This window comes from Schistocerca piceifrons, chromosome 4 (genome assembly GCF_021461385.2).
Source record: "Schistocerca piceifrons isolate TAMUIC-IGC-003096 chromosome 4, iqSchPice1.1, whole genome shotgun sequence".
NCBI lineage: Eukaryota > Metazoa > Arthropoda > Insecta > Orthoptera > Acrididae > Schistocerca > Schistocerca piceifrons.
Window position 1 is genome coordinate 196,545,118 of NC_060141.1, and position 1,153,433 is coordinate 197,698,550.

Here is a 1,153,433-nt window from a genome sequence, read left to right on the forward strand (position 1 = left end):
GGAGCCGCGCACGCAACATCGTGTCGGGCGCCATCTGGCCTCCTCCCCGTGACGTCACGAGTCAACATCTGCGTAGCGGTGGGCCGGCGCGCGGTAATAAGGCTGGGGCTTTGCAGCGCAAGCACGGAACCCGAAACCTGCGCTCCTCGCGGGTCTCGTTGTCGTCTGGTGCCGCATGCTGCTTCATGCTTCAGCTTCACAATTGGCCAAGGCGTGCAGAACTTTAGGCGTGCACGATGTGCTGCGCGTTTACTGTCATGGGATCGGCCTGTGTCGTCGCCTGCCGGAGTGGCCGAGCGGTTCTAGGCGCTACAGTCTGGAACCACGGGACCACCACAGTCGCAGGTTCGAATCCTGCCTCGGGCATGGATGTGTGTGATGTCCTTACGTTAGTTAGGTTTAAATAGAATGAGATTTTCACTGTGCAGCGGAGTGTGCGCTGATATGAAACTTCCTGGCAGATTAAAACTGTGTGCCGGACAGAGACTCGAACTCGGGACCTTTGCCTTTCGCGGGAAAGTGCTCTACCAACTGAGCTACCCAAGCACGACTCACGCCCCGCCCTCACAGCTTTCCTTCCGCCAGTACCTCGCCTCCTACCTTCCAGAATTTACAGAAGCTCTCCTGCGAATCTTGCAGAACTAGCACTCCTGATAGATAGGATATTGCGGAGACATGGCTTAGCCACAGCCTGCAGAGAGAAAATCTCATTCTGGAAACATCCCCCAGGCTGTGGCTAAGCCATGTCTCCGCAATTTCCTTTCTTTCAGGAGTGCTAGTTCTGCAAGGTTCGCAGGAGGGCTTCTGTAAAGTTTGGAAGTAAAGCTGTGAGGACGGGGCGTGAGCCGTGCTTGGGAAGCTCAGTTGGTAGAGCACTTTCCCGCGAAAGGCAAAGGTCCCGAGTTCGAGTCTCGGTCCGGCACACAGTTTTAATCTGCCAGGAAGTTTCATAGGTTTAAGTAGTTCTAAGTTCTAGGGGACTGATGACCTCAGAAGGTAAGTCCCATAGTGCTCAGAGCCATTTGAACCTGTGTCGTCGCTATTCAATACATATCGGCTTTGCTCTGTCCTTCACGGAACTACTCGGTACAACGCAACATTTCATTTAGCAATGCGATGTGACGCTGGTAACTGTTTTTTTCCCGCATCTGTACGGCATTTTTCGATCGGCACGACGTTCTCCTGTTTGGCAAATTCGTGGTATCGGCGCTGTGTATCCTTCGATATTTGCTCGTAATACAAAAATTGTTCGTCGATCTAGTGGCTGCTTGCACAAAAAGAGACAGTCTGTAAGTAGGCTATTTAGGTTTTTATATTGGTAACGCCATGTAGCGCTCTGTATGAAAATCACTGGCTGTGCTGTGGGTAGTCTGTGGCTGGGTGGCATTGTTGTAATATTAGCTTTTGTAGTTTTGGGCTGTTGGCTGTTAACAGCGCGTAGCGTTAGGCAGTTGGAGGTGAGCCGCCAGCAGTGGTGGATGTGGGGAGAGAAATGGCGGAGTTTTGAAATTTGTAAGACTGGATGTCATGAACTGCTATATATATTATGACTATTAAGGTAAATACATTGTTTGCTCTCTATTAAAATCTTTCATTTGCTAACTATGCCTGTCAGTAGTTAGTGCCTTCAGTAGTTTGAATCTTTTATTTAGCTGGCAGTAGTGGCGTTCGCTGTATTGCAGTGGTTCGAGTAACGAAGATTTTTGTGAGGTAAGTGATTTGTGAAACGTATAGGTTAATGTTAGTCAGGGCCATTCTTTTGTAGGGATTTTTGAAAGTCAGATTGCGTTGCGCCTAAAATATTGTGTGTCAGTTTAAACACAGTCATGTATAATTTTTCTAAGGGGACGTTTCACATGTCGACCATTAGCCGAGGATAACTCACTGGAATCTTCTGATTTTTTCTTGTAGTTTGTGTAATTAGTGTAGCTTTTGTTTATTGCTAGCGCGTAATTATAGAGAGAATTTCCTTTTTAGTTGTAGTTCTTCATTGTTGTACAGTAAAACAGTTGTGGCATGCATGTAGATTTGCAGCAAGTATTTCGCAGCTGCGCTTGCAATTAACGAGATATTATTTTCAGTGCTACATTAATGTGTTCTCTTATTTTTGCTCTTCAAATTGTGCTTTTCTGTGTTATCGTGTGAAATATTGTGACAATAATGGCGTGTGAAAAACGTAATACTAGGCTCCAAAGTAAACTGAGAAATGACAGTGAAGAAAGCAGTGTGTTAGCGCCACCGTGTAATGAATTAACTAATGTTCAAAGTAGTAATTTGGTAATTGTGCATAGGGAAATGGAGCGGGCTGCAAATAATGGTGTAGGCAGTGAAACAATTAGTGAACAGGGAAGCATTATCGATCGATCGGTCGGCAACAGCTTGCCTCAGGAATCCGAAATGACAGGACACAATCTTGCAAATACTGTAGATTCAGATTTTGCGTCCTCACCGTTTTCTCAAATAAGTCAAGACACATTTTCTGCTTTTCAAACTGCGAATATTGCCGGTGCAAATGTATTGCCGAATAGCACTGAGGAACATGCTTCAGACACCAGTGCATTGTTATTACAATTAATGCAACAAATGGGACAAAAGCTTCAAAAGTTAGACATAATGGAACTAAATCTTCAAAAGTTAGACACAATGGAACAAAATCAGAGACAAACACAGCAAAAGCTTCAAAAGTTAGACACCACACTTGAACAAACACGTGAAGATTTAACTCAGTTACATAACATTGAATCGAAATATCAAAAAGTCTGTAATGAGGTAAAAACACAGATTTGTGAGCATTTTCAACCTATTTTTTCGCGGCATGAAAATGCATTACAGAATCACGAAGCAGCCATAAAAGAACTGCAAACTATTGTTCATGAAAATCATGAGACCTTGCAAGCTAAAATTGACTCAGTTGCATCTACCCATTCAGTTACGCAACTTGCAAAAACTCAAGAAAACTTAAAGGACACAGTAGATACTCTGAAAATTGGTTCAGAAAGACACATGGAGGAAATTAGTTCATTATCAGATAAAGTAGTTGAACTTTCGGATCACCTAAATAATTTATCTACGAAGGTAGATGATAATCTGAATGACACAAAACCGGTAGTCTTTAATGACACAGAAGAGTGCGAACAAATTAGGAAATTCAAACAAAATCATAATCAAATTAATACGCAACACCAAAGAGAAATCCGGGAAGTACAAGATCAGCTGACACAGGTAATACAAGAATTACGTATTTCAGAGGACACTCGCGCTCCAATACGGGAAGAGGGACATAGAAATACGGAAAAGTCACAAAATAATAACACAGGGCACTCGGAAATTATGAAAGAAATTGGCAAGGTACACCGAATTTTGAGATGGAACCGCCGAAACGACGTAACAATGACCGACTTGCGACTCGCCGACATGATGATTTTGACTATAAGCTGTTCATTACTACACGTAAATTCAAAACATTTAAGAATTCTGGCAACGACATTCATCCACAAGCATGGCTCCACCAATTCTCTCATTGTTTTCCTCCCAACTGGTCGTTAGAACACAGATTAGAATTGATGTGTGGCTACTTAGAGAATGAACGAGCTGAAAGAATGCGATCGGTCGTTCACGATTGTCACAGTGAAGGAGAATTTTACCATGCCTTCCTCTCAGCATATTGGTCTCAAGCTACACAAGACCGAGTAAAACATGGCATCATAATGATGAAACATTTCGAACAATCTTGTGAAATATTTTGAAGACATGTTGCACAAGAATCAGTACCTGTCAGACCCATAAAGCCCCTCAGAAACCATCCGCATTTGCTTAATCAAATTACCTGAACATTTACGGCATATTGTTTTGGCAGGATGTTGCAAAGACGACATTGAAGCTTTTCAGGGACTCTTACAAGAATTAGAAATTGACACTGACAATCGCGGAACGCGAAAACAGGAACACAACAATTACAGGTCACATCCGTCGCAATTCCGTGATGAAATAAATAATAACTGGACGCGACAAGGCCATTCTCACAACACAAATCGTGACCAAAACACACACCACCCGTATGACAACCGTTGGCAGAGTAGTAATAATTACATGGAAAGATCACCTCTCCGCAGTAATGACTATCACAGAGACAATCAGAGAAACAGACAATATGGGAACCAAAATAAATATTATCAGGGGAGACAGAATAACTTCAGACGCAACAGTTCAGCGCACAGTTACGATTCCGGGAGAAATTCTCCACCACATGACCGACAAGAAAGAAACTATGGAATTTACCGACATGACGACAGACGATATGATCGTAACGACAGACCTGAATTGCATCAGAACTGGCGGGATTCAAACAGAGCAGAGCGCTCTCAACAAGGTGAATTTGTAGAAGTTAGGTCTCCTAATCCTAATAACGACGCGCGCCAACAAAGAGACAGACAATGACTCGCACAGCAGGCAGCCGCGTGCGCCAGCTGGCTCAGAGAAAAATAACATAGATGCTAACCTTGAGAAAAATTCCAGTATTCTTTACCGACATATACCACACGATGATTCTGTTGAAGATAGAGCTCTGCATAGTAGTAAGAGTAAAGGCTTGCACCACATTTCACATGTAAAAGCGTTTCTTGAAAGATAATCTGCTTTTTAACTTTGTCTTTGCCATAAAACTTTTCACTTCACATTTCTAGTATGCTTTGTCAGACTTAAGAAACTGTTAACATGCAACAATGTTTGAAGTTAAATATCCAGTCTAGAACCTAGGGAACATTTTTAAACAGAAATTACGAACGCATTGTTATAGTGAATAGACGACACAGTGTTGTATTTGTACATTCTTGCTTGTTAGTTGCACGATTACGTAACGACTATCAGACTTACATACTTAGGACATATACTGGTACTGCTAATGAGATTTTAATGCAACATTTTGGTTTACTTGAAGATACATTCTGGATTTAAAGTACTTTCTGTGAGATACCAGATGACACAGCGGTTAGTTTATATGACAGCTACACGATTATATCACGACGTTACTAATGAGTGACAATTTACAATGTTGCTTTTGCGGTGTATCTGTTTTATATCTGCACAGTTTTTCTGAATTATTCTGGAAAGTAAAACATGTTTTAGTAGTAACTTTTGTGGTATTGCTACAAGGAGACAGCCTTTTCCGTAGCACAACAATACGTTACAGCACAGTACTTTCTTCATCACAACAATAAGCGTAATAACTAAGATATCTATACGCAAAGCATTTCACTTTTGTTTATCATGAGGTAAGTACATTGACTTCTGCAGAACTTAGCTTTCGGAGGACGATAACTACGAGACTTCCACAGAGATTATCTTACAACATGACGCACAGTTTAGCGCTACAGTACACGTATTTGAGTGATTAATTTTGCACTTAAATCATTTATTTTTAAAGATATTTGAAGTACAATGATACAAAGGTTTTCCGTGATACATTTCATTCCATTGCTGTAATCTGTAACACCTGAGGGTATAATTACATTAATCCTCAGGGGGGTACACGTTTACTTTGTGTACCATGTGTTTGGCAAGCACACAGAGCCCTAGCTAATATGGTATTTACTTATACAACTTTACACATCGGTACCATATTTCTCTAACACACAAATTACACAGCTATCTGATCATTTAACTGAGAGATAAACTTTTTTCTACTACGTCAGTGACACATGTTTACGCAATTACAGAGTTGGATTACTTCACACTTACGAAATTGTATTTTGTCTGTACTTTGTGAACTGTTCATATTTTTTCGGAACCATTATGATACTATGAGAGCGTTGAATGATGTATTTGGTATGAGATCATGATTTTTAAAGTACGTTTGAGGTAGATGACACTATTGAAATGAGCAGAGAATTTTCTTTATGTTTTGAAATTATTGCAGAAAGCTACGACGTTTTTGAGATTTGACTGAGGTGTTATGATGTTATTATTACGATGACGATGTGTATTATGCTGCTGAGGTATGTTTATGATTAATAAGCTGATGCTATATGAGGAATTTGATTATGCTATGTATCTGTTATGATGAAATATTGTAGAAGTGTCGACGATATGTATATGTATAATAAGGTAAGGAATAAGGAGTAGTGGTTAGGGACTCTGGTTTATGAAAAGTATGTTGGAAACCAAGAAACGTACTTTAAGAGTTATGAAATGTGTGTGTAAATGCGTGAATGTATCACAATGCAGGCGAAAAATTTTTGCACACTGTTAAATTCATAGGATTTTGTTTCTACACATTTGCAACGCAAATTCTCGACCTGTGAAATTTTTAATATGAGACTGTCACTGTAGTGCAAACTGGTGCCGTAAATATTTCGGTAAGAAAGTTTAGTGACCACCTTCACGTAATGCGTCGTGGGCACCCAGCTGCACGACAGACGCCTGGAAAAAAGCTATTAGTGTGTGCCTTTCAGAGGCACAGGTGGAAAAAAAAGAGGCCATTATCCTCACTATTGACATTCCTTTGTAGAAAGCATCATAAATACGACACCCTCAAACTTGAAAACATGATTACACTGTAGAGTTCTTAATTTATGATATTTACTGAAATGAAATGATGAGAAACATTTTGTGTCTATTGTCTTGCTAGTTGAAAGATTGTTTACTGCATTATGAAATACCATATGGCTAGTGAATGACGTTTCATGCCTTGCTTTGCCTATTTTGTTTAATATCTAGTTCCTATCTGCACTGCAGCATTAGTTAAAATAAAATTTTATAGATGTACTAATATAGATATTTTATGCCTACAGATCCAGTAAAAAATAACTTTCTGATGGATGTACTCCAAAAAAATGAGGGAGCACAATAAGACATTTCCACTTCACAGGAATTGCATACATAATTTTTGTCAGTGACTTGGTAACTTGTCTGCTAGAGCAAGTTACAGTGATGCATCACTCTAGTGTTAAGATGTGACATAGGTATTAAACATGGCCATTTTTACTGTAATATTTTTTCTGCTTGAGCTTTCTCATGTCTAGATATAAGTTATTGCATTTGCTGCTGCTGTTTGCCAGGCATAATGTTACTGAATTTGACTTTGTATTACGCTGTTAAGACAGTTTTACTACGGATTTATTTTTCTTGTTTGCTGCACAGTGCCTTATATTAGTTGTAATATTGCAATTGCTTTGCCAATTTGAATTTTTTGTCATTGATGTTTGTGTTAATTGTTTTGTGCTGCTGCATTGCCTCGTCCCTTACTTTAGCAAGTTAAGACTTTTATCCATTGTGGCTTACTTTAGCACCTGAGCTCAGTAGATTTAAGTTAGCTTACAAGGGGGTAGACTATATAAGAAAATGAGTTGCGATGAATTTGAAGAAATGCACTGAGAGGTTATACGAGAAAAGTACAGAAAGCAGGTATAGATAGGACTTTTTGGAAATAATGAAGAACGAAGGGAGATCTCCGAGAAGTGAAGAAAGTTTTGTTGTTACCCTGAAAACGAACCCTGTCTTTCCTTTTGTATTATTCTGCTATGTGTTTATGTATCCTTGTGTATTTGTCTTTTTCCTGTCTTTATGTGTTTAGCTAATAAGATTTATGTTGTAGAATTTTTCAAATACTATGTTATTTTCTTTCTAAAGATGTTTAGACATTATTTATTCTGTTTTGTTTTAATGCTCATGTATGAAGTTGATGTTTCAAAAGTTATTCTGATCTTTTATGTATGAACTTATGTCATAATTCCTGTAACACTGGTGTATATGTTATTTCGATTCTTTTGTAAAGCCTGTACTACAAATGTTATCTGTATTGTTATGTTCTTTAATGATGTATTTTGTACCTTTGTAATTGTATTCTTATGTTATAAAATTGTAATTGACACCAGTTCATCATATTATTAACTTGTATGTTCCATTTCACTGCACACGTTTCTGTTGGTCATAGTATATGGACAATATGTGAGAAGTAGGGACTGTTAGTGTTTGCACGTGTGTTAAAAATTCAGCAAGGGACTACATAACAGCATTGCTGGTTCTAAGGACAATTCCCAAAACTTTGTGAGTGCACAAGTGGTGGTTATGGACTTGCTATATTATCTGCAAGACTCTTCGATGGTGATTGTGCACCTGCACAGTCACAACAGATGGCTGCTGGCCATCTCTACAAGGACTACAGTGGGTCTGCATCTTTGATGACCCACCAATACCATTATTTCTACAAGGACTACAGTGGGTCTACACCTTTGCTGACTCACCAGTACCATTATTTCTACAAGGACTGCAGTGGGTCTGCACCTCTGGTGGCCCAACAATACCACAATCTCTACCAGGACTACAGTGGGTCTGCACCTCTGGTGGCCCACCAATACCGTAATCTCTACCAGGACTACAGTGGGTCTACTCTGTGTGACCTACCTACCAATATTCTTCAAAACTTCGAATGACTCTGCTGTGGGTTTGCTCTGTTGTGGCCCATTACCTGTCTGCATGTCGAGAGTCAGCACTGTCTTTCCGTTGGAAGGACAACACTACTTCTTCAAAACTGCATGGAAATCCACTACTTCCATGTCCATTTTCTTTTACTGCTCAGACTTTGAGAAAAACACTGCAATTTTACTATGATGAATGATCAGGACTGTCTTTATGGACTGTGAGAAAATTTTAGCTTTTGACCAACATTGTATCAATAAGTGTGTGCATTTGATATCTTTGTTATTGTAATCATGAAAAATTTTATCAAATTATTATTGGCCACTGCCCAAAACAATTTGTAAATTTTTTTGTGGGGAGCATGGGGGCTATGTAAGTAGGCTATTTAGGTTTTTATATTGGTAACGCCATGTAGCGCTCTGTATGAAAATCACTGGCTGTGCTGTGGGCAGTCTGTGGCTGGGTGGCATTGTTGTAATACTAGCTTTTGTAGTGTTGGGCTGTTGGCTGTTAACAGCGCGTAGCGTTAGGCAGTTGGAGGTGAGCCGCCAGCAGTGGTGGATGTGGGGAGAGAAATGGCGGAGTTTTGAAATTTGTAAGACTGGATGTCATGAACTGCTATATATATTATGACTATTAAGGTAAATACATTGTTTGTTCTCTATTAAAATCTTTCATTTGCTAACTATGCCTGTCAGTAGTTAGTGCCTTCAGTAGTTTGAATCTTTTATTTAGCTGGCAGTAGTGGCGTTCGCTGTATTGCAGTAGTTCGAGTAACGGAGATTTTTGTGAGGTAAGTGATTTGTGAAACATATAGGTTAATGTTAGTCAGGGCCATTCTTTTGTAGGGATTTTTGAAAGTCAGATTGCGTTGCGCCTAAAATATTGTATGTCAGTTTAAGCACAGTCATGTATAATTTTTCTAAGGGGACGTTTCAAGTCTTGCGATTCATCGTCGCGAGCCTTTAAAAATGCAATGGAATGAAAGTTGTTTTTCGAAGAGAAGGATGATAATTTGCAGGATCTATTACGCAGTCGTATAATAGCAAATGTGCTGACAATGGCATTACGACACCAAGTACAAAGAATTTAAAGATTTGGTTGACGATGGAAGGGCAAGAAATTATAATGATCAACAAATAATTTGTACGGGATTCATTATTTTGTATTAGTTTTGCAGGCGTGGAGCACGTGATGAAGCTGGTGGTACGAACGTGAAATTTTCGGAAGTCTCATGCGTTATTATACACCCGCCAGTTGCAACAGTTTCTGATGGAATGGAACGAAGGGTATGGAGACGTTATACAGGGTGTCTCTCAGAAGAGTCGTTAGGTGCATTTCTCTCTTGTATTTCAGCACATACTTGCAACTTCGTTTTTGCATTGCGTAGCTGGAGTCAGCCAACACAAATAAGTGCTCGTCACGTCTTCCGTGTGACCACCAGTGTCGAGAGAAACCGCCAGTTTGTTTCCCGTTAACAGCAAAATTATTTTTGAAACGGAATTTTAGGTACCCATCCGATAGAGCGGCTCCACATTAGTCTAGCGCAATTCTTGTTTTATCGATACGTATTAACAGGGACAGTGAAACTCGAAGAATAACCAGTACTCACAGCGAAGCACGCAGCGCTACTGAGTCTATGCTGGATTCTTCGTGTTTTACTGTCCATGTTAACACATTTCGATAAAACGAATATCAAACTAGACTAATTTGGGAGCGCTCTCTCCAATGAGCACGAAAACTCCAATATAAAAATAATTTTGTTTGTAATGAGGAAACTGACCAACACTTTCTGTTTTTATTGGGCGTCGAAGAAAGACGTGACACGCAGTATTGTTTGGCCTGACTCTAGCTACACGTTACAAAAACGGAATGGCAAATATCTACCGAAACAAGAGAGAAAATGCGGCTGACGGCCCTTACGGGAGACACCCGGTATATTACTTCGAAGTACGTTTGTTTCTTCCAGTGGGATGCCTGGAACGATTTTTTGATTTAAGCTCCGCTACTGCGGAATTTCCGATAGAAAATGTAAAGTAGGAAACAAAATTAGAACACCCGGAATGGATTGCAGACTTCGCATTTTAAGTGGCCTTGACGACACACGTCCCCCAGTAAGACGCTGCAGGGTGAGAAGCCATTTCTATTTCTCGTTTGTTCGGAAGGCGGATGCATTTAAAGCGAAAATGGCATTGTGGGAAGGACAATTTCCGACAAAGAACACCCTCCATTTCCCTAAGATCATTGGCGTTACAGAAAACGCGTATTCTGAATAATTCATTGGGGCGTTCAAAGGATTACGTGAACAGTTTCGTAAACGTTTTCAGGACACAACCAGTTTCACAACTGTTTTTGACGTGTCTTCGAGGCTATTTGCTGTTTCACTTGAAAGCACCCCTGTACATCTTCAGGTAAAACTGACTGATCGGTAGAGTAATTCCCGTTGTGGTGTTCCAGGTAGTTTTCCTCAGGGAGAGTTAACACTACCCCATAATGATGTTACGAATTGACATCAATGTTTCCCTCAAGATACGTATGTGAAATGGTTTTCTCGATTATGAAACTAAAAAAGTCGCAGTTACATGGCAAGCAGAATGACGAAAATCTACGAAACTTTCTACGCTTGTCCATAAGGCGACAGTCTCCTGACTTCAGCGTTCCAAAAATAATTAAAAATGGTAGTGAAAATGTTTTCTGTGACTACATTGTTGAGAAATATTAAATATGAAACCAAGCCGCATTCAAGCCATGTAATTTTTCTCGCGTGATTGCACTAAATAAATGTCGTGTGGCTAGGGCCTACCGTCGGGTAGACCGTTCTCCGGGTACAAGTCTTTCGATTTGACGCCACTTCGGCGAGCTGCGCTTCGATGGGGATGAAATGATGATGATTAGGACAACACAACACCCAGTCCCTGAGCGGAGACAATCTCCGACGCAATCGGTAATCGAACCCGGGCCCTTAGAATTGACATTTGTCGCGCTGACCTCTTTATTTTTATCTCATTTTGTTCTATATTGTTCGTTGAATTTGTTCGTGGCGGACGTCCGATGACAGCCGTTCAGGTTGTTCGTTGATCAGTTCACTCAGTTTTTTTATTACAGAGGGTAGCTAAACCCTGTGACCGAACACGCTGAGCTACCGTGCCGGCATCTTGTCAGCTACTAGGGCGGACATGACTGTACTGCCATCTAAGGAATGAACGAAGATTAGGGTTTAGTCTCCCGTCGACTCGAGGTCGGAGTACATGCTCTGAGTGTTTCAAGGATGGGGAAGAAAAACGGCCACGCTCTTTCATATGTACCATTCGAGCATTCGCCTGGAATGATTTAGTGAAAACACAGAAACCTAAATCTGGATGACTGTACGCGGATCTGAACCGCCGTCCTCCCGAAAACGAGTCCTGTGTGCTAACCACTACACCAGTTGGTTCGGTCATTGCCATCTAATGCGGCGCTTCGTGTTTTCCCCATATTCTGCTCAGCTGGCATGGTAGTGGGGGAGCTCTGCACCAGAGTGCATTTCTTGGCCGTCCCTAAATTTATCAGCGCGAATGTAGGGAGCTGAACTGTATTCGTAGGACGCGTGGGACTCATAATCGTGTAACAGCCTCCTTTCTCTCTTCGCAATACTACGATGACTACACTACAGACGCGATCTTCTCGCTTCGTGACGCAACGGGTCCACTGTCGGTGGAGGATCCGTTAATAATAATGAGAGTATGGCATTGGTGGCTAGGAGACCCCTCGCGGGGCGGTTCGGCCGCCGCTCCACAAGTTCTTTAACGCCACTACGGCGACTTGCGCGTGAATGAGGATGAAATTATGATGAAAGACACACAACACCCATTCACCTCGAGTCTGAGAAAACCCTTGACCCCGCCGGGAATCGAACCCGGGACCCCGCGCGCGGGAAGCGAGAACGCTACCGCAAGACCACGAGCCGCGGAGGGAGGATTCGTTAATCGACTGACTTGCATCAATTTACTGCATCGCTGCACGAATGAAAGAGTTAAGTGACGACTCTGGCAGAACTGATTACCGCCCTGTTGCAATCCGAATGCGCTGACATAAAGTTCAGATCCGACTGCTGGACTGCAAACATACGATGCTAACAACTTTCCTTTAACTCACAACTGGCTCATCACAACTTTCTCGGCAACATCGGCAAAGAAAAGAAGTTTCCGGGCAATACTTCTGGTATGGTATGAGAAAATCAGAACTCACATAAAACTGAAAAAGTGAGTTTTCCACTGGACGCAAGCGATATGTACGGTGTTATACGGGAACAAATACCGGAGAGTCAGGCTCCGATATCTGCATATGCTCCGGCCAGTACCACGGACTTTGGCAGGTGGTCTATTGGTTTTAGCCGTACTAGATGATTTAGGAGCGGCCGTCCATAGAAATCTGAGAAAATCGTTACACTACCGCTTCACGTTGCTGTATAGGTAGCATCTGCTCTCAGGGTTGTGCAGGAACTCAGTTTGAAACCTTACAAAGTAGCGGTAGTGGATCGTCTGACCACTTCAGATAACGTTGCTCGATGGCAATACTGCAACTGGCTACGGCACTCTATGCATGAACGAGAAGTGGCTGTCGAAATGCTAATTTTTTCTGATGGAGCGTGGCTGTGTTAATAAGGGCACGCGAACTGGTAGAACAATCGACGTTGGACTTCTGAAATTGTTCACCAGTTAGATTAAGAGCCTCTGCACAGAACAGGAGTGAGGTGAGCAATTAGTGCAAAATGAATTATTGGACCCATCTTTTTCCGTCAAGCCATATCCTCTGACAGGAATCTGATCAAAATAACTATCTGCAACATTTGTAACAAAATTAACAACTAACAAAAGGACCAGAGGTTAATTCGCGGAAGAATATACACTCCCAATGCGTCCAAGACAGCATTTAGAGGTTTTCTTATGATAGGATCCATTCTCACAGTAATGTCGTAGACACGTTAATGTGATAAACCCGTGAGTCAGCACATTCATTAGCCGAGCGGTCTAAGGCGCTACAGTCATGGACTGTGCGGCTGGTCCCGGCGGAGGTTCGGGTCCTCCCTCGGGAATGGGTGTGTGTGTTTGTCCTTAGGATAATTTAGGTTAAGTAGTGTGTAAGCTTAGGGACTGATGACCTTAGTAGTTAAGTCCCATAAGATTACACACACACAGCACATTCAAAACCGAAGAGCTCTGATATTTGGTTGAAGATTTTCAGCATAAAATCTGCGCTCCATGCTGCGACAAATGTCTGGAGCCTACGCTGCGTGTAATGTTTGGAAGTCACTACAGTAAGGACATGATACAGCGCTATGCCATATCTATATTATGATAATTACATGAAGCCTATACCAGCTGTACGGCAAAACTATTCGGAAAACAGCGATCTGAAAAATGACAAACTTGGTATACAAATCACTCACGATAATTCAGTCTGTGCCTTTCTCGGGCCATCGAAGTAACTTGACGAACCTGTTAAAGCAGGACCTTCAATTTAACATGGTCTCCGGGCCACACAACAAGCTGGTATTCAAAAATGGTTCAAATGGCTCTGAGCACTATGGGACTTAACTGCTGAGGTCATCAGTCCCCTAGAACTTAGAACTACTTAAACCTAACTAACCTAAGGACATCACACACATCCATGCCCGAGGCAGGATTCGAACCTGCGACCGTAGCGGTCGCGCGGAGCTGGTATTTTTCAGATATACAAAACCTTGAGAGAAAACAAATCAAACGAGCGAATGACTTTTGGATTTGTCGTTGGATACTTACTCACCATATTAAATATCATTTAAATTGCGAGAAATATGGAAATCAGCTCGGGCTGGACCTCACGCCTGTGGAGAGTCGCCTAATACATCAATCTGGGCAGGAGTTGATGTGGCAGTCTTAAATCCAACAGATGCAGCTTTATTGCGAATTCCATTGTGTCAGTAAGTCCGCCAAGTACACATGCTTTTTCTATTAACGCCCTATACCACTGCCCAAAGACACCATCCCACCCTTATTTGCTCAAAGAGGCAACAGTATTTACTTTCGAAATATAACTTTCCTGCTAAATTGCATCTCGATTTTGCCCTGATCTCTCCTATAGCGGCGCGTGCATACATGTAACTGGCTGTTTAGCTCTGCCTTCGAACCAGTGCGCCTAGTTCCGCAGGATAACATCACGAAAACGCTGCACCCGGCCAGTTAACTATGTTAGGCTGCAACGTCCTTCCACTGCGCTATTTTACAACAGCAGAAGTAAGATCGTGTGTGGCCCTACAAAAATGCGTTACTAGAATCTCTCAGAGAGGAAACCTCACCTTCATACACATTAGTGTGCGTGCATTCCCTTTGTGTTACGATGCGCCATTTTACAAAAAAATGGTTCAAATGGCTCTGAGCACTATGGGACTTAACATCTGAGGTCATCAGTCCCCTAGAACTTAGAACTACTTAAACCTAACTAACCTAAGGACATCACACACATCCATGCCCGAGGCGGGATTCGAACCTGCGACCGTAGCGGTCGTGCGGTTCCAGACTGAAGCGCCTAGAAGCGCTCGGCCACATCGGCGGCGCCATTTTACAAAGTACGACATTGTTTCTACACGTTGTCTGGGAACCGCTCAAAAAAGGGCTTCAGTACAATCCCAAAAACAAACAAGATATCAATAAAGCAGAAGAAACAGTCACTAAAATTACCGTACCTAGTGATAATGGAAAATTCACAAAACATAAACAATTCAGCACCACTATAAGTAAGACGAAAGATACCTCGAAAGTGGTCAGAAGTTATCACAAACAGAAGCAGAAGAAAATAAAACCATGCAAAAGATACAAAAAAAAATTGGAAGGCGAGAAAATATAAGTCACAATAACTGACAAAGGAAATGAAGTAATTGTTGTTTACGACAAAGTATATATACAAGAAATCGAAAGCTTCTGTGCAAACAATTATATAAAAGAAGTAAACGAAGACTTGAGAAGAAAACTTAAAAAAAATAGACAACTAAAACTACTTGTTTTTAGAACAGGAAGAAAAATTCCACCCTAAAGTAATGCATCAGTGCAAACTAAAATTGCTATAACACGATACAATACACAAAGAAATTAAAACTATCAGGCCAGTCATCAATAATAAACTGTCCAATATACATAATTAACTGTGAATTTAACCAAATGCTGAAAGAGAATTTCTTTTTCCAAATTTCCTACAATATAAGAAATAGTGCCACGCTCGTCCACAAAATCAAATTAATTCTGTTTTGCTTCTTCGGTTGTAGGAAATATGTGTACTAACGTAACAGAAGCTAATAGTACATAGTAGCGTGACAGATGTCTCAGATCTGTTTTTACCCGAAGCCGAAAAATTACTGTGCTTCTGTTAAACACGGAAGTGATATTCATTATGATAATAATTTAATGTCTAAAAGGGGTTATGAAATTATCACTCTTTCTGTTAAACGCTATTTTTGTTACGACTGTTCAATGGAATGTGAAAGAGAAAGAGTGTCGAATCAGACACTCTCAGAAAGTTGAACTGCCAAAGAAAATAAGGAAGCTTAGGGATTACTGTTCCATCGACGGAGAGGGTCGTCACACATGGACCAAATTCTGACTGGCCAAGGTCGGGGTAAAGTTGTGTGATCAACGCAATCACTGATTTGGACACCATGGTGCTTTACCAGGCAAGAATTCACTGGAGGTCATAGCCTCTTGCCTTCATTAGACCTGGGAAATGAATTAGCCAACCAACTACATGGGGGGCGTGGACTCTGAATCACTGTGAAGTTTCATATTTTCACATATACAAATTACTGCCATACGCAAAAGAGACAATAATTTACAGGGAAAACCGTCAGTCTGAATGGGGATTTATCCTCGAACCTTTGCATTTGTACGAGGGTCACTCCAAAAGTAATGCACACTATTTTTGTAAAAATACAGTTTTCATTCAGCATGTGTGAAAGTTTTACAGTGTGTACATACATCCTTCCCGCTTGTTTTCAAACTTAGTTCAACCTGTTCCCATGAGTGGCACCGTCACAGCACGTCTTCAAGATGGCTGCTACACTTGACGTTCGTCAGAAGCAACGTGCTGTCATAGAATTCCTGTGCTTTGAAAACGAGACAGTGGGAAACATCAACAAGAGGTTGAAAAAGGTGTAGGGAGATGCTGCTGTCGATTGCAGTACAGTTAGTCTGTGGGAAAGCAGGTTACGTGACGAAAGCGGGCACGTCAATATTGAGGATTGTCCTCGCAGCGGCAGGCCTCGTACTGCAGACACTCCAGACAATGTGCAGCCAGTTAACGAATTGGTGACTGCTGACAGACGCATCACAGTGAACGAATTGTCACGCTACGTTGGGATAGGCGAAGAAAATGTTTGCAGAATACTGAAAGTGTTGGCGTTAAAAAAGGTTTGTGCCAGGTGGGTTCCCAGGATGTTGACAGTGGCTCACAAAGAAACAAGAAAAACGGTAAGCAGTGATCTTTTGGAACAGTACGAGAATGGAGGAGATTAGTTTCTTGGGAGAACTGTAACAGGTGATGAAACATGGCTCCATCATTTTTCACCAGAGACAAAGAGGCAATCAATGTAGTGGCATCATGCAAATCCACCCAAGAAAAAAAATTAAAAACCACACCTTCTGCTAGAAAAGTTATGGCTACGGTGTTTTTCGATTCCGAAGGAGTCTTGCTTGTGGACATCATGACAAGTGGAACCACCATAAATTCTGATATATATGTGACGACACCGAAGAAACTTCAAGCTCGACTGAGTCGTGTTCGAGCACATCAGCAAAAGAAGAATGTTTTGCTGTTGCACGGCCACATGTCAGTCAAAAAACCACGGAAGCGATCAGAAAACTCGGATGGACAACACTGAAACACCCGCCTTACAGTCCTGACCTCGCTCCAAGTGACCTATCATCTCTTTGGGAAACTGAAAGACTCTCTTCGTGGAACAAGGTTTGAAAAAATGGCTCTGAGCACTATGGGACTTAACATCTTAGGTCGTCAGTCCCCTAGAACTTAGAACTACTTAAACCTAACTAACATAAGGACATCACACACATCCATGCCCGAGGCAGGATTCGAACCTGCGACCGTAGCAGTCCCGCGGTTCCGGACTGCAGCGCCTAGAACCGCACGGCCACCGAGGCCGGCCAAGGTTTGAAGAGGATGACTCCCTTGTGCACGCTGCCAAACAGTGGCTCCAACAGGTTGGTCCAGAATTTTCCGTGTGAGTATACAGGCGCTGGTTCCAAGGTTCCAAGATGGCGTAAGGCAGTTGAGAGGGATGGAAATTATGTGGAGAAATGAAAATATTGTTCCTAAAGGATGTATCTACACACTATAGAATAAAAGATGGATAAAAAAAAAGTGTGCATTTCTTTTGGAGTGACCCTCGTAGTTCACTTAAGCAGCGAGAGACAATTAGATCAATGATGGAGCAGGAAACTGGCCGATTCCTAGGCGACGTAACAATCCCGGCGTTCACGTTAACAGATCCAGAGAAACTTCGGAAAATTTTAATTTCGGTGGGCGTACGGGTGTTACAGCTCCATACCTCTCAAACAGCAGACCTTTTGCCTTATTCATTGAGCCAACTCGCTAGGGCAATGTACACACGTTTGCACACGTAAACAATGTGTTCCAACAAACGATACGCGCTTCTCAAACAGTAATTACACGAAGTGTCTGTGTGTTTGTACTGTGAATAGCAAACTATTTAGCTCCAATCGCTTGCTCCGTGAGCCTCCAGTCTCTTCTGAGTTACCAGTACGCTCCCAACTCTTTTACAGATTACGAGTTTCTCCTAATTACGAATCAGAATGTACGCCAAGCAGTGGGATTAATTGTTCATGTACGTGTTCTCCCTTATGAACGAACAAAGCTACAGATTTCTGGATGATGTAACATTTACATAAAAATTTTTATCACAGCCATTCTCCGTGTGCCTTGGACCACGAATTTATACGCCTTCTTTTGAATCATGAAAGTAATCCCCATTCATACAACTTCAGGAATATTCTCGCTCGCGTACGCAGTCTATTGCTAGGGAAATTTCACACTGGAAGAGCTCTGATATTTGGTTGAAGATTTTCAGCATAAAATCTGCGCTCCATGCTGCGACAAATGTCTGGAAGAGCCTACGCTGCGTGTAATGTTTGGAAGTCACTACAGTAAGGACATGATACAGCGCTATGCCATATCTATATTATGATAATTACATGAAGCCTATACCAGCTGTACGGCAAAACTATTCGGAAAACAGCGATCTGAAAAATGACAAACTTGGTATACAAATCACTCACGATAATTCAGTCTGTGCCTTTCTCGGGCCATCGAAGTAACTTGACGCACCTGTTAAAGCAGGACCTTCAATTTAACATGGTCTACGGGCTACACAACAAGCTGGTATTCAAAAATGGTTCAAATGGCTCTGAGCACTATGGGACTTAACTGCTGAGGTCATCAGTCCCCTAGAACTTAGAACTACTTAAACCTAACTAACCTAAGGACATCACACACATCCATGCCAGAGGCAGGATTCGAACCTGCGACCGTAGCGGTCGCGCGGTTTCAGACTGAAGCGCCTAGAACCGCTCGTTCACACCGGCCATCAAACCCGTGACAAATTCGGGCAGTACTGAATGCAAGCTTGAGGAACAACAGCATGAATTCAGAAGCAACAAGGGAACCGTAGATCTCATTTTTTACCTTTGTCCGTTCAGGCAGAAGTATTGAGAGAAAGTAAAGAACCTGATAGTACTGTTCCTGGATTTGGAAAAAGTGTACGGTACTGTACCAAGGTGTAAAATTTGGGTCTGTTGTCAGCAGTAAGCACGGTGAGTGAATGGAACACGATTGTTTTAAAATAAGTCACACAGTGTACACCTTCGACATGAGCGCTGTTATGCAGATTTGTCATTCCAATAAAGAGTACTCTGCAACGAGCCACCGGAGACCAAGAGTCCAAAACACCCAGAAAATATACTGAACAATCTCCGAAACTTTATCTGAGGAGTCCGGCTTCATCTTGTATTTGAATCGACTGGAATCTGGCAATAGAACGTCAAATGGAGCCAAAAAACACAACTGGTTCCATTACAATAACAGTAAAAGCGTGTTACAGCGCAAAAAATAAGTACGTAAATAAAAAAAAATCTTGAGCGTCTGCGTGCTCAGATAACGAGAGAGCAGCAAGGTGTGCAGCGCAGGAAGGAATATGACGGAGTGCTTAGGAAACACGGTTCGGGGCGAGTCTGCGCACGATTCCGCCGTCATTCGGCGCGCCGGAGTACTTGCGCAGACGGCTCACGTCCAGAGTAAACGGTTAACTGTGCGCGCGGAGACATCGCAGGCAAGAGCTGCGCGGCGCGGATAAGTGGCTCCTGGAAAAAGACGGCAAAAAAGGCGGCGGAATAGGCGGCGTGGCGGGCGGGAGCACGCGCGCGCCATCTGCAGCGCCGGCGCGGGTGACGTTACCGAGACATCTGCATAGCGCTGTCTGCCTGCAGGACCCCAAGCCGAGAAAAAAGCGGAGGACGTAAAAGTAGGAGGAGGAGGAGGAGGAGGAGGAGCAACACCGAGAGGAGCTGCCGCCTCCCGCAGCGCCGCGACGGCCCAAATCCCGGGCCGCTTGTTAAGTGCGGCATATCTGCCGGCCAGCGTCACCGCATTATTTTGAAGCGGCCGCTGCTGTCGCACGCAATCGCTCACTCGCCGTCCCACCAGCGCCGCGGTCGGATACTGGACTGGCTCGCTATCAGCGCGGGCCCATCTGGACACGCGCGGCCGCTGTTGCCCGGCTACAGATAGCCATCGCCTTGCGCCGTAAATTGGACAGAGGTGTTGACAGGCCGCCCCCGTGTATCGCGCTAACTGCGCCAATAGCACCTCGTTTCGCTTATCTCCGAGTGCGCGTGTCCGGTTGGAAATACACCAATTTACCAGCACCCGGATTATACGCGACGTAAATAACGCGGAACCGAGTCGAGAGCGCCGTTTCCTCTATTAAAAAGAAATTGGATCCAGAGGTCTTATCTTCTCATTTGCACTCACTGATTGGTCTATGTCGTGGGTACATCTTTTACTGAGGCAGTGCGAGGGGACCTCAAGCTACATCGACACAGGAGAAGGCGTCTGTAGATATTGAGACTCCAGGCGATCACGATCAGTATTGTAGTGACTGGACGGACTGGTTCGGTATTAAGCGTGTGCTGGCCTGCAGTTTCGGTTGTAATTGCACAGTGGAGGCGACTGGCGAGATTTACTACTATAAAGGGCACCAAGTTTTGCATTTTCAGTGAACTAAACATTAGGCAGTTACACCTTTAGACCGATTTTGGCAAGTGTGCGTTTTTAGAGGTTGGAAGAAGGATATTACCCAACAGGAACAAAAGTTGGTGAGATGAAGAATTCGAGCTGTCCAGTGAGATATGAGTATTCGCCCAGAGGAATTTTTGCAGAACGCTGGGGAAGGGAGCAGATAAAATGGTGCTCTTACTGAGGGACGCTTTGCTACTAGGCCTGATTTTACGTACTTCAACATCTGTTAGAGAGTCGTTTCAGCCTGCACCATTTTTGCCACCTCGTGCGCACAAGCCCCAAGTCTCACGTCAGCTTATCGGTCGTGCCCTGTCTTCTAATGAAATGCATTACTGCTTCTAAGTAAAAGTCTGTCAACCACCGTTCTGCTCGTCTGAAAGCAGTAACTAACGCCCAGGCAAGTTACCCCATGAGATACAAAGGATGTATTATTAGTAATAGCCTATTTGCGGAAGGATGTGGAAGGGAATAGTACTGTGTAACTTTCGAAGGCATTTTTCCCGCACTAAGTTGGGCTAACTTAGGGTGGCCTACTTTACTTATTTGCTGCCATTGGCGTTGGACTTCTCAGCTAGTGATTGGAACAGGTCGTGTTTCCACAATATTTAATCATGACTTGTGCGCTGGATAAAGTGTTTCATTTATTATTGCTGCTGTTTCTTACGGTTACAAACCTGTAGCTTTTAAATAATTTTAATGCACAATAACAATATCAGCATCAAAAAACTAGAGTGCAGTTGTGTTTATTAGGGAGAAAAAATAAAAAAAAATGATGGGAAAGTTGAGTATAGACATATCGTGTCACCTTTGCTGTCCATGAATGAAAGCTTCGGATATGGGGAAACAACAGAAAACCTCCGTCACGATCGGCAGACGGTGATTAGTTCAATGGCGACTCCCCAGTGCTACTCTAGTGTCTCAGCTGGTATGCTATCTTGAAGTTCCAGCTAAGTCTTATTAATTTAGTTCAACTGACCTCACTGGACTAGGAAATACAAAATTTTTTCATCAGGTTCAGTTAAATAATTAATAAAATTTTAATGTCATATAAAATAATAATAACGGTGAGAGCAGAAGTGGAAGGATGAGCTACATACAGTACTGGCTGCAAACTACTAATAGCAATAATATTACCAGTAATAATAAGTGTCAAAACTGAGATATCACGTAGAAGTTTTACGAGAGAGAGAGAGAGAGAGAGAGAGAGAGAGAGAGAGAGAGAGAAAGAGAGAGATCTAGGTAAATTGACCCGACTAGGGACCTCGAGACAGGAGAAAGTCTAGTGGGAAAGTTGTACACGTATTTGTTAAAGGATAAAGGGTGAGCACGAAAAGAAGAGCAGACGTTGTTGTGGATTTAGGAGACAGGTTATAAGCGGCCTTTTGAAGTTGTACATGCGATTGAGCCCTTGATATTGTAAGGTATATCAGCTTCAACTTTGAGGTTCGCCGATGACATTGTAATTCTGTCAGAGACAGCAAAGGACTTGGAAGAGCAGTTGAACGGAACGGACAGTGTCTTGAAAGGAGTATATAAGATGAACACCAACAAAAGCAAAACGAGGATAATGGAATGTAGTCGAATTAAGTCGGGTGATGCCGAGGAAATTAGATTAGGAAATGAGACACTCAAAGTAGTAAAGGGGTTTTGCTACTTAGGGAGCAAAATAACTGATGATGGTCGAAGTAGAGAGGATATAAAATGTAGACTGGCAATGGCAAGGAAAACGTTTCTGAAGAAGAGTAATTTCTTAACATCGAGTATACATTTAAGTGTCAGGAAGTCGTTTCTCAAAGTATTTGTATGGAGTGTAGTCATGTATGGAAGTGAAACATGGACGATAAATAGTTTGGACAAGAAGAGAATAGAAGCTTTCGAAATGTGGTGCTACAGAAGAATGCTGAAGATTAGACGGGTAGATCACATAACTAATGAGGAGGTATTGAATAGGATTGGGGAGAAGAGAAGTTTGTGGCACAACTTGACTAGAAGAAGGGATCGGTTGGTAGCACATGTTCTGAGGCATCAAGGGATCACCAATTTAGCTTTGGAGGGCAGCGTGGAGGGTAAAAATCGTAGAGGGAGACCAAGAGACGAATACACTAAACAGATTCAGAAGGATGTAGGTTGCAGTAGGTACTGGGAGATGAAGAAGCTTGCACAGGATAGAGTAGCATGGAGAGCTGCATCAAACCAGTCTCAGGACTGAAGACCACAACAACAACAATCAGCTTCAAGTCGGATTCCTACTACCGAAGTAGAAAAGGCGGCTCTGTGATGGAGTGGAGAACAATGAAGTTTGCTGTGATAGAAAGGAGTGCTTCTTCTGCCTGTGTCGGAAAAGAACTTAAGTATCGTGGAGAAATACGTAGTGCAGGTCATGTTGTTTGCGCAAGAGCATTGCATTTATCTACACATAGCTAGGGTAGCTTACCTGTGTATAAAATCTCGAAGTGCGATGAACATCACAGATGTGTCGTATGCTGGCCTTTAACAGCGGCTATAAGTGCCTTGAGCTTGATAACATCACTGTAAATAACTAATGGAAAGCCGGCCGCTGTGACCGAGCGGCTCTAGGCGCTTCAGTCCGGAACCGCGTTGCTGCAACGGTCGCAGGTTCGAATCCTGCCTCGGGCATGGATGTGTGTGATGTCCTTAGGTTATTTAGGTTTACGTAGTTCGAAGTCTAGGGGACTGATGACCTCAGATCTTAAGTCCCATAGTGCTTAGAGCCATTTGAACTAATGGAAGTACAAACATTAGTACGAGTTACTTTTTCGTGTTTTTATATTTTTGCAAGGGGCAGAGACACGCTGATGCCTTCTTGGAAATTATAGCTGGGTGTTAGTCCAGTTCAGGTATTCATCTGTTATTACTCCTAAACTTTGGGGGAGAGACATTTCTGTTTCTCCCATTTAGGACTGAAGATGGGAGGTAATCTCCAAGTTTCATGCCAATGTGCCCAGAATAAACAACTAGAACAGAATGAGATTTTCGATTGATATTTAACCAAATATTATCTGCCCACTGGGATAATTCTCTTAAACCAGTGCTGTTCTCTACTTAGTTGGTTTTGCACTTAACCATAACTGGAGGTCACCAGCATACATGTGGTATTTATAATGAGACAGAGCTTATGACAAGTCACTGATGTAGTATGATAAAAGTATCATAACACCAAACGTAACGTTAGGCGTCACGTGAGATGGTTTAACTGAGCGCTGCAGGCATACTGATAAAACGTTGCCAGTTAGCCGGAGAAACAGTTAACGATGTTGTTGCTCCCTAGTTGCGGCAGTGAAATTATCCAGAATTACGACGGCCACTCGTAATTACGATAGCATCCGGACCAACGACGCGTCCACGCCGCCTCTTAGGTATTGAGCCACATTCTACTGCAATGTGCGTTCATTAGAGAGTATCCTCTCGACTGTCCTCATTAACATGTTTTATTTTTTCATTTGTACATGTTCTCTGATTACTTACGCGTGTGGTTTTTCTTGGTTGCCGCGCGGGATTAGCAGTGGCGTCTAAGGCGCTGCAGTCATGGACTGTGCGCCTGATGCCGGCGGAGATTCGAGTCCTCCCTCGGGCATGGGCGTGTGTTTGTCCTTAGGATAATTTAGGTTAAGTAGTGTGTAAGCTTAGGGACTGATGAGCTTTGCAGTTAAGTTCCATGAGATTTCATACACATTTGAACATTTTTTTTCTTGGTTGACAAAAAGTTGTCTCTCGGTCCAGTAACAACTATTTCGTAACCAGGCACTTTTGCCAGCAGTTCCACTGCCTTCCTACCTTGTTCAATCGTTTGAGATTCATTGTTAATGTAGTTGTAGATATTTCATCAAAATATACATATTTAATTGAGCCTGTAGCCGATTCCTGTTTAAGCAGAGTTGTGCTGCTGTCCCTTCCATCCTTAATCACTATCACGCCTGATCAGTTTAACAGTGATTGAGAAGAATCACGCCTGTGGCAGGAGACTGAATTCATACTTCAGCCACTGTTAGCACAGGGAGTAGTGTAAACACGATTGGCGGCGGCGTGTTTGCTGCTGTCAGAAGTAGTTTATCTTGTCGCAAAACTGAAGTAGATACTTCCTGTGAGTTACTATGGGCAGAGGTCATTGTTGGCAACCGGAATAAAACAATAATTGGATCCTTCTGCCGACCTCCCAATTCAGATGATACAATTGCTGAAAGGTTCAAAGAAAATTTGGGTCTTATTTCAAACACGTACTCGACTCATACTGTTATAGTTAGTGGTGACTTTAGTTTAGCCTCGATGTGATGGCGAAAATACATGTTTAATTCCGGAGGTATGCATAAAACATCGTCCGAAATTGTGCTAAACGCGTTCTCTGAAAATTATTTCTAGCAGTTAGTTCACGAGCCCACTAGAATAGTAAACGGTTGTGAAAACACACTTGACCTCTTGGCAACAAAAAATCCTGAGTTAATAACGTGCATCAAAATGGATCCAGGGATTAATGAACACAGGGCTGTCGTAGAGAGACTGAATATTGTAACCACCAAATCCTCCAAAATTAGACGATAAATACACCTATTCAAAAAAAAGCAGTTAAAAATTCACTTGACGCCTTCCTGAGAGATAATCTCCACGCCTTCCAAATTAACAATGTAAGTGTAGGCCAGATGTGGCTTGAATTCAAGGGAATAGCAACAGCAGCAATTGAGAGATTTATACCGAATAAAGTATCAAACGGCGGAGCTGATCCTCCTTGGTACACAGAACGGGTTAGAACACTGTTGCAGAAACAACGAAACAAACACGCCAAATTTAAACACAAGCAAAATCCTCAAGATTGGCGATCTTTTACGGAATCTGCAAATTTAGCACGGACTTCAATGGAAAATGCTTATAAAAGTTTCAACAACGAAACTTTGTCTCGAAACCTGGCAGAAAATCCAGAGAGATTTTGGTCGTATATGAAGTATGCTAGCGGCAAGACACAATCAATACCTTCTCTGCGCGATAGCAATGGAGATTCTATCGATAACAGTGCTCCCAAAGCAGAGCTACTAAACATAGCCTTCCCAAATACCATCACAAAAGAAGGCGAAGTAAATGTTCCAGAATGCGAATCAAGAACAGCTGCCACACATGAGTAACGTAGAAGTAAATATCCTCGGAGTAGTGGAGCAACTTAAATCACTGAATAAAAGCAAGGCTTCTGGTCCAGACTGTGTACCAGGTAGGTTCCAAACTTAAAAATCATATACAACCGTTCGCTCGACGAAAGATCCGTACCCAAAGACTGGAGAGCTGCACAGGTCACACCAATATTCAAGAAAGGTAGTAGGAGTAATCCCCTAAATTACAGGTCGATATCATTAACGTCGATATGCAGCAGAATTTTAGAATATATATTGTGTTCGAACATTATGAATTACCTCGAAGAAAACGGTCTATTGATACACAGTCAACATGGATTTAGAAAGCTTCGTTATTGTGAAACACAACTAGCTCTTTATTCGCATGAAATGTTGAGTGCTATTGACAAGGGATTTCAGACTGATTCCGTATTTTTGGATTTCCGGAAGGCTTTTGACACTGTACCACACAAGCGGCTTGTAGTGAAATTGCGTGTTTATGAAACATCGTCTCAGTTATGTGACTGGATTCATGATTTCCTGTCAGAGAGGTCACAGTTCGTAGTAATTGACGGAAAGTCGTCGAGTAAAACAGAAGTGATTTCTGGCGTTCTCCAAGATAGTGTTAAAGGCCCTTTGCCGTTCCTTATCTATATAAACGAGACAACCTGAGCAACCGTCTTTGGTTGTTTGCAGATGACGCTGTCGTTTATCGACTAATAAAGTCATCATATGATAGAAACAAATTGCAAAACGATTTATAAAAGCATCTGCATGGTGCGAAAATTGGCAATTGACCCTAAATAACGAAAAGTGTGAGGTTATCCACGTGAGTGCTCAAAGGAATCCGTTAAACGCCGGTTACACGATAAATCTTAAAGGTCGTGAACTAACTCAACTACATACCTATTAATTACTATTACGAACAACTTAAATTAGAAGAAACACATAGAAAATGTTGTGGGGAAGGCTAACCAAAGACTGCGTTTTATTGGAAAGACACTTAGAAAATGTAACAAATCTACTAAGGAAACTGCCTACACTACGCTTGTCCGTCGTCATTTAGAATGTTGTTGCGCGGTGTGGGATCTTTACCAGATAGGATTGACGAAGTACATTGAAAAAGTTCAAAGAAGGGCAGAACGTTTTATATTATCGCGAAATGGGGGAAAGAGTGTCACTGAAATGATACAGTATTTGGGGTGGACATCATTAAAACAAAGGCGTTTTTCGTTGCGGCGAAATCTTCTCACGAAATTCCAATCACCAACTTTCTCCTCCGAATGCGAAAATATTTTATTGACACCGACTTACATAGGGAGAAACGATCACCACGATAAAATAAGGGAAATCAGAGCTCGTACGGAAAGATATAGGTGTTCGTTCTTTCCGCGCGCTATACAAGATTGCAACAATAGAGAATTGTGAAGGGCGTTCGATAAACCCTCTGCCAGGCACTTAAATGTGATTTGCATAATATCCATGTAGATGTAGATGTAATGGGTGCTCATTTCCTAGCCACGCTGCTGGAAAGCGGTTTCACTTTTTCAGAAGTCCCAGATTTGACACTGGAGGACGTCGGGCACAGGTGATATCGTTACACTGCACTTGAGAGAAATTTCGACTGCTAAGTTTGGCAAGTAAAATGCTGAGAGCATCAAAAAGTTTGTTAAATTCTAAAAAACTCTTGTTAGTCAACACCTGTCTGTACACATGACTAGGCTCTTGTCATTTATTGCTGTTATTACAGCAGATGTGATGCGATGTTTACCGAAGCCTGATTAGTATTCGTCCAGTAGGTTGTTGGTCGTTACGTAGTCTGCACGCTGGTCGTGGTCTGTATATTTTAAGGTCTTAGACGCCCGATGAATGCAAATGGAGCGCTTGTTGCAGAGTCCGTCTTGGATAGTGGTTTGATTAGTTCCTGTTTCCAAGTCTCTGGGAAAACACTTGCTGTCAAGGAGTTGATCCTCCTCACGTATTTATTTTTACTGTTTGAAATTTTATGGAAAGAAGCAAAGTGTATTTAGATGGAAACACCACCGTAGTTACTAGCTGGCACCTGCTGTGTACGTTCCACACTGGTTTCCCTCCAAACTAGAGGGAAGCCATTCAGTTGTTTCACAAGGACTCAAAGTCGCGCCACCAACACGCTCGCAGTTAACCATAACCAGGGACGGAGGCCGTTGTGTGTGCGCGCTGGCTCGCGGAATGTGAAAGCAGCGCCCCGGCGCCGCCAGCCGCTGAACGCCCGCATTAGATTGACTTTGCGCAATGACGTTTCTGTTGCGACTGGGGATCAAGTGCCTGAGGCATGCGGCCGCGCAGACTGCACTCGCTGCCTCGGCCTTGCCTGCCCGCCACGTGTGGCTCATCACCGTGGTGTGACTCAACTGTTCACAGTCATCTTAACTGACCGTCAGTGGTGCAGGACACTGGGACTGAACGATATCCTGACCTTGTCACAATGGTCAAGTCTGCTTTTGATTCTCAACACCACAGAAATTCCAAAATACTTCGACATCCATCTTGTGAACCCACAGTAAATGGCAGATGAATTGCAAAGACACTAGAAAAGCAAAGCATTCAACAAAATGAGTTCGTGGACGCAACGGGATCTTGCTTAACTGCTATTTCAGTGCTTCTTAGCACATCCCTCCCCTTAAAGCAACGGCATACATAGCCTCGAAAGCATAGTGGAAATAATCACCAGAATAATGTGAGCAACACAAAACTGATACATAAGGGGAACACAGTGTAGCAAAAATGGCTCTGAGCACTATGCGACTTAACTTGTGAGGTCATCAGTCGCCTAGAACGTAGAACTAATTAAACCTAACTAACCTAAGGACATCACACACATCCATGCCCGAGGCAGGAGTCGAACCTGCGACCGTAGCGGTCGATCGGTTCCAGACTGTAGCGCCTAGAACCGCACGGCCACTCAGGCCGGCAACACAGTGTAGCTTCAGCAGCCAGACACTACGGCCCTGTGTGTGCGAGTTGCGTTTGCATGAGTGCGTGTGTATGTTGCCTATTTCCGATGAAGGCGTTGTTGGGCGAAAGCTTACTTTATGACAGCCGTTTTGTTGCGCCTATCTGCGACTCAGCATCTCCGCTATATGATGAGTAGCAATTATTCTTTTCAAAAATAGCTCTGAGCACTATGGGACGTAACTGCTGAGGTCATCAGTCCCCTAAACCTAACTAACCTAAGGACATCAAACACATCCATGCCCGAGGCAGGATTCGAACCTGCGACCGCAGCGGTCGCGCGGATCCAGACTGTATTGCCTAGAACCGCTCGGCCACCCACGTCGGCTATTCTTTTCATAATATTGTCATATTCCATCCTGTATTATTCACTGTTTGTAATATAATTCTGCGCATTTTAAAAGCACCATTTTTGAAGTTCACTAAAGAATACTATAAATAATCTCGAATGATAGCTACACTCAAACAAACAGGAAATGTCAATAATTTCATTGAAATGTATAGAAGATCTGGAATTTTTCGTTTTAATGCAAGGAATACAGAATATGTTTACTTGCATTAGATAATATTAAGCTATATTACGTGTGTTGTAGATTTTAAAATAAAATGAAACTATATTAACTTATTTCTCGCAATTTTGGGCATCAGCAACTTATCAACTTCAGAACATTAGCAATGATTCGAATACGTACAGATTTCATTAATAATTTATGAAATAATCTTCAGACAGTCTAAGACGGACAAGTTATTTACTTTACGCACTTGACTGGTCCTAGTACAAAGCATTGCTACTTCATTGTTGCCAAGGCTTTCGCGTCATCATGACTTTTTTTGATCTGAAGATGGTTTAACTGAAAAGGTCAACACGCATAAATTAAATGTAACTTGGACTCTTTCCCGGCGCGGTTTTGATAATGTCCGTGTATTTCAATTGATATTTGGGGCATATTGCGTAAGAGCTTTATGTCTTAACCGTGAATGGACACGACATTTTAGGTCAGCTGTGTTGCACAGTAAAGGTCTTACAGCGAACAGGAGTTCCGGATTCTGTGCGGCTCTAGGCGCTGCAGTCTGGAACCGCGTGACCGCTACAGTCGAAGGTTCGAATCCTGCCTCGGGCATGGATGTGTGTGATGCCCTTAGGTTAGTTAGGTTTAAGTAGTTCTAAGTTCTAGGGGACTGATGACCACAGATGTTAAGTCCCATAGTCCTCAGAACCATTTGAACCATTTTTTTAGTTCCGGATTCGAGTTCCAGTTCCGTAGTTTAGCATGACTGAATGCACTTCACTGATATACTTTCGTGTTCTCATTTATTTTCATCGATTCCTTCTTTTTCATGTCAGTCAATTTAATTTTTTTTTTAATTTGGTTTTTCTGAGACTGATCTGATAGCTGATAGACACCATTATTTGTTGGATAGCTAGACAATCGAGTGACTGTTAAACTGTTTTACAAGTTTGTCATACGCAAGTGAGCTAAATAAATTAGAGTGAACTTGTAATTACGTGTTACTTTTTATTTGATTCGACCAAAGACCCTGTCCATGACTCACTTCCGTACAGTGCTGTTATCCAGGCGTACAGTCTCAGAAATGTTTTCTCCAAGTTCAGAGAAGTGTTTCATATTATCTTTTCACGAGGAAAACGCTCTCTTTCTGTCATCATCTGCATATGTCCTGCCTGCTTCGAAGGTAGAGGAAATGCTCCACTTCATCTTCCAAGTGGTCTCACATTTTGATGTCAACCTCTTTGCTAATGTAATTTACGATGCTGTTGAATATTTTTTTGTCTTCCTTTGGTTTACTCCAAATCCATATTTTGTGCGCGGTAGACTTTTAATTCCCGTAGTTCTTCGTCGTTTTCAGGCAGGATAGCAATATCATCAGCAGTAGGTGACATATTTTCATCCTGAATTTTAACGTCACATTTGATGGTTTACTGTCCCTCATATCTTCTTTGAGATACACACTTCTCTATCTTACGCATTTCTCTCTTGGTCTATCAACGGCAATGTTGCATCGCAAACTTGTAATTCACGACGACCAGTTATCTCAAATGCGAGTGCAGCGAACTAGATTGTTTCCTATCCGGGGACTGAACTATATCTGTATCAGCTCCTCGTGATCCGCCGCTGAGCGATAAGGTGGCACGCGGGCGGAGCGTCTGGGAGAAACAGTAGCGGCAGATGGCAGAGTGGCGCTGCTTAGCGTCTCTGTTGCAATCGCGGACGCAGACTGCGGCGGGGACGGCGAGATTCAATTACAGCCGAGTAGCGGATGACGCGCGGCATTCCGCCAGTAATTGACGATTACCGGCCAGGGGGGAAGAGGGGAGGGGGGACGGCGGTCCTGCCCGGCGCTTCTTTGGCCACGCTACGCCAATTACGCTTCTTTTGGCGAGAGCCGGGTTCGTTCCGGCGTGAAACCGCAGCTGCGTCACGGCCGCGGCAAATAGCGGATCACTCCGGAGGCCTGCACAGACACGCCGGTGACACACGGCGCGACCAGGCGCGTCAGATGAGACGGACACGCTAACGAGAAGTGGCGCCTATTACAGTCCAGACAATTCTGGTACCCGAAACGCCCAGGCGAATTTCGAACTCCTCATTAAACAAACACACCTGCGATACATCTGTTCTCGGCTAAATGTTGGTTTCAACATCACACTGGTTTACTACAGTGGTGCGCACGTAAAAAGGTGTGTGTGGTGGGGCGATGGGGAATCGTAATGCGTCACTTGAAGCACCAGCCAACAGCGTCAATGTGTCGCGTCAGTCTGTAGTTTGTGCTTCTGGGTGCGCGTAGAAGATTTAGCGTCTATTTTCTGGTTAGTTAAGGTACTGTAAAGGAACTTAGCCTAACAAACACATTAAGAAGCAACAGCAACAGCTTGCAAATCACATACTTCTCCGGGGAAAGTCAGAAGCTGAAACAGTGGCTCAATGTGGCGGTGACCCAGGCGTTGGCATTTACCACAATAGCCAAGCCGCACAGACATGGAAAGCACAACCTCGCAACGCATTCTTCGGCTTTCTCTGCGTGGAATGCATGACGCGTCCGCCTTCTTATTTGTGATATAAACGTGATCCTTGTTGTTGCAGCTACGTTCTTGCCATCCTCCGAACTTTGAACACGGTTGCCCGTCTACTCGGAAGCGGACCTTGTGTTTAACGTGAGCTCCATGCCACTGTACAGCTTGGCATTTTTTCAAATCATTGTCAAAGTTGAATGAAGCGATAAGTGACACAAAAAAATTCTAGCTCCGACTAAGGATTAACTTGGGACCTTTGGATCTGCACCCCAACAACAAGTCACACAGACGAAAACTAGCAGCTGTTGCAGTTTGTAATTTCAATTGTTGTCAAATTTTCGTCCGTCGCTGTGCGATCCAAGCACAGAATGCACACTCTGCCTTTGTAGTCACTGACACATGTTAGGGCTGTAGGTTTTGCGCCTCATTCCAAATCCTGGTCATGGAGGAAAAAGGGAATCATTACTAGTGTTCATCTAGAAAGAAGAAGTGAAGATTACCTTTTATCATCCCGTGGACGACGACGTCATTAGAGATTGAGGAAGCAAACAAAAATGGCCCTGAGCACTATGGGACTCAACTTCTGAGATCATCAGTCCCCTAGAACTTGGAACTACTTAAACCTAACTAACCCAAGGACATCACACACATCCATGCCCGAGGCAGGATTCGAACCTGCGACCGTAGCGGTCTCGCGGTCCAGACTGAAGCGCCTAGAACCGCTCGGCCACTCCGGCCGGCAGGAAGCAAACAGATTTCGTCTTCTTCAAAGGATCCATCCTTGAATTGTTTTCAGGGAAAGCAGAGAATAACGGTGCTAGGGTTCAGTTCCAAACGACTCTGCAGTTTCTCATACAATTTTCGTTTTATTCGTGTAGGAGTTATAAAAAATTTGTGAGACATATACAGCTCAGTGAATTAACATTTCGTGGCGCAAAGAACGACGCACAGAAAATTATAACTTCGTTCTTCATACTACTTGTGTCCAGAATATATAAGTCATTCGACATGGCTTGCACGAGATCACTCTTGTGCAAGAAGTTATGCACAGAGGGATCGGAAGCACGTGTCTGGCGGTTTCTTGCTGTCCCCACTGTGTACTGTTCTGACACGGAAGACCCAAAATTCGCTTACGCCCAGTCAAAATATTTGAGGTGGACGATGCGCCAAAGAAAACAAGTGAGTTCCCTACATCTCAGGAGGGAAAACTAACCACATGTCTTCGATTCTGAACTATCTAGTTCGTCGCTTCAAGCTGCTTGTCAGCAGTGGGCCATGAAAATGACAAGGGAGATAGTCATTTGTCTTAATTGTGATTCCAGATGATATAGCCAAGCAGCTACATACGCACAGACAAAAAGTAATGGACACACTACTTTAAAATTGGACGGCACTCTTGTAGTAGAAAATGGCAAATATTAAACGTTGGTGTAGTGCTGCTTTCAACATAGCGCAGAGAAGATACGTTCGTCAAGGTGAAAAAGGCCCACACGGTGCACCGCTGTGTTGGCAGTTTCGTTTGGCCCCCTCAGTTGCGCATATATCCACCTATCAGGAGCAGAACAGAGGGCAGTCCCACTGGCCGTGGTAACGGCTTGCCAGTTGGGTGGTGGGAAAGCCGAAACGCAGCGTGGCCACTCTGGGTGGAAAGCCAATCAGCTGGCCTCTAGCGGCCGCAACAAAAGCCGCTCGCTAGGTGCAAAAAGACCGCTCTCTCCCGCAGACATCCATCACTCAATTTTGTTCCCGCCGAGCAGCGTCGTGGCTGTAGGAAATCCCTGTCCGGACGCTTTCGCTCGTCCGTTCCAAATGGCTAACGTGCGTTCCGATGTTCCTTGACGCTACACGCCACAGCGAATAACGAACAAAAACAGCGCCAGCGGCGAAGGGACTAAGAACCCACATCGCTGTTTCGGGTTCCGACTGGTCGCGGTTGTCAGTTAATTTCATCTCCCGTAGAATACCTGACGAGTAGGCCAGAATTTCCAGAACCGTATCACGATGGTAGTCGTGACTACCAGCATCGTTTTTATCCTCGTCAATCTACAAGGATTCATCACTGTCCGTTACAGTCATTGTGACGCTGTGTATGGACTGTAATTGTGTAGGTACAAACTTTATTCCATTTTACCCCTGCCAGCCCAACTTCGCCCTTGACATATAAGAAAATGAAAGAACAATACAGGGGGAAAATTCAGTCCACCTATAGTATGATTGGCTTATGAAGTCATAGAGTCGTCTTGAATACGACTTTTGGAAACAAAAGCCACTGCCGATTTGCTCAGGAGGTATACCAACCTTTGCTACGGCAATTGCCGGTGGCCATTATCCACGGAATAACGTGGATTAGGTAGACGATGAGGCGATGTGCCGGCATTCGGAAGAGGGTGAGCTTCATTCCCCTGACATGATGAATGAATATGTCCACGCTTTTCTAAGTTACACTGGAGGAATAAGATAAATATTGTGGATATTTTTTAACGAAACAAAGACCGCTACGGTCGCAGGTTCGAATCCTGCCTCGGGCATGGATGTTTGTGATGTCCTTAGGTTAGTTAGGTTTAACTAGTTCTAAGTTCTAGGGGACTAATGACCTCAGCAGTTGAGTCCCATAGTGCTCAGAGCCATTTGAACCATTTTAACGAAACAAACTTTCATTTCTCTCTGCAAACTTGCAACAATGTTTTCGACAATTTATATAATATCGAAATACAGAAAAAATCGAGAAACTGCGCTCTCTATCTTAACTGAATTACTACGGTCTAAGATACTTACAGCGAAAAACACACATAAAACCAAAATTACAACAAGGGAAACCGTGCTTCAACGGGAATATAAGTGCGAACCAGCATGTTAAATCGTTACTGGGATTAACTGAACGGCCAGCATGTGATAATACCACGTTATGTGCCCGAGCCATTATGCTGAAAATGTAGTGGCTCGTTTAGCAGATTTGTTTTTTTAACATTCTGGTCCCACACATGTTTTAAATGATTAATTATGTCATTTTGTGCTCATAATATGCTTTTTCCTCATGAACTTTAGCATTAAAAAAACGGAAATGAAATTCAAGAGTCCAGAACCGCGCAGCTGCTACGGTCGCGGGTTCGAATTCTGCGTCGGGCAGGTTAGTTAGGTTTAAGTAGTTCCAAGTCTAGGAGACTGATGACCTCAGATGTTAAGTCCCATAGGGCTCAGAGCCATTCTGAAATTCAAGAAATTGGAAAGCCCGCTAAAACACTTCATTGAGTCATGTGATACCCTTGACGTCACTGGCTAGCATGCTGCTCCTACGGTGATAAAGCTCATTCACAGTGATATCTTGCTTTGCATTTCAGGTGTTGGAAAATTGGTTAAAGATGATATGTAATACCACAGTGTACAAATACACCTATAGAACTTCCTGAAAAATTGTTTTTGGGTGTTCCAGAGACTGAGAAGATAGGTAAAAAGTGGTTGCAACTCGCCCATAGTGATCCAAATGAAATTGTGGTCATTGCGTGTGTTTATTTCTGTGAGGTTCATTTAGATGTAAGTGAACACTCCGTATGAACATATCATCGCTTGTAGTACGCTGGAATTCTAATGCAATGCTAGTAAGTTCGATTGTCATTCGGGGCAAGGTCTTTTCCTCTCTCTTCTCCCCCCCCCCCTCTCTCTCTCTCTCTCTCTCTCTCTCTCTCTATGTCAGCTTAATACAACCTTCTTATTAAGTTTAATTGCCGGCCGCGGTGGTCTAGCGGTTCTAGGCGCGCAGGCCGGAACCGCGCGACTGCTACGGTCACAGGTTCGAATCCTGCCTCGGGCATGGATGTGTGTGATGTCCTTAGGTTAGTTAGGTTTAAGTAGTTCTAAGTTCTAGGGGACCGATGACCTCAGAAGTTAAGTCCCATAGTGCTCAGAGCCATTTGAACCATTTTTTAAAGTTTAATTTCTCTCTTCTCTCTCTTATGCCAGCTTAATACAACCTTCTCATTAAATTTAATTTATTCGTAATACAGTTATGTAAGAACTTTAAATTCTATATCATGTTACAGTTTAATATCTATTTTCATTTATTAGCTTCATTTTTCAACTGATCAATTTGAGTTGAATCACAAGTGTGCTGTTAAGAAACTGTGTTTAATGCCTGATGTAGCTCGTATTCTGAAGAATCTAAGAAACCATTTAACAAACTACGACCACATTATTCTCCCTAAACAAGTCACTGAAGACAGTAATTTTCCACTTCCAACTTTCTCCATTGAGCCTGTTGTACAACTGTACGATTTTGAGAAAGATAAAAACTTAATGTTGCTTGCAATCTACGAGGAACTGTAGCATGATCAGACTATTACAGTAACTCAGAGTTGATCCTGCTTAAGTATAGTGTTTCAACAGCTGTTAAGTATGCAGTAGAACAACAGATATTTTAAAGTTATATTGCCTGAATTATGTATTTTGTAGAAATAATTTTCCGTTGGTTTAAATTAACGACCTGGAGGAACAGAAAAACTACAATGCGTAAAGCAGTTGAAGGCAAACACGATGAGACTCTGCAGTTCCCCGTGAGTGTTATTTCGCTATCTGAAAATTTGAAGACAGAGAAAAGAAGTATCTCGAAACAATAGCAGCTCTGGCAACAACCACAGTAACTAATAATCGCAATTATCTTCTGAATGAAAAATTTTCCGCTATGTTTTATTGTGCAGATTTTCACAAGTTGCACTGGAAAACCTTTTCAGCATGGTCCGAGCATATAATCCAGTTCTTAAAACAAGTATAAAAGTATAAAAACAATTCTGCGACTAACTGCTGTATCGCAATACTTCCATCGCAGCCAACATGCAACGCAGTTTTCGCGTTTCTTATTTCTGGAACACAAAAACCTGGGTTGTTTTGAAGAACAAGGAGACCATAAACACGTCAAATTCCGGAAGGTTTCCGCTATCAGCCACAAAAAATTCGTTTCCATTGTCACTTAAAACTTGTAAATCTATTTTGAATCACTAAGTAACAGAACTGCAAAAAAAAAAGAAAAGAAAAAAAGAAAAGGTAAAAGACTAGTAACTTCGGCTAACAGTGCTGTAACACTCCTACCCTGTGACGTCACCAGAACTTTGCCCAGTAACAGAGCGTTTTCGATCACGTCACTGAATCTTGAAATTTAATAAATTTCAGCGCTAATTATATAAAAATGAGAGCTATTCTGTGGGAATATTGACCAAAAATGCTATTTGAATATTAAAGTCAATCAGAAAAATTGAATTTTCCCATTTCGTGAGAAATGATGAGCGATCTGTTTAATTGTTAAAAACTATTCAACAGCCAAGATCTCATAAAATATTTCATTATTTAAGACAACCGGTTTCAACTGCTTTCATCTTCAGGTCTTAAAAACTTTTTGTTGTGAAACATGTTCATTTAACGGTGACTCTTGTGCGCTGACATCTTGTGCGTGAGGTCAGCGTAAAATGAACATGTTTTACAACAAAAAGATTTTAAGAACTGAAGATGACAGCATAGTCTGTTGAAATAGGTTGTCTTAAATAATGAAATATTTTGTGCGATCTTGGCTGTTGAATGGTTCTTAACAATCAGAAAAGCAACAATGTGCTATTTTGCCTTTGCGATTGAAGTTGCAAACAGAAAATGGAAGAAACTCTGAGATTACAATCGGCGAATAACGAGACGCAAGGCTCACTATCAAGTGAGGCAGTATTTTTAGGGTATCAATAACATAGTTCATGGGCAGTCGCGGGGCGAAGAGCGCAAGGGGGAACACTGTTTACCCGCTACCTGCCTCACCCCTCGCAGGCATTCTTCCGAGCTGCCTACTGAAAGCCGAGCGGTTCTAGGCGCTACAGTCTGGAACCGCTCCTGCCTCGGGCATGGATGTGTGTGGTATCCTTAGGTTTAAGTCGTTCGACGTTCTAGGGGACTGATGACCTCAGCTGTTAAGTCCCATAGTGCTGAGAGCCATTTGAACCATTTGCCTACTGAAACTCTTCTGTATTTACTTTTGTTTGCTTCCAAATAATATGTCAATAGTAATCCTTTCCCATTATCTCGGTGGCAGTCAGCGGTGTGGGATTTGATGCACTCAGCACGGGTGACGCTTCGGTACAGCGAGCTAACTGCCGACAGGCGGCAGCGGCAGGTAACGCTCACTGAACGGGACCGCAGCGGACAGCCGCGCAGCGCCGGCGGTGGGAAATCGGCGAGAGCGGACGCGAGCCGAGCCGAGGCGAGGCGCCGGGCGACTAAAAAGTCGCCGCTGCCACTTTGCGCGTCGGCGCGCTGATTGGCAGGATTTACGATCGTCGGCCGCTTTCATGTGCACCGGGAGGTCTCGGAGAGCGACCATTAGAGTGTGGCGACGGGCTCGCGGGCCGACCGTGCGTAAATCAATACGGCCGTGTGTTTACCATTACATAATTGAGCCGATCTAGCTAGCGTCTGCCACTGTCTCCGAGGCTAAAATAATGAGTGAGGCGCGAGATAGAGCGGCGCGTCCTTCGCATGAAACTTTCATGAGGGATTTACCGGGCGAGCGCCGTCTCTGGAGACCTCTGCGCGCGCTGTCCGGAACCGAATCGGCTCTCGGCCGTTCCGCCTGCCATCGCTCCCGCCCACGTCCTCTTCACAGGTCACAATCGAAGAGGCTGTTGCTGAAAATGCGACCACGTTGGAAGACCGCGACACGCTTCATAATTTCACAGTGTATCCCCAGTGGATAGTGCCGTTCTGATCGTAAAATCTATCTCTCTGGATAGCGTGCAGTTAGATCAGTCACCTTTCGATACTACACGTTAGCCATGACATTCTGACATATCCTTCGCAACAACGGCAAACATCCCCGTTCCCTTTCCAGTTTTCCAGCACATAGAATTGTATCACAAACATTTAGATCGGCCAATCGTAGATTATTGTTCCACTTTTTGGGATCCTTATCAAGCAGGAACAACAAAAGACAACGAAATAATCCACAGAAGGGCTGGTTGGGACGAACTGGGCCAGTATAGTCAGTACAAAAGTGTAACAGGGATGCTAGAGGGACTTAAACTGGTGGTATTGGAAGAGAGACGACATTGCTCCCGTAAAACCCTAAAGCACGGGTAGTCAACCTTTTTCACCTACCGCCCACTTTTGTATCTCTGTTAGCAGCAGAACTCTCTAGCTGTCCACCGATTATGCAATAATGGTGATTTATAAAATAGGGCAGTAATTTTATAAGGTTTATAAAGCAGAGTTACAGCAACTAAAATATATAGTAATAATTACTCACCAAATATTTTATGTCAAAAGTCTATTAACACCTCATGAAAATCTTTTAAAACCCCTACCACTTGCCACCCACCGTGAAAGCTCAAACGCCCACTACTGGGCGGTAGGGGCCAGATTGACTACCACTGCCCTAAAAGATAAATTTAGAAAACTTGCGTTGAAAAAAGACAGTGATGCTGTCATTATCATATACACTCCTGGAAATGGAAAAAAGAACACATTGACACCGGTGTGTCAGACCCACCATACTTGCTCCGGACACTGCGAGAGGGCTGTACAAGCAATGACCACACGCACGGCACAGCGGACACACCAGCAACCGCGGTGTTGGCCGTCAAATGGCGCTAGCTGCGCAGCATTTGTGCACAGCCGCCGTCAGTGTCAGCCAGTTTGCCGTGGCATACGGAGCTCCATCGCAGTCTTTAACACTGGTAGCATGCCGCGACAGCGTGGACGTGAACCGTATGTGCAGTTGACGGACTTTGAGCGAGGGCGTATAGTGGGCATGCGGGAGGCCGGGTGGACGTACCGCCGAATTGCTCAACACGTGGGGCGTGAGGTCTCCACAGTACATCGATGTTGTCGCCAGTGGTCGGCGGAAGGTGCACGTGCCCGTCGACCTGGGACCGGACCGCAGCGACGCACGGATGCACGCCAAGACCGTAGGATCCTACGCAGTGCCGTAGGGGACCGCACCGCCACTTCCCAGCAAATTAGGGACACTGTTGCTCCTGGGGTATCGGCGAGGACCATTCGCAACCGTCTCCATGAAGCTGGGCTACGGTCCCGCACACCGTTAGGCCGTCTTCCGCTCACGCCCCAACATCGTGCAGCCCGCCTCCAGTGGTGTCGCGACAGGCGTGAATGGAGGGACGAATGGAGACGTGTCGTCTTCAGCGATGAGAGTCGCTTCTGCCTTGGTGCCAATGATGGTCGTATGCGTGTTTGGCGCCGTGCAGGTGAGCGCCACAATCAGGACTGCATACGACCGAGGCACACAGGGCCAACACCCGGCATCATGGTGTGGGGAGCGGTCTCCTACACTGGCCGTACACCACTGGTGATCGTCGAGGGGACACTGAATAGTGCACGGTACATCCAAACCGTCATCGAACCCATCGTTGTACCATTCCTAGACCGGCAAGGGAACTTGCTGTTCCAACAGGACAATGCACGTCCGCATGTATCCCGTGCCACCCAACGCGCTCTAGAAGGTGTAAGTCAACTACCCTGGCCAGCAAGATCTCCGGATCTGTCCTCCATTGAGCATGTTTGGGACTGGATGAAGCGTCGTCTCACGCGGTCTGCACGTCCAGCACGAACGCTGGTCCAACTGAGGCGCCAGGTGGAAATGGCATGGCAAGCCGTTCCACAGGACTACATCCAGCATCTCTACGATCGTCTCCATGGGAGAATAGCAGCCTGCATTGCTGCGGAAGGTGGATATACACTGTACTAGTGCCGACATTGTGCATGCTCTGTTGCCTGTGTCTATGTGCCTGTGGTTCTGTCAGTGTGATCATGTGATGTATCTGACCCCAGGAATGTGTCAATAAAGTTTCCCCTTCCTGGGACAATGAATTCACGGTGTTCTTATTTCAATTTCCAGGAGTGTATCTCGCATAGGTATCATGAGAATAAAGTAAGATCTTTGGTTTGTTCGTTACATGTCCCATAGGTCATTCGAATGATTTTTTGTCGATGTGATATGGAATGAATCTATTTACAAGATACATCGTTACTTACAACTCTTTTTTGTGGGAACAGAGGCATACAGATGTTTGCCCTCGTTACATATGCGAATGACATAGAACAGGAAATTAATAATAAAAGCATGATATGCGAGTACATTCTGCCATAAACTGTACAATCGCTTGTCGAGTGAATACGAAGACTCAGATGTAGATTTAACATACTGTATCACACATGTCCTACGAGTTCCATGTCTGATCATCTCCACCTGCTTTTCCGTTTTAACAAAAGAAATACGTTAATGTACAATCAACGTTAGTGTCATTAGACATGAAGTACTACTTGAGGAGGAGGCGGGTTCGTGGCGGGGGGAGGGGGGATGCGGGTGCGTGGTGGTGGGGGGGGGGGGAGGAGCTTGGGGGATGGGGAAGGGGGAGGGAGCTATCGCTAAGCCGATGTTTAGGCCATATTTTCCCCCAGTTACTCCAGTTATGCCACTGCACGTACCTGCAGGATTAGGCTACTGATAAACACGTCAGCGATATATTTAAAATGTATATCCTCGAGGTGAGTATGTTTACACTGTGCTGTACTTGGGTGCTTGGCTGTTGGCTGTAATGGAACAGTGGAACACGATTCGGACTCTGAGCGGAAAAACACCCACCGAGTGCGAAATGTGATACTAACCTCCGTATGACCCGCATGTACCTTAACACTAATTTCTAGCTCTGGGAGTTGTATACTTCATTCGCACGCTTCACATCTCTGTTGAGACTACATGCAGCAAATGACACATTACGTCAAAAAGTGGAGTGAGGAGAGAACAACATACGGTACTAAAAGTGCGCCTATCGCGAGAAACTGCGCCAACCAAATAGTGTTGTAATCTGATTGGCCGCTGTGATAAAAGTTAGAGGTATTGCCGTCGGACCAGCGCGACAAACGCATGTTTTCATTCATTAATCATTACTAAAGAACACGAGATGGTAAAATTCATTGGATACCTCCTAATGTCGTTTCGGACCCCAATTTGCGCGGCGTAGCGAAGCAACTCGACTTGGCATGACTCACAAGTCGCTGAATGTGCCCCGCAGATATATTGAGCCATGCTGTCTGTATTGGCGTCCATAATTGCGAAAGTGTTACCGGCGCAAGATTTTGTGTATGAATTGACCTCTCGATTATGTTCCATAAATGTTCGATGGGTGGTCAAATCATTCACTGAAATTGTCCAGAATGTCCTTCAATTGTAGTCGTGTGACATGGCACGCAGTCACCCATAAAAATTCTATCGTTGTTTGGAGACATGAAGTGAATGAATGGCTGCAAATGGTCTCCAAATAGCTGAACATAATCACTGTCAGTCAATGGTCTGTTCAGTTGGACCAAAGGACCCAGTCCATTTCATGTAAACTAAGAAAGCCCACACTACTACGGAGCCACCGTCAGCTTATTGACAACTTGGGTCCATAAGTTCGTGGGGTCTGCGCTACAATCGAACCCTACCATCATCTGCTACCAACTAAAAACGGGACTCGTCTGACCAGGCCACGGTTTTGCAGTAGTCTAGGGACCAACCGACATGGTCACGAGCCCAGGAGATGCGCTGCAAGTGGTGATGTGCTGTAAGAAGAGGCACTCGCATCTTTCATCTGCTGCCATAGCCCGTTAATGCCGAATTTCACCGCACTGTGTTAACGGATACGTTAGTCGTACGTCCCACATCGATTTTTGCGGTTATTTCACGCAGTGCTGCTTGTGTGTTACCACTGACAACTCTATGCAAACGCCGCTGCTCTTGGTCGTTAAGTGAAGTGCATCGGTCACCGCGATGTCGGTAGTCGTGTGACTAGGGTCTCCAGTCGGGTAGACCGTTCGCCACTTCGGCGACTTGCGCGTCGATGGGGATGAAATGACGACGATTAGGACGACACAACACCCAGTCCATGAGCGGAGAAAATCTCCGACCCAGCCGGGAGTCGAACCCGGGCCCTTAGGATTGACATTCTGTCGCGCTGACCACTCAGCTACCGGGAGCGGACACTTTCTCCAACTACCATACCGCGTTCAAAGTCTGTTAATTCAAGTCGTGCGGCCATAATCACTCGGAAACCTCTTCACATGAGTCACTTGAGTTCAAATGACAGCTCAGCGAACGCAGTGTCCTTTGATACCTTCTGCACGCGATACTACCGCCATTTGTATAAGTACATATCGCAATGCCATGACTTTTGTCACCTCAGTGTGGCCGGCCGGAGTGGCCGTGCGGTTCTAGGCGCTACAATCTGGAACCAAGCGACCGCTACGGTCGCAGGTTCGTATCCTGCCTCGGGCATGGATGTGTGTGATGTCCTTAGGTTAGTTAGGTTTAATTAGTTCTAAATTCTAGGCGACTGATGACCTCAGAAGTTAAGTCGCGTAGTGCTCAGAGCCATTTGAACCATTAGCTATCTCAGTGTGTAACTTGGATTTTGTTGATAGTAAGGAAGAAGTTCTTGATACTATGACGCGTAATCAAAACTGCATTTTAGTATCAGTTTTTGGAGAATGTTTGATTAATGAAACCGTCTTCGCCGCGAATGACGCCGAACGAAGCGGTTGAGTTATTTGTTAGTTACGCGCCGAACAGTAAGGTCCGTAGACGATAGGAAGCAGTTACGTTCTGGGACGATAACATCACTTGAGAACGCCAGGTTTTCGTGCTTTGGCTTGATGTTTCTCGACACAACTTGGCCCCCTACATGAACTCCAGTAAAAATAGAGACCGTTAAATGGCATCTACGGTAACAGAGAACAGGGAATGGCAAATGCACTCGCTATTACGAATGACATATTCAATAGCGATGACATTGTGTGTTAAACATATACGAGTTTGGGAACGATCGTCGGGACACAAATGCCGAGACAGAGGACGGCTGAGATGGCCCCGCCGCAGTGACAAGCGTCAAGTCACGCATTAATCGCAGCGGCCTGGAACGAAGACTGCAGCAGGCTACCAGGAAAGGCGTTTATCTGTCGCTGCAGCGGCTGGCAGGAAGCGGCCTACTCATGGCGGGGCGATACGTAGCAGCAGCGGCGGCTCACACACAATGCGCCTCACTATTCGGACAACGCGGCACCAGCGGACCGAGGCAGCTGTCCAAACCCAGTGTCTGACGGCTTGGGGGCCGCTTCAGCCAACTGGAAAAGTATTGCCGCTGCTGTCACTACGTAAGTCAAAAAAAAAAAAAAAAAAAAAATGGCTCTGAGCACTATGGGACTTAACATCTGTGGTCATCAGTCTCCTAGAACTTAGAACTACTTAAACCTAACTAACCTAAGGACATCACACACATCCATGCCCGAGGCATACGTAAGTCACAACACGAGTCCGGGTCGTATAGGTCCTTTCTGGATAGCTCACCTGATATGAGCATTGCAGGTGTCACGCTTCGGTCTGTGTGTTCGAGTCCCAGTCCATCACGAAATTTTAATTTGGCAGAGATTTACCAGAAGTGCTCGGCACAGCTAAAACCATTTGGAAAGAAGAGAATTAATGTAGAAGCTGATTACAACAGTTATGACGTAGACATACCCAGCACATGCGATTCGTTAACTGTGGTATTTATGTTTCAGCAGTCACGGTAGTGTGTTTGGGTAGTCAAATACTCCATAGCTACTGAGTGGACAATAGCGAATTATAATTTTCATAAATGGGGCCAAACTTAAATCTGACTCCTGATTACTGAATTCAAGCAGCTGTGGTGCGCGAAACTGTGACAAAACATACTGAATAGCTATTAAAGATTGCTAAGTCGTGTGAAAACACTGCGAAAATATGCCAGGCAACGAGAGCTTTATGTCGCAATGGAGCTTAGTGTCCAGCCTCCAGTGAACCGTTGATTGTGGAATAATCTGTGGTTAACGTAGAACGTCTCGCGGCGTTACTGACCGCTTCTGACTTCGACCAATACGACCGACCGATACAAACTGGAGCGCTGCATTGGACTATAAATCCTACAGGGAAAGGAGGTTTGAAAGCGTACTGTGTATATCGTGTACCAACGTACCTAGTTTTAAAGAGTTCGGGGAACGGGGAGTCAAGGGGGAGCTAATGGTTCAAATGGCTCTGAGCACTATGGGGCTTAACTTCTGAGGTCATCAGTCCCCTAGAGCTTAGAACTACTTAAACCTAACTAACCTAAGGACATCACACACATCCATACCCGAGGCAGGATTCGAACCAGCGACCGTAGCGTTCACGCAGTTCCAGACTGTAGCGCCTAGAACCGTTTGGCCACTCCGGCCAGCGGGGAGCTAATGATGTTAACCAAAAACCACTATCTAATTTACTTTAAACGCATTTTCCGAATAATAAGAAGGTGGAATGCCAAATATAGGGGCGAAGAGGAGCATGGGTGGAGGTGGGGGAGGAGTGGTGGTTCCTTCTACTGGTAGGCTTTATGTTTCAGATCATGTCAATACAAAAGCCAAAATTGTTAAGGCTTTCGTGGCCACTTGTTGACAAACTGCCTATTGGCTTCTGTCTCGGGTTCTTCGGCCGACGTTCATATAATGATTTTTCTGACGTTGCGCCAGCACGAGTGGTTGGCATTGTCAAAGCTTCACCACCGGCAATGGAGGGTGAAGCTTTGACAATGCCAGCCACTCGTGCTGGCGAAACGTCAGAAAAATCATTATATGAACGTCGGCCGAAGAACCCGAGACAGAAGCCAATAGGCAGTTTGTCAATACTAAAGTCGTTAGACACGAATCGCTACCAAGTTTAGTTTTGACTGTTGCGTTTGTAATTCACCAAATTAAATAACATGTTGGATAAACAATGTTCTTGTAATGATTGTCAACGGTATGTTGAAGCTTAATGCCCCTTAATTACATATTTCTTTTAATAAGAACTAACAATTTTTATCTTGTCCAGGCATCCTGATTCTCGTTTCTCGTAGTTTCATCAAATCCTTCCACTTAAAAACCACAATGGTTTGAAATATCAGGCCTTTACCATTGAAGTATAAAACAAAGCTGCTCAGATGGAAAAAGATATAATATAGAATCATTTGTCGCATTATTGAAGGAACCACTCCCCTGAAGTCATTTAGGGCAACTATGATTCCTCAGTGAACATGTTTAGTACGACAGTACATGAAGATGTTATTGGGCTCCCTGAACTTCGCGTGCTCCAGGCCATCCTTCCCTGACCTCGCTTTATCTCGTAACGACCATTACTTCAGTTTCATAGTCCATTTCAATGGCAGTGATGACGGATCTTGGTATACCCTTCCCTATGAAGACCAATCTTAGCAGTTCGTCCGTATTAGATCATCCTCAAGGTGAAAAATTTGAGTCCCCTGAAATCTCGCTTCCTGCAGCACGACTAGTATATCAAAGTTCTTTACTGGTGTGAAATAGGGTACGAAGAGTAGAATCACATGGGTAAAAAGACAAGGTGAAGTAGAAATCCCTGGTTAACGCAGAAGATACTGACACAAAAGAATGGAAAAACTAGTAGAAGCCGACGTTCGGGAACGTCAGTTGGGGTTCTGGAGAGGCAATACTGATCCTACAATTTATCCTAGAAGATAGGGTGAAGAAAGGAAAATCCACGTTTATAACATTTGTAGGCTTAGAGACAGCTTTTGACAATGTCGACTGGACCATCTCTTTGAAATTTTGAAGGTATTAGAAATAAAATATAATAAAATATAAAAAGCAAAAGATTATCTACAACCTGTACAGACACCAGAATGTAATTATAAGACTTGACGGACATGAAGGGAAAGCAACAGCTGAGAAAGGAATGAGACAGGCTTGTAACCTGTCCCTGATGTTATTCAGTCTGCACATTTGGCAAGCTGTGAAGGGAACCAAGGAGAAATTTGGAAACTAAATTATAAACCAGGGAGAAGTAATAAAAACTTCAAGATTTGCTAGCGACAGTGTAATTCTAACAGAGAAGGCAAAGGACTTGGAAGAGCAGTTGAACGGAATGGATAGTGTCCTGAAAAACGTTTGTAAAATGAACATCAAGAAAAGTAAAATAAGGGTAACAGAATGCACTTGAATGAAGTAAGGCAATTCTGAGGTATTAGATTAGGAATGAGACACTAAAAGTAGTTGATGAGTTTTGCTATTTGGGCAGAATAATACCTAATGATGACCAAAGCTCAGAGGATACAGGCTGCCAATAGCAGAAAGATAATTTCTGAAAAACAGGAATTTCTTAACTTCTAATATCGATTGAAGTGTTAGGAAATCTTTTCTGAAAGTATCTGTTTTGATTGTATCCTCGTATGAATGTGAAACGTGGATGATAAGTGGTTCAGACAAGACGGTAATATAAACTTTTGAAACGTGATACTATAGACAAATGCTGAAGATTATGCGCGTAAATAGATCAGCAATTGAGGAGGTACTGACTCGAACTGGGGAAAAACAAATTTATGAGACAGCTCAACTAAAGGAAGAAATCGGTTGGTAGGACACATCATGAAGAATAGGGAATTGTTTGGTAATGGGAAGAATTATGTGTCTGTGTGTGTGTGTGTGTGTGTGTGTGTGTGTTGGATGAGAGGTAATAAAAATTATAGAGGTAGATCTTAGCATGAATACAGTAAACAGGTGTGACAGTACCGGCACATATCGCTTTGCGATAGTATATCAGATTGGCAGCTTAATGTTCGTAACTGTGCTAGAGGGAAATACGTATTCACTGGCTTATGTAGTATAATTCTTTAAGTTCTATTCGTGGGAGCAGGGTTAGTGGGTGCGGTGCAGACCTGGTTGGTCTCAGCTGTATGAACACGGGAAAGCTTGAGACCCTCCAGCTGGGCTGCTGGTTTGCAGAAATTTTTGGGTCACACACTGGCCAGTTTCCGTTGTCTGCAAGGCGGCACGAGCCAAACGTATCTATTTTGTACGAGCTATAAATAAATAGTTGCCACTCTTAAACTTCCAACCCTTCGTACATACACTCCCTAACGAAAGTCATCATAAATAATCCATCACAATTTGAAAAGAAGAGTGATGACCATATCTACAACACTAGAAGGAAAAGCTAACTTTATTACCCATTACTGAAGCTGTCAGTGGATCAGAGAGGATTCAATATGCAGCAAAAATGTTTGATCATTTGTCAATTACCACGAAGTGTCTGAAAAATAGTAGTGTAAGTTTTAGATCTGATTTAAAATCAATTCTCATGGACAGTTGCTTCCATTTCACTGACTAATTACTATTTAAAATCTGGTGGGCAGTATTAAAAAAAATTATGTTAAGTTTAGTTATACACTCATTAGTGTTGTCACTAATCATGTACACTTACCTTGTAAAGTGACTAGTTCCATATCATTTCGATAAAAGAATGGTTTAAATGATCTATAAAACATGTAACTAACTACCGAGAAGTAATTACTTTTAATTCATGACAACTAACGTACCAGCGAACAGCACTGGTGTTCATTACTTAGATGATACTCTAGTTGCAAGGTTCAGTATTTTACGGAAATTATGACTCTACCGAAATAAATGTTATCTAGAAAGTAATTCATTCTATAGTTTCGCATATAACAGAAATGTTCAGGAATCTGCTGTACTGGAATCATTTTTTGGGCTATATAGTCATTTTACAGCCACCTATAGATAAATACATGTTAAGTTCTCCCTATTTCTAACCAGCCGTTCTCATTCCACCATCTCCCCCCCCCCCTCTCATTCGTGTCTTATTTCGCAACCAGCCCTGTGTTACATATCTGGAGCGCCCTAACGAGATTCCAAGCTACGATCTGTCAGAATGCAGACAACCCAGAGACAGATATAACGAACTTCGGTGCCACAGCCATTTCATTATAGGGAACCAAATAAGACACGTACTTCAAGGCAGCGCTTTTTTCTCCGTCTGATGGCGCACATATACGTCACCGAAGGAGGTTCCTGTTTATCCTACTTGCGTCGCTCTTTACTTTTTTTACGTAAGCAACATAAAGTCAGGTACGTCTACATTTAATTGTCATGTGCAATATCTTCCAAAAACTTTCTTTTAAAACGACTGTAACATGGTTCCTCACCTGATCAAAGCAGCTGCAGGAAATTTTAGTATAAAAATAAATTTGATATAGAAATGAATTAAGTCGGCTAATTAATCACTGTATGCGACAACAGTCGATATAAAGGGTGAATCACCTAAAACGTGCATCGCAAATATTGCGGAAATGTAAAATGCTGTTCATGTGTGGCTTTAAAAGAATGGATTGGTAGTACGGGGCTCGTATTATTAGCCAATAAACGAAAGATAATAATACCCAGAAAGTTTATTTTTTGTGCTAACATACAGTTTTTAAATGAAACACCGCCTGTTGAGACTAACAAACTAAAAGCACGGTAAATTAGAATGTCAGCGGTGTTTGTTGCAGGATTCTAGTGCAAGTAGTTTACGAGATATCGTATTTTGAAAAATTTCCTCACTGATACTTGTTCGTGCCATTCTACCTGCTTAGTTGCTAGGTACGATGGTGTCACGTTTGCTTACAGCGTGCTTGTATTCCTTGAGTGCGTTGCTAATTGTTAGTCAGTTAGTGTGTGGCAGTCGGAGCAGCAGGTCGTGAATGGATGACAGGATTTATCAGCGCAGAAAAAGCCAACGTGCTCATGGTGTATGGAGAGTGTAGAAAGAATGCAGTTCGTTTTTGTACGGTGTGTTCAGCAAGACATCCCAAAAGGAGTCAACCATCTAGGCAATTATTTAACAACATCTTCAACCAGTTACGTGGAAGTGATAGTGTCACATGTAGACAACGTAACAGAAGGAACATGTGACGACAGAAGATGATGAAATTAAAGTTCTTGCTGCTGTTGCACTTGATCCGCACGTTGGCTCCCGCGCAATCGCACAGGGAAGTGGCGTGAGTCATGCAAGTTTCCTAAGCATTCTCCATCAACATAGGTTCTATCCCTATCCAGAGCTGCATGGAAACGATTACGAGAATCGTGTTAACTCATGGGCATTAAGATAGCATACTGCAGATGTATCATGTATCTTACTTAGTGATGATGCCACATTTACCAATCTTGGCTAGGTAAACCTGCGAAACATGCACTAGTGATCTGTTGACGATTCCCATTGGCTTCGTCATTTAAAATATCAGCATCCATTGAGTGTAAACGTACATTGTAGAACAGTGACCCACCCGGTCACAGGACCTTTTTTCAAAGAAAGAATACTGAATGCGTACAAATATTGCAGCCTCCTACAGACCATCTTCCACGGATGGTAGAAGAAGTTTCTCCGCTCACTATGAGGAACCTGTGGTACCAACATGGCGGCAGTCCAGCCCATAAAGCACGAAGTACTACAAAATGTCTTCGCGAGTTGTTTCCAAATCGTTGGACTGGACGCGGTGGACCTGTACCTTGGCCGGCCCGTTCCCGGATTTGACGCCTATAGAGTTCTTTCCTGTGGAGAAAGCTGAAAGACGCTGTCTACAAGGACATACAGACAACACCTGATGATATGTAACGACTTATTACTGTAGCCCGTTCGGACATCTTCGCTGAAATGCTAACACATGTGCAGCAGTCGTTCCTTACCAAACTGGAAGCGCATATTGCCGCTGCCGGTGGTCACTTTGAACACAACCTGCGATGGTCAGTTGTCTCGTTACTGGTTGGTTGGTTGTTTGGGGAAGGAGACCAGACAGCGTGGTCATCGGTCTCACCGGATTAAGGGAAGGATGGGAAAGGAAGTCAGCCGTGCCCTTTCAGAGGAACCATCCCGGCATTTGCCTGGAGTGATTTAGGGAAATCACGGAAAACCTAAATCAGGATGGCCGGACGCGGGATTGAACCGTCGTCCTCCCGAATACGAGTCCAGTGTCTAACCACTGCGCCACCTCGCTCGGTCGTTACTGGTCAGAATGGTTATAACAAGTGCATGAACTTATGTTGTTCTTTATTGTGTGCTGCCACAGGTATTGTACAAGCGTCGCTGTGGGAAAGTTTCAAAATACACTATCTCGTAAACGAATCGCACTAGAATCCCGCAGCAAACACCACTGACAATGTAATTTACCCTACTTTTAGTTTGTCAACAGACACTGTACCATTTTGAAAAGTGCACGACTGCACAAAAAATACACTTTCTAAGCATAATGACAATCTGTTTGTCGGCTCACAATGTTAGCCTCTGAGTACCAATCCACTGTGTGAAAGCCGCACATCAACGGTACTTTTCATTTCCGCAGTATTTGCGGTGTACGTTTTAGGTGATTCTCCCTGTATAAAGAACATGTAAATACGCTACTGCAATTATATGGTTTCCTCCTGTCAGATGTATTTGTCATTAATAATCTGCATTGTAAATTATGCCAATGTAGCATTTGTTTATGAGAAAATTATCAGTAAGTACGTAAAAAAATTAAAATATTTACTTACTGGTGAGGCTTTTGTAAATGTGAACGATAAAGTATATGAATTACTTTCACGTGTTGTACAGTTTAGCGTGTCGATACCCCTACAAATTTAGCAGACTATGCAGTTTTGTACAGTATTGTTAAAGAAGTCTCTCAAAACGCCATTATTGACTTGAGCGTAACAAATCTCCATCAGTGGAACGTGCAACACATGTCTATCTCACAAGACCACAAAATCTTTACAGACAAGAAAAATTACAATTACTACACTACTATTAAAATCGCTACACCAAGAAGAAATGCAGACGATAAACGGGTATTCATTGGATAAATATATTATTCTAGAACTGACATGTGATTACATTTTCACGCAATTTGGGTGCATAGATCCTGAGAAATCAGTACCCAGAACAACCACCTCTAGCCGTAATAACGGCCTTGATACGCCTGGGCATTGAGTCAAACAGAGCTTGGATGGCGTGTACAGGTACTGCTGCCCATGCAGCTTCAACACAATAACCACAGTTCATCAAGAGTAGAGACTGGCGTATTGTGACGAGCCAGTTGCTCGGCCACCATTGACCAGACGTTTTCAATTGGTGAGAGATCTGAAGAATGTGCTGGCCAGAGCAGCAGTCGAACATTTTCTGTATCCAGAAAGGCCCGTACAGGACCTGCAACATGCGCTCGTGCATTATCCTGCTGAAATGTAGGGTTTCGCAGGGATCGAATGAAGGTTAGAGCCACGGGTCGTAACACATCTGAAATGTAACGTCCACTGTTCAAAGTGCCGTCAGTGCGAACAAGAGGTGACCGAGACGTGTAACCAATGGCAACCCATACCATCACGCCGGGTGATACGCCAGTACGTCGATGACGAATACACGCTTCCAATGTGCGTTTACCGCGATGTCGCCAAACGCGGATGCGACCATCACGATGCTGTAAACAGAACCTGGATTCATCCGAAAAAATGACGTTTTGCCATTCGTGCACCCAGGTTCGTCGCTGAGTACACCATCGCAGGCGCTCCTGTCTGTGATGCAGCGTCAAGGGTAACCGCAGCCATGGTCTCCGAGCTGATAGCCCATGCTGCTGAAAAACGTCATCGAAATGTTCGTGCAGATGGTTGTTGTCTTGCAAACGTCCCCATCTGTTGACTCAGGGATCGAGACGTGGCTGCATGATCCGTTACAGCCATGCGGATAAGATGCCTGTCATCTCGACTGCTAGTGATACGAGGCCGTTAGGATCGAGCACGGCGTTCCGTATTACCCTCCTGAACCCACCGATTCAACATTCTGCTAACAGTCATTGGATCTCGACCAACGCGAGCAGCAGTATCGCGATACGATAAACCGCAATCGCGATAGGCTACAATCAGACCTTTATCAAAGTCGGAAACGTGATGGTACGCATTTCTCCTCCTCACACGAGGCATCACAAGTAAGTTTCACCAGGCAACGCCGGTCAACTGCTGTTTGTGTATGAGAATTCGGTTGGAAACTTTCCTCATGTCAGCACGTTGTAGGTGTCACCACCGGCGCCAACCTTGTGTGAATGCTCTGAAAAGCTAATCATTTGCATATCACAGCATCTTCTTCCTGTCGGTTACATTTCGCGTCTGTAGCAAGTCATCTTCGTGGTGTAGCAATTTTAATGGCCAGTAGTGCATGTGGTTGTGACTTCATTGTGTCGTTTAAAAAAATCACCATTCTTTTTTCATAATCTTCTTACTATTACACTGTGGGATAGGAATTTTTTTGTGAAGCAGTTCATCACTGTTGCTGTGTGCCAAATGTAAGGCTTGGCTACTGGAACTTATCACTAGGAACTTGGTGTGTAGAACTGATTTTAGTGAAAGCGGCAACATTAAAGGTTCTACAAACTTTGGACTTAAACACCAGACGCGAACTTCTTTAATTCATATACACAGGTAACCTTGCGAATGGTAAACAGTAACGAAAGTGTGGTGTCGGAAAGAAAGCAGCGTTGAAGGTAAGGGAAGTGTTAATAATGATGGTTACGGGAGGCTCGGCCCGGCGGAGCTGCCAGAACGACTTCTGGCGGGCGCTGCTCACGTCGTTAGCCGCCTAATGACGTCACGGCCGCGACTCCGGCTGCGGGGTGTCTGCAATTAGGCGGGCAGGAGGCGCGCGAGAAGAGGACGGCGCGGAGGGCGCCGCGTCCAGGCACACGCGGTCTCACGCACCGGCCGCTACTAATTGGCAGGTCTGGTCCGTTAATTGTCAATCAGCGCCTGGAGGCGGGCGCTAAGTGGTCGCCGCCAGGTGGCCGAGTTTCGCTAATTACGTTTTAATGTCCGGCGGCGCGGTACTCGTGACACCCGCAAACGAGCCCTCCGCGGCCGCTGCGAGGCGCCGGCCGGCTTATCCCCGCGCCTATCTGTGGCAGCTGGGCGGTCTGAACCGCCGCGCCTCACCACCGGCAGCGAAGTGGCAACATCTACACCTCAGGGGAACACACCTACTCATATGGTTGGTACCTTTGGCTCAAATGGTGCAAATGTCTCTGAGCACTATGGGACTTCACATGTGAGGTCATCAGTCCCTAGACTTAGAACTACTTAAACCTAACAAACCTAAGGACATCACACACATCCATGCCCCAGGCTGGATTCGAACCTGCGACCGTAGCGGTCTCGCAGTTCCAGACTGAAGCGCCTAGAACCGCTCGGCCACACCGTCCGCCTGGTTGACACCTTTATCTACATGAAGTGCTCAAGAAAAGTTTTGCACCATCATCATAACTTGCGTAGTCTGTGTTGTTTTGACCATAGGACAGTGTTACGTATCGCGATTTGTGTTCAAAGTGCATTCTCAGCGCATTTCATAGAGCATTCTGTGTCTCGAACCGTAAAAGGGACAATGTTTATAGTGTACAATGTTCAGTTCGTCGCTCTGATCGAAAGGTCATTTCAAGCTTAAACACACTCGCATTACCACTTAACGGCAAGAAGGATTGTCAGCTCCGGAAAAAAAAAGACGCTGAATTTGGCGCACTCCACTGCAATGTCATTCGAACATTCGCCCGCTATTAAGATCTGTCTCATCAAGGTCGCCCATGATCAACAAAGCAAGAGGATACCCGGAACCTACGAATTATGGCCCGAGCACAGAGCAACAGAAATGAGCGCTGTCTTGTTAGAAGCAACTGGAACAGCTGAGTCGACCCACACAGTACGCAACAGTCTCCACTCGATCACCTTGATCTCTAGATGTCCAATACGAACAACAGGACTAATCGCCGAGCATGGTGTTAGACAGAGAAGGAAGGTAAGAGAACACTTGGAACGGAACATGGATCAACGGCTTCTGGTTGTGCTCACTGACAACAGGAGTCGCTGATGTCTGATGATCGTCGGAGAACAGTGTGGAGCACGTGTCTGGTGTGGGGTCTCACACGCTCCGCAGGAAGGTGAGTGAGTCTTTTTTTGGGATGGTATCGTCTAAGGTTATCAGACGCTTCTAATCAATATTTCGGCAGTGAGTTCGTCTTCCCAGGTAATAACACAGGGAGCACGCAGCCTTCACCTTGTGAAGATCGTCCGTGAAGAGCCATAAATCAACCGAATGCGGTATATAGTGACGCGAACCCGATTGCGCTTGCTTGAGACAAGCAGATGCTGCAAGCTGATACTTGCAGTGCGTCGTCGCAGGAACCCCCACAGTGGATGGTCGCAGGAGAGCTGTCGTCGAAGAGTGGGATAGTCTTGAACGGCGACGTTGAACAGGTAAAGGGTGGTCGGTTTGTGGTATCAGTAGCACCCTCCGCCACACACCGTCAGGTTGCTTGCGGAGTACTAATGTAATGTACACGTAGATGTAGACGTCTCGACCATCTAGTGGGCTGTACGTCAAGGAGGTTTCAAGTACGTTACAAGTGCACAGTGGAGCAATATCACACCGAGTCTTATCCAGCAGCAGACATTTAACATCGCAGATTCGCATTTTCGAAGAGACTTCCTTTATTTTTGTTAGTGCCTTGTTCTTACTTCACCGGTAAGACTTTCTTTTAGTTTCATAATGCTTTATTTTTCATTCCCTGCTCTCCACGAATCTTAGCCCACGTAAGTTTTCAGACGTGCAACTGATGTACAATGTTTTAGAGCAGTCTATGTACATCGCAAACGAAAGTACAGCGTACAGCGGAGGATAATCCGTGCATTGTGTTTCTCGAAAGGTTGTCAGCCGAAATGTCGGATATACTCCCGAAAGATGATGGAAAATTCGTACATTGTTTCCAGTTTTGTGTCCTTGTTCAATCACGTAAGGGACGAAAGGAAGAAAGGATGCCTGTGAGTCTTGAATGCAAGAAGACGGATAGGTCGAAAGAATAGCTTGAGGATTACGCCGAGGAGGAATGACAATGTCTGCTAACGTGATACAGTAGATGTATGACACTAATGAAGGGTAGATTTCCAGAGACAAACTTTTTGAGCTGTAATCGCCTTGTATTATGCTGTTCCTACTACGAAATGCTACTGTTATACAACGTATACTGTACCATTCACAAATTTCCGAGATGATGGATTAAGCCCGAAACGATGAAGTTTTTAATGCAATTAAGAGGTGTTCCCTGAAAAACGATGTCAGCTCTGTCACTTATACCACAAATATCACTATGAATCTATAAGGGGTCTTGTCTTGTTCGCCAATAGAAAACGAGCTAGCGCGCGCATTATTAAGTCGACGATATTCGCTACCGCACACTCGTCTGTCCACGTAGTAGTTCATTACTTTTTACAGCTGGTGACTATTGTCGAAGACGTGGCATTATTCATTACAGAAACTTGGAGACAAGTATTTAACGGACTGCGCAGTCGGGCCCGTATCTGGAAAGCCAAACGGGGTACACAGATAAGCTTGGTAACAGGCACCAACCTAATTTGGAAGAAATTTACCGTCGCAATCTGAACAAAAGAAGCCACAGAGAGCAGTCCGACGGACTTCACAAAGAATTGTTCCCACAGTACAATTTGAGAAGGTGCTGTGGGAAATTATTCTTCAACAAACAACCGTAAAACTGCCTGTAAAATGCGCACTTAGAAGAAGTGTGGGATACTGGTGGAGGAGTAATTAGACCCACGATTATCATAAGCAACCCGTGCAAGTAGTGGGTCAAACGATACCGACCCTAGAGGTTCATTATAATGCATTCGCTGACACTGGCGGCGAAGAGCCCAAATCTTTATTACAAAAATAAATTGGTTATTTCAATACATAAATAAATCTCATTTCTGACTTCTGTTTCTTTATCTCAACATACCTAGTTCAGGATTCTTTGTCATCTGTATATTTTTGACCCTGAGAGTTTGGGACACCATGTGTTACGTAAATAACTAGGCAATTATCCAGTCAATTGAAAATACGACTTGCTGTAAGTAGTACATTTTTTATACTTCCCACTCCGCGTTTCGGAAGATTACATCTCCATCAAAGCGTGGATTAACGGTTATCAGTAAGGCAACGATGACCTGTGGCGCAGCCTCAGTCTTCAGTCGTATTTACATCTCATACACTTTTACATACTGAGGTGACGAAAGTCGTGGGATAGCGATACGCACGCACACTTAAGGCGGCAGTTCAAATGCTTCAAATGGCTCTGAGCACTATGGGATTTAACATCTTGGTTCATCAGTCCCCTAGACCTTAGAACTACTTAAACCTAACTAACCTAAGGACATCACACACATCCATGCCCGAGGCAGGATTCGAACCTGCGACCGTTGCAGCAGCGCGGTTCCGGACTGAAGTGCCTAGAACCGGTCGGCAACAACGGCCGGCAAGGCGGCAGTATCGCGTACACAACGTATAAAAGGACAGTGAATTGGCGGAGATTTCACTTATACTCGGATGATTCATGTCAAAAGATTTCCGACGTGATTATGGACGCACGACGGCAAGTAACGTAATTTGAACGCGGAATCTTAGTTCGAGCTAGACACATGGGACACTCCATCTCGGAAAGCGTTAGGAAATTCAATATTCCGAGATCTATAGTGTCAAGAGAGTGCCGAGAATACCAAATTTCAGGCATTTCCTCTCAACATTGGCAACGCAGTGGCCGACAGCCTTCACTTAACGACCGAGAGCAGCGGTGTTTGCGAAAAGTTGTCAGTGCTAACAGACAAGAAACACTGCGTGAAATGACCGCAGAAATGAGCGTGTGATGTAGGACGAACGTATCTGTTAGTCGAAATCTGGAGTTAATGGCAGCAGAAGACCGACACTAGTGCCTTTGCTAAAAGCACGACATAGCCTGCAGCACCTCTCCTGTGCTCGTGCCCAGTGAGCCGTGGCTGGCTAGTGTTATGCTTTGCATTAAACCTTAGTTGCTATTCTGTGATTACTCTCCCGCAGTTATCGCGATTATGCTTTTATCCTCTCTCCACGAATCGCAGCAGCAGTGTGTATCAATATTCGCACCCTTGTACTATCTTTGGCCTCGCGCTTATAGTTTCCGGCTGCGCAGTGTGCGGGCAGTGGGTTGGTTGGCGTGGAGCAGCGAGGAAGTCTCCGTGGCGCGTCTCTGGCCGGGGCCGCTGGCGGCGTCCACGCGCGGTCGGAGTGTGAGGGGCTGTTCACATTGCTACGAGATCCGTGGCTCACCGATCCCGGACACGAAAGTTGAGTCTTTACTTAATCTACCAGTCAGCCCCAACTGTTCACATCGTGTCGTTTGAATTTCGTTGTGGGCTGTTGGGACATTCCTGCGAGCAACAACGTGGCGTTTTCAAGTTGCGAAATTCTAGCCACCCTCTTGTGGAATTTAAATTGATTATTTTGAATTGAAGTGCACCAGAGGAATCTTCTGCCTTGTGGCCGTTAACGTTCTGGTTACCTTCCCTGGCCGTTGACGTAAATTCAGGCAGCGTATTTTTCTCGTCGTGTTGTGGCTGTCCAGCACGGCGTGTAGTTTGACAGCTGAATGTGTAATTCATTGTGGGCGCCGATACCTTCCGCGTTATTCCATTGAACTCCCTGTTGTGTGCTGGTCGGTTGCAGCGGAAGTTATCCTGTCACTTGGTCCGTTGACAGTCTGTCGGTTGGGTTGCCGTCGGATTGAGAATTTGTTGGGTCGACTGCCTGTCTCACCTACGCGAGCGTTAGTGTTCGAATTCCAGGCCGACCCTTGGAAACTTCTGAGCGCCGTTTGATGTGCTGCCTTTTCTTATTTGTCCTTGTCGTTTGTTTATGTATGGCTTCTAGCCGATTCTAAATTAAAGTTGTTTTGCCCTTAAGGCATGAAACTGTTTGGGCCTTCAGCCGGATTTAAAGAAATATTAGGATAAGGCCTTCTGGTTTTTAAAATTCAAACTCCTGTTTTGAGCCTTAAGTCGATTTTAAGTTAAAGTTGTTTTGCCCTTCAGGCGTGAGACTGAATGGCGCATTTAGCCGGGAATTAAGTTCTAAAATTAATGTTTGGTTTGCTCTGATGTTAATGTTATCTTTACTCTTGTAATGTTTGTCAAATGAATAAAGTAGTATGTTCGAGTGCAACTGACAGCCACTCATTTTGGCCCCTTTCCACAAATTAAACTATCTGTCCTGTCCTGTCCTGCGGCTATAGCAGGGGATCTCACCCATATCGATTCGATACTAGACAAGTGGAAAACTGTAGCGGGTCAGATGAAACCTGCTGTCAGTCGGTAAGAGCTGATCGTAGGGTTCGAGAGTGCCGCAGGCCCCACGAACTCATGGACTTAAGTTGTCAACAGAGCACTGCGCAAGCTAGTGATGGCTCCATAACGGTGTGGGCTGTGTTTACTTGGAATTGACTGGGTCCTCTGGTCCAACTGAACCGATTGTTGACTGAAAATAGCTATGTTCGGCTCCCTGGAGAGAACTTGCAGCCTTTCACGGACTTTATGTGCCCAAACAACGATCGCCACAAGTGTTCGCAACTGGTTTTACGAACATTCTGGGCAATTCGAGCGAATGATTTGCCAACCCAGATCGCCCAACATGAGTCCTATAGAACATTTATGGGACATAATCGAGAGATCAGTGCACAAAATACGATTACGAACGGCTGTAGAGGCAGCATGGTTCAGTAGTTCTGAAGGGGACTTTCAAAGACTAGTTGAGTCCATGTCACGTCGAGCTGCAGCACCAAGTTGGGCAAAAGGGGGTCCGGCACAATGTTACAAGGTATTCCATGAACTTTGTCACCTCATTGTAAAACTTGATACCGGATGACGACCGTATCCTGTCGAAACCACTTCCACATGTTTAACCATAGGACATCACAGTATCCGCACATATTAGTTATTCGTGATAGTAACGGCGAAAAAGTAACAGATGCCAGTAACATCAAAAGGCACCATATAAATAAGGCTTCATATAGGTCGCGGTGGTGCCGAGCCTAAATGTTGATATTTAAGGAGTCCCATTATTCTATGTACCACGAAGTCAGCAAGTAATACACGGATGCCCAGCTCCTTTGTGTGGGTGCAACAGACAGCGTGCGAAATGAGGTGGCATTAAGCAGCGGAGCGGCTTGTCGGAGGCAGGGCAGCGGGTGCGAACGGCCGCGCCGTGTTTATGGGGCGGCGGGCGGCGTGCGGCTGACAGCGTGAAACATGCGCCCGCATAATCTGCATTACTAAATGCAGCGCCATTTGTCAGCGCCAAGCACTCGCCGCCACCGCCGCCGCCCGTGACGGATACCGCCCCCGCCACGCCCCCGCGGCCCGCCGCCTGCCTTACAACAGGCAAATATTTGCTGCCGCCGGCTTACCCGCAGATAAGATCCCGGGGCTTCAGCAGGTGCGACTCGCGAAGTGCGTGTTGTCAGCTGGCCGTCCCTGTCTGCAACGCCGCAATAAACCGACTACATTCTGGCAATCAGGCAACGGAGAAACTATACTGGCTGACTTACACTGAGGTGACATAAGTGTTGGGATACCTCCAAACATCGTGTCGGACCTCCTTTGTCCGGTGCACTGCAGCAACATGACGTGGCATGGACTCACAAGTCGTTCGAGGTTCCCTGCAAAAATATTGAACCATGGTGGCTCTACAGCCGTTCATAACTGCGAAAGACATAGAGGTCTTAGTCTCAGTTTCTAGCTTTAACGTACCATAATCTCTTCTAGTTAGGTTAGTTTTTAGGATGGTAGATGTTAAAGGCATGGTGAGCGATGGCCAGCGTCTTGAGGGTCATTCCAAGACCCGGGCCGCCGCCCACAACCAGGTGATGGGCAATATTATACCTATCTCTTCTCTATTCAGTTCTCTTCCTTCCTTCTTTCTAAATCTTTAATTTCGTTTTGTTTATTAATATCCCACGTTATTTTGTATTAGTTATAAGTTTTTCTAATGCTGCAAAAAAAAAGATATCAAATAGACGTAAACAAATAGAGCCCGCCTCCACGTGGCGGGACACGGGCAACAGTGTGAGTGGGGATGGGAGCCGGGGTGGTGTTACTTTCAGTCACTCCGGACCCCGGACCCAGTCACAGCGGCTAAGTGGCAACATACGAGCCACCATAAGAAATCAGACGGTGGGTCATAAAAAATAAGCAGCTAGTGAAAAACAAAGTAGTCTAGGATCCAACCGATATGGTCCCGGACCCAGGAGAGGAGGTGCAGGCGATGTCGCGCTGTTAGCAAATGTACTCACGTCGGTCGGCTGCTGCTGTAGCCCATTAAAGCCAAATTTCGCCGCACTGTCCAAACGAATACGTCCCACACTGATTTATGCGGTTATTTCATGCAGTGTTGCTTGTCTCTTAGCACTGACAGTTCTACGCAGACGACGCTGTTCTCGGTCGTTAAGTGAAAGTTCTCGGTCACCGTGTTGTCGGCGGTGAGAGGCAATGCCCGGAATTTCGTATTAACACTGTGGATCCAGGAATATTGAATTCTCTAATGATTTCCGAAGTGAAATGTCTCATGCGTTTAGCTCCAACAACCATTCCGCGTTCTATGTCTCTTAATTCCAGTCGTGTGGCCGTAATCGCATCGGACGCCTTTTCACATGGGTACAAATGATAGCTCCGCCAACGCACTGCCCTTTTATACCCTGTGTACGCGATACTACCGCCTTCAGTATATATGCATGTCGCTGTCTCATGGCTTCTATCACCTCAGTGCAGACTTGAAGGGGCACAATTATACTCGCTGTGCACTGTCCTAAGGTGAGTATTTTAGGGTAAGGAGCAAGTGGTCACAAATCAGAACTGCAGGCGCACGAGGTCTTCAATGAGCAATGCCTGGCAGGCACCTCGTTGTGAATTGCTTACGTTTCGCAGCGAATAACCGCCTGCACACAAGCAAGCGTGGAACAGTTAATCACAGCGAATTTCTGCAGGGACTTCTTTGCAGAAGGTGGGGCCCTTCCTGGAATAGCTAACTTTCCGCAGCTACTCTGTTTGTGAGTTGGCGAAGCCAACGAATCTGAAAGCAAACGACGTGGTTGTGGTGTGGTAATCTGCAGCTTAGCCCGAGATCTAGGTTACATTGGAATGTGACAGTCTGGTTGTGAATTTGCGAACTCAACGAGCGTGAAAGCAAAGCAGTGATTGTGGTGACGGACTGATCTCTAGCTAGGTCCTACGTCTAGGTTAGGCTGGAATGCGATAGTCTGGTTCTGAGTTGGCGAAACCAACGAATGTGAAAGGAACCTGAAGTGTATAGGGCTTCGCTATAGTGTCAACATATTCCATCTCCGCACAAATGTCACTTCTCTCAACCACTACAAACTCGACAAGACATTGGTATTGCTACCTTCAATACGTCTGTGATGTTTCACTGTGGAGTTTACCACTCTCTACCGTTCACGACTGTTTATCAGCGATGCTGCATTGCTCGTTACGGGAACTTGAAGATATATGTATTTTTTATATGTTGCACAGAGTGTAGTGTCCGGAAAGCAGGAAAAATGTACAGAAGATGAAACTTCCTGGCACATTAAAACTGTGTGCCGGACGGAGACTCGAACTCGGGACCTTTGCCTTTCGCGGGCAAGTGCTCTACCATCTGAGCTACCCAAGCACGACTCACACCCCGTCCTCACAGCTTCACTTCCGCCAGTACCTCGCCTCCTACCTTCCAAACTTCACAGAAGCTCTCCTACGAGTTCGAGTCTCGGTCCGGCACACAGTTTTAATCTGCCAGTAAGTTTCATATCAGCGCACACTCCGCTGCAGAGTGAAAATCTCAGTCTGTACAAAACATGGTTTCGCAATGCGTAATACAAGAAAATAAATTTTGGTGCTGGAATGCTGTTCAAATATAGGATATTCAATTGTATCTACTTTCACTACAGAGACAACGAACAGTTTCCTCGAAATCTTGAACGGCTACCTGGACAGTTCACAAACGTTTCTGACCACCGCAGTGTGGCAGAGCGCCCTCCGCTACAAGGGCGTGCTGAAAAGTTGTGCCTCCGAATTTTTTTATGTGAAATAACTGGATACAATACGCATTTTTAGCTTCTACGTATTAACAGTAGTCTGAGATGCAACCTCTGCAGCGAAATTTTAAAATCTACTTCACCTAGAGTCAACCCACAGTGCCAAATACCAGGATGCTAATACTTGTGGCGTGGAACATGCGAGCCTTCGAAACACTGCGTGTGCCACTCCTCTGCCAGTGTGTCTGTGCTATGGCTGGACGGTGACATATTAGTCTCGGTTCTCCAGCAACCGCTCCTGAGTCGCATACAAACCGCGAAGAAGGAAATTTCCCAGGAACATAACCTGGCCATGCCTGAGTCTAAGTCAACATGTTAAGAGGCTAAGTTGCAACACTTAGGATCTGAATTCCCAGACAGACCTTTAAAGATGTTATCAGTAGAGCCTTTGCAACAGGCGCCGTGCAGCTCCCAGGAATACGACTGGTAACGAGGCACCTTCTGCCAGGGAGCGGCCCAACATCGTGCGGCTGTAGTCACAACGTGGCTGCTCTTTAGCGAGGCAGGTAGTTTTTGCATGCCCGATGCGCGACACCGCCCAGCCGGTTGTCACCCGCTCACCTGGCGTGAAATTCGGGAACGCGCCACACGCTGCAAAAACAAGCTGTCGAACCAAGCCTAACTCCATGGAGTCGCCAATCAAGCCTAACTCTGCAACACTCTTGACGGTACGAGAGCCAGCAATGCAGCACCTACTTTCCCGTTAACTCCAAGTACAAGATCGTAATAGGCAAAAAAAGTCAGAAAGAGCAAATGCCAATTTGGATGATACCATTCAATTTCCCTAATTAATCGTCCTGGTAGCAATCAGTTCCAACGTTTTTCACTTGAGATTTTTTATTTCGCTACTGGAGTATTCGCGGACTGTGGCGACATCAAGAGCTAACACAAATCCGACATTTACGGTTAAGATAAGTGCAGTTTACACATCGCTCTTTATTTATTTATTCAATTACTTTCTTGCAAGTAACTTAAGTAGGTCTAAATGAAGTAACAAATTTCATTCGTAGTCACTTTTATTCTTTCATATAAATATTATTTCATGAAGAACAGATGAGTAGATCACGTAACTAATGAGGAGGTACTGATTAGAATTGGGGAGAAGAGGAATTTCTGGCAGAGCTTGACTAGAAGAAGGGATCGGTTGGTAGGACACGTTCTGAGGCATCAGTTTAGTATTGGAGGGAAGCGCGGTGGGTAAAAATCGTAGAGGGAGACCAAGAGATGAATACATTAAGCAGGTTCAGAAGGATATAGGTTGCAGCAGTTATTCGGGGATGAAGAGGCTTGCACAGGATAGAGTAGCTTTGAGAGCTGCATCAAACCAGTCTCTGGACAGAAGACCACAACAGCACAACATAAAGTTTCACGAGCCCTTTCAGGAATGCTTGAGATGCCATCAGTTACGTACACAGTTACAACACATACTGATAAAGTTAGTTTTTACTGTCAGCATATCTACCAAGCGACCTTTTCCGAATTCTGATAGTCATGGCATTTAATTCAGTACCAAACAGGTAAGTTACGTAAATCTCTGCACATTAAAGATGTCCGCCAGTACATGTGTGCATTTTTCTGACAAGTCTACCTCAAAACAGATCCGATATAGGTTTACCTTAAGTGATTTCCAAAGTATACGAGAAATACGAAAACCTAGTCTTTTGATTCTAATACTCAAGGAACAGTAAACAGTCTTTTCGTCTGTTTCTATGGCGTCTTCCGGCGTATTATATCTGCGTCATCAGACAGACTTACTTACATCAGCATAAAATGGACAATCTGTTCGTCAAATTTCCTGGTCTCCCCGTAGCATTGTCTGGCAGCAAAAATATTGAGGGTAAAATTTCCGAGAGATTTAACATTGAACAGCAACAAAACTCAAAGAACGAGTTTCGTCGGACGAATGAATGAATGGGAAGTGCAACGGATCGGAAGTGCGGTTAACTTACGTAAGACCTTGCCTACAAATCTCTCGCCCCATCGATTCTTGAGTGTTCTTCGTTAACTCCGTAATACTAATAATATCTAAGAAACAATATGACCCCCTTTTTTATTTTATTTTATTTTATTTATTTATTTATTTTGCATTTTGTTCGTTGTTGATCGTTGTGTTTGGTCGTTGCGGACGTCATATGACATCCGTTGAAATTCATTTTCTTGATCTTTCCACTCAGTTTTTTAATTACAGACGCCAACCGGCTCTCTGACCGAACACGCTGAGCTACCGTGCTGGCATTTTTTTTTGTGTTGCCCATTTACCACTAAAAGGTATATACATTGTTCTTTACGTATGAAACGAAGCGTTCACAGAACTCTGCAGCTTCGGAATCCTACTACAATAGTTAACATAACACTCTCTCAACGAATTACATTGATGAATTTTTCTCAGGATCTCAGTCGAGTAAAATGGTCGCAATGTAGCGACGTTTCGGCAACTTCTTTAGCTGCCATCAACATGTCTCTACACATGGATCAATTTTTTCGGCTCATATCCAACGAATAATAAAGGAAAATCGCCTCATTTTCGTCTTTTGGTGGACGAAGTGGAAACATATATAAAAGTGGCTGGTTATATTTATGGCACTTGTATGTTTGGAATGTTATCCATTACAGTCACTGTCAAGTGAGTCTGACCCAAAATGTTCGCAGTCAGAACGCAGAAGCGTTATAAACATTTCTGAAACTGACAACATCTCATACAGCGAAACAGATCGCAATTTGTGAATGCCGAAACAGACTTGCGACATTCTCTCACCAGGACATTTACAATCGTGTATATTAATTACTGTCAGCGCGAGGTACACAAATCATGAAACCTTGCTTCGTAGCAGCTCTGAGCTTCACGCAGTGCGAATAATGCGACGAAGTCCCCTTTAGTGGGACATTAATTCCGCAAAGTTTTAAAGCGGAGCCTGTAAAATGTTTGTAACGCAACTGCCTCCACTCCCCACGAAAGCTCACACTTTAGCAAACCAGCTTCAAAAAATAGGGATAAAAAGTGCGCGGCATTCTATTAGCGCTGTTTAAAATGCAAATTTGCTTCCGCACGCGCCGGCCGGCCAGTCGGTCCAAATAAAAGCGGGCGCGAGCCGCTTTAAACGTGTCTATCGGCCGACCGCGGGTGAGGGTCCACGACAAATCTAGCACGCGCGCGAGTGCGCATGCGCGACTCGGCGCTCCGCGCGTGTTAAAATATTGTCGGCCGCAGCTGTTGGGTGTTTACAAACGAGCGCGCCCTACACGTCACGAGCCATGTTTTATCGAGAGTCATTTGTCACGCCAGCCGCCCGCACCGCCATCTATCGCCCGCGAGGTGTAGCCAGCCGGCCGGGGATGCTACAATGGCGCCGGCCGCCCACGCTGCGTGACAAAGGAAACGGGCGGCGAGCGCGTGACGCGGCTTAGCGGGAGATGCTCTGCGATCGCGAGTTGAAGAGGGGGGCTCCATTCACAGGACACAGAGTTCTGCGTGGATCGGGATTTGGCATGGTAAGAACAAGTGGGGTTTCACCGGAACAGGGATATGAGTAGGAAAACCTTGAGTAACACTGTAGTTGAGAGAAGAGTAGTTACGGTTGTGCAGAGAGGCCGCTGAGAAACAAAACAGTACAGAACACCGTCTCAGCCACATTACCGGTACAGTCATAGTTTAGTGTAATAGCTCGTCTAGTGGACTTTTAGTCGGTACCATGTGTACTCAATGTATCGATCCTCAACGAAACGCGCAGACTGACCACGTCTATCTGGAAGGACCGGGGATGAAATCCTCGAACGGCACTTCAGATTCGGCTTTCCCATGGTTTCCTAATGTCACCTAATCCGAATCCTGGTTGGTTCAAAAATGGCTCTGAGTACTATGGGACTTAACATCTGAGGTCATCAGTCCCGTGGGGCTTAGAACTACTTAAACCTAACTAACCTAAGGACATCACACACATCCATACCCGAGGCAGACCGAATCCTGGGACAGTTGCTTAAAAAAAAGGAAAGGACCTATTTCCTACATCACTCTTATCCGGTTCGAGTGTTTACGCCGTCTTTAATGAACTTGACTGGAAGTTAAACGCTAATGCGCTTCCTCCTCTAGTAGTCTTTTTTTCTGAATATTTCCTGGTAACTCGACAAAGCAAGGCACCGAGACAGTGGAGAATCAGTGGGGCGAAAGAATTACAAGTAACCTTCTTTGTAGATGAATTACGTTTTATAATAAACACCCCTCACGAATTAGGCCTTAGGACTGTTACGAAAATAAATGTAATGCCGTGTGGCTAGGGCCTCCCGTCGGTTAGACCGTTCGCCCAATGCAGGTCTTTCGAGGTGGCGCCACTTCGGTGACTTGCGTGTCGATGGAGATGAAATGATGATGATAAGGATAACACAACAACTAATCCCTGAGTGGAGAAAATCTCCGACCCAGGCGGGAATCGAACCCGGGCCATTAGGTATGACATTCCGTGGCGCTGACCACTTTTTTTTGTTTTTTTTTAATTTTGTTTTTTTTCATTTAATTTTAATGTCCCAAAAGAAAAATCATATATAAAAAAGAAGGGAAAGAAATATAGGGCTGAAGTGACATCCTCGTCACTTCACTGGGAGTACATCCTATCCCTCGAAACAACGTAAACCTGGGACTCCCCACCGCTTTGGGGGGTTATGAAACATGCTGCCTAGAAAGTTCGCAAAATGCGTTTTATATTTAGAGTGGCGTCGGATGATTTCGTGTTGTTCTAGTAGATAATGCCAATAGTCCATGCCCGATATCAAGGTCCGCGAGAGCACGTAGTGCGATGCGTGTCCTCCAATCCATCGGATTGCCGAAGTTTTTTGTGAGGGGAAAAACACAGCGTCAGGGAAAAATAAAGCATCCGTCGTGATCGTTGATTCGTCGGTGCGTCGGAGGAGGGCCATGATGCGTTGCGTCAGCCGCCAGACATCCTTTGCCTCACCGCACTGCAGAGAATGTTCGTCGGTGTCCTGCATGCCACATATAAGGCAGAGCGGGGAATCTACCATGCGAATGTCGTACAATCGTTGGCGGTTGACTGTCTTGCGGTTGATTAGTGTATACCATGACGATCGTGCTGCTGTGGTGAGGAGAGGTGTATGGACAGCTCGCCAAATCTGTCGCCAGTTTCGTGTTGGGTATTTAAGTTCGACAACATTGCTGCCATGATGATGCCGCAAGTATCGATATATCTCACGGGTAGTGGCGATTCTTGTGGAAGGTATCTGTAACCGAACATAACTAAAATCAACAAAAAATCGCGCGACGTGAGAAAAAGAGGGCGAGATTGTGCCTACCGCCACCGATGGTTCAAAGGACGTGGGAAGAAGCACATCCAGAATGGCCGACGTGATGGCGTGTTGCCAATGGTTCCAAGTGCGTATCGTCGCTCGCAGGTATAGAGCTAGAGCCTTGTTCCGCACATCCGTGAGGTTAAGTCCTCCAGAATGGTGTGGGAGAGTTAAAGCCTTGTATTTGATCTTAAACAACATTCCTTGGCTGACATAGTACCCAAAGGCCGCCATTAATCTGTTAGCAATGCCATGTGGCATTGGCAGTACCTGTGCCAGGTGCGGCAGTCGCGAGGCCAGGTGAACATTAGTGTAGTCCACCCTTTGGAGAGGTCGTGCGTTCGGAGTGAATTGTTGCGTATGTGCAGTCGGACGTTCTGGAGGAGACGTCGATAGCTCGCCGCCGCTGATTGCCGTAGCGATCGGATGAACAATACACCTAAGCATCGCAAGATGTCCACCGTCGTAAACGGACTGTGCAGAGCGTCCAGCCCTCGACCGATGTGCATGATCTTGGTTCTATTCATGTTGACCCTGCTTCCCGCAGCTACTCCGTACCTAGTAAGAAGGGTAACCACCTGACTTACTTCGTTCTCCGACCGGACGAGTATCATCAAGTCGTCGGCATATGCACGACACGTGAAGGAGCTCGCACGGTGTCGGACGCCTGTTAGAGACCGTCTAAGAGTCTGCATCAATGGTTCGAGCACTATTGTAAACAGTATCATCGACAAGGGACATCCTTGCTTAACTGAGCTGCAAACAGGAATCGTTCCTACCTCCCTGCCATTGACTCTCACCGTCGAAGAAGCGCCGCGAAGGAGGCGCATGAGGACGGTAATAAAATCCTGTGGTATCGCCATGCATCGCATGGTCGAGTCAAGGAAATCATGGTTGATCCTGTCAAAGGCACGATCAAAACCCACCGATACGAACGCCGCTCGCATGCGACAAGCTTCCGTGAGGGAAATTACGTCACGGTATTCGCCGAGGATAGAATGTATGTTGCTCCGAACACCTAGACAAGCCTGGTCTGGTGGTATTGTCTTGGATATTACAGTCTTGAGCCTTGCCGCCAACATTCGCGCAAAGATCTTATAATCAGTATTGAGCATCGTGAGCGGTCTAAATTGATGGGCGCTGACACTCGCTGTCGATTTCGGTATTGGTATAAGTAGTCCCGCTATGAACTGCGACGGAACGTCCGTGTCAGGGCTCAATAACTCATTATACATCAATACCAACTGGGACATCATTAAATCCGCAAATGCGCGGTAAAATTCGAGTGTCAACCCATCTGGTCCAGGGGATTTATGCACCGCACCCTTCGCGAGTGCGCCCCGGATGTCATCTTCCGTTAAGGGTTCCAATAGCGCCTCTGCATCCGCACCATCCACCTCCGTTTGCATCTGTTGCAAAATTTCTTCTCCTGTCCGATTGTCCGTCGGCGTCCCAGTGAAAAGGAGGCGATAATGCTCCAGAAACTCAGCAGCAATGTCCTGTTGTGACGTCAAGGGTCGACCATCGTCATCATGGAGGACTGTGATTAGGGATCGACGATTACGCGCATGTCCCTTGGACACATGATGCATGCCAATACGTTCTCCATCGACGTTGTCCAAGCACCGAGCACGGATCGAAAGTCCCTCCAGTCGACGTCTCGTGATCGATAAAATGCAGGCCTGAATGCGATGGACTTCCGCTTGACGCTCGGGCGATGGGGCCCTGGAGGACATGTCGCGGAGCACCATGTAGTAATAATCAAGTGTATCTCGGAGCCATTTCGCTTTTTCCTTGCCATACGTGATGAGAGCTCTTTGTACCGCCGGTTTTGCACACTGCAGCCACCACGAAAGAACCGTACGGTGCATCGGCAGACGGCGAGTGCAAGTCTGCCATGTTTCTTCGACCCGCTGGCGACATTCGAGATCCACCAATAAGGATGAATTAAGTTTCCAGGAACTACGACTCCGCCAGACCCTCTGCCGTGGGAGGGTTAACGTGCATAAAAATGCAAGGTGATCCGTAAAAGCTGTGGGCCAACGTTCAGCAGCCAACACGTGATCTCTTAATCCGTCAGAAACATACATCCGATCCAGCCTGCTCGCCGAGTGGCTAATAAAATACGTGTAGCCCTCTCGCTGCCCATGAATCTTTTCCCACGTGTCCATAAGGGCCATGTCCCGGCAGATCATGTTCAATGCGTGGCAGGAGCTGAAATTAGGAGTCTGATCCTTCGGTGTGAGTACACATTTAAAATCCCCCCCCCCCCCTACCAAGATGTGGTCATACCTCCCATGGAATAGGGGGGCAATCTCCCCCGAGTAGAATCGTGCACGCGCCTGTCGATTGTCAGATCCGGAGGGTGCATAGATGTTGACGATACGAATGCCGTTCACGGTCATAGCCAAACCCCGAGCCGAAGGAAGGTAATCGAGGTCACACATCGGAATCCCTTCCCGGACTAGTATCGCTGTGCCACGTCCTCGGCGCTAGGTAAGTGTTGTATCCATGCACGTCGGGAAAAGCAGCATTGCAGGTATCCTGCATCAGCAGAATATCAACGTCAGTGGCGTAAATCATGTCCCGGAGAAGTTGCATCTTTGCAAGCGAACGTGCGGTGTTAATGTTCACTGTGCCCACCTTATATGCTTGGTTCGTTGTCGTTTTCATGCTCGTGTCATGTCATTGAGAACTCCAAGGGCTTTAGTCCACTATTCGTGCTCAGAGGGGTGCCCTCCAACGTGCTGCCCTCCTTTGTTGTCTTTCCGTGGTGTGCATCCTGTAGGTGAGTGGTCATCATTAGGGGGTGGCAATTCCTGTATGTCTTCGACTGGTTCCGCCCAGTCGCAGTGGTCATCCATCCGAGAAACGTCCTCTGATGTATTTCGACGTGGCTGCTGGGACATTGGTATCCCTGACTCCTTCGTCGGCAGCGCTGGGTCAGTCGGTGTCAATGAAGAGGGACCATCTGAAAGGCTGGACATACGGTCACCATCTGACGGAATCCTGTCAGCGTCCTCTAAAGGCACGTGTTCTGTGTCAGACAGTTCTTCAGCTAGGATACCTTCCGTGTCCCCTAAGCTAGGGGGGTACGTGTCACCCGAACCATGGCGACGCTTTTTGCGACGCTTCGGCGATCGCTGTTTGCGTGCCCTGCCCTCTGCTGCCTCACTGTGTTCGTCGATCGTTCGTTGGTCCGTTGCCGGCGCCACTGTCTCGACCTCTACTTCCACGCCGCGTGCTTCATGTGAGTTTTCGGAAGGTTCCTCCCTCAACTGACGTGACGTGGGTGTAGGGACATTCTCCGAGTCACCTCCATGCTCCCGTAACTCGGTCTGCTCTTGCATAAACACGTCCTTGTCACGCTCCGAACTGGGCAACACCTCCCGGCGAGCCACCGACACGTACGTCATCGGCAGTTGCGTAGGAACTTCTCGCTGTGACGCTTCTCCACGTGGCAGTTGCACGACGCGGCGTTGTATGTCATTCTCCACCACAGCCAGAACAGGTGCGTGGCTGGCCATCGTAGATCACAATAGCTCGACATCCGCCAATGTATAAATAAGACGGGATATGTTTAGTAAGGACGATCCGCACCTGTCGCACGCCGTTTAGCACAGGATAGCTACTAAAACTTGCCCAGCGTTCAGGCGTATGACTAAGTACCGTTCCATATGGTCGCAGCGATTCAGTAACCATCGATTCTGGCACTTCAAACGGCAATTCAAAGATCCGAATGACCCTCACACCCAGTCCTGAAGGAGCTACTGTTACATCGCTGATATGGCCATCAGAGTGTCGAAATTTAAATCCTCTTTGAGCAGCGGAGAGAGTTCTTTCACACGCAGCTTCATCGGTCATCTTTACGTACATTGTACTGCTTACAATGGACAGGTGTATTCCAATTATGTCTGCAGCAGGTAAACGAACTTCTTCCCTCAAAAAAACGCTCTATTTCGAAAGCTTTGGGTCTGGCAAATTCGTTGTCGAACGTAAATTGGAGCGTAGTCTTTCGAAAATTGTGCGCCATGGCGATCGAGTCAGACAACAACACGCGCGAGTACCGGCGGTGTAAACACTTCCTCGTCCACGCGCGCCCGCGGCCGGGACAGCATGTCCGTGCCGCGCCACCGCCTAAAGCAGACTGCGTCCACTCAGCTAGCAGGGGCATACGGCCTGTTGCTAATGGACAACGACTGCCTAAAAGAAAGTACGAAGAGCGATCTGTGATTGTGGGACACGGCATCACCATGTCGCCAATCCCTCCATCTGTTATTGTCACTGTGCGGCTGATCCCAGCGGAGGTTCGAGTCCTCCCTCGGGCATGGGTGTGTGTGTTTGTCCTTCGGATAATTTAGATTACGTAGTGTGTAAGCTTAGGGACTAATGACCGTAGCAGTTAAGTCCCATAAAATTTCACAGACATTTGAACATTTTTTTATAGCCAGTAAATGAAACATAACGATGCCACCAGTTCTTTAATCAAGCGGCTCATCAACTGGCCTCACGAGGCTGGATGGTTCCCGTTCCACAACTCTTTCCTCAACCGGGAATCGAACCCGGGTGCTTCGGCGCCGAAAGCAACGACGCTAATCATTCGGCTATGGAGGCGATGTACATTTTGTAATATTAATTAAATTCTTCGTTGATGTTTCACGCAACATCAGAACAATATTAACAAGGAAACACTTTCCTGGTGTTCTACAAATACAAGGGGCGTTCAGTAAGTGATGCAACACTTTTTTTCTGAAAGCAGTATAGTTTTATTCGGGATTCCAATACACCATATTATTCCCAAATCTTTTGGTACAAAACCGAGTTTTTCAACATAATCTCCCTTCAATTCGAGGGCCTTACGCCACCTTACTGAGAGGCTCTGTATGCCCGCAGACTACCACCCTACTGACGATGTCGGAGACACGTACAGCTGCCAGCGGAGTACATCCTGCAGTGGGCCAAACAAATAGAAGTATGAAGTTGCGGGATCCGGGCTGCATGGTGGATGGGGAAGAACAGTCCAGTGGCGTTTTGTGAGTTTCTCTCGGGTAGGCAAACTTGTGTGAGGCCTTGCGTTGTCGTGGACAATGAGAAGTTCGTTTGCATTTATGGGGCGACCAACACTCTCAAGTCGTTTCTTCAATTTCCTGAAGGTAGCAAAATACACTTCAGCGTTGATCGTTGCACGACGATGGAGAACATCAATCAGAAATACCCCTTCACACCGTCGCTATGACTTTATCGGCTCATGGTGCGGCTTTCGGTTGGGTTGTTTTGGAGGGGGGGGGGGGGGGGAGGGAAGAGACCAAACTGCGAGGTCATCGTTCTCATCGGTTTAGGGAAGGACGAGGAAGGAAGTCGGCCGTGCCCTTTCAAAGGAACCATCCCGGCATTTGCCTGGAGCGATTTAGGGAAATCACGGAAAACCTAAATCAGGATGGCCGGACGCGGGATTGAACCGTCGTCCTCCCGAATGCGAGTCCAGTGTGCTAACCACTGCGCCACCTCGCTCGGTGGTGCGACTTTGAACTTTTTCTTTGGAGGATTAAGTGGAGCGACGCCACTCCACGGATTGCCGTTTTGTTTCCAGTTCTAAGTACTGAACCAGTTTTTCATCGCCTGTGACGATGTTCGACAAAAAAATTCTTAGGATCGGCCTCGTAACGCGCAAGCAACTCCGCACAGACGGTCCTTCATTGCTCTTTATGATCGTCTGTTAGGCGGCAAGGAAGCCAGTGGGCACATACCTTCGAGTATCCCCTCTGGTGGAGGTGTGCAGCTAGGTGTTTCATGGTGATCCAAAGGTCACCTCGAATGAGAGTGGCCGTACGTTCCGACATTGCAGAAGTCAGCTGTGTGCGGCCGGCCGGCACCCGGGAGATCGGACACGTTTGCGAGACTTCGTTGTGATGATGATAAGACGCCTCGCGCAACGACTCACCCTGCTTTCGTTCACTGCCAGGTCTCGGTAGACATTCTGCACGATATGTGAACACCTGCGATGCTCCGGTTTTTCCACCAAAAGAAAGTCAATGACAGCTATCTGCTTCGAACGCACCTCCCTCACAGACGCCATTTTGAACTCTACGTATAGCGTCACCACATATCATGAAACTATAGAGACTGGAACAGGAATTTTCCACGATGTCCCACAGCAAATTCCGCATTTTTCAACGGAAACTGGCGGAGAAAAACAATGCGTAGCAAACCTTGTAGAATTTATTTGATCACTAACATGCTTTCAACCGACAATGGGATACGAAACCGAAAGCCGGTCCAGTCCAGGATAAAATAGTACTTGTAGAATTACATCTTATTATCATCAGTGTGATGAAACTCACGACTGGTATCTTTTTCTTTACGACTAGATTTTTGCGGTCGTTTTTCATTAAATTATTCGCAATGTATTTCCATGTATTTGTTGTTGATTATTATGGATTCCTGTGGCTGACGGACGGAATTGTAATAAAAGACGATCGTATCCTTTAACTTATTTACGCATATTACATTATGTTTTGTGGAGAAGACAACACTCCATTAGAACTACTGACAGCCTTGGGAGACCCAGTCCTGACAAAACTCTATCATCTGATGAGCAAGATGTATGAGACAGGCGAAATTCCCTCAGACTTCAAGAAGGATATAATAATTCCAATCATAAAGAATGCAGGTGTCGACAGATGTGAAAATTACCGAACTATCAGTTTAATAAGTCACAGCTGCAAAATACTAACGCGAATTCTTTACAGACGAATGGAAAAACTGATAGAAGCCGAAATCGGGGAAGATCAGTTTGGATTCCGTAGAAATGTTGGAACACGTGAGGCAATAATGACCCTACGACTTATCTTAGAACAAAGATTAAGGAAAGGCAAACATACGTTTCTTGCATTTTTGACAATGTTGATTGGAATACTCTCTTTCAAATTCTAAAGTTGGCAGGGGTAAAATACAGGGAGCGAAAGGCTATTTACAATTTGTACAGAAACCAGATGGCAGTTATAAGAGTCGAGGGGTATGAAAGGGAAGCAGTGGTTGGGAAGGGAGTGAGACAGGATTGTAGCCTATCCCCGATGTTATTCAATCTGTATACTGAACAAGCAATAAAGGAAACAAAAGAAAAGTTTGGAGTAGGTATTAAAATCCATGGAGAAGAAATAATAACTTTGAGGTTCGCCGATGACATTGTAATTCTGTCAGAGACAGCAAAGGACTTGGAAGAGCAGTTGAACGGAATGGACAGTGTCTTGAAAGGAGGATATAAGATGAAGATCAACAAAAGCAACAGGAGGATAATGGAATGAAGTCGAATTAAGTCGGGTGATGCTGAGGGCATTAGATTAGGAAATGAGATACTTAAAGTAGTAAAGGAGTTTTGCTATTTGGGGAGCAAAATAACTGATGATGGTCGAAGTAGAGAGGATATAAAATGTAGACTGGCAATGGCAAGGAAAACGTTTCTGAAGAAGAAAAATTTGTTAGAATCGAGTATAGATTGAAATGTCAGGAAGTCGTTTCTGAAAGTATTTGTATGGAGTGTAGCCATGTATGGAAGTGAAACGTAGACACTGAATAGTTTAGACAAGACGAAAATAGAAGCTTTCGAAATGTGGTGCTACAGAAGAACGCTGAAGATTAGATGGGTAGATCACATAACTAATGAGGAGGTATTGAATAGAATTGGGGAGAAGAGGAGCTTGTGGCACAACTTGACTAGAAGAAGGAATCGGTTGGTAGGACATGTTCTGAGATATCGAGCGATCACCAATTTAGTATTGGTAGTATTTTACCCTCGTGGAGGGTAAAAATGGTAGAGGGAGACCAAGAGATGAATACACTAAGCAGATTCAGAAGGATGTAGGCTGCAGTAGGTACTGGGAGATGAAGAAGCTTGCACAGGATAGAGTAGCATGGAGAGCTGCATGAAACCAGTCTCAGGACTGAAGACCACAACAACAACAACAACAACAACATGGCAAATATCAGGCAGAAGCGCAACCACCATGTGCTGATCATCTGTTACGGTAAATTATCAGAAATTCGTCTGCTGAACAAAACCACTCGCTGGAAAATATTCAAGAAACATTCACGTGGACAGCTGCTTCCTGGCTTATTTGAATTTAGAAAAGCAAATAAGACAAAAGGAAGGTGAAAAGCAAAAGAGAAAAAGAAAAAAGAGCCCTTTCTGAACTACAAATTGTGAACAATGCAGGCAGACAAAAATAAATGACTCGACACCGCTTCTCAAAATGTAACTATTGCCCAGTCGACTTAATTAGTCCGGTTTCACAACCTCGCATTTATTACTAATATTAAAATACCATAAAATGAACACCCACGGGCCCGTATGTTGTTATTCAAATTACATCCATATTCATGCGCGCCCTAAGAACGCATTACGATCTGATTACATACGCGCGCAGGCGCCGGCGGAACAAAAACATCTGTCACCGCTGACCGGGCCACAAATAACACGAAACAAATGGACCGCCGCTTAACACGCACCCGCGAGCCGTCATTAATCACGCTGCGCACGCTTTCAGACGCGACAGCGGCCGTGCCCCGTCATTTCCCACGCCGCGACGATGACTCTATCCGTGCGGCAGCGAAACTCTCGTACGATTTTTCCTCCGCCGCACGGCGACCGCTAATAAGCAGTTGCCGACCGCCACTGGATCTAAAAAACAGGTAATTTACAATTTATACGGGGCGCAATTACAAGTTTAAGTAACGTCTTTAGAGTAGAACCCGGGACCTTTTAATAGCGTCCTAAATGTCGTAAAGTCACGGACGCGCCACTCACGGCTGCAGCCTGCGGCCGTTACGAAATGTCGGCCGCTACGAGATGATGATAGGGCCCCCCGTTTCACGGGCCGCCACTTTTATAATATCGCACGCAATTATCAGGCTATTACCGGGCTGTTTCTTTTCCATTTAACGCGAGCTATCTAACGAGAGCCAGTTGCGCCTCCAATTACAGGCGAGCGGATTACGTGATCTGCTCCTTGCATCCGTGACCTAATTACGGCGTCTCCCCTTCACCCCTCTCACAACCCTCCTCTCCCCCCCCCCTCTCCCCGCCCCTTTCCATTACATTTGCTTTCGCAGAGAGGATTGCGAGGGGCGCCAACCCGTCTGTGGTGCGATGTTCACGCAAGCTGCCCCACGGTCGATCGCCCACTTCCACGAAAAGATATTACTTCCGAGTCCACTTACGTGATGACTAGCCTTGTTTCGTGGTCGCCTGCCGCCCAGTCCTTGTTATTCGTCCACACAAAAGCTGTTTTGTCTCTGCATGCCGATCTGTTAATCCATATCTGTTCTCCGCAATCGGAAACTACCTCTGGGGCCACACTCTTTTCCCCCTTGCCTGTTCGATTCTGGTATGGCACCTGGAGAAACCGACTGTCGATAGACCAGCTCAAATTTTCGTATTTTCTCTTTGTGATCATTCCAAGAGACATGTCTGGGGGAAGTAATATCTTTCCCTATTAGGGTTGCCGGATGTCCCGGCTTTCCGGGCAGTTCCGGTTTCAGATTAATGAAATCAGTGTTCTGAAAAATACGAGTATTTTCGGGACGTTAGTTTGTACCGGATTTCAGAGAAATATTCCCACACTGTCTACTTTTTCTCCAAATTCTTGCGTCGATCTATATTTCAGCTGCAGTTGTTCAGCTATGTAATGGAAGTTTTTATTATCTCAGCTGAGTTCCTTAAGGAGTATTATTGCGAAGTAACGTTGCTAACTTTCCATTTTGTACCGTATCTCGGTTTAGTTTAAGCTTCGCAACGGTGTAGTTTTCCATTTCTCTGTCTGAGAGTTACTGCGGTTAATTTCTTATTGAAGTGTTTGACTGCTTCAAGTTAACTCATAAATGCCGAAGAGGAAGTGTTCATACCAAGGAAAGTATTCAGAAAAATGAGTTTCCATAAAAGGAGGGAGAAGTGACTATGAAGCAGAATGTTTAATTGGTATTATGTTTCCACTGCAGATGAGCGAAGAACAGGTATTAACGATCATTTAGCTACCGTAAAGCATAGACCAAACGTGTACTCAACAAGCATTAAGAAAAAGGACACTTATCCTGTTTCAAATTCAAATGGCTCTGAGCACTATGGGACTTAACTTCTAAGGCGAAAGCAGTCCCCTAGAACTTAGAACTACTTAAACCTAACTAACCTAAGGACATCACACACATCCATGCCCGAGGCAGGATTCGAACCTGCGACCGTAGCGGTCGCACTGTTCAAGACTGTAGCGCCTAGAACCGCTTTGCCACACCGGCCGGCTGTTTCAAATTCAATTAAACATAAACGTAGGTCTCCGCCGCCATTGTCACAGTCAATAAAATTTTTCTGGGTTTGTGACCGCATTGTCAATACGTAACACAAAAAAAAATTATACAGTGACCTTCTTCAGGGTGTTTTTGTTTACCGTGAAGAAGGTCACTTTTTAACGATTCCAAAGCAGCAAAAAATATGAAGTTGGTCATAACAAAATCAACAGCAACTGTGAAATCAGCTTTAGCAACGATCTTTCAGAGGTTCATCACTTTTGGTATAGCTGCAGACAGTAGTAATCACAAAGCCGAGAAAATATTCCTATTAATTAATTCACTTTTTAAGCTGCAGGGAAGTGTCCCGGTTTGTCCCGCTGTCTGCTTCCTGTTACGTGCATTTTTAGTCAGTTTAAGAGAAATGTACTTGTTTGTCTCTTCTTGGAAGGTACGCTCTCGAAATTTCAGCAATAAAACCTCTCCGTGATTCACAAACGAACGCTCTCTTTTAGCATCTACTAGTGGAGTTTGTCGAGCTTCTCCATACTGCTCTCGCACCGCGTCGCCCTTCTTTCGATCTTTCTATTTTTATTGTTCCAGCTTGGTAAGGGTTCTAGATTAATGACAAACATTCGAGAGTAAGTCGAGCAAGCAGATTGTTGGCCCCTTCTTTCGTGGGTGAATTACATTATCCGTAAGATTTTTCCAATGAATCTCAGCGAGATTTGTCTGCTCTTTTGTTGATGTGGTCATTCCACTTTAATTAGCTCCGGATGGTTACTCCTAGATATTGTACGGCACTTCCTGTTTCCTGTATGGGAGAACTCGCCGCGGAATATCAACGAAAACGTTTTCAGTTGTTTCGACCACACTATCACAATCATCTTCATCAGCCGTTGCTGGATATCGGCCTCTAGATTGTTGCATGTAGAGACAGCGTCAATGCTGCTCCTACATGTTTTCTAATTTCATCTATCTGCCATGCATTAGATCGTCCTCTCGATCTTTTTTAATCTCTTTCAATGGAACAGATCCCTCTACTGTCCTACCTCCTGGCTACGTATCGTGAGCCGCTTCATTTCATTTGTTTTTCTGTCATGATTACGTGTCGCACTCCAATCTCCTCCCTGATATATTGATGTATTTTCCTGTCTCTCTTAGAACTTCCCTCCGTACATCTCTCCATTACTTGCTGTACCACGCTCAACTTTTGAAAGGGTTTAGCATTGTAAGTTCATGTCTCACTACCATAAACTAAAATTGTCAATTCACACTTTTCTTGTAAGATACATCGGCAGCATAGTTCTGAAAGCAGTGTTTAGTTTACCAAAACTACTTCAGTCCATTTTTACTAGTTTGCTTATTTCATCGGTGATAATTTGTAGTATTTTATTTTTAAATGAAACTGTATTGTTCCACATACCTTTGAAAGTCTCAAACATGTATGACGTATATATGCAGACTGAAGCGATGGATGAAAATTTGTACCATGGTCTCCTAGTCACTAGGCAGATGCACAATCCACCCAGACACAGTGGTTTTGCACAAGACAGCCCACTTGGTATTTCCCCTGAACCCGAAGAGCACTGCAGAATCTCTCCTCCAACTATATTGGTACAGCACCTCAACATCGAATTATTTTGTTTTTGATTCACTGCTGATGCATTATTTTGGTCGTATTATAATTAGTTTTCAGATCTAATTTCAAACTTACTCCGTTTCACACAGATTGAATCAGTGCCTTGAATCAGCGCCTATTGAAGGACAGCTAGAATAGATTTTGTTGAAACTGTGTCATAAGCTTTCTCGAAGTGTACGGATCCAAGTAAACTGGTAATTTATACTCATTGTTCCGTTCAGTGATTCCGTCCCTTGTGCTGCATCCGCTTTTAAAGCCAGGCTGATTAAAAACTATTTTTTTACCTGCTGTTGGTGAGAATTTTAGTGAATATCACATACAATCAGAAGGAGGCTGACAGGCGTATAACTTCCTACAGCTGTCTCTCTCCTTTCTGATTACAATTTTGTTCCAGTTCTGGGAATTGTCTGCAACGTACGTAGAAACTTTGCAGAATTCGGGTAGTTGTTTAATTTCCACAACTGGATAAACGCCAGCACACAAACAAACAAAAATACACACACACACACACACACACACACACACACACTCACTCACTCACTCACTCACTCACTCACACACACACACACACACACACACACACACACACACACACACACACACACACACCAGATTGGTATTGCACATTGATCTGTTCTCATTCGATGCATACAGTATAAAGGTTGCCGTCCACTGGTTACGTGCAATCTGACAATTACCTCGTTTTTTGGAATCTCCATATGCCTCACTGACAGTTACATATCTACAACTACATATATACTTCGTAAGCCACTAGACGGTGCACGGCGGAAGGTACAGTGTACCAGTGCTATCAACGTGCTACCCTATTCCAGCTAAGTACCATGCAAGGGAAGAATGTATATATGCTTGTGTAGGGGCCCTAACATCTATCTTATTCTCAAGATCCCTAAGCGAGATATTGGATGGTGGCAGCGTAAGTGTCGCAAAGTCTTCCTAGAATACTTGTTCTCTAAATTTACCTAACAGAGTTTACAAATACTGACTCCACGTAATCGTCCCATTTCATATTATGCCTATGGTGCGAAAAGTGGCAGTTGGCCCTGAATAAGGAAAAGTGCGAAGTTATTCACATGAGTACTAAAAGAAATCGGCTAAATTTCGATTACACGGTAAGTCACACAAATCTGAAGGCTGTAGATTCAACTAAATACAAAGGGATTACAATTACAAATAACCTAAATTGGATCGATCACATTGATAATATTGTGGGTAGAGCAAACCAAAGACTGCAATTCATAGGCAGAACACTTAGAAGGTGCAACAGGCCTACTAAAGAGGCTACTTAAACCACGCTTGTCCGCCCAATTCTGGAGTATTGCTGTGCGGTGTGGGATCCGCATCATGTGGGACTGCCTGATGAAATCGAACAAGTACAAAAAAGGGCAGCTCGTTTTGTATTATCGCGAAATAGGGCAGATAGATAGACATGATACGTGAATTGGTGTGGCAATCATTAAAACAAATGCGTTTTTCGTCGCTGCGGGATCTTCTCACGAAATTTCAATCACCAGTTTTCTCCTCCGATTGCGAAAACATTCTGTTGACACCCACTTACATAGGGATAAATGATCATCACGATAAAATAAGAGAAATCAGGGCTCGCACGGAAAAATTTAAGTGCTCGTTTTTCCCGCGTGCCGTTCGAGAGTGGAACGGTAGAGAGACAGCTTGAAGGTGGTTCAGTGAACCCTCTGCCAGTCACTTTATTGTGAATAGCGGAGTAATCACGTAGATGTAGATGCAGCTGTAAGCATTGTCCTAAATATTTATCCGATGTGACGTACTCTAACTTTTTACCACTAATCTTATCAGATACCACCAGTTTCTTTTCTCTTTCTTATAGGTTACATTTTACATTTATCCACTCATCCATAACTAGAAACTGGAAGCACGAAGAAGTTCACAGTGTCTGCACTGGAGCAGAGGGAACCGCAGAAATCTGTTCTTTAACCACCACTTTCCTCGGTATACGGGGTCCCCTAACTCTACCGACGAACATTCAACGTGTTAAACAATACCCTCTTCGGCGCCTTCCTTGTAATTTCCACTTAGATTTCATGTACTGGACACATACTATACTGCTAATTCAAAATCAACAACCTCGGCGACAGAAACATAAGTGCGTTTGTGGCTGGTTAACGTCTTTATTAATGCGCGCCAGCTACCGATGGCTGGCACCGTAACAGCGGACACTTAATGCTGGGCCGTGACCCCGGCCGACCGGCCATTAGCGTTCTTAACGTCAGCAGGCGACCTTACTACTGCCTACTGGGCGACCAGCGCTTGCTTGCACGTTGTGCGACGGCACGCGGCTGTAAAATCCTGTGCCTCGCGAGAGCAAAGTTTCACTGTGGTAGAAAAAGAGCAAGGCTCCAATAAACACAGTCTGATTTCTGTAACTCGTACAAACCACAAAAATAACCGTTATTCAGTAACTCACACAAGTTCAATGGGACGGGCATAATACACAAAACACAAGAGCTAAGTAGGAACTGAAATGTACAAAAGTTCAGATTGCACTTGATTGATGCTGGGAGATCTACATCCACATCCATATTCTGCAAACAACTGTGAAATGTGTGACGGATGATTCTACCAATTCCATAGAGTGCGGGGAGAACTGCTTCTTAAACGCCTTTGTGGGCGCGTCGTTTAGTCTGACCGTGTCTCCGTGGTCCCGATTAAATGTAACACTCTACCGTGGGTCAGACAAATCTGTCACCATCCGTGCTGCCCTTGTTTGTGTACTTAAGTCCCATAGTGCTTAGAGCAATTTGAACCATACCAAATGGACTAAACATCTGAGGTCATCAGTCCCCTAGACTTAGAACCACTTAAGCCTAACCTAACTAACTAACACACATCCACGCCCAAGGCAGGATTCGAAACTGCGACCGTAGCAGCAGCAAGGTTCCGGACTGGAGCGTCTATAACCGCTCGGCCACAGCGGCCGGCCATTTGGTGTGGGTTCCACACACTTGAGCAACGTTCTTGGCCACGTCGAACGAGTGACTTACAGCCATTTTCCTTTGTTGGCTGGCTGCATTTCTTGTCCACCAGTTACGTTATCTACGATTAAGCCTACGTGAATTTCCATTTCATATTCCCACAATTTATTGTACCCATGGGTTTATGTCATTTGTCTAATTCCAGTTATAACTCACTGACATTAAAACAACAGTAGGTTACTATGGTTTTGAGCATTGTGAATCGCACAGCTTTACAGTTGTGACCATTTGAAGCAAGGGTGTCCACTCCGCGGCTCGCGGACCACCAAGAAGTGAGCATCTATAACACGATTGGGAAAAACAAATCCATCAAATTCCAAGTTATGGTAAGTTGAATATTTTCAAATTGAAACTCCAGCTATACGATGCTATTGCTTCGTTGGTCCACCCCGATTTTTTTTGTCTTTTTAAAAGCAGTCATTGAAGTGTTTAATATATTATGTGCGGCCCAAAAATACTCGTCTTGTTCCATTGTGGCCTAGGTAAGCTAAAAGGTTGGACATCCCTGATGTAATCAATTTGCTTATCTTTGCACGACTTTCAAATCTTATCGAGATCTGCCTGAATATTTGTTTAGCTTTTCTAAGAGAGTATTTCATTAAACTCCCAAGTAAGTGCATTATTTGCAGCAGTTTCACTCAGTACAACCATTATATGAAGACAGAGGTCCGATTTTGCCGGTTGAAGAATGTAAAACTGTCAGCAATAGGATTACTGACGAGAGAAGTCTCTTATGTTGAAAGCGATGTTCTTTCAGCCTATCCCAGAACGCCTACAAGCAAACCACATTACATATGTGGAGGAGGGAGCGGAGATATGCAAATAAAGCTTTATTCGGTGACAGTCTTGCGCTGAGACAGTGCACCAATGCGACAGGTGTGATTCTCGTTGATCTTGAGAGCAACTTTGGCATATGCATTGGCATTCGTCATGTTAACAAACCAAGCAACAACGGAATTTTAGTGTAGGGTTCGTTTCTAGCAATTTTGCGGTGGAAATAAAATGAAAACAGTTACAGTGGATGTTATTTGAGACTTTCTGATGCATATCGTGGTCCAGATGGCACTTTTTGACGTGTGATGGTCGAAAACGGTGACTATACAATCTAAAACTTTTTTGGTCATTCACAGGACATGACTTTTTATTGGAACTCTGTGGTCCAAAGGGATGCATATTGGGAAAAGACGCCGTCTGTTGCGAGCAGATATAACAATAGCGCATCTGAAGAAGGCGTGGGTTTACTGGCCAACGCGACCGTGTCCTCGCACAAGAGGCTCGGACGTACCCAACATCTGTTGCTGCGACCACAGCGCGCCAGAGGAAACAACCGGTGCAGATTGGCGGTGCTCCAATGCTGCAGCTCGAATATATCCGCATTGCGCGCTTTTTACTGTTTTCTGTCCTTTTTTAGAAAACTCATACCATTAACAGCAGTCTGTTCGAGAATAAGATCATTTGAAATTGACTTGCAGTAATTGACAGACATTTCTGAATTACATGAAGGTCTGTGAAGATGAACGCAGAATTTACGAACTTAAAGGCTAATGCTGTAAGTGAAATTATGAACCAGTCAGGAATAAATAACAGCGTCGATATTACGAAACTGTTAAGGCTTTCGTGGCCATTTGTTGATAAATTGCATGTTGGTTTCTGCCTCGTGTTCTTCGGACAGCGTCTGTCCGATAATTTTTCTGACGTTTCCCCAGCAGGAGTGGCTGGCATTTCCAAAGCTTCACCCTCCGATTGCTAGTGGTAGTCCACCACCAGCAATGGAGAGTGAAACTTTGGCATCGCCACTCCCGTTGGCGAAACGTCAGAAAAATCGTCAGACGTCTGCCGAGGAATCCGAGACGGAAGCCAACAGGTAATTTGTCAGTGTCGGTTAATTAAATTAGGCGACCATGTCGTGGGAAAGGTTTTGATTATTTACCCGAAGAGCACGCTGACCAACGGGAATGAGTGAAAAAGTGTTGAATAACACCATTAGAACATTTAATTCAAAGAAGACATAATTCACATCTACAAAATTTTTAAGGCTTTCGTGGCCACTTGTTGACAAACTATTGGCTTCTGTCTCGGCCTTAGACGAGAAATGCAACACTTGGAAAGTGTTCTGAGGAGCAATGGGTAGCCCACAAATTATATTAGAAGTGTAACAGAGCCAAACACTCGGCGAAGTAAGGAATCAGAAAAAGAAATGTCGGGTACGGCCTTTCTGCCATACATTCCCACAGTAACGGACAGAATAGGCCTGGACGATCAATTAACACCAGGATCAAAGAGCATAAGCGACATTGCAGGTTGGGGCAAGTGGAGAAATCGTCCGTGGCAGAACACAAAAACACGCGAACAGTTTCAACAAGAAAGAGGAAAGCCTTAAGGTAAACGGATCCTGGCTTCCCGTACTGCAGCGAACGACCGTCGCAGGTAGCAAGAGGAGAACCGCACCGCAAATGACCGCGGAGAAGCCTTCGGACGTTGGCGTGCCAGGTACATATAGTCTGTGGCCGCGAGCTGTTAGCACGGAAGGCAGACTCCTACGACGTATCGCAAGGTTACCATATATAACATGCAGCAACGAAGTCTATGAGACAACCAGAATGGAGCCACTACAAACCAGATTAGCGAAAATGAGAGCCAGATACGGAAACCATATCCTAAACAAAAGACCGGACATGGAAGACATTACCACAGTCAACCAAAGAACACACAGGAAACCTAAATTTAAATACACAACACCCTCCCACACAATCGCACACAACACAGCAAAGACACACCCCGATCTCGCCCCCATCCTACCACCACTAACAACAAATACCAGCATCCTCCCACACCTAGACGAAAGAACACACGAATAAAACACAAACACTACCATGCACACAAGAACATGGTCTACAGGAGACCCACCAAAAGACACCAAATAAAATCCCGACTCCCTCTACTCCCCCTCCCTCGCTCTGCACTCTAATTAGCAAAATGGAGAAAAAAATTCTCTTATTACTATCATTGTTATTACTATTTCTATTGATGACATCAGTTCCCCATGTTATGCTCTCCACATAGCTTACAACGTTAAAAAATTAAAAATAAAAAAACTGTAAAATATATGTACATGTATAGTAACATAAGAAATTACCCTGTATTATAAAATATCTATAATTACGAACTATACATGGAAAAGAACGAATTGCATTGTAAGAATACTTGAAGGAAAAAAAACTGTATTGTAATATTATATCATTGTAATTGTTGATGACCTAATGAAAACTTGCACTATGTAGCAAGAGAAATTCAATAATTGTTTAAAAATAAAGTGTTAAAACCTATAGCTGAAAAAGGCATATAGCAAGTCCTAAAACAGCACGCTCTGCCCCCTCGAAAAAAAAAAAAAAAAAAAGTCGGCTGCAGTTCACCACCAGCAATGGAGGGTGAAGCTTTGACAATGCCAACCACTCGTGCTGGCGAAACGTCAGTAAAATCATTAGATGAACGTCGGCCGAAGAACCCGAGACAGAAGCCAATAGGCAGTTTGTCAATTCACATCTACTTTTAAAACTATTCTTTCCTCTGTTTATGGATAACGTGCTATTAAATGTCACTGCCCAGCGATCCTGCACCTTTCTCACAGATGTACAAGTAAAAATAAAAAATGAGAGAGAAAACGACCAATTCATTAAAAGTGCCCACTGCGCTCCCCGCCCTCTCGTTGTCATCAAAGTTACGGCAGGGCTCCTCCATCTGATGTTACCACGGATTTAAGTGAGGCACGAAGCCATGGGCAAACGAATGGAAAACAATAGTTCGTACGGACCCAGTTTGCCGCCAACACCCACAACCAGACTGAGCTCGACACTGCTCACGTAAAGCGGCGGTCTGAAAATAGATCTTAAAAATGCTCAGATTGAGCGCTGTAATCTGACTCCCGTCAAGCCCCGCGCAGTGGATGTCACCCAGCCCGCCGCCGCCGTCTTTGTTTACGTAAGGGCCGCGCTGCATGATGAGGGTAATTGAGCCAAACAAGTGCGGCGTCCAGGAAGCACGCCATGTGGCTGGCCCGTCACGCGACCGCTGCGCCGGGGCGGGCTCGCCTCGCCTTGCCTTGCCTTGCCTTCTGCACATCCGGCGCGCCCGCCTCCTTCCAAGGGCTTCTCGCTGCCGGCTATTAAACACGAAAACGCACGCTCAATTTTCAATTAGTTGCCTCAAAATCCGGACGCATATGCTGTTTACGGCGAAACTTTGAAGTTGACGCTGTTGGAATATGCACGTGTCACTGGCTGATCGCAGTTGGTGAACGCGTGAAAATACGCGAATGGGTGATGTTGGTTCGACTCGACACTTTGGCGTTCGGGATACACCTGCAGATGTCGTCGCAAGGTGACAATAACGCAAGCAGTTTTCAGTCACAACCTTCAAGTATTTGAGACTGTGGAACAGTCACATAATGCTGAGGTCAGCAGATGCCCGACTCAGCAGGAGAACACGACAAGTGCCATAACCTGATTTTCCAGAAAATTCGCTCAGTGGAAGAGGAGTCAAAACAAGCCAACACGAGTCTCTGCTTATCTGTAAATACTCGACCGTTTCGGGGAAACGGGTCTCCAAGTTCTCGACATAACTTACATTCCTTTTTAGAGCGCGATAATCTCAGCCGAAGTGGTTGCACAATAGGTACCGTCGCAGCCTCACTTTTGGGCTCCGTCGTCGAAACCCGAAAACTGTTTTTATTTATTTTATTTTAATTTTGATTTTTTCATTTATCTACTCATGTCCGTAGGAGGTTACTACACGAATGTTTCTTATCAAGTTAGGGGACACAAAGACGTTCTATTAATTGTAAAATTACAGCTGGATTTCACTGTGTCATACACATTTTTTATAGCATATCAGCCGGCCGCTGTAGCTGAGCGTTTCTAGGCGCTTCAGTCCGGAGCCGCGCTGCTGCTAGGGTCGCAGGTTCGAATCCTGCCTCGGGCATGGATGTGTGTGATGTCCTTAGGTTAGTTAGGTTTAAGTAGTTCTAAGTCTAAGGGACTGAAGACCTCAGATGTTAAGTCCCATAGTGCTTAGCGCCATTTGAACCATATAATATATGAGCGTATGGCATTTTGAGGAGTTACAATCTTATAAATTCTCATATTTTGATATTATTTTTAATTTGTAAGTAGGCTGTTTAGGTTTTTATGTTGGTAACGCCACGTAGCCCTCTCTATGAAAATCACTGACTGTGCTGTGTGCAGCGTGTAGCTGGTTTGCATTGTTGGAATATTTGCTATTGTAGTGTTGGGCAGTTGGATGTGAACAGCGCGTAGCGTTGCGCAGTTGGAGGTGAGCCGCCAGCAGTGGTGGATGTGGGGAGAGAAATGGCAGAGTTTTGAGAGCGGATGATCTGGACGTCTGTACGTCAGGAAGAGTAAATTTGTAAGACCGGATGTCATGAACTGATACATATATTATGACTTTTGAACACTATTAAGGTAAATACATTGTTTGTTCTCTATCAAAATCTTTCATTTGCTAACTATGCCTATCAGCAGTTAGTGCCTTCAATAGTTAGAATCTTTTATTTAGCTGCCAGTATTGGCGCTCGCTGTATTGCAGTAGTTCGAGCAACGAAGGTTTTTGTGAGGTGATTCATGAAAGGTATAGGTTATTGATAGTCAGGGTCATTCTTTTGTTGGGATTATTGAAAGTCAGATTGTGTTGCGCTAAAAATGTCAGATTAGGTAAAGAGAGAAATGTCTGTGTACGTTGAGTTTTGCTTATCTGTTTGAAAATCAAATAACTTAAGAAGTTTATCGGGACGTTTCAAATTCTTATATTTTATTCTTAAGTTTTTTTTTCAAGATCATTTGGTGCACTCCCTTGGTCGATACCGGTCATAGGAACATCGGAAACAGAAATTACGAAAACGACGAGCATCGTGCGAGGACAGGTTGTCCACAGGGACAGTTTTAATTTGCCTTGAAGTATCATATCAGTGTACACTGCGATGCAGGTTGAAACATTCTTACTGGATATATGAAGGTTATCGACAGTCAATAATTACGAACTATGAAGCAATATTATCTTACCGATGTGGCAGCGAAATTACATTTCTGACAGAAGTTAACAGACACACTGTACGAATATGTATACTCGAGAAATCTGTCCTTGGATCTGGAGTTACAGTCCAAAAAGAAAATTGTTTCACAGTGTTTATAAAGGATGTATATTTGAACTATATTTGTGAGAGAGTCCTGTCACAGCACACATTAAACTACCCACTTTCGACTACTAGTTCCTGATTCAATGGGTGTTCATTTTCCGCCATCTCTTCCGGGAGTAGCTACACCGAGACCTGACAGATCGATGGTATGGTCGTGTGTGTGTATCACAGAAATCAACGGTAGTCTGAAGCAAGTAGTTGCTGTCGAGTAAATCTGGAATAGGACTGTTTATAAAGAATGGCAACTTCACAACCAACAACGTAAAGGAGAAGGAAATATCTGGATAAACACACCGCATCAGAGAAATCCTCCACACTAAGAGATGACTGAGCTCTTAACATATCGCTAATGTACTGCCAGCACAGATTTGGCAGGTCTGGAGATCCTACGTTGTCGCAATCAGGGAAGAAAATAGTAAATATGTGCGTCTTGTGTCCACTCACTTGGTGCTACACTGGGGACCGTTTCTGGACAATGTTCAGATACTGTGGGGCAAATCGATAACGCGAAACAGAAACGCTGAGTGCTGAACATGAAATAAGTACTTTTGCTGCCGAACAAAATCAGCGACTGCAAACGCTTTCTGACATAAAGAAGACATCTTAATTGGAACTGAAGTATTTTGCCCTCCCTCCTCTACATTTATCATCTCTTTACAGCCTCCAAATTTCGTGTCATTTTATTCTAATGAACAAACCGATACTTTCGAGACCTTCGGCCGACATTTTGCCTCCATTTCGACCGAAGCTAAAGGGATACTCACCGAGATAATTTTACATGGAGAACTCCGTTAATGGTAGGCGCAAAGGGACAACGGTATATTTTGTGAGTGCTTAACGAGCAACATTTTTCTGTGGGAGCAAAATAACAAGAACTTGAAGACAGTCATATTTAAGACTCAAGGTTTCAGTTACCTTAACTACAAGAATAACTCCGCCTGTTTCCTGGTGAAATTCACCACTACACAATGCTGCCCTCACTACCAGACGGGCATACTCCTCCGATTTTTTTTGAGCTTTGACTGAACTGGATAACCGAAGCCAAGTGTTACCTAGTACAGCTCGTTGGCGGTGCGACTTGAAAGCCGACGGCCTCTGAGTGAGTTCGTGCGCAAGTGGCCATTACTCGCACAATGAGCGGGCCGAGGCGCCTGTTTGCGCAGCGGTCTAATGCAGCCGCCAGCCTGTGGCCGGCCATTTGTTTATGATAATGTGTGACAAAGCGCTTAAGCGCAGCCTGCTGCGCCGTCGTGTTGGACACGTGAAGACTGCCAGAGGATAAATGTAGCGTGTCAGTTTGTCACTGCATCTGCTCTTAACCCATGGAGCAATACTTTCACTGCACGCGGAGGGATCTGAGTTCGAGAATATTCCGCAGTATGTGCCTAAAAGCTCGAATGGAGCAAAAAATTGCGCGTATCTGGTACCAGAGATTCACTCGCATTATGTATCCACCTGTGCACTTCAAATAGCTAATGTCTATATTTTGACTTCTAGGAGGAACACTCTTATGAAACTTTCTTAATATTAAAAACATCATTTATGAAATTTTCGTTTTGTTATTATTTCTACAACTATGCTTTCGCCGTTTTGCAATAGATGACAGTAGCAACAGGTGGTTGTGCAGGTGGTAGGTCGTAAGTGTCATATAATAAGTTTAGGCAAGGGTAAACATAATGCCATCAAAATATTAGTCGATTTGTGATTTCATCATAAACTTATTCTTGACTAAACACGTCAGCTTAAGATTCCAATTCTCGTCATTTGCGGGAAGTTTTAATTTTCCGCTCTGACATGAAGAAATCTGCGGCTGAGGCTCATAAAATGGTCCTATGGTCATCGACGGCGAGTGTTCATCAGGGATAAGGTATCGTCAGGAGTGCTCCAGGGAAGTGTGATGGGGCCGCTGTTCTCCATATACATAAGTGACATGAGACACAGGGTGGGCAGCAATCTGCGGTTATTTTCTGATGACGCCATGGTGTCCGGTAAGTGTCGAAGTTGAGTGACTGTAGGAAGATACAAGACGACTTAGACAAAATTTCCAGTTGGTGTGATGAACGGCAGCTAGCCCTAAATGTGGAAAAACGTAAATTAATACGGATGAGTAGCAAGATGAAACCTGTAATGTTCGGATGCAAAATTAGTAGTGTCCTACTTGACACAGTCAAGTCGTTTAAGTATCTAGGCGTAACGTTGCAAAGAGATATGAGGTGGAACGAGCATGCGAGAACCGTGGTAGAGAAGGCGATTGGCCGACTTCGGTTTATTGGGAGAATTTTAGGAAAGAGTGGTTCACTTGTACAGGATACTGGTGCGACCTATTCTGGAGTAATATTCGAGTTTTTGGGATCCGTAGCAGGTCGGATAGAGGGAAGACATCGAAGCAATTCAGAGGCAGGCAGATACATTTGTTATCGGTAGGTTCGAGCAACACGCACCCGCCAGGGTAGCCGAGAGCGCTAACGCGCTGCTTCCTGGACTCGGGTAGGCGCGCCGGCCCCGGATCGAATCCGCCCGGCGGACAAGCGACGAGGGCCAGTGTGCCGGCCTGCCTGGATGTAATTTTTAGGCGGTTTTCCACATCCTACTAGACGAATACCGGGCTGGTCCCCACGTCCCGCCTCAGTTACACGACTCGCAGACATCTGAAACCCATTCACACTATTTCACGATTTACACTAGACGCAGACAGCTGGGGTACACTCCTAACGTCCCGTGGGGTGTGGGGTGGCGGCAGTAAGGGCATCCGGCCACCCCTTAAAATTAACCATGCCAATTCCGTACTTAACCCTGCCGACCCTGCGCACAATGCGGGATAAAGGCAGTAGCAAAAAAGAAAGAAAGGTTCCAACAACACGCAAGTGTTACGGAGATGCTTCGGGAGTTTAAATAGGAATCCCTGGAGGGAAGGCGACGTTCTTTTCGAGAAACACTATTGATAAAATTTAAAGAACCGGCATCTGAAGCTGACTGCCTAACGATTCTTTTGCCGCCAACATATACTGCTCTTAAGGACCACGAAGATAAGACACGAGAAATCATGGCTCATCCGGAGGTGTACAGATAGTCATTTTTCCCTCGATCCATTTGCGAGTGGAACAGGAAAGGAAATGACAAACAGTGGTAGAGGGCACACTCCACCACGCACCGCACGGTGGCTTGCGGAGTATCTATGTAGATGTAGATGTACCTGTTAGTGAAAGAACGTGTAGGGTATGGTTTCATCGTTTCAAGAATGGTGATTCTGAGGTCGACGCCAGGAATGGCAGTGGACGACAGAAGGCTTTCCAAGCTGCTGAAACTGACGGAAACAATCACAGGAGATTGTTACCGAAACCAATTGATGCGTTTGAGGCAAGCACTGAAAGACGAACGGCCACAAAACAGCGATAGATATGAAAAGGTGATCGGGCAGCATGGCAATCCTCGATTAAATGTTGCAAAAACCATCAAAACACTTTTGGAAATGTTGAAATTATAAGCTCTACCCATCCATCGTATTCTCCAGACATTGCTCTCTCTGACTACCACCTTTTTCGATCACTGGAACGCGACCTGGATGACTAGCACTTCAAGTCACATGAACAAGTGTAAAACTGGATCAATTCATGGATCTTGTCAAACGATGCCTAGTTTTTCCTCCACAATGGGATTCGTATGCTACCCGAAAGGTGGGAGAAAGTAGTGGCCAGCGACTGCCAATACTTCGAACCCCAATTTTTTTGTAAGTTCTCCGCAATAAAGCCTCGAACTTCAAGAAAAATGGCGGAAGAAAAGTTGTAGACCGAATATATTTGTTATAAAATAATTAATGTTACGAAACTATCTGTATGATTACTTTGAAATTTGCCGTCTAGTAGTTGCTTTGGCAGGAAAAAGTTCTGTCTCTTATTGTAGACAACGTGGGAATTTGAGGAAAACCAGGCCTCATCCACTTTACATATTTTCACGGCAAGAATTTTTGAAGCAAATTAAACATCACGTGCCTAAGGCTGAGGGGAGACACAAAATCCTATGTGGATTCAACAGTACCATTGACAAATGTCAGAAGTTTTCACGCGTCGGCCAAAGGACTGTCTAATCGGTACACTGACAGATACAGCACAAGAGCCTATCGCGGCAAGGTCGTTGGCGAAATAAAAAGGGAGAAAATACTGAGACAATTCTGGTCTCTTGCCACTCATATATTCTTGGCTCTGACAAAACTAAAAATGAGATGGTCTTCGAAGAAAAAGAGGCGAAGGCTGTTGATATTCCGTCATTACAAGCGGCTGTGTTCTACGTTCGACTCAGAGAAAGCAAAATAGAGGCCACAGAGGATTTCGGGGAACTAGAGGTAACGGAAGATAACTTCGGGAAGATTGGAAATCTGGAAGAGGCCGGAGGCAGGTTCTGCTGCCATCCATTAAAATTTGTTGTCGGCGATTACGTCACGTGAACTCGGATAGTGCGCACACATGGAACACACATGAAAAGAAAGGAAGATTAGCGTGTAATCTCTCATCACCGATGAGTTCATAAGAGAAGGCGGGCAAGCTATGATTTGGGAAGAACAGGGAAGGAATCCGGCCATATTCTTTTAATCTCGCCGTAAGTTACTAGGGGAAGTGTCGATTTTGGTACGATATTTGCACTTGTTACCTCCTAATACACCAAATTATTGCTTACTTCAGTGTACAGAATGTGTATGTGGCCTAAATACGACTGGAAAATGAGGCTGTGACAACTGAAAAACGCGTCACAGCTTACCCATAAATAGTACATACTTTTCATCTAGTCTTAAATCCGGCTCTTTGTGGTACATTCCTCCGAAACACATAGGCAAAAATCTAATTAATATACAACGTTTCAGCGGCTACAGAAATTAATATTTGCAAATTGACGAAAAATAATATAGCTAAATTTTATAGCTAGACATGTGAGTAAAATAAACTAATCGATGGATTCTACAGAACGCGCTTCAAATGCGATACAAAGCAGGAAAGGAGAACAAAACAGTATCATGTGATGTGAGAAAATATTTAATCGATGAGGACGACGAGGGGCTGTTGCTATGTCAGCGACTTGAGTGCAGACTGTAACACTGTATAGTAAAGGTGACTGATTTATTGCGGTGATTTACCTGACTCGTTTTCTTGGTTATCACGTATACGTGGAAAACGTCCTGTTTGTACGTTTCTGTGCGAAAAGGCTAAGGAAACTTCGGCCTTGAGAAAGCTGCTTTTATTCCAAAACAGTGCTTCGCGGGTATACATATACACATCGATGAATTTACTGATATTAGCGAGAAATGGGTGATTATGTTTTAATGTTTTAAGACTCACAATAAAATTAATAATGCATTTTTTAAAAATATGCACATTCTCCTGTACCCTGACAGGCACTGTAAAGTGAATGGATAAAGTATACCTTAAAGACTTATCCCGTCCTATTCATGAATGGAGCACACCAACAATGACAGCCTGTGCGCCTCTATGCTAGCTGTCGTTGGTCCAGTGTATTATTCACTATTTCTACTTTATCGTGAAATGCTCACGATACATCTCATCTGTATCCTGGGTTTCGCAGCCTACGGGAATTTTTCAGTTCGCCATACACAGTAACATTACGTCATTTAAGTATCTGTCTACGCGACGCAGCACACATAACAGTTTTCTGTCAAGTTATGACCAATGTGATTTCGGGATATTCTACTTCGTCGTACGAAATAGGGCCACACTGAAACTAAAGTAGCAGCTTAGAGATTATGTAAAAGAGACCCTTCACTTCCAGTACCGCCGAAATGGGCGTTTCTTTATTCGTCGTCACAGCTTTGTGTAGCTGTAAATGAGGATCGGCTCACTGAGATCGGGAAACGTCTGCTGTCGTGAGGAGAGATGAAAGTGCGCTGGAGATCATTCTGGTGAGCGGCGACAGCTGATCCTTTTCATCTTCGGAATTGGCCGCGGAGTCAGCTTCTCCATACGTCGAAGTTATCGTGATAAAAACGAATGCATTTTTTTTCTGTTGGATATTCTCCTCGCCTCTTTCCGCGGTTTTTCTCTCTTATTGATCCAGCGCGTCTATAGTGTAATCTGCCTTCGTCGCTTCTCTCTTTGGACGTCCCTCGACGTATTTTCATGTAGCGTGTCCAGTGCTGATACCTAACTGCGACATCAACGTACAAAATTTCGTTCGGTCTTAATCCATAGGATAAATTTACGCCTATCAGTTCCGTGATATCCGGTAGTAGAATTATTTTAGACTATAGTCCGATTAAAATTACTTGACAGTTAACGTTTGTCACTTGCCGCTACTGTGTTGTTATATCGACTGCCAGTTAATGCTCGGTTATAGGCCGCACACAAACACGCCAGGTTACTTAACAAATGCTGTTAACGTGTAACGCGGAGGGAAGCGACCGCCGTCAGGCATGATGGAAACGCGAGATGATTTGTCTACAGCTGAACTGCGGCAGACGACGCGTTTTGTATACTTGAATTTAACCTCTTGTCCTAACCTAACCACAAGCTCGTGATGTGCATTGTATCCGAGAAAACGGATGTCAACAATCTTCGGCAGAGCTAAAGTCACGATCGCCTTGTTCAGGGCGTTTGAAGCTAATCTCTACGACCAAACTCAAAACAGAATAATTACAGTTTCAGCGCTAAAAGTAAACAGTGAAACTGCCATGACACTAGTGACACGAGCTGCCACGTTACCAACCGATGACGAGTCCTGGTTGGCACTTTGCTGCAGATTGTAGGCAACACAGGCAGACTCAAAACGGAAGAAAAGTAGAAGCAAATAAAAAAAGTCAATACGACGATGAAAATGACGCGGCAAAGTATTAGAAGTAAAAAATTCACATTTAAACCAATCAATTGAATAAAAATAATAACCAAGGTCTTTTGATTAGATTTAGAAATAAAAAGACACTGCGTATAACGAGAAAGGAGCCCACGACTTTTTACACATCAGATTTATACACTAACCACCACGCTAGGCAGTACACTGCGTTGAGTTGTTGCATTTATGACTCCGGCAACCCAGTCGCAAAAATGAAACGCAGCCTTAAAAAATTCACGCAACGTCGCGCAAGACTTACCTAATGTAATACGATCTCTGTGACAGAACGTGTTGTTGTCAGTCTCTTAATTTAGTGACTCCTATGTTCACATCGGGCGAAGTGGCGTAATGTTAAGACTTAAGACTCGTTTTCGTGAGGAGTGCAAATCTCCGTCCGGCCACTCATATACGGGATTTCCGTAAATCGCGTAAGGTGAGTACCAGAAAGAGCACGGTGTGTCCTCTGGAAGATACGGAACACAGCTATACAAAGCAGAGCGGCGTGTTGCCTAGTACTCAGGTGCTACTGCGTTACGACTGGCCTCCAACAGAGGGCACAAAAGGCAGCTACTTCCGCCCACGTCACACAAGTAGTGCACATCCATATCCAACGCGGATAAGAGCAGACGCATGTTCTCCTCATGTAGTCAGTACCTCAAGACAGCGTGGGATTCGCCAAGTGCGGATATAAGCAATGCAGCTTCGTGTAGTGTGGCCCAGTATCAACAATACCTCGAGACATCAGGACCGTGTTCGTAGTCTCACAGTCGCCGCCAACACGAGCCAATTGGAAATTCTGAAAGTGATCGTAGTTATCGTTCACTGGATTCAGAACTAGACCAAGAGTTAACGACGGATCAGTGCAATTGAATACGAAATTAGTGCCACACATCATTCTACAGTTAACTGTTTGTAAAGTGTCTATTAATAAATTATTGTAAATTTTTGCTAACCTGTGTTGCCATTATTTTGTCAAAAGCGTAGCCGAATCCTATCGTGCCCTGTGACAAGGGTGTATAGTTCTAAATGCAAGCAGGCCACCTCAATAGCATCAACTACTTTCGCTGGTAAGGGGTTCTCTTCGTGTCGCGCAATCATGTTCGACACTAAGGGTACTTTTTTTATTACATTATACTTTCAACTAAGTGTTTCCGAAGATTACACATATATGATCTTGTAGGTATATGTCTGTTAATAAGGTATGGCTGTATGGTACGTTTGACTTTTGGGTACCTTATGGCACTGTCTTCCAGTGGTCTGGGCTTCTTTTCGAGTCGTTTATTTATGTCGCATACTGCTTCTTTACACTAAAGTACGCAAAGATGGCATATTAGTCGGTAACAAGTACAAAGAACATACCAAAATAGACATACCAATAGAGACGTGACACTACGAGGTGTGGATATAAAATAACGGGAATATTATGTGAAACATTTTATTTCAAAAACATACACATTTAGTTATTGTCACCTTCAATATACTTCCATCCTCTCCCCTACAACATTCCACGCGAATTTTCCACCGATAGAAACAGTGCTGGAAGTATTCCTCTGTGAGCTCTTTGATGTCGCGTACCGCTTTTTCTTCCGCTGCTTCAACGGACGGAAATCTTGTTCTTTGAGCTTGGGAAACAGGCAAAAGTCACGTGATGCTAGGTCAGGCGAATAAAGTGGGTGGTCTGTCACTGGGATGCTGCACTTCGATAGAAACCTCTTAACAGACAGTGCGATATGAGTCGGTGTGTTGTTCGAGGCGCTACAGTCTGGAACCGCGCAACCGCTACGGTCGCAGGTTCGAATCCTGCCTCGGGCATGGATGTGTGTGATATCCTTAGGTTAGTTAGGTTTAAGTACTTCTAAGTTCTAGGGGACTGATGACCTCAGAAGTTAAGTCCCATAGCGCTCAGAGCCATTTGAACCATTTGAACCATCGGTGTGTTGTTTTGATACAAAACCCACGATTTGTTTTTTCATAATTCGGATCGTTTCTTCCTTATTTTCTCACGGAGTTGAGCAAGAACCTAAAGACAGAAATGCTAATTAATAGTCTGCCCTTCAGGAATCAAGAGCAGATACGCAATTGCATTAACGTCGGAAAAAAAAACAATCATCGTCGATACTTCAGTGCCTGTGTTGTTCACAAGTACGATGCCATGTACCTTCAGACACGTATGCATGTCCAAAGGAACAGGCACTGTGACGATTACAGCCGTAATGAAATACTTGAAATGTACTCGCAGTTGCGAATGTGGACAACCATCAGCTGTATAATGGAATGACGACAGTGAAAATGTGCCGGACCGGGTTCGAGTCCCGACCTGGCATAAATTTTCATTGCCGTCATTCCATTATAGTTGATGGTTGTGCACATTCGCAACTGCGAATAATTTATGTAAATCATCATCGCTTTGAATCTTGATTTGCTCATTAGAGCTTTTTTCGCTCTCGGTGAAGTAAGTTGGACTCTTCCAATGCACTGATTGGCGCTTAGTTTCTGGGTCGTTAAGTGAGAAACCAGGGTCCGTCAAATGTTATCGCTCTCTCCAAGAAATCAGGCTCGTTTTCAACGGTATTCACAGTACCAGTGCAAACATTTTTCACGATCTTCTTTTGTTCGGTAGCGAGAATTTCCGTCACCAGTTTCGCACAAACTTTTCTCATGTTAAACTGGTTCTATAAAAATTGCCTTAAGCATTCTTTTTGAATTCCTCCAATGTCAGTAATCGATCGAATACTGAACTGATGGTCAGACCGAATCAGATTACCTACTTTTTCGATATTTTCGTCCGTTTTTGATGCAGAACGGCGTATCGGGTGTGAGTCATTTTCAACGTCTTCTCTGCCGTCTTGGAAAAGCTTGTACTCAAAAACTCGCTTACGTGATGAACAGTTCTCGCCATAAACTTCTTTTAGTAAAGGATAGGTTTTAGTACCAGTGTTTCCAAGTTTCATGTGTAACCTGATAGTTACTTGGTCTATTATTACATTTATCATTAGTTTCACGCGTAACTTGACAATTAGTTGCTCTATTATAACATTTCATTTTAACGTCAAAACAAAATAACAGCTACTTCACAAACGAAGGCTTTGGCCATACTGGTTTATCTACAGACACCAGAGACGCCGCAATAAATTGAGAAGGCTTCGCGCTTTACAGCTATTGGTCGATCATCTTTGACCGTTATTTTTTACAGAGACCTAATATTAACCGAATAAATTACAACAAATATTTTTGCGCAGTTTAGCACAGCGAGACGAGACATCAGAGGACCGTGCGAATCGGAGTAACGGTATCGGGAGAGCTGGGGAGCCGGAACAATGTGTTGCGGAGCATGCGGGCGGCGCGTGATGCGACACACCTGCTGCCTGGTGCGTGCTGCCCCACGCAGGTGCGTTGCTGCAGGCTGTCTAGCTCAACTTGGCGGCCTCTGTAGTTGCCTTAAAATCACTTACGCTTCACAGCCGCTGCGTTTTATCTGATTCCGACACTGACAAGTGAGGTGATGTGTAGCTTGCGGTGAACTGGCAGCTTTCAGCAAAATATGCTTCCAGACTGCTAATCACTATCGTACAAAGCCATATTTCATAACAAATTCACGATAAACTCCGTAATAAAGTGAATAATGACAACATGTATACATTTGCGAATGAATTGGTTTCCTTTTTCTGAGTATATGTTTTGTCGATCATTTACGGCCGGCTATAAAACTGCGCGCCACATGCGGTCCTGACTCCCGGACATCTTCGAACAGCGGCCACAGCTCTTACAGCGAGATAAGCATGCTTGAACATAATTACAGATGCCAGCCAAGCCCGCAACTTTTGCTGTTGTATCTGATCACGAACGGCACCTGTGCGATATCCTCAACGTGTTGCAAGTGTCAGTCGCGGACAGAACAAATGGTTCAAATGGCTCTGAGCACTATGGGACTTAACATCTAAGGTCATCAGTCCCCTAGAACCTAGAACTACTTAAACCTAACTAACCCAAGGACATCACACACATCCACGCACGAGGCAGGATTCGAACCTGCGACCGTAGCGGTCCCGGGGTTCCAGACTGTAGCGCCTAGAAACGCTCGACCATCGCGGCCGGCGCGAACAGAACAGTGTTCTATGTACACTACTGGCCATTAAAATTGCTACACCACGAAGACGACGTGCTACAGGCGCGAAATTTAACCGACAGGAATAAGATGCTGTGATATGCAAATGGTTAGCTTTTCAGAGCATTCACACAACGTTGGCGCCGGTGGCGACACCTACAACGTGCTGACACGAGGAAAGTTTCCAACCGATTTCTCATACACAAACAGAAGTTGACCGGCGTTGCCTGGTGGAACGTTGTTGTGATGCCTCGTATAAGGAGGAGAAATGCGTACCATCACGTTTCCGACTTTGATAAAGGTCGGATCGTAGTCTATCGCGAGTGCGGTTTATCGTGTCGTGACATTGCTGCTTGCGTTGGTCGAGATCCAACGACTGTTAGCAGAATATGAACTCGGTGGGTAATACAGAACGCCGTGCTGGATCCCAACGGCCTCGTATCACTAGCAGTCGAGATGACAGGCATCTTATCCGCATGGCTGAAACGGATCGTGAGCCACGTCTCGATCCCTGAGTCAACCGATGGGGACGTTTGCAAGACAACAACCATCTGTACGAACAGTTCGACGACGTTTGCAGCAGCATGGATTATCAGCTCGCAGACCATGGCTGCGGTTACCCTGGACGCTGCATCACAGACTGGAGCGCCTGCGATGGTGTACTCAACGACGAACCTGGGTGCGCGAATGGCAAAACGTCATTTTTTAGGATGAATCCAGGTTCTGTTTACAGCATCATGATGGTCTAGGGGTAGCGTCTTTGATTCATAATCAAAACGTCTTCGGTCCCGGGTTCGATCCCCGCCACTGCCTAAATTTTGATAAATAATCAGCATTGGCGGCCGAAGATTTCCGGCATAAGAAGTCAGCCTCGTTCTGCCAACGGCCTTGTCAAAGAGGGCGGAGGAGCGGATAGAGGTTCAGGGCACTCTCTTGTCCTAGGGGTGGGAAATTGCCCCTAAAGGCGGAAGAATCAGCAATGATCAACGACATGAGGATGCAGAAGGCAATGGAAACCACTGCATTAAAGACACGTAACGTGTATCCACAGGACATGTGGCCTGTAATTGAAGAAGTGTCATGATGATCTCTCCATGGGCAAAAGATTCCGGAATAGTCCCCCATTCGGGTCTCCGGGAGGGGACTGCCAAGGGGGAGGTTACCATGAGAAAAAGATTGAATAATCAACGAAAGGATAACGTTCTACGAGTCGGGGCGTGGAATGTCAGAAGCTTGAACGTGGTAGGGAAACTAGAAAATCTGAAAAGGGAAATGCAAAGGCTCAATCTAGATATAGTAGGGGTCAGTAAAGTGAAGTGGAAGGAAGACAAGGATTTCTGGTCAGACGAGTATCGGGTAATATCAAACAGCAGCAGAAAATGGTATAATAGGTGTAGGATTCGTTATGAATAGGAAGGTAGGGCAGAAGGTGTGTTACTGTGAACAGTTCAGTGACCGGGTTGTTCTAATCAGAATCGACAGCAGACCAACACCGACAACGATAGGTCAGGTATACATGCCGCAAGCTGAAGATGAACAGATAGAGAAAGTGTATGAGGATATTGAAAGGGTAATGCAGTATGTAAAGGGGGACGAAAATCTAATAGTCATGGGCGACTGGAATGCAGTTGTAGGGGAAGGAGTAGAAGAAAAAGTTACAAGAGAATATGGGCTTGGGACAAGGAATGAACGAGGAGAAAGACTAATTGAGTTCTGTAACAAGTTTCAGCTAGTAATAGCGAATACCCTGTTCAAGAATCACAAGAGGAGGAGGTATACTTGGAAAAGGCCGGGAGATACGGGAAGATTTCAATTAGATTACATCATGGTCAGACAGAGATTCCGAAATCAGATACTGGATTGTAAGGCGTACCCAGGAGCAGATATAGACTCAGATCACAATATAGTAGTGATGAAGAGTAGGCTGAAGTTCAAGACATTAGTCAGGAAGAATCAATCCGCAAAGAAGTGGGATACGGAAATACTAAGGAATGACGAGATACGTTTGAAGTTCTCTAACGCTATAGATACAGCAATAAGGAATAGCGCAGTAGGCAGTACAGTTGAAGAGGAATGGACATCTCTAAAAAGGGCCATCACAGAAGTTGGGAAGGAAAACATAGGTACAAAGAAGGTAGCTGCGAAGAAACCATGGGTAACAGAAGAAATACTTCAGTTGATTGATGAAAGGAGGAAGTACAAACATGTTCCGGGAAAATCAGGAATACAGAAATACAAGTCGCTGAGGACTGAAATAAATAGGAAGTGCAGGGAAGCTAAGACGAAATGGCTGCAGGAAAAATGTGAAGACATCGAAAAAGATATGATTGTCGGAAGGACAGACTCAGCATACAGGAAAGTCAAAACAACCTTTGGTGACATTAAATGCAACGGTGGTAGCATTAAGAGTGCAACGGGAATTCCACTGTTAAATGCAGAGGAGAGAGCAGATAGGTGGAAAGAATACATTGAATGCCTCTATGAGGGGGAAGATTTATCTGATGTGATGGAAGAAGAAACAGGAGTCGATTTAGAAGAGATAGGGGATCCAGTATTAGAATCGGAATTTAAAAGAGCTTTGGAGGACTTACGGTCAAATAAGGCAGAAGGTATAGATAACATTCCATCAGAATTTCTAAAATCATTGGGGGAAGTGGCAACAAAACGACCGTTCACGTTGGTGTGTAGAATATATGAGTCTGGCGATATACCATCTGACTTTCGGAAAAGCATCATCCACACAATTCCGGAGACGGCAAGAGCTGACAAGTGCGAGAATTATCGCACAATCAGCTTAACAGCTCATGCATCGAAGCTGCTTACAAGAATAATATACAGAAGAATGGAAAAGAAAATTGTGAATGCGCTAAGTGACGATCAGTTTGGCTTTAGGAAAAGTAAAGGGACGAGAGAGGCAATTCTGACGTTACGGCTAGTAATGGAAGCAAGGCTAAAGAAAAATCAAGACACTTTCACAGGATTTGTCGACCTGGAAAAAGCGTTCGACAATATAAAATGGTGCAAGCTGTTCGAGATTCTGAAAAAAGTAGGGGTACGCTATAGGGAGAGACGGGTCATATACAATATGTACAACAACCAAGAGGGAATAATAAGAGTGGACGATCAAGAACGAAGTGCTCGTATTAAGAAGGGTGTAAGACAAGGCTGTAGCCTTTCGCCCCTACTATTCAATCTGTACATCGAGGAAGCAATGGTGGAAATAAAAGAAAGGTTCAGGAATGGAATTAAAATACAAGGTGAAAGGATATCAATGATACGATTCGCTGATGACATTGCTATCCTGAGTGAAAGTGAAGAAGAATTAAATGATCTGCTGAACGGAATGAACAGTCTAATGAGTACACAGTATGGTTTGAGAGTAAATCGGAGAAAGACGAAGGTAATGAGAAGTAGTAGAAATGAGAACAGCGAGAAACTTAACATCAGGATTGATGGTCACGAAGTCAATGAAGTAAAATAACCAATGACGGACGGAGCAAGGAGAACATCAAAAGCAGACTCGCTATGGCAAAAAAGGCATTTCTGGCCAACAGAAGTCTACTAATATCAAATACCGGCCTTAATTTGAGGAAGAAATTTCTGAGGATGTACGTCTGGAGTACAGCATTGTATGGTAGTGAAACATGGACTGTGGGAAAACCGGAACGGAAGAGAATCGAAGCATTTGAGATGTGGTGCTATAGACGAATGTTGAAAATTAGGTGGACTGATAAGGTAAGGAATGAGGAGGTTCTACGCAGAATCGGAGAGGAAAGGAATCTGTGGAAAACACTGATAAGGAGAAGGGACAGGATGATAGGACATCTGCTAAGACATGAGGGAATGACTTCCATGGTACTAGAGGGAGCTGTAGAGGACAAAAACTGTAGAGGAAGACAGAGATTGGAATACGTCCAGCAAATAATTGAGGACGTAGGATGCAAGTGCTACTCTGAGATGAAGAGGTTAGCACAGGAAAGGAATTTGTGGCGGGCCGCATCGAACCAGTCAGTAGACTGAGTAGACTGATGACCAAAAAAAAAAAAAGATGGTCGCATCCGTATTATGTCGCGGTGAACGCACATTGGAAGCGTTTATGCGTCTATTCGTCATCGCCATACTGGCGTATCACCCGGCTTGATGGTATGGGGTGCCATCGGTTATACATCTCGGTCACCTCTTGTTTGCATTGACGGCACTTTGAACAATGGTCGTTACATTTCAGATGTGTTACGACCCGGACTCTGCCCCTTTCATTCGACCCCTGCGAAACCCTTCATTTCAGCAGGATAATGCATGACCACATTTTGCAGGTCCTGTACGGGCCTTTCTGGATACAGAAAATGTTCGCCTGCTGCCCTGGCCAGCACATTCTCCAGATCTCTCACCAATTGAAAACGACTGGTCAATGGTGGCCGAGCAACTGGCTCGTCACAATACGCCAGTCACTACTCGTGACGAACTGTGGTATCGTGCTGAAACTGCATGGGCAGCTATACCTGTATAGGCCATTGAAGCTGTGTTTGATCTATGCCCAGGCGTATCAAGGCCGTTATTACGGCCAGAGGTGGTTATTCTGGGTACTGGTTTCTCAGGATCTATGCACCCAAATTGCGTGAAAATGTAATCACATGTCAGTTCTAGTATAATATATTTGTCCAATGAATACCCGTTTATCATGTGCATTTCTTCTTGGTGTAGCAATTTTAATGGCCAGTAGTGCAGTTGTGAGTGCAATGTGTCGGAGCTACGAGGGTTGTTCTATGAGTAATGCCCCACATTTTTTTCCTCAGAACATATTTATTGTTAAGTCGGAATTTGGAGTCAATATACTTCAACATGTCTTCTCCATGTCCTATTTTTCTACGCAGTCTGCCTCACGTACTATGTCTGTACGCCAGCGTTGTGGGAAGCATGTATTCCCTGCTGGTAAAAGCTCTTGTTCTGTAGGCGTATTCACTGCATGACCGACACTCTCGTCATCTTCAAAGAGTGTTCTCCGTAGATAATCTTTAAGCGACCCAAAGAGATGGAAGTTCGAGGGTGCCAGGTCTGGACTGTAGGGTGGATGAGGCAATAATGTCCAACCCAATGAGTCGATGTGCTCCCGGGGTCTCAGACTTGTGTGTGGGCGTGCATTATCGTGTTTGAGCAAGATTTCTGCTGAATTCTTGTCCTATCGAACACGTCGGAAAAGGTTCTCGAGTTTATTCAGAGTCTTCACGTATGCCTCTGAATTGATGGTTGACCCCCTTGGCATCACATCCATGAGAAGGACGCCATCACAGTCCCAGAATACTGCCACCATGACTTCTCGGGCAGAAGGGGTTGTCTTGAATTTGTTCCTTTATGGTGAAAGTAGATGACGCCACTCCATGGACTGCCTTTTTGTTTTCAGCGCGAAGTGGTGACCCAGCTTTCGTCTGTCGTAACGATCCGTGACAGAAAGGCCTCTCCGTCGGTCTCAAAAAGCTCCAACAATTCAAATTAAATGGCCTTTCTTTTAATCTTGTGGTCCGCTGTGAGCATTAGTGGAACCCATCATGAGCACATCTTTGAATACCCGAGAGTCTCGGTCGTTGCAGACGCACTTCCAATGCTGACCGACAACTGTAGAGCCAATTGTCGAGTTGTGATGTGCCGGTCGGCACGAATAATGGAATCCACACGATTCAGCATGTCGGGAGTAGTGACTGTGACAGGACGTCTCGAGCGTGGCTGATCATGGAGCTCTGTTTCTGCATTTCCTGAAGCTGAAACTTTCTTTACGCATCGCCCGACTGTACTCCTATCAACTACAGCATATACACTGCACACAAGCTTTATGAATGTTCACCAAGGTTTCTTTTTCTGCCCATAAGAATTCAATAACAACACGCTGATTGTAACGTGAGTCGTAGGTAGGCGCCATTTTGACGCTGTACTTTGGCTCTGCCATCTGCCAGAACGGTTCGAAACTTCACTGGCGCACAGAACAAACATCAAATGAGAAAGACCAACAAGGACGTTTGTCTATGCATATTAATGGCTTTTTTTTAAAAAAAAGTATGGAGTATTACTTATTGAACGACCCTCGTAAGAGAATTCGAATGACGGCGAATTGCTGGTGTCCGTACGGTGTGTGCTTCCGGAACCAAGAGAGACGAAGTATTTAGTGTTTACAGCGGCACTGCATCGAAGAGTTATATCGCATACAGGGGAAGTGGAAAAACATCATCCGGCAAGTCACAACGCGGACGAAAGCGTGTGTCGAGTGATCGTAATAGGCGGTCACAGAAGAGGATTGTGGCGAAAAATAAGACGGCGACAGCTGCAAAAGTTACTGCAGAGCTGTCGCGTTCGCGAACCCTGCCAGCATCAAAACAACATGAAGGAAGCTCCATTAGAAGAGTACTGTATGGCGAGCTGCAATTCGGAAACCACTTACCAGTGGTTCAAATTCCCGTATCGGGAACACGTGGAGCCGAAGCCGCAAAACCTGGAGTACGGAGCAAAAGAAAAATGATATTTGTCAGATAAGTCTTGTTCTACATTGTTTCCAACTACTGGCCGAGTTTACGTCCCAAGAGTGAAACATGGCAGGGGTTCGGTGTTAATTTTGGCAGCCGATCATGGTATTCCATGGGCCCCATGGTTACTCTGTAAGGTCGCATTATTGTCAAGAATTATGTGACCATTTTGGCTGATGTCAACGGGTTTTCTACACCATATGAGGTAGGGTAATGTGCTATGTTCGTGGTGCTTCCATATTTTCGTCCATATTTTGCACGTACGTCATGAAGTACATTCTACTTTTGCAGCTATACTCTGCGAAGTACTAAGAAGCGCGAGGAAAACTATACTTCTCATTGTTCCAATTGTTAAGGCTTTTTCCCGTTTCATTCGTGTCTGGAACCTATGAAGGATGGTTGCTTAAAAAGCCTCTGTGCGCGCTGTAGTTACTCGTGTCTGCTAAAAGCTCTCCGAAAATATATTACGACAATACCGAGAAAAGGACTAAGAAAGCAAAGCGCAGCTTTAAGATGCGCTTTGCCACACACAGATTACTCCACTAGGCTGCTGACAGAACGCAATTCGATAACAATTCGAAATCTGTAGCTTTTGTTCGGAAAAAATTATGAAATAACCTATATTCTAATTCAGCTTTAACGTCAGACACTACTTTTGTCCCACCACACTGCTCCCCTACTTATCAAGAGAAAAGTTGTGCACCAACGTCGTTCCACGTTCTTTTTCTGGTGATCAACTTTTCGCTGCAAAATAAATGCTGCGCATACAGTGGCTGTCAAATCCTTATCCTCTCTCATTATATCGGCCGGTGAAACTGAAATTAAAATGCCGCTTTAACGAAACGGGAGAAACGTCGGCAAATTATCAGAGCCAACTGCAACTCCACATGGCCGAATCCCTTGGCCGCAAGCCCTCGTTTGGTACGGATGAGAAGCCGAACATCAATGCATTGGCGACAAACGTTCGGCCGAATCCAGTGTCTTGGCCGTCGTTGGCCTAGTGAGCAAACAATTGAGAACCTACAGATTGTTCTGGCAGTCAAATTGGTCACTTCACTGGCTGGGCAACGTCAGATGACCGCGTTCTATCAGCTGCCTAGCGGAGTAATCTGTGTGTGGCAAAGCGCATCTTAAAGCTGCGCTTTGCTTTCTTAGTCCTTTTCTCGATATTGTCGTAATATTTTTTAAACTTTCCCATTCACGATTTGTTACTTTGTTTTGTAAATTGAAGTCGAAGGTAACATTCCATGCCTTTTCTTTGTTGGGCTTAGATAAAATATCAGTTTTTAACTATGCTGCCTAAAATGATTTCTAGCAATGTATCATTTTCGAATGGGTAACTGTTGCATGTGGCACATCGGGAGACCTAAAATACACGTTTTATGAATAAAAACCCGTTGACTGTAATTCAGTTTCTCAGATTTTTATTTACGATGCGCATTTCAGAGCGAAATCTACATCGCCATGGTTTCCATGATGCCCTGCTTAGGACGCACTTGATGTAGGTTATTCTATTACAAGGTTTATCGGTAGGTTTAGCGTATTTCGTGCAAATTTAGTCGGTTTGGTGTTACATCACACAGCAAATTCGTGAACCGGATTTGTTTTCTGAGCTAAGGTCAAAACTAATCTGCAGTTAGCGATCTTTATACCATCATCCCCTAGTGTAGTCTGCGGTTAAAACTAATTTAGAATATATGCTGATTTAACCTCTGGACTTGTAAACTAGGCTGTTGAACTCTCTAATCCGGATATTCATGCAACTTTCAGCAAGTAAGAGTTCATATTTAAAAACACAAAATTTCCTTGGAGATTCGTGCTTTACTAGGCAACACGGCGCACTAGGAGCTTTCTTGGACGAACATCTTACGATTGCCAATCCCCTCTGACCTGTTCAGAAGGAAATCAGATCCCATAGTGCTCTGAGCCATTTGAACCATTCTAGCAGCTATGTGATGACATTCAAAACTTGCAGAGTGCTTACGAGCAAGCCTTACGTCATACCAGAGTCACGTGACGTGGCAAGTAATTTATAATGACGACAAAAATTCTGATCTGCGTATCTCGATGCTCACTGCATAGATATTCCTATTCTATGAATTTTGATGCAGTTAGTAGAACTCAAATGTAATTAGCCACGCGGGGTGTGCAAGCGGCCACCCCGCTGCTGCCTTACATCAAGATGCGCGCACACACACACACACACACACACAGAAGCGCGCGTGCGCTGTGCAATGCACCGGTTGTATGGGGCCGCTCGCTTCATTACTACGCGTGTATAGCCAGGCTGGATGCTAACCGCCGGAGCGTTCTTCCCCACCCCGTGCCCTCTGGCGGCGGCTCCCGCATTTTTCAAACTCCGCGACCCGCCGACGGGCCGGATAATGTATTCAAGGCAGAGCTTTAAAGCGCCGTTAAAACCCGCTTGCCCCCTCCTCCCGCTCCCCATCCACCATCGACCCTTAACCGTGGCGCTTCGCCTCGCAGCGCAGCCGCCCGGACCAATCCTTGTTCGCGCCCGCGAACTCGAGCGAGCGCCAAGGGCCGAGAGGAATTTACAAGTGAAATGTTGTGTCGGGCAAGTTTGCGCTGAAATTAATCTCGCGAAATTTCTTTCCTCCTTTTTGGCTTTTTCCGGCATCTGGCAGGAGAACATCCGCCGGCGCTGCTCGCACAAAAGAGCGACGCCCGCCTGCGATGGGAAATGAGGAACGGACCGCGCCGCCGTGTTGGCTGCTCTTTCGGCCTGCCGTCTCTGTTTGTTTTTCTACCTGCATGTCGAGCAGGTTTCGCCTTTCCGAGACCGCGTAAAGTTGAGCCGACCAGACTTTTAACGTGCGCTCCGCTAAATAAATAAATAAAAAGTGTTGCTCCTTCTTTGGTATTTATCCAATCATCTGACAGAACTCTTAATTAATGGAACCTCGCAAGAGAAGAGCACGTTTGATTTCGTTATTCAGCATCGCCACGCAGTTTCTTGCCTTTAACGAGGATAACCGACCGGTAGAGCGAGTTTCGTTGGCTTCTGAGTCTGGAGGAACCGAGTAAAAATCCGGATCGACCATTCCTGTTTGCATTTGATTGTACTACGTCTTGTACTTTCATCTCTGTAGCTAACTACGAAGACTCACAGTAGCCGTGATCCAAGCGAGTAAAACTCAGTTTTCGAATCAGCCAGAACCCATCACAAACGGACTGATTCTTCCATAACTTCTGTTGCCCGAAACCATGTCTGATCACGAGGTGTCTTCGGAGTGTCAGAGTCAATAAGTGCATTGAAATTACGCAGCTCCTTTTAGTCTGTAAACGCCATTAACCTTAGATTACTAAACCCTCGTAAAATTTGCGATTGCAGTAAGGTATAAAACAGGATATTTCGTACTTAATTTAACATGTATCTAATAATACTAAGTCACTAATGCATCACTTATACGTATGGCTTAATTTGAATAAACTTAGAATAGTACAAATAACATTTACCCCCCAATTAGTGTTCTAAGGGTAGAAAGAAAAAGTATTCCCTCGCCCGATGCATCTCAATCCCAGGGCTAATTTTGCAATGTTGAACCGTTTATGCAGCGACCCTCAAAACTGCCTATCGCAAGAGTGCGCAATGAACAGTAAAAAAATGTGAAAAGTAATGGAAACCGAAGGTTTCCTGTTTGTGTGTTGCAGAATCATGTCTGACAGGAAAACACTATAAATAATCATATGACATTGCTTTAGTTTCGCATCTACTGAGTTTCAAATTCCGTTGTTGATGCACTAATCGAACATATTAAACAAAAAAAAAAAAGCATCCAATCCATGAATCAGCGCAAAAACTTGTTAAAACAGTACTAGAAGCATTCGAATAACTTTACATTGTAGCTTCGCTGTCAACATTATTTTAACTGAAAATCCAAGATGTAAATAAAAACGACGCACATTTATAGTGGGAAAAGGGTCAAGGAACATGCCTCGGTGAAGAAATGAGTAATCTTTTAGAGAAAGACTACAGCCAAAACAGAGCGCATAGTTTCCAAGTATTTAAGCACTAGATATATTGTTGTGCTTTGGCTATTCGTCTAACACAGAAACACAATACATACATCAACGCTAATGGTGCGAGCGATTGTGTGGAAAACATAGTTACACTTAACAAAAGATCGCTGAATTAAAACATTAAGCGCAAGGAGTACTGTTTCGAATTCTTGTTCTCCTATTCCGTGGTTTCTTTCAGTATTGTCTTTAGTTCAGATTAAATACATATGTTTCCTTAATTCTTCTATGTATAAGCAGGCTGGTCGAGAAGACACTGATACAACGATGCATCTAAACTGTGTGAAATACCGGGTAAAAATAGACAGAAAAAGTACGATCATACAGATTCCACCACAGTATCCAAGGTTCGCAAAACAGCCGATATTGAAATAAACCGAGTTTGAGTTCGGCATACGACAGAAAATTCTAATAAAATTACAAACTGGTACATGATTTCAGTGTTACGACATTTTAACTTGCTTAGGTGGTGGTGGTGGTTTAGTGTTTAACGTCCCGTCGACAACGAGGTCATTAGAGACGGAGCGCAAGCTCGGGTTATGGAAGGATTGGGTAGGAAATCGGCCGTGCCCATTCATAGGAACCATCCCGGCATTTGCCTGAAACGATTTAGGGAAATCACGGACGGGATTGAACCGTCGTCCTCCCGAATGCGAGTCCAGTGTGCTAACCACTGCGCCACCTCGCTCGGTCTAACTTGCTTAGGTCAGAATTATGTAGAAGAGCCTAAATAAATATTATGCAGTGGTTATTAAATACTGTTACAGTTTTTTAATTGACAAATGTGAACAATTCTGAAATGTTAACGGGTGACTCAAATGAGCCAAGTTCACACTTCCAGAAAAAGTCAAGTGTATGAAATTACCCTTTGTTAACTTCTCGCCATGAGCTACTGGAAACGACTGAGATGATAACTATCCATTAAAATCTCGCATTTACATCATTATCTTTTGTCGCATATGTGTAGTCAGCCGTCGGGAAACATGGCCCCGAAAAAGGAACCATGTCCATGACAGTTGCACGGTTCACATCGGGCTTTGTCTTCGTGCCCATTGCCAACCCGCATTTATTCAAATGAGCTGCTATCTAATGACCTAGCTGCACAAAGCATTAAAACCTGGTCCTTCTTTTTTATCCGAACGAAATGAGGGACCAAATGGTTATGTCATTTCATGGTGAGCGCATCATCTATAATTGTGTAACGGCAGTGGAGTCTGTGACTCGAGAGACTTGGAACGTATGCAGATTATATGCAGCAACAGACACGATAAATAGTGCATGACGAGGTAACGGTCGCTTACTGCAGCTGGGAATCACAAACTAAGATGGCGAGGTACGCTGACATGGCGTAGTGGACGCCTCATGAGCGACGTGAACATCGCAGTCCAAAAGAATTTCCATTTCACAGAAGGGTGCATTTATCTCGGTTGCTAGAAAAAAAGTCTCCATAACACTAACTCACACACACACACACACACACACACACACACACACACACACTAGCACGACGCCATAACATAGGAAATCCAAGATCTTTGTTAACATTATAGCTATAACTACACAAGCACTGAAGAACAGCTAAACTGCTGGAGCTACAATTTTTGTAATTGGAAAAGCGGAATATCACATGGAACTAAGTTGTTAGAAGCGATTCGTTACAGAAGCAAGATGTGTAACTTCACGCCATTACGGAGAGTTCACGTACTATAAGAGCTATATTGTGGGTCTTCACTTCTATTTCCTTATCTCTATACCTTAATTCATTTAAGTACGATCGATTTTTTCCCATGTTTACCGATCCCACAAAAGGCCTGCCTTCACGTGAAGTATGTGTGCATGAAGGATGAACATCGACTAAAGCCGCAAGCACTTGTGGAAATAAAACTAAATCGCATACAAAAGCGCAGACCCAAAAATTATGTCGCTGAAAGGTAACAGTGTAAAGCAGGCAGACAAAACAACTGAATCCAGTCCTACCATAAGTATTGCGACAGTCTGAGTACGAACAGTACGTTAGAACATTTAGTACAATATGTTTAGCAATTACCAGCAACTGAAGGTCGGACGAACACATACAGCTACGATTTACTCTGCAGATCAACGGAAGGCTCTCTACTGTTAACAAAAATAGTAGTTCCATTTCTTCCTTCTGTGATTTTCCAGAGATTACTGACTACAACTGTAGTGACTCAGCTGTTTATCAAAGATCATTTACGTAAACCTTGTTAACCACGCCCTTTGAAGCGAACGTTTAACAATCCATTGTGCGTTACAACGTTCTTACATGGCGCTCGATTGTTATTCCTGTCTGTGCCACTAGAGTGTATTAGTAGAGATGGCGTGTGCGTACAGGAAAAGGCACACGAGAGTAATTTGTTGCAATTACTATGATCGCGCTACACCTCCGTTTTCACAGGGGTGAGGGGCATGATAAGCAGAAAGTTCCTTGTGCGCATGCGCAAAATTAGTAGCGAAGTCCATACGACAAACGTCAGCTTCCTCGTTGTTAGAGTGGTAAGTGGCAACGTTGGTAGTTCAGGTTGTAGCTCAGGCGCCATATAACATTTTTACAAGCTGCTACATTTTCTCCGAGCGCGGGCATAGTACTGTGATCTACATAGCTTATCGTTCCTTACAACCGCCTGACTGTGTATGGACAGCAGAAAAATTTTGCACGCGAAAAGATACATTTAGCTGGAAAAAGGTCCGATTCTGTAAGTTAAATAGTACTAATCAAACCGCATGCTATGAGAAACAGACTGTACGCGCTGGACGTAATTTAGCGAGAAAAAATAGCTTCTGCTAATGCTGCAGGATTCCTATGAACGCGAATTGTAATAACAATATTATACTCCTTTCAACAGTGTACTTTCTGCGCAACAAAATGTTAACTCTTCCTAGTTTGTTGATAAATATTTAGAGAGGCTGACATGCAAACTGCACTGTTCCTACAATGCCATTAAAAAGAGATGATGTTTTTCTGTAGTCATAACTTTAATATGATAGTTAACTCAAAAAACGAGCGTTTTCGGATAATATTGTCACTTGAGTACTATGTAACGGTGTAAAATAACATCTAATCGTCAGACAAGCTGAAGAAAGATTTTGACACAATACAGTGAACCGTTTTTCTTCGCGAACAACGTCTTAATACTTCCACTTCACTTTAAAGAGAATGTTTCTTACATTAACGAACTTGTTAAAACCGAGTATGCGAACTGATACAATACAGTGTTGGCAAAACAGAAATAAGGAAATCACTAGAGAGAGAACACAAGGCTATCTGGATAATAAGATGGGTTAAATCGTCCACTGCTAACGGGCCTAGGTACATTTCAAAATGGCTCTGAGCACTATGGGACTTAACATCTGAGGCCATCAGTCCCCTTGAACTTAGAACTACTTAAACCTAACGAACCTAAGGACAGCACACGCATCCATGCCCGAGGCAGGATTCTAACCTGCGACCGTAGCGGTCGCGCAGTACCAAACTGAAGCGCCTAGAACCGTTCGGCCACAACGGCCGGCCTAGGTAGATTTCCCGGAGCCGTTCCACCTCCGCTACTTCAAACAGTTTTTGAAGATTGCGTATCGGATAGCAAGCAGATGTGTTCAAATTGTTTAAAATGCAGGAATTTTGGGGCCAGATGCCTTGGGCGTACTATGAATCCATCCTGCTTCTTGCGGGTACAACTAATCGGGTGTCAAGACGCTTTATCCGGATGATAGATTACGTCCTCCCTAGACAAATCACTCAACATATACTGGTGAATGTAATCGCCGTTTTCTTACAAAGTATTTTACGTGAAAAGGCTCTGGCTATCATTTTACAAGAACGGAGGATGATGTGATCTGATTGGATTACCTGGTATACTTATTGCGTCTGTGGCCACCTTTTGCCTTGTGTCATGAGTTACACACTGAAAGTAGTGCATCTGGGAAAAGATAAACTAATGTGATTCCACAGATAGATCGACAGGTCATATTTTTGTCTTACAGCCAAAGAACAGTGTGACGCAGCTCTTCACGTGAATCTGTAACTGTTTGGATATCTGGGTAATTATAATTATTTACATGTTTATAAATTTACTCATTTAATCTTCATTCCTCTCTGCAATATTTATCTCCCCCAGCCTGCCCTCGAAGACATCTCACCATTACAAAAATAATTAGTTCTCGGTGTCGGAAGATGTGATCTAGCAACTTTTGTTTCCTTTTAGTCGAGTTGAACCATAAATATCTCTCCTCTACAAGTTGATACAGTTTTAAGTATTTCACAACAACTTGCGATGCTTTAATACTTCAAGAACCAGAGGACTATCCATAGCTTGCATTCTTATCATTAAAATAACTTACGTTATGATTATGTCTTCCAAATTCCTGAAGCTAAAATAAAGGTAATAGCGTTACGTGACAAAGATCCAATTCGAAGCAAAAATGGTTCAGAAACGTGGTATTAGAGGAAGTATCACCTTGCAGCTCTTTGAGTTGTCAGAATGGGCATGATACTAACAAAGCTGGCCAAATTTGGACCATAAATTTTTTTGTTAGAAACAAATAAACAAAATAGCTAAAAGTTTTATGAAATTTGTTAGCAGCCGATTTCAGAGTTTAATGCTAGTAAATTTTTAAACACTGTAGCTGATTGGTGGATCTCTTTCTTCTACAATCAGTCTCAATGTGGAAATGCAGTAAGATTGTTTGACTCTGTGGCCTTTCCACTCATCTCATATGGCAGCAAGAACAAGAAAAGTACCGCCGTTCTGGCCACAGGGGGGCCAACGAAATGAGACCGACTGCTGTGTCATCAACAGTGGTGTCATCAGACTACAGTATGTATGGGCGTTAGGTCAGTTCACTGCCTTCCCGGCCGTTGTCGGGCTGGCGCCGCTACTTTAGTTTCAAATATCTCCTCAGTTGGCATCGCCAGACTGACAAAACCCCGCTCCAATCATACCGCCAAGGAAAAAGAAGTAGAAGAAAAAAATTCAATCTAGACGGGCCAGTAACGTCATACGACAAAAGGTTCAAGAAATGAAACAGTACGTTGAAAATTTAAGGAAGACGCAGTTCAGTTGAAATGAACAAATACTATAAGAGTGAAAGGAGGCTGCTTTATTTGTCATGACAATTTTCAGTTACTTTTGGCCATAAATGTAAATAAAATTGTAAATTTGACACATGTACTCAACCTCCATTGCATCGTTATAACCGTAAATCTGTTCCTGAGACCACAGATCTTGGTCACAGAGGTTAGTTTTACTTTGTCAGAGTAGCAGCCACTGTGTGTTAGTTTGGCAATGCACGGGGGTGAAAGCTGATTGGGAAAAGAGGCAACAAGCCACGTAGTTCCTTCCAGACCACTAGAGGCGCTAGGGGTCAAACGAAGCTGGAATTGACCAATAAGAGCTGTCCAATGGCGGTTGTTGCCCTGTACTGAAGTCTGCGGTTACAGTCGTCTATGTATTTGTTTCTTATTTACTTACTACTAATCTTCATTATAAACAGATTTTTTACTTTAAATTTCATGAAGTTCACCGTGGAATTGAAGAGATTTCCTGCTGAAAAAATGTCCGCAATTAATCCTAAGGTTGTTGTTGTTGTTGTTGTTGTGGTCTTCAGTCCTGAGACTGATTTGATGCGGCTCTCCATGCTACTCTATCCTGTGCAAGCTTCATCTCCCAGTATCTAATGCAACTTACATCCTGCTGAATCTGCTTAGTGTATTCATCTCTTGGTTTCCCTCTACGATTTTTACCCTCCACGCTGCCCTCCAGTACTAAATTGGTGATCCCTTGATGCCTCAGAACATGTCCTACCAACCGATCCCTTCTTCTAGTCAAGTTGTGCCATAAACTCCTCTTCTCCGCAATCCTATTCGATACCTCCTCCTCATTAGTTATGTGTTCTAATCTTCAGTATTCTTCTGTAGCACCACATTTCGAAAGCTTCTATTCTCTTCTTGTCCAAATTCTTTATCGTTCATGTTTCACTTCCATACATGGCTACACTCCATACAATACTTTCAGAAACGACTTCCTGACACTTAAATCTATACTCTAAGTTAACAAATTTCTCTTCTTCAGAAACGTCTTCCTTGCCATTGCGTCTACATTTTATATCCTCTCTACTTCGACCATCGTCAGTTATTTTGCTCCCCAAATAGCAAAACTCCTTTACTACTTTAAGTGTCTCATTTCCTAATCTAATTCCCTCAGCATCACCCGACTTAATTCGACTACATTCCATTATCCTCGTTTTGGTTTTGTAACAATGGAAAATTGTACTGAAATGCAGAAGGATCTGCAGCGAATTGACGCATGGTGCAGGGAATGGCAATGTAGTAGACAAGTGTAATGTGCTGCGAATACGTAGAAAGAAAGATCCCTTATCATTTAACTACAATATAGTAGGTCAGCAACTGGAAGCAGTTAATTCCATAAATTATCTGGGAGTACGCATTAGGAGTGATTTAAAATGGAATGATCATATAAAGTTGATCGTAGGTAAAGCAGATGCTACACTGAGATTAATTGGAAGAATCGTAAGGAAATGCAATCCGAAAACAAAGGAAGTAGGTTACAGTACGCTTGTTCGCCCACTGCTTGAATACTGCTAAGCAGTGTGGGATCCGTACCAGATAGGGTTGATAGAAGAGATAGAGAAGTACCAACGGAGAGCAGCGCGCTTCGTTGCAGGATCATTTAGTAATCGCGAAAGCGTTACGGAGATGATAGATAAACTCCAGTGGAAGACTCTGCAGGAGAGACGCTCGGTAGCTCGGTACGGGCTTTTGTTGAAGTTTCGAGAACATACGTTCACCGAGGAGTCAAGCAGTATATTGCTCCCTCCTACGTATATCTCTCGAAGAGACCATGAGGATAAAATCAGAGAGACTAGAGCCCACACAGAGGCATACCGACAATCCTTGTTTCCACGAACAATACGAGACTGGCATAGAAGGGAGAACCGATAGAGGTACTCAAGGTACCCTCCGCCACACACCGTCAGGTGCTTTGCGGAGTAAGGATGTAGATGTAGATGTTCATCTTATATCCTCCTTAAGACATTTAATTTTCAGTACATAATTAAGATTACGCACGTTTTCTGAACGCAATACGACAACTGTGTTCCGCCTCCGCGTGCTCCTGCGCAAGTTTCAGTCATAGAGTACTTTTGTACAGAGTGTAAGAAGAGACGGAAGGAGTTTGTGAAGATGGAACAGGTTTAAAATGCTAATATAAGAAGTGAAGAAGAAGAGTAACGCTTGTGAGGCACACGTGGTGGAAGAAGCCGCATCACTTGTCCTATATAGGAGAAGGGAGAGTGGGGCCGCACCTGATGTAATTGGCGCAGCGCGGCCCTCTTCCTCTTTTTGTGCGCCCAGAAGGGCCTAGGGCCCCCGCAGGGCCGAGGGCCGCGGGGGTAGGAATCCCGGCTCCATTTACGGCGGCTGCCGCGGCTCGGCGCTCATTAAAATACTTGGCGTTCCTGGGGCGGGTTTTATGAGCTGTTTTATTTATCGGCCCGCCCGAGAGCCCCTTAAGCGGTTCCGGCACACGGCAGGCGTCGCTGCCGCCCGCAATTGTCGACAACGGGACTTTTTTTTACACCTCCTCGCCGACGGACAGTTCTCGCAGAAAATAGCCTGTCACCATTCCCGATATTCCCACGATCCGACACAACTTATTATCCGAGAGCGTGCAGTATATTGCGACATTGCCTTTAGTAATTAACATGGCACAGCGACGAAGCTCACTTAGCAAATGATTAATTACGTGGCGTGCCGGAGATACCAGCCACTCGAGACACATCAACTTCCGAGGCTACTCGAAGCTGTTTGCCGACGGTGCCACAGTACACAGGAAAACTGCAAAAATAGGAAGTTGTAGCGAAAAGCAGGATGACTTCGCAACTATCATTTACTCCAGGCGAATGATTCCCAATCTGGGGGTAATTATTGCTTAGAAGTGAAATGAAGTTTTCTGAGGGGTAAAAGCGAAACGATATGACTCTGTTTCATTCACGAAAAAATGGTTCTGAGCACTATGGGACTTAACATCTGAGGTCATCTGTCCCCTAGACTTAGAATTACTGAAACCTAACTAACCTAAGGACACTACACACATCCATGCCCGAGGCAGGGTTCGAACCTGTGACCGTAGCGGTCGCGCGGTTCCAGACTGAAGCTGCTAGAACCGCTCGGCCACATCGGCCGGCTTCATTCACGAAACTAGACTATTTTCAAAAGATCGTTAGTATTATCACGATTTTGTAAGACTCCAATATTGATTACATAAGTTATCAATGATTACTTTTCTCAATTAATAGCATTAATGCGGTGGAGGTTTCAGGTTCCTCGCATAGTCCAGCCACTACAGACGTATGTTGTGCTCTGTCCCACACACCGCTAATGATAAAAGTGAGAAACATACGTAACAAATGCTGCATATTTCAAGCAAATGACTTCTCCAAGTTGTAGACAGCACCTGCAGCAGTCCATAACTTGCTTCATTACTCGCTTCAAAACAGATAAACGAATTAATTGACAGCACGACGCAGCGGTAACTACATAAGGGCTACTATAGCACTTCAAACAGTTTTATTATTATTATTATTATTATTATTATTATTATTATTATTATTAGAGTGGTCAGACACAAAGCATTGACAGCCTAAAGTCGTCCAGTTTCTACCAGTTCAGAAGTAAGGAGTGCAGCAGTTAAATGATTTACTAACACAAAGTACAGTGCACACTTATGAACTCGTCTGATTTTAAATGGTCTTGCAGTATGCAGGTCAAGCAAGTGCCGCAATGGAGAGGGACAATGCAGGGGCAGCACTTTTTGTAACAAGTGTGTACAACGATTAGCGTCCGATGTTCCGTAAGTCGAAAGCCACGAGGCTTCATTTGAAAAGGACGCCCATGCACATAGCCATGGCTGTATATGAAATTCGAACTTATAGGCAGTCTTAGCGACAGTCATTCTTTCCGCGAACCAGTCGCGAATGGAGCAAATACCTGGCTCTTAATGTAGAGAAATGCATCGTCATGAATACGCTCGATATACGTCGACTAAAAATACAGGACTAATGAGGCACAGCTAAGCCATGACATGGGTAGAGAAATGAAGCGGAACAACAACAGAAACACAGTGGTGGTTACAGAAAAAACCAGTCTACGGTTCTGTGGAAGAATACTGGAAAACTGTAGTTAATATGCGAAAAAGAGGACGCATACAAAACGTTTTTACTGTCATTACCATAATACTGTTAAATGTGTGGGACTCATATTAGGTGAAACTTGCGGGGAGACATGTTTGACTATTGAGAAAATGTATCAGAAAGGCTGAGAAACTTACCTAGCAGACACTCAAAGAAAGATGCCGCGCGTCTTCCTAAAGCCCGCTTACAAGACGTTAAGAATAGTCTCTCAGGCCAGAAACCAGGAATATTCTTCAATCCCTTAGGTAGTTTCCGGGAAAGATCGTGTAGATACTGTAAGTAGGCTGTCTAGGTTTTTATAGTGGTAACGCCACGTAGCGCTCTGTATGAAAATCACTGGCTGTGCTGTGTGCAGTCTGTGGCTAGTTTTGCATTGTTGTCTGCCGTTGTAGTGTTGGGCAGCTGGATGTTAACAGCGCGCAGCGTTGCGCAGTTGGAGGTGAGCCGCCAGCAGTGGTGGATGTGGGGAAGTGAGATGGCCGATTTTTGAGAATGGATAATCTGGAGGTGTGTCCATCAGAAACAGTACATTTGTAAGAATGGATGTCATGAACTGCTATATATATTATGACTATTAAGGTAAATACATTGTTTGTTCTCTATTAAAATCTTTCATTTGCTAACTATGCCTATCAGTAGTTAGTGCCTTCCGTAATTTCAATCTTTTATTTAGCTGGCAGTAGTAGCGCTCGCTGTATTGCAGTAGTTCGAGTAACGAAGATTTTTGTGAGGTAAGTGATTTGTGAAACGTATAGGTTAATTTAGTCAGGGCCATTCTCTTGTAGGGATTACTGAAAGTCAGATTGCGTTGCGCTAAAAAAATATTGTGTGTCAGTTTAAGCACAGTCGTGTATAATTGTTCTAAGGGGACGTTTCAATACAACCTGTCAAACAGCAACTCACACAGATGGCCAGTCTCCTCAGATCATTTAGCAATGAAATGGGACGAAAACTGAAATTAGTCTCTGCCATGTATTTCACAGTGATTCCCAGAGCACAGAAATATGTGTAGAAGGGAAGAAGTTTTAGTAGTACCGAAGTACCCTTCGCTACACACATCTGGATTGCTTGTGACGGGTAAATCTAGATGAACATGCAGATAGTGCCGAACGATGCCCGACAGAAAAAAATGGTTCAAATGGCTCTGAGCACAATGGGACTTAACATCTGAGGTCATCAGTCCCCTAGACTTAGAACTACTTAAACGTAACTAACCTAAGGACAGCATCCACATCCATGCCCGAGGCAGGATTCGAATCTGCGACCGTAGCAGCAGCGCTATTCCGGTCTGACGCGCCTAGAACCGCTCGGCCACATCGGCCGGCGCCCGACAAAAGGCAACTGCTAGCTAGAGCAGTGTAGATTAGTGCTCACATGTGTCCATTCAGGTGGTACGAGCGCTTGACAGGGTCACCAGCGTGTTCGAGCATTTATAATTTATGCGGGAACACATTTCTACAGAACCTGGGGCTGTTGCTTTTCGAGGTAGCATCTTACTTAATTGGAGAACCAAAGCAAAAAAAACTGGTTTTAGTGAGGGACTGGTATGTAGTTTAGCTCGACGTCTAGGTTAGGTTGTAAAGTAACACTTTGTGAGTTGCCAAACTCAACAAATGTGAAAGTAAAAAAATTACCTGCGTGTCGTGGGCTCTGGAGTAATCTCCACACTTTCCATTTCCTCCCAGGTGTCACTCTGCACAACTGTAACAAAGTCGGTCACCAGAGGGGTTATAGCCGTGGAGCGAATTATTGGGCCCCTTGTGAGAGAGGTGGCCAACTGAAGCTGGTAAAACCCAAAAAGGTTAGCACTGCTGTTTTCAAGACAGGACTCGTCCCAGAGGAGTTGCAGCGGTGATAATGGAGGTTGCTTGACACGTACTATGATACTTGGTTACCATCAATAGCAGAACTACCTGTCTACAGAAAATTTACATATGAATTTTGATGAGTGTCGCGTATCGCGGCGAAAAATCGTTTCGTTTCGAGACCCAACTGTTGCCGCCCGTTGACGCTTATCTTCCAAGAACTGTATCCAAGTGGGCGAATCAGACGGGTTGCATCGTGTACATAGTTGCACGCATCCAACACTTGTTTAGTAACGCCCACAACATTAACCAGTTACACTCGATGTAGAGAAACTAAATTCACTCATTTTGTCTGTTTCGTGATAACTTTTTAGTATTTACCTCTCTTTATTTCTTGTGATCGCTCCAGTAATTCAGCATCGATAATTTTCATTTATTGGGCTTCTCGTGCTAAGATCTGTGTGATAGTAATGTATGACATCAACCTTGTTCCAGCATCGTTTCCGTTTCTGTTGTGCGCTATTGCTGCGAGTAAATTACAATAATTTTGATCCTTTCTCCGTTGAAAGAAAGTTTTTTAGAAATAGTAATATCCCTTTTTCCTTTGTGTAAGAGTACAGAAACAATAGTCATCAAAACGCTGTAATTGTTTCCGGTATTCACTCCTTCTGTCTACCATCAACAGACTTCAAACTACTATCGAACTTTCTCCCTGCTGCAAAGGGCGAAAGTGTAGCAGGGGAAGGCTCAACCAAATAATAAAAAAAATAATCATTGTGGTAATCTGTACATAAAAATATGTGATGTGCATGTCTATGGGAGCATATACACTGATCAGCCAAAACATTATGATCACCTACCTAATGGCCGGTATGTCCACCTTTGGCATGCATAACATCGGCGATGCATCATGGCCTGAAAGCAATGAGGCCTCAATTGGGCGCCGGAGGGAATTGGCACCACATCTATACACACCAGTTACGTAAGTACCGTAAATTCCAGGCAGGGGGGGGGGGGGGGGGGCGATGAGCTCTGACGCCAAGTTCATACACATCCCAGATGTGTTCGATCAGGTTGAGATCTGGCGAGTTTCATGGCCAGCAAGTCAATTGGAACTCTCCACTGTGTTCCCCGAACCACTCCATCGCACTTCTGGTCTTGTGAGGAGGCGCATTATCTTACTGAAAAATGTCACTGCCATCTGGAAACATGAGGGTCATGAAGAGGCGTACGTGGTCTACAACCAGTGTATGATACTTACTACTTGGCCATCATTGTGCCTTGCACGAGCTCCACAGGACCCACAGATGCCCACGTGAATGTTCCCAAGAGCATAATGGAGCCACTGCCATCTTGTCTCTGTCCTGCAGTACAGATGCCAGGGAGCTGTTCTCCTGGAAGATGACAGATTAGCGCCCTCCCACAGGCATGATGAAGGAAGTGTCGGGATTCATCAGACCATGCAGCGGTCTGCCAGTGCGCCAATGTCTAGTACTGATGGCCAGCTGCCCATTTCAGTCATAGTTGCTGATGTCGAGGTATTAACATTGGCACATGCACATGTCTTTGGCTGCAGAGGTCCATCATTAGGAGTGTTCGGTGCACTGTGTCCAACATTAAAGTCTGATGTTAGTTCCACCACAGTTTGCTGCCTGACCTGTTTTACCAGTCTGCCCAACCTACGACGTCCGACATTTATAACGAAAGTTGGCCGCCCAACCCATCTCGGTTTCTCCACGTGTTGAAGACACTCATCATAGCATTCCTCGAACACCCAACTAGTCGTGCAGCTTCCGAAATGCTCGTGCTCAGTCTCTGGGCCATCACAAGTTGCCCTCGGCCAAACTCAGGTAGATCTCGCGCCTTTCCCATTCTACACACGGACAGCACACTCCCTGCCACTAAATGCACCGTGCGTGTGTGTGACTAGCAGTTATTCCTCGCCAGGTGACGCTGCTATCGCCTGGACGGGTTTATGCCGATGGTATGTAGGTGGTCATAATTTTCTCCCTTATCAGTGTATGTGGGAAATAGTGTGGTAGTGAAATGACAAGTTCGCAAATATGTACTGTAAACAACAGTGACATTATGCAATGCATCAGATGGCTATATGACAGATCAACGCCACATAAGAAACTGAGAAGGTTCCAACCGGGGCAGCTATGGGGCGTTGAATTTGGTGTGGGAGGTAGCGTGTTCGAATCTCTGAACAGTCGAACTGTGGAAGGGTTTCTGACGGTTAGAAAAATAGTAGCAGGAGGGAACAGCGGTACTTATTTCTTAATAAAACCGCTGTCGCGTACTCCCAACGTTAGACGAAATTTTGGCAAGTACTTCAATTTTGACTAATTCTGCTAATAATATTCGCTTTAAATGCCCCACTCAATGAATGTTAAACGTAAAAAATAAATAAGCAAAGATACGCATATGAGAAAGGAAAGGAAATTCAGTTTTCCATTTCACTTGACCAAGTTCACTCCTACGACGAAAAAAGAAAGAGCAACAAGAAAGTAAGTGTGTGTCGACCTGTATGATGACACTACAAACTCAATTTTAGCTTCGTACACCTCTCATACTCTGAACTGAAATGTGCGTCGGGAAATGCGTAGTAGCAAAAACGTTAAAAATTCAGGGAAAGTCGTCTGCCATCCGTAGTGAACAAATGCGCATGCGCGGCGAGAGAACAGATGAATGTCGGCGGTCGCGTGGCGCCGCGCCCGACAGTCTGCAGCATTACCGCCCCGCAGGGCCGGAAACAAAAGGAACACGGCGAGGAAAGAGTAAAATAAAACGCGGCCCAAGGCAGGCAGGAAGAGGCCGTAATTAACGTGACGTCACGCAGAGCAATGACACGAGACGAGCCTGCTGCGTCCATTAGCTCCCCTTTTTTGTCGAAACTAAAAGATGGGAGGGAGTACAATTTACATATACACTTTAAAGCAGTTAGGACCGAATGAAAAAAAAAATAAAAAAGGCAGCAGGAGGAGCAGGAGGTGAGGAGCTTAATGGCACATTGTGTTTCCCTTGTCAGCGCTTGCGTCCATCTGGACCCGGTCGGACAGGGGTTTGTTGCGCTACGGTGTAGAACGGCAGGATCCAAGAGAAGATCTCATTCATCACATTTCTGGCTGATGGTTAGCAACGTCTGTTTGCAATTGAACTATGTTTCTTTTACGGAAAAATTCGATTTCTTTTTTCCCCCACTTATTATTTCACTTGGGGAATTACTTCATAATATGTTCATATTTCCAAACGTGGTATTCGTCACAACTTATACTTCAAATAGACAGCTGTTCGACTTATTCATTATTTCTCAACGGCTTCGTGTGTAATGCCGCAGATATACAAGTAACTCGCTAATCTGTACGACAGCTAACCCTGTCGTATAAAAATATCCTTTAAGCACAATGAAATAAACTCCTATGCACACTCCTTTGTCGCGTAAGACTCTTAAGGGATCCCTAACAGGGCAAGTATTCAAATTTGTATTCAATAAACAGCTATTATAAAGTGAGAAGCTAAATAAAGCTGCCTCAAAAGGCAGAGACATTTAACACCACGCCTCTAAGATCCAAACTCGTTTGTTGATTCCGTTATCAGTGCAGCAATCTCGCCCTTTGATTAAAAATATGTACTGTCTATTTATCCATTATATTTGTAAAAATGATGGAACACTATCCCTACAGCTCTGATCTAGTCTCGCAAGACGTTCTTCATTCACAAAAAGTGACTCGTTTGTTAAAAGATGATTCTGAGGCAATGAAAGGATCGAGCTGAGCAAGCTCAGATGTCAACAAACTGATGAAAACTGTTGATGTAGCCGCGAGAAATGAAGCGACGCAGTTGTGTATGGTAATAACCATTTTAAAAAAAGTGAGATAAAAAGGTTTATCCTCCTGAACTTTCCTAGTACCAAGTGGAAGTGTAAATGGTGTATCAAAAATTAGGGCACAAACGCTCTTTGTTTATTTTTCATACCAAGCGCAGAAAGAGTTATGTGTAGGTATGCCTGGAAATGCTTGTTTTATGGTTTTTTTTATTGAGGCATTCCACGGAATGTACAGCAGCAAGTAGACGAATGGTTTGATTTATCCTTTATGGGTCTACGGAACATTTCATTTAGACCGAGACGCATAGACGATCTCAACCATCCAACACAGATAGATGGGTATGTATGGAGAACCAGCAGTTTCGCCTGACCATAATTCTTTGGATTTCTAATTACCGCCTCATCTTAGAGAATTGGCAGTGATGAACGCAAGCAGCCAACCAAAAACGCGAAGAAATATAAGTACTGACTTATTCCCATAAAATACGAAACGTGAGCTGTTTTATAATCTACAAATAACGCATATCAAAACGAAACTCAATCATTATAGATGCTATTGATGATGCCTTAACGTGAAAAATGCGAAACGCGTCTGGGACAAATAAAATACAGTGCAGCAAGAAAAGACGGTTTTTGCTACAAAGCGCTCTTGATAGGGTTTATTTTAATGCCATTACCGATTTATGAAGGTGAATAACTTCTTTAATTACAATAATGGATTCGTCAGCAGCATTGCGTCTGCACCCACAACGACGTTTCGGATTGTTTTAGTTCTTAAGCTTTTCCAGGATGACGCACAAAGCGATGAACTGTAAATAGCTTTCGTGTCAGCGGTAAATATTTGAGAGAGGAATTAGAAAGGTATTTCATATATCCCGCGTATAGGCCTATACTTCTATACAATTTGACAAAGACGGCTGTGGTCCGTGAATTTTATTATCTCTGACAACAGTCCGAGAGACGATTTATAAAGTTATTTCATATATGCCGCGAATAGGTCTATATTATTTGACAAAAAAGGATGTGTCCAGTGATCATATTGTCATTTCTAATGTATGTTCAGTCTGGATCACCCGTCAGCGATTTCAAGGAAAATAACATACGAGGAAACACGAAGACAGTTATTAACATTTTTCTTGTAATTAAAACAAGAATAATGTATTAATATTAAAAATAGTCACTTCCTTTTAAAGACTTTGTGCTTAGTGTTGTTTCTGTGTATCTAATTATTATTTTCGTTAATAACGATATAAATCAGTGCATTCATTGGCTTAACGCTATAGGGCAGGGTAATGTTCTGTTTTCCGTATACTGGACATCATGCTTGATTTCTGTTTTGCGCTTCCTGATAGTATGGCGAGGTCCTCATTCTACTTTTGGTACTTACTTCTTCAATATAACTTTTGGTAAATGTAGAGATTAGAGTGTGATTAGGTATACGTTCCTCACTGTAATTTCCTTTGTGCTTCAAAAACTGCGATTATTATAAAATCTGACAGATAAATTAATACGTCCACTAAATCACGATAACGGTATGAACGCTGCAAAGAAGGAAAGGTGTAAAAGCTACTAACAACACTTTTCTAAGCAGTACGTATACATACACTGAAGCGCCAAAGAAATTGGTATAGGTATGGCTATTCAAATACAGAGATATGTAAGCAGGCAGAAAACTGTGCCGCGGTCGGGAACGCCTATATAAGACAAAAAGTGTCTCGCGCAGTTGTTAGATGAGTTAATGCTGCTACAATCGCAGGTTACCAAGATTTAAGTGAGTTTAAGGATGGTGTTACAACCGGCGCACGAGGGATGGGACACAGCATCTCCCAGAGAACGATGAAGTGGGGATGTTCCCGTACGACCATTTTACGAGTAATCCGGTAGAACACCAAATCTCCGACATCGCTGCAGCTGGGAAAAAGATGTTGCGAGAATGGGACCATCGACGACTGAAGACAATCGCTGAACGTGACAGAAGTGCAACCCTTCCGCAGATTGCTGCAGATTTCAATGCTGGGTCATCAGCGAGTGTCAGCGTGCGAACCATTCAACGGAACATCATCGATATGCGCTTTCTGAGCCGAAGGCCCTCTCGTGTACCCTTGATGACTGCAAGACACGAAGCTTTACGCCTCACCTGGACCCGTCAATACCAACATTGGACTATTTATGATTGGAAAAATGTTGCCTGGTCGGACGAGGCTCGTTTCAAATTGCATCGAGTGGATGACGTGTACGGGTATGGAGACAACCTCATGAATGCATGGAACCTGCATGTCATGAGGAGACTGTTCAAGCTGGTGGACGCTTTGTCATGGTGTTGGGCGTGTGCAGTTGGAGTGATATGGGACCCCTGATACGTCTAATATACGACTGTGACAGGTGCCACTTACTTAAGCATCCTGTCTGATCACTTGCATCCATTCACGTCCATTGTGCATTCCAACGGACGCTTACAATTTTAACAGGACAATGCGACACCCCTAACTTCCAGAATTACTACAGAGTGCCTCTGAGTTTGGTTCAAATGGCTCTGAGCACTATGGGACTTAATATATGAGTTCATCAGTCCCCTAGAACTTAGAACTACTTAAACCTAACTAACCTAAGGACATCACACACATCCATGGCCGAGGCAGGATTCGAACCAGCGACCGTAGCGGTCGCGCGGTTACAGACTGTAGCGCCTAGAACCGCTCGGCCACACCGGCCGGCTCTTCTGAGTTTAAACACTTTCGCTGGTCACCAGACTCCCCAGACATGAAAATTATTGAGTACATCTGGGATACCATGCAACTTGCTGTTCAGAAGAAATGTCCACTCCCTCGTACTCTTACGTATTTATGGACAGCCCTGCAGGATATAGTGTGTCAATTCACTCCAGCACTACTTCTGGCATTAGTCGAGTCCATGCCACGTCGTGTTGCGGCTCTTCTGCCTGCTCGCGGGTGCTGTACACGATATTAGGCAGGTGTACCGGTTTCTTTGGCTCTTCAGCGTATATACTGTTCTCTTTAATAGTAAGGATTTAGAAAACGAAAACTAGTGACACGCGCCAAGGTCTGGCATCAAGTATTATGTTCGCGAAAGAAAATAAGTAATCAATGAAATACGAAGATGGTAGTTTCCCTTTTGTGGATCATTGGTTACTCGATAACGAAAAGATACGATCTGCTATAGCCTTTGCCCGATGGCTATAGATCTGATTTTTGTCTGAGCACCTCCATAAGAAATTTTTTTCTCAGCTATAGTACGTTTATATAAAAAATACACCAATATTTAAAGCGGAGGGGCGCTAATGCTTGCGGTATTCTCGCTACCGAAATGCCAACCGCAGAGGCAATTTATATCCCTCAATGTGATGTGTGAGGGGAGTTGAGGAGATGGTGCTGTCACATCTCGTGAGGAAATTCAATTGCGTGTGCAGAGCAGGCGATATTGCCTGCAAGAGCGCGCGATATGAAGCGAGGAACACGTCAGTGAGACTTACAGTGGCAGGGCAGGGCGTGGGTAGGGAGAGACGCGCCAGCGGCCCTCCAAGGACAAGGGAGCAGAGGGGACGCTTCCGTCGTCAGTGAGAGGAGTTGCGACCGGGGAGGCAGCGCGATCTTAGCCACAAGTAGCAGCGCAAAGTACAAGGGCGGGAATGTGCCGACAGCTCTAAGCACATTCCACCGCTCGCGTCTGTGCGTTTTATCACGAGGTGATCATAAATAACTAAATATGGTTTTTTAATGCTCCGATGTCGCAACACGTCCTAGACATTTTAGGGCCATCTCGTTCGTTTCGTCTACTGTTCAGGGCTACATTGCGGACTGGAGACGCCACAAGGTACCATATGATTCCACGAAGCACGGGATTTCAGGTTCACGGATACGTATCAGGAGACTAAGCATTACTGAGGAATGCTTTTAGAAATGATATATTTTGGTCAGCGTGTATTCCTTTTAGTGTCAGAAACGTGACACTTACGCAACAGTAACGAAAATTACTAACAAAGGTGCTTCATGAAATGTACGGAAACCCCCAGGGAAATTTTGCAGAGGAGCAAGAGAGAGAGAGGTGGGGAGCGGCACCATTAGTGTAAGACACTTCGCTGCTAGGCCCGAGATGAGGTTCTTGGTATTTTGTTGCAGGGCCACTCAAGAGTTTGATATTAGTAACCGAAAGAGGTGACACAGTAGCAACACTACTGACTCAGATTCCAAAGGATCGCGTTTCAAATCCCCTTGCAATCATTCATATTTAGGTTTTCCCTCAAAATGCTTAAGGCAAATGCTGGAATGGTCCCCTTGAAATAGCGCTACAGATTACTCTTCCCCAATCCGAGCTTTTAATCTGTCTTTAGTTATTTATTATCCACGGCATATCCTGCTTACTTCTTTTGGTCCCAGTGAAAGCAGCTACTACCCGTGAGATAATTCATAGCAGACGCCGGGCTCAAATAAGCTAGGCTGCTACTTGGAAACGCTGCCACTTCACACGCACGTCAGTCTCTCGATGTCAACTCACTGTCCATTCAGCCCTCTGGTAGCGGAATGAACTATCTTGTGATGGAACACAGAGACAATTATTAACGCAGCGTGAATGTTATTGTTTTTCAATTAATCCGCTGCTATGTGATGGGAATACGTAATTTTTTGGAATTGTAAAGAGTAACTACAATTAGTTTAGCTGCATTACAAAGTAGAAATAAGGTCACTGATGATGTACTGAAACTACATTGCTGTAGCCGGATTTTGTCTTTTTATTTTATATGAATTGCAAAAAACGTGCTTCTGTGCGTTTTATAACTAGTAAATATAATATAAATCAGCTTCTCAAACAGGATAAGGTAATAGAGTCCACAAACATATGAGCTAACTTCCCAAAAATGCATCGAACAAGTTACACACCACAACGCCCCATTAACTACGAAGTCATATGAGACGGAATACAAGCGCACTTACGACAGTGAAGATCAGAAAGTCAGCGGTGGTTGTACTACAGGAACTTTAGCCATTCGCCGGAAGTGATGCAGTTAAACCGCAGGAAGTGTCACCCAGGACTGTTGGGATGGGATTCTGCCTAAAAGGAGTACAGGTTACAGACAGCTGAGCCACAAAGTCTCAATAAGGAGCACCGTAGTCCTGCAGCAAGGTTCCTTCCCATCTTCCTACAGCTTCTGCAAAAAAGTTAGCTCCAACTTTGATCCTCCGTCTTACACAGCCCGTTCGTCGTGTGTCTTCACTGTAAGAGACGAAGATAATACATCATACATCGCTCTTACCAGTTACTGTGTGGTGCTACCAGACAATAAAAAGTATTTGCTCCTGTAACTACATCCGTATGGACTACCTGTTTGTGCATAGTAAGAAATGCCTTCAGTAAGAAATGCAACACTTTTTTTTTTCTTCAAGCACGTTGGTTTTAAGTGGTTCAAATGGCTGTGAGCACAGTGGGACTTAACATCGGAGGTCATCAGTCCCCTAGAACTTAGAACTACTTAAAACTAACCAACCTAAGGACATCACACACATCCATGCCCGAGGCAGGATTCAAACCTGCGACCGTAGCGGTCGCGCAGTTTCAGACTGTAGCGCCTAGAACCGCTCGGCCACCGCGGCCGGCAACAAAAAAATGGTTAAAATGGCTCTGAGCACTATGGGACTTAACATCTGTGGTCATCAGTCACCTAGAACTTAGAACTACTTAAACCTAACTAACCTAAGGACATCACACACATCCATGCCCGAGGCAGGATTCGAACCTGCGACCGTAGCGGTCGCGCGGTTCCAGACTCTAGCGCCTAGAACCGCTCGGCCACTCCAGCCGGCAATATTGCAGATGTCCCCAGAAACACCAGAGAAAATGCGCCTGACGACTCTTAGGAGAGACGTCCTTTATATTCGCGTAGCTGTGTCTACTTTTTCAATGTGGGTGCGAGGTAATTCAAACAAGCTATTTAAAGTCTGACTGTCCATTCAGCGACAGTTGATGTAATCACCACGTTCTAAGCATAATTTTTCCTTTAGCAGATGTTTATCGGTATAATCATCAGTTTCAGCCATTCCCTGGACCAGCTCTTGTTCTTTTTTATTCACAGTGCTGAAGTCACGGCTAGGAATGTTGCCTGCATTGGTTCCCACTAATGTCAAACATTTTTGGACACAATGAGATTTTCACTCTGCAGCGGAGTGTGCACTGATGTGTAACTTCCTGGCAGATTAAAACTGTGTGCCGGACCCAGACTCGAACTCGGGACCTTTGCCTTTCGCGGGTAAGTGCTCTACAAACTCAGCTACCCAAGCACAACTCACGCCCCGTCCTCACAGCTTCACTTCTGCCAGTATCGGCAGACTCTCGGACCGGCACACAGTTTTAATCTGCCAGGAAGTTTCATACCGGCGCACACTCCGCTGCAGAGTGAAAATCTCATTTTGGAAACATCCCCCAGGCTGTGGCTAAGCCATGTCTCCGCAATATCCTTCCTTTCAGGAGTGCTAGTTCTGCAAGGTTCGCACGAGAGCTTCTGTAAAGTTTGGAAGGTAGGAGACGAGGTACTGGCAGAAGTAAAGCTATGAGTAAGGGGCGTGAGTCGTGCTTGGGTAACTAAGTTGTGTACCCGGGGGCGATATATTTTTCGTACGTACACTTGACGTGATTGCATTTAAAATCAGCGTGTTCGGTCAGAGGGTTAGCTGCCCTCTGTAACAAAAAAACTTAGTTAATCGATCAACAACGAACTTACACGGATGTCTTAGACGTCCGCCCCGAGCAGATGCAACGAACGAAAGCGAACAAAATGAGATTAAAAAAAAAAAAAAGTTGGTACAGCACTTGCCCGCGAAGGCAAAGGTCCTGAGTTCGAGTCTCGGTCCGGCAGACAGTTTTAATCTGCCAGGAAGTTTCATTTTGCGACACGATATTCACAACATGACAGCTGCTTCGGAAGTGAGGTTAAATTTGACAAACTTGGTTGGTTCATCTGCGCGCTTGTTTGATAAACCCTTGGACAGGAAAGAGCGAATTTGAAAAAGACGCCGGCCGAGGTGGCCGAGCGGTTCTAGGCGCTAGAGTCTGGAACCGCGCGACCGCTACGGTCGCAGGTTCGAATCCTGCCTCGGGCATAGATGTGTGTGATGTCCTTAGGTTAGTTAGGTTTAAGTAGTTCTAAGTTCTAGGAGACTGATGACTTGAGCAGTAAAGTCCCATAGTGATCAGAGCCATTTGAACCATCTGATTTGAAAAAGACGCTTGATCGTTTAGAGGGGCCTTTAGGTCCCGGAAGTACGGCTTCTTATAAGCGCGGTGCACATTTGAGAAAGAGCAACGTGTGCGAAGCGAGAGAGGCGACGGCAGCCAGCAGGCAGTTGGGAGCGCTAATGGAAGCCAGAGATGGCGCACAGCTACCAGCTCCCCCCCTCACCTCCCCGCGCACTGCTCGCTGCCCCGGGGGACCGCGTGCGCGCGATCTGGCTGGGTAAACAGCGGAGCTTCCTTCAGCCGCAGCCTCGCTCCCAAACTTAATTAACTCCTCTGGAGCAGCGGGCGGCAGCGGCGGCAGCTGCACTCGTATCGGCCAGGCCCCACTAAATGGCCCCGCACACCGCACAGTGGCGGCAGCGCCTCGCCGCTTATCTGATACAACTTCTTTTCCCTTTGCTGCGCCACGAGAAAATAAAACGGAGCAGCCGCGTCCTCTCTCAAATATGCAGATTAATTTCAAGCTCTACTGCGTCCGTTGACGCATTTGTCCCGGAGCGGGAGGGGCGGGCAGTGGGCAATTAAGGAACGGGGAAAAAGAACCTGTGAAAACTTAGAATCCCGCGTCATAGCTCCTTTATACAGGACGTACATGATCTCACGCAGGCCGGTGTTATCTTGCAATGTGATTCAGCGTTATCATTCACCAGTGCATTAATGCTGAAAATGTGGCTAATTTCTGCATGGCTCAGATTGTATCAACGACCTTGTAAAAATAACTAGACTCCCCGACTGCGCTGCAGTCGAGGGACGCCATTGTGGTGGTAAGAGTGAGTTAATGGGAAGTGTATTATGAATTTTAAGGACATAGATCGAACGTTATGTATTTATCGAGTGGATACATGCTCTATTTATTAGTCGTAATTGTACTGTCTACACATACTAGTTTAAGTGGTGGGAAAAAACTGGTGAAGAATAGCGCAACGTTTAACTGTACAAATAAATTTGATAAAGGAACCACTATTACCTTTCATAGGTTCCTGGATGTTTTGTATGTTAATGCACTTGCCTGATAAATGTGTCTACAAAGGGATAATATAATGAACGTGCATTTAACTGCAGGCTTCCTGTTTCAAAACGACAGCTTTTAGAAAAATGATTAAACGCTGCCAGGAGGCACGGTTTCTGACCGATCGAAAACCATGTTCTATGTTCGGAACATCTGGAGGCAAGTTGTTTCCTTGCGAACTATATAAATTACAGAAGGCTGAAAGATGGTGCTGTTCGATCTATCTTTCGTTTTCAGAACCATATACAGCAGTAGTTAATTATTTTTGTGAACCATAGGGGCCGGCCGGAGTGGCCGTGCGGTTCTAGGCGCTACAGTCTTGAGCCGAGCGACCGCTCCGGTCGCAGGTTCGAATCCTGCCTCGGGCATGGATGTGTCTGATGTCCTTACGTTAGTTAGGTTTAATTAGTTCCAAGTTCTAGGCGACTAATGACCTCAGAAGTTAAGTCGCATACTGCTCAGAGCCATTTGAACCATAGGGCCTATTTTAACTATAAATTTTTAAAGACACTGAAGTGCAAGCAAGACGAGAATTCGCGCGTAAGTTTCTCACCACACTGGCCGCTATTAAATTTGTCCGCTGTTCACCACAGACTACTTAAGGGATTGTGCGGCCTTGGATAGTATCGAACTAGGAACGGGAACTAATACATAGAAGCGTTCAAAAGTCCAATTGCCACTGGCCCAAAACAGCTGCGTTGAAGGTGAGAAGCGTCGTTCCAGAAATGTGCCTGATAATACAGAAGTTAAGTAAGCAGCAACAACCCCAGAAAGAGATCACGTCTGAGGACCCACTAACCGACAAGAGGGTGGAAATGTGGCGCAAAAATGCCAAGTTGGAATAAAGCAATATCAGGTACGTCACTTCACAAAACGTACTCGATATTTTGGTTGGTAAGCAGATAGACATACTTATGTACGCTACATGACATAAAAATTAAGCCACCTGGGAAGAGACGTACCTCCTCCAGATCGAATGTGGCTTAAGTAAGAGGAAGTAACAGTAATTCAGACATTAGGAGTCTAATCTACTGGTACCACTTACCTCTGAATCAAGCGTTCATTTGTGGCAGCCTTACTCGTTTTCTGTGCACAATTCCTGTTCGTGGAGCAATCTGCTCTTTCCTTTATTAAGTGGTTCAAATGGCTCTGAGCACTATGGGACTCAACTGCTGTGGTCATAAGTCCCCTAGAACTTAGAACTACTTAAACCTAACTAACATAAGGACATCACACACATCCACGCCCGAGGCAGGATTCGAACCTGCGACCGTAGTGGTCGCGCGGTTCCAGACTGTAGCGATTAGAACCGCTCGGCCACTCCGGCCGGCCATTGGAGCTCTGGTTGCACTGTTCAGTCCCTATGGAAAATTAATTCTGTTGATTTTATGTAGTAAATCTTTCTTTCCCCTATTACTGTCTCAACTTGACATATTTTAAAATTAATTTTATGTGTGTTTATGTGCAGTTAGATCCCAATATACGTTCTAATTAAATTCTGTGTAAACACCGTGTGTAACCAAAATGTGTGAAACCAGCACAGTTGCATATGTCTACATCCACATGATTACTCTGCTGTTCACAATTAAGTGCCTGGCAGAGGGTTCTTCGAACCACCTTCAGACTGTTTCTCTGCCATTCCATTCCCTCACAGCGCGCGGGAAAAACAAACAATTAAGTCATTATGTACGAGCTCTGATTCTTATTTTCGTACCATGATCATTTCTCCCTATGCAGGCTGGCTACAATATAAATATTTTCACATTTAGGTGACCAAACTGATGAATGAAATTTCGCGGAAAGATCTCGCCGCAACGGGAATCATATCCGTGTCACTCTCTCCCATTCTTTGGACTTTTTATGTTTTCTCCTTCAGTCGTATTTGGTAAGGATTCCATACCGCACATTAACACTCTAGCAAATGACGGGCAAATATAGTGCTCCGCCAATAAATGGTAATCTTTAGCTTGCCTTCTCCAAAACATTATGTATGTGATCGTTCCAAATTTGGTTGTTCGCAATTGTAATTCCACGCTATTTAGTAGAAATGCAGCCTTTAAAGTTGTTTGATTTATTGTGTAACAGAAATTTAACGTATTTCTTTCCGCAGTCATGTGGATGACCTCACACTTTACCTTATTCAGACACTTTTGACACCATAGAAATGCTTTGCTAAATCATTTTGCTAAAGTAAAATATAATAATAGGCTCTAACTATCTTTTGCGCTATGTTTTGATTAAAAACAACAAATATAATATTTCAGTAAGTAATTTTAATCCAGAAAATAAGGAAGAGTTGAAATATGGTGCCCGCAGCTCGTGGTCGTGCGGTAGCGTTCTCGCTTCCCGCGCCCGGGTTCGATTCCCGGCGGGGTCAGGGATTTTCTCTGCCTCGTGATGGCTGGGTGTTGTGAGATGTCCTTAGGTTAGTTAGGTTTAAGTAGTTCTAAGTTCTAGGGGACTGATGACCATAGATGTTAAGTCCCATAGTGCTCAGAGCCACTTGAACCATTTATTGAAATATGGTGTTATGGTGGCGGAACTCACAAAATGTGCTCAGCATCTCTACAGCACATTAGGCTAATAAGTTGGAATTTCAGTACGAAAATCTAGCGTCTAGAATATTCGATCACTGAAGTTCTAGAATGTTTTTAGTAATCTGATCGTCCTCCTAGCGATGATTTTCCTACTGGCCTTACCACTAAGAGTCATTTAAAAAAAAAAAAAAAAAAAAAAAAAAAGTCTCTGAGCACTATGCGACTTAACTTATGATGAGGTCATCAGTCCCCTAGACTTAGAACTACTTTAACTAACCTAAGGACATCACACACATCCATGCCCGAGACAGTATTCGAACCTGCGACCTTAGCAGTCGCGCGCTTCCGCACTGAAGCGCCTAGAACCGCTCGGCCACAGCGGCCGGCCACCATACCTATCCCTCTCTCTCTCTGGAATGCCTGAGTAGCTACCCCATTTGACAGCGGCAGGCAACAAGTGCAGAGTCTGCGTGCCGTGCTGCTACACTCACAGCGACAGACACGGGCAGGGCAGGGCACACGGCACTACTCGCGCCCGCCGCAATTTGTGGTGCAGTCGACCGCCCGGATGCCAACGAGTAATTATCGATAATTAAAACAATGATCGCTGCGGTAAATTAGAACAGCGCGCGCATGCGCAGACGGTCCGATCGGTCGGACGGCGCGATATGGAACGTTAATCATCGATTACCGGCGGTCGCTTCTTAATTAATTTATGTATTTCAAACGAATTAATGACAACTCTCCAGCCACCATAAAACGCTTTGTATAATTAATAAACAACAGCGCCGGTTGACAAACGGCAGCCGATAGCGCTTTGCGCCGCATTGCCGCGGCATTTCCAGAATCGAGAACCAGTTGCACCGCAACAATTAATTCATTGTGCGTGGGACGATGTCACTGGTACTTTAGAGACGGTCGTCATTAATGAGAGCGCTGGATTAGGTGACCAGAAATACTGGTTCTCTGAACCGCTCGGTTGGATGCAGCATTGTTCACGGTACCAGCAATTCCGTCCAGTGACATTGCTATTCGTTCTCTGCCTGCATTGTCATCTCGACTTAGTTTGGGTGCACACTACACTAGGCATTTAGTGGCACTCTGTACTGAACACCTGTTTCTTACCAAGGTCGTGCACAACGAGTGCAGGAATGGGTAGCTGCGTACACATCCCCAGGAAAGAAGTCTTTGCGAACTTCCAAACAGGCAGGCGTTTCAGTTCAGTGTCAGCTTGATGAAGGACAGAAGTTAATGCAATGGATATCGACTAGTAGCACGCGTGCCAAGAGCTATTTATCCTAAAAGCTCAAAATTATTTCGTCATTCACCACGAAACCAACAGAAAATGTCCGCCAAATTCCCTCTCCCCCCCACCGAGCGAGGTGGCGCAGTGGTTAGCACACTGGACTCGCATTCGGGAGGACGACTGTTCAATCTCGCGTCCGGCCATCCTGATTTAGGTTTTCCGTGATTTCCATAAATAGCTCCAGGCAAATGCCGGGATGGCCCTTTGAAAGGGCACGGCCGACTTCCTCCCCTGTCCTTCCCTAATCCGATGAGACCGATGACCTCGGTGTTTGGTCTCTTCCCCCAAACAACCCCAACCCTCTCCCCCAACTCAGATCCTGGGTATGCTCTGCTTTTTTAGCCTAATTTGGTTCATTATTGGTCTTTGCGTAATTATTTGTATGGGCCACACTGTAATGCAGGGGTGCGGCTTCTGGGCCGTGCCTTGCCATCAGTGCCATAGTGCTCTACTTGCCTGAACATTTCCTCCATCGCTACGCTACACTGTCTGACCGCGAGCAGGGGGAGGGGGGGGGGAGAGTGCGAACGCGCCGTATTTGTGTGGCAGTGCAGTTGCACCGCATACGACTCGGTTTTATGTTTCACATTTCTCAACAACACAGATGAAAAACAAAACCAATTTTCAGTATTATTTAATTACTTTAGGTGCACTGATGCGATAATATAATTTTTTCTAATACAAACTGTCGGCTTACGGACAAACGCAGGCAATTTCACAAATATTCGCACTCAGGTTGCCACGTAATCGCGACTTATTAGGTTCATAATCAAGAAAAAGAAGTCTTTTTTCCGGTTTAACATGAATTCACTTGTACTATGGTATTGATAAAAACAGATTATCTGACACATTCACACAGGTTCAGTTAACTTTATTACCATCATTTTTCCAAAATTAAATTCTCTACAACTTCTGTAGAATTTAAAGAAACAAATTGGGCCTAGTAGTTAATAAATTAAAAAAATTACGAAATTACTTCTTTGCTTCACTGGATGTTCTGGAAAACTACTGCAGATACACGTCTGGGACATGTTTTATTAGATTGACCCGATCAATAACAACAAAATAAATGGAAATCGTGCTTTATTTTAACCTTTTACAGTTCTGCAATGGTTTCATGCTAGCGAAGTTGCTAAATTTCAGGCAAAATATTTCACTAGCCGTAACTAAACATTTGCGGACCTATGTTTGTATGAACTTTTTTCTTTAGTTTTACTTGTAGAGTAACATACTAAAATATTTGCAAATCTTTGTGAATCGCGCTGTCTACTGCTTCACTACTTACAATAGTCTACCAACGCTGGGGTAATTTTTCGATTCCGAGAAATCACATGGTGCTGAGTCGATTACTCGTCGAGCCTGTTCGGAGCGCATTTTCAGCCGGAAAGGAAGTTCCTTGTAGGCTCTTCAATAGAGAGCGGAAAAGGTGAAAATCTGAGGGCCAAGATTAGATGAATAACGTGGGTGCGGAATATCATCACAACCCAACTCCTGTATAGCGTTTTTTGTCAGTCTAGCAGAACGCGAGCGGGCGTTAACGTGTACTAGCAACCCTTCGCGCAGTCTTCCTGGTCGTTGTTCTTGGACTGTCTCTGCAAGACGTCTCAGTTGTTGGCAATAAATGTCACCAGTGACGGTTACACCTCGGGCAAGCAATTCGTAGTATACCATACCGTCGATGTTCCACCACATATATAATATTAGCTTCTGTGAAAGCGCGCAGCTCTTCGTACGGGAAGTTGCTGCTCTGTTTGGACTCGACCATTTCTTTCTTATCCTTACGTTAGTATAAAGGCAGCCTTTCTCGTCACCGCTAACGATACCGGATAGGAATGGTCGGAGTTGTTCTACGAGTTAATTAATGACGAGCTAAATAAAATCGTAACAACCGGAATACCAACATGGAAAACGAAAACGCTACGTACTTATGCACCAACCTAACAGAAAAATCCCAACTCCAGCCTCAATTAAAAGTAAGAATTTGTATAGAATCACTACTGACATCCATACTTTATTGCTGATTTCAGTTTTCCACGTGATTGTCCTGGGAGGGAGAGAGAGAGAGAGAGATAGAGAGAGATAGAGAGAGAGAGAGAGAGAGAGAGAGAGATTTTAAGCCAAGAAAAGAATAAAAGCTTTTGAAAAGTGGTAGCCCGAAAGACTGCTGGAGATTAGGTTTATTTATTTAATCGTATGGCTAGGGTCCGCCGTCGGGCAGGCCGTTCGCCGGGTGCCGGTCATTCAATTTGACGCCACTTAGGCGACCTGCAGTCGATGAGGATGATAGGACGATGATTGGGACAGCACCACATCCAGTCCCTGGGAGGAGAAAATTCCGCGACCCAGCCGGGAATCGAACCCGCGCCCAGAGGACTGACAATCCGTCACGCTGACCATTCAGCTACCGGGGGAGGTGGACAGGTGGAATAACTGATGCGGGATAGAGAATGGAGTTATGGTAAAAGAAAACTGATGGCAAAACTCGATTCAAAGAAGTGATCCGTTGGTAGGACACGTCGTGAGGCGTCAACGAATAGTCAGTTTGTTAACTCAGGAGAGAGAGAGAGAGAGTGTGAGTGTGTGTGTGTGTGTGTGTGTGTGTGTGTGTGTGTGAGAGAGAGAGAGAGAGAGAGAGAGAGAGAGAGAGAGGGGCGGGATGCGGAAATTGTAAAGGAAGACCATGCAACAGTCTTTGGGCTGAAAACCACAACCATATGGAGCCGGTCGGCCAGGAGAACTCAGTGAGTTCCAATGTGGGCTAATCTTTGGAAATTACCTGGGTAACAAATCCATGAAAGAGTTTCCAAACCTTCTAAAGCTGCCCCAATCCACTGTTGGTGATGGGTTTCTAAACTGGAAACGCTAAGAAACATCCGCAGCTGAACCGAGACCAGTCACGCCTCATATACTGATAGAGAGGAACCACCAAGCACTGTGGTGACTGGTTGTAAAAAAATCGCGTGAAATCAACGGAGGGAATCACTGGCGAATTCCACAGTGCTAGCAGCAGTCTAGCTAGCACAGTGACTACGAGTAGCGAATATAAAACAATGAGATACAACGGTGGAGCAGTTCCTCATGAGCCACACAGCCCTGAAGACAATGCTAAGCTACAGTTGTGGTTGAAAGAGCGACGTCACTGGGAGCGAGTGACTTGGAATGATGAATCACGCTCCAGCCTGTGGCAGTCCGAGGCAAGGGTTTCGATTTCTCGAACACGTTGAGGATGTTACTCGGCGTCTTGTGTAGTGCCAACACAAACACATGGAAGACGCGGTGTTACGGTATGGAGCTAATTTTCGTGGTTAGTGTGTAGTCTCCTCGTTGCGCTTAAGAATGCTAAATGCGGAAGGATATAACAAATATTATAGCGTTGTCTACAGTAGAGGAACAATTCAGAGTCTATGATAGATAGTACGAGGGTGAGTGAAATGAAAACCTTAAATTTGTAATAACAAATCGAAATTTCGCGGCCGGCCGTTGTGGCCGAGCAGTTCTAGGCACTTCAGTCCGGAACCGCGCTGCTGCTACGGTCGCAGGTTCGAATCCTGCCTCGGGCATGGATGTGTGTGATGTCCTTAGGTTAGTTAGGTTTAAGTAGTTCTAAGTCTAGGGGACTGATGACCTCAGATGTTAAGTCCCATAGTGCTCAGAGCCATTTGAACCATTTGAAATTTCGCGCCGTTATACGGTAAGTTGGTAAGCGTGTTACAAACAGCGTGCAGAATGGCCTGTAGGTGGCAGTATACTGCAGATGCACACATACCGTCGCAGTATCAGCATAAAGATGGCTGCCCCACGTGCGACTTGGATCAGGGAAGAACTGCGTTCTGTTATTCGGTTTTTGCGTAGTGAAGGTGTGAAACACAGCAGCACGTCTACGAATGGAGTAGGAAATTCGCAAATGGTGTGACTTCAGTGGAAGATGCTCCTCTTCCAGGTCAGGCACAACGAGTTGTGACTCCACAGAACACTGCAGCAGTTGAAGCCATAGTGAAGCAAAACCGTCGAGTGACACTGAATGACACTGCAGCATGTTTACAGATTAGTCATTGGTCAGGACACCACACTGTGCAAGATGTGCACCAGTTTCACAAAGTGTCTGCAAGATGGGTGCCACAGCAGCTGACTCCTGAAATGAGAGAACGACGTGTTGATGCTTGTGAAGAACTTCTTCGTTGCTTTGAACGAGAAGGTGATGGCTTCCTTACAACAATCGTTACTGGGGACGAAACCTGGGTTCACTTCCACCAACCAGGAACGAAGAGAGCGAGCAAAGAATGGTGCCATACCTCATCACCAGAACCAAATAAGTTTCGAACAGAACCATCAGCAAGGAAGGTTATGCTGACTCTCTTTTGGGACGAAAAAGGCGTCGTTCTGGAGCATTACATGCCTAGAGGAACCACTGTCACCAGTGCATCATACACAGATCTCCTAAAAAAATCATCTGCAGCCTGCAATCAAATCAAAGCGACGAGGATTGCTGTCAGCAGGTGTCCTTTTGCAACATGACAATGCAAGGCCGAACACTGCCCGTACAACATTTGCAACAATCACAGACCTGCATTTTGAGTGTCTTCTTCATCCACCATACTCACCAGACCTTGCCCCAAGTGATTTCCATATGTTTGGATCACTCGAAGACGCAATGGGAGAAAGAAGTTCCGTTCTGATGAAGAGGTAAGCCACGCGGTGCATGAGTGGTTGCGCGGACTACCAAAATAATTTTTTTCTAAAGGAATTTATGCACTTTGTAAGCGCTGCTGGACGTGCATTGAGCGTGGGGGAGATTATGTTGAAAAGTGATACAGCTTTGTACCACTTCAGCAGAATAAATAATATTCAAAAAAATATTTCCGGTTTTCATTTGACTCACACTCGTATCAGTAGGTCAGTGGACCGGTCACAAAGCAGCACCTCTGAGGTGCTGACAATATTCCTCAAGTACACTGGTGTGCTCGTAGTCCGGACCAGAATCCAACGGAACAACTTTGGGAGGAGTCAGAACGTCGTCTTCGTTCCAGATATCGGTGTCCAAATCACTATCTCCTCGGTTTCGCTTCGCGAGGCAAATGGCTGCCATTCTTCCACAGATATGCGTACATCTCACTGAAAGTATCCCCAGCAGTGTTCAAGTCGTCATAAAGGTGGGAAATGGACACACCCCTTATTACTGCACCCATAGTGTACAGTGAACTGCGGAAAAGACTTAAATCTGTGACGTTCCTTCTATTAGTAGGGTACTGGTCCAGTTACAAACAGTGCAGGTGTGTCATTTCACAGCAGCGGGAGACAAGGAGCTGAAGGGAGAAGTCCTGCGTGTCCTGAGCCGCCGCTCCAGAATGCACGTGCCCATCCACCACCGGCCTGCTACTCACAGTCTGCACCTCGGAGCGCGGCGTTCCTCATTTAGTGCAGGTCGGAAAGCAGTTAGGAGAGGCTTTTAAAACGCAGACCGCTAGGCGGAGGCACGCAGCGCCGGGCTGTAACCGAGTTTACGGTGAACAGTAGCGCCGGCCGGCATAACACGGCGTGTAGCGCCATAAACGCACGATTTACGCCGTCGCCGGGTGCGGCCGCGGGGACCTGTTGCGGAAACCGGCGCTGCGCCACAGCCAGCCAGACACCAGCTGTGTTCCCAACCCCCATAGGGGGCAGCGTTATGAGGCTGTCCCACTGTACAAATGCGTTTTACTGTGACGACAGCGGGGCACAGTGAGACTGCGATTTGTGCCTTTACTGACGCTCCTGTATGAATGGTAGCATACGAGGTGCCATAACAGTTTTCCATCAGTTTGTGACAGTTTGGTTCAATACGTTAAAAATTCTGAGAAAAATAAGGGTAAGCTTTAGGTGAAGATGGTAAAGCATAGTTTGCACAACAACCAAGAACAAACAATAAAACTGGAAGATCAGAAACGAAGTGTTCAGATTAAAAATGGGGCAAGACAGGAGTGTAGTCTTTCGTGCCTACAGTTCAATCTATACAGCGAAGAAGCAATCACGAAAACAAGAGAAAGGTTTAAGAGTGGGATTAAAATTCAAGGCGAAAGGATATCAATGACGACATTCGCTGATGACAATTCAATCCTCATTGAAAGTGAAAAAGATTTACAAGATCTGCCGAAGGGGTCAACAGTCTGATGAGTACACAATATGGATTGAGAGTAAATCTAAGAAAGACTAAATTAATGAGAAGCAGCAGAAACGAGAACAGCAATAAACTTAACGTCAAAACTGGGGCTCAACAAGTAGATGAATTTAAGGAATTCTGCTATAGGCAGCAAAATAACCCATGACGAATGGAACCAGGTGGACATAAAAAGCTAGTAGAGGAAAAAAAACTGGCCAGAAGAAGTCTACTAGTATCAAACATAGATCTTAATTCGAAGAAGATATCCCTAAGAATGACGTCTGGAGGCAGCATTGTATGGTAGTGAAACATGGACTATGGGAAAACCGTGAAAGAAGAGAATCGAAGTATTTGAGATATGGTGCTATAGAAGAAAGTCGAAACTTGGATGGGCAGATGAGGAAAGGAATGAGAGGGTTCCGTGGAGAATCGACGAGGAAAGGAAAGTACGGAAAACACTCACAAAAAGGAGGGACGGGATGGTAGGACTTGGATTCAGACGTCAGGGAATAACTTCCATGGCACTACAGTTAAATGCAGAAGGTAAAAACCATACGGCAAAACAGACTGGAATACATCCAGCAAATACTGGGGAACGTATGTTGCAAGTGCAACCCAGAGATGAAGAGATAGGCACAGGAAAGGAATCCATGGCAGATCGCATCAAACCAGACAGAAGACTTACGACTCAAAAGAGTTTTGTTGTCTGATGACCATCGTTTCTATCCTAACTGGGCCAAACAAAGGTTTATTTTATGCTCAGTTCTTCGCGGAAAAAATGTCTTCCCTTAAACTTTTAATTATTCAAATACAAATGTGGTCAGAGGTGACAAAAGCCAAGGGATAGCGATATGCACATATACTGATGGCGGTAGTATCAAGTGCACAAGGTATGCATTGGCGAACTGTCACTTGTACTCAAGTTATTCGTGTGTTTATGGCCGCACGACAGAAATTAAAAGACTGAACGAGGGATGGTAGTTGGAGCTGCACGAAAGGGACATTCCATTTCGGAAATCGTTAAGGAATTCAATATACCGAGATCCATATCGTCAACAGTGTGCGCAGAATACTAAATTTCAGGCATTACCTCTCACCACGAACAACGCTGTGGCTGATAGCCTTCACTTAAAGACCAAGAGCAGGGGCGTTAGTGCAGAGCTGTCAGTGCTAACAAACAAGCAACACTGCGTGAAATAACCGTACAAATGAGTGTGGGACGTACGCGAACGTGTCCGATAGGCAGTACCGCAAAATTTGGCGTTAACGGGCCATGGCAGCAAACGGCTTACGCGAGTGCCTTTGCTAACAGCACGACATCGCCTGCAGCGCCTCTCCTGCGATTGTGACTTTAGCGGTTGGACCCTAGACAACTGGAGAGCATTGGCCTGGTCAGATGTATCCTGAAGGTAGGGTTTCATTTTGGTGTAGACCCCACGAAGCCATGGAGCCAAGTTGTCAACAGGCACTGTGCAAGTTGGTGGTGACTCCATAATGGTGTGGGCTGTGTTTACATGGAATGGACTAGGTTCTCTGGTCCAACTGAACGGAGTATTGAGTGGAAATGGTTATTTTGGGCTGCTTGGAGACTACTTGCAGCCATCGGCGATAGAATTTTTATGGCTGACAATACGCCATGTCACCAGGCCGCAATTGTTCGCGACTGGTTTGAAGAACATTCTGGACAGTTCGAGCGAATGATTTGGCCACCCAGGTCGCCTGATATGAGTCCCACCCATAGGACATAATCGGGAAGACAGTTCGTGCACAAAACCCTGCACAGCATGGCTCAGTGTTTCTGCAGGGACTTCCAACGACTTTTTGAGTCCATGCCGTGTTGAGCTGGTGCACTACGCCAGGAAAAAGGAAGTCCGACACGATACTAGGAGATATCCCATGACTTCTGTCACTTCAGTGTACAAATACTACGAAAATCAGCCGAGAAGGTTACTACCGGACGTTCACAAAGTCTGAAAAGTTTTTTTGGTCTATTTTTCTTGTCTGCGGTTAACGACGGATCATTTTCCAAATTTCTCTTCTCAGAAAGACGTAAGAAATGTTAAAAATACCCTCCGCTTGTTTGTACAAAGGCGAGCATTTTGCAGAATCATGGACTTTCGCAGCTTCCTAACGCTCCCAAACGCTGTCAAATGCTTTCACGGGATCCCACGACACGTTGGTGAAGTGCCTCTGACGGATTAAGATCGGGGGAACGTGCCGACCACAAACTCGTTCCCTTTACCAATCCATCTCGAGTGGCAGACATCATACAGTTAACAAAGTGACTAACATGTACTGGAACTTCATCTAGTAAATCTGACTTACTTTCTCTGATATGCAGAGGCATATCATGGAGCAAGTATGGAGAAGTATTCCGAGGAAAACCATTTCAGACAGCACTTGTGACATACGTATTGGTATAACACATGCACAGTAATCTAAGATTCCAGCCAACTCATGAATCTTAAAGTAGATCTGGTGTCTGGCTTGATATGTAACATCGGGTTTTTCGTCCACTCACAAATGTCATGGGTGCGTATACATTTGTGGGAGCTGACGACGTTTCGGGCACTTCATATGAATGTCTAGGAGTTCTGGAGTAATTTTTTTGTTAATAACTCGAAAATAAAGCATTTTCGAGCATATATTTCGATGCACTAATTTTCTTGCGAGGAATAAAACGCAACTGAAGTAAGCAAGCATCACATTTTCTACTTAAACAAATTACGATGCCAAAGAAAGACAATGCATTAAAGATTCACTTACATTCAGGGCTAAGTCGGTTGTATTATCGAAGGTTAACTTCTGTGGCGGCATTTTGGTGGTTTGGAGCAGCAAATCCTAATTCCTGTTCCTTTCAAGAGCACATCGTACATGTACTGCATGTGATAACTACAATCATCACGTATCTATTATACTGCACATTGTTTTAAAAACGGTGGATCAATTTTTTCTTAGTTCCATGAATGGATCCGTTGCCAAATTCATTTCATGTTTGATTTGTCTCTGTAAAACTTAAAATTTTACGACCTTCATATAGAGGTGTTTCACAGTTCATGTTACAGACTTCTATAGGTTGTAGAGGGGACTTACTAGTTCAAGTTTACGTATGAAACCAAGAATGGAAACGTGATCCAACGACGTTACAAAGCGTCTAAGTTACAGGCGCCTGTAAATGTATACATTTGCAGTGTGATTCCGCGATGATATTACAAACTTTCAAAGATGATGGACACGGATAAATGTATTACTTTAAGGTAAGGATTCCTGGTTCGGAAACGAACTAGTGGAAAGTTACAAGCGAAAATCATTCTGATACCTCTGGCAGTAGAATACATGTCCAGGTAGTGTTCTTGCTAAGAGGGTATTCAACTTTCAAAGGCGATAGTATGGACGAAAAAAATCCAGTAAACATGGGCTCTAAAATGCATACCTGAAAGGCTATCAGCACTTGCTTATCTAATTTACTGTGAAACACATCTGTGTATTGAACAAATGCTCATAGATCTTAAAGTAAGTATTTTAAGCCCACGTTTGCTAGACATTCTTTTCTTGCTTTGGTCCACACTACGTCCTCTGAATGTTGCCTGCCTGCCATACATTCAACAACAGTACCAGTGCTACCAAGGGGTATCAGACTGATTTTCGCTTGGAACTTTCGACTCGTTCGTTTCCGGTACAGGGACCCTTACCTCAAACTGATACATTTATCCTTTTCCATCATCCTTGAAAGTCTGTAATACCATTACGACATTACCCCGTATATACATACATTTACAAGCCCCGGTGCCTATAATTTTGACGCTCAGTAGCGTCGTTGGATAACGTTCCCGGACATGCTTTCCTATGTAAAATCTGGACCAGTAAGTGCCCTCTACAACCACTAGAAGTGCGTAACATGAATTGTGAAACACCCTGTATTTACTGTGTCTCATTTTAATGGAGCAGTCAAACTCATGTACTTTTCAGACTCTGTTACCTAACATAACTGTTTGGTATTTTTTTGTACGTCTAGTGAAATTGTAGCATTTTCACCTTTAGGTCAAATACTTTTGAAAGAGCAACAGTAACTTACAATCATAAATTCCTTATTAAGAAGCAGGCCTAGTTCAATAGTTTTAGGTCGATTCGCTGCGTATAACGCCATATTAAATCGGATTTTTTACATTTCATTTTGTATAATTATTCACTGTATTATGCAACACGTTGTGTTTAGTATTTTGGAGTGAAGTTCGTCAAACATTCTCTTTAAACCGTTATGTCACATAACTACATTTTCAGACGGACCTCGCCTAAAATCAATAAAAAAGAAAGAAACCGTAAGTACTGCTGCGAGAAGGGCTTCGCTGCCGCGAGAGCGACGGAAGAAGGCGAGGAAGTCCGCAGAAAGACAGGCGATCACACGGCAGGTAGGCGTGTGGCAGCGGCGGCATCGTCTGTGCGCCGTCTAATTTTACCTGGCCGGCCAGCGATACGGATGCGGTGTTTAGGTCGCGCTGAGAGCCTATTTTTCAGACAGTCCGCGGCTGGCCTGCGTCCAGACACACGCATATACATGCACACTCATACGCACAGCGGTGGCACAAATCGACGATGCCGAGTTACTCTCGATAACATCCTACCCAACTGGTGAGGCTAAATTCAAAACAGTAGAGACTACCTCTACCAGTCATACATACATACCACTGTGCGCTCTTCGAATCAGTACTCAGCTTTGGAGCTAGCACGTGGGCACATAGACTGACCGTGGTCACCAACAAAGCATCCGTCAGACGAGGGCAGAGAAGTGTCCTACTTAGGCTATCTGGAGCCTTCGGTACCACCTCAGCGGATGCACTGTGTGTGGTGCTCGGAATATGCCCCACAGATATCACGATCAAATACAGAGCTGCAAGGTACTGGTTAAAGGTGGGGAGACTAGATAAGGTACACACAATAACCGGTGTGCCCATAGAGACGATACGTCACCTTAAAAGTTGGCGTTTGGATACAGGGCAAGGTGAGTGGGATGTAAGTGATAAGGGACGTAGACTGTGGTTGACAATGAGACATATCGATCCCAGCCTCGGTATGGTACATTTCTTAACCGGGCACGGACCTTATCCCACGCACTTAAGCCGCGTGAGTCTGAGGCAGACACCTACATGCACATGCGGGGAAGAAGGTTCCCCAGAACACACTGTCTTTTTCTGCGGGCTATACGCGAACAATGGACATACACTACTCTTAGATTACACAGATGCAGACACAGATATATACACAGCAATAAGAGACGAAGAACAATGGGCACAACTAAACGCACTGACAAACAGTATTTCAAAAACAACACATGAAGAGTATATGCGGACACGACATCACAGACATGCCTATGTGCAGCGTAACAGAAATCTCCAGAAAGTGGACAGCGATGCCCACAGTGACAACGAAGATAGTGACAATGAGGAGGAACAGGAGGAGGAAGCTGAGATGTGACAGTAAATAAGCAAATCGCTGGCAGTCTAGCCAAGAAAACACCAAATGCTGTACATGGATGGGCACCTGAAGTAGTTAATACATAGGATTAGTAACAAATAGGATAAACAACATTATTTCTCTACTAATAACCATTTGTGTGTGTGTGTGTGTGTGTGTGTGTGTGTGTGTGTGTGTGACTGGCGGTCAACAGCTCGAAGAAACCATTCCGAGGTATTCACCGTCAGTCACACTCGGTACTAACAAATCTCTCATCTATCCTATCTTCTTTTTATATTCTTCTTAAAAAACAACAAAATTTTATTTATATTTCAACCTTAAATTATTGTTATTTTGAAAAATATCACTCTTTGTAAATGTTGTAGATAAAACGAAAGGAAAGAAAACTGTAAAAAGATGAAAAACGAAAATTGTAAGATGTACGACCTGTTTTAAACATCAGGTAACAGGTCTATAATTTGGCAATAAATAAATAAATAAATCGTACCCAAGCAGGGATCCGCGCTACCCCGTTGTCGCCCACTGTTTATTTATTTACTCCTACATCTGTGACAGCCTCCTTAGCTCAGCTATCAGCGTGTGTCGCAGCTATGCGGAGGAACCAGGTTCGATTCCTGGGACTTTTCCTTGGTGGGAGGACTGGAACTGACAGCATTCTCTCAGCCTCGTGATGCGGACTGAGCAGCTACTTTAAGAAAGAATACCCGCTCCCAGATCAATAAATCTGAAAAAGGCAGGGAGAGCTGTGAGCTACAAAATTCCCTTCCTTACTGCACTCGCGTGACGCCATATGGCAGAGGATGGCACAGTACTCAATCGGTCGCACGGAGCTTTGCTGTGCTTTCTGATGTCTATACTGAGGTAACAAGAGTCATGCGACAGGGATATGCACATATACAGACAGCGGTAGTGTAGCGTATGCAAGGTATGAAAGAGCAGTGCAGTGGCGGAGCTGCCATTTGTATTCAGGTGATTCATGCGAAAAGATATCTGAAGTGGTTATGGCCACATGACGGGAATTAAAAGACTTTGAACGCGGATTGGAAGTTGGAGCTAGGCGAATAGGACATTCCATTTCGGAAATCGTTAGGGAATTAAATAATCCGGGATACACGGTGTCAAGAGTGTGCCGAAATTACCAAATTTCAAGCATTATCTCTCACCGCCGACCGGAGTGGCCGAGCGGTTCTAGGCGCTTCAGTCCGGAACCGCGCTGCTGCTACGGTCGCAGGTTCGAATCCTGCCTGGGGCATGGATGTGTGTGATGTCCTTAGGTTAGTTAGGTTTAAGTAGTTCAAAGTTCTAGGGGACTGATGACCTCAGATGTTAAGTCCCATAGTGCTCAGAGCCATTTGACCCATTACCTCTTACCACGGACGGCGCAATGGCCGACAGCCTTCGCTTAGCGACGAAGAGCAGCGGCGTTGACGTAAAGATGTCACTGCTAACAGACAAGCAATAGATGGTGAAATAAGCGCGGAAATCAATGTGAGACGTAAGACAAACGAAGCTGTTAGGACAGTCAGGCGAGATCTGGCATTAATGGGCTATGGTTGCAGACGACCGACGCAGGTGCCTTTGCTAACAGCACGACATCGCCTCCAGCGCCTCTCCTGGGCTCGTGACCATAACGGTGGGACCCTAGACGACTGGAAAACCGTGCCTTGGTCAAATTAGTCTCGATTTCAGTTGGTAAGAGCTGACGGTAGGATTGGAGTATGGCGCAGACCCCACGAAGCCATAGACACTGTGCAACCTCGTGGTGGTTCCATGATGGTGTGGACTGTGGAATGGATGGGTCTTCTGGTGCAGCTGAACCGATCATTGACTGCAAATGATTATGTTCCGCTACTTGGATACCATTTGCAGCCATTCATAGACTTCATGTTCCCAAACAACAATGGAATTCTCGTAGATGACAATGCGGCATGTCAACGGGCCACAGTTGTTCGCGACTGGTTTTGCAATTCGAGTGAATAATTTCCCCAACCAGATCGCTCGACATGAATCCCATCGAATATTCAGGGGATATAATCGAGAGGTCAGTTCGTGCACGAAGTCCTGCGCCGGCAACACCTTCGCAATTATGGCCGGCCATAGTGGCTGTGTGGCGCAGTATTTCTGCCGGGGAATTCCAACGACGTGTTGAGTCCGTTCCACGTCCAGTTGCTGCAGGTCTGGCAGGGTATCAGGAGAATTCCATGGCTTATGATACCTCAGTGTATACTCCACAAGACATCTTGAAGCTTGACGTCGAGCTTACTTTTTGTTCAAAATGGCTCTGAGCACTATGCGACTTAACTTCTGGGGTCATCAGTCGCCTAGAACTTAGAACTAATTAAACCTAACTAACCTAAGGACATTACACACATCCATGCCCGAGGCAGAATTCGAACTTGTGACCGTAGCGGTCGCTCGGCTCCAGACTGCAGCGCCAAGAACCGCACGGCCACTCCGGCCGGCTTACTTTTTGTATCTTTGTTAAGAGCCCAAATTTCCCGCCGTGGTAGTTTCGTGAGATATACTTGCGAGGAAGTAGTACGTTGGCTGCCTTCTTGGGAGGCACTATCTCGAAAATTTGATTGCAGACCTCCCTTTGATAGTAACGTGTCTTTTAAAGCGTCGGCCACGTTATTTTGATGAGCAATTGCATGACACTCTCGCGCTTGCAACACGACCCGTTCCTGTCTGAAACTTCTTTGACCACCTCTGTTACTCCCAGCTGCTGAAGATCCGAGACTGACGACCAGTACCCAATAAACTGTCTAAAGAGTTTTCCCAACTCCTTTAAGAATGAACTACATTCCACTAGGATTCTTGCTATGCCTCTCCGTCTGGCGTCTACTTACTTACAGCTAGTTTTACGTGCATATAAACGTTTCGTTTATGTTACGTTAATGTAATATTGTAATTTACAATGATAGGAAGTATACCTCTTGTTGAACACGTTTCTAGTCAGCTGATAAGCCATGTTCATGATTCCATCCCTCACTTCATTGGTTCTCCGTCATTCCTTCTTTCAAATTAGGTCAGCAAGGTATTTAAGTCTATGAATTTCTTTAATCTTACGGTAATCTGCGTTCGAGTAATCAGGACCATCTTTTTTGTTTGTTATATTGTCTGTCTATGTGTGAGATATCTGATGATGTATTTTTTGTATAATCGTTTTCAGAATATTGATCTTCCTCGTTGCCACTGTTATGGTCCCCACTTCTCGCAGATTTCGTACTACCCGTTAGCCTCCTACCAATATGGAATATTTCCCAACGCACCACAACCTGCTGGGAGCATTTACACCGTAGCCAACGGTCTGCTGTAGGCAAAACACGTTTTTGCCCAAACACTGACGTTTCAAATGAGAAGCTTTCAGTCGCAAAGCCTGTCCTGCAGTCTGATGACCATTCTGTACACATTTGCTTCAAAGCACTCACGCGAGAAAAAAACAGCGCATCCTGTTTTAAGTCGGAGCCGGATCCGCCGCTCGGGCCGTAAGTTCTCTGAGTAATGAGGTACCAGCTCGCCTAGGAGATCATTTTGCGAGCCGGCGTTGCCACTATCTGTCAGCCGAGGCCGAAATCACTGATCCGGCAACTGACTGGAGTCCCGACAGCTCATTTATTAAAACCAGGCTGAACAGATCAAGCGACTCGTGTTCGATTCTCGGTCAGATAAGCCATTACAAACTGCCAGACCAAGGCTTATTAACTGCCACCACTAGTCGAATTCGGCGCACAGTTCGCTTGTTAACGACATTATGTGCACTCCATTCGCAGATGTCTTCCTTATTCTGAATGCTACTGAATGTCTTGTTCGTGGAGAGAGGACTAATGGCGATGGTTTCGAAACAATGAGTTTTGTTTAAGATGTGATGGTGGAACCAAAGGTAGATGGCAAAACGATAGTATCAAAAAATGGTATATACCGGTTTTTTACAGAAGAAAACTGAAGCGGTATAACACATACTAACTGGTCGCAGAAATACGCAACTGACGGAATATGTGTTTTGTGCTCTTAAAGATACGTACGATCACATAAAGAAGTACTTCTGTTGGGAAAAATTAGATCTTATTTCTTAGTTCCCGTTCAGTGTTTGAATCCAAAAGATTTACTCTCTCTTTCTGCGTACATCTGCATCAAATATCTTCATATTTAGGCAATATTTCATGTTATTAATTCCCAGACAGCAGATTCCTTTCTACTCTTCTAACATGTCTCCACATTTTTTTTAATTTTTTTATTTTTTTATTTTTTTTTTTTTTTTGCTGATTCATTTTTGTCTTAACTGCTAATCGTAAATTTCGGATTTGTTTATCTTTGAGCTGAGTTATATCCCAACCAATCTGTTCATTTCATTTTTCAAACATTCTAAGTCTTTCTTACTTTCGATCAAAAGAGCTATGTTGGCTGTTCCGATTTACAGGCAGTAAACTACGAATGTAAGTAACGTTATACGATAAACAGTAGTAACGAGAACGGATCGTAGTATTTTGAACAGTGATTCGAGAAAAAGACTTTCCTTAGGAATACTAACAACAAAATAAATGCTAAAGAATGAGTTCGTAAATCGATCGTGGCCATACTGGGTAATGTTTTGTTATTTTACACTTGGAACGTATAGTTGACACACAATTACCGTTAAGTTGGTTCATAACAGTTTCCTGCAGGCATACTGTTCCACCTTAAAAACTAATGAAAATGATGTGTATTCCAGCGCAGCGGCTGGCATTATGCAACATTCTCCTTTAGTGAGGTGTGGAACTAAATAATAAGCATGCAATAACACAAAGTTTTAGAAATCCGTCAGCGAATGTCAGTTTACTGCAGGATTGTCTCGTCAAAGTTTTCCAAGGAGATTAACATTTCTGAATTTACTTATTAACTCATCGCCTGTCAAGAGGCGGGTCGCTTGATACACTCCCGGAACCCCCACTAGCTCAGCTCGATAGAGTAATTTCACAGTCGACTGCTTTGTTTCTCAATTGGGGTTATAAAACTGTACTATACAAACATATACACTTTTACTCATTCGTGCTTTCGCTTTCCCTGCCGACTCCCGTGTTTTCTAGCGGAAAAACTGAGTACTACTTCAGTTTTCGGTATATTTACTCATTCGCGCTCACTCATCGGATAACTCTGAAGTTATCTATAATCTGAGCAGAACCCAGACAGCAGTTATAGCAACCGAAGGACATGAAAGGGAAGCAGTAGTTAAGACAGGTGTAAGACAGAGTCGCGGCCTGTCCCCATTGTTATTTAATCTGTACATTGAGAAAGCTGTGAAGGTAACCAAGACAAATTTGGAAAAGAAATTTTAAGTTCGTAGGGAAGAAATAAATAAACACTGTACTTCGCTGGTGACAATGTAATTCTATCAGAGACGGCAAACTACTTGAAAAAGCAGCTGAACGGAATGGGTAGAGTCTTGACAAGTGGCAGTAAGACGAACATCAACAAAAGTAAAACGAAGTTAATGGAATTAAATCAGGCAATGGTGAGGGACTTGGTTAAGGAACTTTGACACTAAAAGTAGCAGGTTGAGTTTTATTATTTTGGCAGTGAAATAACAAATGATGCTCGAAGTAGAGAGGATGTAAAACACAGACTGGCAATAGGAAAACAATTTCTGAAAAAGAGAAACTTCTGAACGTCGAATATAAATTTAACCGCTACGTAGTCTTTTCAGAAGGTAATTGTCTGGAGTGTAGCCTTGTAGTGAAATGAAATGTGAACATTATAAAGTTCTGTCAAGAACAGAACAGAAGCTTTTTAACTGTTACAGTTTTTGTTGTGAAGCTTTATTTGGCGAGATAGCAATAGAGAAAACACTGATTTCTGGTTAAAAAATTATCTTCATATCAGATTACAGACATGCCGTGTATATTGTAAATACGACTGAATGTGATACTTCCTTACGAATGTCAACATTATAATGACAAAGTGTTTTACTTATTCCTTTTATGTAGACACCGCATGTTTATAATATTATCTAAAGATGGCCATTCAAGCGGTTGAATCCAGTAATCAGTGTCCTCTATATCGTGGTCTTGGCCAAATAAACTTCTTTAATAACATCTGCAACAGTCAAGTTTACAGATCGCCATCACCACTCCATGTCAGGTGATTATGATAAGCTTTTAAAAAAAATGGTTCAAATGGCTCTGAGCACTATGGGACTTAACTTCTGAGGTCATAAGTCCCCTAGAAATTAGAACTATTTAAACATAACTAACCTAAGGACATCACACATATCCATGCCCGAGGCAGGATTCAAACCAGCGACCGTAGCGGTCGCGCGGTTCCAGTCTGTAGCGCCTAGAAGCGCTGGGCCACAGCGGCCGGCAAGCTTTTTAAAAGTGATGCTACAGGTAAATGCTGAAGATCAGATGGCTGGATATCTGATGGGAAGGTACTGAATGGAACGAGACAAAAATTTTATGTCCACAACCTGATTAAAAGAACGTACCGGTTGATAGGAAACATGCGAGTCGTCGAGGAGTCGTCAATTTGGTACTGGAGGGCAGTGTGGGGGGGTAAAAATTGTATACGTAGACCAAAACCCGACTACAGTAAACAGTTTCAAATGGCTGTAGGTCTCGGTAGCTATGCAGAGATGATGTGACTTGCACAGAGTAGACTAGCATGGAGGGCAGCATCGAACCAGTCTTCGCACTGGAGACGACAACAATAAGAATAGCAACAACACTAGAGTTGCCATCGATTGGTTTTGTCCACAAGAAAACGTTGCATCGATGCTTGCCCATTTAAAGAAGGACCATTGGTAGAAATACGGCACTCGTTCATCGGATAACTGTTGGCTAAAGTTACAGAGATAGTATTTTAAGCAGTATATGATAGAAACTTTTTTGCACCATTGGAAATTTCACCTGTCGGACATACGAACAAGGTAACAATTCATACACTGTAGGCTTTCACGGCCGGTGTTGTCTTCAGTTAAAACTTCCGGGCTGAGAGGCCGTGGTCGATGTATAAAATTTCTTATTTACGGGATGAACTAAATCAGTTACGGTCACCCTTCATGAAAAACGGATATACCAGCAAGGAAATTGATCGAGCCCTTCATCTACTGGAAAAGTTTTCCTACCGTTCATTAATAAAGCCACGGACCGTATTGGGAAATTTCTGGCCAAGTATGGGATCGAAACAATCTTCAGACCCACCAAGAAGATTAAGGAATATTTAAGAACTGCAAAAGATGCCCGACACGCCCTAGCAACACCTGGGGTATACAAAATTCCATGCAAATCGGCCGTAGCTGAGCATGTTTTTCGAGATGGGAACCACGAAATTAAATTTAATGAGACAAGCGTTTAAGCACGAACATCATATTATTATGCGCGCATGTATAGAGAAGCAATAGAGATTGACAAGCACCATAACAATTTTAATAGAAAAGAGGATGTTTTAAAGTTAGACAAAATATGGATGTCGACGTTGCGCCAGCAGGATGACAATCGATTATAATCGCCAGCAGAATTACAATTGATATGTGACGCCTTCCAAAGATAGGCATACCGTCGGCATAACGTGACGAATGGTGGTGCCCTCTATGCACCTTATAAATGCGAGAGTACCTGGAGCCTCAGTGGCAGTAGCCGAACGACCTCAGAAGATGTTTCCCGCAGATGGAGACGAAACGTTAGGTGGAAATTTTATACATCGACCACGGCCTCTCAGCCCGGAAGTTTTAACTGAAGAAGGTAACAATTATCAAAATCCATACGAAGGAAGGAACGCAATGATTCCCGTGTCCCCGCCACACTCTAAAATAGAAAAAGGGAAAAGGGAGACAGCAGTAATGACTCTAGACTATCCTTCGCCTGCCTTGTGGTGCACATGTGGAGACGCGGAACAGGCTCGATCGGCGTCAAAACATTCCCGTAAAGTCAGCGCGGCCTTGGCTGCTTTATACTCGCCGCTTACTTAGGCGAGTATGCGCACAAAAACCTCACTACAGCTGTCTGCTTGCGGCCAGTGTTTCACGCGTCTCTCTTTACCCAGCGAGAGCAGCACTACAAAGGGGGCCGCCCCGCTGCCCGGGGCAAATGTCATCGCAGGCGGACTCTTGCATCGCCGCCTTCATCGGCCGGCGCTGCCGATGGATAATTGCTCGTAATGGAGAGATCTCCTTAGCGTGCCTGAGTTATGACGCCGCCAGCGGGGGAGCACGCCAGTACGCCTAATTAACGGATTTCCCGTGCTCAATTAACCTCATAATCCTAACACTTTTTGCAGACGTTGTTTATCCTCTTACATAAGCATAAAAGAGAGCACTTAATAATATATCGTCTTAAAGCGCTAAACGTGTCAGATAGCCTGATGCCTTATTATCGTGCCAGTACATCATTTCGAAAATATATGGCACTGAATCTCTAACGTTTCCTCAGCGAAACTAGTAACTTCCGGATTTTCGGGATAGCAGCCGAGTTAACAGAATGAATTTTTCACTCTGCAGCGAACTGTGTGCTGGCTTCTTGATGGATTAAACTGTACCCTGCACCAGGACTCGAACCTGGAACCTCAGCTCTTATCAACATAGCTGTCGAGGCACGATTCACTATCGCCGTCGCAGCTTCAATTCTGTCGGTATTTCTCTCCTGTTTCCCAAACTTCCCATTAGTTCTCCTGCATACCTTGCTGGACGTCTAGGTTGCCGTTTTCCCACGATAGTGGACAGCTTTTGTAATATTCTGTTTAGCTGTACAGACAGTAGATTTTTAGCGGTAACTTCATGCATCCCACACAAATAGTTTGCTTACTTTTGTTATGGGCCTCGACGGTTTACTATCGAACATGTTTCTTTTCGACCAAGGGACTTCATGCAATTTTGGCTCTTTCTGACTTAAAAAACGATGTAGTAATTTTCTAATTTTCCTTTTATTTCTTTTATATTATTTCAGGTTGGAGGGGCTGTCACGAATTCTAAGGAAAAACTCCCAAAATCTTCGGCAGATGTGGGGTCTCTGGATCTCCTTGGTTGATTCTTCTTATTCTGATATATCTTCTGGCAATTTTTTTTTCAGATGTTCAAATGTGTGTGAAATCTTATGGGACTTAACTGCTAAGGTCATCAGTCCCTAATCTTACACACTACTTAACCTAAATCATCCTAAGGACAAACACACACACCCATGCCCGAGGGAGGACTCGAACCTCCGCCGGGATCAGCCGCCTTAGAGCGCTCGGCTAATCCCTCGCGGCTCCTACAGGACACTTTGCCCTTACATTCACGCACCTACCAAAGTCGCATCTCTCTCTCTCTCTCCCTCCCCCCATCATCAGCCCAAGCATTGTGTAAGCTTAGGGACTGATGACCTTAGCAGTTAAGTCCCATAAGATTTCCACACATTTGAACATTTTTTTGTCCTGTAGGAATCCGCAGTTGGGCGAAACCCTCGGTTCACCCACCTACTTTTATTGAGAATTTTGGAAATGTGCCTGCACAGAGAGAGCCAATGGCGAAGTCTAAGGCGCTTGCAGACCGGTAACCCCTTCCGACACTGCAGTTCCAGATGGTCTACTATCGGGCGCCAGAACAGGAGTGTAGCGCCGAAAGGGCAGCGGCGTAACCTGGCACGCTGGCCACGGTTTCTGTCTCACGGCGCTCAACAAAGGCGGGTGACGTTTTATTCACGCATATGTCAATGCCACTTTGGCCCCGTGGTCACGCCTTGCGAGGGCGCAAAATAGGAGACATGAAAGTTCATAAGCGCCATTCTCTGCTTCGGATCACGTTCAGATTTCTTCGAATGATGTTGAACGGTCCCTGGTGGTTCCAACCTATATTCTAAGGCAGAAATTGCGGTCGTGCTACGCTCCAAACGGGTCAGATGACATTTGAAACTTCCTGGCAGATTAAAACTATGTGCAGGACCGAGACTCGAGTTCGAGTCTCGGTCCGGCACACAGTTTTAATCTGCCAGGAAGTTTAATATCATCGTACACTCCGCTGCAGAGTGAAAATCTCATTCAGATGACATTTAATGGAAACGCAGCTCCATGATGTCCTTCGACAAGGACAGTGTCAGCGGTGTCAAATGTTGTCAAGAACGTCTTTCTGTTGCTCTCTGTACATGAACTGTGGCTTTGGACCGCGAAATGTGTGAGAATGACCGCTCCAGCCAAAGCGGTGGATTCATTGACGTACTTTGTGCCACTCGCAGATGCCTTCTCGTGCCGATTCAAAAATGGTTCAAATGGCTCTGACGACTGTGGGTTCAAAAAATGGTTCAAATGGCTCTGAGCACTATGGGACTCAACTGCTGTGGTCATTAGTCCCCTAGAACTTAGAACTACTTAAACCTAACTAACCGAAGGACATCACACACACCCATGCCCGAGGCAGGACTCGAACCTGCGACCGTAGCAGCAGCGCGGCTCCGGACTGGAGCGCCTAGAACCGCACGGCCACCACGGCCGGCGACGACTGTGGGACTTAACTTCTGAGGCCATCAGTCCCCTAGAACTTAGAACTACTTAAACCTAACTAACCTAAGGCCATCACACACACATCCATGCCCGAGGCAGGATTCGAACCTGCGACCGTAGCGGTCGTGCCTTTCCAGACTCTAGCACCTAGAACCGCTCGGCCACTCCGGCCGGCTCTCGTGCCGATTGTGAGGAGCTGTGTGTCTGGAATACTTTCCTCGACCACTTATAAGAAATCCGCGTGACTTCAACGTTGTGCGCCGTGATTCTAACTTCCATCGCAAAGGCCTCAAAAGAAGGGGTGAAATGTGGCTAACAGAGGCTGTGACGACCTTCCCGTCGTGTGACACGTCCGCATTGCGCTGGTCAGAAGTGGGGTGAAATTTGGTGGCAATATGAATCATTAACCGACCTTACTCGTTACGTGAACTTCTGAGCTGTGGCCCTTTTTTTTACGCATGTGTCGACACCTTACTGTCTGAAGCATCATCGAGCCCGATGATAACGTCACGGGGCGCCACGCTTTTGCGCCATTGCAGAGGAAGATCGTACGCACATTTGAGGCAAATTTCAAACTTAAGCGTCGCAACGGGTGGGAATTACGGGACTTCGAGAAAGTGATCCTTCAATTCTGTAGCGCACTGTAATTCGGGTTCATTCTCTGGAGTTAACTTCTTTGATTAGGGCCTGCTGTTACTAAAGTTCGGGTAACTACTTTTTAGTTTGTAAAAATATGCCTGTCCTCAGAGGACAAGGGGATGTGACGAAGAGGGAGGCAGACGCTGTGTAATTAGAGGGGCGGAGCCCTCGAGATGCGCAAAGGCCGCGCGGCGGAAGCGGACGGTGCGGCACTACGGCTGCAGGCGGCGGGCGGCACATTACCATAAGAATGCGGCCGCTATCTGCCCAGCCCACAGAAGAGGCCGCGGCCGCCGACTCGACAATGGAGCGCCGAAACATGTGCAAATCACCGCATTCAATTGCCGCGCTCATTACGGCCGCGCCGCGCATGCGCACTTGTAAATTGATAGGCCGCGCCGAGCCGCTAACGACGCCGCGGGTCCGGAGCCGCGATGGAGCAGATTGCGGCGCCCGCCGTGAGTCACAAGGCGTTTATCACGGCGCCCGCCCGCGCTACAGACCGCACGGCTCTCCAAAGTGGGCGGGAGCGGCCTCGAAGAACAGCCCCCTCCCATCCTCTCCCGCCCCGGGGGATTCGTGGCCTCAGTTAGGCGATATAGTGAGGGGCAGGCCCGCCAAAATGATACTGTCGATTATTTACAAGGGAAGGACGTTCGCATTTCTGAATGGAATATTTTCGCTAGACGGCGCCCAGCTCTCAGACAATAGCAGTACCGAAAGAGCAAAATTGCATGTCCAAACAGGATCCGTACTGGGCGAGGCCTACACATTTCTGTCAACAGAGCACACTTGTTTACTCGGACATTTGCCACGCCGGACATTTGCCGCACTTGCCCCTTCGCCAGGTAGCGATCCTTCAGGTAAGGGGCGCCCTTCCTCGTACTACTTCCGTCCGCTTTCAAACCGCCGTTTCCACATCTTACTGGATACAACCAGTACATAAGGGACCTTCTTCTTCGACATCTTGGCCAAATACAGAACTTCTTTTACGAAATCGAAATATTTATAACTTTTGGGAAATGAAAGCAATACCGACGATTACGTCATTGTGTAATTAGTTCTGCTAAGTATAAATATAGATCCCACTGTCTGTACGGTAGCTTCCTTTCACGCTTACTGATTGCGATAGAAACAGTCCATCGCCATGGGAGCAACAAGAAGGAAACGATGTAAAGAGAATGGGAATGTACGCTAATTATTTCGTTTTGATCACTGAATTTGTGCCTACTTTAATGACTACAACTGCATGGCCAAAAGACAATAAGTAAGAAGAAATGGGTATGTGAATGTTTGAAAAGAAGAACAACATACTCCATATTAATTTACTCTCTAAAATGCAATATCCTTTGCGGCGAAACATTAGTTAATAACGTGTAGCGAGACAATGTTCAAAACATGACTGAAAATACGTTCAGTAAATAGAGATATGAACATCTATGATTGACATGTCATCTAAACTCGACGTACAATTTTAAAATGTTAGAAATAAGGAAATGAAGTAATACAGAATGCTATGCTTGTAATGTACGTAGTTGTTCCACATTGTTTAGCTCTGGTATTTAAAGGGGCACAGAGAAAGCATCCTAGGTTTTGCAGGGAAAAGCCGTAATTGTAATTATCTGCACTGCAACAGAAACAAGAAGCACAAATTAAGGAAAAATAATTAATGTGTGTATCAGCTCACAAGCGACGTTGAAGCAGATAGTTCCTGTGACTTAGTATGGGCAGAGGTTATATTCAACAACCGGAATAAATTAATAACTGTCTCCTTTTACCGACCCCCGGTCTCAGATGAAACAGTTGCTGAACAGTTCAAAGAAAACTTGAGTCTCATCACAAATAGGTACCCTACTCATACAATTATAGTTGGCAGTGACATCAATCTACATTCCGTACGTTAACAAAAATACATTTTCAGACCCTATTGTAGATAGAAAAAACTTTCGTAATTGTTCTAAATGCTTTTTTTAATTATTTTGAACAATTAGTTCACGAGGCCATTCAAATTCTAAATGGTTACGAAAACACACATGACCTCTTAGCCACAAATAATCCTGAGCACCACGACGCATACAAGGATTAGTCAACACAAAGTCGTAGCGAGGCTCAATTCCATAACAAAGAAATTCACCAAAACTAAACGCGAAATATATCTATTTATAAAAGCAACTAAAAATTCGATTGACGTCTGTCTAAGAGACAGTGTCCAACCCTTCCAAACTGTGTACATGAAGACCATATGTGGCTTAAGTTCAAAGAAATAGTATCAACAGCACTCGAGAGATTCCTACCAAATAAATTAATAAGAGACGGAACTGATCCCCTATGGTACACAAAACACAACAGAATGCTGCTGCAGGAGCTCCGAAAAAGGCAAGTATAATTTAGACGAAAGAAAAATCTCCAAAATTGGTGAAGTTTTACTGACGCTCGAAATCTGGTGCGGATTTCAATGCGAGATGCATTTAATAGTTTCCATAACGAAACTCGCTCTAGAAATGTGGCGGAAAATCCAAAGAGATTCTGGTTCTGTGTTAAGTAAACCAGCGGAAAGGCTCCTTAAGCGATGATGATGAGGAGGAGGAGGAGGAGGAGGAGGAGGAGAACGGGTGGGGGTGGGGGAGCAAGAGACCTAACCCTTTGGAGCAGGTATAATCTTGGCAAATGTCCGACGTGGCAAATGTCCGCACCCCGCGCAAGGCCTACCCATTTCTGTCAACAAAGTACACTTGTTTACTCGTCAGCCGTTCAAATTCTTCCAAATAGAGGGAGAGAAGCTGGCAGCAGCCGTGGTGTCGCTCAGCCACTCCTAAAATAAATTAAAATATCACGAAAATACGTTTACAGAAGTAAAATCTGTGTTCTTATTTTAGACTAGCTGTTAACCGTAGCGGTGTTCGGGTACCAGTAGTTTTGTTATGAGTGATGGTGGGTAAGAAAGCCTCTGTGCGTGCAATAGCATCAGCTGTCCGAAAGTGTCTGCCTATTCGGGTAGGCGCAGCTCATGATGAGCGCCCTCCTTTCCCTTTTCCTAAGCTGTCCCAACGCACGATGCGTAGGCTTGGGCAACGACTCTGCCGAGCAGTGCGTACAGAGCGGCATATGCAGGAGTGCTCATCTAGGCATCGTGCTACTGAAGTAGCTATACATTATACAACGTTTCACCAGCTGCGACATAGTCGCGTATACGAACAGTGATCCAATACTGTCAAATGCTTTTTATTCCAGTCTTTGATCACAATATCACATCTTTTGACGATGACCGGTTTCAGCCCGTGATGACCATCCTCAGATCTTTTCTACACCACGTCCTAAAGTGATAAGGCGATAATGGCAGCGTCATATTTATATGTTTTGACGATGCCATTATGGGCTTATCACTTTAGGACATGGTGTGGAAAAGATCTGAGGATGGTCATCACGAACTGAAACCGGTCATCGTCAAAAGAACTGATATTGTGATCAAAGACTGGAATAAAAAAAACATTTGATTATACAACGTGTACGTTATGCAACGAACAGTGTCGAAGTATGGAAGAATGAAGATTATATAAGCACTGCATTCCTTATTTTGAATGGGTATCATGTAGCACACATCAACCGACAAAAACATTATCACAAATACGATGAAGATCAAAAGTCAAAGCGTAAATAGCTTTTTCAAAGAGTAAATATTTTTCCCCAAACCCGAGTAATACTCTTCAAATCAGTAAGTATTTTGTACTACACACTTTCTAAAGTTGGCTTTGTTCTTCCTCCGGGTTCAAGTTACCTCCACACCAAATTTCATCGAAATCGGTTCAGCGGGTAAATCCTGAAAACATAAGAGACGGAATTACTTTTTCATGTGTACTGTTAGTATTGATAAAACATTTAATTAATATTTTTTCCGTGTTCAATTTTTACGAAATAAAGCCTAGTCGGAGCCCCAAGGTATGCTCAAGTTATCTGTTACAGTCCCATGAAATTTCGTCTAGCAGTTTTGAAGATTTAACGTGTTCAAACAGATAAACTGACAGATAAAATTTTAAATCACTGTATCTTCTTCATGATCCGGGTTTGATAAAATAAAACCTATATTGTGTCTCAAGTCATAATGATGTTATCTGCGGAAACTCCATGAAACTTCGTCTAGTAGTTTTGAGATTAGCGTGTTCAGTCACAGGAGACCGATTAACACTTTAAATCACACTATTTTTTTCGTAATACGATTTTCATTAACTAAAAACCTATACTGTGCGTCAGTCCATGTTCAAGTTACCTGTGAAAACCTCATAAAAATTTGTTAAGTAGTTTCGGAGAAGTGTGTTGAAAGAGAGTGACATACAGACGCGACAGCTTTACAGATTTTTTATTAGTGTAGATGGGGTGTAACGTATATAGTCTTAAATCTGTGAGCATGATGGTACTGCAGGCTTCTGGTAACAATTATTACGTGCAGGAGTTAGTGCAGATGGGACTGGAAAGGAAGGGATATCAGAAAGAATGTTGGATAGGTATGGGAAGGATCAAATGGCGGTATGATGGCCGTAGGAGGCGGGTACGAACGGTGGTATGAGTGGAAAAGGATCTTCAAAAGGTAAGGTAGGTTATAGTATGCGTAGACCTTACGAATGGTTTCATCGTCTGAAAGCGGGAGGCAGCTGAAATTACCCTGGGAACTGACTTGGAGTTTGTGGAGATGTGAGGAAGGTGCGACGTGGTGGTACAGGCACGGAAGGAGACCGGGGTTCTAAAGGGCGTAGGATAATGTGGAGACGATTTTGCTGGAAACGTAGGACTGGTGAAGTCCTCCAAAACAAATATTTAAGGATGTGTCGAAACTGCATTAGCTACCACACAGTGCGGATGGTGAAAGATAAATGGGCACGAGAAACGAAGATGAGTGCATGACGTTCATGACTCTGGGGAGTGGCAGTGGCTAGAGAGAACTGTGAAAAAAAAAAAAATTGGACTGTGTAACAAATGGGACTTTGTACGGGTGCTGATGACCGCGCAGTTGAGCGCCTTACAAAATAAACATCATCATCATCATCATCATCATCATGATTCTGGGGAGAACGATGGAACGTGTGTCATGGACCCTCAATAGTGCAGACTGCTCCCCCTAAGTTCACCTCCAGCTGTTACATGACACTTCACAATTAGTGCCAAAACCTGCTAGCCGTTACCAAGCCGTTCTCCACTCTGCCCTACTTCTGGCTCTTGAGAATTCGCAGTCGCTGCTGTCATATGCGAGGGTAAGACAGTGAGTAAGCGTCTGGCATTGTTGGCCGTACGGCTTTTTGTAGGGCGCTCGCCGGTGTCTGAAATGAGCTTTTCTCTTTGCTTAGTGCAGTTTCAGCACTGTCACGTCAGCTCGTTTTGCGTTGTGGTGACCACAACACCTGAGTGTTTTCCAGCGGTTTCGTATTTAAGCCATTTTCAGATAAAGTTGGCACATGTAGAAATGGAGAGTATACCGCTGTTTTCTATGAGGCATCTCAAGTTGGTGGAACTCGACTGATTCATGTACCCAATGGAGGCGCCATAAGATGAATCTCCCTAGAATAGGAAATCGATAGTATGTACAACCAACACCAAATGCCTTCGGTAGATGTAACATAGTTTCTGTTGACACGAAATGAAAAAAAAAAGCTTTTTGTGACGCTGAAGCCGGATTTTTCAACACTCATTCATTGGAATTACCATAAAAGTTATTTTCAATACAAGGAAAATAAAAAAAAATTAAATTGAACTTTCAAGTCAAACAGTTCGTGTGCAGTGTTTCTTGTGTTTACTGCGTAACAGTCCTCAGGTCTACGGCGTTCTACTGTAATAGCGTAACCATCGTTGAGCCTTTCGTGTTCGTGGGTGCTAAGTTGTACATCAGATAGTTTGGTAGATGAATCCTAAATTTCCGATTTTCGACTGTCCGACTAAGAATTTCTGTGAGGTACATAACGACTCAAGTTCTGACAGACATTGTGTACTTCTTAGCGGAATCTGGAAATAACTATACACAAAATTAAAGGATACCAGGAAATAGCTTCTTCTTCTTCAGGAAATAGCATCTTCTTGTTGCCGGCCAGAGTGGCCGAGCGGTTCTAGGCGCTACAGTCTGCAGCCGCGAGACCGCTACGGTCGCAGGTTCGAATCCTGCCTCGGGCATGGATGTGTGTGATGTCCTTAAGTTAGTTAGGTTTAAAGTAGTTCTAAGTTCTAGAGGACTGATGACCTAAGCAGTTAAGTCCCATAGTGCTCAGAGCCATTTGAACCATTTGAACCATCTTCTTATTACACAACAGACTTGACTGGAAATCACTCTCAGTTGCCGAAGTCGCAGAGAATTTTGTATTCGTGTTGTATTCACATGTTTCAGCACGTTTCAAGAGTGGGTATCGCCGCAAGGGACCGTTTATAACGGATTTACGTCGTTACTAGCCAGCGGCACGCAAGACCTCGGCTCGACATTTGAAGAAACCAGACGAACAACTTAGTTTACTCGCTGCAAGCAATTCCTGCAGAGAAGCGACAAACGAACAAGTCTTAAAACTGCCTGACAGCTAACAGCGCTTCATGTCCCATTTACGGACAGAAGCTGTTAGAAAAACATCAAACATGGCAAAGAGCTTCTTTAGACATAAATTTACATTCGTTAACAGCGAACGGAGTAATAAGAAACGTTGCGGTCGACCGTGGCAATCAGAGCGGTTGCAGCAGAGTATCTCTACCGTGGTCAGCTGTCGACAAGCCGTGTCTTCCTTTTTGTTTTTCGCGCTGCTCTCTGCAATACTGAACTGGAAATTTTGTCCTGACGTACAACAGCGACAGCTGACCTTCCACGGGTACAGTGTAAGGAGCTCTCGGACCGTCTCTGTTGATAAAGATTGTAAGTAGGCTGTTTAGGTTTTCTTATTGGTAACGCCACGTAAGGCTCTGTATGAAAATTCACTGGCTGCGCTGTGTGCAGTCTGTGGCTAGTTTGCATTGTTGTCTGCCATTGTAGTGTTGGGCAGCGGCAGCTGGATGTGAACAGCGCGTAGCGTAGCGCAGTTGGAGGTGAGCCGCCAGCGGTGGTGGATGTGGGGAGAGAGATGGCGGAGTTTTGAAATTTGTAAGACTGGATGTCATGAACTGCTATATATATTATGACTATTAAGGTAAATGCATCATTAGTTCTCTATCAAAATCTTTCATTTGCTAACTATGCCTATCAATAGTTAGTGCCTTCCGTAGATTGAAACTTTTATTTAGCTGGCAGTAGTGGCGCTCGCTGTATTGCAGTAGTTCGAGTAACCAACATTTTTGTGAGGTAAGCGACTTGTGAAACGCATAGGTTAATGTTAGTCAGGGCCATTTTTTTGTAGGAATTTTTGAAAGTCAGATTGCGTTGCGCTAAAAATATTGTGTGTCAGTTTAAGCACAGTCATGTATAATTTTTCAAAAGGGGACGTTTCATATGTCGACCCTTAGCCGAGGATACCTCACTGGAATCTTATGATTTTTTCTTGTAGTTTGTGTAATTAGTGTAGCCTTTGTTTATTGCTAGCGCGTAATCATAAAGAGAATTTCCTTTGTAATTGTAGTTTTTCATTGTTGTACAGTAAAACAGTTGTGACATGCATGTAGATTTGCAGCAAGTATTTCGCAGCTGCGCTTGCAATTAACTAGATATTATTTTCAGTGCTATGTTAATGTGTTTTCTTATTTTTGCTCTTCAAATTGTGTTTTTCTGTGTTATCGTGTGAAATATTGTGACAATTATGGCGTGTGGAAAACGTAATACTAGGCTCCAAAGTAAACTGAGAAATGACAGTGAAGACGAAAGCAGTGTGTTAGCGCCACCATGTATGGAATTAACTAATGTTCAACATAGTAATTTGGTAATTGTGCATAGGGAAATAGAGCGGGCGGCAAACAATGGCGTAGACAGTGAAACAGGTAGTGAACAGGGAAGCATTAACGATCGATCGGTTGGCAACAGCTCGCCTCAGGAACTGGGAATGACAGAACACAATATTGCAAATACTGTAGACTCAGGTTTTGGGTTCTCACCATTTTCTCAAATGAGTCAAGACACATTTTCCGCTTGTCAAAATGTGAACGTTGCCAGTGCAAATACACTGCCGAAAAGCACTGAGGAACATGTTTCAGACACCAGTGCATTGTTATTACAATTAATGCAACAAATGAGACAAAAGCTTCAAAAGTTAGACACAATGGAACAAAATCAGAGACAAACACACCAAAACTTCAAAAGTTAGACAAAATGGAACTAAATCTTCAAAAGTTAGACACAATGGAACAACACCAGAGACAAACACAGCAACAGTTAGACGCAATGGAACAAAATCTTCACACCACACTTGAACAAACACGTGAAGATTTAACTACTGAGTTACATAAAATCGAATCGAAATGTCAAAAAGTCTGTAACGACGTAAAAACACAAATTTGTGAGCATTTTCAACCTATTTTTTCGCGGCATGAAAATGCATTACAGAATCACGAAGCAGCCATAAAAGAACTGCAAATTATTGTTCATGAAAATCATGAGACCTTGCAAGCTAACATTGACTCAGTTGCATCTACCAATTCGGTTACGCAACTTGCAAAAACTCAGGAAAACTTAAAGGACACAGTAGAAAGACACATGGAGGAAATTAGTTCATTATCAGAGAAAGTACTTGAACTTTCGGAACACCTAAATAATTTATCTACGAAGGTAGATGATAATCTGAATGACACTGAATGACACAAAACCGGTAGTCTTTAATGACACAGAAGAGTGCGAACAAATTAGGAAATTCAAACAAAATCAGAATCAAATTAATACGCAACACCAAAGAGAAATCCGCGAAGTACAAGATCAGCTGACACAAGTAATACAAAAATTACATATTTCAGAGGACACTCGCGCTCCAACACGGGAAGAGGAACTTAGAAATACGTAACAACCACAAAATAATAACACAGGACACTTCGGAAATTATGAAAGAAATTGGCAAGGCACACCGAATTTTGAGATGGAACCGCCGAAACGACGTAACAATGACCGACATGTGACTCGCTGACATGATGTTTTTGACTATAAGCTGTTCACTACTACATGTAAATTCAAAACATTTAAGAATTCTGGCAACGACATTCATCCACAAGCATGGCTCCATCAATTCTCTCATTGTTTTCCTCCCAACTGGTCATTAGAGCACAGATTAGAATTTATGTGTGGCTTCTTAGAGAATGAACCAGCTGTAAGAATCCGATTGGTCATTCACGATTGTCACAGTGAAGGAGAATTTTACCATGCCTTCCTCTCAGCATATTGGTCTCAAGCTACGCAAGACCGAGTAAAACATAGCATCATGATGATGAAACACTTTGAACAATCTGAATTTTCCAGTCTTGTGAAATATTTTGAAGACATGTTGCACAAGAATCAATACCTGTCAAACCCATACAGCCCTTCAGAACTCATCCGCATTTGCTTAATGAAATTGCCTGAACATTTAAGAAATATTATTTTGGCAGGACGTTGCAAAGACGACATTGAAGCTTTTCAGGGACTCTTAAAAGAATTAGAAATTGGCTCAGACAGTCGCGGGATGCGAAAACAGGAAAACAATCACTACAGGTCACATCCGTCACAATTCCGTGACGACAGAAACAATAACTGGACACGACAAGTCTATTCTTACAACGCAAATCGTGACCAAAACAGACACCACCCATATGACAATCACTGGCAGAGTAATAATAGTTACAGAGAAAGATCGCATTTCCGTAGTAATGAATATGACAGAGATTACCATAGAAACAGACAATATGGGAACAAAAACAATTATTATCAAGGGAGACAGAATAACTTAAGACGCAACAGTTCAGCGCGCAGTTACGATTCCGGGAGAAATTCTCCACCACATGACCGACAAACAAGAAACTATGTAAACTACCGACAAAACGACAGACCTGAATTCCATCAGAACTGGCGGGATTCAAACAGAGCAGGGCACTCTCGACAAGGTGAATTTGTAGAAGTTAGGTCTCCAAATCCCAATAACGACGCGCGCCGACAAAGAGACAATAGGCAATGACTCATACCGCTGGCAGCCACAAAACGTACGTATGAAACTGACGACGCAGCTGCCGTAGCTAGTAATTACGTAAAAATGGAAGACATTAGGGACATCTTACTCCAGGAACACGACATAAAACATAACAACATTGCATATCCTGTGATTCACATTACAGTAAGTGACGTAAAATTTACTGCAGTACTTGACTCTGGCAGTCCCATTTCAATAATTAGTGAAACATCATTTAGCAAATGCAACAAATCGAACGATTGCCCCACACTTCCGTTACGTAAGATTAAATTACAAGGTGCAATCGTTGGAAAAAGTGTAGATGTACGCCAACAAACAAACTTAGAATTCTTTTGTCAAAGCCACAGCTTCTCTATGAACTTTCTCATTGTTCCATTATTGTCGACGGAAATTATATCGGGAGTAGACTTTTTGAATGAATACAAAGCAATTTTAAACTTTCACGATGCTGAAATAAGTTTAGAGAAAGAAGGTAAGTCAACAGCTTTGAAATTTGAAGATTGGCTCTCAAACCATGACGAGGAAATTAATCGGCTTTACCTTCTGTTAGACAACAGTTCGGAATTTTCTACGGAACTAGACACTAACAATCCCTCTGCAAGTACTGACAGGGATGATATCGACGACATATTTGATACTAATGAGTTAATTCAGAATAAAATTCGAACAATTGAGAATTGTAATGACACTGATAGGCAAGACCTTTTTGAGATTTTACAAGCACATTCCACAGTTTTTACTCACAAAACAGGAACAATCAAGGGATTTCAATACCAATTTCGTGTTCGTGAGCATACTAAATTTTGTGTTAGACCATACATAATTCCAGCACATTCTAGGGACCGTGTTAGAACAGAAATACAATCTATGCTTAATGAGGGCATTATTGAGCCTGCAGTAAGCTCATACAACAATCCATTACAAGTTGCTGAGAAGAAAAATGGATCGATCAGACTTGTCTTAGATTCGAGACAAATCAATACTATCATCATTCCTGAAACAGACAGGCCGCAAACGATGGAAGAACTTCTTCAAAATTTTAATGGCGTAAAAGTGTTGTCTTCTATTGATCTCAGATCCAGCTTTTATCAGATCGAACTTCATCCAGAATGTAGAAAATACACTGCTTTCCTTTGTTTCGGCGTTTGTTATCAGTTTCGGAAACTTCCTTTTGGTTTGAACATTTCTTCGGCAGCATTCATTCGCGGGCTAAATTCCATATTACCTGAGTTCTTAAAACGTCACATCACCTTATATGTGGACGATATTCTGATAGCAGAAGCCTCATGGGAACAACATAATCGCATCCTCAACAGCGTGTTACATATTTTTGCAGAATCTGGAATTACAGTTAACTTGAAAAAGTCTGAATTTGGTAGGACAAAGGTGAAGTTTTTGGGACATATTATTTCTTCTGAAGGTATTCAGCCGGATCCTGAAAAGTTAGAAGCAGCAAGAGCCATTCCAGTTGCATCCACAAAAAAACAAGTCCGCAGTTTTCTAGGTCTTGTAAATTTTTACCGTCGTTTTCTGAATATGCAAAATCTAGTTACACCAAAACTTTTTTCTCTCACTGGAAAAAATACTATTTGGAACTGGGACGAACAAGCACAGTTGGAATTCAATTGTTTGAAAGAATCGCTACTTAACGCGACAATACTAGCTCATCCAGATCTGTCACAAGATTTCTGCCTTAGCACGGATTCTTCTAAAGTCGGTCTTGGTGCCCATTTATTTCAAGAAGCCACAGAAAATGACACTACTGTTCAGAAAACCATTGCTTTTGCTAGCCGAGTGCTAACAAAATCTGAAAAAAATTATTCCGTTACTGAATTAGAAGCTTTAGCTATCGTTTGGGCATTTAACAAATTCCGTTTCTTTCTTTCTGGTAAGCACGTAGAAGTATACAGTGATCATTGTGCATTACAATTTCTTATGTCTTCAAAATTAAATCATGACTGGTTAAAACGTTGGGCATTGTTTCTGCAAGAATTCCGCTTCACAATAGTCTACATTCCCGGCAAGGAGATCATTGTTGCGGACGCACTGTCACGCGCACCGGCTGGGCTTGAGAAAAGTAACACAGAAGGCAACCTCGAGAAAAATTTCAGTATTCTTTACATTCAGAAAGTCGCCTTTGAAAACTTCATCACCACATCTTTAAAGGACATTGCTCATGAACAAGATAAAGATCCGGTTTGGAAAGACATCAAGAGCAAATGGCATGAAAAGACACACACACAGATTCGGAATTATTACCTGTTTAGAAACAACATACTCTTCAAACGCTGCACTGTTGATGACAAGCTATGGGTACTTTGCATTCCAGACGATTTTGTTAATAAGCTCATTTGGTACATTCATTTCAGCTACGCACATTTTGGTCCACGAAAATGTTATCATATTCTTCGAACGACTTGTTATGTTAACAATATGGAAAAGAGAATTCGAAGAGTCTTGTCTATTTGTAAACTTTGTCAAAAGGCGAAACCATCAACTGTCTCACATCGTGCTCCGTTTTTTCCTATTATTCCTTCTAAATTAAAAGAATTTGCTGCTGTTGATCTCTTGGGACCGCTTGTCAGAACATCTAATGGATTTTCGTACGTTCTAGTCGCTGTTGAACTTACTTCAAAATTTGTTTCTTTCACTCCGTTACGTAAAGCCACTGGACGTTCTATATCCAACGCCTTTGTTAAAAATTTCTTACGTGAAGTTGGACACGTTAGTAAAGTCATTTCAGATAACGGACCGCAATTCAGATCTGCTGTTTGGTCACGCATGCTTCGGAATCATAAAATTAAACCTGTTTTTATTTCATTGTACTCACCACATTGTAACCCATCTGAAAGGATTATGAAAGAAATCAATAAGCTTTGCAGACTTTATTGTCACAGAAAGCATCAGCATTGGGACAGATATTTACACTTATTTCAAAATGTGCTGAATGAAATGCCTCATGATTCCACTGCTTTACCACCTACTCTTGTACTGAAGAATGAAGAACCACCGAACAGAATCAGAGAGCTTGTACCTTTCCCGAATACACGTAAACTTCGACACAAGGACATAATTGATTAGGCTATTAAAAATATAAAATCTGCAGCAGACAAAAGGAGAAAACTACACGGTAAAGCAAATGCAAAGAAATTATATACTGGTCAGAAAGTTCTCATTAAAGCTCATTCATTGTCACATAAGAAGAAACACTTGAGTCACAAATTCTTTCTAGTTTACAATGGACCTTACAGAATCCGACGTATACCACATGATAATTGCGTTGAAGTTGAAACTCTGCGTACTAGGAAGAGTAAAGGTTTACACCACATTTCACATGTAAAACCGTTTATTGAAAGATAATCTGCTTTTTAACTTTGTCTTTGCCATATAACTTTTCACTTTACATTACTAGTATGCTTTGTCAGACTTAGAATCTGTTAATATGCAACAATGTTTGAAGTTAAATATCCTGTCAAGAACCAAGAGAACTTATTTAAACAGAAATTACGAATGCATTGTTATAGTGAAAAGACGTCACAGTGTTGTATTTGTACATTCTTGCTTGTTAGTTGCATGATTACGTAACGACTATTAGGCTTACATACTTAGGACATATACTGGTACTGCTAATGAGATTTTAATGCAACATTTTGGTTTACTTGAAAATACATTCTGTATTTAAAGTACTTTCAGTGAGATACCAGATGACATAGTGGTCAGTTTATGTGACAGCTACACGATTTTATCACGACGCTACTAATGAGTGACAATGTACAATGTTGCTTTTGCAGTGTTTCTGTTTTATATCTGCGCAGTTTTCTGTTTTATTCTGGAAAGTAAAAGATGTTTTAGTAGTAACTTTTGTGGTATAGCTACAATGAGACAGCCTTTTCCGTAGCACAACAATACATTACAGTACAGTACTTTCTTCATCACAACAATCGGCGTAATAACTACGATATCTATACACAAAGCATTTCACTTTTGTTTATCATGAGGTAAGTACATTGACTTCTGCAGAACTTAGCTTTCGGAGGACGATAACTACGAGACTTCCACAGTGATTATCTTACAACATGACGCACAGTTTAGCGCTACAGTACACGTATTTTAGTGATTAATTTCGCACTTAAAACATTTATTTTTTAAGATATTTGAAGTACAATGATACAAGGGTTTTTCGTGATACATTTCATTCCATTGCTGTAATCTGTAACACCTGAGGGTATAATTACATTAATCCTCAGGGGGGTACACGCCTACTTTGTGTACCATGTGTTTGGCAAGCACGAGGAGCCCTAGCTAATATGGCATTTGCTTATACAACTTTACATATCGGTACCATATTTCTCCAACACAAAATACACAGCTACCTGATCATTTAACTGAGAGAGACAAACATTTATTTTACTACATCAGTGACAGATGTTTACGTAATTACACCATTGGATAACTTCACACTAACGAAATTGTATTTTGTCTGTACTTTGTGAGCTGTTCATATTTTTTTGGAACCATTGTCATACTATGAGAGCTTTGAATGATGTATTTGGTATGGGGTCATGATTTTTCAAGTACGTTGGAGGTAGATGACACTATTGAAATGAGCAGAGAATTTATTTATTTTTTGACATTATTGCAGAAAGCTACGCCTTTTTTGAGATTTGGCTGAGGTTTTATGATGTTATGATGACGATGTGTATTACGCTGTTGCGGTATGTTTATGATCAATAAGCTGATGCTATATGAGGAATTTGATTATACTACGTATTTATTATGATGAAATATTGAAGAAGTGTCGACGAATATGTATATGTGTAATAAGGTAAGGAATAATGAGTAGTGGTTAGGGACTCTGACTTGTGAAAAAGTATGTTGGAAACCAAGAATCGTACTTTAAGAGTTATGAAATGTGTCTAAATGCGTGAATGTATCACAATGCCAACGAATATTTTTTGACACTGTTATATTTATAGGATTTTGTTTCTAAAGATTTGCAACGCAAATTCTCGAACTGTGAAATTTTTATATGAGACTGTCACAGTAGTGCAAACTGGTGTCGTAAATATTTTGGTAAGAAAGCCAAGTGACCTTGACGTAATGCGTCTTGAGCGGCCAGCTGTGTCAGACGCCTGGAGAAAAAGCCATTAGTGTGTGCCTTTTCAGAGGCACAGGTAAAAAAAAACATAAAAAACAAAGGGAGGCCATTATCCTCGCTATTGACATTTCTTTGTAGAAAGCATCGCAAATACGACACACTCAAACTTGAAAACATATGATTACACTGTGGAGCTCTTAATTTATGATATTTACTGAAATGCGTAATGAAATGATGAGAAAAATTTTACATTTATTGTCTTTCTAGTTGAGAGATTGGTTTGCCTTTGGAGACGCCATTTGCCTAGTGAATGACGTTTCATGCATTGCTCTATATAGGCTATATATTTGCTCATTTCGTTTAATATCTAGTTTCTAGCTGCACTGCAGCATTGGTTATTATAAAATTTAATAGATGTACTAATATCACTATTTTCTGTCTACAGACCCAGGAAATAATACATTTATGATGTACGTTTTTAGAAAACAGAGCACAAATAGACATTTCTCTTCACAGGAACTGCATACATAATTTTTTGAACGATTTGGTAACTTTTCTGCTACAGTAACTTATCGTGATGCATCACTCTAGTATTAAGATGTGACATATGTATTAGACATGGCCATCTTCAGTGTAATATTTTTTCTGATTGAGCTTTGTCATGTTTAGATATAAGTTATTGCATTTGCTGCTGCTGTTTGCCAGGCATAGTGCTACTAAATTTCACTTTGTATTACTCTATTAAGCTAGTTTTACTACTGATTTATTTTTCTTGTTGCTGCACATTGCCTCATATTAGTTGTAATGTTGCATTGATTGGTAATTTAGATTTATTGCAGCTTGCTTTGACAATTTCCATTTTTTTCATTGCTGTTTGTATTAATTGTTTTATGCTGCTGCATTGCCTCATCCCTTAGTTTAGCATCTGAGCTCAGTAGATTTAAGTTAGCTTAAGAGGGGGTAGACTATATAAGAGAATGAGTTGTGATGAATTGGAAGAAATGCATTGAGAAGTTTTACGAAAAAAGTACAGAAAGCAGGTATAGATAGCACTTTTTGAAATAATGAAGAACGAAGGGAGATCTCCAAGAAGTAAAGAAAGTTTTGTTTGCAAGATACTGCAGTAAAACAAACCCTGTCCTTTCCCTTTCTGTTATTCCGCTATGTGTTTGTGTACTCTTGTATATTTGTGTTCTTCCTGTCTTTATGTGTTTATCTGATGAGAGTTACATTGTAGAATTTTTCTGATAATATGTTATTTACTTCGTAAAGATGTTTAGACATTATTTATTCTGTTTTGTTTTAATGCTCATGTGTGAAATTAATGTTTCAAAAACTATTCTCATTATTTTATATATTCACTTATGTCATAATTCCTGTAACACTGATATATCTGTTTATTTCGATTCTTTTGTAAAGCCTGTACTTCAAATGTTATCTGTATTGTTATGTTCTTTAATGATGTATTTTGTACCTTTGTAATTGTATTCTTATGTTATAAAATTGTAATTGATACCAGTTCATCATATTATTAACTTGTAAGTTACATTTCACTGCACACGATTCTGTTGGTCATAGTATATGGACAATATGTGAGAAGTAGAGACTGATAGTGTTTGCACATGTGTTAATAATTCAGCAAGGGACTGGATAACAGCATTGCTGGTACTAAGGACATTTCAAAAAAATTTTTTTGTGAGTGCCCAAGTGGTGGTTTATGGACTTGCTATATTCTCCGCAAGACTCTTCGATGGTGATTGTGCACCTGCACAGTCGCAACAGATGGTTGCTGGCCGTCTCTACATGGACTACAGTGGGTCTGCACCTTCGATGGCCCACCAATACCATTATTTCTACAAGGACTGCAGTGGGTCTGCTCCTCTAGTGGCCCACCAATACCGTAATCTCTATCAGGACTACAGTTGGTCTGCTCTGTGATGACCTACCTACCAATATTCTTCAAAACTTCGACAGACTCTGCGGTGGGTTTGCTCTGTTGTGGCCCATTACCTGTCTGCATGTCAAGAGTCAGTACTGTCTTTCCGTTGGAAGGACAACACTACTTCTTCAAGGCTGCATGGAAATCCACTACTTCCGTGTGCATTTTCTTTTACTGCTCAGACACTGAGAAAAACATTGCTATTTTACTGTGATGAACGATCAGGACTGTCTTTATGGACTGTGAGAAAATTTTAGCTTTTGACCAACATTGTATTTTATTATCTTTGTTATTGTAATTATGAAAAATTTTATCAAATCATTATTGACCACTGCCCAAAACAATTTGTAAATTTTTTTTGTGGGGAGCATGGGGGCTATGTAAGTAGGCTGTTTAGGTTTTCTTATTGGTAACGCCACGTAAGGCTCTGTATGAAAAATCACTGGCTGTGCTGTGTGCAGTCTGTGGCTAGTTTGCATTGTTGTCTGCCATTGTAGTGTTGGGCAGTGGCAGCTGGATGTGAACAGCGCGTAGCGTAGTGCAGTTGGTGGTGAGCCGCCAGCAGTGATGGATGTGGGGAGAGAAATGGCGGAGTTTTGAAATTTGTAAGACTGGATGTCATGAACTGCTATATATATTATGATTATTAAGGTAAATACATCATTTGTTCTCTATCAAAATCTTTCATTTGCTAACTATGCCTATCAGTAGTTAGTGCCTTCCGTAGTTTGAATCTTTTATTTAGCTGGCAGTAGTGGCGCTCGCTGTATTGCAGTAGTTCGAGTAACCAACATTTTTGTGAGGTAAGCGATTTGTGAAACGCATAGTTTAATGTTAGTCAGGGCCATTTTTTTTGTATGGATTTTTGAAAGTCAGATTGCGTTGCGCTAAAGATATTGTGTGTCAGTTTAAGCACAGTCATGTATAATTGTTCAAAGGGGACGTTTCAAGATGCCAAATGGTAATTCAAGAAGTACTTGACGAGGGAGATGTCCTCCGTCCCTTTATAAGCTAAGACACACATATCAGGTGCAGCCGTACAGAAACAAATGTAACCAATGTTGGGTTGCTACCAGCGAGTGAACAACCAAGGTATCTCGGAAGCGATTCGTTGTAAAGATCCACTGCCGATATCTCCCCTGTGCTAGTTGAGAAAATATAACACCGACTATATCAGACAGCGTTAATTTTAATATATCGACTTTTGTCTCCTCGAAATACAGAAGAAACTGGTCAACACGTTGCAGCTTAACCAGAAAAAAATGAAATGAAACTTGGTTTAGTATTACAACTATAAAGTATAATCGTTCTACTCCTCTACTGAACTAAGTTCTACAAAGCAGACAAATACTTATCTTCAGGCTATTATAAGCAGTGAGCTTTATGAAGATAATCGCCTCAGGATGAATATTCACGAGCTATCAGTTACACGTTTTGAATAGAGTGATTGTACAATATAGCTTAACACAGAAGCAGGTTTCATTTCATTTCTTCTGTTAAGCATACTTCAGTCAGAATTATTTTCAGTCACACTATCTTGGCCAATTGTTTCTGCAGTCCATGGAGACAAAAGTCGATATATCAGAATTACCCTATCTGGTATAGGCGCGGTTATACCTTTGACTAGGACCGGAAATTTTCCGCTGTGTTCAGAAACTGTAGCGTACGGACGTTAACGTACATACATATGTTTTCGGTAAAATGAACAATGGCTTCTACTACGAAGTCGAATGAAGTGAAATCTACTGACGATGATGATATAACGTCGCCAAGAACGTTTGGATAAACACACTGACTCAACAAATTATGTTGTATCCAAGGCAGAAACCTGAAAATATATCGTTAGCTGACGAAGACTGCATTTAGACAAGTTGGGACACCAGGACCAGGACACCACACAAGGTCCTTAATACGAGTCCCTCATTCCTCTGTTTCGCTCTTCGTTTGTAGCGCACTACACCATGAACAGAGATATTATTACAAATTATGTTTCTTGCAAACCATATCAATAGTTCGCAGTTTCGGCTTAAAATTTTGTTTCTGTACAATGGAGCGCATTTCTCCTCGTAAATGAGGAAGGTAGGGAAGTGGTTAGCACACTGGATTCGCATCCTGAAAGGGCAGGGTTCATATCTACGGTAAGCTGTTTGCCTATGTAGTAAAATAAATGTCGAGGCAGTTCATTTGAGAAGGCAAGGTCGGTTTTTTTTATCGTAGCTGTCTATCCGAGTCTTTGCGCTACGTATCTGATGATTCGTTAACGGGACGTTGAACTCTTATCCTTCCCAGTGTCTCTGTGGAAATCGCGTATGGGTGTTATCGTTTCTTGGAGTATCTGTGTAAGACGAACCTTGTGATATAGATGATGTTTCTATTACTGGTTTCTAGGGGCTGTAGTGGAGACTTAGCAGCTTAGCAGATGAAGTTTTGGTAAGGGAACTAAGTCCCGAAATGTAACGTGAGTCTTACGATCGGATCACATTCAAATATACCGCTTCTCGATATGCCCACAGCTGTGACAATGAACTCTGACCCGTGTGCTTACAGGAGTCCAGGGCATGGGCAATGTTTGGAGCATTCGTCGTCGGGTTCTCTTCTGCGTGACGAAGAACGTCCTCCTCTACGTTAAGCGTGCGGTGTGCCCGTGGAGCACCACTGTCCGCCTCCTAGCTTCCAACGTGCCACGGATAGTAAACAATAAGGTTGGCCAGTAGGAACGCTTGTCTGCCACTGGCTGACGTGACGTCAGCGTGGAAGCAGGCGCTCACAAGCAGATGGCACGGCATGCTCGTTTACGTCAAAGTTTTTGGCGAAATATTTTGTTTATACCAGAATTTAGATGTCTAAACTGCTATTCAGCTACTAAAATGTTAAAGTTAAAACGGATGACTTACACTTTATCGCAACTTAAAGCCTTGCACATCGGTATCTTATCACATCAGAAGCACACTACACACACGTGAAATACGAAACGTTGACTCATATAAGTGAGACACTATTAATTTTATCGTACCGAAATAAATTTACGTAAGAGCATAATTGCTGTAAATTACGATTATATAAATAACAAAACAAGTCTTTTTACCACTTCTCCTGTGCAGTGAAGCTGCCAAGCAGTGTTGTAAATATGCAAAAAGATCTGTAACATCAGTCTTGTAACGCCTTGAAAGATTTCGGGAGATGTTTACAAACACGATATCAAACGCAACTACATTTTATATATAAAATGGTCGTCAAAAATTTACGTATCTATACACACGATTTTTATTTACAAAACAGCTAGACTACGCACTGAACTGATTACTGTGTTGACATATGCCATTTTCTCCCTTTCAACCGATGAGCCCCGTCAATTATTCTTACTCTGTCTTTTAATGAAAGCCTGCGCAAACGAATAAACGTGCGACTTCTAGCGTAAATTCTAATTATCTCTCTGTATATATTGGAGAATCGCTCATCAAGTTTCGAACGCAACTTGCTAATGATGCCCCTTGCTCTAGACGAATTGTCACTGCCATGAAGCTGAGCTAAAGTCACCTCGAATTGGTATAGTGTGCCAAGCTGTGTTTCTGAAGGCACAAGTAAACTTCCCCTAAAGATCATGCACAACCAGCTGACAGGTTTTTCTCCTGGGATTGACACTAGCTCTTTAGTAGGTGTGGCTAATGTTCTGTCGTACTGCCGGCACCGATGAGCTACATATCCGGCAAGGTACCGAAAACCCTCCACGGATACTGAGGAACTTTCACAATTTTCTGCAGTCACTTGTGTACCCTCAATTTATTTCTGTCCTTCAACCACTGACAGTGTTTCAGACAGATCGGGAAGAATGCTGCTGAACACTGCTGCGATCACCAATGTTTCTTCTTCATCAGGTTCAACAAAAGAAGCATTAGATAGAGGAATATGGAAAGCATTGGCACTCAACAATAATAGCCTTATTCTGTTTTTTACATCTACTGGAGTTGGATGGTTATAAAAATGTCCCAGCCAAGAGAAAAGTTTTCCAGACAGTCATCATTCAGCCTGGCAGTAAGTATATATTTGCAGTTGTATTCTCTTAAGTCATAAAAATGTCCCAGGCCCTTCACAAGAGAATAGAACTTTTCCAGGGAGTCCTGATTCAGCATGGCAGTAAGTAGGTATCTGACACTGTATTCTCTCAAGTCAGTAAATGGGCCTAAAAGTGACCGAATACATTTTGTGAATCCTCTCTGAAAAGGTAACAGATGTTTGAATCCACATGCCAGAGGTTTCTTACTTTCGAAGGTTCTCGAATCGAGGACATCTAAAATATCATCGACTAGCTGTATGAAGTCACTAGCGTCCTTATTCTGGCATTAAATTCTGAACGGCCCGAGAAGCTGTGTGAGACAGCAGTTCGGTTGCTAAATGCACTCTGTCGGTCTCTGCCCAACAGTGATGTGTTGGTGAGTTAACGTTGGGCACATTTTCATCTCGCTTCTGTCTAAAGCCAAGAGTCTCTCGAACACGGATTTCGTCACTGCCTGATTTTCTACAATAATGCCTTCATCCAGCAAATGATTCCGTAACAGCTTCAGCAAGCGTGGGACACTAGCGAACACCCACACACGTTTCCGTGTATCGCTAGGATGAGGGAAATACCGGTTTAGTGCGTCACGCCAAGCTCGTTCCAAACGGAAATGTTTTTTGTTCCCATGTCTGCTACACAAGCCACAACTTTATACGAATTACTGGCTACGGCGACAATAACTTCATTCAAGACGACTACTGTCGCGCGAATATCAAAATCAGAATAAACAGGTTGTATCCAACTTGCAAACAACTCACGCACCGTAACAACTAAAACATTACTGTGAGGTCCTAACACAGTGTCCTCTTGTTGATCATAACGAATCCTGCTCTAAATGTTGATTTCATCAAAGCACAAAACGCGAACATGTTCCCTGTCGGTACCTGTTTTAGCCTGGATTTTCATCATAGTTAAAACATCTTACGAAATGCCAGTACTGCAACTAAAAGAGCAGATTATCCAGGCCCTCAACGTTGACACTGCCGATAGAAGATACACGATCTTCTTCTCAGAAAATTATAACATATCCGCGATATAGCACGCAGAGTAATCGCTTTACAAATGTTCTCATCGAACCCTTTTTGAATCGTTTAATAAACTTTTTATTTGATTAAATGTAAATATTTTCCCCAACACACGAGTAATTTTATTAGACACAAGAACCCCCTTATTAATTTCTTACTCGCGCAGAAGTCGCTGTGGTCTTGACAGCCGATTCCGAAAATCTTTATTACGCGCTCGGGTTGCACACACTTATTTGTAAGAGCAACATTCCTTCTTTCTAACGCCGCTATAGCAATCTTCAAACTACCTTTATCTGAGCCATAAGAAAGATTGTCATCTGTAAATGTGCCCTTATTAAGATGTTTCTTATTTGGTGACAGATTTTCCGGAGTATCGAGAGATCATTTATGTAGTTCTCGTTTCTTACACCCTTTGCTTCCGTCTTCTGTTGCAAGTGACACATTGACAATCGGAGTATTGTACGGTAAAATGCACGACGGAACTGCGTCTGGATTGAGCACTCTTTTTCGGGGCAAACTGAGCAATTCAGGCTGTAAATACCTCATGTAATCTGCTTCTGCGAATTGGCGAGAGCATATTCCTGCATGTGCAACATTTACACTGTGTTTCCTGCGACATTTGGACAGCTATAGTTTTTGTAATGTTTCATTACGCGGGAAACTGTTATGCATTATGTCAGTTTCCTTTGTGTCCTGGTTGTAGGGAAAACAGCCCCAGCACAGCCTGGCACTGTAAAAGTTACTTTTCACACTCAGTAGTTCATTCTGTAATATTTCACAGGAGAGACCATGAATCATAAAGCTGACGAACCCAATGTTGATTCCGCTGTCCACAGTTCGCTAACTATTTATGTCCCGAAACAAATCTCTATGCAATTGCAGCAGAATTCGTAAAACTCACGAATTCGTTAAGCTTCCACTATTGACTGTGTACTTCCGAGGGAAGAAGTCAAAGTACCCCATCAAATACAGCAAAAACTGTTTGGCGCGGCTGCTACCACTCTGAAATCATGCGAACTGAGAAAAGGCGTTACTTTCTGCGCATTGCTGTCTGCGCCCCCCTGCAACGTGCAAGTTTCTCGCCACGGTTTTGAAGTCTGACGACAATGGTATGTGATGTCATAGTTAAATAGGGACTGATGACGGCATCCTCCTTTCAGTTTGTGTGCGTAGCCTGAAGCGAGGGATTCGATAGAGATCTGATTTTCAAATTTATTTTACTTTCAAAAGGTACGTTTCTAGACAAAAGGTTCCTTATTACCACTTTACTGCCGGTCGGAATGGCCGAGCGGTTCTAGGCGCTACAATCTGGAACCACGCGACCGCTACGGTCGCAGGTTCAAATCCTACCTCGGTCATGGGTGTGTGTGATGTCCTTAGGTTAGTTAGGTTTAAGAAGTTCTAAGTTCTAGGGGACTGATGACCTCAGAAGTTAAGTCTCATAGTGCTCAGAGCCATTTGAACCATTTTTGAACAACTTTATTTACTAAGCCGCTGTACAACGCCTAGCAGCCTGTGATAGGAATTTTGAAACACTCTACACACTGTCGTATTTCTATTGTCATGTTAGAACAGACTTCACTGTTCTGAGACGTCACTAGATTGTCGTAGGTCAAGAGACCAATGGTGACGTTTTTGTACTGGAAGCTGTTCGTTAGTCTAGCAGGTGACTGGCACAAAAGAACGACTCAGCAGTTCCTGAGCTTGGTGACACACGGCAGTTCTTTCGTAGCTGCCAGTTGCACTCGGTTCTTTCAAACGCCGGTTACTGTTTTATACATCCTATGTACTTCTAAAGAAAGTATGTGGTCTAATGAACTGACATTGGCCGCTAACGTTTACGCATTCGTAACAGGTTCGTGACTCTCATACTTTTCTGCTGTCCATGGTGGAAAGGATGGGTGTGTGTGAGGGGGTGGGGGAGGCGGGGGGCCAGCCGCGGTGACCGAGCGATTCTAGGCGCTTCAGTCCGGAACCGCGCGACTGCTACGGTCGCAGGTTCGAATCCTGCCTCGAGCATGGATGTGTGTGATGTCCTTAGGTTAGCTAGGTTTAAGTAGCTCTAAGTTCTAGGGGACTGATGACCTCAGATGTTAAGTCCCATAGTGCTCAGAGCCATATTTGGAGGCGGGGGAGTGGATTGTGAGAAGCAAGGTCCTCTTGTGCTGCAGCATTCTAAAATGAGTTTTACCTCTGACAGAAGTGAGGATATGTAAAGAAGCCAAAGAGCTCCCCAATCAGATTACAAACAACTCCTTGTCTGGGCGCCTTCTACTCTTCAGATAAAGGATATCCGGCAGCGACGTGCTTAAAAAGTATTTTGATGGCTAAACCAATTTTGAGTTCATCAGTGTTATAGTCGCTTTTGGACAGCTTCGTTTTGGACCAATACTGTGTTTCGAAACATGGTTAGGTTGCTGTCGAAGCAGACGAGATCATCAGAGTTTGGTGGTGCCGAATCATTACGTTTAAGAGATAACCCTGTTAGTAATGGACTTCATCAGTCAGTGGTCGCTCCATTTTCTTGACGCTGTAGACCTACACACAGAAACGGCCCTCTCCCTTCAGTAAGATACTTAATAATGTCGGTGACTCCGAGCGTCTTGCAATCCGAATCCACAACAAACAAAGGGAAGAAAAACAAACTATTTCAGCATCGTCGCTTTGACAAAGGCGCTGTGTGCAACGAATACAAGCAGTAGCGAAGAGAGCCGCAAATAGAGGCGTGGGATGCGGAGCAGTGACATTGAGGAAGAGCCTGCCAGCGCTTAGAAGCGGACGCGCTACAGCCACCCACCGAGAGCGTTCCGTCGGCCGTCGTCAGGAGCGCGCGCCGCGTCGTGTGGTCCGCGCGTTTCGGCGCTTATAATTACGGAGCCGTCAGCGTCGCGGTGTTTGGGGACCTGCAACGGGCGGCGGCGTGTCCAGCAGCTGTCGCCACGAGCCATCAATGGCCGCGCGCGCCTGCCGCCCCGCCGTCACACCGCCTCAACTTGTCGCATGCACAGCATTTCTTCTTAGGCTTACAATCTTTATATCTAAAATGCGTATTGCAATGGAAAGGCTCCTTACAAACGAAAGCATGAAGATTATCTAGGAACTCGTAGGTTAATGTAAGGGGCGACCAAAAAGTTTCCTTTCGAGGGCGTTGCTGCAGGATATATGCAACTTGGCGCGACTCCGATGCGGGTATGTAAGCACCGACATATAGGCAACGGATCAGTGTGGCATGCATGTCTTTCAGAAGTGCGTGCAGTAACAGATAGGACCCACGTGTTGTTATTCTTTTCTTGGCCGCCGAAGGACGAACACCGGTAGACATCTATCGGAGAATGAACAATGGGTATGGGGCAGCATTTCTGTCGGAAACCACCGCTGTGAAGTGGCTCGTAAAGTTCTGGATGCTGCTGCTTCATGATAACACACATCCCTATATCGCAAATATCGCAATGTAGAAACTTCCTGGCAGACTAAAACTGTGTGCCGGACCGAGACTCTAACTCGGGACCTTTGCCTTTCGCAGGCAAGTGCTCTACCAACTGAGCTACGCAAGCACGACTCAGGTTGGAAGGTAGGAGACGAGTGATACTGGCAGAAGTAAAGCTTTGGAGACGGGGCGTGAGTCGTGCTTGGGTAGCTCAGTTGGTAGAGCACTTGCCCACGAAAGGCAAAGGTCCCGAGTTCGAGTCTCGATCCGGCACACAGTTTTAATCTGCCAGGAAGTTTCGTATCAGCGCACACTCCGCTGCAGAGTGAAAATCTCATTATCGTAATGTAGAAGTTACGCCAGTTCAAGTGGGAGGCATTCGAGCAGCCGCCCTACAGTCCTGATGTCTCCCCATGAGACTATCACTCCTTCGGTCCCTTAACAAAGCCCCTGAAGCGTCGACGAGTCCTGTCGCACGAGGATGTGCATCAGCCAATTACGGACTTCCTTACTCAGCAGGACAAGGTGTTTTACCAAAAATATGTTCAAATGTGTGTGAAATCTTATGGGACTTAACTGCTAAGGTCTTCAGTCCCTAAGCTTACACACTACTTAACCTAAATTATCCTAAGGACAAACACACACACCCATGCCCGAGGAAGGACTCGAACCTCCTCCGGGACCAGCCGGTGTTTTACCAAACGGGTATCTTCGACCTGGTGCGTCGGTGGGATGACTGCCACAACGCTCACGGCGAATGTGCCTGATTGCCGTACCGAATATGAAATGTACGGCCTTCTGACTGAAACTTTTTGATCGCCCCTGATTCTTTGCTCGCCGAAACCAGGGCTCTGACAGTTGGCTGCGCCGTTGCCACCTTTCAACTGAGAAGCGCAAACGGCTGCAGGCGTTAACAACAGTCGTCTACAGAGTTGTGACAACACTGAAATGTGCCCATAGAGACATAATCAGAATTGGTTGTGGTACACACGCAAAGCCAGGCATGAAACGGTGGGCATAATCCGCGCCACAATTAACTAACACCAGCTGTGACAGTGATGTGTCTGAAAATACGAGTAGAACACAGCGAATGGTGGTGAGAAGGTGGTTAGTGGCTTGCAGTGTGCATAGGGTAATTTCGTGATGATCACAGAAACTTTCAGGGATGTTGTAGAGGGATAGATAAATCAACTGAGGTAAGGGACCGTGGTCCGGAAACGACCGAGTCGAAAATAATAATAGAGAATCGTTCTGATACCTCACAGTGGACCTATTCAACCGCAACCGCTTGGTTTCTACATTTTGAGAAGGGGTATTATGGACCAAAATAAGAAAAAAATGCCCAGTAATCTCTAAAGTGCATAACTTAAAAGTTGTGAGCACTTGTTCATCTTTCCTACTGTGAAAAAAAAATCTCTTCCATACCCCTTGAGGTACGCATTTTAGAGCCCATGTTTACTAGCCAATTTTTTCTTGTCGTGGTCCAGACTACCCCTCCCAGAATATGGAAAGTAAAGAGCTTGCAACAGAAGAGGTCCACTGTTAGAGGTATCAGAACGATTTTCCCTTGTAACTTTCGACTCGGTCGTTTCTGGACCAGGGTCCCTCACTTCAAACTGACTCAGTTACCCTCCTCCATCACCCCTTAAAGTTTGTATCATCATCATCATCTTCATCTTCATCATCATCATCATCATCATCATGGAATCACACTGCAGATGTGTACGTGGAGTCCGCATTCAAAGCAGGAGTGGTTCAAGTCATCGCCTGAGAATTCTTGCTTGTATTCTGCGATGTTTTCCTGAAATACTTCAGCTGAATGACAGTGTAGTTCCATCAGTAAGCCCCATGCGATTCCTTTCCCATCCTAACCAACTGCATTCGTGATTCACATCTAATTACCTTGATGGTGGCAGAACGGCAGGCTCAAACCTTCCTTCTCACCTTCGTTCGAATAAACTGCAGGACTATTGATTCCAGATTCTATCAAGGGGAATGTGTAAGGAAAAGGAGGTGATATGGACCATAGATGATATAGTGTACGTCCATCGAAACATATAGTCAGTGGAATTGTGACACACAGCCTCACCATAAGAGAAATAAAATTATGTCTTGCACTTTGCCCGCAGAATAACAATGGCAATGTCATCTCGTAGAGTCGGGTGTACTGCCGGTGGTCCTCGTCTTCCCAACACGATATTTCGACGTCGTAACTCGGCGTTTTCATCAGGTGTTCCCTGAAACTGGTTGACGAGCTGACCTCGTCCCATATTTATGCCTAAGCGGTGTGTGGTGCTCCCTATGCCATCCGCGCCCGTTGTGGCCATTTCTGGCGGTGGTATCAATCTCTAGGCGCTCCCTCTTCGGTCCGCGCCCTGATGAAGACGCCGAGTTACGACGTCGAAATATCGTATTGGGAAGACGCGGACCACAGGCAGTACACTCGATTCTACGAGATGACAACAAATCGCAGGGAAAGTCTTAGAAATTATATAACAATGACAATGTCTGAGACAGGAAAGCAACCGTATTATGTCAAACTTTTGTCTCTGAGAAATCCTATGGCCAGCAGATGACGATAAAAGTGTGTCAGATAAGGCAAAATAAAAGTAGTGGAAATCTGTTTCGATTATATACATTTTTCTTTACTGCACGTAACGTCCGTTCGAACGAGAGTGTTTTAGCCTCTCGATTGGGACAGTTTGGCACCAAAATTATGTATTTCGTATCATGAGACCCTTCTTTTGCGAACCGTACGGATGACTGAGTGGTAACGTGTCTGCAGACGGGCTTGATGTTCACAAAAAATATGGCTCGAAATAGTCAGGAATGTTTGACGGACTTTGGAATACTCCGAAGCCTTATAAAACTCTCGCAATGACCTTGTTTAATATAGTAATACTATAAGTACGATAAAATTATCGTCGCGCTGTTATCAGCGACTATTTTTATCAGCGACTATTTGCTTCATTGGAAGAAAATACCGATAGGCTGTAAAGGACAAAAGCTAACTTACAGAATATTGAATGTTTGTTTGCGTAACCGCTATGTTGAATTTTACGATTACCTGACACGCACTTCTCTTTTGCTTTTTGTATGCCCTTTAGTTTGGATGGGTGAGACATTCAATGTTCCTAAAATGTGTCACAAATACACTGAAAAGCCAAAGAAACTGATACACGTGCCTAATATCGTATAGGGCCCCAGCGAGCATGCGAAAGTGCCGCAACACGACGTGTCATGGACTCGACTAATGTCTGAAGTAGTGCTAGAGGGAACTGACACCAAGAATTCTGCAGGGCTGCCCATCAATCCGTATGAGTACGAAGGGGTGGAGATCTCTTCTGCACAGCACGTTGCAAGGCATCCCAGATACGCTCAATAATGTTCACGTCTGGGGAGTTGGTGGCCAGCGGAAGTGTTTAAACTCAGAAGAGTGTTCCTGGAGCCACTCTACAGCAATTATGGGCATGTGTGGTGTCGCATTGTCCTGCTGGAATTGCCCAAGTCCGTCGGGATGCACAATGGACATGATTGGATGCAGGTGATCAGACAGGACGCTTACGTACGTGTCCCCTGTCAAAAAATGGTTCAAATGGCTCTGAGCACTATGGGACTTAACTTATGAGGTCATCAGTCCCATAGAACTTAGAACTACTTAAACCTAAGTAACCTAAGGACATCACACACATCCATACCCGAGGCAGGATTCGAACCTGCGACCGTAGCGGTCACGCGGTTCCAGACTGAAGCGCCTAGAACCGCACGGCCACACCGGCCGGCTGTCGCCTGTCAGAGTCGCATCTAGACACATCAGGGGTCCATATCACTCCAACTGCTCACGCCCCACACCATTACAGAGCCTCCACCAACTTGAACAGTCCACAGCTGACACGCAGGGTCCAGGAATTCGTGATGCTGTCACCATACCCGTACATGTCCATCCGCTCGAAACAATTTGAAACGAGACTCGTCCAACCACGTAACATGTTTCCAGTCCAATGTCGGTGTTGACGGGCCCAGGCGAGGCATAAAGCTTTGTGTCGTGCAGTCATCAAGGGTACACGAGCGGGCCTTCGACTCCGAAAGCGCATATCGATGATGTTTTGTTGAATGGTTCGCACGCTAACACTTGTTGATGGTCCAACACTAAAATCTATAGCAATTTGCGATTCTCTTTAGTCGTCGTTGGTTTCGTTCTTGCAGGATCTTTTTCCAGTCACAGCGATGTCACAGATTTGATGTTTTGCTGAATTCCTGATATTCACAGCACACACGTGAAATGATTGTACGGGAAAATCCCCACATCATCGCTACTCCGGGGATGCTGTGTCCCATCGCTCGTGCGTCGACTATAACACGACGTCCAACCTCACTTAAATCTTGATAACCTGCCACTGTGGCAGCAGTAACCGATTTAACAGCTGCGCCAGACACTTGTTGTCTTACATAAGCGTTGCCGACCGCAGCGCCGTGTTCTGCCCGTATACATATCTCTGTATTTGAATACGCATGCCTATACCAGTTTCTTTAGCGCTTCAGTGTATATGACTTACGTTGCCAAGAATATAACTCTCAGTGTTTCTCCACCATCGCTACATGATTCTGCGATCCGTACATGACTGAAAATATCTGTAGCTGCGTACTGCATTTCAGCAAGGCAGGAATACACACTGATTGAACTGTCAGTTCTTATTCTCAGTACGGCAGATGCCGTTCCTCCCGTATATAGGCTATCCTTGAAGTAACTCGACTGGAAAACCGTTAGGCTTCAAACCCCTCAGTCAGTACCTATCAACGATGAACTCATTGACAGAAGCAGCGTGGGAATCAGTAAACAAGCACGGCCACTTTGTAGCAATGCCTTTCTGTCACTAACGCTTGCCTTAGTTTTATAAAACATATTGTTGTCGAGTCTTCTTTTACATTGCTTTGAGACGGATGTTGCTAAGATACCTATGCTTTTTCAGTTACGTACAACCACTCCAATTATTTAGGTACGAGGAAGTGCTGAAAAGTAATGCCTCCGAGAAAGTGTTAAAATTTTCTAAATAAAACAAACGATTCTACATCTTTCTTCTTCGTGTATACACATTTGAAGCCCTTTGCCATTAGAGGGCTCCGAATTGTAGTGTGTAACGTAACTATGACGGTACTGTAATCGAATTTCGAATTCGAGAAGTCCGCCCACATATGGAGCACTCTCTCCTTCGCTCTCTCAATGCCAGACCATACCCAAGTGCTGCGACATCTGCAGCAATCCGACGCCTTGGTCCACTGTCATCAATGAAACTCTGTACGGTCGCGACTAGGTCCCACCAGATTTCATCTGTTTCCAAAACTTAAAGAACACCTTAGAGGACTTCATTTTGATAGTAATGAAGCGGTGATGTTGTGGCTCCGTCAACAATGTGAAAAATTCTACAGTGACAATATCAACACACTGATCTCTCTTGGCAGAAATGTATTTAGTCGCCAGGGTGACTATGTTAAGCCGGCCGGGGTGGCCGAGCGGTTCTAGGCGCTACAGTCTGGAACCGCGCGACCGCTACGGTCGCAGGTTCGAATCCTGCCTCGGGCATGGATGTGTGTGATGTCCTTAGGTTAGTTAGGTTTAAGTAGTTCTAAGTTCTAGAGGACTGATGACCTCAGAAGTTAAGTCCCATAGTGCTCAGAGCCATTTGAACCATTTTTGACTATGTTAAGAAATAAATATGTAGATATGAATTATAAAGACGTAGAATGTTAATAACGTCTGTTTTGTTTAAAAAGCTTTAAGAGTTTTCACATAAAAATTCAGATGCATTACTTTCCAGCATGCTCTCGTGGAATCACTCCCTGTGTGGCTCAGTGAACAGCTGGCACGATTGCTCAGAGGGATTGGTTTCCCTCTGTAATGAAAAAAAAACTGAGTGAAGTTGTCATCGAGTGTGTTTCAAAGTTGTCATGCGACAACCGCACAGAACCACTGGCGAAAAAACGGTAGAGTAACAGATGGAAAGAAAGAAGCTAAAAAAGTAGTAAAGCGGCAGGCAATGAACCCAAAGGTCACGTGTTCGTTTCCTGGTAGATCCTACGATTTTTATGTGACATTGATCACTTCTTCCCCTTAGGTAATGTTTGTTGATGTGAAAATGCCGACTGCACCACGTTTCGGAGTCCACGTCAAACTCTAGGTCCCCAAAGAACTCTAAACATACCCATTAAAGCGCTGTTGTGTTCAAACAAATCTTCGGATCGACCACATCTCGATTATTATCTAATCATTCCTCAAGAAAACAAAATTTATCGTGTCAACTGTTAGTCTCCTTCCGAACCAGCTAAGCCCTCTGGTGAAACCTCAACGTCCTCTTTGGAGAAAGCTGAATCCCACATGGTGAGATGTGCGTCGTTAGTAAGTTCTCCGTCCTGCTTATGCGGAGCCGTAATTAGCCATTCAGACGTGAGTAACGTAGGCGGCAGCTGGCATCTTGTCGGACGCTCTTCCACTGACCGTTCCTCGCCGAGGAGGAAGCGAGCTGCGCGTGCGAAACGCCGCGCTGAAACAAGAAGAGCTGCTCTAACGGGAATTAGCGACGTGCCTCCGACTTTCACTGCGCCAACTGCTACGCCCAGTGTTCGGACATCAGCGATTTCCCCGTTGTGATTTGTGGGCAGGGAAAGGCCGAGAAATAATTCACGTCCGCGACCAGCAAAGCCCATTACGCCTCGCGAAACAAGGCTGCAGCTAAACTGTTGCGAAGACGCAATTTCAGTGGAGGCGAGCAGCAAAACAACGTTAGACGGCGCACTCCACTTCCACGCCCAGAGCGGCGCTAATCGCTCCGGATGCAGTCGTAAAGCACTGCCTGATATTGGCTGCCTACTTTATCTGTCCGAGAGCGTCGCACCTGGTACTTGCCGCCGAGTTCTCGGCATAAATCTGCTGACACCTTAATCCCGGCTTTCAGGGAAACGTGTGTTCACATCAAATTGGGCTTCGGTCCTTGCAAAAGAGAACCACTCCCTCATCGGGCACTACTATGAGTAGAAACTATCACAGGTATATTCCGCGTCACGAATAATATGATAAAAGGAAGTAGTCACTCGGAGCCTAAGGCAACGTTACGGACCAAGTTTGTCTGCACAGCGCAACTGACATATGATGAATCACCAGCTTAGAATGGTTTGATGAATCGATTTACCTAAACTGTACTTTCTCCAATATCTTGCTGGATAGAAACAGCACTGATATATGCTATTTTGTCTAAAACTGACATGCTGAGACCGTGGTTGTGTGCAATTAATGTAGGTTAATTCTTACAAAGAAGAAAACAGCAACCAGTGACTATTAATACAGCTATTTATTTAGGTTTCGAACTGGCAAGTTCATCATCAGACGGCTGTTCACATGATTTTCAAGATACACTTTACATTATCGTCCGTTTTCGATTTTTATTCTTCCACTGTGGCGAAGTATTTTTGGTGTGTTGCCGTCGAATCGCGCGGAAGGAATTTTCGACGACAACAACACACCAAAAATACTTCGCCACAGAGAAAGAATAAAAATCGAAAACGGACGATAATGTAAAGTGTATCTTGAAAATCATATGAACAGACGTCTGACGATGAACTTGCAGTTCGAAACCGTTAATGGCGCAATTTACCTAATTAAATAGCAGTATTAATAGTGGCTGGTTGCGGTTTTCTTCTTTGTAAGAATTAACGTACAGAATTGATATAGTTACCGCGCAGTGTGCTGGCTTAAGGGACTGGGAGCTGACTGAGATCACGATAGGATCCCGATGGGATCCGTGCGGCAGTGTAACGGTAGTAAGTCGGTCTGCTACACAGGCCAGTGTGTGTGTGTGTGTGTGTGTGTGTGTGTGTGTGTGTGTGTTTGTTACGCTGCATTCCACGATAGTTTAGACCAATTCTAGGCCAGTCCCTAATCTCCGCATCGGACATTACGATAAACAATCAGTTAAAGTCCAATAACGTAGTACAGAATAAATAAAAAAAGAGTTTACGCGACTAACTGACAGAGGGCCTGCACGATTCCCCTACCTTAGATTACTTGACGAATTTTGCGGCAGGCTGGGCATCCGGCCACAAAGTTACAGTAAAATAAATGCGCCAAATCCTGAAAACAGTGGACCTCGTACTACGGTATAAACGCTAGGGGTGGCGTCTTTGAGGCGGAAAACCTTTTGTCCACGAATCAGCGCCGTTTTAGAAATCACCGCTAATGCGAAACTCAGGTCGCCCTTTTCTCACATGATACACTACGGACTACGGATAAAATACGACAGGCAGATTCCACATTTCCAAAATTCCAAAAGCATTTACCACGTTGCTCCACTGTAGACTGTAAACAAAGTCACGAGCGTATGGGACAGGTTCACAGATATGTGAGTGGCTCGAAGACATCTTAACAGCACTCAGTACGTTATCCTCCAAGGCGAGTGTTCATCGGAGAGAAGGGTATCAGGAGTACCCCTAAAAAATATGATAGGACCGCTATTATTTTCAATATACATAAATCATCTGGCGGACTCGGTTGGGCAGCAATCTGCGGTTGTTTGCTGATGATGCTGTGGTATACGGCAAGCTGTCTTCGTTGAGTGACCGTAGGATCATACAAGATGTCCTGGACAAAATTTCTATTTGATGTGATGAATAGCATCTATCTGTAAACCTAGAAAAATGTATGTTAATGCAGATGAGAACAAAACCATAATGATCGAATATAGCATTAGTAACACGAAGCTTGATACAGGGACGTCGTTTAAATATTTTGGCGTAACGTTGTAAAGCGGTATGCAGTGGAATGAGTATGTGAGGATTCATAAAAATGGTTGAAATGGCTCTGAGCACTATGGGACTCAACTTTTGAGGTCATCAGTCCCCTAGAACTTAGAACTACTTAAACCTAACTAACCTAAGGACATCACACACATCCATGCCCGAGACAGGATTCGAACCTGCGACCGTAGCGGTCGCGCGGCTCCGGACTGAAGCGCCTAGAACCGCTCTGCCACACCGGTTGTCGAGGATTCATAAGGAAGGGGAATGGTCAGATTCAGTTTATTGGGAGAATACGGTGAAACTCTGATTCATCTGTAAAGGAGACCGCATGTAGGACGATGGTGCGTCCTGTTCTTGACTACTGCTCGGTTGTTTGGGAGCAGCACTATTTCGCATTAAAGGAAGGCATCGAAAAGATTCGGAGACGGGCTGCTAGATTTGTTAACGGTAGGTTCGAACAACACGTAAGTATTACGGAGGATGCTTTGTGAATTCAAGTCGTAATCCCTGGAGGAAAGGTGACTTACTTTTCGCGGAACACTACTGAGAAATTTTACAGAACCGGCATTTGAAGCTGACTGAAGAACGATTCTATCGCCGGGAACATGAAATTCGCGTAAGGACCACGAAGCTCGAGAAATTAGGGCTCATACGGAGCCGTATAGCAGGCGCAGGAAAGAACAAGTCATTAGTACTGGTACAGGTTACTCTCCGCCACCCACCAAACGATGGCTTGCGGAGTATATATGGAGCTGTAGTGTGTGTATGTGTGAGTGTGTGTGTGTGAGAGAGAGAGAGAGAGAGAGAAAGAGAGGGAGAGAGAGAGAGAGAGAGAGAGAGATGGTTCAGTGGCTCTCTTTAGTGATACTTGCGTACCGTAGCCCCTTTCTCACATTCATTTGTCATAAAAGACGTGCGGAAGTAGCAGTTCTAGCAAAAGCAATTTCCATTCCGTGCATTATTTTGATTCACTCTGTCTTGTCTAGACAAAACTTATGCTCAACAATCACTGTCGTAGCAATGTTCTTCTTATCGATGAGAATCAGCTTTAATGATCTCCATCAGTAAGTTCAGTTTCCACTCCCACAACGACTTTTGCGGCTCATGTTCTTACACGAACTAGGTAAGCTGTGAGGAGACTCTACATTCCAAGATGACTTATATATTATCACGTACGTGACAGTAAACTAAGACGGGACGACTGTTCGCTCCATCTACTAGCATGTGGCGTCCAATACGTCGGTAAACCAGCACAACACGATAACGTCCGCATCACGAAAGTATGACGTGCGCTGAAATACTGGTCGCTGAGAACCTTTTCCGTGTCACTGTCATTGTGTTACAGGAAAGTCGGAAAGTAGTCCCAGGAAGAGGCATTTATAACACTGTGCTCATGCCATGTAGACGAGGTGTGGTCATCTTGGCGCTGAACGGTCTGTCACATTACGGTGCTGGACTCGCATTCGGTAGGACGACGGTTCAATCCCGCGTCCGGCCATCCCGATTTAGGTTTTCCGTGATTTCCCTAAAATCGCTCCAGGCAAATGCTGGGATGGTTCCTTTGAAAGGGCACGGCCGACTTCCTTCCCCGTCCTTCCCTAATCCAATGAGACCGATGACCTCGCAGTTTGGTCTCTTCCTCCAAACAACCCAACCCAAACCACATGACGGTGTGCTGGAAAGAATTTTGGTAGACCTCCATTTGAGTGGGACGAGGAAGACGTGTGGAGAGGGAAGGCGGCGCGGCACGCACCTGTGTCTCGGTGACGTTGAGCAGCTTGGCCATCTCGGCGCGCTCGGAGGAGGAGAGGTATTTCTTCTGCTCGAACTGGCGCTCTAGCTCGAAGATCTGCCGGCCGGTGAAGGTGGTGCGCGCCTTCTTGCGCTTGCGGTCGCTGTCGGAGCCGGGCGCGCCGCCGCTGCCGCCGTCGCTCAGCGCGCCGCTCATGTCCACCGGCGGCGTCTTGGGCGCCGCGACGCCCGCCGCCGCCCCCGGCGCGCCTGCCACGCCGCCGCCGCTCGCCCCCGCCGCCCCCGTCGCCGCGCCGCCCGCCGCGCCGCCGCTGGGGTTCGCCTCCTTCTTCCGTTTCGCTCCAGTCGACTTCGTCGGCGCAGAACCGTCTGCAACGAGAAAACATCCGGCGCTACATTGTCTGCGAGTTGGCAACGGGTTGCTTGCAACGAGCACAGTCAATCGTCTGCAACAAGGAATGAGTCACGCCTAGAGTTGATGTCTACTATAACCCGGTCCTGTAGTTTCGGCACCGCACATAAATGTCGTGGTAAATGGTAGTATTAGTGGTATTCGTAGTTACAGAAACATAAATGAATGTGTGACACAGGAACTGGGAGTCAACGACTTTTCTTTGCTTTTTGTTTGTTCCGCGCTGCTGCTACGGTCGCAGGTTCGAACACCCAGTGTGCGCGTCCGGGATAACGTTCCGCTGGCCACTGCGAAAACTCTAAGTCCCTTATCTAAGGTCAAAGTTTTCGCACTCTATATAAGGGAGCGCGCTCTCGCGCTACGCGCAGTCTGTGTCTTGCTGCTGCACAGGAAACTGCATTGAACGCCGCCAACATGCCGTACAGGAGATATCGACCTCGTCGTCGCACAACAGTTGAAAGGTGGCTACACTGAGCCACAGCGCCAGAGATTGCGCCAAAGAGTATTATTTCGCCGCCTCCACTGGCAGTTCTTAATCGAGAAGTCGTGGTGGAGAGTGCTTGTTGAGATGTAGCAGTGGTGAGTCGTTGTTGAGAAGTTCCCATGGAGAGTGCTTGTTCAGAACTTGTAGTATTGTTTTGATGGGCTAGACACCAGATGTTGTTGGATTAGGGATGCTGTAATGTGCTTTTCGTCAATATATATGAAGATAAAAAAATTCCTTTTTTTTGTATTATTTCAATGTCTTGAACAATAATGCCTATTGGTTACAGGTTCAGTCAACAAAGCATCTGGCTCGTGTTCTTGTATTAGACTGTATTTCTGGTTTCTATGTGCAATTATAGTATTTCTGGTTTTTTTAAATTACTTCAGTATAAATGATGTTTAAAATATCTGGTCTTATTGAGGAAGAACCGTGCCAGATGTGTACGTTGAATCACACTTCCACACACAGAACAGCTACACTTGTGTTTTGTTGTTTCGTAGGTTTTATAGTTGCTGGGGACTTAATTAATTAATTGTGTTAACGGAAATTTTCTTTCATTCTTTGTTGTTGTTCTATGCAGTCAGATGGCGTACTAATACTAGTCAGGGCCAACCGTTTACGAGACTGCGTAACCGGACAGTCAGCTACGAAAATTAAAAACTATTTGCATAATATATAATTAAGCCCCCATGCACAGTTTACAAAAATATAGAAAACACTGAACTTACAACAACATCAGGAGACAAGAAAAATCGCATCCCAGTGAAGAGTGTCGCCGCCAACGCGCTTGTTGATGGACCATGTGTGTTTCTTGGATGTACTCTTAATTTTAGTTTGGACATAAACGATACCTTCTCTCATGGGAACGGATGGTTGACAGTTGCCGTAGTAAGAGGAGGTAGCGGAGTACCAAGTGTACCTGGACTGGAAAGCCATCCGACACGAATAAGTCGTATTTACTTTCATAATAAAATATGACTCTATCCCAGCAGTCTTTCTTCATGAATCTATGTTCCTGGGCAAAATCAAGACATTTCTTCTGATTTTGTTCACTGACCCAAAATTTGTTGCGAGGCATCCAGTCATTATATCCGTGCTTCTTGCAGGTATTTCGGACTGTGTTGCCACATGCTTTCTTGCCCTTCGATCCTAACTCCTCAGCCAGCGCTGATTTTAGCATTTTTCTTGATTTCCATCACGACAAACTTCACGTCCTCATCGGGCAACGAGCGAGGCCGTCCCAACCGTGGCTCGTTTATCTTTTGCTTACGCAAATGCGATCTGTTATCGGCCGAACCATCGATCTACTTCTCGTATGAGGATCTGTACTGATTATGCAAGTGTACAATACGTTTTCCTGTAGTCAGCGTTATCTCGATACCCCTAGGGGCCATGATGCCAGCTCCACTGTCCCGGCGCAGCTGAACACCACATCAGGTGGCAGATTGTGGTTGCGGACAGTTGACGCATAGGGTGTGCCGTGGGTCAGCATTAAAGTTTAGTCCCGGTGCGCGAATTTTACGCATATTCAGCTGGTGGACGAATACTTTATAAAGTAGCTTTTGTAAGAAACTTTCTATTTTGTTAACCTTGTTTTTGCTATGAACGTATTTTGTTTCTTGCATTTAAACAAAAATTAGTTACAGAGGTACTTCCCACGTGATTGGCTCTTCAGATTTTGTATTTGCTTCTTGTCAAGTGCCACAGACAGTTATTTTTTTAAAAATACAGCCAGACTAATCTTTTTGGACTCACTGCAGTCATGCTTTGTTCGTCCTTCCGACATCCAGTTCATCCGAGACGCAACTGCAAGCTCAGCTGTGCGTGATCAACATACCAATCGGCCAATTTCTGTCGAAGAACAGTCCCGGAATTCATTACGTGTAGGTATACCTGCATTGGGAGAGGTGGGCCCACGCAGTGATACCAGCCTCTTTCCATTCTCGTTTCTGTTACACATAAAGCAAATTTGACGATTCTTTTGATGAGTTGGCCAAGCAATAGGCAGGTACCCACTAAAAGTATTCAATGGAAGGGATGAGGAGTATTTTATGCGGACTTAATGCTGTATATATTTATCACTGGTCACTAGTGTGTGAACAAGGGCGCCAGAACACGTGTGTGGTTGGCAGCAGCTACGGACAAGGCCACCATGACTTCGGGCCTGGCGCGGTCTCTTTCATCACGCGAGCCAATAAAACACGACGACCAAAGAAAGAGCAGTCACGAAAGCGGTCGTGGTCGCCGCACATGCGTGTAACGCCACACTTTGTCCTTTCCACTCTCTGAACACACTCAAGTCCAGATACGACTGAGAAACACAGAGCTGATACTACCATTCATTCTGCTGTGCGTTTGTGTAGGCAAACATTCACATTTATGGCGAAATATATGCTGTCAGCTCGATACTCATGAAATACTAGTTTCACATGTGTGACCAGTACTTCGTATAAAAAAATGGCTCTGAGCACTATGGGACTTAACATCTGAGGTCATCAGTCCCCTAGAACTTAGAACTACTTGAACCTAAGTAACCTAGGGACATCACACACATCCATGCCCGAGGCAGGATTCGAACCTGCAATCACAGCGGTCGCACGGTTCCAGACTGACGCGCCTAGAACCGCTCGGCTACACAGGTCGGCTTTGCACGACAGTTTTAATGGCTCTGAGCACTATGGGACTCAACTGCTGAGGTCATTAGTCCCCTAGAACTTAGAACTAGTTAAACCTAACTAACCTAAGGACATCACAAACATCCATGCCCGAGGCAGGATTCGAACCTGCGACCGTAGCGGTCTTGCGGTTCCAGACTGCAGCGCCTTTAACCGCACGGCCACTTCGGCCGGCACAGTTTTAATCTTTCGGTGATTTTACTATTTATGTGTTAGTTTCCCTGAGCTTCGTTTTCATCGTTTACAGATCCGATGATGAACGTACCTCACAGTCGAAGTCAGTCATGCGTCACTACTGTCGTCTGGATAAATAACAGAAAAAATAATTGTTATATCAATTACTGAGTTATAGTAAAAGAGAAATGAATCTTACTTTATGAAGCTGTATCTTATGTAAATTCGTTTATGATCACTTACCCGCGTTGTATTAGCAACAGACGTTTAAATTCTCGCAATAGCTTCGTTATTAGCACCTGGTTGCAAGATAGTGGTGAACACCTGCAGCATTTCACATCTTTTGGCAGATAGGAAATGGGACGAAAAACGAATCCATAAATATCACACAGAAGATGTTAGTGTGAACAGTCTTCGAGCACTATTCCAGTGTTTTGGGTCCTTATCAAATAGACATGATAGTAGGAGACGGACCCGTAGGATAGTAAAAGTTTGATGTAGAAAAGTCTAATAGAGCTCCTCAGGGAGCGTAAATGTAAACCTTTGGAGAAAGCCGACTTTGTTCTCGGTACACTCTGTCGAGTAATTTTAGAGAACCGGTATTCGAGGAATGCCTCGGCAGCATTTCCACACTTATGATCGTGAATCTCGAGTTATGTGCCACAGTAACAAGGTAAGGGAGATTAATGAGAAACACAGACAATGATTTTTTCCCCTCAGTACACAAATGGATCGGGACAGATATTCGCCACTACCCTTCAAGAAACACTGTGCAGATGCTTGCGGAGAATGTATGTAACTATACAGGGCGAATGAGAATTCGACCGACAAACTTTCAGAGATTGTTCTAAGAATTTTGGTGTAAGATACCCATGGCCTCCGGTGGCTCGTTAAAGAGCAATAATGTAATTATCATTTATTCGGTTGGGTTTTGCAGTCACCCTTGTTTCTGTAAAAACACCTACACAACAGTGAAGAAGCCTGTAATACGCAACAACCAAAAAGTACAACACCGACCAAAGAGCACTGGAACAACTCTCAGGTCCTGAAGTACTGTGACGTGGTCACCGTCGGTACGGAAACAGCTCAGCATAGCCTCGTTCATCCATTGCATTCAGTGGACCCATACATGAGATGAGTATCATCCAACACTTCATCAAGTACACCGATCCACAGTACTGCGTGTGTCACTGACGACACACAACTAACACTGCCTGGAAACAAAACCCTAAACATAACCGAACAGCAGAGAGTACAAACTTGAGGACATCCAGTCAAGGATGGCATTGAAGCACGTATGATGAACGAAAGGAAACGAGACACACAGCCTGAGTTGTAAAACTACCGTAAGTAAGCGTAGAGTAGGATAGTGTTCCTAGTAGCCTTGGTTGGTTAAGACCATAACCGCGTTACCTGTATATTAGGTGTGTTGCATACCTATCGGGCGTTACCTCACTTTGATCGCTTCGTTTGCGTATGCAATCAGTATCTTAAGATTGCCTTCGAAACTGAGTGAGGACATGTAAAGCGTCATGTAACCTACAAAACATTTAAGTTCTGCACAGTAATCGTCCTGCCTACTACTTAAAAATAAGCTGTATTTATAGCAAAATTGAAACTGTCAAACTTTAGTACTGGTTTTATTCGAAAATTGTTGATCTGTAATGTGAAACAGAGAGTTGTTGTAGTAAAAAGCAAAAAAACAATAAAGGTTTATTATATACACTAGAAAACTCAAGGCCTCAAAAAAAGTAAAAGTAAAGAAAAGGAGATGCAAATAAAAAAAATATCGAACTTAGCTTCAATACTTAGTTCAGGTTACGTAAAACATGCTTCTGTTATTCATAAACAACTTTCGCACTTATGGATAATAAAAGCAACCGTCGCCTTTGATCGTATTGAAAAATGTTCGTTAATTACACGGATATTTTATGTTTGTGTTTGTAAACTATACTTGCATCAAAGGTAATTGCTTTGGCTACATAAAAGCACAGATGTTACACGCTCAACTAATTTCGATTGCTTGAAAAATGCAATTTATATTTTGTAACGATACCAAATGTACAACGGACTAAAACGTGACGATGCGCTGTTCTAATTATGCGCAAAACATAGACAAGTCTTCAGCACCCAGCTTCTCTCTCACAGATTCATTTACTTTTCTTTCCTTAACAATGCTAACGATACTGCTGCTAATTCTACCATTTACTACGTCATTTATGTACTGTAACAGAACTACCGAACCGTAGTTTTGGTAGAGCGTAAGTCTGCACAGAGCGTACCACCGTCGGGATTCGAACGAAATGCAGTAAAGCTGTAAAGAGCCGCCGGAGACAGTTGGTCGCTTATACGTTGTACCAAATTACTCAAAGTATCCCTGGACAATTTCTGAATGTTTATTCGTTCAAAATGGTTCAAATGGCTCTGAGCACTATGGGACTTAACATCTGAGGTCATCAGTCCCCTAGAACTTGGAACTACTTAAACCTAACTAACCTAAGGACATCACACACATCCATGCCGAGGCAGGATTCAAACCTACGACCGTAGCAGTCGCGTGGTTCCGGTCTGAAGCGCCTAGAACCGCTCGACCACCGCGGACGGCTGAAAGTTTGTTCGCGGAGTTCCTGTATACGTCGTCATTTTTACTTGAACCTGTCCGTAATTGTTCTCATTGTGAGCAAGATTGTGCAGTGGATTAGTTTCTATGGAGGGTTCAAGTTCAAGTTCATATTCTCATCTAGTTTACCTGGTTTTTCTTAAAACGTGCAAGATATTACAGTACTCAGATACTGCCCTCAACAGTTCAAGGTCGATCTCTTCTGGCATCCTCTCTCTTATCGACCTAGTGCTGAACGAACGTGCCGCCAGCGATGCCGACCGTGAAGCGGTAACCGCGTGTAACGAAACACGAAGTGATCACTTAGCACCGCGTTAGAGCCGCGGGCGTCGCGCTGTACGATTCGCGGCCGATCGCCGCGGAACGGCTACATAAACACATTTAAGGCGCCGCCAGTTGTCCGCGCTGGCTTCTGCGGAGGCAGCAGCCGTTAAGCGCGCCGAAAGCCGTCGTAAACGAGCCGCACAATGGATCGCCAGTGTTAAGTGTCTCCTCGGGCGCTTTTATATCCCCATTACCAAGACAAATAAACGCTAAAGCGGCGGCGCGCCTCTCAATTGCGCAGGCGGCAGGCGCGCTCGCCCGTGCTGACGCTGCGCCGCGCCGCGCGGCCCAGGGCCAACGCAGCGCGCTCCGCGCCTGCTCGGAAGGCCGCAGAAGCTACCAGTCCCCGCCTCTGCTGGCGACACTTGTCTGTATCAGTCGTTTCGGTTCCGCATCGGACTTCAGCCACCAATATTACACCATAATTTTCTTAAAAAACGTAACGTTCCTTCATTTCGCGTTACTTGCAACTGAATGGCTGGTTACGTGTTTAGCCACCTGCGCAACGACATCCAAAAACTATCGTTACCGTATTATTAGGACAAGGAAAAAATTTGTCCGCCTCGCACGGATTTGGCGATGGTATAAACGAGATTAAGCTTTTATTACGTTGTTCAGTGTTGCACAATAAATCGAGAGTCGACTTTACCTGTGTTCCTTTGTTTATGTGGATCTCTGAAGCAGTTGCGTCGTGAACGTTTGACTCAGACTTACTGGACTACCGTACCACGATAAAACTTGGTCTGGACGATTTATCTCAAATGTAGATTCATCAAAAACTATTAAAGGTTTGTTCCATTAAGTTCCGGATGTTCAGCCGAAAGAATTCTCCTTCTTCTTAATATTTCGGCTGTATAACGTTCAGCCATCTTCAGAGTGCCGGTCCAGTGCTCGCTTCGTCCCTTTATACTCGTGTACCGCGCAATTGCGCATGCGGCCGCAGATGGAAACGCGCCAGAGACGCTGGTCGGCGGCAGAGACGTGCACAACGCGCGAGTTACATCTATGACTCCGCAGTCGATCTGTGTTGGCATGTCGATATACCATTGTGAGCTGCACTGTGACGACGTCTTTGTGAGTTTGTTACACCAAGTGCCGGATTCCATGATTTATCAAGGTTGAAACCACTATCTCTATTGATTAAATTCGTCGTCAAGCGAATCTCAATTGCCTCCTTCACTATCGAGTCCCAAAAAGATGATGTAGTTGACAAAATTTCGACGTTGTCTTACAATATACTGTGACCAGTGTCAATTCAGTGCTCTGCCACTGCCGACTTGTTAGGTTGTAAAAGTCGTGCGGACCACTGATGTTCTGTACATCTTTCTTGGACAGTACCAGTTGTTTGTCTAATGTAAGAAAGGGCACATTCACATGGAATTTTGGAAACTCCAGACTTTCGGATCTTTCACGGAGCCCACGAGTGCAGCTGTCTTGGGTGGAGCACAAAAAATCACTTTCACTTTGTGTCTGCTGAGAATCCGTCTTATTTTTTATGAGAGGCTACCCATATATGGCAGGAAGGCCATCGATTTAAAGGTTTCTTCGTCTTCTTTCTTTGTGGCCTCTTTCGGTTTCATTTTCAGTGCCTTCTGTATTTGCTATTCGGAGTACCCACTGTCTTCAAACACTCTTTGTAAGTGGCAAAGTTCATCTTGCAGACTGCTTTCGTCAGAAATAATACGCGCTCTATGGGTCAAAGTTCGGAGAACGCTCATCGTCTGTGCAGGATGGTGGCAGCTATTTGCACGTAAATACAAATTCGTGTGCGTCGGCTTCCGATACACTTCATGTCCCAAAGTGCTATCCTCTCTGCGCCGAACCAGAACATCCAAGAATGGAAGGCATCCCTCCTTTTCAATTTCCACTGTGAACTTTATTGTAACTTGGAGGGAGTTCAGGTGTCTTTAGAAATTACACAAAACACAGATAAAACATACTCCTTGGCAATCATGATAGACATCGCAGGAGCATTTGACAACCTGTGGTGGCCAGCACTGTTTCTGAGGTTACGCCAGATGGAAGTACCCGCAGCCCTATACAACAGTCTTTTAGACTACTGCAGAGACAGAATAGTGGAATGGCGCGTGGGCAACCGGAAGGTAATAAGGAAAATTACCAAGGGATGTCCGCAGGGATCGATCTGTGGACCCATCTTCTGGGACATAATTTTTGAACCTCTCCTGCAACTGCTGGAGGAGGATATGAGGACAGACGGTGCTGTCGCCTATGCAGATGACCTACTGGTGGTCATCTCAGCAAATACAAGAGCCCAGCTAGTGGAGAAGGCGAGTGGCACACTGCAAACAATAACACAATGGTGCAACACAAACAAGCTCAAGATAGCGGGCAACAAAACAACATACACACTGCTGAAAGGACAACTCAGACGCAATCCATCTATTAAAATACAGAACAACAACATAAAGAGAATGACGGTAACCCGCTACTTGGGCGTATACATAGATGAGAAGCTGAACTTCCATGAACATATCAGAATAACAACAAACAAGGCAGGAAAATTACTACATAAACTGGCAATGATTAATTCAGGACAATACAGACTTCCTCTGTCAGTCACACGAACTTACCACTGCGCACTCTTCGAATCAGTGCTAAGCTTTGCGGCCAGTACATGGGCGCACAGACTCAACCTCGTCACAAACAGAACAGCGGTTAGGCGTGGGCAGAGAAGCGTCCTTCTGCGACTATCGGGAGCCTTCGGCACTACATCAGTTGAAGCGCTGTGTGTCGTGCTAGGAATCTTCCCGATAGATATCACAATCAAATATCGGGCCGCTCTGTACTGGTTAAAGATGGGTAGACTAGACCAGGTCAACATATTGACTGGTTCCCCGCTGAACAATAAGCGGGACCTCAAAAAATGGAAAATCGACACATGGCAACAGGAATGGGGCACAAGTGATAAGGGACGGAGAGTCTATACATTTTTTTCCGAACATAACGGAAAGATTAAGAATGAAACATGCCGATCCTAGCCGCGGCATGGTGCATTTCTTGACTGGCCACGGACCTTATCCCACGCACTTAAATCGCGTGAGTCTTAGAGACACATCAACGTGTACATGTGGAGGTATGGGAACCCCCGAACACACAATCCTATTCTGCGGGAAATACAGACAGCACAGGAACACACCTGGGATACAACACTTACAGACAGAGGAACACATATACGACGCGATCAGAACACCTGAACTTTGGGACATACTGAACGCACTAACAGACAAAATTTCTGACGAATGCCACAAAGAGTACAGGAACAGAAGACCACACAGACAATAAACCTATATGCAGCACCCAGACAGACACCATAGTGTGGAAGAACTAAACTAAGTCTCAATATAAAACAACTGACATGCAATAGACTTACATAAGTAGACCTAAAACTGACAATAGATTAATGTATAAAATTAGACATAAACAGTGTCGGCGCACCGTCGCAATTGCCATCAGCTACCACGGCACTCTAAACCTGTATACAAGTAACCAGATAGAACATAAATAGAGATATCAAACGCCACAAATAGAATAGAATAGAACTTCCCAGGCTAAGGCTAGGGGACTGAGGATCAGAGGCTTGAAGATAAATCCCAAGACGCTCATCCTCAGTCCCCTACGGTGGTGGGACTATCATCTCTTCCTTTCCTATCGTCTTTTCTCCTCTTCAGACTAAACTATTCCTTGTATTTCCTTCTTCCAATTCAAAATTAATTTTTGTAAAATTTTTGTTAAATCGGTTTTGGGAAAGCTGCCAAAGTAAAGAAAAAAAAAAAAAGCACAGACCCGCCTCCACGTGGCGGGACACGGGCAACGGTGCGACCGGATGCGGGAACTGGTGTGAGTTTCATCAACTACATCAGTGTCCGCACACCGGTTGTAGCGGCCAAGTGGTCAAAATAGACCCACCTTAAGCACTTAGGTGGTGGGTCGTAAAATCAGGGCGGCAAGTGAAAAAAAAAAAAAAAAAAAAGTCTTAAGAAGTCTTACAAGTTATCTTCACCATGGGGCCAAACTACAAAGGTACCATCAGCATACCTCCAGATAACCGTGGGCTTCAAGTCAGCAGATTCAAGCGCCTTCTCCTCGAAGTCTTCCATTAATAAATTGGCCGCCAGAGGGGATAAGTGACTACCCATGGCGACTCCGTCCGTCTGTTCACGGTAAAGATTTGTTCACAAGTTAGATTCTGCATTTTCAGCAATTAAGAACAAGGTGACTGAATTAAATTGTCCTTGAATTTCTCTTTAAGCATGTCCATCTGAATGAAATCCCAAAACTAAGCAACAAAGCGCATGCCTGGCACGATACAATTGTCTATTACCATCCTCTGTCCCCTGTGCTATTCTTATAAAGCTGCGCGGGGTAGCCGCGCGGCGAGGCACCTTGCCACGGTTCGCGCGGCTCTCCCCGTCGGAGGTTCGAGTCCTCCCTCGGGCATGAGTGTATGTGTTGTCCTTAGCGTAAGTTAAAGTTAGCTTAAGTAGTGTGTAAGCCAAGAGACCGATGACCTCAGCAGTTTGGTGCCATAGGGACTTACCACCACCATCTTCTTATAAGCATAACTGGTGCCTCCTACGCCATCAACGATTGACCTTTAATATTAATAACCAGGCCTACCGGTTTGTTTCATTCCACCGCCCCTTCAACTGTTCGGAGAGGAGATAAAGACAAATGTAAGAGCTCATTTGAGAAAGAAATACGTAATAAGTGATGAGGTTGTATGTGAAAGAGTGTTTCCGGAACGATGTGAGATGGATAAGCTAGGGAAGAGGAGGTCTACCGAGCTCTCGAGAAGGGCGAGAAGGGAGCGAGTAAAACGCGGCCTCGGCAGCGAGAGGGAAATGAGCGTTCTGCTCAACGAAGAACGATGGCTAGATGTCCGTATCGGTGACGTGTTAACCTGGGGGCGCAGGACTCACGTTTCCTTTGGATAAGATGTGGATATTTTACAAGTGTGTGACATGATAGCGGAACGGCTGCAGTGTCCGAGGCTTGCTAATCAGCGATGACACGACTGTGACATTGGATTTAGGTTGCCCGCATCTCGTGGTCGTGCGGTAGCGTTCTCGCTTCCCACGCCCGGGTTCCCGGGTTCGATTCCCGGCGGGGTCAGGGATTTTCTCTGCCTCGTGATGGCTGGGTGTTGTGTGCTGTCCTTAGGTTAGTTAGGTTTAAGTAGTTCTAAGTTCTAGGGTACTGATGACCATAGATGTTAAGTCCCATAGTGCTCAGAGCCATTTGAACCATTTGGATTTAGGTTGTAGGAAGTGTGGGAAATTCAAAAGTGTCCACATGTCGGGAGAGGAGGGAGGGATAATTAATAAATTTATACAGGATTCGAGTTGGGAAAGGCAGACAGACAGGAAAGACGGGGCGGACTGCATTTTATTCGAAGATTTGGAAGGAAACAATATTTGCGTTTAGGGCACCGTCGTCGACGACATTATTGCGGACTGAGTACAGTCTCGCACTAGGGCAGGAAATCGGCCGTACAATTTCATCGGAAGTATCCGCGCATTTCCGTTAAGCAATTTAGGAAAGTTACACAGGCCACACAGGATTCCAACTTTCGTTCTCCCGAATGCGAATCCAGACTCTTATCACTGCGCTACATCGCTCGGCCGAGGTTTTGGGAGTCAGGTATTTGGGTTTAGCCGAAATGAAAGCAACAATTGCATGATTATAGATCACACTAAGGTTTTGTATGTGTGGAGTACGGTGATGGGATGCTATATTCGACTGATCATCAGTGTTTCAGTTTTAACGGATTTTCCCCCTCCCCCTCCTGCTTCCACACGAACAGCTGAGACAATAATTTATATCCATACTCTGCACACCACTGTAAAGTGCGGTGCTAGAGAATACTTGCCATCGTAATATTTATTAAGAGTCCTTCTAGTTCCGTTCGCGTATGAAGCACAGAAGCACAGGATATATGACTGCTTAAGCAGCAACTGTGTGCGCCATGCAGTCAGAATAACCATGTCTTCACGGAGCCTACGTGAGCGATTCGTATGGGGCAATAGTTAGTTATTCTTGGATTCATCATTCAATACTGTTCCTAGAAACTCTTTTAATAAGTTTCCGAGGGATATTTCGTGTATGTGTTCAAGCGCCAGCCATTTCATGTTTTTCAACATTTTCGTGACGTTCGCTACAGCGTTAGGCAAACCTGTAACAATTTTTACCGCCCTTTTACAGTACCCTCTCGTTAATCGTATTTCGTATAGGTCCAACACACCTCAGAAATACTCTTAAATGGGGCAGACTGACTGCATTTTCCCAATATCTTATCGCAGTAATACAGCCAGCGCTTTGGCTTTGCACTGCGTTAGGTGTTTACAATTGCATTGTATCCAAAAGACACACATGTAGATCATGGAAAATAAGATGGGGGAAGTGGGTAGTTGGTTGACCTTGAAAAGTACTTCAAGCTATGTATCTGAAAGCGTTACTACGTCAGTTTCTTACCTATACGAAACACAGAGAAAACACATGTTTTTAAGGAGTGCACAATTTGACAAAACAGACCCCATTTTTGCGTATATAACGCATATCTTTGACCGTGGAATCATTTTAATATTACGCCAGAGATATGTATGTGTAAGGTGATAATGCATAAATTTGACCTTTGCTTAATTTAAGGTATGGGACTTTCACGGAAATATTCAAGTTATTAATAACGAATATCTTTCACTTTAAACTACCGGTTACATAATTTTTAGTGCATATCTGGCACATCATTTTAATAGTAGATTGTGACTGACTGGAAAGGGGCGATGGATTGGGTGTAAAGCACACAACCGGTCTGTTTCCATCATCTTGGACTTTTTGACTAGCTGGAGACAAGGAGGGGGAGACTGGTGAAGGGGCCTGAACAGATATTTATGCCAGAAATAATGTAATTTGACACCATTTTTATGCGTCACTGCGCTCTGACTGGTTAGGGTTTTAACTTTTCCACTATCACAAATGGGATAGGTTTCCAAGCTTGAATTTTTAATACCGCACTGTGATTGGCTGGAGATAAAGGGTGAGGGAAGGGAGAGAGGGTTATTATTTTCTTTTACCATAACTGGGCTATTTTTTGATACTACGTTCATATTGGTTGGAAAGAGTAGAGGGTATAAAACACACAATTTGTCTGTTTCCATCATCTTGCATTTTTAACACTGTGGTATGATACGCTGGAGATGAGGAGGACATGGTTTGTCATTATTCTACTAACACAATTGCACTATTCCTGCCATCTTGGAATTTTAATACTGTGCTATGACTGGCTGGAGATACTCCATTGTGATTGGTTGGAGATAGAGAAAGGAGGAGATGGTTTTAAATTTTCCACCAACACAATTTTCCACTAACAACAACTGTGATTGTCTGGAGACAGGGGAAGGGAAAGGGAGGGGAAGGGACGGCTGGGGAAAAGCAGGAGGAGTGAGCGGGGCCGGAGGTATCACTTGCCCCTGTAAGGATGATAACGTCATTGCCCTGCCCCTGAATGTTAGCAACCCCAGTGCAAAGGTCAAGATGCTTTACCTACCTATCGTAACTAATCAATCCATTTCAAATGCCCACAATTTATTACACACACTTATTTGAATGAGTTGAGTGATTCCAATTGTGCCTCATTGATATTGTAGTAATAGGACACTAAATTTTTGCGTTTTGAGACGTGCACAATTTTATATTACTGAACAGCGCAGTGCGTCAGTGCCTAACACAATCTATGTCGGTCATATCGATGTCGTCTTCCAGCAGGGATTCGAATTAATTGCATCGCACGCTACTTAGTAGCAGTCTTAGAATTCCTTTCTGCCGTCTTTACGACATTTCACTCTGGCTTTATCCGGTTCTAGAAATGAAGATTCTGTTTACATGAATGCGTGGCGTCTGTACTTCCGGACATGTCCGAAAGAACAGACACCACGCATTCTTGCAGCTGATTCGCCTCGATGGGTTATGAATCCACGACCTTCAGTGCGAATGCAAAAGTAGTGAGCAAGGGGGGACTGCGGATAGGTGGCGCTAGGTGGGAATGTGGGTTGGCCGAGAGCCGTGCCAAAATAGTCCTCGCAGTGCCGATAAACGCTGTGTCCGGGTGGCGTAGTGGATGACGCCGCTGGAGAGCCCGCGTCGAAACCCAGTTCGGCACACATTTTCACTCGCCGCCGCTGATTCCGCATAATATGCCGATGCAGCTGACATCAACAGTTTCTTCCCTTTACTTTCTCTCATCCACTTTCAGTTTACATAATAAGATCTTGTTTCCAGAATGAGATTTTCAGCCGGCCGGAGTGGCCGAGTGGTTCTAGGCGCTGCAGTCTGGTATCGCGTGACCGCTACGGTCGCACGTTCGAATCCTGCCTCGGGAATGGATGTGTGTGATGTCCTTAGTTTAGTTGGTTTATGTAGTTCTAAGTTCTAGGGGACTGATGTCCTCAGAAGTTAAGTCCCATAGTGCTCAGAGCCAATTTTTTTTTTTTTTTTTTTTTTTTTTTTTTTTTTTTTTTTTTTTTTTTTTTTTAGATTTTCACTCTGCAGCGGAGTGCGCACTGATATGAAACTTCCTGGCAGATTAAACTGTGTGCCGGCCTGAGACTCGAATTTGGGACATCTGCCTTTCGCGGGCAAGTGCTCTGCCATCTGAGCTACCGAAGCACGACTCACGCCCCGTCCTCACAGCTTTACTTCCGCCAGTACCTCGTCTCCTACCTTCCAAACTTTACAGAAGCTCTCCTGCGAACCTTGCATATTGATATCAGCGCACACTCCGCTGCAGAGTGAAAATCTCATTCTGGAAACATCCCCCAGGTTGTGGCTAAGCCATGTCTCCGCAATATCCTTTATTTCAGGAGTGCTATTCCTGCAAGGTTCGCAGGACAGCTTCTGTAAAGTTTGGAAGGTAGGAGACAAGGTACTGGCGGAAGTAAAGCTGTGAGAACGGGGCGTGAGTCGTGCTTGGGTAGCTCAGATGGTAGAGCGCTTGCCCGCGAAAGGCAAAGGTCCCGAGTTTGAGTCTCGGTCCGGCACACAGTTTTAATCTGCCAGGAAATTTCAAGATTTTGTTTGTCGTTATCTGCAGCATACCCTCCCGTTCTCTCAGTTTCAGGTATTGGCCGCTGCGATGCAGCGATGGGTGTACTGCATGTGAACAGTGCCCACATTTGTTGCAGCGTTGTGAGGAGTCGCGCATTAAAGAGAAAGAGCGGGCTGGAGGGGGGGGGGGGGGAGTGGGCAGGTGGCCATTCATTAACGCCGCGCCAGGCTGACGTTGTCGGCTGTCGGGCGGCGGCTCAGAAAAGAGGGCGGAGCGACGCGCGCGTTTATCGCGACAAGGCTAGCGCGGGCGGTAATTTGCGCTGTGATAGCGAGCCGCCTGCGCTGCGTGTCCGGCGTATTGACGCGACGCGCACGGCGATACCGGCGCCGTATCAACACGCAGAGCGGCCGCACGCATCTGCCGCCACCTGCCTGTGCTTCCCATACCCCACACGAGGGAGAAGCTCCTAGACGTCAGAAACACTGGCGAGCTGCAAGTCTGAAATGTGATTTGCATCTCAAGGCCGATTTAAACGAGTTGGCATTTGACAGGTAGCACGCTGGCCAGTTCCCACCATCATTGTACCATTGGGAGTTGTACAGGCATTGTCGGCTCCAACTGCGCAGCCACTTCTGACGCGCAACACACTGTGCCAACCCACATCTCAGTGCGCCACTGCAATAGGAGATTGGTCTATCGTTATTATGCGTGCCTTACCACCTACATCTACATCTACATACATACTCTGCAGTCCACCATACGGTGCGTGGCGGAGGGTGCCTCGTACCACAACTAGCATCTTCTCTCGCTGTTCCACTCCCAAACAGAACGAGGGAAAAATGACTGCCTATATGGCTCTGTACGAGCCCTAATCTCTCTTATCTTATCTTTGTGGTCTTTCCGCGAAATGTAAGTTGGCGGCAGTAAAACTGTACTGCAGTCAGCCTCAAATGCCGGTTCTCTAAATTTCCTCAGTAGCGATTCACGAAAAGAACGCCTCCTTTCCTCTAGACACTCCCACCCCAGTTCCTGAAGAAGTTCCGTAACACTCGCGTGATGATCAAACCTACCAGTAACAAATCTAGCAGCCCGCCTCTGAATTGCTTCAATGTCCTCCCTCAATCCGACCTGATAGGGATCCCAAACGCTCGAGAAGTACTCAAGAATAGGCCGTATTAGTGTTTTATAAGCGGTCTACTTTACAGATGAACCACATCTTCCCAAAATTCTACCAATGAACCGAAGACGACTATCCGCCTTCCCCACAACTACCATTACATGCTTGTCCCACTTCATATCGTTCTGCAATGTTACGCCCAAATATTTAATCGACGTGACTGTGTCAAGCGCCACACTACTAATGGAGTATCCAAACATTACAGGATTCTTTTTCCTATTCATCTGCATTAATTTACATTTATCTATATTTAGAGTTACCTGCCATTCTTTATACCAATCACAAATCCTGTGCGAGTCATCTTGTATCCTCCTACAGTCACTCAAAGACGACACCTTCCCGTACACCACAGCATCATCAGCAAACAGCCGCACATTGCTATCCACCCTATCCAACAGATCATTTATGTAGATAGAAACCAACGGCGGACCTACCACATTTCCCTGGGGCACTCCATATCATACCCTCACCTCCGATGAACACTCACAATCGAGGACAACGTACTGGGTTCTATTACTTAAGAAGTCTTCGAGCCACTCACATACCTTCCATGAAAGTAGGCGAAAGAAAGGTGCATGGAAGACATTACACACACCAAAACCTTTCTTGAATTACAGAGTTTTACACTATTACTGTGGAAATTACAGACTCTGAATCAGTTTTGTATCACCGCAGAGAGCGGAGCGCTGTAGCACCTGCTCGCCGACAGCTCTCATCGCGAAAAGGTCGCAACTTTGTAGGTGACAAAAGTCACGGGATAACGATATGTACACTTACAAGTGGCGGTAGTATCGCGTACACAAGGTATAAAAGGGTAGTGCATTGGCGGAACTGTCGTTTGTACTCAGTTGATTCATGTGGAAAGGTTTCCGACTTGATGATGCCAGCACGACGGGGCTAACAGACTTTGAAAGCTGAATAGTACTTGAAACTAGGCGCATGGCACGTTCCATTTCGAAAATCCACAGTGTCAATGATGTGTGTGTGTGTGTGTGTGTGTGTGTGTGTGTGTGTGTGTGTGTGTGTGTGTGTGTGTGTGTGTGCCGGTCGGTGTGGCCGAGCGGTTGTAGGCGCTTCAGTCCGGAACCACGCGACCGCTACGGTCGCAGGTTCGAATCCTGCCTCAGACAAGGATGTGTGTGATGTCCTTAGGTTAGTTAGGTTTAAGTAGTTCTAAGTTCTAGGGGACTTATGACCTCAGATGTTAAGTCCCATAGCGCTCAGAGCCATTTGAACCATTTGTTACGCTCGCCGTTGTTATACTTCAAATACAGCTGCTGACTTTCTGATGGGTATAATTCTGAAAATCGTCGTATAACCCGAAAATCGTTATCGACGTACAAGCGTTTTGCCGAACTCCTATCGTAATATTTAGGCCCAGTTCATAGCATCTTACACAGAAACACAGTTCTGCACTATTTTATCACTGACATTCATCATATTCGTCTACAGCCGTCCATGTAAACCAAGTACTTACGTGTTGACGGTCCTTTACACTGAATGTGTCTCCAGCAGAGGAAAAGTGTAAATTCTGTTACTATCTCGAACTTCAGATGTTAGAGACCAATTCTTCAACATCGATGTACAATTTTCGACATTCGGAAAGCGCAAAAAATACATGTCCCTCCTTAAAGATATTTTATAATATCCGTATAGCTCGACAGTGTGCTTTTTGTTTCTTTAAAAGAAAAAAGGATTTTTATAATACCTCTAAAATACATTTTCACCACAGATATAAAGCGCCATCAGTGTGTGAAAGGCGAATGTTTTTGGAGCCATGTGGGGCTAAACCTGTGACTTCGAAACCGGTAATGGCGATTTTTACTTTCAGGAAGCATATGCCTATATTATCTCACAGCTACGCTCTCGTTATTCCTATTATTTACCAAAACAGAGAAAAAATAGTCAACTGGCGATATAACACTTCAATAGTTACTGAAAGCAGAGAACGCTAAGAGCAACAGTAAAAGGAGCAAATTTTGTTACCTCTTTTCCCGTCAGATGTATTACTTTTCTTTATCCATAAATATTGAAGATAAACCAAATCAAAGCCCGTCTGTCCACAGCACGAGTACAGCTTCGCCGCCCAGCTGAAATGACTGGAAATTCAGCTCCAGAGAGGCCAGTGGTGGAGATACGCATACGTCACGGAAGTAACAAATTGAGCGTTTTGCTGCGCAGTCATAAATACAGCTGCAGCGGCAGTGTAAATACGCGCCATTTCATTAGGCGCGAGGGGGGGAGCCGTGTACGCGATAAATGATTTATTGTGCGCGCGGCCGCGCTCGATCCTGGCCCGACAGTTGAGTCGTATCCAGGCTGGCCTACTTGCTCACTCTCGCTCATGGTGTTTTCCACCGTCGCATCAGCTGCCAGGATAATCGCGCCAGTGAACTTAGGTGGCAATCGTTCTGTTGGGAAACTAAGAAAAGATGTTTCAGTGACACTGTGCTACATCATTCCGTTTCCTTCATTTTATACGTCGTGAGATGACCGTAAGTAAAGTGCTCTCAAGATGGTTGAAGTGGCGCAGTGGATAACACACAAACCTCGCCCTCGGAAGGAGCTGGCTAAGCTCCAGGCTGTCTTCATCCTGAGTTCGATTTTGCGCAGTTTCCCTGAACCATTTAAGCCAATGGTCGGGATGGTTCCTTCAAAATGGTATCTGTCGATTCTCTGTCCCACCTTTGGCTAATTAAGTTATAATCCGGTCCAAGTAAATTTCTACGTTGACGTTACGTTGAAAGAAAAATTCAGTTAATGTCTTTTTCCATGAATCAACGTTTAGTACGCAAGTGAGTAGGGGCGGAGGAGGGGGGGGGGTGGGGGTTGATTGGGTGGAAGAGACCAAACAGCGAGGTCATCGGTCTCATCGGGTTAGGGAAGGCTGGGGAAGGAAATCGGTCGTGCCCTTTCAAAGGAACCATCCCAGCATTTGCCTGAAGCGATTTAGGGAAATAACGGAAAACAAAATTAATATGGCCGGACGTGGGACTGAACCGTGGTCCTCCCGAATGCTAGTCCAGTGTGCTAGCCACTGCGCCACCCCGCTCGGTCAAGTGCATAGGCTTTCGCGGTCAGAGCCAATTAAAATAAAATTTTCTGGTATAGAGGTGCTTCATGTCGTGAAAAATAATTGCCACCAACGGTTCTGCCACGGTCTCTCTGTGTACAGTGTTGTTCATCACGATCACTCTTGTAAGCATTACAGTATGTCGTAATTTTAAAAATTGTTGCTATGGTTAGTCCTGTGGTGAAAGGAGGGGGAAGCATATTACCTGGTTTCCGTTACGGGAAGAAGTGGGGATATGCTCTTGCCTATTGTCCCATACAATTTGGGCCACGACTGGCAGCTATCAGCGAGCTGAAGATTCTATTTTCCTATTCCTATTTTCCATCTGCGAGACACGTGTTGCGGAGCAGCGTTTATTCACAGGTAATGCTCGAGTCTCATTGTTTGTGCGGTCTGTAATTTGTTTTTTTAATTTATTGGCCCTCGGTACGTGCCCATTCAGCCGTTTCAAGAGTGGGAGGACGACACGACACAGTGTATTGCGACTACTTAAGAGCATCCATTAGGGTCAAGGCGTACTCTGGTACGAAGTTAATAGGCTTAAAGCTGACATGTGACGCCACGCAAGTGATTTTCGTGTTAGTTATGACGATACGAAGATAAGGAAAACACAACACCCCGTTCCGATTCGGCCGGGAATCGAACATGAGCCCCTTCGGTTGGCAGTCTGAGGCGCTGATACCGCCGCTATCGAGTTGGGTCGCTATCGAGTTGGGTAAGATCTGTATAAGGTCTGACAGCAGGCAACCAGGTTGGTGGAAGTCAAAAGCCATCCTCTCTACTCATATATTTAGGATATTTTAATACTTCAGTGATGTAACTTACCGTGCGCTTCACTATCCTCGACTGACTGGCAAGTAAGCAAGGTTCGTTGAACTTTATTTCCTAGCCGCAGTCTTCCTGCTGTTCGGCCACCAACGATCTCTTGCGCTCCCGTAAGTCGAAATTAGCCGTCGTGCTCCCCAATGCGCGTTGCTATCGGATGCCAGTTTCGACGATAGGCACACTTCTCCACACTCACAGGTGAAGTCAGCAGTAAGCTACATGGATGTTTGAGTAGCTTACGTTATGTGGACGGGCAAAAACGTCCAAGTAAGCCGATGCAATTAGTGAGCTAAACAGAATTTTCAAAATTAAGTGTCCGACGGGTCTCAAAAGGAGAGTTTAAAGTCTGCGTGCATTCCAAATTCTGACTTACGGCAGTGAGACACGGAAAATACTGAAGTGGGAGGTTTGCTCAACAAGCAACAGTGTGGACTCAGCTAGCGGACTGGAAATGGATCATGATAGAAAATAGAGGAGCAGACCTAATTATGATTGCAATGTAAGTGAAATGCAGGTGGGTAGGAAATGTAGCAGGCCAATGGGTGGTCGAGGAACCGAGAGCTCTCTGATGGATTCGAAGGGGTAAGAAGAAAAGTGAAAACGGTACGTAGGCGGATGATGCTAAAAAATACGTAGGAGCAACGTGCATTATTCAGCTGAAAGTCGGAATGCATGTAGATTTATGGAGTAAAATTTTATAAACAGTAGATATATATTAGCTAATTATTAATGTTTTCGTTGATATTGTCATTGTTATTATTATTATTTGAGATGACTTTATACTCTGCAAAAAATGTGAAAAACGCTATTTTCCAATTTTTGATTACAAAGCGACCTCAGTAGCTGCATGTGTGGACCATTTCACAGGTGAGTAGACCATCCGCAGTGGGACTACACCTAGTTATCATCTATACTTAGTTTTGTTGACATTTTCAGTTTTGAGCATACGTAAGGAACCATCCCACAGACCCATAGATTATACGGATGTTTCAGATGCCTAGTGCATCTGCAGTCGTTCGCTAACAGGGATACCGTTTATTAAAGACGATAGGAAAACACTCCGCATTGCTAACCCCGTTGATGCACGGTTGAACGAATACGCACATGACTACACAATATCCTAAAGCCTGCCCAGCCATCAAATTTGAGGTTAAAGTTCACATTTTGTTCGTGTTTGTTTTGCAATCAATACAGGGCGTCTCACGAGCAATGGTCAACATTAAGGTTTATAATAGGGACGGTCATTTGAAGCAAAGAGACCTAGTGAACATAGGGCTCTAAAGTGCATACCTTAAGAGCGATGAGTACTTGGTCATCTTCGCTACTGTGAAACACATGTCTTCTGCTGAAGAAGTGCTCATACCTCTTCGGGTATGCATTTCAGAGCCTATGTTTACAGGACATTTTTGCTTCGAATGGTCGTTCCTGTCGTATCCCTGAATACTAACGATTCCCCATGGACATCCTGTACATTTTGGAAGAGGTTTCTGTCTTAAAGAAACACAGTTGTCTTTTCTTTCACTCATACATGTTTCAGTTGAGTGTTACTATCGTCATTACGTTAATTTTAATTTTATACTAATAGATACTGTTAATTTTAATTTTATACTAATAGATACTGAAGTTCATGTAGCTGTTTGACTTCTGCAGACAGCTGAAATTTTGATAAGTTTCACATCTGCGATTTTTGTAGTTCCCACGTCCTCACGCCTTTATGAAAACTGTTTTGGCAAACACACATTTTATAACCGTTAATGGAATATGCAACTGTCCCGTCATCTTGGTTTGTGTGTTCTGGCGGTACACATGAATATTTCGTAAACAGTGACACAGTGTGTATTGCCTGAACGATGTTCATACAGTCACGATAATGTCCAAATTTCAAAAACCGCAGTTGACTACGGGCACCAAAATATCAGCTGTACAGCAGACGTCAAACAGCCGGATGCACATCAGTATGCGTGTTTAAAAATTTAAAATGAACCCTCTGACGATAGTAACACTCCACCGAAACATCTGTGGGTGAGAAAGAATACAACTGTATTTGCCCAAGGCAGAATTCTCTTCCAAAACAAATTCGTCGGTGACGGACATTATTATCACTGTCTAACACCTGTGCACGGTTTTCGAGAGGATAATCCGATGAGGATTTTGTGCTTCAAAATCGGTAACGGAATGAAGTGGTATACCTTATGACGAATGGTATCAAATTACTCAGGTAACAGTTGGCGATCTGGCTGCACCCGACCCATTCTGTGACAAATAGCAGCCGCACTACAGGCTACGCGCTGTCCAACGCGGGATTAATCGTGTGCATCCAGGTGTTTCGCTATTTTGATAACCAGCCGCGACTGGCACGTAATGTCAACGAACTGCCACGGAGCAAAGTGGTCGCCTGATTGTCAGTGATGCGAGCAGTGCGGCGCAGATTAGGCGAGATGAGCGTCAGAGAGCGGGCTGTGTGTGTGTGTGTGTGTGTGCGAGCGCGGCTGGAATAGGGAAGCGGCGCGGGCCTCCCCCAGTCAATTACAGCGCGGGGCCGGCGCTGCGCTGTCGCGTCCCGTCTGCGAGCAAATTTGCCTCCGGTGCTCATTACGGCGGCCCGGCCTGTAGCGCCGCCACGGCACAGGTTTCCGGCCGTCGAGTGATCGAACGCTCGCCCGGCCCTGGCTCATTATGTATCAGCTGCAGCCAGAACAGCGTTAGCGCTCTCGCCTGCTGCGCACGCCGCGCTACCAACTCCGCCGTTAAGGCCGATTTACCACTGCTCGTAGCTTCACAAACCTCGACGAGAAGTACAAAACTAGCGTTCCCTTTGTACAGAATAAACATGTTATAAAGCGGTGGCAGACATTGCCAATGTAGTGTCGTGTTGTTGTTGTGGTCTTCAGTCCTGAGACTGGTTTGATGCAGCTCTCCATGCTACTCTATCCTGTGCAAGCTTCTTCATCTCCTAGTACCTACTGCAACCTACATCCTTTTGAATCTGCTTATTCATCTCTTGGTCTCCCTTTACGATTTTTACCCTCCACGCTGCCCTCCAATGCCAAATTGGTGATCCCTTGATGCCTCAGAACATGTTCTACCAACCGAGCCCTTCTTCTATTCAAGTTGTGCCACAAACTTCTCTTCTCCCCAATCCTATTCAATACCTCCTCATTAGCTATGTGATCTACCCACCTAATCTTCAGCATTCTCCTGTGGCACCACATTTCGAAAGCTTCTATTCACTTCCATACATGGCTACACTCCATACAAATACTTTCAGAAACGACTTCCTCACACTTAAATCTATACTCGATGTTAACAAATGTCTCTTCTTCAGAAACGCTTTCCTTGCCATTGCCAGTCTACATTTTATATCCTCTCTACTTCGACCATCATCAGTTATTTTGCCCCCCAAATAGCAAAACTCCTTTACTGCTTTAAGTGTCTCATTTCCTAATCTAATACCCTCAGCATCACCCGACTTAATTCGACTACATTCCATTATCCACGTTTTGCTTTTGTTGATGTTCGTCTTATGCCCTCCTTTCAAGACACTATCCATTCCGTTCAACTGCTCTTCCAAGTCCTTTGCTGTCTCTGACAGAATTACAATGTCATCGGCGAACCTCAAAGTTTTTATTTCTTCTCCATGGAATTTAATACTTACTCCGAATTTTTCTTTTGTTTCCTTCACTGCTTGTTCAATATAGAGATTGAATAACATCGGGGAGAGGCTACAACCCTGTCTCACTCGCTTCCCAACCACTGCTTCCCTTTCATGTCCCTCGACTCTTATAACTGCCGCCTGGTTTCTGTACAAATTGTAAATAGCTTTTCGCTCCCTGTATTTTACCCCTGCCACATGTAGTATCACCTACAAAAAAGGTTCATATAGCTCTGAGCACTATGGCACTTAACTTCTGAGGTCATCAGTCCCCTAGAACTTAGAACTACTTAAACCTAACTAACCTAAGGACATCACAAACATCCATGCCCGAGGCAGGATTCGAACCTGCGACCGTAGCAGTCACGCAGTTCCAGACTGAAGCGCCTAGAACCGCCCGGCCACCGCGGCCGGCGGTATCACCTACAGCCCCAGAATTATAAGGGGCACAACCAACGTGCCTCTGCCATCAGACAATGAGAACCAGACTGTGAAGGTAGGTCGACCTGTCTCCCTCTGCCAGACGGCGTCATGTGGGTGTGGTAAAAAGAGCTATAGGATCAGCACACCGCTGTCAGTTTTCCAGACCTTTGGGCCGCTATATCTCACTCACATAGCCGTTCAACTGGCCTCACTAGACCAAATACAAAGCGCTCTTCTCCCGCCACGGACATCTTTCTAGCAGTACTGGTAATCGAATACAGTTCCTCTGCAAGGCATTCAGTCGCTCTTACCGCTCCGTTACAGTGCCATGCAGTTAATAGAGGTTCCCGAACAGAGTAGACTGGGATAAGCAATCAACCGTTGGATGTCAATATTCGTTCAAATGTGTGTGAAATCTTACGGGACTTAACTGCTAAGATCATCAGTCCCTAAGCTTACACACTACTTAACCTAAATTATCCTAATGACAAACACACAAACCCATGCCCGAGAGAGGACTCGAACCTCCGCCGGGACCAGCCGCACAGCCCATGACTGCAGCGCCGTAGACCGCGAGGCTAATCCCGCGCGGCGGATGTCAATATTTCTGAGGGACGAAATGTAAATGACTAATACGTGTATGATGCATATCAGCTGTATGAGGCCAATCCAGTCCGCTGAGGAACTCTTGTGGATAGTCATGAAACAGCTACAACGATTTCGCTGTTGTCTGAAAAAAAAAAAAAAATTACCGCACAATACCCCACTTTATCACTGGACTGCGCCATTAACTTTTGGCTCCCACAGGGCCGGGCCACGCTACTGTGCCTGGGGTGGGGAGGGGCCGTAGTGGTGGTGGTGGTGGTTAGTGTTTAACGTCCCGTCGACAACGAGGTCATTAGAGACGGAGCGCAAGCTCGGGTTTGGGAAGGATTGGGAAGGAAATCGGCCGTACCCTTTCAAAGGAACCACCTCGGCATAAGTCCCGTAGTGCTCAGAGCCATTGGAACCATTACCGCTGTGTACAATTCGCGATTGTTTGTCCAAGACAGAGTAGTTAGAAGAAACAGCAGACATCCATTTAACGCATGGTGCAGAAGCACGTACCAAATGGGTGCACAAAGAGAAGTTCCACAGCCGGTATCACCTTAGTTGGATGAAATTTGTCGCAGTGGGTAGAAACTGTATAGTTCAACTTATGGAGGACTGCCCAACTTTCTCGACAATGGGCTGTTCATACAGTAGAATTCGAGGGCACAGTGATACGTCGTGTGGAAAAGTATTCGTCAGTGACTTACCAGTGAAAAACACTCTTGAATAATACAGTGGGGAGAGAACTGGAGAGGCGTCAATTACATGTGTGCAATCAGCGGGGCCCAATTATTTTGGACCCAGAGTTGTGTTACTTATTTAAAAAATTATTGGAGGTATCAGCCATCAAAATATAATCTTTAAAATTAATTACTACAGGCTAGGTCGCAAGGCACGTTTGTTAGAAGGTGACCGGTTTCGATCATCACGTGATCGCCTGCAGGCCTACAGCCATTGTCCATCAATATTGCTGTAGTACTGAAGATGATCAAGTGATGATCGAAACCGCCACCTTTGAACAAACGTGCCTTGCGATCTAGATTGGTATAATTAATTACAGCCGGCCGCGGTGGTCTAGCGGTTCTAGGCGCTCAGTCCGGAACCGCGCGACTGCTACGGTCGCAGGTTCGAATCCTGCCTCGAGCATGGATGTGTGTGATGTCCTTAGGTTAGTTCGATTTAAGTAGTTCTAAGTCTAGGAGACTGTTGACCTCAGATGTTAAGTCTCATAGTGCTTAGAGCCATTTGAACCTTCCCTCAGATACGACGCACTTCCGTATGCTCAGCCCCTGACTGAAGTGCTTGTCGCGATAATTGTGCCACACTTTGACTCCTCTCAAGATAAGTTCCCACAAATTAGAGCAAAAAATGGTTCAAATGGCTCTGAGCACTATGGGACTTAACATCTGAGGTCACCAGTCCCCTAGAACTTAGAACTACTTAAACATAACTAACCTAAGGACATCACACACATCCATGCTGGAGGCAGGATTCGAACGTGCGACTGTAGCGGTCGCGCGGTTCCGGACTGAAGGGCCTAGAACCGCTCGGCCACTGCGGCCGGCAATTAGAGTAAGACTTCTCGCGTTTCATCAATGCTTTCATGTAGTCTCTCTCACTGCAATGTGTTCAACATCTCTTATAAGTTTCTCATGGCGTCTGGGCAAACTGGCGATGAATCTTGCCGTCCTTCTATGATACTCGATTCCCCAGTCAACGCTACCCGGTAGTTATGCTAGGGACATCTGCTATGTATCGTAGACAGATGTTAGAGAAAAATACAGCGCCATCAGCTGCACAATATTTGTTCTTTTCCTTCAGTTGTATTTATAGGTGTTACTTTTACGCACTGCTGATTCTGAAGCTGGATGGCTTCGTTTTCGGACGGCTATACACAAACATTACCCAAAAACATCACCTTGCTAGAAAGATGTACACTAACAGTCACCTAAATTAGACAAAAATAACGAGCATATATCTTGTCCCATGTAGAAAGCTCCACGTGACACTGGACAGAACCAGCCTAAACGATTTTTCCACTCTTTTAAAAGTCTTATCACGCCTTACGTCCCAGACACTAAAATACGGTGTTTCTAACGCTTTAGATTAGTGTTGGGAATTCTTTTTGTGCGCTCAATAAGTAGTAGAGCTTTCCAAAATAGACACGACTAATGTTGGAGTGTGTTCGTTATTTTTATATGTCTCAGATAATTATTTTGCTGTATATTAAATACCAATACGATGCTTGTCAGGCACGTAACTTATCTTAATGTTGGTAGAAAGGCATCTCACACAGCTTCTAAATCGATAGCGCGTAAAACTAACATTTATATATACGAGTAGAACTGTAGGAAAAGAATACAGTTTTGCCTCTTGTCAACACACAAACTGTGTCCAAACAGTGTCGATACACCCAGCGAGCTGGTGCAGTGGTTAACTGCACTGGAATCGTGCCCCGTAATCAAACCTCTTTCAGCCTCTTCCATCTTTGCGGGCAGCACATTTATCTGTGGCCGACACCCGTCAGGCTGAGCCTTTTTGCTTTCCGTGTGCCTCGTTAACGTATCGACTGCTGTGAGGTCTGACGAAAGCCACTGAGTGAAATGACCACAGCACAGCCTAAGGAAACGCCCAGTCATTCTGTTAAACAGATTTTAATAAATTACCAAAGAGTTCAATCAAAACACAGTATGGATTGTAGCCACAGCTTTTGAAGTTCTCTAACCCTAGGGCTAAGTTATTTGCATTACTTTTTATGATACGTAACGTAGAAATATACATTATGCGTAGCTCGCGAAAATATTTAACAAAAGGCATAGCAATGTGAAAATGTCATCTTGTCGTAACTTGCTTTTATTCTCAATAAATTCTACTATACTGTATGAAAAGCTGTGATTAACAGGTGCCGGCCGAAGTGGCCGTGCGGTTCTAGGCGCTATGGTCTGAAGCCGAGCGACCGCCACGGTCGCAGGTTCGAATCCTGCCTCGGGCATGGGTGTGTGTGATGTCCTTAGGTTCATTAGGCTAAATTAGTTCTAAGTTCTAGGCGACTGAAGACCTCAGAAGTTAAGTCGCATAGTGCTCAGAGCCATTTTGATTAACAGGTTGTTCAAATTTTGACGAAATTTTCTGCGATGCTTCTACGCAAGTGGGCGTGATATGCTGAAATATTGGCTGTAAGTTCAGAAACCGATGGCAGTTTGTTGGTATACAGATGACATGACACGGAGGGACTCCTCTCTTTGGGGTATTGATAGACCAATACGATGGTGGTGGCCAAATCACGTCGCCGTCATATGAAATCAGTCGACCAGGAAACGTGTGTGGAAAGACATCCGTTGTTTACAGCGCTGTGTGGTAGGTTTCCTCATCCTGTTGAAGCCACGTTGTACAACTGAGAGCACAAAACATCTTTAATGTGCTACGGTTATGTTCTGGCGTCGTTTCTAAATAAATCTGGCCCGAACGCTCTATCAGTCAAAAACCCTAACCAAACGGCATAGAAGTAATATCAACATTTTTCCCAGGGTCTCTTTTTGTTTTTTGTATGATTCGCTAGTTATGCTCTACTTGAAAACTGTTCGACTGTTAGATGACCGAGCGCAGTGGCGCAGTGGTTAGCACACTGGACTCGCATTCGGGAGGTTCAAACCCGCGTCGGGCAATCTTGATTTACAATAGGTTTACCGTGATTTCCCTAAATCGCTTTAGGGTAATGCCGGGATGGCTCCTTAGAAAGGGCACGGCCGACTTTCTTCCCCATCCTTCCCTAATGCGATGTGACCCATGACCTCGCCGTTTGCTCCCCTACCCCAAATCAACCAATCGACCAACCAGCAAACCAACCAAGCATTAGATGGTTGCAAAAACGTCTAAGGTACTTCAAGTTAATAGCTCAGCTCTATCAAAAAAAATTCGAAAACTGTGTAATAAATATCATTCTCGAAAAGTGAGTTTGAGTCATTTTATAGCACGCCACTAATTCAGACCTGTTTTCGTCTTTCCTATGTGATAAAAGAGAGCAATTTTCATTACTTGTATAGAGAGGCAGGCTCGGGGAGTTCTACGGATAATTCTGATTATTTAACAATTTCATTACCAGACAGGAATATCATGAAGTGCTGACCGAAAATAAAAATAAAGGAAGAAAGGTTAGGGTTTAGCGTCCCGTCGACATCGGGGACATTAGAGATGGAGGACAAGCTCCGAATATTTCAAGGATGGGGAGGGAAATCAGCCGCGCCCTTTCGAAAAAATCGTCCAGACATTTGCCTGAAGCGGTTTCGGGAATCACGGAAAACCTACAGCTATATGTCCGGACGCGGATTTGAACCGTCGTCCTCCGAACGCGAGTCCATTGTGCTAACCTGAACCGTATTCTGAAGTGTTAATTAATAGCAAAGATTGGCGTGGTGACAAATGTGTGAAAAAATCTGAGATTTGTGCTTCTTAATATAGTGGCACAGTTAACACTCATGTAACAGGGTGTTACACATGCTCCATTATCTTGACGTGCTCTCAGTTTTGGGATTTGTGCAACAGATTTGAAACTAAACCAACATTTAATTAACAGTTCTATACAACTCAATAATTAGAATATTAATTCATTCATAATTGATTGATTATGTATTTTTTTCAGATTTGTTTCACTTTTCACTGTCTTCGCTGCTGTGCGAATCTAGTGACTATTTATTTTTTCCTGACAGTGTAGAATCCTGTAGTTGTGATTTTTCTTATAGAGAGGGTTTACAATCAGTGGTCTTTGTACATTACTTTATTCTTGGTAGTTGGCATGTTCTTGAGATATACGAAATGCAAAAACACCAAAGAACTATTTACTTTTACAACTATTCTGACAATAATTTTATATGTCATTAATGTAGTATGTAGCCGAGTAATAACTTTCGCCATATGCTCTACTAGTTCGGTAGATTTGGAAAGCTATATAAATGACGTAGTAAATAGCAGGATTACTGGCAATATTGGAGGCATTGGTAGGGAAAGAAATGTAAACGAATGTGTGACGGAGAAACTGGGGCCCGACGATGTCTCTTTGTTTCTGTGTTTGTCTGATTGTTTGTTTGCTTCTAATCCACTGTGTAATGTATAATGTGTGAGAATTCCTAAGGGACCAAATTGCTTAGGTCATCGGTCCATAGACTTACACACTACTTAAACTAACTTATGCTAAGAAGAACACACACACACACACACACACACACACACACACATGCCCGAGGGAGGACTCGAACATCCGGCGGGAGGGGCCGCGCAGACCGTGACATGACGCCTCAAATCGCGCGGCCTAATCCACTGTGTATTTTATATCCTTACAGAATACAAATTCAATTTTATAGGCAATAAAAAGTAGTTGATCACGTAACTGGTGTGCGTTATGTAACCAAAGCATTTACTTTAGAAGCAAGTACAGTTTGCATGCAGAAACGCTCTTCAGTATGATCAAGGGCAAGTGTTTTCTGTTATTGTTGACAAATGCAAAAGTTGTTTATGTATAACAGAAATAATCTAAAAATTCGACGACGTATTGTAGATATGTTTGATATATTTTTATTTTGCGTTTCTTTAAATTTTGCCTCTTAGTGGAGGGAATTGCACTTTCTAGCACTAAATGATAAAATACATATTGTTTTCTTTGTTTTACTACAACATCCCTATTTTTGCCGCTACGAAGCAACAATTTTCGAATAAAACCTGAATCAAACATAGAAAATTTCAATTTTGCTACAAATAGTGTTTACTTTGCAATAACAGAGAGGAATATAGCTATTTTGAGCAAAAACGTTCCATAGGTTACCCAGTCATTTATATACACTCAGTTTGTAGACGGTTCACTGCATCCAGTTTTCAGGGGACTATAGTAAGACGTTGACTGTTTATGCAAAGAAAGAAAGCGTTATGAGGCAATGCCCGACAAGTATCCAACACCTAACATACACGTAACGCAGGTACGACTTTAACTGATCAAAATTAGTACAGTAGTCAACGCTTACTTACGGTAGCCTACGGTAGTTTTGCAACTCTACTCATTTGGCATCCACTGACTACTCCATGTTCTTAGTCACTGAATTCTCCTGGCTGACCTTCTATTAATGCTTCTCACTGGCAACACAACACTCCCCACTTGCTTCTACACTAAAAGGTCTGCACCTCTTGAATCTAGGTGTCAATTGCGTATTACATACGGGCGTCTGGATACTTTTGATCGCCACGCGGGATTAGCCGAGCGGTCTTAGGCGCTGCAGTCATGGACTGGTCCCGGCGGAGGTTCGAGTCCTCCCGCGGGCATGGGTGTGTGTGTTTATCCCTAGGATAATTTAGGTTAAGTAGTGTGTAAGCTTAGGGACTGATGACCTTAGCAGTTAAGTCCCATAAGATTTCACACACATCTGAACATACTTTTGATCAGGTAGTGCAGATGTAGAGGTAATAGTGGTTACGTTTCTTTACCATTCCGTAATTTGCGTGAACCAGAGCAGTTCCCTGCGCCGACAGACTCGATTGTGCGGTGCCTGTGTTAGTTCGATTTTCGATGCAATGCTCCTTCGGAAACGCATGCATATCCGAAGGGGCAGGTACTTCGGCGACTATAGCCATCATGAAATGAAGTGTATTCGCAGTTGCGAATATGGAATACCGTCAGCTGTATAATGGAGTGAGACAATGAAAATTTGTGCCGGTCCGTCAATCGAACCTGTTTTTCCGCTTTTCTCAAGCGGTCGCCGAGTTTGACTAACGGCCAGACCAAAACTTCCATATGTCGTCAACCACTTGTCTACAGCCTACACTCGTACAGCCATTATATACAGGGTGATTATAATTAAAACTTTCAAACCGCTGTAGAGATAACACCACTGGTCACAATGACGTCAAATTGCAAAGGAATAGCCGGCCGAAGTGGCCGTGCGGTTCTAGGCGCTGCAGTCTGGAACCGCGAGACCACTACGGTCGCAGGTTCGAATCCTGCCTCGGGCATGGATGTGTGTGGTGTCCTTAGATTAGTTAGGTTTAACTAGTTCTAAGTTCTAGGGGACTAATGACCTCAGAAGTTGAGTCCCATAGTGCTCAGAGCCATTTGAACCATTTTTTTTGCAAAGGAATATTATCGGAGAAGGGCGAAAACGTATGGCAGAAGAAAAAGAAATAGTTACAAAATGTAGCTATAGATGTCGCTATAAGTTTCGTAATTTAATAGTGGTTGACTACAAATGACAAATGGATTATACAGCAATGCCTAACGTGTACGTTTGACGTTAAACAAACCGTACTACTCTATGTGCATGGGTTTACAGGTGTGATACTGTTAGTAACGTAAGCCCATCCGGCAAGGAAAGGTCATATTACATCGGATGGGAAAAATTGGTTTTTAATTGTACTGAAGCCAAAAACCGCATAAAAAGCATCAATCATATCGGTTTGTAATTGTGCTGAGGCCAAAAACCGCATAAAAAGCATCAATCAGAATCAAATCGGAATATTAATTTCCGTGTGACTGGCGCAAAACATGTGCAATATGCTGTCCACCGTTGTCTGCAACAAGCTGAAATCGAGAATCTGCACGTTCCACAACTGATCGAAGTGTTACCGTGGTCACGTTCAGAATGTGTTGCGCAGCGCGTGCCTTCAATGCAGCTAACTTTGCAATCGGAACACTGAACACAAAATATGTCAGATACTCCCACAGCCAGAAGTCGCACGGATTAAGATCAGGTGATCGGGACGGCCAGGCTGTAGGGAAATAGCGGCTGATAATTCTAGTATTTCCGAAATGGCGCCTCGGCACCTGCTTAACTGGATTTGCATTGTGCGGATTGCGCCATCTTGCACAAAAATTATCCCATCTACACATCCACGCTGCTGGAGAGCTGGAATGACGTTGTTGTGCAAATGACACTCATGGTGGTTACCAGTGACGGTACAGGTAATAGGACCGGAAGCATCTCTCTCTTCGAAAAACTATAGCCCTGTGATAAATGATGGCGTAAACCCGCACCACACAGTGACCTTTCCAGGATTAAGTGGTAGTGGTTCATTTGGATGTGGATTTTCCGTTGCCAATACTCAATAATTCTGTGGACTGACACATCCTGTCAGATGGAAGCGGGCTGCGTCTTCTGTCCATAAAATCTTCCACAGTCAGTCACTGTCCACTTCCGGGCGAGCAATAGATTCTAAAGCAAAAGTCTCTCTTGCTGGCAGGTCAACGGGAAGCAACTCGTGCAAATGGGTAATTCTGAATGGATAGCAAAGGAGGAGATTTCGTAAGGTTTTACTCACCGTGCTCACTGATATGTCCAGTGTTCGGGCAATTCTCCGTGCACTACACGTTCGCATACCACCGATCGTCTCCTCCTGCATTGCTGTGGCGACTGTTTCCACTGACGTCGAATCAATTCGTTTCCTCCCTCTACCAGGTTGCGCACCAAAAGAACCCGTCCTTTCGGATTTCCGAATCATTTTCTCCAGACCTCAGGCGGTCATCGGACCAACGGCTTTTTCACACCCCTCAGTGACCGGAACTTCTGCAGAGCGACGTGTGCACTGTCATCTTTCTTATAATACAGCTTTACAAGCAGAGCACGATGCTGCATTGAGACAGTCATAGTGCCGCGAGGGATAGTTGCGTGGTTGGCTCTGAGCACTATGGGACTTAACATCTGAGGTCATAAGTCGCATAGAACTTAGAACTAATTAAACCTAACTAACCTAAGGACATCACACACATCCATGCCCGAAGCAGGATCCGAACCTGCGACCGTAGCGGTCGCTCGGTTCCAGACTGCAGCGCCTAGAACCGCACGGCCATACCGGCCGGCATACTCACTTGGTCTCGGGCGCTTTGCCACGGTTCGCGCGGCTCCACCCGTCGGAAGGTCGAGTCCTCCCGCGGGCATGGGTATGTGTGTTATCCTTAGCGTAAGTTGGTTTAAGTTAGATTAAGTAGTGCGTAAGCCTAGAGCCCAATCATCTCAGCAGTTTGCCGGCCGGTGTGGCCGAGCGGTTCTAGGCGCTTCAGTCTGGAACGGTGCGACCGCTACGGTCGCAGGTTCGAATCCTGCCTCGGGCATGGTTGTGTGTGATGTCCTTAGGTTAGTTAGGTTAAAGCAGTTCCAAAATTCTAGGGGACTGATGACATCAGATGTTAAGTCCCAAGGTGCTGAGAGCCATTTTTGAACCTCAGCAGTTTGGTCCCATAGCAACTTACCACAAATTTCAAATTTACAGTCATAGCGATCGTCGCAGACGCGGAAGGAGGGGAGGCCGCGTACCCGGCGTGTTTATACCAACTTCAATGGGTCGTGCGCATGACAGGTGTTTTCATTTACGTATTCTCACACACAGCGCCATCTATTGATCAATTTTCACACTATTTTTTTTTCTTGTGCCATACGTTTTCTCCGTTTTCCGATAATATTCCATTGCAGTGTGACGTCATTTTTAGGTGGACATTTTAAACGTCGACACATGCTTGACGATGAACAGAAGTTTGGGTCTGCGGTGAGTTGCGCTCGGGTAGCCAAATGGTAAGGCGATCGCTCGCGAAAAGCGGGAAATACTGGTTCGAGTCCCGGTCAGGCACAAATTTTCATTGTCGTCATTCCATTCTACAGCTGACGTTTGTCCATATGCGAACTGCGGATACATTCCACGGATTCGGTGCTGGTGGCCGGCCAGCTGGGAGATGGCGACGCGAGGTGATGGCGTCGGTGCTGGGAGCGGACAGAGCGGGCAGAGAGCGGTGTTTACCTCGCCGCTAGGTAATCACGGCGCGGCAAATTTGCACGTGGCGCGGCGTCGCGACGCACGCCGGGGCCAGCCGGGCCGCGATAATTGACGCCGGGCGCCGTGACGGGCGTCCGCAATTAGGCGTCCCACCGCGGCGCCGCCTGTTTACCGCGGGCCAATCTCCCCGGCCGGCGCTCGATTATTCAGATTAGCTGACACCTCGGCCAGCCTCGCGCGCTTTTTATCGCTCCTAATGTCTCGCCGAGCATCATTAGGGGCGGGCGGGTGAAATCCTCTCGATCCATTACCCGGCGTGGCGCGGCCCGCCGTCTGCGGCTAACTGGGTTGTCACTGCGTAGGGAAATCTGCTTCGCGCCTTTTTTATTTGATTGCTGTCGGCGCAGAAACAAGCAATTTGTTAGCGGCCTCAATCTGTGACCTCGTTTTGTTTAGTCACTCCCCCCTTATAAAGCATTCCGGGGGCCGGAGGTACAATGGAGCAGGCAGACATAATGGAGCGGAAAAACGAATGACACAAATAAGGCCCACGAAATCGCGTACGGAAACAGCATCAAACACTTGGGCAATAATTTTCCAAAACGTAACGTTATTAGAGCACTAGTCACGCCTTCGTGACAAACTAATTGTCTTTCATCACCGACTACCATCCAGCGATTCCTGGCGTAGAAGACGAAGCGTTGCCTTAACGAGTTGCTTCCTCTTTCTTTCGATCTAGGGCCCTCTTCTTTCAGTACGTCAAGATGCCTAGCTTGTTTAGATCGTTTGCCAACTCATCTTAACAAGTCTTTGTCTGGCAATAAGATAAGTCTTTTATAGTACTCCTCGAATGTAACCGGAAGGCCAAGTCATAAGCTCTTAGTTCAAGAAGGCCGTAAGTCAGGGATGCATTGTTCTTCCTCCGCTGTTCAACACGTACATGAAGAAGCAATGAAGAAAATAAAAATAATGTTCGAAAGTGTAATTGTAGTTGTGTGCGGGCAATTAACATCCTACTGTGCGAGCGGAAGATATTGGATACATTAGCAACTTCCACCCGTCGCGTCTGAACATCTGGAGATGCAAGCATTAAGGCAAAAGGTGTGAAAAAGTCCTCTTATTCCGCACTACAACAGGTTATATGAAACGTCGACTCTACAGACTGAAGCCAGGACCAGTTTAGCTTGTCAAAACCAGGACCCAACTAACGTAATGGTAGTGAGAATTCCTGTCTCACAATCATGATGCGTGCGTGTTGTACACAGATGTTTCCAGGTCTGGTGAAGTTGCTGGTAATGCTCACCGGGTAACCCGAAGCAAACGAGACGTATACAAACTGGATTTACGCTTCACTATTATGACAGCACGCTGATCGCCAGTTTAGAAGCCCTACTATTCGTCCACAGCAAACACAGTAGTCATCATCTCTGATACTATGTAAGCTCTACAACTGATTAGAAACCATCGTGTATTGTAGTAACCCCATAGTAACAGCAATCGTCGACGTTGTGTTTCGGGTGCAGAGGAATTGTCGCGACATCGTGATGGTACGGATGAAACGCCACTCCGAGATATCTGGAAATGAACAAGTAGCTGCCCTAGCAAAGCAGTGATCTCCGCATGGAGCTATTAATATGATAAACTCCCTCTCACAGATATGATACCCAAGCTCAGAAAGCGGTTGTCCTCGGACTGACAAGAGGAATGGTCGTTAACATCGAAACCAAAGGCAATCACTATGCACTAGTTCATTCCACGATTCCAAGAGTACCGTGGTGTAATACGGTACAAACATCAACGATATTCACGACAGTTATAGCATGGCTGAAATTTAATGATTGGAAGTTCAACAAACACCTCTATCGGCTCAGTCTAAGCGCCGCCCCTTTATATGTTTGCGGAGAAGGAGAAGAAACCAAATATTTCTACGGTGTGCCTCTTCGTCATCACTTCCCTAACAGCCTCCAAACCTTATTAACATCCAACGGCACAGCGACGTATAAGCTACTCTAAGAACTCGTCAACAGTGCGAACATTAAGATATAGCTCCCTACGCCGCTAATCTAATGCTCCTAGAACTTAGAATGCCAGGAGAAGACCAAAGCTGAACTAACTAACTACATCACCACGCACTACTCTGCAGAATATCAGGCTCTAAATATATGTCACTGTGTATCTCCTATGTATACCTGTCTGAATATTCGTGTATCTATACGTGTGGCTGTTTTACAGAACTCTGGTTCTTGTAAACTGTTCTACTTTCCTGTCTGGATGGTACTCACAGACCTGCAGAAACATCCAATTCTTTATCCGCAGCTTTTGAAACCATTCTCACAAGACATACAAAGAACGTTTTATTGTTAATGTAGACATATAGCCGGCCGGAGTGGCCGAGCGGTTCTAGGCGCTACAGTCTGGAACCGCGCGACTGCGATTTATCATTTCTTATCGTGTTGTCAGTTGGATTTTATAGTATGTGTATCCTGTGTCCCATTATCTTTTTGTTGACTTGTTTTCGTATATTCTGATTGTAAATCTTGTTATACATCGAGTCAGTTCTTTGCTAGTCCTATATTAAATCTTGCCAAGATACAATTTAAATAGTGTCTACAATGACTTATCAAAAGCAAATGGAATGTAATATTTTCTGTGATTAGCTGGCTGTATGTAATTTGCAGTCTCCTGAGCACTGAATATAGACAGTACCAAAGAAATACGAGATTAACGAAGTGTAGCAACAATGTAATTAGCGTTAAGCTTAGCACCAAAACTTGCAGCACTTAGTAGACTAACTGGAGGAACTGAAACAGACTAGCACAGGCAAACAGGGCATCGCTTGTCAAAGACTACTAGCTTCAAATGCAGGCCCCAATTTGAGGAAGGAATGTCAGAGTGTACATCTGTAGCACAGGGATCTATGGAAATCAATCATGGATGTAGGAAAAGAGAGACAAACGAAGCGTTTGAGCTGCGGAGTTAACAGAAGAAACTGAAAATTATGTCGACTAAAGAAATGAGGAGGCCCTCAGCATACTGGTAGAGGAACGGAATGCATGGAAGATACTGACTAGAAGAAGGGAAATTGTGATACATGTATTACGACATCAGCTAGTAAATACCGTGGCGATAGAGGGAGCAGTAAAATGGCAATAACTGTGTAGGACGACTGAGACAGGGGAAGATAGAGATTAAAATCATAAGACTGTTTTTTCTCTTCTAAGAGATTAGAATATGTTATTGTTTGACATTCAGTCCAAAAGCTGCTTCGATCCAGCTCTCTACGCTAGTCTATCGTGTCCAATTCATCTCCGAATTACTACTGCAATCTACATCCATTTGAATCTGCTTGCTGTATTCATCTCTCAATCTCCTTCTACAATTTTTACCCTCCACACTTTCCTCCAATACGAAAATGACTATTTCTTGATGCTTCAGAATGTATCCTATCAACCGAACCCTCCCTTACTAAATTTGTGCCAAAAAATTCTTTCATGTATATATGCAGGCTGAAGCGACGAATGAAAATTTGTACCGCGCCCGGGATTCGAACCCATTTTTTTTGTCTCATTTTGTTCGTTTTTGTTCGTTGTATCTGCTCTGGGCGGACGTCGAAAGACACCCGATTTAGTTCGTTGTTGATCCATTAACTCAGTTTTTTTATTACAAAGGGCAGCTAGCCCTCTTTTTTTTTTAACTATTTCTATCGCGCCGCGCAAGTGAGCGCAGTCTAATAAGTAACTGCCCGCCTATAGGCTCGAAACTGTTCCTTCTGGAGCCTTCTAGAAGGACAACGATACAGTGTTCACTCGATGTAGGTGGACATGATCGATTATCAGTAAAGATGTTGATAACGGCACCGTTATACCTAGCACCGGAAACGTACTTTCGGAATGTCTCAGCTTTCTGTCCTGTAATGAACAAATCGGTTGATCACGAAGGATCAGCTTCTCCCCAAGAAGCAAACTTTTATACCCCACGAGGAGTGCCACCATTTTGGGAACTCCAAACCGCTCCACGAAATTATTTAACACTTACGCCTTCCAGAAAATCAGAATTAGGAACAGAATATAGGCACTTTCATTCGCAATTGTACACACTTTTGTAGGTATTGCTTCCTGCCAGTTCCTTTAGAAGTAAAATAAAACTATATGGTTCCAGAGGCCTTTGAAGAATCAAACATCAATGTATATATGCAGACGGAGCCGATGAATGAAAATTTGTACCAAAGGCGGGATTTGAACCTGGGTCTTCTACCCGCTAGGCAGATGTACTTACCACTTTTTTTTTTTTTTTAGTCAGACTCATAACTTTTGACCGACTGCGGTAAAAAAAAAAAAAATACAGTTGGACGCGAACAGGCGACTATAAGTTTAGAACGCACGACGCTTGCCACTTCTTTCTTTTTGTTTTTTTTTCTTTTTTTTATTTTTCCAAAGCCAAACTCAAATTTCTTTTTTTTTAAGAACAAATTGTGAGGAATAAATAAGGAAAAGTTTTTTTTTCCCAAAAGAAATCAAAGACTCCAATTCTACTGGTTTCTCCGTCCAGTAAACAAAAATGAGTCTCCTTCGTCTTGTTGGCGAAGAAGCAATCTTTTGGAACAAAAAAAGTTTCTCAAAGCCAAAATCAAATTTCTTTTTCCTTTAAGAACAAATTATGAGGAATAAATAAGGAAAAGCTTTTTAAGTCGTCGTGCGACTTGTAGTTAAAGTCCAGTTCTTACAGGAGCTCCTGAAGTGTATCCGCCTACAGCATGCCAGCTCGTCCAAACGTGTCTTCTCATGGCGTAGGCGTGGGTTCTGGGTAGCAGATCTATTCAGTTCGGTTCGGTTTATACAGTTTTCAGCTTCTCAGGGCTTGGACGTTCCAGCTACGAGGTGGGTCATCGAAAGTGCTCCGTAAGAAATTGGAAAAATATTGTTTATAGCGTGGGTTGCGTATCAGGACGCAGTGTCGTTCGTTGAGATAAGTCCAATATCCTAGCGTAGACTTGTCGCCAGAAGTAAAAAGATAGCGGATCGTGTGGCCACAGATCCAATTCACAGAGTTAGTTTTGGCGGAGGGGTAGAAAGTCTTATCGGGGTACAAAAGCATGTGGACGTCGATCTGAGCCGGTGTCTGGCGAGTAAGAAACGCCAAAATTCGCCGCGCAAGTGTCCAGACGTCTAGCGCTGTGCCACAGTGGAACCGGTGGACATCCGTGTCATCCACTCCACAGTGGGTGCAGAGGGATGAATCGGCGAGATGGATGCGGTGCAGACGATCTCGGTTAACTTGTTTGCCATTCACGGTGATGTACCACGCTGATTGAACATCTGATTCGAGAAAACGCGCATGGATCGCCTTCCATATGTGTCGCCACACGTACTGTGGATACTTACGTTCGATGGGGTTGGACGGGCGGCACTGTTGTAACAATTCGGAGACTGTTTTCGTGTGGTACAAACGTGGAAGTGGTAAGGACCGGTAGATATAACTGAACTCCAGGAAAAATCGTTGGATGTAATAAAAGGGGGTTGGAAACCCTCTGACCGAACACGCTGAGCTACCGTGCCGGCATCCTCATTAGGCAGATGCGCTAACCACTTGGTCACCCTGGCACAGTGGCTTTGAACTACATGTAGTAGCCTTGCAAGCATCCCTCCTCAAGCCAAATTCCCACTCACGCCTTAACCCACTTGGTATTCCCTCTAAACTCGAAAGCCACTGCGCCACAGTGACGTAGAGGTTAGCGCATCGACCTAGCGAGCACGAGACCCGTATTCGATCTTGGTCTTGGTACATTCGTCGCTTCCGTCTGAATATATACATCATAAGTATTTGAGACTTGGAAAGTTCTGCGAACTATATATTTTCATTTGATAATTTTCTTCTCTCCAGTTGGATTCAGTATCTTCTCATTAGTTACGCAATCTACCCATGGTAGCTCTAGCTTTCTTCTACAACACCACATTCCGGAAGCTTCTACTCTTTTCTTGTGTGAACTGCTTATCGTCCACATTCCCTTTCCGCAAGAAACGTCACTCCAGACAAACAACTTCAGAACACCTTCTAACACTTAAATTTAAATAAGATGCTGTCAAATTCCTCTTTTTCAGAAATGCTTTCCTTGCTATAGCCAGTCTGCATTTTACATCCTTTCTACTTCGTCCATCGTAAGTTATATTGCTGCCCCAATATCAAAACTCTTCCACTACTTTTAGAGTCTCAGTTCCTAACCTAATTCCCTCAGCATCGCTCGATTTAATTCGACTACATTCTATTACCCACGTTTTGCTGTTGTTGATGCTCATCTTATAATCCCTTTTCAAGATACTGTCCTCTCCGTACAAGAGATCGGCGCAGCAGAGGAAGTCGTGAAGGTCCACATCGAACTATTCAGAAGAATGATGGAAAAAACAAAAATGTTTTGCAGCTGTGACATTACCGGCCACTAAGCCTGTCTTTGTTGCATGATATTCGTAATTCGTTGTCTTCGCCATCCTTCTTCACAACTGGTCCAAGGATCCTCTTCGTCACGTTTCTTCTGAAAATGTCCTTTTTTTTGTTAATCACCCTAATTCAAGAGGTTACATTCCACAGGACTGTATGCATTCTCTTAAGATTCCTCGGCGCATAAGAAAATCCGTGATTCGCTGTTGTGCAACACTGCCTGTTAATAGTGATCGACCTTCTGAACATCGTCCGTGAGGAAAACGAAGCGTATCAATCATTGCGCCAGCTCTCTCGGTGCGAAGATAAATGGGATAGCGAACCGAATTACTTTGTAACGATCCACTAGATACCAAGGGCTTCTTGCATCAAAACAACGACAAACAACCCTGCTTCAGTTCAGAAAGTTTATGGGTAGAGTCAACATTCAGTCTGTAATATAAAGTGTATCTCAAATTGTCCTCGATGTCCTTGGATGCTGGTCATCGGATGGTGTACATTCTTCACACTGTTTCTTCTTGCTTCGGACGGACTTTTTTAAAATTGCTTTCGTATTCTTATGTATTCGGAGATTCTGATTTATTCCGTCACTTATCTGTTCTCTCACCTCTGCCAAAGATTTTTGTATGTGAAAAGTGCCAAGTTGCACGGCCGTTCGGAGTCCACATTAATTTGCAGATGTCCTGTAACTGAGTGAGAAACTTAGATCAAATTTACCTTTCAGAATGACTGCTCCACTAACACACAAGCACCGCGCATTTATACGACTAATTCCTCCTCAAGCACTTCGTGAAGGTTTTCAAGAAATTTATATCACAAGAATGTACAGTAATTCCAGGCATTCTTAAAGCTGGCATCTACGGTAAAAACATACTTGTTTCGTAGGCAAAAATACTTGTTTCATAGGAAACTACTTACGACAGTTTCACACCTAAGATCTCTGTACACAAGAATTTAGTGAGCCTTTGTCTGTCTGTTGGAGCCAGTTACTTAGACTGCACGGACATGTCTGGCACAGAGAAGGTGAGGAGACAAAGACCGAACCCACATATCAACTACTGGCAGACTTCATACATTACTCTTTTTGACGAAGATCTTGGCATGTTACAGGACCGACACTCTTGTTCTAGGCAAATGGGTCATCGTTGATAACCGACAACAAAGGGAACAACCTGAACATCGACAAACCCCTGCACCGGTGCGCGAACAGTTTCAGACAAAACGGAAACAGTGCACCAGATGCACCGGTACCCGTCCGCACTTTTATCACGGCTCTTGGTTCTTTATGCCTCTGCCCTTATCGCTAAGTTCCAATAGCTTTCTGTCTGCTACAGGGTAAATGGAACCGTGCTAGTGAGTGTACGCAGCTAGACGTGTGGGACAACATCGCAGAACGCATTCTATAAATCCTGGTTGGCAACTAATCCTTTCTGAGAGGTAACAGTACAGCTCTTAATTACGGAAGAGAAATGACAGCAATCAGTCACTATTATTATAAACAACTTGCTTATCCGGTACTTATTATGATAGCAATTTTGCGTTGTGGTGAAAATTCCTAGCGGTCGGGGTGCTCTACAGCAAAAAAGACCATCTAAGCCGAAGGACTAGTTTATTGTTAATGGGCCTAGCAAAGAACCAACATTCCAGAATAAGAGAAGAGTCAGTTGTGACTTTCACTGAGAATTCTGCGTCATTTTATGGCAACACTTTTTAATAACCAATTTCATCTACATCTACATTTATACTCCGCAAGCCTCCCAACGGTGCGTGGCGGAAGGCGCTTTATGTGCCACTGTCATTACCTCCCCTTCCTGTTCCAGTCGCGTATGGTTCGCAGGAAGAACGACTGCCGGAAAGCCTCCATGCGCGCTGAATCCCTCTAATTTTACATTCGTGATCTCCTCGGGAGGTATAAGTAGGGGGAAGCAATACATTCGATACCTCATCCAGAAACACACCCTCTGGAAACCTGGACAGCAAGCTACACCGCGATGCAGAGCGCCTCTCTTCTCTCTTGCAGAGTCTGCCACTTGAGTTTGCTAAACATCTCCGTAACGCTATCACGCTTACCAAATAACCCGGTGACGAAACGCGCCGCTCTTCTTTGGATCCTCTCTATCTCCTCCGTAAACCCGATCTGGTGCGGATCCCACACTGATGAGCAATACTCAAGTATAGGTCGAACGTGTGTTTTGTAAGCCACCTCCTTTGTTGATGGACTACATTTTCTAAGGACTCTCCCAATGAATCTCAACCCGGTACCCGTCTTACCTTCAATTAATTTTATATGATCATTTCACTTCAAATCGTTCCGCACGTATACTCCCAGATATTTTACAGAAGTAACTGTTACCAGTGTTTGTTCCGCTATCATATAATCATACAATAAAGGATCCTTCTTTCTATGTATTCGCAATACATTACATTTGTCTATGTTAAGGATCAGTTGCCACTCCCTGCACCAAGTGCCTATCCGCTGCAGATCTTCCTGCAATTCGCTACAATTTTCTAATGCTGCAACTTCTCTGTGTACTACAGCATCATCCGCGAAAAGCTGCATGGAATTTCCGACGCTATCTACTAGGTCATTTATATATATTGTGAAAAGCAATGGTCCCATAACACTCCCCCGTGGCACGCCAGAGGTTACTTTAACGTCTGTAGACGTCTCTCCATTGAGAACAACATGCTGTGTTCTGTTTGCTAAAAACTCTTCAATCCAGTCACACAGCTGGTCTGATATTCCGTAGGCTCTTACTTTGTTTATCAGGCGACAGTGCGGAACTGTATCGAACGCCTTCCGGAAGTCAAGGAAAATGGCATCTACCTGGGAGCCTGTATGTAATATTTTCTGGGTCTCATGAGAAAATAAAGCGAGTTGAGTCTCACACGATCGCTGTTTCCGGAATCCATGTTGATTCCTACAGAATAGATTCTGGGTTTCCGGAAATGACATGATACGCGAGCAAAAAACATGTTCTAAAATTCTACAACAGATCGACGCCAGAGATATAGGTCTATAGTTTTGCACATCTGCTCGACGACCCTTCTTGAAGACTGGGACTACCTGTGCTCTTTTCCAATCATTTGGAACCTTCTGTTCCTCTAGAGACTTGCGGTACACGGCTGTTAGAAGGGCGGCAAGTTCTTTCACGTACTCTGTGTAGAATCGAATTGGTATCCCGTCAGGTCCAGTGGACTTTCCTCTGTTAAGTGATTTCAGTTGCTTTTCTATTCCTTGGACATTTATTTCGATGTCAGCCATTTTTCGTTTGTGCGAGGATTTAGAGAAGGAATTGCAGTGCGGTCTTCCTCTGTGAAACAGCTTTGGAAAAAGGTGTTTAGTATTTCAGCTTTACGCGTTCATCCTCTGTTTCAATACCATCATCATCCCAGTGTCTGGAGAGAGAGAGAGAGAGAGAGAGAGAGAGAGAGAGAGAGAGAGATTCCTAAATATGAAGCAATAATACGATGAACACTAAAGGCTGCAGTAGAAAACTTCAGAAGGAAAGATTCGAGAGGTCGCAGTATCGAGACAGCATGAGAAAGCAAGGACGGTGACAGCATATTATTTGAAAGTGGCGTCTAGTGTCGCCTTGCGGTGATCGCGGAACTGCTGAACACTAGCACAGGAGCAGTTTGCAAGCGAAAGGAAGAAAGTGAAGACAACAAAGCGGAGCTCTTGTCGGATGGCCGGCGGTGCAGGTGTCTGCAGAGCGATCTACGGGCTGCGGGGGGTTGTGGCCGGAGGTGGGTGGGAGGTACGGGAAGCGGCGGGCGCCCCCAGCACCATGCCGGCGCATTGTTTCGGCGCACACAACGGCCGGACTAATTAAATATGTTGGCGCATTGTCCGCCACGTAATCCCGCGGACAATGGGCGCCGGCCAGGCCTAATTGGCTGCCGCATATTTAGACATGCTAATTAGTGCCATTAAAATATCATCAATTAACGTAGCGGGGGAGGAAAGAAGGCAAGGTGAGGCTCGGCGAGGCGAGCGGCAGCGCTAAAGGTTTTTAAATGGCCGTTCTGCAGCGGCTTAATTAAGCGCTGGCGGCTCCGGACCCGGACCCGGGCCCGGCGAAAAACACTTTGCGCGCCGTAAAGGCGGCTGTTATTAATGTTGCATCTTGTCGGGCCGCAAAAACGCCGCGTAGCTTTTGTCAGGAGCGGCGCTATTACCACCAGACGCCTGCCAACGCCAGCTAGGACACCGCTTAACCCGCGGTCGGCTCGCTTGCTAGCTGCTGCCTCTACCAACGAGAACAACTTGCTGCTACTGCCTGGTTGGAACAGCTCTGCTGTCTTCTGAGTAGCCTCTAGTCCAGGAGCGTCCGACTTCTTAGCTTACCTGGGCTACACTGGAAGAAGACGATTATTTTTTGGGCCGCACATAATATACCTAACACTAACAATTACCGCTAAGAACAGAGAGAGACAGGGAGGGAGAGAGACAGAGAGAGAGAGAGACAGAGAGAAAGATAGAACAGGATGGTCTAATGAAAATTGAATATTCAGTTCATCATAACGTTACAAACACGGATTTCTTTCTATCGCGTGATAGGTACTCAAATCTTGGACCGCACTAATATCTCCTTTGGGTCGTAAGCGCCAGCGGACCGTGGGTTTGACACTCCTGGTCTACTCCTATTGGGACCAGGCTGCTCAACAAGTGCAACACACATTATGTGTAAGCTGAAAATTTCTTTGTCCAGCTCAGGCATGACGCTGATATCATTCTTTGTTTGTGTTAAATTATTACAGTAGCAATGATAGTTCAGAAATGGTTCAAATGGCTCTGAGCACTACGGGACTTAACTTCTGAGGTCATCAGTCCCCTAGAACTTAGAACTGCTTAAACCTAACTAACCTAAGGACGTCACACACATCCATGTCCGAGGCAGGATTCGAACCTGCGACCGTAGCGGTCGCGCAGTTCCAGACTGAAGCGCCTAGAACCACTCGGCCACTCCGGCCGGCAACAATGATAGTTTATCCATATAGCTACAGCACAGAACTTATTTTAATGTGCAGTCGATTTCAAGACTATACAGTGACTCCTAAGCCAAGAAAGGTGTCCTACTTGGGCAAGTCCTTGAGGGATTATTGTTCCTCAAAATAATGAAATAAGTTGACGTTCTTATGTATAACCACCCAAGAACTGCAGAAATCTTTATTCTTAGGCAACAAGTTTCAACAAGTACCGCACCGTTATAAATATCACGCAGCTACTCACAGAGATCGAGAGTGGTTTGTAATGATCATATGGCGGTGAAACTTGATAGATATTCTAATGTGTTGACGAGGAACAGATTTACGCTGGAAGAAAGTTACTTCCAGTTTTGACCGCAAGTGCAAATCTGGCGTTGTGAATGTAAGAAGGACGCATAGAAATGTTCCCATGTCTCCCTCTATTTGCGAGCAGAACACTGAAGGAAATGGCTGTAAGTGGCACAGGGTACCTTCCGCCACGCACCATCCGGGAGCTTGCGGAATACGTATGTAGATGTAATGGACTTCGAATGGGACAGGAGCAAGAAACGTCAAACAAGTGAGAAAGGTATAATGTTGGTTTTACTGTTATCCTCTGCTTACACAATTTGTTCAATATGATCACCAGGTACGTCAACAGGAGGCAGAACTGGTTTTTTCCGTCGGGAATCGGTTCCGGGTTAACGTATTAGCATATCTACTAAGTTTCGCTGTCATGCAATAATTACAAACCGCACTGGACCTTCCTGGGTAGCTGCACTTTAATTATAACCACCCGGTCATGTAGGCATCTCGTTGATGTTTGAATTTTCAAATGGTGCATACCTCGGGTTCATAATTTTAAAATATGTTGTACATCTTTTTAGTGCTTTGGAAGTAAATGGCTCTGGAGTATTTTATTTATTTCCTTATTGTAAATCAAATAAATTAAATAAATAAAAATGGAGTATTTTATTTATTTTTTATAGAAAATTTTTTTATTTCTATAAAAACAAAAATAAATAAATACCCAGAGCCTGGAGTATGGCAGGAAATCATTAAGCCCATAACAGAGTTGTATTCTGTACGTGGATTTGTTTGTGTGTCGCACACATGAATACGCTACATCACGCCGAGACGTTAACAGCAAAGAAAGCCGCGGGTGAAAGTCAATAGGCTGGCGGTAAAACAAATAAATTTCACACATCTAAAAAGTTATGAACAGTGTTTTCTGAGATGCAAAAGTAGTTATTGTTACTGATGCTAACAGTGCGCGTGGCGCTATAGGTACTCCTAAAAGCGCTATAATACTACGGTAGGGTATAATATGCCAGCGACGATGTGAAGTGCAAAGTTATCGCATCGAATCTGAACAAAGAAAAAAATACGTACTGTAGAGTTTCCTTTCTTTTTTCTTTTAATTTGTGGATAAACATTCATTACCTGAGAAGGAACACAAATTTAAGGCTCGATACAAAATGCCACGTGGACATGAGCATCAGAAAGTTGTGGGCCTGTTGGCGTACATGTGGTTAAAAATTACGCTTTAGACTTAACTGTGATGGTGGTACTTCTCCTCTGTCTCCCTCTGTTCTCAAATGTAATTTTGTTTTTGGTAAAGCAAAATAAATTGTTTTAGTACCAGTAGTAGCTGTTGACTGATATTTATAGCGCACTGCACATAACCACAGAAACGCGTTAATTTACATTGTTTCCCTCTTTTTTCTGTTGTTTTCACTTCTCTTTGTAACTTAAGAAAACGTTCATTTTCAGCATAGTTCAGTAATTTAGTTGTAAGACAGTAGACGCACGGTGTAAAGCAGTTGACGCACGGTGTAAAGCAGTTGTCTGGAGACATTTCTTACCCTCGAGTTACTGCGTAACCGCGGTATAGCGAGAGTGAGCTGTGGAATGATGACCTATGCATGGATAGTTAAGGCAAGCACATAATTCAGAGTTATACTGTACTATGTGTTTTACAGGATTTACACTGAAAGAAAATCAGAAGTAAAACATTTTAAAAACTTACGAAATATCAAATAATCTGTTGAGTGCGCCGCAGCGTTAACAGTGAGGCGTCTATTGAGATTTCTGTCCAGCGACTGTCTTGATAGACGATAATAAGACAAACCAAAGGCAGAGTTTAGTTAAAGCTATCCCTTCCGGTTGTTGTTTTCGGAACTTGAAGATTGCAGGGTAAATGATACTAGATAAACGCTACATGCCGACTGGAGGAAGATTTTTACGCGGCAATTTATATGAAACCGCAATGTATCGGGTCCGCGGTATATTGGGCTTTTACTGCAGTTCGTCTTATGTATTTAAAGGTTAACTCATTATTTATGGAAGTTCTTTGACATACGAGCGGCACCTCCAACTGCAGGTTACAAAAGTAAGTAAATACATAATATTGAAAAAAATTAGTATTCTACAATTTCTTGTTACGGTTGCATAAACATCTTACGATCCTAACAGCGAGTCTCCGAATTTCTTTGACGTCTGCTGTCACGTTTGCTTGAAATTGGAAATTTGTGGTAAGGTCTTATGGGACCAAACTGCCTAGTTCATCGGTCCCTAAGCTTACACACTACTTCATCTAACTTAAACTAACTTACGCTAAGGGCAAGACACATACACCCATTCCCGAGGGAGGACTCGAACCTGAGACGGGGGCAGCCGCTCGAACCGTGACAAGACGCCATCAGACCGCACGACTACCTCGGGCGGCTCACGTTTGCTTGATTAGGACACCAAACCCTGAAGCAGGACTGTACAACAGTTTCGTAGCATCTTGTTGTGTGTGGTATCCGCAACAGATACACTGTACCACCCCAATCCTGCCATCAAGTTTGAGTCTTATATTCACGTTCCCTATCATTCATTTCATATGTTCTCTTGACATTATCGTTCGGTGTTTAAACGATACGTCGTCTTAATTGGACAGTATGTAGTTATTTTTCTTGCTTACGGTAAGTATGTTTCTTTTATTTTTACAGCTCTGATTTCTTTGTGAAGGGGAAAGAAAGATCTTCTATACTCGGCGGGATTATTCCAGCCATCTTCTGTCTCGTCTGCTTGCTCCGCTGCGGCGCTGCTCCTGATTCTCTACAGCAGCAGGGCTTTTTCCCCTCGCAGCTAAGTGCCGCGGACGGGCAGCGAAGAGAGCCAGAAGGGAGCGCCGGATTCCGTCCAGCGCTTTCCAGGCGGCTGGATAACGCCCGACGGTGTAGGCGCGCGCAGGTCGTTAATCTTAATTTTTCAGGGCCGGTTTTCCGGCCTGTCAAACCGTCGCGGCCAGCGACAAACGGCGCCGGCTGCGGAGACGGCGTTTGCCGAGCGGTACGCCGGTCACCGGAATCTGCGATCTGGGGGACGCGGCTGCCCGTAAAAACGACGGTCGTCTCCTGCCCGTCTACAAAAGCGACTGAAGATTATCACACTGCCAGTAGCAAAACCGTTTCAAAACTAAACTGGCAAGATGCATTTTGAAAACAAAATAACGTTTATACTAGGACTTTCGGCACTCGACGCCAGGTTCTCGAACACCTGTGCAAAAGAATTGACGTGTACAGTAACTACCTTTAATATGCAAGATCTGTGCCAGCAACCATTCGAATAATTATTTCAATAACGAATAGCAGTACAGTGTTCAAGCATAGCTTGCAGTCTTCATGCAGTGGCCGGCCGGTGTGACCGAGCGGTTCTAGGCGCTTCAATCTGGAACCGCGAGACCGCTACGATTGCAGGTTCGAATCCTGCCTCGGGTATGGACGTATGTGATGTCAAGTCAGTTAGGTTTAAGTAGTTCTAAGTTCTAGCGGACTGATGACCTCAGATGTTACGTTCCATAGTGCTCAGAGCCATTTGAACCAATCTTCAAGCAGTGCTTATAAACTCTGTGTTACTATGTTGTCGAATGCGGGATGGAGTTGCTTGGTGTCAGCTCTACACTGTCCCAAACGATGTCAGGTTGCCGATCTTGAAGTCACGGCGCCTCATTCGACCAGCCCCTAATAACTGGCCTCATGGGGCTGTGGTCAGCCTGTTCCACACTACCCAACAAGGATAAATGTCCGGTAACACGGAGAATCGAACTGGGTTTTTCCTCGTAGCGGTCACAGACAATGACTGATCAGTTGTGGTGGTGGATGGTTATGACGGTGCATCTAACTAGACCTTCTTTTTATCCCTTCTTTATCACCCTCCACTGTCGTAGCTGCCATATTTATTCTAATTTGACTAAACATCTCATACACTTATCACATACACTTATTTGTCTGAAGAGGATCTTATGAAATGCAGAGAAGACTGATAATAAGGTCATAGTTCAGACTGACCAAAAATATCTTATACATTTCGTGCTTCACAGCTATTGCGTTATAATTGACGTGAATTATATTCACCACGGTTCACGGTGACAATTCCTTATTCCACTATCAGGTTCAAATGGCTCTGAGCACTATGCGACTTAACTTCTGAGGTCATCAGTCGCCTAGAACTTAGAACTAATTAAATCTAACTAACCTAAGGACATCACACACATCCATGCCCGAGGCAGGATTCGAACCTCCGGCCGTACCGGTCGCTCGGCTCCAGACTGTAGCGCCTAGAACCGCACGGCCACTATCGGGCATCATTTTCAGTTTATTACCAGGCGTACCTGCATCTAACCCACAATAAAATCACAATGTAGCATAATTATCATTACACTCTGATCAAAGTATTCTATACATGGAAGACATGCTTGTAAGTATAAGACATTATAATACATAGCAGTCGATGTGACGTCAGAATTTTTATACTGTAATGCAGTGGAACCTCGTTTATTGGGATAATCAAAAAATTCAGAAATTAGAATGGCTCGGGCTAAATGACATAAACACACCAGTTTATTTTCCCGTAGACAAACAAATTATTCATTATTTTCACGTAAATTTTGAGGAGATATTAGAAAGAAAACACAGTGAGTTTTATACGCTGAAATAATCAGTGAGTTTCTTTTGAGACATATTAGTACCTCGTTCATGTACAACACGATCACGCAGGCGTTTCACCAGCATTAGTTCGGCCTTTTTTTTCCACCGGCACTCCAAATAAAGGATTATTTTGTCCCGCTGCGTTGTTGCCTCCGAATGGATCTTGAAGTCTTTATAATGAGCACCAACTTCTGTAGGATATTGGCTGCAGATGAACAAATGGCGATAACTTCTAGAAGTCTTCAATTTATTTCTCGTTATTCTTCGAATTTGACACTGCTGAAGTTTAAACACTAAATTCTGCAGTAATGTTTTTAGACAATTACCTTTTATCCGTCGTATGTGGTGACTTTAACTTTTTGCCTTTTTCTCTTTAATGTCCTTTTACACTCATAACAAACGGGACAACACGGTACTTCACAAATTAAAATGAACGTGTTACCTGACGCTGTGCTAAGAAACATGTACAGTGGTTGGCCGAATTTAAGTTAGTGATTGTAGTCATAAGCTATTGCCACTATTATTCAGGGAGTATCAAAAACTGTGAAGTTCTTGTCCTTAAAAAAAGATTCGGATGAACCGGTGATCCGAATTAATGATGAACAGATAAACGAGGTTCCACTGTACTCACAATATCACAAATCAGACAAAAGAAGAAAAAATGTACTACACTGTTAATATCTCCTCAATGTCTGCGCTTGGTCCGCAATGTCAGATTTACGCGCTTCGTTTCGATCACTAACGATCATATGCGTCCGTTGTTTTGAGAAATTCCCGTAAACGCACTCGCTCTCTGGATTCTAGCTGTTCGTTCTTACATAGCACAGAATGTAATTTACAACTCGAAAGTGTATCCAAAAATATATCCTGTAAACCTCCTTCATCTTCGTCCAACTGCTTAAACGCTATGAGGATGACAAAACAACATACATAATCCGAAACAGGCAAACAGCCGTGACTTCGTTCACGGTAGCATCCGTCTGAAGGGACTGCATGATTTTAAATCTAAAAACTATGTGGCTCATGCTACTGTAAACATCTGAACGAGATCCGTCCGAAGATTCAGCTTACCATAGAAGAGGAGGCAGGCGGAAGATTAAATTTTCTTCATGTGCTGGTTTTCAAGAAAGAAGATGGTGGCTTGGGCCACAGAGTTTACCGAAACCCCCCACACACAGATCGATACCTACACCGGGATTCGAACCAACATCCACAACAAAAGTGAGACATCATAAAAACGTTAGCAGATTGAGGAAGGAAACTCTTGGAACCAGAGCTGCTTGACGCAGAATTAAAACATTCACCACTGCATTGCTCAAGAATGTTTATTTGTTCATTAAGGTGAAAAGAGCGTTATGACCATCGCGTAGAAATCGTAGCGATGCTCAAGCGCTGGTGAAATCGAAAGTTTTCCTGCCATTCATTGAGGACGTCACGCATAGATAAAATTCTGAAAAGGCGGAACATCGCGGTACTCTATGCACGCACACAGAAGATATACGATCACCTAAAATTGGGCCAACCGCTGGAGAAAGCTGGAATTTATAGGATTCCGTGTAGTTGTGGGGAGGTGTAAATGGGTACTACAAAAATAACACTCAAAAAGCGACTGGAAGAGACCAAGGGAAATTGCAGAAGAGAGGAGATTGATAGATAAGCTGTTGCGGAACATGCTTTACAGCCAGGAGACCACGACATTCATTTTGATTGGACTCAAGTACTGGTAGCCAGAAGTCGATACCCTGAAAGGCTATACACAGAGGCCATAGAGATTATAAAACACCTCAGGAATTTCAGTAAGAATGAGGAGGGCGTGAAATTGAATGACATTTTGATTCCGGAGCTGAGGAAGATGTGTACCAGTCTTCCACCATGGGATAAACAGCGGACGACAGCAGTCGACAACGGCCGATCGTGCTCGCGTATTCAAAACATGCGCGGAAGCGGAATTTTGCTGTAGTCAGTAGCGCAGCAGTGTGTGAATTGATCATTAAAAAAAGTTACGATCCCATTGAAAATGTCCTCCGCAGATGGGGACGAAACCTCAGATGTTAAGGTGAAATCCATTTGACCACGGCATAATAGCCCGGAACATTTTATTAGTTGTGTAATCACGTATTTGACACCAAGGAATGTTACTTAAAATTTATGTAGGCCCTAGCGATAATTTGTGACTCGAAGATGGCCGCCTGATCGAAACCAGTTGTCCGGGAATAAATATTCATTAGGATAGCTGTTGATACTACCATTACGCCGCTCTTGAAATACACTGCGGTGAAAAGTCAAGGGCTGCCCGATATGGCCGAGCGGTTCTAGGGGCTTCAGTCTGGAACCGCGCGACCGCTACGGTCGCGAGTTCGAATCCTGCCTCGGGCATGGATGTATGTGATGTTCTTAGGTTAGTTAGGTTTAAGTAGTTCTAAGTTCTAGGCGACTGATGACCTCAGATGTTAAGTCCCTCAGTGCTCAGAGCCATTTGAACCATTTGAAAAGTCATGAGATACATCCTAATATCCTGTCAGACCTACTTTTGTCCGGCGCGGTGCAGTAACTCGACGTGGCATGGACTGAATAAGTCGTTGGAGGAAGTCCACTGCAGAAATATTGAGCCATGCTGTCTCTATAGCCGTCCACAATTGCAAAAGTGTTGCCATTCCAGGATTCTGTGCAAGAACTGACCTCTCATTTATATGCCCTGAATGTTCGATGGGATTCATGTCTGGCGATCTGGGTGGCCACATCATTCACTCGAACTGTCCAGAATGTTCTTCAAACCAGTTGTAAACAATTGTGGCCCAGTGACAGCGCATTCTCATCCATAAAAATTCCATAATTGTTTGGGAACATGAAGTCCATGGATGGCCGCAAATGGTCTCAAAGTAGCCGGACATAACTGAGAACCCTAACCCTTCCATGTAAACACAGCACACAGCATTGCGTAGCCACCACCAGCCAGCACAGTACCTTGTTGACAACCTGGGTTCGTCGCTTCATGGAGTCACACTCGAACCCTACCATCAGCTCTTACCAACCGGAGTCGGCACTCATCTGACCACATTACGGTTTTCGAGTCGTCAACCGATATGGTGTCGACCCCAGGACAGGAGCTGCAGGCGATGTCGTGCTGTTAGAAATGGCACTCGCGCCGGTCGTCTTCTGTCATAGCCTATTAATGCCAAATGTCGCATTACTGTCCGAACGGATACATTTGCGGACATCCCACACTGATTTTTGCTGTTACCACTGACAACTCCACGCGAACGCCGGCTCTGTTGATAATTAAGTGAAGGCCGTCAGCCACTGCGTTGTCCATGATAGAAGGTAATGCCTGAAATCTGGTATTCAAGGGACACTCTTGACAATGTGGGTCTCACGATACTGAATTCGCAAACAATTTCCGAAATGATGTCCCGTGCATCTAGCTCCCATTACCGTTGTGCGTTCAAAGTCTGTTAATTACCGTAATCACGTTGGAAACCTTTTCCCATGAACCACCTAAGTACAAATGTCAGCTCCGTCAATGTAATGCCCTTTTATGCCTTGTGTTCGCGATATTACCGCCATTTATATTGTAAGTAGGCTGTTTAGGTTTTTGTGTTGGTAACGTCACGTAGCGCTCTGTATGAAAATCACTGGCTGTGCTGTGTGTAGTCTGTGGCTGGTTAGCATTGTTAGAATATTCGCTATTGTAGTGGTGGGCAGTTGGATGTGAACAGCACACAGCGTTGCGCAGTTGGGGGTGAGCCGTCAGCAGTGGTGGATGTGGGGAGCGAGATGGCGGAGTTTTGAGAGCGGATGATCTGGACGTGTATCCATCAGGGACAGTAAATTTGTAAGAGTGGATGTCATGAACTGCTATATATATTTTGACTTTTGAACACTATTAAGGTAAATACATTGTTTGTTCTCTATTAAAATCTTTCATTTGCTAAGTATGCCTATCAGTAGTTAGTGCCTTCAGTAGTTAGGATCTTTTATTTATCTGGCATTATTGGCGCTTTCTGTATTGCAGTAGTTCGAATAACGAAGATTTTTGTGAGGTAAGTGATTCATGAAAGGTATAGGTTATTGTTAGTCAGGGCCATTATTTGTAGGGAAAGTCAGATTGCGTTGCGCTAAAAATATTATGTGTCAGTTTAGTGTTGGTCAGAATAAGTAAATAGCGAAATGTCTGAGTACGTTCAGTTCTGCTCAGCTGTTTGAAAATCAAATAACGTAAGGGGTTTATCAGGACAGTTGCCTCTGAGCACTATGCGACTTAACTTCTGAAGTCATCAGTCGCCTAGAACTTAGAACTAATTAAACCTAACTAACCTAAGGACATCACACACATCCATGCCCGAGGCAGGATTCGAACCTGCGACCGTAGCGGTCGCTCGGCTCCAGACTGTAGCGCCTAGAAGCGCACGGCCACTCCGGCCGGCTCAGGACAGTCATTCATAAATTTTTCTAAGGGGATGTTTCAATATATGTGCATATCACTATCCCACGACTTTGGTCATTTCGGTGTACAATGTAGGTGCGTATCACTGTCTGCAAACAGTGCCCTTGTAGCGATCTGGTGCTTCCTAAATGAATCTGTTACGATATGCGGCGCTCTTTTTTCTATGTTTTCTGTTGATCCTACCTGAAGAGGGTCGCAGAGTTACGAGCATTCCCCTAGAATAAATGGTCAAATGAAATTTATAGATGAAAGACATTATGGGTTCAGTCAGGATGCTACGGCAGCCGTAGCTACGTATTTGTAGAGCTTCCATGGGGAATTTACGAACTGGTCAAGTGCTGAACCAACAGCGATGTCTATGTTAACGACTGGGTGCACTTTTGACCTAAAGACACAGTTTTTCGCTGAGAGACTGGAAACTTTTCACCTCGCTCTCGAAAATCTAATAGGTGGTACAGACACGCAGCGAACACGTCCGGTACGCCAACAGCTTCAAAGAGACAGAGGGAGGCGAGCGGCGGGGGCTGGAACACAGGGGCGTCGCCCGGCGGCCAAATTAAGTGAGCCCGGCTACCGGCCGACAAAGTGGGCGCCGCAGTCCAGTCGGTTTATCTCGGCAGCGGCGCTTAAAATCCGCGCTGATTTATACGTGTTGTTTTAAAGTTAACAAAAGCAATTATGCGGCCGTCGCCGGAGCCGCCCGCAGCGGCGCCATCGAGAATTCATTACGGCCGCCTGCGTGCCGTCCTTTAATTACTGCCAAGTCCACGCGGGCTAATTGTTACCAGCGGCGGCGTCCACGTCGCGTCCGGCTACTGTCGCCGACGCCGCTGGGTTCAAAGTCACCGGCTGGGGCGGCGGCCGCTCTCGAGCGTACTGCTTTGTCGTCGCGAACTGGTAGTCATTCGGCGGGACGGAACTGGGCTGCGAGAAATTAGCCTCTCTCCTACGTCAGCGAATAGCCTCGTTTAAATGGAAAAATCAGAGCAATCTACCAGGTGAGCAGAATTACAGACCAGTACCCCTACGTATATTCGCTGTCACTTCTCACTTCTTCCACCAGCAGCAATGATTTATACGTGTGAAAAAGTAACGAATTGCTTCGTGGTTCGGATTGCGCTAGGGCAGAGCTTAACCCCAGCGGATCTAGTCCAGCTCTGATGTGCTCATAACCTTCGACTTGAGGACAACTTACTTTCACCTTTGCAAAAAATGGTTCAAATGGCTCTGAGCACTATGGGACTTAACTTCTGAGGTCATCAGTTCCCTAGAATTTAGGACTACTTAAACCTAACTACGCTAAGGACATCACACACATCCGTGCCCGAGGCAGGATTCGAACCTGCGACCGTAGCGGTCGCGCGGTTCCAGACTGTAGCGCCTAGAACCGCTCGGCCACCCCGGCGGGCTTACCTTTGCAAAAATGTCATATTACCGCACTGAGCTGCTGGTAAAATTCTTTATTTAGACAACCAGTTTCAGTTGTCTGTCCATCATCAGGTTCATAAAAGTATTCGCAGCATCATGCTAGGCGAAATATAAAATCGTTATCGTCAGGTGAACCAGCCATGAATAATACACTGTCATCATGTCGAACATAAATTACGTCGTCAATCTTTAAAACCTGTGCTAGGGAGTTTAAACTTTCGTGTTAAAACTGTAATCGTCGTTAGCGCTGTGAACGGATTACATTACGATATCTTGACAGTGCATTATTCACCAAATTTTATATTTCAACAAACATAACGATGTGAATACTTTTATGAAGCCGATGATGGCCTGACGACTGAAACTGGTTGTATAAATAAAGTATTTTACCAGCAACTCAAGGCGGTAGTATGTCACTATTTCAAATATATAAGAACTGCGGGCACCCACCTTCTAAAAATTTACTTTCATCTATTGTTGAATCCTAAAGCATAAAACACGCCGATGGAAAGAAGCATCCCTGGCTGGAAACCTGCTTGCCGTGCAAGCATAATGTAAAGGCAGAAGCCAGCGCAACTACTCTGGTAAAGGACCGCTATAGTCCACACGGAAGGGTGACACAAATATTCGCCCGGCCGGGATGGCCGAGCGGTTCTAGGCACTAGTCTGGAACCGCGCGACCGCTACGGTCGCAGGTTCGAATCCTGCCTCGGGCATGGATGTGTGTGATGTCCTTAGGTTAGTCAGGTTTAAGTAGTTCTAAGTTCTAGGGGACTGATGACCCATGGTGCTCAGAGCCAAATTTTTGTCTAGGGAATATTGCACGATGCCTTTGAATTTTTTTCCATTTGTTCTCGACATCTTCGTCAACACCGAATATTTGACGCTGACTTCTTAGATGCTCTGAAATTTGTATCTGGCCACTCTTGCATATCTTTCTGTCTTTCTTAAATTCTTTGTGAGACCCGTTGTCATAGATGCTGTCATAGCTTTATGATCACTTATATCTTTCCCCAACGGTGACTGATTCCTTAAGTTTAGGTCAGTTTGTTGCCAGGTGGTCTAAGACGTTACCTCACTAGTTCGTTCTCTACGTATCTCTACGTATTTTCGAACAAGACATCTGAAATAATGTCACACGATCCCTGCCTCTGGCACCAGTTTTGATAGCATGACACTACCAATCTGGCAAGTTGAAGTCACCCCCTATTTCAACCCTTGTTTACGATATGCAGATCGTTTTCAAAATAAACAAAATAGTTCACTAACATGTAGAATGTAGAAGACAGTGATTCCAATTTTTCATGACTTTTCACATGTGACACACATAAAGGCATGCGTACAAATGAACAGAGCGAGAGAGAGACAGAGAGAGAGAGAGAGAGAGAGAGAGAGCGAGAGAGACAGAGCAGACGAAGCACGGTAACGGGGACCGCTGGACAATAGCAGGGGCTGGATTCTGGGACCGTATTGTATTTGCCGAGGCCTGCGGCTCGGCTGCAAATATCCGGCGCGACCGTAGCAATAAACGCGCCCTAGGTGCCGGTCGTTGCTAGGAGAAGGCTCGTCCGTCGGTAGGGAGCGTCAATGTCCTCCCCGCTGACATCCAGATTTTGGAATGTAGCCAGCTGCCTAAAGAACAGTTACCTGCTATCGTTTCATTTCCTACTGGGACTATGGTCTCCAACACTGACTGTCTGAAAAACGTGACTACTTTGATATATTTACTTTTACTGCTGTTGGAAACAGCCGAACTGTCATTCATAGGCGCGCACCGAGCCCGGTGGGTAACGCCGGATGCGAGAGGACGGTGCTTCAGACCACAGTCTGGGTCTGCCGTGGTTTACTTAAACTACTTAAATCGAATGGCAGGGCGATCCTTTGCAAAGACACGGCCGATTCCCTTTCCCATCTTTCCCCACCCAAGCCCGTGCTCCTACTCTTACGACCTTGTCAGCGACGGAACGTTAAACCTTAACCTTCTCTGCTTTCTTTTTCGACTACCTGTTCAAGAAACGTCTTTCAAACGTCTGAGTTACAACTACCGTAGTGTTTTCATTACGTGGCAGTTTCACGCATAATCACATCGGCAGTTCGAAAGTGTAATCTCGGTTGCCTTGTGGGTAAATGCTCGGGCTCGATTACAAGTGGCTGTTAGGCCTTTCTCCGTCTCATACAGATTATTGCAACTCTGGCAATGATTTATTAAATATGATAACAGCAGAATTCCACCGTGTGTGTGAATCTACGCTAGACTGTAGGCGCCCCCTTATAACTAGTTGGGTAACTCAGTTCAAAGGTCACAGGATGACAGGGCACGCCATGTTCAGTAGAACCATGCCTAGTAGAGCACTGCACGGTTGAAACGAAGTTTCAGCTTGAGGACAACTTTACTTTTCTTACTGTAACTGTGTTTCTATTTTATACGGCAAATTTTTTTGCTTGTGGCTCTTAGCTTTATGTCAGTCAACACCATTGAAATTTTGATCATTTTCAAGTGGCGGATTTTTTTCCTTTTACATGTGTGTAGGCGCTTAATATTCCATATTCGAACGACCATACACCAGAAGCCGTAATTGTGGTGATAGAAGTATAGCTGCCAATCAAACGCGAAACTAATCTCCCTGGTTTTCTCGGCGTGATTGACTAACGGTGAGCTTCCGGATGTTTTGTTCAAATGTGTATGAAATCTTATGGGACTTAACTGCTAAGTCATCAGTCCCTAAGGTTGCACACCCATGCCCGAGGGAGGACTCGAACCTCCGCCGGGACCAGCCGCCGGCTGTTGTGACGAGCTGCTTGTTCCATTTTATGCTCAGTACATCGACGCCCGACCCATCCGTCTGCTCCAGCTGCTGCGAGTCTTACTGTTAACGTGTACACTCTCCCAACCAGTCTGCTCTGGTTATAGTCCAGGCAGCGAGTGCACATAAGAGCACAACTTGCAGCATTTGAAGCAGACGGATGGGTCGGTCGTCGATATACTGAGCATAAAATGGAACAAGCAACTCGTCACAACAGTTGGAAGTTCACCGTTAAACGAGAAATTATCGTTGGCGTCAGAATAAACATGTGACCCAGGGCCAGTACAACTATACTCGACGATTGCGCCACTCAGGAACGTACAGCACGTAATTTTCGCCAAATAGTTACTCTCAAGACCATTTCTTGTATGATTCCTTGTATTATAAATCTTGTCAATGTGTTTACTGAATTATAAACAAAAATGTTTTTATCTTAGAGAATAAGAAAAAGGATTACATAACGAGATCTCGGAATGCAAGCGCATAAGAGCCACCTGCCGTTTTTCGAAATTAAACCCCTAAGGAGTGAAACGGAGGGTAAACATTAAAAAAAATATTTCGTTATATTACAAACTTTTTGAAGCTTTATGTATGAATACTGGTGTTTCACTTCTCGGTAAGCTGCAAAGAAATTTGTATTTATGAGATAAAAGTTTCTACGGAACTATCACCACAAGGATTAACAAAAAACTTGGACTCCAGCTACCAGAATCGGTTTTTGGTCAGAAGTACACTCGGAGAAGACTATGCTTATATGACCTTAACTTGCATGAAAGGTTTAGAAGGTGTTGCAGTTTTTGAACAACATGAAACTTCGATAAAAAATTAAAAAAAAAACTGTGCAAACCACAGAGTTTACTCGAGTGAAGCAGCGGGCGCTACGCTAGCTGTAAATGAAGTTTTCACAACACTTTTTTTGTCGGTTATAATCCGTGTAATCGTACTGCGTCCACATGTCTCAAAACGTCCGTTTTTGACGAGGTAAAGACAGTCAGTGTTTTCCCAAAGTCTCCTTGTAGCTGCCGGCCGCTGTAGCCGAACGGTTCTAGGCGCTGCAGTCCGGAACCGCGCTGCTGCTACGGTGGCAGGTTCGAATCCTGTCTCGGGCATGGTTGTGTGATGTCCTTAGGTTAGTTAGGTTTACGTAGTTCTAAGTCTAAGGGACTGATGACCTCAGATGTTAGTCCCAATAGTGCTCAGAGCCATTTGAACCACTTTTTCTCCTTGTAGCTCCCCTTTCCCCACAACGACAGCAGCACCAAAACCGGCCATCCGGTTTATCTGCCGGGCTTGCGAGGAGGCGCGGTACAGAGCAGGTGTGAATGGCGGCCGGGCTGCCTCTCCCATTGAGAGCTGCAGCGAGCGCGCCGCTCCGCAAATAGACGCGGCGCTGCACACAGAGAGTCTAGCAGACACCCGGCAACACCTCGGCGGCGCTTTGTGTGCCTCAGACAATGCCTTCTGTGTTGCGCCGCCGACTACCCGCGTCCGCCGTCTACGTGACGTCAGTTACCGCACTTTTCTTTGCACTCCTAGTATTACTACGCAGGGATGTGAAAAACACCCGTTAAAACCGATACCGGCATTTTAGTTCTGAATTACCGGTAAACTTGACAGTTCATTCATAGTTACAATAAAAGCAGTAAGCAACTGATCTGCTGCCTGTGCTTGTAGCCTCTGAACACGAACAAATTAACACGAAAAATACAGTTCCTCAACCTCAGCTTTCACCCTTTAGCACCGAGTATTCGTAATGTCCAAATAGTGGTATGATCCCCGATTACAACATTATTTTTGATCAGAGTTTCAAAAATTAGAATCAGTAGAAGAATACTGGTGATTTTCTGTGGTAGTCAACCACTTACCACTTTTCGAGAAAAGCAGCGAACGGCCGATTGATTTTTTTATTTGCCTATTTAATTTAATATTTTGATTCTGTGTATCTTGGAAGTGAGGGAGTCAAAATTTTTTCGTTCTTCGTTCGATTTCTACGTTCATTGCAGGAAATAATAGGAATAAAAGACAGCCCACGCTGGATTAGCCGAGCGGTCTGGGCGCTGCAGTCATGGACTGTGCGGCTGGTCCCGCCGGAGGTTCGAGTCCTCCCTCAGGCATGGGTGTGTGTGTTTGTTTGTCCTTAGGATAATTTGTGTTAAGTATTGTGTAAGCTTAGGGACTGATGACCTTAGCAGTTAAGTCCCATAAGATTTCACACACATTTTTAGTGTTCTCTTTGTAAGAGTATTTGATGGAAGCCACGCCCAAAAACATAATTTGTCACTGCGAAAACCAGGTTCTCCTGACTTTCAGGACATATTAGTAAATCTGAGGATAACTTGTAAAAGAGAAGCCACACACGAAAACTTAAACAACACCAAGAACTCTGATGAAGCAAATATATGTAATGGAATCAATATGAAAAGCGACGGATAATTTCAAGCAAATTTTTGTAGTACTGGAAAGTGTGTGTTATGTTACATTAGAAGCTAATTTGATTACGTCGAAATTAGGTCATGATGAACGAGACAGTTTTCATTTGCAGCAGGCGATTTGGAATAGATTGATCGCTCTCAGTCGATCACAGATTTATGAAAGGCGAGGCGAGTTTTATTGCAGTATATCACACTAGTACAGCTGTTTACGCAAGGGGCGATCAGAATTTTCCGTTTGAGGGCGTTGATGCAGCACGTATGCAACCCAGCGCCACTTCCTTTCGGGCGTATAAGCACCGACGTGTAGGCAAGGGGTAGTGTGGCCTAAGAAAGGAAAAATTTCTATCGCCCCTTATAAATTAAAACAGTTGTATGTGCTAGTCATTTTTATTTTCGTCCACGACGTGTTTTGATGGCGTGCATTCTGATATTCAGTTGGATCAACGGATTAGATTAGTGTCTGATAAACGTCATTTAGAAGATGTTCCAGCAAAAAGAAGGCCGAGAGTCGTTATACATACACATTTGTACATCTACATACACGTTACGCAAGCGACTGGTGGAGGGTACCTAATATCACTACTGGTCACTTCCTTCACTGTTCCATTTGCAGACATAGGGAGGAAAAAAGGCTATCTACATGCTTCCGCGCGAGTCGTGATTTCTCTTGTCTTACCTTTGTGGTCCTCGCGCGAAAGGCACGTTGGGGGCAGCAGCTGCAGTCAGTTTCAAATGCCGGTCCTCCAAATTTTCTCAATAGTGCTACTCGAAAAGAACGTCGCCTTCCCTCCAGTCATTCCTTTTTGAGTTCCCGGAACATCTTCGCAATACTTGCGGGTTGATCGAACCTAGCGGTAACAAACCCAGCAACGCGGTTCTGAAATGCTTCGATTTACTCCTTTAATCGCATCATTGAATGACGCACTAACACGAATAGAAACAGTTTCTGTTCGTCTTTGTGTGTCACCCAGTGATATAAGTGTGTATTTATAACGACACTCAGTGTTCATTTTACTAGAAGATTTTCGAATTGAACGTTAAACCAATTTTAATGTAATCCACTGATCCACCTCAAGGTCAGCATGTAAGCCCTCGAAACGCATGGTGGGGGAATATTAAACTGACTGGCACACATAACTGTTTTAATTATTAACGTCTCACATTTACTTTGTATAAGAAAAAAGTGTTCCTTTATGCACACCTGATTGCAATGGAATCAGTTGTTTGAGACTATTATAATATCGTGAAACAGTCTCACTACTGATAAGGAGCCGACCGTTGTGACCGAGCGGCTCTAGCCGCTTCAGTTTGGAACGGCGCGACCGTTACGGTCGCAGGTTCGAATCCTGCCTCGGACATGAATGTGTGTGACGTCCTTAGGTTAGTTAGGGTTAAGTATTTCTAAGTTCTAGGGGACTGATGACCTCAGATGTTAAGTCCCATAGTGCTCAGAGCCATTTGAACCATTTGAACAGAAGCACCAATACAGTTTTTTCGGAAATTCTCGTTACTGAGATGTAGAATTTTCAGAGACGAGTGCGTACATAATATTTTGATTACGAAACCATGTCCAGAAACTTATCGTTTCCGTGCTACAACTGTCTGAAAACATGTTTGCTAGGTAGGTATACAACGTAGTCATGGTTGGAGGTGCTTACATCGAATTGGCATCTGTCCTACCTCTCCCACCTGTTTCAAGCCTCAGTCACGTGTCTGTGAGTGTTAGAGGTGGCATGAACTGTTGGAGGTGGTGTGGATGTAGTTCTTGGTCATCCACAACATACCAGACGATGCTGGGAGCAACATCGATTGCACGCACAATTTCTCGTGTACTCGTTGATAGGTTCCGTTCAACATGATGCAGTACGGCCTTTCCCAGATCGGGTGCGCGGCCTCTCCTTGCGGCACCACAGCCTACTGACAATGGTGGTTACCCCTACTTCTAAGCCGTTGAGTAACTGTGGCGAAAGTGGTATGCGATAGAGTCAGATGTTGTGCATAGCCGGCCGAAGTGGCCGTGCGGTTAAAGGCGCTGCAGTCTGGAACCGCAAGACCGCTACGGTCGCAGGTTCGAATCCTGCCTCGGGCATGGATGTTTGTGATGTCCTTAGGTTAGTTAGGTTTAACTAGTTCTAAGTTCTAGGGGACTAATGACCTCAGCAGTTGAGTCCCATAGTGCTCAGAGCCATTTGAACCATTTTTTTTGTTGTGCATAACGAGCAGCTCTTCCATTACCATCAGCTTCGCCATACAGAAGTATCATGTCTGCGTGTTCTGCAAACCTGTATTCAACCATGTTGCTCTAACACTCACAGAGGCTCGAACAAAGAAAGGTACGATGGACATCAAATGACATCAGCCAATCCGAAGTAAGCACCCCCCACAATGACTACTGTGTTGCAAACCTACCTAACAAACATATTTTCAGACGGCTGTAGCACGAAACAGTAGGCCTACTTTTCCAGGCATGGCTTCCTACTGAAAATACTGTGCACTCACTTCGTTCTATAAATCCTAGAAGTCTTTTACAGGAATTTCCGAACACCCTGGACACCACCGGCTCACGTACATTATGTGCAGTGATCTTGTCTCAGAATTTCCATGTTTTACCGGACTAAAATTGCAAAAAATTGTCATAGCATTAGGATCCGGAAGTCACGACTCGGTAATGTGCGCTAACGGCGTAGAGACCGTATCCCGCTGTGTGCCAAGAGCCACGCCTTTCATTTGGCGGCGCGGCATATGGCCGCCGGTCATTATCGGCCCACATTTCGTGTACGTGTAGAGCACGTGCTAAACACACACGCACACGCCCTCGCGTAACACGACGGCGTCAGCCAGGCCGACGGCGGGCACGGCTCGGCCTGTGGCGATAACACCGCCTGCGTGACTCCGCTACCCGCGCGTCGCGGCCGCAGCGCCAGCGCGGATGACGGAGGTGGGCCTGTGGAGGCCGTTCTTACTCCCAGAACTCACAAAACGCGTCGCCTAATCTATGCGAGGACCATCCTGTCGCCAAGTACCGCGCACTCTGGCGTCCAGCTTTGCGGCGCGGAACCACGGCAAACGTGGTGAATATCTGCAAAAGCGGACCGTAAAAGTAACTACTGGATAGTGAACCGTATCGATTCGGTGTCCGCCTCTGTAGCTCAACGGTCAGCGCGAAAGAGTTCCTTGCGGAGGACTTCAATTCCCGGTGCTGCTGGTGGGAGGACTGGAACGGTGTTCACTCATTTCTGTGAGGCCAATTGTGGAGCTATGCTCGAGTGCGAAGCAGCTGTGCGCTGAAGCCAGGCCTCTCCGTGCCGCACCCAATGGCGTTATCTGCCTGCGGATGACGGCATCGTTTGCTTCTCTGGACCTGATCGCGGAGTTACTTTATCTATGAGGGGCGTTCAATAACCACTGAAACACATCTTTTTTCTCGGGCAGTTTCGGTTCAAAAAATGCGGAATTTGTTGTGGGACATCGTGGAATATTCCCGTTTCAGCCCCTACAGTTTCATGAAGTTCTGATAGGTGGCGGCACTGTAGCCTCCAAAACGGGGCCTGTAACGTTGGTATGTTCCAAGCAGAGAGTTGTCATTGTGTTTTTTTGGCGGAAAACCAGAGCATCACTGATATTCATAGGAGCTTGCAGAATATCTACGGAGACCTGGCTCTGAACAAAAGCTCGGTGAGTCGGTGGGCGAGGCTTCTGTCATCATTGCAACTACATCGCGCAAACCTGTCCTATCTCCCACGTCCTGGCCGGTCGGACACAGCCGTGCCGACACTCTCATTCGAGCTGATCAACGAATCACAGTCAAATATTTAGCTGCAGTACAGGACGTCTCTGACACAACCCGTGCCCGCATCTCGTGGTCGTGCGGTAGCGTTCTCGCTTCCCACGCCCGGGTTCCCGGGTTCGATTCCCGGCGGGTCAGGGATTTTCTCTGCCTCGTGATGGCTGGGTGTTGTGTGCTGTCCTTAGGTTAGTTAGGTTTAAGTAGTTCTAAGTTCTAGGGGACTGATGAGCATAGATGTTAAGTCCCATAGTGCTCAGAGCCACTTGAACCACTTGACACAACCCGTCCACCTGCCAGGGTACACAAATCTGTGCGCCCGCTGGGCTCGTTGCCGCACTTCAGGTCGGATCTCGCACCTTCCGACTTCCGTCTGTTTGGCTCAATGAGGGATGCACTCCGCAGGAAGCATTAGGTGGATGAGGGAGAGGTTACTGATGCAGGAAGACATTGGTTCCGACGTCGACCAGAAGAGTGGTACCCTGCCGGCATAGAGGCCCTTCCAGTATGGTGGCGTAAGACCGTCGCATTGAACGAAGAGTATGTTGAAAAATAGGGTACTCTAGCCAAAAGAGTAGGGAATAATATGGTGTATCGGAATCCAGAATAAAACGAACCCGCTTTCACAAAAAAAGTGTTGCATTACATATTGAACGCCCTCGTATATGACACTGTCGAACTGGATTTGCGTAGCGAAGTATTCGTACTCCACAGTGAACTGTTAATTCTCCAGCAGAGTGTACATCTGTTTTTTAACTTCCTGTCCCGCCAGGCGGTAGAGAGAGATACTGGAAGAAAGTGAGTTTTTATGTTTGATTCTATTGTCATTTTGCTGGAATCAATACAGACATAGAGAACAGTTAAATCTGAAGTATACAGTCATTTTATGCACATATAAATTTACAGACGTCAGCATCTCAAAGTAAGGGGTTTATGGTCTCTTCTTGCAGATAGTCCAGATGCTGTTTCTGAAATTTTGCTGACTCATCAAGGTTTTCGCATTCTTGGCAAAGGAATCTGCATTTGTGAAAAATTTCCCACACTTTACTTTGGAGTGGAGCATATAGTACATGCCACTATGAAAAGATTTAGATCTCCGTCGCCTTTTGGATGTTTACTGCATGTGGGACTGTTTAGCACTTCGATCCTTGTTTATCACTTCGTTCCTACAGAAATACGCAGGCAAACATGAGTGTTCCAAGTTTATTAGAATAAATGATGTCAAATGTCTTCTCAAAAAATTCTTCTAGCTATACCACAAGTTTAATGGGCACAGTATGTTTCACTGAATCATACGTAAAAGCCTTTTCCTGAGTCGATGTTTGCCACTGCTGTTACTATTGCTCGACGGCTGAACTGAAAGTTACGTAGGCAAAACGCTCCTGCATAGTTTGCTCGGTAAGAGCATGACAAGGTCCAAGGTTCGAGTCCCTACCCGGCACACTATTTTAATCTGTCAAAACGTATGTACGGTTATTATTACCACAGCGGTTACTAATAGTCATTAACAACACAGAGCGTTACAAAAGTTACTCGTAAGCGACTTTCTAACGCTGTTTATTTTTTTGAAGACTCGACAAACTTTCAAACTGGGAATGTCGCAACAGTTGATTCACTTAAAAGGTTTTTAATAGAGTGAAACGTACACTATCACACTTGCTTCATCGTGAAGGTAAATAGCTAAACTTGTTATCAACCGCAAGTTTGGTTTGAACACCACAGTGCTTTACTAGGAATGCTCCTCTGGTAGATTGTACGCCCTTTCCTTCCTCCTACATTTGATATGAGTTACCCATCCCGTTACGAGGGGATCTACAGTTTTACGTGGACCTCACACCACGGAGGAACTCGGCATTTTTCACAATAACAATCATTTTCAATTTTCAGAAGTCATAGGAGTGATAAGTAACACATAAATATCCCAACACTGATCGAGGATCGAACCAGAGACCTGGGGATGCTTAGTGGATTACGTTAACACTGCACCATTAAGCCACATTCATCGTTTAACCCAATACACATTTGCTGGTAATACAATTGATACTGAGCACGAGTAATCTGATCAAGCATAGGATCCTCCCTAGCGTCAGCGCAAATTTGTAACTAAAGCAACAAGTGAGGAGGTAATCTGACATAAAATAACAGTAGCACCAACACTCGCGACCACAGAGATAGCCCAGTGATCAGATTACTGATTAAATGTAGTTGAATTATTGGTAGCAATTTACATTAAATGTTAAATAACCCCACTACCGATTCCAATGCGCTGTCAACTTCTCGCCTCAATAGTAGACGAAGATCTTTTGCAGCCATTTTGCCTTCTGAGGGAAGTAATGCTGATAAATCAATCAAACTAATCCGCCTCTGGTGTAGGCATTGCGTTTTAACCTTATAAGAGTTTTGTTTGGCGCAGAATAAACTTGGAATTTTCGGAAAGTTATATGAAAAAGATGTACGGGAGCATGGTCACGGTGAAAGAACATGACCAATCTGGTAGCAGTGGGAGTCATCTTGAGTGATAACGAGTGCGGATTTCGAAGGCATCCCGCACGACGACTTCCATAAGACACTAAGCTCAGCTCAGAGATTACCGGCTGTAAGGAGGCAAGTGGTACTGGAACAGTGAGACAGCAAAGGAATCTGAGTTGTAATCGGACCAATAATGTGACTTGTGGCCGATGTCATAACATTAAATGTTACGAGTATAACCAAAAAATAATAATGTGACGTATCAGTCACGAATTTGGATAAAGCTGCCAGTATAGATGAACCTCTAATTCCGGCCCACTGCCAAATAAGCTCTATGTTAAGAGAATTTCTAACTCTTAGACTCGTTTTAAAAGCTCTACTATTTGCTCTGGGACTCACCTTCTTTACACTGATTTTGTCGTTTGTGATCATGGCGCGAAATCCTCAGAAACAGATGTCCTGATGAAATAAAGGCCGCGAACAAAACGCATTCTTTGCAGCCAGCGCTGCACGATTAATGACCAGTATCAGCTCACTCGCGTATGTCCCGTATCAATTCCTCCGGCCAAACGGACCTATTACACGGGGACGAGCACAGATTGGACGCAGTCGTAATAAGAGCTATCTGTATTAATTCCACTAACTGATCGCGCGATACCTTCCCGCACCGCCATTATTCATCCGCGTGGGCTCTGGCTAGGTAGCGGATCCAATCAGGAAACCTGACATCTCGTGATGCATTACGACATCGTAACCAATCATACTCGGCAAACGCTATAGTGGAACGACAGACAGGGGGGCAGAAATTACGTGTAACGCTTCTTCCAAAGGTGAAGAAAAGTAGCAGTAAAGCGAGTCACAAACGATCCGAATTGTTTGCACGAAAAACTGCCAGCTTAAACAAGTAACACAGAAAGAATCTAATCGAGTGTTATGCAGAATTGTTCCACAGCACTGTTGAAAACTCTCAGCCGATTACTCTGCGTCATTCATTTAGAACAATCCTATACTAGATAGAAAAAGGAAATACATCTGTCTACAGTGTAAAAACATCACGCATGTTTTCAAAAGTGTAAGTACTAATCTCCTTCTCCGATTATTTTCATGTCATTCCTTCACATACTATCTATAACTACCTCGCTAAGCTATCCGTGAAGATGGTAGAGTTGTCCTACACCAAAAGTACATTTTTCCAGGTATTATGACATATCCGCCAAATGTGGTCGAAATTTTGCAGTCGATCCAGCGTTACGCTTGCATATCATTACTGCCACGCCACCACTGCCACAACAGGAGTCCTACGTTTGTCTAATACCCACGGTAATTGAACGTCGGTACTAGCCCATTTGTGCCATGTTTTGTTCGAACTGCCTCAGGTATGCCATAGGACTATGCTGGAACACTGAAAAACACACACAAACACACACACACACGCGCGCGCGCGCGCGCGCGCGCGCGCGTACTCACACACGGAGATCTCATTTAGAAAATAAAGAAAAAAAGTTAACCATTTACGTTACATTGAGGAAACCAAAACATGTATTACAAGAAACACTGAAGTCCTGATTCGTATCATCAAGCACGGGCAAGGTACGGGGAAAAACCATCGTACAGTGCTAACAACCACATCGGAAGAGGTTGTGAATCACGCGTTGTCACGGAAACAGCTGCCGACAAAGACTACGACGAAATGTTCAAATCGTGCAGTCCCATCCATCTTTTCTCCTACCTTTTGCAGGCGCACAGGAATGTTCAAAAGATACCATCGTATCTCTTGATTTAATGAAATTTAATTGTACAGGTACTTCTTGACGTAGAAGGATGAGAAAACAATTATGTGTTTAGGGCCTAATCATTTTACTTGCAGTGATTATCCTCGTGCGTCAACACGGACAGAAACGCGAAAACGTACCATCTACATCAAACTCTACGAGGAGTTACCGTGCGACAAATGAATGCAACGTGCTAAAATCAGTGCTCGCGAAATTTCTCACTGTGTCTCCATATTCGCTACGTTGAGTTCAGTCCTGCTGAGATGACTAAGTATTCATAACATCGGTTTCATATTCACGAGGCACCGGGTTCCGATAATCCTGATTTAGATTTTCTACGACTTCCCTGAATTACTCCAGGCAAATGTATGTTCCCTGCAGTCCTTCCGCTCATCACATATGCTCTCCCGCCATGTTATGAAAAAACTATTCCTCACCACAGCGCCGCAAAAACTCAGTATTCGGCATCGAACAACAATTTGTCATAAATTATGAGTTATCAGTGTTTTGAAATGCAGAACTCAGAAGTGCATTTCCAGATTGTTTACACAAAAAGTTGTCGCTTTGTAGAGCCGCAGAAACGGGTTCATAGTCTCGAGGTATCGGCGCATATTGGCAACGTGAACCAGGAAGTAACCTGCGTCTTGTTCGTTCTGACACATACGAGCGCGGCTGCCTGTTCTGGCCGCAGGTCGTTTGCAAAGGGCATTTCTATCAAAAATAAACTCTGACGTTCATTATTGATTAAACTTTAGGCCAAACAAAAATTGCAAGACCAACTTTCGTCTGCAAACTGATATCCCGGATTGGTAAGCAACAAAATCATACAACTGGACTACCTGCTCCAACTACAGCAGAAGTAAATAACTTGGACATCCAGACTGGAGAAATCTAAGGTACTGAATCTAAGTACCCATACTATATAAGGATCTAACAGGTAACCCAAAAATTCAAGTAAAGGAAGAGCTTCCTTCATGCAACAAGAAGTCTCACTGAACAATCTTCACAATTCAGAACAGGTTCGTTGCGTTCCAGAGCCAGCCACCATGCAGGATGGAAGAAAACCTCACATCAGATCACGAGGAAAGTTTGTGTACATGGGAGACGTTAACACGCTGCAATACGGAAGGACGCAAGCTGCGGATCTTCACGCACATCAACATGAGAAAGTTGGGACTGCCCTGCGACTCTACATGTTGCGAGTGTGTTGTAGGAGAGACAATGAACCATCTCCTTGTCTGCAAGTTGTGTCCAACTACATGCTCTCCCCAAAACGTGACTGAAGTCACCAAGGAAACTTGTGAATAAACTGCATACTGGTCACACCATATTTTGTATATGTTTGTGCAGCACATACACTGAGGTGGCAAAAGTCACGACGTTGTTTCTAACATCGTGTCGGACGGCCTTTCGCCCGGCGTATTGCAGCAACTCGACGCGGTATGGACTCACCAAGTCGTTGGAAGTCCTCTGCAGAAATAATGAGCCATGCTGCGTCTATAGCCATCCATAATAGTCAAAGTGTTAGCGGTACAGGATTTTTGCACGATCTGATTTCTCAGTTACGTCCCGTAAATGCTCGATGGGTCGGCAAATCCCTTGAACTGTCCAGAATGTTCTTCAAAGTAATCATGAAGAGTTGTGGCCCAGTCACACGGAGCGTTGTCACCCAAAAAAATTCCGTCGTTGTTTGGGAAGATGAAGCTCCTGAACGGCTGCAAATGATCTCCAAGTAGCCGAATATAATAATTTCCGTCAATGATCGGTCCAGCTGGACCACGGGACACAGTCCATTCCATATAAAACAGCCCACACCATTATGGAGCTACCAAAATAGACTGCACCAGTGCCCTGACAACGTGCGTCCATGGCTTCGTGGGGTCTGTGTCGCGCTCGAACCCTAGCATCAGCTCTTACCAACTGAAATCGAGACTCACCCGAAAAAGCCACGGTGTTCCAGTCGTCTAGTGCCCAACCAACATGGTCACGAGCCCAGGAGAGGCGCTGCAGGCGATGCCGTGCAGTTAGCAAAGGCACGCGCGTCGGTCGTCTGCTGCGATAGACCATTAACACCAAATATCGCCGCACTGCCCTAACGGACATGTTAGACATACGTCCCACATTGATTTCTGCGGCTATTTCACGTAGTGTTGCTTTTCTGTTAGCACTGGTAACTCTTAAGCAAACGTCGCTGCTCTCGGTCGTTAAGTGAAGGCCGTCGGCCACAGCGTTGACTGCGGTGTAATGCCACAGATTTTGTATTCTCGGCACACTCTTGACACTGTGGATCTCGGAATACTTAATTCCCTAACGATTTTGGAAATGGAATGTCCCATATTCCGCGTTCAAAGTTTGTCCATTCCCGTCGTGCGGCCATGATCACATCGGAAACCTTTTCCCATGAATCAGCTGAGTACAATTGACTGCTCCGCCAATGCACTGCCCTTTTATACCTTATGTACGCGACATTACAGTCATCTGTAAACGTGCTTGTTGCTATCCCACGATTTTTGTCGCCTCAGTGAATTTCACATGTATTTGTGTAGCATATAATTAGCTGACGGCAGTAACTGTTAGTTGAAATAATACCGCTTGTAGTACCATTCTGTCTGGAGTATTTTTGTTAATATCTGTGATATCCTATAAGATTTGGTTGGTGGTAAGTTGTTCCTATGGGACCAAACTGCTAAGTGCTAAGTTCATATCTGTCATCTGTCCCTAGTCTTACATACTACTTAATGTAACTTAAACTAAGCTACGCTAAGGACAACACACATACCTATGCCCGAGGGAGGACTCCGCGAAACTACGACGACGACGGGGGGGGGGGGGGGGGAGGGGGGAGCGGCGCCTCTGGCTGTGCCGCTACCCCGCACTGCTGCTGTAAGTTTAGTGTATGTTTCTGACACGATTACATAAAAGCCGGCCGGAGTGGCCGAGCGGTTCTAGGCGCCACAATCTGGAGCCGCGCGACCGCTGCGGTCGCAGGTTCGAATCCTGCCTCGGGCATGGATGTGTGTGATGTCCTTAGGTTAGTTAGGTTTAAGTAGTTCTAAGTTCTAGGGGACTGATGACCTCAGAAGTTAAGTCCCATAGTGCTCAGAGCCATTTGAACCATTTTTTTTATTACATAAAATGAAAAAAAAACTTTGAACTATCTCTTACATTGACTCGTGAGGACCCACCTCTTTATCGTTGTGGGGCGCCCTTGACGGTAGTCCGTATTCTGTTGGAGTGCGCCCTTTTAACTGTGCTCAGGCAGACTTGCACTGCCTGATACGCTCCCTGCGTTTTTAACTTACGACTCTGCCTTAGCGGACTTAGTTTTGCGTTTTATCCGGGCAGGGGGATTTTATCGCTTAATGTGTGTGTGTTTTTGTGTTGATTCTGGCCTATGGCCTACGATTTTAGCCTGATTTTTTAATGTGTTTCTCGGTGGTTGGCTTTTCCTTTTTTGTTTCTATGGTCGGCCAACCACCGTCACACTTTGTGTGATTTTAGTTCGTCTTGTGTGGTCTTTGTCTAAGTTTCTCTTGTTCTGTGTCGTCTTTCTTCTGTTGATCGTTTTTATTCTCTGTGGGTGTTTTTAGTATTTGGAAACAGGGACCGATGACCGTAGCAGTCTGGTCCCTTTAATCCCCACAAACCAACCCAATCTTACATCCACACTCTCGAAGAGCCCACGTCACGGCGACTCGTAGCTCTTATCCATAATCGTAGCTGTATTACACTGTTTCAAGAATAGTTTTCACATAGCAAATTTCACTTCGTGTTTGGAGCGCTCTTACAACAAAACTTTGTGACAAAAATAAGTAAAACGTCTTTCCCGGAGACGCTGCGCTACGACAGTGTTCACTAAGTGGTACTATCTGCAGCAGGGAATTCTGACCTGTGGTCGCGCTCTGTGCCGCCCAGGCCCCAGGCTGACGAGATAAAGAACCGCCGCCCTTGTCTTGTCCCGGCAGCGGCAGTGGCTCCAACCGCCCCCTCCCCCCACCATCCCCAGCGTCGGTGCGGTTGCCATGACGCCGCTTCCCCAGGGACTGCGCGGGCTCTTATCCCTGCTCTGCCTTCCTCCTCCCTCTCGCCTCTCGTCTCTCGCGCCCTTGTCGGCAGCCAACAAAATAATTACTTCCTTAGCATTCGCGTCGGCGGCGTCTGCAGCCACAAATTTAGGGCGGCTCGCCGCAGCGCCGCGCAGAGGCGCGCCAGAGGAAGGAAAAAATCACCTGTCAGCGGCCGCTGTTTGTGCCGCTGCCTCTGCTTCGCTCCGCCGATTAATGACCCTGACGGATCGCTTCCGGCCTCTCCTGCCGGACAAGGCTCATCTTACTGCCGGCGCCACTCTGTCGCTCTGACCTCGTCCGAAGACACCGGTCCGCATTTCATCGCCTCGGTGTATTGTGTTCAGACGTCGACTCCAGTAATCTGATTTATCCATAAAACTTTGACCACATCAGGCCAAACAGCGCTCCGCGAGAGCTCCGGCCGCTTCGAGCGCAGCGGCGAGTTGGGCAAAAGGGAGAGCAAGGCTGCATCTGGACGCCGCTAGAGCAACGCAGTCGCCTTGTGACGCACCGAGCAGTTCGCTAGCAACACCGGCTGTGTTAAAGAAGATTTACGTTCTGCATCAGGAATACAACGGCGTCTTGTAATATTTCTGGCTTATTCAGCCATCACATTAGCCTTCAGGAAGCTATTCCCAGGGCGGTGGAGATGCAAGAAGCATAGAGATGACCAATGTGGGATGAGATACCGGCGACGGGTGTTAGATTCGGTACCATTCCCGCGAGAAAGACCGCCTGCATGATGCTGCTGCTCAGTGATTGGCGGCTGTGTTCAGCGGTAGGGCGCCAAAACGCTAAACTTTAGTTGCTATTATTAATTAAACCTGTCATCCAAATTACTTCATTTTTTAAATAAACATCTCTCAACAGCCAGCTATCAATCAGTCATTTCAAAATTACTAAAATCAAAGTATTACTAGAACAAAAGACTGACGATATTACTGCCAATGCACTTCGGTGGCGTTCGGGTCACGCCTTGCTGGCTTGGCGCGCGAAGTGTCTCGGGCAGTCCGGTTCTCCAGTTCTGACGGTTCCAGTAGACAGACATGTTGTCTGTGGCAGGATGTATTTCATGTTATTTTAGCCAGATATAATGACTGTAGAAAGATATGTTCAATACGTTGTGATCAAGAATAGTTTCTCGTGTCTATATCAATAAAAACGAGAGTGGCATCCCAAATGAGTTATAGTTTATTCGTAGCAGCAGTTCCTTGCGAAGTTAATTTCAGCCTCAAGAAAAAGAATCCACGACCTGCGTGCTGTTTTCTGCGCTGAGGACATCATCATCATGAAGACAGCAGATTAGTGAAGTGTACAAGAACTTATGTATTCCACACGGGGCAGTGGAAACAACTAGGCACCTCACGTGTACTGCATGCACAGTACAAATGTGCTCAGTGACACGTCATCTGCAGTAACGCAGAGGAGGTAAGGAAGGATGAAACTATTAACGCTACCTCACTTTTATTCCTTTTTCTTGCCGTAGTCTATGCACTTGTCCAAAAACGAAAAAGTGGAGAAGTCACATCAAAGTGGAATGGGAATTACTTTACTTTTTGAATCGTTTGAAGGCCATGCGAAGTGCTTAATGTTGCAACGCACTAGTATCAGCTGAAAAAACACTCAAGGGAGCGTAATTGTCCGCAGCTCGTGGTCGTGCGGTAGCGTTCTCGCTTCCCACGCCCGGGTTCCCGGGTTCGATACCCGGCGGGGTCAGGGATTTTCTCTGCCTCGTGATGACTGGGTGTTGTGTGATGTCCTTAGGTTAGTTAGGTTTAAGTAGATCTAAGTTCTAGGGGACTGATGACCATAGATGTTAAGTCCCATAGTGCTCAGAGCCATTTGAACCATTTGGAGCGTAATTATAACACCACCCTCAGAAACTATACGATGCATTTTCGTCTTCTGACGAACGAGAGAGCATTTCTGGCTGCGGAAAAAATACTGGGTTAAGCAGTGAAAAAATCCTTTGTGGTAGACATAATCGATTATTTGAAGTCATTAAGTCTGCAGTGCAGTGGGAGAATAATTTTTAATGCTGTAGAAAATCAGCTTCAAGTACACGACATGGAATATTCCCAGAAACGTACGGCAGTCATTTGTGGAAAAGACGTGACTGATTACGTTTCAGTAATTGAAACATTTCGTCATGAGTTCCAAGACTTTAAAACGACTGGAAACTGGTTTCGGTTTGTCAGACCGTTTTCGTTTTTGCTTGCTGATATCCCTTATTGTTTCCAACTCGATCTCACAGACACACAGTGTACCACCTGGTTCAACAACATGTTCGTCCAATCCAGTAATTTACAAGACTATATAAAATGCTTCTCGACCGCACAGACAAGCGTATTAATTCAGTGTTTGGTTCAACACATGTGTTCATTCCTTTTTCTCTTATGGAACTGTCAAAGTCCTCCCATTGTTCAAGTTTAACAGATTTCAATCTGCGTAACTCCATGTGCTTTGACTGTATCATGAACCACTGTTAGAATTATATTGCACATTCTGAACCTCAGAACTGACACGAAAAGGCCTCAGGAGGGAGCATATACGATTTCAATTAAACCACTCATTCCCTAGGGGGCGTTCATGTTCACAGATTTCGCGCTCGAAAACGGCAATTTGCAGTGAGATGTACAAAAGGACGACGTTCTTGACAAATTTTGCTCTGCTGACATCTCTCGCATGATTCAACGCATTTTAAGTACACCAAGGGGTTCCAATCGCATTGAACATGACCTCACCTCTTTGCAATGTAGGGTGAGCCCAAGTTTTGCTTTGGTGTGAGGGGTGGAACCGTTAGAGACTGTTCAAAACCATTCGACGAAATCTGAACGTGATTCGAAGCAGGGAAAGGATTTCAGCTTTTTCATCCCTACTTTTTCGCACCATCCTGTCGCGCGAGCACGGAGGGGTGCGACACCGGCACGTACGGGAATGAAATGGCAAAAGGGTCCTCAAACACCCCCCCCCCCCCCCATTTCAGCAACACCCTTGGTACCACTCAAGTACCTTTGTTGGGCTGTTTAGAAACGTCCCTGTACAGAGATACTTATTCACGTATCCCTATCCGCAGGAGGGGCAAGTAACCGGCTCCACACAGGCGCCTGCTGGCCGCATATGAAACCAGAGTAGTGTCGAAAGGGTTGCCTATCTGGCTGGTGGGTAGATCAGTAGGTGGATGTAGCTGCACATGGTTATTATTGAAGAGCCCAGCAATGGTGTGCATACGCCATTGATGGCGTTGCCGAACTAAAGGGCCTTAGAGGGACCCTTTGCCTTTTTATTTACGTTCGTTTCAATGTCACATCCCGAAGGAGGGCGCGAAACAGGAGGGCTGAAAATGTATATACAACTTTTACCTGCTTCGGCTCACCTTCATTGGTGGTAGAATGATTTTGAACGATCCCTAGTGGTTACACCCTGTTTACCTAAGTAAAATATGTGGTCACGCTACACTCCGATCGGGATGAGATCATGCTCAATGGAGTTGCAGTCCCACGATATCCTTAGGAAAGCGTTAAATCGTCCGGCAGATGTGAGCAGTGGTAAAATGTATCAAGAACGTCATCCTGCAGTACGTAGCGCTGTAAACTGTCGTTTCCTAGCGCGAAATGTGTAAAAATGCACGCCACAATGGAAGAGGAAGTTTCATTTACGCCCGCTATGTCACCTGTTGAGACCTTCTCGTGTCGATTCTGGGCGGCGGTGTGTTTGAAATGTTTTCCTCGGCCATCATAACAAACTCGTGTGACTTTAACGCTAGGCGTCGCGGTCCTGACGCGTCAAATGAAGGGGTGAAATGTGGGTAAGAGGGGCGTGTAAAGACGTTTCCATCATCGGCACGTCCACGCTGACATTTGGCAGAATAATGGTAAAATCTGTTGCCAATGTGGCAAGCTGCATTTATTATTATTATTACAAGCCGCATTTATTATTATTATTATTATGCAAGCTGCATTGTGACTACAAGAACCTTCCATCTTATTATTTTATGCGCGCCAGTTCCACACAGACCTGTTAGCCAGCACCCACGGCGCAGAAGAATTACAACTGTGCCATGCAGCTAAGGTCACGGACGCTGTTGTTCATGCAGCACCCATGTAGGTGTGGCTGCATGGAGTTGTCTTGCCTGCTCTTTGGTATTGTATTTTATTTATTTACTGCAGCTACACTCACGTATTAATGGAAAATATCTGAATTTGAAGTAGGAAATTATAAAGTTACGGCATATTCGAAGAGAATAAAAAGAAGACATCACTTGGGGAAGAGGAGCTGGTATTGAACTTCAAGTCCAGCATCCTCGTGTGGTGCTACCCATGTTAGTATTATCCGCATGAACATTACTCCTAGGGAAAACAAGATTTGTTCAGTCTATCCGAATCTAATAGACTGTATGTTGCTGTTGCGACAGTTTCATGTCACTGGCCCGCCTCACAACTCACATGAACTTCTAAGCTCTAGCCGTTTATTCGTCTATGTGGACACCTTACTGTCAGAAGCCTCATCGATCTCAAGTGTGACGTCGAAAGCCGCCACTATTTTCCACCATTACAAATTTCAATCTTCTGCGTCGCGATGGGAGACAATTTCGATTTTCAAAAAAGTGATACTTTAATTGCGGCGCGCGGCGTAGAAACCGTTCAGGACTATCTTATCACGTCTTAAACAGACGCGTATAGCAAGAAGCAAAATGCATCTTACCAGCCCCTGATGATGCTACTGAAATAAAAGACAGGAAAGACGACAATAAAACAAACAAAGTTTTATGTAGCTAGCGAGACGGACTCTGTACTCTGAGATGGTCCTTTCAGGCGCGATAGGATCACTTTGTTGTCTGTCTGTCCGACTGTTAAGACCCCTTTTTCTCCTGCACGGGTAGAGGTATGAAGTTGAAATATATGTAGCATACTAAGATCTACAGTCCCTTGCCGGTGCAAAAAACTGAAGCTTCTAAATCAATGGAATCAAAAGATACGCCCATATATGCCATACGTTTTGATACTCGCGTTCTCACTCACGAAAACATACAGATGAACTCTCAATGCATGTCGGGCCAGTTGGTCTAGCGACAAAGCGCGTCCGTGAAAACCGAGAGGTTGCGGGATTTTTCAGTCTTGATTTTCACCTAGGCTGCACCTCTATACGATGTGAGGAGTCGCAAAACAACATATGGTTCGAATTCCGCGTTAAACTATAGGTCCTCTCTCACCAGTTGAATAACTGTTATTGCCTAAATACTGAATTAAGTTTGTACGAAATCCTCAGGGGTGAATCCCACTCGCACTTCTCCAGTTTTTAAATTTTTAATGCTTTTCGTTCTTTGAATAGAGCGGGCTGTTCCGATAATCTACCCATTGTAGAGCCAGGCGATCTGGTAGTTGGTCAAGGAGTGGCCCAAATGGGAATATCTGGGAATAGAAAACCAGTTCCGGCATTTGCCTTACAAGCAAGGGAAACCTCCCAGAAACCTTGGTCAAACTAACGGATGAGAAATATTTTCACTTAATTCTGGGACAGTATGTCCGAGAAAGAGTTTTAAGCCTTACGGCAGGCTCATCCAAGAATTGCGCCCGGCGCAAGTCAGGGTAGTTCAGCGCCCCGTCCGCGACCGTGTGTCGCAAGTGTCGCCATAGGAGCGAGAAAAAGAGCTGCAGAGCGAGTGAGACCGCACAGCACTGCTCTGCGCTGGACTCTCCCGCGGTCAGATCTAACGTAAACAAAATATTCTATTTTAGAATTAATTTTATGTAAGGGATATAGAGTCTCATTCTTATTGTTAGTAGTTACAAGTAAGTATTTTTTGTTGTACTTCGTGCTACAATTTTTTGTATCCCTTTTCAGAGTTTAGAAATCGGATCCTTAGTTTGCTGTTTTGTACGTAATGATTGTAACTGACCAAGTTTGAAAACTTATTAAAATAGAATTAATGTTATAAAGCTCTTTAATTCTTACAAGCAACATTGTTAAAGAAAACAATTAACATTTTACACGTTTTTCTTTTTCGAGGAAATGATTCTGTCTAGGCTTGGTACAATATTCCGCGAGACTGCTAACCTCAAAGAATTGGTCAAATTTTTATCGCCAAGGAATGAACGGTTCTTAGTTTTAGCAAGCTTTAAAAGAGAGAAAAAGCGCTCACAAATATACGGGGAACCAAAAATTGACAGAACTTTGGCCGCGTGCTTGTGTAAAAGAGGATATTTCTCTCGTGGAAGACAGCTGTAAAAGTCGTCCAAAGCTTTACACATAAGAAAGCGGTCCTTCAGGCGGATATGGCACTGTAGGTCAATCAGCTCTAGTTGCAGCACTTGTGAGACGTCCTCTGCCCGAAGGGAAAACGGGCGAACAAATATATCTATCGGCTGGCGTTCGGGCGGTCCGCACGGCCAGCTAAGCGGCACGGCTCTGCCACTGCACCAACACAAATTCGCCCGGGGCGCTGGCCGCGGGCGATCGCGGGCGCTAGCGCCCCAGGGGCACAGTTTGGACGAGCCTGCCTTACGGCATGCGAATGTGTATTTGTTTAATGCGATGACCTGCTGGAGATGCGCAGTGTGCCCACGTAAAGATCCTTTTTTTACTCGCTGAGACGGACCTCACATTTTAAGAAGGTAGTCGCAAGCTCGACCACTTCGTCGGTGCCGAGTGTCTCGTTTTGCAAGACCCAAACCAGCGGTGTTAACGAGGCACTGCAGAAGGAGGACGTGAAACGGAAAGAGCGGCTGGAGACGGCCGCACGTAGAGGGGGTCCTGGCCCGGGCCCGGGCGCCCACAGGAAGCGGAGCGCGTCTCGGCAGTCACGCGACGCCCCCAGCCCCCCGCCCCCCTTAAGTGCCGCTTTCCGGCCCATTATGCCGAGCCCGCGGCCGCGCGCGCCGACACTTGCCGGCCGGGCAGCGATTAGCGGGCAGCGGCCGGCTACTGTGCTGGGCAGTGCCGCGCCGTCTGGAGACGCCGCCGCCAACTCACTCCCGCCATCCTGCTCCGCGGCCACTTGCCCACACGGGAAGTATTTTTCGGCGGGAGGGTCGCTACAGCTTCTAGTAACAGGGCGGCTTATTGCGGTACAGCGGCGGACACTTGGCATCAAAATGGCTCTGAGCACTATGGGACTTAACATCTGAGGTCATCAGTCCCCTAGAACTTAGAACTACTTAAACCTAACTAACCTAAGGACATCACACACATCCATGCCCGAGGCAGGATTCGAAACTGCGACCGTAGCAGTCCCGCGGATCCGGACTGTAGCGCCTAGAACCGCACGGCCACCGCGACACTTGGCATCAATCGAGATACTAGACACTAGCCGGATTTATCCAGCAATCGCAGTTACGGTTCTCTTACCAATTTTTGTCCAGCACCTTATCGTATCCCACGTCGTGCACAACCTGTAATGATCTCCATGTCAACAGTACGTAAAACCCCATCTTTCTTATCTTTGCTTCCTTTCTTCATTCGCATCGTTACAGAGTGAGCAACGGCTGGGAAGCGATGGGAAATCGATCTCATCTTTCATTTGAACAAACCACAGAAACTTACACTAGATTTTACGGATTGCCGGATAATGGTGCGTTCTCGTAACCGCACTACTAAAGCGGTTGAGAGATTGCAGACCCTTTCAGTCCGTCCATTCCAAGATGGAAGGCCATCCAACCTCCTCCATATCTCAGTTTTACTAATACCAAATATGACTGCGCTGCGTGGAACGATTGGGTGTACGCAAACACCTCCTCATACTGGCATGTTGTGGGATTACATTTACTCGGGATGCTGGAAATGCCGGCCGGAGTGGCCGTGCGGTTCTAGGCGCTACAGTCTGGAGACGAGCGACCGCTACGGTCGCAGGTTCGAATGCTGCCTCGGGCATGGATGTGTGTGATGTCCTTAGGTTAGTTAGGTTCAAGTAGTTCTAAGTTCTAGGCGACTGATAACCTCAGAAGTTAAGTCGCGTAATGCTCAGAGCCACTTGATGCTGGAAATTCCTTCCCAACGCTCTGTCTGTTACCTTTCGCTTCCGGTCCTTGGCGGCGGGCACTTTGTGCACATAATAGCGGCGATGGCCGACGCAGTCGCAAGCAGGAGGTGGGCGAGGTCATTAGCTGCGGGGCTAGTGAATGAATGAATGTCGTGTGGCCAGGGCCTCCCGTCGGGTAGACCGGTCGCCTGGCCGAAGTCTTTATAGGTGACGCCACTTCAGCGACTTGCAAGTCGATTCGGATGAGATGAGGATGATGAAGACAAGACGACACCGAGTCCCTGAGCGGAGAAAATCTCCGACCCAGACGGGAATCGAACTTGGGCCCCTTTGCAAGGTATTCCGTTGCGCCGACCACTCAGCTATCGAGGCGGAGGGGGCTAGTGACTGTCGCCGAAACGCACCGGTCCTGGCTTTAAACTGACTCTGTTCAGGTGGCGAGCTCTCACGTTATCCTGGACATTTCGCACTGGCGCCGTGCTAATAGCTTCAGGGCAGGATCAGAAGGAAAGCGGGCAACTTATGCAGGGGGCCCAGCATGAGGCGGCTTGTCTTAGAGCGGGAAACATCGCCTCGTTGTCTACACAACGCCGACTGGCGCGCTGGAATGAACGACACATTCTTTTCCCGCTTTCCGTGCGCCTTCTGGCGACGCGCTGCACTAACGGGAATCGAGGGGCACGCCTTATAGCTTTTCTCAGACAGAAAGTACTCGGTAAAAAAAAAAAATTTCACGTTACTTACAGATTCATATGTCATCCTCATGGTGAAATACCCAAAAATTCGGTAATGGTCGTACTTATTGTAATAGTCTCATTGCAGTGAGACGTGCGTGAAATTCGACAAAAATTGCAGTCAAAAATATAGGTGGCAATGATTTTGCGCTTGGTGCATTTTACACCACAGTGCGAATGAAATTTAGCTAAGACATTGAATTTTTCTTTCGACTACGGAGGAAGTCTTAACCGCCATCTTGTGACTACGGTGCTAAACCACACAAAGTTCATCATGTTGTATCAACATGTCCCGCACGTCCTTATACGGGTCATTTCGAATATTTCCTGACAGTGACGAGTGCTGTGAGAAAATGTATAAAAGACCTCTTGATATTCACTTATAGCTGTTGTAGAGGAAAAGGAAGATTGGGTTAACGTCTCGTCGACATCGAGGTCATTAGAGACGGAGCACAAGCTCGAATTGTGTCACGGACGGGGAAGGAAATCGGCCTTGCCTTTCAAAGGAACCATTCCGGCATTTGCCTGGAACAATGTAGGGAAATCAAAGAAAATGTAAATTTGGATGGCCGGGTGCGGGTTTGAACCGTCGTCCTTCCGAATGAACTTATAGCTATTGCCATTTCCGTTATATTACACTGGACAGCTGTGCTTAAGTGCCCATATGTAGCAATTTAGTAATACTTGCATATGTATAGCTATTCCTGTGATTCAAAAACTCTTAATATATACAATACGATAAATAAATAATACATGTAACAGCATACACTGGCAACCAGAAGAAACGTTTCACCACGTCAGCTCTTTACTTGGCATTGTGTCACCAGAGAGTCTGTGTCTCGCCTTCAAATGACATGAGAACAGTATTACCCAGCCACTTAGAAAGATATCCAGAGTTCACTGTGGAATCCGAACAACAGTTGAAGATGTTTACATGAACAAATCACTACCACTCGCGTTAAGACCCAGACAGATGTCCTAGGACTAAATGGATCGAACGTCGGGCCACACTGAGTAATATCTATATTTATATTAGCGATCTGCCTGAAATGCCCAAGAAGGACATCCACCGGCTATCATAGACGTTAAACAATAGGCAGTTAACTATTTCCACATGTCTCCTAACATTATATCATATTCATATGTTCTTTGTATGGTCGCTGACAAGGTCCCCAGTCTTTTTTCCGCCGTAACTGTAAAATTAACAACAAATTTCGGTCTTTTCAAAAGTATCAGCACGCTACAAGTTTTAGACTGCACGTCAAATGGTAGCGTTCACACAATTTGCTGCGTCATATGGTTCGGTAAAAGATGGAAGACAAATGGGTCTCGTTCGGAAGCGATCGAATGATGACAAGAAGTGTGTAGACCTATTCCTTCGGACACTACAAATGGACAGAAATTCTGAGCCGCTTACTCTGTCGTGTTATATCGGGTAAGCGTGACGCATTAGTTCTATTCCGAGCCAAGTGTCTCCAATAAAGGCAGGGGTATCGAACAGGAAATGCGCCCGCCTTCTTTACGTCAGCAGCGCGCTACACGAAGCCCCTGTAGTTACAATGTGGATGATTGTGAATGATGAAACTAATGGCGAACGTGAGCACCACTGACACAGAGAAATGTATTCTCTCTGTGTATTATTAATGACACCGGCAACGGTAAGACGAAATAGCTTTAATATCGGTATCTATTATCTGTTACAGTGCGTTGACTAGCAGTGTACGCTTTTGCTTCGAGTCCCGCTGTTAAACCCTCACCATGTATTATCCCCCGAACGGAACTATACTGCTTCGTCTAACATCATAACAGAAAGCTCTATCTATATACAACCAACATGCAGATTGGGAGTTGTACAATTGTATACTGCTTCGTCTAACATCATAACAGAAAGCTCTATCTATATACAACCAACACGCAGATTGAGAGCTGTACAATTGTAGACTTGGACATACGAGTAATTGACGGCTGCGGCGCTAAACGCGAGCGCTAACGTGCAGGCGGGCGAAGCAGCAGCTAACCGACTTACTTTAAGTGGATTTAAATGAGACCCATTAGGGTGAGACCATACAACGGCCTCCGGAGCTGAGCGGAAAAGCAGTCCACCAGAGGCCAACAGCTGCTAAAAGCATCGCCACCGTAACCGCTCAGGCGATGCAGTCTGGCCCTGACCCATCACACTTCAAATCGTCCGAAAGGAAATGAGCACTTCTATCTTCACCAGACTGCAATAAAGCTTCTGAAATATGCGCAGGTAAAGAAAAGCAGTTTTCGTCCTGGGGCAATTCAACAGCCAAAGTACATGATACGTCCTAGTGAAAACGGTACAGCAGTGACCAAATTCCCACGCAGTTCGTGCGACTCTGTGATTGAGAGTGGTTTAAACCAGCCACTCTTTTCATGCAAGCAGTATAGCAATCACTAACATTCAGAGTAAACTTGAGAGGCTTACAAGGAGGCGACAGCAGCAGCGTTACCATGTTGGCTGCGAATTGTGTTGTCTGCAGAAAAGTAACGTCGTTGGATGAAAGTAAGAACATGCAATAAAAAGCGTGGATAAAACTTCCTGGCGAATGGCTGCAGCGTGTAGCACCGTTTAAATATTAATGAGTAATACTAAGAAGAGATACGAAATAGGACACGCAGGTAACAATCAGTGTATGTGAATATTAACAGAAAACTTAAGAATAGTTGGAACAGTTCTGTGAGAGTGTGGAACGATTCTATGAGAATGCGGAGCTTGTGTAAAGGAAACCGCACGCAATACGCTTGCTTGTTGTAATGAATCTTGCCTCCTCAGAACTTTCGTACTCCAATAGAAATGTTAGATTCCGTGTAAATTTCGGCCTGACATGAGTTAATTTTTATATTTATATTATATATTCCATATCTAAAGACAATGTTGTGAATATTTCATCACCAAAACACTATTTTATGATAGTACAATTTTATTTTTCATATTGATTCATTTAGCAGTATCGATCTTGAACCATGAAAATTAGTAATCATAACTGTTAACTTAAATGAGTCAAAATCTACTTTACAGTGAAATTAATATTGTTATGCTTTAGTTTCCATGCAAACAAAATTTATATTTTCATTTTTTATTTTTCTAAATTTACTTATGATAATTTAGTCGACAATTATGCAAAGACAGGAAGCTGTTAGTTTTCCTACTGTCAAAATTGGCAACCTTCATTGTTAACTATTAGGTGCAAAAGCCTTTATATAAGTAATTATTTTCAGGAAACATTAATTGTAAATTATCCTTGAAAAGCAATTTCAATTAAGACAGTAATAATAAAATTCATTTTAATTACGTCCTGTTCTAGAAGGATCTGGAAGCTATGTACGTAACTATTAAGTTCTTTTTGTTGTGATGAAATGTTGGGCAATGCATTTACTCAACAATTGGTGTTGTAGAAAGTGTCAGGAGTTTCTGAATAAATGTTGATCGTGTCAAGAAACAACAAACAATATTCTAGCGACTTTTACTGAAACAAAAAACCTTGAACTTATTAATTGGAAAGCATAAATAGAAACCGATACCCAGGACAACGACACTACAATAGCAAGTTCAGTAACGTTTAACTGCTAATATAATGTTTCTACGCTCATAAAAGTGTATAAGCGTTAACAAAATTACCATACTTTTTTCAAAGTAGGATATTTACTTTCCGTACATCTACGAACATTTTAATGGTAGGGGATATGTAACATTATAGTGATTAGTTATACAGTGTTGGTCCGGTGTTTGGAGTGGGCAAAGCAGATATCGAACGAATTAAGATAAGCGCTGCCAAGATTATGATACACCGCTGTAACCTCCACTACAGTGTAACCAAAGTGCTCATGAAAGTAACATCGAAATCTCTGGAAGAAAGTTGTCGTTCTTGCGAAACACTGTTAGGTGAAACTTGGGGAGTCTGTATTCGAGGTGTGCAATATTTGTGATGTCACCATCGTTGCGGCAAATAATTAGTCGAAGGTCGATCCACGATGTGTGAAACATGTCACGCAAACATAAACAGATGTACTAATGTATATTTTACTGTAATAGTGCGTTTTAAGAATTTGCAAGCCTGTGTGATTGCTATGTACACGAACATGCTCATGTGCACAAGACGCTTTTTAACTGCAAATGGTTTTACTACCGACAAAAAAATGGTTGAAATGGCTCTGAGCACTATGGGACTTAACATCTGTGGTCATCAGTCCCCTAGAACTTAGAACTACTTAAACCTAACTAACCTAAGGACATCACACACATCCATGCCCGAGGCAGGATTCGAACCTGCGACCGGAGCGGTCACGCGGTTCCAGACTGAAGCGCCTAGACCGCACGGCCACACCGGCCGGCTACTACCGACAAAACTATGTATAATGTGCCGTATTTTATCCACCGTAATGACAATACAACACAAAGTATTAAGTGGTAGCGGAACACATTTTACGACAAAAAATTTCTGAAGACCAGATGATGAGAGTCACAGCTCTCGAACCGTTTGTTAACAAAAACTAATTTATGCGATAGTGGCTATTGAAAATTGTTTCCCAGCTATCGTATATCTTGCATAGGAATAATGAGAATAAGGTAAGAGAGAAATATTTTACAGAGGCAGGCAGACAGAAACGTTTACTTCTTCTCTGACAGTGAGTGAGGTGGGCTAGAAAACCGCTGATATCTGTACGAAGTATCCTCCGCCCACGCAATGTACGGAGTACAAACACGGATAAACTACAATATTAACAACACTGCCCACGACAAGACAGAATGCCGCCTGATGACTTTGCGGGCAAGAAAGTTTGTAAGCGGAGCGGAGATGAACAGAGAATCATTTTAGCGACGATACGGGCCGGAAATGGGGAAATCCACTGACATCAACGACCATTTCAAAGAGTAGGCTCTTGTGGACCGTATCTGGATACGAGCATCTCGGGAACAGGGGGCTGGTCGCTTGTTCGTGTGCTGGCGTCGTCAGCAACTACGGAAAATGGGAGAAAAACAGCGAAGCGTCCGCGTCCCGTCACAAAAAGAAGAAGTCGGAGGCTTGTCTGCTCTGTCGCATACGATAGGTACGATATGTGGCAAATATAATGGCAAAGTACAATGCTGGGGCAGGCACACTGTGCAGCGTACATTGTTGAACACGGGGCTCCACTGCACACGACTCCAATGCGTTACCATGTTGACCCAACGACGTCGTCAATTCCGATTGCATGCAAATAATCCTCGGTATCTTGAGCAGCTGCTCCCAAGCAGACTCCAAACCTTGTTAGCATCCAGCGATACAGCAGCGCATAAAATACTCTACGAGTTCGTTAACAATCTTAGCATCCCGATATAGCTCCCTGTGGTGCTAATCTAATGCTCTTGGTAATTACAATGAAAGACGAACATCAAAGCACAGTTAACTGACTATAAACCACGTGATGCTCAGTAGGATACGGAAAGCTCAGCCTATAAATGCATACCTCTATGTACGTCCTACACGTATGTGTCTGAATACTGGTGTAACTATACACATGGCTTTAATACCCAAATCCACTTCTTGTATAAAGTTCTCATGGTCTGAATAGTACGTACAAACCTTATCAATTCTCTATCCGCAGCTTTCCAAGCAGTTCTTACAGGATATACGAAAGAGAATTTTAGTGACAATTTAGATAGACAGTCATTCTATGCAATGAATTGGGAATATCCCAAACGTGTACCAACGGCGACTAATCATTTCTTATTGTGTTTTCAGCAGGATTTTTATAGCTTATTAACCTCTATGTATCCTGTGTTACATTTTCGCCTTGTTTACTCGTTTCAATACACAGGGTGGTTCACTGATAGTGACCGGGCCAAATATCTCATGAAATAAGCATCAAACGAAAAAACTACAAAGAACGAAACTCGTCTAGCTTGAAGGGGGAAACCAGATGGCGCTATGGTTGGCCAGCTAGATGGCGCTGCCATAGGTCAAACGGATATCAACTGCGTTTTTTTAAATAGGAACACCCATTTTTTATTACATATTCGTGTAGTACGTAAAGAAATATGAAAGCTTTAGTTGGACCACTTTTTTAGCTTTGTGATAGATGGCGCTGTAATAGTCACAAACATATGGCTCACAATTTTAGATCAACAGCTGGTAACAGATGGGTTTTTTAATTAAAATACAGAACGGAGGTACGTTTGAACATTTTATTTCGGTTGTTCCAATGTGATACATGTACCTTTGTGAACTTATCATTTCTGAGAACGCAATGCAGTTACAGCGTGATTACCTGTAAATACCACATTAACGCAATAAACGCTCCAAATGATGTCCGTCAACCTCAATGCATTTGGCAATACGTGCAACGACATTCCTCTCAACATCAAGTAGTTCGCTTTCCGTAATGTTCGCACGTGCTTTGACAATGCGCTGACGCCTGTTGTCAGGCGTTGTCGGTGGGTCACGATAGCAAATATCCTTCAACTTTCCCCACAAAAAGAAAGCCGGGGACGTCAGATCCGGTGAACGTGCGGGCCACGGTATGGTTCTCCGATGAACAATCCACTCGTCATGAAATATACTATTGAATATCGCTTCAACCACACGCGAACTGTGTGCCGCACATCCATCACGTTGGAAGTACATCGCCATTCTGTCATGCAGTGAAACATCTTGTAGTGACATCAGTAGAACATTACGTAGGAATTCAGCATACATTGCACCATTTAGATTGCCATCGATAAAATGGGGGCCAATTATCCTTCCTCCCATAATGCCGCACCATACATTAACCCGCCAAGGCCACTGATGTTCCAGTTGTCGCAGCCATCGTGGATTTTCCGTTGTCCAATAGTGCATATTACTCCGGTTTACGTTACCGCTGTTGGTGAATGACGCTTCGTCTTTAAATAGAACGCGAGAAAAAATCTGTCATCGTCCCGTAATTTCTTTTGTGCCTAGTGGCAGAACTGTACACGACGTACAAAGCCGTCGCCTTGCAATTCCTGGTGCATAGAAATATGGTACGGCTGCAATCGATGTTCATTTAGCATTCTCAACACCGACGTTTGTGAGATTCCCGATTCTCGCACAATTTTTCTGCTACTGATGTGCGGATTATCCGCGACAGCAGCTAGAACACCTACTTGGGCATCATCATTTGTTGCACATCATGGTTGACGTTTACATGTGGCTGAACACTTCCTGTTTCCCAAAATAACGTAACTATCCGGCGAACACACACACACACACACACACACACACACACACACACATACACACACATTCGTCCACCAGTTGGAGTACTCGAAGGAGTGTGCCCGCTGACGTCCGCCCTACAGTCCGGGTCTCCAGTTTGGCCTAGTAAGAGAAGCACTCCGCGGGAAGCAGTACTAGGATGACGCGGAGGTTATTGATACAGCAAGACTTTTGCTCCAAAGTCAGTAAGCAGAGTGGTGTCCCACTAAGGTTGCGTAAGGCCGTTGAACTGTGTAGCCAGTATAGTGGGGAATAATACGGTGTATTGGAATCCTAAATAAAACCAATCTGCTTTTAGAAAAAAAAAGTACTGCATTACTTCTTGAACGCCCCTCGCAGGTAGAGGAAATGGGAGAGGGTTGCATGTTTCGATAGCCGTAACTATATGAGATATAGTGGCAGTCCGTTTACGACGTACACTTGTTTTTAACGGCGTGCTGATCTCTGCTCCTCGGCCAGCGCGAGAAAGAGCGGTCCACGGGACGTGGCCGGCAGCGAGTGTACACACGGTAATTACGGCGTGGCGGCGAGCCTCGCGGGATTGGGCGGCGTCCTAATTGAATCTGTGTGCAGTGTGACTTGACACTAATTGCTGGCGGCGCCAGGCGCCACTGCGCGACTTGACAAACACTTTGGCCGCAAACAAGCGCCGCCGCGGCCCCCTGGCGCGGTGCGGCCGTCCGCTTCCATTACTGCCGGACAGCGGACAGCGACCGGCGAGGCGTCCGTCCCGCGACACTGGCTGTTAACCTGGGCCTGTCCACGGTCTCTCACCTAGGCCACTCGGCAACGCGAAGCTCAGTCCAGTGACTTCTCAATCGTTGTCGGATTGCACCACTGGCGCGATCCCGATCGATTTACAAATCACACACGAAAAAAAAAAACGAGGATAATACGTGGGATCCTCCTGTATACACTGGAATTTCTCCGATTTTACTCGCTCCAGCATTGTGCGAGTTTTAGGTGGTGCAGCAAAATGCTTAATAGCGTCGCTTCTCTATTTGCACCTCCAGCTGGAGTTTATTTGTTGCACACTGCTCTTCTGAAACAATAAATGAGTGACGAAAGGCACAGTTCTTCTTTGGATATTCTCTATTCCCATGCTTCAACGTCACAGCCGGCCTGTGTGGCCGTCCGGTTCTAGGCGCTTCAGTCTGGAACCGCGTGACCGCTACGGTCGCAGGTTTGAATCCTGCCTCGGGCATGGATGTGTGTGATGTCCTTAGGTTAGTTAGGTTTAAGTAGTTCTAAGTTCTATGGGACTGATGACCAGAGGTGTTAAGTCCCATAGTGCTCAGAGCCATTTTTCAACGTCACAACGGTAAACGTTCCTGACCGGCGAACATTGTACTCGGCAACTGATGTGAGCAGAATATCATTACTGATGACGATCATGAGTAAAATACGGTTTTTATGGAAATTTTTACGTGGATCGGTTACTGGCCTTATCGTATAATCCCCAACTTGGAGACCGGGCTTTGCCTTAGGGGTTTGATTCCCTAGGCTGAGGTGGCCTTCCTTCCTCCTGAAAGTAAAAGAGCAGAGAATGAAAACGAAAGACACCTTCGGGTCTTGCAAGTCAGTACGATGAAAAGCGATGGAACTGTCTTGCAAGGGAGAGTGTGGGGAGGGCGACATAGAGGTGGGCAGGCCAGAACAGACTATAAGGCCTAATCTTGGGTTGGCGGAAGGAGCAGAAGAAGACGAAGAGGAAGAAGGTTTTCTCAGATAAGTCCACTCTGAACTCTGCATATATGTGGTTGATTCACCTCAAATCTACCCAGACAGATTATACAAGATATCTCAAGGCTGTGACAAATTGTAACAGCCGTTCATCGACCGTGTAGTGAAACCGTGTACCATCTTTTCGTCTATTTATGTTCATTACGCTATGTTGAGATCTATTTATTGTTAGCGGCATCTCAAATCTAACTCTCACTTTTATAAAAAAAAATTACTTATTATATTTCCATATACAGAACGAGCCCAGAAAGTATTACACACAGCAGCAAGGTTCGTAAGCAATGTCCCTGGAAAAGACATGGCAGGACACGCGTATTATGACCTCACACTTTATGCCGATGTCGAAGTGCGGAAGGAGCCGCCGTAGTCGTAAGATGCTGGACTTGAATTCGAGAGGATGGTGGTTCAAATCCCCAACCGTCCGTAGAAGTTTAGATTTCCGTGATACACCTAAGTTGTTTAAGAATAATGCCGGGATAGATCCGCAGAAAAGGACAAGCACAATTTTCTTCCTCCTTTCCTTTACAGTTCCGTCTCTAATGCCCTTATGGTCTGCAGAAAGTTAATAGGTAAACTTGATTGCTTCCGACAGTCAAGTTGCTACACCTCCACTGCGAACGTAAAGCCTAGCACCGCATTGCTGCAGACCATAAATTGAGCAAATCCAACCCGGTTGCTCAGGCTCTTGGGAGCCTGAGGGCAAGAGAGCTAGCGGCCGAGACAATCCGCTACATAGAACAGCCGCCAGAACGGCGCGCGTGCCGGGGGCAGGACGAACCCTCTAGTACCTCCGCAGCCCCTGCTGACACGCGCCCAGCGCTCTCCGTGATCCAGCTGCCGGCACCGGGCTTACCTCTGTCCCCACTCAATAGCAAGGTTCCTCCTCAGCCCAAGGTTAACCTCATGTCGGTCATCTCTACGGCAATCTTTGTTTGCAGTGAAAAGAAATGGGTTCCCGCAAGGCTCTGTTCTGGCACCTAACACCCTTTAACGTACACATCGATTAAATGTCAGAAGTACAGCTACCAAATCGGAAGTATAAACACACCACGTCGGCTTCTGTAAACCTAAGTAGTTTTGTACATAGAAAGCTGACTACTTGACAGTGCTCAGTTGCTTATTTACTCCAGTGTCATACTGCATGCGAAAATGAATGAAGCCTGTCTAGCTCAGTTTATTTACATGCCATCTCCTTCCCAGCACTCTCCCAGGAACACGGGCGAAATGTCATCCAGAATGTCACCAGTCAGCGCAGCAACCCGAGAACTATGGATTCGACAGTAACGTAGTTCCTTTTCAATTCGTTTACATCCACATCCCGCCTGCTAGGTTGCTGACACTGGCAGTTTTGCTCGTACCACATGCAAAATCACAGGTAATGTCGTGTTTTACTTCGTACAAGTACGTTCTGTAATTCAACACCCTATGAGGCTGGAACATTTTTGTTGCAATACATTTATTTTCATTTCCGTAAGGATTAATTCTGTTGTATTATTTCCACGTGGATTGACCGAGGCCGGCCGGGGTGGCCGAGCGGTTCTGGGCGCTACAGCCTGGAACCGCGTGACCTCTACTGTCGCAGGTTCGAATCCTGCCTCGGCATGGATATGTGTGATGTCCTTAGGTTAGTTAGGTTTAAGTAGTTCTAAGTTTTAGGGGACTGATGACCTCAGAAGTTAAGTCCCATAGTGCTCAGAGCCATTTGAACCATTTTTTGGATTGGCCGAGTGCTGAAGTGGTTACCATTTTTTTTTGTTTCGATGTAAAATAATAAAATATTAGAAGAAAAATATGCTAGGTTCATTAGCTCCTTTAAGCAAAACGCGACACTGTCGAAAATATAACGTTTATAAATCAGCGAATAATGCAAAACTACTGATAATTATTGCCAGAAATGTATGAGAATTCCGTAATGAATAAAAGGCTTGCACCAGAACCAGATTTCATGGGAGGGGAGGGGGGGGGTTGAAGCAAGTGTCTCGCCTTTCCCCTCCTGCGGACACCTATCCAGGCCATCGGCTGAGTCCTGCTGAAGACGTGATCCCAAAGACCGCAAGATATTTCTTGTACACACTTTTAAAGCAGAGCAACGTATATCCAGCAGCGGGCGCTCTCTCCAGCCGCCTCCACCGGCTCGGATAACTACTGCTATTAAAATCCGTTGCTTCATTCTCGGGAACGGTAGAATAGTGTGCATCCGAGCCAGGAATCGATGATGTATGCAAATTCGTAGCAACGTTAAGTCCGGCTAAGGCAGAGAGGAGACGAGCGAGGATGCTGAGCTCCATTAGCGAAACCTGGCGCCGTGGGACGGCTGCGAAGTGAGGCTCCTCCTCGGACAGCAATCTGGCGATCGATAGGCGGCGCGGGCCAGATAACGGGGCGCAGATAAGCCCCCAGGGCCGCCCCAGGCACAATCAATTAGCGGCCCGCCCGCCCTGCCAGGCATTTGCATTTCATTCCGGCCCCTGTTCTGTTTTGTGCTCGACCGGAGCACGCCGACAGTTACAGCTGGCGACCCGGCCGATTAAACGCACGCTGCAGCGGCTGGCCGTGTTCGCAGAGAATTATACTTCTGCGCGAGGGTCGTTTGTTCCCTGCGTAATTCGACACGGTAAGGTCCGGCGAGGAAATATCTACGTTTTGTAGCTATTTTGACTTTAAACGCACTGATGAGACACAATATTATGACCACCTTTGTAATAGCGTGTATTTCACCATTGGATTTTGGAAGTGGCATCAAATGTCTATGCACAGGTCACGCACTTACCGCAAATTTTGGGCTTGGTGGATTGGGGGTGCGGAGCTGGCGTCCGGTTACGTTCCAGTTGGATGTAATAGGATTCAGATCTGGCGAATTCGGTGGCCAAGACTTCTGCGCGAGTTAACTACCACGCTCCTCACGCCACTGTGGCACGTTTCTGGTCTTGTGGCACAGACAGTTATTCCCCGCTGTCGGGGAAGCAATTAAACACGAAACGATGCAAGTCGTCCGCAATAATCTTCACGTAGTCCACAGCTATCAGCCATGGATCAAGATGATGATGATGCTGATGATTTTTGGTTTGTGGGGCACTCAACTGCGCGGTTATTAGCACCCGTACAAATTCCCAACCTTTGCTCAATCAAATCTCGCCACTTTCATGAATCATTATGAAATGACGAGGACAGCACAAACACCCAGTCATCTCGAGGCAGGTGAAAATCCCTGACTCCGCTGGGACTCGAACCCGGGACCCCGTGCTCGGGAAGCGAGAACGCGAGCGCGAGACCACGAGCTGCGGACGTATCAGCCATGGAAGACGAGGTTAATGTCCCTCGTAGCATAATACTGTCCCCATCGATCTGTCCCAGTGCACATCTCGAGCGGCCGTTCGCCTGTGTGACAGGGTATCGGGACACGACCATCGACGTGATCTAACACGATAGGTTAGTCATCCGACCAGGCAACAGTTTCCCACTGATCCTCGGTCCACCGTGCGGTCGCGGGGGCCTTGCCACGGTTCTCGCAGCTTCCCCTATAGGATGTTCAAATCCACAATCGGGCATGGGGGCGCTGTTGTCCTCAGCGTAAGTTAGTTTAGGTTAGATTAAGTAGTGTGTAACCCTAGGGACCGATGACCTCTGCAATTTGATCCCATAGGAACTTACCAAGAATTTCCAATTTCATTCGGTGTAGTGCAGGTGCTTATGGTCGCGCGGTTCCAGACTAAAGCGTCTAGAACCGCTCGGTCACAGAGGCCGGCAGCTCTGCAGTTAATGCATAAAATTTGGTTAACAGTACATCAGCAACTGAGCACTGTGGAATCAGATAATACATCGCTTCAGTTGTAAATAGTTTTCGTGGTTCAAACACGACCGGTTTCGGTCGACTGTACGCCCATCTTCAGATGAACGACAACCGTGAGGCCTGCGGCCGCCGCACACCCTATCTCGGCTTCAAGTGCGGCTGTCACCTGCCCGCAGCCTGATGTCCAGTGTGCGCCGGCAACAGGCCTCATAGTTGTCGTTCACCTGAAGATGGGCTTAAATCGACGGAAACAGGTCGTGAATGAACCACTAAAACTATTAACAACTGAAGCGATTTATTATCTGATTCTATAGTTGATGTCGCCCAATGGTAGGAAGACAGCACCAGAAAGCATTTGTCTCAACACGTTGAGAAAGTAACGTACTAGTACTGCATGTAGCAACTGCCCCCTCACAGCTAATACTTGTTTCGCAAGAGCCGCTACAGTACACTGCACTCGTTCCTGCTCGGCATCGAGCGGGGTGGCGCAGTGGTTAGCACACTGGACTCGCATTTGGGTGGACGACGGTTCAATCCCACGTCCGGCCATCCTGATTTAGGTTTTCTGCGATTTCCCTAAATCTCTTCAGGCAAATGCCGGGATGGTTCCTACGAAAGGGCACGGCCGACTTCCTTCCACATCCTTCCCTAATCCGATGAGACCGATGACCTCGCAGTTTGGTCTCCTTCTCCAAATAACCCAACCCAACCCTGCTCGGCACGGCGTCCTGCGTGGCTGAGGGCCGCCGCAGCTGTAGCTGGGAGCAGGCGGTGCGCTGCGTGGGCCGCGGCCAGGTGTCTGCACGGCCGCGCCCACGGCTCCTCGGCGCTCGCTCGCCGTAATTACACAGCCGCGCGTGTCGTGTGTACTCGCCTGCGCCGGCGCGGCCGCTTATGATTTTCGGAGTAATTGGGCCATTGTTGGCGGCGCGCCCTTTGTTCGGCCGCTCGCTCTTAATTTATCACGCGCTATCGGGCCTCGCCGCGCCGGGCCGCCTGCACAGTTACCCAATAAATCTCGGCCGCTTTTGCCTAAACGTGAGTCACCAGGGGCCGCGTTGCGGACCACATGGAGCCACGTGACCTTGATCGGAGGTTCCGCCTGCTGCAGCGATCGACAGTTACTGTTGAAACCAGCAGGAAATTATGTATAGCTTTCGATTTTATTTATTTGATTTCAACCAAAATGTAGTGGAGCTCCGAATTTTAACAAATGATACGACCACTTCCGAGAAACATTCGGCAAATTCTGTTCTCTCTCCCTCTCTATCGCTGCACATATCAGGACGCCGACGATTACGACAGATGTTTACAAAAATAAATAAATAAATAAATGGTATGGCTTTCTTGGCTACAGGTCCTCGAGGGACAGGTTCATCCGCTGATTCGCAAAATCCTTCCTTCCCCGTCCCACAAAAGCCCCTATTTGCTTGCGTATGGGACTCGTTTCTCCAGCGTATGACGAGTACAGCTGACTGTAATGGGTATATCTATAGAGTGCTGCCTTGTTTGTTTACTACATAATGCAAACATAGTGAAGCACGCAGAAGATATTGGTCGGATGTCAATGCACGTACACACCATCAGCGGGTAACTACACTACTGGCGATTAAAATTGCTACACCACGAAGATGACGTGCTACAGACGCGAAATTTAACCGATAGGAAGAAGATGCTGTGATAAGCAAATCCTTAGCTTTTCAGAGCATTCACACAAGGCTGGCGCCGGTGGCGACACCTACAACGTGCTGACATGAGGAAAGTTTCCAACCGATTTCTCACACACAAACAGCAATTGACCGGCGTTGCCTGGTGAAACGTTGTTGTGATGCCTCGTGTAATGAGGAGAAATGCGTACCATCACGTTTACGACATTGATAAACGTCGGATTCTAGCCTATCGCGATTCCGGTTTATCGTTTCGCGACATTGCTGCTCGCGTTGGTCGAACAATGACTATTAGCAGAATATGGAATCGGTGGGTTCAGGAGGGTAATACGGAACGCCGTTATGGATCCCAACGGCCTCGTATCACTAGCAGTCGAGATGACAGGCATCTTATTCGCATGGCTGTAACGGATCTTGCAGCCACGTCTCGATCCCTGCGTCAACAGATGGGGACGTTTGCAAGACAACAACCATCTGCACGAACAGTTCGACGACATTTGAAGCAGCATGGAGTATCAGCTCGGAGACCATGGTTGCGGTTACCCTTGACGCTACATCACAGACAGGAGCGCCGGCCGCGGTGGCCAAGCGGTTCTAGGCGCTCCAGTCCGGAGCCGCGCTGCTGCTACGGTCGCAAGTTCGAATCCTGCCTCGGGCATGGGTGTGTGTGATGTCCTTAGGTTAGTTAGGCTTAAGTAGTTCTAAGTCTAGGGGACTGATGACTACAGCAGTTGAGTCCCATAGTGCTCAGAGCCATTTGAACCATTTTGAACAGACAGGAGCGCCTGCGATGGTGTACTCAACGACGAATCTGGGTACACGAATGGCAAAACGTCATTTTTTCGGATGAATCCAGTTTCTGGTTACAGCATCATGATGGTCGCATCCATGTTTGGCGACATCGCGGTCAACGCACATTAGAAGCGTGTATTCGGCGTGATAGTATGGGGAGCCATTGGTTACACGTCTCGGTCACCTCTTGTTCGCACTGACGGCACTTTGAACAGTGGACGTAACATTTCAGATGTGTTACGCCCCGTGGCCCTACCCTTCATTCGATCCCTGCGAAATCCTACATTTCAGCAGGATAATGCAAGACTGCATGTTGCAGGTCCTGTACGGGCCTTTCTGGATACAGAAAATGTTCGACTGCTGCCCTGGCCAGCACATTCGCCAGATCTCTCACCAATTGAAAACGTCTGGTCAATGGTGGCTGAGCAACTGGCTCGTCATACTACGCCAGTCACTACTCTTGATGAACTGTGGTATCGTGTTGAAGCTGCATGGGCAGCTGTAGCTGTACACGCCATCCAAGCTCTGTTTGACTCAATGCCCAGGCGTATCAAGGCCGTTATTACGGGCAGAGGTGGTTGTTCTGGGTACTGATTTCTCAGGATCTATGCACCCAAATTGCGTGAAAATGTAATCACATGTCAGTTCTAGTATAATATATTTGTCCAATGAATACCCGTTTATCATCTGCATTTCTTCTTGGTGTAGCAATTTTAATGGCCAGTAGTGTAAATGATGATAGCTTTCAAATTCTTTGCGATATGTAGAACGGGTACCAGAGTGCTTTAGTATTGTTCGTGTTTAATGTTGTTACCAGGCCTGGTATTTTACAAAGGTGGCTTGAGCAGCGTCAGATGTTGATTGGTCAGTGTGAAGGACACGAAGATGCACCGTGCTCTTCTGAGACAGCTTTATCAGCGCCTGTCATAGTTTCAAAGGAGCCTCAAAATGGATATCCATTTGACCGGTTGATCGAATCGTGCAGTATCCAGATTGTGGGGCATTCGGATGTGAAAATGACCCGATGTTCGATTGCATAGGAACGCGAGGGCAAGGTTCCAGTCGACGACGTCAGACCACCAGACAGGAAGATCACCTTATTCGGCATCAAGAACATAGCGATCTCTTCACGTCAGCTCCTGCTATCCGAGAACACGTAATGTATTTCTTACAACATTATGTGCCATTCCGCAACGTTCGTCGGACACCAGCAGCAGTGGGGATAGGAGATTACCGTCCCATCCAATCGGCTGTCTTCGTAACGGTGTCGTGTCCAGGAAGCATGGACTGTGGATGAACGTCGTCGCGTTATGTCGAACGATGAGTTGCGGTTCTGCACTACCCTGGATAAACATTGTCGGCCAGTATGTAGGTGACCTGGGAACAGATCCCATTCGTCCAATGTTTTGGAGACCACAGCGCTGTTACTCGTGATCGTCTCGGTGCGGGGAACCATCGGGTATGATTTTATATCCCGGCTGGTTGTGACTGAGGTAACTGACGTCACGGGTATCTTGCGCCCTCATGTGTGCGAGAGTACCTTAGCGTCATTTTTCAACAGGACACTGCTGGTACACACACGGCACGTGTCCGTATGAACTGTGTGCGTTATGTTGAGGTACTCCATTGGCCAGAAAGATACCCAGATCTTTTTCCGACAGAACATGTATGAGAACAGATCGAACGTGAACTCCGTCCTGTGTCAGTAGTCAGGATGTTAACAAAATACACTCCTGGAAATTGAAATAAGAACACCGTGAATTCATTGTCCCAGGAAGGGGAAACTTTATTGACACATTCCTGGGGTCAGATACATCACATGATCACACTGACAGAACCACAGGCACATAGACACAGGCAACAGAGCATGCACAATGTCGGCACTAGTACAGTGTATATCCACCTTTCGCAGCAATGCAGGCTGCTATTCTCCCATGGAGACGATCGTAGAGATGCTGGATGTAGTCCTGTGGAACGGCTTGCCATGCCATTTCCACCTGGCGCCTCAGTTGGACCAGCGTTCGTGCTGGACGTGCAAACCGCGTGAGACGACGCTTCATCCAGTCCCAAACATGCTCAATGGGGGACAGATCCGGAGATCTTGCTGGCCAGGGTAGTTGACTTACACCTTCTAGAGCACGTTGGGTGGCACGGGATACATGCGGACGTGCATTGTCCTGTTGGAACAGCAAGTTCCCTTGCCGGTCTAGGAATCGTAGAACGATGGGTTCGATGACGGTTTGGATGTACCGTGCACTATTCAGTGTCCCCTCGACGATCACCAGTGGTGTACGGCCAGTGTAGGAGATCGCTCCCCACACCATGATGCCGGGTGTTGGCCCTGTGTGCCTCGGTCGTATGCAGTCCTGATTGTGGCGCTCACCTGCACGGCGCCAAACACGCATACGACCATCATTGGCACCAAGGCAGAAGCGACTCTCATCGCTGAAGACGACACGTCTCCATTCGTCCCTCCATTCACGCCTGTCGCGACACCACTGGAGGCGGGTTGCACGGTGTTGGGGCGTGAGCGGAAGACGGCCTAACGGTGTGCGGGACCGTAGCCCAGCTTCATGGAGACGGTTGCGAATGGTCCTCGCCGATACCCCAGGAGCAACAGTGTCCCTAATTTGCTGGGAAGTGGCGGTGCGGTCCCCTACGGCACTGCGTAGGATCCTACGGTCTTGGCGTGCATCCGTGCGTCGCTGCGGTCCGGTCCCAGGTCGACGGGCACGTGCACCTTCCGCCGACCACTGGCGACAACATCGATGTACTGTGGAGACCTCACGCCCCACGTGTTGAGCAATTCGGCGGTACGTCCACCCGGCCTCCCGCATGCCCACTATACGCCCTCGCTTAAAGTCCGTCAACTGCACATACGGTTCACGTCCACGCTGTCGCGGCATGCTACCAGTGTTAAAGACTGCGATGGAGCTCCGTATGCCACGGCAAACTGGCTGACACTGACGGCGGCGGTGCACAAATGCTACGCAGCTAGCGCCATTCGACGGCCAACACCGCGGTTCCTGGTGTGTCCGCTGTGCCGTGCGTGTGATCATTGCTTGTACAGCCCTCTCGCAGTGTCCGGAGCAAGTATGGTGGGTCTGACACACCGGTGTCAATGTGTTCTTTTTTCCATTTCCAGGAGTGTAGTTCAAATGTCTCTGAGCACTACGGGACTTAACATCTGAGGTCATCAGTCCACTAGAACTTAGAACTACTTAAACCTAACTAACCTAAGGACATCACACACATCTATGCCCGAGGCAGGATTCGAACCTGCGGCCGTAGTGGTCGCGCGGTTCCAGACTGTAGCGCCTAGAACCGCTCGGCCACCCCGGCCGGCCAGGATGTTAACAAGCAGTTACAACAGTTGTAGACGGGCTTGTCTCAGGAGAAGATACAACGGCCTTATAACACTCTTGCCAGCCGATTCATTCAATGTATGCAGCTCACAGTGGGTGCGACGTGATATTGATAAGTGGACTCGTACAGCTAAGTACGTAGTAAATTTCACACGATGTTGTACTCACTGAAACAACATCACATTCCATCCCAAGTTGTTAAGTTTAATTTCGTTTCCTCCTTCCCTTCTGGGGGCTTCACTCTTTTTGTCAAGCCGCGTACGTCAACCTGCGCATGAAGTCTGTAGCCCTACGAGAATAGTCACGGCGGCGCAGTTTTGTGTGCAAGGATACTACAGCTTTAGAAACTTGTCATGAAGTACAGAGATATTTGTAGACCATCAGTGCCTCATATAAAGGTCAGCAGCGAATCTAAACATTTAAAAACGAAATGCAATGTACGTTAAAAGTTGAAAACATATACTACTGGTTGACTAAATAAGCGACGTTCCATCACTGGACTCAGTCACAAGCTACAAGTATCAATGGGTTTCCAGCCGAAACACTATAAAGAACACACGAATCTAGCCGCAGAAAAGGCAGGTGCCACACAAATTTATTCGAATAATCCGAAAGAAGTGAAATTCACGTCCGAAAGAGATGGCTTGCAGAACCTCTCTTTATACAATTTTCAATACTTTTTGTCAGTTTCCAACCCTTCCTAAGTTGGGTTAACAGAAGATATGCTAAAAAGGAAAAGATTCTTCAAGTGTTTGTTTATCCAGCGTGTGATATTTACAGGAATGGTGAATAAAATGCAAAAAGCAGAGCGAGACGTGGTGTATTGCGGAGAGACTTACTCAAAAAGCATGGCACAGCCCATGTTCCAAAAACAGTTAGGAAACATACTACTTTCCACAACTGTCCCACGCAATGACCATGACGATAAACTTGGACAGATTCTGGTTCATTCAGAAGTATGCAGGTGACCTATCTCCTCACATACTATCTGCGAATGGAATAGCAATCCGCCACATACGACATTCTGGGTTGCGAGTACAGATGTGGATGCATACTCGCAACAAATAACGTATCGTCAAGTTACAACGTTCCCTTTGCCAACTCCGTATACGAAAATCGAGTACGTCATCTGTTGTGCAACACACTCTTAATTTTTCTTTTTGATTTTGTTGAAGTGTGGTACGTTAATGTTCAGTGTAGTATTGAAGAATTTCAGACGAATGGGGATACGTAGTTGCCAATTCCAGCCTGGGCTCATAGCCGTATATTATCAACAACAAGAGCAGTGAGATTCCAAATAACATCCAGAGATCAGTTGCAAGTATAATGGCAAGATGTCAGACCATTCTGTAAGACACTTATATGAAGCAGTGAGTCTTGTGGTCATAGTGGTTGCTCACACTGTAGCCACAGGCTGGCTCTACTTGACCCTCCTCTGTTACACTTGCGAAGCACAGCGGTCGCTCGGCTGTACTAATCAGCCGGCCGGTGTGGCCGAGCGGTTCTAGGCGCTTCAGTCTGGAACCGCGCGATCGCTACGGTCGCAGGTTCGAATCCTGCCTCGGGCATGGATGTGTCTGATGTCCTTAGGTTAGTTAGGTTTTTTTGTACTAATCACCTGCAACGTCCACACTGCCACTTTTTTCTCAGAGTCGAACTGTAATGCAATACGCTGTTTTGACGAATATCGACAATTCTGGAAAATCCTGGCTGCTCTGCGAGATAGAATATTTATAATATACAGGAGCAACAAGCTTCAGTTTAGTTTTAATTCACTAAATAATAATATAAACACCATCACTGGTTTCGAATTTACAAAGCTTATATTTACACATTTCGCCTTATTTTATGTGTAAAACACACGGTACGCTACTTTACAGACGTGTTCCTACGAGATGGCCCCCTGGAAAATTGTTTCCGTGTGTTTTCCCACCGAAAGACGTAGACAATTTTCTGGAAGTATGCAGTCACACGCAGAGGTCTATGTTATTAACCACATTTGTTGGGCAACATCACTAGTTGCCGAAACGTCCCACGTGTTTTAAATCACTCGCACAATTTATGCAGAAACACACAGAGTTCTTTTAATGCAGCATGTAATTCGTAGTCAGTACAGTACTAAATCATTCTTCACTAAGTATCACGATATTCTACCAGAGAGATTGCTCCTGGCTCTCGCGGCGGAGCAAAGAACTTACTTCGTCCATCTACCATACACTCGCCTTGCTACATGCCCCGTCCATATCCACAATCACTATTACAACTTCCTCTCCCGCTTGTTCTCTGACCAGTTTGTTTGTTTCCCTATCTCTCCCACTAAATCTCAGCATTTATCTGTCCATTTCTCCCTGTGCAGCCCTCACTCGGTATTTGAACGGTTTTCATATTAAATTGCTCCATCCTCCATTCATTTTTAAATTCAGAAGCATTAGAGGCAAACGGTACAATGTCTTCAGCAGAACGAAAATGGTTCGGATATGATCCATCGACGCGTTCTGTTTCTTTTGTTCCCCATTTTGGAGAACGATGCTCTACATCCATAGAAAACTTTTTAAGTAAGCTCTTTTCGTCTCCCTGTCCCTCTACAGGAAAGTTGCACTCAGTTTGCTACCACGGGCTACCTCCTACTCCGTTCTTTACAAATTGTCCACTTATAATACTTTGTCTTCAAAGTGCATTCCGCCGCTTCTTTCACCAGCACTCGCTCTTATCCTTCCTGTTACCAATTAATTTATAAACATCAACAGTAAGTCATGTCACAGCATCCAGTGAGCACTTTTTTCCATTACCGTGTGGTAATACTATGAAATAACAGCCGCACTCGAACGAGGCTGTATGATTAAGCTCACTTCCTACAACGGCAATCACTACGCAGGTAACTATCATTTTCATATATTGTGTACTATCCGAGATACGGAGCAGAGAACGAAACACTTACCTCCTTTCACGAAACGCAGCGAAAGCCTTCAATATATACGAAGCTACGTGATAAGGAGACAGAAGGATTGTGTACCCGTAAGCGTAATGCTGAATTCTGGAATTTCTAGTACGCCCAGACTTTTCTTTGAGTGCAGTATGAGACAAGAATTAAGATCTTATAAACAGTGTTCTGCTGTTCATTTGCTCCAATTATACTGATAAATCGACATGTTTCCCTCCGAAGCAAAATATGGTACATTCCTGCCCGCATGTCGAGTCGCATCACGTCACCTGGTGGGCACACACACCATATTGGAAATCTACGAGACGAACCAAATCAGATAGAGCATCGTGTGTCCTAAGTAATCTCGAGAGAGGAAGTAATAGCAGGAAGCATCTGGTCACTGGGAAGGAGAAATACGTCAAGTCGTTTCTAAATATTCGAGGAAGACCACTTGTCGGTGAGCGTTTCCTAAGCACGCGGTTAACAGGACGGAATGGACGGTTGCCTTCGATAGGAAAACCGCGATTTCTCAAGCCAGTTAAAGGAAACCTGTGGTAAATTGCGACACACATCAGCCGAGTGAGGCTAGAGTCAATGACAGAGAGGAAGGACGGCGATTTCGTTCCGACACCACACTTACATTATCAAAGTCGCCACGACGTACAACTTTCAATCCTTCTCTGGACTATCTGGACACAATTATAAAATTATAGAAAACTGATCAAACAGTGTTCAGTTAGAAGAAGAAAAGAGACCACAATACTTCTTGATCGATAACTGAACGTTTTATGTGCTATATATTACGATAAAAAAGCTAATATATCAAAATTCATGAAGGTTCGCTCTGCTATTATTTCATATAGTACAGGTGGAATCTCAAAACGGCGTCTATTTTTGTTTGCCTCTTTTGAAAACTCAACATTTCGATATCTCTATATAAACTCTGTTTCATCACATGCACATGATCAGACTAGATAACAAATCCATTATGGCGAAAAGATTGCTACACGAAGAGTAAATTTGCCAAATGTTCGCAGTAAAGCACAAATTTATTATTTTGCGCAGTAACTGTGGCGTAAAACTTCTATTTGTATCTTCGTGCCATTTTTGTTGGTCTCAGGTACTAAAACCGTACTATCGACATTGAACCACAAAAGAAACAATAGTGAACAGCGAAAATGGAAGGCATGATGCCTCTTCTCGAAGTGCCAGAATCATTCTACGATTTTTAAATGTACGTTTGCTGAAATCAAACGCTCCAGTTGCCAATTACGTTGGAGTTTTTCTCATACAACATGTTTCAAATTACTTACGAGTAATTTTCAAGTGCATTAATTTTTTGTGCTGAAAACAGCACGGTGACATAACACAACATACAAGTGCGGACGACACACATTGTTGCCACGTAAAAAAAGTACAGTAACTGATTCGAAACCTTTTCTGCGAAGAAAAATACAACATAACTGACGAATGGAGCTTTTTGTTTCAATAAAGGTGAAGTAAAGGAAGATTAGGGTCCAACGTCCCTTCTATGATGAAGTTACAGGAGGACCAGGACGATCTCAGGCAGAAGAAAGATAGGAAATGAAACGAAACACGCCATTTTACAAGAACCTTCCCTGCATTTCGCTGCAGAGACATATGGAAACTAGCTAAGTACGAATGAACGGACAGCGACACGAACCCAGTTCCTTCAGAATTCGAGCCAAATGCGTTAAGCGCTGCACCAGTTCGCTCGGTGTTGATGTCAGATACTGAAGTGAACGGTTGCTGGAGGGCGTGTTGTGATTAGGGAAGTTTCGACATTGGTGGCACGAGTAACTGTCGATACTTTTGTTTCGATGTACGTGGTATCAGTATCGACTCCAAGTATTTTACAGTCTCGAAAGAACTATTAGAGTATCGGCGTCGAAACAATCGAATAGTGCGAGGAAAATCATAACCTGTAACTACGAATTTAAAGGAAAGGCAGATTAGTGTATTAGAGATGGAGCACGATTTGGGCTTATGGAAAGAAGGAAGGAACGAAATCGGCCGTGCGCTTTCGAAGGAACCATCCCGGAATTTGCCTTCAAACGCTGGCTGCCGCACCCATTGCGATGGATATTTCACCGGCAAGCCTGGCCACAGCGTCACGGATGTCCTACTGTGGCCGTCGGCGGACACGCGGCGCCAGGCGGTGAGGCTGTGCTATGGTCGGCGGCTACTTCGTGGCAGGCAGCGTGTTAACTGTCCTTACCGGCAGGGAGTGTTGATCATGTTGTCGTCATAGCGACGATGGATGCTAAAGTCAATAAACCGATCAAGAAGGCTTGGAGAGTATTTTTGCTGAAAGAGCGGAAGACCAGCCGTTAGCATCCCACTTACACAACAAATGGACATAATGTAGTACCAACGCGACGGACCTAGAGTAATTATGGGCAAAATGTATGCTGATGGTAAATCACTTTCTGGTGAAGTACGTGCCGAGTAAGTGGATTAACAGCGGAAAAGTGATTTAATAACAAAATTCGAAAAAATGTTGCGGAAGCAGAGACTGCTACACCCTCGGTTCAAGAAAGAACGCGCAAATGACGACAGGAAAAGGTTAGAAATTCGAGCGTACGTAAAAAGAGCGATGCGTGTAGCTTAACTACCACCGTCGTACACTAGTAAAAGATCTTGCCGAGAACCCGAGAAAATTCTAGTCCTACGTATAATCACTAAGTTGGTCGGAGACTTGTATTCAATCACTCTTGGAATACAGCAAAAGCGAAGCTGAAATTTTAAATTTCGCGTTTAACAAATTGTTCACGCAGCGGGATCGTACAAACATACCATTGTCTGACGGTCGCACAGGTCCCCTTATGGAGGACATAGTAATAGGTAACCGTGGAGTAGAGAAGCAACTGAAAGAGTTCAAATAAGTCACCAGGTCTGAATGCTGGGATTCGATTTTACATTGAATACTCTACGGTATTCGCCACTTATTTATTGGGAATCTCTCGGCCAGCGCAAAATACCAAGCGATTAGAAAAATAGACAGATGACTCCAGTAAACAAAAAGGGTAAAAGAGTAGACCAGCAAATGTATTTAACTTAGGTTTGGTGCAGAATTCTTTAACACACTCTTAGTCAGAATACATGGTGTTCCACGAGGAATGGAAATTATTCAAGGATAAGACTTGAAGGATCATTCGAAAGCAAATGGTATCTAAAATGCACGCCTTAAGAGTTCTCTCTTCTACTGCAAGCTCTTTGTTTTCCATGTTTTGGGAGGAGGCAGTATGGACCAAAACAAGCAAAAGTTGTCCATCAAACATAGGCTCTAAAATGCATACCTTAAGAGTTCATATTCACTACTGTGAAATGTATCTCCTCTACTGAACAAGTGCTCATAGCCCTTACGTATGCATTATGGAGCCCATCGTTACTAGACAAAATTTTCTTGTTTTAGGCCATACTACCTCTTCCCAAAATATGGAAAGCAAGAACGTTGCGACAGAATAGATTTGTTTCATGGTGTCGAAGACGAAGCAGTGCTCGTATCTCTTCAGGTCTGCATTTTAGAGTTCATGTTTACTAGACCTTTTTGTTCGAGTCATTTCTCCTCCCATATCCCTGAATATTGAACGTTCCTCTTGGGGTACGCTATATAATAAATTTCCTTGAGACAGAAAGGCTTCTGTCAACAAATCAGTACGGATGTAGAATGCGACACACGGGCGGAATTCGGGTTGCCTTTTTCTCACGCCACATGCGAACCATGGATGAAGGCAACAGACAGATTCCGTAGTCCTAATTTACGAAAAGCGTTTGACGCGATACCATACTGCAAACCGTTAACTAAGGTCCCAGCATACGATTTAGGTCCCAGATATGTGAGTCGCTCGAAGACTTTTTAAGTAATAGAACCTAGTAAGTTGTCCTCGGTGGCGAGTGTTCAACACTGAAAACGATAATGTTAGGAGTGCCCCAGGAAAGAGTGACAGGGCAGCTCTCATTCTTTGCACTCGTAAATAATCTAACCGAGAGGGTGAGCAGCGATCTGCGATTGTTTGTTGATGACGTCGTGATGTACGGGAAATTTTCATCGTTCAGCGACTGTGTGAGCATGCTGTAAATGTAGAAAAATGAAAATTAAAGTAGATGAGTACAAAAAACAATGTCGTAATGTTCAAATATAGCATTAGCAGCGTGCTGCTTCGCACAGTCAGACCGATTAAATATCTAGGTGTAACGTTGTAAAGCAATATGAAATGAAACGAGCATGTAATCACTAAAGTGCAGAAGACGAATAGTAGGTTCAGTTTTGTTGGGGAAGTTTTAGGAAAATGTGATGCACCTGTTATGGAGACCGCGCACAGAACACTACTGTGACTCATTCTTAAGAACTGCTCGAATGTTTGGGATCCCCACATTGTCGGATTACGGGAAGACATCGAAGCAATGCAGAGGCGGACTGCTAGATTTGTTACCTGTAGTTTCGAACAACACGTGAGTACTGTAGATGCTTCAGGAACTCAGGTGGGACACACTGCGTTCAGAGAGAAAATGTGGAGAACCGGCATTTGAAATCGACTGCAGAACGATTACACTGCCACACACCGTACATTTCGCGTAAGTTCCACGAAGATACGATAAGAGAAATTAAGGTTCGTACGAAGGCATATAGGCGGTCGTTTTTCCCTCGCTCTGTTTGCGAGTGGTACGGGAAGGCAAACGACTAATAGTGGTAAAAGGTATCCTCTGCAGTGCACCATACGGTGGCTTACAGAGTACGTGTAGAGATGTAGGTGTAAATGAAGCGACTTACGGAAATCACACAAAACCGAAATCTTACAGGGGTCTCGAATACGGGTCCACTGTCTCATCAATGCACAACCTCGTACGGCCACTATAGCATTTTATTGAAAACTGAAATGTATGCCATATGTATGTACTATACAGCAGTCTACAGCGTAGTAGTAAAAACCACCCACCATGCACAATCTGTAATGTCAGACTGCAGCAATGTAACGCCAGTAATATTTAATATATATGCACCGACTACCGTAGAAAAATGGTTCCGGTGCTGAAACATGATGTAAATGCACGTGCTGAAATGCGTTAATAACTTAATACAACTACTTTTTCAGGAAATGGTTTCCTGTTTTCCTGTTTTTTAGTTTCTAAAAGACATAAAATCGCTTCTTCACGAGCAGTCAAACGGCAACTCAGCTCAGGGGCAGATCCAGCATTTCGATAGCACCCACTGGAGAGAGCACAAGTGAATTCATTCTTGTATCACTGCATGTGAAGAGTTTTTGTGTCAGCTATTGTTTAATTCTGGAGTGCAAAGAGACTTATAAGCTTCAAGGCAAAGTCACGGCGTCAACTGCAAATGGTCTCAGCATGTAGTTGCACGTTTAGATGCACATTATCCACTGCAATCTCAATACTGCCCATGCAGACGCAATATAAATTCTACATATCGCCTTGTATTCTTAAATTAGCCTTTTTGCGTAACAGAAGTGCTTAAACATAATTAACATCAAAATCAATATCTTGCTAGACTATCGGTATTGATGCGTTTGTTCCGATATTATCGATGTGACCAATATTTTTGTAAAAATGACATACGGATGAATAGAACTGCTGCTACTACTACTGCTCCCTAAAAGTAACAATACACATTTGGCTTAACTGTCAATTTCGACCTTACAGGCAATTTTCAAGTGCAGTCTTTTATATCTTGTTTTCTATTTATTCATTTTTTTAAACGCAGGTACAGCAAGTATATGCTTTGCTTACTGACAGACAAAAATATTTTACAACGGACAGGCTAAAATGTACTTATAGGTGCCAATATATTATAATAATTATTTTTGCTGTAGGAAATCGCTTTTCAAATATTGATAGCCTTATAAACTTCTCCCGGTCGGTGTTCACGATCACGTAAAATGTTTTGAAGAACATCATAGACGCCATTGACTAGAAATTATTTGTTAAAGATTTGCTGTTTCGGCGTTTGAACCATTTTCAAGTGGTACTGCGAAAGATTTTTGTTTCAGCAAATGAATGTTCTAGCACAGTGTTAAAATGCAAACTAAGGTCAACGTGTGCTGACGCAAAATATTTTGCAGTACCACTTGAAAATGGCCTAAAGGCCGAAATTGCAGTTGTGAAATAAATAATTTCTGCATTCAACGGTGAATATGATGTCCTTAAAAAACTGATAAACTTATGTTTTAGGCCATTATGTAAATTTTTACTTGATGCATCATCTACTATTTTATAGCTTCTAGTAGTACTTTTTACGTAAGATGATCTTAGGTCCATGTGTGCTAGATTATAAACTGATTATCGTGTCACGGCATATTGTGCTTTTTTTTTTTACAACCTGCCATTCCTTTGCTACAGCAAACAATTCTTGTCATTTTACCTACATAAATCTTCATTTTTGTCATTTGTTATGTAACTTTTCATAATTATGTGCCATCTGGCAGAGCCGTGTATTACAATGGCTACTCAGAATGCGAATGCACGCTATCTTCAGTCGTAAAATGTCGCCTTGTAGCTAATGTAAACTTTGTCTGTCATATATATGTGGTTTATGTTTCAAATTATGTACCGTCTGGCTAATTACTTTACGTTCAAAATACAAAAAGCTCTTCCTTTCTCCTTTTCCTGGATTTCACATTTTGGTTTTAATTCTGACGCTTGCACGTTACGTTCTAGCTCTCGGATCTGCTACGCCCGCCGTTTAACAATCGCGTAGCATTAAAATATATTGACAACTGCGAGTACAGTTTTAGGCTGCCAGTTGTAAAACATTTTTTATATGTCAATAAGTCAAACATAAGCTTGCCGTAACACTGTTCTGTTTTTCTGTAGACTGCACTTGAAAATGGCCTTTAAGGCCAAAATTGGCCAGTCGCGCGACCTTTAACGTAGTGAATACTTCTCAACAACAGATGAGGTGGAAACCTTTAAAACCTCTAACCATTTTCAGATGCTGGCATCGATATGAAATATAGTGTCGATTCTCGCAGTAGAGCGTCCTTATTTGTGACGTACCATCTCGTACTTTCACCTGCATTTTTTTTTTTTTTTTTACTGTCAAGACGATCACAAATCACAAACAAATTATGAACAGAACGATATTCATCTAAAAATCAGCAGTCACAAAAAAGAAAGCAAGCAATATCAATAAAATAATAAGATAAAACAGTAACCACGGGAAACACGGATATATCTCTGGAGAATCGTGTACAGTTTCACAGTCCTGCGCAATACATGTGCTAAGATACTCTGCATTTTGTACCACGGTTATACACTGAAGAGCCTTAGAAACTGATACGCCTGCCTAATATTGTGTAGGGCCAGTGCCGCAACACAGCGTGGCATGGGCGCGGATAATGTCTGAAGTAGAGCTGAAGGGAATCGACACTATGAATCCTGCAGGGCTGTCCATAAATCCGTATGAGCACGAGGGGGTGCAGACCTCTTCTGAACAGCACGTTGCAAGGCATCCCAGATACGCTCAATAATGTTCATGTCTGGGGAGTCTGGTGGCCAGCGGAAGTGTTTGAACTCTGAAGAGTATTCCTGGATCCACTCTGTAGCGTTTTTGGACGTATGGGATGTCGCACTGTCCTGCTGGAATTGCCCAAGTCCGTCGGAATGCATAATGGACATGAATGGATGCAGGTGATCAGACAGGATGCTTACGTACATGTCACCTGTCAGAGCCGTATCTAGACTTAACAGGGGTCCATATCACTCCAACTGCACACGCCCCACACCATTACAGAGTCTCTACCAGCTTGAACAGTCCCCTGCTGACATTCAGGGTCCATGGAGTCATGATGTTTCTCCATAACCGTACATGTCTAACTACTTGATACGATTTGAAACCGGACTCGTCCGACCAGGCAACATGTTTCCAGTCATCAACAGTCCAATGTCGATGTTGACGGGCCCAGGTGAGGCGTGAAGCTTTGTGTCGTGTAGTCATCAAGGATACATGGGGCTTCGCCTCCGAAAGCGCATGTCGATGCTGTTTCGTTGAATGGTTCGCATGCTGACACTTGTTGATGGTCCACCACTGAAAACAGCAATTTGCGGAAGGGTTGCCCTCCTGTCACATTAAACGATTCTCTTCAGTCGTCCCGCTCTTCCAGGATCTTTTTCCGGCGGCAGCGATGTCGGAGATTTGATGTTTTACTGGATTCCTGATATTCACGGCGCACTCGTGAAATGGTCGTACGGGAGATTCCCGACTTCGTCGCTACCTTGGAGATGCTGTGTCCCATCGCTCGTGCGCCGACTATAACACCACGTTCAAACACACTTAAATCTTGATAAACTCCTATTGTAGCAGCAGTAACCGATCTAATAACTGCACCGGACACTTGTCTTACATAGGAGAAGCGTACCGCAGCGCCGTATTCTGGCTGTTTACACATTTCTGTATACGAATACGCATGCTTATACCAGTTTCTTTTGCACTTCAGTGTTTGTAGAATGGGCTTAGGTCTGGAGAATGTGTACGACATGGAATCAATTCACGTGTCACGGAACCTGAACATAAAAATTACAACATAACTAAACGTAATCCCAAAGAGCGCATTTTCAACTTTTAAGGGCGTGAGAGACAGTTGTAGCCTGCGCAATGTGCGAACCAAGGAAAAATTTGGAATGGGTATTAAAGTTCAGGGAGAAGAAAAATTATATGATTTTTGATGACATTGTAATTCTGTCAGAAACAGCAATAGACGTGGTAGTATAGCTGAACGAAATACAAACATGTGATCAAAAGCATCCGGACACCCCCAAAAACATACGTTTTTCATATTAGGTGCATTGTGCTGCCACCTCGTGGTCAGGTACTCCGTCCTCAGTAGTTATTAGACATCGTGAGAGAGCAGAATGGGGCGCTCCGTGGAACTCACAGGCTTCGAACGTGGTCAGGTGATTGGCTGTCATTTGTGTCATACGTCTGTATGCGAGATTTCCACACTCCTAAATATCAATATGTCCACAGTTTCCGATGTGACAGTGAAGTGGAAACGTGAAGGGACACTTACAGCACAAAAGCGTACAGGCTGGCTTCATCTGGTAACAGACAGAGACCGCCGACACTTGAAGAGGGTCGTAATGTGTAATAGGAAGACGTCTATCCAGACCATCACACAGGAATTCCAAACTGCATCAGGATCCGCTGCAAGTACCAGACAGTTAGACAGGAGCTGAGAAAACTAGGATTTCATGGTCGAGAGGCTGCCCATAAGCCACACATCACGCCGGTAAACGCCAAACGATGCCTCACTTGGTGAAAGGAGCGTAAAAATTGAACAGTGGAAAAACGTTGTGTGGGGTGGCGAATCACAGTACACGATGTGGCGATCCGATGGCAGGATGTGGATATGGCGAATGCCCGGTGAACGTCATCTGCCAGCGTGTGTAGTGTCAACAGTAAATTTCGCAGGCGGTGGTGTTCTGGTGTGGTCGTGTTTCTCATGGAGGAGGCTTGCACCCATTGTTGTTTTGCATGGCACTATCACAGCACAGGCCTGCATTGACGTTTGAAGCACCTTCTTGCTTCCCACTATTGAAGAGCATTTCGGGGATGGTGATTGCGTCTTTCATCACGATCAAGCATCTGTTCATAATACACGGCCTGTGGCGGAGTGGTTACACGACAATAACATCCCTTTAATGGACTGGTCTGCACAGAATCCTGACCGGAATCCTATAGAATACTTTTGGAACGCCAACTTCGTGCCAGACCTCACTGACAGACATCGATACCTCTCCTCAGTGCCGCATTCTGTGATAAATGGACTGCTATTCCCCAAGAAACCTTCCAACACGTATGCCTGCGAGAGTGGAAGCTGTCATCAAGGCTAAGGGTGGGCCAACAACATACTGAATTCCAGCATTACCGATGGAGGGCGCCACGAACTTGTAAGTCATTTTGTGTCCGGATACTTTCGATCACGTAGTGTATAGTCTCTTGAAAAAAGATCATAAGACGAACATCAACAAAAGTGAAACATAGGTAATGGAATTTAATCGAAATAAATGGGGCGAAGCTGAAAGAATTAGATTAGGAAATGAGATACTTAACGCAGTAGATAAGTTTTGCTGTATGGGCATCAAAATAACGAATAACGGCCGAAGTAGAGAGAATGTAACATGCAGACTGGCAATAGCAAGAAAAGAATTTTTGAAAATCAGGTATTTGTTAAGATCGTATAAAAATTTAAATGTTTTGAAGCCTTTTCTGAAGGTATTTGGATTGTAACCTTGCACGGAAGTGAAACGTGGACTGGTGGACGATAAATAGTTCACGAAAGAAGAGAACAGAAGCTTTCGACATGCGCTCCTCCACAGCAATGATAAATGTAGGTGGGGAGATCCCGTTACTAAAGCAGAGATACTGAATCTAATTGGAATAAAGAGAAATTTATGGCACAACCTGAACGAAAAGAGGGGATTGGTTGACTGGACACATCTTGAGTCATTAGAAATCGTGAGTTTGGTTGGTTCAAAAGGCTCTGAGCACTATGGGACTTAACAGCTGTGGTCATCAGTCCCCTAGAACTTAGAACTACTTAAACCTAACTAACCTAAAGACATCACACACATCCATGCCCGAGGCAGGATTCGAACCTGCGACCGTAGCAGTCGCACGGTTCCGGACTGCGTGCCTAGAACCGCGAGACCACCGCGGCCGGCGTCAGTTTGGTAATGTTGGGTGTTGTGGGGAGGAGGGCGGATAAAAATTGTAGATGGAGACAAGGGATCGATTACAGTAAGCAGGCTCAAATGGTTGGAGGTTACAGAAGTTATACAGAAATGAAGACATTTTCACAGGACAGACTAGAGTGGAGAACCACATCAAACCATCCTTGGCACTGAAGTCCACAGCAAAGACGGAAGAAATAGTTTGCTGGCCGGTGTGGCCAAGCGGTTCTAGGCGCTTCAATAGTTTGCCGGCTGGTGTGGTCGAGAGGTTCTAGGCGCTTCAGTCTGGAACCGCGCGACCGCTCCGGTCGCAGGTTCGAATCCTGCCTCGGGCATGGATGTGTGTGATGTCTTCAGGTTAGTTAGGTTTAAGTAGTTCTAAGTTCTAGGGGACTGATGACCTCAGATGTTCAAATGGTTCAGATGGCTCTGAGCACTATGGGACTTAACATCTGAGGTCCGCAGTCCCCTAGAACTTAGAACTATTTAAACCTAACTAACCTAAAGACATCACACACATCCATGCCCGAGGCAGGATTGGAACCTGCGACCGTAGCAGCAGCGCGGTTACGGACTGAAGCGCCTAGAACCGCTCGGCTACCGCGGCCGGCCCTCAGATGTTAAGTCCCATAGTGCTCAGAGCCATTTTGAAGAAATAGTTTCATGTGATACGCTGGTACATTACGCTCCTGTGTGTTTATCATGACTGACAGCTGACCTAAAAGCTGAAACTCATTGACAGGTGATCAGAATGCACTCTGACACAACAACAATTCCGAAGAGTAGTGCGTATACGAAAAAGCCACTATGGTTACAGGAACTCTGAGGATGATGCTCCTTATCACAATTCGAGGCCAAGATAAAGGTCGAAGTATTCCCATGATCGAAGCTTTAACCGGTTTTCCGTATCGCGACTAAAAGCAGCAGCGGGCTGATACCCGCGACTTCGCGGAAACTACAGGCCACCGACAAACCTCGGGAGAGATAGCGGAAAGAGAGCGCATTGTGGCGCGCCTTTAGGAGGAAACCGGCTACCGGGAATGCAAGGTGTCGGCCGAGGAGGTCTCCTGAGAAATGCGGGAGATAACAAGCACTTTCGCTGTCGCCGTGTCGGCAGTCGCCGTCAGTTTTCTGCTTCTCCACTTCTTCGTTGCTAGGCTATTGTGCCGTAGATCGTTCCGGAAACAATAACGTTTTGTTTTTTAAATGAACTCCCCTGGAGCTACAGTGTTCCGTTACTGCCCTGTAAATATCAATCACCAACTTTCTCCTCTGAATGCGAAAATATTTTGTTGACGCCGACCGACATAGGGAGAAACGATTATCATAATAAAATAGGGGAAATCAGAGCTCGCACAGAAGGATGTAGATGTATGTTCTTTCCACACGCTGTCCGAGACTGGAATAATAGAGAACTATTGTGAATAAGGCTCGATGAACCCTGTGCGAAGCACTTGAAATTGATTTTCAGAGTATCCAGAGTACATGTAGATTGATACTCCGTTGTGCTCGCTTAACACCAAATATTCAGTTCCAGTAGTGCAGCCGAAAATTGAGTCTCGAAGTTGAGAGTGTGCAGGTCCCACGGACGTAACAGGAACTGTAGGAGAGTTCGCTACTTATGAATGATCAAAAAACTGGTTTCACAGCTACCTTAGAATATGGTTACAATTGAAACACACAAATAATTTGTCACCAGCGCGCAAAGCAGAAAGCAATTTGGTACGTAACATTGGTAACTACAAAAGAGTAAGCAGGACACAGAGTGATTCTGTGATGACGATGCAGACTTCCAGGAACGACGGAGAAGCGTAAATGTATCAATTTGAAGTAAAGGATCTTGGTCCGGCACCGACCGAGTCGAAATTTATAAGCGAAAATCTCTCTTACGCCTCTGACAGTAGAACTCTTATAATGTAGACTCTTTGCTTTCCATATTTTGGGAGTAGGTAGTGTGGTCCAAGAAAAAATATCCTAGTAAACATAGGCGCAAAAATGCATAATAAGAGTTACGAGAACTTTTTCAGCTTTGCTACTGTTAAATACATCTCTTTTAGTGAGTAAATGCTCACAGCTCTTAAGGTATGGATTCTAGGGCTGATATTTAATGGGCAGTTTTTTCTTGTTTGGGTCCATAGTACCTCCTCCCAAAATAGGGTAAGCAAAGACCTGGCAGATGTCAGACAGTTTGTCGCTTGTAACTTCCGACTGGGTCGTTTCCGGGCCAGGGTTCCTTACCTCAAATTGCTGTGTTTTCCATATTCCTCGAAAGTTTGTAACACCATCAAGGAATCACCGTGTATGCTGCTTAGGGTTTTATAGTTAGCAATGTTACGTATTTATTTTTTTAATTTTTTGCTTTGCGGGGCGCTACATGTACGTGGCAACACATATGTGGGCGCTTCAAGTGGGAGGGTCCCTTACCTGAAACTGTTACATTTACGCTTCTCCAGCATAAGCGTCCCCGAAAATTTATAAAATCACCACGGAATCACCATGTATACGTAGGGCTTTCTCCCTATTTTGAAGATTTTCAGAAATAGTCGACTGAGCCACAGGAACCACGTAGCGGCGTGTGGGCGAAAATCCGAGTGGAATACAGTAAACATACTGCTAACTGTACTTAGAGAGGATCATATTGCTAACTGTGTAAGAAGCAAGAAATCAGACCTCTTTCAGGGGAATAAATCGTAAGAATAAGCTGCAGAAGAAAGTTGAGGGCGCCGGCCGCAGTGGCCAAGCGGTTCTACGCGCTTCAGTCTGGAACCGTGCAACCGTTACGGTCGCAGGTTCGAATCCTGCCTCGGGCATGCATGTGTGTGGTGTCCTTAGGTTGGTTAGGTTTGAGTAGTTCTAAGTTCTAGTGGACTGATGACCTCAGATGTTAAGTCCCATTGCACAGACCCATTTGAACCATTTTAAAGTTGAGGGTCAAATTTCGATGCTCACGACGGTGATGCTGGTCTTATATCAGCTTGCAATATCTTGCGTCGGGGGCAACGTGATCGTTAAGAGCGTCGAAATATTACACTTTTCTAATTTTCCCGTCCTGGTCATTTTGCGAGATGCATGTGGGAAGAAGTAACATGGTGTCTGTCCTTTTCTTAAACGTACGTTCTTGGAGTTTTAACAGAAACCTGTCTCCGTTTCACAACGCCTCATTTGTAACGTCTGCCACAGAGAATCTTCGCGAAACACTTCTCGTTTGCTAAGCGAATTGGTGGTGAAACACACCGCTCTTCTTTTCCTTTATCAGTCTCACCTGGTCAGCGACCCAGACTGACACCCTCCAAACAAGGAGCAAAAACTAATACTTACGAACCGGAGGGTTTTCGAAGGCAACAGAGAGTATTATTTACCATCGGTAAGGTGGGATGCTTAGGTTAAACGTATATGCAGACCTGTATCGTGTGTTTACATTTCTGCAGAGCTCTTTCAATCAATGGCAGCCAGAATTTTTGTCTCCCTGCAAGTAGTTTATGTGGTCGTTGTAGTTTAAGTCGCTTTAGAAGGACAGTACTACATGTTTACTGGGTGTTATTGTATTTAATTTTACCTATAATGCAGCATTTTATTCCATAGACGGTTAGCCCCGGTTATTTTTATCTTCTTTTTTTTTAATGGTACAATACCGACCACACTGAGACGTGGCAGCGACGGCAGCAGTTAGGCAAAATTGCCCGCAGCAGCCGTACGGCCTCCCCTGCCGGTATTAAGCCGGCGGCGCGATGGGATTCCACGGTAAGCCACCACCCCGGCCTGGACTCCGGGGCTTACGGGCCGTAATTGCGGCCGGGTTTTACCTCTTAATTCAAAGAAAATCTCGCCGACTGTCGGAAGGGTGCGCCGGCCAGCCTGGCGGGTTAGTCTCTGCGGCTGCCGACCACCCATCGGGTAGCTGTTGCGGCCGCAGAGGTCAAGGGACCAGCGCAGCAGCTGCCGGATACTCGCCAACCAGGCACAAGCTAGCCGTCTCGCCACACTCGAGAGCCGCTCTTCTGTCTTCCATTGTTACCTCTCACTTTATTTTATAGCACTGTTAGTGATTATTAACGACGGCTTCGTTACACGGTCCAGCTTGTGGACTTAATTACTTTTAGTAGGCATAAAACTGTACTTGTAATTCAGAGAGCCCGGATTTTTATGTAATTTCATTTTATTTTCCTTCACTCCTATGAACGTTAAGAGCGTAAATGTGTAAGAATTACGTTGCTATTGTTGATATATTTCATTTTACTGCTGCATGATAATTATCTCACGATCACTTTCTTGGGCGTTAGTTAATGTTTTGAGCTAACACAACACTGGCAGGCACACTTTTACTTGGGTGTGTTAATACATTAAACTATCAGGTGGTGTTTGAACGGCGAGCTAGCAAAAAGTTCAAATGTGTGTGAAATCTTATGGACTTAACTGCTAAGGTCATCAGTCCCTAAGATTACACACTACTTAACCTAATTTGTCCTAAGGACAAATACACACACCCATGCCCGAGGGAGGACTCGAACCTCCGCCGGGACCAGTCGCACAGTGCGAGCTAGCAACGAATAATATGGCGCTTGTGAGACGGCAGAATTTCCGGGCGGCTGGACGTTGTCGCACAGCCATGTTGGACTGAGAAAAGGAAGGGAGGAAGAGGGAAGATAAGATTCCAAGTCCAACAGTAAGCGCATCTCTCTCCCACCTAAGACTGTGCACAGTTCACACTTGCTGTTTCATCACTTTTGATTGATCACCTCAGTTCCTATGGAGCACCAAAAGTGTTAAAATGTGCGTGAATTCCTGAGGGACCAAACTGCTGAGGTCATCGGACCCTCGACTTATACACTACTGAAACTAACTTACGCTGAGAACAACATACATACCCATGCCCCAGAGAGGACTCGAACCTCCGGCGGGAGGGGCCGCGCAATCCGTCACATGGCGCCTCTAACCGCGCAGCCACTCCGCGCGGCTTTGGATCACCAACTCAATTATTTATTCGCTATTTCAGTGACTGTTAAGTAACACACTCTTTTTCCACGCTGAAGGGCGCACACACTTACCAAAAATATTCAACCTAGGAATTTGCAGCCCCCGTGTCCTAGAGAGTCGTAAACCTTGTAGAGTCCTTATGTCGGTGCGTTCACCGCGCAATGATTGTTGCTGAGCAGGACAACAGCAATGCTTGGGTTGGTCCCTCAGACTCGCTGCTATTATTGCTTTTCATAAGGCACCTGCATTAGCATTGCCTGCACAACCGCTTCCGCTGATCTTCAGGCCTGCCACTTTCAGAGAGTTGTGTAACATTAAATAGTTATGAAATCATAGAAAAGCTGTCTTCAACGTGCAGGTTGACTGGAACACTACAGTGCATTACTAGGCATTGTCTTAACTTTTTCTAATCACAGTATGTATACCCCCTGACAAAAAAAGTGAAGTACCCAGAAGACATGGTAGAAAATCAGTGTAACTTTGACCACGTTCACACAATTGGCGGACGTAAACGATCAGGGCTGTGACATGTAGAACGGCCACAAGAGTGCAACATTGTTGTTACCAAACGCGGTAAACTACGTAACGGACGTGTGCAGCATCAGATGTCGTGTGATCAGGATGATGGACAAAAAGTAGCACCATAGTCGACTGAGAGAGCGTTATCAGAACCTGACAGAGTATGAAATGAACCTCGTTGTGTGTCTCCATTCGTCTGGTTGGTCGAATGGTGCAATAGCCATATTTGTTGTCCATTCGGATGCGAGTGGACCGACGATGAATGGCACAGAAACTTGAAGGCAGGCATATTCGTCGACCAAGTCCGACAACCAAGGGAACACTGTAAGTCCTTCACATATGTGCCTGCGATCCGAGACGAAGTAATGGACTTACTGCAACAATGCCATCATGCATCACTGGTCGGAGACAAGCAGCAGCGGACTAGGAATTTCTGACCCACGCGTAGGCAACGCAGACGGCGACCTTCGGAGTGGTGCCGTGATAGGGAAGCAGGGACTGCAGATGAATCACGCCACATCGTGTTCAGCACCGAATCGTGGTTCTGGACTACCCGAATGAAATTGGAAATTCGTGGTAAGTTCCTATAGGACCAAACTGCTAAGGTCATCGGTACCTAGGCTTACACACTACTTAATCTAACTTAAACTAACTAACACTAACGACAAACACCCGCTCATGTCTCAGGGAGGACTCGAACCTCCGACGGGTGGAGCCGCGCGAACCGTGGCAAGGCACGGCTACCCCCCGCGGCGCACCGAATGACCAACGTCAGGGAGAATGGCTGCGACTTCCGGAGGGGTCACATTCTTCCAATATTTTGAAGTGGCACAGCGGTTTTATTCCTGGCGTGGTGTTACCGGCAGCCATCGGGTATGACTTCAGATCACGGCGCCGGCCACTGTGGCCGAGCGGTTCAAGGCGCTTCAGTCCAGAACCGCGCAGCTGCTACGGTCGCAGGTTCCAATCCTACCCCGGGCATGGATGTGTGTGATGTCCTTAGGTTAGTTAGGTTTAAGTAGTTCTAAGTTCTAGGGGACTGATGACCTCAGCTGTTAAGTCCCATAGTGCTCAGAGCCTTTTGAACCATTTCAGGTCACGGCTGATAGTGAGTGACGGAAGTCTCATGGCGCAACGGTACATCACGGACATCCACCTCCTCATGTGTTACACCTCACGCGACAGCAACAAGATTTCATTTCTCGATAGAACAATGCTCATCCATACATGGTACGTAACTGTATGAACCGTCTGCTTGATACTGGGGTACTCCCGTAGCCAGCGTCACCCCACGTCAGGTGCCGCAGTCATGGACTGCGCGGCTGGTCCCGGCGAAGGTTCGAGTCCTCCCTCGGGCATGGGTGTGTGTGTTTGTCCTTAGGATAATTTAGGTGAAGTAGTGTGCAAGCTTAGGGACTGATGACCTTAGTAGTCAAGTCCCATAATGTTTCAAACACATTTGAACATTTTTTTCTGTCCCTGATTAGAACGTACGTGGGACCATCTCGGACATCAGATCCGACACAATTCCAGTATCCAGTATATCAATGACGCACTTACAACAGCTGTGGGCGAGCGTGCCTAAGCAGGGGCTGCTACTGCTTTACGACATCCCTCTTACCCGAATCAGTGCCTGGAACCAGCCCAAAAGAGGTGAAACATCACACTGATAAGTGGACTCACATTGTCAAGTTCTATGTAAATTTGACTCGAATTAGTAATCATTGAAATAACATCTGAAGTTTCGTTTTGTTTCCTCCTCTCCTTCTAGGTGCCTACTTTTCTGTGAGACTGTTTGTTGATGAAATTGTAAGTAGGCTGTTTAGGTTTTTATGTTGGTAACGCTATGTAGCGCTCTATATGAAAATCACAGACTGTGCTGTGTGCAGTCTGTGGCTGGTTTGCGTTGTTGGAATTTGCTATGGTAGTGTTGGGCAGTTGGCTGTTAACAGCGCGTAGCGTTGCGCAGATGGAGGTGAGCCGCCAGCAGTGGTGGATGTGGGGAGAGAGATGGCGGGGTTTTGAGAGCGGATGATCTGGACGTGTGTCCATTAGAGACAGTAAATTTGTAAGACTGGGTGTCGTGAACTGATATACAGGGCTATTACAAATGATTGAAGCGATTTCATAAATTCACTGAAGCTCCATTCATTGACATATGGTCACGACACACTACAGATACGTAGAAAAACTCATAAAGTTTTGTTCGGCTGAAGCCGCACTTCAGGTTTCTGCCTCCAGAGCGCTCGAGAGCGCAGTGAGACAAAATGGCGACAGGAGCCGAGAAAGCGTATGTCGTGCTTGAAATGAACACACATCAGTCAGTCATAACAGTGCAACGACACTTCAGGAGGAAGTTCAACAAAGATCCACCAACTGCTAACTCCATTCGGCGATGGTATGCGCAGTTTAAAGCTTCTGGATGCCTCTGTACGGGGAAATCAACGGGTCGGCCTGCACTGAGCGAAGAAACGGTTGAACGCGTGCGGGCAAGTTTCACGCGTAGCCCGCGGAAGTCGACGAATAAAGCAAGCAGGGAGCTAAACGTACCACAGCCGACGGTTTGGAAAATCTTACGGAAAAGGATAAAGCAGAAGCCTTACCGCTTACAATTGCTACAAGCCCTGACACCCGATGACAAAGTCAAACGCTTTGAATTTTCGGCGCGGTTGCAACAGCTCATGGAAGAGGATGCGTTCAGTGCGGAACTTGTTTTCAGCGATGAAGCAACATTTTTTCTTAATGGTGAAGTGAACAGACACAATGTGTGAATCTGGGCGGTAGAGAATCCTCACGCATTCGTGCAGCAAATTCGCAATTCACCAAAAGTTAACGTGTTTTGTGCAATCTCACGGTTTAAGGTTTACGGCCCCTTTTCCTTCTGCGAAAAAAACGTTACAGGACACGTGTATCTGGACATGCTGGAAAATTGGCTCATGCCACAACTGGAGACCGACAGCGCCGACTTCATCTTTCAACAGGATGGTGCTCCACCGCACTTCCATCATGATGTTCGGCATTTCTTAAATAGGAGATTGGAAAACCGATGGATCGGTCGTGGTGGAGATCACGATCAGCAATTCATGTCATGGCCCCCACACTCTCCCGACTTAACCCCATGCGATTTCTTTCTGTGGGGGTTATGTGAAAGATTCAGTGTTTAAACCTCCTCCACCAAGAAACGTGCCAGAACTGCGAGCTCGCATCAACGATACTTTCGAACTCATTGATGGGGACATGCTGCGCCGAGTGTGGGAGGAACTTGATTATCGGCTTGATGTCTGCCGAATCACTAAAGGGGCACATATCGAACATTTGTGAATGCCTAAAAAAACTTTTTGACTTTTTGTATGTGTGTGCAAAGCATTGTGAAAATATCTCAAATAATAAAGTTATTGTAGAGCTGTGAAATCGCTTCAATCATTTGTAATAACCCTGTATATGTTATGACTTTTGAACACTATTAAGGTAAATACATTGTTTGTTCTCTATCAAAATGTTTCATTTGCTAACTATGCCTATCAGTAGTTAGTGACTTCAGTAGTTAGAATTTTTAATTAGCTGGCAGTATTGGCGCAGCTGTATTGCAGTAGTTTGAGAAACGAAGATTTTTGTGAGGTAAGTGATTCATGGAAGGTAAAGGTTCTTGTTAGTCAGGGCCATTCTTTTGTAGGGATTTCTGAAAGTCAGATTGCGTTGCGCTAAAAATATTGTGTGTTAGTTTAAGCACTGTCATTTATAATTTTTTACGGGGACGTTTCAAAATCTTCTCCCGAGAAGGTATTATCATTGGAATACTCCGAGAAAGCCTGTCGTCACAGGCAGTGAATTTACAATCAACACATACACTCTCCAGTAACATTAATGCGACCACCCGTTAAAAGCTTGAATAACCAGCTTTTGCAGTGGAGACCTCTGTGGGACATCCAGGAAGAGAGTCTATGAGGTTTTGGAAGGTACCGACAAGGATATGAAGCCATGTCGACTCCAGTGCTGTGGCCAGCTACGGTAGGTTTCTCGACTGAGGATGCATGACGTGTACAGCCTGATCGAGGTGGTCCCGCAAATACTCGATTCAATTCAAATCCTGAGAGGCTGGTGACCAGGGAAGTACCGTAAACTTATCACGGTGCTGTTCGAGCTATGTGACACATTGCATTGTGCTGCTGGTAGATGCCGTTCTGCGGAAGAAAAACTTACTGCATGTAGGAGTGGACGTGGCCCTCAAGGATAAAGCATACTTGTCTTGTTCCAGAATGACGAAATGACCCAGTGAATGCCATGAAAACATTCTCAGATCATAACGCTGTGTTCTCCGGCCTGGATCATTCTGCTGCAGGGTGTTTTCAAATTCAAATGGTTCAAATGGCTCTGAGCACTATGGGACTTAACATCTGAGGTCATCAGTCCCCTAGAACTTAGAACTACTTAAACCTAACTAACCTAAGGACATCACACACATCCATGCCCGAGGCAGGATTCGAACCTGCGACCGTAGCGGTCGCGTGGTTCCAGACTGTAGCGCCTAGAACCGCTCGGCCACTCCGGCCGGCGCAGGGTGTTTGCTTTCAGAGGTTTCATGCCGTACACGCCAACGGCCACCTGTCCGATGAAACATAAAACGTTATTCATTTGAAAAGGCCACCTTTCGCCGCTCTGGTGACATACAGTTGCGGCACTGGTGTGCTAATTCCAGCCTTCGCTGCCGATGAACAGCAGTCAGCATTGGTGCACGGACGAGGCACCTGCTGTGGAGGCCCATACGCAGCAACGTTCGCTGACCGATCGTTGAGGAGACACTGTTGGTGTCTCCATGGCTTATCTGAGCGCTCAGCTGCTCAACAGTTGCATGTATATTCGCCAACGTTCGTCTCTGCACGCGGTACAACATATTTACCTCGGGGCCGGTTTTGATTATCGCCATTTTGCCATGCACAGTACAGTTTAAAAATGCCGGCACGCGAACCTTTTACAAACTTAGCGGTTGCGGAAATGCTTCGACTGTTGGTCCGAAAGGCAGTGATCATGGCATTTGGAACTGAGAAAAATCGTCCCGTTTCTTTTTACAACGACTACAATGTTTTCCAAATACCCATCGTACCGACACGCATTATATACACTCCACTGCTAGTGCTGCCACCTGCCGTCTGTTTCACGCTGACGTCGAACTTGGGCGTGTATATCTCTCCCTTTCCTACCGCTTATCCTGTCGTTTGGGGCCCGTTGTTTTCATAATTTTTAAATTTTATTTTATTTTAGTTTTGTAACTGGTTCCGTTGTTATCATAATTTTTAAATTTTATTTTATTTTAGTTTTGTAACTGGTTATCTATCCTGTCGCCACGGTCGTCAGTTAAACTAGCAGAGGAAAACTGTATGTGCCACGTGCTTGTCAATCGTGTGAACTCTGTTCTATGTGTTCTTTAAAACACGGTAGTGTTTCTCGCGTTCAATAATTTTTTTTCTCCAACACTTATTGGTGCGACGTGTTTCTGCAGCATGCTGTCACCATCGTGAGTTACAGACCCTAGTTGGGGAACTGCGTCTTAGACTTTTCCTGATCTCGGGCAGTGAGGCAGTTATGAAATTCTCCGTCCGGCCCGTACATAATCGCGGAGCTGTCGGGCGGGCGCCTCCCGCATACACCAACACCGACACCCTGAGCAGCCCTTACAACGACACACGACCGCCGGCGTTTGAGGAGGTATAATCTCGGTGCGTAATGAACGGGAGCGGTGGAGGGGTAGGAATTCCCTCGCCAAAACAAAATCTCCGGCGCCCGGGGCCGGCCGCGCTCGGGGATGTTCTTACCGCGGGCAGCAGTCAGCGCAGCTGGGGAGACCCTCGTGGCTGCTGCCTCCGCCTGGCCCCAACCAATTACGGCGTCCCTCCGCAAAACACGGCCTGGGCGGGGCCCGAGTCTGCGCTGCCTCGAGGGGGGACGAGGCGCCGCAGCCAGGGTGTACCGGGCGCCGCCGCAGACCTCTATCTGGTAGGCGTCCGTCACATTTTAGAGTCAGTCCCGCCATTTGGAAAGCACCTACAGTTCCTGCACCACGGACCAGAAACAGTTTGACTATTGTACTCTGAGTGATGTGCGGCTGCTGGCCGGTGTGGCGAGCGGTTCTAGGCGCTTCAGTTTGCAACCGCGCGACCGCTACGGTCGCAGGTTCGAATCCTGCCTCTGTCATGGATGTGTGTGATGTCCTTAGGTTAGTTAGGTTTAAGTAGTTCTAAGTTCTAGGGGACTGATGACCTCAGATGTTAAGTCCCATAGTGCTCAGAGCCATTTGAACGATTTGATGTGTGCCTCCAAGGAGACTCAGAAGAAATCGCTTGTTCAATCTTGTTGTATCCTCGGAAAGCATGTAGATGATGTTGCTAAGTTGTTCAGCTGTATCTATTGATCTTTAATATCACATCATCATTCTTCAATACAGCACTCCCTGGAGTACCGACTGGTTTTGGTAGGTTGGTCGAGTTGATTTGTTGTATTGGTTGATTCTTTTCTGGACTGTTTGATCTTGTTTCATATGTTTGGTTTGTTGTTCTAGTTGACTGCTTGATCGGTTCTATTGGTTACATTGGTTGTTTTGTCGTTTTGGATGAATCTTTAATTTTTTTTCCTATCAAACTTATACGTCTATTTCTCGAGATGACCGTAAGAGTAGACTCAACTTTAGTGGTTACTGGATCTTTGTAACTCTTGTAAGTGGATCTCAGATTTTCTCTAACGACTTCATTCCACAGTACATTATGTCAAATGAGTATCAATACCGTATCGATAACGACGATGAGGTAGAATGCATTACGGTGTTACATTTGTCTTATTAATTACTTAATTTACATCTTGTCGCTAACCAGCCTCGAAGACCATACGCTGTCCTGACGTCCAACTCCAGCAATTCTGCACTTGAAATTTCAGTAGTCACTTCCCTTAACCCCCTAGCTGTCGCAGTTCACAATTTCGTGTCCATCTATCACTTTCGGGTTTCTACCAGGCTGTTACCATCCTCGCCAAATGTACGAGTATTTCGTCCTGGAGCAAAGATCTTCAAGATTTTCACTATTATTCTCTCAAATATCAGAAGTTTTTCCAAGTCTACCCTTGAGTTAGTATGGTACATTCAGAGGTGTTGAATTTTTCTCGCATTGTACACCTTTATATTCGTTTTGCTGTAGTCTGAGTGTGACATACTGTGCTTAATGAAATATAGGTATGGATGATTATGGGAATGAAAGTTACGAATATGGTGAAATCCCCAGTCGGCAGACAGCTCAACCCTCTGAATAAGGTCACCACCACAGAGCTAAACATTCGATTGACTGACAACCACGAACCGAGTCGTAAGTCCTCAAAGTCCATCAAACATGTGGTGAAGTTTGAGATGTAACTAAAGACTTTGGGGTAGTGTACGATGATCACGAGGAAGCACAATTCACTCCCTCCCCTCTCTCTTTGCTGGTAAGGCACAACTGTTGAATGCTTCAAACGGCCTACCTCCTCGATGAGCGCCGATGGACTCACGTAGGGTACGTTTTACCAACTCCTAGCAGCGAATTTTCTCCCAACTCAAGGCTATCACTACACAAGGTTATTCAGCTGTCCCTACCCTAGAGTTCTATGGAACCCGCAACGCCTTTAAATACCTCACCTTTTTACAGGAGATTTTATGTAGTTCAATTTTGTACTTGGATACGTTTTCGCTATTCAGAAAGTGATTTTAAAAGTGTTTTTCTTGAGTAAATCGAAAACCGTTGTTCCGGCGAAAACGAATCGCAGAACGACATTTAACTACATTAAATTTCCTACAAAAAGGTTCTCTTCATTTTTTTCTGTAGGACTAATAGTTTGCGTATAGCGAGCGAGAGAATATGAAAATTTTGCTCGTGTTTTTGAGGGCGTTGCGGGTTGCTTAAATCCTATAGGTATGGGCGGCCGGATCACACTGTATAATTAAGAGGGTGTTTAAAACTGTTACGAACTGTAGCAGTATTTCGCGCACGTGATCTATGCGGTGTTTGTAGCTAGGAAGAGGCGAGCGGAGCGCCGCGGGACAGCCGGGGCTGTGCCTGCGGCGCCGGCGGCCGGCGCGAGCAACTTGCCGCAAATGACCCCTGTTGGCGCGCGGGGCGACTGAAGAGCGTGCAGCGGGAGCCAAGCAATTACGCGGCCTCGTCTGGGCGGCACAAAGGGCCGGGCCGGGCCGGCGAGGGCCGCGCAGGGCTGACTCACCGCTGCCTGTCGCTCCCTCCGCCGGCTTTTACTTTAATCTAAATCATCCGGGCGCTCGTTTTGCATGCTGCACCACTGCCTGTATGTCTGGCGATACTTATGGAGTTGTGTCATATTCTTACATTCTTCACTTCACACTGGTTCTTGAAACTTCGGAAGTAGGATTTCGCTGCACATTTGGCGTCCGATCAGGTTTTCAGTATCTCGGAATGCTCCCCGAACAGACAATCAAATCTTCGAACATTCGTGCTGCTCTTCTATATATATTTTGAACATAATCTGTTGGACATGTCCGGTAGGATGGGTCGTACACGTGTGCAAGCAATCTCCCCTGCAGATTGGTACCATTTGCCTGACAAGACCAGCTGAACTTAACGGTTGAGGTTATGAGATAATTTCTTTTCATATGCCTACAGAGTGTTAGAATCAGGCACTTCTTTGAGTTGACCGTTTTCCAATTACGAGCCGCTATCTTTGTAGTCAGGATACTACGCTTTTCCCGAAGATCACAATTCTACATTTTTAAGCATTTAAATTGAGTTCCCTATCTTTGCGCCACTTTCAAACCTTATGAAGATCTAACTGAATACTTCCGCAGTTTTTTCCCATTGTCTGCCACGGCAATAATATACAGCATTAACAACAAGGTTCTACCACGGCGCCCTGTGGCAAGCCTAAAGTTACTTCTGCATTTTGTCGATGGCTCTCTTTCCGAGATAACTTGCTGCGTCCTGCCCTCTCTACCAACAAACCCTCAATCCGGAAACAAATTTCATTTGCTACCCCATATTTTCGTACTCTCATTAATAAGCGTTGGTGTATGACTGAGTCAAAGTACTTGCTCCCAACGAAATACATACTTATAAAAAATTGTCGCTATAAAAATATAGCTCAAATGCACATTCCGTAGTCTGTTATAAACGTTAATACTGGTTAATATTCAGTACTTCACCACCTGGCCGTGCCAGTTAATGCGTTAGTTCATGTATATGCAATTTATGCACATAGTTTGGCAAAACAAACCAAACTCACTGCTGAAACCATACTCCAGTTTATTGTTATTATGAAGTCGCACTCTAAGACTATCCCTTTCGGAAAGGCACCCGAGCAGCCTATTCTGATCCTCCTGAAATTCACTCACAGGATCACGTAAAATAGCTACCCTCCAGAATTTGATAAATTTACTAACTTCACAAGCTCTAGTATTCTAAAATTAATCCAAACTTTTTTAACTGCTACATTAAGTTTCATTTTAATTACGCGCGATGAGCTTACTGTAGTCATAAGGGAAACAATTCCTCGCCGTTTGTGTGGCACAAGGATGCACAAATCACGCGAAATATACAGGGTGTTTCAAAAATGACCGGTATATTTGAAACAGCAATAAAAGCTAAACGAGCAGCGATAGAAATACACCGTTTGTTGCAATAGGCTTGGGACAACAGTACATTTTCAGGCGGACAAACTTTCGAAATTACAGTAGTTACAATTTTCAACAACAGATGGCGCTGCAGGTGATGTGAAAGATATAGAAGACAACGCAGTCTGTGGGTGCGCCATTCTGTACGTCGTCTTTCTGCTGTAAGCGTGTGCTGTTCACAACGTGCAAGTGTGCTGTAGACAACATGGTTTATTCCTTAGAACAGAGGATTTTTCTGGTGTTGGAATTCCACCGCCTAGAACACAGTGTTGTTGCAACAAGACGAAGTTTTCAGCCGAGGTTTAATGTAACCAAAGGACCGAAAAGCGATACAATAAAGGATCTGTTTGAAAAATTTCAACGGACTGGGAACGTGACAGATGAACGTGCTGGAAAGGTAGGGCGACCGCGTACGGCAACCACAGAGGGCAACGCGCAGCTAGTGCAGCAGGTGATCCAACAGCGGCCTCGGGTTTCCGTTCGCCGTGTTGCAGCTGCGGTCCAAATGACGCCAACGTCCACGTATCGTCTCATGCGCCAGAGTTTACACCTCTATCCATACAAAATTCAAACGCGGCAACCCCTCAGCGTCGCTACCATTGCTGCACGAGAGACATTCGCTAACGATATAGTGCACAGGATTGATGACGGCGATATGCATGTGGGCAGCATTTGGTTCACTGACGAAGCTTATTTTTACCTGGACGGCTTCGTCAATAAACAGAACTGGCGCATATGGGAAACCGAAAAGCCCCATGTTGCAGTCCCATCGTCCCTGCATCCTCAAAAAGTACTGGTCTGGGCCGACATTTCTTCCAAAGGAATCATTGGCCCATTTTTCAGATCCGAAACGATTACTGCATCACGCTATCTGGACATTCTTCATGAATTTGTGGCGGTACAAACTGCCTTAGACGACACTGCGAACACCTCGTGGTTTATGCAAGATGGTGCCCGGCCACATCGCACGGCCGACGTCTTTAATTTCCTGAATGAATATTTCGATGATCGTGTGATTGCTTTGGCCTATCCGAAACATACAGGAGGCGGCGTGGATTGGCCTCCCTATTCGCCAGACATGAACCCCTGTGACTTCTTTCTGTGGGGACACTTGAAAGACCAGGTGTACCGCCAGAATCCAGAAACAATTGAACAGCTGAAGCAGTACATCTCATCTGCATGTGAAGCCATTCCGCCAGACACGTTGTCAAAGGTTTCGGGTAATTTCATTCAGAGACTACGCCATATTATTGCTACGCATGGTGGATTTGTGGAAAATATCGTACTATAGAGTTTCCCAGACCGCAGCGCCATCTGTTGTTGAAAATGGTAACTACTGTAATTTCGAAAGTTTGTCTGCCTGAAAATGTACTGTTGTCCCAAGCATATTGCAACAAACGGTGTATTTCTATCGCTGCTCGTTTAGTTTTTATTGCCGTTTCAAATATACCGGTCATTTTTGAAACACCCTGTATCTAATGCCTGGGTAATTCCGAGTGATATTGAGTGAGATGGAGCTATCATCGGCCTCGTCTTTCTCTTTTCTCCTTCCATATAGTAACTGACCAAGTGCCTTGCAGTGGAGACGGCTGACAGGCGCGACAGTAACATCACAGAGTTAGCTGCAGAGTCTCAAGACCAAAGAGAAGCTTCTGTACAACACTGGCCTGCCATCTCCTAGGCGTGAAAGACCTTGGGATGGCGTTGTGCAAGCTGTTAGGCGTTTTAAAATTAAGCATGAACACCTAACTCACGCTAGAAATGTTAACTTCGTGTATTTAAAGGTTGTCTGATCTGACTGAAATGCCATCTTAGTGGAGATTAAAAACTTACAGCTGGGTAGAGTGACAAATGAATGTAATGTAGCAGACGCATATCCGAAAGTAAAGAATAGTGAAGGCAAATAAGATTATGGTTTAGCATCCCATACGCTACGGGGTTATTAGAGAAAAGCACACGCTCGAATTAGGGAAGGATGACTTGGCAAGTCATATGGGCACTTTTCAAAGGAATCATCCGAGCATATGCCTCAAGTGATTTAGGCAATCCACCGGAAAGGTAAATCTGGGCGGCCTGTCGGGGATTTGAACCACCGTCTTCTCGAGTGCGAGTCCAGTATATCAAAGCGCTACCTCGCTCGGTAATAACAGAAGAAACAGCTGTCACTATAGAGCTAGTGTACGTTACACCGCCGCCACACAGCCACGTATGTTTTCTGAGATCGGCAAATGGTATGCAAGGGCCAGATTACGGTAAACAAGAAGCTGTCACACACGTGAGGACTAGCCTATACTTTAAATAACTTTGCGATTGACAGATCGCAGTGTAGGGGCAAAGTTTCCGGCGTGCAGCCAACTAAGCTTGGAAAGACTCTGCGTGCACCTACAAAACAGCCAATACAGTGCGCACGTGGCGCTCGAGAAGAAAATACGATTGGCTGACAGGTGGGCCGTGCCACCCGCCTCGCTGAAACTGCAGTACACTATCTTATATAAAACAAAAGTTAAGGACCCAGAAGACACGGTCGGATGTCCTGTAGTTTTTACACGCATACACCGTCGGCCGATGTGTATATGGTTCGAGTTTGCAATCTCTTCGGCAGGTTGAGTGGCCACCATAGTTTATTACTGTTGTTCTTATTTAGTGTTATTACCAGGCCTGGTAGGGTATATAAGCGACGCGAAAAGCGTCAGATGTTGACAGGGCAAAGAGCGATTTCAGGGGAGTGTCGTAGGACCGTTGGTGTTCACAATATATATAAATGATATTGTGGATAACATCGTAAGTTCACTGAGGCTTTTTGCGGATGATGCTGTAGTATATCGAGAGGTTGTAACAATGGAAAATTGTACTGAAATTCAGGAGAATCTGCAAAGAACTGACGCATGGTGCAGGGAATGCCAATTGAATCTCAATGTTGACAGGGTGTAATGTGCTACGAATACACAGAAAGAAAGATCCTTTATCATTTAGCTACAATATAGCAGGTCAGCAACTGGAAGCAGTTAATTCCATAAATTATTTGGGAGTAGGCATTACGAGTGATTAAAATGGAATGATCATATAAAATTAATCGTCGGTAAAGCAGATGCCAGACTGAGATTCATTGGAAGAATCCTAAGGAAATGCAGTCCGAAAACAAAGGAAGTAGGTTACAGTACACTTGTTCGGCCACTGCTTGAATACTGCTCACCGGTGTGGGATCCGTATCAGATAGTGTTGACAGAAAGTTAGAGAAGATCCAATGGGGACCAGTGCGCTTCGTTACAGGATCATTTAGTAATCGCGAAAGCGTTACGGAGATGATAGATAAACTCCAGTGGAAGACTCTGCAAGAGAGACGCTCAGTAGCTCGGTACAGGCTTTTGTTGAAATTTCGAGAACATACCTTCACCGAGGAGTCAAGCAGTATATTGCTCCCTCCTACGTGTATCTCGCGAAGAGACCATGAGGATAAAATCAGAGAAATTAGAGCCCACACAGAGGCATACCGACAATCCTTCTTTCCACGAACAGTACGAGAGTGGAATAGAAGGGAGAACCGATAGAGGTACTCAAGGTACCCTCCGCCACACACCGTCAGGTGGCTTGCGGAGTATGGATGTAGATGTAGATGAACACGGAGAAGGCGCGTACTCCTCTACGATCGCGTTGTCAGCACCTGACAGTGTTTGAAAGTGGTCTCGTTGTCTCCATTTGGCCGGCTGGTGGAATCGTACAATATCCAAATTTGTGAGGCATTCTGGTGTGATAGTGACCGATGCTGGACCGCATGGGGACATGAGGGCAGGCACACTTGACGTCAAAATTCTGTCAACCATGTCTGACCACCACATCTGCCCCTGCCATCCGAGAACAAGTAATGGACTCCTGTGTCATCCCACACCATTAGTCGGAGACCAGCAGCAGTCGGACTTGGGAACTATCGTACTACGTGTAAGCTTGCCGTTAACACCGCAACACAAACGGGCGCGTTTGGAGTAATGTCGTGAATGGGAAGCATGGAAAATTTGGGGATTTGCGGTAACGTCTTATGGGACCAAACTGCTGGGGTCATCGGTCCCTAAGCCTACACATTACTTAGTCTATCTTAAACTAACTTACGCTATGGACAACATACAGACCCATGCCCGAGGAAGGACTCGAACCTGCGACGGGGGGAGCCGCACGGACCGTGACAAGGCGTCCAAGACCACGCGGCAGAAAGAATGGACTGCTAGTGAAAGACGTCGCCCTTATATTCACCTATGATTCGCGGTTCTAGCCAACACGGATGACCGTCGTCGACAGTTATGGCGTCGACCTGGGGAGAAGTCCCATTCTGCGACTGTTGGAATGTTTTGGAGACACAGCGGTGTTACACCTGGTGTCATGGTGTTGAGAGCCATTGGGTATGACAGTGGCATCAAGCGACCTCGTGTCTTACCTTTCGTGCCACAATATCGCGGTTCCATTTTTTTTAACAGGACACTGCTCTTTCACACGTGGAACTTATATCTATGAATTAAGTGGTTTCCCGTGGTCGGCAATATGCCCATATCTGACCCCTTTAGAACATGTGACAGATCATCTTGCACGTCAGTTCTGTCCCAGTGGAAGTATCCAGGTTATCAAGGAGCAGCTTGCCGGCCGGTATGGCCGTGCGGTTCTAGGCGCTTCAGTCTGGAACCGCGTGACCGTTACGGTCGCAGGTTCGAATCCTGCCTCGGGCATGGATGTGTGTGATGTCCTTAGGTTAGTTAGGTTTAAGTAGTTCTAAGTTCTAGGGGACTAATGACCACAGATGTTAAGTCCCATAGTGCTCAGAGCCATTTGAACCATTTGAATCAAGGAGCAGCTACATCAGCTGTGAGCCAGCTTGGCTATGAAGAACATACAATGACCATGATACCGGTCCGAAACGAATTAATGCATCCAGCCAGAGGGGGCGCAGCTTCGTACTAATGCGTGGGCTCATTATGCCAAGTTCTTAGTAAATGTCGCTCGATTTTGTAATCACTGAAATGACATCACATATCCTCTCAAACCATCAAGTTTCATTCTGTTTCCTCCTCCCATTCTGTGTTTACACTTTTTTGTCAGGCAGTGTACTCGTCTATTAAATGTCGCAATTATTTTGCTTCGTGATCTTTTTTCCCCTCGATGTCTGCCACTACGATTTCTAATCGTAGCCTTATTTCAAAATTCCTTAGACAGCGTACAAACAACAGAGAGGGGTGATGGGTTCGATTGAATTTTTCATCGAGACTTCAATCTAGGCCTCTTGTTTCAAATGGCACTGAGCACTGTAGGACTTAACTTCTGAGGTGATCAGTCCCCTAGAACTTAGAACTACTTAAACCTAACTAATCTAAGGACATCACACACATCCACGCCCGAGGCAGGATTCGAACCTGCATCCGTAGCGGTCGCGCGGTTCCAGAGTGTAGCGCCTAGAACCGCACGGCCACACCGGCCGGCAATCTAGGTCTCTGAATGAGCGCTCGTGGTTCGTTTGGCTCTGTACTGAGCACCTGCGTCGAGCAGTAATGGAATAATAAGAATCACAATTACAGTCCGACCAGGCCACAAAAGCCTGTTCGGCAAAAAGATTTCCAGAACTCGAGCAGTCGAATACGAGGGCAGACACTTCTGCGCTACCGCAGGCAGACAACGCGTCAGGTCATAACTAAATAGTAGTCGCCCCCCTGGAGGAGTGAGGCGTTAAGTTTTATTAGCGGCTGTCGGTTTGTTGATACAGGCGGCCCAGACACAAACAGGCCGTCAGTGGAGGACCCCGGTAAACAGCTCGAGCCGTCTGGTCGCGTTGCGTCCCGTCGCCGTGGGGCGTCGCTCGTCGCCAGCCGTCGCCGGCGGCTGTCGTCTGTCGTCGGGGCGGCCGCCGCCTCTCACGCCACCCACGTGCGGGGGCGGAGGTGGCTGCCACGCCGCTACCTAGGCTCGGGTTCAACGCCCGGCACGTCTCCCGTCCACGAGAGCACCATAACCTCTCAATACACGGCAGCTGAGAAGTACGAGGCGTGTGACAAAAGTAATGAGACTGATATTATCTCTACCAAAGTTTTTATTATTCTTTTCCAAACAATAATACTGTCACCTTCAAAGTAGTCCCCTTCGGCAGCTACACACCGGCGTAGTCGTTGTTTCCAGTCTTCGTCGCAGCGCTTAAAATCTTCCGTTACCATGTCGGCCACATTCTTTTGAGTGTTCTCCAGAGTCCCAAAATAACATCGTCCTAAGATATTTTTCAATTTTGGGAAAAGAAAAAAGTCACAAGGACTCAGATCCGTTGAATAGAGGGCTGTGGAACAACAGAAATGATTTTCAAGGAGATGGCCGGGGTGGCCGAGCGGTCCTAGGCGCTACAGTCTGGAACCGCGCGACCGCTACGGTCGCAGGTTCGAATCCTGCCTCGGGCATGGATGTGTGTGTTGTCCCTAGGTTAGTTAGGTTTAAGTAGTTCTAAGTTCTAGGGGACTGATGACCTCAGATATTGAGTTCCATAGTGCTCAGAGCCATTTGAACCATTTTGATTTTCAAGGTAAAAATTTCCGTGATGGATGTGGTTCAAATGGCTCTGAGCACTATGGGACTCAACTGCTGAGGTCATTAGTCCCCTAGGACTTAGAACTAGTTAAACCTAACTAACCTAAGGACATCACAAACATCCATGCCCGAGGCAGGATTCGAACCTGCGATCGTAGCGGTCTTGCGGTTCCAGACTGCAGCGCCTTTAACCGCACGGCCACTTCGGCCGGCCGTGATGGATGTGAACTCGTGATATGGGGCGTTGTCATGGTGCAGCACCCACTTGTCTGGATCGCCCGGCCTCACTCGATTCACTCTTTTCCTGGACCTTTCAAGAACATCTTTTTGAAACACTTGGCTGACAGTTTGTCCTGGAGGATTAAATTGTTCAAGCACGATAAATATACTATCAAAAAAGCAAAGCAAATTAGCATTGTTTTGATCATTGATTTGCTCATTCGAGCTTTTTTCGGTCTAGGAGATGTCTAAGTGTGCCACTCCTCACTTCACCACTTTGTCTCAAGATCGTACTCAGAAATATAGGATTCATCACCTGTGATCACACAACTTACTAGCTTCTTCGATTGACCTTCTGTTCGCCGGCCGATGTGGCCGAGCGGTCCCAGGCGCTTCAGTCTGGAACCGCGCGACCGCTACGTTCGCAGGTTCGAAACCTGCCTCGGGCATGGATGTGTATGATGTCCTCAAGTTAGTTACGTTTAAGTAGGTCTAAGTTCTAGGGGACTAATGACCTCATATGTTTAGTCCCATAGTGGTCAGAGCCATTTTTTTACCTTCTGTTCAGTTCTGAGGCTTTCCGCCACCATTTTGGCGCTAACGTTTCGCAAGTGTAAAACTTCGGTCAAAATGTGATGTACGGTGAAAGTGTTTAACAGGTCACCCTGAATCTGTATTGTTAAATGTCGGTCTGATTTCACAAGAGCATGCACACGTTCGACGTTTTCGTCGGTTTTTGAAGTTGAGTGTTTCCCCAAGCGAGGTTCATTATCAAAGTGATTCGGTCTTCCAGAAATGATTTGTACCGGCGAAAAATTTCTGCTCTTTATAAGGAATGTTCCCCTTAGGTCGGTTTCAACTTTTCAAAGGTCCACTCGCCGATTCCCCAAGTTTAACACGGAACTTGATGGCATAACGTTGCTCAAAATTCTGCTGTTCCAGTTTAGTGACATACAACAAAGACAAAACTTCACTGATGGCGCTTTCAAAAATCAGGTGATGGCTGTACGGAGCTGAAACTCAGATTCGGCACCTTGAAGAGAAGAACACATCGTTCTACACCGCCGGCCGCTGTGGCGGAGCGGTTCTAGGCGCTTCAGTCCGAAACCGCGCTGCTGCTACGGTCGCAGGTTCGAATCCTGCCTCGGGCATGGATATGCATGCTGTCCTTAGCTTGGTTAGGTTTAAGTAGTTCTAAGTCTAGGGGACCTAACCTGGAAAAATCTGGCCCGTACTAGATGGCACAAACGAAAGGCAAAAGACAAGAAAGTTGTGTTGTGCTGTGCAGTCGCGTTCATACGGCTAAGTAGAACATAGCTTTGATATGACTTTGCGAGAATCTACTAATACAAAGCCATGTTGGGACTCCCAGAATTGAGAATTCGAACAGTCCTGTACCTCCCCCTTTGGGCACATACGACGCTATTGCTGTTCTGATGAACACTCGGACTCCAACATGATGTGGTATCTCAATCACGTGTCCACATGTCGGTGGCGGCACCGCTGTTACGCGCTAATGGTCCCCAGAGCAGGCAGCTGAACAGCTCAGGACTGCGTGAGTGTGTGTGTGTCTGCGATATCGCTGTCGGTCCCCTGGCGGCAGCAGGCGAGTGGCGTGGGGCGTCGCTTCCCGGCAGACTGCAGGCTGCACACGTCTCGGGTTTCACGCCACTGTTCACTGTTAGTCGTGCGCCCTCCCCAGGGTGGCCGAAAAACTCTGCCCAGAGGAAGCGTCAGGGTGTCATTCAGCCGCGACTTACGGCACCCCGCTAAGTGCGCCGCAGCGTCCGCAAATCAGGCGCATTCATATGGAGATGCGGCCGCCGCCAGGGGTGACCACGGCCACCCAGTGTCGCGTCCCGCCACTAAGTCCTCACACTATACACATTAAGCCATCTGATTGTCGGTTCCCACTCCCTGCAGTGAGGACTCGCTGTTGCGACCCCAACACCCACGCATGCACACTGTGTAGCGGTAAGAAAAGCTACAATGGTTACTGAACTGGACCAAATATTCAACAAATAATACAGAGAGTAACTCACTGAATTTTGTTCAAAACTTATAACGAAACGTTTATAAGCTGTTGTTAGGTAACTGACGCTATAAATGACGCACGAGAACAGTTTAGAAGCCGGTTTAATGGAGCAGTTACAACAAAGAAAGAAATGGTTCATGCAGTTTAAGGGTACTGGTATGCATTACATACATATCCATATTCATCATTTTGATTTGCAGCTCCTTGTATTTGCCGTGTTTGCAGTTAAAATTGTTGGATGTGAGGTCCGCCAGTTATGCAAAACACCGTGTATCTCAGTACCCAAACATGTTTCAGCGCCACTGTGCCATCATCAGTAGGTTTTCGTTTCTACACTCCTGGAAATGGAAAAAAGAACACATTGACACCGGTGTGTCAGACCCACCATACTTGCTCCGGACACTGCGAGAGGGCTGTACAAGCAATGATCACACGCACGGCACAGCGGACACACCAGGAACCGCGGTGTTGGCCGTCGAATGGCGCTAGCTGCGCAGCATTTGTGCACCGCCGCCGTCAGTGTCAGCCAGTTTGCCGTGGCATACGGAGCTCCATCGCAGTCTTTAACACTGGTAGCATGCCGCGACAGCGTGGACGTGAACCGTATGTGCAGTTGACGGACTTTGAGCGAGGGCGTATAGTGGGCATGCGGGAGGCCGGGTGGACGTACCGCCGAATTGCTCAACACGTGGGGCGTGAGGTCTCCACAGTACATCGATGTTGTCGCCAGTGGTCGGCGGAAGGTGCACGTGCCCGTCGACCTGGGACCGGACCACAGCGACGCACGGATGCACGCCAAGACCGTAGGATCCAACGCAGAGCCGTAGGGGACCGCACCGCCACTTCCCAGCAAATTAGGGACACTGTTGCTCCTGGGGTATCGGCGAGGACCATTCGCAACCGTCTCCATGAAGCTGGGCTACGGTCCCGCACACCGTTAGGCCGTCTTCCGCTCACGCCCCAACATCGTGCAGCCCGCCTCCAGTGTGTCGTGACAGGCGTGAATGGAGGGACGAATGGAGACGTGTCGTCTTCAGCGATGAGAGTCGCTTCTGCCTTGGTGCCAATGATGGTCGTATGCGTGTTTGGCGCCGTGCAGGTGAGCGCCACAATCAGGGCTGCATACGACCGAGGCACACAAGGCCAACACCCGGCATCATGGTGGGGGGAGCGATCTCCTACACTGGCCGTACACCACTGGTGATCGTCGAGGGGACACTGAATAGTGCACGGTACATCCAAACCGTCATCGAACCCATCGTTCTACCATTCCTAGACCGGCAAGGGAACTTGCTGTTCCAACAGGACAATGCACGTCCGCATGTATCCCGTGCCACCCAACGTGCTCTAGAAGGTGTAAGTCAACTACCCTGGCCAGCAAGATCTCCGGATCTGTCCCCCATTGAGCATGTTTGGGACTGAATGAAGCGTCGTCTCACGCGGTCTGCACGTCCAGCACGAACGCTGGTCCAACTGAGGCGCCAGGTGGAAATGGCATGGCAAGCCGTTCCACAGGACTACATCCAGCATCTCTACGATCGTCTCCATGGGAGAATAGCAGCCTGCATTGCTGCGAAAGGTGGATATACACTGTACTAGTGCCGACATTGTGTATGCTCTGTTGCCTGTGTCTATGTGCCTGTGGTTCTGTCAGTGTGATCATGTGATGTATCTGACCCCAGGAATGGGTCAATAAAGTTTCCCCTTCCTGGGACAATGAATTCACGGTGTTCTTATTTCAATTTCCAGGAGTGTATTTATTCTGCAATGTGAATTCAGAATTTCTTTACTTGTCTGCGATTACTGTCACGCGACAAGATCTTTAATTCTAATTTACAGCTACAGCGAACTTTTAAATACATTTCAATAAATATAGTTCTCGAAATATTTCGCGATGGTACATTCCGAAAGTATGTAAGTCATTATCTGTTATGTGAGGGAGGTCCAGAAAACCTTCGGGATGGTAATGAAAGGTAACTGACTTTATACAAACTTTTCGTGATTCAGTATCACTCCCCATCATTCAAAAGTCAATTACTGTTCTGAAACCATGTATCGGGACACATTGTGAACGGCAACAAGTTTGGAAATAATTATAATTGCCAGAGAGACGTATTTGCTGTAAGCGTCCCATCTCCACAGTCAGTTTCCCGAAAGTATAATTTCAAACAGGGGTATGTTACAGAGTCACGAGCACTAGCAGAATCGCTGCTGTAAAGAACACTGAACATCAAAAGTATTTCTCAGAATCAGACAAGACAGCAGTCCTTTTTGTAGGATGCTTAACTAGATAAATGGAATTCTACAGAAAATGGTGACATGAATGTTGCGAAACGTTATTGGGTGGTTTTAGAGAAGCGAATTTCTAGGGAGTACAGTCTTCATTGCACAGATAGTGTAGGAGAGATGAAAATAAAATATATTAGGGTGCTTACGGAGGCTGCCAGACAATCCTGTTCCTCTCGCTCGATTCGCGAACAGAATGGTGTGGCTAATACTAGCCACTATATAATGTCTTTCGTAATGTAAAGAAACTGACTGAAAAGCCAATAAGAGTGATGCATGGGAATTTGTGCTGAGAAGCAAAACAAAATCGGTACATTGTGCCATTTCCGAGATTTTTAGCATTGAAGTCAGCCAATCAGGTCGTTGCACGCCAAAATCCAAACACTTACACGTGCTAAAATGCGATAATGCACAGACATGTGTGGATTTGTTAGTTAGCACTTGTTGGAATGCTCATTAGCAGTTACAATGTGCGTTTTTCTAACGTGATATATTTAAGCCAGGTGAGCAAAAGCTACGTTTGTTCTCTTTGAGGAAACTAAGAAACCCTTTGAGGACACCGCCCCTGGTAGGCTGCTTGAACTTGGCGCACAGCTACAAGATTGGCTACCTTCAATGCTAAATAACTCCGACACGGCGCAACCTATTGAATGTTTTTTCTGCAGCGTTATTTCCAAGCACAACCTCACCTGCAAGACCCTCACAAGCTTTTCTGTTTCTGACTATCCTATAAATGCAGATGAAGAAGCTGTAATTCTAATGTCACGAAAACACCTTAAAGAAAAAAACTGCCCACTTGTTTACGTTATCGAACCGTGCGACCGCTACGGTCGCAGGTTCGAATCCTGCCTCGGGCATGGATGTGTGTGATGTCCTTAGGTTAGTTAGGTTTATGTAGTTCTAAGTTCTAGGGGACTGATGACCTCAGATGTTAAATCCCGTAGTGCTCAGAGCCATTTTTTTGTTTACGTTATCACTCGTCTAACTTACGTTTGAAACAAACCTGGCCAGACAAAATATTTGTCCTACAGCGTTAGATGCGACAGCTATTTCGACTCTGATTAGAACAAACACCACGTAACTGGAGACTAAGATGTGGTATAGGTTACAGGTATGCTGAATGGTAAGAGAATATCCCTGGATTTGTCGTGTGTATTTATGTGGGAGGTGTGGTCGTATAAAGTTTCAACTGTCACCTTGAAATAAGTTACTTAACTTTTTATTTGTTTGAAAGTATACAGTACAGACTGAAATCTTCGCGCCGAGGTCCCGTACGCTATTGGTCGCTCAAGTCCGCGAATCACTCGTAACATTGCATCAAATCTTCAGTTATCTTTACACCTCAGTTTTGAATAACTGGAATTGTAATTATAAAACATCATTGTGGATAAAGTCTTCAGTATTTTGTCGGAACAGTTTCTAAATCATTTAAACATCGTGGTGCCAAATTTAACGGTGGACAAAGCGTGCTAGTCTCAGGGCATTCCCAAACTCCAGTCTATGTGGTGTAACCACCTGTAACTTGAGGTGTGGGTAGCCTCTCGTTCCTACCCGCTCGCGTAGCTGCACCAGCGTAAGCAGTTATATACTATGTAATAAATCGTGGCCCCAGATCATTCCGTGTAGCTCACAGTCAGACAAGCTGCTTCCTTTAGCTATCGAATTTTGCCTCATCCCCTTATTCGGATGACGTGGCTCCCAATGTCTTCTTCTTTCCTCGGATGAAAGAACGGCTGCGTTGCAGGCACTTCCAGAACGACTACTATGTGATTTTCGAGGTAGAACATTGCGTGAACAGTCAAACTACGCACTTCTACAACTAAGATCTCCACCGAGTCATCCATCGTGGGGAAAATTTGTCGCACTGACGAGAGAACAATCAGGGAAGGACTGAGACAATCATTGAGTTTCATGATCGTAGTTTCAGTTTTTCGATGTGATAACTGAAACTTCGTGAACAGCCTCGTAATATTTCTGACATTTGAGGCGCGGCAGTTCTTCGAAGCGAGGTTCTCAGTACGATACGATGCAATTGCGGACGTAGCTCGGACAACAGATGAGCATTAGCTCTCTCTGTTGTGGGCAGCCGATGGTAATATCATTAGGGAGGCGCTGCGCCCCAGAGTGGCAGCGTGTTTTGTTTCGCTGTTTGCTCCCGGTGTGCGCTGCCTCTCGGGACGGCGGGCTGCAGCAAGGGACCGCCGTCCGCCTATCACATCTCGCTGGCGCGACGCCCCCGCACACAAGTACAGACGTCCGCGCAGAGTGGAACTATTACAGCGTCACCAAATATTCAGCCACAGCCATTTCTGGCGTTTCACAATTTTCTTCCGTTCTTTTCTACATGGTTTAGGGTTATAGAAAGACCAACGTCAACCGTAAAACAAGGGTACTGGAGTGTAGTCGAGTTATTTCAAACGATACTGAGGGTTATTTGACTAGGAATTTAGATACTAAAAGTAGTAGATGAGTTTTGGTATTTGAGAAGCAAAATGATTGACGATATCAGAAATAGAGAGGATATAAAATAGAGACTGGGAACAGCAAGAATCGCGTTTCTGTAAAAGAGAAGTTCATTAACAAACACAAATTTGTTTAGAGCGCAGATTTGTAGGGAAGCAAAATGTAGACGACAAACTGTTCAGACAAGACAAAGATTAAATGGGGCCGGCCGAAGTGGCCGTGCGGTTAAAGGCGCTGCAGTCTGGAACCGCGAGACTGCTACGGTCGCAGGTTCGAATCCTGCCTCGGGCATAGATGTTTGTGATGTCCTTAGGTTAGTTAGGTTTAACTAGTTCTAAGTTCTAGGGGACTAATGACCTCAGCAGTTGAGTCCCATAGTGCTCAGAGCCATTTTTTTTTATTAAATGGGTGGGTCGAATAAATAATGGGGAGGTACTGAACTGAACTGAGTAAAAATGAACTTCAAGGAACAAGTTGACTGAAAGGAATGATGGGTTGATAGAACACATCTTGAGGAATCAAGAAATAGCGTTTGGTTATAGGTGGAAATGTGAGGGGTGAAAACTGTCGATACAGTAGGTTGCAGGGATGAAGAGACTTGCACAGGGTAGCCTAGTATGGAGAGGTGCATCTAACCAGTCTTGCGACTGTAGACAGAAAGAGCAACAAGTGTTTGTGTGTGTGTGTGTGGGGGGGGGGGGGGGTGTTGCTTGGGTTATATGCCTGTCTCATCAAAACAGTCTTCGAACTGGAGCCCATAATAACACAGAGATTACCGTTCCATCGACGAGAAGGTCGTTAGCGATAGGCTACAAGCCTGAATTGGGAAATACTGGGGAAAAATGTCGGCCGTGCACTTTAAAAGGAAGCATCTCCGCATTCGCCATAAGCGGTTCACGGAAAACCTAAATGTGGCTGAACCACAGTGGCATTTTCATTGAGCGAATTAAAGAAACCACGGTAAACATGGAATGACTGGATGCTGATGCGAACTGTCGCAAACCCACTGCGCCACGTCACATCTTAATGTTCAAATGAAGAAAACAACTAAAATTACACAGCAGAATGGGTGCTACGAACAGCTTTTGTGATGATGACGATATGGTGGTGTGGGCGCACGCCAGCAAAGTCTTCAGCGCCAGTGTCATCCTCAGTGGACTGATTTTCAACGCAGACTGATATGGAGGGTGTTTAAAAATAAGTCTCACATTTTCCTACAGAAACTAGAAGAAAAGTTCCTTCCTGCATTTTATTTACAGACGGGGCAGGATTCACAAGAGTTGGCATAGTAAATTTCCACAATACTCCCATCTGGGAAGATGCAAATCCTTGAGCATTCATGGAGGTCAAGCATCAAGACTGTTTCAGTGTCAGTGTATGGAAAGGAATGGGGCCCATACATTTTACTACAGAGATTAACAAGTGCCGTTTATCACCGATTTTTGCTCCATGAATTACCAGCGCTGCTAGAAAACGTTACCCTTACAGAAAGACAAAAAATGGTTCAAATGGCTCTGAGCACTATGGGACTTAAACATCTGAGGTCATTAGTCCCCTAGAACGTAGAACTACTTAAACCTAACTAATCTAAAGACATCACACACAGCCATGCCCTAGAACCGCTCGGCCACTCCGGTCGGCACAGAAAGACAACGGCTGTGGTGTATGCACGAGGGGGCATCACACCATTCTCTACGGATCGTGCGAAAGGACTTCCCAGTAACGTTTCTTAGCTGATGAATTGGTCGAGGACGTCCGGTAGCATGGTTTCCCCTTTCACCGAACCTGAATCCGTTCGATTTCTGGCTATGGGGTCATTTAGAGGCATTCCTGTATATCCAACCCATCGACAATATGTGGGCGTTACTGGAGCATGGACCAATGCTTGTGATGCACTCCGAAAGGAGCCAGATGTACTTGGAAGAGTTCATGCGTGATTCACCACGGAGTAGGGCTGATGGCTGTTTCAGGATGAGTGTTAACCACTTACAGCAGTGCCTATCGTGTCTACTTCCCTGTGACAGACAGATGGGAGAGGACGGATTGGTCCATATCTCAATAGCTATTGGTTTCCAGACATGACTCGAACTTCTATTCTAGTTTTGACCAATACTACCTCCTGTAAGAAAATGTGATTTTTCCCCGAATAACCGAATGGCCTCGCGCTGGTGTTACGTTGACCAGTAGGCCTACGGGCGGAGCTAAGGTGGTCGGAATGGGACAGAGGACGGTGGTGGCAGACGGCGCCGGGCGGACGTCCTGCGCCACTTCCTGGCCCTCCTTATCCTTATCCTTATCGCGGGGACAAGACAACGGACTTCTCCGCCGGCCCTCTCCAGGACGTCACAATGGCAGCCCCACTGCGCACTGCCCACCGACGGCTTAAGCGGGCGCTCGCCAAAGCCACTTCGCTTCTCACTTTACACACCGGTTGTTATCCTCCACGCGTCAATTATTTCTCCTCTACAAACATTAAGAACCTGTTTCCCCGCTGAAAACGTAATTTTGGGGGCACCCCATGGGACTGTTGTAAGAGCCATTATGTTTACACGCATAAAATGTGGTATAGTGCAGCTTTTCTTGAACAGTTGTCCGACGAACCCTGGGGTTATGTGGAGATTACTCAAAGGTTCCGCAAAATTTATGTGCCCTTTTTCACAACATTCACCGAGCGAAGTGGCGCATTCGGGAGGACGATGGTTCAAACCCGCGTCCGGCCATCCTGATTTAGGTTTCCCGTGATTTCTCTAAATGGCATCTGGCAAATGCCGGGATTGTTCCTTTGAAAGGGCACGGGCGACTTTCTTCCTCATCCTTCACTGTTTGCTTCCCTCCCCAAAATCAAACAATCAGCCAATTTTTACAACATTTAAAGAAAGAAAAACAGTAAAACAATATAAACTGACGCCTCTACGAAATGTAAAAGAAAAGAGCTAACCTTCGATTCCACTTACAAATTTGAATAGCTGGCAGGAATGAAACAGCGACAGAGAATAAAACTGTATTTATCAGGGGGCAGACGATAGTCTTGCTGAAAGCCATCTGAAGTCTGAGGATGCGACTACACAAAATCCTGTGAGAAGACATGGCTAGTGTTCAAACATCTCTTCATTTGCGTAAAGAAGTCAGATTACTATCTCGAGCCGGCGGATGTGGCTGAGCGGTTCTAGGCGCTTCAGCCTGGAACCGCGCGACCGCTACGGTCGCAGGTTCGAATCGTGCCTCGGGTATGGATGTGTGTGATGTCCTTAGGTTAGTTAGGTTTAACTAGTTCTAAGTTCTAGGGGACTGATGACCTCAGATGTTAAGTCCCATAGTTCTTAGAGCCATTTTGAATTATATGGAGCAAAGATAATAACCCGTATTTCAGAACTGGTGAACGAAATGGGTGATTTGTTTTTAGAACACAATTTCGAATTTAAAGGCCAGTTATAGACAGACATTGAATGCTTCCAAGTGCCTATTTAAAAGACATCTGTACGACAGTGAATTAACTTAATTTAACCCTTCAAGACAAACAAGGAAATATTTTTATTGCTCACAGAAAAATCCTCGCTTTCACGAACAAGATAAAATTTTGGACAAACTGAATGCTTTCCGATGAGGTTACTTCCCCAAAAATAAAATGCTTTATAGAAAAGAGGGGAGTTGAAATAGGAGATGCATTTGCTAAAGAAGTTATACAGAAACTTAAAGGTCTAAATATAGTTTTTAATCAGTGTTTTCCAAATGAGTAGAAATTTAAATATGAAAATGAATTGTTGATTAAAAGCAGGATTATTGTGAACGCACAAGCTTCGACCATGTCAGCCGCGAATACGACGCCTTTTATTAAACTGTCAACAGACGAATATCCTCAATTGTTCTAAATGGCCGTGCTGGTACTACCACCATTCGCAACTACACATGCAGGTGAAACAGGGTGCTCGGTTCATGTGCTGACCAAAAATAAATATCGCAACAGACTTGATGTCGAAACTACCATAAGAATTCAACTTCCTTCCGTGCAACCTAATATTAAGAATGTCTGCGAAAACAAGAACCAGTTCCACTCAATTCATAACAGTTTAAATTTGAAAGGTCTGCTTCATAATGTTATTTTAGATTCGAGTTACTTTTGGGTTGATTTTGAATTTACTGTTTTTAAAGTAGTCGTCATTTTTGTTGCAAACAATCCATTTACAAAATGTTGCACTTAGAACAAACTGTAGCCCAAGCCACGAATTTCACGACAAAGTGATCATTAGAAAGGGGTCCACTTATCGAAAATATTAAGAAACGCTGGTCTGGTGAAGAACGGTGGAAGCCCTGTGATGTTGCTCGCGGGGCGATGGACGCTGTGGGCTACGGGAAAGTTTCATCGCAAGATGACCTGTGCAGGATCGACTGTTGGTGCCCGGATTGGAAGTTTACTTGAATGTGCATTAATGTAATGTATCATGCACAAATCCATTGCTGCCTTTAGGCGTTTTTACCGAGAAAACGTTGTTAACAATAATACACAAGAGTAGTCCTCCGGAGCGGTATAAAGTGGAATGACGTCAAACAGCTAGTTTTAGAGATATAAGATGCCACGCTGAGATCAACTGACAGAATCTTAGGAAAATGTAATTCATTTGCGAGAACAATCGTATGTACGATTCTTAAGTCCTGTATATCAGTCTGGGACTCGCAGTAGCCACGATTGATGAACGAAGAATAACGTATTTTGTCACAGGATCGTTTCCCGGGCACTAGGGTGTCACGTACAGGTTCACCAAGCTCCTGTGGAATACGCTGCAACGTTGTTCATCACATGGAGTTTTCCAGTGGAAATTCCCAGAGTGTACATTGGAAGTAGACTCACCAAGACTGGAACCACTGTTTTTCCGAATGCTCCCCCCCCCCCCCGCCCCCTCCTGTGGTAACAACTGCACCAGATATCTCCATTTGGTTTCTTCAAGGCGCAGTCTATGTCAGCACGAACTAGGTAGGAAAAAAGGAGACACATGAATCCTTGATAAGGAAGATATAGCAACGTTAGCATTTTTTTGTTATTATTATTATAATTATTATTTGAGGTCTGGCTGTCCAGGTATTTGGCTGGTGACATAGTTACATGAATACGTTTTTCATTTACAATTTTCCATTATATACTGCAAGCAAATTTTAATATCCGTGGTCACATGAGAGGTTCACTATTTTTTGTGATGGAATTGCTGATCAGTCTACGCTGGGAGCTGTGGAAGCGACGCTGCGCTTCCTGCCTGGGAGGGCTCCGTTTCAAAACCTATAACCGCACTTCTTATCAGGGAGCTTTCCGGAAATATCGCTAACGCATCTTTAGAACCACAGGCTCTAAACATTCCTAGAACAAAATAAAGCTGGATGCTTGGTGAATACCTGTGAGAAAAAGATAATATAAACCGTATCTTACGTCTGCAGAAGTTCCTCGCGTTTGGAGTGGGCAGGGTATGTTTGTCCTGTAGATGGGGAAAATCCCGCATGACACAAACAACACAAAGTCTGAATCTAAACGCAGTGCTAACAAATGTTCAAGATGTCGGTGGATTTTGAGCTATTGTGGTGTGGTAAGTGCCAAACTACAAATCCATGGGGGAAGGTTGAATAGCCAGCCGGCTCAAGGCCTTTCCTCTGTCAGTTAGCGCTTGTTTCTGCTCTGGCAATGATTTAGTGTGAAATCTTATGGGACTTAACTGCTAAGGTCATCAGTCCCTAAGCTTACACACTACTTAACCTAAATTATCCTAAGGACAAACACACACACCCATGCCCGAGGGAGGACTCGAACCTCCGGCGGGACCAGCCCCACAGTCCACGACTGCAGCGCCTTAGACCGCTTGGCTAATCCCGCTTTTTATTGTGGTAAACCCGAGATAACTATTGTATGTGTGTTTTAATCTGTCTTCTAGTCGGAACACGCGAATCAGCTCTGAATAAATATAGCGCATGTCTCCTCGACCGATCTGTGCTTTCCAACCTGTCGTTATTTTGTTTACTAGCCTATCAATTCACTGCTTATTTACTACAGCAACTCGCTTTTTGGCCTAAGGGTGACCACCGAAAAATCGATTACGGGGGTCATCTTAGCAGTCAGCGAAGGTAACCACTGAGCCACGGAGGTGGACAGTGTCAGCGCTCTTATGAACAGAAATGCTAAAGCATTGCCGCTTACTTCAGAACCACATATTGGCCGGTTGAAAAGTAACTTTTCAACATGGCGCAGTACATTCCTCTGTAAGACATTCCTAAGTGAATTTACATTGATTATGTTACTTGGTAGCTACATTCGCATCTGTAGGAATGTCAAAACCACCTTTTCTTGTTCACTGTTCCACAATGATCGCGTGAAGCTGCAATTGATTCCTGCGGCTCATGTCGCGCATAAATCACGCACGGTTAGAGTACGAGGAAAGTAACAATTTTTTTTTTTAAATTTGTGTTAAGTTCCTATGTGCCCAAACTGCTAAGCTCATTGGTCCCTAGGCTTACACACTACTTAATCTAACTTAAACTAACTTACGCTAACAACAACACACACACCCATGCCCGAGGGAGGACTCAAACCTCCGACGGGGGGGAAGGGGCGCGAACCGGGGGAAGGGGCGCGAACCGTGGCAAGGCGCCCTAGACCGCTCGGCTACCCCACACGGCTGAAACTAACAAAAACACGTGTTGTCAGCTGGTAGCAAAACAGATCATATTTGTGTGTCTTTTTCCTGTTACACTTCATATGCTGTTGACAGCCACTCATTCCAATCAGTTGCGTAGCTTATCGTGTGAACGATATGTAATTATCTCTTAGCAAGTCTGAAACCTCTGTCTGCTTCACAGAATGACTCAGATACCTTGACGTTACGTAATATAAAATAAAAACTTTATCATGCCATCAGTTACATTTCTTCAAAGAATCACTTATATTTTCTCTATTTTTCAAGAACACGACACTCCGCTCTCTCTTAAATTGATACATGCGATTCGTGCTTTCCTGTTAAGACTCCGTACGTCTCATCCCCCCTTCCCCTACCAATATGATATCACATATTACAGGCGATGATAAAGTATACGATTTTAATTACGGAAGTTCTCGGAATACAGAGGAAGAGTAAAGCGCCGGAGAAATATTCAGTACTGTACCAATTCGTCTGCCATCATTTATACATTAAGCCAATTCAAGTTTATTATTAAAATACTGGAACTTCGACAATTCGATCGAGCTCGCCACTTCTTCTTCTTTGTTCTGGAGGAAATATGAAAACAACGAGGACGATAAAGTACAGGACTACTGTAGACTACTCAATTGTTTTCAGAGTCTATATTTTCCAACGTACAAATATTACTGATGCATGAACAGAACCGGAAACTCATCGAGTCTACACTGCGCCCACCAGAAGGCGTACTTGACAAAATGGCGACAAAGCAAAAACAGGATTTTTGTACTCGAATATGCGAGATGTTTATCCGTTGCAACAGTGCAGCGTGCATTCAGAAGGAATTATGGAAAAGAACTGCACTGTCCGTTGGTATTAAGGACACTGGTTGTCCTGTAAACAGAGATATATCTGTCAACAAGTGTGCAGACGCAACCGAGGAGAGAATAAGAGCAAGTTCCGTACGCTGTCCAAAAAAATCAACGGTCTGTGCAAGCTATGAACTTTGAATACCTCAACAGACTGCGTGGAAGGCTCTGCGATGGCGCTTACATTCTACATCGTACTGTCTGCAGCTCGTGGAACAATCAAAACCCGAATATTATGGCCAATGCCTTTAATTTTGCATCACAATGCAAGACACACTAAATGAGGATGAACATTTCGCTTCCAAGTTGATATTCTGCGACGATGCAACCTTCCATTTATCTGGAAAGTTTTTTTTTTTTTTCATTATTGTGGTCTTCGGACATTATTCACTCAGCCAGCCTACAATACCTCATATGTTATAATTTAGAAGATACATTCCAGTCACACATATATAGCCAAGACTCATATAAAATATTTACATTGGTTTGTACAGAACAGTTAAATCATGATGTGTTCGGCTGGCAGAAAGTAATACACTGAAGCGACAAAGAAACTGGTGTAGGCATGCGTATTCAAATACAGAGATATGTAAACAGGTAGAATACGGTGCTGCGATCGGCAACGCCTATATAAGACAACAAGTGTCTGACGCAGTTGTTCGATCGGTTACTGCTGCTACAATGGCACGTTATCAAGGTTTAACTGAGTTTGAACGTGGTGTTATAGTTGACGCACGAGCCGTGGGACAGAGCATCTTCGAGGTAGCGATGAAGTGGAGATTTTTCCGTACGACCATTTCACGAGTGTACCGTGAATATGCCGATTCCGGTAAAACATCAAATTTCCGACATCGCTGCAGCCGGAAAAAGATGCTGCAAGAACAAGGCCAAAGACGACTGAAGAGAAGGTTCAACGTGACAGGAATGCAGCCATTTTGCAAATTGCTGCAGATTTCAATGCTGCCCCATCAACAAGCGTCACCGTACGGACCTTTCAACGAAACATCACCAATATGGGCTTCATCATAATAAGCGCTTCCAACGCCATCTTCAGTAAGTTGCCAATCTGTGTAGAGACTGTGCGCTCGTTTCCAACCTCTTAAAAAGCCCTTCAACAGTTGCAGCCATGTGTGGTGTACCCGTTCCAATGTTCAAATGTGTTATCGGGTTCATGTAGTCCGTCATGAAACGTGGATTGCGCGAAACTTTTGCGATTAGGTGACACAGTGGTCAAGTATCCCAAAAAGATCTATGCTGGTGGCGGAAGATTTTTTATGAACCGATGTCTAACAGTAAAGCATTTCTCTCCCAGCAACCGAATTTTCGTAAACAAAGGATCTTGTGCAAATTGTGCGTGTCTGAGTAGGTATTTAGATCCAGCGCACTGTCTTCTGTATTCGAGCAGAGGCTGGTTAGCTTCGAAACGAAGACCAATCGTAGGGGTTGACCGCAGAGCACCCAATCAATACTTGATGGCTTTGCACTAGCATCTGTCAACCGTTTTCTAGGGCAGAATCAGTGGCCGAACCATAGCAAAGGCAACCGTAGTCCATATATGGCCGGATTAGCGTACAATATAAAGTCATACACCGCATTGGGCCGGCACCCTACCAACCTTCCGTAACTGAATGCACAGTATCAATTATCTTTTCACTTTTTTGTAGGGTGCACTTCACTTGCGTGGCCCAAGTAAGCTTCCGGTCGATACGGAGGCCAATATATTTTAGAACTAGTGCGACTGGTATATGAAAAGGACACTACAAAAGTAACATTGTTCTTGGCGTTTGCCATCTAAGTCGCGTGTGAATGCAAGCCACGGGTTTGGCTAGCAGTATTTTCAAGGAAAAAATGAAATGATCGTATAGCATTGCCGGCCGGGAGGCCCCATCCGGAAAAGATAGTCCGCTGAGTGCGAGTCTTATTGCAGTGGACGCCACATTGGGCGACTCGCGTGCCGATGATGAGGATGAAATGATGATGAGGACAATACAACACCCAGTCGACGAGCGGAGAAAGTCTCTAACTCGGTCGGGAATCGAACCCGGGCCCGCTGCATGGTAGGCAAGTACGTAACCATTTTTTTTTTCGTTCGTTGTGTCTGGTCGTAGCGGACGTCACATGACATCGGTTAAAGTTCGTTGTTGATCCCTACACTCAGTTTCTTTTATTACAGAGAGCAGCCAGTCCCTACCTGAACACGCTGAGCTACTGTGCCGGCGCAACTCAGCTAACCAGGCGGACATTTCGAAGGAATTCCTATGCAACTACTCTCGAAACTTTTGGACAGCGAACCATCTAGATTTGACATTCAAAAAATGGTTCAAATGGCTCTGAGCACTATGGGACTTAACTTCTGAGGTCATCAGTCCCCTAGAACCTAGAACTGCTTAAACCTAACTAACCTAAGGACATCACACACATCCATGCCCGGGGCAGCATTCGAACCAGCGACCGTAGCGTCGCGCGGTTCCAGACTGTAGCGCCTAGAACCGCTCGGCCACCCCGGCGTATAATTGTAATTAAATTATTAAAGTAATTAAACTAATAATTTTCCAGCTCCATTTTTTTTTCTAAATGGTTAGGAAGGGCCTGGGCTGGCGGCGACCCTGAATTTCTGAATTTTTATCATTATTTGTGTGAAAGAAGCAGCTAAAAATGCGAGATAACGTATATGGCTCGATGAGAAACGTCGGAAAGATAGTAATACGTTACTGATTTTTTCAGTATGTTACTGTTTCGATGGGTAGCTTGGTCAAGATATTATTCTATACATTTATTACACCATTTATTAAGTTTTTATTTACTGTAATAGCTTCTTGTGTGGAGTTATTTTTCTGGCGCTTTATGGTATTGGTTACCTACATATCGCGTCCCCGTTCATTAGCCCACGCTTGTGCTTTATTAAGTATTGTTAAAAGGTGAAATAAAAATGGTTCAAATGGCTCTGAGCACTATGCGACTTAACTTCTGAGGTCATCAGTCGCCTAGAACTTAGAACTAATTAAACCTAACTAACCTAAGGACATCACACACATCCATGCCCGAGGCAGGATTCGAACCTGCGACCGTAGCGGTCACGCGGTTCCAGACTGAAGCGCCTTTAACCGCACGGCCACACCGACCGGCCAAAAGGTGAAATAAGAGACACGCGAACTGCTTGTTGACGGTCTGTATGAAACGCAACCGGAGCTGGCAGCCCCGACTACGCAGCCACCGACGCGTGACGGAGTGGCGACCGCGACGGGAGCGGCCCGCTGCGCTGCGGCGCCCTAATCCGCGGTGTCGGCCGCCGCGCTGCCCCCGGCCGGCCCTCTGCAAGCTCCAAACCCGGTTTCACAGTTCAGCGCCAAACCGCTGCTTGTAAACACGGACTATCGATCAGCGGGCTCTCCCGCCCCTCCCGCCGCACTTTTATTCTCAATTATGGCGAGCACGGTTTAGCTTTCAAGTATAATGGCCGGTTAATTCGTCGTAATGAACGCCGACGCCGACGCCATCGCTTGTTCCCCGGTCGGGCTGTCAGGGCGTGATGAGCCGGCCCCTGTGGCCCGCTGCCCCCGCCGAATGCTTCCACTGCGGCGCCGTCTTTTGCGGCCGAGTAATGTTTTATTTTCTCACTGTGTGATAGATTACAGGAATAGAATGGCTTGGCGACCGACGATTTTGGCACGCCAGCGGGCAGCGATCAGGTAAGGCTTTGTCAGTTCTATGAGAAGCGTTACATGAATATTTAATCTTTGCTGCACTGTATATGTAAGTAACTCATTGTGGCTCGCTGGTTCAGTGACCGACATGACGCCATAGTGACGTCACGCAGTTGACACACTTTGCATATCGAAAGACCTAAACAGTGGTTATGTTGCCGCTTACCTCCTTGTCAACCCTGGCGGGAAAGAAAATCTTACAGATATTGAGAAGATTCTCATTCCTGTCGATATCGAAACAGATGACGAGAAAATGAACAAAGTTGTCAGTGAACGTAGTGGGTCAAATATTGACAGTCTGCTGCCGATGAGTGCCTGGTATCAATTCCAGTTGGTGGTGGTGTTGCTCTTGTGGCGTAGCTGCACCTGGATGCTATGCTGCATCTACTGCTACAATAGGAAAAACGGAGAAGTGAGTCACGTGTTGATGACATGGTCTTTGAATTATTTGACTGAGTTTGCGGCTGGTCCCGTCGGAGGTTCGAGTCCTCCCTCGGGCATGGGTGTGTGTGTTTGTCGTTAGGATAATTTAAGTTAAGTAGTGTGTAAGCTTAGGGACTGATGACCTTAGCAGTTAAGTCCCCTAAGATTTCACACACATTTGAACATTTGACTAAGTTTGCAATCATTTTAATTATACTAATACCTGAAACTACCCTAGTAAGTGAAGTCGAAGTAATAAAGAAACATTTAATCGAAGTGATAATTAAAATAGGATAAGTGGCAGGCTGCCAATCCAAAAGTCGTCACCGGTCGGTTACAGGATATTTTCCTATCACTCATCGCTTCTTCCAACTCCGACAATGATTCGTTAATGTGGACATTTCAAAGTTTTAGTGTTGTCTACTGTAGATCTCCCTAGACCTAGCTGGGTAGTCAGTTCTAACGACAGAATAAAAACAAGCACATTCCACCTCTAATAGAAACACGCCTATGCCGTACAGTTTTTCTACCGCTTATCTCACTGCTGACGAACGGTTTTCGACTTAACGTGTGCAGACTGCATTGTGTGTTCGGGCAATCGTACGACACGGTAGTAAACACAAGCCTGACAACTGAATAGCATATTCTGAACTATTTGTGTCAATAAAGAGATTTCAGTTGCGGCAGGGATGGTTTGTTGATAGCATAATGCTAGTGAAAAGCTGCTGTTACAGCACTCACACCATCGAGAAGAAAAAAATAGTGTCTTAACCACACCCGATAAAAATGTGGCACACTGTTACGATACCTTTGCGCACGACATAAACTAGGCTGTCGGAGTGGCCGAGCGGTTCTAGGCGTTACAGTCTGGAACCGCGCGACCGCTATGGACGCAGGTTCGAATCCTGCCTCGGGCATGGATGTGTGTGGTGTCCTTAGGTTGGTTAGGTTTAAGTAGTTCTAAGTTCTAAACTGATGACCTCAGATGTTAAGTGGTGGTGGTGGTGGTTGTTGGGATGTTTAAGGGGGGACTAAACAGCTAAGGTCTAAGGTCATCAGTCCCCCAGGATGTTAAGTCTCATGGTGCTCAGAGCCATCTGAACCATTTTGTAGGGGACTGATGACCTCAGATGTTAAGTCCCATAGTGCTCAGAGCCATTTGAACCATGTAAGTCATGTGGGTGGCGCAAATTTTGTCTGTATTATTTACATTCGTGCACTGATCCATTTAACAATTTCCATACTTTAGTCCGCCGCTTGACAACTGTTGTATAACACTTGAGCCAGAATTATCTGGCTGGAATCCAAGGATTGAAAATAGTTTTCATTGCTCATATTTCTTTCGCAAGAGGAAGAGAGATGATTGTGTATAGTTCACGGTAACTTCACTGTGTACCTCTGTAGGGAGAAATTACCTAAACGCCCCGGCCGCCTCACAAGAGTCGCAAGCGCAACTGTCACCGTTCATAGAGGCAAGTATTAAGTGTCAGATGGGCCTTGCTGTTGCTTCAGCCTCGCTTCTCGCATATCACTCACTGGCATACCCTTATCTTGACCTGTGACTAGTTGATTCAGACCATTCTTCAAGGAAAGTAACGTACTCAACTAACCGACTGCAGTGTTCCAGCAGTGGAGCTGCAGCAAAACGTGCCGCTCGGCCTGCCCGTTGGCGCATTTTAAAATATTAGACCAAGTGTCGGCACCAGATGTCATCGTCTCTTGTCCCTTATTTTTCGTAGATATTGATAACAACACTACTCTACAATACGCAGCAATTCACTAGACGCAGTATGCTAAACAACGAAAAGATGTATCATCTCAGTAAACTTGACTGACGTCTATGAAAATTAGTCTCTCTTTCGTATTTCCACGACCTGCTGGGCACTTCGTAAAGTTTAATAGCCGAATGTCCATCGGGATGAGTTTATGACACCCTCTCGATACCTCCATAACGCTGGATAATTGAGACTTCAGCCGTAAACTACACTGGTGTCCAGCATTAAAGCAACAAACCGCTATTTACCCGTTCTGTGTCTAATTCACGACATATCATACAATCTAGCAACCAGATGTCGTATGATCGTACTCTGCACGGAAGATGGCATCCCGTCGACGGGTAACTATGCGGACGATGACGTCAGGGCTCCTATAAAAATCCACAGTCGCTGTGTAGAGTCACAAACGATGCAGTGTGGCACAGAGAAGATGTCTACCAGGCTCTCTGCAGTGGAGGGCCATGGAAAGAAAGGAAGCAGGGCAGTCGGAAACTGATGTGGGCCGATGGCTTAATGTGAATCGTCTTTTTGTTTTTCAGATGTGGCGACAGTTTATAGAGACCGAAACTGTATCCCGAAGACCAGGGCAGGGCCGACCACGTTTGACTTGAAAAGAGAGGACCATTATTTGGCTGTAAGGGCACGACAGTACCGCCTTAGTACTGCAACTGGCATGTGAGGTCGCAGCATCCACTGGAAGTATTGTATCGAGGCAAACGACGTGCAAAAGGCTTCGGCGGAGTGGCCTTTCGTCGGCAACTTGCTATATGTTTACCTCTGACGCATCGTGAGAGAAGGGAATGTCTAGAGTGGAGTCATCAACATGCCACCTGGAAGGTAGAAGAGTGGGCCAAAGTTGTTTTCACAGATGAGTCCCGACTTAGTCTGGAGAGTGATTCTCAATGGATTCGCATCTGGAGTGAACGTGTAACACGATTTCGGGTCCCAAACATTGTGGAAAGAGACCGATATCGAGAAGCGTCCCTAACGGTGTGGGCAGATTAGGTTTACCGCTCGAACCCCTCTTCATGTAATTGTACGGGTGAATCGGCAAGGTTTAACTGCTATCAGGTATCGTGACGAGATCTTGCGGCCTCATTTGCGGTTGTTCCGAGGTGCTGTGAGGCCAGACTTCGTATTAATGTACGATGATTCTCGTCCTCATAGAGCACGTGTGGTTGATGTTTCCTTGGAAACGGAAGATATTAGACGCATGGCGTGGCCTGCTTGCTCTCCCGATTTGAATCCGATGGAACATGTCTGGAATGCAATAGGGAGACGGCTTGCATCACGTCGGCATCCACCGACCACTCTCCGAAACTGCGAGCAGCTCTGTGGGAAGAATGGGTGTTATTGCCTCAACATGAGACCGATGATATAATTCACAGCATTTGCAAAAACAGACATAATGTCTTATGGGATAACAGCAATCAGTGATTTTACAATGTTACTTTAAATCCGTCTTGACTGCAATTTTTTTTTATTATTCATATGACCGGTTTCGGTTCATTCAGAACCATCTTCAGATCTGATATTTAAGTTACAGGAGTAACCCGTCCAATTCAGCAACTTTCAGATGCTACGTCACATAAAAAAAAATGTGACGTAGCATGTGAAAGTTGCTGAATTGGACGGGTTACTCCTGTAACTTAAATATCAGATCTGAAGATGGTTCTGAATGAACCGAAACCGGTCATATGAATAATAAAAAATTTGCAATCAAGACGGATTTAAAGTAAAATTCACAGCATGCCCAGGCGTTGTCAGGCCTGTATTGCTGCCAGAGGTCGTCACACCCCATACTGAGCACATTAATCAGTTGCCAGAATGTGTATGCAAATCCGTTGAGCTGGAAAAAACATTTTTGTCTACCGTTATGCATGTTGTGGTTGTTTGCAAAATAAACGCAACTTTGCAAAATTTTCGTTAAGTGGTTCAAATGGTTCAAATGGCTCTGAGCACTATGGAACTTAACATCTGAGGTCAACAGGCCCCTAGAACTTAGAACTACTTAAACCTAACTAACCTAAGGACATCACACCCATCCATGCCCGAGGGAGGATTCGAACCTGCGACCGTAGCTGTCGCGTGGTTGCAGACTGAAGCGCCTAGAACCGCTCGGCCACACTGGCCGGCTCCGTTAGTTGCTTTCATTTTGGACACCAGTGTATTTTGTTTTCGAGCAAACACGTTGTTTTCATAGTAATCTAGCGCTCAGCTATTTCCATAGTTCACTTCATTTGCATGCGATTTCGGAGCTCTTTATGGTAAGCAGTGAAGGCAAAGTTATCGAAATGAAATACACCCTTCAGTGTATCCCGTTGCTGTAGCCACAGCATTATTAATGTAGTTAAGTGTAACGTAGTGTTATATTTACTACATTAGAGGATGCTATGGTGCAGTAACAAGATACACTGACCGGTGTATTTCAACAGTAACGAAGTCCCTGCGAATAAAGGGCTTCGAAATCGCCTGTAAAGAACGTAAGCTAGACACACAGCAGAGTGGAAAATTAGTACGAAGGTAGCTTGTGTGTCGTATAACAAAATCGTTTAAGGCGTCCCTCTGCTGCCGAACGCAACGGGATTTCGGCGTGGTGTACGCAGCCGCGCACAGGTGGGGCGCTAGCCAGGTTCCTGGAAGCGAGGCGATCCGGCCGGCCGCCGCCTCGGCACGCCGGCTCTCGCTCCCAGAAATCGCGGCGCCCTATCACGGCACGCGTTTCGGCCGCCTGTTTGTATTCGCCGTCCGCGCGCGGGAGGCACGCGTCATGCCTCGCAGGGCCCGCCTGCGGCTCCGCGCTGCGAGCAAAGAGCCGCTGACTCGGTAAAGCCCTCTGTTCTGGGCCCGGGAAGTGATCAGCATGTGAGTGCTGGCTGGAGGCAAACGCCCGGTAACATAGTGAAAAGACGACAGTACACGCAGCCAGTCTCTCTCTCCCTCTCTCTACCATGCTCCGTATATATATATATATATATATATATATATATATATATATATATGTGTGTGTGTGTGTGTGTGTGTCGCAGAGTACAGAAGCTACTGAGAGTTGGTGTTACAGAAAAATGCCGAAGATTAGATGGTTAGACAGGATTACTAATGAAGAGGAAATAAATCGAAATAAATTGAAATGGGGAGACAAGGAATGTGTGGTGTAATTCGACCATAGGTAGTTATCGGTTTGTAGGACACGTCCTCAGGCAGCGAAGAATCGTCAGTTTGTTAACGGAGGAAAGTGTGGTGGGCAAAAATTGTGCAGGAAGACCACGCCTCGAACACAAATGGTTCAAATGGCTCTGAGCACTATACGACTTAACCTCTGAGGTCATCAGTCGCCTAGAACTTAGAACTAATTAAACCTAACTAACCGAAGGACATCACACACATCCATGCCCGAGCCCCGTAGCGGTCGCTCGGTTCCAGACTGTAGCGCCTAGAACCGCACGGCCACTCCGGCCGGCGCCTCGAAGAGAGCAAGCAGGTTCAGATTTATTTAGTTTGTGGAAGTTATGCAGAAATGCACATACACTATTTGATGAAAAGTTTTCGGACACCTATTAGTGCACGTTAATAATGGTATATTTCCAATCTTCGCCTTTTCGATGGCTTCAACGGTCCTGGGGACACTCATTATGAGGTGTTCCTTCTGTACTGACAACACAACACTCCTCACCTCCTTCCATGCTGACAGAGAGAGAGAAAGAAAGAGAGAGAGAGAGAGAGAGAGAGAGAGAGAGAGAGAGAGAGAGGGAGGGAGGGAGGGAGGGAAGGAGAGAGAGAGAGAGAGAGACAGAGAGAGAGAGAGAGAATTAGCGCGTAACCGAGCGCGTGTGGCGGGGCAGGACACCGACCAAAACTTTATGTCTAAATTAATGTTATTTTGATTTCCTCCTCCCCCCCCCCTCTCTCTCTCTCCTTCTCTCTGTCTCTCTCTCTCTCTCTCTCTCTCTCTCTCTCTCTCTCTAACAACACAAGTTTGGAATATAGTAAGAGTGTACTACTATGACTTCTTACGCTACACCCATTGCGGTTCGTACAATACCTTATTAACAAAATACACAATGCATTCGGTTGATGTTGCATCTTTGAAGATACCGAGACACTGCTAGAATACCGTACGGTCTTGCATTTTCATTTACTGAGATGAAGTTGTTACCGACCTCACGTCTGTAGGCCCTTTCGTTTATAGGACCTCTTGGAGGCATCGGTAGCCGCGCGGGATTAGCCGAGCGGTTTAGGACGCTGCAGTCATGGACTGTGCGGCTGGTCCCGGCGGAGGTTCGAGTCCTCCCTCGGGCATGGGTGTGTGTGTTTGTCCTTAGGATACTTTAGGTTAAGTAGTGTATAAGCTTAGAGACTGAAGACCTTAGCAGTTAAGTCCCATAAGATTTCACACACATTTTTTTTTTTTGGAGGCATCGGGGACCAGTCAACCTGCCGTAGATGGGAATTAGAGGGATCGGCCGTCCCATCATTACTTCCGCCCAGAACATTGTACTTCCGGGTAGCCGCGCGATTTGAGGCGTCGTGTCACGGACTGTGCGGCCCCTCCCTCCGGAGGTTCGAGTCCTCACTCGGGCATGGGTGTGTGTGCGTGTTGTTCTTAGCGTAAGTTAGTTTAAGTAATGTTTAAGTATAGGGACCGATGACCTAAGCAGTTTGGTCCCTTAGAAATTCACACACACACTTCCAAGTATCGGCGTTCCTGATGTCGTCCCTAATAAGTCGACTCTCCGGTCGCAAACCAACCCTGGTCCGCAAACATGACAATACTCCATCCTGCAACGGTTCAATGTTCATGTGCAAGAGCCCCGGTCCTTCAACTGCGTGGGTTTCGTTAGTTTCGTGCAAAAACTCTCCTGGTTTTGTGGAATGAAGACCACCCTGATGCAATGCGATATTTCTGGCAGCAGATGTTGCACCCCGGCGAGCCGACAGTTGGAGGAAACGATCCAGCATTAGTGTTGTCATAAGAGGACAACCAATGCGGGGTCTGTCGTTCATGTTTCACGTCTCTCTGTAATTTCTCCACACGTTAGACACAGCACTTTGAGTGGCCTGTAACCGATTGGCAACATCTTGCTGTGTATGACCTGCTAAAAGTAAAGCCACTAACCTGACTGTATCACAGTGTTGTATGCCTCTAGGTGGCATGTTACTGCAGTGCTGAACTCAAACTAAATGAAGCTATTGTTGATATTAGATTGCTCGCGGTGTGCCGTCGCGGCAGCCGTATGTTTACGTGACTGAGAAATGGCCAAAAAGCACTGTTAGTAGGAAACGCCGTTCTATATAATGCGTGAAGTGCGTAGGTCAATACCCCTCTACAGACCTCTAGTATCGTAAACCACATTTTACGATTTTGATTTTTATAGCTTAAGCGTTTTACTTACTATAACTACTGTACGTAACTAACTAACTAACGTATCTAACAGACCACAGGCTGAAAAGGCAGCATTAAACTCGTTATCACCAGGAGACTGGTAGCAGACAGCTCGTCATGAAAGTTAATACTTCCTGCATGCTTTCTCATTTCTAAGTGCTATGAAGCGTGCTTTACTAAGTTTATTACAAGCGTTAGCAGGAAATCCGTGTGGTCATATCGACAAAGTAAAATTAGCTGTCGCTAGACATGCACACAAGTTACTACTATATATCTTATTCGACTGCCATATGTCAGTTGGTTTATCGAGCGAGGTGGCTCAGCGGTAACACTCAACAGGTCTCATATTTGGGAAGACGCCAGTTCGTATTCCCATCTGCCCATCTATATTTTAATTCCCGTTTCTTCCGTAATTCGCTCAAGGCAAATGCCCGGATGTGTCTTCCCATCGTTCTTTAGTACGCGCGTGTGCGCCATCTCTGATGACGTTGTCATCTTCCACTGCTCAGTAGGTTTGGGGCATTATGCGGTCGGTTTCTACGTTCTCACGGTCGTTTCCACAGCCAGCCAACGAGCGACGTGCGACTTTAGTGTGATGAAATATTTACTGTCGCGTCCAGTGGCCTATAGCGTGCTACCTACCGGGTTATATCGTGACGCAATACGTTGACAACTTGGATCAGAATAGACTGTCTACCGGAGCATTATCATTCCTACTGTCGGAATATGAGAGTACGAGTGCCAGGCTAAATGAAGGAAGCGTCGTGGTTGCATTCAAATTTACATGCGGAGCCGTGTGCGAACCCTGCGTAATTGTATCTCAAATAGCGGTTCCGTTCTTTGGCCGTAAAACACGGCACGCCACCACGCCTGTGTTCCGTTATCCAGGTCTCGGCGCGACACGACACAGTGAAGGCAATTAACGGGGCCAATTAGGCGTCTCTCCGGTGTATTCGCTTATTAAAGTATCGTTACGGCGACGCTGGCGGCCCGCTAATAGCGAGACGCTAATTGCCGCGGCCGCTAATGACACAGCCAAGACGTCCACAGTCACGTCCGCGCTCGGGCAGCGCTATCCCGCCCGCCTCAGGCATTCCGTGGCGGCCATACGCTCGTCCCAGACGGCATCTGTCGACACAAACATGACACGCGGTCTGTGGGTCGCTCGCGACTCACCAACAGATGGGCAAGACACAATGAGGAGACGAAAGAAATGGGTTAGCGATATGCACATGAAGAGATAGCGATGGTGGAACTGTCATTCGCACTCAGATGATTCGTGTGAAATTGTGTCCAAGGTGATTATGACCGCACGACGGGAAGTAACAGTTTCTGAACGAGCAATGGTTTTAGAGCTAGATGACAGGGGCCAGTTTCGGAAACCGTTAGGCAATTCAGTATTCAGAGACCCACATTGTCAAGAGTGTGCCGAGAATACCAAACTTCACCCATTACCTCTCACCTCACACTGACGGCCTTCGCTTAACGACCCAGAGCAGCGGCGCTTGCGTAGTGTTGTCAGAGCAAACAGAGCAGCACTGCGCGAAATAACAGCAAAAATCAAGTTGGAACGTACGACGAACGTACAGTGATGAGTCAAAACATGAGTACCTCCTTAACAGCTTGTTTGTCCGTCTTTGGAACTAAATACATCACTGACTCTGCTTATCGGAGATCCGACAGTTTGTTGATAGGTTTGTGGCATTAGATGTCTACGCACAGGTCATGTAATGCGTGTAAACAAAGGGTACCAGTATTGTGCTCTTTCGGCAGAGATGACACAGATCACCATCTATCCTACTTTACAGAGAAGACAAGCCTCCGAACCCCACGTTCTGGGAAGAGTCGTAGACGTGCAACCATTTAGCGCCTGGTAGTTTCACTGTTCTTCTACCTCTGTCCGTAGGTGTTCACGACAGCAGCACGTGAACATTCGACCAGCTTCGCCGTTTTCGAGATACTCGTTCACAGGTCTGCGTAATAATAATCTGCCCTTTGTCAAAGTTGCTTATCTCAATGGATTTCCCAATTTGCAGCCCATATCTTCGCTAGTCTCCCCCCATGAACCATGGACCTTGCCGTAGGTGGGGAGGCTTGCGTGCCTCAGCGATACAGATAGCCGTACCGTAGGTGCAACCACAACAGAGGGGTATCTGTTGAGAGGCCAGAAAAACGTGTGGTTCCTGAAGAGGGGCAGCAGCCTTTTCAGTAGTTGCAGGGGCAACAGTCTGGATGATTGACTGATCTGGCCTTGTAACATTAACCAAGACAGCCTTGCTGTGCTGGTACTGCGAACGTCTGAAAGCAAGGGGAAACTACGGCTGTAATTTTTCCCGAGGGCATGCAGCTTTACTTTATGGTTAAATGATGATGGCGTCCTCTTGGGTAAAGTATTCCGGAGGTAAAATAGTCCCCCATTCGGATCTCCGGGCAAGGCCTACTCAAGAAGATGTTATCAGGAGAAAGAAAACTGGCGTTCTACAGATCGGAGCGTGGAATGTCAGATCCCTTAATCGGGCAGGTAGGTTAGAAAATTTAAAAAGGGAAATGGATAGGTTGAAGTTAGATATAGTGGGAATTAGTGAAGTTCGGTGGCAGGAGGAACAAGACTTTTGGTCAGGTGATTACAGGGTTATAAACACAAAATCAAATAGGGATAATGCAGGAGTAGGTTTAATACTGAATACGAAGAAATTGAAGAAATGTATGATGAAATAAAAGAAATTATTCAGATAGTGAAGGGAGACGAAAATTTAATAGTCATGGGTGACGGGAATTCGGCAGTAGGAAAAGTGAGAGAAGGAAACGTAGTAGATGAATATGGATTGGGGGTAAGAAATGAAAGAGGAAGCCGCCTGGTAGAATTTTGCACAGAGCACAACTTAATCATAGCTAACACTTGGTTCAAGAATCATGAAAGAAGGTTGTATACATGGAAGAAGTCTGGAGATACTGACAGGTTTCAGATAGATTATATAATGGTAAGACAGAGATTTAGGAACCAGGTTTTAAATTGTAAGATATTTCCAGGGGCAGATGTGGATTCTGGCCAGAATCTATTGGTTATGACCTGTAGATTAAAACTGAAGAAACTGCAAAAAGGTGGGAATTTAAGGAGATGGGACATGTATAAACTGACTAAACCAGAGGTTGTACAGAGTTTCAGGGAGAGCATAAGGGAACAATTGAGAGGAATGGGGGAAAGAAATACAGTAGAAGAAGAATGGGTTGCTTTGAGGGATGAAGTAGTGAAGGCAGCAGAGGATCAAGCAGGTAAAAAGACGAAGGCTAGTAGAAATCCTTGGGTGACAGAAGAAATACTGAATTTAATTGATGAAAGGAGAAAATATAAAAACGCAATAAATGAAGCAGGCAAAAAGGAATACAAACGTCCCAAAAATGAGATCGACAGGAAGTGCAAATTGGCTAAGCAGGCATGGCTAGAGGACAAATGTAAGGATGTAGAGGCTTATCTCACTAGGGGTAAGATAGATACAGCCTACAGGAAAATTAAAGAGACCTTCAGAGAAAAGAGAACAACTTGTATGAATATCAAAAGCTCAGATGGAAACCCAGTTCTAAGCAAAGAAGGAAAGCAGATAGGTGGAAAGAGTATATAGAGGGTCTATACAAGGGCAATATACTTGAGGACAATATTTTGGAAATGGAAGAGGATGTAGATGAAGATGAAATGAGAGATATAATACTGCGTGAAGAGTTTGACAGAGCACTGAAAGACTTGAGTCGAAACAAGGCCCCGAGAGTAGACAACATTCCATTAGAACTACTGACAACCTTGGGAGAGACAGTCCTGACGAAACTTTACCATCTGGTGAGCAAGATGTATGAAACAGGCGAAGAAGAATATAATAATTCCAATCCCAAAGAAAGCAGGTGTTGACAAATGCGAAAATTACCGAACTATCAGTTTAATAAGTCATGGCTGCAAAATACTAACGCGGATTCTTTACAGACGAATGGAAAAACTAGTAGAAGCCGACCTCGGGGAAGATCAGTTTGGATTCCGTAGAAATGTTGCAACACGTGAGGCAATACTGACCCTACGACTTATCTTAGAAGCTAGATTAAGGAAAGGCAAACCTACGTTTCTAGCATTTGTAGACTTAGAGAAAGCTTTTGACAATGTTGACTGGAATACGCTCTTTCAAATTCTTTAGGTGGCAGGGGTAAAATACAGGGAGCGACAGGCTATTTACAATTTGTACAGAAACCAGGTGGCAGTTATAAAAGACGAGGGGCATGAAAGGGAAGCAGTGGTTGGGAAGGGAGTGAGACAGGGTTGTAGCCTCTCCCCGATGTTATTCAATCTGTATATTGAACAAGCAGTGAAGGAAACAAAAGAAAAATTCGGAGTAGGTATTAAAATTCATGGAGAAGAAATAAAAACTTTGAGGTTCGCCGATGACATTGTAATTCTGTCAGAGACAGCAAAGGACTTGGAAGAGCAGTTGAATGGAATGGATAGCATCTTGAAAGGAGGGTATAAGATGAACATCGACAAAAGCAAAACGAGGATAATGGAATGTAGTCGAATTAATTCGGGTGATGCTGAGGGAATTAGATTAGGAAATGATACACTTAAAGTAGTAAAGGAATTTTGCTATTTGGGGAACAAAATAACTGATGATGGTCGAAGTAGAGAGGATATAAAATGTAGACCGGCAATGGCAAGGAAAGCGTTTCTGAAGAAGAGTATAGATTTACGTGTCAGGAAGTCATTTCTGAAAGTATTTGTATGGAGTGTAGCCATGTATGGAAGTGAAACATGGACGATAAATAGTTTGGACAAGAAGAGAATAGAAGCCTTCGAAATGTGGTGCTACAGAAGAATGCTGAAGATGAGATGGGTAGATCACATAACTAATGACGAAGTATTGAATAGGATTGGGGAGAAGTTTGTGGCACATCTTGACTAGAAGAAGGGATCGGTTGGTAGGACATGTTCTGAGGCATCAAGGGATCACCAATTTAGTACTGGGGGGCAGCGTGGAGGGTAAAAATCGTAGAGGGAGACCAAGAGATGAATACACTAAGCAGATTCAGAAGGATGTAGGTTGCAGTAGGTACTGGGAGATGAAGGAGCTTGCAGAGGATAGAGTAGCATGGAGAGCTGCATCAAACAGTCTCAGGACTGAAGACCACAACAACAACAACAACAACAACAACAACAACATCTTCGCTAGAGTGATTACCCGTCCATGTCTGCTCCGCTTACATAATTTTCTTACCGCGTCACGTTCCCACAACGCCACCAGGCGGATCCAACGACGCAATGGACAGTGGTCAAAATGTTTGCGGTGAGATCAGGTGTTAATGGGCTATGGCAGCAGACGACAGACTCGAGTGTCTTTGCCGACAGTGAGACGTTGCCAGCAGCGCTTCTCCTCGGCTCGTGACCATATAGGCTGGATCTTAGAAGACTGGAAAACTAAGGCCTGGTAAGATGAGTCCAGATTTAAGGTGGTAAGAGCTGGCGATAGTTTTAACTCTCCACGTTAAAATATCTAAAAATGGGGAAATCAGCCTTTATCAAGAAGGCACGTTATTGCCAAGTTGTCCCTCGTCGTTATCAAAATACAACACTACAGCTAAACGGTCAATCATGTATTGTCATTCACTAAAAAATGGTGACAGTAACCAGGCACATAAGACGCCGACAGTGAAAGCTAAGGTCTCGCAGCAGACCAAGGGACGTGTGATTTAACGAAGATTAATATGCCTCAACATTGTTGCGACCTCTCAATATGCTACTTGCCTGGGAAATATAACGACAATTCCACAGAAACATCAGATCCATGAGTTCGGCAAAGTAATCTAGCCTCGCTCTCTGAACTGTAGGATGGGAACTATATGAGATAGTACGTTCCAATCCCCGCAACTGATGGCTGAAATATGTGACCTTTAAGACGGAAGACAATCTACGTGTATGTTGTACGGAACATGCTGCCTCCAGCAACGCTGTGCTCTTGTGTTTTTATCATGCTTCACATACACGTGAGTATTATGAACGATTTGGCTCTACACGCTAGAAAAGATCCAGACGGCACGATCTTAAAACCGAAACGGAAATTCCACCGCTGAATTGCAAGGAGATACACCGCAGCGTCGCGGGCAGGACAGAATGACGAGTGGGAAGTCTAGGGAGAGAGAGAGAGGGGCAAACAACATGCGAGCTCCGCGTCCAGAATAACGCTTGCTTTGGCAGAGATTATTGCCCCGCGCTCTTAAAAGCTCCGGCGTCCGTCCGGGACGATATGGCGGGCGCGCGCGCATCTGCACGGCGTCGTTAGAGCCGTGGCGCCGCCAAACTCCTGTAAACAGGCAATCCAGCGCAGCCTAACGACGCCCATTAAGATGGCAGCCGCCGCTAAATTGCAGCACCGAGTTCCGGCGGCGGCCGCCGCGCGGCGCTGCGCTCGCGCGCCAGCCCATTGTGAGGGTTGCCTCGGCCGGCGTATCACGCAATTACCGACCCGACCGCCCCCCAACCCTCACCCCCGCCCCACCCAGCTAACTCCTGCGGGCATTTAGTCTGCCGAAAGGACAGCAGCGGCGCAGACATTAGGGCTGCGGCCCCGCGTATCCGGCGAGAACGGAGAGGGAAAGAGGTGGAGAAGTGCGCGCTCAACTTTCCCCTTGTTCTCCGCCTTTCGGCCCGGAAGCGCCGTGTCTGCTGGTCTGACGCAGGTTACCCCGAGTTCCAGCTCTGCGCTACATCATACTCCAGTTCGCAGAAACCCACAGTTGGGAACGGACTGCTGTTTACACAGCGTTACGTTTATCTCGATTATATTTGATAGCCTACTCAGTCTAAAAGCGGTAGCGGGTACGAGACAGATGCAGAAGGTATGGCCGTTCATTCTGCCAGCAGACTAACGGTATGAGCAGCAGCTACAGTGCTGTCAGAGCCGTTAAACTCTCGCTTGTAAATACAAAAAATGTACTGAATTTCATTTAATGTCTATGTTCTGATGAAATGATCATGCTATGTGAGAGCTGTGTCGTAAAAGATGAATGTAATGTTACACATTGTGTATAGCAAAAACCATCAAAGATTATGTCTAAATGTCACTCAATTTTTAAAACAAAAGTAGGAAAGCGACATCTTTCTCTTCTGACGTTCACTTCACTTCTTCTTGTGTTTCATTAACGAAGTTTCATTAACGTGTGTGTATTTGCTCTGTGTAAATTATTACTGAATAATAAGTTAATTTTCTTATAAATGTATCTGCAGTCATTTGTAGAAACACTTACGATCACATAGGCTAATCTGGTTTACGAGCTTTAATATACCAGACCTGTGTATCAGGATTGTACACACATTGTTTGGAAGCAAAACGGCCGATAGCTTATCCCGTCGTTCCACCATTATCTATCTACAAAGTCGAGCCCTTGCGTTATCTATCAAAGAACTCCGAATTCACACTTTTTTGCCAACTTGTGTGTGGAAGTCAGTATAACAATATTTTGACGGCCAATGCTTTCAAACAACGACGATGTACAATAGCCACCAGGGCTTGGTACATCGAGAGGACACCAAAACTGCGATGGCACAAATACGACAAGAAAGTGCATGAGATATCTAAAAATAATTGTATACGTATATTCTGTGATGTGTGCTGAACTAATGGCCGCATCGTGTCATCGCACTTGTGGCGTGTCTTTCCCGTGGCAAACATTTCTCAAATGCATCGTATACATTTTGATAGTTGCTAGATATTTTTTCAGGATTTTATTCTGCCGGTAAGAAACGATACATTACAAGATCTCTATCAACACTGTTCAGTGCCCCACGTTCATGTTCGGCCTTCTCAATCGTGCACGATTTTTATTATATTCTAACATGATGAAAGAAGAGAAAAACTTTTCGATTATTTAATACAAGTTCTGTATTTCTCTTAAATATGTAAATCAAAGTCACATGTAGAGAGGACTGGACCTATGCCTAAATTTACGGGCAACCATACCGGTTTTAACGTTGTGCTCTTTTTTTCAAAATTAAGATTCCATATTACAAAAAGGGCAACCAATAATGAAATCACTTTTAAAGAAACTTATGATGGAACTCAAAATTAAAATTAATCTTTCTGATTACGGTTAGCTGTCTGCTCTGAAACGGAAATCTGTACAGGAGAAAGGTAACGAAGAATCTCGACCTACCTTCCGTCGCATTTGTTGGGAAGGATGTACTCGTAAGTGAAACGTAATTGTGATTTTCAACTTAAAATTACAAGGAAATCAATCAGACCAATGCAACTTATTCACGGAAAGAAAAGATGTAAATGTATAACGTAAAATCATGTATAACGTAAAATCATTAATATAAACATTAACCCCCGAAAGGCAGCATCACAACCCTGGAGAAAGGAAGCTAACACGCGCAATGATGACAGCCGACAATCAAAGAAAGGGCAGCTCGTACACAAACTGATACGAAAGAGAGCTGCATAGCAGTCGTGTCCACAACTCGTGGTCTGGCACGGAGCTCAGTCTGTTCCGCCAGGAAATTGTCCTTCCTCTGAGAAAAAAAGAACTACAACAGAACTACAACAGAAGGATCAGATCAAAAAAAAGAAGGAATGGAAACAAAAAGAGATTAGCGTTGCTCTCTCTGGATTGCGGGATCCCAGGTTCGGTTCCCGGACTGGTCGAAGAACTTCTTTGCTCAGAAACTGGATGTGCGTATTGCAAAAGTCGCTGAGGTGGTGTCAAACTGTCAAGTAAAAAGCCGTCTGTTTTCCAGAATGATAAGCGATCTAAGACGGAAGGGTGCCAGAACGCGGAAAAGGTGAGACAAAAATCGCCATAGCTGTGAACAACATTATCCAAAACAATCACTGCAAACTAAATGGGTCTCCCGTGTAGATGACTGATTCAGTACAGAGCGCCACGAAGGCACCTAGCAGCAAAAGCGTCACAGCTGCTCCGCCGTCCGTAGGGAAGGAGTTCTGCTTTCTTCTGGGCCGCCCCTTGTACCACGTAGTTTCAGGAGTCAGCATGAGTCCACGTACTCCATAGACTTTGGCTGCATCGGTGGCAGTAGCTACGTCGACCTTACGAGGTTGGTTGGTTGGTTTTGGGGAAGGAGACCAGACAGCGAGGTCATCGGTCTCATCGGATTAGGGAAGGACGGGGAAGGAAATCGGCCGTGCCCTTTGAAAGGAACCATCCCGGCATTTGCCTGGAGCGATTTAGGGAAATCACGGAAAACCTAAATCAGGATGGTCGGACGCGGGATTGAACCGTCGTCCTCCCGAACGCAAGTCCAGTGTCTAACCACTGCGCCACCTCGCTCGGTTACGAGGTAATTCTCACCGGTAGCGGTACAAAACAAAAATTTCTAAACGAGGAAAAGTGTGCTGACAATCAACTTGCGCAGCTTTACGTAGCCACAAATGCCGCGTGATTCACCCGTCTGACTGACTAGTGGAAACACACTGAGTTAACTGGATGATGCATTTTATTGGCATTTGCTTAATGACGGAACGGGAAACGGGGCAGGAAAGTGTGACAGGCGATCAGTTAGACGGTAACGGGAGACGGCGGAATGCGGCCGGCGGATATCTCGGGACGTAGCCAGCAGCTAACAGCGCCTTTACAAGCGGAGGCCCGCGCCGCGCCTAATGGCCGCGTCGTTTAGTTTGGGAGTAGCCGCGGCCATTAGCGGCCCCACGCTCGCTCCTAACTTCGGCGGCGATCGCCTGCGAAATCGACCGCTGACATCAGTATCTAGGGCGCCGGCCGTGATGAAGGGGACTCGCTCAACAGTTGATCGTTATGAGCTACGTCTAACGAAACTGGGTGACTAAGTATTTCTTGCAACTGCACACGTGAAAACGTATAATTAAAATCCATTTGATCGGCATTAGAAGCGACATCCATTGGAAAGTATGTTAAAATTTCCATACATATAAAAATGAATGTACACACAGGGTGATAGTTATTCAACTGCAAATAAAAGAACCGCAAATTAGTTACAAACTACGACGTGCAATCGCTTTATTCAACATGTACATGACACTACAGATATTAGGATTTACGTTATGACGTGTTCGATATGCCTGTCACTACTGGCGATGATGTGGCGGCAACGAATAGCGAAATTCTGCATGACTCGCTAAAGTGTCGGAACATCGATGCTGTCGATGACCTGCTGAATGCCTGTTTTCAGCTCAACAATGGTTTTGGGGTTACTGCTGTAGACCTTGTCTTTAACATAGCCCCACAAAAAGGAGTAGCACGGAAGGAAAGGAAAGAAGCCGGCCCGTGTGGCCGAGCGGTTCTAGGTGCTTCAGTCTGGAACTGCCCGACCGCTATGGTCGCAGGTTTGAATCCTGCCTCGGGCAAGGATGTGTGTGATGTCCTTAGGTTAGTTAGGTTTAAGTAGTTCTACGTTCTAGGGGACTGATGACCTCAGATGTTAAGTCCCATAGTGTTCAGAGCCATTTGAACCATTTGAAAGGAAAGAACACATAGAAAATGTTGTGGGGAAGGCTAACCAAAGGCTGCGTTTTATTGGCAGGACACTTAGAAAATGTACGACTTACTAAGGAGACTGCCTACACTACGCTTGTCCGTCCTCTTTTAGAATACTGCTGCGCGGTGTGGGATCCTTACCAGGTAGGACTGACGGAGTACATCGAAAAAGTTCGAAATTCCAATCGCCAACTTTCTCCTCCGAATGCGAAAATATGTTGTTGACACCGACCTACATAGGGCGGAACGATCACCACGATAAAATAAGGGAAATCAAAGCTCGTACGGAAAGATATAGGTGTTCATTCTTTCCGCGCACTATACGAGATTGGAATAACAGGGAATTGTGAAGGTGGTTCGATGAACCCTCTACCAGGCACTTAAATGTGATTTGCAGAGTATCCATGTAGATGTAGATGTATTCAGATTCGGAGAATACGGGGGCCAATCACGGCCACTGCCAATGGCCTCTGAGTACCCCAGAAACAGAATGCGGTCCCCAAAGTGCTCCTCCAGGACATCAAACACTCTTCTGCTTCGATGGGGTCGAGCTCCGTCTCGCACGAACCGCATCTTGTCGAAATCAGGGTCACTTTAGATAGTGGGGATGAAATCGCGTTCCAAAATCTTCACGTACTAAAGTGCGCGTCATTTATGTTGGCGGCCGAGTTTAGGTTCGTTCTGCGTATCTGACGTCACAAAACACAGTCAGCCAATGAACAGGGAACGACGTTGCCACATCTCGACTGCAGTGCAGAGCATGGTCGAGTGTCTTCAGTTTTAGAAACGTTCAGTCATAAATAAAGTAATAGAACAAAAGCAATGTCTTGATGCAGACATTCTTTCATAGAAAGTTTGGAAAAAGCATTCTTTATACCAATTGCTTCATATTCTATTAATTAATTAAACCAAACAAGCAATAAGACTCCTAATTCAGGCGATAGCAAGGAAAGGTGTTTGTATCACTCTCACGAACCGCTTGTTCGCAATAAAGAACAGCGGTAATTGTTTATTTCCTATTGTACTTCGACGAAGCGTGAGTACTTCATAGTCATACCAACAGTGTTTATCAGTATTTTGCGTGATGTGTTATAGTCCTCATGGCGTTATGTAGTTGGACGAGATGCGTTAGCGTAACGGATAAGGAGTTGGGCTGCTATGGTTATGAGTTCAAGCCTTGTGGGGTGCTTAATATTTTCATTATTTAAAAACAATATCGAAGTGCCTTACTTCCTGAATTATATTCGTTTGAATGCAATTTTTTGAAATTTCTAGTGCTTTGTCTTTTCATTAACCCTTTCGCTGCTGCAGACACGTGCTCGCCGATTTTGTCATCATTGCACTGCTCGCCTGTGCAGACGCATGGTGTTCCCACTTATCATTCGATTTCACAAAAACTATTCGGCCCAAAAATTTGATTTTTACACGTCTTCTTGAGTGATACCTTCCCCCCATAAATGAGTTAATTTTGTTTCGATGTTCAACGCAGTTATTATGCAGCATTAAATGTAGTAAACCATTGCACGAAATTTTGAAGAGTTTACAGAGGTAGAAGTCCATAGCGTATACTTTCCGTATAGTCGATTTTAGTTGTCACAATGTTGAGAATGAAATGTGGACAAGATACCTAAATTTCATATAAAATTTACTGTATAACAATATCTCATTTAATTTAAGTACGACATAGGTGTCGTATGTAATATTGAGAAATATTCCGTCGTTCGCGACTGGAAATATTCCAGCCGGCCGAAGTGGCCGTGCGGTTAAAGGCGCTGCAGTCTGGAGCCGCAAGACCGCTACGGTCGCAGGTTCGAATCCTGCCTCGGGCATGGATGTTTGTGATGTCCTTAGGTTAGTTAGGTTTAACTAGTTCTAAGTTGTAGGGGACTAATGACCTCAGCAGTTGAGTCCCATAGTGCTCAGAGCCATTTTGACTGGAAATATTCCGTCTTTCGCGACTGTAATAATAGTATTATTTACACCGGACGCGTTTGGCTTTATTTTAAAGCACTTCAATCAAGGAAAGGTATGGCACATACACAATGGTACTCATGTTCTCTTTCTTGTTTTTGTTCCACAGTCGCAGTTTTACCAATGGTACTGTAATATATTCCTCTTCTGCAACTGTAATAAGGGGCTTATTTAGACCAGACGCGTTCTCTCTTTTGAAGCATCTTCAGTGGACAGCATTTTGTCTCCTGAATTGCCAAATCACCTTTCGTAGTTTTGTGCTGCGGTAACACAATATTCAACGTTTGTGTTGGCAGATCAGTGTTTTAGCAAATAAATGATGTTTGTGTGTGCCACACACAAAAATTATATTTAACATAGCTCAGAGCACTTCACTGATAGACGGTATATTCAAGTCCTAATGTTTTTGTAAGTCCACAGTTTTGTTTAATGTATTTTGTCTACTTCCTTTTGATTGATTGAAGTGCTTTAAAATAAAGCCAAACGTGCTCAGTGTAAATAAAACTTTTGTTACAGTCGCGAAAGACGGAATATTTCTCAATATTACATACGACACCTATGTCGTACTTAAATGAGCTATTGTTATACAGTAAATCTTATATGAAATTTAGGTATCTTGTCCACATTTCATTCTCAACATTGTGGCAACTAAAATCGACCATACAGAAAGTATACTCTATGGACTTTTACCTCTGCGAACTCTTCAAAATTTCGCGCAATGGTTTACTATATTTAATGCTGCATAATAACTGCGCTGAACATCGAAACAAAATTAAGTCATTTATGGGGGGAAGGTATCAGTCAAGAAGATGTGTAAAAATCTAATTTTTGGGCCAAATAGTTTTTGTGGAATCGATTGATAAGAGTGTCAAAGCAGTCGGAACACGATGTGTCTGCACAGGCGAGCAGTGCAGTGACAAAATCGCGCACAGCGCGGAATGCAGGGAGCACGTCTTTCTTGTAGCAGCGAAAGGGTTAATGCGGCCGTGGTGGCTTTACTTCATGAACTGCGCGCTCCCCTCTAGACGCAAGCTTGCGAACTATGCTATACTATGGCGCTGCTTCTATTGGAGCGTGCGTCGTGTGCAACTGGCAACGCAGCAATCTCCCGCGTCTGGGCGGGCATGCGCGAGCCGCCAAGATAAAAGAACTGAACTATAGTCACCGTGCCATCAAGGGATGTCGCACCGATCATTCCGTCGCTGGACATTGTCCACCATATAGTCATCCGTTTAGGGTGAAGAGACTTCTCGATCGCGAAATGAGGATTCTCAGTCCCCCAAATGCGCCAATTTTGCTTACTGATGAACCCATCCAAATGAAAGTGGGCTTGGTCGCTGAACTAAAGTGCATGCGCATACTAATTCCCATCATGCCCTGCAGCCAACCGTGCAGTTTTAACGTCCTAGCGCAACTCGTTCAGAAGTTAGGCCGATTTCATTTTTATAGAGTTCAATAATTGTCATCTGTATGTAGGCATGTGTCTATTTATATTCGACATCCCCTCCTTAACTAATGGACGGATTTCAACCAAACTTCGTAAACGTATCACTTTCTCTCTGGAAATAGTCAGTGTGGGGTTAGAATCAGCCATCTATGAGAAGGGGGCGGGGAGAGGTAAAAAGTGAAGCCGACGATGTGCGAATACTCATACCTTACTCATCCATTATTTCAGAATGAGGGTGACTTGCAACAAACTCTACACATAATTTTAAATATTTACGAAACCTTTTCTCGATGACATCCCCCGCAAAATGACGAACGGAAAAACGTTTATTGCTTACTACGTTTTCGCTGTTCATACAGCAAAACTGTCATATCAGATGGACAGACTAAGGAAAGAAGAGGAGATGTAGAGAGGGGCAAGGGGGGAGATGGACTCAGATAAGCTGAGGAGACTAGAGAGGGGGAGGAAGGGATGGACAGAGGGAAAAGGATCAGGGGGACAGAGGGAAAGGAGCAGATGAACAGAGAAAGGAAAGAGAAGATGTACAGAGAAGGGGCTAATGAAGAGATGTAATGTTAGACTGAAATAAATACATGCTTGCGCAACGCCGACTATTCAGCTAATATATATGTAAGTTGGATAAGAGAATAATAGTCCAATACACTGAGAAAAAAGAAAGGAAGAAAGAAAAAACAATTTGCTCGCAATCTACGATGTAAAATAAAAATAAACAAATGAATAAAAAAACTGATGCTTACTTTGCTCGTTATTGGCATGGTTATAGATGTTTAGTTGTAGCAAATTGTCATGGATAAGTGCCTTCTCCGATCCCTTAGCGCTGACTGACTGACTTACTTACTTCGGGGCGTGGAATCTTAGTTTCTCGTCCATCTCCGGCCGTCCCTAGATGAGTTCACAGGCTTACTCTCTATAAATCCCGTTAGTGGCTGTTTCCAAATGACAACAAAGTTCTGACTAAACTGGGGCATCCTTCGCTCGCAATTACAGGTACCTTCGTTCACTGTTTTGACAGCAGTAAAATGATGCTGGGCGTATAATGAAAACGCCGTGTGCATCGCAATATTGTTTATGAAAATTGTAAATAAAAATGGTTCAAATGGCTCTGAGCACTATGGGACTTAACATCTATGGTCATCAGTCCCCTAGAACTTAGAACTACTTAAACCTAACTAACCTAAGGCCATCACACAACACCTAGTCATCACGAGGCAGAGAAAATCCCTGACCCCGCCGGGAATCGAACCCGGGAACCAAAATTGTAAATATTGTGACCCCTTTTCTGTTCCGCTTCATACATTAAGTCATGGTGTGACCAAGACATGTTCTCTTCAGTTCCCAGTAATAAACTCTGGTCCTAGTCTTTCCCCTCGCTCACATCGAGTCCATTACGGAAAACATCACTTACTCCATACTCATGCAACTCATGCTCTACTGAAGTGACAGATGAAACAGATTTAGAAAACTTATCTGTTCTACCAAGACATCAGAATGTTCGAGTTTCCAGTTTGACCGACCGTTGCCACCAAGTTACAGCAATGTTAAAAACCTGGACATTTCTTGCAAGTCTGAAAGATTCGAAACCTACAATTGAACACAGCAGAAAAAACATGTAGGGAGATTAGGATTTAGCATCTCCTACACAACGAGGTCATTAGAGAAGGAGGGGAAGCTCGGTTTGTTTGGAGAACGGGTAAGGAAATCGGCCGTGCTCTTTCGAAGGAAGCATCCCAGTATTTTTCTGGAGCAATTTAGGGAAATCACGGAAAACCTAAATGTTGGTACCCCGACAGGGATTTGAAGCATGGGTCTCCCGATACGAGTCCAATATGCTAACCACTCCGCCGCCTCCATCAAATTGTTCAAATAGCTCTATGGGACTTAACATCCAAGGTCACCAGTCCTCTAGACTTAGAACTACTCACACCTAACTAACCTAAGGACATCACACACATCCATGCCCGAGGCAGGATTGGAACCTGCGACCGTAGCAGCAGCACGGTTCCGGACTGAAGCGCCTAGAACCGCTCGGCCACAGCGTCCATCAGTGAGGTATAGTAGTAGTACAGCTGTACTCATTAGTGGATCATTTTTAGAAGGATATTGGAGATGACATTGTATTACTGTTTAAAAAACAAAACATAATTCATGTATACAGACATTAACATACTTGCAGGCCTGTTTGACAAGAATAAACGTGATAGTCGGGCGTGGCAGGTACAGGCATATTACTCGCAGAGCAGCGGAATTTCTTAATGAGGGGCGAGCTGACGTGTCAGTTAGCATTTTCGTGGTCATCCTACGCATTGCAGCTCGCAGATCGATAGTTGGGAGCACTACACAAAAGCGCCCCTAGGCTGGAATTTCAAAATGGCACGGCAGGGTGGAAGTGTTTAACGTTGCCCCTCGCCGGGGGCTCTTCTAACGAGGGCCGGCTGGCGAGAGGGGGAGGGGTGGTAGGAATGTGAGGGAGGGGAGCGACAGCGAGGGGAGGGGAAGGTGATGGAAAAGAGGAGAGGGGGAACTGTCGCTGCCTGTGAGGGAGGAGGCGCAGATGATTGTAATAAAGCGAGCGCAATTAATATTTGCATGACGCGGCGTGGTGACACGGCATCAGGGGGTAAGAGTGGGCGCGGCGGTGAGGTAATTTAGTGGCGCCCCACCCGGGCAGCTGCGGCGTTGTTTACCCTGGCCGTCAGCGGCGCAGAGACGACGCGGGCCCAGCGGGGCCCCAAATTGAATCAGAGGACACCCAGGCTGCCTGCGCCAGCCGTCAAGGATTTGCTCGTCAGCTGCCAAAGATTTGGGATAAAATGAGGTGTCATATGTCCTGCTGGCGTGACAGAGCACAACGTCCCCATTAGACGGCTGCAGCACCGTTATCTCATCAACGAGACCAGCATGCAGTTTTCTAGCTTTTTTTGCGCAAGTTTCTATACGTCACTTTCCAGACGTATTTGCCTCAGCACCACACAAAAATTTGTTAACTAAAGTACGACCATCGGTTATGTCAAACGACATTTGTGACAGCATTACTTCTTGGTAGATAGGATACTCCATGTTCCATTGGTTGAAGTTACCCACAGACGTAAAAGTAACTTCAAGCGCACCCCAGCGAAGTTTGTTGGCACCCTTGTCATAATGCTGTATATGATCTGACAGACAGCATTAATCATGACGTCAGAACTTTGCTGACGATGCAACTGCATTATCCAGCCTCCGTAGCCGAGGCCGCTGACGGACGCTTGTGAGGGGGCGTTCGAATCCGAGGTAAGCTTATTCGGATACTGGTTCAAATGTTCAAATGTGTGTGAAATCTTATGGGACTTAACTGCTAAGGTCATCAGTCCCTGCCGGCCGGTGTGGCTGTGCGGTTCTAGGCGCTTCAGTCTGGAACCGCGTGACCGCTACGGTCGCAGGTTCGAATCCTGCCTCGGGCATGGGTGTGTGTGATGCCCTTAGGTTAGTTACGTTTAAGTAGTTCTAAGTTCTAGGGGACTGATGACCACAGATGTTAAGTCCCATAGTGCTCAGAGCCATTTGAACCATTTCATCAGTCCCTAAGCTTACACACTACTTAACCTAATTTATCCTAAGGACAAACACACACACTCATGCCCGAGGGAGGACTCGAACCTCCGCCGGGACCAGCCGCACAGTGGATACTGGTCGCGGAAAATTTTTACTGACAGGGACCAGGAAGGGGAGGAGAGGTGATGACGTAATGCTCCTGATCACTAATTTCTGAGGCAATGTCCTGGGGTAAATTCCCAATCTCTCCATAGTGTTTCATAAAGTGAGTGCCTGTGACACTGTGGACGATGATCTTTCCGTCGGAATCTGGAGAAATAGGCCGTGTTCCGCCACCGACTTTCTCCCTTCCTTTCATCCTTAACAATACAAATCCAACACCGCACTGCAGGAGCACTTAACACAGTGATCGAGACGACACAAACACGCATTTGACACTTCATAACACATCGGATGAAGGCAACGAGAAACCATTTCCACTATGATCTAGTCACGACTTCCAATACGGAATTCTTGCGTCTTCCCTCCCACCCACTGGAATTTGAGTTGCAGTTATCTATAATGAAGCACTAATTGAAAAAAACTTCAGAAATATCTACAGAAATGTTTGTGGGTTTTTAAAGTGGTGCAATGATTGTCGGTCTGCCTGACACATTCATAAATGTTAAATTGTGCACTTCAAAAACGCAGAAACATTGTAGGCAACGGCTACAAGATTAGTAAATCACAGGTGGAATCAGTCATCTCGTACGATTTGTGGAGACATTGAATGGAATGATCAGTAGACTCTGTCGTAGGTAAGTCAGGTAGCACACTTAGATTCATTGGTAGGATAATGAGAAAATCTGATCTGTCTACAAAGGAGGTTCCTTACAAAACATCCGTGTGGCCCATCATAGCACTGCTGCTCAAATGTGTGGGATTCAGATGAACGGGGCCAACAGGGGATAGTGAACGTTCACGGAGAAGCACAGGTCTGCTTAACCCCCAAGAGAGCTTCACAGAAATGTTGAACAACCTGAACTGGCATACGCTTGAAGATAAATGTCAGTTGTCCCACGAAGCTTCCTTGCGAAGTTTCTAGAAGCAGTATTAAGGGAGGAGTTTATGAGTATACTACAGCTCCCTCCACATCGCCAAGATTAGACTAATTACAGCGTGTACAGAGGCACATAAACACTCTTTCTTCATACACTACTGGCCATTAAAAATGTTACACCACGAAGATGACGTGCTACAGACGCGAAATTTAACCGACAGGAAGAAGATGCTGTGATATGCAAATGATTAGCTTTTCAGATCATTCACACAAAGTTGGCGTCGGTGGCGACACCAACAACGTGTTGACATGAGGGAAGTTTCCAACTGATTTCTCATACACAAACAGCAGCTGACCGGCGTTGCCTGGTGAACGTTGTTGTGATGTCTTGTGTAAGGAGTAGAAAAGCGACCCATCACGTTTCCGACTTTGATAAAGGTCGGATTGTAGCCTATCGCGATTGCGGTTTATCGTATCGCGACATTGCTGCTCGAGATCAAATGACTGTTAGCAGAATATGGAATCGGTGGGTTCAGGAGGGTAATATGGAACGCCGTGCTGGATCCCAACGGTCTCGTATCACTACCAGTCGAGATGACAGGCATCTTATCTGCATAGCTGTAACGGATCGTGCAGCAACGTCTCGATCCCTGAGTCAACAGATGGGGACGTTTCCAAGACAACAACCATCTGCACGAACAGGTCGACGACGTTTGTAGCAGCATCGACTATGAGCTCGTAGACCTTGGCTGCGGTTACCCTCGACACTGCATCACAGACAGGAGCGCCTGCGATGGTGTACTCAACGACGAACCTGGGTGCACGAATGGCAAAACGTCAGTTTTTCGGATGAATCCAGGTTCTGTTTACAGCATCACGATGGTCGCATCCGTGTTTGGTGACATCGCGGTGAACGTACATTGGAAGCGTGTATTCGTCATCGCCATATTGGCATATCACCCGGCGTGATGGTATGGGGTGCCATTGGTACACGTCTCGGTCACCTCTTGTTCGCATTGACGGCACTTTGAACAGTGGACGTTACATTTCAGATGTGTTACGACCCGTGGCTCTACCCTTCATTCGATCCCTGTGAAACCCTACATTTCAGCAGGATAATGCACGACCGAATGTTGCAGGTCCTTCACGGACCTTTTGGATACAGAAAAAATTCGACTGCTGCCCTGGCCAGCACATTCTTCACATCTCTCACCAATTGAAAGCGTCTGGTCAATGGTGGCCGAGCAACTGGCTCGTCACACTACGCCAGTCACTACTCTTGATGAACTGTGAATGCTGCAATGGCAGCTGTACCTGTACACGCCATCCAAGCTCTGTTTGACTCAATGCCCAGGCGTATCAAGGCAGTTATTACGGCCAGAGGTGGTTGTTCTGGGTACTGATTTCTCAGGATCTATGCACCCAAATTGCGTGAAAATGTTATCACATGTCAGTTCTAGTATAGTATATTCGTCCAATGAACACCAGTTTATCATGTGCATTTCTTCTTGGTGTAGCAATTTTAATGGCCGGAAGTGTGCGTCAGTACGCGAATGGAACGGGAACAAACCCTGATACGTGGTACCGGCTCCAAGCAATTACCAATGTTTTGCGGAGTATTTATATAGATGCAGGTCGTTGTTCCTCTCCGACAATAAACATATCCCCCTTCACCAGGATTCTAACCAACAACTGGTTTAATAGCATCAACTAAGCGTACGTTAATGGCACGAACTGCGAAAAATGACTGTATCCAGCAAGTAAATCGTTCCGCTTGGACAGGAAAGGCGGCTGGTAGGCTCGGAGGGTGCCTTGTGCCTGACGCCGCCAGCGACGCCGCAGTTCTTTTCCTACCAGAAATGAAAGCCAGACGCTGGGGAGCAGGAGGGCCACACACGTAAACAGCGGGCGACGAGTGCGGCGCGGGTGACAGGCGACTAGCTGGCCTTCCATCAGCGGCCAGTAGAAGCCACCTGCTCGATGGACACTGGACAGCCGGCTATAAATACCGCACGCCGACTCTGCGTGTTCTCTCTGCCCCGAATACACGCTTCCTACGAAGTATAGCCCTTTCCTCCCACATTCCTTGCATAAATGAAGCGCCATCACCTCGCTTCCCATTCACATACCATCCACCTCTGAAATTTCACCTCCTGCTAACCTGCTCCAATAGTTCCCAACACTTTCCACCTCGATCCCGCAATCCACAGATCACAGGCATATTGACAGCCACATTATTCTTAAAACAGGACAGATTCGCCGTGGCAAACTTTAAAACTAGGCATATACATTGACGGGAAAAAAGCTCAACAACAAACATAACTAATGTAGATTAATGAAATTTCGGGAATACATTTGGCTAGGTAACATATTTACGTATTGACCTTGCAAGTCCACAGGTTATGTAAGCGCGAGATAAGCCATTCTAAATGTGAAATGCTGGTACATTAATAACCAGCGTAACGGCCGCAATGTTGATCGCAAGCATGCAAACGTTTATGCATTGTGTTGCACAGGTGCTGATGTCAGTTCCGTGCCTGTTTCACTTGGTCGGTCAATACACGGACGGTGGATGACGCCGGAGTTGTCCCGTATGTGCTCGACTGGAGACAGATCTGGCTATCGAGCAAACCAAGGCAACATGTCGAGACTCTGCAGAGTATGGGGGGCCAGCGTTATCCTGTTGGAAAACACCCCTCGGAATGTTGTTCATGAATGGCAGCTCAACAGCTGAATCACCAGACCGGCTTACAGTCAGGGCGCTTGGGATAACCATGAGAGTGCTCTTCCTGTCATACGAAAGTGCACCCCAGACCATAGCTTCAGGTTTAGGTTTGTGTGCCTATCACGGAGACAGATTGGGTGTAGTTCCTCAATTGGCCTCTTCCTAGCCAACACATGGTCATTACTGGCACAGAGGCAGAACCAGTTTTCATCACAAGATACAACAGACCTCCAGCCTGCCCTCCAATGGGATCCCACTTCAAACCACTAAAGTCGCAATTGACCGTGGTTTGTGGTCAGTGGAATGCACGTTACAGGGCGTCTTCCTCGCAGCTGCCCTTGAAGTAACCGATTTGTAACAATTGGTTGTGTCCCTGCCATCCCAACTGCTGCTCAAATTACTGCTGCAGGTGCAGTACAATGCGACAGAGCCATACGACGAACACGATAGTTTTCACTCTCGATAGTGCCATGTGACCGTCAGGAACCCGGTCTTCTTGTCACCGTACGTTCTCGTGAGCCCCACTGGCAGTAATCATCTACAATGGCTACAAATCTGCCGAGCCTTCTTCAGTATCGAAGAAGGAACATCCACCTTCTCGTAGCCCTGTTCCACGACCTCGTTCAAACTCAGTGAGGTGTTGATAATGAAGTCTTTCTCGCCTTAAAGGCATTCTTGACTACTCACTACATCCAATCGCAAAGGTAACTAACGCTCAGCCGGCCGTTGTGGCCGAGCTGTTTCTAGGCGCTTCAGTCCGGAACCGTGCTGCTGCTACGGTTGCAGGTTCGAATCCTGCCTCGAGCGTGGATGTGTATGAGGTCCTTAGGTTATTTAGGTTTAACTAGGTCTAAGTCTAGGCGTCTGATGACCTCAAATGTTAAGCCCCATAGTGCTCAGAGCCATTTGAACCATTTTTTGAACTAACGCTCACAACAGTTAAAGCACGTATTTAAAGCAAAACTGATTTCCATTCTCACAGTGGCGCTACTAGCTCCACCTTTATGCGACTGGCGCGGAATTTTAATAGACATCATCTTTCAGATGTAGAAACTTGCCAATCAACTTTCGTTTATGTCGCACAACTCCTTCTTTGTGCTTCGATTTTTTCCGTCAGTGTATACACAGATGGTCAAGAGTTTTGCGTAGCCACGACATGTCGTGCGGTTGATTGTTACTGTACCGGTCGAAACGTCACACCCCTGACGTTTGTATTAGTAACAGTTAGAACGGGTGCTGCCTACGGATAGAACGCCGCACTCGAATGGATTGCAGTATTTTAGCTATCAGTTTAATAAGTCACAGCTGCAAAATACTAACGCGAATTCTTTACAGACGAATGGAAAAACTGGTAGAAGCCGACCTCGGGGAAGATCAGTTTGGATTCCGTAGAAATGTTGGAACACGTGAGGCAATACTGACCCTACGACTTATCTTAGAAGCTAGATTAAGGAAAGGCAAACCTACGTTTCTAGCATTTGTAGACTTAGAGAAAGCTTTTGACAATGTTGGCTGGAATACTCTCTTTCAAGTTCTGTAGGTGGCAGGGGTAAAATACAGGGAGCGAAAGGCTATTTACAATTTGTACAGAAACCAGATGGCAGTTATAAGAGTCGAGGGGCATGAAAGGGAAGCAGCGGTTGCGAAGGGAGTGAGACAGGGTTGTAGCCTCTCCCCGATGTTATTCAATCTGTATATTGAACAAGCAGTGAAGGAAACAAAAGAAAAATTCGGAGTAGGTATTAAAATTCATGGAGAAGAAATAAAAACTCTGAGGTTCGCCGATGACATTGTAATTCTGTCAGAGACAGCAAAGGACTTGGAAGAGCAGTTGAACGGAATGGACCGTGTCCTGAAAGGAGGGTATAAGATGAACATCAACAAAAGCAAAACGAGGATAATGGAATGTAGTCGAATTAAGTCGGGTGATGCTGAGGGAATTAGATTAGGAAATGATACACTTAAAGCAGTAAAGGAGTTTTGCTATTTGGGGAACAAAATACCTGATAATGGTCGAAGTAGAGAGGATATAAAATGTAGACTGGCAATGGCAAGGAAAGCGTTTCTGAAGAAGAGAAATTTGTTAACATCGAGTATAGATTTAATTGTCAGGAATTCGTTTCTGAAAGTATTTGTATGGAGTGTAGCCATGTATGGAAGTGAAACATGGACGATAAATAGTTTGGACAAGAAGAGAATATAAGCTTTTTAAATGAGGTGCTACAGAAGAATGCTGAAGATTAGATGGGTAGATCACATAACTAATGAGGAGGTATTGAATAGAATTGGGGAGAAGAGGAGTTTGTGGCACAACTTGACAAGAAGAAGACACCGGTTGGTAGGACATGTTCTGAGGCATCAAGGGATGACAAATTTAGCACTGGAGGGCAGCGTGGAGGGTAAAAATCGTAGAGGGAGACCAAAAGATGAATACACTAAGCAGATTCAGAAGGATGTAGGTTGCCGCAAGTACTGGGAGATGAAGAAGCTTGCACAGGATAGAGTAGCATGCAGAGCTGCATCAATCCAGTCTCAGGAGTGAAGACGACAACAACAACAACATTGTAGCTGAAACGGAAGCACCAGTAGGCCGCATTCGAGACTTCTGTGGAACAGCAGAGTGAACATCTATCATGTCACGGAGGCCAGTCGCGACCAATGTTGGCATTCGCATCATCACAGCACGCGCACAACGCTTGCCAGAGAAGCTGCTCATCGTGTACACCACAATCAAAGTGACGTGGTGCGTACATGTAATCGGCTCCAATTGTTAGATAGTGTTGACGATCTATGCCGCACAGACCATCAACGTTCGACAGGTGCATATGATGATCGATATTTACGTTTTCTAAGTCAAAGGAACTGTGGGCCGAATGGTCCAGAACTGAAATCGGCATTCGAATAGGCTACAGGACATCATGTATCGCATCAAACTGTTAGAAGGCGATTGCCTGAAGTGAATCTCCGTTCCCGTCGACCATGGCGAACACCACGACACAATGGAAATCATTCACAACGGACGCCCCAGGAATGGCAGCGGGTGTTTTTAAACGATGAAACTCGACTCTGTTTTTACCCCGATAATCGCAGACAATATGTCTGGAGACAAGCCGCTAACATCGAACGCGTCTAACACTGTATTCCGAATTTGCAACATGACGGTAGTGGAGTGATGTTGTTGGGTGGCATCACATCGGACCACTGTACATCTCTTGTGACTGTTGAGGGCTATCTCACTGCTGTACGGTACAGGGGTGAGATTCTGCAACCAACAGAGATCGCTAAAATTTTGTCGACACCTTGCTGTATGATAACTCATGTGCTCCTCGTGCTGTTCTCGTGAATACGTTCCTTCAGCATCCTAGCTTCAACAGAATGGAGTGACCTCTTTGTTCCCCGGGCATGAACCCAATCGAACATGCGTGGAATCGATTGAAATGAACTGTTTTTGAACGTCGACAAACACGTACTCCACGCGACTTGGCAGAATCGCTATGGATGAGTGAGACTATCTGCATCAGGGCTGTCTTGATGATGTCATCGATGGTATATCACGATGGATTCAGTCCTGCATCCGATCAAGGGGACTCTCCACCACGTATGGGAAACAAACGATGTCGTTACACAATTTTTCTGTGTTTTGATGTGATGTCAGGACACATTGCAAATGAGTATATATTCACGCCTCAGAGCCAATTATTGCTTTCTGGGCCAAGAATTTCGAAAAAAAAGGTGCTGCAAAACTTCTGTTGTGTGTAGATATTTAAGCAAGTCCTGAGCCTGCATGGACCTTTTTTCGGATGAAGAAGCGATCCATGAGACTATTGCTGCAGAATCCCGCCTCTGATGTGCGCCTGTCTGGCGTCAGATACTGCTGCCGATGTCGTGGAAGTTACAGATTAATAGTCACAGTAAAATCTATGTACAGATGTTCGATGGTTCCCGAAATATCGCATGATGGCTACTCAGGTCTCTTAAAAGAAACATTACAGGATTTTTGGTCTAGTGAGTCAACGTGAATCTTTTCTTTCTTAGCATTGTTTCATGGTCTCCGGGTTCGTCAAGGGCGAAGAGTGGTCAGCCATTTTGATACAATGCATTCTCTGGACGCAGGACTGCAGTGTGAATAGTACTATATCGGTCCACAGTTTCTGTCTTCTTCTCCATGCCCTCCCTCCACCCACAATGAACTGGCATGCAGGATTCATCAGTGTGTCCTCTGCTGTTGTCAGTAAATGTCCATTACCAGCGACGCGGCTCTTTCGCAGTGATTGAGAACACTGAACGAAACTGCGCAGTCTGCATAAAGTTTTTTGGCGACATGGAATACAATGGTTATGCTAAAAGTTTTGCCTTACCTATTTTGTGTTGGCTATAATTCTGTAAATCGTGATTTGCAACGAATGCAGTCGTGTTAAGCGGCAGTTGAAAGTCAGATATCATTGGGAGCGGCCCTGGAGTGCAGTGCTGATAGCAGTAAAGTGAAGTATTTGTTTTAATTCTATCTTTTCTCTCTTTTCTTTTTGGCGAATTTGCTGTGCCGATTTTGAAAAGTTTGAACTAACGCAATAACTACCGCTATCAAGCGGCAAAGTACTTAACATTAGATCATCTCATAGATAACATGAATTTGAGCTTGTGAATCGTAAAATATTTTATTTGGTTGAAAAATGCATAGCTAGGGAGAGTAAGGTAGCGTTATATCGACTTACACGAATTCCGCAACTTTTACCTATTCAGCATCCGAATACCGCAACTTGCCCGAAGCTCCGAAATAGCACCACACTTGTGGCTTTCTCCTTGTCACACCCCGAAACACGTCTGTAAGCCATATTTTACGAGTGCTGCAATTTTAAGCTACAGACGACTATTACATTTTCATCATGAAATTTCACACTAAGGTAATTTATTGCGTTCAATCCCCCAACTGACAGAATGAAGACGTAAGCTTGTTTATATGAATGTAGGTATACAATCTTTACTAGCGAAATGCAATCTGTAGCACTTTAATTGAGAATATATTTTTAACTTAACAAATGGTTCAAATGGCTCTGAGCACTATGGGACTTAACATCTGAGGTCATCAGTCCCCTAGAACTTAGAACTACTTAAACCTAACTAACCTAAGGACACCACACACATCCATGACCGAGACAAGATTCGAACCTGAGACCGTAGAGGTCGTGCGGTTCCAGACTGAAGCGCCTAGAAACACTCGGCCACACCGGCCGGCACACATTTACGTACGCGCCCTTCTACCCGAAGAGCAAGTTACGGAATTCTCGTAGGGGGATAAGCGGAGCCTTTCTCGACCTTTTCTAAACGGCAGACTTCGTGTCCACCCCATTATATTATCTAGTGGAAGGGAGGTACACAGCAGTGGTACCCCAGGGTAAAGACTCTTTCCTTCCGTCCCCATCCCCACTCTTTTTTTTCGAATTTCGACGTTTCTAGTTTTCATGTATTTTTGTTAATCAGGACAATTAAGATTACATACTGAAAAACTCAATAATGGAACATCGTAAAATAAACATATTATGTGCACTGTGCTTAAAAGTTGTCTTTCTGATTGCAGTTATCTTCCTGCTGTTAAAATGGAAACTATCTCGGACTGAGTGATGGAACAAGCTCGATTTATTTTATATTGTGTTTTAGACGGGAGAGTAGGGACACTCGATAGCCATGACAACGAAATTGCGCAGACCGATGCCGTTTGTGGACTGACAACCAAGCAGTTTAGTCCCTTTACTCCCCAAACCAACCAACAAATTCATAGAAAAAAAAGACAGAAATATTTAAGGGATTAAAGACATTAGCTGCTAGTGGGCAGTGATTTACATTAATGGGGAAAGTTGAAATTTCTTGTGGAATTGGGATCCGAACCCAGGCCACCTGCATATTAAGGAGATGCGCTGACCACTACGCCACCCAGACACAATAATCAACACACTTGCACGGACAGCCCTAGCACACCTCCCGTCGAACCGAAATTCTCAACCTATCCACACACCACTGATTAGTGCCCCTCGCCCATTACCCTCATAGCTTGCGGCGTTTCGCCGATTCCTATAGAGTTCGAGCTTAGTGTGCATCTGCACTGAAGGGATCACTGGCCGTTCACACCTTCATTACGAGGGTGGTGTCTGTTCTTTCGGATATGCGGTTGCAGGATCAAAATAGTATCTGTTCTCTCGGACAGAATAGACACCACGTATACAGAAATATTGAAAAGATGGAAGCTCCACGCTACGATCAAAAGTCCCTGTCTTTAATGCCTCATCATCATCGACACCAACAACAATGTCGCTAACTCTACCACCGCTGCCGCCACACGTTTCACCGCCATGAAAGCTTACTTCCAAATACAGCAACTGCATCCAGAGTATTAACAATCGCTTGTAAGTAGGCTGTTTAGGTTCTTGTATTGGTAACGCCACCGCCACGTAGCACTCTGTATGAAAATCACTGGCTGTGCTGTGTGCAGTTTGTGGCTGGTTTGCATTGTTGGAATTTGCTATTGTAGTGTTGGGCAGTTGGCTGCTAACAGCACGTAGCGTTGCGCAGTTGGAGGTGAGCCGCCAGCAGTGGTGGATGTGGGGAGAGTAATGGCACAACTTTAAGAGCGGACGATCTGGACGAGTGTCCGCCAGAAAGAGTAAATTTGTAATACTGGATTACATGAACTGTTATATATATATATATATATATATATATATATATATATATATATATATATATATATATATATAATGACTTTTGAACACTATTATGGTAAATACATTGTTTGTTCTCTATCAAAATCTTTCATTTGCTACCTATGCCTATCAGTAGTTAGTGCCTTCAGTAGTTTGAATCTTTCATTTAGGTGGCAGTAGTGGCGCTCGCTGTATTGCAGTAGTTCGAGTAACGAAGATTTTTGTGAGATAAGTGATTTGTGAAAGGTATTGGTTAATGTTAGTCAGGGCCATTCTTTTGTAGGGATTATTGAAAGTCAGATTGCGTTGCGCTAAAAATATTGTGTGTCAGTTTAGTGTTGATCAGAATAAGTAAAGAGCGAAATGTCTGAGTACGTTCAGTTCTGCTCAGCTGTTTGAAAATCAAATAACGTAAGGGGTTTACCAGCACAGTAATTCAATAATTTTTCTAAGGGGACGTTTCATATCTCCAATTCCACCAAACGGAATTGCAAGTTTTTTTTTTCCTTGACACTAAGTCTATCGAAAATACATATGCCAGTCTATGGCTCTCGGCACACTATGCCCAGGTGTATCTGACCTATGGGTAAATCCTGCCCAGTGGACAGATGATGTAAGAAGGTATGTGGGAGCAGCACGAACGCGTGTCGCTGGAGACCGTGTCGCGAGGAAAGCCTGTTTGTATCAAACGGCTGACGCTATTACGATGAAAGCCAAGTAAGGAAACATAAGGGGGTTCGCGTTTGCTGCAGATTTACACTACCACCGAGGTACATTAAATGAATGGACGAGAGGACAGAAGCAACGTTGGCTTGAGGAGAGGTAATAGCTGCAGTTGCGGGCAAGTGGCAGGCGCGCCTCCGAGAGCCGCATAAGGCATTATAAGCAGTAGTAGACGCCGGCTTGGCAGGCGGGAGGAGGTCCCACGGCTAGCGGCCAAATAAGCGGATGTGGGAAGCGCCTGCGCCGGTCTGGGGGATTACTCTCCCGCCCCGCGCACAAATCCCGCGCCGCCGTACGTCGCCGGCAATTAGCGCCGCACAGGTGAGTCACCGCGACGCTAAATATGAGCACAGGGTCCGGCCGGCCGGGACGCAACGGCTCTTCCCCGTATTTCCTTTCCGAGCTGCAGCTGTAGGAACTTCAGAGCAAAATTATCACCTCGCAACAGAACCTATCTGAGCGCTGTCCCGCTGGGATGTAACGAAATGCGATCAGTTTCTTTGATTCAGTGGCGCTGCACATAATTTTCTTGATTAACTTCTCATGGTTGGGATTCACAGTCATATAATATTTCTTAAAAGACATAATTGTCACCGTTGACTGTATAAAATATTTATTATTATGATTGCAAATTCGGTCTTATGGCCATTTTCAAGTAACACTGCAAAAGTTACCTAAATACAAAAGTGAAGCACACGGTGTATATACATAATGAAGCAATCATTTAACAACATATTACGACGTAATAAGTGTCGTACTCATGGGATCCTGTGGGACTCTCACAGTCAAAAGGCTGCATGTAGTTTTATATTCTGACTGAACGTAAGTAATGTACAGTTAGTAATACAATTTTGAAATATCTACCAATTTTTTTTTTTTTTTAATTTTTAAATACCTCGTTTACGCGCATGTCTATACAAAATGTCAGGGTGGTTTAGCTCCCGTCAGATGTCAAGGTACTGCGCCTGTAAGCCATTTTACAATCTATCAATTGTACATAAAACGGACTGGAAATTATCCAAAAATCTTTTATTTTTTAAATCAGTTTGATCATTAAGTAGGTCATTGGGACGATTTTAATACAATTGTAAATCTCTATTTCTTCTAGAATATTCATGATTCTACTTTTAGGCACAGTATGCAGTATTTTAAGGGATAATTTTCTGTTTCGTATCTTTTGTAATCGATTAGGTTCTCAATGTGGTAAAATATGTGTCTGATGCCGAGTCATTTTCACCAGTCGCCAACGGAGGATGAATTTGCTCTAGCTTTTTCTGTGGCAGTCTTGTAGTGAGGACGCAAATAGAGACGTGCGCTCGCCTTTCTAGACGATTCAGGCACCAAACAAACGTAACGTGCGTAGACTACATAACTGAAAATAGGGGGTGTAACAGGTATACCTGCAGAGGTTTCTACTGGTGACTGACGACGGTGACCAAAACAATATTACATCAGTATTTACGTCTTTTGCAGCCTATAACTGTATGTTTCAGGTGGTGTAGCACCTTCAAGTACTCGTGCCACAAGCGAGCCATTAATGTTAATTTTCCCCCGAGCAAAGTGTTAGGTATTGAAATGTGGACGCGAGGACACAAGGTGGATAGTCTGCCAGGTGTCGTCCACTTTGTACAGCCAGGCAGAAAACATCATGTAAAATTTGTGACGCGTTTGTAGGAAAACCGTTCGATGCTGAGAAGAAACACCAACACAATGATGTGTATACATATCAAGGTACCACATGCAAAAATATCTGCACTTATACCCGATGTGCCCTGTATATGTTGAAGGAAAAGCAGCATGCAAGGTAGAGGCTTGGAGTACATTTAAACTCACGCATTGAAACTGGAAGTGTAGCAAGGCGACAGATCTCCGTTACTGGTCATCCAGTGTAACCTCTGAGATGCACAGAGCACGTGAAGATCAATCAACAGTCCCCTTCAGAGAGCGCTGAATTAAATTAAAATCACGTTTCCAATTGCCGGTTCGTATAGCTTAGGTAGTCACGAGTTCAATGACAATCGTCAAGGGACTAGAAATCAATTATTCAAAAGACCGATGAAACTGATCATTCGACTTAAGGATTAAAATCAATTTTTCCCATCTGAAACCACCGATACCTTGCCCGTGTAGAGGACCATCAAATGGTGTGTGCGTATCATTTTTCTTATTCGCCAATCAACTAAGTGAGAAAATTCACAACATGGCGGAATCTATAAACGTTCAGGATCGTTACATTCAAATTCAAGCTTCAGCCATGACGACACATAAGAATATTAGGCCCACCCCCATTCGAATTTCCCTCCACCCGAGAGAAGCAGGAACCATTTGGATTGCCACCATCGGTCAAGTTAACTATACGGAGCGTTTCCTGTCTAAGGAGACTCGCTGCTACGCTGCATCTGAGATTACAAAAGTACGGATAGACGTTCTCGGAGCCCTATTTCGTTGCAGTTCTTGGTCGGCTTCACTTCGTTATTAGTAGTAGTGTAGGGGTTGCCATTTTATTGTTGGTTTGTTGGCTTCCAGCAGTTTGGATGAAACTACGTATATTTTCAGTCAGCTGTAGTCAAGATGTTTCGCAGCAGAACACTCATGGCAACTTCGGCCGTGATGAGGACGTAAATACGCTATTTGCACCGCGAAGAACCAGGAAATGATTCCATCGATGTTAAGGTGGTAAGCTTGACGATTTTGCTCTGTCTATGTTTTCCTATAACTTTACTCCTCATGGATAACTACTTATTTTCGTGATTCTCAATTCCCAAAACTAATTTAAGTTTTTCCGGCTATTATTCTCTGTAGGGACTATATGAGTTATTGTTGTTTCTCATCTGATTCTTATTATTCTTCTTGTACATTTATGTTGTCCTACAGAAAGCGGCAGTTCGTCGATAGTCCAAAATTACGGATTGGCTAAATTCCATTCTTTGTGACAAACTGCCTTGCATTTGTGAGTTTATAATCTGAACATATCTGATTTAATTTCAAATCATTGTCTGTTGCTGGTATGCAGTTTTCCCCTGTCTCTTTCGTTAATTAAGTGATTTATCCAGACAAAAGAATGCCCTGCAGTATGTGATGAATGCTTATGTGTCCATGGTCCAAGCAAGAGAAGATTTGAAGGTGAGGTTGTTTTTATCTGCTGATAGGGACACTGCGACAGGCAATATATCTCATTTCCGTCACATAAACCTACAGCCTCAAACCAAACCAGACGCAGAATCTACACCCACTCCTTCATCATTCAATATGCGTCGAGTCCAGTTGGCGGTAAAAGCAGCCAAAGGTGTTTTACGTTCTTTGTTTGAAGAGGCGCAATTCAGTTACCACTGTGCAGCGTCATTTTCGTCCAGAGCACAGCTGATGCGCCCCCTACAGCTCGAACCATTCTACGATGGCACCTGCAGTTTTAAGATAATGTTCGTTTACGTCAGGGGAAAACTCCACGTCACCACGGTATGTTCGTGGAAGACGTACAGTGTATTCAACAGTGTTTTGGACGAAGTTACAGGCTAAGAGTTAGACATCCATCGAGTCTCTGTCTGTTGTGTTTTGTGACTATGTTTGTGTTTCTAGCCATACAGGATTCAATTTGTACAGGCCTTTCACATCGACGATAGGCAACAACAAGTCGAGTTTCGTAAATTCATTACCGGCGTGTGGGTGGAAGATAATGTCCTTTCATGCTTGGTGTTCAATTAAGAGAGGGGGCTGTAGTCTAACCCCCCCCCCCCCCGCCCTCCCACTACCACCCAAACGACCACTTTTTCAATCTGTATGAACAGAAACAGTAAAGGAAGTCAAGGAAACATTTGGAAAATAAAAATTTTAAGTTTTTCAAATGACATACGTTTATAATTGTGTAGGGGACAGAAAACGATATTTAAAAGATTAGTTGAACGAAATGGACAGTGTCCTGAAACGAAGTCATAAAAGGAACATCTATAAAAAGAAAACAACGGAAGAATTAAATCAGATGATGTTGGGGAAATTAGATTAAAAAATGAAAGGCTCAAAGAAGTGTATTTGGACAGAAAAATAACTGATGTAAGAAGAAGTGTAGAGGATGTAAAATACCGACTGTAAATATCAAGAAAGCAGTTTCTGAAAAAGGAAAACCTCTTAACATGAGATAAAAATTAAACTTTTACGAAGTCTTCGCTGCCCTGGGTGTAGTCTTTCATGGACTTGAAATGTGGACATTATACAATAGAGACAGAAAGAGAATATACATTTTTGAAATACAGTGTTACAGGAGTATGCTGAAGATCATATGGGTAGATTGGATAACTGATGGAGAGGTACTGAATCGAATCGGGTGGTTTGTGGCACTAGTTGGCTAAATCAGACGCAGGTTGACGGGAGATACTCCGAGTAAGCAGGTTCAAAAAACAAATGAAGGTTGCAGTATTTGCGTAGAGATGAAGAGACTTGTACAGGCTGGACTACCGTGGAAACATGCTTAAAACCAGTCTCCGTGTTACAGACTGCAACAACAACAGCTAACTAGGCACTAGGAAAGCGAATCAAAATGGCAAACCTCCACTTACAGGCGCCACCAGTTAAGCTGTGAATAAGCTACGGCTGACGCCCCTTATTAGGAAGTAATCTGGGTTATTTCCATATGAGAGGCACGTGGCAGATAGCATGACCGCTGCCATATTAATTTGCGCAGGTCCACACGGCGCCCATTACGCAAATAGCAGCAGCTGGCTCACGTGAACGAGGGCTTGCCACCACGCTACTCTACCTGCGACCAATGGGAGGGAATAATGCTTGCAACATGTACGGAATTTTTATTTACCAGAGATTACAAATACTATAGTACTGGTAAATGTTGTAGACATAGACATTATACTGATTAACTGTGGGTCAGTAGGAAAGCGAAAATAAACGTGTGCAAGGAGAAATTTGAAACTGTCCACGGAAATTACCAGCAACCTAAAGCGGAAAAAATGTTAAAGTCATCGCAGAATGTGCTGAAGTTGACCGTTCCTTGTGACACAGACTGAAACGCTTTACATAGAATTCATAAGTGTCGTCGTGGAAAGAATATAATTTCCACTTGTTCAAACAGACACAAACCAAACTTTCATCTTCTTGTAGGAACGACATCTGTACGTTACAGAGGTCTTTTAAGTGAATGCATGGCAGCATCATATACGAGCCACAGAGGCAAACTTTAACGTTACGTTTTGTTGTGAGAAAGCGGGAGTTAATTTAAAACTGTAGAGAGATTTTAAGTAACAGAAATTTTCTGTTAAAACTATTGAATGTTATAATATGAAAACAGTTCTGTCGTCTTAGTAGTTTAACTAGTAACGACAATTAAGTTACTATGGAAAATATATGTCAGAACGATATTTATTTTGAACTCAAATTTCCCACTACCGTAGGTCTACTTGATTAAAGTTACAAAGCTTAAATAATACTATCAACGTAGTAAAAATGCAAAATTTATACGCAGGCTTGCTCTCAGCTAGTATGGTTTTAGGAGCACATCGGAGTATCTCTTTCCCCCAGCTACAAAGTAAAAACATTCCAGTAGCCTCTACATAACTTTTGTCAGCCGGCCGCGGTGGCCGTGCGGTTCTAGCCGCTCCAGTCCGGAGCCGCGCTGCTGCTACGGTCGCAGGTTCGACTCCTGCCTCGGGCATGGGTGTGTGTGATGTCCTTAGGTTAGTTAGGTTTAAGTAGTTCTAAGTTCTAGGGGACTGATGACCACAGCAGTTGAGTCCCATAGCGCTCAGAGCCATTTGAACCGTAACTTTTGTCTAGCTGCAGAAGCGAAAATTAAGTATAGCAGAACAAGGATTCGACCCACTGGGCACGATAACTGCGTGAAAGTGCAGTAGAAATACTGTAAGACATCGGATACCTCAGGAGTAATGTAGCACGAAACGAAGACAAAGATTACGACGACACAGGGAAAGGAAGTCTCTGACAAGAAGACAATTACCGCTGGCCTCTGCGCAGGAACTGATAAAGGAGGAACTGCACGTCTGAACCACGTCGGTAGCTGGAAAATCATATCAGAAAAAAGACCAGATATTTCGTGCAACAGATATCACTGATATGAAATGAACACCTGTAGAAAGAAAATGTGAAGAAAGAAGTGCATGGAAAAACCGTACCACAGTGAGGATCGGGTCGTAAAAACAGGTTTCACAATATGTTGGATTGGTAAAAGAAGTAGTAACGAGGAAAAGTTGTAGGAGACGGCAAACAGAATAAAAAACACACTTTTCCGACGGCTTTTGGATGGGAAAAATCGAAGATGAAGTTCGGCAGCCGGCCGATGTGGCCGTGCGGTTCTAAGCGCGTCAGTTTGGAACCGCGTGTACGTTACGGTCGCAGGTTCGAATCCTGCCTCGGGCATGGATGTGTGTGATGTCCTTAGGTTAGTTAGGTTTAAGTAGTTCTAAGTTCTAGGGGACTGATGACCTCAGATGTTAAGTCCCATAGTGCTCAGAGCCATTTGAACCATTTTGCCACTTCATTTTTGTAAACATTTAAAGCTGCGGAACAGCACTATACCTTCTGGTAATTCTGAACAAAACAAAAAAAGTTGTTTATTTCAATATCTGAGACTAAGAGTCTTCTTTATTCCTTTCCGATCCAGGGCAAACTCAAAAACGCAAACTCGCGCACATTGCATGCAGTCCTCTTTAAAATGGCTGGTACATCACCGACTGTTCATGTGGGTGAAAGTACCAACTGTTAAATAAAGAAGTACTTGAAGAGAACTGTATTTAAATGTAACTAGCTGTAAGAGATGTGGCTATAAAATAAAGGGATATGCTATCACCAACAGCTGCGAAGCGCGAAAGCCTTTTCAGTCGAATGCTGCATCTTTGGTGTCTGCAGACAACTGTGGCTGTGGCATACTTTTGTGAAGCAGTTGTTACTTTTTTGCTGGAAAAATGAAAAACATAATAATACAGCAATGAATGTCGTGTAGTTCCACACGACGCTTGCAAAAATTGCTAGTGAAACTTATCTTTTATCAAAAGAAGTGTATGGCAAAGACTGTTTATCACGCACGCAAGTTTCTGTGTGATACGAGTGTTTCTAAGAAGGCGGAGAAAACGTCTTGGATGACACACCTGGGACGCCCTTCAGAAGCGGATGAAAATATCGAAAAAGTGGGTGATCTGACCGTCGGCTGAGTAGTCGATCGACTTCTGGAACTTTAGGAATTCACAAAGAATGCGTAATGCACGGAATTTTACAAAGTCAATTTAACATGAAAAATTTGTGCAAAACTGGCGCCGAAAATTCGCACGATCTAACGAAACGAAATGGTGAACATTTTTTTATTGACTCTTTAAATACCACTGAAAATGATCCTAATCTACTAAAATGAGTAATAAAATGTGACGAATCCCCGTTTTTCACCTATGATCCAGAAACTAAGGGCCAGTCCATGTACTGGAAGAGCAAAACTTCAGCTCTTATGAGCAAATCAAGATTCAAAGCGATGATGATTGTTTTTTTAGATATTCATGTAATTGTATATCTTCACTGGGTTCCTCAAGGTCAAACTATTATTCAACATTACTAATTTGAGCTTCTTTCTCAGTTCCGTGAGAAACTAAGAAAAAACGACTCGAATTGTGGATGAACAAATCAGGGGTTCTGCATCAAGACAACGCACCGGCTCATACCGCGTTGTCCGTAAAGAAGTTTCTAGCGAAGCAAAGCATCCCAGTGTTAGATGACCCACCTTATTTGCATGACATACCACTATGTGACTTTCATCTATTCCCCAAGTTTAAATCTCCATTAAAAGGAACAAGATTTCAGTCCGTTGAAGCAGTGAAAGAAGAAGCTGCACGCCGGCCGGAGTGGAAGAGCGGTTCTAGTCGCTACTGTCTGGAACCGCACGACCGCTACGGTCGCAGGTTCGAATCCTGCCTCGGGCATGGATGTGTGTGATGCCCTTAGTTAGGTTTAAGTAGTTCTAAGTTCTAGGGGACTTATGACCACAGCAGTTGAGTCCCATAGTGCTCAGAGCCATTTGAACCATTTTTTTTGAAACTTCACTATTGCAGTGATAATATCTCATTAACGAGCGGCTGCTGTAGAAGATAGGATGGGCGACATGTGGACACGGTATCCCCCACCCCTCCCCCCGAGCAAAAGAACCGTAATTCGATAATTTATGCTGTCTCCACTGGCAACCACAGTTCATTTACTCTGGAGTACCTGCACACAGTTCTCTTAGCTTCGTTTTGTTTGTCTATTGCAATTATTGTTTTTAACATCACAGCATGCACTCATGGCGATAACGGTCTGTGAATTTTAAAGAGTAACTCTGTTCCAGTTACTGAGGATTGCAATTCATTTCTAGCTACTTGCTTTCTCGAAACATTTATTTCCACAGTCAACTGATTCTCACAGCCGTCTTGGAATAATGTGTGATTAACGAACAGCCTACCCACAGAAAAAAGGGAGTTCTGCATCACTCAATCACCGATCAGCCACTCTGATTTCATCTCCCATCCTTTCCCATTCCCTTTCTTTCCCTTTTTCGTCTAAAAAGTAATTTCTCTCTCTCTCGCTCTCTCTCTCTCTCTCTCTCTCTCTCTCTCTCTCTCTCTCTCTCTCTCACACACACACACACACACACACACACACACGTGAATGAGCATACAGAGAGAGGCGCAGACGTATCGGAATGTAAACCAGTTTCTGTAGTATCGAATAACCAGAAACGAGATGTCACGCAAACGCAATCGGGCAAATATTATGGAAATAAAGTAAAACGTTTGAAATGTATCATTTATTCAGTGTCGCGTAAACGTTTATTTGCTGTCAACCGCGGTAGTCACGTACAAGTAAGAGGGGGGAAAATCCAAACGTGAAAAAAACAAACTCTGCTTAGCATTGATTTCACAGTTCGGCACACACGCAAACTGGGAGATCGGGTAAACGAAGGGGAGGAACTGCTGAATAACACGAGCTGCCGTGTTATTCGGTAGATCAAACTTGTGTTGAGGTTTCTAGCAATCGAAAACAGTAGTTAAGACATATGGTTGATCCAAGAACCTGTTATGGGACTTAATGCGATTTAGCACAGGCAAGACTTGGCGCATGCGAATAATATCAATACTTCACCGTGCCATTAGGTCCATACTGAATGAGATATCGAACTTGTTTGAGGAAGGTTTAGCCATACCGCCATACAATGGGATCGTTCCTAGAAAAGCACCGTGGAGCTGCAGCCGCGTTTATGACTCACTACTTTATGATTCAATACAACGACGGGCTGCAGATCATCGTGCTGGATCAGGAAAGCACGCAAGTGAAACATTAATGGGATTATATCCGTGGAAAGTGGCGTAATACGTCACTGTATTTTGAAGCAAGCGTAATTCGAACCCCGTCGTCTCATTCTAAGCAGGTTCTTCCGTAGCGTCTATAACGCACTTTAAGCCCGGGGTTGCCAGCCGTTGTTCAACGGAACTGGTACTTCGCCTCTAATGACCTCGATGTTAACTTCTGAACAAGTTTTATATCTGCCTTGCGTGAGCGTCAGACTGCAAATCCAAAGAAATGTAATAACACTACACTAACAGCCGTTATATTGATATTGTTTTATTAGGCAATCAGTTTCGACGTTCCAGTCACATGTGAATAGCAAACATGCTCATGAAGTTCAGATATCTACAGAAACAGATACCAGTATTGGTGTCTTGTTTTATACATGCACAAGTGATACTTGATGTCATTCATGCGCTTGAAGATGACATGATTGGGACGACGAAACCAACTGCCTAATAAAACAATATCAATATAACAGCTGTTGGTATAGTACTGTCACATTTCATCTACCAGCCGCTGTCCCAGGCTCCTGAACCCAGGTTGGAGTTATATTTACTAAGCGTATTACTAATTTATGCCCCCCCTGGTGGGTCTAAAAATTTTGTGTCACTTATCTCCAGCAATGATATGTATGTGTGAAACAAAATAGTTGCACCTTGATTGGGAGTCCTCATTAAACTGCTGGTCCCCTTGTAACTACCTGGAGAAGTCACATCAAAATTAATAGGAAGGAAAGGGCATACTGTTTCCAATACGATGATGCCAAAGGGAGGGAGATTAGACCTTAATGTACAGTCGACGACGAGGTCATTAAAGACGGAGTAGAATCTCGGGATGGAAACCAAACGGTGGAGGCCTTTCGGAAGGAATCCCTCGGCATTCACCTTATAAGATTTACGGAAATCACGGAAAATCTAAATCTGGGTGGTCGGACAGGGACTTGTAGAGCTGACCTCCCGAAGTTATGTCCAGTGTTTCACAACTGCAGCATGTCGCTTGACGGACCATTAAGAGCAAAGCACTGCCGTGTTCAAACCAATCTGTTGGTTGGGGACATCTTTACTTTGTTTTCAGCACTTACTTCTAGATTATCAATTCACACTAAATTATTCTGACACACGCTCGTCTTTGTATTGTTTTTTAAACAGTAAGTGGCCTTATTCACGCATTACAAGTGGTAAATTAAAACTCTTGTTGTTTAATAAAATCGGTTTGGTGTACAGGTATTTCTGTATTTCGAATATTACTTCCTTCCTATGCAGGTATAAGTAACACTATCGAAATAATTACGAAATAGTATGTCAGTTAAGACGAGATTTACTGTATTCCTAGCAACGAGAAAAGTTAAAATAAAAATGTCACGAACAGCCTTGCAACAAAACTATCTTATAAGCTAACATTTAATTTGGGTTAGTGATTACTGCGCAAAGCTTTCTGAGCTTGATAAATAATGTATCTCTGTATGATGCACCGTGAATGATCGAAAAACAGCACACAAAAAATAATGTATTGAAACGTGTATTTAGTGCAGCTGGTCGCAGTGGTAGCGAGAATTGCTAATGAAATGGAGAAACGAGCATGTCTCGTTATGCTAGAATTTTGAAAAAGAAAAAAAATCGTATTCCCTTCATGCCTAGGATTTATTGCCGCGGTAATAGTTTATCGCTTGTAATATACTGTCGATTTATCACCTCTGCAGCTGTTCAGATTTCTGTACCAACACAATCGGTTTCGAAATACCTTATTCCAGCTACAAACAATTGTGTTAGACATTTTCCCAAAAGCATTTGTATGACTATTAAGCTTTCTGTTTGGGTTAACATCTAACACAATTCTGCGTATACGCTTGAAGATGGGTGACATATTCCGGAACCAGTCGCATTGAGAAGGACATTTCCATAGCCATAGAATTAGCGTATTGACAACGAGCTCGAAATGAGAAAAAAAAGCACCCCATAAACGTTTCCTACGTTAACAATTTTTTTGTGGTGCTTTGCATGAGTAGACACCTCAGATGACACCACTGCCCAAAAGAATCGTGTAACAAGACGCAACTGAATGCTGGCACCGCATTCCCTAGTCGCAGCTGTTCCACGGCACCGCCGGCCCATCTGCAGTATATTCCCGACAAGCCGCTATTGACCTCGTCCACAAACGGCTACAAGAACCGAGGCTCCCAGCTGTATCCGGAATGGCTTCTCTCTTCCGGGGCTGTCACGCTAGCACTAATGCCGTCCAGTCCACATTTAGTTACGATTACAGAGCGCGGAGGGCGCCACGAATAATTAACTCCGACGCGATCGATCTTGTATACTCTGTCTGTGCTCGAGGCCTTTATTTAGAGAGGGCGACCAAGGGGAAGATACTGGGTCGCCCACTTTAGTCCTAAAACGGTCGCCGATCGAAGAGGCGTGGGCCGATGACGTCCAGGCAGATTCTGTGGAGACTGCCTGGCAGCGGATTATGTTCGGCGCGGTTCGCTCGGCCATTAGGAACGGCGCCAGCTGCCGCCGTCGACTCAGCCAAGGGTTAAGTCACTCTGGGCTTGGAGGTCACGCGAGCTCTTGCCGCCGTAGGAGCCGTGTCGTCTCCCAGCCGCCGCCGTACCGATAAGTCGCGCTATTAATCCCACATAATGGCCGCAAAATTTTCAGAATACTAAAATATTACAAGCCAAATCTGCGCTATCGTGACTCTTCTGGCCACGGTTCTCTCCATTTCTCAGCAAGCTACAGAACGAAGATGACGTGCTACAGGCGCGAAATTTAACCGACAGCAAGAAGATGCTGTGATATGCAAATGATTAGCTTTTCAGAGCATTCACACTAGGTTGGCGCCGGTGGCGACACCTACTACGTGCTGACATGAGGAAAGTTTCCAACCGATTTCTCATACACAAACAGCAGTTGACCAGCGTTGCCTGGTGAAACGTTGTTGTGATGCCTCGTGTAAGGAGGAGAAATGCGTACCATCACGTTTCCGACTTTGATAAAGGTCGGATTGTAGCCTATCGCGACTGCAGTATATCGTATCGCGACATTGGGGCTCCGTTGATCGAGATCCAATGACTGCTAGCAGAATATGGAATCGGTGGGTTCAGGAGGGTAATACGGAACGCCGTGCTGGATCCCAACGGCCTCGTATCACTACCAGTCGAGATGACAGGCATCTTATCCGCATGGCTGTAACGGATCATGCAGCCACGTCTCGATCCCTGAGTCACCAGATTGGGACGTTTGCTGCAAGACAACAACCATCTGCACGAACAGTTCGACGACGTTTGCAGCAGCAGGGACTATCAGCTCGGAAACCATGGCTACGGTTACCCTTGACGCTGCATGACAGACAGGAGCGCCTGGTATGGTGTACTCAACGACGAACCTGGGTGCACGAATGGCAAAACATCGTTTTTTCGGATGAATTCAGGTTCTGTTTACAGCATCACGATGGTCGCATCCGTGTTTGGCGACATCGCGGTGAACGCACATTGGAACCGAGTATTTGTCATCGCCATACTGGCGTATCACCCGGCGTGATGGTATGGGGTGCCATTGGTTACGCGTCTCGGTCACCTCTTGTTCGCATTGACGGCACTTTGAACAGTGGACGTTACATTTCAGATGTGTTACGACTCGTGGCTCTACCCTTCATTCGATCCCTGTGAAACCCTACGTTTCAGCAGGACAATGCACGACCGCATGTTGCAGGTCCTGTAAGGGCATTTCTGGATACAGAAAATGTTCGACTGCTGCCCTGGCCAGCACATTCTCCAGATCTCTCACCAATTGAAAACGTCTGGTCAATGGTGGCCGAGCAACTGGCTCGTCACAATACGCCAGTCACTACTCTTGATGAAATGTTGTATCGTGTTGAAGCTGCATGGGCAGCTGTACCTGTACACGCCATCCAAGCTCTGTTTGACTCAATGCCCAGGCATATCAAGGCCGTTATTGCGGCCAGAGGTGGTTGTGCTGGGTACTGATTTCTCAGGATCTATGCACCCAAATTGCGTGAAAATGTTATCACATGTCAGTTCTAGTATAATATATCTGTCCAATGAATACCCGTTCATCATGTGCATTTCTTCTTGATGTAGCAATTTTAATGGCCAATAGTGTATGAACAGTGGCTCTGCAAAGATTCGTCAGGCGCATTTTCTCTGCCATTTCGGGAGATATTGGCAATTTAGTTTTTCTAAAGTGTGGCTGGAGTTAGCTCAAACAAATACTGCTCGTCAGATCTTTCATGCGACGCCCAGTGCTTTTACCGCGAGAGGTAGCACAGTTGTTATCATACTGGATTCGCATTCTGGAGGACGTCGATTCAAGCCGGCGTCCGGCCATCCTGATTCAGGTTTTAAGTAATTTCCTTAAATCGATTAAGGGAAATACCGGGTTGGTTTCTTCGAAAGGGCAAAGCCGCTTTCCTTCTCCATCCTTCCCTAATCCGAGCTTGTGCTCCGTCTCTAACTACCCCGTTGTCGATGAGACGTTAAACACTAATGTGCTCCTCCACATCCGCCAGTGCCGACGGAAAGCGTCGGTTTGTTTCCCGGTACGAACAAAATGATTTTTAAAGCGGAATTTTACGTGATTATTCGATAGAGCGACTCCTAATTAATCTATTGCGGTATTCGTTTTATCGATGTGTATTAACAGGGACAGTAAAACGCGAAGAACGAGTGCTCCAGCAGCTCCTTGATCCGCACTGACCGCTACCGACAAGCACACAGCGCTGTTTAAACACTGCTAGAATACCAGTTATTCTTCGTGTTTACTGTCCCTGTTCATACATTTCGAATGAACGAATATCGCACTAGATTAATTAGGAGTATCTCTATCGAATGAGCACGCAAAATTCCGCTTTAAAAGTCATTTTGTTCGTGCCAGGAAACAAACCGACGCTTTCCGTCCGCATTGAGCGTTGCATGAAAGACGTGATAAACACCACTTGTTTGATCTAATTCCAGCTCCACGTTACAAAAACTGAACTGCAAATATGTGCCGAAAGGCCAGAGAAAATGTGCCTGACGACCTGTAGGAAACACACCCTGTACAGCGTACAGTCATTTCGCAACTGGTTTGGAGTTCTGTTTGTTTTAAAATTAAAGAATGACATTTATAGTGGGCTCTTACTTTATGTTAGTACTTTACTACAAGCAGCTTCGAGCGTGTGCTCATTCACAAGTTCACCGTTGACGGTGGTCCTCGTAAGTATCCTTTTTTTTCGCTAGTCTCCTGACTCCTTGGATACGGCACACTCCTGTGGCAGTCTCTTTTATCTCGGAGTAGCTCTCCTACCCTTAGTCCTCTCTTGTTTGTTGGATGTATTCCAATCTCTATCCTCCCCTATTGTTCTTACTCTGTGCAGCTCCGTCTAGTGCCAGGGAAGTTATTCCCTAATATGTTAACACGTATCCTATCAAGCTGTCCGTTCTCCTTGTCACTGTTTTTCACACGTTCCTTTCTTCGTCGATCTTGCCGAGCACCTTCTCGTTTCATATCACACCATTTCGCCTGCTGAGGTGACGAAAGTCATGGGATAGCGATATGCATGTATACACATTGTGGTAGTATCGCATACCAAAGGTACTGGCGGAGCAGTGATTTGTATTCAGGCGATTCATGTGAAAACGTTTCCGACGTAATTATGGCCGCTCGACAGGAATCACCAGTCTTTGAACGCGGAATGGTAGTTGGAGCTAGACGCATGCGACATTCCATTTCGGAATTCGGTTGGGTATTCAAAATTCTGAGATCCGCACTGTCGAGAGTGTGCCGAGAATACCGAATTTCAGGCATTACCTCTAACCGCGGACAACGCAGTGGCCAACGGCCTTCACTTAATGACCGAGAGCAGTGGCGTTTGCAAAGAGTTGTCACTGCTAGCAGACAAGCAACACTGCGTGGAATAACCACAGAAATCAACGTGGAACGTAAGACTAACGTGTCCCCTAGGACAGTGGTGCGAAAGCTTGCCTTAAGGGGCTATGGCAGTAGACGACCGACGCGAGTGCCTTTGCTAACAGCACGACGTCGCCTCAAGCGCCTCTCCAAAGGGCTCGTGACCATATCGGTTGGACCTTAGACGACTCGAAAACCGCGGACTGGTCACATGAATCCCGATTTCAGTTGCTAAGAGCTGATGGTAGGGTTCGAGTGTGGCACAGACCTCACGAAGACATGAACGCAAGTTGTCAACAGGGCACTGTACAAGCTGTTGGTGACTGAATAATGGTGTGGGCCGTGTTTACATGGAATGGACTGGGTCTTCTGGTCCAACTAAACCAATCATTGACTGGAAACGGTTATGTTCGACTACTTGGAGACCATTTCCAGCCATTCATGAACTTATTCGCGAACAGCTTTTTTGTGTCACCAGCTCACTATCGTTCGCGATTTGTTTGAAGAACATTCTCGACTATTCTAGCGAATGATTTGGCCATCCAGACGCTCCGACACGAATCCCATCAAATATGTGTGGGCAATAATCGAGAGGTCAGTTCGTACACATAATCCTGCACCGGTGACACTTTCGCAGTTATGGATGCCTATAGATGCAACATTGCTCAATATTTCTGCAGGGGACTTCCAATAGCTTGATGAGTCCATGTCACGTCGAGCTGCTGCACTACGCCGGGAAAAAGGAGGTCCGATACGATATAAGGAGGTATCCCATGCTTTTTCTCACCTCAGTGCATGCCATTTACAACAACGGCTGTGAGAAACCGTTAAGTTTGAAATTTCTTTTAAAAAAATGTGGTAAGGTCTTATGGGACCAAACTGACCCGCGAGGGTAGCCGAGAGCTCTAACGCGCTGCTTCCTGGACTCGTGTAGGCGCGCCGGCCACGGATCGAATCCATCCGGCGGATTAACGACGAGGACCGGTGTGCCGGCCAGCCTGGATGTGGTTTTTAGGCGGTTTTTCACATCCCACGAGGTGAATACCGGGCTGGTCCCCACGTTCCACCTCAGTTAAACAGCTCGCAGACATCTGAACACATTCACACTATTTTATGGATTCCACTAGACACAGACAGTTGGGGTCCACTAATTCCGTCCTGGGGGGTACAGGGTGGCAGCAGGAAGGACATCCAAACATGCCCAATCCGATCAACCATGGCCGCCCCTGCGTAACTGCGGGACAAGGTGCAAGCGATAGAAGTCTTATGGGACCAAACTGCAGAGGTCATCTGTCCCTAAGCTTACGCACTACTTAATCTAACTTACGCTAAGGACACACACCATTGCCCGAGGGAGGATTCGAACCTCCGACGACGGGAACCGCGCGGACCGTGACAAGGCGCCCTAGACTGCTCGGCTACCCCGCGTGGTCCGTTAAGTTTGCAAGTGAGAATGTTGACTGTGGTGCTCCACGGACGCGCTGCACTATTGTCTTTGAAGAGGAAATGTTTCGCCAAGCAGAAGAGAACCCCACGACGAATACCCAAGACACCGCCCATGCCAGGAGCTCCTGTAAAATACACATGTCAGTGATCGTTGTCTCCGTAGCGTGCATGCCGTGAAGCGAGACACTGGAAAGTAATCCGATCATCAAACGTATTTAATATCCAAACAGTACATTTCCCGACAAGGGCTCCTTTTCAAAACCTTTTCTATTAAGTCCCCTCTACAGCCCCTAGAAGCCTGCAATAGGAACTGAGTAACACAGAATATCGTGGAAAGTAATGGCGAATAACAGTTCCCTGTGTTTCGCCAAACAGAAGACAACGCCAAGACGAATACCCGAGGCACTGCCCATGCCAGGAGCTCCTGTAGAGTAAACATGTCAGTGGTCATTGTCTCCGTAGCGTGCATGCCGTGAAGCGGGGCACTGGAAAGTAATCCGATCATCAAACGCATTTAATATCCAAACAGTACATTTCCCGTCAAGGGTTCCTTTTCGAAACCCCTCAACAGCCCCTAGAAACCTGAAATGGGAACTGAGTATCGTGGAAAGTAACGGTGAATAACAGTTCCCTAGGGTACGTCGGAAGTTATTCTGGCCGCTTAATTTATCTGCGCGAGGACGTGACCCGCCGCCGGTGGTAAACGGCGGTGGCAGGTGTTCCGAGCAGAGGCCTCGCCGCCGTGTCGCGGCCATTTGCAGGGCGTCGGAAGCCCGGCAAGCGCCGCCTGCCTAAACGGCCGCTCCGCCCCGCAAGCCGATTACCCGGCCAGACGCCTGCCCGCCGCGACGATCGCCCGCTTCTGAGCCTGCACCAATGCCGCCGCTGAACTAAGATTTGAAAAAGCGTGCGACAGCGCGAAAGTGTGCGTACTATAGTATTTGAGCCGGCCGGGATGGCCGAGCGGTTCTAGGCGCTACAGTCTGGTACCGCGCGACCGCTACGGTCGCTGGTTCTAATCCTACCTCGGGCATGGATGTGTGTGATGTCCTTAGGTTAGTTAGGTTTAAGTAGTGCTACGTTGTAGGGGACTGATCACCTCCGATGTTAAGTCCCTCAGTGGTCAGAGCCATTTTGAACAGTGTTCGAGTTTGGATACAGTGAACATCAACAAGACGTCACATTCAAAATAGACATTTCCCCTGAAGTCAGTTCTTCGCAAAAGTAGGCATCAGAAGTCTGGTGCGGCGTTCTCGTCCACAAAAGACTACTCGTAACAAGAGACAGCATTACTAATTTTTTTCTCTAGAAGTATAAGTTATAGTTTCTCCAAGAAAGAAAGTAGATCCCCCCATCGAAATTCATCAGGGGTATAATCAGATAGACTTGGCAACAAATGGAGTGACAGGAGGTTCAAATGGCTCTGAGCGCTATGGGACTCAACATCTGAGGTCATCAGTCCCCTAGACTTAGAACTACTTAAACCGAGCTAACCTAAGGACATCACACACATCCATGCCCGAGGCAGGATTCGAACCTGCGATCGTAGCAGCAGCGCGGTTCCGAACTGAATAGCCTAGAAGCGCTCGCCCACAGCGGCCGGCTGACTGGAAGTTCATCCACTATATAGTATCTTAATATCCTCCCCTGAACTTTGTTCATTTATTCCTCTCGAGACGCATTAAATATCTCGAAATATCAACTGAAACTACAAATTACTGCAGCCAATCACATTTATTACGTTATTACATTATACTTCATACTGAGCGTTTCGGACGGTTAAGTCTCCATCATCAGATGGAGTTTTGTCAAACAATAAGACACGAAGGAATGTGTGCCTCTTGGGCAACGTGTGGCGCTTCTATAGAAGTGATTTGGTTTAAAAGTGATACAGGAAAAGGAAGTTGTAGCCAATGGAAGAGTGCCACACGTTACCCAGAAGTCGAACATACAGTACATCCACGCCTTATTAATCGCGAAAGATAACATTTTTCTTTGTGGAGAACTCAGTTGAATGCACGCTCAGATATATAACGTACAGGAAGTCTGAAGGATCGCCGCACGATTTGAGGCGCCGTGTCACGAACTGCGCGGCCTCTACCGCAGGAGGTTCGTCCTCCCTTGGGCATGGGTGTGTGTGTTGTTCTTAGCATAAGTTAGTTTAAGTAGTGTCCAAGTCTAGGGATCGATGACCTCAGCAGTTTCGTCCCTTAGGAATTCACACACAAGTGAACTTTTTGAAGTGTAATCCCGAAAAAATTTCCGTTACCAGTGCGATCGCTGGCGACATTCTAGGCATCGTCCGAACTGTTTGTCACTCGAAGAGCCGACTGTGGTATGTAGACCGACGCTCGACGGTGCAAATCAGAACACCTTTATTACTATTATTTTTATTATTATCATGTCCGCCCCCGGTAGCTGAGTGGTCGGGTTGGATTCCCGACTGGGTCGCAGATTTTCTCCGCTCAGGGACTGGGTGTTGTGTTGTCCTAAACATCATCATTTCAAGCCAATCGACGCGCAAGTCGCTGAAGTGGCGTCAAATCGAAAGACTTGCACACGGCGAACGGTCTACCCGACGGGAGGCCCTAGTCACACGACATTTACATTCATGATTATCATTAAGATTTGTTTTCAAATTTGTGAGTTACTGCGAGTATGAGAGAACTTCCTATCGGTAGGTATAACCACATTAAACACACTTGTATAAATTTCTGTTGTTTTTGCCTCTTTGGCCGTCCGCTGGTGGCCGAGCGGTTCTAGGCGCTTCAGTCTGGAACCGCGCGACACTACGGTCACAGGTTCGAATCCTGCCTCGGGCATGGATGTGTGTGATGTCCTTAGGTTAGTTAGGTTTAGGTAGTTCTAAGTTCTAGGGGATTGATGACCTGAGATGTTAAGTCCCACAGTGTTCAGAGCCATTTGAACTTTTTTTTTGCCTTTTTATTTACTTGTTTCCCACATAAGAGCTTCGATCTAGCTCCAACAATTGATTTCGGCGTAGTTTTATTTCTTTCCAAATTATCTTTATCCTCTGTCCTTTTATATGTACTTTTAAGAACTATAGCAAAATCGATCTGGTCAATAAATAACAGAGAAAGTAAAACCGCGAAAGGGAATCCTACAAAATACCGTGAATCAGCTCCATATCCCATACCATGCTGTGCGTTATTTCCCCCTCGCCCCCCCCCCCCAACCCATCTATCTCTCTCTCTCTCTCTCTCTCTCTCTCTCTCTCTCTCTCTCTCCCTCTCTCTCTGAAGGTCTCGACCGGAACATGTTAGGTCCTGGAAAGCAATATTACCGTATTACTTGATGGGCAAGAAGCTAATGCCATACAGACGAGTTTCCAACACCTCTATAAAATTTCATGATACTGCCGCGCGATCAGAGGCGCCTTGTCAGTGCCTTTGCGGCGGCCCCTCCCACAGAAGGTTCGAGTCCTCCCTCGTGCATGGGTGTGTGTTGTCCTTAGCGTAAGTTAGCTTAAGTTAGATTAAGTAGTGCGTAAGCTTAGGGACCGATGACCTCAGCAGTTTGGTCCCATAAGACCTTACCACAAATTTCCAAAATTTTACAGGATATTTATTGTTCCAATTCCCTTCGTGCTTATTGATCTTTCTACAGACCCACTAACTGATGAACTAATGTGACGTTTAAGCACTCAAATATCACGATTACAAACAATGTTTCGCACATACTGACGCATGTCAAGAAAAAAATGCAAAATGTAAACAAAATCAATTTCAGTTTCTATTACTTTGTCGTTACATGCAATAGTGGAGAAAATGGGATAGAGATATTATAAATTATATGGCATCAGGTCGTTAAGTAGTAAAAATATTAGTGACGAAAATCTCTCATGTTTCCTGCCGTTTGGCAGCGAAGAGACACAGCGACATTTTGAACGAGTATTGTCCACATCATCTTCCGGTCTGAAGATAACGAGTTTGTCACTTGTCGAAATATCACGGCGTTCCAACAGTACCACGCGGCAGGAAACTCTTACAGCTTTTAATTCTTCGCATACACCTCGAAAGTCTACATTCGGACAGGAAGATTCGTCAACCATGAGACCACTGGAGGTGGAGAAAAAGCTCGGGCTGCACAAGTATGGGGAAGGAAATCGCCTAAGCAACTTGAGAAAACATCACGAAAACTTAAATCTGTGTGGCCAACGCAGATTTTAACAGCGCTCCCTTCTGAATGTGCTGTTAGTCCCGTAACTAGTGCGTCGGTCGACTAAACTGAAATTTGTTGACGAACTGTCTTACTAAGGTGGCTGCCCCAGCATTTGCGTTAGATGATTTAGGAAAATAACTGAACTTTAGACCAAAGAAACTACAAAAGTAGTAGCACGTTGCCCTCAGAATGTATCTCGAAAGTTCCGTTGTTAAGCTGTGTTGTCTGTAGGAAGGCACAGCACCCCTGTCGGTACGTCACTTACTTCATTTACCCAAAAGGAAAGTACGGTTATTGCACGATTGTTTCGTTATTCACGAATGTGTTGTACCAAGGTCACGTACGTTAAAGGCCACGATACGTTCTTGAAGGTGATAGTGGAGATAAACTTGTACGAAGTCTTAAAGTTTCCGAATCCTCAATCCAAGAACTGGTTTGGGAACTTCAGTGCATATCACGTTTCGTTAAGCAAGGTTGTAAAAGAAAGTCATGTAGTGTTAAGAGCCAGCTGATATATTACCCTCTTTCGTGCTGTACGAATCGAAACAGCTGTGCTTGGTACCTACGTAGGCTGTGCACTGTCGCCTTACAAAATTTTACACTCTTCAAATGACAGAATGATCTGAGTTCATGGATTCTTTGATAGCAATGTCATTGGAAACACCAGCTTGCACAGACAATAATGGGCCAAAGGAATAGGCCTTCTAATTTTTGAGCCAAGGGGTTGAGTGAAGCGTTAAGGAAGAAGGAGATGGCTGGCAGTTGGGAAACCATCCCAGCATTCTTCTGACTTGGCAAGGAAAGCATATTTCTACGTTTCCACAGCTTCCGACATCGAAATATAGTCAGATACACACCTGTGAGACAAAGAGGTTTTAACACTTGATATGCGGGAGAAAATTAAAGGGCAATATTCAAACGAAAGAACTGATACTCTCTCGCAGTCCCATAGTGGAGGAGCAGGAACACGAAACGGAGATTTCTGGTTGCGGTTCGAAAAGGAAGTGTACCGTCAATGCGTCTCGTTTATCAGCAGCGGATCCCGGATCCTCGGTAACCTCTGCTATTTGCCCAGTGAGGGTGTGCAGCTGTCGTTATCAGCGATTCCCGCCAACAGTCGGGGAAGGCGGTGGAGCTGCCGTCTGTCTTGACTCAGTAGCGGCAGCAGTTACCTCTACATGCACGTTCTGCAACCATTGTCCAATGACACTCTATCAAGTTCTTTATTTCCAACGGAGAGAGACAGAAAACTCAGTCTTTCACCTCTACATATCCCCCCCCCCCCGTCCTTTCCCTTCCCTCCCCCCCTCTCTCTCTCTCTCTGCCTCCTCTGGCTGCCCGTACTCAGAGCAGTGGGAAGTGTGAATATCGGATTATCCGCCCTCGCTGAGAACACCACTATCAACAACTGCGGTGTCGGAATGCTCATCATGTTTGCCCGTCGAGCAGGCAGCTACATTCGAATCAGGACTGGTTGCCAGTCTGCAGGGGCAAGGACACATCACAGCGGAGACGTGGGAAATGGCGAAGCCGCGCCGATGAGTCGCGGACGCCATAAGCTCATGCAACATTTATGACGGCGGAGGCAGCGGGCCGTTACGGGCTCGTCATTACGCGGCTGGAAGTGCGCGCCCGCGCACAGAAAGCCTGATTACACGGCCAGCCACTCTGCCGGGGGTCCGGCCGCCGCCGGTTCCCACCGCAGCCCCTCATGACGGATTCACCTGGCGGACGACGGCGACAAGTTGCTCCGCCAATCGCACGCGCACCTCAGACTCTTCATCACAAGTTGTCTGCGCGTGCTGGCAGGCCACGGCCATCGACTTGCCAACTCTCTCCCGAAGGATGTTTACATCTACATCTACACTGCGCAGGCCACCTTACGCTGCGGCGCGGAGGGTGCTTCGTGTATTACTGTCACTTTCCTCCTTTCCTGTTCCGGTCGGGAATGGTGTGCGGAATAACGACTGTTGGCGAGTCTCACTAAAAAAAAAAAAAAAAAAAAACGGACACGTGCTAGTAGGACTTAATTATGTACATCTCAGGATTTGACGAGTGAATTTGCGAGAGTCAATATATGTGACATAAATGACGGTGTCTTTTGACTGCATTGGCTTAGAAGCCTAGGGACCGTAGACCATAGCATTTGACACTAATTTTAACTTGATACCTCTAAGCGTTCCTGAGAAAAGGGGGTCTTAACAGATGGACAGACGCAAGGACGGCAGAGGGATCAAAATGATTCAAATGGCTCTGAGCACTATGGGACTTAACATCTACACATCCATGCTCGAGGCAGGATTCGAACCTACGACGTAGCGGTCGCGCGGTTCCAGACTGTAGCGCCTAGAACCGCTCGGCCACCCCGGCCGGTTGACAGAGAGATCCTATAAGCTTTCCTTTCATACTGATGGAGATACGGAACCCTAAAAAATAAAGCTATTATCAGTTTGAAGAATTGTTTGAACACCACTGTGCTTTACTAGGCATCGTGCTACAGGAAGTATTGCGCCATCACTTTCCCCCAATCTGTGAACTCACACAACCATCCTTCATATGAGTTCGATTCTAATTGCAGGCAATCTTCTAAGACTTTTCGCGAAATATATGAAAGGAACACAGGCTGACTCTTCTAGGATCATATCAGCTCTAATTTCTCGATTCATCGCCGTAGTCATTTCGTGAGAAGTATGTGGAAGCACTCTTCTTGCACCGTACGCTATCGGAATTTTAACAGTGGTTCACTACGCTCCTCTTGCAGAACCTATTGCTGGAGTTGGTTGAACATCTCAGTGATTCTTTAGGGTTTGCCAAATAAACCTGTGACGAAATTAGCTGTTCTCTTTTAGATCTTCTCTGTTTCTTCTATGAATGTAACCTATTACGGATAGCAGGCAAGAGGAGCAGTCAAAAGGATGTTTTGTAAGCTATCCCCTTCTTAGGTAAACTGGGCTTCCTGGGGATTTTTCGAATGAACTTGTCTGACATTTTCCTTTCCTACGATTAGCTTTACATTTTTTTTTGTTCCAGTTCAAATAACACAGTACTCATAATTCTAGATGTTTAATAGACATGACCGTGGCTGTCCAGTAACCGTATCGGTATAGTTAAATAACAACGTGTCTTTCTGTCTATTTAAGCGAAATACGTTACAACCGTCAACCACCTGCATGTCTTCCTGCAGTTCGCTACAAGCTGACTTAGTGGCCTAAACGAGATCTTTAAATGGCCTTTTCCAGAGGATGAACTCTGGACATACAGTACTGTATCTCGAAAACGCGTGTAAATATAGTTTTCTAACAGGAACCTCTGCATAGCTGCGGAACTGATCGTAAGATTTATGGTTCTGAGCACTATGGGACTTAACTTCTGAGGTCATGAGTCTCCTAGAACTTAAAACTACTTAAACCTAACTAACCTAAGGACATCACACACATCCATGCCCGAGGCAGGATTCGAACCTGCGACCGTAGCGGTCGCGCAGTTCCAGACTGTAGCGCCTAGAACCGCTCGGCCACTCCAGCCGGCGTAAGATTTATGATTCGAACGACTAGTTATAGATGTAATGCTAATGTACGCCACTGACATTAATATAAGAAGAGTTACTGCAGGACAATGAACCAAGAGACAAGGAAAATTTTACCACGTGTTTGATGGTAATCAAAGTGTGTTAATTTAGCGTCGTGAGACATAAGGAGCCGAAATGCAGAAACTAGTAAATTAAACATGTTCCTCCACAATTTCAGAGTGTTCAGCGATTCTCTCGACGTAATCTGTACCTATCACATTATAAATCCCGATTATCTGTAAAATATTTCGCTATCGCCTATGCTGGCGGCCCACAGCAAGTAGCTTAAGGAGTACGGCACGGCTGTCCGCTGTGGCCGAGCGGTTCTAGGCGCTTCAGTCCGGAACCGCGTGACTGCTACGGTCGCAGGTTCGAATTCCGCCTCGGGCATGGATGTGTGTGACGTCCTTAGGTTTAAGTAGTTCTAAGTCTAGGAGACTGATGACCTAAGATATTAAGTGCCATAGTGCTGAAATGCATGCTATTTAATGAAGAGTTGTATGGTTCAAAACCGGTGATCCTATAAAATAGCATAGTCTACTGTCGTTAGTTGTGTTAAATACATAGTAAATGCTTTACTTGCAGGAACTATAAGAACACAGTCCGTCTTCCAGCCTTAAACACAAATCTCGACAATTTTGTTTCGCTTCTCAGCTGCGTGAAAGCGACCATTTGGTGAAAAGTGAAGTTTTCTAGAACACTGACTTTTGCGTTCGCGCAAGGTGAAATTAAACAGTAGGAACAAACAGTAGGAACATGTGGCTGCTTTCTGCCGGCGTTAGGCCCAGGGAAGCGACGTTAGTTGAAAGAAAACGGCAGAGGTCCTAGGAAAGGTTGGGCCTCGTCATTATGGGCGGCAACACACGTGGCGAAATGTCACGCCTGCATCCGGAAAAGGTCGGGCGTTCCTTCACCGGCATGCGCCGCTACTCGCTAGCACCGCGCCTCTTTCCAGCTTCCCCAGCTGCTGTGTGGATGCGCCAATGATTTACCACACTTCTCCTCAAACACATCCGCCCTGGGTCGCCGACCGCACAACAGTCTTCACCTGCAGAAGCCAACACCTAATAAACATCAACTGTCTAAAAAAGCTCCGAGTCTTATAACGTTGGATTCTAGTCACGCATTTTTCAAGTCCGAAGTCTACAGACCTCAGTTTGAGAGTCGAGTGTACGACGCCGAGCACGTATAGCGAGAGCGACGAATGAAAATTTGTACCAACGCTGGTATTCAAACCTGGTGCTCCTGCTCACTAGGCGGATGAGCTAACCACTACGCCACCCTGGCACAATGGTTTTGTACAATTGCACGGACTACCCGAGCACGCCTCTTTCCTCAGTCCAAGTTCCCATTCACCCCTCAGCCCATCCGGTATTCCCCCTAAACTCGAACAGTAAGGTGGAGTAGTGGTTAGCCCACCTGCTTAGTGAGCATAATACCCGGGTTGAATCCGAGCCCTGGTACAAATTTTCATTCGTCAATTCAATCTGCAAACATACAACATAGATGTCTGAGACTTGAGAAAGTTTCTAGAACCATGTAGTTTCATTTGATTATAATGAGAGCGCCATAAGAGAGCGTGCGTAAAAATTTAGTTGCGGAACCCTTATTTTGGCATTTAAGCAAACTACAAATCGCAGCGACAACTACGTTCCAATTTTACGTCACGCTGTGGAGAATTAAGGCTAATCCATCATAAAGGAATTGCATAGGGGACCTTTATCGATAAGCACGATGGGACCAGTGCCCCATACACTACGGGACAGTGTACTACAATGTTATACATACCTATATTGCATACTTCCCGTAGCCAACAATTAGTAATACTATAGACGGTGGAGATTATGGTAAGCGGTCAGATGACCAGATATTTACAGAAAGTGATTGGTTCGAGAACGATATGAACGTTTCGCAAAACTCAATACTATACTGAAGTACCTGGTAGGTCTTCAGGTGGTGCCGATTGGGGAAGAAGCATTTCTGTTTTTGGAAAATTTAATGCACCGGTTCCCTGCATTGTTAATTAGTGAAGAACGAAGAACGGGACCTCTCATTCGTAGCCACACCCGCAGTCCCATTCTCTTGGTTACTGAGGATGCCAGAGATGGTATCTAGAGGAAGTGGGATTTGTTCAGGGTGCGGATGATGTGTCGTACTTTCTGTAAAGCGGATTGTGGTCAAAAGCTACAACGATGGCTTAACACCAAGTAAGTTTCCCACGAAGGTAGGTGTTTTCAATCGCCGGTTGGAAATAAATTTCTGAAAAATCCAGGGACAGTCGAACACTTTTCAGGGGAGTGCTGTCAGCGCAGGCAGGAAATGGTCAATGAAAGTGCTAGCATTTTGCTGCTGAGGCAAATTGGCTGAAAGGTGTAATGCAATAGGCCGTGTATCGGATACTACAGTACCATTTTGTATGTTCAAAAGTAGGCAAACAAACCTGTACGTGAAGACATATACATCAGATTACTGTAATCGGCATGTATGCTCTTGGAATTCTATGATTCTAACTTTATATTCTCGCTGTCGATAATGGGAAGAAAAGTTTCTGACGCACAGTAAAAGAAACAACGTTTGTGAACATTTACATATCTAAATACAGTATTTTGAGGAACAGTTTAACTGGGCCAGACTCCATTTACTTAGTGACCAAATCTTATACTAAAAAACAAGAAGTCACCCATAATCTGGAAAAGTACTAAGCTTCAACACCTACATATTTATAAAAAGTTATTTCCTCTCGATAATTTATATTCCAGTTAAAAACTTAGAGGACGGAGTAAACACAATGTATTTTGGATTATATCAAAACTGTTGAGCTGGGGTTAAAATTCAACAGTTAATGATGTAAATTCCGCCTAAAATCGAATTTTAGAAACATCCTTAATTCACACAAACACTGGTATTAACGTGCTTTTTTAATACTAAAACAATGCTTAAAAGCTGAAGTGTCACGTTCAGAAAGAAAGATAACATTAAATTATAATGGCGTCCTTAAGAGTGTCAACATCTACCACCACGATCAAATTACTTTGAGTAATGGAAATAGGAATACTAAATTGTATTTATATATACAGTAATGTGATCATTATACGGAAATGGATATATTAGATTAAATAACAACATATGTTTAGTATTTACTCTACATTTGAAAAATTGTCTGTGACCTTCAGAAATAAGACTATATGTAAAACTGTGTTGACTTTGGTAAGGTGCGTCGTTTTTGGCAAGGAAAAACTTGGGTATCGCTGGTCAGGTAAGCTATGGGAAAATGCATTATGTAATTTCTAGTTGTGTCAAGGTATTGCTCAATTTTAGCGCCTATGTTTAAATTTTAACACGTATGGGGAGTCAAAAGCACAAATAAATTTTGAAGATTACTTTTCTTAATTTGGTTCGATAATTTCACAAAATCCACTATGTAAAATTTCCGCACAGCTGCTACTTCGAACCTGTAGATACGAACTACACAGTTTCGACTTCTACGAGATCATCTAGAACAGAGCTAAATATATCGTAGCCCGTGGTTTTCTTGGGAATAAAGGAATCTGCAGTGCTGAACGTGACAGCGTACGCAGATTCCGCTGAGGTTTTGAGGGAAGGTCACAAACGCCAGAGCATTTTAAATCATTTCGTGGAGCAGCTTCCAACTCACAGAACCGAGCAGTCGGCTGACCGCCCACGCATGTTCCTCTTTTAAGAGTGTCGTGTTGCAAAACAAGGGCCGAGCAGTGCTATGCGATTTCAACATCGATTCACTCACGATCATTCGGCACGCGCATTCCACAAGCTCCCGTAGGCACTGTCGATTTAGCTGTTCATGTGCCTCCGGAATCTGTGGCTTGATGAGTAATCCTCATTGCTTCCTGTTGCTGCAAGCACGCTATCCTTAACACGAATAAAAATCGCGCATAACTGAGCTACCGAGTCCAGAGAGAAACACTGCCTCCTAATTTTTTTTAAAAAAGCCGTCTCAGTATATGCACATGTAAGGACTAATTACATGTCTTCCAGTATCGCATTTAAGTTTCAGGTATTTTGATGAGTGATTTTAATTTAATCATGTTCAACAATGTACATTATTTAGTTTTTGAAATACAAGGATAAATCAATTGCCCGAAAAAAATCCTCCATCTTTTCCAAATTTAGACTCTAATGAAAAGCAGATTAGACATTTTAGTGACATTGAGCATGAAACTAGCCGTTCAGAATTGCTGAAAGTAGTTGAGCATTTTTTCACTAGTCCAGCGTGTAATGCATATTCAGAGCTGAAAATATTTTTTCATTTCTTTTGCCCCAGAATATAAATGAAAGAAACAGATGAAATGTGGACTCATCGAAGGGCGTTATCTTACATGAACTGAATTTCAAGAATGTATCTTACAATAAATAAAAATTGCTATATTGGTTATGTTCTACGGGATTATTTATTGAGTTAATTGTTTAACTTCTTACCTTTTAAACTGCATTATCACTGCACTGTCAAGAGGTGACATTTACAGTATGTTCCCTTATACTCGTATTCCTCCATTTTCTTGTGTTTATTTTTTCTTGTTATCTTACAGAGTTTGCCTATGTACTCCGTTTATTCTGTTGTTACAATCGGTAATTCTTTTTTTTTAACAGGTTTCTGTATCACTTTCCATGTTTAATACCTCATGAAGAATTCTTGTCAAGTATTTTATTGGATTTGTTTATTAACGTAAACTGTTACGTATGCTCGGTTTTCAGCTTAGTGTTAACGTTTTTATTGTTTGCTCCTTTTATATTTATTTATTGTTCAACTCTTTACCTTTTAAATTGCATTACCATCACACTGTCAATGACAACATTTACCGTGTGTTTGTGAATCAGTGTAGATGTGTAACATCTTTTCCAGTTCTGTTTACAAACATTGTAACTTCCTTGGCGGCGATAGTCGATTAAAGTCTGATGGTGGCCTTGTAAGTCGAATACTGTTCAACTCAATAAATTAATCCTATAGAATATAAGCAGTATAGTGCTTTTCATTTATGTAATGTTGAACTACCAAGAACCGGCGGAAGAATCAGCTAACATGGAGGTAACTTGCTTAGAAATTTATGAGTGTATTTCAAAGCAAACAGAAATAATGAATAAGGCCAGTTTCTCAGATAAATATGGCCATCAAACTCCAAAAAAATTATTGATATTGTAGGTATACCACGTAAGGTACGCTATACAAGATACCCGAACTTAAATTGAGAAAATAATGTAATGTCGAATTTTTGCTTACGGCATTTCATCTTATACAGTATTAATAGTCAAACATGTTACATCTCCATGCTCTACATTTCGTTAAACCTATCTAGGAACCCTACTAAGTATATTCAGTCAAAGACTCAAAGACAGTTAATCGAACTTCGCCACATGTTTATATCGGTTGGTGATTACATGAAGCACAAATGAGATCGGGAAAAAGTCAGCTACCCTATATAAGTAAAAGATGACGATAACAAATGTCTGTCTACTTATCTATCTAAATGCTATGGTTCACTCGTGATAGCAAGCAAACAGCAGATAACATGAAAAGAGGACTGCAGCTTGCTAAAATTTTAGTGATGCTCTCTTACGCATTGAACTCAAATTTCATCTCAAGATGTAGCCAATAATTAAAATCACCTGCGGACAGTCCGGTGTGAAATCAGAAAAATCAGACTAAATGGCTGTACTTTGCTTAGAATCACTTATCGGAGAGGAACAGAGTGAATTAGAACTCGCAATATTGTCACCTTTCCGCCCCAGGACTGGGAGTGACGGCGCTGTCTGATACACATACTATGGAATAGGAGAGTTAAACAAGGATATTAAGAAACTTTCGTTATTTGTTTTTTTACTTTCACTCTTTCATTGCAATCGAGTGCAAAAAAAAAAAAAAAAAAAAAAAAAAAAAGAGAGAGAGAGAGAGATTTGAATACTCTGCATTAGTCCATGCGAGATCAGCGGTCATGGTGAAGCTGCATACAGAAAAGACTACCTACTCTACCAACGATTCTAAGTAACTCACCAGCGATATCACAATCGACGCCCAATGACAAGTCACTGTTGTACGAGGCAACAGAACGAAAAAAAATTTACATCTCAGACAACCAAGAAATCCGCGTCTAGGGAGGCAAAAATGTTGGAGAGAAAATTCTAAATTATCTACGACTTTAGCATTGTTTTACTTACCTTTAGACCGTTCGTTTCTTGGGCTCAAATAGCAGGTAAGTATCGGCGAAAATTTTATACGATCATCAGATTGCTGTCAGCTTCCTTACCTGCAAAGGAATAGAACTATTAGAATATCGTGTAATGAACATACTACTATTTTAAAGAAATATAATAAGGAAGGTTAACTTTTCATCATGTAACATGTAAAGCCTAACATTGTTAATAGCTAAAGTTCTTTTTAGTATTAGTTTTTTCCTGAAACTGGCATATTGATTTTTGGTTTCTGTCTCGGACCCTTTGGCCAACGTTTCTGAAATTACTAGTTAATGCACTGTTCTGTTCTGCATATAATTCGAGCGCAAACACACACACACACGCACACACACACACACACACACACACACACACACACACACACACACACATTTTATTTGATTCTGTAATTTTCAGTCCTCATAACAGTATACATAATATTTCAAAAACCGTTTCTACCGAATTTTAACCACGTCTTTCACAACAGGCAAAAGAAAGCAAGTTAAACAGCATTTTTTACATAATTAAACAGATGGTTTATATACTACGATTATGTATTTGTATACGCATTTTTTATCATGTTTAAAAGATGAATCAATGATTTATATCCGAATTTCGCAGCAGATTTCAAATAATAATGCACGTCTGAGTCTGCCTATCCGGCATGTATGTGTCATCTAGCTTCATATCTATTCAGTTTCTCCCTACTAGTGATTCATATATAGCTTTAATGCACTTCAGAGTTCACTTTCCATCGATATGCCTTTTGGTACGGTAAATTTGCAACGCTACAGTAGCACAAATCTAGGAATTCATTAAGGTAAGTTTCAGATAGCAGTCAAATGTTTGTGTTCATTAATATTTTATCACAGTTTAGTGGCACGTAAAAGAATATTTTATTTCATAAACGCAATACATGTATGGCCAGAATTATGGGAGGTGGGAATCAAAAAACAGGGCAGTTGGGAATTAGCTAGCCATGAGCACGGAGACACGTGTGATGGTGCTTACAAACTGTTTAGACGTCTTAAAATCCACGTAGAATGTAATTCTGGTTCACTGCTGCAGATCCTCTTATTATATGGACAGTAGCAATAACAATGGCCTTTTTATAAAAAAAATACTGTCTTTGCACAGGCCTATATTACTTTTCACGTCCAACAGTTCTGGTCGGAGGCGTATCACACTTGCGAAATTCCAACAGCCGTTATTTTTTATAGATTTTTATTTTGGTTACCATTTTGACTCCTCAATAGAGTCATCTTCAGGCCCTGTACAGTAAAAATTACAAGACATCGCAAAAATACATACTAAGATGTCGTACATAGTATTATATAAAGAGTAAAAGGAAATCAGTAATGTAATACATTCAGAGTACAATCAAGGATATACTATGGACATATAAATTAGTTTCCACACATAGCGCAGGAGACAAGTCACCTATCAGTAATAACTCATATAAAGAGTAGTGTTATTGCAATGCAGACAGTAATCCTATACTTCATTGTCCAAAAATATATAAGGATATAGGCGACAAGGTTGGTTGGTTGGTTTTAGGGAAGGAGACCAGACAGCGAGGTCATCGGTCTCATCGGATTAGGGAAGGACGGGGAAGGAAAACGGCCGTGCCCTTTGAAACGAACCATCCCGGCATTTGCCTGGAGCGATTTAGGGAAATCACGGAAAACCTAAATCAGGATGGCCGGACGCGGGATTGAACCGTCGTCCTCCCGAATGCGAGTCCAGTGTCTAACCACTGCGCCACCTCGCTCGGTAGGCGACAAGGACCCTATTATATATGAATAATGGAATATTGGGTCACTTTTCTTATACTTCCTTATTCTGACACTACTCTGTTGGTTAATGACACCAATGCCAGTTTTACTGAATTATTCGTATTGCATAGTACTGACACCATTGCCTCACGACATTTGTCAGGTAATTAGCATAGTCATTTTTCCAATCGGAACATTGTATTATGTTGTTTTTATACTTTTATCGTTTCTTACAATTTTACATTAGCTATCTGATGCTATTCCTCGTTAAAGCATTAGGAATAGCATCAGGTAACTAGTCCTTGTCGCCTATATCCCTACATATTTTTGGACAATGAACGTATAGGATCAATGTTTGCATTGAAATTACACTTCGGATTTTAAGATTTATTTCTGATAGGTGATAGGTGACTTGTGCCTTGCACTATGTGTGCAAATTATGTTACGTTTTCATAGTGTATCTTTGATTGTACCTTGAGTGTATTAAATTACGGATTTCCTTTGTTTTGTTAATATAATATTGTCTGACATCTTATTATGCAATTGTATGATGTCTTGTAATTTTTACTGTGTAGGGTCTGAAGATGACTCTACTGAGTAGCAACTGTTAAGTTAAGGAAATTCAAGGTGTGTGTAGTTTGTCCACTTCTCCATTATTGTAGACAGCAAACAAATAAAGAGTCCCGACGTGTGTAAACTTCCGAACTCAAGGGAAAACATATGGTTCCACCGTTCAGATTATCCAACTAGGCATCGCTGTGCTTTCCGCGGGTGAAAGAGGAAGCTACGGTGGTAGTAAGAAGGAACCATGTACAGAGACACATATGGCCCGATTATAGGAAACATTCTCCACCCAGGCGGAAAGCACCGGCAACTACTCGGCCACACCTCGGCAACTACCTGCAACAGCTTGTTCCGCGAGCAATATAACCGGGCCATAGGGCAGTACTGTCATGCATTACATCCACACTGCAGCAGTGCTGACGGCAACAGTGCTACGGTCACATACTGCCATAAGATATGATCTATCTAAAGATTAGAACATACTCGCGACAACTTCCGGTTCTGCGAGCAGTAGACGCACGTGTCGGAACACCAGATGGCGCTGTTTGCGCTCAGTCAGGCTGGAGCGGACACGGGCCCTGGGGAACCGCGCTTCTAAACCACTAATATAAATGTTAATGAGCGGCTCTGTGCTCTGTGGTCGCACCTCCGGTGCTGCCGCAGACAGAGGCGCGCAGCGTCGCATCCGTATACAAGCAACCTGGACACCTGCGCTTGGTACAGGGTGCGCGTCCACCCCTCTGCCTTCCGCGCTGGCAAAAACTAAGCGTACGGCCGGGATTCGAACCCAGAACTTCGACACCCACATTTCGGAAACATACCAAATATTTCACACACGAAAACCGAGATATCAAACAAGATTTGCAACGAATGAGAGTACGCGAGAATTTTGTAATATGGCAATATGGCTAACACTCTCCAGAACCTGTTGGTGTTGCTTAATGCACAACGCGCTAGCTTGCGGGGCGTAGAGGTTAGCGAGTCTCAGATAAATTCCGCAGACTGTTTGTCTGGTGCAAGAGCCTGTCTGTGGTTTTTTGGTTGCTTCCCACGCTCGTTCGCGTAATGCCTGGGTTGGTACCCAATCACCGTATCAGAAGCGCAATACGCAAACAGATTACGCGATCCACAGACAGAGGGAGCAAACGACAACGTGTCCTCAGGTTTAATGACGGCCGTGGTGACAGAGAAGACATTCAGTAATAATATTAAATAAATCTGCCAAATTATGGAAAATAATTGACTACGTACAACACAATAAACAGACGGAATGAGAGAGTTTTTTATATGCCAAGACACTGATGCAAAAATTATTGAAGCACTTCGACTAAAACCTAGAAACTTTGGGAAATATTTATGCAATAACAAAAAATGGTTCAAATGGCTCTGAGCACTATGGGACTCAACTGCTGAGGCCATTAGTCCCCTAGAACTTAGAACTATTTAAACCTAACTAACCTAAGGACATCACAAACATCCATGCCCGAGGCAGGATTCGAACCTGCGACCGTAGCGGTCTTGCGGTTCCAGACTGCAGCGCCTTTAACCGCACGGCCACTTCGGCCGGCTATGCAATAACAGATAGAGACTTTAAAAAAGCAAAACCTACAAACAAGGACTACTTTTTCCAAAAAAAAAAAAAAAAAAAGGCAGTTCTTGCACTATCTTATGGACGTGAATTTTTGGGTGCTCCAAAAAGCTACCGTCGGGATTACATTCTCTTAATTGTACGATGGGCGCATGCAATAACTACTGCCAACAGCATATCTTCTATATATATAAAAGAAAGTCGTGTTAGTTACACTATTTATAACTCAGAACGGCTGGACCGATTTGGTTGAAAATTGGTGGAGAGGTAGCTTAGAACCAGGAGACGAACACAGGATACTTTTTATCCCGCTCGACCGCTATAAAACGTGGTATAACAAAAACGCATCTGCCATGGAATAACAAAACACAAATGTCAGCTAAACGTCACTATAAAACGTGGTATAACAAAAACGCATCTGACATGGAATAAAAATACGAAAATGACAGCTAAACGTCTATGGTTAAATATCAGCATATATCATTAATTAAAAATTTAAAGAAATAATTTGTATTTTCTTTGAATCATCATTAACAATGCCGCGACCAAGACGATCGAATATTTCTCGACAAACACTACCAGCACTTCCAAGATCAACGGCTGCAGACGAAATAAATGCTTGCCTCAAATCATGGAATCTATGGCGCTATGTGAAGAAACTCCAGCTGACAACAAAAATGAGAGCTGCATTGCTTAATGATACATCTATTGAAGATTTCTCTGAGGAATTGCTGACTATCGGTAATGGTCGAGTACCTGTCAAAGAATAGAGCGGATTGACTTCATTTCCTCATAATTTCTGTAACTTTGTCTCATAGAAAGACGAACTTATCAACAAAGTATTCCCAAACATCATTGCTAACTACAAAAGTAATGAATGGTTGAGTGAGCGAGCAGTTTTAGCGGCTAAGAATAAAGATGTAGATGACCTCATAATTCAGAATGAGATCATTGGTAAAATGCATTCATTCAAGTTTATTGACTGTGTAACAAATGAAGATGAAACCACCAACTATCCAATTGAATTTTTAAACTCCTTGGATGTGCCCTGCTTACGCCTAAAAGTTGGCTCCGTAATACTCATGCTTCGAAACATACACCCACCAAAACTGTGCAGCGGTACGCGTTTCATGGTAAGTAAATTGATGAACAGTGTTATTTACGCGACGAAACTCAAAGGAAAATTCGAAGATGAGGAAGCTCTCATTTCGAGGATCCCGATGATCCCAACCGATATGCCGTTTGAGTTTAAAAGACTTCAATTTCCGATCCGTCTTGCATTCGCCATGACCATTAACAAATTACAAGGCCAATCCTTGAAAGTTTGTGGTTTAAATCTGGATTATCCATGTTTTTCACATCGTCAGTTATATGCGGCATGTTGATGGGTCGGAAGACCATCTGCGTTGTTTGTTCTTGCGCCTGATAATAAAAAATATCGTGTATCACAAGGTACTTAATTGAAGAGTGGAAGCTACGCACCAAAAGACATAAAGAATAAAGAATCATTAAAACACTTAATCTTTTTATTTGTATTTACTAATAAAAAAATTGACCTTAACATCCAAAATCTGATTATTTATTGGCTTTAAGGCGGAACAAAGTTCGCCGGGTCAGCTAGTTTTTGAATATCGTTAACATTTGTGGTAAAAGAGAAAAACTGGAAAACAGTAAGCGGCGGCTACCTTACGTGTATGGAATGACAGCCGCTAAACACAGTTCCCATTACGGGCAGTACATCTGAATTACGAAATGCGAGACGCACAAACGACTTCCCTGCACGAGCAGCCCCTCCAAATGTCCAATCGATAATTCCTAACGATGAAGAAACTTCCGCCGATTCGAATAGACACAATGCCGGCATTCATCTTATGCCTCTATTTATTTCCAGCAGCCTTCTCTGAAAGAATTATTGAAGACCTGCGAGGCCTGTTAAACTGTAAAACAAAAGCACCTAAAATACTCCTCTAGACGGATAAAAAAATCACATCCATTTGCGCTTTTAGAAGAAAAAGCTTAGAAATCTTACTCGGCTAAAATTTTCCCCGAACCAGTGGAGGCGAATGTCATTTTGCTCCCTCAGACAAGTTTAGAGACTCTTTCTTTTTCTTATGTTTATCAAAAGCATGTATTTCCTTCGTACCTAAAGACATGGAGCCTATTGGACTATAACGTTACCATCTTTCTTCTAAATGGTTCTTACAGCATGTTCTGAAGGTAAAAATGTGCATGATTTGATCACACGCGAAACTATATAAATTTCCGTTTAAGGTCTGGTGTTGATAGTGGGAAATGCTGCAACTTTTTTTTAGATACAAAAACGTACACATAGAATTTGGTGCTAAGGAAATGTCTCAACCGATATTCCGTGGAGTTCAAAGCATGTACAATTCATTTATCCTCAAATACACGTAAAATACCAAACCACAAAATACAGCTTTCAGTCGTCCAAGCAAAAACAGACTAGGATACTTTTGCTAAGACGAAAATGGGTTCCTAAACAAAAGAGAATTCTAGCCACGTAACTACAGATGTCCGTTCTTAGGTAGAAATTGTTTATCCATGTAGCAGTGTAAGTTACTTGAATGCGTCATTTAATTTCTGATACAAAACACGCAGAAATGTTTCTCAAATGGCTCTGAGCACTATGCGACTTAACTTCTGACGTCATCAGTCGCCTAGAACTTAGAACTAATTACACCTAACCTAACCTAAGGACATCACACACAGCCATGCCCGAGGCAGGATTCAAATCTGCGACCGTAGCGGTCGCTCGGCTCCAGACTGTAGCGCCCAGAACCGCACGGCCACTCCGGCCGGCCAATGTTTCTCACTCAGCATGAGATACGATCCATCTAAATCCACAGAGTAAAGCATTTTAGTATTCATTACATCAACAAAAGCCAGAACACTGCATGTTACGTTTTTTGACTACTCCTGAAATTCTTCTTCATAGTGGTCACCACAGCCGTAAATTTGTTGATCGATGGCGGCATTTTTTTATTCAGGCTGTGATATTTTAATGGTATCTCTTCTTAGTTAGGCAGTTAGTTCGGCTTGTACAACTATTTTCGAGTGTTTGCCCCAAGCAAGGTGCTTTTTGTAAGCCATCGCAAGCAGTACCACATCCAACGAGTCAGCTGTCAGTTTCAACTCTGCAGCATCTTGCTTTGAGTAAACATTCAAAAATGGCTACGCTCGCCGGAAATAGTTCTGTGATTAATAAGAGGTGTTGATAAATATTAAAACCTGAGTGAAAAAATGTCGCCTTCGTTTGTAAAATTCCCTTCGCTTATATATTAATCGTTTGCTGCGACCAAAGACTCAAAGAAAAAACTTAAATCATTTGAATTGATTTCACTAAGACAAAATTAATGGTATCAGTGGTGAAGTAATCAGTGAAACATCAAAGAAATGTTGAACGCTTATATTAATTAATATGTCGTATTCTAATGAATCCCGACCGAGATTGGGACCCGAAGCTCTTGATATTGAATATTTTAGTTTTCACCAAGCTGTAAAAATTACCTGTCTACGGTGCCCGTATAAAGCGAATTATCGGCACTAACAATGGTGAGCATACTCTGCTTACATTGTAGAGTGCTAAAACGGCGTCCCATAACGCACAAAGTCGCCCATAATGCACAATGCCATTTCACTACTTACGTGGTCCTGGAAATGTCTTCTCATCATAATCACAACAACGACTGCGTGGCGCTTTCGTGCCGTTACTGCCATCGGAACATTTTTGCTTCTCTGTGGATGTATCAACGCCAGCGAAACTTTCTCGTTAATAATGTCAGCTAATCCCGCAAAAAACCTAATATTTAGCACATTTGCACATTTACGTAAATTTACATAGCTATTCTGGCACGATGAAAAATGAGAGTGAAATTAGTTTCAGATTTGTAGTGGTTACACGCAAGCATATATTCGTAACACCAAACAAAAGAATTGGTTTAATATTAATAAAGTTCATATGGTTTCTGTTAAGTATGTTAAACCGATCTCGACTGGCATATAATTTAGAGCACTTATCTCAACTAGTTTCTTGAAAATTCTGTCCACGATCTTGCAGATCTGCCGATGTTAGACATTATCATTTGTGTCTTGCAATAAGAATGAAACATACACCTTATAAAAATGGCTATGATTGGCTGTCTCTCCAATATTTTGCATCATGGAAAACATGCGATTTACGCCTCTCAATCTCCCCTCCCCTCTTTCCTCCAGATGCAGACCAATGACGGACACAATGAAACATTACTGATACGTTTCATATTAAAACGAACTGTCGCGTGTAGTGTCTTTGGAACAATCCACAATCTTAACATTCCTTGCATCTCAGTCAAGTATCATCGATCTCTCGAGTCGTTCGGCGACAGCAAACACGTGTCAGCTTGATTTACGATTTACTCATCATTTCTAACATTTCTTGACACGGTTACAGTACGCGTAATTCAGAATTACAAGCAATAACAGTGGAAAGTCACAATGTAATTATTGAAGCGGTTATAGCTAAAGAGCTTCCTTTAATCACGTTCTGCTCGCGTCCATTAGACGCATCTCTCGGTTACAGTATGGAGTCTGTGCCAAGTGTAATTTCTAGTGCATGTGAAACGAAGGAGCAATAACCTGCCGTGCCAAGACATTAAGATGTTATTCTTGTCACATACCCTACCCTTACAGGAGCAATCTGAGTTTCTCACAATTATCGTCTGTTGGCAGGAAGCTTTTTCCTGAAAATAAATTCAATTCTAAGCAAATTCAGTTCTTTTGCAGACCTAATGCTTTGACATTGTCAGGTATGGACAACAGTTTGCCCTAGTCGTCTGCATGATATTTCAGCGCTCTGGTTGCCATCGGATGAATTAAATCATCCTCTTATTTTTCCATAAGTGTGTAGTTTCGTCTGTGAAGTCAATTTCAAATGCACGCGTAAGTACAACTCATTAAAATGGCTATTCTTGGCTCACACTCCAAGAACTTATCAGAAGAAATGATATCGTAAAACCAGGAAGTAGGTTCTATCACCGGACTTCACAATCAAAAGCACGGAAAGTGTATCTAGGTGAAGGTGTCCATTGCATTTCTATTAAAAGCGGAATATTTTTAAAAAATTAGAAACAAACTGGGACAGTTAACCCTAGATTACGAACCCCTCGTGAAACTTACCACTGCAGTTGGCAGTAATTCACGGCTTCTGGCAATCTGGTGTGGTTAGCGTATGGGGTAGAACAGGTCATTTAGTTTTTACGAGGGTTGGAGCTTTGGTAGTGGCAACTATTTATTTACAGCTCGTACAAAACAGATACGTGTTTCTAAGTTTTACTGACCTACAAAGCAGTCACCAGAATTGTGTTTAACCCGTTGCTAGCGATGTGGAAGTCGTAGGATACTCTCAGCAGTGCCAGTTGTGTTGACAGTTCGAGCGGCGCGGTCTCTTGCCCGACGAATTTGTAGCCGTTCCGAAGCGAATGCCGTTAAGTGTTTCCTTCAGTTTAGAAATCGAGTTGAAATTACTAGGGCTTAAGTCAGGGGAGTGTGGTATAGCACTTAGCAGCCCCATCACTCAAACAAACCAGTAACAGCTTGCACTGTACGTGCTTGAGCACTGTCCTGCAAAATGATGGTCAGGTCCTGCAGAAAGTGTTATCGCTTCTGTCTCTATGCTCTTCATTTTTGGAACACAACCTCAGCTAATATATTGAAAGTAGTACTCTTGATCTCAAATTTCATTTTTGAATTCATTTATCATTGTGAATTACCTGGGAGCAACTTCTACAGCATAGTTTATATTGCTCTTTTAGACTTCCTGCAAGCGCAGATACAAATTCAGTGATATACCGCTTCCCTGGAAGCTCAAAATGAGCAAGGAACTTATTTATTCGGTTAACTGCAAATCACCGAAATCAAACGTCGCATTCACGGCACAAGGGTCGATAGAGCAATTTTTTTTTTTTTACTTCAATTTCATTCTTCTCTCGTATAAAATTTGAAACAATGCGACAAATGATTTGTCTTGACTACAGTTCTACTTGTTAAAACGTTGCTGCTTTATCACTGTTCTTGTATTATAACATACAAAACCTAGTGCCTCGGTATTAATGGTATCTAAAAGAATAACTTTCTTAATGGCAGTTAGAAACAGTCATTTACTTGCATGACACCTAGAACTTTTTTAATACGTTTTTATTTTCTACTTTGTCACATTTTTTATAGCAGAGATGAGGTAAGCAGTACAGAAAAAGACACACACTGCTTTTAAATACGATGACGAAGTCATTACAGAATCGATTTACGGACACCCCAGAAAACCTAAATCTCGATGCTCGGTTAGAAGACAGAACCCTAGTTCTCTCGAACGTGAAACCTAGTGTCTTTTCACTAAGCCATCTCGTTCAGTGTAAGGATATGTATGTATGTGTGTGTGTGTGTGTGTTTATGTGTATGTGTGTGTGTGTGTGTGTGTGTGTGTGAAGAGGGGGGGGGGGGGCAACTAACTACGAAACAGAAGAGGTGGGTTTCGTTTTCTAGGGTGCGTGATAAAAATACTTTTCACTATTACTGTGACGAATTTACTGCGATTATGAGAGAAGTTGTAAGTAGGCTGTTTAGGTTTTTTTATTGGTAACGCCACGTAGCGCTCTGTATGAAAATCACTGGCTGTGCTGTGTGCAGTCTGTGGCTGGTTTGCATTGTTGTTTGCTATTGTAGTGTTGGGCAGCTGGATGTTAACAGCGCGTAGCGTTGCGTAGTTGGAGGTGAGCCGCCAGCAGTGGTGGATGTGGGGAGTGAGATGGCGGAGTTTTGAGAGCGGATGATCTGGACAGAGACAGTAAATTTGTAAGACTGGATGTCATGAACTGATATATATAATATGACTTTTGAACAATATTAAGGTAAATACATCGTTTGTTCTCTATCAAAATCTTTCATTTGCTTAGTATGCCTATCAGTAGTTAGTGCCTTCAGTAGTTTGAATCTTCTATTTAACTGGCAGTATTGGCGCTCGCTGTATTGCAGTAGTTAGAGTAACGATGATGTTTGTGAAGTAAGAATTCGTGAAAGATATAGGTTATTGTTAGTCAGGGCCATTCTTTTGTAGGGATTACTGAAAGCTTGCGTTGCGCTAAAAATATTGTGTGTCACTTTAGTTAATGTCTGAGTACGTTCAGTTTTGCTCAGCTGTTTGAAATAACATAAGATGTTTATCAGCACAGTAATTCATTAATTTTTCTAAGGGGACGTTACAAAGTCAGTCAACATCCTCCCGAATGCATGTGATTCTGTATCATGTGAGGAAAACTGGCTCCGAAAGACGATAGCAGCATGGAGAGGGACTAAGACCTCATCTTCCCGTCGCCTCGCTGTGTCATTCCTCTTTTTATTTACAGAAGATCGTATGGTAGATCGGATTGTGTCCGGCATTTATGAGATGGTGGTCATTTTATGTATGACGCGAGGTACTGGGAAACTGCTGAAGTGATGCTTGTCCGTGCAACTTCAGCTTCACTGAACGTACGAGACAGCACCACGGACAACGGGCGATTAATGCCATAGGTCGCACGCAAACCTTCATCGTAGAGAGGCAGCATGTTTATTAGCGTAGGTAGTACGTAACAACGTTCGCATTACAGCAAGGCAGGGCAGGGCTGCGGTAGCAGTGATAAGGAGTTCGGTGTCACACCGCAAGCAGAGCCACGAGTGGAGAGAAAGCGAGCGTCAACGGCCGGCGTTTCTCTGGTGGGGAGATTTCGCAGGCGCGGCGCTCAGTTAGACTCGCACAAGCAGTACGTTATCGCAAATTGGCATCGCGCGGCTGATGACCGGCTAGCGCGCTGTTTGAGGTGTGGTCGCCGCCTCGCGTAGCCTCTGCTAACGAGCTTCTACCGTTCGCCTGCCGTACGCTGACCGCTGAAATACTCGCTGATCCACCAGATTACCGTAGATACCGCACTCACTCAGCTTGTCCTACACTCCGGTAACTACACGAGTAGTTTTTCTAGTTCACTACTGCATTTCTCAGGCGCAAATCATACCAAGCTGTGCGACCTTTTTAAGTCTCGTCGACGCTAATTCTCTTAATCTCTGGATATCAATCACTACACATCTTCAACAAAAAGTGCAAAGTGCTTAAACGTATTCTTTGTTCCGTTAATTTTTGCAACCATTCTTCCTCATTTACTACTTGAATTATATGTATTAGATTAACAATTAATTAGAACAACAAAAAACTTCTTTCCCTATTTTGCAAATGAACTGTTTATTTTGTTTTCGATCAAAGGGGTCGAGTGAAGTGTACAGAAAGCAATGTTCTGACCAGTGAACTTGTATTTGCTCATTCAATGCCGACAGAAGAGCCAATGGGCACGCAAAAAGTACAGGGAACATAAAAGTAAGTGATATATCTTAGTCCTGTAGTTGTAAACGGTAAAATAACCTGAGTGTTATAACGGATCTTTTACGTTGAGATAAATTTATTTTATTTTTTGTTAGATGTTTTCCTTAAAGCCGACCGCGGTGGCCGTTCGGTTCTAGGCGCTGCAGTCCGGAACCGCGGGACTGCTACGGTCGCAGGTTCGAATCCTGCCTCGGGCATGGTTGTGTGTGATGTCCTTAAGTTAGTTAGGTTTAAGTAGCTCTAAGTTCTAGGGGACTGATGACCTGAGATGTTAAGTCCCATAGTGCTCAGAGCCATTTGAACCATTTTTTTCGTTAAATAGCTGAATACATTGCAATTAGGAATAATTTAATTAAGCAGAGTAGAGAAGATAAATGGTTCAAATGGCTCTCAGCACTATGGGACTTAACATCAATGGTCATCAGTCCCCTAGAACTTAGAACTACTTAAACCTAACTAACCTAAGGACATCACACAACACCCAGTCATCACGAGGCAGAAAAAAATCCCTGACTCCCGCCGGGAATCGAACCCGGGCGCGGGAAGCGAGGACGCTACCGCACGACCACGAGCTGCGGACAGAGAAGATAAAGTCAAAGAGATGTTCATTGGGCGGACATTGTCGTAATGTAACGTCATTGCGTTGTTCGGTTGTTAAAACAAGTCGTTTGTGTTCCGTTCTGCTGTTCGGTCGTGCACGTATGTGAAAGGAATTAATTCGGGGACTAGAATAAACTTTCACATAATAGTTACGATTCGATGTTCCGTCAGAAGGGGTTAACGTCAGTGTTAAATTGAATTGTGGACGACAGGATTAGTTTTGACAGATACGTGAAAACGGACGTAACGAAAGTTGTTCGCATATCATCCTTGAACGTGACTTTTTATTTAATTAACGATTGCGGGCTCATTAAAAGCTATTATCTCATGATGAGGATCAATCCCTCTTTCCTCCTAGATAGTGATAATTCATTAACATTTACGTCATAAGAAAAAGGATTAAGTGATGTTAAATGACAATTACGTGTTATTCCGTTAGTTTGGAACCGACGTAATATTGATATATAATTTGTGTTAAATACTGAACTGAGATAGGAAGTAAATTGAAATTAGTGAACATTTGATACTGAGACTATAGAAGCAGAAGCGCTTAAGGTTTCTCTTCTCTAAAATGGCAAAATAGGTACGAACTTTAACTGAATAGTCGACATTATGTATTGCAAAGACATTAGCATTTCATACTCATTTTGACGACGCGCTGTTGAACAAAGGAACGTTGAGTCTCTGTACGAGTAATAAAATTAAATCTAAAAACATAATTAATAACGGCGAACTCCGCTTTAACAAACTGCATTGCGTGTCGTCATTGGGCAGTAACTGCTCAACCCTGGAGACTTGTGTGGTGAAATTAGAAGTCGGGCATATAAAACAAACTTAAAAATCCATGCATGCTACAGTGGAGTCGGCACAACACGACGTGGGCAGTTATAGTGTGCTAACAGAAAACATTAAATATCTCGTAATAAAATGTGTGTAGTTAATTAATTACCTTTATTTTACAGATCAGTGATGATGCCTCATGCGAATAAGTGACCTAATGTCTGGTTGAAAACAAAATTAATATTTAACTGGGAAAACGGTTTTTTTAACTACATAATAATACCCATTAGCGTGACAGTGTTACAAACCAGTCTTTCCAACAACTGAGCCGTATGCGTTTCCTTTTATTCTTTTATGACATCGTCAGTGTTTGCAGTTTTGTCTAATTACCGCTTGCACCTGGAAATGTCTTCCGCACGCAATTTTCCGGGTATGCATGTGTTCAGCCCTGATGTTTCTGCCCCAATTTCACATTAACTTGTAGCGCTACACATTTCTTGGCGTAAAACACGACGAAATATTGTACCTACAACAAATACGAGCATTCTCTTGAATAAATGTTTTTGAATGAATATAACGAAAAATGTGTCGTGAAACGGATGTGGAATTATTATTTGAATTACGTTAAATAACTCTAATTGATGCTTTACCCAAATGATGTTACATACTATGGTTCTACATCCACACCTGCGTCTGTACGCTGTCAAGTGTGTGGCACAGAGTACTTTTCATTGTACGAAATATTTAGCTTTCTCCCCCTTCCATTCAGGCATGGAGCGTGGGAGAAATTGACTGTTCCTACTTGTACAGGGTGTTTCAAAAATGACCGGTATATTTGAAACGGCAATAAAAACTAAACGAGCAGCGATAGAAATACACCGTTTGTTGCAATATGCTTGGGACAACAGTACATTTTCAGGCAGACAAACTTTCGAAATTACAGTAGTTACCATTTTCAACAACAGATGGCGCTGCGGTCTGGGAAACTCTATAGTACGATATTTTCCACATATCCACCATGCGTAGCAATAATATGGCGTAGTCTCTGAATGAAATTACCCGAAACCTTTGACAACGTGTCTGGCGGAATGGCTTCACATGCAGATGAGATGTACTGCTTCAGCTGTTCAATTGTTTCTGGATTCTGGCGGTACACCTGGTCTTTCAAGTGTCCCCACAGAAAGAAGTCACAGGGGTTCATGTCTGGCGAATAGGGAGGCCAATCCACGCCGCCTCCTGTATGTTTCGGATAGCCCAAAGCAATCACACGATCATCGAAATATTCATTCAGGAAATTAAAGACGTCGGCCGTGAGATGTGGCCGGGCACCATCTTGCATAAACCACGAGGTGTTCGCAGTGTCGTCTAAGGCAGTTTGTACCGCCACAAATTCACGAAGGATGTCCAGATAGCGTGATGCAGTAATCGTTTCGGATCTGAAAAATGGGCCAATGATTCCTTTGGAAGAAATGGCGGCCCAGACCAGTACTTTTTGAGGATGCAGGGACGATGGTACTGCAACATGGGGCTTTTCGGTTCCCCATATGCGCCAGTTCTGTTTATTGACGAAGCCGTCCAGGTAAAAATAAGCTTCGTCAGTAAACCAAATGCTGCCCACATGCATATCGCCGTCATCAATCCTGTGCACTATATCGTTAGCGAATGTCTCTCGTGCAGCAATGGTAGCGGCGCTGAGGGGTTGCCGCGTTTGAATGTTGTATGGATAGAGGTGTAAACTCGGCCGCATGAGACGATACGTGGACGTTGGCGTCATTTGGACCGCAGCTGCAACACGGCGAACGGAAACCCGAGGCCGCTGTTGGATCACCTGCTGCACTAGCTGCGCGTTGCCCTCTGTGGTTGCCGTACGCGGTCGCCCTACCTTTCCAGCACGTTCATCCGTCACGTTCTGAGTCCGTTGAAATTTTTCAAACAGATCCTTTATTGTATCGCTTTTCGGTCCTTTGGTTACATTAAACCTCCGTTGAAAACTTCGTCTTGTTGCAACAACACTGTGTTCTAGGCGGTGGAATTCCAACACCAGAAAAATCCTCTGTTCTAAGGAATAAACCATGTTGTCTACAGCACACTTGCACGTTGTGAACAACACACGCTTACAGCAGAAAGACGACGTACAGAATGGCGCACCCACAGACTGCGTTGTCTTCTATATCTTTCACATCACTTGCAGCGCCATCTGTTGTTGAAAATTGTAACTACTGTAATTTCGAAAGTTTGTCCGCCTGAAAATGTACTGTTGTCCCAAGCATATTGCAACAAACGGTGTATTTCTATCGCTGTCCGTTTAGTTTTTATTGCCGTTTCAAATATACCGGTCATTTTTGAAACACCCTGTATGAGTCAACTGTTAGTCACTAACTTTTATCTGCGCTATCACTACGGGATGGGTGAGTAGTGATCCGAACAGTAGCAGTGATTCCCGCCGCGAATGACGTTTCTTCGTTTGCTAAGCAGGCTTTCGCGAGAAATCTTTCTTCGAGTGTCTCCCAGTGAGGATTTATCAATGATTCTGTTACGTCATCTCGCCAGTCACACGAGCCTTTGACCAGTAACACTAGTGTTCCCCATTAGTTCGAGGTGATACGTGTTCTGTACATTTGACCAATATTCAAGTACAGGTCATAAAAGTGTCTAAAATCCAGTGTCTTTTGTCGACGCTACCTTAGTCGTATTCCATGGATATTGAAATAAGTCAAAGACGTAATTTTAACTTAGTAATGTTGAATCATTTCACTGTATCGCACCTAAGAAATAGCACAATCACAAACAAAAGTTCAGTTTTAAACACGAACATTAAATTCGTATCACAATACCATTTCATCGAATTTTCTTGAACGGTTTCCTCTAGCGATAAACGAAATTAAAAAAAAAAAAATAATTAGAGAACGTCATGGTCAAAGACGAAGAAATCCGCAACATGAATCCCAATGACTGTAAACAGGGTGAGTCATCTGCCCCTACCGCTGTTGTATGCAACCAGCAATGTCATTTCTGGCCTTCATATTCTCTCTCTCGCTATGCGCAAACTACTAGTTGTACAGGAAAAAATGAACAGGACCTTTTGTAGGAAGTGCAGTAAAGTTAAATTTTATACTGGGATAGTTTTTCGCTAGAGGCCGTAGTTTTCGAGTTATTCCAGATAAATGCACGAAAGTGACCTTCAAACGCATACCCCACTCCCACACTGCTGAGGATTTCTAGTATACCGTTCATGGCACTCCCTCCTACCACAATACAAATATTTGCGAATGCACGAATTATTTCCCACATTCGACCTTCTTTGGTCTTAATGGACTGGCCTTATTACGCCACCGGCTTATTCGAGCACTTAAAAATTGCAAAACGGACGTTTGTGTTGCGCGGGCCCTCCCACCGGAGGTTCGAGTCTTCCCTCGGGCATGGGTGTGTTTGTTGTTCTTAGCATCAGTTTGTTTCAGTTAGTTTAAGGGGAGCCGGAGGTGCCTATGCTGCCCATGTTAAAATCACTAAGTTTGAGGAACATTTATGAATAAACTACCAAATAGAAAAATTTGAATTTTTTTTTACATATAGAGTGGTTTAGTATTGCAGTTATGACAGAGGGATTTTGGAGTATCTTTTCTAGTTTCCTTCCGATTATTTTTTTTATTAATGACCCAAATTTTTTTACAAATAATTGCTTTATAATTAAACTGAAATGAAACTACTGAACATATTGCCAAATGGCTGTGTTACAATGTAAGTTTGACCACTAGGAGCGCTGTATAAAAACTTCATCTCTCTAGCTTGAGTGGATTTTGAGAAAATGTTCCTTATATTCGATAAATACTAATTTACAGGAAATGGCTATCAAAGTTTCTCAATACATCCCTGTACTATAGGATGGATTATCAGGGTCTTCTTCTTCATCCTCCAAAAGCTTTCTCTTCTGTCTTATTTTCTGGCCTGTTGTTCCATCATACTTCATATGCCTTTATCTTCTTTCTGCTCCTCTTATCCTTTCTCTGACAATATTTCTTAGTGCTCGTACAGTGTTCACCCCAGCTGTAAATCCTAATGCCTTCAGAACATCACACTTCACACTGTTCCCTTGGTTGTAGGTTGCTATTGCATCATAAATGCCGAAGTGCAGTGTTTTTATGCTTACAAACACCCTTTTAGGAATCACTTTCCAAATCAAATTGTTTACGCTCTCATTAGGATTCTGCGTCTTTCCGTGTAGGCATTTGTGTAACAATTCTGGCTGTGCTAAGTCGTGAAAAATTGCTTTTATTGCATTTATCACAGCTGCTGGCAAACCATGTTTGTGATCATAGCCCTTTTTTGCATTATATTTGCACCAGGAATCTTTTGGGCACAGGCTGTGTTGAGGGTATTCATTGGAAGAGGCAGTTTGAAGGAACAATGCCCACATTGCTTTTTGCATGTCACTAACATTACTAGTATTTTGCCTTATAGCATACCCATAGTATCTCTGTAGACGTTCAATCACCTCATCAGTAAACCTGCCTCTCGCTGCTATTGTCACAGGGCTATGGCCGGCCATGTGTTGCTTAGCAGAAGAACGCACTGTTTCAGTAATTGTAGTATCGCAACTTGATATTAGTGTTAATTTTCTTTTCCCTACGTCCTTCCTCTTCTTATATACACGGTTACTAAAACGTGGCATCGTAACCAGAACAACGCTTTACACAAGAAGTATAATACTTCCAACAACAGGCGCAACACTGAACTAATTCGAAACGGTAAACAGCAAAGAGACGATGTTCCGCGCTCTTAGCGCTTCATTTGTCACAGAAAACAATGCAGCCAACCCTTGCACACTCGCTGTATGCGTAACATAAGGAGCTGTATGCGTAACAGGCCGAAAAAATCCCAAGTAGTTCGCCAGGAAGTCACGAGAGGGTGTTAGATTCATTCAGCGGCCGCCCATTTCCTCTGCAGGCGTGGGGGAAAATGGTAATAACTCCACTTCTAGGGCGAGTAGAACAATAATTCAAAGTTTACATTAAAGAGGAATGTTCCAATTAATTTTCGGTAGCAAAAAAAAGTAATTTTTTGGATTTGACCACCTCCGGCTCCCCTTAAGTAGTGTGTAAGTCTAGGGATCGATGACCTCACCAGTTTGGTCCTTTGGAATTCACACACATTTGACGTTTGTGTAAATTTTATCTGAAAATTTTGTGAATTTTAACAGCATAAAATGAACAATAAAATCATTGTGTTTGTCAGGTCTTCTGTATACGAAACTGCTGTGCTTGTAAGGGTTAAGTTTGGATCGAATTGTCAGTGTAATTAGCTGTAGCGTAATGTTTAGAAAAGTAGTTTTTCGTTCATTACCCTCAAGGGTATGTTTAAATTAATAACGTTCATGAAGTAATCGACTATGTTGGTGGTGTACCAGCCCGGTCAATAGAGACAAAAGAAGGTGGAATATCGGAAATAGTGTAGTCGGAAATTTTTGTACACTCATAGGAGGGAGTCCCACGAATAACATACTAGAAATCCTGACTGGCGAGGGGTAAATGTAGGATGGAGGTGCGTTTGAGGGTCACAGTACAAAATATAACTACATTAAATTTCCTAAAGGTCCTTTTCATTTTTTCTGCAGGACTAATAGTTTGCGCGTATCGAGCAAGAGAATATGAAAACGTCGCGCATGGTTAATGAAGGCCAGCTATAATATTGCAGGTTGTATAAAACGACAGCAGTAGAGTGTACTGTATCAAAGTGAAGTCAGCCCAGTCGTTAGAAAGAAACGCCTATTGAACGTGAAATCTGGAAAAAAGGAAGGCCAACATTGGGAAGTGGAGGTCGGCAACTGCCCCTCTAACTGTATTCAGTTTCATAGCAATTACTGCTCTCAGCATACGTTCACTAATGAAGCTCCTATTACGAAGAAAGCACGAAATGCGAACCGAAACCCACTGATAGATGCCACTACAGCAAACGACTATGCGGGCGCCAATAAATTTTTATTAGGCCGATCTGCCGTCTTACTGCTTGGTAAACATCATTTGTAATTCTAATACAGTGACCACCTCCCGGAAACGCCCTCATAAATTAACTCATACCGAACTTTTTTCACTATTATTCATTTATTTTTATAGCCTTCGTCTTAACACGATAGTCTTAAACATAACGATTATGCCTCTAGCCTGCAACTGGAAATTAATTCTTCTTCGCCTCTTAAAATTTCTTTCCAGTTTTTACGAAACATTAGTCATAATCAAGCTTCATCAGGTGCCCCTATTTCACGATAACATAAAGGAATACTGACCGTAAGGCTGCGCTGACGTCGAGGTCATTAGACGAAGTTCTTAAACCATTACGATAAGGATGGGAAAATAACCTGAATTTGGTCTAGATGGAGAAACATTTCTGTCCTTCGATCTGCAGGGAAACCAGAGGGGATCCAAATCACGGTGGAGAGACGCGGATATGAATTTTGCTGTTTTAGAATTCAGTTTCAGCTTCATGAGCATTCGGTCTGGCTGTGACGATGTTGCAGTCAATTCGTGGTTATTACAGTTGCTGTTGTGGTCATCAGCCCGAAGACTTGTTTGACGCAGCCAAGCAAGTTAGTCTACCAAAGAATAGCCTCTCATATCTGCTTACTTACCCTTTTAAACGGTAAAATATAAGAGTGCTAGCAAAAACCTGACTAAGCGCTATAAAGTACTTGCATAAAACGAGAGGTGCTGATCCTTGGCGAAATTCCTATAAGCTGATTGATTTTCATTGAAAATATAACGCCAGCAAACGTAAGTATGGAAACATCCAAAACAAACATCCTATGTGACAAAAAGCATCCGTCTGAAGTAGTTATACTCTATATGATGCACCGGAGAAACAAAATTGTTGCAAATGCCTACGATTTTCTTCCTACAAAGTCAGAGACTATAATTTTCTAAGTAGTATGAAAATTATGAAAAGAGCCACAGAGTGTTTTTAACAAATTTGTGTGAGCAATTCATTTTTGAGGAAACAGAAGAATATAAGATGAAATTTTCTTAACAGAGAGTAAAACTGCTTTAAACGAGTTTATTAAGTCATATGGGATGTTTATTTTCGTTAACGGTATATATGAAATGAAAACCGAACAACTTACTGGAATCTGACTATAGACCACCACTGAAGCGGGTTCTCGAAATATGTATGTATTTTATGGCGATGCAGTTAGTGTTTTACTGGCACTCTTGTGTTTTTCTGTTTACACAACATGACATTCCTCACGTGCGATTGATTTGCCATTTCCTGATAAAAAGGCACAAGGGAATCTATGGAAGACTTTCGTTGCTAAATAAGAGTCGGAAATAAGAAACTGAAAAACTGAAATTCGGGTTTTTATTCATAAAATACATCTCTCCCTGTTTCTGTGGGCCACGTCTAACCGTTATGGATTACTTGAAATTTGCAATTTTTATGTTTCACCTACGGACAAATTAATGTTGTTTGCTTCTGGAAGGCGAAATAAAATGCCGATGATGAGGGTCTGTAATGTATTGAAAGTATAGCGAATATGTAAAACATTCTCAGTACAGTACAATATTTCTAAAGACTGAAGCCATGGTTTATACACGCCAATCAAGAAAGATAAAACTTAAAAGGACTTGTCCCCCTTCTAACAGCCGTGTACTGCAAGTCTCTAGAGGAACGGAAAGTTCCAAATGACTGGGAAAGAGAACAGGTAGTTCCAGTTTTCAAGATGGGTCGTCGAGCAGATGCGCAAAACTATAGGCCTATATCTCTGACATCGACCTGTTGTAGAATTTTAGAACATGGTTTTTGCTCGCGTATCATGTCATTTGTGGAAACCCAGAATCTACTCTGTAGGAACCAACATGGATTCCGGAAACAGCGATCGTGTGAGACCCAACTCGCTTTATTTGTTCATGAGACCCAGAAAATATTAGATACTGGCTCCCAGGTAGATGCCATTTTCCTTGACTTCCGGAAGGCGTTCGATACAGTTCCGCACTGTCGCCTGATAAACAAAGTAAGAGCCTACGGAAAACCAGACCAGCTGTGTGGCTGGATTGAAGAGTTTTTAGCAAACAGAACACAGCATGTTGTTCTCAATGGAGAGACGTCTACAGACGTTAAAGTAACCTCTGGCGTGCCACAGTGGAATGTTATGGGACCATTGCTTTTCACAATATGTATATAAATGACCTAGTAGATAGTGTCGGAAGTTCCATGCAGCTTTTCGCGGATGATGCTGTGGTATACAGAGAAGTTGCAGCAATAGAAAATCGCAGCGGAATGCAGGAAGATCTGTAGCGGATAGGCACTTGCTGCATGGAGTGGCAACTGACTCTTAACATAGACAAATGTAATGTATTACGAATACATAGAAAAAAGGATCCTTTATTGTATGATTATATGATAGCGGAACAAACACTGGTAGCAGTTAGTTCTGTAAAATATCGGGGAGTATGCGTACGGAACGATTTGAAGTGGAATGATCATATAAAATTAATTGTAGGTAAGGCTGGTGTCAGGTTGAGATTGTCCGCAGCTCGTGGTCGTGCGGTAGCGTTCTCGCTTCCCACGCCCAGGTTTACGGGTTCGATTCTCGGCGGGGTCAGGGATTTTCTCTGCCTCGTGATGACTGGGTGTTGTGTGATGCCCTTAGGTTAGTTAGGTTTAAGTAGTTCTAAGTTCTAGGGGACTGATGACCATAGATGTTAAGTCCCATAGTGCTCAGAGCCATTTGAACCAGGTTGAGATTCATTGGGAGAGTCCTTAGAAAATGTAGTCCATCAACAAAGGAGGTGGCTTACAAAACGCTCGTTCGACCTATACTTGAGTATTGCTCATCAATGTGGGATCGGTACCAGGTCGGGTTGACAGAGGAGATAGAGAAGATCCAAAGAAGAGCGGCGCGTTTCGTCACAGGGTTATTTGGTAAGCGTGACAGCGTTACGGAGATGTTTAGCAAAATCAAGTGGCAGACTCTGCAAGAGAGGCGCCCTGCATCGCGGTGTAGCTTGCTGTCCAGGTTTCGAGAGGGTCTGGATGAGGTATCGAATATATTGCTTCCCCCTATATATACCTCCCGAGGAGATAACGAATGTAATATTAGAGAGATTCGAGCGCGCACGGAGGCTTTCCGGCAGTCGTTCTTCCCGCGAACCATACGCGATTGAAACAGGAAAGGCAGGTAATGATAGTGGCACGTAAAGTGCCCTCCGCCACACACCGTCGGGTGGCTTGCAGAGTATAAATGTAGATGTAGATGTAGATGATACGCTCGGGAACAATCACACGGATCAAATGGCGCTGTACGAACGTATCCTCAGTTTGTGAACTCGTTTAACAGAGCGTACGACGATGATGAATGCCTGCGGAAGTAACTAAGCAGTGTAAAACGCGCACGCACTCTCGGGAAACGATGCCAGTGACCCAGCGCAGAATTTCGAGTAGTTGGTTGGTGCGTGCTGGTCGCAGGGAACGGCGGCCGGCGAGCCCGCGGGCCGACAGGCGAATTATTTATGACGGGGCGGCCGTGCGGCGTCAGACAATGGCTGCGTGGGCGCCCCCGTAATTATCCGGCGCGATCGACGCGACACGCCGGGCCAAGACGGCCATTAGCCCACAATGGCGCCGCAATTTGGAGCCCCTGATGACGCCTGTCCCAGTATGCACGAAACGCTCCCGTTCGCCAGGTGCTCGGCCCACGTACGGGGAGCGAAATTCGCGTAAATGGCGCCACCGAATATAAAACGACACGACCGTAAGTAAATAAACAAGTGTCGTACGGTTCCGAACGTCAAACTACCAAACCGCGAAACGTGAATACGAACGCCGGCGACGAACTGGTTACTGTCGTGGTTGGCGAGTCTGGAAACAATCACAAGTAACGAGTTTATCGATGCGGTCTACGACCGCAGCGCTCTCTACTAGTCAGTTGTAGAGCTGAGTCACAGTGGTATCAGATTTTCCATCACTTACAATAGTACCAATTTCATTTACTTCAAAATTATTCGTAACAAATGTAAACGAATACAACGAGGGTATTCGTAACGCTTCATAAACCTGCTCAAGGTACCAAAACAAAGTTTTTGAGAAATTAGAATGCATTGTGGTTTCTATCATTATTCAAGTTCTTATTGACAATGATGTAATTACCTGTGTTGTTACTGTTATTAACGTTTTTATACAGCATGTATTGATACTACAATACCCGTCTCTGTATCTGAGGTTGCAAATGCATACCTGTACTGTTGCGCCAGCCTTGGAGGTAGCTAGTTCGAATTTTAGTGGCGGAAGAAATTCTGCCGCCCGGAGTGGCCGAGCGGTTCTAGGCACTACAGTCTGGAACTACGCGACCGCTACGGTCGCAGGTTCGAATCCTGCCTCGGGCATGGATGTGTGTGATGTCCTTAGGTTAGTTATGTTTAAGCAGTTCTAAGTTCTAGGGGACTGATGAGCAAAGAAGTTAAGTCTCATAGTGCTCAGAGCCATTTGAACCATTTTTTGAAGAAATTCTCACTGCAGTTATTTGACCGATGAGAAGATAAAAGGGGCCATGTAGTTCGTGGTAACTAGTCTTTGCGCTAATGTCCTGGATTACATTCCAAACCTCGCCGAAATACCTCACGGAGCGAAGGCTCGCTACACTGTTGACGGTGATCCGTCTGTCGTATGGTGCTAATCGAGAGGAGCAGGTTATCTGCCAGCACCTGCTACACCCTCTCCCTTCTCTCATCCTCATACAACACATACTTGACCCCACACTACACGAACACACACACACGCACACACACACACACACACACACACACACACACACGCTAGTAACCTACACTCAAAAGATACACTTCAGACGCAACTGTCACACACAGCGAAGAAAGGAGCTATAATGAGTGGGGGGGAAGAAAATCGTTCCTGATTATATGGGCATCAGAGCATACGACTCTGTTTTGTTCCTCTGATACATAATGGGCGGAATCATGTGATTTCATTAACAGCAGCGATGAGTTCAAATAAAACTTGCGTATTTTCGCCGCGAAAAGTTTCCAGGGGCAGTTTCACATTCATGAGCACTCTACCATCGCATAATACGGCTTAAACTACACAGTGTCTACAATTTCAGCGAAAATGTGCTCTTTGAAACTTCCTGGCAGATTAAAACTGTGTGCCGGACCGAGACTCGAACTCGCAGTCTTTGCCTTCCGCGGGCAAGTGCTCTACCAACTGAGCTACTCAAGCGCGACTCATAGCCTGTTCTCACAGCTTTAATTTCGCCAGTACCTCGTCTCCTACCTTCCAAACTTCACAGAAGCTCTCCTGCAAGCCTTGCAGTACTAGCATTCCTGGCAAAAAGAATACTGCAAAGACATGGTTTAGCCACAGCCCGGGGGAGTTTTTCAGAATAAAATTTTCACTCTGCAGCGGAGCATGCTCTGATATGAAACTTCCTAGCAGATTCTGGAAGTGCTCTTTCTTTTTTAATTTTACCTGCCATGAGAAAGAAAACCTGATCTGAAGCTAATACTCCTTCAGTTTGAAAGCTGCTGAATGTAAGGAGCAAAACAGTCCTTAATCGAAGGTTGGTTTGGACTACACACTGCATTACTAGCCATGTCTTATTGGAGGTGTTACGCCCCGGCCTTCACCCGACATTTAAACTGAGTTAAACAGCCAGGTTTAAGCGCACCTACAGTTTAATGTGTACTCTGAAGAAAGATGCAGCTTGCTGTCTTTCATGTTATCAAATAATTGTCAGAGGTGAAAGAAGCGATAAGAGACTGAAAAACGCCTGGGGCCGGTTGAGGTTCGAACGCCAAACTGTTTGATTTGAAATATAGCACTTCTTCATTTTCTTTCTGTTAGCCTTGATTTTATCATTTATTCATTTGTATATATAAAAGGCAACGTCCCGACTGACGCACTGACTGACTCATCATCGCCCAGCCGAAACCGCTAAGGATAGAATCTTGAAGTTTGGAGAAGGTGTGGATCTTGTGCTGTTAACTTTGTTTTGGAAGGGATTGTCCGAACCACACCTACGCGGGTGAAATAGGGGATGGAAAGCATTTTAAAAGCACGTCTCTAATAAGGCAATTTTGAAGTTAGAACTACGTCAGCTAGTATTTCGTTTCTCAGTCAGAAATAAAAAATACGTTTCAGCATTTTTGTAAATTCAACCACTAAGGGACTAAAATAGTGGGACTAAAATAGTTTTTTTGAAAGTAAATCATTACTAAAGAACTACTACAGCATTATTAAAGCTACATCCGTGAAAACGGGTATTTGACTTCTCGGTTAGAAATAAAAAAAGTTCAATGTTTTAGAAAATTCAATCCCTAAGGGAGTGAGTTAGAGGATGAAATTTTTTAAGAAAATGTTTCGTTATACTGAAAGAATTTTTAAGCTAAATTATGAAAATTGGTATTTAACTTCTTGGTTAGATATAAAGAAATATTTGTTAGGGGATGAAAGTTGCTACGGAAATATCTCCACAAGAACGCCAAAGACATAATTAACAAAAACTGTGGACTCCAGCTACCAGAATCGTTTTTTTGGTCAGAAGTACATTCGGAAACGACCATGCTTCTATTGCCTTAATTACGGTGAAATGCTTAGAAGGTGTCGCAATTTGTGAACAACATAAAAATTCGATTAAAAGAAAAGAAAAAAAACTCTGCAGGCACTTTCCGTGCTTTTCTTCCTTTTGTGTTTATGTATTTTATTTTTAGTTTTCCTTTTTATAAATTTTAATTCTTCTATCCCATTTTGTTTTTGTTTTCCTTATCTTCCACCCACGTTTGCAGCCCTTACTTTACCCCCCCCCCTCCCCGCCCCCAGGGAAACAGGGTGTAAGTGCACATATTTCTATTGGTGACTGAGGACAGTGTACTGAACAACATTACCTCAGTATTTACGTCATTCGCAAACTAATAATTATAGCCATTCCAAGTCATATGATTTTTGGGTTTGTTAGTAACTCGAACTACATGTGGCAAGAGGAAGCCATTAATGCTTATTTTGCCCTTCGGACCATATCAGGTTTTGAAGTGTGGAGTAGTGGACGCAAAACGGGTAGTCTATACTGACAGATGTGGTCCACTTAGTGGTGGACTACGACTGTGCAGAAAACATCAAGTAGTAAAGTTTGTGAGATGTTTTTGGGAGGCAAAGGAAAAGCAACCAACACACTGATGTTTGTGTACACATTAAGCTACCACATATAGAAATATATGCACGTATACCTGTTACACCCTCTGTAAGATTCGCCCATGTACACTTACCAACATATATATTGCACAAATTTCCTCCCGCCATTTCTCTGGCCATTCTTCCTCCTCCTCCTCTCCTACCATCTCCTTCTTCCCCCTGTCTCCTTCCATCTTCTTGTTCCCATTCTCCCTTCTCAGCCGTGCCCATCCGCACATACACCACCTGGAACGTATTCTGATGTTAACTGGATGACATGCCAGTCGTGCAGGGCGGCCTAGATGTCAGACATTGGCAATCCACTTCATCCCCAGACTCACCTCTAAGAGATCTACATGGTTCTTACCCCCACAGTACTTCTTTCCAGACAATAAGCTGTACGTGTACCAAATTTGGTTAAAGTAGTTCCATTGTTGTGGGAAGAAATGTGGAATACACACACACACACACACACACACACACACACACACACAAACCGAATCAATATTCTCAATGAAAAGGTTTTTCACAGTCTGCTATCAGTCAATTGTCTTGAAAAGCGTTTAATGTATTTGACACAGTCACAGTCGATTGACAGTCACCGCGTCTTTACATATTATGGATGTTCTGTCGTATTTCTTTTCGCGTAAAAAATGCCTATCTTAACTGCGCTTTACACTGCCAAATGTGTCGTATTTTATTCTCACGAGTTATATGAACTGGTCGCAGTAGCATTTTGTACAGGATTTTCTGTCCAGATTCACTGCATTTTCCCAGACCCCCTCCCCCCAAAATTAAGTCTTCCATTCGCCTTCCCTAAGACTAGTTTCACGTAATCGTACCATTTCACACCGCTTGGTCTCCGACTTTAACTGTAGCTGCGACGCCTTGTTGCCTTGTTGAGCGATCGCTATATTGCTCTAATTTGCTGTTCTTTATAAAATGATTCACACCTGTCCTACTACGTTACCAAATTATGTATAATCCTAAGATCTGTGAAGAATATTCTCGAAAGAAGAAATAAGAAGCGCACTACACGGTGTGGCCATGTAATCAACAATGCTTCGAAAATGGAGCGGTATTTATAGCGGGCAAAGACACACACACACACACACACACACACACACACACACACACACACACACTCACTCCCGCACGTTGACATAGCTATAGGCAGCACTGTACGACCTCAAAAGAATTTATTACGCGGCTCTGTTCTCGTCGTCTGCTCGTATTTACGAGCGCTTTAAAGCAGACTTATCAATTACCGGGACGCAGGAAACATTTCCCGGTGTAATAATTAACTTAATGGCTCAAGGGGCCATCCTTTGAAACTGCTCAATCGTGAGCCCGCCGCTGCAGTATCGTGAGCGCTTCAAGTTCCAGACTGGAATTATCTCTGAAATAAGACGTAAACATCAGACTTCCCCTCAGAGCGACTCCTTGTTTGCAAAAGCCAGACACGGCGGAAGACGTGTCAAAGCAGCAGGAACAGACTGCCTGCAAAACGACCGTGTATTATGGAAACAAACGAAACGCAACGTTACCCCACCACTCACCACTATGCACAGTTAACAGGGATCATTACCGACGGTGGTTTAAATAGACATGGGCATACGAAGGTAGTATTTCTACTTACCTCCGGCACAACGACTAATGAGCACATGACGCTTCTCATTACTGATAGTTAACTATACATTAAAAAAAAAAGAACCTCGTTTCAGAGTTTTATTGCGTTTCCAGGTAGTGAAATTGATTTGTGAAGGTATACATGTAGATTCTTTTTTGTCATAGGGACATGCAAATTTAGGAGTGTAGTACACTTATATTGATGAGAGACCTATTACACTTTTTCAGACTAAAAAATGAATGTACACTAATGTGCAAAACTTAAGGAGAAAACTAAATTTCGCATCATGAGTCACTGCCATGTAGCACAGCTCGATGAATCTTGCACCGTACTTAGAAACACCTGCAACAAGACAATAATTACACGGAAGTCACCTCAATTTACGAGGGTCCCCTGGACATTAAAAGGCGCGGAAATGGTTCTCAATAGTGTGTGTGATACCACGGACGACAGTGGACTGCAACGCTCTCCCATGCTGGCCACACGGTTGCTAAGGAGTTGTTGCGCTAGGTTGTTTCGTTCCCTCACCATCGCAGTTGAAAATTGTTGGACTGTCGTTAGTGCATGTGGACCTGTTGCAACACGTCTCCCCGAGCCATCCCACACGTGCTCGATTGGTTATAGGTTAGGGGAACAGGCGGGACAATCCATTTGCCGACCATCTTTCCGTTCCAACAGCTCCTTTACCTGCGCAGATACATGCAGTCGCAAGTTGTCATCCATGAAAATGAACTTTGGACTGAATGCATCCAAGCAAAGACGGCACATGGGGAAGGACTACAGTACCACAATAACGTTTATTGGTGAAAGTTGCGTGTTAAAGATTTGGAGGTCAGTACGTCCATAACACCTGGACGACCAAAACAAAAATGTTCGACAGTGCTGGACGTACCCTGATACGGTAAAATGTGGGAACGAGCAGTGTACCCAGGAACATTGTCCAAAAGGCGTTGTGGTGTCGGGAGGCATAACGTTGCATGGTCGCATGGGGGTTCTGACCTCCATATCTTTGAACTCACTGGTCAGCTCTATTGTGACACTGCACCCCTTCCCCATGTGCGTCTTGTCAGGGTTGCATTCGGCACTGGCTTCACTTTTATGAATGACAGGGCGCATGTGGAGGAGTACTTGGAATGACAGCATATAGGGTGAATGGACTGGCCTTCCCGTTACCCCCGAATTGAACCCCATCGAGGACGTGTGGGGTGCTTCGGGGACACAAATTGCACCACGTCCACACGCACGACGACCGTCCAGCAGCTGTTAACTGAGCAGGTGGAGCAGTGGAACGACCTACCACAAGAACTGCTTACCAACATTGTGGTCAGGCTGCTACGGTCGCAGGTTCGAATTCTGCCTCGGGCATGGATGTGTGTAATGTCCTTAGGTTAGTTAGGTTTAAGTAGTTCTAAGTTCTAGGGGACTGATGACCTCAGAAGTTAAGTCCCATAGTGCTCAGAGCCAGTAGTTACTCCTAGTCTTCCCAGCAGCGCTGAAAGGCTTCAACGGGTAGGGTCTTTACCACGTTCGTCACATTATTTTGAACGTTCTAGAGTCCCAAAATGACATGCTTCTAAGACTTTTTCAATTTTGCGAAAAGAAGAAAGTCAAAAGGACTCAGGTCAGGCGAGAGGGCGTGTCGCATGGGACGTTGTCATGATGCAGTATCCAGTAACCTTTCAGTGACTTCTTTATAAAACACTTGGTTCGTATTGTTAAACGTCGGTCTGATCTCATAAGACCGTGCACACGGTTAGCGTTTTCGTCGACTTCTGACACTGAAGGTCTCCCTGAGCAAGGTTCATTATCAACGTGTTCTCAGCGTTCCAAAACTGATTTGTGCCAGCGTAAAACTTGTGCTCTTGATAAGGAATGTTCGACATAAGCCCCTTCCAACTTCTCTAAGGTCACACTTGCTGGTTCCCCAAGTTTCATACGAAACTTGATGGCACCGAGCGAGGTGGCGCAGTGGTTAGCACACTGGATTCGCATTCGGGAGGACGACGGTTCAATTCCGCGTCCGGCCATCCCCATTTAGGTTTCCCGTGATATCCCTAAATGCCTCCAGGCAAATGCCGGGATGGTTCCTTTGAAAGGGCACGGCCGACTTCCTTCCTCGCCCTTCCCTAATCCGATGAGACCGATGACCTCACTGTTCGGTCTCTTCCCCCCAAACAACCCAACCCAACTTGATGGCATAACGTTGCTCTAAATTACGCTGTTTCGTACCACACAACAAAAACACAACTTCACTGATAGCGCTTTCAAAAATTAGGTGATGGTTGTAAGGAGCTGAAACTCTGACTGAGCACCTTGAAGGGATGAACACACCGGTCTACACAAGTAGAAGAACACAGCGTTGTCAGATCGCTCGCAGTGCCGTCGGTCTCATTACTTCTTTCACGCACCTCGTACATAATTAACCCTCAGGGCGCGGCTCCTACTCACAATTGGCCCATTTTTTCTGAAGAGGATCGAAACGCTACACGTCTTAGGTCTGTCCTGAGGACGTAAAGAGCGCCAGTTCATTTGACCAATGATCGGGAAGGAAGTGGTCGTTGCCGTCTCGAACCAACCATCCGGGCATTCCCGCCTGCGCTGACTCTGATGTAGGTGGAGAGGAATTAAGACTAGTAGAGGCTCAGGTGCGGCAGTGTACCAGTGAGACATAAACTGGCTGGCGTCGCGTTCGCGCCTCGCCAACGACACAGGCTGTGGCGGCGGCAGCTGCTCGCTGAGTGATAGTAATTGCCGCGCCACTGCCCGGGACAGCGCGGCCCGGCCCGGGCTGGAGCAAGACGGATGGCGAGGCGTGGGGCGGGCCGGAATACAATTAACAGCAGCCGCTGTGGGCTGGAGTCCAGACTGGAGGCTGCAGCCTGGAGGCCGGAGGCTGCAGCCTGTCGGCGCCGGCCACCGCATTCATATTCATCTCCAGGGGCCCTTGCAGCACTCGCTCTGCTCAGCCGGCTACAGCTGGACAAAGTAACATCAACACCGCCTACGCTGGAGGGCTACAACTACCTAACGCCTCCTGGCATTTCACGCATATTTACTCTCAACACTAATCGATAGGATTTCAAACCACTCCTCGCAAAGAAAGTGTCCCAAATACTCACATGGTAACGGACGAAGATAAGGGGGGCCATTACGCGTACATTCCACACTCGGAGGTGTACAAATTCTCCTTCAAGCCTGCCAGCCCATATCTCCACCCCAGTCATTAAAGCAGTTCAACCTACCGCCACGGAGACACGAGAATACCTGTGTAGTGAAGCACAGTGATTAAAGCAGGCCAACTTGGGTATCCGCAAGCCTGGAAAACTTCACGGGACCCTTTCAGCCTCCTTCACCCCACAACAGGTTGCGGTATCAATCCAACGTGACTAGCCAGGTTCATATTTGCGTAGGTAGTTTCACTGCAGGTTATTTATTATGGCAAACTGAGCAAACCACAGTTAAAGGAGATCGAGGAAAAATTATTAAGAACTGGGGTATACAGCAGTCACGAAAAAAAGGTCAATTACATCTGAACAGCAGTTTATTCACTCCACAAATATTTTGAAAGAGGACAGACTTGGTAGTTGACAACTGTGTGGAAACTCTTTAAGTCCATCTTTACGCTGGGTGGTTGCCAGATCTCGGCTATTCAACATAAAACGCCAATCCAAACACCATTTCCAGTTTTATTTTACTTTTACTCCCACTTCCAGCGTAACACGACGTGGCTTCAGGCCCCGTGATCGACATGTAGGTAGAATCCCACCTCTTGTAACATCAAAACACGAGCCAGCATAGAGTCACTGGTATCCGTAGACTTCTTTTTAATAAAGTGATCTGTTCGATCAACGCTTGCAGAGTTTGCGGATTGCTTTGTTAAAAAGAAGTCCAGGGACCGAGTGGCTCTATTCTGGCCCCTATTTTGATTGTACAAGACGTGGGATTCTTCCTATACGTCGATCACGGAGCCTGAGGATGGCGTAGTGTTAACGTTGAAACTGGGAGCAAAAACAAAATAAAACTGGAAATTTAGACGGCTGAAGGTGTTTTAATTTGACATTTTAGTGTGTATAAATGTGTGCTAAGTGCTTGAGCCCATTTAGCAATATATGGGCTTCCTAAATTCAGGGCCAAGATTGTTCGAAATAGGAAAAATATAGCTCAGTGTATATTAAAAATTAAATTCTTCTAGTATGCAACGCAATGCGAAGAAACCTTAATATGAAAGAAAATCTTCTTCTTTCGGACATGTACTTTTATGATTAACACAATATCAGAAAATGATCTTCATCTTTACTAATATGCAATCGGGGAATTTAGAATGAACTATTTTTGCCACTTAGAATGAATTCAACGAACCCGCAACACACATCTTCGAAAAAAGTAATGAAAATTGTTATAATTGGGATCATATTTGATGTTACAGAAACTAAATTTCCAAAACCTTACTTCAGTTGGCGTTCTGGTGTAATGGACATCTTAAGGTTCTTAGATGCAAAGGATCTCAACTTTCAGAGATGGTTCTGCTTACGACAGAAGGCATGTATTTGAGGTGACCTGATAATGGCTCAAATTGAGAACAGCCCAGTACTAGTCGAAAGAGGATGAAGTTGGAGAGAAAACCGTTCATAGCGAAATAAATAAATAAGACCGAAACACGCCGAAAAGTAAAGAAAAGGACAAATAAAATCCACAGTTTTCTAGCCTACAATGACCCAAAATGAATACATAATTCATTGAGCCTCGTCTTGTGGTACTCAGGTGAAAAAATATTTTTCATCAACTCTAGAACACTGCTCACAACACTACAATGAAAGTGTACAGAATATACTGCTTCGTAAAGTGGCACAGAGGGAGAATGGGCAGCACGCAGGACTCCCTTAGCTTGCTTCGATTGGGCATAGCTTGGCTTGGATGAAAGTAAAGCAACCTACCCGTTCAACTGGTACCGTGCAGCACTTTGCCTGCCTGGCAAACAGGCATGCACGGGCAGGTTAAAAGCAGAATGTGTACACCTTTGCCTACAGTCGCCAGATATCATCCAAATCTAGAAATTCTGTAGATCATAGATGAAGGTTTTCCTTCTCATGCTCATCAAATCATCCTTGAACGCGGATTTGTGGCGCCTCTTTTCCATGTTTACGTTATTTTTCGTATGTTTACTCATGTTTCCTTTCCTATGAGTAATAAACTGTAGTTAACAAAGAGGCAGCGTGCCTAATAAACATGATGCAAAATACGTCATAACCGGATAAATTGTTTCTTTTGTAAAAGTATAAATGTGATGAAACAGAGTAAAATCCTTCACTTCTCTAGCGCTTCCATCAGAGACTGCTGTTCCTATTTGTAGTTGTTGATTCATGTACGTGTATTCAAGTTGAAAATAAAACTTCAGAGAAAAGTATTACTTACTCTCGAACATTATTTAAATATCCTGAATCATATCCCATTTTCAAATAATTAGTAAAAGTGGCCTTTAGCATTGTAATACCCGACGCTATCGTGAGAGATATTTTGGGTCGACTTCACCGACAAATAATGAGTCACATTTATCTGCAAAACGGAATCTGCACCTTTTCCAAACTACATTAAAGAAGTCCGATTTTTTTCCATAGGCGACGTGGCAATTACTCACTTCGCAATTGCAAAGGAATCCCATAATCCGAGGTTACTCGAACTTTGGCTTAAAGTGGACCTGTTAGACACAACAGACAATAACTTTCATAATGCAATGTAAGAATGTATAGTGTGAAAGCGTTTAATGATACTCACACATGAGAAAAAATTTTACTCCATCGATTTTTAAAATGTTCAGATATCAAAGTTATGCCTAAAACAGCTTTGTGCCCCACACAGGAAATTGAAATAAGTAAATGAAATACTTACATTCTCCCACCACCCAAAATATTTAAGAAGTAATTATAGAACCAATTTTTTATTTTAATTTCATTTAGTTACAGATTGGATAGCCGGACGCGGTGGCCGAGCTGTTCTAGGCGCTTCAGTCCGGAACCGCGGGACTGCTACGGTCGCAGGTTCGAGTCCTGCCTCGGGCATGGATGTGTGTGATGTCCTTAGGTTAGTTAGGTTTAAGTAGTTCTAAGTTCTAGGGGACTGATGACCTCAGAAGTTAAGTTCCATAGTGCTCAGAGCCATTTGAACCATTTTTTTGTGCTCCACACAGGAAATTGAAACAAGTAAATGAAATACCTACATTCTCCCACCACCCAAAATATTTAAGAAGTAATTATAGAACCAATTTTTTATTTTAATTTCATTTAGTTACAGATTGAATAGCCGGACGCGGTGGCCGAGCTGTTCTAGGCGCTTCAGTCCGGAACCGCGGGACTGCTACGGTCGCAGGTTCGAGTCCTGCCTCGGGCATGGATGTGTGTGATGTCCTTAGGTTAGTTAGGTTTAAGTAGTTCTAAGTTCTAGGGGACTGATGACCTCAGAAGTTAAGTCCCATAGTGCTCAGAGCCATTTGAACCATTTTTTTGTGCTCCACACAGGAAATTGAAACAAGTAAATGAAATACCTACATTCTCCCACCACCCAAAATATTTAAGAAGTAATTATAGAACCAATTTTTTATTTTAATTTCATTTAGTTACAGATTGGATAGCCGGACGCGGTGGCCGAGCTGTTCTAGGCGCTTCTGTCCGGAACCGCGGGACTGCTACGGTCGCAGGTTCGAGTCCTGCCTCGGGCATGGATGTGTGTAATGTCCTTAGGTTAGTTAGGTTTAAGTAGTTCTAAGCTCTAGGGGACTGATAACCTCAGATGTTAAGTCCCACAGTGCTCAGAGTCATTAGAACCAGATTGGATAGAGCGTTTCTTCCAATGGCCACAACCAGTTAAGTTCATTTATACTGTTGGTTTCGGAGGATTACCTTCCTTAGCCGGAGGATTACCTTCCTTTGCCAACTGCACTCTATAGTATCATTTTGGTCAGTCGTGTAACACATGGCAGGCGATGCAGGTGAGACTACGTCACTACATCACAATGCTACTTATAACATTCTCCCCTTTTCAGAGGCCGGAGCTGGCAGCTCGTCAGTATGTTGAAGTCCTGGACGAACACTTCCCAGGTAAACCGTTGACTCTGTTGCTGGACGTACTGTCGACGAGTGAAGCATAAGATCTTACGACTATGGCCATTATCTCCTTGGAAAACGCAATTCCGTGGTGCCAACACAGTCACAATAACTTTATCTTAAAACTCTTCCATTTGGTCCGTGTGTGCCTAGAAAAACAATATCGGAATTGTGAGTCCGTATTGATGCAAAACACTTTGTTATTTGTTTACTTTGTAAGTAGGCTGTTTAGATTTTTATATCGGTAACGCCACGTAGGGCTGTGTATGAAAATCACTGACTGTGCTGTGTGCAGTCTGTGGCTGGTTGGACTCATTGTTGGAATATTCGCTATTGTAGTGTTGGGCAGTGGGATGTAAACAGAGCGTAGTGTTGAGCAGTTGGAGGTGTGCCGCCAGCAGTGGTGTATGTGGAGAGAGAGAGATGCCAGAGTTTTGAGAGGTTACTACAAGCGGACGACCTGGACGTGTGTCTGCCACAAGAAGGAAATTTGCAAAGACGGTTGTCATGAACTGATAGATATATAGATGACTTTTGAACGTTATTAAAGTAAATGTATTGTTTGTTCTCTATCAAAATATTTCATTTGCTAACTACGCCTATCAGCAGTTAGTGCCTTCGGTAGTTAGAATATTTTATTTAGCTGGCAGTATTGGCGCTCGCTGTATTGCAGTAGTTTGAGTAACGAAGATTTTTATGAGGTAAGTGATTCATGAAAGGTACAGATTATTGTTAGTCAGGGCCATTCTTTTGTAGGGATTATTGAAAGTCAGATTGAGTTGCGCTAAAAAAATATTGTGTTTCAGTTTAGTGATAACCAGAATAAGTAAAGAGAGAACTGTCTGAGTACCTTCAGTTTTACTCAGCTGTCTTTGTATCAAATAACGTAGAAGTTTACCATCACAGTCTTTCATAATTTTTTTTAAGGGGTCGTTTCAACTTATTTATTCCCCAAACTAGTTTTGGCGATAAAATATCGCGATCATCAGTGGATTCTTTAAATTTTATTTATTGTATGTGATGGCATGCTTTTTAAGAATTGCTCTCGCTGTTTGAGGCATATTTTCTGTGCTTATTCTGTTGCCGTTTTTTCTCTGCGTACATCTTGTCATCTACAAGTTTGTTGGACGGCATGTAGCTGGTTCCCAGGTCTAACAAGAGAACGCTCTGAGAGATCTGATCCAGGACACAGAACAGAAAGCACACACACGCATATGAACGACGTCCCCATCATAGACAGACGTAAAAATTCCCATATTGTTGCCAACACAGTCTTTAATACCGAATGAACATTATCAGCAAAATTTGTTTCATGAAACTCACCATTTTACTTTCCTTTCCTCTGCCCTAGATTTTCAAAAATGAGAATCAAGTGGCAAAAATGATAGGACTATTACTGAAGATCAAAGAATGGAACTGTGTAAGCCACGAAGAAGGCGATGTAAAAGCAACACGAGAAAGTGCGCCGCTAACTGGCACTGACTTAATGCGCGCGCACCCGCAATCGCAATAAACGACCGAAAAGGGGCGTTCCTTGTGACTCACTCCCTACAACCTAACGTTATTATGATCGATAGTGACTGATGGTATAGTTAACAACCAATCAATCAACTGATGCTAGACAGCCACGAAAAACAATCACATTAATAAAGCACTCCCTATCAATACAGGAAATCAATCGAATAATGGCGTAAGGATCACTTGACTTTTTTATTTACTACATTATATCACGTCACATGGGATGAAAACTTACAGTTTCTGAAATAAAGCTCATTGTCAAAAATGGTTCAAATGGCTCTGAACACTATGGGACTCAACAGCTGAGGTCATCAGTCCCCTAGAACTTAAAACTACTTAAACCTAACTAACCTAAGGACATCACATACATCCATGCCCGAGGCAGGATTCGAACCTGTGACCATAGCGGTCGCGCGATTCCAGACTGAAGCGCCTAGAACCACTCGACCACATCGGCTGGCAAAGCTCATTGTCAATGTACTGTAAATCCTACGCAGAAGCAATATGTGGCGGCATTGCTTGTAACATAATACAGTTCCATAGGCGGATGGAAGTGTCCAAAATTACTGAATGAGCTCAATCAAAAGCTTAAAGGCCTCTAAATTTCCCGAATACCATCCCAAATGAACATAAGCGGTAACCCGTGCACCGTCGTGTTTATTCTGTGAACTGACGCCAAGAATATGGATACCCAGACCTATGTTTTGCCTTCTATGATCGTGAAGACCATTCAGTTCCTAAATCAAGAAAAGTCGTGCCAGATTTCCCACGTCGCCAACAAAGACCTGTTATTCTCAATATTGGTTTATCCATCCCACTGATTAAGTCAGTGTCACAACCAAGATGGAGTTTTAAAAATGCAAACTAGCTGGGTTTCTCAGACCACCTGGAAAAATACATCGTTCACTCCACCAGAAGCCCAGAGCTACAGCCGTTTTGTAGGAGCTGTTCTTGCATTTGCTAAGAAACATATTCCTCTTGGATATAGGAAAGAGTATATGAGAGATATGACCATCTATGTGAAGACCTTAACAGAAGTGAAGACAGTGATATTGCAGATGAACTTCTTCATACTCTTGATAATGTAAGGAAAGTGCGCTCGCCAGAGACGCTAGAGAACTTGAATTTCAAACATTCAAATAGGAAAGCTTGAGCCTTGTTCTGTAAATTGGGTGGCTCCTTCAATAAATCTGATCAGGAGCCTGATATTTCGGCCAATCACATTGCTAAACATTTAGTGAAAACGTCCAGATCGCCCAAGGATAAACGGCATACCACCTGGATCAAAAAAGGTTTAACAAATCTAAAAGCTCAGTCTCCAAGCCATTTAAAATTCTTTTTACCATCCACCCTAGATGAAACAGAGGTAGATTTAGCAGAGGTTAAAAGTTATAAGGTTAAGGGGTTTGATAATATACATCCAGAGTTTTTTCTCCAGCTTGGGGAAAATGCCAAGCGCTGGATGACTCGAGCCTTTTATATTATTTCTAAGCCATGAACACGTCCTAAGGAATTTAAAAGTACAAAAATTGTGGCAGTCTTAAAACCTAACAAATCATCGTATCTCCCCGAGAACTTCCGACCAGTATCTCTGCTTCGTTGTAAGTCTTTCTTCCAGAGACTCATTTACAATATAATTAGTGGGTGTATTTTAGAACACATTCCATTAGAACAAACGAGATTCAGGCCTCACCGAAGCTGCAACGACCAGGTACTAGTTCTGACAACTTTCATAAAGGCCGGTTTCCAGGAGAAACTAAAAACATCTGTGGCCTTTATCGACCTTACGGCATCATATTTATACTGTATTGAGGGATGATTTACAAATTACTGAAAATAATTCAGTACCGGAAAACAGCATCTTTCATTAATATCATGATAAGTAATCCATACTTTCAGGTCTGCTTAGCTGAAAATAAAAGCTCAATAAGGAAACTAAATAATTACTTGCCACAGGGCTCTGTTCTCGGGCCTCTCCTGTTCAGCCTTTATATTTCTGATTTTCCAAAAAGATTTTCAAGGACATTATGCTACGCAGATGATATCGCTTTGGCGTGTCAATCAAAAGAGCGTGGTGATTCAGAGGGAACACTAACACAAGGTTTAGCAGCCCTTATCTGATATTTCAAAAAATGAAGACCAGTGCTAGTAAGAGTAGGTATTTGCGTGTTACCTAAACAACAAACAAGCTAACACTAAGCACAAGATACAATTTGACTGCGGTATTCTAAGTCAGAATTCCCCCGTAAACCTTGGCATCACACTCGACCGCACTCTATCTTATAAAATAACATGGAAAAACATTGGCCAACATAAATACTCTCGATAATCATTCGGAGGTACTGTGGCACAACCTATAGGGGGTAGGGAAGGGGGGGATTCAATGGAGAATTTGCGTACATCGGTTCTTGCACAGCTTTTCCTGGCCGCAGAGTATTGTGGATCAATATATAAGAAACTATCAGCCTCGATTGCGGTAACGAACCCAACCTTTACCTAGGTTTCAGCCCAAATAATTGAGCCTTCTTCAGAAGGTATACCTGAAAACCTATTTGTATAAAAGGGCATGGTCTATAAATAGAACTAAAACAGCCTGAATAAGCGTAGTCACATTTTAGAAATGCGGTACATAAGTACTAAATCAACATCAAGACTTAACTTAAGCTCTGTTTCAAGTTTTATTTCTAGACCATGCCCTCTTAGACAAATTGTAGATTCAGGTATATCTTTTGAAGAAGGCTCAATTATGTAGGCTGAAACCTAGGTACAGGTTGGTTTCATTACCGCAATCGAGGCTGATAGTTTCTTATGTAGTAGATTATGACGATTGCTGACTGGGCTGCAATGTTGACAGTACTAAAATCTTGTGCGTCAGTATGGAGTAATAGCTGTCATACCTGTCTCATCGAAGCGCAGCTGAACAGCACGGTGCACCTGATTGCTGGTATAATCAGACAAATTCCTGGCTACTGGATTCCCTTATAAGCAATATCCACCTGTCACAGATTCGCAGAACTGAGACCCTGCTTAGAGATTACCATACTATACAAGAGAATAAGGAACTACGCACTCATCACGACCTGCCTGTCTTACCAAGAAATAGGCTTCGATTGAGACACCCGCCACTATTGTACGCTGAACATCCGACAGCAAATAACGCCAAAGTAAGAGATACCTGGAACACGGAAATTACCAAGAACGGGAATGGTTCGAGAAATGTAAACAGTGATTCTGTTGGTGTCGAAGTAGACAGGAAACTGTGAGTCAAATTAAACAGAATCCGCCTGAATAGGTCAGGCGCGCATGACACGCAGGAAGCGGCTACAAGGTTAGCGGAGTACGTGTGGAGTGCACATGCTGGTTTTTTAGGTTAGAGAATTTCCTCCCTAGGCCCGACAAGACGCCTCCTGAGACGTGACAAGGTAGCAGTAGGCAAAACGCAACAGGGAATGACAATATTAATGTGGTAATAGTAAACTGCAGGAGCGTCTATAGAAAAGTCCAAGAACTGCCCGCATTAATAAACGGTCACAATGCCCACTAGGGACGGAAAGTTGGCTGAAACCAGATGTAAACAATAATGAAATTCTAAACTCAGATTGGAATGTATACCGCAGAGACAGGCTGGACAGTGAAGGGAGAGGCGTGTTTATAGCGATAAAAAGTACAATAGTATCGAAGGAAATTGACGGAGATCCGAAACGTGAAATAATTTGAGTGATGGTCACGGTTAAAGCAGGCTCAAACATGGTAATTGGATGTCCTCCGATAGCTGCAGAGATCAGTCAGCGCGTAATTATGTAGCTTTCAGGTCGTCCAGCCGGTGCGAGAGCTTAGAATTACCGTCTGGAAACCAGAGCGCGGCCGCAGTGGTGGGTGACGCGATCGCTTACTGCGCAAATGGATGTACGCAGTCACCTTCCTTGCACTGGGTCACGTCACTATCAGGAGATGTCGTTAATGAAGGGAACGCGTCCTCGGTGTTCGTGTTGTATGTATGCTGCTCAGTAAAACCAGTCAGCCGGCGAGGCTGGGTTCCAGGAGAAAGGCTTTACCCGGCCGCGGTCGCGCGCCGACTGCCACTCCAATCCGGGGCCCATTTGTCGGGGCATTCAGCGGCCATTAGCCCGTTGACAGTGCGCGAACTGGGGCTAACACAAACTCATTACGAGCGTTAGCGTTAGAGGCCAGCACCGGCCGCGCCCGCGCCAATGAACTGCGCCACGTGGCGCTGCTTCCCAACGAAACCTCGTAATGCATTCGCGGAAACGAATTCCTATGCCGCATCCAGACAGAGTCTACTTAAAAACGAAAATCACTTCCAGCGCGCTTTATTACAGCAGTCTCTGGCAGAGGAAAGCGCTGATCGTCTCTGACAACGAACACAGCTGCGCACTACTGCTTTGTTAGAGGTGTTCGCGAAAGAAGCGGCGCAGCGGTTAAAACGCTGTCTCTTGTTCGAGACGAATGTGGTCCGAACCCGCTGCCACTAAGTCACATTCGAGACACCGTGGTTTCTCTTAAATCTCAAATGGCTCTGAGCACTATGGGACTTAACATCTGAGGTCATCAGCCCCCTAGAACTCAGAACTACTTAAACCTAACTAACCTAAGGACATCACACACATCCATGCCCGAGGCAGGATTCGAACCTGCGTCCGTAGCGGTCGCGCGGTTCCAGACTGTAGCGCCTAGAATCTTAAATCTCACACACATCTTCTTCTATTCTCTCTCTTCACTTACTGCAGTTTTTGGCTTCTGCAACTCACTCGGTGGAAACGGAACTCTTACAAGATCACTTTGTTAGCCGCCTCCCTGTCCGACGTTACAAAACCCTTTTTCTCTATCAAGCAGCAATTTATGTCACTTATTACGTTCCCTTGGCGATGTAGAATTGTGAAACTTCTCTAAGTCAACGCAATCAAAAGATATGGCCATTTATGTCAAATATTTTGATACAAGCAAACTGACTCATTAAAGCCTAGAGGGTATTTCCCGTCGACCTAGAATCATGGAATATGCCAACAAGCAAGACTTCGCTGCTCAACCAAAGGAAAAAAAAATCCGAAAATTGTTAGTGACTATATCACACGAAAAAATTTTTTGGCACTTATTATCCGACTCTCTCTGTCCGTCCGTCTGTTAAGATTTTTTTCTCAGAAACAAGTAGCCGCATAAAGTTGAAATTTGAGTCACGTTCCAAGATTCATGGTCTTTTGGTGATACAGTAAACGTTAGCTTCTAAATCAAGGCAGTCTAAAGATAAGGTTATTATGTCACTCACATCTTCTGAACCTCACAAAGACACTGGTAAAAAATTTGTTAGCATTTCCCCTTGACTTATAATCATGAAATTTGGCGAGAAGAGAGGTTTAATAGTACAAGTAAAGGGAAAAATCAGAAAATTGTTCATTTTCAATTATATCACACAAAAAATATTTCTTTTGTCATTTGTTATCCGACTTCAAATTTGAAATCAAAACATCCTCGAAAGCCTTGGAATCCCTGGGGCGATATCTTGCCTGTATCAGTGTCGATAACAGTCAAAAATCGTCGAGAGTCTCCATGCCCGGTTCAAATGGCTCTGAGCACTATGGGACTTAACATCTGTGGTCATCAGTCCCCTAGAACTTAGAACTACTTAAACCTAACTAACCTAAGGACAACACACACATCCATGCCCGAGGCAGGATTCCAACCTGCGACCGTAGCGGTCTCGCGGTTCCATACTGTAGCGCCTAGAACCGCTCGGCCACTCTGGCCGGCTCTCCATTCCCGGAATGGATGGACTGTTTATAAACGTAATTAAGTTTTGAATAAAACGCATATTTGAATCATCAACTGCTTTTATTTTAAATCCAAACACCAACCGGTTTCAGTCTTGGACCATGTTCACGGATAAGGCTTAAAATGGTTTAAGCCACCACATTATATTAGGCATTTTAAGCAATGACTAATGTAATGTGGTGGCATAAACCATTTTAACTCTTATCCGCTTGATGTTTGGATTTAAAATAAAAGCAGCAGATGGTTCAAATATGCATTTTATTCATTACTTAACAGCTGTTGACAGTCATCATCATCATCATTTAAGACTGATTATGCCTTTCAGCGTTCAGTCTGGAGCATAGCCCCCCTTATACAGTTCCTCCATGATCCCCTATTCAGTGCTAACATTGGTGTTTCTTCTGATGTTAAACCTATTACTTCAAAATCATTCTTAACCGAATCCAGGTACCTTCTCCTCGGTCTGCCCCGACTCCTCTTACCCTCTACTGTTGAATCCATGAGTCTCTTGGGTAACCTTGCTTCTCCCATGCGTGTAACATGACCCCACCATCTAAGCCTGTTCGCCCTGACTGCTACATCTATAGAGTTCATTCCCAGTTTTTCTTTGATTTCCTCATTGTGGACACCCTCCTGCCATTGATCCCATCTACTAGTACCTGCAATCATCCTAGCTACTTTCATATCCGTAACCTCAACCTTGTTGATAAGGTAACCTGAATCCACCCAGCTTTCGCTCCCATACAACAAAGTTGGTCGAAAGATTGAACGGTGCACAGATAACTTAGTCTTGGTACTGACTTTCTTCTTGCAGAAGATAGTAGATCGTAGCTGAGCGCTCACTGCATTAGCTTTGCTACACCTCGCTTCCAGTTCCTTCACTATGTTGCCATCCTGTGAGAATATGCATCCTAAGTACTTGAAACCGTCCACCTGTTCTAACTTTGTTCCTCCTATTTGGCACTCAATCCGTTTATATTACTTTCCCACTGACATTACTTTCGTTTTGGAGATGCTAATCTTCATACCATAGTCCTTACATTTCTGATCTAGCTCTGAAATATTACTTTGCAAACTTTCAATCGAATCTGCCATCACAACTAAGTCATCCGCATATATGCCAGACTGCTTATTTTGTGTTCACATATCTTAATCTCCCAGCCAGTCTACTGTTTTAAACATATGATCCATAAATAATATGAACAACAGTGGAGACAGGTTGCAGCCTTGTCTTACCCCTGAAACTACTCTGAACCATGAACTCAATTTACCGTCAATGCTGCCTGACTATCCATGTAAAGACCTTTAATTGCTTGCAAAAGTTTGCCTCCTATTCCATAATCTTGTAGAACAGACAATAACTTCCTCCTAGGAACCCGGTCATATGCCTTTTCTAGGTCTATAAAGCATAGATACAATTCCCTGTTCCACTCATAACACTTCTCCATTATTTGCCGTAAGCTAAAGATCTGGTCCTGACAGCCTCTAAGAGGCCTAAACCCACACTGATTTTCATCCAATTGGTCCTCAACTAATACTCGCACTTTCCTTTCAACAATACCTGAGAAGATTTTACCCACAACGCTGATTAAAGAGATACCTCTGTAGTTGTTACAATCTTTTCTGTTTCCATGTTTAAAGATTGGTGTGATTACTGCTTTTGTCCAGTCTGATGGAACCTGTCCCGACTCCCAGGCCATTTCAATTATCCTGTGTAGCCATTTAAGACCTGACATTCCACTGTATTTGATGAGTTCCGACTTAATTTCATCCACCCCAGCCGCTTTATTGCACTGCAATCTATTGACCATTTTTTCCACCTCCTCAAATGTGATCCTATTTCCATCATAATTCCTATCCCATTCTACCTCGAAATCTGAAACATTACTGATCGCATTTTCACCTACATTGAGCAACTCTTCAAAATATTCCCTCCATCTGCCCAAAGCATCCACAGGATTCACCAGCAGTTTTCCTGACCTGTCCAAAATACTTGTCATTTCCTTCTTACCTCCCTTTCGAAGACTGCTAATTACACTCCAGAATGGTTTTCCAGCAGCTTGATCCATAGTCTCCAACCTGTTTCCAAAGTCTTCCCACGATTTCTTCTTGGATGCTGCAATTATCTGTTTGGCTTTGTTTCTTTCTTCAACATAACTTTCTCTGTCTACCTGGGTTCTGGTATGTAGCCATTTTTGATAAGCCTTGTTTTTCCTTTTACAGGCTGCCTTGACTGTATCATTCCACAAAGCTGTTTGCTTCATCCTACTTTTACACACTACTGTTCCAAGACATTCTTTAGCCACTTCTAGTACTGTGTCCCTGTACCTTGTCCATTCCTTTTCGAATGACTGTAATTGACTACACTCAACTAACTGGTACCTTTCTGAGATCGCTGTTGTGTACTTGTGCCTGATTTCCTTATGCTGAAGTTTCTCCACTCTTATCCTCCTACATATGGACCTGACCTCCTGCACTTTCGGCCTCACAATCCCAATTTCACTGCAGATTAAATAATGATCAGTGTCATCAAAGAATCCCCTGAATACACGTGTGTCCCTCACAGCCTTCCTGAATTCCTGATCTGTTATTATATAGTCAATGACAGATCTGGTTCCCCTGCCTTCCCAAGTATACCGGTGAATGTTCTTATGTTTAAAAAAGGAGTTTGTGATTACTAAGCCCATACTGGCACAGAAATCCATGAGTTGTTTCCCGTTCCCGTTGGCCTCCATATCCTCTCCAAATTTACCCATAACCTTGTCATACCCTTCTGTTCGATTTCCAATCCTGGCGTTAAAATCACCCATGAGCAGAACACTGTCCTTGTCCTTTACTCTAACAACTACATCACTGAGTGCCTCATAAAAACTATCCATCTTATCTTGATCTGCCCCTTCACAATGCGAATATACTGACACAACCCTAATTTTCTTGCTAGACAATGTCAAATCTATCCACATCAGTCGTTCGTTTACATACCTCATTGCAACTACGCTGGTTCCATTTCTTTCCTGATGTAAAGCCCTACACCATATTGTGCTATTCCTGCTTTGACTCCTGACAGGTAGACCTTGTATTCTCCCACTACCTGTTCTTTCTCACCCCTTACCCGAATGTCACTAACAGCTAAAACGTCCAGCCCCATCTTACTTACAGCCTCTGCCAGCTCTACCTTCTTCCCAGAGTAGCCCCCATTGATATTAATAGCTCCCCATCTCATTACCATTTGTTTGCCAAGTCGTATCTTAGGAGTCCCTGGTTTGTCAGTTAGAGGTGGGACTCCGTCACCTCCAAAGATCCGAGACATTTTGCGCTGATTGTTGCCAGCATCATATTTAAAGTACCAGGGAAGCAGGTTGCTAGCCTTACTTGCCCCGAGTCCCATTGGATTTTACCCCTAACGGCTGAGGGACTAACCGGTGGATTTGGTAGTCTTTGCCGTATGAGCACAAAGGTGACCACGACTCAGAATATGTCCGAGATGCCCAGCCTTATTCCAAAGTAACTGGTATCCCGACTGTCGGGACCACTTACGACAGTCAACTTGCAAAAATGTTTTTATAATTAAGTTTGGGCGGACCCTTAGTGTGGAAGTCCTACTCGCACCCGGCCTATTTTTTAGTTGAATCCATTCATTATTTTTTAAATTCTTTATCATCATGATCATATTCAATGGTCAGGTCATCTGGCCTGTTAGGATTTAGCTGTCCACTTCTTTAAGGGAACCGAATTAGGTGTCACAGTGGCAAACTTCTGACTCCATATTCGGAAGAGAGCAGACCACATGGCTAAGAACAATGCAATACACATGTTTACTCTAATACTCTCTCCAAATTACCGTTACTCTACAGTTGCAAATGCCGTCCTACGTTTTTATGGAGGTATGTAATATATATATATATATTTTAAAAAAGGAGAAACCACTATGCTGTTGAATTACTTATCAGGCAATTAGTTCGAAGTTCTTCGAACAATCAAATCTGAATCTGTACTTACACTTTCATTACCCTTTGCGGAATGGGATCTTCAATTATTCCAGTGCTTTGTATTTATCTCGAAAATGGTTTCTTAATTTGTAGTTTATGGAAAAGTTTCTATTCTATCTTATTCTATCTTCTATCTTATTCATGAAAAAAGGAGCACTAATATTAATTTTTAAAAATTTCATTATGTTCCTGTTTTGTTTATAAAGTAATCACGATTTGATTTTGCATCGCGTTTATGAATTTTGTACTGGTTACCGCTTGTCACCGTCTCCACCTTCCTTTTCCCAAATATAACTTTCACTTTCGTCACCCCCCCCCCTCCCCCCTCCGACGTTTTAACGTGCTGCAGGTGCTATTGATTCTAATGAAATAATAAAAAAATAATATAGCAACAATTTGTTTACATTATATATTAGTACATCGCCTCAGCATAGCTTCCAAACAATTGCATATCAAACAAATATATGATTTCAAAAGTATCTGTCCGAAAATTTGGGAGGTACATGCAACGGATTTAAGGACAATCATACCGGGTGTTCACAAATTCCCGTTACCAACTTCCAGGACTTGTAGAGGGGAGTGAGTACATAACATTCTGAATAGGAACCGCCGGCCGCTGTGGCCGAGCGGCTCTAGGCGTTTCAGTCCGAAGCCGCTCTGCTACTGCGGTCGCAGGTTCGAATCCTGCCTCGGACATGGATGTGTGTGATGTCCTTAAGTTAGTTAGGTTTAAGTAGTTCTAAGTCTAGGGGACTGATGGCCTCAAATTTTAAGTCCCACAGTGTTCAGAGCCATTTGAATTATTTGATCTGAATAGGAACCCATGTCCGGAAACGTACCGCTTCTTTCTAAGACTGTTTCATTTCAGATGTTTAACTCAACCACTTCTGCTTCAGGAAGCATTAGGCATGACGGAGTACAATTCTTAGATACCAATACGAAAGAAAACATAACGAAGCATCCATTTATCACTTAAGAACATTTATTTGTATCACCACTTTAGCATTACATATTTAGATTATCCAAATCAAAAAAGAACTCAGACTACTGTACGTACAGAATGGTACTGATCCATTGCAACATCGACTCGATCTAACGACCACCGACGTCGTCACAGACTTTGTACCTACGAAGCATGTTCTGGTACTCACACTCCACCCCACCTGGAGTGCAGCGGTCTGATTGCGTGATAAGAGGTGTTCCTCTGTCTCTAGAGCAGCAGGGCAGATATGAAGTGACATCGGGTGATCATTTGACGCAGTGTATGTCCTCCTGCCTGCCCTATTGCATGCCAGAACAAGAGACTCTGACACCTTCCTCTTTCCCTCAGCAGGCGTGGACGCGTTACACTTCTGAACTGAAATCGTCCTAGAATGGAAAGCTACGTTTCCGACATGGGTTCCTATTCACAATATTATGTACTCACTCACCTGTACAAGTCCTAGAAGTCTGTGACGGGACTTTCCGAACACCATATACAAAAAGTTCTCGCAATTTTTAGAATGTAACAATTTACACTATACACAGAGTGGGGTGTGCTATCTGTTTCAGCCGTTTCCCCTGCTTTCGCCAGAGAAAGGCAGTCTGTATTACTTTTTTTTCTTACTATAGGCAAGAGAAGGCGGCTAACGCGTTGCTCACTTGCGTGGTGTCAGTTACCTGCGGCACAAGTTTCTCGAGTCGTGAGCTGTGTTGCCTTTCTAGGCTTTGGTTCAAATGGCTGTGAGCACTGTAGGACTTAACATCTCAGGTCATCAGTCACCTAGAACTTAGAACTACTTAAACCTAACTAACCTAAGGACATCACACACATCCATGCCCGAGGCAGGATTTGAAGCGCCTAGAACTGCTCGGCCACAACGGCCGGCTCTAGGCTTTGTATGGTTTGCTAGCACTACCTGTGAACTCGCGATATGTATGGGTTTTGTCGCTGGCAGCCTGTGAATAGTTATCTGCAGCTCAGGCCGCAAGCCCATACGAGGAAGCTCTCGCGCAAGCAACTGGAAAGTATCCCGTGTTTAACATACAATTCCTCGCCATCTTTGAGACTCTGAGGTTTCATTTCATTTTATTATTTTCCGAAAGGTGGCCGAAAAATTTCGGAATAGGTGTATGTAAGAATAGTGACTGTATTTTCTCATGTTGGAAAATGAGACGAAGCGGAGAGTTTTACTTGGTAAAAAACTTTCTATAGCCAAGATGGAATAAGTACTTTTTTATTTTCAACAGTAAATTTTGACGGATTTTGCTGTGATTTTCTGGTCTTCAAAAATTTTGTTACAAAATGCGTTCACTGTGATTTGGAACCTCAGGCCAAGCTGTCATATTATACAAATGTTTGTCAGAAATTAAACATTTATAATCAAAAAGCACATTGTGCATATTGCAATATCTGTATACGTAGCGCTCACAGATGATTGTTAAATCTTAAAAATACAATACAGAGTTCAGAGGTGCTAACGTGCATTTCATAGTCTATTATAATTTTAAGATTAATCATCTGTGAGCGCTACATATACGGACATGGCCATATGCACGAAGTGCTTTTTATTGTAAATGTTTTATTTTTAACAAACGCTTGTGTAATATGCTACATTTTATAGACCAATACGACAATCTGACATGAGGTACCAACTCACAACGAGGACGTATTGTAACAAATTTTTTGAAGACCATAAGATGACAGCAATGTCTCCTAAAACATGGCTGTCGAGAAATAAAGAAGTTTTTTGTGCGATCTTGGCTATTGAAAGTTTTATACCGTATGAAAATATAAACGCTTTCAGTAAAATGCTGTGTGCTCCTGATCCCGAGTCCTCCCTTGTCGCCGCGCGTACAGGCAGTAGGAGGCCGAAGCAGAGTGCACTCGGCTGGTGTCTGCTGCGTAAGTTCTTTGGCCCGCGAGCTGTCAGCACGTCAGCCCGCGAGCAGCGAGGTGAGGTGTCTGTCAGCTGAGCCTGACTAATGGATGAGGGGGCAGGGGAGGGGGCGGAGGCGGCGCGCCTCCGATTGATTGGTCGTTAGGCGGCGCCGGCCACGCCCCTCTGTACAGGTTCCAGGTACTGGTGGCCGCCTCGGGGCCGCGTGCACTGCATACAGTCGCCAGGCCTCGCCACGCATCCGCAGGTCGTTCTCTTCCGAGAAAGCTACGCCGTCACCTGTGTCACTCACTCCACAGGTGACCCAGTTATTTTAACTACCTTCTGCCAAAAGTTAACTTTTAATCAACATCAGTCTTACGATAACAGACTATGGTCACCCGTATTGTACTCCTGTGGTAAGTTTGCTTACGCTAGGATTCAACACTGTCGATAGTAAACTAAAGATATCGTCAACCCGAAGTTTGGCTTAAATACCACTGTGCTTCACTAGACACAGTCCGTCCTACTGGAGATGCTATGTCCTTGCCTACCTCTAACCCTTGAACTGCCTTACTCTGCCAATTACTAGACGGCTTACGATTTGATGTGAATTCCGAACAACGGCATAACTTGGCATTTTTGACATTACCAAATCATTTCCAGAAGTGAAAGTAGCGATAACTGATCAAAAATCAGTAGTATTGGCTGTGGACTGAGCCATGAACTTTACTTAGCTGTCTGGTGCTCAGCCACTAAGCCACCGAATCCACCCATTGTCGATATCGTGTGCGGTTCTAGGCGCTTCAGTCTGGAACCGCGAGACCGCTACGGTCGCAGGTTCGAATCCTGCCTCGGGCATGGATATGTGTGATGTCCTTAGGTTAGTTAGGTTTAAGTAGTTCTAAGTTCTAGGGGACTGATGACCACACATGTTAAGTCCCACAGTGCTCAGAGCCATTTGAACCATTTGAACGAAATCTTTAGTGGAAAACAAGAGTGGATGGAACTGGTTTTAAGCTCCAAACATACCGATTTAGAACCCATTGTAGCGATCACATTTGGAAACTCACCATCGCAGTCCCCATAGATTTCGTGGTGAGAGGGCCCAATGGACAGCCCGTCAAAAACTGAACACAGATCAAGCATGAAGACAGGAAGGAGGTATATTGAACAGTGAAATAAAGCAAAACTGGAAACAGTGAACAGTCCAAGAACAGGAAGTGCAATATACAGCAGCAGTGAATAAAAATGGCGTCGTGGTTAAGTGGTTACGGTGTTGGATTGACAGGCGGGCGAGCCGAGTTCAAATCTCTCTCGTGGTATTTTCTTTTTTTATTTTCCGCTGTTCACTTTATTCAAATTTGTGTCTGTGTTGTAGTGGTCCGACAGTACGTGTGTCATATGACAGAAATCTCTTATCGACGCACCTAATTTGTACGACTGGCAAATGAGTGAGATATGCCTCCTTACCCGATATACGTGTTCGTATGAATGTGAATGTGGTCGCTCCCAAGGAAATGATTAAAACATAATACTTTTTGTTGCATAAGCCGCAACAAACGAACGCTACAGTTTCAAGTTTCTTTGTGCTCTGTCAAAAAACAGGTTTTAAACGTTTTCGAAGTTGCGTTCCGTTCTGGAGTCTTGACTCGTGAATCCCTTTCTTTTAACACAGTTAACGCCCGTTTATTTGTTGTTTTCATTTCTGTGAGACGCCTATGTGGCATCTCGCCTGCCCTCACTATTCATCACATTTACTTGCGACGGTAACATATTCTTGCCACATGTCTCATATTCTATAATCAATGTATAGTATGATAACTGCCAAGACTAAATAAAGAGAACAAACATTTCAATCACCGGACGGACAGTTCATAATGTTGTTTAAAGAAAAAAATAGCTCAATCACACGGCAGTTCAGCAGCACGACCACTTACCAACGACGCAATTGCTCATTGAGCCTGCTCTTTATTGCACTTCTTGTTCTTGGGCCCTTCACTGTTTCTATATCGATTTTTTTTCACAGTTCAGTACACCTTCTTCCTGCTTTCATGCTTGATCTGAGTTCAGTTTTCGACGGTCTGGGCCATCTTACCACTAAATCTGAGGGGGGTTGCGATTGTCAGTTTCCCTTGTTAGTAGTACTGTAAACGAATACACCTCTAGCAATTTACTTCAGGTAAAATTTATATCGTTATTTTCTAATGAATAAACTGCAGCAACAGATCCATCACAATTTAAAGAAAAAATGCAAATATCCAACTGTTTACATTATAAACATTCTACAGGCCACCCTCAACGCAACAAGCCTACACCCGATGCAGTGTAGCTCCACGTCGGACGCTTCATGCAGGCTCTTGATACCACCAGTGAAACGTCCGTTAGGGCACTTCTTGACAGATCGGCTCTTTTCACTGTCGCACGTAGTGTCAGTACAAAAGTCTCACTGCAGTTTTCGTTGTATTCACACATACTTCCTCCAGTCAGATATCTGATGTGCCAAACTCACATCTTCCTAGGACGAAGCAAGGCTGGAACTAGGCTGGTTGGTTTGGGGGGCTGAAGTGGGAGAAGGGGGCAACCATCAAGGTCATCGGTCCCATCGGATTAGGGAAGAATGGGAAAGGAAGTCATCCGTGCCCTTTCAAAAGAACCGCTGGAACCTGGGTTGGATTGTCAATGAGTTCGTGGTTCTGTGTTTCGGCGGCCTCCCACTCACGTTTCCATTCGCCGTCCCTGCTGAACCCAGGGGAGAGCATTTAGAGCCTTCTACGTATACTCGTCTTCTGCATCCAAGGCAACGTTAATAAACCTTCGTGGAGAGTGACTGATTCATTTTTAGAAGCTTGCTGGAAATACTTGTAGAGAACCGTCTTTCGACGAAGGTAAGCCGGACAGATGTTCGGCATGTGGTTTACCGACTACGTCAAAAATTTTAACGCCTCATTTCCACTATTAAACCCGAAATCGTAACGCTCAAATTTGACAATGAAGTAACAGCTGTTTTCGAATAACAGAATGGAGGTAAAATATGGTTTCCGGATATCGATCTTTTTCTGTGAGTCGTTTGCTTTCAGAATACGAAATTTTTCACACCCAACATAGCTCTGAAGTCGAGAGTGAATTTTCTCAGACCTACAATTTTGATGATTATGTTTAATGCATGTCCTATGACTGAATGACATCGGTAAGAACCTGATAACGACGAACTATTTAGTTCTAATATTGTGTCACTCAGATAAGTGTCCAAATGAACACTCGAGAAAGCATCACGCATATCAGAGCCGGAAAAAAGTGAGAAATTACACAATACCATTGCTAACAGCAGGCTCTCTGTTGACACGAATTTGACGTTGATGGATTGCGCCATCAGACGCATGTTATTACGTCACAAAACGCATTCTCTGTAGTACCCGGAGAAATTTGGTCACATAGGATGCGAAGCAGACGTGTATGAGACAGCCAGCGAGGTAGAAGAGAATGTTGTCAGAAGAACTGCTGTAACTGTTAGTCATGGTGAAACCAGTGAGACGTTTTTTGTTGAGTGCAGCTTCTGGCATCCTCTGCAACAGAACAACTACATCACCTTCGCCACCTGCGACAGCTAGCTTCTGGGAACGTTACGAATACTTTGGTATTGTTGTGTACTTGCAGCATGGATATGTACGCATAATGCAATACAGGCAATGCTGCAACGGCCGGCAGTGGCATCCGCCCATTTTTCCCGCAATTTTGTGTTTCACAAGCTGCGACATCGTCGCGAAGAAACAGTGACCCGTGTATGTGATAAGTTTCCTTTTATTTACGTCTATGGTCACAAACTTTTTCTTAACAGATTAGCGGTTTCGATCTTTAATGACCATCATCAGATCTGTTTCATAAAAACGAAGTCCTAATGTACTGCAGCCATAGACGCATCGTCAAGTGTTAACTGCGGAATCACCAGCATCGTCAAATACATATAAATAACATCCTTTTTATCCAAGCTTCAACATAAACGCCAAGCCTGCAAATTGCGCTATTGTATTTGACCACGAACAGCATCTGTGGGATGTCCTCAATACGTTGCAAGTGTCATGTGTGGTAAGAACAGTGTCCTGTGTGGTTGTGAGTGTGTTATAATGACGCTAAGTGAATTCGAACGTGGGCAAATTGTCAGTGTTCCGATGGTGGGTGATACCGTAACCGAGATAGCCGAAGGGTTTAAAGAGGCACCCTGTCGAAGATTTATACCATATACAGCGAAACGCGAAAATCATCATCCGCTAAGTCACATCGCGGACAAAAGTTTATGTTGAGTATCCATGACAGACGATCGCCGAAGAGGATCGTGACGAAAAATAATAGGATGAAAGCTGCAAAAGTCGCAGTAGAACTGAATGTCGCACTCACGAACCCTTGTCAGCACCAAAGCAAAACGAAGGGAGCTCTATTGCGAGGGTATTGCAGGACGACCTGCAATTCCAAAACCATTCATTAGCGATGCAAATACACGTAACAGGTAGACGTGATGCCGAAGCTATAAAACCTGAAATACGGAGCAATGCAAGAAAATAATTTATTACTGCCAAAGATCATGTGACCACAAGGTTCGCAGGAGAGCTTCTGTAAAGTTTGGAAGGTAAGAGACGAGGTACTGGCGGAAGTAAAGCTGTGAGGACGGGGCGCGAGTCGTAGTTGGGTAGCTCACTTGGTAGAGCACTTGCCCGCGAAAGGCAAAGGTCCCGAACTCGAGTCTCGGTCCGGCACACAGTTTTAATCTGCCACGAAGTTTCATCATGTGACCAGCTTGGCTTACCAGGTCTATCCCGTGGTACAATGTTTGTTCCGCTATGGAGATCCGTATTCCAAGGCAAGGCCCCTGTTCATAAAGCTCGCATCGCCCAGGACTGGTTTTGTGAGCACCAGGATGAATTTTCACATCTCACCTGGCCACCACTGTCACCGGATATCAGAACTACTGAGCCACTGTGGTGTACTTTGTCATCGTTATCTGAACTTGCCACTATTTCGCAGGAATAGTGGTACAAGATTCTCTTGGGAACCAAGCAGGACGTGTATTTGACCTTCCGAGACTACTTGAAGCTGTTTAGAACAGCAACGGTTTCCTAATCGCATTAGGCACGGCAGTGTGTTGAGCTTTTGCTGTTTCCATACTTTTGTCCACTCCCTGTACGTCACTCATGGAGTTCGTACCTTTTGTTTCCTATATAGTACCAATGGAATTAATACTGACACTTAAATTTATGAGAGGTCCTTAAAGTATTTTAACGGATTTCTTGGAAGAAGAGTTTGGGTGGCCCTTAAGATAGGCTACTGTCTATTTCATGACTTGCTTTCGCACTAAAATTAAAAAAAAAAGTGTCTTAAAAACTGCGCCACCTTGCCCCGTGACGGCCTCTGTGTTCAGGGCAGGCGGCTCCGATATTCGAGAGGACCTTCCTTTCTGCATCTACATGCATACTCTACAAATCAACATTTAAGAGCTTGGCCCGAGGGTCCATCGAACCACCTTCACAATTCTCTCTTATTCAAATCTCGTATAGCGCGCGGAAAAAACGAACACCAATACCTTTCCTTGAGAGTTCTAATTTCCTTTATTTTACTTTGATGATCGTTTCTCCGTATGTAGGTCCTCGTCAACAAAATATTTTCGCATTCGGAGGAGAAAGCTGGTGATTGAAATTTCATGAGGAGATTCGGCCGCAACGAGAAACACCTTTAGAATGAGATTTTCACTCTGTAGCGGAGTGTGCGCTGATATGAAACTTCCTGGCAGATTAAAACTGTGTGCCGGACCGAGACTCGAAGTCCGGACCTTTGCCTTTCGCGGGCAAGTGCTCTACCAACTGAGCTACCCAAGCACGACTCACGCCCCGTCCTCACAGTCTCGGTCCGGCACACAGTTTTAATCTGCCAGGAAGTTTCAGGAACGCCTTTGTTTTTAGGATGTCCATCCCAAAATCTGTACCACTTCAGTGACACTCTCTCCCCTATTTCGCGACAATACATAACGTGCAGCCCTTCTTTGAACTTTTTCGATGTATTCCGTCAATCGTATCTTGTAAGGATCCCACACCATGCAGCAGTATTCTTAAAGAGGACGTACAAGCGTGGGAGATAGGGACACGGATATAGCTATGTGGGGGATACAAATGAAGCAGTTTTCTGTCTCCGTCGCTTAACTGTTACTCAAAGATGTGTTTTGCGGGCTCGTTTTCTCATTTGAAGGCTGGAATTATGAAAATCACACTCAATTTGCCAATTTGCGGTTTGTAAGAAGGACAAATGACTTTTTTCAGCAGCTGGACAAATCACTGTACGTGTAATCTTGCGCTGTCCTTCATTTAGCATCTGAAGTACGGTGGTAAATGCGTGCATACACTAGCAGTATGCATCATCATTGTTGCTCTTCTTTCTGTGTGAGTACACATTAGTTTAGCTCAGTTACAATTTCCATATTCATTAGTGCTGTTTGTGGTGAAAGGTTTCCACCACTTGCACAAGATGACATGGTCACTTGTTAGTCACTTGGCATGCAGCAACAGAACATCTTTTTTGTTCCTCGCTAACCACAAGTATTACGTAATTATCGACTGGTTGCACTTGTATGTAATTATCAGTCATAATCCCTGTAATGCAGTCCATTATGGGAGAAATAATTATAAGTTGCTGATGTTTACTTTTGTTCTCTCAAGTTTCAAACACATGACCAAGCACACAGAATCAAGTGCAGTAGCGCAATGATATTTTCCGCCATGCGATTTGCTTGTCGTAAGAAAAACGGCGTTTGGAATAGGAACGCGCTCACATGCTATCGAATAGTCGCGGCGGAAAAAAAGAAATAAACCTTGTTTCTCCAGCGACGTAAGTCAGAGTTACTGTATGAGACACACATATCATTTGAAACTAGATGAACTGCCGAGACCAGAAAAGAATTAGAAGGAGATTTCATAGCTCACTGCTTTTAGTCATTCATGTAAGTATCATCGTCATAACAGAACTGTCGTACTGCCAAAAGGTGTTGAAATCGTTTGCAAAATAATCTCTTATATAATATTACATACATCGGATCTGATTAAAATAAGTTGACAACTTTGCAATAGGAATTTTTAGGACTCGTCCTCGAATCCGGTCGTTGTTATAGTCTTCCATCTGAACACTGGTTTAATGCAACTCTCCACGCTGCACTAAAGAAGATCACAGACAGCCGCCGGCGGCCGGAGTGGCCGAGCGGTTCTAGGCGCTACAGTCTGGAACCGCGCGACCGCTACGGTCGCAGGTTCGAATCCTGCCTTGGGCGTGGATGTGTGTGATGTCCTTAGGTTAGTTAGGTTTAAGTAGTTCTAAGTTCTAGGGGACTGATGACCTCAGAAGTTAAGCCCCATAGCGCTCAGAGCCATTTGAACCACTTGAACAGCCGGCGGCGCCCTTGTCAGCTTTCAGTTGCGAACTACAAACGCTATCAGTTGAAACCAAAAGTCATCTACAGAGCTGCGACAACCCTCAGGCCTTGCCAGAGACACGCATTGAAAATCGCGTCACATGATTGGTTGAGGCTGGCACATGAAGCAGCTGTGTCAAGTCCACTGCAACTCTCATGGCCATAGTCTATCCTGTGCAAGCCTCATCTCTGCATAACTAACACAACCTCCGTTAATAAAAGACTGGAAAAGATAATAAAGAAGAATTTCGCTGATGAACAGTTTCGTTTTAGACGGAATACAGGCACAAGAGATGCGATAGGAGTCGCGAATTTTGGGAGAGAGGTTTAGTGAAACGGAAGAGAAATATAGACGTGTTTTATAGATCTGGGAAAGGCCTTGGATAATGTTGCTTGGTATAATCTTGCACCCATAGTGAGGCAAAAGAGAGTAGAGTGGAGAATCAAACGAAGTGAAAGTGAGAGGAGAAAATAAGGCAAGGCTGCTGTCTTTCTCCTACCCCTTTCAATATATACGTATAAAATATGCCTACTCGCTGCCCACGTAATAACAAGGGGGGTAAAAACTGGAGGAAGAAGAATCTGGTTTTTGAGATTTACGAACGACATGGTCCTCCTAGCAACAGGTCAAAAGAAAGTAAAGAACGTAGTTGAAATTAAAGGAAAGATTTATGGAATGAAAATAAATACAAAGAAAACAAAAGTAATAGCACTAGGAGGAAATGAAAACGTAAAGATAATGGTGAATGGACTGGTATTAGAAGATGTGCAAAGCTTTAAAAACCTCGGAAGCAGGAAAGAAACCGACTGGAAGAGCAGCACAGAAATTAAAACTCAAATAATGCAGCGCACGGTCTGAAGATGATTTCCATAAAGTTAGGCACCCATACGGTAAACAGTTTTCCATGTACACTTGTTCAACCAGCGAAAGTTTAATTATGACAACCCTAAACTTGCTAGACAGTTGCTAGAAGAGTCAGCTGACAGTTAACAGATTAATTCGTATAAATTAACAGGCAAATTCAGATTTTCAAGTTTCTTTTATCGCAGTTTAACACTGACTCATCCTTTTTAATATATCTATTTAGTACATATTTATTTTTACTGCCCATTGGAAGAGAAACAGTCTCTTTTCGCCATTAGCTTCAGCACAGGTATCGGAAGAGAATATTTTATCGCAACCAGACGCAGAGTCAATGTTGCAGATTATTGTCTTCGATTCTCGCATGAAAAGAACAAGTTGTTCACATCCCCCCTGATTCCACATTCATAACCAGCGGCGTCAAGGCGGTGTAGATGCTGTTTGAAGCACGCGTGCTTTTCGTCGGAGCTGCACAGAAAATTTTGTAGCTTGTAATAGCAGTATAAAATAAAATGGCACTGTACGAATCTGAGACAACATGTTTTCTGTGAGTAAGCAACGAAAACGCATCGCTCCTACTCAGATGTCGCGTCCAAGACTACCTCTCTGATGTGTGAGAAAGCCTTAAGAATAAGGCAAGTGGAAATAAATAGTAGTAATGCCGCTCCCGTATTCTTCACGCTTACATGGAGAACATGTGTTGCGAAAAAAAATCTGTTTTAATATCCATCCAGGATCCCAGATTTAAGAGTACCATCAGGCTGCGCTTTGCAACTGTAGATTTTGAGTACAGGAAGGTTTCAAAATGTGCACCGATGAACGATTTACTTTGTGTTACCAGTGAGCATACATACTGATACCGCTACCGCTTTGTAATACCTACCTGTATCTATACGGCGAAAGAAGTCCCTGGCATCTCGCATCGCTGTAGACATATTTCAGGTGTGAGGCGTGAAAGACAGTGCAGCCTGACCGCCACAGTCGTCTACAAATGCGGCACGACCGAGGCGTTGCCGTAGAAACGTAATCAAAAGCAAGTTACGCAATTGATGGTGTTAGACGCGGGAAGCGCACACGCCGGGCTCACAAGGGGACCGTCAGATCTGTTAACCACAGATTTTGAAGCATCTTAGGTACGTTGTAGAGGGACCTGTGCTGAGCACCTGGTTCGTGAAGTGCTCTTCAAGCGACGGCACCTAGTTTCCGAAGAAACTGGAGTTGACGTTTTATGCGTAGCTCCTATATCCGTACGTTAGCCATGTTCCGACCGAGCGAGGGTAGTGCAGCGGCTAACGTGCATGACTACCGCGCTCGTGTTACTGGTTCAAATCCTACCCGCGCACTTTTCTTCACATTATAGATTCGTGGGAACAGCAGACTGATCGGAGAGTTTAGAATCAAATCTCTGTAGACGAAAGAAAAACATGCACATTCACAGTAAAAATATTCAACTCTGCCAGCGCTGTGATGTTTATTTGTACAGGCAAGTTGAAATTTTCACGAAAAAATTTAAAAAGTTTCCGAGTGACAGAGAAATCGCTTCGAGGGAAGATTTCATGAAAATACATCTTTTTTATTCTGCATCCTTTTAGTGCACTTGCTTTCACAGGAATGATCGAGTATTCGTGACTCACATCGAAGTTGGTACAAGAAAGAACATTCTTCCGGTGTCGCTTCTGAAAAATGAGTGTCCGAGGCAGAAGCTTTCACTAAATGTGCTTCGTGCTCTATGAATTGGTGTTTTGGTTCGTTCTACGATGAATACCATCCGGAGTTATGTTACAGCAATGAAGGTGACGCAAGAGAGAGCGACTAAGACTAGTCTGTATTTTCATTCAGTAAAAACAGAAATACACATTTCAAGAAAAAAAATTGAAAAATATTTGTTGTAATGAGTGATTTTTTAATCATGAAAAATACTATTTGATGATATTCTGTAATATGGAACTGAAAAAAGAACACGGCTACAATTCAAACCCGTACCCTCGGCGTTCTAGCGATGAACCTCAGCCGCTGCCCCATACTCGGTTCCTCAAAAGAAGCACCTTACGGATGTAAACTGAAAAGCAAAGAAACTGGTTCACCTGTCTAATATCGTGTAGGGCCACAGCGAGCACTCAGAAGAACCGCAACACGACGCGGCACGGAATCGACTAATGTCTGAAGCAGTGCTGGATCAATTGACACACGAATCCCGCAGGCTGTCCATAAATCCGTGCGAGTACGAGGGGGTGAAGATCTCTTCTGAACAGTACGTTGCAAGGAATTCTAGATTTGCTCAATAATGTTCATGTCTGGGAAGTTTTTTTGGCAGCGGAAGTGTTTAAACTCAGAACAGCGTTCCTGGAACCACTCTGTAGCAATTCTGGGCATTTGGGGTGTCACATTGTCCTGCTGGAATTGCCCAAGTCCGTCGGAATGCAAGATGGAGATGAATGGATGCTGGTGATCAGACACGATGCTTACGAACGCGTCACCTGTCAGAGTCGTATCTAAACGTATCAGGGGTCCCATATCACTCCAACTGCACACGCCCCACACCATTACAGAGCCTCCACCAGCTTGAACGGTCCCCTGTTGACACGCAGGGACAATGGATTCACGATGTTGTCTCCGTACCTGTACACGTCCATCCCTAGGTGAGGCGTAAAGCCTTGTGTCGTGCAGCATCAAGGGTACACGAGTGGACCTTCGGCTGCGAAAATACATATCGATGATGCTTCGTTGAATGATTCGCATGCTGACACTTGTTGATGGCCCAGCACTGAAATCGGCAGCAATCTGCGGAAGGATTGCACTTTCATCACGTTGAACGATTCTCTACAGTCATCGTAGGTCCCGTTCTTGCAGGATCTTTTTCCAGCCGCAGTGATTTCGGGGATTTGATGTTTTACGGGATTCCTGATATTCACGGTACACTCGTGAAATGGTCGTACGGGAAAATCTCCACTTCATCGCTATCTCAGAGATGTTGTGTTCCATGGCTCGTGCGCCGACTATAACACCACGCTCAAACTCACTTAAACCTTAATAAGCTGCCACTGTAGCAGCGGTAACCGATCTAACGCCACGCGCTCTGGGGCGGCTTGCACGGTTCACACGGCTGTCCCCCCCCCTCCCCCTCCCCCCCACCTGTCGGAAGTTTGAGTCCTCCCTCGAGAATGCGAGAATGGGTGTGGGTGGGTGTGTTGTCCTTATCGTTAAGTTAGTTTAAGCAGTGTGTAAGCCCAGGCACCGATGACCTTAGCAGTTTGGTGTCATAGGAACTTATAAATTTCCAGCTTCCTATCTAACAGCTACGTCAGACACTTGTCGTCTGATATAGGCGTTGCCGACAGCAGCGCCGTATTTTGCCTGTTTATATATCTCTGTATTTGAATACGTATGCCTAAAAAAAAAAAAAAAATTGTTCAAATGGCTCTGAGCACTATGGGACTTAACATCTGAGGTGATCAGTCCGTTAGAACTCAGAACTACTTAAACCTAACCAACCTAAGGACATCACACACATCCATGCCCGAGGCAGGATTCGAACCTGCGACCGTAGCGGTCGCGCGGTTCCAAACTGAAGCGCCTACAACCGCTCGGTCACACCGGCCGGCAATACGCATGCCTATACCAGTTTCTTTGGCGCTTCAGTGTAGAAAGTACGCACAAAACTTCGACATCGATTTTCTCGAAAACTGCAGCCGTCGTATGAAAAGCCGTTAGCCTGGTACTCACAAGGGAACCTCCTCATCGCATCCCCCTCAGCTTTAGTTATAAGTTGGCACAGTGGATAGGCCTTGAAAAACTGAACACAGATCAATCGAGAAAACAGGAAGAAGTTGTGTGGAACTATGGAAAAAACTGTTAAAATTTACAAACTGAGTAGTCCATGCGAAGATAGGCAACATCACGGACAAAGGGAGTCAAGGAGGGCCGTGGTCCCGTGGTTAGCGAGAGCAGCTACGGAACGAGAGGTCCTAGGTTCAAGTCCTCTCTCGAGTGAAAAGTTTACTTTTTCATTTTCAGTTTATGTGACAAACTCTTATGGTTTCATCACTTTTTTGGGAGTGATTATCAGATCCACAAGGAAACGTAAATCGGGCAAGGTAGAAGAATCTTTTTATCCATTCGCTAAGTGTACAAGTTAGATGGGTCGACAAAATATTCCTGTCATGTGACGCACATGCCGTCACCAGTGCCGTATGGAATATATCAGACGTGTTTTCTTGTGGAGGAATCGGTTGACCTATGACCTTGCGATCAAATGTTCTCGGTTCCCGTTGGAGAGGCACGTCCTTTCGTCTACTAATCGTACGGTTTTGCGGTGCGCTCGCAAAACACAGACACCAAACTCATTACAGTGAACAGAGACGTCAGTGAACGAACGGACAGATCATAACTTTGCGAAAATAAAGAAAGTAAAATTTTCAGTCGAGGGAAGACGCGAACCAAGGACCTCCTGATCCGCAACTGCTCACGCTAACCACGGGACCACGGCGCTCCCGAGCTCAGATTCTCCTTGATGTTGCCTATCTCGCGCATGGACTACTCAGTTTGTATATTTTGTTAATTTTTTTCATAGTTCCACGCAACTTCTTCCTGTTTTCTCGATTTATCTGTGTTCAGTTTTTCAAGGCCTATCCACTGTGCCAACTTATAACTAAATCTGAGGGGGGTGCGATGGGGAGGTTCCCTTGTCAGGTCAGGTCGCTGTACAACACACCGAAGAGTCATCAAAACCCGCCTCCTTGTCAGTTCAACAGTCCGAACCTTCCTTCTCCTCGGCTGGAGCACGCGTGCGACCTGGGCCGGGCACGTGCCGCGGGACTGCGCGCGCAGTGAGATAAACGGCCAGCACACGGCGCTGCGCAGCCTCTGCCCGCGGCATCTCCAGCTAGCGAGCGGCGAGCAGCGGCAGCGCCAGGGCCTGAGTGAGGCCGGTGGTCAATGACCAGCCGTCGCGTCGCGCCTCAGCGCGTGCGGGCCTGCTGCAAGCCGGACCGCAACAGCGGCCCGCAAAACAGCCCGCCCTGCAGGAGGCTCGATTCAGCGGCCGGCCCAGCGGTGCAAACAGTGGCGAACGGAGCTGCCTGTCTCTTGAAAAGCGGAATGCGCTGCGTGCGTGTGTCGCGGCCTTAGGTACTTCACAACAGATCGGGGAAAACCACCGTTCAGATCGTGTTGTCGGCGGGGCCGGGAGGTGCTTGCGCCTGATGTACTCCACTAGGAGCCTTGTAGGCTCAACACAAACCGTTAGCGTCATTACCTTTATTACTTTTACCACAAGTACCCTTTCATTGGCAACTTCGAGCCAAGCACAAAATCAGTTACCTCTCTATTGTATATCGTAAATAGTTTATCAGGCTGGACATGGAGGTCTTAGTCTTAGTTTCTAGCTTTAACGTACCCTAATCTCTTCTAGTTAAGTTAGTTTTTAGGATGGTAGATGTTAAAGGCATGGTGAGCGATGGCCAGCGTCTTGAGGGTCATTCCAAGACCCGGGCCGCCGCCCACAACCAGGTGACGGAAAATATCATATCTATCTCTCCTCTATTCAATTCTCTTCCTTCCTTCTTTCTAAATATTTAATTTCGTTTTGTTTACTAATATCTCACTTGATTTTGTATTAGTTATAACTTTTTCTATTGCTGCACAAAAAAAAGATATCTACATCTACATCTACATCTATACTCCGCAAGCCACCCAACGGTGTGTGGCGGAGGGCACTTTACGTGCCACGGTCATTACCTCCCTTTTCTGTTCCAGTCGCGTATGGTTCGCGGGAAGAACGACTGTCTGAAAGCCTCCGTACGCGCTCGAATCTCTCTAATTTTACATTCGTGATCTCCTCGGGAGGTATAAGTAGGGGGAAGCAATATATTCGATACCTCATCCAGAAACGCACCCTCTCGAAACCTGCCGAGCAAACTACACCGCGATGCAGAGCGCCTCTCTTGCAGAGTCTGCCACTTGAGTTTGCTAAACATCTCCGTAACGCTATCACGCTTACCAAACAACCCTGTGACGAAACGCGCCGCTCTTCTTTGGATCTTCTCTATCTCCTCCGTCAACCCGATCTGGTACGGATCCCACACTGATGAGCAATACTCAAGTATAGGTCGAACGAGTGTTTTGTAAGCCACCTCCTTTGTTGATGGACTACATTTTCTAAGGACTCTCCCAATAAATCTCAACCTGGCACCCGCCTTACCAACAATTAATTTTATATGATCATTCCACTTCAAATCGTTCCGCACGCATACTCCCAGATATTTTACAGAAGTAACTGCTACCAGTGTTTGTTCCTCTATCATATAATCATACAATAAAGGATCCTTCTTTCTATGTATTCGCAATACATTACATTTGTCTATGTTAAGGGTCAGTTGCCACTCCCTGCACTAAGTGCCTATCCGCTGCAGATCTTCCTGCATTTCGCTACAATTTTCTAATGCTGCAACTTCTCTGTATACTACAGCATCATCCGCGAAAAGTCGCATGGAACTTCCGACACTATCTAATAGGTCATTTATATATATTGTGAAAAGCAATGGTCCCATAACACTCCCCTGTGGCACGCCAGAGGTTACTTTAACGTCTGTAGACGTCTCCCCATTGATAACAACATGCTGTGTTCTGTTTGCTAAAAATTCTTCAATCCAGCCACACAGCTGGTCTGATATTCCGTAGGCTCTTACTTTGTTTATCAGGCGACAGTGCGGAACTGTATCGAACGCCCTCCGGAAGTCAAGGAAAATAGCATTTACCTGGGAGCCTGTATCTAATATTTTCTGGGTCTCATGAACAAATAAGGCGAGTTGGGTTTCACACGATCGCTGTTTCCGGAATCCATGTTGATTCCTACAGAGTAGATTCTGGGTTTCCAAAAACGACATGATACGCGAGCAAAAAACATGTTCTAAAATTCTACAGCAGATCGACGTCAGAGATATAGGTCTATAGTTTTGCGCATCTGCTCGACAACCCTTCTTGAAGACTGGGACTACCTGTGCTCTTTTCCAATCATTTGGAACCTTCCGTTCCTCTAGAGACTTGCGGTACACGGCTGTTAGAAGGGGGGCAAGTTCTTTCGCGTACTCTGTATAGAATCGAATTGGTATCCCGTCAGGTCCAGTGGACTTTCCTCTGTTGAGTGATTCCAGTTGCATTTCTATTCCTTGGACATTTATTTCGATGTCAGCCATTTTTTCGTTTGTGCGATGGGTGGAGGTTACACAAATGGATGTAAACAAATAGAGCCCGCCATACGTGGCGGGACACGGGCAATGGTGTGAGCGGGGAAGGGAGCCGGTGTGGTGTTACTTTCAGTCACTCCGGACCCCGGACCGAGTCACAGCGGCTAAGTGGCAACATACGAGCCACCATAAGAAATTAGACGGTGGGTCATAAAAAAATAAGCAGCTAGTGAAAAAAAAACTTCACAATATCTATAAGAGAAATATGGTCAGTCGTAGGTCACATGACAAAAGCGGACGTTGTTTCTGTTGGATTTTTACACTGAGGTGAAAAAAAAGAGAGAGGTCATGGGGTTTAGCGATATGAACATATACAGGTGGCGATAACATTGGGTACGCAGGGTAGAAAAGGACAGTGCATTGGCGCTCCTGTCATTTGTACTCTGGTAATTCATGTGATTTCCGACGTGATTATGGACGCACGTCGGGAATTAAGAAACTTTGAACGCGGACTGGTTGTTGTGAAAGGTATGTGCTAAGGTCTGATCAGGGTAGCTCCAGAAAATATTCGGTGGTTGCCAACCGCAAGGTGGAACGAGTATAACACCTTTGAGTAGGCGGATCTTTGATGGTTAAGAAAGCTGGGCGCGCGCAGTAAAAAAAAAAAAAAAAAAAAAAAAAAAAACGAGGAGTCGCAGCTAGGTGCCCGGCGGAAGCAGACGTGTGGTGACAGCTGTAAGGTAGGTCGCGCTCGCTGCCCTTGACCAAACTTTAGCACGTAAATGAGAGAAGATATATAATGATTTCAAACTAGTTTTGTTAGATAATGTTCAGAGTTAGGATTTGTATGTCCAACGTTTGACACAGTAAGCGTTTGGTAAAATTTTTCGTAAGTGTTTCGTGCTACAAAAATGTTGGAAATGGTCGGTTTTGTGTATGACTTAAAATTTTAACAGTATATATATATATATATATATACCTTACTATATATATATATACCTTACTAATCACTTTCATATTCAATATAAGCAAAGGATGTGGATTATGATTCAGGCTGTTAGACTGAAACACAATGTTCATACCTCTCTCTCTCTCTCTCTCTCTCTCTCTCTCTCTCTCTATATATATATATATATATATATATATATATATATATATATATAGAGAGAGAGAGAGAGAGAGAGAGAGAGAGAGAGAGGTATCAACATTGTGTTTCAGTCCAACAGCCTGAATCATAATCCACATCCTTTGCTTATATTGAATATGAAAATGATTAGTAAGGTAAAGTTACCAACCAATGAAAGAACCAAGTAAACATCAGGGCCAAAAGATAATTTTCCAGTACCATCTTAATGCCATTGCACAAACGGCATTATCCTCTTAAACTTGATTGCTGAGTCAAATACATGTTGCATTTCTGGCAAAATGGAGGAGTGCAAGAAACAAGTTCGCAGACGCAGTCAGATGCATGTTTGGTGAATAATTAATTTAGAACAATCTTATCAATGATACTTTCGAAAAAAAGGATACACTCTAGGTTAGATACATTCAGTTGGAGCTAAACTCATTGCTCCATTTCGAAAATAGGTAGGTTATTCAACATCCGAAACTCTGGTACAACACTACTCTTGCCTGCACAGCTGCTTGTCTGCACACAATCTGAAACTTGATAATCACTAAACGTGCTCATTACCGTAAAATGTCACACATCTTTTCCCGAAAGAGATGAATGCAGTATGGGGAGAACAATCACTGTTTGAAGGAGGGGAGGTATCTGTTAAGTAAGTTTTGACATGTCCTCAGGATATTTACTGAGTATTATTTGAGTAACCTAAGACATAAATAGACTGTAACCGCATAGTACATTTAAGAGTATCGAATGGTCTAATGAAACATCCAAAGCCACACAGTACTGTGCACACATTACACTGTAAAATAAGTTTTTTCTTGTATGCCACCAATAGATTCAGTGATTCAGAACTCTTGACTTGTCTGAAAGTACGTCGTCATTAGAGGCGACTGGATTCGCGCCAACTTTTCCAATCTTGACTGTTAAATGGAGGATGTGAACTGAAAGTCAGTTTTAGACTCCAGTTCGCATAGTTTGGAAAAGGGAGACGATCATGTAACCTAAAGTGGCAGGTGATGTGATTTGAAACTAAAACGAAGTAGACGATTTGATGCTGCAAATCCCACATTGCAGCTTGCGCCTGGTGGAAATGGTTCAAATGGCTCTGAGCACTATGAGACGTAACTTCTGAGGCCACCAGTTCCCTAGACTTAGAACTACTTAAACCTAACTGACCTAAGGACATCACTCACATCCATGCCCGAGGCAGGATTCGTACGTGCGACCGTGGGCGCCTGGTAGATTTCCATTTCCTTCGAAATGGACAGCAGACTAAGAAACTGTCTACCGCTCAACCAAACAATTGGCGGGGACGCCTTCACTGGCCGGGTCAATAACTGGATGTCGGTTTTCCCAAAACAAAGATTGCGGCGTCGGCGTCACCTCGGTCGTAACCGCGGCCAACTTCTTCCGCAATGTCTGTAGCATGCAATTAGATGCGTCACGCCAAGCAATTCGGCCGGCGGGCAGAAAAAGCGACAAATCACGCGCCGGCTATGTTTTTGTGGGCTGGGCCCGCATGACGTCACGCACAGGCGGCCGATTCTCCAGCCACCAGCGCCGCCAGTTGACCCCCTGGACCGGCCGCCTTTCTGACGAGGCCGCTATATATAGATCGCCCCTACTTGTGCACTACGGGGCCATCAATCTGCGGGGGAACCCTCAGAAAATTGCTCAGCGGCGCTACTTTTGTAGAGAAAAAAATATATATAGATAAATATCAGTACACAATATTCCCTTTCGAGTTACGAGGTCCTCTACTTCAAATCTAGATTGCAGAGGCAGCATGCCTTCGACGTATTCAGCGAAAGATTTAACCCTAAAGTATCAGTAATTCGTAACTCACGTATAACTGGGGTGTATGATAAAAAATCTGCCGAGTGTGTATCAAGAAAAGTAGCCATCAGAATTATGAACCAAACTTGTAATATTAGGATGTTGTTATATTCTTCCCACATTCAAGTTCACATTCTCCTCTCCTACTCATTTTCCGTCATCATTTTCGCAGTTGTGTACGACACACTTATCTTGATGTCGTCAATTAGCCGGTATTTTCCTTTTCCTCTGGCCCTCTTCCCAGACGCCATCCCTTCCAGAGCATCTTTTGTTATTCAGTCTCATCTCATCCTGCGTCCCAGCCAATTTCAGTTCTTCCTCTTAACTGTTTCCACAGTTTGTCTTTTCTCATTCATCCTGTGGAACCCAACCTCTTTCTTCACTTTATCTGTCCACTTCACGCCTTCCATACTTCTCCAAACTGACTTCTCAAAAGACTCTAAACGTTTCTCCTTTCTACGTCGCAATGTCCAGATCTGCGCAATATGCACAACAACACTCCATGCAAAACACTTCGCTAATCTTTTCGTTAATTTTTTTATTTACTAGCATATCTGGTTCAACAGACATTAATAACTGACAGACGTTCGAAATTAAATCGAAATAAAGTCCCTGACGATGAATATATTGACATCAGCAGTGTTAGGCGACAGCTATGTGTTAGTAACACGTGAAAATTTGTGCCAGACCGGGGGTCGCACCCGGGTTTCCCCCATATCGCGAGTGGTCGCCTAAAACACTTAGCCTATCCGCGCAATCCTCTTGGACCGACCTAAAATTCCGTATGTCACGCTGTCGGCATCTCTATACATATACGTCAGTTACTAATTTTCTGGAGCATTGAAACTACTGCTCCTCAGCTATCATCAAGGGTTCACGGCATCCCGTCGTTCCTTCCAACTAGAAAAAATCCTTGGCAGTATCTGGAGTCGAACCCGTGTCCTCCGCATGCCCGGCATCTATACTGACCTTTTTTTTTCGGTATTGTTCGTTGCGTTTGGTCTGGGCGCACGTCAAAGACACCCGTTCAAATTGATCGTCGATTCCTTTACTCAGTTTTTTATTACAGAGGGCGAACAGCCCTCTGACCGAACACGCTGAGCTACCGTGCCGGCATTACTCAGCTAAAGAGGCTGACAAAACGGGAGGAACACCGTCAAACAGAAAAGTGTCGCTAAACGTTAAAGCGAAGTGCGGACTGTACTACCACGAATTTCTTCTCCTCATTTCGAAATACAAGCGTGCGTAAATCAGCGCTGGTGACATAAGATGTTGTCACTTGGGCGTGTGCATTGTACGCAACCGGGTGTCGCTTAAACGCTCTCGCCTGCAAGCCGCTATTTTCGGGTCGGTTGTTGGGCAACGATCCGTTTGCGTAATTCGCTAATTACCGGTTGCAAGAGCGGCGGCGGTGAGCATTACGCCGTCTGGCGGACAGCCTCGCAGATGAGAAGCCGGATAACGGCAGCCGGGGATATTTTGCACTCGGCCGCTACTGCAAGTGGCCGCGCGCTACACCAGGCGTGGCTATCTGTACTGCAGTTTAGCGCGAGCAATTGCCTTTCACCTCTTCCAATTCACAAAAAGAATCCACAGCACTCTGCGGTATCCTAACCGTGTTGTGGCTGCAAGAACAGCAAAAAAATGTGTTTTAAGAGTCCTTAATGTTCAGTAGCGGTCGTCAACGTTGGACGTGACTCTGCCGAGTACAAACACAGTTCAAATGCTTCTTTCTTCCGGCCGCCTGGCAACAAATGCTACGACTAATCGAGGAAATTCCCGACTTCAGTCTTATGGAAGATGCAACCCGTTACTGTGCTGAGAGGTGACGCTTCTGAGATTCAACACGCAGACTCGTACGGAGCAAGTTCCAAGGCCTTTACGGCACTACTGATCTAATTTACTTTTGGTGTGCCTAAACGACTTACAGTTAACTTAATGTTAGGGTGGTTCCTTTGACACAGTGTCGGCCAATTTCCTCGTTGGCCTAACAGTAGGCTCTTTCTCCAGGTTTGATTGGGTTGATTTAGTGGAAGAGACTAAACAGCGAGGTCATCGGACTTATCGGATTAGGGAAGAATGGGGAAGGAAGTCGACTGTGCCCTTCCAAAGGAACAATCCCGGCATTTATCTGAAGAAATGTAGGGAAATCACGGAAAACCTACATCAGGATGGCCGGACGCGGGATTGAACCGTCGTCCTCCCGAATGCGAGCCCAGTGTGCTAACCACTGCGCCACCTCGCTCGCTCATTGGCCTAGCTCACGAGGAGAACACGGCAGTACCATAACCCGTTTTCTCAGAAACTTCGCTTAGTCGAAGAGGGTTCAAAATAAGCCAACACCTGTCGTGGCTTAGATACTCGAGCGTTTCCGAGAAAACGACGGTCAAAGTTTTCGAAGTATGGTATGTGCCTTTTAAGAATACAACAGTTGAACTTAAGCGATGGCACAGGGCCAACGCCGCGGCTTCCTGATTTTGTGCCCCGTGTTCGATATCCGATCATAAATTTTATTTTCGTTTCTCATTTATCTACCCATGTTCGTACAAGATTATTACACAAATGTTTTCCAATGTATGTTAAAATAACATCGACTTTATTCGTCTACTAACTGCATGTCTGGTGAATGAATTAAGGAAAAAAAGCATTGAATGAGTGGAAAAAAGATTTCTTTTTTTCGTGAAATTCCTGTAGTGTATCGCAATTCATAATCAACTGCAAGCTCCAGTTTTAAGTTACTGCCAGCATGTGAAATCTACAGCAATGGTAACGATGTTTCTTTCCCGAGTGAGATTCATACAAAGAAATTTTGCTTCGGCAAACCGGCCTTGGCCGGTCGGGGTGGCCGAGCGGTTCTAGGCGCTACGGTTTGGAACCGCGTGACCGCTACGGTCACAGGTTCGAATCCTGCCTCGGGCATGGATGTGTGTTATGTCCTTAGGTTAGTTAGGTTTCAGTAGTTCTAAGTTCTAGGGGACTGATGACCTCAGAAGTTACGTCCCATAGGACTCAGAGCCATTTGAACCATTTGCAACCGGCCTTCGCGCGATGCTCGTGTTGTTCGCAGTTTCCATGTTTCGAATATTTACGCGATCGCTCTTACCCCAAGGAAATGCATCAAATCGTCCTGAGGAATAAACACAAGAATAAAATATAAGAAGTAAGAACTGATATAACAATGAAATATAAGAATATGAAATTTAAAAAGATTGTACCCACTGAAAATACCAGACACGCAACTGAAATTTTGTAATAAATAAAACGCCCTCCTATCCCTTGACTCGATAAGAAACATTCATGTACCAACTCTCTACGGACATAGATAAATGAAAACGAAAAAATAAATAAAAAAACAAAGATCGAGATTCGAACATGGGACGCAGAACTGAAATTCCGTGGGACTAGCCACTGCGCCACTAGTTGGTTGAGCTTATTGCACGTTAGAAGGCATCTAAATTATATCGAGAAATTTGACGATCGCTTTCTGAGAAACGGTCTTGTATCTACGAATAAGCCGAGACATGTATTCGCTCATCTTGCCCCCTTTTCCACTCAGCGAAGTTTCTGGGAAATCAGGTTATCACCTGGCGTCTTCTCCTCGTCAGTGTCAAATTGGAAGGGCCTCGGAATGCTTGTTGGAGGATTCTGTGAAAGTAGAACGCATCTGTTGGGATAACTGCGTACAAGGCGCCAGTATTCCTATTATAGAGTATTCCTTCACTGAGAGCTCATGAAGTACCACACACACCAGACGAATTCAGAGTAGCGCTGCTAACATCTTAAGAGGTCGACACAGTCTAGACCAAGATGTAACACAGATGCTCAAGGAAATTACATGACAAAGTCTGGATGGAAGGGATCACTGTTAGAAACAAATCAAACTAGTGGTAATTGTAGTAAAATGTACGGAACACCTTGATCCGCATATTCCGCACATGGAGCATGCAAATACGGGATGAAAAGGGAGCATACAGAAGCACGCAGCCATTTAGTCCTCGTTCTATACTATCCTGGTAACGGTCGCGGAGTGGTTAATATTGATATTAAGTATCCTCTCCCGTGCAGTGGAGAGTGGCTTTTAAATTACAATACATATGGCATTACTATTACGTCTCCAGCGACCTAGAGAAGAAGATGAAACATAAAACAGTGTTCCTCGCAATGTGCATCCCTTAATATTACGGAAACGAATAAAGATATCGAAACGAGAATAATAACATGCACTGGGGCGAATATTTTGCCGTGTGGTTTATGTTTGTAAATATTTTTCTATAGCGAAGATGAATTTACTGTGTGTTGTTTTTAATCTACCGATAAACATTACGTTACACTATTTAAGAGCTCGAGAAGAGTGTAGTGAAATACAGGCTGTGAAAGTGAGCATTGAGATTATCTACAATCTAAATATGTTGAATATAAGACAAAGAGTGGAATTTTCGCCCGCTTAACCAAAGTTAATACGAAAGAGCAAATGAAACTTCTTTCCGCCGGCAGCCTTAATCTTAATATTTCGCTGGACTCAGGCCTACATGTACAATTAGTTTTATAGGAAGCTATAACAACGTTGGCATCACCACGCCCCTGTATTCAAAGGCTCCAGAAACGCCTTGATGAACTACGGAGTCTCAAATGAAACAAGAAATACACTTGGCGAGATTCGTTAAAGTCCTAATAAACATCGTAGTTCACATGTATTCTACACTGTTTGATTGATTTTAGCAGGAGAACTAAAACAGCTTAGGTCTAACCCGCCACTGCCCGCACCTAAACTAGGTTTATTGTGCGGTATCGCTCTCTGTATATCTAGTAAAGCCAACCAGTGCCCTTAAAATTCATAGGAGTCCCTCTCCCAGGTTTTCGTTAGACACAATTTCTTCAGGTCTAGTTGTCCCGAAGATTCTGTATCTTTTACTGTCCAATGCCATGCATTCAAAGATTAGGTGTGATGCAGTTTCATCACCCTCATCACAGATCCTACATTTAGGGTCCTCTTCCATTATACCCACTGTGTGTAGCTGTTTTTTGAAGTTCCCATGGCTGGTCATCAGTCCAGTCATGAGTTTGATCTCTTTCCTGTTCAATCCCAGGATTACAGAGCTTCTTTTAATACATGGCTTGGGCATCATTACCTTACTATGTTTTTGTTTATGGACCTTGGTCCAATATCCTATGTGCTGTTTCCTAAGCCAATTCCGTAGTTCTAATTTGATCATAGCCTTGATGATTGTCAAGACAGATTCCGGTCCAATAAATGGAGTTGTTGCCCCCATCTTAGCCAATCTATCGGCTTGTTCATTGCCACAGATCCCTGAGAGGCCAGGGACCCAGACTAGGTACACCCTACTGCTTCCCTCTAGCTCCACCAGAGCCCTATGGCAATCTGCAACAATCTTAGATCTTGTTGCAGGAGCTGCCAATGATTTCAGGGCTGCCTAGCTGTCTGAATAGATGTAGATGCTACGGTCATTGTAGCACCTACTCATATTCTCCTCCACACATGCCCTGATTGCAGTAATTTCGGCTTGGAATCCAGAGGCGTTTCCCTAGAGAGATGCTGCTCTCCAGTCTTTGCTGAACCCCGTACAACCCTGCCCCAACGCCTTGATCTGTTTTCGACCCATCGGTGAACCAAACGATGTCCACCGTACGGTGACGAACTGTTTTCTCCCACTGCTCCCTACTTCCAATTATAATGTTGTAAGGTTCAAAATGGTTCAAATGGCTCTGAGCACTATGGGACTTAACATCTGTGGTCATCAGTCCCCTAGAACTTAGAACTACTTAAACTTAACTAACCTAAGGACATCACACACATCCATGCCCGAGGCAGGATTCGAACCTGCGACCGTAGCGGTCACGCGGTTCCAGACTGAAGCGCCTAGAACCGCGCGGCCACACCGGCCGGCATGTTGTAAGGCTTGTCGAAGCAGTCCGGAGTTGTTATATAGTCTGAGGGCATTTCCCCAGCCGTACCTATATTTACCTCACTCACTATGTTAGTGTGTGATTCTGGATATCCGAATGAGACCCAGTTTTAAGTCTGTATGCCCCAGCTGCTGCCTCCATCTTAACCCAAAGGTGGAGGCGTATCCTGCATGGCTTCCATTCCAGCAGTTGGTGTGCTGCTAATTCCGCCCGTTATGGCTAAGCAGGCCAATCTCTGCACCTTAGCAAGCTCTTTAGCAGCAACTCGCTGTTCTACCTTCTTCCACCACACTACGGCCCCATAGGAAATCCTAAGTGTAACCACTGTGGTGTATATCCAGTGCATACCCCTTGGGCTTAGGCCCCAGTACACTGTTTGATTACAAGTATTTGACTGTCGTTCCTTTAAATCCTTAATGCAATATTTTTCTTTGCCGAAGTCGTTGCAGGTTACTCGGAGACTACTGAAGTTAATTCTGTATCTTAGTAGACAAAACATAATGCCGGCCGGAGTGGCCGTCAGTTCTACGCGCTTCAGTCTGGAACCGGGCAACTGCTACGGTCGCAGGTTCGAACCCTGCCTAGGACATGGATGTGGGTGATGTCCTTAGGTTAGTTAGGTTTAAGTAGTTCTAAGTTCTAGGGGACTGATGACCTCAGATGTTAAGTCCCATAGTGCTCAGAGCCATTTGAACCACAAAACGTAATTACCACTACAAGAGAGCAACACGTTCCATTTTTCGAAAATCCGGTTTCGTTATCCTGAACTGTTTATGAGACAGGGCGGGTGACACCGTTTCGTGAGACCCACTGCGTATATTAAATTTTTCCGGGACAGAGCACGGTACCCTGCGAAGGCTGGGAAGCAGGTCACTCCCCGCGTCACTAACTGCCTCGGACGGAAATGGGAGTAATGACTCCTCCGAAATATCTCGCGCGCTGGACGTATTGCGTGACTCAGTATCGGAGAAAGCTTCGCCGATATCGATAACGTTGCTCATTCGCTAGTGAAGTGCATCATTCAAGAGACACACGTCTGGCTGAAGCTACGTACAGGGAATGAATAGTACAACAACACAAAACGGATAGGGGACGAGAGGAGGCCGGAGTAAAAATACCCGTCTCGAGGGTGTAGTCACGACGTGGCGCGGCCGACCTCAAGATTGTGTAAGACGCTTCCGGAGCCATCGGTCGATTGTCGGCGCACGCGACTTCCTCCCGGCTGTCCAGCTCCAAACAGGCGGCTGCGTGACCAGCCAGTGCCGTCACCGAGCAGGCGTCCGCTGGCGACAGCCGCGCTAACGTGACCGCTTCCTTATTTAAGAGCACTCTGCTGGCGTCACTTCATCAAAAGTCCACGACAGCCAGCCGGAATATTTGGGTCACGGCCAGCACTCCCCACTAGAAGTCGATCTCCTGCAATAAGCACAGTAATTAGAGGGATCCAGAAAAGCGATTCTCGTCATTTGCTGTAGAGTTTACTTCGGGCTTCATCAGGGACAAGCGTATCGTCAAGAGTGCCCAGGAAAGTGTGATAGGAGCGCTGTTGTTCTATCTATACATAAATGATTTCGTAGACAGGATGGGCAGCAATCTGCGGTTGTTTGCTGACGATGGTGTGGTGTACCGTAACGTGTCGAAGTTGAGGGACTGTAGGGAGATACAAGACGACTTACACAAAATTTCTACATCTACATTTATACTTCACAAGCCACCCAACGGTGTGTGACGAAGGGCACTTTACATGCCACTGTCGTTACCTCAAAAAAAAAAAAAAAAAAAAAAAAAAAAAAAAAAAAAAAAAAAAAAAAAAAAGGTTCAAAATGGCTCTGAGCACTATGGGACTTAACTGCTGAGGTCATCAGTCCCCTAGAACTTAGAACTACTTAAACCTAACTAACCTAAGGACATCACACACATCCATGCCCGAGGCAGGATTCGAACCTGCGACCGTAGCGGTCGCGCGGTTCCAGATTGTAGCGCCTAGAGCCGCTCGGCTACTTCGGCCGGCGTCGTTACCTCCCTTTCCTTCCCAGTCGCGTATGGTTCGCGGGAAGAACTACTGCCGAAAAGCCTCCGTGCGCGCTCGAATCTCTCTAATTTTACATTTGTGATCTCCTCGGGAGGTATAAGTATGGGGAAGCAATATATTCGGTACCTCATCCAGAAACGCACCCTCTCGAAACCTGGACAGCAAGCTACACCGCGATGCAGAGCGCCTCTCTTGCACAGTCTGCCACTTGAGTTTGCTAAATATCTCCGTAACGCTATCACGCTTACCAAATAACCCTGTGACGAAACGCGCCGCTCTTCTTTGGATCCTCTCTATCTCCTCTGTCAACCCGACCTGGTACGGATCCCACACTGATGAGCAATACTCACGTATAGATCGAACGAGTGTTTTGTAACCCATCTCCTTTGTTGATGGACTACATTTTCTAAGGACTCTCTCAATGAATCTAAACCTGGAACCTGCCTTACCAACAATTAATTTTATATGATCATTCCACTTCAAATCGTTCCGTTCGCACACTCCCAGATATTTAACAGAAGTAACTGCTACCAGTGTTTGTTCTACTATCATATTATCATACAATAAAGGATGCTTTTTTCTATGTATTCGCAATACATTACATTTGTCTATGTTAGGGGTCAGTTGCCACTCCCTGCATCAAGTGCCTATCCGCTGCACATCTTCCTGCATTTCGCTGCAATTTTCTAATGCTGTAACTTCTCTGTATGCTACAGTATCATCCGCGAAAAGCCGCATGTAACTTCCGACACTATCTACTAGGTCATTTATTTATACTGGTGTGATGAATGGCAGCTAGCTCAAAATGTGGAAAAATGTAAGTTAATGTGAATGAGATGGAAGAACAAACCTCTAATGTTCGGATACAATATTAGTAATGTCCTGCTTGACATAGTGAAGTCGTTTAAATATCTGGGGGTAACCTTGCAAAGCGATATGAAATGGAAGAAGCATGTGAGAGATGTGTTAGGGAAGGAGAATGATAGACTTCGGTTTATTGGGAGAATTTTAGGGATGTGTGGTTCACCTGTAAAGAAGAGCGCATTTAGAGGCTGGTGCGACCTGTTCTTGAGGTATTGCTCGAGTGTTTGGGATCCGTACAAGGGCGGAGTGGTGGAAGGCAACGAGCAATTCAGAGGGGGGCAGCTAGATTTGTTATCGGTATGTTCGAACAATGCATAAGTGTTACGGAGATGCTTCGGGAACCCCAATAGGAATCCATGGAGGGAAGGCGACGCTCTTTTTGAGAAACACTGCTGAGAAAATTTTGAGAACCGGCGCTTGAACATGACTGTCGAACGATTCTACTGCCGCCAACATTATACTGCGCGTAAGGACCGCGAAGATAAGATATCAGAAATTAGGACTCATACGGAATTATATAGACAGTCGTTTTTCCGTCACTCTATTTACGAGTGAAGAGGAAAGGAAATGACTAGTTGAGGCACTGGGTACCCTCCGTCACGCACCGTACGGTGTATTGCGGAGTATGTGTGTAAATGTAGATGTAGATGCAGGTGTAGACGAGAGTGGTCCGCTGCAGTTGTGGTTATGGCATTTCTCTTTGCTTTTCTTCGACGAAGCATCTGTCACCAACTTTAATCATCACTTTCAAATTTCATTTATACGCCGTGCACATGATTTGCTGTGAAGGAGCATCTTCAGGTAGTTCATTTATATATTTTAAAGCTAGAAGTGCAAGAGACTACCCAGGAGCTAAGGTGGGTTTGTGGGTTTGATGGAAGGGGAGAAGAGGGAATCGAGAACGCTATGATTCTTGATAAGAGGAAGGAGTTAACGAAGCGAAGCACAAATAAAACTCAGAACTACTGTAAAACAGTATTAACCACTCATTAAATATACCAATAAAGCGGTTTTTGTAATAGATATCCATACTTCCTCCGTATGGCGAAAGAACATCGCTGACAGCTGTCAATGCAATTGCCGTCTTTTAAGCGCGATGTGCAGAAGTCTCTTGTCAGTCCTGTACGAGCGCCACAACTGGCTGCAACACGTAACCTGTGTTCCAACATTATGAGATACCGAGAAAGAAACGACACATAGTCCGCACGAATTCGTTCAAACTGTCCAACGCAACTGGCTCTTTATTCAAACGAAGTAATTCTATGCTACCGGCAGGGGAGCTCAAATTGAATCTGGAATTTCTTGGTTTCCAGAAGGATTTCGATACCGTTCCCTACAGGCGGTTTCTGATCACTCTGCGTGCCTGTGGAGTATCAGCGCAGTTGACGACTAGGTTTGTGAGTTCCTGTCGTAAAGGTCACACAATTCGTAGCAACTGAGGAAAAGTCAGCGAGTAAAACTGAAGTGATATCTGGCTTTTCCTAAGAAATTGTTGCATACTTCTTGCTGTTCCTGATCTATATAAACGATTTGGAAGACAATCTGAGCGGTGTGCTTAGTTTTTTTCCAGATGATACTGTCGTTTACCGTCTTGTCTCATCAGAAGATCAAAACGAATTGCAAAAAGATTTAAGCAAGATAACTCTAAGGTGTGAAAACAGGCAGCTGACCTTAAATAATGAAAAGTGTGAGGTCATCCACAGGATTAGTACAAAGAACCCATTAAAATGTAATTTGTACATTACCATATTGTGCAAAGCACCACACACACACACCAAAAAGAATTTGCCACGTATGAAGTTATCACATCACATAGATCTGCAATCTTTGTGATAACTTCACATGTGGCAAATTATTTTTTGTTTGTGTGTTCGTGTGTGTGTGTGTGTGTGTGTGTGTGTGTGTGTGTGTGTGTGTGTGTGTGGTGGTGCTTTGCACAATATGGTGATGTACAGAATACATAACTGCTGGATAAATTCTGGAATATTCGAAAAATACAGTCCTGCAACTTCGCAACAAAATCGCGCGGAATTTTCGACGGCACCAACACACCAAAAATATTTCGCCCCAGTGGAAGAATAAAAATCGAAAACTAACGATAATGTAAAGTGTATCTTGCAAATCATGTGAACAGCCGTCTGATGATGAATTTGCTACTTTGAAACCGGTAACGGCGCTATTTACCTAAATAAATAGCACTATTAATAGTGGCTGGTTGTTGTCTTCTTCTTTGTAAAAATTAACCTACATTAATTGTACACAGTCACGGTCTCACCATGTCAGTTTGAGACAAAATAGCATATGGGTCCAGGTTAACTAGGTGCTTAGCAGTTAATAGTGGTATTTGACAAGGTGGCTCTCTGAGCCCGCTAGTTCTTAATATTCTCATGGGCGAGGTGATAAATATTGTCTGTAGTGGTTACAAAATGGAGGACGAAGAAATAAAAACCATTTGTAATGGTGAAGATAGCCTGCAGAAACTTTAACATATATTTAACATGGCAGTAAATAAACCTGAATATCGTCATATCCACTCAAAAAACCACATACATTACATCTGTGGAACCATCTGGATGCAAACTGGAAGTGGATGGAAAAATTATTCAACAACTTATGATATTTAAATATCTGGGTATTGAATTGTCCAGCAGTGGTAATTTCGAAAAGAAAGTTAGAGAACAAGTAGCAAAAGCAAACAACCTGCAGGGTATTTAAATGATACTATATGGAAAAACAAGCGTATAGGGAAAAATGTAAAGGGAAGAATATACAAAACAATATCGAGACCAGTTATGACATACGCAGCTGAGACAACATCAAAAAGAAAGAGACTTTTGAAAATCACGGAAGGATTACAGGGAAGACACTGAGAGATAGAGAGAGAAGTGAAAGCATTAGTGAAGCATGTAAAGTGGACTCCATTAACGAGCGGATACAAAAGAGGAAGTGTGAATGTAACGAACGCATGGACAGGGTGGATGAAAGGAAGATTGGATAAATCGTAAGAAATAAATCGCTAGCTGGCAAAAGAAATATTTGCCGTCCAGAGAAAAGATGGAGTAACAACCTCAGAGTAGACGGAGGCGTACTGGAGGAAACAAGCTTTAGCCTAAGAAGACAGGAAGAAGAAGAAACACATATATTCAGTGTAGGCAGGTTTGCCAGAAGAGCCGGCCGGGGTGGCCGATCGGTTCTGGGTGCTACAGTCTGGAACCGCGCGACCGTTACGGTCGCAGGTTCGAATCCTGCCTCGGGCATGGATGTGTGTGATGTCAAATGGCTCTGAGCACTAAGGGACTCAACTTCTGAGGTCATCAGTCCCCTAGAACTTAGAAATACTTCAACCTAGCTAACCTAAGGACATCACACACATCCATGCTCGAGACAGGGTTCGAACCTGCGACCGTAGCGGTCTCGCGGTTCCAGACTGTAGCGCCTAGAACCGCACGGCCACTCCGGCCGGCTATGTGATGTCCTTAGGTTAGTTAGGTTTAAGTAGTTCTAAGCTCTAGAGGACTGATGACCTCAGAAGTTAAGTCCCATAGTGCTCAGAGCCATTTTTTTGCCAGAAGATGGTCTTACGAATGATACTACTTGCAGAACACATTATTATTAAAATAGATTATTCAGTGGTCGTCCATGAAGGCGCTTCTCTTTTTAAATTACAGCTGACGAAGACAATTTACGAAAAACTTGCTGCGGATCGTTTCGGCATTGTGCTTTGCAAGCCGTGCCACGACAGTCCAGCGCCGCCGACAGCCAGCGCCACTCGGCTGCGAGGAAGGCGGAAGTGGAAACAAGAGCCGAAGCCCGGAATCCCGAGGGCTGCGCGGCCCACTCTGCGCGGGCGCCACCCCGCCGCCAATTAAGCGGCGAGCGCCTCTGGGCCCGTGGGCGGCGCCGGACACTTCGCAATTGGCCCGCATTGCACGCCGTCTGCTCTAGAGCGGCGCCAAGAGTCCACAGCAGCGCAGCCACGGCGACAATAGCTCCGTGCTATCCGCTGCACTCCTTCCTGTTTGAGGTTACAGCGGTGGCGCGCCAGCGAAGGTAAAGGAGGTCGGTTTTCCTGGTTCACGATTAGACTTCCGCCAATTTGTACGTGCATTATAATAGTCTCCAGCCCCAAGACTGAAATTACATAAATACGGCTTCTGCATAAGTGACAGGCTGACTTCTCGTGTTGAGGAACAAGGAACTATGATGCGGATGCAGTGTGTACCGTATCCGCCTCAATAGCTGAGGTCTGTAACGCAGCTGCGGCGCTATACTCGGAGGTATCCGGTTCAAACCCCGCCAAAGGAAGAAATTTTCATCGCCAGTGTTTGGCCGACAATGGCGGAGAAGTGGTGGCGTACAGTTTGCGATCGTGAACATTGCGCCAAAGTCCTGGATTTAATTCGAAATCGTTCGGCATTGTCTGCTGTAGAGACGGCGTGCTAAACTGCAGGGTATTTAAATGATACTATATGGAAAAACAAGCGTATAGGGAAAAATGTAAAGGGAAGAATATACAAAACAATATCGAGACCAGTTATGACATACGCAGCTGAGACAACATCAAAAAGAAAGAGACTTTTGAAAATCACGGAAGGATTACAGGGAAGACACTGAGAGATAGAGAGAGAAGTGAAAGCATTAGTGAAGCATGTAAAGTGGACTCCATTAACGAGCGGATACAAAAGAGGAAGTGTGAATGTAACGAACGCATGGACAGGGTGGATGAAAGGAAGATTGGATAAATCGTAAGAAATAAATCGCTAGCTGGTAAAAGAAATATTTGCCGTCCAGAGAAAAGATGGAGTAACAACCTCAGAGTAGACGGAGGCGTACTGGAGGAAACAAGCTGTAGCCTAAGAAGACAGGAAGAAGAAGAAACACATATATTCAGTGTAGGCAGGTTTGCCAGAAGATTGAAAAGTCAAGCTCTGTTGCCCAAGCTTTAGCCTATTGGCCGTCCGTTGTGCTATTCGAGCGGTGCAGGCTGTGTGCTGGTACGGGCTTCATTCTCATCTACAACGACACAAACACAATCATTTCACTTCAGACACTTCATAAGAACCTCCACTAGAACCTGCATGTGCCCCAAACTCTTGTTTCCCAAGTACGGGTGTAGTGTAGACACAAAGTACGCATCCCCAGACGCCGTACTTTGGCTTGCAGAGTACAGGTGTAGATTGTTTTGATGCATACATCGTTCCCCAAATCACTTAAGGCACGTGCCGGATCAGACTCTTTGAACAGGGCAGCACAGATTCCCCTTCCCACCCGTCCACAATCCGAGATTGTGGTCTTTTCTAATGACTTCATCATTAAAATGAAATGGTTCAAATGGCTCTGAGCACTATGGGATTTAACATCTGAGGTCATCAGCCCCCTAGAACTTAGAACTACTTAAACCTAACTAACCTAAGGACATCACACACATCCATGCCCGAGGCAGGATTCGAACCTGCGACCGTAGCGGTCGCGCGGTTCCAGACTGAAGCGCCTAGAACTGCTCGGTCACTGCGGCCGGCCACTTCATCATCGACTGGCTTCTGAACTCTCTAACTTCCCTCTTTCCTTCAGCATAACACAGGGGCGGTCAAGTTTTCGGCTCGTGGGCCGCGTCCGGGTCCGAGTGCCAAAGTGCTCAGCCTCGCTGCACACGTCCCCCCCCGCAACGGCAAGCTGTCTGAGCACGAGGAGGGGGAAGAGTCGAAACGGTGAACGCACCATGTTCAAATGGCAGAGCAACCGCACTGCATACCACTTGGTTTCATATTTCACATTTCTCAACAACATAGGTCACTAACAAAGCAAATTTTCAGTATTATTTAATTCTTAATGACGTGCTGATGACGTAAGGTGACTTTTATCTGGTACGAACTATTAGCACACAGTCAGATGCAGACCATTTCACATAGTTTTGCACTTAGCTTGCCACGTAATGATGACTTGTTTACTTTCGTAACCAAAAAAAGGTCTTCCACACAAACATGTCGTTCGAAATATTGTAACACTTCTGCAACCTGATTATGGAGACTTGAAAACTCTACCCGAGGAAAGCAATGTAGATCTCCTGGATAGTTTTAAAGCAAAAAAGATTTGTCGTTATAACTGAAACTGCCTTGCAGGTCAGTAAGTTACATCTGAACATGCACACGGGCGCTTTCAGTTGAAACGGCAAACGGTGTCGGAAACAGTTCGAAAACAGACGTACCGCTGACAGTGTCCTTAAAACCTTTATAACACTATCCTCGTAATTCTTTCAATGAATTCTTCATACCTCGCGTTTTCGTTAACGTCAGTGAACTTAGGGAACTGGACTGTCACTGTCACTATGTGTCCCACCTACAGTGCGATTTTCTTTTTAAATGCATCCCTATCAAATCGGACAGAAGTTACCTTTCGGTCTGTTACTGTCGGTAGTATGCAGTCCACTCCACTTAAAATACGAAGTCTGCAATCCATTCCTGATGTTCTAATTTTGGTTCCTGCCCTCCTTTCTCCTTTATACATTCAATAACAGAGAGTTTTAAATCGAAAAATAGTTCCAGGCATGCCCCTTGACTTAACCAACGTACTTTTCAGTAATATATGAAGTCTCCAAACTCTTCGTTCACTTCCTTTCGAAACTTTCTGCAGCTGACAGTGGGATAATGCGTGTGACTTCCGAAATTTTACCCTTCGTACCACTAATGTCTTTACCAGCTCCATGCCTGTAAATATAACACAAAGTATTTCTTGATAAACGGAACAACAAATCCCGACTGTCGACTGTTGAAATCTTTTGCTCTTTCATTGTCAACTGAGTTTTAAATTCAAAATGGTTCAGATGGCTCTGAGCACTATGGGACTTAACATCTGAAGTCATCAGTCCCCTAGACTTAGAACTACTTAAACCTAACTAACCTAAGGACATCACACACATCCATTCCCGAGGCACGATTCGAACCTGCGACCGTAGCAGCAGCGCGGTTCCGGACTGAAGCGCCTAGAACCGCTCGGCCACGGTGGCCTCTCGCTGGTGCTGTACATTAAAAATGAACGAAAGTGGAAGACCACATGCAGTGAAGAATGACACATAACAAGGCTTACAATGACGCTTATTTGTAGGGCAATATTTTTGGAACGTCGAAAAACACACACCACCGTTTGCTGAGGGTCGGAACGGGTCGAGTGAGACTGTTTCCTCGCACCGCGCCTTTACCATCGCGGCATTCTTCTGAGCTGCTTAGTACAGGTATCACTTAATTACTCGCGGATGTCTAATACTTACGGAAAAATCAATGGATGCACGGTGTATTAGTCCAGACGAACGACGAGAATAATGTACGTGGGCCGGGCGTGGTCTGTTGGCGGTAAAACTTGACCTAGAGAACTATCTGAGTAGAGTAATGGGTTGGACGAGCGAGGAAAATCACCGCAAAACGCTAGCGGCCGAGTAGATTTAGAGACGGCCACTTGGGGGTGTCACCAAGTGGTGTGTATACGAGCGACAGGCTGACGACAGCGGGTGGCGCTATTTCGAGGTGTTTTGTTTGGGAGAGCGCGACTTGTATCCTGCTGTGACGAAACGCCGCTCAGTCGCTGTCACCCACCGCGGCGACGCCGTCTCTCTGCAGTCGTTACGCCCGTGCCAACCGCCGTCTTCCTCTATACTTGCATCACACGCCAATTCAGGGGACCGCTACACGCAGAGCCCACAAGAAATAATACTTCTAAGAACACTATTGTTCCAATAAGTTTGACTGTATATTAAATTTCGCTGCATGTCATTCAGTTCACGAATGTAACGCGACAGTTTTGCTTATCTTCCACTATTAAGCCTAAGGGTTCTCGTTTCACTGTCAGTCTAGCTGTAGTTAAATGAAGCAAGTTCAGTGTACAGAGCTGAGTGCACTAAACCGGTCGTCATCTTATTAAAGGAGTGATACATGCTACTGATCCCTCGTTTCAGAGATGATCCTTTGGATCATCTCCGCAGTAGGAAGATGACAACACGATGTCCACTTAATCTAAGTGCGGAAGGCCTAACAGAAAATCTTTTGCTTTGTTTTCATTCTTGAATGCGAATCACGACTTACTAGGTGTTCAATGAGGCGTTTCAGCAACGTTGTTGAAGCAAAAGAAAAGAAAACAATTACAACCTACTAAATCTGAACGGGGAACATTTCCTGACTGGCTTTCCTTGCTATATAGTGAACTTCTACTTATACGCTGTTGCCGTTTGTTGCCTTTAGTGGTTATTACAACAACCAGATAAACTAGTGACAGTATAGAGCTGTAGCGCTGATGAAAACTTCTGAAGTAGCGCTCGAAACGTCGCGTCTTAATCCAGGACTGACGGTGTTGTTGTTGTTGTGGTCTTCAGTCCTGAGACTGGTTTGATGCAGCTCTCTATGCTACTCTATCCTGTGCAAGCTTTTTCATCTCCCAGTACCTACTGAAACCTACATCCTTCTAAATTTGCTTAGTGTATTCCTCTCTTGGTCTCCCTCTACGATGTATACCCTCCACGCTGCCCTCCAATACTAAATTGGTGATCCCTTGATGCCTCAGAACATGTCCTACCAACCGATCCCTTCTTCTAGTCAAGTAGTGCAACAAACTCCTCTTCTCCCCAATTCTGTTCAATACCTCCTCATTAGTTATGTGATCTACCTATCTAATCTTCAGCATTCTTCTGTAGCACCACATTTCGAAAGCTTCTATTCTCTTCTTGTCCGAACTATTTATCGTCCATGTTTCACTTCCATACATGGCTACACTCCATACAAATACTCTCAGAAACGACTACCTAACACTTAAATCTATACTCGATGTTAACAAATTTCTCTTCTTCAGAAACGCTTTCCTTGCCAGTGCCAGTCTACATTTTATATTCTCTCTACTTCGACCATCATCAGTTATTTTGCTCCCCAAATAGCAAAACTCCTTTACTACCTTAACTGTCTCATTCCCTAATCTAATTCCCTCAGCATCACCCGAGTTAACTCGACTACATTCCATTATCCTCGTTTTGCTTTTGTTGATGTTCATCTTATATCCTCCATTCAAGACACTGTCCATTCCGTTCAACTGCTCTTCCAAGTCCTTTGCTGTCTCTGACAGAATTACAATGTCATCGGCGAACCTTAAAGTTTTAATTTCTTCTCCATGGATTTTAATACCTACTCCGAATTTTTCTTTTGTTTCCTTCACTGCTTGCTCAATATACAGATTGAATAACATCGGGGAGAGGCTACAACCCTGTCTCATTCCCTTCCCAACCACTGCTTCCCTTTCATGTCCCTCGACTCTTATAACTGCCACCTGGTGTTTGTACAAATTGTAAATAGCCTTTCGCTCCCTGTATTTTACCCCTGCCACCTTCAGAATTTGAAAGTGAGTATTCCAGTGTGATGATATTAAATCACATCTAGAGCAGGGGTGAAAGAAATGGCTCCGAGCACTATGGGACGTAACATCTGAGGTCATCAGTCCCCTAGAACTTAGATCTACTTAAACCTAACAAACCTAAGGACATCACACACATCCATGCCCGAGGCAGGTTTCGAACCTGCGACCGCAGCGGTCGCGCGGTTCCAGACTGAAGCGCCTAGAACTGCTCGGCCACACCGGCCGGCCAGCAGGGGTCACCAACCTCTTAGCTTAACTGGGCCACACTGGAAGAATACTGGTGTTTTTGGGGCCGCACATAACATATGTAACACTACAAAAAATAAACGGCGAAAAAAACGGTATGGACCAATGAGAGAATAGTATCGTGGGCGGGAGTTACAGTTTGAAAATATTCAATTTATCGTAACTTTTTTCAGCGGTCCAGTGAAAGACGCTCACTGCTTGGGCCGCAAAGATACTTGCTTTTTGCCGCATGAGACCCGCGGGCCGCGGGGTGGACACTCCTAGTCTACAGTCCATAAACTAGTGTGCTGTACCGAAGGTGCAGCTGGCAGCAGAAATCAGCAGGCCACGCGTGCGGCGACGCGCTGCCTTTTACCGAAAACATCTCTGGCGATGTGGAAACGCGCCCGCCGAGTCACACATAGTAGCGATGGCTATCTCTCGCCTCGCAGAGTTCAGCGCACTCTCGGCGACTCGCCCCGCATTGCAACGGCGCGCCGAAACGGGCGTCGTACGTCCCTGCGTCACGTCGCACGCCGCCAGACTATAAGGGCACGATGGCACACACCTGCGCCGTGCGGCCGACACATTCCGCTTCCAGTCTCCTCGTACTCCCTATAGCTGCGCGCTGTGATGCCTGCGGCTTGGGAACGAGTGGGTCGATATGCGTCGCCTGCAGGCTTTCGTGGACATTTCTGTTGAAGGTAAAATCGTCTACGATTTTAGAAGAGGCCATGTTCCTCTTCGAACTTCTACTTCAACATCCGACGTTTCGACACCTCTGCTCGAATCTTCTTCAGGAGCTTTTTGACGTCATCCATTGGCTGGACGACACCTACGCTGAAATCTTCTTTAGAAGTCTTCTGGTGTCTCCCACCGACTGAAGGACATCCATGCAGACAACTTCTTCAGGCGACTCATGAAGCCCCTTATAAAGACTTAACAGCGGACACGAGTAGTCTCTCGAGGAAGATTGTAGCACAGGGGAGAAACATCGAATACCGAAGAAGTAGTTTAAAGATGAACATGACACGGCACAATAACGCAACGCATTTTACCTACTATACCTCTTCTGATTACAGTCCGTATTAACTGACGGTAAGACAATGAGTAAAACAGCAGTGATATCAGGCTTTCCCCAAGGAACTGTTATAGGCCCTCTGCTGCTCCTAATCTATATAAATCATTTAGGAGATAATCTGAGCAGCCAACTTACATTCTTTGCAAGTTATTTACCATCTAGTAAAGTAATCAGAAGATCAAAACCAATTGCAAAATAATTTCGGCAAGATATCTGTATGGTGCGAAATGTGGCATTTGACTCTAAATAACGAAAATTCTGAGGTCTTCGGCATGAGTTCTAAGGGCTAGTCCGTTAGTGTGTTACAGTCCAAGCATCAGGTCGTGGGTGGGAGATGGGATTTACCAATGCAGAAAAAGCTGACATGCTCATTGTGGATGGAGCGTGTAGGAAGAATGCACTTCGTTCTTGTACGGTGTATGCGGCAAGATATCGCAATGGACATCAACCATCTCGACAATTATTTATCAGCCTTTTCAACCAGTTACGTGAAACCGTAATATAATACCTAGAGAACGCCGGCCGCGGTGGTCGAGCGGTTCTAGGGGCTTCAGTCTGGAACCGAGCGACTGCTACGGTCGCCGGTTCGCATCGTGCCTCGCGCATGGACGTGTGTGATGTCCTTACGTTAGTTAGGTTTAAGTAGTTCTAAGCTCTACGGGACTGATGACCTCAGATGTTAAGTCCCATAGTGCTCAGAGGCATTTGAACCATATGAACCATCTGTTTATTGGCTAACAATACCAGATCCTGGCTACCAATCCATTCTGTGAAAACCGCACAGCAATATCACTTTCCATTTCTGTAATATTTGCGGTGCACGTTTAGGTGATACATAGAGTTGGCAAAAACAATCTGAAAAACTTGTAAGGAAATCGGAGGGTGGGATGTGCTGAGAAATAATTGTCTAGAAAAAAAAAAAAAAAAAAAAAAAAAAAAAACAACTCTGAGCACTATGGCACTTAACAGCTGAGCAGTCCCCTAGAACTTAGAACTACTTAAACCTAAATAACCTAAGGACATCACACACATCCATGCTCGAGGAGGATTCTAACCTGCGACCGTAGCGACTGAGGTTGGCCAATCAAACCGTTGTGAGCGTAAATTTAAGAGGCCAGCCAGAGACGGTGTCGCCAAACGTGTTCTTCGTTTGGTTTCTTAAAACCGAGCAAGAGAGCGATACAAAAACTGGACATGGGACGATAGAGTGGTTCCAACAAGAGCCAAAGGGTGAGCGGTCTCGTATGCTATCATCTACGCTGTCACTGGACGTGACACTAATTGTATCTGGTGGGACGCTTGGATTTGCGCCGGCAACGCCATGATCGGCTAACTTCAATGCTGACTGACTCGGAAATGATGCAACGTAGCATTTTTTTTTTCTGAACAATCACTTCTCAAAAAAACGTACCCTGCAACATTCTTACAAGCTTTCCAGGCTGTTTTTTGACCACCCTGCAAATAACTTTTTGGTGGCTGGACACATCAAGATTTGATTGTTACGTACACAACTAACGTAGATACGTAAGTAGGCTGTTTAGGTTTTTATGTTGGCAACGCCACGTAGCGCTCTTTATGAACATCACTGACTGTGCTCTGTGCAGTATGTGGCTGGTTTGCATTGTTGGAATTTTCGCTGTTGTAGTGTTGGGCAGTTGGATGTGAACAGCGCGTAGCGTTGCGTAGTTGCAGGTAAGCCGCGTCACTATAAGCGGACGATCTGACGTGTGTCGGCCAGAAAAAGGAAATTTGTAAAGATGGATGTCATGAATTTTTATATATATATATATATATATATATATGATGGCTTTTGAACATTATTAAGGTAAATACATTGTTTGTTCTCCATCAAAATCTTTCATTTGCTAACTATGCCTATCAGTAGTTAGTGCCTTCAGTAGTTAGAATCTTTTATTTAGCTGGCAGTATTGACGCTCGCTGTATTGCAGTAGTTTGAGTAACGAAGATTTATGTGAGGTAAGTGATTCATGAAAGGTATAGATTATTGTTAGTCAGGGCGATTCTTTTGTAGGGATTATTGAAAGTCAGATTGCGTTGCGCTAAAAATATTGTGTGTCAGTTTACTGTTGATCAGAATAAGTAAAGAGAGAAATGTCTGAGTAAGTTCAGTTTTGCTCAGCTGTCTGAAACTGAAATAACGTAGAGGTTTTCCAGCACTGTCATTTATAAATTTTCCAAAGGGAACGTTTCAGATATTCCAGACTGTTTCAGTGTAAATGTTCTATGCGTATCTGGGGTACATGTACATTTGTAATGTGTGTGACTGGATATGGCTTTTAATTTGTGACGTATAATGTATTGAAGGCTGAGTGAGCAGATCGTGGTATAAATTTCAAAAATGCAGACAAGGAAGGCAGCCGGCCGGGGTGGCCGAGCGGTTCGAGGCGCTACAGTCTGGAACCACGCGACCGCTACGATCGCAGGTTCGAATCCTGCCTCGGGCATGGATGGGTGTGATATCCTTAGGTTAGCTAGGTTTAAGTAGTTATGAGTTCTAGGGGACTGATGACCTCAGACATTAAGTCCCATAGTGCTCAGAGCCATTTGAACCAAGGAAGGCACAGTCGGCAGAGTTAAGAGCAGTCAGCAAAGAGAGGACTGCTATTGATTAAAATGCTTTTGGATATGAGGCACTGCTGCCCCGAAGATAACAGCTGCAAAGAGAGACGAAACGACAGTTTTTGCTTCGTATTTGCTTTCATTTGCTGTTACCGAATAACGTGGCCTAATACGCAAGTCAGCTGTATTCAGACTGACACTGGCCGTGGAGGCGATTCACCCGAGTGCTGCTTCGTCAGTCCGTCGCACCTCGGTACGAAGTGGCGGCAGCTTCGGCAGCTGCTACCGTTTCGGCGGTCGAGAGGGCGCCGCTGGGAGCCCAGAGTAACTGGTAGGTCGCCACGCAATCAGCGGCTGGTACCCGGATTACGGCGGGGCGGCAATTTGGGGCCCGGCCGGCCATCTTTAATGCGCGTTAGATGAGCGGGACGGCCCGGCAGTCGGCGGAGAGCGTGCGTCGCGCTCACACGTGCAAGTACACGCATGCCAGGCAGGGCCGGGCTGTGGCAGCCGCGCCCCGCTTGCTCGGCCGGTCGCCCGGTAGCGATTATGTGCGTCCGCGAGGCCGCAGCCGCCGACGCATTATCGAATTATCGTAATCACTTAATTCGGTTGGCTCGCCGCCGGCCGAGGGGCGCGGGCCGCTTCTCCATTTCCCACGTGTAATTACGGTGATGACGGGAGTCCGGTTGTATTTAGCGCCCAGCCGCGCCACGACGCGCCGATAAATATTTAGCGCCGGACGCTCCGCTCCACTGTGCCGACTCGTACTCCGATGGGCGGCCGCGTCGCAGTGCTGCTAGCGAGTGTGAGCCACTCACACACTCCGTCCTGCACTCGACTGCGGCACAACCTAGTGGATTACTCTGTTCGGACACAAAGTTACGACGTAACAAACTCCTACTTTTATAAATCATATACTGTGAAGCCCCAAAGAAACTGGTACAGGCATGCGTATTCAAGTACGGAGATATGTAAACAGGCGGAATACGGGGCTCCGGTCGGCAACGCCTATGTAAGACAAGTGTCTGGCGCAGTTAGATCGGTTACTGCTGCTACAATGACAAGTTGACGGGATTTAAGTTAGTTGGAACGTGGTGTTACAGTCGGCACACGAGCGATAAGACATAGCATCTTCGAGATAGCGACCAAGTGGGGATTTTCCCGTACGACCATTTCCGCTGTGTACCGTGAGTATCAGGAATTCTGTGACACATCAGATCTCCGACATTTCTGCGGGTGGAAAAAGATCCTGCAAGAATGAGACCAACGAAGACTGATGACAATCGTTCAAAGTAAGAGACGTGCAACCCATTCGCATATTGCTGCAGATTTCAATGCTCAGCCATCAACAAGTGTCAGCTTGCGAACCATTCAATGAAACATCGTAGATATGGGCTTTCGGAACCGAAGGCCCATTCGTGTACCCTTGATAGCTCCACGACACAAAGCTTTATGTCTCGACTGGGCCCGTCAACACTGACAATCGATGTTGATGACCGGAAACATGTTCCCTGATCGGACGAGCCGGCCGGGTGGCCGATCGGTTCTAGGCACTGTCCCGAAAGTTTTCTTCGGGACTCTCAAATGTATTTTACGCTCCTGGATGCGCATTGCGCAGGTGTTTTCGCTAGGAAGCGCCACATGTACATCTTGCTCTACAATTTTTGTATATTTGCTGTTCGTGTTTTGTACTGTTGGTTGTACAGATTCATGTTCACTGTTTCATCAGGCCAAAACTAAAGAGTAATTTTAACAGCAATATAAAAAGGGCCCCCCATGAACCATGGACCTTGCCGTTGGTGGGGAGGCTTGCGTGCCTCAGCGATACAGATAGCCGTACCGTAGGTGCAACCACAACGGAGGGGTATCTGTTGAGAGGCCAGACAAACGTGTGGTTCCTGAAGAGGGGCAGCAGCCTTTTCAGTAGTTGCAAGGGCAACAGTCTGGATGATTGACTGATCTGGCCTTGTAACAATAACCAAAACGGCCTTGCTGTGCTGGTACTGCGAACGGCTGAAAGCAAGGGGAAACTACAGCCGTAATTTTTCCCGAGGGCATGCAGCTTTACTGTATGATTACATGATGATGGCGTCCTCTTGGGTAAAATATTCCGGAGGTAAAATAGTCCCCCATTCGGATCTCCGGGCGGGGACTACTCAAGAGGATGTCGTTATCAGGAGAAAGAAAACTGGCGTTCTACGGATCGGAGCGTGGAATGTCAGATCCCTTAATCGGGCAGGTAGGTTAGAAAATTTAAAAAGGGAAATGGATAGGTTGAAGTTAGATATAGTGGGAATTAGTGAAGTTCGGTGACAGGAGGAACAAGACTTCTGGTCAGGTGACTACAGGGTTATAAACACAAAATCAAATAGGGGTAATGCAGGAGTAGGTTTAATAATGAATAGGAAAATAGGAATGCGGGTAAGCTACTACAAACAGCATAGTGAACGCATTATTGTGGCCAAGATAGATACGAAGCCCACACCTACTACAGTAGTACAAGTTTATATGCCAACTAGCTCTGCAGATGACGAAGAAATTGAAGAAATGTATGATGAAACAAAAGAAATTATTCAGATTGTGAAGGGAGACGAAAATTTAATAGTCATGGGTGACTGGAATTCGAGTGTAGGAAAAGGGAGAGAAGGAAACATAGTAGGTGAATATGGATTGGGGGACAGAAATGAAAGAGGAAGCCGCCTGGTAGAATTTTGCACAGAGCACAACATAATCATAACTAACACTTGGTTTAAGAATCATGAAAGAAGGTTGTATACATGGAAGAACCCTGGAGATACTAAAAGGTATCAGATAGATTATATAATGGTAAGACAGAGATTTAGGAACCAGGTTTTAAATTGTAAGACATTTCCAGGGGCAGATATGGACTCTGACCACAATCTATTGGTTATGACCTGTAGATTAAAACTGAAGAAACTGCAAAAAGGTGGGAATTTAAGGAGATGGGACCTGGATAAACTGAAAGAACCAGAGATTGTACAGAGATTCAGGGAGAGCATAAGGGAGCAATTGACAGGAATGGGGGAAATAAATACAGTAGAAGAAGAATGGGCAGCTTTGAGGGATGAAGTAGTGAAGGCAGCAGAGGATCAAGTAGGTAAAAAGACGAGGGCTAGTAGAAATCGTTGGGTAACAGAAGAAATATTGAATTTAATTGATGAAAGGAGAAAATATAAAAATGCAGTAAGTGAAACAGGCAAAAAGGAATACAAACGTATCAAAAATGAGATCGACAGGAAGTGCAAAATGGCTAAGCAGGAATGGCTAGAGGACAAATGTAAGGATGTAGAGGCCTATCTCACTAGGGGTAAGATAGATACCGCCTACAGGAAAATTAAAGAGACCTTTGGAGATAAGAGAACGACTTGTATGAATATCAAGAGCTCAGATGGAAACCCAGTTCTAAGCAAAGAAGGGAAAGCAGAAAGGTGGAAGGAGTATATAGAGGGTCTATACAAGGGCGATGTACTTGGGGACAATATTATGGAAATGGAAGAGGATGTAGATGAAGATGAAATAGGAGATATGATACTGCGTGAAGAGTTTGACAGAGCACTGAAAGACGTGAGTCGAAACAAGGCCCCCGGAGTAGACAATATTCCATTGGAACTACTGACGGCCGTGGGAGAGCCAGTCCTGACAAAACTCTACCATCTGGTGAGCAAGATGTATGAAACAGGCGAAATACCCTCAGACTTCAAGAAGAATATAATAATTCCAATCCCAAAGAAAGCAGGTGTGACAGATGTGAAAATTACCGAACTATCAGCTTAATAAGTCACAGCTGCAAAATACTAACACGAATTCTTTACAGACGAATGGAAAAACTAGTAGAAGCCAACCTCGGGGAAGATCAGTTTGGATTCCGTAGAAAAACTGGAACACGTGAGGCAGTACTGACCTTACGACTTATCTTAGAAGAAAGATTAAGGAAAGGCAAACCTACGTTTCTAGCATTTGTAGACTTAGAGAAAGCTTTTGACAATGTTGACTGGAATACTCTCTTTCAAATTCTAAAGGTGGCAGGGGTAAAATACAGGGAGCGAAAGGCTATTTACAATTTGTACAGAAACCAGATGGCAGTTATAAGAGTCGAGGGGCATGAAAGGGAAGCAGTGGTTGGGAAGGGAGTAAGACAGGGTTGTAGCTTCTCCCCGATGTTGTTCAATCTGTATATTGAGCAAGCAGTAAAGGAAACAAAAGAAAAATTCGGAGTAGGTATTAAAATTCAGGGAGAAGAAATTGGGGAGAAGAGAAGTTTGTGGCACAACTTGACCAGAAGAAGGGATCGGTTGGTAGGACATGTTCTGAGGCATCAAGGGATCACCAATTTAGTATTGGAGGGCAGTGTGGAGGGTAAAAATCGTAGAGGGAGACCAAGAGATGAATACACTAAGCAGATTCAGAAGGATGTAGGTTGCAGTAGGTACTGGGAGATGAAAAAGCTTGCACAGGATAGAGTAGCATGGAGAGCTGCATCAAACCAGTCTCAGGACTGAAGACCACAACAACAACAACAACATAAAAAGGGATTTTGTTTTTACCACTGGCAGAGGAGGAACTGTAGAATGTACGTTGTGCAAATCAAACTTCGGTATTAGACATGGGCCGGCCGCGGTGGCCGAGCGGTTCTAGGCGCTTCAGTCTGGAACCGCGCGACCGCTACGGTCGCAGGTTCGAATCCTGCCTCGGGCATGGGTGTAAGTGATGTTTTTACGTTAGTTAGGTTTAAGTAGTTCTAAGTACTAGGGGGCTGATGACCTCAGAAGTTAAGTCCCATAGTGCTCAGAGCCATTTTGACCATTTGATCGGACGAGTCTCGTTTCAAATTGTATCGAGTGGATGGAAGCGCACGGATATTGAGACAACCTCATAAATCCATTGACCCTGTTTGTCAGCAGTGGACTGTGCAAGCTGGTGGATGCCCTGTAATGATGTGAGGCAGTTGGAGTGATATGGGACCCCTGATACGTCCAGATACGACTCTGACAGGTGACAGTATGGTAAGCATCTTGTCTGATCACCTGCATCCATTCATGTCCACTTTGCATTCCGATGGGTCTGGGAAATTCCAGCAGGACAATGCAACGCCCTACACGTCCAGAATAGCTACAGAATGGCTCCAAGAACACTCTTCAGAATTTAAACACTTCCGCTGGCCACCAAACTCCCCAGACATGAACATTATTGAGCATATCTGGGATGGCTTGCGACGTGCTGTTCAGAAGACATCTCCACCCCCTCGTAGTCTTAAGGATTTATGGACAGCCCTGCAGGATTCGTGGTCTCAGTTCCCTCCAGCACCACTTCAGACATTAGTCGAGTCCATCACACGTCGTGTTGCGGCACTTCTGCATGCTCGCAGAGGTACTACTCGATATTAGGCAGGTTTACCAGTTGTTTCTTTGCCTCTTCAGTATGCCAAATGGAATTTCCGATACTACACGGTCGCTACTGACGCCTAATCCGAATTTTGCTTATCGTCATCATCATCATCATCATCATCATCATCATCATCATCCTGAACACAGTATGAGACAAAAATATACGGTAAATCAGACTGCCTAGTTTTCTTCATGACTCCGTTTCTAGAGGATGTTATGCAGAAGACGGAGTAACTTCAGTAGAGGGAGAAAGCCCGTACACTGTGTGAGAATCTAACTGACGTACTCGCTTTTGAGACGAGGATGCAGCCTGAAGGCGATGTGTGCTTTCGCTAAGACCATGCGGGTAGATGAGTTACGTCCCACTTCACGGCTCCCGTGACTTATGCAGCAAGTAGCGTGTAATGAAGATGAAGGCCGATAAATTGAAGACCCTTATGGCGAGCCATCTCGTTACAGCGCGGCGTCTCGGCTGGATACGGGAACTATCGCCGCGGAAATCACACAGCGAAGCTCTGGTCTAGGCGCTGCCTTAGATGAGACGTGTTCCCTGCTGCCGCTATCTTGTGAGCAGATTGCTCATTTTGCAAGCAGCCGCGTCCCGTCAAATTGCTTTCCGATGCTGCACGCCTGCCGCTGTAGACAGTGCAGCGCGTTTAGCGTGCTGTCGGCTGTTCATTCACCTGCTCTGGAGGGGCTATACAGGGTCAGAGTTCAGTGACCTGTTGACATCAGTGTCATTAAAGACCAAGAAAGGTTTTGCTGCCCTATGATAGGTGGAAGTAATCGCCTGTAGTTCTTATGAAGGAAGTACGCCAGTGTTAGTTTAGTATAATTTCAGAAAATCGCATAATACGTAAGTTCGAACGGCCAGGTTGGAATTCTTAACCCTGGACAAAAGATAATGCAGGTAGTGCAAATAACGTATTTATGTTGCGAAAGGGCCGGCCGGGGAGGCCGATCGGTTCTAAGCGCTACAGTCTGGAACCGCGCGACCGCTACGGTCGCAGGTTCGAATCTTGCCTCGGGCAGGGATGTGTGTGATGTCCTTGGGTTAGTTAGGTTTAACTAGTTCTAAGTCCTAGGGGACTAATGACCTCAGAAGTTGAGTCCCATAGTGCTCAGAGCCATTTTGACCTCAGAAGTTAAGTCCCATAGTGTTCAGTGCCATTTGAACCACCCACAAGCAGCATTAACTGGCCCTGTACTGATCGACCAAGTGCAAGAGGCATGGAACTTCATCCCGCAAACCGACTTTTCTTCATTATGAATGAGGAATACCCGTTTGCATGCTTGCATTCAACATTCTGGCAGTTCCACCGGTTCATAGTATATCAGCATTTCACATTTGGAATGGTTTGTCTAACGCTTACGTTAACCTGCGATCTTCCAACGTTAATCACTTAAGTATGTCACCTAGACAAATGTATTCCCGAAATTTCATTATTCTACATTAATTATTTTTTGGTGTTGTGTACTAGTGATCGCAGCGAGACGTGTGGGCGACGTCCCAGACCCGTATCCTGTGAATCTAAAATAGCGAACTAATCTTTTCGGAATGTTGACAGTAGAAGACTTTTTTGATGACGACGACGCAAGTGCGGGCGTGAAGGGGCACCGTCGAATCGAGGGAACTGAGACGCGCCTTTTAGCCGCACAGTTTCACGACGTCGATTCTGCCTGTCAATCTCTTTCTTATTCCGATGCAGGTATAAGTAAAAAAATAAGTACGTTTTGTACCTCAAAGCACAGTTATTCGTGGACTGGCCGAAAACTTTACACCTCGCCCTCGTGTCTGATGGGCAATGAATCAACCACATTCAGGGCGGAAGCACAATTACTGCGGGAACCTCAAAGTAGCGGGTATCGAGGACATGACCGGAGATTGTGGATAGGTGGCGCTAGATGGTAGTGAGGGTCGGCCGTGAGGCGTGCCGAAATAGTCCGCGCAATTGCGATAAATAAAAAGTCCGGGTCGCATATCGTTAATGCAACTGTCAAGTAAGCACGATGTGAAGTGTTCGAAACTCGGTCCGGCACACATTTTCACTGGTTGCCACCAATTTCCCATAACGTCCCGAGACAGCTGACATTAATATTTCGTCCCCTTTCCTTTCCTTTGCCCCCGATTTCACCTTCAGTTACGTAGTAAATGATGATTACTGCTTAATGCGGCAAATCAGATTACGGGATGGGGGACGATAGGGACAGAAGCGCGCGTGACGAAACAGGTGGCCAGAACAGAGCGTAGGCCGGGCGCCTTCTCGAGTGACAGCGGGAAACGGCAGACTGGGCGAGAGCCATTATGCGCCGACCGCCCGTAATACAGTTGACAGCATCGATGGGCGTCGCGCGAGTTTGGGAAGAGGCGCGACTGTGAATGGGACGGCCGGCGGCGCATTTGAATTTTAAATGCGAGCGGCGACCGACCCCGCGTCCGGCTGCTGCCCCTCCATTCCTCATAGTCCACGTATCCACACACCGGGGCCATGCGGCGTATTACGGGTAATTTATGCGCTTCCTCGCACGAGGACACGGAGAGGAGGAGGACGCTAGGCTAAAACTGGGGGAAGCGGTAATTAGTAGGAAGGAAAGACGGAAGAGAGAGAGGCAGAGAGAATGCTGTCTTCACTCCCACGTAGACGTCCGAGAACGGAGGGGCTGTGCGTCGTTAAGACAAACAGGACCTGTCGCTCAGGATGAAGTGCTACCGTCTAAACAGGCAACAGTAGCCACGCCACCTAATCTCAGACAACTGTGCGTGTGTGTGTTTGTGTGTGTGTGTGTGTGTGTGTGTGTGTGTGTGTATCTGAGACAGGGAGTTCTACGGCTGCGTCGTTCACCGTACTATGAATACATTCGATCAACTGATGCAACCGTTTTAACTCTTGCATCGTTATCAGATTATAGTTCGCAACTTCCCCTCCTCTTCCTCCGACATCCACCCCTCGGCCCTATAATAATCCCGCTCAGTTTCTGTCCTAAATCACGATACAAAATTTGGAAATAACTAAATGTTGCTCTGGAATTATTATGATAATCTAAATAGAAAAAGTGACCCGTTTAAACATTAAGGCATCGAACTACGACTGGGCCATGATGTTACTTTGCTACACACTGCTGTAATGAAATACACTGACAGAAAATAAATCGCGACACCAAAAAATAATTACTGTAGAGTAATGAAAATTCGGGTATACATTTGTCTAGGTAACATATTTAAGCGACTAACATTGCAAGCTCACAGGCTGATGTAACCGTGAGGTATGCCACTGCAAATGTGTAATGCTCGTACATTAAGATCCGGTGCAACCGGCAGAATGTAGAAAGCAAGCATTCAAACGTGCATGCCTCGTGCTGCACAGGTGCCGTACGTCAGAATGAGTTCTATGCCTGTTGCACTTGGCTGGTCGCTACAGGGACAGCGAATGCTGTTTGGGAATGGCATTGGAGCTGTAGTCCGATGATGTCCCATATGTGCTCTACTGGAGACAGAACTGGTGATCGAGCAGGCCAAGGCAACGTGTCGGCACTGTGTAACGCATACCGGGTTACAACAGCGTTATCCTGTTGGAGAACACCGCCTGGAATGACGTTCATGAACGGCAGCACAACAAGTCGAATCAGCAGACAAAAGTACAAATTTGCAGTCAGGGTGCATGGGACCACCACGAGAGAGCTCCTGCTGTCACAGAAGCGCACCCCAGACCATTAACTCCCGGTGTAAGTGTAGCACGCAGACAGGTTGGTTACAGGCCCTCATCCGGCCTCCCTCTAACCAACCACAGGGCCATCACTGACACCGAGGCAGAACGAGCTTTTATCAGAAACCACAACAGATCTCCATCCAGCGCTCCAGCGACCTCTCTCTTGATACCACGGAAGCCGAAAGTGGCAGTGGTTTGGAGTCAGTGGAATGAACGCCACAGGATGTTTGGCTCGGATCCGTCCTTGAAGGAACGGATTTGCAACAGTTATTTGTGTCACTGTGGTGCCAACAGATGTTCAAAGTAATGCTACAGATGCAGTACGATACGCCTAATTTATAGGCTGAACACCTTGATCTTCCCTCTCGCTAGTACTACGTGGCCGTCCGGTTCCCGGTCATCTTGCGACCACCGCTTCCAGCAATCACATACAGTGGCTGAATTACTGCCAAGTCTGTCTGCAGTATCGCAGAAGGAACATCCAACTTCTCGTCGCCCTGTTACACGACCTCTTTCAAACTCAGCGGGGTGTCCATAATGGCGTCTTTGTCGGCTTAAAGGCATTCTGGGCCAACATCAACTCACAATGTCCAACCTCAAAGGGAACTAACGATCACGACCGTTACAGCGTGTATTTAAAGCAAATCTGATTTGCATCCTTGCGCTACTAGCGCCGTTCTTACGCGACTGGTGCGAAATCTGAACTTCGTCTTCTTTCAGATGTAGGAACACGCCTACCAAACTTTCGTTAATGTCGCACAATGCCTTCTTGGCGTCGCGATTATTGTCGGTCAGTTGATTAAAAGTTATTTGCATAAACTGTGGAGTGTGCAGCCTTGACATTAAAACCACTCATTAAATCCAAGTAGTGAAAGTGATTTTGTAAACACTTACATTGTGTTTATAAATACAATATAAAAAAGAGCAGCTTAATTTCTGCCATATGAACAATAACATCGGTCGGGATAAATGCAACTTAATGCGGAAATAACATAAGAATCACTAAAAACGCAATAATACAGTGTTTCAATCAATGCATCAATTTATTTGGATCACTAAACCACAGTCTCGTCTTGTACACCTGTTCTACAACTGAACATAATCAATACCTGCATCTGTTATACAACTGAATATAATCAATAAACTACCACAACCAGTGCTACATTTTGTGTAACGATTGTTATTTCGTGTTCACGAGTAAAGAAGCTCTAACATAACTTGTGAACAGACCAACACACTTTGGAGAACTCACTGCTAGAAACATGTTACGACTTCCACTTTTGATAACGTTATCTAATCATCTTACACTGTTGTCCAATGCAGTCTAAATGGTTATACTTCAGAACACCCACAATAACTATTTCTTAAGCACTTTGCAGTGCACTGGCTGTATGGTATCCTTTTATATTAAATGAACTCATGTCTTCGCTTCACACACAGATCTGGTACCTGATCAGCAAAAACACGATGTATTTTACTTTGCCCGCATCTCGTGGTCGTGCGGTAGCGTTCTCGCTTCCCACGCCCGGGTTCCCGGGTTCGATTCCCGGCGGGGTCAGGGATTTTCTCTGCCTCGTGATGGCTGGGTGTTGTGTGTTGTGTGCTGTCGTTAGGTTATTTAGGTTTAAGTAGTTCTAAGTTCTAGGGGACTGATGACCATAGATGTTAAGTCCCATAGTGCTCAGAGCCATTTGAACCATTTTTTTTATTCTACTTTCCCTTAGTGCACCGGAAACGTTTTATATTAGTGAATGCCCAATAACATAACAAAGTCTCTCTTTTACATACAATAACAATTGTTTAAAAAACTCTACGGAAGATATTGTGAGAGAAGAACTTTAATGAATTACTGAACAAACTTGTAGCTTATGTCACTGTTAATCACTTAGGCACTTCTAGAATTTACACCTCAGATATGTCCCAAGTATATAGTTTTTGTTATTACCACTTCTGTTGCTCGCACAAGCATCCACTCGTAACTGACACGCCGCGCGGGGTAGCCGCGCGGTTTAAGGCTCCTTGCCACGGTTCTCGCGGCTCCCCCGTTGGAGGTTCGAGTCCTCCCTCGGACAGGGGTGTGTGCGGTGTCCTCAGCTTAAATTAGATTAAGTAGCGTGTAAGCCTACGAACCGATGACCTCAGCAGTTTGGTCCCATAGGAACTTAACACAAATTTTGAATTTCCAATAACTGACATTTGACGTGAGCATCCTTACCTTACTGCGAATGCGATGTGATGCCTTGATACATTGTAGCCCCAATAATCCTAAGTGGCACCGCCGTCTATTTAAATTGCGTTGTATCTTGAGACTGTTGTTACAGATGCACCTGACAATGACGCAAATATGAAAATCCATTCGTACTGCGGAATAAAATGAAAAGATTTATAATTACTATGTTGTCTGCCGCCTTAACGATTACACTATCAGAGGACGCCTACAGGCCTGCATGAAAATTTCGTTGCGACTGATGCTCAAACCTATCGTTTCCCAAAACTAGCACCAGACGATGTCCCAAGGAGTAAGTAGGAACAGCACTGCTTGGGAAACGGAGTCGGTGGAGGACCATGGACTACCCTGCCATAAGGGATATACAGCGGTTTCAAATGGACAACAGTGCGAAGTGGACTCGCATTCGGTACGATGAAGGTTCAAAGCCGTGTCCGGCCACTCTGATTTAGGTTCCAAAAAAATGGCTCTGAGCACTATGGGACTTAACTTCTGAGGTCATCAGTCCCCTAGAACTTAGAACTACTTAAACCTAACTAACCTAAGGACATCACACACATCCATGCCCGAGGCAGGATTCGAACCTGCGACCGTAGCGGTCGCGCGGTTCCAGACTGTAGCGCCTAGAACCGCTCGGCCACTTCGGCCGGCTCTGATTTAGGTTTTTCGTGATTTCCCTAAATCGCTTCAGGCAAATGCCGGGACGGTTGCTTTGAAAGGACGCGCGGCCGACTTCCTTCCTCATCCTTGCCAAATCCGATAGGCCCGATGATCTAGCTGTTTGATCTCCTCCCTCAAATCAGCCAACCAACCAATCAAATGGCTGTAGGTTGCGGTAGTTGTGCAGAGGCTTCCACGGGTTAGAGACCTGCATCAAAGCTGTCTGAAAACCACAACGGTAACAACAGATGTTCAGAAAGAAGCCGAAGTCCACCGACAAAATTTCAAAGGTTCTTCAGGGGCATTTTTCAGTATTTTGCTACAAGGGGCGCATGATCTCCGGCGGCTGGTTACAGAGTATGGCGTTTCATTCGCTTTCTTGCCCCCTCTTTAACTTCGCATCTGTATTGCATTGACAATAGATGCACACCAGTGCCAAAGTCGACCTTATGCGCTTTAGTCTTGTTTGGAAACAAACTTATTCCATTCACTCACGGCACGTGCTGTTGACACCAGCAACACCCATTTAACTCTTCCTCCTCATGCTTGTGTTCAGTACTCTCTAGTTTTTTATTTCTCGGCCGCGTTAGTTGAACGTTGACAGTGATGCTGTTCCACATATGTACCTCGTGCAGTGCATCTTTTCACTGAATACAACGGAAGAGCGGGACAAGGATACACTATGCTGAGTTATTCCTTCCCCCCCCCCCCCCCCCTCCCTCCCACGGCGGCAGCAATCGCATCACACTATCTTTGAATCCGCCAAAGAGATTTTGCATCACTCTGTGTTTTATGCTGTAAGGCTTTTTTACTGCTATGAAAGTATTTTCACGGAAACACAGGTAACGTGTACCAAACCGAATAAATCGTAACTATAATATAACTATGTAAAGAGCGACCACAGACCATGGGTCGCATATACCAACATATTCAGAATATAGCCCCGAAAGACCTCACAAATGTTGTCAGTGGAGCTGGAGTTAACGATGTATATCTTATCCATTTTCACCGGTAAAACTTTATGTCTTCACATCTTACCTAATGTAATCGCTGTCGAGCCAATCATTTCATTTCAGCGAATTTAAATCATTTCAGAAGTATTAATTCCAATTGAATAGTCTTTGTGGAAATGTCCTTTTTTCTTGGAACATAAGAGGCATTCAATACGTAATGCAAGACATTTTTTCCTGAAAGTATGTTGGTTTTGTTCATGATTCCAAGACATCGTATTATTCCCCTCTGTTTCGGCTACTAAACCTTATTTTTCAGCATAGTGCCTCCTTATTGTGAGGGTCTGTATGCCCCCACGGTTCCACTCTACTGGTCGATGTTCGAGCCAAAGTATTTCTGCATCAATAGCTTCTCCATAATCCACGTACTGCTTCCCGCAGAGTATATCATTCAATGGGCCAAACGGATGGAAGTCTGAAGGTGTGAGATCCGAGCTTTAGCTGAATGAGGGAAAACACTCCAATGAAGGTTTGTGAGCTCCTCTTGGGTGAAGTCTAGTGTTGTCTTGACGAAGGAGAGGTTCATTCGCATTTTTGTGGCGATGTACACGCTGAGGTCGTTTCTTTAATTTCCTGAGGATAGTGCAATACACTTCCGAGTTGATCGTTGAACCTTGGGGGAGGCCATCAAGTTGTGCAGTGAGGTGTTTGATTGTGATCCGTCGATCAACTCGAATGAGAGTGTCCACACGTTGCAGCAGTCGCAGCTGTGTCCAGCCGACCTACACGCACGATATAAGATAGGTTTGTGCGATCTTGTTGCGATGATGACAGACGCCTCGCCCAACGACTCATCGCGCTTTTTTTCAATGCCAGATCTCTGTAGACATTGTGCAAGCGCGTGTGAATATCTGCGATGTTCTGGTTTTCCGCCAAAAGAAACTCAATGATAGTTCTCTGTTTCGAATGACCCTCCGTTACAGACGCCATTTTGAAGGCTACGTATAGCAACGCCACCAAGTGTAACTTTATGGAACGAAAGGAGTTGAAGCGGAAATATTGCACGACATCTCACAAGGAATTCCCTATATTTTTCCTATAGAAACTGACCGAGAAATATAATGTCTGCATTACTTATTCAACCCATCTCGTACATTGAGGCTGTTGTTTGAAATCAACTGCCCCATGATATCGTCCAATAATATCAACAACCGGCCGCTGTGGCCGAGCGGTTCTAGGCGCTTCAGTCCGGAACCGAGCTTCTGCTACGGTCGCAGGTTCCAATCCTGCCTCGGGCATGGATGTGTGTGATGTCCTCAGGTTAGTTAGGTTTAAGTAGTTCTAAGTCTAGGGGACTGATGACTTCAGATGTCCCATAGTGCTTAGAGCCATCTGAACCCTCTAATATCAACAATATAAGCGATCTTGACATACGCAGTGGGAAACAAGCACGACTATCTGCTGCGAAAATCGAGAACACAGGTACATTACTGGTAACACACCGCGGAAATGGATAACAGGTCTCTAAAAAACCTATAAATTCAGTCGTTAAAACTGTAGGATTTCGAGCTAAAGTGGCAACCGTTTAATTTTTGCTCACTTCGTTAATTGAACAAGTTCTGCGCTGAAAGCTTCGGCTACACAGTGTCGAAACCGTATCATAGCGACGACCGAGGGGTTACGGGCGATCGTTGAAAAAAATATATATTAAAAAAATTGTGATGATGATAAAACTGGCAATAAATAACATTTATTGGAAATTTCCGAACATGTTCTCTCTCGCGTACTTTTTTTTTTTTTCCCCCGCGTGCTCCAGCCTGTCAGCGACGGTTTAAGCTGTAAGTGACGTGTATTATGAAATATAACGCGCTCTGACAGCTCCCGGGTTGGCGGGCTCTCGGCGCTGATTTAATATTGATGTGCACTGGAAGCAATTACATTATGACGCTGCAATATTTACCGGCCTGTGACAATTTGCAGCCCGCTAGCCGGCTGCGGCGTTATTTATTTAGCGCTGTACGCCTCCACCGCTGATAATATTAAATGACTGTCCCCCCTGTAATCACGAGCTCGCCAGTTAGCGTCGCCTCCCCACCTCGACCATTAACAGTAGCTTCCCCCGCATAATATTTATAATTGGTGCTACTGATTAACAACCAATTTTATTTTTATTATAAAGCGGAGATAACGAAAGTGGGCGTCCGAGTCCCATTGCCAGCCTCCTGCAGTTGCTCCGAGTTCAGAGCGACGATATCGCTCCACGAATATACATTTGAGACCCCAGAGGATACAGAAATTCGGTTGAACGTTGTTTTCTGAGTCCTTTTACCTTCTCTGTGGTTACTGATCCAGGAGGTAACCCTATGAATTTATCTGATTCTTTCTCTTTTGAAATAAATAAATAAAGTTAGCACCCCGTTGACGATGACATAATTAGGGAAGGTTGGTTGATGAAGGAAGGGATCAAACATCTAGGTCATCGGTCCCATCGGTTTTCGAGAATGATGGGGAAGGAAGTCTGCCGTGCCGTTTCACAGGAACCATACTCGCATTGGCCTGAAGCGGTTTAGGGAAATCACGAAAAACATAATTCAGGATGGCCGCACGCGAGTTAGAACCATCGTCCTCCCAAATGCGAGTCCGGTGTGCTAACCACCGCGCCATCTCGCTCGATATGATGAACACAATCTCAGATGGAGGTAGAACGGGTAAGGAAATCTGCGGTGCCCTTTTAAGGAAACTATCCTGACTTTTACCCTAAAGATTTAGGGTTACCACAGAAAATCTAAATCTGGATGGGCGAATAGGGATTAGAACTCCTGTCTCTTCGAATCGGAGTCCAGTGTCTTACCGCTGCGCTACCCCGTTTGGTTCTCCTTCTTCACAATAGACGTCAACGACGAGTGCAGTAAAGTTTCGACAGAAAAATTTAGACACCCTGACCTTCCGGAATTTGCTGTTAATCTTGAAAATTTTACATCAAATGTCTCTAAACAGCCACAATTATATCATTTATGGTAAGACATAGCCAGTTTAGAGTGTTCAGCTCCCATTCTTATATCGTACCCAGGCAAGACCAGGGACACAGTCCGAACACGTACTGAAACAGTATAAGCTACCTCTAAATTTCAAGTACTTTTAGCAGTAAATTCCATTATATTCTATACAACAATAATAATATGATCATGCAGTTCTGTTTTCGTCGAATGTGAGGTATTAATTACTTCTTCGAGCTGTGTCAATTTTCTAAAAAGTAATGTTTTTACCACTTTTCCACCCAAAATAATATATTCTTTTAACTTACTGTAATATAATACTGTACTCTAACCTCCATCAGACAAAATTAGTATTTCAATTAGAATAAGAAGTGAAAAACAAGTTGAGTCGTTTTATTAGAAAAATGCAAAATTATACTTTATGAAAATTAATACAGTTTAATACGGATCACCAATTAGGTCCAATTTAAGGAACACAGTTCACGAAAACATAGAATCATAAATGGCCTTATATAATGTAGGAATACTTTTCGCCAAGAAAATGGATTCAGTATGAACTTTCTTTACAGCGGAAATTTCCATTTTTTTCCCTTGTACACTGTAACGCACTAAACTTCGTATTATTTACAACAGCTGTAATCGTCAAAACAGTGTCTGTTCTTTCATACATGTCTGAATGGCACTGAAATTTAAGATACAGACGTAGTATAAACACCGACACTGTAATGATCAGCGACTTTAAAAATTACATTCAGCTTATCTTAAACATGAGGAGTGTCCAAACTCAGAATGTGCCCCTCTTCTTGAATGACCCAAGCACATTTTGCTACCGCAAGTAGCAACGCTGAAACGACACTCTTCTTACCGTGACGAAACTTAAAGTACCCTACAAATAAACTGACACAGCTCGTCTGACATGGACAAATTGCAAGATAGAGACGTAACTTTTTTCCTGCATGTTGGGACACTTCACACGAATTTTTCAATGACATAAACTAAAAACTGCTGTTTTTGACTTGTGTAACTTTTCTTGACGCCGTGCGATAAGTCATCACAGAGCACTTGTTATAATTCTGCAAAAAAAAAAAAAAAAAAAAAAAAAAAAAAAAAAAAAAAAAAAAAAAAATTTTGAAAGCCACTTCTATGTTTCTTCCTTGTTTCACAAAAAGGGGATTTTAGTAATATTTGACGAGACCACAAAGATCCTAGGCTGTATCTCAGTTAAAACTATTGTTGCATTCACTAATATCTACGGCCTGTGTCATCACGAAGTCCCAGTAGGAAGATACGCGGAACAAACGTCTTTATTTCATCACACATTACATGTACGTTTATTTGTGAGACTATGCACAGCACCCGCAGACACCGACACGATTTTTCGCCACATAACGTCACAATATCGTAGGGGGACCAATAACTAACCATTCATTGGTCATAACAGGCGACCACAAAAGTAATCACAGACTTCAATTACGTGAGGACTGCATTTCCCGATAAAAGGAAAAGGATCTAGGAGCGAAGGGCAATTATTGTGAAATGTATTCGGAAGTGAAAATTGAAGTAGAAGTTGGTGTGAAACCATGGACCCCTTGAAAAAATTTAGAATTATATACATTAAAGATAGCAAACTGAAACAACAAAACAAATAATAAGTGTAATGTTTCACTACACGAACATTACGTGAGATGAAAAAAAGCTTTCTGCATTCTCCTACTGCAAAGAACATGATAATTTCTTTACACCCGAAAAGATTGATATCATTCCGAAAACTACTAAAACCGTAACTAAAGGTCAGGTGAGTTCTGGGAAATGTTCTCAACGGACGATACTTTTTTTCTTTCGTCGCGAAATTCGCTAAACCACCGACTCTGTTGTGGACTTGACGCTAATGTTCATTCATTGTTTCAGTTCATGCGAGTTTGACTGTTGCTTATTTGGCATGTTTGCTTGTTGGTTATTTGGCATGTTAAGTAAGTAGATCAGAAAAGGGGAGTCTGAACCGTGCTGTTGATATTATACAGGGACACGTTTCTGGAGCGGCACACGACTAATGGAGATGTGTGTATGTCACGGCTCCTTGTTGTCAGTCTGGAGTGCGCGGAGTGACAGCATAGAGGTCGCTACTGGCATGATGGTACTTCAGTCGTAGGGACTGTGGGAGGAGGGGAGAAGAGAAAGTAGGTAAGAAATCAGCAGCGGCCTAATCAAAATATGCATACTGACACAAAGATTTCGGGCTTTTAGAGAAACCACGAAAACCTAAATCGGAAAGTGCGGACCGCAGTACGAAGTATGCTCGTCGTGAAGAAGTCATAGACACAGATCCACGTTTGTAATTTGAGCACACTTCCCATTACGCTTCAGGGACACGCAGTCAGATATCGGTAGTGATTCGACGACTGTAGTGCTTACTTGCGTCACGACTGTAGTTCCGATGAAGCGAGTCAAAGACAGATGGCAGCACTGTTATTAGCCATACTGATGCTGGGTGGAGAGCGCCGTGGCGCCACCGGGCGGACGCTACGCCGCTGAGTGCTGCGACCGGACGCATCAGTTATGGAAATTGAGTCAGAGGGTCGATGAGAAGGGCACGCGCACAGGTGGAGGCCCCGTCCCGCTCAGGAGGGCCACACGGCTAAGCGCCGCCAAACGGTTCACCGAGCACGCTAGTTTAAGTATCTGTTTAAATAATCGAACTGTGCCACTGTATCTGTGGTTCCTCTGACTCGCAAAATGCTGAGACTGTTATTTTAAGCCGGCCGGTGTGGCCGTGCGGTTCTAGGCACTTCAGTCTGGAACCGCGTGACCGCTACGGTCGCAGGTTCGAATCCTGCCTCGGGTATGGATGTGTGTGATGTCCTTAGGTTAGTTAGGTTTAAGTATTTCTCAGTTCTAGGGGACTGATGACCACTGATGTTAGGCTGGCCGGAGTGGCCGAGCGGTTCTAGGTGCTACAGTCTGGACCCGCGCGACCGCTACGGTCGCAGGTTCGAATCCTGCCTCGGGCATGGATGTGTGTGATGTCCTTAGGTTAGTTAGGTTTAAGTAGTTCTAAGTTCTAGGGGACTGATGACCACAGCAGTTAAGTCCCATAGTGCTCAGAGCCATTTGAACCACAGATGTTAATTTAATTAGGGCTAATTCAGCTCATATTCCGAATCCGATGACATGTACGCACATCACAGTGATTTGGAGAGATACAGATACGCAACTCTAAAGCACCTACCTACCGAGACAACTGCTCCAAAACGTGCGTTTTAGAAAGAATTCTTCTGATTACACGCCGTTTTCATTAGGCGTGACATGTTAAAACTATGTAAAGGTTTGGGATCCGAAACATGACAAGTACGTCAGCACTCAGCAAGCCGTCAATGCTGTGTGGCGGAAGCTATACATGAACGACCGTATCCGGGTGTCTTTCAGCGGACGCTAGTATGGGATGCGTTCATCTTTCGCCTTTATGATGGCTTTCACTATGTCATGGACACAATCAGTGATGTGACCCTGACACACATTTACAGGTTATATATATAAAAATAACAGAGATAATGTGAAACTCAGCTCACTCTCCTAGTCTGAGAGGGTCACACTACTGCAGACAACGGAGCCAGGTGCTTTGACGTCTATCTTAATTTCTCGGGGGCATTCGATAGAGCACCGCACTCTCGTTTAGATAATAAACTACGAGCTTACCGAGTATCGGTCTAGATTTGTGACTGGATTCCGGACTTCCTAGCAGGCAGAAGTTAGCATGTTGTTCTTAATGGTACGAATCGAAATATGTACAAGCAATTTTCGGTAGTATCTCGAGGGAGTGTTATACGGCCGTTATTGTCTACAACGCATGTAAAAGATCATGAGGGAAACGTCAAAAATCCAGTGAGGATGTTCGCAAGCGATGCTGTTATCCGTAGCAAGGTTGCAACGGCGTAACACTGCAGTGATCTGCCGATTATCGACAACTCGACCATGAAAGAAGGTAAAGGTAACGTATTGCGCGTAACTAGGCAAACTGCTCACTGTTGGATTACATCATTACTGGTATACCACTGCAAACAGTAAAAACCGTAAAATGCCTTGCGGTAACAGTGGGACCCAATGTGGAATTACCAGATAAAAGTGTAGGAAAAGCAGATACCTAGCTGAAATCGATTGCAAGATTTTTAAGGAACTGTAATTCATCCACGAAAGAAGCGGCTTAACGTTTCTTCGACCGATTCTTGTGTGTCGCTCATCCGTCTAAGGCCTTACGAGGCAGAATTCACAAAAGAGACAGAGAAGATGCGACAATGGGCGGCGTTTGGTGGTCGAAGTAGAGAGAACTTAAGGAGCAGACCCACTCAGCCAAAGAGAATATTTCTCGCCCAACTCGATACATAAATTTCCGAGAGTAAATGTCTACATCATAGCATTGTAATACAAAAGAAAAGAACCAAAGCTTTTGAGAAGTGCTGTCACAGAAGGTTGCTGGTAGTTCAGTGGACCGATAACAAATGAGGATGTTCTCTGTATAAGAGGAGAGAAGGGGAATTTATTGAAAACAATAACTAGGAAAGGGACAGGAGGATACGGCGCGTGTTAATACATCAGGGAATAAGCTGCTGATGCGACAGAGGGCGAAGACTGTGGCGTCTGTCACCTGTTAGAATGCATACAATGAAGAACCCAAGATCGTTTGTGTAAGTGTAGTTTGAGACGAATAGGTTGGCACAGGTGAGGAAATAGTGGTGTATCGCTTGAAACTGGTCAGATGACTTACATCCATACCGGCATCAGGCCGCGTCATTTTATAACACTGCAGCAGCCATGAAAACTGATGTTTCAGCCCTCTTTGCAGCGGCCCTATTCAGGGTGACGTAGCTACCATTCGTTGAGTTCTCACAACGTCTGTACGGCTAGCCTTGGCACACAACACATCCATCGCGTATTACAAAGTCCGGGAAACGACTAACTGAACAATCGATCGGTTTCATCTTCCCCGAATTATGGCATTTTAGTGTATGACAAAATATTTTTCAGTGAGTGCCTGATAAACGAAACACGGAAACAGGTACGGCTGAAATTTTATAAGATCAAGGCTGTTTCAACTTAACTACACGAAAATAAGTCATGGATCACACAGAAAGAGCAAGAGAGTGAAATTCAGGTAGCAGACATGAGATACCTCAAATCAGTAAACTGACATAACAGACTAGCCAGAATTAAGAGTGATGCCATAGGAATGAAGTGGACATCTATAAACTGGCAAATAAAATCCTCGATAACGGAAGAAAAAGAAACAGGATGAGTTAAGGATTACCTCCATAAATCATAAGATACAAACGGAAAAGGTGGGGAAGTCACCGAAGATTGAGGAACAATTGAGTAACACAACAAGCGAATACCTAACTTTTGAAGAGTAGGAGAAGAAAAAGAAGTGGAAATTTTTTTCTTGTAATCAGTCTTCAAACTGACATATGACCTTTGGCTTCAACAGCCAGTGTCAGTTTGAATAAAATCCTTTTACGTATTTGGTAGCGTCAACTTGTAACACTGAAACAGCTACTGCATAGAACAGAACTGACGCTTCGACCACCTTTGCAGCGCTCCTGTTCAGTCGTTCTCAAAAAGCCCGTTGTAAAACGGGCCCCCAAAATGATTTAATTGAAGCTAACAGTGGCTGTGGAAGCATGTGCATGTATGTATGAAGAGCGATTGACTGACTGATTCAGGGGAGGGGACCAAACGGCGAGGTCATCGGTTCCGTCGGATTAGGGAAGGATGGGGAAGGAAATCGGCAGCGCCCTTTCACAGGTATCATCCCGGCATTTACCACCAGCAGTTTAGGGAAATTATGGAAAACCTAATTCGGGACGGCCGGACGCGGATTTGAACCTTCGTCCGAAGACCGATCAAAAAATAAAAGGCTCATACACAGAAACATTCCATAATTTGGGAACGATGTAAACCGATCGACTATTGAGGGCAACAAGTGTTTTTTATTTATATGTTGAGCTCGAAAAGGTCGGAGCATTCAAGCACTATCACGTGCGACCTGGGCTTTAAACGTACAGTACTTTCACACTTTCTCAGTAAGTACTTTCACAATGGTGTCTCGACTGATGGCCGACAATCGTGTGCGAGCCATGCTGGAGTGGCGAGAAACCGCTACTGGTGCGCCGCTCCCACGACGCCGGCAGAAAGATCGTGTTCGGGCCCGCGGAGGCACCGCCCCGGCTCAGACGAGGACATCATTCGTCCGGCTTTCCCTCGCTCCGCTAACGGGGCGGCGCTCATCCTGCCCATAAATCCGCAGCCCGATTTGTCGCGGCGGTCGTCACCGATGCCGGAGGGGCTCGCGTCGCGCTTTCTGCGCACGTCTCCCTCAAATTAGTCTCTAATCGGGCAAGGGAAGTCGTCGCATAGCGCGCATGACAGTGCGGCTCATCTTCAACGCCAAAGCCGGCGGCGCCGCGTCGCGCCCATAAACGGCTTTATTGGCTGCGGCGGAAAAAGCGCGCAGGCGAGGCGTCTTCCAACACCGCGCCGTCTCCGAGGCGCGCACGCCGTCCCCGGAATGGAAACGCGAGGCGTTACATGCTGGGGGGTCGTGCGTGGTCTCCACACTTCGCGGTGTAGAAACCTCGCACTGCTATTCCCTGAAAGCTCCTGACCCAAGTACCGAGCGAGGCAACACAGTGGCTGAGGCGCAAGACTCCTATTCTAGAGAAGCGTGACTCACATCCCTGTTCAGGGGACCTAAATTTGCGGGAGTCCTTTAATTTACTTTGTACTACTACAAAAATTACAATGGGCCGAAATGAATGGCAAATATAGTGTATCCGAAAAGTCCCGCTGTCATTTAAAAACCTGCATGTTGGGCAGACGTATAACCGCTACACCACGGAAATTGCTACGCTCCGCGCTGCATATCTGGTACAACTTGTAGGACGATCGCCATTATGGCGTAAAAATCACTTTGCGGAAACGCACAATGCAGGCAATGCAGATATTTCGCATTCGTATGCAACAATCGCCAGCACCCTTCACTGTCTGAATCCCATCGCGAATAAGAGCCCAAGAAGAGGTCGGAAATGCTCGCGGCCGAGTCCTCAGTATCATCAGCTACTCTTTCTTTCCGTACCATCAATTCGCGCAGTCGCTACTGCAAATGATGTCGACAAAAGCAATCACTTCGTTAGCGGCAAGGAGCCTGGGCCCAGCGGTAGGAGTAGTGCATCGTGAAACATTCCATGTAGCTCTCAGTTTCGATAACTGGCGCCCTAAAACGTAGCCTGCAAAATGGCGTCTGTAACGGAGATGCATTCCAAGCAGGGAGTCGTCATTTGTAACGAAGTTGCATTCCAAGCAGCGAGTCATTAAATTTCTTTCGGAGGAAAACCACAGAATCGCAGAATTTGTAGGGGCTTGCATAATGTCTATGGAGACCTGGCAGTGAACAAAAGAAGGGGGAGACGGTGGCGAGGCTGCTGCCACCATCACAACTAGCTCAGGCAAACGTGCCCGATCTCCGGCGTGCCGGATTACTGCACACAGTTGTGATTCCTGCAATGTTCGAACGTGTGGACACTCTCATTGAGATGATCGACAGATAACGGTCAAACACCTTGCTACTCATCTACATCTACATCCATACTCCGCAAGCCACCTGACGGTGTGTGGCGGAGGGTACCTTGAGTACCTCTATCGGTTCTCCCTTCTATTCCAGTCTCGTATTGTTCGTGGAAAGAAAGATTGTCGGTATACCTCTGTGTGGGCTCTAATCTCTCTGATTTTATCCTCATGGTCTCTTCGCGAGATATACGTAGGAGGAAGCAATATACTGCTTGACTCCTCAGTGAAGGTATGTTCTCGAAACTTCAACAAAATCCCGTATCGAGCTACTGAGCGTCTCTCCTGCAAAGTCTTCCACTGGAGTTTATCTATCATCTCCGTAACGCTTTCGCGATTACTAAATGATCCTGTAACGAAGCGCGCTGCTCTCCGTTGGATCCTCTCTATCTCCTCTATCAGCCCTATCTGTTACGGATTCCACACTGGTGAGCAATATTCAAGCAGTGTACTGTAACCTTCTTCCTTTGTTTTCGGATTTGATTTCCTTAGGATTCTTCCAATGAATCTCAGTCTGGCATCTGCTTTACCGACGATTAATTTTATATGGTAATTCCATTTTAAATCACTCCTAATGCCTACTCCCAGATAATTTATGGAATTAACTGCTTCCAGTTGCTGCCCTGCTATATTGTAGCTAAATGATAAAGGATTTTTCATTCTACGTATTCGCAGCCCATTACACTTGTCTACATTGGGATTCAATTGCCATTCCCTGCACCATGCGTCAATTCGGTGGAGATCCTCCTTCATTTCAGTACAATTTTCCGTTGTTACAACCTCTCGATATACTACAGCATCATCCGCAAAAAGCCTCAGTGAACTTCCGATGTTATCCACAAGGTCATTTATATATTTTGTGAATAGCAACGGTCCTACAACACTTCCCTGCGGTACACCTGAAATCACTTTGACTTCGGAAGGCTACTCTCCATTGAGAATGATATGCTGCGCAATCATCTGCACGCCTCTGTTGGTAGTGCTGACACACGTCCACCAGCTCATGTACTCAAAGGTGTGTACCACTGGGTTCCTCGCCGCATAAAAGAAGACCGTAAAGGGCCAACGAAGAACATGTCTGCGCGTTACGAAGATGATCGTGCCAATTTTCTGTCGAATATTGTCACATACCATGAAACATGGGTTCATCACTTAGAACCGGAAACAAAACAGCAATCCACGGAGTGCCGCTATACCACTTCTCCTCCGAAGAAAAAGTTCAAAGCTGCACCCTGAGCCGGTTGTCATGGCGACCCTCTTCTTGAACTCTGAAGGGGTTAGTCTCCCTCGTGGTGCAACGATCAACTCTGAAGCTGAAGAAACGAATTCAGTGTGTTTGTCGCCAAAAAAATGTGAACGAATTTGTCCTTATCCGTGACAACGCAAAGGCTACACAAGTCTGTGTACCTGAGAGGAGCTCACAGAACTTGGCTTGGTTCAAATGGCTCTGAGCACTATGGGACTTAACATCTGAGGTCATCAGTCCCCTAGAACTTAGAACTACTTAAACCTAAGTAACCTAAGGACATCACACACATCCATGCCGGAGGCAGGATTCGAACCTGCGACCGTAGCAGCAGCGCGGTTCCAGACTGAAGCGCCTAGAACCGCTCGGCCACAGCGGCCAGCTTCAAAAGCTTTAAAGAGGCAGTCAGTGACAAAGATATCCTATGTCTCAAGCACTTCTTGAGAGAATGGAAGCAGCACTGCAATGCAGCCTCCAGAAGTCAATTCGCTGTGCACCATCGGCCACAGATCATAGGGTGCTACTTTATCGGCGTTTTTGCGTACGAAGTACAAGAGGTCCGAGCATTGCAGACAAACGTTAGTCACCTGCGGTATCCATTCGCATGTTCCATACTGGCGTCCACATATGCTGGCAATGTTTCCAGATGAAGCAACGTTCCACATTTATGGACGAGTGAATCGCCACGTCATTAGAATTCGGGGCTTCTAAAACGTATACAACACACCTAAATACATCTGCGGTAGCCCGAACCTTAATTATGGTGTGGACTAAGGCGTGATAGGACGATTTTTCTCCCCAGAGAAACGTTCACCTGGACATGATCGAACAGTTCCTGCTACCACAAGTCGAGGAGCTGCTGCTGTCCATCATCTTCCAGAATGATGTCGCATCCACACATTGAAGCTTGAACGTGCGGGGAAGTGCTGAATAACAGATTTCCCAACAGTCTCTGTCAGTCCATCTTTTCGCAGATGGTTGCGGGTCCTCGGCTGTTCAGTACAAAATGTCAAATCAAACATAATTCAGCCATCTGAGTTTCCCAAATGTTATTTTATTGGGCTATCAGTTTCGGCGATATATTACGTCATCTTTAGGCACCCTGACCGACGTGTAGAAAGATTTCCACCTCTGATTCAATCAAAATAGGGACTAGCATTCAGTAACTGATATTCCTAGGTTTCTAAGACAGTGATCACTTCGAACACCACCTGCCGACTCAGTCGGTCCCCGTTTTGACTGGATCAGAGGGGAAAAACTCCCCACAAATTGGTTAGGGAACCTCAAGATGGCGTAATATATCGCCGAAACTTACGCGGATGAAAGGTGTTTGATTTGACATTATATTTCCTGAGACGTGGATGGTTCTTGATGGCCCCATTGCATGACCCTCGCGCTCTCCCCATGTCACATCGTTACACTTTCTTTCCTCCTGAACGAATCAATGATGCAGCCAGAACTGTTGTTGCTGCAGTGCTGGCCCGTACATCGTCTTCATGTTCTACGAGCAACGAATGAGGCAAACACTGAATTTGCAGCATAAAAGAAAAAACTTTGAAAGTTGCCACATGTTTCACAACAAACCGCGATGCTCTATCTCTAATAGTTCCAAGCTGCGATTTTTCGAAATGATGAAAGGAGTCTTGCGACCCCCACGTACTTAACCTTCTGGAGCAGAAATTCCGAGTACTGTCGAGAGAAACAAAAGTACAAAAGCTATGATACAAAGACGTAGGCTTTCAGAGCCGTTGTTGATGATATTAAAAGTTCTTGTGGTTTGGCACTGCGTCATTCTTTATACAATCTTCGGAACCGAAGTTTCGGCTTTCTCGATGAGGTCTTCGAAGGGAATGACGCGGTACCATAGCTCAATAACTTTTAATATCAAAACTATCCTAGCTTGCGGAACTGCTGGTTGGTTCCTTCCTAAGTCAGGAGTACACTGGAAAGGGCGAGGAAGGAGTGGTAGGTCGCTAAGACGCCAGCTTTCTAGTTTATGGTATTACTTCATTATTTGAACTGTCGTGTCTGGTGCTCTGGCCGAAAACCTGGAAATCGAATGGGATCGAATTTCAGTCGGCCCAACCTTCACCTCTCAACGATATGTAAATTCACCAGGAATTACGTGTGGTTCGCATTCCATGTTAAACTGTAGGTCTCCTTCCCCGGAAGCGTTACTGTGGTAGGTTGGGACATTCAAGTCACCGAAGTGGCGAACAGCTGAAAGTTTTGCACCAGGCGTTTAAGCCGCATGAAATCATTATTTTATCTATACTCCATTTCTATCCCCCCTTCTCTCTCTCTCTCTCTCTCTCTCTCTCTCTCTCTCTCTTTCTCTCTCTCACACACACACACACACACACACACACACACACACACACAAACACTCACACACACACACACACACACACACACACACACACACTCTTTTCGCTTTTCCCTGTCTCCTTCTCAGTTTTCCTATCAGTTCTTAATCGCACTATTCATTTCTCTTCCCCTTAATTCAACTTCACTTCTCAGTCTGTCAGAGTTCTATATCTGAAAAGCTGGCACAGCAGTTACTAACTACTACCTTTGAGCTGTTACTCGTTCTGACGAGTGGTTTTTCATTTTGTCTCCCATCATCCCTCTCAATCCGTAGTCTGAGTGACCAAATTCTCTTTTAAAACCGTCCCTATCGCATACTTTGAATCTTCCCGGCGATGGAAGTGACAGCTCCGAAAATTATGATAAATTTTCTACTTTTACATGTGTCTATCGGGAAAAAAATTGTCGCCGTAGCCTATGATGACAACAGTTATGGTCAGCCTCCAGATGTTATCTGTTGCCGAAATAATCAAGCTATTTTCATTTGTTTTGCGGTTATCCACTTATCAGTTTCACACACTACACAGTTACAAACGTTGACTTGCTTCTCAGAGGTATGTGTCTGTATGGATAAGCATCGTGATCTCAAACTGCTCCAAAGTCTCCACGTTAATCAATTATGTGCAGACCTGTGTTCATCTCTTTATAACTACTGTAACCTATACTCACTTTTATCACACTTTTTTGTCCCTCTACAGTTTTCAGATTCCACACATCCTGCATTGAAAAAAATTTGGCGATTCCTTGATGCCTCAGCATGTGTTCTGTCAGTCGATCCCTTAGTATTTCTTTCCTCCCCAGTTCAATGCAGTATTTCCTTATCAGCTGTCTAATCTACGTGTCTAACACACTGCATTGTTCTGTAGCACTGCATTACAAAAGCTTTCCGTCCAGGAACGAGTTTCTTCAACTGTTTTTTACGCACTTGGTTTGAGCAAGACGTACAGCGTCAGGCGATGACTTTCGCTGCAACCCTATTCGTACTGGCGCTGTCAGCTGAAGCAAGGCGACCGGTTTTACAGGGGAGCAGTGGGAACGCGATACCCTGGGCAGTGCTGGCGCCACTGAACCCCCCGAGCAGGGCCGCTCTCCTCGTATTGACGGCGCCGGACGGACAGCCTCCCTTTTTCACTCAGGCCCGTATCATGCAGCATCAATCTTTATGCATAAAATAGCCCTCCCACACCCCGGGGCCCAGCCCCTCGGGCGACCCCTGCTCAATCAGGCAGCGCGCAGTGCCCCGCGGGACAAGGCGAGGCATTTTCCACGCGGCCAGCTGCGTCAGCGATCGAGTACAGGCTGAGCTTTTTGTTTGACGAGGGAGGCCGTGGCCGGACACGGCCGCGATGGGCTGAACGATGAATCACCGCTGCACGGGGCGCAAGGGGGAGGGGAAGGAGGAGGCGATGAGGGCAGAGGTCCGGGGACGAGAAAGAGAGAGAGAGGAAGCGAGGAAAAGTTATCCCGGCAAAGTGGCGGGCAGGAAGTGGGGCGGGTGCCAAAGCCTGCCAGCGCCGTCTGGGTGGTCGCATCGCCAGCGCAGAGTCATGAATAATCCAGCGCCGCCCTGCGCCCTGGTTTCAGCCCCGCGCCGCTTGTCGCAACCCTTCCTCCCTCCTCCTCCGCCACCCCCCCACCCGTCTCTGTCTCTCTGCTCGTTGTCTTACCCACCGCGTCGACTTTAATAATAGGCTGCGGCTGGCCGCCTGGACGTCTTCATCGTGGGCGCGCTGTTGTGTCTTGCCGGTCCTGTTCTTTCTTTTCCCCTTCTCTCCTTCGCCGTTGTTATTCAAACTGTGGGTGGCCAGTCTCCGACAATTAAAGAGCCTCGCAGCGAGAGCCGTGCCGCGCTCCCGTGGCGGGGGGAAGAGTCCGCGCGCCTGCTGTATCAACGCGACGCGCAGCAAATGAATAAGGGAGCGAGGGGGCGCGCGGCGTTTGGCGCACTCGACTCGCTTCCGAGACGAACGGCGTTCAAATGTCCCACCGTCAACTACTATTTAGCTTTTGCGCAGTTCTCCTGCACCATCTAACAAAGAAGTGTATATTGTACAGCACATCATGCGACTGTGCAGAGAAGATATTTTATTTTTTCTTTATTTTTATTTCATCCTCCCGTCTCGTCCCATGGAGAGGGGGAGGGGGAGGGGAGGGGGGGACTGGCAGCGGTACAATAAACCCGCTCTTGAGCCAGTAGAACTTACCTGTAACTTATATACTAAAAAAAAGAAGACATACGTATATATGTGTTATGAATTTGAATTTACTTGAAAAGAGAACGTGAATGACCGAAATGTAAACAATATAAGGCTGTCTTCACGGATTCTTTAAAAACGGTGATAAAATGTGGGCAGACAGCACAATTAAATACACTTCAGAAACACATGAACAGCACCAAATACTATTCAGAACACTTGAAAATGCCGAACACTGACGGAAGATACACTACCCGCCAGGGTAGCCGAGAGCGCTAACGCGTTGCTTCCTGGACTCGGATAGGCGCGCCGGCCCGGGATCGAATCCGCCCGGCGGATTACCGACGACGGCCGGCGTGCCGGCCAGCCTGGATGTGGTTTTTAGGCTGTTTCCCACATCCTACTAGGTGAATACCGGGCTGGTCCCCAAGTTCCGCCTCAGTTACACGACTCGCAGACGTTTGAAACACATTCACACTATTTCACGATTAACACTAGACGCAGACAGCTGGTGTACATTAATTCCGTCCCGGGGGGTATGGGATGGCGGCAGGAAGGACATCGAGCCACCCCTTAACTTAACCCTGCCAAATCCGTGTTACACCCTGCCGACCCTGTGCACAATGCGGGATAAAGGCAGTAGCAAAAGAAAGATATTCTCACTAAAATTGGAGAAGGACCTGCCCTGAAGCAGCAGATTGTAGATTAAAAACAGGACGGGTATGGAGGGAGATAGGAGAATGATAATGATGAGACTTAGGACTGGTAAGATGCGGTGACGACACAGGGGTGGCCATGGGCAACAAGAATAGAGGGGTAACTGGTATTGCGATCTATAGATTGCAGAGGAAATGGGGTGAGGGCGACGGGGAAGGTGATAAGGAGAAGACGTCGTATGGGGAGGGGAGGATGGAGCCTTTATGGGGTGGAGCGGACAAGGTCAGATGGATTCAGAGTTAGTAGGACAGGTATATGTAGGGGCGGGGTTCGTGGTCTGGAAGAGGGAGATGGTTGAAATTTCTTTAGGGAGAAGAGGTGGAGAGTGTGCAGGTGGAATGTGCAGTAAGAGGTGCGGCAGTGGACTAGGATTGCAAAGGAGAGGGGGAACAGCATGATTGTTGGAGTCAAGTTTACGGATGGTGTAGATCACAAAGGATCTGACAGTGTGTAAGTAGGCTGTTTATGCTTTCTTATTGGCAACGTTACGTAGCGCTCTGTACGAAAGTCACTGGCTGTGCTGTGTGCAGTCTGTGGCTAGTTTGCATTGTTGTCAGCCATTGTAGTGTTGGGCAGCTGGATGTGAACAGCACGTAGCGTTGGGCAGTTGGAGATGAGACGCCAGCAGTGGTGGATGTGAGGAGAGAGATGGCGGAGTTTTGAAATTTGTAAGACTGGATGTCATGAACTGCTATATACATTATGACTTTTGAACACTATTGAGGTAAATACATTGTTTGTTCTCTATCAAAATCTTTCATTTGCTAACTATGCCTATTAGTAGTTAGTGCCTTCAATAGTCTGAATCTTTTATTTAGCTGGCAGTAGTGGCGCTCGCTGTATTACAGTAGTTCGAGTAACGAAGATTTTTGTGAGGTAAGTGATTTGTGAAAGGTATAGGTTAATGTTAGTCAGGGCCATTCTTTTGTAGGGATTATTGAAAGTCAGATTGCGTTGCGCTAAAAAAATATATTGTGTGTCAGTTTATGCACAGTCATGTATAATTGTTCAAAGGGGACGTTTCATAAGTGGAACTCTTTAATGAATGCCCGAGAAGAAGATTTCAAGGGGACTACAACGACTTCATAAAGAACTTTGAGCACATAGCTCTGATGTAACTCTGACGTTGAGAAACTCTCTAAATGTTCACTTGGTTTAATCTTATACGTTTCTGTTAATGCAGGGTGACCTAAAAGTCCGTTTGAAAATGCACTAATTCACATAGTAATGTAGCTAGAGAGGTAAACATTGACACACATGCCTAGAATGACGTAGGCTTCTGCTGAAACCGAAAACTATTGCAGAAACTAGCCAACAGATGGCGCTGGACAGCAACAGGTCAGTGACACCGCATGAAAATCGTATATAAATTCTATAGTTTGAGAGGGAGTCAGACCATCCCTAGCCTGTCTGATAATTTCCTGCTGGAAGGTTCGGCTCTTATGCAGGGCGGCGCTCCAGCCCATGTTGCTACACACACTGCGCACGCCGTTTGGTGAGGATCGCGTTTTGCCGCCACGTCCGTCATGCCTCGCCTTACAGGTCCCCAGACCGTAGTCCGTGCGATTCTTGATTGTGGGGTTAACTGAAGTCGCAAGTCTACCGTTATCGTCCGACCTTATTAGGGACGCTAAAAAACATGTGACGGCAATATCTCACCATACCTACCTATATTATGTACAGTGCTGTTCACGTTGTCTCTCGGCTATAGGTATTGTTGATGAATGACGGCCGACATGTTCAGCATTTCTTGTAGAGTACATAGTCTTTCCTAACAGTCAATTGTTATGATAATTACTGATTTTCTATCATATGAAGCGCCATATGTTGGTCATTTTGTTCACTTTTTTAGTTTCAATAAATCCCCAACTCATTTCAAGCATGTGTATCAGTTTTTACTTCTCTACCTGCATTATTCCCCGAAATACTCAATTTTCAAATGTTAACGGCCTTCTGGGTCATCCTGTATTTTTCGTACATATCGTGGTGTCAGACAGGCTGGGACACTGACATAGTATTCGAGAAGACAGTGGTTCAAACCCCTTCCCGGCCATCTAGATTCCCATATCGTTTACGACAAACGCCGGGGCGGTTCTTTTGAATAGGACACAGACAACCTTACCAAATCCGAGTTTGTGCACTCCTTCTAGCGACCTGCCGTCATGGAAGGTTTAAAATCTTACATTCCTCACACGCGAGGCGGCCCAGAAGGTTCCGGGTTCGAATCCCGCTACGACATATGGGTTAAATATGTCAGAAAGATCTAAAACAGCACAAATTCCTCTACTGAAGGAAAGTTTCATTCTGAAGATAATTCATAGGCTATGGCTAAGCCAAATTTCCGGCCTATCTGTTCTTGCTGGTCGCGAAATGTATGAAGGAGAGCTTTTTCAGCGTGTGGAAAGTAGGGGACAAGTACTGGCAGAATCGAAGCTGCGAGGGCTGTTTGTTAGCCGTGCCTGGGCAGCTCAGTCTGCAAGGGCACTGCCCGCGACAGAAGCATGATTCTACGACCCCTGACAAAAAAAAAGTGAAGCACCCAAAGAACATCGTTGGATGTCAATGTAACTTCGTACACTTAAACAGGTATGTAAATATTGGAGTTGGAATTCTCTGCACAGGTAGAACGGCCACCAGAGTGCATCGGTGTTGTTCGTGTTTAATGTTGTTACCAGGCCCTTGTAAGATACGTAACGGTGGTGAACAGCGTCAGACGCTGAGTGATTACTATGAGGAGTACGGATCGTTATCACGATCTGACAGAGTTTGGAAGGGGCGCCATTGTGGGGTCGCAGTTTGGTCGTCGGGTCGAATCGTGCAAAGTCCAGATTTATGGAGCATTCTGATCTGACAACGCCCCATGTTGAGAGCAGACATACTTGTCGTCAAGGTTCCGGTCTAGCACATCTGCCCACCAGAAGGGAGGATAGCCGTATTGTGCGCCAACCACATCACAACCCCTTCACATATACACCTGACATCTGATGGCAGGTAATGGACTCACCATTGTGTGTCATCCTGCATCACTGGTTAGATACTAGCAACAGTCGGATTAGGGACTCGCCGTCCCATGCGTAGGCTGGCGTTATCACCACAAGACAAACGACTGCGTTTAGTGTGGTACCATGGACTGCTGAAGAATAGCTTCGCAAAGCGTTCAGCGATAAATCGCTGTTCTCCACTATCCCGGGTGACTATCGTCGGGGAGCGGTGCGACGACCTGCAGGAGGGTCGCGTTCTTCCAATGTTTTGGAGAGATAGTGCTCCTCAACACGTTGCACGTGTCTCTAAGAACTTTCTGCGTGACGTTGAAGTACTCCCACAACTAGCAAGATCCCCATACACATCCCCGATAGAACATGTGTGGAGCCAGTTCGAATGTCAACCCCGTCCTAGTCATGGTATCCAGGATACCAAATCACAGAGGGCCAGCTGACGTAAGGAGAGAATACAACGGCTTTATGATACAATCTGTAACCGAATCAGTTATTCATCCAAGCCAGAGCCGGTGCATTGTCATACTGCCAAGTTCTTTGTAAGAGGCTATAGTTTGTAATCGCTAAAGTAACACTGCATACCCTTTCAGCCCGTGAAGTTCCATTTCGTTTGCTTCTGGCCTTCTGGACGATGTATTATTTTTGTTAGGCAGTGTACATTCATAGCCTATAAATTAGTACTAAGTGCATTTTATGGCAACGTGCATAAAAGCTTCTTCCAGTCCTATTCACTGATGGAGTGTGCTGCCTAAACGCTTCTATGCGAGGTCATCTGCCTCGTTTTATTTACACGATCTCGGCGGGATAGCAGTGAGTAGCCTCTGTTCTGAAATAAGCTTTCTTAAGTTTTTTAAACTTGTTCTCGTGAGATCTATGGCGTCTTCCTCTGTATCATCCATAAATCTATTTTTGAACATATCTATTGCGAGTTGAAGTCCCTGCTTAATCATACATGAAGTTTCTACAAGTCGAATGTTAGACTTCGGTCCCTTGTTCGCCCTTGTATTCTTTTTCCTTATCTGGTACTTTTCCTTCTGTGAAAGTGAAAAAGTTCCAAGTCACTTCGTTGTTCCGATCGTAGTTTAATCTTAGCAATGCCAACGCGTGTTCTGCATCTCTCATTACCAAGGGGTGTCTTAATGCCCACCCAAAACACGTTTATAAAACGTTCAACACGCGTCCAAATAAAGAGGATTTGGTTTTTTCATTTTTGCCTTAAAAATGAAGTTGTTATGTTTTCTTAATTTAAAAAACTTTTATGGTCAGTCTTTCATAAAACATCGATAATTAAGAATTTGTATTTGAAATGGAAACAGGAATTTCGCATCCTATTTGTAATTAGAAACAAGAAGACGTGCATTATTCATAAAAAAATTATGATGAGCGTTATAATTACGAGATGTAGGTATTTGAAATTGAACGAGGAAAAAAATGATGTTGGGGAGACATGATCCAACCCACGAATACATTCAATTCGTATATCATTACGCTACCGACTGCGCTACGGGTTCGATGTGGATTTGGTTAATAACTGCAGTATATACAACGCTGGGAAAACTTTAAAGCCGATTACCTCCGTAAATTTATGAAAAATATTAAGTACAGCCTATTTCTCGGCACTTTTAACCGTGTTCCACGCGCTTGTTTCGCTACGGAACAGAAAGCAGCCTAGCCATTTTCATTCCGCTCATTTACAGCGCGACGCCTGTGACTGTACACGATTGTTGAAATAAAAACTACGTAGCTAAAGCATGATTAAGAAAAACGTTGATGGCTGTTAATAGATTTAAATATCTTAAAGTTTCTTTTAACGTAACTAAGTACTAAGATATCTAAATACATGAGTAGGACCTACTTCCAAGAGCGTAACAACACCAGTGTACGTTTGCTACGTCTTCTGACCAATCATCGCGTTTGTGTTTGTTTACATCAGGTTTATTCTTATGACGAACGGATCATAGTAAGGAGTGAGGCAAAGGATGGAAAGATTAAATGCGGCAGACGAGGAGAAACTTAGCGAGCTGTGTGGCGCTTTAGATCCGGGCATTGGCGAATGTTGTTGAGGATACTGCGCAGGAACGGTGCGTATTCTAACGAGTTCTTGTAAGCTCCACGCGACGTGGTGCGGCCGACAGTGTTACGGTAATCCTGCACCTGCGGGCTGGCTGGCTTGCGCCTTTGTTACAGACGCGAGCGGAGCTTGCGCTCAGTTACGGATCACGTATTGCCTCGCATGTGCCGTAACGGGGAGCCAAGCGGGGAGCCAGTGCGCCTGCGCACGCCGGAGAGGTGTGGCCAGCGCCTGCCGTGTCACGTGGCCGCCGTCCCCCACCCCTCCCCCTCCCACGACGGCGTGGCGAAGCACGTGGCTGCCAAGTGTCCGAGCACTGCGACACGCTGCTTTGCAATTTGTACTCTCCTCTCGTCTACCGCTGCTAACTGCGTAACTAGAAATGTCCCGACGTCTAGGGGAAATGCAAACTGCTATCCGTCGTGCTGATACCGAGCAGGACACGTTTCGTATTTAACATCTCCCCCGCCCTAAAATTACAGCCAACTAGAGACCACGTCATAGTTTTAGTTGCTTCTCATTTTCTCTTTCCTTTTCCTGCAATACGTTCTTCTCTTTTCGCCCTGCCTTTTTCCTACTTTTCCCGAGCAATTCAAAGATGTTCTCTTCATGTTTCTGCCTTGGAATCTTTGCTTCTGAAAATATCTCTTTCTGCTGCTTCTTCTACTTTTATAATAAGTATTTGTGAATGTGATTTAACCTCTCCGATTCAGCTGATCGTTCTGAGACAGTTGCCATTCACCCTGTCCAAAAAATTACAGTCTTCTTTCTTAATGCTTATGTTATTTTTCTAATATTTGATATATTTCTTCATTACTTCTTAATTTCTAGGCTTCTTTGTTTTGTATTGGACCTAAATTTTTCCGCGTGATCTTCACTCTAGTATTTGTGGTGTCTGTAATTTATAATTTAGTGCTAGGCATTCACTTCCGTAGAGGCATTTTCGTTTCACTATCGTACCGTAATTCATTATTTCCGCATTTCTTGATGTGCACTGTTCTTTGTAAATACTTCTTTAAAATACATATATTCTTTCCATTTTCTGTATTCTCTCATTTACGGCAATATCTGTAACGTGTTTACTGAATTCTCTTTTCTAATTCTTGAATGTGTTGATCTTTTCTACTTGACTAATATCTGACAGTAAAATATTGTCAATTTTCTATTTTAGTCCTAAATGTGGTTTTCTTTGCAGAGAAAATTTTTCATCAGTCTTCTGGCATCTCACAGTAATAGCACAAATTCCTACTTTCCTTGTTGTAAAATTATATTCAAATCTCTCCATTTTCCAACAAATTTCTCCCTGAGCGGCTGCCTTCGGTGCCACGTAACTTATTCCCCGACGTCTTAACACATTTCATATGATCCTGTCCATTATTCTACCTAGTGTTTCCCACATACTTCTTTCCCGCTGATTCTGTGGTGGACTTTCTCATTTCTTCTCAGTCCACCTAATTTTGGGCATGTTTCTACAACATTAAATTTTTGATCCGTTGAGTTTCTTTCCTGGATTTCCTGCTATTCATGGTACACTTTTGTACAGAGCTGTACTCCGGATGTCGGTTCTCAGAAATGTCTTCCTCTAATGAAGACACATATATTTGATAACACTAGAATTCTTTTGGCAAGCAATGCCCTTATTGCCTGTGCTAGTCTGCTTCTTATGTATTCCCTCCTTTGACCATTACGCCTTACTTTGCTCCCAAGTTAAGAGAAATCATTCAGTTCGTCTACTTCACCGTTCTCCATTTTGATGATAGGTTTCTCACTAATCTCAATTTTCCAATTTATCACCATTTATTTTTTTCTTCGGTTTCCTCTTAGTCCACATTCTGTGCGCAGTAGGGTGTTCATTCCACTCAGCAGGTCCAGTAATCTTCCCCGCTTTCACAGTGAACGTAAATTTCTAGAGTGAATGTTATCATTGATGTCATTTCACCATGAAATTTCATCCCGTTTGTGAACTTTCTTTTATTTGCTTCACTGCCTGCAGAAAACAAAACAAACGGGCATCTGGCAAAGTTTATCCTGAAACTTCCTGGCAGATTAAAAGTGTGTGCCGGACCGAGACTCGAACTCGGGACCTTCGCCTTTCGCAGCCACGTGCTCTACCATCTTCTTCTCTTCTTCTTCTTCTTCTTTTTTTTAACAACCATATATGTACATAAGCACAAAAACAAAATATTGAACTGCTGGAACTGTTTCAACACGAATTGTATCCTACAATAGACTGAAGAACACATTTCAATATAGTGCCATTTGTAAGCTTACAAAATAGAACAAAATAATAAACTGACTATAGTCTCTTCAGTCCAGACAGAGACATAGAACCAAAACGCAAACATATATATAATTGACTGTCTTAACTAGAATGACAGTTCTGTCATTTGATTCATAACCGTCCAAAGTCAAAGTCATTTCATCTGAGCTATCCAAGCACGACTCACGCTCCGTCCTCACAGCTTTACTTCTGCCAGTGCCTCAGCATTTTTCATTCACATATTGAGACAATTACTTATATGTTCAACTGAAAATTGATATGAATTTCACATAAGTGAAGATGTGTCAATAAAAAAAAGGGGGAATCGCGTCTGGAAAAACAAAAGGTGTAATTTTTAAGTACCCCATGAACAGAAACATTCTAAAAAAAGTTAATATAATGTTGCTAGCAACTGAGGTAGACAGACTAAGAACATTAAAGATATCAGTACAACACTCTTAAGGATATAACACTGCTGGAACAGCCAGGACCTGCAGGATGCGTCACTGGTTGGCTGCTCTTCGGCGCGAGCAACGATTCACTCACTGCCATTGCGTGTACAAGGAAGGGTGGAGAGTTGGTATGGGGTGGGGGGGGAGGGGAGGGAAGCGCAGTTTAACGCGGAATTCGGCTGTTCTCGCAAACGGTACCAGGATAATGCGGAAGTGGACATCTGCAGTAGGAATTACGTTGTGGACAGAAGCTCATGTCGACGTGAACATATGAAAAAATAACTGCTTTGAGGTTAAGAGTTAAAGGACAGTGTCTATAAACTGACTTTCGTCTGAGTTACGTACTATCGACAGCAAGAACTATCACTGTTGGACGTCACTACTACTGCCCATTAGAGATAGGCGTTATTTTTTGTCATGTTGGTTGATGATGGCCTATTTCTACCTATTTCAGGTGAGAAAATCTCGGTAGAACCTCGAACTATTCTCATCTGAAATGGTTTGTGCTTATGTTTGTTTGAGTGTATTGGTATATTACTGGGAGTGTTGTAAGTCAGGACACTACATGATATTCAGCAGTTGTTTGTTTGTCCTATTATTGGTAGTTGCGATATATTCTGTGTGATACCTTAAATACATACACCTGGTATTATACAGATTAAATACTGATTGAGAATTTGATACATGGAATGCACGAATTTTAACTTTACATGAGAAATATGCTTATGTTTTGTAAGTAGGCTGTTTAGGTTTTTATGTTGGCAGCGCCACGTAGCGGTCTATATGAAAATCACTGACTGTGCTGTGTGAAATCTGTGGCTGGTTTGCACTGTTGGAATATTCGCTATTGTAGTGTTGGGCAGTTGGATGTTAACAGCACGTAGCGTTGCGCAATTGGAGGTGAGCCTGAGGTGAGCCGCCAGCAGTGGTGGATGTGGGGAGAGAGATGGCAGAATTTTGAGAGTGGACGATCTGGACGTGTGTCCATCAGAAAGAGTAAATTTGTAATAGTGGATATCATAAACTGATACATATATGATGACTTTTGAAAATTATTAAGGTAAATACATTGTTTGTTCTCTATCAAAATCTTTCATTTGCTAACTATGCCTATCAGTAGTTAGTGTCTTCAGTAGTTAGAATTTTTAATTAGCTGGCAGTATTGGCGCTCGCTGTATTGCAGTAGTTTGAGTAACGAAGATTTTTGTGAGGTAAGTGATTCATGAAAGGTATAGGTTATTGTTACTCAGGGCCACTCTTTTGTAAGGATTATTGAAAGTCAGATTGCGTTTCGCTGAAAATAAAAAATAAAATAAAAATTTAAAAAAATTGGGTGTCAGTTTAGTGATGATCATAATAAGTAAAGAGAGAAATGTCTGAGTACGTTCAGTTTTGCTCAGATGTTTGAAAGACAAATAACGTAACGAGTTAACCAGTACAGTAATTGCTAAATTTTTCTAAGGGGACGTTTCAATTTGTAAATTTGTTAGTAGAAATAGAATGTAGTTTATTGCTACTTGAATGCATTATTCCTTAAATAATTTAATACATTACATTTTTAGTTTTATACATACTTTATACAGAAAATACATTTGATATATAAAATTCATTGATGGTATCTTTACACAGAGAAGAGAATATACTTCTGCCTACACATAATAAAACGAACAATACATTACTGCTTGTGGGTAGTTTACTTTAAACACTGTGCAATAGTGGCCGAGCGGTTCTAGGCGCTACAGTCTGGACCCGCGCGACCGCTACGGTCGCAGGTTCGAATCCTGCCTCGGGCATGGATGTGTGTGATGTCCTTAGGTCAGCTAGGTTTAAGTAGTTCTAAGTTCTAGGGGACTGATGACCTCAGAAGTTAAGTCCCATAGTGCTCAGAGCCATTTGAACCATTTTTGAACTGTGCAATATGTCGCTGGGGGGGAGGAGCCTCGGTATAAAATTTCTTGATGCCTTATCCTCGCAGGTGACGTTACTTTCTTACTAGAGTCTTAGTATGTGCTGTCGGTGTTTGTTTGTTTTATGATTGTTCCTGCCTGTTGTGTTGTTTGTGACTGTTTTGTGGCACGTAGTGTCATGCATTGTTGGTTTGGGTCCCTGAAGTGTTGATCCCTTCTGAGTCATATTCTCTCCTCGGATTCAGAATCTGTGGTCGTCCTTGAATCCTCCAGTGTGGTTTGTTATGTTGTTTGTGGTTGTGCACTTCCTTCCATATGAGTTTTGACGCTTGTATTCTTCATGCAGTGTGTTCGATACAATATAGCCTATGCTATTTATTGTGTGCCAATCATCGTGATTACGTATTACTCTGGCGATGTGACTGTCGTTCTGTATGGGTCTCACTTGTGCTAGCGTGTTGCATGGCTGTGTGATGTGTTCAGGTGTCCCAGTTTCCTCGCAAATGCATATTTTATCGTTAGTTGGTCCCAAGCGGTTTAAGTGTTCCGGATAGAGATAGGAATGTCAATTTGTTAACTAGAAAGCACTGTGTTCTGTGGGACGGTAGACGCGTTGTTGATACCTGCAAGGGCTTAAGATGCCGACACGCCCTTCTTCCTGTTTTTCCGCACAATATACCACACTTGCGTCTTGTTTCCGTCTTACCAGCAGCAGCCTCAGTCTCTCCTACTTCGTTAGTATTAACAGCTGTCACTTAACGCTGTTACCGAAATCTCCACCAACGACGTGATGGCTACTCTAGGACACTTCATCGTTTCGAACACTCGCTCCAAGTTCTGATTTCGTTTTGTGTTTCACATACGACGTAAATAGTGTGTGGCATGAACTCCGTAAATCTGTCGTCATTTCTCTTAAATACAATTACTAGTACAGCAGAGCCCCCGGTAGTCGAGACTCGGTATTTCGAGGTTCCGTGCAATTCGAGCTGATGGTAAGAAATGCTTGAAAAGAAGGTATCGTTGTCATTTGCTTCACGTGCTTCTACAAACAACAGAAAGTGGAGTTGCCATCAAAGAATTAAAAAAAAACTACGATAAAAGGAATAGTTTACTAGAAGCCGATTCATGGTCTGAAATAAAGGCGGAGACAAAAAAATGGTTCAAATGGCTCTGAGCACTATGGGACTTAACATCGGAGGTCATCAGACCTTAGAACTACTTAAACCTAACTAACCTAAGGACATCACACACATACACGCCCGAGGCAGGATTCGAACCTGCGACCGTAGCAGTCGCGCGGTTCCGGACTGAAGCGCCTAGAACCGCTCGGCTACCGCGGCCGACAAGCAGGAGACACAAAAAAAGTATTGGAACTAGATTTTGTGGAATGAAACTTATATCTACATTACAGACGAAGATGGCCTACCGTTGGCAGAACTGATGAAACAGTTTGCTGGCTGTGAAAACGCGGATTGGAGTGATGTTTCAGAATCGATGAACAAATGTTTAAATGTTCAAATGTGTATGAAATCTTATGGGACTTCACTGCTAAGGTCATCAGTCCCTAAGCTTACACACTACTTAACCTAAGTTATCCTAAGGACAAACACACACATCCATGCTCGAGGGTGGACTCGAACCTCCGCCGGGACCAGCCACACAGTCCATGACTGCAGCGCCCTAGACCGCTCGGCTAATCCCGAGTGGCAGAATCAATGAACAATAATGGACAGTTTGAAGTGATCGATCTTGCAATTATCGAAATGGATAGTGAATCCGCTGAAGATAGTGATGACGAGGAATTGCCTAAAGAAACAGTTATCATTCACAGAGAGGATTTGGCTGTGTTAGATGTGACAGGGGTAAAATACAGGGAGCGAAAGGCTATTTACAACTTGCACAGAAACCAGATGGCAGTTATAAGAGTTGAGGGACATGAAAGGGAAGCAGTGGTTGGGAAGGGAGTAAGACAGGGTTGTAGCCTCTCCCCGATGTTATTCAATCTCTATATTGAGCAAGCACTAAAGGAAACAAAAGAAAAATTTGGAGTAGGTATTAAAATCCATGGAGAAGAAATGAAAACTTTGAGGTTCGCCGATGCCATTGTAATTCTGTCAGAGACAGCAAAGGACTTGGAAGAGCAATTGAACGGAATGGATGGTGTCTTGAAGGGAGGATATAAGATGAACATCAACAAAAGCAAAACGAGGATAATGGAATGTAGTCGAGTTAAGTCGGGTGATGCTGAGGGTATTAGATTAGGAAATGAGACTCTTAAAGTAGTAAAGGAGTTTTGCTATTTGGGGAGCAAAATAACTGATGATGGACGAAGTAGAGAGGATATAAAACGTAGACTGGCAATGGCAAGGAAAGCGTTTCTAAAGAAGAGAAATTTGTTAACATCAAGTATAGATTTAAGTGTCAGGAAGTTATTTCTGAAAGTATTTGTATGAAGTGTAGCCATGTATGGAAGTGAAACATGGACGGTAAATAGTTTGGACAAGAAGAGAATAGAAGCTTTTGAAATGTGGTGCTACAGAAGAATGCTGAAGATTAGATGGGTAGATCACATAACTAATGAGGAAGTATTGAATAGGATTGGGGAGAAGAGAAGTTTGTGGCACAACTTGACCAGAAGAAGGGATTGGTTGGTAGGACATGTTCTGAGGCATCAAGGGATCACCAATTTAGTATTGGAGGGCAGCGTGGAGGGTAAAAATCGTAGGGGGAGACCAAGAGATGAATACACTAAGCAGATTCAGAAGGATGTAGGTTGCAGTAGGTACTGGGAGATGAAGATGCTTGCACAGGATAGAGTAGCATGGAGAGCTGCATCAAACCAGTCTCAGGACTGAAGACCACAACAACAGATGTGACATTGCGTTATATTGAGCAGCAAGCGGAAGCTACGCCAACTGACACCATGCTTCTTAGAAGATGGTGCGACACTGCTGCTAAAGAAGGAGGTTCTATTTTAAAATAAAGGACTATCGACAATTTCTTTGAAATTTAACTGATATTTTTGCAGAATGAGATTTACACTCTGCAGCGGAGTGTGCGCTGATATGAAACTTCCTGGCAGATTAAAACTGTGTGCCCGACCGAGACTCGAACTCGGGACCTTTGCCTTCCGCGGGCAAGTGCTCATAAACTGAGCTACGGAAGCACGACTCACGCCCGGTACTCACAGCTTTACTTCTGCCAGTACCTCGTCTCCTACCTTCCAAACTTTACAGAAGCTCTCCTGCGAACCTTGCAGAACTAGCACTCCTGAAAGAAAGGATATTGCGGAGACATGGCTTAGCCACAGCCTGGGGGATATTTCCAGAATGAGATTTTCACTCTGCAGCGGAGTGTGCGCTGATATGAAACTTCCTGGCAGATTAAAACTGTGTGCCCGATCGAGACTCGAACTCGGGACCTTTGCCTTCCGCGGGCAAGTGCTCACCAACTGAGCTACCGAAGCACGACTCACGCCCGGTACTCACAGATTTACTTCTGCCAGTACCTCGTCTCCTACCTTCCAAACTTTACAGAAGCTCTCCTGCGAACCTTGCAGAACTAGCACTTCTGAAAGAAAGGATATTGCGGAGACATGGCTAAGCCACAGCCTGGGGGATGTTTCCAGAATGAGATTTTCACTCTGCAGCGGAGTGTGCGCTGATATGAAACTTCCTGGCAGATTAAAACTGTGTGTCCGACCGAGACTCGAATTCGGGACCTTTGCCTTTCGCGGGCAAGGTCCCGAGTTTTAATCTGCCTGGAAGTTTGATATTTTTGCAGCTTGGAAATGTGTTCCCCTATATGTACACTGAACACAGGTATTTAATATGTTGTCTTTTTATTTATTTTTTAATCATTAATGTGCCCATTAAACGTTTATTCATGATTTACCCATTGTTTAGTGGTATTTCCGTATTATTAGAGGGTTTTTTTTGTAATTCGAGGTACCCTCACCGTCAATTAGCTCGAATTACCGGTGCTCTGTCCGCCCTCAGTAGCTGAATGTCAGTCCTAAGGGCCCGGGTTCGATTCCCGGCTAGGTCGGAAATTTTCTCCACTCAGGCTTTGGGTGTTGTGTTGTCCTAATCATCATTTCATCCCCATCTACGAACAAGTCGCTGAAGTAGTGGCGCCAAATCGAAAGACTTGCACCCGGGTAACGGTCTACCCGAGGGGAGGCCCTAGTCACACGACATTTACATATACCGGGGCTCTACTGTACACATTGCAACGCTCATAACATTGTGAAGCGTTACATGTTCACTTGATTAAATATTACGGTGAATTAACATTTGACATTGCAGTATGTAACGACAATTGATAACGACTTCATATGGCTTCCCAATGTTGCGCAAACTTTTCCTCGGGAAAATTCACAAAACTCGTTTCAGTATTTATCACAGATATTTGTACCTACGGACCGTATCAAGGCTATGGCCTTGTTTACAGAAATGGGTTAACCATCAGCCTTTACGTTCTTGGCCAGTGAAATATGTTCGTAAACCATTAGGTCCGACTTTAGCAGGCGAACATTCACACGAAGCGCAGGCCTACCGTCCGAGTTCTATCGTGCGAATGGATTTAAGTTATTTACAAGTTACTTCCGGATGCGGATAAGAGATTTGCGATGAAATAATACGTTCATTAATGTTAACACTAAACGTATACAGGGTGTTACAAAAAGGTACGGCCAAACTTTCAGGAAACATTCCTCACACACAAAGAAAGAAAATATGTTATGTGGACATGTGTCCGGAAACGCTTACTTTCCATGTTAGAGCTCATTTTATTACTTCTCTTCAAATCACATTAATCATGGAATGGAAACACACAGCAACAGAACGTACCAGCGTGACATCAAACACTTTGTTACAGGAAATGTTCAAAATGTCCTCCGTTAGCGAGGATACATGCATCCACCCTCCGTCGCATGGAATGCCTGATGCGCTGATGCAGCCCTGGAGAATGGCGTATTGTATCACAGCCGTCCACAATACGAGCACGAAGAGTCTCTACATTTGATACCGGGGTTGCGTAGACAAGAGCTTTCAAAAGCCCCCATAAATGAAAGTCAAGAGGGTTGAGGTCAGGAGAGCGTGGAGGCCATGGAATTGGTCCTCCTCTACCAATCCATCGGTCACCGAATCTGTTGTTGAGAAGCGTACGAACACTTCGACTGAAATATGCAGGAGCTCCATCGTGCATGAACCACATGTTGTGTCGTACTTGTAAAGGCACATGTTCTAGCAGCACAGGTAGAGTATCCCGTATGAAATCATGGCGGTGATTCGAGGAAGTACAGTACATACTGACGAAACTAAAATGAGCTCTAACATGGAAATTAAGCGTTTCCGGACACATGTCCACATAACATATTTTCTTTATTTGTGTGTGAGGAATGTTTCCTGAAAGTTTGGCCGTACCTTTTTGTAACACCCTGTATACATATCCTGCAAACTGATTCTTTCCACATCATTTCGACAAGAGAATCGTTCAAATGATCGGTGGAATATGTAAGTAACTCTCTCTTATCCGTCAGAAGATTACGGTTTAAAAAATGGCTCTGAGCACTATGGGCCTTAACATCTGAGGTCATCAGTCCCCTAGAACATAGAACTACTTAAACCTAACTAACCTAAGGACATCACACACATCCATGCCCGAGGCAAGATTCGAAACTGCGACCGTGGCGCGGATTCCGACTGAAGCGCCTAGAACCGCTTGGCCACACCGGCCGGCTTCAGACGATTACGGCGAACACCAATTACTGCCGCCATTTCCTGACGGAATGACCTTTTTTAACCACTTACGCTCAAGTCTGTGTTAACCGTCTGAGTTATCGGCCATTTTAGCGAACGACGTGCCGGCTGACGACTGCTTTTTACTTTTATTTCCGACGTAGCAATATGGCGAAAGCCGTTTAACTTTTAGTTCTCTATGGCGTATTTTCTAGACCTTTCTCCACGTACCTGTGTTTAGCTGTCTTCTCTTCCGTCAATTGGGATTAACGTGTAGTCGTTTTTAACTACTCTCTTCGTGTTCTACAGTTTTGACATGGGCCAGTATGACCCTCGTTCTTTTTAAGCCCTAGAACAAAATGAACACACTGTTGTTGGGACTAGTACTAAGTAAGGACTAGTGCTCTATGTAAGGATCGTTTGGATTTGTAGTCCGCAGCAGGGTTGTTTAAGACAAACTATAGTAATGTGCAGAGGGCGGGACTTTAGCAGCAACAATCACAACGCTAGCTGCATTAAGAGAGAGGGGCACATCCTCTTCTCCTCTGGAGCGGGATCTTTTGGCTGCGCCCCCACCCTCCCCGACCCACATTTATCAAAGCGTTTTCTTCCAGTTATTTCTCCGCCAAGTGCGCCGTGGGGAGCGGCCGCAGAGTAATACACTTAGCCGCGCGCGATTCGGGATTCCCAGCAGCTCGGCGGTCCCCGGCGATAGCTCGCACGGGTGCGCCATCTGTAGAAAGACCGGCGCCTTAACGACGCCCAACGGCGCAAATATTTACGGGAAATCCATTACGGCTGACTGGCTGGATGTTTCCGCGACGCTGCCGCGAGGATCTGTCTCTGACAATCCGGAATCCGCTTCCGGCAGGAGAAAGAAACACGCGAGGCCATCGATTCAGCTCGGCAGGATACACCGCGATTTCCGGCGCTTATACATCTTCCTCTGGAAGTGTCGGACAGGGCTAAATATTCTGGTAAGTACCACGCAGTACGTCTTGATCAGGTAGAGCAATATACTACGCGCTTCCGTTCGAGAGAGACGTAATCCAGACGCAGGCACGATCAGCACGTTCGTTCCCTATCCAATGGACTGGCACAGTGGAGACAAACACCAGGGGCTACTTTCTGGCTGTTTTCCACGCTTGTTTCAGCGGAAGATGCACTGGAACCTCGTTTCCCCATCAAACTCAAATATGGCAACAGTTTGACACATAAACATAACACACACTCTCTCTCTCTCCCTCTCTCTCTCTCTCTCTCTCTCTCTCTCTCTCTCTCTCTCTCTCACACACACACACACACACACACACACACACACAGTGAGAGAGAGAGAGAGAGCCACAGCGTGCATTACAGCGCACCCCATCTGTTGTCGGACAAATCCTACGATACCATAATCGTGTACTGAAGTGCATATGATTGGGCAAATTAAGTGGAGCTTTATGAATTACACCTGCGGCAAACTGTCAGCAGAAAGAAGCAAGACAAAAGGTTTACAGCTACAAGAGCACAAGTACATACTTACATACTTTCTGCTAGAGAATCACAGCTACTAAACCACTAAAGCCTCAGTGTCTGCGTTTAGCCCGTTGGAAGCACCACAGGGCTTTTCCCGTCTTAACTTCCAGCATGGCTTTGATGATTAAGGAAAAATGATCGTGTTTATGTATCTGAATCACTGTGTCCATCTATAATTTATCTCCAATCTGTTGTAGTCTAAATTGTCTGTTGAGAGTGGATATATATCTCTTACCGAAAGTGTCAGGGGAGGAGATGGTGGGAGGAAGTGGAAGCCTTTTCGTAGGAATTTTCTGACCAATAGGTCCTTAATATGCGTATTTGGCGTGTACAGGTCGGCGTCTGTGATGATACGAAGGAGGCTGTTCTGGAAAGACTGCAGTTTGTTGAGGTGTGTACTCGCTGTTGTGGATCATACCTCTGATCTGTGTAGGATGGTTGCGAGAATGACACTCCTGTACTTTGACTTGGTGTATATCGATAAGCCACCCCCACTCACCCTTAAAAGTGCGGATATAATTGCTAAAAAGCAACGCAACCCTTCCTTCTCACCCTGTTAATCTATCTAGCGCAAACTGTGCTCTGCGGAACACTGCTGTTCCGCGGGAATAAGTGCGAAAAACTGTTACTAATATGGCGTTTTTTCGACATTTTGACGATATTAATTAATTTTTATTACGAGTGCTGTGTTATTAAAACTGAAGTAATCACTGAATAAAGTAATTTTTCTAATTTTTTAAATTTTATTATTAATATCCAAAATAAACAAGGTGTTCCATCAAAGTAGCAGGTTTCTCAAAGTGTTATGTCAGAACAAAACTTTGGGAACCCCTGGTCAGGTGCCTGTCGAGCTGTTAGCCCAGATACATAGCCGAGTCGCTCCACCCCAACAGTCTGCCAGCATCAGACATTCGTCTGTCAGAGGGAGTAATCTTCTTCGTCAACACGACTGCGACTTATTTTCTTGGGTTTCTTTTCACTTTCCAGACATTACGCCACTGGATGACAGCGTTGAGAGTTGTTCAGTGTTTCGGAGTATGAAGTGCAGGTTACTGCTGCTTTCGTACACCGCAGTGCCGTCTACGTACAGGGCAGTTTGATCACCGGCCAATTTTGGCACTCCGTTGGTACAGAGACCAGACCCAGACCCGACACCTGCAAGGACTCCGGTCACGGCATTCCTGACTGCCGCGCCTTACACAGAACTGCCTCCCTGCCAGGCATGCTGATAATGTGCCCTGCAATGTGTAACTGGGGTAATTTGTAAAGTAAGCCATCATCCAAGACTTTGTCAAACGCTCTGACACAACAGCGAGGAAAAGCCTCTGAAAATCGTAGACTTGCGTGCCGGTTCGATGCGGCTCTGGTTTACATCCCTGTATCGGATCGTATCTCACGGTACCTTACACTATATGAGAAAGTCAGATATAGTGGCATGCATGCTTGTATGGATCTCAAAACTTTATTATTATATCATTGACCATTAATCACAATGGAATCTCTTTCGTTCTCTACTGATGATTCTTTCAGCAATGACATTTTTCTGGGTGGGTATCACAGCCTCAAAAAGTTTAAAGAACGACGTCGTTCCCAACATGCTTTTGTTTTAAGTTATACTCTGTTAACCACTACTGGGTAATTTCGAGAGCATTCTCGTTTTCATTGCACTGTAGGTGTGGACACATCAACATCATCGTTATACATTTAAGGGACAGTCAAATGAAAACGACGGAATAAAAGAAAAGTAAGTAAGCTGTTTATAATTTAAAAAATACTCGCGATAGCTATCAGTACATTTATCCCATTGTGAGGCAAGACGGTCAGTGCCTTCATGGAAACATGTCTGCGTTTGCTTACCCATTCGTGTACCCCTTCGTCCGTAGCAAATCGACGGCCACGAATATCTTTCTTAAGGGTTCCAAAATATGGAAATCCATGGGGAGAGATCGAGACTGTATGGAGGAGAGTAAGGGCTTCCATCAAAACTTCAGCAAGACTTACACGTTGCCAAGGCTATTTTGACTTCGCTGCCGAAATTTAGAGTCGAACTCGGGCCTCGCACATGGCACTCAGCGGCGCTGACCATTCAGTTAGGGAGGCGGACGCTAAAAATCTGTTTTATTATAGTATGACATTTAACGCGGTGCCTGGTACAATAATCGACCCGAATTTATAAGATGACATATGTTTCTCTGGTTTGATCTAAGTCTAATATTCCTGTACTTGTGTGTCCACGTGTTCTTCTTCGAGTGTTTTGTCTTCTGAGTCAGTGCTGGAGGAGTCATTTGTACAGTCGTCTCTGTGACGTTTCCTACGATGCCTGTAAGGTCTATTCGTTTATAGGTGTGTCCTGTCTTGGAAATATGGTCTGTTATATCATTTAGTTGTCTCCATTTTTGTGAGTCCCTGTGTTGTAGTGTTCGTGTTTTGATTCCTGTTATGTTTCGCTCTACACGTGGGATTCACTCACAGTACAGCACGATTTGTTCACCGTATCGATGATCACCGCGTGGGCAGTTGCCGTTGGCACAACTTCAGAGGCGCTATAGGAGCCTTGGTTATGGACCATGACCAGCCAGGAAATACCACAGCCAGAAGTGGTATCATTAATCTGCGAAAAATATCTACACCTTACGTCCTTTATCACTTTGGTACCACTACCGTTGCCAGACATCCAGTTTCCCAGCATTTAGGATTCCTAGTTATAGGATCGTCCGTCCCCGGTAGCTGAGTGACCAGTGCAACAGAATGTCAATCTTACGGGCTCGGGTTCGATTCCCGACTGGATCGGAGATTTTCTCCGCTCAGAGACTAGGTGTTCAGTTGTCCTAATGATCATCATTTCATCCCCATCGACGCGCAAGTCGCCGAAGTGACGTCAAATCGAAAGACTTGTACCCGGCGAACGGTCTACCCGACGAGGCCCTAGTGACACGAAAAATGGTTCAAATGGCTCTGAGGACTACGGGACATAACATCTGCGGTCATCAGTCCCCTACACTGCTTAAACCTAACTAACCTAAGGATATCACATACATCCATGCCCGAGGCAGGATTCGAACCTGCGACCGCAGGAGCAGCGCGGCTCCGGACTGAAGCGCCTATAACCGCTCGGCCACAACGGCCGGCTAGTCACACAATATTTACATTTTTTAGTTATAGGATCTGGGGTAGGGAAGAGATATGGCTGAAATTAAGAGATAAGTGGGCACGAGAAGTGCTCACGGCATTTTTTTTTCTTGAACAGTGCTGCTGCCTGCCAATAGGTGGTCAAACTTGTTCCGTCAGACTCTGCCACTGTTGTCAGTGAGTTTGACAGAGGAAGCTTGTTCGGTTATTTTTAGTTAAAACTTTTCTGATCTACAGCAATTTGATGTAAGACCGCTGGGAATTAGACGAATGTGTATAGATGCAACTGCATAGGAAATTTAATTAGCTTTCATTTTTATTAGGAACATTTTTTTCCTACAGTGCACGTATCCGAGATATAAGCAAATAACGAAAAAATGGGACATTTCCACCTCCCTCCGCCTTTAGCTCACCTCCCACGGTTGGGGACTTTGAGTATGCTTATCTCCTAACTATTCCTAGCAAAGTCCTGCGGTCAAAAATTCTTGCATATTCCAGACACTCTACAATGTATTCACTGACTGGACAGTTTCAGTGAGTGGGTGGTCGCCAGGCGACTTCTAAAGGTCGGCTGCAAGAGGCGAGGTCGCCGGCGCGGAAGGTCGCCGCCGAGCGAACTGGAGTCTCCGTCTTCCAGTTTCGACGTCGCAGCAGCTGAACTCAACGCCGGAAGTGTCGCCTGCGCAGCACGCCGGCCATTCCCAAGCGAGGCAGCCCACACCTCTCCATACACGCGCCGCCCGGCTGCCACACTCTGTGATCGGGCCGCCAAACTGGTTTCACTGTTGGAAGCAATGCTACAAGTCCGACATCTCGCTCCCGACGATGTTATGTCACCAGACCCTGAGTGCTGCTGCTCAGGCGCACTAGAATGTGCCCTAGGCCTTGTCGTACCGTTTATCCCAAAAATAGTAATAACACCTGCCTTGGTAACAACCAAAAGCCTATATCTCGATAGCTAGGCGCAAATTTACATGCCGCTGTTACCAAATATACGTCAAGGTTTTAATTAGCGCCTCCACGCTTGATTGTTTTACCGTTCATGGCACACATCCTGACATCCATCGAAGTGAAAGGCTGCAGGTACCACAAAGCGAAAATTATAAATTGTCGAGGCTCTTGCACCGCGTAATTCTACTGGCAGTTATTTAGGCGGGCATCAGAGTCATGACACCAATTTAATTATCACAAAATAATCTTGAGATATCAAGTTGTTATGTACTGAAGTAATTTTGAAAGCCATTGAAATATGACATGTAAGCTAGTGACTTTTAAGTCTGGGATCACAAAAACACAAAAAATAAGAAAACACAAAAAGCTCAGCCGAGAAATGATCTTTTTATTAAAAATGAAACTCCTCCAGCTGGACTTAAGATTTTATATTTATTTGGCTACTAGTTTCGACGTTCCGTCAACGCCATCTTCAGGCCCGTATACTTTGATGAAATCAATTGTGTGTGGCTGAGTACTAGAATTCCGCGGTGAGACCAATACGTGCTCTACATGAATGGCGGGCAGTAACTAGAGGGCACTAGTTACCGCCCGCCATCCATGTCGAGCACGTATTGGTCTCACCGCGGATTTCTAGTACTCAGCCACACACAATTGATTTCATCAAAGTATACGGGCCTGAAGATGGCGTTGACGGAACGTCGAAACTAGTAGCCAAATAAATATAAAATCTTAAGTACAGCTGGAGGAGTTTCATCTTTAATAAAAATTATACCAGCTGTGTCCCACCACAATCCAATTTAAATATGGATGTACGAAGAGAAATTATCTAGCCATTACTACAAAGAAGAATTAATAGAAAACAGTAGAATTGCAACTACTTCCCCTTACTACCATTTTAGAGTCCTTAAATGGTTTCATGTTTATAAATGAATAGTGAGAAGCGCATGTAATCAACAACAGCACCCTCTGAGAATTTAATCTAGAATAGCGAAGCACGTATAGCGTAAGCATAATCTACTGTGCGCCTTTGAATGGACTGCAATAAACAGTTATTGCAGTCATATGGGCTTTCACTCATTTTAATTTTAAATTGATGATAACACCTCGTGTAATGTTACGACATGAAAGTTACAAATCTATCAGTTACTCTACTATACTATGATCTATAGTGTTACCTCTATCAAATGCTGGAATAGCCTGAAACAGAATACGTAGATCCTGAATCTGATGGCGACGTTTTTTTCCACTGAAACAATCTTTAACTGAACCAGTATTTTCCAGTCGTAACTGGGACGCTTTGAATCAATCCAGATACGATAATGATCAATTTACCGAGAAGGAAGGGAGAAAAAACAGTCGCAAAATATTTGTCTCTATGTCAGAATCCATTTTATTCAGCTATTTTTCTAATTAGTCAGAATCACAGCAAAACTATATTTTCTGTGCAGATAACATAATTTCTGAGTAGAAACCTGAAAGACTTATCGTGATACGGTTTGGACGTAGTGTAACAACAGCTAATGTATTCTAAATGCATGAAAGCGTTGGTAAAAATCATCCTGCAGCTTGTACATTACTCTAAAATATGTTAGGGCAGCGCATGTAGTGGCACTTAAGGAATGTTTTTTTCCATAACTCCATCAGCTGTGAGTGCACCAGTAACAAAAGTATGATATCATGAAATGTCTCCCCTTGCATGTAATAAAACGCACTTGAGAGATAAACATTTACATATGACCTATGCCGACATTTGCATTGTAAACGACCAGAAATTGAGATCAGGTACGTTTTTTCATAAGCTGTGGGTAACAATTGAAAAAAGGGGGAGCGGAGGCTGTTAAAAGCCGGAATAACTCAGTTAAGATGGAGAGACCAGTTTTCCAAACACTTACTTCTAGAGAATGACACGAACCACTAGCCTAACACTCCAGCTGATCATCAGATTTATTTCCACCATCCTCTGTTGAAGTGGACAGCCACACACTAGACATCTCACCTACTTGAAGCAGCTTTGTTCCACAAACACAACACGTTCTGCGATCGGGAAACGGCGCACTCCGCCGACTTCTTTGAGGATCTGCCACAGCTGAGCGAGTTACGTAAACCAGCCGCCCGCGGAGAAGCCACTCGCAGCAACGGCGGCGGCAGCAGCGTCCCGCTACGCCTCATAACGCACCGATTGTCAGAGAGCGGAGGCGAAAACAACCCTCGGAGAGAGAGAGAGAGAAAAAAAAAAAAGCGAAAGAGCGCGGAGCGATCCGGCGGCTCGCTGGCAGTATATTTAGCAAATTGGAGCGCAGGAATTAACCTCAATCAGTACGGCGAGTCTCGGTAAATGGGTCCCACAACCACCACAGTAAACACTTGTAATGGCTTTTAAAACAGGCGGCAGCTCGATATAAACAGATCACGGGGCGAGGATTTCTGCTAAACAACATCGGGCGGGGGGGAAAGAAGCCGCGGTTAATTAGAGAACCCGCCACGGTTTATTCTTCACTCGGGGCGCAATTTGTTCTCCTAATGAGGCTGCGATTCTAAATCAGATTTTAATTACTGCGTATCCGGCGCCACATTAATAAAATGAAGCTCTCCGCGACAAGATGGATGGGGCGAGCGGTTTGCGACTCTTTCTGTGAATCCGCATCCGCCGCCACGTGCACATTATACGCCGAGTAGCGAGCTGGGCGGCTAACCATCCTCTACCCACACTAAAAACTTAACCACCGCTCTCACTGCCTGTTAATTTCGTAAACTGTTGAATAGTTTCTTCGCTGAGAACAAATATTGTTCGATAACAGCATGTAAGCTTTTACGGCCTGTGTTTACTCCTGCTCCAACTGGGATCACCCTTTTGTCTCACTATCGGCTAGTCTGATAATTGGCCGAATAGAGCCACGACTATTCATGGACCGTTCCTCAAAAGTCCCGCATCACTCCGAGGACTGGAGAATCAAAAGGTAAAAAAAAAAAAAATGTTAAAATCATTATATTGTGAAAAATTTCTGTTGCTCTTCAAACAAGCACCAACGATAATGTGTAATCTTGACTAAAACACTAGCATCACGATATTTTATTTCGTGGGCATCTTAGACTTCCGACGCAACTGTCTCTCTGAAGATATCTGCCGCAGATGGGAACAAAGTGACACTAAATAGCTATAGACGCGTATCGTCTCGTCTTGAACAGAACTTTTGTTCGTTTGAAAATTATTGTGGAATTTTCCATGCCGCAACTAGAATACACAATAACCGACTTACGTAAGGATTTTTCATCTTTTTAGCTGATTTTAGTTTAACAAAGAAAGAAGTCTCTTAATTTATAAACGCGGTCCTGAGGCTACGTCTGTGTGCAACTGAAAAAAATGCCATTTTAATAGTCAACTATACCGAGCTGCGGAACGTCTCTCTTGTAGAGCCTGCAACTGGGATTGATTAAGCATCTTCGTGACGCTTTCGTGTTCATTAAATAATACTATAACGAAACGCGCTGATATTCTTTTGGTCTTTTACGTTAAATGGCAGAATTTGTAATTACGGAAGAACTTAAATTGTATTTTATGCATGGAAATAACCACAAAATTACAACTGTCTTCGAATTTAGTCACCAACATAAATTCGCAAGCACCATACGACAGCTGGCAAAAAAAAAACTATACAAAGCTGTAGCACAATGGAGTAAGTTCGTGCCGTTTATCTTTTACGCAAAAGTTATCATTACTCATCTTTTGTGAAAAAATTTTGCAGTTTTTGTTTTTAACTAGACTTGTTTCGCCCATCTTTAATGCTTTCATCTATCCAGTTTTTTATGTATTACCATTAGCTCTTATGTCATGACTTCTAGAACCAAACTTCTTTCCACTACTTCTCTACCACTGCGCTTGATCTGCTGGCCTCGCATTCGGGAGGTGAACGGTTGAAATCCGCGTCCAGTCATCCAGATTTAAGTTTTTTGTGATCTCCCTAAACCGTCCGAGGTTAATGCCGGAATGGTTCGTTTGGAAGAGCGCGGCCGATTTCCTTCCTCATCCTTGGAACATTTCGAGCTTCTACTCCGTTTCTGATGACCTCCTTGTCGACTTTTTTACCAGCTGGCAGGGTAACTTGCGTACCAGCGCTTTTATAGAACGACATTTCAGTCTAGAACTTCTAACAGAAGAGTAAATGCGAGCGCACAAAAAATACCAGAGATAAAACCCACTGATGTCGCCTACTATAATTAGATAAAACAGTTTTTAAAACATCAGTTGCAACTGACAAATAACATTTATTCTTACCTATAGCCGGCCGGTGTGGCCGAGCGGTTCTAGGCGCTCAGTCCGGAACCGCGCGACTGCTACGGTCACAGGTTCGAATCCTGCCTCGGGCATGGATGTAGTGGTGTCCTTAGGTTAGTTAGGTTTAAGTAGTTCTAAGTTCTAGGGGACTTATGACCACAGATGTTAAGTCCCATAGTGCTCAGAGCCATTTGAATCTTACCTATAAGGTAAACAGCATTGAACCAGTAGCTGAGGAAAAATAGGTACGAAGATCAATTAAGTAATAGTTAAAAGGTATTAAATATAGAGAGAGTTAAGAAAAGAATCGCAATACCAATCGCAATGGCAATCTAGCAGCGTGGAAGGATACATATCACTCGAGAAGGGGTCCAGAAAAATTATTTGGTGAAATGCCGCTCTTTCAACGCAGCACGTTAACACGACAAAAGAACATCTGTAAGCCAACAATCCAACTACTTTAGCTGCCTACAAATCGCTCGTTAAAAAAGTTTCTGCATAAGAGCTGCAATTTCGTTTTACCTTGAGCAGTAGGACCAGTCAGCGTTCAAGACCAGCGACGGAGACCACCTCTTTCTTAGAAGACGTTTAATTGAAATACGATAATTGAAGAACAGTAATTTGATTTATCCCTATTATAACAACGGCAGTTCGTGTTTACGAGTACCGATACGTTTTCGCTGGGATTTGATTCTGCGGTTTTATTGTGTTCCAAAACATTCAAGGAGGAGGAAGGGTCCAAGGGTCTATTACACTCCCTGCTAAGGTGTTGTATGCCTACGTGTTGTATGCCTACGGCAGCGCAACTTACCACTGTTGATTTAATTGTTTGTACAGGTACCCCGTGTGGTTTGAGGCGCCTTGCCTCGGTTTGCGCGGCTCCTCGCGGTCGGAGGTTCGAGTCCTCCCTCGGGCATGGGTATGTGTGTTGTCCTTAGCGTAAGTTAGTTTACGTTAGATTAAGTAGTGCGTAAGACTAGGGACAGATGACCTCAGCAGTTTGGTACCATAGAAACGTAAAAAAAAAAAAAGATGCAGGGGGTTGATTATCCTAAACTGGGTACTTGCAAATACTACAACGCACCACTTTTCAGAATTACTGGTTTATTACATTTCTCCTACAGTACTTTTGTTTGTAATGGAAACACTCCTTACAGACTTAAGACACAACTTGAACCGCAGATGCAGGACAGACACTACTCCTAAAGTGCAGGAACGTTTCATACGAATACCGGCGTCGTCAGCTACAGTCTGTAGTCCTATCGGAATTAAAGGATTATGCGGAGCGGAGAGCAGTGATCAGTTTCGATACGAATCCCCGTTCCCGCTTGCGCTCTTACTCATCGCTGTGGCTTGGCGACTGTGGTTATCGATATGCGTCAGGACATCATCGTCGTGGCTTAGTGATTGTGACTATGCGTCAGAACCCTGATGTGATGTACTAACTAGTCCAAGTTTCAGAGAAGTCCCTGAATTGAAGACTGCAATCGATAACTCAGATATTTATGGTTCCCGTTGTGGCTTCCCGACGTGAATCAAATTTACGGCCCACTACCTGTTAGCTGACACATCGCCACTAGTGCTGCAGTTGGTATCACCATTGTGCCCGCGTATCTCCTGGCAGCTCCTCTTTCTCCTCTCCTAAAGTACAGTTGACAACTTCTTAACCATGAGCCAACAATTGTTCCATATTTCAATGAACCGGTCCTTATGGCGTTACATTTCTAATTGATACTGGTGTCACAAATACGCAGAACTGTGAAAATCATTTAAAAATCCACAACAAACGGCGCTGAAATCAATTTTTGACAAACAGGAGAGAAAATTCCGGCGGTGTCATCGGCACCCTGAACACAATGGTAGTGCTTTTATTTTTCTTAAAATAACGAAGTCCACTCTCAGAACGCGTATCAGTTGTCCACTGATCGTCTGATAGCTTGTTATATCTAGACCCCTTTTCTATTAAATCAGGATCACTAATTATTATAAAAAAATTACATTACCGGTTTTGGCATTCTAGTGTCATCAATATAGGTTGTATATATTTAAAAACAAGTTTCATCCAAAGCTATAGAATGTGAATCTATAGTCATCATTGTCGACAAATATACAGTTTCAGCAAAGTGTAAGAACATTTCACTTCATAATAATGATTAACTCAGCGAAATACAGAACTAGTTTCTATAACTTCGAGAGAAATATTTTTTTCCTTTTTTTGTGAATATTTCAATTTAGTTGATGGCAATAACACAGCCAAATCGATCCTGACTTTAAAAAAAATGCTAGAGAGGAAACCTTGTCTCAACACCTGATAGTAACATATATCACTTCTTATGGTACGTATTGTATCACTGTAAACCAAATCCTATTTTAGCTGAAGCAATGGTAATAGTACATTTGTTTATCAGTCGCTGGACGGCTTCTGCTGACGTTAAAAAGTTAGTATTGCGTCATAACAGTAATATTATGCAGGTATAACATGAATTTGTACAATACGAAAGATTGGAATCCTTGTCAACGGCGTGCAAATACAAGACAGTCTGCCGACGAGAAGACCTATGCTTAGTGTGCACAAGTTTCGCTACACCGTATTGTAAATTATTGTATTTTAGACAAGACGGTAGCATCTATTTTTTTGATAATTAAATCTCTAGTTCAACGCACAAATGGAAGAATACGGTAAGATTTTTATGTTTTTAGGAATTGGTGCCTGTGTCATGAATTCAGTTCTCTATTTATCTTTTTTCTAACTAATTAGGCAGTTCCACTTTTCTGAAATCTTTTTCTAGCGATTATTCGATATTCCACAGAAGTTTTTGGCAGGCTTTAGATCATACCGTGTGGTCCTGGTAGACCTATTACTTGTACGTTCGGTCTGACTGGAGCATTGAAATGAGAACACATATGTCAGCAAATGCCTTAACTTTCTTGCTGTTGAGACACCTAAACACACACACACACACACACACACAAATCCATTGTTCGTCGTGGGTACCCAGTAGAATCTCCGTATATGATCCCTTTATTTGTTCATACTTCTAATCCAATAGAGAACCCTTTACGTCTTACGCAGTAAAGGAATTGTGGTCTTCTAAAAAGTCTCTAATGATTGTCAAGCGATACATGCTCATCTCAGATAAGAAGTGAAGCATGAAAGCGTTCACGTTGCATCGCTCCGGTCAAGTAGCTGTCCAGCAGATCTGTAATTACATCGATATACACGTAGCTTTCGTACATACAGTTTGGGAGTGTATATCCCAGGTCTTTATGAGACAGAACACCTTACCGGATCTCGAGCATTCAGCCGTTCTAGGATGGCGGTTGATGACGAAGCTATCTGTCTGCGAAATGATAGGTTGCAAAATATACGCCAATGAATAATTCACATACAGGAGGTAGTAGCATTGGCGTGAGCTGGTGTGTGTAGATAATAACGGAGTTCAGTTACGAGCTGACGAGGGTAGTAGCCACAATCCTCGTGTACATTGGTTTCAGATATGAAGATGGCATATTTTTGTCGAAACTGCAAACTGCCAATAAAAGTTAAATAAAACCCTGAACTATACTGATTTATCAATAAAATCAGTAAATACAACTGAAGGAAAAGAGAGCGGTCTTTCGTTATGATTGAGCAGTGGATGTCCCTGTATCTCCTGGCAACACGGAAGAAAGAGGGGGGATTATCTGGAAGCGTCGGTGACCTGTGATAAATGACAGAGTATTTGTGAAGGCCACGGTTAGGCTGAGAAATAATGCCCTGTGAACTCACAACAGATGTTCAGAATTCCTCGGGAAGCATGCCACGATCTACTTTCTACTGTCGTACTTCGCCCTCTTGTGTTCTGAACGCAGCACTCGCCCCCTTAAGAATTGCCCGCAGTTAGGGTGCTAACAAATGGCCCTCTCTGGGCCGCCGCTTGCTCTTCTGCGAGGCGGACGCCACCCTCGGGCAGACCCGGCGCCCCCTCCCCCAACCCCTCGCAGCTAACCCTGCTGCCACACCATTACCGGGCGTTCCCTTGTCCTCCCTCCATCAATCTCCCTTTGATTCCCGCGCCCGCCCCCGCTCACGCACCGCAGAACTGAACAAATCGATCAATCGCGAAAGCGGAGCCAGCGGGTTTAATTCGCTACTAAACCGCCGTAGGGGGGGGAGCGGCAGGAGGTGGCGGTCGCGTCGTACTCGACTCATCAATATTAGCAGCAGCCGTTCCGTAGTCGCGCAGGCGGCACGATAACCTGCTGTCCACCTCTGTACTCCCACTGAACGTCCCCAGAAGACAAGAACACAAAGACGCCGCGGCGTAACAGTTCAGCGTAGATCCATCATTTTTAAGCTTGCGCTCTATAATATGTGGAAACATAATCCTGGGTCAAGATTGCTAAAAATTTCTTTATTTGGTAACTAGTTTCGGTTCACTGACGAGCCACCTTCAGATCAATCGAACTTTTATTACTTGATTCCGTGTAAACCAGCCACCAGGCATTACACATCGTCATAATACACTACTGACCATTAAAATTGCTACACCAAGAAGAAATGCAGATGATAAACGGGTAGTCATTAGACAACTACCTCTGGCCGTAACAACGGCCATGATACGCCTGGGCATTGAGTCAGACAGAGCTTGGATGGCGTGTACAGGTACAGCTGCCCATGCAGCTTCAACACGATACCACAGTTCATCAAGAGTAGTGACTGGCGTAATGTGACGAGCCAGTTGCTCACCCACCATTGACCAGACGTTTTCAGTTGGTGAGAGATCTGGAGAATGTGCTGGCCTGGGCAGCAGTCGAACATTTTCTGTATCCAGAAAGGCCCGTTCAGCCTGCAACATGCGGTCGTGCATTATCCTCCTGAAATGTAGGGTTTCGCAGGAATCGAATGAAGGGTAGAGCCACATCTGAAATGTAACGTCCACTGTTCAAAGTGCCGTCAATGCGAACAAGAGGTGACCGAGACGTGTAACCAATGGCACCCCATACCATCATGCCGGGTGATACGCCAGTATGGCGATGACGAATACACGCTTCCAATGCGCGTTCACCGCGATGTCACCAAACACGGATGCGACCATCATGATGCTGTAAACAGAACCTGGATTCATCCGAAAAAATGACGTTTTTGCCATTCCTGCACCCAGGTTCGTCATTGAGTACAGCATCGCAGGCGCTCTTGTCTCTGATGCAGCGTCAAGGGTAACCGCAGCTATGGTCTCCGAGCTGGTAGTCCATGCTGCTGCAACGTCGTCGAAATGTTCATGCAGATGGTTGTAGTCTTGCAAACGTTCCCATCTGTTTACTCAGGGATCGAGACGTGGCTGCACGATCCGTTACAGCCATGCGAATAAGATGCCTGTCATCTCGACTGCTAGTTGGTACGAGGCCGTTGGGATCCAGCATGGCGTTCCGTATTACCCTCCTGAACCCACGGATTCCATAGTGTGCTAACAGTCATTGGATCTCGACCAACGCGAGCAGCAGTGTCGCGATACGATAAACCGCAATCGCGATAGGCTACAATCCGACCTTTATCAAAGTCGGAAACGTGATGGTACGCATTTCTCCTCCTTACACGAGGCATCACAACAACGTTTCACCAGGCAACGCCGGTCAACTGCTGTTTGTGTGTGAGAAATCGGTTGGTGTCGCCACCGGCGCCAACCTTGTGTGAATGCTCTGAAAAGCTAATCATTTGCATATCACAGCATCTTCTTCCTGTCGGTTAAATTTCGCGTTTGTACGACGTCATCTTCGTGGTGTAGCAATTTTAATGGCGAGTAGTGTATGTTGAGCTGAATCAGTTTTACTGTCTTGTACAAACTAGTTTACCACTAGCCATGTGCGTCATTCATAATGCTACAGGAACAAGGAAGTAACATTACGAGTGATACACAAGGCTAGTGACAGACTGTACGTAACCATGGCGGCAGCTTTAGTTTGTACAAGACAGTAAGACTGATTCAGCTGAAAAGATTATGACAATGTGTAATGCCCAGTGGCTGGTATACATGGAATGAAGTAATAAAAGTTTTATTGACCTGAAAGTGGCTCCTCAACGAGTCGACACGATCTATCAAAAAATGAATTTTAGTGATCTTGACCTAAGATTTCTTGTCCACATATTTTAACACAACACATCGCATATCTTCCCATTCGACAATCTCTACATTACAAGAATCTTGCAGGTGAAGTACACTTTGCTGTGTACTTTACACCGTGCTGACTTGCGGAAAGAAGCTTTTCCCTCTCAAGGAACTTTATTATATTCGAACTTAGAATATGTTCAAGGATTCTGCAGCGATTCGTTGTTAAAGATCGAGATCGAAAACTGAACGACAAAAAGTTGGAATTATGTGAGATTATGCCGGAAAATAAAACATTTAAACGATCACTGGTATCTCTAGAACAACAGAAATGTTGTTTCTTCCTTTTATTTCCGTTTGGACGCCATCGCAATTTCGGCTCTACTTATTTTCAGGTGATTACTTCCTATCCTGTGGTAATTAGCTGTAGCTCATCCAAGAACATCATATGTAATACTATGATTTTAACTCGTCGCGAGTTAGAGTCACCATCTATCTATTGCTGTTATACTACACAAAAGAATGGAAGTAGAAATCTGTTCTAAAGTGACAAAAGACAGCCAGGAAGTTTTCAAAATATCGGCGAAGGATAATGACGACATTTCCTTGGCGGCCAACACAGAAACTTGAAATTATGTGCGTATGGCATCTTTGGCCGGCAAACCTCTTCCAGGGCGTTCGGCCGCTTGGTGCATGCCATTTTATTTCACAGCATTTCGTCAACTTGCGCATCAATTATGATGATGATAATAATAATGATAATTAAATGATGGTAGGGACATCACACACACATAGCCCCGAGGAAACAAATGACTGCGAGCAGGGAACGCTTACCGTAAGATCACGAGCTGGTGACAAAAACTGGTAAATCATGAGTGCCATCGAAAAAGTCTGCTGTTCCAACGATTTGCGGAAACAAGGGATTGGCAAGACTCGATATTTTTCCGAGACAAGCCTTGAACAAATATAACAGTTGTACATAGATGGTGGTTTAGACTTTTCTCGCTTAGTTCGGGGTTGGTTTTAAGAAATTTCATTTCATGTCTTTTCATTTTAGTGCACTCACTATGTTAGGGTGTCATCTTGTTTAGCTGTAAATAACTTTTTGATTGTAATTAGAACAATAATGAATTGCAATGTAGTGTCACAAGTCTGTCAAAGACCTGCAACAGAAATTCAAGACACCAAACCTTGATGATATAACATTAAATAAGTACAGTGTGTTAACTATAACTTGGCCTATCAGCTCACTAGACCTGAATTGGCATTTTTTCCATCCTTGTGATCGACAGTTCGTGGGACTTCGACCGTTCACTCACGTAATAGAATGAAAAACACCTGCAGCCGTCGTTTTGATGTTATTTTATCAGGTTGTAAACAGTTTCGTCAGGTCTTAGCTGACACTGAGGGGGCTGGGATACACGATCTCATCAGTGGTCAACATCGATGAACTGGCTTCCGTAGAATACTGTAACAGCGATCTTGTGTCTGCAACCATCAACTACCACTGATGGGATCGTGTATATCATCAGAGTTCCTTCCCTCAGCATCAGCAAAGGCCTGCATATGGTGTACTGAGTCACCGAAACTAGTTGCAGTATAATAACATAAGACCAAAACGACGGCTGCTGGTGTTTCGTTTTATTTCGTACGTCAATCGGTACAAGTTGGAAGGCTTCGGATGGTAATAATTTGGTAATAATTTTGTTTTTAATTGCAGTTACGTAGTTGACAGCACCTGCTGAAGAAGGCACTGAGGCACTGGTACATTAAAACTGTGTGCCAGACCAGCACTCGAAACTTGGACCTTTCTTTCAGGATTGCTACTCCTGCAAGATATGCAGGACGTGCTAAGGTTTCTGCACTGTGAGAGGTTCAAAATGGCTCTGAGCACTATGGGACTTCTATGGTCATCAGTCCCCTAGAACTTAGAACTACTTAAATCTAACTAACCTAAGGACATCAGACACATCCATGCCCGAGGCAGGATTCGAACCTGCGACCGCAGTGGTCGCGCGGTTCCAGACTGTAGCGCCTAGAACCGCTCGGCCACCCCCGCCGGCACTGTGAGAGGCCGGCGTGATTTTCTCCCCCCCCCCCCCCCCCCGCCCCCCCGCGTGGCTCCTCACCCCACGGCAAAAGGCCAATGCACAGTAATACGTAAGTAGTTGGAGTCTTCGATGGCTCACTTGAAGACGTCTCACAAGTATCCAGAGGAAATATCACGACTGGAGACTCTCGCAAAGCACCATCGGCTAAACAAATAAACCAAACCAGGAGGTACTTCAGTAAGAAGGGGTGGACTAGGAGGAATGAACCCAGACCGTCCAGAATTCACTTCGTTCGGTTGTATGGATGAATACGATGTGCGAGATGACGCAGATAAACCGTGTTGCGTGGCTGCGACGCGAAAGACGGGGGGGAGGGGGGAGGACACGAAAATATGCGGGAGTGTTTCCCGCGGCGGGCAGGTAACGGGTGGCAAGCGGAGCAGAAAACGGAAAACAGCGCTGCCATCCAGCGCATTAATAATGAAAACACCGCCCGCTGGCAAGGACCGCGCGCACCGGATGCCAATAACTAACGGCCGGTGTTGCTTCCCAAATTGACGGCGCGACGAGTGTTGGCAGCACTGGGATGGGGGAAGCACGGCAGGGCGGGGTGGGGGGGGGGGGGGGGGACGCGAGAGGCCGGTCGCCCATCCGCTGCGCTCTTTGAATAATTGCAAAACTTGTAAATATTCATAACCGAAAAAATCCGTTCAAGTTAACATTTACAAATGTTTAATTAATGCCGGGATAGGATAAAGATGGGCTTGTGGCTTCATATATTTCAATTATGCATGCGTTTGTGAAATGATCGCTCTGAAAGTACTCGCCTTCTTTTTTTAAGCTTTTTTGCACCCCTCTAACACCCCCCCCCCCCCCTCCTCCACACCCGCAACTCACCGCTGTTTTTATCGCAGGCGCGCACGGGCCGTGTTTGGGGACTTTCAGCACGCACACGCATACACACACACACACACACACACACACACACACACACAGAGGCGACCAGTGAACGAGTGAGGTATAAACGAATTGAACTGGCGAATGCAAATAGGGAGCGCGCGCGACACGACAGATTTCTGTCATTCCCTCCCCCTCCCTCTGCCAGGCAGGTCGAGCGCACACGGCAACGAATAAAAGCGGACCGGCCGCTCTGCATATGCATCGCGCCACCACCGCGGGGTACCGCACTCCTTCCAGTTTAAGCAACGCGGGCGCGCTCACGCACATAATGCCGCAAATATTTCTGCCCCCGTCTGCCCTTTTTCCGCTCTCGCCCCGCTTGAGCCGGTATCTGACCGGAGCGCACATCACCGCGGCTGGGCCTCCGCACACCTGTGTATCCTCACACGGGATCACAGCCGCTCTCCGCTCTCTCCCGCGGTCGTACTTGTCTCCGCGTCGGCCAATTTCGCTGTTGCGCCGAGGGACTCTTTTTCAGCGGTCTGGTAATTACGGACGCTGTTTTGCGCCGCGTAACAGCCATCCGCGTGGAAGCGCTCAACGATCCAAGAAAAAAAAAAAAGGTATTTCGAGCGCTGCAAAATCACTGATGCGAAAATGGAATATTTAAGGTTTATTTCGTTGGGAGTCGCGCTGTGGCATTGTCATCGACAGCTCATCGCACTGCGACACGACTCAACCACCGTTATCGAGGAAACGGTGAAGCGGTCAGCGCGGCGGATGCATTCTCGTGAAGAGGCGGATTCAGCTCTCGGTCTGCTAAATATTAATCGCAGTTTTCCCACATGACGATTGTCCAGTTGGGCTAGAATACGAAGGCAATGCGAAAAGTACTTCTTCTGGCACAGATGAGGTGCTGATATCAGTGAAATTTTAGGAACCATCCCTCTTTTCGACAGTGTTTTTGCTTCGCCTGTGTGCATTTCGAAGAACAGCTACATGATCGGTGCTTCAGCTGCTTATCGAAGGACCTTTATTGCGTTTTCAAACGCACCAGTAGCGCGTATCCGTAAATTTTGTTCTATATGCATCGAGGTGTCAGTGGTACACTTGAGTTCTACCAAAAATACGGTTCGGTACATCAGATAAGTGACGTAGTAAATAGTAGGATAGCCGCTGGTATTAGTCGAATTGGTAGCGGAAGAAACACAAATGAATGTGTAAGAGAGAAACTGAGAGCGAACGACTTCTCTTCCTTTTATATTTGTTTAGTTGTTTGTTTTGCACATAATCAGAACCGCACATCATTCAGTGTTACTCTATTGTGTATTTCAAAAGTAGCTGCATTTTGTAAGTAATAAAAACTAGCTGATCGCGTAACTTCAGAACTTTTATGTAACCAAAGCAATTTCTTTTAATGCAAGTACAGTTTACTTGCAAAAACATAAAATATATATTTTATTCTCAGTAGAACGTTCATCAACGATAAAAGGGGAGGGTTTACTGTAATTATTCATAAATGCGAAAGTTGTTTATGAATAAGAGAAACACGTTGTTTTAACTCTGACGAAGTATTGAAGCGATGTTTTATATATTTTTTGCTTCGCGTTTTTTTTAGTTGACCTATTTGTTGAGGAGATTCCGTTTCCCAGCGCTATATGACAAATCTCTATTGTTTTATTACACAGAATCCCTCTGTCTCACATTACTAATCAATAGATTTCGAATAAAACGTGAATTAAACATTGACAATTTCAGTTTTGTTGCAAAATACTGTTTATTCTTGAGGAGGATAGGTATGTAGGGAAAAAAATGTTCCGTGGTTACCCTGCCATTTTTATCTTCACTCATTTTCTAGACGGTTCACCACCGCCTTTCGTTTTTTGGGTAATCTAGTAAGATATTGTTCTTTTATGTACAGAAAGCGATAGTTATCAAGTAATTCCCGACTGGTATCCCACACACCCAAAATACGGGTAATGTGTGTACCACTTCAACTGACTAAAGCTGCTAGGGAAAGTAATGTAGTCTCCGTTTACTTGTGGTAGTCAACGGTAGCCTAAGGTAGTTTTACAACTCTACTCGATGGTAAGCGTCTGTTTACTGTTCCATGGATCACATCACGGGTTCGAGTCCCGGCCGTGGCACAAATTTTAATTCATTCCTTCTGCTTCGATCATTATCGTAGATCACATGTTCGTTCCTCAGTCATCGTAGGATTTTTGTAGGCCATTTTGTGACTTTCCTCTTCTTTTGGACAACATTTTCTATGCCGACTTTAACACTATATTAGGACGCTGCTGTTAACACGAACAACTCGAATTTCATGAGCAGTAGTGTAGAATACTATACGGAGTAGTAAGAACGGCTACCCACGTTTGAAACACAGGCAGCGAGACTGGCTGCGCCATAAATATTGTACTAAAGTGCGTCACTGGAGTGAGGAACTATCAGTAACCCGTGAGGGTGGATGCTACTCGGTGATTCTGAACGACGGGGACCCACCAACACTTAATCGCGAAACTAAGACTTTTTTGTATCAAATATTAACTATGGTAGTCAGCTTTTGACATATTAAATGCTAGAGGGAGTCTAAGTGTCACTGAAGCATTAAAAATGTGGCACTCTGCACTAAACTGTTTAGTCAGGAGACAAATGACAATAATTACTCTGCCGACAACGTATGAGTATTTCCAATGTTATACGAAGTGTACTAAAGATTTGTGTTGCGCACCAATTTCGTCAGTCGGCGTTAGAATGCAATCCAGACCTGCTCTCTGTGTCGACAGTGTCTTCATTTTCCGTACTTTCTGAATTTTACGTATCAAACTGTACCACAGTGAATTACTTTACACTACTTGTTTTGCCGGCCCCTGTGGTCGAGCGTTCTAGGCGCTTCAGTCCGGAACCACGCGCTGCCACGGTCGCAGGTTCGAATCCTGCCTCGGGCATGAATGTGTGTGATGTCCTTAGGTTAGTTAGGTTTAAGTAGTTCTAAGTCTAGGGGACTGATGACCTCAGATGTTAAGTCCCATAGTACTTGGAGATGACCTACTGGTGGTCATCTCAGCAAATACAAGAGCCCAGCTAGAGGAGAAGGCGAGTGGCACACTGCAGACAATAACACAGTGGTGCAACACAAACAAACTCAAGATAGCGGGCAACAAAACAACATACACACTGCTCAAAGGGCAACTCAGACGCAATCCATCTATTAAAATACAGAACAACAACATAAAGAGAATGACGGTAACCCGCTACTTGGGCGTATACATAGATGAGAAGCTGAACTTCCATGAACATATCAGAATAACAACAAACAAGGCAGAAAAATTACTACATAAACTGGCAAGGATTAATTCAGGACAATACAGACTTCCTCTGTCAGTCACACGAACTTACCACTGCGCACTCTTCGAATCAGTGCTAAGCTTTGCGGCCAGTACATGGGCGCACAGACTCAACCTCGTCACAAACAGAACAGCGGTTAGGCGAGGGCAGAGAAGCGTCCTTCTGCGACTATCGGGAGCCTTCGGCACTACATCAGTTGAAGCACTGTGTGTCGTGCTAGGAATCTTCCCGATAGATATCACAATCAAATATCGGGCCGCTCTGTACTGGTTAAAGATGGGTAGACTAGACCAGGTCAACATATTGACTGGTTCCCCGCTGAACAATAAGCGGGACCTCAAAAAATGGAAAATCGACACATGGCAACAGGAATGGGGCACAAGTGATAAGGGACGGAGAGTCTATACATTTTTTCCGAACATAACGGAAAGATTAAGAATGAAACATGCCGATCCTAGCCACGGCATGGTGCATTTCTTGACTGGCCACGGACCTTATCCCACGCACTTAAATCGCGTGAGTCTTAGAGACACATCAACGTGTACATGTGGAGGTATGGGAACCCCCGAACACACAATCCTATTCTGCGGGAAATACAGACAGCACAGGAACACACCTGGGATACAACACTTACAGACAGAGGAACACATATACGACGCGATCAGAACACCTGAACTTTGGGACATACTGGAACACACCTGGGATACAACACTTACAGACAGAGGAACACATATACGACGCGATCAGAACACCTGAACTTTGGGACATACTGAACGCACTAACAGACAAAATTTCTGACGAATGCCACAAAGAGTACAGGAACAGAAGACCACACAGACAATAAACCTATATGCAGAACCCAGACAGACACCATAGTGTGGAAGAACTAAACTAAGTCTCAATATAAAACAACTGACATGCAATAGACTTACATAAGTAGACCTAAAACTGACAATAGATTAATGTATAAAATTAGACATAAACAGTGTCGGCGCACCGTCGCAATTGCCATCAGCTACCACGGCACTCTAAACCTGTATACAAGTAACCAGATAGAACATAAATAGAGATATCAAACGCCACAACTAGAATAGAATAGAACTTCCTAGGCTAAGGTTAGGGGACTGAGGATCAGAGGCTTGAAGATAAATCCCAAGACGCTCATCCTCAGTCCCCTACGGTGGTGGGACTATCATCTCTTCCTTTCCTATCGTCTTTTCTCCTCTTCAGACTAAACTATTCCTTGTATTTCCTTCTTCCAATTCAAAATTAATTTTTGTAATTTTTGTTAAATCGGTTTTGGGAAAGCTGCCAAAGTAAAAAAAAAAAAAAAAAAAAAAAAAAAAGCACAGACCCGCCTCCACGTGGCGGGACACGGGCAACGGTGCGACCGGATGCGGGAACTGGTGTGAGTTTCATCAACTACATCAGTGTCCGCACACCGGTCGTAGCGGCCAAGTGGTCAAAATAGACCCACCTTAAGCACTTAGGTGGTGGGTCGTAAAATCAGGGCGGCAAGTGAAAAAAAAAAAAGTACTTGGAGCCATTTTTGAACTATTTGTTTTTAATAAACTGTAAGGGCATCCCAGAATTTATTCGTAATAGGTTACCTCCCCGCATTTCTACCTATAGCCACACAGGCAGGCCGTTTGCATATCCAAACTAATCTAGTATACTACAAGAACTGCCCCAGGGGACTAGGTAGGCAAGAGCAATACGCAGAACAGGTAAGGGTTGATTCACTAAGATGATCCAGGAAAGTGTTAAAATAACTTTTTCAGTCTCAAGTGCCAAGGAACGGCAAGTTATACTGTAAGTAGTTTCTGCGGACTCGCAGGTAGACCGAGAAATACCTATGAAGGTTTAGTACCACGAGAGTATCTTACTTATTATCACTTCTTCACTTTTGGCAATGTTTGTTAATGTGAAACATGTCGAGTTTTACCGCGATCCGCAGCCCGCGCTAAACTGTATGACCCCGTGTAACTGGATGGGAAAGTCAGTTCAAAGATGAGAGGGAGGTAATAGCTTATCAACTCCAAACATGACCATGCCTAGTAAAGCTCTGTGGTGATCAGATCATCTTCCGGGTTGTTGTGAACCGTATATTTACTTTTTATGACGTCATAATTAAGTAACGTGCACAAACTGTTACACATTAAGGCACACATATCAGCTGTGGCCAGTGAGTAGTCTCCAATGTGAACACATCACCGACAGCAGCGTGTTGGTTTCCGTGGTGGGGAGACCAATGTCGATGGGGAAAGCAGTTGTTTTTACGCAACATAAGCAGCCTCTCACGCATTCGTCATTCGAGTACTAACATCACCTGAAATCTTCATTTCTGATGACGGGTTTCGTATCTTGAAGTACATTTAGTATCCTCCACGACTTTGCAATTTAGACATAAAAGGTTTGGGAGACCCTGTAGCCACAGATACGACTAGGAAACTATTCAATGTTGTTACCGCTCCTTCAAGTTTCTAAGTTACGTTTTTGACGACAGACAAACACGTAAATGAGATCAAACAAATGTTAGTTTCACAGAACACATCAAGAGGTGAAATGAACTAAATTTTTCAGTTTCATAATTTTGTTGACACGGCACCAGCAACCTTTTTGATATTTCATGAAGTGTTTATTAAGAAATCTCCCAAACTAGGAGCCAACGCAGCCAACAGTACCAAGAAAGTTTCGATGTAAAGTTTCATGTAAAAGCGCACGTCCGCAGCCAAAGGGCGTGTTTGGTTTTAAATGTGGATGCGTTACTCAAAAATGGTTCAAATGGCTCTGAGCACTATGGGACTTCACATCTGAGGTCATCAGTCCCCTAGACTTAGAACTACTTAAACCTAACTAACCTAAGGACATCACACACATCCATGCCCGATGCAGGACTCGAACCTGCGACCGTAGCAGCCGCGTGGTTCGGGACTGAAGCGCCTAGAACCGCTCGGCCACAGCGGCCGGCGAAAAACGTGTGTATCGTGAGTGTAGTTCGTGAGTGAAAAATGAATGAACGGTGCAGCATTAGCCTTTTATCACTATTATACGATTTATTTGTGAAACAGTATTGTACACTAAGGGTAAACCGAACGATGTAGCACTGTTTTCAACAGAGAGGCCTTTTATCGGGAGGAGTGGAGGATCCAGTCTCCATCCAGTTATCCTGATTTAGTTTTACGTGGTTTCGCCGAAGTATTTCAGATAAATGCCGGGATTGTTCTTACTGTAAGGCCACGGTCGACAAACTCTCCCATCCTTGTCATTCTAGATCTGTAAGTCTGTAAATGACTGTATATGTGAATTGCTTTATTTTCACTGTCCTTAAATTGTAATTCGAAAGCATGCTCAATGAACTTGAAAAAGATATCTACGGATAAATACTATTACTACTACTACTTCTGGTACACGACGCCTTAATCTGCTCTCTGTCAGATGGTGGGGCCCGCAGGGTGCCGGCGGTAACTGATGACACGATCGGTGGCGCATTATCGCCGTGGATCGTGGCTCTGCTTTCGGCAGATACGCAGACCCCGCCCGGACAGCTGACAAAAGGCGCCATTGGCGAGATCGATTGCGGCCGGCGCTGCTCTGCCGGTAAACACGTCACAAAAGATACCGCCCGCCGGAACTCGCCCACGGCGAGAACTTTTAAGACTGGCTACAGCCCCTTCTAGGGGCAGCATCTCGTCTCTCCAGCCTAATTACCAAATTGTCTAAAAGCGAGGACTAGTCAGGGTTCGATGAAAAGGTGATGAGCACCACACCTGTCGAAACGTCGCTGTACCTCTTAACACTGCCACCCTGTTGGCAGCTCTTCATCAGTAGTGTACGCCGCAAAAGTCTACCTCAGAACCTGTGAACATGTCACTTGCCTCAAACGTACGATTATTATCAGGTCAGAACAAGGCCAAATAATATACGAGAGTGAGTCAAATGAAAACCTTAATTTTTTTTAAATATTGTTTATTGTGCAGAAGTGGTACAGAGCTGTATCCCTTTTCAACATAATCTCCCCCACGCTCAATGCAAGTCCTCCAGGCTGACAAAGTGCATAAATTCCTTTAGAAAAAATTATTTTGGTAGTCCGCGCAACCACTCATGCACCTCGTGGCGTACCTCTTCATAAGAACGGAACTTCTTTCCTCCCATTGCGTCTTCGAGTGGTCCAAACATATGGAAATCACTTAGGACAAGGTCTGGTGAGTATGGTAGATGAGGAAGACACTCAAAATGCAGGTCTGTGGATGTTTCTACTGTTGTACGGGCCTTGCACTGCCATGTTGCAAAAGGACACCTGCTGACAGCAATCCACGTCGCTTTGATTTGATTGCAGGCTGCAGATGACTTTTTAGGAGATCTGTGTATGATGCACTGGTGACAGTGGTCCCTCTAGGCATGTAATGCTCCAAAATGACGCCTTTTTGTCGCAAAAGAGAGTCAGTATAACCTTCCCTGTTGACGGTTCTCTTCGAAACTTCTTTGGTTTTGGTGATGAGGAATGGCGCCATTCCTTGCTCGCTCTCTCCGTTTCCGGTTGGTGGAAGTGAACCCAGGTTTCGTCCCCAGTAACGATTCTTGCAAGGAAGCCATCACCTTCTCGTTCAAAACGCCGAAGAAGTTCTTTACAAGCATCAACACGTCGTTCTCGCATTTCAGGAGTCAGTTGACGTGGCATCCATCTTGCAGACACTTTGTGAAACTGAAGCACATCATGCACAATGTGGTGTACTGACCCATGACTAATCTGTAAACATGCTGCAATGTCATTCAGTGTCACTCGGCGGTTTTCCTTCAATACGGCTTCAACTGCTGCAGTGTTCTGTGGAGTCACAACTCGTTGTGCCTGACCTGGACGAGGAGCATCTTCCACTGAAGTCACACTATTTACGAAATTCCTTCTCCATTCGTAGACTTGCTGCTGTGACAAACACGTATCACCGTACTGAACCTTCATTCGTCGATGAATTTCAATAGGTTTCACACCTTCACTACGCAAAAATCGAATAACAGAACGCTGTTCTTCCCTGGTGCAAGTCGCAAGTGGGGCGGCCACCTTTATACTGATACTGCGACGGTATGTGTGCATCTGCACTATGCTGCCACCTACAGGCCGTTCTGCACGCTGTTTGTAGCACGCTTACAGTATAACGGTGCGAAATTTCGATCTGATATTACAGATTTAAGGTTTTCATTTGACTCACCCTTGTAGTACACGTCCGGTTATTATCAGATCTGAACAAGGCCAAATATAGTACACGTACGATTATTATCAGATCAGAACAAGACCAAATAATGTAGTACACTATGTTCAACGGAGACGTTTAGTGATGTGGAAGTGGATGGAACTTTTTAGACGTTTGAGATTTGAAGGTGTGCACCACAATTCGATTCTTGCGTAATGAAATAGGAACCCACGAAGGTGTGTTCAAATCAAATCGGCGTTTCACTGCTGCCGGTCACAAAATTACATTGACAACTTCGATAGTGAAGTCGACGTTGATGCTCGCAGTGACAGAATCAGTGATGACTATGATGATAACGCTGTTGATAATGACAGTAATAGCTGTATATCTATCGTAAGGCGCATTTTCCAAGGGGTTCCGGCAGGTTTGTTTTATTTATGTGGCTGCCTACACGCAATTCAAAACTTTAGAAAAAAGTATTTTCATCTGAAATTAAACAAAAATTAGTCCAGCCTTTAGTCTTGACAAATGTTTACTGCCTCGAGCGGGAGGAACATATTGGTAGAGGGATGGAGAGGAAGAAACTTGGGATGTATTTCCAATTCCCATACATGTTTAGCAATTGCGAAGCACTGCTGGGTTCGCTAGTAAAAATATAATTTCAACAGTTGACATGGACAATGACGTTCTTCTTTTTTTTTTAAGAACATGCATAGACTTTTCTGGTAGGTAATGGGTTACTTACAGCTGCAGCTTGCCTGTATTGGTTTATAGAAACACAAATATACAGTCACTGTAATATTTATTTTGTTTATACGATCCGTTTCGGCATCTCATTAATGTCATCTTTAGATCCCTGTGCGCTCCATGTACAGGTAATCAGATACACAGAAGCACCAAAGAAACTGGTATAGCCATGAGTATACAAATACAGAGATATATAAAGAAGCAGAATATGGCGCTGCGTTCGGCAACACCTGTCTGCCGCTGTTGTTACATCGGTTACTGCTGCTACAAGGTTTAAGTGACTTTGAATGTGTTGTTATAGTCGGCGCACCAGCGATGGGACACAGCACCCCCGAGGTACTGATGAAGTGGGGATACTCCCGTACGACCATTTCACAAGTGTACCATGAATATCAGGAATCTGGTAAAACATCAAATCTCCGACATCGCTGCGGCCGGCAAAAGGTCCTACAAGAATGGGACGATTGAATTCAACGTGACAGAATTGTAACCTTTCCGCAAATTTCTGCAATTTCAATGCTGGGCCATCAACAAGTGTCACCGGTGCGAACCATTCAATGAAAGATAATCGATATGGGCTTTAGGAGCCGAAGGCCCACTTGTGTACCCTCGATAACTGCACGACACAAAACTTTACGCCTCGCCTGAGTCCGTCAACACCGTGGTGGACTGTTGATGATTGGAAACATGTTGCCTAGTCGGACGGGTCTCGTTTCAAATTGTATCGAGCGGATGGACGTGTATGAGTCTGGAGACAGCCTCATGAATCCATGAACTCTGAATGTCAGCAGGGGACTGTTCAAACTGATGGGGGCTCTGTAATGGTGTGGGGCGTGTGCGGTTGGAGTGATATGGTACTACTGATAAGCCTAGATGCGACTCTGACAGGTGACACGTACGTAAGCATCCTGTCTGGGCATCTGCATCCATGTCGATTGTGCATTCCAATGGACTTGGGCAATTCCAGCAGGATAGTGCGACACCCCACACGTCCAGAAATGCGACAGAATGGCTCCATGAACACTGTTCTGAGTTTAAACACTTCCGCTAGCTACCAAACGCCCCAGAAATAGTTCAAATGGCTCTGATCACTATGGGACTTAACATCTGAGATCATCAGTCCCCTAGAACTTAGAACTACTCAAACCTAACTAACCTAACGACATCACACACACCCATGTCCGAGGCAGGATTCGAACCTGCGACCGTAGCGGTCGCGCGGTTCCAGACTGAAGCGCCTAGAACCTCTCGGATATAACGACCGGAAACGCCCCAGACATGAACATTATTGAACATAACTTGGATGCCTTGTTACGTGCTGTCCAGAAGAGATCTCCACCCCCTTGTACTCTTACGGATTTATGGAAGGCCCTGCAGGTCATGGTGTCAATTCCCTCCATCGCTACTTCAGACATTAGTGGAGTCCATGCTACGTCTTGTTGCAGCACCTACGCGTGCTCGCGGGAGCCGTACACGATATTAAGCAGGTGCACCAATTTCTTTGGCTCTTCAATGTATATTGATACTTGCGCAACTGGAGCCATAAAAATGGTTCAAATGGCTCTGAGTACTATGGGACTTAACTTCTGAGGTCATCAGTCCCCTAGAACTTAGAACTACGTAAACCTAACTAACGTGAGGACATCACACACACACCAATGTCCGAGGTAGGGGTTCGAACCTACGACCGTAGTGGTCGCGCGGTTCCAGACTGAAGCGCTTAGAACCGCTCGGCCACACCGGCCGGCAGGAGCCATCGATTTTTGAATTCCAGGAATTCGTTTTTGGAGTGTTTACGTCGAGTCTCCGAATCCTAACACTGACGACTCCAGTTATTCAAGTATCGATATATCTGATAGTCTATACATGGCGTGAACAGGGGTCTGAGGATGGCGTCAATGAGACAACGAAACTGGTCGTCTAAATAAAATTATTTCTGAAAACATACGGCTGTCCGGCGATTTTCTTTGGTAAATGTCTGACATCTCGTGGGGAATGAAGAGAGCAGGCCACGGAGAAACACCGAGTGGCTGAGTGAGTAAAACACGGAGCTACTGGTCTGCGAGAAAGGCGATTCGGAATCAGATTATAGCGAGGAAAGAAGTATCGGCGGCTAGAAAACACGTCTCCCGACGCAGCGCGGCGCCGCCGTTTCACCGAAAACACTCGCGGAAGACGCCTTTGTTCACGGCTCGGACGGCTGTTAGTCACGCGAGCCGCACAAAAAGCGCGGACCGGTGGTGGGGGCGGAAGCAATAGGCGGACAGATGTTAATGATCGTGCCGGCGCCGGCGACGCGCCCCACACGACAGCGCCGCGGCCTGCGCGGGGAATCAGCGCTCCTTCGCCTTTTTCTTTTCCCTTTTTTTATCTCCAGGAGAAGGACGGACTGGGGCAGATACCGCGGCCGGGCACAAATCCGAGTCCCGGTTGATTGTCGGGCGGCGATCGGGCCGCGCCGAACCATCAGTTCTGGACGGTCGCAGAAAAAGCTACTAGAGGGGCTGGTCTGGCCCGCGCGGTCCGGCGGGCGCGCGCTCTGGAGACGGAGAGAAAGAAGAGTGAGGGGGATGAGGGGGAGGGGGAGGCGGAGAGAACAGAAGAGCAGCGGCCGGGGCGGGGAAGAAGAGGCTCCGGGCGTTTCCGCCTCCAATGGACCGGACCGTTAGCGCGGGCTCGCCGGCCGTTTTTATCTCGGCGGCTCCAGCTGAAATTTTATTGCGTGAGGATGGGGGAGCGGGAGGAAACAGCCGTAAAAATGAACCTCGCCCGCTGCCCGCCCGCCCGCGTGCCCCGGAGCGGCTACTTTGCGAGCTGGCCACGCTAATTCTCAGAAACGCTTTATGAAGTTGTTAAGCGCTGCCGAGTTTTCGAGAAACAATTATCCTGCGGGAGGAGTGGAGGTGGGAAGGACGGGGGTGGGTGGGATGGAGGAGGTACAGGAGCCTGTGCCGCGCGACTTCAGATGTGACCTCTCTGCTGTACGGGCTAGGCATTGAGGAATGAAGTGCGTACAGCTTTCTGAATTTATGACTCACTCACAATGAAATACCGCCATTTCACTTACTGAAACGTAGAATAACAACACGTGAACGTTTGCGGAATTCTTTGCAATGTCTCGTTCGTCTATCCGGTCACCAACTATCCTTCCATAACGTTACATTTTTCGGGAAACTGTGGTCAGAGGCGTTAATGCTTTCCATAGTTCTATGGATACCAGGTCGCAGCTCTGATTCATTTAAGGGAATTACTGTGCTCAGTCTCGTTACTAACGTTAGTCACCAAACCTTTCGGAAGCACATGCGTCAATCTTCAAAAATGGCTCTGAGAACTATGGGACTTAACATCTGAGGTCATCAGTCCCCTAGAACTTAGAACTACTTAAAACTAAATAACCTAAGGACATCACACACACCCAAGCCCGAGGCAGGATTCGAACCTGTGACCGTAGCGGTCGCGCCGTCAATCTTCAGACTCAGCTTCATGAATTACGACTCCAACCAGCAAAAGCATAACTCAGTTAGTAGCAAATGACAAATCTGAAAAATTTACAATACTTTTACGAACTGATTTCAGTTTTTAGTCACTGATGTTCTGCCTTATTCTTGTAATGCTTTGAGTCACAAGATGTAAGTTTGTTTTTCCGAAACGCATCAGTCTAAATATGATGTGATTAACGCTATATGTAAAAATGGTGTTAATAATTTTAGTTCCGGAATGGAGATCCACATTCGTTGTTTACTTCTCTTGTAGCTCATTTCCTCGTGGAAACTTTTTACTGGAAGCCATTTTGGCGTTCTGTGTGGCAACGGTGAAACTGCTTAGAGAGTATATCCATCGTGTAATGTCGCCTTTGCGTTGTTCATAATAATGGGAAGATGGGGGGGGGGTTGAAACTTCATAGCATAGAGTATGTTTAGCGTTCCCATCTGACCAACGGATCACCATTGCCCGTGTCACATCCCTACGCGACCCAACACTGTGCAGAGGTCGCTGGCATGAAGTTAGTTCCTTCTGACTGGCTGAAGGAGAAGCAAGAAAGGTATTACTGACACTTTCAGAAATAGGGAATATCCTTAGAAGTAATATTCTTGTGCAAGTAACTTTCTTGATCGTCCTCATTAACATTTTACGCACAAGAGAAAGTGTGTTAACTATTTACTGTACTTAAAGCTACTGCATTACTGATCTCACGTACAGCGTACGCAATGCTGTGGCATCTTCCTTTGATAGATGAAATAATTTCATCCTATCGCTTCTGGACCAAGACGAACCGGCCTAGGTAGCCGAGCGGTTCTAGGCGCTACAGTCTGGAACCGCGCGACCGCTACGGTCGCAGGTTCGAATCCTGCCTCGGGCATGGATGTGTGTGATGTCTTTAGGTTAGTTAGGTTTAAGTAGTTCTAAAAACTAGGGGACTGATGACCAATGTCCCATTGTGCTCAGAGCCATTTGAACCAATTGATCAAGACGAACCTCTTCAGTGCTGTTGACGGGTATTCTTATAATACTATAGATAAGTACGAACACGAAGTTTCAGACCCCCTCATTATATAAGAAACCGAGCGATATGGCGCAGTGGTTAGCACACTGGACAATCAGTTGGGTGAACGACGGTTAAACCCACGTCCGGCCAACCAGATTCGAGTTTTCCGTGATTTCCTTAAACAACTCCACGCAAATTCTGAGATGGTTCCTTTCAATGGGCCCGCCGATTTTCTTCCCCATCCTTGAAACAATTCGAGCATGTGCTCCACCTCTAAGACCTCGTTGTCGACGGGACCTTAAACATTAATCTTCTTTTCTCTCTTCTTTTTAATTAAATGAGACAAATCTACATGTATGATTCACTGACGAACGAAATCAGAAGCAATATGAAATGGAATAAACAAGTAAAATTAGTTAATGATCTGGGAAAGTGTAATACACGAACAGACGAATCCACAAACAAGTTACAAGTATGACCAGTTCTAGAGCATTGTCCAGACGTTTTGGAATCCTCATCATGTTGACATGTAGCAGAGATGAGACAAATTCAGAGATTTCCTGCATGGATCATAACATATGCCATACCAAAGTGGATCTTTATTCTAGGGAGACGAAGGCGTCACTGGATGGGGCTATCGAGGCGCACGTGGTCAGCGCACTGCTCTCCCGGCCGTTGTCAGTTTTCGTGACTGGAGACGCAACTTCTCGATCTCGTAACTCCTCAACTGGCCTGACAAGAGCTGAGTTCATCCTGCTTGCCATCTACGCTCGGCAGATCCGGACGGTCACCCATCCAAGTGCTAGCCAAGCCCGACAGCGCTTAACTTTTGAGATATGAGGGGAACAGTTGTTACCACATGGCTGTTGGCTGTACTTACAGTGCCACAACACACACATAGAAGATGATGAGTACCAACAGAGCTTACGTCTAGCTGCTAATAACGAGCATGGACGCACTGACAGCGGTATGAGAACACCTGTCGTGTTGCCACCAAGTCACCTCAGCCAGCCTTCGCCGCCCCGCCGCTACACGTGTGACGTCAGCATCACGGGGCACCTGAGCGCTCGCGCCTGTCACGCAAACAGGAAACGCGCTTTAAACACAATCGGCCGCGGCTCGTCTTTCATTTATGCGTAACAAAGTCCAGGGCTCCAGGCAAATGGGAACTGAGTAATCAACTCACGGCTTGTAATTGGAGCATCTAATTTAACTAGAAACAAACAGTTGCTTTGTAATTTGGCTTTCAGCTAACAGCTTTTTGCTCAGTTAAGCCGAACGCCGCTGGCGTTACATTTGATTGGAATCGATACGGACACCGGCCCTGCTGCGATCTCGCCCGCCGCTGCGGCAGCTTCCAGCACACTACAGAGATACGCGCGCAAGAATATTTCACTCGCTTCGGACGCTTCCCTCGCAACATGAGCGGATGGATGCAGGAACATTCGCATACCGCGAATAAGCAGGCAAGTTACTCAAACTCTGCAAACTTAAACCAGTGGCAGATAGTACCTCACTTTTAATTGGGCATTTGGTGATTCTTACGAGGAACTGCGATTATTAGTAAGTTGCATGTGAAACATAAAACTGGTTTATTTACTCACAGCTTTGCGTACCACGACTACAAATATGTCTTAACCAGTCTTATTCAGCCACAGACATATCATTACACACTTCAGTGTAGCATGAATCAAGTATCATTTCTAAACATGTTATCCTGTACTGCAGTTTAAAACCTTTGCTTCATACTGCAGTCGTTAATTCGCGAAGCAAATATCTGCCTGAAAAACGTTCTGTACACAAAAAGTACTGCAAATATATTTTAAGTCAAAGAACCCAGGGTAATATTTGAAGAACAATCCGTTTCCAGAAGAGCTTCTGTGAAGTTTGGAAAGTAGGAGACGAGGTACTGGCAGAATTGAAGCTGTGGGGACGGGTCGTGAGTCGTGGGGTAGCTCAGCTGGTAGAGCGCTTGCCCGCGAAAGGCAAAGGTCTCGAGTTCGAGTCTCGGTCCGGCACACAGTTTTAACCTGCCAGGAAGTTTCAAGTTTCAACAGTCCGTTTGTTAAATTTCTTATTTAGGAAGCAGCAAAAGGTCGCGATGTTACTTAGTATGAAATTGACGATATTAGACTGCAGGTGTGAAAAAATAAAGCTATATGCTCAATGAGAGTAGGAAAAAAATCAGTCATTATTTACTCTGCTCGATATGTCTCAAATTATTTCACAAATTTTCGGGACATCTTGCACACAGTAAAACAACAAACAAAGTTCATATAACCTCTTCCGAGAGTCTGTTTTCTGAGCTATTAGCGAAACATTTTGCTTCTAGGCGAACACAGGTGCACTCGTCGTATCATGAACCGTCACATTCTTTCACATACTCATGCAGGGTATCGAATGACTGCGTATGCTCCGATGACTCATGAAGCGTCTCTGGATCACGAGTGTGAGCTGGACAGGTTGTTTTAGGTGATCCCACAGGTAACAGTCCAAATGGCTAACGTCGGGAAAAGTGCACTGCCACTAAACTAGTTCCCCCCTATCTACCAGTCTGTCGTTAGAGACGTCGCACAGCTCTCCTCACTCAGTGTCTGCTGGAGCGCTATCGTGCACCAACTACGCGTTTTCTCTTATTTGCAGCGGCACGTAAAGTAGTAAACGTCAGAGAATGTTATTAATAAGATTACTGACCACAGCGGAAACGTTTTGGCCTGGCCGAGCATGGTGTTCAAACGATTTTAAGCACTCCACGAAAGTAAACAAATTTCCCGGGACTGCAAGATATCTACGTCATCGGCTAGCACAAGCTGGTGTTTATAAGATTTCGCGCAGTTGTGGCCTAGTATTTATTTGAATAACAAAAACAATTGTTAATACTCTTTCCACATTACATAACAGGACCTTTCGCTTTGGACATAGTGCGCATCGGGTCATGTCTTCCAACATACAGATCTCGAAATAAAATTTTAGCAAAGGCAACGCATAATAAATAGCACTTTTATAGAGAGGTAATATAAATTTATCAATACCACAATAATTTTAAAAGAAAGGGCGAGGAAGTTATGGACTCGGCATACTACCTTACTGGAGCACAGTGATCGCCTTGTAAACGAAATAAATAGTTGTGTTGCCGCCAGCCGTTTCATCTAGTGTGTGACATATTTCATACAATTGTCTGATGCTCAAACTCAAACTACGAATGGCACCTAATGATTATTATTAGTTAAGATGTTTGTGTGACCTGAGACTGAAAAATAAATAGTACACGGAGTTTAATAAAATAAAATAGTGATGTCGCCTTTGGACCAAGGGATTAACTCTAACGACCGGTCAGTTTTAGCTGAAAATGATTCCACCTGTCGGGTATCATCATATGCATTCAGTATCACTTGGCGAATGTTAGTGCCGCCATGCAGCTCATAATGCGTTTATAAATTCACAGTCCCTTGAGTTTTCGATGCAGTTGTCAGTTTTATGTCTCGAGGTGTCCCCCACAAATGGGGACGAAATGTTTGCAGACAGTTTTAGCAGAAGTGTTAAAAATAATTTGTAGACCTGATGGGAGAGCGTATGGCTCTAGCGGATACCCGAAATATTCGTATCAAACCGCTTCTTGTGTCTAGTTCCAATTGTACGATTGGACGTGTCATCCTCCCTCAAAAGTTAGTTGAGAAAATTTGCTGTTTCTTTTCTTCCAAATGTTTCCTCATCTGTAAAGAAGACTGAAGACATAAATAACCGGCTGTCAGTTTGTACACGGCTATCTGAAATGTCTGGTCTACTCTCCAGCACTATTATCAGACGTACCACGTTGTAGGGCGACGTGTCTTGTGCTGACAGCTTCGAGAACCCAGTGTCCCTGGCCAGGAGTACGGGCGATTCTTGATGTGCGTCGATTCTCCATTTGTGGTGCTGCTGGTCCTGCATCAACAACGCGACGAAAATCATCAGCTAAAGATGGTTGGCTCATTTGCCTTCCGTCAGAAAACGCATTTTGTCACAGAAATGCAACCACAATCCCACTATCAGTGCAGCGACCGTACTTAAATGTGTTTGCTTGCCCACGAAATGAATAATCTATCGTGCTTTGAACATTTAATTTTATAAATTACTACAGACGAACGATTCTGGGGAAAATATGTAACTAGAATTATTATTGTTTTGCTCTGGACGGCACTAAAAGCTTGTAAAAGTATTTCTAACACACGCTGTATTTCTTTCGAGAAAACAAAGCTGTCTCTCTCCGAACCTCAGGGGGTCGATATTAACCAATATCCAAGTGGCAACATTTTATACAACGGATAAGAAACTTTGAAAATGTGTTCTGCTCCCTGATCTGAAAGTCGCAACGGCTTCATTTCCTTCTAAAAAAAAGATATATGGTACAAAATCATCACCAGTAAACGGTTCATTTACTGTTAGAAATTCCTGAAGTAAAAATGTTTCTAGACGTTCACGACCTCTGCGAGAAACAGTCCTATGGCATAAAATATTGGATGACGGACTGTCTTCGCAACGAATGTCAATTTTAGGCACCGATCATCACTTTTGCATGCGCGTGTCCAATTTTTGCATGGGTGCTACCATGCTCTTAGTCGTTTAGATTACGGGAACGCGAAATCACTACAGCAGAGTGAGCTGTGGCGCACGAAGGCAGAATGTCAGCTTCTGACGGTAGCAACAACTCACCACAGAAGTAGAAGCGACTCCGCTATTCCCTCTTTTTTTCCAAGTCGTCGAGAGGCGCACGTTTTAAAGGCCGTGTCGGGTGACCTTACAAAAAATGTCTCTCCCGTGAAATGTCGGATACTTGGCACAATGCGACCGTTTGTCAGCCAGAAATTTCCTCGCTTCGCCTACTCTTTTCTTGATCGCCAACGGAACGCTTCCAGCGAATGGTTTTTTTTTTGCAGAGTGCGGAGAAACTAAGCAGCGAACCACTCCCAGCAACACAGAAGCTTCCGAATACAGCGAGAGAGAGCGCTCCCTGTCAAGGAAAACGTAATTTATGTTTCAGATACGACTTGAAAGGGAGAATGGGCAGAGCTTATCATCATTCGGTCGTTCTACCAGTCCAACTGGACCATGATTAGGACAAAGGATCTGCAGTAGAGTATTTGAGAACACGAAAGTCAATTTCTTCTCAATCCGACAATGCTGTAACAGGAATTATTCTGTTGCCTTTCTGCAACTTTTCAACTGATTTACCCAGATAATTAGGGAAAAATCGAACTAGTCCACATTTCGTCCGCAGCGATTTGGGGAAATCATAGTAATGCTTAACCCGTGAGACGTGGCGGGAACTGGAAACCTTCTCTCTCTGGAGAGGACTTCAGTGCCCTAACTACTCTCTTCGGTCGTTACAGGCCGAGAAAGATGCCTCTCTGCTGGACTGAGATTAGCTGTCGCGGGTGAAAAGTCAAATTTGACAATAAAACATCAAACATGGCTGGCGGTAACTAAGGTGATAAGGAAATTTAGGCAATTAAAATGAATCCAACCCATGTCGCAAGTAGTTGTGAAAAAGTAGTGGTGGTGATATCGCTTTAAGAGAAGTTCTACATTAAGCCACTCAAATTCTCTTCTAAGCTGAATCTACGGAAAAGATTTTCCTCCAATAAAAGCTTTTCCTCCAATAAAAACAGTCTGCACAGGTCATGAAGGACAACAAAGGTTGTGATGAATGTGCTTGAGCATGGGTGTGATAACCGTTTGATGTTATCAGGCTGGGCTGCGTCGCAATGCCGGTTTTATTCGACAGCCTATGCCGCGTGGCTCGATTTTTTTTCTTTATTTCGCCAAGCAAGATTTAGTATCTCAAAGTATTCATAGTTTCCTCAGTAGCCTCAGCCAACCTAGCATCTATTTGCCAGCTTTACCTTCTATATCAGTCCGCAGAACTGTGTCTGGCACCACTATCTTACAGCCCTCTCTCCAGTATCTTTCGCATTAATCTATTTGGGAAAACCTCGGAAGACATGAAGACCGGAGAGGCGCGTGAAAGCTGAATCTCCCGAATGCGAGAGCAGAGGCTTCACTGTGTCAGCTGGCTCCGTCCTAACACTAGGACTGACACAGGAAGGTAACTTACATAGTCTTCACTGACATAAGGAAGGAAACGAAGCATTCTCAAAAAACGCTGTCACTGATGTCCGAAGAACAACGATCTCGATATGGAACACGGACAGCGCCAAGAACTATTTCAACAAGTTGTTGTTGTTACTGTGTCACGGTCCGAAGACTGGTTTGGTGCAGCTGTTTTCTGTGAGAGTTACTTCAGCGCTGCGTAACTGCTGCAAGCTGCATCCATTTGAAACCTCTTACTGTAACCAGTCCTTATTTTCCCTCTACAACTTCTGTTCCTCATAGTTCCCACCCTTACCAAACGCACAATTCACTGATTCCTCAGGACAGGGATACCCAGACTGGGCCCGCCATTCATCTGATGGCGATCCGTCCCTCACCGTTCGTTATTGTATTTTTTTCGTTTTTATACGCATCTTTCGTTCCCTCCCGAAGTGGAGAGAGCGGGCCCTTGTAGAACTTGGTTCTTTTGAGCCCAGTCTAGCTGGCATTGAGGCAGAGGACTCCCAATTCGGAATAATAACTGGTCTCAAAGCACGATATCTTTGATCTTGCGGTCTTTACTCCATCGCTATAAGGGGTCTGCGGTCCGCGTACCACCAAGTCTGTACTCTCTCCTACCTTAGGACTTGTCCCGTCAACCACACTCTTCTACAGGTTGTAGCACGAATTTCTTTTCTCTCCAATTCTATTAGTGCCTCTTTATTTGTTACTCGGTCTAATCACTCTTGATCTTCAGGATTCTTCTGTCGCACCGCATCTGAAAAGCCCATATACTCTTCTTTTGCAGTAAATGTCATTAATTTTAAATTAGACTAGCTGCAGTGCCGACGTTACCCAGGGTGTTCAACATCTGCCACGCAAAGCGATTGCGGATACTCGATAAACATAACTTCGATATTTCAGTTAAACTTCGACAGTAATTAAATGACTTTCTATTAGCATTCTTAATTCATTTCTTCAAGCAAATTTTCGCGAATTTTGTATTTTCCATGTATGAAAAAATGATCAATTGCGCCATCTGTCGTTACATTTTGCGATAAGTATCTCACTGTGATTTTGGAAAATTCGTCTTCTATTATTTCAGCTCAGTTTTCACTATCAAAAGAAGTGGTGTATTTGACCACGTCACGAACTGTTCGAACGGTTTACGTCACATTTCGGGAAACCTCGGGTTCTATTTGATAGTTTGATCAGACCGCGATCTAATGGCTTTTCTTAGTACTATATTCACGGCCCGACTTAGCGTTTGTATGGCACTGTGGATTTTGAAACTTTCTTTCAGGAGTGCTAGTTCTGCAAGGTTCGCAGGAGAGCTTCTGTAAAGTTTGGAAGGCAGGAGGCGAGGTACTGGCGGAAGTACAGCTGTGAGGACAGGGCGTGAGTCGTGCTTGGGTAGCTCAGTTGGTAGAGCACTTGCCCGCGAAAGGCAAAGGTCCCGAGTTCGAGTCTCGGTCCGGCACACATTTTAATCTGCCAGGAAGTTTCATATCAGCGCACACTACGCTGCAGAGTGAAAATCTCATTCTGGATACTGTGGATTTTAATAATAAGAATAACTGCAAAACACGAAATAAAATTTCTTCTAGGGTTTATGTCATATGCAACAGGGGCAACTAATCAATAAATAAGACTTTGCAATCATGTTTCTGTCAAATTGTCGAGCTTTCACCTGTCTCGCGTTCTAGTGACGTCTGATGGTAGTAATTCCAAGACGGGTACTGCCACTGTAATTTATTCTCGCGATAGGAATTACAGTCTGTTTATCACGAAATACTTCGTTTGTTAGCCATTTAATTTTTCATTAATTTTCTACAATGTTTCATCTGAATGTAAAAGTCTAAAGTAAATCGGTCATGAAATTTGAAGTAATTCTGTCAAGTGCTTGTTCACTAGGGGATAGTGTAGAAATTTGAAGTAAATCGGCCAAGAACTTTTCGAGGTTTTTGGTATCAACCTTTCCCCTTTCTATATTATAATACACGCATTTTTCAAGTCAGATTACGAAATGTTATGTAGACATCTATCTTTCTCTTGCTTTGAAGGTAAAGTCTGCAAAATTTCGTCAAGATCGGAATAAAGGTGTAGAGCTGTATGAATTACAAACAAAGAAACAAACGGGCGCTCATCTTTCACTAACAGATTTGTCTTCTTTAGAAATTCTTTACTTGCTATTGTTAACCTACATTTTATATCCTGTACTTCGGCATCATCAAATGTCTGGCAGCATAAATAACCAGTTCAACTACTTCTAGTAACTTGTTACCTATTGTAGTCTGATTCCTTCAGTAGCGCCTGATGTGATTCGGCTACACTCAATTACCCTATTTCATTTTTGTTAATTTTAATGTTATAATCTCATTTCAAGACACCTTCCGTTTCGTTCAACTGATCGTCCAAGTCCTTTTCCGTCCCTGGTACAAATTCGATGCCGTCGGCAAACCTGTATTCTAATTCCCTTTCCTTGGTTTGTCAGAAACTTTTACCCTTGTCGACGACTTCCACTGATGGATTTTTTCCCTGCCAAATAAAAGAGCAACGCATGCAAGTATTTGGGTACCTTAACGGAACATTTTAATACCACGAGGTATACCCGTAATTTAACTGCGTATCGTGGAACATTATTATGAAAGTCCTGCTGTTGGAAGCAGAAAACCGGACACTTACATCTACATCCGCAAAAACGCGCCGGGACATAAAAAATGCTTTAAATCGCTTATAGCTTTACGCGGGACCTAAAGCAGCTCAGAACACCACGGCAAGAACGGTTCGCACACTGCGATAACTGGAGCGCACTTTAAATAAAACCCTGCGCCCGAGGCAAGATGGAGGGAGCTAGCTGCCGAAGGCCCCTCCGAATATTACTTTTGGCCGCGGCTGTTCTCCCGTTTCTCCTTTTTTTCCCCACTTTAGCCGAAAATATGTGTATTTCCGTTTTATTCTCGCGAGCAAATATTTTAATTTCCACTGCGATACAACCCATTGCTATCGCTTTTCCCGACTTTTTCTCCCTCCTACCGGCACGTAACACAGCCTGTAGCGGCAGGACGTAATTAAAATCTGAACAGAAGAGTAGTGTTATGCGAGTGAGAAAGAGAGAGAGAGAGAGAGAGAGAGAGAGAGAGAGAGAGAGAATGTTCAGCGGGACGGTACGAGCGGACTGGGCAGAAGAAGAGGATGAGGTGGAAAGAAAGAAAATAAATTTCCCGATAATTCCTTTCTAAGCATTTATTGTGAGAGTGCCCTGGGTTTATTACTGGGGCGCGATGCGAGACGCGGCAATAAACGCCGTCCGCAGCAGGTAGAATAGAACGTAGTGCGGTCGGTCGAGTTCCGGAAAACGCACCGCTCTGATATGAATTCTTCCGGGGCGCAACCTAATCGGAATTCTTCAGCTCTGCGCCGAAACCGGCAGCCGAACGGTTCTGGGAGACCAAAAGAAAATGACGTACGGAAATATATCGGAAATAAAAAGCACAGCAGTGATCTGGCGGGGGCACGGCAGCGGAGAACTAACACAGAGAAGTAAATCCACCACACGTGGACACCACAAAACAAGGCCGTGCGAGTCCTGGCCAATTCACTTCGATCTCAGTTCCAAAATTTGGATCGCGGATACCTATGTTCACGTTGCAAGCGTCTTTCCAGACCTGCTCAGTTCACGAGGAACTACGTAAGATATCCTGCATGTATAGTTGTGTATATAAGCTGGTTTGATTTATAAATTACACTGCGCAACACAAGTAAAGTATCGCTTTTTTCAGTGCTACGTAATTGTGTTCCACTGCGACACATAATTTTGAAATTTGGCTCAAAGGTGCCTAAATCAGCAACGCTAGTGGTTTTAGTAATACATTTTGTCGAAATGAATAGAAACAGACAATAAATTAAGTTACATTTCTGAATTTTGTTGCTACATTTTAAGAAAATGTAAAAAAAGACTTAATGAAAAATGTAGATGAACTTTCGGAATCAGAATTAGCCTGATCAAAATTAGGTTATATTTAGGCTAAAGGAAATAAAACTAGGAGGTTGTTTTAGTAATGAATGAGGAAATTAAAGGAGCAGATAGAGCAATAATACCTCTACGATGAGGAAACGAGCGAAGAAGAAGAAGAAGAAGAAATTTGCGTTCAAGAGGGTGTATTGTGACCACTATCAACAACTGGAAAGTGGTACTATTAGATCGGAAAGCACTTAGCAGGAGTTGATTTACTGCTGCTCTAAGGAAGCTAAATCCCTTGGGAGACGTTTGATAACGCAAAGAAATGCTTACATACATACTGTACACGGTGCAGGTGTGAGTACTGAATATGTCTCAAATTTTAAAATATTTTAGATATTTTGATAAAATTCGCCAACTAAGGGAACACGGATACAGCAACATGCTTCCCATTATTTTCCTACTCGGATCGAAAGACCAGATAATATTCCATTACTCCCAGTGACGCAGTGCCGAACTACGATATGCTTTAATGGCGCAAAGCTGTTTTCCCACTTTGCCAATCCGTTCGACGAGGACGGTTCACAGATTTTTAAATTTGTGTACCGAAAAATATTTTTGTAGCATTCAAACAACTTTACGAAGTAAGAGTGATACTGGATTGTTGTTTCAGTGCTGGAGCGGTCATACTGAAACTTCTTCAAGGAAAACATCGGACACTAAGGGTATTTATATAGATGAAGTGTTTAGTGTTACGTATCTTCACGTAATGCTGGAATCCTTACGCGGTATTCACGAGCAGCACGGTTCCGGACTGAAGCGCCTAGAACCGCTCGGCCGCAGCGGCCACCCTTGACAAATTATCCAATTCTTTCAAAATATGAAGGGTGTTCGGAATCCCCGTTACAAGTTCCTAGGACTTATAAAGGGGATTGGGTACACAATGTTTAGAATTGTAACCCATGTCCGGAAACGTACCGTATCCGTGCTACAACCGTTTGAAAACATTTTTTCTAGGTAGGTAGGTCATGGTGAGAGGTGCTTACCTCGGATCGGCTGATGTCATTTGAAGTCCATTCTACCTCTCTAACCTGGTTCGAGCCTCATTCGAGTGTCTGTGAGTGTTAGAGAAACATGGTTGAGTACACGTTTGCAGAATATACAGATATGATTCTTCTGTACAGCAACCCGCCAGAGTAGCTGAGCGCGCTAACGTGCTGCTTCCTGGACTCGGGTTGGCGCGCCGGCCCCGGCCCCGGATCGAATCCGCCCGGCGGATTCACGACGAGGGCCGGTGGCCCGGCCAGCCTGGATGTGGTTTTTAGGCTGTTTTCCACATCCCACTAGGTGAATACTGTGCTGGTCCCCACGTTCCGCCTCAGTTACACGCGCCGCAGACACTTGAAACACGTTCGCACTATTTCACGATTTAGCCGGCCGAAGTGGCCGTGCGGTTAAAGGCGCTGCAGTCTGGAACCGCAAGACCGCTACGGTCGCAGGTTCGAATCCTGCCTCGGGCATGGATGTTTGTGATGTCCTTAGGTTAGTTAGGTTTAACTAGTTCTAAGTTCTAGGGGACTAATAACCTCAGCAGTTGAGTCCCATAGTGCTCAGAGCCATTTGATATTTCACGATTTACACTCGACACAGACAGCTGCAGTACACTAATTCCGTCCTTGGGGGTACGGGGTGGCGGGTGGAAGGGCATCCAGCCACCCCTTAAACTTAACATGCCAAATCCCATTAACCATGGCCGACCCTGTGTAACCGCGGGACAAGGCGCAAGCGATAGAATTCTTCTGCACGGCCACGGTGATGGAAGAGCTGTTCGTTGCTTTTATCAATCCGCAAAGCTCCTTATCCACAACGTCCGACTCCATCGAATACTCTTTTCGCCACAATTACGCAGCAGCTTAGAGAATGGAGTACCTTCACTGTCAGCAGGGTGACTGTGGTGCTCCAAGAAGGCGCTGCACATCCGAACTGGAAGAAGCCCTACTGCACCATGTCAAAGAGAACCCGTCAACTAGTACTTAGGCAACTGCGCGTGCAATGGACGTTGCTTCCAGTATCGTCTGGTATGTTCTGCATCAAATTTCTTGTAAAAGTGGCCGCATTACCAATATGTTTTCAAATGGTTCATAGCTTTCAATTCAAAATATTATCGACTCAGTCTCCTCTACATGTCCTAGAAGTTTGTAAAGGGAACTTCCTAACACGCTGTATAGGATGGCGTTTGGACGGAGCGTTTTATTCACAGAGTGGGATCTGTGCCAGACAACGAATATAAAGGTCCCGAGTTACATCCTCACTTAATCCAGGAATCTTCTTTCATCACTAGCAAATGATTTGGTCATTTCAAAGAAGCCAAGTTTCAACGTGGTCCAGAATCCAGCTTACAATGTAGGTCGCACAACTATTGGCTGTCTAAGTCAGTTCGGAGGCCGGAAGAAGGCACTGGCATGCCACATCCAATAGGACTGGGGTGCTGAAACCACGCCTCGGACAGAGGAAAATTTACCATTACCTCATCTCGTCCGCGTGCCGGACTTTCACCGGGCCAGTACGCGTCTTCACGGCGTATGGAAGCAGCGGTAATTCGACCTACAAACGTGGGTAGCGCCAGACAAAGAGTCCCGCGAATGTGCTGAATGACTGTTCCGCAGCGTCCCCGATCAGCAGGGAGCTGCACGCGGTGGTGAATGAATAGTGCGGCGTTCAGCTGGTTCTGCCGCCGGCTCAGCGCCATGTGAGAGTGCGCGCAGTCTCGCACTTCCTGGCCACCAGCCGTTAAAACTTATTGCCTTCTGCGCCTGGTGTAGCGCGAGAGGTTGTTTCCTGACACAGCGCCTATCGCAAATGAACCTGCTCCAATCTACCACACTGTTAAGTCATACTCGGATAATTTTTATTGGCCACGACATCTTGGTAGATGATTGTTGCAGTGTCTGTGTGTTTATGGGTTGCATTTTTTCATATGACTTGTCAAGCCAATGGCAGCACGGCATCTCTTGCCGCAATTGTCACAAATGTATCTGGCTGCTGCGGCAGGAACAGCGGCAGCATTGCGAAGCTTTTTCTGTCTTAATCTGTCTAACAAGCCTTCATCATGTTTCGACATTCCAGATGATATATCATCACGCCATTCTGGTCTCATGCCAGCCGGTGCCTCGAATCTGTTTGTGTCGATTCCAAAGCTCTCCTTATCTCGTTTACAGGAATCCTTGAACCTCAATACAGGACGTCCTACAGGTCTTTTGGCTATAGAGATCTCCCCAAGCATCACCTCACGTGGTAATCTGTCAGGATCCATACGGTGGACGTGTCCCAGCCAACGGAGTCGTCTCTGCTTCAAGATAGCTGAAATACTGTTGAAGTTAGTTTTAGATAGCACTGCTTCGTTGGTCACTCGGTCCTTCCACGTTACTCCGAGGACGGATCTCAGGTACCGCATGTGGAAATCATTAAGGCGACGTTCTTGTTTGGCATAGGTAGTCCATTTTTCCGATGCATACAAAATGATGCTGAGGACGCAAGTTTGATATACAAGAATTTTGGTGGTCAAAGAGAGTTTGTTGTTTTCCCAAACTCGGATAATAGCTCCCATATAAACAGGTGTTCCCAAACTATTGTTTTCGACAGCAACAAACGGAAAACGCCGTCATCGCTGTCACCAGCTGCAGCTGCCGTTTGAGCAACCAAACGTCCTCCAGGATTTTCACTCATTACGATCTGATCTATATGCTTCCGTGTTACCGTTGGATGTTCTCTAACCTCTTCTTCAGACCTTCTATTCACTTGTCTTCATCCTTTCGTATCTCTTGGAATCCATCAAATTCCTTGACCTATCCACCGTGCTATCACCTGGTTACACGTCCTACCTATCTCAGTTTCATTTACATTACAGACATAACTCCAGCATCAACTCCAGTCTGATCCCCGAATTTATTTTCATATCTTTCCTACTAATTCTCAATATCTCACCATTACTTATTTCTAGACCTTCAGATGTAATATGCTTGTTGTAAATAATATAACTGTTCCCTAATCACATTCCACTGATTTCTTCTTCCCCTCTGCAGCCCCCTCCCCTTCCCCAACTCTCCCCTTTTTTTGGTTCATTATATTCACCAGTACTTTGTCTGTACAATATAGTAGTCTCTGCCAGTTCTCACTTGTGTACTGTTTTCAGCCTGTAATTGTTACACTTTTCATCTTTGAGAGTAAAGTAATATGAGATTGCCGGCCAGGGTGGCCGAGCGGTTTTAGGAACTACAGTCTGGAACCGTGCGACCGCTACGGTCGCAGGTTCGAATCCTGCCTCGGGCATAGACGTGTGTGATGTCCTTAGGTTAGTTAGGTTTAAGTAGTTCTAAGTTCTAGGTGACTGATGACCTCAGAAGTTAAGTCCTATAGTGCTCAGAGCCATTTAATATGAGATTTACTTCTTTATAGCTTCTTTGTGAATTTCGTTATGTTTTTGTATAGGTATATTGTCGTAACAGATCACATATCTTTGGAGAAACATTCTTTGTACAGCTATGACCACTCACTGTTGCTGTCGACTATCTACTTAGTCTTCAGTTGTCTGACCGGGATGCCCTAGAAAGCCGAAAGCAGGCTCATAACGAACTATAAAATAAATTTTGTTGTGGAACATCAATACTGTAGACTTCAGTTTTTAACTTCCATTTATTTTTTGTCGTGTTCAACGACTCATTTTCTTCACTTGCTCTAAATACAAAAATTAAGCTAGTCACTATATCTCAGTGTTAATTTGTGCAATTTTCTTTTCAATCTGTTGATTGCGTATTATTTTAGTCTTATAAATTTATATTTCAGGTCTGCTTTCAAACTTGCCCAACTAAGCTCTTCAACCGCTTGTTGAACTTGAGGTAAAGAGTACACTGTCTTTCAGAAAAGCAAAGGTGCTGTAAGTATGTTCCATTAGCATGTATCTTATCTCTACAGGGTGTTACAAAAAGGTACGGCCAAACTTTCAGGAAACATTCCTCACACACAAAGAAAGAAAATATGTTATGTGGACATGTGTCCGGAAACGCTTACTTTCCATGTTAGAGCTCATTTTATTACTTCTCTTCAAATCACATTAATGATGGAATGGAAACACACAGCAACAGAACGTACCAGCGTGACTTCAAACACTTTGTTACAGGAAATGTTCAAAATGTCCTCCGTTAGCGAGGATACGTGCATCCACCCTCCGTCGCATGGAATCCCTGATGCGCTGATGCAGCCCTGGAGAATGGCGTATTGTATCACAGCCGTCCACAATACGAGCACGAAGAGTCTCTACTTTTGGTACCGGGGTTGCGTAGACAAGATCTTTCAAATGCCCCCATAAATGAAAGTAAGAGGGTTGAGGTCAGGAGAGCGTGGAGGCCACGGAATTGGTCCGCCTCTACCAATCCATCGGTCACCGAATCTGTTGTTGAGATGCGTACGAATACTTCGACTGAAATGTACAGGAGCCCCATCGTTCATGAACCACATGTGTCGTACTTGTAAAGGCACATGTTCTAGCAGCACAGGTAGAGTATCCCGTATGAAATCATGATAACGTGCTCCATTGAGCGTAGGTGGAAGAACATGGGGCCCAATCAAGACATCACCAACAATGCCTGCCCAAACGTTCACAGAAAACCTGTGTTGATGACGTGATTGCACAATTGCGTGCGGATTCTCGTCAGCCCACACATGTTGACTGTGAAAATTTACAATTTGATCACGTTGGAATGAAGCCTCATCCGTAAAGAGAACATTTGCACTGAAATGAGGATTGACACATTGTTGGATGAACCATTCGCAGAAGTGTACCCGTGGAGGCCAATCAGCTGCTGATTGTGCCTGCACACGCTGTACATGGTACGGAAACAACTGGTTCTCCCGTAGCACTCTCCATACAGTGACGTGGTCAACGTTACCTTGTATAGCAGCAACTTCTCTGACGCTGACATTAGGGTTATCGTTAACTGCACGAAGAATGGCCTCGTCCATGGCAGGTGTGCTCGTCGTTCTAGGTCTTCCCCAGTCGCAAGTCATAGGCTGGAAAGTTCCGTGCTTCCTAAGACGCCGATCAATTGCTTCGAACGTCTTCCTGTCGGGACACCTTCGTTCTGGAAATCTGTCTCGATACAAACGTACCGCGTCACGGCTATTGCCCCGTGCTAATCCATACATCAAATGGGCATTTGCCAACTACGCATTTGTAAACATTGCACTGACTGTAAAACCACGTTCGTGATGAACAATAACCTGTTGATGCTACGTACTGATGTGCTTGATGCTAGTACTGTAGAGCAATGAGTCGCATGTCAACACAAGCACCGAAGTCAACATTATCTTCCTTCAATTGGGCCAACTGGCGGTGAATCGAGGAAGTACAATACATACTGACGAAACTAAAATGAGCTCTAACATGGAAATTAAAAGTTTCCGGACACATGTCCACATAACATCTTTTTTTTATTTGTGTGTGAGGAATGTTTCCTGAAAGTTTGGCCGTGCCTTTTTGTAACACCCTGTATGTTCCGACTTAGGGATATAAGACTTAATTTACAGATGCTGGGAAAAGATTTGGTGGTGTGGAGTCTACTTCCCGGATTCCTGTTCCGGTTTTGAATTTACCACTATCCTGATAAAGTGTAACGCAAGCCGTGGCATTGTCTGCAGGGCGATTTTTTTGAAACTGAATCCAAAGCTTTACGAAAATGTGAGTCCCTAGCGGTAAATACAGGAACAGTTAATCGTTATTCACAACGGCAGGCGTCAGTGTGTTGAGCACATAGAATATGTAATATACATCGCTTTCACTCAAATGAACAAAACTTTAGAAAGTAACACAGCAAATATGAGGACCTATTGATGATGCAGTCTTAAAAACCAACTTACGGCAGTGCACATCACTATTTTGTAGCAGCCACACATGTTTGCACAGATGGTGACCTGAGGGTCTCCTAGAGATGAAGTTTCTTATTCGGTAGTAATACTTGTATAAAAATTGAGTAAATTATCCGAGTTAAATATAACTGATGATACAAAATTCTATTTGCCAACTTACTGTGATTCTCGATTTCCTGGTTTTATAGAAGTATATTTGGTCCAGCAGATCTAGGCTCTTCCCACTAGGTAGAGTTTGTATTACCGTAAGATTATTTCGTACGTAGTTAGTAATGTCTTTTATGTCTATCAACTTTTCTGCAGCACTGAATTTTCTTTAAAGATTTTATCCAAAGAAATTTACCATCTATTTCAACTGTACTCGGTTAACTTCTGCCAGATGGTTAGATAGTTTTTCCGATATAATTGTCAGTGTAGCTTGGGTAAAATATTGCATACACCCAACTGTTACCAGTTGTTTGTTTGTGCATCTTAGGCTAATACTTTATATGGACCAGCTTATTATTACGGTAATAAAGCATGAAACTCTTATATTGTTTTCTTAAACACGTTAGCAGTTTTTTTTGTCATTTGCGTCTGAAAATGGTATGATAACCTGCGACCGTAGCGGTCGTGCGGTTCCAGAGTGAAGCGCCTAGAACCGCTCGGCCACCCCGACCGGCTGTTAAGTACATAATTCTGAAAGGACGCGTAGGAAGATTCATGACTTTTCAACGAAAATGGTCTTTGCCCACGGTACTTGCCGCCGATATCATCGTTTTATATGCGAAGTCAGTTTAGTGTATCAGTATTAACTTCTGGATTTCATAAATGACAAACAAAGTAAGAAATGGCTCATGTCAACAAACACTCAATAATTCCTTGTCTTTTGTCGCAACTGTGGAATTCAGGACATTTGTTAAGTGCTCACGTCACTTACAACGTGTCTTCTGCTGCAAAACTAATGTGCGGCAAAATACCGCTGACTTTTTTGGTTAAGTGCAGTTTAAATGTGTTGGTGACGTCAGGAATAAGCATGAATCATATGAAAACACGGACAGAGAAACTACTCAAAATGTTGCTTTCTTGGATAATGTAAGCCTTCGTATACATCACGCTGGTGGGTACTTGCTTTAGCTCACACTGGAGCAACACGCAGAACTGGAAGGAAGAAAACCACCTACGAACGTGAAGCGCACGCACTCCGGTCTCACGTTATTTCTGCGTGCTACCCGGTATGCAAGCAAGTCCAAGTCCAATGCTCTTCAAATCTCTCTCTCTCTCTCTCTCTCCCCCCCCCCCCCCCCCTCCTTGCGCTCGCGTGTTCGTGTGTGTGTGTGTGTGTGTGTGTGTGTGTGTGTGTGTGTGTATGTGTGTGTGCAGAAAGGTCTGTTACCTAGCGTCTGGCATTCCAGTTCCACAAAGAGTCCTGTCAACGAGCAATATTGATCTCTAGTCACGCAGTTCCAAGTACATTCCTGGAATGCCTTTGTTATGACAGGTTCTTATTTTATGAATAACCCGCTTCCACGACCGCTAACAGTAAATCGTTGCTACCTCTTTCACTGGAATCAATGTTGCGCCATGTTCTAAACGCACACCGAAGCACTGACCCCAGGCAAGGCTTCGAGAGAATGCACTTGAAGCTGCTCACAGAAAAACTCATGCTTCGTTGCAATAACGCTCATGTGTAGAATTATCGAACTGACGATGGAAATAATCTGTTTATGTGATTCTTGTTCCGCTAAGTGTCACGATAACTTAGGCTAATTGTGAAAGATATTCCACATTTTTCCATTTTGGACCGGTCCCTGGAGGTACTCTTAATACTAATTTGTCCGTTTCATGTAGACTTCATGTTTCAGAACAAGACTTTCGTTAACAGTTTTCAGTACTGTGCAGTAACTTCCAACGTTTATTAAAAGGCGAAACGTTTTAAAAGATCGCTGAAATCATTCACATATTATTGTGGAACTACATTTTATTACATCATTACAGATTATAAGTGTCCAGGTTTATTTTCCGACGCTTAAATACTGATATTTTTTCATGCGCCATTACATTCTTGGAGTGGTGTTAAACGTGAATTTGTCTTACTGGAAAACTGAATCCTTCCGACCCAGATCATATAACTAAATTTAGCGCTATATGTTTGACAGGCATAAAATGCAAATTATCTCAATGGGATAATTCAGTGAACGCTGTTGCATCAGTGCTATGGAGACAATGATCTAGGGTTTGAAAATACCTGTCAACCTGTTGTTAATGGGCATTTTCCGTATGTGTTACTGTACAGTGAACCACAGAATTGACATCGGTGACCTGTAACGAGAGATTAATTTTCGCAGGGAAACAGTTAAATGTCAACACCATTCGAAGAATGTAACCATTACCTACAAATATAATTAAGTTTATATATGAATCTGACGGAAAGCAAGAAATGTTCGAAGACTGCTGTGGTATAATACAACTGAATTCTCCCAGAAGACATATTAAACGGACGTGATTATAAAAACAAATGTTTACAGAAGCCACAGAAAGCTTTGGGATGCCACGAACAAATGACAAAAATGTTTGTGGTGTTAACCTGAGGTTCTCCCTTAACCTGGTACACCTTTGCTTCGGTGAAGTATTCAGTAAAAGGATTAGTTTCCTATGAAAACATAAATTGGCAATCTTTCATCTTGCAATAACTACACTTTTCAGACAAGGTTTTCCACTTGAAATACGAAACATCACTTCCACGCGGCTAGTTTGATTTTAGAAATACTTAGGGAATAATATTTCTCTTCGTGTCGAATGTCACAGACATTTTAAACGTTTCCACCTCGGCTGTTGCCGACATGTATTCACTTCACTGAAGCCGACACGACTGTCCAATTTCGGCCTTTCAGGATATTTTCATATTGACACTTACTGCTCTTGAAAATGGCTTATAATGACGAAATCGGACAATCGTGTTTCCTTTTACAGAGTACTTCTCAACAACAGTCGAGGTCGATACCTTTAAAATGACTTTTGACTTAGAGAATAAATTCCTTTGATTAACATCATTTATTATCTAACCACTAGGTTAATGCCTTACACAAACTACATGAAGTGGATGCTCATACATACCGTGTGGGCATCGACAAATTAAATACACCGACGTAATCTACGAATAGTCGCAGGGATGCTTCGCTTTATTACATTCGTGTGATTTCCGAACAGCAGTCGCTAAATAACATAAAAGTTTTCTGGGTGTAAAGCCGCGTCATGTTATAAAATAATTGTCACTTGATGAATAAAACCGACGTTCTCGCCACTGCAACCGTGACCGAAAATTCAGTTTTATTCATCCAGTCACAGTTATTTCATAACATGACGTGGGTTTACACCCAGAAAACTTTTATGTTTACTGACTGACCGCGGGAATGTAGGCGCTTACATGATCAGCACCCACACAATTCTGTTTTTATTCCACGATACTGGTCGGAAATAAAATGAAAGATATAATCTTTCAGAGCTGAAATATCGTTATTATACGAATTTATTAATATGGAGTGGAAAATACCATGTTTGCAATGTAAAAATATTGAGATTTAGGAATTTCTTGAAAAACTGTGATTTTACCTTTCATTTTTTGTCTTGCTATCTTGAAACGTATCAGGTTTTCAATGTTTCCATCAAAACGTCCACCACAGCTGGAAGAATGGTGTGAATGATCGTATGGCGCTTTTGGCCACAAGGCTCCATTTGGAGTTATTTATCGCAGGTAAATAAAAGACGGAGACAACTAAATGGACGGTGAGTAGAGGAGGAGGCTTTTGTCGAGTAATGGGTGTCAGACTGCTGATGATGATTTTAAATAGCAGACGCTAGTACATTTTCCTATTATTACTGCTCCACATATCGCGGTACTTTTTGGCACTGGACACTACACTTCAAAAAAAGAAACTAATATTTTGCCACCAATCTAAAACACTGTCTGCCTGAGACTACTCTCATTCTTTTACCGCAAGATGTGCCGTGTCAGCTGCAAATATTGTTCTAGGAACAGTTCGTTCTCGCCCCTACGTTTCACCTTACTGCACTTCACGCAATTATTAGAAACTAAGTAAGAAAAAATGCACAACGAATTCTGGATCGATGTTTAATTTCGTAGCACTAGTCAGTCAGTTTCACCTGCCTTTCAACATATTCAAACGGCGCGCTGGCATATACGGTTTCACCTGCGTAGGCAGCCAGACTTTGTATTCCTTCGTGCGATCTACATTGACTAAAATAATCATCAGATCACTTGGTATGAAGGGAAAACGCAGCTGTGACTATACATTTCGACCGAGGAAAACCTCAACAGCTGCGTCAAAATGAGTTATTGATCACGACTAGTTTCGTAACATTATAGTCACATCTTCAGGTAAGATGTGGCTACAATGTCACGAAAGCAGTCGTGATCAATAGATCATTTTGACGCAGCTGATGTGGTTTTCATTATTCGAAAAATTCAGTAGCAGTGTTCTACAGTTGTACCAAGCATCGTTGCATTAGTAATACTTGGCGTTATGAGGAATGGAGGAAAGCGGTCTTACAGATTGTTTAAAAAATTGATTTTTTAAATAAGTGTGTAGATCGCAAATAATATACAATATTAAAATGCCAATAAAATTTTATCTGCGTTTTGACAGCATTCTCAATATGTAAAACTACCAACGTTTCGGTCACCTGCAACAGTGACAGTACACAAAAACATCCTGAAGAAGGTCACTTGCAACAGTGACCGAAACGTCGGTAGTTTTGCACATTGACAATGCGGTCACAAACCCAGAAAAATTTTATTGACTGTGACAATGGTCGCGGAAGCCTACGTTTATAAATATTAAAATGTGATAACTAGTTTCGATTGTTATGCTGCATTTTCAGATCCGTCATCCTAAGTATTATGCCAGTGTACAGAATACCGGTGGATTGCATCGTCCGTCTAACTTGATAATGCTCATATAGGTTTAAGAGACAACGTCAGTGAAATGCTGGCTATACCAACACGATAAAAGGCTAACCCAAAATCATGTTTAAGAAGATTGCATTCAAGTATGTGTATTATTTACGATGTAGACATTTACACAGAAATGTAATTTTTTAAAGAATCTTTGACATTCTTGGCCGTAATTAATATGTACAGCTGCTAAGCAACGATAACGTAGAGTCTCCATCAGCAGGAACTCACTTGAACGTAACCGCGGAAGCCGGTTCCGGAGCACCCGTGTGGTAACGGTCTCCATTGCGGCTTTTAAGGGACGGAACCATCAGCAATTTGCTCTTCCTCGGAAACCGGTTGCGTGGCTCACAGATCGCCGCAACAGTCTACCTGATATGCCTTGTTCATATTTTTTTGTTCGTTGCCTCCTGTGTCTAAACTCGGCAATATTAAACGAGTAAAAAATGCTGCTCTTTTTTCTGAAGGGCTCTTTGCCTCATGAAGTTGGTCGATCTGTTTAGGTATTTACCATCTTGTTTCGTTGTCTTGTCCATGGAGATAAAGGAGAATCGTACTTCCTACCAACAACAATCAAATGGATGGAATAACGGGCGAGGCAGGTATCATATTAATGGGTCGAAGACATCGGGTTCTCCCCGTCTGATGGACGTGTTAAAGCTACCACGGACGGCCGGCCCAGCGATCACACCGCTATGTGACGTCGAAGCATCTCCTGGGTTGTGATTAAGGCATGTGGATTTGTAATTTGATAATTACTAGCGCTGCCAATAAGTTAAAAAAAATAGATACAACTTGTCACACTTCTTTTATAGTGGAACCGTCAAAGCGGCTACATAAGTATGTTCTTCCCCCTCTCTGTTTAACATACGCATCTCGTTATATTTTGTCCAGAAAGCGTCAATGGTCTGAAAAATTCGAATCTTTCACAGTTTGTTTCGCAGAAGATCTAGGAACACTACGTTTAGTAAGCTGCTGATATATTCATTCACCAGATTCATTTCCTCGTTCTTTCCTTGCTAACAGGAATGGATCTCATTTTAGTAGCTTCTTAAATTAACCACTTGTCGATTTCCAAGAAAAATAATTTTGAAGAATGTGTAATCTTCAGACCACTGAACATGTTTTAACATATTAATCTAAAAATTGTATGTTAGTAAAGAAACGCATTTTTGCATCTACACACAGTACGTCATATTCGGTTCCACTGTTAACAAAAAAAAAAAAAAAAAAAAAAAAGGCTCTGAGCACTATGAGACGTAACAGCTGAGGACATCAGTCCCCTAGAACTTAGAACTACTTAAACCTAACCAACCTAAGGACATCACACACATCCATGCCCGAGGCAGGATTCGAATTCGAACCTGCGACCGTGGCGGTTGCGCGGTTCCGGACTGAAGCGCCTAGAACCGCTCTTCCATTCAGGCCGGCGGTTCTACTGTAACTAAACGGCTGATACTATACGGAACGATAATGAACTATGGTTACTATGACCGAGCAACTTAAGAACATGGCCGGCCTCAGAAGTTAAGTCCTATAGTGTTCAGAGCCATTTAAGAACATGACTGTAGTTTACTGCAATTAACATTGGTTACGTGGCACACCGGTAGCACAGTGATACAGCATCGCAAGGTCTACACCTCTGATATTGTTGTAAATCATTTACTTAGAAATTACCAGTACCTCTGTCTCCAGCTTCTCAAAATATACACACGCTCTCTTACAAGCCTTACTGTTGAACAAGAACTCGCAGAAGTTTTTTAGTCACAACCAAGGGGTGGGTCGTTTCTGGATACCTCAGTGGGTAAAAGCACTGCCCACAAAGGCAAGGTGCCGGGGTCGAGACTAAGTTCGGCATACAGTATTATTACAGCCTCACGCTTTTTGGACCTACTGCGCTTTGCAGCACTAGTTTTAGATTAGAAAATTATCTTTCAGCTGATCGAAACAGGTAATTAATACAATAAAGACTGGGTGTCCCATATTGTTACAAGAGATAGCACTTGCTGAAACCAGAAAGAAAGTACTATAAACGTATATCCAGAAACAAATACTTGTTGAGAGAGGGGCTATAGTGTCCTACTGTAACCATCTATCTTTTGGCACTACAGAGAGTGTACAGTATAGTTTCCATTCATTCTAATACTTCGTACGGCAGTTCTAAAATAATCGCGAACTCGTCTTAACACACTTGCCTGCACTCGGATTTTATCGCGTGCATGAGACACACGCTCCTATAATGTGCGCACGTTGTAGATGGATGCGGAATATAATGCATTTGAATTAAATGATACCTGAATTGAGATGTCAATCAGTAAAACAAAGGCGTTTTTCGTTGCGGCCTGGCCAGCCGAGTTGGCCGTGCGGTTCTGGGCGCTACAGTTTTTAACCGCGCAACCGCTACGGTCGCAGGTTCGAATCCTGCCTCGGGTATGGATGTGTGTGATGTTCTTAGGTTAATTAGGTTTAATTAGTTCTAAGTTCTAGGGGACTTATGACCTCAGAAGTTAAGTCCCATAGTGCTCAGAGCCATTTGAACCATTTTTTTCGCTGCGGCAGGATCTTCTCATGAAATTTCTGTGTGTGAAAATATTTTGTTGGTGCCCATCTGTGTAGAGAGGAATGATCATCATAATAAAATAAGAGAAATCTGAGCTCGCACAGAAAGATTAAAGTGTTCGTTTTTTCCGGGTGAGAGTGGAACGATAGAGAAGTAGCTTGAAGGTAGTTCGATGAACCCTATGCCGGGCATTTAATTGTGAACTACAGAGTAATTATGTAGATAAACACCACATCGACCAATCCATCGCTCACTAAACGTGTATGGTAAGTACTGTGTTGCGAGCCATCCAGAATGTCGTTCGTGGGGACGTGGGTTTCCGATTGGTGAAACAATTGTGTCATGTCCCGCTTGGGAAAGTAGGACAACATCTGAGTGTTTACGTTGCCCACACTCCCGGCCTCAAAACGATTCATACGGAATGGCTAACGTAGCAGACAGTTTACCTGCAGGCTCACAGTTAAGAGCATCAAGTCCAAACACAAACAAAAAGAAGTGAGCAGTGAATGTCAACAACAAAACAGATAACACTGCTGAGTAGTGACCGATCATCCACACAAGAAAATGGCCAATAGCTCAACAATAATTTGATTCTGGGCATATGTGCGTAGCTTTTCTTCTATAAAGGCAAACATTTTACATTAGGCTTAACTCTGACTTTTATTGATATCGAATGAAGCAATACGTTTATTGTTACCCGCACTGTTTGTTTATATCCACCAAGCGTTTCAAAGGTTTAAACGACGTGTGTGTTTTCTTACGACTTTGCGGTAACCTGTAGCACTGTCTAGTGGAGAAACGAAACACTATTTCAGAATATGGTTTTGGGGAGGTTTTTAACTAAGAACTAAAGGTATATGTAAACATAGAATACCTCCAGTGGTCATAGGCTCCTTGTCTGTTGCAAAGCATCAACTATAAACTGTTACATTTTGTAAACAAGTATGGTGTCTGGAAAGCACTAGGTATAAAGATCACATACCAAAGATTAAAACATTATTTTCAGGTACAGAGAACCTATAGTGGAACAACACTACTATTTCAGAGTAAGTTTTAAAGCGTTGTGGAGATCTTTGGATGGAGGGTCTAAGAACCCTACCACAACAAACGTCAAACATTAATTATGATTGTAGTATTGCTCACGCTGCTAAATACTGCATTTTCTGGCAACAACAAAGTTATATTGTGTGGCAGCTGTCATTAGAGCACAGTTAATAAAGTCATTTCATGAAATAATGGATAAACTAGGCACTCATCTTTTCGTGTTTCCCACGCTGGTCTCGTTGAGAACTCATGGCTCAATCGTCGAAAATCTAGGTGGTGATGATTCCAAGCTCGGATGCAAAGAGGCCTAGGAGTTATTCTGCGATATTCAAAAGTTTTAGAGATGTGTTTCATAAACCGTTCTTGAAGATCAAACTTTTGCAAGTTAGCACAATGATGATGTAAAAAAGTAATCGACACTCCGAATTTAAGTTACACTTCTTTTTATTACTTTTGTTGCACCATCACTTCACAATATAAAACATACTTGAAAATATCTTCCCCACTGTTAAAGTTCACATTTCATAAACTGACTACAATTTGCGTCTTTTCAACATGACGACCAAGACTTGACTCTCCAATTACAGTTTACGCGACCAAAAATCAGAATTACAGGTACGACAAAGATCGTAGTGACGAAGGAAAGAATACAGATAAGAATAATATCATTGCAATATACACATATCGATGTATCAAAGTACCTCTACATTAATGAAATCAAATCTGAATGTTGTCACAGAAACATGTTAATTATTTTACTGAAACACAGTAGAATATTCAAATGGTTCAAATGGCTCTGAGCACTATCGGACTTAACATCTATGGTCATCAGTCCCCTAGAACTTAGAACTACTTAAACTTAACTAACCTAAGGACATCACACACATCCATACCCGAGGCAGGATTCCAACCTGCGACCGTAGCAGTCGAGCGGCTCCGGACTGAGCGCCTAGAACCGCTAGACTACCGCGGCCGGCAGTAGAATATTGCTGGTATCGAGAGGTTGAGGTGAGGTGCCGTAATGGTTACGTAATTCATGCACCATTACAGGGACTAAATCTTTGAAACGCGTTGTCGATATAAATTGGTAACATAAACTTGTTTCATTTGACTTTTTTCTAGTTTTGACCAATTTTATCTCCCGTAAGAACGTGGTAATATTTTTGTAAATTTTCTAGTGATTCAGGCAAAGTTTCGTTTTACTGTACCAACACTGGCTATAGTTTACCAAGACATCGCGTCTTCAGTGAGGTTCCTCGGTTTTACAGCCTCTGAAAGCATAACCTCCACGCGTTACCGGACGCCTCATCTATTAGCGTGTATCTCTGCGAAAACAGATGTCTGGAGTGCGTACTGAACAGAGGTATTGCGTCCTGCAGACTGATACCCCGCTACCGCGCATTACTTGCGCCGGTAATCTAATGGCTCGCCGGCAGCCGCACCAGCATTTGTGGCGTCCGAATTACCGTTGCCATAACAAGCATAGCAGAACAGAGGGAGGGAGGGGGAGAGGGGGGGGAGAGAGAGAGAGAGAGAGAGAGAGAGAGAGAACGTACGTGGAAGCGCAACGGCAGACAGGGGGTGAAAGTGAGAAACCGGTGGCCCACAGCAGCGGCGCGCTAGCAACACAATCCGCAATCGACCCCGGCACAAAACACACGGCAGCGCGCGCTTCCACGTACGCACAGTGGTCTGCGGACGCGGCCAGCGGGTTGACGGGCACACAAGAATTGGAGTGAAACGCAAACAGGGCGCGTACTGCATTAGCCGCCAGGCGGGCGACAATTAGCGCAGTGCCGTGTTTCGCGTCCGCTGCAAAGTGGCTGGCGGCGGCGCGAAGCCGCGTCTCTGCGGCAGCTGCCTCCGTCTTCCGCACACGCGCGCTCCACAGCGTCCGATTTCGACACCGGGTCATGCGGTGAGGGTTCGCTATCCGACGCCCCGCAAACACGGCGTGCAACACTCCTGCTGTAGGCCGTAAACAATCCAGTCACGTGATGCGAACTTGGTAATGACACTAATTTGGGATTTTTATGCATTCTGCAACACCAATAATTAAAGAACGAGCGAGGTGGCAGGCCGTTGCGACATGAAATGGGACGCTCACGTAAAATCAGTGTTAGTGAAAGCGAAAGTAATGTTCGTTGGAAGGATTCTAGAAAGAAAAAATTGGTTCAAATGGCTCTGAGCACTATGGGACTTAACTTCAGAGGTCATCAGTCCCCTAGAACTTAGAATTACTTAAACCTAACTAACCTAAGGACATCACACACATCCATGGCCGAGGCAGGATTCGAACCCGAACCGCTCGGCCACTCCGGCTGGCCTACACCGCCTCCACAGGCCGCTAGCACCTCTCGCCAAGTCACCTCAATAATGAAATAGGACTCCAAAGTCAACAGACAAAAACATCACTCTCAAATTTCCGCACTGCAGGAAATCAGATTTATTAGCATCAATTTAATCGGGTCCGTCACTTTTATCCATCACTACCTCCAGCTGCCTAACGCTCTATGTCCTGCTCTGAGGTCATTCTCTTTAGGGATCAAGCCCACTGTCACTGATCCGCTACTCTGGTCGCGAAAACAGGGAAGTGGCTAAGTAGAATTCCACGTCCGCACCCGCGAACGCACTTCGGCTTCTCTCAGTCTTCCGCACTGAACTACGCAACTTGGTTGGACACGAAGTATCACCTACTCCCGACTTCTGATATACACAGTGGAAACTCCAGCTCCGTTCCAGAGGACTCACGACTTCCATACCACACAAGGTTGGCGGGCGACTCCTGCACTCTGTCGAGCTGCAAACGGCCCCACCAAATTACGAGGCTCATCCAGAAGCTAAAGAACATTTTACGATAACTAAATATAACAGAAGATGTCAACACAAAACTTTATTTACAAACTTACAGCATCTTACGCTATTTTTCAGTATTGTACCACCAAAGATTTAGGTAGTGACGTCACTGCTTGTTTGAGGCCTTCATTATTTGCAAACTGTTTTCCAAGCAAAATATCCTTTAGTATCGCGAATAAGTGAAAATCACTTGGTGACACGTAAGACATTGAAGTTCGTGCTGTGTTCGTTTTGACGCCGTAATGACTGTTGGCCTCCACCCAAATGTTTGTCGTGCGCAGTAGTTGTTCCTTGAGTATCATTAGGGGCGGATTCATAAAGTTTATGGGTGGGGACGGTTGCCTAGAAGAGAAAGAAGACCGAGAAGTCCTCCCCTTGAAAGTTAAGGAAAAGTCCCTTCAAAATCTACTTAAAAATATCAAACAATTTTATTTTAAACGAAAACGATTTAAATTTCTTGAAATGTGGACGATTATGTATAAAAGTTTGTGAGTAATGTCAAATAATGTTACTTTATTAACATTAATTCCGAAATTAAGTAATATAAGGACGAAAAGCACTGGTCAACATAATACACGAGGAGTCAGTTATATGTTGTCTTCTATTTTTCAGAGAAGAAAGATGTTATTTTTGAAAGTCGTTTCATGTCGCACAGAACTGAAAAACTCCGCACTGTCAAGACGAACGATCTCTTCACACTGAGGTACAGCTGGCGGGACATTTTGTCCAACAACGGCCTTCACATGGCGCCACTCTGTGGCGCATTTGGCCGGCCAAGCCCCGGATCGCCGCCTATGAAAAGTCGGCACGTGACGTTAGCGTAGCTGTGAGTGTGAGTTCACGAACCTCTTGTCAACCTCTGTTCACGCGTCTGGGTATTTTGACATTGGCCTCTCAGTATGTATATTCCTTATTGTCGTTTCTTGTTACCAATATTAGTTTATTCCCAAGAATAAGCAGCTTTCACTCGGTTAATACTCGGCAGAAAATGGTTCAAATGGCTCTGAGCACTATGGGACTTAACATCTATTGTCATCAGTCCCCTAGAACTTAGAACTACTTAAACATAACTAACCTAAGGACATCACACAACACCCAGCCATCACGAGGCAGAGAAAATCCCTGACCCCCCCGGGAATCGAACCCGGCAACCCGGGCGTGGGAAGCGAGAACGCTACCGCACGACCACGAGCTGCGGGCACTCGGCAGAAATCAAACCTCCATTTGGATCGGACTTCTGTAGCTCTAGTACAAAAAGGTGTACAGTATACTGCTGCATCCATTTTCAATATGCTACCACTCGAATTCAAAAATCTTAGCAGTAATCCACACGCTTTCAAATCGAAACTGAAGAGTTTCCTCATGGGTCACTCCTACTATTCTGTCGAGGAGTTCCTTCAAAAATTAAGCTGATTCTTTTGTATTGCTGATAGCGTTTACTTAAACTTATAGACAGACTTTTTTTCAGGTTCATGAACATTTATTTTTATGTGTTATTACTTTTATGTTGTAAGTTCATGTACTGACACGTTCCATGACCTTGGAGATTTGGTCCTCAGTTTGGTCCTACGGAACTTGACGTGTAAATAAATAAATAAATAAAAGTAGCACTAACGGCAACAAAAATTCAAATGACTCCAAGCACTATGGGACTCAACATCTGAGGTCATCAGACCCCTAGACTTAGAACTACTTAAATCTAACTAACCTAAGGACATCACACACATGCATGCCCGAGGCAGGATTCGGACCTGCGACCGTAGCAGCAGCACGGAACGAGATGTCTTCGGTTCAATCTTCCCTCGACTGAAAATTTTACTTTCTTTATTTTCGCAAAGTTATGATCTGTCCGTTCGTTCATTGACGTCTCTGTTCACTGTGATAAGTTTAGTGTCTGTATTTTGCGACCACACCGCAAAACCGTGCGATTAGTTGACGAAAGGACGTGCCTCTCCAATGGGAACCGAAAACATTTGATCGCAAGGTCATAGGTCAACCGATTCCTCCACAGGAAAACACGTCTGATATATTCTATACGACACTGGTGACAGCATGTGCGTCACATGACAGGAATATGTTGTCGACCCATCTAACTAGTACACTTGGCGAATGGGTAAAATGATTCTTCTACCTTGCCCGATTTCGGTTTTCTTGTGGATGTGATAATCACTCCCAAAAAAGTGATGAAAATATAAGAGTTAGTCACATAAACTGAAAAAAAAGTTAAATTTTTCACTCGAGGGAAAACTTGAGCCAAGGACCTTTCATTCCGCAGCTCGTTACGCTAACCACAGGATCACGGCGCTCCTGGGCTCACAGTCTCCTTGATATTGCATATCTTGCTCATGGACTACTCAGTTTGTATATTTTGCTTATTTTTTTACAGTTCCACACAACTTCTTCCAGTTTTCTCGATCGATCTGTGTTCAGTTTTTCAAGGCCTATCCACTGTGCCAACTTATAACTAAATCTGAGGGGGGTGCGATGGGGAGGTTCCCTTGTAAGAAGCACTTCTCGGTGGTGTCACGTGAAGGCTCCCAAACAGGTTGGCTATGCTCTTGAATTTTCGGCAAGCAATCTACAGTAGTAGCAATGACAAAAGTGGGGGCAAAGCAGATAGTGCCTTAAGGGAAACAAGAGGCGCGTGCTGCTGTCGCATATCGGCAAGCCCTGCTAATATTTGGCGCCCCAATTCGAAAAGTAGGGGGGCACAAGACAAGTCACTGTTACAGGTAGTACATTCTCTCTGGCACACAAAGTAAGGTGGCTTGGGGAATACTGAATTAAATGGGTAAATCCACTGGTCAAGACTCTAAATTTGCGTACTTCACTTAGGCGCAGATTACAAAAATTACCATTTGATTTCAATTTAGTTTCAACTCTCGGGAGGGGCGATTTCCCCTCTGCCCCCCCCCCTTTAATCCGCCCTTGCTAAACATAATGCACCATTTCCTCAATGAAGATCCGTTCACTGCGCAGTCACGACATTCTTCATCTGCCCATGAAACTTGATAGGCCGAAAGTTTTGTGCATTCAGAAAACGAATGACACTACGCACTTAGGTTTGGCGGTATTTTCGATGCGTGCCGCCTCTTCGAAAGGTTACAAAACAAAGAGGCGTTTCTGCCTCCCATTTGTGGTCGGTACTTCCTGAAGCGATCACCTAACACCGTGAGCAATGGCGACTGTGGTCAGTCGCTGCTCTGAAGCCTTCAAGTAACGAGCCATCACGTACCAGCAGTAAAATACTTTTTAATTTTTCCAGTTAGTTAGTACACGATGCTTTTTCTTTCACTGCAGTTATTTGTATGTGTTGATATGCTCGCACTACATTTTTTAATCTGACAATGCAGGGTCCCACAGCCGGTTTTTGCGATACTGCTGATATTTGATTTACGGGAGTCGTGGTGCAAGGTATAATTCTCTGGCTATTATCTCGTCTTCCACTACTGCAGTCTTCATCAGGGGCTTTAATGACTCGAAGCCGTTACAGACTCAAATAAATTCAGCAAGCCGAACCGTTTATAGTATTCGTTTATAGTATCTTGGTTCGTGACGCAGCAGTCCCCTGTGTAAGATCGCGGTGTCGAGTCGACATATGCTATGGAGCTGGTAGAGGGTACAGTTGACGCTGTTTGTTTTATTTAGTACTAGCGCCCACAACAAGTCCAATTTCAGTCCTCCTTTTCTGATCAAATTTTTGTTGTGCTTTCGAATTTCTATGGCCATTCTGTGCATCCTAGCGTCATTGTTATTAGATCTTGTTAAAGCCACAGTGTTAGAGAAACGAATTTGGTGGTTCCCCGGTCCTAGGGCGTGATTTGCTACTGCTCCTTTATGCGTCTTGCACCGGCGACAATTTCTCTTGTGTTCTTTGAGGTGGGGGTTAATGATTCTTTCTGTAGTTCCTACGCACACTCGGCCGCAAGTGGATGGGATTTTATATATTCCTGTTGTGACAGGTGGCGGTCTTATGTCCTTTACCATCGTCAAATATTCGCGCACTTCTCTGATTGGTTTAAACACTGGCCGCGCGGGGTAGCCGCGCGATCCGGGGCGTCTTGTCACGGTATGCGCGGCTCCCCCCGTCGGAGGTTCGAGTCCTCCCTCGGGCTCAGGTATGTGTGTCGTCCTTAGCATAAGTTCGTTTAAGTTAGATTAAGTAGTGTGTAAGCTTAGGGACCGATGACCTCAGCAGTTTCGTCCCATAAGACCTTACCACAAATTTCCAAAATTTTAAACACTGTATCGATATCGTGTGTTCTGCGTACTTTCTGATACCACATCAGCAGCATGTAAAAATTTTTGAACTTGTGGCCAAGTAGTGTACACGGGAACTACCAAAATAAGCATAATAAGCAGTTGAAGATCACGCACTAGGAAAATACCAAATTCGTTTCTCTGGCACTGTGGTTTTAGCAAGATACAATAATTGTTACGCTTGAATGTACAGAGAGACCATAGAAACTCATAATCGCAAAAATAATTTGAAGAGAAAAGAAGAACTGAAACTGGACAAGTTGTGGACCGTAGTGCTAAATAAAACATACAACACCAAATCTCCCCACGTTCAAGCCCACAGCATACGTCGACGTGATGCGCAAACTTAGGCACGGATCTCATGACATCGCAAACCGAACGTTGCGCGGTTACATATAAACTATTCGGCTTGCTGAACTTGTTTTTTTATTTGTTTTTGTCTGTAACAGCTTTGTGTCGTTAAAGCCTCTGATGAAGTCTTCAATAGGGGAAGAGGAAACGTTAAAGAATTATGTCTTGAACCACGGCCTTATGCCCATAAATCAAATATCAGCAGGTTTTTGGTCCTTTGTGGATAGATATAGTTAAATTTGATTTTTATGGTCTGGAAGAACTCCATAAATGCGTAATTTGCTGTCATTTCCTGTAATTCCGGTTGTCAGTATACTGTGGGTAGTGCTATTTGAAAAGCACTTAATGTTTCCTTATTTATGACCCTTTTCGTGAATACATAATTAGAGTGCCAGGAAACATCTGGTTGCTTATTAACCCTTTATCTATGAAGTTCCATAACTAGTGCTCTGTGGTCAGAGATCATTGGTTCAAGCCGCGCGGTTTGAGGCGCCGTGTCACAAGCTGCGCGGACCCTCCTGCCGGAGGTTCGAGTCCTCCCTCGGGCATGGGTCTGTGTGGGTGGGTGTGTTGTTCTTAGCGTAAGTTCGTTTAAGTAGTGTGTAAGACTAGGGACCGATAACCGCAGCAGTTTGATCCCTTAGGACTTCACACACATTTGAACATTTGTTCAACTACCCCATTCATCTCATAGCACGAAGTATTCAGATTTGTGATCAGGTGCCAAGAAACAAAAAACACAACGAATGGGTCAGAGAATAGTTGAAAAAGAGAACGACTTGTTGCATGTTAGTTTACTGACTGAAACCAGGACCATGTTCCCGAAAGACCTGATCAACTACCTTCGAAGGGTTCCGGCATCGCACGAGAATTTTTAATATTGATACGGCATAAAACACAGAAGAAAATACGCTAATGAGGTGTCAGTTGGTGTCGGCGAGGGATTAGGAGTAATTTGAGATTTCTGCAACAGGGAGGTCATTTGAATACTTGAAGCGTAATTCCGTAGTACCATCAAATGCAGTTAGTAAAATTGTTATGGAAATCTGCATAACAGTTATATCTGTCGGGGGAAGGATACATTCAGGTAATTAACGTAAAACATTTTTTATGTTTTAGTGAGACTGACATGCATTTCGCAGACTTCTTACTAGTCATTGCACAAATGTGTCTTACTTTTTGAAGCTCAAGCATTTTTCCACAGTATCGCATAATTTACCAAGCTGTTATCAAAACAATGAAGTAAGCGCGATACACCATTGACCATCATAAAGTGGTATATAGAATGAAAACCCCTGCACAGACCTATTGAAACTGTTTTGTTTTGAGAGACTATCAGTATTTGAAAAATTGACTCTGGAATATGATATGCACAAAAACGAATTCAAAACATAAACAATGCACACTAACGCCATGCGTCTGACTCATGAAGATGTGCAGCATCTGAATGGAGAGTATTGTCAAACCGTCAATACTCTACCTCACACGTTCAGTATTTATTGACAATACATAGAATATGTTTGGAGCTGTCAGTAAGGCTCGTCCATATTTCTAGTACTGACAATATGTCAATACGCGCCCTCAGACGGTAAATATATTAACGGTTTGACAAAATTATTTAACGTGTGAGGGTACCTTACACAAAAAATGGTTCAAATGGCTCTGAGCACTATGGGATTTAACATGTGACGTCATCAGTCCCCTAGAACTTAAAACTACTTTAACCTAACTATCTAAGAACCTCACACACATCCATGCCCGAAGCAGGAATCGAACCTGCGACCGTGGTCGCTCTGTTCCAGACTGAAGCGCCTAGAACCGCTCGGCCACCACCCTTAAACAAAACAAAGCTACCAAACTGAACACAAAAAGCTACCAAACTGAACACAAAAAGCTATGCACATGCGAGGGTTTTCCTCTTTAGAGCAAGGATTTAAAGTCTTGACCATACACCGGCCAGTAGTCTAACAAAATGGTTCAAATGGCTCTGAGCACTATGGGACTTAGCTTCTGAGGTCATCAGTCCCCTAGAACTTAGAACTACTTAAACCTAACTAACCTAACGACACCACACACATCCATGCCCGAGGCAGGATTCGAACCTGCGACCGTGGCGGTCGTGCGGTTCCAGACTGTAGCGCCTAGAACCACTCGGCCAAACCGGCCGGCGTACTCTAACAACTTCCGGCAAGTCATGACTTACTGAAAATGGGGCAATGTCCAACGAACGCATTCTCGTATTTCGAGCTGGACCTGGTCGTTACTCGAAGGAACGTCCTGCTTTACCACAGGACTAGTCGATGCAATTACAATAACAAACTGGGTTAGGATACACAGGTGGCTAGGAAAATATTTTACGAGTTCCTTGCTGGATCCCAATAACATGACAATCTAATGAAAGATTGGTAAATGACATTAGAAAACACGTAGGATGACATGGATGCGTGTAAGTGAAGGAAGCAATTTTCTGAAAGTCTTTTGTCCAGCAATGAACGTCAAACGGCTGATATGTGACTCAAGATGTTTCTACAATGTCTGCCTCTCAGACTGTTACACCGCCCGTCTCTGTGAGCGGTATCAGGTATATTTCTTTGTCAGACACAATGAATAACAGCCCACTCTCACACTGCATAACGTAACGGACCGTATTGTGGAGGTTCATAGGCGCGGCTAGAACGCGCCCCGTTCACACATGTAGCTGCCTGCGATGCGATACGCCCAGCTATTCAAGCTTAAATGTTTCCCAGGTAGTCGCATTACATGTTGTGCTGCTGAGAATTTATTACGCAAGTGTTCACGATTCACATAACGAGTTGTAAGTAAATGAAGTTATGTACGAATAGGCCTGACGACGACCCGCATTGTTAGTCAAACATCTGATTTCCAGGTATTCTGTCTCGTAACTAAGAAACTTTGAATGTGATACGATAGCCGGCCAGTGTGGCCGAGCGGTTCTAGGCGCTTCAGTCTGGAACCGCGCGACCGCTACGGTAGCAAGTTCGAATCCTGCCTCGGGCATGGATGTGTGTGATGTCCTTAGGTTAGTTAGGTTTAAGTAGTTCTAAGTTCTAGGGGACTGATGACCTCAGATGTTAAGTCCCATAGTGGTCAGAGCCATTGTTTTTGTGATCCGATACCTCTCATATTAATTAAAATACTGTAATTTACGCTGGTAATATCGAAACAGAAGTAGTGTACTTTTATGACATATACAATCGTCTGCTACAATGACATAATTATTGTTCTCTGGATTTGCTACAGTGGAAACGCAGAACACGTGAAAAACACTGGACCAATGAGAAAAAAAAAAAACGCCTTACCTCGATGGGCTGCTGATTCATTAAAGGTAAACAACCATCAAATGTTACATGTTGCATTTTCGCGAATAATGTGAGCAAACAAGTCGTTAAGACGTTACTGAAAAGTTACGCAATCCTCAGCCGAAAGGCCGGGATGAACACCACGCCACTTTAATGGGCATGGTTCAGTAACTGGAAATGGTGTGCCTTGCCTTCCTCTAAGCATTAAACTGACTGTGCCCAGGCTGTTGTGGACGGGTACACAGTTCAATGTTGATTCGGAACTTGGCATTAATGTTAATTCAGAACATGGCATTACTGTTGATTCGGTACAAGGCATTTTGCACATGTTCATTTCCGAAGCATGTTAAAAGTAGACGAGTAACGTATGTTCCCTGGCAAAAGAACAGTCGGATGTGCAGAACCAGTATGAAAGGCAGTACTTTAGTTTGAGGAAATCGGTACTACTGCCAGGCCATTACACTTACAAATAAATTAGGTAGGTAGGTGTTTCTCTTCTGCAAAAAATCTGTTTACTCTCTTTATATATAGGGGTAATTATGAGTAGTAACGAAGAGTATACTTTTTCAATTTTCAATTACTTTTTCTCTGATAATAATTCATAAAATGAAGTAATAAGACAGATCGAGCGACAGTCATACATAGAAAAATGAACTCTCAAGAAATTACTGTCCACCACCCTGTTTCACTTTATAAGAGTAAATTAATACGTCAATAAACTCATAAAAATCGGCGTAGGTTTCTAATGTGGCACAGTAATCCCGCTGTATTGTATCGAAACATATTCTTGGTTTCGGTGCTGAAAGCGTAATTCCGAATCCACTCCAAAGACGCTACAAAAGCGGGCAAGAGGTATCTGTGCTTGATGCTGTCTACATAAGCTTTGCAACACGTAGTCATTTAAGTGTATAGTATTTTCTGCAAAATACTTAACAGCCTCACAAAAGACTGCAGAAATCCCGACGGTCCTTCAAATATTTACTTTTTAATATCTAATAAGATGGGTTGTTTGAAATCCGGCTCGTTTGCAGCCAAATCGCTGCGAGCTAATAGTGGGACAGAGTGCTTCCCAGTATGGGAAGATTTGATTGAGTATAGTTTACTACTTTCAGCAGCATTTGCCTTACGACCAAGAGAAGCTTCCCGAAAAAAACCATGATAACAACCGATTGGAGCAATATTACTTATTTATTTATTTTGTTCTCGGACGTATATGGAACGACACGCTCCATACAAAAATATGGAGACGTACTGCAAATGCATGTGTATCTACAAGTGTGTATATTACTATCATCGATGACTTCCTCGCAGTATGTGTGTTACTTTTCACGAAGCGCGTTCGAATCAAACCACTTTTATTCAATTTTTTGTAGTCTCCAACCACAAAAAATGTGTCAGCATCGGTTTCGATTCCCTTGAAAATTATCATAACATGATGTTTAAAAAGCGAGTTGGAAGTGGGAATACCAAAAGAGCAAGCAATAAACTGCAGACTCATACCGACTTACATACACAGCTGCATGCATTTGAATATGTTACGTATTGTTGTCGGTTCCGGATATTGCGTACGCCTATTAAAGGCTTGGAAAATCTTTGTAGTTTTCACAAAAATAAACGTGGTTTTTTTTAGGGTAGTGTGGGGTGGGGAGGGGATAAAACCGAAGAAATGATTATTACATTATTATACTGTACGAGCCGGCGGAGACCACGGCCCGTGATATCAAAACACTCAAAATATCTTTGAACAACCAACGAAATTTTGTCGGTGAATTCCCGGTTCATCCCTTAGTGGCTACACGCGCATCCGAGAATGAGCCGTCTAGTCGTGTATTGCACTGCTGGGAAAAGGAAGGGAGAATTAATTAGGGTTTAACGTGCCATTACAACGAGGTCACTACAGACGGAGGACGAATTCTTCCTCTCCTTTTCTTTCCTGAATGTCTCAATTACCTAATGATGCGAAATGTACAAAACCTTCGAGCTTGGCAGAATTTAATGTAATTATGTTTCTGTCTCGCCCACCAAACTTTTACTTGTTTCCTGTCGCCTTCCAGTCCTAGCTATCTTCAAAAGGACGCGAAGTAGATTTATACACAGACTCTCGTGAATCATTTCAACGTGCATCACTTTGTTCTTACTGCTTGTCCCAACAACATCGACGAGATACATTCTATCAATTATGTCTTTTTGAAAATGGCCAGTGGTCGAAACTCGTCAGGAAATTAATAAACTATCTCCGGTCCAGACAAAGATATGATTAAACTATATAAGTGCAACTACGACTGCTGGATCTTATTTTGCGTTCGTGCGAAAGATTTGTACAGATTATAGAAACTGAATGTCGCAGGCAAATGCTGGCTCAAGACTTCTCTTGCAATAGCCCTCTAATATGTGCTTTTCGCGTCATTAATTTTTAGATGTTTTTAATGGGAGAAGTGGGATTTATATCGATCATTTAGACAATACGAAAGAAAGAAACTGACGGTTCAGTTTTCTGAAGATATACAAGCAAAACTCGCAACAGCAACTACGGTAAAATTACATTCTCTGCATTTATCCGTTTTGTCGTAGTAAGCTGCTAATTAACTTAAATATGCGTCTCACTGCCTAGTGCGTAGTGGACGGTACTTGATGTAATTGCCAAATTCCCTATCCTGGTCCATTGGCGAATGCGATAAAGAATTGAAAATCTGCATGTATCCGTGAAATACCTTGCATATTGTTGTCATGCTCCATAACCAAAAAATCATATGAAGAAGTCCGTACAGTTTCTCAGGAATGCATCTATTATTCTACTTTCACGAGGTGAGCGTGTTATTTGTCCACATATACCCATTTTAGTTTACTGAACCTCTTTAAGGATTTTCTAATCGGAACTTTACATCTGACGAAGCACTTACCGGAGTTCCTTTGACGTTTGCCTTCGGAATGGCTTCACGTGCAATATTCAAGGGTACATTACATCAGTCTTTACCCAAATTAAATTTTAGCTTTCACGTTGCTGGAAATGATTTTGTGTGCTCGGTCCGCTTCATTTTGCTTCGTAACGATACTCTTAGATGCTCTTTGTGAATTTTTTGTTGAAAACGCGTTTTCTAAATCGTTAAACGTACGTGCATCCCTGATTGAAGTGACGAAGAACGAATGATCAAACACTGCAAGTAAATATCTTCTTATCGTTTTAAAAAATATTATTGTCGCCTTCGACTTTAAAAGTTGTATATTCGTTTTAGACATAGGATGGCTGCACATGTGAAACATTACAATATCAGACATGTGCGAGTATTTATATCATAATTAGGTGGTCCATCTCCAATGGGTGCGCATATAACTAAAATTTTGCTGGACTCTCTAAAGACCCGGACAACTGGAGTTTCCAATCTCAGCTAGTAGCATCAGTTAAAATGGGACAATAGATTGAAAATTACTTCAACAGTCAGTGACACCAATGATATCTTTTCAAAAGTTTTGTGCCGCCTCCTACAAAGAAAGCTTATGTCGGAATTTAATTTGTCTAGGGCAGTACTTCCCAACCTTTCTCAGATCATCACCGCCGAATGTAATCACATGTTGGTCAGTACCTTTCTCCCCTGCCCCTCCCCCCCCCCCCCCCCCCCCCCCCCCCTGCCCCGCCATACCCTGACTCCCATCATTATAAATAACCTCCAGAATGTAAAATAATTTTGTTTCAACATTTTCATTTTTAAAATTACGAAAGATAAATGGTACTTAGTATTTGTAGATGTCTTACTAAATCACGAACTTATGAGTTATTGAGACAGTTGGCACTATTTATTTCTAATAATCTTTTTTTTATGGAATGATGATGGAATTCTCGATGCCTCACGAGTGATACCTAGAACATCACAAAAAAGAAAGTTATCCCACTATGGATGGGCACTTGTACCAATACACCACTTCTCTCCCTACCGACATATGTTTCATCCACGCTATTCACCCCATATAAAATCAACCAAATTAAAATAGGTGCGCAGTAATTAGGCCTACTGCCTGAAAATCACTTGATCGCTGGACTCCTTACTTCTGAACTGGCAGAAACTCGAAGACTTTCGGCTGCCAATGCTTCGTGTCTGTTCATTGGTACTACTACTACTACTACTACTACTACTACTACTACTACCAATAATAATAATAATAATACTGCGCAGGCCCTACAGCGGTGCCGTACCTATTGCAAACTTGCTGCTGTGTTGTCCCGTCAATTAGTTCGTTGATTTTTGCGAAATAAATAATGAAGCGAAATCTCATATACTCTGGAAACTATGTACAACTTGGAGAAGGCATTTTCATGAGACATTTAAGTATATGTGATGTATATATCTCAATACTACTGATAGGTGCATGGTAAAAAGTAAGTGTGTTCGTAGAGAGTGTACTACGTGATGAATATGTTGTTCATACATTTGTTACACAAACTGTATCCCCCATCACACTGTGTCACGCTTAACGCTAGAGAGAGAGAGAGAGAGAGAGAGAGAGAGAGAGAGAGAGAAGAGATGTTATTAAATTTTATAATCAGCATTACAGTCTTACGAAATAGTGATACTAGTAACGATCTATTAAAAATAATTCAGTTTTATGACTGAAATACATTTTACCACTCAGGGGGTAATTACCCCAAGTTGCGAACAACTGGTCAAGGGCGACATTCCTTTGTTACTGTACTTGGAAACTGAAGCTAAAAATTTTGTCCTTCGATGATGAAATTATACACTCGTATGTGAACAGGCTTTCGTGGTTGATTGCAGGTCGTGGAAGCATTCCTCTCCTTGTTTCAAGCGATCGTGTTTAAGAAATATGTTCACAGTTTCGTAGGATACATTTTTAATCGTAACAAGTATCGCACATACAAGTAGAAAATTTTATACGAATGTCTTTTGTCTGATGATGCAAGCTAACACTCAAGAACAATCTGACAGTCAAATTCTTCCCCCTTGTTCGGAACAGTGCAGCTTGGAAGCTTTTATAATAAACACTGTTATCTGTAACTCAGAATGAAAAAACGTGTCAATCATTTTGCAGCGCGTCAGTTGAGATTTGACAAAAACTTGAGAAATGACAGCTATTTTCCTTCCGTCATCGATAAGGAATATGAATGCCACAACCAACAGTTCTGCACGTCTGGTGCCCTGTTAAAATCTTTCAATAGACTGTCCTGACCTTTGTCAAGACAATCATCAATACATGCCTTCTTCTGTTACCCCTGAATTAACCTCGTCGCTAAGTAACTGAATTTTGCAATAGGAGCGATGCTGAGGAGTTCCTGAAAGTGAATATATTTGCTTACGCTCTTTGAATTGTCGATAGTCATCAATCACTACATAATCTGCCTGTCACTGGGAGAGAAAAGTGCCACTTTGGAAGTTGCACAAACGGTGATACTAAATTCAGTTGAACCGTATTGTCTGATGTACGTGGTAACATCCAATTTACTTTCCAGTGAGAGAATTCACGTAGTTTGTCTCATAAGCATGTATTCAATATTAGAAAGTGGGCAAAATGCAGAGTTTCATTGACGAAAGTGTTTAGTGGTGGAAGAGAGACACACATGCAACAGTTTCGTAGGAAATATTTACAAAACTATCAAATCTTCGCCATAATAAAACGAGGACGAATTTAAGGAAGATGTTCGACAATCAAATGCATGATGATTATCTGTAATACATTGACGCTTCACGGGATGGAAACACTGTTTGTGTTACGAAAACCGAAACGTCCTAATAATTGATGTAATGTGAAAACAGGATGTTGCGCTCACTTAAAAAATCCTGTTAGTTAATACCAACTACAGAATCTATTGTGATGAGACTATATTAGTGGGGAAAACTATGGAAATGTACTCTGCAGACTAAGAGAAATATGTATTTCAATTATTTACAATTACAGTCATGCGCAAATAATTAATCAGTAACATGAGAGCCATCTCTCCTGACTGCATTCCTTATCGTTAATGGGTCTGCACTAAAAGCCGTGTTTATAAACGCACTCAGACATCCACACATAGGACAATAGCCTACGTTTGCCAAGAGCTGTACGGCGTTAACTGTTAGGAGCATTCTTGAATCCAACTAGAAAAAGTTTCTAGAAAATTATGTCCAACATAAAGTTTTACAGAAATAATAATTCGTTATTCAACTTCCAGAGATCAGCGTTCATCAAGTTCAACTTCCTGAGGATTTTTTGTCATGCATGAAGAAATTTCAAATCTGTTCACTGTTCGCAAGCTTCGCGTCCTGTATACTTTTTCTTCCTTCACTTCTTTTTCTGATTTGCAACTTGCATTAAATCTCGAAACACCTCCCGAAACTGAGGACAAAATGATGACTGTTTCGCTGGATGGAGTTCTCGAATTTGAGTCGTGTTGCTCCTGACACCTTTCAAATACAGTTTCTCTAAGCTGGCAACACTAAACAATTCAAGTTCTGTTTGCGCCAGAAATTAACAAAACATCGCTACTTACGGTTTCTTCAATGTTTTAATACCTACTAGATATTCCAATTAATAGAAGAGTTTCTACAGTTTCTTCCTTGGTGTTTAGGTTAATTACACAGTCTAACAGTTTTGAATGCCTCATTCTAAGGTCTGACGAATTTCCCGAAATGCTGCGACAGTCATGATTACGTCTCAACTGTTTGCAAGATCTGTCCCTTTATAGGCAGTCAAAGTAGAGATTTAATTTTGCAAAGACTGCATAAAAACGCTATTCACATATAATTTTAACTGCGGAAGAAGTACAGGCTTTTTTTTATAACTGACAATTATTAATGATTTTTGCCAAGGCAATAATAAAAAATTATGTTACTTCCCCGTAAGACCTGTCATTTAGATTTTTCACATTCGCAGCCATTTACATCGATGTTCCGCAAGATAATAAAAAATTATGTTACTTCCCCGTAAGACCTGTCATTTAGATTTTCACATTCAAAGTCACTTAAATCGATGTTCCGCAAGCTACCTTACGGAGTGTAGTGGAGGAAGTATGATTTTTCCCTCTTCCTTTTCCATATCTTACGCGAATAGTGCGCCGAAAAACGACGATCGCGCTCGAGTTTCTTTGATTTTCCCATCGTGGTTATTTAGTAAGCCGTATGTGTTGTCTAACTCTACTTGGGGCGTTTGCTCGTGGAATTTAAACAGTAAACCTCTCCGAGATGCTGAGTCCTTTTGTTGTACGGTGCGTCGCAGGAGGTTGATGAGCACCTCCGTGAGACCTACGAGCATTGTTCGAGAATCGATTGTCACAGACAGTACTCCATCATGGTAATTTCGTTTACAGTCGTATCAGTAACTGTATCAGAAAACAGTGAAGCTCATTATTTTTCAACCTAAACTAAACTAAAACGGAAAAAAATCTCTCGTCGATCTACCAGGTATACCGGTATGAAATGAGCGTTTTTTGTGAAACTGAAACACTAATTTTGAATAGGAAAGTAAAAACATTTTATTCAAAGTACTGACCATTGCTTTCTATCCATTTTGACCAACTTTCTGGAAATTTGTGGACACCACGCCAATAGAAATGTTCGTCTTTTGAAGCAAACCAATCGGATACCCAATTTTCGACTTCTTCGTAGGAATCGAAGTGTTCCTCAGCCGATGCGTGTCCCATTGATGAAAACAAATGATAGTCGGAAGGGGCCAAGTCTGGTGAATACGGCGGGTGGGGTAGCAGCTCTCAGCCGAGTGTTTTTATTGTATCCTGAACCAGTTTTGCTTTGTGTGCAGGTGCATTGTTGTGAAAAAAAGTTACTTTGCCATGTCTTCTCGCCCATTCTGGTCTTTTTTAGATCAATGCATAGTTCAAATTGATCATTTGTTGTCTGTAGCGATTAGTATTCACAGTTTCACCGGGTTTTAGAAGCTCATGATACACCACACCTTTCTGATCCCACCAAACACAGGGCATTGTCTTCTTGCCGAATCGATCTGGTTTTGCAGTCAATGTTGATGGTTGTCCCGGATTAACCCATGATTTTTCCCGTTTAGGATTCTTGAAATAAATCCTTTTTCATCGCCAGTGACAATTCGATGCAAAATTTATCTTCTTTCACGTCTTTGAAGCAAAATTTGACAAATGGTTTTTCGGTTTTCCATGTCTTTCATTCAATTCATGTGGCACCCATTTTCCACACTTTTGGATCTTTCCCAAAGCTTTCGAACGGTCAGAAATTGTTTGTTGTGCAATATTTAGCATTGCTACCATTTGCTTCTGACTCAAAAGTATCATCTTCATCCAATATTGCTTGTAATTCGGTGTCTTCGAACTTTTTTGGTGGTCTTCCACGTTCTTTATTTCTTACATCAAAATCATTATTTCTGAACCGTTGAAACTATCTTTTGCATGTTGCTTCTGATAGAGCATGATCACCATATTCCTCGACAAGCATTCGATGCGACTCTGCACCACTTTTTTTTCAAATTAAAACAAAAAAATTAATGCTTTCCGCAAATCATCACTTTCTGGTACAAAATTCGACATTGTTAACACGATGAAAACATATGATGTTGTTTGTTCCATGACTTGAAGTACCCTAAATATCTTTGACAGATGTCATACCAACCAAACAAAAAAAAAAATTAAGGCTCGTTCACAACAAATGTTCCCTATCGACACATTTGTATCTTAACCCTCATTTCATACCGGTACACCTTGTACTGTGTAACTTATTCAAAACATCAACTGCATTGGCAGTCAACAAGAGTTAGCAAAAACAGAATTTTATATCTTCCTACTAACAGTTTAAGTAGCATGAATATTTAATAGCATTAAGCTCTACTACGTTCTATCAATAAACGGTAACAGTGGGGGGGGGGGGGGGGGCGAAATCTCTGTAGACTTTATTTCAAAGTACAGTGTGTTTCTAAATGAATAAACGGCTTTTGAGGCTTTGTAGCATTTACTACATCCAGCTTACAGTTATGAATAATACATCATAGGAAAGAGAAATTCAGTTTTCCTTACAAGTGTTCAATCTGAGCACCATTCGTCACACAATCTGCCGATGGACGAGTCCTTCCCAACCTTGACCACAGTATCTGGAGCTACTGCTGCAACAACGCTGTTTCTAAAGTCAGGTAGATCATCTGCTAGCTGAGGCATATACACATGATACTTTATGAACCTCCAAAGGCAGAGATCACATGGCGTGAGATCGTGTGTGAACGAGGAGGCCATGCAAATCAATCTCTGTCGTCCTTCCCCACGAGGGCAATTCAGCGGTCTGGTACAACGTCGTGGCGTACAGCCGTGAGTTATGGCAATGAGGCGGCGCACCATCTTGCTGCCAAGTAAAGTTGTATGATTCAACTTCTTCCAACTGGGGTAAGTGCCACAGTTCTAGTGCATCAACATAATACACAACAGTTATAGTTCCTTCACGGAATAAGAACGGCCCGTAAATTTGCCGCCGTGATTTGGCACAAGAAACATTCGGTTGAGGGGAGCCTTTTTGCAACTGTACTAACTCTTCGGGATTTAGTGATCCCCAGGTGCGTGCATTACGTGTCGATTCATCACTGTAGACGACTAGATCCACAAAGTCATCATGTTCATGCAGCAGCATTCCGTTTGCAACGTTGGCACATGAACTGTACTCTATAGACTTTATTTCTGGAAATAAGAACGTAGTAACTGTAAGCGCTCCTTCGAAGTCTCCACACAGACTTCACTGGAAATACTAATTCACCACCGAACTGATTTCTTGGAACTACGCGTGGAAGACAAACACTCGTTCAGCACCTTCTTCAGTCACTCCTTGCCGTTTCATAGTCTTCCTTTTGCGCAAAGGTACACAAACGAAACTGTTAAGAGTCACTCTTCAACTTGATGTACTATTGATAATTTTAAGTTGAATGTAATAGATGCTAAAAAGCCTTAAAACCAGTATATTGATTTTGAAACACACTGTATAATGACATGGTATATATTCACCTATAGGAGATCCCAGTGTTACCGAAACCAACAATTTGATACGCTACGCCAGACTACGTAATAAATAACGGAGAAATACACAAACGCGTAATGGAAATATAACAAGAGGATGTTGTTGTTGTCGTGGTCTTCAGTCCTGTGGCTGGTTTGATGCAGCCCTCCATGCTACGCTATCCTGTGCAAGCTTCTTCATCTCCCAGTACTGCTGCAGCCTACATCCTTCTGAATCTGCTTAGTGTATTCATCTCTTGGTCTCCCTCTACGATTTTTACCCTCCACACTGCCCTCCAATACCAAATTCTGATCCCTTGATACCTCAGAACATGTGCTACAACCGATCCCTTCTTCTAGTCAAGTTGGCCGGTCGGAGTGGCCGTTCGGTTCTAGGCGCTACAGTCTGGAGCCGAGCGACCGCTTCGGTCGCAGGTTCGAATCCTGCTTCGGTCATGGATGTGTGTGATGTCCTTAGGTTGGTTAGGTTTAATTAGTTCTAAGTTCTAGGCGACTGATGACCTCAGAAGTTAAGTCGCATAGTGCTCACAGCCATTTTTTTTCTAGTCAAGTTGTACCACAAACTCCTCTTCTCCCCAATTCTATTCAATACCTCCTCATTAGTTATGTGATCTACCCATCTAATCTTCAACATTCGTCTGTAGCACCACATTTCGAAAGCTTCTATTCCCTTCTTGTCTAAATTATTCATCGTCCATGTTTCACTTCCATACATGGCTCCATGCAAATACTTTCAGAAACGACTTCCTGACTCTTAAATCAATACTCGATGTTAACAAATTTCTCTTCTTCACAAACGCTTTCCTCGCCATTGCCGGTCTACATTTTATATCCTCTCTATTTCGACCATCATCAGTTATTTTGCTCCCCAAATAGCAAAACTCCTTTACTACTTTAAGTGTCTCATTTCCTAATCTAATTCCCTCAGCATCACCCGACTAATTCGACTACATTCCATTATGCCCGTTTTGCTTTTGTTGATGCTCATCTTATACCCTCCTTTCAAGACACTGTCCATTCCGTTCAACTGCTCTTCCAATTCCTTTCTTGTCTCTGACAGAATTACAGTGTCATCGGCGAACCTTAAAGTTATTATTTCTTCTCCATGGATTTTAATACCTACTCCGAACTTTTCCTTTGTTTCTTTTACGGCTTGCTCAATATACAGATTGAATAGCATCGGGGAGAGGCTACAAACCTGTCTCACTCCTTTCCCAACCACTGCTTCCCTTTCATGTCCCTCGACTCTTATAACTGCCACCTGCTTTCTGTACAAATTGTAAATAGCCTTTCGCTCCCTGTATTTTACCCCTGCCACCTTCAGAATTTGAAAGAGAGTATTCCAGTCAACATTATCAAAAGCTTTCTTTAAGTCTACAAATGCTAGAGACGTATGTTTGCCTTCATCTTTTTTCTAAGATAAGTCGTAGGGTCAGTATTGCCTTACGTGTTCCAACATTTCTACGAAATCCAAACTGATCTTCCCCGAGGTCGGCTTCTACCAGTTTTTCCATTCGTCTGTAAGGAATTCGCGTTAGTATTTTGCAGCTGTGAATTATTAAACTGATAGTTCGGTAATTTTCACATCTGTCAACACCTACTTTCTTTGGGATTGAAACAAGAGAGTAGTTACGACTATAGTGGGAACACATGAATCATCTGACCCGACCAAGAACTTGTAGCAACATCGCCTGTGGCAGAAAAAGAGGAAGTGTCTAGCAGGAATTTCTCCATTGATGAAGAAGTAAACACTCAAGCAGTTGGTTAGAGCGACTTAATAGTAAAAAAAGGAACTGACGCAGACGGAATAAATATCACAACTCGCTCTTCTGAAATACCGGCGAAGGCTCTTGGCGAAGAGTGTACTGGCTAGGTCGTCCGCTATTTTCTTTAATTGCCAAGTATCAGGTTCCAGATTACGGAGTAGCAGCGAGGAACCTTAGTTTTTACGGTTAGCTGCGAGTTATATTTCCTGAAAATTAGCTCTTGTCTGATCTCAGAAATCGCCTGACAATGATCGATTGTGGATAACTCGCATCTTTTTCCCAGGAACTGGAACTGAGGAAGAAAGAAAAAAAAAAAGGTCGAGTTGTGGTTGCTCTCCCAGTATGTCGACCCTTGTGTGTGTGTGTGTGTGTGTGTGTGAGTGTGTGTGTGTCAGCGCGGGCGCAGACCCGACCAGCCGTTCTTAATTGACCGTTTGATGGATGATACCTATCTGATAATTGCCAGGGCTAAATGTGCGACCGCCGCAGCCCGACTCTTCTCTCTCGCTACGAATTAATTATTGCTCTCCACTAGTCACCGACTTAATTAAAAAGAAGGGGGAGGGGTAGGGGGAGGGGGAGGGGAGGGGCACCGGAGATAGCGGCAGGCGTGGCTGATGAAAGGCACTCTCTCACGCCGCCCCTAAGTACCTGGAATTACACAGCGACGCCTTCCCAGCTGTGTTTTGTCGCCATCCGTCTGCCGGACGCTGCTGCCGCACGAACATCGACGGCCGAACCGGAAGTGCACTGACGGACACGCAAAGTGTTACTCCATCTACACTTTGGTTGACAGGTACCAAATCGATAACGAAGTATTTCCAGGCCTGAGGGAGGTGTTGATTAAAATTTTGTCCTTATGCGAGCTTACTTTCAATACAGAAAAAAGGCAATTCTTACAGAATGATATGAATACATGACGGCTACTAGGTGTGCCTAAAGCCGTCGGCACACGGTCCGTGCATCCGAACGTTGAGCGTGCCGAGTTTCTGACGTCATAGCGTGGAATAGTACGTTTGGGAGTCTTTCGGAACGTGCAGAGCTATATCTGGCATGTCAGATATTCTGAGCGTGCGTCTGAGCGTTGACCAATGAGAAGGCACAACGCCACCTATGTCACACGCCGTCTCCCTTCAGTACAGAGTTGTGAGGCGCCATATTGGCATTCATTTCAAGCCTATATGTATATATGCCGTTTCTGAGCACAAGCAAATTGAGAATCACTGGAAAACCCGTTGTTCGTTGTTTGATTCGTTCCAATAAAATAATGAGAAACATCATATTCGTGGCAAAAGAATTATTGTAACTTCCGTATTATGAGAGTAGGCTATTTGAAGGCAGCGGCACACTGAAGATGCACCAAAAACGCATTGTCCTTGGTACAATTTGTTATAATTAGATTTCAATTAGTAACATAATTATCTACAATTAACGTTTTTAGCATGGGGTAACACAATATGATCAAGTTTACGAAGGGTGTTGTTGGTTCAACGTAATGAGTAGCGTCTCTGACCGGATATCAGTTTTTGTTCGGGCAGTGGTTCGCGTATTAACACTTCCAATTTTTTTTCCCGTAACGTTCGCGTTTTTATTAGGTTCCGATACTTTATTATTAGTTTAATATAAGTATATGCTATAATACTTGATGTTATGTAAATATAAGTTCACCACTTTTGAGGGGTGACTTTGTTGGATTGGCGTAATCTACAGGGCAGCTTGCGCAACTTGTATAAAGATATTTTGCTCCTTTTTCTTTTACGCTGCCTAATTCACATGTTGCAAAGATTCTGCTACTGGGTAGAAACAGTGATCAAGTAAGACTGACCTTGGGGTTTCGCTAAAATGTGGGAATGGTGAAATAATGTTTATCTTATGCGGAGAAGTATTCCAAATTTGAGCCGCGCTGTTTGCAATGCTCCTTTTATAAGCCTGTGTCCTTATTGATTGGACATGGTACTTTCCTTTTCGTGGACGATGGAGGAAATGTGCGGTTTAATAGAGCTAACGTTGGAATTTTACTCGCGCCCGTTGAGTAAACAGTGTGATTTACGAAATAGAAACATCCCTCAACTGCCGCTGGAGTCCGTTTGTGATCGCGTATACCACGTTGGGGCCCATGTACCGTATGCACGAGTCGCATCGTTCCTGAGCGTTCAGCAGCACGTTGAACTTGGCACACTCAACGTTAACGTTCGACAGCACGGTCCATGTGCCGACGGCTTACGCTAATGGAACTTAACAGATGGAGACCGCAACACGGCATCCACACGAGCAGCTGACTGCCACCTTTCGGACTTTGAGAAAGTTCGAATCATTGGCATAAGAGACATGTTAGCACACACCGACTGATCACAGAGACAATAAGGATAGTAGACGTCAAACGTTTTTGCTCAAGGACCAGTACCGACGTTGTGTAGCAGCACCTCGGGCAGCATATATACCAATATTATCATTAATTGATTAACCTTTATAAGTTAGTATTTTAAATGAGCGCCAGTTAGACTAGCTATAGTAAGCTCGCCGCCAGCCGCCAAGTACTGATCCTTTGAAGTCTACATCATTCGGAACACTCGGTGTCAACGCTTCTCTGTTTCAGACTGCTGCCACCCTCAGCGACCCCAAAACTGTGACACTGCAAGAGCCTGGCGAAGTTCTGTTCCATCGTTTGCGTAAGCGGATGATTGGTCGATTAATAACAGTAATCGTACTTCTGTGTAAATGCTTTTTGCAATATGAGACAAGATCACAAATTGTTAGTAAATGTTTGAATGTCATTTTCCTGCTTTTAATTGATTTGTATTACAGTAGCCTTAAGGGGGAGGGGGGGGGGGGGGGGGGGGTAGAACGTCAAATGGGACGACTTGGAACAGGAGACACAACAGGAATTTTTAATTTCCACTGTCTATAATTTTAAAAATAAATTCATGAAACTTTGTCAGAATGACCAGAAAGGATCCAGGATTTACACGTATAGTGGTGGAAGTTCAAAAATATAAGAAAATAATTTATATTTTTACATTTGTATTTCACCGTTTTTTCACTTACGATTGGCTGCATTCGTTGCTGTAGGTACACTTTTCTTCATAAGTAAGGGAGATTCTTCGATGAATTTTGCACAGCCTACAAACCATACTTACAGGTGTATGAAACTCTAGAATTTTCCAAATCTATTAAAAACTGTGGTAAAAATTGAGATAATTAACTATAAAATTTGAGTTATTTCTAAACATGAAGTTTAAAATGTAACAGCACATTCATGTTTCCATAAATTAAATAATTTCTAAAGTTTCATACACCTGTTTGTATGCTGTGCAAAATTCATCGAAGAATCTCTGTTACTTATGAAGAAACGTGTACCTATAGCAACAAACGCAGCCAATAGAAGTGAAAAAATGATGAACTTCCACATGTAAAAAAAAATGTATTTTGTTATTTTTTTGAACTTCCACTGCTGTGATTGTGAATTCTGAATCCTTCCCGGTCATGCTGACGAAGTTTTATGGATTTATTCGTAAAAGTACAGACAGTGGAAATTAAAATGTCCTGTGCTGTCTCTCCTGCTCCAAGATGGCCCGTTTGACGTCCTACCCCCCTTAATGTAATTTCGGATTCCTTCCTAAAAATAGGCCTGTGTACAACATTTGAAGATAACCGTCTCTACAACGCGGATTCACGTATCCAGGTTATTTCTGTGTCAAAATTTATACCACAGCAGCTGATCGGTACGAGTCGCACAGCCCTGTGTTGTCAGTACTGGAAGACAAAGAATAAATCATCCCCCTCTAAAATCTCCCAACCCCGCTGTGGCTGCACTGCTTAACCATCTGCCTCCGAGGTAAGCGGCCAACTTTACTTAGCTCACGTCCGAATTCACTAATGTTATCCTCAAATTAAGCACATCTTATTACCGCCACTGTAAGTATTTTTGTATGTTGCTGAGCTAGATGCCTAGTGTTACAACATGCAGCTGAGAACTGAGGGCCGCACGACGGCTTCTTGCTGCCAATTGCGGCCCGCGGGTCCAAGTTCGACACCACTGCTCTACGGCAATGACAGCAGAATGTGTGTGTGGTATGAAGCTCATGCAAGGGTTCTTCCGGAAGAACTGCATCACGATAAGCTCGTAGGATTGTTCGACTGGCTCTGACTAAAATATTAAACTCCGTCCGAGCAGGCCTTGGAAAGCCCAACGGTACCGACCGGCCGCCGTGTCATCCTCAGCCCACAGGCGTCACTGGATGCGGATGTGGTCATCCCGCCGCTCTCCCGGCCGTATATCAGTTTACAAGACCGGAGCCGCTACTTCTCAATCAAGTAGCTCCTCAGTTTGTCTCATAAGGGCTGAGTGCACACCGCTTGTCAACAGCGCCCGGTAGACCGGGTGGTTACCCATCCAAGTGCTAACCCAGCCCGACAGCGCTTAACTTCTATGATCTGAACGAACGATTATTTTCTGATGTAAGCAGTAGCATTTAGTATTAATAAACCGCAAGTAACTTTATACTAAAAATTCTGCAGTGTTGGCATGTCAACGACAACAAAATTCGCCTACCAGCTTGTTGAAATTAATAAATGTAATTTTTTCAGTTGTTATAAAGCTTTGCGTACCTTATTTAAGTGAAAATCGACTTTTGGTACACCCTTAAAACCTGTCATACCCATTGAACTGACATTTCTCTGTCGAGCTACTGCACAGATTTGGAAAAATATTATGTGCCTCATTATAACATCTGTTGCGCTTACACCACAAGTATAGAGAGAATCATCTGAAGACTAAATAACGAGAATGATTGGACAATCATGGGCAGAGCATTCTGTGGTTGCCAAACCACGTGGGTTAATCCTGCTGGTTTTCTTACACAGCTGGTGAACATCCCCAGGTGTTGGTTATCTCAGCACGCAGAAATAATTATTATCTTTGCAATTTCAGTCTCAAAACTCAATTACAATAACGACGGTTTAATATTTAGATGTTAAAGCGTTTCACAAAATTTGTGCGCTTCTATGGAACAATAATTGATTGTCTATTACGTCTATAATCAATAGCTATAATTCAAACAAAGAAATCTGAATGTATGAAATGTCATGGAAAAATTTCCATAAAATGAATAAGAAAACGATTTGGATGCTTTGAGATACACACGAAGTATTCCAGCTGAGTGGAACATAAACGGTCAAAACAAGTGAAAGTGAATAAAACGTTGCAATATCAGTTGCCACTACTGAAAGATGCTCTGTGTTTCCAATCAGTTAGTGCGAAATACTAGAGATACTTGTTTTGCTGCGACTTAATTTATTTTTCGTCTTTTTCTTGCTCTAAGGTATCTTCAGTGGGATCTACACTCCTGGAAATTGAAATAAGAACACCGTGAATTCATTGTCCCAGGAAGGGGAAACTTTATTGACACATTCCTGGGGTCAGATACATCACATGATCACACTGACAGAACCACAGGCACATAGACACAGGCAACAGAGCATGCACAATGTCGGCACTAGTACAGTGTATATCCACCTTTCGCAGCAATGCAGGCTGCTATTCTCCCATGGAGACGATCGTAGAGATGCTGGATGTAGTCCTGTGGAACGGCTTGCCATGCCATTTCCACCTGGCGCCTCAGTTGGACCAGCGTTCGTGCTGGACGTGCAGACCGCGTGAGACGACGCTTCATCTAGTCCCAAACATGCTCAATGGGGGACAGATCCGGAGATCTTGCTGGCCAGGGTAGTTGACTTACACCTTCTAGAGCACGTTGGGTGGCACGGGATACATGCGGACGTGCATTGTCCTGTTGGAACAGCAAGTTCCCTTGCCGGTCTAGGAATGGTAGAACGATGGGTTCGATGACGGTTTGGATGTACCGTGCACTATTCAGTGTCCCCTCGACGATCACCAGTGGTGTACGGCCAGTGTAGGAGATCGCTCCCCACACCATGATGCCGGGTGTTGGCCCTGTATGCCTCGGTCGTATGCAGTCCTGATTGTGGCGCTCACCTGCACGGCGCCAAACACGCATACGACCATCATTGGCACCAAGGCAGAAGCGACTCTCATCGCTGAAGACGACACGTCTCCATTCGTCCCTCCATTCACGCCTGTCGCGACACCACTGGAGGCGGGCTGCACGATGTTGGGGCTTGAGCGGAAGACGGCCTAACGGTGTGCGGGACCGTAGCCCAGCTTCATGGAGACGGTTGCGAATGGTCCTCGCCGATACCCCAGGAGCAACAGTGTCCCTAATTTGGTGGGAAGTGGCGGTGCGGTCCCCTACGGCACTGCGTAGGATCCTACGGTCTTGGCGTGCATCCGTGCGTCGCTGCGGTCCGGTCCCAGGTCGACGGGCACGTGCACCTTCCGCCGACCACTGGCGACAACATCGATGTACTGTGGAGACCTCACGCCCCACGTGTTGAGCAATTCGGCGGTACGTCCACCCGGCCTCCCGCATGCCCACTATACGCCCTCGCTCAAAGTCCGTCAACTGCACATACGGTTCACGTCCACGCTGTCGCGGCATGCTACCAGTGTTAAAGACTGCGATGGAGCTCCGTATGCCACGGCAAACTGGCTGACACTGACGGCGGCGGTGCACAAATGCTGCGCAGCTAGCGCCATTCGACGGCCAACACCGCGGTTCCTGGTGTGTCCGTTGTGCCGTGCGTGTGATCATTGCTTTTACAGCCCTCTCGCAGTGTCCAGAGCAAGTATGGTGGGTCTGACACACCGGTGTCAATGTGTTCTTTTTTCCATTTCCAGGAGTGTACAAAGATGCAGTTTTGTTATTTTTAGATTATCAAACCGTTCACTTTGCCTTTTTTATGAAATTAAATAATTACTTAAGTTTACTGTGATCTGTGTTTCCTGTCGTCTGGTCTGGAGGTCGCACTACCACATTTATTTCCAACACATAAGCACAATTTTGTATTCCGAACTTTTTCACGCTGTTATTTGTTTCTCCTTCTTTTTTGTGGTGTGTTATTATTCTTTTACCACTAGATATAGCTATTTGTTCGAACACTGTGCTCTTAACAACGTAAATATTGTACCTTCATTATGTGTAAAATAACAAAACTGTATCGTTATAGACCCCACTGAAGATGCCTTGGAGCAAGAAAAAGGCAAAACGCGTCTGGGAAAAGTAAGTTGCAGAAAACCAAGGCGGTTTTATTTACAAAACAAGTACGAGTATTTCTGTGCTTGCTGCGATGGATGGCCACGTAAATACACTTGAAATACTAGAGAACTGTGACGGCCAGTCGAAATAAGAATCACGGGAAGATTAGTCACAAATAATTTTCACTACAACGATAAAACCAGTCCAAACTTAAAACTTTCAGTTTTTGTATTCACTCGAAGACTAGTTTCGGGCCTGGTACATTTTCAAATCATCGTACCATAGTCAAAATTGTTTTTTTGCGAAAATGCAAAAAACTGTCAAAAATATGCAAACTAAATGTTACAGCGCATACAGCATGCTGGAAGTTCAATAATTTTTGCAGTGGTGACCAATTATTGGTTACTAGATGAACATTAACCATGCAGAAAATAATGTCAACTTGATCTGTGGAATAATTCTGATTATACGAATTTTTAAAGTAGTCGTGAGCGCGTTGTTCAAACAACGGAAACAAATTTTTCGAACATCTGCCCTAATGACAAGACTTGGCGTCCCCATACATCCATAGTTCCTACATCTAAGGTCTTTTTTTGGCTTGGAAGAAGTTTTGTGCCCTATGAAAGAAGTCATAGTAATCGTAAATGGGTGTTTTGCAGGCCCCAGACAATCTCTCTTCTGGGTCAGAAACTGTCCCTGAAGAAACGTTGGGGCAATATTCTTCTTTAAATTCGTAGAAATACTTAATATTATTCCATAAAACGGTTTTTTATATTTGAAATGAACCCTTATCTAGTTGTTTATCAGCTAACATCGCTACCATGGGCTTTATCATTTGACATCACGCGAAAATTTGGGTTACATGGTTCCATTTGTCAACATCACCTGCAGAGCATAATGGCGTCGAATGACCAATATAGTACAATTACAGATATGGCGTTCTATATCCAGAACGAAAATGTACAACCCATATTTGGTTTAAAAACGTTCACCACAAAAAATGCATTTTTATTTCAAGGCATTTGCTGATCTTAGTGAATGTGTTCAAAAAGAGGTTCCAAGCTCTATGGGACTTAACATCTGAGGTCATCAGTCCCCTAGACTGAGAACTACTTAAACCTAACTAATCTAAGGACATCACAAACATCCAACCCCGAGGCAGGATTCCAACCTGCGGGAGTAGCATAAGCGCGGTTCCGGACGGAAGCGCCTAGAACAGCTCGGCCACAGCGGCCGGCTGAATGTGTTATGTGTGCTCATACGGTCACAACTGCTATGTCAATCACAAAAAGCCAGTAACTATATCTTTGTGTGATGGTGGTTAATGCCGAAATGGGCGAAATCAATTTATCGTGAACAAAGCTTTGTTGCTAGTCAAAAACAGCCTCACGTCTTCCAAGAACGTAGAGAAAGATGCACTTACAAGGGAACTCGCAACACACCCGCTTTTTCTTCCCCAATCGACCAATTGAAGTGGAATAACATATTTAATCGGCTCATGTAGTCCAATTACGATTTACGAGTGCACTAGGGACTGGATTTTGATCCAGACGATGAAAGCTGTGCCGGCCGCGGTGGTCTCGCGGTTAAGGCGCTCAGTCCGGAACCGCGCGACTGCTACGGTCGCAGGTTCGAATCCTGCCTCGGGCATGGATGTGTGTGACGTCCTTAGGTTAGTTAGGTTTAAGTAGTTCTAAGTTCTAGGGGACTGATGACCACAGAAGTTAAGTCCCATAGTGCTCAGAGCCATTTGAACCATTTGATGAAAGCTGTAATTTAGAGCAAATAATAATGTATCACAAATTTATTGTTAAAATTGTTCTCGAATATGGAAATGGAGTCCAGTGACACTGATTCAGAAAAGTTCCGTAACCTGCAATAGGCCTAATTAGTCAACTGCTTCACGTTGAAAATTCAAGTATACTTCAAACGCGGTGTGGTGATTACACTGGCCATTATCTCGAGAGGATTGCAGTTATGTTTTCTATATCCCGAAACTCACACACAACGCCTCTGAACCAGCTGAGTGCTACCGAACAGCTTTGTGAGAGTTAATATTACGTCTCGCGCGCACTGTGCGAATAGCAACGATAATTCATAATACATCACCGTCGGGCAAAGCTTACGCTGATAAACAAACAAAAATTTTCTGAAGATATTTTGGTTTCCAGTACTCTTTTCGAGAGAAGTGAAACGTGCTGATTCGCAATATGCATACTATTTGTCTCTTAATATCAACCCTTTATGTGCATATTATGAGAAACTTTCTGTCAAGGAAAAATGACACACAAGGCATTAATTTCACTAGAGTATTTATAACTACACAGAGAACTAACGCAAATTTCTTCAGGTTTAAAACTCATAGAAAATAAGTACGTACTCCTGGGGAACACACCCTAAGTTTAAGGTGTGTTTGGTTTGAATTCCTTGATTGTACAATTTCGTTTGCGCTGAACATTTGGCATATCGCGCTGAAGCTTTTGGCAGTAGTCAGCCAACACTGTTGCATTTCATAGACGGTTATACCGTGGTTATCACCCAGATGTTCGAGAGAAAACGTTCAGCAAATTTATTTGTGAAGCACAAGGCGCAGGATTTTCTTTGTAAGCATCACAAAACTGAAATATGTCATATTACTGTCTTGAGTTGCTGGTAAAAGTCTTTGTGTACATAACCAGTTTCGCTCGTCTATCATCAGGTTCATGAAAGTAATCACACCACCATGTTTGGCGAAATATAAAATCCTTGTCGTCTGTGGATAAAATCATGAATTATACACTGTTATCATAACGCAATATAAACTGCATCGTCAGTCTATAAAAACTGTGCAAGGTAGTGAACTCTTTCATTTTATAAATGAATGAGTTCAACACCTAGAAAATTTTTATAGATTGATGACGTAATTTATGCTACGATATGATAACAGTACGTAGTTCATGGTTTTATTGTGTTATAACTGAGTTCACTACCTAGCACAGTTCTTATAGATTGACATGGGATCTATCGTACGATATTATAACATTGTTTAGTTTATGTTTTATCATCTGACGTTAATGCTTTTATTTCGTCAAACATGATGCTGTGAATACATTTATGACCCTGATGATGGTAAGACCTCTGAAACTAATTGTATAAATGAAGAATTTTACCAGCAGTTTAAGGCTATAATATTACATTCTTAAAATATATAACAGCTATGGATACCAGTTCCTGAAAATTTATCACAGTATTATCTTTAAAAAATCCTTACCCTGATTCACTTCATTGTTAGGTCCAGTTACACTAAAGTGGCCCTTTTCTTACTTCGTCCTTTGCTGCCACATCACTACCCCAATAAATTTCCATAGCAACGAAAAAGATATTTCAGGCATGGCATAAATTAAATGTAATTCTATACGTGAAAAACTCTCTGGTGATGAACATGTCTGTTCGGAACCGGTAACGCCGCTATTCATTCTTACTACATAAATATGGTAAGTAACAGTCACTGCTGTTTTTATTTTCTTATAAGAATTAACCTGTATTTTTATGCAGACACTGACTCACGATGTCTGTTTTTCACAAAATAGAACTTTTGCAGCTCGTTTATCAGCGCTATTTTTTCTGCTGGATAAAGTTTAATCTACTATTTCTGTATGTCTACTGGCAGTTTACGACCCCATATGTAGCCACACGTAGAAAATAAACGCAAGAAGAGAGCCATAAAGAATAGTAAATACTCTCGATGTGCGAAGATGTAGAGCTGCCACAAACTACATCAAGAAACGGAAGTAAAGCAGCAACAATTCATCTAAGACCTCCACAAGGATAGGCCATTAAACTATAGTCTTTGTACTGTTACGGAGCGCAAAACCTTTTCCGTACTAAAATGGTTCAAATGGCTCTGAGCACTATGGGACTCAACATCTTAGGTCATAAGTCCCCTAGAACTTAGAACTACTTAAACCTAACTAACCTAAGGACATCACACACACCCATGCCCGAGGCAGGATTCGAACCTGCGACCGTAGCAGTCCCGCGGTTCCGGACTGCAGCGTCAGAACCGCACGGCCACCGCGGCCGGCTTTTCCCTACTAATTTCCCACTCAGCAGTATTCGTTGTATACTTTACTTGCAATAGATTTCGAAGCCTTTTATGTCTTCATCTATACGCACTTACGCAGTGTTATCGAAATGACTATATATTGCTGCAGTACCTTCTAAACCAATCAATATAAGGCTGCTTTTACGGCATTTACAACATCAGCAGATACTTCGTTACGATGTACTTGTGTGTGAGTGTGTGTGATTTCCGTAGCTGTGCTTAAGTTCCTGCAGATGAAGCCATAAAAAGCTTAGAGGCTGAGTGCAAATAAGTATACAACGAACATGGCTGAGTGGAAAATCAGTATAAAAATAGCCTTTGTGCTCCACAACAAAACAATTTACAGCTGCAGTTACCAATATCCAGCTTCCAGTCTCTCTGCGGGCAGACACACAGTTGGCAGACGGCAGGGTGGCGACTGCTGCCGGTGGCCAGAAAAAGGGCGGAAGCGTCGCCCACGCTAGGGCCGGACCAACAGGTGTCTAAGAGCAGACGCGGCTCACGCACGCGCGCGCGGTATTTACATATAATGGTGATGTGGGCCGGCTTCATTAGCGCTGCAGCAGGGCGGGTACTGGGGCAGAGGGGAGAGGGGAGAGGGCTAACCCTCCCTCCCCCTCCCCTCCTCAGCGCAGCCGCCATCGATCGCCAAGACGCGCGCCCCGCAGCCAGATTAGTTCATTAGGGGCGATAAACCAGCAGGCTAGTTGGCGGTTTCGTTAAGTGCGCGCCGGCTCCCGTTAAAAGCTCCTTCCCTACAAACCCTTCCGGTAGCCCTTCTGTTCTTCGACCCGCGAAACTTGTTGCCAGGCGACTGAACGAAATTTTAACTGGATTCAACAGCCAAGCAATGTGATGCTTCTGAGTGAAGGAACGAAATAAGCTCGAGGATAACAGACGCGATTATAGTAAGGTAACATATTACGCATTTCGAATATAATGTTTATGTACACTAATTAGCTTAGAGCGGTACGCAAAAATACTCTGTTCATTTTCGAAGAAAGACGTCATTCCACCGGGCTGTATTTTAAAACTGATCTTACTTGAGCACAACTAGGTTGCAGCGTGGTCAGTTCTTAAGTGCATCTAAAAATAAGAGCATCTAAAAACATGCCTACGTTTGACACCATTTCGTAAATATTGATGCAATATGCCCTATCGCCTTCAATGTAACTATTATTATATGAACGAGTGATGTACTTGAAATTTATTGTCGACAGCCGGCCGGAGTGGCCGTGCGGTTCTAGGCGCTACAGCCTGGAACCGCGTGACCGCTACGGTGCAGGTTCGAATCCTGCCTCGGGCATGGATGTGTCTGTTGTCCTTAGGTTAGTTAGGTTTAAATAGTTCTAAGTTCTAGGGGACTTATGACCTCAGCAGTTGAGTCCCATAGTGCTCAGAGCCATTTGAAACATTTTTTTTATTGTCGATAGTACTTTAAGTTACCTGTACCCTCTTTGACTGAGCGTTATTTTTACCCGCGCACACTTGTACACATTTGCCAGTAACCTGAACACCCGTGCACAGGTGAAGTTTGTGGTAGTACATGGCGAGGTTTGGTTTCTCGTTGTTAGTGGTTAGTGCGGCTGTCTGATAGTGTGTTAATACTGTAGTTTCCGCAACCACTATCACTCCATGCACTTTATATTTTAGATCGTGCACATTGACGACCATACCACGCACACTCAGGCATGGAATGCGAAGTATATTTAACAGGGACGATGTATCCACTGTTGTTACGTTTTTGGATGCACTTGAAAATGAGCCTCGATCGAACTAGTAGTGGTAAACAAGTGGGCTGCAATTTTAAAATACAGTCTGATGGAACGGTGTCTTTCTCCAAATTTATCCAGGCTGCGATGCCCGCCCACAAGAAATTAAAACCTTATACTGTCACAGCTTTCTTCCAAAGGCTTATGAAGTGACTAAAAACACTACCTTCAATAACCAACAGGTACTCTAACAGGCCAATTTAACCTGGGTTTTCTGTGTGCCTCTATATACATTTTTTTCAAAATTTTCATTAGTTTTGCATTGTTTCTCTTTACGCTATGTATTTTTTGTGTTGTGATAATTATGTATAACGTGTATCTGTGTATTTTATATGTATGTATAATTTAAATTTAATTCTTGACCTCGATCCGATATCGGAATTAATATCAGTTCTTAATCGAGCAAAGAAGGCTTTACTCACAAAACTATGAGAAATGGCGCCATGTCGCTGAAGCCACATTCTGTTGAACGTTTGTTCCGGAAAACACTTTACTGCGGTTTCTTGAGCTGGCGGTCTTATGGGTCCTAAAACGCTCATGCCCCGAATCAAAAAGGAAATTTTATAAAACAGTGTGCGCTGGCGCTCCATTTCACCGTCACAGACAAAAATAAGGTATAGTGTTGTGCATTCAGGAAGCTCGTACAAGTGTTCCATGGTGGGGAGGTGAGTAAAAGATTTTCTGACAGGAAACCGCACTGGTGATGTGAATGAAAGTGTTGGAAATTGGTAATTTCACAGTTACGCACCTTGCCATACAATTTCAAGAGACGCATAGCGGAATATTAAACCGATTTATGATGAAAAAAACTAAATGATCGAAAAAAGGACTGTACCGAAGGAGTGGAAAAACAGGATCACACCGATGGCGAATGCACAGGGAGCAAAAACCGGCCAGAAACAAGAAGGCCTAGGAATTAGCCGGGAGAGGTACGTGAGTCATCCTAATAGCGTTCTTATCTGCTGCCTATCTGAAGAAGCCCTCGCCTGCCACTGGACCAGTGGCTATTGTCCTAGTGTTATTACTAGAGCGTTATTTCGTCCATCTATCATCATACTAAAACATAAAATTACCATTTTTCATACAAATGAGTTGCTCAGTATCGGGACGTGTATCGACTTTATAGTGGCACAAAAATGGTTGAAAATTGCTAAAAAAGAGGTTTAACGGAATCACGGGGCATCACTTAAACAAACGTGCCTGTGAATCATCTTTTTTTTTAAAAAAAAGAAAAAAAACTGTTTTTCATCTTCAGTCGATGTTTACAGTTTTTCGAACAAAATGGTGGTTACGAAGACTAAATTGGATATCAGAAAGCAGTTTAAAAATCAACTCAAAGATCTCTCAGTGTGCGTGCACGCCAATGTTTCCGCTACTTTCAAACGTCAGTGTTGTCTTATACAGCTACTCGAGAAACAAGTACTACGCAACTGTTTTTCAAGTTGACAGTCCTGTTAGAAGATAAACTGTGCGATACTCTTATGTTTCCCTTGTATAAACTTCTCTGTAGCTTGAATTGCTGCTATTTTGTGATTCTGGAAAATTATCATGTCTACAATTTGCGGGGCAGTTCGCAAACGTGAAGTTCTACAGTTAATAGGAATATTATCTTAGTGAAATACGACACCAACACTGTTAACAATTGTTTGAAAGTGGCCAAAACTGAAAAGTAAATGCTGAGGCAACTAAAGACGCCGGGGATAACAAGGAGAAATGCGAAAAGGACGACAGAAGATGAACAGGTAAACCACGAAGATTACGCAACTGGAGTATATTAGGAACAACAGAACTGAGACATAAATCAAATATACCTTTGAACTGAATTCCCCGAGAAATAAATTTTCTGGCATGTTTATTTTATGCACAAAAAATCTATTTCAACTAGAGGTCTGAAATTTTTCGAGATGTTTCGGAGTACTATTTGGAGGAAAGAAGACTACAGACGCTAATGTGCTATCAACAGGAAAGAAAATACATACCGATTGAGTGTAAAAAATAACCTTAATTTTGATCATCAGATAGTAAATATTTCTAGAACAAAAACTTGTGCAGAAATGGCATAATTGTTGTCTACTTCTTAGACAGACATAGTGCTAATGCGTAGTTAAATTGTCAGACATCTAAGTAAGATTTTAACCAGTGCCTGGACCGGCATATAAAAAAATAATTTATTGATCTTCACAAAGAAGATGTAATTGCCAGAACGTGAGAAAGAAATGGTTCAGATGGCTCTGAGCACTATGGGACTTAACGTGTGAGGTCATCAGTCCCCTAGAACTTAGAACTACTTAAACCTAACTAACCTAAGGACATCACACACATCCATGCCCGAGGCAGGATTCGAACCTGCGACCGCAGCGGTCGCGCGGTTCCAGACTGAAGCGCCTAGAACCGCTCGGCCACATTGGCCGGCGAAGGTGAGAAGTAATGTGATTAGTTGTATATCAAATTGTTCAGCAAGAAACACTAGTATTGACCTGCAATTTTCAACCTACTAACAGTTCATATTTTTAAGTGGAGCCGTGGAAAATTATGAAAATTCTTAGCATTTTTACTGGCGTTCACAGGCAAGTTATCTTAAGAGAATTCTGTAACGAATAAAAACTCTGCACTCCAATTCCTGTGGTGGTGATGGTGGTGTGTGTGTGTGTGGGGGGGGGGGGGGGAGGGCAGTGCCCCTCCTCCCAAAAAGAACCCTCTTGCGATGGCTATACTACTACCGGATAGACTTTTATCGCCAGCATTGTTTATGTGGCACATCTGCTGCCTGCATAACTCGCTCATGTTCAACAATGCAATTCTTGTTGCTGCTTCAAACGGTATTGTACGATCTCAAACGCTGTCGAGCGGGTGCTAAAGCAAATATGCCCCTCGAACGAATGCTTCAGATTTTTTTCATTTCTGCCAAACTGCGAACAATAGCGCGACTGTTTGAGCTAGAGTGTTTCAAAGTATTTGACAAGTGAAATAGTAAACTGGTCGCACATATACCGCATCATTTCACCTGAATTCACCTTCCTGTGAAGAAACACCTAGTGTTAAAGCTCTGTACCTCATCTTGAAAAATGTGCAGCTGACCTCGGTACCAAATATAGCAGGGATACAGCACAAAGAGCTAGTTAGCGAAATAACTGGTATCAAGTTGCAGGTGAAAGAGGTGATGAAGAGCCTTGATACAGCTACTCATTTGGAATTTTTATTTCATTTTGTTTCTCAACTTGTAGGTTAAGAGATGCTTACCCTTACATCGGAATAGCTTTATGGTAGTTTGCGATGGTGCCAGGGACTGTAGCAACTGGGGAAAGCAGTTTCAGCAATTAAAGATGATAAGAAACTACTCAAGATCGAGTATAGCAGACGTCAAATCTAGCTGCCTTATTCACGGATACGATTCAGCTGCTTCACTTGGCTTCTGTGACCTATTGATCTATGAGTTTGCAGCAAAGCAATGAAATGCAAAGCAACATTATAATAAAAACGCAGTTCCTGGAAAGGGATATTTTCTCTGCCATTAATTACAATCCCGCTTCTTTTTCTTATAATTAGCGGTATAGGCACTATTAATAATTTATGAGGAACAAGCAAACTTTGTTTTTAATCATCAGCAAAGTTCCAAACCAGATTCTGTAAATCAAACTGCCACGCATAAAACAGCTTCAAACGTCTGACTACGTTACAAATGTCGTAAAGCGTTAAATATCTGACGTTACGCATGTAAGCGAGAAATAATTTAGAAAATGTTTGAGATTATGTTTCAGGTTTGTTGGAAGTGCTCTCATTGTCAACCATTGGATCGGTATAGCCTGGGTAAGTTGCCCTCAGTTTTAAGCAGAAGCTGGTTTCTAATGTCTCTCAGTATTTATGACGTCAAACCTCCAGAAATAGGTGTAGTGCAGTGATATAACTGTGCAAGTGCATTAGGCGTTACGAATAGAGGTAGCAGTACAGAATTAATAAATTAAAACGTCACGCCTGATGCTGATCTTTTACTGCACGAACAGCGAAAAATATAGTAAGCGGTAAATTTTTTTCCTAACGTCGGCTTGTGGGGAGGCGATGGCAGCAAGAAAAAGTGTACAAGGGTTTCAAATTATGTGGAAGGTTTGTCAGAAGTCGCAAAGTGCTCTCATTCTCAAATACTGGATGAGCATAACCTGGGTGATTTTCGCACAATGAGTTACTCTACCTGAACACACGTGCTCAGTCTCTAACTGTAATGGCTCTGAGCACTATGCGACTTAACTTCTGAGGTCATCAGTCGCCTAGAACTTAGAACTAATTAAACCTAACTAACCTAAGGACATCACACACATCCATGCCCGAGGCAGGATTCGAACCTGCGACCTTAGCAGTCGCGCGGTTCCGGACTGAGCGCCTAGAACCGCTAGACCACCGCGGCCAGCCTCTAACTGTAATACTTGCCTTACAGTGTTAAATCTTTAACATGGGATTTTTGCCTTTTAATGAGTACGAGATCGTTTAAAATTTTAAATTCTGTCAGTAATTATACGAAATATTGGAAATAAAATTTTTGTTGCTCCTTGGAAGCTGCTACAGAAGTACTCTGCAACTGGTGCCGTGCATCATGCTACTCGATTAGCCATTTAATAACATAGAGCTAATACACAGTACCGGCAGCTGTCACAAACAATAAAGTACAGAGTTCGTCTTTACTTTTATTCCCTACAACGGCCCGTTTAACTTGTTGCGAGTAGTAGTTTACAGTAATATGGTTAATTTAAGTAACACTTCATTTTATTAAACTTACTTGGAAAGTTATAAAATTAGCTAAATTTGCCTAGAAAAGAACTTCTAATAAATTCGTTCCGCACAGATTTGTCCCGATTTAGGACAAAGTTTTACGTCACCTCTCCCTGCACTCTAAGAAATATTATAGTTATTAACATTCTGAACACAGTTCTTCCACGTCGCTAAATGAGCCTGGACGATAGTGATGACCACGTACAAAAATAAGCTGCAACTCTGTGGGTTATGAATCTCATAATAACCATTATCTGCGTCTTTTGTAATCTTTTTATGGTCAATAAAATAAATAGCCTATGGCGTTTATTCGCAATCATGAGCCATTAGAAACTATCTCTGTCTGCCACACGATTAAAAGTTTATTCACATATTGATTTCAATTAATACCCATGTCGACTCGAAAATGTCAGTAACAGGCACAGTTTTCCATCAAGGCGTTTTCTTTTGAACCTGTTACTATCCGAACATGCTACGGAAACACTCAATATAGCACTTAGGTGCCAAAACGTGTGTGTAACAACGTATTAAGTAAAAAGGAAAAAAAAGAAAACTAGTATCCTTTTATAAGTTGAAATATTTTTCTGCTATTATACGCGAAACAGTTGCATTCTCAGGATTACGCAAATAACTATGAATACAAAGGACAACACAGGGAAACAGTATTTTTTCAGACTGAATGGCCAGAGATGCGGAACAGAAATTTTTGAGGTTAGATCTATTGTGGATGAGTCAGAAAGTGACACTAAAGCCATCATAATGTGATGTCGTAAGTCGGTACTATGCATTTCGAGGTTCAGTAGCTTATCTTGAGGCAAATATCAAATAACGTTATTTTTTACGATAAATATTGCGAGAGTGAAAGATTCCAGCGATGCTATCGTCTATATTTTCGCCTATAAATAGAAACTCGTGACTGTATTAAATTCCGACTGATAGATCCAGGTGTCAAACATAGTTACGTTATTTACCTACCTCCGTATGGTATTTTTTTCACAAATCACGCAATAACACAGCAACGATAAACACGTAATCGGAAGATATAAGAGACATTTGCGATACGCACTGCTGAAATTATTGCTTTAAATTGCGATTTAATGGTGTGAAAATTGACATTTTTATAGCCAAAAGTCAGATGTTTACAAGTTTTTCGAAGCAACTGAATTTAGTTTTTCCCAGGTTTTCAAACAAAATAATACAGCTTATTACTTAGAACCGACAGTTCCCAGTCGAACCACCGACGTTGACGTACAATAGTGTGGTATATCAGAATTTTACGCACAGGCAGAACCGCCGTGTCGGTATGGGTGCTGGATGAGAGTTTCTGTCACTGAAAATAGCTCTCCGACACTAGGCAAATATATCCTAAGAGGAAAATAAAAATAAATACCGATCGCGACCAGGGCGAAACTTGTCCTATAGGTTCTTAAACAGTATATTTTCAGTGGGCCAAGAAAGGCGAAAATAACTCATTAGAGGCAGTGGAGCATGAAGTCACACATATGCACACACGTATTAGCAATGCGGATGTCTCTTGTGTCTCCTATTATTATTGCAAATACCAAACACTAGCGTGAGGTACGGTAAACACAGTAACACTTGCTCTAATGTCCCAAGCTAAAAAGAATTTCTGCTTATATCGCCATACACGCAGTTATTGTAAGGGAATTGCTTTGCAAACCATAGCGAAAAATCACAAACTTTAATTAGCATCCAAATAATTCCATTCCCTCGAGACGGTTCGAACGATATAGTAACAAATATATAGAATTTATCTAAGTTAGTAATTGTAAGTAACACTATTTGTGGTGTCACTGCAGTAACTCCACTGTATTTCTCTCCAGAGTCTACAAACACAGGCATACAAACTCGTGCAATATTCCTTCCCCACTCTGCAACACGAGGGGACTGATGTAGTACATATTATTTTACCTACAAATGATAGAGCCACCAAGGGCCGTGCACAAAATATTCTTCCACTAATTACTGGCATTCGTCTAATCATAGTGATGGAGGAGATGCAGCCGCACCGACATATGTCGTCAACTCAGGAACTAATATATTTTTTGTTGAACTCTACTTCTGTTATTACAATAGTGAAGACACGTGTTAATTTTCCAACGCATGGTCACCGTATTCAAACAATTAGACATTCCTCCCTTTTCTCATTCAGGTTCGCACAGCACACAAAAATATTTTTACTGCACGCGTCACTAACTCGTCTCAAAGCACATAATGATAACCACCTGAATTTATGGAGAGAAGATACCAATTGTTAGCGATAGTGCGAGTAATCTACGTTGGACGCTCGTTCGAGCAAACGAAGTATGCAGAACACTTAACACGATACCATTTTTTTTTTAAATTTTTGCTGTCATTTGTAACTGATTGTACCTATTACTCCAACGGAGAATCGTTATTACATCAGGAATTTTACAGTAGAGAAATCTGATGTTGCAGAAACTGTAGCTTTCGGTGTGTGAGAACAGTCCGGTTTCAAAAGTCAACAATCACTATTTCGAGAATACCAAACTCTTATCTCTCAAAAACTCTCCTTTCACAAAGCGATCTAATTAATAAACTGCTAATTTTCAGCTTTGACTTAAAAACTATTCAACTGATAAGTGTGTCATTTTCGAAGGTAAGGTCTTTCGCTTTCAAAATACTGTCCTTAATTATACACACTAAGTAAATAAAACTTGAATGTGTCACAGAAACGGGTTATTAGGTCCTGATCTGTCATCCTGTAAACAGTTGTTTTTCATCAAGTCTTATGATTGATAGTGTCTATCGATTAACGAAGGAAAGTGTAGAACAGGCGACATCTTGAATGCAACAGGTCAACAAGTTTTATTCGACAATATCATAGTAGTTGGTCTCTCCGTCACTTGGGATAACACTTTCGATTTATCATTCTGGAGTGTGTTTATCGCATATCGGACACCTTTGCCTTCGTAGCAATTGGTTGTATTTCCTCGAGGTACCGGAGATTTGAAGTATCTACGGGAACATTCACGTGTATGGTGCATTTATAGTTTAACTTTGGTATAACGATGCTGTAGAGCGGGGGTGCACAACCGTTGTTTATCTTGCCTGGGCCACACTGGTAGAAGACGAGTATTTTTGAGCCGCACATAACTGAGTAATAAAAATAACCACTGAGAAAAAAAGAACGGGGTGGACCAATGAGCGAATGCCATCGTCTGGCGGGAGTTTCAAATAGAAAGTATTCAGTTTATAGTAACTTTACATAAACTTTTTTCCCCTGATCACTCGCTTCTTGGGTCGCAGTGGCACTTGTTTAAGGCCGCATGCGGCCTGCGGGTTGGCTACCCATGCTGTAGAGGGTTTCTGAGACGTAGCTCCTTGTAGCTGTCTCATGGAGAAAAGGAAATTTAAAAATTTGTCGTTTCATAAAATTTCCCAAAACTGACTCATAAAGAAGTCTCACAGCAGAATTTAAGATTGTTTAGGTACTATACTATTTGACATTTCACTGCACAATAAGCTTATATCGGCTCACGTTGACACAGCACAAATATAACTATGAGGTCGACAGGCATCTAGTTGCTTCTAACACTTAGCGCGCATTTGTTTAAAATTTGGTATATTGTCCGCTAAATTTACACACACGAGCTCGTTTAATTGCAGCGCAGCATATCCATATGAAGTAAACGTATTTAGAAATTTACCTTCTAGATCGGTGTCATTTTATTAGTACGCTGGAGACATGATTACACAGAATAAATAAAAAGGCAATAAAAACTAAAAACACTGTCACCCTCCGATGTAAACACAGCACTACTCATCAAGACGAGTCAGGGAACTTGCACTAAGTTGCGAACGCAGAGCTGCGGCTCGCTTCCACACACTGTTCCTACGTATGGCCTTATACTGGAGCACACACAGTTGTGGAGTACAACAGTCACATTTTTCGCGCATTAGTTTCAAAGGAATTCGCTGGCCGCGTTTCCGTAGCAAGAAAGATTTTCTTTACAGTTTCATGAAGAACACAATCTGCATTATGCAGAAGAAAACGGCCACGGCTTCTGAACTGCAAATTGAATTTGTCTGACACATGTTACGGAATCACGTATATAAAGTACTCCCGTTCCTGAAACTCAACGACGATTCAAATACGTCGACTAGTACGCTATGTCATCCTTAGAACGGATAATGTGTCTATTTAGCACATCGTTAAACCAGTTACTCTGGTAAAACAAGAAAAATATCTTCTTCCTATTTCTACCTTTTCCACGATGAAGACACCCACTTAGATTAAATAAAAGTACTGCAAACATGCAGCCACTACACATAAAAACTGTTTCTTGTTAGACCGCAAACGACCTGGAAATATACATATAGAAGTTAACTTCTTAATTGCATGAAATTCTGCTTAAGTGCTTGTCGTATCGATAAAGAAATAAGCGGGCAATTAAATGAAATCAGACACTCACAGTTTATAACCAGTATTCCACGTATCACGAGATGTTTCATCCACTGTTCGATAACGATTTCTCCCCGTTTTATAGCCGTCATCTTCTGACCTCCATGGCTGCCTCTTTGTTGACGTCATCTACTCATTATTTCCATCAGGTTGTCGTCTACGTCGTCTCTTATTTCGAACAATCCAGACAGGAATTTCCTTAATCCACTTTCCACCTGAGCTCAAAAAGATACTACGGTGGCTTCCGCGCTTTGTCCTTAAAACCATCAACAGCTAAATCTGCTTATCTTTATTTTTATCAGGTATTACCAGTTCGTTAAAAAAACACCAAAATACAAACAATGCATATCACACACCGCTTCGTTTACGACAGTACACTCAGACACGCGAAACAAATTAACACTCAAAACAAGCACAGCATTTCTCCAAAACCAGTGGAATACTCGACAACGACAACATTTGATTTCGCCTTACAAAAAGAGAGATTTTTTGTAGGTATACATTACGGAAATTGCGATACAAGGGAAAAAAATATTGAAAGCAATTTGCCTCTGACGATCCATTGCTATGTATGAGGTAGGGCGCTTGGCGAAAATAAAAATTTAGCAGTGCGAATTTCCACACCAAGTCAACATAGCACTCCAAGAGCATCTGGCCATGTGCTCAACAGCAGCAGACAAACTGTAGACCAAGAAACTACCTATGGTATGTGCCGCAACGATTTTCTCTCTTTCTCCTCTCCTCGCCCGTAATGAAAAATACTCGAGATTATGTGTGTGAGCGTCCTATACTTTTTATAACAGAAACTCCCGGTAGGGACATCAACTACGTAAGAAACGGTAAGGTTGCTACTTAGGTAAGGATTACACTTTCAGCTGTAGTCAGCCGTGTGTGTGTCTGCAACTTTAAAGTGTTATCTTCACGGTAAGTAGCAATCTATCTTTTCCTACATCGTTAATATATTTCTTAATTTGTTTTGGAACTTACGCTCCAGAAATTTAATGGAAATTTTACAGTGTAACTCTCACCAATCGCACTGCGTCGTGCATTTTCGCGACGCTCTTGCACAAAATAAACAAATCGGAAACCTATCACGCGCCTTTTCTCTGAATGTTGCCTGTTTATTCGTTAATACACTTTTTTGCGCTTGATAACTGGCGGTCGTATAACTAAATGATGTCGCGCTGTATCGATATCTCACGCACGTGAAGATTGCTTCTATTAAAAGTTAAGATGACTATATTAGCATCAAACAGTGATCACGTACATTTTTCACGAGGTTCGCACTTTTAATATTCCATAATCGGTTCAATGTATCAGAAAAGGATTTCCGCAAATCATTTTAAGTAACTGTTTAAAATCCTCTTTACGGTTAATATGTACTGATATACTGAAGCGACCACACTTTGTAACGCAGCGAGGTACTTTTCCAGACGGAATTCGACTACTCGTAAACGTATTGATACGATGATATACAACATGTCACTCGTCAGGAAGACGTGTTTCACAGTTAAAACTGGAGTGTTCGCTTCACGTGAAGGCGAAATCTATCATGACAGCACTGTTGGCTACGTTTAATTGGCACAAGACGCGAACCTCCAGTCTGACAGTAATCTCCAGCGTCAGAACGTTTTCAGTCTTCAAGGTATTGCTGTAAACGCAGATATTTCTTACGTCACTGCGCTCTACATTTCATGAACTACCACTTGTACTAAAAGAAAGTGAAGTTTTCTTTTGGAAAAAAAAAGAATGCTGTAGCTGCTTACATGTATCGGTGGTAAAAGTAGTTTCAAGTCTGAACTCTACAACAATGTAGTTGCCCATTTGCTTAGCATCATTTGGCAAAACATTATTTCGCTATCTGGACGCAATTAGGAAATGTTAGAAGCGATGAGACTCTTGGTCCACATACTGTATCATGATATTCCATGCCCCATATCACTAAGCAAACGAAGATATCGCCTACACACGGCACTGCGATCCTTGCGATGAATGCATTAGAACACTGCCACCGGTAATGTATTCATCAATTTCTTTCGTCTTGTTTCGCTAGTCAGACGCTGGCGTTTTCAGATACTCATTGCCCTGGCAAAACACGTTTCAAGCACCTATCGACACCACCGTCAACACGCTTCATCATTCGCTTTTAAACTGAGTACGCTGACTGCGGATATAGTGGGTGGGGTGAAGTGTACCGTGGCGGCATCTTACCTTTGGGGGCGGCACGGTGCGCAGATCCCTTGGGGGCGGAAGGCGTCACGACGCCGACGTCGGCACCGGGTCTCCCGTTGACGGCGGCGCCGGGGGGTCCGCGGACCGTGGGGATGGTGACGACCGCCTCCACGCCGTTGACCGGAGGCTCGCGGAAAGGCGGTAGCCGGTGGTTGGGCAGGAGGAGCTTCCCCGGGGCGGGCGACGGCACCACGGGCGGCGTCAGCGTGCGGATGGAGCCCACGGAAGAGGTGGGCGACGCGTCGCGGCTTTTGGTCGTCAGGTTGAGCGGTTCGTTGCTGAGCTCCTCGTCGGCGGAAGCGGCGACGGGCGCCAGGGGGTTGCAGAGCGCCGGCGACGGCTGCTGCGGGGGCGGCTGCAGCAGGGTCAGGTTGTGCATGGCGGTCACGCACGGGGATGGCGTGGCGCGGATGGGCGTCGGGGCCACTAGAGTCGGCCTGTGCGTGGGGGCCGGTGGCGGCGGTGCCAGCTGGGTAGCCGCCTGCTGCTGCTGCTGGTGCGGGAGCGGCGGGGGCGGCAGCGGCGGCGGCGGCTGCTGCGGCGGCGACGGTCTCCGCCCCCAGCCCAGGATGTCCGATATGAGGTGCGGCGTCGGCGTCCTCGGCGGCTTGCCGTACACGTGCGGGTGCCACGAGTTGACGAAGACGGTGTTGTCGGCGGCAGGTTGCTGCTGCTGTTGTTGTTGGTGGTGGTGGTGCTGCTGCTGGTGGTGGTGGTGGTGGAGCAGCTGCTGCGGCGGCTGGTGCAAGTGCTGTAGCAGGTGTTGTTGTTGCTGCTGCTGCGTCACGACGGGCGACGCCGGCGAGGGTGTCGGGGGTGGCGGAGGCGGCTGGGGCTGCGACCGCGGCGTCGGCGTCGCCACCGGTGCCTCGGCCACGGCGACGGCGCCCGCCGCAGACACCGCCACCGGCTGCGACAGCTCCAACGTCGCGGCCGCCATGGACGCGCTCAGAGACGCCTCTCCCGGGCTGCCCGGACTGCCGCTACAGCTGCTCTCGCTCAGGCTGAGCGCGCCGCCGCCGATACCGCTGGTGTTGTTATTGTTGTTGTTATTGTTGTGGATGTGGTGGTGGTGGTGCAGGTGCTGGTGGTGACCCAGCGACTTGCCCTTGACGACGGCGTTGTTGGTGGCGTGGTTGGCGAGGACGACGGCGGCGTCCCTGGGGTGGTGCTGCAGCGGCAGCGGCATCTGCTTGGCGGGCGGCTGGTGCGGCTGCTGCATGCTGGTCCCGCTGTCGCAGGTCGGCGGCCGTCACTGCATGCGGGCCGGGGGCGGCGCCGCTGTCCGCTGGCCGGCGCCGCTCTCGCAGCCCAGACTGCGCAGTCGCCGGCCTACCGACTGCCGCGGCTCGCTGCTGGACGCGCTTCCCTCCGGCCTCGACGATTACAGCGCACATCAAACGCTAACTGCCCCGGCGACCGCTGTCCGGATTCTCAATGTAGCCGGATGCTCTTTCTCGTCTACGAGCACACGTCGCTTTCAGAAAGATGATGCATGGTTATTGCGGCGGCCGGGCTAAAACGCTCCCGTTTGTTGTTGTTTTTCGTCTCCCTTTGCTCCTTTTTAACGTTGTACACGGCACTGCCGTTTCTCACACGACGATTTATTACCGCACGCACACACCAGTCGTATCGGTAAAAAAACAGAGAGGAGCTCGCACTACCGCACACGCACACAGGCTCGCCGCTGTCACTACTCGAAGAACACGCCGAGAGTGCGAGCACTCGTGTACGCGGCTCCCGTGGGGGGTAGCCAGGCACACAGATGGAGACCTGTAACAACCGTAGCTGTTCTACTCGCTGTTAATTAATGTGTCACAGGCGCGGAGTAATTTCGCGCTCCACATGCCAGATAACGGTCTCGAATCTCTGTCTGACGAAAGCACACGAGAAAAGAAAAAAACAAATGCACACTCGTACACAAGGTGTTTTTCGTATGACGAGTAAACGCTGTATCACCCGCAAAGCTCTACTGTTTCACTGTAGTGGAGCAACGACACTGTACTGTCCATTATTGTCACAGTCACAGAAGGGGCAGTTCACCTGTACTACCGTACGAGGTGCTTCCGGAGGCAATTACGCAATGTAAACAAACGACGTATGTCGCACGTACATTACAGATGTAACAGTATGTCGGAGCTCCCTACTGCGGCGAGTTGCACTGTACTTCGGCGATCACACCCGCCTTCAAATGTCACTCGAGATTAGATAATACGCTCCCCTTCGGGCCGAACAGCACAGCTGTCGACTACGCACTCACTCCAGGAAGAGACGACCAGCTTCTGTCGGCGTCGTGTACTACCTCGTACGGCGGCCGTGAGGCAGTGCTGCGCACTTTAGCGTCCAGACGAGGCGGTGACACTCAGCTGTTCGGCGAGCGTGGGAGGGAGACAGAGACACTGTGCGAGCGCGCGCGCCCGTTGCGGCTGACTGGCGGCGACAGAGCGGGCGCGGTGCGCGCTGAGATGTTGCCCCGTCGGCAGCCCGCGCGTTACTGAACGCCGAGCGCCGCCGCGTCCCCCCTCTCCCCCACCGCCGGCGACGCTCCCCCCTCCCCGCGGCCCGCTTCGACACTGCTGTCTAGCTCTCCCGCTAACTCGCGCCAGCGCACACAGCAGCGCCAGTGTTTCTGTAAACGACCGCCGGTAGCAGTAGTGGCGTCAAACACATCATCATCCCCCTACTTGCTAGCTTTGCTTGTTGATAGCCGGCCCGCTTTCCCCTCCTCCCGCCTCCCGCTCCACCGCGGCGCCCCACCACCGCAGCTTGCGCGCGCGCGCCGCGCCGGGCGCTCCCTCTGTATAATAGGGATACCCCCCGCGCTCGTTCGCCGCCCTAAATTACGTGGCGCCGCGCACTTTGTCGCTATTACTGTAGCGTCCGCTCCAAAAACATCGGGTCGCGGCTAAAGGGATAACGGCGAGCGTTGCCGGATGGTTGGCCGACCCGCCTGCGCGGAAGGATAAAGGGCTGGCTGGCGTGCGGGGGCAGTTTATCTCTCTCTCTGCCGGTGCCGGGCGGACCCTCCGTCGGGCGCTCCGCATCTCGCTTCCTTCGCTGCGCTCGCACGCTGTTACCGACCAACTGCTGAGCTCTGTTCCGCGCCTAATTACGTTACCACTTACCGGCATTGTTCCCTGGCGCCCGCTTTACGCGAGACTTTCTGGTCAAAATCGACTCCTCGCGGTGAGTGCGCTGTGCGGGACTGCGAGTAAATCAGCGACCGACCAAGTCGCATGTCAGTCAGTGACATGTATACTGTGCCGATTGTTCGAGGGACGCTCATCAAATTTCATTTATCATCTCGAAAAAATAATTTTTATCAAGAAAAATCGTCAAACAGCCCCATGTTTTATGAAGTTATTTTATTCAGATGATCAGTTTCGGCATCTCAACAATGTCATCTTCAGGTCGCTGTGCACTCCACGTAAATCACATGCTGTGTGTACTGGACCCATTAATGTCTGGATTCCGTGAATTCGTTTTTGGAATGTTTACTTCGAAGATTTGACAACAACTCAACACTGCAAAAGTGAAATCACGGAACCCAGATATTGATGGTTCAAGTATGCAAGTATCCATACATCTAATTGCTTGTATAATGGAGAACATAAAGACCTGTAGATGGCATTATTAATATGCCGAAACTGGCTGTGTAAATAAAATAACTTCTCAAAACACACGGCTGTTTGGCGATTTTCCTTGGCAAATATTTGACCGGTCGCTGTCTCTGTGCCACAAAGGATCAAAAGGGATAGAAAAAATTAAGCTATGGAATTAATTTTTTGTTCCTATTTTCCAGATGTTGTTCTGTACTTTCAAATACAGGATGTTTCAACGAGATTCGATTTCACAAGGCTATATCTTTTACATGAAAGAAGACAGCATCTTGGGTAAATTTGAACTTACTCTTCGAAACTGAAAGTTCATCCTGGCGGCAGTTGCACTTCCCGAATCGTAGTGATTTCCCTACTGCAGTTATTTCGTTCGTTCTCTCGCGCAAAACACAGTTGTAAAAAAAATGCCGAAAATTTCTTTGTTCAACAGATCGGTTCACTACTGCACGAGCTCCTGCCTCTAAGAGCATTTCTTAAGCATGAACTGTTAACAACTGGTAGGCTGTAAGTGGAGTACCTCGCACTGCACCATTGGTCTCCAAGTATCCTGGTCTCACAGTATGTGATTTTTGTTTTTTGACAGACTCCGTCTGTGTGTTTCCCCGTGCAAAAGCTTTGTGTGAACTGCCTTGTCGCTTAACAACAGCCGGAACGCAGTAACTGCAGACCTGCTCGCAAATGTAAGGGACAATTTTGATTAACATCTACCTAATTGTAGAAAAAACATTAATGCTGGGGAAGATTGAAGGAACTAGAAGAACAGGACGTCAGAGGATGAGATGGATCGGTGGAATCACAGAAGCAATGTGTTCCAACCTGGAAAGTCTACGGGAGAAAGTGCAAGACAGGAAAAAGTGGCGTGATTTGGTTCATGGGGTCACGAAGAGTCGGAACCGACTAAACGAATAGAGAGAGAGAGAGAGAGAGAGAGAGAGAATTGTAGAAAATACCCCAAGGTTATATGTGTATACATAAGGATAATAAAAATAATAATAATAATAATATCGTCTGAACAGAACATGGAGGCCCAACGGCACCAACCGGCCGCTGTGTCTTCCTCAGCCCGTAGGATACGGAGGGCCATATTGTCAGCACACTGCTCTCCCAGCCATTATCAGTTGTTTTGACCGGTGCCTCTACTTCTGAATCAAGCAGCTCCTCAATTGGCTTCGCAAGGGCTGAGTGCACTCCGCTTCCCTACAGCACTCAACAGACCCGGACGGTGCCCCATCGAAGTGCTAGCCAAGCCCCACTGCTGCGAGGTCGTTGGCACACGTGAAATAAGCACCCTCGTAAAATCGGATGGTGCTTTTGAGATTAAAACTTTGTAGTCCTGCACGTAAGTTAAAATTCAGCCCAAGTTTCTATCTTCATTCGTGTAGAAGATATAGTTCGATGAAATCGGGTAAGTAATTTTGAAACACTCCCTTTTGTGTAATTTCGCAACTCTCACACGCACATGTACTTGCGACACCCGCCATCGTCGATGGTCGGAGATACAGAGGCCTGATTTATTTGTTAAATTTTTTTAATAGTTTTGAAAGAAATAAAACATAAAATGACGATTTGTTGATAATCGTTTCCAGTTGATTCGAAACCATCTTAAGACCAAGCTTACAAAAGAAAAAGTGTGTGTGTACAATGTTGGCAACAACATCATTGTTACGAACTGTTCCCGCATCTCGTGGTCGTGCGGTAGCGTTCTCGCTTCCCACGCCCGGGTTCCCGGGTTCGATTCCCGGCGGGGTCAGGGATTTTCTCTGCCTCGTGATGGCTGGGTGTTGTGTGATGTCCTTAGGTTAGTTAGGTTTAAGTAGTTCTAAGTTCTAGGGGACTGATGACCGTCGATGTTAAGTCCCATAGTGCTCAGAGCCATTTGAACCGTTACGAACTGTAAATCAGAGCGTGGTTACTAAAGAATCAGTACGTAAGTATACTGTTGACTACCAACACCGTTACTAACAACGTCGTTACTTAGAATCACGCATGCCAAGGAATCTGCACCTAAGTACAATGTTGCCTGTATCATCGTTAGTGAGTGTAGCACGTCAGCAATAATTTAAAAAAAAATGACTTAACGTTTCAAACTGTCAGCTGATCGTTTTAAACGTTAGCAGCTATGTTTCGATCAACTTCTTTATTATTGGTATGTTACACTCAGTAACGATGTTGTTACGGCCAACATTGTACATAGGCACAGATTCCGTAGTGTGCTCGATTCTTAGTTGAACTTCGTAACGATCATGTTGCGGCCAGCATTGAACATAGAAAAATGGTTTAAATGGCTCTGAGCACTATGGGACTTAACATCTGAGGTCACCAGTCCCCTAGAACTTAGAACTACTTAAACCTAACTAACCTAAGGACATCACACACATCCATGCCCGAGGCAGGATACGAACCTGCGACCGTAGCAGTCGCGTGGTTCCAGATTGCAGCGCCTAGAACCGCTCAGCCACCACGGCCGGCTGAACATAGAAAATGAGTCTTTTGTAAATTTGATCCGCTGGCGGTTATCAGTCAACCGGAACCGACTATTGCCAGATTGTATCTTAATTTATTCTTGCGATCAAGACTTCAAGAAATCTTAACACACAGCTATATCTTGCTGTTTTTAATTTTATTCTACACATTTCGTAGCACCGAGATTGCACTTTTGTTCTGCGTGGCCTGCATACAGCTAGCTCAGCACAGCAGGACTTAGTTACTAAACGCCTGTCTGACCTTACAGCGACTACCAGGTGATATAACCGAGAAAATACTCAGGCGGCGGGGTCGTGTGTGCCGCGCAGCGAGAGACTGTTTTTGGAAACAGTGCATTGATCTCGTAATGAAAGCGGAGGACGCGTCCTCAAAGGGCCCGTGCGCCGCATTAAGCTTCCCCTTTTAAGCTCGGCAATTATTCCGCCATTAGAGCGGCGGTTTGCCGCCGCCACGCACGGAACCGAGGAGGGCGGAAAAAGAAACAAAAACGAGAAAGGGAAACAGCCAGGTACAAGTAATGGCCCCTACACACGGACGCGCTGCCCGCGGGGAGCACCTTGCCGTTTCCACAGCGGGCTACCAGAGGACGCTGGTCACACCGTCGCAGGAAGGTACGACATTTTTGTTTCCTACCCTCTTCTAGTGGGGGCAGTACCCGCATCGCGATGTGAACGAAAACACACTCTAAGGGGAAAAAAAGAAGGAAAGAGACGCACCCTGAAGGAATTATCCGAATGGGACAGAAACCGGTAGATGCACATGTGCTGACAAACAAATGATACAGTTTTTAGGAAAATTGGATGATTCTTTCAAGAGAAAGAGCGTCACGTATTGAGCAAGTCAATAACACGTTGGTCCATATCTGGCCCTTACGCAAACAGGTATTTGGCTTGCAATCATTGATAGAGTTGTTGGATATCCTCGTGACGGATATCGGGCCAGATTTGTCCAATTGGCGCGTTAGATCGTCAGATCCCGAGCAGGTTGGAGGGCGCTGCCCCTAATGCTCTAAGCCTTCTCAGTTAGGGAGAGATCCGGCGATCTTGTTGGCCAAGGTAGGTTTTTGTAAGCACGAACACAAGCAGTAGAAACTCTCGCCTTGGGCGGATGGGCGTTATCGTGCTGAAATGTAAGGCCAGGATGTCCTGCAGTGAAGGGAACGACATGGGACGTAGAATATCGTTTACGTGCCGCTGTGCTGCAAGGGTACAGCGGATGACAACAGAAGGGGTCCTGCTATGAAAAGAAATGACATCCCAGACCGCCAGTCCCGCTTGTCGTATGGCGGGCGAGAGTCGGGTTAGTATCCCACCACTCATAGAAACGTCTTCACTGCTCGTCGGGGCTCAGTTCGAAACGGAGTTCATCACTGAAGAGAATTCTACCTCAGTCAATGAGTTTCCAGGCCGGAGACGTGTCTGAAGAGCCCCGGGACAGCGGTCGGATACCGAACTTCCTGTCGCCCGCCATACGGCCCGACAATCACGAGTGATGATCTGGGAAGCCACTTGTTTTCATGGCAGGAATTCTTTGATTGTCATCCGAAACATTCTTAACAGCAGAGCTCTACGTCGACGCCATTCTACGCCTCGTTATGCGTCCTTCACGGCCATTCTGGGATTACATTTCAGCAAGATAATGGCCGCCCTTCCTGTCTTCGTGATTGCCAAACCCTATCTTGGCCGACTAGGTCGCCACTTCTCTCCCCAACTGAGAATGTTTGGAGCATTATGGGCGGGGCCCTCCACTAGCTCTGGGTTTTGACAATCTAACGCCCCAATTGGACATAATTTGGCACAATATTCCTCAGAAGGACGACCAAGCCGAATAATTGGTTGCGTAAGGGCCTGAGGTGGACCAAAGCGTTACTGAATTGCTGAATTTGCAATTTCTCTTGAATGAATCTTCTATTTTTTCTGAAATTGTAATTATTTCTTTTTTTGTATATGCACATCACATTCACACATTTCCGCCCCATTCGTATAATTCCTTCATGGCGTGTCCTCCTTTTGTGTTAGACTGTATTTCAAGAACGACTGATCGCAGTTTTCTATACGTTCAGCTACCTTCGTATTTCGTAAAAACTGCAGACGTGAATTGATAATTCCTTATATTGATGTGTTTCTTACTGCTATTCACAAACTAACGGCGACGTAAAGAATTTACATTATGTGTCTCGCGGTACGCGTACAAGTCAAATATTTTACAAACAGATCGTGATATTGACATAAGATTTTCGACGAATGATAATATTGTATGGGGCGAGTATATGGCCAAGATCGTAACAGCCAAGATACTGAAGAATCTCTTTTTTCTTAAGGGGGAAGATAGTATTCATGCATCGAAGTTTTTTGTAAAGAGGACTACAGTCTGTAACCCACTATTATACTGTATTTCCAATTAACTTATTACCCAGTGTGACAAAAAATAATGTGGGCCATGGAATGTGGAATTTCCGTGTTTCTAATTATTTTTACGTGGTAGTATGGAGGTAGGGGGGAGATACTACGTTGGTTTCTCTACAAAAAAATAAAAAGAAATAATTGAAAATTCCCTTCGAATGGTGCAAAATTGTTACTAATGCTCTGAAGAAGCAGGAAGCAGCAGACTAGAGTTTAATATCCCAACGACGACGACACCTTTAGAGATGGAAGAAAATAAAAAATGGTTCAAATGGCTCTAAGCACAATGGGACTTAACATCTGAGATCATCAGTCCCGTAGACTTAGACCTACTTATACCGAACTAACCTAAGGACATCACACACATCCATGCCCGAGGCAGGATTCGAACCTACGACCGTAGCAGCAGCTCGATTCCGGACTGAAGCGCCTAGAACCGCTCGGTCGCGGTGGACGGCCAGGAAGAAAATCAGCTGCGCCTTTTCTTAGGGATACATCCCGGCGTTCGACTTAGCGTGTGTATGGGAAACACGGAAAATAGATTTCGTTGGGCGGGAGGGTGTCTAATTCCGCCCCCCCCCCCCCCCATCTCCACCACCTCTTCCAGAGAACAGAGCACAATTACTTCTCGAAACGTTATCTAACATCAGATCTGGTTACTAGGCATTTAATTTCATTCTCCCGTCTTTACTGAAACCGTTAATTTGAAATGACGTTTACAATAGTTCATTTTTTTCCTAATTTTTGTTCACTGCTTCAACGGCACGATGAGGAGTAAGAGAACACAGATCCCGCGGGAGCACAGAATGCTCCGCTAACTTGCATTCAGGGCGCGTGCTTTTAAACGCATCTGTAGCTGGTATTACGCACGGGGAAACTTTTATCGTTTCTTGCGGAATAAGGCCTCACGAGCAGAGCACCGCTTCCAAGCGCGCCTCAGCCCATACCGGCAAAGCCAGGGCGCGTAGTCTTCTTCTTCTTCGGCGAATGGCGTGGAGATGAAAGGAGGAGAGATTGTCTCTTTTTTGTTCGCCAAGTGGAGTGTGGCCTGGCCGCGCGCCGCCGCCCGTCATGGAAGTGCCACCCGGTCGGGCTGAGCCGCTGCTTCCTCTCCCTCCCCCCTGCCCTTCTCCTACTCGCTCATCCCTCCCCTCCTCTCCCTCCGCCTGCCGCGCCACCCCCACCCTCTCTCCCTCGTGGCCCTTCCGCGTCCGCCGGTAAAGAGTCGAGTGACAAGCTGTGTGCCAGCGACGCGCAGGGATAGCGGCGCGATGAGGCGCGGGGGAGGAGGGGCGCCCGTCTCCATGGCGACGCCCCCTCCGCAGCGCAGCGCCGTGGCGCCGCTACTAGCGGTTCGGGCGATATCAGCTCGCAATTATCCGCCCGACTCGACGGAAACTGAACACCTGCTTCTGTGAACCTCAACTCGAAGGGGCCGACTGCCAGGGACGCGAGTCACTCGCGCTGTTACGACCTTCCTCCCTCTGCCCTCCATCCTCTTCCTCCGCAAGCCCCCACCCTCCTCCCAACTCTCTCGCTTCTCTCTCTCTTCTCCTTCCACGTTCCCACCTCTCTCGGCCCTTGCATTCTGTTTACCATACCTTCCCCTCTTCACTCTCCTTCCCCTTACGCTTATAATGAAAATGGCAGTGGAGTACACGGCTGAGGCAGTGAAATATTGTCTTGCACTGCAATAATTAGCTCAATAGTTGTTCAGAACTAAAGGGAACCGTGGATCACTGGTTTGTAGCCCCTTCAGTATATCCCAGATAACATAAGAAGTAATCACAGCACTGTAAAATCTGGTTTATTCCCACTTTTACTAAATTAATGCAACTCAAGGTCGCCTATGATGCGAACATCTAATGTTTTTATTGCTTAAACAAGTTTCGACTCATTTGCGCTATCATTTGAGGATACTTCCACGCAGATCTTTCAAATACAAACATGTAGCTTGAAAGGTTCTTGGACGTTACTTTGGCTTTATTGCTAAAACTGAACAAACATGTTATCAATAATAATAATCGGAAGGATTTTACACCTGAAAAGCAATAGTGGCTGTTGTGATTATTACCTTGCTCTTTAGCACGTTAATTTCTGCAGAAACTTCGTTATGTGATTATACAATTTGACAACTGCAACGAGAAGACGTTTTTTGTAAGGTTGAATGCCACGCCGACAAATCACTATTTTTAACCTTCATTTTGTTGTGCATAAAAACATACAAAAATAAAATAATTTTCTTTTAGATTGTTATTAGTTATCACATGTTTGCATTTTACAGAACTGGTTAAAAATACTTACTGATGACGGCTCAAATGTGCCGGAACATATTCAGACAGAATAAATCTTAGTTGTTCGCATAAAAGGGGGACTTGAGTTCCCATAATCTGCTTTGCACCCTTTCTGCTGTCTTGAAAATAAATATCGATGAACGGTAATAGGTGCTTTTATTTAGCCATTGCTCACAAATCATACTGGTTCTTACTATCTTTTCCGTCTTTCTTCCTCAGGTGGAAACAGCAATCGAAGCAAACCTCTCGCTTGTCAAGAACGATGCGTCAAACGTGTATATATATATATGTGGTGTGCGTACTGTAAGACCTTGAGTACACACACCGTCAGATTATTTGACTTGTCGCTCTAACGAAGTAGGCTAGTGTCAGCAATCTGTCGCGTGGTCTTATCGTGGCGTGTTTATCTTCTGCCGTTAGGTCAGGCGATAGAAATGCCACTTGCACGCTTAGAGTAGCAGATTGACGGTGACCAACTTTAAACAGAACTTGATTAATTTTCACACACATTTATTAAAATAATAACAAGCATAAAAATTACTTAACTTGGTTCTGGATGCTATTTACAATTGACAATCTGAAGTTCCTCTGGTATTGGTACGTTAATCTTATTCTCACATATGTCTCTGATACTTGACAAAAGTGTCTATACATTTATCTTCATGGCTATGTACAGGAATAGGGTAATCTTATTAGGCGCAGACTGAATCTTGACTACAGACTGGTACAAACAATTGTAGAACTCATACAGACTGGTACAGACTAATGCAGACTGGTACAGACTGGTGCAGACAAATGCAGACTGACTAATCGGAGGTCTGTACACTCCTTATGACACCTTGCGCGTTCATGTATCACTGCACGAGTGTGATCCGCGAGGAGAAAAGGTTCTACGTTAGCAGCAATCTCATTGGCTGTGTTACATATTAATACGCAGATCGGAGGAAGCAGAATTTCGTCCTTCTCTATGGCAGCGCCATCTCGTAGTGCGGAGGCGGACGAGAGCTGCGCCTGCGCTGTTGTGCTCAGCGGGGCACGCTCTAGTGGGAAAGTCGTGTATGCGCTGACTACGTGGAACTATGTACACAAATATACATATATATATATATATATATATATATATATATATATATATATATATATGTGTGTGTGTGTGTGTGTGTGTGTGTGTGTGTGTGTCTAAGCTCACTACTGTCTACACTCTCTTGAGGGACGTAACTACTGCACTGACCGCACCTCTTTTCGTTTTCTAAGCCTCACCAGGGTTCTCACACTTAACTTTCTGATCTAAAAACCCCAAGATGAATAGAAAAGGTTAAATATCTTCAACATTTCGTGGCCCTGTCAGCACTGTATAAATATTAATTTTAATTTTAATAATCAACAGCCTCAATTGTACTGTTTACCTAGTATTTACCTAGGTTTCAGTCAGGATAACCCAACCTTCTTCAGAATAACAAAATGGTTCAAATGGCTCTGAGCACTATGGGACTTAACTTCTGATGCCATCAGAACTTTGAACTACTTAAACCTAACTAACCTAAGGACATCAAACACATCCATGCCCGAGGCAGGATTCGAACCTGCGACCGTAGCGGTCCCGTGGTTCCAGACTGTAGCGCCTAGAACCAGTCGGCCACCCCGGCCCCCTGCGAATAACAGTAACTACCGTTTGTCCATAGTGGACATCGTCAAGCTAAAACTACAAATCCATAAATTATCGTCAGACTATAAAAATTATCTGAAACTGCCTCGGCCCCACCTCGCGACCGCGATGCGGCAGCCACAAGTGCTGTACTGGAAGCACTCGTGGCTGCCGCATCGTCGTCGCGATGTGGGGCCGAGGCAGTTCCAGATAATTTTTATAGTCTGACGATAATTTATGGATTTGTAGTTTTAGCTTGACAAACGGTAGTTACCGTTATTCTGAAGAAGGTTGGGTTATCCCGACTGAACACTAGGTAAATTCTAGGTAAACAGTACAACTGAGGTTGTTGATTATTAATATTAAAATTTGAAAAAAAAATAGAAAAGATAACGATTTTTGGAAGAGCTAAATGTGGACTGGTTCTCTTCAGCCAGACCGCGGTGCTTAACACATTAATCAGAACACCACCACAAATGCTGACCTTCACTACTTTTTTCTCATAGAGACTTTTTAGGTCTAAGAGTGTTTATTAAGGTGGGCATACTCTGGAGGAAAGTGATGAAGCATTTATCCAAAAGATTAGCAGCTATCTTAAATAAGCACAGACCTAGGTAACCTATGATTGTCAGATTCATTGAGAGGTGGCAGAAGCCCCCTCTCATATTTCTATCTTACTCTGAGTAATTCGATTTTCCTCTCTAATTGCATGCAGTGAAAAGTTGCTATTCCTTCAAACGCAGACTTCCCACGCAGCGTCTCTTGTCACCCGGGTGGTCTGGTGACAGGCTTGCTCTGCTGATCTTGAGAGGGTTAAGCCGACGGGTGTGAGAGAGTCTAGTGAATGCTTTCCAGACGCCGACATTGTCATAAGAGTGGCGGAGACACACCCGCAGGGGCCTGAAGGAGCGGCTGAGCTAGAGATTCCGTTACTTCGCAGAAACTTAGCGAAAACACTTTCTGGCGGGCTACCAGCGAGGCGTGGGAATGACTTGTGTACCCAGGCAGTCTTGGCGGCAAATTCCCGCGTTTTCTGCAAAATCGTAACTGTGATTGGCTTGCTCAAGGCATAGCTCCGTGACGTAGCAAAATCGGCGCAGAAATTGGCGCCAAGAATCTCCATTGGTGGAATGGTAGTGCTATGGCAATAGAGTGGAATTTTCCGCCGGTTTTCGAGTTGCTGATTGGAACGTTTAACCACGGTCACTGTCGTGGGGGCGGGAATGTTCTGTGTTCGGTTTGTACGGGTGCTCTTGTAGGAGTCGTCTCTCACCTTTCGGTGGAAGTAGGTTACAAGACTGAGCTCTCGCTGCTCGGGTCAGCCTGCCTTCCGTGGGCTGTCTAATATACTTTTGTTTAATTGTAACTGTTTGACGAAGTTGCTGAAGTTTCGACTTCAACGTAACTTTCCGTGTACAGTTGGCAATTGAGCGTTCTGCGTTCAAGCGGCCTATGTTGTCTGTCTTGAGCAGTTTTGGCTAAAGGTGACTGTATCGGAGTTACTGCGTGACTTCGCTTGTTAAAATCAATCACTGTATCGTCAGTGATTGTGTGGGGAGCCTTCTTTGTCTCCCTCAGAGGCGCATTTGTATTGCTAGGAAGTCTTTAGTCTGGAACAACCAGACCAGGATAATTTGTTTCGGGCTATATTCGCGGCATTATCATCACCACGACGGGACGTCGAAGCAACCAGCTATCGCCTCCGGTACGCCAGATCGTGTTCTGGCAGTTAAGAAGACAGTTTGGCGATGCACGTCCGCAGCACCGGCAGATGGGGATTTTCCATGGTGATAATCAGAGCTCAGCAGAGCGCGCCTGTTCGTCTTTTTCTAACTTTGTTCTGTCTTGGGTAGCAGCAATTAATGTTGGATTGGCTGTGTGTTTTCTCTTAAGATTTGAGTTGCAAGGAATTGTCTCCACATACCACTTCGTCATAAATTTCACAATCTAGTTTAGGGACAACTTCACCTTCACAGCATTTATTTGAGTATCCAATTTGAGCGAATTTGATGTATTTTAAATGTTTCATGTGTTTTGTTTATTATTTTGATTTTAGTCATAATAAATCACGTTGTTATTTTCGACGGAACTTTCATTCTGTTAATCGGTAGAGCAACCCTTTCATTTCTCACTACGTTAATGAAACTTTCCTTTATTTAACTTATTTATCAAATTAAGTTATTGCAGGTGCCAAACTCTTTTCTACTCCACTTGCAGGGTCGATTACAGTCAGTTCGCATTTCTTTTTAATCCATGTGCAACAGCAAAAGTCGAAGGGGGGCTTAGAGCATCATTTATATATGAAGATTCTAGAAGAATTTAGTGTTAAATACACTGCTAGCCCCGGCACCTCGCACCATAACTGAACTTCCTGTAGTGGTAATTTGACCATCCTGTTCGACTGTGGGAGACAGCTGTACAGCCTGTCATCAAGCGATTGTGAACTGTTTGATGCTATTATCACAAACGAGCACTGAACAGTGTGTGTAACAAATCCACTTAATACGGGAAAACTACCATTGTACTGGAATAAAAACAGACATTGTAACCCTGTGCAAAAAAGGGCCTGACTCACTCTCCAGAAAAAAAATCAATAGAGGGTCGTAAAGCGAAAAGAAAATGTACTTAATAATCAAAACAGAAACAGAAGACCACTAATCTTAATAATACCAAACCTACCACATTGTACAAGGTGAATTCTCGGTTTATACAGTAACGACGTCTGCAAAAAATATAATTTTCATTTTCCATTATTTTTTTGGAGAACGATTTAGTCAATAATTAACATTAATGTTTTTTGCTTGTGGGACCGAACTCTGGAATCTACTGGCGGCCGTAACTGGCAGCCGTGTGCGGGCGCCAGTTCAAGCAGCTTCGCGGAAGGCATCCTAGTTCGGGTTGACAAAATGCGGCAGACAAGTACAACTGAAGCAAGCCACATTCACGTTGCCGGCAAAGCCCAGGGGGACTGCGGCTTTGAAAGAGCTGCTCTGGTCTGTCTTTGTCTTTTTTTTTAAAGCTAGAGATAACTCTTCTTGCGATTGTAAGTCTTGTCTGCACATCTGCAAAAGTCACTTACTTGAGAAGTGGTATAGCTCTTCCTTACTGCTCACATGCCCACAGAACTAGTGTTACACTCAGAGGTAAGTTATCTGGTACTACAAACATTCTGCACAACATGTGGGAAACAATAAAGCATAAAATCAACGAGGTTGTCCTGAGGCACGGGACATTATGTCAAAACCCAAACTCTCTTTCTACGACGCCCCTTTTGCTATGGTATGAGCATGCCAAGTCCATTTTCTTGGAAATGGGCCGATCAGAGAGATTTTGAGGCAACATATCCATATTTAGATCTGCCCGTCAGAATCCCAGTATTTTATCAGCTGAAACTGACCGATCATTATTTAGCTGCTGTCTTGACAATGTTCAGAAGCATCCGAATGATCTGAATTTTGTGCCATTTTCAAAAGTATTCCGTTATTTATGACAGGTATTTTAAAGATATCGACATACTGGTGTAACTTGGCACTACCAATCTAACGTACAGTTTAAGCAGCGCTGGCCAATGAACTACGTTCGATCTCTGTGTCAACCATGGTATCCGGCTCAATGGAGGTCCAAATTAAATATATCCATAACCAAATTGCTTATACTATTTGTATAAAAATACATAAATACCCCCCACCCCCCCACACTCACATACGCAGTGTTATTCAACCTCTAAAACATACGTCAAAGATATGTAAACGGTATGACTTACAGTATATTCGTATCTGCATCATATATCAAAAGTACATAACTTTCATCAGCAACACAATATTTATGCCGAGTGTCACAATGTATTTTTGCACAGGATTACCATGTCTGTTTTTCTTCCGGTACAGTGGTAGTTTTCCCGTATTAAGTGGATTTGTTACACACTCTATTCAGTGTTCGTTTGTGATAATAATATCAAACAGTTCACAATCGCTTGATGACAGGCTGCACAGCTGTCTCCCACATTCGAACAGGTTGGTCAAATTACCACTACAGGAAGTTCAGTCATGAATCTGACAATCAAAGCTTACCTAGGTCTGTGCTTATTTACGTTAGCTGCTAATCTCTCGAATAAAGGTTTCATGACTTTCCTTCAGAGTATGGCCACCTTAACAAACAGTCGTAGACCTATTAGGTCTCCATGAGAAAAAAGTAGTGTTGTCTTCCAGGACGCGAATCCTGAAGGTCGGCATTTGTAAGTCAAAATAAGTGAAATGAGTAACTTACAATAATTTCACATCTATAATGTGTATCAAAAATATGTAAGCTTAATCAGAAACACATTTTTCATGTCAAGTGTCAGAATATTACTTTCACATCTGAAACGCCCGTCGAAATACAAAAAGCGCATAAATTATAGTACCTCATTATCGAAATTATTCTACGAGTATAAAAATAACATGTGCTCTGCTAAAGTTGCATGCTAAGCAGGCAGCTGACAGTCTGTTATGAGGGGAGGCAGTAAACGACGTTTCTGAATTGCGCTGTATCTCTGCTTTGCTAACGACAGATGTTGTGTATCTTCCATGATACATATGTTCTGTGCAAATGAAGCTGTGCGTTACTTGACGTTAAAATCACTTTCTCCGAGGGCCATTCAATTAAGTAAGACGACACATGTTTTTTTCTGAAATCAGGTTGGTTTAATTCATGATTCCAATACATCATATTATTCCCCATTCCTTTGGCTACAAAACCTCTTTTTGAAAATAATCTTCGTTAAGTGCGACGCCACTTTACCGCGAGGATATGCATGCCCGTATGCTACCACTCTGCTGCTCGGCGTTGTAACCGTCTTGGTGCATCAATAACCTCTCCATCATCCACGTGCTACTTGCCGCCGAATGCATCCTTCACTGGGCTACACACGTGGAAGTCGGAAGGTGCGAGATCTGGGCCGTAAGGTGGATGACGAAGTGAACTTTTGTGGGATCCTCTCGGGTGCGCAAACTTGTGTGAGGCCTTTCGTTGTCATGGACATGGAGATGATCGTTTATGTTTTGTGGCGACGAACACACTGAAGTCATTTCTTCAAGTTCGTGAGGAGCGCTCAATACATTTCAGATTTCATCGTTGCACTATGTGGGAGGACATCAAACGGAATAACCCCTGAGAGTCCCAGAAGACCGTCGCCACAACTTTGCCCCCTAAGGGCGTGGCTTTAAACTTTTTCTCCAGAGGAGAGGTGGTGTGGCGACTCTCTGTGGATTGTCGTTTTGGTTCCCTTTCGCAGCTATGAATCCATGTTTCACCACCTGTGACAATACAACTAAACTAAACTCCGTCCGAAGAGGTCTTGGAAGACCCATCGGCACCGACCGGCCGCCGTGTCATCTTCAGACAACAGGTGTAACTGGATGCAAATATGTTGGGGCATGTGGTCAGCACACCGCTCTCCCGGCCGTATGTCACTTTACGAGACCGGAGCCACTACTCCTCAATCAAGTAGCTCCTCAGTTTGCCTCCGAAGGGATGAGTGCACCCTACTTGCCAATAACGCTCGACAGACCGGATGGTCATCCATCCAAGTGCTAGCCCAGCCCGACAGCGCTTAACTTCGATGATCTGACGGGAACCGATGTTACCACTGCCGCAAGGCTGTTGGCGTCCTGTGGCAATGTTCGACAAAAAATTTTCACGATCAGCCTTGTAACGAGCCAGCAGTTCCGCATGGATGGTCCTTCGTTGACCGTTAAGCTCTTTTGTTTGGTGGCGAAGAAATCAGTGGGAACACAGCTCTGCGTACCCCAACTGGTGGATGGGTGTATCAGCACTGCCAATAGAGACGTCCAGTTGTACAGCGATGTGTTTGTGATCCGTTGATCACCCCGAATGAGTGTCCACACGATCCAACATTGCTTGAATCACGGCTGTGTGCGGTCGGCCGGCACGCCAGAGATAGGACAGGTTTGCCCGACCTTGTTGCGACGATGTCAGACGCTTCTCCCAATGACTCATCATGCTTTTGTTCAGTGCCAGATCTCCGTAGGCATTCTGCAAGCGCCTCAGAATATCTGCGATGCTCTGGTTTCCCGCCAAAAGAAACCTCTGTTTGACATGCAGCTACGTTACAGACGTCATTCTGAAAGATACGAATAGCGCTGCCATCTATCGGAACTTCGTGAAACTGTCGGAACTGAAGGAGGAAAATTTCACGATGTCGCACAACAAATTCCGCATCTATTCAACCGAAACTGGCCGACAAAAAAAGTGTTGCATTACTTACTGAACGCCCCTCGTAATTGTTTCCATATATTTTTTGGTGTGAAACCCGGGAAAAAGATACACGGACTGGAACTTTTGGAATCTCTGGGATATCCACGATACTTTGAATGGACCTACACTTAGATTTCGGGCTACTACACGGCAATATTACTTCAGACGAGATGTACAACTTTGGAGGTACTGTAAGATGGCAAGAACTATGCCCCTTACATGAAGTCATTAAAGATCACCTAACTCACGTTGAGCGAACAGTAGGGCTGAACAAAATGACTGACAAGGCACAATGCATCTTGTAGGGGGTATAGTATGCACGTAGTGGAATAATTAATGTCGGGTGATGGTTTTAAAGTAATTCACACAACATGAAAACTTTGTGGAAATGAGTCACTTTACTGGACGCTAGTTTACCCCAAGGAAATATTTGACCGTGTCTGGCCAGGGGAGCTGCTAAGGGAAGCGACAATAGGCAGCTTAGGATGGCTCAGGCTCTGAGAAAGTGGTAACGGTGTGCGGCCTCCAGCCGCCTTAAGATGAGTGACAGTGAGTGGGTTGTTGACCCCGACTCCATGCTGGTGTACCGGTAAACAGATGGAGAACTTGTACGCCTGTTGATAAATATCCGTCATCCCGTTTTCTGTGAAACATGTGACAAAGCCGCTCAAGTTACAGTGGAGCGGTCAATAGAGGTCAAAATATGCGTGTTTGTGACTATAGCAACTTCACGCTGAATTCACGGTCCGCAGAGCCTGAAGTAAATCAGGTGAAGAGCGACAGCATGAAATACGTCAGCCTCTGATGGTAACGTAGGACAAAGGAATTTGAAGTACTCTCCTGGGAGTCAGAATTCCGGAAAACTTGGTGTTTGTGCAGACGCTAACCTTGATGGGTGGCCTGGGGGGAGCTAAATAGAAGATGTTGAGAGGAAGGGAAATTTTGTGGGAATTTGTTCACTTTCCAGAGCAGGCATTGGTCGGCACTGGGAAGTGACGCATAATTAACGCAACTTGCGCTGCAATTGGCGTAAGTGATTTTGCTGGAGGGGAAACCAAGGCGAAGAGCGGACTGGCAGAAGTCTCAGTAGAATCTTCCATTCCCAGCTTGCATAGAGTGCGAACATGGCGTTCTTTACTCAGCTTGCCTGAGAAAGAGTGAGCATCTCTGCGGTTTAGGACTTAACAAATGGAACGGCTGAGCTTCGAGACAGAAAGTTTTGGTTCAGCTATGTACTGAGCAAGATAGCTAGGAGTGAATAAATGAGTGCAGCCTTGCAGCACCACGAGGTTGGCCGATGTCCACACAATGACGCTGCTCCACCACGCTGTATTCGGTGATATTGCGCCCGCTCCATCCACTGATTAATTTGTTGGATCACATCGGCAAAGTTTCCACGAGGGTTTCATGGGCCGTGTACTGTAGAATTCTTCTCGCACTTCGCATTAGGCCTGAGTCAGTCGATAGGAATTATTTTTGAGTTATTGAACTTTACTCCACGCAAACGCAATTTATTACCACTGCCTGGTAGGAGAGTCATGTAATGTGATGATTGAAGGTCGTGAGTTAAAATAAATTTGTGATAATCGACTCATCTGTTTTCAATCAAGTAGTTGAAATCCCAAGTCACTTTCTTAATTAATTTTATGTTCAACATTTGCATCTGGTGTTCAATAGCTGCATATAACATCAATGTGCACCCCTTTTTAATTAAATGTGACCAATTCTGAATCAATTAATGTCAACACTGCCACCACAGTTCAATCAGGAGTCACAGGGCCTTATTACTTTCTCTGCGTTATCTGATATTGCGGCAGTTTTGTACTCTCTGTTGATCTGTTAGTCAATTAGCTGGGGTGAACACACGCCAAAACCAGATAAGTCACAAGTGGGGTGTTACATATGGTGACCCTGCCAGGATACAATACTTTGGGATTTGCTAGGAAGTAGTCTTAAAAAAGGGAATTTTTCCACGTGATCCATTTGCTTAGCCATTTTAATTGAAACACGGGTAGCATTAGTTACAATAAGTCACATTGTCTTCTCCATGTGCCGCCCTTTCAAATTGACATTTATAGGTGCCTGTGCATTGTATTTGTGAGTTGTTGGAGTACTTATGATGTGCAGTGCCGTAATCAGCCGATGTTGAGCACACAGAACACAATCATTGGTACTAGCCTTTTTGGGGGAATTCTTTATGAACTGTTTGTCAGGTCATTGCTCACACCCAGTGTATCAATTTGTGTCCTTATATATGTTTTGTGTTATCTAATTATTGAGTGTAAGGGGTACCTGGGCTTTGAGTTTTCGTGTAACGTAAAAGTGCAAATGATAACGAGGGGAAAAGCCAAGACAACGGCAGAATATAATCAGACTGTTACTCGGCAGAACATGGGTGATATTAGGGAAAGCTCTACCGATGAGCGTGACGAACGCGAGTTGCAACTTCCTGAAACTGCGTCTCATGACTGGTTTAGTCCGCTGAATAGCAAGGACGTTGATTCAGGCAGTGAGACTGAGGGCTCGGGGGACGCAGGGAGTACAGGATTAATCCATAAGTATGGAAGATCCAGCCTAAGATGGCAGAGTGTGTTGGAACAAAACGGTGTCCGACGATTATCAAACGATTCATTCACAAGTGATCCGACGAGGGCGCGGAGACGGTACTTGTCTAGATATCGAAGGGTTCCTCAGAACAGAGGAGAAGAGTCGCATTTTCAAGCACAAAACGACGAGGATCAAAATGCGGCTACTCTCAAAAATATTACGGACCTGTTGCAACAGATGCAAATGGTGAACTTAGAGCAGAACGCCAACCTTAATGCCGAAATTCAAAAGGCGAATTCGGAGCTGAAAGACAACCTTAATGCCGAAATTAAAAAGGTGAATTCGGAGCTGAACTATAGGCTCACAGAAGTTCATAGGGACGTAAGAGAGGAGGTAAAGAATCTCGGAGTCAAAATAGAGAAAGAGATTGCCATCATCAAACGAACGGCAATTGAAGCCAAATTAATTGCGAAAGGTGCAAGGGAAATAGCGAGAGAAACTCGGGACTCCACGCAAAGCACGGCAAAAGTAGGAAAGGTCATGTTATCAAGGCTACAAAGCCGGATAAAACGTGTTGAAGAAAAGCAACAAGAGCAAACGGACATAGGGCCTAACGAGATGTTGAAAGAGGAGGTGGCGATATTAAAAAGAAATTTAGAGGACGAGGTAAAACGTCTCATTACAGAGACATCAGGAAAGGAGAAGGGTGTAATTACTGCGTCGACTGAACCGTCTCTTGTCGGAACACAGATAACCGCTTCACGGTGTGATAAAGTTGACACTATAAGCAACGGGAGCCAAGCCTTCATTCACAGCTCTGGGGCAACGACCTAGGTAAACACGGACAGCGCGCAGCAGTCCAGTGAGCACAATTGCTGTCAGCTGATTAGATGTACCGAACAACTGAGGAGGAGGAGATTAGTGTTTAACGTCCCGTCGACAACGAGGTCATTAGAGACGGAGCGCAAGCTCGGGTGAGGGAAGGATGAGGAAGGAAATCGACCGTGCCCTTTCAAAGAAACCATCCCGGCATTTGCCTGAAGCGATTTAGGGAAATCACGGAAAACCTAAATCAGGATGGCCGGAGACGGGATTGAACCGTCGTCCTCCCGAATGCGAGTCCAGTGTGCTAACCACTGCGCCACCTCGCTCGGTCCCGAACAACTGACAAACATACAGAGGGGGAGAGATGACGATAGCGTGTCGGAACGAATTACTCCACGTCCCGAAGTTCATACGAATCGTAAGAACGGTCGAAATGATAACTGGAATGATGACCGGTTTGACTACAAGCATTTTGTCTCAGTCCGAAAGTTCCATCATTACAAGGACGAAGGTAATAGCTTGCATACAAAAACTTTTATGGGACAATTCGAGTTATCTTTGCCTCCACGCTGGCCATTGATGTACCAGCAGGATTTTGTGCGCTCCCATATGGAGGGCGCGACTGCTGAATACATGAGAAATGTAGCAAAGACGAGCGTCTCGTTCGAAGAATTCAAGAATGCCTTCTTGGGCAAGTATTGGTCTAAAGAAACCGAAGAAAGGATCAAACAAGAAATTATGATGTCCAGAGATATGGAAGGGGCAGGGTACCGGAGTCCGGTCAAATTTTTGAAAATACGACAAAAAGGAACCAGTACCTAGACAACCCATGTAGCGGTGCGGAAATCATCAGATTACGCTACATGAAACTCCCCATCTCGTATCAACAATCACTTGCCGGTCGTTGCGGTAGCGATACTGAAGTATTTAAGGGCATTTTGCGCGAACTGGAATTCGCATTTCAAGAAGAACAGGCGCGGGAGAAACGCCGACAGCGTGAACAAAATAACAACCGTCGCAATAATGGATCCCAGTGGGATAGTAGGCCAGCACCGAACTACAACGGCCACAATCAAAATAAAAGTAATGACAACTCGAAAAGAAGGTACACGGAAGAAGAGCGACACTCTTCGGTGCAACATTGCAAATCACAAAGGACCTGGGGCGGTAATCAGCAATCGGTAAGGAACAGGAATTATGGTTACCAAAATAACAACCAGGAAGAGGTCGAAGTCCGCCCTCTGAAGCCCGGTACATCCCACCTTAACGGGCAGGATTACGAATGACTAGACCAGAGCGCGGACAGGAGTTGCAAAACGTCCGTAACCTCGGAACTAGTCAATAACATAAACATTATCGAATACAAGGATGTCCCCGAGTTACTCCTCGAAGAAAAGGAAGGGCAACAAAATAAAGAAATATACCCAGTAGTCAAAATCAAAGTAGGTGACTTAACGGTAGCCGCTATAATTGATAGTGGAAGCCAGCTTTCAGCGATCTCAGAAGAGGTATTTAAGACATGTAGGAATGTGCTGAACCCACCGACTCTTGCCACACAAAAGACGAAGGTCAGGGGTGCATTACTTGGAAAGAGTATAGAAATATCTCAACAGACACAATTCGAATGTGAGGGACATCAGTTGACTGCTAATCTTTTTTTCAGTCCTAAACTGTCCACCGATATTATCATTGGTATGGATTTCCTATCAACGAACAAAGCCATAATCGATTTGGGTCGAGGAGAAGTCACCTTAGGAGAGGGTGACAAAATCCATCTTCGTTTCGATGAACAGGCAATCCCAGGGCAGGTACAAAAGAGCTGTCTCAGACTACAGTTTCCAAACCAGGAGGAGTCAACAGGTGGAGCCGACGGCGGACAGGGCAATCGAGATAGTACTTCGAAACAAGCACAGTTAGTAGAAATACATGAGGAAATAAGCGAGAAATTGCAGGGCATAAAGGTCATAAGAGACACAGACCAAGAAGGATTAGAAAATGTGATAAGAAGGAATATTGAAGTTTTTCTCCCGAAGACGGGCTCCATAAAGGGCTATCAATATAAATTTGACGTAAAGAGGCACAAACCGTTTCGAGTACCGCCTGTTCCCGATTCCGTGGTCGTACCGAGATCGTGTTTTTATCGAACTCCAGCGGATGCAGAGGGAGGATGTGATAGAGCCAGCAAAGTCACAATACAACGGCCCCCTCAGGATCGTAGACAAAAGGAACGGGGAAATTCGACTTGTGTTAGATTCCCGGCAGATCAATACAATCATAGTTCCGGAAACCGACAGACCCGAGAGGCTCGATGAGTTGCTCCAGAAATTCCATGGAGTTTCGGTGTTTTCCTCTCTGGATTTGAAATCCAGCTTCTGGCAAATCGAGTTGGATCCAGAATGTAGAAGGTACACGGCGTTCATCGCATTTGGTAGATGCTATCAATTTAAGAGACTCCGCTTTGGCCTGAATATTTCGTCTGCAGCATTTATAAGAGGATTAGGAACAATTTTTGATGAGGGGTTAAGGGAGAAAATAACATGTTACGTTCATGATATCCTCATTGCGGAAAAGACATGGGAATCTCACAACAATCTTCTAGGAGAAGTGATCTCCAAATTAAGAAAACATGGGGTGACGGTAAATATAAAAAAGTCCTGTTCTGGAGGAAGACAAGTACATTTTTTGGGTCATGTCATCTCAGGGGAAGGCATTATGCCAGACCCAGAGCAGATGAGGGCAATCGCAGAATTTGCAACGCCTACCACAACGAAACAGCTGAGAGGCTTTCTCGGTGTCGTTAATTTTTTCAAAAAATTCATATATATAGAGGCATTGGCGACACCACGACTGTGTCAATTAACCGGAAAGAATGCGGCGTGGGCATGGGACAATGATGCAGAAAGCGAATTCAGTATGCTAAAATCAGCTCTGGTAAAGGGTCCGATTCTGTCACATCCTGATCTGGCGCATGACTTCTGTACGGCCACGGATAGCGCGAAAACCGGGCTAGGCGTAATGGTCTTCCAAGAATATGAAGAAGATGGAGTAAAGATACACAAAACGATCGCGTTCGGGAGTTGGGTGCTGAGTAAAAGCGAAAGGAACTACTCAGTAACCGAACTGGAGGCCCTCGCGATAGTGTGGGGGTTCCAGACGTTCAAGTACTTTTTATTCGGACGTAAGACACATTTCTATACCGATCATAGAGCTCTGGAGTTCTTACTTACGGCCAAATTAACGCATGGGAGGCTTGCGAGATGGGTTTCTGTCCTCCAGGAATTCAATTTCACAATAGTCTACGTGCCGGGACCCACACATGTAATAGCGGATGCACTATCCCGTTCCCCTCTGGGGATAAGCGATTATCAGGCTGAAGAACTGGAACAAGAACATTTCTCCTTGTTCTATCTACGAAAAGTGGCATTTGAAAATTATATCACAGTGACAATGCGTGATATTGGGCGAGAACAAGACAAAGATCCTGTGTTGAGAGGAATAAAAGAAAAGTGGAAAGATAGAACGCAAGCCAGGCTTAGGCAGCATTATCTGTTAAGAAAGGGGGTCCTGTTTTACAGAAGAAATCCGGGCGAGACGTTGTGGGTTGTGTGTGTGCCAGAGGAAGTAATAAACAAGCTCATCTGGTATACACATCTCACTTATGCTCACTTCGGACCCAGTAAGTGCTTCTTGAAACTAAAAAGCGTCTGTCACTTCAAAAGCATGGAGAGATGAATACGCAATGTTCTCGCGGTATGTAAGAAGTGTCAGAAGGCGAAAACAAGTACTGTAGCCATGCAGCCGCCTCCGTACCCCATCATTCCGGAGAAATTAAGACAAACAGCGGCGACGGACTTGATGGGTCCGTTACTAACCACACAAAGGGGTTATAGATACATCATGGTGGTTTTAGAGTTAACGTCTAAGTACGTCACCCTGACACCATTGAAAAGAGCAACCGGGACAACGGTGAGCAGGGCGCTACGTAAAGATTTCCTGGCACAGGTAGGGCCAGTAGAGTATATTTTGTCAGACAATGGGCCACAGTACAGGTCGGAGGTATGGAAGAGAACACTTGAAAGTCATGGAATTAAACCAGTTTTCATATCCCGCTTCCACCCCAGTTCTAATCTCTCTGAAAGAACAATGAAGGATTTACGAAACCTTTGCAGATTGCACTGCAGTAAGAAGCACGCCACGTGGGACATCTTCATCAAAGATTTCCAGGAAGTAATTAATGAGATACCCCACACCACCACACTGTTATCTCCAATTACGGTACTAAAGAACCGGGACCCGCCGGACAGGCTCCGTCAGTTAGTGGAGTTTCCTCCAAGAACACGTCAGCGACATGGGACCGTCGTGAAGGAAGCCCTACAAAATATCCGACGTGCAGGCGAGAAGCGCAAAGCACGAGCGGATAAAGAGGCGCGAGTACGACAATTTGTGGTTGGGGAAAAGGTACTCACTAAGACACACCGGCTGTCAAACAAGAAAAGGAAGTTGTGCCACAAATTCTTCGCCGCGTATAGTGGGCCTGTGCACGTGCGGAGAATAGCGCATGCCAACGCATTGGAAGTAGAATCCACAAAAACAGCAAAATCACTGGGAGTGCATCCGATAGCACATGTAAAGGCATTTGTGGAATGATGAACTGCAGATTTTGTACATGGAATTGTAGTAAATATAGGCTTAGAATTAGGATTTTTGTTAAAGTGTCTTGTTTGTTTGTGCATATACTGATCTTGTGGTAGTGTGTCTCGTTTATATGTGTCTATATTTTGTGTTTTATTATTAATAATGATATCTCGCCTCTCGATGCTGTGAAAGTGAAGCACTAGATAATTTTGTAAAAACACATGATTAAAGAATGGAATACAAGTATTTCTGGGCGTACCCCTAGAAAAGGATTGATTAGGAACTCTGTAAATTACAGAAAAATTCCCCGTAATTGTATCTCCGTCATTGGAGAACATATTTAAGGTGGCCAGTCCCGTAGGTCGTTACGAGGACGCGCCGACGCATCTCGTATGCCCATGACAACGTAAGAGGTGGACAGCTATGCGCAGTTGCATGAATTAGCGCACCCAGTCTATGTTAAAATGAACCGGATGTAATCATTTACAGAGCGAACAGCAGCAGTGATACGCCAGAAATACTTGTTGATACCAAGATAGTGTAACAACTGCGAGTGTGAGCAGTGAGCTATATTTGTGTTGTGCCATTATGACGTTGCTAATCCGAAACATGCTCACAGGCATTATAAAACCATTCGTGACAAAAGGAGAAAACGGGAAGAAAATAGAGGAGAGAAGAAGTGTCGCAATAGAACACGATAAAGGACGCTATCCAAACTTCCAACAAAAAATCTTGGTAAGACCGACACATGTCTAAGTTTGTTGTGTTTTATACATGTTCGCAGGCACAATAAGAGGGACGTCTGCCACATAGGGAATTCAGAAGAAAAAACAAGATTAGAGATAAAAAGTAGTAAATAGTAGATATGTAGTCGGGTTGGCCAACATCGTGTTAGTCGTAGAAATTGGTAGTTAGAAATGGTGATGGGATCCTGTTCAGATAATATTCCCTATCCCTTGATTGTGTGTGTGTGTAAACGACTGTGAAGCAAGTTGTCTTGTACATTTTTTAAGTTTATGTATAAAAAAAGTATGATACTGATGGTTAAACATGAGCACTTTCCATGTACTAAAATTAGTTGTCTTAGTGTGTTAAGGTGGCGTAACTGAGCAAGAGGGAGTTGAAGCTACGACACCTGGCACACCACACACGGGCTGACAAGGAACGAGAACGACAGCAATGAGGAGAGCACACAGCTGACGATGGTGGTGGCATGCAGACCACGCCCTGAATCGACGGGGACGGTGGTCAACTGGGCAGCCAAGGAGAGGTGACATCCAGCACCTCTGTGTACGACAAAGAGGTCGGTCCTGGTCTCTGTACACTGTGCGGATCGGGGGCAGCAATGAAGTGGTACAAGAAGGGTTCTATATTTGTTGCTCGCCACGTCAGGTGGAGCGACAGCCCAGCTGACCTTTTGTGCCTAATGACACCAACTTTGAGGGCGTGAGCAAAAAAAAGGCTCTCGTCTGATCACGGTCCCTCCCTTGCCCTAAAGCGTCTATAGAAGAAGCAATGACCTGTGGCTGAGCTGCGAGAGGTCACCGATCATAGATGCACCGATGGGATCATGGGCCTGTCGGACAAGATGTCAATAACGAGCTCTTAGCCTCAAGAAGATGCGGGTGCCTGTGGCGCCATCTCCGAAATCGACGTTGCTCTCTTCTCAGCCGTTAGCCATCCCCCAACTTGCTAGTCAGAACTAATGTCACTTCCGTTCCTGTAAGAAACTTGTGCCGTGTGTGTGAGTGCGTCAGTGTAGATTCAAATGAACGTACTCATTTGTTCTGTTTATGAATTATGTTATAAGAAGGTTATGATTTTATAAATGTGCCATTTGTTAAAACGTCATATATTTGTCATGCCACATCTGTTTGTGTTAGAATAAGATTTCATACTTATACCTTGTTACAAATACACAACAGTGGTTGCTCAATACGCAATGATTCTTGTCATTTTGCTTTATATATATATATATATATATATATATATATATATATATATATATATATATATATATATATGTGTGTGTGTGTGTGTGTGTGTATGTACACAATCCAGACACTGGACTGGGCCAGACCTTGTTGAATCGTGTAAAGATGACACTTACACCATGCACAATATAAACGTCCAGAGACAGACACAAAAAAAACTGTATTTATAAAATGTCAAAGGGGGATTCACATATAATTTAATGAGAGCAACAACTATCAACTTCACAAAGTGTTACACGAATATTGTTCATGCATGTTTTTAGTAATTTAAGTCGAGTAGGCATGGATAACTGAGAGTGAATGGACCTTAAGTTACAATTGTGGGTCTTGCCATTCAAATGACAAGCACAGAGGTGCTTAAACATGTGTATTTGCCCTTTGCGACGTGTGTCCTTGTAATATAATTGTAGTTTTCTTTTGAGTACTCTGACCAATAATTGTCTCAGGAATCGGCAGAGATTAAAGTAAAATTAGACTAAATAATGACCACATCTTTAACAGTAAATCCAGTCATTGAAGGCAGGTACCCTAGGAATGAGTGGGAGTTTGCATCAGAGAGGAGGCAGTGGTAATCAATCGCTCGTAACTACTCACGTGAACGGATTAAAAATACCAGTTATGGAGATATTAATTTTGTACCACAGGTGGTAGCACCATAGGAGTCATCACCTGTACTACAAAACTGATTTGAAGAGAGGGGCTATGTAAGATGGCAAGAACTATGCCCCTTACATGAAGTCATTAAAGATCAGCTAACTCACGTTGAGCGAACAGTAGGGCTGAACAAAATGACTGACAAGGCACAATGCATCTTGTAGAGGGTATAATATGGACATAGTGGAATAATTAATGTCGGCTGATGGTTTTAAAGTAATTCACACGACATGAAAACTTTGTGGAAATGAGTCGCTTTACTGGACGCTAGTTTACCCCAGGGAAATATTTGACCGTGGCCGGCCAGGGGAGCTGCTAAGGGAAGCGACAATAGGCAGCATAGGGCAGCTCAAGCTCAGAGAAAGCTGTACGGCTGCGCGGCCTCCAGCCGCCTTAAGATGAGTGACAGTGAGTGGGTTGTTGACCCCAACTCCATGCTGGTGTACCGGTAAACAGATGGAGAACTTGTACGCCTGTTGATAAATATCCATCGTCCCGTTTTCTGTGAAACATGCGACAAAGCCACGCAAGCTATGGTGGAGCAGTCAACAGAGGCCATAATATGCGTGTTCGTGACTATAGCAACTTCATGCTGAATTCACGGTCCGCAGGGCCTGAAGTAAATCAGGTGAAGAGCGACAGCATGAAATACGCCGGCCTCTGATGGGAACGTAGGACCAAGGATTTGAAGTACTCTCATGGGAGTCAGAAGTCCGGAAAAATTGGTGTTTTGTGCAGACACTAACCTTGATGGGTGACCTGGGAGGAGCTAAATAGCAGAAGTTGAGAGGAAGGGAAATTTTGTGGGAATTTGTTCACTTCCCAGAGCAGGCATTGGCCGGCACTGGGAAGCGACACATAATTAACGCAACTTGCGCTGCAATTGGCGTAAGTGATTTTGCTGGAGGGGAAACCAAGGCGAAGAGTGAACTGGCAGAAGTCTCAGTAGAAGTCTTCCACTCCCAGCTTGCCTAGAGTGCGGACGTGGCGTTCTTTACTCAGCTTGCCTGAGAAAGAGTGAGCTTCTCTGCGGTTTAGGACTTAGCAAATGGAACGACTGAGCTTGGAGATAGAAAGTTTTGGTTCAGCTACGTACTGAGCAAGATAGCTAGGACTGACTAGACGAGCGCAGCCTTGCAGCACCACGAGGTCGGCCGACGTCCACACAATGATGCCGCTCTGCCACGCTGTATTTGGTGATATTGCGCCCGCTCCGGCCACTGATTAATTTGTTGGATCACATCGGCAAAGTTTCCACGAGGGTTTCATGGGCCGTGTACTGTAGAATTCTTCTCGCACTTCGCATTAGGCCTGGGTCAGTCGATAGGAATTACTTTTGAGTTATCGAGCTTTACTCCACGCAAATGCAATTTACTACCACTGCCTGGTAGGAGAGTCATGTAATGTGATGATTGAAGGTTGTGAGTTAAAATAAATTTGTGATAATCGACTGCATCTGTTTTCAATCAAGTAGTTGAAACCCCAAGTCACTTTCTTAATTAATTTTATGTTCAACATTTGCATCTGGTGTTCAATAGCTGAATATAACATCAATGTGCACTCCTTTTTAATTAAAAGTGATCAATTCTGAATCAATTAATGTCAACACTGCCACCGCAGTTCAATCAGGAGTCACAGGGCCTTATTACTTTCTTTGCGTTATCCGATATTGCAGCAGTTTTGCACTCTCTGTTGATCTGTTAGTCAATTAGCTGGGGTGAACACACGCCAAAACCAGATAAGTGACGGGTGGGGTGTTACAGTACTGCTAATTATGAGAAATTTTTCTTTTCTTTCTTTCTTTTCTTCTGTTTCATTTACTCTGTTCACGTATCTTTGATGTGTGGGGCGGCGGGTGGAATTAATTGTTATATATATGTTTTGTATTTATTTCCTAGCCGATTAGCAACATATGTGGGGCGGCAGGTGGAATTATTGTTATTAAATGTTCCTATTATTTATTTAATGCTGTTGTTTGCCGTTCTCAACACTGGTGCTCTAACTACAATATTGGCAACCAGAAAGTGATTTGCAAAATGTGAAACCTGTAATTAGAATTCCTAGTGACCACTTCATCTGAGAAATACATTTATAGCTACAGCTTATAGCTCTGAGGAATTAGGAGATTGTCTGGGATTCATAATCAAAAACGATTCACTCTATAATGTTCACTATACTCTGAAAGTCACAGACCAAAAAGAATCCACACAATCCAACTACCAGAGCAGTTCAGAGTCTAATGCGCTGATGCAACTATAACTGTTCAAATTAAATGTTTAAGTGAATGCTCGCCATAATTTGATGATAATGTTCATCAAACGCCACGCTAAATAATGGTAGAATGTCTGTCCCATGGCGGCATGTGAAAATACGACATACGCAAACTGGAGATAGATCATTAAAGTCATCCCAGAATTAACACTTCACTTGAAAACGATTTCATGGTTACGCGTATCCCGAGTAACTTATTACGACATCGGAGGCTGTTCATAGCAATGATACTGACGCGACGCGACTCCCGGCACAGGTGGTGCGCTAATCAGCGTCTGGAGAGAACTGGGGCCTTTTTCTTTTGCGCAGCGTTCTTATATATAAAGTCGCGGTGCGGACGGCTAAGGGAAGGCCCGATCAAATCCGCTCTCCCGACTAGCCGCTGGGCTAGTAATGCACCACTTTAAGTTATCGAATAAATCATTGCTTCCTTTGCTGATGGCCAATGAAGCTCTCAAATTAAATGTGCAATCAGCACACAGGTAAGTAATCATAATAAAAGTCTGACGTGGCTAAGTCAAATATTTTGGGCGAGAGAATTAATTTAATTATACTACACGCAGTAGACGAGCTCTGAACCTGCTCTTTGGAGCTACGCTATAGCTATAGTTTTATAGTTGTTTTGTTGAAACTTCTCACATCTTTATGATTATAGCGGATCTCCCTTTTACTTAAATTTAAACATCCTAGCTTTATTTATTCGCCTACGTAATCTATCTTGCTTCCTTAATTTTTTAAGACAAAAACCAGATAATCATGAATTTCAACTAAAATTTTAATTTTTGAGATCCAGAATACTGTTTCTACTAAATTATTATGCAAAAGGAATCTAAATATAAATTTTTAAGTTTCTAGCTCTTTTCTGTGGCGCCAATGATTTTTACAGAAAAACATCCAAATTTCGAAAATGGTTGAAGTTATTGAACTGATATTCAACACACATTGATTTAGTATTTATTACTCCTGACATGCTAGAAACGTTTCAGTTTATTTACTTGATTTTTAAAGTATTGCACAACATTTACGATGTCAGAGCCAGTTACAGCGGACTAGGCTGGCACACAGTGGAAAGACTGATGTGAATTTTATAAGGCGTGAGTAGGCTGCTTTCCTACATCACCCCCTACTTAATTTTTTTGAATGTAAATGAAAAAAAATTAATTACAAAAAGGGAAGGAAGAGTACAGCTTAACTCCCTATGAAAATTAAAATTGAAATGTAAACATATAGAAATATTAAAAGAAAACTGATTACCTACTTCAATTATTTAAATTACAGGCATGTTCACTGCCTCTTAAGCAACATTATCACTCAAAATATAAGCAAAATCAATGAAACACTTTGGCATACATATTGCCTTAGACAGACAAACACATAAAATACGTAAAATTATGAAAATCTTAAATCCATTAAATACATTTTTACATACACAAATTCAAAGAAAATAACACAGTTATTCATGATACATAAATAGATAATTATATCTTAGCAGTCTTTTCTAAACCTGAAAGAAAATTTCACAAATCATGACAATTTCATTTTTACACACGTGGTTGTAGCCGTTTTGGCTGGCGTTCTACACTTCCATTCACAAGGGTAGAGGAGGGGAAGTTGCTATGGAGTGCGTCCTTCACGTTCACTCTAAATTACATGGGGAAAGGGGAGGGGTCACTGTGAGTTGTGTCCAAGTCACTCCACGCTTTCACGCAGCTACCAGGCTGCCATTATCTCGTGTGTCCTGTCGAACAAACAAAAAGAGGGTGGGTCACAATGAAATGGAGATATATACATTTTATCTTTCAATATGTTACTGAAACAAAGTTAACAGAACTTTTTCAGTTTTACTCTCGCGGTTACTTATCTGTCATAAAATCGGTAAAAAATGGCTCAAAACGCCGTTAGTCACGTACTAGAAGAAATTTATGCCCAAGGCATACAATCATAAATCGTATTTAATTTCAATTTATTATTTCCGGGCCGGAACACTGAACCAGTGCTCGGTACATTCCTGATACATTTGTATTTTATTTACTTAGCTGACTCATCTTCGATTACCTTATTCTTAGAGATAGTATGAGTATATTTGATTAGTAGTTGTCTTCTCAGCCTCTTGGTACATGTGAGTAACTTGTGGTAATAGTACAGTTCTGAGTGTTCAAAACACACTACGTTTAGTTGACTACTAAATCGACTTATTGGTCCTCTGCTGCTGTGTCAGTTCCACATCTGCACTTATGTACTTACTTCATTGAAGTGTATTTATGCTGAGCTATAAATAATGTTTCACGTCTGCCATTATGTTACTATGTTGCTAGTGTATGTACTCATTTAACACTCACTCTATTAACATTTACGCATAGGATAGCACACTTATTTCATATCTATAGTGTATTGCAGCCGATCAGTTTGCTCACGTGGCAATCCATTTCCACTCGATTGGACGCTGAACCCACAGGTAGTCTCTCTCGACCTACCACTAAAGTGCATTAAGTAATTATGGACGAGCGTAATACTAAATTCCTTAAACCTATAGGACTCCATGAGCTGCTCTGTCTCATCTAACATAAGGGTACCTATGGTCGCATTCACGCCTCCAACTCATAACCTCAATACGTGTAGGTGTGTTATGTCACACACTACACCAAATAACGGCCAGCTCCAACCTTATAAATATTTCAAGGACGTGTCCTTCACGTCTCAACCACAAACACTGTTCAATTCTATTACACTGCCATTCCTTGCTACACAAGGTGAGTTCATTTTTACAACTTATCTGCATATTTATCATAACACTAAGCAATCTCTTTTACTATTAATAAGTTAGCTCTAATGCATACACTAGGTGTCATTGCCACTTCAGATCCTGCTTGTACACGAATTTGTATATCTTTTTAAATTACTGTTGGTGGACCATTTTCAATAAAACAACACTTAGTACTTACAATATTACCAGGGTTCTATACATACTTGTTACTCAAATACCTTTGTATCTTAATTACATCATACTTCTCTTTTGTTTATGTCACTGTTAGGTTTGTCACATTAGGTATTTTCTTTACTAATCGGTGGATAGAATGGTTACAGAACTCATGGCTTGATAGCCATGACGGAAAATTTTTGTATTGCAAAGAAGGCGTCGAAACTTTGGTGGATAGGAAAGATGAAGAGAGAGTGAAATCTAAAATGGGAAAGAAGATCTCACACAGCTGGGACTGCACAGCTACCACACTGTGTAGAGGTTACAGAACAACCTCTTCCCTACAGAATTCATTAGTTTATTATTGGCTTGATAATCATAACGGAAAATTTAATGTGTTGGAAAGAAGAGGTCGAAATTTTAGGTGGATAGGAGAGATGAAGAATGAGTGAGACCTGAAAAGGAAAGAAGATCTCACACAGCTGGGACTGCACAGCTGCCACACTGTGTAGAGGTTACAGAACAACCTCCTCCCTACAGAATTCATTAGTTTATTATTGGCTTGATAACCATAACGGAAATTTAATGTGTTGGAAAGAAGAGGTCGAAATTTTAGGTGGATAGAAAAGATGAAGAGAGAGTGAAATCTGAAATGGGAAAGAAGATCTCACACAGCTGGGACTGCACAGCTGCCACACTGTGTAGAGGTTACAGAACAACCTCCTCCCTACAGAATCCATTAGTTTATTATTGGCTTGATAACCATAACGGAAAATTTAATGTGTTGGAAAAAAGAGGTCGAAATTTTAGGTGGATAGAAAAGATGAAGAGTGAGTGAGACCTGAAAAGGAAAGAAGATCTCACACAGCTGGGACTGCACAGCTGCCACACTGTGTAGAGGTTACAGAACAACCTCCTCCCTACAGAATTCATTCAGTACCTATGAACTTCTTTATGTCGATCACGTTCCTGAGACCTAATAGCTTTTTACTCTTAGGGTACTCTAGCCTATATGCATTGGCATGTAGTTTTTCTATGATCCTGAAAGGTCCTTGGTATACGAATATGAATTTCTTTGTTTCTGCATTTATTTTCTTTGATTTTTCCTTGCTTTTGACAAGGACTAACTGACCTATTTCAAAACTGGTGGGTACAGCTTTTGCGTCATGACGCTTGTTTCTTTCTAATGTTCTTTTCCTTATATTTGCCCTAGCCCCTAACTTCTTTTCGTCTGTGTTTAGCTTATTTTTACTAAGATTAACACCTTCGTCCCAATACCTCCTATTTTTCAGAACTCGTATAGGCAGCTCCCAAGTTTCATCATTAGTTACTACATGTTTATCAATAAAAGGTACTGTAATTACTCCGGTTGTCGGTAAGACCAATTTTAACTGGCTTCTTTCGAAGTCAACAACACTCTGATTTTTCAACAAGAAATCTATGCCAATTAAAACCTCAGTAATGAGATTATTTTCAATTAAGCATGGATGATTAATTAAATTACCATTAATGTTAAAGGACAGCAAAGTTTCTTGCTTTACCGTTTTTGACACCTTGCCAGTAGCACCAATTATTCTTAGTCCTGATACCCTCATTACTGCAAGCTTGTTTTTACCAGGTAATGCATCAAAGAAGGACTGAGATATCGCACTCACCTCACTTCCCAACATATTCATTATTATTATAGGGTGGCTTATTCTAGTTTGTACAGGTGGTTCCTCAAACTCATCCAATAGTTCCTTTTGGATTTGTCTCCAACTAAAGTGATCGACATCTGTCTTCATTATATTTAGGTCAAAGTGGTTAGGGGTTTCCTGAATTACATTTTCAGCTGCCTTTTCCAGTCGGTCTATTAATTTCAAATCGAAACACCGCACGACTTCATTACATTTAGTTTGCTGACCATGGCCCAAATTACTGTAGTCTGAGCGATTCTTCGTCTCCAGACCGGGCATAACACTAGTTACAGCTAAACCACTTTCACTATTATCGTCGGGTTCCTTCTCAAGTGACAACTGGTCACAGCTACTGGGTTCATCGACCCCCAACAGGCTATCCTCTACATTCTCACTTACTTCCTGTCCTAAATCTATTAGTGCAGTATCAACATCCTGCACAGGCACTTTAGCAAAGAGCACATCATCCTCATCGTAAATATAAGCATGAATTTCTTCTTCTTCTTCACCTGACAATTCAGTATTTTGTAGCTCTTCCCTACCATTACACTGCTGCGCCTTCTCTTTCTCTTCCCACTTAGGAAGAGTCTCTAACATGGTATCTATAAATACTGTGAGTGATCTAATATTTCTGCTGTATCCTTAGATGCTACCGACCCCTCATCCACATGTTCAGACTGAGTATTCTGATGTGTCTTACCAGTTACTGTAATTACTGGCTTAGGGAAAGTAACCGCCTGATGAGCACCAGTGTCCTCATAGACGGGAACTAGTTTTCCTGCCTCGGCCTACTACTGTTTCCTTTATTTCCATTATAGTTAACTGGCACAGCATTGCTTTCCGCACTGTTGTTTACCTGCATAATTTTGTTCGGAACAAAATTACTATAATTTGGATGCCATTGTTCGTTCTGATAATTATTTCTCCAATTCCTACCTCTCTTAGGATGGCGAACACCTACTGTTCTGATGTTGACATTGCCATTCTGCTCGTTCTTAAAATTACTGCTAGTGTTATTACCATTTCTGTTATTACGTGCTTGCTCCTCATTGGCAGCAACACGTTCTACACGTTCCTAACACTCAATGAAACGATCAAGATTGTCTCTAGGGGCAGATATAATTCTAGTTTGCCAATACCACGGCAGTTTGGCTTCAAGACCTGGTATTATCATTTCAGGTTTTAGCATTTCGGCCAAATGTGACAAACGTGAGATCCATGACCTGGCAAACTCTTTAATAGATTCCTTGCTTGCATTGAAGCGTTTTCCACTCCAAAATTCTCTCAACACTTCATTTTGCTTATTACTAGACCAATACTCATTAATGAAAGCTGTTTTAAATTCCGCTAATGTTTTACACTTCAACATAACATCAGCTGACCAACGCATGGAGTCACCTGCTAAATGGCTTCTAATAAATGAGATTTTCTCTCGTTCAGACCAAGTTGGTGGAATCACATCTTCAAAATAGTTCCAGAAATCTAGCGGATGGATATTTTTATCTGGATCGAACCGTAAGACCTGCCGACACCCGATAAAAGCGGCGTTTGCAGCTACAACTTGTTGCATACTACCATTACCAGAATTTACTGAAGCTACTTTACTCTCAATGTTAGCAATGTTAGTACTAATATTTTCTACTCTCATTTCAATATTATCTACTCTTTGCACAATATGAGTAGTATCAGTTTTGATTGCGTCTACTTCTGCTTGACATATGTTTACTTTTATATAAACATCTTTAAACCCATCTGAGCACAGTTCAGATTCCGCCTCGATCTTTTCTGTTAACTTCTGCTCCAGCTTCGCATCTTCCATTTGGAAGTCTTTGCGAACCTCAGAAACTTCAGATTTTACTGTTTTATACATTTCAGAAAATTGATGAGCAACCTTTTTCTTAATATCCTCATGATTGTAATCAATTTTATAATTCAAACTGTCCAGATCCTCTTTCAAATTATTGCAACAGGCCTTGAAGGTAATGTCCATTACCTCCAATCGTTTATTAAAATTAGTTTGGCTGGCCACAACCTCATATTTTAATTCAGTATTATTGCTTTTGACCTCAGTTATTTCAGACTTTAATTCAGCTTTATTGTATTCTAATTTATTGTCCATTGCCTCAAACCATTCATTAAAATTAGTTTGGCTGGCCACAATCTCATACATTAATTCAGCTGTCATTTTAGCATTACTGGTAGCTATTGCTTGTAATATAACATCTAAATCAATAGCCCCAGTATCTTTGGGTTGCTCACTAGCTGGTTTTTTATCACACTCAGGTGACAAAAAACTAGCTCCAATACCAGAATCATCAAAACTAAATGAAACTTCTGATTGATCAGTGATATCTAACTTTTCCTGTTTAAACTCTACCACCTCTGATGACTGTTTCGTTTTTAACTCATCAGATAAACTATCATCCAATAAATAAACAATTTCTGATTTCTGCTTTACTATAGGGGTCTCTATTATCGAATCATTGCCCCTTTTCACACTACTGTCAAGAGACAATACTTCATATTTCATTTTAACATTACTATTTTCATGCATATTTACACTTGAATCGTTGTCTGCATTTACAGTTCCCTCAACAGACATAGGTTCTGATTTAAGTTTAACCTCGGTTTCTTCTGGCAGTTCCATCGCCGACAGTCTATTAGTGCAGGTTAGTAAAATTTTTAACAGCTTTTCACTTAACTTAGTTCCTTCAGCACGACGTATGGCGTTGCCGGCGCGGCGTACCAGGATTACTGATGCGACGCGGCGCGTTGAACTGCAGACGGCAATTCGACGGGTGCTGTGTGTTTGCGTGGCCTGCAACTGCAGGCACGGCTCCGGTTGCTCTGGCAAACGACTGCGGTGAGGTGAAACTGGCATCTCGCGTTGCCGACAGCGCCGCTATACTGAGTGCCAGCTCCGTCAATCCAGATGCGTTGTTAATCCAACTGCGTCGTCCGCATACACACGTAACACTATCACTGTTCTATTACTCAGTTGCGTGCCGCATTTCACTCCGAATCCGAATATTTAAAAATCACTTTCACTTTTACTCTGTTTCTTTCCCAGCCGATTAGTAACATATGTGGGGTGGCGGGTGGAATTAATTCTTATATATATGTTTTGTATTTATTTACGGGCCGATTAGCAACATATGTTGGGTGGCGGGTGGAATTATTGTTATTAAATGTTACTATTATTTATTTAATGCTGTTGTTTGCCATTCTCAACACTGACTCTCTAACTACAATATTGGCAACCAGAAAGTGATTAGCAAAACATGAAGCCTGTAATTAGAATTCCTAGTGCCCACTTCATCTGAGAAAAACATTTACAGCTACAGCTTATAGCTCTGACGAATTAGGAGATTGTCTGGGATTCATAATCAATAACGATTCTCTCTATAATGTTCACTATATTCTGAAAGTCACAGACCAAAAAGAATCCACACAATCCAACTACCAGAGCAGTTCAGAGTCTAATGCGCTGATGCAACTATAACTGTTCAAGTTAAATGTTTAAGTGGATGCTCGCCATAATTTGATGATAATGTTCATCAAACGCCACGCTAAATAATGGTAGAATGTCTGTCCCATGGCGGCATGTGAAAATACGACATACGCAAACTGGAGATAGATCGTTAAAGTCATCCCAGAATTAACACTTCACTTGAAAACGATTTCATGGTTACGCATATCCCGAGTAACTTATTACGACATCGAAGGCTGTTCATAGCAATGATACCGAAGCGACGCGACTCCCGGCACAGGTGGTGCGCTAATCAGCGTCTGGAGAGAACTGGGGCCTTTTTCTTTTGCGCAGCGTTCTTATATATAAAGCCGCGGTGCGGACGGCTAAGGGAAGGCCTGATCAAATCCGCTCTCCCGACTAGCCGCTGGGCTAGTAATGCACCACTTTAAGTTATCGAATAAATCATTGCTTCCTTTGCTGATGGCCAATGAAGCTCTCAAATTAAATGTGCAATCAGCACACAGGTAAGTAATCATAATAAAAGTCTGACGTGGCTAAGTCAAATATTTTGGGCGAGAGAATTAATTTAATTATACTACACTCAGTAGACGAGCTCTGAACCTGCTCTTTGGAGATATACTATAGCTATAGTTTTATAGTTGTTTTGTTGAAACTTCTCACATCTTTATGATTATAGCGGATCTCCCTTCTACTTAAATTTAAACATCCTAGCTTTATTTATTCGCCTACGTAATCTATCTTGCTTCCTTAATTTTTTAAGACAAAAACCAGATAATCATGAATTTCAACTAAAATTTTAATTTTTGAGATCCAGAATACTGTTTCTACTAAATTATTATGCAAAAGGAATCTAAATATAAATTTTTAAGTTTCTAGCTCTTTTCTGTGGCGCCAATGATTTTTACAGAAAAACATCCAAATTTCGAAAATGGTTAAAGTTATTGAACTGATATTCAACACACATTGATTTAGTATTACTCCTGACATGCTAGAAACGTTTCAGGTTATTTACTTGATTTTTAAAGTATTGCGCAACATTTATGACGTCAGAGCTAGTTACAGCGGACTAGGCTGGCACACAGTGGAAAGACTGATGTGAATTTTATAGGGTGTGAGTAGGCTGCTTCCCTACAGATGATTTAGAATCTTTATTATTTTCTTCTACAGTATGAACTGTAACTGTTTATTGTTTTATGAATATTGCTATATGAATCTCTTGTAGTTGAATATGGAAAAGTGTCAATATATATTTTATGTTCCGTGCGCTGTGTAAAAGCAAATGTAGTATGGAACAGTGTTGTATGAATTGTGATGTGAGAGCGATGTCGATAGTGGACAGTCGAACAACGACATGCAGTGGATGTGCAGCGTCGTGGCGTACGCGCGGTTGTTATGTAATCATGCTAGAAGAAGCACATGAAAATGTACGGTCGCGCATAACCCATACTCGTATTTCGACGTGGTCGTTGTGAAACAAAACGTTAGACTGTGCATACTGTGAGTTTCATCAAACGGCAGCGACAGTGATTACTGGGATGGACTGTTATTGTCGTGTTGCACTAACTAATGTACTTTTAATTTATTATTTTTGTGTGCAGCTTAGTGAGCTGCCGCGTACTTTAAAACAAAACTGTCACGGAGGAGACTTTTAAACTGTTTATGACGCTTGGTAATGTTTTCGCCATCGCGATCGTGACTGGTAAAAGCGGACTATAATTTCGAGATCGGCGAATAGAAGTCGACATTTTCTGTTTTAAGACTTGGTACGGAACGTTAGAAACAGAAACGTTTGTGTAAAGAACGTTGTAACCGTACACATAGTAATGTGGAATTATACGACAACAACTACATTTAACTGGATTATGACAAAAAGAATGCAACGGAAGATAATATCATCGTCTGGAGAATCATATGCTGAGGAAGACGACGTATCCATTGTAATTTCATGGCTGATGGAAATACAATAATTACGTTGCCAGCATCACCGAGGCGCTGCTGACACCACAACGCATCATCTAGAAAAAGATAAACGCCAAGCCCTCTCTCTGTGTAAAGACTCAAAGAATTCCACAAGCTGCGACATGGTCACGAATAGAACAGTGATCCAGAAAGTGTAGAATAATTTGAAAGGTGGCTACACTGAGTCACAGCGGCAGAGATTGCGCCAAAGAGTTTTATTCCGTCGCCTCCACTGGCAGTGCTTGTTCAGAAGTTGTGGTGGTTAGTGCTTTGCTGAGAGGATGTTGATAGCTGTACTACTTGAGGCCATGTCGTGTGCAGCTGTTTTGATGGGCTAGACAGCAGATGTTGTTCGAATGGAGATGTTGAAATGATCAGAGTGTATTTTTAGTCAATATATATTAAGGTAAAAAACATTTTTTTTAATTTTTTTAAAATTTCCTAACTAACAATGCCTCTTGGTCACAGGTTCAGTCAACAAAGCATCTGGCTTGTGTTCGTGTATTAGACTGTAATTCGGGTTTCTATGTGCATTTATAGTATTTCAGTTTTATTTAATTAATTCAGTGTAAAGGGTATTTAAAATATCTTGTCTTACTGAGGAAGAACTGTGCCAGATGTATACATTGAATCACACTTCTACACACAGAACAGTTACACTTGTGCTTTGTTGTTCATAGTTTTTGTTTCGTAGCTTTTATAGTTGCTGGGGACTTAATTAATTAATTGTGGTAACGGAAATTTCCTTTCATTCTTTGTTGTTATTCTATGCAGTCAGATTGCATACTAATACTAGTCAGGGCCAACCGGTTATGAGACAGTGTAACCGAACAAACAGCTACTAAATCTAAAAAATTAAAATTATTTGAATTTTATTCCATTAAGCCCCCATGCACGTGGCGACCCTGCCAGGATCGTCCTTTGGAATTCATTTGATAGTAAAATAGCAGACAGTACTATTGTTGAAGTAATTTGTAGTTTAGTAATTGTAGTCTATATTGCATGTGTAGATTTGGTAATGAACATTTGTAGTTGTCTTGTCTTTCTTCTAATGGTATTTTTGCAGAATTTAATTTTTGATGTCTTGTATACACGTTTGACAATTTTGTGCAATTATGAAGATTTCAGTTGTTCGTTAATCGTGTTTGAGGGAAGCATTTCGTGTGAATGATATTGTTGGTGATAAAGTGTCATATTGTGTGTAATTTTTGCATAGTGACGAGTTTTGTATGTATTGTAAATGATTACACGATCGATGAAAAAGGCAAATGATGGATAGGGAGAATGACGAAAATGTTAACATGGTGAACTCGCCAACACAGGAGAACAGTATGATGAATAATGAAGTAGAAAACAATTTAATAAGTCAGGAAAATAGTCCGGAACCAGTTCAAAATTTTTCTCAATCAAAAAATTCACAGAATGCGAGATTAAAGATAGAAGATTCTGAAATAGTATCGAACACAGATAGCTTTACGGCTATGACGAAGGAAGTTAGTTTTACGGGAAATGTTAGGGGCGAAAAGAATTTTGAACCAGTTAATATGGAGCAGTTGATGGGTACTATATTAAATTTGGGATCACAGATGGGAACTTTGGCAACACGGTTAGAAACTGATATGGGAACAATGGAAACACGGTTAGACTCACTGGGATCACAGTTAGGATCTGAATTAAAAACAGTGGCAACACGGCTAGACTCACAAATAGGAACAATAAAAACAGAGATGGAAACAATGGAAACACGGTTAGACTCACGAATAGGTACATGTTTCAAAAAGATGAAAGATGAATTAAAGAAAGAAATTTGAGAAGAAGTACAACCGATTTTGAATTCTCACAATAATAGATTAATTTTAATAGAAATTAGACAAATGGAACAGGATAGAGACCAGGAAGAAAGAGATCGCGTGATAGTACAAAAATTTTCAGAGTTAAATTTACAACGTGCACACAATATGGAAGAAATATTTGAGAGAATCGAGGAATCCACACCAAATGACAGAATAAATAACCTAACACAACAATATGAACAGTTAACTACTAAATGTGGTAATACTGAAACCCGAGACACGACACTTACGGAAGACGTAAATAAACAGAAAGAACAAATAGGTGACTTATCGGAAAGAGTTGAGGAGATTTCAGATAAATTGACAAGTCTTACTTTAAATGGGGACAGAGATTCAGATGATACAGCTCCATTGCAATTTGCAGAAACCGAAGAGTACCAGAACATAAATAAACATGTTGAAAATCAGGGAAAATTTAATGAACGCGTTAAAAGGGAATTTGAGGCGTTACGAAAGCAAGTCAAACAAATTGAAAGCGAAATCGTAGGAAAAGACAGCAGAAGAAATTTAGATCCATAGATAGCAGAGGGCTTTGAAGAAAATGATTTATTTCCTTTACGAAATGCAAGAAGAGAGCGCCAGGCGCGCGAACTTGACAATAATCGACATTCGGACTGGGACAGACGCGGTAGGTCTTTGTCGCCACGAGGCAAAAACTTTGACTATAAACACTTTTTAACCGTTCGGAAATTTAAGATCTTTCGCAATTCTAAGAATGACATACATCCATGTTCATGGTTAGATCAATTTATGTACGCACTTCCACCAAATTGGCCACTAAGTCACAAGCTGGAATTTATGTATGGATATTTAGAAAACGAACTGGCGACGCACATGCACGCACTTATTAGAGATTGTAATAATTTAAATGATTTTTATCATGCATTTCTATCGGCATATTGGTCCGAAAACACGCAAGACAGAGTCAAACACAGTCTTATTATGCAGCGTAATTTTAAACAGTCTGAGTTCCGCACGCCAGCACAATAATTTGAAGACGGGATTCGAAGCAATCAATTTCTTTCCAACCCTTATATCCCGACTGAATTAATTCGCATTTGTTTAACTAAGCTGCCACAATCCATAAGACAAATTGCCTTAGTCGGAAGATGTAAAACTCCTCAGGGGATTCACTACACTAAGTGAATATGTGCCATAGTGTGCACAGGGCCCCGAGCTGTAGTGGTGCTATTTCCCTTTTAGTTTTCTGCACTGCTGCCTACTCTTTTATTATTCTTTGTATCTATCAAAACAACTCTTCAACTATCAATCTATCTAGAGAGTCGGTAAAGAATAACCGGATATGACTATTTTACCCAAAAGTTATTTTGGAAATTACCGTTTGGACTTACTATATTTTCTGCAGCATTCATTCGTAGTTTAAACGAAATTTTACCTGTTTATCTTTGTGACAATATTACTTCGTATGTTGGCGATATTCTTATTGCTAAACGTTCTTGGAGTGAACATAACAAAACTTTGGATTCATTATTACGTATTTTTGCAAGAGTTGGCATTACAGTGAACTTGGAAAAATCTGAATTTGGTCGTTCTCAGGTGAAATTTCTTGGTCATATTATTTCTACAGAAGGTATTCTTCCTGATCCAGAGAAACTAGACGCTATTCGTAATTATGCTGTTCCTACCACAAAACGTGATGTTCGTAGTTTCCTTGGTGTCTGTAATTTTCTTAGACGCTTTGTTAGATTGGACGATTTGGCCACACCTCGTTTATGTGAACTATCTGGAAAGGATTCTAATTGGTGTTGGGATGAGGAAGCTCAATCAGAATTTGAACAACTTCGTGATGCTTTAGTTGCTGCTCCACTTCTTTCACATCCGGATTTATCTAAAGATTTTTGTTTGGCGACAGACTCATTATACAAAGGCCTAGGTGCACATTTATTTCAAGAGATAGAAGAAAACGGCATTGTAGTACAGAGAACTATCGCATTTGGAAGTCGTGTTCTCTCTAAATCAGAAAAGAATTATTCGATTGCGGAACTTGAAGCCTTGGCTGTTATTTGGGCTTTCACAAAATTTCGGACATTTTTGTTTGGCAGACATACTAAGGTTTACACCGATCATCGAGCTCTGGAATTTCTTATGTGAACAAAATTAACACATGGAAAATTGTCACGATGGGCGCTGTATCTACAGGAATTTGACTTTAGTATTGTTTACATACAGGGTTCTTCAAATATTATTGCTGATGCTTTATCACGTGCACCTATGGGTTTAAAACAAAGTGCTGAGGAGGAATGCAAAGAAAACAATTATTGTTGGAGGTATATTCAAGGTGTTGCGTTTGAAAATTTTATTTCGTCTTCGCTCCAGGACATCGCTAAGGAGCAAAATAAGGATCCAATCTGGAAAGACATTAAGGAGAAGTGGAGGAGAAAGGAAAGCATAGCGATTAGACAGTATTATTTAGTTCACAATGATATTCTTTTTAAACGAATATCGGTCGACAACTCTGTTTCGTTAGTTTGTATTCCTGATGAGTGGGTTAATAAATTGATTTGGTATACACATTTCAGTTATGCACACTTTGGTCCCAGAAAATGCTTTCATAAATTACGAGAAAATTGCTACTTCAGTAATATGGAAAAACGTATTCGATATGTTCTTGCCAAATGCAAATTATGTCAAAAGGCTAAGCCGCCAACTATTTCTCACAGAGCACCGTTGTTTCCTATCATTCCAGCGAAATTAAAGGAGCTGGCTGCAGTCGATTTGTTTGGTCCAGTGGTTCGTTCTACTAATGGTTTTGCGTACATTTTGGTAGCAGTGGAATTGACATCAAAATATGTGTGTTTTACACCTTTACGCAAAGCAACAGCTCGTTCAGTATCTAATGCTTTCATCAAACATTTTCTTAAAGAAGTGGGTCACGCTGATAAGGTTATATCAGATAATGGATCACAGTTTTGCTCTAAAATTTGGCATCGTACTCTACGGCGTCGTAAGATTAAACCAATTTTCATTTCACTTTTTCACCCTCAATCTAACGCTTCAGAGAGATGGATGAAGGAAATCAATAAATTGTGTCGCCTTTATTGTCATCAGAATCACAGAACTTGGGATCAGTATCTTCATATTTTTCAAAACATTCTGAATGAACTCCCTAATGATTCAACTTCCTTACCGCCTATATTGATATTAAAAAACAAAGCACCGACAAAACGCATTTCTGAAATCGTTCCTTTTCCGCCTACACGGAAACTGCGGCATTCTGAAGTTGTCAACCTGGCTCTACAAAATATTGCGTCTGCGGCTGGTAGAAGAGAGAAAGCAGCTAAATGTCCTGGTCGTTTAAAAACTTTGTTAGTTGGTCAGAAGGTGTTAATTAAGTCTCACGTTTGTCTCACAAAGGAAAAGGCTTGTGTCGCAAATTTTTTCTGCTTTATAACGGTCCATATAGAGTTCGCAAAATTATTCATGATAACACTGTCGAAGTAGAAACTCTTAAATCTCGGCGCTCTAAGGGAATACATTATATATCGGACGTTAAAATTTTTGTGGAATGACATACTTTCGAGAAACCAACAGTTATACGTAAACATGCAGAGAATACAAGGATACCGCGCCGTGTTCCGGCGGCGGCACATACTCAAAGCAACAGTCAAGTCTGCGCGCCGCACAAGGCAGTCGTTGACCGCAAACAATTACTTCCTACGTCACGTGTACCTACAGCTGATCGAGCGCTCAGTGCCAATGCACTGACAGCCATAAACAAATACACAGTCTAATTTCTCTGATTAAATTCAGTATAAAGCTATAGTGACTTCATAAATTATGTTATTAACATACGGTTGTATAAAATATTTAAGACCTTCAGGTAAATTCAGTGTGTGTCCGACGTTAAGAGGGCATGCTATCGAGAAAATTTCAGGAAGAATGTAATTTCGAAGAAGAAAGTAATAAACTAAAAAGGTAACTATTAATTGAGTTTATTTTTCAGGTAACATATTTCCACTTGGTACGTACTTTAGACGTAATTTGCTGCTCGCGAATACGTGTTTCATACTTCGTGTTAACTGATATTGACAATGATTGATTAATGAACAGGGTTGTTACTTACGTATATTATGCATCGCTTGGATGCATTGCTTTTTCACTGATGTCAATTTTTTTTTATTATGTGCCTGCTGTGCTTATTTATTTAAATTATAATTGTCACCTGATTAGTTGTGCTGATATGGTTGTGTATGAATGTTATACTTTGTGATTTATCTACTTGCGCCTTCATGTTTACTTATTAAGATTACATATGAACATTTATTTGCTTATGCTGATATGATGCTAATGACCTGTTTATTATGTAAGATACACATTTGCTGCTTTGCGTATGGATTGCATATTTACACATTTCTGTTTTGTTGTCATAACTACTCTTTAATTTGGTATATAGAAATGCTGATGTACTGTGTACAAACATGGAGTTTAGGTCACACTATGGTATTAATTATAGATTGTTTGCTTGACAGAGCCTCGTTGTAGGGATTGTGCTACATCCACTTGTTGACATTCTGTTCTCTGCTGGCATATTTACTCGCTATTGCATGTTTTGCTTACGCTCAGTGCCTTATGTTTTAAGATAAGAAAATGAACTACTCTAATGCTACGAACGACATTAGCACAAGAAACTTCATTGAAGTCACATGAGCTGGAGGTTTTATGGAAGCTGTATAAATTTATGCTAATAGGAAGGAAGCTAACGACACTAGGTTTAGACCATTGACAGTTATTACACTGCATTCTTCGTGAGCAATTGAAATAGCAAGTGACACATGACACAAGAAATACTCCACATGTTTGCTTCTGTTTTGCCATGATTCCTGAAGTGGTGTACACACTGTGAAATATTATGATCATTCACACTCCATACTCGTACTTACTTACTGAAAGTTATTCAAACTAAAGGCTGTTAGAGTTCATGTATGCATTTCTTCTATTTAATGATGGACAAGGTAACCAAAATCTATTTTATGATTCATAATGAGTAGAAGATATGGGTCAGATGGATTACACAGAGGTTGTGTGTGGACATTGTGTCTTCGGATTGTATGGGATGATGAATTGAAGTTTGCGCTAGAATTTTATCCGTACTTGTTCGAGGAGACTGACTAGAGGAAAGAGTTGTTATGGAAATGAAATGATATTGGCGATAAGGTTTATATGTGTCGACGTATTGAAGAGGTATTATTGAGGTATTGAGATTGTGTGAAGTTGATGATTATTGGAGTTTTGGTGGACAAGAGGTAAGGTAAATGATATTGATGATAAGGTTTATATGTATCGATGTAAGAGGTATTATTGAAGTATTAAGATTATGTGATGCTGATGATTATTGGAGTTTTGGTGGATAAGAGGTAAAGAAAGTGAGGAGCATAGTTTTTTTTGTTGGTTTATATGGAACAAGGTGGATGAAGATGGCAGACTTGAACACTCAAGTGGAAGGAAGATTGTCTACACATACACTTTGTTAAATCATTAAGCAGTATATACTTTATTTTGAAGAGAGGAAGTATTTGCATATCTTGGCACACTGACAGTTGTTCAGCAACCGTACATTTTGATTTTGCTTGGCAAACATTGGTTTTGACATGATGACTGTGACGTTGACTAACTATTATTGACTGTTATACACTGCTGCCACTACTACTTGATACACATGTCGAACATCAAATCTTTGACAGAATTGCATTTACACAGTTAACATTATTCAATTACACAGTAGTACTTAATGTGGATGAAAGATGAGTGAGTGTGTTTTGTGTGTTTTCCTTTCCTAATCCCAAATAATTGGTACCGACCTATCTCCTAAATATTATTTTACTTGTTTGTTGTGGCTTGCACTGACACCTATAAATATTATAGGTTTACTGTTATTTGTGTATTGTAATAGTTAATATGACAATTATCTGATATCATTTGTGTGTTTATTACAATTTGTATGTTTAGTGTAAGAGCATTAATAATGATTTTGTAAAAGCAATAGTGTGTGCATTCAATTTGTTGTTCATGCCTGCACCTGTTCAACATTAATGGGTGCCACTTAGTAATATTTAATTTCTGCTGATGAACTCTGATGAACTGTCTAATTAGTGATAGTGAATATTATGGACTGTTACCTGCACTTGTTCAAAATGATGGGTGCCACTTGGAAATGTTTAATTTCTGCTGATAAACTCTGATGAACTGTCTGATTAGTGATAGAGAATATTATGGACTGTTACCTGCACTTGTTCAACATGATGGGTGCCACTTGGAAATGTTTAATTTCTGCTGATAAACTCTGATGAACTGTCTGATTAGTGATAGTGAATATTATGGACTGTTTCCTGCACCTGTTCAACATTGCTGGGTGCCACTGATGGAACTGCTTCTACTGACATAATATCACTTGCTGGTGTCTGCACCTGCTCAACATTGCTGGGTGCCACTGATGGAACTGCTTCTACTGACATAATGTCACTTGTTGGTGTCTGCACCTGTTCAACTTTGCTGGGTGCCACTGTTGGAGCTGTTTAAATAATGCTGATGAAATGTTATGAGACTGCTATTTGCACCTGTTGACCATTGCCGGGTGCTACTGTTGGAACTGTGAACTACTCTGAGGAGTGCTACATGTTTACTGAACTATTGAAACGATTTTATGTGAATATTTGTATAAACTGATTTTTTTATGTATTTACTGTTTATGAAATGTTATGAGACTCTTACCTACACCTATTCGTCATTGCTGGTGCCATTGATTGAATGATACTTGTTAAACTATTATGTAAAATCACATGTATGCAAGCATTTGTATTCCTTACTGTATTTTATATATTAGGTTATTGAAGGGTCAGTGGAAAGCCAAAATTTATCTAGTTATGTGATATTTACTTATTAATATTATATTTTATTTTTGTCTGTATTTTTTTACGAATTTGGTGGTATTTTCACCACCAATGCTGGCAAAAATACCATCAAATTCTAGCCCATGAAGGACGGGCATATGAAAGGTGGCTACATTGAGTCACAGCGGCAGAGATTGCGCCAAAGAGTTTTATTCCGTCGCCTCCACTAGCAGTGCTTGTTCAGAAGTTGTGGTGGTTAGTGCTTTGCTGAGAGGATGTTGATGTTGTTGTTGTTGTTGTGGTCTTCAGTCCTGAGACTGGTTCGATGCAGCTCTCCATGCTACTCTAACCTGTGCAAGCTTCTTCATCTCCCAGTACTTACTGCAACCTACATCCTTCTGAATCTGCTTAGTGTATTCATCTCTTGGTCTCCCTCTACGATTTTTACCCTCCACGCTGCCATCCAATGCTAAATTTGTGATCCCTTGATGCCTCAAAACATGTCCTACCAACCAATCCCTTCTTCTAGTCAAGTTGTGCCACAAACTTCTCTTCTCCCCAATCCTATTCAATACCTCCTCATTAGTTACGTGATCTACCCACCTTATCTTCAGCATTCTTCTGTAGCACCACATTTCGAAAGCTTCTATTCTCTTCTTGTCCAAACTAGTTATCGTCCATGTTTCACTTGCATACATGGCTACACTCCATACAAAGACTTTCAGAAACGACTTCCTGACACTTAAATCTATACTCGATGTTAATAAATTTCTCTTCTTCAGAAACGATTTCCTTGCCATTGCCAGTCTACATTTTATATCCTCTCTACTTCGACCATCATCAGTTATTTCACTCCCTAAATAGCAAAACTCCTTTACTAGTTTAAGTGTCTCATTTCCTAATCTAATTCCCTCAGCATCACCCGATTTAATCTGACTACATTCCATTATCCTTGTTTTGCTTTTGTTGATGTTCATCTTATATCCTCCTTTCAAGACACTGTCAATTCCGTTCAACTGCTCTTCCAAGTCCTTTGCTGTCTCTGACAGAATGACAATGTCATCGGCGAACCTCAAAGTTTTTACTTCTTCTCCATGAATTTTAATACCTACTCCGAATTTTCCTTTTGTTTCCTTTACTGCTTGCTCAATATACAGATTGAATAACATCGGGGAGAGGCTACAACCCTGTCTCACTCCTTTCCCAACCCCTGTTTCCCTTTCATGCCCCTCAACTCTTATAACTGCCAACTGGTTTCTGTACAAATTGTAAATAGCCTTTCGCTCCCTGTATTTTACCCCTGCCACCTTCAGAATTTGAAAGAGAGTATTCCAGTTAACATTGTCAAAAGCTTTCTCTAAGTCTACAAATGCTAGAAACGTAGGTTTGCCTTTTCTTAATCTTTCTTCTAAGATAAGTCGTAAGTTTAGTATTGCCTCACGTGTTCCGATATTTCTACGGAATCCAAACAGATCTTCCCCGAGGTCCGCTTCTACCAGTTTTTCCATTCGTCTGTAAAGAATTCGCGTTAGTATTTTGCAGCTGTGACTTATTAAACTGATAGTTCGGTAATTTTCACATCTGTCAACACCTGCTTTCTTTGCGATTGGAATTATTATATTCTTCTTGAAGTCTGAGGGTATTTCGCCTGTCTCATACATCTTGCTCACCAGATGGTAGAGTTTTGTCATGACTGGCTCTCCCAAGGCCATCAGTAGTTCTAATGGAATGTTGTCTACTCCCGGGGCCTTGTTTCGACTCAGGTCTTTCAGTGCTCTGTCAAACTCTTCACGCAGTATCTTATCTCCCATTTCGTCTTCATCTACATCCTCTTCCATTTCCATAATATTGTCCTCAAGTACATCGCCCTTGTATAGTCCCTCTATATACTCCTTCCACCTTTCTGCCTTCCCTTCTTTGCTTAGAACTGGGTTGCCATCTGAGCTGTTGATATTCATACAAGTGGTTCTCTTTTCTCCAAAGGTCTCTCTAATTTTCCTGTAGGCAGTATCTATCTTACCCCTAGTGAGACCAGCCTCTACATCCTTACATTTGTCCTCCAGCCATCCCTGCTTAGCCATTTTGCACTTCCTTTCGATCTCATTTTTGAGACGTTTGTAATCCTTTTTGCCTGCTTCATTTACTGCATTTTTATATTTTCTCCTTTCATCAATTAAATTGAATATTTGTTCTGTTACCCAAGGATTTCTATTAGCCCTCGTCTTTTTACCTACTTGATCGTCTGCTGCCTTCACTGCTTCATCTCTCAGAGCTACCCATTCTTCTTCTACCGTATTTCCTTCCCCCATTCCTGTCAATTGTTCCCTTATGCTCTCCCTAAAACTCTCTACAACCTCTGGTTCTTTCAATTTATTCAGGTCCCATCTCCTTAAATTCCCACCTTTTTGCAGTTTCTTCAGTTTTAATCTACAGTTCATAACCAATAGATTGTTTTCAGAGTACACACCTGCCCCTGGAAATGTGTTACAATTTAAAACCTGACTCCTAAATCTCTGTCTTACCATTATGTAATCTATCTGAAACCTGACAGTATCTCCAGGCTTCTTCCATGTATACAATCTTCTTTTATGATTCTTGAACCAAGTGTTAGCTATGATTAAGTTATGCTCTGTGCAAAATTCTACCAGGCGGCTTCCTCTTTCATTTCTTCCGCCCAATCCATATTCACCTACTATGTTTCCTTCTCTCCCTTTTCCTACTGACGAATTCCAGTCACCCATGACTATTAAATTTCCGTCTCCCTTCACTACCTGAATAATTTCTTTTATCTCGTCATACATTTCATCTATTTCTTCATCATCTGCAGAGCTAGTTGGCATATAAACTTGTACTACTGTAGTAGGCACGGGCTTTGTGTCTATCTTGGCCACAATAATGCGTTCACTATGCTGTTTGTAGTAGCTAACCCGCACTCCTATTTTTTTATTCATTATTAAACCTACTCCTGCATTACCCCTATTTGATTTTGTATTTATAACCCTGTAATCACCTGACCAAAAGTCTTGTTCCTCCTGCCACCGAACTTCTCTAATTCCCACTATATCCAACTTTAACCTATCCATTTCCCTTTTTAAATTTTCTAACCTACCTGCCCGATTAAGGGATCTGACATTCCACGCTCCTATCCGTAGAACGCCAGTTTTCTTTCTCCTGATAACGACGTGCTCTTGAGTAGTCCCCGCCCTGAGATCCGAATGGGGGACTATTTTACCTCCAGAATATTTTACCCAAGAGGACGCCATCATCATTTAATCATACAGTAAAGCTGCATGTCCTCGGGAAAAATTACGGCCGTAGTTTCCCCTTGCTTTCAGCCGTTCGCAGTACCAGCACAGCAAGGCCGTTTTGGTTATTGTTACAAGACCAGATCAGTCAATCATCCAGACTGTTGCCCCTGCAACTATTGAAAAGGCTGCTGCCCCTCTTCAGGAACCACATGTTTGTCTGGCCTCTCAACAGATACCCCTCCGTTGTGGTTGCACCTACGGTACGGTCATCTGTATCGCTGAGGCACGCAAGCCTCCCCACCAACAGCAAGGTCCATGGTTCATGGGGGGGATGTTGATAGCTGTACTATTTGAGACCATGTCGTGTGCAGTTGTTTTGATGGGCTAGACAGCAGATGTTGTTCGAATGGAGATGTTGTAATGATCAGAGTGTATTTTTAGTCAGTATATATGAAGGTAAAATCATTTTTTTAATTTTTTAAAAATTTCCTAACTAACAATGCCTTTTGGTCACAGGTTCAGTCAAAAAACATCTGCCTTGTGTTCATGTATTAGACTGTAATTCGGGTTTCTATGTGCAATTATAGTATTTCATTTTTATTTAATTAATTCAGTGTAAAGGGTATTTAAAATATCTTGTCTTATTGAGGAAGAACCGTGCCAGATGTGTACGTTGAATCACACTTGTACACACAGAACAGTTATACTTGTGCTCTGTTGTTCGTAGTTTTTGTTTCGTAGCTTTTATAGTTGCTGGGGACTTAATTAATTAATTGTGGTAACGGAAATTTCCTTTCATTCTTTGTTGTTATTCTATGCAGTCAGATTGCGTACTAATACTAGTCAGGGCCAACCGGTTATGAGACAGCGTAACCGAACAGACAGCTACTAAATCTAAAAAAATTAAAATTATTTGCATTTTATTTAATTAAGCCTCCATGCAAATTTCATTGTTTCAATTTATGATCTCAAAATTGTTAGGTTCTGAGACTACCGGTTCCAGCCAGCAATGACTATATTCAGATCCGTTGACAAAATTAAAAATAAAATAAAAAAAGAGCTACTAGTATAATGAAACCATAGTGGATTTGACGATGCCACTATGGCTTCATTATAATAGGTTACGTTTTCAAACATATCTGAAGATGATCATTGCTGACCGGAAACAGGAGTCTAATGCACGACGGGAATTAACAGACACTGAACGCGAAATGGTAGTTGGAGCTAGATGCGTGGCAGATTCCATTTCGGAAATCGTTTGGGAATTCAGTGTTTCGGTGTTTACAGTGTCAAAAGTGTGAGGCCCCTTACCTCTCACCACGGACAAAGCGGTGCCCTACGACCGAGAGCAGCGGCGTTGCGTACAGTCGCCAGTGCTATCAGATAAATTTGACGTTGGTGGGCTGTGGCAGCAGATGATGGCGTGAATGCCTTTGCTAAGAGCACGACACCGCCTGTATCGCCTCTCCTGGGCTCATGACCATATCTGTTGGACCCTAGACGACCGGAAAACCTGGATCTGGTGACAGATGAATCCACATTTCAATTGGAAGAGCGATGGCAAGGTTCGAGTGTGGCGAATACCCCTCGAAGGCATGGACCCAAGTTGTCAACAGGCACCTTGCAAGCTGTTGGTGGGTCGTAATGGTGTGGGCTGTGCTTGTATGGAATGGGCTGACTCTTCTGGTCCAACTGAACCGATCATGGACTGGAAATGGTTATGTTCGGCTACTTGGAGATAATTTGCACATATTCATGCTCTTCATGTTACCAAACAAGGATAGAACGTTTGTGGATGACAATACATCCTGTCACAGCTTGTTGGTTTGAAGGACATTCTGGACAGTTCGAAGGAATGATTTGCCCACCCAGATCGTCCAGCATGAATCCCATCGAAAATCTGTGGAACATAATCGAGAGGTCAGTTCAGGCACAGAATCCTGCGATGGCAACACTTCCGCAACTATGGCCGGCTATAGAGGCAGCATGGTTCAATATTTCTGCAGGGGCATTCGACGACTTGCTGAGTCCGTGTCACGTCGAGTTCCTGCACTACGCCCGCAAAAAGGAAGTGCGACGCGATATAAAGAGGTATCTCAAGACTTTTGTTACCTGAGTGTAGACCGAACTAAAGAGACTCATAGAATTTCTTGTAGTTTTAGTTTTAATTCCTTTCTGTGTTGTTACAAGCCATTCTCAACATTTTCTTACTTTATAAAGAAAAGCAGCTCCTGTAAAGTGTGTTCTCACTCTGTGTTGACAATGTTGAGTCCATCCTTAATGTTAGTTATCAAGGATTACTTTCTCTGTCTCATACATTTATTTTATTTTAGTTGGTACTGCATGTGTTTTACACATTCTTTTGCAGTGGTGCGTTTTTATGAAGAAGAGCAGTGTTTCCATCAGGCGAATTTACGTGTTTTTTTGTGGTATGCGCCAGCTAGAATAAGTTGTGGTGTCCGCCATTAAATTCTGGCCGCCGACCAAACACAGTCAGGTAGTTGGTCCGCTATTGGTGCAAGATACACAGTAATGGGAGCCGATAGATACATAAACTGTGCTTACATTCAATTAGACATTACGACGTACTCATGATCACGTGCGAGTTTATTTGGTTCTCATAGCTGAACAAAATTATAGCCATTTCCTTAATTATTTACGAATTCTTTTATTTACGACAGTTTTCGTGTTTTATGTTCATTTGGCGTTTGTTGCCAAACTTTGATGTGGTTATCTTCGTTACGTTTGCAAGTAAAACAGGCTTTTTTGATTTTAAATGATCAAAATTCACATTAAAACATACACGAATAGATATCTGAGCACCGTATTCTTCACATATGGCTCTGTTTGTGACATGTCCAGGTAATACAGCATGTCATAGCTTAATTTAGTTACACTATTGAGTCATTTTCCGCGCACAATGTACGCTCTCAGCGAAGTCATTTAGACATTGTGGCTTTTAGCTTATTTGCATTCATTACAGAAAAGTATCAGTGTACTGGCTCTACAGTAGGTGTTGGAATAAGTTTTGAGTAGAGCGTAGAACACATAAATATTAGACATGCAAGGTCCTTGTTACGACGCGGAAAAGGGTCAGTTCAGGTGGTCTTAGCGGGAGCTCTGAATACGACAAATACGGTGAGAAAATATGTATTTTTAATTCGAAATATGAGATTCAGAAGCTCATGTTTTTATTTATTCCTTATGTCTAGGCCTCGTAGTCTAGTATAAAGGGCGTACCTGGAAACTGGAAGGTGTTTGTGACCTTCCAAAGTAATATGTTAGAGAAATCTATGAGTAACTTTTCGTAGCTAGGGTTCACAGTCAAGCAAAATATTGTAAATAAGACCGCGGTCACCTGTTGAGTGCAAAATTATTTGTTTGTAAAACCCAGTATTGCAGTTTCGACGAAGTGGTCGTTATCAAGGGGAAATAACTGCGCTTTAGCACATATGAGGACCTCAAAACGATCTGATATGGCATCGCGCAGAAGCTGGTTTCACCACGTTGTGTTCCTGATACTACTTCTTGCTTCTGTTGTACTCTTTGAATTGAATTGTAAATATGTTGCTCCTATTCTGCTGCTTTTTTGCTCCCATCCATAATACTGGACGGGGGAGTAAATGATTCCATATTTGTTTTGTCTGACATAAAAAAACTGGTTTTGGCGCACTGTGTTCTGTGGACTCACGTATAGTTGTTACTGCATAAGAGTCTGTATGTGGAAATGCTCGACTTAATTGCATGTACTACTATTTCTTGTACTCTGTTTTCACTCACAACCGTTTCCCGTACTTTCTAGCATTTAATGGAGAGTTCCATGTCAGTCGCTTTTTACAGAATTGTTGTTGTTGTGGTCTTCAGTCCTGAGACTGCTTTGATGCAGCTCTCCATGCTACTCTATCCTGTGCAAGCTTCTTCATCTCCCAGTACCTACTGCAACGTACATCCTTCTGAATCTGCTTAGTGTATTCATCTCTTGGTCTCCCTCTACGATTTTTACCCTCCACGCTGCCCTCCAACACTAAACTGGTCATCCCTTGATGCCTCAGAACGTGTCCTACCAACCGATCCCTTCTTCTAGTCAAGTTGTGCTACAAACTTCTCTTCTCCCCAATCCTATTCAATACTTCCTCATTAGTTATGTGATCTACCCATCTAATCTTCAGCGTTCTTCTGTAGCACCACATTTCGAAAGCTTCTATTCTCTTCTTGTCCAAACTATTTATCGTCCATGTTTCACTTCCATACAATGCTACACTCCATACAAATACTTTCAGAAACGACTTCCTGACACTTAAATCTATACTCGATGTTAACAAATTTCTCTTCTTCAGAAACGCTTTCCTTGCCATGGCCAGTCTACATTTTATATCCTCTCTACTTCGACCATCATTAGTTATTTTGCGACCCAAATAGCAAAACTCCTTTACTACTGTAAGTGTCTCATTTCCTAATCTAATTCCCTCAGTGTCACCCGATTTAATTCGACTACATTCCATTATCCTTGTTTTGCTTTTGTTGATGTTCATCTTATATCCTCCTTTCAAGGCACTATCCATTCCGTTCAACTGCTCTTCCAAGTCCTTTGCTGTCTCTGACAGAATTACAATGTCATCGGCAAACCTCAAAGTTATTATTTCTTCTCCATGGATTTTAATACCTACTCCGACTTTTTCTTTTGTTTTCTTCACTGCTTGCTCAATATAGAGATTGAATAACATCGGGGAGAGAATACAACCCTGTCTCGCTCCCTTCCCAACCACTGCATCCCTTTGATGTCCCTCGACTCTTATAACTGCTATCTGGTTTCTGTACAAATTGTAAATAGCTTTTCGCTCCCTGTGTTTTACCCCATTGTCAAAAGCTTTCTCTAAGTCTACAAATGCTATAAACGTAGGTTTGTCTTTCCTTAATCTACCTTCTAAGATAAGTCGTAGGGTCAGTATTGCCTCATGTGTTCCGATATTTCTACGGAATCCAAACTGATCTTCTCCGAGGTCGGCTTCTACTAGTTTTGCCATTCGTCTGTAAAGAATTCGCGTTAGTATTTTGCAGCCGTGACTTATGAAACTAATAGTTCGGTAATTTTCACATCTGTCAACACCTGTTTTCTTTGGGATTGGAATTATTATAGTCTTCTTGAAGTCTGAGGGTATTTCGCCTGTCTCATACATCTTGCTCACCAGATGGTACAGTTTTGTCAGGACTGGCTCTCCCAAGGCTGTCAGTAGTTCTAATGGAATGTTGTCTACTCCCGCAGCTTTGTTTCGACTCAGATCTTTCTGTGCTCTGTCAAACTCTTTACGCAGTATCATATCTCCCATTTCATCTTCATCTACATCCTCTTCCATTTCCATAATATTGTCCTCAAGTACATCGCCCTTGTATAGTCCCTCTATATACTCCTTCCACCTTTCTGCTTTCCCTTCTTTGTTTAGAACTGGGTTTCCAGCTGAGCTGTTGATATCCATACAAGTGGTTCTCTTTTCTCCAAAGGTCTCTTTAATTTTCCTGTAGACAGTATCTATCTTACCCCTAGTGAGATAAGCCTCTGCATCCTCAGATTTATCCTCAAGCCATCCCTGCTTAGCCATTTTGCACTTCCTTTCGATCTCATTTTTGAGACGTTTGTATTCCTTTTTTGCCTGCTTCATTTACTGCATTTTTATATTTTCTCCTTTCATCAATTAAATTCAATATTTCTTCTGTTACCCAAGGATTTCTACTAGCCCTCGTCTTTTTACCTACTTGATCCTCTGCTGCCTTCACTACTTCATCCTTCAAAGTTACCCATTCTTCTTCTACTGTATTTCTTTCCCCCATTCTCTTCAATTGTTCCCTTATGCTCTCCCTGAAACTCTGTACAACCTCTGGTTTTCCAGTTTATCCAGGTCCCATCTCCTTAAATTCCCACCTTTTTGCAGTTTCTTCAGTTTTAATCTACAGTTCATAACCAATAGATTGTTTTCAGAGTCCACATCTGCCCCTGGAAATGTGTTACAATTTAAAACCTGACTCCTAAATCTCTGTCTTACCATTATGTAATCTATCTGAAACCTGACAGTATCTCCAGGCTTCTTCCATGTATACAATGTTCTTTTATGATTCTTGAACCAAGTGTTAGCTATGATTAAGTTGTGCTCTGTGCAAAATTCTACCAGGCGGCTTCCTCTTGCGTTTCTTACCTCCCAATCCATATTCACCTACTACATTTCCTTCTCTCCCTCTTCCTACTGACGAATTCCAGTCACCCATGACTATTAAATTTTCGTCTCCCTTCACTATCTGAATAATTTCTTTTATTTCATCATACATTTCTTCAATTTCTTCGTCATCTGCAGAGCTAGCAGGCATATAAACTTGTACTACTGTGGTAGGTGTGGGCTTCGTATCTATCTTGGCCACAATAATGCGTTCACTATGCTGTTTGTAGTAGCTTACCCGCATTCCCATTTTCGTATTCATTATTAGACCTATTCCTGCATTACCCCTATTTGATTTTGTGTTTTAACACTGTAGTCACCTGACCAGAAGTTTTGTTCCTCCTGCCACCGATCTTCACTAATTCCCACTATATCTAACTTTAACCTATCCATTTCCCTTTTTAAATTTTCTAACCTACCTGCACGATTAAGGTATCTGACAGTCCACGCTCCGATCCGTAGAATGCCAGTTTTCTTTCTCCTGATAATGACATCCTCTTGAGTAGTCCCCGCCCGGAGATCCGAATGGGGGACTATTTTACCTCCGGAATGTTTTACCCAAGAGGACGCCATCATCATTTAACCATACAGTAAAGCTGCATGCCCTCGGGAAAAAATAGGGCTGTAGTTTCCCCTTGCCTTCAGCCGTTCGCAGTACCAGCACAGCAAGGCCGTTTTCGTTAGTGTTACAAGGCCAGATCAGTCGATCATCCAGACTGTTGCCCCTGCAACTACTGAAAAGGCAGCTGCCCCTCTTCAGGAACCACATGTTTGTCTGGCCTCTCAACAGATACCCTTCCGTTGTGGTTGCACCTACGGTACGGTTATCTGTATCGCTGAGGCACGCAAGCCTCCCCACCAACGGCAAGGTCCATGGTGGGACAGAATTGTTATTCAATCTTATTTTATCTTGTCAAGAAATGAGTATTTAACTTTGCTTTGAATGATTTTACTTCTTACCATCTAGTATGTTTGTAGTCATAGTGAGTATAGGATTTTTTTTACAAACGCTAAAAATAGTTCAGTAGTGAAGCAAAAGCGTTGACATGTCATTAACAGGTACTACAAACAATAAATTTTAGCAAAAATCAGTGGAGTAGACTCATCCTCCAGCTCCAATGAAAATCAAAAGCATATAATACACACTCTCATGATTTCATCAGCTGATGAATTAATGACTTCTGTGTAGCTAATGTTTACTAAATGTAGTAGTCAGTGCAACCGAAGTACAGATATGCACTTCGATGAATTGTAGCATATTTTTGCTGCTTAGTACTAGCCAACGTAGCATAATAGCTACGTATTCCGTCTTCATGACTACAAAGCGTTCTCAGAGGCAAGAAGCAACACCATGGACTTCAAAATTAGGTATACATTCTGTTAAAAGATGTAATAAAGTTTAATTCTCTCAAAAGCTCGTAATATGGAGTTCTCCATCAAATGCTAGAAACTAATAAAAAAAGGACGCAAATAAAACTAAACTAGAATACAAACAATTTAATTACAATGCAGTTAGATCGAGCAGTTCACACACGGGTTCGTAAGCAGTAACAAATACGTGAGAGTCCACAAAACACCATGTGAAAAGATTAACTTCTGTCTTATACGAAACAAAAGCAAATATGGAATCATTTATTCCACCAAATATTACGGATGTGACCAAAAATATAGCAGAATACGAGTAACATATTTACAATGCAGTTCAATGAGTATGACACACACAAAGTCGTAATCAGGACCACAACGATATGAAAAAAGCATGTTTTGAACGAAGCCAAAACAAATATGGGAAACTTTAAATCACCCACTAAGGAACCGAAATGATGGACTGATAAACTTGCAGCGCCCAAAGTGACCTAGCAGCTAACCAAGATTGTGTTAGCGAAAGTCGCTATGCAAGTTTCACCCTCGTGGCGTGGAAGAATAATTGGATTACATAACAAGCGCATAGTCGATCTCTAACGAAAAAGTTTAATATAAGTGCTGCCACCAGTTAACGCCGCTACAGTTACGACTAAACATGAGCACAAATGAAACTCTCTGGTAGATTAAAACTGCGTTGCTGACCGAGACTCGAAATCGGGGTATTTGCCATCAACGGACAGGTGCTCTACCGACAAAGCTATCCAAGTACGACTGACGACCCATCCTCGCTGCTTCAGTTCCGCCAGTACCTCATCTCCTACCCTCCAAGCACTTTCCCGCAAAAGGCAAAGTTACTGAATTCGAGTCTCGGTCTGGGAAGTTTCATATCAACGCACACTCCGCTGCAGAGTGAAAATTTCATTCTGGGAACTCCATCAGGCTGTGGCTAGGCCATATTCCCGCAGATACCCTTTCTTCCAGAAGTCCTGCAAGTGAAGTTTGGAAGGCAGGAGATAAAGTATTGGCAGAAGTACAGCTGTTAGGACAGGTCGTGAGTCGCGCTTGGGTAGCTCTGTCGGTAGAGCACTTGCCCGTGAAAGGCAAAGGTCCCGATTCCGAGGCTCGGTCCGTCACACAGGTATAATCTACTAAAATTTTCATATTAGCACATACTCCGTTGCGGAGGGAAAATTCCGTTATAAGCACAAATACTAGAACATCCGACTGTTGAGAAAACGAGGAACGCAGTGTTGCAACGCTACGAGCTTCATCAGTCAAATAAATTAGTTTGACAACTTCATGCACAAAATTGAGATAAAATACGTTAGCAGTCAATTGCAGGAAACTTTGGCTAGTTTAATGACCTTGGATGACGCTATCCAAGACTAACTTGATGACTTGGAATACAAAGCCGACGCTTAGCATGTGAAGGTTTTACAAACACTAGGAAGCAGGCGATCCTGAAGGCAAAATACAGTACTAAGGGAAGACTTTTAGATGCCACTGCCAACAGGACGATTTGGGGTTTCTACACATTCATGCAGTCACAGTGTTTGCCTATCACAGAGCAAATTAGAGCAATTTTACGGTGAATTAGAGCAGTGGACTCGCTTTTGGGACAGTTCGAATCCTCTATCGATGCCGATCTGAACTTGTCAACTATCAACAAAAATGTATTTCTTCGAGGCTAAATGGAGGGGGGACCCAAAGGTTCGGTACACGGCATTAATGCACCAAGGAAATTTTTGGTACTCATTATGGTGACAGAATTATCCAGACTCATCTCGACTAACTGGAAGACATCACACCTGCAACACCAGACTCCCCAGAATCTCTCAACATTTACTGAATGCAATAAGCGCTTCCGAGCTCGGCAGGCACTAGTGGAGAACACAGAAGCTTATGGTCGAGTTTTGGTTCAAAAGATACCTCAAGCTTTCCTGGATCGGGAGAACGACGGTTAAAACGCGCGTCCGGCCATCCTGATTTAGGTTTTCCATGATTTCCCTGAATCTCTTCGGGCAAATGCCGAGATAGTTCCTTTGAAAGGGCACGGCCGACTTCCTTCCACATCCTTCCGTACTCCGATCGGACCGATGACCTCGCTGTTTGGTCCCCTCCCAGGAATCAACCAACCAGCTTTCCCGGAAGACATGTCGGCGCTGGGTAGTTCTGTTACGATTCAAGATAGTAAGGGAATGACATTGCTCAAGCATCAACTAGAGCCAGCCGTTATGTGTAAAAATTTCGACACGGTTACTACGTCACGAGTGCAACCTCAACACTTCTTTATGTGAGTGCGAGCGAGCTCAGAGGGAAAGTGTAAGACAAGTGCAGACAACCTGCCTCCCTTACTCTCGAAACATTACGTAAGAAAAGTTGGTAGGACGATACAACCCAAAACAGGAGTTTGGTGAAGTAGTTACGATGTTGAAACAAACTGATTAAGCCAGTATGGCAAAACTGAAGACCGCCTACGTCTCGTAATGAGCGAATCACATTCGATCATTAGAAATGACATCGTGCAACAAAACTAGTCCCCATTGCCATAATAGTCAAATGGCTCTGAGCACTATGGGACTTAACATCTATGGTCATCAGTCTGCCATAATAGTCCACAACGCCACTAGACTAGAAGCAATCGATCAGTATGATCGATGGAGATCATATTTTTCGCATTCAGTACTCTATTATATTGTAACAGCCTGTGTGAGGCTGTTTCAGTATTGGTCATACACTTGTTGCCTGATGTGATGACTACCGATGCGTAGCCGCGTATGACTACGAACTGGTATCCTGTACTGAACTCGCCACTGGTAGGCAGTCCACGAGTCTATCAGCATCTTTCCAGTTCAGCACGCCAACTGCTCTCAAACTTCAGCGTCGTTCGGGTCAGATTGCCTAATGAACCAGCAGACGAGGATCAGCATTCAACGCGACATCGCGGTCCATCTGACGGGACAACACGGGCAGTGAGCCGACAGAAACCGAATACTCTCAGGACGACGTGTGAGCCAGACACATGCGCGCTGTGGTCGCTTCCTTATCTTTAGGAGACCAGCCGACGAAAAGCGCCTTCCGAACGACTGGGCGGGCAGTCGCCACACTCAGAGGCACTGGCCTGATGCTGCTAACTTCAGCCACGTTGAGTCTGCCTCTGGAATCAGCAGATTCCACTCGGCATACAAAGCCTTCAGCTGCCATGTAAGACAGGTTGGCAAGATGTTAAAATGGCTCTGAGCACTATGGGACTTAACATCGGAGATCATCAATGCCCTAGTCTTAGAACTACGTAAACCTAACTAACCTAAGGACATCACACACAACCATGCCCGAGGCAGGATTCGAACCTAAGACAGTAGCAGCAGCGTGGTCCGGACTGAAGCGCCTAGAACCGCTCGGCCACAGCGGTCGGCTGGCAAGATGTAATCTGAGGAATAAAAGAAGTAATATTTCGTCTTCTTTTGTTGCATCTGACGGCGCCACATAGGTTCCTCGGCCTACGTTCTGACGAAACATTAGGAGTTGCCAGCCCGGGAGTGGGCGACCCCTACAATTCATACGAAGAGGGTGCAATTGTCAGAAGGAAACATCGAGGATTTCTTCTTGTCAGAAGAGATAGATGGAGCACTGGCAGCTCAAAAGATTCGTTGGGAAACTTGCAGGTTAATTAACATTATACATCTGCAGTAGTCCACAACATCTAATGTAATTCAGGACGTTCAACAAGCAAACCCGTACGGGAGGTAGAAGCATACTGCGCGTTTCTTGAAGAGTGCGGTCGCTGGGTGCGAGGCTGCGAGTAGGTAAAGGATCATAACCGCCTCAAGATTTTGAGATCTAACAATAGGTGTTTTCTTTGCCTCAAGCAGGGTCACATAGTGAAAAACAGTAGAAAGAAAGGAAAGGCATTTTCTCTCTTTTGCAAGAAAGCCATCACAAGTCAGTCAGTAGCAGTTAGGATTATTTTGCTTCATCAGTTACTCCTGCCGAATACCCTTCAGTCGGTACTGTGAATAACGGATGTTAAGAGTTCACTTTTCTTCAGAGGGCCCGTGTGGATCTGACAGGATCCACCGCTGCAAGTACACTTACACCGGATTTCAGTAGTGGCAGTCAATCTTGCTTCATTAGCAGGTCACTGGTCGACGATTTGAAACTGGGAGTTGTTACCAATCTCCCACTGGCAGTCAGTGCCTTTGAGTCTTCATTCACCACGTGACATTGTCGTCGTCTTGTCCGCCTGACTTTGAGAAGCACATGGAAAAATGCCCATATTACAGTTACTGCATTAATGAATTTTCATTCATTTTCGAGACTTCCATAAGTTTAAATGAGTTTTAAAGTCCACAAACTAATAACAACTGGCCGATCCTACAGAAGAATACCATGATCTTCCCAGTAAGCTGTTTATTGGAGCGGAAAATTATTAGTGAAACTGCAAAAATACGCGTATATCCAACACTGGCTTTACTGTGTTTGAAATTCGTCTGGAACCTTGACGGAAGCCACCGAAAGATTTCTGTAAATCAAGCCAGCGTTAACCACATCAACCTGACGTAGAATCTAGCATTTGAGAACACAGTCCGAAGCTTCTGGAACTTAGAAACGACAGATCTATATGACGATCAGGACCGATAAATGGGTGCGAAAGATTCAGAACTTCTACACAAATTTCACGCTTGCTTTACTATCGAGAATCAGCAAAAATCGGCGCGTCAGCCACAAAAACTGGCAGCTGTTCTTCCAAATAACCTCTGCAATGCTCACTTTGCAGAGGCGCCTAGAGAAGAACGATGTCCTCCGTGCCACATTTAAGAAACAGATGTCAAATTACGCCGGAAATGGAGTAGTCGAACTGGTTCCAATGTAAAATTAAGCCAACAGATTTTATTTGCCCCATCAAATAGCGATGAGAAAGAGACATGGAAGCATGGAGTGGCGAACCGTATTTGACGCACCCTCGCACGAAAGGGACTCTCTCTCACTTAATGATGTCTCGAAAACAGGGCCTGACGTTCATCCCGAAGTAACTGCGGTGCCTGTGCGTTTTCGAATGCAACAGTTAGCCGTCTTCGCAGAGATTACCCACATCTTTTGCAGTTCGTTCTCCATTCAGGCAAAAGAGATCTAAGGAGGTTTTCCTGGTATAGCGACCGTACCAGATGAAGCAAGCAGCAAGCGAAAAATAACTACTTACCAAGATGGGTTAAGAATTTCGAAGAGGTGAGCACTTGCAGAAACGTTTTTTGTGATTCTTCAGAATATCAAATGGTGCCGTCCTGTATGTCAAGTGCGCTATGAGTAGTGAGTCCCTCGTCCAACTGATCTGTAGCAAAAGCAGACTAGCGCTCGTGAAGAGGGTCATGCTGCCAGCACTGGAACTGCTGGCAGCGATAATGGGGATGAGACCTCTACATCAGTACTGCAAGGCTACCAGCTCGGACAAGTGTAGAATAGGTAGAATAGGTCTTTGAACTGGCTCCATGGTGACAGTTTCTTGGTTGAAAGGTAAATCCAATGCTGGAAGCTTTTCTGTGCAATACGGTCACAGAAATTTAAAGGTGCACCTAGCCATCCCAGTGGAGGCATTACGTACATAGAGAGAATCCGGTGTATCATCTGTTTAGAGGAAGGCACGACCCGCCTTGGCTTACACAACACCCCTGTCGCTGGCCAAGTGAATCTCTCTCACCTGCTTCCTTTCCAGAAACTAGAAACTAACTCTCTGATCCACAGGTCCTACTTCCGGAGACATCCTAACCATTCTATTGAAGATTTACTTCCTACTGGAAACTGCTAGGAGTCAGTTCCCGCGTTTTCTAACAGAAAAGAAATGAATTTACGGCGAAAGGAACGGCAGCAGGTCGTTGTTATTGGATCGAGGCCGTACAGTAACTAGGCTATTTCTCGAGAACTCAAGTCTCTAAAGCAAACGCGACACTGCCCAATGGATCGCCAATAAAGTGTCTCAACTCTCTTTGAATGTGGGTTTGTTGCGCACAGGTGGTCGTCTGCATTATGCCAAATTAACAACAAACGAATGACATCCACTTATCCTGGGCTGAAACCATCACTTCACTAAGCTTTTAACTCTACACACTTACATCCGTTTACTTCATCTTGGAGTTAGAATTTCGCTTTCACAGCTTCATTCCTCCACATAGATACCATCCTTCTTCCTCCTACATACAACACGCCTGACGCGAGATGAAGAAGGTTATCCATCGCTGCCTCCCATGTGATAAAACGGGCAATGCCGACGGTCAAGAAATAGAAGCTCCACCACCAGCTGACAGTGTAACATCACACAGACCCATCCAAGTCAGTTACCCTGATTTTGCAGGTCGCTGTACACAAAAGTAAGAAGTATCACGAATAAATGCGATATTGTACATTTTGCCTATGCTGTGACTAGAGACGCTCACCTAGAGTTACTTTACAATGCGTCTACGGATCAATCTTCTACAAAGATTTGTGGGCAGACGCGGCAAGCAACACACCATACACAGTGGCCATGACCAAACGTTACACGCAGCCAAAAATGAAATAACAATCCTGCGGAGAGCCGTCTCTGCTGATAAGATCCACCAGTTTTTTTTTTTTTTTTTTTTTTTTTTTTTTTTTTTTTTTTTTTTTTTGAGTCATCAGTCTTCTGACTGGTTTGATGCAGCCCGCCACGAATTCCTATCCTGCGCCAACCTCTTCATCTCAGAGTAGCACTTGCAACATACGTCCTCAATTATTTGGTGGATGTATTCCAAGCTCTGACTTCCTCTACAGTTTTTGCCTTCTGCAGCTCCCTTTAATACCATGGAAGTCATTCCCTTATGTCTTAACAAATGTCCTATCATCCTGTCCCTTCTCCTTATCAGTGTTTCCCACATATTTCTCTCCTCTCCGATTCTGTGCAGAACCTCCTAATTCCTCACCTTATCAGTCACCTAATTTTCAACAGCCGTTTATAGCACCACATCTCAAATGCTTCGATTCTCTTCTGTTCCTGTTTTCTCACGGTTAATGTTTCACTACCACCCAGCACTGTGTATTTCTTCCTCAGATTAAGACCTATATTTGATACCAGTAGACTTCTCTTGGCTAGGAATGCCCTTTTTGTCAGTACTAGTCTGCTTTTGATGTCGTCCTTGCTCCGTCCATCATTGGTTATTTTGCTACCTAGGTACCAGAATTCCTTAACTTCATCTACTGCTTGAACATGAATCCTGATGTTAAGTTTCACGTTGTTCTCATTTCTGTTACTTCTCATAACTTTCGTCTTTCTTCGATTTACTCTTACTCCTTATTCTACATTCATTAGACTGTTCATTTCTTTCAACACATCATGTAAGTCTTTTTCACTTTCACTCAGGAATGCCATCAGCGAATCTTATCATTGATATCCTTTCACCTTGAACTTTAATACCGCTCCTGAACCTTTCTTTTATTTCCATAATTGATTCTTCGATGTGCAGACCGAACTGTAGGAGCGAAAAATTGCATCCCTGTCTTACTTCCTTTTTAATCCGAGCACTTCGTTCTTTGTCGACCACTCTTATTGTTCCGTCTTGGCTCTTGTGCATATTGTTCAAATGGTTCAAATGGCTCTGAGCACTATGGGACTTAACATCTGAGGTCATCAGTCTCCTAGAACTTAGAACTACTTAAACCTACCTAACCTAAGGACATCACACACATCCATGCCCGCGGCAGTTCGCGCGGTTCCAGACTGAAGCCCCTAGACCTCTCGGCCACACCGGCCGTCTGCGCATATCGTATATTACCCGTCTGTAGCTTACCACTATTCATCTCGGAATTTCGAACAACTTGCACATTTTACATTGTGTAACGCTTTTTCCAGGTCGAAAAATCCTATGAACATGACTTAATTTTTCTTTAGCCTTGCCTTCATTATCAACCGCATCGTCAGAATTTCCCCTCTGGTGGTTTTACCTTTCCTAAGGCCAAACTGGTTGTCATCCAATACATCCTCAATTTTCTTTTCCTCTCTCCGGTATATTCTTCTTGTCACCAACTTGGATGCATGAGCTTTTTAGGGGATTGTGCGACAGTTCTCGCTTTTATCAGCTCTAGCAGTCTTCGGAATTGTGGGATGATATTTTTCCGAAAGTCAGATGGTATGTCGCCGTACTCATGCACTCTATACACCAACGTGAACAGTCGTTTTGTTGCTACTTCTCCTAATGATTTTAGCAATTCTGATGGAATGTTATCGATCCCTTCTGCTTTATTTGATCGTAAGTCCTCCAAAGCTTTCTTAAATTATGATTCTAATACTGGATCCCCTATCTCTTCTAAATCCACTCCTGTTTCTTCTACTGTCTCATCGGACAAATCTTCCCCCTCATAGAGACCTTCAGTGTACTCTTTCCACCTATTCATTCTCTCCTTGGCCCTTAACGGTGGAATTCCCGTTGCACTTTTAATATTACCACCCCTGCTTTCAATTTCACCTAATGTTGTTTTGGTTTTCCTATGTCCTTCCGACAGTAATTTCTTTCTCGATTTCTTCGCATCTTCCATACAGCCACTTCGTCTTAGCTTCCCTGCACTCCCTGTTTATTTCATTCCTCAGCGACTTGTAATTCTGTATTCCTGAAGTTCCTTAACATTTTTGTACTTTCTTCTTTCATTTATCAGCTGAAGTATTTCTTCCGTTAGCCTTGGTTCCTTGCAGATACCTTAATTGTACCTATGTTTTGTTTTCCAACTTCTGTGATTGCACTTTTTAGAGAAGTTCATTCCTCTTCAACTGTATTGCCTACTGAGCTATTCCTTATTGTTGTATCTATAGCCTTAGACAACTTCACGCGTATCTCGTCATTCCTTATTATTTCCGTAGCCTACTTCTATGCGTATTGAGTCTCCCGTACTAATCTCTTAAGCTGCAGCCTATTCCTTATCATTACTAAATTGAGATCTGAGTCTATATCTGCTCCTGGGCAAACCTTACAATCCAGTATCTGATTTCGAAATCTCTGTCTGACCATGTTGTAATCTGACTGAAATCTTCCTGTATCACACAGCCTTTTCCAAGTATACCTCCTCTTGTGATTCATGAACAGAATATTCGCTATTATTGGCTTAAATTTGTTACAGAATCCCTTTAGTCTTTCTCCTCCCTCATTCCTTGTCCCAGGCCCACAGTCGCATCTAACCTTTTCTTCTACTCTTTCCCATACAGTTGCCTTCCAGTCCCCCATAACAACTAGATTTTCATGTCTCTCCACGTACTGTAATAACCTTTCAATATGCTCGTATACCTTCCCTATCTTTTCATCTTCAGCTTACGACATCAGCATGTATACCTGAACTATCGTTGTCGGTGTTAGTTTGCTGTCGGTCCTGAACTACTCACAGTAACACACTCTCTGCCCTTCCTTCCTATTCATAATGAATCCTATTACCGTAAGACCATTTTCTGCTGTTTTTGATATTACCGTTTAGTCATCTGATCATAAATCCTTGTCTTCTTTCCATTTCACTTAACTGACACCTACTGTATCTAGACTGAGCCTTTGCATTTCCCTTTCCATATTTTCTAGCTTCCCTACCGCGTTCAAGCTTCTGAAAATCTACGCCCTGACTCGTAGAACGCTGACATTTCGTTGATTACTCAATCTTTTACTCATGGTCATCTCCACCTTGACAGTCCCCTCCTGGAGATCCGAATGGGGGACTATTCCGGAATCTTTTGCCAATGAAGAGATGATCATGACACTTTTCCAATTACTGGCCTCATGTCCGGTGGACACACGGTATGTGTCTTTAATGCAGTGGTTTCCATTGCCTTTTGCATCCTCATGGCGTTGGTCATTGGTGATTCCTCCCCCTTTAGGGGCAGAGGGGCAGTTTCCCACCCCAGGGACAAGAGAGTGCCCTGAACCACTGTTCGCTCTCCTGCCCTCTTCGACGAGGCCGTTGCCAGAATGAGGGTGACTTCTTCTGCCGAAAGTCTTTGGCCATCAGTGTTTTTTATTAATCAAAATTTAAGCGGTGGTGAGTTTCGAGCCCGGAACCGAGGACGTTTTGATTACAAATCAAAGACGCTACCTCTAGACCTCATCCAAAAGGCATAACTTGAAAGTTTATAGTTCAATGTACAATTTGATGCGGAGGATTCTGGGTGAGAATGGCCGTTTCAACCAACATACGTCTCTGAAAAGTACTCATATGTTTCTGTATGATCAAAGCAGGTCTACTAAATGTTCTCGTGAATACTAAAGCTGCCCTGTACTCGAAGCCGAGGATCCGAGTCGGTGAGGTCGCCATTCTGCAAGGAGAAGCTTTCCCAAGGCATACGGGAGGGAAGGCAAGAGTGCAGATGATGAAAGAAGGCAGAGATGGAATCCCACCGCAGGCAGCCTTGTAACTGCTGATGGAAGACACCTCATCAGGCCTGTCCAGCTAGTTCTACCGATGGAGGTAGTCCAGAGTCAGGAAGATGTAGGGAATCACTAAACGACGTTCCTGCATAGTATCATGTCCTGCTTTGTGAATGCAAGACGTTTTGTAACTTCCACGATACATACGTTCTGTGCAAATAAATCTGTTCGTCACTTGACGTTGAGATCACTGATTGTTACCTCAGGTAGCAAAAAACATTTTGAATTATTTATCTAATACATGTAAGCACGCGCATCACACACACACACACACACACACACACACACACACACACACACACACACACACACACACATACAGTGATTACACCGTTATTAGCATCTGTAAATTATTCTAGAAATGTCATATTTAGCTGAAATAATCCGTTAGATACTCTAAGAGTGTGGTTATTGTGTTAGACTTGATGCCTAAAATGTGACTGTAATGAAGCAGGCAAAAAGGAATACAAACGTCTCAAAAATGAGATCGACAGGAAGCGCAAAATGGCTAAGTAGGCATGGCTAGAGGACAAATGTAAGGATGTAGAGGCTTATCTCACTAGGGATAAGATAGATACTGCCTACAGGAAAATTAAAGAGACCTTTGGAGAAAAGAGAACCACTTGTATGAAAATCAAGAGCTCAGATGGAAACTCAGTTCTAAGCAAAGAAGGGAAAGCAGAAAGGTGGAAGGAGTATATAGAGGGCCTATACAAGGGCGATGTACTTGAGGGCAATGTTATAGAAATGGAAGAGGATGTAGATGAAGATGAAATGGGAGATATGATACTGCGTGAATAGTTTGATAGAGCAATGAAAGATCTGAGTCGAAACAAAGCTGCGGGAGTAGACAACACTCTATTAGAACTACTGACAGCCTTGGGAGAGCCAGTCCAGACAAAACTCTACCATCTGGTGAGCAAAATGTATGAGACAGGCGAAATACCCTCAGACTTCAAGAAGAATATAATAATTCCAATCCCAAAGAAAGCAGGCGTTGGCAGATGTGAAAATTACCGAACTATCAATTTAATAAGTCACGGCTGCAAAATACTAATGCGAATTCTTTACAAACGAAAGGAAAAACTGGTCGAAGCCGACCTCGGGGAAGATCAGTTTGGATTCCGTAGAAATATGGGAATACGTGAGACAATACTGACCCTACGATTTATTTTAGAAGCTAGATTAAGAAAAGGCAAACCTACATTTCTAGCATTTGTAGACTTAGAGAAAGCTTTTGACAATGTTGACTGGATTACTCTCTTTCAAATTCTGAAGGTGGCACGGGTAAAATACAGGGAGCGAGAGGTATTTACAATTTGTACAAAAACCAGATGGCAGTTATAAGATTCGAGGGACATGAAAGGGAAGCTGTGGTTGGGAAAGGCGTGAGACAGGGTTGTAGCGTCTCCCCGATGTTATTCAATCTTTATATTGAGCAAGCAGTAAAGGAAACAAAAAAAAATTTCGGAGTAGATACTAAAATCCATGGAGAAGAAATAATAACTTTGAGGTTCGTCGATGACATTGTAATTCTGTCAGAGACAGCAAAGGACTTGGAAGAGCAGTTGAACGGAATGGACAGTGTCTTGAAAGGAGGATATAAGATGAACATCAACAAAAGCAAAACGAGGATAATGGAATGTAGTCGAATTAATTCGGGTGATACTGAGGGAATTAGATTAGGAAATGAGACACTTACAGTAGTAAAGGAGTTTTGCTATTTGGGGAGCAAAATAACTGATGACGGTCGAAATAGGGAGGATACAAAATGTAGACTGGCAATGGCAAGGAAAGCGTTTCTGAAGAAGAGAAATTTGTTAACATCGAGTATTGATTTAAGTGTCAGGGAGTCGTTTCTGAAAGTATTTGTATGGAGTGTAGCCATGTATGGAAGCGAAACATGTACGATAAATACTTTAGACAAGAAGAGAATAGAAGCTTTCGAAATGTAGTGCTACAGAAGAATGCTGAAGATTAGATGGGTAGATCACATAACTAATGAGGAGGTATTGAAAAGGGTTGGGGAGAATAGGAGTTTGTGGCACGACTTGACTAGAAGAAGGGATCGGTTGGTAGGACATGTTCTGTGGTATCAAGGGATCACCAATTTCGTATTGGAGGGCAGCGTGGAGGGCAAAAATCGTAGAGGGAGACCGGGAGATGAATACACTAAGCAGATTCAGAAGGGTGTAGGCTGCAGTACATACTGGGAGATGAAGAAGCTTGCACAGGATAGAGTAGCATGGAGAGCGGCATCAAACCAGTCTCAGGACTGAAGATCACAGCAGTATAAAATACAAATGGCTAAACTAAGGTATTGCAGTAATAGTTGACTGCTCATCTTAGGCCTAGGTGAGGCTATGCTTAAAGCAGAACCTGACCAAGTACCATTTTAGGGGGAAGAAGATATCGCTTTAAGGATGTATAAATAACGTTGTGATTGGCCAGTGAAGGACTATTTTTATTACTTTTGATCGTGGAAATATCCTGGGTACCGCGCTTATCCACTGACGTTACATTTTCCGACATTTGAGCGCAACAAACCGTACTGAATACAAAGTGATTTGATGATATCTTCAATGCGTTATATGACTTAAACTGTTACCCACGAACATAACTTCATAATGCTCCAAACGCGAAATGAAAACCAGCTGCATCATAAGCAATAATAGAACAAGGATTCGCACAGTGAGGAAAGTTCGATATCTCGAAAGTACGACCTTTGCACCAAAATAAAGCTGTCTGAATTATTTATTAAAATATCTAAAGACTCCAAGTACAAAATGCTTGTGGCGCTGTCATCACTTAGTAGTTCTGTAACATTAAAGATGTGAACAAGGCTGGCTATATCAGCACTACCGATATAAATTAAAGGGTACGGTGCGGTACTCGATGCGTTAAGATCGATTTCTCTACCTCTCTTTAAAGAAATAAAAAACTGTCAGTATTATTTAACAAAACATGTAATGATTTATTGGGTAACATTAGATACACGGATGGCTGTTTTTTTATTTGTTTATTTAGTATCAATCTTCTGATTGGTTGAGCCGGCCCGAGTGGCCGAGCGGTTCTAGGCGCTACGGTCTGGAACCGCGCGACCGCTACGGTTGCAGGTTCGAATCCTGCCTCGGGCATGGATGTGTGTGATGTCCTTAGGTTATTTAGGTTTAAGTAGTTCTAAATTCTAGGGGACTGACAACCTCAGCAATTAAGTTCCATAGTGCTCAGAGCCATTTTTTTTCTGATTGGTTGATGCAGATCTTTATGAATTCCTCTCCCGTGCCAACATCTTCGTATCAGAGTAGCACTTGCAACCTGCGTCCTCTGTTATTTGCTGGATGTATACCAATATCTGCTTTTCTCTATAATTTGTACCCCGCACAACTCCCCGTGGTACCATGGAAGTTATTCCCTGACACCTTAATACGTGTTCTGTCATCCTATTTGTGACCGTATCGCTGCCCTATCATCCTGTCCATGGCTGTACTACTGCTCTAACGTAAAACTTTATAGTGAAGGTCGATGAGAATGGTTTGATCTATTCACTGCGCTTTAAAGAAATTAAAAATTGTCTGTGAATTCCTGACATATCCAGGGAGAAGGCAAGCGATCTAAAAAGTTTTTGTAGAGATAAAAAAATTAACAAAATCTTTTTATAATCAAGACTGCAATTACATAAGTTTAAGTGATTACTAGTTTCATGTGATTATCAGTCATCTTCAGATATGAAATGATAATAGAAAATTGCGCTAAGGACAGTCACTAAAAGCAATTAATCAAAAGTTTTATACAATGAACAAAAGTCAATTACATACCGAGCGTGTGTGGTGTGTATTGCTAACTTAAGACAAACCCCCAACATCTGGATCAGAGTAATATCTGATACAAGAAACAGAACACAAATAAAGTAACGGCATATACCATGTGGTTAAAATATTAGGTGAGCAAGACCTAAAATTGTAAACAGTGATGTCAGTACAACATAGAATACAAAATACAGTAACACTTGCGTGAATACGTGAAGTATAATCCCATTACAAGATGATGTCGGTATACAGTATTATTTATACCATTTGTAAATTGTTAACAGTACAGTGTGACTGTATGTCGCCCCATGGGAGACTTACATAAACTAAAGGCTAAGTGTGCTCACCATAAGGAAAGGCAAAGTGCCATATGTGCATAAGAATATGCATAGTAGCAAAAATATGATTATATAAGTCTTCCTGATTTTATTCGCTTTTGTCTTTACGTAATAAGATCGTATTTTTGTTACTAAGTGTACTCATGCACCATCTATTGACACTGCGTTATAACATTCTGTAGTTCATCTTCCACTGACATCAGTATTTTGTATTTCTTAGGTCTCGTACGCCTAGTGTACACAGAACAGCTAAGTTACGACAGTAGTACCAAATAGATTTTGTGCTCGAAGCCTTTATGTATTTTGTTAAATAATATAGACAATTTTATTTGGATGGAAAGATTGAAAAGTCGTTTGTGATCAGAGCTCTGTAGCTATACTTGCATATTAGGTTAATGAAACGGTGTGCTTTTTGCACTCGAAACCATTACGTATTTTGATAAATAATTTTATTTTGGTGCGAAGATCGTATTTTGGAGACATGTAACTTTCTTCAATGTGCGAAACCTTGTTCGATCATTGTATTTGACCCTGATGTGATTATATTTCGTGTTTGGAGTATTATGAAATTATATTTGTGTGTTACGGAAATATTCCGTTTAAGAGATACAATGGATTAAAGATCTCATGCAATCACATTGTATTTAGTATGGTGTGTTGTGATTAAGCGTCGGAAAATGTAAAGTCAGTGGATAAACATGCTACCACAGGTATGTCCTCGATCAAAAGTAATAAAAATGAAGATCTTTATTAGCCAGTCAATGATGATATTTATATTTTCTTAATCCAATACCTTTTCTCCCCTAAAATGATCCTTGGTCAGGTTCGTTTTCATGGGTAGCCTCGTTTAGGCCTAAGATGAATTTTGATCTATTACTGAAACACGTTAGTTTACCAACATGTTTTTATCCTTTTATGTAACAATAATAAAGACATGTTTAGGTGTGCAAATGTAATTGGGACACTTCATTTGAGAGTCCACAGTCTTGTTTCAGGCATCAAGTGTAAGTTACACAATAACTGAACTTCTCCGTTACCAGACACGTTATTTTACTTAAACATGAGCTTTCTAGAACAATTAAGAGATGGGAATAATATTGATTTATTACTTTTGCGTTCTTACCGATTGTGATAAGTAATACAGGGTTGTTACAAATGATTGAAGCGATTTCACAGCTCTACAATAACTTTATTATATGAGATATTTGCACAATGCTTTGCATACACATACAAAAACTCATAAAGATTTTTTAGGCATTCACAAATGTTCGATATGTGCCCCTTTAGTGATTCGGCAGACATCAAGCCGATAATCAAGTTTCTCCCACACTCGGCGTAGCATGTCCCCATCAATGAGTTCGAAAGCATCGTTGATGCGAGCTCGCAGTTCTGGCACGTTTCTTGGTAGAGGAGGGTTAAACACTTCACCATCAAGAAAAAATGTTGCTTCATCACTGAAAACAAGTTTCCCACTGAACGCATCCTCTTCCATGAGCTGTTGCAACCGCGCCGAGAATTCAAAGCGTTTGACTTTGTCATCGGGTGTCCGGGCTTGTAGCAATTGTAAACGGTAAGGCTTCTGCTTTAGCCTTTTCCGTAAGATTTTCCAAACCGTCGGCTGTGGTACGTTTAGCTCCCTGCTTGCTTTGTTCGTCGACTTCCGCAGGCTACGCGTGAAACTTGCCCGCACGCGTTCAACCGTTTCGTCGCTCACTGCAGGCCGACCCGTTGATTTCCCCTTACAGAGGCATCCAGAAGCTTTAAACTGCGCATACCATCGCCGAATGGAGTTAGCAGTTGGTGGATCTTTGTTGAACTTCGTCCTGAAGTGTCGTTGCACTGTTATGACTGACTGATGTGAGTGCATTTCAAGCACGACATACGCTTTCTCGGCTCCTGTAGCCATTTTGTCTCACTGCGCTCTCGAGCGCTCTGGCGGCAGAAACCTGAAGTGCGGCTTCAGCCGAACAAAACTTTATGAGTTTTTCTACGTATCTGTAGTGTGACGTGACCATATGTCAATGAATGGAGCTACAGTGAATTTATGAAATCGCTTCAGTCATTTGTAATAGCCCTGTACATCGTTTTTGTAGTACCAGTAACAAAGTCTCATTTACTCCTCGTAGAAACTGCCAACTGCGTGTGTTCATGTTATTGTAACAGAGCACATATACTTTATACTGTTATAGAACAATTTAAGGGTGGAAGTATTGTAAAGTGTATCCTTTTCGTATTTTGGCAGACAGTTAAGCATGAAAATAACGATATGATAATTGCTATTATCATTGTGTTGCTGTTGAAGGTTATATATTTTTGATGAATAATACAGATCCAGAAATGCTATAAGTTACACCTTTAACGAATTTTTAAAATTTATTTTAGACTTGAAAATAACAGTGCGTGTGTGTGTGTGTGTGCGTGTGTGAGTGTGTGTGTGTGTGTGTGTACTTACAGAGAATCTGGATACGGAAATGTTTTATATGGATCTCCAATGTGCATAACACCAAGTGTGGTACAAAGATCGTGACATGGGGAAAAATTTTATGGAATGATGCTGATGTATGGGGAAACCTGTCACAGATTATTCTGTAAAATAGCAATGTATAGGGCAACTGTTTGTAAGTTACATCAGTAGCGTTTCGATAAACAATACAGACAGTTATTAGTTTCTTTAACATTCTCATTGACAAGTGCTCTTTAACCTGTAAGCTAGATCACTAGCGCCGTGTTTGACCGTTACTGTAAACGCTTTTAAACAGCTTTTATAAATAATCGAATATTTTTGAACGTGGGGAAAAATTCACATCGTTCGAGTTTTGAACACGTGCAAGATGGTGGTTACATAATGTTAGACTGTTCATTTTAATCGCTGGGAAAAGACTTGGCTGTATGCGATTTAAGATAAAAAAAATAATAACGTAGAGAAGATCAAGCTTAAGTAGCCAACAAGATGGCATAAGAATGAAAAAATAAGTAGGGAAAGAAGCAAAATGGATGAAACAAGAGACTGAAGCAAGTAATTATCATCCTCTTTTAGGCTTAGCCATCAGGACGCAGCATAGGCGAGAAGGGAGCAACTTAACTGCCAGAGGGCCTCTCGTACTCCGCAACACGTCTTATGAAGAAAAGGATCGTAAAACATTGTACCAGCCAATTACTAAGATCACATAGTCAATTAATAAATTATATAAATACAGAAGGGACAATCAAACACGAGGAGAATACGGTCAGTGTCCAAACACGAGGGTAATGCTATCAATGTAAGGAAATGTGGTAAATATGTAGTACACTCTAATTAGGTAACAACAAGGCAAGATGTACAAAAGAGAGGTGTTCGATGATTAATGTGAAACAATGTCAAACAAAGCAAAGTAGGTACTGGGTGCCCACTGAACACTCTCGTTGTTTCCTGTCTTTTACCTTCCAGCAACTCAGAGCGCAGTCGTTTTGTACCCCGTGTGGGATGTGCATACTGTTCTCAATGTTCCATAAAGTCCAATATTCGATGTAGTCGGTCTCTGGTAAATGCAACCTCAGGGCAGTTTTGTTACTTGGCCTATAAATTCTCCTTAAACCATACATTATAAGAGCGGACAGCTTAACCAAAATAATACGTATCACAGTTATTACAATCAGTCCACTATAGTCATCAATTCTCTTACGTTTTACATGAAGTTTCACGGCTTCATGGTATTACGACATGTTTCAAGTGTATGTTTCCACATGTGTCAAATTGATACTTTTTATAATCACATAGTTTATTATTTTAAGTGTGGACTACCCACTAGTTCTATTTCCATTTCCCATGCCTTGCTGCAGATCTGAAGACGGTCATCTCTGACCGAAACCTTTTGTCTAAGGACCAAAAATTTTGCTATCGTAGACGGACTTAAAGTAAATTTATTCTAAATTTTCTGGATCACTGTTTTATTCGCGGCTATGTCGCATTTTGTGAAACTAGTATCATGTCTGACTTCCGACAAAGTGAAAATTCCCTGTAAACCGAAGCAACGAATGTATCGAGGTAATGAATACTTAGTTCAGTATGCAGTATCGTGCAGCAGGCGTCAACTAAACTCTGAAAAAGTGAAATTTAAACAGCGTTCAGCCCTTCTTTATCAATTACAATCAAAAGAGATGAATTGAATTAAGGCCCATTATATGAATCGTATACACTTAAAGACTTGTTAAATATAAAAGCCTTCAAGTTACATTGCAACTATGTAACGAACTTTCTGGTAGCCAGTTTCAGTTTGCGTGGCAAGAGATTTGTAATAGGAATAATGTTGAAGAAATCGAAAAGATGCGTAACTAAAGTTAGGTAAATTGATCGAACCTCAGAATGTGAATATTGTAAAAAGTAGTACTGCTTTGTTGACAGGGTAGTTAACCTAACAAACATTGAACTGAATGAGATAGAGAGAAGGGACAGTCAAATGAAAATGAGACAGTTGGAAAAAAACAAGTAAACTCTTTATTATTTCAAAAGTACTCGTCATAACTATAAATACATTTATCCCACTGTGAGACAAGATGGTCAGGGACTTCATGGATATCAAAAACATGGATATCAAGATACGTAAATGTTTGCAATTGCCTACTGTAATGGAACTGGTCAACACACCTCCTTTTTGGTAAAGTATCGATGAATACGATTTAAGTGACGATGAAAGAGATCGAAACCACAAACTGTATAATTTAATAGGATCGTGACTAAATGTATGTTTTTGTACCTTAATGATAATATAAAACCAACTGTTTTATGATAAACATGTTTATTTTTACATTTCTAAGATAATCATTCCATGTAGGCTTTCACGGCCGGCGTCTTTATCAGTAAACTCTTCCGGGCTAAGTTGTCGTGGTCGATCTGTAGAACTTCTTCTCCCTGACGTTTCGTTCTCAACTACGGAGAACATCTTCCGAGGTGAGTCGACGACTGGCTGCTAGGAGCTGGGGCCGCCGCTTATATAGAGATCGTAGGGGGCGCCACCACACGTCACGTGGCGTCGATGTGCAGCTATCTCTGGCTATCGTCTGTTCTCTCGATTGCAGGCAATCGATTGTCACGTGATTGATGCAACGTCGACCGCCATATCTTATCCAATTTTAATCCTTCTTCTTTACAATTAAAATTGTATTGATGTTTGTGGATTTCAATTGCCTCTCTATACATACGTGTATAATAGTGCGACGTCCTCGCTAGCACGCTTGTTTCACCAAATTTTATGTCGTGATCTCCATCCTTAAAAACATGTTCCGCTACTGCCGATTTGTCGATATGTCCCAAGCGACAGTTTCTTTTGTGCTCCGTCAAGAAGAAGGATTAAAATTGGATAAGATATGGCGGTCGACGTTGCACCAATCACGTGACAATCGATTGCCTGCAATCGAGAGAACAGACGATAGCCAGAGATAGCTGCACATCGACGCCACGTGACGTGTGGTGGCGCCCCCTACGATCTCTATATAAGCGGCGGCCCCAGCTCCTAGCAGCCAGTCGTCGACTCACCTAGGAAGATGTTCTCCGTAGTTGAGAACGAAACGTCAGGGAGAAGAAGTTCTACAGATCGACCACGGCAACTTAGCCCGGAAGAGTTTACTGATAATTTCTAAGATACTTCAGAGTTTTGTCAATTTGTCAAGTTAAGAATACCCAGACCAAGCGTTACGATCGTGTTTAAGGTTTTTCGTATTTATTCAAATAGATGAAATTAAATTCACTGTGTCCCCTTCGTTAAAACATCGATTATATCACTCTACATATGTATCTTTGTGTGTAAAATTTTCGTATCTTTGTAATCATCGACAATAGAGTCAATCAGTTATGAAATGAAATGATCGTATGGCATTGTTGACCGGGAGGCCCCATGCGGGGAAGTTCGGCTGCCATATTGCAATGATGATGAAATGATGATGAAGAACACACAACACCCAGTCATCACGAAGCAGAGAATATCCCTGACCCCGCCGGGAATCGAACACGGGACCCCGTGCGCGGCAAGCGAGAACGCTACCGCAAGACCACGAACTGCGAACAATCAGTTATGGAGTAGCGAGTGGAATTGGCGGGTTATGGCTTGAGCTGCTGGACTGTGAATTCGTTTGCTTTTTGCTGGAAAAGATTCCAAATTGTATTATTCAACCTTACAACGCCTGCTAGACACAAACGTTGCTATTTTCAACGACGCACAGTGTTTTACGAGCAAAAAATTCAAGGAATAGCAAGAAATAGATATTGAGCGACTTTTCGTTCTCGGCTAGTTATTAGGTGCACATAATTAGGGATGTTAAAAAAGTGCGTTTGCTTGAAGTTTATTTGTCTGATTGTTTATTCAAGACTAGAAAGGAGGATGTCATACAACGGAGCCACGGTTGTACCCAGGCATGCACTCTTCATCCAAAGGAAATCGACAGCCATGAATGTCTTTCTCCAGGACTCCAAAACTGTGAAAATAGCTAGAGGAGGGATTGGGATTGTGTGAGGGATGTGTTAGTGCTTCCCACTGAAACTATAGCAGCGTACTCGAAAGAGTCTTGGCAACACGTGATGGGACAAACTTTCCGCATTGGAAACGATTAGAAAATTAATGGCCCTGACAAATGAGTCATGTGAGTATGGTCCTTGCCAAAACTGCTAATAATTAAAGTAATTAAGGGGCTCTTCTAAGTACTGAAATCAAAGATGGGCCCAGTATGAGCAACATTACTACAAAATACGAAAGGAAACCAAATAATGGCTTCTTCAGACCAAAAGACGAGAGGAATCTGGACAACAGAGTCCATATAACATATTCCACTAACGTAAGAACCCACTGAGTAACGAAGTCCACGGAAAAGCGGAAGGGGGAAGGGTCTGGTACAGGAAAGATTGAAACACACGCTGCCGAATTGGACATGGTGATTGCATCAGTAACTGTTGGCTAAGCGGAAACAAATGCAGGAAACCAAACAGCTGACTCATTATCGAGCCATCGCACAAAATGAAATTCGTTGCAAGGTTTTCTCAACTTTAGAACAACCCACCTAACAGTGACTCGAAAATATTAGCTAGCAATAACACTGTCAGAATGAAGTTACGACGATGCTGCGGCACAAAAAGCTAGTCTGCAACCTAAATAGCTGCAGAGGCCGAAGTTATTTGCACTCGAAGTGTTTCAGAAGAAGTGTCGCAGAAGTTTCAAAGAAAGAGTCTGCAGAAGAGCGACCAGAACGAGAATGAAACCAAGAATGACGCTCATCAGAGCTCCAAGCGGAGAAGCCACCAGGAACTGTCTATTTGGCAATCTGCACTGGTACGCGAGCTCCCAGTGGGATACTGCGTAACAAATCTTCCCATCACTCCTCCGAAAAGTTTATTTATCTGCTAGTCAACCTCTGAATTTCGCAAGTTTAAAGAAAATATTAATTATATGGCACATACCTCTGCTCTGGAAAAGTGTTGCAGCTCAGGCCAATGCGCGCAATCCCACATTTCGGTTTCCTGGACAGAAAGCGCATGCCTCCCACTCTGTCTACTTTTTTAGACATCAGCCAATCACAAAGTCTCCCGCTCAGTATGACATGAGACGATTGAACAACCTCTGAGTAGTGGCGACTGAAAGACGAGGCTGCATTCCTCACAAAGCAGGGTGAACATTTAACACTCCCATGGACCTGGCGTTGTTATCCCGTGAGTCGGTCACTCGGAGTCTGTTCTTTTATGCCTAGCGTAGCAAGTCCTACAGGTGGCAATTTGGATGAATAGAACAGACCGTAAAGAAATCCATAGGTCCCCTGAAGTTCTGACAATCCCTTTATTCCACACTGCTGTGCGCTGTTTTGTGCGGACAATCTTTCAGACGCCTCTCAGTTTCTGCAAAAAAGCCTGCCCTCGTCGCTAAAGCAGCAGCCTGCACACAAGACTCAGCGGACCGGTGAATGGCTGCTGTCCCTGGCGCAGTGGGTGGTGGAGCCGCCCGCTGCAGTGGGAAAGCTCTTAGAACTCGTGAAAGTAATGCTCCAGGAGGGTTGCACCAACGACCTACACAAACAACATAAACTGACCAAGGTGCAGCCATATTTGAAGCCAGCTGAAAACGTAGCTGCCATGTTTTGCAATGCCATGTTGGGAAACAGCAATCGTCTGCTAGCACAGGATCATATGTTTGTTTCTGTTTTACAGCGACATCTGCTTTCTCACAGAATCGACGCGTTTCAGGAAATGGTCTCGTTAATGAAGTGCATTTGTCAGGTACATTGTCATCTTAAGCGTCAGCTGCCGCATTGTTTTGTTGACTTTACTACAGTGTAAGCAAGCATATTTTTGCAACTATCGATGTGCCTTTCCATACAGGTGTAGGCGAAATCGTTTACTGCTTATTCTACTTCTGACTCGAATGACATCTCACTCTTGGAAGGATTCCCTTGCGTATTTACCAGGGGTACTTTCAACTGATCGTTGGTACCGGTATTTATAGTGGAAGCAAATGATAAGTAAACAAAGATTTAAAAACGTGCTCAGAATGCTTAATCATCGTTGTTGTTGAGGAGAATTACACATATGTAGGCAGGATTTTTTGTTGCTGTAGCCTTATGTTGTTTTTGTGTGGCTTTGAGCAGTTGTAATGGAAGCCACGACTGTCATGTTTTACGTCATATTGTGTTAGGATATTTGTTCCTCGGAGCAAAGCAGTTACGAGATCCCCTGTGATCAAAGCCTTTATGTTGAATATTCACACAGTTGTGTAACTTGCTGCACGATTCAACATCCTACAGGACACCATATACCTGATGTTAACCTGCTGCCGTCATTATATAAAAGCAAGCAATACCATTGCGTTTACAGTTTACAGTGGCGGGCTTTCAAGGATCGTTTGATAATGGATAAAATAAAACTGGATCAAATTTTTGTGCATTCTACACTGAACTAAAAAAATCCCTATTGATAATTTAATATATCCGTTGTACAGCTAATAGGAATAAATAGAAATTAAATGAAATAAATTTTTAGCATGCAGTAATTGGTAAGCATAACAATTAATAGTGCTCTGCGTAGGCCTACAGTTATTTGAGATTAAAATCTAGCTGAGACTATGTTTCTGCATTAAGTAGGCCAGTTTACAAGTAAGGCCCTTTAAACGTTATTAACTTTCTGTACATTTGTCTGATCTGTTTTCGTGTGTCCTTCATTGATTCAGTTTTGCACAAATGAGGTATCTTGCAAATGAAGTAACTGTTTAACAACAGCTTATCAAAATACACTAAAGACATTTCGCTCCAAATTCAGAGGAATCCATTGGGTGATCAGACCGAGGAAATAAACTTGATCCATGTCCAAACATTCTGAACAGATCGAGACAGAAACTGAAGAGAAAATTATTCTCCATTAGTGATGTTTGATGATTCCTTAATACCGTTTTTGTCATCTTAAATATACACTGCGCACGGATTATGATTCAGGAAAAGTACTTTTAAGCTAGATTACGATCACAAAACTAAGCTCCTGTTGCATCAAACAGGTATATAACGTTTATAGAGGGCGTTGTGTTGCATCTTCCTAGTAAATATGCTGAGCGTGTTGAGGTTACAAAATACGGCCGCCAGTGTTGCTTACTAATGCCACCCAGAGCGCTGTTAACGCATAGATGGTCTCTCTACGTTGATTATATATCTTCTTGGGCTGCACCTTCTGGTCAACACGACATCCTGATGCTGCGAAAGCTCGCTAAAACTCTCAGTTTACATGCCTAGTACAACATGCGGAACCAGTACAGGATTAGTCGATACTATGTAATCAGAAGGAAGTTATGACCCTGCAACCATTTGTGTCCCAATATGAATATAAAATCTAGCATCACTTAAGCAGAGAAAAGAAAATCGAATTGAATTTATTTATGATCAAGGAAGGAAGGATGATAATAAAAATGAAACGACACAATGGTTGCAGCCTGAAATGTCTCATACTAGTAAACACCAATATTCCTTTAAATTAAAAAAAATTCTAGTGGGTACGCTCTGTATCAACAAATTTAATTAAAGAGTGTTCTTTTGAGTTTAGTGGTATATTAAATTATTTGTGTAACCAGTCTTTTATCACTGGAACACTTCCTCATTGGCTGAAATACGCTGAAGTTAAGCCTCTGTAAAAGAATCGAGATAACGAAATACCGTAAAATTTCCATCGAATTTCACTTTTGACAGCGTTCTTCAACATTTTAGAAAATGTAATATATAAGCGACTCCTTGACCATCTGATTTCAAATAATATATCGTCGAAGCTCCAGTTTGAATTTCTGAGTGATTCCGATACTGAGAACACACAGTGAGAATATACTTAATTAATATTATAGGCTACTGGATCATTCCATGTTCCGTCAAATGCATTTGACTGTGTACAAATCAGTATCCTTTCAGTGAATAATTTTCGGATTATTAGAAAACTAGAATGTAACAGGAAATGCTGAAGAAGGACAAAACCCTGTGTCTCTAACACGAATCGAAGGTTATCAATAGGAAAGAGAATTGTTCAGCTGTGAGGTATCATCCAACTGGAAACTAATTACATGTGGTGTCCCATAGGGCTCAATCTTAGCACCCTTACATATTCTTGTGTGTGTCAATGGCATTTCATCAATAACATTACCAAATTACAAGTTTGTTCTGCTTGCAGGTGATGCAAAATTTGCAACAAGTAGAAAATCAAATATAGAAAGATCAGCTGATGAAATTTTCATGGACAATTAATAAATGATCCCAGGCAATACACTATTCACTATATGAACATACAGTATATGAAGAAACATACACTACATGTAGTTCAGGACCTGTAAGAGGTCCCCCTGTCGCCCCCCCCCTCCCCGTTTATTTGCCAAAATATGATGACAACCTGGTAATAGAGGTTGACAGAATAAATTTCTTGGGATTACAACTTATAATAAATTCAGCTAGGTGGAGCAGACCACTGAACTGCTGAAATGATGAAACAAATTTTTATTTGCAGTACGGATGTTGTCAGGCATAGGTGATATAAAAATATGAAAGCTAGCATACTTCTGTTATTTTCATTCCATGATGTCATGTGGGATAATTGTTTGGGGTAACTATTCAGGTTAAGCTAAAGTTTTCCAATTTTAAATACGTGTAATACGAACTACTTCTCACTTGAATTCGAGGACGTCCGGCACAGGTCTCTTCAAGGAACTAGAAATACTAACTACTGCTTACCACATTATTGGTTCAAATGGCTCTGAGCACTATGGGACTTAACATCTGTGGTCATCAGTCCCCGAGAACTTAGAACTACTTAAACCTAACTAACCTAAGGACATCACACACATCCATGCCCGAGGCAGGATTCGAACCTGCGACCGGAGTGGTCACGCGATTCCAGACTGAAGCGCCTTTAACCGCACGGCCACACCGGCCGGCTTTACCACATTATTACTCCTTAATTAAATTTGTCATAGATATCTCTTCTTCAAAAGAACAGCTCTATTTTCGTAATCAACACTAGAAATACAAATAACTTTTATAAGGATTTAATGCGCACAAAGGTATGCATTATTCAAGTACACACATTTTCAGTAACATTCTATAAGGCATAAAAAGTTCAACTACTAATAACGTTCCGTTTAAGAGAACCCAACGACTAACTCCTTCTAATCTATCGATGAATTTCCTAGTTGATCCGACTGATGTGTGTGCGTTATTAACAACATCAGATAATATGATCAGATAATGTGACTGTGAAGTAAAATATGATTTCTATACATTTTCTGTTATGTAATGTGATCCACGTAATTTCGTGTTGTAAAGGGATTTTTCTCTTGGACGATTGCCTAAGATTCATCATACGCACATCAATTTATTGTACATTTGCATGTTTTGCATGAAAAATTTGTTATTACCTTTTAAAAATATGGAAATACGTTTCAGGTTTTTTAACTTATTACACATGAATGAGGATTTGTGAAGGTACATTAGCATATTGAAAGGTCTCTGTTGGATTCCTTTCATGTTAATTTTTTAAAACTGTTTTCATTTACGGCATACATTCCACTTCTAAATTTACTGTGGTGTTTCTGACTATCTGGGAGGAGACTTATCAATGGAACATGTTACTTTTACACATAAACAAGAACGATCTGTCACACTACTAAACTTTGAAACACAGTTTATATGTAATTCATGTCACACAGTCTCATGTGGAACCTACATCCGCTTTCTTTTATATACTGTGTATGACAAGATACTGTCATCCCCCTTCCCTTCTGTGTGAGAGGATGAATGAGCAAATGTATTTCTAGTTGCATGCTTGATGGTAGCAGAAAAGCCTGTCTGCTAGAGAACAGTAGGACCAACGTCGGAACAGGTAGCTACGCTTTCTAAAAGCAGAGAGGTTTCTATTCTTAGTATGATCCTGTCCGTCCCTTGTCATGTTGGTATAGGAAGCTGCCTCTCTGGTCACTTCCGTTTGTATCTGTTAAGCACCCTCGGTAGGGGCCCAGGCAGTCTGTCCGTGGCGAGTGTCTGAAGTGGTAAGATCTCTGGCTAAGCGCGTCTCTGCTAAGTCCGTAGGACTTTATTTCAGGTTTAGATCTAAAATAACTAATGTTATCTTAAACTGGAACGCAGTGTAACTCGAGTGTGAAGTTCAGAATATCTTCCAGTAGTTACTTTGTCACTACTTTGTGAGTAAAGTGGAACCACATGTGGATGATCTGTAACTCTAACTAAGATCATCAATCTTAAATGCGAATGTGCGTGAGATTATAACGTCTCGTCTTGACAATATTTTTCAATATAGCAACTTTTCTTTATGTTCAACCCACGTGGGGTGTACTTTGTGAGACCAGTACCACGTGCTTATACAATTGTTTGACCCATCAGGTTAATAGTAAGACGATAGTAACCAGTTCGAGGTTTTTCTTCTGTAATTTGTGTTTCGATGTGATTTATTTGAATTATCAAAATTATTGTGGAGTTACACTCTTTGTGCAAACCAAGTCGACCACGTGAAGCCTGTAGTGCAATCATCAAAGTAGCCCTTAGCTATTCTTTTTGGGAAGATTTCACAGAGGGTTAGTGTGAATTTAGTATACCAATGTGTAGTAATTTCATGACGGACAGGATTGTGCAACGAACGTAACTTCTTTGGGTGAAAATTGAATCGGTTGGTTGTGGTTAATTTCCTCTTGCATATGTTTCAACGTTCTTCGTGTGTTATTTTATGAATGCAGTGTTGTATGCAGTCTCCCAATTTTGGCTCTATATTTGACGTGTTCCATAAGTTTACCAACTCACATTTCCACAATCCTAAATAAGGCACTAGTTTAGTTATGAATCAAGTTTAATATGCTGAAATTTTAACGGAACAACGATCAAAGTTAAAATAAATGTCCAAATTTAAACTGATTTATTTCTTTTTGTTTAAATTCTCTTTTTATGTATATATATATATATATCCGGTTGTATTAAGATGACTATTAAAAGTTTATAATTAATGTCTGTCTGGTTGGCAATTTGGTAAGCTAGACTGGATACCTGATGAAACAGTTGCTCAGTAATGCAAAGATAACTTCCCCAGATAGCTCACGGCTTTTAACCCGCTTTTATTATCTTGAATATCAGCACCGCAATCAGAACAAATTAAAGCATCAACATTACAATGTATTTTTCTTCATCACTATTTTTGTGTATTCTTGTTCTACTACAATTTCTACATCTTTGAGGATCTCCTCACTGTGAACCAACTGGAACGAGACCTAGATCTAATCTAATCTTACAGTGCTGATTCGGTAACTGTTGAATGGGGCTGAATGTTCGACAGTCTGTGACCTTGCTATGGATCAATTGGAACGAGACTTGTATCTAATCTAATCTAATAATACTGGTTCGGTAACTGCTGAATGGGGTTGAATGCTCGACAGTATGTGACGAGGGTACCAAATGGCATATTGGTGCAGAATAATGCAATATGCCATACGGCGCTTCAACCCACAAACACTTCGAGGAATCTGCTGATCGGCCCGATAACTTGGCACCCACAGAGTATGTCTTGCATGCGGTGGAAAGATGTATTCTTTCACACCGTCAATCCTCCAGCAATCTTGATGGCTGACACAGCATGGGAAGAAATACGATATCTCAAGATGACATTCGTAGGCCATTTGGTTCCATGGCACAACGGATACAAAGGTCTGTTCTTGCCCGTCGGGCACATATAATACTGAGGTTGATGGAAGGTTAATCATTTAGTACCTGTTGTATAATGAAGATCACTGTGGAAGGAGACGTCTAGTCAAAGGTTCAACTACTTAAGAAATAAAAAGTTTATGTTTGATAAATATGGGACTGGCGCTTCATGGTGTAGCACATTGCTTTTGTGTCAGTGTAAGCGATAGGGAAGCTATTCCTGTATGTGTGTGTGTGTGTGTGTGTGTGTGTGTGTGTGTGTTTGTGTTCAATACAGAAGATCCGCAGACAAGAACACTCAGGCGGTGTGGGAAGAGATGGAGACCCAGTTCGGTTTCTCTTTCTTTTTTTTTCTTCGAAGCAAAGGGAGAATGGGAAACTAGAGTAGGGTACCCATTTAATTTTTATTAGAAACGGGGCATTTTAAAAAGTTTAGAAAAAGGCCTGCGACAGTCAAGGGAAAAAACGGGACACAAATTGTGTTGACTAAATTTATGAACATAGAAGTTTAGATGAAACGTACTCGAAGTTGCGAATATGGACAACCATCAGCTATATAATGGAACGACGACAATGAAAATTCGTACCACATCGGGACTCGAACATGGATTTCCCGCTTACTGCGAGCGGTCGCTTTACCGCTAGTTTATCTGAGTGCGGCTCACAGCCAGATTCACACTTCCATGTCGTCAACCATGCGTCTGCAACTTGCACTGGTGAACCGTGAATTTACTTTCAAAATTTTTTCTTAAGAATTTATTTACTGGCGATTCATCAAGAACATTAACACATTTAATCACACTATGTGAGCGTGGAAGTAGTTTCCAGGGAGTAACTGATGAAATCAAAATGAAATTGCTTTTAACAAATGGGAGTTTTGAGTTTTATTCCTAAAAGCATTTTTTTTTTTTTTTTTTTAGAAACAGATTTAAAATTATAAGCAGAAAGCACCCTCTAAATTTCAAGTTACAATCTATTCAGAGGCAGAAAGAAACAAATTTTTGAGTGTATGAGCTTTCGGGCTGAGAACCTTGCCGCTCCCTTTTGACACGGCCGTAGTCACGACCGCTCACAACACCTTCTGAAAGACTACTCAGGTGCAAATCTGCAACACACCAGATTACCTTAAATAAGAGTTTTAACAATTCACACAAGCACACAAACTATGCACCACGTAGGAGGGATGGAAATGGTACAAAACACTAAAATTGAAAGATTAACTTGTCACCGACGGTGCAACTTGATTTTAACTTCTAAGAAAAGTCTTACGTTGGAAGGGTGGCAACTTTATATACTAAAATGACCATTTAAATAAAAGCTCATGAAATGCAGTCTTACATAAAATTATACAAGGTTGGCCAAACATGCTCTACAGTACACATATTCCGCCTCTCAAGATGATAGGCAAGATAAGAACATATTTCAGGAATTAGGCCGTTACACTTCAAGCAATAAATTTACTAACACACCGAATCCGACAAACATGACACAGGCAGCTATTAACGTACGGTAGATTGATAGGGAGGTTACCGAACGACCCGAACCGCAGGTTGCTCTAACCCGAACCTACTCCACAAGGGAAAAACGGACCACCCAATTCATAAATAACCACCTTCCCACGGGTGGGTAAACAGAGAAGAATGGTGGGACGACCCCAAAACAAAGCAGCTGGTGACCTCACCAAGAAAACATGTAGAATTTAACAAGTAAATGAAACACCATATCACCAATCACTTAACTTCTAATGAACTGCGATTTCTGGCGAAGACCTGGCGCAGCACCCCCAAATCGCTCTCCCGAACCGTCTGCTGCCAGCCGCTTCAACGGACGCAGGAACACGCGCCGATCTCCCGTCTCACGGCGTCGCACCACGCACCGGCCAGACCGATGTCGTGAGTTGACTCCTGTTACTCTCGTGTCGGTCGCGAAGCCACTATCCCTCGTTATACGGCGCGGCCCACTGGATTCACGTGGCGACCTCACATAGCCGACGCTCAAGGTGGACAAGTCATCGTGTGCCTCAGTGCGCGACCGACCAACCGATCGATCCAACCGCCAATGACCGTTGCCTGAGCAACTCGAGCAGACTGGCGGCCTAACGCGCAGACTCAAATGCAGAAACTAAGCCTCCGACCGGGCGACCACTCGTTGAGTTCTCTCACTGGGCCACAAATTCGGGCGAGAGACAGACTAGCAAGCTGGGGACGAGAGACTGACGAGAGACTGATCCCAGACTGACTCCAGACTCACCCAGACTGACCACTCGGCGAGCTTATAGATCCCCTTAAATGCACGTGAACAGGTAACCTTTCCCCTTTCCCACCAGAGGGAGACACCAAGCTGCGATTGCCACAGCGTAGTCACCGCCAGAAACGGAGGGCGACTGCTTCACACAACGCGCTGCGGCGAGCTCTTCAAAACAACAATTTTTACCACGGCTCAACTGGTACATACATTATATATGTTGCCGTACAGGGCGACATTTTTTTAACGTACGAGTGCAGGTTGTAGACACATAGTTGACGACCTATGGAAGTTTGGGTCTGGCTGGATAGCCTAATGCTAAGGCGACCGCTCGCTATAAGCGTGAAATCCGGTGTCGAGTCCCGGTCCGGTACAAATTTTCACTGTCGTCATTGCACTGTATAGTTGATGGTTGCCCATATTCGGAACTGCGAGTACATCTCATGTATTTCATAACGTCTGTAGTCGCAGCAGTGCCTGTTCTTTTGGACATGCACTCACGTTCGAAGGAATATTCCATTGCACTTCTGAACAACACAGGCACTGCAATATCGTATACAAGTTTAGCTTTGCATTACGGACTCGGATGACCCAAAATGACATTCTACAATTATTCTGCTGTACTATCACCGCACTTCATTGAAATGTGCATTTCCATTTGAGCACTCATGCGATGTTTCTCCATATTAACAAGATTCAAAGTGTCAGACCCTCCACTATGTCTAATAGCAAAGTTTGATCTGCACAACGTACATGCTACAGTTTCTCCTCTGCCAGTGGTAAAAACAAAATCACTTTTTATATTTCTGTTAAAATTACCCTTCAGTTTTGGCCTGATGAAACAGTGAACATGACTCTGTACAACCAACAGTACAAAACACGAACTGTAAATAAACAAAAATTGCGAAGCAAGTTGTACATGTGGCGCTTCCTACCGAAAATATACATGGCGCTTCCTAGCGAAAACACTTGCGCAATGAGCATTGCGTTGCAAATCACACATCTAGGAGAGTAAAATACATTTGAGCGTCCCGAAAAAGACTTTCGGGACAGTGGGACATTTTCGAAAAAAAAAGGACACCCTAAAATAGAGGAACAGGAGGAAAAAAGGAAAGGTAGACTACACGATTGCCGAGAGATGTGTCTGTGGTGTGAGGTGTGGAACGATTGTCGCGTCACGTAGCAGAGGAGCGCTATTCGACCACTTAGTAGCGAGCTCCTGGCTCAGCGCGGGTGAATATTTCGCCTTCGCGGAGGAGACGGCAGCCCTTTAAAACGCACGTTGGCGGCGTAAACACTCGGCGCGCATTTATGGAGGCGAGTGGAGAGGCGGCCGCGACGTCAATCGAGCGGAGAAGCACCGCGGTGGCCTCATCTAATTTAACGGGACGCCCAAATAAGATTTAGGGCCGGCGTCCCCCGCCCAGCCGCGGCCGGGGGACTCACTTTTACAGCGCGCCGCGCCCTCGCGCGCCGAATTTATGGCGCCGGGGTGGCGACTCGTTTTCCGACTGTTTGACTGCCCCCAGATAACGCCGGGACGCACTACTTTATTTTACAGTTGCCGCAGTTCGGCGTGCCCGACACGGCGCCGGCGCTTTTACTGTCGCAATGGCGTGTAACGGCCAGCTGACAGCGCCGCCAAGTGGCGCGATGCGCCGCTTAGTGGGGGGGGGGGGGGGGGGGGGGGCGGCCGAGTGGACCGCGGTCGCACTCCAGTGCTCCCTTAACGTCGATGTCGACTCAGTATCTAACTCCCAGCTTGTCACAATGCTCTTTTCCCTGATTTTAATCTCTTTTACCATGCTCATCGTCCTCCTCAACATCATTAGCACCTTCCTCTTCCACTTCTTCTTTGTCTTCTGTAATTTAACTTTTTCATATATTAAAATGGTATCTGTTCTTTCGGACATGTCCGAAATAACAGATACCATCGGTGACCATGCAGCTCGTTAGAACGACATTACAATGAAATGAGCACCCTTAGCTGCTTACAGGCGTTGACATACGTCAACGGGGACAGATGAAAATGTGTGCCCCGACCGGGACTCGAACCCGGGATCTCCTGCTTACATGGCAGGCGCTCTATCCATCTGAGCCACCGAGGACACAGAGGATAGTGCGACTGCAGGGATTTATCTCTGGCACAGCCGGCACGGTAGCTCAGCGTGTTCGGTCAGAGAGCTGGTTGGTCTCTGTAATAAAAAAACTGAGTGTAACGATCAACAAACGAACCTTAACGGATGTCATGTGGCGCCCGCAACGACCAAACACAACGATAAAAAAAAAAAAAAAAAAAAAGATTGAGAGCGCTTCTGCCATGTAAGCAGGAGATCTAGGGTTCGAGTCCCGGTCATGGCACACATTTTCATCTATCCCCGTTGACGTATGTCAACGCCTGTAAGCAGCTAAGGGTGTTCATTTCATTGTAATTTTAACTTTTTCGTCCTCTTTTTCTATTGTCCTTACTCATATTCCCCTATCATGCCTCTTTACTTTCCTCCTTATTACTCTTCTACACGCAAAAACTGACCTGACAGTGTTTATTTTCGAGTAGTGTAACTTGGGGAAATCTGTAAAAGAAAACGAATGGTTTAATGAAACTTAATGTCTGAATATTGCACTACAACTCCGAAATCTTAATATAGCATCTCATCATCATCTTCCCCTTCCCCTTTCCCTTCCCCTTCCTCTTCCTCTTCTTCTTCTTCGTCATGATCATCATCATCATCATCATCATCTTCTTCCTTTGCTTATCTTTTTCGTCTTCTATCTCCCTTATCATGTGCCTCTACCATACCTCTTTACTCTCCTCATTCTTGTTCTTATACTAGGATAAAGTGACCTGACTGTGTATACGTAGGCTTCCGCGGCCGTTGTCACAGTCAATAAAATTCTTCTGGGTTTGATGCCGCATTGTCGTCTGTAAACTTCCGACGTTTCGGCGACTGTTGCAAGGCGCGTTCCTCAGGGCGTATTGCTAACTGTTGAATGAGAACTAGTTTGGATGCTTGGAGTGCTGTCATTGGATGCGAGGGTGAGGAGGAATGGTATTAGGAATTCATTTTATTGGTCTCTGCATTGCGTGTTGTCATTGGCGAAAATGGGCGTTTTCCATTGGAGTTTCCTTTACTGCTTGCCATTGGTGGAAATCGGCAAATAGGAGACTGAGCGGCGACTACAGTGTAGTGTTGTTTACTAACTGCCTAGTATCGACTAGGCCGCGTCAGCGCTCTGTGTACCCTCCACTGCTGTGGCCTACCGCGCGCCTGTTGCTCTGCGAGATCTGTCCTACTGCAAAGCTGACGCAGCTGGCAGCCAAGACGCTGGAAGTCGGTACCCGTCTTCTCTATTCATATTGTCGGGTCGCTTGGCTATTTCTATAGCCTCTCTAATCTTCCTCCTCAAACTAAACGGCTGTTTCGCCATTACGCGGGCCTCTCGAAATTCGATCTTTATCCTGCACTATCCCTGATGCTCTGCCACCGCTGATTTCTTGCATTGTTTGTGTCGTATATATCTCTCGTGTTCAGTCAACCTTGTGCTTATTCGACGCCCAGTCTCACCTACATACACCAGTCCACATTCGCACTTGATTTCATAAACTACGGCGGCATGAAACTTCTCAATTGTCGAATTTCGAGAGGCCCGCGTACTGGCGAAACAGCCGTTTAGTTTGAGGAAGAAGATTAGAGAGGCTATAGAAACAGCCAAACGACTCGACAATATGAATAGAGAAGACAGGTACCAACTTCCAGCGTCTTGGCTGCCAGCTGTGACAGCTTTGCAGTAGGACAGATCTCGCAGAGCAACAGGCGCGCGGTAGGCCACAGCAGCGGAGGGTACACAGCTCTGACGCGGACTAGTTAGCAGTTCGTAAACAACGCTACGCTGTAGTCGCCGCTCAGTCTTCTATTCGCCGAGTTCCACCAATGGCAAGCAGTAAAGGAAACTCCAATGGAAAACGCCCATTTCCGCCAATGACAATGCAGAGACCAATAAAATGAATTCCTAATACCATTCCTCCTCACCCTCGCATCCAATGACAGCACTCCTCCACAGTATATAACTATCCAAACTAGTGCTCATTCAGCAGTTAGCAATACACCCTGAGAAAGGCGCCTTGCAACAGTCGCCGAAACGTCGGAATTTTACAGACGACAATGCGGCCTTAAACCCAAAACAATTTTATTGATTGTGACCTGATTGTTTGTGTTTTCGAATATCGTAACTTGGTGTGAACTGGAAGAGAAAAAGAAGTGTTTAATGAAAATTGCTGTCTAAATGTTGCAGTACAACTTTGAAACCTTCAATATAGCATCTCTTTATCATCCTCTTCTTCCTCTTTCTTTTGATCATCAGCATCATCATCTTCTTCTTCTTCTTTACGTACACGTTTTTCGTCTTCTTATACCCCTCTTATTCGTCATATTTCCATACCATGTCTCTTTATGTTCCTCCTCCTTGCTCTTGTACTTGCACAAACTTACCTGACTGTGTGTGTTTTCGAGTACCGTAACTTGGGCTGAACTGGAACAGAAAAAGAAGTGTTTAGCGAAAATTGATATCTGAATTTTGCACTACAGCTTTGAAATCTTAAATATAGCATCTCTAGCTCTGGCACAAGGATGAAAATTCTGTACCGGAACCCTTCCCTGAATTTTAATCTAAACTGTTTTCCATATCACCACAAGACGTGGGGTGATTTGTAACACAGAATATTTTTAACAATAATTACATTTAAAACACGTGAGAAGATGAATTAGAACACATTAAACTCATCTGCATTTTATGAAGAAAAATCCATTTATGTTACATCCAGCCAATTACTATTTTTTTGTATTATCAACAGGCTTTATTAAATATTCACCTTCTGAACTTACTTATTAAGACAATGACGTTTCACAGAACACACCTCAACATTCATTACTTAATACCACACATTAGTTTACAAGATGTCATTGCCTTCAACAGTTTCAAATATTACTCTTGTTCATAGAAAATCAGCTCCTTTTACCTTCATCACAAACTTACATGTTTTCGATGAGTCTATGGACCTGTGTGGATCAACACTCTGACAGCACCAAGATCATTGGAGAAGTTGGTCTCATCGTAGGTGACTATGTGATTGGGTGAAACACTTATCATAGTCTCCTCCCAATTTTTGGAGCAGTGTGCTAAAACTTCGGTGTTCACTTGAGCTCTGCATTTTCATTGAATTGTTCAGAAAGGTTCTTGTTACATGACAGTAGATTTTTCGCCCACTTATGTGCAGGCTTGTTGTCTTCAAACCTCTTTTCTAATCCTCCACTTCGGACCAAGTACCACTGTGCAGTATCCCTAACCTCAGTAGTCGTAATTGGTTGACAGCATTGTGTACATTTAAATAACCCACTTATTTCTACCATTAACACAATTTGTCCACCTATATGTAAAGGATTGTTGTTGTTTAACTTCCCTGAGAGCAAGTGTTCCATATCTTTTGGATGCATTGCTAAGAGATACTTTATGTACCCTGACATCAGTAACAACTCTCTGAGAGTTAGTCTCGCTGTATTTATGATAGCCAGCTGGCGCAAGCTTCTTTTTGTACACTCGCGGCATGTTTCAATTCAACTTGAAAAAATATTATTTTGCATATTTACGTCTGTAACTAACGAATAACATAACCAAACATATCCTAACTTCTCATACATCGTGACTGATAGTTGTCCTCCACATTCCAATGCCAGAGAACTGTATTACTATTAGCAGAGAATCTGTGCAGTAGTTTGTTTTTAGAAAAATTTTGCGCTTAAATATATTATTTTTTAATATCATATCTCTGACACACACAGTTTCCGTACCACTGCAACGACTTATACATCTGGTGACTGCGGAAGATAGTTTCCATTAGTTGCAGCAAAGTATCCCTCCACAGAAAAGATGAGTGGCTGAAATGGACACGGTGTTCCAATTCAACCCAGTAGTTCCAAATCACCACACATTACGGAACAGTTTCACAGAGTTATGACACTCCTGAAACCACAAAAATCTCCGTAAGTTGGCACGCGGAGTATTGCTGTAGATGTCGATGAAGATGCAGGTTTTCTTTCCTCTCCATGTAGTCTTCTCTTCGGGATTCCTTCCTATACTTCTTTACTGTCATCATCATTTTTGTTTGTTCTGTTCAATAAATGCATGTTGTAACTCGCCAGACAGTACCAAATATCAGATGTACTAAAGACGACAGATAGGTACATGAGAACAATATGTACTATTAAAAAACAAAGGGATCCATAGGTGATAGTAAAATTTCAATCAACAAGTTCACGCAAGCACTGAGGATTGTGCTTCTGACGGAGGGGTTGCGCATGTATTCACATTTCTTCCGTCTGACGGCACTGATTTTCTTGTTTCTCGCAGTGGGGCAGTGGTCACATTCGAATGGTCTAGGCTACTATTTTACATGTTGACCTTTTATTTTGAACGTGGCATAAGTTGATTCTTTTAAGACAACTAGAGAGATCACGTAAAATAAGTTTACACCATATTCATCACAAATTTCATTTGTTCAAAGCTGTCTCGTTGTAGGTCACACAAAGTTGCATTCGCAGGTGTTTGTTATGCCTACTTAATAGGCAATACATTATACGGTAGTGTATTTAGTATTGGAGGGCAGCGTGGAGGGTAAAAATCGTAGAGGGAGACCAAGAGATGAATACACTAAGCAGATTCAGAAGGATGTAGGTTGCAGTAGGTACTGGGAGATGAAAAAGCTTGCACAGGATAGAGTAGCATGGAGAGCTGCATCAAACCAGTCTCAGGACTGAAGACCACAACAACAACAACATTGCTGGTAGCATAATTGGTAGAATCGAGTGCGTTCACAGCTAGTACAGCGTGAACCACTTCTGGTGCACGCCCCCGGTCGGAGGATCGAGCGTGAGTCAGCGGTGGTAATCGCCGGGTGAACGTTTTATATGTATCTGACAGTAAGGAAAAAAAATCGTGCTTGTTAAAGGCAAAATTCTTTTTCAAATCATATTTATTTTAAAGCAAACAGGGACACAAAAAGCGATCTTTTAACCTCAAGATGAATGTACGCTATTATAGTTTAACATGCGGTTCACTAGTCTGCGAGACTATGAGCTGAGCCAGACCCGAATCGAACCCACGTGGTGGATTAACGATATTTTTCTGGTATAGCGGTCAATCTGAGCATCTTTCAGGCGGTTCGCAAAGGTTACACTGCTCCCTGACCTCCACCTCTGAAAATACGGTACACAGGCAGGTAAACTACGGTTACGTGCGGACACACAGATCGCCCACGTGAGTTCTCTTCCACAGATTAACTGATGACTGTGACGACGGGTAGGGCATCCCACAACAAAGGTGAAATAAAAATAAATTTGACGAATCATAAAAAAACTGGACCCTGAACGACGCTATAAATACTAGGAAAGAGAAACAGACAGAGAAACTTATTAAAAATGAACCTAATCGTAGGAAAGGCAGTTGCCTTACTGCGAGTCACTGGGAAATTTCTCAGGAGGTGAAGTTCATCCACGAAAAAGGCGGCTTACAAAGCTCACGTTCGACTGGTATTTGAATATACACGCTAAGACAAAAATAGACACATCACGAAGGAATTATCCGAATGGGAGGGAAATCGATAAATGTGATGTACATGTACAGACAAATAAATTACTACAGTTTCAGAAAAACTGGATGATTTATTCAAGAGAAAGAGCTTCACAAATTAAGCAAGTCAATAACGCATTGGTCCACCTCTCGCTCTATGGAGGCAGGTATTCGACTTAGCAATGATTAATAGTTTTGGATGTCCTCCTGAGCAATATCGTGCCAAATTCCGTCCCGTTAGGGTGTTAGACCGTCAAAATCCCTAGGTGGTTGGAATGCCTTAGACATAATGCTCCAGACGCTCTCAGATGGGAGAGATCCTGGGATCTAGCTGGCCAAGGCAGGGTTTGGCAAGCACGAAGACAAGCAGAGAAACTCTCGCCGTGTGCAGGTGGGCATTGTCATGCTGAAATGGAAGCCCAGGGTGACTTGCCTTTAAGGGAACAAAATGGGGCGTAGAATATTGTCGACGTACCGCTAGGGGCTCTGCTGTGGAAAAAAAAAAGTAGCATCCCAGAACATCACTCCTGGCTGCAGGGCCTTAAGGGGCCGAGGGGGGGGGGGGGGGCGGCCGGTGTTACCGTGCGGTTCTAAGCGCGTCAGTTTGGAACCGCGCGACCGCTACGGTCGCAGGTTCGAATCCTGCCTCGGGCATGGATGTGTGTGATGTCCTTAGGTTAGTTAGGTTTAAGTAGTTCTAAGTTCTAGGGGACTGATGACCTCAGTAGTTAAGTCCCATAGTGCTCAGAGCCATTTGAACCATTTTTTTGGAGGGGGGGGGGGGGGGCGACCACCACGGTGGTATCCCACCGTTGTCCAGGCTATGTCCAGACACGTCTACACTGGTCATCAGAGTTCAGTTACAAGCAGGACGCACCACTGAAGAGAATTCTACTCCAGTCAATGGAAATTCAGGCTGACTGTACCCGACACCACTGCAGACGTGACTGTTGGCGTACAGACATCTATGTTAGTCGGTGCAAGGGGTGCCGTTAGCTCATCCCCCTTTCTGTGAGCCTCCTATTAATGGTCGTTGTGGTCACTGAAGCACCAGTTGCATCAATAGTAACGACAAATCTGGGCCCTGTGTACCTCTCTGACGATCCTCACGTTCTTTCGTCTCTCTAAGCCGACCGCTTGCTTCTTGATGCTGTGGTCGGCCACGGTGAACCCATTTCTTCCAGTATCGTCGAATAGTGGGATCCCTCCTATTCAAATTACTCCAACCGGTTTCTTGGAGCCAAATTATACTCCTCAATGCTGACGTCTGCTATATTTCTCATGCGCCTGTCTGCACGGAATGAAATTCGCAATGCTTTATGCCGTGGTATCGACAAGTACCCCGCATACTGCTTTCGCCAGCTGCACGGTGAAACTGCGCTGCACCGTCGCACATTCTCCCGATGGTCACCAAAGTTTACAATTTTGCATTTTCCATAGATACCCGAATGAATATCTGTTTGTGATCAATTTGCAAAACTCCTTCGTGGGGCGTTATTTTTTGTCTTTAAGTGTAGCACCTCAGTCTGAGACACATACGAGGTAGGACTGTTTGGCTGATATCACTTACCGTGAAGATTTTCAACATTTGTTGCTTCAACCATGTTTAAAATTTTGACAAACAAGAGAAGTTCGTTTCCACACGGGGTACGTTTATAAAGGATGAATGCCTCGTGGAGATGCTAATCCAACTCCAGTGGCAGACGCCATAATAGAGTCATTGTACACCACGGCGTAGTTTATTATTCACATACCTGGAGAGTAATCAAATGTTCAAATGTGTGTGAAATCTTATCGGACTTAACTGCTAAGGTCATCAGTCCCTAAGCATACACACTACTTAACCTAAATTATCCTAAGCACAAACACACACACCCATGCCCGAGGGAGGACTCGAACCTCCGCCGGGACCAGCCGCACACTGCACCGCCCGGAGACTAATCACTTACAAGTGCAGACTCATATGTTGCTTCATCCCATATACAGGGTGTCTCTTTTTACTTGAGACAAGTAACCGACGCATCGTACAATAAAGAAAAAGAAAATGCTCTAGGTGAAAAGTTAATATTAATAAAGGGGACATCTGTCTGTGTTACAACTGGCCACCTCCTAACCAACCCTGCTACCATTGGCGGGATCAACATTCTGTTTCCAATTGGAAATCAACCTCGATTTTTATTGCTTATTCGTATTCTACGCCAAAAAATACGAACGGTATACTACAGCCACTGATTTCCATTCGTGGTAGATGGCGCTGTAATCGACAAATTTTAAGTGTGCTTGTTTTTACAATTAAGAACCAATGCATTTGATTCTACATTTCGGTTACGGTGTAAATACAAGCCATTCCAGGAACGTTCCAAGTTGGACAGCATCAAGCACCTAAAGTCATACTGTAATGAATTTTTTAAGAGATATCGCTTGTTTGAAACAACGTCTTCTGTAAAGGTAATATTAATATTGTACTGTCGAATGGATCCAAGTTAATCTGATTTCCAAGTGTCTACTAGATGAAGGTTCCATAGAAGGGTTTCAAGTTCTGGGCAAGGTGAATGGCGTGGCAGCAGTTTGGTCATCCATTCTACCCTGGCAGAGTTGCATATCCTCCATATAGAGACGAGAGCGTTCTCTCTGTCGTCACGACTCAGATGTTAACGAGCTGCATGGCGTTGACCATAATGGGCATGCTCCTTGCATTCGGCAGGTATCACATGTCGGTGACTGCCAAACCCATACGGCCGAAAAACTGCCTTGACAACATCTTCTGGCACCTCAAAAGAAAGCTCAAATACTCGCAGTGTCCTCGGCCAAGTCCCGCATGGTCCGCCATGGCGGCTCCAATAAGGCCGCTGGAGTGTTTGAACTTTGGGGCATCAGCGTACTTATTGGCCATGTCAGTGCACGCGTCGCAGATATCATCTTTACATAAACGATACTGGCCATGATGGAAAAATGTATGCTCCCAGTGAGTAATGAATCCAGTCTGAGTTGGTCACAAGGGTACTGCTCGTGGGTAAGCAGGTGGTCTGCCGTGGGCCAGTTGAAAAGTGATGTTTATCATATCCTGCCTATAGGATAGTGTGCTGAACGTGAATTCAAAATAACAACGAGGAAATATACATGAACTATCCTGTGTGGCCCCGCTGGTGGGACGCAGCCGATGTCTTCACCTCACCGCTGCTAAAAGCGGACGAATTTCTGAACCACGGGTCCTATCCCCTGCTGTTCTCTGAAATTCGTCTAACTTAATTCTTTGAGACAGAGATAGACAGTCTCTAGTGGGTGCTATTTCAAAGAATACTGAAAATTGTTGCAGTTGCCGTGTGCCCGTCACTTGCAACATGTCCAAAAGAACAGACACTGCGTACATGTATATTCAGTCTAGATGCACAACAGGATCGAACTCTCACAGGAACCGATGAAATGCCGCAAGTAATTGGCTAGGGGCGCTACACTAGTAGTGTGTGGATATGTTGACAGCAATTTCGGTCTGATGGGAGGCGTGCTAGGGTAGTCTTTGCAGTTACAATGACCACTGCGTCTTGATGGCTTAGTGGTATGTCCACACACACACACACACACACACACACACACACACACACACAAGAAAAAAACCGAACAAAACAGGAAAAAAGCCTAACAATACGGAAAAAAACCGTGGGAATAAAGTCGAACAAAATATGAAAAAATGCAAAAAATGATAGTAAAGAAGCTGAGGAAAGAGAAAGAAAAGTTGAGAAAAGAAACAGAAAAGTGGAAGAAGATAGGAAAGGAGCGAGGATGGAAAGAAAGCGATTCTGATCAAAAATGGGAGATTCAGTAAGAAAGGTAAACTCTAAATCTGAGTCGATCGACGAGAAGTAGAAGTTTCGTAAACGACAAAAGTCGGTGAGTCCAGGATGGCACAGGCCGAAGCTTATATGGAAAACGTAGAGGAAATCAGTACCTTTCTTTTAAAAAGGATGCAAAATTTTGAAGCCGTTAAAAATCTCTTTTGTAAAGAGTACAGAAACTCGGGGACTGACCAGTATCAGACAACACCGAATCTGTACAATTTACAATGACAGAAGTGTTCATCTTGCTCAAAGACAAAGTAGGTATATTGAGGAAGGAGATGGTGTGCCCGCGAATGGCAGGGCGCTTATTGTTACCAGTTGACAGTACAATAAGGAACGAGAAAGAGACTAATGCAGGCGAAAATTACCAATTTAATGGTGCACCCTGGTCCTTTTCTGAAAAGTGTGAAGTTAGACAAACAAGTGGAATATCGGGGTACATGTCCGAAAATGATAAAATGTTTGACGAAAATCACTTTTTTTCTCTGAGAATATTTCAGTCTTACACGATAGGCAGGAATCTACCCGTGTAATTATGGATGGCTAGTTTAGAGCAGCTTACCAAATTCATGGCTGGTGTGGCGGAAATCAGAATTCATGGGTAGCCATTTAAGTGGTGGTTATCCAAAGAGTGACACGTTAAGTCAAAGGTTAATTTAGTAAGCCTCACGGAGATGCTCATCACTTTGGGGTCTGCTCTTCAAATTTCAAGAACGTATGTTCCTGGCAGAGGAAACCAGTATACTGCTGTCTCTTACATTAGTTCCATGGAAAGGTAGTGGAGGTAAAAGTAGAGATTCGAGCTGACATAGACGCGTTTTAGTTATTTTATAATTAAACTGTAGCGTGTTTCCCACAGTTTAAAAGATATACATTCATACTCGAATCATTACTATCAAGAGTCAGTTCTTTCTCCTTTACATCGGCATCTCATGACACAAAATACTGTTCAGTTTTAAAGCTGACACAATAATACTTCCCAGCACCGTAATTCTTTCTACTGTTAACGAAGGCTATACCTATTGACATACGCAACTATATATACCGCTAATATTATCCTACGCTTTGTTTGATTCTCTCTGTCACTAGTACACTGATCAGGCAGAACATTACGTCCACCTTTGGCACAGATAAGAGCGGCGACACTTCACGGCACGGAAGCAATGAGGCCATGGTAGATCGCAGGAGGGAAATGGCACCACATCTGCACTCCCAAGTAAATTCCGGGGAGGGGGGAGTGGGGCGATGAACTTTGACGATATGTTCAGCCACATCACAGATGTGTTCGATCGGGTTCAGGTCTGTCGAGGTGGGTACCAGCACATCAATTGGAACTGTCCACTGTGTGCCTTGAACCACTCCATTCCTGGCCTTATGACATGGCGCATTGTCTTGATGAACAATGCCACTGCCGTCGAGAACGTGATCGTCATGAAGGGATGTGCGTGGTCTGCAACAATTGTACGATACTCTTTGGCTGTCATGGTGCCTTGCACGAGCTCCACTGGACCCATGGATGCCCACGAGAATATTCCCCAAGTCACAAAATCGAGCTGCCGCCTGCTTGTCTCCGCCCCGCAGTACAGGTGTGAAGGAGCTGTTCCCCTGGAAGATGACAGATCCGCGCCCTCCCATCTGCATGATGAAGAAGGAATCGGGATTCATCAGACCATGCAACGCCCTGCCACTGCCAATTTGCAGTCCCGATTGTCACGTGCCCATTTCAGTCCTGGTTGTCGTGCTTTTAACATTGGTACATGCATACTGTGGGGCCCATAGGAGTGTTCGGTGCACTGTATGTTAGACACACTTGCACTCTGCTCAGCATTAAAGTCTGATGTTAATTCCGCCACAGTTCGTCGCCTGACCTCTTTTACCAGCCTACGAAGCCTACAACGTTCGACATCTGTAATGAGAGGTGGCCGCTCAACTCCACGATATCTGGGCGTGGTTTCCCCTTGGTGTCGCCACGTGTTAAAGACACTCACCACAGCACTCCTCGAACACCTGAAAAATCATGTAGTTTGCGAAATGCTCGGGACCACACCTGTGGGCCATCACAATCTGCCCTTCGTCAAACTGAGATAAAGCGCGCCTTCCCCATTATACACACTGACAGCACTCTAACTGATACTACACGCACCGTGCGTGTGTCTGACTAGCAGTTATTCTTCGTCAGGTGACTCGGCTATCGCCTGGACGGGTTTATATCGATAGTAGGTCGAGGATCATAATGTTCTGGCTGATCAGTGTATACACTATATGTAATTGGTTCAAATGGTTCAAATGGCTCTGAGCACTATGGGACTTAACATCTGTGGTCATCAGTCCCCTAGAACTTAGAACTACTTAAACCTAACTAACCTAAGGACATCACACACATCCATGCCCGAGGCAGGATTCGAACCTGCGACCGTAGCAGTCACGCGGCTCCGGGCTGAGCGCCTAGAACCGCGAGACCACCGCGGCAGGCTATATGTAATTCGAATAGATTCTGACAACAGTTTTTTCTGCCACATTCCACAAGGAACTCCATCACTCTCTGCCTCTTTCTTGCCGCTGTGGAGGACGTGGGATCTTCCTCTTCCTATGACTTCAAAAATGGTTCAAATGGTTCTGAGCACTATGGGACTTAACAGCTAAGGTCATCAGTCCCCTAGAACTCAGAACTACTTAAACCTAACTAACCTAAGGACATCACACACATCCATGCCCGAGGCAGGATTCGAACCTGCGACCGGCGGTCGCGGGGTTCCAGACTGAAGCGCCTAGAACCGCTCGGCCACACCGGCCGGCCCCCTTCCTATGACTACTGGCTACCTGGTTGAAAGGAACGGCTCCCCTGTACCGCGGGTGCATCGTTGCTGCCGGCGAAGAACGCAGCTATATGGCAGTCCACGTCACACTAGTTGCAGTTCCTTGGGTGGCGAGACTCGGCCCACTGCTTCTCTTCCAGTCATCGTCCATATGCTGCTAGCCGTTCGTGTGCTACAACTGTAACCACAGGTATCCTTGCTGCATTGCTGCTCGATCTTCCGTCGCGATCACCTGTAGTACAGCGGACGGGTCTTGATCAAAACGGTAACGCACTACCCGAGCCTTCCTTGAAACAACGTTGACGATATTGTCTAAGATCTGCCTTTTTATCTAAGAACGCAGTATCTACTTGTCGTCGAATCTTGCCTGCCAGTCGGTATCAGCATGTGAAGGCTTACCAACAATCGCTTTTCTTCTGTCGCACCATTTTAAGACCGGAACGGGATACGGGGGGGGGGGGATGACAATGATACACGAAGTGCTCTATGCCAGAGATGCAGAGTCCAGTTGTAAAGCTGGTCAAGTGAACATGAATCCAACGTTACGCTGTACATAGTAAAATGTCTCAATGTAGTACGTTTTAGTTGCAAACAAGCACTGTAACCGGTTAAGAAATGCAGTCTTGCGCTCCGCGTCATGGCGAGTCGTGTGGGCCGGCCCCTGCGCGGTCGGCTGCCCGCCGAGCACGCGGCAGCGGCAGCGGCAGCGGCAGGCAGGAGGGCGGCGGCGCGCCTGCGGCCTGCACGGCGCCTCGTGCGTCGCGGCGCCGCCTGGAGCGCCGGCCGCGAGACAATGCCGGGCATAGCGGCCGGGCCGGGCCGCCGCCTAATTAGCGCCAGGTATGTCGCCGCGCCGCGGTGTCCCCTCCTCACATCATCATCGGACGCTACCACCGTCCGGACCCCACCACTACGCACCACGTTGCCAACTACATACTCCAATTGTAGCGGAATATACCGATGCATACAATTCTGCACGATACTTTTGAGAATATTGGATAACAAACATTGTTCAGCAGTTTAATATCTGAAAGTATAAATGTCCTGTGATTAGACATCTCCAAACTCGTTGTTTCGACCTCTATCCTGGCATATTTTCCAGGTGTCTTCTGGTGACCCCGGGTGGTTGTACATTGTCGAAATACAGTGTCGTTTTCACTTATGAAAAATATTCTCCTGCGCTTTCCCGAGGAAGTGCAGTTATTAAGTCCCACTGATCAGTCTCACATTTGGTGAGTACCATCATCCTGTAGGTACTGATAGTTGATAATGAAATGGAGCGATATTGTTACGAAAATGTAAGGTTTTCAAGAAAATTCACTCTGTTTAACAAAACTGTTATCCTCTTCAGGAAGGAAGATGAGGTAATTTTTAACTTACGCAGCGAAATTAATAGTTTGACTGTGGCAGATGTATGTTGGCGGTTCGTATGGTCGCCGATAGAGGTTCTTTGTGGTGCAGCTCGCTCTTTGATTACTGTTGCGAAACCATGAGGAAAACACCATTTCAGAACAGGACGAAGCACCACTACACCGCCACCTGCATATTATAATATTTTTTAACAAAGCGCTGCCTCAACGACGGATCTGCCGTGAAGGTCATGTGGGTTTAGAATTGCAGTTTTGGCCTGCAGTCTCCTGCTGTCACGGTATGTGGTTCTTGTTTTGTGAGGGCTTCTGAAAGACCCCGCCATTGTTGCTGTCCTTCCGACAACTTTCAATGAACTGCGACGGCACGCAGCAACTGCAGAGAAAGAGTAACTTCATATTTATTCGCAAAAGTATGCGATTAGTTTCATTATCATTTGATTCTGATACGCGCAGTTTAGGACACTTGGAACATTTTTGAAATTTATCTTTGGAAAAAAGAAAACGAATGTTGTTCGTGCATGCATGAAGAAGGTATATACAATTGTAAAATCTGATGTTCCTTTTCTGGTTGAAGGTATAGTCTTGTGAACCGGATGGCTCTGAGCACTATGGGACTTAACAGCCATGGTCATCAGTCCCCTAGAACTTAGAACTACTTAAACCTAACTAACCTAAGGACAGCACACAACACCCAGTCATCACGAGGCAGAGAAAAGCCCTGATCCCGCCGGGAATCGAACCAGGGAACCCGGACGTGGGAAGCGGGTGTGAACCGGATGAATCTTTTTGAAACAATACATTCCTGTCAACGTGTCACTCAGGTGAGTTTCTGTTAGATTTTTACGTTCCTCACACACTATGGTTCGATAATATCTTTCATCTTGGCGGAGTTCCAAGAACCTGACACCTTATGTCATCACTTATTGAAGTTAAACTTCTATTTTGCAACACAGTTATAGAATCACTTTTTCGAAACCCTGTAACTGTGTCCCACTACGGCGCATGCTTCTGAAATTTGGATGAAAAGAGCTCACGACCTTTCTCTGTAATGGTGCAAAAGCGTGGAGCACTGCAACGTTGCCGGCTGGAGTGGCCGAGCGTTTCTAGGCACTACAGTCTGGAACCGTGCGACCGGTACTGTCGCAGGTTCGCATCCTGCTCGGGCATGGATGTGTGTGATGTCGTTAGGTTAGTTAGGCTTAAGTAGTTGTAAGTTCTAGGGGACTGATGACCTCAGAAATTAAGTCCCATAGTGCTCAGAGCCATTTGAACCATTTCTGAACTACATCGTCGGGCTGGGCGACACAAGGTGTCGACAGATGATAAAAAGAAAAAAAGGCCAGCCAGAGTTCCGAAGATTAAGAGAGCTGAAAGGTGGATTATTGATGTTCTATGGGCATCAAATTTCACCACAGTTCTGCTGCCGTGGACATCTCAGACGTTGGGAAGGTCGTCACAGCCACCGTTACTCATATTACACCTCTACATTTGGCGCTTCTGCACGGAGGTCAGAGTCGTGACGCCCAGCTTTTTTTTCTTATGGGTGGCCGAGAATAACATTTTAGACATACCTCCGCTCAGAATCGACATGAAAAAGTCGTATGGGTTGGCATAAAGAACGTCGATGGAACCATCCCTTCCTTGGGCCAATACCCACACATTTCGCGGTCGATAACGATAGTTTACAGTGTGATGGGCAACGGGAAGACATTCTTAACAACCTTTGACCCTGCTGATCCTCCCCAGATGATTCAGCCTTTCTCTAAGGACATCGTGGGGCAGGAACTCCACTGACCGAGATCTCATCTTTCTGGAGTGCAGTGCGACCACAGTATTTGCTCTGGTATACAGGCTGGAACCACTATGGAGCAGTCAAAACCATTCGACGAAATCTGAACGTGATTAAAGGCAGCAAAGAGTGTTTATTCTTTTTTAGCCCTCCTATGTCACGCCTCTGATAGGTTTCTTCGCGTGTTTACTAAACGTGTTCTCTGACAGTTCAATAGTGGGCATGGTCTTATACAATTTTGACGGACAAATATATTGCATCAAGGAAATGGCTGTGCCTTTACTGACTGACGCATTGCAACTTGTCAATTGTCTTTTTCTCCCAGTGGAGTGAGATTACTGATGCAGTCTTTTTATTCACGAACTCTTGTTGGAAATGACTTCTACATACCGTGAACCCCATCAGGTACAGGAACGCTTTCAATTTCAGTGACTATCCAGGCACAGGTATAATCTTTCTATACATTGTTACAGGCGCTAAATTGAATACTATTCCAGTAATCCGACTTTTATGCCCCACATTAATTAACATATAACAAACAACCGTTTTTGTCACGGTTACACAAAACGTATTCTAATAAATATTCCTGAACTGTAATTATTGTCAACAATAGAAGGCTTATTGTGGTCTGTTCACCTAATGAAGTTTTCCAGCAATTACTCAGTACGTGTTCTCTAACGTAACATCTCTTTTAAATTGGTTGTTAATTTGGCAATTACATTTCATCCACAATATTTTGCTATTCATAAATCGTGACATCATCTGTGCTGTACTTAGCGCGTCTATGCAATACTCAGCTTCGATTGATCGAAATAAACTGTTTGAGCAATTCTTTGTATGCCCACTCAGGCATTTTCGCATATTTTCGAAATCGGTTTGGTCAGTAGGAAGGTTAAAGAGGTTACAAGCCAAGAGGTGTACCTTGATTGAACGTAAATCCTCTATTCTGTGTCCTGTTCTGGTTAGAGTTCTGCTTGATTTGGGAGAAAGACATGCTATGTCTTATTGGTGCGACCTGATTTCATGCTAATTGAAAGTACTTATTGCTAATGTTTTGCAGCTGAATGTTTAACCCAGTGGACTGCCTCTGATGTATCAGAATATTTATGTGCTGTAGCTGGCATCAGTAAGTAATATCAATACGGTGGCGTTGCAGCGTGCCGTTGCATCTCGTGCCAGTAACATAGCAAATGACTTTGGTGGCGGAAATAATTTAGAAATAATCTGATGAGCATATGGATACTGTATATTGTTAACAAAAGAGTACAGTTAATTTGCAAGCCCACATGGGTCACCAGAGCCATAAACACAAAGGTGAATTTCAGACTGTATTCGGATGACTAAGTTCTCGGTACACAACTTCAAGCAAGGTAATGACTCTTTTACAGTTCAGGAGAGTATGATAACCTTGAATATACAGCGCCACTGATTGAAAAACTAATATACATTTCTACAATAAGCTTACATTTACCCAAAAACTGAGCAGCCTACGAGGTTCCTTTTCACCATGCGGATGGATACCGCTCGTCACGAATAAACTGTGCGAAAATTTAAAATACACTCCCGAAAGAACCTAAGCAGTCCCATAACATTAACCATGGCAAGTAATTGGAATGATTTCACCCCATTTCTTCACCACTACAGAAACTCCGATGCGTTTCCACAATGAAACATCCCCCAGGCTGTGGCTAAGACAAGTCTCCGCTATATCCTTTCTTTCAGGAGTGTTAGTTCTGCAGGGTTCGCAGGAGAGCTTCTGTAAAGTTTGGAAGGTAGGAGACGAGATACTGGCAGAAGTAAAGCTGTGAGGACGGGGCGTGAGTCGTGCTTGGGTAGCTCATTTGGTAGAGCACTTGCCCGAGAAAGGCAAAGGTCCCGAGTTCGAGTCTCGGTCCGCCACACAGTTTTAATCTGCCAAGAAGTTTCATATCAGCGCACACTCCACTGCAGAGTGAAAATCTCATTCTGGAACCATCCCCCCGGCTGTGACTAAGCCATGTCTCCGCTATATCCTTTATTTCAGGAGTGCTAGTTCTGCAGGGTTCGCAGGAGAGCTTCTGTAAAGTTTGGAAGGTAGGAGACGAGATACTGGCAGAAGTAAAGCTGTGAGGACGGGGCGTGAGTCGTGATTGGGTAGTTCATTTGGTAGAGCACTTGCCCGCGAAAGGCAAAGGTCCCGAGTTCGAGTCTCGGTCCGGCACACAGTTTTAATCTACCAGGAAGTTTCATATCAGCGCACACTCCGCTGCAGAGTGAAAATCTGTTTCGGGGTGCTGACATGTCAGTGGGTTGGCAATCCACGACGAGTCGGTGCGTGGGGTACGTGACCATGCTCGCCAGGACATTTTGGCACAGAGAGACTTTTCATGAAACAGTTTGTAAGGGGTTCACCACCCTGCTGGAGCAAGTGTAATCTCGATGTATTGCTCACTTGCTAGAACGACAATTCATAGGCGCTGCCTGAGACGTGTAATATCTTTGCCCCTGTCAAAAGAGACCTGCAATGGAGTCGCAGGTCAGAGAAGTCTCTGCCGCAGTGTAGTTGTAGTCTGTCGCTGGTACAGCGCAGTTTACAGTTAGCAGTTGTTAGTCACAGTACTGAACAAATTGTAAAATTTTATTATTGCAGTCGCAGAGCTAAATGATACCATGGAATGAGATGATGATGAAAAATGAATAATTGTTAATATAATGAAAAGTCAACAGTGTATTTAAGTCAACCATCTACTATAAGGTTTTATTATTTTTATTGACATGCACGTAGTTAAGTCACTTGTCTGAGATGTTAATATGAATTTGTTTCAATCTTTTCTTTTGTGATTTGTCCGCACCAGTTGACCCAGATTTTTAATATACTCAAATTTCCCACGTAATAGACTGTAGATCTTTGTCAATAACGTAAAAAATTTTCAGAATGTAATTGTTTTTACCAGTCAACTACAAAAGTATAATTTCCCCTTAAGTCAATGCCAGTCCCGATCCAGTCATTTGTCTAAATTAAAATATTCCAGAATTTTTGTCAGATCATAGTCATGTGTCCTTTAGTAATCAGACGACCAGCTATGTAGCTGTGTCACTAAGTAAAGTCAGTTTTTCTCGTAATTCAGACCTCAGACAAATGTTATCCAGTATTAGTAGATGGGCCAGCACAGTACTAAGCTGTGCCATTTACGAGCAGATATATAGACAGCGTTGTCCAGTGACACCATAACGAGGTAAGAATTTTTCAGTTTATTTCTCACGGACAGATTCATATTGATTTCACAGGGCCATCGCGTAGCGCTGCTTGCTTCAAAATTTATCAGTTTTTCATGAGTTAAGATTTATCAGTTTTCATACGTCAGAATACAGTTATCCAAATTTAATTATTTTTATTTTTTATTTTCTGTTTGAGATGGTTACACATCATTATTATATATATTTTTATTTATACGGGAAGGTTACAAATTATTGAATGTATATTCAAAAAAGCAAATTCACATCTTCAGCGACTGAATCAATTATTGATTTTTGAACAGAATCCCGAAGATTTGCGTGGCAAGTATGACAATAGGCCACATGTATTGTCGCCTGACATAATTACCGAAATAAAAACTCACACAGAGTCATTCACCAAAAAGTTTCTCATTATAGTGCCAAAGGAGTATACTACCCTGGCGCCTCTCTCAATGTGAGGATTATGTATCGCCTTATCACGAAGAAATACCAGAACATAGGGAGAAAATTAAATATGACGTTTTTCAAAGAAAAATTTGCTTTGAGGTTCGGCAGGAAGCAGTTTGATGTCTGAGGTAACTGTGAACAACTCATTACGAAACTGAAAGATTACAGTCTCAATGATAATGCGAAGCGAATTGTTGCAATAGAAACTATGGTACACAAACGAAGAACTAATAAGTTTTATGACAAACTCAAGGAAATTAAAGCTTTATGACAGGAACAAGAAGCTGTTGGTGCTATAGTTTCTGATTACATTCAGAATACGCCACTTTTGATGATATTTGTTCAGAAAATGTTTCACTGCCGACAGCTAAGCCTCTACAGATGCGAGATTCATGACTTGAAAAGTGATGCTGGACATTTCACCACGTATCATGAAGGAAAAGCTTTGAAAGGTGGAATGAAGCTTGTAGATTTATTTACGATTATATAAAAACTGTCTTCTGAGATACAGGAACTTCATATTTTTCTGGACGGTTATTCGGGGCAGAATAGTAATCATACTATTTTGAGATTTCTCTTATATCTTGTACAAAGCAAGCGTTTTCGTATAATTTTTTAGAATTTTCCTGTTCGTGGACATTCCTTCCTACCATGCGACAGAGCCTTTGGAAATTTCAAACGAGTTATAAGAAGACATGATCGAATTTATATACCAAAAGACTATCAGCAGATAATTGCAAGCAGTCACAAACTAAAGCCATTTACAGTATCAGTAATGAAATATACAGATGTAACTACAGCCAATATACCAAAAGACTATAAGCAGATTATTGCAAGCAGTCACAAATTAAAGCCATTTACTGTATCATTAATGAAATATAATGATGTAACTGACTTCAAAAGTTGGTGACCAAGCTATTACAAAAAAACCTGCAATCAGCTGTCCTTCTCAGTTTCAACCTATAATCAGTTAGTCTACGGCTGTTCTACACCGGGTTGTATTTCCACTAGTCGTTTTAGCCGAGGACTAAATTAAAACACTTTTAAACTGCTCGAACTTGATGTCACTCCAACTTTTCTAAACGAACCAACCTACAGGAAATCATGACAAGTAGTGGTTCAGGGCACCCTCCACCACTCACCGTGCAGTGGCTTGTGCAGTATTTATCTAGACGTAGCTGTAGATTACCAATCAATGCGAAGAAGATCAGTGATATAAAGAAGCCTTGACGTATACGCGTGGCTAATTCTTGGAATTTTACCATCGTCTTACGTCTTGACAGACAGTAGCAGTCAGAATGCAATCATTACAGTTCGAGGCCATCATATCATATAAAAAATCAGTAATAAAGGGATTTTTATTAAAATGAGTTACTTTTTGTTAGGGTTTACAATTAATGCCTGGAAAAACGGTTTAAACCTAAGTTTTGTTTCTGGCTGCACGACTTCTCAGAATGCACTTAATGGAACTTTCTTGGCAATGTCTTGTAGTGGGAGTAATTCCTTACAACTTCTCTGTTCACTTGGTTGCTGTAAAATGTACACTTTTCACCTAAAACACATTTTTGTGTTTATCTCAAAACAAGGATTGTGGAGTTGGACCGTTTTTCCACGCACTGATTCATTTATTATGATTCATTAGCCCGCGTGATAAGACGTGACCAGTTTAAGCGTCGTCCAGTTTGTGAAGCTCTTACTAGGATGAGCTTACTGACTCCAATAAACTTCATTAATTCACTTATAGGCCTACTTTACAATAATGGTATTTATGTGACCAACTTACCTTGAAAGTTTTACATTTCACATCACGAGATTACCGAGGTTTCCCTTACAGTATTAAATACCATATGAGGATTAACGTATTAGTGGTTCCTACCTCCCTTTTTGGTGTCATCTGTCCTCTGACTGGGTGAACAAGTACTTACACCCATCGTCCTCAGTTATTTGCTGAATATACAGTATTGCAATCTCTGTCTTACTTTACAGTGTTCGCCTTTGCGTTCACCTCCTGTACCATGGCGGTTTCTCCTTGACACTATCACTCGTGTGATATCATCCTATCCTGTCTTCAGATTGGTTTCCTACATATTAATTTCCTCGCTGATTCTGCGAAGAACTTAATTTTTATCTTTACCAGCCCAACTTATTTTCGCTACCTTCATAAGTACCTGAAAAGCTTCGGCTCTCTTCTTTTCCGGTTTCCCCACAATCAGTCATTCACTTCCACACAATGTTGTACACCGTAAGTTCATTCTCAGAAATTTCTTTTTCAAAATAAGTTGTAATAGCGCAGAAATGATTGCAGATTCAAGCAGCAGAAACAAAATACCTACGTGCATTAAAAAGTTACTCTACAACAGGTAATGCAAGAAACGAAGAACTTGAAAAATAATCAGACATCTATTAGATAAGTAAAAGAATTGTGAACATCAAAGCAAATGGATCAGTACCCATCTTTTGGTTTTAAATTTGTAATGGTAGTTGTGTGCCGAGACACAGTTTTGGGAATTTAGGTCCGTCTGTTACGCTAACAAGTATTCTTGCTAGTAGACTGTTACTGGGTAATCGATTTAGACGTTTTATTAATGGTATTAAACTCACATGAGCTTCATTTCTGATGCACAAAGGAACTGTCGTATTTTATGCTTACAGTAGTACTAGCGATTTTGCAACCTGGTTTCGTCAAGGATCACTTTATGTAGTCCATTTTCCGGTAAGCGGACCGCCACTTGCACACCTAAAAATGAAATTATTAGTTTCGAAATGGATCAAGTGAATAATTGCCATCAACAAAACAAATGAATTCACTATCCAATAACAGCTTATCAACAAAAAAATCAACTTTAGGCCACTACAGTTCGGTGCCTGAGCATAAATTACGCAAATTTATTGCCCAAAATCAAAATTATAATTGAAAACAAGTTCCATTTCACGCAACAGCATAAAAGTACCCATTGAAGTAGGCGCAAATACACTACTGGCCATTAACATTGCTACACCAAGAAGAAATGCATATGATAAACGGGTGTTCATTAGACAAATATATTATACAATAACTGACGTGTGATTAATTTTCACGCAATCTGGTGCATAGATCCTGAGAAAACAGTATCCAGAACAACCACCTCTGGCCGTAATAACGGCATTGATACGCCTGGGCATTGAGTCAAACAGAGCTTAGATGGCGTGTACAGGTACAGCTGCCCATGCAGCTTCAACACGATACCACAGTTCATCAGGAGTAGTGACTGGCGTATTGTGACGAGCCAGTTGCTCGGCCAACATTGACCAGACATTTTCAATTGGTGAGAGATCTGGAGTCCGCAGCTCGTGGTCGTGCGGTAGCGTTCTCGCTTCCCACGCCCGGGTTCCTGGGTTCGATTCCCGGCGGGGTCAGGGATTTTCTCTGCCTCGTGATGACTGGGTGTTGTGTGATGTCCTTAGGTTAGTTAGGTCTAAGTAGTTCTAAGTTCTAGGGGACTGATGACCATAGATGTTAAGTCCCACAGTGCTCAGAGCCATTTGAACCATTTTAGAGATCTGGAGAATGTGCTAGCCAGGGCAACCGTCGAACATTTTCTGTATCCAGAAAGGCCCGTACAGGACCTGCAACATGCGGCCGTGCATTATCCTGCTGAAATGTAGGGTTTCGCAGGGATCGAATGAAGGGTAGAGCCACGGGTCGTAACACACCTGAAATGTAACGTCCACTGTTCAAAGTGCCGTCAATGTGAACAAGAGGTGACCGTGACCTGTATCCAATGGCACCCCATACCATCACGCCGGTTGATACGCCAGTACGGCGATGACGAATACGCGCTTCCAATGTGCGTTCACCGCGATGTCGCCAAACACGGATGCGACCATCATGATGCTGTAAACAGAACCTGGATTCATCCTAAAAAATGACGTTTTGCCATTCGTGCACCCAGGTTCGTCGTTGAGTACACCACCGCAGGCGCTCCTGTCTGTGATGCAGTGTCAAGGGTAACCGAAGCCATGGTCTCCGAGCTGACAGTCCATGCTGCTGCGAACGTCGTCGAACTGTTCGTGCAGATGGTTGTTGTCTTGCAAACGTTCCCTTCTGTTGACTCAGGGATCGTAATGTGGCTGCACAATCCGTTACAGCCATGCGGATAAGATGCCTGTCATCTCGACTGCTAGTGATACAAGGCCGTTGGGATCCAGCACGGCGTTTTGTATTACCCTCCTGAACCCACCGATTCCATATTCTGCTAGAAGTCATTGGATCTCGACCATATCGAGCAGCAATGTCGCGATATGTTAAACCGCAATCGCGATAGGTTGCAATCCGACCTTTATCAAAGTCGGAAACGTGATGGTACGCATTTCTCCTCGTTACACGAGGCTTCACAACAACGTTTCAACAGGCAACGCCGGTCAACTGCTGTTTGTGTATGAGAAATCGGTTTGAAATTCTCCTCATGTCAGCACGTTGTACGTGTCACCACCGGCGCCAACCTTGTGTGAATGTTTTGAAAAGCTAATCATTTGCATATCACAGCATCGTCTTCCTGTCGGTTAAATTTCGCGTCTGTAGCACGTCACCTTCGCGGTGTAACAATTTTAATGGCCAGTAGTGTATGTAGAAACATGCTTGGGCAATAAGCACAATAATGTTTTGCATGATAGGTGAATATGAATTCCCTGGAATGGACGAGTATGTACCCGGAATGAATTACCTTCGTATACAAATCCTATCTGTACGTTACTCACCCTGAAGAATACGTAGTCCGAGGTGGAGGTAGGCTTGCAAGCCGAGGAGGACAGAGGGTTTCATCCAAGAATGTGAAGATGTTGAAGACTTAGACGCTCCTCTCATTGCGTGTTCCATTACACGATTCGCACCGTCCGTTAATCTGTACCCTATTCTCGTTCGTTCTTCGAAGAGGTTAGAAAGAATAAATTTTGCTTCTGCACAAGACGGCCTGTTCCTGGGGCCGGGGCCCGCACAGTGTTCCGGCCGGCCATGTGGCGGTGGGAAGGCTCGCTTTTTAATTAAAGCGCCCACCCACCCCTGGCAGGCGCGGGTCAGCCGCAGTTTAAAACTACCCGTCTCTCCTCCCTCCCGGTCAGGCGTGCTGTTGCCAGAAACACTCTTATGCATGTTACATATTCCCTCACGAATGCTTGAACGCCCTCAAGGAATGCTCTACCTGCAGCAAAATGTCATGCATTGTAGCGTGCAAATGCTGTGCTGTGGGACGATCTGTATGACTGTAAGTTGAGAATAGACTTCGTACGCTGCGATTGAGTGCAGTCTTTCATTGCTCCAAGATGATCGATTCCAACAGCCTTACGCTGCCATCATCTGATCTAATGGTACTTACTTCGCAATTGCCATGTCATGTAATACGGCAACTTTATGACAAGTTCTGTAAGATTAGATGATGGCAACACAAGCCTTTTTTTAATATAATTTATTGCCACGAAGAGAAATCTTGGGAAGGCTTTGGAGACAGGTTGGAGACTTTGGGTCAAGCTGCTGGAAAACCATTCTGGAGTGTAATTAGCAGTCTTCGAAAGGGAGGTAAGAAGGAAATGACAAGTATTTTGGACAGGTCAGGAAAACTGCTAGTGAATCCTGTTGATGCCTTGGGCAGATGGAGGGAATCTTTTGAAGAGTTGCTCAATGTAGGTGAAAATACGATCAGTAATGTTTCAGATTTCGATGTACAATGGGATAGGAATGATGATGGAAATAGGATCACATTTGAGGAAGTGGAGAAAATGGTCAATAGATTGCAGTGCAATAAAGGGGCTGGGGTGGATGAAATTAAGTCGGAACTCATCAAATACAGTGGAATGTCAGGTCTTAAATGGCTACACAGGATAAATGAAATGGCGTGGGAGTCGGGACAGGTTCCATCAGACTGGACGAAAGCAGTAATCACAACAATCTTTAAACATGGAAACAGAAAAGATTGTAACAACTACAGAGGTGTCTCTTTAATCAGCGTTGTGCGTAAAATCTTCTCAGGTATTGTTGAAAGGAAAGTGCGAGTATTAGTTGAGGACAAATTGGATGAAAATCAGTGTGGGTTTAGGCCTCTTAGAGGTTGTCAGGACCAGATCTTTAGCTCACGGTAAATAATGGAGAAGTGTTACGAATGGAACAGGGAATTGTGTCTATGCTTTATAGATCTAGAAAGGGCATATGACCGGGTTCCTAGGAGGAAGTTATTGTCTGTTCTACGAGATTATGGAATATGAGGCAAATTTTTGCAAGCAGTTAAAGTTCTTTACATAGATAGTCAGGCAGCAGTTAGAGTTGACGGTAAATTGAGTTCATGGTTCAGAGTAGTTTCAGGGGTAAGACAAGGCTGCAACCTGTCTCCACTGTTGTTCATATTATTTATGGATCATATGTTGAAAACATTAGACTGGCTGGGTGATATTAAGATATGTGAACACAAAATAAGCAGTCTCGCATATGCGGATGACTTAGTTGTGATAGCAGACTCTATTGAAAGTTTGCGAAGTAATACTTCAGAACTAGATCAGAAATGTAAGGACTATGGTATGAAGATTAGCATCTCCAAGATGAAAGTAATGCCAGTGGAAAAGAGATATAAACGGATCGAGTGCCAAATAGAAGGAACAAAGCTAGAACAGGTGGACGGTTTCAAGCACTTAGGGTGCATATTCTCACAGGATGGCAACATAGTGAAAGAACTGGAAGCGAGGTGTAGCAACGCTAATGAAGTGAGCGCTCAGCTACGATCTACTCTCTTCTGCAAGAAGGAAGTCAGTACCAAGACTAAGTTATCTGTGCACCGTTCAATCTTTCGACCAACTTTGTTGTATGAGAGTGAAAGCTGGGTGGATTCAGGTTACCTTATCAATAAGGTTGAGGTTACGGATATGAAAGTAGCTAGGATGATTGCAGGTACTAGTAGATGGGAACAATGGCAGGAGGGTGTCCACAATGAGGAAATCAAAGAAAAACTAGGAATGAACTCTATAGATGTAACAGTCAGGGCGAACAGGCTTAGATGGTGGGGTCATGTTACACGCATGGGAGTAGCAAGGTTACCCAAGAGACTCATGGGTTCAACAGTAGAGGGTAGTAGAAGTCGGAGTAGACCAAGGAGAAGGTACCTGGATTCGATTAAGAATGATTTTGAAGTAATAGGCTTAACATCAGAAGAGGCACCAATGTTAGCACCTGAATAGGGGATCATGGAGGAATTTTATAAGAGGGACTGTGCTCCAGACTGAACGCTGAAAGGCATAATCAGTCTTAAATGATGATGATGATGATGACGATGATATTGCCACGAATTTTTGACCTGTTTGTTGGAATCTCTAAACAGGTCTTATATATCCAAAAATTAGGGTGATATATGCTGCGTTATATTTGTATATGGTTGTAAATTACATTAAAAGCAACCATTTGTAATATTGCTGTAGAAATAAAACAGAAAATTGAAAATAAGAATCAACTAAAAAGACATAAAAGTGAAAGGAATTAACACAAGTTCCAGGCGAATAATTACCAGCCTGTAATACCTGATATGTTACAGGCAGCCCCGGAATAACTGGAGGTTTGTTGAAAAACGATAACTATACCTACTAAACCTGTTGTTGCTACACTATTCCACATTGCCCACACTGGTATGTTCGTGCCTCGGCAATCCTCGATTCTACGCAGACCTATGTGGGTGCCGAAGCATTCTTTCTTTCTTTTCTTCCTTTTTAAAAAATATTCCATATTTATTTGTGTGTATGTGTATGTTAAAGTTTTTCTTAATTAAATTTACATGTGCCTATCATTATTTAGTATGGAGGAAACACTTCTTGTGATTTGCTGACGTTGTTCTGATGTTCAGAGCGTCCACGTTATCTTACAGACTGAAAGTTAAGCAGCTGCCTTTCAGATATTCCATGTGCAATCATATTTACTGTAGTTCAAAAGTTTTGGTCGCTTAGAATTGTTTGCAGATCGCAGTCAAACTGTCTGTCGTCTCTCTCTATCTGAAAAAGGGGACAACTGAAAACGACATGATCAGCGAAGCCTTCCTCTCGACATTTACAGATTGGTGTGGTACTACACCCTACTCGATGCAAATGTTCTGGATAAGGACCGTGACGTGTTAATAGGTGAACCACACCTCGAGTAGGGGCGATGTCGCACAGATTGAGTCTGTTGCTGATGCTTGGGAATGTATTGTAAACCCGCCTTGCAGTGCTTCTAGTGTCCCAGTCGGACTGCCGTTCATCTGACTTCCGGACTCGTAAATGTCTTTTATCAGTAATATGAGTTCCTGTAATCTTGTTTTGTAGCTGTCTCGTCCAAGGTGATGTTCCGAGGCGCTGGGAGGGAAGCCCATTCTGGGTTGAAGATAGCTTCGTGATATGACCTCACCACATGCGACGGTAATTGGCGGCATGGGCAGTCTTATGTATAATTTTAGCGACTTTCTGAGTAACAAATTTTACATGTTCTAGAAAGTTTCTTCTCTCGTCTAGAAGAATGCCTGAAGATCTACATACAGTGCTACATTTCACAGCGATTCCGTCATGTGAGGTATTTCTGGCAAGAGAAAGTCTTTCCTTCAGCATTAAGTATGTTGTTTTACGAATAGCTGTAGTCAGTCTGCTGCCCTTGCACGAATGCTGCATCTGAGCGAGCACACAATTCGTCTTTTCCTCAAGCCTCGCCCTGGCGTCTGCCGACACAACTACCAGGATATCGTCTGCGTATGCACAACACCTTCAATAGCATCTGCCCCTTCTAACAGATGTAACAGGGGTTCAATACTTAGAACCCACAACAGTGGACCACTTACGGAGCCATGAGGACAGCCCTTGGTAACATTCTTGATTACCTTTCTCTGCCCCGCGAACCACTGGACTCTACGTCCGCTACAATAATATATAAAGCTGTTGTACTGATATTTGGGGACATCGAGAAATTGGAGTCGTGCAAACATCTCAGGCCACCAAAGACAATCGAATGCAAAAAAAAAAAGTTAAAATGGCTCTGAGCACTATGGGACTTAACATCTGAGGTCATCAGTCCCCTAGACTTAGAATTACATAAACCTAACTAAGCTAAGGACATCACACGTATCTATGCCCGAGGCAGGATTCGAATCTGTGACCGTAGCAGCAACGCGGTTCGGACTGAACTCCTAGAACCGCTCGGTCACAGCCGCCGGCAATCTAAAGGACCTGCGATGTCAATCATGAGTACCATTGCGTGCTTGGCTATCGAATTTTCTACAATATGAAGAGCCCTGTAAACCGCATTGTTTATACACGTCCCTTTTCTGAATTCATACTGACACTGGTTTGGAACCAAGAGCTTCCTGTGCGTCTGCGGCCCGTGCAGTTCCTGAACTTCGGCCAAGACGTTAAATAAGCAAGTAGGTCTATAGCTTTTCGGGATTTCCGGGTCTCTATCCTTTGCGTTTTCAACCACTACTGCTCTAACTGTTTCCCGTATCGTCCCCTGTAGTAATGCTTTCGAATATTGCACTATTAATGGAACTACCATCGGCACAACCTTACGGTAGACGCCATCCAGACCAGGTGTCTGTACAGTTTTGAGCTAGGAAATTGCGATGGCGACTTATTGTTGAGCGAAAGGTATCAGCAACATCTGATTGTCGTATGCGTTATCCAGTTCATTTCTATGTTAGTGTTATTATGTGGACGTAGGGTGGCTAGCAGGTGGTGTGCTTACTCCGTCCATCCAGCTGTCACTGAGCCATCCTCTCTACTTATTGTGGACATGACAATAGGATCCTTAATCGTTTCAGTCAATAGCTTATATGACTGCCTCATATTTCAAATTGCAGTTGCCTTCTTAGAAACTTCTCCTAGTGTATTCCATCAGTTTCCTGAAGCAATGTTTTGCAGGGATTTTTAATTGTTCTGTGTTCGTAGAGCCTCGCAGTGCGCTCTAACTGCTCTAAAGCACGTTGTTAAGCTCTTCTTGTTGATCTTACTCTTCGCCTCAGCGTGGAAAGTTCGGGATTCCAAAGGACTGTAGCCTGGCATCTTATGATTTTCTTAGGGATATAAATTTACTGTGCTCTTTGCAAGAGTTCAGTTAGTAGCTGCGCACCCAAGTATAGATATATCGGAAGCGATTCCTCTGGAAATGCTGCAGTGCAGGCAATTAAGCCCTCCCCATCCCTTTTCCAATGTATAAACTCAATAATGCTTTCCTTAGCTTGCGTCACTCTATTCTTGCCACTTTTCCCTTCGATGGTCAGTGGATATTATTTACTTTATCACTTACCGACTATTAATCTTAGCTGCTGTCATGTGATTTCCTAAAGTGACATCTGTTTTAGTGGCTTGTACTGCGTCCTCTAGTATCTCACATCATTTGTCAGTTTACCTACTGTGCCACAGAGAGGATTTTACATTTGCATCTGTTGCCACAAACAGACATGCACTTTGTCCATATAGGGCTACCATCGCAAGTTTATCTACATATGTTTACTACAGCCTACTTTATCTGCGCATCCTTCACCTCTGCTGTGACCATATACTTGTCACACAGCTGAGCCACTTGAGTCACAGTGAATTTCCTACTTGAAACAACAGTGGCATCGTTCTAAGAAAGTGAAACACCTACACCCGTTCTTATGATATTATTTATTGTTTAGCTACCAGTTTCTTCGCTTCAGTGCGCCATCTTCACGCCTTAGTTCATGCTGAAGGGATTATCACGATCATTATAGGCTGCATCAGTGGCCAACGCAACTTGTTTATGCAGACTATCTGGAACTGTGATGCCAGTACTCCAACCATTAACTGTCAACTGACTGGGGAAATAATAATGTTTTGAATGTTTCTCCAGTTAGTTGGCAGATGATGGTTGGAGTGCTGACGTCAGACTTACAGATAGTCTGCGTAAACCAGTGATGTCGGCCACTGATGCAGCGTATAATGATCGTGATAACCCCCTCAGCATCAACTACGGCCTGAAGATGGGCATTGAAATGCCGAAGCTGGTAACTACACAAAAAATAAGATCATGAGGACGGCTGTAAGCGTTTCATTTTCTTACAATAGTGAAAGGCCGTAGTCCCCATGGTCTCCAGTCAAAAGGATGGACATACAAACAATTGCCTCATCATTGGAAGATGGTAACTCTTTGGGCATGTCATCTTTCACCCCTTGTTAATTACGTAGTCGCTGCAGAGGCATTTCAGCCATCTTAGCTACGCAGCAAGCCATCGGGACGAGTAATTACAGGTATGACAGGTACTGACAGAGTTTGTTAGTTGCCAGCAACAATACACTGAAGAGCCAAAGGAACTGGTACACCTGCCTTTCCCCGTGTAGTGTCCCCGTGAGCGGGCAGAAGAGCCGCAACACGACGTGGCATGGACTCGAGTAATGTCTGAAGTAGTGCTGGAGGGAGCTGTCATGAATCCTGCAAGGCTGTCCATGAATCCGTAAGAGTACGAGGGTGTGGGGATCTCTTCTGAACAATACGTTGCAAGGTATCCCATATATGCTCAATAATGTCCATGCCTGGGGAGTCTGATGGCCAGCGGCAATGTTTAAACTTAGAAGAGCCACTCTGTAGCAATTCTGGATGTCTGTAGTATCTCATTGTCCTGCTGGAATTGGCCAAGTCCGCCGAAATGCAAAATGGAAATGAGTGGATGCAGGTGATCAGACAGGATGCTTACCTAGGTGTCAGAGTCGTATCTAGATGTGCCAGGGGTCCCATATCATTCCAACTACACACGCCCCACACCATTACAGAGCCTCCACCAGCCTGAACGGTTCCCTGCTGACAAGCAGGGTCCATGGATACATGAGCTTGTCCCCGTACCCGTATACGTCCATCCGCCCGACGCAATTTGAAACGAGATTCGTCCGACTAGGGAACATGTTTCCAGCCATCAACAGTTCAATGTCGATGTTGACGGATCCAGGCGAGGCTTATAGATTTGTGTCGAGCAGTCATCAAGGATAGATGAGTGCATCTTCGGCTCCCAAAGCCCATATCGATTATATTTCGTTGAATGGTTGGCACGCTGACTCTTATTGGTGTCCCAGCATTGAAATCTGCGGAAGGTTGCACTTCTGTCACATTGAAGAATTCTCTTCAGTAGTCGATGGTCACGTTCTTACAGGATCTTTTTCGGGCCGCAGGGATGTCGGAGATTTGATGTTTTACCAGATTCTTGATATTCACGGTACACTCCTGGTATGGTCGCACGGGAAAATCCCCACTTCATCGCTACCTCGGAGATACTGTGTTCTATCGCTCGTGTGCCGACTGTAACACTGCATTCAAACTCACTTAAATCGTGATAACCTGCCGTTGCAGCAGCAGTAACCGATCTAACAATTGTGCCTGACACCTGTTGTCTTATATAGGCGTTTCGGTATTCTGCCTGTTTACATATCTCTGTATTTGAATACGCATGCTTATACCAGTTTCTTTGGCGCTTCAGTGTAGTTGCGGTACTAGATTTTTTTCTGTGTCGGTGAGAACGGCAGGGATACGTGACCAGGGCGTAGAAGTGAACGAAACCTTAGGCTCCTCTAGCAAGTATCCGGGCTTCTGCAAAAACGTAACTGTTTTGCTTGTGAGCGTAGACGGTGGCCTTTCGCCATAAAGTGTGCCCACAATGTGGGCGACCCTGTCTTCAGCTGGACATTGGTTCAAATGGCTCTGAGCACTATGGGACTTAACATCTGAGGTCATCAGTCCCCTAGAACTTAGAACTACTTAAACCTGACTAACCTAAGGACATCACACACATCCATGCCCGACCGTAGCGGTCACGCGGTTCCCGACTGAAGCGCCTAGAACCGCTCGGCCACTCCGGCCGGCAGCTGGGCAATGACCAGCGGTCTGCATTCCGGAGGCGTATTGTCCACAACGGGTGTGGCTCTGAGCACTATGCGACTTAACTTCTGAGGTCATCAGTCGCCTAGAACTTAGAACTAATTAAACCTAACTAACCTAAGGACATCACACACATCCATGCCCGAGGCAGGATTCGAACCTGCGACCGTAGCGGTCGCGCGGTTCCAGACTGTAGCGCCTAGAACCGCTCGGCGACTCCGGACGGCGCCTATTTTGACTCCCTTCACCTTTAATAACTTTGCCAGCCATCAACATAATCTGTCACCGTGTATTTTGTTTCATGTTCTTTTTTTAATTTGATCTGTATACTAATTCTGGGAATGCACGTGTTGGATTTATAATAAACTAACCCTGGAAAGAGCAATATTTCATTTCAGTACCCTATTGATCCTGACCATTTGAATAATAAACTTTTTTGTGAGCTGAGGGTACATTGTAATGGTAGGAAACCCTTACAACATATACGTTGATAAATGTGGAAACCTACTGTTTCTACAGTATGGTTCTTGCTAATAGATTATATCAACATTCAGCTCGTCAGCTAATCTTCGTATTTCAATCACACCCAGTTTACTTCATACAGAATTTATCTGTAGTATCTTCATCCTTTCATGTGTTTCGAGAGTAAACAAAACATTTCAGAGAGGGGAGGGCTTGGTCAAAGAAAACGCATCCATAAGCTTTTACAAAACCCGTGTATAAATGCTCAGCGTCGAATGGTTCATTTCTTCTCGTGAATGAATGCTGAAGGAGGTATCATAGTGGTTTAAACTCTGTTGGCAAGTTATTTAATCTAAAAAAAGTCCTGTCTAATGCCCCAGATGTAGAATAGATAAAAGGTTTCCCTTTGAGGCCCAACTCCATCAATATGTGTAAGAGCAACCCGCAGTACACTGGTATCCTCCAAATGACTTAACTCGAAATTCACTTCTAAATTATTATACATTTTGTTTGTGTGTAAATGTGTATCATTTTTAGTAGGGCTCGAAATATTAAAAATATTTTATTTTTTTTATTTCAGAGAAAGATCTGATTTTCACTGCACTTCACTCTTTTGCAGTTCTTATACTCATCAGTAGTACCAACTGCCGCCATGCTCCAACAGGAAAAGGAGTGGGTATCTACTCTTACTGCTGCTGCAGTGTCGATGTCATTATGATAATCACCATCTTTATCATATCTTTTGGCAGGAGATCGTTGTAGATATGGTATTGCCTCGGGCAGCTGACAAGTCGGAAAGCCTTCCGTTGCAGAAGGTACTGTACCAGGAACATCTCTTCTGACAGCAGCCTCCACAGTTTGGACTGACGCAGGTGTTCCCCAAATAGTCTCTCCTTGAACGAAGCTCATGAACTTCATCTGATGAGATTTTGCACGTGATGACAAAATTCTTTCTTGTTTTATGGAGTGGTCGTAATGAGTCCTAATGTCTGTGTTTAAGCATCCTGAGTGTTTAGCTTCACTTACACAAAATTGCTGCAACTCAAGTTCGTTTATCATTCAACACATCTTTGGCTGCATTATTACTATTTAACAGACTGTCTTCTAAGTTCCTTTGCAACTGCTGTCTCTAATCTCTACTGTTGTATCGTGCCATCTATGAAGTGCATAAAGTCAATATGCTGCTTCTCAATAAACTATGTAGTGATTTGCACCGGAATTTCGTCATGAAGTGGCTCTGCTCTCCATGGCAGTATAATTCCAAGTTTCTGACGCCAGGCCATGGCATGACGCCAGTTTCTGGCTACTGTCCATGGCAACTTGTGCTTCTGTTTTCGTCTATTACTCGCCTTTCATAGATTTGGTACGGAGTTGACCACACTACGTTTGCTTGTAGTTTAGATGGACACATAGTTCGTTCTAGCTATTTCACGTTCTAACAGCATTGCGTAAGTTGCCTAGTCTTTGCCGGGAGAGTCACATATCTTGTTCCTGTTGCGACAATGGATGCAAACAGGTTTCTCTTTGATTACTGTACACGCACTTTTCTGGTGGCAAGATGCTTTACAGTGGGAGCATATAATGCTCATTAAACTTACAAATCTAGGTGTGACCTGCTACAATATTCGTAACATTTTGGCACATCCACGTAATCATTCATTTCTAGAGCACGGAAACCGAAACATACTTTTTCTTTTTGCCACAGTAGCTTACGAACACAAGGAGTGACTTCTATAACGTGACTAATATACACTACTGGCCATTAAAATTGCTACACCAAGATGAAACGCAGATGATAAACGGGTATTCATTGGACAAATATATTATACTAGAACTGACATGTGATTACATTTTCACGCAATTTGGGTGCATAGATCCTGAGAAATCAGTACCCAGAACAACCACCTCTAACCGTAATAACGGCCTTGATACCCCTGGGCATTGAGTGAAACAGAGCTTAGATGACTTGTACAGGTTCAGCTGCCGATGCAGCTTCAACACGATACCACAGTTTATCAAGAGTAGTGACTGGCGTATTATGACGAACCAGTTGCTCGGCCACGAGACGTTTTCAATTCGTGAGAGATGTGGAGAATGTCCTGGCCAGGGCAGCAGTCGAACATTTTCTGTATCCAGAAAGGCCCGTACAGGACCTGCAACATGCGGTCGTGCATTATCCTGTTGAAATGTAGGCAGCCATGGTCTCCGAGCTGATAGTCCATGCTGCTGCAAACGTCGTCCAACTGTTCGTGCAGATGGTTGTTGTCTTGCAAACGTCTCCATCTGTTGACTCAGGGATCGAGACGTGGCTGTACGATCCGTTACAGCCATGCGGAGAAGATGCCTGTCATTCCGACTGCTAGCGATACGAGGCCGTTGGGGTCCAGCACGGCGTGCCGTATTACCCTCCTGATCCCACCGATTCCATATTCTGCTAACAGTCATTGGATCTCGACCAACGCGAGCAGCATTGTTACGATACGATAAACCGCAATCGCGATAGGCTACAAACCGACCTTTATCAAAGTCGGAAACGTGACTGTACGCATTTCTCCTCCTTACATGAGGCATCACAACAACATTTCACGTGGCAACGCCGGTCAACTGCTGTTTGTGTATGAGAAATCGGTTGGAAACTTTCCTCATGTCAGCCGGCCGGTGTGGCCGAGTGGTTCTAGGCGCTACAGTTTGGAACCGCACGACCGCTACGGGCGCAGGTTCGAATCCTGCCTCGGGCATGGATGTCTGTGGTGTCCTTATGTTAGTTAGGTTTAAGTAGTTCTAAGTTCTAGGGGACTGATGACCACAGATGTTAAGTCCCATAGTGCTCAGAGCCATTTGAACCATTTTTGAGCGTTTCCTCATGTTAACACGTTGTAGGTGTGGTTACCGCCGCCAACCTTGTGTGAATGCTCTGAAAAGCTAATTAGTTTCATATCACAGCATCTTCTTCCTGTCGGTTAAATTTCGCGTCTGTTGCATGTCATCTTCGTGGTGTAGCTGTTTTAATGGCCAGTAGTGTAGGTTTTCTGTCAGGGTCCGGTTTGGAATCTCAGTCGTACCTCTTCTTCAGATTCTCCCTTTTGCATACGCTGAAACAAGTTAAGCTCTTAGATATCTTCGAGAGGTTCATTGGCGTCCACTACCTTGAGCACAATGTACATAATCAGTAGAGATCTCTTCGTTTTCCATGGTTCACATTTAATGCAGTGTATCTTATGTGCATTTTCTTGAAACTTTATGTAGTCATCATTATTCACTGTTTCCATTGTCCTCCTGCTTAGCTGGGAGGCAATATGCTCGCCTCCGTTGAAAGCGGCCGAACTTCCCCGGACGGGGCCTCCCGACCAAAGATGCCGTACGCTCATTTCTGTTTCCACTAGGATAACGCTATTGGCTGTCCGGATAGATTTGATCCTAAACTTGTCTGTCCTCGGATTTATTGAATCAGTAAGCTTCTTCTTTACATCTTTGGTGTCCTTCTTCTCGGTGGATCTAAGAAAGAGTGTATTAGTTTTTATGTTTGCCGATTTCTGTGTCTTAGCTGTTGTACTTAGCTTTGGTTTTTGCGAAGCTGCAACAGCAGCAAATGAAGAGATAGAAGTAGTCGGTTTCTCTATCCAGTTGGAGTTCTCCTGCTCTTGAAGTTCAACATGGGCTTTCAGTGCTCTCCAATCTGATTTAGAGATTTCATGGCTTGGTCTTTCATTTTCCTCTCACAATCCTCGTAAGACTGTTGAAACCAGTCATCTTGGAACAATAAAAGAAGGGTGTTAAACGACGTGCAAAATTTCGCGCGTGCAGCATGTGCGGGCTGCGAGCAGGCTAAGGCACGGCAGCTCATTCGGCTTTGTTGGGTCCTTCAAGGATGTACATGGAACAGCACTAAATTTGATTTAGCATTCGGTGCGGCATTTTGCGGTCGGCACAACTCTCTGCGTTCGTCAGAATCGTGGTGTCAGCGCTGTTTAACCTTCGCTGTTTGTTCGTGGTATGAAGGACGTTCACAAAAATGGCTCTGAGCACTGTGGGACTTAACATCTGAGATCATCAGTCCCCTAGAACTTAGAACTACTTAAACCTAACTAACCTAAGGACATCACACACATCCATGCCCGAGGCAGGATTCGAACCTGCGACCGTAGCAGTCGCGCGGTTCAGGACTGAAGCGCTTAGAACAGCTCGGCCAAGGACGTTCACAGGTCCGGTGGCTGTTTACACGGAAAGAGTGAGTCTTGTGATACGTCGTCACAATCCTTTAAAATGAATTGGAATGACAGAAGAGAGGAATAAGAACCCTGAATTCACATAAGCTACGGATACTGCTTATTTGCTGCAGAACGACGTTATAGTACTATACAGAAAGAATTTAAACTTTTAGATGACAATGAAAGAGAAAAAGTTACAACGATCGACAGACAGGATAGATTTTCTGTACATGAAGAAGAACTTTGTGCTAAATTTGCAGGCCTGGAGCACTTGAAGAAATTGGTGGTAGGAATAGTAAAATTTCTGAAATCACAACCATTATTCCATTTTCGGTTGCAACAGTTTTCAATGGAAATGAACGAAGAATTTGGAGACTTCATATTTTACTGGAATGTGAGCCAAGTGGCATGTCTGGAGCGATTTTTCGATTTAAATGTAGCTATTGTTGAATTAATGAAGGTAAAAGAAGAGCAGGAACGAAAATTAGAACATCCGAAATGAATTGCAGACGTCGCATTTTAAGTTGCCTTGACTTCACACTGCCCATAGTAAGTCACTGCAAGGTAATTTCTTTCTGATTTGATGGGGAAGCATTTAAAAAGAAAATCTTCTCGTAGAAGTGACACGTTCTGACGAAGACAATCCAGTTCCAGAAACCCATTGGCATTCCAGAAAGCATGACAGTCGAAGAATTCATTGTGGCCTTGCAACAAATACAACGATAGTTTTATAAAGGCTTTGAGGACATTGCAAACCTTACACCTACTTTCCAGATGTTTTCGAGACCGCTTGCCGTTTCAGTTGAAAGGGCACCTGTACATGTGCAGATGTAACTGACTGACCTGCAAGGTAATTCCTGTTTTAATTACAAAGCTTTTCACGTTAAAACTGTGCAGGATGTCTACATTGTTTTCCTCAGGTAGACTTTCCATTTCTTCAGATTGAGTTCTCAAAAATGCTACAATATTTCGATCGAATGTTTGTGTGAAAGACCTTTCTTCGTTTATGAAACTAAGTAAGTCACGAATACGTGGCAACTCGAGTGCGAAACTCTGTGCAATTGTCTGCGCCTGTGCGTATGCCGACAGTTTGTACAAGATAAAAATTATGTCTTCAGCGTGCCAAAAATAATTAATTAATACCAAAAACTTGTTTTGTCTACGATCTATGTTGTTGAGAAATGTGAAATATATAACAAAGACATACGTAGTACCACTGAACTGCCATTTAAATGTGGCGCGTTCTCTGCTTTCCCTTCTCCCCCTCCTAGTGTTCAGACAGGTGGTGGACAGGTGAAGCGAGACTGAGCGCTTTGGCACTTGAGCCCGGGTATGGCTCATGAACCAATACCTTAGCGACGCCTGAATAATAGTGTCTACACTGCAATCACGACAAACGAAGTGTGTTCTTCATTTCCATTTCATACATACAAGCAGATCGGACTTAATAACACCACCCATAGTGTTGATAATGGCCTCAATTCAGCGAGGATGAGCTTCTACAAGGTTCTTCGGGCATGCCATATCCACCTAGAGCCAGTCACTCTTGGCCATATCCCTCTTAGCTACTATAACGAAGGGATGTTGACTGTTATGTTTCAGCAGCTGTTTCAAATAGTTCCAGACATTTCCTATGAGTTTAAGATCGGGTGGTTTAGCAGGTCAGTCGAGAAGCGATGGGGTGCCTGAGTGCTCTTCAGACTGGGAATGTACACGCACAACCCTACGAATACAGTTAACTTCATTTTATTCATTCTGATCTCTTCGAAGAATGAACAACAATAGGACACGGAGTAACTGATGGCGAGAACAGTGTAATAGAGCACACACTAAGAAGAATTTCTTTCAACATAGCCAGGTTGTTGGATGAAGTCTTCTCTCCTCTTTGGCTCAGAAGCCCATCTCAACCTCGGACTACGTATTCCTCAGGGTGTGTAAGGCAGAGCTAATTTTGGTGTAGGAATTTCAGTCATTCTAGGTACATATGCGGTCCACTTCTAGGCATTCATGTCCAACTATTATCCAAAATACAATTATTTTCATTGCCCAGTCGTGCTTCTATTTATTTGTGCCATGGTCTGTGAAAAGTAAACGTGTTTTAAGTAATGATTATTGTCATTTTATTTTCAATGTCCGTAGCTTATTCGTCATGAAGATCTAGAAGAAAGGGCAGCACTTGGACACCGAGAATGTAGAAGGAAACCTACTGATTCACATATAAAAGCGTAGACTTCCTCAGCCACAGTCAGAGGGCAATACTTTTTTGAATATACTGCCGCGTCACATTATAAAAAACTATCCCTGATGAACCAACGTTTTGGCCATGGTTGGCAGCAGGTGCAAGATCGAGGATGTGCTCGGCTCCACCAACGAAAGGGGAGGTACTCTGCGTACTGCAGACGTGTACAGTGTGGATGTGAGTGTGGAGAAGTGTACATTGGCGAATCCGGCAGCCAGTGGCAACGAACATATTTTCAACTTGGGCAAAAGAACAGATCTGCAGTGGCCGAACGCCAGAAAGACTGAGTCAAGGAATTAAATTGAAGGAAATCACGTACTTGCCAAGCAACTGGGAATGGTGAAACACAAGATCAGAGAGGCCATCGAAATATTAAAGCGCTCCAACAATATGAATAGACAGGATGGACTTAGGCTTGCCAGCCATCAGACCCGAACAGGCCGCACCAACAACGCGAGACACGAACGTTACCAGCGAGTACGTCCAGCACGAGGACAACAAGAGTCCGCATCCCATTTTCAGGTGAATAGCCGTGGTGGCACACACTGTAAGAAACAATAGACAACAGTACATAGCTATCTGTCCGTCACAGAATTCCATCACAATAATATTTCCCACTCCTTCCGCCATAAAATAACAACCATATCAAAGTTCTTCAAAATATTAATGTCGTTCTCAGTAGAGCAGTCATGACAAAATGTAGGTGATTTTTGTATGTCCATCCTTTTGACAGGAGGTCTTTTGGACGACGGCCGTTTACTATTGTGAGAAAATAAAACGCCTACAGCTGTCCTCATGATTTTATTTATTTTGTTGCAAACAGTTTCGGAGCTTCAAGGTGCCATCTTCATGCTATAGTAGATGCGGAAGGGGTTGACACAATCCCTATATATATAACATCTAAGTTTTCAGATAATCTGTGTATCTAGTTATGCTGGGCATTGATGCGCTATATATAGCGATCGTGCCAACTCCTTCCGCATCAGTCACACCCTGAAGATGGCTTACTGAAGCGACGAAACTGGTTGCAACAAAATAAATAAATCATAAAGACGGCTGTAGGCGTTTTATTTTGTCAGGAAAATATAGGTGACTCTGAACAGAAAGAATACAGTAGCAGATCCAGAAGAAGACCACTGTAACAGCGGCCGAGATGTTGGGTCATCAGTAATAATTTTGTGCAATATGACCAGTACCATACGCACGAAACTATTATGTGAAGTCCCTGTTTTATGTTCACGGTAATATGTGTCAGGGCGCACAAACCATGGAACGAAAACCACAGTCACAGATCCCCTTCGGGCTGAACTGCACCCTACATATTCTGTGGATTAAACGCCTCTCTGGGCCGTCAGTCCACTCGACTCCTTGCATCATTCTGAAAGAGACTCGTCGGATCGTTGTCAGCCTCTGTCCATTTTCTGCATTTTTTGGTCCACCGAAGATGTGTAGCTTAATGCGCCGCTTCGAGTCACGACCTTTTGTGTGGTAACTGACTCAAAATGTCCACTACAATCATTTCTCTTCGTAATGTTCGCTCAGAAATGGTTCCAGGTGGACCATTAGTCACCGAAAGCAGCAGTTCCAGCCTAGTTTGAAACCAGCTGCTACTGGCAACGTGTGACACTCATATTAGGTCGCTGTCTGTTCGAATCATTACACCATGACTGTTCAAATGTTCAAATGTGTGTGAAATCTTATGGGACTTAACTGCTAAGGTCATCAGTCCCTAAGCTTACACACTACTTAACCTAAATTATCGTAAGGATAAACACACACTCATGCCCGAGGGAGGACTCGAACCTCCGCCGGGACCAGCCGCACAGTCCATGACTGCAGCGCCTAAGACCGCTCGGCTAATCCCGCGCGGCATCACTTCGTATCCGTATTACACGGATGCGAGTATTACGGTATTCCTTGCAGACAAGTTTGACACTCGATGTCAACTACCTGGGAAACTTCATTAACACTGTGGTCATCGGCACGTCCAAAATTGATACCTCCTTGTAACTAGACTGATTCCATACAACCGGGTGGCATGTATAAAGGACAGACAAATGAAAACCGAACACCCGTCACAACGGAACCACGGAATGGTTCCATTCAAAAATAATCACCACACGCGTTAAGACAATTGTCCCAGTGGGTGACGAAAGGATCAAGTCTTGTGTCATGGAATGCAGTCGGCCGCCGACGGATCCACAACCACATCCTCTCTTGCACTTCCTCGTGGGTGGAATGGGCGTTATTGTGCAACAGGATGCTTCCTCTGTTAGTAGGAGTTCCTCGAGCATGAAACTACAATCAATGCGCAGCGCTGTGGAGACACTTCATAGAAACTGCGAAACGCCATAAAGTCAAAACAGCCAGAAATGTCATCGGACGGAATCTCCGTGTTGCACGATAACGTCCGCTCCCACACTGCCAATCGGACGAAAGCTACACTTTGGCGATTTGGTTGGTGATCACAGCAACAGCCTCCGTACAGACCGAATCTTTCACTGTACGATTTTCACATCTTTGGCTGCCTGAAGAAAGACATGTGCGGACATCGATTTCAGTCGGGCGAGGTAGTGCAAGAGGGGGTGCGGTTCTAGATCCGTCAACTGGCGACCGCGTTCTACGAAACAGGAACTGATCGTCTTGTCTACGAGCGGGATAACGTCTTAATGCGTTTGGTGATTAGTTTTAAATGGACCATTCCATGGTCCAATTGCGACGGATGTTCCGTTTTCATTTGAGTGTACCTCCTACACACAGCTTCAGTGCTGGTGAAGGGACACACGTCCGCCTGGTAGCAGCCCTGCACCCTCAGAAGCAAACACTGCACTGAAACTTCCTGGCAGATCAAAATTGTGTGCCGGACCGAGACTCGAACGCGGGATGGGGCGTGAGTCGTGCTTGGGTAGCTCAGATGGTAGAGCACTTGCCCGCGAAAGGTAAAGGTCACGAGTTCGGGTCTCGGTCTGGCACACAGTTTTGATCTGCCAGGAAGTTTCATATCAGCGCACACTCCGCTGCAGTGTGAAAATCTCATTCTGAAACACTGCACTCTTTTAATAGCGTGACTAGTTTTTGCCCGATGAAGCTATTGCAATGTAAGTCGTCACATTGTCCAGGCTGTAAGAGGTAAGAGACTCGACCTGCTTTTGTTTGTACACTGCACCGATTCCGAAATTCCTTGCTGATATCTCTGAACATTTTGTTATCAGCTAGGAGTCAGCAACGACTTTTGTTTGTGGGCCGTAGATGACGATCAGAATAGGGGAAGAAAATCTTACAAAAGTATATACAATAATCGTTAAAGCCGGCTCGTGGTGGCCGAGCGGTTCTAGGCGCTACAGTCTGGAACCGCGCGACCGCTACGGTCGCAGGTTCGAATCCTGCCTCGGGCATGGGTGTGTGTGTGATGTCCTTAGGTTAGTTAGGTTTAAGTAGTTCTAAGTTCTAGGGGACTGATGACCTCAGAAGTTAAGTTCCATAGTGCTCAGAGCCATTTGAACCATTTGAACCAATAATCGTGAAAACCTGACTGGTTACAAACGGAAATTCGTCGGCCTCAGCTACACGGGCTTTCTTTATGGTTTATTTCTCATTCATCACAACAAAAAATTCTCAAGGGAACAAAAGAGTAGACTGCATTGTATAGATCCTTTGAGAAAGCAGAATACTGTATATCACAAATGTAAAGGCAACAACTTGGGGAATGGTCGCATCTCAGAAACTTGGGCTAAATTCCAGGTCGCGCAGGGTGCAGGACCTACAAAGAAAGTGAAAATGGGCAGACAAAGAGAGGAACTGAAATTCTGCTATCCACAGGTAGGGACTGGAGTTTTTATCACTTGCTTGTAGCGGAGTGTCACGTCAGTGGCGACTGAGGTTAAGAAAATGAAGGGCGACCTAACACCTTCTCCCTGGGAGAGTCACTGACCTGCTGATATTGTGTCCCTGGAACACCTCGGCGTCTGTCTTTTACACCTGCTTGGAGGGGTTTGTTGCTAAGACGGTGATATAATCAAAAAAGGAAAGGACAGGGGAAAGCCACTGTACATAAAAGAGATCCTTGCATTTTCACATTTCCTATACACAAACTGGCCGATTGTAATTTCATACCAACACAAAACAAGAATTACACAAGTAGTTTACAGATTTTTATATTCGCTGTTGGCAAGAGTATCAGCACCTTCGAGAGAAGCACCGTAAGTAGTCATTCTGATTCATTTTTGTGTACAGAGCAAGCAAAGTATATGTGTGTGACGTCCTGATCTCGCAGGTAGTGATGATATGACGTGAATTCTATGGAGGTATTGGCAGCAACCGTGGCTAGTTTCGATCTGGTAATGGTCATTTCGAATCGCTTCTTACACCCTCTGCCAGTGGAGTTATATTTCATACAACAATTCTCAGCGTATTACTGTCCCTTTAATAAAAGTAACAGGATTTGGTTGTACCACATATCTTTGCACAGAACGCCAATTTATCATTCCTTGTTACATCCACTTCCGACTGTGTCATTGGTTACAGCAATTAGATAAACATCCAAAATTCATTTTCCATGTATTTCCGCCTTTGCTGCCTTCTTTGTCCGTTGGTTGGCCTCTTTCCAGACAATCCCAGCATGCCCATTGATCCACAAAAATGACACATATCCACCGCTTCTTCGCAATTAAAATACAAAAACAGCAGATTGCAACACGCGTTTTCTGTATTACGATATGATTAGAGTATTTTAGCACTTTTTCAAAGACTGAGAGTTCCGCCTTTTTCGGTTGGCAAAATAGTCCACACTTTTGTATTCTTAGTACCGTATCAACATTCCTGAGATTACAAATTGCAACAGTGAGGTATCTGCATTCCTGAACAATAAAAAATTGGCACACTATGAAGCCTACATGTAGCAAATGCGAAATTATCATGAGGTGTGTTACATGCTTGGATATGCAAGCATAGCTTTTTAGCACAAAACCACCAAGCATACATGAGAAAAGCCATCTTTATTCTTTTTATAACGAAAGTTTACGTAGAGGGTTCTCATTCAGAAATCTTATTTGAATGTTGATTGTCATGGAAGTCCGTGTTATCTACCGTGTAAAAGAGAGAGAAAGACTTGTGTCATCACGTGTCAGAATTCGAAGGTGGCAGCATCGTGGTCCATCGAGACCGTAGTTTACAGCGATATTACTGCTTGCTTTTCTTGAGATCACGTGACTGTCATGCGAATACGGAAGCGATGAATTAAGGAGGCCTTTCTCAACGCCACGGAGGACCTCAACGTCCCCACGCGTCTAGCGCCTGAGAAGACAGACATACAGTCTGCCCGTCAGTTCAGCGACGTAGATGGAGTCAGGAAATTGGCTTGTTTGGATCAAGCAAAGTGTTCACACGGACAGTAGTGACGGCGTCTGGTGCACCACGGACTGCCAGTATGCCTACCATTGTTTCAGCTTTCTTTGATGCGGCAACAGAGCGAGCGGTCATACAATGGTGCACGGACAACACTGGACACAGGAGAGGTGACATGCCATTTTTCTGGGGGCGAATACCGGTACTGTGTATTCACGACGGATGTGCTCGTGCACGGAAACACCGAGGAGAACAAATGTCGCTTGATCGCTGTCATCTTCATCACGCTGCTAGTTGCTATGAGGTGCAGTTGGATACACTATACGATCACACCTCGTTCGCGTAGCCAGTAATTCGGAGAGAAGGTGCTGCATTTCGCACGCGTTAAAGCCCTTTAGGTGTGTTTTGTTTACGTGGAGTCCGTGGTGTTCTCTTTTAACAAAATATCGAAAGACTTCTTGTTGCCAGTGTTGTCTTGACCTACCTCAGTACGTCACTGAGGTTGCCCTGACTGCCAAGTTCTTCTGATAGCTTATCTATTGAAGCATCTGGTCATAGGTTGCGGAGAGACCGACAGATGAACTGTAGCTTGGAATTGCAACAGCTTGGAATGACATAACGTTCACTCAGTGACCGTCTGGTTAGATCCATTGTTGTTGAGAAAAGTTACTAAGTAACAAGGTTATTATGTAATAAGTTTCGCATCTTGTAGGAGTACGTCCGGTGTCGTCCACAATCGATAGCGGCACACCAGCTGTCCACCAAGCTTGTGCAGGCTGCATCACAGGATATTGAGCAGGAAGAGGAAATCGGCACGTCTCGCGAGAGCTGCGAGGCGCCGCAGTCTTGTACTGCCGCAGGTGCCAAAGCGGCAGTTCCGCTTTGACCGCCGTCTGGAGTGAACACCTACTTCCACCTCCAGTGGACAGTCGCCGTATCACCAGGCCGCTTCGCGAATATCAGCTCTAATGTAAGCGAGTGGTAACTGACGTCAACGGACCGCATTACTGTAACTGCAGTAGTAATGCAGAGTTCGTTATCTACATACTAGTAATGTTAGACAGTTAAGGCGCTTAGGCTGCTTCTTGTATTTGGAGTTCAAGATACTGACTTGAGCACTGAATTCGAAGTGTGTTAATTCAGCCATAGCCCAGGAGAGCAAGAAAAATAAATGTACTTTTTACTGCAAATTAAATGATCTGTTATTGGGCTCATCAGTTAATTCAGTATTCTCTTTTGCCACCTGTGTGTTCGAAAGCAGAACACAAAAGTATGGTCCCGGCGGAGGTTCGAGTCCTCCCTCGGGCATGGGTGTGTGTGTGTGTTTGTCCTTAGGATAATTTAGATTAAGTAGTGTGTAAGCTTAGGGACTGATGACCTTAGCAGTTAAGTCCCATAAGATTTCACACACATTTGAACATTTTTTGAACACAAAAGTACTCGTTTTGTCCCTAAATCACCTACAAATTGATTGATGTGTTCTTCCTACTATACTGTAAAGTAATATAATTTGTTTTTGCTGTACAGCAACTAGTGCCTTTACCGGATTCAAATTTATCACAATTCATTAGCAGACGTTTTTACACGCTTTAATCCGGTCAAACGATACATTGGTTTCCTGTGAGTTTTCCTACGATAAACAATAAATTACAATTACAAACGTTTAGTCAAAATGGTTACTCTACAGACCTGTGTTAGAATGCAGCTTACATGAAATGCCCATCTGGCCCATCTGTTTTTTCAGTTTTCCCCCGATGAAATACATTCTCAAGGATGTCCATATTTCACAATCACATACCTTGGTTTGCATTGTAAAACACTTGCATTTGGTCATAAAACGAATCTTCAGTGGGCACTACATGATTCGATTCACAACATGACCAAACCAAAGTGTTGTGCAATCCAAACCAACGTATTTAATAGTGAACATATGAGCATCCTTGAGAATATATTTCATTGGGAGACCATTCAAAAAACAGATATGCCAGATGGCCATTTCATGTAAGTTGCATTCCAACACAAATCTGTAGCGTAACCACTTTGGTTACATGTTTGTAATTGTGAGTTATTGTTTATGCTAGTGCAACTCACAAACACCATCATTTGTTTTGATAAAAGAATGTAAAACCGTCTGATGATGAATTGTGAAAAATTCGAAACCGGTAAAGGAATTTTTTGAATAAAGTAACGTAAAACCAATTTGTGGCTGCTTCCTGTACACCATCAATAATTTATTTTATATGACAGCCACGATCTCCAACCACGTCCTTATTTCACAAAAGTACACAATATGTAACTATGATTCTTGCTGTTATTGTTGGCTGCAGTTTTATGGGACAGTGGTGTACATGGGTGGACGCAACGGACGGACCGTAATCTGGACCCGGCGGTGTACACACACACACACACACGCACACACACACACACACACACACACACACACACATACACACACTGCACTTGCCGTTGGTGGAGAATGGTTTTGTGGAAGAGGAGCAGCGAACGAGAAAAGTGCAAGCACAGTACGAGGAGCCATGTCGACGGCAGCACAGTCGGTGGCTTACAGAGAGCCGGAGCTCGTGGGAATGGAGGAGCGCAGGGCGGCTGGCAGTTTCCCAGCTGGGGCTGTTCCTTATTCACAGCGCCGGGGTCAGAATTTATCGCGAGCGCGGGCCGCCGGACCGCCCCGGGCGCGCGGCCGGGTTGTTAGAGGAAGGCCGGCCGTGGGCGCGGGTCGTAATGGCCGGCCAGATAGCATCGCCGCCGTGACGCCCAACGACCTGCCAAAACACCCCCAGCGCCGGCCGTGTTTATTCTGTTAGGGCAATCGCGCCGCCTGCATCTGCGGCGCCAGCTGCTCTCTCTCTAATAGCGCCGCTCCGTCCTCCTCCCCCTCCTTCTCCTCGTCTGCCGGCCGGTGTGGTCGAGCCGTTCTAGGCGCTTCAGTCTGGAACCGTGCTACGGTCGCAGGTTCGAATCCTGCCTCGGGCATGGATGTGTGTGATGTCCTTAGGCTAGTTAGGTTTATGTAGTTCCAAGTTCTAGGGGACTGATTACCCCAGATGTTAAGTCCCATAGTGCTCAGATCTATTTGAGCCACTTGAACTCTCCTCGGCTGGTGGTGTCTTAGTGTGAAGATGCACGGAATGAAATTAGTAATGGAAAGACCACATGGGCAATACGGCAGCGCAGTCTTCGCCAAAGACGACTTACAGGTTATATCTGCAGAATTGACATCTCAAGACGACATCGAAATCTTGGTGTAGAGATACAATCCTGTACAGTGACATCTATCTTGAAGCCACGGAACAGCGAATTCAGATTCAGTGAACTATCCAACTTCGGGTTACGACCAATGAAACTAGTAATGAGCTATTTCAAATGCCGTAGCTCAGCCTGCGAGTACAGGCAAGAGACAAAAGCGGAGAGGACCTCAGCCGAGCGGGATTAGCCGAGCGGTCTTAGGCGCTGCAGTCATGGACTGTGGGGCTGGACCCAGCGGAGGTTCGAGTCCTCCCTCGGGCATGGCTGTATGTGTTAGTCCTTAGGATAATTTAGGTTAAGTAGTGTGTAAGCTTAGGGACTGACGACCATAGCAGTTAATTCCCAAAGATTTCACACACATTTGAACATTTGGAGAGGACCTCAAAAACTGGGCAGACTCAACTGGGCTGAATTTAATACACGGTCCAAAACTTCTATCCTCGTTTAAAAGTAGCAGGTGGAGCCTTGGACGCAATCCTCAACTGGGCTGAATTTAATACACGGTCCCAAACTTCGATCGTCCTTTAAAAGCAGCAGGTGGAACCTTGGATCCAATCCTGGTGACGTCTTCGTCAGCGAACATATTGCACATCAAACCAGGAAGGATGTGGGGGAACTCCTCAAACGTACATAACATCGAGCCGTAATATGCCTGGTGGAAGCAGTTGTTAAGCCAGCAATCACCGAATTCAAAAGACGCTTTAATTTTAAACATGCCCAGTGGGACTAATTCATCGAAGAACGTGACAGAGAGGGACAGAACCCACACGCGAGCCCCGAAAAAACATGACATATTTATTAAATTAGAACTGTTTCACGCAAAAACATCCACTGAGGTTCTAAAACTACGTAACACCTGGGCTCAACGGAAACTCAAAGGTTCTCCTGGAACATTACCAACAACTCTTTGAGGGAAACCCGTTTCCAGAAGAAGCAAATGCGATGGGAGAAGAACTCCTCCAGGCTATACCAGACTCAAGACGAGCGAAACGGTGTAACCTAATCACAAGCCTAGACATGAAACAGAATAGCCAAAAGGCCTGCCAATTTCTTAAAAACATCAGTAATGACACTCCAAATAACACTAAAAATTCATATAAGGTCACACCAAATCAAGTAGCATATCAGCTCCTACTCACTGGCAAAACCAACAACAAACATGCAAGAAAGAAGCATCAGAGATTCACTTAAGAAGAAGACCATCTACCCTGCGAGAATTGGAAGACTCCATCTCTCTAATGAAGAATAGTAAAGCTGCTGGAGTAGATGATCTACGCCCAAAGCAAATAAAAATGTTCGGACCTGCTACCAGACAGTGGTTATTAGCTATGATCAACAAATGTGCCCTTGAAATGAAGATCCCCAAGATCTGGCGGAAGGCAAATCTGGAAAGATCCCAAAAATTTTCGGCCTATCTCCCTTCTCTGACAGCTCTATAAAATCATGGGAAGAATGATCCTCAACCGCATCTCGCACATGTAGGCCAGAATATTATTAAAGAGCAAGCAGGGTTCCGCCCTGGGAGGTCATGATGTGTACAAATTCTGAGCCTGACGCCGCACGTAGAGGATGGCTACGAACGGAAAAAAACAAATCACAGGTACAGCTTTTATCGACCTTACAGACGCGTATGACACCATTAACCGTAATATGTTAATATCAAAAATATATAACACCACGAAGGATTACCGACTGGAGCAGTTCATCCAGTGCCTGCTGCAGAACAGATGCTACTTTGTTACGCTGCAGACAAAGAAGAGCCGATGGCGGACCCAAAAAAATGGACTACTCCAAGGTAGCGTCCTTGCCCCACTGATGTGCAAATTCTACACCAATGATCAGCCGATTAGTACAGATACTCGCTCGTTATCTACGCTGATGATACAGTCATTGCTGCTCAGCGCAAAACATTTGAAGAGGTGGAAAGAAAACTGAAAACAGTGGTTGAGAATCCAGCTCACTACTATGACGATAACCACCTCAAACCAAACCCAGCAAAAACCCATGTTTGTGCTTCTCACCTGCGCAGTACAGAGGCCAGGAGAAAACGCCTCTCTTGTTGTGACACACCAAAATATCTTGGAATCGGTCTCGACAGCGTTCTCACCTTCAAGGATCACTGTTTGGACACAAAGATGAAAGAGAGTGCCAGGAACAACATCATCCGCAAGCATAAGAATAGTAGGTGGGGAACGCAACACACAGTTCTCTGTACGTCGTCGCTAGCGTTATGTTCCTCCGCTGCGGAGTACTCGGCACCAGTATGGCAAAAATTCACCCATGCAAAACAACTAAACATAGCTCCGCATGATACAGGGCGTACGATAACAGGCCGTCTCCGCCCAACTGCCACAAGCCACTCCTCTGGGCATCCCAGGCAACCAGCGTTTGGACACTACCTCCAAACTAAAAGACTTAAATCAAGGAAGTGTTTTCTACAGACAACTGATCCAATCCCTTTACCGCCTAAAGCACCACGAGAAGAACTGTGACGAAACTCGGAACCAGGAAGACCAGGGAATAGCTCCAGGGAAGAACCTACAGCCGGCTTCGAACTTCCATATACGATCTGGAAAGCCTTGAACAGATTAAGATAGGGTGTATCACGATGCAAAATAAACCTGAAGAAATGAGGCTATATCAATACAGACGAGCTCTGCGAATATGGAAAACCCACAACACCTATTAGTCTGCAGGAAATGGGACGAACCTTGCACGATACAGGATCTACTAACAGCAAATGACAAGGCCGTACAAACTGCAACGTACTGGGCTTGTCATGGTATATAAAGATTGTAATCCCAGACAGAATCATACCAGCTCTTTTAAATGAACATTGTTTTCTTTGTTTTACTTCCTTTAATCTTCACTTCTCTATTCACCATGTATTGTATTGCTTTATGTTTTGTGTTTTATCTTTATTGTAACTTCAAATATTTTGTAAAAGCGATATCTTGGATACGATAAATAAAATAAGTAGCTGGCAGCCCTAACTGTCGAGTTGTTCCTCAGATTAAGCTCTTTGCATTGTTCCTGCATTCTCTAATGTTGTTTACTTTGGCTCCTTGATTTTTGTGTACCTTTACTAAACTACTGGCCATTAAAATTGATACACCACGAAGCTGACGTGCTACAGACGCGAAATTTAACCAACAGGAAGAAGATTCTGTGATATGCAAATGATTAGCTTTTCAGATCATTCACACAAAGTCGGCGCCGGTGGCGACACCTACAACGTGCTGACATGAGGGAAGTTTCCAACCGATTTCTCATACACAAACAGCAGTTGACCGGCGTTGCCTGGTGAACGTTGTTGTGATGCCTCGTGTAAGGAGGAGAAAAGCGACCCATCACGTTTCCGACTTTGATAAAGGTCGGATTGTAGCCTATCGCGATTGCGGTTTATCGTATCACGACATTGCTGCTCACGTTGGTCAAGATCCAATGACTGTTAGCAGAATATGGAATCGGTGCGTTCAGGAGGGTAATACGGAACGCCGTGCCGGATCCCAACGGCCTCGTATCACTAGCAGTCGGGATGACAGGCATCTTATCCTCATGACTGTAACGGATCGTGCAGCCACGTCTCGATGTCTGAGTCAACAGATGGGGACGTTTGCAAGACAACAACCATCTGCACGAACAGTTGGACGACGTTTGCAGCAGCATGGTCTGTCAGCTCGGAGACCATGGCTTCGGTTACCCTTGACACTGCATCACAGACAGGAGCGGCTGCGGTGGTGTACTCAACGACGAGTCTGGGTGCACGAATTGCAAAACGACATTTTTCGGATGAATCCAGATTCTGTTTACAGCATCATGATGGTCGCTTCCGTGTTTGGCGACATCGCGGTGAACGCACATTGGAAACGTGTATTCGTCATCGCCATACTGGCGTATCACCCAGCTTGATGGTATTGGGTGCCATTGGTTACACGTCTCGGTCAGCTCTTGTTCGCATTGACGGCACATTGAACAGTGGACGTTACATTTCAGATGTGTTACGACCCGTGGCCCTACCCTTCATTCGATCCCTGTGAAACCCTACATTTCAGCAGGATAACGTACGACCGCATGTTGCAGGTTCTGTACGGGCCTTCCTGGATACAGAAAATGTTCGACTGCTGCCTTGGTCAGCACATTCTCCAGATCTCTCACCAATTGAGAACGTCTGGAGAATGGTGGCCGAGCAACTGACTCGTCACAATACGCCAGTCACTATTCTTGATGAATTGCGGTATCGTGTTGAAGCTGCATGGGCAGCTGTACCCTTACACCCCATCCAAGCTTTGTTTGACTCAATGCGCAGGCGTAACAAGGCCGTTATTACGGCCAGAGGTGGTTGTTCTGGGTACTGATTTCTCAGGATCTATACACCCAAATTGCGTGAAAATGTAATCATATGTCAGTTCTAGTATAATATATTTGTCCAATGAATACCCGTTTATCATCTGCATTTCTTCTTGGTGTAGCAATTTGAATGGCCAGTAGTGTACTTTAATGTGTCCATGTTTGCGTACTGTTCTACTGCCTCTGTAACTCATGGAAGTTTAATTCTCGGAGCAGGTCTAGCCACCTTGTGGTCCGGCGACAGTGTTGCTGGTTTCCCAATGAGGCTATGACCTATTTTCAGACTGCTTCGACGTTTCATAGAAAAGTCGGGCAGTCTGTTTGATTTGATCGCGTAAGTACGGAATTCCCCTAGGCGCATGTAAAGTCTGAGGATCCTGCCTTACAGCCCTTGTAACCGATGTATATGACGGTTGGCGACTTTTCTCAGCACTACGGTCTCATATTCTAGCTGTGGTTGGATAGCATTACGCCGCAGTGTGAGGAAAGAATCCATGTAGGATTTATAAGAGGATACAGTGCCTTCGGGCGACCTCGCGATTTCCCTCTGGCCTGTTAATTGTGTGGCTTCCGCGTCAGATGCTTATCAAGGACTACGGCAAGGTAGTTTGCTGTGCGGAGTCATGGGATGGGGGCCACCCATGGTCCACACTGGCTTAAGATCCACAGGCGCTCTAGGCCATTTTGTAATCAGCACCTAGCTTTTACCACGTGTAACATCGTTATATTACGCCGCAGTGTGAGGAAAGAATCCATGTAGGATTTATAAGAGGATACAGTGCCTTCAGGCGACCTCGCGATTTCCCTCTGGCCTGTTTATTGTGTGGCTTCCGCGTCAGATGCTTATCAAGGACTACGGCAAGGTTGTTTGCTGTGCGGAGTCATGGGATGGGGGCCACCCATGGTCCACACTGGCTTAAGATCCACAGGCGCTCTAGGCCATTTTGTAATCAGCACCTAGCTTTTACCACGTGTAACATCGTTATTTTTGTGATGTTATTGGATGTGTTAATATTAATAAAGGAAAATGATATATTTGAAGAACTGTGGTCAGAGAAACAGCTCTTAGGCAGCAGTGTCCGCGTCTGCAATGGAAGCAATGTGGAGTCGTAGAATCTTCTATAGTCTGTAGTGGAAAGCTGTGGTGTGCTGCAGGCGAGCTTTGTTGAGTGTACAGTGTTATTCGTGGACTTACTTTTGGAAGTATGTGAGTGGCAGATTTATTATGAGGAGGAATGACGGCTCAGAACAATGGCTGGATAGCATACTGACGTAATAAAGGTTTTGAAATGTAAGACAAGGTATTATTTGATGAAGTACAAAGTTTATTTTTATATTTGCAGACTTGTATTGTTGGTCCACTTCAGCCTCGTCACGGCCGATTGATCTTCTGAGGTAGTTTATTGTGACACGGAAGTTATTAGATTAAATGAATTTTCCTATAAAGTTTGAGTCATATGTTTCTTAGCATTCTGTGTCAAGATTATGAATTCAATTTCCCTGGGACAGTTGTAATTAGTTTTTAGCAGTATTTTTTTACCTATTGCGGAATCTTACTGTGTTGGTCTTCTTGCCAGTACTTCATTTTTCAGGTGAGGTTCGTAATACGTGATTGTTTCGTTTTCTTTGCGCACTGTAGGTTCTGTCAGTTTGTCTAATTTACCAGCGCCATATACAAGTGCAAGAATTTTCGTGTCTTTCAGGTTATATTCTTATACGGGTCGACATTAGAGTTTGATTTTTTTTATACAATTACGATTTTTTTCAAACAGTTCATACTGACCAAGTCTACTGAGCGTGGAACTATTGGTTTGCTTATTTATTTGCTTATGAATGAGATCGGTTTCCACACACACAGGATTCTTTTCAATATCATGTAAGTTATATGGCTTTGAGCTCAGTAGCACATTTAGGTTATCAGTTCACATTCCCAGCTTTGTATTTGCGATAACACACACACAAGTAAAAGCGACTCACCAAATAAGTGAAAGCGACTCACTTGCAAGCGTTAAACTTAAGACGCCACTTAGTCGGCCATGTTCCTAACGTGTCACAGGCTCCGCGTTCGCAGAACGGCCTGAAAGAACCTTGGTCTCTTCTGTGAGGCGCCACTGCAGATTCAGTCCGAGTCAAATGGTAGATAACATTGGAGAGAGATGTTAAGTGCCGACTTTATCTCCAGTCCTTTGGTGCTGCAGTCATAGCACACTGTAAACCGAAATGACCGATTTGTCCCTCAAATGCAAAGGCTGTTGTACTCGCGATTCAAAGGAGGAAGCGCAAATGATAACATTCTAAAGTTAATAGAAATCTATGCTACTGTGAAAAGATTGATGCACGAAGCTTACAACTAACACCGCACCGTCATACCTTAGCAAAATACCTCGCGAAGAACTCGAGAAAATACTGGCCCTACGTATAATCGCTAAGTGGTTCTAAGGCTTCTACCCTGTCACCCGTTGACCAGTCTGATGTGGCAGTAGAAGATAACAAAAGGAAAGCCGAAGTTTGAACTTTCGTGTTTAAGAAATCTTTGACGCAGGACAAAAACGCAAAACATACTGTAGTTTGACTATCGTACAGACTCCCCTGTGGAGGACAGTAATATGTATCCCAAGTGTAGAAAAACAACTGAAAGAGTTGAAAACAAATGTTTGCTCCGGATGAAATTCCAGTTCGAATTTACTAACAGCACTCTACACCAATGGCCACCAACTTAGGTTGCATTCACCGCAAATCCCTCGCCCAACACAAAGTCCCAAGCAAGTGGAACAAATCGCAGGTAAAAGAACAGACTCGCAAAATATATTTAAAATCGATTTGCTGCGGGATTCTTCAACATATTCTCCGAATACAGTAAATTTTCTTGAGACGGAGATACTCATGTCCACCAATCAGCGCGGTTTAAGAAAGTATCGCTCGTGCGAAACTCAGCTTGCAGTTTCCTCACATGATATCCTGTGGACTACAATGAAGGGCAACAGGCAGATTCCATAATCCTAGATTTTCGGAAAGAATTTCACATTGTGCCGCACTGCAGACTTAACAAACGTACTAGCATAAGAAATAGGTTCCCAGATGTGCGAGCCGCTAGAAGACTTCTCTAAGTAACTGCACCCAGTACAATGTCGTCGACGGCCAGTGTTCATCAGAGACAAAGGAGTGCCCCACTGAAATGTGGTAAGACCCCTGTTATTTTATGTATGGATAAATGATCTGACGGACAGGGTGAGCAGCAGCCTGCAGCTGTTTGATGATGATGATGCTGTGTACGGGTGTCGTTGAGTGACTGTACGGGGATACAAGATGACTTAGATAAAATCACTAACTGGTGTAACGAATAGTATCTAGCTCTAAATGCACAAAAGTGTAACTTAATGCAGATGAGTAGGAAAAAGAGACCTGTAATATTCGAATACAGCAATGGTAGTGTGCTGCTTGGCACAGCCATGTTGTTTAAAAATCTGGAGTAACGTTGCGAAGCAATATGAAATGGAACCAGCATGTAAGAAGGGAGACGAATGGTCGACTCTGATTTATTGGGGAAATTTTAGGAAAGTGTGGTTCATCTGTCAAGGAAAGCGCGTACAGGACACTAGTACAACTGATTCTTGACTACTGCTGGAGTGTTTTGGATCTGCACCAGTTCGGGTTAAAGGAAGACATGGTAGCAATTCAGACACGGGCTGCTAGGTTTGTTAACGTTAGGTTCGAACAACACGCAAGTTTTGCGGAGATGTTTCGGAGACTCAAATGGAAATCCCTGGAGGTAAGGCGACGTTCTTTTCGAGGAACATTATTGAGAAAATTTAGAAAAGCGGCAGAACGATTTCACTGCCAACATCGTAGATTTAGCGAAAGGACACGAAAATACGATAAGAAAAACTAGGGCTCGTAGGCATATGGACAGTCGTTTTTCTATTTCCAAGTGGAACAAGAAATGAAATGAGTGGTAGTGCTTCAGAATACCCTCCGCCTGGCTTGAGGAGTATGTATATAGATGTAGATGCTGAAATGAAGCACGGATCCACTAGTAGGATTTCAGCAAGTTTTGATTCTGTGAGGACTCACAGTCCATAAATACTTTATGAAAGAAAACATGGTCTATTGTCGGCTGTAGCGTAAACGTTATTTATTTAAACCTTGCAATTAGCTAATTTCGACCATCAGTTATTTTCAAGTACCTGAATAAACCACCGTGGAAGAGCATCACATTGTCCATCGCCATGTATACATAATTCTACTTACATGCGTGATATCACGTATTACATAGTATAATTATCAGATTTTTTTTCCTTAGACATACAAAACCAGATGTCATATTCCATAACTACGTTGGGGCTCAATCCACAAAAAACGTTACGTCATCACATGTCACAAGTTGGCAACTGTACTCTAACTGTAGCTTGACAGCTAACAACAGCTGTTGTAATGTCAAAGATACTCTTACACCCAAACACTGCAGACCTCTCGACATCAACGTAAAAGGCACATGACATATATTGCTGGTGTTCCAGACTTACTTGATGCATTGTGGATCAGGTAATCAGCTACCGAATACCACCAAAGTGTAGACAAAAAACATAATAAAATATTTCATGGAATATGTTAAAAGTAATTTATGAAATTAGTAAAAATTTCATAAAATATTTAAAGAAGAAACATTTTATTAATTGTTTGCGTAACAGATTTAATGAATGCATTATATTGTAGGTCACCGGAGACTGAAGACTACATACAGAAGCAGAATCCATAAAAGCACAAATTACTTGAATATTTAAAAATTATACGATCCATGAAGAAACAGAAAAATCCTCTCACAGAGGACAATTTATAACACACAAATATGTTTCAAATGTGAACTTTGAACTGTTTGTTGTACGAGTTCAGCATCGATTCGTAACTCACTCCTTGGGGGGCCATTGTAATATCATATGTTATTAAGGAAATAACTGTGTCAGATACTGTGCTATATGTATGAACCAAAGACGCTACTCCTTGCATAAGAAAAGCGAAAACTATCATTGGATTATCTCTGATTCTAATTATCTCTGTTGTTGAATGTAATGTTAATGACTCCGACTTTGTTATTGCTCTGATAAACACGAAGGGAACTTGTAAGTGTGAATATTACGTATTACAACTCAACAGTGAAAGTTATCATTCTGGAAACATCCCCGAGGCTGTGGCAAAGCCATGTCTCCGCAGTATCCTTTCTTTCAGGGGTGCTGGTTCTGCAAGGTTTACAGGAGAGCTTCTGTAAAGTTTGGAAGGTAGGAGACGAGGTACTGGGAGAAGTAAAGCTGTTAGGACGGCGCGTGAGTCATGCTTGGATAGCTTAGTTGGTAGAGCACTTGCCCGCAAAAGGCAAAGGTCCCGAGTTCGAGTTTCGGTCCGGCACACAGTTTTAATCTGCCAGGAAGTTTCAGTAAAAGTTATATTCAAGAAAGAAATAAACAAGTACTCATCTCTGATTAATAATTAGATGAGATTCGAGCGTAAATATTATTCTTTATAGTCATCCTAATTACTATAGAAAATTTTAGCTACGCTAAGTCGACATGCGGTTGGTGAGACGCTGGAGAGATTGGCGAACGAAGCTGCAAATACGGTAAACACTGCGACTTTCAACGGACTCAAGAGCAAGCAATAAGAAATCTGCCACAGCTCTTTACCAACATATTGCCACACGACAAAATACACGCAAAGCGAGTTTTGTTTCAATGGACATTTCAATACACCATTTAAAACCAAGAGTATATGCTAATCTTGTCTATCAAACCATAAAATACAACAAAAGTAACAATATAGTATCAACTTCTTTCGGAAACACTCCTTAATGAACTGCGAACACTCATTCAACTCCAGAATTTTTATCGAAATGCTTTGGTATTTAATTACAAAATTCCATGCCATACTAGGCAAAGTCAATAATTTTTTTCCCTGTTTTCTAACTTTGGTACTTGTTTGCCATGCAGTTTTCTTCAATTAATGTGATGTATTCTGCAGTGAATGTTGATTATATTCGCAGTATTTCTCTTTTTGCTGCATACTATCACTACTAACCCATTTTGGCGAAATCAAGGCGGACATATAGACACATATTTGTGTGTAACAAATTATACTCTGTATGAGGATTTTGCTGTTTCGTCATGGGTAATATAGTCTTAAAATTATGGATTACTGTTCTACATAAAATGTTAACCGTTTGGTCTCTGCGTGTCTATACGCAGCCTTGAGTCAGCGAAGACCTACATGAAAAGTCCCCAACTTTTACAGGAAATTTACCCAAAGTAATGTAACGATGCCAGACACCTCTGGATAATATATCGATAATCATATAAAGATCATAATGTGTAATTAGTATAAATAGCAGTGAAACAAGCGCACCGCACTCTTTTTGCTCTGCTCTTTTGCTCTTTTCTATTTGCTCTTTACTTTCTTGCCTTTGTTCTTGTCTCTCTTGGTTAGCTTTATTCATGTTATGCAGTTAATTCTGCGGATTTGATAAAATGGTCATAAAAGATATTTCTTGGGCTGTTGCTTAATTGTCCATTAGATTCCGGGGATGCAGCCGAAATTTAAAGGACTATTCATTACGCCGCGGAAAGTTGAAAATGCACATGTTGCCACTGGAACTGTTATTAGAAATCAGAATATCAAGTGTGTGCATTTGAATATCGCGCGTTTCATGTAGAAGATCCTTTCTTTTAAGTATTATTCGTGAAATGCTTGCTCTGAGGAATAGTGTAAGTTGACTTCTATTTCTTTAAAATATACTGTTAAAGCTTAACCATATTTCATTTACAACTCTGTCCTTCTTTTACAGATTCATAATTATGTGTGTTTTTTTAAATGCGGAAGCATGTCTTTTCGTTATTATAGTTTAAGTGCGCCATTTCATGTGCCGTAGTCATTTTATGTGGATCTGTAGGATCTGCAAACATTTTAATATTACGAAATTCGATAAGAAATATATTTAAATTCACGCTCAGTAACAAATTTTACCAAAAGATTTTCTCTCGTAGCCAAAACTGTGGACTGTTGCTACTTTTAGAAGAAATTGATTTAACTTCCGTAAAAGTTCAAATTTAAGTCAGTCATTTAATGAAAGAGGTCCCAATTTCTTTTAACGTTGCCGCCACTGCTTGTCATTTTGATATAAAAATAGTTCGCAACCCGAAATTGCCCTCCATATCAATTGCAAGTAAAATATTAAATCCCAGTTAACAGGCGGTGATGTTAAATACAGTAAATGGATTCGTTAACTCTGGCACACCAGCAATCAATAGAGTGTTCCCTCTGTAAATAATTTATGAAATTTGTCGTTATTTCGTATATTACTTTTAATGTACTCTATGAAATATGTAATTACATTTGTTTGTATGCCCTTAAGCTGTCTTTGGCCACTGATTACCTGATCTACAAAACATCAACTAAGTTTGGCACGCCTGCCTTATATGGAATGTGCCTTTCACGTAGATATCAATGGTGCCGCAGTGTTTGAATGTAAGTGTATCTTCAACATCATAACAACTGTTATTATTTGTTAAGCTGCAGTACTTAAAGTACAGTCGCCAGATGTTTTTGAGGATTCAGTTCTATTGTAATTATGGAATATGACATCTGGTTTTGCACGCGTAATGTAAAAAAATCTGATAATAACACTATGTAATACGTGATATCACGCACGTAAGTAGAATTATTGCACTGTTATGTTTTTGTGATTTATACATATAAAAGTATGCAGACAATCCGAGGCTCTTCTTTGCTGGTTTATTTCAGGCGCTTGAAAATGACAAATCGTATGGTTTAAATTAAGAACACTTACCTTACAGCCTACGACGGACCGTATTTTCTTTTATAATCCATTTAGACACAGTGGATCATCACAGAAACAAAATGTTAATGACTTTGCCTGGTACAGCATGGGATAATTTAATTAGATGCCAATGTATTTGGATGAAGATGCTGAAGTTGAATGAATCCACATGGCTCAGCACGAAATGTCTGCTAAAGAAGCTTACACCGAGGCATGTAAATGTAAAAATAAAGTGCAAATCAAAGCCAGCTATGCGCATGAATACCTTTACTGAAAAACATTAGATCAAATACGGACTACAGGATAAATATGAACAGAAAGCCCAGGTAAATCGTAATCTGTACTCGGCACATATGAAAGTGAATAGGATTTTGTCATCCTTACACTTCGACGAGATTTATGATGCATTTCAGAATTACACACATTCTGCGTGTGACATAACTAGACGGAGGCAAAAGTAGAACGGCACATGTTGTAAGAGGTCCGAGCAGATGTAATTTCGATGTATTGCTCACGCGCTGCCTGCGATATGTAAGGTATAAGAGAATCTCAGACCAGAGAGCAGAGTTGACTGCAGTAGGAACTGTGTAGCTGTAGCAGTAAGTTGTTGCTAGCGAGCAGTCTAGTCTGGTGTATCGTGTTGGCTGGGCCGGTCGTGGTGCAGCGATGCCGGAGCCTGAGCATTATTGTATAAGGTAAAAAAGCAGCCTCGCGCATAAGTAATATTGTTATCTCAAGTCCCATGTAAATGTTTTAAAAATGTCCTAATAATCTTTCTCATAAAAAAAATAACTTTTAACAACCATTCATTTCAATTTAAAGAATTTACTAATTTCTCCAATCCATGATCATCCCGATTGTTGCCAAAGAAAAATCAGTTGTTACCTCTCATAAATGACAAATCTATCGGCCAGCATTGCACAGGACTGTGCCAGAAAAATTTATTGTAAGAGCAGATATATATGCGTTATCCGGCGACTTCATTGAGGTAAGAATTTTTCTTTTTTTATTCAGAATGATCTTTCAGGGCCATGACGCAGCACTGCTGACGTCCAAAATTTACCAGATTAAATTCACAGTCAATTATTGAAAAAGTATAAGTGAGCGACAATTTAATTGAGAGGTAAGTTACATTGTATTATTACCAGGTTACTAAATTTATTTTTTGTTGGGACGTTACACTGAATGTGAACGACATAATTTTATTTTTACTGTTGAGAGGTTTAGCAATTTTTCTGTTTTGAGGTTACACTAAATGAGAATATTATTTATTTTATTTTGCGGGGAGGTTACACTTGTCGACAACCGGCCAGGATCGTATTTTCTTCGTGAATTTCTGAGAAGTAGTCATATATCTGCTCTTATTTACTTAAATGTAGTTTGCATCTGGCACAACGCATTTACTAATTTGTCACTCTTTCTTTCACAGATCATCAGCAATTTATTGCTCTTCGTTGTAATTGTGTTTGTTCCATTTTTGCTTCGTCTTTGTTTCATTTTGTGCTTAATTTTGATTTGTGAAAAATGCCCCGAAAAACTGTTAAAAGTACATTGCGATGTGCAATGAGTGAAATAGCCGACTCGAATAATTTGACCGATAATACTTGCAACACTCAGTGTAATACCGATAATCCTCTAATTACTGATAATCAGTGTGTACCGACCACTAGTAATGATTTTAATTCTAATGATGAGCAAACAAATTCAATTATGTCCACAGTAAATGTAACAATTGATGACGCGGCACGTTCTGGTACAATGAACGCTGCCCAGTTTGACACACCCGGTTTACAAAATTTGCCTTGTGAACAGATAAATTTTTCCCACGAAGATGAACAATGTAGTCAGAATACGTCAGATTTATTTGAGTCCGATGTAGTGGCCAACAGTGCACATCCGATTGGCAAACCTTTTTAAGAATCACAGAATGACCAAATGGTTATACAAAACGTGACACATACGGATACATCATCACACAGCACAGAGAATACAGCAGCTAATTTTGGCATGGATCGAGCTATAGCATTAATGCCACAACTTAATGAGAATCTCAAACAACAAATTAATGAAAATAATGAAAATCTCAAACAACAACTTAATGAAAAACTAGACAACAATTCCAAACAGTTGAATGAAAAATACGACAACCTTAATGAATCGGACAAACAACTTAATGAAAAACTGGACAGCAATTCCAAACAGTCGAATGGTAAACAAGACAACAATGTCATGATACTAAAGAACAATTACGTGAGGAAATTAAGGCTTGTGCTAGGAACAGTAGTGAAGAAATTAGATCTGTGGCACAAGAATTAAGTAATACACATGTAGCCACAACTAAATTACTTAGAGATGAAATTAGTGCAGCCGCTAAACAATGCTCTGAAAACGCAACACAGTTACGCGACGAGTTTAAATTAATGTCAGCAGAACTTTCAGGCACACTGGATGCGAAAGTAGACGCGAAATTTGACCAACAGAACAGCCAAATTGGCGAACGTTTTAATCACCACCTACAAAACAGTGAAATGCGTTACAGTAAATTTATACAGGAACAGAATAAAGTAAAGCAACAAGTCATGGAAACAATTACTGCACAGAAACAGGAAGATAAGCGTAAATTGTTTACGAAAGCAAAAACGTACGTAGACAACAATATTGCTACGGTATCAGACGAAATCAAACAGTTCAACAACGAATTGCATGATGAAATCTCCGATCTTAAAACAAAAACAGACACACACACATTAGACTTTCAGACAATGACCAACAGACTTGAAAAGTTGGAACTAATACAGGATCCCGATGCCATCAAAGCAGACATTAGGAAATTGAACAAAACCACACGTAAAATACAAAAACAAATTAATGCTTGTGATACTAAAAACGATGATCAGGTAAAAGCACTGACTGAAAAATATGATGAATTGGCCAGTCGTATTGATGTTATCGGAATTAATAATGACACCAAATCAGACGATACTTCACCAGTTTCGTTTAATCAAACACCCGAATTCCAAAATTTACAGCAGACGATCAGTGAGATAGGTTCGTCCAGTAATACATTACGTAGAAAATTGTCATATTTACAGCAAGAAGTGACGGAGATGAAAAATATTTCAGCCTTTAACACATCACAGCATACAGCACTCTCCGAACATTTGTCAGACTCACACAGCCAGTATAATTTAGGTAATTTACAGAGAGTACGTGAGTTAGATTCCGAACAGTCACAGACAGATTATCATACAATCCTGAACCTGTTCAGACATACAGAGACGATAATTTGGTTACAAGCACTTTCTATCCGTGAGAAAATTTAAGGTATTTAAAAATGACAGAACACAGATTCACCCCTTGGATTGGATGCAACAATTTAGCTTTGCTTTTCCACCAACTTGGCCCGTAACACACAAACTTGAATTTATTTGCAGGTTTTTGGAAGGCGAACCGGCAACTCGTATGAGACCGATCGCGAGACAATGCTATTCGGTAGAAGAATTTCAGAATGCTTTTCTGTCAGCGTATTGGTCGAAGACGACACAGCGTGGAATCAAGGATCAATTAATTAGTTTACCGAACTATGAGAACTCAAATTTTCCCACTGTCACGCAATTTTTTGAACACATGGTCCAACAAAACCAGTACTTAAGTGAACCATACAGTGAATCTGCACTTATTCAATTATATATTTCTAAGTTACCACGATCGTTAAGAGTATCACTTTTAACAGGACAGCAGAAGGAAAATATTTCGGCATTCAGAGATCTGTTACAGCTTTCGGAAGCTCAGCAATCAGATTATTCGTTCATAAACAAAAATTTTTCACATCTTAACCAAGGCCAACCAACATACAGTAATTACGATCAGCCACGCTATTTCAATAGCAAATGTAATAGACGCTTCAGGAACGACAACCACCAGAACTTCAATAACAGACAAAATTTTAATTATCAGTATCGTCATAATAATCAGCAACAGGAACCACATTTTGGTAACAATAGAGGTTTTTCCCAACAACAGCAACAAAACCAGCCGGTTAGCATGCCTAACCAACAATGTAATGTGCAAGGTCAACCAAGCTTTAATGTTTCGCCGCCTACACGTATAACGTCGGCTCCGCCAAATAGTAACGCACAGCAACAAGGAAATAACTACGTAAAGAAAACACATCATTTTAACTCCTATCGCAACGCGCTGTATAGCAATGATTATTATGACAGACGTAAATGTAATGAGCATAGTTTTCAGCGTAACAGTCGGTCTTACCAGCAGCAGAATCATCCGCAACAACAGATTATCGTGAATGAACCAGACAGTAGATATCATCCCGAACGTAATACGTCAGGACGAAATAACAGAACAGTACAAATAGTCGAGATGCCACAGCATTCTCCCGCAAATAACAGCACGTCAGAAAGAATTTGACTAGATACAGTACAGGTTGCAACCTCCGGCAACATAAGCAACACTTTTGATACACAGAATCTTGTTCACGAAAATGTTATTTGAAACAAGCTTTGTTGAATCCACCACTTATATCACACCCAGATCTTGCTAGAAATTTTTCCATTGTCACCGACAGTTCTAACACCGCTTTAGGCGTACACATTTTTCAGGAAATTGAAGAAGACGGTTCTAGAGTAATTAAAAACACCGCCTTTGCGAGTCGCATTCTGTCACCTGCTGAACGCAATTATTCTGTTACAGAACTTGAAACATTATGCGTTGTATGGGCATTTACGAGATTTAGACATTTTCTTTGTGGAAGATATACTACCGTTTACGCAGATCATAGAGCTATACAGTTTTTACTTTCCGCTAAATTTACACATGACAGGTTAAGAAGATGGAAACTTTATTCACAGGAATTTCATTTTACAATTGTTCACATTCCCGGTACACAAAATATTGTAGCAGACGCACTATCCCGTTCTCTCAGCAACAATCAGCAAGACATCGCAACCAACTTCTGCCAAGCAAATTCTAGCGTCATGTACACTCCTGGAAATTGAAATAAGAACACCGTGAATTCATTGTCCCAGGAAGGGGAAACTTTATTGACACATTCCTGGGGTCAGATACATCACATGATCACACTGACAGAACCACAGGCACATAGACACAGGCAACAGAGCATGCACAATGTCGGCACTAGTACAGTGTATATCCACCTTTCGCAGCAATGCAGGCTGCTATTCTCCCATGAAGACGATCGTAGAGATGCTGGATGTAGTCCTGTGGAACGGCTTGCCATGCCATTTCCACCTGGCGCCTCAGTTGGACCAGCGTTCGTGCTGGACGTGCAGACCGCGTGAGACGACGCTTCATCCAGTCCCAAACATGCTCAATGGGGGACAGACCCGGAGATCTTTCTGGCCAGGGTAGTTGACTTACACCTTCTAGAGCACGTTGGGTGGCACGGGATACATGCGGACGTGCATTGTCCTGTTGGAACAGCAAGTTCCCTTGCCGGCCTAGGAATGGTAGAACGATGGGTTCGATGACAGTTTGGATGTACCGTGCACTATTCAGTGTCCCCTCGACGATCACCAGTGGTGTACGGCCAGTGTAGGAGATCGCTCCCCACACCATGATGCCGGGTGTTGGCCCTGTGTGCCTCGGTCGTATGCAGTCCTGATTGTGGCGCTCACCTGCACGGCGCCAAACACGCATACGACCATCATTGGCACCAAGGCAGAAGCGACTCTCATCGCTGAAGACGACACGTCTCCATTCGTCCCTCCATTCACGCCTGTCGCGACACCACTGGAGGCGGGCAGCACGATGTTGGGGCGTGAGCGGAAGACGGCCTAACGGTGTGCGGGACCGTAGCCCAGCTTCATGGAGACGGTTGCGAATGGTCCTCGCCGATACCCCAGGAGCAACAGTGTCCCTAATTTGCTGGGAAGTGGCGGTGCGGTCCCCTACGGCACTGCGTAGGATCCTACGGTCTTGGCGTGCATCCGTGCGTCGCTGCGGTCCGGTCCCAGGTCGACGGGCACGTGCACCTTCCGCCGACCACTGGCGACAACATCGATGTACTGTGGAGACCTCACGCCCCACGTGTTGAGCAATTCGGCGGTACGTCCACCCGGCCTCCCGCATGCCCACTATACGCCCTCGCTCAAAGTCCGTCAACTGCACATACGGTTACCGTCCACGCTGTCGCGGCATGCTCCCAGTGTTAAAGACTGCGATGGAGCTCTGTATGCCACGGCAAACTGGCTGACACTGGCGGCGGCGGTGCACAAATGCTGCGCAGCTAGCGCCATTCGACGGCCAACACCGCGGTTCCTGGTGTGTCCGCTGTGCCGTGCGTGTGATCATTGCTTGTACAGCTCTCTCGCAGTGTCCGGAGCAAGTATGGTGGGTCTGACACACCGGTGTCAATGTGTTCTTTTTTCCATTTCCAGGAGTGTATATTCAACAAGTCGCATTTGAAAATTTCATTTCGTCGTCATTACGAGACATAGCACAAGAGCAGAGCAAAGACAACGTGTGGAATGAAATTAAACACCTGTGGCAAGATAGGAATAACGTTACCATCAGAAACCATTACACTGTACGCAATAACATTCTGTTTCAGCGCTCTCACCCTGACAGCAACAATTGGTTACTATGCATTCCTGATGAGCTTGTTAACAAATTAATTTGGTATACTCATTTAAGTTACGCACATTACGGAACCAGAAAATGTTTTCTTATACTGAGACAGAACTGTTATTTTGCGAACATGGAGAAACGTATTCGACGAGTTTTAACGTCATGTAAAATCTGCCAGAAAGCTAAATCAGACACGACTTCACATATTCCTCCGTTACATCCCATTATACCTGTTAAATTGAGACACATGGCCGCTGTAGACATTTTTGGTCCGATTCCCAGAACTAATAGAGGTTTTTGCTACATCTTTGTCGCTGTTGAACTCAATTCGAAATTTGTTACCTTCACTCCGTTATGCAAAGCTACTGCTAAATCAATTTCGAATGCATTTGTAAAACATTTTTTATTTCATGTAGGGCATGTATTGAAAGTAATTTCCGACAATGGACCACAATTTCGATCTGCTATATGGACACATATGTTACGAACAAGAAACATTTCTCCGATCTATATATCCAAGTATCACGCTTCTTGGAACCCTTGTGAACGACTAATGAAATAAATTGGTAAACCATGTAGAATATATTGCCATAAAATACGTATTGATTGGGATACACACTTACTGTCATTCCAGGATGTAATTAACTCCATACCAAATGAATCTACTATGCTATCTCTGACTGTTATACTGAAAAATGTTGAACCACCCAACAAAATTAAAGAACTAGTATCTTTTCCTACATCTCGTCGATTACGCCACCATGAAATAATTGACATTGCACTCAACAACATCAAACGTGCCACAGACCGCCGGAGACGACATCAAAAACCCCGTGACTTTCACGTTGGACAGAAGATATTAGTACGTACACACTATTTATCCAACAGAGGAAAGAGTAGATGCAGTAAATTTGAGCTTCTATACGCAGGTCCATATCGAATTCGCAGCATTCCTCACCACAATGTAGTACACGTCGAAACTTTGAGAACCAGAAAAAGCAAGGGCAATCACCATGTCTCCAATATTAAACCCTTTATTGAATGAATATACTTTATGATTTATCACACTGTAATGGCATTTGCACATATTTATATGAACACTTACTGATGATTATCATATTTTTTCTTGGCAAGAGCCCGGCAAGGTAAAGGTTAGCCGGTCGCTTTTCTTGTCGTTATATCAGACCGTGCACATTTCCATTTTTTGTGTATGTATGATTGTTTTCCTATCGAAAGTAGAATTTTTGTCTGTATGCACTGTGTAATCTTTAAGATATAACAAACACCAGTTGACTTTGACATTTTTTTTTTGATATCTCAATATCTTGATCATTCTACACTTTTTGCCACTACATTATGATACTGTGTGTACATTTTTTGCACTTGAAAACTGTCTATGTTTTTGACCTAATACGTTTGCTTTCATGCTATGCTGTATGCTTAATTATACCTCTATAAACAAGTTTTTATCTAATGGGTATATGATTTAAATGCAAGATATTAATCCTTATTCATCATTTTCAGAAAGCAATAACGTGTACAAGAAATAAATTAAACAAACCACAGTGGTTTATTGTGAAATGGAAATTTTACCATCGGAAAGAACGAAAGAAAATGCAGTATCTTGTCATGAAGAGTAAATGGATCAGAATTAACAAGCATTAACCAGAATATACTATACATATCGTATGATAGCAGTCTTGACTACTTATTTTGCTTTTAGAATACGAGGTGATTGAACAAGCTGTCAGACAGAACTACACATCTTAGTTTTAGTGATGAAATGTGCTAGAAATAAGAAACTCTATAGTACGAATAGTTGTACGAAGTAAATGGTAATATGAATAATGCATAACGAAGTGTCATTTTTTGCAGATGATAAGAAATGATGATGAATAATTATATCAAGAATATGGCAATATGAATAATGAAGTTTTTCTTTACAGATGAGAATAATGATGAAGTTTATATATTTACTATTAGTTAAGAGATGCTATGTAGTTATTTAAGTATTTGTTGCAGTTCGTTTTGACAGTATGTCTTATGTTGCATGGTATAATGACTGAATGTTTTGGAAAGGATAGCTAGAGTACATACATATTGAGTACACGTTTCATTACCTGTTAATTCGAAGTTCATTACTTTTCAGCATAATATGTGTTTCTTCTTTCAGCTCAATAATCCATTTTGCATTTTTTCCAGGAGAAGCTATTCATGAAATTAATGTGCTATAAGCAGTTAGTCATTAAACCTGTTCTAGTACTTGCATTTTTTTTACCCATTTGTGTGTATCATTCATGAATGTGATCACATATACTCTACTTGTTTCATAACCTTGCTTCAGCTGACTCATGATGAATGACGTTGTTAATCCTTATTTCCAGCAATAAGTCAAAAGGAAATATTTTCATGCCCCAGCAATTAATTATCGATCCCAACGCAATGCATTGCTAGCAAAAAAAGAAAGAATTATTACGAGTCCCAACTATTACCAGTAGACAACCAAATAATGCTACCAGTTTAAGATATATTTCTAGTCCTAAATGTAATACAAATTTTTCTCATGTATTGATTCCATTGTGTCTATGAATTAGTCAACCACAGACCTTGAGTAATAGTTACAGTGTGTTACATTTTAAATATGTGCTATGTCACTTGAATGATGAGTTCTGAGTAAACCTGAATGATGTTTTGTAATAATGCATAAATGCTATGCTAATAATTTCTTTAAATGATATTTTTGTTATACTCTATAAATGCTATGCCAATAATTAACTCATTTTCAATGATGACTTCTAAATAATGCTTTGTAACTGGCCAATGGGTGCCAATAATTACTGTATTGAGATGACTTATGAATAATGATTACTCAAATTGGTTGATAGACTAGTGTAATTCTCAATGATGACTAGCATAAGACTTAATGTCCTTCACCTTCTGACCTAATTACCAGAAATTACTGCAATATCCGTCTGTCCTGTCCATCCTCATGATCATGGAGCAGTATATTTGGTTTTTGCACTAATTCTACGTTGATGTGAGAGTATGGATTCTACAAGAATGTGGTGTTGACACATCATGCTGTCCACCACCTTGAACGATGGAGATGTTATTATTGTCCTACTGTTTGGTGTACCTAATGTACTACCAAAATGATAACATTGACTATTAATACAACATTTCAGTGTCTTGGCTACACTGATAAATACTTCAGGGAAGAGAACTTCAGATTGTCTCACTTGGTGTTGTGCTTCTGTAGAATGATATGGACTTTCAGTGCAGCTACATGCAACCTACTGTGCTACAACCATGATGCAATCCTTCCCATTCATTTCCTAGTTCTTGAAATATGCTAAAGACTTCTACAGTGCGTGTGCATTTTATTTCACTCCATGATATGTTATGTAAAAATGCTAAAGACTTCTACAGTGCGTGTGCACTTTATTTCACTCCATGATATGTTATGTAAAAATGCTAAAGACTTCTGCAGTGCTTGTACACTTTATTTCACTCCATGATATGTTACGTAAATATGCGTAAGACTTTTACAGCGCGTGTGCACTTCATTTCGTTTGTTAATATGATCAGTTATCCTAAATACGCTAAAGACTTCTACAGTGCGTGTGCACTTTATTTCACTCCATGATATGTTGTAAATATGCTAAAAACTTCAAGAGTGCGTGTGCACTTTATTTCATTTTTAGAGTAATCAGTTCTTGTAAAATTTTAAAGATTTTTACAGTGCGTGTGCATTTTTTTTCATTTGTTAATAAGATCAGTTGTCCTAAAAACACTAAAGACTTATACAGTGCATGTGCACTTTATGTCATTTGTTAATATATTTTGTATTCAGTGCGTGTGCTATTTCACTTCATGATATGTTATGTAAAAATGCTAAAGTCTTATACAGTGCGTGTGCACTTTGTTATTTGTTAATATCTTTTGTACTCATTGTGTATACTTTTTGTCATTTCTTGATATATTCTATACTCAGTGCGTGTGCACTCTATTTCATTACTTAATATGTTCTGCACTTATCAATAATGTATACACTCTGTGACTGTAGACTTAGTAACTAAATAGATTTTAGAAAAATTTGTTGCTCATGGCAAGTCCAATTGACTCACCATCGCTGCCAAATTTTTGCCCCCCCCCCCCCCCCCTAGTGGAAGGTTATGTAAGAGGTCCGAGGTCCGAGCAGATGTAATTTCGATGTATTGCTCACGCGCTGCCTGCGATATGTAAGGTATAAGAGAATCTCAGACCAGAGAGCAGTGTTGACTGCAGTAGGAACTGTGTAGCTGTAGCAGTAAGTTGTTGCTAGCGAGCAGTCTAGTCTGGTGTATCGTGTTGGCTGGGCCGGTCGTGGTGCAGCGATGCCGGAGCCTGAGCATTATTGTATAAGGTAAAAAAGCAGCCTCGCGCATAAGTAGTATTGTTATCTCAAGTCCCATGTAAATGTTTTAAAAATGTCCTAATAATCTTTCTCATAAAAAAAATTACTTTTAACAACCATTCATTTCAATTTAAAGAATTTACTAATTTCTCCAATCCATGATCATCCCGATTATTGCAAAAGAAAAATCAGTTGTTTCCTTTCATAAATGACAAATCTATCGGTCAGCATTGCACAGGGCTGTGCCAGAAAAATTTATTGTAAGAGCAGATATATATGCGTAATCCGGCGACTTCATTGAGGTAAGAATTTTTCTTTTTTTATTCAGAATGATCTTTCAGGGCCATGACGCAGCACTGCTGACGTCCAAAATTTACCAGATTAAATTCACAGTCAATTATTGAAAAAGTATAAGTGAGCGACAATTTAATTGAGAGGTAAGTTACATTGTATTATTACCAGGTTACTAAATTTATTTTTTGTTGGGACATTACACTGAATGTGAACGACATAATTTTATTTTTACTGTTGAGAGGTTTAGCAATTTTTCTGTTTTGAGGTTACAGTAAATGAGGATATTATGTATTTTACTTTGTGGGGAGGTTACAATGTTTTCTTTTATAAAATAATCTGTGCGTACTGCTTCGATCTACCATGAGAGGCACCCACATGCCTTGCTCATACTGTGGCATCAAACATTCAGGCCTGCAAGATAAGTGGTCTGCCAAGTGAGTGGATTCATTCTTATTTATCGAGTAACATGAACTCTAGTACTCACAATTAAGTTACAAATTATTCTTCTGTATGAATATTACGCAACGGAAACGCAAATCTGACTATTAGTAATTTACACAACTCTGACTGTTCACTACGCACTGGCAATACCACATTTTCTTTTTTATTTAACGGCTTTGATCAACACGTGGCCATCGCACTGAATATGAATGGCGCACACATTATAAATTCCGGATATCATGGCAACATATAATTCGATGGAAAAGGCCACCAATCTTTTTCTTTTCACTATCTTATTTATTCCGATAAATTCTATAACCTAAACACACAAATTCTATAACCTACAACAATAACACATGAGAAATTCCGCCCAGAGGGCATGGCTTTACATTGGTGATTCTCTATCTTATGGTCTCGTAATTCTTTAACGCTACAGTGCACTTTCTGGATAGGATGGTGGATCTTTTGCTATATCTCACACTTCGACTCTCACAACCATCATCACGAAACTTTCCTCCAGACCGAGTGGTACAAAAGGAACATGCATAACCCACTACCTCTGAAACTACCTTGCTACTCTCCCATGCAAACCACACATACTTAAATTACATGACATAAACCACACTGCAACATGGAATACAACATAAGGAATAGTCACAACATTATAATTACATCACTTTCAGCTTTCCCACTTCAATTAGTATTCATCCCAGTTCCACACGACACTGCCCCACTTCGTAACTTTTCTTTCCTACTACGAACTCTGGACATTATATGCACGTCTTCCTGTGCAATGCAAGCCAAGTGGCGTTGCTGGATAGACGGCTGACTCACCTTGCTTCTCTCTCAGAGTATTATAATTTGAATCAAGCGTCACACGGAAACATAACACGCAAAGTAATATTAAGGACATATTCATCACACACGCGAGTCCTCAACGGATACCATGGACGAGTACTTCTCTTTATCCTTTGTCTCATACACAGATTGAGACTCACACAGTATTCACCATGTGGAAGTACTCGTCTCTAATTTCAAGTCCTGCACACGCCATTTCTTAAATATGTCCAACTTATAGTACACATGCTAGTAATTCAGCTTAACTTAAGCACTCGGAAGTATTTCAACTTATAGCTACATGTGGTTTCATTGTGACCGTTGGTCACTTCCGAAGATTACTACGATCCCATTAATATTACCTGCCTGACATTTAATTCTCCCCACAAAAGTTCCTGAAATAGAGAAATGATTATTCTAAACTACTCTTAAGTATTTCACATGCATACCATGTCTCCACTCTTTTGTCCTTATGGAGCACGCCTAAGACAGGTCGTACCAACACTAGATCCAGCGGCAGAGTGCTGAAACATGGCCGTTCTTCAGGTCCTCCCGCACCTCTGCCAAAGTGGGGGAGCACCTTACTACCGTATTGGTCAGCCACATTTCAGGCACTCAAAGCTCCAGTAAATTTTATCTCTTTGGTTCTACCAAAGGTGACCCAAGTACCGTCTCAAAGATGATCATATATTCACATTCACTATCTGCGGTTAGCAGACGACCATACATTCATTCATTTCACAGATCTCACCAAACTGGATGTAGGGATTTATTTTGTGGGAGTGCACATGTGATCAATTAAATAAATAAATTGTCATTCTTTCCCACACTGGTATCCGGCTTCGCTGTATTAATTGAAATTGAGTTATTTTTACAAAAAATATGTTGTTCTGACAAGAATAATGAAGTATGTTGTACCTATTTTCAATGTCGGGCGGTACTGTACCCTTTCACCCATAACTTCCAGAAAACTGCAGTTCAGAGAAATACAGCAACTTTGACAACAACAAACTATACACAATAAAAAACCTGAGTGTGTGCTCACCATCATCACCATTTCACTTACCACAGCAACAGTCAACAGAGGTTTGCAGATTAAGTACGGCCACGCTAGCTGGTAAATGAGGGAAACGCTTTAACAGGGTTACCAAAACCATTAGTCTGAAAATTATACACATGGTACAAGATTGTAAAATAAACAATTTTAGTTGAAGAGTAAATAGTTGCAGATGAATATTTAATATATTTTAGACACAAACAACTTGCATCCTAAGGTAGCACCCCAAGCTTATCTAGAACGAAACATTCAGTCTGCAACAGTGTGGGTTGTTTCCAGACTTCCTGCCATACTACTGTACGCTACACCGGGACTAGAAGTCGGAACCTTGTCTTTCTGGAGCATCGTTGTGTCAAACCTATATGGAACTTGCTACTGTGCAGACTAACAGTTAGTTTTATTTTAAATTAATTTTTCAGTGTGTTTAATTTCCAAGTATGTTAGTTAAAATACAACTCCTATTGTAACATATATTTCGTATTCTCCCGAGAAACATTTAGTGGGCAGAATGGAGACCATCATGCGTTTATTTATTGAGAGTTTCCATCATTCAATACAGCAGGAGAGGCCGAGGGAACACTGGTCCAACATGACGAGTTTAGCGTCCTGGAGCGTTTTCAAGAAGGTCCCAGGTAGAGGAATTCTAGCTGGAGAGAATAATTCTGCACTGTTTTTCTGCCATGACATCCCTGGGAGAGAACGTAGCCAGACTGTGTCTCAAAATATTGCCATCTATATCCACTTACCCCAGTGCGAAAATAAAAAAATACTATGAATGTCCCATTAAGAATACATTTTGGACACACAAGTAAGTTCCACCATCCTTTGCTGTAGTTCTTGTCGTTCAGAAGCAAACAAAGTAACCTGAAAATCTATGATGATCCCGGTGAGATTCGTCTGTGTGCATTCCGTCTTTATCTCAGGTTGATGATATGAAGTCCTGCCATTGGCCAATAGAAAGTACGTAACCCCTTGCTCTATTCCGAACTTTTCCTCTCTTGATGTAATCGAATGAACATCAGTCTTGATGTAAATATTCTTCAACGTACTGGTGAGTGTAGATTCTGTCCCTTGGTGTTCACGGATTTTATTGTGGCAGATTCAGATGTGGTATCTGATATTCATTGCTTCTTTCTGTAGCTTTGTTCACGACCTGTAGGTCGAACATGGTGCTAAACCCACTAGCTATGGCCAGCTTGTTCCTTTCCCCTGGTTAGGTAATCAATAAGGATTCTTATAAAAAGGTCGGTACTATTGACAACTAATGAACCCTGAAGTTCTTCATATCTTCTGTTCTCACTTTCTTGCGGATAATAATTACAATATAATTCTCACTATATGGTACCATCTTTTCAAGTGAACTTTGTGTGAACAGCCGTGGAAGTTTTACTTTTCACCACTTCTCCCCCTCCTTCCATCGTTTCTAGTGTCATCACGTCACTCCCAGTGGATTCCGTTCTTCCACATCCTGAAATGATGACGCTGTTTCCTGTAGTAGAGCTTGCCGAATGCATTCGTCTCACAATATGTTATCTAACTGTAAATTAGGTACCCTGAACAGGTTTTTGAAGAAACCTTGCAAACACTTTTGGTATGTTCTTCTTTAAGTATTTCTGGCATAGAATTTTCGATAGTTTTCCAGAAACGCATCCGGGATATCATTAACGCTATTACCGATATTTCGGCTGACAACCTTTCAGTTATTTTTAAGGTAAGTCGCTTGCGAGATTTTTCAAGCGCTTAAAGAGTTAATCGTATCCCGGTTGTACTACCGAAAATTGATAGAACATTTGATACTATCTTTCGGTTCATGGTAACCATCACACCTGACATCCTGACGGAAGTGATATCCAGCACAAGTGCCAATTCACATTGTTCATACATCAGGTTTCGCTTGTCTCCCTTAAGGGCTTATTATACTTTCTTGTACATGTTTCTTAAGAAATTTCCTCAGTTGAGCTAATTCTGTCTGACTTCTACTGTCATTTTCTTTTTTTCTCTGCATCAGCTGTCTTATGTCCTTTGAATTTCACTTGTTCTCTTCGCTCTTGCAATATCTGTATCTGTTTCCAGAGTATTTGTTACCTCTCATTTCTGATATTATTTAAGTCTACAGTGTCTTCATCCCCTGGAGGGGTAAACTTTTTGTTACTTTTAATTGACATTCTTCATCTTTTATTTTTTTGTATCAATGAACTATATTTGCCCTTAATGAGTCTCATTATTTCTGAGCTAGTGTCCAGATTTATTCTGGATCTTATTAGCATGTGGTCACTAGAGACCCGCAACTGCCTTTGGACCAATATATAAGCTCAGTTTTTTCGTTGTTTGACACCACGTATTCAATACCATTCCTAATTAAATTTTTTCAGCATTATTTTCATTTTATGCCTCAGATTTTGTTGGAAAGAGTGTTCAGGGTGTGTGTTCCGTTCTTATTACTTAATTCTACTAGCGCGTTTCGTGTGTCATTCCTGATACCGAATACGAAGTACTGTGGCGTTCACTGTGCTATTCAGTGGTTTGGTATTTAACTAATTTGTAAATGAAAATAATAATCTTATTTTATTACATTGAGTAATTACTAAATAATTTTTCTCCCGGCTAAAGATTTGGTCAAGTTGCTAAAGAACTCCAAGTTAACGTCGTGTTAAAGTGTTGTCTGTAAGTTGTGTAAGTGCCACTAAATCACAGTTCATGCAACAGATTCTATACAACTATTGATTATGATTGAAGCAGTTATCTTCAGCAAAATGATCACTAAAACCACTGAATATAAGCCGCGCACAACACTGACGTATGTTACCTGAAACAATATTCTTCGCAACTCGTGCGTAATTAATTTCGGTTCCATACATCAGCTGGAAAAGTTTGTTATAACGATCGTGCTATGAGCACTGTTTTTAAAGAACCAATCTGATTCGAATCATTTTCATTAAAATGAGTTCGGAACCACCGGTGCACATTTATTTTTATACATTTGTATTACCTTCGCCATTTATGTCTGCAGAGTTTCGTAATTTGAATTTGCCGGTGAGATAATTGTTAAGATGGCGGCAGACAATTGATAGAGATTTTCTATTGTTAGACTAAATAAGTAAGTATTTGAAATGCTTATTAAACTCTATAAACTCTACTTTCGTATTGTGCACTATTTAGACTTCATCAAGCAAACATTTGATTTGTTTCTAAGGAAAACACAGACAAAAACGAGATACAAATCGCTATCATCAATGGCTGCGCTCGTTGCAGCGGAAAGAAATAATTAACACAGATAATGCTTACTGAGAGAGGAATTAAAGTTACAAATAACTATTCACTCATATTTATAATAGTAATTAACTCTATTCTTCTCAAGTAATAATTAACAAATAATTACAATAACTTAACAGACCTCAGTTTGATATGCGTCCGCAACCTACAAAAGCCAACCAACGAAAGGTAAAAACAAAGGAAGACAAACGCAGATCATAAAAGGAATTTACAATTATCATTGTCTTTGTATGATACACATCGATATGTCCAATTACATCATAGAATATTATATAGATAATTAATATTTATCATCTTTTTTAATATGTCGAATAGATAATGTTTATAACTGTTACAGGCATAATTTCCTGTCGTCGCACTGTAGCTAAAATTTATCTCGTGCATGTTACAGTACCACACAGAAGTCATTTAGTAACTTTCGCATTACCGCCGCTGATAATTACGCAATGATATGAATAACTTTTCTCGGACAGCTTTTGTAGCTGCTTAGAATGATTTTAAACTTTCTCACTAGTGTGCGAGATCGTTCTAGCGAAAATTTGTTTTACTTCCATTGAATATTTAATTTTGATGTTACACCTACTGTTGTTGTTGAGGTGCCTTGAATATCAAGAATGCAATCTGTATCTTTTTGTTAATGATAAACTCTACTCCAATGTACCCACATTGGTATTTGCCTCTACAGTTAAGACATTTTCTGTCAGTGTCTATATCTGATCCATTTCCTTGTTTCGTACCTTTGATATTCCAATGAAATCCAATCGACGTTATTTACTTTCGCTTTCTGTCCCAGTAGCCTACCTTCAATTGTAAGCATCCATGGCGTGTCTTTGTGAATAATGATACTTTGTTTCTCCAAATCTTCCTGCAGTAAGACGTGAAAGTAGCTGGCTGCGCCTCTAGTTATGGATATATTAAAACCTCTCAGTCCACTACTTCCAACTGGTTTTAACGGCGGGGTGCAACTCCTCCATCCCACGGCTGAGAGTAGCAACGGAAGAGCGTCAGCTACAAGCAGGTGACTGCTCCGAGGCAGTGGAAACGACAACAGTTCCGAAGAAATGGTTCATCCTGAAAGTGTTCAGTTAGTAGTACCAAACAACACTCAGATTTCACGGACAAGAGTTAAGAAAAACAGGAATAAACTGTAAGCAGATGGATTCATCTGCTACTGACTGACTATAAAAGGACTTTTGATTACGCAGCACACCATTCGGTCCAAGATATGGTGCTGAATGGAGAGCTGCACTAGAGATCATGATTCTCCGCCGCAGCTGTTGAGATTACGAGTGTAGAGGGCACGTTTTGGCTTTAGTTACTTCACCATTATGGCCCCATAGAGAGGCTGATTCCGTGTGGCGCGAGTGTGGGGCTTACACCACTAAGCCATTAGGCGGCTCCCACCCCACCGCCCTTCCATCACGGCGATAAACATAATGGTGTCGTAAATCGGCGGCCGCCATAGCTCTTAACAAGTGGGGGCTGGGCTGACCACCGTCGTCCCTGCGACTTTTTCACTTTCCGCGACGCAATTACGGCGCCGACAGCGCACCTAGCGGCCGCGTCGCAATCTGCGCCGTTATAAGCTGTATGGCCCCTGACCCCGGCAGCGCCTCTAAGTGGGCAATAAAGCGCCCAGGCCACGGGTAGTGGAACTGCGCGTGCGTCGCGGCCAGTCTAACGGCCAGGAGTAGCTCCACCCGATCGCAGTTGGCTCCGTTTCGTGAACTTTTCAGCAAGGTACGTCCTGCGTGAGATACAGCAGCGATGTACAGTCTGTGACCACCTCGACTTTACGGCTGTAAGTAGCAGCGTCGAACTCCGTACTTCGTTGTCCTGCGTACTGTCGACATGATGGTGACTTAAATGTCGACGTCAGCTGCATAGTAGGGACTATTTACAGTTTGGTATGCCGGTACGGTATCGCGCCTCAAGCCCATCATAAGAGTCACAGCTTTTTGAAGTGTTGTTTTAATGATATGAGCCACATACCACCGAATAGAAAAAAAAAACTTGATAATAAGGTCAGAGGACGCTGAATCTAGACAAATTTTACAGATACCACACTTCCGAAATGACTGTTCCGGAACTACTTCCATAAGACCAGAGCGAATTAGCGACGAGCAACCCGAAATTTGTCTGTTAAGAGCACGTATTTTTTGGTGCTATGACAATCGTTCGCAACACGCCAGGAATTTTCTACAGGGAGCGCCAAACATTTCTCCCGCGATATCAACTTTTGTAGCCAAGCAGGAATATCGAGCATTTGTCGTAAAATATTTGATTTAAGAAAAAAGTGGTGCCTACAGTTTAATTTTGTTTTCTTTTTCAGCACTGACTAATTTCACGCTTACTGATCTACCATATTTGTTTAAAATACTAGTCCATTAATGCTTTCTGTATATTAGCAAAAATTAAAATGAACTTTGTGGCCTTTATATTGCATTATTAGAAAAATTGCTCCTTACAGTGCCACATGTCTACAGTCTCACTGCCGTGCTGCTTCTGCAGTACCGTTTATTATCTTATCAAATTAGCTGCATTACGGCATTTTTAAAGTAGCTGCCTTACTAGTCAAGCTTTGCTCGTTAAATACGGAAAATTCAAGTCTAACGTAACCGGCTATAGATACGTATTTAATGTTTGCCTAGATTTCACTGTTGCTTACTTACGTACTAGGTTCTCCACAGAATCCGCAGTCGGTCTTTGGTCTGGCCAGTAGGCATCCTCCATCTTCTTCAGTCCATGTATTCTTCTCCACCTGTTCCCTTGGTACTCATGTCCTCTCTGATCCCGTCAGTCCAACTCAGCCGTGGTCTTCCTCTTGGCCCGTTATTTGTGATGTCCTCCACCACCGGCATGGTGATCGAACCTTCTTGACGCATTACATGCCAGTACCACTTCAGTGTCCTCTCTCTAGTCATCTACATCCACAGCTCTATGACTACTGTCCAGATCACAACCTCGCAGAGGGTTCAATGAACCACCTTCAAGAAGCTGTCTCTCTACTCTGGAAAGACGTCCTGGAAAAACGAGCTCTTAAATCTTTCTGTGCGATCTCTAATTTCTCTTATTTTGTCATGATGATTATTTTTCCTATCTGGGTGGGTGCCAACAAAGTATTTTCGCAATCGAAGGAGAAAGTTGGTGATTGAAATTTCACGAGAAGATCCTGCTGTAAGGTAAAACGCATTTGTTTTAGTGATTGCCGCCCCAGTTCATGTAACGTGTCCGTGGCACTTAATCCCCTATTTCACGATAATGCAAAACGATCTGCCCCTCTTTGAACTTTTTCGATGTCCCCCGTCAATCCTACCTGATACGGATCCCAAAACGCACAGCAGTGGTCCAGATTGGCGCGGACAAGCGTAGTGTAAGTAGTTTCTTTGGTAGATCTGAGTGTTTCGCAAATAAATCATCACGGACTTTGTTTACGTATGTAGTTAAGTTTACACGGCTTTAGATTTGTGTGATTTATCGTGTAACCGAAATTTAGCGGATTTCTTTTAGTACTCATGTGGATTACTTCACACTTTTCATTCATGATTCAGAGTGAACCGCCACTCTTAGCACCATACAAATATCTTCTCTAAATCATGTTGCAATTGGTTTTGTTCATCTGGTGGCTTTACATACTGTAAATTACTGCATTATCTGCAAACAATGTTCAGATTGTCTGCTGTGTCGTTCATGTAAATCTGTAACAGCAGAGGACCTATAATACTTCCTTGGGGAACGCCAGATATTACTTCTGTTTTACTCAATGACTTTCCGTCATTTGCTACTAGCTGTAACCTTTCTTACAAGAAATCACGAATCCAGTCATACAACTGAGGCGGTAATCCATAGGGACGCAATTTCATTAGAAGACGCCACTATGCCCAGCGATGTGTACAACTTCTGCAGTTAGCGATTATTCCAGTTCCTGTATGTCCAGACGCCTCCACCCTTCACCGGTCCCAAAATCTGCCTAATAACAGAATTCTTTAATCTCAGGAGTTTTCAACCTGTCTTTTGGCTGAAAGCTCAGGTCTCTGATCGGTATAGGACCACAGGTCGTATTACAGACCTGTAGATCTTAATTTCTCTGGATCTCGACAAAAGGCGGGACCTGGACAGCTTAGAGAGTGCAATTCTTGACCTTTTTCCAGCTTTTCTTGATCTACTTAATTCGTTTCAATTGCTGCTGCTCCAAGATTTTTGAACTCTTTTACCTTTGAAAAGATTTTACCGTCCACACCTAAAGCCTGTCATCATTCTCTCTGCTGACTGCGAGATATATGGTCTTATCCATCAAGCCTGCTCTCATTCTCTCTTAATCTGAACCAGATCTTGGTCATTCTGTGCTGCTAAAACTGCATCATCCGAATAGGTCAGGTTGTTGATCCTTCTACCCAGCTAATTCATGTCTAGGATAGTTACTTTACTGTGTGCTCTTTCTAGTGTGAGACTAAATAGGAGGAGAGAGAGGCAGATTCCTATCCACACTCTAGTCCTCACCTCGAACTTCTCCGACGTCGTCATTTAATTTACTTAGCATCTGCGCTCTTCAGCATAACAGATATTAGCTGGAGTAAGTTTAAAGGCACATACTTGGGCGCGCTCGTCGCTGACTGGCTGTCGTTTTATGCTCCACGAAAGTGCATTTCCAACACGTGGTTAGGTGGAAAGTATTGCCTGATTCGACGCCCCATACCCTTTTGTGACAGTATAAACAAGTATTTTTTCTCCACCCTGTATACGTGCATGAGACTGACTGTAGTTAATACATTCGTAATTGCTTGTGTGTATAAACGATTAAGGTACGATACCTTAAGCATGATGTCTATGAAACCAAAAAATGTTCCATTGTACACTGTGTAAGGTGTCAGGCAAATCCAACACCTTCCATGAAAACCCTGACATGATAAGCAAATCCAGTAGTATTCACATAGCTCCGAATAAATCGTGACATTAAATTAACCAAAGTAATACGAGTAACGAGTGAGCAAATGGAATACCACAGACTGACATAAGAATGCCTAAATGCATGTCATACCTTCCCACCATGAGACAGACGCAGTTCCGAGGGGAGAAATGAGAACAGAAGCCGAGAGCAGAACCGTGTTAAGCTAGAAGGCCCTACGATAAGGGACGGACACCCACGTCGCCAGCTAACCACCAAGACCACCGCCCCCCCGCCCATGTTAAAAGCTAGAGCCCTCCAGAAGAACAGTATAGATCTTACGGTAACACTAAAAGGGCCACACCAGCTGCAAGTTTTAGCGTGAGACTTTTTGTCGTCTCTGTTACGTTGCAAACCTAAAAAACATTGCCCCACCACGAAAAGTAACCGCTAGGACCACCCCCATCCCATGTTAAAAGCTAGAGCCCTCCAGAAAAACAGTATAGATCTTACGATAACACAAAAAGGGCCACACCAGCCGCAAGTTTTAGCGTGAGACTTTTTCGCGTCTCTGTTACGTTTCAAACGTTAAAAACATTTCCCCACCACGAAAAGTAACCGCCGGGACAACCCCCCAGCCCAGGCTGTTCAAACCGAGCTCCAGGGAGCCGGAGCGCTCCGGAGCGCTCACTGCGGCAGCTCGGAGCCCGCGTGGAGGGGGAAAGCGAACTCACTGCCCCCTGGCCGCATGCAGCCGCAACTGACGCAATAATCCGTGTTCAATGACTGCTATGACTAGCCGCGGGAGCCCTGTACCTCTATTGGAGGATACCTTTCTATTCATTGAGCGGGATGGTCGTCCGCAATGTCTTGTATGTCATAAAGTATTTAATTCTGCGAAGAGGTACAATATACAACGACATAATACCCGTCTTCACGCAGCGCACTACGATCAGGTAGAAGGCGTTGCACGCAGAGAACTGGTAGCCAGGCTTAAGAACGACGTACCAGGAGACGTAAGTTCAAAAACGGTTTCGTAATACGGAGGGTATCAAAACATGCAACATAGTTCGTGTTCTGTAATGCGTTTACAATTTTCGGGTGAACGAGAGCCGAGAAAACACTACTGAATCTGCAAATCGAGCAAGCTACAGGGTCGCTCACATCATTGCGACAAGTGGCAAGCCGTTTTCGGTGGGACCACTCGTAAAATCGTGCATGGTAGCAGTTGCAGAATGTTTGTTTCCAAGGTAGGTGCAGGCAATTGAAGGGGTTTGCCTCTCGAAGCAAACAATGTCTCGTCGAATACTGGACATGGCAGCGGATTTAGACACACAGCTCTGGAAAAAGGCGGAGAACTTTGTTGCATATTCGCTAGCGCTTGACGAAAGCACCGACGTATCGGACTGTGCTCAGCTTGCAGTCTTTGTTCGTGGCGTCGACATGGAGCTGCAAGTAACTGAAGAACTCTTGGATGTGGTACCACTCGATTACACCGCAACAGGACGTGACGTTTTTGAAGCTGTTTGTGAATCAGTGGACAATATGAATTTGCCGTGGGATAAGCTCCATTCTGTAGCGACGGAGGGTGCACCACAAATGATCGGGCGTCACCAAGATTTTGCTTCTCGTTTGAAAAATAAACTCAGGGACGGATTCGGGAAAGACATTTTGACTCTTCATTGTTTTATTCACCAAGAGGCACTGTGTGCTGAAACAGTAGAGCTAGGTGGCGTAATGAAATGTGTGAATTTTTTGCGGCGTCACGGTATGAATCATCGCCAATTCAAAGAATTCCTGAAAGATATGGAAGCGGAGTATGGGGATATACCTTACCACAGTACAGTTCGTTGGCTGAGTCGGGGAAAAGTTCTTGATGTTTTCTTTGCCATTCTTGAGGAAATATCCCTTTTTCTCGAAATAAAAGGGGAAGAAATGCGCCGGCCGCGGTGGTCTCGCGGTTAAGGCGCTCAGTCCGGAACCGCGCGACTGCTACGGTCGCAGGTTCGAATCCTGCCTCGGGCATGGATGTGTGTGATGTCCTTAGGTTAGTTAGGTTTAAGTAGTTCTAAGTTCTAGCGGATTGATGACCACAGAAGTTAAGTCCCATAGTGCTCAGAGCCATTTGAACCATTTCGAAGAAATGCGTTGCCTGAAAGTTATAAAATGGATATCAGGCCTGGCGTTCCTAGCTGACATAACTATGCATCTGAATAATTTAAATCTGTCACTGCAGGGCAAAGGGCAGCTAATCGTTGACATGCACGACCAGATCAAAGCGTTCATGGAAAAGTTACGTTTATTTGACAGGCAGATGAGTTATGGACATTTAACGTTCTTCAATCGCCTTGCTTCTTTACAACTACCTGAAGGTACTAATTTCGGCGATTACCAAGCAAAATTAAAGCAGCTCACCACGTCGTTTGAAACACGATTCCGAGACCTCACTAGTTTGGAAATGGAACTCAAGGTGTTCAGCACTCCTTTTCCAGTTTCCCCCGATGACTTGTCACTGTCACTTCAATTGGAGATTACTGATGTGCAAAATTCAACTTTGTTGAAAGAGAGGTACTACAACACGTTGGATGTGTCACGATGGTATCGTTCATTACAGCAAAAAACATTTCCCAAGCTTCACAACAATGGCGCTCAGATCATGTGCATGTTTGGATCTATGTGTTGTTGTGAGCAGCTTTTCTTAGCAATGAAAAGAGTAAAAAGTAAGGAACGATCGTTTCTTCAGGATGCAACAATGAAGGCCATCCTCCGCATTAACGCTGCGAACACTTTGACGCCTGATATTTCCGATCTTGTAATGAAAAGAAAATGTCAAGCTACAGAGGCCCAATAAATTTAGTATGCAATTTCTTGTAAAACAGTTGTTTCTTATTTATTTCCTGAACATGGTATTTCCTGGTGTAGCACGACACCACGTCTTAGCAGCTAAGAGTATGAGGTTGTCGATCTTGTAAGACGCAGCTGGCACATCAAAACGCTTGTCTTGCCGCCTGCCTCAGCCAGCCGTGCCACGTGCCGGCGTGCCGGCCCACTTGACTGGTCACAGCGAGCGACGCGGCTCCCTGGAGCAGCGAGCGCTCCGCGGCTCACAACGGAGCCGACGAGCTGGAACAGCCTGCCCCAGCCCATGTTAAAGGATAGAGCCCTCCATTTTTCTAAACCACCTTCGGTAAATGGTAGTAAGGAGAAGTTAGAAAGGAGTTGCTTCCAAGACGGCGAGCTGGATGGAGCTGCGCCAGCCGCCGCCCCCTGACGAACACCGACAAGGTAATGAACGCACACGATGCCGCATTTTTGAGCGCATAAGGCTTCGCTCAGAACTGCACAAGTCTCATCTGTTACATCCCCTTTTTACGTAACACTAGTGTCGATCGTCAATTGAAGCTCATGGTATTCACATTTGCTACGTAAGTCAAAATCTGAAACGCGATGATTTTTCTGTTATATCATTATTGAGAAGCCACACCAGCCACTGTAATTTACGACAAGTTAGATAAGTAATTAAAGATAATTGAGGGTCACTGTAGACCATTTTGATAGTTTTCTCTTTTGTGAAACTTAATTTAAACCTACACTCCTGGAAATTGAAATAAGAACACCGTGAATTCATTGTCCCAGGAAGGGGAAACTTTATTGACACATTCCTGGGGTCAGATACATCACATGATCACACTGACAGAACCACAGGCACATAGACACAAGCAACAGAGCATGCAAAATGTCGGCACTAGTACAGTGTATATCCACATTTCGCAGCAATGCAGGCTGCTATTCTCCCATGGAGACGATCGTAGAGATGCTGGATATACACTTTTCCACCTGGCGCCTCAGTTGGACCAGCGTTCGTGCTGGACGTGCAGACCGCGTGAGACGACGCTTCATCCAGTCCCAAACATGCTCAATGGGGGACAGATCCGGAGATCTTGCTGGCCAGGGTAGTTGACTTACACCTTCTAGAGCACGTTGGGTGGCACGGGATACATGCGGACGTGCATTGTCCTGTTGGAACAGCAAGTTCCCTTGCCGGTCTAGGAATGGTAGAACGATGGGTTCGATGACGGTTTGGATGTACCGTGCACTATTCAGTGTCCCCTCGACGATCACCAGTGGTGTACGGCCAGTGTAGGAGATCGCTCCCCACACCATGATGCCGGGTGTTGGCCCTGTGTGCCTCGGTCGTATGCAGTCCTGATTGTGGCGCTCACCTGCACGGCGCCAAACACGCATACGACCATCATTGGCACCAAGGCAGAAGCGACTCTCATCGCTGAAGACGACACGTCTCCATTCGTCCCTCCATTCACGCCTGTCGCGACACCACTGGAGGCGGGCTGCACGATGTTGGGGCGTGAGCGGAAGACGGCCTAATGGTGTGCGGGACCGTAGCCCAGCTTCATGGAGACGGTTGCGAATGGTCCTCGCCGATACCCCAGGAGCAACAGTGTCCGTAATTTGCTGGGAAGTGGCGGTGCGGTCCCTTACGGCACTGCGTAGGATCCTACGGTCTTGGCGTGCATCCGTGCGTCGCTGCGGTCCGGTCCCAGGTCGACGGGCACGTGCACCTTCCGCCGACCACTGGCGACAACATCGATGTACTGTGGAGACCTCACGCCCCACGTGTTGAGCAATTCGGCGGTACGTCCACCTGGCCTCCCGCATGCCCACTATACGCCCTCGCTCAGAGTCCGTCAACTGCACATACGGTTCACGTCCACGCTGTCGCGACATGCTACCAGTGTTAAAGACTGCGATGGAGCTCCGTATGCCACGGCAAACTGGCTGACACTGACGGCGGCGGTGCACAAATGCTGCGCAGCTAGCGCCATTCGACGGCCAACACCGCGGTTCCTGGTGTGTCCGCTGTGCCGTGCGTGTGATCATTGCTTGTACAGCCCTCTCGCAGTGTCCGGAGCAAGTATGGTGGGTCTGACACACCGGTGTCAATGTGTTCTTTTTTCCATTTCCAGGAGTGTAGATTATAGATGTGATATGGCATAGGCAATGGCAAGGAAATTGTTTCTGAAGAAGAGAAATTTGTTAACATCGAGTATAGATTTAAGTGTCAGGAAGTCGTTTCTGAAAGTATTTGTATGGAGTGTAGCCATGTTTGGAAGTGAAACATGGACGATAACCAGTTTGGATAAGAAGAGAATAGAAGCTTTCGAAATGTGGTGCTACAGAAGAATGATGAAGATAAGGTGGGTAGATCACGTAACTAATGAGGAGGTATTGAATAGGATTGGGGAGAAGAGAAGTTTGTGGCACAACTTGACTAGAAGAAGGGATCGGTTGGTAGGACATGTTTTGAGGCATCAAGGGATCACAAATTTAGCATTGGAGGGCAGCGTGGAGGGTAAAAATCGTAGAGGGAGAGCAAGAGATGAATACACTAAGCAGATTCAGAAGGATGTAGGTTGCAGTAGGTACTGGGAGATGAAGAAGCTTGCACAGGATAGAGTAGCATGGAGAGCTGCATCAAACCAGTCTCAGGACTGAAGACCACAACAACAACAACAACATGGCATAGGTCATCCTTCGATCTATTGTAGAACTTTGAAACCCACTCAGGGAATATTCGTTCATATTTTTGTTGAACACAGTTGGTTTTTATCATCCTGTATTTCCTTTTATCAATAGTGCAATTTATAAACAATGTTTTGTGAGTAGAATAATATTTCGAATGGTAAACTTAACTGCTTTTTCGACGTTATTTTACCGGCTAACTAAAAATAGGAAAGCCTTGAACCATTTCCACTAAATTGAGTTAGTATTAAGATTCTTTTACAGGGAGTGCAGTGGAGCTGACGCTGAAATCATTAAGTATTTGGTTATATCATCGCTAGTCTCACTGAACTCTTCTGAACTCTACATGTCATGTGTGGTCTGGCGTCTCCTTACCAGCAACAGGTCCCAGGTTCAAACTAGTCAATTCCCTAAGAAACACGCTCAGAGCGTCGTTGCGCGAAAGTGGTAGGGAGACACATAATTAAGTTATGAATTTTAATATTGTTAGAATTATATTTTCTCTCCAATGCAAGCGCACAGGTGGCGGTTATATCGTTGACAAGTTGGTTCTGGCCCAACAAGTAAGTGAATGGATTGTCAACTCGTGTGTGCAAAAAGTTTATGAAACGCGTGAGATCGTATGAGCGTATGTTGACGCGAAGTAGGGCGCGTTAATTGGTTTTAAAACAGAAAATAAGGGATTCGGAAATATTAGCAATGGCAGATCGAGACCTTTACCGAATTGAGGTAGATACCCAACATGGAGATGGACAGAGAATAGAGGACAGTACAACAGATGATGCAGTATCACGAGAAATAGGACAGATAACGCACCATAACGAGGATAATGTACGCCAAGTCACAGAAAACCTAGGTCAGCATACGACAGAGGAGCAGGAAAGTAGAGAGACAGCAGATGAGGATTATAACTTGCGTCTTGAATACGTAGAACCCATAGTACTGGGCTATTACAAATGATTGAAGCGATTTCATAAATTCACTGTAGCTCCATTCATTGACACATGGTCACGACACACTACAGATACGTAGAAAAACTCATGAAGTTTTGTTCGGCTGAAGCCGCACTTCAGGTTTCTGCCGTCAGAGCGCTCGAGAGAGCAGTGAGACAAAATGGCGACAGGAGCCGAGAAAGCTTATGTCGTGCTTGAAATGCACTCACATCAGTCAGTCATAACAGTGCAACGACACTTCAGGACGAAGTTCAACAAAGATCCACCAACTGCTAACTCCATTCCGCGATGGTATGCGCAGTTTAAAGCTTCTGGATGCCTCTGTAAGGGGAAATCAACGGGTCGGCCTGCAGTGAGCGAAGAAACGGTTGAACACGTGCGGGCAAGTTTCTCGCGGAAGTCGACGAATAAAGCAAGCAGGGAGCTAAACGTACCACAGCCGACGGTTTGGAAAATCTTACGGAAAAGGCTAAAGCAGAAGCCTTACCGTTTACTATTGCTACAAGCCCTGACACCCGATGACAAAGTCAAACGCTTTGAATTTTCGGCGCGGTTGCAACAGCTCATGGAAGAGGATGCGTTCAGTCCGAAACTTGTTTTCAGTGGTGAAGCAACATTTTTTCTTAATGGTGAAGTGAACAGACACAATGTGCGAATCTGGGTGGTAGAGAATCCTCACGCATTCGTGCAGCAGATTCGCAATTCACCAAAAGTTAACGTGTTTTGTGCAATCTCACGGTTTAAAGTTTACGGCCCCTTTTTCTTCTGCGAAAAAAACGTTACAGGACACGTGTATCTGGACATGCTGGAAAATTGGCTCATGCCACAACTGGAGACCGACAGCGCCGACTTCATCCTTCAACAGGATGGTGCTCCACCGCACTTCCATCATGATGTTCGGCATTTCTTAAACAGGAGATTGGAAAAAGCGATGGATCGGTCGTGGTGGAGATCATGATCAGCAATTCATGTCATGGCCTCCACGCTCTCCCGACTTAACCCCATGCGATTTCTTTCTGTGGGGTTATGTGAAAGATTCAGTGTTTAAACCTCCTCTACCAAGAAACGTGCCAGAACTGCGAGCTCGCAGCAACGATGCTTTCGAACTCATTGATGGGGACATGCTGCGCCGAGTGTGGGAGGACCTTGATTATCGGCTTGATGTCTGCCGAATCACTAAAGGGGCACATATCGAACATTTGTGAATGCCTAAAAAAACGTTTTGAGTTTTTGTATGTGTGTGCAAAGCATTGTGAAAATATCTCAAATAATAAAGTTATTGTACAGCTGTGAAATCGCTTCAATCATTTGTAATAACCCTGTACAAGTGATCGGAGCTCCCTCACCATAGAGTACAAGGAATTCGAGCAGAAATGTGTCACCGCACAGTTCAATGCAATCGTTTGCAAACCAACACTTGGGTGAAAACACAGAGCGTAGGACGTCGGAAGAAAACGCAATAGGACCCACCAATCTGGCGGAATTATTACAAATAATGACGGAAACCATGACAAGACAAAATAAAGAAATTGCGAACCAAATTAAAATTCAGAATGCAGAAACGACGAAACAAATTGCAGAAACCACGAGACAAATGCGTGAGATTAAAGAACAAAAAAAAAAAATCAGCTACACCTAAGTCATATTGAAGACGAGGCAAAAAAATCTCGAGAAGTGATAGGAAACTTAGTAACAGGTCACAATCAATTGAGAACAAACATTGCGTAACGACACTCAGGACGAGATCAAAACATTACGTAACAACACCTGGGGAGAAATCAAGAAACTAGAGAAACAGATAAACGTAATTACTAGACAAGCAGCAGGTACAGAGCGTGAAATTGTTGAAAACAGTGTGTTACGCAAACGTTTCACAAAAGCAGCGCTGAAAAGATATGATAACCGCATAGTCAAAGCGCGAACGAAGCGACAATTTCAGAAATTGCGAACAGAGTTGTTGCAAACCATTGAAGAGCGTAGTGAACAGGATCGAACAAGCACAGAGTCTGCAACCACATCCGTATCTGTAACAGCATCGGAAAAACAAGCAATTAACGAAGATATCATGCATTTTCGATTCCAATCACAGGCGGAAAATAACACGTGAAATCAGACAGCCTGCACCGCAACAAACACGTTTCGAAATTCTTGATGAACAAACGGCACCACAAACACATGCGGAACCACAAATGTATGTTTCAAGACAGTTTGGATCGTGCAATGAAGCAGCCAGACAAGATACCGAACCAATACCTGACAATGGAAAGCCAGGTCGCAAAGAGTACAGTGCAATGCATTCAGCTACACGTTCACAACCGATGGAAGAAAATTATTGCGTACCACTCCAACGATACTACGCAAGGGTAGGCGAAAGTTACAGTGGACAATATCCAACGGATCTCCCACAACCGGAAAGAACGACGGGAGAAATGATCAGAAACAAAAGTCGCGAAGAATCGCGAATTTCATATAGAACTATGACGAAGTACGACAAAGATCATTTCCTCACAGTCAGAAAATTTCAACACTTTCGAGAAGGAAACTCATTACATCTACGAACTTTTATTGATCACTTCCGAGTAGGATTACCAGAACACTGGATGCTAGCACACAAATTAAACTTTATATGTGCACACATGTCAGGAACAGTCGCAGAAACCATGCAAAATGTTGCAGCGACATGCCGATCGTACGAAGATTTCAGAGAGACGTTTCTCTCACGATATTGGTCCAGTGAAGTACAGAACAGAGTGAAGTACGAATTATTACAGAACCCATATTTTGAAAATTCAGGAGAGAAGAGTCCCGTGAAATTTTTCGAATTAAAGGCAAAGAAAAATCAATGCTTAGATGTACCATACAGTGACAGAGAGTTGATTAAATTACGCGCGATGAAGCTACCATTGAAATACCAGCAATCATTAGTAGGTCGCGGAGTCAATGACGTCGAAGCATTTAAAGGTATTCTAAGGGAACTAGAGTTCATATTTTCGGAAGATGACGGAAGAAAAAGACGAAGCGCACGTGAAAACGAAAGCAAAAAGCAGTGGACTCCACAAGACACAGTACGAAGAAACAATAATTACGAACCACGTCATAACTTCGCACCAAGAAACGACAATAGATTTCAACAAAGAACCGGTTATGGATTTAGAAGAGAATATGGCAATAACTATAATTCACCCAGGAGCGGCAACAACTATTACAGAGGGAATAACGACAACCGGAACGGGTATTGGAGCGCCAATAGACTGACAAATTATCAACAAAGAAACCAATATCAACAAGCAGAGCAAGAAATGAGAATACAGATAGAAGAGGTGGAGGTAAGACCACCAAACCCCGATAAACGTTCGAATTGACAGCTAAGCGCCCATGCCAAAGAGAATGACGCACCGAGCCAGGACAATTGCAGCACCTTGAACAGAGAAGTAAATACCTTATCACGAGAAGAGAAGAAGGAAGAAACAAATCCGCAGGGACCAGATGAAAACGAAGACAGGAAAATAACAATATCGTGTTGGGACGAAATTAATTGGGAGAATACTGACGAGGAAGATGAATTACCAGAGGCATGCACAACGAATGTAGGAGGAAAGGACGAAGTAATGAGTATTGCAGAGCTATTTGAGATGGAAACCAGGGAAAGCGAATTCAACGAGGATAATGCGCAGTCGACAGAAATTGAAAATTAGTTACTAGCGGGCACACAACCCAACGTATATAATGAAGGAAGTTATGAAGCGATAATTAGAGCATTTAGATGCGATTATGTGGAAGTAGCGACGAAGAAGGAGAAGATAGACGAGGATGAGGAAAAAGTGGAGGATGTTGAAGAAAGCATAAATGAAGGAAGAAATAGAGAAGAGGAAATAAAAGAGAGAGAAGTAGCAGTCGAAGCTTATCCTACAGAAAGTTCGAATTCACAAGGGAAATTCCTGAAAAGACTCATGTATGATTCACTGGAGGATTCGTTGATGCAAGAAGAAGAAGAAGAACAGAACCAACCCTTTCAAATTCAACCAATTGTGAAGGCCATGGTAAAGCATATCCCAATCAATATTGTAATTGATAGCGGAAGTGAACTGACTGCGATCTCAGAAAATTTATTCATGCAGTGTAATGCCAATGAGGAATTGCCAGTTCTGAAAACACGTAAGATTAAAGTAAGAGGTCCTATTAGAAACAATGCTGCGGAAGTTACGAGACAAACAAGGTTAACTCTTTCGTGTCAAGGTCAAAAGATGAAAGCCAACTTTGTGATTATACCTAAACTAACTGTAGATTTGATTATAGGTGCAGATTTTTTAAATGAGAGACAAGCGATAATAGATGTGGGGAAAGGAAGCGTAACATTCGGGAATGTCACACTTCTCTTTGAGCAAAAGTTAAAATTAGAAGAAATACCAGTTATAAACAATCAATTAAGAATGATGCGAGATAGAGAGGATGAAGAATTAGAATGGTATATACAAAAGGGGGAATCGCCTCAACTCATGTTAGAAGTCCATAAAGAAATCGACGAAAAATTGCAAGAAGTTCAAGGTATTTCGGAACACAGTAAAAGAGAATTAGAGGGTATTTTACGAGATAAAGCAGAGGTATTTTTACCTAAGACTGGCAGTATTAAACACTTTCAGTACAAGTTCGAAGTAAAACAGGCAAAACCTTAGGACTTCACCATGTGAGCCATATCAAAAAGTTTGAGGATTAATTTTATTACTGGTAAATAATCAGCACAACATTTCAAGATTATGTTGCAGGTAAGATCGTCAGGAGAAGGAAGAATGGAGAGAGAGAAAGGTGGGAAAAAGAAAGTAGTTTCAATAAAAACAAAAACAAAAATAACACCAATAGTACCATAGATTAAGGTGAAGGGATAAAGCATAGATAGCCTAACAGCATGAAACACTAAAATGCTATACACCACGACACTACACAAAAAATAAAAAAAACGAATTTGAGGATTCTTGTAGAAATTAAGACTCAAAATATCTTAGAATTGTAACATGGAAAGGGCGCCGAAATTCGTAAAGCTTTTTAAGAAGGTGTAAAACAATGTAGGTACTAGACATATGTTAGATGATTACAAGTAAAACTTTTTGTAAGAACCATTGTAAAAACTCCAGCAAAGACCAGATGCAACGACCCACAAGTTGCAATGTGAGAAGTATCAAGAAAGAAAAGGATGTAATTAGTAAGACACGATTCCTACAAGGTAGAAGCGTCAAGAGAAGGGAAAGGACAGCGAGACCAACAGAGGGCTCTTGTAGCGGAAGTGGGCAGTAAATCTGCCCGCTAAGCGAAACCCTGCTGTAACAGAACACGGAAAGCCAAGAGGGTCTTGCGACGCCCTGACTCAGCGGAGTGAGCAACAAAAAACGGCCCGACGAGAAGACGGCTTGGGCAAGCCATCACTGGCAAAAAATACGTATATAAGACACACTACCGCTATTAAACAGCACGCTGATGCACGAAACTGAAGAAAATGTCCACAAAGTAGAAATGACATGTCCAAACAATTTATCAAACTGTTACTAAGAGGAGAACTTCAAAGCGATTAGTTATCAATAAATATTCCCATATCCTGCCCAGAGAAGAACCAAGAAGCAAGTAAGAAGCAGAGAAAAAGCAGGAAGAACAGAAGTTGAAGATTTGCAAGATTGAGACCAAGAAAGAAGATGGGTGAAGAATAGACGACATACCTTCCCGAATCCCTATCCTATTGTAAACTAGTGGTCTGTGAGGTATTACAACGAAAAACCACCGGTTTCAGCGACACATAACGATGACTTTCACGCGTACAAAGCCAGTAAACCATGAGATTCTGCACTCACAGCTCCATTCCATTATGGGACCTCTACAACAGCAACACACACTTGCAAAGCCAACAAGGAATGACGAATGAAGCTGTACATCAAATACTTGCCCACATCCATCTCGCTCAAGTCCATCACCTTCATGCAAAAACATTCACCAACCTCATGCTTAAACATTCATAGGATTGTGTGAATTTGTGAAATCAAATTATGTGATGTAGGAATTGTGCAAAAGAAACATGTGAAAAACTAAATAAGTTAAGCACACCAGACAGCTAATAAACTACAAAATTACAGTCATTGACAATGGACTTAAGTAAAAAATAGACTATCGATAAAAATAAGTCATTAGTTCTAAAATGGACAGTATATAAAGAACAAAAGTAAGGCATAATAAACACTAAAACTATATGCCACTTATTTTCTCCTCATAAAAATAAAAGAATAACTATATTTTACTTATTTTCTCCTTATAAAAAGAAAGAATAAAAAATTATCTTGTTGGATGTTTTCCCTTTTTTTAACATTTGTATCATTTGTTAGGATAATATCTCATAACTTGTGTATGTATATTTCTTTTTCAAAGCAGTTCTTGGAAATAATTCTTATTTGTTAGTGTAACAATGTTGAAATGAGTGTCTAGAAACAAAAACATTTTACTTGTACATGATATTTAGAAAACGTCTTAGGAATAGATTTTACTTAATTACACATTTCTAAAAACATATTTCTAAGAAAATCGATGTGAAAGACTCCTCACTTTCGAAAACAAACTTCTTAAAAAACAAACTTCACACTTAAATAAAGAAAGAAAATAATTAAAAATAAATAACAATAATAGTAATAGCATAAAAATATTCTTCTCTTGTCAATATGAACATATTTTTGAGAGTAATGTGGAAGAATATAAAAATATAAATTAGAAATACAAACTAGCATAGAACCAGAATAATTTGGCTGAACAGTAGGCAACAAAATTTAGATAAATGAACAGTTTTTGACTGACTTAGACAACGATTCAATCATTGCCTAACTTCAGTGCAAAAATTAAGTTCGAAGGGTGGTGATATGTAAGGTGTCAGGCAAATCCAACACCTTCCATGAAAACCCTGACATGATAAGCAAATCCAGTAGTATGTCACATAGCTCTGAATAAATCGTGACATTAAATTAACCAAAGCAATACGAGTAATGAGTGAGCAAATGGAATACCACAGACTGACACAAGAATGCCTAAATGCATGTCATACCATCCCACCATGAGACAGACGCAGTTCCGAGGGGAGAAATGAGAACAGAAGCCGAGAGCAGTACCGTGTTAAGCTAGAAGGCTCTACAATAAGGGATGGACACCCACGTCGCCAGCTAACCACCAGGACCACCCCCAGCCCATGTTAAAAGCTACAGCCCTCCAGAAGAACAGTATAGATCTTACGATAGCACAAAAAGGGCTACACCAGCTGCAAGTTTTAGCGTGAGACTTTTTCGCATCTCTGTTACGTTGTAAACTTTAAAAACATTGCCCCACCATGAAAAGTATAACGTTTCTCATTGGATAGACAGAATTTTGTAGGCGGAGCTTAACATTAACATTGAGACCCTGATTGGTCAGATGAAAACACAGACAGATAGTTTTTTTCTAAACCAACTTCGGTAAATGGTAGTAAGGAGAAGTTAGAAAGGAGTTGCTTCCGAGACGGCGAGCTGGATGGAGCTGCGCCGGCCGCCGCCCCCTGACGAACACCGACAAGATAATGAACGCACGCGATGCCGCATTTTTGAGCACATAAGGCGTCACTCAGAACTGCAGAAGTCTCATCTGTTACATCCCTTTTTTACGTAATACTAGTGTTGATCGTCAATTGAAGCTCATGGTACTAACATTTGCTACGTAAGTTAAAATCTGAAATGCGATGATTTTTCTGTTATATCATTACTGAGAAGCCACATCAGCCACTGTAATTTACGACAAGTTAGATAAGTAATTAAAGATAATTGAGGGTCACTGTAGACCATTTTGATAGTTTTCTCTTTTGTGAAACTTAATTTAAACCTAGATTATAGATGTGATATGGCATAGGTCATCCTTCGATCCATTGTAGAACTTGGAAACCCACTCAGGGAATATTCGTTCATATTTTTGTTGAACGCAGTTGGTTTTTATCATCCTCTATTAAAATATTTCCTTTTATCAATAGTGCAATTTATAATCAATGTTTTGTGAGTAGAATAAAATTTCCAATGGTAAACTTAACTGCTTTTTCGACGTTATTTTACCAGCTAACTAAAAATAGGAAATCCTTGAACCCCTTCCACTAAATTTAGTTAGTATTAAGTTTCTTTTACAGGGAGTGCAGTGGAGCTGACGCTGAAATCATTAAGTATTTGGTCATATCATCGCTGGTCTCACTGAACTCTTCTGAACTCTACATGTCATGTGTGGTCTGGCATCTCCTTACCAGCAACAGGTACCAGGTTCAAACTAGTCAATTCCCTAAAAATCACGCTCAGATCGTCGTTGGGCGAAAGTGGTAGGGAGACACGACTTAGAACAAACAGACACCACGCAGAATGTTAGAACTGTATCCACTGAAACGTCACATTAAGCCACTAAGCCGCTGAAAATAAGTATGAAGCGCCATTTCCTGAACAGTACATTTCAAATAAACCTGTTATCCAGCCGATGTCAACATTTTAGTCGAGCTCAACTTCCATAAATTTCCTGCTACGACTTGAGGCAGTAGCGGACAGTTAATGACACCGAGAAACCGACAAATGTTTCTCCTGGAGAATAGAACGACGAAATTAGTCTTAGTTAGGAAAATCGCAGGGAAGAGGAGCGCTATACACGAAATATACTAAGAAAGGCACCTTCACTATGAAACACCACCGTTTAAATTCTTCCAGTACGTAACGATAGCTACCGATGCACTCTACACTCTGATAAACTGTTTCTTTAAGACCACAAACTTTCAATAGGAAACGAACACAGAGAGAAGCTGAACGTTGCTGCAAGCTAATTCTACTCATTTCATGGCATTAGTTTCATAAATGGTACATCAGATTTCATAACAAGTGTTTACCTCGACGAGTGAAGTTATTCGTCACACTTGTTGCGGATAACAACTGAGCATTTGATATTGGCTTAGTAGCCGAAACCAGTCGTGGAATGAAAAATACATTTTGCGCAACTGGAGCTGCCAGCTAATCACATTCGTATACACCTTTTATTAATCTATAAATAAATGTTGTACCGCATATGTAAAAATCCAATTTGCTAGTAACCTAATTAGCATCGCACTTTTCTCTGAGTTCCGTAATAACTGGTTGATTTTAATCATAGTTGGCGTAGTTTGCATTGGGTACATTTATAGGCATATCCGCGTAGGACTTTCCACGATTAATCTTACTAAGTAGGTCTATCGCACAAAAATTTCAGTACTGCACAAGCTGAAAGCTTTCTTCGCAATGACCGTTGAACGTGTTAGAGAGACAAGACTGAATCAATTCTGATTTCCAACGTTTCTCATTGTAACATAGAGCAGCAGCTTCACGGAAGTCGATCATGTAGGGCGCTACCTCAACTGTAGTACCTGTGGTTGTGTTTGGCCGCGGGGCTGTGGTGTGCCCAGTCGGTCGCTTCTGCAGCTCACGTGGAACGAGGCCTGAAACCATAGTTACATGGCGGTCAGGCGCGCTGCGTGCTATATGACGAAGTTAAGCGAATAGTAATTAACCTGCACCACAAAAAATTATCAATCACAGCTGATTTAATCCTGAGCTGTGTCAAAAATGAGACCCACTCTCAAATATACCAAATATTACCAGTTGGTTCACATGCATATGCGATTAAGAATTTGAATTTAAGAGTATATACAGACTCCACAGGACACAGTACAGGGCGTGGTGGAATCTGAATAAATTCGCAAAAAGAAGAAACATCCTAATAGCTCCAGAATGAGATTTTCACTCTGCAGCGGAGGGTGCGCTGATATAAAACTTCCTGGCAGATTAAAGCTGTGTGCCCGACCGAGACTCGAACTCGGGACCTTTGCCTTTCGTGGGCAAGTGCTCTACCAACTGAGCTACCGAAGCACGACTCACGGCCGGTACTCACAGCTTTACTTCTGCCAGTATCTCGTCTCCCACCTTCCAAACTTTACAGAAGCTCTCCTGCGAACCTTGCAGAACTAACACTCCCGAAAGAAAGGATACTGCGGAGACATGGCTTAGCCACAGCCTGGGGGATGTTTCCAGAATGAGATTTTCACTCTGCCCGCGAAAGGCAAAGGTCCCGAGTTCGAGTCTCGGTCGGGCACACAGTTTTAATCTGCCAGGAAGTTTCATCCTAATAGCTGACTGAACACAGCACACTTGCGTTCAAAGTGCGTACCGGTGACTGTAAGCCAAACTGCACTCTACAACTTACATCATGAAACGGCCCCGACCCCTGCGCTCCTGTGTGTGGTTCTAGCAGAAAGGTCAAAGGCAAACTTGTCACAGGGGCTGCTGGCTGGTCAGAGATTTTTCACGACCATCACAGGTAGCTATGTAACTCAGAGAGATGAAGAGTACAAGTGTACAACATTAATGCAGATGGTGAAAGGAATGAATTGGACGGATTTCAAGTCACTTTGTCACGATATCAAGGTAGCATGTAACTCCCATTTTCAGAGCCTCTATACTGCAACTGTGTATTTAATGTAAATAATGGCAGTGCGTTGTTACTACGCATATCTAAATTAGACTGTTAGATCGCTTTCGTTCAGAAACTGTAGCTCGATGGCAACTTTATTTCTAGGCTTCCATCTAATAGAGAGAATTACCATATGTTAAAAAATCCTGTCACTTATTTCACGAAGGAATTCACTGTCAGTTACAAATGGCGTTTCTTTCAGTCAGAGTTCTACGTTTATACTCTCCCAGTTACTTTGAAGTGTATGATAGAGTGTATTTTGCATAGTACCTTTTAACTTCTCAGGTGGAGCTTCCCAATAGTGAGTTCTCGTACATTTTTGTGTGATCTGAAATTTGAATAATTTTTACTGCACAGTCACTACAGAACCAGTTGGCGGGGAAGTTAAAAATATTCTCAGTTTATATCCTGAACGACAGTTGTTGACGTTACTAAGAAGCTCCTTGCAAGCTATAAGGCGTCATTGTTCAGTGTTTGCAGGTTAGGATTTTTCAATATTTATCTGTCAACAGTCAGACCAGTCTGTGACCATTCACTCCACCAGTTTATGCATGTGCTAGACTTTTCTTGCTAGTTCATCCCACACACTCAAGCAATATTTACATATTGACCTTATAAATGTTCAAAATGCAATCTCTTTTCTGGAGAAACTTTTCTTTCACAATATCTCTGCGAGTTACTTGTCATTTTGTAAATGTCTTAACACAAATTCTTCAAAGAGCTGTTTTTTAATCTATTCTGTTGTAATGAACAGATAACTAAAGTTGGAGAAAAAAAACCAAATAAATTCATCTCGTGTTCTGATGCCAACTAGAAACGCGATTGCAAAGACATGACACAAATATGATCGATCTATTTTTCATCAGTCTCCGTTTCTTAGAAATTTTGACAGTAACAAACGTATTCTTACTGCTAGTACATAGTAATTGTAAACTTTGTAACAGAACATGGGTTCTTCGTTGTGTGTATCTCCTAATATTTACAAAATAATGAATGTGTGCAAGTATATCAGTCGGTGATCAGTTACGGAAGTAAAAGCTACGGAAGTGGTAATATTATGAAGCATATGAAACGAATAGAAGGACGATGACTTTTCAGTCCTCTGTCCACTAATAAATGAAAGAGAGTTTAATCTCAGGCCAAAATAGGCAGCTCCATATTTCTATCTAGAAGGTGCTAAGATCAAACCCGTGTCCGTTGATTATTCCTTCGAGTTGGTCAGATACAGTTGTCGAACACAATAGTGGTATCAATTTCGTATGCCGATTCAACCTTATAACTATTTCTTTCTAAAAAGCTGCGATTAGTACAGTGCAACTGTTTAACAATAAACAGCGTTTCGACTACTTTTATGCATTAGCCAAACTATTTATGTCTCCACCAGTCTCTCTTCCTTACATCTGTTGCGTCCTCTTCTTTTGCGCTATACAGGTTGTTCGAGGGTATAAGCGCAGATACTTTTATTGATGACTGAGGACAGTGTACTGGACAGCATTACATCAATACTTACTTCATTTGCAGATAAATAACTATAGCTCTTGGTAGTAGTATATTTTTAGATTGGTTAGTACCTCCAAGTACAAGTGGCAAGAGCAAGCCGTTAATGCTTATTTTCCCCTGAGCAACAGGTCTGTTATTCAAGCGTGGACGCATATACATAAAACGGTACGTCTATACTGAAATTGTGTAGTCCACTTAGTGGTGCAGTTACGACTGTGCAGAAAACATCAGGTATTAAATTATGTGACGTGTTTACGGGAAGATAGATGTATAGGAAAAAAAAAAACTAACACTTTGAAGTGACTACACATTAAAGTACCAACGGTCATAATATCTGCACTTATACTCATAACACACTGCATAATCCAGTCTTTCTCTTCGCTTACGACATTTTCAGTCGACTGTCCCTGCTACTGCTTATGAATTCCAGAACTCCTGTGGTGCTAATTTATTCGTTTCTTCTGGTAGGGGATTTCGGTAACACATTTTATCGCCTGCCCGTTTAAAACCTCTTCAGTCCGCACTTTACCGAAAGAGGTGGCCCAGTGAGTCGCACATTGGATCCAGTTTTTGAGGAACGGAGTTAAAGTCCACGTCTGAGCGCCCTGATTTACGTACCACCGTTTCCCTGAATCGCTTCAGACTGTCCCTACTGACTTTCTGATCCGTCCACAGTCAGTCGAAGCTCCTATTCCGTCGCTAATGGCCTCGTCGTCCTCGAGACCTTAAAATCGTAACCTTCCGTGTTTTTCGTTCATTACACATTTTACTGCACTTAGCACTACCATTTCTACAAGTCTTGATCATAATCCTGTTTCTCTCTATAACTAGTACTTTAAGTCTGTAACCTGGTTTCTTTAGCATTTCACTGCCGAGGCTTTTTGATTCTCCTCTGGATTTTCCATAGTTCTAGTTAAATGTGCTCTAAAGTACGGAACTGAACCTTTTTCTGAAATGCATATCACACGAGAGACACGGTTGCAGCTTATCCCCGATGCTGTTTGGTCTGTCCACTGCGCAAGCAGTAAAGAAAATCAAAGAGAGATTTGAAATTGAATTAAAATTCAGGGAGAGGAAATGAAAGCTTTCGAGGTTTGCCAGTGGCATTGTACTTCTATCATAGCCGGCTAAGGACTTCGAAGAGTAGTTGAACGAAAATGATAGTGTGATGAAAAGAAGTTGTAAGTTGAACATCAACAAAAGTAAAACAAGGGTAGTGAATTTTAGTCGAATTATATCAGATGATGATGAGGCAATCAGTTTAGGAAATGAGACACTAAAAGTACATGTAATAGAAGAGTTGTGATGTTTGGGTAGCTAAATAACTAAAGATGGCATAAGTAGAGATGAAAAATGCAGGCTGCCAGGAGCAAGAAATGAATTTATGAAAAGGAAATATATTAAAGATTTGATGTAAGTTGAAGTATGAGGTAGTTTTTCTTCAATTTTTGTCTTCAGTGCAGTCTTGGACGGAAGCGAAATGTAAACGATAAGCAGTTCAGACACGTGCAGAATGAAAGCTTTTGGAATGTGGTACGACAGAAGGATGCTGAAGTTTAGATGGGTAGTTCGGTTAACTAACGAGGTGATTCTGAGTCAACTCGGGATTTAAAAAAATTACGGCAAAATTTGTGTGAGAAAAAATATCGGTTGATAGATAATTTCTTAACAGATGAAACGTGATTAATTTTGTAACGGACAGAAATGCACTGGGTAAAAAATTTGTAAAGGGATGTGACGTTACAAGCAGCATGTCTTCTAAGAATTGTACGTAGGAGTAAAAGCTGAGTGGTTTCTGACTGAGCCAAGTAAATCAGACCTGCGTTGCGCAGAACGGATGGGCTATTGCACTGAGCTCCGAGAGAACGTGGGGATCGGTCGGCTGGTCACAGCGGCTCAGTGACTTGGAAACCCCAAAGTGGTAGAGGGAGAGAGTGCCACCGCGTGCTTTAGGAAGCGAGGCAGCGTGACCACGCACTAACTGGGCTACTACTTGGGCTACTACTGGAATCTAATATATCCACTGATAACAACAAAACTCTTGTTCGCATTGCCGGCACTTTGAACAGTGGACGTCACATTTCAGATGTGCTACGACCCGTGGCTCTACCCTTGATTCGATCCTTGCGAAACCGTACATTTCAGCAGGATAAAGCACGACCGCATGTTGCAAGTCCTGTACGGACCTTTTTGGATACAGAAAATGTTCGACTGCTGCCCCGGCCAGCACATTCTCCAGATCTCTCACCAACTGAAACGTCTGGTCAATGGTGGGAGACCAACTGGCTCGTCACAATACGCCAGTCACTACTCTTGATGAACTGTGGTATCGTGTTGAAGCTGCATGGGCATCTGCACCTATACACGCCATCCAAGCTCTGTTTGACTCAATGCCCAGGCGTATCAAGGCCGTTATTACGGCCAGAGGTAGTATAATATATTTGTTACTATCATTATAATAAATCAACTTACGTAAAGCTTATTTTTAAATAATACATTTCTAGAATTTTCAACTTCAAAATTAAAGAACTTAAGAGGACATTAGCCCTTTTTAACATCATGAACTCTTAATTTATTTGACGTTGGCCCTTTGGACATCAGGGTCAGGTACCCTGGACAACCGGAAATAGGTAATTTTAAGATAAATATTTCCTTGTACTCATTAATTAAATCACTTTATTCATTCCTCAAGAATTTAAGTAACGATAGCAACTGTTACATGTTCCAAAAATCACGTTTTATCACTGTCAATCATGAAAACATTGTTTAGTCACATAATCAGGGGGGAAGCTATTTATTCACATTTCTTAATATCAGACAAATAATTTGCATACACTATGGTTGATGCTGATGGACAGTGTCTTGAAATGAGGTTATAAGATGAACATCAACAAAATCAAAACGAGGATAATGGAATGTAGTCGAATTAAGTCGGGTGATGCTGAGGGAATTAGATTCGGAAATGAGACACTTAAAAGTAGTAAAGGAGTTTTGCTATTTGGGGAGCACAATAACTAATGATGGTCGAAGTAGAGAGGATTTAAAATGTAGACTGGCAATGGCAAGGAAAGCGTTTCTGAAGAAGAGAAATTTGTTAACATCGAGTATAGATTTAAGTGTCAGGAAATCGTTTCTGAAAGTATTTGTATGGAGCGTAGCCATATATGGAAGTGAAACGTGGACGATAAATAGTTTAGAAAAGAAAAGAATAGAAGCTTTCGAAATGTGGTGTTACAGAAGAATGGTGAAGATTAGAGGGGTAGATCACAAACTAATGAGGAGGTATTGAACAGAATTGGGGAGAAGAGAAGTTTGTGGCACAACTTGACAAGAAGAAGGGACCGGTTGGTAGGACATGTTCTGAGGCATCAAGGGATCACAAATTTAGTATTGGAGGGCAGCGTGGAGGGTAAAACTCGTAGAGGGAGACCACGAGATGAAGACACTAAGCAGATTCAGAAGGATATCGGTTGCAGTAAGTACCGGGAGATGAAGAAGCTTGCACAGGATAGAGTAGCATGGAGAGCTGCATCAAACCAGTCTCAGGACTGAAGACCACAACAACAACAACATGGTTGATGCTGTGAATGGGGAGAGAAAAAATGTATCACTCGTTTCCGTCATCATCATCATCCTTATCCTCCCCTTCGTATGATATCTGTTTATCTCTTTCACCTGACTGTGTATTGGCTCTAAGATTATTTATGAACTGCATGTAGAATGGACGACACCTTACACTGACGTATGGAAGCAGATCTCTTAAGCCCTTTAATATCCTTTCTGAAATGGATATGATGGCATCAGAAATAGGTGCAAGTTTTGGCATAGACAAGCGTCGAGTTTTCTTTCTGTTCAGATCTATTATCTTGAATGGTTCTTCTGAGGGGTAACTGTGTTTGTAGGAGACAGTTCCTGGCATACCTGTGTGATACTTCATTCATTTTATCTTGTTCCGAACAATAGGATTCCCTTCTGCGTTAATTTACTTGTGCAGGTAAGGACTTCTCATCAAGTCTTTAAAGTTGTAGAAGTCCTTTTGTTTCAGCTCTATTGCAGTTATGGGTGGCTTTCGGGGAACCATGCGTATTAATTTGGTCCAGTCTCTTGGCAGTTCTACTTCAAAAGTTGTTATTTTCTTTGTCTTCTCAATGGCTGCGTGGACTGAGACAGCTTCCAAGTCAGTATGTCCAACTTCAAGAAACCTGTGGTTGATTTCCAAGCGTCTTCCCTGAGTCATGAATTCTTCCACTACTCTCAGAAACATGATGGCAATAAAAAAAATTCTATTTTTTCCGGTACACGAATTACTGTACAGGTGTAGCTCAACAATTTCGTCGGCCAGTTTCATCAAATAATCATATAGACAAGAAGTTTCTTCCTGCCACTGTTTCATTCCAAATGTAACATAATGGAGAACATTCTTTATGTCTCTTTACATAGATGGTCAAGCGAAGGCTCGAAGTTGTCTTTTGCAAAATGCCACACCACAGCGTAGAAAAGGAGTGGGTACACATTTCTGCAAATCAAAGGTCAGGGTTACTACATGGAATTTTGCTCAGCTTTCTTTTTATCACTGTTTGTCTGATCGTAAGCAGCCTGGGCTAAATCCAAATGTTGCTGTCGGTTCACTTCAACCTTACACCGTTCAGCATCATCAGTACAATTCTTGAGTAACATATTTGTCACATTTTGCACAAGTGTCAGTCTTCGGTTTGTGGAAGCTAAAATTGAAACAGGTCACAGAAACTCTTCGATAACATGCTTCACTTCTTCATACAAAATGTGGAAAAATTCTTCATAGAGCCAATACATTGCTGAAATACTCAAGTCGGGTGATAAATATTTTTTAGAAGAATGAGATCGAGAATAATGGCTTTCGTTGGAAGGAAACATGTTAATGTGTACCTTTATTAAATCAATGTCGTCAGATGGAACTTTCGGATGATTAGAATGTTTACCACGTCCATCTTCAGAACACACTCCTCCTTCAGAGCCCCGTCTTTTCTCCGCAATTATTCTTATCCTTCTTTTGCGTTAAAGAAAATGTACTACTTCTATCTTAGTCTGCAAATAAGGGCTGTAAAGAAAGTACTTCCTGGAATATTTTCGCCAGCTTGCAGTTCCTTCAGGTTTGTTCCTTAAACGATCCACACGTTTCTTTTCCTCAGACACATGGTTAGCTGTGAACTGATTTTGAACTTCTGGGAACAATTTGTAATATTCTATGAATATTTTCTCTCACTCCTCGTCATTCACTTTTCTTACGCAATTTTTGCTGCACTTGCACGATGATATCAGAACTGTAGCAGGTATAACTTTTTCTTTCGACGTCACATATTCCTTTCCTGCAGTTTTCAGTTCTTGCCTCCGATCTTTCTCCCATAATTTTTCGTTTCACTTTCTTTTTCTGGATGAATCCTGTGGATCACATTTCTTTCTCCACCTTCCACTGAACTTCGTCGTTTGATTGTCAGGTTACTGTTGAATTAGATCGATTTCTTCAATCCTTGAAGATCTTTTAACTGTCTTTCGTACAGCTGTATTCCCTCTGTCATTGCTTTCAACACTACTTTCGCCAACACTTGGAACATATTCATCAGAGTCTTCAAATACATCTTCATCAGAACTTGAAATCACGACTGCCAATGAAGACGAACCTGCATTTCCTTCTGTGCTGATACTGGGATGACCTTAAAGAAAATAAAAATGAAATAAATTTAATAGGCGGCTGATAATATTTTAGATTGGCATTTAATAGAGATACCAGTCAATTGATGGTCTTGTGTTGGAAAAATTAGGGAAAAATGCTTCTGATACCAGTTTATTTTAGTAAACGTACCTTCAAGGCAAACTGACGACTTCAGCCGTGATATTTCAGGCTCAACTTGTTCCGCAGGCTCTTCCTTATCGCCTCTGTGAAACATGATGTTTCCGCCCACCAAGACTGTCTAGACTCCTCACTATCAATACGCCGAATGGTTAGGGGAATTGTTAAAGGAACAACACTTATTATTGTGTATTCCCGCCAGATTTAAGTCCAACGTCACTGCACTGTTTCAATCGTTGAAAACAGCAAACCAGCAAACCAGCAAAAAAGGCCAATGTTGACATTGGCACTTCTTACAACAAATGTAAAATAAGAGGGAGGGCCAATTTCAAGATTGGCCCTTTTATGCTGATTGGAAACTTGATAAAACACTTTGGGGCTTACATCTTAAAACCCTAGTACCTCTCATCCTATGTAGCTTAGACATTGCCCGTTTTTACATTATGAGGAGCACGTGAAACTATCTGGCGTACACCAATAAAAACAGTTTTAACAAATACTGAGGTTGGCCCTTTTAGAACCAAGCCACAGAACTAATAGTGTATTACTGAACTTCAGACATCCGTGCTGATACTCTGTTCTGAAGATACTGTGGAGAAAATGCATCAGGATAGTTCTGCGTCTATCATCAAGTGGTTCACCGTGTCCTCGTGAAATATCACGATACAAACTCAAGCCGACAGAAGCTCCATCACCCTCAGTTGCAATCATATTGTGGTCGACTACTACCAACTCGAGTTGTTATTCACTGGGTACGATGCCACGTAATAACGCATTTCTCCGATGCAGACACAGTGCTTCCATTGCCTCCGCTTCGGATACACCAGCAAGCAATGCGAGAACCGATCCATTTGTTCTAAACATTCGGTCTTGCAATACCCATTCCGTTAAATGTGCCAAGTGCAGCGGCGATGAAGTCATTCTAGATGAAAGATGCACTTTGATTCAGTCTGAAGACTGGTTTGAGGCAGCTCACCACGCTAGTCAAACCTCTGCAAGACTTTTCATCTCTATGTGACTACTGCAACCTGCAACCTTTTGAAGCTGATTACTGAAGTGAAGGCTACGTCTTTTACCAATCTTCACCATCCACTCTTCCCTCCATTTCTCCATTACCAAACTGACTATTTCTGGATGCCTCAGGACATTTCCTCTCAAAGAATTCCTTCGTTTAGCCAAGTTGGGCCATTGTTTTCTACTTGAGTACATTCAATACGCACTCATTAGTTATTCGATCTACCTGTCTAATGTCCATGAGTCTCCTCTAGCAGTGGATTTTGGAAGCTTCTATGCTCTTCTTGCGTGCACCGTATAACACACACGTTTCACTTCCATATAAGCCTAAGCTCCCGTCATATACTACCACAAAAGACCTACTATCGTCTAAATTGTTATCTGATGGTAACATTTTTATCTTTTTCAGAAAGTTTGTTCGTGCTGTGACCAGTCTGCAGTTTACAACATCTTTAGTTCTGTCGTCGTCAGTTATTTTGCTGCCCAAATAACAAAAATAGTCAACTTGTTGTAATACGACCCTTGAGTACTGGCTGTTCTTTAACTTAACATTGAGCACCAGTTATAATATTTACGGAAATTCTGAACCTACGGCTGTTCGATATGACGATCTGTCTTTTGTCGGAGTCTGAATGTTGGAAGGAAACTAATAAGACCGTAGATGCATGCATTTCTGAGTGGCAGGCGTCATTATTTCAGATACATACTTCAAAATTTGGGGACACTGAGGGCCAGCAAAGTTACAATAAAAAAAATAAAAAAAAAGGAACAACCGTAAATGCTGGTAGTATTCGAGCAGCGGAATGGGCGCTGAGTTTCGTTGCCACCCTGATTACGGGTACCAGTAAACGTTCTTCCTGGAGAAGTGATTGGACTGACAGGGCCGGCACCGTTCTACGCGCCGAGACATCTCTCAGTAGTGAATCCGTTATCGGAAAACGGATAAGAACTCAGTTTCTATTGAAATAACCTTTGTGTAAGTAGCCTGTTTGTATGCTGGTAGAGCTATAGACTGTGTTAATATCGCTGGCAGCACTCTGTGTCCTCGGCAAGAGATTCTGTTGTTGGGCGGACAAGCAGTTAGCGAGTGGGTAGAGAAGACATGATTTTCTTAGCGGAGACTCTTTGTTGGTAGGACGTGCGTTGTAAAATGAGGATGGGTGTTTTTGGTAATGTTTGAGTAGTAGAATTATTGACCACTATATAATTTTTAGAACTGGATGTCACATGAATAAGTTAAAATTTTCTAAATACATTGTTTACTCCTCAACAAAATCTTTCTTTTGCTAACAGTATGCCTCCTAGTAGTTAGAGTCTATAGTAGTTATAATCTTTTTATTTAGCTGGCTGTAGTTGTTGCTTTCTGTAATTGCTGTAGTTCGTGTTATGTAGATTTTCTGTGAGGTATGTGACTTACAAAAAAAGTGGGATTCGTGATTAAAATGAGTTTATGCAAATAGAAGAGTTGGATGTAGTTTCATATTCCTTTAATTTCATTTTTTTAAATTTTATTATTGTTAAGATTTCTTGCAATTCAGGGCCATTTTTTGTGTTAATTATTGGAAGTCATGTTGTCACTGTATAGCAGTCAGATTGCGTAGGGCTTGTATATCGTGGGTAATAAATGAATAGGGTAAGCCTGAGTTGTCTTTGTCAGGGAAATTTCTGTATGTCAGTGTTTAAAAGATAAAAAATTAAAGACTTAGTTTCAACTGTAACATTGAGAAAGGATACTGATTAAGCTGCTATTTAATAATCGTTACAGTCCATTTGAAATTCGATCCCTCTTTGAGTCGACGTAAGTTGATCCCTGACAGTGGCAGCCCTGTTACCAGCTTTCAAATATGAAGTGCAAACGGCTGCAGGTGAAAACAATAGCCGTTTATAGAGCTCCGGCAACATTGAGACGTTGCTATAGAAACGTGTACAATATCGCATAATATGATTGGTTGCAGCAGGCACGTGAAGCACCTGTACACAGCCCACTGGAGCAGTCAAGGACCTTCTTACAGCGATCCGATTACAGTGATAACGTTAGAAACTTCCCTGGCTCTCTCAATTGGCGGGAACAGTTGTAAATTCACACACTGCAATTGAAGGGTTATCAAACAATCACTTAACAATAATTCCAAATGGTACGCTCTGTTCCGTTGTATCAGTACTGTGGAATTTTATGTCAGAAGCCATCTAAAGTATGCGTCGTGGGCCTGAGTATAAGCTCTAATATAACATACTCTTAGTCTCATTACCAGATGTAATTTCCCCATAATCACCTCATTTAATTCTCCTACACGCCATTACTCTTGTTTTTCTTTTCTTGATGCTCATTTCACAACCTATTTTCAAGACGCTATCAATACTTTTCTGCTGATCTATCATGTTTTTTGCCGGCCGCTGTGGCCGAGCGGTTCTAGGCGATGCAGTCGGGAACCGGGCGACCGCTACGGCCGCAGGTTCGAATCCTTCCTCGTGCATGGATGTGTGTGATGTCCTTAGGTTAGTTAGGTTTGAGTAGTTCTAAGTTCTAGGGGACTGATAACCTCAGATGTTAAGTCCCATAGTGCTCAGAGCCATTTCCGTGTTATTTGCCGTCTCTGCCAGAACCACAATGGTACTGGGAAGAGTTAAGGTTTTTACAAGCATCTGCTCTCTCTGAACCGTTATCAATTTTCCAAACGTATCTGTGATTTACTTTTGTGCTTCCCCTATATAACCGTTGTGTAAGTAGCCTGTTTGTATGTTAGCAGCGGTATAGACTGTGTTAATATCTCTGTTACTGCCTGCTTTTCACGGCCTTCGAGGCTTCCCTCCATACTATAATTTCTGTACAAGTCGCAGACCATCTTCCGCTCCCTATATTTTAGCCCATTTAACTAGAATTTCTGGGCGAATAGCAATAAAATTACCAAAATAGTTTTCTAAATCTACAAATGCTATATCTATAGGTTAGTCTTTCTTCAAGACATCTTCTGACGTCAGATACTGTACACCATGTTATGAAAGGAGAATGGGCCATGAATTGAGCGTAATTCACAAAATCTGTTCGCAACAAGGTCTACTTCATTCAAGTCTTTGACTATATCTTCATTTCCATACATACTTCTCAAGCCACTGTGCGGTGCGTGGTCAAGGATACCCCGTACAACTACTAACCACTTCCTTTCCTGTTCCACTCGCAAACAGAACGAGGAATAAGCGACTGTCAATATGCCTCCTAAGTTCTCTTGAACTTGAACTATGAGTCCTAAGTCCTCTTATCTTCGTGGTCATTACGCAAATATACGTTACATTACGGCAGTTGCAAGTCGTCAACAGTACTGTCATTAAGACAGTCAGCGGAAAACAGAATCTCTCGCGCCGTACTTACGACGTTAGTAACAATGACTGCGGATCACGTCTTTTGGAGCGCCACGAGCCGTATGACAATGTCGTGAGTCGACTAAGGAGTAGGTGCGAAAATGACGCCAGGCGTCTCCACAGTGACACATCAACCAGAGATATTCTCAACATTTGTATCTACTGTAGCAATTTTCAATAGCTCCCATCGTCCAAAACCAGTATTTCAGTCCCACAGGAGATGGAACACCGTACAGCACACAACTCATCTGCCAAGTTCGTAGCACATTTCCTACAATACTGTGGCTCAGAATAATCACCTAACTGATGACGTAAGCATGCTTGTTTTAGTTTTGATACACTGCATGACAAAAAAGCTAAATGCCCAGAAGAAATGGTCGTAGGTCAATGTAACTTCGTACACATCACACAATTTTCTGCGACAGAGCACGGCCACCATAGTGCACTAGGGTTCTTCGGGTTCAGTGTTGTTACCAGGCTTGGTAAGGTCTATAACGGGCACAACGGTGTCGGATGTTGAGTGATGACTGAAAGACACAGAGAAGCCGTGTAATCGTCTGCGAGAGCGTTATGAGCACAAGGCACGTCTGAGAGAGCATTATGAGCACAAGGCAGAGTGTCAAAGGGACTTCATCGTTGGTGTTCAACTAGCCGACTGTTCGAAACGTTCAGTATCCTCAGTTTTAGGTGTTCGGGTGTCACAGTACCCCGCTGCTGGACTTCATTAGAACGTGATGGCTGGCGTACCCGTCGTCTAGGATTTTTTTTTTTTTTCTGTTGAGTCATCAGTCTTCTGACTGGTTTGATGCGGCCCGCCACGAATTCCTCTCCTGTGCTCTCCTCTTCATCCGAGAGTAGCACTTGAAAACTACGACTTCAGTTATTTGATGTATGTGTTCCAATCTCTGTCTTCCTCTACAGTTTTTTCCCTCTACAGATCCCTATAGTACCACGGAAGTCATTTCCTGAAGCCTTAACAGGCGTTCTATAATCATGTTCCTTCTCCTTGTCAGTGTTTTCCACATATTACATCGCTCTCCTACTCTGCGCAGAACCTACTCAATCGTTATCTTATCAGTTCACCTAATTTTCAACATCAGTCTGTTGTACCGTATCTCAAATACTTCGATTCTCTTCTGTTGATGTTTTCTCTCAGTCCATGTCTTACGGCCATACAGTTCTACGCTCCAAACATACATTCTCGGAAATTTCTTCCTCGTAAGTCCTATACTTGATACTAATAGACTTCTCTTGGCCAGGAACGCCTTTTTACCAGTGCTAGTCTGCTTCCATGTCCTCCTTACTCCGTCCGTCATTAGTTATTTTGTAGCATAGGTATTACAATTCCTTAACTTCATCAATCCTTATGTTAAGTTTCCTGCTATTCTCATTTCTGCTACTTCTCATTACTTTAGTCTTTCTTCGATTTTCTCTCGATCCTTATTCTGTACTCATTAGACTGTTCAATTCATTCAGCAGATCATGTAATTCAGCTTCACTTTCACTGCGGATAGCAATGTCATCAGTTAAAAAAAAAATTGTTCAAATGGCTCCGAGCACTATGGGACTTAACATCTGTGGTCATTAGTCCCCTAGAACTTAGAACTACTTAAACCTAACTAACCTAAGGACATCACACACATCCATGCCCGAGGCAGGATTCGAACCTGCGACCGTAGCGGTCACGTGGTTCCAGACTGAACCGCCTAGAACCGCACGGCCACAACGACCAACAATGTCATCAGTAAATCGTATCATTGATTGCCTTTCACCTTGAATTTTAATCCCACTTTCGAACTATTCTTTAATTTCCATCATTGCATCTTCCATGTACTGATTGAATAGTAGGGGCGAAAGACTACAACCTCGTCTTACGCCTTTTTCAATACGAGTATTTCTCTCATGGACGTCCACTCTTTATGTTGCCTCTTGGCTCTTGTACATATTGTATATTACCCGGTTCTCCCTATAGCCTACACTTACATTTCTCAGAATTTCGGACATCTTGCACCATTTTATACTGTCGAACGCTTTTTCCATGCCAACAAATCCTATGAACGTGTCTTAATTTTTCTATCGTCTTGCTTCCATTATCAACTGCAACGTGAGAATTGCCTCTCTGGAGTCTTTAACATTCCTAAAGCCAAACTGATCGTTACCTAACAAATCGTAAATTGACTTTTCCATTCTTCTGTATATCACTCTTTTCAGCAACGTGGATGCATGTGCTGTTAAGCTAATTGTGCGATAATTCTCGCACTTGTCAGCTCTTCTAGTCTTTGGAACTGTGTAGATGATATTTTTCCGAAAGTCGGACGGTATGTACACACAAACGTGAACAGTCGTTTTGTTGCCACTTCCAGCAATGAGTTCAGAAATTTTGGTGGAATGTTATCTACTCCCTCCAACTTTGATCTTAAGTCCTCCAAAGCTCTCTTAAATTATGATTCTAATACTGGATCCCCTATCTCTTCTAAATCGACTCCTGTTTCTTCTTCTATCACATCAGGCAAATCTTTCCCCTCATAGAGATCTTCTATGTCCACTTTCCACCTATCCGCTCTCTCCTCTGCATTTAATAGTGGAATTACGGTTGCACTCTTAATGTTACCACCCTTACTTTTAATTTCACCGTAGGGTATCTCACTTTCCTATACAATGAGTCAGTCCTTCCAACAATCATTTCCTTTTCTATTTATGCACATTTTTCATGCAGAGATTTCGTCTAAGCTTCACTGCACTTCCTATTCTTTCCTCAGCGATTGCTGTATTACTGAATTTCCCTGAACATTTTTGTACTTCCTTTTTTCATCGATCAACTGAAGTATTTCTTCCGTTAACCTTGTCTTCTTTGCAGCTACCTTCTTTGTACCTATGTTTTTCTTTTCAACTTCCGTGATTGCCCTTTCTAGAGATACCCATTCCTCTTCAACTGTACTGCGTACTGAGCTATCCCTGATTGCTGTATCTATAGCCTTAGAGAACTTCAAGCTTATCTCGACATTACTTAGTACTTGCGTATCCCACTTCTTTGTGTATTGATTCTTCTTGACTAATCTCTTAACTTCAGCCTACTCTTCATCACTACTGCATTTTGATCAGAGGCTATATCTGCTCCTAGGTACGCCTCACAATTCAGTATCTGACTTCGAAATCTCTGCATGATCATGATGTATTGTTACTGAAATCATCCTGGATCACCGAGCCAGAGGGCGCAGTGGTTAGACACTGGACTCGCATTCGGAAGGACGACGGTTCAATCCCGCGTCCGGCCATCCTGATTTGGGTTTTCCGTGATTTCCCTACATCACTCCAGGCAAATGCCGGGATGGTTCCTCTGAAAGGGCACGGCCGACTTCCTTCCCCATCCTTCCCTATTCCGATGTGACCGATGACCACGCTGTCTGGTCTCCTTCCCCAAACCAACCAACCAACCAACCATCCTGGATCAGCCGGCGTCTTCTTAATATACCTGGTCTACTTGTGATTCTTTAACAGATTATTCACTATTATTAGCTGAAATTTTTTACAGAACTCAGTTAGTCTTTCTCCTCTCTCATTCTCTGTCCCAAACCCATCTTCTCCTGTAACCTTTTCTTCTACTGCTGCCCCTACAACTGCATTCCAGTCCCCCTCGACCATTAGATTTTCATCTCCCTTTACATACCGTATTACCCTTTCAATATCCTCATATACTTTCTCTATCTCTTCATCTTCAGCTTGCGATGTCGGCATGTATACCTGGACTGTCGTTGTCGATGTAGGTTTGCTGTCAGTTCTGATACTGTACTGTTCGCCTAACGCACACTCTGCCCTACCTTCTATTCATAACGAATCCTACTCCCATTATAACATTTTCTGCTGCTGTTGGTATTACCTTATACTCATCTGACCAGAAATCTTTGTCCTCTTTCTATTTCATTTCACTGACACCTACTGTATCTAGATTGAGCCTTTGCGTTTCCCTTTTCAGATTTTCTACCTTATCTACCACGTTCACGCTTCTGACATTCCACCCCCCGACTCGTAGAACGTCATCAATTCGGTGGTTATTCTCATGGTCACCTCCTCTTTAGCAGTCCCTCCCAGAGATCCGAATGTTGCACTGTTCCGGAATCTTTTGCCAATGGAGAGATCACCATGAAAATTTTTGAGATATAGGCCACATGTCCGTTGGATAAATATTGTGTGTTTTCCATTGCCTTCTGCATCCTCATGCCATCGATCATTGCTGATGCTTTCGCGTTTAGGGGCAGTTTCCCATCCCCAGGACAAGAGAGTGCCCTGAACCTTTGTCCGCTCCTCCGCTCTCTTTGACAAGGCTGTTGGCAGAATAAGGGTGACTTCTTATGCTGGGAGCCTTCGGCCAACAGTGCTGGTAATTAATCAAAATTTAAGCAATGGCGGGTTTCGAACTCGGGACTGAGAACGTTTGATTACTGATCAAATGGTCTACCCTTTTTTTTCGCCCCTGGGGAGTAGAAAGTGAATCAAAAATAAGAAAGGAAACATGCCACCGCCGCTTATACCCCAAATAAAAAAACAAACCACCACTACAGGCTTTAGCCCCTATCTAAGCCTGCTTCCAGTACGACTAATCTAGAGCTATGAGGGGGCAAAAAGGATTAAAGAAAGGAAACCACAGGAGAGTCATGAAAAATAAACATAATTCGTTTTTGGCTTTTTTATATTATTTTTATTTATTTAGTTATTTATTTTTATTAACTTATTTTTATTTATTTTTTATTTTTATGTTTTGTATATAAGCGCCTTGAGCAGCGGGTCCTGCACCGACCAGCACGTCCAAGCGCGTCTACTCGTTAAATGGGCGTAGAATGCGTCATCGGTTCTGTTCGATCCGGGTAGGTCCCGATCAGTTTTCAGCTTCTAAAGGCTTGGACGTTCCAGGTGCAAGGCGGATCATTAAAGGTGCTCCCTAAGAAATTGGAGGAGTATTACTGAGAGCGTGGCTTGCGTGTTAGGACGCAGTGTCGTTCGTTGAGATAATTCCAATAGAATATCTCTGACTTACGGCCAGAATTAAAAAGATGACGGATCGCGTGGCAAGTCACAAAGTAAATTTTGGTGGTGGGGTAAAAAACCCCTCCGGGAATAAAACTGTGTGGATGCCTATCTGAGCTGGGGTTTGGCATGTAAGAAAGGCCAAAATACGCCGCGCAAGTGTCCAGACATCGGACGCTGGACTACAATGGAACCGGTGGTCGTCTTGCCCCTAGACCAATTAATGAGGAACGTAGTACTGTGCACCAACCACACTAAAGCGCCCTCACCTGCGCGCCTGCCATCCTACACTACTGGCCATTAGAATTGCTACACCAAGAAGAAATTCAGATGATAAACGGGTATTCATTGGACAAATATATTATACTACAACTGACATGTGACTACATTTTCACGCAATTTGCATGCGTAGATCCTGAGAAATCAGAACCCAGAACAACCACCTCTGGTCGTAATAACGGCCTTGCTATGCCTGGGCATTGAGTCAAACAGAGCTTGGATGGCGTGTATAGGTGCAGATGCCCATGCAGCTTCAACACGATACCACAGTTCGTCAAGAGTAGTGACTGGCGTATTGTGACGAGCCAGCTGCTCGGCCAACATTGGCCAGAAGTTTTCATTTGGTGAGAGATCTGGAGAATGTGCTGGCCAGGGCAGCAGTCGAACATTTTCTGTATCCAGAAAGGCCCGTACAGGACCTGCAACATGCGGTCGTGCATTATCCTGCTGAAATGTAGGGTTTCGTAGGGATAGAATGAAGGGTAGAGCCACGGGTCGTAACACATCCGAAATGTAACGTCCACTGTTCAGAGTGCCGTCAGTGCTAACAAGAGCTGACCGAGACGTGTAACCAATGGCACCACATACGATCACGCCAGCTGATACGCCAATATGGCAATGACGAATACACGCTTCCAATGTGCGTTCACCGCGATGTCGCCAAACACGGATGCGACCATCATGATGCTGTAAACAGAACCTGGATTGATCCGAAACAATGACGTTTTGCCATTCGTGTACCCAGGTTCGTCGTCGAGTACACCATCGCAGGCGCTCCTGTCAAGTGTCAAGGGTAACCGCAGCCATGGTCTCTGAGCTGATAGTCCATGCTGCCCCAAACGTCGTCGAACTGTTCGTGCAAATGGTTGTTGTCTTGCAAACGTCCCCATCTGTTGACTCAGGGATCGTAATGTGGCTGCACAATCCGTTACAGCCATGCGGATAAGATGCCTGTCATCTCGACTGCTAGTTATACGAGGCCGTTGGGGTCCAGCACGGCGTTCCTTATTACCCTCCTGAACCCAACGCTTCCATATTCTGCTAACAGTCATTGGATCTCGACCAACGCGAGCAGCCATGTCGCGATACGATAAACCGCAATCGCGATAGGCTACAATTCGACCTTTATCAAAGACGGAAACGTGATGGTACGCATTTTTCCTCCTTACACGAGGCATCACAACAACGTTTCACCAGGTAACGCCGGTCAACTGCTGCTTGTGCATGAGAAATCGGTTGGAAACTTTCCTCATGTCAATACGTTGTAGGTGTCGCCACCGGCGCCAACCTTGTGTGAATGCCCTGAAAAGCTAAACATTTGCGTATCACAGCTTTTTCCTGTCGGTTAAATTTCGCGTCTGTTGCACGTCATCTTCGTGGTGTAGCAATTTTAATGGCCAGTAGTGTAGAACAGCTAATCGATTCCCTGCCATATTCAGTGTCTTCTTGCACCAGTGGTCGGGTACTCGCAGCAGCCGCACTGGGGAATTTCCCTCCTGTGTATAGGCTGACGTTAACTCCACAACACAAACGGTTACGTCTAAAGAGCTCCCACGCTCGGGTTCCCGGGTTCGATTCCCGGCGGGGTCAGGGATTTTCTCTGCCTCGTGATGGCTGGGTGTTGTGTGCTGTCCTTAGGTTAGTTAGGTTTAAGTAGTTCTAAGTTCTAGGGGACTGATGACCATAGATGTTAAGTCCCATAGTGCTCAGAGCCATTTTTTCTAAAGAGCTGCCGTTCCTGAGTATCCTGGACTACTGATGAAAGGCGATGCATTTTGTTCAGTGATGAATCACAGTTCTCCACTGCCAGCTATGGCCACCATCGGTGAGTATGACGGTGACTTACCATTCTTTCCATGTTTTGGAGAGGCACAGCGGTGTCGCCCCTGGGGTCACGGTGTCGAACTCAAAATTCTCCAATGGATCGCATCGGCAGTAGCACCTAACAAAGAAAGCTCGCTATATACGATATGTATCATTAATCCATCGAGTCTGGCGACTGAAGGGACGTGATTGAAGCCCATCTCCCAGACAAGATGTAAATTTATGTTGCGAAGCATCCAGTACATCCAGGCTCATGGCACAAAAACTGGCTGTGGTACAGTAGCTTCTTGGTGCCAAATATTATTTGTCTCATATATCTAAAAGCTTGCTAGTGAATAGTAACTATTAAAAGGGAAACCTCCGTACCGTCCAACTCATCTGTCTAATCAGCTTTACGAAATAGGATTTTCTCGTCACCTCAGTTCGTGAAACGTCTATCTGCTCTCCTAAAATGAAACATCTCACTTTGACATTATATTCAACACAACTGTGAAATGCAGTGACCAGGTGTGATTAATCTATTCCCTTGCGGGATGAGAATAACTGATCACCTATATACGGGAAGTGTCTTTTTTTTCTGGACTAGCTAGGTGAAATGGCATACTGCCTAACTCAGAAAACATTAGCGTTTACTGAAGAGGAAGTGGATATCATGCAAACATTTGTGTTCGTAAGACCACTTAATATGGACAAGATATTGATAATACCAGACTCACGCCGCGCGGTATTAGCCGAGCGGTCTAGGGCGCTGCAGTCATGGACTGTGCGGCTGGTCTCGGCGAAGATTCGAGTCCTCCCTCGGGCATCGGTGTGTGTGTGTTTGTCCTTAGGATAATTTAAGTTAAGTAGTGTGTAAGCTTAGGGACTGATGACCTTAGCAATTAAGTCCCATAAGATTTCACACACATTAGACATTAGAGCAGAATCACGGCTCCCAGATGATTATGCTGTACAGATTGAACAGGTGTCCGATGATGTCTTCAGTAAATTATAAATGTGTATCTCCGTCATGGAAACTATAGTGTTCCTTTCGTCCGTTCCCGAAGCTTCCGTGGCGTCATGCGAGGCCCCATTCGGGGTCAGGGCTGAAATCCACGCTCACTTAGCGTTGTGCAGCCTGGGAGACTAATAACGCGGGATATTGCTCAAAAAAATGTTCAAATGTGTGTGAAATCTTATGGGACTTAACTGCTAAGGTCATCAGTCCCTAAGCTTACACACTACTTAACCTAAATTATCCTAAGGACAAACACACACACACCCATGCCCGAGGGAGGACTCGAACCTCGGCCGGGATCAGCCGCACAGTCCATGACTGCAGCGCCTAAGACCGCTCGGCTAATCCCACGCGGCGGATATTTCTCTGTAGATTTACTCGGAAACGGTTGTTGGCAGACCCTATCAATTCTCTACAGTGGTACTCTCTTAAATCAATCTAAACTACGATACTCGGCTTCGCTTTGATCCGCGAGAAAAGGATAAAATTGTCGCTATTCCAAAATAAATAATTAAGGTCCTGTAGCTACCCATTTACTTTCAGCAAGGTTCCGAGACTTCACCACGGTACTAGAAAATGTATACCGGTAACACTCCATACATTACCTCCAGCTGGTTTTTAGTAACTTTCGCCAGTAACCTCCAAAACAAAAAAAGAGGATAAAGGTTCATCATCAATTGGTCAAAAAACGCACAAAAGCACCACACTTCAGATTAACACAGAAATATATATATTTTATTGGTTTTAATTGGATCTCGCTAAGACAGTGTTATTAAACACCTCCGTCCAGCTAGCCAGTCTGTACCCGAGCAACCAGCGAAGTCAACCGGCAACTTATACAGGATCCCAAACCAGCGCACGAGAAAACCTTGCGAACTCTTTGGATACATGCTGCACAGGCACAACAACTTTACTGTTCACAGAGGATCGCTCACTTAAGACTTCATACACGACGTCATGTATGAAGTCGTAAAACAGTTGCTCCGCCCCACAGTTCCCAGCAGCTCCACAGAATTAACATTTAGCCCTTTCAGCCGACCAACCTCAGGAACAGGTTTCAGGAATTTCCATTGCCAGTTCTGATGCACTCTTCAGCAAAGAGCTGCTTCTTGCCAGAGTTTTCATAGTTTAGTCCCAGCAGGTGTTGGAAATCACCGGCCGTTGTGGTAAAATCACTTGCACTTAAGCTAGCATAGAAATGACTGCAATCGGTTTAGAAGAATGAAGGGAAGATCAGCCCTTCGCCTCCAGGCTGGACAAAACGCCACGTCTCTTGGATGTCGGAGACCGGCGCTACTTTTTACAACAGCGAACGGGATGAGCGCAGAAACGTAGCCCGAAAGTGATGTATTATAACTTAACCATCAGAGACTCCTCAACTTTACGTGTGATTTAACACCAGACAGTGATTTAAATCACACATTTGTTTTACTAACATTTGAATCCACAGCGCATTTCGGCTGCATCTTGCGATCATCAGGCGCATTAGTTACATGTACGTTAATCTGAAATGCACCGTACGAGTAACTGTAATCCACATAATTAGGGCACCATGCTACCGAAAACGCATTTCGCTAATAAATATTAGTAAAAAGTATCTGAAACAGTAACAAAATTACATACTGTGTTCGTCCGAGTGGTATCGGGATCAGTACCTAACTTTGTGCAGGAGACAAAACAAATTGAAATAGCAACTTCCTGCTAAAATCACCACTGCCTTAACATCAGAAAATGTGGAAAGTTACAGAATTACTGAGAACTTTTAGGAGAGTCTAATAAGATACAGGGTGTTCATAAATTATCTTTACAACTTGTGACTTTAGTAACTTTAAAGCTATGCTAGGCATTAACAAATGGCTTTACATGTGATACCTCAAAGTCTTTTTACCTTCCAGGTGAGACGATTTTTACGTAAATTGAACTCGGAAGCCTGATAAAATGCGGATGCCGCAAGAGAAAGCACAGTGTGTGGCCCGGTTTGTACAGACGACGTCTGACACACAAGTGCAGCGAAACTTTCAAACACAGTGTGGAAGGCAACCACTCTCCCGACCAACTATTCGGACTTAGTGTACGTCATTTATGGCAACAGGAAGTGTTCTCCATAGACAGGGGGGGAGTCGCCCTTCTGTTCAGGCATCAACGTGGGCAAGGAGTACGACAAAAACGATGCGTACGGCGGCTAGAGAGCTGGAAATGAGACGATCAACAGTGCACAATGTATTGCGTAAAAAGTTAGTGCTATATGCCTACGAGGTACAGCTCTTGAGGCATTAAAGCGTACGAACAAACCTTAACGCTGACAGTCTGCACTGGATTTTCACTGGATAGGCAACATTGACGCAAACAACGACTTTTTGGAGAAGATTTGTTTCTCCGAAGATGCAACGTTTTAAGTGCCCGGCAAACTGAATCGTCATAACGCTCGTATACGGGGTTCGCAGCATCTTCATCTTAAACGTGAAATATAGAGAGACAGTCCCAAGGTCAATGTCTGGTGTGTCGTGATGTACACTTGCATCATTGATTCTGGCTTCAATTGCGTTGTTTACCTGGACATGTTACAAGAGTTTCTGTGCCACAGTTGGAACACGTGCAACCTGATGTCATATTCCATCAGGATGAGGCACCACCCCACTGGTCCCTAAATGTTCAAGTGGTTCAAATGCCTCTGAGCGCTATGAGACTTAACTTCTAAGGTCATCAGTCCCCTAGAACTTAGAACTACTTAAACCTAACTAACATAAGGACATCACACACATCCATGCCCAAGGCACGATTCGAACCTGCGACCGTAGCGGTAGCGCAGTTCCAGACTGTAGCGCCTAGAACCTCTCAACCACTCCGGCCGGCCCCAAAATGTTCTTCAGTTTCTAGATGAAAAGTTTCCGGATAACTGGATTGGACGAGATGGTCCAGTTTCATGGGTGACGCGATCCCCTGACCTCACACCATAAGGCTTCTTCCTGTGATGTAGCGAACCAGTGCTCGAAGGCACACATTCGCAATGCATTTGAACATGTCTGCTTGGCGATCTTCAGTCGTACGAGGAGAAGAAAGGAATTTCGAGTAGCCGTAATCCGTGCCACGAACGGTGCACACACTTCATGACTTATTCTATCACACGTTGAACTCCAATTGTCAGAATTTAGTATAGAGGGTGGTCCATTGATAGTGACCGGGCGAAATATCTCACGAAATAAGCATGAATCGAAAAAACTAAAAACAACGAAACTCGTCTAGCTTGAAGGGGGAAACCAGATGGCGCTATGGTTGGCCCGCTAGATGACGCTGCCATAAGTCGAACGGATATCAACTGCGTTTTTTAAAATAGGAACCTCCACTAACGCTGTAACAGCATGCGTTCTCAGAAATGATAAGTTCACAAAGGTACATGTATCACATTGGAACAACCGAAATAAAATGTTCGAACGTACCTACGTTCTGTATTTTAATTAAAAAAACCTACCTGTTACCAACTGTTCGTCTAAAATTGTGGGCCATATGTTTGTGACTATTACAGCGCCATCTATCACAAAGCGAAAAAAGTGGTTCAACTAAAACATTCATATTTCTTTACGTAGTACACAAATATGTAATAAAAATGGGGGTTACTATTTAGAAAACGCAGTTGATATCCGTTTGACCTATGGCAGCGCCATCTAGCGGGCCAAACATAGCGCCATCTGGTTTCCCCCTTGAAGCTAGACAAGTTTCGTTCTTTGTAGTTTTTTCATTTGACGTTTATTTCGTGAGATATTTGGCCCAGTCACGATCAATGGACCATCTTGTATATTCAAGGGTATTGAAGTCTTAAGTTGTAAAGATAATTTATGGACACCCTGTACGTTGTTGCAGTTGTCAAATGCCTTAGTAATTTGATATATGCTGACCGCATGGCATGAAATAACAAAAATGAATTAAATAAAAATTCAAATAATGACGGCGACGAAGCTACAGATATATGAGTACGTCAAAAGTGGTATTTCTGCTCGTACTCTTTGAAACGTCCCCTTAGAAAAATTAATGAATTACTGTGCTGATAAACCTCTTACATTATTTGATTCTCAAACAGCTGAGCAGAACTGAACGTACTCAGACATTTCGCTCTTTATCTATTCTGATCAACACTAAACTGACACACAATATTTCTAGTGTAACGCAATCTGACTTTCAATAATCCGTATAAAACAATGGCCCTGACTAACATTAACCTATACCTTTCACAAATCACTTACCTCACAAAAATCTTCGTTACTCGAACTACTGCAATACAGCGAGCGCCACTACTGCCAGCTAAATAAAAGATTCGAACTACTGAAGGCACTAACTACTGATAGGCATACTTGGCAAATGAAAGATTTTGTTAGGGAACAAACAATGTATTTACCTTAATAGCGTTCAAAAGTCATAATAAATATAGCAGTTTATGACATCCAGTCTTACAAATTTACTGTCTCTGATGGACACACATCCAGATCATACGCTCTCAAAACTCCGCCATTTCTCTCCCCACATCCACGACTGCTGGCGGCTCACCTCCAACTGCGCAGCGCTACGCGCTCTTAACAGCCAACTGCCCAACACTACAATAGCAAATTCCAACAATGCAAACCAGCCACAGACTGCACACAGCACAGTCAGTGATTTTCATATAAAACGCTACATGGCGTTACCAACATAAAAACCTAAACAGCCTACTTACATCTTTCAAGCAAAACGCTTCAGAGACTGACATTGATGTTACTGCATCAGAATCTATATGACCCAAAACGGATGGACGTGCAGTAAGCGCCCAGGATATATACGCCGGTGAGACAAGTATTACGACCACTGTCCACCGCAAGATATTGAATACCATCTGGTGGGGAAGCAGGCACATATTGTAGTAAGAAAAGAACATAAGCGGAGTAGAGACGAATGGTGTACCATTCTAACAACGATACTGAGAGAGAATGGGCATAATCTACTAAAAAGATGAACGACTTTTACAATAGGGCAGATAGTGTTGTCGCTGGTCCTGGAACGAACATCGCGGGAACTGGTCAGCTGGTCGCTATCTGCTAAGTTTGGAGGTCGGAGCCTTATTCGCTCTATAAAGGAGCATAGGCGGCGATCTGCGGCAGATCTGTCGACAGAACACAATGCAGGCACAGTCACAAGGATTACGAAGCACACAGTACAGTGAACATTGTTAAAGCGGGGCTTCGCAGCAAAGCCGGCCGGTGCGGCCGAGCGGTTCTAGGCGCTACAGTCTGGAACCGCGCGACCGCTACGTCGCAGATTCGGATCCTGCCTCGGGCATGGATGTGTTTGATGTCCTTAGCTTTGTTAGGTTTAAGTAGTTCTAAGTTCTAGGGGACTGATGACCTCAGAAGTTAAGTCCCATAGCGCTCAGAGCTATTTGAGCATCGCAGCAGACGACTCCTGCGTGTCGCCGTACAGACGCACGGCGTCGTCAATTACGACTGAAATGAGTATTGGATCATCGAGATTTGTCCGTGGACGAGTGGAAACGTGGCACGTGGTCGGATGAATCATGTTTCTTGTTACACCAGGCCGATGGTCGTGTCCGGATACTCCGTCATCCAGACGATCTGCTGCTCAATACGTACTCTTGGCCACGGACGCAAGCCAGTGGGGGCAGTATAATGCGGTGGGGAACATTCACCTGGGCTCCCATGGAACCTGTGGTAGTAATGGGAGCACCATGAGAGCTTTGGACTACGTGAAGATTGTTACGGACCACCTGACGACGACTGCATCTTCCAGCTGAATATCGGTACCACAAAGAGAAGTGTGAACTCCCGTATTGTTGAACATAAGAGGAATTGCCGCCTGTGTTACACGGATAAATCGGCTGTAGCGGAACTTGTTTACCGGGAAGGTGATGATGAAATAAAATTCAGTGAGACGAGCGTCATATCAAAAACCTCGCATTATTATGCACGCATGTATAGAGGGGCTATCGAGATTGATAAACCCCGTAATAATTTTAACAGGAAAGACGAAGGTGTTAAACTGGATAAAATTTGGATGTCAGCGTTGCACCGCTAGCGTGACGATCGATTACTTTCAATCGAGAATGTTGGCATTACCAGAGACAATCTCATAGCCGACGCCATGTGATCGACAGTGGCGCCCTCTGTACTGCCTGTATAATCAGCTCTTCCTCGAGTTCTCTTCGCAGTTCGTCGCTGTACCTCCGAGGATGTCTCCCGCAGTCGGAGACGAAACGTCAGGGGTGAGTTTTATACTTCGACCAGGGCCTATCAGCCCGGAAGTTTTAAGTGAAGACAATACCGGCCGTGAAAGCTTACGTTGTATGATCAAACGTCTTCATGGGGAGGATATGTCAGCATCGGTTCGATGATTTGAAGGAATGCGCAAGAAGAAAGCACAACAACTGTGTACCCTCACCTTCCTGTTACGCTGCAGGGACACTTCGACGGTTCCGAAATTTCTGAAGGTGAAGAGGATGTTTCGCTCGGTTCAGGCTCATAGATAACTGTGCGTATCAGAAGGCCAGAAACCTGAAACAGTTGTTTGAAGCGCGTGCTAGTGAACTTACGTTTATATCGACATAAAAGTTTTCTGGGTATGGAACAGCGTCGTATTGTGTAAAACTATTGCCATGGTTGCAGTGGCTTTGTTCTGCGTCTAGACAATATGACGCGGTACCATACCTAGAAAACTTTTATGTCGACTGACTCTGACCGCGGAAGCCTACACAAATATGTTACGTTTATATTTTGGCCACCAAATTCGCTTGATCTCGACGTTATGGAACGCATTTGGGAAGCTACCTGTTGCCAGATCGGCACCCACAAAACACCAGCCGGTAATTTACCGGAATTACGTGATCTGTGCCTCCACATCTTGTGCCATGTACTTCTGGAAAACTGCAGCGGGCTTGTCAAAATCATGTCAAGAAGTATCGCTGCTGTACTGCGTTGTAAAGATAGACCAACTCGCCATCAGGAGTGTGTCAGAACTCTCCATTACATTGAAAACAATAGCCTACTTAACGTTATTCTCTGCATTGTGGAACCACTCAGATATCGATGGTGAAAATCTGAGGGCTAAACATGGGAGCGCGATTCTAAGCATTATTGTGAGAAGAGATCTGTCAGCGAGAGTGGAAGTAGTAGGGTCGGTCAAGAGCTCGGAGACAGAAGACGTGTCACGCTGCCCTCACGTCGGCGATGGCAGAGCTTACCAAACTCAAGGCCCGATTCCATTTATATAGCCACGAGACATTTAGATGGATTAACTACGCCTGAAGATGGAATTCAAGGTAAAATTCGCAACCATAGTGCAAAACCAATTGCAGGGTTAGGCTCGTGACTGTTAGTTCGAGTTTGCAATAATCCCATGTTTTTCTTGTCAGTTAAAGAAGCCTCCTTGTGCTCCAAATAATACTAATTATTCTCCATATCTAATTAATATATTTATGCTGTGGTTATTAAATGTTAACATAACTCTGAAATTGAAAAAATTTGTTAATCTGTCACTTAGACATTATTGATACTTATACGGTCATAGTGAGGCATTTCGCCATTATTTATTGTCAGATCCCTTAATAGGGCAGGCAGGTTAGAAAATTTAAAAGGGAGTTTTGCTATTTGGGGAGCAAAATAACTGATGATGGTCGAAGTAGAGAGGATATACAATGTAGACTGGCAATGGCAAGGAAAGCGTTACTGAAGAAGAGAAATTTGTTTACATCGAGTACAGATTTAAGAACCAGGAAGTCGTTACTGAAATTATTTGTATGGAGCGTAGCCATGTATGGAAGTGAAACATGGACGATAAATACTTTAGACAAGAAGAGAATAGAAGCTTTCGAAATGTGGTGCTACAGAAGAATGCTGAAGATTAGATGGGTAGATCACATAACTAATGAGGAGGTACTGAATAGGGTTGGGGAGAAGAGGAGTTTGTGGCACAACTTGACTAGAAGAAGGGATAGGTTGGTAGGAAATGTTCTGAGGCATCAAGGGATCACCAATTTAGTATTGGAGGGCAGCGTGGAGGGTAAAAATCGTAGAGGAAGATCAAGAGAGTAACACACTAAGCAGATTCAGAAGGATGTAGGTTGCAGTAGATACTGGGAGATGAAGAAGCTTGCACAGGATAGAGTAACATGGAAAGCTGCATCAAACCAGTCTCAGGACTGAAGACTACAACAACAACAATACTTGGTCATGATGATTTCTGAAGTATTTAATAGACTTAATTAAGGAATCCCTTCTCATAAGTTATTTAGTCATTAACAGGACCAAAACAAACTCATTTTTATTAAATTCATTCTTAGTAACAATAAGCTTTAGCAGCTGCTGCTGCATGCTGCTGCGAATAGCTGTAAATCGCGTGGGAAAAGGCAGTCATCTAAAGACATGAGTGCAAAACTTAGGGCCAAAACAGAGACGCTGAGACACCACAGCATGTCATGTACTCTAATCCAGTAAATCTCGTTGCAAAAGTTAGATTCTGTATTACTTGTAAAGTCTTATTCAAAAACGCAGACAGATAGCTTAGGTATTCATTGTTCTTGTAGTTTTCACATTCAAATATGCAGTCAGATAGCTTATCCAAATGTTACTATTAAGTTTTTCATGTAACGGTCTGTTGAAACTGACACCCATACAACACGCACTCGGTGTTATCCAGGTTAGATTCCGCTTACTGATAGCTCAGCTTGCTTATCGAGTCCATTTTCACTGACGAACAGAGACATATTTGTTGTAGCTACACACATGTTAGTTGCATATACGTTGTAACTAACCTATTACTACGGGCTATTACGTTATTATTGGGAATGTAAATACTTATTGCTTGTGAAGTTAACTTGAGAAGATTAGGGTCGCCACCGACTCTAACCATACAACTAATCGAAGGTTTGGTGGAGTCGGAAAATAAATAAATTTGATCACAGACCAAAAACTCACAAAAATGCATACGTTGTGAGGTCGCTCATAGCGGATAGGATGTAATTAATAGTATTGCCCGTGCACTGTTCACGACAATCAAACATTTAAAATAAAATAGAAAATGCATGAACACTGCATAAAATCAGCTCCCAGCAACACACCTGAAAATAAGACTTAATCTAAAGAATTTGTTATGAAATACAAGGGGAGACTAATCACTGGACCTGTGCATAAGGAAACGCATTGGATGTGCTAACGGGAAAGCTACGAGGTGAATGGCTTAGGTGCAAAAACGTAAACTCGGAACACAAGAGAAAATTGTAGATAAAATAATTTATTCTTAAGATAAGGGTGTGAGGCATGTAGACGATTCCTGATAACACGTGGTTTGTGGAGACACAATTTCTAGGTATAGTGCCAAATTCCAACAATATCACATCACACAATGATGTTAACATTATCTAAAACAAACATGCGATCGGACAGTTAGTGATGCCGGTAGCCCAACAACTATAATGTTCTACCACGTGGTTGGCTCCCCATGGACGAATGATACATAAAGCAAGGAAAATTTACGAGAAGGCAAGGCTCTAAATATTTGGAAAGGTGAAAGCTTATGCAGGCAAACAGACAGTCATACATAAGTGAGTGCTCACTTCTTATCGACACCTTTGTGTAGCGCTCTTCCGGCGGATCCAAGCCTGCTACAAAAATTTGCTAAAAGAAAAATCTGCCAAAGTTTTGCATTCCTTGCTGCGACAAGGCAAAGCAATCTTCCAGATTTGAAAAGCGAGACCAAAAGCTAACAGCTCTCCCCTCGCCAAGTAACAACGCGCCACGCGGTCAGTCTAACTCACCCTTCTTCGACTGGAGCACAGCTGTGGACGCTTCCCGTACCGGCGGCAGACTGCCCCCTTTTTCCTCTCCAGCCGCCTCCACGCTCCGCGTGGACCGGAAAGCCCAAAGATGCCATTTCCGCCACCAACCTAACGCAGGTGGATTTCTCACAAGTAGCGCAAACCTCTTTGCCTACTTGACCACTACGAGAGTTGGCTATTCTGTACCAGTGCTGCTGCATCTGTACGACTATCGCAGACTTTCTGCAGCAGACTACGCCACCGTCTAGCAACGTGACACACAACCACATTCATTCAGTCACGCCACTATGAGAGTAAAGAGAAAAGAGAAACAAGGTAAAGAAAGAGAAATACTTGTGAAATTGGGCTACCGGACTAATGAAAGGTGGCTACAGGACCCTTTCAACGTTACAGCAGGTGATGATAATGTTTTGCCTTATCCCTGTTTCAAGATACAGAGGAATTAAAGACAGTGGCTGTAAGTGGGCATGGATTTATATAAATGGAGCAATCTGAGAATTTTTGCCTGACGAGATTCGAACCCAGGTCTTCTGCTTACTAAGTAGTTGGGCTAACGACTACGCCATCCAGGCTCAGCTGTCACCTCAACACCACAGACTATCCAAGCGCACTTCCCGCCAGATCGAAATTCTCAACTTACACAACACACTACTAGTGTTGTGCCCCTGCTCATTTAGCCTTATTAGTCCAGCGTCATCCCGATTCCGATAACAGGTCAAGCGTGGTGTGTATTTGCACTGAAAGGATCATTGGCCGTTATCACCTTAATTACATACACTACTGGCCATTAAAATTACTACACCAAGAAGAAATGCAGATGATAAATGGGTATTCATTGGACAAATATATTATACTAGAACTGACATGTGATTACATTTACACGCAATTTCGGTGCATAGATCCTGAGAAATCAGTACCCAGAACAACCACCTGTGGCCATAATAACGGCCTTGATACGCCTGGGCAATGAGTCAAACAGAGCTTGGATGGCGTATACAGGTACAGCTGCCCATGCAGCTTCAACACGATACCACTGATCATCAAGAGCAGTGACTGGCGTATTTGTGACGAGCCAGTTGCTCGGCCACCATTGACCAGGCGTTTTCAGTTGGTGAGAGATCTGGAGAATGTGCTGGCCAGGGCAGCAGTCGACCATTTTCTTTATCCAAAAAGGCCCGTACAGGACCTGCAACATGCGGTCGCGCATTGTCCTGCTGAAACGTTGGGTTTCGCTGGGATCGAATGTAGGGAAGAGCCACGGGTCGTAACACATCTGAAATGTAACGTCCAATGTTCAAAGTGCCGTCAATCCGAACAAGAGGTGACCGAGACTTGTAACCAATGGCTCTGAGCACTATGGGACTTAACTTCTGAGGTCATCACTCCCCTAGAACTTAGAACTACTTAAACCTAACTAACCTAAGGACAGCAGACACATCCATGCCCGAGGCAGGATTCGTAGCGATGACGCGGTTCCAGTCTGTAGCGCCTAGAACCGCTCGGCCACATCGGCCGGCTAACCAATGGCACCTCATACGCCAGTATGGCGATGACGAATACACGCTTCCAATGTGCGTTCATCGCAATGTCGCCAAACACGGATGCGATCATCATGATGCTGTAAACAGAACCTGGATTCATCCGAAAAAAATAACGTTTGCCATTCGTGCACCCAGGTTCGTTGTTGAGTACACCATGGCAGCCGCTCCTGTCTGTGATGCAGCGTCAAGGGTAACCACAGCCATGGTCTCCGAGCTGATAGTCCATGCTGCTGCAAACGTCGTCGAATTGTTCGTTAAGATGGTTGTTTTCTTCCAAATTTGTCCATCCGTTGACTCAGGGATCGAGACGTGGCCGCACGATCCGTTACAGCCATGCGGATAAGATGCCTGTCATCTCGACTGCTAGTGATACGAGGCCGTAACCGCAATCGCGATAGGCTACAGTTCGACCTTTATCAAAGTCGGAAACATGATGGTACGCATTTCTTCTCCTTACACGAGGCCTCACAACAACGTTTCACCAGGCAACGGCGGTCAACTGCTGTTTGTGTATGACAAAACTGTTGGAAACTTTCCTCATGTCAGCACGTTGTAGGTGTCACCACCGGCGCCAACCTTGTGTGAATGCTCTGAAAAGCTAACCATTTGCATATCACAGCATCTTCTTCCTGTCAATTAAATTTCGCGTCTATAGCACGTCATCGTGGTGTAGCAATTTAAATGGCCAGTAGTGTATTATCAGTGTTTGTTACATACTGCAGCTGGTCGTCACATACGATACTAGGCGCTGGTAACGCGTTCCGCTCTAGTGCGGACGTTGGCATTCCTGTGGCTTCATCGGTGCACCTGCGGAACGCGCAGCTCTTCGCGGAAGAGCGCTTACTTTTAAACAGAGCGGAGCCAAATTCGGCGAGGCAGCGGCGGGGTTCGCAGTCGTCTGGAATTGCCATTAGGACCAGAAACAAGCGCTGGCCGCTTTATATTAATAACGGCCCGCCCCGGAGCAAAGTGTTTTCTCCGCCGGAGATAATAAATTCCAGCGCGGGGTCGAGTCGTGCCGCGCTGCGCCGCTCCGCTCCGCCCTCGGTCCTCTTTCCTCTCCGACTCGCTTTTTCTCGTCCTCCGCCTCCGTCCACTGGGGCCGTGAATATGAAAGGGATTATCTGAGAGAACGTCCGTGAAAATACTTCGTTTATCGCCCTCTTCTCCTTCTTACGCGCGGTAACTACTCCGAGCGCTGCTACCGTGCGGAAAGGAGGAAGCGATTTTCCGGCCGTGCCTTCGTGGGTGGGATTATTTAGCGCTGTCTTCAGTTGTGTGATCATAGTCGGGCGAGTAGGCGGGGTGAGGTTCTAAATTAATCGTCCTCCGCTTACCTTAACTAGTCTCATCGAAAAACAGACATTTCGGGAAAGAGCGACGTGCCGCTCTGCAGAAGTCGGTCGCAATCCAGTCGAGAGGGGTTCAAGTCGCAATTAGGAGTTCGAGGACGTTTGGTTTTAAAATAATCCCTCGATTGGTTCGATATAGTGCTCCATCTCTTCCTGTCCTTCGCTAATCTTTCACCTCTACGTAACTATTGTACTCAGAAGATTCGGTAATCTCTTTTGAATATTATAATCCATGTCTACCCCTACCTCTTTCGTCTCTGATGCTCTTCCTGGACCAGCGGCTTACTTCTACATCTACATATCTACATCTACACATACATCTACATATATACGCCGCTAGCCACCAAGCAGTGTGTGGCGGAGGGTACAATTCGCGCCAAAGTCATATTCCGCCCCCCCCCCCTCCCGTCCCATTCGCGGATCAAGCGGGGGAAAAACGACTGTCTGAACGCCTCAGTACGAGCTCTAATTTCCCTTATCTTTGAATGGTGACCATTGCGAAATTTGAAAGTTGGTGGTAATAATATATGCTCTACATCCTAAGTGAAGATCGGATTTCGGAATTTAGTGAGCAGCCCCTTCCGTTTAGCGCGCCGTCTCTCTGCAAGTGCGTCACACTTCAAACTTTCTGTGAGATTTGTAACGCTCTCGCGATGGCTAAATGTACCAGTCACGAATCTTGCCGCTCTTCTTTGGACCTTCTCAATCTCTTGAAGCAGACCCAACTGGTAAGGGTTCCATACAGATGAACAATAGTCTAAGAATGGACGAACTAACGCATTGTAAGCTATTTACTTTGTTGAAGGACTGCATCGTTTCAGGATTCTACCAATAAACCGCAATCTAGAGCTTGCCTTAAACGTTACTAGTGTAATCTCATCATTCCATTTGAGATCATTTCGAATAGTCACACCCAGATACTTGAAGGATGTTACCGCTTGCAAAGACTGGGCATTTATTTTGTACTCGTAGATTAATAGGCATTTTCGTCTTGTATACGCAGTAGGTTACACTTACTAATATTGAGAGATAACTGCCAGTCATTACACCACGCATTTATTTTCTGCAAATCCTCATTGATTTATTCACAACTTTAGTGTGATACTACTCTCCTGTAGACTACAGCATCATCGGCAAACAGTCTAATGCCGTTGTCAATACCGTCAACCAGATCGTTTATGTAAATCGTTAAAAGCAGCGGACCTATTACACTGCTCTGGGGACACCTGGAGTTACGCTTGTTTCTGTTGAAGTTGCCCTGTTCAGGACGACATACTGCTCTCTGTTAGAAAACTTCCTATCCACTCTACGACAGTCATTTTGCAGCTTCAAAGATCTTCAGCCACTTATCTGTGTGCTAGCGCGGTGCATCTCTAGGCACGAAGTGCGAGGAATACCTTGATGGGACGAGAGATCTCTGACAGGCTTCGGTCACTCAGAACGTTGGGCGGTAAATGTCAGCTTGGAAGCGTCGTACCCACAGCACAAAGGGATCCTCTTTTTTCCTATCTCGCTGCCCTGACGACTCGATTTGCCGATTTTCCTCACAGAATAGGCACTTTATCTTGTGATAGCGAAGCGATTCAACCAAGTTCGTTCTGGATTATGGTGAGATCTTGCTGTTTTGCACATTTGTGCCGCATTTACCTGATTGTACATTACATGTCCTTTCAGATAATGGAGAATCAGGTTTCCTTAAACGATGAATTTTACAGTCATATTGGACATGGGGAATGTAAAGTCTTTGCAAGCGTTTTAACCTTCATTAGAATACTTAGTAAACGGTATTCACTTCTAATTTAATCATCCAAAGTTTCAAGTAACTTTTCTCAACGTTTTTACACTTGTAAGACGAGGTTAAAGATGCTAATAATAATATTTTGTAGTTTTATTTTTTCTATCGTGTACGGTTGGGATGTAAAAACACATGACCTTTGGAACTGAAGTTTTCCAAGAAGTATGTCATCCTGCATATGAACGTTGATAATTACATTACATTTCATTTCAGTTGGGAATTTATTATTCACCTCCCTGGTATTTTACATATTTTTACACGTGCTCTGCACCTCCACAGTGTTCACACAATTTATTAACATTCACAGTGAGAATTCTAATTCCACTTTCGTGTTTATTAACTCCGGTAAACACCTCTTTCTTGTGTTGAGTTTTGCGAAAGCCCTTGCTATCCCAAAACTTTAGCCATCACAGACAGACTGGTTTTACTGACATGTGCGGTAGATTTAATATGAAGGTGTAACAGTTTAGAGAATATAACCGGGATCATAATCTCATACGATCTCTCAGGTTAAAGGTAACTAAAGGAGGGCAGGTTTTGAGTATTCAGACCTTTACAATGTACACTGCAATAGACGTGGCACCTGAGTGCACCATGGAAAGAGGTGGAGTCCCAGCGCACTTCACGGCGGCAGTATCGAGGGAGGCCCTTCGTTGCTTGTCAGAGGTAGTGCAGACACTGGACTTTTCAAGTGTCACCGAGACGAGTACCTCGGTCCTGAACACGTCGTCGCCTCGGAATGAGTTACTGTTGGCAACAGCGTTTGTTTGATAGGATTCGCCATCGACCACCGCGGATTTTAACAGCAGGTATACGGGGTACAGTGTTGGAAATTACTCGCCAGTTCAATTCTGGACTACAGTAGCTCGTGAGTTACCATACCAGCCAGAATCACCACCAAACATGCGTATCTCTGCTCACAGAAAGCCACGGAACACCAAGGTTGGGATATTCGCACTGTTCTGGAAGCCGGTGAATTTATTGTGGCGTGGGAGATGATTACAGGCGCTCACGACACGTCTGGAATTGTCTCTCAGTGACGTACCATGCTAGAATCTGCTGTTCAGTCTTTTACATTCGTATACGTGCCTGAGTCACCGAGCATGCATGTGGAAGCCGACCACAAATTAAAGCAGGAAATTGTCAAATTTGAGCCCCTGAAATGTTTCGGAACACTTCATTGACATAAGGAGGCTTTAACAGTCTCCCAACCTTTTTGTTCTATTAAACAATGTTCTGAAAGGTAGATATCCTATTCAGAAATGATTAATGCGCCGTTATTTAGAAATTTGGCAAGGGCTTGTAGGACAAGACTGTCTACAACTTTTCCCAGGCATTTGTAGATAATTGCGTAATGTCTAATATCAGGAGGGTGTAGGTGTGTGATAGGGATCTTGTCAGAAACGTATTCCATTACAGAATGATTAAAACGCCAGTAACAGGCTCGAAGTCAGGAACAAATTATGTTCTTGGGACGGAACATCGTTTTATTGAGAGACAAGCGTATTTTCTTCCAGAACATACTATCACTGCTGATGTCCGGTATGAGATGTAACAACAAAAGCTTCAGGCTATTCAAAGCGAGTGACAAGGAATGCTGTCGCTTGAGCTTTGTTTACTGTGCGACTGCTCTTTCACATCTGGTGTGCTTGCACACAGGAACTGTCGCAATGCTGGTTCAGACATATGGACAAATAACCGTCTGAAAGGAATTTCTCAGACCAAGGTGAGACTCAAAAGGCGCCACAGGGTGCCTCAGGGAATAACGGGAACCTTTTACATCATTGTAACAAATATGTTCATGCGTAACGTAACGGGTGTGTTAATATCTGTGATGATTATTTTGAATGGCAAATACGAAAGAACTTCAAAAAGTAAGTTACATATTATTATGGCAGGCCAAATATCTTATTGAATGCTGCACTGCACTTCAAAATGACAGAGATACATTACATTAATTTTCGACATAGTCAACAACAAGTCTCTGTAAACAACATCGCTACGTTCTACCAGTCGTTTGGTTTCTCAACGACAGAAATCCACTCCTTGCACACGAAGTCATTTGAGAACCGTTGTGTGAAGGTCCTGATCGTTGGAAAATCTCTTTCTCAAAAATGTTGTTTCACCTTGCCGAAAAGATGGAAATCGCATGCTGCAACATCTGGACTTACCGGTCAGTATCACCCGGTCCGTGTGACCTTGGTCAAAATCGTGGCACCATTTCGCTACGGCTGGAGGCGACATTGCATTTGGTCCACATATTGCCAGAATGTCACCGTGAATCTGTGAGAAATTTGGAACTTTTGTCGCGTACATCAACTTTGCTGTACGTATCTAGTTTCCGTGCCATTTCAGTCGCACACTGCAAGGTATCTATTATCTGCACTGCAGTAGAACTGTGTCTGCGGGAAACTCGGATTATGCACTTTATTATGACAACGCACGACTCTGGTAGTACAACTGTCTTTGCGTGGGACGGCGTGTGTACTTACTGTCTGAAGCGCCCATGTACCTAAGGGTGTTTCAAAATGAATATACTGTTTTTAAGGCTTTATAGCGTCTATAACATTCAACTTTCAACTATCAATAACACATAAAATCAAAAGAGTAGCTCGGACGGTTTTTCTTACAAGTGTTCAATGTTACACCATTCGTCACACATCGAGTCAAGAGGTGAGTTCTTTTGAAACCTTGATCACTAAGTCTGGAGTAATTTTTGTGAAAATGCTGTTTCTGAAGTCGGGTAGATCAGCTGGTAGCGGAAGCACACATACACGATCGTTTACGAACTTCCAAATGTAAAAATCGCATGGCGTCAGATTGTGAATGAACGTGGAGGTCATGTGAAACAAGATCTTTCATCCAGTCCCTTGTCGGCAATCCGGCAGTCGGGAACAACGTCGTTTGAACACTCGTGCACTGACTTAACGCACCATCTTTCTGCCAAATAAAGTTCTGTTCTTCAGCTTCTTCCAATTGAGGAAAGAACCATAGTTCTATCGCGTCAAGACAAGAAACACCAGACACATTTGCTTCAGCGGAAAAGGGAGGCCCATAAACTTTCTGCCGGGATACGACAAAAAAATACTCTCAGTTCAGGGGAGTCTCATTGCAGCTGCACCCTCTCGTGAGGATTTGCTTACTCCCATATGCGCACATTATGTGTGTTCATATTTCCACTTAGGTGAAACGTCGAACCATCACTGAAGACGACACAGTCTGGAAAATTTTCGTCGTCATGCCGCAACATTACGTTTGCAAAGTTGGCAAGTAAACCGCAGTTTGTAGGGTTTCGAGGCTGTTACAACTTCAAACGATAAGAACGTAATTGAAAGCACTTTCTTAAAAGTCTCCATACAGACGTGACTAGAACTGCTAATTCACGAATTGCCTTCTGAAGTGAATTCTTGGGGCTACGCATGAAAGAGCTCTTCCTTCTGCTCATACGTACAGAAAGAAAACTGTATAGTTGCTCTTGCATTTGATTTTTTATTTACAGTTGTAATAAATGCTTCAAAGCCTTATAACCCGTACGCTCATTTTGATACACCCTCAATGTTCTAATCCTGTTTCAAGAAAACACGAAATTTAGCGTATGCGATGTCCGTATAATTTTAAATATCCTGAAGCCATTTCCACTAACGAATTATATTCTGTCAGTCGCTAGAGTAAGTTCTGGGAAACTACAGAGAATTTAATGAGAATGATTAAACTGGAATACCGATCACTTGTTCCTGAAGGTATTTTCGTTCCATCGTTGCAATTACAAGGTTCAAAATGGTTCAAATGGCTCTGAGCACTATGGGAATTAACAGCTGAGGTCATCAGTCCCCTAGAACTTAGAACTACTTAAACCTAACTAACCTAAGGACATCACACACATCCATGCCGAGGCAGGATTCGAACCTGCGACCGTAGCGGTCGCGCAGTTCCAGACTGTAGCGCCTAGAACCGCTAGGTCATTCCGGCCGGCACAGATACAAGGAAATGAGGGTTTTCCTAAGCAGGTGCTTCCGCTTTATTGAAGTAAAGCCTCGTCAGTGGTTTGTAATTGAAGATATTTTCAGTCTGATTTGGTTTTAAGATCAAAAAACAGATCGTTAACAATTTTTTGGTTTTTACTTACGGTAGTTTCTCCTAGGTTTCCCGCCTACATCAGGAATGCCATCTGTTAGGACGTCTTTGGTTTCTTTCTTTCTTAGACACTGATTCTTGTAGTCAATTTTTCGCTACTTTGCAGGAGTGTACATTTGTTAACTATTACACAGCACTCTTTTTCGTACACTACTCCTTGCTCTTTATTTTTATACTTCTGAGTGTGTAATGTGTTTTGTAGTTTGTCAACATTGTCACAAGTCTGTCTTTGACCTACTTTTTTAAGTTAATTACATACGTGATATTCTATCTAATTATGTTTATGTGTGTTTACATGTTCAGTAGGAGTAATAAAGAATAGTGATGGAGTGGTTTTTTTTGTATCGTGAATAGGTTGGGGGAGGAAGAAGGAAAGATGAGTGGATACAAGTGCGTAGTAGTATGGTGGAGTGGTGGATAGTGAGTTGGAGGAAAAGGCGAAGAGCAAGAAGTGGAATGATATAGGCGGGGGGGGGGGGGGGAGGAAAGGGACGGTGGGTTTGGTGAAGGATGATGAGGGTGAAGGATGGAAAAGGCCTTTTTCTTTTCCGCACGATTTTTTCGGTTATTTTATTTAGAGTTGGTTTCCAGTATTTATTTGTTCACTGAACAGCTGTTCATTTTTTACTGAAGCTTTGTGTAAGTGGAAACGTTCTTGGAAATGGTGGAGGTGTCTGTATTTACTAATTCTTAAGATGTTCATATGTTTTTCAATTTTGTTTGGCCTCTGGCGTTTCTCTTTTAGTTGCAACGACAGAAAGAAAATATCCTCGGGCATTTTAAAGCAGCTACGGACAATATGGCTGCACAAGGGAGGAACGGCTGTTACTGGTGAAGGGTAGGGAGGGAGGAGGAGATTAGTGTTTACCGTCCCGTCGATAACAACGTCATTACAGACGGAGCACCAACTCGGATTACGGAGGGGCGGAGAGGAGAGTGACATGTCCCTTTCGAAGGAACCATTCCGGCATTTGCTTTAAGTGATTTAGGAAAACTACTGAAAACCTAAAGCAAGATGGTCGGACTCGGGTTTGAACCATTGTCCTCGTGAATGCGAGTGCAATTTGCTAGCCACTGCGCTACCCCGCTCAGTCGACCACCTTTAAAACTTAGGGATCCAAAGACAGTTACCCAGTGGGAGAGGTCTGTTAGGCTGGCGATCTCAGCACCATAGTGACACAGGGGGCGCCCTACTCCACACCAGGCCAGCGCGCTGGGGCTGTCCTTCGTCCTCGAGCTGCCACGTCATCCCCCCAGCCGCGGGCGCCCATTTCCCAGTCGGCAGTCGAGCCACGCAGAGTTCCGCTGAACTCGCGCCTTTTAATTATTATTTTCCAGTTACTCTTAATTATTTCGGAGAAGATTCGCCGATAGGCGACAAGTTCCCTGGGTGGCAATTAAAACTTTTTAAGATGTCCCCCATAATCTGGTAGAAGTGCTGGCTTTCATTACGGCCCGCCCCCGCACGTTGTTTGTTTCTGCTCGTTAGCCGCCCGGCCCACGTTGTTCTTTAGGCCCAGCATCTGCAACCGGATTTCTCCACGGAAACGATATTATAACAAACACGGGCACGTCGATAGGCCCTTCTATTAGCAGTCTGTGAGACGCAAGGATGTCTGTAATGGCATTGTTTACCCTTTTCCTTAATGGCTCTGCTTCAAGTGTGTATATAAATTTTGAAAAAGTGCCCGAATACTAGTTCATCGTTTAGACAAGAAGGAAGTCAAATAATAATTTCGTGTCGCTCAGAGGCAAGACTTTTATTTTGACGCCACTTCGGCGACTTGCGTATTCCTTATCTACCCCATTCGCCCAACGAGGGAAAGGGGACCTAGTCTAACGAGCAGTTCACAGGATAAAATTAAAACCATATGGTCAGTCGTCCGGGAAGCGTCTGGTCAACAGCACAAGGTCGACGATATAAAATCAGTTCTTAGTAAAAATATTTCTGTTACTGATAAGTCAGATATGTGTACAGTATTTAACAATCACTTTCTGAGCTTTGCTGGTGAATGAATAAAAACTTAGTTTCTACAGGAAATCATATAACTCTCTTGGAAAATGCTTTTCGAGGATGACATCTGAAGTACTCCTGTGTGATACTGACAAGGGGGAAACTGAATCAATAATTAAATCATTAAAGACTAAGGACTCTCATGATGGAGAACCTAACAGGATATTAAAGTACTGTGCTGCACGTGTTAGCCCTGTACTTAGCCATATTTGCATTTTTTCCTTTAAGAATGGTCAATTTTCTGAGCGATTTAAGTACTCAGTAGAAAAGCAGCTTTATAAAAAGAGAGAAAGGGATAATGTAGACAATTTTAGAACTGTTTCTATGCCGTCAGTATTTGCTAAATTTATTGAAAAGGCTATGTATGTAAGAATAATTGATCATTTTATTACACATAATTTGCTATAAAATATACAATTTGTTTTTATGAGTGGTTTAACAGCTGAAAATGCTATATTCTCTTTTCTCTGTGAGGTACTGGATGGATCAAATAAAAGGTTTCGAACGCTAGGCATCTTTTTTGAATTTGCTAAGGCGTTTGATTGTGTTGATCACAAAATATTGTTCCAGAAGTTGGACCATTATGGATTAGGGGAGTAGCTCACAATTGGTTCACCTTTAACAACAGACGGCAAAAGGTCATTATCCGCAGTGTTGAGAATGGCTATGATGTAGGGTCTGAGTGGGGAGTGGTTAAACGGGGGGTGGCACAGGGATCAGGGCTGAGGCCACTCCTGTTCCTCATTTATATAAATAATGTGTCCTCTAGTATTACAGGTGATTCTAAAATATTTCTGTTTACTGATGACACTGGCTTCGTAGTAAAGGATGTTGTGTGCAACAATGGCACCGTTTCAAATAGTGTAGTTCATGGCTTGTAGAAAATAAACTAAAAAGACTCAGTTTTTATAGTTTCTAAGACAAAGTTCAGCAAAACCCGCAGTTTTAATTTCACAGGTAGACAGTAAGCTGTCGTGAAAATCCCATGTTCAGGATCTTGTTCAAAGACTTAATGCTGTCGATTCGAACGGTATCTAAAGTAAGTGATAGTTCGACAAGAAAAGTGATCTTCTTTACTTATTTTCATTCGCTTCTGACGTATGGGATTATATTTTGGGGTAATTCTTCCAATTCTCAAAGACGGTTTGGGTACTAATGGTGTAAGTTCGCGAATCTCTTGTCGACCCCTGTTCATTAGTCTGCATGTTCTGACATTGGCGTCACAATATATAATGCTGTCGTTTCGTGTTCACAACATCAACTTATTCCCAAGAAATAGCAGTTTTGATACAGTTAATCCAATCTGCATTTGGATCGCACTTCCTAGACTCTTGTGCAGAAAGGTGTGGAAAGGTGTGCGGTACACTGCTGCAACCTTTTTTAATAAGCTACCACAAAATTCAGAAATCTTAGCAGTAATCCACACGTTTTCAAATCGAAACTCCAGAGTTTTCTCATGGGTCACTCCTTCAATTCCGTCTAGGATTTCTTTGAAAAATTAAGCTGATTCTTGTGTTATATTGTTGATTGAGCTTACATAAACTTCTGTCTCGTCTTTTTTTGGGCTCATAAACATTTTAATTTATGTGTAATTACTTTTATGATGTAATTTCGTGTACTGACACGTTCCATGACCTTGGAGATTTGCTCTTCCTTTTGGTCCTTCGTAACTAGAAGGGTAAAGTAATTCAAAGAGAATCTTCACTTAGCTGGGAAGTGAATGTATCACAGAAAATAAATTGAAATGCTCTGCTCCTCAGTTACAGAGAGGGACTACTTTTATAGTGGCTAAAAGTTTAAAAGAAAGATAATGGGAGAATGCCTTTTTTCTTGGCGAATAAATCAAGCACTACGTGACATACACTGAGGAGAGAAAAGTAATGGGATAATGATAAGCAGATATGCAGATGGTGGTACTATTGCGTACACAGCATATAAGAGCATTTCATTGGCCGGTCTGTCACATGAACTCAGGTGATTTATGTGAAAAGGTTTCCGACATGATTATGGCCGCACGACGGCAGTTAACAGACTTTGAACGCGAAATGGTAGTTGGATCTCGACACATAGCACACTCCATTAGAGAAATGATTAGGGAAATTATTGTATTGAAATCCATCTCGACACATAGCACACTCCATTAGAGAAATGATTAGGGAAATTATTGTATTGAAATCCACAGTGTCGTCAAGAGTGCGCCTAGAGTACCAAATTTCGATTTCGAGCGTTACTTTTCACCACGGACAACGCAGTGGCCGACGACCTTCACTCAACGACCGAGAGCAGCGGCGTATGAGCGGCGCTGTCTGTGCTAACAGACAAGCAGGCCAGCGTGAAATAATCACAGAAATTAATGTGGGATGTGCGAGGAACGTATCCGTTAGGACTGTGTGGTGAAATCTGGCGTTACTGAGGTATGTGGGGCATGGCAGCAAGCGACCGACGCGATTCCCTTTACACGACAGCACGACGTGGTCTGCAGATCCTCTCCTGGGCTCGAGACCATATGGGTTGGACTATAGACGACTGAAAAACCTTGAACTGGTAAGATTAGACCTGATTTCAGTAGGTACGAGCTGATGGAAGGGTTTGAGTATGACGCAGACCATGCACCCAAATTGCCAACAAGGCACCGTGCAAACTGGTGGTAGCTCCATAATGGTGTGGCTGTGTTCACATGAAATGGATGGATTCTCTGGTCCAACTGAACTGATCATTGCCTGGAGATGGTTATGTTCGGCTATTTGGTGATCATTTGGAGGCAGCCATTCATAGACTTCACGCTCCCAAACTACGAAGGAATTTTTATGGATGACAGTGCGGCTGGTCCCCGCGGAGGTTCGAGTCATCCCTCGGGTATGGGTGTGCGTGTTTGTCCTTAGGATAATTTAGGTTAAGTAGTGTGTAAGCTTAGGGACTGATGACCCGAGCATTTAAGTCCCATAAGATTTCACACACATTTGAACATTTTTTGATGACAGTGCACCGTGTAAACGGGCCATAATTGTTCGCGATTGGTTTGAAGAACATTCTGAGCAATTCTAGCGAATGATTTGGCCACCCAGACGACCAGAAATGAACGCCATCTAACATTAACGGCATATAATTGAGAGGTCAGTTCGTGCACAATATCCTGCATCGGCAACACTTTCGCAATTATGGGCTGTTATAGAGGCGGGATGGCTCAATATTTCTTGTTGAGTCCATGCCACGTAGAATGTGTCGCATGACTTTTGTCACCTCAGTGTATAAAGAAAAAATATGCAGTCGACTAATACAGGTATATTAAAAAAAATAATAAACCGTAAAACAGTAACAGATTACTTGTGACCTAAGTTCAGTGTCTCGGAGCAGCACTTTCTACATAATCGCTGAACTTTTCACCTGAATGTTATCTTTAGAAAATGTGCATGTTTTCCTTCGCATCTTTCGGTTTTCGCCAACGTACGGTATTGCCCAGTGAGGTAATCCAGTAATTTTTTTTTGGTTTTGTTTATCTCTTTCATCATAAAATAAGTCGCGTGTCTTTTCGTGTAGTTAGTTGCATTAATTTTTGCGTTTGGAAGTGGCGCCTCCTGTGGATTTAGGAAATCGGACGTATTCACAGCGTTTGGGGACGTTCGACGTTCTGCTGATACAGGTGACTTTTTGTCTGCCACAGTCCCATATTTCTTGGGTGTTTTTGTAAAATCTGTGCTCCTCAGTAGCTGTTACATTACACATGGAACACATCAGTGACACGGCTAAATGCATGACATGTAGTTTTGAGTTGGTAGCTGTTTTCCTTTTAACCGAGAATTACCAGATGGATTTGACTTCAGATAGCGATCAGCAATCCGACATCATATTAGGAGGTATCGAATGACTTTTGTCACGCCACTGTACATACACTGATAAGAATTAAATCTGAAGCATCAAGAAGGCCGCATACAATGAGCATGAAGTCATGAAATGTATTACATGCATCGGTATGCATACGATTATCTTTCAAACGCAACCGCACGGAGTAAGTAGGAGTAATGCCGCCTACATTTTGTATTTGAGAAAAAGTTACGCAGCGCGTTTCTCGTTCAGAATCTCATTTGAATATTTGTTGTTTGCGAGAAGATTAAAAAAATGGTTCAAATGGATCTAAGCACATCTGAGGTCATCAGTCCCCGAGACTTAAGACTCCTTAAACCTAACTAATCTAAGGACGTCACACACATCCATGCCCGAGGCAGGATTCGAACCTGCGACCGTAGCAGCAGCGCAGTTCCGGATTGAAGCGCCTAGAACCGCTTGGCCACAGCGGCTGGCAGAGAATTTTATGATACTCCTCGTGAAAGAAGAAGAATCGTTTAACACTGAGTGTCGCGTACGACGGCATCTACATCTACATCCATACTCCGCAAGCCACTTGACGGTGTGTGGTGGAGGGTACTTTGAGTAGCTCTATCGGTACTCCCTCCTATTCCAGTCTCGTATTGTCCTATTGTCCGTGGAAAGAAAGAATGTCGGTATGCCTCTGTGTGGGCTCTAATCTCTCTGATTTTATCCTCATGGTCTCTTCGCGAGATATACGTAGGAGGAAGCAATATACTGCTTGACTCCTCAGTGAAGGTATGTTCTCGAGACTTCAACAAAATCCCATATCGAGCTACTGAACGTCTCTCCTGCAGAGTCTTCTACTGGAGTTTATCTATCATCTCCGTAACGCTTTCACGATTACTAAATGATCCTGTAACGAAGCGCGCTGCTCTCCGTTGGATCTTCTCTTTCTCCTCTATCAACCCTATTTGCTACAGATTCCACACTGGTGAGCAATATTCAAGCAGTGTACTGCAACCTTCTTCCTTTGTTTTCGGATTGCATTTCCTTAGGATTCTTCCAATGAATCTCAGTCTGGTATCTGCTTTACCGACGATCAATTTTATATGGTCATTCCATTTTAAATCACTCCTAATGCCTACTCCCAGATATCACTGCCTGTCGAGCCTACAGTTTGTAACATTTATGTCAAATAATTGGTACCTAGTATTTCATGATGTTGCCAGCCTATTGTGAGAGAGCAAGGGAAGACAGTTTCCAATGACTGGAACTTACAGCGCCGGCACCAAGGTGATGTCGCTTGGCGTCAGCCACATAAGAGAACGCCATTGGCCGGACTAGGCTGTAATGTGTTAGATTAGATTAGATTTACTTTCATTCCAATTGATCCGTAGTGAGAAGGTCCTCCAGGATGTGGAACATGTCAGAAAAACAACAATACATGACAAATATTTACAACTAAAACAAATAAGCTAATGTACCATTCCACAGGTCCCAAGTGGAATGATCGTCATTTTTTAATTAACACTATATGAAAGTCATTTTACAAATACTAATGCACTGAATTTAAAATAAAATATTTTTAATTTATTTATAAGGTAATAAACATGTAATACAACTACTATAATACTTATTTACAATGAACACATTACTGCACTGGAATGGTGCAGAAGTTAGACTGTACTTACACACACACACACACACACACACACACACACACACACACATACACACACACAAACGTGCACACACACACACACACACACACACACACACACACACACACACACGTTTGCAATGAAGACATTACTGCACTGAAATTGCGCAGAAGTCATATTGTACTTATATATATATATATATATATATATATATATATATATATATATATATATATATATATATCAGTTGGTTTTACTGAGAAATTCATCAATGGAGTAGGAGTAGTTTGCCACCTTTTTGTACAAGACTAAGTGACTTTAAATCCTTGTGAAGATTATTCTTATTTCTAGTACTGATTCGATGAATTGAGCTGTTGGTTTGAAAAAGTGATATATTTTTAATGACAAATTTCATTAAGGAATAAATACATTGGGAAGCAGTAGTTAGTATCCCTAGTTTCCTAAACAGGCTTCTGCAGGATGTTCTTGAGTTCACACCACATATAACTCTTACTGCACGTTTTTGTGCCCGGAAAACTTTAGCTTGGCTTGATGAATTACCCCAAAAAATAATCCCATACGACATTATGGAATGAAAGTAAGCATAGTATGCCAGCTTTTTCATTTTTATATCCCCTATGTCCGACAAAATTCGCATTGCAAACAGAGATTTGTCAAGACGCCTCAGCAGTTCTGTGGTGCGCTCCTCCCAGTTGAATTTATTATCAAGCTGTAATCCCAAGAATTTAACGCTGACCACTTCTTCTATCTTCTTGTCATCGTATGTTAGAAATATACTCGTGGGACACCCCTTACAAGTTCTGAACTGCATGTAGTGTGTTTTTTCAAAGTTTAGTGACAAAGAATTGGCTAGGAACCAGTGATTAATATCCACAAATATTTTATTAGCTGATCTTTCTAAGACTACGCTTGATTTGCTATTTATTGCAATGTTTGTATCATCGGCAAATAAAACGAACTTGACATCTGGTAATGTTGTGTGGTCAGACAACATTTCCACGGCGTTGATTGGCTGAAACACAAGGCAGCGGCGACCTGGAGAGGCAGTCACGAGGTGGTCACCATGAGTGTACGTATGTCGGCAGAGTTCCCGCTGTCCGCAGCTCGTGGTCGTGCGGTAGCGTTCTCTCTTCCCGCGCCCGGGTTCCCGGGTTCGATTCCCGGCGGGGTCAGGGATTTTCTCTGCTTCGTGATGACTGGGTGTTGTGTGCTGTTTTTACGTTAGTTAGGTTTAGGTAGTTCTAAGTTCTAGGGGACTGATGACCATAGATGTTAAGTCCCATAGTGCTCAGAGCCATTTGAACCATTTTGAAGAGTTCCCGCTCATTACGTTAATCCTGTAAGCTCTAATTGAAGACAGAATGATCATCAGCGGCCTCCTTAGCCAACATATTGAAGGTAGTTTCCACTGATTACAATTTAGTTTATTGCTCACACTGCATAATCGCGGTCCATGAATGCGATATCGCGTACGTGCATCATACCGGCGCATTCTGGATAATCTGCCTGCTGTTGCACGTTGAATTTAAGCTGATGGAAAAAAAATAACAAAACAAAGAAGAACTTGTGCGACATAAGCGAGAGTTGGTAGGTGTGTTACTACATCTGAAAGATTATGTGTGTTCAAGTTTCGCACCAGTCGCATAAGAGTCGCACTAGTAACGCTACTTTGAGGACGCAAATCAGTTTTGCTTTAAATACATGCTACAATGGTCGTGATGGTTAGTTACGTTTGAGATTGGACGTGGTGAGCTGATGTTAGTCAAGAATGCCTTTAAGACGACAAAGACGCCTAGGTCAGCACCTCACTAAGGTTGACCGAGGTTGTAATAGTAGGGGTACGAGAAGCTGGGTGTTTCTTCTACCATACAGTAGAAAGACTTAGCAGGCATAAAGTCAATGTACATGACTTCTGGCGGTGATGCTCTCGAGTATCTACGGTAGCAAGAAGGCCGGTCTCCAGACGGCCATGTTGCACTACCGAGGGAAGATATTGTATTCCGCGTATGGCTCTGGCACACCTTACTGCATCTCCAACAGCAATCAGAGCAGGAATTGTCACCATAGTGACACAACGAACCGTTTAAAATTGAGTACTCTGCGAGGTGCCAAGTTGGAGAAGTGTGTGTATAACTTGGATTCAATTAAATTTGCATGAAAGGTGAGCATACACTCAATTCGTTCTCCTTTTTATTACCACCTTCTAACTTACGTACACTGGAGATACGAAAGCTAAGAGAATCAATAAAATAACCCTATAGATGAGTAGTACCAGCTGCCTTGTCGCACTGGTAACACCGGTTCCCGTCAGATCGCAGAAGTTAACCGCTGTTGGGCTGGACTAGCATTTGGATGGATGACCATCTGATCTGCCGAGCGCTGTTGGCAAGGAGAGTGCACTCAGCCCTTTGCGGCCAACTGAACAGCTACTTTATTGAGAAGTAGCGGCTCTGGCCTCGTAAACTGACATACGACCGGGAGAGCGATGTGCTGACCACATGCCCCTCCATATCCGCCTCCATTGAAGCCTGTCGACTGAGTGAGGATGACACGGCGGCCGGTCGGTACCGTTGGGCCTTCATGGCCTGTTCGGGCGGAGTTTTTAGTTTTTTACAGATGAGTAGTAAGAAGGGTTGCATACACGCTCTAATTTAATAAAGTTACTAATCAATCTCTATGCTCAGCAGCTATAAAAATGAGCAGGAAATGAAATTTATCATCTGACTGCTACATGATAACCAAATTAAGTATCACAAAAAGAATTTATTTTATCTAATACACATGTAAATATGCGATTCACCGAACAGTTTTAATAGAACGAGGGCACAAAACAGTGGTGTTGAGAATAAGTAGTTGGCAGGTTTTTTATACGAGCACCTATTCTGAAATACTGAATACTTTAATCTCAATGAACAGACATAATGATAAACTCGACTGTGCAACGGAATGCCGATCTGAAATGAGAACTCCGTGAAAAATTCACATGCAAAATCGTGGATACTATAGCATCAGAATGAGGCCCCTATTACACCGATGCTGCGAATACCTTACCACCAAGATCTCAGGCAGCGTGTAGATAGGCAGACAGCAGGTGGATGGTGCAGCCGACTACCTCTATACTGTTGGGCTCTCTGATGAAAGATAACGGTGGACAAAACACGACGAGATAAATTCCTGAAAGAATCTAAACTTCGGTCCAGATCTCCAAGACAGTTTTACTCCTTAGTCTGCGCAAGAGTATCTCCAGGAGGAGACAATATCAGTACACGTATTCTCCCTGGCGGTCCAGAGGAGACTCTCTGCATTTCGTGCACAGTGCATCGGCGACGAAGTCCACAGCTCGTGGTCTCGCGGCAGTGTTCTCGCTTCCCGAGCACCGGGTACCGGGTTCGATTCTCGGCGGGGTCAGAGATTTTCACCTGCCTAGAGATAACTGGGTATTTGTGTTGTCCCCCATCATTTCATCATCATTTATGACGGTGGCGAGATTGAGCTGAGCAAAGGTTGGGAATTTGTACGAGCGCTGATAACCGTGCAGTTGAGGGTCCCACAAACCAAACATCATCATCATCATCAGCACCGAAAACTTGTGCCTCGCGACCCTACCACACTCAAATGTTTCCAATCGTAGGAGGCCACGGGAAGATGCGCCACAAGACCGCTACGGTCGCCGGTTCGAATCCTGCCTCGGGCATGGTTGTTTGTGATGTCCTTAGGTTAGTTAGGTTTAACTAGTTCTAAGTTCTAGGGGACTAATGACCTCAGAAGTTGAGTCCCATAGTGCTCAGAGCCATTTGAACCATATGAAGATGCGCCAATAATGTGTATTCAGCGAACTCTTATAATCTCACCAAGCTGGCTAGTAAAATTTTTATACCAATCTTAGTCGTAGTCGTTGCCGCCAATTTCCTGTAGAGCTCTGTGACGTTACAGCGTGTCTTCTTGAATTGTTTAATCAGCTCTGTGCATTTCGTGGGACGCGCAAAAGCAGCCGTGAAAACTCTCGCCAAAAATGAATAAAATATCGCCCGGACTTTAGGTGCCGATGCGTTAGGCGTCCCGTGGCTTCAGACCTCCAATTCCGAGAAACACTAAAAACAATACTAACACCTGGCATCGGCCAAGAGAAACCGAGACGGCAAACACCCATAAAATGTCTAACGCTGGCTCCAGAGTCGCACTCGCCGTCGCTACATATCTAATACATTGGTCAGGAAGCTTAGCAGCTCGGCCTCCATCAGCACCCGACACACGCTACTGTCCACTCACTCTCGTAGTTGCAGAATAGCCCTCACGTTTTTCTGCCACGCTGACCGTGCGCGGTCCTCATCCAGCCGCAACTCATCCACACAAGAAGTATAGAACAGCAGGCAATGTCCTAACACAAGTTGAAATATCACAAATAAAAATCAGAGGTATCAATTAAAAAATTTAAGGAAAATTAGAGGGGTCAGGCCAGAATAGGCTTGTAACTTCTCAAAGGACAGCTCCGAGCCAGAAGCCCTGTAGCGTGCATTCCACTGACCCCAAACCATAACCATTTGCGACTTCAGTTGTATCAAGCGAGAGTTCATTGGAGGGCAGGGTAGAGGTCTGTTGTGTTTTCTGATGAAAGCTACTTCTGCCCCCTCGATGCAGTTCAAAATGGTTCAAATAGCTCTGAGCACTATGGGACTTAACGTCTGAGGTCATCAGTCTCCTAGAACTTAGAACTGCGTAAATATAACTAACCTAAGGACATCACACACATCCATGCCCGGGGCAGGATTCGAACTTGCGACCGTAGCGGTCGCGCGGTTCCAGACTGTAGCGCCTAGAACTGCTCGGCCACCCCGGCCGGACTCGGTGCAGTGATGGCCATGTTTCGATTAGAAGGAGAGCAGTTGAGGACATGCACCCAAGCTGTCTGCATGCTAGACGCTTTGGGCCTACACCTGGAGTTATGGTCTGAGGTGATAATTCGTACGACAGCAGGAGCACCTGACTGCAGATCTGTTCGTCATTCTGGTGGTTTGACTTGTCGTGCCACCGCTCATGAACAGCATTTTGGGGGATGTTTTCCAACAGGATAACGCTCACCTATATACCGCTTCTGTAACCCAACATGCTCTACAGAGTGTTGGCATGTTGTCTTAACATGCTCGATCACCAGATCTGTCTCCAGTGTAGCACATATGTTACATTATCTGGTGACAACTCCAGCTCCATTCACAATCAACATTAACCATCCTTATATTGACCGACCACGTGCAACAGGCATGAAACTCATTTCCACAAACTGATATATAGCACCTGTACAGCACAATGCAGCACGTTTGTATGCTTGCATTCAACATTCTGGCAGCTACACCGGTAATTAATATAACAGCAGTTCACATTTGCAGTTACTTAGCTCGCACTTACATTAACTGGTGTTCTCGCAATGCCAATCACTTAAACGAGTTACCTAAAGTTATTCTACATTAATTATGTTTGGTGTTGCGATTTTTTTCCGTCAGTGTAACTGTGTAATGAAGTGCATCTGTCGACACCACGAAGATACATAGAATTACGTGACATCCATTTTTAAATCGTGTACACTCTACATCTACATCTACATTCACTTGGTTACTCTGCAATTCACACTTATGTTCCTGGCAGAGGATCTATCGAACCATTTTCATACTACTTCTCTACCATTCCACTCTCGAATTGCGCGTGGGGAAAAGGAACACCTAAATCTTTCCGTTCGAGCTCTGATTTCTCTTATTTTATTATGATGATCGTTTCAACCTACGTAGGTGGGTGTCAACAAAATATTTTCGCATTCGGAAGAGAAAGTTGGTGATCAAAATTTCGTAAATAGATCTTGCTTCAAAGAAAACCGCCTTTGTTTCAGTGACTGCCATCCCAACTCGCGTATCATATCAGTGACACTCTCACCCCTATTGCGCGATAACACGAAACGAGCTGCCCTTCTTTGCACCTTTTCGATGTCCTCCGTCAATCCTACATGGTAAGGATCCCATACCACGCAGCAATATTCCAGCATAGGACGGAAAAAGTGTAATGTAGGCTGTCTCTTTAGTGGGTTTGTCGCATCTGTTGTGTTCTGCTAACAAAGCGCAGTCTTTGTTTCGCCTTCCCCACAGTATTATCTATGCGGTCTTCCCAATTTCAGTTGCTCGTAATTGTAATTCCTAGGTATTTAGTCGAATTGACAGCCCTTAGATTTGTGCGATTTATCGTATACCCAAAATTTATCGGATTTCTCTTAGTAGCCATGTGGATAACCTCGCACTTTTCTTTGTTTAGTGCTAATTGCCACTTTTCTCACCATACAGAAATTCTCTGCAGATCATTTTGTAATTGGAATTGATCATCTAATGATTTTACTAGACTGTAAATTCAGCGTCATCTGCAAAAAATCTAAGGGAGCTGCTCAGATTATCACCTAGATCACTTATATAAATCAGGAACAACACAGGGCCTATGACACTACCTTGTGGAATGCCAGATATCGCTTCTGTTCTACTCGATGATTTACCGTCTATCACTACGAACTGTGAACTCTCGGAGAGGAAATCACGAATCCAGTGACACAACGAGACGAAACTCCACATGCTTTCAATTTGATTAATAGTCGTTTGTGAGGAACGGTATCAAAAGCCTTCTGGAAATCTAGGAATATAGAATCGATCTGAGATCCCTTATCGACAGCAGTCATCACTTCATGGGAATAAGAGCTAGCTGTGTTGCACAAGAACGTAATTTTCTGAATCCGTGTTGGTTATGTGTCAATAAGTCATTTTCTTCAAGGTGATTCATCATGTTCGAGGACAGTATATGCTCCAAAATCCTACTGCAAATTGAGGTCAGTGATATGGGTCTGTAATTCAAGGGTTACTCCTATTTCCTTTCTTGAATATTGGTGTGACCTGTGCTACTTTCCAGTCTTTAGGAAGAGAGAGCGGTTTCGTCAAGTGAGCGGTTGTATATGATTGCTAAGAAAGGCGCTCTTGTGTCTGCATACTCTGAAAGGAACCTAATTGGTATACCACCTGGACTGGAAGACTTGCCTTTCTTAAGTGATTTGAGTTGTTTCGCAACACCTAAGATATCTACTTTTATGTCACTCATGCTAACAGCTGTTCTGGTTTAGAATTCTGGAATATTCGTCTTCTTTCGTGAAGGAATTACGGAAAACTGTATTTAATAACTCCGCTTTAGTGGCATCATCATCGGTAACATTTCCATCACTATCGCGCAGTGACGGTATTGACTATTTATTGCCACGGGTGTACTTTACATTCGACCAGAATCTCTTTGGGTTTTCTACCATATTTTGAGACAATATTTAATTATGGAAACTATTAAAAGCATCTCGCTTTGACGTCCACACTAAATTTCGAGCTTCTGTGGCTGGTTCAAATGGCTCTGAGCACAATGTGACTTAACATCTTAGGTCATCAGTCCCCCGGAACTTAGAACTACTTAAACCTAACTAACCTAAGGACATTACACACATCCATGCCCGAGGCATGCGAACCTGCGACCGTATCAGCCCCGCGGTTCCGGACTGCAGCGCCGGTGAGCTTCTGTGAAACTTAGCCAGTCTTGGAGATATTGCGTTCATCTGAATTTGGCATGCTTTTTTCGTTGCTTCTGCAACAGTGTTCTGACGTGTTTTGTGTACCATGGTGGATCAGTTCGGTCTCTTATTAACTTATGCGGTATCAATCTATCTATTGCTGTCGATACTGTAACTCTGAATTTGAGTCATATCTGGTCTACACTTACATAATTAGCTTGGAAGGAATAGAGACTCTCTCTTAGGAAGGCATCAAGCGAATTTTTATCTGCTGTTTTAAATAGATATATGTTGCGTTTACTTTTAGTGGTTTTGGTTGATATGGCTTTGAGCCTCGCTACAATGTTGCACTACTCCCTGTATCCGTCATGACGCTCTCTATTACATCATGACTATTTGTGCCTAAGAGGTCAACTGTGTTTTCGCACACATTTACATTTCGTGTGGGCTCATGAACTAATTGTTCAAAGTAATTCTCAGAGAAAGCGTTTAGTAAAATTTTGGAAGATGTTTTCTGTCTACCACCGGCTTTGAACATGTATTTTCGCCAACAAATCGAGGGTAGATTGAAGTCTCCACCAATTATAAATGTAGGGGGGGGGGGGGCGGTACTTATATGTAATGAGATTAAAGTTTTCTTTGAAGCGTTGAGCTATTATATGATCTGAATCGGGGGTCGGTCGAAGGAGCCAATTATTATTTTTTTGTACGGCTGTTGAGTATAACCTCTACTCATAGCAATTCGCAGGAACTATGTATTTCAACTTCACTACAAGATAAACTACTACCAACAGACACAAACACACCACCACCTACTTTATTTAATCTATCCTTTCTGAACACGGTTTGCGCCTCTGTAAAAATTTCGGCAGAATTTATCACCGGCTTTATCGAGAGTTCTGTTCCTATAGCGATTTCAGCTTCAGTGCTTCCTATCAGCGCTTGAAGCTCTAGTACTTTTCCAACGTAGCTGCCACAATTTACAACTACAATACCGACTGTTGCTTGGTCGATTCTCGTCGTTTCTTTGCCCTGTACCCTTTGAGATTGGAGCCCTTTTTGATCTTTCCCAAAACTGTGTAACCTAAAAAACCGCCCAGTTCACGCCACACAGCCCCAGCTACCCGTGTAGCCGCCTCCTGTATGTAGTGGACACCTGACCTATTTAGCGGAACCCGAAACCCCACCACCCTATGGCGCAAGTCGAGGAATCTGCAGCGTACACGGTCGCAGAACCGTCTAGGCCTCTGATTCAGACCCTCCACTCGGCTCCGCAATCGGTCCTGTCGACGATGCTGCAGATGGTGAGCTCTGCCTTCATCTCGCTAGCAAAACTGGCAGTCTTCACCAACTCAGATAGCCGTCAGAAACCAGAGAGAACCTTTTCCGATTCATAGCGACACACATCATTAGTGCAGACATGAGCCACTACCTGCAGTTGGCTATTCACTAACTAAACGGGTAGCCGAGAATTCCTTTCACCATTCGCCATTTGCGCCTGTACCTCCGTACCCCCACATTTGACGAGTCTACGACCGTCACTTCCACAGCATCGAAAGGAACATCATCTGAAAGAAGCTTGTTAGTGGATTTCAGATCAACAACCGCGAATGTGACGGGCCTGCATATCTCCATTGATGACCTCGATGTGAAAAGTTGCTCTAGCACAAATAGAGACTGGAACCGGTTTTGCAAACGCAAGGAGAGTGTTGTTAAGTGTGTCGGCGTAACATCAAGCGCCGGCTCGTCTGCCTGAAACGTATACAGCTGAGAAGGCTGTGAGACGACGTCAGCCAACAGTACGCTGACTAGGACCGCACCACGACAGGAGTGGCCCCTATGCGAAGACAATATAAGCGCCGCTCCGCGCTAGCCGCGGTCCCAAAAGAAGGCGAGCTGTGACCTGTGAATAGTACTATTTGCTTGCTTGGAAATTGCATATGTCGAAGAACACTGATTATTTGCATGTCGCCATTTGTTTGCGACACCTCATTGTAAATCCGCTAAGTATTGTCAATTCAATTTACTGTAATAAACTCCATTAATATGATTTGCTTGAATTGTTGTCTAGTTATCTGAGAAGACAGCTTCCTAGGCACCCAATATTAGACGAGTGGGCCGGACACGACAGTAAGGTTGCTCCTCGTGTTGTTTGGGATCCAAGAATTTTCAAGCGAGCAAAATGGTTCAAATGGCTCTGAGCACTATGGGACGTAACTGCTGAGGTCATCATCCCCCTAGAACTTAGAACTACTTAAACATAACTAACCTAAGGACATCACACACATCCATGCCCGAGGCAGGATTCGAACCTGCGACGGTAGCGGTCGCGCGGTTCCAAACTGTAGCGCCTAGAACCGCTCGGCCACTGCGGCCGGCTCAAGCGAGCATCGAATCGATGTGTTATGGTTGGCAATACTCGATGCAAACGGTCCCGCGCGACTTGTTCAGCTGTATAACATTGTACAGCCACGTGACGTACATTGCGTCAGGAAACAAACTTGTTTGCAGCAAAATGGGCATTGACGCCAACTATGCGATGACGTACGGAACACCAAGGACAGTCAGCACGGCCACCTTTCTCGTGGCTTCCCTAGACGCGGCTCCATGGTCAGGAACGCTGGCAGTGGTGCACACAACGACAAGATTAGACGCAGGGGCGCACCACGTCCTTTTTTATGCGATTACTAATTCCGCATACAGCATAACGATGGACGTATCCACCTGTGAATAGTCACAAGCGATTACTAACCATAATTATGTGCATGCAACATCATCCGCAGCATAGTAAAAAAACATTTATGAACAGATTTCAAATACGTCCACAGCAATATGACCGTGTAATGCACAAGAGAAACTACGGATATTCGATGGAGGACAAGGCGCACTTGTTACAAAAACTGGTGTTTGCGCGTTTCAAGGATCCTGGATAAAATTTACACGGTGTGCGATATAGTGACCTACTACTTTACGCACATCAAACTTCCGCGCGAGGCAGATTACAGTGACTTCAAACATAACTTGACACAGGCTACAGAACTGAAAGACGCAAGATAACGAAATGTCAAAGAAAGCGTGAAATTAACGATGCACAACACACTGCGGAATCGGTCCGAAAATTCGCAGACGAAGTAAATATACATTGTTCAATAAGAAATTTCTTTTCACCTCCGACCAGTCGGCATTTGAAGAGGAAATTTATATGAAACGAACCCTGGAAATTAGAGAATGGTGTATCAAGATCAACTAACATCAATTCCCTAACGCGTTCGTATACAATTATGCCTAATTTAATGTGGATGATAAATTGGCTCAAACTAATTTCTTGTGCTGCGAGAAGTTGGAGGTGCTCTGCTTCCTAAGGTTCTTTCTTGTATGTTGATCTTACAGGGACAGTAGGAATATCTACGTCACAGCAAGCAAGGGTGTGAAAATGCGCGTAATAGAACAATAAATATGGTATGAGCGCTGGTTTTGGCCAATAGATGGTCAAAATAACTTGCTTTTGCTTGATTCCTGGTCTGTGTACAGAAATCCTCCTACTTTAGAGCAAAGTATCCATCATGAAAAGTGTGTGACATTACAGTTCGTGTCACTGGAACAAATGGACAAACTGAATCTCTGGATGTTTGTTTTTTCGCGCCTATGAAACGTATTATCGCACTATCTGCAGCTTCGCCTTAAAGGATAGCCAGTTTAACGGTAAGTTCGACGACAGACTGTTTCGCATTAGATTGCATGCCATACCATTCCATCAATTCTTTTCACCCCGCTACACCAACATGGTTCTATAAGCATTCTTTAAGAATGAATACCTGGCTGAACATCCTGTACCGTTTGTATCTCCCAAGGAGTTCGTCTTCGGTCTTGATGGTGCTAACCTTTGTCATCATCGTGGCGCACCATTTCCCATTCGGTTTTCATGGTGCAAGCTACTGGTTTCTTTTGAACTTATCTTGAATGTCATCAATGTCCATTTTGTGAAGTGTAGTACATACCGGGTGATCAAAAACTCAGTATAAATTTGAAAACTGAATAAATCACGGAATAATGTAGATAGAGAGGTACACATTGACACCCATGCTTGGAATGACATGGGGTTTTATTGGAACCAAAAAAATACAAACGTTCAAAAAATGTCCGACAGTAGACGCTTCATCTGATCAGAATAGCAATAATTAGCATAACAAAGTAAGACAAAGCAAAGATGATGTTCTTTACTGGAAATGCTCAATATGTCCACCACATTCCTCAACAATAGCTGTAGTCTAGGAATAATGTTGTGAACAGCACTGTAAAGCATGTCCAGAGTTATGGTGAGGCACTGGCGTCGGATGTTGTCTAGCATCCCTAGAGATGTCGATCGATCGCGATACACTTGCGACTTCAGGTAACCCCAAAGCCAATAATCGCACGGACTGAGGTCTGGGGACCTGGGAGTCCAAGCATGACGAAAGTGGCGGCTGAGGACACGATCATCACCAAACGACGCGCGCAAGAGATCTTTCACGCGTCTAGCAATATAAGGTGTTTTTTTTTTTTTTTGTTGTAATAAAACCCCATGTCATTCCAACAAGCATGAGTGTCAATTTTTACCTCTCTATCTACATTATTCCGTGGTTTATTAAGTTTTCCAGTTTATACTGACTTTTTGATCACCCGGTACATCCGATAGAAGGTCGATCTCTGCATCTCTCGGAGACCCACTGCCCGTCGCCCTCCTGCTGTACATGGTGAGTCGTTAGCAGCTACTATTTTTCCTATCGTAAGACTTCGTGCCGTCCGTACCCTTTATATTGAGTATGTTCAACGGATGACCTGGCCAGCACTTTGTCCAGATCTTCTTCCCATTTAGACTGGCACTCCTCGACTCCCCAACTACCACGACTGTCGTAGACTTGAAGCAGCATAGAATGACCTTTCTGTCATCCATCAAGTCGATGTCCAGCCGAGTTACAAGCATTGTTGCTGCCGGAGGTGGCGGTTCCGTCTGCCGAATTTGCCAACCTGTATACCCACAAATCATGTACGAAATAGTGACATACTCTATACAATAATTACAATTTCATAATTTGTTAAATTTTCTACTATTACAGTTTTAATAGTCAGTTATGTGTAGTTACCCGGATGGGTATCATAGAACTAACCAACTTAATGAAACAGGGTGACTGTTCAGTCGGTATAGCATGCGAGAGGGAAAAAAATGTACGGAAGATGAACGCAGAAGGCCGGTCATATCCGGTCACACCTCCGACAGCGACTGGGTGTGACGTCATCTCGCCCTCCTCCGCGACGGCCCGTAGGAAGCGCCGGCAATCAGGACTGAGCCTCGGCCCCAGCAGTATTAGCCGGCCGTCTTCCGCGGCGCAGCTGTTGGCAGCTAATTCCGTTAAGCCCGGCCACCTCCGCTTCCCTCTCTCCCGCCCCCTCCACCCGCGCCGTCCCGGCCGCCCCCGCCGGCGAAGCACCGCTTAAGGCGGGTCGGTCTGCTCGCCGGGTGACCCCAGCGCCATCACCGCCGCTCCTCTCCATTCCATATCCAGAATCTGTAAGGGACTGCCAGTCTACGTGTTAACAGCGATGAAGGGCGTCATAGTTCCGAACTGAATATGTGGTCTCACAAATGAGAAGGGAGATTAGGATTGCACTTCCCGTCGAGGACTTTGTCGTTAGAGAAGCAGCACAAGTTCGTATTGGGGAAGACTGGAAAAGGAAAACGGGCGAATCGTCCTGAAAGGAACAGTTCCTACATTCTGCTAATTACGGCAAATCTAAATCAGGATTGCTGAACCATCCTCCTCCCGAATGCGAATCCTTTTTTTTTTTTTTTTTTTTTTTTTTTTTTTTTTTTTTTTTTTTTTTTTTTTTTTGCCACTGTGCCACCTCAACGTAAGATTAAGGTCTTGCGAAGTAGCGATGTTTAATATTAATTATACAAGGAGGCCGATGAAAATTACATGATACAAAAGGTACTTTGCCGTAGATGCGCAGAAAGAAGAAAATCATGTATGTACGTAACCGATAAGTGTGGTAAAAGAAGTAGATGCTATCATATGGATAACTCTGATGAAGTCTTCTCTATCACGCATTAAAATCTCCAATACGTGGACACCGAAAACTGATGTGCTGCGAAGTTCTGCCCTGCGTACCGATCAGGTGCTATGGTAGAAATAACATACGAAAGTAACAACGTTCCGTGAAACTACATTTTACGGGCGTTCACTTTCACATGGTTCATTTGCAGCAACACACGCATATCGGGCAGCTAGCACGCGACAACTGCTAGCTCGATAGTGTTGTCAGCAGTGGGAATCAAAATACCGTAGTATCGGAGTCTGTAAATAACGTTGTATACTGGCATCGTTATTTCGCTTACTTTTCTGCGCTAAGGGGTTGGACTGAAAGACAAAGACACATTTTTTGCGTAGACAAAGTAATAGGAATAATGTGGACGCTGACAACGATAATTCTATTGTTGTTTTGAAACGTACATTTAAATTTCCACTGAACGTAACTCCAAATAATTTTGAGAGCTATAACTGCGGTTTGATGAATTTACAGTGCAGATTTCTAATGCAAATAATTTCGCATCTAAGGTTACTTTACGTGACACAGCGGCATTCACGTTGTGTTGTCATACTTATTTTTCAGCTGCATCAAGGATTCGCTTCAAATAATCGAACAACTAAAGAGAAATCAAATAATTATTTCAAGAATACTCGTAGCTACAATACAGTATTTGCCATGGGTCAGTTCGGTGGCCAGAATTTCTCACACAGTTTTACATGGAGTGTGTCACTTTAACATGATCTACAACTGCAGATACACTCTGCAAACTACGGTAAGGTGCATGGCAGAGGATATGTCCCACCGTACCAGTTATTAGGGTTCCTTGCTGTTCCATTCACGTATGGTGTGCGGGAAGAATGATGGTTTGTGCGTGTAGTAATTCTTCTATCTTATCCTCACGATCCCCACGTGAGAGATACGTAGGGGGTTCTAGTATATTCCTAGAGTAACCATTTAAAATCGGTTCTTGAAAAATTGTTAATCAACGTAGTTTACCTCTATCTCCAAGAGTCTTCAATTCCTTCAGTATCTCTGTGACACTCTACCACGGATTAAACAAACCTGTGACCATTCGTGCTGCCCTTCTCTCTATACGTTAGTACCCTGTTAGTCCTATCTGGAACGGGCCCCACACATTTGAGCAATATTCTAGACCCGATCGAAAGAGTGATTTATAAGCATCTCCTTTGTAGACCGACTGCACTTTTCCATTATTCTACCAATGAAACGAAGTCTTCCACCTGCTTTACCTACGACTGAACCTGTGTGAGCATATCCCTACAAAGTGTTACACATAGGTATTTGTGGGAGTTAAACTTATTGGCATTATAGTCTTAGGATACTATGCTTTTTCGTTTTGTGAAGTGCTATATTTTACATATCTGAATATTTAAAGCAAGTTACCAATCTCCGCACCACTTTGAAATATTATCAAGATCTGACTGAATATTTATACAGCTTCTTTCAGATAGTACTCCCTTGTAGATGACTGCATCACCTGCAAAAAGCCTGATTTTACTATTAATTTTGTCTCATATACAACATGAACAGAAAGGGTCCCATCACATTTCCCTGGGGTAAAGTCGAAGTTACTTCTACATCTGACGATGATTCTCCATCCAAGATAAAATGTTGCGTCCTTCCTAACAAAAAGCCCTCAATCCAATCACAAATTTCACTTGATTCCCCGTATGATCGTACTTTTGACAATAAGCGTTTTTATATCACCAAGACAAATGCTTTTCGGAAATCAAGAAATACAGAATCTGCTTGACTGCCTTGATTCAATGTTTTCAGTACATGGTGTATGATATTTTACGATACATGAATTTCGACCACTGGAAGTACTAGTTACTATAAACGTATGAATCAATTTAATTAATGTAGTCTCCCCCCTCCCCCCCTCACTCCTACTTTCACTTGTTTTTCGAGAACGTTCCGGTCCTTTGCAGTCATTCAGAGAAATCAGTAAGAGTTTTGGTAGAAGTGCTCAGTGTGCTCCATCTTAGCGGTTCTGCAAAAGTCGTGTCCTTAAATACGTGCATCGCTCAATCTACGAACCAGGTACTTCTGCTGGTAAAGGTGTCATAAAAAGTAACCTCATAAAAAACAAAGGCATGGAATTAAGTAGCGTGAACGTGGAAGTCATGGTAGGAATTCCTGATTACTGTGCCAGACCCGCTCGGTCCATCCGCCTCGCCCCGTCATTTTGAAGAATTCCTGAACGTTCAGATGGAAGTGGAGTATAGTGCCATAATATTAACAGATGTGATTCACACTGCCATACTCTAGCAACGGTTTGGGTTTATTTTAAGCATGTCCACATGCTGTTGTAGTGTAATTGTCAGTTCTATGAAGAGATGAGGTTCTATTCTTCAAACCGTGGTACAGTGAACGTGCTGCGTGATAATTGCAGAGATTATCTCTGCTTCAGATTGACACAATGTATTTATTGACTGTATCATTCGCAAAAATATGCTATTTTATCCTGATTAAAGTCTGCTGCTAATAGAAACTCTTTCCATATATTTGGTAGAAAGGACGGCAAGGTTATAATTTTCTAATGTTATTTGCGACTTTTGAAATGTTAGTGGGTTTTTCAGCTTTCTGGTTGCTTTGTTTATCGACTTTTGGGCTACGTAGGTCCTAAGTAAAATCTCTAAGCGGGTCTAAGGCTTTCATTCTGTCCCTTGTTGACCAGTATGGTGTGACAGATCAATATAGCAAAACTAAAGCTTAAGTTGTAAATTTCAAGTTCAAGAAATCGTTCACACAGGAGAGTCGTACAGGCATACCTTCATTTGACCATCGGACAGACTGCCGTATGGACGACATAGATTTGAAAGCAAATAAATTACCAGGTCCGGATGGAATCCCAGTTAGGTTTTACAAAGAGTACTCTGCGGGGTTAGACCCTTACCTAGCCTGCATTTATCGTGAATCTCTCGCCCATCACAAAGTTTCAAACGGCTGGAAAAAAGCGCAGATGGCTCCAGTATATAAGAAGGATAAAAGAACGGACCCACAAAATTAACTTCTGTTTGCAGCAGAAGCCTTGAATATATTTCAGTTCGAATATAATAAACTTTCTTCAGAAGCTTATGTCCACGATTCAGCATGGTTTTAGAAAGCCTCGCTCGTGCGAAACTCAGCTTGCCCTTTTCTCACATGATATACTGCGAACTGGCATAAGTTCAAAGTTAAGTGAGTGGCTTGAAGACTTCTTAAGTAATAGAATGCAGTATGTTGTCCTCGATGGGGAGCGTTCATCAGAGACAAAAGTATCGTCAGGAGTGCCACAGGAAAGTGTGATAGGACCGCTGTTTTTCTCTACACACACGACTGATTCGGTCACAAAACGAACGAAAGTGATTTACAATGCAATGCAACGTTTGTGACTGTCAAAATACAAACATCAAAATGGCTCTGAGCACTATGCGACTTAACTTCTGAGGTCATCAGTCGCCTAGAACTTAGAACTAATTAAACCTAACTAACCTAAGTACATCACACACATTCATGCCCGAGGCAGGATTCGAATCTGCGACCGTAGCGGTCGCTCGGCTCCAGACTGCAGTGCCTAGAACCGCACGGCCACTCCGGCCGGCATACAAACATCCTTGAAAATGTATTTCATTCTAAGAAAACTGCTAGTAAAAATGCGCCAGATGAACATTTCACGTAAGTCGCATTCCAACACCAATATGATGATGATGTTTGGTTTGTGGAGCACTCAACTGCGAGGTCATCAGCACCCGTACAAAGTCTCTATTTTCATGCAGTCCAAGCTTATCACAGTCCACGAATGATTATGACGATGAAATGACGAGGACAACTCAAACACCCAGTCCCCATGCAGAGAAAATCCCCAACCCGGCCGGAAATCGAACCCGGGACCCCGTGATCCAGAGGAAGCAACGCTAGCCACTAGACCACGAGCTGCGGACCAACACCAATATGTAGCGCAACCATTTTAGTTACACGTTTGTAATTTGTAAATTATTGTTCATCCTAGGGCATCTCACAGGAAACCATATTGATGAAAGCATGAAAAACAGTCTGATGATGAATAGTGAAAAATTCGAAACCGGTAACGGTACTTTTTGAATAAAGTAACCTAAAACCAATTTGTGGCTGGTTGCTGTACACCTTCGACAAATTATTACATAACAGCCACGGTCTAAAACCATTTCTATAAATGACAAAATTGCGCTAAGTATAAAAAAATAATGCTTGTTTAAATCCTAATTCATTGTCCAATACTGAGTTCACCTTCTGAAAAAACTATTCGCGACATCATGGATGACTCCACGTGTTAAACTTTCAACTGACCGCTGAACAGAAATGGGATTTGACTGCCTCAACAAGCTCTGTGTTGCCTGATAATGGCGACTAAATAACTTGTCGGAACGTTGCCTCTATACGACGCTGATGACGCGTGAAAATATCATCAGTGCAATGCTTAATGATTTACATTTGTACACTGTAAATATGCCGAAGCTCATGACAGGGGGTATTTACCATTGTAGAAGACCTTAGGGTGTCCTCTCATTCCGTTCTAGATGGAACACGAAATGAATGACTGCTTAAATGCTTCGCTGCGCTGTAAAATATCTGGGAGTATGCGTACGGAACGATTTGAAGTGGAATGATCATATAAAACTAATTGTTGGTAAGGCGGGTACCAGGTTGAGATTCATTGGGAGAGTGCTTAGAAAATGTAGTCCATCAACAAAGGAGGTGGCTTACAAAACACTCGTTCGACCTATACTTGAGTATTGCTCATCAGTGTGGGATCCGTACCAGGTCGGGTTGACGGAGGAGATAGAGAAGATCCAAAGAAGAGCGGCGCGTTTCGTCACTGGGTTATTTGGTAACCGTGATAGCGTTACGGAGATGTTTAATAAACTCAAGTGGCAGACTCTGCAAGAGAGGCGCTCTGCATCGCGGTGTAGCTTGCTCGCCAGGTTTCGAGAGGGTGCGTTTCTGGATGAGGTATCGAATATATTGCTTCCCCCTACTTATACTTCCCGAGGAGATCACGAATGTAAAATTAGAGAGATTAGAGCGCGCACGGAGGCTTTCAGACAGTCGTTCTTCCCGCGAACCATACGCGACTGGAACAGGAAAGGGAGGTAATGACAGTGGCACGTAAAGTGCCCTCCGCCACACACCGTTGGGTGGCTTGCGGAGTATCAATGTAGATGTAGTAGATGTAGATGTACGTAGACGAATTTTGTCTCTGCCGTCACTTCGGCAGCTGTACGTGTAGTATATTCCTAGATTCCTCACTTACAAGAGGCTTTCAAAAAGTAATCCAACAAATATTTTTTCTGAAATCAGGATTCCATTATACCGTATTACTCCTCCTCTTTTTGTTGGAAAATCTGCGTTCATTGTGACGCCTTTACACTAACTAACTGGGAGTGTCTGTGTGCGTTCATGGCACCACTCTGCTGGTCGACATCGGAGCCTGGGACGTTTTTCGACAAAAAGGTGCCACGACCAGCTTCGTAACGCGCAAGCAGTTCCGCACAGATGGTCCTTCGTTGATCTTTATGGTCTTCTACTAGGCAGCGAGGAATCCGGCGGGCACACACCTTTGGGTATCCCAAATTGTGGACGAGTGTGTCAGCAGTACCAACAGATGTCCAGTTGAGCAGCGAGGTGTTTGATCATGATCGTCGATCATATCGAAAGAAAATGTCCACACGTTCTAACACTGCAGGAGTCACAGCCCTGTGCTACCGAACGGCATGTGAGAGACCGATGAGGTTTGCGAAACGTTCCAGAATGAGATTTTCACTCTGCAGCGGAGCGTGCGCTGATATGAAACTTCCTGGCAGATTAAAACTGTGTTTCGGACCGAGACTCGAACTCGGGACCTATGCCTTTCGCAGGCAAGTGCTGTACCAACTGAGCTACCCAAGCACGACTCACGGCCCGTCCTCACAGCTTTAGAGCACTTGCCCGCGAAAGGCAAATGTCCCGAGTTCGAGTCTCGCTCCGGCACACAGTTTTAATCTGTCAGGAAGTTTGCGAAACCTTGTTGCGAAGATGATAGCAGGCACCTCGCCCAGCGACTCACCGTGATTTTGTTCTCCGGCAGGTTCCCCAGGATATACTGCAAGCACTTATGAATACCTGCTATGCTCTGGCTTTCCTGCAGCTCTCTGCTTAGAACGCATTTCCGCTGTAGACGCCATTTTGCGGGCTACGTATAGCGCCGCCAGGAACTTCATGAAACTGCAGCGGCTGAAGCGGTAATAAGTGATGTCCCTCAGCGAATTCCACATTTTTTCAGCCTAGAATGGCAGAGAAAAAAATGTGTTGCATTACTTATTGAACGCCCCTCGCACTACATGTTCTATGAACTCTGTAAGGAGTCTTTCATGAAGTAGTTGACTTCTGTCTTCAAGGATCTGCCAGATCAAGTTATCAGGATTTGCGTGACGCCCTGCCGTGACTCAAACAAACGTGCGACCATTCGTGCTGCCCTTCTTTGTATACGTTCAGTATCCCTTGTTCTTCATACTTAGTACAGATCCCACACTCTTGAGCAATGTCCTAGGATGGTCCTCACTAGTATTTTGTAAGCAGTCTCCTCTGTAAACTGTATTCCACGAACAGAACGAAGTCTGCCGCCTACTAGAGCAAATCGTGAGTACATCTTAACAAGCAGTTTCTTAAGTTGGGACCTGTTTGCCGTTAGATAGGAGGCAGGGTTCCCTGTGGGCCTGGGGGTGCATTATATCGGCGGCGACAGGAAGCCGGCGGCGCCTGAGATAACAGCGCCCCGGTGTCGGCGGGGGTGGGGGTGGGGTTGGGGTGGGCAGCTCTCGCAACCCGACACGCCGGAAACTCCGCCATTTCGCGCTCCTCCAGCAGGCGGCCGCAGCCACCAGCCACGGCTCTCAGCCTCGGCCCGAGGCCCCTGCAGGCTGGCTGGCTGCAGCTACTGTACGTTACGGGCAGCGAGGGTATCACACTTTCTTCCGATATCCCGAAGCTTTGACAAACACTGCAGACCTGAAAGGCAAAAAACCATAATGGAAGGTTACCTTTAAACACAGAAAACACTAAACAAGAAATTGATTCCATCGAAGCAATTGCAGTGATTAATAAGCACTCACAAGGAACCCCTCGAGTGCGAGGTCGCCAGTTCAGACTTTAGTAAAGCCCGTCTCACACGGAGCAAAGTTCGCCGCAAGTTTGCGAAATGGCGTGCATGCCTGCCGGCTTGCAGGCAAAGGAGTCGGTTATCTTCCATGCCGAAGCTCTCCCACGTTGCAAGATCAGCAGCTAGTTGTGTTGTGATCGGTTGCATGTTGTATCGAACGAAGATGGCTGCTCAGGTACAGATGTTCAGAGCAAACTGTCGTTATTAGCTGTTTTTGTGCTAAACGATGCAGAAATGCATGCTAATGAGAGAATAAGACAGAAAGACTGGACGAAAAACTGGATTAAGAGGAGAAACGCTGCTTCATAAAGAGTTGAGGTTAGTTCGCATAACACCTACTTTTGTTTGAAAGGTATCACCATTTCGTTACTGTCTGACTTTATAAATATACCAATAATGACGTAATCCATTACCATTCAAGATTATGTGCTTTCAAAAGCCGGCCGCGGTGGCCGTGCGGTTCTGGCGCTGCAGTTCGGAACCGCGGGACTGCTATGGTCGCAGGTTCGAATCCTGCCTCGGGCGTGGGTGTGTGTGGTGTCCTTAGGTTAGTTAGGTTTAAGTAGTTCTAAGTTCTAGGGGACTTATGACCTAAGATGTTGATTCCCATAGTGCTCAGAGCCATTTGAACCATTTTTTTTTGCTTTCAAAAATCGGGTGAATATTCAGTACGATATTTCTAGGAAATTATCTTAAATGTGTCCGTTTTTTGCAAGTGGTAGGTTTCTACATTCAACACAAAATTCATAGTGTTGTGCTTGCGTCGTTCATCCCAGCGTCACTGCTTTTCTATGATTTTACTTTGGCGTACTCCACTTTAAATTGAGTACGTAAATTGTGCATTTTCCTATAGCAATCCTTGCTCGTCTTATATGGTCGAACGAGACACACGGCACTTGCAACTCTTTCCAGTGCTTCTGCACACAAGTGTTTATTCTAATAGTTTGCGCTTTTCACGACGTACAGACACTGCTCTTCCTTATAAGTACATATCAATGCTTCAATCGCTTCCTTGGACCACTGCGGTGCCATTACTTAATAATTATAAGAACTTCCTACCGCACCTCACAACAGCAGAAAAGCGACTATCAACGAAGGCTTTCCGCCCAAGCTTTACGTGTCTGACGTCACAAACGAAACGTCTCATGATTGGCCAATGCAGGTAGCACGCAGGGAACCTTACAAGAAAAATAGCACCGGACCTATCCTGGAAATCTTATAAGGTTCCCAACAAGGTAGCCCGCTAGCAGACGACGGAGCCCGCAAGGTAGCCGTCGCGCGAGCCAGCAAGGAAACTTACAGCGAATCTTGCTCCGTGTGAGACGGGCTTAAGGCTCATTTGAAAGTGTTTTGTTAACAGTTAGGAGAAATTTAGCTGCTAATGACTCACCATGTCTATCAGGAGGGCGAAAGAAAAAGAGAGTCCGGGAGATAGAGAGATCAACCTTATATTGTACGTACGCATCAAACTTCGCAAAATGGGTGTCGTCGATATTCAAGAAATGTTAAAAAAAAAAAAGAACCATTAACTTCCACGATGAACTCCGAATGAAAAACGGCGCGCCACAGTGATGACAAAGGTTCATACCATCAAAATCGAAGGCGAATTCCATGGGAGTTACACACGGTGAAAAACGTTCAGCTACAGATCCACTCTTCAAGAATGCATATAGCAGAATTATACTGGTGTAACGACGTGATGAGAACTGATGGAATGTGGTGGCATGCAATGGAATGCGAAACACTCTGCTATGGAGGTTATCGTGAAACTGGCTATCCTTAAGACGTAGCTGCAGACAGTGCGATAATAGGTTTTATAGGCACGGCGAAAACAAATATCCAGAGACTCATTTTGTCCACTGGTTCCAGGTGGTGTGAATTGTAATGTAACACACTTCTCAGGAGCATTAGTTAGATCTAAATGACTATGATTTCACAAGCTGCGACAAGGTCGCGAATCGAACAGTGATCCGAATATAGAATTAATTTATTGGACTATGATTTTTATACGCATGCTAGTACTCAAGCAAAAGGAAGTTATTTTGACCAGCTATTGACCAAAAGCAGTGCTCATACCATAGTTACAGTTCTCTTACTCCCATTTTCCCACTCTTACTTGCTGTGACATAAATGACACATACTGCCCTTCAGCAGACGAGAAAGAATCGTAGGAGGCAGAGCGTCTCCAACGTCTCGTAGCACAATTAATAACTTTGAGCAAATTTACCATCCACATTAACAGTCGGCATAATTGTAGACGAATACGTTAAGGCACTGATGTTAGTTGATCTAGATACAAACCTCTTGGACCTATAATTCCCTCTCAAAAGCCTATTGGCCGTAGTTGAGAAGAAATTCCTTAATTGAACGATGGGATGAGTTTCTTTATCTCATAATCAAATTTTCGGACCGAGATTCCGCAGTGCACTGTGCTTCGTCAAGTTAACGCTTTCTTTGAAATTTCGTTATCTTACGTCTGCCAATTCTGTAGCACTGTTTGAAGTTATGGTTGAAATCACTGTAATCTTTGTTGCTCGCAGTTTGATGTGCATCACGTAGTAGGTCACTATCACGCACACCCTGTAAATTATATCGAACATCCTTGAAACGAGCAAACATCAGTCTTTGTAACAAGTGCGCTTTGTCCTCCCTCAAATATTTGTAATTTTTCTTGTGTAGTACATGGTCATATTGCTGTGGACATATTTGAAATCTGATCATAAATGTTTTTTACTCTACTGATGATGATCTTGCATGCGTATAATTACACACATCAAAAAAGTTCTGCATCACCTCGGTTCCGAGAGTAAGGAACCTGTACAAAAAACTGGAATAGAGATCAACATAAACATCATTTCAATCCTTTTTGTTGCTCATGAAAACCACACATTGCATGTTGCATCACCATACAGCGAGACCTTCAGAGGTGGTGGTCCAGAATGCTCTACACACCGGTACCACTAATAGCCAGTTGCACGTCCTCTTGCATTGATGCATCCCTGTTTTCGTCGTGCATGCTATCCACAAGTCCATCAAGGCACTGTTGGTCCAGATTGTCCCACTTCTCAACGGCGATTCAGCGTAGATACCTCAGTTTTAGTGGTGGGTCACGTCGTCCATAAGCAGCCTATTTCAGTCCATCCAAGGCATATTCTATAGGGTTCATGTCTAGACAACATGCTGGCCACTCTAGTCGAGCGATGTCGTTATCCTGAAAGAAGTCGTTCACAAGATGTGCACGATGATGGCGCGAATTTTCGACCCTGAAGACGAATGCCTCGCCAATATTCCACCGATATGGTTGCACTGTCGGTCGGAGGATAGCATTCACGTATCGTACAGCCGTTACGGCGCCTTCCATGACCACCAGTGGCGTAAGTCGGCCCCACATAATGCCACCCAAAACAGCAGGGAACCTCCATCTTGCTGCACTCGCTGGACAGTGTGTCTAAGGCGTTCAGCCTGACAGGGTTGCCTCCAAACACGTTTCACGATTATCTGGTTGAAGGCGTGTGCGACACTCATCGGTGAGGAGAACGTGATGAAAATGCTGAGCGGTCCATTCGGCTCATCTGTTCCGCACTGCACGGTGTCGTGGTTGCAAAGATGGATCTCGCCATGGACGTCGGGAGTGAAATTGCGCATCATGTAGCCTACTGCGCATTGTTTGAGTCGTAACACGACGTCCTGTGGTTGCACAAAAACTATTATGCATCATGGTATCGTTGCTGTGAGTGTTCCTCCGAGCCATAATCCGTAGGTAGCGATGATCCACTGCAGTAGTAGCCTTTGGGCGGCCTGAGCGAGGCATGTCATCTACAATTCCTGTCACTCTCTCTTATCTCCTCCATGTCCGAAAAAAATCACTTTTGTTCACTCCGAGACACCTGGACACTTCCCTTGTTGAGAGCCCTTCGTGGCACAAAGTAACAATGCCGACGCTATCAAACGTCGGTATTGACCGTCTAGGCATGGTTGAACTATAGACAACACGAGCCGTGTACCTCCTTCCTGGTAGAATGCCTGGAACTGATCGGCTGTCGGATTCCCTCCATCTGATAGACGCTGTTCATGCATGTTTGTTTACATCTTTGGGCGGGTTTAGTCTCTGAACAGCCAAAGGGACTGTGTCTCTGATACAATATCGACAGTCAACGTCTACCTTCAGGAGTTCTGGGAAACGGGATGATGCAAAACTTTTTTTGGTGTGTGTGTTTAGTAACCGCTCCTTGGCCAACGATTGTCCTTTACTGTGTTTTACTGGAAACGGGATTTGTGGCGCCCTGTTCGACATGGACAATAAACTACACGACTCGTCATCTGTTTCGGTATCACTTTCACTTGTTAAGCACGTATCGTCAACATTGAACTCCTCACGTACTTTGAACACATGTCGAGCGTATAGCACACCACACATTCCACTGACTCATATTACAGAAACATTAATATTTCATCTGGCACTTCTTCCTCTCTGTGCCAAATTACCTGAGTTCCTTTCTGACGAAATGTCAATTTCGGCAGCTGTTGCTGTAGATGTAATGCAACGTTGTCTTTGTTTATCGTTACCGTTGCTCTGCTTTGTATTAATACCACCAGCACTATAGAAATGTTGTAAGTTATTCGTCAACTAAGCAGTTCAACCACGCTCCGAAGCCTCATGTGCTCACCATCGGATACATTCAGTCTCGCCCCTGTTGCTATTAGCAGTCAATATTATAGTTGCATGTTAGGCAGTATGCTGAGCGTTGAATACCGTAAACATCCTTGACCTTTTGCGACCCCACACTCGAGGGGTTCCTTGTCACTAAAATTACTTGAAAAGCTGTGCAAAAACATAGAGCCGATCATCAGTAATAGAAACACTACAGAGAAAAACATGTGACACAACCAACACAAATCTTCGCAGGCATTCCCTACTTACGCCCATCACAAAAAAGCTGCTTATTTAGAAGCACCAATATGAAAGCATCTTTCTCCAAAGAAAAACAAAGCTAACCACCAATTGCCTCGCAGAGTAAGCATAAAATCCCGCATAACAGAACACAGCGGAATATATAAATTACAGTGTAACAGTTGCTCCGCATTCTACGTTGGAAAAACAGGAACAGCTTTCCATACACGACCCAAAGAACACACTGACCATTTCAGGTTCGACAATTTTGATAAATGATGAATGGCTAACCATATGTACGGTTAGATATTCTTTGACTGATTGGAAGTTCGTTAACAAATGTGCTGAGAGATGAATGGTGCATCAATGCATGTAAATTTGTCTACTCATACTGTGGGTGAAAACTATGTAACCACTGCTGGAAACAGTAATTAACTTCCCGGTTTTGGCTTATTTTTGTAAAAACTGTAGTCACAATGAGCCACCTTGTAATATATCTAATGCTCCTAACAAGACCAGTAGTAACCTTAATTTAAAATCAAGCACCTGATAATGACCCCAACCCTCGCTTATCGAAGCGTGCCGTGTATTGAAATAGAAGGTGGTTTATTTTCTTTTTTACGAAAGTAATACCATTATGGCAGCAACATTGATAGCGATGGAAATATTTGTTATTCCCCAGAAGACAACAATAGGATCGTTACTGGTAATGTTATGCACTATTGATTTTGCTGATAATTTATTTCTTATATTAAACTTCTCACATAAAATGAAGGTGCCTATGGAGAAATTCTAACCGAAGAAAACTGAGGTAACATGAGTATACTGTCATCTCAACTTAGTATTTGCACATTTAAGTAGCAGCCCGCGTTAGTCATTTGAATTGACGCAATGTCGCCAGAGCTTTGTTGACTATTTCAGGCAATGCGTGCCGAGTACAGATCTGTATCTGGCGTTTAACCTCTCTAGAAATGTTCTATGCACTTAGTTCCTTTCAGGTCCGGCAGATGTCACTGTAGTCTCTTTGTACGCAAGGAGAAACTGTGTTCCACTTCCCTCACGCTCGTTCGAGCATCCCATGCTCGAATTGCACCACTGCTCATTCTGGAAAAGGGGCAAAACACACTTCATCGATTTTCATGCTATAATAACACTGGAAGATACATGAGACTATGTGACATTGTTTCATGAATTAATTTTTTCATCAAAAGCTTTAGTTTCTCATGAAGAAAGGAAACGGCAAATTTTCATTTTACGCGATTTTGCAGTTCTATAACGTTTTTCTCATGTGATAGTGTGAAATTTTAGCTTCTAAAAATATATTTACCTTTTCACAATTCATGACAATCATTGTGAAATGATGCATTTTGTCATGCATGTGCATTTGGCTTACAAATCTCGTGCAGGAAAAGCATGACAGCGTGTCGCTTACCGATAACTACGCTGTAGACCATAAATTATTGTAAGTGAAATATAGCTAAAAGTATGAGAGGGGTTTTGACCTGGTAGTGGCACTTTAGTAAATACGAATTATTAAATTTATTTCTGACTGCACGAATAGCCTTGGTTATATTTATTTCGTTCCATTCCTTCCTTTTTCCCTGTGAATATATTTTGGCTTCGTTCTTGTCATTCTAGAATGAAAACGCCTCACGTTAGTCACATTGCCAAAATGGAAAAATTCATGTTGTGGATTATATTTATACCACATATAGTAGCCCGAATTTAGAGCACGCTGAATGCCGTATAGGCAACCCACGCTCTGTGTGTTGCACCAGAAACTGTCGCCCGAATTTGGAGCACGCTGAATGCCGTATAGGCAAGCCACGCTCTGTGCATTACGCCAGAAACTGTCGGCGCTAACCTTTAAAGTATACGTGTTTCAGAAGGTACGAGGTTTAGAACAGTGAAAACAAGTCACCGTATCTCTAGTTTTAATTTCCGTAGAAAAAACATACATGAGCTATTTAAAAAAGCTTAACTTTATGTTGAAAGTGATATTTGTTACTCTTTCCTGCCCACTGTGTGAGCCCTGTACATAATTGCATCCGTGGCTAGTTGCACTTTTCTCATTTTGTTTCGTTTCGGAAATATATGAAGTGGCATTGTTAGGTGGGACACGCTATATATGGGCAGACGACATGTGTGGTAGGCAGACGGAGGGTGTATGCGCGGCAGAAATGGGGAGGTAAGAGGAGACGACGGGTTTTGAATTTTTGGACGTGTTCGAGAAATTTGAGAGAGGGGGGGAAGTACATCGGCTGGTACAGAATGTCTGTAAGAGAAGAAGAAAGGAAATGGAAGGCCTGGTGGAGCGTACGTAAGAGGAGAGGATTAGGCTGTAACAGCCCGACGACGAGGTCGTCATTAGAGATATTGTTTCACAACTTGCGTTGGAGTGGGAAAAGTTTGTTGAGTGGAGACTATAACAAAACCTCAAGTAACAGTTAATTAGTTCAAAAATTATCACGTCGCGCACTCAAAGTATGAACTTTTTATTGCGCAACTAAAAGGTCTTTAATGTGGCAGGTATTGCTACATCAATGGATTACAGTCACTGAAGAAAATTAACAATACTATCACTTATCTTGTATTTGCAATACAACGACGATCTCGCTCTGGCTTTGGCTCGTAATTAAAAATGTTGTCTCTAGGTAGCACGACTGTCGCTGTTGGTGCGAAAGGCACTCGGATGTTAATTACGCCGACTTGAAGAACTTACGATGACAATTTTTCAGCATTAATTTGATGATTTATGTTTTTCATTGCAATGTGCTTCATACTTTTTTAAACAAGGGTCACTTGAAAATAATTCTTGACACTCACTTTTCACAAAAATTCACAATTATTAAACTTTTTTATAGTTTCGCATGTTCAAAACATTACTTCATCATACAATTTCGCAGCCGTTACTGCTCTTAATAAAACTCACAATATTTTCATTGTCCACAACTCAGACTCATCTTTTCATTCTCAACACAGTCAAGACTGTTCATATTCAACACAAAAACGTGACTACCCTGTACGCTTCCGCGCCAAAAATCACAAGCCAGCATCAAAGATAAAAATAAGTACAAAGATATTCACACTAGAAATTATATTGATTTCAACATCTCAATATATCGACGTACAAACGTATAAAAATGAAACCAAATTTGAATAGAGTGAAAAATATGACACATTACGTAGAAAAATATTCATTAATCTACGGTATCGAAAAATAGGGTTGGCGGGTGGTAATGGTTTCGCAAATAATACGTGTAAGGATGGTACGGTATGGTCTGCAGCTAGTTTTAGTAATTTCGATCTGTCGCCAGCTTTTCATGTATGGTTGAAATTTAGCAAGGAGCTGCTTGTATTTTGAATGGGAAGTACTACACGTAATTTGAGAATTATACATCTTTTGCGTAGTGGACCAGGAAAGCCCTCTCGAATGGGTCACTAGTCTCGGCGATAAGTAAGCGGCCCATGCATATACAGGGTGAAAAGTATTAAACCGAGAAACTCTGGGAGGTTGTAGGGGTCATCAAAACAAATATTTTTCCCTAATGTCATTTTTTCCTACGAGGATTATTTAAACCGTTGGAGGCCGTATTACACTCTTCAGTTGATAGAGGCCGTATTACGATCTTCAGTAGTTAGAGAGCGTATTATGCTCTTCAGTTGTAGGCAACTGCTGTCCACCAGTGTAGTAGTGCATTGTCTCTGTTTACTAATGGAGCGATACACCTGGAGTGAGTACACTGATATGGTTGGTGCGTACTACATAGAGCACCACAACCGACGAGCTGCACAGCTGGTTTGTCAACAGCAATATCCTAATCGCCGTATCCCGCATCATACGACCTTTGATGCTGTGTCCGAACGTCTGGGTGAGACCAGGTCATTTAGCAGATTACCTGGGCAGGGACGCCGTCGCACGGTAAGAAAGCTGCAATTTGAGGAAGCTGTCTTGCAGCATGTGGAGTGGGATCCTCCAATCAGCATTTGTGGAATTGCACGTCACATGGGGACGAATCAGACGAATGTAAGAATAGTCCTTCGAGAGCAATTGTTACGTCCATTTCACTTACAGCGTGTCCACAACCTGGATCCAGTTGATTATCCACCCAGAGCACAGTTTTCGCAGTGGTACCTGGAACAGTGTGAAATGCATCCTAAATTTCCATCCTCTGTGTTGTTCACCAATGAAACAACGTTCGGGCGTGATGGAGTCTTCAACATGCACAATTCGCATGTTTGGAGTGAGGATAACCCACATGACACAGTTACTAGCGCTCATCAAGTGCGGTTCTTCGTTAATGTGTGGGTCGGTTTTGTTAGGGACTCTTTAATTGGGCCGTATCTACTAGCTAGGCTATTAAATGGCAGGCACTATTACAATTTTATCGCCAGAGCATTGCCAGAATTGCTGGAAGACGTCCCGCTCCCTACAAGACAACGCATGTGGTTCCAGCATGACGGGGCGCCGGCACATTTCAGTCGTCGTGTGCGTCGATTCCTGGACCGACGGTTCCCAGAAACGTGGATTAGCAGAGGTGGTCCTGTACCATGGCCTGCTCGGTCCCCAGATATGTCCCCTCTTGACTTTTTTTTGTGTGGGGAGAGATGCACAACCTTGTTTATGCAACTCCTGTTGCATCAGAAGAGTATCTGGTTGCCCGGATAGTAGCAGCAGCAAGAACAATTCAGGATACTCCTGGGGTTTTTGCACGTGTCAGACAGAACATGATCCGACGGTGTGGCCTTCGTTTACGTGTCAATGGAGGATTTTTTGAAAATCTACTGTAATTCAAGTTATGTTGTGTTAATGTGTTGTCTCTCGGTCATAAGAAAATGAAAAAGTGTTTGTTGGTTTAATTAATTTGCCGCCAGAGAAATCTTCCTCTACCGGTTTAAATACTCCTCATAGGAAAAAATGACAGTAGGGATAAATACTTGTTTTGATGTCCCCTACAACTTCCCAGAGGTAGTCGGTTTAAATACTTTTCACCCTGTAGAGGGAGCGTCGCGTTATTGCCGTGACACAGCGGTTGGTAGTGGAGCAGCGGGCCCGCAGGCCGGGTTCGGTGGTTTACAGCGGTCTGTTTAGGCGGAACAACGGCAGACAGCAGACGGGCGTCCGGCTGAGGCAGTGCCGTTCCTCCTTCCTCCCACACGGCGCGCACACAATGAGGCGGCGACACACAATGGGCGCATCATCCTCCCACAGCGGCCGTAATCTTCGCAACGCCGGGCAAGCGCCGCTGCCGCTGCCCCTGCCCGTGACACAGCGCGTGGGCGCCGCAGTACCTGCTGGCACCGCCCCACGGCCACTCAGCGACCGCGGTTTTTGCCTGGGGACTGGGTCAAGTAGCGTTCTGTACCAACACCGCTTTCTTACCGAAAGTGTTCTAGAAGCTCAACACACGAAATCATCTTCACCAACTGCGACATGGTCACGTATACAAACAGTGATCCAATACCGTCAAATGTTTTTTATTCCAGTCTTTGATCACAATATGAATTCTTTAGACGGTGACCGTTTTCAGTTCATAATGACCATCCTCAGATCTATAATACAGGGTGATTCAAAAAGAATACCACAACTTTAAAAATGTGTATTTAATGAAAGAAACATAATATAACCTTCTGTTATACATCATTACAAAGAGTATTTGAAAAGGTTTTTTTTCACTCAAAAACAAGTTCAGAGATGTTCAATATGGCCCCGTCCAGACACACGAGCACTATCAACCCGATACTCCAACTCGTTCCACACTCTCTGTAGCATATCAGGCGTAAAAGTTTGGATAGCTGCTGTTATTTCTCGTTTCAAATCATCGGTGGTGGCTGGGAGAGGTGGCCGAAACACCATATCCTTAACATACCCCCATAAGAAAAAATCGCAGGGGGTAAGATCAGGGCTTCTTGGAGGCCAGTGATGAAGTGCTCTGTCACGGGCTGCCTGGCGGCCGATCCATCGCCTCGGGATAGGGTTTCATAACTAACCTTTTTCGTAGGACTCTCCATACAGTTGATTGTGGAATTTGCAGCTCTCTGCTAGCTCTGCGAGTCGATTTTCCTGGGCTGCGAACAAATGCTTGCTGGATGCGTGCTACATTTTTATCACTCGTTCTCGGCCGTCCAGAACTTTTCCCTTTGCACAAACACCCATTCTCTGTAAACTGTTTATACCAACGTTTAATACACCACATATCAGGAGGTTTAACACCATACTTCGTTCGAAATGCGCGCTGAACAACTGTCGTCGATTCACTTCTGCCGTACTCAATAACACAAAAAGCTTTCTGTTGAGCGGTCGCCATCTTAGCATCAACTGACGCTGACGCCTAGTCAACAGCGCCTCAAGCGAACAAATGTACAAATAAATGAAACTTTATAGCTCCCTTAATTCGCCGACAGATAGTGCTTAGCTTTGCCTTTTGTCGTTGCAGAGTTTTAAATTCCTAAAGTTGTGGTATTCTTTTTGAATCACCCCGTATAGAAATATATACACCTAGTGAGCAGTGTGTCTTTCAACATAATATAGCAATACATATCACAATATACTATCATTGAAAGGGTACAGTACCGCCCGACATTGAAAATAGGTACAACATTCTTCGTTATTCTTGTCAGAACAACATATTTTTTGTAATAATAACTCAATTTCACTTAATACACTGAAGCCGGATACCAGTGTAGGAAAGAAGGACAATTTATTTATTTAATTGATCACATGTGCAGTCCCACAAAATAAATCCCTATATCCAATTTGGTGAGATCTGCGAAATGAATGAATGTATAGTCGTCTGCTAACCGGAGATAGTGAATGTGTAATATATGATCATCTTTGAGACGGTCCTTTGGTCACCTTTGGTGGAACCAAAGATATGAAATTTACCTGAGCTTTGAGCGCCTGAAATGTGGCTGACCAATACGATAGCAAGGTGTTGCCCCACCTCGACGGCGGTGCGAGCTGACCTGAAGAACGGCCATGTTTCAGCACTCTGGCGCTGGATCTTGTGTTGGTAAGACCTGTCTTAGGTGTGCTCCGTAAATACAAAAGAGTGGAGAAAATGGTATGCATGTGAAATACTTAAGAGTAGTTTGGAATAATTATTTCTCTATTTCAGGAACTTTTTTTTTGGGGGGGGGGGGGTGAGAATTAAATGTCAGGCAGGTAATATTAAGGGGATCGTAGTAATCTTTGGAAGTGACCAACGGTCGCAGTGAAACCACGTGTAGCAATAAGTTGAAATACTTGCGAGTGCTAAATGCTAAAGTTAAGCTGAATTACTGGCGTGTGTACTATAAGTTGCAAATATTTAAGAAATGGCGTGTGCAGGACTTGAAATTACAGACGAGTACTTCCACGTGGTGAGTACTGTGTGAGACTCAATCTGTGTATGAGACAAAGGATACCAGTTGAGGACTCGCGTGTGTGACGAATATGTGCTTAATATTACTTTGCGTGTTATGTTTCCGTGTGACGCTGGATTCAAACTCTAATACTCTGAGAGAGAAGCAAGGTGAGTCAGCCGTCTATCCAGCACCGCCACTTCGCTTGTATTGCACAGTAAGACGTGCATATATCCTCCAGAGTTCATAATAGGAAAGAAAAGTTACGAAGTGGGGCAGTGTCGTGTGAAACTGGGATGAATACTAATTGAAGTGGGAAAGCTGAAAGTGAAGTGATTCTAACGTTGTGACTATTCTTTGTGATGTATGTTGCCAGTGTGATGTATTTCATGTAATTTAAGTATGTGTGGTTTGCATGACAGAGTAGCAAGATAGGTTCAGAGGCAGTGGGTCATGCATGTTCCTTTTTGTACCGCTCGGTCTGGAGGAAGTTTTCGTGATGATGGGTGTGAGAGTCGAAGTGTGAGATATAGCAAAAGATCCACCATCCTATCCAGAAAGTGCACTGTAGCGTTAAATAATTACGAGACCATAAGACAGAGAATCACCAATGTAAAGCCATGCCCACTGGGCGGAGTTTCTCGTGTGTAATTGTTGTATAAAATGTAATGCTGTGTTTAATCTTTGAATCATAATATAACTTATCGGAATAAAAAGGATAGTGAAAAGAATAAGATTGGTGGCCTTGTTCCTCGACTAGTGTGTAGTCATGACACCCAGAATTTATAATGTGTGCGCCATTTATATTCAGTGCGATGGCCACGTGTTGGTCAAAGCCGTTGGGTAAGAAAGAAAATGTGGTATTGCCAGAGCATAGTGAACAATCAGAGTTGTGTAAATTACTAATACTCAGATGTGCGTTATCCGTTTCCATTGCGTAATATTCAAACAGGAGAATAATTTGTAGTTTAACTATGGGTACTAGAGCTCATAATCAGTCATAGAGAAATATGAATAAATCCACTCGCTTGGCAGACCACTCATCTTGCAGGCCTGACTGCTTGATAGTATGAGCAAGGCATGCGGGTGCCTCTCATCATACGATCAGGGAGATGTAAAGAAAATACGGTAAAACGTACCTTTTTAACACGATGACCTAAAGTGATAAGGTCATAATGGCATCGTCAAAACATATAAATATAATCAGCATAGCATGGTCATATAGATCTAAAATAAGGTGTAGAATAGGCTGCATCGTCCACACAGTCAATATTGCAACTGGCTACTGAAGTACACTAGCTACCAGAAATCTGTTTGCCTACATCATCCCTAGATGTCGCTACTGTCGGCTTGGATGTAGTCATCATTTACGCACAAAACACAATCTGATAAAATCACATTATGTAAAATACATGCCGCAAACTTTTAAAATTGATAACTATCTTAGAAACTAAATTGTGATACATTAACAGACGAACACAGTTACCCATATAAATTTGTTAAAAGGAAATATATGAATGGAATACGACCGAGCCGGCCGGAGTAGCCGAGCGGTTCTAGGTGCTTCAGTCTTGAACCGCGCGACCGCTACGGTCGCAGGTTCGAATCATGCCTCGGGCATGGATGTGTGTGATGTCCTTAGGTTTGTTAGGTTTAAGTAGTTCTGGGTTCTAGGGGACTGATGACTTCAGATGTTAAGTCCCATAGTGCTCAGAGCCATTTGAAACATTTTTTAATACGAGCGATCCTTTTTATGGTGAATGTACGGTCAACAATTAATATACGTATTACATTGCCTGTAGCAAGCTATAAATTGCTTATGAGAGATAAAATGTCTATATGACAGCTGAAAAAAGGACAGATCAATGATCAGCGCCCTCTGTTGGGTCGGCCGCCAGGATGTTATTTAGGCGTGCACCGATCATAAGAACTTAACCATTAGAGGACTTTACATACAACGTGATATGTCTCCCACTGAAAACATTTAAACAACATACTAACAGTCAATCAATAAAATTATATAGTCTGGTTTTACGTTCAGTGAACAGGTAGGACATAATCAGTTACAGGATTAGTGCGATTAATGTATGGAAGTAAGGCAAATGCCTACTGTTCTCAACATAAATCAAGTAAGGCTAGGTATATGTCGAGCTTTCACTGTTGAAACTGTCATCTCCAGCGGTACCTCGCAATGAGTACCGCCCATCGATTCGTGCCTGTCACTAATCGAAGTGTTAGGGTTGCAGGTGCCAGCCAGCCAGCCAGCCAGCCAGCCAGCAGCGGTCCAGCCAGCCAGCAGCGGTCCAGCCGAGCAGCAGTAGCAGCAGCAGCAGCAACAGCGGTCCAGCCAGCCGGCAGCAGCGGTCCAGCCAGTCAACCAGCCAGCCAGCCAGCCAGGCAGCCAGCCAGCCAGCAGCAGTGGTCCGGCCAGCTAACAGCAGCGGTCAAGCCAGCCAGCAGCAGTGGTCCAGCCAGCCAGCCAGCCAGCCAGCCAGCCAGCCAGCCAGTAGCAGTGGTCTGGCAAGCCAACAGCAGCGGTCCAGCCAGCCAGCAGCAGCGGTACAGCCAGCCAGCAGCAGCGCTTTAGGCAACAGCAGCAGTCCACCAGCAGCAGCAGTCCAGCCAGCAGCAGCGGTAGCAGCAGCAGCACTAGCAGCAGCAGCAGTGGCCCTGGTTCCATCCGCGGTGCAGCAGCTGCAGCGTTCCTGCCAGCAGTCGCCAGTGCCAGCAGCGTGGGACTTTGGTCCTCGTCTTCGTCCGTCGCCGTCCGTTGCCATCCGTCCATCCCTGGTTTTACTCTCTCGTTTTCGCCCTGTACTGTCTTAGTTCCCACCTGTCATCATGCTCGCCCCCACCACCACTACCACTACCACCACCACTGCAATAGTTTATACCTCCCCGTCCGCCGCCACCACCATCATTACATGGTGTGCCCAGTCGCCCCCCCCTCTTTCCATCCCTCCTGTTCTAACTCTCCCTTCGCCCTCGCTCTTTGTCGCCCCCTCCCCAGCTTCTTCCTCATGCTCCTCCACCTCTGATCCTTTCCTCCCACTCCCCCAGCCTATCACTGCAGCTCCAGCTAGGGTGGTGGCCAGATGGGCCACTGCCCATGCCGAGCTGTCCCCATCGCTTTCGCCATCACCGTCATCACCGTCGCTGTCGCCTTCACCATCGCCATCTCTGGCGCCAACTACTGCATCCACGCCGGACCTGCCACTTCCCGCCACCTCCCTGTAGCTCCCATCCCTCATGTCACCACTCACCCTTCCGCTGCCCTTAAATGCCCCAGTGGCACCACCACCTCCTCTGCACCCAAAAAGGCCTCCCCCCTCTTGCTACAAATACCTCCTCTCTCATCCTGATCCTTCCCTCCTCGAGGCCCAGAACCTCTCACTCCTTCTCCGTCAACACTTTCCTGGAGCCCCCATCTCCCTCCTCACTCCCAGAACAGACTCAGTTCTCATCTCCTCCCCCAGCCCCACCCTCCATACTGACATCCTCTCCCGTATCCCCATCACCCGGTTTGGCCCAAACGCCTCCCTCACCCCTGCTCCTTCCCCATCTCCTACCTGCCAACCCCAACCCCGCATTGTCCGCCCACCCTCACTGCTGTGATCACTCGGCTTAGTCTGACGATCACAGAGGAGGAGGTGTTGGCGGAGCTCAAGGCACATCCCTCGCTGGAGGTGCGGGTGGTCCGCCACATTTATAACTCTGCCGGGCCCACCCACCTTATGTGAGTTTTCTCAGAGGACGCCCCCTCCATTGACCGCCTCCTGAAGGATGGTGCCCTCCTCTTCAACCAGAGATACAAGGCCGACCCCTCCCATTCCCCTCCTCAATCCCTCTGCTGCCAGAGGTGTCTGTGCTACAATGCACACACAACAGCTGAGTGCCATGAGGCCCCCACCTGCCCACACTGTAAGCAAGCGCACTTCCTCTGGCAGTGCCCTAACCTTCAGTCCCCTCCCTCCTGTAATACCTGCAATCTCCCGCATCCCACCTACTCCCAAAAATGTAAAGTCCGACCCCCTCTGACCACTCCTGAACTCACCATCCCTGTCCACCCTCTGGACACCCCCACCCCTCCTGGCAATTCCCTTTGTGCCCCCCCCCCCCCCCCCACTGCTGAGGACATCATCAGGTTCCTCACCATTGTTCTGCAAAATGTCCACCCTTTCCAGCGCCCTCAAACCCTCCAACAGATATCCCTCGCCGCCCGTTCTGTCTTCCACCTAAAAATGTATGCCACCTACTCTCACAACCAAGCTCATTTCACCTTCTCCTGTCTTGACACCCTCATCTAAATCCCTGTCATGGCGCGACAGCACCTTATCCTGTTCAACAACATCTGTTCCCTTCCTGCCAACAAGAACCTCTTCATGCACACGCTTGCCACCCATCGCGTGGATGCCTTCCTTCTCAATGAAACCTTTCTTCAGCCCCACCACACCCTCCACGCTTTGCCGTACCTCCTCCACAACTCCGACAATCCCTTCCCGATAGTGCGTGGTGGCGTTGCCATTGGTCACCACCGCCAGATCCCAGTTCGGCTCCAACCTCTCCTTCCTGACTTCACTGAAGACCTGGGCCCTTACCATCACTTGCGCCACCACCTATGTCCGCCCTAACACCCCTATTCCTTTTGACTTCCTCTCCCACATTGACCGTACCTTCTCCTCCTACGTGATCGCCGCCGACCTCAACATCCATAGTCGTTCCGCCACCCAGTTATGGCGGTGGCATCGGTTCCTTTCCTCCCTCCAAGGCGACCTCATCCCCATTCCCCAGCACACCCGCCAAGAATCCAGCTCCACTCCTGATGTCATCCTATCCTCCCCTAACCTCCTTGGCCACATAACAGTGGAAGTCCTGGACCCCATTAGTAGTGACCATCTCCCTGCCCTCCTCACCATTTCAGACGGTCGTCGCCCCCGCCCCAACCCCTGTCATGACCCTTCCCTGAAGTACGTCCATAATTATTCCCATGCCGACTGGAATGCCTACCGGGATACCCTATCCACCCAGGTCGATGGCCAGCCCTTCACCTACCGCCATCCTGATGATATTATGCGTGCTTCCTCCTTACTCCAGCAGATCTTGTCTGAGGCCATGGAGGCCCACGTCCCTACTGTCGCCCTCCACCCCCACCGTCCTACCTTACCCCCACAGGCCATCCTCGTCCTCCGTGAATCCCGCCGTCTCTCCCATGCATTCCTACCTTACCCCCACAGGCCATCCTCGTCCTCCGTGAATCCCGCCGTCTCTCCCATGCATTCCTCCGCACACGTGACCCGGACACACTACAACGCCACCGGCAACTCCAGATACACATCCGTAAGTTGCTCATGGCTAAGAAACGCCGGGACTGGCGACAGACATGCACCCGTTTAAACGCTACCCTTCCTATCAACTCGTCCAAGTACTGGTCAGCCTTCCGTCGACTTACCAGATCTAAATCCCCCCTACTATCCTCTCTTTCATGACAACCAACCCTTCCCTAACAATCTTAGTAAGGTCAATCACTTTGCCTCCTCCCTCTCCGATGTCTTTACCATCCCTGATGATCCCCAGTTCGATTACTCCCTCTTCTCAGATGTCCGCGATCAAACTGACACCTCTGTCCCTCCCCTCGCTCCTGGTTTCCAGTACTTGGACAACATTGCACACACAGAACTCAATGCCCCTATCACTACACAGGATCTCATCGCTACACTCTACATGAAATGCAACACCGCACCTGTCACGATCATGTCACCTATCGCCACCTCCGCAAAGCTCCTGCCTCTTTCCTCTCCACCCTGGCCAGGCTCTACAATGTAGTCCTGTCCACCGGCTACTACCCCCACCTGTGGAAAACCTCCCATATACTGATGTTCCTTAAACCGCCATCTGCTGTCTCCTCCTACCGCCCCATCAGCCTTACCTCGGTCTTCAACAAGGTCCTGGAATCCATCCTCACCTGACGCATCCACCAGCATCTCCGCCAGCACCGTCTCCTTCCCGTTACCCAGTGTGGCTTTCGGCCGTCCTTCTCTTCCAATGACATTCTCCTTCGTATCACTCATCTCCTCTCCAAACAGCTTAATTCCCATTGTTCCGCTATCTTCCTCTCCCTTGACCTTGCACGAGCCTATGACCGCGTGTGGCATTCCTGTATCCTCTTCAAGCTCCAAACCTTCGCCCTTCCTATTAACTGTGTCCGTCTGATCGGCTCCTTTTTTTCCAAACGTCCTTCCTACATCACCTTCCACAACAAGGACTCCTACACCTTCTTTCCCTCTGCCGGTGTGCCCCAGGGTTCCGTCCTCTCCCCTCTTCTGTACCTCTTGTATATGGCGGACATGCCGCTGCCTTCACCCCCCCTTCACCTTCTCCAGTATGCCGATGACACTGCCTTCCTTGTCCTTGCCCCCACCCTGCAGCGCTCCCAACACCTTCTCCAATCCCATCTTCACCGGTTCACCACTTGGTGCAACCAGTGGTTGCTTAAGGTCAATCCCTCCAAAACCCAGGCGATCATCATAGGCAAAACCAGCCCTTCCTTCCACCTCCTTGATTTCTACATCATCATCTATGGCCATCCTATCGCCCTCACCCCCACCCTCAAGTACCTTGGTGTCACCCTCGACCGTCACCTCTCCTGTACCCCCCACCTCCGGATGATCCAAGCCAAGGCACACTCCTGCCTCTGTCTCCTCAAACTCCTTTCCGGCCGAACTTGGGGTCTGGAACCCTCCACCACCCTCCATACCTATAAATCCCTCATTCGCCCTATACTTTGTTACACTCACTATGCCTGGATCTCCGCTCCCCCTACCTTTTACAAATCCCTTCAGATCCTAGAACGCCATGCTCTTCGTCTCGTCTATTGCATCTGTCTCCCCTTCCCCACGCAGATCCTGTACAACCTAATTCCCTTCCCCCACCTCCTCCTTTTCCTCGAACAGATACAGATCCTCTAGACCTCCTGCAAACTCGATCCTCTTCACCCGCAGGTCTCTCCCATCCTCTCCTGCCCCCGTCTGCTGCCGTGCCTGTACTTCCATGTCCCACCTGCTCTCCATCTCTCCACTCTTCACACCCTCTCCCAGGGTGGCTTCCGCCAGCTCCCCCTCCCTGATGATGCCCTCCTCCCCTCCATGTACCCCTCCTACCAACTTTGATCCTCCCTCTCTCTTCCTGTGTTAGTTCCTCTCTCCCTTCTCTCCCCCTTCCCTCCCTCCTCCCTTTCTCCCCACTCCTTCCCCGGGCTTCCCCTACCCCGTCCCTCCACTCCTCCTTCCATCTCCTCTGCCACTGGCATCTTTGCTCTCCCCTGTCCATCCCCCTCACCCTACTCCCCATCTTGGCAGGTCTCCGGACCCACACACGTTACTTGGACATTCGCGGGCTGAAGATCATCGCCATCCGTTTCTCGTGTGTGCCGTCGTGTTTTGTGTTTAGTGTTCACTGTCACACTCCATCGTTCACATGTGTCATCGATATCATCAGTGTTTGTGCGTCGTGTCAACAATTTGTAGTGTGGATTATCGTCGAGTGTGAATGGCTCCATGTTTTCTATTCTATGTCTACTGTTTTTTACCCGCCATTATGTCAATTCTGAGTATTCTTTCTGTTTTCCTCATTGTCTACTCTAAGGCCGAAGAAGAGTGGCGTAGAATGCTGCTGCCAGCCTACCTGTTGTTTGTACGGGTTTCAAAATCACAATAAAGGAAAAAAAAAATGTTGAAACTGCCGGGTGGCGAATATATTTATACACATGTTGCTGAAAATATCGTCCATTTACATTAATGCACAGCTAGTATCTGCGTGTTAATGATAGTCTAACATACTCAAAACAACCAATTGTTTCATGAATATTGGCTAGAGCTTCAGCCAAATAGGCAACTAGAGATTCTGAAGTGTCTGTCGGTGTCTCTTACATCAAAACAAAATTCATTTCTCCTCACAAAAAGATATCTGTAGGAGTGAGGTCAGGAGAATGTGGTTGCCATGGTACTGCCCCCTCCCCCCCCCCCCCCCAATCCAGTCCAACAGTTTGCGGTAACACTGTCTAACACTGTCTAAATGGTCACTGAAATCAATGGCAAAGTGTTCTGCGACCCAATCATGCTGAAACTATAATCGCTGCCTGACTACTAGTGGGAATTCTACAGTATTTTCGGTAGTAATTAACGGAGAAAGATACTGCACTTTTCTCCACCGGGCGAATTAGGTAGAAGATACGGCCCTGTCAGGTGGTTGTGAGCAACACCAGCCCACACGTTTGCAGTGAATGTCTGTTGACGGTGAACAAACGCGTTATCTTGGGATTTTCGAACTACCATACGTGGCTATTGTGGATATTGATTACCCCTTCCTTAGAGAAGACAATCTCTTCAAAAAAGAAAAACCCATGCGTTAGTTAGAGATGTTTATAATTTAGTGTAGATACCACCTTCATAATTCCACGTACCGGGGAAATTCATCAGTTCACAAGACGTGTCCCTTCTGACACTTGAACGGATGCATGCCATCTCGAGCTCGATGTTCCACACATTAGTGCTGCAGTTGTTTAGTCTCGGGCCACGGATCTTGGGCTGGAGCACTGTAACATAACTTCCTCAAACTGAGCAGTTCGCGAAATGCGAGGTTAACCAGTTTCCCGTCGGTATGGTCTGAAGTATCCTGTTTCAAGTCTTTGAAAAGTGACGTGATTTGGCAATATCCTCCCTGGAAATCGCTCTGCATGCACACGCCTTACTGCTCGACTGTTGCACTCTGCCTGTCCATAAACAACTTGCGTGTCAGCTAACTTAGTCAGAGTCTAGTGACACAGCAAGAACCTCTAAACATTAGACAAGTTTACGTGTAAACACAAAATAACATGATTAATAATAAAATAATTGTTTATCCAGGGACACGCCCACTGCTGGCAGTAATGAAAACTTACCCTTCCTAGCAGTAAGGTGTAATTGTGTTGCAAATCAGATTCCAGTGTCAAAGTGTTGCGTACGAAGCTATCAAAACAACTTTGAACCTTGGCTTAAAAGAATTCCGGCGTCAGATCCTTCAACGCGAGTGGAAACGGTACCCCCGTGACATTTATGTCACACAGAAAAAGTGTGTCTTTTGATCTTCTCTAATAACTCAGAGACTTTCACTGAGCGAAACCGTCTATGACGCACTAAATGTACCTTGCTGCAGCTGTGGTGGTTGTTCTTAATAATAGCACGAATCAGCTGTGGTGTGCAAGTTAATGAAGATTAAATATTCGTCCAGCCAAACACGAATTTACCAAGATATTCCGTATGGTGTTATGTTGCTTAGAAGTCGCCAATTTAGTACGTTTGACATCGACAGGTAGTTAATGGCATCCTCCAGACTTTTCTATGCAGTGCAACTTTCAGTTGTGCATCTACATGCTATGACTAATTCTGTTCAATTCTCCGCTTTTTTAGTCAATATGAGATCTGTTTTAAGCACTCGATCTGCATATAATCGAGTGCATCAGACGGAAGCCTTATGTCTACAGAGTGTAACAAAATAAGTCGATTCTGACGTAACGTTACAGACTCTTTCGGGTACACTGTAAAACCGCTTGAAATTTTTTTCTCTGTTTTCGCGTTGGTCTTTTCGCTTATATTTACTTTATCAACTCTCGCCATGTGATTCAAGTTTTGGCTACTGGGTTCCTTATTAGAAATGATGCCCAACACAACAAACGTGTTCGAGAAGTGAGAACCATGCTTATTCGCAGTGGCGTATCAGGTTTTGCTGGGGATAGTTTCCATGAAGTAGCCTTACCGATGTTGACACGAGGGCACTAAAATTTATTTTTTAACTCTTCTTTAAAAAGAATTTTGGAGCATTTTAGATATATCAGTTGAAGGACGATATCAGAAGACGTCTAGGCAGCTAAATACTTCATCTCAAAGAAGATGTTTAATTACAAGTAATTATTAAAATATTGTAGCTGTCACTGCCAAATGCAGATGTTGGCCTGCGGTGGAGGAATGTAGGACGTGGATGGAAACGGTCAGGATGCGCCGTATTAAAAAACTATGATCTTCAAGTGTTTTATTATTCCCAGCTGCAGTGCCGCATTCCTCTCTGTCTATGTCACAGGGTCCCGCGATGCCGAGGACACCACTTCGCTGTCTGCAAAACAGCTAGGTGCGGATTGGCTACCGCAGCGACCCCTGCAACGTACTGCAGCGTGCCGGCCGTGTACAGCTGCGGTGTTTCGACGACGTCAGGATGCGCTGGCAGCCGACTCAATGGCCTTTGTTCCCGTTGCCTCAGCGCCGTTCGCTGGGGGCTGCACGGCGGCCCGCTGCGTGCTTCTTCGCCGTCGTGGTTAAGATCGCGGGTGACAACAGGTGCCTGCGATCCGACAGCCGAATCTACGGACCTCGCCTTCGGATGCCTCTGGCGTGTGTTGGGAGCCAGCAAGACTGCCTGCAGTAGCGAACCGTCGAGTGGCCCACCACTGGCTGGCTACGGACCCCGTGTTGGCCTTAAAGGGTCGAAACAGCGACCCGCCATGGACTGGAATGCTGGCGCCCCATCTGCTGCTGCATGTAGCCGGTGGTGTGACATGCTCCGCCGTCCAGGAGAGCTGCCACGCTTGAATCCCCTTCGTTAGAAAACCGGCACCTATTTATACTCGGCTGTGTGCCACTGTTTTGCTAACTCTGAGTCATGTACTCATAACACCTAAGTTGGGCAAGTGGGCCCCTTCTGCTTGTAACTTGCGCCCTGCAAACTGCTGCGTTTACTCTTTTGAGCAGTTTCACGGCCATGTGGCCTCCATTCCACTTCGCAACTGATGGTCAGCGTAACTTACTGTCAACAGGCCCTCGCCTGGCTGTAACTTGTGCTCTCAGAAATATTGCACTGAATCTGACTTTTCTCTGTCTTAAATGGTGGTGATGCTGCAATATCTATAAAATGATTCCATAACATTCAAGATAATTTTCATTGAGAATATCCGATTGCAGATTTGTTATCTACTAGTCATATACAATTTTTATGTAAATACCAACATTACTTTTTAATCAGTTCAGTTTTTACTTTGGCATTCTTTTGTTGCTTTTCGTTTTAGTGCATTTTTTAGCCCTTCGATCCCCATGCCAACCCAGTTCAGTCAGTACAGTGTGTCCCAAGAGCAATGGTCAATATTTGGCGACATGCAGGAACGATCATTCTATGCAAAACAGTCTTATAAACATGGTCTCTAAAATGCGTACCTTCAGAGCAATGAACACTTCATCATCTTCCATACAATGTAACATATCTCTTCTACTGCAATTTGTTTGCTTTTCATTTCTCGACAGGTGGTAGTATGCACCAAAAGCAGAAAAAAATGTCCAGTAAACATGAGCTGTAAAGTCCATACATTAAGAGCTATGAGCATTTGTTCATCTTCGCTGCGCTAAAACACATCTCTTCTACTGAACTAGTGCTCATAGCTCTTAAGATATGCATTTTAGAGCCCATGTTTACTAGACTTTTGTGCTTCGAATGGCTGTTCCTGCCATGTTCCTAGGTACTGACCATTCCTCCTGTTACACTCTATCAAAAGCGTAATGAGAGCGCAAACAGAACGAGAACTCTCTGGAGGCTCTTCGAACGCTCTTTGGATCCTTTAATCTTGCATGCAACTGGTTTTCAGCGTTATTTGAAATTTATAAATGTAGATTTGATTTTTAAAAAAAACCTGATAATTTCTGCTGTATGACATGGTTCACGCTATAAGAATGTTGTAACATCTTTGATTAATAAAAATAGATGCCTCAGCTAAGGGAGGCTATTGCTAGCAGAGTGACGGGCGCCGCAGAGGATGATTCGTTCTCACAGGTTCAGGTGGAACTGTATTCTCGTTTATGAATAATAGTATGGTGGAAAAACAGACTGCAGTCCTACTGAAAAAAACCGGATACTTGTTTTCGTTTCTTCTGCAGGCTAATATTAATAAAAATAACTATAATAATAATAATAAATGAATAACCATTACCTAAAGTTTATGTTTGTTATTCAAACGTATAAGATCTTCTCAGATATCATACGAAACAGCAGATCTACAATCCTGGACCAAAAAACAGGCTAATCCACGGTAGCTGTGGATTTAAGAAACTACTGAAGGGGACTCGATTGCACCCGTAATGCACAAACCAACGGGCAATGTATAGAAAAGAGAACGTCGCGTACAAGTCTCATTCCCCACACACCCATCTCCTTCTTTCCTGTTTCGTTCACAAATGGCTTGACGGTATTAGGTCCGTCGGTAACCCTCCGTATCGCCAACAATTTATCTGATCACCCAATTAATGATCATTAATTGGGTGATCAGAATCTCGTTAGTAATCTCGTCGCCTTTTTTGTAATATCCCCCTCTGCATTTTACAGAGCAGTTCGGAGACTAATCCTTACAAAACAGACACATGGTGAGCCGTTCAGGTCTTCTTCCAATCTCTTCTGTTAATACAGGTTGGTAAGGGTCCCACACTGACGAACAATATTCAAGAATTTTTACAACGAAGCTATTGTAAGCAGGCTCTTTTGTGCGTAAATAACACTTGCTCAGGATTCTTCCAGTAAACTTCCGCTCTATTCGGTATGTGCCTTACGTACAACTAAATTTCTGTGGCCGTTCTATTTGAAATCGATATGGACAGAAACCGGTAGGTACTTGAAGATTGAGACTGATTCCACTGACTAACCGTCTATCGTGTCCATTATAATTATCCGGGCTGTTATGCCGTGGTCGGTTGATGAATTCTGTGTCGATTCCCAACGTTTCGTCTCCGACTGCGGGAGACATCTTCAAGGGGGTCCGTAGCTCGATGGAAGGTCCAACACACCCGCTGGCTCGCTACTGACTGCCGCTAAATACCGTGTCCGCGCGCTCCCACGCCGCGGCGTGACGTCACGTGTTTTGAAAACGTCAGTGCAATTGGCCGCTGTCCGTCGCCGTCGATCGCCGTTGCCATCACCCAGTAGTGGACGGGTGGTACACATCTTCTTTAGCACCGGCATCCATATACCGTTTAATTTCACGCCCTCCTCCTTTCGGTTGAAATTATTTGGGTGTTTAGCGATTTCGATTGCCTCCCTGTAGAGCCTTTCGTAATATCCGCTTGTGGCCGCTAGTACTTGCGTCTCCTCGAAACGAATATTGTGGTTCCCTGGCTGGAACGCGTGCTCCGCAACAGCTGATCGTTCCATTTCTCCTCTTCTACAATTTCACTTGTGCTCTTCCAAACGTTTAGAAACTGTTCTTTTGGTGGTACCCACATAAACATCACCACAGCTGCATGACATCCTATACACTCCAGCTTTTTTCAATGCAAATTTGTTTATGCTTTGCAGAGCACGTTGGCTTACAGCAGCGGTATGTGGGCGAGGGTTATCTTGTTGGGATACACCTGCAATGCTCTTCATAAATGGCAGAACAACAGGTCGAATCACCAGATTAACGTACAAATTTGAGGCCTGGATGTTGTCATAGGAAATCACATCTCAGACGGTAACTCCAATTATAGGTTCAAATTGCTCTAAGTACTATGGGACTTAACATCTGAGGTCATCAGTCCCCTCGAACTTAGAACTACTTAAACCTAACTAGCCTAAGGACATCACACCCATCCGTGCCCGAGGCAGGATTCGAACCAATTATAGGACCAGGGTGTCTAGCACACAGACATGTTGGTTACAGGCCGTCGACCGGCTTCCTTCAAGCCAACACGTGGTCATCACTGGTAACAGTGCCCAGGACACGCACCAACTGTGATTTGTGGTTGTTTCCAATAGCACCCTACACCATAACGCCTTGGGTTGGTACTGTATGTCCTGTGCGAATGCCGCTACCCCTGTCTGCGGCGAACCAAAATATGGTCATCGTTTTCACATAAACACAACCTGGATTCGTTCAAAAACACTGCCTGTTGTTATTTAAGTCTCCAGTGATGTCATACGATACGCCACTGCCATCTAGCATGTTTTTGCAGATTCGTCAAAGGAAGACAGAGAAGTGGACAACGCGCACGTAGCCCAAGCTGTAATAAACGGCGACCGACTGTCGCCCGGGATAGTGCACTATGTGTTACATTGTTCAACTGTTGCCCCTGAGCCGAGGTGGATGCATATATGTCCTGCAATGCCATTCGGATGATGTGTCGATCTTCTCAGGGAGGGGAGAATGGTCTCGTTGTTTCCTAAGGCCTTCCATGAACCAATCTGCACACACACCTTGCATTGCCGAAACACTTCTTCTCACGCGAGCAGCAATTTCCTGGATGAATGCATCACATTCTCTCATGCCAATAATGGGCACACTTTCAGACTCACTATTTTCACGGTACGGTTCGCGCGTATGTCTGCAGGGCATCTTTGCACGTCAGCTCAAGTCACACTGATCCATTACCTTTGCTTTATAGCGACAGTGAGAGCCGCAGGAACATTTTACCGGTAGGTGGTGTTCACCGGTATCAGTGTTGACCGTGAACCCGCGGGCCGACATGGTTCAAACTCTAATAATTTCTACAGAACATACTAATGTACTTGTCCTGTAAATATGAATGTCCTATCTCTAGTCGTTCACGGTGTTCTGCTTTTTTTTCAAACATGGCGGTATTTGTACTATAGAACACATTTGCAACACTCGAGTGACGTTTGAACATCAATATCAATCGTTAGAACACTAAGGTTTACATTTATATCGTAAATTAAATGTAATAATCAAATTCCTCGGTTTTTAAATTGCAAAAACAATACACTTTATATCTGTCCATTACAGCGCCATATACCGGGAATGGAAAATAATGGCTTGACTAAACCGAACCTACTTTTGGTCTATAAACCGAATATACAATTTAGATGAGGGTTTCCCATTTGAAAATTCAAAGCTAGCCCCGCCCACACATGAGGGGTGGTTAGGTGGCCAGTTGTGGCACAGACAGTGAGAGGTTCCATTCCCTCTTTTGCATGTCACCTCTCATTTTCATTAATTTTATTAATGTTCTATGTCGTTGCACGGTGGTAACAGACTGAATAAGGGTACTGTAATGAGAGTATTTGTACTGAGAGCTCAAAAATACTTTTCACTTGATTCCTATGCATGTTGAGTTACTTCCCTGGGTGGCCTGTGTGAGGCGAGCATCAGAGGACGCGGCACACTGCATTTCCGGTTGGGGGCTGCGCCTCCCCGAATTCTGAGGGTTTCGTACAGTAGGCTTAAGTGCCTGGCGGAACGACTGACGTCGGTCGAGTTTGGCCTATTGTATGCAGGGTGAAACGACCTGCGAGACGTCTGAGTGTCGCCGCAGTTTATGTGTTTACCATTCTGGCGCGTCCGGAACGAAGACTCCTGGCACTGACTGACTGCATTGTCCTCTTGATGCTCAGAATATTAGTGGACCGTGCCCTGCTGGGTGCAACTGTCTAGCATCGGATGGCCGGTGGTCTAATCATGTTGTTTTCATCGCAGGTCAAACGGCAAGTTCAGTGCCCTCAGCTGAACAGCAGAGGCATGATTGGTCAACTTAAACTGAGGCTAATTGACGTCATGAAACCGTGCTCGAAATTGGAGAGAACGGTCGCTATTGGTGTGAATGATGTTCTGAGACAGTGGGGGGGATTTTGGAATCAGAACTGAATGCTGATCGCGGTTTTTCGAGGGTAGTAAGCAGTTGAGCAATGTTGGCTTCGCTTTTGTACTCTGCGGGTGCAGGGATTCGGGAACTGATCTTTGTCGGAGTCGGACGGTCTTACGGCTTAGTCGCACCTTTTTTCGGCAGAACTTAGAATTCTCGGACAGCCTTCAAGGCCAGGTGTTGAAACAGAGTTGCTGCACACCGGAAGTCGGCGCGTACATCATCAGAAAGCTGCCTACCGACTGCCTGCAACAAATTTCAGGATTGGTGCGAAGTATTTTGCGGCTCCGGCAATGTAGGACCCATCAATTCTATACTGAAGTCCTCAGCAGCACGTGCGCTCGCTTTGCCACAAGTTCACCTTGCTTGTTTCTCCATGTGATTCCATGTAAGCTCTCACTACTAATCGCGACACTGCAGTATAGTCGAGAGAGTGATATTTGATTCCAGAATGAGATTTTCACTCTGCAGCGGAGTGTGCGCTGATATGAAACTTCCTGGCAGATTAAAACTGTGTGCCGGACCGAGACTCGAACTCGGGACCTTTGCCTTTCGCGGCAAGTGCTCTACCAACTGAGCTACCCGAGCACGACTCACGCCCCAGCCTCACAGCTTTACTTCTTGCAGTACCTCGTAGGTAGGAGACGAGGTACTGGCAGAAGTAAAGCTGTGAGACCGGGGCGTGAGTCGGGCTCGGGTAGCTCAGTTGGTAGAGCACTTGCCCGCGAAAGGCAAAGGTCCCGAGTTCGAGTCTCGGTCCGGCACACAGTTTTAATCTACCAGGAAGTTTAATATTTGATTGATTAGGACCTCCAGTCATTATAGTCAAGGAAGTTTAATATTTGATTGATTAGGACCTCCAGTCATTATAGTCAAGCTATTGCATCACAGAGAGGAGGAGCCCTTGTTCTCGAGCCAACTCTTATTCGCATAATAGTTTAGAATACCCTATCCTTTAGCCTACTGTTTGTGTCGATAATCATGTGCCTTTATGTTGTGATGTATAATATATCTCATTGTAATATTTAAGCCGCATATAATTTCGTAGATATATGCAGAATCCCATTTCCTGTTGTTTATTGTGATAAAACTCTCCTTTTTTCCGTGAGTAGATTACGATTTTTATTAAATTATTGTGAGTGTGCGCTCCTTCTTTTACCAACTAGTAGGGTCCACCATCATTTCCCTCCGTTACCGTCGTGCGAAAAATTAATTATGTGGTTATGTGGTAGGTAAGGAGGGGGTCGAGTGAACGTCTCGTTCTCATGCAAAATTCGTCAGAATTAAAAAGGTAAATACTCTTCTTCACCTCGGCACCTCGCAACAGGTGTCCCCTTTACTCCCTTTACTAGTATTAATTTTTCATCTAGAAGATTGTTTTTTCATGCTGCGTCGTTTTCGAGATATTTAGTTGTATTAAGTTAAAACAAACGCCCCGTGGAGTAGAAACATTGCGAAAAAGTTCAAGCGGTTATAGTGGGTGTCTTGAGGAACAAATCGAGAATACGAACCCGCATCGTCCACTGACGTTACAGAGCGCCGAAGTTATAAGCACCGGCAGCTACCACTGGACAACTCCTTCGCAGCAAACGTGACTGTACGTTGACGGACCTTAGGTGGAACGTATCGCAACATTGTTTGTTATTCAGTGATCTCAACTGATTTCCACGAGAAGATGGAGTTAGCTGCTGCTTAGAAAGGCCTTGTCTCCTATGAATCCGATGCTCTGTGGTCTCGGTGGACGACTGTTTCGGACACGGGTTTCCAACTGCAGTTTATTTTTCTGCTGAACACCAAAAAAAGCAATTAGGTTTCGTCCATTGGGCTCTTCTTGTACAATGACTTACCAACGGTACAACCCTCACAGTGAAACTACACTGCTCACCCTGCAAGTCATCACTGGTGTCCAATGAAGCTCCGTTTCGAAGTTTCATTCGTATTTTGATATTCAAACCTTGGCCCACGACCAAACATACCTTGTGGTGGAAGCAGTAGAATTACAAGTTGAAGAACTAAATACTAATAATACTAACATAGAAAATAGGGTAACCTCTGGTAGTTCTAGTAATACTATTGTACAGCATGTGGCTTCAGTTGACGCCGCTTTCATCGGATGTCGTCAGTTTTTATGTTTTGTTCCAGACAAAAAAATTCATCCATTAGAGTTCTGGAATGATTTTGGCCTGATGCATGGTCAGAGGGAGAAAAATTTGTTTCATAAGAAGTCATTTGCCAGGAGATGCTTTGCGGTGGTCAGCTGACGCAATGACAAGATGCAAAACTCTTTCTGAATTTAAAAATGTATTTCTCAACGAATACTGCTCACACAGCAAACAAAACGATGTTTTAAGAAAGTTTTGAAGTGGGAAAAAATTTGCTCCAGGCCGTGAGTCCGTAAAAGAATTTTCTCTACAGTGGGTTTCACGGCTGTTGCATCTGACAGAAAAGATGAAACCGGTAATGATCATCGTGGGACTAGAAGGTAAGCTGCCTTGGTCTGGTAGAAGAGAATCATGTCCACACTTACGGAAAATGTCGATAGGTTCACTGAATACTTAGAGCGAGCAGAAAGAGTAGCTGCTGCTGAAGAGCAGATGAAAAATAATAACAGGTCTTCTCACAATCACGTGAACAACAGAGATAATGCTAGTTGGAAATACAATATCTAATTATCGTAGTCAAGGACGAGGTGGAGGAAGAGGGGGTAGACAGCCATCACGCTTTCGCAACAGTTGTTATAATGAAAGCAGAAATGTAAATAATGTGCCGGTGAGACAAGACGGTGAGCAAAATACTGCCCTATCTGATTATGTACCAAATGAACCCAACAGGCCGCATGTGGGGAAACTAGATCCCGTCTACGAGGAAACTGGCGCTCACAAGGCGGAAAAAGTAACACAGCCAGTAACAAAAACACAGACCACAGTCAGTCAGCACATGCGAACAGAAAACAAGGATAATGAAAAAAGAACAGACTGTACCAATGTTGACTTAAACCGCTCTCATAATATACTTGACAGCATTCTGGATACTTTCGAAAAATGGGTCAAAGAAGAGCAGGAAAACGTTATAGATAATAGGGAGGAAGAAATTAACGGGTTTGAATCCGATATGGACAAAGATGAGGTAAAGGCTTACATCTTCGACAATAATGGCAATCCGGTGGGTAAGGAAGTAGAGTCAGTTTTGCCAGGTTTTAAAGAGGAGGATTTGATGGATGAAGGGGTAGCAGTAATAATGATGTCAAGGAACCTGTTAACTGTATTGACTTGCCACTAACTGTAACAGCCGACGATAGTGTTATGAACAGCAGTGTCGCGCAGGCACGCAGTTGCTCAGAGGCAGGGAACAGTTAAGCTGATGTGCAGCAAACAGAAGTAGAGGGCGTCGTCAAATGCTTTAAAATTGGTGGATAGGTTGGGAAAGGCAGCTAAAAACGTAGAGATTGATGATCCCTGAATCTAACTGTGAATGTACTTGCAACTGAACAAAACTACTTTAGCTGGAAACAAATTGAGAAGGACTTATTAGAAGACGTTTATGAGAAGCCTGTTCAGTGTAAAATAACTCACCCTAGTACAAAAACTACCATCTCAGGAGTAACAGTGCGTTGTCTTCTTGACAGTGGCAGTGAAGCAATGACTTTGTCGCAAGCATTTTTTGATTCTGTTCCTAATAAGAGTGAATTAGCCGTCATGAAATTAAGTGGTTTGAAAACAATAGGTACTGCTGGTATAGGTGACGTGATAATGGATCATCCTCGTTTAACGTGTTCGGTTTAAGTGTTGAGATATTAATAGGCCAGATTTATTAACGCGTTTGATTTTGAACAGAACAACTTAGCTTTAACCTTATCTGACTCTCAGGCAGTAAAAGAGCCTTTTATAGGAAGTTATATAGGCAGTAATAATGAAACCTAGGAACTGTCTATTAGGGTGATCAGGAATAAATTATACGTACAGGAAGATGCTGAATTCAGTAATAAGGTGTAAGATGATAATGCCCAAGACAACTACATACTAAAAGAGACAGATCCTAAGGTACGCCCAAAAAATCAGATTTGTGATAAAAGGGTTCTGAACAGAAATAGAAGGCATAGTGCAAAAGCTTTCCTCACTAGTTTTAGCATTTGTAAACTGGTCTTAGTCAAAACTACATGATGATAACAAAGCGTTTTAAAAAGGACAGCAACTAATTTCTGTAGGGAGTCTGCCACTGTTTGGGGGATACATGGTTTGGCATAGTGTACGGTCCCAGCTGAATGAAACTTTATTTCCCTTTCAAGTTTCATTCCCTTCTTCTGTCCTATCATAGTAAGTAAGAAATATATGTCTTCATGCTGTATATATGCTATTAGCTCGTAATGTCCTCCTAGTGAATAAGAATTATTCCCATACATGACTATATCCAAATGATGACTCACAAAAGAATGTGACAGCTAGTTTGCAGGAGTAAATTATAAAGGTTAAAATAAGAATGGGTCACTTTTGAGCACCAATAAGAGGAAAAGCACGGGTAAAGTAAATAAGTAATTAATAAGATACGTAAAACTGTTAGTAACTATGAAACACGGAACACTTTGCATCAAGAGAAGTTATTAAAGCTGGAATTTACTAAAATCTGAACCAATAGACTCTGCAATAAATTTTTAGTTGGGAGTAAGGTTGTCTGAAGGTAAAAGAGAGTAATAATGTTGTGCCATTAGAGGCAAGGCAAAGCGTTTTAATATTAATTGAGGGAGATGTGTTGGTGTGAGGATCACATCAAATGTATAGATAATAATGAGGTCAATAGGCTGACGAAGAGAAAACCGAGAAAGAAGCGTCGAAAAATATGTATAATTGAAAAATGGGGTAAAACAGAGAAATGAAGTCGGTAGGCTAACATATATGGTGAAAAGGTGAAAAGTTGATGAGTAATTCCCACAAGTCTCGTGAAATGTTTGAGAAACATTTAATTTTGCTTAAGGCAGATGGTCAGTTAACAGATAAATGTAGACAATAAATTACAAATAAACGAAAGTGTTAATGCATGCAGATCGTAAAGTATGGATATGGTATCATAAAAACAGCTTTCTAATTATGTGTGTCAGAAAGCAAAGTAACTGCTGCCCAACAAATGATTTCTTTAGCTACTAATCCATACAATAATTGAGCCAAAGGAAGGAAACACACAAAGGTTACTCAGTTTTCTAAGTAAAGCAACATCTAAAGTAATAAAATAAATTGAAAGTTAGACCAAAATGTCACTATTTAAGAACATAAATTTAACTTCAGCACAAAATAGGTATGGTTCATGTATAAAAGAAAAGAGAACTGCAAAGTTTGTGATTCAGGCTTAATAATGCAGTGAAATTGAGAGCTGGATTCTCAGGATGGGGCAGGATAAGGCTACGATTGTGGGTGGGGCCGTAATCAGTTACTCTCAGTTGCACAACAAATATGTAAACTTTATTTAAAGAAATTAAAATTTTAAAACAATCTCTTACAAAAACACAAGTGACTGTATGACGGCTGAAGACCTTACCACAGAAAAAAAAATTCCACAATTTTAGAGCCGAAGGCCACCAACAATAACCTCAATCAACAAACGGCTGAAGGTCTGAAATAGAAGTCTGAAGAACAATTCCAAACAGCACGTATTAAGATAGGCCAACGGCCTTGCCGCAGTGGCTGCACCGGTTCCCGTGAGGTCATCGAAGATAAGCGCTGTCGGGTGTGGTCGGCACTTGGATGGGTGACCATCAAGGCCGCCATGCGCTGTTGCCATTTTTCGGGGTGCACTCAGCCTCGTGATGACAATTGAGGAGCTACTTGACCGAATAGTAGCGGCTTCGGTCAAGAATACCATATTACGACCGGGAGAGCGTTGAGCTGACCCCACACCCCTCCTATCTGCATTCTCCACCGAGGACGACACGGCGGTCGGATGGTCCCGGTAGGCCACTCGTGGCCTGAAGACGGAGTGCTTTACATATTAAGATAAATACCTCGTTTTAAAACAAACAGTAACATGGCTGAAGGCCGTATTATAAAAGAAGTGAAATTATTACTCGGCTGAAGGCCACAAACAATTTCAAATAACAAGCGGTTGAAGGCCTGAATTAGAAGTCAGGAAAACATTCCAAATAGCACTTTTAAGATAAATCTCTTGCTTTTAAAACAAGTTTGCATAAAAAACTTACTGTAACACGGCTGAAAGCCTTATCACCAAGGAAGTGAAATTATTGCTCAGCTGATGGCCACTCCAACAATAATTAGAAAATTACAAATATCCTTAAAACAAACATCACAATCTAAGGAATCAGGACAAGCGGTTTTCAGCAAGTGTTCCAAGGGTTGGCCTGGGTAGGTAGCTCAAACATAAGGTAAGATGACACAGGCAGCCAAGAGTTATACTCACCTAACAGGATGGCAACTCAAACTAGGGACATGAACGGCATCAACGCGAGCCGCACGCTGCTTAGAAATATTACGATTTTATGATGTAATCTACCGCTAGTTATCATTTTTTAAAAGTTAATAACAATTTTCTAAATAAAAAGAGAAGAGAAAAGAAATTCTTTCTGGTAACTCCTCAGCTGTTGGAACTATTAAAGAACAATTGAATATAAAATGTGTTTGTCTTCCCTTTGACGTAAATTGAGAACAGAAGCTTAGGCTATGTTATCTGTTTCTCAGGGACATGGAGGCTTCGTGAAAGGCACCCTACAAGCTGTAGTGGAGAAGGAAGTGAGAACAACGCGATATTTCCTTCTTGTAATAAAATACAATGAAGAAGGAAAATCCCACCCCCTACTTCTAATGATTTAGTGAAAGTGTTGTACGGACTCTCACAGTGGTGCCTACGATTGTGCTTAAATAAATGAGTACTGAAAAGTGAAAAACTTCGTGTTTTCCTTTCTCAGGTAAAGACCAAAAAAAGCATTTAATAAAAAAATAATTTTGCAATAATCAGAAGTTTTATTTCATGTTTCTATGTAATTTGTGTACATAGTTTGTAAAAGTCCATTATGTCATTTTTTTTTCTTTGTATATATGTACGGTTATTTTGTAAGTGTAACATTAAGGTAATTTGCTAAAAATCAGTTTCCTTCAAAGGAGGTCCGCTATAATAACATCCCTTGTTTCCAATATTTAATTTTGTTTAAAAATAAATTTTTCATAAGACTAAATAGGGTGATGTGGCGAAACAAGCGATATATCATTTGAGTGACACAGAGGCTACAGAGAGTGTCGGGACTTACCCCAGTTCACTGCTACTAGCACCACGTCACCATAACGCGTCTGTGCGTAGCACAGGAGTACTGCACAATAATTTAAGAATGAAATTAAAAGTTAAAGTTGCCTTTCCAAACGTTGTCAGCATGTGCTTTAGTATATTGATGTTTAAACTGTCAAATCGCAGACTGATTAGCCGGCCGAAGTGGCCGTGCGGTTAAAGGCGCTGCAGTCTGGAACCGCAAGACCGCTACGGTCGCAGGTTCGAATCATGCCTTGGGCATGGATGTTTGTGATGTCCTTAGGTTAGTTAGGTTTAACTAGTTCTAAGTTCTAGGGGACTAATGACCTCAGCAGTTGAGTCCCATAGTGCTCAGAGCCATTTGAACCATTTTTTTTCAGACTGATTAGATTAATATCTTTCCATAAATACATGGTTTTAAGAAAAAAAACAAGTCGCGCTAATTAATAAAGCTAGGAAGCCAAAAATCGTTCATAATGTGTAGATGTATGCCAAACGTAACTAGTTACAAGTTCAACTTGATCGGAACAAATTTTTAGTCAGAATCCGCATTTTTACGAAAAATAATTGGCACTAAATAATAAAGCTAGAAAGCCAAAAATTTGTATGAAGCTTCAGTTCAACATAAAAATAGTAACTACGTGACCCCATTAAGCTACATCAAATAGTTTTCGAGTAATTTACTGAAAACTAAATTTGGAACAACAACGTCCTTATTTGTGGTAGATTATCTGTTATATTAATGCTGGAAAATTCTGAATACAGCACGTGATGAAACCTATTAAATAACAGAGCTATAACAAGTTTCAAGATTAAACTTCCTGGCAGATTAAAACTGTGTGCCGGACCGAGACTCGAACTCGGGACATTTGCCTTTCGCGGGCAAGAGCTCTACCAACTGAGCTACCCAAGCACTTGCCCGCGAAAGGCAAAGGTCCCGAGTTCAAGTCTCGGTCCGGCACACAGTTTTAATCTGCCAGGAAGTTCCATATCAGCGCACACTCCGCCGCAGGGTGAAAATCTCATTTTGGAAGTTTCAAGATCTTGATGTTAATAACAACCAATACAGGGTCTCTTAAACTTGTAGGTCAGAAGTCATGTTCTACTGTCGTTCCGTACTAAAAATTTTAGGCGGCAAAGTTGATATTTAGGCGAGCTAAGACTGTTTCAGTCATTTTGACCAACTCAACTACAGTCATACAGAAATTACGAAGATTCTAAATTGATTCATGACATTGTTATAAAATATTGTGTGTCCGAGAAAGCGGCCATTTGGTTGCCGCTACTTGTGTTCAGAGCGTACGACGGCAGGTGTTTCTGTCGGCCATATGTATGTATATAAATACGGCCGGAGAGGCAGTAATCACTTCACTTCGCACCCAGTGACTGTATGGTCCACGTTAGTCAAACGCCGGAGTACGTGCTGCCTCAGATAACGTCACAGCCAGACTGCAACTAAACTCATGTTTTTAGTGATAGTAGAATGTGAACTCGCGAGGACTGTACACCGTCCTGGATCGCTTAGATTTCGCGGAAGTAACTGTTACTGTGCCGCCCCTAATGTTAACAAATCCGCGTGGCAAGTGGTGACAATTATTTTCCACTTTTGCGGCGAGCAATTATTTTGATGATCAGAAGTCAGGGCGAAAGACCATTTAATGGGAACTTACCTTCGAGGTCCCCTCTGAACTGCTCATCGTGCTGTTTAGATAAGACATATTTGTTATAAGTATGAACATAATGAATATTACGACGTTGTGCGTGTGAAAATTTGTGAAATATATCTTTTAATTAGATCTCTAAATCTTCAATTATAATCACCATCATCCCGCTGAGTAAATAGAGAGTAGAAATATTTCTTTCAGCTGACTGGACAAGAATGTAGACTTGCGGATTGGAAACGATGGTCAGTATGTTCTCCATCGCTCTCTGGCTTGGCCACAATTAGTTTTCAGGCTCTCCTCGTAACAGACGGCGGCGCCGCCAAACATGCCTCCCATCCTGGTCTGCTTCCCCGAATCCACTGTCCTCTTCCACGAATAACAGAAGAGAATGTGTGACTTTCGTATTATAAGTAGCTCCTTTTCAATATGATGTCAGACTGAAAGACAGCCCAGTAACTCCAGCAGCAGTAGGTGTGCAACGGACATTTAACTTCCGAAAGGTGGACAAGTTCTTAATGGGAGTCAACGTACTATTACAAGCGTTGTTTTACTGGAGATTTTGCAGAAGAATACTTTCATTTCGGCACCCACAGAGAACACCGCGAAGAGATTCCGTCGCCAGTGGTGCCATAGACTACAGTAAAAGAAGAAAGAAGTGGATATGGCGACTAATCGCGATAAGGAAAAAATCTCGGTTCGAGAACCGATTGGTACAAATTTTCGATTGTTTCTCTATACGAAATAGAGACTAAACTGTTGTCAACAGTCCGCAGCTCGTGGTCGCGCGGTAGCGTTCTCGCTTCCCGCGCCCCTGTTCCCGGGATCGATTCCCGGCGGGGTCAGGGATTTTCTCTGCCTCGTGATCACTGGGTGTTGTGTGATGTCCTTAGGTTAGTTAGGTTTAAGTAGTTCTAAGTTCTAGGGGACTAATGACCATAGATGTTAAGTCCCATAGTGCTCAGAGCCATTTGAACCATTTTGTTGTCAGCAAGAAATGGACAAATATTTTAAGTGGTGAGGTATGACGAATAACGAATCTGTATTTGGACATGTACCTGGGTAACCTATATGAACAGTGTGATCAATGCTGCTACCGGCCCAGAGTGGCCCGATGCTCAACGCGAAATGTTTTTAATAGTTTTGTGTGTGCGATCGCCTGTGTAGCGAGCACGATATTATTTTAAATTGTGTTAACGCTCAGAATACCGATTCCATACCATACCGTACCTGCAAATACGATAAGTATTCGAGCATTACTGCATGCCCTTTGCCATTTCATTTTACATCATTTAACGGCGTTAAAGGCTTATGTCGTAGTTTGAGTCTGTGGTTACAACGCGGATACTACAATTTCACAACAATATCTGTAGCTAATTTTTGACTTGTTATGAATAATATTGCTTACGTAATTATGAACGACAATCTAGAGCCGTGTCATGTTCTTCCTCTGTCTGCTGTAAAACCAGAAATCTGAAAGCTGCATTGTGGAAACCTATAAATGTACACTTCTGAATGTTTTGTCTTGCAGTATGGCACTAGTAAGGTCCAAACAATAATCTTGCGTAGAACCTATTGTTCAAGAACCTCTTAGTGTTACAGTGTACACTTTTTTGAGTTTGTAACAGAAGAACAAAGAATTTCGTACTTTTCTAATTTAAAGAAATGAAATAATTTTTTAAGGTCGGTTATCGTTACTTCTGGAACATTGAATTACATGACTAAAAATTCACAAACGCTGCCCTTTGACGAACATATACACTTAGGGGCAGACTAATGTAGGCCCACAGCTATGAAAATTTAACACTGCAGCTGACAACAACTAGGGTTCGCACACCGTAAGCTTAATTAAGTGATTATAAAACATTTGAGAATTTTTTTATGTTTGATTAATAGCAGAAGCTGTCTAAATTTCTTCACAGTGGCCGAGCACTAGAAATTAATTTATTGCCCTTTATTAAAAATCTTGTGTATCTTTATCGGCTGCCGGAAACGACTGCAGAGCAGAAGGTGTTTAGTTGGTTGATACTATCCATTCGAAAGCGACCTAAGCGATAAACGCTGTTCGCCGGTAACGTAAACAATAACCTGCGGACGCAACAACCGGTCCAGAATTGGGACAATAAGCGGCGCTGTTAATTTGTCCGATTTTTGGAAGGCTGTTCGGTTTGATGTCCGCTGTTCGCGCAATATCCACCCTTTTATTGTTAATCTAGCTTTATGACGTGGTGGCAAAGGATGGTGGGACGCAAACGGACGAGCATTGATTGGAGCATTTTTAACACCGCCGCTCGGAGTAATGTATTCGGCGCAGATTGTCACGCGCATATTAGGTTCGTATCAATATTTCACGCGGCTGGCGCATCGGGTACAGATAATGCCGAACGCGAATGGGAATTAATTATGTGAACTCTAACTATCTAGATTGCGGGCAGCTTCAATGGCGCGAAAATTATAAAAAGTGGCAAAATGGAAAAAGCGTTAATAGAGTTTGATCGCTCCAGTGATTCGAGTGTAATAAATTAGCTGCGGAAACGTTTTTATTCCAGTGTTTTGTAATTAACTGGAATTATTGTTTTAGATGGAACGGGCAGCCGCGCCGGCAGAGCACGGCATTACGCATTGTTCGCCGGCGTTTGTGCGTATTACGGCGGACGTAATTGATATTAGATGTTTTATGGGGAATTCTATACGCAATTATCGGAATTTTATTGTGAAGCTCCGTCCCTCTGGGCGGCACGAAAGCCGGAAAAATAAGCTATTAAACATGCATCCGTCATGTGGGACACTGAGCGTCCGCAGTCCTTTAGCACGCTGTTTCCAAATTTTAAAAGTCTGTGCCGAAATAGAAAGAGCGTTAATATAACACAAGACTCACAGCCGATTCAATGTGGCGCAATTTCGGCTGCTTGCAGGTGAATTTCACTGCTCGTTTGGTCAGGCCTTACGAAACTGAGTGAATATCCCTATCCAGACATTTCCGCTTCAAACAAATTGGACGCGGCCACCGGGTATCCACTCTGGAACGTCCTGTTCAGTAACAAATTTTGCAACAGCTAAACCACTGAGTTCCAAGGCGAATGATGAGCTTTAGTCCTTTATTAAATGGGAACAGAAACCATAACATCTCACGATAATTATTTTTGAAAACATTATTGGAGGTCTTGGCGATCCAACTATAATCTGTGAATAGGTTTGATTTTATACTGATTTTAGAATTGTAAAAATGTATTTTACACTCTTCTCCATACTCTTTTTGTGACCCATATTATTGTTCAAATGGCTCTGAGCACTATGGGACTTAACATCTGGCGTCATCAGTCCCCTAAAACTTAGAACTACTTAAACCTAGCTAACCTAAGGACAACACACGCATCCATTCCCGAGGCACGATTCGAACCAGCGATCGTAGTGGTCGCGCGGTTTCAGACTGGAGCGCCAACAACCGCTCGGCCACACCGGCCGGCCCATATTATTGTGGTTCTTTGCTATTTCAAATTGTTGTCTTACATCCTTGCACAATGTTCTTACTTTTACAAATACACTACTGCCCATTAAAACTGCTACACCAAGACGAAATGCAGATCATCAACGGGTATTCATTGGACAAATATATTATACTAGAACTGACATGTGATTACATTTTCACGCAATTTGGGTGCATAGATCCTGAGAAATCAGTACCCAGAACAACCACCTCTGGCCGTCATAACGGCCTTGATACGCCTGGGCATTGAGTCAGACAGAGCTTGGAAGGCGTGTATAGGTACAGATGCCCATGCAGACCCAACACGATACTACAGTTCATCAAGAGCAGTGACTGTCATATTGCGACGAGCCAGTTGCTTGGCCACCATTGACCAGACGTTTTCAATTGGGGAGAGATCCGGAGAATGTGCTAGCCAGGGCAGCAGTCGAAGATTTTCTGTATCCAGAAAGGTCCTTACAGGTCCTGCAACATGCGGTCGTGCATTACCCTGCTGAAATGTAGAGTTTCGCAGGGATCGAATGAAGGGTAGAACCACGGGTCGTAACACATCTGAAATGTAACGTCCACTGTTCAAAGCGCCGTCAATGCGAACAAGAGGTGACCGAGACGTGTAACCAATGGCACCCCACATCATCACGCCGGGTGATACGCCAGTATGGCGATGACGAATATACGCTTCCAACGTGCGTTCACCGCAATGTCGCCAAACACGGATGCGACCATCATGATGCTGTAAACCGAACCTCGATTCATCCAAAAAAATGACGTTGTGCCATTCGTGCACTCAGGTTCGTCGTTGAGTACACCATCGCAAGCGTTCCCGTCTTGATGCAGCGTCAAGGGTAACCGCAGCCATGGTCTCCGAGCTGCTCGTCCATGCTGCTGCAAACGTCGTCGAACTGTTCGTGCAGATGGTTGTTGTCTTACAAACGTCCCCATCTGTTGACTCAGGGATCTAGACGTAGCTGCACGATCCGGTACAGCCATGCGGATAAGATGCCTGTCATCTCGACTGCTAGTGAAACGAGTCCGTTGGGAACTAGCACGGCGTTCCGTATTACACTCCTGAACCCACCGATTCCATATTCTGCTAACAGTCATTGGTTCTCACCAACGCGAGCAGCAATGTCGCGATACGATAAACCGCAATCGCGATAGGCTAAAATCCGACCTTTATCAAAGTCGGAAACGTGATGGTACGCGTTTCTCCTCCTTACACGAGGCATCACAACAACGTTTCACCAGGCAACGCCGGTCAACTTCTGTTTGTGTGTGAGAAATCGGTTGGAAACTTTCCTCATGTCAGCACGTTGTAGGTGTCGCCACCGGCGCCAACCTTGTGTGAATGCTCTGAAAATCTAATCATTTGCATATCACAGCATCTTCTTCCTGTCGGTTAAATTTCACTCTGTAGCACGTCATCGTCGTGTTGTAGCAATTTTTATGGCCAGTAGTGTAACTGACATTCTAGGTCAGCCACAGCACTACATATTTAATTTATACTTATGTTTCATGATATCATTTCAATTTATGTCTAACAATGGAAAATCCGGAATGACGGCCAACAATATTATGAAAAGGATATTTGCTACTCACCATATAGCGGAGATATTGAGTCGTCGGTAGATACAACAAAAAGACTGCCACAAAATGAGCTTTGTCCAAAATAGGGGGCAGACACACAGACACACTCATGCAAACGCGACTCATACATACATGACCACAGTTTCTGGCAGCCGAAGCCTGGTAGTCTGGCTTTAGCAGCCAGTTGGCTTCAGCAGCCAGGAACTGTGGTCATGTATGTGTGTGAATTGCGTTTGCGGGAGTGTGTGTGTGTGTGTGTGTGTTTGCGTGTGTGTGTGTGTGTCGCCCGTTTTTGACAAAGGCCTTGTTATCCGAAAGTTTATTTTATGTCAGTCTTTATTTATGTTCAACATTACTTAATTTTACCAGTTTGTTTTAGAAATATAGCTAGGTATTTCCCTTTAACACTGCTAGTGTCTCATACCAATTTGTTACTGCTTACTGGAATATTACGATCTACAGTGTTACTGTAGATTGATACGTAAGTTAGTGGAAACTGCTTATTTATACCCTGAGGTTGCATGTATGGAGTATGGAGCGTTATCTACTTCATTTACAGATGTTTGTGGCTGCCTGAATGGAAACCGCCGAAGACCAGCGTTTTCCATCTCCACAGTAACCAACTGCTTCGTACATCTATAGAAGGTCGTCTGCTGGACATCACCTATCGATATTCACAGCCGTCTCTTTGGAAATCGCCCAGACGCCACATCTTTGGTACGGCGTCGATCATTTCCACATAAACCAACAACTTCGTTATTATTTTGCAAAGTGCCCCTAGAGAACAATCTATGGCCAGCGAACGCGATATTTGTTTGATTCCTTTTGAAAGCTTTTAGTATATTTATTTTACAGCAGCTGTGTTAACAAGTTGTATCTTCATTATTATAAAATTATTCTACGTAATTATGAGGGTTTTATCTACTAATAAATACGTCTTTCTGTACATAATTATCTCGACTTACATCTGACTGGCTAACGCTGACGTCATATTTTGTGCTGTAGGCGGAGCCTGCAGTATTAAGAAATAGCTGTACTGCTCTCTCCAACAGCTGACTACCGTCATTTCGAGGTTCCTGCTCAATATACAAGTCCGTTTCGTAAATTTTTAGCTAATTTTATGTTATTTTAACGGATCCCGGTCATATATATCCTGTATTGTATTACAGCTTGGTCTGAAGATGATCATGTAATGATCGAAAAGGTCACCTTGTTGGCGGAGCTACTGCACGTTCCCAATTCCACCAAATGGTCAAAACATGGTCCTGCCGCACTGACTCAGGTCACTCTGTTTCTGCACAGGGTTCAGAAGATGGTGGATATACTCTCTCCGGCTTCTGCTCAATTCCGACTTACATCTACATCTACATACATACTGCGCAATCCACCATACGGTGCGTGGCGGAGGGTACCTCGCACCACAACTAGCATCTTCTCTCTCTGTTCCACTCCCAAACAGAACGAGGGAAAAATGACTGCCTATACGCCTCTGTACGAGCCCTAATCTCTCTTATCTTATCTTTGTGGTCTTTCCGCGAAATGTAAGTTGGCGGCAGTAAAATTGTACTGCAGTCAGCCTCACATGCTGGTTCTCTAAACTTCCTGAATAGCGATCCACGAAAAGAACGCCTCGTTTCCTCCAGAGACTCCCACCAGAGTTCCAGATGCATTTCCGTAACACTCGCATGATGATCAAAACTACCAGTAACAAATCTAGTAGCAAGCCTCTGAATTGCTTCTATGTCCTCCCTCAATCCGACCTGTTAGGGATCCCAAACGCTCGAGCAGTACTCAAGAATAGGTCGTATTAGTGTTTTATAAGCGGTCTCCGTTACAGATGAACCACATCTTCCCAAAATTCTACCAATGAACCGAAGACGACTATCCGCCTTCCCCATAACTGCCATTACATGCTTGTCCCACTTCATATCGCTCTGCAATGTTACGCCCAAATATTTAATCGACGTGACTGTGTCAAGCGCTACACTACTAATGGAGTATTCAAACATTACAGGATTCTTTTTCTGCATTAATTTACATTTATCTATATTTAGAGTTAGCTGCCACTCTTTACACCAATCACAAACCCTGTCCAAGTCATCTTGTATCCTCCTACAGTCACTCAACGACGACACCTTCCCGTGTGTTGTGATGTTAAGACCGAATAAATATATTGTTATTTAGATCACAACTCCTCCCTGTGTTCTGATTAACATTACCTTATTTTTATTAAAGTCCTAATTACAAAAGAAAGAAGGAAGCTTGCACATATGACGCATTAATTGCAAACTGTATGATACTTTCAGTTGTTATAATTTTTAATACCTATAAGCTGCAATAATTATACATATAAGTAACTTTTTAAGTAATGTGCTTACAAACAGTGGCTGATGCGCAATGTGCTCCTCTCATTGCCACGGTGCAGGTGCTGTATTTAGCTTTCTCATAGCCTTTTTGTAAGGAACTTTTCACATTTGCTATAAATATTTCATGAAATCTTCATATTTTAAGCAACTGGAGCCACTATTTTTCCGTACTTGGCAAGCACTTTGTCTTATTCCCTGACTCGGAATTTTCCCACTGACCGTTCACACTCAGTTCCCCGTAGTTTGCACTTGTCCACTCTCAGGTTAGCATCAGCCAGCCGCACAATTAAATAGTCATTGTGAAAGACGTCCCCTTTTTTACTGCCCGGAACGCCTCTTTCGCCACATATCATGAACTAGAAGAGATTTATGACTCCTGGAATTTGAGGGAAGTGGCATTTCTGTGCTTCAGTCCCAATCTGTGTGCAATGATGCGAAGCCCCACAAAAATTTGCTTTATGACCCTGTAGATTATTTAATGCACAGGGGCACTACTGCTACGGTTTCGACACGGTGATGCAGGGACTATGGTTCTTTATACTTATTCCAAACATTTCCTTCTGTTATTGACTTTACAAGGGTGCAGGGAAGCGGCGGATCACGAGTTGTGTGGAGAGCAAAAGTGGCTCTTATTCTACAAACTGGACACTTATTACAGAGAAATCCCTTTCTAACCATCCACTACTCTTCTGACCAATTAGGTCTTAAATGGACCGTGTACCTAAAGCTCCTTGTTGCTTGGGAAAGGTATCTACTCCAAGAAATAAATGAAATCCGTGAATTGTAGGTTCAGTTATAACCGAGTCGCCAATGCTCTGTACTCGAAATAATGACGACAAGAAGTAAAAACTCGGTTAAAATTAAACGAATATAAGACTATCTGGAGGAAATAACAGTAGTTAGTTATATTTGGAAAATGTTTTAGGTTTACATTACGAATTAAAGAAAATTAACGGTCACCAGCTCAGTACGTGGACAAAATTACTTTCTTTATTATCACTGAGTATTAATGATGAAAAACTCTTGTAAGGATGCTTGGTTTTGTTGCGAGGCGGAAACAACAAGAAATTGTTAAATATTGCTCTAGCGTCCTTTCAAACGGATATATGACAGTGAACGAATATCTTTCAGTTAGATAGCAGCTCATGGACGTGAATTAATAATAATAAACGAACAACGAAATCTCATCACTAGTAGGCAGCAATGTAACTGCAGAAGTTCGTGAGGCCTCTCACTGTAATGCTTAATGTCTTTAACTTTACTCAAACAGTTATTTATGTTTATTCATTACTGAATGCTGTCAGTTAGCTTAAAATTTATCGTAACGATGTAATGTCTTTCAGTAATCACCTTCCTGTGAGTTACAGTTATGTAATTTGCAAAGTCAAAATTTCGATTGTAAAAGAAGGACAAATTTAGCGATATGATTTTACAGACTCATTGGTTTCTTGTAACTTCATTTGTTATTAATATTCATTAACAACTACCGCTAATCACTTTATGCAATTACTTCTATCATTGGATCAAGACGTTAGCACACACTTATTACTCATTGCAGTTGAGTAAAATGAAAACTTATTTATCAATGAAAAAGTAAAACAAAAAATATCTTTTCTGGATTTTGCTTTGTTAAGCACTGTCTTTCAAATTACTGTTCACCAGACTGAAGCACTTAATTGCTATTACTTCTTTAGTACAAACACTGTAACAGTTTCTCAGTCATCAGGACTGTCTCGGATCATCAATAATGGACTGGATGGATCTTTCTAGATACTTTGCCCTAGGTAAAAATGAAGGTAATCACTTTGGTACAACTCGGTATTATTCAGACACAAAATCAACTACTATGCTGGCTAGTCTCACCAAGCGATTAGTTGGATCTTACTTCAGGTTGAGATTTCGTCGGTGCAGTGTAAGGCAGTGTGTGGTACAGGATCTTCTGCTTGTGCTCCGTGGCAAGTGAAATTGCTCCCATAGTTCTCTTCAAGTTGATCTGCATCCTCTTGCGTCATTTATACTGTGCCCACTTACTGTCATAGACACCGCCCGTTCACACCAAATGTACGCCGAGCCATTACATATTTTAGCACCACTGCTTGACAAGCATTTCTCAACCAAACAGTCGTTGCGCGACTCAGCTCGGCTGTCTTTCTCCTACTTTCTGCTCTGCGGTGTCCTCAACCGCTGGCGCTCCTGCGCGCCCAACAATAATGCAACTGCCAGTTCACTATACTCTCTGACAATATCACATCGCCCTGTCTAAGCCAGCGTTTCTATTCATAACTAGGTTACAATTAACATTTATTTAACTTTACTCTGAGAAAACATCATACAAACATTAATACACTTAATTACGAACTTCCATTCATAGAAAAAAAAGTGCATCGAAGAGTGAAATTGTAACGAAAAAATTTGATAACTTACACCTTCACTCTCTCAGCACACATCGTGCACCAAGAAAAATTGTTATTTAACTTTGTTTATTATGAAGCATCATGATTTAATATCAACGATCTTTGTTTTTAACATTAGCATGTGAACCTGGCGGGAAGAGATAGGGAGTGTGTACACATTAGGAACTACAAAATCTGAGTCTAGCAACACACGTTGTAACCTCCCCACCGCAATTATCCAAAAAAATATGACAATACTTAATAGTAATGGGAACCAAGTGTAACCTCCCCGCAAAATTTATAATAATTGACAATATTATTTAGGGATGCTAATGGACATTGCTCTATGCGTAACCTGCCCACAATGAAATGTACTGACAATGGCAACAAAAACGTGAAATTCGCAATCTGACTCAAATATAAATCCTTCAAAATTAAAGTCCATTCAGTGACAAGAAATTTCAATTAAACCGAAATATCGGTCTTTGGCCCTGTGTAAAACAATCAGAATTAAAGTCTTACCTCAGAATAAATAGATGTCACATATCTGCTCTTGTTGTTGCGCACCGCTTGGAGGAACTGCATTGCAAATAATAATATTCTCTTTTTTTGTGATTTTTAGTGGAATTTTTCTTCAACAGAAGTGGAATGAAATGGGAAGTGCAACGAAATCTTGAGTTCAATAAAAAATTAAATTTTTGAGAAAATGCTTTTGAAATAAAAAATTATTATTGGGAGACTTGTTGGAGAATAATTACAATAAATAAAATTTTCCATTATCTAATGATTATATTAATTAACAGTATACCTTATTCCTCATCTTGACCAGTGTTGCCGACCGCCTACATCACACAACCGCACTGGGCTGCTACTACTGACCGACCGCTCTGCATGACGACTACAGACTGAGTACTGCTCTCAACTAGACAGAGCTACAGACTCGCAACGACAAACTGACAGACTCGCAACGACTGACAAACTGCTACTGACTGAGAACCGCTCGCAACACTCGCGCGGTCAAGCGCATACTCTCTGGTCACAGATGCTACAATGCCTCGCCATCGCTGCTATGTTACATACGTGTTTCATAACCCTCCACTGGGGGGGCAAAAATTTGGCAGCGATGGTGAGTCATTTGGACTTGCCAATCGCGGCAAAATTTTCCTTTAATTAACAAAATCCTACAACTTACAGAATATTTAAATGTTGTGCACACGCACTAAGTACAAAATATATCAGACAAAGACAAAATGTGAATACTAAACATAGTAGCAAATCAGAAAAAAGTATATACAAATTGTTTGACAGATAATAAAGTGCACAGGCACTGAAAAAATTCTTTAGCATATGCAGAACAAATAAACAGACTGGCAAGAATAATTAGATGTAGTACATAAAGTAAATGTTGTGCACACGCACGAAGTACAAAATATATCAGACAAAGACAAAATGTGAGTACAAAACATAGTAGCAAATCAGAAAAGTATATACAAATTATTTGACAGATAACAAAGTGCACAGGCACTGAAAATTCTTTAGCATATTCAGAACAAATGAACAGACTGGCAAAAAATATTATGTTGACAAGTGACATAATTGTACTCGCATTGGAGTTCAGCGAATCGAAAAATGTATAACCTATGAACATAAATGATGTTACCAAAAAAAATTTTTTTCTTTATGTGACAAGAATCAGGATAGGAAAGGGAAGGATTGCATCATGGTTGTAGCACTTTAGATTGCACACAGCTGCTCTGAAAGTCCATATCTTTCCACAGAAGTACAACACCAAGTGACACAACTTGAAGTTCTTTTCCCATCAGAATTTATCAGTGTAGCAAAGACACTGAACTGTCGTAGTAATGTTCCATGTTTTCATTTTGGCAGTACATTAGGTACACCAAACAGTGGGACCATAATAACGTCTTCATTGTTCACGGTGGTGGACAGCATGTCGTGTCAACACCACACTCTTACAAGGCACACCAACGTAGAATTAGTGCAAAACCAAATATAGTGCTCCATGATCACTAGGATAAACAGGACAAATGGACATTGCAGTAATTCAGGGTAGTTAGCTCATGAGGAGAAGGACATTATGTCACATAATATTGACAATTACAGACTTAATTAATAGTTTGTGGCATTCATAGCCCAGTTATTGAACATCTCTGTACCAAGTATGTAGTATTACAGAAAAATGTTCATTAATTGTTGTACATAGAATCAGTAGCCTTCTTTTCCTGGTTACAAAGCATTATGAAATAATCGCATTCTTTTCAGTTACAGAGTATAATCAAGAATCATTAACCTTCTCCTAATTACAGTTAATTAATCATTTGTCATTCCAATAATCATTAGCCTTTTCCTAATTACAGTTAATTAATCATTTGTCGTTAATTGATCATTTGTCTAATTACAGTTAATTAATCATTTGTCGTTAATTAATCATTTGTCTAATTACAGTTAATTAATCATTTGTCGTTAATTAATCATTTGTCTAATTACAGTTAATTAATTGATCATTCGTCATTTCAATATAGTAAGAATTATTAGCCTTAATTAATTACAAAGCATTATTAAACAGTACCATAGTTAATTAATTATGTGTCATTACAATCTATTAAGAATCATTAGTCTTTTCCTAATTACAAAGCATTATGAAACAGTCACATTCATTTCCAATAACAAAGTATGGCATCGGAAACAAGAGCTAATCAATGGCATAATTAATAACAATTCGTGGAGTGACATTAATAATTGGCACTCAGTGGCCAGCAAGTATTGAATAAAATCATCATTCAGTATTACGAAGTCATTATTAAAAATCAGTTAATTACAGTCATAGCATTAATAATCATGGGCATTACAAGTACTCATTACAATAAACAGTGTTCCTCATTCAGTAGTATTCAGACCATTACAAAGTCATTATTAAAATCAGTTAATTACAGTGAAATCATTAGTAATCACAGGCATTATAAGTGGTATCATTACAATAAACAGTGTTCCTCCTTCAGTAGTATTCAGACCATTACAAAGTCATTATTAAAATCAGTTAATTACAGTCAAATCATTAATAATCACAGGCATTATAAGTGGTATCATTACAATAAACAGTGTTCCTCCTTCAGTAGTATTCAGACCATTACAAAGTCATTATTAAAATCAGTTAATTACAGTCAAATCATTAATAATCACAGGCATTATAAGTGGTATCATTACAATAAACAGTGGCAGTTATTAGCTAGTGACAAAGCATCATTTTGAATATAGTCTCATTAAGAGGTCATTAATCAAGTGACATGCTATTCAGAGTTGATCAGTATTATTCAGAATTTTCTCAAACTGGTATCACTATTTGGGACTGTTAATACATTTTATATTTTTTTTTTGTTAGCAATGCATTGCGTTGGGATCGATAATTAATTGCTGAGGCATAATACTTTTTGGTTTTGACCTATTGCTGCAAATGAGGATAGGTAACGTCATTCGTCATGAGTCAGCTGTAGCAAGATTATGTAACAAGGCAGTACATGTGATCACATTTAGAAGTGATAAACACAAATGGGTAAAAAATAAAAATGCAAGTACTAGAACAGGTATAATAACTAACAGGTTTAGTAAGTATCATGAAAAACTTCTCCTGGAAAAAATACAAAAACGGATTATTGACCTGAAAGAAGAAACGCACACTATGCTGAAAAGTAGTGAACTTCGAATTAACAAGTAGTGAAATGTGTATAAAATGTGTTCCATAGCTGTCCTTTCCAAAACTTTCCGTCATCCTACTATGCAATGTAACACCTGCTGTCAAAGCAAACTGCAACAAATACTTAAATAACTACGTAGCATAAATACATAACTTCAACATTATCCTCATCTGTAAAGAAAAAAACTTCATTATCCATATCATCATAACTTCACCATTATCATCACCTGTAAAGAAATACTTCATTATTCATAGTACCATATCCTTCATCATTATTCATCAGTATTCACTATCATCTGCAAAAAATCACTCCATTACTCATTACATAACTATTCCTTATCTCTAGCATATTTCATCACTAAAACTAAGATGTGTAGTTCTCTCTGACAGCCTGCATCAATCACCTTGTATTCTGAAAGAAAAAATTAGTTAAGACTGCTATTCTGTGATGAGTATAGTATAGTCTTGTTAATGCTTGTTAATCCTGATCCCTTTACTCTTCCTCATAAAGTTATTGCATCTCCTTTCGTTTATTCCGTAGGTGAAATTCCCATTTATGTTAAATTTATTTCTTAGAATCATCATTCCTTTCTGAAATTGATGAACAAAGATTAATGTCCTGCATTTAAATCATATACCCACTAGATAATGACTGGTTTATGGTAACATAATTAACCATACAGCATAACATGACAGAAAACGTAATATGTCAAAAACATTGACAGTGTTCAAAAACAAAAATATATACAGAATAATACTATGCAGCAGCAAAAAAAAATGTGAAACAGTCACGATGTTGAGATGTCATAAGGCAAAAAAAATGTCAAAGTCAACTGGTGTGTTATATCTTAACTATTTTACAGTGCATATAAACAAAACTGGAATACAATCGTACATAAAAAGACAAATGTGACGTTCGTTGTGTTCAGCTTGTATGAAGTGTAGTTAATAGAGGCGAGAATTAAAGCCTTTAATGAAAAAAAATGTAATGAAATTAACATGTCATTAGCTAACATTGCATAATTAGTCATAAAATACGTAAGTGTGTCTGAAAAAATATGCACGGTCTGATGTGTAACGACAAGAAGAGCGACCTGCTAACCTTACCTTGCCGGGCACTTGCCAAGAAAAAATACGATAATCATCAATAATTAGTCAGGTGAAATAATTGCATTAGTAAATGGCATCATAGTGTGTTGAATCATACAGTGGTTTCACTCAATAAACGGTTTAATGTTTGAGATATGGTGATTGCCTTTCGATTTTCTAGTTCGCAAAGTTTCGACGTGTACAACATTGGGGTGAGGGATGCTGCGAATCCGATATGGACCTGCGTATAGAAGTTCAAATTTACTGCACTTACCTTTTAATTTGCTGGATAAATAGTGTGTACGTACTAATATCTTCTGTCCAACGTGAAAGTCTCGGCGTCTACAAACCTGTTTTTGCTGTCTTCTCCGTCGCTCTGCGGCACTTTTGATGTTGTTCAGCGCAATGTTAATTATTTCGTGGTGTCGTAGGCGACGACTTTTGGGAAATTCTATTAATTCTTTAATTTTGTTTGGTGGTTCAACGTTTTTCAGTATAACAGTCGGAGATAGCATAGTGGATTCATTTGGAATGGAATTAATTACATCTTGGAATGAGAGTATGTGTGTATCCCAATCAATATGTCTTTTGTGGCAGTATATTCGGCACAGCTTACCAATTTCCTTCATTAATCTTTCACAAGGGTTCGAAGAAGCGTGGTACTTGGATATATAAATCGGAGAAATGTTTCTGGCTCGTAACATGCGTGTCCATACACTACTACGAAATTGTGATCCATTGTCGGAAATTACTTTCATTACATGCCCTACATGAGATAGAAAATGTTTTATAAATGCATTTGAAACAGTTTTAGCAGTAGCTTTGCGTAATGGAGTGAAAGTAACAAATTTTGAAGTGAGCTCAACAGCGACAAATATGTAGCAAAAACCTCTGTTAGTTCTTGGAATCGGACCAAAAATATCTACAGCGGCCATGTGTCTTAATTTAACAGGTATAATGGGATATAACGGAGGAATATGTGAAGTGGTGTCTGATTTAGCTTTCTGGCAAATTTTACAAGACGCTAAAACTCGTCGTATACGTTTTTCCATGTTAGTAAAATAACAGTTCTGTCTCAGTATAAGAAAACATTTTCGTGCTCCGTAATGTGCGTAACTTAAATGAGTGTACCAAATTAATTTGTTAACCAGTTCGTCAGGAATGCATAATAACCAATTGTTGCTGTCAGGATGAGAGCGGCGAAACAGAACGTCATTGCGTACAGTGTAATGGTTTCTAATCGTAACATTATTCTTATCTTGCCAAAGCTGTTTAATTTCTTTCCACACGTTGTCTTTGTTTTGTTCTTGTGCTATGTCCTGTAATGACGATGAAATTAAGTTTTCAAATGCAACTTGCTGAATGTACATGACACTGAAATTTGCTTTGCAGAAGTTGGTTGCTACGTCTTGCTGATTGTTGCTGAGAGAACGCGATAGTGCGTCTGCTATAACATTTTGTGTGCCGGGAATGTGAACAATCGTAAAATTAAATTCTTGCAAATAAAGTTTCCATCTGCTTAATCTGTCGTGAGTAAATTTAGCTGAAAGCAAAAATTGTATCGCTCTGTGGTCTGTGTAGACGGTGGTGTGTCTGCCATAAAGAAAGTGCCTAAATCTCGTGAAAGCCCATACAACACATAATGTTTCTAATTCTGTAACGGAATAATTTCGTTCAGCGGGTGACAAAATGCGACTTGCAAATGCGATGTTTTTAATTACTATAGAGCCATCTTCTTCTATTTCCTGGAAAATGTGTACGCCTAAAGCGGTGTTAGAACTGTCGGTGGCAATGGAAAAATTTCTAGTAAGATCTGGGTGCGATAAAAGTGGTGCATTCAACAAAGCATGTTTCAAATAACATTCTCGTGAACAAAATTCTGCGTGTCAAAAGTAATGTTTGCATTACTGTAATATGCAATCTGTGCTGTATCTGGTCAAATTCTATTGCACGTGCTGTTATTTACGGGAGAATATTGTGGCATATCCACTATGTGAACTGTTCTGTTATTTCTTACTGACGTGTTACGCTATAGATGACACCTATTGTCTGTTTCATTCATGATTATTTGTTGTTGCTGATGTTGTTGCTGCTCATAAGATCGACTGTTATTAAATGTACGCTGAAAATTGTGCTCATCATTTTTACGTCTGTCATGATAGTAATTTCTATACGGCGCATTGCGATACGAATTGAAATGGTGTGTTGCCTGTACGTAGTTATTTCTTTGCTGCCATGCGTTACTATTTGTTGGACCTGAGACTATACGTGCACGCGGCGAAACATTAAAGTTTGGTTGACCTTGTAGACTGCATTGTTGGTTAGGTATGCTAAGCGGTTGACTTTCATGCTATTGTGGTGAAAAACATCTATTGTTACAAAAATGTGGTTCCGATTGCTCAAAATTTTATACATACTGATGATTACGACTTTTATCCGTTATTAAAATTACGCTGGTTCTGGAGTGCCTAATGAAAATTGTCACATTCGGTTAAAGTTTGTCACATCGGGTTTTCATTACTCGTTTCTTAATACTAGGTAGAGCAATAGTTAAAGAGCAGTTTTGATAGATATAAAGGATAGTAGAAGAGAAGGCAGCAGTGCAGAAAACTAAAGATGAAACAGCACTACTACAGCTCGGGGCCCTATGCTCGCTACGGCACATATTCATTAAAGCGTAATGAATCCCCTGAGGTCAATTACGCACTGAGAATAAATTTTAGCTTTTGCGTTGCAAGCAATAGCAGTAAAATTCCAGAAGTAAAACGCTGTATTCTTGCTAATTCCAGTTTCTGCATAATACGTAATGCTGATGAAAATACAATAGCAAATTGTCGCCTCTGGTTCAAAGCTAGTTTCTCCATTACAGATAATAGCGGTGAAAGTACAAAAACAAATTGTCGTATACAGTACAAAGCGTGTACCTGTACGCTGTCATTATTAAATTCATTACATTTTCTTACAAATGCAAATTGCTCGAAATCTACGTTCTCGTCACTCAGTTTGATAACACGTTCAGGTTTGTGTATGAATTTGTTTGTCTGTGTCATTTCGTACTTCAAGTTACGTAGTTTTTCAGATTTTAAGTCGCGTGGCTTTTCGGATTTTAAGTCGCGTAGTTGCTGTAAATTGCTCACATTATACACGCTGCGTAAGTCTGACACATGTTCATAAAGTGGCGTCTGTTGTGTACTATTAACAGAAGTGTTTTTCATTTCTGTTACTTCTTGTTGTAAATTTGATAACTTCCTACGCAACGTGTTGTTAGATGAATCGATCTCATTAATTGTCTGCTGTAAATTTTGAAATTCAGGCGTTTGGATAAATGAAACCGGTGCAGTATCGTCTGATTTATTGTCATTAGTATTTTCGATAGCATCAATACGACTGGCCAATTCATCACATTTTTCAGTCAGTATTTTAACCTGATCATCGGTTTTAGAATCAGACGCATTAATCTGTTTTTGCAACTTGCGCGTAGTTTCGCTCAGTTTTTTAACATCAGCTTTGATAACATCACAATCCTGTGTTAGATCTAATTGTTCGAATCTATCTGTCACTGTTTGAATATTTACTGTGTGTGTATCTGTTTTTGATTTAAGGTCAGAAATTTCATCCCGTAATTCCGCGTTCAATTGTTCTATGGTATTAATTTTGTCGGACACAGTAGTAATATTATTGTATACATACGTCTTCGCTTTCGCGAATATTTTACGTTTGTCCTCTTGTCTCTGTGCACTGATTGTTTCCATGACTTGTCGTTTTACTTTGTTTTGATCTTGAATAAATCTGCGGAAACGCGTATCACTGTTCTGTATGTGCTGATTAAAGCGCTCGTTAATCTGAGTGTTCTGCTGTTTGAATTTCGCGTCTATCTTTGCGTCCATAGTGCGCGAAAGTTCTATCGTCATTGCTCTAAACTCGTCCCGTAATTGTGCAGCTTTTTCAGAGCATTGTTTAGCGACTCCGCTAATTTCGTCTCTGAGTGTATCTGTTGCGGCTGTTTGCATTTCCCTTAATTCTTGCGCAACAGACTTAATTTCTTCGCTATTTTTTTGAGAACAAGCCTCAATTTCCACGCGCAACTGTTCCTTAGTGTCATGGCACTGCGCGGCAACGTCTCTAATTTGTTCACTAAGCTGTTTGAAATTCTCTTTAAATTGTTTGTTATCTACACTCTGTTGTTTGACTTGTTCATTAAGTTGTTTGAGATTGTTGTTAGTTTTCTCACTTTGCTGTTTGTTCTGTTCTATCAATATTGCCATAAGTTGCTCCAAGGTGACATTACCTACTCTATTCTCAGTACTGTTTGATGGTGTATCTATAATTGTCGCGTTTTGTATGACCATTTGGTCATTCTGTAATTTACAAAAAGGTTTATCAGCCGTATGTATACTGTCGGTCACTATTTCGGAATTAAATAGATCCATCGTACTTTGTGTGATCTGTTCATATTCATTAGACAAATTTGTCTGTTCGTTACCTGGGTTTTCCAAATCGGGTGTGTTAAGCTCTGCAGCGCTCATTACAATAGAGCGTTCTGCGTCATCAATTGTCGTCAAGTTAACAGACGAGACAATTGAGTTCGTTTGTTCATCATTAAGGTGAAAGTCATCATTAGTGGTTGGAATGCACTGATTGTTAGTGAACGCAGGATTGTCATCATTACGTTGCGTATCACAATTACTATCGGTCACGTTGTTTAAGTCGCTAATTTCATTCACAATACTTCGCGATACACTATTCACAGTCTTTCGCGGCATTTTTACAATAGTCAAAATTTTTCACAAAACAAATCAACACAATGCAAAAGCAACACACAAATACAACAAAGCAACAAATTGCCGTTGACCTGTAGAGAGAAAGTCACAATATTATTAAAAGCGTTGCGCTAAATCCTAATTATATCTAAGCAAACAAGAGCAGATATCTGACTGTCGCTCAAAAGACTCTCAACGAAATTCGATCCTGGACTGGGTGTCGCCAAGTGTAACCTCCCCACCGCAATTATCCAAAAAAATATGACAATACTTAATAGTAATGGGAACCAAGTGTAACCTCCCCGCAAAATTTATAATAATTGACAATATTATTTAGGGATGCTAATGGACATTGCTCTATGCGTAACCTGCCCACAATGAAATGTACTGACAATGGCAACAAAAACGTGAAATTCGCAATCTGACTCAAATATAAATCCTTCAAAATTAAAGTCCATTCAGTGACAAGAAATTTCAATTAAACCGAAATATCGGTCTTTGGCCCTGTGTAAAACAATCAGAATTAAAGTCTTACCTCAGAATAAATAGATGTCACATATCTGCTCTTGTTGTTGCGCACCGCTTGGAGGAACTGCATTGCAAATAATAATATTCTCTTTTTTTGTGATTTTTAGTGGAATTTTTCTTCAACAGAAGTGGAATGAAATGGGAAGTGCAACGAAATCTTGAGTTCAATAAAAAATTAAATTTTTGAGAAAATGCTTTTGAAATAAAAAATTATTATTGGGAGACTTGTTGGAGAATAATTACAATAAATAAAATTTTCCATTATCTAATGATTATATTAATTAACAGTATACCTTATTCCTCATCTTGACCAGTGTTGCCGACCGCCTACATCACACAACCGCACTGGGCTGCTACTACTGACCGACCGCTCTGCATGACGACTACAGACTGAGTACTGCTCTCAACTAGACAGAGCTACAGACTCGCAACGACAAACTGACAGACTCGCAACGACTGACAAACTGCTACTGACTGAGAACCGCTCGCAACACTCGCGCGGTCAAGCGCATACTCTCTGGTCACAGATGCTACAATGCCTCGCCATCGCTGCTATGTTACATACGTGTTTCAACGTACATCCATACAACAGAAAACTACTGTAGACATTACACGATGTATTGATATCAGCAGGCACTATGATCACAGAAAGAGGTTTCAAAGGACAGAAAGCCAAGTCCACTATATTTGATAAAAGTCAATAATTTTAATCAGTCCCAGTCTGTTGTAACAGTCGCAGCCGTAAAGGTAGTTATTCTCCTCGAGGAGTTGAGGGCGATGTAATTAGGTGGCCTTGCTGTGGTTGGACAGTAGATTCAGCCCAGGCTACAATACTGCAGTACAAACGGTAAAGTCCATCGCAGACAAATTTGAGTACACATATATGTATACAGGGTGTTACAAAAAGGTACTGCCAAACTTTCAGGAAACATTCCTCACACACAAAGAAAGAAAATATGTTATGTGGACATGTGTCCGGAAACGCTTCCTTTCCATGTTAGAGCTCATTTTATTACTTCTCTTCAAATCACATTAATCATGGATTGGAAACACACAGCAAGAGAACGTACCAGTGTGACTTCAAACACTTTGTTACAGGAAATGTTCAAAATGTCCTCCGTTAGCGAGGATACATACATCCACCCTCCGTCGCATGGAATCCCTGATGCGCTGATGCAGCCCTGGAGAATGGCGTAATGTATCACAGCCGTCCACAATACAAGCACGAAGAGTCTCTACATTTGGTACCGGGGTTGCGTAGACAAGAGCTTTCAAATGCCCCCATAAATGAAAGTCAAGAGGGTTGAGGTCAGGAGAGCGTGGAGGCCATGGAGTTGGTCCGCCTCTACCAATCCATCGGTCACCGAATCTGTTGTTGAGAAGCGTACGAACACTTCGACTCAAGTGTGCAGGAGCTCCATCGTGCATGAACCATATGTTGTGTCGTACTTGTAAAGGCACATGCTCTAGCACTACAGGTAGAATATCCCGTATGAAATCATGATAACGTGCTCCATTGAGCGTAGGTGGAAGAACATGGGGCCCAATCAAGACATCACCAACAATGCCTGCCCAAACGTTCACAGAAAATCTGTGTTGATGACGTGATTGCACAATTGCGTGCGGATTCTCGTCAGCCCACACATGTTGATTGTGAAAATTTACAATTTGATCACGTTGCAATGAAGCCTCATCCGTAAAGAGAACATTTGCACTGAAACGAGGATTGACACATTGTCGGATGAACCATTCGCAGAAGTGTACCCGTGGAGGCCAATCAGCTGCTGATAGTGCCTGCACACGCTGTACATGGTACGGAAACAACTGGTTCTCCCGTAGCGCTCTCCAACAGTGACGTGTCAACGTTACCTTGTACAGCAGCAACTTCTCTGACGCTGACATTAGGGTTATCGTCAACTGAACGAAGGATTGCCTCGTCCATGGGAGGTGTCCTCGTCGTTCTAGGCTGGAATGTTCCGTGCTCCCTAAGACGCCGATCAATTGCTTCGAACGTCTTCCTGTCGGGACACCTTCGTTCTGGGAATCTGTCTCGATACAAACGTACCGCGCCACGGCTATTGCCCCGTGCTAATCCATGCATCAAATGGGCATCTGCCAACTACGCATTTGTAAACATTGTACTGACTGCAAAACCACGTTCGTGATGAACAGTAACCTGTTGATGCTACGTACTGATGTGCTTGATGCTAGTACTGTACAGCAATGAGTCGCATGTCAACACAAGCACCGAAGTCAACATTACCTTCCTTCGATTGGGCCAACTGGCTGTGAATGGAGGAAGTACAGTACATACTGACGAAACTAAAATGAGCTCTAACATCTAAATTAAGCGTTTCCGGACACATGTCCACATAATATCTTTTCTTTATTTGTGTGTGAGGAATGTTTCCTGAAAGTTTGGCCGTACCTTTTTGTAACACCCTGTATATGAATTGATTCTACCCAGTGAATTTAGAACTATTCCATTAACCCGTCTTCTAGTGTGAGTCTGCTACTCAAACTCAGGTGGTGCTTGTTATCGGAAAAAATACAAGTTCAACCTGAACGCTCACTAGCTAATCTGAATCACGATTAGAATAATTAAAATTGTAAGTAGAAGTCACAGATAATTCGCTGAAAGGAATCAATAAATTGAAGGACTTAGAACTTCACGCAATCGTAAACCAGAACGGAGGCCGCAACCATGGTTCACGAAAAGATGGAAGATTTACTCTTTTTTTTCTACTCGCAACACAAGTGGGTGCCAGTTAATTAATAAACACAGAAGGAAGTTCTGAGTTTAAGTACCGGACGTGCTGAAAGTACGTGTTCAGCATCAGAGATAGAACAAAGCACTAACACCGAAATCCACATTATTATGAGAAACTTTTACAATAAAAATGAAGTCCTTCCTGAATAAAACTTTTTACAGTTAATTCGAGTAAAGCGCGATAGTTATGTACGTCGTAAATTAACATTTAACTAGTCAGGAGTAATTTGAAATTGAGGATGAAGTATGCTCTGAGTAGCGCGAATACTCACGACGGTATCCCCAGGGTGAGGGCGAACAGAAAATGAACAGTCGGCCGTGAGCTCCAGGTTCTGCCTTTATCGGGTGGAGAAGTGCTGGACCAATCTAAATTGTTTAAAAAAGCAGGAGGCTGATGGCTCTACACAAGGTCAGGTTACGGGACACATTTGTACACGTATCAACGAAAATTTCCACTGCTTTGCACGGGAAAGGAAGAATCTGCTGTTCTACTAGCTCATATGAATGCTCAATTACTCACACATCCACACACTACAGAGAGTACTCATGTTGTGGATTAAGGTAGTCTAAAAGGTCGCAGATGTGAGACACGAATGAAACGAAAACTGTCTCTATGAATTCTGTCCCAAACGTAATAAAAGATAAAGAAAACTAAGCTGCTAATCTGATTACAAAGGAAACAAAGTATAAGAAACGATATTAATATCAACGGTGGTTGAAATAAACTCCTTTCTAGCACTACCAGAATTTTGGCGACGTAGGTGCTCTTAATGTCTCAACATTATAAAGAAAAATTCTCAGATCCTGCGAGTAACTCCTGCAAATGAAACATAGCGGAAATTTAAGTTGTTAAGCTGATTACAAAGGAAACAAATTATGATAAAAGGTATTTATGTGAACGGGGGCTGAAACAGGCCCCTTTCAAACATTACCAGAACTTTTGCGAGCTATATGCTTTTAATGCCACAACATAGAAAAATTCTCAAATCCTGTGAGGAATTCTTGCAGAGAATAGGAGTGGGCCACAAGGAAACCCTTTCAGCTTAGGTTTGAAGACTAGGTGTTTATCACTCAGTGCTTTCCGTTCTTCTGAAAGCCTACTGAAAATGAACCTACTGAGTGTGATCAAAAGTATCCGGACACCTGGCTGAAAATGACTTACAAGTGTGTGGCGCCCTCCATCGGTAGTGCTGGATTTCAATATGGTGTTGGCCCACCCTCAGCCTTGATGACAGCCTCTGCTCTCACAGGCATACATTCAATCAGGTGCTGGAAGGTTTCTTGGGGAATGGCAGCCCTTTCTTCACGGAGGACTGCACGGAGGAGAGGTATCGATGTTGGTCGGTGAGTCCTGGCACGAATTTGGCGTTCCAAAACATCCCAGAGGTGTTCTGTAGGATTCAGGTCAGGATTCTGTGCAGGCCAGTCCTTTACAGAATGTTATTATCGTATAACCACTCCACCACAAGCCGTACATTATGAACAGGTGCTCGATCGTGTTGAAAGATGCAGTCGCCATCCCCGAATAGCTCTTCAACAGTGGGAAGCAAGAAGGTGCTTAAAACATCAATGTAGGCCTGTGCTGTGATAGTGCCACGCAAAACAACAAGGGGTGCAAGCCCTCTCCATGAGAAACACGACCACACCATAACACCACCGCCTCCAATTTTTGCTGTTGTCACTACATACGCTGGCAGATGACGTTCACCGGGCATTCGCCATACCCGCACACTGCAATCGGATCGCCACATTGTGTACCGTGAATCATCAGTCCACACAACGTTTTCCCGCTGTTCAATAGTACAATGTTTACGCTACTTACACCAAGCGAGGCGTCGTTTGGCATTTACCGGCGTGATGTGGGCTTTGAGCGGCCGCTCCACCATGAAATCCAAGTTTTCTCATCTCTCTCCTAACTGTCATAGTACTTGCAGTGGATCCTGACGCAGTTTGGAATTCATGTGTGATGGTCTGGATAGATGTCTGCCTATTACACATTACGACCCTCTCCAATTGTCTTCGCTCTCTGTCAGTTAACAGACGAGGTCGGCCTGTACGCTTTTGCGCTGTACGTGTCCCTTCACGTTTCCACTTCACTGTCACATCGGACCTAGGGATGTTTAGGAGTGTGTAAATCTCGCGTACAGACGTATGACACAACTGCCACCCAATCACCTGACCACGCTCAAAGTCCGCGGAGCGCCCCCATTCTGCTCTCTCACGATGTCTAATGACTACTGAGGTCGCTGATATGGAGTAACTGGCAGTAGGTGGCAGGACAATGCGCCTAATATGAAAAATATGTTTGTGGGAGTGTCCGAGATTCTGAACAGCAGCCCACACAAAGTCCCCGAAATGACACCACAGAACAGTCGGACCGCCCTTTTCAGGGCTAAGAATATTCCTGGTGAGTGCACAGAATACTCCAAAATACAGCACCATGCAAAATAATTGAGCGATTGTAAGCGAAGTAAAGAAGTCTTGATGTCTCAATGTGAGACATAGTGGAAGTCATTCTTATGGTGAAGGCAAATCATTCAGTTGCTGCACGAAATCTTGAACGTGATACCTGCAAGAAAGCCTTCCACCTACCCTGTGGCCTAAGAATTGGAACTGATCGGCTTCACTGACTGTTTGACCAGATTCAGGTAATAAAATTCCACATTCACTGGCGTTCCATGTCAGAAACTGTAAACTGTGTGCACTACGTTTCGTTGCAGTTCAACGTTGGGGTGTTTTCTTAAAGTCACGTGTTGATGTTATTGATTACCCAATTTGCACCTCTTTCGCAATAGCGTCGTCCCGTCTGTAAGAAAAAATCTTGTGTCACCCGTCACGTTTAGTGCTAACAACCTTGCCGCAGTGGTACCACCGATTCCCGTCAGATCACTGACGTTAAGCACTGTTGGGCTTGGCTAACACATGGGTGGGTGACCGCCCGATCTGCCGAGCGCTGCTGGTAAGCGCGGCTCCGGTCGCTAAAACTGACAACGGCGAGAGAGCGGTGTGCTGACATCACGCTCCTCCATATCCGCATCCAGTGACTCCTATAAGCCGGCCACTTTTAAAGAGAGCTGAAGGAATACTCGACGCGCAACTAGGAGAGTATCAAGCAGGATTTATGAAGGTCTTGTGCACAGCAAATACAAAATCTAAAGAACATCACAGAAATGAGGAAAACCAGTAACTTGATTTATAACTTTTATAGGTTTTAAAAAGGTATATGACTCAATTGATACAAATGCGCTAACCAACATTTTAAAGGAATCTGGACTCCACAATAAAATAACAGAAATAATTAAAGAAACTTCAACAAACACGACATCAAAAATAAAATTTATGGGAAACCTGGCAAAATCTTATGAAATAAAATCAGGAGAAAGACGGATATGGTTTACCACGCTTACTTTTTAACCGCACATTAGAGAAGGTAGTGAGAGAAAGGAGAAAATCCATCAATACTAAGGTTGTTCAACACTGTAGAAACCCAGATACAATCACCATAGAATGTCTCGCTTTTGCGGAAGACATGGTATTAATTACCGACTTCCTAGATAGTGCTGAAGGGCAAGTCACACAACTACAGAAATAAGGAAACAAGCAGACCAAAAATAACATTTGAAAAACCACATTTCATGACAATTAAAATTATGGCCATTGAAATCTTAAAATTCATAACAACACTATACGTAAAACAAACTGTTTTAAATATCTAGTATAATGAATAACAAGCAACACAAAAGAAAAGATAGCCATAGGAAAGAGACTACATGAAATGGAAAGGGCATCCCAAACAACAACATATAACAAAAAAACTTTGTCCTGGAACATAAAAATATGACACTATCAAACATGGTGAGGCCTGAAACTGCATTATATGCAGTAGAAAGATTTTAACTAACAAGATTTGGGGATCTCGAAGAACTGGAAAAAGTTGAAAGAAATATTATAAGGAAATTTCTGGAACGTAGAAGTTATAATAATGTTGAATACAAATTAAGATCAATCAGAGAGCTCTGTCTGAAAATGGAAACGCTAACTTACGTAATAAGGAAAAGAAGGCTACAATTTTATAGCCACACATATCGAATAACAGACTAACCAAGTGGATATTCAACGTAATAAACAGCTACAAGTCCAAACCCACATGGTTCACCATAACTGACGAAGATATAAAAAAAAAACAGAAATTAGAATTGACATAATACTCGTAGATAACAGAATACCTTTTAGCGAAGCAACAGAAAAGGCAGAATTTCAAGAAAGAAAGAGCTGTGCAAGGGAAGAGGATGAAAGAAGTATCCGAGCAACGAAAGTTAAATACAAAGGGGCAGAACCAAAGTTGCTTTATCGTACCCTACAAAAGGGTTATTGGAATAAGTAAATAAATAAATAAAGGACTCTCAAGAATGGCAACAGTATTTTGCTACAGCGAAGTGCTGAGGAATGTCATCGAACAGGCAAAAACAATGATTTAGACAAAGACAAAGAAAGCTCCCAGAACAAATTAAAACTATATTGTCAGTTGTTAAAGAGGTATCAGGATGTCGAATATATTACACCTCTCTTAGGTGAGATTTAAATTGTTAGTGCTCCGCCAGAGTTGTGCAGAATATTTAATAATGAATCACATCTTTCAACAGTGAGCAAGTTAAATAAAAATTTTAATAGTATAGGTAAACATGTATAACTCTTGAAAGCTGATGTTCTGAGACAATTGCATCACATGCAGCAGCTGCAGGAAACAAGCAAAGATGAAATGGGTATTGTCCAAGAATGATTGCCTATCGAAGTCGCAGAGGACCACACGATACATATCGAACGTGCCATTGTAAATCGATCATGCGACTGGCGGCGGGCGTAATGATTAATTATCTGTGATCGTCATTTTTATCTGTTTTCCATCGTTCCCTTAGTTGCTCTAAGTTACATACCTCCACGAATTATTTGCGAATCGCTAGGGAAACCCAGACGATTTATGTCGGTAGTGAGTGGGATGTCTAGTGTTCTTGACGTTTCTTCGGTGGATTGCCTCACATGGAAAAATCTAATTCCATGCTTATTCAGCGTAGAGAATTGTTTCACATTTTGCCGCAAATATGGTGTACTACCGGACGAGGAAAGGAGGGACCGCGTAGACTTTGGTGGTTCGAAGTATCTAAAACTTTGTAAGAAAAGAAGAGCTTTGATGGTGAAATACCGTTACAATTTCATTACAGACAGTGCGGAAAACGAACGAGTATCAGGAAGAATACATGGCTCGACTCTTCCAAATTATCCATCCAGACCAGCGTAATTCTTCTACCTTGCTGGATACGAGACTGCACCTTGCAAGTAACAGCATCGGAAACTGATATACACTCCTGGAAATTGAAATAAGAACACCGTGAATTCATTGTCCCAGGAAGGGGAAACTTTATTGACACATTCCTGGGGTCAGATACATCACATGATCACACTGACAGAACCACAGGCACATAGACACAGGCAACAGAGCATGCACAATGTCGGCACTAGTACAGTGTATATCCACCTTTCGCAGCAATGCAGGCTGCTATTCTCCCATGGAGACGATCGTAGACATGCTGGATGTAGTCCTGTGGAACGGCTTGCCATGCCATTTCCACCTGGCGCCTCAGTTGGACCAGCGTTCGTGCTGGACGTGCAGACTGCGTGAGACGACGCTTCATCCAGTCCCAAACATGCTCAGTGGGGGACAGATCCGGAGATCTTGCTGGCCAGGGTAGTTGACTTACACCTTCTAGAGCACGTTGGGTGGCACGGGATACATGCGGACGTGCATTGTCCTGTTGGAACAGCAAGTTCCCTTGCCGGTCTAGAAATGGTAGAACGATGGGTTCGATGACGGTTTGGATGTACCGTGCACTATTCAGTGTCCCCTCGACGATCACCAGTGGTGTACGGCCAGTGTAGGAGATCGCTCCCCAGACCATGATGCCGGGCGTTGGCCCTGTGTGCCTCGGTCGTATGCAGTCCTGATTGTGGCGCTCACCTGCACGGCGCCAAACACGCATACGACCATCATTGGCACCAAGGCAGAAGCGACTCTCATCGCTGAAGACGACACGTCTCCATTCGTCCCTCCATTCACGCCTGTCGGGACACCACTGGAGGCGGGCTGCACGATGTTGGGGCGTGAGCGGAAGACGGCCTAACGGTATGCGGGACCGTAGCCCAGCTTCATGGAGACGGTTGCGAATGGTCCTCGCCGATACCCCAGGAGCAACAGTGTCCCTAATTTGCTGGGAAGTGGCGGTGCGGTCCCCTACGGCACTGCGTAGGATCCTACGGTCTTGGCGTGCATCCGTGCGTCGCTGCGGTCCGGTCCCAGGTCGACGGGCACGTGCACCTTCCGCCGACCACTGGCGACAACATCGATGTACTGTGGAGACCTCACGCCCCACGTGTTGAGCAATTCGGCGGTACGTCCACCCGGCCTCCCGCATGCCCACTATACGCCCTCGCTCAAAGTCCGACAACTGCACATACGGTTCACGTCCACGCTGTCGCGGCATGCTACCAGTGTTAAAGACTGCGATGGAGCTCCGTATGCCACGGCAAACTGGCTGACACTGACGGCGGCGGTGCACAAATGCTGCGCAGCTAGCGCCATTCGACGGCCAACACCGCGGTTCCTGGTGTGTCCGCTGTGCCGTGCGTGTGATCATTGCTTGTACAGCCCTCTCGCAGTGTCCGGAGCAAGTATGGTGGGTCTGACACACCGGTGTCAATGTGTTCTTTTTTCCATTTCCAGGAGTGTATCTGCAGCTACCGTGTGCGACTATTTAGGGTTTTGCAGAGAAGTGTGTTATGTGGTAGTGAAGAACGACAGTGTACCTATTGGTGGACCGAGTAAAGTTGTTGAAGTGGACGAATCTCACATAGCAAGAAGGAAGAAGCAGAGAGGACGACCTTCAAAGAATGAAATCGATCATATTTGGGTATTCAGTGGAATACAACGAGAGTCCCGGAAGTGTTTCGTTGTCAGAGTATAGTCCAGAGACAACGTCACTTTAGTGCGTCCACCGAGCGAGGTGACGCAGTGGCTAGCACACTGGACTCGCATTTGGGAGGACGACGGTTCAATCCCGCGTCCGGCCATCCTGGTTTAGGTTTTCCGTGATTTCCCTAAATCGTTCCAGGCAAATGCCGGGATGGTTCCTTTGAAAGGGCACGGCCGACTTCCTTCCCCGTCCCTCCCTAATCAGATGAGACCGATGACCCCGCTGTCTGGTCTCCTCCCCAAAGAATCCAATCCAATTAATTCTTAGTGCGTCTGATAAAGTTCATATTCCCTGGTAGTAAAGTCATTACAGACGGGTTTCAGTCCTGCGAGACACTCATAGCTGAAGGATTCGACCACGAGTTCGTCAACCACTCTGTAGAGTTCGTGTCTTCGGATGACCGCAGTGTGCACGCGCAGAACATCGAGCGGCTATGGAAGTCTGTGAAGTCTTCCATTAAAAGAGAATGGCGCCCAGGATATAGAGACGAACTATACTTGTTTCAGTGCTTCTATTTCCACAAGTTGCTTTTGCAGGGAAACGTTAATGCAAGTGACACTTTACCCATATTTTTGCGTGATATTAGCAGAGATTATCCAGGCTACGGCAAAAAAGGAATTGTTCCCGTAGCGTACACATCACATGGACTTTCACATGACGACAACACAGACGTTGAGTAAGGTAAGTCGTCTTCTTTACAATTACAAGTATTTTTTAACGCTCTTCTTTTGTCGTTGCTGTAGTGACCACCGCAAACATACTCGTAACGGCCGCTACCAGAGTCGCATGATCGATTTACACTCGCACGTTCGAAATGCATCGTTTGAACCCCTGCGACTTCGATAGGCAATCATTCTTGGAAATTACTGATGAACTGAATCAATTATTATATCATTGAAGAGTAGAAACTTCCATGGGTGTGATTACACTTCGAGTTGGATTATGAAGCGCAGTCCACCATACATTAGTTTTGTATTCAGTCAGCTGTGCAGTACGTCTTTCAGATTTGGTCAATTTCCTGGCGGACTAAATCACTAGTTACTGAAATGAAGTGTGAAAGATATAATAAATACAATCTCCGGCCAATATTTTGCCAGTAATGCTTTTAAAACGTTTTTATAAAGTAGTGTCTATGAGAGTCGTGGCACGCGTCGGTACATACAGTTTGCTGTCAGACTCTGAATTTGGGTTGAAGAAAGGAATATACAATCAAATTGCCCTTTATTCTTTCATATGTGAAGCACTAGCAAGTCTAGACGATAGATCGAGGAATGTAAGTGTTTTATTTGGTTGAACAAAAGCATTTAATTGTGTGGACCACGCAATAATTTTGCGTAAGTGGGCCATTATCGACAATGATTTACTTATGTGTGGAAAGTGGGAAGCATAAGTTTGGCCCCCAGTGTCAAAAAACAGAGGAGAGGATGACACGACGGTCGGTCCGTACAGCTGGGTCTTCCGAGACCTGTTCGGATGGAGTGTACAGGAATCATGTTTAGTGACAGATCACTGGTTGTGTATCAAGAAATGCAACTGACACAGAAAAGAGCCGTGTGACACTCCCCACTTTGCGTGATCCTAGTCAGATTCAAACCTCTCCTTAAAAGTGGCATGGACAAGATCTTATTTGTCACTGGCAAGAGGGAAATCACTCTGTAATTGTTGGGCTCAATTTTCTTTCCCTTTTTGTATGGTCGCTGTTTTAATACATATTTCCATTTGATGGTAAGCTGTTTGTTGTCCAAAGTTCGTTAATGGCTTCTCTTAGACATAGAATAACGTTGTCACTAGAGTGTTTCCAACTATAGTGTCTTCCCCTGATGCTTTCTTATTTTTAAGTTGTTTGATGATTTATCTGATTTCCTCTACTGTTGCTGGCTTTGAGTCTGGTTGTATTTGGATTCCATTATCAAAATGAAAGTCTTCTTTTGGTGGCTCACAGCTGCGTAGATTTATGAAGTAGTCCACAAGTATTCTGCAGTTCTCTGTGTTATTATATACAGTGTTTTGTGTTTTGGATCTATAAACTGTAATCTTGGTGGTGTGTACTTCTTTAAATTATTTTTGAACATTCTCTCTCTTTCTTCGAAGAGCTAATTTGACAAGAATTCTGCAATACAGACGGGTTGAAGAACAAGTATAATAGATTTCGTCAGACCTTAAGATCTTTAGCTTAAAACTCAAGTCAAATATGCAGTATCAACAAGCAACCAGTCTGGATAATTAATTAGATTAAAATATCATGTAGGAGGAAACGTGAGCTGTATCGTAATGTGAAGGACAGACGTCTTCGCTACGCCTGACCCAAGGCTGGGGAATTATCATGCAAGTGCCGGCAGGGGTGACCGAGCGGTTCTAGGCGCTACAGTCTGGAACCGCGCGACCGCTACGGCCGCAGGTTCGAATCCTGCCTCGGGCATGGATGTGTGTGATGTCCTTAGGTTAGTTAGGTTTAATTAGTTCTTAGACCTTAGAAGTTAAGTCCCATAGTGCTCAGAGCCATTTTTATCATGCAAGTGATCAGGAATGAGTAGGGGGAGGAGCAACAACCTCGGAAAAAACCAAGGCTCACCTGGCTCGGGAGATAGTGCCCCATCGACATTCAGGTCATTAGAGAAGAGTTAGTCCATCGAGATTGGTTTTAAATGTACACTCCTGGAAATGGAAAAAAGAACACATTGACATCGGTGTGTCAGACCCACCATACTTGCTCCAGACACTGCGAGAGGGCTGTACAAGCAATGATCACACGCACGGCACAGCGGACACACCAGGAACCGCGGTGTTGGCCGTCGAATGGCGCTAGCTGCGCAGCATTTGTGCACCGCCGCCGTCAGTGTCAGCCAGTTTGCCGTGGCATACGGAGCTCCATCGCAGTCTTTAATACTGGTAGCATGCCGCGACAGCGTGGACGTGAACCGTATGTGCAGTTGTCGGACTTTGAGCGAGGGCGTATAGTGGGCATGCGGGAGGCCGGGTGGACGTTCCGCCGAATTGCTCAACACGTGGGGCGTGAGGTCTCCACAGTTCATCGATGTTGTCGCCAGTGGTCGGCGGAAGGTGCACGTGCCCGTCGACCTGGGACCGGACCGCAGCGACGCACGGATGCACGCCAAGACCGTAGGATCCTACGCAGTGCCGTAGGGGACCGCACCGCCACTTCCCAGCAAATTAGGGACACTGTTGCTCCTGGGGTATCGGCGAGGACCATTCGCAACCGTCTCCATGAAGCTGGGCTACGGTGCTGCACACCGTTAGGCCGTCTTCCGCTCACGCCCCAACATCGTGCAGCCCGCCTCCAGTGGCGTCGCGACAGGCGTAAATGGAGGGACGAATGGAGACCTGTCGTCTTCAGCGATGAGAGTCGCTTCTGCCTTGGTGCCAATGATGGTCGTATGCGTGTTTGGCGCCGTGCAGGTGGAGCGCCACAATCAGGACTGCATACGACCGAGGAACACAGGGCCAACACCCGGCATCATGGTGTGGGGAGCGATCTCCTACACTGGCCGTACACCACTGGTGATCGTCGAGGGGACACTGAATAGTGCACGGTACATCCAAACCGTCATCGAACCCATCGTTCTACCATTCCTAGACCGGCAAGGGAACTTGCTGTTCCAACAGGACAATGCACGTCCGCATGTATCCCGTGCCACCCAACGTGCTCTAGAAGGTGTAAGTCAACTGCCCTGGCCAGCAAGATCTCCGGATCTGTCCCCCATTGAGCATGTTTGGGATTGGATGAAGCGTCGTCTCACGCGGTCTGCACTTCCAGCACGAACGCTGGTCCAACTGAGGCGCCAGGTGGAAATGGCATGGCAAGCCGTTCCACAGGACTACATCCAGCATGTCTACGATCGTCTCCATGGGAGAATAGCAGCCTGCATTGCTGCGAAAGGTGGATATACACTGTACTAGTGCCGACATTGTGCATGCTCTGTTGCCTGTGTCTATGTGCCTGTGGTTCTGTCAGTGTGATCATGTGATGTATCTGACCCCAGGAATGTGTCAATAAAGTTTCCCCTTCCTGGGACAATGAATTCACGGTGTTCTTATTTCAATTTCCAGGAGTGTATATACTGCAAGTGGACTCTGCCCCTAAATTTTTTTGTGTATCACTATGGATTATGACTCTTGATTCCTTTCAGTATTACTGTCTTTACATAATGGTCCAACAGTCTGTTACTAACTTTACTCACAATGTGCCCCTAATCATCAACTAGAGAAGTGTCTAGGAAGATATTGTCTATGATCGTGTTACTGTTCCGTGATCTCTATTTGGTATGTATAACGCTGCACCAGGTTGTAAGATTCAGGTAAATCTTTCAACAGTCTTTTCTCAGCAGACTGAGTCAGGAAGTTTGCATTGAAACCTCCTCGCAAAACCACTGTCATGTGTTTCTTAAGAACCGATCCTAGCCCAGCGTCAGATCTAGAGAGAAACACTGCAGTTTGAACTGAGAAATCCGTATCGGCCCATAATAACAAGTTTTCCATTGAAAATTCGAACACTCCTCCATAACCTTCAAAGATTTGGTCGTTACAATGATCTGAAAAATCAGTTCTTCTGAATGAGGCATTACAGTTGTTATACATGGCCGCTCCTCCGTTACGCAACCAACTTCTAGCGTAGGAATGAGATAACATGTAACCTTCCACAGGTATCCTTTCATCGCCATGTAAAAGAAGCTGTGGGATACAAATAATGTCAGTGTCAATATGTAATGGCAGTTCATTTACTTTCTTCTTAATTTACCTAATATTCCGATAAATACGCTTTATTGAACTGACTTCGCACGTTAAAGGAACTTTTCTCAAGCAGGGATACCTCTCATCTGACTTCATCCTAAAAGGAGTCTGGCCCCTCCATACATTATTGCCAGAATTTGCCCTTGAGTAAGCCCAGATCCACTTATAATGCTGTCACTATTATAACCCTCACCAACCACGCATTACTAATCCTATTCAGGTGTAGCCGTGCGTAGTGGCACCACTGAAATGTGGGCCTTCTGAGCAACCATCATCGTACTCTCAAATCCCACATTAGCTCGCCGCACAGCACTATGAAAATGGGGTTGAATGTAACGCCGGAGTAGCTGCACGTAGTTAATATTAACTGTTCGAGTTTGAGTATCAACGCTATCCAAGAAAGGCCCAGTCCATACCGAGACTATTCGCAGCCACCACTCCTGCTAGCACTACCTCATCCTTACGCAAATCCCCTGAGTCTTTTCTCACCTCACTGAGACCGGCACCTAGTTTAAAAACACTGGTGACCTGGTGCACCTCGCCTGAAGTCCCCTGCGACTGTGTGCTTCCACCGCGCCCATTCCTGCTGCATAGCAGCAGAACCCTCTTGTTCTAAACGTGGGCCCATCCAAGTGTTGCCAAGGTCTTTCCGGCTACAGAGCAGAATTTTCACTGGGAAGCCCTTACACATACTCCATACAGATCCTATCTTGAACGTATATAAAGAAATATGTTTGCTTGATCCATAGAGAGTGTCACGGAGATGCTCAGGAAACTGAACTGACAGATGCTTGGAAGATGGAAGGAAACAGTCCCGGAAAAGTCTTCTCAAAGAATTTCAAGAACTAGTTTTAAATTGTGAATCTAGGAATATACGACAACCCTTCCGCTTCGCTCCAGATATCAAGACTGCATTGATTACAGCACGCACAGAGGTGTTTAAACAATCAATCATCGCGAGATCCAACAGCGAATAGATCGGGAAGAAAGCTGAACGTGGCCGCGCGCAGCGGCCGCGCGCTTGTAGGCGCCATGTCACGGATTGCGCGGCGTCTCCCGCCCACGCTTCGAGTCCTGCCTCGGGCGTGGGTGTGTGTGTTGTTCTTAGCATATGTTAGTTTAAGTAGTTAGTGTTAGTTTAAGTAGTGTGTAAGTCTAGGGGCCGATGACCTCAGCAGTATGGTCCCTTAGGAATTTATGAATGACAGTGTTGGAAAACCTCTTATGTTACTTGATTTTCAAACAGCTGAGCAAAACTGAACATACTCAGACATTTCTCTCTTTACTTATTCTGATCATCACTAAACTGACACACAATATTTTTAGCGCAACGCAATCTGACTTTCAATAATCCCCTTGACTAACGATAACCCATACCTTTCATGAATCACGTACCGTACAAAAATCTTCGTTACTCGAACTACTGCAATGCAGCGAGCGCCAATACTGCCAGCTAAATAACAGATTCTAACTACTGAAGGCACTAACTACTGATAGGCATAGTTAGCTAATGAAAGATTTTGGTAGAGAACAGGCAATGTATTTACCTCAATAGTGTTCAAAAGGCATAATATATGTGGCAGTTCATGACATCCAGTCTTACAAATTTCCTTTTTCTGACGGGCACACGTCCAGATCGTCCCTTCTCAAAACTCTGCCATCTCTCTCCCCCACATCCACCACTGCTGGCGGCTCACCTCCAACTGCGCAACACTCCCATCCAACTGCCCAACACTACAATAGCGAATATTCCAACAATGCCAACGAGCCACAGATTGCACACAGTACAGTCAGTGATTTTCATACACAGCGCTACGTGGCGTTACCAACATAAAAACCTAAACAGCCTACTTACAAATTGAACATTTGAAAGCCGGACACGTGCTGCAATTGGAAGGCCAATGTGCCGGTGTTTCACAGTGGTTTACGGAGATCGATAACGGACCTCCAGATCTGGCCAACATGATTTGGAGGAAACGCTGTCGCCTTTATTCCAAAGAAACCCGTTTAATTTCCCAGAGTATTTCTATTGAACTTTCGTGTGGGCTACACCAACGCGTTTATTTTCTTAGAGGTGCGTCTCCTAATTCTTTCAATACGCGTTTTCGTGTGTTTCGTTTATGGACACAGTGACTGGAAAAAATATGGAAAGACCTCGAGAAATGCGGATACTAGCTATGCCTGCAGGTGGCACTGCTGTATTTGACCACGATCAGCATCTGTGTTTTGCCCTCAATACTTTGTAGATGTCAGTAGTGATCAGGACAGTGTTCTGTGTAGTTGTGAGTCTATTATATCGGAGCTAAGTGAATTCGAATGTGAGCAGAGTGTTGTTGCTCTTATGATGGGTGCTTCCGTAATCAAGGTAGCCGAAGTGTTTGGTGTTTCAAGAGGCACCTACAGAAAATTCATATCACATGCAGGAAAAGCGGACAACATCGTCAGCTAAGCCACAACGGGGACGAAAGTGTGTATTCAGTGATCGTGAGAGCCGGTTATTGAAGAGGATTGTGACGAAAACTAAGAGGACGACAGCTGCACAAGTCACTGGAGAACTACACTACTGGCCATAAAAATTGCTACACCACGAAAATGACGTGCTACAGACGCGAAATTTAACCGACAGGAAGAAGATGCTGTGATATCCAAATGATTAGCTTTTCAGAGGATTCACACAAGGCTGGCTCCGACGGCGACACCTGCAATGTGCTGACATGAGGAAAGCTTCCAATCGATTTTTCATACACAAACAGCAATTGGCCGGCGTTGCCTGGTGAAACGTTGTTGTGAAGCCTCGTGTAAGGACGAGAAATGCGTACCATCACGTTTCCGACTTTGATAAAGGTCGGATTGTAGTCTATCGCGATTTCGGTTTATCGTATCGCGACATTGCTGCTCGCATTTGTCAAGATCCAATGACTGTTAGCAGAATATGGAATCGGTGGGTTCAGGAGGGTAATACGGAACGCCGTGCTGGATCCCAACGGCCTCGTATCACTAGCAGTCGAGATGACAGGCATCTTATCCGCATGGCTGTAACGGATCGTGCAGCCACGACTCGATCCCTGGGTCAACAGATGGGGACGTTTGCAAGACAACAACCATCTGCACGAACAGTTCGACGACGTTTGCAGCAGCATGGACTATCAGCTCGGAGACCATGGCTGCGGTTACCCTTGACGCTGCATCACAGACAGGAGCGCCTGCGATGGTGTGCTCATCGACGAACCTGGGTACACGAATGGCAAAACGTCATTTTTTCGGCTGAATCGAGGTTCGGTTTACAGCATCATGATGGTCGCATCCGTGTTTAGCGACATCGAGGTGAACGCACATTAGATGCGTGTATTCGTCATCGCCATACTGGCGTATCACCCGGCCTGATGGTATGGGTTGCCATTGATTACACGTCTCGGTCACCTCTTGTTCGCATTGACGGCACTTTGAACAGTGGACGTTACATTTCAGATGTGTTACACCCGTGGCTCTACCCTTCATTCGATCCCTGTGAAACCCTACATTTCAGCAGGATAATGAACGACCGCATGTTCCAGGTTCTTTACGGACCTTTTGGATACTGAAAATATTCGACTGCTGCCCTGGCCAGCACATTCTCCACATCTCTCACCAATTGAAAGCGTCTGGTCAATGGTGGCCGAGCAACTGGCTCGTCACAATACGCCAGTCACTACTCTTGATGAACTGTGGTATCGTGTTAAAGCTGCATGGGCAGCTGTACCTATGCACGCCATCCAAGCTCTGTCTGACTCAATGCCCAGGCGTATCAAGGCCGTTATTACGGCCAGAGGTGGTTGTTCTGGGTACTGATTTCTCAGGATCTATGCACCCAAATTGCGTGAAAATGTAATCACATGTCAGTTCCAGTATAATTTATTTGTCCAATGAATACCCGTTTATCATCTGCATTTCTTCTTGGTGTAGCAATTGTAATGGCCAGTAGTGTAACTGTCGCACTCGTGACCGTGTCAGCGGCAAAACCACACGAAGTAATCTCCAGAAGCAAAGAACTGCAGGGCGAGATGGAATTGCAATGCCACACATCAGTGATGCAACTGTCCGTAAAAGGAAAACATGGTGCCGAAGCGAAGAAAGCCTGGACAAGGGAACAATGAAAGGAGGTCATTTAGACGTACGGCGTCCTAAGCGTACGATGCAGACCGCTTGCGGCCAAGACTGAAACCTGGCGGGTGTTCGGTGATGGTTTGGCCTGTCATATATGCCATGGACCCTCCCAACATTCACTCTGCAAGTTCACATTACAGCCAAGGATTATGTGATCATTTTGGTTGATCAAGTCCATCCCATGGTAAAAAGTTGATTGCCTAATCGAAGACGACAAGGCCTAGTTCACAGAAAATTGGAAATTTGTGGTAAGTTGTTGTGGGACCAAACTGCGAAGGTCAGCCGGCCGGTGTGGCCGAGCGGTTCTAGGCGCTTCAGTCTGGAACCGCGCGACTGCTACGCTCGCAGATTCGAATCCTGCCGCGGGCATGGATGTGTGTGATGTCCTTAGGTTAGTTAGGTTTAAGTAGTTCTAAGTTCTAGGGGACTAATGACCTCAGGTGTTAAGTCCCATAGTGCTCAGAGGCATTTGAATTTTTGCTAAGGTCATCGGTCCCTAGGGTTACACACTTAAGTAGTAACTTAAACTAACTTAGGCTAAGAACAACATACACACCCATGCCTGAGGGAAGACTCGAAACTCCGACGGGGTAGCCGCGCGTACCGTGGCAAGGCGCCACAGACCGCACGGCTACCCTCTCGGCCCAGTTCACAGAGCTCGCATCGTGCAGAGCTGATTTTGTGAGCACGAGGGTGAACTATTTCGTCTCCAAAAATGTTCAAATATGTGTGAAATCTTATGGGACTTAACTGCTAAGGTCATCAGTCCCTAAGGTTACACACGACTTAACCTAAATTATCGTAAGGACAAACACACACACCCATGCCCGAGGGAGGACTCGAACCTCCGCCGGGACCAATTTCATCTCCCCTGGCCACCTCCGTCACCAGATAATATTACTGAACCTTTGTGATCGCTGTCCACAACCATCGTCTTCACCAGAAATTACCCTATTTTGCAGGGAGAATGGTATAAAATTCCCTTGAAAACTGAACAGGCCCTGCATTTACCCATTCCGAGACGTGTGGAAGCTGTTTTGAATACCAACAATTTGCCTATATCGTATTAGGCATGGTGGTGTTGTGTGATTCCCGTTTTCCATATTCTCCCCATCCCCGTACATTGCAGTTTTCCAGTGCCCTTCCAACGAACCTAAAACTTCTATTCGCCTTCAAAATGGTTCATATGGCTCTGAGCACTATGGGACTTAACTTCTGAGGTAATCAGTCCCCTAGAACTTAGAACTACTTAAACCTAACTAACCTAAGGACATCACACACATCCATGCCCGAGGCAGGATTCGAACCTGCGCCGTAGCGGTCGCGCGGTTCCAGACTGTAGCGCCTAGAACCGCTCGGCTACCCCGGCCGGCTTATTCGCCTTCCGTGCTACTGGTATTACGTAATGATTCCATTTCATATCGCGTCCTAGTACTATCCCTAGCCGTTACTAGTGCGATGTGACGTGCTCAAGATGTTCAGCAGCAATCTTGTAATCAGATACGCTGCCTTTGTGGGGCACCTCGCCCAGTGACTTAATGCGGCGGCCGCACACTTAGCGGTGCCCGCACCGCGCGCTGCCCGGCAGGAGCGCGTGTCGGCCCTCGCGCCGTTGTTGATCTTCTAAAGTGGTTTTCCGGGCCATTGCGTGCAATCCGGCAACATTTCCTGGCCGGCTGCGCAGCCGCCGCCGCTAAACGACCGCCAGGCCGCACACGGCGGCTCGGAGCCGGCGAGAATCGATATCGAGGCCGGGGCAGGCGTCGCCCCCTGTCTTCCCTCACCTCCCTCCCTCCTACCCTCCTTCCGACCCTTCCTCACTCGCTGTTCTCGCCCCCCGTGGCCGCCGCCGCGCCTCCGGTTCCTCAAATTAAGTTTAAGTGTTTGACTTTTCGCTCCGGGCTTTTAATCCTGTAATACGGCGGAGACGCTGGAAACTTGCTGGCCCGCCATACTTCTCCGCGCTGTCCACAACGAGGCGGGATTCGCGGTGAGGTGGCTGCGCGCCGCTACAAACCAACTTCCGCCTTACAGCGGAGCACAGCTTCGTTAGCCAGCGGTTGCCAGTACTTGTCGAGGAAGAATGCCCGACTAAGTTTCAGTGTTACTTTGTGCTGCCGGTCGCTTTTCTCGGCCGTCCAGAGAGGACAGTACCGGTCAGATGGCTCCCCAAATAATTTTAGTAGGCTTCAGACTTTCATTCAGTTTTAAGTTACGTAGGTCTTTTTAAGTTCCATGGGTTATAACTACCATTACTTGTAAAACTGCTTGACCAGTCATTTTACAAATAACTTCCGGGAATTCAGCCAGGTAACACTTTCAGCGACCGCCGATATTTCCGTGGGAGAACATTCCGCCATTTTCAAGGCAAACTGCAACGGACAGGCGACAATGATGGATCATTGGGACTTGCAGTCTACAGGAAACGTACTCACACCGACTTGTACTTACAGGCTAATAGTTGTCACCATCGGGCTCAGCGTGAGGTGGTACTTCGTACCTTGGTACACAGGGCACACGTCGTTTCTGACGCTGAGACTTTGCCAGCTGAGCTGTCCCATCTTGAAGTTACATTTCGTCAAAATGGTTATACTGATAGACAGGCAGAACGTGCGTTGCGCTATCGAACAACTGTACATCGGGTGATTGATGGCAATTCTGAGTCGACGCCTAAGCATACTGCCTTTTTGCCTTACGTAGGAAACACTTCCAACAAGATCGGTCGTATTTTACGGAAATACGATGTGAAATGTGTTTTCCGACCTCCATCTAAAATTAGAGCGCTTTTGAGTTCTGTTAAGGATGATCTTGGTCTGCGTAAGTTGGGTGTATATCGTATTCCTTGTACGTGCGGCATGGCATATATTGGTCAAACTATCAGGACCTTGGAGGACCGATGTACTGTGTATAAACGGCACACACAATTACAGCAGCCAAGTAGATCTGTTATTGCCGAACATTGCTTAGATACTGGTCACCCCTAGTTATATAATAACACCGAGATATTGGCATGCACGTCCAGATATTGGGACAGTGTTATTAAGGAGGCAGTTGAGATTAAATTAGCGAGCAACCTCGTTAACAGGGATGGAGGTTACTGTTTAAACTCTGTTTGCAATCCGGCTCTCTCCCTTGTCAAAAAACAGAGGGACAGAGTCAATGCTACCTCACCTGCGCATTCATAGTCTCACTATCGCTAGCTCTGACTTTGGTCATCTTTGGTGGCACTAATATTTAGTGTGTGTGTGTGTGTGTGTTATTTCTCCTGCTTCAGTGCGAGAACCGAGGTTTTAAATTTGCATGTACGTCGCCTGTCCGTTGCAGTTTGCCTTGAAAATGGTGGGGTGTTCTCGCACCGAAATATCGGCGGTCGCTGTATGTGTTACCTGGCTGAATTCCCGGAAATTATTTGAAAGTTGTATACGCCAGGAAAAACTCAGGTCTCACAGTCATTTTACATTCGTATTACACATTCATATGTTGCTATGGCTATATGCTAAGGATTTACAAACGTTGTTTGAATGGTATCAATTTCTCCACACTGTTTCAATTACTGTTCATTTCACCGAGCGAGGTGACGCAATGTTTAGCACACTAGACTGGTATTCGGGAGGACGATAGTTCAAACCCGCTTCCGGCCATCCTGATTTAGGTTTTCCGTGATTTCCCTAAATCGCTTCAGGCAAGCGCAGGTATGGTTCCTTTGAAACGGCACTGCCGACTTCCTTCCTCATCTTTCCTTGGTCCCCCCTCCCAAATCAACCAATCAACAAACTGTTCATTTCCAGTTGCAAAAACATTTTTAATTTTTTCCGGAAGTACCATCCTTCAAAATGGCCATACGTGGATCAAAATTATAACAACTCGTCAAACTGCCTAACCTGAAGTGCAACTGTACAAGTTTGGCAACATTTCTGGCTATCACAAACAGTAGCGTGGTTTCAATTCAGATCACAACCATTGCGATATAATGATGCCATCGATATAATCCCCCCACGAACCATGGACCTTGCCGTTGGTGGGGAGGCTTGCGTGTCCCAGCGATACAGATAGCCGTACCGTAGGTGCAACCATAATGGAGGGGTATTTGTTGAGAGGCCAGAAAAACGTGTTGTTCCTGAAGAGGGGAAGCAGCCTTTTCAGCAGTTGCAGGGGCAACAGTCTGGATGATTGACTGATCTGGCCTTGTAACAATAACCAAAACGGCCTTGCTGTGCTGGTACTGCGAACGGCTGAAAGCAAGGGGAAACCACAGCCATAATTTTTCCCTAGGGCATGCAGCTTTACTGTGTGGTTAAACGATGATGGCGTCCTCATGGGTAAAATATTCCGGAGGTAAAATAGTTTCCCATTCGGAACTCCCATGCGTGGACTACTCAGGAGGACGTTGTTAACAGGAGAAAGAAAACTGGCGTTCTACGGATCGGAGCGTGGAATGTCAGATCCCTTAATCGCGCAGGTAGGATAGAAAATTTAAAAGGGGAAATGGATAGTTTAAAGTTAGACATAGTGGGAATTAGTGAAGTTCGGTGGCAGGAGGAATAAGACTTCTGGTCAGGTGAATACAGGGTTATAAATACAAAATCAAACATTAAACAGATTCAGAAGGATGTAGGCTGCAGTAGGTACTGGGAGATGCAGAAGCTTGCACAGGATAGAGTAGCATGGAGAGCTGCATCAAACCAGTCTGTGGACTGAAGACCACAACAACAACAACATCGATATAATGATCTCATCAGGATATTTTGTGCTGATGATTGATCCTGGTGCAAGCAAAACATAGAAGTACTGGATATAAGATCCGCCTGTTATGCAATACGCTGTTTCAGGACATTAAAATGCACCGGGAACGTCCGTACTTCATTAACAGTTTTGGAGTACTTTTAAAACGGACAAGAGAAATGGAAGAAGAACGATTAAAAAACATTTCGTAGTTTAGTGCTACAATAATTACTCCATGTTTTAAAAAAGTTATAAAAAAGTCTAGAAATATGCACATTATGTCTGAAATTAAGAATTCGGGTAACAAAATTAAATCTCTAAGGAACGTATTGAAACATGGTGCAGAACAGTCAGACATATTTATTGGTCTGCACAGAAAGGTTGTAAGTTATAAAACACAGGTAGCAAGTATTTTTAATAACCATTTGACGTGTGTAGTAGAGACAATACGATCAAGGAACTCAACAGTAAAGTCAGGGAAGCATATCGACAAAGCAACTCCCACAAAATTAAGTGATATAGTACTCTGACACACTTACCCATCTGAAATTAAGAAAGACACAAACACTCTTAAAAATAAAAGCTTGTTCAGAGTTGAGGGTACTTCTCATATAAATAGGCGTCGTCATGTACAGAATAAAAATCATCCTCCCTCAGATGTGTTACGTATCACTAAGGCAAGTTATTTGTCAACAGATATTAAAGTATGCAATTATTTAATCCGTTTACAAGAGAGATAATTTCTGTGGTGTTAATAATTGATGACCTGTTTCGCTGCTAATGTGATCTCCTAAAATGTTTGAATAACTGATACAAGACTATTTTAGAATAGTGTCCCATCTTGGTTACAAATGTATACCTTGAAAATCACAATCTGTATTTCTGAAGGGTTTTTCAACTGATAATAGTATCTGTACAACGTATATTATATAGTCACGACAGAACTTTTACACTGGCTATATAACAAAACAGCAGAAGTCTCTCTAACCTGTGACACCTCTGCACAGCATCTGAGTGTGAAGATCACAACATTTATTTACGAAATTCGGGACTTTATGGAATTAGTGGCATAGTTAACAGACGATTATCATTACGCTTAACGAAAAAATGCAGAAATTCGTATTTTGTAATTCATCCACTATAGACAGGAGAAATTTTTCTGGCTGTGGAGGACATCATTAATGGAATTTGACGAAGTTTTGGGTCCTCTGTTGTTTTCCATGTATGTTCCTTATCTTCCACTCAGTTTACATTAACTAGAATCAGTTGTTTTTGCAAATGACGTAAGCATTACAATCGGTTTCAATAGGCATATAGCAAGAGAGGAAATACTAAATAAAATGTTTGGAAGAATACTTCACTGATTTTCAGAAAATGGAACATGTGCTATTCTGCACAACAAATGATACAAAATCAGTGATAAATTTGAGGTATAATCCATTAATGTAACTGCAGACATTGAAGGGGGTAACATATTTTCTTACTTTATATTAGTTATGGCATATGGCGTCGTGTTCTGAGGTGATTCATTTTTAAGAGAGAAAGTACACTTCAGAAAATTGTTTCATAACAATAATATGTGGTGTTTACCCTCAACAATCTGTAATTCTCATTCATATTTGAGCAACACACAACGTGTTTCCTTTGGTGAAATTGTCTTTAAATAATCCATTTAAAGTTCGAAAGGGATAACGCTACCTGCAGTTGTAATACGAGAAGAAAATAATTACTTCGTTTTTCTTCATTAAAATTAACCTAAGCTCAGAAAAAAGCTTAAAATGTTCCTCCTGGGTAACTCCTCCTGTTCCACAGAAGAAGCTTTTTTTCATTCTTGTAGCTTATTCAACGTAAACGTGCTCCATATTTAGTTGTGTTATCAAACAAAATGTTGTTTTCTGTTATGTGAATCTAACTGTAAATGGTCAACATGCTCCCATATTTAGATACCAATTAAGTTAATACTTTTCAGACTGACTCATTTCACGACAATACCGTATATTGTGCAAAGCTATCTACGGAACATTTAATTAAGCCACAATGTAATACGTACATCTACACTTTGCGTATAAGTACGAGGTGAGTGACGGAGAGTACTTGCATTGTGCCACACGGTAAGGATTTTTTTTTTGATGCCACTCACAGATGGGGCAGTGGAAGAATGACGGGTTGTACAGGGAGATGCAACGCCTATTTGTCTACTTTTTCCAATCGATTTCTACGAGACGTGTACATAAGGGGTGGAAAAGTATTCTTAGTTTCTTCTCTGTAAGATGATACCTTAAATTTCAAAGAAACAGGTGACGAAACTTCCTGGCAGATTAAAACTGTGTGTTGGACCGAGACTCGATCTCTTGACCTATGCCTTTCGCGGGCAAGTGCTCTACCATCTGAGCTACCCAAGTGCGACTGACACCCCGTCCTCACAGCTTTACTTCTGCCAGTATCTCGTCTCCTACCTTCCAAACTTTACAGAAGCTCTCCTGCGAACTGCCAGGAAGTTTCATATCAGCGCACACACCGCTGCAGAGTGAAAATCTCATTCTGAAAACATGTGACGTTTCTCATTCCCGATCTTTACATGCGCACGCTGTCATCTGTTAGCTGTCCTGAAATGTGTACCGGCCACCGGAGCAGTATTCTGTCATGGACTGTACAAGTGGTTTGCGTGCATTGTCTTTTGTGAACTCATTATCTGTACCAACATCTGTGTCTGTGCCGTAGATCCTCTTCATCTCTCTACACATTTTTACTCTCAGGTATTTGTGTGACATGGCTATCTCTAGTCGTGACTCATCAAACAGCCTGACAAAGGTTATCCGCTTTAACGTGTCGCGAAGCACAACTTCACATTTTTGTACATTAATAGATTGGTATTTGTCTCGAAATCTAAATGGACATAGCTGGAATTTTTTTCTGCTGAGTTTCTTTATAGGTAACTGAACTGTCTGTGGAAAGCCTGAGATTTTAACTACTGTTATTCGGTATGTTGCAGTTTCAGCTTAGCTCATCAAGGTGGTATAGGTATAGAGACTAGCAAAAAATGGTTCAAATGGCTCTGAGCACTATGGGACTTAACATCTGTGGTCATCAGTCCCCTAGAACTTAGAACTACTTAAACCTAACTAACCTAAGGACATCACACACATCCATGCCCGAGGCAGGATTCGAACCTGCGACCGTAGCAGTCCCGCGGTTCCGCACTGAGCGCCTAGAACCGCTAGACCACCGCGGCCGGCAGAGACTAGCAGATCTGATGATTACAAGGAGATAGAAGAATGAACTACTGCCTTGAAAATATGGTGAGAGAGAGGCGTCAACACTCTCAGCGCTAGATCTAGGGTTAACTGACAAAGGTATATCGTTTTCAGCTGAAGTCAACCTCTTGATGTTCCACATTGGATGGTTTAGCGGGCCAGACGATATACCATAGGGTGTCTGCGTGTTCGTCAAACAAGGAACGTATGCTTGCAAAACCATGGTACGAAAAACATCTCTAAATCGCCGATGGAGACTAGGTCCTGCATCATTTGAAAAAAACGCAAACTCGCTAATCGTTGGACCACACTACATGTTCCAGCCATCTGCTGTGCAGTTTTAGTTTTGTTCGGTCCATTCGAGACGTGAAGTTTTACGTTCCACTTTGAAAATGTCCTTTTACTACATACTGGACACCAAACGTCCGCCGGCTGGTGTGGCCGAGCGGTTCTAGGGGCTTCAGTCTGGAACCGCGCGACCACTACGGTCGCAGGTTCGAATCCTGCCTCGGGCATGGGTGTGTGTGATGTCCTTAGGTTAGTTAGGTTTAAGTAGTTCTAAGTTCTACGCGACTGACGACCTCAGATGTTAAGTCCCATAGTGCTCAGTGCCATTTGAATCATTTTGAGCCAAACGTCCATTGCATTAAGTTCCTGGCACAATTTCCTCAAAAAATGGTTCAAATGGCTCTGAGCACTGTGGGACTTAACATCTATGGTCATCAGTCCCCTAGAACTTAGAACTACTTAAACCTAACTAACCTAAGGACAGCACACAATACCCAGTCATCACGAGGCAGAGAAAATCCCTGACCCCGCCGGGAATCGAACCCGGGAACCCGGGCGTGGGAAGCGAGAACGCTACCGCACGACCTGGAGATACGGGCACAATTTCCTCCATGAAGCTTGTTGATTTGAGCTTGCATTCATTGCCAGCAGCAGTTTCAGTCGGTTAGAAACCGACTGTCACTGACTAAGCGTGAAATTTGACTCCGGTGTTTTTACGATCACTCTTGTTACGCCGTGGTACGTGTCTGTGAATTCGTTGTAGACGCGTTGTACAGTTCGCTTTGGAACACCAACAAATCTGGCAAATTCTTTCAGGTGTGGTCACGTGCAGTTACAAACACTATAGTTCCTTTCTACCATCCTGTTACGTCTGCACATCGAACCATTTTACTGCACTGATGCCATTCAACCTACTGGCACCTACACGCCCCTTCATCTCCATGACTTAAGCCAGTGGTGTAGCACCATATGAGCGCCCAGTACAAGTTCTATACTATCTTCAGCGCTCCGAAGCACCAGTACGTTCATTTGAAGACTAACATTTTATTCTATTACCTGTATGTCTTACGGCTCTGGTGATCATATTCCACGATACAGTTGAAACTGAACAGCCTCTCCGTATATAAAGTTACCGAGTCAAGGAAAAAAGACAAGAAATGCCTAATGCACCCCTCAAAACTACAAACACATATCAAGAAAAATAAATCTGACTTCTATCACTCAAGGTTAAACACCATCTGAGACAAACGCAACATTGTGCTAAACTGAGCAATCTGGATGAAACGGATCCTACAGAAAACCTGCAGCGAGTTACTACTTCCGATTTCCTAACCGCAAAAGCGCCAAGTTACCTCACCAAAAACTGTAGTCTGGAGCTGGCAGGCAACAGGACCACGGTTGGGTCGGGATGGTGTGTGAGCGCCGCGAGACGAATCTGCAATGGCAGGCCCGGCTGCCACACAGCAAGACGGCCCTCTGCCCAATCCACCAAGTCGAACCTCTCACTGCGGAGGACACCGCCTGAACGGCGCGTGCTGTCCGGAACTAAAACCTCGAACTTCTGATATCGCTGCCTGAATCAAACTTCACTCTACAGTGGTCGCCGCCCGAATGTCCTGCTCAGAGCGGTGAGTGCCTCTCTCCGCCCACGATACTTCTGTCTTCACGCCAGAAACAAAATGTATCCAATCCTAAAAAAAGGGCGGCTAAGGCGGCACCAATGACAAAATTCGCCTCATGACGCAAACTCCTACCAACATGTCTGTAATCCGCCCGAGCCAATAGCATCACCGTCCGTTCCAGCGTCGGGAAATGTGCTCTGACGTCACAAGGCGTCCGTCCAAGTGTAAACTCCACCAAAACTAGCCCGAAGCCTCACCTGACAAAAATAAAAGTTGGAGAATACTCGTGTGCACTAAGCGCCGCAGAGTCAACATCAAAAGCTTCTACCACTATTGTTCCCACAGCTACACCGGCCGCTATTTAGCAAGTGGGTTCCAGGATATGGCTCGAGACCAGAGGGTACATTTGAAGTTGGCCGGCCTCTGCTGCGTCTGCTAGACGCCATACCTGGCGAATCCGTGCCTCGGCTACTGTCCACAGTCACCCTAGAGCCCAGAATTCTTTGAAAGCCGTCTGCACTTCCTGCTTCTCCGGTTTTACAACAGGACCGCAGAGCACAAACATCTACAGTGTGCGAGGTGAGAGTCCGGCTGCCACCAGCCACCGCGGCCGAAAGCCACTAACACGCTGAGAACGAAGCCTCCACTAACAAGTCCATCGAAATTTTCCAAATAAAGTTAACCTTGTTATGCCATTGTTGATTCTATTCAATTCTGATTGTCAGTTACCGATAACGAGGTAAAGAGCCCTAAAATATGCATAATATCAAACTCTTAATAAAATTTATCTGAATGGAAAGATGACTGTTAAATACACTCATGCTCATAAATTAAGGATAATTGCAGAATGTGGTGTCACACAACGTGGCAGTACTCAAACCTAGCGCTAATAGCACAGGCACATAGGGAACACACACGACAAACACCTGTAAGTCCACGGTAGTGGTGATAAGTTGAGAAAACCGCCCCGAAACACATGTGCTACAAAACGCCACTGTTTCCCGCGCATGTACCCCGACCTCAATATGGAATATGATCACCATGCACACGTACACGGGCCGCACAACGGGTTGGCATACACTGGATCAGGTGGTCGAGCAGCTGCTGGGGTATAGCCTCCCACTCCTGCGCCAGTGCCTGTCGGAGCTCCTGAAGTGTCCTAGGGGTGTGAAGACGTGCAGCTATACGTCGACCGAGAGCATCCCAGACGTGCTCGATGGGCTTTAGGTCTGGAGAACAGGCAGGTCACTCCATTCGCCTAATATCTTCTGTTTCAAGGTACTCTTCCACGTTGGCAGCTCAGTGGGGCCGTGCGTTGTCATCCATCAGGAGGAAGGTGGGACCCACTGCACATCTGAAAAGGCGGACATACTGGTGCAAAATGATGTCCCGATACACCTGACCTTTTACAGTTCCTCTGTCAAAGACATGCAGGGTTGTACTTGCACCAATCATAATCCCAACCCACACCATCCAACCAGGACCTCCATACAGGTCCCTATCAAGGACATTAAGGGGTTGGCATTGGTTTCTGGTTCACACCAGCTGAAAAACCGGCCAGAATCACTGTTCAGACTATACCTGGACTCGTCCGTGAACATAACCTGGGACCACTGTTGCAATGAACATGTACTGTGTTCTTGACACCAGGCATTAGGGCTCTCCTGTGATCAGGGGTCAGTGGAATGCACCTTGCAGGTCTCCGGGAGAGTAAACCATGTCTGTTCAGTCGTCTGTCGACTGTGTGTCTGGAGACAACTGTTCCAGTGGCTGCGGCAAGGTCCCGAGCAAGGCTACCTGCAGTACTCTGTGAGATATCGGTCTTCTTGTGGTGTTGTACACGTTAGACGTCCCGTACTGTAGCACATGCACACGTTTCCCGTTTTCTGGAATCGTTGCCATAATCTTGAGATCACACTTTGTGGCGCACGGAGGGTCCGTGCTTCGACCTGCATTGTTTGACCAGCCTCCAGTCGCCCTACTATTCTACCCCTCATAACGTCATCAGTATGTGTTCTTTCAGCCATTTTCAACACACAGTCACCATCAGCACGTCTGAAAACGTCTGCACATTTACTCGCTGCACGGTACTCTGACATGCACCAACACACCTCTGCGTGTTGTGTGATGTCCTTAGGTTAGTTAGGTTTAAGTAGTTCTAAGTCCTAGGGGACCGATGACCATAGATGTTAAGTCCCATGGTGCTCAGAGCCACTTTCAAAACCTCTGCGTATGTCGACTGCTGCCAGCGCCACCGTGCGACGACCGCAGGTCAAATGCACCGCATGGACATACCCCGAGGTGATTTAAACCAGCAAATCTCCTACAAGAGCGTTGTTTCACCAGGTATCAGCATTATCCTTAATTTATGAGCACGAGTGTAAAACTGAGCTCTTTGACAGTAGAAGTGTGTCTCTCAGAGGCGAAACAATGATGTGGTGCGAGTCCTCAGACTCAGCCTGGATGGCTGTGAGCCCGGTGGCTGCTGGTGAGCGAGTCGTCCCGGCGGCAAGGCGACGGGTGGCGACGGCCACGGGGCCGAGTTGCGGCACGCCCTGGCTGATTTAGGCCCGAGGACGGACGCGCCACCAGCTAACGGCCGCTGTTATTTATACGGCCGCTCTCCCTGCATAATGGCCGGGCGTCGACTGCCGCGCTGCTTAAATACCTGTCACCGCAAATGAATATAATTTCCCAGACGTCAGTCCAATACTTTACGAACCGAAATAAAATTATAATATTCATAGATCGTGCGTAACCGCGGGCCTTCCGCCGGCGCCTCTCATTTGAATAATTCCGTGGGCCCGCTCGCATCGTGTCATTTGTCGGACACCCCATCTGTGCCTGCACGTCCTACGTGCAGACAGATGTATATCGTAGGTCCGCATATCCTCGCCGGCGTGTGCCACTCCTCAGATTTCCATTTCCTGATCAGAATTTGCCGTTAGAAGTCGGTACATCATGTGGAACTTATTGTGTCATTGTCTTCTTCTTTTTTCGGTAAATCTGTCCTCAGACAGGTATCAACCGGACGTTCTCCGTATCTCTGTGTTCTGAGTCCCCGCCTTCATTTGCTTGTAATTTCTCCCTCGCCCCACATCTGTTAGCATTTCAAACCATCTTCTTCCGCTCCCTCTTTTTCCTTCTACTTTTTCCTCCATGATTCTGGTTCAAATGGTTCAAATGGCTCTGAGCACTATGGGACTTAATTGCTGAGGCCATCAGTCTCCTAGAACTTAGAACTACTTAGAACTAACTAACCTAAGGAAATCACACACATCCATGCCTGAGGCAGGATTCGAACCTGCGACCGCAGCGGTCACGCGGTTCCAGACTGTAGCGCCTAGAACCGCCCGGCCACCCCGGCCAGTTCCATGAATCTGTCTAGCAGACAATTCCTTTTATTCTGTTCTCTAGTGATATATTAATCGTATCGTCTTCTTTTACGATTCTTTTGCCAATGTTCAGTTTGACTCCAATCTCTTTACTCAAGCTTACAATATTCTCTACCAATACCTGGAACTCCTCCGTTTCGGCTAGCAACCATGTCTCACACCTCTGCCAGTGCCCACCTCTTCAGTTTCATTGTCTTCTACTCGAACTATCACTTTCTGTCCCACATAGACTTACTTTATTAGCCTTATATCCTTCCAATCTGTACCAATATCTTACAGAATCTTCAACAGAATAGATCAGTCAGTTCTGTCAAATGTTTATTTCCACTAGACAAAAACTTTCGGCCATCCTCCTCTGACACACAAATCCATCTCTGGTCCTTCTTCCTTTTGTATATTCGAAATGACCTTCTCCTCTGTTTTTCTCAGCACTGTTATGCTCACAGCCTTGGTAACACGGCATATAAAACTAGCTGACTTACAGACCTTACCGTGGCTAGCATTATATTTGTTTGGTAAGGAAATCATTACAATCTTAAGGAGATCTTCAGGCCAGACACATGTCTCATATATTCTGTTGATCACATTCAAATTCTAGTTATAGTATCATTCCCTAAGGCTTTAAGTGCCTCATACAGTATTTGATCACAGCCTATCGCTTTCATTTCCTTATGATCCTCGATCGCTTACTCCATTCCCCATTTTTCTGTTATTGGTTATTTCGTGATTCTTGTTCATCCTCTAAGACTAGGCATTCATGCTCCGGCGTTCCATCATACAGCTCTTCTGTGTATGCCTTCCATAAATCTTTGTTTCCTTCAGTACTCGTTGTTACTTTTCTCTCCCTGTTTAGTGTTCCTTGCCCGCTAATTTTCCGCGGTTCTTTCGTTGTTATACACTTTGCACCTCTGTATCTCTCTATATTTCATCAGTTTTTCTCTGTCTCTCTGATATTTCTATTTTCTCACTTTACTTTTTCATGGAATCTTCTTTGTCAGTAATCCTCCTCCTTAATGCTTTGTTCATTTTTCTTTCTTCTAGAGTCATATCTCTATTTTCGTCGCTCATCCATTTTATGTAACAAATTTTGGGTAATACATTCCTATTTCCTCTTTCTTTTTTCAACTTTCCCGACTTCTTTTTCCAAATATTCTGGTACTGATCTCTGATGCTAACCCGTTATTCTGATATATCCTAAATCAGACTCTTCTTTCCCAAGTCTTCTACCACACTACACTACTTGCCGTTAATATTGCTACACCACGAAGATGACGTGCTACAGACGCGAAATTTAACTGACAGGAAGAAGATTCTGTGATATGCAAATGATTAGCTTTTCAGCGGATTCACACAAGGTTGGCACCAGTGGCGGCACCTACAACGTGCTGACATGAGGAAAGTTTCCAACCGATTTCTCAAGCACAAACAGCAGCTGACCGGCATTGCCTGGTGAAACGTTGTTGTGTCGTCACGTGTAAGGACGAGAAATGCGTACCATCACGTTTCCGACTTTGATAAAGGTCGGATTGTAGCCTATCGCGATTGCGGTTTATCGTATCGCGACATTGCTGCTCGCGTTGGTCGAGATCCAATAACTGTTAGCAGAATATGGAATCGGTGGGTTCAGATGGGTAATATGAAACGCCGTGCTGGATCCCAACGGTCTCGTATCAATAGCAGTCGAGATGACAGACATCTTGTCCGCATGGCTGTAACGGATCGTGCAGCCATGTCTCGATCACTGAGTCAACAGATGGGGACGTTTGCAAGACAACAAACATCTGCTCGAACAGTTCGACTATGTTTGCAGCAGCATGGACTATCAGCTCGGAGAACATGGCTGCGGTTACCCTTGAAGCTGCATCACAGAGAGGAGCGCCTGCGATGGTGTACTCAACGACGAACTTGGGTGCACGAATGGAAAAACGTGATTTTTTCTGATGAATCGAGCTTCTGCTTACAGCATCATGATGGTCGCATCCGTGTTTGGCGACATCGCGGTGAACGCACATTGGAAGCGTGTATTCGTCATCGCCATACTGGCGTATCACCCAGCGTAACGGTATGGGGCGCCATTGGTTACACGTCTTGTTCGCATTGACGGCACTTGGAACAGTGGACGTTCCATTTCAGATGTGTTACGACCCGTGGCTCTACCTTTCATTCGATCCCTGTGAAACCCTACATTTCAGTAGGATAATGCACGACCGCATGTTGCAGGCCTTCTACGGGCGTTTCTGGATACAGAAAATGTTCGACTGCTGCTCTGACCAGCACATTCTCCAGATCTCTCACCAATTGAAAACGTCTGGTAATTGGTGGTCGAGCAACTAGTTCGTCACAATACGCCAGTCACTACTCTTGATGAACTGTGGTATCGTGTTGAAGCTGCATGGGCAGCTGTATCTTTACACGCCATCCAAGCTCTGTTTGACTCAATGCCCAGGCGTATCAAGGCCGTTATTACGGCCAGAGGTGGTTGTTCTGGGTACTGATTTCTCAGGATCAATGCACCCAAACTGCGTGAAAATGTAATCACATGTCAGTTCTAGTATAGTATATTTGTTCAATGAATACCCGTTTATCATCTGCATTTGTTCTTGGTGTAGCAATTGTAATGGCCAGTAGTGTGTTTGTAAAGAATTCGTATCTTCATTTTTCAGTTCTGACAGGTTCTGTACAATTTCTTTATTTTTAATATGTTTCAGCAAGCAAGCTGTGCTCAGTATTTGCTTCTACTCCAGGGAAAGCTTTAGACATCCTGATGCTGTTTTTAAATCTTTGATTTGATAAAATACAATCTGTCTGACACAGGGCCTTATCATCAGGCCTTTTTCAATGTGTACACTCTACGTTTATGAAGTCTTAATCATGTGTTTACAATCCAAAAAACAAAACTCTCACAAAACCCTTTCAGTTTATCTCCTCTTTCATTCTGTTGTCCTAGTCCATAATGTCCAGCAACGTTTCCATCGTTGGTTCTCCCCACCACGGTGTTCCAATCTCCCATCGTCACTCTTCTTATTTGACCTTTCCTATTTTCTTTAATCATTTCTTCTACTTGTTCATATATCTGGTCCATTTCTTCTTTATTTGCTTCCGATGTAGGCATTACACTTGACCAAATAAGGTATGTTCAAATGGCTCTGAGCACTATGTGACTTAACTTCTAAGGTCATCAGTCGCCTAGAACTTAGAACTAATGAAACCTAACTAACCTAAGGACATCACACACATCCATGCCCGAGGCAGGATTCGAACCTGCGACCGTAGCGGCCGCGCGGTTCCAGACTGTAGCGCCTTTAACCGCGTGGCCACCACGGCCGGCAAATAAGGTATGTACAGGGTCACTCAATATCACTGTCACTCACAGGAATTGTCTTGCCTATGTTCTTGTCCAGATTCTTCTTGTAAAGTTAGCCTACTCCTCATTCTGTGCTGTCTCCTCCCTTGTAAATCAATTTATACACTCCAGAAACCATCTATCCTTCTTTTGTCCAACGCGTTTCATAGAGTCCTAAAACGCTGATGTTATGTATCTTCATTTCCTTCCACACAGTTTCTAGTTTACCTTTCTCATTCATCGTTCCCCCATTCCAAGTTCCAATACCCAGTCCATAAATTTCAAGTTTCTTCTCGTTTAGTCTCTCACCATACAGTTTTCCACTGAACGAAACGCTTCATGTGTCGTTACAGAAGAAGATAAATTCCACTTACGGAATAGTCGGCGTGTTTTAAGTCAGGCTTGGCGAAGCGATGAAAATCTAGCCAGCGCTCCGATTCCCCCGCCATTACGCTATTTGAAGGAGGTGTGTCAACGAGTTGGCTACACGTTTAATTCCACAGCAAGTGGCAAACAACAGAGGATGTATTTTCAATTGAATGGGAATATTGAACCATTATGTTGATATAATGAAATCTTCCTCTTTCCCTTTACCCCTTTTCTAAATATGTATGTATGACAACGAACGATACCATGCGGCTTTGTAAATTTGCAAAAATTTTGTTAGTTCGTTGTCTTTAAGGTGTGTTCATTTTTCATGTTATGCAATGTCGTAATCTACTAAGACCTGTGGTCATATGAAGAACAGTCTATGTCTTCATGTTTTTCATGTCTGCTATGTATTTAGTTATTGAGTCGAATTATTACTGTACCTTAGATCGAGTAGAACTTGTGGTTTAAAATTAAAGAGCACTCTGTAGTTCTGTTTAGCATTTCTTCCTAGAAAGTCTAACATTTTTGACGATGTATTCATCACTAAGGATCATATGTCGTCGGTTTTGTGAAGTGTTTCGCAATAGAATTATGTGGCGTGAACGTTATTTAGCTTCTGATTTATAGTTAAACGACAAGTTTGGCTTGTGCCATGATGGTGAATAGTGATTAAGTTTTCCCACATCTGATTACGATTCCACAACGTAAATGCCCATTAAGTTATAAATGCTGAATACGATGTAACAATCGTTTTTTGTATTGTCTCATTGCGCCTTTTCTGGTTTTTCGTTGTTGTAGACAAATAAGGATGGTCTGTTAATGACTAAAACTGGTCCTATGATAAACTATTGTTACAGCGGTGTGCAAATGTAATTCTTCAGCAACGGAATACTTCTAGGAGGCGAATGTTACTTCTCACTTGTATATCTGTGGTGTCAGTTGATTTACTTTCCTTATTTACCCTTCTACCAATGCAATAAATTTCTCTCTCAGTCGAGTAAGTATGTTAGATATAACAACATGGATACAGGTAATTGCCGGCCGGAGCGGTCGAGTGGTTCTAGGCGCTACAGCCTGGAACTGCGCGACCGCTACGGTCGCAGGTTCGAATCCTGCTTCGGGTATGGATGTGTGTGATGTCCTTAGGTTAGTTAGGTTTACGTAGTTCTAAGTTCCAGGAGACTGATGACCTCAGATGTTAAGTCCCATAGTGCTCAGAGACATTTGAACCATTTGATACAGGTAATTCATATTGAGATAAGCTGTTCACAAGTTTATACATCTATGGACTATACAGTGTGGTGCATGTGGTTCATGACAGTGTTATGCAGGTTAAATCTGTTAACAAGTTTGTTAGCGTTGCCGTTTTTCGAAGCAAATATTCATGTTAAATTGTCTAAATCTTGCCATCATTTCATTTCGTGAACGGTTCAGGACATGAGCATCCGCAGAAATTTTTCCAAGAGGTGGGAAAATTCTGAAATTGCCTATTTTAATATAATGAGTTGCTGTGTTTGTAAACGTGTCAGGCTCCAGTAACAAAATTTGACAGGAAGTAAACAAAACTTTCTATTACTTCAAACGACTCATAGTTGTTCACTGAGTATTGTAAGGCAAATTGCTTTGAAGCCTAGAGATTAAGCATAGTTAAAGAGTATTTACAAATTACAGGTTTTTATATTACTTGTATGAATATGGATGTCACCTTTTTGATCCAACCGTCTGAAAGTACATCGTCATATGATTATGCCCGGGATAAATCCAACGAGCTATGAAATAAAACTAGTAAACAACTACAAAAAATTATTAAAGTTTCTATAATATAACGCGGAAATTGAAAATTAAAAATCTGCTACAGCGAAACAAAGTCGGAACTTTTGCGGAAAATCTGTTCGATATCAACAAAAGTAACCAACAAAAAATAGCAAACTAATATTCCTCGAAGTGGAGAAACAGAGCATAAACTATATTGACAAGTGGTACTTACTGAAATTAAGGAAAACGTGGAAGGGAGGACCCACCAATATATCTTTTTTTCACACAACCTATTTATTTAACAAAAATTAACTGTGGGTTCCAGATAATCGAAGCATTGAACCATACAATTTTCTTTAACAAAATGAACAAATCTGGAAAATTCTTTTGACCTGCAACCCGCTCTTTATAGGGTGAAACAACGGTGTTTACTACCACGCTGGACACAGTCTGTCTTACTAAATGCCTTTCTGCAACATATGAAAACTATTTAAGCACCATTGATGACAAGAGTGATTCAATAAAACAGATGACCTTTAATGTGAAAGCTGTATATCGAAAAGTTCGAGGTTAAGATACGCAACTGTGCTTAAAGGGTAAACAGATCAGCAAAAGAATATGACAATGATAAGGCTTCCTTCAAAGCAACCAACCTCTTAATTTCAATCAGCAACCAACGTTTGACTGGATTCCAACCCGTCTCTTCTGACAATTTTATTTTGACTAAAGCTTTGGTGACAATTGGCTGTTAATATTTTCAAGGTTAAACTGATTGTCAGTTATTAACACTGCTCTGAAGGAACGTCTTAAAATATTACTTGTGAACACCTGTTACAAGAGGACTCCTCGGCGGAACCACAAGATTCAGCTGAAATATTCGGTCTTTCAAACACAGAACGAACGGCTTAGTACAACAGGTTGTTCAGATTATAACTGATGGCTGACAAATGTAATTACAATCAAAGGATTGAACCGGTTAACAACTAAATCTAGCCACAAGGTCCCTCTTTTTTTTAACGGCAACCTGTGCCTTAGTACAATTGCTGATTAATTAGAACATTAATGATCGGGTACAAACCACAAAGGAAAGGCAATATAATAGGGGGACATATTTTCAAACGACAACTACTGTCTTAGTAAAATACCACTGCCTATATTTATGACCAAAGAGCCGACCGAGTAAAACTCTGAGTGTCGGATACAAACCAGAAAATAATAAGGAGGACAGGTAGGCAATGAACCAAATCACCACGAGGATTACAGCAAGCAGTTCCATTGAGCGACGGTGCGTCGCAGCGGTTACTCAGTGTTGCCAATGAAAGCCAGGTAGAAGAGGGCAGCCAAGTCACTATCGGTCGTCCGACACGACTGTGGTCAACTAACCGACGGGATGTCGACCTGCTGCTTGGAATCGACGCTGACCCCGGTATCTTCGCTCTGCGCAGGCCCTTCTTGCGCATCTTGTGGTTTCGGAAGCTCGGACCTCGTGAGCACCTCTTGTCGCGATACTACCGCCTACCCCCAAACTTCGTAACCCCTCTCTGGGGCTGTTTTTTTTTCTTTATTGTCATTTTGACGCCTCATACAAGGTAGGCCGGCAGCGGCAAAACTACGCCGCTCTTCGGCCATAGATAATACATTCAGTACAAGAGAAGACATCGAAAAACGAAACAGACACAGCCGATAAACAACAGTAGACACACAAAATTAAAATACATGAAGCCATTCACAGGTTCAGTGTCCAAAAATAAAAAACCTTCAACACTCGGACACTAACAGAGACGATGGAAATGACACACGTGGATGATGGAGCAGAAACGACGAAACACTGAATCACTAACACGACGGCACACACAAACACTGGCGATGATCTCCGACGCGCAAATGTTCACTGTACGTGTACGAGTCTGAGGACCTGCCAAAGGGAAAAAGGTAGGGGAGGAGGGAGAGGGGAGGGTGTAGATGCCAGTGGCAGAGGAGATGAGAGGGGGAGGAAAGAAGGTAGAGAGTAGGGGAAGCCCAGCGGAGATGAGGGAGGGAGGAAGGGAGGAGGGAGAGAAGGGAAAGAGGGTGCCCTTGGGAAAAGACAAAGAGGTGGAAGGGGAGGATCAAACTTGGTAGGAGGGGTAGTTAGAGGGGATGAGGACATCATCAGGGAGGGGGAGTTGCCAGAAGCCACCTTGGGCGAGGGTATGGAGAGTGGAGAGATGGAGAGCGGGTGGGACATGGGAATATAGGCGCAGCAGTGGATGGGGGTGGGAGAGAACAGGAGACACAAGCGGGTAGGGGGGATCAAGTTTATGGAAGGTGTAGAGCATTCGTATCTGTTCGAGGAAAAGGAGGAGGTGCGGGAATTGAATGAGGTCATACAGCATCCACGTGGGGGAGGGGGAGGCGGATGCAAGAGGCAAGGCGAAGCGCATGGCATTCTAGGATATGAAGGGATTTGTAGAAGGTGGGAGGGCGGAGAACCAGGTGGGGTGGGCGTAGCAGAGGATAGGGTGGATGAGGGATTTATAAGTGTGGAGGATGGTGGAGGGGTCCAGACCCTATGTGCAGCCAGAAAGGAGCTTGAGGAAATGGATTCGGGAGTGCGCCTTGGCTTGAATTTTCCGGAGATGGGGGGGGGGGGGGGGATCGGGTCCAGGAGAGGCGACGATCAAGGCTGATGCCAGGGTACTTAAGGGTGGGGGTGAGGGTGATAGGACAGCCATAAATGGTGATATAGAAGCCGAGGAGACGGAAGGAAGGGGTGGTTTTGCCTACAATGATCGCTTGGGTCTTGAAAGGATTGACCTTGAGCAAGCACTGGTTACACCAAGTGGTGAACCGGTCAAGATGGGATTGGAGAAGGTGTTGGGAGCGTTGCAGGGTGGGGGCGAGGGCAAGGAAGGTGGTAGTGGAGAAGGTGGACGGGGGTGAAGGCTGCGGCATGTCTGCTGTATACAGAAGGTAGGGAAGAGGGGAGAGGACGGAGCCTTGGGGCACACAGGTGAAGGGGTAGAAGATGTAGGAATCCGTGTTACGGATAGTGACATAGGAAGGACGTTGGGAAAGAAAAGACCCGATCAGACGGACGTAGTCGATAGGAAGGGCGATGGTTTGGAACCCCCCGAACAATGCCATAACTGCCAGCGCTTTGCGCACGCGGGTATCAGGTGCGGTCTCGCACCCCGCTGCCGCATTTGCGCTGGCGGTCACACGACCCAAAGCTGCAAACTCCCCCATACAGCACCTTGCAAGTGCGCCAACTGTGGTGCTGCCCATCTGGCAAACTACAGAGAGTGCATTGCTTACAAAGCAGCTCTGAGGTGCAAAATAGCCAAACACGCTAAACCTACCGCCATCACAGTTCCGAAACCGCCCCCGCACCCAGTAAGAAGTGGAGTATCCTTCGCTGGATTGGTCGCTGGCAGCCCCAGCAGCGCGGGATTGTCAGAGGAGCCCCAGAGCTCAGGACACGCGCAAAAAACACCCCCCGCAACAGACACACTACTGACAAACACAACACCTGACACAACACCCGCACCGGGCACACCACACGACACCAGCAACAACACCATACTTACCCCCTGAGATCGCGGACTTCAGCCCACCATAGGCTACAGAAAACGCACCAACACAGGGACGACCACAGCGCCAGAGGAGGAGAAGGAGAAACAGCCACAGCAGGAGGAACACGGCCGCACCTCAACAAGTACACAGACAACAGGACACCCACACTCACGAACACAACACGGACACCAACTCAACAACCCACATAACACACCCACTCACCACAGAGATTACACAGGCCCCCACAACTGTCACACGAACAGCCGACACACAGGCCAGCCCTCACCATACGCCAACACAGGAACAAGCGGCCGCTAACACGACCAACAACACGCAGGCCGACATGACCAAAATTATGACAACATTCCAGAGAATAATGGAAACATTATTCCCCGGACGCACGACCACCGAAATAGTCACGAAGATTATGGGGTGTGTCTCACAACTCTTCATGCAGTTCATGTCGAGCACGCTCAACTGGACTAGCTTCCAAGCCACTATCACACCACTTTTTACACTACTACATGGATAATACACCACACCAGCCCCGAAACGCAAACGATAACACAAACTCACAGATCCTGTTTTGGAATGCCAACGGGATCGCAAGCAAAAAAGCCAAAATGGCTGCGTTCATGGAGCGAAAGGGTATCCGAATCGCTCTTGTGAACGAAACACTGCTTACGCCTCGCAAACAACTAAACATCCCAGGGTATTGTGTCTATCGTACCGACCGAGCGGATGGCAGGGCGGGAGGCGGCACGGCAATCATCATACACAGAGACATAGAACACACGAACATCGAGCTCCCAGCGCTTGAAAGACTAGAGGCCACGGCCGTCAGGGTCAAGTTCAACGGAGCCAACACCACAACACCACACTGGTATCGATATACAATCCTCCTAAAAACATAGTAACACGCGATATCAGCACAGTACTCAACATAGCACCGCGGGTAATCGCCGCTGGAGACCTAAACGCAAAACACCGTGATTGGAACTCACGAATACGAACCTCCAACGGCAAGAAACTGTACGAACACGCACTAGGCCGAAACTACATTATACTTGGGCCGGACGTTCCCACGTTCGTGCCTACACAGGCTCGACACAGGCCAGACGTGTTAGACATAGCCCTCATAAGGGGCATCACATGCACACTCAACCTTACGGTTGAGAACGATCTGGACTCAGACCACATGCCTGTAATACTGCACATGGAAGAAACACTGCAGGACATCGAACCACGCAGGATGCTTAACTACAAGCGCGCGAATTGGACACTGTTCAAGGAAACGCTTGACAGTCGCATTCCTGACACCCACGAAATTAACAACTCACAGCAAATCGACGAGGGTGTGGAGGCTCTCACAACTGCCGTCCAAGACGCAATGACTGACGCCATTCCATTTACAACTCCAAGATAACACTCAACGGCCCTGCCCCAGAAGATCCCGGGCCTTATCTCAATGAGGAATCGCCTCAGGAGATACTGGCAGCGTACCAGGCGCCCGTTCTATAAACTGCACGTCAACAGACTCCAGGGCATAACACGGGATAAAATACAAACATTCAGAAACGAGCAATGGGGACAGAAACGCGCTGGGCTGGATACCACACGTCCTGGCGTGTGGCAGCTGGCCAGACACTTCATCAGGGAGAAACATTACATTCCCACGTTACAAGGACCAGACTGCCCAGCCTACTCCGCGACGGAGAAGGCAGAGCTTATGGCCACAACACTTGCAGCGTCTTTCATGCGAATCTGGCTCCTTCAGACCCAGTATTCACACTTGAAACGGACCAGGAGGTTACACGACTTGTAGCCCAGCCCTCGCGCAACGAAATTAGACGTACTAGCACAGATGAAATCACATGGGCTATCAAGCACACCAACGCTAGAAAAGCCCCTTAGCCTGATGGCATTCAAAACCGTGTCCTCCAGGAGTTCACGGATAAAGCCGTAGAATACCTCACACACTTAACGAATGCCATCCTGACACACCAACACTTCCCTGACTTTTGGAAGGCGGCCAAGGTACTGCTGTTCAGGAAGCCAGGGAAAGACCACTCCCTCCCACAAAATTACCGACCCATCAGTCTGCTGTGTTCGCTCAGCAAGATTGTTGAGAAGGTAATACTAAAACGTATCACTAGGCATTGCATCGCCAGCGACACCCTAAGACCGGAGCAATTCGGCTTTAGGAATCACCACTCGACAACACAACAACTCCTCCGCGTAGTCGAACATATAACACACGGCTACAACATGAACAAAGCCACAGGGGCCGTGTTCCTGGACATCGAAAAGGCTTTCGACCATCTCTGGCACAACGGACTCATACGCAAACTAAGCGAAGCTGGTTTCCCGGACGGACTCGTACGTCTCATACACTCGTATCTCACGAACAGATGTTTCAACACTAACGTGCAGGATAAACAATCAACACAACACGGTATCCAAGCTGGAGTACCCCAAGGAAGCATCCTAGGGCCCATCTTGTTTAACCTGTGCATTAATGACTTCCCAGCAACGCAAACCACGACGTTAGCCGTCTACGCGGATGACACCGCCATCCTTGCGCACGATTGGAAACCGTCGAACATCAATTCACGAATACAGACAGCACTCGGAACAGCTGAGCCTTGGTTGGAGCGATGGCGTATTAAAGTAAACGTCGACAAGTGCGAAGCAGTTCTGTTCACACGCAGACCGAAACTACTGCGCAAACATCAACACTGTAGACCAATAACACTGCATACACGCCCAATACGTTTCCGAGAGAAAGTCAGATACCTTGGTGTCTGGCTGGCCCGGAAACTTACATGGGGGGACCACATCGATACGTTGCCAACCGAGCGCACGCGAGGCTCAAACAGCTCTACCCAATGCTCAACAGGGAAAGCACACCGAATAGGACGGTGTCGAGGTCCATATACATGACACTGATTAGACGTCTGATGACGTACGCAGCTCCCGTCTGGGGATATGCAGCTCCTACACGACTGCGCCGCCTGCAGATCATACAGAACAAGGTGCTACGAATCATTAGCAACGCTCCACGCTACACACGCACCGTGGATCTTCACCAGAATACCGCTTTGATACCCTCAAGGAAGTATTCAAAAAACACGCCACACGACTATACAGGAACTCGAGACACTCGAACAATCCTTTCATCCTCACTCTGGGAAACTACGATCACAACCACAGCTGGAAGCACAATGGTCAAAGACACTGCTACCTAGGGCATAGCCACCTATGGTAAACTAACATACGCAAGCAGCGACAAACGTCGGTAAGCCCCTGCATATCAGCAACACTAACTGGCAACTACCAGCTGCTATTGGAACCGACCAACAGGCCACAGCAGGGACACCGACGAGCTCACCCACAGACGCACAAACAAGCTGCCAACATTCCCCCACACTGTGCTTGCGGTATATGACCTATCGGACACAAGATCGATAACAAACCTAACTGTTGCAGGTTGCTGACGCTGAACGGGGACTCTGTACCAGCACCCAGCGCCAGCCGCCGAGCAGCACAAACGCACAACGTCAAGGTATCGACACGCATGATACCCACTACTAACAAAGCCTATCCTTGCATGACCTATCGCAGGCAGCAAGACAACCGCTACTGCTCTTACCACCCGACCTAACTATCGCAGAGGTTTTTTTCCCTTGGCTCTTGTCTTGGCACTTTTTTTCCTCTGCCCTTCAAACCGCTACCCTTCGTCTGATTTCGACCAATCTATCTCCAGAAGAGCGCGTATTAACGGTTAACCCTAATCAGACGTACGCAAACATCGCAGTACCCAGATCCTGCGACACCTCACTTTAATGAATACGAACCCTTATGCAGAGATCGCAGTAGACCTTTTATGTTGGCCATCATGCCGGTGTGGGCGTGGAGGGGCTCCAACTACATTTTTTTTTTAAAAAAAAAAAAAGGAGACCAGAATGCCATACACGGTCGTAAGCACGTTCAAGGTCGAGGGAAAGGAAGATGGCGGAGCGACGGGAGTTGAGCTGTTTGGAGAGGAGGTGAGTGAGGTGAAGGAGAAGGTCATCGGCAGAGAAGGATGGTCGAAAGCCACACTGGGTAGCGGGAAAGAGGCGGTGCTGGCAGAGATGCTGGTGGAAGCGTCGGGTAAGTATGGACTTTCTCAGGCCAGCGAACCCCATATGTATATCGGCAAGCAAAGACCTTCTAAGGACCAACCCACGGATACCAACTCTTCCTCATAGATATTGGCAATGGAGCTGCAAGAGGGATAGTCAGTACTACACCTGAGCCAGTGGCGCCAGACAGAGCAGTCTACTAAATCAATGGCTCCACAGCTCATATATAAAAAGCTTATTCAACTTCTGTGGCATCTGCTACACTTTGTTTGCATACAAATTTCTCATTTGATCACGTTAATCGATTTATTTCACATCTTTCATGCTTTCCATTCTTAAAAAAATAATCTGCCGAAGTTAAAGTTCAAGAAAATTTATTTAGGAAGCTATAGTATTCGAGTTGATGAGGTAAAATCCGGCGTTAGGCCAGTATGTGACTAGATTACCCAGGGAAATCTCCCAAAATCACCCTCAAATGGGCCGGTAGACCTGACCTTCAACAGTCTTCGTCTGAAGTTGGCCACATTACCGTGAAGCCGTGCCATCTGGACTGCAAAATCCGCTGGACTACTTGTGGGACTCGGCTGCAGCCAATGAAGTTCGGGTAGGTCTCGGTTCATAGAGAGAAGAGAACGTTTCTGCAATCTGCAGTTTAACAGGGGTAGCAAGCAATCATAGCTAGAAACTCAAGAAAATACTGTACTGTATTAAACAAAAAGCCTCTATCAATATACCAGGAGGGGAAAAGCTCTCCCTTCCCTTTTTGGCAAATGATAGTAGGCACAGGAGGCAGTAATTTTGTTTTGTTGATGATACCATTAACGCTCTTTTCATCCGAGATGTTGAAACAAGTTTTTAAATTAAGTGTTTTAGAGTTTTACCGCCATTCGAACGCTCTTGAAAACACGAGTACAGTGTTACATACCCACATTAGTCCTGGCATTGAAGCGTTTGACAAAATTTGTGAGAACTGTGCTAGAACTGAAAGACAAGGCGGTCTGAATCGTCTGGAGCCGCCAAGTGAGACTCTCGAGGCCAGACTCAGCCTTTGTATTCATACTTTCGGCTTTTTACCAGTTTCGACAAAAACTGCACTCTAAGATATGAGTGCGATTCACATAATTTTCTACGCTCTTTCTGATACACTATAAGTCAGAATATATTTCCATTTGTAACAACCGTAGATGACTCTGTACGTATCTCGAATAAAGTAGGGCATAGCAGAAATACGCATTCGTTTCATCTTAGCAGCCGAGGCCCATCTTCACGTTAAATACAATGGATTCTGGAATGAGACTCAGACTTGCCGGTGTTTAAGCCACAACGTTAGATTCAGACTGACTGGCCACGAAGATATTAAACCGAACAGGACTGAAATAGGTAGATTTCAGAAAAATTGGATGACTTATTCAAGAAAAAGATATTCATAGACTGATCAAGTCAGTCATGCACTAGCCCACATCTGGCCCTTACGCACGCAGTTATTCGGCTCGGCAATGAGTGAAACTGTTGCTGGATGTCCTCCTGAGCGATATCGTGCCAAATTGTGTCCAACTGGTGCGACAGATCGTCAAAATCCTGAGTCGGCTCTATGTCTGCGCCAATAACACTCCAAACGTTCTCCGGCGACTTAACTGCCAAGGCAGGGCTTTTCAAGCACGCGGACAAGCACTATAAAAACTGTCGCCGTGTGTGGGCGGGCGTTATCTTGCTGAAATGGTGTGCTGTGAAGGGCAACTAAGCGGGGTGTAGTATAACATCGACGTCCCGCTGTGGTGTGAAGGTGCCTCAGAAGACAACCAGAGGGATCCAGCTGTAACACCCCACCCGTCACTTGTCTGGTTTTGGCGTGTGTTCTCCCCAGCTAATTGACTAACAGATCAACAGAGAGTGCAAAACTGCCGCAATATCGGATAACGCAAAGAAAGTAATAAGGCCCTGTGACTCCTGATTGAACTGTGGTGGCAGTGCTGCCATTAATTGATTCAGAATTGATCCCTTCTAATTAAAAAGGGGTGCACATTGATGTTATATTCAGCTATTGAACACCAGATGCAAATGCTGAGATAAAATTAATTGAGAAAATGACTTGGGATTCCAACTACTTGATTGAAAACAGATGCAGTCGATCAGCGCAAATTTATTTGAACTCACGACCTTCAGTCATCACATCACATGACTCTCCTAACAGGCAGTGGGAATAAATTGCGTTTACGTCGAGTAAAACGGGATAAATCAAAATTAATTCCTATCGACTGACCCAGGCGTAATGCGAAGTGTGAGAAGAATTCTACAATACACGGTCCATCAAACCCTCGTGGAAACTTTGCCGGCATGATCCAACAAATTAATCAGTGGCCTAACTCAAGCCGGAGCAGGCGCAATGTCACCAAATTTAGCGTCGAGGGCGGCGACGTTGTGCGGTCGTCGGCCGACCTCGTGGTGCTGCAAGGCTGCGCTCGTCTATTCACTCTTAGCTATCTCGCTTAGTACATAGCTGAATGAAAACTTTCTCTCTCCAAACTCAATCGTTCCGTTTGCTAAGTCATAAGCCGGCCGGAGTGGCCGAGTGGTTCTAGGCGCTTCAGTCTGGAACCGCGCGACCGCTATGGTCGCAGGTTCGAATCCTGCCTTTGGCATGGATGTGTGTGATGTTCTTAGGTTAGTTAGGTTTAAGTAGTTCTAAGTTCTAGGGGACTGATGACCTCAGAAGTTAAGTCCATAGTACTCAGAGCCATGTGAACCAATTTTTTTGCTAAGCAGAGATGCTTACTCTCTCTCAGACAAGCTAAGAATGCCATGTCCGCACTCTAGGCAAGCTGGGAACGGAAGACGAAACTCTACAGAAACTTCTGCCAGTCTGCTCTTTGCCTCTGTTTCCCCTCCAGCAAAATCACTTACGCCAATTGCAGTGCAAGACGCGTTAATTATGCATCGCTTCCCAGTGCCAACCAATGCCTGCTCTGGGAAGTGAACAAATTCCCACAAAATTTCCCTTCCTCTCAACTTCTGCTATTTAGCTCCTCCTAGGCCACCCATCAAGGTTAGCATCTGCATAAAACACCAATTTTTCCGAAATTCTGACTCCCAGGAGAGTACTTCAAATTCCTTGGTCCTACGTTCCCATCAGTTTCATTCAGTTGCTTTTCACCTGATTTACTTCAGACTCTGCGGACCATGAATTCAGGGTGAAGTTGCTGTAGTCACGAACACACATATTTCGGCCTCTGTTGACCGCTCCACCGTAGCTTTGCGCAGCTTTCTCACATGTTTCATTGAAAACGGGACGACGGACATTTATCAACAGGCGTACAAGTTCTCCACCTGCTTCCTGGTACACCAGCATGGGGTCATCCAACCCCTCACTGTCACTCATCTTAAGGCAGCTGGAGGCTGTGCCCTAAGCTGCCTATTGTCACTTCCCTTCGCCGCTCCCCAGTCGCGCGAGACCCCGGCCGCGGTCAACTCTGAATACTTCCCTGGGATAAACTAGCGTCCAGTATATCGACGCATTTCCACAAAGTTTTCATGTTGCGTGAGTTACTTTAAAACCAATAATTATTCCAATATGTCCATACTATATCCACTACAAGATGCATTGTGCCTTGTCAGTCCTTTTTGTTCAGCCCTACTGTTAGCTCAATGTGAGTTCGGTGATCTTTAATGACTTCATGTAAGGGGCATAGTTCTTGCCATCTTTCACAGCTATAAAAAGCCTGTTGTTGCGCAGTATGGCTGGCGACTGTCAGATTTGTAACCCACTGCTGTCTGAGGAGTCTCCAGACACTTCTTCGCTGGTCATCTGCGGTAACCTCACAGCACAACGGTATGTCGATTCTATTCTGCACCCCCTTTTGTTGCCTTTTATGGCAAGCCATCCTGGGCTTGCATTACAAGAAGATAATGCCCGTCCGCGTACGGCGAGAGTTTCTATTGCTTGTTTCGTGCTTTCCAAAATCTATCGTGGCCAGCAAGGTCGGTTGGTCTCTCCCCAGTTCGGAATATTTGTGGCGTTATGGGGAGGGCCCTCCAACCATTTAGGGATTCTGACAATCTAACGCATCAGTTGGACACAAAGTGGCATGATGTCCTTCAGGAGGACATGGAACAACTGTGCCAAACGATGTCAAACCGGACAACTGCTTGTTTAAGGGCCAGAGGTGGACCAACGCGTTATTGACTTGCTCCAATTTTTCTATATGTTGAAACCTCCCCGTCAAATAAATAAAAGAAATTATTTAACTTAATGTGTTTGGAAGATAACCTTCCCGCCTAGAATAAAATAATTTAACTTACTTTCCGTCTAGTGGAAGAAAGAAAGGGAATTGAACTATTTGTGCCTTGCAGCTTTCCTGTCTGGACTCGCTTTTGACAGCGTGTCTGGTCTGATAGTCTTTAGCGTGTACAATGTTGTACGCCTTGTGCCTTTATTGCTAAGAATATTAATGTGACTGATCAAAAGAAGATTATTTCAACGTGAACACAAAAGCTTACTCGGTGGCCCTTAGTACTGGTTGTCTATGCAGTGAACCTGAAAACTTACATATATATTTTCCTTACCTTTCATTTTACTGGGTCGCCTCTGGATAACTTCATCTGATGTCACGTGTGAATATACTCACTCTGATCTATCGTTGATAATTATTCGGGCTGTTATACATTTGCTTTTTTTGATTGAAGTTACTGATGCAAAATTCAATGTCATTATTAAAGAAAATTGAGAAAACTCAACAAAAGTTAAATCTTGTGGTTGCTGGATTCAATGAAAAATAATACGATATGACTGGGATAAACTGACCTATTCTGAAAATGATTGAATATAAATTTTTAGCTCTTTATAATGATTCAATTTATAAAACTTTAGTTTGGGGATCATTTACAGAAAACAAATTAAAAATGTAACAACGAACTTACAATATGCAGTTAGCGCTTAAATAACTTTGATGTCTTCATGACGTCGATTTTTAATAATTCATGAATAATTACCAATTATATAATTATAGTATTCTTGAAGTAATATATAGCTGGTGGCGAACAGGCACTCCGCTCTGTCCCTACACACGACTTCTCTGCACAAAGGTTGCCTCAAGAGTGTTCTACCGACAATGCTGCGCGCTTCTCGCCACGCTCCCTATGTATCAATGCGCGGGCTCTCCCGCCAACAAAGAGCTTGGTGCGGATACTTCACTGTCACCATCGATATGCAAAGAACTTAAATAAATTTTACAAAACATTTTTCTTACACACTATAATTGTTATTTACACATTTATTAGCTTATAAATATATTTAATCGCCTGTTTGATTTTCTATTGACATATTTCAATGTGTAATCATTTGTTTGTCTGTACATGTACATCACATCTACCGATTTCCGTTCCATTCAGGTAATTCCTTCATTGTATGTCGTTTCTGTTCTTTTTTCTGTCTTAGAGCGTCTACACTCTATTTAAAATTACTGTAAGTTTACGTGATTTGTCCTGCATAAATGTTCGTTTTAAAATTCACATGCCTTTTTCTCGTTGCAATATAATACTTATCTTTGCAGTACGGTTTCTCCTTTCACTTTAAAGGTAACTGCAGTGATTTTTTTCTATAAAATAGTAATACAGTTTCGTTTTTGTAAAGGACACTTAAAAAAATATAAACACTTCACACCACAATTTTTACGAAAATGAACTGTTACTCACAGTTACTTGTCCGTGCTTCCAAAATCTGAGATTCCACTTATTGGGCATATGGTACGGCCCGTACTCACTTACGAAAATTCGACACTCATGCGCTACGCTAACTATGGAAACAAGAAAACTAAAATATTTCGTCGCGAATATGGATCGAATATGTGCCTGGGCCGCTGTATGCTTCATCAGCGATGCCAGGACATTCGCGGTCTGCATGGCGTCGGTTGGCAGTTCTGGTAAGCTGCAGCCCCCTTCACAGGTAGACACTGGAGATTCTGGTGCACACCAGCTCTCACTGTCGGTAAGACCACCACTTTCGTCGTACTTCACATTAGGTTAGCCAGTTTCTGGACCTGTAACTCGTGGCTTCCTATTTTCACACGCCTGACCACGAATGAACGTCGTTAACACTTCTCTTCACTAACGTCTGTACGATGGCTTCTGCTCTTAACGGAGTCTTGCCATTATTCTGAAGAAAATGTCACTGACACGCGTGTTCACTTTATTACAATATAACCTTTTATTTAGCTGACTATCTCGTTATCTTCGTATTGGGAGTATGACTACGGTCACAAATCTTGATTGTGCGAAGAACATACATATATTGATTCCACGGTTGTGAATGTTCCACTGAATCACTAACTACAAAAGGAAATAAAATGCCTACACATTCAAAATTTGTATTTTAAACTCTTCAGATATCAGATTGACAACTTTTAACATCCATTCACTCCGTTGTGCCATTAATTCCAACTAAACCCGTCTCCTTTCTATGGCATCACAAAACATGACTCAACTCCAGAGTAGAACGACATCCCACGAAGTGCCAACACGAAGAAGCAAAAATGTTTCATTTGAGACGTATGGGCTTAGATGACTTACATCGTGGGCAGGGACATTGTTACGATTAACTGATATACAACGTAGCAAAACTTAATGAAATTAAAATTTTAGGTTATTATCTTAAACCTTCACACTTGATCCCAGTTACATAAAATGTAAATAGTTATGCAAGAAATAATGAATTTTAGAAGACCGTGTTTTAAAGGAACTTTTCTACTAATAAATGAAATTACCGATACCCATTGTAATCGAAGGCTTCTAAATATGCAACAGGTTTGCTTACATTACAAATCAAACCTCCGAAAAAATGAAAACTGCAATTTTTTCGCTGAAAATACTCGAGCCATACATTTTCTCTATGTCTGTGTTTCGTTCTTTAATGTTGATGACCACAGCACGAAAAATAATTTCAGCCCTCAAAAACGGGCACTCTCCATTAGAGAATGAACGCACTTTACTTCACCAGTAATGACAATAATCATTTGCTGAACTATGCAATCACTTTAGTGTATACAGGGTGTTACAAAAAGGTACGGCCAAACTTTCAGGAAACATTCCTCATACACAAAGAAGAAAATATGTTATGTGGACATGTGTCCGGAAACGCTTACATTCCACGTTAAAGCTCATTTTATTACTTCTCTTCAAATCACATTAATCATGGAATGGAAACACACAGCAACAGAACGTACCAGCGTGACTTCAAACACTTTGTTCCAGGAAATGTTCAAAATGTCCTCCGTTAGCGAGGATACATGCATCCACCCTCCGTCGCATGGAATCCCTGATGCGCTGATGCAGCCCTGGAGAATGGCGTATTGTATCACAGCCGTCCACAATACGAGCACGAAGAGTCTCTACATTTGGTACCGGGGTTGCGTAGACAAGAGCTTTCAAATGCCCCCATAAATGAAAGTCAAGAGGGTTGAGGTCAGGAGAGCGTGGAGACCATGGAATTGGTCCGCCTCTACCAATCCATCGGTCACCGAATCTGTTGCTGAGAAGCGTACGAACACTTCGACTGAAATGTGCAGGAGCTCCATCATGCATGAACCACATGTTGTGCCGTACTTGTACTAGCAGCACAGGTAGAGTATCCCGTATGAAATCATGATAACGTGCTCCATTGAGCGTAGGTGGAAGAACATGGGGTCCAATCAAGACACCACCAACAATGCCTGCCCAAACGTTCACAGAAAGTCTGTGTTGATGCCGTGATTGCACAATTGCGTGCGGATTCTCGTCAGCCCACACATGTTGATTGTGAAAATTTGCAATTTGATCACGTTGCAATGAAGCCTCATCCGTAAAGAGAACATTTGCACTGAAATGAGGATTGACACATTGTTGGATGAACCATTCGCGGAAGTGTACCCGTGGAGGCCAATCAGCTCCTGATAGTGCCTGCACACGCTGTACATGGTACGGAAACATCTGGTTCTCCCGTAGCGCTCTCCATACAGTGACGTGGTCAACGTTACATTGTACAGCAGCAACTTCTCTGACGCTGACATTAGGGTTATCGTTAACTGCACGAAGAATGGCCTCGTCCATTGCAGGTGTCCTCGTCGTTCTAGGTCTTCCCCAGTCGCGAGTCATAGGCTGGAATGTTCCGTGCTCCCTAAGACGCCGATCAATTGCTTCGAACGTCTTCCTGTCGGGACACCTTCGTTCTGGAAATCTGTCTCGATACAAACGTACCGCGCCACGGCTATTGCACCGTGCTAATACATGCATCAAATAGGCATCTGCCAACTACACATTTGTAAACATTGCAGTGACTGCAAAACCACGTTCGTGATGAACAGTAACCTGTTGATGCTACGTACTGATGTGCTTGATGCTAGTAGTGTAGAGCAATGAGTCGCATGTCAACACAAGCACCGAAGTCAACATTACCTTCCTTCAATTGGGCCAACTGGCGGTGAATCGAGGAAGTACAGTACATACTGACGAAACTAAAATGAGCTCTAACATGGAAATTAAGCGTTTCCGGACATAGGTCCACATAACATCTTTTCTTTATTTGTGTGTGAGGAATGTTTCCTGAAAGTTTGGCCGTACCTTTTTGTAACACCCTGTATAACTGTTTCGCAGTATCTTAATGGTACAGTACAGTCACGGCTACATTGAAAACGTTGTCGAACGACAAAAAGTACTTAAAACGAATTACCCTTCTACATGGCCACAGCTGCATGACTACTCTGCAGTTCGTACTTAACGTATCCCTCAGAAAATTCATAGAATCACTTTGACTGTTTCTCGACCATTCCACTCTCGAAAATCACGTTGGAAAAATTAATACCTAAACCTTTGCGTACGAGCTGTAGTTTATTTTATCACGATTGTCGTTTCTTCCTCTGTAGGAGGAAATCAACAAACTACTTCTTCATTCGGAGGAGAAAGTTAGCGATTGAAGTCTAGTGAAATGATCTCGCCACAACGAAAAACGTCTTTGTTTAAATGACTGCAACCCCAACTTACTTGTAAAATCTGTGATACTCTCTCTCCAATACCGTTATATTACAAAACGAGCTGCCCTTCTTTGAACTTTCTCAATGTCCTCCGTCAAATGCAATATGGCGATGATTCCAAATGGCGCGGCAGTACTCCAGAAGAGGAAGGACAAGTGTCGTACAGACATTCTCTTCAGTCTTCTAACAATAAGTGTTCTGTCAATAGAACGCAGTCTTAGGTTCGCTTCCTCCACAACATTTGCTGTCTGATAGTTCCAGTTTAATTTGTTCGTATTTGTAATCCCTAGGTACTTAGCTCACAATATTTAAATTTGTACGATTTGTCATGTAGCCGAAATTTAATGGAATTTTTGTACTACTCACGTTGAGGTTCTGGCACTTATTACAATTCAGCGTCAACTGCCACTTTTCGCACATGCCGGCCGGGGTGGCCGAGCGGTTAAAGGCGCTACAGTCTGGAATCGCACGACCGCTACGGTCGCAGGTTGGAATCCTGCCTCGGGCATGGATGTGTGCGATGTCCTTAGGTTAGTTAGGTTTAAGTAGTTCTAAGATCTACGGGACTTATGACCACAGCAGTTGAGTCCCATAGTGCTCAGAGCCATTTGAACCATTTTTGAACTTTTCGCACTGTACATAAATCTTGTGCAAATAATATTTTTAATTCGCGTTGATCAACTGAAAAGTTTACTAGTCGATAAATGACAGTATCAACTGAAAAAAACTCTCAGATATTCTCCTAAATCGTTTATACAGAATTCCTGACACTACTACTGGTTCTCTAGCTTACTTCCCTTCGGTTACTACGAACTCTGGGCTTTCTGAAACTGCGAATCCGTTCGCACAGGTACTAAATTTGATCAGAAGAGGCTTTTGAGAAACGGAATCAAAAGCCTTCAGCAAATCTAGAAACACAGAATCAACTTGAGTACTCCTTTAAATAGTACGCATTATTTCGTGTGAGTAAAGAGTCAGTTGTATTTCACAGGAACGATATTTTCTGAATCCACTGTGGCTATGTGTCAATAGACCCTTGTCTTCGAGGTATTTCAGAGTGTTGAAACACAGTTTAAGTTCCAAAATCCTACTGTGTATCGAGGTCAGTGATAAAGATTAATAAGCGAGCGGATTACTTGTATTTTCTTACTTGTGCATTGGTGCGACCTGTGCGGCTTTCCAATCACTTAAACTCGCGACACTAACGTTAACCGAAAATCCATGACCAGTAAAACAGAATGACAGTATAAGCACACAAACGCAAAAGCAGAAGCAGTCTATAAACGTAAAACGCAAGAAAGATGAAGGGTAGGCATTTTGTTGAAAACTAGGTTCATAGAGACGAAGAACCGACTCGGAAATGGCAAGAATGAGGAAGGAAACAGACTGTGCTCTTTCCGAAGGAACCATAATAGTATTCGTCTTAAGCGATTTGGGAAAACCACGGGAAACTTATATCTGCGTTGTTGTGCAGGGATTTGAACACAGTTCCATCTGAATGCGAGTCCTGTATCAAGTAGGGGAGGACACTTCCCAGGTTCTCGGCTCTAGCCGGCATTATAATACATGTTCAACATTTCATTCACTTTTTGTGTGACCCAGTTTTTTTCCGAAATTACGAAAATTACGAGAGAAAAATAATATTTTTCCGAATATGTGACACAGTTCTAAGGTACAACATAGTCATGTACATAGGAAAAAGCACTGTTTAAATTTAATGGTGTCGCAGTCTATAAAGCTTGTCAACACTGTATTTAATAGTCTATGTGTTGTCTTATTATTCTCCTTTATTCTACTACACACCAGTAATCAGTAAGTAATTTCAAATTAAGAAGAAGTAGGATAAAAATCCAGATACAAGTTGAAATCATTTTGAAATTGAAGTTGTAGGCAACCAACACAAATTTCCATTATCAAGAAAGGGAAAATTAATAAGATATTGAAGAAATTCAGTTCATTTGCAGATATCACATGTTTTTGGTAGAAGACCTTCTTCCTTTTCAGGGTACCAGACGGTGCACGACCGACAAAATATGGCTTAACCGTCCCCATATGATGTAGCGAGTTTTAAAAGTATTCAGAATTTCACTCACCACAAAACTCTGTAAAGCAAGAACTAACAATATCCTCCAAACAGCTTTAATAGGTCATACAGTAATTACATTAGTTGAAGTAATATTTAAAGACGCTGCACAAAGCTGAACCTAATGTCCCACAACAACAAAATCCGTAGAAAATGCCCGGAAACCGCTTATGGATGGCGGTCTCTAGAGCGCGTTAGTTCATGTTAATCTTAAATCGATCACTAGACAGAAACATCGACTGGGAAATATCACATGTTCCTAAGTATGCTATTCTTCCTGGTACAAACACTCCCTCGTACTGTGACACTTAGCTCTTTCAAATAAACGAAGGATCCAGCCCTCAGGCAAATAATACACAGAAACTAATACTCTACAGGAAAACACAATGACATTGAAAGAGAAAGGAACAAACCACCAAACACCACAGGCTAACACAGAACGAGATGAGTAATGAACTGAATACATCCTGACGAATACGAGGTACGTGAATTGCATATAAACAAACATACTAAAAAATGACAACCGTAGGCACACAAAACGTACTACAAACACAGGCAAGTATTAACATATGGAGCAGTTAATCATTACCCTATAAGTAACTGATTCAACAAACAGTAAAATGATGACAGTAGAAAACTCAGACTGAACGAAAAAAGGGTCAGATCAGGTAAAGGTTAACCTCATCATACTTGCATCCCACATGAAAGTAACGTAGAGATGAACCGGGAGGCATGCAGAGACATAAAGATGTTTCTAATTCAAATTAATAACAACATGGAATTAATCTCAGTAAATAAATAAAGTTATTCGAAAACATAAACATATGTTGTAAAACTGGAGATGTATGGCAAGCAGGGTGGTGTTCATACCAACCCTCGAGGCGGTCATGATCCAACCGCAGCCATTTGTTATTTCAGTAAATAATACAAAAGCCAGGTATGTTTTAGTTTATTTTTGAGCATCATATCACACATTAAAACTCTGTTTCTAAATTTATTTATTTTGTCAAAGTTACAACGTCCCTCCCTACTTATAACACCAAATAACTAACCTAACAAAGCATTGGCAGACGTTTTTCTATTATCTGAAAATGAAAACGTCTTCGTGTTTCGATGAATGAAATGATAAAAGCGCTTTTAGTATTATCACATGCACGAGGACAGAGATCAAAATTTTAAAGGTATCTCGGTAAAACTGTTACTTTGAATGATTTTAAATTGGAAAGTAAGCTGTCATTAGTTCGTGACATTCGTTAACAGAGAAAGGACACTGGTCTGAAACAAGATTAGACAATGGAAAAAGTGCTTTGAGATTTCAGTACTTGTTCAGTACAGTATTATAGTTTAGAAACACTGCTATTTTAGTTTGACTTAGTTAAGATTTTGCTATTTGCCAAGTAGAAATTATTCAGCAGAGCTTTAGGCAGGTTGACTTGGGCTATGTTACCCCCGTATTTATCATGAGATGCTTTAGTTATGACTATTAAGAACCATGCAAGCCTTTCTGGTTAATTGTATCCATCAATAATTGGGAACTGATGATTCTCGTTTAATACCAAATATAGCAATGTTGTTACAACGCCGCTACAACGAAATTCCTAGAATTCCCATTCTAGGAACCATATTAAAGTGTTACATCCAAACAGATCATATATGGCAACAAGCAACTGAACAGAACCTTCCTGATATGAAGCTATATATTTTGCAAGCTGTAATAATCCAAATTGTTAATGAACTTAGATTTGAGATTTAGGAGCTTAGTTAATTTAGTGATGAAACATCGATACTCTCTAGAACAAGGTACTGAATCCTCTTAAATGTATAGCGATTCGAGAAAAAGTATTACAGATTTCACTTTTAGTGAGTGTGTTGAAATACTAAGTAATTTCGCTGTTCCATGTTCTAATATGGTTTAGCTTCGAGGCGTATACACTTCATCTTCTTCCATATAATGAAGATGACTTGCAGCCCGCTATCCGCTTGTTACTCCACACAGTTTACTCGCAAACAAGCGGAACTCCCTTCTGATTGCACATGGACAAAGCTACTGACGTATCCATTGCATCTATTTCATCAGAATTACGAGCCCTGCCAATCCTCCCCCGGGCTTTAGTGCAAGCCCCCGTAATCTCAAAGCATCTAAGGCTGTGCCTTCCACGTTCGCACGGTGCGGCATCCAGTAACAGACTCCTGTCAGCTTCGTACGTTTGGCTCGTTCGTCGGGCCCGGCCACCTCGTCTAAGCAAAGCTGCTTCCATTTCGTTCGTTAGCCTCAGATGATCTTTCAATCTCTGTAATACAGAGTTACTATTTTTCTCCTGCCCCTGAAGAAAAACATTATATATATTATTCCCGGTGTAATAATCTTTGTAAGTTTGATGCATTGTATTTATTTGTAATAAACACAAATGCGAATTGAAACATATTTAATTAAAATGGTAATTACTTTCACATCAACTACGACTTGTGTGTGTGACAGACTGCTGCAAGGGTCTCACAACACTAAAGTGAGACTTCTGATTGGAAGCCTAAGGATTTGAAGAAGAAATTCAAATGAGGACTGAAACTTCCGTACTTTATTTGTTTACTTATTTACTTACTGCTACCGGTAGTTGGATGAAACTGTATAAATTTAACTGGACTACCTAGAAGGACACTGACCACAATCTATTGGTTATGACCTGTAGATTAAAACTGAAGAAACTGCAAAAAGGTGGGAATTTAAGGAGATGGGACCTGGATAAACTAAAAGAACCAGAGGTTGTACAGAGATTCAGGGAGAGCATAAGGGAGCAATTGACAGGAATGGGGGAAATAAATACAGTAGAAGAAGAATGGGTAGCTTTGAGGGATGAAGTAGTGAAGGCAGCAGAGGATCAAGTAGGTAAAAAGACGAGCGCTAGTAGAAATCCTTGGGTAACAGAAGAAATATTGAATTTAATTGATGAAAGGAGAAAATATAAAAATGCAGTACGTGAAACAGGCAAAAAGGAATACAAACGTCTCAAAAATGAGATCGACAGGAAGTGCAAAATGGCTAAGCAGGGATGGCTAGAGGACAAATGTAAGGATGTAGAGGCCTATCTCACTAGGGGTAAGATAGATACCGCCTACAGGAAAATTAAAGAGACCTTTGGAGATAAGAGAACGACTGGTATGAATATCAAGAGCTCAGATGGAAACCCAGTTCTAAGCAAAGAAGGAAAAGCAGAAAGGTGGAAGGAATATATAGAGGGTCTATACAAGGGCGATGTTCTTGAGGACAATATTATGGAAATGGAAGAGGATGTAGATGAAGATGAAATGGGAGATATGATACTGCGTGAAGAGTTTGACAGAGCACTGAAAGACCTGAGTCGAAACAAGGCTCCCGGAGTAGACAATATTCCATTGGAACTACTGACGGTCGTGGGAGAGCCAGTCCTGACAAAACTCTACCATCTGGTGAGCAAGATGTATGAAACAGGCGAAATACCCTCAGACTTCAAGAAGAATATAATAATTCCAATCCCAAAAAAAGCAGGTGTTGACAGATGTGAAAATTACCGAACTATCAGCTTAATAAGTCACAGCTGCAAAATACTAACACGAATTCTTTACAGACGAATGGAAAAACTAGTAGAAGCCAACCTCGGGGAAGATCAGTTTGGATTCCGTAGAAACACTGGAACACGTGAGGCAATACTGACCTTACGACTTATCTTAGAAGAAAGATTAAGGAAAGGCAAACCTACGTTTCTAGCATTTGTAGACTTAGAGAAAGCTTTTGACAATGTTGACTGGAATACTCTCTTTCAAATTCTAAAGGTGGCAGGGGTAAAATACAGGGAGCGAAAGGCTATTTACAATTTGTACAGAAACCAGATGGCAGTTATAAGAGTCGAGGGACATGAAAGGGAAGCAGTGGTTGGGAAGGGAGTAAGACAGGGTTGTAGCCTCTCCCCGATGTTGTTCAATCTGTATATTGAGCAAGCAGTAAAGGAAACAAAAGAAAAATTCGGAGTAGGTATTAAAATTCATGGAGAAGAAATAAAAATTTTGAGGTTCGCCGATGACATTGTAATTCTGTCAGAGACAGCAAAGGGCTTGGAAGAGCAGTTGAATGGAATGGACAGTGTCTTGAAAGGAGGATATAAGATGAACATCAACAAAAGCAAAACAAGGATAATGGAATGTAGTCTAATTAATTCGGGTGATGCTGAGGGAATTAGATTAGGAAATGAGGCACTTAAAGTAGTAAAGGAGTTTTGCTATTTGGGGAGAAAAATAACTGATGATGGTCGAAGTAGAGAGGATATAAAATGTAGGCTGGCAATGGCAAGGAAAGCGTTTCTGAAGAAGAGAAATTTGTTAACATCCAGTATAGATTTAAGTGTCAGGAAGTCATTTCTGAAAGTATTCGTATGGAGTGTAGCCATGTATGGAAGTGAAACATGGACGATAAATAGTTTGGACAAGAAGAGAATAGAAGCTTTCGAAATGTGGTGCTACAGAAGAATGCTGAAGATTAGATGGGTAGATCACATAACTAATGAGGAAGTATTGAATAGGATTGGGGAGAAGAGAAGTTTGTGGCACAACTTGACCAGAAGAAGGGATCGGTTGGTAGGACATGTTCTGAGGCATCAAGGGATCACCAATTTAGTATTGGAGGGCAGCGTGGAGGGTAAAAATCGTAGAGGGAGACCAAGAGATGAATACACTAAGCAGATTCAGAAGGATGTAGGTTGCAGTAGGTACTGGGAGATGAAAAAGCTTGCACAGGATAGAGTAGCATGGAGAGCTGCATCAAACCAGTCTCAGGACTGAAGACCACAACAACAACAACACCTAGAACCAGCGCTACCTCTGCTACTGGGTAAGGCCCATAACTTATGTACATTAATGATCCTCCTCATACCCCTGAAGTGAATCAGTATTTACCAGTTTGCAGATTGGGATCCCTCTATGAACATGTCCAGCATCTTGTAGACTTACACAGCAATAGACTTCCTCATATACAGAAATAAAGAACTTGGTTTGTGTGCGGTTCAGTCTATTACAAAAGGAGAAATTATGACCATCGGAAAGACATGTTGTGGATAACGGGATGTCATGTGGAGGCTAAGTGAAATCAGTAGCTACGATTTCATATTCATCTACAGGGTGTCCCAACAGTTACTTTACAACTTCAGTGTCATATAAATCGACTTGTACTAACGTAGACAAAATAATTAAAATTTGTCTGAAGCAATAACCTAAAAAGTTCTTTTCTGTTTTTTTTTCTTTTCTTTTTCTATTTTTCCCAATGTACAGCGTGTACTCGATATTGCAACTCGGTCCAAACCTTTCCAATGTGTCAACGTCAACTGTTTCAGTAGTTGCCTTCTGAATAAATGCTTGGCTTGTCATCTGGACAACTGCATTCTTTACTGAAACAGGTGAAGACGTTTTGAGAGTAAACAGTGCACTGTTATACTAGGGGTTCCTCTTTATTTTGATGCGTCGCAAACAGACTTCTGTGGTGAGCGCTGGAAAAGCTGTTGAATTCTCTCTCTGTATCTTCGTCACCTCTCGTTGACCTCTCTTCAAGGTGCTCCACACTCACACTAACTGTTTCTATGAAGAGCCTGTTCTATTTTATTGTGATGGCTTCCTGTATCACATTCTGAAACTTCTCTGAACTTGGGTGTCTGACTTGATTTCAGTAAGCTGAACCACACACTGTACCTTTTCCTTGCATACTCCACTCTTGTATTTATTTATGGTGCACCTGCCACCATACAATAACGGAAAATCTTTTTCTGACTGATGTTGATCTCGTCACCTGGAAAAGCAAAACATTTGCTCATTATCTTACATAAAAAGTTTTTCAGTTGTTCCATCACACGGATTGGAAAGGAATGGTCAACAGGATAACTTTTAGGCTTCACGACAGGACAGCAGTTGACTACAAGCGATACATTTTGCCAGTCAGGTCATTCTGTAGAAACATTACCGATTGACACAATTCGTGTTCAGTGTGATATTGCAACGAATTCTCACACTGATAAAAATGATCTTTACAATTTATGGTTTTCTCTTCTTAGTTGGTCCTGAGTATAAAATCATTCTATTTTCAGCCAATACAATTTACCTCCCAGTAATTGTTCAGACACTGGACAATTTTGAGCTGAACATTGTTGATAAAAACAACCATGTAGTAGATTTTCGTGAGGGAGAAATCATTATTTATTTACATTTGGGGCTGAAGCATGGGGATCCTCTGTAAAACTAGTATACACAACCACCTCAGTAGCATTTCAGACTCAAGATGTGTTGTATTAATACCGACAAACTGTAACTTCCTTAATTCTGTAGTGCTGAAACCATGTTACAGAGACTCTCGATTTAACTTCACCCACAGAGTACGACAGCGAATTACAAGGTACGAGTTTCACTCACACAAACCTTAAGCTTCGATGTCGTCTAATAATAATGGTGAGATACATGTAGTTATTCAATATGAAGCACCTTTGACGAACCACAACAGCAGCTAAAACTTTTGTTAGTTCTATGCATATTACATCAATGTTTAGTCGAAATACTGAAACTCCAGTGGTGCATTTGAAACACCACGCAATTTGCGGTGGAGACATTCAGCATTTAATGAAGGTTTTCAACAAGAATGAGTTTATACACATTCAAGAAAAGACATATAACAATCTGGTGTTTGCTAAATATGTAATGCAGTGTGCTATCGATGAACATTTTACTTTGAGACCACCACATATTCTAAATACATGAGAAAATCCACTGAAGGGTTTGATGGAATTTGCTCATTGTGACAGCAGCCCAGCTGAGTGTAACCAGAAATTATGGTTTGTATTCTGCTTCGATAAATGTCAGTGTAGATTAACCTAACATGCCAGATGGTGTAGCTACAGAACTGAGATCATACTTTTTATTTGTTCAGCTACTTGTAACAGTTTGTAAATGACAAAGAAAGTATAAGACTTATTCTTTTATTCCTATGAAACCTCCTGGATATTAATATAATCACACAGTTAGCAGTTTGTCCGTGTAGTCTCTTCGTAAAGACCTAGTAGTCACCAGCTTGTAATGTGATACTATAAAATTACGATTGACATAAGACTGATAGAAATAGATCATTCATATCTTTCAACATACGGACAGGTATTGTGGGTCTTTCATACTGCCGTAAAACGAAATTAGAAATGACGCTTCTAACTCACCCAGGTGGAGTTCACTTTGAAAATGTATCCATATTCTCAAAAATGCTCTTCCAAATATAAATTATTACAGGAAATAATGAATGATATTAAGAGAGTTACATATGCCAAATACAGTGTTCATTTTCGATGACATCGCTAGAAAGAACTTTTTCTTTTACTCTAGATGGCATTACATAATTGACACTTTCCATGTTGCACGGACGAGTTAAAGAATACCTAAACAGTTGGTACGAGGTAATGCAAACTATTTTTAGCTTCTAAACAGAACAACATTAACCTAAACATATTTATTATGGTCTTGCTGGTTGGGGTATGACAGTTAATGATATTAAGAGCATTTGCACAGACTGCTCGAATCAGAATAAGTATGGAATTACAGTAATCAATAAGACCAGGAAATTGAATGATGGTCAATACAGTCAAAATTTCCAAGAGAATTTAAAACAAAAGGAAGAGTTAGTGTTTTTCAGCAAGCAATAAGTTATGGTTCGATATGGGTGAATGCTTCAGCCAGTATATGAAGCAGAGTCAGTTTAATGAAATTCTCAAAGAGCACAAAGGTAACGTGTATAAACTGTTTGAGGAAATCATTGTGTTAAAAAACTGCTTAGCGACAGTATTAGTATACATTTTATGAGCAGATGTAATACATATCAGTCTGCGCAACACACACCCCAGTCTGGGAATTCATGGCACAACGTCTTTCATGTGATAATTGGCTAAGAATGTTTGCTAGGGAAAGCTTAAGACGTGTCACTCAGTTCAACGCAGTCAGCCCAGGGTGAAAAATTATGATGCATCACATTTTGTATGGTACTCAGCTAAGAATATTTCTTCGAGACATATCGATTTCAGAACTTCTCAACAGTGTAGAGATTGCAAACTTCCTATTAGTGTTGATACACTAACGTAAATACGTCATTAAACATCGTAGAATGGACGAGTTCACTAGAACATCGAGTATTAGACCCAACATCGTGCACTGACAGAATATTCATCTATTGGCAGATGCAAAAATTCTGTTTATTGATAGAAGTGAGACAGAGGTAAATATGCACATGAAAGTCTCTTCGGGTTTGCTGCCGTATCTTAAAATCAACTTGACTCGATATTTCGGCGATCCAGCTGTTCGCAATCTTGAGGAAAATGCTGCTTCTGGTGATGAGTCCCGCTGAGAACTGACGCCAGGCTGCAAATCGACATCCTATACAGGCCACATTTCAGTACACGGCGCATGCGCTGCCCATCACGGCTGCTGCCCTCCAAGACAGGGAGGTGGCGCCGCCCTTAGTGGAACACTGCTGGCAACGATATATCGCACTCAGGGCCGCACCGAAGAACGTTCAGTTTTGATGCGAGATAATACAGGATTGTCTTGCTAAGAGGAAACCCATTGTCTCTGTTGATTAAATTATCTGCCAACCTAATTTCAATCGCCTCTTTATAGACACTGTTCCAGAAACCGGAAATGTTGGCAACTACCACAGTTTCATCAAATTTCATACTGTGTCCTTCATTTAAGCAGTGTTCTGTTACTGCCGATTTTTCGGCTGTTGTAGCCTCGTATGACGGCGATGTTCCACATACCTGTCATGCACTGTGCGAATCGAACGGCCAATGTAAGCTTTCCTACACTGACACGGAATTTTGCAAACCACGAGTTTCCTAAGCCCCAAATCATGTTTCACAGAGCCGAGCAGTGCTGTGGTAGTTGCCAACATTTCCGGTTTCTGGAACAGTGTCTATAAAGAGGCGATTGAAATTAGGTTGGCGGATAACTTAATCAACAGAGACAATGGGTTTGCTCTTAGCAAGACGTGGAATCCTGTATCATCTCGCATAAAAACTGAACGTCCTTCGGTGCGGCCCTGGGTGCGATATATCTTTGCCAGCAGTGTTCCACTAACGGCGGCGCCACCTCCCTGTCTTGGACGGCAGCAACCGTGATGGGCGGCGCATGCGACGTGTACGGAATGGTGGCGTATATAGGACGTCGATTTGCAGCCTGGCGTCAGTTCTCAGCAGGACTCATCAGCAGAAGCAGCGTTTTCCTGAAGATGGCGAACGGTTGGATCGCCGAAATATCGAGTCAAGTTGATTTTAGGATCCGGCAGCAAACCCGAAGAGACTTTCAAGACTTATTACGCCGGGAAAGCCTACGTAATCACATCTGGTAAATACGTTGACTGTAAAGGTCTGTAAAATTGAGAGAACAACCAGCCTGCTGGCTGCAAATGTTGATGGAATTGAATCCAAACTGAAAGAGAAAAAAACATGTCCTACATTAGTCTGAAGATGTGCATATGAGCTTCACGCAGGTTTAAAGTATGTTTAGTACTCGGCAACGTGTCAACAAAACAGAAAATTATAGAGGTATGAAAGGATATATGTCAAAAATGGTAACTGCTGAGAACTGGACAACAAACTTGGAAAAAGGCTCTCAGAGACTTCTCCACCAGTGACTGAAACCACTGAACAAGTAGAAAAATTACTGTGAAAATTTCTAAACTCGTGTTTGCGTCTGGTTGGTATCTGATAAATGGTTCAAATGGCTCTGAGCACTATGAGACTTAACATCTGTGGTCATCAGTCCCCTAGAACTTAGAACTACTTAAAGCTAACTAACCTAAGGACATCACACACATCCATGCCCGAGGCAGGATTCGAACCTGCGACCGTAGCGGTCACGCGGTTGCAGACTGAAGCGCCTAGAACCGCACGGCCACACCGGCCGGCTATCTGATAAATGTATAAAACTTAGACTGATACTGAAACACACAAATCTCAGTGCAGGGCGACAGAACTGTGTTGGAATTAAATTTCGAACGAATTATGTGAAGCTCACGCTACACTATGCGAAATGCAGGCTTGCCAGTACATCAAACAATTGGCCTGCCATATAGCAATCGGTTTTCAATGAAATTTATATATGCTACCTGACAGCAACACAAATAACTCAGATTAAAATGTTGGCCCTGAATATTATTAATCTTTGTCTTTAGTCTTGCAAACAATGACTAACAGAACAATTAATGCAATTATACAGCAAATGAACGTAAAATGTAACGCATCCCGCTTTCTGATAAGCTGCTTGAAAACTTACGAGATAGCACTATTCTGAAAGTTGTTGCTGATGTCAAACATCTCAACTGATATAGTATTTCAAAAATACATTCCGATAACCTTTGTACCTTGCAGTGGACTTGAATATTGATGATAATTACATTTATTGGCCTACCTGTAGGCACGGAACGCTCCTCTGGTCTACCACTAGCTATTTTTGGGAATATTGACCTGACTGTCGAAAACCCTTTCATTTGCCGTACTTGCAATGCGCAATGCAAGACAGTATATTACCAATTTTGACAAAATGCTTCTGCAGTACACAACCCACGAAGTGCAGTGCGAGAATAGAGACATATTCATAAAGGTAAATAATAAAAAATGAGGAACTGAAAGACTGATAAATGAGAACAAGGCTCCAAGTTAAGCTATACCTCATTAAGCCATCACAACAATACACATTTTCGTAAAGTTCTCATAACTAGAGAAGTCAGCAAAATATTTCCTAATTTTCCTGTGCCGAGTTATGGTTTCAGTTATAAGACAGAAACCGCATATCGCATTACAAAATTTCTACAGCAAACTTCAATCATATGCAATGTCCTAACATTAAGAAAGTAAACAATTCCAAATATAAAAGACCTGGATTACCTAACACGTTGGCTTACATAATTCCTCAAATTATACAATCCCACTTACTCAATATTTTTGATCAAAAACATATTATTGCAAAATCCTCCGTAAATACTGCTGCATGCACAGCACAGCAGGCCAGCTTGCATCCTTTTCAAACAAAGTACATGGTCAGATTGTGTACCACACACTAACTGCTATTCTGACAAAAAAAAAGAACAAAAACAAAAACTAACCTCTCTGACCAAGATCTGTGGTCTCACAAACAGACTTACAAAGAATATGGTTATATCGATACTACAGAGGTTGAGTACATTTATCAAATTCACAACTTAATTCAAATTTATGGCCAAGACTTTTTAGGAAAGTCCCCTTTCAAAGTCTTACAAATAGTTAATAAGGAGGATGATGAGGAGACAAGTGATAATTTCATTAAAGAACACAGCACTGCCCATTCAGATGGGGCATATGGCTTTAGCAGTGCATGACTGTATTGACCAGGTACACCTGTTATGTGTATAATGTGTGTATGTCCAGGATCTCATCTCAAATCCCTGGGTCGATTTCAACCAAAATTTTGCACAGAAACAGTGGCTATCTTGATTACCTGTACTGTGGGGCTTATAACATCCTAGCTAGAATAGGGACAGAGATAGTGTAAAACATGCTTTTTTAGACCCTGGAGTATAGCCTGCCCCGCATCATAGGTATGTCATGTTGGTACAGTATTGGTCTGCCAAATCAACCAGCTTTGCAGGGCAGCCTACATGTGACAGGTAAGAAAAGGTTTTCCAGGCCCCAACATGTAGGCTGCCCTGCATAGAAAGTGTGTTGTCCTGGAGTAGTATCGGATTGCTTTATCCTCTATGTCAGGGATAAATAAATGATTTTCAAGTTCCTGACATGTAGCCTGCCTTGCATGACAGATGTGTTGTGGGAGCAGTGTCAGCCTGCTTTACTGAGCTGTACTGCAGGGGTGCACATACCAGTGCGCAGGGGTTGGAACTTGTGCCGTTCTGCTTTTCGTATAGTCGCCCCAGAACCGCATCTCACAGAATGGTCATGTAAACACCTTACGTACGTGTCACCTGTCACAGTCGTCTGTACACATATCAGGGGTCCCATATCACTCCAAGTTCACGCGCAACACATCATTACAGAGCCACCATTAACTTGAACAGTACCCTACTGACATGCAGGGACCATTGTCTCCATACCCGAACACGTCCATCCCTCGATACAATTTGAAACGAGACTCGCCCGACCAGGTAACATGTTTCCCGTCATTAGCAGTCCAACGTTGGTGTTGATGGGCCCAGGCGAGGATAAAGCTTTATGTCGTGGAGTCCGAAAGCCCAAATCGATAACGTCTCGTTGAATGGTTCGTTGACACTTGTTGATGGCCAGCACTGAAATCTACAGCAATTTGTGGAAGGGTTGCACTTCCGTCACGCTGAACGGTTCTCTTCAATCGTCTTTGGCCCTGTTCTTGCAGAATTTTTTTCCGAGCACAGCGGTGTCGGAGATTTGATGTTTTAGCGGATTTCTGGTATTCACGGTACACTCTTGAAATGGTCGTTCGGGAAAATCCCGACTTCATCGCTACTTCGGAGACGCTGTGTCCCATCGCTCGTGCGCCGACTATAACACCACGTCCAAACTCACTTAAATCTTAATAATCTGCCATTGTAGCAGCAGTAACCAATCAACAACTGCGCCAGACACTTGTCTTACATACGCGTTGCCGACCGCAGCGCCGTATTCTGCTGTTTACATATCTGAACACGCATGCCTATACCAGTTCCACTGACGCTTCAGTGTATGTGTTGCCGATGTAATGTAGCTTTTGCTTAAACTTAAAGAGAACATTTAATACTTTTGACAGAAGATAAAAATTTAATCGACAGTGTTGCAATATGGTGCACCTAAAATTTGCTGAAATTCTGGAAAATCTTAATAGTAGTAATTGCGTGATAACACAACGATGTATGATTACTCTGAACAAGCTGGCTATTATGTCTGTATTTAAAGAAATTAGTAATCCAGGCAGCAATGGCTGCCAACATTAAAAATCTCCGTCTGAAATTCGTTCTGCAAATACTTAGAGAAAAGATGTTCATTTTTACATAAAGAAAATGACATCGCTTTAGAAAACATAAGTTTTATCTTAAATATAGTAACTACTTAATTTCCAGCAGTACAGAGCTTTTGTCAACCGAGCAGAATAAGAGCATCCAGATATTACAGTACTTGCAGCGATAAAGCCGGGTTCACACAGACAACAAAAATTTCGCCACAGTTTGTGACATTCTGCAGTTGCAACGCAGTTGCATGTGTGATCTTCCATTTTTTAGTAGCGCAACTTAAGAGACGCAACTTTTGTCATGCCACAAAAGTTCAACCTGTTTGTACTATGTTGCGCCACCTTCCTTTCACCACTGCTCCCTGGTGGCAATATTCCGAAACATGAACATGCTGCCGCAGTTATCGTGGATTAATTGGTGCTGTATTCCATTCGATTTCAGTGTGTTTTCATTTTGTTTTACTGAAAAAAGTGAAAACAGTGGTCGGCAGGTACGCTTTCACTGCTCCTGGAACTATAAGAACAGCTACCTATGTTTGATTTTCTGTAAGTGTGTGTGTGCGTGTGTGTGTGTGTGTGTGTGTGTGTGTGTGTGTGTGTGTGTATGTGGATTAAATGGAGGAATTAGCTCCCGTCTGTGATTGACAGCTGTTAAACTAAATTTTACTTTCCAAAATGCCTTTATCAACAAATACAATAAGATTCTAAAGTCTTGGAAGAAAGGCGTGTCTGCTTATGATATTTACATGGTACCTGTCGATTAGTTTGCCACTGCAGACGTCATTTTGCCTCCGAGTGTTATTTCTTTTATAAATGTGTTTGTGGCCTCTGATTTGTCCCTGTGGAAAATTTATTTTCGGATCCAACATTTGGGTTACGTCTACGTTGTATTTAACTCTTATCACAGCTCTAATGCCATAACCTGCACTATAACCTTCACACCTGCCCATACGAATTCAACTGGCGCAATATTGAGAGCTGTGCAACTACGTAGTATTTGTGGCGTCCTATGCGAACGGTAGTTCTTAGAGAAAGCCACAAGTTGTGGCACCATATTAGATGCACGTGTGAACCTGGATTTTCCACTAACTTTTTTCCAGGATACGTCACAATACGTTACTTCAGCTATGTTTATGATACTAAAAGCCTCCAACATGAGAAATAACGATTTTAAATTGAAGAGAAGATCTGGTAAAATACATCCCCTCTTAATCAGAGCTATCAGGCAATTGCTTAACCCTGTTAATGATGGACAGCCGTCAGTAAACACTGATATAAAACTGCTCATAGGCAAGCCATTTCTTTCTACAAAATACACACCTGGAAATGGAAAAAAGAACACATTGACACCGGTGTGTCAGACCCACCATACTTGCTCCAGACACTGCGAGAGGGCTGTACAAGCAATGATCACACGCACGGCACAGCGGACACACCAGGAACCGCGGTGTTGGCCGTCGAATGGCGCTAGCTGCGCAGCATTTGTGCACCGCCGCCGTCAGTGTCAGCCAGTTTGCCGTGGCATACGGAGCTCCATCGCAGTCTTTAACACTGGTAGCATGCCGCGACAGCGTGGACGTGAACCGTATGTGCAGTTGACGGACTTTGAGCGAGGGCGTATAGTGGGCATGCGGGAGGCCGGGTGGACGTACCGCCGAATTGCTCAACATGTGGGGCGTGAGGTCTCCACAGTACATCGATGTTGTCGCCAGTGGTCGGCGGAAGGTGCACGTGCCCGTCGACCTGGGACCGGACCGCAGCGACGCACGGATGCACGCCAAGGCCGTAGGATCCTACGCAGTGCCGTAGGGGACCGCACCGCCACTTCCCAGCAAATTAGGGACACTGTTGCTCCTGGGGTATCGGCGAGGACCATTCGCAACCGTCTCCATGAAGCTGGGCTACGGTCCCGTACACCGTTAGGCCGTCTTCCGCTCACGCCCCAACATCGTGCAGCCCGCCTCCAGTGGTGTCGCGACAGGCGTGAATGGAGGGACGAATGGAGACGTGTCGTCTTCAGCGATGAGAGTCGCTTCTGCCTTGGTGCCAATGATGGTCGTATGCGTGTTTGGCGCCGTGCAGGAGAGCGCCACAATCGGGACTGCATACGACCGAGGCACACAGGGCCAACACCCGGCATCATGGTGTGGGGAGCGATCTCCTACACTGGCCGTACACCACTGGTGATCGTCGAGGGGACACTGAATAGTGCACGGTACATCCAAACCGTCATCGAACCCATCGTTCTACCATTCCTAGACCGGCAAGGGAACTTGCTGTTCCAACAGGACAATGCACGTCCGCATGTATCCCGTGCCACCCAACGTGCTCTAGAAGGTGTAAGTCAACTACCCTGGTCAGCAAGATCTCCGGATCTGTCCCCCATTGAGCATGTTTGGGACTGGATGAAGCGTCGTCTCACGCGGTCTGCACGTCCAGCACGAACGCTGGTCCAACTGAGGCGCCAGTTGGAAATGGCATGGCAAGCCGTTCCACAGGACTACATCCAGCATCTCTACGATCGTCTCCATGGGAGAATAGCAGCCTGCATTGCTGCGAAAGGTGGATATATACTGTACTAGTGCCGACATTGTGCATGCTCTGTTGCCTGTGTCTATGTGCCTGTGGTTCTGTCAGTGTGATCATGTGATGTATCTGACCCCAGGAATGTGTCAATAAAGTTTCCCCTTCCTGGGACAATGAATTCACGGTGTTCTTATTTCAATTTTCAGGAGTGTATCAGTAAAAATCACAACCTTTTGTGTGGTTATAATTGCTAAGAAATCTTCTTGTACTGTCCCTACATTTGTGCAGTATTGCACAAATAGTGAAAAGTGACCTATCGAAGCAATGTCTGTACTCAAATCACATGAAGACTAAAGTACTTCCATATTTGTACTTTACTGTTCATCCCTCAAATACACATCTCGATATATCTTCTATGACATGGTGCCAGGTAAATTCTGAAAGCGTTGAAATGTGGCAGGTGAATTTGTGCGCATTTTCATTTAATGTGTGACTGATTCTGTAATGAGAAACTGATAACAGTTCGGATTTAATTGGTAATGTTTTTGTTGAAATTTACTGGATCGCAGCAACTGTTCTTACTGAGTTGTATAACAGGATTTCCGGGCTATAGGTGTACAAAAAGATTTGTTTGTGTATCAGTATCTATGGCGGTTTATAACTTTATTTGTCCAACGTTGTAGACAGACGCTCAAACATTTTTGTGGATGTCGGTGCAGCTCAATGTGAGCATCGTTTTTAACTCGACTGATATCAAAACAGTACTGCACTTCTCGCCACATATTCATAAGTATGATAGATTTTATAGCCTCCGCCGCAACGTAGATCTGTTGTCTCAGATCTACCGGATCTCGAAACCTTGTCCTGTTAACAATGTCCTTAATGGGGGTAGGACGTCAAACAGGCCGACTTCGAGAAGGAGAGGCACCACAGGACACTTTAATTAGCACTGTCTATACTTTTACAAATAAATTCATAAAACTTTGTCAGCATGACCAGAAAGGATTCAGGATTCACACTCATAGCAGTGGAAGTTCAAAAACACGAATAAATAATATTTTTTAAATGTGAAATTTCATGATTTTTTTTCACTTACTGTTGTTTGCATTTGTTGCTATAGGTACACTTTTCTTCACAAGTAAGAGAAATTCTTCCATGAATTTTGCACAGCTTACAAACCATACTTACAGGTGTATAAACTCTAGAATTTAATCTATGGAAAAATGAATGGGCTATTACGTTTTAAACTTTGTGTTTAAAGAAAACTCGAATTTTATAGTTATTTATCTCAATTTTTACCACAGTTTTTAACAGATTTGGGAAATTCTAGAGTTTCATACACCTGTAAGTATGGTTTGTATGCCGTGCAAAATTCATCGAAGAATCTGTCTTACTTATGAAGAAAAGTGTACCTACAGCAACAAATGCAGCCAATACCAAGTGAAAAAATGATGAAATTTCAGATGTAAAAAAAATGTTTTGTTATGTTTTTGAACTTCCTTTGCTATGGGTGTGAATCCTGAATCCTTCCTGATCATGCTAACAAAGTTTTATGAATTAATTTGTAAAAGAATAGACAGTGTAAATTGAAATGTCCTGTGGTGCCTCTCCTGCTCCAAGTCGGCCCGTTTCACGTCATACCCCCCTTAGTAAGCCCCTATGCTCTGAAATGCAGCGGAGCTAGATCGGGAGAATGAGGGGTACAGGCAAAACAATCCTCCCTTTTGATCCAATTTCCAGGTAACGTCTCGTGGAGAAATGTGGTAGCATCGCCGTGATTGTGGGAAGGGGCACTATCCTGCTGGAAAATGACATCGGGGGAGAGGGGGGGGGTCATATGTGGAACTGCACAGTTCGCCAACATGTCGAGACAGCTGTGCCTTGTCACTGCAGCCTCCATTACAAAAATGGTCCAATCTCACCATGTTTATGAAGTAAACCCACCCCATGTTAACTTTTGATGTGTCCTTTCCGTACTCAGACATTTCTCCTGGACTCTCATTTCCCAATATTCGACGGTTGTGATGGTTAACTTTGCCACAGACGTGGAAGGTACATTCATCACTGAACAGCATTGCGCTGACGTAGTCGTTGTTTCCGTGCAAGAACGTTGCGTCGAAAATCATCGTCTACACGCCTGGAGCAACCTGATAAATCAGCGGTGGCGGAGCATAGCCTCGACTTGGGGCATCGCACGTTTTACGAAAAGACGTAAAATTTATCCCCAGAGTCATCTTTCTGGGACTGTATTGTTAAGGAGGTCATGTATAGCCGTACGGCTGGTAATCTTAACAGGGATGCAGGTTTTCATTTAAGCACCGCCTGGAATCCAGGGAATCAAAACAGGGAAAACTAGAACTTCCGTTTCATGACTCGACGCAAAGCACTGCTGAGATTTAATTCACCTTTTAACCGCAGGAGCGTCCGGGGACACAGTCACTGCCCACAGCGTACGCGCGGAAGGCCTTTCTGCGGGTCTCAGCAGAGGACACTAGCAGCGCTTGTTTCCTCCAACTGTGAGCGTCTTCCGGCAGACGCGTGTTGCCTGCTCCCGGCCTGATAAATTTCGACGCCGATGTGCGATTGTTACCAGCCGCATCCTGCAGCAGTGACAGCAGCAATTAACACCACCCGAAGATGTCGAGGAGTAGCATCGATGAAATATTGTGGGATTTAGACAATACGATCCGGCGGCAAGTGTATTTGCACCAGACCCGTCGGGAGAGTCTGAAAAGTCACAACCATCAGACTATTTCCGAAAGAAACACAGGTTGCAGAAAGTAATGGCCTAGCCTCATGAGCTAATTTTCAGTTTCAGAGAAACTATAATGCGGGGCTAGTTGCTGAGTGCGAGAATGAGCCATTGGCAAAACAGTCAGTAACGTCACGGAGATGGAGCTTAAGCGGCCTTTTTTTAAGAAGAAGAAGGGCTCTTCGTCACCTGGCTCAGGTCCAGCATTATTGTATTACATGAACGAGCTTCTTAATTGCCAGCACGTTTACGGTCACTTATTTCGTTTGGGGTTAATGAGCTTTGAGATTGTCCTGATCGACCTTTGCGCCAGGAGGGTACCATTTTCTAAACGAATCGAATAACACTGCAAATCAAATAGAATCCATTAATTGGTGGGGAAGATGTGGCTTCTTTCCACTGTTGACTTTGTTCTTTGCCCTCGGGCTGTCGAAATGCTGTTGAACGGAATGATCCTGTAATACGATCCACTCAGCACTGCCAACTGTATGAAGGCTACGCTTCCGAGAATTGGTTGGAAAACATTACAACGCCCTCCGTCTAGCACAGCTCTCTCACCGTGTGATTTTCACAACTCTGGGGACCTGAAGAAAGACATACGTGGACGTCGATTTCAGTCAGACTTGGAAATGAAAGAGTGGGTGTGGTTGTGGATCAGTCAGCAGCCGATCTCGTTCTACGACACTGAATTGATCACGTCGTTTCCCAGTGGTATAAAACTCTTACTGTGTATGGCGATTACTGCTAAACGGAGCTATTTCATCATCCCTTTCTTTCAGGTGTTCGGTTTTCACTTGACTGCCCCTCATATTTTTTGCAGGAATATTTTGAGTACATACTTTGTATAATGCCTCTGTGACAGAATAATTTTGCCCTGTTGCTACTGACATAACATTTTGTTGATAACGAATTGTTGATTTTAGATCAACAGTTTTTCGATCCCTTCATTTGTATACAAAGGAAAATCTACTGTAAATGTATTATGCTTACCTGCGTATTAGTGAAATAAGTTGTCTCTCTTCATTATCACAACCGTTTCTTGGAACATTAAGCAGATAGCAGCACTTTCTTTGGGCCCATTTATAAGACAAAATTCTTCTTCCCATATTTCTTTAAAAAAGCTATTCTCTTCACTTATCATCCTCTTCATAAATATTTTTGTCTGTACACCAGGCATTACCTACACTAATGAAGATAATCACAACACAAACGATCAAACGATCAAAAATACATTCACAGTGTGAAGAATGCTGGTGCACGACAGACACTAGAGATGAAGCTATCCGTGCGGGGTAGTCGCGCGGTCTAGGACGTCTTGTCACGGTCCGTGCGGCTCCCCCCGTCAGAGGTTCGAGTCTTCCCTCGGGCAAGTGTGTGTGTGTGTGTGTGTGTGTGTGTGTGTGTGTGTGTGTGTGTGTGTGTTTGCCGTCCTTAGCGCAAGTTATTTTAAGTTAGATTAAGTAGTGTGCAAGCTTAGGGACCGATGACCTCCCCAATTTGCTCTCATAAGACCTTACCACAAATTTCCAAATTTCCACATGAAGCTAGGGTTTGGATTTCAAAATTCGGATTAGATAATTCAGGTGAAGAGTAACCAGAAGAAACGAAAAACCCAAGAACAAAGCAACATATGAATTCAAATATATTTTAGCATTATTTTATGAACATATAAAAAATTGCGAATGTACGCTTTGGAACAGATGAAAGAATTTTATGTTAAATGAAAGTAGCAATAATCGAAAAAAGATAGCAGGCGAAAAGCTGGATTTCAGTTTGGTGGTGTGGCAACAACCAAAAATGGTCAGAGCTCAGTGGAAACAAAGACGTGCAATTATTTGACATAGGGTTATGGCCCAAGCAGTTAAAAGTGATAGTTACAAAAAGACTGGGAATCCTTTCTTTTTCGGTACCGTTACAAGTTTGTTTTGGACTCACGATTTTTATTTTCTAAAATTAAAAAGTAAATTTAAGACCCGCCCGGATAGCCGTGCGTGTTAATGTGCCTTTTCCAGGATGCGGAGGTGCACTGGCTCCAGGTCGAGTCCACATGGCGGTTAAAGACGAGTGTCGGTGTGCCGAACACCCTAGATATGGTTTTTAGGCGGTTTCCCAAACCGCACTAGATGAACTCAGGGCTGGTACCCAGGTCCTGCGTCAGTTATATGCTTCAAAGACATGTAGAAAACTTTCTATCACTTTCACACGAATATCCATACGTAATGGAGGTACGTTCCATGAAAGAGCTGTCATTCAGTTTTTTTTTCTTTTTTTGCGAAAAAGAGAGCACTGCAGATGCTCACATGACCTTACAGAATGTCTACAGAGTTTTGGCAGTGAACATAATCTCGGTGAACCGTTGGACAAGACGTCTGTCATCACCGCAACACGGTCGCGCAAGCCTGTTTGATCTCCCGCATGCCGGCCGGCCGGACACAGCTGTGACTAGTGGAATGTTGGAACGTGCAGACACTCTCATTCGATCTCTGTTGATTCATTGTAGACGTGGGACAGCGGCTGGTCAAATATTAAAGAAAGAAATTTGCGAACAGCCGTGCAAATTGAGGAGTTACTTTATTTTCGCTGACAGTTTCGGCAGTTCAATGTTATCGATGTTGGCATAATGGGGCAATCTGTTTCTGGACGCCATGAATTCTACAACGAAAGCTTTTAGGCTTGACTGTTTGTGCTTTCGTTGTAGAATTCACGACATCCAGAAACAGATGGCCCCAGTACGACGATAACTTTCGCCAAGTTGGCCTGAAGATACCATATTGAATTGCCGAAACTGGTAGCGAAAATAAAATAAAATATCTTATCAATTTGCAGGGCTGTTTTGGCGAGTTCCTTTGATAAAACTCTCATTCGAAGTGATCAACCGATCACAGATAAACACCTCGCTGCTCAACTGGACGTCTTTGAGCTAGGTTCCTCGCCACCTAGCAGAAGACCATAAATAGCAACGAACGATCATCTGTGCAGAATTGCTGATCTTTTGTCAAACATAGTCACAGGTGATGAGACATGAGATCACCGCTTTGTAAACGGAAACAAAACAGCAATCCATGGGGTGACGCCACACCATCTCTCCTTCGAAGAAAAAGTTCTAAGTCTCATCCACAGCTGGTAAAGTCATGGTAACAATTTTCTGGGACACTGAAGCGGTTGTTCTGTTTGATGTCCTCCCTTCTGGTGCAACGATCAAGTCGGAAGTGCATTGGCTCAGACGTCGACCAGTAGAGTGGTACCATGCGGGCATACAGACACTGCCAATAAGGTGGCGAAAAACCGTCGCATTGAACTGAGTTTATGTTGAGAAATTTCGTTTTGTAGCCAAACAAGTGGGGAATAATACGGGTATCGGAATTTTAAATAAAACTAATCTGTTTTCAGAGAAAAATGTGTTGCGTTCCTTGTTGAACGCCCTCGTAGTTTTTGACTAAATCGTCCATATCTGCGTCTTTTCGTTTGCATGTAATCCTCATTGGGGCTTTTAAATCTAGAAAGTTTGTTATCATCTGTGTCAGTATTCTCAATACAGTGTAATTAAAATTAATTTGCACCCGAGAGCCGACGAAACGTTCGCCGCGTTGCTACCTGTCGCGGCGCACTGACAGTTCCAACAGATCGCATTTCGGCCAGATGGCAACTACGCAAGAGTTCACAAGCTTGAATGTAACGTATTGTTTCCGTCATATGCCAGGCAATAAGTGTGCGTAACTTTTAAGAGCAATATAATTTTAATCTTACTATAGTTGCAATGAACATTTACAATACGCTGGGTAAACGTCTCTGTCCAAAATAAATGAAGCGCACTAGTTTGCTTTTGTTCTACAATATTACTTTTATTGTGTTAACCGGTTTTCGGCTTACAAGCCATGTTCAGACATTTACTGAGTATTATCACCAAAGAAGTTACAATGTCTCTGTCCATGCTCAGCCATTTACGCAGCAGGAGACGCAACACAGGTCTTTGTCTCTGTATACTGAAGGGCGCTCGCAATTTGTGATTGTATATTTATTGGTCACCTTCGTTGTTGATAATATTCTCCTATTATAGCCGTGCGAAGAGTTGGTCGGTAGCCCCAAAGCACTGATTTCTACGTGTCGGCAACATTCGGACACTTCCTGTTGACCGCGGTCTCATTCAGATTGCTGCCCACCTCAGTGATCTAAACGAAATTAGAATTATATTAATACCGTCAGCTGCTGACGGGCGTTGATATATATCAACTGGGACAGGCGAAAATGTGTGCCCCGACCGGGATTCGAACCCGTGATCTCCTGTTTACATGGCAGACGCTCAATACATTTTTTTTTTAATCTCATTTTTTCCCTTTCGTTCGTTGCATCTGCTCGGGGCGGACTTAAACATCGGTTTAAGTTCGTTGTTGATCGATTAACTCAGTTTTTTTATTACAGAGGGCTGCTCACCCTCTGACCGAACACGCTGAGCTGCCGTGTCGGCGGATCCATCTGAGCCACCGAAGACACAGAGCAAAGGGTGACTGCACGGACTATCTCGCTCACGCCTCCCGCGAGACCCACATTCTCACCTTGTATGTCCACACACTACATTCGTAGTGTCCCACTCCAACACACCCATCTCTCGTGGAAGACATTCTTACCAAGTCCCATAAGATTTCGGGGAGTATGTGTGCATCCGCACAGAAGAAGAAGGTCATGGCCGGTGTTGCCCAAAGTATACACTTACATGACTTTGGTATCTATTCTTTCGGGCATGTCCGAAAGAACAGACACCATATCCATATCAGTGATCTAAAGTTGGGACTCTACAGATGATTGGTGAAGTGTTGTTGGTTTTACTATATATGTGAGCAGCGTTGACTAATAATAGTATTTGAACTTATATTTAAATGTACTATTGAACATGGGCCACTAACATAGATCTTTGATAGATGATTTAAATACCACTTTTTTCTACTCAGTGCATTGTATTACAATGATGATGGTGATTGCAATAACCTTAATTAATTTACTGTTCCTTGGCACAAATAAGCACTACATTTGAAGATGAGCATCTCTGTAAATATGCCGTCACGAATCCATGTAACTTCCTTGCCAAAATTTACAGCATAACAGCTGACCGATACGAGTCGGACACGCTCGTGAATTGTCAGTACTGGAAGACAAACGATAAGACATCCCTCCTCTCACGTTCTCCGCGTTACTTACCCCTCTGCCCCTGAGGTAATCGGCCTTCTTTATTTACCTCACACCTGAATTCACCATAGTCAATTAAAATTAAGCGCATCATAAAATATTACTTCTCTATAAGTACTTTTGTTTGTTCATGAGCAGGGAAACTGCATTTTAAGGAGCTCGTGAGATTAATTGACATTGTTGAAGTCGGCTGGTGGTTGATGGTCGGCTCCATAAAAATTATAAAAATGGACGTACGTATATATCAATGTATGTTCCACACCTCCTCCTAAAACACCGAACCAATTTTAACCAAACTTGGTACACATATCATTTACTATGCAGTAAAGAATCAATGTTGCGGTGAGAACCACCCACGTATCAAAGGTGTGAGTATGAAAAAATAGTGTAGCTCACCACGCGAAAATATTCATTCTTTAGTCATCCACTGTGTAGAATAAGTGGACTTAGAGACATTCAACAAACTTTGCACATAATTCTAAACCTATACGAAACGTTTTCCCATTGACAAATCCCAAAAAAATTATGAAAGGAAAAAAGGTTAACTTACTACTTTTTTGCTGTTGACACAGTAAACTGTCACATGAAGTATAACGTTTTATTTTCTTACTTCTTTACTACTACCTGTACTGGTGATACATTGTGCGGTCAGTTTTCACAAATACCACCGAATGTACCAGATAAATTATAACGTTGTATTGCACTTAGTTCCGGAGATATGACGTCACAAGCACTGAGATGCGTGAAAAAGTACCACATCACGTGGAACGTTTAAATTTATTACTTCGTTGCTACTAACTCTACCCGCAACACTTTTCGCAGACAGTATCTGCACCTACCTATTAAGATACCTACAAAACTTTATCATAGTTCAGGAGATATGGCATCGAATATTGCCACAGCATGCATGACGTTTTGATTAATTACATCTTTGCTAACTGCTCTATTCACAACAAATTTCGTACACAGTAGGCACATAGACCACTGAATGTACCTGCAAGGTTTCATGACTGTACAGCACATAGTTCAGGAGATGTTACGTCATAGACATTGAGCAGCGTGATAAAAAAAAAAAAACTGCAGTCCGAAATTCGCTGGAGATATATTGTACAAATATGCGTGGGCGTGGTCTCAGCTCTCTGAGACTGCAGATGTGTGTGCAAGTTGCATTTATGTGTGTGTGTGTGTGTGTGTGTGTGTGTGTGTGTGTGGGTGTGTGTGTGTGCGTGCGTCTGTGTATGTGTATCTACTGCTGACAAAGGCCTAAATGGCCGAAAGCTTTAATTGAGTGAATCTTTTTATTGTGCCTATCGCGACTCAGCGTCTCCGTTATATGGTACGTAGCAACTTTACTTCTCTGGTATTGTTACATTCCATCCTGGATTTTCCATTGTTTGATGAAATATAACTGATATGTATTCGACATGTGCGTGTGCTGGTAAAGCCAGGGGTAAAACCCTCCTTCTAAGGCCCTGGAACGATTTGTTACACGTATTATTTACAATCCGAAAAGAAGTATTGCAGGAATAAGAACCACAAGTCTCCTGTCGGGGTTAGTGTGAAGACGAGGAGATAGACAGCGAGGGGGAAATAGGAGACAGACACATATAGCAGGAGAAGGAGGAGGAGGGGTGGAAAAACTTAGGGAAGGGGGAACTGACAGAGAGAGGGGAGAGGAGAAAGGAAAGTGGAGGAGTTGGACAAAGACAGAGAAGAGGAAGAGTTAGGCAGAGGACAGAGGGAGAGGATGAAGGGAAGAGGAGTGTGTGGCCAGACAGAGGGGAGAGGTGGAGATGGACACACAAAGGAAGTGGGAGGAGATTAATTGAGAGAGGGGAAGGAGGAAAGAGAGAGAGGTGGAGGAGGAGCATGAGAAAGAGAGGGGGAGAAGGATATGGAATTACAGGAGGGGAATTAGGACATGGACAATGGAGCAAGGAGCTGATTTATAGAGAGAAGTGTAAGAGGAAATGGAAAGAGTGAGGGGTGTGGTTTATGTGGGCAAAGAGGGAGGGAAGGAGGAGATGGTCTAATAGAAGACTGGAATAAACACATACCTGGGCGACGCTGAGTAATCAGCTAGTATTATCACAAAACGTGGCTGACAACTGCTGGCCGTACAAATACTTATTTGGTCCATACAGAATCTTTCGAATTGTACTGTTAACTAAGCAGAAAATTAGGAGGGTAGTTAAGATAACGAATGAAAAGATGCTGAAAGTGTCTTCTCGCACAACATGACTAAAAGAAGACATAGATTGATAAGACACATACTGCAGCATCACGGAATTGTTAATCTGGCATGGCATGGAATCGTAGACATTGTAAAGAGAGGCCATGACTTGAACTATACAAAACAAGTCCAAACGGGTGCAGGCGGTAGTAATTATGGAAAGATGAAGAGGCTCGCAGAGCACAAACTAGCGTGGAAAGTCACAGAAGAGGGTTACCAGATCTTTTAATGAGGGATTTTTATAAGTCTCAGATATACTGTACAGGAACCTGTCCTGAGTTCCTGCCTAGCGGCTTTTCATGCGACGGCCCCTGGTATCGCAGAAAATCGATGCTGAAGTCTTATGCGCACCGTCTATACTTCCAATTTAATTCACACTTTCACCAAGTGGGCACAGTACTGAAGCTGACATTCACGGCCTTACTGGTTCAAATACGGCCTGTGTAATTTTAAATTTCATCGTAGAGAATATTAAATAGTGTATGTCATACAAAATTATTATACGATCGTATCTTCGCCATAGTAACTTCATTACAAAATCAATCGTTACAGCGATCTTTCTTCAAACGCGTATTCCGCTCGTAAAGGAATAGATTACAGAATCGTCGTACTCGCTACTGCTTACATCCCTCGCTATGCTAGAACACAAAATCATAAAGCACTACGCACATTTGATGAAAGCTGCTGCCTTGCAGGTACGCGGATTTTTAAGATGCGATACCGGTAGACACAGTTCGTTTAAATTTAAAAAGATTGGTCTTACTTCCATGAACTTCGATGCGAACCACACGTATTTAATCATTCCCATGAAAGCAGGTGCACTAAACTGATGCAGAGTCAAATCTCCCCTAGAAGCGATATCTCTATTACCCTTTAATAAGTCAGGAGCATTTTTAATTTTTTAGTGGAAATTTTAACCTGTCCGTTTAAGTAAACATCACAGGAGCAGCAAAGTAGAGTATATTTGGGTGGGATCATTTTTATGGTGAAGATGCATAGTTTTCTTACATCTTCAAAACTTTGATCGTAAAATGTCGGATCAGTCTGTCCACCCTACGAATCAATAACGAAAAGAAATTTTTCTTGTCCCGTGTACGGAAGTATGGCAGATTTTAAAAACCCTTTGTATAGCATTTTCTTAAACTTGCCTGATTTCGTGCAGGTCACAATTACATTTTCGGTTTACAAGTCAACTCATCTATTGTTTCCTGAACCATCAGACCAAATTCCCAGGATGTTTCTTGCATAGGCCTGCATAAGCAAATACGAGACAACTTCTTTTCTGACACAGTTATGCGGTACTGTGCTTGAAGGAATGACTAATATTGCTCAAATCGTTTCCGCTCCTGGTTCCTCGAAGGACCAGTTGCACGTCGATCGGTACTAGCAGCCGGTTTGATCGGTATTAATTGTATAATCGAGCTCAAAAAGAGTACTTTCGTCTGTATCTGGAATCCTTCCGCAGCTGCTAATACTTCGTTTATCGTTGCGAGCTCTTTGGAGCTGTCCATACGGTTCAAATGGCTCTAAGCGCTATTGGACTTAACATCTGACGTCATCAGTTCCCTATACTTAGAACTACTTAAACCTAACTAAACTAAGGACATCACACACATCCATGCCCGAGGCAGGATTCGAACCTGCGACCGTAGCAACAGCGCGGTTCCGGACTGAAGCGCCTAGAACCGCTGGCCCACAGAGGCCGGCGTGGAACTGTCCAGATATTTAGAATTTTAACAATGAACCACAAACGGAATACAAATGTGAAGCAACTGTGATTTATTAATGAAATTATTGCAGCTAAAATGACTATTTTGGAATAATTTTGCATTACATATACCATTTAATGGTAGTCTGTACGATGAAATTAAAAAGAAACAAAAAGAAAATAGTACACAGGCAGGATTGGAACCAGTCCATAACTGCAAAAGTGTTGTTGGTGCAGGATCTTGTGCACGAACTGAGTTCTCGATTATATCCCATAAATGTTCGATGGGATTCATGTCGAGCGACTGGGTGGCCGAATAATTCGCTCGAATTGTCCCAGACTGTTCTTCAAAAAAGTCACGAACAATAGTGGCCCGGTGACATCACATGAAGTCTATGAATGGCTGCAGATGGTCTGCAGGCGGCCGAACATAACCATTTCCAATCAAAGATAGGGTCAATTTGGCCAAAGGGCTTAGTACATTCCATGTAAATACAGCCCACACCATTATGCAGCCACCAACAGCTTCCCCAGTCCCTAGATGACAACTTGAGTCCATGGCTTCGTGGGATCCGCGCTCACTCAAACACTATCATTAGCTCTTACCGACTGATATTGAGATTCATTTGACCAGGGGCCCTATTCTGTATCGTTCATACCTATCGGTATAGTAGATTACTTTCGGTAGTGACGTCATTTTCGGTATCGAAATATCCTATTCAGTAAGCTTCTGAGACTTGGTATCGAACAGTCCTCCCACCGATTTTACGACAATTGTACCGAGAGGTTTTTGGATTTCGGTCTGGTCCTGTCGATCGGTGACATGTGGTTTATTTACACCTATAATTTGTTATTTTAAACATATTTAGCGGTTTTAGGTTTGGATTTAGTGACTGTGTTACTAAAGAATCACCAGAGGACGCATTTTGTTGGAAAGTGAGTTCATAATAGACTATTTTCCTTCGTTAGATATATGGTTAGGTTAGGTTGTTACTATGAATGATTACATAAAAAAAACGTTTTCGGTCAATATTCTCTCAAAATACGTGTTATTTTTATGCAAATAAGAATTTAAAGATCATCAAATATCAAGACATCGGCTCTGCTTACGTATATTACATGAGTGTGAACTGACGTTACTAGTGACTTTGTGCATTTTTTCCCACAAATGGGTTAGTTAGTAATTATCGAAACGTGTTTACAGCTTTCAAGTAACAATGGTAAACAATTATGTGAAGCCTGATATTGGAAACCTACCGAACTATCACGCGTTTATGACCTCCGCAGCACCGTTTCGCAACGAAGTCAGCCTACGTTCCTCTACACAATACTACAAGAATTGAGCACTGCAGGGCTGTTGTTTGGCGTGGCCAAGTGGTTAGTGCGCGAAAATGCGATACGATGCGAGGGGACCCGGGACTGCGTCTAGGTGGTTGCAAGATTTTTTTTTTTCCTCTTCATATATGCAACACGTTCTGAGACATTGTTATTCGTGGAAGTTGTTGCGGGTTGATATTTGTAATTATAGACACTCTGGAAATATTGATTATCCTTGAATTAATGTTTTATACTCCATGATGTGCGTTCCTTGGAATCACGGTGTTGTGTGTCCGTAACATTTTGGTGCCGAAACCCGGGAAGAAATTGTGATTTCCTGCGTGATTTCAACAATTAACGGCTTACTTCACGCTGTAGGAAACGAGAGACGACGTCGGACCGCATCACAAGCTAAGTCCATTCCAATATAATATGATCGCATGAACTGGTTGCTTCAAAACAATTTTTGCGGCTTTGTATTGGAAGCCTGAAACTTGCACTCAGAGTAGCTAGTTTTATTAAAAGGTTTTCGTTCACTTACGTTTGCGCATACGCTGTTTGTTAAACGTTTAAGCTATTCACAAGCGCACTCGTAAACAATCTTACAACAGCCGTCTTTAGTAAGACATAATGCAGGACGAATCAAAGATACAGTTAGCAAACTTCAAAAGAAAGCGAACTAGGGAGAGGACTAATGCTACGCGGTTTTGTGCGGCTGTTGACGCACTTACCATAGAAAGCCCGTTTGATGACTTTGAACATTACAGGTAACGTCTTCAAGAAACTCTAGAGAAGCTCGTTGCATTAGATGACGCTATTTATAATTGTCTCTCTGACGATGAATACAATGCAGACGTGCTGAGCTGTGAGGAATATATAGACAAAGTCAAACGCTACAAAAGCAATTGATTACAAGCTTTCAGCCAAAACGTCGCAGATGAATATCACGTCACCACCAGTGCTCACAGAACCAACTGTACTCCACTCTGTCAAGCTACCAGCAATAAAGCTTGAGTGATTTTGTGGAGATGTCGAAACGTGGTCCCGCTTCTGGGAACAGTTTGAATCGACCATTGATAAAGACCCATCCATTTCTACAGTAAACAAACATGTTTTCCTACGAGGGTATCTGTCAGGCGAACCGAAGTTGCTAGTAGATGGAATACCTATAACGGCTAACACGTTTGAAGAAACAAAGAAAATTTTATTGAATAGATAGGGAGATACCAATCGCATTATACAGGCGCACCTCGATTATTTGGATGCGCTAAAGCCTGTACAGTCAGCGACACCTGAAACGCTGAACAGTACATTCCTGGAATGTAACCGTCGTATTCAAGCACTGCGTGCCTTAGGAGAAGACGTCGTGGCATACGGTAAAATTCTCACTCCGAAAATTCTGCGTGCATTTCCCGCTGAAATGTGCCAGAAATGGGTCATTCATGCTAGAAGAACCGAAGGGGCGGAAGGAGATGTACTGAATCGACTTAACTTTTTGGAAGAAGAAATTCGTGGTGCTCTCACCGCACAAAAGATTCGTACAGAATATCAGTCATCTCCTAGCTTCACGCCCACTGCAGCACCGCTTCACATAAATTCAAAGCAAGCGAAAAATCCGCGTAAGCCTAAACGAGAAGTACCGGTACAATCATATTGCGTATTTTGCGAAGCTCGCTCTCATTGGGCCCAAGACTGCAACATAGTAACTGACAGCCAACAACGTATCGATAAACTAAAGCAGGATAATCGCTGTTTTATATGTCTAAACCGAGGTCATAATGCTAGAAACTGCAGTAAGAATGGCAAGGTCTCGTGTTCTAAGTGCAAGAAAAGTCATCACAAAGCTATCTGTACTGACATTGCTGCCTCTTCTTCATCTTCACAGCAAATTAGCTCTACAATTGTAAGTTCAGCAGGTTTTACTTATCTTCAGACAGCTCGAGTTTGGGTCAGTGGACCCGCAGGATTAAGCAAACTTACTCGCTGCGTTCTGGATAGCGGTAGTCAGTCAAGCTTCATTTCCAAATTCCTGATTGATGAGCTAGGTTTAAGAACTATAGAACATCGTGATCTAACTGTCACCGCCTTTGAAATGCCATCCGCAACTTCAACGCAAACGTAGAGTCGTAAAATTCACACTACAGGGTACATGGACTAATTCCAAGAAGTCTGTGACTGCGTTTGAAAACACATACTCATTTTCCGCGCACCCAACTGTGCCTTCCGATTTAAGAAAACTTGTACGCACACGGGGACTTCAGTTTACGGTCCTAATGGATGGTACAGAAGATCTTCCCATCGAGATTCTTATCGGAGCAGATTACTATTGGAAAATCGTTAAAGATTCCCCTCCGATTCGACTAACGTTGTTGTTCTGGTACCTTACATTCTAGGTTGGATTCTTAGTGGAAGCAAATCAAGCACCACGGCTAACCTTGTGACGGTAAACTACATCCGTTTAGAGACAGCGACAACAACAGACGATATTTTACGACGTTTCTGGAGTTTAGAAACAATGGGAATCACAGAAGATGAAACAACAACTCTGAATCCGAAGGAATTGGCGTTATTGTAAGATTTCTCAAAATCCTACTGCATCGAAGACAAAAGAAGAGACGTATCTTTCCCCAGAAAACTCAACGTTATGTTATCTAATAATCTTCAGCAAGCAGAGAAGAGACTTGCTTCACTGGAGAAAAAATTTACGAAGGACAAGAAACTGAAACAAATTTACGAGACGCGAATGGTAGAACACATCAAGAAGAAACATGTGGAAGTCACCCCTTCTGTACAGAAATTGCGTGACATATTTTATCTGCCATATCATGCAGTAAAGAAAGAGAAGTTAGGTGTCATCAAATGGAGGATTGTATTTGATGGTTCGTCGCACGTCCAGAATGCACGTTCATTGAATGACTCTTTAGAAATAGGTCCTAATATACTTCCTGATATTCTTTCAATATTACTGAGATATCGTCTACATCAAGTAGCGTTAATTGCCGATATCAAACAAGCATTTCTACAGTTAGTTCTTCACAGGAAAGATAGAGATCTCACGAGGTTTTTTGGTACAAAGTAATCGTAGATCAACAAGGAAACTATATTACAACTGACGAAAGGATTACATACCGCTTCACCCGGCTACCTTTCGTACTTACCTGCAGTCCGTTTCTTCTTGCAGCCACGCTGAAAGAACTTGCTGTAATGCACAAAACGAATTTTCCGCAAGCTGCTTTACTTGTTGAAGATAATATGTACATGGATGATTTGGTAGCAGGTGCTAAAGATGACAGTGCCGTAATTAACTTATATTATGAGCTTACATCACTGATGGGACAGATCAGTCTACCAACAGCAAAGTGGGCCACAAATTCAAGCCAACTGATTGGAATATGGCAATCAGAAGGTGTCATAAACACTACAGATACGGAGGTACTGGGAGTCCACTGGAACACACAGACTGATACGCTCAGTGTTGTTAACAACAATGTTACCGACAATGTTATAAATAGTCCTGCCACTAAGCGAGAAGTAGTACGAAACACTGCTAGATTCTATGACCCACTGGGTTTGTTGTCCCTCACTGCAAAAATAATTTTTCAAGAAATTTGATCAAGAGGAATTGAATGGGATGAGCTTTTACCCCTTGATCTTAGCAAACGCTGGCGAATGTGGGTATCAACATTGCCATCATGTTCACACATAAAAATGCCCCGATGGGTTGGTGTATCTGAAAACACTGAGCCAGAAATCCATGTCTTTTGCGACGCATCAGAAAAGGCCTACGGAGCAGTCCTACATGTACGGTGCGCCACAACAAATATGGTATCAGTACATTTAGTTTGCAGTAAAAACCGACTAGCTCCCATCAAAAAAATAACTCTTCCACGGCTGGAACTTCTAGCGACACTTCTTGGATCAAGATTACTTCATTATTTCTGTAAGGCTACGAGCTATAATGCAAGACGTGCAACATTGTGGACTGACTCAACTGTAGCTTTAGGATGGATAGAACATGACCCTAATCGATGGAAAACCTTTGTGTCAAACCATGTTACGGAAATACAACGACTAACGAATCCGTCGCAGTGGAGGCACTGCCCTGGTGACGAAAATCCAGCTGATCTAACCTCCGGAGGTCTCACAGCAGATAAACTTCACCATGCTGCTGTATGGTTCCATGGACCTGCTTGGTTAACAAAGAGCAGAACACAGTGGCCTCGAATTTTACTGACGGAAGAGCACTCCTTGCCAAAAAAGAAGAAATTAACAGACCAAGTCTTCATGGTACAAAGAACGATTCCTATTTTAACTGGTACAGTAGCTACTTCAAGCGGTTAAGAGTTACTTATTGAAAGAAAACAGAACATCTGGAGAACTAACAGCATCAGATTTGGGCGAAGCACGCACTTACTGGATTCAAGTTGTTCAACAGCAACATTTTGCTCTCGAACTGCATGCACTATACAACATCATGCCTCTACCACGTAATTCTCAGATAGCTCGCTACAACCCATTCTTGGACCTGCTTGGTCTTATTCGTCTCGGTGGACGGCTGCAGTTTGCAGAATTACCCAGAGATCAACGCCACCCGATTCTTCTTGAAGGACATCATCATTTCACACGTTTACTGATCCAGCAGACTCACATTCGTTTGCATCACCCTGGAGTAAACATAGTGTCATCTGAACTGAGAACAGAATTCTAGATCCTTAGAGCTCGACAGGCAATTAAATATGTTCTACACCGCTGCCTACCTTGTAAGCTGGTGAAAGCTCACGTTGTTCAACAAACTGAGGCTCCATTACCAGCTGAACGAGTCTCACCACTGAAACCATTTACAGTAACAGGTATTGACTTTGCTGGTCCATTATATGTCAGACAAGGACATATTACGAAGAAAGCGTATATTGCTCTATTCACACGCGCAACAATACGAGCCATACACCTGGAACTATGCTCAGATACGTCAACTGACAGATTTCTTCAAGCGCTACAAAGGTTTGTCGGAAGACGAGGAGTGCCCAGCACAATTTACACTGCTAATGCTACTACCTTCCATGCCACGCACTTAGAACTGAAGGAGCTCTGGCAGGATCTCATGGCAAGCAAGACGCACAAGTACCTCGCCCAGCAAGCCATCACTTGGTAATTCATCGCCCCACACGCGCCTTGGTGGGGAGGATTTTGGGAACGGATGGTGGGATCTGTCAAACGCTGCCTGAGAAAAGTTTTAAGACAGTCACAGTTGGACGAAGAAGGTCTCAACACAATCCTGGCCAGCATAGAAGCAGCACTAAACTCTAGACCAATTACGCAAGGGGGAGAGGTTGGTTCAAATGGCTCTGAGCGCTATGGGACTCAACTGCTGAGGTCATTAGTCCCCTAGAACTTAGAACTAGTTAAACCTAACTAACCTAAGGACATCACAAACATCCATGCCCAAGGCAGGATTCGAACCTGCGACCGTAGCTGTCTTGCGGTTCCAGACTGCAGCGCCTTTAACCGCACGGCCACTTCGGCCGGCAAGGGGGAGAGGAATCTGAGCCACTGACGCCAGAACATTTCTTTGTAGGTGATCAACTCACAACACTACCTACTGGTCCAGAATCACCAGTTAGAAAGGACTTGTCCAAGGAATTTCAACGGCTGCAGAAGGTGGTAGAACACTTCTGGAACAGGTGGAAGAAAGAATATCTGATCCTGCTCAAAAACTTCCATGAAACTCATCAACCAAGGCCAGGTTCAGGAAGACTCCAGCTGGGGGATGTCGTTCTTTTACAAGAGGATGTTCGTCCACGACACATGTGGAGGAAGGCGCGGATAGAAGATCTTCACGAAGGAAGAGATGGGAAAATACGAATTGTAACCTTACGAACTTCAGAAGTATCCATAATCTCACACCCCGTTCAACTGGTCATTCCTTTAGAAGTTGGCCAGGGTGGGGAGGGTGTTGCGGGTGCATATTTGTAATTATAGACACTCTGGAAATATTGATTATCCTTGAATTAATGTTTTATATTCCATGATGTACGTTCCTTGGAATCACGGTGTTGTGTGTGCGTAATATAAGTTAACATTTTTCTGCAGTGTTCGTTATTACTTACATGTAACAGCGCACTTCCTCAGTAATGATTTCGTGATTTCTGTTAGTTTAAACAACGAAATATGAAATTGTTGGATATGAAATTGCTGTGAGTGAAACAAGCGACAGTGACATTTATATTTTTTCTTGTCAGAAATAATTCACCATTTTTCCGAATATGTAGTGATTTCCGAGTATGCGGTTAGACGGGAATCTAAGAGCACAACCTAAGTTACTGGGAATGTAACTAGCAGCAGTCATCATCATAATCTTGCTTGTCACGAGAATTTATCTGCAATCGAATCCTCCACCACTGTAGACAGAGATGAAAGATCTCTGCCGTAATATTTTTAGACTGTAGCACCATACATGAAACATTTTCATTCATGAGAAGCATGTTATAAGGTTCGACGAACTGCAGGAGCTCTCGAAAATGCCTTTTTTTCAGTTTTGTTTTTAAGACCCAAATCGTTGATGTATCATATAGGGAAGTGGGCTACTTAATCATGCGGATCTCTGGGAGCGAGTTATGACCACATTCTGTTTATCTTCTTATCCTTTGAAACTCTAAGTATCAATTTTTCGGGTGTTTTTACAGTTGTATTGGTACATCTACATCTACATCTAAATATTACATTGCAATTCACATTTAAGTGCTTGGCAGAGGGTTCATCGAACCACGATCATACTATCTCTCTACCATTCCACTCCCGAACAGCGCGCGGGAAAAACGAACACCTAAACCTTTCTGCTTCCCCATGAACCATGGACCTTGCCGTTGGTGGGGAGGCTTGCGTGCCTCAGCGATACAGATGGCCGTACCGTAGGTGCAACCACAACGGAGGGGTATCTGTTGAGAGGCCAGACAAACGTGTGGTTCCTAAAGAGGGGCAGCAGCCTTTTCAGTAGTTGCAGGGGCAACAGTCTGGATGATTGACTGACCTGGCCTTGCACATTAACCAAAACGGCCTTGCTGTGCTGGTACTGCGAACGGCTGAAAGCAAGGGGAAACTACGGCCGTAATTTTTCCCGAGAGCATGCAGCTTTACTGTATAATTAAATGATGATGGCGTCCTCTTGGGTAAAATATTCCGGAGGTAAAATAGTCCCCCATTCGGATCTCCGGGCGGGGACTACTCAAGAGGACGTCGTTATCAGGAAAAAGAAGACTGTCGTTCTACGGATCGGAGCGTGGAATGTCAGATTCCTTAACCGGGCAGGTAGATTTGAAAATTTAAAAAGGGAAATGGATAGGTTAAAGTGAGATATAGTGGGAATTAGTGAAGTTCGGTGGCAGGAGGAACAAGACTTTTGGTCAGGTGAATACAGGGTTATAAACTCAAAATCAAATAGGGCTAATGCAGGAGTAGGTTTAATAATGAATAAAAAAATAGGAGTGCGGGTAAGCTACTACAAACAGCATAGTGAACGCATTATTGTGACCAAGATAGACACGAAGCCCATGCCTACTACAGTAGTACAAGTTTCTATGCCAACTAGCTCTGCAGATGATGAAGAAATTGAAGAAATGTATGATGAGATAAAAGAAATTATTCAGGTAGTGAAGGGAGACGAAAATTTAATAGTCATGGGTGACTGGTATTCGGTAGTAGGAAAAGGGAGAGAAGGAAACATAGTAGGTGAATATGGATTGGGGCTAAGAAATGAAAGAGGAAGCCTCCTGGTAGAGTTTTGCACAGAGCATAACTTAATCATAGGTAACACTTGGTTCAAGAATCATGAAAGAAGGTTGTATACATGGAAGAATCCTGGAGATACTAGAAGGTATCAGATAGATTATTTAATGGTAAGACAGAGATTTAGGAGCCAGGTTTTAAATTGTAAGACATTCCCAGGGGCAGATGTGGACTCTGACCACAACCTATTGGTTATGAACTGTAGATTAAAACTGAAGAAACTTCAGAAAGGTGTGAATTTTAGGAGATGGGACCTGGATAAACTGAAAGAACCAGAGGTTGTACAGAGTTTCAGGGAGAGCATAAGGGAACAATTGACAGGAATGGGGTAAAGAAGTACAGTAGAAGAAGAATGGGTAGCTCTGAGAGATGAAGTAGTGAAGGCAGCAGAGGATCAAGTAGGTAAAAAGAGGGCTAGTAGAAATCCTTGGGTAACAGAAGAAATATTGAACTTAATTCACGAAAGGAGAAAATATAAAAATGCAGTAAATGATGCAGGCAAAAAGGAATACAGACGTCTCAAAAATGAGATCGACAGGAAGTGCAAAATGGCTAAGCAGGGATGGCTAGAGGACAAATGTAAGGATGTAGAGGCTTATCTCACTAGGGGTAAGATAGATACTGCCTACAGGAAAATTAAAGAGACCTTTGGAGAAAAGAGAACCACTTGTATGAATATCAAGAGCTCAGATGGAAACCCAGTTCTAAGCAAAGAAGGGAAAGCAGAAAGGTGGAAGGAGTATAAAGAGGGTCTATACAAGGGCGATGTACTTGAGGACAATTTTTGACAGAGCACTGAAAGACCTGAGTCGAAACAAGGCCCCGGGATTAGACAACATTTCATTAGAACTACTGATGGCCTTGGGAGAACCAGTTCTGACAAAACTCTACCGTCTGGTGAGCAAGATGTATGAGACAGGCGAAATACCCACAGACTTCAAGAAGAATATAATAATTCCAATCGCAAAGAAAGCAGGTGTTGACAGATGTGAAAATTACCGAACTATCAGTTTAATAAGTCACAGCTGCAAAAGACTAACGCAAATTCTTTACAGACAAATGGAAAAACTAGTAGAAGCCGACCTCGGGGAAGATCAGTTTGGATTCCGAAGATATATTGGAACACGTGAGGCAGTACTGACCTTACGACTTATCTTAGAAGAAAAATTAAGGAAAGGCAAATCTACGTTTCTACCATTTGTAGACTTAGAGAAAGCTTTTGACAATGTTGACTGGAATACTCTCTTTCAAATTCTAAAGGTGGCAGGGGTAAATACAGGGAGTGAAAGGCTATTTACAATTTGTACAGAAACCAGATGGCAGTTATAAGAGTCGAGGGGCATGAAAGGGAAGCAGTGGTTGGGAAGGGAGTCAGACAAGGTTGTAGCCTCTCCCTGATGTTATTCAACCTGTATATTGAGCAAGCAGTAAATGAAACAAAAGAAAAATTTGGAGTAGGTGTTAAAATCCATGGAGAAGAAATAAAAACTTTGAGGTTCGCCGATGACATTGTAATTCTATCAGAGACAGCAAAGGACTTGGAAGAGCAGTTGAACGGAATGGACAGTGTCTTGAGAGGGGGATATAGGATGAACATCAACAAAAGCAAAACGAGGATAATGGAATGTAGTCGAATTAAGTCAGGTGATGCTGAGGGAATTAGATTAGGAAATGAGACACTTAAAGTAGTAAAGGAGTTTTGGTATTTGGGGAGCAAAATAACTGATGATGCTCGAAGTAGAGAAGATATAAAATGTTGACTGGCAATGGCAAGGAAAGCGTTTCTGAAGAAGAGAAATTTGTTAACATCGAGTATAGATTTAAGTGTCAGGAAGTCGTTTCTGAAAGTATTTGTATTGAGTGTAGCCATCTATAGAAGTGAAACATGGACGATAAATAGTTTGGACAAGAAGAGAATAGAAGCTTTCGAAATGTGGTGCTACAGAAGAATGCTGAAGATTAGATAGGTAGATCACATAACTAATGATGAAGTATTGAACAGAATAGGGGAGAAGAGGAGTATGTGGCACAACTTGACGAAAAGAAGGGACCGGTTAGTAGGACATGTTCTGAGGCATCAAGGGATCACAAATTTAGCACTGGAGGGCAGCGTGGAAGGTAAAAATCGTAGAGGGAGACCAAGAGATGAATACACTAAGCAGATTCAGAAGGATGTGGGTTGCAGTAAGTACTGGGAGATGAAGAAGCTTGCACAGGATAGGGTAGCATGGAGAGCTGCATCAAACCAGTCTCAGGACTGAAGACCACAACAACAACAAACCTTTCTGTTCGAGCTCTGGTTTTTCTTATTTTATTTTGATGATCATTCCTACCTATGTAGGTTGGGCTCAACAAAATATTTTCGCATGTACAATGTGGTACTAGAAACTATTTCTAACTCATGTTTCGAAACGTAAAATCCAAAGCACGATGTCAGTGTGAATGAGAATAAGATGATATAATGCGGCATTTACGACATTCTGCAGAATACAGTCAAATACGCTATCGTTATTAGGCTTGCATGGAAATATGCGGTCAGAGAAACTGTAAAAATATTTTGCATTTCAGCTGATACTGTTAAGGAGGAGGCAAGGGCGATGATGGCGGGCACGTCAGTTCGATGGAATGCGGCGTCATGCATTTTGGCAATTTAAACGCAATTTTAGGTACTTGGAGGAATAGCGCTCCTGTGTCGTCCGCTAGCCGCTTTGTGTTCGTGGCACTGTGCCTGCCGCAGTGCGCATGCGCGGATTGCGGCCGCTTGCTTTTGATTGGCTTGCGCGACCCGAACCAACAACTGCGCTTTGGTTCTCTAGACCCGAACGGTATCGCTACCGAAATGCATGCTGAAAAAATGCGGAGACTCTAATTCGAGTATTAGACCGTTCGGTGCTCTTTAGTACCGAAACGATCGGCACAATGGCGTAAAGATACAGAATAGGCACCCACGCCACGATTTTCTAGTCGTCTGCGGTCCAACCGATATGTCGACGAGCGCAGGAGAGGCGCTTTAGGCGTTGTCGTGCTGCTAGCAAAGGGACTCGCGTCGACCGTCTGGTGCCGTAGCCCATTAACACCAAATTTCGCCGCATTTTTCTAACGGATATCTTCGTCGTATGTCCCATATTGACTTCCGCTGTTATTTCACACAGTGTTGCTTGTCTGTTAGGACTGGCAAATCTACACAAGTGCCGCTGCTATCGGTCGTTAAGAAAAGGCTGCTGCTGAAATTTCGTATTCTCAGCACACTCTTGACGCTGTGGGTCTAGGAAAACTGAATTCCCTAACAATTTCCGAAACAGAATGTCCCATGCGTTTAGTTCCAACCACCATTTCGCTTTTAAGGTCTGGTAATCCCAGTCGCGCCGCCATAATCACGTCGGAAACCTTTTGACATGAATCACCTGAGTACAAATGACAGCTATCGCCAATGCACTGCCCCTCTGTGCACACGACACTACCGTCATCTGTATATATACAAATCACTATCCTATGACGTTTGTCACCCTAGTGTACAGTATAAAATTACGAAGTTCTTGGATGCTGGCCAACAGGTTCCGTGCTCCATCACCAAGCGGGATCCAGCGCTCCGCCGTGGCTGACTAAAGAAGCAGCTGGTGTTTATCGCAGCAGACATGCGCTAGCGGTAGCAGGCTGGCACCGCGAGCCGCATTTCTGCCCGGGTAGCTGGCGGGTAGCTGCCGCCGGCAAGATGGTATCGCGCGCGTGCTGCCCGTCATCATTCCACTTGGCGAGCCGAGGGGCCGCCATGAATGTGTAATACCGCACGCCGGACGCCGGACGCGGGCCGCTCATTAATATCATTCCGGCCGTTACGTTACGCACCGGCTGCCGCTAAACCCTCGCCTTCCTCGCGAAATTAAAACCCGCGCCTGCGTTATTTTCCGACCATTGTTTACGAAGATTAATGTACCCTTGCTCGGCGGCAAGGTCGCTTTTGTTGCGGCCGCTGCGAGTGTCGTCGCCCCGGCGCGGTCGTTCACTGAACTCTTCGGGCGCAGCAGATCCGACCGAGTGCGAAGGCGAGCGCGGAGCGATTTCGTGAACGACGTGACAGGCGTGGCGAGCGAACCTTCCTGGCCACCGCTCTGCCTGCTGCGTCGAATAAGTGGAGTGGTTGCAGTCACTACGTATGAACTGCACCCATTGCTCAACTTAAGAATAATGCTTACATACTGCCATCTACTTTAATTAATACGACCGAAAAATTAAACGTTTATAACGACGTTTCATTTTTGTTATTGATTAATAGTTACTGATTACACTACCGACCAAAGCGTAGAGTCTTTGACAGACTTACTTGAAACAATTCATTGTGTCTGCGATGTCACCGTCCTAAATACGGTTTGTTTTGCTCCAGCCCTTTGTCCCCACTTGACGACACGACTCAACGTGTTTTATGGGACCCAGTGAGGTTGTGCGATAGTTAAGACTCTGGACTAGTGTTGCGCATGGAGGGTATCTGGGTATCCTGATTTAGGTTTTCTGTGGTTTCAGTAAATAGCTTAAGGTAAATATCGACATGGTTCCTCTTTTTCATATGGAACGGATAATGTCAGTCCCCGTCTTTCTCCAATCCATCTTCTGCCTCGTCTGTAATGACCTTACTGTTGACAGAACATTGCACTATAATCGTTGTTATTTGGATACGAGGACATATGCTTCTCTAATCTTTCATATGATGTTGACTGATTAAACGATTTTTGTCACTTGTTAACGACCTGTACCAACACCGGCTCAAAGGAAGGCCTCGGCGCTTGTTGGTGGCGTCACATTAGCTAGGCAAGGCGAATGCCAGGTCTGTTGCAGGCAGAAACGCCTGGGAGTGCTTATCACTTTGGTATTGTTTTGGATTCTGCAGTTTTATTTAGATGAAAGATTTTCTTACTATCGTAAAGCTACAAATGAAGATCATGGTTCTGTATTACTGAATCCTGTCGAAACAAACGTAGATCAATATGAGAAGATGCTTTGCCCCATTGCAAGCTTCGGAAATTTTACATTCAAGTAACTATATTTACTCGATCCATTTTGTTATAGAAACTTACCCCAATCGTTACAATTAACTCGTTTCTTTTATTTATTTATTTTCGTTTGACATCGTCACTGGAAATGTGAACTAATTCACATGTGTAAATGTCCAACCGTTGCCAGTCATTACATTACAGTCGTTTTCAACGAAAGGAGTTCTAAACAGGAAACAAAATAGCTTCATACATCGAAAATACTGCTGATCTTAAACTTTTTTTAAACATGCACATTAGAAAAGATAAATATTCCCCTCTTGCAACTGAAAGGAGAAACTTTGTAAGATAAAAAGATTTTATTTGATAAAACAAGTATCTCTCTTTTGCCTCTTCTTCTGTCCCCCACCCCCTCCCCCAACGTGTACAATCGCAAGATATTTCATTAACATTCTGTGCTCCTCATCCCATAGTCAACCAAGATACCTAAAGAAGAGCACCAATATGTTCACAGTTTCTTGTAAAAGAAACCCAGTACAAACCTAATTTCCTCAGATTTACAAATAAGGTAAAGAAGCACGAATTCTGTTGCTGCTGGACCATGAAGTTGTTTTTGTATGTCAATCCTTAAAACAGGTGGATATTTAAGTTCAAAAGTACACTATTTGTTAAGAAGTGTAATGAATTGCACAATTAATTGATTGCAGAAATCTCTCAGAACAATGTGTGTGTTGGTCAACTACCGCCGATAGTTTCACATTTTCCTGTGTCAGAGAGGGAGACACCACCATTGTGAGTATGCCTGCAACAGACCTAGCGTTCGCCGTGCCTAGCTGACGTGGCGTCACGAACAAACGCCGAGGCCTTCCTTTGAGTCGGTGTTGCCTATAGTCGGATTTTGTGTTCCAAGGGTTCTCACATCTAGCCTAACACCGGAAACACCTTCAAGTGTCCTACAACTTCAGAAATTGAGAAGCGACCCCCCCACAGCTGATTCCCTATTCTTGCTACCCTGGCACACCTCCATCATCACATCCTGCCTGGTAATCATCTGCAAACACCCTTCTTCTTTCCCAAACAAATTCAAGAAGTTCCTCGCCCATCCCATGATATTTCATCCTGTCAACTGTAGCCCATTCAACCCATTCCAAACTAAAGAAAAGGTACAACTAACACTCTTCCTGCCCTCCCTGAAATCCAAACCATCTCCTAATTCATACAGTCCAACTATCATTTCCCTCCTTTATGTATATCGCACATCCTTTTTCATATAATCTTCACTGCAGTCCACATCCTCCGACAACAATTTGTTACAAGGACCATTGGTAGTCAGCTTCCTTGTCGCACATCACCGTCACCTTGTCGTAGATTTATGAACTGTATCTCTTTAAAATTTAGTTTTGTACACTACTGGCCATTAAAATTGCTATACCACGAAGATGACGTGCTACAGACGCGAAATTTCACGGACAGGTAGAAGATGCTATGATATGCAAATGATTAGCTTTTCAGAGCATTCACACAAGGTTGTCGCCGGTGGCGACACCTACAACGTACTGATATGAGGAAAGTTTCCACCCGATTTCTCATACACAAACAGCAGTTGACCGGCGTTGCCTGGTGAAACGTTCTCGTGATGCCTCGTGTAAGGAGGAGAAATGCGTACCATCACGTTTCCGACTTTGATAAAGGTCGGATTGTAGCCTATCGCGGTTACGGTTTATCGTACCGCGACATTGCTGTTCGCGTTGGTCGAGATCCAATGACTGTTAGGAGAATATGGAATCGGTGGGTTCAGGAGGGTAATACGGAACGCCGTGCTGGATCCCAACGGCATCGTATCACTAGCAGTCGAGATGACAGGCATCTTATCCGCATGACTGTAACGGATTGTGCAGCCACGTCTCGATTCCTGAGTCAACAGATGGGAACGTTTGCAAGACAACAACCACCTGCACGAACAGTTCGACGACGTTTGCAGCAGCATGGACTATCAGCTCGGAGACCATGGCTGCGGTTACCCTTGACGCTGCATCACAGACAGGAGCGCCTGCGATGGTGTACTCAACGACGAACCTGGGTGTACGAATGGCAAAACGTCTTTTTTTCGGATGAATCCAGGCTCTGTTTACAGCATAATGATTTTCGCATCCGTGTTTGGCGACATCGCGGTGAACGCACATTGGAAGCGTGTATTCGTCATCGCCTTACTGGCGTATCACCCGTCGTGATGGTATGGGGTGCTATTGGTTACACATTTCGGTCACCTCTTGTTGGTATTGACGGCACTTTGAACACTGGACGTTACATTTCAGATGTGTTGCGACCCGTGGCTCTACCCTTCATTTGATCCCTGAGAAACCCTACATTTCAGAAGCATAATGCACGACCGCATGTTGCAGGTCCTGTACGGACCATTCTGGATACAGAAAATGTTCGACTGCTGCCCTGGCCAGCACATTCTCCAGATCTCTCACCAATTGAAAACGTCTGGTCAGTGGTGGCCGAGCAACTGGCTCGTTACAATGCGCCAGTCACTACTCTTGATGAACCGTGGTATCGTGTTGAAGCTGCATGGGCAGTTGTACCTGTACACGCCATCCAAGCTCTGTTTGTCTCAATGCCCAGGCGTATCAGGGCCGTTACTACGGCCAGAGGTGGTTGTTCTGGGTATTGATTTCTCAGGATCTATGCACGAAAACTGCGTGAAAATGTAATCTCATGTCATTTCTAGTATAATATACTTGCCCAATGAATACCTGTTTATCAACTGCATTTCTTCTTGGTGTAGCAATTTTAAAGTCAAGTAGTGTATTTCATTTGTGTTGTAAATTGAAAGTTGACGAGTAGCAACTTGGCCACAGCCCAATCTCGCAAAACGGTTGGGATATGCATAATACATAAATTACAGAAACAGTATTTCATAATATGCTGTCAATGGTATTCCGATTCTGCATAATACTTATACATAATATATTAACTCTGCATACGGTGTAGTAGTTACATGCTTGTAACCTGTAACATACATTGTCTTGATCTACTTACTGTAACTGTTCCTCGTATACATTAGCACGCTAGTATTTTATTACGAACTTCCAACATGCTGGAGTAGCGTGGGTCAGCAATTTCTGTTAATCAGTAGAACGAAAAACGAGTCCAAGTTGCAAGTTTTTACTTTTTATTCATTCGATGACTGGTTTCGGACCGAGACTCATTTTCAAATCGTCATAGGATAGTCGGAAATGACATTTCCGACGATATGAAAAACGTGCAATGAACATTTATGGTGCATACAGACATCTGTGTGAATAAAAAGTAAAAATTTGGAACTTGGACTGGTTTTTCGTTCTAGTATGTTTTTGTTCACTTGAGAGTGACCTGAAGATCGAATCAGGCCAATCTTTCATATAAATACAGCAATGTACAGCCCAAAGCCGAAAATATCTGCACTTAAGTTTTCAGATTCGTCATAAATAGAGACCGGATTATATGCGTCATAAAAACCTTAAAAAATGCATGCAAATATGCATTAAAATGTTTAAAAAAGCATGAAAAATGTCGAAATATGCAAGATCAAATAATAAAAAAACATGGTAGTTACTGCGTACGTTACATCTAAACGTCGAACCCGTGCATAGCAATTACGAGGAAGAGGGCCGGCCACGCGAAAAATCGGTACATTTAGAATGCTAATATCATTTTTTGAATACTTGCTGGTAGAGGCTAGGAAGGGGGCCTTTCTGGGATTATTTTCTAAAAATTTGCAAAATGGGTATTCATACCGTATTTCAAGAATTGTTCCTTCTTTGCTATTGTTGACGGTAACAAGCGGATTTGGTGCGAGTGAGTCGCAGCGAAACAATTGATATGTACAGGCCCAACTTCGAGATATACCGCAAGCAGAAGGGCACTCTCAAAAACTTCGTAATATTGTATTTAAAAAACAACATACAATCATGAATGTTTCTGAAGAGCATTAACTTTTAATTAATACTATTGGACCAAAGCATCATTTACAATTTATTTTACATTTTTCTACTATTGTAAACATAAACGACCAAGTACTATTCCAAATCCTTGGTAGTGAGATTGTGTCTTCGAGCACTCAAAACATTTTTATGAGCAGAAAAGGATTGTTCTACGTCAACTGAGGTAACTGGGCAGTATTGGGTGCTATGTTAGCACTTATTGTTTCTGGTAAAGTTCACCCATCCCATTAATAAAACTATCACTGTGGCACAAGGGTCCAACACCTGGGTTATTGTCTAAAATGTTTTCAAACTTTTCTTTGAATTTTCTTGGGAATACCTCCAGCAATGGGGAGTTCACTAGAATAATTTTATTCATTAACGGAATAAATTAATTCAACGACAAACACTGACTTTCAAGCTTTTTAATACTTGCAGGTATATGGGAAAAATGAGTGCTAATCACAGTAATGTCTTTTTTAATACCGAAATCATTAGATGGTTCCTTGCACTGGTAAACTGCCAAAGACTTTACATTAACGAAGTTGTTTACCACCCCTCTGGTGGCCTCAAAATGTTCATTGTAAAACAACACAGCTTCGACCCACGTACCCTAACGAGCTACTACTGGTTCGGGATGTAAAGGCACATTTGGTAGTTTTTCTTTGTAGGTTTTGATGCAGGCAGGAGCCTTTAGAAACACTTTATTTGTGGATGAAATCAATTTATTTACATTTACTGAAAGGGTACAGTACCGCCCGACATTTAAAATAGGTACAACATTCTTCGTTGTTCTTGTCTTTTCTTGTCTTTTTGTAATAATAACTCAATTTCACTTAATACACCGAAGTCGGATACCAGTGTAGGAAAGAATGACAATTTATTTATTTAACTGACCACATGTGCACTCCCACAAAATAAATCCCTACATCCAATTTGGTGAGATCTGCGAAATGAATGAATGTATGGTCGTCTGCTAAGCACAGATAGTGAATGTGAATATATGATCATTTTTGAGACGATCTTTTGGTCACCTTTGGTGGAACCAAAGAGATGAAATTTACCGGAGCTTTGAGCGCCTGAAATGTGGCTGACCAATGGGTAGCATGGTCTTCCCCCACCTCGACGGAGGTGCGAGATGACCTGAATAACGGCCATGTTTCAGCACTCTGCTGCTGGATCTAGTGTTGGTAAGACCTGTCTTAGGTGTGCTCCGTAAAGACAAAAGAGTGGAGATATGGTATGTGTGTGAAATACTTAAGAGTAATTTGGAATAATAATTTATCTATTTCAGGAACTTTTGTGGAGAGAATTAAATGTCAGGCAGTTAATATTAAGGGGATCGTAGTAATCTTCGGAAGTGACCAACGGTCACAATGAAACCACGTGTAGCAATAAGTTGAAATACTTCCGAGTGCTTAAGTTAAGCTGAATTACTAGCGTGTGTACTATAAATTGGAAATATATAAGAAATGGCGTGTGCAGGACTTGAAATTAGAGACGAGTACTTCCACGTGGTGAGTACTATGTGAGTCTCAATCTGTGTATGAGAAGTACTCGTCCATGGTATCAGTTGAGGACTCGCGTGTGTAACGAATATGTTCTTAATATTACTTTGCGTGTAATGTTCCCGTGTGACGCTTGATTCAAACTCTAATGCTCTGAGAGAGAAGCAAGGTGAGTCAGCTGTCTATCCAGCAACGCCACTTGGCTTGCATTGCACAGGAAGACGTGCATATATCCTCCAGAGTTCGTAGTAGGAAAGAAAAGTTACGAAGTGGGGCAGTGTCGTGTGAAACTGGGATAAATACTAATTGAAGTTGGAAAGCTGAAAGTGATGTGATTATAACGTTGTGACTATTCCTTGTGTTGTATTCCATGTCGCAGTGTGGTGTATGTCATGTAATTTAAGTATGTGTGGTTTGCATGGGAGAGTAGCAAGGTAGTTTCAGAGGTAGTGGGTTATGCATGTTCCTTTTGTACCGCTCGGTCTGGAGGAAAGTTTCGTGATGATGGTTGTGAGAGTCGAAGTGTGAGATATAGCAAAAGATCCACCATCCTATCCAGAAAATGCACTGTAGCGTTAAATAATTACGAGGCCATAAGATAGAGAATCACCAATGTAAAGCCGTGCCCACTGGGCGGAATTTCTCATCTGCAATTGTTGTAGGTTATAGAATTTGTGTGTTTAGGTTATAGAATTTATCGGAATAAATAAGATAGTGAAAAGAAAAAGATTGGTGGGCTTTTCCTCCGAATTGTATGTTGTCATGATATCTAGACTTTATAATGTGTGCGACATTCATATTCAGTGCGATGGCCACGTGTTGATCAAAGCCGTTAAATAAGAAAGAAAATGTGGTATTGCCAGTGCGTAGTGAACAGTCAGAGTTGTGTAAATTACTAATAGTCAGATGTGCGTTTCCGTTGCGTAATATTCAAACAGGAGAATAACTTGTAACTTAATTGTGAGTACTAGAGTTCATGTTACTCGATAAATAAGAATGAATCCACTCGCTTGGCAGACCACTCATCTTGCAGGCCTGACTGCTTGATGCCACAGTATGAGCAAGGCATCACAAACGTGGAACGTACCACCAGCAAGGCGATGTACTACATGAGCAAAACACGTCGCATGAAACAAATTGAGATAATGCGTTGAGCATATAGGGAGGAGCATCTGAAATGAACACGAACACCCTTTCATCTGCAGATGATTCTACAAATATTTTTGTAATACCCCCAGTCACAAATCTGGCGAGGATAGAATGGTTTACTTTTCCAAATTCTTTGAAGGCTGTTAAATAGGAAGAAGAAGGCTCTTCTTTTAAAGCACCAACAATTAAATTTGCAATGTAAGGGCCACAAGTGCCCAGAGTTGAGTTCATAGCGTATATCTCCCAGAACATTTGCGTAACTTTCGGTATGCAATTTATACGCAATGTTGATTCATCTGGTATATTTTGATTTAAGCAATATTTGAGCAGGAAGCCTTTGAGAATAGAGTTTGTAAGTTTGTAAACAGGAATACTGCTTCGAATGAATGCTTCACATAGATCCATGTTAAACCGACTTTTTTGGTTACCTTTGGACAAATCTCTGCTACTGCAACTTTCAGAAGTTGTTGTCGCGGTCCTTTCTTCTGCATTCCTGCGATATGAAGACTTGTCTTGACATGCTGGTCTGCTTGAAACTTTTCTTTTTGCACGAAACGTTTGTCTCGCAAAGTCGACAATAAAAAACAATTTCGTCATATGTAAATGTTCTTATTTTGGGGGGCATGGCGCCCAACACTTTACACACTACACGTCGTAAACACGTTCAAATGTGTACAAGTAAATAGAAAGCTAAACTGAAACAATGGATGTGCCACTAAAAGCTTGCTTAGTGTAATTTAATCGTTGCCGACGAGTACGGGAAGACAGCGGAGGGGATTAACCCGGGGGCACGGGCGCAGGAGCACTGACTCTGTCTGCCTGTTTCTGTTCCTCTTCTGTGGTGATTTCGCCAGGCAGTGGACTCTCGGTTAGCGATTACATGCAGTTCTAGGTCGCGGTCAGTCTGTGAGACATTAAAACTAGATCGAGCTAGATACCGCCCGTCTTAATTTTTAAAATATTGTAAACACAGAGCGAAAATATGCATCGTCACTAGTTTTTAGTTAAAATATGTTATAACCGGTGAAAAGGAGATAAATACGCAAATGCATATGCAACATGCAGATGCATACAGTCCGGTCTCTAGTCATAACCAACGGAACATCAGCAACATCACCTGGAAAATGATTTTCTCTGTGCATCAGTGTTTTGCAGTCAATTCTTTCAACCATATTTTAAGTACATCTGAGAGAAAGACACGTAATTAATAGAAAAGACGACTAATTACAGATGAATGGACACTCATCTAGCTCTCAAGGATGGACCGAATCAAGTTCAGTCAGAAAGTCAGCAATAAATTAGTGACTGACTTTCTTGTTTTGCGAAATGTGTGTATGTATGTATAACGTTACGTATGTGCAATATTATTCATCGTCTCACTGATATTTGTCACATTCACTTGCAGTCGTGCTAGTATTTCATTTTCCCCTGAATTGCTCTTGCTAAAATTTGAACTTATTTCTTTTTGAGGTCTTACTTCGAGAATGGTGTTACAAGTCTCTCTGTCTTACAGGCCATGGATTCCGGTAAAGCACGGAAAACGCAAATCTCTGCGGTCAGACGCACATTTCGGAATCGCTCCTACTGAACGCGGACGCAGTTTGTCGAATTCATTCACTGAAGTTCGCTGCGTATGGTGGTGGATTTATTATGCTACCCAACGTGGAAACGGGGAAAAGTTATTTACGTTAACTTAATTTGTTGATTACAAACAGAACACTTAAATGGAACAAACTGCAATGAGACGAAGTAATGCGTTTGACTGTGATAAATTCAGTGAATAGAATTAAAGTATTAAGAGCTCCAGCTGCAGGGATGGAATTAAGAGTACATCATAAATGCCTTTGATCACCCCCACCCCCATTCTATCAATCTACAATGTCTTGTATCATGAACAAGCCGTGGATTCATATGTAACAAACAGGAAGCAAAGAGCCATCTTAGATAACTCATGCAATTCTCATGATGAAACATCTCTTCATAGCGTCCAATTCTACGTGTTACAATACTCTGACGCGTTTAAACTACAAAAAGAAACTTTTTTATCATACACTAAGATTTGAAAGCAGTGGCATGACTTTTCAGTAAATCATTATTTCTAGGTTAATTATGTACATGTTGGTTATTAATTTCTTTAAGACAACTGGAAGACTGGAAGATGGACTTTTACTGAGGAGCTTTAATGAATATTATTGTCAGGCGACGATCGGTGTACCAACTGACTGGATCAAGTGTCCAACAGCGGTCGTCATTTATTTTACTGACCAAAGTCTTCCAACTTTCCAGCGGATGTTGGCCTATCGCAAACATACAGCAGAATATCCTGCAGAAGACAATATCGAAATCTCTTTTGTCTTCTGGGCTGTTATGAGAAAATTTACCCTGGTCGTCCTCACTTTAGACGTTCAGCTCAAGTTTTTAGTTTTATTAATGGAATTATTTTTAAGCAACGTACATTGCATTTAACAAAGCTCATTTCTTCCATGCTAACAACTGACAATTGACAAAACCCTGTTCTGTTTACACACGTTCCATATCAATGCTTAATTTGCCATTATCTTTCTCAGATTGTCACAAAGCTCCATGTCCGACTCAGTCGTAAATCTTTCTATTCCCTGGAGAACTGTCACTGATCGCCAGACCAAAAACACCACTACACCCACCCACCACTACAGTAACACTCCTGACGGTGCGTAGGATATCTTTGTCTGACGAGATGCATTATTTCCTGTATTCAGAGCATTAGTATAGCTACAAGGCTTCTTGGACGCCTTTTGACAGGCTACACGTACCATACCGTGCGGCACACGTAAGATTTAGTCACTTGTTGCCTACATGCAGGCGCAGGTAAGCTACGAGATACTTTGTCAGCAACTGCCTGACAGTATCGTCAACAAAAATTCTGCCTTTTCGATAAATTTCATCTCTCTCGCTCTCTCTCTCTCAAACAAACGCACACACACAACACACACACACACACATATATGTGAGGTCACAGCACCAGAAAACGCAAAGATATTGACACTACTAGTGTAACTCACAGTATTTCCACTTCCCAAATGTCGGTATCATTTATCAAAAATATTTAAATTTAATCAGCAACACATAAAAACAACATTTGTATGAATTGTCACTCCGCTTTTTCCGCGTTTAAAATATCTGTATTATTTAACGAAAAATATTGATGTTTTTCATAATATTTCCAAGTTTACTTACAATATTCTGAAGAATGATTACATGGCGTAAGTGAAGTATCTTAGCTTTGCTTCTGACGTCATAACAGAAGTTACTAAACCATTGAATGTTTTTCCTCGTAAGCATCAGCATCAGCGCAGATATTTCTTGGCACATAAATTCCTGTGTCACTGTGCTATACGAACACTAGCAGCAGCTGAGATAACCCACAAATATTCTGATTCACAGCAGTATCAAAACTGCGGAAGTTCACTCATACAGAGCTACTTACCCGAACAACACAGTGAAAACAAGTACATATTCTATATATTTCGTGTACTATCCGAGTGCAGTTGATATAACTTGTCAGATGTCAAAGATCACATTTTTGAGCTGCAAGGTCAACTACCCAGGTAAACCCAGAGTGTGGACCAGCTTTGAAATCACATTAACACGCCTGGTATGATATCACAGTGTACCTGTTTCGAATGACTTACGAAGTGTGGCTGCAACGTGATTACGTTTTGTTCAAATTGTCATCCTCTTCCGCCTCAGTCTCTCCCTCTCTCTCTCTCTCTCTCTCTCTCTCTCTGTCTCTCTCTCTCTCTCTCTCTCTCTCTCTCTCTCTCTCTCTCTCACACACACACACACACATACACACACACACTTACACACACTTACACACACTTACTTTCAATACTTAGTTTTACACTTTCTCCTTAGCACTTATTTTCCATTTTGGTAAAATATTCTCATTGTGACACATTTTTCAAAGTTGTTCACTAGTACAGTAACCTCTTTGAATACAACAGTGATTTTTTTCTTATGACGGCCTAATTATCCGTAAATCGGTTAATTCTCTTCTTAACTCTTCTGTCTTTTGTTTATATTGATGCGGCCTGTCACGACTTCCTTTCGTATGAAATCTCTTTATCTCAGAGTGGCCCCTGCAACCAATGTTCTCGATGAACGTACATCAATCTCTGTCATCCGCTATAGCTTTTATCCTCTAGGTCTTCCTCTACAACCATGACAGTTATTCCATGATGTCTGAACATATGTCCTACCATGCTGATGCTTCTTATAGTCAGACTTGTCCACATATTACTTTCCTCACAGAAAATTCACGAGCAGAGTTCGTCATTAATTACCTTATCGAACTCCTAATTTTCATCATCCTTCTATAACACCATATCTCAATTTAATTTTAACCGAGGGAGGTGGCGAATAGATTAACTCACTGTACTCGCAAGGTGGAACACGACGGCTCAAATCTCCGTCCGGTTATCCAGATTTAGGTTTGCAGTGATTTTTCTGAATCGCTCAAGGCAAATGCTGGGACGGTCCTTTGTAAGAGGAATAACCGACTTCTTTCCCCATACTTGAGTAATCCGAGCTTGTGCTCCATCTCTAATGACCTCGTCGTCGACGCGATGTTCAAAACCAGTCTTCCAATCTTGCTTTAAATGCATCGATTCTCTTCTTTTCCGACTTTCCCACAATAGATGACTCACTAACTTATAATGCAGTGCTCCAAACGTACATTCTCAGAAATTTCTTCCTCAAATTAAGGCCTAAGTTTGATACCAATAGATTTCTTTGGTAAAGAATGTTCACTTTGCCTGTTCGAGTCAACTTCTTGTAAGAGTATCATCATTACTTCGTCCGTTATGCGTAGTTTTGCTTTTGACGTAACAGAACTGCTTCATTTTGCCTCCTTTTGGGTCCGCAATGTTATCGATAATTTCTACTACTTCGCATTACTTTCGTCTTTCTTCAGTTCACACTCAGTCAATATTCTATGCTCATGAGAGTGTCCATTCCATTCAACAACTGCAAGTCTTTCTCACTTTCACTAAGGGCAGTGACGTCATCAGCACATCTTATCATTACTAATATTTCATCACAACTTTTAATCACACTCCTGAACCTTTCTGTCACTACTTCTTCGATCTATATATTGAAAAGTACGGGCGAAAGTCTACATCCGTGTCTTACGCCATTTCTAAGCTATTCTTATTTTTCCCTCAATGTTCTCGTATCTATTTCTTCTTAGTAATGTAGACCCATGTTTCTGAGTGTTTCAAATAACTTGCGCCATTTTTCGTTGCCAAACGCTAGATCCAGGTCGACAAATTCATCGACGATCTCTTGACTTTTCTTTGGTCTACCTTTTAATACCAAGTGCATTGTCAGAACTGACTCCCTGGCGTCTTCATCTGTTCTACGCTGAAACTGATTGTCATCTAACGCGTCCTCAGTTTTCGTCAACATTCTCCTGTGCATAATGTTGAACCGTTAACATAGTTGTGCGTTCGTTCTCGAATTTGTCTGCCCTAGCTATATTCAAAAGTATCAGGATCATATTCTTCGGAATACAGGATGATATGACTCAGGTTTCGTAGATTCTACACACCAAACTGGGTAGTTGTTTGGTTGCCACTTAGCCATTATTTTATTAAATAATTTAAAACTGCAGCACATCAACATTTTTGTGCTATTCATTCATAAAAATAAGGCTATGCCATTGCTTCTTCGTGTAACTAAACGAGAGAACAGTTGTAATACTAAGAGATATTACTTGGATTATTGTTTAGCATATCAGTTCCTAGCACGTGGAGACATTGGTCTGGAGGATAAAGATCGGATTCGGTTTTAAGCTGGGAAGTGAATTTCGCTCCTTCTGAAATTGATACGACAGACGGCCACATCATGGTGTTGTAATTTTAGTGATGTTAACTTGGTTCCAACCTCTTGATCTCAGAGTTGCACTTTCAACCTAAGTCCTCAATCACTTACTGGTTGTTATATCGTCTCTCTCTCTCTCTTTTTCTTTTTTTATGAGAGGTATCTGTTTGTTACGTTTGGAGTCGTGGATGAAAATATTTATATGTCGTTATGTCGCATATATTTCGCACACTCATAGTAGCGGCTAAAATATACGCTAACAATCATCAATGTTGCTACTTAGGCAAATGATTCTGAGTAAAGGTACTAGGTTGGGTTGTAACGATTTACTTATGTTGTCGACACATATGGCCAGCACAAAAATACGCGTGGTTTGTTTAAAACTGTAGTAGTTGAAGGCCAATAAATAGATACTGTTGCAGAAAGAGACATGATATTATCAACTACGTAGCAGCACTATTATCCTCAACGTCACGTAAATTCTTTGTTAAACATCAGCCTTTCATACTGTTAATTATGATCTGAAGGCAGTGAAAGTAAAACTTTTTACCGGCCAACGATTTACTAAGCCTTGTATTGTTATTTATTATCTTTGCGATAGTCGTGTATATTTAATGAAAATTTTCTGCAAAAAATTGTGTTATCTTGTGAGTGAAGCCCAACAATTGTATGATTTATTATATTTCACGTAGTGGCAACCAACGCGCCATTACGACAAAAGAATGACAGATAGCAAATGATAAAACTAAAGTTCCTTCGGTAATGGATTATTTACACTTAATTACTTTCGCTTGATCATCAGGGCATTGAGAGCTTTGTTTTCTGCGAAGTGAGGACGATACGCTTCACATATCGTGGCAAAAGACAGCAAAGTGGTAGTTAATTATTCCTGTGGGAATTTTTGTGGGTAAAGAAATTGTGCATGTCGCTTCAACCCCTAGTGGGTGTGCAATAGACGTTATTTCGACTAGGGAAAGATTAACATACTGAGTGAATTCAGTCAAGGCCAGAGTAGGGAATTATCGTTTCAGATCCAACACGGAGACAACACCGTTGCAAATGCCACGTGTGTAGAGATAGCGATTTTAATGATCCTCATTTCAATATGTCCAAGAATTAAATATTTTGTTATTGAGTGTCAAAAGTAATTGAACATGATTGTTGTTTATCACTTGACCACTGAAAGCAACAGTTGATAAATTATATGCAGAATCAAAAAGGAAATACCTGTGTTGTCTTTCTAGAATAGATCCCAAACTTTTTCACTTTTATTAGTTCATGCATTCTAGGTAGGTGACAACAACATTTCTAATGATTTTTGTTACAGTCTGCTTGGAGGGAGAGGTATGAAATGAGATTAAAAGGACAAATACTTTTTCTATATATATATTCTGAAAAAAATTACGTACAACTAACAAAATCGTACATTCAGAAGCAACCTAGTGCAAAAGATTCTAGCAGGTTTGAGAGCTGACACCAGAGTGATCATTTTATTTGTCCAAGTCTTTGTCACACAGTTATACGGAAATTCCATGACATGACATACTCAGTCTTTGTTATTCTTCTTATTTGTTACGCAGGAATGACTTATTATTAGTATGTTTATGTTCAAAACACGTAAAGATGAAAAGTTCTTCTCATTCAAAAATAATATTCCACCACTAATAGCAAATCTGAATAAAAAAACATTCACAGTTTTGTTCGTTTTTGACACAGTTCAGTTGTGCCTATTGTAACATTTTACTGTGGCTTTTAGAAGACTTTTCAGGAGGTGGTACAACGTATTCCAATATCTGTCATCCTCTACAGTGTTTACCTTCTGCAGCTCCCTCTACTACATTGGAAATTATTCCCTGATGTCTTTTACTGATCCATCTTGTCGCTTCTTCTTGTTAGTTTCTTATATATTCGTTTCCTCGCCGATTCTGCGCAGAACCTCCTCATTCCTTACCTTATCAATCTACCTAATTTTTAATATTCTTCTGTAGCACCACATCTCAAATGCTTCAATCCTCTTCTGTTTTCCCACAGTCCATGTTTCACTACCATTCAATGTTGTGCTCCACACATACATTCTCAGAAATTGCTTTCTCAAATCAAGGCCTATAGTTGGTACTAGTTCTAAACCTCCAGATTTTATGGACCTTACATGAGCTTGATCCATAACAATACTATGATACAGTATGAGATCTTCAGAAAATAATAATTACATTATATCAACAAAAGGTAATTCCAGTTAATCTCATGTACTGAAAACTAACAAAACGATCTATACCAATATGGACAATGGCGTGGAACAAACAAGTTAAAGCGAAACGCATTTTGGAGATGAACCGAGCAGGTGCTTAACGATATCGTAAAACTCCCATTTAGCAAGAGAACGGCGAACTTCATCCAGAAAGGGATAAGGCCAGAACAAAACATCATTCCTTTTAACGAAAATAAGGACGGGACCGAGAGTAAGTGGCTGCACATCAATAACAGGGCTAGGCTGCGACCCAGCAAGAAAAATAAAAATGTATCCACCTCTAGGGAGACTGTGATTGGCTGAAGCCATACTTGGTGTCGCAGACGCGACACGATGGGGAGATCTCCAATATATAAAAGCATTTTGAGACCTAAAATTTCTATCTCTCTCTCTTGTCTCGCGGTGAACCACACAAGTGTGTGGAAATAAACGAGGGTGTTGAGAGCCTTGCTTTCTGTGAAGTGAGGACAATATGCTTCACATATAGTGGCAAAAGACCACTAATAGGTAGTTAATTATTCCTGCCGGTATTTTTGTGGGTAAAGAAATTCTGCATGTCGTTTCAATCCCTAGTTGGTGTGCAATAGCCATTATTTCGACTAGGGAAAGATTAACAGAACACAGGAAAGTTGCAACTGAGTGAATTCAGTCAAGGCCAGATTAGGGAATTAGCGTTTCAGATCCAGCACAGAGACAACGCCATTGCAGATGCCACTTGGTTAAGTACCATCACACATTAGGCCACAGTAAATGTTGAGTCTAGATTTTGCTCACTCCAACTTGTGTAAACTTTGACCATTGAATATCAAAAGCTAGGATACTTACCTACCCTAACATTGCAGACATGAGAATTTTTTTTATTGGTTCAAAAAGTAAATTTATTCTCCACCAATTCAGAGCATTGACCAGCAATGACAATGTAGATTTAAATGCACTAATAAGGATTTTTGAAATCATTCATTCATGTGATAAAAAATTTTCATGTTTGGAGATAACGATTTTAATAATCATCATTTCAATTTGTCCAAGAATTAAATATTTTGTTACTGAGTGTCAAAAGTAATTGAACATGATTGTTGTTTATCACTTTACCCCTGAAAGCAATAGTTGATAAATTATATGTAGAGTAAAAAAAAAAAGGGAATACCTGTGTTGTCTTTGCAGAATAGACCCCAAACTTTCACTTTTATTAGTCCATGCATTCTAGGTACGTGACAGCAACATTTCTAATGATTTTTGTTACAATCTGCACCTGATATTAACTGCCTTATAGGGCCAGGATCATATTTATTTAGAATGTCTGTTTCACACACTGGTCTTGAGAAGACAGTTCAGATGCTTTATCCATTTTCACACTAAGTGGTAAGCTAAGTTTGCACACATTAGTACATTCACTGTGCAGATACAAAGGTCAGACGTGTGACATAGTATGTAACACCCCACCCATCACTTAGCTGGTTTTGGCGTGTGTTCACCCCAACTAATTGACTAACAGATCAACAGAGAGTCCAAGACTGCCGCAATATCAGATAACGCATGAAAGTAATATGGCCCTGTGACTCCTGATTGAACTGCGGTGGCAGTGTTGACATTAATTTATTCAGAATTGATCACTTTTAATTAAAAAGGGGTGCACATTGATGTTATATTCAGCTATTGAACACCAGATGCAAATGTTGAACATAAAATTAATTAAGAAAGTGACTTGGGATTTCAACTACTTGATTGAAAACAGATGCAGTTGATTAGCACAAATTTATTTTAACTCCCAACCTTCAATCATCACATTACAAGACTCTCTCCTATCAGGCAGTGGTAATAGATTGCATTTGTGTGGAGTAAAGTGCGATAACTCAAAAGTAATTCCTATCGACTGACCCACGCGTAATGGGAAGTGGGAGAAGAATTCTGCAATACATGGCCCATGAAGCCCTCATGGAAACTTTGCCGACATGATCCAACAAATTAATCTGAGGCCGGAGCGGGCGCAATATCACCGAATACAGCGTGGCAGAGCGGCGTCATTGTGTGGATGTCGGCCGACCTCGTGCTGCTGCAAGGCTGTGCTCATCTATTCACTCATAGCTATCTTGCTCAGAACATAGCTGAACCAAAACTTCCTATCTCCAAGCTCAATCGTTCCATTTGCTAAGTCCTAAACTGCAGAGAAGTTCACTCTTTCTCAGGCAAGCTGAGTAAAGAAAGCCATGTCAGCACTCTAGGCAAGCTGGGAACGGATGACCTCTACGGAGACTTCTCACAGTCCGCTCTTTGCCTCGGTTTCCCCTCCAGCAAAATCACTTACGCCAATTTCAGCGCAAGTCGCATTAATTATGTGTCGCTTCACAGCAACGACCATTGCCTGCTCTGGGAAGTGAACAAATTCCCACAAAATTTCCCTTCCTCTCAACTTCTGTTATTTAGCTCCTCCCAGGCTACCCATCAAGGTTAGGATCTGCACAACACCAAGTTTTCCAGGATTCTGACTCCCAGGAGAGTACTTCAAATTCCTTGGTCCTACGTTCCCATCAGAGGCCGGCATATTTCATTCTCTCGCTCTTCACCTGATTTGCTTCAGACTCTATGGACCGTGAATTCAGCGTGAAGTTCCTATAGTCATGAACACGCATATTTTGACCTCTGTTGACTGCTCCACCGTAGCTTTGCGCGGCTTTCTCTCATGTTTCACAGAAAATGGGATGACGGACATTTATCAACAGGTGTACAAGTTCTCCGTCTGTTTCCCGGTACACCAGCATGGAGTTGGGGTCAACTACCCACTCACTGTCACTCATCTTGAGGCGGCTGGAGGCCGCGCCCCGTTACCGCTTTCTCAGAGCTTGAGCTGCCCTAAGCTGCTTATTTTCGCTTCCCTTAGCCGCTCCCCCAGCGGCCATGGTCACTTCTGAGTACTTGCCTGGGGTAAACGAGCCTCCAGTAAATCGACGCATTTCCACAAAGTTTTCATGTCGTGTGAATTACTTTAAAACCATCACCGGACATTAATTATTCCAATACATCCATACTATACCCTCTACAAGATGCACTGTGCCTTGTCAGTCATTTTTGTTCAGCCCTACTGTTCGCTCAACGTGAGTTAGGTGATCTTTAATGACTTCATGTAAGGGGCATAGTTCTTGCCATCTTACAAGTATACTTCTCTTGGTCAGGAATGTCCTTCTTGTCAGTGTTAGTCTGCCTTCGATGTCCTCCTTGCTCAATCCATAATGGGTTATTTTGCTGCCTAGGTAGGAGATTTCCTTAACTTCATTTACTTCTTGATCACCAGTGCTGATGTTAAGTTTCTCGCTGTTCTCATTTCTACTACTTTGTATAACTTTCGTCTTTCTTCGATGTACTCTAAGACCATATTCTGTACTCATTAGATTGTCCGTTTCATTCAGCAGATGCTGTAATTCTTTCTCACTTTCACTGAGGACAGTAATATCATCAGCGATTCGTATCGTAGATATCCTTTCACCTTCGATTTTAGTTCCACTCTTGAACCTTTTTTTACTTGTGTCATTGCATCTTCGATGTGTGGATTGGATAGCAGAGGCCAAAGACAACATTCCTGTCTTAAACCCTTCTTAATGCGTGGACTTCATTCTCTGTCTTTCACTCTCGTTGTTCCTCTTGGTTCTTGTGCATATTGAATATTACCCATCTTTTCCTAGAGCTTAGCCCCATTTTTGTGATGAACTTGGACATCTTGGACTATTTGACATTGTCGCACGCTTTTTCCAGGACGACAAATCCTACGAAAGTATCTTAATTTTTCTTTAGTCTTGCTTCCATTATCACCCGAAACATTTCTCTGGTACCTTTACCTTTCCTAAAACCAAACTGATCGTCATCTAACAGAACTTCTGTTATCTTTTCCATTCCTTTGTAATTCTTGTCAGCAACTTGGATGCATTGTGCAATAATTCTCGCACTTACCAGGTCTTGTAATCTTCGAAATTGTGTGGATGATATTTTTCCACATATTGGACACACCAACGAGAATAGTAGTTTTGTTGCCATTTCCCCTCATTGTTTTAGAAATTCTGATGGAATGTTATCCAGCTCTTCTGTCTTGCTTTATTGTAAGTCCTCCAAACCGCTTTTAAATTCTGATTCTAATACTGGATCCCCTACCTCTTCTATATTGACGCCTGTTTCTCCCTCTATTACGTCAACAGACAAATCTGTCCCCTCATAGAGGCCTTCAGTGTACTCTTTCCACCAATCAGTTCTTTCCTCTGTATTTAACAGTGGAATTCCCATTGGACTCTTAATGTTACCACTCTTGATTTTAATTTTACCGAAGGTTGTTTTGACTTTTCTATATGCTGAATCAGTGCTTCCAACAATCATTTCTTTTTAGACTTCTTCACATTTTTCGTGCAGACATTTCGCGTTAGTGTCCTTTCACTTCCTGTTTATTTGATTAATCTGTATTTCTGTATTCCTAAACTTCCCTGAACGTTTTTGTGCTTCCTTCTTTCATTGATTAACTTAAGTATTTCTTCCGTTACCAGTGGTTTGTTCGCAGTTACCTTCATTGTATTTATGTTTTTCGTTCCAGCTTTTATTATTGACCTTTTTAGAGATGTAAATTCCTCTTCAACTGAACTGCATACTGAGCTATTGCTCATCGCCGTTTTCGTAGCGTTGGAGAACATCAAGCGTATTTCTTCGTTCCTTATTACTTCCGTATCCCACTTTTTTGCACATTGATTCTTCAGGACTGGTCTCTTAAACTTTAGCCCTCTTTTCATCACTACTAAATTATTGCTCATCGCCGTTTTCGTAGCGTTGGAGAACATCAAGCGTATTTCTTCATTCCTTATTACTTCCGTATCCCACTTTTTTGCACATTGATTCTTCAGGACTGGTCTCTTAAACTTTAGCCCGCTTTTCATCACTACTAAATTATGATCTGAATCTGTATCTCCTCCAAGGTACACCTTACAATCCAATATCTAATTTCGGAATCTCTGTTTGATCACGATGTAATCTAATTGAAATCTTCCCGTATCTCCCGGCTTTTTCCAAGTATACCTCCTCCAACTGCGATTTTTGAAAAGAGTATGCGCTATTACTAGCTGAAATTTATTGCAATACTAATTTGGATATCTCTACCAGTCTGGAGCTAATGATTTGGCTCTCGGTGATACACTTAAAATGTGCTGTATGGGGGTACACACCCTATGCAGACTGTTGTAGTCCGTTTCGTATGGTCACTTAAGAGCGAGAAACTTTGTTATGAGGTCAGATATGTGAGCAATGCTGTTTAGGTTGGAAATAAAACTGCGTGAAATTCTGGCAGGAAGTGGCATTTTTGAGACAGGTGCTGATACTAGGAGAAGGGGATGACCAACTAGCATTACCATATTTGAAACAAAATCCAGCTCTTGAGTTCCTGATTAGTTGAATGGGCTTAATCGATATGTATTACAAAAACTGCTTGTGTGTGTGTGTGTGTGTGTGTGTGTGTGTGTGTGTGTGTGTGTGTGTGTGTGTTTGTTTTTTCCACATCTCCTCGTAAACCACTGGACCGATTTCAATCAATCTTGGTACACGTATCCCTCACTGTCAAGCAACAATCGCTACCTATCGTTGTTCAGGAGATATGACGTCGTAAACACTGACATACGTGAAAAAATGCCGCGTCATGCATGAAGTTTTAATAAATTTATTATTTACTGCTAAGACACTCTTACAGTCGAGTCAGCTCAATGATATCCCAGACATCTTACAGCGCTTTTGACAGCTTTTTATACTACGAAGCGCAAACGGCTCTAGGGGTAAACAACAGCCGTCTATAGAGCTATGAAGAGGGGTTCCCATTCACAGAATCTCGTTGTTGACACTCGAAGCGGCTGCGCCGAGCATACAGAAACTATCAGGAGTCATGTTTCTTAATTTGAATACTGTACTTGTACACTTGTTATTATACAGATTTCTTTGTACGACTGTTTCGTAAGTTCAAAGATGTTTTCACGAATGCATGTAAATGAATTTTTTCGATACATCACTACAATCACAGTTCATTTCTTGTTTTCATTTGTAACAGAAAACTGCCAAAATGAAAACCCGGGCAATGCCGGGTTTGTCCGCTAGTGTTTACATAATTTGACGCCTGCGATATCTGGGAGTGAGCTGGCAGTTCTCCTGGATGTCACAGGCAATTCGACAGCTTTTTGTGGTGGATGTGCTGTTTCTATACTTTTGCTAGTTTACGTTTTCGGAAGTTGCTGTGTGTGGTCTTCCGTCGGGTCGGGCCTTCCGTCGGGTAAACCGTTCTCCGGGTGCAAGTCTTTCGATTTGATGCTACATCGGCGAATTGCTCGTCGATGGGGATGAAATGATGATGATTAGGACAAAACAACACGCAGTCCCTGAGCGGATAAAATCTCCGACCCAGCCGGGAATCGAACGCGGGCCCTTAGGATTGACATTCTGTCGCGCTGACAGCTACCGGGGGGGGGGGGGGAGGGGGTGACCGGAAGTTACTGATGAAAGCGTATTGAAAAAATTACTTTTACAGTACTGAAAACTTACAGGTATTGTGTATGCGTTCCCATGTTTTGGCAGGGTGTTCTTAAAAGCTTTACGGAAGTTTTTTGACATGTGAAGCGGCTTATTGAGTGAACACATGATAGAAAGGATGAGGCCAAGTATCATTTTGTGGAGATTTTAGTTGGTTTTTGGAAAGACTTTGGTGGAAGAGACGGACTTAGCGAGCGTTAATTGAAGATAAGTATTATTTCCAACATTTTTGCACTAAAATTTTGCATTTTTGGTGTAAGTCTCGCCCTGTGTAACTCCGAGCATTATCATAATTTGTATGGTAGATATTATTCGCTGAGCCGGCGTAATTATTCTCAGTGTTGTTCGTTTTCCAGTGGACGGAGATTGCAATCTTTCTGATGTAGTTGAAGTGCTCCATGACATTTATCATTGGTGTTTGCACAGTGGCAGCTTAAAGCCTTCCTAGTTAATCGTCTGTGTTACACGTCACATAACTACTCGCGTGTAGACCAAGTAATATGCTTTTTTTTTATTGACATTTTGCAGATGCTCGGGAGAGGGAGTGAAGCGGGCTGAGCAGCAGTTTCGAGGAGGCTCTGCGTGTACCTGCATAATAGGTAACACAGCGAGCACGCGGCGCTCGAGAAAGATCTACCATTGGCTGGCGGCTGGGACTTACCACTCGGCTCGCAGAAGCGTATCTCACAAAGTTATTTAAATCGAAATACAGGAAAGCGTGAATTGCGGCCACGGACGTGTCTGGAAGTTTGCGCGATGCTACGGCATCTCCGAAAACGACACGAAAGTCATTATGTACATAAATACTTACCCAGTCGTAAATGACGGAATCTCTGAACCCAGCTCTCCCGAGTCTAGAGAGGGTGTACTGAAAGTAGAAGGATATTTATGCTCTTCTGCATAACCTCTGATATGTAGATGGTCAAGTTACACCCTCGAATGGTAATCGTAATCAGGCGCGGAATTTGTAACTAGGCCAGGAGAACACTCAGCAGTTTTGCCGAGGAAAATAGTGGTATCTCCGTCTCGGGGCAGCGCCATCCTTCAGCGGAGATAAGGCGAGAGTTAATTCGAAGCGGTGAGGGCGCGATGTTTTCGCGCCAGGTAGTAGCGGCGTACCTGGGAAGCCATTAGTGCGGCGGGCAGGGCAGATAAGAGCCGGGCAGGCATCCCAGCCGCCGGCGGTAAGTGGCTCTCTAATTAATGAACTGGCTATAGAGACTTTTCTTTAAGTCGCCGGCCGGCTACCTGCTTCCGTCAGACAAATTGGGCCCCGCCAACGCACGTGTGGGTGGGCCTCGGATACACGCATTCCTGCCCGCACCAATATCACGTCCCGCTCCATCAGACGCCCGACACAAAGGCACGGAGCTCCCTGCATCTCAACAAGCCTGCAAGGCGCGCCTGTCCTCGCTTCAAAAGTGGTTGCAGTCGTGAATTGGCTGCGTATGCAACTGCCAGGTCTCTTGCATTGCTGTCTCTGGTTTATGAGTTTTGATGACCGCGAAGTGCTGTGATTACATAAAAGATGCAACCGTTAGAACATAACATGACATAAAGGACCTGTCAGTAGATTTAATCTTCGAAATACACCGCAAAGCATATGACGATACAATTAATAAAATAATCCTGGCTGTTATGCCGTGGTCGAATGGATTTCACGTTAAAAGCTAACGTTTTGTCCCTGTCTACGGACGAGAGTTTCAAGGGGTATCGCAGCTTCTTTGACTGAGCGATTCCGATCCTGGCTCGCTACTCTCCGTCCGAACCGATCTTGGAAGGCCCAACGGTACCGACCGGCCGCCGTGTCATCCTCAGACCACAGGCGTCACTGGATGCGGATATGGAGAGGCATGTGGTCAGCACACCGCACTCCCGGCCGTGTGACAGTTTACGAGACCGGAGCCGCTACTTCTGAACCAGGTAGCTCCCCAGTTTGTCTCACAAGGGCTGAGTGCACCCCGTTTGACAACAGTGCTCGGCAGACCGGATGGTCACCCATCCAAGTGCTAGCCCAGCCCGACAGCGCTTACCTTCGGTGATCAGACGGGAAGCGGTGTTACCACTGTGGCAAGGCCGTTGGACTGGCTCGCTACTGACTGCAGCAAAATTCCGATTTCGCGCGCTTCCGCGCAATAGCATGATGTCACATAACTTGAATATCCGAGTGCAATAGACCGATTTCGTGTGCCATCGTCCGCTGTTGCTATCACCCCTTGGTGGAAAACGTAGAAATCTTCTTCAGCACCGGAATACAGATGTCATTCAGTTCCACTTCCTCCTCATTCCTATTGTAATTCCTGGTCTGCTCAACAATCTCTATGGCCTCTCTGTATAGCCTTTCACAGTATCCAGTTGTGGCAGCCACTATAATCGAAATGAATGTGTGTAGTGTCCTGGCTGCGAAGTATGTTCCGCAACAGGTGAACTGACAATTTTCCCCCTTCTACAGTTGTCCTTGTGCTCTTTTAGACGTTTGATGACCGTTCTTTTCGTAGTACCAATGTATATACCTCCACAATTATAGGTAATCCTATAAATTCCTGCTTTTCCAGCCGTTTGTGAGCATTCTCAGCCAATTTTAGGTATCCTGTATCTTCTTGTATCCGCGGTGTTCCGTCAAGAAAACGGTCATAAACTACTAGAAGAGCACAAGGGCAACTGTACGAAGGAGGAGGTTTACAGATCAGCTGTTGCGGAACTTACTATGCAGCCATAAAACCGCAACATCCATTCTCGTAGGACTCAAGTAATTCCAGCCACAAACACGGATACCATGAAAGGCTGTACAGAGAGATTGTTAAACACCACAAGGGCAGGAGGGCGCCAAACTGAATGACATCTGGATCGAGGCGTTGAAGAAGATGTGTAGTAGTCTTCCACTATGGGGTGATAGCATCAGCGGACGACGACAACCGACAACGGTCGATTGCGCTCGGGTGTTCAAAGCGTATGACGTCACGCCATTGCGCGGAAGCAAGCCTAAACGGAATTTTTCTGCAGTCGGTAACGAGTTAGGGTGAGAATCGGACACTTAAAGGAGGTCTTGACAATGTCCCCAGCAGATGGGAACGAAACGTTGGCTTTTCAGGTGAAATACGTTCGACCACGGCATACTAGTCCGAAATATTTTATTGGTTGTGACATTTCCGCCCGTGTAAGTTTGAATTTTACAAGTATGACGATAATTTGCAATTTTTTACTCTTTGTGATTAACATTACATAATTCTTCTGCAATTCCTTGAACATACAAAACTCTGATTATCCACTTCTATTCGTTCAAGCCACGGGTTTCCTGTTTAGCACGGATACTCGTACCGCTCTATTATTTTTCCTTATGATAACTATTACAAAGTCGGTTCTAAATGCACTTGCCAGTTTCAAGTACCCAATGGTCACGATCAGACTGTTAGATGTATTTGCTGAAAGCAGTGACGAGAGGTTCCTCTGTTTCTTTGTTGAAATTTGTGTACAAGGGGTAGTCACAATGTTTTATCAGCCAGAAATAACGAGCTGCGACCATGAAACGTAGCGATCGCGTTAGTCTACTACATTTTCAGTTTTCAGTGTGACACTTTTTTTCCGAATGACTGATGGCTTGGCGGAGGCCAAGGGACATAGCAGTCTGGATTCCAGTTGTTCTAGAACGCACCACCTGTAAATTACCTCGCCGTTATTCTGTAAATTCGTGCCACGAAATGGTTTCTTCGTTCAAGGAATAGTGTATAGTCGCTGGATGCCAATTCAGGAGAATCCAGGAGCTGAGGCAATATTTGATATACACTCCTGGAAATGGAAAAAAGAACACATTGACACCGGTGTGTCAGACCCACCATACTTGCTCCGGACACTGCGAGAGGGCTGTACAAGCAATGATCACACGCACGGCACAGCGGACACACCAGGAACCGCGGTGTTGGCCGTCGAATGGCGCTAGCTGCGCAGCATTTGTGCACCGCCGCCGTCAGTGTCAGCCAGTTTGCCGTGGCATACGGAGCTCCATCGCAGTCTTTAACACTGGTAGCATGCCGCGACAGCGTGGACGTGAACCGTATGTGCAGTTGACGGCGAGGGCGTATAGTGGGCATGCGGGAGGCCGGGTGGACGTACCGCCGAATTGCTCAACACGTGGGGCGTGAGGTCTCCACAGTACATCGATGTTGTCGCCAGTGGTCGGCGGAAGGTGCACGTGCCCGTCGACCTGGGACCGGACCGCAGCGACGCACGGATGCACGCCAAGACCGTAGGATCCTACGCAGTGCCGTAGGGGACCGCACCGCCACTTCCCAGCAAATTAGGGACACTGTTGCTCCTGGGGTATCGGCGAGGACCATTCGCAACCGTCTCCATGAAGCTGGGCTACGGTCCCGCACACCGTTAGGCCGTCTTCCGCTCACGCCCCAACATCGTGCAGCCCGCCTCCAGTGGTGTCGCGACAGGCGTGAATGGAGGGACGAATGGAGACGTGTCGTCTTCAGCGATGAGAGTCGCTTCTGCCTTGGTGCCAATGATGGTCGTATGCCTGTTTGGCGCCGTGCAGGTGAGCACCACAATCGGGACTGCATACGACCGAGGCACACAGGGCCAACACCCGGCATCATGGTGTGGGGAGCGATCTCCTACACTGGCCGTACACCACTGGTGATCGTCGAGGGGACACTGAATAGTGCACGGTACATCCAAACCGTCATCGAACCCATCGTTCTACCATTCCTAGACCGGCAAGGGAACGTGCTGTTCCAACAGGACAATGCACGTCCGCATGTATCCCGTGCCACCCAACGTGCTCTAGAAGGTGTAAGTCAACTACCCTGGCCAGCAAGATCTCCGGATCTGTCCCCCATTGAGCATGTTTGGGACTGGATGAAGCGTCGTCTCACGCGGTCTGCACGTCCAGCACGAACGCTGGTCCAACTGAGGCGCCAGGTGGAAATGGCATGGCAAGCCGTTCCACAGGACTACATCCAGCATCTCTACGATCGTCTCTATGGGAGAATAGCAGCCTACATTGCTGCGAAAGGTGGATATACACTGTACTATTGCCGACATTGTGCATGCTCTGTTGCCTGTGTCTATGTGCCTGTGGTTCTGTCAGTGTGATCATGTGATGTATCTGACCCCAGGAATGTGTCAATAAAGTTTCCCCTTCCTGGGACAATGAATTCACGGTGTTCTTATTTCAATTTCCAGGAGTGTATATGAAGACAGTAACTGTTCTCGAAGGAACACATACCATTGATGACCGCGCAGCTTCTCTAGAATAAATGATAATTAATATCTCGAGGACTTATCCCTTGCACGCTTCCCGTGAGACCCACATTCACAACTGTCCACAATCTACATACGTAATGTTCCTATGGATATTTGCCCATCCACTCATTAGTCGCGCACACTAAGGCGACGATTCTTGTAAGAGTTCGAATTATATCAGGTTGCCCAAACTCTTACGGGAATCGTCACCTTAGTGTGCGCGAGTAATGAGTGGATGGGGAAATATCTGTAGAAACATTAGTATGTAGACTGTGGACAGTTGTGAATGTGGGTCTCACGGGAAGCGTGCAAGGGATAAGTCCCTGCAGTCGCGCTAATCGTCTGTGTCCTCGGTGGCTCAGATGGATAGAGTGTTTGCCATGTAAGCAGGAGATCCCGGGTTCGGGTCCTGCTCGGGGCACACATTTTCAGCTGTCCTCATAGAGGTACATCAACAACACCTGTCGGCAGCTGGGGGTTTCAATTAATTATCAATATTTGATAGTCCAAAGAAGCAGAATTTCTGATTGTTTCCTGTACAGAATGAGCCGGGGATGTGTTGTGGAACAAAAACACGTCACTGGCAAATGTTCTTCTTGACAGCCTCCCGTAAGCTCATCAGGACATTTCAGTTGTATGCTCCTGTGATAGTTTGCCCCTTAAGGCGCCAACTGACAGCCCGACTGGTCCGCTGACTCACGCACCAACCCATCACCACCCTGTCTGACCGCGTGTGGACACCGATGACTGCTTGCCAGACCTCACCCGCCTTTACTGACGGATTGCGGTCTGTCAGGTAGCGGTCATGTCTAGCAGGCAGAGGTTCGCTGGTCGAACCGACGGACCCGATTTTTGGACCCAAATGCGAGCCCAGATTGTGATGTTCTACTTTTGGCACGCTTTTGACCTCATAAGTTTGGAGACAACATCTGTATACAAGATGTTTCACAATACATATTACACACTTGTAGTAGTTGTAGATGGTACTTCATAGGGTTTAAGCATGAACAGTGGCCCTCTCCATGCTGTTGGCCTCCCTGCATCAAATACTTGGTAAGCTTCCGGAGGTGCATCCCGACAGAAGTCGGTTGGTACCCATCGCCGTCGGGGAAGACGTCAAGCATTAAGGGATACACGTGGTCCACAATAATGTTCACATACCCCATAGCTGTGATAGTGCCTTCGATTACTCTCACAGGTCTCATGGAAGCCCAGGCGAATGTCCTCTATAGTATAATACTGCACACACAGACATCCATGGCGTGGTCATATTTCCAGAAGAACTTTGCCAGGATGATGGCGTACACGTACAATACCAGCGACCTGCTGTAACAGGAAATGTGAGTCATCCGACCACCCTTTCCGTGCCCACTGCCGTCGTCACTGAAGATGACACTGGGTCAACATGTGAATACGACGGAGTCGTCTACTGCGTAGCCACATGTTCAACAGTTTCTTCTGAAACACTTGTGCCTGCAGCAACACTGTACTATGTCGCCAGATGTGCCGCAGATCACCGCCTGTCTAGCTTTAAAGAAGGGGCAACCCTCCGACCTTCACTTGCTTTGATGGGGCGTGGGCGTCCAACACATTGTCGCCTACTCGTGGTTTCACCGCCCTTCATTCACTTTCCAAAGATGATCACTGCAGCAGCACGCGAACAGCCAACCAGCCTCGCCGTTTCCAAGATGCTCTTTTAAAGGAGTGGGCACATAACAATCTGCTCTTTCTTAAAGTCGTTTATCTGAGTGGATCTCCCCAGATGAGGCTTATATCGCAGCTAAAATGATTCCCTGTTCTTTTCTATCCAACCTTAAACACTTTTTTTAATCACATCACGTTCCAGCAACTCTGCCAGGTGGCATTCAGTCTCGCAGTGAGCAGTGGTCATAATGTTTTGCACATAAGTGCTTATTCATTCGTACATTATAAGGAAACGTAAACCGTAACAAGCAGTAAGGGAAACCAAAGAAAAATTTGGAGTAGGAATTAAAGTCCAGGTAGAAGAAATAAAAACTATGAGGTCTGCAAATGACATTGTAATTCTGTCAGAGACAGCAAAGTTCTTGGAAGAGCAGTTCAACAGAATGGCATTGTCTTGAAAGAAGGGTAAAAGATGAGCATCAACAAAACCCATTAAAGGATAATAAACTGTAGTTGAATGAAATCAGATGATGCTGAGTGAATTAGATTAGGAATTGAGACACTTAAACCAGTAGTTGAGTTTTACTATTTGGGTAGCAAAATAACTGATGACGGTCAAAGTACGAGTAGAAACGATATAAAATGTAGACTGGTAATGGCCAGAAAAGTGTTTCTGAAGAAGAGAAACTTCTCTAAATACAGAATTAAGTGTCAGGAGGTCTTTTCTGGAGGAATCTGTCTGGAGTGTAGCCATATATGGAAGTGAAATATGAACGAAAAACAGTTTAGACATGAAGAGGTTAGAAGCTTTTGGAATGTGGTGATACAGAAGAATGGCGAAGACTGGATGGGTAGATCATGTAATTAATGAGGAGGCACTGAATATAGTTGGGGAGAAAAGAAATTTGTGGCATAACCTGACTAGAAGAAGGGCTCGATTGTTACACATTGTGAGACATCAAGGGATCACCAGTTTAGTACTGGAGGGAAGCGTGGGGGTAAAAATCGTAGAGGAAGACCAGGAGATAAACACAGTAAGCGGATTGAGAGGGATGTGGGTTGCAGTAACTACTCAGAGATGAAGAGGCTTGCACAGGATAGTGGTAGCATCACACTAGTCCCCGGACTGAAGACCACAACAACAATAACCCGTAATCAAAAGGAAACTCGTTTTATTTTAATGACATTTCAAATCTACGAAAAGTATTTCCATTCCTTCTCCACGTTCCCCATCCTGTACCTCTTTTTTTCTGTTCTTCTGACATTATTAGCCTGCCACAAAACTGCGATCCCACAGAAACAAGGTCCAGGGTACTCGCTTCTGGTTAAGCGACTGCACAGAAACATATTTCTGGAGACATTCTGCGTCAATGTTACAGGAGCAGTACAGCTGACTAATATTTTAACTTTCCAATATTGATGTCATTCACGTTCGCGACTACAAAGGCTGGCCGTGAGGTTCGAGGCGCAATGTCACGGATTGCGCGGCCCCTCCCGCGGAAAGTTCGAGTACCGCCCCCTCCTCCCCACCCCCACCCCCCACTCCCCCCGGGCATGGGTGTGTGTATTGTTCTTGGCATCAGTTAAGTAGCGTGTAAGTCTAAGGACCGATGACCTCAGCAGTTTGGTCCATTAGGAATTCACAGACATCTCAATATTTTTACAAAAGATGCTCGACGTGACGCTAGCCATGATCGTTGCACAAACTATGTCTGCCACAGTACTTTCTGATCGGTAGGACAGAAACACCTTGCGTGCAAGGAACCATATCTCACAGACACAATACCTGCGAAAGCAATTCAGTCTCTCATTGCTGAGGACTCCTCGAATAACTCCACAAGGAGTCGAGGATGATGGCGCAGAAATAAGAATGCTACTCTTATGAACTGCGGACTTTACACCCCAATCTTCCCACTTTATTCACTTTCGGATATCTCGGCAGCCAAGCATGTGCTACATTCTCCGGATGTCGAGTCGAGGCAGATTCAGACGGGGGCATTTAAATGCACTTGGCCGGCATCGTGTGGAAATAGCAGTCGTACTTGTGGCCCGAACTCTGCCTGTACTTCTTGCAGGAAATAGTTAAGCATGGTTGAAGGATTCACAGTGCATCCAAAGCAACGTCGTTTGTACTTGCATATACTGACCCCTAGGTGTGCTGAAATCCCAAGAAAGTGTGACATTTCGGGGTGTTTTTGTGGCTAACCAAGAATTAGTGCAAGATTTATAGATGGCAGTCAATTCTGTTTTCTTTGAAACACGGTGATAGCTAAGCCCACGCCATATGAACCTATGTAGAACTTTATTTGCTAAGTGGCACACACGACTTTTAAAAGTACGTCAGAGTTGTGGGCCACATTGCAGGGGCTAAGTCTGGCAGCATACCACAATTTCCGCCCTGTTACTTGACAGTAAGGAAATAATGTGGATGAAGCACTTACGCATGTCTATCGCAGTCGACGTCTCTTGTAAAAAAAGTTCTTGAGTTCTTACACTAGCGTGATGCCACAACGACAAACTTTTCAAGCCCTGTGAAATCCCGTTCAAAAAGCTAAATTTGTTTCGTTAGTAAAAGGTCTGTAGCTGATTGAAAATCAAGGCTTAACAACTCAAAATCATTACTCGTGTAGAAGACTGCTCGTACCCTATGTATTTGTTATCACATGTCGGAAACCTTGTTTTAATGTCTTGAAATGTTCATAAAATATTTAGCTGTAACAGAATCCATGACCACCACAAATTGAATTATAAGTGTACTCAATTGAATGGCTTAAACTATATTCTTCCATTCCTTTCATTACTGCCCAGTTTCGGATCTGTAACTATTTCTACATTGGCTGTGTAGTATAAATCAGCACGGTGCAAATGGGCATACGAGCCAAGATAAGGAGCTTATCTCAAGCTTACTGATACGTTTTCCGTGAACATCATTTCCCCGACACAAGGCTAGGTCACGCATCTCGGGTATCTGCGAAGGTGGGAAAACGGAGGTCACCCATCCGTGAGTAGCATGATACTGCCGAATAAAGCCCAGATAGTGATCTAATTTACGGCTTGACACTGGACCGCTGAGAAGAATTAAAACTCAGACCTAATTGTGCTCTCTCTCTCTTATTAGGTCCCCTCTGTCACTCCTTCTCCCTCACTCCTTCTCCCTCCGACCTTCCCGCCCTCGCCTAGTGTTTTGGGAGGTCTTATAGCGTTTTGAGTGTTGGTGCCTTTCAGCCAATGGGCGCTTAGTGCTCCGTTGGGTCCCAGGATAGGTGGATCATACTATTAACTGTTTGAGTAGTGCCGGCCGTACTTTCTTCCAGTACTTCGAGCAGTAATCATAATGAAGCACATTCAATATCAGCGAGAAGCCAGGAAGAATAATAATAAAAAGACAGAATTTGAGAGCAAGTTCTTACTCATTATCGTTATTAGTATTATTGTTATTACAGGTATTATTGTTATTATTACTGGTTTTATACGTATACTCATATACGTAAATTATTATTATTATTGTTACAGAACTGCATGACTTCACACAGATGCCAAAGGCAGTGGTAGCAGCCATAGCAGCTGAGTTGCCGCCGGCCGCGGTGGCCGTGCGGTTCTGGCGCTGCAGTCCGGAACCGCGGGGCTGCTACGGTCGCAGGTTCGAATCCTGCCTCGGGCATGGGTGTGTGTGATGTCCTTAGGTTAGTTAGGTTTAAGTAGTTCTACCTACGATGTTGAGTCTCATAGTGCTCAGAGCCATTTGAGCCAAGCTGAGTTGCCCGACCTTTTGGCGTTTGTGCAGCTGTCACAACAGCAGTCCGGATTTGAGCTCCCGGCCCTGCTGGCATCCCATCAAACTCAGCCAGCAGCAGCAGCAGCATTGAAACAGCAACTGAGCGGTACAACAACAACAACAGCAACAACAATTACTACTGCTACTACTATTACTACTACTACTACTGCAACTACTAGCAGAGTGCTGCCACTGCTCTTCACTAGTACATATAATGTAGCAGCAAGTGGTTCGAAGTATATGAATATGGGGCTAGCACCATACAGGGATTTTGAACTTGTTGTCGATGCAGACTATTGTGTGGTATGATCGAATACATTGGGAAGAAGTGAGTGACGAGTATTGTTCTCTGCTTGCGCCAGTTAATGTTGCAACATGAAAAGGTGACATAGTAATAGTGGACATGTGTGGAGAGGTAATGGTTGGATAAAGAATGATGGTTTAGCTGTGTACAGCAAACGTTCAAGTGAGTGAATTTACAATGACTATATCGTGCATTACTGATCACATTGGACAGAGTGTGTCACAATGGCGATATGGTAGAGAGGCATTTGATGACCTTATTACATATTTGCGTACCAAAAACGTGAAGTTAGACCATCCAGATGAGTAGATTAAAATGTGTATCTCACATGCACCATATTTACCACAATCTTTAAAAGTTTAACCTATAAGTGTGAATCCTGAGGACACTGAATATACTGATGGGATATCAATATATGTATTCGTCCCAAGAGAATGAAATACAAAGAAGCCAAATTCAAGGTGCATAAACGTGGACTGTTTGGGAAATACTGTGCATGAATATGTCTGTATACATATGTAATAAAAAATATTGTGTTCAAGAATTTTTTTCTTTTCTGCTGTCTCCAAACATTAGCAATATATTAACACTGTAAAACTTATATGCTTAGAGGGGATAGTTCATTAAATTAAGCAGAGGAACTGTATTGCAAAAAACAGCAACTCATAATTTTTATTATCCATATTTACAATATGTATATACAATATCTTTTTGGAAGAATGAAGCACTTTTTATTTCAAAATGGGTCCACTTTCTTACAATACATACGAATTGTTTTACATGAATAAAGTAATTTTTTCCTGATTTACAATGTGTGCCAAATATTTATTACTAAGAGATAGAGAGAATTTTCAGTATATAAAACAGCAACAGGTACAGTAGAAAGGAAAACCACACGCACAGTGTGCAGTGAAACATTCGTACTTCCACACAAATGAAACTATTCTGCCCACATGCGCCAACTATTAAAAAAAAAAAAAAAGACACAGTCAATCACGTTCAGTTGAACAGTGTTAAGAGACGGGAACCGATCGTGTCCCCAGTGTTTGTTTTCATGACAAGACAGTCCCATTTTCAGTTTCAGTGCCATATGAAGATTACCTTTTCCTCGAGAAAACACCTCTTGTAATCTTTGATCATGAGAGCTTTTGAGGCTGCATGTTGCAGATCTTCAGCCTGCCTTAGGGTGGCGCCTGCATCTATACGGTATGTGTACATCTTCGATGTGAGCCCTACAAACTCCATAATCTGCGAATCATTGCCCTTGTCTTTCATCAGGGTAATAACCTTGTTATTTTGAGGTGTTACACAAATAGGATTATCGGCAGCATATCCAGACGTTTCGAATTCTTCATGGTTGTACCTAATTACTTCCCTAAGTACTTCACATAGATTGCAGACTTTTACCCATTAGATGACTGAAACTAGTCACGGCAAAGGGAGTTTATAATGAACACAAGGTGTGTAACACAATATTATAATGGCCATTTACATGAATTCTATGTGGGGTGACTAGCCTTTCTTATAATTTATTGATTAAATTCACTGATCAAAGTTTCCCACCAAAAATGGTATTTATTTTCTTTATATGGAACACAAAATTGATCATGAATTTGTTCAAGGAACAACCACGTATATGAACGTAAATGAAACATGTGAGCAGTCCTCACCTGACAGAGATGTTGGCAAGAACCTAACATAAACGACACTGCATCGAATCTAGTGTGAGTTACTACGAGGTTTGATGCTGCTGCAGCTCATCTGCAACGTCAAATGAAAATAATTGTGATATGCATGCATCCTACTCCCTGTCAGGTATATGCCAGTACATAGCATCTGATTACCTACTTTCCTGACGGTGTAATACGGCTGCCAAATGTTAATTTGTAAGTATGTAAATTCAGATTTTAGAAATGGAAGACAGGCTTGTTTGATGGGCCTTAATAAGCGTTTGAAGAGATCAGAGGGCCTGCCATGTTGCAATGAAACTATGTGTATCCATATAAAGTAACTTAGAAGTGGCTAATTTTACTTAGCAAAAGCACAGGGAAAGCGGGACATGTGAAATTTGGAGAAATCCAGGACACCTTCCGCTCACTAAATGAATATGGAAGTGGTAAGAGAACGCATATTATAATTGACCCAGATTGGTGTTGGAAGCAGCGCAACTAAAGATGTGAACCAATGGAATTTTTGAAAATGTGAATTGCTTATCGCAATCTATCGCGATCTGAGAACCACTCTATGTTGTGTGATTAGATAAAGTTCTTGGACTTCTTCTTGGAAATACTGCACCTTCACACTGAATGATATTAATAACAAAGTCACGCAATGGCGGACCGGTGACTCGTCGAAGTGTTCCGTCTAGGACAAATAAAGCTGAAAATCGTAGTAGAACAATGAATTTTAATATAAATATGTGGATTAGTACTGCAATAATGTATTCAAACACATTTTGAATAATAGTTGGTTCAGTATATTAGAAATTGTTCAGAGCTACAGATACCGATGTTTACATGACAAGATTCGGATAGTAAAAGACAGAACTGAACAGCCTCAGGCATCTCACAGGTGCCCTTCAAGAAAATATTGAACGCAGTGCTTTCATTTATTTGTACAGATAGCATAAGCTTTACCATACGGACTCTCTGGTCCTTAATCGATTTATCTGTTATTTTCCTTTACACAAACATAAATAAAATTTTACACAAAAAATAATTACGTTAAGTGGATTTTACAACACATACCAACATAGACAGGCTTCATGAACTGCGCTGTAACGATGATCATCCCCACAGTGATTAGTCCTTAATTAAAGTAGATGCCCATTTGAAAATTGGCCTGACAATGTAATCTACTACGCCATGACACCCACTGCGCCAAAAAAAACTAAATGAACTTCGTGGTATTCTCTGACATTTTCCACGGCTTTTCAGAAAATTGAATTATTCATTAATTGCTGAAGGTCTTCTTCAGAATGACACATCATGAGAGTCCCTCTGTTCAGTATTTAAACCAATGTACTCCTTTAACAGGGATGCTGGTAGAAGCAGATTCCATGAGTGATACTAACAAATTCGTACTGTGAATTAAATAGCGACGTTTGTGTCCCAGCGTTGTCATCATCTTTAGGACGGAACTATTTCATGAGACTAGGTGCTCTGTTCATAACGGCAAGTCATTGTGCTTGTCGTGCAAGTTGATGGAATATTCCAGCTCTGAGACATATCCCTCACCAGCATATGCAGCTACATATTTGATCTTTTTCCTTGCTCTGTTGATTTTCCCTTTTGCCCATCAGAACCCTCCAAATGGTAGACTTTGTTACATGGCTCGCCCATTGAAATTGTTTACATCCAAGTAAATGAAGTAACTTAAAACGTCAGTTAATGATGGTATCTGAAGAAATCAATTAAAATTGGCGCCAAAATTTAATTATATCAGATCTATAAATCCTCAGAAATTCTGTACTCCTTTTCACTCATTTATGGGTTATTTACCACAGTGTACCTGTGCACACATTGGCAAAGCCCCTGAGAACTGAGAATCCCGCATTTGAAGAAGAGCCTTGTGTCCACGTCAGTCAAGAGTTCGATGCTGACATTGCATCGCATGAAAGCCCAGGTGCAGTGAAATAAAAGGCAGGACCCAGAAAGTATGTGCCCAGGCATATATTCCGGAACTTGTCGAGGATGTCCTTGAGCAGTCATCCTTTGGTGTTTGTATATAATAGTGCATAATCCTCTAAATTAAGGATACTGAACTGCTGCCAAACATTCACTGCACGCTCATACTTTTGTGGACTGGCAAGACAGCCAATCCACAAGGACGGGAGGCCGTAAGGCACGCGTTTAGCTCACGCAGGCTGGCGTGAAGTCTGGAACAGGTCAAGGTCTTATAGTAGCAAAAATAGTACGTAGCTTCTGGAATACTTAACTTTAATCCATAATTGGTGAACATCGGTCTGACGGTACATGCATCACAAGATAAATAGCAAATGATAATGGCGCCTTGCTAGGTCGTAGCAAATGACGTAGCTGAAGACTATGCTAACTATCGTCTCGGCAAATGAGAGCGTAATTTGTCAGTGAATCATCGCTAGCAAAGTCGGCTGTACAACTGGGGCGAGTGCTAGGACGTCTCTCTAGACCTGCCGTGTGGCGGCGCTCGGTCTGCAATCACTGATAGTGGCGACACGCCGGTCCGACGTATACTACCGGACCGCTGCCGATTTAAAGGCTACCACCTAGCAAGTGTGGTGTCTGGCGGTGACACCACACATACTCTTCATCCATTATCGCAGTGCCTACGATCCTGCTGGAGAATGTAGATATGTAGTTTCGTTGAGTCACTCCTTCGAAATCAGGTATTCGTGTGGAAAGACCCCTCCTTCATCACAAGTTAAAACTTTGCGTAGTTGGGATACGTAGCTCTGGTGATATGCAAATCATCCTGATGCATCGCTTCAGCAAGTTTCTGTTAGGAAGGTAGTACGAAACGAAGAGAATGTAGGAAATAGAACGTTATTCTTGGCGTGATTCTCTTTGAAAACGAGGCGTACTTCTCAGTGGTGTCAAGAATGATGCAGACTTCATCACCCTTCAACCCGATATAACCCAAATGCTCAACAAGAAAGTGCACTGAAATTATGAAAGAAAAGGGGTATTTGTTGTGGTAATTGGAACTTAAGATGCATCGTGAGCTGCACCACGGAAATTCCCTATTAGATGGCAGTGGTCTCCACATTGAGTTTATGCATCTTTATCCGTCAGATACGGCAGTCAAAGACTTTCATTCACAATTCATTAGTCTCCCGTGAGTTGGCCATAGGAGTGTTGTCGCTATAATAGCGATCAACGTCCCGTGCGAGATTTTCGAGCACTGTGAGCAGCCATCTCATGGGACTATCCTCTATATATACACTACTGGCCATTAAAATTGCTACACCACGAAGATGACGTGCTACATACTCGAAATTTAAGAGACAGGAAGAAGATGCTGTGATATCCAAATCATTAGCTTTTCAGAGCATTCACACAAGGTTGGCGCCGGTGGCGACACCAACAACGTACTGACATGAGGAAAGTTTCCAACCGATTTCTCATATACAAACAGCAGTTGACCGGCGTTGCCTGGTGAAACTTACTTGTGATGCCTCGTGTAAGGAGGACAAATGCGTACCATCACGTTTCCGGCTTTGATAAAGGTCGGATTGTAGCCCATCGCGATTGCGGTTTATCGTATCGCGACATTGCTTCTCGCGTTGGTCGAGATCCAATGACTGTTAGCAGAATATGGAATCGGTGGGTTCAGGAGTGTAATAAGGAACGCCGTGCCGGATCCCAACGGCCTTGTATCACCAGCAGTCGAGATGACAGGCATCTTATCCGCATGGCTGTAACGGATCGTGCAGCCACGTCTCGATCCCTGAGTCAACATATGGGGACGTTTGCAAGACAACAACCATCTGCACGAACAGTTCGACGACGTTTGCAGAAGCATGGACTATCAGCTCGGAACTATGGGTGCGGTTACCCTTGACGCTGCATCACAGACAAGAGCGCCTGCGATGGTGCACTCAATGACGAACCTGGGTGCACGGAAGGTAAAACTTCATTTTTTCGGATGAATTCAGGTTGTGTTTACATGATGGTCGCATCCGTGAAGAGCGACATCGCGGTGAACGCACATTGGAAGCGTGTCTTCGTCATCGCCTTACTGGCGTATCACCCGGCGTGATGGTATGGGGTGCCATTGGTTACACGTCTCGGTCGCCTCTTGTTCTCATTGACGGCACTTTGAACAGTGGCCATTACATTTCAGATGTGTTACGACCCGTTGCTCTACCCTTCTTTCGATATCTGCGAAATCCTACGTTTCAGCGGGACAATGCACGTCCGCATGTTGCAGGTCCTGTGCGGGACTTTCTGGATATAGAAAACGTTCGACTGCTGCCCTGGCCACCACATTCTTCAGATTTCCCACCAACTGAAAACGTCTTGTCAATGGTGGCCGAGCAACTGGCTCGTCACAATACGCCAGTCACTACTCTTGATGAACTGTGGTATCGTGTTGAAGCTGCATGGTTAGCTGTTCCTGTACACGCCATCCAAGCTCTGTTTGACTCAATGCCCAGGAGTATCAAGGCCGTTATTACGGCCTGAGGTGGTTGTTCTAGGTACTGATTTCTCAGGATCTATGCATCCAAATTGCGTGAAAATGTAATCACATGTCAGTTCTAGTATAATATATTTGTCCAGTGAATACCCGTCTATCATCTGCATTTCTTCTTGGTTTAGCAATTTTAATGGCCAGTAGTGCAATTTGAATTGAGTTTGAATTGTCCGTCCACACAACTTTGCATGCATCTGCATATTGTACGTGTCCTGCGAAGGTAGTATGGGAGGTAGAGGGATAACCTTCACAGTGGACCACACGAGCTAATATTCAGTCAGAATCACTGTAAGCGACGAAGGGGCACTGCTGCTTATTAGGCAGTTCCTTGCTCAATCGCTGACACTTTGTAAACGAGTTTAAACATCCATGACAAAAATGTCATTCATGACAGTGTTCACTCATTTGGGAGCAAAGTAGTCGGACATGATTTTGATTCACGTGAGTGCTGCTCATCACCCTACCAACAGGTCTGCGTGTTTGGGGTGTTTACCAGCTGATATGGAAAAGAAGAAGGGTCCAGCTACTTTACACTTGATCTCCTTGTCGTTCTGCACAGTGTTGCAGATTGACTTCGTTTTCTCATGGCACATCAACAGCTAAGCCATATACATGAGTTGATTAAGCAGGGTTCTGCCTCTCAAGTTTTAGAATGTCCTGTATCTTTATGGGAAATGAGATGCTTTGGAAATTGTAATGCCATAGAGATCATATGTTTTATATGTATATCTGTATGACATGCGTCTTTAGGATAATTTCTATTTCTAGACACAAGCGACCATGCAAAGCAATATACATCCTCCTCATCAAGATTATGTACAGTGACGCATGCATGTTTAGCAGCACTATCTTCTGGAAGATATCACTGCCCCCCCCCCCCTCTTCCGCCGTAAGTGGATCAAGCATGTGTAGGTAAATATCACAGTGGAGTACATGGTTGAGCGTCTTACTGGACCGTTGTTCCTGCGTCTTAGGGAAAAGGCTCAGTATGATGCTCCCAGTAGAAGTTCTGAATCACTGTGTGATCGACTCAGCCCTCGATATCATGCCAGTTATCCTTCAAATTTGGATGATGCTTGTCTCCCCAACACCTCCATCCCAGTCCTGAGGATGCATCAGTTCACAGTCCAGAACTGCTCTGCACTTAATTGTAGAATATTGCGGATCATGGATGTATCTGGGGTACTCACTTTCCAAAACTGACTGACAAGCAATTAAGAAAGTGGCAGGATATCGGTTATCTACATTCGAGTTATCAATTTGGACAAGTGAGATCCCCTCCTGAAATATGCCAGCAGTCACTGAGGAGTCCAATGCGGCGGCAGGACTTGCTGAGTGACCGTAACAGTGTGGAAGGGCTGCTGCTGCTGATGCTAGGACAGAAACGCTGTTGCAACGATCTCATTTTCCAATTGTGAGATGGGCCATGATGTGGCTTGCCCCTCAGCAAGCAGAGTATTGATGTTGTGGGCACATGACGTTGCTATTGCAACACACGGTGGTGGTCTCCAATTGGACAACTCTGGCAGCGGCAACGTGCATGGCCATCAGCAAGAAGGTGCTAGTGTTTGCCAATTGGCCAGCCCAGGCTGCGCCTGCCATTGGGATAGACCTGCCTGTGAAGAGGGTAGTGGTGGTGTCAGTCAGTGAGATGGACCTGGCTGCAGGGCTGGTTGCCAGTTGGAAGGCCCACATTGTGACTGTGATGATGATGCTGGTAATGCGAGCCTGCCACCTTCCAATAACTTTTCAAATGACATAATGTGCACTGATGTACCACTTTTAATTTTGACATTTTATGTAATTTAATAGCATAGTATAAATGACGTAGTGCCACTACGTTTATCCTGCTGCCATCTAGTGGCAATTTTGTCTTCCCATTCTGGTTTTATGGGAACTCAGTAGTGTGTCATCTCATGTCACACACACAGCTGGTAACGCTCTTGACCTCGTTCTACCTTTGAACTTGGTGGGTGGGAATGGGCTGCGTTTGCACTTTTGTTTAATGTTCTGTAGTTATTTCTACCTAAAAACGTTACTGTTATGCATTTTTGTATAGCACATCACTTGTTACATTTCTATTTTAGATTTCTGAAGATAGAAATAATTCCAAAACATATACTGCATACTTTGTGATCAACAAAGTCGCTCCTAAAAAAATAAAAATAAAAATGGTTCAAACGGCTCTGAGCACTATGGACTTAACATCTGAGGTCATCAGTCCCCTAGAACTTAGAACTACTCATACCTAACTAACCTAAGGACATCACACACATCCATACCCGAGGCAGGATTCGAACCTGCGAGCGTAACGGTCGCGCGGTTCCAGACTGAAGCGCCTAGAACCACTCGGCCACAGCGGCCGGCGGTCATTCTTCACCTTTTGTATAACTTTTTATGCAGTCTTTATTGATAATAATAATTTCTCAGTACTTACATATAAAATATGGTTCTAGCAATCCTCTAGAAGCATACTGAGCAGCATGGGAGTTGCTGGAGGCAGAGGAAGAGGAGGACGACGTGTGCTGCGCCAGCTGGGGAATGTGTCTGATAGAATACGATTGATTCTGAATGCTAACATCAGTGTACCAGCAACTTGTGGCAGTTACACTGGAATGCTGGTATTGTCACTGGACACACCTACAAAACAACAAGAACGTCGCATAAGTAGCAACAAAAATTATTATTGTAGAATAATGAATGACTTTCTATTAGCACTCATGTATCTGCATTCCCCAGGGATCATCATTACCACCAACAGATGGACTGATATTGCACAGTGAGTCTAGAAAGGAAGAAGTACAGAACACATAAGAATCACGAAAAACAAAATAAATAGTGCTTTATTATTATTATTTATTTTATGGCCTTCATTGGACCGCTCTAGTCAAAAATACAAAGTTGTAAACAAGTTGTTACACAAGGATACAATCTGGTTCAACAATAACTTAATATGATATTTAGGTAATATAATTATTAGAGTCTATTCTTATATGAAAGGTGATTTGCTCTTCTGTCTGCCCAATATTTCTTCATTCTTTCAGATATTTTCTTTCTTTCTTCATCTGAGACCACTCTTCCTGTACTCCTTTTATTAATTTTCATTTGTAGTCTGGTTTGCGGGTCTTGCAGCATTCTGGTTTTCTCTGTCTTGTTTTTTAGGTCATCTACTGTAATTTGAAGTTCTTTTAAATCTTCCTTAATTTCTGTGATCCATTTAATGTAGCTCTTCAGGCTTGGGTGGAGGTCTCTGTCACCAATATCAAGAAAATTGCTCTGATGTAGTAAACATATTTGCGATCGCGCACGCCAGTGATAAAGCCAGAATGAAATATCCACAACGTTTCTCATATTTCATAAACGATTTGAGATAAGGAAATGAGATTTTGGCACACGACAGCATGCAAAGAGGAGAGTTTTTTTCCATACGGCAACTACGCAAAATTTCATTATCAAGAGTATTATTCCACTAACTACAGACTTTTTCGATGAAAAAATGTAATTTTTAAAAGCTATCAATGGCTGTTGAAACGAAGAATGCTGTGGATTTTGGTACAACGTAACTGAAGACATTACACGTTTATTTTTGTATCGAGGATGTTCTTTATCATGAGCTACTGACATTACTTTCCCTCAGTTTCTCACATAATAAACGTAATAACCACTACTTCACAATTCTCTCGCAACTGCGTCTACACAACATGTTAGTGAGCTGTCACGGTGTAAGCTCCGCTCTATTTTGGCAAAAGAAGCAAATTTTAACATGACAACAACACAAATGTGTAGGTTTCACTCAAAATTTGCCACCCATGACGTTACAAATGGTTAACAAGCCAGGCGAAAATAAATCTCTGCTTTTGCTGCACTTTCAGCGGAATTCTCTTTAGATACGAACCAAAGCACAGGTGACAGGTCTTTTTGAATTGTCACCATACAAGTGTGAGTGTGGATGGGTTCGACTTAATATTTACAAAAAATGAGAGCGTAGGCTTCAGACCCTGCTGATTGCGCTTCTACGTGTAACCTTATTCTGCACGCACTCTGTAACTGGGAGCTTGTTTTCGATAAATAGTCCAAGACCCTCTCTGTACGATTTTAAATGTAGTTCTTTCCTGTCGGCGATAGACTCCATACCTTTATTATGTCTCTTTGTTTCCTTCAGCTGCTCTTCTGTTGCTTCTTGCCTCCTTCATGATACAAGTTATGGCTCCAGCTCCACCCACTAGCAGCCCAACCACAGACAGTCCTGCGAGCACTGGAAATAGAAAAGGGATAACCTCATCAGATATCTTGGTATTGGAAGAACTCTGGGCGATTTTAACATGACTCCTCCTTCTTACATCCTTCTGCTGCTTCATGTTGTTTTTAGCCGTAGACACAGCTTCTTGAATATTATTTTTCCAGCTTTTTTTCTTCTTCTTTAGTGCTCGATGAGCTGCGTTCATAATGTAACTTTAGTTTATTCCAGCACCCTATTTAAATTTGGCATGCGTTGCTTTATCAACTGCAAATGCATCAATATGCTGCCTATACCAGTGTCCCCCCTTTGAAGTTTTTCATTACCTTTAGCAGCTAAAATTCTGTCAGCAGCGTGTCGTTTCACCAAACCCTTATGTGTGGCATAGGCTGTGTAATGCTGCTTGCATGAATCGTCTAAGAAATCAATACGTTTCTCACCACAAGCCAAACGCTTCTCCAGCTTAGTTTCAGGCCCATCTTGCCCTCTGATGGTGACGTACTTCCCACTGCAAATGGTACAGTACTACACCCTTGGCATTTGTGTGCACTGTGATATACCAAATCTCAAGCATTCACCTAGATGACAATCTGAGCTAATTTGATCAGTTTGGTACATATGATGTTGAAATATACACCATATCACCTAGTTGCATATCCATTCCCATGAATCCGTAAGTTTAATACGATTGCCGGCCGTTGTGGCCGTGCGGTTCTAGGCGCTACAGTCTGGAACCGCGTGACCGTGACGGTCGCACGTTCGAATCCTGCCTCGGGCATGGATGTGTGTGATGTCCTTAGGTTAGTTAGGTTTAAGTAGTTCTAAATTCTAGGGGACTGATGACCTCAGAAGTTAAGTCCCATAGTGCTCAGAGCCATTTGAACCATTTTTTTTAAATACGATTATACACCATAATTATAAGCTCATTTCAAAATGGTTCAAATGGCTCTGAGCACTATGGGACTCAACTGCTGAGGTCATTAGTCCCCTAGAACTTAGAACTAGTTAAACCTAAGGACAACACAAACATCCATGCCCGAGGCAGGATTCGAACCTGCGACCGTAGCGGTCTTGCGGTTCCAGACGGCAGCGCCTTTAACCGCACGGCCACTTCGGCCGGCAAGCTCATTTCCACAGACGTCAGTAGGATGTATTTTTATCATTCTGTGATGAGTATGATTATGATGATTGATTGTTTGCTGAGCCATGAAGACTGAATTACTTTCATGTACATGACTTTATTGTCCTGTTCATATATTACACAATATTTGTTTTCAAGTGTGAAAATGTTGAGCAGTGTTGTATTTCATACCGGTCCATTACAGTCTTGAAATATTTTTTGTAGGATTCACCGCTGTGATTGGTTTGCAGGTTATGTGTGTAGGAGCTCGCTCCTGTCTACAGCAGCTGTTCAAAAACCTGTGCAACCTCAGAGCCAGTCTTTGCTTTAACAGGTAGGCCCAATGCAAATTTACAATACACATCTATAGCCATTAGCATATATTTAAAGCCTCTAATCACCAATGGATACTGTCCCATATCAATGAACCCACCTGCCATGAATCATCCAAACCTTCTATTATAAAATGTCTGCATGAGAATGTCGCGCATGCTGGCTTATATAATTCACGAACAACCATCTCTATCAAAATATCCACGGGAGTGCTGCCGGTCTATAGTGTCCAACGGGCACAATATTTCGGCGATCATACATGTCGCCATCATCAGGTGAACTGATGGACTGAGCTCCTGTGAACGTGCCGGCACGGAGATCCGTACGCTATGGCTGCTCAGAGGGAACTGGGTTCGGTCGCGGCGGCGGCCGATTTAAATATCCTCCGCCCGCGGCGCGCTCCCTCCGCCGTCCGCGCCCCGCGCCACGGTCGCGCGGTGGAACAGATTGCGACGGCGTCTGAGATGACGTCGGTGTGATGGCTCTGTCCGCCGTGGTCGTCACAACTATACGTTTGCTCGATTTACTCTTGATTAACCCAATCGCTGGTTCCCAAGCCTTGCTAAGATTATAGCCACAGTCACGGTTTATGAGGTCGTCATTGGTGCGAATTTCGATGGCCTCTCTAACAACGCTGTCCCAGTATCTCGACGTCTGTATCAGAATCCTCGTGCGGTCATACTCCATGGCGTGATTTTCCGACAAACAATGTTCAGCGACCGCCGACTTGCTCGGATACATCAGTCCAGTGTGCCTCTGGTGTTCACGGCATCGATCCTCGACGGTACGCATCGTCTGACCAATATACGACTTGCCACACTGACACGGAATCTGGTACACGCCGGCCTTCCTCAAACCGAGGTCATCTTTGGCGCTCCCCACCAGTGCACGAGTTTTATTTGGAGGACAAAACACAGTTCCGACCCGGTGTTTCTTCAGAATGCGGGCGATTTTCCCCGAGAGTGCGCCTGTGTATGGAATAAATGCAGTGCCTACCTCCTCCCTCGTGACATCATCCATCTCAACAGGTTGTGCTGCAGTGGTTGGGCGGAGAGCACGTTGAATCTGCCACTCTGAGTACCCATTTTTTCGAAATACAGTTCTCAGATGTTCCAATTCCTGGGGTAGACTCTCTGCGTCAGAGATAGTGCGCGCCCTATGTACTAGAGTTTTAAGTACCCCATTCCTCTGTGAAGGGTGGTGGCAGCTGCCTGCGTGCAAATACAGATCAGTGTGCGTTGTCTTCCGATACACCCCATGACCTAGGGTGCCGTCAGCCCTTCTCTTGACCAAGACGTCAAGGAAAGGTAATTTACCCTCCGTTTCAGTCTCCATAGTGAATTTGATGTTGGGGTGTATGGAGTTTAAATGTGTAAGGAAGTCAAGGTGTTTATCCATACCATGTGGCCAGATGACGAACGTGTCGTCCACGTAACGGAAAAAGCAAGTAGGTTTCCATACGGATGACGACAGGGCTTCCTCCTCGAAGTTCTCCATGTACAAATTCGCTACCACCGGTGAGAGTGGGCTACCCATAGCGACTCCCTCCGTTTGTTCGTAGTATTCTCCATTAAAAAGAAAATACGTGGAAGTCAATACATTCCTAAAAAGTTCAGTGGTCTTCACGTCAAACTTCTGACTATTCAGTTCTAGTGACTCTCGCAGGGGTACCCTCGTAATCAAGGAAACGACGTCAAAACTCACCATGATATCTGACTCATCCAACCTGAAGCTATCAAGGCGTTTAACAAAATCCACGGAATTACGGATGTGATGAGGGCATTTACCCGCACAAGGACTTAATATTCCCGTCAGATATTTGGCCAACAAATATGTAGGTGCTCTGATGTTGCTGACAATGGGGCGTAATGGTACCCCCTCTTTGTGAACCTTCGGGAGTCCATATAGTCTAGGCGGTACCGGACCTTGGGGTAACAATTTCTTAGCGTCACCCTCCGGTAAATCTGCGTCCTTGAGAAGCGCCCTCGTCTTGTTCTCCACCTTCTTTGTAGGGTCAACGCTGATCTTCCGGTAGGAATCGTCATTTAGCAGGCTCTGCATCTTATCAGTGTAGTCCTTATGGGAGACAACAACTGTAGCATTGCCTTTGTCAGCCGGTAAGACAACAATTTCAGAGCGCTCCCTCCGATCACGAATGGCCGCCCTCTCTTTACTGCTGATATTTGACTTCATCGGCTTGGATTTCGCACAACGCACGACAAGTTTCACGATGTATTTCCTCGGTTGATTCTGGCGGAAGTCGAGCTGCAACCTGTTCAACAGCAGTAACAGGAGGTAGGCACTGTGTTTATTCCATACACAGGTGCACTCTCGGGGAAAATCGCCCGCATTCTGAAGAAACACCGGGTCGGAACTGTGTTTTGTCCTCCAAATAAAACTCGTGCACTGGTGGGGAGCGCCAAAGATGACCTCGGTTTGAGGAAGGCCGGCGTGTACCAGAATGGCTCTGAGCACTATGGGACTTAACATCTATGTTCATCAGTCCCCTAGAACTTAGAACTACTTAAACCTAACTAACCTAAGGACAGCACACAACACCCAGTCATCACGAGGCAGAGAAAATCCCTGACCCCGCCGGGAATCGAACCCGGGAACCCGGGCGTGGGAGCGTGTACCAGATTCCGTGTCAATGTGACAAGTCGTATATTGGTCAGACGATGGTACACCAGAGGCATACTCGACTGATGTATCCGAGCAAGTCGGCGGTCGCTGAACATTGTTTGTCGGAAAATCACGCCATGGAGTATGACCGCACGACGATTCTGGTACAGACGTCGAGATACTGGGACAGCGTTGTTAGAGAGGCCATCGAAATTCGCACCAATGACGACCTCATAAACCGTGACTGTGGCTATAATCTTAGCAAGGCTTGGGAACCAGCGATTGGGTTAATCAAGACTAAATCGAGCAAACGTATAGTTGTGGCTAACAAGATCGAAGGCGAACTCTGCGTTACAAACCGTGCAGGACATTCAGCTATGTTGTAAGATGGCAAGAACTATGCCCCTTACATGAAGTCATTAAAGATCACCTAACTCACGTTGAGCGAACAGTAGGGTTGAACAAAAATGACTGACAAGGCACAATGCATCTTGTAGAGGGTATAGTATGGACGTATTGGAATAATTAATGTTGGGTGATGGTTTTAAAGTAATTCACGCGACATGAAAACTTTGTGGAAATGCATCGATTTACTGGAGGCTGGTTTATCCCAGGGAAGTATTCAGAGTTGACTGGAGCTGGGTGGCGGCGCACGGCTGGGGAGTGGTGAAGGGAAGTGACAATAGGCAGCTTAGGGCGGCTCAAACTCTGAGATAGCGGTAACGGGACACGGCCTCGAGCTGCCTTAAGATGCGTGACAGTGAGGGGGTGGTTGACCCCATGCTGGTGTACTGGGAAGCAGACGAAGAACTTATACGCCTGTTGATAAATGCCTGTCGTCCTGTTTTCAGTGAAACATGCGAGAAACCCACGCAAAGCTACGGTGGAGTGGTCAACAGAGGCCGAAATATGTATGTTCGTGACTATAGTAACTTCACGCTGAATTGATGGTTCACAGAGTCTGAAGTAAATGAGGTGAAGAGCGACAGAATGAAATACGTCGGCCTCCGATGGGAACATAGGACCAAGGAATTTGACGTACTCTCCTGGGAGTCAGAATTTCGGAAAAGTTGGTGTTTTATGCAGGTGCTAACCTTGATGGGTGGCCCGGGAGGAGCTAAATAGCAGAAGTTGAGAGGAAGGGAAATTTAATGGGAATTTTTTCACTTCTCAGAGCAGGCATTGGTGTGCACTGGAAAGCGACCCATAATTAACGGGACTTGCCGTGCAATTGGCATAAGTGATTTTGCTGGAGGGGAAACCGAGGCGAAGAGCGGACTGGCAAAAGTCTCCATAGAGGTTTTTTTCTGTTCCCAGGTTGCTTAGAGTGCGAACGTGGCGTTATTTACTCAGCTTGCCTGAGAGAGAGTGAGCATCTCTGCAGTTTAGGACTTAGCAAAAGGAACGCTTGAGCTTGGAGATAGAAAGTTTTCATTGAGCTATGTACTGAGCAAGATAGCTGGGAGTGAATGGACGAGCGCAGCCTTGCAGCATCACGAGGCCGGCTGACGTCCGCAAACGACGCCGCCCCTCCACGCTAAATTTGGTGCTATTGCGCCCGCTCCGGTTTGCGTTAGGCCACTGATTAATTTGTTGGATCACGTTGGCAAACTTTCCACGAGGATTTCGTGGGCTGTGTATTGTAGAATTCTTCTCCACTTCGCATTACGATTGGGTCAGTCGATAGAAATTAATTCTGATTTATAATTTATTCCCACTACCTGTTAGGAGAGTCATGTAATGTGATGATTGAAGGTCGGGAGTTAAAATAAATTTGTGCTAATCGGCTGTATCTGTTTTCAATCAAGTAGTTGAAATCCCAAATCCCTTTCTTAATTAATTTTATGTTCAACATTTGCATCTGGTGTTCAATAGCTGAATATAACATCAATGTGCACCCCTTTTTAATTAAAAGGAATCAATTCTGAATCAATTAATGTCAACACTGCCACCACAGTTCAATCAGGAGTCACAGGGCCTTATTACTTTCTTTGCATTATCCGATACTGCGGCAGTTTTACACTCTCTGTTGATCTGTTAGTCAATTAGCTGGGGTGAACAAACGCCAAAACCAGATAAGTGACGGGTGGGGTGTTACAGTGTAACCACAGTTAAAGAATGCACATAGAATCACGCTGGTGTAATGGGTTGATGAGAAATGATGAAATGTGATGGCGTGTAACCGAATGTCGTCCTGTCAATTGTCTCGAGCATCCTCGAAACGCACCAACACCAGTTTCTGTACAAAGTGCGCCTTGTTCTCCCTGAAACAACCGTAGTTTTCCTTATGCACTTCACGGTCATATTGCTGCGGACTTATTCGAAACCTGTTCATAAGTGATTTTTTACTCTCCTGCGGATGATCTTCCATGTACATAGTTACAAGGGCAATACCAAAAGTAAGGTCTCCTATTTTTTTATAAGTACATAGATCTGTTATTTCTGCAGTGGTTTACATCAGTTTACAGCTTGAACATTTAGATATTTTTCCTCATTATCACCATTTCTGTCGATGCACTTTTTAGACGCTGTGGCAGTTTTTGTATGCCCATGTCATACCAGCTCGTCACCATGCTGTTCAGAAAGTTATGAATCTCTTCTTTCACCTCTTCGTTGTAGCTGAATCGCTTTCCGACCAGATGTTCTTTTAACTTGGGGAACAGGTGATAGTCACTAGGCGCCAAGTCAGGACTATAGGGTGAGTGGGTGATTATGTGCCACTGAAACTGTTGCGGGAGAGCAACGGTTTGCCGAGCGATGTGTGTGCGAACGTAGTCATGGAGAATGTGTACGCCCTTGCTCAACATTCCTCTTCTCCGTTTCTGAATTTCCCGTTTGAGTTTTTTCAGTCTCACAGTACCTGTCAGCTATAATTGTGGTCCCAGTGGGCATAAAGTCGACCAACAATACCCCATTCCGATCCCAAAAACGGTCGTCATGACCTTACCGACCTACTGTGTTTGTTTGAATTTCCGCGGATTTGGCGAAGAAGGATGCCGCCATTGGCGTGATTGTTGCCCATGGCGGTGAAGAAATGCGCGTCGTTGCCGCATGTGGTCCTCAGTCAGCATGCGTGGCACCCATCTTGCTCACACTCTCCGGTAGTTCAGTGTTTCCGTTAAAATTCTGTGAGCGGTGCTTCGGGAAACCTCAGGAACCACCGTGCAGAGATCATCCAGTGTGATCCGCCGATCTTCACGCATGCTTTGTTCAACCTTCAACACTGTCTCTTCAGAAATTGACGGTCTCCCGCTTCTTTTTTCGTCGTGAATTTCGGTCCGATCAGCTGAAAACTCTCTACACCACTTACGAACATTTTTGACATCCATGTACGACTCACCATACACTGCCTTCAATTGGCGATAGATTTCAATAGCCGCAGTGCCCTTTGGATTCAAAAACCGAATAACTGCGCACAATTCGCACTCGGCGGTAACATCCAACGGGAGGTCCATTCTCAACGGCTGCCAAGCGAAGAAGACTGAGCGCCTCAGCGCGGAGTGGAGTCCGCATGTTTACACACAGCGCGTGAAGCACTCTTTGTAACAGTGTGACCAGCTGCCACACAAACAGAGTTCTGAACTTATAAAAAATACAGGAGAACCTACTGTTGGGATTACCCTCGTATGTTTAGTACCCGCTCCTTGGACGACGATTATCCTCTCTACGTTTCACTGGAGACGGGATTTGTGGCTCCTTGTCCGACGAGGAAGATGAACTACAGTACTCGGCACCTGTTTCAGTATCACTTTCGCATATTAAGCACGTATCGTTATCATTGTACTCCTCATGTACACTGTCTGCACAGTCAAGCGTATACGACACCACATATTCCACAGACTCATCTTGCAGAAACGTGAATATTGCATCTGACACTTCATTCTCACTCTGTGAATTTCCCTGGATTCCTTTCTGGCGAAATGTCAACTCCGGCAACTGTTGTTGTAGATATAGTGCAATGTTTGCTGTGTTAATCCCGTTTATCACTGCCATTGCTCTGATTTCTATCAACGGATCAGCCACCGTAGCACTGTTGTGAATTACTCGTCGACTAAGCAGTTCAGCTATGCTCCGTTTGTAGGCATTAACAGCCAATATTGTAGTTTCATGGCAGACAGTGGGCGTCGAATGCCGTGAACATTAATGGCTTTTTGCGACCTCGCACTCGAGGAGTTCCTTGTCACTCTAGAGAGCGAGCAGGAATCACTGTTTCCTTGGCAGTCGGTGAGCAAGGTCTCCGTCGGTGGGCAACACAGAATGACATTTTCCCCGCCAACAGCAATCAGCAGCATATCATGGCACAGGCAATCTTCTAGTCAACGACTTGCAAAATTTGGCGAGATTATTCGAGCTTACGCAAATAGGTGGCGAGACTTACCAATTGTATTGTATGTAGACGCACTGATAGGAGCAAGTAACTGTTGCGAACCGAGTAAATTTGTGGGGAGGTTCAGGGCTCATTCACGGCCCAACCATGGAGGTGGTGTGGATATTGTAGTTAACCATTTTCTCAGCGTAGTTACGCAGTCACTGAGCAGGTCCCTTGAGTTTCTACTTCCACAGCTGATTTATTAGATGACGACCTTACAAATGTTCCCATTACCATCTGGTCTTTGCCAAGACATTCAGATCTCTCAGGTTAATCAATTATTCATTCTGTGTTCCTGGCGTTTCTATGGTTCTGTTAGATGTTGCAATCAAATTTATGTTCATGTGTTTAAACAGTAGAACTTTTGTAATGAAACCCGTTCGATCAGGAATTCGTTTTCATCTGATAGTCAAATGATCTACTAATTTTATTAATTATATATTACTATGCAGCTCTATCCGCGACTCATGTATCCTCAGGGAGACACCTTTCTAAATAACTTGATCTGTTACACACAGTTTTAATTAAAGTAAATGATCCTATGATAGTTAAAGACTATTAAATGACCGCTAGCAGCAGGGAGACGTGTCGGACTGCATCAACCTAAACGATACACTCATGACTCAGAAAAGTGTTTTAGGATCTGCTACGATACCTAATGGATGCTCAGTTTAATTATTGAATTCTGCAAGTGATAAACTAAGTCCGACTTGTTTTAAAAGCGCTAGGGTTTCCTTCGCTACGCCAGTATGCCAAGGAGAACAGATCGTCTGGATTGAACAACATTGGGAAAGAAGTGTCATTTAATGATAAAGCGGATTAAGTTAAGGACGCCTTACGATTTACACGGATTGGGTGTGAGGCTCTTATATAACCTGCACATGTTGCTGAGAGGGATCTGATATTTGGTGATAAATAAAAATTTTTGCAGCGTACGTAGTGTGCTGAAATACGAGTATTTGTATTTCCTCAGTAACCACTTTCGACCGATTCTAGCTGTCACAGTATTCCAGGAGGAAAACATTACTACCAGTCTGTTGCGTAACTGTACACCCAGTGGGAAATCATAATAACCACATCAAAACATTTTTTTAAGTTTTATTACGCAACTTAGGGAATAATATTACTGTACAGAATCACTCAACCACAACGAGTGCACACTCCATTTATAAAACAAAGGCTCCACACTGGCTTGTCTTATACATAGAACAGAGTACGTAAGAAGCTCATAGCACTTTACAGTGTGCCACCGGAGTGGGGAAGAGTTCATCCGTGGAGCCATTCTAGCTACGGCACTTCAGGAAAGACTGATCGGGCATGCAGCAGAAGCGCCGATGAGCTGTTAAGCGCATGGTCAACATGTGGCTTGAGTTAGCCATTACGTCTATTACTAAATATTGTTTGAAATATAAAAATTGTACTCGCTAGAAACATTGACATAGAAATGATTATGTAAACGCTTAGGGTTGTTTTCGCTTAGTCTGATACATAATTTTCTATTATGTAATAACCATTCCAGTGTCAATGTTTCTACCGAGTACAATGTTTTGTTTCAAACAATATCTAATAATCGATGTAATGGCTCACTCACACCATCTGTTGACCAAGCGTGTAACCGCCCGCCGGCGCTTCAGCTGCGTGACCGCTCAGTCTTTCTTGCTGGGCCTTAGCTATAACGGAACCTCGGACGAACCAGTCTCCTACCCGGGATACACTGTTGGTGCAATGGACGCTTTATTTACTCTGTTTTATGTATTTGCCAAGCCAATGTGATGCCTTTGTCTTACAAATGGAGTATCCACTCGTGAGCCGGCCGGAGTGGCCGAGAGGTTAAAGGCGCTATAGTCTGGAACCGCACGACCGCTACGGTCGCAGGTTCGAATCATGCCTCGGGCATGGATGTGTGTGATGTCCTTAGGTTAGTTAGGTTTAAGTAGTTCTAAGTTCTAGGGGACTTATGACCACAGCAGTTGAGTCCCACAGTGCTCAGAGCCATTTTTATCCACTCGTGATGGTTGTGAGAGTCTGCACAAAAATATTATTTCTAGAAGGTCAACAATAAAAATTTAAAAAAAATTAATGTTATCTGCTTGCTATGTTTTTCAACGTATACTGGATATACAGTTACGCAGACTGGAATATTGTGGATCCGAAGATGACAGCTGGTCTCTGTCGAAACTGGTCACTCAGGAAATAAAAGTATTTCAACACGCGATCTTAGCTGCAAAATTTTTTCTTTCCTTATATACGCATTGTACTCATCAAATATCTCGATAATCGACTGGAAGACAAGTGCAGCAACTCATGACAGTTACAGCACTCAGCAGGATTTGTGAGGCTTGCTCGGACTTCGTAGCTGTTGGTTTTCTGTTCGAAATACGTACGAATTCGCTCTCGAATCCCAGTCTGATAAACAGTTCAAACTTGACTGACTATAGGTGTTTTAAGTACGTGCATTCATAAATAAATCTCGTGATGACTGGGTGTTGCGTGCTGTCCTTAGGTTAGTTAGGTTCGAGTAGTTCTAAGTTCTAGGGGACTGATGACCATAGATGTTAAGTCCCATAGTGCTCAGAGACATTTGAACCATTTTCATAAATAAATCACCTGTCAAGGAGACTTTCGAGGACTACTTCAGTTCCTACACACAGGAAACAATAAAATCATCAGTAATTCTTTCTGTTAAAAGTTCATCATCGACTTTGGGGAAAATGCAAAAGTTGAGAATAAAAGCGTTTGAGATATGGCGTTGCAGAGGGATGTCGATGATGAAGTGGATGAAAGATAAGGAATTAATAAATTCCCTGAAGAATCAGCGAGGAAGTGAAAAGGTTCAAACTGTTCAAATGGCTCTGAGCTCTACGGGACTTAACATCTGAGGTCATCAGTACCCTAGACTTAGAACTACTGAAACCTATCTAATCTAAGGACATCACTCACATCCATGCCCGAGGCAGGATTCGAAACTGCGACCGTAGCAGCCGCGCGGTTCCGGACATAAGCGCCTAGAACCGCTCGGCCGCAATGGCCGGTCAAGTGGAAAGGGAGAAAGCTATGAGTGAAAGAATAAACAGAATGATAGGATTTCATGTTAGAGGGAGCCTTATAGGGCAAAATGTGTAGGGAAAGAAACAGAGTACAACGCATCCATAAATCAAAGATGATGTTGGGTACTGCTCTGAGATGAAGATGCTGGCGCAACTAAGGAAATCATAGTAGCTCCCATCAACATTCAAAACACTGAAAAATGTTCTACATTACCTGCTAGTAAGTAAACGTGACACTAGTCTGTTCGATTGTAGGCTGGTCTTGCCAACTGGACTGCATCTGGCAATCCATAATGTATGTGAATACCCCACAGTGGTGCCATGTCTCTTATTCCACTTTGCACATTAGTCTTTTGTCTCCTCCTTACTTGATGTCTCCATGAAAACATCCTACAAAATTTGACATTAGAACACTATTCATTTTATTTTTCACACTTTCTTTTAGAAAATGCCTGTACAGCAACTGACGTGTTTCATTCGAAGCACGGGGTCAAAATACCTCTATTCCGGTGATTGGTTTACTTAAAAGACGAGGCTTTAATTACCGTTAATTATAAACGCCTTAGACTCAATTAAATGCCTAGGTATTACAATCACAAACAACTTAAACTGAAGGAGCACATAGAAAATGTTGAGGAGAAGGCAAACCAAAGACTGCGTTTTATTGGCAGAACAGAGGATGCAATAGATATACTAAAATATGGGGAGGACATCGTTGAAACAAAGACGTTTCTTGTTGCGGAGGGACCTTCTCACGAAATTTCAATTACCAACTTTCTCCTGCGAATGCGAAGATGTCGACCTACACAGAGAGAAACAACCATAACAATAAAATAATGGAAATTAGAGCTCACACGGAATGTTCGTTTTTCCACGTGCTGTTCAAGAGCGAAATAACAGAGAATTATTGTGAAGCTGGTTAGATGAACCCTCTTCCAGGCTCTTAACTGTGATTTGCAGAGTAGTCATGTAGATGTAGATGTAAAATCGATTTAAATACATCGGCATCTTATATAGTTCTTTGCCTAAGCAAAATCCAATTTCTCTTTCGAAATGGTATGATCAAACGTAATCGTATGACATACTTCACAACAAAATTCTGTCTGATTTTTTAGACATTTTTCTAGTGATTTTTGTTTTTTTTAAAATATTTTTAGGCCTTTGCTTCATCTTTAAATTCAGTTCAATCAGAATATTATAAACATGATATGCATGCCATCGGAACTACCTATTTGTGAGAGACTTCCAGTGTCATTTGGATGCAATGAATTGTCGTCACCATAGCTTAAAATTACACTGAACTTAATTGGAGTAATTCTAATGTAGGACTTGTGTTAATCAACACTTCAGTCAACGTATAAAGCAGTGGACCTGCAAACCTGGACGGCAAATGACTACAAAATATGTAAATCCTTGGGAGTTTTGGATTTGGAATTATGTTACTAGTGTTAGCATGAAACGATGCTATTTAAAATGAACTGCAGATGAATCTCAAGTTGCAGACTGCTTATATCTTATTGTAGATTTCTTAAAAGAATTAAATCACTTCTGCCACAGGGGTGGCAAATTTCAAAATATCAGCACTGTAGTGTTTATAACCTCCCAGCTCTAATAGTAAAAAGGATACAGGTCAAAATGTGTTTTTTTAGCACTTTACGCACTGCTGTGCACAACAAGCATATTGAGTGGAATAATTTGGGTGTACTTTGCAGGAAATTCTACATGTCAGAAGGAAAAAAAACGCTTTTGAAGCCCCTGACGTGTTGGCTGCTCTGCCCAACAGGTGTGTTGAGGCAATGGTGACAGTCTGCTTATTGAAGAGAGATGTTTAGTGTGAGAGGGGACAGAGAGGATGGACAGAGGGATGCATGAGAACATGGGGGCAGGAGTAATGGGGCAAGAGTAGATAGGGGAAGGAGTGGATGGGGGCAGGAGCAGATGGATACAGAGAGGATGGAGGGTGGCAGCTGAAGGATGAGGTGAAAGAGAGACAAGGAGGAGGAGATGTACAGGAATAAATGCAAGGAGGCATATTGTGCCTTACAATGGCTATATGTGTGGATGGACATGGCTGAGCAGAGAGAAGAGGGGAGAATATGCACAGAGAGTCAGAAAGAGGGGAGCGATGAGATGGACTGTGAGAGGAGGGAAGAGGAGATGCAAAGAGAGATGTAGGAGGTGGAGGTGAAAAGAGAGAGAGACAGAGAGAGAGAGAGGAGTAAAAGGAAAGAGAGGGGTGTTGGACAAAGCAGGGAAGGATGAGATGAAGAGAGAGAGGGGGAGGAGGATATGGGCAGAGAGAGAATGGTGAGGAGATGATTAACAGAGAGATGGGGAGGAGACAGAAAGAGATGAGGAGAAGGAGATGAAGAGACAGAGAATAGGGTAGAGGACAAGGACTGATAGATGTGAGAGATGTGGTGGACGGAGAGAAGGGTGGAGAGGAAAGGAGAGAGATGGATAGAAGGTGTAGGAGGGGGAGGTGTAGGAGACATGAGGAAGGTGGGGAGGGGTATTCAGTAGGTAAAAAGGAAGAGCGTGTGAGAATGCAGGTGGAGGAGGAGATGGAGTGTAAGTTATAAGAAAATAAATAAGTAAATATCGAGGCAAAGCTGGGATATTGAACACCACTTCAAGGCCCCACAGTTATCTCTATTTTATAGTTCCTATACTAAAAGAGACATTATTAATTTACCAGCTGAGCCAGTTTGGTACTGTCGAGTGCGATGGATGGATTGTGATCATCTCTGCACATTATCAGCAGCGGCCGAACAGGTGGTGTGGCGGCGGCGCTACGAAGAATTTATGATTCCGTGTCGCGAGCGGCTACGGCTCTCTCTCACAGCCTCAGCCGGCAGTCAGTCAGATAATCCCAGTGACTGATATTCTGAGTGTCAGGATCACTATTCCCACTATGATACTTCGTTGCCTTGGTTAAGATACGCTTGAGGCTCACAGATAGAACCCTGCCGCCCTGACATTTGCTTTAAACTTGTGGTCGCTAAACGAAATCATTCCAGAACAAATGGACGCTGCGCAAGTCTGAATCAACTGGATGCGTACACGGAAATGCGTAAAGCTCACGCATGGGAAGGTGGAGCGCAGATACAATGCTCGCAGTCGGCCGACCACACTAAGGTGGGAGACAGTTCTCTGTGACCTAATACGTTCCGTTCATCCAAATCTTCGCTAGCAGGTCCACCAGGAGTTTACTATAGTATCGGAAAATCCACTACATTGTTGCGTAGCTCCCATATTCACATGTATCTCCAGTGACAGCTTTCTTCCACAATAAATAACATTTTTGTGTTAGCAAATACACTTTGTATGACTTTAATGTATTCCCGGTACTTACTTTTTCAAATTAAATTCATAACATACGAGTATTTTACACTACGAAATACAAGAACCCTAGACGTGTTTCACTTATTTCTTGTACGTGCAACAGGAGCACGTCTAAAAAAAAAAAACAGCGCTAAGCATCCTTTCGTTTGATAACTCGCCAACGTCACTGGAAGGACTGTATAGCATCTATCTGGTACGTATTATGACCCCTCAGAATTACTGTTCTAGGGAGGTTAGTGACTAAATGTGATACACCATGCACTCCATTCTGAAAAAACTGATAGCAGCTGACGGTAGTCAACTAGTTGTTTCTGCCTTTGTTGACTGTGATTTTTTTTTTTTGCTCGTTCTGGAAATCGTAAGATGATTATTTCCAATTTCTTCCACTTTGGTGTTTAATAACTTTTGAGTGCATGCTCGAATAATAAGAAACTCGAGCAATAAAACTCGTTTTCTGCACGCAACAAAGTTACTGAAAATGCGTCCATTTAAAGAAAAAAGGAGTTACTGGTAAAAGAAATAAACGTTGTTCTTTATCGAATTTGGTGGTGTCTGATACATAACGCGTTTGTCGATACAGATTAGACTGGGAGTTCTGGGCCGAGCTTAAAACGTTCCGCGGACGGTTTCCCGAGAGGATAAAAAAAGAGGAACGAAAATTAACAACAGCGAGCCTCACTGCACTCAATTATGCTATTTCGCAGAGTTTATATGGGGAACGTTTTTGAAAGCGGGAAAACACCGAAAGCGTAAAAAAAGGCGAAACGGCGAGAAGCGAACACGGCACATGAACGTCAGCTTTTAGTTATTTAATAACAAAAACAGTTTATATCAATTACATATTTCCGCAGTCGATCCATTAACACCGCAAGCGTTTCGTGCAGCACGGCTGGTTCTCTTTCTCTCTCCTGGCCGTGTCGCGCTGCACTCGGCCCGCAGTAGCAGTAATTATGCAAATCGACCTCTCGCCGTCCATCGACCGCGACCGTATCTGAACACCGGCCGCCGTACAGCCGGTTCCGTTCCGCAGTGCTACGCGCCAAAGTGGCCGAATGGATTCAGAGAACGTCGCACCATCGGCGTTCCCAGTGTCAGAGTGGCGGACGGTGAGGGAGGTGGACTTTTTCCCTCCTCGAGGACTAGCAGGCGCGGTAATTATTTTTGGCACCTGCGTTGTTACGTATGCAAATACAGCGCGCAGCCAGTTAATGGAGTATCCGTGTCGCAGCGGGCAGTTTTCGAGGAGTATACAGCGCCGTGTCTTGGCGGCCGCACGCACGCTGCAGGGAGGGTGAGGGGTTTGTGGGGTGAAGAGGGAGGGGAGGAGGTTCTACACCGGCGCTAATTGCGTAAAACGAGTGGGCCGCTTTGTCCTGCGCCTCCTACTGGCGGCGCGGCTGGGCTATTGTATCCTCACAGGTTGCCGCACAGGCATTCGTGGCGCAGTTTCATAGAACGCCAGTGCCGCTACGGCACAGACGTGACAGTAGATGCCACACCCAAACAGGAAGTACCGTTATCAAACATATACACTATATTACTTCACCAAAATCGGGATGGAGCAGTGTAAGATATACAGCCCCATAAGGTCCAATACTTGGTCCAGTTCTGCTGTCAGCGTACACATCTACATCTACATCCATACTCCGCAAGCCACCTGACGGTGTGTGGCGGAGGGTATCTTGAGTACTTCTATCGGTTCTCCCTTCTATTCGAGTCTCGTATTGTTCGCGGAAAGGATTGTCGGTATGCATCTGTGTGGGCTCTAATCTCTCTGATTTTATCCTCATGGTCTCTTCGTGAGATATACGTAGGAGGGAGCAATATACTGCTTGACTCCTCGGTGAAGGTATGTTCTCGAAACTTCAACAAAAGCCCGTACCGAACTATTGAGCGTCTCTCCTGAAGAGTGTTCCACTGGAGTTTATCTGTCATCTCCGTAAAGCTTTCGCGATTACTAAATGATCCTGTAACGAAGCGCGCTGCTCTCCGTTGGATCTTCTCTATCTCTTCTATCAACCCTATCTGGTACGGATCCCACACTGCTGAGCAGTATTCAAGCAGTGGGCGAACAAGCGTACTGTAACCTACTTCCTTTGTTTTCGGATTGCATTTCCTTAGGATTCTTCCAATGAATCTCAGGCTGACATCTGCTTTACCTGCGATCAGCTTTATATGATCATTCCATTTTAAATAACTCCTAATGCGTACTCCCAGATAATTTATGGAATTAACTGCTTCCAGTTTCTGACCTGCTATATTGTAGCTAAATGATAATGGATCTTTCTTTCTATGTATTCGCAGCAATTTACACTTGTCTACATTGAGATTCAATTGCCATTCCCTGCACCATGCGTCAATTCGCTGCAGATCCTCCTGCATTTCAGCACAATTTTCCATTGTTACAACCTCTCGATATACCACAGCATCATCCGCAAAAAGCCTCAGTGAACTTCCGATGTCATCCACAAGGTCATTTATGTATATTGTGAATGGCAACGGTCCTACGACACTCCCCTGTGGCACACCTGAAATCACTCTTACTTCGGAAGACTTCTCTCCATTGAGAATGACATGCTCCGTTCTGTTATCTAGGAACTCTTCAATCCAATCACACAATTGGTCTGATAGTTCGTATGCTCTTACTTTGTTCATTAAACGACTGTGGGGAACTGTATCGAACGCCTTGCGGAAGTCAAGAAACACGGCATCTACCTGGGAACCCGTGTCTATGGCCCTCTGTGTCTCGTGGACGAATAGCGCGAGCTGGGTTTCACACGATCGCATTTTTCGAAACCCATGCTGATTCCTACAGAGTAGATTTCTAGTCTCCAGAAAACGTCATTATACTCGAACATAATACGTGTTCCAAAATTCTACAACTGATCGACGTTAGAGATATAGGTCTACAGTTCTGCACATCTGTTCGACGTCCCTTCTAGAAAACGGGGATGACATGTACCCTTTTCCAATCCTTTGGAACGCTACGCTTTTCTAGAGGCATACGATACACCGCTGCAAGAAGGGGGGGCAAGTTCCTTCGCGTACTCTGTGTAAAATCGAACTGGTATCCCATCAGGTCCAGCGGCCTTTCCTCTTTTGAGCGATTTTAATTGTTTCTCTATCCCTCTGTCGTCTATTTCGGTATCTTCCAAATAATATAAATGACTGTTTATGTACTGTATTATTTACAGGTGATGTAACGTCCGACTCAACCATACAAGATGCAGAGCAGATGATAGCTTGACATGTCCACATCTACTACGTACCACAATACTCACTATGACATCCGTCCAGAAAGGCACGAATGTTACTATTGTCTTTACTTTTGCAGCAAATGCAAAGGTTTAATTACATCAATAATTATTTGAATGACATTATCTTCATGGGACAGTCTGTCGCGTCCCAGCACTGTTTTGTAGTGCAATCTGAGGGATGTTGGCGTGTCCACCTTTGTTCTTGGAAATGAGAGGGAGAAAGCTCTCCGAGGTGGTACTGGGTGGTTATTGGTTGCAGTGGTAATCAAATGGTTCAAATGGCTCTGAGCACTATGGGACTTAACATCTGTGGTCATCAGTCCCCTAGAACTTACAACTACTTAAACCTAACTAACCTAAGGACATCACACACATCCATGCCCGAGGCAGGATTCGAACCTGCGACCGTAGCAGCAGTGGTAATCTTTTAGGATTAATGGCGGGATGGGTATGCTGAAGAGCTTGGTATTTATTTAAGTAATTCATTTATAATCTCTTTGATAATTTATAAAAGAGGTGCCAGTGCCTAACCCCTTCTTTAATAAATGCCAGACTCAATTTATTCTTATCAACAGCCTAAGCTTACAAGAGACAATTACTATTCTGTACATTGAAACTTCCTGTCAGATTAAAACTATGTGCCGGACCGAGACTTGAACTCGGGGCCTTTGCCTTTCCCGGGCAAGTGCTCTACCAACTGAGCTACCCAAACATGACTCACACCCCGTCCTCGCAGCTTTACTTCTGGCAGTACCTCGTCTATTTTGTAAATCGTTCTTGTTAATTACGAAACTACAAATGCTATCTGTTCCTTGAGACAAAGACAGATCGTCTATGTTCAAAGCTATTCCCCGGAGTAGATAATGATTACTTATCCAGCAGTTCATGTGTGTGTCACCAGATCTGATCACCGACTTCTCGCTGAGAATAGTACTTCTGCACACTTCTGCTGCTGCTGCCTGGCGTAGCTACACGGTGGCTCCTCAAAGCGGACACTCGCTAGTCGATCATACCACTGCTCTCTGAATCCTCTCTCAGAGTCTCTTGCTTACGTACCGTTCTAAGTCGCGGCTGAACTTCTATAATATCTGTTCGAGATATTTCCATTAGCTGGCTCCTTCGTCCCGTAAACACTTTAATGTTCCATTTCTCTTATAGGTTTCCACTCGACGTTACCACTTACGTAAGCTTTCTTTAGCGTCAGGGCTTATGCCTCTTGGCGCAGTCTCAAATAGATCTATCACGTGTTTAATTCATGATCCGACTTGCTACTTGATGTCCCTACTTTACTTAACAGATGGTAAACTTCTGTTGACGTCTCACTGCTGTTCAAATAGTGTCTTAATGAGCGTGTATTGATCTTAAGCGTCTTATCTCTCTTCCTTTCAAAAATATCCTCCACTGTGGTTTCCCAATTCTTAAACTCTGATACGTCTAATTTCATGAAGTTACAATTGTTCTCCTTTCATTTGATCCGACAAATATTCAAAGTAGTTCCCTTCTGATTGGACGGACTTTTTCCAGCGCCTCTGCCATTGGTGGTAACATTTCTGGAACTCATCTTCTGCAATATCCTCCAAGACCCTGGTCACAGCTTTTTGGACATCGTGTGTTGTTTTAAAATGGTGTCCCTTGACCGCCGTTTTGACTCTTGGAAATAGAAAAAAGACGCACTGAGCGATATCTGGTGAATAAGGTGGCTGTGATAGCACTGAAATTTGTTTTTAGGTTAAAAATTGCTGTACTGAAAGAGCAGTATGGGATGGTCCATCATCGTGATGCAGAATCCAATTATCAGCAATGTGGGCACAGACACGAAGAACTCTTTTACGAAGTCTTTCTGAAATTTCTTTGTAGTAATATTGGTTAACTATTTGTCCAGGAGGTACCCACTCTTATGAACAATTCCCTTGGAATCAAAGAAGCACACAAGCATGCATTTCACTTTTGACTTTGACATGCGAACATTTTTTGTCTGGGTGATCCCTTTGAGCACTATTGCTAACTTTGCCGTTTTGTCTCTGGATCGTACTGAAAAAACCAACTTTCGTCACCAGTAATAACACGGCTCAGCAGTTCTGGATTGATTTCCGTTTGCTCTAACTGATCGGCTGCCACATTTTCCCGTGTTTCTCGCTATTGTGGTGTGAGATTTTTGGGGACCGTTTTTGCACAAATCTTTCTCATACCAAGATCTTCAGTTATTATTAGACGAACCGTTTCTCGACTGATGTTCAGTTCTTCTGTAATCATTTACACGAATAATCTTCGATCAGATCGTACGAGTTCACGCACCCTGGCCAAGTTGACATCCGTCCATGAGGTTGATGGTCGTCCATTGCAGTCTTCATCTTCAACATTCGTTTTGCCTTCACTAAACATTTTATGCCAACGAAAAACTTTTTTGCCATCGCATTTTCACCCATATTAACACAAAACGAAATGCCATACTGTTGCGCAATATTATGCGGTTCCATTTCCGTGACGAGAGACACAAACACGTGTTAACTTATTACAGCACAACTCATGACTGAGCAGTTGCATCGATTGCCGCCTGGGCTAGAACTAGCTTAAGACCAAAGTCAAAGATATTGTGCTTACACAAGCCTGCAGGGTTGCCACATCTTGCAAAGAAAATCAGTCTGATTACTTTATTGTCGCACCTTGTATTACCACATCTTCTTCTCTTTTGGCTGATCTTGAAGGAATTCTATGTACTTCAGGAGTTTGAGCGACTGTCATCTTGTTACAAATAGATCGTCAGCAATATCCATCTTTTGGATCATCAAAGAAACTTTTTGTATAAATACTTGCAACATTTACATTTCGCACAGCATACAAATGTTATAACACCTATGATTAAACATATGCTTAAGTAAAATGGTTCAAATGGCTCTGAGCACTATGGGACTCAACTGCTGCGGTCATAAGTCCCCTAGAACTTAGAACTACTTAAACCTAACTAACCTAAGGACATCACACACATCCATGCCCGAGGCAGGATTCGAACCTGCGACCGTAGCGGTCGTGCGGTTCCAGACTGTAGCGCCTTTAACCGCTCGGCCACTCCGGCCGGCTATGCTTAAGTAACAAAGGAATAATTGTGTACTTTCTTTTCTCTCTCTAGTTCCAGTTGTTCTTTATCTATGAATTTATCAATATCTTCCAATTTCTTGTCCGCAACTCTTAAATCGTCTAAATTAGAAGTGATGAGTTTTAGTCGTAAGTCAGATTGTATTTTTGATTCATTAATTTTTGTTTCTATTTCCATACAACAATCTAGATTCATATTCACATTTGGGATTACGTCCCTTCAAGTATAGTTTGTCTGAATTACTTTGTCTGCTTGAATATACACATGTGATCCATAACCTTTACAATTTTTCTTGAACATTAATATACCTATTCCAGTTAATCTAATATCTTTTGCCGGATATGGGCTACACAGAACTGTCATGGCTTCCTCCTTAACGATTACATATAACCATTCATTATTACTTAAACTAGTCCGTAAATTTCTTTCTAATGAAATCATTTTCTTGGTACAGTTAGTTGGTATATAACTGTCTTGTAACAATTTTACCTCACAATCTTCTTGATTGTACACGGAAATTGATCCAAACGATTGCTTACATATCTTTCTTTGTGCATATACATTTTTACAATTTAGTTCATCCCATGATAACTTAGAATATCGTTTTGTAGAGCTATCTACTAGTAAGTATTCCTTTTCTGGTTGTATATACACATATTGATCTGCACCTGAAGTTAATTTAATTAGTACTGGTAACGTTTTGTACAGATTAAAATCTTTGTTCTAAATAAGTAGCATACTAATAACAGATCCCAATATTTCATTAGGTATGAATACATCGAGATACATAATTTTCAATAATATATATCCATATTCTTCCGTTAAGGGGATCGGGAATTCAACTTCTCTTAAGCCATTTTGGATTTCTCTCAGATACGTGACCATCTGTACTGAATTAACAATATGAGGTGCAAGAATACCCTTTTGCGCATAAATTATTGCACTTACTAATCCTTCATATTCCCTCCTTATTTCAGTACATACCATTTGTAATTCTAAGAGTTGTTCAATGAGTGTCATGAATGCAGCCATTTTCTTGAGGCCATAATCTGTGGTCCTCAGAGAATATTTAATAAAATTTTCTAACTTATTGATTCCGTTTTTGAGCAATTATTCATTGGTTGCGATTGTACCTACTGTTTTATTCAAGCCTGACAAGGTGGCTCTGAGTACTGCTATTCGCTCTTTAGATAATTTTAAGAATTGTTCAGATCTCGATTCCATATTATCCATGTGCGTTTTATACTATGCAGCATCTGCCTCGTCTAAGATTCCAAATAAAATTTTACTTATTTCCCCTACAATATTTAGAGCTCCTCTCCTTTTCCTTCTCACTGGTCTGGTTAATTGATTTATGAGGGACTTCGTTTCTTTCATTTGCTCTACATGCTGCGTAAATCTGTTAGTCAACATATTACACTCTATTTGACTAATGTTTAACTCTTCCAGTCTATCTTTGCACTGCTGTATCATTATTAATCCTACTCTTTTTACAGCGTGAAATTTGTCATCCAACGTATTCAGATTTACATACGTTACCAATTTCCATGTTGTACTTGTAATTTCAACGTCGCCTTCGTGATTGTAATATATTCTTGGTGATGCTCTAATCTAATTAATCTTCACAAGTCCATCCGTATTTCCTTGCCCATGGCAAATGTAAATCAACCATTCATTGATGATAATTAGAATCCACGTCATTAGGATTGATGCCATCCTGATGGGTCCGTAATAGAAATCTTGATGTTACCTGTCTAGCTTCTTTAATAATGTGGTTGTAATCTATTTGCAAGCACTTTCAATTCCTGTCGCCTTTTCGTCTTTTTGATTACATTGGGCAGGTCCACTTTCTCTCTCTCTTATGGGCCTCTGAACTGTGAATCTAACTTTTTTGATCTCCCACGTCGTATTGTTTCGTCATGCAAGAGTACTCTGTCGCCTATTTAAAAGCTCTCTGATGCTCTGTTTCGTCATAAAGCAGCTTTCTTATTTCTTTGGCCTCTCTTATTTTTTCTCTTGCTACTCGATAGGCTTGTTGCATCCTAGCTTTGAATTTGTATACATAGTCGTCGTAATTATATCCTATTGTGGCTGTTTCCTTTTGCAATATTCCTGGTACGTTCACTGTTCTTCCGAACATTAATTCAAACGGAGTATACCCTGTACTGCTACGTGGTGTTGTTTTAAATACAAAACAACTATACGACATCCACTTGTCCTAATCACTATGATCTTCCTTGGTGAAGTGCCTTAAATATTCTACTAGAGTCCTGTGCGTTCGTTCCAATGCCCCATTTGTCTGCGGATGAAATGCGGTCGTTTGTATCTTCTTTGTTCTTAATAATTAGCTTATTCTCTTGAACACTTGATTTATAAAATTTGATCCTTGATCTGTCAATAATACGAAAGGAATACCAAACTTCAAAATAACTTCTTCTATGAACTTCTTGGCTATTGTGTCCGCATCTTGTCTCTCTGCAGGAATTGCTACTGTAAAGTTGCTTAAATCGTCCTGAAACGTCAAAATATATCTGTCCCCTTCTGTGGTTATGTCTAATGGACCAATTATATCCATATAAGATTTATCAAACACTGTTTTTGCCGTGTCCATAATAACTAAAGACATTTTTGTTTTTCTATGCGTAAATTTATTCCGTTGGCATTATTTATCACATGTTATAATATACTCTTCAACATCTTTTATCATTCCTTTCCATGAAGCATATCTGTATAATCCTGTGTTGAAACCAGTATACGGTTGCTGAGAAACAGCCATGTTTAAAACTAAGATTTTCACCAACCCAGGTATCTAAGGCTGTGTCGAAGTACAAAGACATAAGAAGTAAATTGTTAAACACAGGTATGGTTATTAATATTAATAAGCGTTGCAAAGAAAATAGACTTTTGCCAAGTTACATTAAATACCATTTGAACATTAAACACTGCATGAAGGATCCAAAAACTTTTTAGTGCCTTGTTCAAAAAATTACTTCCGACAAAATTTGTGCTTTATAGAGGAAAAAGGACTCATTAGATGAAGAAACGTGTGTTTTGTGTTTTTAGTTCACTAAACTTTTTCGCTTACATTTTAATTTTCAGATTCAAGCATTCTGGGATTTTATTAATAACGGGTTGGATAACTATAAGAATCGTATTGCAAATAGGCATTAGAAGAAACTGTCTAATCTTAAGAGCATTTTACCTGTAAAACAGTTAGTTGTCAGTAGTTTTCAAAGGTCTCAGCATAAATTTTTGAACAGAATTCTGAACAAGACTGAAATATGTTTTACACCATAAGAAACTACCGTTTTGGAAAAAGGAATTAAATACAATGTTATGCCTAATCAGACAGTTAAAAATGTTGTAGAAAGTACGATTGAGATCTTAAAATAGGCCTTGATAGCGTCAAAGTAGACGCTTCTCCACAGACGAGGGTAGGTTTTGATGTATGTAGTATTTTTGAGAAACGTGCAGTTAAAACTTCTTGCCAATGTGATTGTGATAAGAAACTGATTAAAATATTTATGTCAAGCTAAAAGAAAACAATGCCCTTCTAACGAAGTCTGACAAAGGAAATGCTGTAGTCGTTGCTGCTCAGAACGAGTACTTGTCTAAAACATCTCAATTTTTTGAGGAGAATAATGTTTCGGACCTAGATGAGAATCCGACCCCAATGATACAAAAAGAAATTAGGCTTACCGTTAACAGCGCTACGCATTTGCTTGAACAGTTTCATAAAAAACACCTTATTAATATGAATCCACAGGCCGCAAAACTGCGTTCCCAGCTTGAAGTGCATTAAAGGTGGGACTACTTGTAACTAAGACAAGCAGCCCCTTGATCACTACACAATATTAGAGGCAAAAATCACAGAAAAAGTTACCCAAAAGATAAGCCTTATAATGGAGGATTTCACGAAGAGTGTAAAGATCATGATAAAGGAAGAAATTGTGAGTTCAAGACAAAAGATGCCAAAACCGCAGCAAATACCCAACACCACGAAGAGAGAAACCGAAAATGCATTTCACACAAAAGAAGACGAAACATTTACAACACGAGAATACCAAGCAACGGAAACGAATGGAAATGAAGAACACTGGACTGAAGTTACCCATAGAAGAATGAGAAGACCAACTAAGCAACAGGAGACGATGACTGGCGCTGGACCACGAGACGCGTGTCTACAAGCTGCAGAAAATACGGCCTGGCTCTATGTAGGACGGCTTAAACCTGAGACAACACCGGACTCAATAAAACAATTTATGAGTAAGAAAGGAATCAAAGAAAATGTGAAATGTGAAGAACTGGCAAACGACAATAATACGAAGTCTTCTTAAGTAGGCATCCCCTTTCACAACTTAGAGTTGGCGAATAAACCTGAATTCTGGCCAGCAGGAATCACCGTCAGACGCTTTCGTTTTCCCGGTTTTTTTCGAGAAAACGGAGGGGTGCCTCTTCCATAAGACACAAGAATGCAGCCCAAAAAAATTGAAAGAACAAGGAGCAGTAGGAACCTTAAAGATCCTCCTGTGGAACATAGAAAGTCCAAAAAGTGCAACCAATACAGCTCCAACAGACTTTCTGCAGAGATATGACATAGCAGTCTAAACAGAAACATTCTTAACAGAAGACTGGCAACACGCAGATTTTTACTGTACTCATCTCCATGCAAAACAAGGCGACAGAGGAAGACCCAGTGGAGGAATAACTGTGCTCATAAAACCGGAATTAACGCCAATAGCCGGCCGGAGTGGCCGACGGTTCTAGGCGCTACAGTCTGGAACCACGCGACTGCTACGGTCGCAGGTTCGAATCCTGCCTCGGGCATGGATGTGTGTGATGTCCTTAGGTTAGTTAGGTTTAAGTAGTTCTAAGTTCTAGGGGACTGATGTCCACAGCAGTTTAGTCACATAGTGCTCAGAGCCATTTGAACCATTTTTTAACGCCAATAACTGCAACTATCAAACAAGAACATACACTCCTGACAGAAACGAAACACATTACAATAATATCAGCGTACTTCCAACCGAACAAAACTTGCATTGATATAATACACTCCTGGAAATGGAAAAAAGAACACATTGACACCGGTGTGTCAGACCCACCATACTTGCTCCGGACACTGCGAGAGGGCTGTACAAGCAATGATCACACGCACGGCACAGCGGACACACCAGGAACCGCGGTGTTGGCCGTCGAATGGCGCTAGCTGCGCAGCATTTGTGCACCGCCGCCGTCAGTGTCAGCCAGTTTGCCGTGGCATACGGAGCTCCATCGCAGTCTTTAACACTGGTAGCATGCCGTGACAGCGTGGACGTGAACCGTATGTGCAGTTGACGGACTTTGAGCGAGGGCGTATAGTGGGCATGCGGGAGGCCGGGTGGACGTACCGCCGAATTGCTCAACACGTGGGGCGTGAGGTCTCCACAGTACATCGATGTTGTCGCCAGTGGTCGGCGGAAGGTGCACGTGCCCGTCGACCTGGGACCGGACCGCAGCGACGCACGGATGCACGCCAAGATTGGTTGGTTGGTTGTTTTGGGGGAAGAGACCAAACAGCGAGGTTATCGGTCTCATAGGGTTAGGGAAGGATGGGGAAGGAAGTCGGCCGTGCCCTTTCAAAGGAACCATCCCGGCATTTGCCTGGAGCGATTTAGGGAAATCACGGAAAACCTAAATCAGGATGGCCGGACGCGGGATTGAACCGTCGTCCTTCCGAATGCGAGTCCAGTGTGCTAACCACTGCGCCACCTCGCTCGGTCCTGCACGCCAAGACCGTAGGATCCTACGCAGTGCCGTAGGGGACCGCACCGCCACTTCCCAGCAAATTAGGGACACTGTTGCTCCTGGGGTATCGGCGAGGACCATTCGCAACCGTCTCCATGAAGCTGGGCTACGGTCCCGCACACCGTCAGGCCGTCTTCCGCTCACGCCCCAACATCGTGCAGCCCGCCTCCAGTGGTGTCGCGACAGGCGTGAATGGAGGGACGAATGGAGACGTGTCGTCTTCAGCGATGAGAGTCGCTTCTGCATTGGTGCCAATGATGGTCGTATGCGTGTTTGGCGCCGTGCAGGTGAGCGCCACAATCAGGACTGCATACGACCGAGGCACACAGGGCCAACACCCGGCATCATGGTGTGGGGAGCGATCTCCTACACTGGCCGTACACCACTGGTGATCGTCGAGGGGACACTGAATAGTGCACGGTACATCCAAACCGCCATCGAACCCATCGTTCTACCATTCCTAGACCGGCAAGGGAACTTGCTGTTCCAACAGGACAATGCACGTCCGCATGTATCCCGTGCCACCCAACGTGCTCTAGAAGGTGTAAGTCAACTACCCTGGCCAGCAAGATCTCCGGATCTGTCCCCCATTGAGCATGTTTGGCACTGGATGAAGCGTCGTCTCACGCGGTCTGCACGTCCAGCACGAACGCTGGTCCAACTGAGGCGTCAGGTGGAAATGGCATGGCAAGCCGTTCCACAGGACTACATCCAGCATCTCTACGATCGTCTCCATGGGAGAATAGCAGCCTGCATTGCTGCGAAAGGTGGATATACACTGTACTAGTGCCGACATTGTGCATGCTCTGTTGCCTGTGTCTATGTGCCTGTGGTTCTGTCAGTGTGATCATGTGATGTATCTGACCCCAGGAATGTGTCAATAAAGTTTCCCCTTCCTGGGACAATGAATTCACGGTGTTCTTATTTCATTTTCCGGGAGTGTAGATGAAATAGGCCAGCTGATCGCTCAGAGTAAACATAATAAACCATTACTTATTGCTGGAGACTTAAATTGCAGAATGGATGTACAAAATTACAAAGTAAAAGTAACAGTGGAAAAGTTGCAGGAAGAAGGCTTTATCCTGTTAAACAATCCCAACATACCTACATATATTTCCCACAACGGCATAAGTACAACAGACATTGCGTTCATAAGGGGACCCATCAGGGGTAATATATCACCTCCCTGGACTGCAGACCACACACCACTTCGGAAACATATCCCTCTGGAAATAAATATCCAAGGAGCAAGGCGAAAAACGCAAGAAAAGGAGGAAGAAGCACTCTCTAGAACAATAGACGACGTGAAAGTGGAAGCAGAATCCGATCATATAAAACAAATCAAAATGTTAATAGACAATTCGCGACTAGAGGAAGCAACAGAAGCGATAGGAGAACTCCTAAGACAAGCCGCCAACCACAGATACAAAAGAAGAGCGAAAAAATGGTTCGACACAGAGCGTTACAGTCAAAGAAAAGATGTACTAGGAAGCCTACATCAACTAAAACAGTGCGCAGAGAACCCGATACTACTCAGGAATTACGCCGAAAAACGAAGCATCTATAAGGAAACTCTAAAGGAAAAGAAGAGATCATTCTGGGCAAAAGAAGGAAAGAAACTAGTGGAGGAAGCCTCAAAAGACCCATATATTGTGCTACGCCCCAGAAAACGAGCGGAAACGCATTACATAGACATGAAAATATGGGAGACACACTTCGACAACGTACTGAATAAGGAAGGACTAAGAGGGAGACCGGAGGAAAGGGAGGATATAATGCTGCAAACAACTGTGGATTGGATCCCATTGACCACGGAAGAGATCAAAGATGCCAATAACAGCACCTAGAGTAAAAAAGCTGCAGGCCCTGACAGATTTTATAGTGAATATCTGAAAGACACTGCCCAAATACTAACACCAGTGTGGACAAAAGTCTACAATAAGTGTATAGAAACAGCCTCCATTTCGGAACAGTGGAGACAGTCAACAGTAAAAGTGCTTTATAAAGGGAAAGGAGACCCCAAGGACCCTAGCAAATACAGAGGCATAGCCCTAGAAAACTTACCTTTCAAAGTGTTCACAAAAATAATAACAGAAAGAATAAAGCAAATAATCGACGAAATCCTCCCCGAAAGCCAAATGGGATTCAGAAAGGGAAGATCAACTCTGACAGCAATAGAACTCCTGCTAAAGAGCGTATGGGAAGCCCTTGAAGACAGAAAAAAGTTCTATGTAGTATTCATAGATTTTACAAAAGCCTTTGACTTTATAAACAGAAAATTAATGACCATAAAACTAGAGGAAACCCTGGGAAAAACATCTGGACACGAATTATAAGCGCAATACTGCAATGGAACGAAGTAAGAATATCAGACAGTCTCTCCCTATCGCAGCCGATACTCCAATCAAACGGAGTACTACAGCGGAGGCCCACTGAGTCCTCTGTTATTTATCCTTGCAGCAGAAGAAATTGTAAGAATACCCCAAAGGGAGGGTGTAGTCTCATATGCATATGCAGACGATATTGTAGTAACTGCAAAGAATACTGCAAAGTTACAAGAAGCGATAAACGATACGGAAGATCGGTTTGTCGAACACGGCTTCGAAATAAATGTGGCGAAAACAGAAATGATGGTACTCAGAAATGGAGGAAGAAAACCCGCATCAGCTGAGATCTTCATACGAGAGAGAAAACTGAAGATTGTACCGGACTACAAGTTCCTAGGGGTCACAATACAAACAACTTCAAAATGTTTCACAAAACATGTAACAGAGAAAGCAATGCAAGCAATAATGGCAACACATGAAATACAATACATCAGATCCCTTAGCCTAGAGACAGCAATGGCACTATTCAGAGCCAAAATCTTCCCAATACTGACGTACTGCATAGAAATTATTGGACCACATCTTACAGTGAACAACCTAACAACACTAGAAAGAGTGAAGGCGACCTATATAAAGAAAGCAATAGGAGTGTCCAAAACAACAAGATCGAGCCTTGTATACCTGCTGGCGAGGGAACACTTCCTCACTGAAGACCTTCGGACAATCCTGATGCTACCCAATAGCAGCGCCTTGGAAAGTCTACTTAAAACATTGAAGAAAAAAAGGGAAGACATACCTCCAGAATTTTACAGCACAGGTGCCGTGATTGACAGAACATGGACAAAGGAAAATTTGGAAATGAGACACGTGGTCACCAGAATGGCAGTCCATGGTTTCCACCACCTTATTTGCAACAACACGTCATATCATGAACCAAACGAAATGTGTGAGTGTAAACTGTGTCACCAAATTTGCAAACGTTGACATATAGAGCTCTGTACCAAATGGACACGAACAATAAGTGACTATGCAAATCACAATATGTGAAATTTCTAATTTATCTTATTATTATCACTGTACATTGAAATTGTAAGGCTATTTGGCTGCAATAAACTTATTATCATTATAAAAGGCAACATCCGATACGTCTAATTGTGAAAGATATGAACAGTGCGTATCACGAGTTAGCAAGGTTTCTCCAAGAAAAAATAAAAAAAAAACTTGTTTTTCGAAACAATTATTTTGATGCTACTAGTCCAAATCCAATCCGTAAAATCAAAGATCTGCAGTGTAACCAAGACAACAAAATATTTTCATTAGATATTACAAACCTAAATACCAATGTACCTGTTCAAACAACCATTGACATCATTGAAAAAACCTACGTACTTTTAAAAAACAAATAACTGACCTAATTCCTATCCTAATAATGAATAAAAAAAATAGGAGTGCGGGTAAGCTACTACAAACAGCATAGTGAACGCATTATTGTGGCCAAGATAGACACGAAGCCCATGCCTACTACAGTAGTACAAGTTTATATGCCAACTAGCTCTGCAGATGATGAAGAAATTGATGAAATGTATGATGAGATAAAAGAAATTATTCAGGTAGTGAAAGGAGACGAAAATTTAATAGTTGTGGGTGACTGGAATTCGAGAGTAGAAAAAGGGAGAGGAAGAAACATAGAAGGTGAATATGGATTGGGGGTAAGAAATGAAAGAGGAAGCCGTCTGATGGAATTTTGCACAGAGCATAACTTAATCATAGCTATCACTTGGTTCAAGAATCTTAAAAGAAGGTTCTATACATGGAAGAATCCTGGAGATACTAGAAGGTATCAGATAGATTATATAATGGTAAGACAGAGATTTAGGAATCAGGTTTTAAATTGTAAGACATTTCCAGGGGCAGATGTGGACTCTGACCACAATCTATTGGTTATGACCTGTAGATTAAAACTGAAGAAACTGCAAAAAGTGGGAATTTAAGGAGATGGGACCTGGATAAACTGAAAGAACCAGAGGTTGTACAGAGTGTCAGGGAGAGCATAAGGGAACAATTGACAGGAGTGGGGAAAGAAATACAGTAGAAGAAGAATGGGTTGCTTTGAGGGATGAAGTAGTGAAGGAAGCAGAGGATCAAGTAGGTAAAAAGATAAGGGCTAGTAGAAATCCTTGGGTAACAGAAGAAATATTGAATTTAATTCATGAAAGGAGAAAATATAAAAATGCAGTAAATGAAGCAGGCAAAAAGGAATACAAATGTCTCAAAAATGAGATCGATAGGAAGTGCAAAATGGCTAAGCAGGGATGGCTAGAGGACAAATGAAAGGACGTAGAGGCTTATCTCACTAGGAGCAAGATAGATACTTCCTACAGGAAAATTAAAGAGACCTTTGGAGAAAAGAGAACCACTTGTATGAATATCAAGAGCTCAGATGGAAACCCAGTTCTAAGAAAAGAAGGAAAAGCAGAAAGGTGGAAGGAGTATATAGAGGGTCTATACAAGGGCGATGTACATGAGGACAATATTATGGAAATGGAACAGGAGGTAGACGTAGATGAAATGGGAGATACGACACTGCTTAAAGAGTTTGACAGAGTACTGAAAGACCTGAGTCGAAAAAACGCCCCGGGAGTAGACAACATCCATTAGAACTACTGACGGCCTTGGGGAGGCAGTCCTGACAAAACTCTACCATCTGGTGAGCAAGATGTATGAGACAGGTGAAATACCCACAGACTTCAAGAAGAATATAATAATTCCAATCCCAAAGAAAGCAGGTGTTGACAGATGTGAAAACTACCGAACTATCCGGTTGATAAGTCACAGCTGCCAAATACTAACGCGAATTCTTTACAGACGAATGGAAAAACTGGTAGAAGCCGACCTCGGGTAAGATCAGTTTGGATTCCGTAGAAATGTTGGACCACGTGAGGCAATACTGACCTTACGACTTATCTTAGAAGAAAGATTAAGGAAAGGCAAACCTACGTTTCTAGCATTTGTAGACTTAGAGACAATGTTGACTGGAATACTCTCTTTAAAATTCTGAAGGTTGCAGGGGTAAAATACAGGGAGCGAAAGGCTATTTACAATTTGTACAGAAACCAGATGGCAGTTATAAGAGTCGAGGGACATGAAAGGGAAGCAGTGGTTGGGAAGGGAGTGAGACAGGGTTGTAGCTTCTCCCCAATGTTATTCAATCTGTATATTGAGTAAGCAGTGAAGGAAACAAAAGAGAAATTCGCAGTAGGAATTAAAATCCATGGACAAGAAATAAAAACTTTGAGGTTCTCCGATGACATTGTAATTCTTTCAGAGACAGCAAAGGACTTGGAAGAGCTGTTGAACGGAATGGACAGTGTCCTGAAAGAAGGATATAATATGAAAATCAACAAAAGCAAAACGAGGATAATGGAATGTAGTCGAGTTAACTCGGGTGATAATGAGGGAATTAGATTAGGAAATGAGACACTTAAACTATTAAAGGAGTTTTGCTATTTGGGGAGCAAAATAACTGATGATGGTCGAAGTAGAGACTATTAAAATGTAGACTAGCAATGGCAAGGAAAGCGTTTCTGAAGAAGAGAAATTTGTTAACATCGAGTATAGATTTAAGTGTAAGGAAGTCGTTTCTGAAAGTATTTGTGTGGAGCGTGGCCATGTATGGAAGTGAAACACGAACTATAAATAGTTTGGACAGGAAGAGAATAGAAGGTTTCGAAATGTGGTGCTACAGAAGAATGCTGAAGAATAGATGGGTAGATCACTTAACTAATGAGGAGGTACTGAATAGAATTGGGGAAAAGAGGAGTTTGTGGCACAATTTGACAAGAAGAAGGGACCGATTGGTAGGACATGTTCTAAGGCATCAGGGGATCACCAATTTAGCATTGGAGGGCAGCGTGGAGGAAAAAATTGTAGAGGGAGACCAAGAGATGAATAGAATTAGCAGATTCAGAAGGATGTAGGTTGCAGTAGGTACTGGGAGATGATGTTTGAACAGGATAGAGTAGCACGGAGAGCTGCATCAAACCAGTCTCAGGACTGAAGACCACAACAACAACAACAATTCCTATCCTAATAATGGTTGTAAAATACAACAGTTTTGTTGTCAATGGCAAACTAGGCCGGAGAGGCCGTGCGGTTCTGGGCGCCACAGTCTGGAACCGAGCGACCGCTACGGTCGCAAGTTCGAATCCTGCCTCGGGCATGGGTGTGTGTGATGTCCTTAGGTTAGTTAGGTTTAATTAGTTCTAAGTTCTAGGCGACTGATGACTTCAGAAGTTAAATCGCATAGTGCTCAGAGCCATTTGAACCATATGAACCAAACTACATTGAAGAGAGTAGAATGAGATTTTCACTCTGCAGTGGTGTGTGCGCTGATGTGAAACTTCATGGCAGATTAAAACTGTGTTCCGGACCGGACACTGAAGAGCCGAAGAAACTAGTACGCCTGCCTAATATCGTCTAGGACCCCCCGCGAGTACACAGAAGTGCCCCAGCACGACGTGACATGGACTCGACTGAAGTCTGAAGTATGGATGGAGGGAACTGATACCATGAATCCTGCAGGGCTTTCCATAAATCCGTATGACTACGATCGGGTGGAGATCTCTTCTGAAGAGCACGTTGCAAGACATCCCAGATATGATCAATGATGTTCATGTCTGGCTAGTTTACTGGCCAGCGGAAGTTTTTAAACTCCGAAGAGTGTTCCTAGAGCAACTCTGTAGCAATTCTTGACGTGTGGGGTGTCGCACTAACCTGCTTCAATTGCCCAAGTCCGTCGAAATGCGCAATGGACGCATGTGGTCAGACAGGATGCTTACGTACATGTCACCTGTCAGAGTCGTATCTAGACGAATCAGGGGTCTCATATCACTCCAACGCCACACGCCCCACACCATTACAGAGCCCCCACCAGCTGGAACAGTCCCCTGCTGACATGCAGGGTTAGCGGATTCATGAGGTTGTCTCCATACCCGTACACGTCCATGCACTCGATACAATTTTAAACAAGATTCATCCGACCAGGTAACACGTTTTCAGTCCAATGTCGGTGTTGACGGGCCCAGGCGAGGCGTAAAGCTTTGTGTCGTGCATTCATCAAGAGAATACGAAAGCCCATATCGATGATGTTTGTTTGAATGTTTCGCACGCTGACCCTTGTTGATGGCCCGGCATTGAACTCTGCAGAAATTTGCGGAAGGGCTGCACTTCTGTCTCGTTGAACGATTCTCTTCAGTCGTCGTTGGTCATGTTCTTGTAGGAGTTTTGATGTTTTAGCGGATTCCTGATATTCAAGGTACACTCGTGAAATGGTCGTACGGCAAAATCCCCACTACATACATCGCTGCCTCGGAGACGCTGTGTCACATCACTCGTGCATCCGACTGTAGCACCACGTGTAAACTTACTTAAATCATAATAACGTGCCATTGTAGCAGCAGTAACCAATCTAAAAAGTTCGCCAGACACTTGTTGTCTTTTATAGGCGTTGCCGACCGCAGCGCCGTATTCTGCCTGTTTTCATATCTCTGCATTGGAATGCGCTTGCTGATACCAGTTTCTTTGGCGCTTCAGTGTATTCCATCATCTTGATGACCTAGCAATTGGTAAGCAATTCAGCATTTGTTTGAAATTTTTTTAATAGCCTTCACGAGAAAATCAGCTTCACTTAAAAATAACTACCATCAGCTTATTACTTGGACCTCAGTATTGCTATTGCCAATGACTAACTTGCTTTCGGTATTTCTCGCAAAGCAAATAATACAGATCAGATTGTTTCCGCTAGTTTAGTTGATCCTCATTCCCATAAGAAAGCATTTTTCCAATCAGCCATTCATCGTACAGTTTCTGTACCTTTGTCACCTGACAAGATAGAAATACTGCAAAAGCTACAACTGAGTATTCTTTTGGAAGGTAAGTGTATTTCTTTCTGTAAAATGGTTTCACGTGATCATATGTTTAGTTTCATGCATAAAATAGTTATTCAAGGAACATTATCCCTTATTTACTGTGTAGATTCAATATTTTCTTTTATAACCAAAAGAACAGCCTCCGAAATCAGCACAAGTGTTCGGAATTTTGAATCAACATTTCCTGAATGGCTTGAAGACAAAGCTAATTTTGATCAGGCGGATGACAGTAACTGAGGCACTGATGGTTCCCAGGATAATGAATCCCTGTCTTCTAGCATTCCAAGTGAAGACAGACTTACACAAGTGCTGATTTCTTTATTCGTCGTGGTGGAACTCAGTGGAGTAAACCACCGCCAGCATGCAGCATAATTCGAGTACACCATATCATTAAAAGTCGGCATGAACCAGCAACAGACATTGTAACCGTCCCGTCACTCTAAGAAAGCAGGGGAATATTTCATCTTGCTAAGCTTATTAGAGGATCTAAGACTGTACTAATATAAAAGATGGGTGCACTGTTAGTATCAAAAAATATTGGAATATCCGAGGCAATTATTCCTTTTGTGGACTCTGATCATGGAACACAAGCCATTGTTGCTTCTAGCACAGTAAAGGGGTTAACAAACGCGTTGGGAGACACCTAAACGAATATTACAGTGGACAGTTTTTCCCCAAGTGTTCTCTTAGTTTAAGAAATGTTGTAGGAATCAGCTACATCAGTGGGAACTTTGAGACAAGACAACAAGGAAACTCCACCAGTAGTTAAGACTTCCAAGGCAAGGTCATTTTTTTGCTCATAATATAGTTTTGAAGACAGGTTAGGTGGCCAAAAGCAATAGAAGTTCATACTGCCCAGTTCACCGGACTACAGCGCCGCAGTAGATGAATGACGTAAAACGAAGCCAAACATAGTTTTCATCTACATCTACATCTACATTTATGTATAGCGCGAGGAAAGAATGAACACCTACATCTTTCGGTACAAGCTCTGATTTCCCTTATTTTATCGTGTTGATCGTTCCTCCCTACGTAGGTCGGTGTCAACAAAATATTTTTGCATTCGGAGGAGAAAGTTGGTGATTGGAATTTCGTGAGAAGATTCCGTCGCAACAAAAAACGCCTTTCTATTAATGACGTCCAGCCCAAATCCTGTATCATTTCTGTGACACTCTCTCCCATATTTCGCAATAATACAAAATGTGCTGCCTTTCTTTGAACTTTTTCGATGAACTCCGTCAGTCTGTTCTGGTAAAGATCCCACACCGCGCAGCAGTATTTTTAAAGAGGACAGACAAGTGTAGTGTAGGCAGTCTCCTTAGTAGGTCTGTTACATTTTCTAAGTGTCCTGCCAATGAAACGCAGTCTTTGGTTAGCCTTTTGAATTTACGGCTTTTCGATTAGACTGATTTATCGTGTAACCGAAGTTTAACGAGTTCCTTTTAGCACTTATGTGGATGACCTCACACTTTTCGTTATTTAGGGTCAACTGCCTCTTTTCGCACCATTTAGATATCTTTTCTAAATCGTTTTGCAGTTTGTTTTGATTTTGTGATGACTTTGGTGGCTCAAATGGCTCTGAGCACTATGGGACTTAACATCTGAGGTGATCAGTCCCCTAGACTTAGAACTACTTTAACCTAAGGACATCACACACATCCATACCCGAGGCAGGTTTCGAACCTGCGACCGTAGCAGTCGCGCAGTTCCGGACTGAAGCGCCTAGAACCGCTCGGCCACCTCGGCCGGCTTGTGATGACTTTATTAGTCGATAAACGACAGCGTCATCTGCAAACAACCGAAGATGGCTGCTCAGATTATCTCCCAAATTGTTTATATAGATAAGTAACAGCGAAGGGCTTATAACACTACCTTGGGG

General features: G+C 43.7%; 1 protein-coding gene and 2 non-coding genes across 3 annotated transcripts; 1 reads left to right on the forward strand and 2 right to left on the reverse strand.

Annotated features, from left to right (window-relative positions):
• Nucleotides 1–63,066: 63,066 nt before the first annotated feature.
• Nucleotides 63,067–661,150, reverse strand: LOC124795728 (vegetative cell wall protein gp1-like). The gene is made up of 8 exons (XM_047259811.1): nucleotides 661,032–661,150; nucleotides 660,716–660,956; nucleotides 659,908–660,601; nucleotides 196,725–196,816; nucleotides 196,449–196,544; nucleotides 121,485–121,633; nucleotides 86,792–87,090; nucleotides 63,067–63,251 (listed from the first exon to the last, which is right to left on the reverse strand). The coding sequence occupies exons 1-8, from the start codon at nucleotides 661,148–661,150 to the stop codon at nucleotides 63,067–63,069; spliced, it is 1,875 nt and encodes a 624-aa protein (XP_047115767.1).
• Nucleotides 661,151–734,572: 73,422 nt separating this feature from the next.
• On the forward strand, nucleotides 734,573–734,656 carry Trnap-ugg. The gene has a single exon. It is a non-coding gene; the product is annotated as a tRNA-Pro (tRNA).
• Nucleotides 734,657–754,119: 19,463 nt separating this feature from the next.
• Trnat-ugu lies at nucleotides 754,120–754,193 on the reverse strand. The gene has a single exon. It is a non-coding gene; the product is annotated as a tRNA-Thr (tRNA).
• Nucleotides 754,194–1,153,433: the final 399,240 nt, after the last annotated feature.

Bases quoted from the DNA above. Each gene is read 5' to 3' on its own strand.
- LOC124795728 (XM_047259811.1), bottom strand. From the start codon at position 661,150: ATGCAGCAGCCGCACCAGCCGCCCGCCAAGCAGATGCCGCTGCCGCTG. The intron at 660,957-661,031 runs GTCGCTGGGTCA...TAACAACACCAG, and splicing joins AACGCCGTCGTCAAGGGCAA to CGGTATCGGCGGCGGCGCGC. The intron at 87,091-121,484 runs GTAATTTTTTTA...CGTGTTTAATAG, and splicing joins CCAGAGCCCACGACACGCAG to CCGGCAGCGAGAAGCCCTTG.